Source organism: Podarcis melisellensis (genome assembly GCF_964234715.1).
Source record: "Podarcis melisellensis genome assembly, chromosome: 11".
Classification (NCBI taxonomy): domain Eukaryota; kingdom Metazoa; phylum Chordata; class Lepidosauria; order Squamata; family Lacertidae; genus Podarcis; species Podarcis melisellensis.
This window is the reverse complement of record NC_138543.1, coordinates 25366126-26341592: the sequence shown is the minus strand read 5'-3', so window position 1 is coordinate 26341592 and position 975467 is coordinate 25366126. Positions and strand designations below refer to the sequence as shown.

The following is a 975467-nucleotide window of genomic DNA, read 5'->3' as shown; positions in this document are numbered from 1 at the left end:
ATGCTCCATGTTGATTTTGTAAAATGTCCCCCACCCCAAATCCATCCAGGCTAGACACCAATAAAAGCCTACTAGAACATTAACACACCTGGCAAATTGTGAGCATGGCTACAACAAGAATTAAAATCAGTTAAAACAGTTAATAATAAGATGAACAGGGTGGTTCATAAAAGGGAGGAGTTCGGGACACAGTGTTAAGTTTTATTTATGATATATAATTTTGTTTTGTTGCTATCTTCTTTTTTAAACAAAATTTTACTGTCTTTTGTTGTATTTTTATCCTTTTTTGTGTAAGTTGCTCAGATTTTCTCTCTCTATTAAGTGTATTTTAATAAATAAATAACTGGGACAAGCCAGGCAAAATTCAGATAGGCCCAGAAATAAGCGTTTTGGGAAATGCCTTGTCTTATTGCTAAGACACTCTGGCATGAATTGGGGTGGGAGTGGGACATCTGTTGTTAGTTGTATTAAATCCCCAGGGTGACTGAAAATGTTCCTCAGGGTTTGGCAGTAACACCACTGTTTTTGTGCCACAGTTTCTGTGCCCCACTGGAACTTATGGTGTTAGGTTTTTGGCATAGAAACTGAGATAAGCCCCATGTGGTTTAGAAGTGAACTAATTTGTCACACTAAAACAACAAACCCTAGTTTCTACAAAACTGAGGACCACAGGGAAATTATTCAAATCAACTTTATGTTATGGAACATGAGATCTAGACATGTATATTGCTCTTACAGTATTCACAAAATTGGAGGCACCATTTTTGTTTATCAAGGAGGACAGTGGTGGTCCAAGACAATTTTATGTTGGGGCAAATATTCACATATTCAGTGCCTGCTTCTGCCTATCTTCAATATCAAGTTGCCAACAATAACAAGCAGCATGTTTTCAGAGCATCTTGAAAAAGCATGTCTATTTTGTGGCTAAATTATGCAGAGATTGACTTTTTATTCATGATGGCAACAGCCCCATCAGAAGGCACAATTTTTATATTTATTCACATTTGATGAATGCTGAAAATCATAATGAAAATTATTGTGTAGCCCCTACTTGAATGGCATATGTGTTGTGTTACATTAAGTAATGTTCACTCTGAACATAGGAAGTATTTGAGCAGCCACACCTAAATTGATAATGGAAATAGTGGGGCGACGTTAGTCACCAAGTGCAATCACTCAAAGAAGACCTCATTACACATAATAGTCCTTTTGCCGTATGGAACTATGAATAAATATTTTTTCCCTATTAGCGATTCAGCGGACACTGTAAATCTACCCAGCTGAGTACATATGCTAAGTAAATTTCCCTTGGGTAATAAGCAGATATTATTTCACTACTATGTCTTGAAAATTGCAGTCAGAATGGCACAAATTTGAAGACAGGCTCATTGTCTTCCTGGTTTTTATTTTTATTTATTTGTTAATTTCCGTTGCTCAATAACTGTTAGCTTTCCCATATCGTTGTTCATGTAAAGCCTTGGTAACTGACTTACAAAAGAGAGAGAGAGAGGAAATGTTACTCTTTGTATTATTAGAGTAGCTGGATGTAATCTCAACTCCTAGCATTTCCACTCCTCCCCAATACAGTCTTATGGGGCACAATCCAGCCAAATGGAACACTTTCCAGACCCATTGATTTCACCGGGAGAAAGTTAAGCATGTGTTTATCCCTCCCAGTGAAACCCATGACTTGTTGTACACTCTTATTGTTCCTTTTCCATTTTTGATCTTGCGCAGTCTGGGAACTTGGCATAATGTATGTAATTTATAACAAATCTGGCACACAGCTTGCCCGGTTTAAAGCAAATACGTGTCACAGTTTGTCAGGTTCTTAAATACCACAGCTAAATAATATACAAATGTGCATTAGTGAAAATGCCAACAACTGTGGTGAGAAAAATGGGGGAAAGAAGGTGGGCTAGCAATGTATTAAATGGGTTGGATTTTCAGTAAGGTCCTGAATTATACTGTAGGGGGTGTAATAAAATCTTTCTTTGATGTCCTTATTTATCATTATCTCAAATCCTCATCTATTTTTGTAGTTATCAAGCATTTCAGAGGACTGTGAAGGTTAAATAGTTCTGCATATGAAGGACAGCAAGTTCTTCTCCACAAGTATTCGCAACAATCCCGTGGAAAATATCTTCTTTTTTTCAAGGATACAGATGAGACCTTCATCTTCTGAATAGTTTGTAATTATGGAATCTCCAACTTCGTGGTCTTTACAAGAAAGACACACACATACACAAACAAAGTGTGTTCTCCTTCATGGGGTCTGCCGAGCCACCCCTCTGTTACCAGGCAGGGTCTCTAAAGATGGCCTGGGGCAGCAATTGGTTCACTGGGTTGCTGGGGTAAAAGTTATGTTGCAATTCTGGTGGGAGGGGTAAAATGTTTAAATACTCTGCACGCAGCCTGGAGCTTTCTCTTTGCTGCATGCAACAGATCACCCGCCCACCCGCCCTTGAGTAAGCGGTTGTTGCATTGACCTTGCTATGCCTGTCGTGGGGTCGTCTGCCGTTGGGGCAGGGGCCTGGTAGGAATTTTGTCCATCTGGCTGATTGGCTGGGCCATTTGGTTTTTGCCTACTGCATAGCAAATCGTCACAACTTGTAAGGATGCAGTTAGGAATTGGTTATAAATTGGTGGAGGAGGGGTTAGGATAGGCTGGGCCTGCCCCTCCATGGTTGCTGCAAAAAGGGAATTCCGTTAAAGGAATCCTGGGGCTTGCCATCTTTTCGTCCAATCCCTGGAATGGGACTAGGGCCGGCAAGCCTTCGGGGAGCATGCGGATGAGAATTGAGGGTCTGTGACTCAGCTCCATTTCTCCCCAACTTGTTTTCCCGCACTGTCTTTCGGTGGTGCCCGGAAGTCAGTTCTGTCCCCAGGCGGGGGGACAGATAGTCTTAACCAATGCCTAAACAACCACTCACGGTTTTGTATTTAAATAAAGTTGTGGCCAAAATTATGCCAAAAACCTTAAACAAAAATTAAGTGTGCGTTGTGAGTTATTTGGGGGGTGGCTTGGGGACCTCGACACGCAAACACACACACACACCATACACTTTCTGCTGGAATGACAAAGAAAGAACATGTTGAAATTCAAAATAATTTGTTAAAAAAGAATAATGAAAACCAAAAAAGAGACAGTAGAGAATTATCTATTATGGATGAGGGCTCTAAGATGATTTTCTAAGCAGAGACTAAAATCAATTCCTCAAGAAAAATGCAGAAAGTTTTCCCTTCCCTGTGTGTGTCCCAGCCCCCTCCCCCCAGTGCCAAATATGGGCTTTCTGTCTTCTGTAAGAGAAAATAGATGAAAATGCAAGTAATAAAGAAGCCCAACTCTTGTTATGTTCCCACTTAGAATGTAACATGTAAAGAAACAAAATGATTTCAAATGTGTGGGTAGGTATAGGTTGTCTTTTTTTCAGACTGAAAAAAAAAATGCATCCCCTCAAAAGAAAATCATATTGAAATGGTATGCAATTTGTAGACCATTTCTATGAATTTGTACTCTAAAAGACTATTTTTAAATGTTTTTAATGCACCCCCATGTATGCATTTTTATGTTAAATACACATTGTGGTGCACATTTTTTGAGATGTGTATCATCCATCTGATAGCTGTATCTTGGATCAGGAAGATTATGTTGTTTTGCTTTAAAGTTTGAACTGTGCAATTTTTCCCTCCATTTCTACTTCACTGAAGCAAACTGCCCAAAGATTTCTCTTTGGTAGATGAGATTGCTTTTCCTACTAAAGAATGGTCAATAAAACTTTCAAGTTATGAAAAAATATATGCACTCCCAACATCAGAATGGTCAGAGGGAGTCCTGTGCAGAACAACCACTGGATGGTTTTATGTGCTATAAGCATAGTTTTAGTAGTTCCAATCAGAGATGAATGATTTTTTCCTAGCAGATGTGCAATTATAAAGATGATTCACTGGGTTTAAGAATGTTTCTCTGTTTAATTTGTGCAGAGCACCAAAGACTCCCCAGAGCATGATAAAAATTTTAGATAGATCCTAGACATTTGTCAGACAAGTGAAATAATGTGCTTTTCAGCACCCACATGTACTCTTTACTTCAAATGTATTCGTGCAGGTTAATAAGGCATCAGCTCCATATTTTTACAGAGGTTTCCGATTCGTAATATTTGTAGGTTTATTAGCATTGAGTTGACTGTGAGGACGCAGGAAAGAGAACACGGCTGCTGCAGACCTACTTAGCATGATGGGGAAAACATCATGCACCAAATCATTGTCTGCGGTGTGATTTTTAAAGCATAGTGGCTTTGTCAGGAAAAAGGCATCAGGGGCAACTGAAGACGTAGAACAAAGAGGTCACCTATGGGTAGTCTTTATGACCCCAATGGCAGTTACCTTACAACAAGTAAACGTAGCAGTTTCTAAATTGAAAGGCTTACTTGGAAGTGTTGAGAACCATTCAAGAGTAATTGGAACCCCTGACAATATCAAAGTTTTGAAGTGAAAATGGTGGTCCAAAGGCCTTTCACACTAGTATTTCTTGACCTGGTTGCCCTCCAGATGTTTTTATATTGTACTCCATGAATTTAATCCTGTTAGCATAAGGACTCCCAACTGTAATAGGACTTTTTTCTTTTCTTTTCCTTTCCTCTCCCTGTGTGCACCCCACATACCATGCAACCGTCCCATTTTAAGGAGGACATCTTGGATTGACAGAAACCACCCCAGCTTCTGATCCTAGTCCTGGACTTTTGGCTCCCATGCTCTGGCTATGCCGGTTTCTACATAGGCCGTGCTGACCAGCGCAGCTTCTCCCAAGGCTGTGGAAGAGGAAGGCCTTGGGTGAGTGGGTGAGGGGGCAGTGAGTGAGCAGGTCAGTGAGGGAGGGGGTAGTGGTGAGGGGGCAAGGGAGGAACAGAGAGCAGCAGCAGTGACAGGATGGGGTGCCCCAATTTACCCTCCCAAAATGTTGGATGATATGCTCCCCATAACCTGTTAGGCAGCAGGGCATGGTGGGGGCAAGGGGAATGTACAGGGAGAGGAGGAGGGAAGGAACTCCTGTTATGCAGGCAGATCTACTTGTGCTAATGGGATGACTTTGTTGGCTACAGCTCTGTGGACTTCAACTTCCATCATCCCTGATACATTAGCTGGGGATGATGGGAGTTCAATTCAATTCAAAATCCTTTATTAGGCATAACACACCACACATTAACTAACAAGCATCATATACAGACTATATAAAATACGGGCTCAGCAAACACAGTTTATCCCAGTTTATCCCAGCACGCCTTGCTGACTGACCAGGCCTCCGAGCCGGTGAACGTGTCCGTTTCCTTCCCCATCGTCTGTTGTCGCTCACTCCAGGCTGCCAGTATTTTAAGCCGTTTCTAAGTGCCTTTCGATTGTAGTTTCTGTTGGATTTCGCCCCGCCCCTCTTGCCTCCATCACTGTTAGCGTAGTTGACGACAGGAAGAGATAAGCCACGACCCAGGCCTCTGCGACAAGAGGATGGCTACTATGACGAAAATAATAAAAGTGGATCTTGATGATGGGAGTTATAGCCCAAAACATCTGGAGGCCATTTAGGGCTTTAAAGTTCAGCACCAACACTTTGAATTGTGCCTGGAAACCTACTGGAAGACAAAGTAGGTCTTTCAAGACCGGTGTTATGTGGTCTCGGCAGCTGCTCGCAGTCACCAGTCTGACTGCCGCATTCTGAATTAGTTGTAGTTTCCGGGTCACCTTCAAAGGTAGCCCCATGCAGAGCGAGTTGCAGTAGTCCAAGCGGGAGATAACTAGAGCATGCACCACTCTGGCGAGACAGTCTGCGGGCAGGTAGGGTCTCAGCCTGCGTACCAGGTGGAGCTGATAAACAGCTGCCCTGGACACAGAATTGACCTGCAACTCCATGGAGAGCTGCGAGTCCAAAATTACTCCCAGGCTGCGCACCTGGTCCTTCAGGGGCACAGTTACTCCATTCAGGACCAGGGAGTCCTCCACACCTGCCCTCCCCCTTTCCCCCCAAAAGAGTACTTCTGTCTTGTCAAGATTCAACCTCAATCCGTTAGCAGCCATCCATCCTCCAACTGCCTCCAGGCACTCATACAAGACCTTCATCGTCTTCACTGGTTCGGATTTGAAAGAGAGGTAGAGAGAATCAAGTCAATGGCCTATCTAGTCCAGCATCCTTTTCTCACAGTGACCAACCAGATGTCTGTGGGAAACCCACAAGTGGGACCTGAGTCCCAGATCCCTCTCCCATCCTGCAGTTTCCAGCAACTGGTATTCAGGAGCAGACTCCCTCCAACCAGGGTGAGGAGTCAGATTTTCCAAGGTTGTGATGTCTCCATTAGCAAGGAGGAAGAAAACAAAGGACTGGGTAGAATTTCTAAAGAACCCCATTTAACGATAGCCATATTTATCTCCCTATAGGATTCCATTCCTGAGGGCCTCAAAGGGCATCTTCACCAGAGACAGATTCCTGAAATGTTAAGCAATTTGATGCAGTGCCAGCATATTCTACCGTGTTATACAAAAGCATGTTTGGTGGTCAAATTTATGTGGTGTTTGAAAACTAAGTATTAGCCATTAGGGGATTACAAGCATATGCTTTCAGGGATTTAATAACACTAATATGAGTTATTATTGGAACAGCAATATTTTTTCATGACAGTTTGAAAAAAACCCTCAGGTTTGGCATCTCATATAGAGGTGAAACAGCTTTTCACTCAAGCCAAGGTTAATCTGTGACTATAATTGTTTTTCTCTCCCTTAGCTTTGAGTGTTGCAATCAGTGGTTGAATATAGATCTTTATATCTTGAGAACGGTAGCCAGGTTTATCATAAAAGATGGAATTCTATATAGCTAGTGTAGGTGAAATTAGAACAACTGTCCTTGAAAGGTTGGAGATGTCCTTCCTTTGTCCACCTTGCTTGCCCGCAGGAAGAGTTTGCTTTTTAATCAAATTAATTAAGGGGGGAAAGTGCCTTTTCTCTGTCTAATCAATGAGCAGAGGCTTGGTGTAGGGGATGTATCCCATCTTTGCAGTCTTTTCAGTGCTCCTCAGGGCTCTATTGAATTGCATTTAAAAAACTCATAATGGGGAACACTCTCAGTACACTGTCAACATAAACGGCATGTATGACTTTCATTCTCGTGTCCCCGATAATCCTTTGCAATATGAATGCTGGATGGCTTTCGAAAAATGTGATATATAGATAGATTTATTTCCAACTGTTTCCCTAACTGTGTTCCTCCCTGCAGTTCTTAACAAAACAAGCCAGTTTTTAAAATTTGTGTCTCATCCGTGGTTCTCATAAGTCAAGAGAGTTGCAGTAATGTGCAATTAAGGTAAGGGCAAGTGAAGTTGACTTCCCCCATGCATCTTAAGAAATGGATTGGAAGAGGCGCATCGAAAATGAAAGCCTGTCCTCAGCGTGTAATCACTTGCAAATCATTCCATTGCAATGTGTTTCTTCAGTATAGATGGCTGGCTAAAGTCTCCCTGGCTGCTAGCCACACACCATGCTCCATCTCAGCCCTTGCAAGGCTGTTTTAGTACACAGCGACAAGGAAGAGCTATGAAATGAAACAGAAGGACGATTAGCACTGGCATTGCGTTTTATTATTATTAAAGATGCAAAGCCCTGGCACAATTTGATTCAAAAAAGAAAAATGTAAATCAACATCTTCAGCTTTTTTCCTCTCTCTTTTCTTCAGCAGTGCATTTGCTTTCTTTTTATTCATTTCCTCTTTGCCACTTGGGTTCCCTAATAATCCTCAGTGGAAATATTTTGTTCATAATTATTGGAAATTAGTCGTGATCCTGGAACAACCACTTAGTTAAAAAGCAGCTTTGTACACGTTTAAATTGTTTTAAGAATGCATTACAAATAGGGAGTGGTTTCGCCTGGTGTTTGGTGGGTTGACGGGAAAGCGGGGACTGGAGAGAATCAGCTGAGGAGCCCACAGCTTCGATTTGGGCTTACTCTCTTTCATTTTCCCAGTATAGGTTGCCATGATCCAGTGGTGGTGATGTATGGATGTGGGCAGCAGGAAGCAGTAATGGGGACATCTTTTTTATTTTTATTTTTAAATAAGAATTGCAAAAATTCAGAGAATTGTAGAATGGATGACAGCAGGTCATCAAGGCTAAAGAGGAAACAATGTACCGTATTTTTTGCTCTATAAGACTCCCTTTTCCCACCTAAAAAGTAAGGGGAAATGTGTGTGCGTCTTATGGAGCGAATGCAGGTTGTGCAGCGATCCCTCTTGCTGTTCTGGCTTCTGGGATACAGAATATTTTTTCTCTTGTTTTCCTCCTCCAAAAACTAGGTGCATCTTGTGGTCTGGTGCGTCTTATAGAGCGAAAAATATGCTCTATTTATACATATATAATATGTATAAATATATATGCATACGACAATATATACATACGACATACATGCAAAAATATTGAAGAAAAGCAAATATCTATAATAAAAGTACAAATACATAATAGAAGAACAGGAAATTATATATAAGAAGCAAAACACACACAGGTATAAACATAATTACGCCAAACAAATTATTTGGTTTGGGAGCCCCTTGTACAGAGGACACTGTCAGCTTTGTCCCTTTGATAAAAGCAAGGAGAAAACATAGAATAATAGAATTGTAGAGTTGTAAGGAGACACAAGGGTCATCTAGTCCAACCCTGTGCAGTGCATGAATCTTTTGCCCAGTGTGAGGCTTGAACCCATGACCCTGAGATTATGAGTCTTATGTTCTACCAACTGAGCTAGCAGTCAAAGCTGATAGGTGTCAGAAGGTAGGCATGTGCCTATACATCTATGTTGGATCTCTGGATAGAGCCATATGTGGACAGTCAAGGCCCAGACCACCCATTCTTAAGACATCCAACCCTAAGTGATTGTTAGTTTCCTGCATTGACAGAACAGTTACCAGTTCATGAACTTCGCTGCCTTCATGGGTTGAAAACCTGCCATTTGGCGTCTGCTTCCCAGTAGTAGTATTAGCTACAATAACCCTAAGTCAGTGATGGCCAAACTTGGCCCTCCAGCTGTTTTGGGACTACAACTCCCATCATCCCTAGCTAACAGGACCAGTGGTCAAGGATGATGGGAATTGTAGTCCCAAAACAGCTGGAGGGCTGAGTTTGGCCATCACTGCCCTAAGTGAAGGGAACCAACCTAATCTAGAATGGCCACCTGAATTGAAAGATATGTAGGTATTCTGGTTCAACTGCTTTGTGGGGTTGGCTGTTGTTGAGGAGGAGAAAGAGCAGGGAGAAGAAATAATCACCACATTGCCTCTATGGGTGAAATGGGAGAACTTGCAAAGTGGTCCTCATGACTTGAGCAGTTGCTGTGGTCAAGATCCTATCAAACAAGAGCTGCCACTACAAGAGCTATTCTTCTGTGGGTATAGCAGTGTCAAAGACAGCACATGGGACTACCAGCCTATGAGTCCTGCATCATTAGAGTGTGCCAAGCAATGGGCATCCAATATCCACAATGTCACTCCCCTCCCCTCCACACTGTTGTTCTCCCCAAGTCCAGTTAAGGAACCAAGTTGCTGAAGGGCCCTCAAAGAACTAGAACTAGCCTTTCTAATCTTAAGCTGGCTTTCTTGCAAGTAGGTTTCTCCAAAGTGTGCAGAGAATTGCAACATCAAATTTCCATGCATGGTGTTGAGAGTATGCTCTATTCTCAAAGTTCTTTCCTGCCAGCATCCTGGACAACAAGTCCCTGCCTTTTAGTTGAGATGCTTATTTAGGATGTTAGTTTGAGGTCTCCCATGCTATTCTGCTTCCAATTTTAAGTTCTAGATAAAACTCGTACATTCCCTGGATATGCCTACATTTTAATTTCCAGAGCCAATTTTTAAAGATATGACATTGCAAATACTATCTCCTGAAAGTTGAAGGAAGGCAGCAAACGAACATTTGGCACCAGGGGCTGGATCTGAAGAAGTGCAACATGTCCCAATAAGGTTTGTTTCTCAAATGTTACTGCAGGGAATCTTTTGTGTATGGTTGTGTATTCTAGCTGGAAACATATGATGTCAGTTTGCTGGCAAACCCCAGCTGCAAGCAGTGATTGGCCTTTCTTTTGGCAAAGTCCCCTGTGTAAAATCAATCACATCTTGGAGATCAGAACACATGCAGATCTCATTAAGAGAAAATCCATGTATAGTCTACAGCTGTACACATCAGTATTCTCTTATGTGGTTTTAGATTAGCAATACGCATATGGCTGCATATGCGCCAGTCATGTTAAGGGAAGAGTTTTTCATATTGTTACACACTACCCCAATCCCTGAGCAGTGAGAGACTCCAGGGCTTCCAAGTGCTTTTCCCAGGGTTCGGTTTCCTTGGAATGAAGGTCAGCAGAGACGGTGGTGTCTTTAGGATATATGCTTTTACTTTCACATACATGCAATCTGATCATCAGACGGAGAAGCATTAACACCACAACTGAATTTACTTCTCCATTAGTTTTCTAGGGGAGCCCCAAATTTAGCTTTGGCTGCAGCACAGAGCAATACATGTCTTTCTATCTATAGCTTTCAGCATCAGCCCGACTCACATACACAAACTCACATAATTAATGCTGAAAAACCTTTGCAATAACTGAACTTTGTAAACCTTTTGTGGAATAAGCATTATTTTTTTAGGAAAATGAAGTTGTAATGTTATTCTTAAAAAAAACCGTGGGCAAAGGGCAGGGCGGTCTCTCTTTTATATACCTGCTGGGTTTGACAAGGCATCTGACCCTCACCTGAATTTCATAACTCTCCTGACAGGTGATTTGGTCTGCAGCCGCAGTGTGGAAATAAAGGATGAGATTGCCCACCAGATACCAGACACACTACTATTCAAATTAGGCCCCAGTGTTTTTGTTACAATCCCCTTCTCAATTAAGCAATCAATTTTAATCTAGAATTTAAATCTCAAAACTTTCTTATTCTTATTTGTTAATTTGAGCAAGTAAACTACTGCTCTTACTTCATTACAAAGAGTATTTCTACCTGCAACACACTTGAGCAAACCTGCTCCTCTTTCTTTCACAGATATTTTGTTGCCATTTGCAACTGTAGCCATTTAACTCTTTGGGGAAATAATTAGCATCACACGTCATGTGTATGGAAGTTGCCAAACCAATTAACCAACTAGAAGTATTACTGTTAATAGGACCATTTTTTTTATAACTTGATATTGCTGGATAGTTTTGATGAACTGCAAAAACATTTTTAGTTTGCTTTCTGTTGCCACCCTGGAACTTTTCTTCATTAATGCCACTTTGTTTTGTACAATTCATTGAAAATGAAGAAAAACAACTTTTCTGTTTGTATATGTTGATAATATAATTTTGGTTACTGAGAACAAACAAGATTGTAGAAAAACAAGTGGGTGCGGGCCTGGTCAGGACATAGGCGTCCTGACTGTGACATAGCTGACCTGTGTGGGAACTTCAAGTGAGTTCAACTCAGAAGTGAGTGTTCCAGTTTGCGAATGTTCTTTGGAACCGAACATCCAATGGGACTTCCGAGGCTTTCGATTGGCTGCAGGAGCTTCCTACAGCCAATCAGAAGCCGCACTTTGGTTTCCGGACATTTTGGAAGTCGAATGGACTTCTGGAATGGATTCCGTTCAACTTCCAATGTACAACGGTATTCAACATTACGGTATGTGGTGTCAATCACTGGGTTCTATGCAAGCAAGTTGTTGCCTTTTTACTAGGGTTTAGGATTACTGTTGAGCAGTCTAGCCCTAAGTAATTCTAATGTATTTGAAAGAGACTTGGTCCCAAATGCATAGGATTGCAACCTGCAATCTGGCAAAAGTTGAGTTCCTCCTCCTCCTCCTCTTCCTTACAGGTGCACAGAATGAGCAACACTTTCACAAAATAAATCAAAAACCTTGTTACTTCTTAACCCGCCATTCTTTTATATGTTTCTCAAATACAATGACAGAACCGTGAGCAGGGGGAAAATAATTCATCATGGCAGAGGCACCAACTCTATAGGGCTGAGGACACCTCCAGGCCTCCTGGCAGTGGTAGAGGGCCCTTCCAGGCCTTGCAGGCTCCTCCCAGTGTGTGTGGCCCCACATGTGTGACGTCACATGCATGCAACGAGCCCTCAGCGCAATGTCTGGTGGAACTTGGCGTCTCTGCATTATGGTTTGTAGTGCTCAGGTCTTGCTTGTGGGCTTCCAATGGGCATCTGGTTGGCCACTGTGAGAACAGGATACTGGACTAGATGGGCTGTTGGCCTGATCCAGCCTTTGAACTGATCCAATGAACTTTTCCTATGTCCTTATGTCACACTCCAGGACAAGAAGAGCGACTGAGCTTCTGACCTGTGATGGTTGGAATCATTCAGCGCTGAGTGGGATGAGATAGGAAGGCTATGTTGCCTCCTGATGACACAGCAGCAGGTAATATTCAGATTTGGGGTCTCTCATCCTGGACTCCTCCCATCCTCTTTTATTTCCCACAAATGCTGTGGCTTCTTGACTTTTCCCTCATCCTCCATATCTGTCCCCTTTCTCACTTTGATCCCTCCCTTCGTGGGCTAGACCTAGTCCAGAGTCCCCTTCCTCAGCCAGGCTCCAACTTGCTTCCTCCTAAATGCCACCAGACTGGGACTCTCCCTTCAAACTGAGCAACTGCTTTACTCACCGTTTCAGCACTGAAGAGTCCCTTAAAATGCCTGGGGCAGGATGCAGTTAAGCGAAGGGCTACATCTGGCTCTCAGGCCAGAAGTTATGCACCTCTGCTGTAGTATTGCATGTGAACTGGGCCAAAGAAATATTTCAGTGTGACTTTTTAAATCCAAACTTGCTTTCTTTCTCCTGGTTTATTTAGAAGGTATGGGGAGGATGATGGGACAGCAATTAAACCATTCTACATCTCAGACACATTCAGGTGTCTTGATATTTTCCGGCACTACCAATTAACTTTTATTATCTTTGAAAGACATGAATTTCATATTGTGGTTGTAACAATTTGCGTTTAATATACCTCTAAATTATATTAAAGCTATTATACATGGGACACATAGCACAGCAATCTAAATCTCAATAGATGGAACAGATTAATGTAAAGCCCAGGACTGAAGTTGTCTCCTTCACCTGTTGAAAATGTTTCCCACAGGGTCTCCCTAAGAGGAAGAAAAAAACCAAACTATTATTTCACATGTGCTCATAAAAATGTTATCCTTCATATCTTCATGGGGGAAAATGTCACTCTTGGGAAATTGTTTTTTTATAGTGTACCCTACAGAGGGAGATAATCTGTGTATTACTTCTGAAAGAGAGGAAAGATTGCTTGCCATGTCTCGATAGCTTGAGATACAAACCCTTTCTTGGAAATACAGAGACAGATAAAAAGAAAATAAACAGGTGGATAATGTAGCCTTCCTAAAATAGCAGAGCCATCTTGCATTTTGCTTTTTTTGCCCAAACAAGGAATTTTATAATATTTAACTGGAGTAAACATAATACTCTCTTATTAATGCTTCCCAGAATTACTGCTAGTGCACGAAAATAACTACGAGAACTACACAGAATGAATGAAAGATGAGCAGAAAATGGGAAGAGGGTGGGGGTGGATGAAACACAATCTCCGCTTTCTTTGCCATCACTTGCTTGCTTTGGGCTGCGTAACATTTCTTTGTGTTGCATTTTAGTCTGCAATATTTTGTGGGATGGCCTACCCCCCCCTTCTGCCTACCAAGATGTCCAACTCAGTTGATTAATTTTGCTTGCTAAAAACCATCGGTCCACACAAAACTAAAAACCAGCATGTCCAGAGATACATTTTAACATACATGATCCCCAGCACATTGAGCCCCATGTTGTGCGATATCCCCCCCCCCCCGGAACCATTGAACGGAACTGAGAGAAAAAAGATAGAAACATTATAGCTAACATATGTAGCCCTATCAACCGGTAAGTATAGGGGGTTTCATTCTGGGCCATAGTGTGCGACTGTGGAGCACACATAAGCCTCCTCTACCCCACTCCACCCCTTTTTCTGGCCACTTCTGGGTCACGCATCAATTGGACACATGTAAATTGGTTGTTGCCTGTAACACATGGTCTCCCTACTGTTCAAAGAGGAAACTGTCTGGAGAATTCTTTTCAAATTAGACCAGAGTACTCTGCACCTGTATATATTTGAATCTGAATATCATTCCCATTCTTATCAGTAGGTGCTTCCTTTGTGTGTCCCCGCCCCCCGCCTATTAATTTGTTATTCTATTATGCCAATGAAATATCAACAGGGCATGCATGCAGATATCTGCATGTGCACCTCTCCCCGCCCTGGAAATGCAGAAAAGCACACACGGGGCAATGATAGATTTGCTTGTGTAGCTTTCTGGCTTTGCGCAAATCTGAGGGAAAGCTATATAGCCAGGCTGCTTTGTTCAGGAGCTGATCGGAAACAGTTACAAGCATGGCTAGAAAAGAAATGAAGCACTGAGGAAGTAGTGGGTATTGAGAGGGGAATAGAAAGTGATGATTGACCCACCCACACAAAAACACTAAAACCACAAATTGTCTGTGATTCTGAGTGGAGTGTTTGGAGCCTGATCTCTCCCTGTGCATTGGACTATGCTCGTTCAATTTACAGAGGGAAAGCATCAAGTTTGTGTTGTTTGAGGGTAATGTTATGAGGACTATGCAAACAACCGCAAACATGCAGTAAATTCCAGTGTGGAAAAGTCCGTTGTAAACTTAACAGAATTTGCAATGACAACATGTTGTGACCAAGAGAGGGCTATTGTCCTCTGTGAAGTGCCACTGGGACTTGCTCCACTTTCCTACATCCAGACTCAGATGTCAACCAAGGACGTTGGCAAAAAGGGTGCCAAGCAGAAATGCCATCTCAGAGTGCTACTCTTTTGCCTGCTGGGTAGGAAAATGAGCAACAATTGGAACAAGGGGTCTAGAGAGAAGGGAAAGGAGAGATGGTGGGGAAGAGAGGAAAGGGCAAAGCAAGGTAAATACAGAAAACAGACTGAATCTGAGAGTTATATTACTTGAACATAAAGGCAAAACATAGGTTCTTTTGAATGCATGAAGAAGACTCTTGTCTTATCTCTTTTTAATACTATAAATTCATTATGCAATGCTCAAAGTAGTACTTTTGTTTAAGGTGAGGAATGCTCCTAAGCTTACCCATGCAAATTTCAGTGGGGGAATTAAGGAACATGTTTGTATAAATAGATACAAACTACTTATGAATATGTGTGAATAGCTATTATGGAGATGCAGAAGCAAGTATCCTGGAAGATACCCCCCCCCCACTCTTTCATTCTCAGAATGCATATGGTATACATTTTACTTTTAAAGGAAAATAATATTTTTATTGCTCTTACATGTTACAGACCATCAAAAACAGTAAAACAAACAAAAACCACTACACCACCCTCCACAGGATATGAAAATGGTATAAATATTATGGTGAGCCATTCCCATGACTAGATATACTCTGATTCTATTTGATATATACCAGAAAGGAGAAAATCCTAACCCTACGGGACCAAGTCTAACTAAATTCAATAGGGCCAATTTCTCAGTAGACATGGATAGGATTATGCTGTAATTGGATGAAGGATGTGGGGAGCAACCATTTCTTGGTCTTATTACCCTACGCCATCTTAGAGTTTATGATTTTTATGGATGACACTTCTGGACATTCCCATTAGTCTTTTGGTGTCTGGGACCAACAGCGTCACAAATTCTCTGAGCAGGTACTAAGGGATTGCCGGCTCTTGACCATCCCTATCCAAGCTATTCAATAAAAGCGTAGACTTCTCTTGCAGAGCCAGCAGATGTTCACTTGTGTGGCAGGAGAGTCTGAAACCAGATATGTTAGCTTTCTGAAACTTCAGGAAATTGAAATATTCTGAAACACTTGTTTAAACAAAGTTTACAGCAGCTGCCGCACAAGTGGTTACTGTAACGAATTACTGTTCCAAACTCCATCCTATGCACACAGCCACCCAGAGCTCCAGAAGGAGCCCACGAGGAATTGGGAAACACTGGTAAGAGCAATTGGGTGGATAGAGAAAGTAGCCAGAAGATTCAAGCAAGAGGCAAGATGTAATGTGGCCAAAAATTCAGTGGACTTTATTTATAGTGGTAGAAGTTATTTCCCATGAAAATCTAGAAAAGTGCCACAAAATTATCATGTGTTATTGGATCCATAAATGCATAACGTGGAATTGATTAGTTAGTCAAGGTTTGATCAATGGATCACTGACCCTTCCAGAAAAAAAGAAGCAGCAAGATGGGAGTGAAAGGACTAATATGTCAGTGTACTGTGAGCTATTGACCACCAGGCCTTGACTTTATTATTATTATTATCAATATTTATTCATATAGCGCCATCAGTGTACATGACACTCTCAAGGTAACTCAGCAACAACGCAGAAGCTTACAATCGAAATACATGCTGGCACAAAGCTGCGATTTGCAATCCATTCTGCTTTAAGGTCTGTAATTCTCTGCATTAGGGTTTGTTTTTCTAACTCACAAGGGTGCAGCCTATGGGTCACATGCAGCCATTGGCCCAATTTAATGTGAGTAGCAAGGGGGGGGGAGGAAGAGATTCAGAAGGGGCTGACCTCACCAACCTTTGGCTCTGTATCCATACACATCCATAATTTGACTGCGAACCAACCCAATATTGATTTCCGCCTCCCACCCCATCAGTATGCACCTCCCATCACATTGAGGGAATGCAGTCCTTAAAACACAACAATGAAGATGGTCCACCTCTATCCCAATTAAAAAGAAGAGGGGTGGTTAATGAGCCAAACCACCGGATGCAGGGATTTTGTAATGTGTAAAGCATATTTGTGCATGGAAACCTGTTTCCATTTGCAGAATGTTCTCATTAGCTTGGGGTTCAAGTGTAAGATGTGTTTCAGGGTGTGGGCTGTGTGTGAAAGAAGAAACCAGAAACTTAGTACAATGATGCATGAGAAAAGCAACACACATCTGAAAATAATATTGGGCAGGGGCTTCCTACGAATACTATTAGATTGCCATTATATTCCTCCCCTCACCGCTGATTCAGTTCATCACACTTGAGCTAAGGGGATGCAGTATCACCTTTACTTCTGACATTGATGACTTCACTGTGCTTCTCCCCACCGCAGCGTTATCTATCAACCAAACACGTCACTAAGAACAAGCAGAGTGTTCTTATACTGGCCATTAACTTAGCCATAATAGTTATGGAGCTCATATTAAAAACATGGCAGATGTCTTGCATTTAAATAATTACGTCTACTAATCATGTCTCTGGCACTTTTAATTTTCACATTGCAATCTGTCGTGTTTGCTCCCATTATAGCCATGGCAGGTCAGCTCAAATTAGTCCTGTTTGATGGGAAACTGAGGGTGAATGATAGCGACTTGCTCAAGTCCATAAAGTCAAGCCCATTGAAGAGGAAGGACATGAATCATAACCCCCAAAGGCCACCCAGGCTCACTGAAGAATGGGGGCAGAGAGCCACTGCAAAAGTCTCAGGTGCTTGCAGACGGTTCTTAACTACCACACACACACACACAAAATAAAAGAAGTTCCACCTGTCCATACAACAAGAAGCTTACCTGCTTAAAATACTATTGGGCATTCTGTAGCATAAACACCGACAACCGGGAAACACTGGCCTGTGAGCGCTCCAAGTGGAGAAAGCCTTTATCAAAGGTGTCATAGATGTCAAGACAAAACAGAGAAATGTGCTTGACAAACCCTCACCATGATAAACTCCCATCCGAAAACCTATGCCTCCACTGTGGAAGGATGTGTGGATCCAGAATTGGCCTCCACAGTCACTTATGGAGTCACTGTTAAGACCGTGTTCATGGAAGACAATCTTACCTGGCTACTAGTGATCACCAAAGGAAAAGAAGGGCATTCTGATGCTAGCAATGGTGTGTAGATACAGAAAAATATCTGCATGCATGAGGAACATCCGTCCCACAATAAAATTAAACACCCATCTGGAAGCTCCCAGAGAAAGACATTTTTATGTGGAATTTTTCCAGTTGTTCCCCTCCCCTCTGGTCTCCCAACCATGTTAATTTGCTGGGAATCACAAGTGGGGAGAGTGCTGCTCCACTCTGGTCCTGCTTTCCACAGTATCACCACCCATACTAAAATCTCAGATCGGCTCTTTGTGACAGAATGCAGGTAGTAGAATTATGAAGTGGAAGGGTGGACTGTACCATTTTGGGATACAGACACACTTTGAACCATCCCATTTTATTTTATTTTTAAATGACAACTCTCTACATGGTACCTCAAGGAGAAGGCTTTAGCCTAGCCTGCTCCCAACTGCACTAGTTTTTACTTGTAGGAAGATCTTTATGTAGGAAAGCATTACAAATGTGACACGCACACATCTGTAGTCTGAAGTGGTATGGTCTCTTCTATTGCCTCAGGGTTTCCTCGCTCATCTCACTCTCTCTTCGTTCTGCTGCATGTGTAGACCAGGCCTTGGTGTGGTGCCTTAAGGGAGATTCCTTACCACCATCCCTTCGTCTACAGTAATCTGAATCTCCAGGGCGGCAAAAGCAAGCAAACAAATAGCAAACAAGAATCATGACCGCAAAACCAATACGTTGATTGCCTGTTTGGAAAGGAATTATGCACCTCAGGAAACACTGCTGCCTTTCTTTCCCCTTTTCAAACCAAAATGTACTGTCAACAGCAGGTACCTTGGCCTAAGGGCATTCATGAGTCAGAGATGTCGGCTGCCTCGAAAACATAACATGGAATATGGAGAGAGAACACACAGAGGAAGTTTCAAGGCGTTTTATTAAGCTATACTATAGCATCTCAGGAAAGGCAAGTTGTTTGCCAGACCTCACAGAAATAGTCACCTGTGCAGCAAACAACAAAGGCCTATACCTGGTTGCCAGGTTACCAGAAAGAACGGGCAGGAAAAAACTGTTTAATCACGAAAGACTTGTCTAGAAATGCTATTCTGCAGCTGTTTAAAAGTTCTGTGGCTGCTATTCTCAGACATTAGCAGAGGTTGCCTCAGACGTTGCTGCTTGTACATCCTCTTCTCTTTCCTAGTGCAAATGGTTATTATTAATGGAATATGGTATCAGTCAGGGTGTAAATCTACACTGCATTTTCTGAGCTCAATCCAAAAGCAAAGGGTTTCTCTCTTGGAATGTACAGAGTGACTTTCTTACACAGATTTCAGCTGTGAGGGAATGACTTACAGGCAAGCCTGAGATCCAGTCTCTTCCCCATTATTAAATACCCTGCTGGTAAAATGTGCATGCACTGATGAACAGACTACTTCCCACACCACCTGCATGGCTCCATCAGGGCTCTGTTGGCACTGGTTCAGGAAGCAATAACATGAGCCAAGTAACATGCTCCTTCACACATGACCTCCTCCCATTCTGGGATCTCCTGGCTGATGCACGTGGACAATGTACACAAATGTATCAATGATCTGGATGGGCCTGGTTGCACATCCGATCAGTGCCATCTTGGAAAAAGAAGTTGTGGGTTGGGTGTAAAAGACCACGAAATTTACCTGTTCTTTGGACTGTAATTGCTTCTCTTTGAACTTGAGTCTCCCTAGCCCTAGTCTGACACTCTAACCACTACATCACACTCTCTTTCATATACATTCCACAGTGGCATAGGATTACACTGAGGGTGGGGGAATGGTTTGGTGGGGATGTGCAAAGAGGGGGATGTAATCTGTGTATGCATAAACTTGCGATGTGATATGGAGTGGAGGGGTTTTTTGTAGTGGTGGCTGTGTCCCATTAGTAAGGGATGACAAAGAATGTCTCACCACTTAACCAGGGGAGGAAAGTTTACCGCAACTAGTCTTCCTGAATACCTAGAACTTGCTGCAGAAATACAAGGAGAGACTGTTTCCTATTTTTCTGCCACATGTATGGCAAAATATTGAAGTTCAAATTCCATCTCCCCCTCCTTTTAGTCCAGTGGTGCACTTCCCAGCTTTCCAAACTCCTTCCTGTGTGTAGCCTGCACACAGCATGTGGTTTTCAATTTGTAATTATTCTTGTTAATTTTTTGTTTGTTATTCCCTTGCCAGGCCTCCCTCGCTCATGTTTGTCTCATTTTAACTTGGCAGAGGCAGGATTCACCACAAATATTAAAATGCATGTGTACATGCCTTACACAATTGCTGCTGGCTTCAATCACACTGCAAGAGACAGAAATTAAGATTAAATGAAGTCAGACAGACAGGACAGACTGTTAAAAAACCGCAAAGTTCGGTTCACTAATATTTTACAGCACAAGTTGCTGTAACCTCCCAAGAAGTCATGATTAGAACATTTGTTCATCGTTCCCTCTTTTTGTATTCGCCTGCCAGTTCCTGAATCAGCTTTGCTGTATGAGAGCCTTAGTTGTTTGCACAGAGGCACATCTGCTGCCCCAACTGAAAAAATGAGGTTACCAAGGGCTAAACAAGATGGGATGGTAGTAAGAGCTGTCATCTCCTTTTGAGAGGAAAGGACTACATAGGTGAGAAGTGCCAAAATCTTGTGCTTCCTTTTCCTCTCCCAGGTAGTGCTTAAAAGTTTGTGCTGTCTGTTCATTTCTCCAGGTTCCATAGAATCACAGAACTGTAGAACTGGAAGGTACCATGAGGGTAATCTAGTCCAACCACCTATAATACCGTCTCCTCCTTTAAATTCCTGGGAGTTTACCTTAGTGAGGACCTCACTTGGAAAATCAGCATAACTCAGGCGGTCAGAAAGGCCCAACAGAGACTCCATTTCCTCAGGGTCTTGCGAAAGAATAATGTTAAACAACAATTGATGAACTCCTTTAACCGGTCACAATAGAAAGTGTCCTTTCATATTGTATCACAGTGTGGTATGCTGGCTTGACAGCCACGGACAGAAAGTCTCTACAGAGGGTGGTGAATACAGCACATGATATCATGGGCTGTCCCTTGAGTCTGCTAGATGACATTGCAAGGGATTGTTGCCTTAGGAGAGCGAGAAAAATTATCAGGGATGATTCACACCCTGGCCAGCACCTCTTTAATCTTCTACCCTCGGGCAGGAGATATAGAAGTATAATCAGCCATACCAACTGGCTAAAAAATAGCTTCTATCCATGGGCTGTTAGGCTGTTGAACGGAAAATAACACAGCACAATTGACTTGCAAGGTGATGTGTTGTTCGATAAGAGATTGAGTGTTTGGGGGGGGAGGCTCATTTAATTTCATTGTACACAGGTTGTACAATGACAATAAAGGTATTATTATTATACAGGAATCTTTTGCCCAACCTGGGCTTGAACTCACAACCCTGAGATTAAGAGTCTCGTGTTCTACCAAACTGAGCTATCCCAGATTAAAGGTTCTTATATGAATTTACAAGGCCCTTAGCAACTTGGGTCCAGGATATCTGATTCCTTACAACCCTGCCCAATCACTGATATATTTGGGGGAGTCTCTTTTGGTTACTCTTGGGTACTGAAGTGTATACAGGATAACCTTTCATGCATTTAATGACAATCGCCAATGGAAGTTTAGGTCATATGTGGGACATAAGTATACCTAAGTTGCTGTGTTTAGAGATCATATTCCAAACAGTGGTCAGGAGCTTGTAGGATTGGGTGCACAAAAATTGGTCAGATCATGGTTAGCACAAGCTGTCTCCCCTCCCCGCATGTGGCCATCATGTCGTGAAGTGACTATAGGAAAAGGGGCAAGACAGAGTTAAAATTAAATTTGGGGAACCAGGATTCAAATGATGCTGACCAATGTCCCACATTTTACCTTTTTAAGGTGTGTTTGTATAATGTTTTACATGTACACATAAAAAAGCAACCAGAAACATGGTCTCGAATGCGAATTCCAGATCATCTACATTTACTGTAAGTGTTACGGCAGCTAGCATTAAATACTCTGCTCACTAAATCAGATATCTGAGCTAATACTGAAAAGTTAGTAGGAAAATGGCCCAAGTTATGGTAAGGGGTGCTAAAATACTTGCTAGAGCAATACTGTCTACCCATTAGGTCTATCAGCTACCCAGCACATCATCAACATGATATTGTTTAATAGGATTTGGAAATGCAGGATAATCTATCTCCCAATATAACATTTGGAATGACTTAGTATTTCCACATGTTGAGTGGAGCCAGGGTTTAAAATCTGGTATCATGCTTGCACATAGCACCACCACTGCTGAGCAGCCAAATGACTATTTACAATTGTACTGCCTCAAATGGAAAGATTTTGGATAAATTGCTTGCCCTGCATACAGACAGATGAGCAGTTCGGAACAAAAACAAAGAGCTGAGCCAACATGCTTGCTGGGAAACAGTGTTGCAAGCTAGAAATATCCAATACTACTTTTTCTACTGACATATACTGAGAAAATTTAGTTTATGCATTCTTCCAGTATCAGGATTCTGAAACTGTGAGAGAAGGATCTGTGGAAGATAGACCAGGCAATATGAAAAACGACTTTCCCAGTCTCACAGTTTTTGCTGATATTACTTTTTATTGGGCAAATAATTTATTGCTTTATATCTTTTTTATTAATATATAATAAATCAATAAGATTTAACGTCACTGTGTCATGAAATATAACATCCTCCACAATGTATTTAAAATAAAATATACAATTGAAAAAGGGGGAAATGGACATATCTATATCTTTCAAGTTCATGCCACTTTCCCCAAGTGTTCGTTTATAAGCGTATTCCATCCCATTTCATCATTAATCTCTGCATTCATACCCATGTGCCTTTAAATATGTGTTTAAATGGTATTCTGAACATATTTTCTCACAATATGTACATTTATAAATGTATTCTCTCTGAAAACCCACATTTCTGTCTCAAAATACACATTTTAAAAATGCACGTTGACATAGCTTTTGAGCAAAGAACTGCATCACAAAATTCAAAGATGTGCATCACGGCAGACAGCTATGTCATTTTCCACCCTGTTTTCTGATCTGCACTGACAAGGGAGGAGGAAAATGGGTGGGGATTTTCAGGGTGGGGGACTTTGTGTTACAACTTTTGCCACCTCTGGACTGGCATAGCTCAAGGGTTGCACCCTCAGAGAGTCCATAAATCCAATGAATCCAATTATCAACAGTGTCCTGCCCCTACTCCACTCCCAAAATGCCCTGTTCCTACCTTCCACTCTCAGTGGGAGAACCATTAGCAATACCTTCTCCCACCCACCCCAAAACTAGCAGTTGTCCAGTGCCATCAACATGGAGGAACAGAACTGCAGTACTAATTATGCACTGTTGAATGAATTCCTTATTAGGCACTTGAGAGTACTATTATTGACACTGGATATTGTTAACTCACCTATTGGTGTGTTTGGCACTCATTTAATCTTTCAGTATTTCTTAAATAAACTGGATTTGTTGAACTTGCAATGCTATAATGTTGTAATCTGTCACAATTATGGTGATTGTCTTTAAATCACCTGTTGTGGTTCGAGGACCCGACCCCCGTGAAGTAAAATGGAGACACAGGGACACGTGATATAAGGATAATGGGCTAGAAAAGGCCACAACTTTATTGATTACAGCAATGAAAAGGTATTGGCTTAGGCATTGGATCGCGAAACAAGTGGGTTTATTCACCAGGGGTTCATCACCTGTTGATGCTAATCCAACTATAGGCTCACCCCTGATGTCACCGAGGGTCGAGAACCATTAGCAATACCTTCTCCCACCCCAAAACTAGCAGTTGTCCAGTGCCATCACCATGGAGGAACAGAACTGCATTACAAATTATGCACTGTTGAATGAATTCCCTATTAGGCACTTGAGAGTGCTATTATTGGCACTGGATATTGTTAACTCGCTTACTGGTGTGTTTGACACTCATTTAACCATTCAGTATATCTTAAATAAACTGGATTTGTTGAACTTGCAATGCTATAATGTTGTAATCTGTCACAATTATGGTGATTGTCTTTAAATCACCTGTTCTGTTATCATCTTTGAGCACAACGCCTATGCAGAAAATGCAGCATGCAAATAAATTAACTATGACTTCCAGATGTAGGAAATTGGAGTCAAACCCTGATTTATTTATAATTTGTGCAATTTCAAATTTCTGCTCAATTTCATTTCAGTATTTTGTTGATCAGTAATCCAGCCATCTTGGGTAATAAATAAACAAATAGTCATGGCCTCATTCAGAGGCTACTAGAAAGAGGAGAAATGCCAAGGGTCCTGGAAATTCCTAAATCGTCCTGAATCAGTCCCCACCAACTGGATGGAAAAACTGTACATTTAAAAGCTATTATTAAATAATTCTTAGCTGCTGTGGATTTTGAGAGGAAAAGCTACCTTCACTTTTATTATTGAATAAAACTAAGGCTAGGAATAAAACTAGGCTAAGAAAAAATACTGTAACACAACATCAGATGACAAAAGCATACATATAGGAAATAAATAAAATGGAATATAGGAAAAATAATAGTATATAATTTAACTGCAGCTATACACACAGCACCTGTCAGAAGCATGAGGATCTTATATATGGTCAAAAATGGCTACAGTCATTCATGAAATAGGTATAGCTAGGGACGGACCCACTCCAGTCAGATGATAAGCTAAGTTAGATGATAGATATATTAATGGGTGGGCACTGTGAATCCATTAGCTTCAAAGCCTTCTGCATGTACACATTAATATTTTGAAGCAATTGTAGCAGCACAGATATGTTATGCAAGAGGCTGGAGGATGTCTGCACCATACTTCAGTTGTCTGAAGAAGAAAGCAAGATTTAAGAGTCTGTTGAAATGTTGAAATGTACAAACCACATCTTCATAAAAGAAGGAAGGCAAAAATATAACAACTTGGAACTACATTAGTCTTCACTTATTGAGCTTTGGAAAAAACAAGCCCCATTCATCAGCTCAAGTGTCACATACTGTAGATTGTACTGCAACCTTTAATCTATTGTGATTTTTTCAGATTTGGCTGCTGATGTAGAATGATTTAATATGGCAAGATAATATATTATGACAGTTTATGTCTTTGTTTACAAAGATAATTTTTGGTTTGTATAATATGACGTCTCTTTCTCTGTCCCCAACCTCTTCACCAATCTGTCTGGTAATGCTGGTATTTCACCAGTTGGCATAATACTTGAAAACTTCCTGCATGTATTGACTCAGTTCTGTACAACTCTCCATTTCTGTCCCTGTGCCGACAAGGATGTGTGACACTGATCTGGAGATTCTGCACATGAGTGGCCCCATGAAAGTTTGGGGTTTCCAGGTATTGTACTCGCTACATCATAGGTCTTCACATCGATGGTGGTGGTGGTGGTGACTGTGATGATTTATATATTGTCCTTCATCACAAGATCTCAGGGCGGCTCACAAGATAAAAATACAGTGGTACCTTGCTTCCCGAATGGCTTGGCTCCCGAACAAAATGGCTCCCAAATGCAGCAAACCTGGAAGTAAGAGTTCTGGTTTGCGAACGTTTTTTGGATGCTGAACGTCCAACGTGGCTTCCGATTGGGTGCAGGAAGCTCCTACAGCCAATCAAAAGCTGCACCTTGGTTTTCAAATGGTTTCGAACTGACTCCCAGAATGGATTAAGTTTGAGAACCACTGTACAAGATAAAAGCACAAATTAAACAGAAACAGCAAAACAATACCACCTCCCCTACAAACACAGGCTGTACAATATTAATCAGCCAAAGTCCTGGTTAAAGAGGAATGTTTTTGCCTGGCGCCAAAAGAAGGTGCGAGGTGAGACTCCCGGGAGTGAGCATTGCACAAACGAGGAGCCACTGTAGAAAAGGCCTGTTCTCATGTTGCTACTCTCTGGACCTCATGTGGAAGAGCCACACAGAGAAGGACCTCAGATGATGAACACAGAGTCTGGGTCAGTTTATATGTGGAGAGGCGGTTCTTGAGGTATTTAATTCCTAGGAAGCTGCAATTCACTGAGTCAAACCATTGCACCATCTCACCCAGGGGCTCGCCTAGGTTTCAGGCAGGAGTTTTTCCAAGCCTTACACAGAGGTTGAACTTGGAGCTTTCGGTGTCCAGGGTATGGATGCTTCTACAACTTAACTCTGGCCTTTCAGCTCTACGGATGACTTCAAAAGCTTTCTACCACCTCAGTAGGCTCGGAATGTATTTTCCTGGCGACAGCCTTCTCGCACAATGGGGCCTTTCTTCCAGCTAAGTTTCAGATTAATATTAGTAATTTCATAAATGAATCACAAATTGGTTCCAAAGAAGTGGTTAGCAGATACCATTTATATAGAGGGGGCATATTGGGTTTGGCATATGTTTGCTGCTGCTCTCTATCAACACACCTGAAAGTATTTAATGCTTTTTCTTCTCGGTGTGCCATATGCATCAACTCTAATTATTGCCGATAATTTGTCAGCTTTATTACAGCAAGAATTAATTATGCATCATAAATGTTTAACAATACAAATATGCCAAATGTATAAATAAATGTGGTTTTATTACCAGGCAATAAACATATAATGAAGAGTACGCAAATACATCAGTTCTTAATATACGAGTTCTGCCATTCCGTAATGACATCAAATGCAATAAAGCTATCAAAGAGCTCAAAATCTTAAAGTATAATAAGGCTTGACCAAGATATTTATGACACTTGCAGCTTCATATTTGTCCTGGATAATAGAGGTTTATGTTTTCTGTCCAATCTCTGCTCTAATCAGATTTTAATCATATGAACTAATCTGAAGATTCACCAGACATTTCTTTCCTATGATGAGATGTTCTGTGGGTCTGCCATAAAACATACATTTTGTTTGACGTTATCTTGTGTTATTAATATCCACAAATCTGCCTTCAGCAGTCTGTTTCAAACCCCGAGGACTGAAGGGCAATAAATATACATTGTTTTCTTTATCGGTCAGCTTAATTACAAATAGATGCATGATCTGATCTTTGGTTTACAGACAAACCCTTTGCTAAAAGCACAGAAATGCTTTTATTTAAATGCTTTAAGAGCAGTAAACTGGACCAGAGTGGGGGCAGGACCTTTAGACAGCAAAGGTATGAAAAGATTAATGAAGGCAGACAAGGAGATCGAAAAAAGGCTAAGGAAAGGAACACAAATGAGAAATGGCCTGGTTCAGATTTTTAAAAAATGGTTTTCAACTATGTGAGCCTCAAGATCATGCACACACCTGCTTCATGTAACAAAGACTGAAAGTATCTGCACCAGGTTTTAAACTAACCAATGTTTCCCATGATGTCAAAACTCTGGGAACTGTATCTTATTTAAACTATAGTTTCATGACTAGCCAGGATCTGAAAGAATTGTGTGATGATGGCTGGGTCTCATTAACCATGTTTTAACCCAGGCTGGATAACCATTTTTTCAACGTGAGGGATTCATTATCACCATTGAAAGACACATTCTAGCCCGGCAAAGGCACCTGAAGAGGGTATGGCGCTATATGGGGATGGGTGTGACCCGGGGAGACTCCTACAGCCCAGATGGCGCAGTCTAGAGGGCTGCATTTGGCCCTCAGGTCCAAGGTTCTGTTCTTCTGATTTAAACGCATAATAATTTACTTGGAAGGGCCTCGAGTATGGAATTCCACCCACAGGCATGCTATCCTTGGGCAAGCGGGTACTTTTAGAAGTTCCAATGGATGCCGATCACAAAACGGCTTTGTATTAAAGGCTGTCATGGGGTGTGTTGCAGAACACAAAATGGTTGCTACATCTAGAACAACAGAAAAAGAGACAGGGCCACAAAATGGTGCAAGTGTGCCTTCCTTCAGCTCCCCAACTGACTCCTGCACTCACTCACAGAGAGAAGCTATTTGCATCTCTCTTCAGTTTAGAAGGGAAGGAATGGTGGGTGTCCAATCCTGGTATCCAATGATATGGAGGTGTGTGTGTGTCTGTGTGTGTGTTGGGGTACGGGGGACGGGTTGTTCAAAGTAAGAAGGCTGAGCCAGTGGAAACAGGAATTGAGCAGGAAGAGCAAACACTGTCCTTTTCATTGCGGATTTTTGAGGTGATATTTCCTCAGACCTTTTGCCAGCACCATAGTGCAGACACACCAATGCCTGCAAGTGCTATATTAGCAACCCCTGTACACAGCAAGCGAGCCAAAAGCTCACAGGTTGTTGGTTAAAAGCCACCCTGTGCTTTACTTAAGTTTTTTAAGCAGGTGACTGACTAATTCTTGCCAAATCCCTGTACTCTGTTACCTATTTTGATACAGTGTGTTCTCCTTCATGGAGAGCACGTGTTGCGGTGGGGGCTAACAAGACACCCACTGTTGCTGGGTGGGAAACGAGTTTGGCCACCATTATCATTGAGCTTCCTGTTGCTGTGGAGATTTAAATGTTGCCATTTTGTGACTTGACAGCCATAGCCTTTAAATACCCTGTGCGCAAATCACCCACCCTCCCTCCCTATTTTCAGGTTGATTGCTTGACCTTGCTATGCCTGTCATGGGGTCGTCTGCTTTTGGGGAAGGGGCCTGGTAGGAATTTTGTCCATTTGGCTGATTGGCTGGTGCCATTTGGTTTTTGCCTACTGTGTAGCAAATCGTCACAACTTGTAAGGTTGTGGTTAGGCATTGGTTATAAATTGGTGGAGGAGGGGTATGGATTGGCTGTGCCTGCCCCTCCAAAATGCTGCTGCTGCAAGGGTTTTCCATTAAAGGAACCCAGGGGCTCGCCATGCTTTTGTCCGAACCCCTGTCAAGGGGCTAGGGCCATACAAGAGCCCCTGGGAGCATTTGGGGAGAGGTGAGGCATGGTACCCAGTCCCGTCTCTCTTCCCAAAATGTTTTCCCTTTTTGACTTTGCGGGCGTGCGAATGTCAGTCTGTCCCCATGCGGGGTCAGATAGTCACAACCAATGCCTAAGCAACCACTCACATTGCTTGTAATTTTAATAAAGCTGTGGCCAAAATTATGCCAAAAACCTTAAACTAAAAATCATGTGTCAATTGTATTTTTTTTGGGGGGGTGTCTTGGGGACCTCGAGACGCAACACATACCATGTTTCATTGTGATACAAGAGCTCTTTAAAACAACGTCCACACTGTTTGTTGAATGAGATGTCTAGAATCATAAACAGGTTATAGATTTTAGCACGAAGCCAATGGCACAAAGCTGAAACATTTTTTTAAAAAAACTTAGTTTCATTGGTATGCATTTACCACAGTCTTACTGGCTTGCATTCTAGCCTCCAATCAACTACAGAGGAGGTGATTGTGGGTAGAAATCAGAATGTAGAGATTGCATACTGATTAAGGTTTCCATACGATAGCATCTTATTGAAGAGGGAGTGTGAGAATCCAGGGAGTGATCTTTAATGCAAATCATTAGACTCTTGATATTTTATTTATCATACACTTCCAGCCAAGCAGAGGGGCTGGGGGTTTACTTCTGTTCAGGCTGCATTCTAACACTTGATGGAGCAAATTCGCCTGAATGTGAAGTTTGTTCACAAAGTTCCAAGGGATGTGATTATTAGCCATTAATGAAATTAAGATTCTGCACAAAGCTTTTTGTTCAAATCATGATAATGAAAGCGCGTTACTTACGAATAAAAGAATTATCCCTTGTTCAGCTGGTTTGAATGTGCAACTCTAATGTTTTATGGGGGGGGGGGAACCAAGGATAGCTTGGGGCATTGACCTACATATCCCTGTTGGTTAATTTATTTGTTCACATCTATTAACTGTTACTAGACATACACTGAGATCAGTACATTTGATATTAAAAATGTTGCACAATGCCAACTTCTGATAAATAATTACTTGGCTTTCAAATTGCTTTTCAAAGCCATCTCACAAAACAAAATTCCATAGGAGGAACCTTTGAATGGCTTGGCCAACTATGCAGTAACTTTTATCAGCTTCCTTGCAATGCTCATTTGTAGGGAACTGAATGGGTATTCACTGCACTTTTCCTTAAGATGTCCCTTTTTTATATTGAAGGAATGCTGGAGAGTATGGCGTTATCCTTGCAGGAGGCAGTGGAAGACGGGAGTGCCTGGCGTGCTCTGATCCATGGGGTCATGAAGAGTCGGACATGACTAAATGACTAAACAACAACAACAACAACATGGCTTTATCCTACCCCCGAGCCGTTTGAAGGCAATCCTGTATAGGGAATTTTTTTATGTTTAATGTTTTATTATGTTTTTATATATGTTGGAAGCTGCCCAGATTTCATAGGGCAACCCAGTAAGGTGTGGGGGGTATAAATAGTAAAATTATCACGGGATGTCCCTATCTTCATTGGAGAAACTTTGGAAGGTATCTCCCTAGCTCGAGGGTCCCATAACTCCACACCCTACAACATTTCATCTGATGAAAATAGGGATATCCTAAGGAAAAGCGAGACATTCTGGGATCAAATCAGAAACTAGGACTGCTTCTGTAAATCTAGAAAATAGGGACACTTGGAGGGTCTGCTGCTCCAGACCGTCACCCCTGATTAGGGGCAGAGGTCCTTCAGATCAGAGGCAGGCTAGGGCTCCCCAGACATGCCCTGTGTGGAAAACAAAGACCTCTAAAGGTCCAGTGAAGCATTGCCTCCCTAGACAAATCTGTACTTCAGGGGAAATCAGGCTGGGGAAAAGGAGAGGGTAGGATAGGAGAAGGTGCAGGATAGGGCTGCCATACGTCCAGATTTTCCCAGACGTTACTAGGATTTCAAAGGCGAAATTGATGTCTAGGGGGAATTTCCAAAATGTGGCTTTGTCAATCGAAAAACCGCAGGGTTTTTTGGCATCAACAACTTTTGGGGTGTTCTTGTTTTTACTTGTTGAAATATGGCAACCCTAGTGCAGGAGAGCATGACAGCTCACCTCTGTCTTCCTCAGCTGAGCTCACTCTTTCTCAGCCTTAAGAGCTTGCTCCACCATTGCTGGAGGGGAGGAGTGCCAAATTTTGTCTTCACCCAGGGCACCATATTGCCTAAGTCTGCCCCTGTTGTAAGGAAAGAGGCAGTCTTTCAGATATTTGAGGCCTAAGTCATTGAGGGCCCTAAACACCAACGTTTGAATTGAATTGGGTCTATAAACAAACTGGCAACCAGTGTAGCTGTTTTGAAACAGGGGTGATAAGATTTCTAAATGGAACCCCAGCCTGAAAATTGCATTCTGGGCCAGCTGAAGTTGTCTTTGAGGGCAGCCCTACACAGAGCCTGTTGCGATAAAACAGTCTGGAAGCTACCAGAGCGTGGAGCGCTGTGGCCAAGTCATCTCCGAATGCCTTTACACTCTCAAGCAAATGCCTTTCAAATCTCTTCCTGTAATCATGATTCGATACAGCCCATGTTGAAGTTTTATCAAACCATGCCATCATGTGAAAGAAACAGATGGATGGCTGAGAAATGGGCATGGGAACTGAGTGGGGTGTTGAAAGTCTCCGGCTTCACATATTTATAATATCAACTTCAAAATCGTTTACAGCATTGCAATGCACACCACAGCTGCCAAATTCATGAATTAATGTAGCATATATTTGCAGCTGGATGGCATGAATCTATTCAAATATTCACCACAAGCTGTACACATTCGCAGCACATAAGGATTTATAACTTGCTCAGAGAACTCCCCGGGCATGGCATTATCAGATGGGAAGACACTAATATTTACTAGTTTTTAGGCTGCAGTCCTTTACACATTTCCCAAGCAAGTTCCACTGAACATACTTGGATTTATTTCAAAGTCTACATGTATAGGATTGCCTTGAAATTGTGGCACTTCCAATATCCCAGACACAAGCTCCATTACAGTGGTACCTCAGGTTAAGTACTTAATTCGTTCCGGAGGTCCGTTCTTAACCCAAAACTGTTCTTAACCTGAAGCACGACTTTAGCTAATGGGGCCTCCCACTTCCACTGCGCCACCAGAGCCCGATTTCTGTTCTTATCCTGAAGCAAAGTTCTTAACCTGAAGCACTATTTCTGGGTTAGCGGAGTGTGTAACCTGAAGCACATCTAACCTGAAGTGCATGTAACCCGAGGTACCACTGTACTTTTAATGCAGCATGCACAAAGATAGACGCAGTTCAACCTCTTGATCTGCATAGACTTAACCATACTTAGCTCTATACAAGATCATGGTGAGAAGTATATTTTGGGCCTTTGTGCTTCATCCCAAACTTGTTAGGATTCTGGGGTAAGTGGATTTGTCCAATATTTCTCAGCACACAAGTCCCAAGTGTCAGAGAGCTCCAACATGTGTTGGCTCTAGCAGCATTTGATACCTCTCTTCCAATAACCATAAATCTGGCTGTTAACCAGAAGGTTGGTGGTTCAAGCCCATCCAGGGACAGCTGTGGGCAGGATTCCTGAATTACAGAGGGTTGGACTAGATGGCCCTCAGGGTCCCTTCCAGCTCTACAATTCTATGATATTGATCCTGCTTGCTGACGGCAGTAAGTTTTAATCATTTTATTATTAGTTATTGAAATTTTCAAAACTCAACATAATCGAACACAAGTGCTGCCACATACAGAATCACAGGGCATTACTGGCCTTGTTGATATATTGATACATTGTATATCTTTAAAAAAAATCCTTGTAGGTATAACAGGGGTATTACCATGCTGTTCTGATAAAATAGTCATAATGATAATGATAATAATAATAATAATAATAATAATAATATGCCACCCATCTGACTGCTTTGCCCCAGCCACTGTGGGTGGCTCCCAACAAAATATTAAAAACACAATAAAACCTCAAACATTTAAATAATTCCCTTTAAAAGGCTGCCTTCAGGTGTTTTTTTTAAAGTAGTAATAATCATTTCACAGTCATATAGCGCAAATCCTTGTATATGTTGTGTGTTTCTTTTCTTTAAGGTTTTGGGTGTGCTTTCCACTTAAGGCAATTTGTCATCATTTGGCACAGGATTATTCCAAATCAGACCCTTTCCAGTAACAAGTGACCGTGATTCTCACTACTACTAGCATATGAGCATGTTGCAATTGTTTTTCATTTGGTTTGTAAGCACTGCAAAAGCCCCTTTAAGAGATGAGCTCTCCAAGATGATATGCTCTTATCTCTCCTGCAGCAATGTGTTCTGCATAATTTCCTTTCGGCTCCCATGTCTCACATTATTTACACATTTGGATTTTTCCTTTCTCCCCCCACCCCCCGCAATCGCCCTACCCTAAAAACATGAGCTACTATTTTGTCACCACCTGGAGAGAGAAAACAACCCCTCCTGTATCCTCTGAAGAGATTGTGCAAATGACATGTGTTACTGGGATGACCTAGCTAAAGACCTCAGATGCATTCAAGAGTAGATAGACTGGCCAATCCAGTGTGTCTAACTGTCAAAACAATCTCTCAGCCCCAGCTGCAGAGCTGGGTGTGACCGTGACTTTCGGGAAATCTAGGTGGGACACTGGATCTTGCCCAGACAGGAATCCTTTTGTGAAACCACAGCACAATCCCATTTCAACAAAGGCAGTCATGAGCATATCAGTGCCAGAGGCTCTGAAAAGTGTGAATTAACTTATTGTTCTTGTGTGTGTGTTTAGTATAGCTGCTAATGTTCTGAATATTAAATATGGAGCAAGGTGCACACCGATGCTTTTGAATAAATGTAAAAAGGAAGAAAAACATTTGCATGTGCCGGAAAGATATTTGTTGCATCCTATCCAACTGATGCTACTTTTTGCACGAACTTTAAATCAGAACCAGTGAGGGCAGTGAAGGTCCTGTGTGAGTGTCTGGAGGCGGTTGGAGGATGGATGGCGGCTAACAGATTGAGGTTGAATCCTGACAAGACAGAAGTACTGTTTCTGGGGGACAGGAGGCGGGCAGGTGTGGAGGATTCCCTAGTCCTGAATGGGGTAACTGTGCCCCTGAAGGACCAGGTGCGCAGCCTGGGAGTCATTTTGGACTCACAGCTGTCCATGGAGGCACAGGTCAAATCTGTGTCCAGGGCAGCTGTTTACCAGCTCCATCTGGTACGTAGGCTGAGACCCTATCTGCCTGCGGACTGTCTCGCCAGAGTGGTGCATGCTCTGGTTATCTCCCGCTTGGACTACTGCAATGCACTCTACGTGGGGCTACCTTTGAAGGTGACTCGGAAACTACAACTAATCCAGAATGCGGCAGCTAGATTGGTGACTGGGAGCAGCCGCCGAGACCATATAACACCGGTCTTGAAAGACCTACATTGGCTCCCAGTATGTTTCCGAGCACAATTCAAAGTGTTGGTGCTGACCTTTAAAGCCCTAAACGGCCTCGGTCCAGTATACCTGAAGGAGCGTCTCCACCCCCATCATTCTGCCCGGACGCTGAGGTCCAGCGCCGAGGGCCTTCTCGCGGTTCCCTCATTGCAAGAAGCAAAGCTACAGGCGCCCACCCTGTGGAATGCCCTTCCAGCAGATGTCAAAGCGATAAACCTGACATTCAGAAGACATCTTAAGGCAGCCCTGTTCAGGGAAGTTTTTAACGTGTGATATTTTATTGTATTTTTGGTTTTTATGGAAGCCGCCCAGAGTGGCTGGGGAGGCCCAACCAGATGGGCGGGGTATAAATAATAAATTATTATTATTATTATTATTGCACGAAGCGTCATGCAACCCTATTCTCTTTTCTTGCTTCAATGTCTCATTATGCTCAATGGAGCCACTTCTTAATAAGTGCCTTCAGTTATAGCTTTCCAGTCCTTATCTCATTGATTTTAAGGTGGTCCTGAGGCTGACCGGACACTGAGGCCTTCTCCAAGAGGCTTTTGGAGGTTCCCTCACTGTGAGAAGTGAAGTTACAGGGAACCAGGCAGAATGCCTTCTCGGCCGTGGGCCCCTCCCATTGGATGTCAAGGAGATAAAGAACTACACAACTTTTAGAAGGTATCTGAAGGCCGCCCTGTATCAGAAAGTTTTTAATGTGTGGTGTTTTATTATGTTTTTATATGTGTTAGAAACTGTCCAGATGGGCAGGGTATGAAGAATAAAATTATAATTATTGTTGTTGTAACATAAGGAGAGCCAAAGATCCCACTTCCTCCCTCCCCTCTTGAGGTAAAAAGGCTTTTGCCATACCCCTTAGCACCCTCTCCCTTGGACAGGAGTGCTTTCCAGGGATCCAGAGACAGCATCAAACGTGCTTGCCCCACCCTGGAGGTCAGCACAACTTGCCTTTCTCTGGGACCACACCTTTCAACTTATTGCAACCAGTGTACATGTCCCTCTCAGGAAACCAGCGCAGCCAGGTTTTCTCTGACAAGCCCACACTTGCACATAGAATCACAGAATGGTAGAGTTGGAAGCAACCCTGAGGATCATCTAGTCCAACGCCCTGCAATTCAGGAATAGGGAGCTGTCCCCATACAGGGATCAAACCTGCCACCTTGGCGTTATCAGCAGCATGCTGTAACTAACTGAGCTATCCAGGCTGACGCAGGAACATTGTATGGACCAAGTGACCTGGATCCCTTTGACCCCCTAGAGTTGGCACGTCTGTCAGTATCTGCTGGTTGGTGCCCTGAGGTCAGTGGAGGAAGCCTTGGACAGTAATCTACTGATGATTTCCACCAGGACAAAGATTTCTGCTTGTGCAAAAGGGATTCCTCACTTCTCCCCATGCACCAACCCCAAATCTGTTCCAGAGGCCTGGGAGCCATTTCCAGGCTGTTTCCATTCTATTTCCCTTTCTGACCTAATTCAGGATTTTCCTCTCTGCCTCTCAACTTTCCCCCTTTTTAAAGGGAAATTCCCTTATTCCAAATAGGATTCCTTGCAAGAAAATGGAAAAGTTGACAGCTATGCTCTTAGAGCTTTTCCCTACTTTTTATTTTTACTGATTTTGCTGATACCTCCCTCTTGTACATGGATGTCATGGTTTTGGATACATAATGACAGTCGGAAGTTTGCAAATAGAGCATAAAACGAGAAGTATTACTTAATTAACTAATTAGTTATAGACCATACTTTTTATAAAAAATAGAGCAACATACGAAATTTGAGTAACTTTGATTAAAAAAACAGTGAAAACTAGAAAGCATTACTCCCAATATATTAATTATTGTTCCTAAATGGAAATCGTAAGTATGTTTTGTGATCTTACAAAGAACTCTCTACTTTTTAACCTTCCTTTTCAGACATGCATGAACAATTATCTCCTGCCTAAATTATATTATTTGCAAATTTTAGTGGCACGTCAACAATAAACATATTACCCCCTCATTTATATCTCTCATTAGTGTTTCCACCTCAAAAAGAAATATATTGAAATTCTGGAGTTCAAGCAGTTGTAAAGGGAAGCTTGAATAGAACAGCTTACCAAAATCTGTCAGCAGTTGAAAAACTTCCAGGCCTTTTTTCTTTGAAATAATCTGGCTCTCATTTTCTAATGAGAACAGCATTCCCATCGGAGCCTCGTTGATGCAAATCTGTCAATTTAAAGTCTTGGAGCTATAGTGACAACAGAATCAACAAACAGCAAGTTGATACGGAGAAAGAAAATACACCTGTTTTACACTTGCCATGATAAACTGCTCAGTTGTTCGAGGGTTGACAGGTTATTTCTGATTATAGCATGGGGGTGGACTGGAAAAAATGGGGTGCACACAAAAATACCAGTGCTAAGAGCTGTCAAAGCCTCCAATTACAGAATCACATTCAGGGGCTTGGAATGCAACCTTTCCAAAACAAATGAGTTGAGAAATAAATTCAGTTGTTTGTAGAGAAGTAAAGGGTTGCTTTCTTTTTTTTTTTTTATAAAAATTTTTATTAAGATTTTTTACAGATTAACAAACAGAATAGGTTTCATAACATCCTTTCATTCTATTGCGGACTCCCTCACGTCTCCCGCTTCCACTTTCATCATTAAAAACGAATTTTTCCAAGCAAATTATCATCTTGTTTATGCTCTTAATTACAATATTTAGGTTAAACTCAAATAAAAAATTATAATTTAATGGTAGACAGTTATTTCTGCTCTGGCTTCCTTGTTAGGATTCAACCAAATTACAGTACTTTTGTAAATAAATCTTAAATTTCTTCCAGTCTTCTTCAACCCTCTCCTCTCCCAGGTCGCGGATTCTGCCAGTCATCTCAGCCAGTTGCATATAGTCCATCAGCTGCATCTGCCATTCTTCCAGTGTTGGTAGATCTTGGGTTTTCCAGCTCTTAGCAATAAGTATCCTTGCCGCCGTTGTAGCGTACATAAAAAATGTTCTGTCCTTCTTTAACACGTTCTGGCCGACCATGCCCAGAAGGAAGGCCTCTGGTTTCTTGGTGAAGGTATACTTAAATACCTTTTTTAACTCATTGTATATCATTTCCCAAAAGGCCTTCACTTTAGGGCAGGTCCACCAGAGGTGAAAGAATGTTCCTTCATTTTCCTTACATTTCCAACATTTGTTATCAGACGAATGGTATATTTTAGCCAATTTCACTGGGGTCATGTACCATCTATATATCATTTTCATTACATTTTCCTTCAGAGCATTACATGCTGTGAAGTTCAGCCCGGTGGTCCATAACCTTTCCCAGTCCTCAAACATAATGTTGTGCCCAATATCCTGGGCCCACTTTATCATAGCCGATTTAACCAATTCGTCTTGTGTGTTCCATTTCAGCAGCAAGTTATACATTTTTGAAAGTACCTTGGTCTTAGGTTCTAGCAGTTCTGTCTCCAGTTTCGATTTCTCCACCTGGAATCCTAACTTTTTATCAATCTTAAACACTTCCTTAAGCTGAGCATAGTGTAACCAGTCTCGCACTTTATCTTTCATTTTCTCTAAACTCTGCAGTTTCCAATTGTCTCCATCCCTTTCTAGTATTTCCCAATATTTTGGCCAATTGGCCTCCATATTGGGTCTTTTTCGGGCCTTAGCCTCCAAAGGTGACAGCCACCTCGGTGTTTTGTTTTCTAATAAGTCTTTGTATCTTGTCCAGACATTAAATATTGCTTTTCTGACAATATGGTTCTTAAAAACCTTGTTGATCTTAACCTTGTCGTACCATAAATATGCATGCCATCCAAATGCATTGTTAAAACCTTCCAAATCCAGCACATCCGTGTCCTCCAGAAGTAGCCAGTCTTTTAGCCAGCAGAAAGCTGCGGCTTCATAATACAACTTTAAGTCTGGCAGGGCAAAGCCCCCTCTTTCTTTTGCGTCCGTTAATATCTTAAACTTAATTCTGGGCTTTTTGCCCTGCCAGACAAATTTGGAGATATCTTTCTGCCACTTCCGGAAGCACTCCGTTTTATCTACAATCTGCAATGTCTGAAACAAAAATAACATTTTTGGCAATACATTCATCTTAATAGCAGCTATTCGACCTAACAATGAAAGTTTCAATTTTGACCAGCTATCCAAGTCTCTCTTAATTTCAGACCAACATTTTTCATAATTATCTTTAAACAGACTCAAATTCTTTGCTGTTATGTTTACCCCTAGGTATTTAACTTTCTTAACCACAGTTAACTCTGTCTCTCTCTGAAACCGTTCCGACTCAATATCTGTCAAGTTTTTTCCCAACACCTTGGTTTTTTGCTTATTTAGTTTAAATCCCGCCACCCGACCAAAATCTTGGATTAGTTGTAGTACTCTTTTCGTACTAGATTCTGGCTCCTGTAATGTCAGAACTAAGTCATCTGCAAACGCTTTAAGTTTGTATTGTTTCGCTCCGACCTGTATCCCTTCCACCAACCTGTCCCCTCTAATCGTGTTCAAGAGCACCTCCAGGACCGAGATAAATAATAACGGGGAAATCGGACAGCCTTGTCGTGTTCCTTTTTCAATTTTAAACTCTTCTGTAACCACATTGTTAACTATCAGTTTAGCCTTTTGTTCTGAGTATATTGCATCAATCCCATTCTCAAACCCCCGGCCCACTCCCATTTCTTTTAAATTCCCTTTCATAAACTTCCAGGATATGTTATCAAAGGCCTTCTCCGCGTCTATAAAAATTAAAACAGCTTTAGTATTTATGTCTGTTTGTAAAAGCTCCAATATATCTATAATGTTCCTTGTATTGGCAGACATATGTCTACCTGGGAGAAAGCCTGCCTGGTCTTTATGGATTACTTTGTTTAAAACCCTCTTGAATCTACTTGCCAAAACGTCTGCAAATATTTTGTAATCCACATTTAAAAGGGAGATGGGACGGTAGTTCTTAAGCTGTGTCTTTTCAGTTTCCGATTTTGGTATCAATGTGATGAAAGCTTCTTTCCACGATTCTGGCGCCTTCTTCCCCTCTAAAATTTCATTGCTGACCTCCATCAGTGGTTGTATCAAATAGTCTTTCAATGTCTTATAGTACTTGGAGGTCAGCCCATCTGGTCCTGGTGATTTGCCCTGTTTCATGTTTTGGATGGCCTGCTCAATCTCTTGTCGTGTTATTTTGCCATTCAGAATTGATCTATTTTCTTCTGACAACTTTGCCAGTCCATTTGTCTTTAAAAATTGTTTAATCGCTGCTTCATCTTGTGGCCCTTGAGTGTATAATTTTTTGAAATATCTCTGGAAACACTTTCTAATCTCTCCGGGGTTCTGGATACATCTTCCTTCAATCTCTAAGTTTGTCACTGTGTTTAACTTTTGTCTCCTCTTCAACTGCCAAGCTAGCAGTTTTCCACATTTATTAGCCGACTCAAAAGTTTTTTGTTTCATTAGTTTGATTTTCCATTCTATTTCCTGATTTATCAGTTTACAATATTGTGCTTGGTAAAGTTTGATTTCTCTCAGAATCGGCTGGGACTTCGGATTAAGTCTTAACTTCTTCTCCAACTCCTTGATTTTTTCCAAAATTTTATCTTTCCTTTCGTTTTGTTTCCTTTTCTTTACTGTGTTCTGTTGTATCAAGAACCCCCTCATCACGGCCTTACTTGCGTCCCAGATAGTTCTTTTTTCCACTGTGGTGTTCATATTGATCTCAAAATAATCCTTTAGGGCTTTTTGGGCCTTCTTAGTAATCTCCTGATCTCTAAACAGGCCATCATTCATCTTCCATCTGAAGGAACCGGTTGGAATCAATGTCATGTCCATTCTCAGTGCGTTATGGTCGGAGCATGTCTTTGGGCAGATTTCCACCTTTCTGATCTTAGGTGCCAGACCTCTAGTTATCCATATCTGGTCGATTCTTGTCCAAGTCAGTTGGGCTTCAGAGAAAAATGTTCCTTCCCTTCCCAAGGGGTTTCTCACTCTCCAAATGTCAATCCAGTCCATATTGTCTGTCATTTCAAAGAAGGTCTTTGGTAGTCTCCCATCTTTAGAAATTTTTTGGCTCTGTGACTTATCCATGTTGGTTGATACAACTCCATTCATATCTCCCATCATAATGATGTTGTTGTAGTCCAGATAGTCCAGCATAGTCTCATGCAACTTCTTATAGAATTCCGATTTTCCTTCATTTGGAGCATAAATTCCTAATATCAGTATTTTTTCCCCTTGATGTTGTATTTCTATCGCCAAAATTCTTCCATGCTCATCTTTAAACAGAAATTTAGGTGAAAGGCTCTCTTTTGCATAAATTACCACACCTCTCTTTTTAACTGTATCCGAAGATATAAATTCCTGACCAAGTCTTTTATTTGTTAACACTTTTCTGTGGAGCCTGGTCACATGTGTTTCCTGTAAGCAAATAATGTCCAAATGTTCCTTTTTTAAAATGTGAAAGATTTTTCTCCTTTTTCCTGGAATGTTACAGCCATTTATGTTCCAGCTCAAAAGTTGCAGAGACATCCTGAATATATCTGGTTATTCTTGCTGTGGGGGTACCTTATTCTCAGATTTTTGGGGGTCCGAGGGTGCAGGAACCCCCGGAGGTTCAGGCCCTGGGGGTAATCCAAGTCCCTTATGGAGATCTTCTCCGTGTGCCACCAAAAACTTGTCTCTATCCTCCGGCGTTCTAATTTTGATCTTCCTCCCTCTGAAAGTAAACGATAAACCTTGGGGAAACTCCCACCTGAAGATGATTGAGTTGCTCCTTAGCAATTTTACTAATTCCGAGTAGTCTGCTCGAAGATCCAACAGCTGTTTAGGAATATCCTTATAAATTTCAATTCTTTTGTCCAAAATATCCAGTGACTTTCCGTAGTGCAGGCCTAGAATCTTGTCCCTTTCCTCCTTTGATCTCAATATTATCAAACAGTCTCTGGGCTTCTCCTTCTTTATAAGTCTTCCAAGCCTAAAAGCAGATAGTATTTTAAAGTCTTTTTCTTCTAAGTTCCAAAACTTGGAAAATTCTTTGGTAAGGAACTCAGTTAAGTTACCTTCTTCCACTTCTGGAATTGAGCGTATCCTTAAATTGGCCTCCCTGTTCCGAAGTTCTGTCATGGAAAAGTAGATCTGGTGTTCTCCTACTTGTTTGCTGAGTGGTCTTACTTCTTTTTCAAGCTGTCCCAATCTTTGGCTAGTGTCTTCCGCCAGTTTCCGATTTTCACCTACAGCCTCCTTCAATTCTCCAATAGATTGAACATTCTGTGCAACTTGTCCAGTTAGTCTATTTAAACTTTCTGTGTTTAAGTCAATTTTAGCTGATTGCTGGTCAGCCTTTCTGTCCAGAGCCTCCAATTTTTCAAAAATTTTCTCCAAAATAGTGCCACTTGCTCCTGAGGCCATATCTTCCAGTTGTAATTCCTCAGTTTCTCCCTCCCCTGATTGTAGCAGGGAGGCCGCTTCTGCCTCAGGAGGCAAAGTAGTAGGCAAAGCAGGCACAGATGATCTACGCTGTGAGACTGTCGGTAAAGTTAACGTTGTTTGTCTGGTTCTTCCCCTTTTTCTTGTTCCACTCATTCCAAAGTTATCTAAAGACCAAGGTCAAACTGAATTGTTCCCATGAGAAAGTAAGAGCCCAGATGGTAACACTCAAACAGGAGGCCGGGAAAGAGAAAGTAAAACAAAGTCACTGCTGTAAATCCAAAAATCCTCTAGGTGGAGCTTAGAATGTCTTTGGGGAGGAAGTCCAATCCAATTAAAATTAGTAAGTCTGAATTGATCTCCAAAGATCTTCACAAAGATAAATTTTAGCAGAGTTAAAACTTAAAGCCAAACATTGTTTCCAAAAGTGCTTAGACCACAAGTGTTTCAAAGTAACAAATTCAAACTCAGTATGTTCCAAAGTTCAGATTCAAAGTATCCAAAGCCTGCAGGCTGACTGCTCAGTTGCTCAGGCAGCTCCAGTACCTGGGTTTCTTACTTTTATTTGTAATCCAATAGATCAACAGAAGACAGGTACCCTTGTCTCAATGAAGGTCCAAAAATCAACCACTTAAAGTCTTTACATCAGCCAGAAACAACAGTTTAAATAGATGCCAGATCAGTCAATGCAAAACGTTACTCTTTGTCTCCACTCCTCCTGCTCTTTACTTTCAAGTTCAGTGTCAGCGGAAGACGGACTTCCTGTTTTTCGTCACTCCGCTTTCAGCCAAATTCACAATTTTTAGAGGCTTTAGAAGTATATTGTCCAGATTACTCACGGGTTGTTGTTTTCCAAAGTTAGCAGTTTCAAGAAGAAAGGTCAGCGCTCACCGGCAACAGCGACGCGGCTTCGCTCCGTTGATCGCGCAACGACCCACAGCGCCGCTACCCCCTCCGCGGTCCGGAGCCCCTTACGGGGTCCCTTCTTCGTTTTAGGGGCTGCTTTTGGCGCCCGCCGGGTCTCAGGACCACAGGCTTCTGCTGCCTGTGGTTTTTCTGGATGGGTCCCCGCTTCGCCGTAGCGGGCGACCCGTTTCAACGGAGCTACCCTCTCCCGTTCAGGAGCTGGCAGCCATTGCCGTTCGCGCCGCCTCCGGAAGTCCTCAGTAAAGGGTTGCTTTCTATTAGGGATGTGTGCACCGACCACAAGTTTCCATTTGGAGTCTGATTGGGGCCTTCTGTTCTGCTCCAAAGTGCTCCAGAGGCTGCCTGGTTCAGCTTGGAGTTCAAATCTGAACCGTGATTTGGAAAAAGCAGTTTCATACCTCCTCCAATCACTATTAAAGGTAAAGGGACCCCTGACCATTAGGTCCAGTCGTGACCGACTCTGGGGTTGCGGCGCTCATCTCGCTTTATTGGCTGAGGGAGCCGGTGTACAGCTTCTGGGTCATGTGGCCAGCATGACTAAGCTGCTTCTGGAGAACCAGAGCAGCACATGGAAACACCGTTTACCTTCCCTATTCATCTACTTGCACTTTGACATGCTTTCGAACTGCTAGGTTGGCAGGAGCAGGGACGATCAACGGGAGCTCACCCTGTCACGGGGATTCGAACCGCCAACCTTCTGATCGGCAAGTCCTAGGCTCTGTGGTTTAACCCACAGAGCCACCCGCGTTCCTTCCAATCACTATTATGGGGAAATAAAAAACAGGTGTCCCCCCCCTTTTTGACAGAATTGGACATCTGCAGACACCATAGCCTTGCCTGGATGGATAACACCTGACATATTCCAGTCAAATAGGTCCAAGGTACCATTATTCTTTCACTTCTTCAAAAAGGAATTGTCTTTAAATAAAAATAAAAATACTGATTCTTGGGGGACACCACTTTCTACGTCTGTCCATTGGAGAACTGTCCCATTATTCCTGCTCTCTGTGTCCTGCTTCTTAACCAGTTAATAATACATAATAGGACCTCTCCTCTTATCCCATGACTACTAAGCATACTCAGGAATCTTGGCAAGTGACTTTATCAAAAGCTTGTGAGAAACAGGGCATTTTTTCCAGCCGGAACTCAGTTCTGGCACCTCTCAGGCACCATTGCCATTCTTAGAGAACAAGGGAGGTGTTTGTGGTGAATTCCAGCACCTCCTTTTCTAGAAAAATAACACTGGTTAGAAGTCCAAGTATACAATGTCAACTGAATCACTCTATATGTATGTTGATACATTCAAAAAACTTTAAAATAGTTTGTTAGGCAGGTTTGACCCTTGCAGAAATTTCCTTAACAGAACTTCTACTTACAATGGTGGAATACTAGTCTAATATTTCTTCCAAGGATTCTTCTAAAACACATTTTTTTTAAAAAAAATTATACATAATGTATATGTTTTCCAGCACCGTGCCACGTATGAATGTACAGTGGTACCTTGGTTCTTGAATGGCTTGGCTCACGAACAAATCGGCTCCCGAATGCTGCAAACCCGGAAGTGAGTGTTGCGGTTTGCGAACGTTTTTCAGAAGCCAAACATCCGACGCAGCTTCTGATTGAGTGCAGGAAGCTCCAGCAGTCAATCGGAAGCCACACCTTGGTTTCCGAATGGTTTTGGGAGTCTAATGGACTCCTGGAATGGATTAAGTTTGAGAACCAAGGTACCACTGTAATGCCATTAGGAAGCAATCCACACTCAATATCTGCTGGGGTAAAGAGGGCTTGGTATAGGTAGACATCTGGCTGAACAAGCTGAGCCTGGGCTGAAGTAGAGGCAGAACCACATCAGCTGACGTCCTCCAACCTGTCCTGAAAAAGGACATCCCAGGGACATGACAGGTGGGAGAGGACAAGCGGAGACTTACCCCTGTTCCAAACTCCTTTCAGCTCGGTCACAAGACCTTGCAAACCAGCAGAAGTTACACTAGCAAAAGTTGCGTGAGTCAACCACTGTTATAAAGATTTGTTTTTCATCTGCTAGACGTAGGGCAACTCAGCCAGCCAACTCCTGACAGGCCTTTGGAATACTTAGGTGTAAGTTACACCGTCCCAATTTACCCCAGTATAAATGATTCTGGCTTCCTACAGTTTGGGATCGCTCTGACAGACCTTCATCTGATATGCCGAAGGTTAACGATAAAAGACTCCTTCTAACTGGAAGCGCTTTCATCCAAACCGAAACCAATTACTAATCACCAACGCATACTAGCATGCCTAATTACATAAACTATGAATGTGTGGGTAAAGGAAACTTGGGTTCAAATACCTGCTTGTCCATTACGCTCGCTGGGTGGCCTTGGGCAAAAAACACGGTCTCATTGCCGAAACCTGCTGTACAAGATTGTGACGATTATGTTATCGAGGTAAATAAGAAATTATGCAGCACCTTTTAATAGGGAAAACAATTGGCAGTAAGACATAATTTTTTTAAAAAAGAATCACTGTTGATTTAGGGAGAAATGTCTTCCACTGATCAATGTACTTTAAGATGCATACAAACAGCTTAAACATAGAGATACCAGAGTTTGAAATTCACACATTCTGAAGTGATCTGCCCTGATTTGCACTTTCTGAGCTAATTGTGCAGATTGGAATGCAGCTTTTCGCTGGATTTTGCGCTTCTCTGTATGTTGCTTGCGGCACAGTTTTCGGCTTGAGAAACATATCAACAAGTATCTAAAATGCATAATCTGAGGTAAAAAAAAGTTCAGGACTGCATTTTTAAAGTTAAAATACATGTAGACATGCATATCACAAGAGAATATACATTCAAAAATATATTCAGATGTATTAAGTTTTTATTATGATTATTATTATTTAAAAATCCACAGATATATGCAGAAATGGGACAGTCTTGTGAACGAAGACCAGCTAACACGATAGGGACTAGAAAGAGAATGTTTTCCCCATCCCTAGTTAAAGAAAGGGAGAAAAATCGAGTTCCTCAAAGGTAGGACATCTGTGGTATATTTTTATACTTTGGTTCTATGTCTGTTTGCTAAAAGCAAATTTGCCAGATTTAATGGCTCACGTTATAGAGTGTACCAGTGTATTTAGCTTCTGGGTTAGAAAGCCAGAGGAAATGGTCACAGAGGATTTTGTTCAGAGCACTAGAAATCTCATACCAAACAACTGTACAATTGACTGTATCAGTTTCAGATCTTCAGGCTTTGCAACTAAGATATGTTGAGTCCCACCGCCCAGCAATGCTATGAATCGGCCGCTTTTTCTGGGGTTTTCCTTTTCTTTCTTTTTTTTTTTTGGAAGCCACTAAATTACTGGAGGGGAAAAAAATATTCCAATTTGCCTCACATTTGGAAATGTATTTGCTTTAAATGATCTACACTGATATTTTTAAAAGGGTTCAGGAATGATAAAAGGAACTTCTGGGATGTAATTATGTTGCACCGAAAGCAGCTTCATAGAAATTACTTCTTATTGAACAAGAATGTCCCAGGGAGGTAGCAGCAATTTCCATCAAAATAAACCACAGCAACATTATAAATTGCATTGGCACAGAATGTAATGGCCAGACAAATAAGGTTTAGACTAACATTGGGTTTGGAGGGATTTTACAGATGCAGACACACTCAATTCTGGCCAAGGGAACGGATTCTGCTATATATACACCCGCTGTGTGCAACAGCTGCTGCTGAGTTATAGCAGACATGCTCAACCCAAGGTCGGATACAGAGAGATGCCACATAAATCAGAGACAGCCATCTTACTTGTTCTTTCCTTTTGGAAGAACAGCTGCACTATTTACTATAGCATCGCTAGCAATCATGTATGTTAATGTCTCATTTCTGAATTGGGGTTTTTTTTAGCCACTAAAATAAAGGTTGTGGTTTGCTATGACAAAGTTGTGATATTTCACTCCTTGCCCCTCCTAAGTGATTAGCATATGGTTACTTGTTTTAAATGAGAAAATCTTTCTATTTATACAGTTTATTGTCCCATGGCTTGGGGCTTTGTAATTTAGACCAGGGATGGCCAACTGGGGCCTCACAGTCTTCATCTACCTGCCTCTGGCATTGATATTTTGGTCCCAACTTCTCAATGTACAGGGATCTCCAGCGCATCCATTCAGTTCCCCATGGGAGGGTTTCTACCAGTTGCATGGCATTGTTGCCTGTGCTGTGCTAACCCCTAGAGTTTTGCTCAGGGAGGAAGATGCAAAAGAAGCTGGCTCCTGGCTTCTCTGAGTCCTGTGATTGAAACTAGTGCTCTGTTGATAGTATATCAAAGCCTCCAGCATTTCCCCCCACCCCCACAGAGCATTTCCTATCAGAAGAAAGGCAAGGGACACACCACCACTAGGTAAAAGAGGTAAAGGACCCCTGGACGGTTAAGTCCAGTCAAAGGCGACTATGGGGTTGCAGTGCTCATCTCACTTCAGGACAAAGGAGCTGCTGTTAGTCATGTGGCCAGCATGATTAAACCGCTTCTGGCACGATGGATACACCATGACGGAAACCAGAGAGCACGAAAACACCATTTACTTCCCCACTGCAGCGGTACCTATTTATCCACTTGCACTATTTATCCACTTGCACTTCGAACTGTTAGGTTGGCAGGAGCTGGGACAGAGCAACGGGAGCTCACTCCATTGCAGGGATTCGAACCGCTGACCTTCTGATCGGCAAGCCCAAGAGGCTCAGTGGTTTAGACCACAGTGCCACCCATATCCTTTACCCTTCACCACCACTACACCAATGGGACACAGAACACATGTCCTCCCACACCAATAAATAAATTTTAGAAAGCGGTGAGATTAGATGCGGATGCAGAAAGCATAATTATTATTTTTTTAAAAAAAACAAGACTCCTCATGCTCCCCCTTTCTTCCTGCCCATGTTCTCCTACATGTAGGAGAACAGAAAGCAAATGAAAGCAAACTACAAACCAGTTTCTGTTACCCACAACTTGGTGTACATATTTTTCCTTCGGGTGGGGGTGGGGGTGGGGGTGGATTCTTATTTTTATTTTAGAAAAGGGGAGAGAAGAATCCCAAATCCCCTAGCATCTGCTGCTCATCAGTTTCAGTCAAATATTTCTAATAGTGGAAATATAAAGATCCAGCTGTTAGTATTCATCATGTTTGCAATCTTGAGCACAATGAGGAAAGAAAAAAATCCTAAAGGAAATGCAGTTATTTCAGGAGGTTTGGGAAGATGGTTATTTCAGGCAGTTTCATCTGCTTAATTTAAGGCACAGGTGAAAGGAAGCTGTTGAAAATCTCTGTCCTTTAACAAGCAAAAAGAGACCAGACCAGGTCATTTTCTTGGTGTTCACTATTTCTTTGTTACTCCCCCCCCCAAACACAGATTCTATAATCAGATGCTTATATTCCAAAGACAAAGTAAGCATTTAGCAAGCAGTGAACCATGTTGTTTTTCATTACAGGAGATAATTACATGCAACTAGAATGCTTATTTGTTAGCTGTAACTGCTTGTGTTGCCATCTTTAAAGACTTCCTGCAAAAAAAGTTTCGGATAGTCATTAAAACATACAGCACAGTAACATGTGATGAGACCCAGTGGCATTCAGTGGGACCTCCTAAGTCTGGTTGCGGGGGGGCTGTGAGGGAGCAACCTAGGGCCCTGAGGCTGCATATAACCCTGAGAAGAGAATAGCAGAGAAAGACACAGAAAAGGCTGTGCCTCACCCAATATCGTCCCTGGCCTTGCCCACTATTAATACCAGCCCTATTCAGTGTCAACATGCAGTCCCTGACAGATTTCCTCCCCTGCTAAAATGCAACCTGAACAGAAAAAATGCTTTTCCACCTCTGTTCTAAGTAAACATCTGAACTGAGATGTAGCTAGACTTCTCTGTCTCCTGGTTGTGAAAACATAGCAAGACAGAGAATAGAGACATCTTGCTCATCAGAAATGAGATTTAGGTATATTGTCCTTTGTGGAGACTTAGTTGCAAGTTATTAGTGAGGGAAAGAGTTAAGTAGCATGGCATTAGGTATGCCAGTCACAGTTGACAATATGGATAGAGATAGAGGAATAGGAAGAAATGCTCTTCCTATCTAAGAAAGTATGAATTGTCTTCCCTAGATTAGATCAATGGTTTGTCTAACTGAGGGTGTCTCAAACTTGGGTCTCCAGCTGTTTTTGCACTACAATTTCCATCAAACCCCAGCTAGCAGGAACAGTAATCAGGGATGAAGAGAACTGTACAGTGGTACCTCGGGTTAAGAATTTAATTCGTTATGGAGGTCCATTCTTAACCTGAAACTGTACTTAACCTGAGGTACCACTTTAGCTAATGGGACCTCCTGCTGCAGCCGCGCAGCCACTGCACGATTTCTGTTCTCATCCTGAAGCAAAGTTCTTAACCTGAGGTACTATTTCTGGTTTAGCGGAGTCTGTAACCTGAAGCATCTGTAACCTGAAGCGTCTGTAACCCAAGATACCACTGTAGTCCAAAAGCAGCTGGAGACTCAAGTTTGGGAAACCCTGATCCAACTGGGAAGGCGGACTGTTGGCTCATCTATCCCACAAGGTTTGCTTGGGGAAATGTGCTTGGTCTGACTCAATTTAGAGAAGCTTCATGTGCCTGTTTGAGAGCAGGTCTATTGATGGTCAAGATTGCTAAAATAGGAAATCAGTATCCATCTACAATGAGCTGCTTATTGAATGAGGTTGGAATCATCTTCTTCATACTTGCATTTTAGCTTTCCAATAGCTTCTTCACTGGCTATCCCTTAGCTATCATTCACTGCAGTTGGAGACTGGATGATCGACTATCAGTCTGATCCAGCAAGACAATGCTCATGTTAATAATGGGAAATGAAAACATGGAAATGCTAACCAAGAAATAGTCCTATAGAAAATGAATTGCTACATGTTAGGTAGCAGTATAGTGGTACCTGGGGTTACATACGCTTCAGGTTACATACGCTTCAGGTTACAGACTCCGCTAACCCAGAAATAGTGTATCAGGTTAAGAACTTTGCTTCAGGATGAGAAGAGAAATCATGCTCCTGCGGCGCGGCGGCAGTGGGAGGCCCCATTGGCTAAAGTGGTGCTTCAGGTTAAGAACCGTTTCAGGTTAAGAATGGACCTCCAGAACAAATTAAGTACTTAACCTGAGGTACTACTGTATTAGTAGTCAAGTTTAGTGGGGGGGGGGGCATACCAGAAGCAAAACTGATCCACAAAACGCATTGAAAATTCTGAGAGAGCTTTTCTTTCCCCATACAACCCTGGTGGCCCAAAAGGCAAATATAATCCTATTTTTAAAGGTTGAGAGGTGACCTCCTGTCCACCATTGAAACTTCCTGTCCATTACTGAATCTGTTCAAAGGTAACTTCCTGCCCACCACAGAGATGTATTTGGGTTATTTTCCAACAGTATCTTCACGTGGATTTTCACAAATCCAGCTATATATGAACATGTTGGGATGTCAGTAGAAGTCAAAGACAAAATAGGAATCAGATTGTGGTGTCTCCCTCGGAAAGGGGCAGTCTTTCTGTCCCAAATGGAAAGGGAGAGTTTTTCGAGCTGTCTCCTTTTCATTATGTCTCGCACAGTAGGACGAACACTTTCTGCCATCCTAAAAGAGGGTGAGAGAGGGAGGGAAACAGGTGCCCTTTTGCCGAATGAACAACTTATATTGCAGGGTGAGGGGAAGAAGCGGAAAGCTGCAGACTGAATTCCCATTCCTCCAGCTTGAGTTCTGCTCCAGTCCTTGCCCTGTGGAGAGCAAGCAATATACCACAAATTCACAGCAGGGGATCAAGCAGCATATGCTTCGCTGCCTGAAAATCACTCAAATCCCACTAAGAAAAATACCATATGGGGATGCTTTCTTCATCTGATACAATCCCAAAGATTTTAGTTATGTGCAGATCTCAAAAAGCTTTTCTGTTCTGTTCTTCTTTTTTTATTAAAAAAAGACTTTCGTGATGACAAAGCCAGTGAGATGTTCTTTCCACTACATGTTTACAATGTCCCACTTCATCCTGACAGTCACCTTCATTAACTGTATTGTTGCAGGCCACCCCAATCTCTGATCAGTTATTTATTATTATTATTTATTGCATTAATATACTGTCCCATACCTGCAGGTCTCAGGGCAGTTCACAGTTCAAGATCAGGGGTTCCAGGAGCTTATCTAAGGTCAGTGTTTCTTTTTGGAAATGAAGCACAGTAAGAATGTGGGCAGAGATTGCTCCATTTTTGTTTTTTAAATTGCTTTATTTATTATCTATGTCATTTTAAATTGTAATTGATATTAATGCTGTATATTCTTAGTTTTAGATTTTATGATTTATGTGGAAATTGTTTTCCATTTGGGTGTGTACTTTTTGATGTGTTTTATTTATTGCTTATGACTTTTGTTACGTTGGTACAGTAGTACCTCAGGTTACATACGCTTCAGGTTACATACGCTTCAGGTTACAGACTCCGCTAACCCAGAAATAGTGCTTCAGGTTAAGAACTTTGCTTCAGGTTGAGAACAGAAATCATGCTCCGCCAGCGCGGCAGCAGCAGGAGGCCCCATTAGCTAAAGTGGTGCTTCAGGTTAAGAACAGTTTCAGGTTAAGTATGGACCTCTGGAACGAATTAAGTACTTAACCTGAGGTACCACTGTAATTATGTAAATATTGTCATGTTGTAAGCCGCCTTGAGCATTGTTTTAACTATGGAAAGGCGGCATAAAAATAAAATGATGATGATGGTGATATTTATGATATATTGGTTATTTACACATGTATACAACCTGAGCCTATGATGGAGGGGTTCACTGCATAAACACCCCAAAGGGTCTTGTTTTTCCCATAGGCACAGTCTTGGATTGAATCAGAAATCAAACACCATGCTCAGCATCTTTGACTTTCAAGCCTGCAGCCTTGTCTCTAGGTCACATCACAGCAAACTCTGCCCTCCAACTCAGGCTCTGCCCTTCTAACTATCTAAAAGCTAGAGGAGGGGTCCCGCCTATTTGTTGTCTGGTACAGAGCCCTCTTTCCTTTATTCTCTTAATGGCTCATCACCCAGGCGATCACCTCAACGCAGGAAGCTAGCCTGGCTTATATTTGGACACTTGCTGGCTTGATTGGATTTTAACACTCACAAATTCATGACAGTATTGATGGCAAAAGACCAGCATGGTTTCCAGGCTTTCATCACTTATAAAAGATATTTAACAGCCACATCACATTACGACAGTTGTGTCTCACACCAAATGTAAACCAACTGTGAGAAATACTCTATTAATCAAATGGGGAGACGCGATACGTACTTTTCCTTGTTTATTTGTTTTGTAACACAAGAAAATCTTTAACAAAAACTAATTTAAAATAAAAATAAGAACATGGCAAAAAACAGCCACAGCACATAACTCGACTGCTGCACAGTGGCGGGATGAATAGATCTCTCACTTTTACTTTCTCTCAACTTCTCATTTTTCAGAACTTAAGTTCGATTTGCACATATCCACATCAAATTACATTATAGTCTCACACTATATGGCCAATGTGCATTTATCCTAATATACTTTATTGTATGTATTACCCCCTAATATTCATGTTTTTACAAGCAACTTCCCCTAATATAATGAATTTTTGGGTGATCTTTACATTAATATATATATTTTTTATTCTTGAAAACATTTTTCTTCAGGGAAGAGGTGCACTGGAGAACTGCATCACAAAATCCAGAGAAGTGTAAATTTTGAAGGACGTTTGCTTTTTGGCTGGCAAATCAGGTATGTTGCCATTAAAATGTGAACTGAACCAAATTTCTCCCAAAATACAGAAAGGAAAAAGGAAAGAAATGTATATCACATGGAAACGAGCTAAGCTCAGCTCAGCAACCTGTTGTTTAATGTTTGAGACTTTCTGCAAAATAAAACAAGCGGACCAGACTGGAGTGACAACAAAGATGCCTTGGACACAATCTACAGAGCAGGCTGTTCCTTTGCTTTGCTGAGCTGATATTGTGTGACTCTTCTTCGTGTGTGGCCAGCTGACCACATCTCTGGCATCCCCACCTGTTCCTTCTCCACTGTGCATTCCAGAGACCCACCGCAAAGGACTCTGGAATGCACACAAGGTGAGATGTTGTCCTACAAGGTGAAATAGCTGTCGTTTTTGTACCACTGCTGCCAAGTGGTTCAGCCTTCTGTGCCTCCTGCATATCTGAATAGGAAATCTGAAGGATAAGGATCCAAGCGTAGGGCAGCTATCTCTAGGTGCCTCTTTCACATATGCTAATGGGAAAGGGGGGAGCTGGTGCAGCATGCCGCAAAGATAATGCCACCTGATGTGATGTGCCATCTAATATTTCAGAATGCATAGCCGTGATCTGATAGAGGATCAAGTTTACTAAATGTTGCTTTCCCTAAACTCTAGTTTTCGAAATCTACTCTGTCAGTCAAGGAATACTCATGCCAGTGTAACTGCATTTAAATGACACTCCAGCTTATCCAAGCATCTGATTATTTCAACAGTCCCAAAGTCCTCTGAGCCGTTTAGATAGATGCAGCACTAATAACATTTGCTGTGTTGCTAAAATCCCAGAAGTTAGAAAATGTGCTGGGAAGTTAAAATGAATTCATTCAGAAATCTCCCTAAAGTGCAGTGGTAAATCTAAGCACCGCAGTACAACTACAGGAAGAGGAGTAGAAGCCTGTAAATATATAGATCTTGAAGGATTCCTTTGCTCAAAATAACTTTTTGAAAATCCAAAACACATGCCAAGAGCGAGCCAATAAATGGTGGAAATTCCTGCATGCTAATGAATTTCTGGAGAGAAGTCATGTGTGTCATCCATCAAATGACTAGGAGTGGCTCACCCAGAGCTGCAGAAATCGCCTCCCAGCAAGAGTGGCACTGATGTTTAACCGGAAGGGTGAGGGAGCAGTGAGGCTGGGATTGCAGAGACACAGTGCAGCCCTGATCTCACGGTCACCTCACCCCTTCTGGCAAGTGGCAATGATACCTCTAGTGGGAGAGTATTGCTGCAAGCCCTCTCCCCCCAAGGCAAGCTGATCCAACAAATGACAGACAGCAGATTGAGTTTTTAATATTTTGGGGTCTTATTGAATTAATTAGAGAACACTTAAGCATAAGCTGCTGCCATTGAAAACCTGCTGGTAATGGCAAAGATTGCAATGACAAAAGACTGTAAAGCTACAGGTACGCTCCATGAGTCAACCTGGTTAAAGAGAGCATTAATAGATGCAGAAATGAGTAGGGTGCCTGACATAAGACAATTTTCAGAAGTTTTAGGGACAACTTTTGTATTGTGTTTTTAATATTCAGTTGGGAGCCGCCCAGAGTGGCTGGGGAAACCCAGCCAGATGGGCGGGGTATAAATAAATTATTATTATTATTATTATTATTATTATTATTATTATTATTATTATTATTATTAACTTTCAGAGTAGCAACTGCATTAGTTTGCTGTAGTAAAAGCAACAGCTACACTTCTGGTAGCTTAGAGACTAACAGATATATTGTAATTGTGAATGCAGTTAACAGTGGTTATCTAGAATTCATCAAGCAACGTCTGCAGTGAGAGTCATGCAATCTGTAAACATGGTGACGCTCACTTTAAAGCACATAGCTGCTGTATGCCCATCGGCACGTGGGCTCTCTAGAAATGTAGGACATGCTCATCTATCCTGGATGTTATTCCTAAATGGAAAGAAAGGTTTGTTGCCTGGATTTTTTTTGCATGCATGCATGCTTGTCTACTTGTTAAAGTGAGCAGTGTGCATTGTATGTGTTTTATAACCCCTGCATGGGCAGTGGCATAGCGTGAGTTGCCAGTGTCCAGGACCGCAGGGGGTGGATGGAAGAGAGGGAATGGCATATGCATGTGCATTCAACTGCCTAACAGCATCTGCATCACCTAGAAGATCACAGCCACAGAGTTAAGAAAAGAAGAGTTGTTGTGTTGTCTGAAGAGGTCGCTTCCTGGTTCGTATAGAGAAGCTGTTTTAAACGGAGCCCAGTGACAGAAGCACGCAGCACTGGGTGTTGAAATTTTACACCCCCTAACAATTTTGCACCTAGGGCAACCGCCTCCCGCAAGTGTGCCACTGTGTATGGGCATAAAACTACTTTGGGAATGGTTACAATGCTTTGCCTCCTAATTTCATTTTCTGGTGAGATGGGTTGATCCTAAATGAATGTTCCAAATGTCCACATGAAGGAAGATGGACTTGAAGGCAGCATGTGTGGGATTGGCATCTCTTCCATCTGGCTTCTCAGCACTGAGGAAAATAAGGTCATGCAGGTTCCTCCTCAACTGTATGGTGCACAGAGCCCTTTGATGGCAAAAGAAAAAGGAGCCATTCCCAGTGGCCAGCAAAGGACCACCCACGCAGCCTTAAAACACACGGACCACTGACTGATGTGTTTAATGAGTACACAGTAAATTTTTGAGCTGTACAGCTACATGAGCAGGTCTCTGAAAGACTCCTGTGTTAACAGCATTAATTTTTTTCCAAATACTGCTCTGCTCAGCCTTTGCCTTCAGAAGAAAATCTCCATGTGTTGGAATGGGAATAAAAAGACCAGGTAGAGAGGAACTGAGGACAGAAAATCTGGGTTTGAGTTCTTTTTTAAACAGAAGAAGCTATAACTGAAACGCATATTACATCCTTTAGGCTACATTAACTGTATTTCTTACTTCAGTGCTTTAAGCTCTGTAAAATGCTTACTGGCAGACGCATTCATCCGGTTTTAATTTAGGTTGCTTGGTTTAAAAACTAGTCTGCAGTCTTCTATACACTTGTCAGGAAGTAAGCCCCACAGAACTCAAGAGAACTTTCCTCTGAGTTGACATGCATAGGATTCTACTGTAAGATGCTGTGTAAACTCTTCAAAAAATCTACAGATTCGATGACATTGGTGATCTCTCAGTCTCTTTAGGCTGAGCACATCAAATCTGGAAAGGTAAATATTCAGGTTCTTGTCATATTCAGTGTTCTGATATCAGAAGTATAGGATTTAGGCCCCACAATTCAGTATTGTGTAAACAAACATCACTGTAAATGTGAGTCAGGGGAAATATATTAGCAGGTCAAATGCAGTATGGACTGCTTTTCCGTTTAGGAGAGTCATTTTAAATTGGATTAAATTTGCAGAGTACAAAGATAAAATAACCCTTCCTGGAAGCCATGGTGGTATAATTAGAAAGAGTGACATTTTGGAGATATTTGCTGTTGGTTGCCACTGTTCAGACGAACTTTGAAACGCCTCCAAAATAAACCTTCACAGCTCACTGCATGATGCTAAGCACTGCTGTCTTCTACATATTGGGCTATGGATAGAAAAATCTGCAGTTGGCAGAACCCGAAAGTAGAATTTGGTCAGGAAATGGTGCAGTTTTAGTTTATAAGTGTTTATATATTACCCAAATTAGGAGCAAGGAGTAAAGAAGGAAAATACTTTAATATATTAAGGGGAAAAGAAGTCCAGATTAATGATGGACATAAATATGAAGCTATTGATATTCAAAGACATATCCAATTTTACGGTGGCTTTTCGGGTATTAGCATCATTTGGATGAAGGTTTAATATTTCAACCATTGCTTTAGATTTATGTCAAGACATTCATAAAGCAATCAATGGTGCTAGCTCATAAATGTAACAGAGAAGATGGAGCACCTTGCAAAAAACATTCAGAAATCCGCATTTGGCTTTGGGGCGCGTTATTGTTCTTGACTCCCTGGCTGTTCATGGAAGTGGATTCAATTTTGTGTTTCAATTACAATGAGAAATGGCCAGACCAACGTTCATGTTTAAAATAACATCCATTCTACAAGTCCGTCATTCCAGTGGACTTGATTTTGTGGTACATATGTAATGCGGCAGACCAGTGTATGTTCATTATGGCAACCTCTTCCGTGCAATGGAAGAAACATGGTAATAGTTTCAGAATGGCTGTTATTACCATACTTCAAGAGCTCTTACAGAAAACCTATTTCCCACTTCATCCATTAGAATAAATTGTGGAAACATTTCTTTTGTTTCCTGAACTATTACCGCATGCTTTGGTTGGGCAATAAAAAGAACACAAACCCTCTGAATGCTTCTTATTCACTCTTTCAACTATATATTGGCCTGCTTAGTGCACCGGGAAAATAAAATGCAATATGGAACTTTAGAAAAGCCGTACCTATGTCCTGAATAGCAAATTGCACACAAAGTAAATGTCAGGTGCTGTGGTTCATGTAACAGATTGTGCCTTCATTATTCCATACAGGCTCAATGGCCAGGCACTTTCCTTCATCTTTCATGTAAACCATCACACAATTTTTTAAAAATACAGTGGTACCTCGGGTTAAGAACTTAATTCGTTCCGGAGGTCCGTTCTTAACCTGAAACTGTTCTTAACCTGAAGCACCACTTTAGCTAATGGGGCCTCCTGCTGCCGCCGCATCGCCAAAGCACGATTTCTGTTCTCATCCTGAAGCAAAGTTCTTAACCTGAGGCACTATTTCTGGGTTAGCAGAGTCTGTAACCTGAAGCGTATGTAACCTGAAGCGTATTTAACCACTGTATAAATATATATATTATTTATTTTCCATTTAATAATATACATTCACATCATTATTAGCCACTTTACCTGCCAGGCTCTTTAGAGCCTATCAGCTTCCTTCCCTCCCACCTCATGGCTTTCAAAATTAAGCTTTATATCATTGCATTTTGAATGTTTTCCAATTCTAATTTCATTTATTACAAAATAACTCAAAATTGAATAAATATAGAAAGGTATAAAGCTTCTTGTTACAAGTCTTCAGATAACGCTGCTAGTGATGTTAATTGCTTACAATAATCTTTTAGGTATCATATAAATTTACTCCAGTCCTTTTGGAATACTTGATCATGCTGGTTTCAGATTTTTCCTGTCAGCTTCACCAGTTCTGCAAAGTCCATCATCTTCTTCTGCCACTCTTTTGTTGATACTTCTTGTTGTTTCCATTTGGGGGCTAAAAGAATTCTTGCTGCAGTTGCTGCATACATAAAGTCTTTTATCTTCCTTTGGGTATCTCTTCACCCACTATACCCACTATACCCAATAAAAAGGCTCCTGTTAGGTAAACCACCTCATAGACTTGTCCTGGAACTTAGACTCATGCAGAATCATAAGAGATTCAACCATTCTTCTCCAGTCATTTACAAATATGAACCCAAGCCAGAAGGTGACTGGTTAATTAGCTCTGAACTCAGCATGAATTGGCTGCTGTTATGCTCGCTTTACATTGTTAGGATGACAAACTTTTGCCATGCCATAGGGTGTTCAACAGATTATATGAGTCTTGACGTCTGTGGCAAAATTCCTTTAATAAAAAAAACTCCAGAAGAAAATTATGTCACATGCAGATGCTTTCAGTGTGTGCGTTATAAATCCAGCACCCCATATCAGTCATCGTAAAACATCATGAAAGTGGATAAAATTCAGTGCAACCTTTGTACTGAAAATCAGAGTGGCTGGAATTGGCATGGGGGGGACGGGGGACGGACAGCGATGGCTGTTGCTTTCCTCACCTGCTTGTGGGTGGCTGAGAGACTGGAAGGAGGACAGCGAAGTCTGGAAACCTGGGGCAGAAACCTGCCCACTCCTTTTCCACTAAGTCTTCTAGAAGGATAGCAAATGAGAACAGCTTTGTGCCATGTGCTCTGGAAAGCAACACTCTGCACTGAAGCTTATTTCATTTAAAATGGCAACGACTGCAGCAAAGTAATGTACAACTACAGGTAGGGCTGGAGTGTGGGGGGTAGATTTAATTCAGCTTGCATTTAAATGTGAATTTACCCTATCTGTACTTTCCCGAACGAGATGTGAACCGAAGCATTTGTTTGAATGCAAATTTTCACAATGCAAAATTATCCAGTCAAGCAATGTGTACAAAAATGCACATGCTGAGATCAAGTGTGCATTTAAATGCATATGTTGGTGAAAATAACATACCGACACTATGGAAAACTGCTTTGCAAAAATGTGTCTATTAAGCAAAATTGCATACAACGATTATGAGAGATTCAAACTAAGATGCTGGTGAATTTTCATGAGGACTTAGCACTTTTCAGCAAACCTATGTAGAAATGTGGAGAACTGAATTTCAGATTGGAAAAATGAGAAATTAGAGGAAACATGATCAATGTCCTGGAAGCCCTGATTGAGGACTAAATGGAATCTACTGTTAGTATCCTTTGTAAACCAATTCAAACAACTTATTTGCTATACTGTAGTGTTTCTAAACCACGTTGGTGGTGCTGTGGTCTAAACCACAGAGCCTAGAGCTTGCCAATCAAAAGGTTGGTGGTTCGGATCTCCGCGACGGGGTGAGCTCCCGTTGTTCAGTCCCTGCTGCTGCCAACCTAGCAGTTCGGAAGCACGTCAAAGTGCAAGTAGATAAATAGGTACCACTCCGGCGGGAAGGTAAACAGCGTTTCCGTTCGCCAGAAGCAGCTTAGTCATGCTGGCCACATGACCCGGAAGCTGTACGGCGGCTCCCTCGGCCTATAGAGCGAGATGAGTGCCACAAACCCAGAGTCGTCCGCGACTGGACCTAATGGTCAGGGGTCCCTTTACCTATATCTAGTGTGTTTAAACAGTGGGGAAGTCTTAAAGACTATTAAGCAAGAAAGTGGATGAAGATCACTGCATCCTAGTAGGAAGCAGGATCATAATGAATTGGAAGCGGAAGTCAAGTCACATTCTTTGGGAAGCCTGTGAAGAAGGGTAAATCAGCATTTTAACACCATTCAAAGAGGAGAGAACCCAGGGGTGAACGTGGTATGGAGCAATTTCGTGATGGGGAAGAAGATTTTCACAGCATCCTTTTGGAGAGATTGAAGAAGGAAAGGGCATGGGGGCACTCAAGGCAGGATTCCAATGGTCACACAGAGAATATAAAGGCAACACTTAGAGATTTCCAGAACAAAGAGCAAAGGACGAAAATGTTCAGTTGAGGTTTAAACACTGCCAGAAAACATCCATTGGAGAGCTCAGAGCATTGTCTGCTGCTGTTCCAGTAATCTCTCTTTTATTCAGTAATGACCCAGTTGGGGACAGTGATTTTGGGGCAGCTCATCATTACCCACAGCAGGCACCGGCATTGCCGAGGCTTTTATTTCAGGCTGCTTTTTTGCTCCCTAAACACACAAAGGAGCTCATCTTTCTTCGGCAGCCAGACAATAGCTTGATGCCACTGCACTGACACGGAGTGGACAGAGGCACCCTGATCTTTGCTGATGCTTTGTTTTGTTTTGTTTTTTTCCTCTGGACTTTACACAAACAGGCAGAGGGAAGGCAGAGGCATGCAGAGCAACTGAAATGAAATGTCAATCGCTCTCTTGCTGGTTTGGTTTTGTACAGTCAATGCAGAAGTCAAAAAGAAAGAAAAAGGGGGAAGCTCACAGCAATATGCAGACAGGGGCTGGAGCGTTTGCGTACAAATTGGCAATAGTACCCAACTCCCGCTCCGTAGAAAGATTCCTAGCTTCAAATGGAGAATGCAAAAGCTGCCTTAAACTTCAAATATCCTGACTGTGAATTGAAGGGCATTGCACAGCTGGATCATGCCATGAAAGCATCCCCATTTGACTGCGCTGATCTCTCCACCAGGGACCCTAGCCTTCAGGACCTTTGATGGTTAATCTCTCTCCTTCAGCTTGAGCCCCAAAGTCCACAGAAACTGACTATAGGTTATTCTCAGTTGTGTTGATCCACCATCATTAAGATGCAGGTCAGCATGTTATGCTTCCAGGGGGATGGTCAAGGACAGCCTAACCGGAAAGGATGATCTTATGCGGGCAGGCACTTGGTTACCAAGGATAAACACAGAATACTTTTTAATCACATATTGATATTTTAACTAGGTCTTATATATTTTAAGCTGCTCACATTTATCGCAGTGCAAATTTGCATATCAGATAGATGGGCATAAATTTAAATAGCAACGCTCAATGAACAGAGGCATGAATATTGCTGGAGGTAGATGAATACTGAGACCTGAACCTTGCTCTTGGCAAAATAATATGCCAAGCTCCCTCATTCTCAACCAGTAAGAATGATATGTTCAGCCCAACTATGACATGCTTTTTGTAGCTCTGAAAAGAGAGAAAGACAAAAAAGAAATGAGGAAATGGAATAATATTGCCAATTTTAATTCCACCTACTCCAGCCAAGTGCGAGGTTCTGGAATACATGAAAAACATTTGATTTAAAAATTTAAAAAAGATAGTCTTACTGATCATCTCTGTGTGGGATGGGGTGTTTCTTTTGTTTATCTAGACCACACACTTCCACCAATAGGGATACTTAGGGTGGATTGCTCTCCTGTGATAATTCTCACCCTGTTTCCTTATGCACTGTTTAGGATATCACTCTGGAAGAAGCAACTATGTAGATGAGTAAGGAAGAAAACTGCATCTGTGTCAAGGAATGCAATATTTACTGATGTAATTAACCCCCCATTGCTTCCCCCCCATTTAATTTTTGATAACCTGATGCTTTGACTCTGTAATTAATATATTATTTTCTTTTGCGCTAAATTCTTTTAAACTATCAAATGTTAATTACACAGGTGGACCTTAGAAGCAAATATCCACACACAATGCCTCCTTTGAAATGAGAAGTATTATTTTGCAGCTCCTAACCCAGTTCCTAATCCATTTTACTAAAATGCAACCCGATAGACAAAACATAAGAAATGAAGTAGAGTGATTGTTACACCACTTTGTCTGGGGTGTGTGTGCAATTTTACAGTCCTTGTAATGATTTTTTAAACATTGTTTTTTTGTAGTTGTGGGAGATCAGTACACTATTTTGCTTTGGTTTACTAGGCAACAACTTCCATTACCAAAAAATTGTCTTATTTCTAGGAAAGACAATGTTTTGGCTAGAAGCCACAACCCATGCTCCTTCCACATGGATCAGTGATTCTCATGTTACCCCCACAACACAAGAAGTATTAATACTAGTCACCTGCACAACATAGAAAGTAATACTAAAGTCAATCAGAAACCCTATCAAAAGTGAGGCTATGACAGGAAGAATGCCGGCCCAGTTGACATGCCTGCATTGCTTTCTTGCTTTACATCCATGCAGTAGGAGTAATACCAGTTTGTCCAGCCTCTTGCGATTAACTGAATTTGAGGGACGCGGGTGGCACTATAGTCTAAACCACCGAGCTTCTTGGGCTTGCCGACTGGAAAGTTGACAGTTCAAACCCCTGTGATGGGGTGAGCTCCCATTGCTCTGTCCCAGCTCCTGCCAGCCTAGCACTTCAAAAGTACGCAAATTCAAGTAGATAAATAGGTACCACTGTGGCGGGAAGGTAAATGGTGAATGAAAGCCTTGTTCATTATGTCACCAAATTCGGAATGGAATAGAGCTTGGGCAGGATGGTGGTGCTTGGAGAGATAGAAACAAAGCTAAGCAACTGAAGGAAGACTGCTGGTAATAGAGGTGGCTGTGTATATCAGGCATAGCACAGAAACAGAGAAGAGAGAGTATGTTATGATACAGAAGGAGAAAATGAAAGGGGTTTCACAGACTGGGGTGGATTGACACACGGGAAAAAGCATGCTATAAATAAGTCAGAAATTAAATCGTTATAATGAGAAAAAAACTCTATGTAAAAACACTATAAAAAGGTTTTGTGCTCTCTGGTGCCATCTGCTGTTGCATGTTTATAACATATTCAAACCACTGGGTTTTTTTTGCTGAATGTAAATGTAGCTGAGTCCTGGATCAAAAGAGACCTGTGGTTTTGCAGACAGAAAACAGAGAACATAATACAGAGCAAAGAAGGGGAGGTTAATACAGAATGGGTTAAACAGAATATCCCACTTTAAAATTGTAGCAAATCAAACATAACTTTCAGTCGTTAATATAGTGGTACAACACTCAGTTAATAAAAACGTAAAAAGTAACCCCACTGGGCCATTTGAGTTGTGCACCTGTGTGAGGTTTCGCTTCGCACTTGACGCTGGAAGGAAGCCAGCTCTTATCTAAACCACCATCTCTCTCTCTCTCTCTCTCTCCCCCCCCCCTCATTCCTAACTGACATCCTGCAGAAATCCAAGTCTCCCTGGTTTCTATCAACTGAGCATGCTCTGCTTTCGCACAGACTCATTTCAGTTAGCTGGTGACAGGCCTTTGGCGGCACTCGCCCTTCAGACCTTGTGTGGTTGATGACAGTAAGAGTTTGCCACACGCAGCGATTTTTCTTCTGACTATCTACAGAATGTGCACTTTCTCCTGAAACAGGCCAGTGTGATACCACTAAGAAGTTTAATATTGAAACCGCATGCTACCTGACAAGTTGGGAAATAGGTTTATAAATAACACACGTATCATCTTAATCAGAGAACCAAATAAACAACGTTATATTTCATCCTTGGTTTATTTGCATTATCGCTGTGTTTCATGCGACACTGTGAACCTTGGCATAAATATTACTTTGAACACTTTAGTATCCTTTTGCTTGCAGAGGGGAAAAAAGACTTAACCCCCCCCCTTTTTGAGGGGGTAGACAGACTAGAAGGCTTATGTAACCCTAGGGAAGGAAGAAAGGTTGTTGCTAGAATGATAAAAGTTACATTTATTGCTTATTCTTTTTCACAGTAAATCATACAATTTTAAAACTCACCTGAGAGTTTCTAGGCTCTGCAAAAACCTCTCCTCTCTTAGAAACTTCACAGGTCTAATACTTTTGGTATAAGCCAAACACCTCTATATAAAAGTCAAATAAAATTCTTCAGCATCAATAGATTCCCCCCCCCCCCAAGTTTTATCTAGATTGGAAGCTCGATGCCCTTTTACTCTTCTCCCCAGTTATCTGCTCCCTTTGACCTTCCTAGTCAGTTCATCTATTAAGAATAATGCATGGAGAGAGCTTCACCTCTCTGCTTCTGCATACGATTCACAGGTAGTATATTTCAAAGTCCTCTGAGCACAGTTTCATTTAGTTATTTATTTAAGGAATTTATAAATTACTCTCCATCCTATTCATCTTAGAGAGATTTCTAATGTGAATAAAAACTGTTAACTGATGTTTCAAACCATTTTTTTTTTACCCTGCTCTTCAGTGGCTTACAAAGAAAAATAAAACAGGCATGGCAACCAACTTTTACACAAGTAGACCAACTGAAATCCATGACCATATATTCATTAATTTCAATGTGCCCATTCGAAGGAAAAGTTAGTGGGAAATGGACATTTTATGTTGTATTTTTATGTTGCGAACCTCCCCAAGATCTATGGGAATAGGGCAGTATATTACTACTACTACTGATGATGATGATGATGTACCAAGCATGAAGGCTCTCACCTTCTGTAAGCAAAACCAAATTTCAGGTATTTACTTTCTTCCTTTTGCCAGCTACTTAGCAAATTGAACCCATTCCATAACAAGGACTTGGGCAGCTATCATACTGCTTCCAAGTTTCATGTCACTTTTTGGTGTCCAAACTTGATTTGTTAGAATATTTGCTGCACCCTTAATTCTGATTTCTACATAACATCATTCTTGGCCATCTTCCAAAAATAGGAGCCAGAAAGACCCCTCTTTTGTTGTATGCAAATGATGCCGCCATCCTCTCTTGCTCTCGACCTGGCCTGAAATACCAACTGAGGAAGTTCTCAGATTATTGCTCTGTCATTGGGTTACCCATCAGTTATTAAAAAATCAAAAATACTGGTTTTTGAGAAAAGATTTCCCCCGTGTAAATGGTCACTAGAAGGACATAACCTAGAGGAAACCAAATGCTTCTGGTATTTAGGGCTTTTATGCCATCAGTCAAAGTCCTGGAACTGACACAGGCAGACCACCTATCAAAAGCTGAAGATAAGCAAAGTCACTATACTCCGATTCTTTTTTACAAGGGGAGGCTATGATGTTCCATCAGCCATAAGGGTTTTAAATGCAAAATCTGTTTCCCAACTTCGCTATGCTTCAAACGTCTGGTACAATGGTTCATTTCCCAAGCTAGATGGGTTCCAGGCAAAGTTTCTTTGGTTTCTATTACAGGTCCCAAACTGTGTCCCAAATTCAATTCTATTTCTGGAAACAGGTAAATGCCCACTCTGCATGGTGGGCTGCCTTGAGATACTGGCTCAAGATCTTAGTATTTGGCCTGGGGAAGGGATTATTAGTACATTTAACCAACAAGAAGTTTGTCAGCCCATGGCTGAAAACTATGGCCAGAAAAGCCACCACAATTGGACTGCCATCATCCCTCATATCATCTGGGTTATGACACTGCCCTTGAATCACTGAGGCAAAGGCTTTGGGACATCTCACATAGTGACCTGCGATCCCAATCTTATGTAATTTGTAACCCGGTCACAGCTGGAATCCAATATGGGTACGACTTTCAGATATCCTCATACCTTAGGAATTTGTCTGTACCTACCTATTGGCGTTTATTTACCAAAGCCAGACTAAATGTATTTCCCTCTGAAGTTCTAAAGAGACATCCCCTATCAGAATAGGTTTTGTTTATGTTCCCAGGACGCCGATTGTATGAAACATATTCTACTGCATTGTGGGCAATATGAGCAAGCAAGGGATCAACTGATCAAAGCCTTACTGGCAAATTTGGCGGGAAAATCTGAAACCTCCCATATTAAATATCTTTTGGAAGACAGGTCAACTGATATTATACTGGCTGTGGCAAAGTTTCTTTCAGAGGTTGTAAGAAACAAAGATCATTATGACCTAGATAAAACAAAATGACTGCATTGGTTTGTTCCGTCTGTCTGGTCGTTTTAACTGTATCTAGTTTTGAAATTGTTTTGTGGGTCTTTGGACAGCAATAAAGTTTTGATTTGATTTTTAAATATATATGCAGTATATAAATTTCAGTAGACTATGAAATTATGCATCATTACAGGGAGGGAGCAAGTGATTTCACAGATTATGAAGTTATGAACTATCTCAGAGCTATAACAATCTTCAGAAGAAGTTTATTTCAGATCTTTAGCTCCTTTTTATGCCCAGTGTTTGGAGAAGTGGTTTCCTAGACTTTGAAGTTTCCATTTGTGTTTCGGGGATGAATTTTTTAAGGGCTTCTCAAATGAAATTGCTAGTCTTCAAGAATTCTTTATGCATGTGATGTAATTAAATTGGGATTTCAATCACCCACATGACACTATATTCCATCATCTTTTTACAGAAGTCATTAACCTTCATTTCATCTGATGTGATCACTGAATGAGACCATATTACTTGGATTTTTTATTTTATTTTTTTACCGGCAAGAGGACAAATGACATCAGCAAGGCAGTTTCACTCTTATAATATTTTTTTTGAATGTTTTATGGTATTTTGAAAGAATTAAAATAAATACTGCGCTACAGATCCATATGTACTAACTATCCATCTGATTTCATTTATGATCTACAGTGTTTGGGGTTATTGCTCCCTGCCCCAATTTTCTTCCTACATTATCTTTTTACTCAGCTTCAGAGATTTAAATCAATAGCATGCTATAAACATTTCTAACACACAGCATGCATGATCCATTCTTTCCTCCTGTTACTTATGCACACACACAGGAACATAAGCAGCTAGCACAATGGGATGTTAGGGAGAATGTGAGGTCCGTGCTGCACACAGGTATGGGGATAAATTAGTTTGGTTTGCGTTTTAATGAGAACATAGCAAAAAAAAATACTTTCCAAACTAATAGGTGAGTACCAAACTTTGAAATTTGCACGACTGCAATCTTCCAGCCAAATAGTGAATAAAGAATGTGCATAATAATATTGGTAGTACAGGAAAGTGAATCCAAAATTGTATATATTAGTAGACATAACACAATTTTTTATGGGGAAATTCCTTGTGAAATATGAATATTAGACAAAATTGCATATAAATAAGGACCCCTGACCATTAGGTCCAGTTGTGACCGACTCTGGGGTTGCGACGCTCATCTCGCTTTATTGGCCGTGTCATGTGGCCAGCATGACTAAGCCACTTCTGGCAAACCAGAGCAGCGCATGGAAACGCTGTTTACCTTCCCGCCGGAGTGGTACCTATTTATCTACTTGCACTTTGACGTGCTTTCGAACTGCTAGGTTGGCAGGAGCAGGGACCGAGCAACGGGAGCTCACCCCGTTGCAGGGATTCAAACCGCCGACCTTCTGATCGGCAAGTCCTAGGCTCTGTGGTTTAACCCACAGCGCCACCTGTGCCCCTGCATATAAATAGACAGTGACAAAAAAGCAAGGAAACATTTTTACTTGCTATTTAAAAGGCAACAGGGAGAAAAACTGCTCAGCCTTTCTTGGGAGGGAACTGCAAAGAGCAGACATACTTTCCCAAAAAACAGGTCACTGAGAGCCTTCATACTTGAAATGTGATGCCAAAAGATTATTGAAGCTGATGAGGAGGTTTCATATGGGTGAAAGTGTCATTGACGCCAGCTCTACCTCTCTTTCAAATCAGAACCCGTGAAGGCGGTGAATGTCCCACCTGAAGGCAGTTGGAGGATGGATGGTGGCTAATGGATTGAGGTTGAATCCTGACAAGACAGAAGTACTGTTTTGGGGGACCTGGGAGAAGAAAGGATTGAAGAAGATTGGAAGAAATTTAAGATTTATCTACAAAAATATTGTGATTTAGTGGAATGTTAAGAAGGATGCTTGGTTATAAATAATTGGCCATCACTAAACTGGATCGGAATTTGACGATAAGCGAGATTAAGAGAAACAAAAATTTGTTGGAGAATTGTTACATTATATTTAAACGAGTGGTTACAAAATTGCAAATAAGATGATAATTTGCTGGAAAAAATTTATTAACGATGTAAGTGGGAGCGGGAGACGTGAGGAAGTCCAAAGAAGTTATGAAATTTTGTTAAAACAAAGCAATGCTGTTTATTATCTTTGTATTTTTTTTATAAAAAACCCCAATAAATATTTTACCAAAAAAAAAGAAGTACTGTTTTGGGGGGACAAGGGGCGGGCGGGAGTGGGGGACTCCCTGGGCCTGAATGGGGCAACTGTGCTCCTGAAGAAGCAGGTGTGCAGCATGGGAGTCATTTTGGACTCACAGCTGTACACCTGCTCCTTCAGATGCACAGGGAGAACTGCGCATTCTACCATGAGCTCCTTTGTGGAAAAGTGGGGTGTAAATGCTAATAATAAAATTATGAAAATAAAATAAATTATGCCAGAACTTTACTATCCATGTACAAAAGGGAGGTGCCAGGAGGCTTGGAGAAACCCCAATGTTGGCAGAAGTACCTGAGAAAAATATTTGGGAAATAAATCCTAACAGGAACTGGGAAGACAGAAAACCAGAACAGCCCAATGAGGACTGAACATGGAACACCACTGAATCCTTAGTGCGTGTGGTTTTTGTGGGGTGGGTGGGTGGAAAGCTGTTGGGGAGGGAAAATGCAACATGAATTTCAATGGATCAGAATGTAGTCACTTATCATTTGAATTTCATTCTTTGAATGTTGTGATACAGCTCTTGACCTCTTCCTTTTTAGCATGCCTTTAAAACTGCATGTTTTGGGTGGGTGATAATGCTTTTAGAAATGCATTCTTTGGAATTGTTGGAATTATTTTCTAAAATACATGTTTAAATTATTGGTTGGCAGCCATCTGTCTCAGGAGACAATGGAAGAGTGTGCCTTCAGGGGCAAAGTCAAACCTTTGAAATGGAATTTAACTGAGGATTATTTTAAAAATTCAGGCGTAAAGTTGAAATGAAACAAACTTTAAAATATACATAAATGAAGGTGGCACAGAATGGAAATAAACTGATGAAATGGAATGGAGTATAAAAGGGAAGGGAAGGGAAGGGAAGGGAAAGGAAAGGAAAGGACGGGAAGGATGGCATCTTAAAAAAGAGCACTCCACACTGATTGTTTAAAGTCACCCTCGTATAATGATACTGTAACTTAAAAAAACAAACCTTCATGATCACACAACATTAAAAACCAAGGTAGACATTCATGAACTGCAACCTTTTCCTGCCAAAATAAAATACACTTGGCTAACCTATTTGACTATAATTTCCACTTGTATCCAATCTTAGAATCTGTTCAAAAATCCTTTATTTGAATGGCAAATATGATTTGTCTGAATTTGCATTATGTCAAAAGTAGTAGAGAAGTCAAGACATTTAAACAGAGAGCCATTTAAACAGTAGAGAAATCAAGACGTTTAAACAGCCAGAAGTCTACCCGGATAAACCTTACACCTGGCTAGAGAAAATGTTTTAAGATAAATAATGTAAAGTAAAAGTTAAATTTGAACATAGCGATTTGGATATCTCCAACACTGAGCTTTCCTTTTTAGCTTTTATTTGGTATAAAGCAATATGAATGATTTATTCTCCTGTAAGTTTTCTCCTACCATCCCTTACTTTCCTCTTTATGATGTTGCCACCACAGAGGTAAACTTCATTCAACCTGATTTAAGGTACTAAAAATAAAGTGTTTGGAGTGGGGTTAAATCAAGAATGAAGACCTCAAAGCTGTTGGATAAATTCTGTCCTGGGCTGCACTCCTGTATATGGGAATTAAGAATTCTCCAATGGGTTCCTTAATCCATAATTTTCAGAGTCTACAGCAAACCAAGACATAGTCAAAAAGTCAGGATTTTGGTATACATAAATAGTCTGCAATGAAAACACACCTGCACTGAGAAAATAGAAAATCCAATCTTAGTCAATTGGCATTCATTCTTTGGCCCTGATCCAATCAGAATTAAACATTCAAGCCCCACTGATTTCAATTCAAGTCTTAATCTCTTTCCCACTGAAACCAGTGGGACAAGGTTATAACCCTAAACTCACATTTTAGGCGCATTTATGAAGGATTAGGCAATCAATGGCTACTTGTCACAATGACTGTATGTTACCTGAATACCAATGGCTGGGAAACAACAATGGAAGGCTATGGCCCTCGAATCCTGCTTGTAAGCTTCCCAAGAGGCATTTGTCCTTAGAGAGCAAGTCCTATTGAGCAGAAGAACTGAGTCCTGAGTAAATGCAGTTAGGATCACTCTGCACAGTACTTAACTCTGGGTAGGTCATACTCTTTATGAAGTCACACCCAATCTTCCTGAATCAAGTAGAAAGGTCTGAAGGAGGGTGAAAGGTGTATCAGGTTGAACATACTTACACCACTTCCTGCAACCAGGAGCTCACACCTAGGGATGGGAGAATCTCTCATTTTCAATTTCTCTCCATTTCACATTTCCCCCCTTCTTAAATTCAGTTTGCCATAGTTCTTCATTAGTTTGATAACTTTTTAATAAAGCAATCCTCATGGAAATTCACCATCATTTTAATGCAAATTTCTCCAAATATGTGTACATCTGTGTACAATGCCCCTAATATACATGTTCTCATAATACACACAATATATCTATTTTTCTTCGTATTTTACCCAAGTATATCCATTTTTGTACACATTACCAGGCAAGCAAAGTGCATTGCAAAATTCAGAGCAAACTTCAAAGGATGACTGTGTTTCGATTCACTTATTGTTTCAGAAAGGTGAATGAGGTTTGTTTGTTTTAAAATACAAATTCGATCAGATTTCTTCCCTATCTCTATCCACACCACTTCCGTGGATACAAATTCAGAATTCCCCAAAAGGACTAAGGGGAAAGCAGGCTATAATAGAGCCTTCGTTCCCCTCTCGTTGGTCATTCCTATTCCTCTTGGTCTGGAGGTCTGCAACCTTAGAAGCTCAGGTTTATTACTTAGTCTGTACATGTTGCTGCTTTGAAAACCTGTGGGCATTACTTACCTTCCCAAAGCCAATGTTTTGTCATCTCGAAATGGGAAAGTTAGTTATTATAATTATTAATAATAATAATTTCCAGTGTCGTAGATTAGGATTCATTAATGGGTTTTAAATACCTTGACAATCTATTTTGGTAAATGCCTTTGTGTAATTAGTGAGAATGACAGCAGTAGAGGAGCAATTCATTTCGACAGTGCTTCCTCCGGCATACACTATTAATTTTTCTTGTGCATCACACTCCAGAGAGGTTGCTGTTCTCCATTTTAGCCAAGGATGCCTGTGGCTGTAAAGAGAAAGGAAGGAAGGGTGAACTTTAATCTCAGTCACATGGCAGTACCAAGGCAGTGGGGATCATAGGCCACCGTCTCCATGGATCGGGGCATCTGGCATGGGCAGATTTCAAATGAAGAATGCCACAGCAGTCTAGCCAGGCAGTCAGTCTAGCATATGGCAAGGGAGGGAAAGTGATGAAATTTCCAGGAACAGGCAAGCATGAGCCATGGAAGGGAGCCAAGCCATAGTGACTAGAGCCAAGCCTAGTCAGACCACAGCCTGATTGTTCAGAACAGAGAAGAGCAATCAGCTAATGCAACTAGGAAAGCCAGCTGTTTAAATTGCATTAACTGATTTTAGTTCTTTCAGTACTGCATTTTTCATATTGTTGTAACTGGGAACTTTATGCTGAAGGACGGTGAAATCCAATAAAGAAATAGGATCTGTTAGCTGGTCATAGCTTGGTCATAGTTTGGTCATCAGCAAGCGGTATTCAATCCAGGGTGCATTCTGCAGAGAGTTAGGGTGGAAGCAGATGATCAAGAACTGAATATCCACTATTACAGCTGCTGTAACCACATTTGTTTAGGGGGTGGGAGAAGGCGGGTGTTGTCTGGCCACATAGAAAGGTCAGAATTATGACAACCAAACACTGTGGATATGAAGAGTGTTCCTTTAACACAGCACAGCCCCTCAGCCAGTCTGTGTAAAGTACATAGCTTCAGGCCATAGACCCAAGTTCAAATCTTTGTGCACTTAGATTTCACTCATTATTATTATTATTTATTAAATTTGTGTACCACCCTTCATCCATAGGTCTCAGGGCAGTATATATTCTGTGCTTCATGAACTTGGGGGGGGGGGTAACATTCCAGTGTGTCTGATCACTATAGCCTCCCAGAGGAGTAAGTTTTCCAGTCAATTATACACACCTGGACATCTGTTCTACAATTTTGCTTTGTGCATCAGTGACAGAATTCTACATGACAATAAAGGGTGCATTTGCAAAGTTCAAGTGCATTCCCAGGATAGATGTCTTTGCTTGCCTTATTTATTTATTATTTGGGGTCTTCGTATATACCCCTTCATAAAATCTTGTCCCAGGGCAGGTTACAGTACTATTTAAGACACCCAGTAACAGCTAAAATAACCAAAAGACATAGGTGGAATCTACACACATATAAAAAACGTTTTGAAAAGCGTTTCTAAAAATACCTTGACTTTTCCATAAGGCTCACCATCTCATTGTATATTGCAGTTAAAACACACTTAAAACGTTTTATTTTCAGCTGTATAGCTGAAAATAGAATTGTACAGTCCAATTCAAAAACAGTAAAATGACCAAGTGGAAGAATTTCTAAGAACACAGAACTTAAAATATATAACATTTCAACATGTCTGAGAGAATAATCTTGGCTACGGGTCCTGGAAGACCTGCTCCCTGCCTTGCAGGCCTTTTGCGCTTGACCTGGGAGGGAGGGGCCCTTATTGACTCCAGCTACAAAAGCTGAGGCTGCTGGGTAGACTTTTGGGCTGAAGTGTTTTGTTGGCTGGGTTGTTGTTGCTGCCGTTGGTTTTTTGTATCTTTATTTTAGATCTTGTGATTGATGTGGAAATCATTCAGTTTGGTTGTGTATTTTTTGATGTTTTACTTATGTTACTTTTGTTATGTTTCAGTTACGTACTTTTATGTGATAAGTTGCCTTGAGCATGGCTTGAGCTATGGAAAGTTGGCGTACAAATAAAATTGTATGTATGTAATAAAAAATTGTAAAGTTTGCACCCGACCAGCTTCTTTGGTGAGAAGTGTAACAGATGAAAATTGCATTTTATTCGTTGCCACCTACCTTATCCCTGAAGTTGAAAGCACTTTAAAAAGGACCTCCATTGTAGATATCTGGTCCCAAGCCACAAATATCTTTACAGATCAGTTCGTTGAATAGAGCTCAGAATTAACTGGCTGACAGTGATGCATATTCTTTGTCATATATATTACTAGTGATATTTCGTTCTTAGTGAGCCTTTCCTTTTAAAGTCCTGGCTGCTGCATTTTGAAAAACTTGTAGCTTCTGAACCACCTTCAAGGGCAGCTACACATACAACCCATTGTGGTTGTTGTCTAGTCGTTTAGTCATGTCCGACTCCTCGTGACCCCACGGACCAGAGCACGCCAGGCATTCCTGTCTTCCACTGCCTCCCGCAGTTTGGTCAAACTCATGTTCGTAGCTTTGAGAACACTGTCCAACCATCTCGTCTTCTGTCGTCCCCTTCTCCTTGTACCCTCAATCTTTCCCAACATCAGGGACTTTTCCAGGGAGTCATCTCTTCTCATGAAGTGGCCAAAGTATTGGAGCCTCAGCTTCAGGATCTGTCCTTCCAATGAGCACTCAGAATGGATCGGTTTGATCTTCTTGCAGTCCATGGGACTCTCAAGAGTCTCCTCCAGCACCATAATTCAAAAGCATCAATTCTTTGGTGATCTGCCTTCTTTATGGTCCAGCTCTCACTTCCATACATCAACTACTTGACATTCAGAAAACATCTTAACTTCAGGGAAGTTTTTAATGTGTGACATTTTAGTGTATTTTTGGTCTCTGTGGAAGTCGCCCAGAGTGGCTGGGGAAACCCAGCCAAATGGGCGGGGTACAAATAAGAAATTATTATTATTATTATACATCACAGCCTATTGCAGTAATCTAACCAAGATGCTACCAGAGCATGGACTGTCTTTGCTACAATGATGCATTGATCACTGTATTTAAGGTATTGCTATGTGCTAATACTGTAAAACACACTTCCACTCACTTTATCCAGCCACGTTAAATGTGGGGATCTGCTTTGGATCTTTATGTAACGACCTCATTCCACACTCATATTCTTTGAGCCATATTTAAGTGCTGCAGGAGAGCCATACTTATATACACTTTCTTCTTCTTCTCTCCTCTTCTTCACGCTTGCACTCTAGGAGTCTGCATCCCTCAAGGAATCAGAGTTTCCAGAATGTTTCCTGCGCAAGCCTTCCTTTCTTTCATTTCCCTTTAGAACAACCCCCGGGTACAAGCAATTGCATGCCTTATTTTAACACTACTCCATTTGAACAGAAAGAGCTCTGCATTCTTGTTGTCAACACCAAAGTCTACAGAGATTTTCAAACCAAATGGTGTTACGTACAGCAAAACTTGCTTATATTTCCCAAGCCACATACAGCTATTAAGGAATGGAACAGGAACTAATGAATATGACTCGCATTTTCAAAGTTCAGGTTAGAGCACTTGCCAAGAACTGAAGTGCTATGGTGCTTGCTATTTTTAAGGACATTGTCCTGGATTTCCCTTGTTCTCTTCTTAAGAAATCATTGAGCTGAGTAGGAGTGGCTCTATAGTTAAATTCTGGGGCATCTACCCCTTACAAAATCAGGATGTTTTGTCCCATCAGCCTTTGGTCTGGATGATGAGGGAGAAAGCTGGTCAACATTCAAACCCATTGGATGATAAATGGCTGAGTAGCAGCTTGTTAGAGGCAGATCAGAAGGGCTTTCATTAGCTCTCTGCACCATTTTTGTTGACTAAACTTACTCGTCTGAAGGTGTAGATTTTTAAAAAATTCTTTTGTGTGTCCCAGGTGTGCTTTTTGTGTAATGTTTGAAATCCTTTGCATACTTTTGAAATTATGGTGTGTTTCCGTTCCTGTGTCATTCAGTAGAAAGAGATGGATGTGCAACTTTGATCACACAGGCTCATTGGTGGGCACTACGGATGTAAGTAATTAAGGAAGCAGCACCCTACCTATTCCAGTTTGGTGGCGCAGGTACAGAATAAAGAGTGGACCTCTCCCCACCAACTTCTCCCAGTGCACAGGGGAACTGCTCTCTTACATTCATTTCAATGTAAAGGAAACCTCAAACAGTGTGTGTGTGTGTGTGTGTGTGTGTGTGTGTGTGTATAATTATGAATGATTTACGAATTACAAATGACTTAAAAATGATGGTGGCAATCTGAATGAATAGTGACTATATTCATATGACTTAATTCTGTTCCTGAATGCAGATGAACATGTGACCTACAGCAACTTCTGTTTCCTTTTCTGGATTTGTTGAAATTTTCTGACATCCAGAGCTGGGAAGATCATATCTGCCAAATTCCAGTATCAGTATAACCAATTAAGACAGGCTGTTCAACCATACATTTTCTGAGCGGTACACACACACCTCAGTCATCTGGGTGCTTATCTTGGAAACACCATGTACATTCAGCAAAAAGGGGATGGTATCAAGCTTCTGGGTGGCCATTATACATGAAGACTAAGCTGACTTGTACAGTGGTAACTCGGGTTAAGAACTGAATTCATTCTGGAGGTTCGTTCTTAACCTGAAACTATTCTTAACCTGAAGCACCACTTTAGCTAATGGGGCCTCCTGCTGCCGCCGCACCGCTGCTGCATGATTTCTGTTCTCATCCTGAAACAAAGTTCTTAACCCGAGGTACTATTTCTGGGTTAGTGGAGTCTGTAACCTGAAGCGTATGTAACCTGAAGCATCTGTAACCTGAGGTACCACTGTATTGGGGTGAATAATGAAGCTAATAGAGCTGCCTCAAGAAAAGAAAAAAGAAACCTTAAGCATTCAGGATTGAATAATCCCTTACATAAAGACAGCAAAACCAAATCAGTGACCCTGGTATGTTTCACATACATGTGATTTTCAACCCTTCTAGAGTTGCCCTTAAGACAAGAACTGTCAGGGCATTATTTCGTGTACTTCCTTTCTTCCTCTCTTTCCTGAAAACAAACATTTGCTTTCTGCCATGAGGAGGTTTTTACATATCCGATCTGCAATCAAGTCAGTTCTTCAGACAGAATAATTAAGAGAGAAACAGGGGTGTGGGAAACCAGAGCGCTTCATCAGTAAACAAATGTTGAGCATCAAAGGGAATTACTGCATGAAATTGGTGTGGCGAAGGGTGTCTAAAGAACAATTCACAACGGAGGAGAGGCTTCTGGTGGGCAGAAAGATAGTTGTAAAAAGATCTAAAACAGGAAGACTTAGAGTGCATTTCTATACTGAAGAGCCTGGCTGAGGGCTACAGGCTTTATGAGATTAGTGGTGGGGAACTTGTGGTCCTCTAGGTTTTGTTGGACTCTGCCTCCTATCAGGCCCAGTCAGCATGGCTAGTGATCAGGAATGATGGAAGCTGGAGTCCAGAAACCTTGGAGGGTAAATGTTTAGCCACCTCTGCTACAGACAACGACTATGGACCATTTCTTCCTAGCCATTTCATGGCTTGCTTTCATGTACTGGAATGTCCCCAAACTGCTCAGAATGGACATCGGAGAGTGAAGTAGAAGGCCACATTTGGCTGGGACAAATGCTGACACAAGGCCTAGGAACTGGAGGAGCTGTTTGATGTAGGGATCAGGAAAAAGGAGACATGGAGAACTATTGGAGCGAGGGCAATGGAAAGAGTTGGGGGGGGGGCCTCCAGACTAGGGGAAACACTTTCTTTTGTGATGTAGAGGGGGTGGGCAGATATGGCAACTAGGGTGGCTGTGGTAGAATGCCAAAAGAAGTAATGGGCGGTAGTTATGGGTGGGGGAGAAATTCAACTCTAATTCACGTCTTCCGAAACAAGATATAAACCCAAACACAGATAATCCTTCAAAATCCCCATTTCTCTATATTGTGCAATGTGCTCTTCATCCAAGTAACATGTACATGAAATATGCATATAAATGCAAATATTCTGGGAGGCATGCATAAATGTGTTATATTAATGGAAACTGCTTTTCAAAAAAGTCTGTTTTAGGAACAACTGCATACAAAAAAGTCTAAATTAGTAAAAAAAATTGCACTAGGATGCTGATGAAGGAGTTTTTTCATATATATATATATTTCATATATATTTCATATATATATTTACATTTACATATTTACATACATATATATTTACATTATATATATATATATATATATATATATATATATATATATATATATATATATATATATATATATATAATGTAAACGGATGTGGAGATGCGATTGGAAAAATAAGAAACCGAGAGAAACCGAAACTGACAGATTTGCTCATCCCTAGCAGTAGGAAAGAAAAAGCTCTCGCAAGTTTCAGAAATAGGAAGGCCAAGGATAGACAAACAGGAGGAGAGTTCTCAAATATTGTTTGAAAGTAAACCAAGTAAGTCTCTATTCACTGTTCTTTAGTTTTGTTTCAATTATATCTAGAGACCTCATTCAGATTTTGGAGCTGATATGAAGCATGTCAACACTCCCATGCACAAATAAATTCTTGCACATCCTACATTTTTTCCCCTTTCTCATTTATGGATTAAGTGTCATGCCTATCTTACTTAAAGGTAAACAGGGTTACATGCTACAAAGCACATAGAACGACGCACACATTTGTTCCTGTAAAGCCTTCTAAAAGATCTCACCTTCTTCAGAGGAAGTTATTTCCAGCTACCTAAGCTCTTTAAATATTGCCTCTTTCAAATCCCTGTGCTTCATTCCCCTCACCAACCTAAACACAGGGATTACAGTGGCTGTAATCCTGGATCCTTTTGTATACCGCAAACACAGCCTTCTAATCCTCACTCTGTTTTTGCAAATATGACTTAAATTCCATTATAAGCTTTAGATGAGGAGGGCAGCTGAACAGGCTGTCTTCAAGATGTGCTGAGGTGAACTTGCCGTGCGTTATATTTTAATGGGAACACTTGGAAAGACCACACCTAAAGTCTTGGCCAGGGCGGCACATAACGTAATGCCTGGGTGTTTGCAGTGCACTCTGCAAAGGGCGCCTTATGCCTCTGAGACTGCAGGAAGGTAGAGTGGTGTTGTGCTCATATCCAACTTGCAGGCATCCCACAGGCATCCGGTCAGCCACTGTGAAAAGAGAGATCAGGGATGATCACTTTTGTGCCCTTTGGGCCAAACACAATTAACAGCTCAGTTTTTATCTGACCTTTGAAAGTTCGGTGAAACTTCAATCAAGGTGTGGCAGCAAATGCCCTTATTCATTCATTCATTCATTGTGAAATATGAATATTCAATATTATGCATGTTTACTTTGACGGAAATCCCACAGAGTTATTCTTAGTGTGTGTATAATTGCTGCCCTTTGAGACGGCAAGAATCTTATAGGATTAGTCTTTTTTCCAGGATTAGTTATTTCTTTTCTTCTTCGTTTTTGTCTTCAGGTTGCTAAATGTTGGGTGGCCTGGACAGACCCCTGCACAGTGGCCTGCCTGCAATTGGCCAATTTGCAGGCAGGCTACGATCCGACCAGGCCCCACACCCAGTGTTGCCATGTGATTGTGCAGGGGAGACAGTGCCAAGTCACAACACTGCCTGCCCAATAGGGGGCAAGAGGACTTATAAGATTAGTTAGTTAGTTAGTTTTTTAAGGGATGATGATGATGATGATGATAATGATGATTTATTAAATTTGTATACCCCTCTCTATACCTGCAGGTCTCAAGGTGGTTATAACATAAAAATACATAATAAAACAAAATGCATAATAAAAACAAAAACAACCCAATAAACCCCCCCCACACACATTTTAAAAGGGCATTGGGATATATTTGCATGGCTCCTAAAGATGTACAGTCGTACCTTGGAAGTTGAACAGAATCTGTTTCGGAAGTCTGTTCAACTTCCAAAATGTTCAGAAACCAAAGCACGGCTTCTGGTTGTCTGCAGGAAGCTCCTGCAGCCTATTGGAAGCCGCGGGAGCCCCGTAGGATGTTCGGGTTCCAAAGAACGTTCACAAACCAGAAAACTCACTTTCGAGGTTGCAGCGTTCAGGAGCCAAAACATCCGAGTACCAAGGCGTTCGGGATCCAAGGTACGACTGTATAATGAAGCCACCAGTCGATTAGTTGTCTTCATGTCTTCATGTTGCCAGATGTTGGGGAAAGCCTGTAGCTCACTGGTAAACACATTACAGTGGTGCCTCACAAGACGAAAAGAATCCGTTCCGCGATTCTCTTCGTCTAGCGGTTTTTTCGTCTTGCGAAGCAAGCCCATTGACAGCTTAGCAGATTAGCACTACAGCGGTCTAGCGGCTTCTAGGGATCAGCTGTTAAGCGGCTTATCAGCGGATCAGCTGTTAAGTGGCTTAGCGGCTTAGGAAAAGGGGGAAAAAGCGGGAAAAACCCGCGGGGACTCGCAAGATTTTTTCGTCTTGCGAAGCAACCCCATAGGGAAATTCGTTTTGCGAAGCGCCTCCAAAACGGAAAACCCTTTCGTCTAGCGGGTTTTCCGTCTTGCGAGGCGTTCGTCTTGCGGGGCACCACTGTATTTGCATACTAAAGGTCCCAGGTTCAGTTGCCAACATCTCCACTAGGACTGGAAAGAGCTCCTGTCTGAAACCAGGGAGATTCACTGCCAGACAGTGTAGACAGTACAAAACTAGATGGAATAATGGTCTGACTCTGTACAAAGCAGCTTCCTAAAGTATTCTGTGGCCTGGCACATAAATCATTGACTGCAGCATACCTACACATATACTAGTGCATTAACGAGGACCACACTGATTTAAGAGAAGGCAACACCGTATTAAGCACGCTTATTATAAACACATTTAGGCTGACAATCACGCCGTGCAGGTATGTCACTTTAAGCAATTTGCACATCACACGAGGCAGCACGCTATTGCCGAAAGCCGACAGGCAGCGCAGGAGCGAGAAATGGCAAAGCAATCTGTAAACAACAGCAGAGGGGGGAAAGTGTAGTCGGCCAGTGGTTGTACTGAAAAACTTATTCATCATTTTGTGTGTGTGCATGTGTATGATGGAACTGTTTGAGCCTGGCTGATTAAACTGCGATGAAATAGCTAGAACAACGGCGAAATGCTGTTTGATTTCCTAATTATTACCGCCTCCTGAGCCCAACCTCTGCTACTCTTCCTTCTGAATTGCTGGCAGCTCGTGCTGCTTCTCATGCATTATACATTAAACCCATATGGCAGTTTGAGGTGGACGGTCTCGGGAGGAAAGATCCATACTGCTCTTTTCACTGCAGAGATGCAAGGGAGAAAGTGTGGGGGGGAGAGAGAGAGAAGGAAAGGGTTGAGTAGGGGGAGCCTATATAGGAAGCAGCCCAGCTAACCTCTGACATAAAGAAAAGGGAAGCAGAGGAAATTATACCACAGACACTTCTAGGAAGAAGGTGCTGCGGTCTGCGAATTGTGCTGCTCCGACCGCACTCTTGTGACCCATGCCAATCACAAATAATAAATCAAAAACCTTCCTCTCCAGCTGCCAGAAGTAGAGACTTAGGTCTGAAATAGCCTCCGTCGGTGCATGGGTCAAACGAAAGGAAAGTAAGCTATATATACTGATGTGGATCAGTCTATCTTCAGTCTGTGTCCATTTTACACAGGTTTATTCCTCAACCAATTTTGTCCCATTTTCCATTTGAAAATGTTGTTCTCATTTAAAAAACAACAACTGTACTTCTTTTGTTCAAACACATATTTAAATATGCACTCAAAGACCTATTTTGTTCCAAAATACGCCTAATTACATGTGCATTGTATTTCATTGTTACACATAGTTTATCCGAAAACATGCACTTCTTATTTCTTACATTCATTTGTTGTGAACTACATAAAATGTCTCAACGTGACTTACAATTGTAAAAAAGAAACACCATACGAATACAAAAAAAAATAATTCAAATGAACATCAAGAGAATAAAACATTACTTACTAAATGTGCCCACCCTGCGATACAGTGGTACCTCTGGTTAAGAACTTAATTCTTTCCGGAGGTCCGTTCTTAACCTGAAACTGGTTTTAAACTGAGGTACCACTTTAGCTAATGGGGCCTCCCACTGCTGCCGCGTGATTTCCACTCTCATCCTGAAGCAAAGTTCTTAACCCGAGGTACTATTTCTGGGTTAGCGGAGTCTGTAACTTGAAGCGTATGTAACCTGAAGCATCTGTAACCTGAGCTACCACTGTATTATAAAAAGGATGATTCCTACCCCACCCTACTTAAATATGAACACAGCAACATTATTTAGTAAAAGTGCTTGTCTTGCAATATGATAAAAAGGAGGAATCCAGCCCATTGGATTAAAAGATGAGCACTATAACAGGTTAGGGTAACTTAATACCATAGAGTCCCAGTTAAGAACCAAATCCCTGGGTAAATAGCAACTTCCTCACTTGTTGCCTAAAAGTTGATAATGATGGTGCCAGGTACATCTCTGCCATCTTCAAAGGCAGCCCCACACAGAGCACATTTCAGTAGTCCAGGCCAGGAAGTCACCGGGGCATGGACAACTGAGGCCAGGCTATCCCAAGTCACCAATGTCAGGGTGATAGGGCTGTCTCAGGCCAATGATGCTGGATGGGGTGAGGAAGAGACGTAATAGAACAGAACTGGTCTGTGCTGTCCTCTCAGCTAGCCTACAATCACCAAGGGCAGCGAAGGATGAAGCCACCACTGAAGCAAGAGTTAACTGTCAATACGAGGACCTGGAATCTACCAGAGAAACTGACTAGTGGAAGATTCAGGACAGGTGTTGGAACAAAGTATGTTTCTGGGCACAATTCAAAGCCCTAAATGGCCTCAGTCCAGTATACCTGAAGGAGCATCTACGCCTCCATCATTCTGCCCGGACACTGAGGTCCAGTGCTGAGGGCCTTCTGACGGTTCCCACGATGTGAGAAGCCAAGTTACAGGGAACCAGGTAGAGGGCCTTCTCGGTAGTGGCGTCCGCCCTGTGGAATGCCCTCCCACCAGATGTCAAAGAGAACAACAACTACCAGACTTTTAGAAGACATCTAAAGGCAGCCCTGTTTAGGGAAGCTTTTAATGTTTAATAGGTTATTGTATTTTAGTATTCTGTTGGAAGCCGCCCAGAGTGGCTGGGGAAACCCAGCCAGATGGGAGGGGTATAAATAATAAATTATTATTATTATTAGTAGTAGTAGTAGTAGTAGTAGTAGTAGTATTGTTAAACCATGAAATTCACTCTTATAAGATGCAATGATGCCCACCCAATGGGATGGGTGTATTTTGTCTTGTGGGATTTTATAGGAACGTGGAGTTTATAAATATCCGAAGGAAAGAAATACAGATTCGTGGAGGATAAGGCTATCGGTAGCAACTAGCCATGTTGGCTATGTTCTGCCTTCCAGTTGCTAAGAACCACAAATGGTGAGGCTGGTGTTTGTGGACAGGACATTTTTTTGACCGCTGTGAAAACAGGGTGTTGAACTAGACTCCAGCAGATTCATGCATTCTCCTTGATGGGAATTTCTTCTAAATAACTGCAGATATAACATTTTTATGGCTGAACATAACCAACAGTGATATTTTTAAGAAGTGGCAAAATAAGAAAAGGTTGCATCTATAAAGCCAGCTCATATTGTATACGGCCCTCTGTATACAATAGAAAAAGAAATATAGTTTATTAATGGAAGCCATGTAAAAAAGCCAACACCAGTAAGCAAATATTTCAGAACAAGGTTAGCAGGGATTTAACACTCTTTAAAATGGAGTATCAGAAACTGCTTCCTTAGCTTACCTCAGAAAGATAATGTCTTCATAAGAAGAGTTTTGATTTGATATCCCGCTTTATTACTACCCTAAGGAGTCTCCAAGCGGCTAACATTCTCCTTTCCCTTCCTCCCTCACAACAAACACTCTGTGAAGTGAGTGGGGCTGAGAGACTTCAAAGAAGTGTGACTGGCCCAAGGTCACCCAGCAGCTGCATGTGGAGGAGCGGGGAAGCGAACACGGTTCCCCAGATTATGAGTCCACTGCTCTTAACCACTACACCAAACTGGATGCACAAGTCTCCAAATTGCTTCAAATTCTGGCAGAAAATAAAATACTCTTCACTGAAAAAAATTTGAACATAAAAGGTGCCTTGTACAAATCTACCTAGATGTACCTGCCTACAATCTGGCAGGTTATTTCATTTTGAAGAGCTCCTATGCATGCAGTTCTCATCCAGCTGTGAAAAGAGAGAGAGAAAAGTTATAGCTATTTTTAGATTCCCCATTATTGTGGAAGGGGGAAAACAGAACTTCACATTTAACAGATCTTATTTGGTCCCAAATAACAAGTCCAATTGAAAAGACACAGAGCAGTTCTAAAACAGATCAGGCTGTGTTCAAAAGCTACAGATACAGGTCAAATCCTGTGTACTCCTTGTATTGGACATTAGGAAAATAATGTGAAAGGTTTTTATTACTAATTTACAGCACACAAAAAATAGTATGCACTTTGATGCATTATTTATTTCAAGCTGCTTTGAGACTCTATAGGGAGAAAAGCAAGGTCTAAAAATGTTGTAATGAAAGAAAGAAATGCACCCTGGGAAGGCGATAGGGATGACATGGGAAGGCAGGGAAGCACAGATAGAGCCGGCCCTACCTTTAGGGAGAGCGAGACAGAGTTGCTTCAGGCAGCAGATGTTGGCTTGTCATGAAAGGGCAACAAATCATTAGCTGGTTGGTTTTATTATGGTTGCATTTCTGCTGCCAGGGAGCTGAGGGAGAATGGCTTGTGGAATTTTCTGCTTCAAGAGACAAAATAACTTGGCTGGCCTTGGGAACTCCACACCTTGACTTATGGGAAGCGGGTGATACTTGCTACTCTGCCAAAGGCAGCAAAATGTTTTGGGTTAGTCCTAAGCCCAAAGTGGGAACCAATTATCTTTTGGATCCTTTTGGAGGATCAGATCCGGGACTCAGATTGTCCGCAACTCCATCTCTATTGGTCTAATCCAAAACCCAGTGCACAACCCTAATAACCCTTCCACACCAGCAGGGGACACCATAGCACACATCCACATATGCCTTGTTTTCTATTGCATTGCATTGCATTGTTCAGGATGGTTGTTATAGTTGATGCGCATAAGAACACTTTCAGACTGAGCTGCAGGTCAGATAAGTTGGCATGCCTGACACTCGGAAGATCTCCAAGCAAGGCCAAAGACCAGACCAAGGACACAACAATGAGCCAAAGCTGTTGCCTGGGGCAGAAATATTTCCAAAGGCACCAGTCCATGTTCTTCAGTCTAGGATCTTGTCATTTCTACTTAGGGAAAGGAATGTAGCTCAGTCCATATGTCTTGCGTGCAGAAGGCCCCAGTTCCAACCTCTTCATATCTGCATACATGGCTGGTAAGGTCCACTGTCCCCCAGGGAGCTTTTGCCAGTCTTTGTAGACGATACTGAGCTACAGTAGGTGGACCAACACTCTGGTTTGGTACATGGCAGCTTTGTAAAGCACATTGTACAGAATTTTGGGGCACAATTTTGGGCAGCACAACTGAAAACAGTGTCTAGTACCTGTCCACTGTCTTGCCAGAGGGGTACATTAGGGTTGCCATATTTCAATAAGTGAAAATCTGGACACAAAAGTTGTTGAGCTATTTTTGAGGAAATTCACCAAGATTTACCCTTCCGATATAGGCAGCAGATGTTGAGTGTCATGAAAGGGCAACAAATCATTAGATATAGGTGTTGCCATTGTTGTTTTTTTGTTTAGTCGTTTAGTCGTGTCCGGCTCTTCGTGACCTCATGGACCAGAGCACGCCATGCGCTCCTGTCTTCCACTGCCTCCCACAGTTTGGTCAAACTCATGCTGGTAGCTTCGAGAACACTGTCCAACCATCTTGTCCTCTGTCGTCCCCTTCTCCTGGTGCCCTCCATCTTTCCCAACATCAGGATCTTTTCCAGGGAGTCTTCTCTTCTCAGGAGGTGGCCAAAGTATTAGAGCTTCAGCTTCAGGATCTGTCCTTCCAGTGAGCACTCAGGGCTGATTTCCTTAAGAATGGATAGATTTGATCTTCTTGCAGTCCATGGGATTCTCAAGAGTCTCCTCCAGCACCATAATTCAAAAGCATCAATTCTTTGGTGATCAGCCTTCTTTATGGTCCAGCTCTTACTTCCATACATCACTAGTGGGAAAACCATAGCTTTAACTATACGGACCTTTGTTGGCAAGGTGATGTCTCTGTTTTTTAAGATGCTGTCTAGTTTTGTCATTGCTTTTCTCCAAAGAAACAGGCATCTTTTAATTTCGTAACTGCTGTCACTATCTGCAGTGATTATGGAGCCCAAGAAAGTAAAATCTCTCACTGCCTCCATTTCTTCCCCTTCTATTTGCCAGGAGGTGATGGGAGGTGTTGCCATATGACAGGATTTTCCCAGACATTTCAGCGATTACTACCTGAACACTGAATCCCAGCTATGTTTGGGAAATTCCAGAAGTATGACAGCCCTATCAAGCTCTGGTTATCTCCTGCTTGGACTACTGCAATGTGCTCTACATGGGACTACCTTTGAAGGGGACTTGGAAACTACAAATAATCCAGAATGCAGCAGCTAGACTGGTGACTGGAAACAGCTGCTGGGACCATGTAACTCTGATCCTAAACTCTGGTCCTCTGACTTCCAGTACATTTCTGTGCACAAAAGTGTTGGTGTTAACCTTTAAAGCCCTAAATGGCCTTGACCCTATGTACCTGAAGGACCGTCTCCACCCCCGTTGTCCAGCCCATACACTGAGGTCCAGCTCTGAGGGCCTTCTGGTGGTTCCCTCACTGTGAGAGGTGAGGTTACACAGAACCAGTCAGAGAGCCTTCTTGGTAAGTGGTGCCCACCCTTCTATCAGATGTCAAGGAGATAAATAAGTATACAACTTTTAGAAGACATCTGAAGGCAGCCCTGTATAGGGAAGTTTGTAAGGTTTGATATTTTACTATACTTTTATATTATATAACCACGCCCAGAGTGGTTGGAACAACCTAGTCAGATGGACGGATATAATAATAATAATTCCCTTTGTTTATTGATATATATTTCCCCTGTGGTTTCTTTCCCCTTTACTTTACATTTAGCACTATAACAAATAAATCAGCTATGGGTGAAGATGTCATTTTGATACAACTTAAAAGAGTGAGGTGAGTGGGTAAGACTAAGAGGCTTTTGGGTCCACACTTTTAAATACAAATAGATCTGATGTGGTGTGAATTTGTCAGGTTACTAGGTAGCGCCATTTTTAAAACACCCACTCAAGCCTAGAAATATAAATGTTGCCAATGTGCCAAATCATTTTATTTGGATTTCTTTCCTTTTTTTCTTAAAACAACAACTGGTAATGCTTGAAATATTAATGGCATTTAGGTCAAAGTGCTTCTTAGAGCAATTCTAGCCAAACTTTAATTATTCAGTGCTTCAGGGATATATTATTCATCCTTTTAATGTTTCTTTCCCCCCACTTCTCCTGCGTTTCACGCATTTAATGTTCATGAGAAACATGCTTGTTTTTATTGACATACATGTGTGTCCATGTACACAGTCACATACACAACCCATAACGGTCAAGCATACCAGGGAAGGAGTGGAATGGAGGAAATGGAAGGATGGCTTCTCATCAAGACCAAATAATTGGTTAAATTAATGAAGTTTTCAGCATACACAATAGCAGGAATGAGCCTAACCACATGGTCTGATGAATGCCAATTATTTGGGTACAAAAAAAGGTCATCTGATCAAAATACAACAAATGGAGAAAGCTTTTCAGGATAAGAATACCTGACTCATCATCACAAACAAGTATGTTAAGCAGTAAAAAGTTACATTAAGAAGTCTTTATTTGCAAAATTCATCAGTTTAAAGGTGTCACAAACAGGACCGCCTTTACCCGGGGGTGCAAGGGGTGCAGGGCACCCGGGAACCAAATTCTGGGGGGCACCAGGCACCCGTCACTGAAACTGCCTAAGCGTATTGTATTGAGCTCCTATGCGGCAGCGGGGTCAGCGGCACCTTTGACACAACTGATGGGGAGTGACAGGAAAGAGGGAGAGACAGACAGAAAGAGAACGTGCCTATTTAGCGACGGGAGTGCGCACAGACTCCAGAACCTTCCCAAGAAGAACTCGTATATGCATGCTCGCTAGGGCCCTCCCAGCTCATCTAGAAATAAGGTTGCTCCCACAATGAAAGGCTGCCTGAGATGGCTCTCCAACGCATGCACACAATACCCGCCTGTCTCATCTTTCAGACACCTCCCTACAACCGTAAGCGCATGCATGGAGTCTTTACACCAACTCCCAATGTGTTCTTTAGAAAAGCTGGTTTTAAACAACACACACACACAAAACTCCTTTTGGAGCTGCGCAGGTGTGAGTGTTATTTATCAAACAATAATAGTGACATAAGCATGATAAAAGATAATTTGGGGGCGGCTAAACTAAATTTAGGGACGCTGGACGGATCTTTGCACCCCGGCAGCGCATATGCTAAGGATGGCTCTGGTCACAAAACACTTTTTGTTGCTACAGCTACCTCTTTGGAAATTACTCCTACAGTAGCCTTTCATGTATGCAAAGCTTTTAAAAGGACTGTTCCCTCTTTATATTTTAAAGAAAACACAATACTTGTTTTCCACACAGCTTGTATCACAGAGCTAAAGTGATCCAATTTCAACCATCCTCTTTCACAACACCAGCCATCTGTGAAATACAACGATGTTTTAAAGGTGCCAAGAATTAGCTTCTTGTAATTCCATAGTAGTAAATTGGGCATATCATAATTAGAGACGAAAAACAAACCTATTAATTGGAGGCTCAACTCTAATGACAATTTTATTAATCAAATCCTGAAAATTACCGCAAACAGTATGGCGAGGTTTCGAAAGAAGACAGGGAAGCACCTGAGGGATATGATGTGAAAGGAGTAATAAGGGGGAAATAAGAAACGACTGGGACATGTTTAATCTGTAGAAAGAGAATCGTGGAAAGCTAGAATAAAGAAGAATGAATGAATCATGCTTCCTAGTCAGTGGGAGAAAATCAAGAATCAGTCTCAGTTTCATTAAACTTTCTATAAATTGGATGTTCTGGAACAACATATGTAGGAACAGCATGGAAGGGCAGGTTGAACCCACATCCTGTTCCTCTGAGAAACTTGTAATGCAAAAACATTTTAAAGTTCCCTTAGCAACATGTTAAGAAGGAACTTTTGAAAGGAGAACGGGAAATGTTCACATTGTATATAACACAATGATTCAATAAAATAATGTCACCAGAAGGAACTGCCACGAAACCTATGACAACGTTAATTGCAGTGTGTGACACTGAAATCTGTAGCTCTGATCCGCTGTATGAGATTTGAAATCTGTTCCCTGGAAATCTAATGACTCAAAATCGAAATTCACTTTATGGCACGCAGCAGTCTGTAACACCCACCAGCTCGTCCCTGCTGTGTCTTAGCACTCCCCTTTCATACCACTGTGAATCTGATTAACAACTTTCATTAATCCTTCTGTTGCATGCTACCACCTGTTTTTGATGATTATTATTAACTAAAAGAATTGCTGCTGATTGCCTTGTCTAAAGGTAATTTCAGCTCAGAAGGCATATGTTCAACATCGCCAGCAAGGCACTTCATCGACTGGGGGGGGGGGAGACACCCCCCAACAACAAAAAACAACTGCTCTAAGCCCAGGAGTTTTGTGAGAGAGTTGGCAGGTATCACTTAACTACATTTCCTACAATCTGTTACTTTATTTCAAAAAAGTGGCAGTGCATTTTCATATCACATTTGTTGTGCTTCATTCTGAAAGCTCTTTTTCAATATACATTGCCTATACAGAATACACCTTCATTTTTGTTAAGGCAGCCCAGATCTCAAACTGTTACACTGACATGAGCTAATTGAAGCTAAGTGGATATTGAATTAGTGTCCTGTTGTCAGGCACAGAATTGATACTTGGAGGATGTTAAGTGTGGCTCTATGAGGTGGGAAAAGGCAATACCTTCTGAATTGGGGGGGAGGAGACATTCAACTGTGGTTTAGTATTTTTTGGATAAGTATGGAACTCTGCCTAATTAGAAACTGTTGAGACAATTTAGGACTTGAGTAGCTTAAGATGATGTGGTCCATTATCTGAATTTTATAGCCCTCCATTGTATGGAAGCAACTGATATATTATTAGATTCCTTGGCCCAACTTCGTACCTGCATAGCCTTGATCAGATACTCTGAATAGGAAGAAAGAAGAAAAGGAACTTATCACAATGGAATATCCAGTCTCATATAATCAATATGTTTAACTGTCATTAATGCATGAAGGAGTTAAGATCATAAAGTAAGCTGTCCTACCAGGCTTAGCTAGGCCACTCCCCCTTATTCCTCAAGCCTATGTTCTTCTCATTTCACCATGTGAACGCTACCAGCAATGAGGTCTAAGCTGGATGCTCCAAGCTTAGACCACATGCCTTCAGCAAGCCATCTTTGTGTTTCTTTACAAATTATTTAGAAACATTTTGGAACCTAAGTAATACCCCTTGTGTTTTCTTGCAGTAATTTTCAGTCTTCTCAAGTAGTCCCAGGAGCTGGAAAATCTGGGAACCTCTGGTTTGCTAGAAAGACATATGCAAATGTCTTTCTAGCAAGCAACAAAATGCCATTCCCTTACAGAGCTGGATGGATGTCAAACATGCCCACTCATTTACAGTCAGGAAATTCAAACACCAAGTAGGCTAATTCCTCACATTCTACCGAAGTCACAAAAGACAGACAGTCCTACTTCCTCTCCCCCTTGCACAGCTATTCAGCAAAGAAATTCTTTTCACAGGAAGCCTATTCAGACTCCATGTGGGTGTCACATGAATTTCTTGAGGTGGGTCATTGTAATTCTGCAATATTTCAGAGTGCAACTTCATTTTTAAGTGTCTATTAACTAATTATAATGAATGCCGGGTGAAAATGAAACTCCTAAAGAGAGATACGCATGACAGCCACATGAATATAAAATGCATTCTTTGTGATTACACTGAATAGCAAAACAACAAATAAATCCTAAGTAATTGAACATTTCGAATGCAGCATTAGTTAAATGACTTACATTTCCTATTGCACGAGCCCATTAACTAGCAGGGTTAGAACAACACAGTGTTTTAGATATTGGAACAGACTCCGCGCTGTGATTACAGTTCTAGAGGCTTCTAGAGTAGGACCAAAAAGCTTCTTCCATGAAAACATGAGCACACCTCAATTTTATCACATTGTGGAGACAGTGTAGATGCTGATGCTGTCTGATGACGTTCTCTCTCTCTTCACCCTCCTCTAATGGCAAAGAAGGAAGAGTACCAGAGTTTGCTCACACTGTTTTGTAAAGAACAGTAGGCCAGGATTCAGAAGAGTATTGATGACTCCCATCAAACTGGAGCCACTACCCAGAAGCTGCTGTTGTGTGCTCTAAAGGTTTTTACACAGCCACCGGTGGAATCTGCAACAGGGCATCCTTTGCTGAACTTAATATGCAAAAGAGCACACATGGAGAAGTCTAAAAACTGAAATGCTTTTCATTGATTCTTTGCAAATATTTCAATAGATTAACATGTCAAATGCTATTTCAGACTTGCCAATAGAATACAATTGGCACTAACTTAACTGTTATTTCGGTACCGAGTATTTGCCCAGACGTTTAAACAAATTAAATTGGTTTTATAATCTGCTTTGGTTGGTTTTTTCCTGCCTCCATACGTAAGTTTATTGTGCTTTCGTTTTTATAATATCATATCTTTGGTATGTTGTGCATTGGTTATGTCTTCTGTAGATCACCATGGTATCTATGCAGATGATTTAAAATATAAAAGTATCTGTATTCTAAATTTTGATAGTGTGGTGTCTATGCTCTGCCTCTATGGCTGGAAACAGGAATGCTCCGGAATACCAGTTGCTGGAAACTGCAGGTGGGGAAAATGTTCTTGTGCTGCTGCTGAATTTCCCACAGGCATTTAGTTGGCCACTGTGAGAACAAGATGCTGGACTAGATAGGCCTTTGACCTGATCTAGTATGGCTCTTCTTCTGATTTTAATGGGATTGCATGTAGTAAAAAGGTAAAGGTGTGCTGCTCTGGTTTGCCAGAAGCAGCTTAGTCATTCTGGCCACATGACCTGGAAGCTGTATGCTGGCTCCCTCGGAGCTGCAACCCCAGAGTCGTCCGGGACTGGACCTAATGGTCAGGGGTCCCTTTATCTTTTTTAAGGACCCTTGGATGGTTAAGTCCAGTCAAAGGTGACTAGGATGTTGTGGCACTCATCTCTCTTTCAGACCAAGGGAGTCAGCATTTGCTCGCAGACAGTTTTCTGGGTCGTGTGGCCAGCATGACTAAACCACTTCTGGTGCAACGGAACACCATGATGGAAACCAGAGTGCACAGAAACACCGTTTACCTTCCTGACACAGGAGTACCTATTTATCTACTTGCACTGGCATGTTTTCAAACTGCTAGGTTGGCAGGAGCTGGGACAGAGCAACGGGAGCTCACCCCACCATGGGGATTCGAAACGCCAACCTTCTGAACAGCAAGCCCAAGAGGCTCAGTGGTTATGACTACAGCACTGGGTGATATTCAACTAAGTTTTACTCAGACCAGAGGCACCAGTTTCTCAGTATGATTGAGGAGCCAGGGGGCAGAGCCAAATGCCCTCTGAACATTCAGAGGGACCGTTCCCCTGAAAAAAAACACATGGGGGGGTGAGTGCTTCTGCCCCAGGAGCCAGCACCTGTGACTCAGACTAAATCTATTGAAATTAAAACACCTAACATAGTCGTGCTCACTAATTTCAATGATTCTACTCTGAGTTTAACTTAGTTAAACACCACTCTATGGATTTGTGTCGTTGACAGATGTGCAAAACCAGGGATCTCATGTCAGCCAGAACTGTGTTCTATGAATTCATGTGGCTTATATTTCATGCTAGAACTAACACCAGAGCAGGCCAAAAGGCAGCCAATCATGGAGGCAGCATATATTAATAACTCCGCAGCTGCCATGTTTGTGATAGACCCCAGATAAAGTCTCCTCTATTGCTAGCAATGGACCACAATCTCGCCATAAATGCCTGATAAAGAGCAGCCAGTGGAGCTGTTTCTCCTGAACTAATGGGCTACATTTTTCACTCTGAAACCAAGTTCAAATGCCATTTTAGCCACTGGGACTCTGACAACAAATCTACAAGTCAAGTACGTTCAGCCAAAGCCACAATGAACTTTTCAGACCCTTACAAATTGTGCAAAAGATGGCTTGTGCTGCTCAGCTCAGCCGTGTGTGAAACAAACAGCTAGGCAAATGGAGAGCTTGCTGTTCCATTGCTTTCTCCCAAGCCAACCAGGACGAGCAAAAAGGGCACAGGAATTAATCTTGAGATGCCCTCATTTTGTAACAGCTGACAGCTGCTTCAGGAAGTAGCACTTAGTGTCCTTATCAGCCTCATAGGTGATGGAGAGAAGCTCTAAATCACATTGAGAAAGTCATGGAACTGAAGAAGAAGAAAGTGAGCGCATTGGAACACATCGCAGCTATGAACAAAAGTAGTGTGCAGACGTTAAGGGACGCCTTTCACACTGCCTTTTGTTCTTTCCTTCACATGCCAAAGTTCAAAATGTACACAGATTGCAGTGGTGGATGTGTGCATTCCCATTCATAATATACGTGAGCAGCATTGGGGAAAGGTGTGGGCAAAACCTGCGAGTGTTCAGAAGGAGAACATGGTGAATGATAAGCTGTGCTGTTAATTCTTGACACAGCCCATCTGTGTTTCCTTTGAAGGTACTATTTGCCGCTATTCATGGTACATTATTGTACAACCTGCAAGAAAGACAGATGGTGCCCTGTCATTGTAAGCGCCACTATTGATTCTCCAACAGAATATTCACTTGTGGTTTTAGGAATCTGGGGGTCTCCTAATTCATTACTACCCCCCAGCACACAACTGCCCTCCTTTCTCCAAGGAGCTCAGGGCAGAGCATGTGGTTCCTCCCTTTACATTTTATGCGTGCATCAACCATAATGTGAGCACATGTGATGTGAGGCGGTAGATTATGACTGGGCCAAGATCACCCAGTAAACTTCACAGCTGATGCCTGTGTGTACCCAGACCAATTCAGACAACTGATCGCCACAAAGGAATGGCTCTCTAAAACATAAAATGAGATTACAGGCAACCCTCGATTGCTGCAGGGGTTGGGTTCTGGGTCATTGCATACCTGAATGAAATTGCATGCAATTGAAACCCACCGTTCTGCCCTTTTCTGTCTCCCCCCCCCTTTATGAGGTTTGTGGGTCACTTCCAGTTTTGGCACTGTGCCCGTGTGCGTAATTTCACACATATGGGTTGTGCTTAAAATGGGGGTTGCCTGTACTGTACTGTTCTCCTGTTTAATGAAGATTTTGAAACATCCAGATTCCAGAAGGCCTCATAGTTCAGTAACAATGTAGTATTACACTTATAATTAATTAAAACTCTACCACCTTCCCAAAATAATGTTCTGTACTCTACCTCTTCTATTAAGCATTGCTGCAAGCAAACTTATTTTTTCCAAAATGGGAACAAGTTCCACAAGGGGCCTGGTGACTAACTCTATATTTTGAACAAACAATACACCCTAGAGCATCTTTAATCAGACCTTTTCTTTTGAAAGTTCACAACATACAGTAGGGCTGTCTTTTATTTCCTATTAAACTTTCTTTTCTTTCCCCCCACAATTGCTCTGCTACCCAAAACTGGGCAGCCATTTTGACATCTAAGTCCAGAGTGATAGAAGAGATGGGAGAAGCCTCTAAGCAAATTTCCACAGTGGCCACAGAGACCACTGACGTCAGAGAACTGTACCTCATCAATGGACAAAACAAAAGACTGTCTCCATTGAGGGATAGACTTCTAATGATCTCTGGTTCGTATTTTAAAAATGGTGAAGCATCACTTTAGTATTTTCTCTTCCTTGTACAATCTAATCAGGAGTCCAAAGATTCTATCTCTCCGACCAGTCATTCCCCTTGCAAGGAACTTAGTTTGCACTTGTTCTGAAACCCAAGTCTCTGATCCAGTAGGTACCATATAACTATCTTAGTTAGATCGACCTTTCAATATAATTTTACATTTCTCTTTGTGATTATTGCCATCCTTTTTTCTGTCTGCCCTTCTTTCCCATACAAAATTCACTATCCTTGAATATTTGACTTCTTTGGTTTAAAAAGCATCTCTCACCAAAATCTGATGATTAAGGACACAAGGTTTCGTTAAGGGTATTTGGGGAAATATTCTACCCCAGGGGCAGACCTTGTTAATATGAAGATTTGTGTAAGGCCAAAAATTGACACACACCCCAGCCCAAAGTCACCTTACCAAAGCTGGATAAGGGAGACAATGGGCTTTGAGAAGGAGGCACGATGCTCTGGCAGGGTCCTATAACCCTCCTGTCTCCTTCCAAAGCTGGGCAAGCACTAACTAGGCTTTGGAGAGGAGGCATCAGGATTCCAGGACCCTTTCAGAGTGCTCACATCTTCTCAAAGCAGATTCTGACTAGGCTTTAGGAAGGTGCCCCCTTGGCTTGGTGCCATGTGCAGGGAACTAGTCTTGCTGCCCTAAATCTGCCTCTGTCCTTCCCTAGAACTGAGCCAAAATATGGGGTCCTTGGTAGTAGGGCTTAGAAGAAGCAGCATGTCAGAAGGGGGTGACTATTCATACTTTAGCCAAACACTTGGGGAGAAACTCTTATGCAAAAAGGGGGTCCACCAGTAGGAAAAGTCTCTTAGCCCTCCCCATGTCCATCACAGGCCCTGACTGCATAATCTCCAAGTCCAAAAACAAGTTAGGGACTTTGCTATTGGGCCAGCATATAAGCACACATTACCAAATTTCTTCATGTTTTTCCAGTGAGCCATGAGACCAAGGCTCAGGCAAGGATAATACGAGAGTTGATAGCAACAGTGATGGTGGATCCTGCCCATTCCAGACATTGGTGATGCAGATTTCTACTTCTACCACTTGTTTTTGTTTCAGTGATAAAATCACTTATGGTGCATGTGTGGAATCTGTGTGCTTCTGGCCAAAGCAAATAGCCATTTAATTTATTGTAAAACCCAGTCTGGTTTTCTACATCAGAAGATGAATCACAGTAATTGGAATGGAATCACTGCAGATATTTAATATCTATTCAAATTGAAAGGTTGATACAAAAGGCATGAGAAGCCACCTGAATTTCCGTCCAAAATGCAAACCCTTTATTAATTGCTTCCTAAGGAAATGTTTGACATTTTTTCTGTTGGATTGATAAAAAGAATGCTTTCAAAGGGAGGCAATTCCACAATCTGGGAGCAGCCACAGAAAAGCCCCTCTTGTGTGTCATCATTAGCTGTGACAACGAGGATCTTAGCACCTGGGTAGGGTTGTAAAGGGGAATACAATCTTTCAGGTAACACCTTTCAGATATGATCTATTCTCTAAGCATACCTGAATTTCATATATTTGTGCAAATGGCATTTGTCTGGGGTTTTTTGAAAATGGCACATGGGCCGATCATCCGCCTCTTAGACATTTACAAAGTTCAGCTTAATTGCTTGACTGCGTCTTCTTTCCTTGTATTTTCTTCATAAAAACAGACTCTGCAGCAGTGAAACAGCAGCTGCTTAAGCACAGGAAGCTCTTTCCTCATTATTTGAGGTTAGGGTTGTACCCTAAAGCAGAGGCAATATTCTGTTCCCTGGACTGATGTGTTGGACTGCTAAAAAATAAAAAAATCATACCTAAATCTACCTCTCTTTTAAATCAAAACCAGTGAGGGCAGTGAAGGTCCTGTGTGAGTGTCTGGAGGCGGTTGGAGGATGGATGGCGGCTAACAGATTGAGGTTGAATCCTGACAAGACAGAAGTACTGTTTCTGGGGGACAGGAGGCGGGCAGGTGTGGAGGATTCCCTGGTCCTGAATGGGGTAACTGTGCCCCTGAAGGACCAGGTGCGCAGCCTGGGAGTCATTTTGGACTCACAGCTGTCCATGGAGGCACAGGTTAAATCTGTGTCCAGGGCAGCTGTTTACCAGCTCCATCTGGTACGTAGGCTGAGACCCTATCTGCCTGCGGACTGTCTCGCCAGAGTGGTGCATGCTCTGGTTATCTCCCGCTTGGACTACTGCAATGCACTCTACGTGGGGCTACCTTTGAAGGTGACTCGGAAACTACAACTAATCCAGAATGCGGCAGCTAGACTGGTGACTGGGAGCGGCCGCCGAGACCATATAACACCGGTCTTGAAAGACCTACATTGGCTCCCAGTATGTTTCCGAGCACAATTCAAAGTGTTGGTGCTGACCTTTAAAGCCCTAAACGGCCTCGGTCCAGTATACCTGAAGGAGCGTCTCCACCCCCATCATTCTGCCCGGATGCTGAGGTCCAGCGCCGAGGGCCTTCTGGCGGTTCCCTCATTGCGAGAAGCAAAGCTACAGGGAACCAGGCAGAGGGCCTTCTCGGTAGTGGCGCCCACCCTGTGGAACGCCCTTCCAGCAGATGTCAAAGCGATAAACAACTACCTGACATTCAGAAGACATCTTAAGGCAGCCCTGTTCAGGGAAGTTTTTAACGTGTGATATTTTATTGTATTTTTGGTTTTTATGGAAGCCGCCCAGAGTGGCTGGGGAGTCCCAGCCAGATGGGCGGGGTATAAATAATAAATTATTATTATTATTATTATTATTATTATTATTATTATTATTATTATTCACTTTCTATAATAATGAAGGTCGGAGTCTCTGTTTTCCCATAATTCAAAGCTGGCTAATGGACAGAAGAAGAGGCAACCGTGTTATCATTTTGAGATCATGCATGAGATGCATCCCTCTGGAATCTGTTGGTCGACATTTACCTTGCAGTTATCTGCTCAGTCGTCTACATTTTGTTGTTGCTGTTAAGTTTGAAATGCTGCATTACCTAAATAGAAATGCCAGACATAACAGTCCAAAAGGAGGGCGATTATGTCTGGCGAATTGTAAGGCATTAAACTTTGTCTGTTAACACATACGAAAAGTACTGGGAGACAACTGAATGATGGTTCAGTCACAGCAGGTGAATGCTTAAAAATGTTCCCAGATTCTTCCGAACCAGCAGGTTTAGGAGGAAAGGACATATGAAAGGTACTGTACACATCATTGCGTATTCTAATAATGTGCAAGATTCTTGGATATTCCATGGGGACAATAGCTGCCTTTTGTTCATGGTTAATTTCCCAACCACATTTACAGCTGTGACTCAGCCCAATCTTTTAACTCCAGCTTCTGCCCATGAAAGGCACTTGTCAGCTTAGCTGAATCCCATAGGTATTCACAAATTCTTTCTGATTCCTGCAAGCTTTGATAGATGACTAGAACTCCCCTCCTCAGGAAAAAAAAAATACTGGGGAGGATGGAGAGAAGAAAGGAAACCTTTCAAGGGACTGCAGAGAGGAGAGTTCTGATAATAATGCAACCCTATAAAAACCACACTTGGTCAGGGAAGAAGAATTCGGCCCCAAAATGAGATAAACAGCAGATGCTGTAGAATGAGGAAGTCATATGTAAGCATTTAGGGGGAAAGTGAAGGCTGGAACAGTTCTCCATCAGCCAGATGTCTGAAATGGACACAGTTGAGCCATTTCTCTGAAATCCAACAACAGAGTCAGCTGAAAAAGCAGAGACGTTCCCACCAAGGGTCACTTGCTGAAATTGTTGACTGCAAATCAATGTTCTGCTTTTGAGATCATTCAAAACTGTAAAGATGTGGCTGGGATGGGGGGGGAGGGGTCCTAAAAACACCAATCTGTAAAATATCCTTTTAGAGATTCAGTATCCTGGGTTGCAAAATGTCTATGATTGCATGAGAAATGTCCTGATGATGCATGCTAATAATCAAGGCATAGCACAGAATTGGAAAGGGCAGCAGAAACATCCCCAGCATCTCATCACAAGTTTATCGGGTGAAAGAAAGAAAGAATGGAATGTGTACACCCTTAGACAAAAAGTAAATAGGAAATAATCTCCCAGCATCCATAGTGGGAGTAGAGTTGCAGTCATCAAAATATTGAGTAGGACCCAGACTGTGGAACTCTCTCCTTGGGGAAACCCAGCCAGCACCCTCTCTTTCTGAGATTAAATGTGCTTTGAAAAGGCTTTCATTTCAGATTCATTTTATGAGCCACTTTAATCTGGGTCTACTGGCATGACTTTTAAGAAGATCTCATTGAGCTGTGCTGTTTTGCTTTGTTTTTTGTGATCTTACAGTTTTAGTTGGTTAAGAGACGGTTTAACTTTTTGCAAGCTGTGTTGTAAAGACTTTTCCTAAAAGGAGGAGTATAAATATATCAGATAATAAATGCCCAAGAACAGCCTTCCTATATGGCCTTGTTCAGAACTAGCAACTGCTGGGATCATTGGTTTGGATCCTCACTTCTCTTCCATGAACAGAACAGAGTTCACAGAATGATGCATTCCTGCTTCCCTCTACCCTCTGCAGTCCATATATGTATTTTTATCGATGCCGTTGTGGTTGCATTTCCACAACAAAAGTCTCAACTCCCTAGAATACAAAAAAAAGGCCAAGAGATCAGTGAAAAACTAGATAAAAAGCAAGCAAACAAACAAACAACCCCCCAAAAAAAACCTGGCAGTGGCGTAGCGTGGGGGGTGCAGGGGGGCCCGGCCGCACCGGGCGCAACATCTGGGGGTTAGGGTTAGGGGGCGCAAATCCACGGGTTAGGGGGTGTAAATTACTTGCCTTGCCCCGGGTGCTGACAACTCACGCTACGCCACTGAAACCTGGCAAGAAACACATGGACTTCCTGGGGTGTTCCTCCAGCAATACTATAAAAATGCCAAATCCCATCTAACTCAAATAAATGATTAGCACCGCAAAAGAGGCCATAATTATACGAGGGCATGATGCAGTTTAAGAGCCAATAGCAGGGCAAAGAAGAATGACAGCCTGACACCGAAAAGCTTTCAGATGTGTTCACTGGGAAAGCCTGTTGTCACATTGCGATGTGAGGTGTATAGTGTGAATGTGGCCTAGAGAACCTTCTTTTACTGCTTTTTTTAAAAAAATGTATTTTTATTAAAGATTTTCTTGGTTTACAAAAGTATGTGCAATCTCTCTCTCTTTTTTACCCCAAGTAACATTTTTTATTGATCAGTTTCATTTGTTGAGACATTAGGAAGAAAAGGGGAAAAGAGGTGGAGGGGGGGAAGGTGAGTGGGGGTGGGGTCGGGTGACAATGTTTCTATTTTACTTAATATATGTGGGGTTTTGTGTCAGTGTCACTTCCGCAGGTTCTGTGCTATTCACTTGTGTTCCTTTGGTGGTGAGAGAGGTTGGTGTTGGCCTAGGATGTGGTTGTTCATTTGTGGTTGGCTGTGGTGGTCTTTGTTTTCGTGTGCGAGTGAAGTGGGTGTGTGTTTTGTTGGGCTATGTATGTGATAAAGGGGAGCCATACCGGGGCGAAGGAGTCTTCTTCTATTTGTCCCCGTGTCAGTTTCAGTTTATTGGTTAATTTTTCTAGTAAGGCTGTTTCCCATACTATTTGGTACCATTGGTCCATGCTTACTCCTGACAGGTCTCTCCAGTGTCTGGTTCTGATGTTTCTGGCTGCTGAAAGTAGGTGGATTATGAGTTCTTTGTGGTGCAAATGGGCATTATTATCTTGGAAGATGCTTAGTAGGGCCAATTCTGGGGTGCTTTTATTAAAAAATTATAACTAAAACACATCTGTGTGCCTAAGATCTTACCTAAGTTTTTACTGAATGGTGTCTGGTGAGGGGTGTCCCAACCTTTCTAGATACCAGCTTCTGGGATATTGTCCTCTTAAAGCCTGTACAAAAAAATTACTGCAGCTCTAGCCTGGATCGATATATATCTGACGTTTGTGTGTGGCCTCAGAATACTGTTTTGAAAAGCACAAATCTCTCCCAGCCCATTCTGCTCAATTAGCCATTTTCCCAGGGATGCTGTACAGCTTTGCCAGAGTCGCTGTCAAGTAGCTAGAGGAGCCTGACAATCTAAACGAGGTTGGTAGAGGCTTCTTGAACATGGCAATGAGCATCTTTCAAATGAGCGTCTCAGGTGAGATCACAAAGCAGCCTCCAGCGCAGTCCTGACATGAACCTACCACAGCGGGGGAAAGAAGCCCTTCCCTATCAGCCAGTACTTAAAAAGAGAGATTTTCAAACATTTCAGAAATGAGGTTGCCAGCTGCGTAGAGACAGGAGCACAGGTTAAATGATGAATGACTCTCCCTCACCAGTCACGGTGTCCTTGTTTGGGGAATAAGAAGAAGAATTGATTCATTACCTTCCTTAATTAACTCGGACTATCCTGCTGAATCAAAGAGATGAGTGTTACTTATTGGATTAAATGAGATATTCTTGATGCTCTATAGTACCCAAGTATATCTTTTAAATTTTTTTTAAAAAAAATCTAATTAATTGATATTTCTCTGGCAATAAAGACTTCTGGAGTGAAAGTGAAGGAGAACTCTGAATAAATTATTTCACACAGGATACCTAAAAGATTGTCTCACCCCTTTTGTATCCAACTGAACATTACAGATACAGTCGTACCTTGAATCTGAAATGCCTTGGCTTCTGAACAAATCGGCTCCTGATCAATCAAAACCCAGAAGTGAGTGTTCCTGTTTTCAAACGTTCTTTCAGAAGTCAAACTTCTGACCAGGCTTCTGCGGCTTCTGATTGGCTGCTGGAGCTTCCTGCAGCCAATCAGAAGCCACGCTTTGATTTCCAAACGTTTTGGAAGTCGAACGGACTTCCGGAACAGATTCCGTTAGACTTCCAAGGTACGGCTGTACTTTGGAAACTCCATTTTGTACAATGAAAGGCTAGGACTTCAGTGTTGTGGGACTGTCTCCCATTGCACCACTATTGCCTTTTTAACACCTACTGAAGAACTTCCATTTTCAGTGAGCCTTTTAAGTTGTCATTTCTACCTCAGTCTGTACCTGTATCATCTGGAATTGTTTTACAGATGTTTTTATTGCTTTTACTGTTAAATAGCTTCAAGATGTTTCCCGGGAAACATTTCATAAAGGGAAGTAGTAATGATAATATAATGGTACCTTTTTCAACTCTGTAATTGCAGCTCTGGGTTGCTAAGCCTAAATGGGCAGCAAGGTCAGAATTGGGCCAAATTCACACAATGTCATATGCCCGAGTTAGGCTGAGCTGGAATAATCTTCACACGTGCCAGAAAATCCATGCCAACAGAATACCACCCACCTTCCAGGGCTTGCCTCGATAGATACAGATGATCTAAGCAGATGAGCCTTTTCTCAAACTGCCAGGATAGGACAGGCTAGACTCAAATCTCCACCCAGTTTAAAGATGTGAATGCTTACATTACCTTCTCTCTTCTTGCCCATTTTATTTGTGTTTATTATTCTTATTAGAATTTATATACCGCCCTGTACCTGGAGGTCTCAGGGCAGTTCACAGAACAAAATCAAAATATAGAACCACAAAACATATAATTAAAATAAAAACAACAACCCAATACCCCCCCCCCAAAAAAAAACACCGCCACATTTTAAAACAGCATAGGATGTCAGTAAAATCAACCAAAGGCCTGGTTAAAAAGGAACATCTTTGCCTGGTGCCTAAAGGTGTATAATGAAGGAGCCAGGTGAACTTCCCCTGGGAGAGTATTTCACAGATGGGGAGCCATTGCAGAAAAGGCCCGTTCTCGTGTTGCTGCAAGAACGGACCTTGTTGTTCCATTTTATCACACAGAAAGCAAGTCAAGCATGTCATATTATAATTTATTTATAATGGTGTTATGATTAGCGCCATGCAAAAGTTCCTCTTGCATTTCCTCCCCAACCATTCATGAAAAAAAGAAATTGCATTCAAAGGGGAGATAAAATTTCAGTGCATTGCTCAGGGATTGGGCGTCAGTTTGTTTATATGACGCTTACCTGATTCCTGAGGTGGCCAAGGGGTATTTCTGAGTGTCCCTTTCTTTCATCCTACAAACCACCTCATCAATGGTCTGCACTCTGCAGTATTCCCAGGTGCCCACACTTCAATTAAAGCCCAAGGGAAAGCATCATGAGGTAACTTCTCCCATGGTACCTTTTCATATCAGGAAGCCTGGGCAGCCAGGGAGGCTGCAGAGTGCTAGAAAAATGCAGGAATGAAAAATGCATGCTTCATCCTTGGTCGCCCTGCAGCAATCAGGTAAGCTGAAAAGCTATTGAGAGTGTAGTGTAGTGTAGTGTAGTGTAGTGGTTAGCGTATCAGACAAGGAGGTGGGAGTGCAGGCTTCGAATTCCCTCTTGGCCATGAAACTCACTGGGTGACCTTGGGCCAGTCACTGCCCTCAGCCTAACTTATCTCACAGGGTTGTTGTGGGTCTTAACTGAGGAGGGGGAGAACCACGTATGCCACCTTGAGCTTATTGGAGAAAAGGTGGGATATTAACACAATAAATAAATTCATAAACAAACAAACAAACTCACCACCACCAAAATTCTCTAGAAATTCTCAAGTGCTTTGAGAATTCCAGCTGAAAAACAGAAACCTCTTTCACGGAGGAGGAAAACATTTGAGAAATTGGAAGTCAGATTTCGGCACAGCACTAGTTAAGATCCCTTTGTGACCGTAAATGTTTCTATCTGCCATGAAATAATATCTGGTCTTCATGACAGGACATGATATCATGTAACTGCTCTTAGAGCTGCAGAACTTTTTTTTTTAAGCCCAAAGCCAAACCAACAGAACACTTGGCTTATTGCCACTTCTATTTCCCGCACTGGGGTGTGTGTTTTTTTGGCTCGGTAAACCAATTTGGGTGGAAATATTCCCTTCTTTCCCTGGGCTGCAAATAACTTTTTCAATGTGATTAAAAAAATTAAAAGACATGGAGCTTGTTGACCTTATATGTGAGGGGCGGGCAATGAGTAACATTCAGTAGCATTTCTAAAAAAAAAAACGCCAAAAGAAACAACAACGAGCAAGCAAGCAAGCAAGTAAATGAAACTATTTCCTCCTACAAAGATCACACATATTCAGATAAATTATTCTGTGCCTCCCAATGCCATGGAATTGTATTTTCAGAACTGCACTTGCTGGATAAGTTTCTCCTGCATGAGAAAACTTTATAAACTTATGATAGCTTTGCAATATGGTATGTTTTCTAGCAATATGTTAGCTGCACATGTACCTGTGTGGCAGACCTGTAAGGGGTGCAGAAAATAGCACACAAGCAGAAAGTTGGAAAGCAACATCAGCCCTAAAATCAAAGAAGTATTTTTTACATTAAAAACTTTTTACTGTGCTTTAAGATTACCTGTAATAATACACACACACACACACTGCCCATCTGGCTGGGATTCCCCAGCCACTCTGGGCAGCTCCCAACAGAATTAAAAGCACAGTAAAACATCAGACATTAAAAACAGGGCTGCCTTCAGATGTCTTCTAAAAGTCAGATAGTTGTTTATTTCCTTGACATGTGATGGGAGGGTGTTTCTCTTGATTGCAAGGGAGATTAGACAACGTTGGCCATATAATGAGAATTCGGTATGATTTGTTTTGCAAGTGTGTTTGTGTTTTTGCGGGGGAGGCTTGGTTAATTTCATTGTACACAGGTTGTACATTGACAATAAAGGTATTATTAGTAGTAGTATTATCCAGAGCATATCCCCAACACATCTTTGGGGGAAGTGGCCTATTGCACAAGATCTCTCAGTCAACTATAATTTCTCAACCAGAATCTGCTGGTGTGAGATGGAATCGCACCTGAAAATAGGAAACACTGACTTTTCCCTAGACCAGGTAGAAATTTTTCCAACCATCACTCTGGCAGGAGGTCCTCAAAGTCCATTGCATGCCTTGATTTCTCTGCACACTAGTACCCTATGCTAACCAGGCTGTGCCCAAGCCCAGCGGGAATGTCACTTTGTATAGCAGAGCAGTATGGCTCATGGCAATATTCTTGCATCCGTCCCGGCTGCTTTGTTAATGGTTCTTTGGCTTCGTAGTAGCCTAATGATGCCAGGGGCTTATTTTTATAGTTTACAAAATGAGAACAGAGTTCTGCCTATAATGAAATATTTGTATTAGCGCCTGACATGGCCAGCTGAGATAAGCTTAGCACAGCTTTCAAACGATCAGCTAGGGAGCCCTCCTGCCAATCAGCTACGGCTATTCAGTGGGGCAGGGCCTCAGCTGTAGCGGCAGTCAGCTCAAACATTACATGCCCAGATTATGGACTGGTTATTCTGTTAATTGTGGGGCTCCATTGCTTTCTTTGGCCAGCTGTCACCAACCAAAGATATAACATTTTTGGGAGCCCAGGGAGGACAGATCAACAGATGAAAGAATGAGTCGTTGCAGACGGTGAATCAAATACCCTGGAGATATTCCAGTTCAATATGGCTAGGATGGGTGGTTTAAAGACTGCAGTCAGTTTATCATCTAAGCACTATGTTGCGATACAGGAGTTGTGCCAATAGTTCCTCCAAAATATGAGCCAGGCTCCCTCCAGGGAAATATAGACAGTTGCGTGCTCCTGTCTGGTCCACTTCTGGCAATCTGTAGTGTTTCTGTGCATGGATCCATGTCACCCATTCAGGATGTGAGGATTTTTGGGAGAGAAGGAGCACAAAAGCAGTCTTCTATTAGCAGCTTTATTTATTACAGGGATCTTGCATCTGTCCCCCAAGGAGCTCAAGGTGACTTACATAATTCCCTCACACAGCTCACTATTGTATCTTCACAACAACCCTGCGATGTAAGTCAAACTGAGAGAGCGGGGGGAGGAGGGAGGGAGAAACTACCTGCCCCAAAGTCACCCAAGCCACGTCCATTTAAAGCATTATTATACCACTTTAACAGTCATGGTTCCCCCAAAGAATCCTGGTAACTGTAGTTTGTTAAGGGTCCCGAGAGTTGCTAGGATACCCCCCTCTTCTCCTCCCAGAGCTAAAATGCCCAGAGTGGTTTAGCAAACAATCCCTCTTCCCAGGGACCTGCAGCTTTGCGAGGGGAATTGGTGCTTCTCCTGACACTTCTCATCAGCCTTAACAAACTACAATTCCCAGAATTCTTTGGGAGAAGCTGCGACTGTTAATGTGGTGCAATAATGCTTTAAATAAATGGTATGGGTTTGTGGCCCCAGTGAGCTTTGTAGACATGTGGGGATTTGAACCCTGTTCTCCCAGACTTCCTTGACACTTTAACCACTGACTATACCATGCTGAGAGACATCACCCTGCCAACAAAGGTCCGTATAGTTAAAGCTATGGTTTTCCCACTAGTGATGTATGGAAGTGAGAGCTGGACCATAAAGAAGGCTGATCACCAAGAATTGATGCTTTTGAATTATGGTGCTGAGGAGACTCTTGAGAGTCCCATGGACTGCAAGAAGGTCAGACCTATCCATTCTTAAGGAAATCAGCCCTGAGTCTTCACTGGAAGGACAGACTCCAATACTTTGGCCACCTCATGAGAAGAGAAGACTCCCTGGAAAAGACCCTGATGTTGGGAAAGATGGAGGGCACAAGGAGAAGGGGACGACAGAAGACGAGATGGTTGGACAGTGTTCTTGAATCTACCAGCATGAATTTGACCAAACTGCAGGAGGCAGTGGAAGACAGGAGTGCCTGGCGTGCTCTGGTCCATGGGATCACGAAGAGTTGGACACAACTAAACGACTAAACAACAACAACAAATACCATGCTGGCTCTCTTCTGCTACACTTTCCTGAGGAGCAGCAGTGGTATGTTCACACATCTTCTTTGTGCTTCGCAGGATATCTTTGGAAGCAGCCCCATGTTTTAGAACAAAATTGATTATTCCACAACAGCACTGCATCTCTGATTATGAAGTAGCCAGTGCAAATGTTTCTAATGCCTGTGCTTTTATTCTCCCACCCTATTTATGGACTTCTGCTGCCTTTTGAGTGTTCCTACAAATCTCCCCCTCCACCATTGCAATCTCTTTTCTTTTTCACCACCTCCTTGGCAACCTGAGATGCCACCTCTGCTGCTTCCCCACCCCCACCCCTTCCACCCTCCAGGAGAGTGAATGCTTCCAGATGAAGAGTCTCTTCGTTTTGTCTCTGCAACACGTCTCTGGAAGGGGCAGGGCCAATTTGTGCGACCACTTTGGGTTTCATTTCCCATCTGTGGCAATTTTTCTTGTCAGGTTTAATGCAGGGGTGGTGAACCTGATCTCTGATCTGCACCGTGAGGATTGTTCCGAATTGTTCAAAAAAGATGCCATAGGAGCAGACTGAATCCATGATGCTTTTCGCAGGATTACTTTGGGAATCCGTGTAGGCTGAAATACAAATCCATTACAGATGGAAATAGAAGACAAATAATAGCTGTGTGAAAATGATGTATCCAGATTAGCAGAGGATTTTTTAAAAAATAGTTGCAGGAGGAGATGTGCATATCACACTATGATATGTCACTGTTTGCACACCACTCCATGGGGTTTTGTTTTTCCATGCAAAAGCATGTACTCAAGGAATACAATATTTTGTGTGGTCTGGCTAAAAACCACCCTTTTGCTTTGGAACAGCACTGTCAGATTTTGTTTTTGTACAGTATTTACCCCAGTTGCAGAGAATAAGCTTATTCTTATGCACTTTGCATTCAGGCTACTGGGATCTGATCCTGTCTCATAACTTTTTATGCAGCTTAATTGCAGCTTCAGGTAGTATTAGGACCATTCCCTACTGCCAAGATTGAGCAGACACGAAGGTCTGCTTGAGGAGAATGAAGGTCTACCTGCTTATTCCATAATCTCTGCTGTCAGTGATTTGACCTTGTAGTTCAAACAAGAACATCTCCCCCCTTTTTTAAGTTACCAAACCAAACAAGAAAACATTTGGCATTCAGTTTCAGATCAAAAGCGAAAGAAAACATTGCTCAGACTGAAGTCCGGGTTCAGTAAGCATTGTTGTTTCAGGTGTCCTGGGCAAAAGTTCCTCCTTCTGCTATTTTATTTGAATATTTTATATTTAACCCTCTAAAGTTAAATTAGTCTTATTTTTTTGGCATGAAGAAGGATAGGTTTATATTGCTTCTTTTATAAATGAAATGCATTGCTGTTTTGCCAGTACCAAGAAAAACGTTGTGCAACAAGGATGTGACAGCGTTATATATATTGTTAGCTGGAGATGGGCAAAATTGAAAGAAGCAGAAATTGCTGCAGTTTCTGTGTCTGTCTGTGGTCAGCAATGTAGATCAGTCAAGTAAATATCATTCTTCCTGAAAATGATACAGAGTTAATGACATTTTTAAACAATGTTTTGATGTTTCCTTTTAATAATAATAATAATTGAATGAATGTAAGTTGCATAAGTTATGTAAATAGTCACACAAGCTATGTAACAACATGTTAAATAGCATGCAGCAGAGCAAATAAAGTAGTTGGGAGAAACTGAACTGCAGCAGAATGGAAACGGCAGTGATTGTGATGCATACAGGTCAGAGCAGAAATCACAGCCTTCTTACATTTTTATCCCCATTGAGTCTTACCCAGCACAAGTCTTGCACAGCAACCAGAAAGAAATCAATATTTTAGTGTGGCAGCGCCCACACTTTGGCACACTTTGCCTACTGCCACCAGGCAGGTGCTTTCTCTTACCGTTTTTTGGTTCCTGCCAAAAAAAAAGTTTGTTGGGACAAGCTTCCCCAGATATGAAGAATGTAGATGTGGATTTTAATCTGGTTTATGTTTATCACTAGTTTTAATTTTTGAATGTTTTAAATAGTTGTCCTTAACTGTTTTTACTGATGATTTTATTGTTTCATTCTTCTTGTAAAAAACTTTTATGGGTTGTTGTTTTTTAAAAAATCAAGTACTTAATGAATGTTCATGAGATAAATAAGTAATAAGTAAAATAAATAAGTAATAAAATGGCTGGGGAGAGGGAGGGAGAGAGTGCTCAAAACAAAGGAAAAGGACACCTACCTCAGCCACTGTTGCACTCACAGATCTCACAGAGAGATCTTTGCAATTTTGCCGTTCTTAAATTTTGTTTTCCCTATTTTGACATCAGTTTGCCTTTTTCATTTTTTCATTTTATAGGGCCTCATGAAACATCACCAGCATTTTAGCACATATTTCCCTTAATATATGCAATTTTGCAACATTTCTTGCAAAGCTGTTTCCCCTAATACTGCACACTTTATGATATTTTCATAAATATTTGCATTTTCAAGCAGGCTCCACACTAGTGTGTACACTTTGTGCATATCAGTTGCCTGGAGAACTGTGTTGAATAATCCAAAGCAGTGTGGATTTTGAAGGACGGCTGCGTATTGCTTTCCGATTTGCTTCAGAAAATGTCAATTAGATAGACCCATCATAAAATGCAAATGGAATCAAATTCCTCCTCCATCCCTAGTGGTGGGTGTCCAATCCTCTCATCCAACAAAATGTGGGGACATATAAGGTTACATTCAATGTGGAGAGGCTGAGCCAGTTACACCATGGACAAAGGACCACTTGTAGAATGGATTTCATCCCAAAGTATATGACTGCTGATATGTACGCTTTATGAAGTCCCATATTCTCCAGCAGTCATGTGAACCTAGACTTTGGCTTTTAAAGGGGTGAAGCTGACAATATTGATTTCTTGGAATGTAATGGGACAATTCAATTACAAACAGTTTTTCACTTTATTCGCTCAAATTGTTCTATTAAATTTGTTGCAGACCTAAGTATTTAATGGCTCAGTGGACAATACTTTGCAGCAGGGGCGCATGTATCTGTGTAGAGAATGTACAAGATTTGCTGCAGCACCGGCAAGTGTTTGCTCTGCTGTATTATGCTAACACGCAGCACTTTAAGAAATGCCAAAAAGGCACTTATACTTTGGGATGAGATCCATTCTACTCTTCATTCCGCTTTTATGCTTACAAGGTGACAGCTTTAATGCATCTTCGATTTTATGTTCTAACAGCAGATGAATTTTTTTAAAGTGTCACAGGGATAGGAGGTGTGCAGTTAATTTTTAATTTAACCTGTGATTAAGTCCAGCGGGACTAATTCATCGCTGGTGAATCTACACTAACATAAATTAAGTTACACTTGGGATAATTTAGACCTCAGGAAAATCAGAGATAAATGGATTATAGCAAGCACTGTTAATGCGGGACTATATGTGCTATCTTATTATCCAAATTCAATTTGTATATTGAAAATACATAGGGGACAAATCTAAACTCTGAGGGAGGACAACCGAGGAGCTGCTGGATGCTGCAAACTGCCCTCTTTTCTGGTAGAGAGGAAGATCCACAGGTGGGGAGAAAGGTCCATAGGTGGAAAGAAAGGTCCACTGATGAAAGTCTTCTCATTGTGATGGTGGAAAGTTCTGTCACCATTGCTGGTCCACTGGAGGTGCTTTAAGAACATAAGAAGATCTTCTGAACCAGGAAAACAGCCCCTCTAGTCCAGCATCCTGTTTTCACAGTGGTTAACCAGATGTCCATGGGAAGTCTGAGCATAGGACCTGAGCACAACAGCACTTTCCCCACTTGGGGTTCCCACCAAAACCAGAGCTGTACTTTTTGCTGTTATTGTTACAGCACACTAACAAAGCTACCCCTCAAGAAATCCATGGAGAAATTCAGGTGAGAACAATTCTGGAAGCTTTCTTACACTGGCACTCCACTGGCTAAACTAGTTCCTCTCATAGCAAGCATGGCTTTGATATACCCTGTGCTTGTGCCAACATATGCAGCCTGACCATGGGCACATTTGCTTAGATGCCCCGTTCCATGCCCAATAAGCACAGGACACCTTTGTTCGTCAGTGCTGTGGCCCATGGATTGCAGCAAAATACTGGGCAAGGTTTTTGCCCAGGATCTTCTCTGTGTGATGGGCTCATGGGGAAAAGCTGTCACATGAGCCCTTGCTGCAGAAGGGAAGGAAAAAGACTGGAGCTCACAGCCATTTTGCTTTGAGAGCTTCCTGCCTGCCCACTCTTCGATTAGAGCCTTCACTGAGCAATTCTGAGTCACTGGTTGATAGGCCAGAATGGATTCTTCCCCCTCAACCTGATTGGCACTTGGTTAGGGTTTTTTTCACCTTTCCCTCAGTAAAATTATGGTTTTCCTCTGTTAGGTGAGAGAACATTGTATGAGGGCAGAAATGGCATTGGCCAGGATCAGCATAGTATAGGGGGGGTCATGGGGGCCTGAGGGGAGGATTGGCCATGGCAAACCCAAGCGAGGGTTCGATATCTGCCTGGTTGGAATCTGCACCCTGGTCCCCCAGTGAGACCTTGCTTGCTTGGCTTGTACCACGGCAAGGTTCAACACTGGCCGACTCCCATTGTAGAGGTTTGGAGTGATCCAAACCTAGTGGATCCATTTCATCAACATGGGGCTTGTGGAATGATGAGTGGGTTCTGGGACCCAATGCCATGCCAATCCTTGCCCTGCCTGCTGCTGTCAATAAAGATTTGGCCTGATTTTATCCCATCACCATTGTACAGTCTGGTTATTTTGCTGCTCTCATGGGTCACTTAATGCACCTGCCTGGGCAACTAATTCCCTCTAAGTTTATTGGGAAATGCTTCCATGTAGCTCTGTACAGGATTCCAATCTCTGAACCAGTTTCTTTTCAAAATGTGACCATATCACCCTATTCATATATCTCAAGCAAACAGGATTTGAATTATTTAAATCCTTCGTATAGCTCCTGGAAGCTCAATTTATATATGAGAATTCCGAAGGATAGTAATGCAATATTTCAAGCTTTGGAAGTGTGGGTTGAGGAGATAGGCTACAGATCCTCAAAAGCCTGGATTAACAAGCTGTTGAAAGAGAAATATTTTCTAATATTCCCTGTATGAGAAACTGATATTTGTGAATTTGCAAATAAGCAATTTAAAGGACCTCTTGTTCTTCTTAAATTGTTACAGGTGCAAAAAAAGAGAGACATCTTCGGCCCTTTCAGAAGCAAGCACCACCTTGATTTTAAAAGAAATAAAATCTAAGACTTTGCACATTGAGTATCTGCTGAAAATGTTATTCCTCCACCAGCTTGCTGGAATACGCTTTTAAAGAATCCATCGCTATAGCAACCATTTCCTAGCACGCATTTTGTCTTGAGATAATATGGGGAACTTCTTTCAATAAGTCAGTGCTGGGCCACAGTACAACATACCAGCTCCTACCTAAAGAAAAAACTGTGTATTGATACTGTAATATCCTGGTTTATAAAAGAGAATGGTTAAGCCTATTTTGTTTGTTTTTTCTTAATAAAAAATAACCTACGCATGTAAGTGTGGTCCCAGAGCCCCTTTAATTCTCTATGCCTGATTGTATAATTAAAAAGCAATAATGTAAATATGAGTAATATGTGGAGTGTAAAGTCCAATTTAAAAAATTGTCCACTCAGTCTTCTTTTGCGTTGTGGCGAAATTTATGTGGCCATATTTCAAGGAGAGCGGGGGTGGGGATCTTGTGGCCCTCCAGATGTAGCGATGCAACGCCCCTCATTCCTGGCTGTTGGCCATGCTGGCTGGAATTGTGAGCTGGAGTCCAGCAACATCTGGGGGTCCACATGTTCTCCACCCCTGCAAGCTTTGTGGTAATTCATTGTTCTGGCAAAAAAAACAACACCCCACCTTTCTGTGGTTTCCATAAAATGTGGCAAAAAGTTTTATTAGCAGTTCTTCAACCAGAAGTGATATTTTCCTTCTTCCAGAGGAAAAAAAAGCATTCCAGCAGAACCAGTAAGTGATGGAGAAAGCCAGGAGGGGAACCTCAACATGCCTCTAAAATAGTTTATGCGCTAATTGATGTAACAAACTTTGAACACTTTTAGAAATCGTGCATTCTGGTAAGACGGACAGCATCGGATGCATGTATTCTGGACCCGTAATGTATTCCTGGATAATTACAAAGTGATGCTTCATAAAATTCTTGGCAGTTGAGTCGTTTAAGCAGCAACAGATGTGTTAGAGTGAGTAATAAACTTCCACATAATTCCCCCTAAAGGCAGCTGAAGTTCAAATAATCACAGTGAAGGAAAAAAGGTGAATTGACAGCATTTAATTAAATGTGCATGCCAAAAAGATGCTTTTGCACCATATCTAAAGACAAATTCTGCATGCAACAGTATCCATATAAATCAGACATTATTTCCACTTCAACGGGGTGCTTGGACATAGCTACACGGTGCGCATATGCATGCTAGTTTAAAGATCCATGGCTTCCCCTAAAGAATCCTGGGAACTGTAGTTTGGTAGGGAATGCTGCCAATTTTCTGTTAAAGAGCTCTAGCCTCTCTCATAGAAGAACTGTTTCCAGAGTTCTCTGGAATAGTGCACAGGTGGTAGAATTATCCTGGACCATCCATCCATCACTCTTCTTCATTAGTTGTTCTGTGGTGCCATTGCCATCTGTAGGGAAACTCATGCACTATAACAGCACAACAAACGCTCAACAGAAAACAAACATCTGCAGCATTAAAAGTTGCAGGATTTCAGCAGGAGGTTACAGTGCATGCAGTGCAGAAAGTAGCATATCCATCGAAAAATGTCTTCAGACTCAAAGGGGATTGAAAGCAGAAGCACGTATAACTGCCCCGATATCATCATGAGCACAAATCATTGTGAATGTGAATGCACAACAATAAAAGATGTCCGCAGGGGGGTTTATTTTTGCTATAATAAAACAATATCAACAATACACTTCAGGTTAGGCTAAACCTAGTTTGTTGCAATTGTCTTCAAGTCGAAACACAGCAGATGAATAGGATTGGATGATATCTCAATCCTATGCTTTGCAAGTGCTACTGAAATGAATTTCTTTCGCTTTATTTGTCCACTGAATTTTTTCAATAAAATATAAATATTTTGAAAATAGTACTAGGCAGACCTGTTAGCAAACATCCAGCTGTCACTCCATATACAATATTCTGGGCTACAGCTTCTAGTTCTTTTCTTCAAATTTATCAAACTCTCTCCCTATTGAAACATGATTGTCCCAAACATTACTACTATTTGGACATAATATTAAAACATTTTTGTCCATTCAGGTACTCAGAAAGTGGTGCATTTCAGCAACTTGGAAAGCATTGTATATTTTGAAATGTGTTTTACGTGCTTTAACTGTATAATGTTTTCATTGTGTGGTTTTTCTAGATGGTGTTGCATGACTACCCTGAGCTCAAGCAGGAGAAAGGGCATCATAAAACCTGAAATAACAGCAGCCACAATATAAACTATTCTCCTTAGATCCCCCTGTACATTTTTTTAATATATATTAACAATGTTCATTGTTTTAATTGTCACTGCTACTGGCACCATTTGATTTTAAAGAACAAAAAACACAACACAATGGACATTATGAAAAATTAGCATTATATATTGCCACAGCTATTTTGACTGAGCAGAAACATACCCTGATGTGTGTTAAAGTGGATTGCAATAAATATAGGCTTTAAAAATCCAGCCGTGTTTCTTGTGGATGGGAACAGATGTTCCAGCATTCAGGCTAGATAATGTAACCCTACAGGTTTAGAATTTAGTGGCATGTCTGAGGGAGTCTGAAAACATTTTGGGCAGCTGAAAATGTCCAGTTTCTCAACACTGTGCAAACATTACAGTGTTGACACCTCTTTGACTCATTCTTCCCGTCCACTAGACTGACTATTTGCATGGCTAACTGAAATAATTGCATATTGATAGGGAAGTGTCATAGATCTCAGTCACATGTTTCTTTTATCACATTTCAGCCTGTCATTGGGAAGGCTCCATCAGGAATTCAGTCTCTAAAAATGTTTTCTCCAGTGGTCTTATTTACATGTTACTATATTTATTAAATTTATATCTCACACCTTCCTCCGAAGGGAAACATGTCAATACTAAAAAATACAATTAAAATTTCTAAAAACAGTGGAAAGCAGCCTTCTAAAAACAACTTAAAACTCCTAAAAACAATCACTTCCTCTCAAATGAATAATTTCAGGGTTGCCAGGTGCAGTAACTTATAGCCACCAGGTGCCCAAGTAAGCAGAAATGTTTTAAAATCTCTCCTAAAAATTAATAGTGTGGGAAAGTGATTCATCTCACTAGGGAGGACATTCCACAAATGGAGAACTGGCTTTCAGAAGGCCTAGTTACAGGACCTGCCAACTGGGTATAAGCCCCAGTAGTGGCATCAACAACAGAGCCTTCCTGCTGATCATGGGGGCTGAGATGGTTGATACTGGAGAAAGCACTCTTTCAGATACCAGAGTCCCAATCAATTTAGGGCTTTGTATGCTACTACTAATATCTTGAATTTGGCCCATTAGCTGACTGGCAACCCCTGCAGTGTTCTAAGAACTGATGCTCATGTCTAGAGGGCAAACAGGGTCATATGGGTTGTTGGACCACACATTTAACCTTACCTGCAAAGTTGTACTCCTCCTTCTGTCCCCATCACTGTCATGTTAAGCATCACATCTGGAGGGGAGAAACTTTCCTGTGTATGGAGGCTCCCCACACAGTTAAGAAATCAGGGCAATCAGGATTTTCAATTGCACAGGGAACCTCCATTTATATAGAAGACTCCCTATTGCTCAACATGGCAATGGCTCCAGTTACAGATAGGTAGCCGTGTTGGTCTGCCATAGTCAAAACAAAACAAAAATTCCTTCCAGTAGCACCTTAAAGACCAACTAAGTTAGTTCTTGGTATGAGCTTTCGTGTGCATGAAGTGTGCATGCACACGAAAGCTCATACCAAGAACTAACTTAGTTGGTCTTTAAGGTGCTACTGGAAGGAATTTTTTTTGTTTTGACCATGGCAATGGCAACATTGTGCATAAAAGAAGCAATGCAACTTAGGGACATGGGTAAGCACATGGCTCCACATCTGCTTTCACCACCCTGGTCCTCTACTGGAGAGTAATGCATGAAGAGGACTATTTTGTTGCTACTGATTCCTCTAAGAACCAAGTGGTTTACAGGTATTCATCAACCATTCTAAGATCTGACTGTCTTAATGGCTGCTGGTGCTACCTGACCCATAGCAGACTGAAAAACAAGTGCTTTTCCAGGTATATAACATTTCGTGGAGAGCAATACAAGGCTAACTAGGGAAGATGGATTGAGAACACTTTGGTAACATTCCTCTATTAATGAACTTACATAAAAAGAACAGTGAGAAGATAAGAAAAGACTGCTAGATCACACCAATGGCCCATCTAGTGTAGCATCCTCTTTTTGCAGTGGCCAACCAGATGTACGTGGGAAACTTGCAAGTAGGACTTGAGCACTCCTGTGGTTTCTAGCAGCTGGTATTCTGACTCTTTACTGCCACCAACCATGAAGACAGAGCATAGCCATCATGGTGAGAGGCTAGATATAAATAATATTATCAGGATATTTAAAACAGGCAATAGCTTTTCTTGACCTGAGTAACAGATGCACATGATTTATTCATTATCCAAACATAATATTCCCTGATTGTTCAACAAACGCATATAAATAAATTTGTGGATATTCTACTGTGCTCTGCATTCACTACTATTCCCGCCTTTTTGCAGAAGGACTTCTTCATTAATGCTGCAATTCCGTGCTTGTTCACTCTGTTTGCCTATGTTCAGTGGAGTTAGGTAAACATGCATAAGGCTGCTTCCTAAAACATTTTTTTTAATCCATGATTAAGGACCTATTAATAGATAGTACTGGTAATTTAATGGAATTAGTCGTGCTATGTAACAGATCAAAACCAAATATGCTGATTTACAAGAAAATATTTCTTTCCTTCTTCAATTCCTTCTGATTGTAATTGTTTGCCTTGTACATAAATGCCCGTTTTCCCGTTATTATTTAATTCACAAGGTCTACTACTGCAAAGGAATGTACAAGGGGATCATTTTAATTTTTAAAGAAGGGTTGGATTATGAAGATACATAGCAGATTTGGAGTCCTCCATCACTAACGCTTTGACAAAAGTATTCAGTAAACCATAAATGCCACACTTCTCCTTAACCTCATAACTATTAAAGGTACCAGAACTGAATGTGATAATTCTATGACATAGGCTAGAACATGCTCACTTCATCTACATGAAAAAAAAGTTATCAGTGCCTTTGGAGGAATGAGAAGCTTGATTTGATAACCAGCAAGATGTAGCAAAAAACAGCAATTGCCTTCTTACACTTGAATGCATTTGTAAGAACTGCTTAATGAGAACAGGGGTGCAATGCAAGAGAAATATGTGTTCTTGAAAAATTGTAAAACTTTAAGTCATAGCTAAGCTGCTTTATTTGATTGGAGATATCTGCAGCAATACTACAGGTACAGTTCCACACTGTTCCAAGGTCAGGCAGGTGAGTTTGGATATGCTGTTGTTTATTTGGGCAAACACCATTTGAAAATAACAAGATGAAAACAGCTACAGTTTCTGAGGCTGCGGTAACATTTCATTGCAAGAAGTGCATATACGTACATAACACTTTCCCGTGAAATTTCTGAGAGCACCTTAACAGAAAACTTTGTGTCCTCCTTACCTGAAAGGAAAGATCTCCATACTAGAGACCAGAGAAGTGCAAATGAGTTGATCTGTAAGATTTGTATTCTCCTTGCTCTCAAAATGAATTCAAAGAAGCATAGATAGAATTGCTCAGTTTTAGCCTCACATCAATCTTAATAGACACATGAAACACAGTGCCTTGGCTAGGCTCACACAGTAAGCTCCGTGACTGAGAAGAGATCTGAACCTAGGTCTCCAGCAACAAAGTTCTGAGGGGATGAGAATGGCCTGTACCACTTATTACTGGGGGCAGCCACTGAGACCATATAACACCGGTCCTGAAAGACCTACATTGGCTCCCAGTACGTTTCTGAGCACAATTCAAAGTGTTTAAAGTCCTAAACGGCCTTGGCCCAGTATACCTGAAGGACCATCTCCACCCCCATCGTTCTGCCCGGACACTGAGGTCCAGCGCCGAGAGGCTTCTAGCGGTTCCCTCACTGCAAACCAGGGAACCAGGCAGAGGGCCTTCTCAGTAGTGGCACCCGCCCTGTGGAACGCCCTCCCACCAGATGTCAAAGAGAACAACAACTACCAGACTTTTAGAAGACATATGAAGGCAGCCCTGTTTATGGAAGTTTTTAATATTTGATGGACTATTGTATTTTAATATTTTGTTGGAAGCTGCCCAGAGTGGCTGCGGAAACCCAGCCAGATGGGTGGGGTACAAATAATAAATTATTATTATTATTACTACTACTACTAGGGACGCGGGTGGCACTGTGGGTTAAACCACAGAGCATAGGACTTGCCGATCAGAATGTTGGCGGTTCGAATCCCCATGTCGGGGTGAGTTCCCGTTGCTCGGTCCCTGCTCCTGCCAACCTAGCAGTTCGAAAGCACATCAAAGTGCAAGTAGATAAATAGGTACTGCTCTGGCAGAAAGGTAAACAGCATTTCTGTGCGCTGCTCTGGATCACCAGTAGCGACTTAGTCATGCTGGCCACATGACCTGGAAGCTGTATGCCGGCTCCCTCAGCCAGTAAAGCGAGATGAGTGCAGCAACCCCAGAGTCGGCCACGACTGGACCTAATGGTCAGAGGTCCCTTTACCTTTACTACTACTACTACTACTGAAGGTGGAGAATCAAATTTTCAAATATTCCTCTAGAATGAATATGTGGACAACTAGCACAGCAGGGAGTGGACTGGATTAGAACTTTCATTCCTGATGTGCAAGGTTTTTGTGGGCGAGGGGAGCACTGGAGTATTGGATAATGCCATCTTCCACAAATTACCTAAAGTGGGTTGGTCTGCTACAAGAATAGCCAATGTGGTTGCCTGCAGATGCTGAGCACTACAATTCCCATCAGCCCCAGACAGCCGGGCCAGAGGTCAGAGATGCTGCAGATTGGAAGTCCAGAACATCTGGAGGGTATCCCTGCTCTGCTATATACTTCTTCGGGCTCTTACCACCTCATTCTGATGCAAGCGGAGACCAAGCCTTCAACCTACACTGGATCTGGAATGACACTAAAAAGCAGCTTTCTTTTTAAAGAAAGGAATAATAGGTGTTTTGCCAGTAGGTATTTCAACCCTTTGTCATGTGGAAGTCAGTCTATCTCTCACACATGCCTAGCAGAGCTGCCAAATGCCTTTGACAGGCACTGAGCTGTCCACATTAGCTCTGTTTTCTTGAAGGACAGTGACTCATAGAAAACAAGAGTCTTTTATTTTATTTTTTAAAAAATACCTCTGAAGGGAAGTTTGAGAATGCATGGAGTAAAATATTGCTGGCAACATAATGGCTTTTTTGAGATGTTTATCCTGTTCATGAGAAGCCCTAATTGTGCTGACAGCTAAAGAGCTCTTATTTGGTTTTATTTTTTTTATAATAAAAAATCTTTAAAATGCCACATGTAACTAGAACCAATCTAATATAGTTTGTCTTCCTATCCAGACATAAATCTATCTGAACTCTTGTAGCAAAATAAATACAGGGCAAATTAAATCTTCCCTGTGAAATGACAAATGGAAGCTTTGGAAATGGAAGGAGATGCTGAAAAATAAACATATCTCTCAGGATTTTATTTCTGTAGCAAGAAGAAACATACCCAAGCAGCAGGGAGGGACACAGCGATTTCCTCTTATATTTGATCCACAGTTGTCTTTTCGGCCTGGATGTGCTATGGGGAAGAGTTTCTTGCAAGCACAGGACGGCAATACATACTTGAGCTGCCATTAACTTCCAGAGGACAATTGCTCTCCTCAAGGTTAGCCAGCAATAATATCAATGTTCAGATTGTTAAGAACACGACGCCTTGAAAAGATTGCACATGCAGCATCTAATCAAGAGGTGAAAATTTAACTGTGTGCTATTCTTGATAACGACAAGGCTGAGAGATAAAGTTTTTAGAAGTCTCAAAAGATCTACAGCTAAGTTTGGCTTGTATCTAATTTCTCCATGTAGATTCCGAATCCATCATTTGCCTATCTACTCCCTTCTACTGAGCAGAAAAGGTCAAGTGCATTCAAAGGCAAATCTCCCAAACATTTACATACAGACCCATAGAACACACATGATTTTCCAGCATCCAATACTAAATCACCTGTCTCAATAGTGTATGTTAGCTGGGAAGAGGCAGGGCTGCCAAATCCCTTTATTTGCAGGCTGTACAGCTCTATTGCTCAGGATAGCTGTCAAGGAGTGACTGCTGCAATAACCTGCAGTGTAGCTGTTTAAGTGATAAAGGTTTGCTAGGAGGCTTCATCCATACATTGCATCATATGCTAACAAAAGCCTTATCTGAATTGATTTATTTTGGTATCCTGTTTTTTTTTTTTTACATGTATCTCCCTGGGTAGAGGAGCTAGAAAATATCCCCAAAGACACACGTTGCCCTCTGCATATGCTTTCTATTCAACAAAAGAACAATAACACTATTGTTCTGAACTGTGAAAAGGAATCTCATACTTTATCCTATGAAAGGAAGCATGGATTTCTGCCCTAAGATATAACATTGCATGTGTGCTTAAAGCACTGCTCTGGGCTCCTTTGAGAGGGAAGTTGGGATAGAAATTTAATGAATGAATGAATGAATTAACCACCCGATCAATAAAGTAACTATGTATGTTTGAAGCAGAGGTGAGGAACCTGTGATCTCCCAGATGTTGTTGGATTCCAAATCCCATAAGTCACAGCGAATATTGATAATGGGATGATAGGAGTTTGTGCTGGTTTTTAAACAATGTCTGGAGGACCACTGGTTTCTCATTCCTGGCTTAAAAGTTAATTCTCTCTTTTCCTCCCTCTCACACACCTTGTGGTATCTTGCCCAAACTGACCATGTCTGCTGGCAGGAGCACCATCTGGAGGGGGGGCACACATTGAGGTATCCCCCCCTTACTTGGCTGGAGAATTTACATTGCAAAATTCATGGAAGTGCGAATTTTGAAGGATGGCTGGGTTTCAGTTTGTGTTTTGTTTCAGAAAGTCAGAATTTAACAGATTCACCTTTAAATGTAAACTGACTTGAACTTCTCCCCCATCTCTAGCAATGGAATATTTTGCTTTCAAGGATTCCAAAGTGTAACAGGGGCTTCCAAATGGGTCACTGAGATCTTGTGAATGAATTGTCAGCAACAGGTATTTTTAACTTACTAACTTTCCCCTGGAAATTGTGAATCTAGATAGTTGAGGAAAATGTGTTGTTGCCAACTCATTCGTGATATTTCAATGGTCCATTTTCCCTGGAAATTGTGACTGTCTTAAATGGTGGGGGGATGTGGGCTGGTGTTTTGATGGCAATGGTGTTGTGTGGATGTTGGGAAGGAAAAAGAAATCCTTGCATGCATGAGAAGCACCAATCTCATAATACAGTGGTTTTCAACCAGTGTGCCATGGCACTCTGGGGTGCCCTGAATGATGGTCAGGGTGTCAGGATATTTCCGTTCCTCCTTAAAAAGGGAACAGGCTGTTGTTTGTCACATGCCTGTGTACTTCCTGCTCACTGGGAGTTTCTGTTTTGTATATAGCTTTTGTTCTGTCTGTTTTTCCTTGACATGGATGCAAGCAGTCATGTTTTTCCTTTGTTCTGACCAACGTTGAATAAAGCTGTAAATATGCTCTCCTGGGTGAATCTTCCGTTGGGGAAACTGCGAAAAGGGTGTGCACGAGTCTTGGAATGCATCTGTCGCTAATTGACTGATGCTGTTCCAACGGGAGACCGAAGATCATCATGGAGGCCTGATGCCTCTGTCTCCCTGGCAGTATCTCAACACAGGGGTGCCACGAGCAACACTGGCCTCTGTCCCTCTTTCCTTTTCTCCCTCTCATGTGTCTGCCTCCCAAAGGCTTGCATAGCTGTTTGTTGCAGCAGCTGTGGCTTCAAGCTCTGCAGGTGAATGGTGCCTCTGGTGCTGGCCAGGGTGTGCTGGTTGCCAAGAGCTAAGAAGGCCTCAGAGGAAGCAGGCAAGCAGGCAGGTGAGGGAGCCCTGCCAGCCAGTCCACCAGCCCTTGCTGTTGGGGATGCACAGACAAGTAGGAGGCCAGGCAGGCCGGCAGGCAGGCGCTGGCCTTTCTTGTGCTTGCAAGGTTTGCCTGTGAGCTGAGTGCCCAGTGCCAAAGGGGAATCTTTCTGCCATGCAGGCTTGGCAGCACCTTCTACCGCCACTGCTACCTCCCAAGGTAAGGTGCTGGCCTCACGTTCACCTTTGGCCAGTCTCTCTTGGGCCACTAAGGCTGGGGCATGCTCTTCCCAGGCCCCTGTGGGGCAGTGTGAGGAGGCACTTCTCTTTGGGGCTCAGAGATTAGGGGCGGCAGCAGCAGCTGCCCGGAGAACTCCCAAAGTGAAGGGAGGGGAGGGAGGCTGATGGAACGCTACACAAGGGAGGGTGTTCAAAAAAAGGGTGAGAGGCTGCCAGCTCTGCAGGCAAGTAGTGACATAACTGGACTCCTGAGCCCCACAGAGCCAGTGTGGTGTAGTGGTTAAGAGCAGTAGACTCGTAATCTGGTGAACCGGGTTCACGTCCCCGCTCCTCCACATGTAGCTGCTGGGTGACCTTGGGCTAGTCACACTTCTTTGAAGTCTCTCAGCCTCACTCCCCTCACAGAGTGTTTGTTGTGGGGGAGGAAGGGAAAGGAGAATGTTAGCCGCTTGGAGACTCCTTAGGGTAGTAAAAAACTCTTCTTCTTCACAGGGGTGCTACAGGTGGTCAAGGGAGCTGTGGACTCAAAAAGCTTGAAAACCTCCACCATAATAGGATATGCCTATCTGGAGGGACCCCATGTGATCTGGCAACACTCACTCCCATCTCCTGCCTACTAATATATGGTTCAGATTTAAATTAGATCATCCATGAACATCTTCCAAACCTTAATAAATGTGATTAAAAACAGAACTGTGATCAGTGTCTGTTGTTTATCATCGTCCCAACTGTTATTTACGTCAGTATTTCACATCTTCATGTCTAAATCTTACCCTGAAATGCAATAATAATAAAAACGAGAGCCTGCAGAGAATGGAAGGAAGTGCGTTTGGCTGCCTCTAAACACCTGCGAATACCTTCCTTCCTGCTCAGCAGCTGCAAAGGAATACCAAAAGTAAAATCATAGCATGGATTGATCCTGTTTCCCTTTGCATACTTGGCTCAGCAAATGAATGCAGATGGCTGCAACACTCTTCCAGGAAATTGTTCTGAGCTGTTATGTATATCTTCGATGTATTGCTATAACAGACCAAACAAGAGAAATATCCTCTACAAGAGGTTCAGGCCTGCCAGCAGAATTGACCCTATGCATGTTTTCTCATGCTCTAACTTGGGATACATTCAGACATGCACTTAGCAAACCACCATTTCCACTGTGTCAGGTTGACTTCCACTTTATCAAAACCAGATGTACCATGTAAAAGCAGCAAAAAGTCTTGCGGCATCTTAAAGCAGGACAGCTGATGTGATGCCCTTCGGCTTGGCCACAACTTCAGAAGGGCACCATGCCTTAAAGTCTAACAGATTTACTATGCCATAATAAATTTGTAAGACTCCAGTCCTAACCCCACTCGCCTGGGAGTTGTTGGTATCTGTCTTTCCTGGAAGACAATCGAGGAATGTGCTTTTGGGAGGGAAGTCAAACCATTGGAGAGTTACAGCACCTGCTGTGGCTGAAGAGACCGATACGGGAGAGACATGTTTTCTTGCAGCTGGGGTGTTCTCAGAGGTCATTCCTCCTCTGGTCACTGCTCAATCACATGGGTGGGGTACAATTATGATGATGGTGATGATACAGAAGGTCTCTGGTTCATTAAATTTGCCAAATTGCTACTGAGCTAAAGCCCTATACCGTTCTGGACCTGAGCATTTGAGAATCCCTTAACATCCTGCCCCAGTCACTTAGATCTGAGGGTGAAAATTTGTGGATGGTCCCACTCCTCCCTGGAGTAAAGCATGCTGTGGCTTATTTCTACCCCTTTCCTTTGGAATAAGCAAAAAACTGAATAGCAGCTTCCCTGAAGCAGCCTTCCCCAACCTGGTGCCCTCCAGATCAGGCACATCCTTGGGATTATGGGGGCCCTCTGCCACAACACAGACGTGCGATGCCACATGCACATGCTTGCACATAGTGTGTGTGATGTCGCATACACTACATGCAGGTGTGTGCATGTGATGTTGCACGTTCACGTTGTAGCCGGTGGTGGCTCCTCTTCCTCTTCCTCTTACTCTCCACAGCCAGTGAGGCACCCTTTTCCAGGGGGTGGGGCTCAAACAAGCCTCTCCCTGTGGAGGGGAGGGCTTGCTAACTAGTTACAGAGGACAGGGCCGAACTGCTTCTCTCTCGGAGGTGGCGCCACTGCCATATGCCAGCTTTTCCTATTGGCTTTGTGGTTGGCCAGCCCCCACAGTTACATTATTGTGGGTGCCCAAGCACCCACAGCCTCCTGGAGCTGGCATCTATGTTCCAGATGCAACTCCCATCAACTCCCTGACCACTGACCATGCTGGCCAGTGCTAATGGGGATTTGTTATCCAACATCAGCTGGCAAGTTGATGTTGGATAACTGGGGAGGGGTGTCCACATGACTCTGCCCAAGTTATTCTATTGAGGTGTGTTATTCAATGCCAGGGCACATGCTTTTCCTCCAGAAGGTCCCAGCTTCAGTTTTGAGCAACTCAAGAAGATCCATGTCTGAACCCCTGGAGAGCAGCTGTCAAGTGGAGCTAGAAAGTTCCATTGTTTGATTCAGGATAAGGTCACTTTCCGTGTTCTAGAGGCTTATCCAAATCTCATGCACTCTGAAGTGAGGTAGAAAGTGACCTCAGAAAGTGATATTTTCAGTTCATGTCAAATGCCCTCCTCAGGGAGACTCTCCTGAAACCAATTCTAATATCTTTTTTTGGCATCTGGCAAGGACTTTTGTATTTATTCAGGCCTCTGTGCAATTATTATTATTTTTTACCTCTGGACTTAGCATGCTACTCATGCTTTCGAACAAGGTTTCTGCTTGAGGACTTTTTACTGGTGCTGCTGGTTTTTATTATGCTACCTGAGTACTCTTCTGCTGCGTTAATCAGTAAGTTTTATTTGATGCTGTTTTTACGACTGTTGTGAGCTGCCTTGGGAGTTTTATTGTGCTGAAGGGTGGCATAAAAATGATACAAATAAATAAGTCCAACTATATATTGTTCCCTTAAGTGAGCACAGTTAAGAAAATGTTTCATATGCATCAACTGAAATCAATGGATAGAATACATTAATGCGGCAAGAGTTGATGCTTATCAGTGAGGCAAAGGCTTCCCTACCCCATTTGAAGACATGCTTTTTATTCATTAAAATATATATAAAATAGGCAATTTTAGATCAACTACAGTTTTTCAGTTTTGGCCTTGTTTTCATAATCATAGCCCAGAATTCAAGATCTCACTCCTGGGCTGTCAATCTCTTATGTGGGGTGTCTTATTGCTAATTCCAGTGAAAATGCAACAGGAAAAGTATGGTATACGTGTTTCCTGTCTGTGCATATTTTCTATGCATTTTTTTAAAAAGACACATTGTTGATTTCTTGTTTGCTACGCTTAAGTCCTTCGGTCCCTTCTTCTCCCCCACCCTCTGAGCTTGAAAGCCAAGAGACAAAGCAATATATTGTATCCATGTGACATGCCCACTCCCCAAAACCAAGTGAGCTCATCTGAAGTGTCACAATTAGCTGAGTTTCTTCAAGTTATATGTGTAAAAACAAGAGCCTCGGTTGTTGCCCCAGTCACATGTTGCCCCGTGATGCCTGGACTCTTAGCCATTTCTAATAGCTTTAGCAACCATGTCCAAAACTGCATTAGGAGGATAATATCTAAAGTCCACATTAGAAGAAAATTGCAGGTTTTCAATAGCTTTGGGGTGTGTTCAAGGTCAATGACTGTGGTTCCTTCCCATGATGTCATTCTAAACATGTGAGTTCAAGTTCACTTTTTTAAAAATAGCATCCTGGAGGGGTTTAATTTTTTCCCCTCTCATCTCCACCACCCACCACCTGAGGAGTCTGGGAAGATAACAGAAGTCAAGGTTGACAATAAAGAGGCAAAACTGACGATGACAGAAAAATAAGAAAAACAGAAATGAACATGTGGTAGAGCTGTCACCAACACCCTCCATTTCCTTCAACTTTCCCCAGCATTTTAGACAGGAATCTTTCCCTGCCCTGCCTGGAGATGCCAAGTCTCGAACCCAGGACATTCTGTATGCAAAGCAATTGCTCTAGCACTGAGGTATGGTCTTTAGGTCCAGTATTCCTGAAGGAGTGTCTCCACCCCCATCATTCTGCCCAGACACTGAGGTCCAGCGCTGAGGGCCTTCTGGTGGTTCCCTCGCTGTGGGAAGCCAAGTTACAGGGAACCAGGCAGAGGGCCTTCTCAGTAGTGGCACCTGCCCTGTGAAACGTCCTCCCACCAGATGTCAAAGAGAAAAACAACTACCAGACTTTTAGAAGACATCTGAAGGCAGCCCTGTTTAGGAAAGCTTTTAATGTTTGACGAACTATTGTATTTTAATATTTTGTTGGAAGCCGCCCAGAGTGGCTGGGGAAATTCAGCCAGATGGGTGGGGTATAAATAATAAGTTGTTGTTGTTATTATTTATTAATTTCCCAAATTGCCATTACTTGTTAGCAACAACTGCTTACTATTATCATTATTATATTATTTCAGTGAACAGCTTTCATAGGGTTGTACCCAACTCAATTTTACTCAGGACAGACCCACTGAAATTAACGGACTGAAGCTATTCACGTCCATTAATTTTGGTGGGTCTGCTCTTGAGTGTGACTAACACTGGATACAACCCATAGCATTTTAACCAAACACATTCTCTGTGCATCAAAGGGTACATTAGATACCAGCGATTAGGATCAATTTATCATTTCATAAGTGTTCTTGTGCACTTAGCAGGAGCTTCCGATGCTTCAAAGGATGGTAGCAATGCATTAGAATGATAATGTACAATAAAAGGAAAATAATAATATTCCAGTGCTAAATACATTTGTCTAACTGGGTGCAATAATCAAATTTGAACATAGATGAAGTCAAAAGATGCACAAGCAACAACAGCTACTCCTATCTGAAATCTCCTACAGTCTGTTCTTATCTCTTTGCAGCCAGCCTTTTCAGATTTGCCTTTTCAGAGAACAAAAGGGATCCTGTATTGCATACTGTTGTTAAAGTATTTAGCTATAATTTGTTTTTTGTCAAACAATAGCATAGATAGAATGTAGGAAGCTGTAAACCAGCCATTCCTCTTTCCGTTTCAGTTGAACAAACTTTTTTACAGTATCTTCTTGCACTGCATGAGATTCTGTTTCTATAACACGTGATCATACAGTGGTACCTCGGGTTAAGAGCTTAATTTGTTCTGGAGGTCTGTTCTTAACCTGAAACTGTTCTTAACCTGAAGCACCACTTTAGATTATGGGACCCCCCCGCTGCTGCCACACCACCGCTGCACGATTTCTGTTCTCATCCTGAAGCAAAGTTCTTAACCCGAGGTACTATTTCTGGGTTAGCGGAGTCTGTAACCTGAAGCGTATGTAACCCAAGGTACCACTGTATTAGCAAAGTTTACTATATAATAAAAATGTAAGCATGCCATCATGCAGACCCCATTGGAGGCTTTTTAGTGCTGTATCACAATCCTGGATTTGAATGAAGTCAGGGTTGGGTCAGGGAGTATAAATGAAGGCAGGTTGCAGTGTCATGGGAGCTAGGCGGAAAGGATGCTGAGTGTATCACACGGTGGGAGATGTCTGGATAGACTAAGAAGGGGGTTGGTTGGTGTTTTAAAAAAAAATTAAAAAGGAGAAGCACAGTGGGCTCAGCAGCCAAAAGTTGACAGAGGTACTTCTAGTCACTTGCAGATTTCCTATATCATCCTTTCTTCTGCATCCCTTTGCAGCACCCTCCAATTGCTCAGAGGACCTTCAGAAACAATGCATAATGTCGCACAGTTTGGGTGCCCAGAGGCAGATTTAGGTCAATATAACCAGTTCCCACACACTGGGTGCCGAGCTGGGGGGGGCGCTGCAGGGAGTTGCAGCTATGCTATAGTGAACACGCAGAACAGAAAGTGAAAGGTGGGGGCACCAAATTTTGGCCTTGCACAGGGCTCCACTAAAATATGAAATGCTAAAGTCTGCCCTTGAGGTGCCAATAGGTGAAAAATGGATAACTGCCGCCATTTTACTTGCAGAAGTACATTCCACACCTTTAGGGGACTCCCTGGATTAAAGCTCTAAAACAGAGATTCGCCAAGAGAGATGATCATAACCTTCAAGACAAATGAGCAGCATTTTGCCTATGTCGACTTGCCAGTGCCAATTTCCATCTAAATACACTTCCCAATTCACAATAGAGTTCTCATTTGACCCTTATTAAAAGGTTGAGATATATTACTTTATGTGACTGGGAATGCACAGCCACATCTAAGGATACATATGACCAGTTGGCCACAGCAGTATTTGATGCCCAAAACTAACTGGTTAGGGTAAATAGAGGGCAGTTTTACCCAACCTGGTGCCACCCAGTTGCTACTGAACTACAATTTCCAGCACCCCTGACCATTGGTTAAACTAGCTGGAGCTGATGGGACTCCAAAACATCTGGAAGGCACAAGGTTGGGAGAAGTTGATGGAAGGAATATCAAAAACCAAAATGCAGCAGTCATTATAAGGAATTACTTTACTGTCTCATATTCAGAACGAAATCACATCTAAAGGATTGTGTAAATATTATTCTGTTTTCCGTGCTGCTTACACATTGCTATTGTTTATCTACGTTGCTTTAACACATTTTCAGATGTGTTAATGAGTCTCAAACTCAAAGAGGGTACGAAGTGAAAATAGAGTTCAAGCCTTCAAAACAAACCCATTTTTTCTGCTGTCATCTCAATGAATGTCAAACCCGCCACTGCTCTGAACTCAGGATCCCCATTCTTTAATTAACTTTCTGACACTCTGTGTAAAAAGATGTTCCACACTCCCATCTTTTATGTTAGGTAGAACAAACTGAAATGTGTTTTAATACTAAAGAGCTGCCACTACCATGTTAATTATTCTAAATATGAGCATGTAGAAATCCAGAACTGAGGATTTTTAAAGGAAGATATAAACCTGAGCAAAACTCTTTCTGGTATGTAGCATACACAAAGATGATGACACAGGGATATGGTTATTTAACTAACTTCAGTTTTCTGAATCAATATATTTATTAAGTGACGTCACCAGCACTCCACTGGTGATGCATTGGTGACCATATGCTTGAGCTGGTAGACAGTTTTGTCTGCCTGGGCTCCACCATAACCAGCAACCTTTCAATCAACAGTGAGCTGGACAAGCATATTGCCAAGGAAGCTAAAGCAATGGCTCACCTCTCCAAAAGGTTATGAGAGAATGTGATGCTAATGACCAAGATGAAGTTTTACCAGGTTTGCATGGTAAACACACTGCTTTATGGAAGCGAGATGTGGGTAACTTACAACCGCCAGGAGCAATGACTCAATGCCTTCCACATATTCCGCATCAGGAAGAATTTGGGCATCACACAGTGTGATAGAGATCCAAAGATCTGCTTTCCCAAGTCCACATTCCCAGCGTGTTCACACTCCTGTCTCAATGATGTCTATGTTGGCTTGGTCATGTACACAGAATGGAAAATGGCAGGATCCCCCAAGGACATACGGGGAGCTGGCTTCTGGCACTCTGTGTTACAAATATATCTGCAAATGGGACCTAAAGGCTGACAACAACAGTGCCTGGAGACAGACAGGTTGTGCATCCATAGCAGTGACCAGGGGAGGAATGACTGCTGGGAGGAGTGCAGAGAGAAGAAATGCCATGGTGCACCTGTAGCAGCACAACCAGATGCCTTCATCTTCCCAGCTGCAATAAAACATGTTTTCTCCCATATTGGTCTCTACAGCCACAGCAGGTGCTGTAACTCTCCAATGGTTTCACTTCACTCCCAAAGATGGACTCTTCCATTGTCTCCTGAGATGCCAACAACATCAGATTTAAGATAAAGGACTATGAGAAAAGGGAATTTCATAAAAAGAAAATAGAAGCAGTAAATTGCAGATAATTTTATGAATACAGCTTGCGATTTGTCTGGATGAGGCAAGCCAAGAGCCTTGGCTTGGAGAACATGCTAAGCCAAACCATGGTTTATCTCTGCACAGCAGGAAAAGGATTACAGGAAGTACAACACAGACATGATCCCCTCTCCAGGAGCCCATACATTCCTGCCAAGTCATGGTTTGGCTTAGCATCAGTGCTATTATTCTAAAAAAAAAGAGGTGTAGGAACTCACCATGAACGCCTCCCTTGTTCTTGTATAATGACAATGGCGCCCACCTGAGGGGGGGGGACTCTGCTTTTATTATGTGCAAAATGTGACAATTTTTGCTGCAATTTTTCATTCCTTTCGTTCATTTGCAGCTTTTCATCTGTGTTTCTCATAAACACACAAACGTAGCTAAAACACTGCAAAAAAAGCATTATGTATCATATGTACAGCATTTTTGTGCAGTGCTCAACAATTTGCCCCTGTACACTACTGAAACATTACACAGACAGTATTTTGATACAACCATGCACACAATCTTATCAAGGTGTACATAATCCTGAGATTATTAAAAATAATAATAATAATAATTACCCACCTTTGGTCCTAAGCTTCCAAGGCAGGTTATAATATTAATACATAGCATTTATGCACGTGCACATTAGTAAACCACTGCACTAAAACAATGTGCACATGTGTTTTTGTGCTATGTGTAGAGAGGGAGGAAAGGCAGGAATAAACTGAAAAGGTTGGATAAACTGTGTACACACAACAAAAGCAGTTGCAGATAGAGGCTCACACATGCAGAGGAAAAATCAAGGCTTTAGACATGGTAATTGCATATCTAAAAATACCCAAGGAAGAGCACCATCAACAATACAAACAGCAATAAAGGGAAATAGGGTAGCTAGTCTTGGTAAAGGATTCGCCTGAGGCCAAAAATAGAATCAATTTCACCAAAGCATTAGGGAAGTGCTTATTATTAATAAGCTAACATCACCTACATGCTCTGTTTTCAACTCTCCGCTGACTTCTACTTTTGTATTTCCTTGAGAATCAGCAAAATAAGCAGTATTAACTGTACCAGACTGGTAGGGCACATCTGGCACTCCAGAAAGTGTATTTTGCCAGATGTTAGATATTAGGTGGAGGTCATTCAGTTAATAATAGTACTCTCACTTGCATTCCAATTTAAGTGAATTATTCTAAAGGCTTTTAGATTATATGCAGAATATAAGTAAAATGCTTATCATCAGGGCATGTGAGTCTCAGCACTATATATATATATATATCTGTTACTCATCCCAGTTTTTGTTACAAAATTCTGCTATTTTGAGTTCCATCTATATTTGGAAAGCACTGTTAGCTGGTGGTCAAAAGCTCGTTGTCGATGGATTGTGGAGAAGAAAACTATATTTACAGATCTCTTTACTTCTTTGGGAATGCTGGAAGATCTGTCTAAGAAGAAATCGTTTTCTCTTATAGACGCAAAGACACATTTCTCCTCAGGTGATTTTTCAGCCTCATTTTTGTGTGTGTGAAAATTGTAGATAAATACAATACACCCTAAAAGCATGCAAAGATGTTGCTTGGTTGCCAATACATATCCCTACATAGACAGCAGTTAGCCTCAATCTCTCTCTCTTGATGCATATGCATTGAATGTAAGGAAGCTGAGACAAGAATTTTTCTATCTCTTGAAAATCTGAGCGGAGTACTTCTCTGAGCATGAACATGGCACAATAGACTAGCCATTGATGACCAATTCTTCTTTCTCAGAATTTATTTTTATTGTAGAAATTGTAAATATCACCCATCATGGTGCTGGGGATGCTTGGGGAATTTGTACTTTGTGAATTCTGGTGCTAACTGATCCAATCTGCACCTCCCAGACTATTGTGAGGATTGGAAGACATTCTCCCCCCCCCCCGAATTTCCTGGGAAGAGGGATTGATTATTAAATGATTATAGGAAATGTAGCTCCGTAGTTCTGTGAGGAGAATAGGTGTCTCCTAGCAACTCGCAGTCCCCTAATCAAATTACAGTTCCCCGAATTCTTTGGGTGAAACAATGACTGTTTAAAGTACAGTGGTACCTCGGGTTACATACGCTTCAGGTTACATCCGCTTCAGGTTACAGACTCCGCTAACCCAGAAATATTACCTCGGGTTAAGAACTTTGCTTCAGGATGAGAACAGAAATCGTGCTGCGGCAGCAGGAGGCCCCATTAGCTAAAGTGGTGCTTCAGGTTAAGAACAGTTTCAGGTTAAGAACAGACCTCCAGAACAAATTAAGTTCTTAACCCGAGGTACCACTGCAGTATGGTACTACTTTAAATGTATAGTTCAGATAGGGGTTGACACGGACTGGAAATACACCTAACTATGAACCCCAGCTCCATTTTCCTCTAGTTGTCTGTCCTGTGGAACAAACTGGTGCTTTTAAGTCTCATTGATTTTGGCGGGAAAGGGTTAAACTTGTGCCTACCATCTCTTCCAGTCAAATTTATTGGATGCAAAACAACTTAAATCTTGCTGGTTATTGTCAACTGAGCGCACACATACTAATTGGATTCAAGCATTTCTACTCTTACGCATGTTTATGTAGTGAATAACCTAACTTGGAGGGCTCTTGTAGAGTCCTTCATTACGCTAAAATATTTGATTGCATAGATGAGCACTCAACAAAAATAGGTTTTCCTATGTGCCAGACTTAAAATATTTATTAGTTGAACTCAACAATAATGTTTATTTATAGCTTCATCTCAAAAGATTTGCAAAGCTCGCAGTATTACAATAGGGCCCACACCAAGTTATCATTGCTACTCAGAATACATAATTTCCCCCTGCTTAGCTTCTTTGTGCATATCCATTTTTAGGCTAAAAGACTCCTAATGGCTTCTAGAAACTTCAGCTCCTTTTCAGACAAACAACTTGGGAATTGAGGATGTAATAAATCACTCTGATTGACAGCTCTGGCATTTCACTGAGGTGAATCTCTAGCAAGCAACTGTGGGACTGCAATTTTTTTGATGCATACTAGGAAAGCTGTCAGAAAACATGTTTTCTATCCCTTCAAACAAAACACCAGACCACGTCTCGTCCACAAGTTTTCCCTCAGTTATTTTACAAGGGCAGCGAGACTCTGGTGACGTATGGAGAAGGCTTACAGCGGAGAATTGCTATTCCTTGTGTAACAAACAACAACAGCAACCCTACCCTAAAGCTAAAAACCAGCTTGATAGTTTAATTATAAGTCAGTATATCCAGAAATGTTACCCACAGCAAACTCTGCAGCTATTCAGCCAAAACAACATACACATAAAAGCAGATATCATTTTCTTCCTTTCCTCCTTCTTCGCCAATCACCTGTGATCTACTAAGATGACATTGCTTCTATTGCATCTTTCCTGTTGTAGAAGAATAGGTCTCAAGAGTTCTGGGTCAAAGCACTGCCAGTCATATGCATATGTTAGGAAATACGCTATCACATTCACCTCGCTTTTATAGAATTTCCACATCAGGAATAGTAGGTTGGGTTGCCAATCTGGGATTTCAAAATTTCTGGTACTAAGGAGCTGGAGGTATTACCGAGCTATGGCCCTGACCTAGATTTTATATGTGACAACTTTCCTAGCAAGAAGTTCCATTGAAGTCAATGTGCCTTACTTCTGAGTAGACCTCAATACCTTAGGGATCACCACTCCCCATATGAATTGACCCAGGCTTGCACTTTCCAGCCTTCTGAGGCCCTTCTGTATGTATGTCCACCATCCCAGAGGGGTTCGAAGGGTGTCAACAAAAGAACAGGCCTTTTCTGTGATGGCTCCCCAATTGCGGAATGCTCTCCCCAGAGAGGCTCACCCGGCGCCATCATTACATGTCTTTAGGCACCAGGCAAAAACATTCCCATGGTTATTAAGTAACCTATGGCCTGTGAAAGAGTAGGGGATAGGACTGTTATTATGATGACTGTTTTATTTAAATTAGGCTGTCTGCCAGTATGTTTTTTTTATTATGCTTTTATCATTGATGTTCTGTAATGTGTTTGATAACAGGCAGTATATATATTAAGTAATTTGAAATAATAATAGTAATAGTAATAATAATAATAATAGAAATGTATACGTCTTCCCTGGTATGCTCTTAAAATAAGCTAAGCACATTACAGTCCCATTTATTTTGATGAAAGAGAGCTAACCATGTCTCCCATTGAATTCGATTGTATTATAGATGCTTGTCTTTCACTCAGTTGTGAATAATTACCTCAGTTGTATAGCCCAAATCTGAGGGGAAGGCACAGTCACCAATGCTGTGAGTAGAATTTCTTTTTCTGAGATTCATCGTAAGCATGTGGAGAACAGCAATGAAAAGAGCTTGGGAGAATTGGAGGTGGGACTTGGGAAAGTATGGATATTATTTACGCATAACCACTCTAACTACCAGTGTCTTTTCATGTGTTCTGTCTATAGCCATGAGCGCTAGAAACTTGCTTCTAAAAATAAACGGGCAATCGCCTCCTTTCATAACATATTTGCAGCCATGCAAATTCTTGGTTTTAATTTATTTTGTTTAATGGCAGGTTGTGCAAACATAGAATATTTGTGTCCTGTTTCCACTGGTGGAAATAACTATGCTCCAGTTAAATACCAGTTAAATACAATAGGGGACAGAGAAAGGATGCTTAATATTGATGATATTCCCTTATTGAGTCAGTGGCATAGCATAGGTAGGCACAGGGGCTGTTTCCCTGGGCGCAAAATTGTTAGGCGTGCAAAATTTCAACACCCGGAATCCAGCACTTCCATTGCTGGGTTCCATTGAAAATGGCTTCTCCATGTGAACCAGGAAGTGACTTCTACAGACAATGAAACAACTCTTCTTTTCTTATCTCTGTGGCTGTGATCTCCTGTGTGATGCAGATGCCATTAGGCAGTTGAATGTGCATGTATGCTCCATCAGTTTCCCTCCCTCCCAACCCCGCCTCTCCGTGTGACTCCGGGTGTTGGCAACCCACGATATGCCACTGCAATGAGTCATTCACTCACTGTTGTCTGTTGTGCTATTACTACTGCATATCTACAGAAATTAAAACTGTGCAACTACCTAGAAACAGCTGCACAGATGTTATAACAATGGCAGTGTTTTCAATCTTCAAAACATTACTCTGTTTGTGTGGTCTTAAATTATGCTGCTTTCACCTTATGTCCCTTCCCTAGGCACACTTTTGCTGATGTGATGAGGATCGAATATGCTGTGCTGAAAAGCCATGATTTTATTTTGCATGAACTTCTGGCATGGCAGTGGAAGACATCTAAATTAAAGCATGTTTACCGCTGTCTGCCCTGCAGGAAGCTGAGTACATCAGTGCCACAAGGCAATTTGGAACACTCCATGTCTATGTGCTGATATATAAATAAGACATCAAGGAAAGATTAAGATTCCAACAGGAGGAGGGGAAAGCTAAAAGATGAGACTGATTTTCTTCTTAATTACTAGAAAAAACTGTCGCACAAACAGTCTCTCTCTGTCTCCGCTATAGCCAACTGGAATATTTAAGTAGGTTGAATCTTAACCTCTATTTCTGCTACAATCACACCACTTTAAAAGCCGTGATCACACAATTGCATAGCAGGCCACTACAAATGAAACAATCCCAAATGCACTTCCCACCCAAAAGAAAATGAAAAGCTTCTGATCTTTGCAAAGATCACCTTGTGACATTCATCACAATTATGCTTCAATTATCTTAATTGCACATTTAGTGACAATTAATGAGCAGTACAAGTAGTCATCCATCAGGGAAAAAAATGTTTAAATAATAGCATGGATTTCAGGACAAGTGATGAGGAAGGTTATGGTGCCTGCAATACTTGAAACAGTTCTGACAGGGCTTCTTTCCTGCATTCAGTGCCCGATTTATGTACAGGATAAGTAGGTTTGAAGCCTAGGGCCTCTAAATCTAGGGGACTTTGCCAGCCTGTCTGCTCCCCAGCAGGCAACCTCCCCTCTCCCAAAATTGCAAACCCAATATTTCATGCAAGGGCAGGGCAACTCAGGCCCAACAATATGAGACCCAGGGCTAGCCAGTGGGGCCCAATTTGAAGAAGTGGGGCCCAACTTTAGTTGTTCTTTTTTGTTCACAGCCAAAGTCTTATAGATGTAAATAAAATCCATCTAGATTGCCCTGGTGTGGGGCCCCCCTTAGGAGCAGCACGTGGGGCCCAATTTGGCCCAATTGCTCCAATTGCCTTAAGGTCAGCCCTGATGAGACTGTGCAGGGGTTGCACTTACCTTCTAGGTTCCTGGTGTCCTTATTCAGAGTACAGACTCAATGACTTATTATGGAAATGGGGGGCACTTATTGGAAATCAGTTTTGTCACCTCTCTGCCCCCCCAACCCCAGGACGATAAGCCCACCCACCTTTTATTCACAGTTGCATAAGCACTACACTACAGCATGGCCATAAACCTGTATGTTCAGCCGTTGAAACACACACCCAATATGTAGCAGTGGAGATTTATGTTACTGCTTTATGAATGAACACTGTTTTATTAATGGACTCTGTATTTTTGGAATTAGCTAAGAGCCACCAATAGGGAGCTCTAGAATTTGACAACTAACCAATTGGGTACTCCCAGACAGCGACCCTTATTGCTGAAAGCAGGTAACCAGCAGGAAACGCTTTAGCTCAGCCTTTGCACTGTTGACTGAACACCCCCTGCTGTGCAGATAATGGAGAAAGCTCAAAAATTGTATCCCTTCTGGTGTCCTGGCCAACTCTATTATGCTAGTGTAAACCCTGGTGCACCAGGAGCCCAGAATAGCAGCAAATAAAATCTGCTCATACATCAGCGACTGATAAGACTTGTCAACCAGTTCTTCCAAAGTCTTCCTAAATTATAAAGCTCCAAAATAAAGGCCAAAAGAGAGCAGGTCTGGGAAGAGCGAGCCATACAATGGGAACTACCAGTGAAAAGGCCTTGCTCCGTGTAGCTCCTGCCCTGTCTTTGGTAGGGTGCCCACTTGCCCTCCTTCTTGACATGGAATGCTCTCTATTGGAGTCTCCAGGTCCAATACAAAGACCATAAGAAGTGAAAGCAGGGACCCTGAAGTTCTCAACAGCTGTTAATCAAGCAAGCACACAAGTCACCTTAGTCAGGATGCCTGTGTCCTGGCCAGGCCTGCACCCAATCTTGTTTTTGTACAATCTTGTTTGTTCTCAGTAACCAAAATTGTATTATCAACATATACAATCAGAAAAGTTGTTTTCCTTCATTTGCAAGGAATCATACAAAACAAAGTGGCACTAATAAAGAAAAGTTCCAGAGTGGCAACAGAAAACAAACTAAAAATGCTTTTGCAGTTCATCAGCACTATCCAGCAATATCAAGTTATAGGAAAACTGGTGCTATTAACAGTAACCCTTCTAATTGGTTAATTGATTTGGCAACTTCCATGCACATGACCTCTGGTGCTAATTCCCCCCCCCCAAAAAAGAGTTAAATGATAACTCATCAGAGGCAGCTCCAGTTGCAAATGGAAACAAAATACAAGTAACTGTGAAAGGAAGAGGAGCAGGTTTGGTCAAGTATGTTGCAGGTAGAAATACTGTTTGTAATGAAGTGAGAGCAGTAGTTGCCTTGTCAATCCCATCAGGTCTAACAGGAAGACCCGGCCTGTCCAGGCTGCCTCTCTCCAACCCCTATTCAGAAGTAAGAACTATTGAGTTCAGTGTTGCATACTCCTAGTACAGTCGTACCTTGCTTCTCGAACTTAATTTGTTCAGGGAGTCCGTTCTACTCCCAAAACCATTCAAAAACAAAGGCGCAGCTTCCGATTGGTTGCAGGAGCTTCCTGCACTCAATTGGAACCTGCAGAAGCCGCATCAGACGTTCAGCTTCCGAAAAACATTCACAAAACGGAACACTCACTTCCGGGTTTGTGGCATTCAGGAGCCGATTTGTTCAGGCCAAGCCGTTTGAGTACCAAGGTACCACTGTATCTTGCTTGTGTGATGCGCTCATGGGAAAAAACTTTCCCATGAGTCCTTGCAAAGGGGAGGGGAAAACCTATATAAGGCTGCTTTCCCTGGCACTCAGGCCATTTTGCCTTGAAAGCTGCCTGCCTGCCTGCCCACCCACCCTCAGGAGCAACATTGAGAGAAGGCTATTGATTTGCACACTTCCCAGAAGGATCTGTTTGGCCGCCATGGGAAGCAGCATGATGGACTACGTCAGGAGAAGGAGAACCTGGCTAACAGTCAAGGAAGCTGTAGTCCAACAACATCTGGAAGATCACAGCTTCTTCACCCCTGGACTAAAAAAATCTAATTTAGCAAAGCGTTCCTTTTGTTTCTATCTTCCCCACAGCCTACCTTTCTCTTTTAAAATTGCAATGCCCTACCAGCCTACAGGGGGAATTGAATCTGAACAAGGAGAAATTCATGTGTGTTTCCCTATAGAGGCAGTGTCCACAAGTTCTCGCTTACAGCTGCTAGCCTGAAGCTCCTTAAGGCAAAACAAGGTCCCGTCATTCAGAAGTGTCACAAAGCATATATTATACACGGTATCAAAAGTGGATACCCTTCAAGCCCAAAGGCATCAGCAGTAAGGCATATCAGCATAAGCAAACAGATCGCTGCAGTACAGCCGGGAAAAATACACAACAGACTTGTACGGAAAATAAATTCTTCTTCTGTGCACCCCTCACTTTTACAGTCTCCAGGTCACATTTGATAGGCCGTATCATCATCGTCATCTGAAGTTTGCCTCCTTTTAATTAAACGGGGAGATTTCAAATAAGAATGGCCTTGTTTCCCCAGCAAAGTAGCTTCAAAAGCAAGATAAAGGAACTACTTTTCTTCCCCCCTCCTGGCTTGCGGGCCTGCATGTAACTTGTCCTTTGCAAGAGCAATCAAAGATAACCTGTGTGCAATTGATTACAGGCATTGTACCCTTTAATTACTTGTTTCTACACAGTGGCCTACTTTCAGGCTGAAAGTGGATCTCTCTGAGCTCTTGCTAAGCTGCGCTGCTTCCTTTGCTTACATGGGTAAATAATAAAGCTATTAGTAAAGCACCACCTCATAGAACAATCTGAGCATTGACGGAGCCAGACTTCTTTCTGCTAGCTATCCAGCATGTGAGCAGAAAACAAAATTAAAGGCAACAGGATTCCTTAGTGCCCCAGGATTTCTTTTAAAAAAACAAAAAACCACCACTCATGCAAAGCAGAGGGTGATCACTTCTGGTTCATCAAGGAAGAGAAATTGCATTACCCCAAAGAAGGGCCAAATGGGGGGCACAGATATACACTTCAGAAGGCAGAGGTTTACATAAAATTTCACATTTACAGTACAAATGCAAATTTAGAAATAATTTAAATGGAAACACAGTGCCTCTCGCCATATAGGGGAATGCTGTGACAAGGTGGCCCACCCACCCCTTTAATCCACTGTCCTCAGTTGCTGCTGTTGTGAAAATTTAAGCCCCTTCTCTTCCTTCTTATGATTCTTAATCATTAAACAAGACGTGGACCAGATAGTGCTTCAAACAGAGGACTATGAAGGAGAATTTAGAGCTTTGCCTGATAGGCTGAATCAGGTAAACTCCTGTCAAGAGAGGTCCCCTTCCATACCGTCCAATCGGGCTGCTCGTTTTGTGGGGTTTTGCTCTTGCGGGGGCTGAAACGGGACATCCCAAGATGCAATTAGAAGCCAAGATGGCTTCTGCAATTCCAGGATGTCCTGCTCAAAGCAGGACAGGTGAGCAGTATGACCTTCTATACCAGTCCAGACAGTTTCAGGAGAGGTAATGCTACCTGACTGTGGATCAAGCAGCAACTGCTGGTTTTAAACACTATAGCAAATATGTTAATTCACACACTTAAAATTCACCTCCAGGGTAGGTACTTCAAATACAAAGAACCCCCTACTGTGTGTGGCACGCATCTTTATCCTGGCTACATTCCTAACGTAACTATTCATGCCCTATGGACCTCAATATAGGGCAATGTTTGTCACTTAGGGGATAATCTCTGCCTATGTCTGCCCATATCCCTTCTTGTACTTGTCCTTGCAAAATTAGGAAACTCTTGTATCTCTTCAAGATCAGGATGGTTTTGTTTTTTCATTGTTTGTTCTAATGGCCACTCACAAATATTCTAATACTCACCACAAAGACGCCACTAAGCCGTGTGCCTCCTCCTAACTGACTGGAAACCATTGCTGTGGATTTCAGATAAGCCATATAGTTTGTGCTAAACCGACAAGCTCATGCTAAGAGATGCTTAATGAATATGATATACAGTGGTACCTTGGGTTACATACGCTTCAGGCTACAGACTCTGCTAACCCAGAAATATTACCTCGGGTTAAGAACTTTGCTTCAGGATGAGAACAGAAATCGTGCTCCGGCGGCGCGGCAGCAGCAGGAGGCCCCATTTGCTAAAGTGGTGCTTCAGGTTAAGAACAGTTTCAGGTTAAATACGGACCTCCAGAATGAATTAAGTACTTAACCTGAGGTACCACTGTATGTGTGATTGATTACAGTCATACCTCATGTTATGTTTGCTTCATGTTACATTTTTTCAGGTTGCGCCCCACGTTGACCCGGAAGTACCGAAAGAGTTACTTCCGGGTTTCACCGTTCGCGCATGCGCAGAAGCGCTAAATCGCGCCGCGTACCTGCACAGATACGACGCTTCAGGTTGCGTGCTTTTCATGTTGTGAACGGGCCTCCAGAACGGATCCCGTTCGCAACCAGAGGTACCACTGTATAAGCTATTGTTGATTATGCATGTTTATAAGTCTGGCAACGATTCCCTTTAACAGAAGTCACATGGCCACCCCAGCAGGGCAGCAATGGAAGGAGCCTATTGCAGTTCAAGTGAAGGGAATCTGCTGACACACAAATACTATTTGCAAAGTGGAAGCCGTTCTTTGGAAAGAAGTCGATAGATCCATGGGCAGCTGATTACTTTCATTAGGCGCTGCTTTCTCATCAATAACAAATGCAAATCACATTTGGAAGAAACACGAGGCCTGGGCAAACATTCTTCTCTGCGTATAGAGAGGGAAATTGTGACTGTGCCATTGGCTGCACCCTCTGCATGTTCTTGGCCTTCCTGCATTGGCTGGGTGCATGCACAGTGGCTAGTGAATATTTCATTTCACTTTTAATTTGAATACCGCATTTCTGTATTATTTACACAAGGCAGTTTACAACAGCAAAATAAACAACGAAGAGCACACGTCTTATAATAATCTGATCCACTATGAAAAGTCATAATACAGTGGTACCTCAGGTTACATATGCTTCAGGTTACAGACTCCGCTAACCCAGAAATAGTGCTTCAGGTTAAGAACTTTGCTTCAGGATGAGAACAGAAATTGTGCTCCAGCGACGCGGCAGCAGCAGGAGGCCCCATTAGCTAAAGTGGTGCATCAGGTTAAGAACAGTTTCAGCTTAAGAACGGACCTCCGGAACAAATTAAGTACTTAACGCGAGGTACCACTATAAAATATAACTTTAAAATGGAACAACTTATATCAAATAAAGTAATATTCAATAATCTATTAGAATGCAATAGTACACAACAAAATTAACTCTCAAAACACCAGCAAAGAATAATTAAATAGAAATCCACTCTTAACAATAAATAATTACGAAACTATGATCAATTAAAAATAACTGTAAGTCACAATGCATACTGGTTCATGCGCAAGATACATTATGATGTACAAGGCAGCATAAGCAAAAATAAAAGGAACCCTGTACCCCAAGGAACTTATAACCTTGAAAAAATGGATTTAAATTGTTCATTGCACCAGAATATCAATGGTCAAAATGTGAATGAGTCTTTTGTCTACACATACAGCCCTTTCTGTTGAGATGTGCCTAAATGACATGGAATCCTACCTCAATTAGCTACAGTGTCCTGCTTCATGCAAACTGAGAAACTATAGTTCCAGTTACAGATAGGTAGCCGTGTTGGTCTGCCATAGTCAAAACAAAAAGAATTCCTTCCAGTAGCACCTTAAAGACCAACTAAGTTAGTTCTAGGTATGAGCTTTCGTGTGCATGCACACTTCTTCAGATACACAGGTATGAAAGCTCATACCTAGAACTAACTTAGTTGGTCTTTAAGGTGCTACTGGAAGGAATTTTTTTTGTTTTGACTATGGCAGACCAACACGGCTACCTATCTGTAACTGGAACTATGGAAGGCACCACATTGAGCCGCATGAAATGGAAATCCATCAACCTGTGTATCTGAAGAAGTGTGCATGCACACGAAAGCTCATACCTAGAACTAACTTAGTTGGTCTTTAAGGTGCTACTGGAAGGAATTTTTTTTTGTTTTGAGAAACTATAGTTACCAGCTTTGGACCAAGACAGGATTCTCAGTCAACTTCAAACCATGGTTTAGGATCCTGGTTTGTTCTGACGTGGATAGCTAAAGTTTCCCATTTTGGATGAAATGGGATGTGATGGCTAATTGGAGTTTTTGTGGCCTCATTGCAGCTCTTGTGAAGAGAAAAACAGAGGTGCTGTGAGCAGGAACACAAGGAATATTCACATCCCAACATATTAAGTCAATATGCTATTGTCTGAACAAGGCAACTGGTTTTTTTAAGAGATCCTGTTACTAAACTTCTGGGCATCTTATTGACCTATTATTTATTTACTGATTGGAATTGCTTTTGGCGAAAGCCATAAAGGCAACAGTGGAGAGTATTCTTCTTTCAAATTTTTATGCTTTCCAGTGTTCTGTTGTTGCTGTACTTCGATAGGTACATGAACGTGGCCAAAGTTCATTATAGAACTATATTTTATTTTGCTAAGAATAAGTTTCAGCAGATCCCACAAAGGGAACTACTGCTGTCATCACTGGGCGGATGCAAGAAACACAAATCCATTCTTACAGGATGTTTCCTTAAGCACACGCACCATTTCAAATTACATTTTCATAAAGTGTAATAGTAACACCAAACACATCATAGTCTCTTGTCTGGGGTTACGGCTTTCCTGAATAGTTTTGCAGTTGTGGAGAGGAGAAAATAAAACTGTACAATATCATATTGAGATGTCTTCACTGACTAACAATGCAGAGGAATGTTCCAGAAAGTGCAGCGAATGTGCTTCTGAAAAGGGTCTTGACAGAAAGTGTCTGGAGAGTTCATTTTCTTGTAATCCACAGGAACAGCAGGTTTATTTATTCCACAGCCCTGGCCCTAAAACAGGTGATACAAGATCTTCTGTCTGTTCCCATTTGAGTGACAGGATATTTGTGCTTCCATGGGCAAACGCAGAGGAGAAACAAACACCTGGTGAGAGTAATGAAGGCGCATAGCTAATCATTCCATTTTTTGCAGATCATTGTTAAAGCAGGAGTTGGTTTTTAAGATCAGCAAAAGGGGGAGGGGAATCTAGCTTTATTTGAGAATCAGATGTTGAAGTTTTAATCCCATCCATTTTTTGAAGGCTCAGATGATCAGATTCACTTGTCAAGAGTCCTAGATTGTGAGGATCATTGTTGATTTGATGTTAATCCTTAAATACAGCCCACTTCATGCTTTTATTATGAGAATTCCAAGGGGTTGTGGGACTAGCTCTACTCATTCGATGATGCCTCACAAATTACTAACACTCTCAAGAAGATGCTGAATGAGCAACAGGGACTCCGATTGGCCAAGGTTCCCATTCAAGTTGCAAACCCATTCAAGTTGTTGATGAAGGTGTGGTCAATGCTGGAAGAAGGCTACCCCTGATCCTGATTACACTAAATGCATAGTATAGTGTTATTAATTATTATTATTTGTTAGACTTATATACAGTGGTACCTCGGGTTACATACGCTTCAGGTTACAGACTCTGCTAACCCAGAAATAGTGGTATCTGAAGAAGTGTGCATGCACACGAAAGCTCATACCAAGAACTAACTTAGTTGGTCTTTAAGGTGCTACTGGAAGGATTTTTTTTATTTTGTCCAGAAATAGTGCTTCAGGTTAAGAACTTTGCTTCAGGATGAGAACAGAAATCGTGCAGCGGTGGTGCAGCAGCAGTGGGAGGTCCCATTAGCTAAAGTGGTGCTTCAGGTTAAGAACAGTTTCAGGTTAAGAATGGACCTCCGGAACGAATTAAGTACTTAACCCGAGCTAACACTGTACTGCCCTTCATCAAAAGATCTTAGTGTGGTTTACAAGATGTGTTGTATGTGTTTTGTTAAGCTATAAATATCAGCGTAAGGGTTGGACTGGATCAGGATCAGGACCATTGGGCTGCGGAGGACAGGAGAATATATGAACATTATTCCCACCCACTTTCTATTTGGAATGGGAAATCACTGTCCATTGGTACCAAAGGCACCTTCCTTCCCTTGCCATATAGCAGCTCCTGGAGGGACTTTGGTCAGGACTTGTGGCATGGCAGAAATAACCCCACAAGGTCACAATATTGACCACGTATCCACAACAGCTGCTATTTTCAGTTTTTAAAACCATATATGAAATGCACAACTAAGCATTTAGCATCGCGTTGAGTTTGGCCCAGGGTCCACGGACTTCACTAAGTGCTCCTGTTATTTATTTATCACATTTGTCTCTTTCCTTCCCCCAAGAGGCACTCAGGGTGGACAGTGTTTCACTGCTGGGCAGGATTTGAAGCCAGGTGTTCCAACTTCCAACACTCTATTCTTTACTCCAGCAATGGGGAAAAGGAAGATCAGGGTCTGCTGGTGGATCCCTGGGTGGTTTGCAAAAGATCGGCGAGAGTTTCTGACTCTCCATAGTTAAGCAACAACTAACAGGCTTATTCACTAAAGACAATCAATCAATTAGGCTGTTGAAAGTGAGATAGCTTGAGGGAAACTGGGAGTAGATATCTCTGCAAAGAGACTAAGTTCAGCTCTGGGGTGGAAAAGAAATTCATGGGCCGAGTATGCTTGTCCTCTAAGGACAACTACCACCCTTAGCCACTATCTTGCCATTGGCTCAAATTGGACCTTGGGGCTATAGTTAAAAACAAAGGAGACCCTATGGTCCTAAAATCTTCTCATTGCAGCATTACAGTGCATAGGCTATTAAAATTCCAGCCAATGATTTGCACTGTAGCTGCAGAAAAGACCAAAAAGAAGAAAGAAAGGTGAAATCAACCATAGCAAAATAGTCTTTTAGTAGTAATGTCAAAAACTTTGTTATTTGCCAAAGCAAAGTGCTGGAATTTTTCCTCTACTGTTGTACTTCTATCCTCATTTTTTAAATTATATGTCCTCAATGTTACTTTATGCACTTTGTGGGGAACAAATGCTGTAAGCTAGATTCTCTATGGCATGCCTGGGTAATGGCCCTTGCAATATCCTCATGGTTGGCAGCATGCAAAATCTGCAGACCTTTCTTTCCACTTTGCTTCACCAAGGGGAAAAAATGTGTTAGAGGATTGATAGCAAATGCAGGTAGATCTAACAGCTTTGCCTATTTTATATAAGCACCTTATCAGGGTTGTAATAGAACAGAGATATACAGTAGAACCTTGTTAATTTTCCGATAATGGCTTTGGGAGCCACTGCAAGTTACTGAATTTGCAACGTAGTGCGTATTCTAATAAGCACCATAAAAACCCAGACATAATGTATTTGGAAAATGAATTTTGTTCCTTTATCAAGAAAGTGTAGGTTAGTTTTAATTATGTATGGCAGAATCTTGTAATACCCTGTTTATAAAGCTAATGATGTCGAACCACGGAGTCTTGTAGATTGTCTTCAGCAATCTGCAGACCTTAGTCTGCCATGGCCCTGAAAGCAGGATGCCAAATATGGCAAATGGGACAAATAAACTCCTTTTGCCCCACTTCCTAGAGAATTCCCTTCACTAGTTGGGGGCAATGGAACAGTAATCCTTGCTCTGTTCACTGCAGCAATCTCTAGGAGCAAAACACACCATTCATGAATATTAGGGAATGAGAGAAGAAATAAAATCTCACCCATCATCTTCACTCTCATCCTCAACTGAGTAGGACTAGAATCAAATATTACCCATAGAACTGTATCCAGTGAAGTTGTCTCTTTTGTACAAGGAATGTACACTTCCATTCCAACACCTACACCCCCCCATCTAATCTGTTCTGGGTTTCCCTCAACTCTCTGAAGCAGACTTGGGGGTGTGGGGACTTATGGGGAGAAGAGAGGGACAGGATGTTCTGTTGCACAATTGGAAGCTCTTGCACAGACTGAACAACATTGTTGGATACATACAACCCATACGATTGAGCTTAAAGTTCACAGTTGGCAATGCTTTGGAGAGAAAAAAAGAGGTGCCCTGGCCCCCAGTTAATGGATCAGCATTTTTCATCATAGAAGTCAAAATCGGGAGACAACAAGGTTGCTAATGGGGATTTGCAAAGCTCAGAAAAGTGGCTGCTTGATGAATCGAAAAGGTTTTAAAAACACTAACCTAGAAAGGCAGACCGTTGTAAATTCTGGTCATGCTGCTGTAATAGCACCCTTCTTCTGTCGAGCCAGCTCCTTTGTGTAGTTTTCCCAACGACTGGACATTAAATTAAAGCTGTTCAAACCCACAAGAGTCAATCTGTCATCCTTGGATAGTCAAAAGAATGCTCTGCATTTGAAAGAATATGAAGAACATTGCTGCAAATTGGGCAACTATGACTCAGAAGAGTTTGTCCTTGGAATTAGAAAAGAAAGAGAACATTGGCAAGATATAAACTAGCTTTTGCTGTGTGGTATGTATGTGGGAGTCTTTCCTCCAAGCTTTTTGAAGCTGAATTAAGACCTAAATCAGCGGAAGGATCTTTGATACACATTTGCATTTTTACCTCATTGCTGTAAGATTCTTTCTTGGGTGGAGTATTCTTGTGCTTGGGTACTACTTGTGGATTTTCCACAGATATCTGGTTAGTTGCTGTGAGAGATAAAGGTAAAAAGGTTAAGTCTGGACGGTTAAGTCCAGTCAAAGGTGACTATGGGGTTGTGGTGCTCATCTCGCTTTCAGGCCAAGGGAACCAGCGTTTGTCCACAGACAGCTTTCCAGGTCATGTGGCCAGCAGGACTAAACCGCTTCTGGCGCAATGGAACACTGTGACGGAAACCAGAGTGTACGGAACTGCCGTTTACCTTCCCACCGCAGCGGTACCTATTTATCTACTTCCCATAGCATGCTGTGATGGGACGATGAGCTGCTTGTGCGTAAAATGCAAGTCCCTCAGAGTTTGATCAGGCTTTCAAACCTCTGCCTGTGACGGAGCCCCTCCAGCATGGCTGCGTCAATCACTAGTAGAATCCGAAAGTGGCTGCTTTCGGAAACGTTTCCAACATAAAAGCTCCTTAACGGAAACACGTCGTCTGGCCTCTCGGCGTGACAGTTTCCGTCGAGGTGTGGGTGTCCCTATAGGAGGTCCTGAGACCTCCCCACTGGTTTCGCTTGAAGCGTCTCTGAGCCATCCCTCCGACTCACTTTCCCTTGGAGTTCTTGCTCGCCCTCTACTGGTTCCCTCTTCCGCTGCTACTGCTCTCTCACCCTCAGTGAGCCTTTGCGCCTCCGGCGCTTTAGATGTCAGTTCCCTGACATCCACCTCCCCTCCAGGGCCCCCTTCACCCCCTCCCGTCTCCTCTCCTACTGGCGGTGAGGAGGTAAAACCCTTGAAAGAACCTCCCTCATCTTCCGACGTCGCGAACACTTCCTTCCACTTGTTGCTGTTCCTACTCTCTAGGTACTCTTCGTCATCAGAGTCCACTCCCTCTTCCAACTCCGACTCCGCGAACCCTTCCATTTCCTCTTCCTCATCGGTGGTGCCGAAATACTCCCTCCTAAACCTTGCTATCGGCTGAGGTTTCCTCGGGAACCTTTGATGGAACGTTTCTGTTAAAACCTCGTCATTGACTTCCTGCGCACTTACCCAGGTGTTTTCTGACTCCGGTTCCCCTTCCCACGCCACTAAATACTCCACCTGATTTCCCTTCCACCTGGAATCGAGGATTTCCGCTACATGGTTGCGGCGTTCCCTCTCTTCCAAGGCTGGTCCCCTGACGTGCTCCCCTTCACCTCCTCCCCTGTATGGTGACAGTAACGACCTGTGGAACACTGGGTGCAATTTCATGTGATTGGGTAATCGGAGTTTGAAAGCTACCGGGTTGACCTGCTGAATCACCTCAAAGGGTCCCAATCTTCTGGGCCTCAGTTTCTTACAACCCCCTTTGAACGGCAACCCTTGGGTTGACAACCACACTTGATCCCCCACCCTTATGGTTTCACCTTCCCTTCTGTTCTTGTCTGCCTGCTTCTTATATTGTGCCTTAGCCCTTTCTAAGTTGAGCTGGAGCTGCTGATGGATGGCTTCCATCTCTTCTACAAAATGTTCAGCCGCTGGGACGCTCCATCTCTCCCCTCCTTCCCCTGGAAATGCCCTGGGGTGACACCCGTAATTAGCCAAAAAGGGACTCCTCCCTGTGGACACATTCTCCGCATTATTGTAGGCAAATTCTGCCAACGCCAACTTTTCGACCCAATCGTTCTCTCTGTCATTGACATAACACCTAAGATATTGTTGAAGAATGCCATTTGCCCTTTCCGCCTGCCCGTTGGTTTCAGGGTGCCGGGCAGTTGAAAAATTGACTTCCACGTGTAACAAGCTCATGAGCTTCCTCCAGAACCTGGAAGTAAATTGTTTGCCTCGATCTGAGATCACCCTCGAGGGAGCCCCGTGCAACCTAAAGATATGTTCCACAAACAACTTCGCCGTTTCTTCCGCTGTGACTGCATGTGAGCATGCTACAAAGTGGCACATCTTAGTTAACAGGTCTACTACTACCATGATGGCTGTTTTCCCCTTGGACCTTGGCAGATCCGTCATAAAATCTATTGATATCGCTTCCCAAGGCCGTTCTGGTGTGGGTAAAGGTTCTAATAACCCTGCCGGCGCCCTTCTTTCCCCTTTGGCTCGCTGACATTGGTCACACCCTCTTACATACTCCCTTACATCTTCCCTCACCTTAGGCCACCAAAATTCCCTGGTAACCAACCACATGGTCTTGTGTTGCCCAAAATGTCCCGCCGTGGGGCTATCATGCAACTGCTTGAGTACTCTCCCCCTCAATTCACCTTCGGGTATATACAGTGCCCCTTTGTAATACAATGCCCCATTTCTTTCCTCAAAACCTCCGGGGCTCTCGCCCTCCCCCCTGAGACCTCTGAGCTTATCCTGGGCATATTCATCATTTTCCGTTTCCTCCACCAGTTCTCGTTGCCCCACCATCGCCGCCCCACACACCCAGCGGTCCTCCGGGATGACATGTCTCTCTTCGATCACCCCCTCCCCTTCCCAATATTCTGGTTTGCGTGAGAGCGCGTCCGCCCTGACGTTTTCTGGGCCTGGCACATAACAAATCTCAAAGTTAAATTTGGAGAATTCCTGTGCCCATCTCACTTGTCGTTGGTTGAGCACTCGAGCTGTTCTCCAATACTCTAAATTTTTGTGGTCGGTGCACACTTGCACCTTGTGTTGTGCCCCAATTAATAAATGTCTCCACCTCCGGAATGCTTCGTGAATGGCAAGTAGTTCCCTGTCATACACCGTGTAATTCCTCTCGGACTTATTCAGCTTCCGCGAGAAGAAGGCACACGGTCTCCACTCCGACGCACTCCTCCCCGGTTGAAGAAGGACCGCCCCTACCGCCCGGTCGGATGCATCTGTTTCCACTCTCATGGGTTTTCGTAAATCCACATGCAGAAGTTGTTCTTCCGAGGCGAAAGCCCTTTTCAGTTCTTCAAAGGCTCGATCCGCCTCTGCCGTCCAAACAAATTTCTTCTTGCTGCTGAGACAGTCGGTGATGGGCGCCGTCAAGTGGGCAAAGTTCTTGATGAACTTCCGATAAAAGTTCCCAAATCCCAAGAATCTTTGCACGTCCTTCTTGGTCTTCGGTGTCTTCCATTCCAGTACCGCTTGGACCTTGCCTGGATCCATGGCCAATCCCTTGTCTGACAAGCGGTACCCCAGGAATTCCACCTCCTTGGTATGAAACTGGCACTTCTCCAGTTTCACCCACAGCTGGTTGGCTTGCAGCCTGCCCAACACTTCTCGAACGTCCCTCACATGCTGTTCCTCATTTTCCGAATACACCAACACGTCGTCTAAAAAGGCCACACAATTCTTGTAGAGCAAAGGTCCCAGAACGTGGTTTATAAAAGCTTGAAAACACGCGGAGCCCCCTTGTAGACCGAAGGGCATAACGAGGTATTCAAAGGCTCCCAACGGGGTAAACATGGTGGTCTTCCATTCATCTCCCTTCCTTATGCGTATCAGATTGTACGCCCCCCGCAGGTCCAGTTTTGTAAAAATCTTTCCCTTCCTTACTCTGGTCAAAATGTCATCAATTCGGGGCATAGGGAAAGCCAGGGGCTCCGACACTGCATTGAGGGCCCTGAAGTCACACACCAGTCTCGGTTTGTCTGTGTTCTTTTTGTCCACAAAGAACACTGGGCTGCCCCCCACCGCTCGGGACTCTCTGATGAAACCTCGCTTCAAGTTTTTGTCAATGAACTCCCTCAGCTCCTGCATCTCCCTGTCTGACATGGCGTACAGCTTGCCTACTGGGAGTTGGGCCCCTGGGAGTAGGTTGATTTGACAGTCAAAGGGTCTATGCGGTGGCAGTTTGTCTGCTTCCCTTTCGCTGAATACGTTGCTCAGATCTACGTATTGCGGGGGCACCTTCCCTTTGTCCATCACTTCCATCCCCGCTAGGGTGACTCTGTCTCCTCCCGAAACCTTCCCCTCCTTGCAGTGTTCTAGGCAATGCGCTGACCCAAAGGAGACCACCCTCTGATGCCAGCCCACTAGCGGATCGTGTAGCGCCAGCCAGCTCATCCCCAAAATGATGGGCGCTCCTCCCAGGATGGCCACATTAAACGCTATCTGTTCGGTGTGCCTTGCCACTCTCATTATCATCGGGACAGTCTGTTGGCTAACTTCTCCCCCCAACAGCTCTCTGCCGTCAATCGTAGTCACCTGCAAGGGGTTACTTAAAGGGATAGTCTGTATCTGGTGCTCAGCTGCAAACTCCTTACTCATGAAATTACAGGAGCTGCCTGAATCCAAAAGCGCCTTGACCTTTAGTGGGTGTCCGTTTGGCAGTTCTAGTAACACCTCTATCACTAAAGCGGGTCTGGGGGGTTCTGGCATGGGCACTTTCATTGCTCTTTGGCCTGGCTGCTGTGCCCCAACGGTGGCAGCCAGGCGTTGGCTTTTACTTGCTCCTTGCCTTCCTCTTCCTTTCCCCCAACAGCTCCTGCCATCCCTTGCCATTCCTTTCTTTGTGGGCAAACTCTGGCAAAGTGCCCTGGCTGTTGGCAGAGATAACATCTCTTGGCGCTCTTTCCCTCCTTTTTCCGCCCTTCACTGGGATTTGAAACTGCGCGCGCCCGCGCTGTTCCAACTTCCATCGGCTCTGCCGGCGGGAAAGGTGGCTCTGGAATGTCTGGAATGCGGAACTCCCTCCAACGGTCTCCTTTCCCTTCCCGCTTTTCCATAGCCCTCGCCTCCTGGCGCGCTCCTATGGCCAGCGCAGATTTGGTTAACTGGTCCATAGACTCCGCCCTGGGGCCCCGGGAAAGCTCATCTTTGACGGTTGAAGAAAGCCCCTCTTCGAAAAGCATTTGGATGGGCTCCGCCGATAGGTCCCACCCCAATTTGTGAATCAACATGGTAAATTCAGTCCAGTACTCACGGACAGATCTGCTTCCTTGCTGGCAAGCCATTAACTGCCTTCGCACCACCCCCTGCTCAATATCGCTGGAAAACATCAGGTCCATGGCACGAAAAAACTTCCTCGTGTCCTTTAAGATCTCATTATTCGCTGCCATCAGGGGTCTAACCCAATCTTTCGCCCCGGATTCGAGATGGCCAATCACATACGCCACTCGCGATTCCTCATCGGGGAAGTCATCAAACTGCAAGTTTAGAGCGTATTGCATCTCTGTTCTAAAGGCATGATAGTTCCTGGGATCCCCCCCGAATTTCTGCACCAATCCTGGCACCTTTCTGGCGAGCGGGGTGGTTTTCTCCTTTCCCTTTTCTGCATCCTGAGCCCTCCTCTCCTCAAGCCTCGCCGTTTGCAGCGCCAACTGGATCTCCAATGCCCTGTACCTTTCTTCCAGCCTTGGACCTCCTCCAGCTGCTCCTGCTTCCCCGGTTCCGGCTGGATTGCTCATGATGCTTCTCCCTGCACAAGCTGGCTTTCGGAGACTTTCGGATTGCTGTGATGGGACGATGAGCTGCTTGTGCGTAAAATGCAAGTCCCTCAGAGTTTGATCAGGCTTTCAAACCTCTGCCTGTGACGGAGCCCCTCCAGCATGGCTGCATCAATCACTAGTAGAATCCGAAAGTGGCTGCTTTCGGAAACGTTTCCAACATAAAAGCTCCTTAACGGAAACCAGTCGTCTGGCCTCTCGGCGTGACAGTTTCCGTCGAGGTGTGGGTGTCCCTATAGGAGGTCCTGAGACCTCCCCACTGGTTTCGCTTGAAGCGTCTCTGAGCCATCCCTCCGACTCACTTTCCCTTGGAGTTCTTGCTCGCCCTCTACTGGTTCCCTCTTCCGCTGCTACTGCTCTCTCACCCTCAGTGAGCCTTTGCGCCTCCGGCGCTTTAGATGTCAGTTCCCTGACACATGCTTTCGAACTGCTAGGTTGGCAGGAGCTGGGACAGAGCAACGAGAGCTCACTCCATCACGGGGATTTGAACCGCCAACCTTCTGATCGGCAAGCCCAAGAGGCTCAGTGGTTTAGACTACAGCACCACCAACATGCTGTACTAGGTGGGTCATTGGTCTAATCCAATACTCTTCTTATGTGCTTGTAACTGCCACATGAGACCAGCTTTATCTGATTCCCTTGTAGGTCCACCACGTACATTTATCACATGGAAGGATCTCGGATCTGTTACAGTCATACCTTGGGTTACAGACACTTCGGGTTGCGCGATTTCGGGTTGCGCACCGTGCCAAATCCGGAAGTACTGGAACGGGTTACTTCTGGGTTTGGGCACTTGTGCATGCGCAGAAGCACTAAATCGTGCTTTGCACATGTGCAGAAGTGCTGAATCGCGGCCTGTGCGTGCGCAGACGCATGGGTCGCGGGTTGCGAACGTGCCTCCCACACGGATCACGTTCGCAACCCAAGCGTCCACTGTATCTTGCACAATGGGAGATGTGGTGCTGATGTGGCTACATACAATGTGACTCAACTGATCCATGTGGAGCACTGTCAAATGTTCCTAAAGCCAAACAAATCCCTGACCACACAAATGGCAGCCACATTGCATGCAAACATTTGAATGATTGGAATTTGAATGATTGGAATTACATAACAATTGGAATTGTTATGTAATTAAATTGAATAATGCAATTAAACGGAATAGTGCAATTAAAATCAAGCTCCGGGAACAAGAAAAGGTATGACAGGAGCTGAAGGGATATAGACACAATGGGACAGAGGCAAAAAGCTTTGGCTGCATGAAATCAAGTTGCGGTTGATTTATTTGCTATGTGTGCTGGTCCCGGGGGTAGGTACCGTGGGTGTAAGCAGAGTCCACACGAAGAGGGGCGAGGTCCAAGGCGGAGAGCCGGGCGGGGTACAGGAATGCTGGAACAGGAGGCTGAGCAGGGAACAGGAGCACCGGATAGTCAGGAACAGGAGGCCGAGCAGGGATCAGGAACACCGGATAGTCAGGAACAGGAGGCCGCGCAGGGATCAGGAACACAGGAAGGTCCGAAGCCAACAACGACGTTGCTCCCGCAACCTGGGGCCAGGCTGACTGGGCTTTTATCCTCTTCTAAGGCCCGGGGCGGTCCCGGCCCCCAGGAGCCCCGCCTCCTCTGGCCTTAAGGCGAGCACTCCTCCTGGGGGCAACCAGTTCCCTTCGCCTCTCTGCCCTAAGCCTCTGCAGATCAGGAGAGGCCGAAGGGTTACTGGGCCCTGGAGGAGGCTCACCTGTGGCCACTGAGTCGTCAAGCCCCTCTGGGGCCAGAAGGGCTTCACCTGGGGCCAGCTCCTGAAGCTCTGACACAGGTGCAGGCTCTTCAGCATCTAGGCCTTGCCCCAGTTCAGCCGGCCCTGGAGGCGGGGACTCCAGTGCAGGCTGGGATTCCTCTGGTTCATCCTCTGAATCGGAATCCCAGGCCATCACACCATCCCCCCTCCCAGGCCCCCCCCTCAACCGAGGGTCCGGACCCGGCTTGCCGGGGTACGTCGCATGGAACTCTCGGAGGCAGGCAGGTGCGTGGACATTGGCCGCTGGTTCCCAGGAACGGTCCTCCGGTCCGTACCCCTTCCAGTCAATGAGATACTGCAGCTTTCCCCTGCGGTATCGGGAGTCCAGGATGCGTTCCACCTCGTACTCAGGCTCTCCCTGAACCAACACCGGCTGCGGTCGGGGACGGTTCGGGTGCAACTCGTCGGGTGGGGCCACCGGACTCAGAAGGGACCTGTGGAAGACCGGGTGAACCTTCAGGGTTGCGGGTAACCGGAGGCGGAATGCCACAGGAGAGACTTGGTCCACGATAGGGAACGGGCCGGTGAAGCGGGCGTCCAACTTCGGCGAAGGTCGAGAGGGGTGGAGGTGGCGAGTGGAGAGCCAAACCAGGTCTCCGACGCGAAGCTCCGGCCCCACCTGGCGGTGGCGGTCAGCCTGGGCTTTGTACGCTTCCTTGGCCTGGTGCAGTTGCTCCACCAAAAGCTGTTGCTGGGACTGGAGCTCTTGAAGCCACTCCGTCACCGCCGGGACCGCGGATGCCGGCAGCACATCTGGAAACAGCTGTGGATGGTAACCGTAACTGGCCTGGAACGGGGTCTGCTGGGTGGACGCATTCACCGCGTTGTTGTAGGCGAACTCCGCCAATGCCAGGTGGTCGACCCAGTCATCCTGCTGGTAGCTGCAGTAACACCGGAGGTACTGCTCCAGCACCGCGTTCGCCCGTTCTGTCTGGCCATCGGTCTGTGGGTGGTAGGCTGACGAGAGGCAGACCTCTGTCCCGAGGGTCTGGTGCAATGCTCGCCAGAACCGGGATGTGAACTGAACGCCCCGGTCGGACACCACGCGCTCAGGTAGGCCATGCAGGCGGAAGACATGCTGAAGGTACAGCTGAGCGGTTTCCTTGGCTGTGGGTACAGATGGGCAGGGGGTGCAGTGCACCATCTTGGTGAAATGGTCGGAGAAAACTAGAAGGCAGGTACAGCCACGAGACGGGGGTAAGTCCACTACAAAGTCCAACGAAACCGTGTGCCAAGGGCGCGGTGGAACTGGCAATGGCTGAAGTAGGCCGGGGGGTCGCCCGGTAGCGCCCTTGGCGCGCCGGCAGACTTCACAACCAGCAACATAGCGAGCCACGTCAGCCTTCAGGCGGGGCCACCAAAACTCACGACTGACCAGATGGGTGGTCCGATACCGTCCAAAGTGCCCCGCTGCTGGGGCATCATGGGCCATCCGGAGAACCTCCAGCCTCAGTGGCCCTGGCGGGATGTACAGATGGCCATGGTGCAGCAGAAGGCCCTGATGCAGGACCAGCCCCGGATACTGTGGGCTGGACCCTTCAGCCAGCTCCCGGAGTCATTCCTGGGCCCAAGCGTCGATCCGCTGCTGTTCCCGCACCCGAGCCTGCAGTGGCTCCGCCTCCTGGGTGGCCAGGAATGCAGCTGGAGGTAGGATCGTGGTGGGTTCTGCTTGCTGTACCGTGTCTGCATTGTCTTCAGGTTTCCGGGACAGGGCATCCGCCTTCTGGTTCTGAGAGCTAGGAATGTAGCGTATCCGGAACTGAAACCGGGAAAAGAACAACGCCCACCGGATCTGTCTTTGGTTCAGCTTGCGGGTGGTCTGAAGGTACTCCAGGTTCCGGTGGTCGGTTCTCACCTCCACTGGATGTCGTGCCCCCTCAAGATGGTGGCGCCAGACCTCAAAGGCCACCTTGATGGCCAGTAGTTCCCGCTCCCACACAGTATAGTTACGCTCCGCTGGTAGGAGCTGGCGGGAATAGAAGGCACAGGGTAAGAGTGGCGCTTCAGGTCCATTCTGTTGAGACAAGACGGCACCGAGAGCCGTACTGGAGGCGTCAGTCTCCACCACAAAGGGTCGAGAGGGGTCAGGATGTTGTAAGATCGGCGCCCTCTGGAAACAGGCCTTCAACCCCTGAAATGCCTCCTCTGCCTCCTTGTCCCAGGAAAACGGCGTCTTTGGGCGCAGTAGCCGGGTCAACGGGGTGGTGCGATGAGCATAATCTGCGATGAAGGTCCGGTAGTAGTTGGCGAACCCCGGGAAACGCTGTAGGTCCTTGCGGTTCCGGGGTGCCGCCCATTCTCGAACCGCTGCCACCTTCCCAGGGTCCATCTGCACCCCATCTGGAGAGAGCCGGTGACCAAGGAAGTCCACAGTCCGCTGATGGAACTCGCACTTGCTGAGCTTTGCGTACAAACGGTGCTCACGCAAGCGCTGCAGCACGGTCCGGACATGTCCCTCATGGCGAGCCGGGTCACGGGAGTAAACCAGTATGTCGTCCAAGTACACCACCACATACTTGTCTAACAAATCCTGGAACACGTGGTTGATGTAGCGTTGGAATACAGCAGGCGCGTTGCACAAACCGAAGGGCATAACCAAGTATTCGAACTGCCCGTACCGGGTCCCAAACGCTGTCTTCCACTCATCCCCGGCTCGGATCCGAATCAAGTTGTAGGCCCCCCGGAGGTCCAGCTTGGTGAACACCTGTGCCCCTTGCACCCGCTCCAGCAACTCCGAAATAAGGGGCAAGGGGTACCGGTCTGGGATGGTAATTTTGTTCAGGGCTCGGTAATCATGGCAAGGGCGGAGTTCCCCACATTTCTTCTTAACAAAGAGCACTGGTGCCGCGGTAGGCGAGGTGGAAGGCCTAATGAACCCACGCTCCAGGTTCTTGCGCAAGAAGTCCTGCAAAGCCTCGCGCTCTGGCTCTGTTAGAGAATATAAGCGACTCACTGGTAAAGGCGCTCCGGGTTGGAGGTCTATGCCGCAGTCAAAAGGCCGATGCGGCGGCAGCTGGTCCGCCCCCCGTTCCTCAAACACGTCCTGGTAGTCCTGGTACACGGCTGGGAGCGTGGGTGCTGCCTGCTCCGTGGGCGCGGCCGCCAGCGTCTCGGATTGAGCATGGGAACATGGGTCTGGGAAGTGCACAGTCCGTTTGACCCAGTCAATCTGAACGTTGTGAGCTTCCAACCAGTCCATCCCGAGCACGAGGGGGAACCGGGGCATAGAGGCAATGTCCAAAGTTCGCAACTCCCGGTGCTGCTGGAGACACAGGACCAGGGGCTGGGTCTCCTGAGTAACGGCTCCCGAACGTAGAAGCCGTCTGTCAATTGCTTCCACCTGGACCGGTTCTGGCTTGTTCTGAAGTGGCACCTGATGATGGGCAGCAAAAGCAGCGTCCATATAAGAACGGGTTGCTCCTGAATCCACCAAAGCATGGGTAAGAATCCAGGGCCCACCTGGAGGGTATAAACGTACCGGAACCATAAGATGTTGCAAGTCTATTGGTGCGGGCCCATTCTGCGCTGTTTGGGACCCCCGGTAGCTAGGGCCATCAGCTACTGGGGGTTGGCGGTTTCCCTGCGGCCGGCGTTTCTCAGGGCAGGACCGAGCGTAGTGTCCACCTCCGCCACAGTAGAGACATAGATTCCCCTCCCGACGCCGCTCCTTCTCTATGGGGGAAAGGCGTGGCCGCACTGCCCCGAGCCGCATAGGCTCCTCCGATAACTTAGTTGTGACCGAGGGGCTGCCGGAAGAAACTGGTGCCGAGAACTGGAGGTGTCGTCGGCCCCGGGCCTGGCGACGATCCTCCAGCCGGTCGTCTATCTGTAGACTCCGTTGAATGAGAGTGTCTAGCGTGGTGGGGCGTTCCATCGTGGCCAGCTGGTCCAGTATCTTGTCCGAAAGCCCTTCGAGATACTGGTCCCGCAGTGCCGAGTCGTTCCAGGTCAAATCCTGTGCCAACAGCCGAAACTCCGTGGTATATGCGGCTACCGTGGACTTGCCCTGTTCCAACCGCCGAATCGCCCGGTTGGCTTGACTCCCTTTCAGGGGGTTGCCGAACGCGGCCTCCAGGAGATTGCAAAACCCCGTATAGTCTGCCAGCAAGGGGGAGTCTTGCCTGAGTAGCGGCAACGCCCACTTGGCCGCCTGGTCCTTTAACAAACTAATCAAAAAGTGCACCTTGGTGCGGTCGTCAGGGAAGTTCCGGGCTCGCCCCTGAATATACAGCTTGGCTTGGGCGAGGAACATGGGAAAGCTGGCCGGGGCCCCATCAAATTTCTCGGGCAAAGCCACTGGGTACTTGCCAGGAGCCGGTGGGGCTTCCAAGCGCTGCTGAAGAGCCGTCACCGCGTCGCTGAGCTGCTGCACGGTGTGGGTCAAGGCCTGGTTCTCCTGGGCCAAAGCCTCCAGCGCAGCCGCCTGGTCAGCCATGGCCTCTGGCTCTTCCCGAACGCACCCCAACGAAGGGGGAGTGCGGGTGTGGCGGGAGCAAACTGTGCTGGTCCCGGGGGTAGGTACCGTGGGTGTAAGCAGAGTCCACACGAAGAGGGGCGAGGTCCAAGGCAGAGAGCCGGGCGGGGTACAGGAACGCTGGAACAGGAGGCTGAGCAGGGAACAGGAGCACCGGATAGTCAGGAACAGGAGGCCGAGCAGGGATCAGGAACACCGGATAGTCAGGAACAGGAGGCCGCGCAGGGATCAGGAACACAGGAAGGTCCGAAGCCAACAACGACGTTGCTCCCGCAACCTGGGGCCAGGCTGACTGGGCTTTTATCCTCTTCTAAGGCCGGGGGCGGTCCCGGCCCCCAGGAGCCCCGCCTCCTCTGGCCTTAAGGCGAGCACTCCTCCTGGGGGCAACCAGTTCCCTTCGCCTCTCTGCCCTAAGCCTCTGCAGATCAGGAGAGGCCGAAGGGTTACTGGGCCCTGGAGGAGGCTCACCTGTGGCCACTGAGTCGTCAAGCCCCTCTGGGGCCAGAAGGGCTTCACCTGGGGCCAGCTCCTGAAGCTCTGACACAGGTGCAGGCTCTTCAGCATCTAGGCCTTGCCCCAGTTCAGCCGGCCCTGGAGGCGGGGACTCCAGTGCAGGCTGGGATTCCTCTGGTTCATCCTCTGAATCGGAATCCCAGGCCATCACACTATGCATAGATTAAGCATCTTTAGTTGGTTAACTGATGGGTGCCAATTTTAATCACCGAATTTTAACTGGCATCACTGCAAGTTAAGAGCACACTTCTTTTTGAAGTCTGTTCTTTCCCTGGTGTGCTACTGTAAGAGAAAAGGAGAAATGAAATATTAAAAGTAGCCTTACTTTTCAGCAACAAGGTGTTGTTTTTCTTTACTACATTACCTTGAGATGTTGCTAATATGCATATTAATTTAAATGTAATTAGCAGCCGGATCAATACATTGGTTAACAGGCTCGTGATGAATTCTATATTAATTGACAACTCTATAAATGACAGGTCAGTAAAACAATACATCAGGAACTAACAGTGTTGCTGTGGTTAATTATTTATAATATGAAGCCAGGCTTTCCAAAGAGAAGAAAAGGACAAGTCCCTGCCTATAGATTGCAGTCTTAACAATGCAGTTCATAATGCAGTGCTGGCACCACAATATGTGAACTTTCAAATTACAGACTACTCTGCCTTTGCTAGGTGTCCAAGAAAAGAAACGAACTGTAGAGATTAAATATATATTTCTGAGTGCAGAAGGCACAGTTTTAAGTCCACACTTATTTTTGTCTACACATTATTTTAGCCTTAAATTGGAAAGTTCGGGATTAGGAGGCACCTTGTGTTACATGGAGGGATTCCAGGATAAAAATGGAATTTGGCGGGAAATAGCAGTAAGCCATATCAGGTTGTGTGTTTTTTAGCCCTGCTGGGAATATGTGAGTTCCTTTTAAGGCAAAATAAACAAAAAAAGTGGCAGTACTTCCAGCAACAAAGAAAATAATTCTAAAATAACATTATGCAAACCATCAATAGAAACCATTTTGGATGGTACAGCCATGTTTCATCACTGAAAGAGGTTGACGTTTGGCCTATGAGGGAAGAAACATTCATCTCTCTAGCCACTAGACCAGCCTTTGCTAACCTGGTGTCCTCCAGAATTTGGGATCATCAGATGTCCCCTCAGCCTTAGTCAGCACAGCTAGGATGGACAAATCTGCACTAGATAGTGTCACACAATGATAGGTTAAAAATGGGACTTCTGTTTTCTTATGTAGCATGGCTCTGATTGAAATGTAAGGCCCAATGTTGGGGTCTGTGGGGACATCTGACTTGCCACACCTCGTGAAAGAGTTCTGGTTTTAATGGACATATGGTTATATCAAGCAAAGCATCTCCTGTTGTGATATAAAATGACATGAATATAATCTTACCTTGCTTTTGAATCTGAAGAAAACTGCTGCAAAGTCATCTCTCTGTGATTGTTGTTATTTAAATTGTATACTGCCCATCATGTGAAGATCTCGGGGCGATCTCACTCCATAAAAATACAAGATAAAACACAAAACACATAATAAAAATAAAGAAACAAAGAAGCCTCTTCCCTCTCTGTGCAAGTATACCATCTGAGCAAATAATCATTGGAAATACGAGATCAAGAAAGTAGGTTTTCCTTGTACCTCCTGGGAATGGAATGTGAAACAATTAAGAATATTGGTTGGATATGCTAGAAATCCTGTATAAGGGCCCTGAGATCTGTGGCTGAAGGGGACTATACAAGTATGTACATGTATATACGCACACACACATAGGTTACAATTGTGCCGTTACTAGGATGAAGATTGTATTCACTCTGTGGAGAGATTATTTACTGCAACCCTTCTAACTGCAGTAAAATTATAATAGCAAGGCAATAGAGAAGCTTACCTTCTCATGTGGCTGAATAATTGAGAAATATTAATTGAATAAATCTATACAATACATATCTAGAATCTTCAGTCCTTATAAGAAGAAGACCAAACATGCAAGCAGATGATTCGCCAACATCTCACTAAGGCTATGAACACATTAGTGACTTGAAATGCAAGTGGAAGTGGAACTCTTCTGCAGTAGTGGAAGAGCAGCATTGGATATGACACTGTGTTCCTGTGATCTGCTAAGAAGAAGCTGCTTACCAAAACCAAAATAAAACAAAGGTAATAAAACACTGAATATTCAGTCTTTTACTTCCCTTATTGTCAAGGCTCCAATGCAACAAGTACCCATCAAAAGAATCATATTTAAAACTTAAATATAGATATATCCAAATAATATGGTTGTTTTGTGAGAAGGTATTGTTTCAAAGATTATACACATGTTTCTCATTGCGGTGGCTAGATTTTCGCAAATGATTGATTTTTTTCTAATTGCAAAATAACATTGCTCTCCCCAATCCAGAAAGCAGAGATCATATCTCAGTGTTGCTTCATCCATCACCCTGTACTTGTTTCACCCTAAAGCACAGGCTGCTTTCAATTACAATTCAGAAACACTGATGGGAACAAGTAGTTGTTGAAAGTATGCAGCGCGACATTCAGATTCTATGCTACTAAGTTCCAATATTTCCTACTGTATAAAGTGTAAAGCTGGGTTAGTGCACGAATGAAATAGATTCAAATAGCATCATCCAACTGCTCTTCAGTATTGCTTGCAACACGTTAATGACTATCCAAGCACTTGAGATTTTAAATAGAAACTTCCTAAATAATTATTACAACAAGTATAAATATCCAATTAAAATTAAATGAAAACAGCTATAATGTAATTGTAAATGAAAACAACCAAAGCTTCAGACTGGCTGGCTGAACCCTGTCCTCAAAAGCTAGGTCATGCAGCTCTTCCAAAATATGCTTAGACTCAGCTGTTTGCAAACCTTTATGGAATAGATATTCCATAGCAACCAGACTAGGGCCTTTTATATTCCCAAACTCCCTTAATTTGCCCCACCATTGGTAAACTTCAGGGATGATAGAGAAACCTAAGGAAGAAGAGTGTTTGCTCCTGGGTGTTTTGCATCAATGATTAAAAACTGTGACTTGAATTAATTCTGAAATGTTGAAGGTGGTATTCAACCAGCAGACACACTGAAAAGAATGGACTTAGTAATGTTCACTAATCTACTCTGAGTGAAAGCCTAGTTAACTACCACCCATATAGTACACTTTTGGAGTTGCTCGATGTCTGCAAATGGGACATGAAGACTGGCAACATTGACCCTGCTGTATGGGGATCCCTTGCAGATCACCACAGCGCCTGGAGACAGACAGACAGACAGGTTGTGCATCCACAGCAGTGACCAGAAGAGAAATGACTGCTGGGAAGAGCACAGAGAGAAGAAACACCACGGTGCATCTGTACAATGAAGCCAGATGCCTTCATCAGCCTCAGCTGCAACAAAACAAGTCTCTCCCGTATCGGTCTTTACAGCCACAGCAGGTGCTGTAACTCTCTGACAGTTAGACTTTACTCCTGATGGTACACTCCTCCATTGTCCCTCAAGACAGATGAATGCCAACAACAATAGGTGCTTTTATAAACATGTTGGGTATTGGGAACTCCCACAACAGATTTAAGGGGGGCACAGATGGTCACATGGAGAGGAGAGGGAGGGAAATTTCCACTGCACAACCAGAAGTCCTTGTTCTAATGGAACTGCTTCACTGGATACCACCCCTGGCATGCAACCAAGCCATACATTATACTATCACCACCTCTAATGCCACTGACCAAAAATGACATATCCAAGCAGAAACTAATAGAACAATCCTATACTGTGGTACCTCGGGTTAAGTACTTAATTCATTCCGGAGGTCCGTTCTTAACCTGAAACTGTTCTTAACCTGAAGCACCACTTTAGCTAATGGGGTCTCCTGCTGCCGCCGCGCCGCCATTTCTGTTCTCATCCTGAAGCAAAGTTCTTAACCCAAGGTAATATTTCTGGGTTAGCAGAGTCTGTAACCTGAAGCATATGTAACCCGAGGTACCACTGTACATGTCTACTCAGAATTAAATCCCATTGAGTTCATTGGAGCTTACTCCCAGGTATTTGGGTACAGGATTTTAGCCTTACTAAATGAAATTTTATCTTAGCATCCGCTTGTTTTCCAACAAATTGTGATTGGTGGGAAATTCTAAAAACTTGGGTGGCATTTAGTTATTCTGAATTTAGTTTGTGGGCACATCCCCAGTGGTTTTTACAGATCTTTCCTGGGCGGGGGTGGGGGGGAGGGAAAATCCACTCAGGCGAACTGAAATATGTGAGACAGTATGGAGGTAGCCTGCTACTAAATGTTTAAGATGCATGGCAGTGAAAGCCAGTGAAGAAAATATCACTCATCCAGCTCAGAAAGCCTAATGAGCCATTTTTAAAAACACAAAAGGAATGTGAAAGGCACTTAAAAATGAGTCTGATAATATTTAGACAAGTGAAACTATGGTCTAATTCACTCACCATGTCAAATTGCAAGCCAATTTCAGAAATCACTCCTTTTTCATTATCTCTGATGGTCAAGTCACACAGCTTGATATGATGGAGCTTCTGTGAGTTACCATTTTTGCTTTGGTGACAGGTCTTGTAAATGCACCAACACATGTCAAGAACGTGACTCACCACAGCCTGTTTCAACACATAACCCCCAACAGCAGTATGAGAGGAGCAGCAGCAGCTGGGAAAACTGCTTAGCAGGTAAAACGGGCAACAAAAACAACAACAAAACCCAACAGAACTCATATGCAACCAGCTGCTCTCACATGGTGGCACACACTGGTGGAGGAAAAGGGGGCAGGGGAGTCCACCGCCCCTGGCAACGTGATCCCAGTGGGGTGCCATCACGGCTACTCATCCCCCCCGCACTGGGTGCCATGCCCCCACGGGTGGCGCGTCATGCCCTCAGGATACACACCACACCCCCAGGACGTGTGCCAGCCATGCCCCTGCCTGCTCTCTGCCCTCCCCGGTGCCAGAGCATGAAGCTCCACCACTGGTGGCACAATGGGTGCTGTTGGATCAAGGGCTAGCTAGGATTGGTGTGATCTTAAATGCCCACAGCCAGCTTCATCCTCAGCCAGCCTCCAGATGCAGCATGTATCTGCATACTGTCAGCCATGTTGTCAGCCATGTGTCCAGGGCAGCTGTCTACCAGCTCCATCTGGTACGCAGGCTGAGACCCTACCTGCCCACAGACTGTCTCGCCACAGTGGTGCAAGCTCTGGTTATCTTCCCCTTGGACTACTGCAATGCACTCTACGTGAGGCTACATTTGAAGGTGACTCGGAAACTGCAACTAATTCAGAATGCAGCAGCTAGACTGGTGAATGGGAGTGTCCTCCGAGACCATATAGCATCAGTCCTGAAAGGCCTACATTGGCTCCCAGTATGTTTCTGGGCACAATTCAAAGTGTTGGTGATGACCTTTAAAGCCCTAAACGACCTTGGCCCTGTATACCTGAAGGAGCGTCTCCACCCCCATTGTTAAACCCAGAAACTGAGGTCCAGCTCTGAGGGCCTTCTGACAGTTCCCTCACTGTGAGAAGTGAGGTTACAGGGCCTTCTCGGTAGTGGCACCTGCCCTGTGGAATGCCTTCCCATCGGATGTCAAGGAAATAAACAACTATCTGACTTTTAGAAGACATCTGAAGGCAGCCCTGTTTAGGGAAGTTTTTAATGTTTAAATATTCTGTTGGGAGCTGCCCAGAGTGGTTGTGGAAACCCAGCCAGATGGGCCGGGTATTAATACTGCTACTACTACTAATAATGCCATCTCCATCTGGGGAATGGGTGCAATTCCACCACAGCCTAGCTGGGTTGGTTGGATGGAGCAGAAGTCATACAAACACAGTTCTGATCTATTTGTCATTTACTTTCCCCCTCCCACATCTAGTGTGCCCCCTCAGCTGTCTCCCAAGTAGCTTGGGGAGGATGTGAGTGAAGGGAGGATCTTAACCTTGGTCAGGGCTGCCATTAGGCCTTTATAGCCTTAGCTTGCTTTGAACATCAGCTGTTCAGCCTCAAAGTCTTGGTCATTATCATGCCTATCCGTGCCCTACCAAAATTACCGACCCCCATCTGTAAGTAGGGAAGCCACATATTTCCTTTCTCCAGGTCCAAAGGGACACACCGATTCCCTTACTGGCTTTTTTTTTGTTCATGTGGTGAATATTTGTGATGCCCGTCAATACATTCAATAGCAATGGATTTAAGCCTGACAAGGTCACTTTCCTTGTTCTCCCCTGTCGTTCTCGGCAACCGCTCCCCTCCACTTCTAAGTTAGCTTGTGCTCAATTTTCTGTATGTTAAATAGCTGCCCATCTTCAGCCTTTCTCTCTTTCAACACTGAAGTTTTTTTTTAAAAAAAAAAACAAAACACTCTGCAGCCGAATCTGTTAGAACAGGAAGGTAATGACACATCAAGACAGTGGCAACTATGGTAGCAATACTTAAATCAAAATGAGATTCGGAGATAAGAAGCAGATTCTATCTATCCATCTATGATTAGGAATATTTTTCTATGCACACCTGATTCTTAGGGGAAGCAGACACATGCCTTAGAGCCTCTACAGCATTTCTTTCAAACCAAATATGAAAATGAATGTTCATTTTCCATTTCCCCCCTGCCATTGATGGCTCAGGACTGCTATGCCTCAAGGACTACCTTTCTCCTTATAAACTGAGCATGCAATAATCACCTGAGGCCTTTCTTTGTGTGCCCCCTGCATGAAAGGTCTGGAGGGTGGCAACATGAGAACAGGCTTTTTATGGGGTGACTCCCTGCTTATGGAATGCTCTGCCCAGGCTCCTTCGTTACATAGGTGCCAGGCAAAAATGTTTCTCTTCAACCAGGCCTTTAGCTGATTAACATTCTATAGCCTTATAAACGTATTTGTGGGAGGGCAGTTATTGGTTTGTTTTTTGTTTTATTATGTATTTTGTGCTTCAATTTCGCATTTTTATGTTGTGAACCACCTTGTGATCTTCAGATGAAGGGTAGTATACAAATTTTAACAACAACAACAATATTAATAATAGGGATGGAAAGTCTTACCCACATTTCATTGCTATGGACTTCTAGGACTTTGCAACTGGTTCTTAGTTAGAAAACTCCCTCATTTAATTTGTATTTCTGTGGGCCTGAGCAAGTGGCGATCACTTTACAACTCAAGAAAGTACATTCTGACTCAGACACAGGCAGGAATTCTGGGGTAAATAGCCTTGTCAAAGGCTCATGGTCTGGTGCTTCTACTAAATCCAGATTTCATTCCCAGCATAGTACGTCTGCAATACAGATGGGCAAGAAATTCATTTTGGTACACAATTTAATGTGGACCTACCTAATTGGTGCTTCCCGAAGTAATATGTGAACTGAAATGCAAATATGCTTCAAAATTCACACTTCTCTGAATTTTGTCTACAAAATATTACATTAGGGCAAAGTGTGCATTAATAAAACATATATTAATGAAAATAAAATATATAAATATTAGGATGAAACGCTTTGAAAATGTGCATAGTGAGCAACATTACATACAAAAATACACTTAAATGCTGGACTTTTTTTAAAAAAAAAGTCAGAAACTGATGTGGTGAGACGAATTTCAGATTTGAAAACTGAGAGACTCTGAAGCAGGCAAAAAAAATTCCCATCTCTACTCCTGCACCAATGTCTTTGATCTTCTCCTGCAGTTGCCTCATGCCTTAAATAATCTTTGGAAGAATGGGAAAGGACTACCCTGCCACAAATGTCCAGTCAATCCATGCAGACAAAAAGAAGATTAAAGGGTGTTAAGGGCAGCTAATCTATCATAATCTTGGGCCAGTGTCTGCCATCTTGTGCTGTTGTTAACACAAATAAAATACTTAGGAGACCCAAAAGGCCGATGTTGTGGGTGCCATCTTGGTCTCCCAGTCAATGCTGGCAATAGGCACTGAGTTATGGTATTTAAACAGGCTTGGGAATAGAGGAGAGGGAATGCATGATCCTTTTACAAATTTGCTAAAATTTTACAAAGGTGCTAAGGGCAGCTAATCCACCATAAGAGGCCTTGTAAACTCCTTTCCAGCCTTCTTAGGAAGTCAGGCCCTTCTGCACCTTTCGGGTTTTGTCATTTTGCTTGATAGTTCATTTACAACAGAAGTCCGGCTGCAAAGCCTGAGCTCAGTATTCACAACCCAGCCATCCAAGGAGCTGTGTTTAACATCCCCCCGGATAGATGCACACAGCAGCCGTGTGTTTCACAGCTCACTAGGCCTATATAGATTAAATGGTTAAAGTTCCCTCTCTCCAGGGGCGTTTGTGTGAATAGGGTGGGAAATTGAACAATTGCTGAATAAGTAAGACAAATAGATGCATTACATCAGTTGGTCAGGACAATAGACACCCAGATTTCCTGTGATACAAGAAGCGGGGCGGGCAGGAAATAACATTCAGGCGCTGAGAAGCAATGGTATAAATCCATGACTGGAATTGTTTTGTGTCATCGGTTTTCAGCATGTGCTTCAGACTGCTGAAAGGCAAGGCGACCCATTGTCCAAACACACACATTCACGCACACACACTCTGGCTTGCTACACTCCGGAATGCGAATTTCTGAACGCCACACTGGAAGGCCTCAACGCTTCTGAATGCAGATCAGATTCAAAGGGCTTTGCCAGATTTCTTCCCCTCGAGCTCAGCTTAAATGCATCTGTTCTCGGACTGGGGAATATGTGGCTTAGGTGGCTGGGAAAGAATGGCCGGTTTGTCACAGCTGCAGCACAGTAGTCGGCTCTTTGTGTGGTCCTCTGAAGGGAGCTTTGCACTGGGCCTCCCCAGCTGTGCCATGGAGAGTGGGTGAAGGTGAAAACAGGGAATGCCGCGAGTACAGTGCTCTTTCATACTGAATAGCTCGGGGTGGGAAGGTAATGGCTGAGAGCAAGAGGGCCAAAGGCCAGTTTGTTCCCACTAGGCTAAGAAAAAGGGGGCGAAGAGACAAAACAATTGTTCACTCTCAGGTTCCCTGGAAATCAGAGGCTATGAAGGACTAATGCATTATTCATTCTAGCAGCCCGGGCTATTCTGATAACAGTACTTCAGTAATAAGCCACACAGCTCTAAATACGATACACGCTGCCTTTCTTGCAGCGTTCCTTCAAGAAATGGAGAAATTATATCTATATAACCACTTTGGTGCTACAAAACCGAGCAGCATCCCAGCTAATGGCACTTAAGTTTTATTTGCACCAATACAATACCTATATTCATCGGGCTCTTGTATAAGCCTGTTGTACACTTTAAAGAATGTGAGGCTCTTTGTGTGAACGGCAGCACTTATTGGATGACTGTTCACATTTGCAGCACTAGCCTGTGTTTCATTTAACGCTCAAGCCATCTAACAGCTACCAGAAATGTTCTGTGAACTCTCAGTTCTCCCTACCCCACTTTTTTTTTAATCCTTAAAATGAATCAACACTTCTCATTCCTCTAGCCACAACCCTCTGAAATGTTTTCCCACTGTGTTTCTATAGACTGAATGCACTGCTTTGAATGTTATAGGAACAATGGGCATTAAGAGGTTCTTAAAAGGCTGGATCCTGTGGCGGCAACCTGATTCTTGACCCCACTAGTCAACAGAAGCATCTCATGTGACTTGTTGTTCCAATCAAAATTAATGCCTGCAGCTCGGATATCTAAATAACAAATGCCCAGTGGCCACTGAATGTACAGTGGTACCTCTGGTTGCGAACAGGATCCGTTCCAGAGGCCCATTCGCAACATGAAAAGAACGCAACCCGCAGCGGCGCGTTTGCGATTTGCCACTTCAGTGCATGCATGTGACGTCATTTTGCGTGTCTGCGCATGCATAAGCGTCGAAACTATTGTTGATTCCAGGGTAGATTACAAGAAGTTAATGCAAATGTATACATACAAATGTAATGTTCAACAAATTCGGTTACCTCACATAGAAGCACTTAAAATAACTCCATCAAAGCAACCATCATTAAACAATCTCTAGCATCCCCACATCACTACAATGAACCTCGATACCCCAACATGAGTCTTGCTCATTTTCATGTCCCTCATTTCACAGCAGCTCATTTACCAGAAGTAATATATTTAGTGTTAAGTCTGGAAATGTACACTCAACCATAGCTGCTAGAGGGTTGTGAAAATTTGGGTCCCAGGCTTTTTAGACTCGTCTACCCATGTACTATCTGAAACCCAAGGGGTGTGTTGGTTGCCGGATGTGAAATATATTGGCATTATTTTCAGCTCTCCTACCTCACTGAAAGGAATCTTTACCCATATGAAGCCAGCGATGGAGCTCAGGCTTACATACAAGTCTGTGCTCTTTCAATGGACGACAGCTGTGCTATATCGTATGGGCACTAAGCTCACACACTATTTTTGATGAGGAGGATAATGATTTAAATCACATATTCTCCTGGTGTGTTTTGATGTGATCTTGCAAGCCATTTCTGTTTTTGAAAGAAGCAATAGGAAATTAATTTTTTAAAAACCAACAACAAGGAAACACATATTGATTGGCTGTGGCTGTTTTGAAGTTGCTGGTTTGTTTGCAACTGCCAGCCTGCTAATCTTCCCAGTGAGAACACATCCCAATTTCCGTGTCTGGAGACAAACCTTCAGGAATCAGTAGAGTTATTCTAATGTCAGGCAGCGAGAAGCATTGCTAGGTTTTCTGCCCCACTGTTTTGCTAGCGTCTGCCAGGACATCGTGTGGTAAAACCTCAAAACAAAAACAGAAAGCCCTACCCCCCAAAAATCTCCTAAAATGTTCATTTCACTTTAGGTTTTGGGTGGCCAACTATTTTATTTATTCTTTATTTTACCTTTGCCACATTTTCCTGTCTGTGAGGATAGACTTTTAATGTGGACACATGGGTGCAAGTCTAGCCCAATAAAAACACAAATGAGAATTATCCTGTTAGGCCTACATGATAAACACGGTTCACACACACACCCTGTTCTCCACCCCCCAGTCGCCTTCAGGTGCACCTGGCTGGTTAGAAGGGCGATATCCAAAGTGCAGTTAGTTGGATTTGTTTCTCCTGGAACAAATCCAAGTATTTATAGAGGTAGGCTGCTGTTTTGTTTTTAATTGTTGGGGGGAGGAATGCTTTCAGGCCTAGCTGTTTCCCCCCCCCTCCTTTCTGGAAGTCTTGCACCTGTTTTTATAGCAAAGTCACCATCAGTGCTTATAGTTTTATGCATGAATATAGAGAGGGGGGAAGGGAGGGAGGGAGTTATGCGAGTTAGCTGTGGTGCTGCCAGTCAGGAAAATATTGCAAGAGTTTGGTATGAAATCATGAAATAAGTAGCATTCTAGAAAACCATGTGCTCCTTGATGAGGCTGTAAATTAATCTGTCATGCTTTTTTTAATAGCGCAGAGGTGTAATAAAGAGGACCGGAGCCTCGGTATTTCCATATTTGATATAGATCTCCCTCAGGTTTTTTTCCCTTATTAGAAAGCAATGGGCTCAGGACTGTCTCCAATTTCAAGGCATCCCTCAGCAAAGCATCCTTGGTGAGTCCCCATCCATGGGGATGGATGCTGTGGGCACTGTGGAAAATCTCCCCAGTGCCACAGTCTCCCCTCTCCCAAAATTGCAAACCCCAAACTTCATGCAAGGGCAGGGCAACTCAGGCCCAGCAACTATGAGACTCAGGGCTAGCCAGTGGGGCCCAATTTGAAGAAGTGGGGCCCAACTTTAGGGTTTTTTTGCTGGGCCCCAGTTCACAGCCAAAGTCTGCAAAATCTTATAAATAAAATCCATCCAGATTGCCCTGGTGTGCGGGGCTCCCCCTTAGGAGAAGCCTGCGGGGCCCAATTTGGCCCAGTTGCCTTAAGGTCAGCTCTGATGAAACTGTGCAGGGGTTGGACTGACCTTCTAGGGTCCCTGGTGTCACTATTCAGAGTACAGACTCAAGGACTTGTTATGGAAATAAAGGGGGAGGAACTTATTGGAAATCAGTTTTGTCACCTCTCCCCCCCCCAAAAAAAAACAACCCTGGGACAATGAGCATATAAGCACTACACCACAGCTTGGCCATAAACCTGTACGTTCAACCGCTGAAACACACACCCAATATGTAGCAATGGAGATTTATGTTACTGCTTTATGTATGAACACTTTGTTTTATTAATGGAATATGTATTTTTGGAATTACCTAAGAGCCACCAATAGGGAGTTCTAGAATCTAACAGCTAACCAATTGGGTACTCCCAAACAGCGACCCCTATTGCTGAAAACAGGTAACCAGCAGGAAACGCTTCAGCTCAGCCTTTGCACTGTTGACTGAACACCCCCTGCTGTGCAGATCATGGAGAAAGCTCGTAAATTTTATCACTTCTGGTGTCCTGGAAACTCTATTATGCTGGTGTAAACCCTGGTGCACCAGGAGCCCAGAATAGCAGCAAATAAAATCCACTCACATGTCAGCAACTAATAAGACTTGTCAACCAGTTCTTTCAAAGTCTTCCTAAATTATAAAGCTCCAAAATAAAGGCCAAAAGAGAGCAGGTCTGGGAATAGCGAGCCATACAATGGGCACTACCAGTGAAAAGGCCCTGCTCTGTGTAGTTCCTGCCTGTCATTTGATAGGGTGCCCACTTGTCCTCCTTCTTGACATGGAATGCTCTGTATTGGAGTCTCCAGGTCCAGTAAAAAGACAATAAGAAGTGAAAGCAGGGACCTTGAAGTTCCCAACAGCTGTTAATCAAGCAAGTAAGCAAGCACACAGGTCACCTTTGTCACAGGATGCCTATGTCTGGCTAGGCCTGCACCCAATCTTATTTTTGTATAGTCTTGTTTGTTCTCAGTAACCAAAATTATATTATCAACATATACAAGCAGAAAAGTTGTGCTTTTTTCATTTGCAAGGAATTGTACAAAACAAAGTGGCACTAATAAAGAAAAGTTCCAGGGTGGCAACAGAAAACAAACTAAAAATGCTTTTGCAGTTCATCAGAACTATCCAGCAATATCATGTTATAGGAAAACTTGTGCTATTAACGGTAACCCTTCTAGTTGGTTAATTGATTTGGCAACTTCCATGCACATGACGTCTGATGCTAATTCCCCCTCCAAAAGAGTTAAATGATAACTCATCAGAGGCAGCTACAGTTGCAAATGGAAACAAAATACAGGTAACTGTGAATGGAAGAGGAGCAGGTTTGCTCAAGTATGTTGCAGGTAGAAATACTGTTTGTAATGAAGTGAGAGCAGTAGTTGCTTGAATTAACAAATAAGAAAGGTTTGAGAATTTACATGCTAGATTAAAATTGATTAATTCATTGAGGAGGGGATTGTAAGAAAAACACTAGGGCCTAATTTGAATAACAGAGTGCTTGGTATCTGATGGGCAATCTCCTCCTTTATTTCCACACTGTGGTTTCAGACCAAATCACCTGTCAGGAGAGCTATGAGATTCAGGTGAGGGTCAGATGCCTTGTCAATCCCAGCAGGTATATAACAGGAAGACGCCACCTGCTCAGGCCTGTGGCCTGCCCAGCCACGAACAACTCTGGGGTTGCAGTGCCCATCTCGCTTTACAGGCTGAGGGAGCCAGCGTTTGTCCGCTTCCACAGACAGTTTTTTCCGGGTAATGTGGCCAGCATGACTAAGCTGCTTCTGATGAAACCAGAACAGCACACGGAAACGCCGTTTACCTTCCCCCCAGAGCGGTACCTATTTATCTACTTGCACTGTGTGCTTTCGAACTGCTAGGTTGGCAGGAGCTGGGACCGAACAGCAGGAGCTCACCCTGTCACAGGGATTCGAACCACCGACCTTTCTATCAGCAAGCCCAAGCAGCACAGTGGTTTAGACCACAGCACTACCCGCGTCCCTAGTAATCACACTTAAGCACATTTATCTCCATTTTTGGACTGTATATTTGTTCCTAATATGCCTTTGGAACATCTAGCTGAGAGGAACTACAGACATATTTCATTCCTGTAGCTTCTGAGCTTATAGATACATTGGATTTGCACTGGTTTTAGGGCTTCCTCCAAGGAATTCTGAAAACTGAATATTGCTGAGGGTGCTGAAAATTATCTCCTAGAGACCCTTAGCCTTCTTACACAACTACGGTCCCTAGGGTTCCTAAGGGAGAGAATGATTGTTAAATCAGTCTAAACCTTAGCCCTTTCGGTCATTCGGTCACAGTTAATGAATATGCATTGGGCGATGAGAGAAATCAATGGCAGGCTCAACAGCTGGTTTTCATTGGCTTCATCCCATTCATTGAAGCATATGGACCTTTTTAAAAAATGCAAATTGCAGGCACCAGATTACCAGGTCAGGAGCATCCCAGACCCCGAGATTTCAGGGTCCAAACCTGAGACCAAAGGGTGGCTCCTGATGATGTCACAAGGGGATGGCCCCCAGTGATGTCACTGCACATGGTTCATTAAGCATTAATCACAATCACTGAGAGCATGTCTAACAAATGTGTGCACATGTCACTGCTTGAAAATTGAGATAGACGCCCCACCTGCTTCCCTCTGAAATAATTCTACTAGCCTCCACTCCACTTCAGATGAAAATAAATAATAAACATCTTCTCCGGTCCAGACTCTCCAGTTCGCAATCCTTCTCTCTCAGCCTTCCAGTCTCCTTTGGTCAATTTTTTGTCCTCAACTTCTAAGACTTGATCGAGGGATTGCTGTGGGTGGTTGCTCTGCATGTGCTCTGCTCACTTCTGCAACCCTATACCTTGCACCAGGAGTGCATACACCCATCCTATTCTTGAGCCCAGCCCAGTTCTTTTTCTTTCTCTACCCACCACTAAGCTCTACAGACAAAGGTGAATTCACAGCCAGCTCCTGCCCAGCTGCAGCTTGCAAGCTACATGCACAGCAGTAGTAGGAGTAGTAATGGTATTTTTGCTCACCTAATAAATCAAGCCTGCCCCTTAGAATCATAGAATTGTTGGAAAGGAGCACAAGGGCCATCTAGTACAACTCCTTGAAATGCAGGAATCTTTTGCCCAATGTGGGGATCAAACCCACGACTCTGAGATTAAGAGTGTTGAGATCTGTTGACTGAGCTACTCAAGGTCAGCCTTGGAGATCTTGCAAGGTGGAAGGGACATCTCTATCCAGACTGGAAAGGGTTTCTGTTGTGTTGGTGTGCCATTTTTTCCCTTTCATCTTCCTCCTCTCTGCCTTCTTTCAATGATTATCCAGTACAGCATTTATAGGTAGCCCTTATTCTCAGGCTGTTGTGTTTTTAAAAGGAAATCACACCAAAAAACCAATTTAGGATATTTGAATACAGGCTGTTTGGACTGAAAGAAAACACATAATCTGTAATAGTGGGCCATTAACTTCATTTAAGGAACACGTTTTACAGTTTACTTTATAGGCTTTATCATAATTTTTACTGCAAGCGGTATTGTTCTGTGATTGGACTTTGAAAATAATGGCCAATATAATAAATAGCCATTTCCGAGGACAGATAAATAACTGTATTTTTTAAAAACAACAACAACATAGAAAAACAATTCTGGATTCAAGAGTAAAATGGCACTTTGAGAAAGTGTTTTGCATGTTATGCATGTTTACTGGGAAGTAAATCCTTTTGTGTCCAAAAGAGCTTATTCCACTTAGTTCTAACAATCCTTTTCTCCCTTCAGCTTGGATTTTATGAGCTTTCACAGCATGGAATCTTTAATCTGCCTTGGTCCAAATACATGTGATGCAGCACCTTTGCTAAGCAGGTCTAGTTCTGTTCAGTGCCTCAGTGGACCTCCTAGGAGCCCTGTGTAACAGTATGTCTACAGCCTTGGCTTCCAAGGACAAAATGCAGAATAAAATTATAACGTAACGTAATCTGTAGACATTAGCATGACGATGCATCATGCGTCACTTGCTCACTTCTCCAGATCAAGTTGCTGTGAAAAGAATAGCAGCAGGCTGGGCTAGGTTTTCCTAGCCATTTGGCATCCCCAAGAATGAAATGGGAGTGACAGCAATGCTCCTGTTGCTCTTTGAGAGTCTGTGCATTGCTGTGTTTTGTTGCTTGTTTTATCGCCTCGTACTTTATGGTCAATTTGTCTGCTATCGATTTTGGAAAGCTGCTTGTCTCTTTGCCTGTTCTCTATGCATTTGGACACCTCTTAAGATACTGTAAGCACATTTTGCATGATGTTTCCTGAGATTAAAGAACAGGTTTCTGTCTATGCATGGATACAAATGGATACAAAATGGTGGAGTCAACCTTCCAAAATTGCACTGGTTTTAACCACTGATTTCTTTTTAAAAAATAATAATAATATTTTTAATTGATTTTCAAAAATATAAACATACAACATAAAACAATTCAAGATCCAATTATTGAGATTACTCTGAATCTCCCGACTTCCCCCATCCCTTCCATAGGTCCTTTTGATTCTATTTTCAACTGCATGTCAATACTTTTCCATTTTTTCATCTTCCTAAGTTATCTATACATTCTGTTACATTACAAGTGTATTTAACATCCTGCTAATGTTTTGACCTGTTCACAATGATTTTGTATAAACATTATGAATATTTCCCATTCTTTAAAAAAATTCTTGTCTTCTTGATTCCTGAGCTTCCTAGTTAGTCTTGCCATTTCAGCATAGTCCATCAACTTGGTTTGCCATTCTTGACCACTGATTTCAAAACTGCACTGATCTTGTTGGTTTCTTAGAATTCCCAAACAAAGGTGGGCACTTACCATAGGTGTATAATATTCAGCACCAGCCTGCACCACCATTTTGAAGTTTGTGTGTGTGTGTGTGTGCATGTGTGCATGCTAAGGGTTGGATCCAAGCTTAGTCATGCTCAGAGTAGACCCAATCAATGGGTCAGTTCTAAGTATTGAACCTTACATAGGTGCCATCTCGTGCTGAAGATTGTGGGTGCCCACAACAAGAGGCTTCAACTTTGCCCATTGACTTTGGTGGGGACCCACCCTCCACAAATATATTATTGTGGGTGCAGAAGCACCCACAGCCCCTTGGAGATGGCTCCAGTGGGACCTTGTTTGTCTAATCACACTCATATTTCTCAACGTTGTTTGCTGCAGCTTACATGCATCTCATATAAGCAGGCAATATTCTAACAATGTCTGCTTGATCAGGACAATTTGTTGTCTGTCTTATTAAAACAGTATCAGTAAGTGGAAAGGTCATTGAACAGATGTAACAATTTTTTTCCCATGTCCCCTGAGTGGTGGGATGAGAAACATCAAGGCATCTGCATTGTGTGTCTGTTTGCCTCCTTTTCTTTTGGTCTAATGAGTTTTTTTCCCCATCTCATCTGGGTACTCAACGAAAATCAATGCAGCTAATGATGGGCGTTTGAGGCTTGCCGTTTTCAAAGAAGTAGGTAGGAGTGGTTGGTTGCTATTATCTTTTGTCAGAAGAGGAAGAGGAGGCTAAAAGGGGTCCACTGACCATGTGAATTGGGAGTGTGAGCACTGACCCGCAAAACTAATCATTCAGGAGTAACATCATTTGTCTAACCAAAGTATCCTGTTGTGAGCAATACAAAACTATAGTGAAGTGTCCATTAACTTCTTATGTCTCTGAAATGCTTATAGTATGAAAATCTCATGATGCAGTGCAGATTGGATTTGTTTGGATGCTCTTCTATTAGTTAAAAATTGTTGGATTTATTATATTTTGGAATTATGTTTCTAAGCCACCTTGAATGGAAGAGGCAGGTAGAACAGGGTAGATCCTGAGGTTCAGCTTTTTACCTGTTGTTGTTTTTCTATATGAATTGGATTGGCCCCAAAAGACTGTCATCTAAAATTTTGAGGCTGCTACTGAATAAGACTTTGGGATTTCAAAGAACAATACAGTAGTACCTCAGGTTAAGAACTTAATTTGTTCCGGAGGTCCGTTCTTAACCTGAAACTGCTCTTAACCTGAAGTACCACTTTAGCTAATGGGGCCTCCCGCTGCCACCGCCATGCAATTTCTGTTCTCATCCTAAAGCAAAGTTCTTAACCTGAGGTACTATTTCTGGGTTAGTGCAGTCTGTAACCTGAAGCGTCTGTAACCTGAGGTACCACTGTATCCCCTGATGTCATTTGCAATGTCAGGTGATTGACAGGTGGGCAATACCCCACCCCCACTCACACACACATCAAATTTGGCCCACAAGGCAGATCCTGGAGGCAAAACCAGCTTGTCATCCTCAAATAAGAAAAACAATATGGATGAGTGAAATGAATTGCTCCATTTCTCAGATTAATTATATCTTTGCTTGCCAAAATCACTACCCAAACCTATCTATCTTTCACCAGGAACCCTAAAACCTGTGACATGGTGAAATAGTATCAGTGTATGGTGCTGAAAAATATTTCAGAAACATTATCCTGCCTTGCGGGGAAACTCCATTTGCTCTCAAGTGGCAATGGCTAATAATATTATGCAGCCATTCAACCTTATTTTGGGCATTATGGTGGCCTTGCTTCTCCAGTACCAGTTCCCAACTTGATGTCAGTGAGCACTTCAATGTAACTTGGCTAGGACTCCAGGAAGGTTCTCCTATCTATGATATATCATGTTTTCTGCTTTGGTTTCTCCTGTATGACTTCTCAATTTGTGGGAGAATGATTTGATGCAGCACACTGGCCTAGATCTGTGCAGTACATTTCCCCCCCTTTAAACATTTATACCCAGCTTTGCCATGTAGGTTCCAAAGCAGCTTACAGCAATAAAATATACAATTCATTGTGATTTGTCACACATTGCTAAATGGGCTTCACGCTTGTTCTGATAACAGAGGAATTCTCTACTTCAGTTAGTTCCTTGGGCATGGATGGTGGGAGATGCAGGCTGGTTGGTAGGTCATCTTTGAAAGGAAATCATCTGAGTGGCAAAGGGCTGCCCCAATCTGATTCATTGCCAGCTTCAGCTCACCTTTGTGAGTAGGCAACAAAAGTCAAGCTCTCGCCAACTGACTGAAGCATTCCAGGAATAAGGTGGGTTTGCCCACAAATGGGGGCAGGAGTGACCATCAGCTTGTTCCCCAGATTCTACCTGCCCCCATCCTCTCTTTTCCCCTTGTTGCGTAATCTGTAGTTAAAGCCATGAACTTGATCTCAGATCTTCCACCTTCATTCAGCTGGGGAGCAAAGGACCTGAGTCTCAGCGGCTGATGATATTATAGGGATTTTGGGTACTAAAACAATGCCAAAGGGTTTTCCAACCGAATCCATGTCTCCTCAAGGCTTTGTTTAGCAAGGAAGGCTTCCTTTGCTAGAGGATAAAGTCTTGAGCCTTTCCTGTTCTATTCCATCGTGGCTTCCAGCCAACGCTGTTAGCTTTAAAATTTCAACACAAGTTTCTGTAAAGCAATAAAAAATTGACTGAATTTTCCTTCTTCCAGGCGTGATTCCAGTTAGACACCTTTTTTGCATTTCTCTATTCATTTAGATTTCTGATGAGCTTCATAATGACCCCACAGTGTTGCACTGGCTCAAAGCAATTGACTGTGGGCTTAAAAAATCAAGCAATAAAGTCATCTATTAATGTTTATTTTCTCAAAGGTCAAGTGATAAAAATAGGCATGTGCCTGGTAATTATTTGCTTTTAAAAAAAAGAAACAGTGCATTTCTGTCATCGGTTGTAGTAGCAACCCGATGCGCTATTCATTTCACACAAAACAGGCCGAAGGAACTTGTAAAACTTCAGCTGCCAGGGTGGCAATTCACAGGATTAGGCCATAAAAGACATCCTGGATATATTGACAGATCTCCATTAGTGCAGATAAACATTTGCTGCTCACAGATGTGGTGTTTGAAGGTTCTGCTGTGCTCTGCTAGCGCTGTGTTGATGTTATGTGAGTTGTAGCACTCTACAATATTCATCCAATTTCATTGCAAAACTTGTTGGAATTCACATTATCCATATCATGTTAGCAATGAATCTTGGCCATTGACCATACGCAGATTTCAAAACCCACTGTATCCTCCTGCCCAAGTAGTAGTCTGCAATTAGTAGCATTGTTAAACTGACCTTCTCAATAAAAGCCAGTGTGGTACATAGTAAGAGACTTGGGTTCAAATCCCCACTCGGCCATTAATCTCAACGGGTGACCTTGGGCCAGTCACTGCCTCTTGGCCTAATCTACCTCACAGGGTTGTTGTGGGGTTAAATGACAAGGTGCCCTGAGCTCCTTGGAGGTAAAGTGGGATAGAAATGAAAAACATAAAATAAAATAAATATGGCCATGCCCACCCTGAGTTACTATGGGCAGTGTGAGGGTATGAATATGTTTGCCACCTTTCTTCTGGCAGGATTTTATGTCAAGCAAAGAAACAAGCAAATGCATCTTTCTCAACATTGACAAGCACTGCCCCAGTTGAATTTATTTTTGCTGTGGAGCTGTTAAAACTTTACAGAACATGAGTCCTGCTAGAAATGAAAGCAGGGGATGATGGAATTGCAAGATACTAAAGCTGATCCGCAAATGCATAGTATAATTGTAAACGAGCTGTTAACTCTGGGCAATGGTGAATATTTTTATTAAAGAAACAAAGTCTTCAGTTAATCTTAGCTCCTTTAATATTTTTTCCTAAGTTATATGAAGAACATTTATGGTGTGCAATTTAAGGAGCCTCCCATATTTTTAAATATCACAGCAAATAACATTTGTGATCATGGAAGAACGTGGAAAGTTCAATCATGTCCAAGATAGGGAGAATTAATTGGTATGTTCTGAGAGTTGCTTAGCTGGGTGAAATTAACACCTTACCAAAAATCTATTCTTCATTCTTAAATAAAATTTAAACAACAGAAAACCTCTTGTGTGTATGGCTTTTGAATACGGCGTCTGCTTTTTTAAATATAGCTTTTTAAATTTAGTGTAAGAAAAGATGTTTTTCTCAGAAGTTATCTTGTAGTTAGCTAATATTTAATAACTTATATTTGATATTTGATAAGTATTGAATTTATATATATGTCTTCTCAAAATAAAATGTAAGAAATAAAGCTCTGTCTTTCTTTACCCTGAACAGTTCAATCCTATGCATGTTTACTCAGGAGTAAGTACTACTAAGTTTCACAAAACTTATAGGCAGGGTTGCATAGAATTGTTTTAAACTTTTTAGTTTTGTTGAAATTAATCAGGCTAAGCTGGTTTATGAGCAAATATTCTGGTTTAAGTGCTTGGTGGATCCCAGCCAAGAAAATACATATTTTCAGGTTTAAGTGCAAGTAAGCTGCCTTGAGTGGTTTATGAATCACAGCCAGGAAAAGACTATTTTGATCAATGAAAAGAGATTACTGAATCTGAAACAAATCATTACTTCGCCCAAAAAAAAAAAAACCTCCATAAAGCACCTGCAAAAGTGTTAAGAAGTCAGTTTGCACCCAATATTGATGTAGTCGATCATATAATCAAAATAATGAAAGATAAAACCTTTCACCAGTCTCAAATGGTGCTTTCCTGGCTTCCTACTATCATCATCTTAATTCACTTATGGAGTGAAGCAGCTGGCTTTTAAAGATAATCTCTAACTGGGAATCCCAACACCGCTTGGAATTATGATTCTTTTCTCTTAGGGTTATGCCCTTGTTTTCCAGGACCAAATTTCCAACCGCCATGGCTTCATAGGAAAGACAGAGCGCTTTGTAGGCCTGGTCAAGTGAACTGCTCACATAGCCTATCAGTGTATGAGCAAGGCTGCACCAATTTCCCCTTTCCTCACACTGCACATGCCAACTAGCCCCGCCCCCCAGCCCCCGCATGTGCATCACAAAAAATCGCAGGGGGGAGGCTGTCATGTATGCAGCGAATGAAAGGAGGCTATCCGGAACCCTGCACAATTGAGGCTCCAGATCTTGTGGAAGCTTTCATATATACAGATGGACACCCAGAGATATTATGTGTGGAATAAGGCAAGCCTAGCCTCCAACCTTTTGCTGCCTGAAGAAGAACAGCAAATGGGGACACCCCTACCTAAGTCAAGATGCATCGTATCCCTGAACATGCAAATAAATGGCTTTGAAGAAACAGAGCCCAAAGCAACGAGGCAGGGCCAGAACTGAATTTAAGCCACAGCACTTCCCTTGGGTTTGGGCATTGCTTTGCACTTTTTTCTGCATTCACCAGAGATGAATTCCTCTTGCAGACATATCTGCCCATGCTTGGGAGGCTCAGGAAGAATGGACAAAGGGAAGGAGCTGCCATCCCTCAGTTTCTGTCACCTGAGGCATCCACCTCACTTCAGTACAGAGAGACCCTTGTAACTTAATCCAGAAGAACAGGGACTGAAGAGAAACTGTGTTTCTTAATTCTACAGAGATGAGGGAAGGAATTAAGTGGGGTGCAGCCAGGGCTCGATTTAGATGAAGAGAAGCCCTGGACTACGCCACTTGTGAGGCCCCTCACCATCCCCCACCCTCATGACTAGAAGAAAATGGAAGTGAAGCAAACAAAATTGAGTGAAGGCAAGTATGATGGCGGATATTCAAAATTCTGCAATTCACAATTTCTCCTCTAAAGGACGTGAGATGTTACTGTTAAATACCATAGTGATTTTTAAAAACGCATAAAATTGACTTTTGCAATAGCTGAACTTTGTAAACACTTTGTGGAATAAGCATTATTTCTTAGGAAAGGGTCTACTTAGCCTATACATAAATCTGGCACTGGGTGCAGCATTTTCTTGACCCAAAGGCCAAGGTGTGTCTGTGTGTGTCTGTGTGTCTGTGTGCGTGTATGTGTGTACTAAATCCTGTACAACTTACAGTTCATTTTAAGACATATGTCCCTCACAACAGTCTCTAGAGAAAGGGATTCCTCTGTTGTCATCAGGCATCTTATTAACACAGTCTTACTGGTGGGTAGACGGCAAAGTAATACCTATTAGAATCCCCTAAAGAATGTTCAGCTGGTCCATCACTTATCAGATTCCAGTTGTTCTTTTCCATTTCTAATGCCAGAGCTTCAAAGGGATATGGTCAGTGTTAAGCCCTCTTCAGAAAGTGGAGTCAGTTGCTTCCAGTTTCTGTTCACTGCGGGAAGAGAGAACGTACGTCCAAGGAGGTGTGGAGAAAAATGCAAAACAGGTGGATGAACCAAACAAATGCAGACGAGAGCACTTAGACATGTTGGCATTACTGCCTTAGACATGTTGGCATCTGATTTGGGGGAGGCAGAACCTGAAATAACTTTCTCTTCCATCATCAGCACCCCATGGCAGTTGGTACCTTCAAACAGTTACCTTACCCACTTCACAGATAGCTTCAGTGACCCTTTTCTTTCCCTTATGCTTTAATATTTTTCCTTCACAAAGTTTTACCCGTTTTTTTGAAAAAGTGAGAGCTGAGAATTAGACCAAACTAGTCAGTGAAGCAGCCAAACTGTGGGCCAGGCAACTAAGTGAAGGTAGTCCCCTTTCCAAGGTCACCTCCATGTGTTCCAAGAATGTGAAGAAGAAATCTATTTTATCTCTCATAACTAAATGAGTGGTGCTTTTCCTTCCTGAGATACTGGTCTGGCAGTTTTGACCCTTGTAAGGTAAACCCCTGTCAGACCAGGAGGAGGCTTACCCAGTGATGGATGTTGAACCTGCCATACAATTTGCCATAAAATATGGTAGAAAGCAACAGAAATAAGGACACAAAGCATCACTAGGCGTGAACTGGATATGGCCATGCTCACCTGAACAACAGTTTTTCATCTTAACCAAACCCTTAAAGTATTGTTATTTCTGCTGAACAACTGAATTCATTGAGGCACAATTCATTCATATGATCTTGAATGACATGAAAAAGGTATTGTGTCACAACTTTTCACTGTGATTTTTACAGCAGTATCCTGAGCCAACATTATCAGGTCACTGAAAAAATTTCATCATTGGGTCTAATAGCATAGAATTTCAAATCTTATCTGAAGAATGGATACGCATGATGTCTAAAACATTAGTAACATGTTTTCACATTGATTACTATGGATGATTAACATGGATGATTAACACTGGATGACACCTCTCCATTGGTCACATGCAGGGGAACCAGCACACCTGCCTCACTTCTGCCATCCCAAGATGTCCAAGTGCTAAAACACCATCCAAAACCAAGATGTGCATAAATGTGCGTAGGCCAAAAACCATGTGGCTGATCCCCTGGAGGGGCAGAATCTGGCAATTGATTGTGTTTTGGGGACCTTTGTAGTGCAATCAGTTTTACATATGTTGACTGTTAGACCATGTAGCTAAGCAGGTGTGATGAAGGCCGAGCTTGTGAACCAGGTAAGTCAAGTGTACAGGTATAGTAGACTCATTCTCCTTAAGATGTGGAGAGGTGTCACCCGATCCAGCCCTGGAAAATTTACACTTGAGTTGAAGCTGGGCTTAATGTCATTAACCTTCTTGAATTTCGAATGGACCAATATTTCAGAGTCACAATTTTTAGATGTGCCACCATAATTGCAAGACATTGATCATTCACGTCTACCATAACGTGACAGAAATGCATCACAAATGGCTAGTGAAATCATCTTGCTCTCTTGCAGCAGTTGAGATGTTAATGAAAAGTATGGCAGAGGCATCCCCCCCCCCCTTTTTATCGTGTCTTAGCTCGATGTCATTTGCTTGGGAAGTGAACCTGCTGAGTGTAACAACATTTTAAAGAGGATTGTTTAGAGTGAAGTTCAGCATGAGGGCACCATAAGTACCAGTGTTCTTTATGGAAGATAGATTTATAGGAGCAATTTAATAGCAATGATGCTGTGTTGTTTCTTTTAAAAATGGTCCATTTCCAACAAAGTATTATAAAAGAGGCGGGACACTGATAAGGCTATGAATATATGGTGTTAAACGCATTTCATTTCAGGAACCAGTCGAGAGGAATATTCTCAGGAATATGACCTTGAAGTTATGTGTGTTTCAGAGATCTAAATATTTGAAGTGCATAAAATGCTCCATTTGGCCATTTTAATGTATTTCAGCCTGTTCATCTGCAGCCTTTTATTCACAGTTCCCTTTAAAATGGAAAATCTCTCAGCAGCATGTTTACTATTCAGAATGGATGCCTAAAATGGAGTCGAATGGCTGCTCTGGATAAACTGCATTTGTTGTACCTACTGAAGTATAGCAAAAAAGTTAATTTCCCTGTCTTCTTTACTGAGCTACTAAGCGTGCAATTTTTAAAACTGAATTTGGTAGGAGATTTTATAGCAAACTCATGGAGATGAAGGTCTGGACAGACCTTTCAAAGTGATTTAACTTTGACTAGGTCAAGCATGCCATCATAATTATTTTTACAGATTATTTTTACATGAGATGAGCCACCCCCCTAAAAGAGAAGGCCTCAAATAGTCCCTGCCTTGCCCCATATGCTCTACATCTCATTTATCCATAAAAGAGATCATCACTTAATCAAAATATTCTGCAAAATATTTCTTTTCCTCCACAGGTCCTTTAACCTACATTGAAGGGGGAGGACCCTCATGAAAGCTATCTAGCTTGCTTGCTTTCCCAGTAGCAATGCAGTAAATATAAAATAGATTGCAGCATTTGAAAGCTCTTTGCAGAAAGCAATTGTACCATATATGTCAATGGACAGACCCAAGGAGGAGGAGCTGCAGTTTCCCCTGTATAACATGGAATCCTATTTCCTGTGGAAAGATTTGTATTGGCAGTGCACTGAAGATGGAAGGTCAGAGTTTAATTTATACTGTAAACAGTTCTTCAGGACTAACTGTGGAAACCTATCTGCAGAAACAATCATAATATTAGTCTTGGAAGCAGATTTTATGTTCGTTGCTTGAGAAACTGGGCAATGGCTTCCAAAAATCTACATTGTCTGTTTTTCAGCGGATGGAATTCTGTGCTGTTGTGATCGATGGGGATTTTAAAAACGGATTTCATCAGATGTGGATTAGTCCCCCGGCTACTAGGAATAATATGAGAGATTCAAGAAGCTGTTCTATCAATATGATCTAACTTCTTGCATCATTGAAACAATGGTGTCCTTAACCATAACCAAGTTATGTCAGAGTCTTGGTGACAAGATATGAATATCTAATATTTCAGATATTTAATGCAATTTGATTGTTTTGTCAATTAGATCAGAAATGTAAATTATCCTAGGTGAACCTTGGTGAATGGTTCAGTATATGTCTGAACTTTAGATTGTAAACTAGTCCCTGGGAGATTATAAAGGCTACTGTTTGTTTTCATATATCCTTGCACAGATTGGTTATGAATTTCTAAGAATCTGCTATGTCACTCCCTCTTACTCCTTCATTTATTTAAGACATTTCAGTCATTTTTCATCAATAACCTTCACACAATGAGGATTCAACCAGGGGTTTTTAGCTGGGTTGTAGAAAAAGCCCCATGCTGACATTGATTCTTTGTAATCTCGTCCCAACACACATGCCATTCCCAGATCCTCACTTATAAATCCTGGTTCTCTATTACAAGACACTGCCAAGAGAAAGAACCCTCTTTAAAGTAGACAGTGATGCAGGTCCATCAGGTCCCCAAACTAATTTTCATTCTAACCCAGGTGTTCAAACTGGCTTCTGTAGGTAGTGACTCCTGGGTGAAATCAAAGGGCCCACGTGCTAGCTCTTAATCCTCAGACTGACATCTTCTCTTCAGGAAGCTTTGATGTTCTGCGGGGTGTGAAACCTTCCTCAGGATTCATGTGGATTAGTCTCGCTGGGAAAGAAGAGTCATTCTGCATTTGTTTTCCGTGGATGACCTGCTCTCTCTTTAGACAGAGCCTGCACTGAGACATAGAGCCGGGTTCGCTGATTTATGGCTCCTAAAGAGGCAGAAGTCAACAAGGAAATGCAGAATTTACCATAAAAGAAAATATTCTCCAGTCATGGACATACATAAAGAACTGATGAAAGCCAGGCTTAGCAGTTTGTGGCAGTTGTCTGGGACATTAAAAGGGGGAAGGAGGTGGACTTTGTAGGCACAGCAGATGGAGGCTGAAGAATGTTAGGCCCCATTAAAGAAGGTTTGTGCAATGCACAGTGTGGAGGAAATGGCTAAAAGCTTGGGGATAAGACGTTTTGTGCCAGTGTCTGACTTCTTTATATTAATTCCATTGAAATAAACAGTTTCTCAGTTTTGTGAAACGCAAGCAAAACGTTTGGAACAAATGCTTGAAATTCTATCAATTAAAGGAAAGCAGGAACTCTGTACAAGTGTATGGGACACATTTATTAAGGAGGTACAGGATGAGAAAGGAAAACAGGAGTTCTGATAAGTGAACTTTTGGCATTAAATGTTATCATTTGGAAAATCAGTGGTTTTTTTCTGAGGATTCACAAGGGTACGCAGTAGTGGCATCTATTTTTTCCAAATGTTAGAATTGTGACACTTACTGTAACAACTTCATGGTGAGTACGGCACCCTTTTTCTAAAAAAGAAGCAGCAGCACTGCAGAAAACAAACTGTTAAAGTGTTTCATTCAAAAATCTACCATTGGGATATAAAAACAGAACAGAAAATTATAGCACCACCACCATCATCACGTCCCCTTATTCACAGAAATGTCTCAGAACAACTTAGAAACATTCTGGAATTGCAGTTACTGCACGCAAATTAATAGTGGCTAGTTGTACATGTTATTAGGGACGCAGGTGGCGCTGTGGGTTAAACCACAGAGCCTAGGACTTGCCGATCAGAAGGTTGGCAGTTCGAATCCCCGTGATGGGGTGAGCTCCCATTGCTCAGTCCCTGCTCCTGCCAACCTAGCAGTTTGAAAGCACTTCAAAGTGCAAGTAGATAAATAGGTACCGCTCTGACGGGAAGGTAAATGGTGTTTCCATGCGCTGGCCTGGTTCGCCAGAAGTGGCTTAAGTCATGCTGGCCACATGACCCAGAAGCTGTACGCCGGCTCCCTCGGCCAATAAAGTGAGATGAGCACCGCAACCCCAGAGTCGGCCACGACTGGATCTAATGGTCAGGGTTCCCTTTACCTTTATACATGTTATTACAGTAGAACGTCAGTTTCCGAACGTAATCCATTCCGGAAGTCCGTTTGAATGTCGAAATGTTCAAAAACCGAGGATCAAAGGGCTGTCAGCAAGTTTAAGGGGGGATACTGAGAAATGCGCCTCAGAAGCCGTTCGACTTCTGAGGTGTTCGAAAACGGAAGCATTCACTTCCAGGTCTTCGGCATTCAGCTTCCGAAATGTTCGGAAGGCGAGATGTTCAAAAACAGCAGTTTGTACTGAGATTCACATACAAACACACAAAGAAACATATGCCAGCTGGATTTGAGCTAGTTGGGTAAAGCTGCACATGTTCATTTCAATCAACTGAAGCCAGAACTGTGGCAGGTACTGGGACCTTTATAGCTTTTCTACTGTGTGTCTGTTCCAGTCCAGCCCCATGCCCCACCTCACCCCCAGTTTCCATCCTTGGTCGTCCACTGCTATAAAATAGGCCGAAACAACCACCTGGCAGTTGTCATAGTCTGTTTTTATCCTTCCCACTGCTGCTGTTTTCGCAGTCTTCAGCCAGGCACACTGATCTCTTTTGGACCTGACTCATGAAAATATAGAGCTCCCTTTTCAAAACCCTTTCTGCAGCTTTCCTTCATAGAGTTGTCAGACAAAGAAGAGATTAATACAAAGAAACCCCGTTTTCTAAACCTCCACCTGCCAAAAACATTGTTTAAATCACACAGTGAACTCAAACGCTGCCCCCTCCCCACTAAAGCATTTGTTCAAGTAAAGTCATGGGGTATGTGTGTGTGTTTAGGGAGGATTTCAGAAAGCAAGAGGGGTGGTTGTAGAACATGGGAACACAATGGAAGAAAAACAAAAAGTGAAAAGCCATACAAAAATAAGTACTGAAAAATGTAAATACAACAACACACCCATACTTGGAAATGTGGGTTTTGGCCTTTGGAGTAAGGGCATAGGAATTCAATTCAGTACAAATTTAAAGTGGGATCTATCTAATTTGCTCTTTTGGAAATAAAGTGCAAACCAAAATAGGGCTATCCTTAGAAATGTATTTTGCTCTGAATTTTGCAGTGCAGCACTCCAACCAAAGTAATGTGAGTGGGCTGGAGGTGGCAGTGATGGGCTGAGTCGGCCAGGGCAGCTGGGGGGCAGGGCAGTGGCGATATGATAGCTTGGAGTGTCCCAGATTTGGGACAGAAAAAGTTGGAGCATATGCATTTTTGTATAGAATTTTTACTAATACGTGCATTTTTCTACATATTATGTGTCTGGAGAATTGCATTGCAAAATATGGAGAAGTGTGAATTTTGAAGGATAGCTTGTGTTTCAGTTGGTGTATTATTTCAGAAAGTGTGAATTTGGTAGCTTCTCCTTCAAAAGCAAACTTAATCTAATTTCACCATCATCCCTACCTGTTTATTTTGGCCTTTAATGTATTTTTGTGGGACCCACCTCTTCTGTTTTGTAGAATCTGCATTGTGCTGCTTTTTGGGTTTACTTGTTTTTATAAGTATATATAAAGGTTTTTTTTACTTCTTTTGAATTGTATGATCATAATGATGTAATCCAACCAGGGACCTTACAGTAAAGAAATCTTATAAATAAATAAAAATAAACAAATGAACTTTTTCTGCCTTTTAAAGCCGCTCTTGTGTTGTTGTTCTTTTTTGTAATGGAGGTTATGTCAAATAACTGAGCTCCCTGTTGTGAGATCTTCTTAACCATATTTGGTTACAACAGAAGTAGCTTCACTGTTATAAGATTATGAGCTAGGATTAGAACCATTTCCATCTAGCTGGGAAAACAAACCCATTCTACACCATTTGAGACTAGCTCTGTTTTGACAATGAGCACTCACACTTTGCACCATTGTCGCTCTTTCGGAATCGTGCGTGTCGCTTTGCACCCTAGGGAAATTGCCAGTTTGTATGTGCTGGCCTGCCTCTCAGTGTTATTTTTTGGAGGTTCACACCCAGCCTCAGTTAGCCAATTTACACTGCTGGAAGGTTGGGCCAGTCGCATAAATAGAGGGTGGAGCCAGCAGCAGGCAGGCATTTAGCTCAGGAGATTCACCCTCCCTACTCTCCCTTTCTTTAATTTTTGTTGTTTGCAGGTTAACCTTTTTTCCTCCTGTTTAGCAGGTGCTGCTACAGCCTTTTGACTGGTTGCTATTGAAGAGCAGGGAAGAAATTTGCCTGCATTGCCAGGTTTTGTCTTCCCCGTAGCAATCCGTCACAAATTTGGCGGTTTAAGGCCTTGGACAGAATCCTTTAGTCTTTTCTTCCCTAAATGGGGTGTGTGTGCAAGTGAAGTGGTGACTCACCCCCCCTGCGGCGGCGATTCCAGGGTCCCCTCTTAAAGGGGTTGTAATATGGGTGTCACTGGCCATACACTGAAAGGTTGTGTGGTGATCACACAGGGTCCCCGGACGTTTAACGGTCTATTGATCCCTGTGCCACCACTGTGCTCGCTTCCCTGCTGCCACCAACCCCTTACTCTCGGGTAAAACACTGAGTCCAGACAGTTGTTAATATTGAACCAAATAAACAAGTTTATTTTATAAGCATTAACAAGTTTATGGCTTCTCAGATAATATTCCTGTCAGTTTCTTAACTTTAGTTTCTTTAACAGCCTATACCTTCCTAATATCTTCTGACTGATTATATCAACTGTTTGACTGACTCCTCTTAACGGATTCTCTCACTCTCTCACATCAGACTAGCCCAACCTTCAGACTTATCCTCTCTGTCTCTTCTCTACAGTGGCGTAGCGTGGGTTGTCAGCACCCAGGGCAAGGCAAGTAATTTGCGCCCCCTAACCCTAACCCCCAGACGTTGCGCCCAGTGCGGCTGGCCCCCCCTGCACCCCCCATGCTACGCCACTGCTTCTCTAACTCCAGACTGACTTCTTAACCACCCTAACTCTAACTCCTCCCCTTGGGTTCCCATTGGTTAGTCATTTTACAATTAGTTAACCCTTTCTTATGAACCCAGTATGATGTCACACACCTAGGAGGGCAAACGCCACAGGCTGTCAGTGAACTACCCTGCGTGAGGGGATATGGGGCGGGCTGCCTGTGTACACATACATCTTGCAGTGCAGCCCCATATCCAATTTACCCTGAGGAGCCCCACTTCCCCCGGCTGGGGGGCTGGGAGGGATACACGCCCAATGCCTAAGCCAAGGTCTTCCTACATTTGAAAGTTTAATAAAGTTGTAGCCAAATTTTAATTCCATAACAAGTTGTCACAAGTATTTACTCCTTTCTGGTGGTCCCTGGGGGCTGGGGCAGTTGCCGCCTGGTCACACAAAGAATTTTTTTAAAAAAAACAACAACAACAACGCAACAACTTTTGGATATCATGTGTTGTAGAAGTTTCTTGAACTGACGGACGTATTTTCACAAAAAATTGATACAAGGTTATATTGCCCACAAATATTTAGACAGGTATCATTGCTAGAGAAACTAACAACTTTTATTTCTTTTTGCTATTTGCTTATAAACCAACAGTGGTCATGTTAACATTAACAGGGCTGGTTCCTAAAACAGAACTTTTTTTTTTTATTCAACTTTGTCAGCATATTCAAAGACCTCATTTCCTTATGAGCATGTAAAACTTTAATGGGTGATGAAAGATCCTCACATTGTATTCCAGATGCCCGTATTTTTTATTTTATTTTTTAAAAGTACTTAATTTGATCCTTTCACACTTCTTTTGGCATTCAGGTCTGTGGTACATGTTTGAAAAGGTCGTTTTGTTTCAAGGGAAATGCTTATTCCAAAAGAACAAAAGTCAGTATGATTATGTCAAAGCATTTCCCAGAGCTAATGGTAGAAAAGTAAACTCTGTGAATGTATCACATAAAATCAACACCAAGGAGGAAACAATAACAAAAAACAGCCCAATACTAGGTTCACGAGGTCTCCTCACAACCCACAGACATTTTCACCCAAAAAGACAATTTTTAAGAACTAGTAAATTAACTAGTCTGTTTATTATAGGCTGAGAATATTTGTGCATTTAAAAAAAGCATAAGGAGGGATTGTTCTGGTAATCCTGGTAATCAAAACTCAAACACCTGGGCTCAGAATTCTTTAATTTTAAGAGCTCATCTTGTCTTTTGGATGTAGCTGTAGTTGCCAGCTCTTGGAGATATATATATATATATATATATATATATATATATATATATACACACACACACACACACACACACACACATTTTTAAACAATATTATTATACATTCACACCATTTTCAATTTTTATACTCCTGGGATTACTCAGATCCCCCAGACTCCCCCTCCCCCAGGTTTCCAAATTTTCCCATTATTTTTGCATCTAATTACATTTTTCTAATCCATTTTATCTCCCTTTTTATCTTAAGTAATATTACATTATATGTGTTACAACAATCCTGCTAACGTTTTTAAGTATACACAGTGGTCTTTAAGATATTCTATACACTTTTCCCATTCTTGACTGAATTTCTCATCATCTTGGTGCCTGATCCTCACAGTCATCTTTGCCATTTCAGGATAGTCCATCATCTTGGTCTGCCGGTAGTCCGCAGATTTAATTTCCCGCCATATTCTGTCATCCGGTAGCAGTGGCAGACTTGGGGCTCTCAAATTTCAGGGGCACCCTGTGCAATGCTAAAATTCTGTGCCCCCTGCCTCTCACGCTCCATTCTACAGCATTGTTGTGACACCCCCAGCAGTGTGGCCAAACCAGTCACACTACCCTAAAACCGCCTCTGCCAGTGGGGTAACCAGAAAGATCATTTAGGGACCTTCCACCTTTTGTCAAGCAAATGCAAACAGACAAAGCAATATATAACAGCTGTCCCTTCTTCTGACTGATTACAGATGGTACTGAAATTTCACCCATGGTGGGTCCATTTTGTGGGCAGACTTTGCTTCCTTCCTCCTGAGGCTGCTGAATATGTATCTGAATGAAATTGCGAACCCCTCTAGCTTTCCATTAAATGCTCTTCCTGCTCCCTATTATCGCCCGTACGCTGGAGGGGGTAAAATGGAATGCCTATTTCGGAGCCTCGCTCTTCTGCACTGAATGAAAATGTGGATGTTCCCCTTGAAAGAGGAGTGACAATGTCACTCAGAATAAGCCTATTGTGAAAGAGAGAAAAGAGGATAATTTTCTCGTCTAATAGGATCCTTCACCCGTACATGCTGCTGATTTTTTAATAAAATGCACTGAATCACTCCTATTAATGTAAGATCACTTTCTGCAATGAGCGAGACCCAGATGATGACTGAATAATCAAGGCCTGATGAGGGTGCAACAATAGGGGTGTGCTTGTCCTGAATAAACCCATCCCAGGGGCATTTAAAGCATCATCTACAGCTGTGGCCCTCCAGTCAATCAGACGTGTGATTGCATCATGTAAACAGCACCCTATGGACTCCCCTTATCTTCTCTTATGAAATTCCTGTCAGATTTTTTTTTTATTTTTTTGCATAAATAATTCAGGCAAATGGCTTTGGCCATTGCGAGCTGCCAATTATTACAATGCCACCGTTCACCATCACTCATTACGGTTGTGTCAGCCCTTCCATTACGCATCCCTAGATTCCAGACTTAAGAAACCTATTATTCCGTTTTCGCTCAAGGGCACTTATTTTCCTCCTTGTCTGTCAACCTTGGCAAAAAAAGTAGATTTTAATGGGGGGGGGAGTGAGGGGAGAGAAAAAGTTTGCCTGGCTGGTCTTATATTAGAAGACTGTGCTCTAGGCTCTACAGTACGGCCCACCGTATAGGGAAACCAAAGCTGTTTGCTCTGTCCATAGTTTGTTTGAACTGACCTTATGTGATATAATAATGGCTTATCTTCTCTTGGGAAGGAACACTGTCTGATTCATGGTGTCAGAAGTCTGGGGAGCCTCTGCTACTTAATAACTGAAATATGAAATTGCAGCAAAATGTAATATTGCCATTCCTCTTCCCTTTGGTTAATTGTGTGGCCTCTTAAACTGTGGCAGATATTCTTTTGTTTGTTATTATGTTATATATTTTTCTGTTTTAAAACTGTAAACTACCCTGTGATCCTCAGATGAAGGGTAATATGCAAATCTAATAAGTAGTAGTAGTAGTAGTAGTAGTAGTAGTAGTAGTAGGTGCCACAGGCTGGTCATATACCTCCAAACCAGCCTGCTACCCTCAAGTGCACTGGAAGAAGTGATCCAAGATTGACATAAGAATCAATTGTCATTACAGCAGGGTTCTATGCATGAAGGAGAGTGGGGACCATCTTGTCCTTTGCTCTAGGAAGAACCAGGGCATTTTTACAGCTGGAACCTGCCAGAACTCAGTTCCAGCCCCTCTCTGGTGGGCAGCATTGTCATTCTAGGAACACCAGGCAGAGGGCCTTCTCAGCAGTGGTGTCCTCTCTGTGGAACACCCTCCGTTCAGATGTCAAGGAAATAAATAAATTATCTGGCTTTTAGAACACATCTGAAGGCAGCCCTGTTTAGGGAAGTTTTAAATGTTTGATGTTTTATCGTGTTTCCCCCCCCCCAGAGTGGCTGGGGAAACCCAGCCAGATGAGCAGGATATAAATGTTGTTGTTGTTGTTGTTGTTGTTGTTACTATTATGAGAGGTGTTCATTGTGAGTTCTGACACCTTTTTCTAGAAAAATAGCACTGGGGATGAACCAAATATCTTGGGCTGCCCCTGGTACTGTAAGATTACAGTATGTGCAAATAATTTTCCTGAAAACGAACACCTCTGTTAGTCAAGAATAGAAGAAAGAACTTACTGTAATGCCCTGGTGCTTTGTTTCTAATAAACATGAGTTTACTGCAATGCATGCGAGAATAAATTCCTTCCTTGCCTCCTTGTTCTTCCTGTTATTTCTCTCTCTCTATTCCATGCCCTCTCCTTCTGGGTCATACATCCACGAAAGGGTTATATTTTTCACTGGTGCACAGGCAAATTCTTTGCTTCAGAATGGAAATCCTTCCCATGTCCACCTTGAGGCTGAAGTTGCCAAAAAGATGACTGAGAACAGCTGTTTTGTATGCTGCTGAAAAAGGAGAAGCGGCAGTGGCCAAACAGATTTAGAGGGTTCCCCTTCCCTCCCCAAACAAAAATAGCAGCTGGTTAAGGAGTCCAACTGTCTTGGGGAGTTGTGGGATATTTTTCGCTGGAGGTTTGTAAGGGCTAGTTCATCCGTCTAAGTGAAGGAGCATAAGAGGCCTTGCAGCTTGCCAGAACTCTGCAGTCGCTCGCCTGTCTCACACAGTTACAAATCTACTGACAACAGATGCACTTTTAGCATGTTCTAGCCTGCTTCCTCTTGCATAGGGAGAAAAAGGGTTGGTTCTGTAGTGGTGAACACATGGGTAAAGGCTTAGAACAATAGCTGCAATTTGTCAGGGCATGAACTGCAAGCCTAATAGCTTTCGCTGCATTCGTGCATCCATCTTGAGAAGAGACAGATAAGAAGGCAGCTGTTGCTCGAGGTTCCAACAGAAGTATTTTCTTTTGCTGAGGTAACAACATTGTTTGAATTCAACCTACACAGATTGAGAAGGGTCAATAACTGGCTTAACAAGGTCACTGTTTTTTGGCCTAGCTTAAGTCACAGCGTTCTTGTGCGGCTAAAACATCACTCATTGCCCCCCCCCTCAAAAAAACATTGTTGCACATGTAATAAATCATAGCCAACGCAATGATATCAGTCCTTGTGGCATTGGTTCAGACATGCAAGGAAATCATGTTCCTTCCCCACAGTGTGCATGCGATTCTGCTTTAGGACTGCCTATGACCAGTGAAGATGATGCATTTTGCCAAATGGGGTGCTGCTCCACTAACCCAAGTGAGTTGCATCGAACGAAGTGTTACTTAGAAGACCCAGTGAAACCAATAGATCTAATCAGTGCTTTTTCCTGGGGGTACACAGGAGTATGCATACCCCTAAACATTTTGCGATTTTTTTGTACTTTTGTCCATTTACTGTACATATTTCTTTTCCCCAATTTGAACTATAAAACGGTGGTTTTCTTGAGTCAACTGCTGCACTTCAGCAACTTCACTTTTCCGATTCCATCGCAAACGCTCCCCTTTTCTATGAATCCCTCGTTCTTCTTCCTTCTGTGCATCCTCGGATGTCAAGAATTGAGATGCCCGTATAAGGTATATAACCAAGCAAAGAAGTGCATCTCTGACAAGGCAGCTTTGCCTGCTGAAAGGGTAGTGCAAAAGAGACATGATTAGCCTTAATAACTCTTATTATGGGAAGCATATGGAAGTGTGTTTTTTTATTGAAGCATCCAGGCATAATTGAGCAGATATGTTACAATCCGCTTTGTGCCTGCTTAGGGGGGAGAAGGCCTGGAGTCTGAATTAGTCATTGACCTTTGTTCCATTGCCTGAATTGCTATTCTGCGGCGATTAAATGATGCTTTGCGGGCCACTCAGTCAGTGCTGGTCAATAAGCTATTAGTGCCATCATTGCTAGTGTGTTGCACGCGGGCCTGAATAGCGTGATTAGTTCCATTATCAAGACCTGAGCAGCCCCCTTGCCAAAGCGCACCCTGCCTTTCTCAAAAGATTTATTTCTCGTACTGTATTCAAAGGAACAGCAAAGCCTCCAGAGTGGTTTGTGTTTAGGAGCCCAGCAGACGTTCTGCAGTCATTTGAGTTTTGCCTCCTTGACAGGCATCATGTGAGTTTCTGTGTTTCTGAGCTTTTGGACCAAAGGATCCTTGCATTTTGCAGCTTGTTGAACAAAGAGAGCAAATTCATATAAATGAACTTTCTTTGCCCAGCTCATTCCAGTTGTATCATTTGTTTCTTATTCTGCAGCATTTAAAAACTTCAGGGTCAGGAACATATCGATAGATGGAAAGCTGAATAAAAGTGTAAATCAGAGAGCCTGACAATCAAGAGAGTCATGAATGGAGACACAGGGTGCTTTCATACAGGGAGACTATTGCATTGGTTTTCCTGATTAAAATGCTAGCATTTCTGTCTCATTTTCTAATGCCTTTTCCACACCGCCTTACCTGTTGCATTATGGAACTGTGGCTTTTTGCCCGACATAGTGGCATGTCACGCTAAATTTAATTCACACCAGTGGGCATGATGTGACACGACTGAACCTCGTTGGGCAATGTTTTGGGGTTTTTTTTTACAGTGAGTTAAAGTAAATAAGAAAAAAAAGAAAAACATTTTAAAAGGGGGATGAAAACAACAGTAACAACATGACAATAAAATAAAATTAAGGTTACAAAACTATATAATAATAATATATAGCAGAGGTCAGCAAACTTTTTCAGCAGGGGGCCGGTCCACTGTCCCTCAGACCTTGTGGGGAGCTGGACTATATTTTGAAGAAAAAATTGAATGAATTCCTATGCCTCACAAACAACCCAGAGATGCATTTTTAATAAAATGACAGATTCTAGTCATGTAAAAACATCAGGCAGGCCCTACAAATAACCCAGAGATGCATTTTAAATAAAAGGACACATTCCACTCATGTAAAAACACGCTGATTCCCAGACCGTCCGCGGGCCAGATTTAGAAGACAATTGGGCCGGATCCAGCCCCCGGGCCTTAGTTTGCCTACCCACGATATATCGTAAATGGATTAACTTATTGTTTCCCTCAAGTACACATTGATTCATAGGTCACAATGATTTCAATAAATACGTTCCAAATATCATTAAATTTGTCCATACAAAATCTTCATCTCAAAGCAATAGTTCATGGATTGCATGAGTTGTCATGTCATCTATCCATTGGTTGAAAGAGGCCATCTTTTTGTCCTTCCAATGAATCATTAGACAATGTTGCTACCCCCCTTTCTTCCTCACATGTGTATGTTTGTTCCCCCATGAAAATAGCAGGAAAGAACCATACATCAATATACTACCCCAAATTTAAATTTTCCAGGTTAAGAAGGTTGCAAATGGGTTTTTCTCCTGGAATAAAAAAACACGGAAGTGAGTGCCTAAGATCCACTGTGTTCCATTGGTTTTCCAGAAGTTAATGTTATATCACGTGAAAGCTCAACTATAATGCAAAAATTAACTGTTAGGGAAATGTCAAGGAAATGGAATACCAGTAAACTGTCATGTGGATGCAGCCAAGATGGCACAGAGCAAATGTGTTTCTTCTACCTGCCGTGAGCCCTACCATCTTACGTTCAGGTTGCCAATAACATTTGATCGTCAGTAGGTGCGATTGCTGTGAAGCTGCCTCCTCCTGTTAGTGACTTTTCTTAGGACTAATGATGCTAGGAGAGGAGGACGAAAGCAGAATGAATAAGATCCTTCTGTGTCTATGGAGTCAATATACATATTCCAGACAGTCATACAGAGCACATGCAGTATTATCTCGCTGATTGGCTGCAACAATAATAAAATGTGCCATTCTGTTTGATGTTGGGTTGTTGTTTTTAAAGAAGAAGAAGAAAGATGCTCGTATTGGTGGTCCTAGGAGAAATCTAACACTGAGACAACCCCCTTTGGGGGCTTCTTCAAAGTGTCTTTTGTCAGAATATTCTCATTTGCCTTGTCAAAATGAAATACGGAGAGGGGGGTTGCAAATTCAGAGAGATCTTTTTCCATCCAGTTCTGGAGCAATCCCCATAGCAATCATCTACAATGGACACATCGTGTAAGGCAACTTTACAAGGAAAGGAAAAATCTCTGAACAAGAAAAGAAGAAGAAGAAAACACTTTATATTTCCCTCTTTGTGGTTTTGAGACAGGAGGGACACACATAAGAAATTGTTGGGGTTCTTTTGCTGGAGATGTATCTCGTGGGGTTTTTTTTTGTTTGGCTATTGTTTCAGGTTCCATTGTTTTCCTTCTTTTCATGCTTTATTCGGAATCTTTTAAGTAGAGCTGACAGTTTGTCAGGGCAGCTGTCAAAAATGTGTGAGGAGCAGACATTTGCCTGGAGGACGGTGAGCTCGGTTACTCCTTGATTCATGTGATTAAGAACAAGCTTTCAGTGAGGTAGTAAACCTGTGGATTGGCTGTGCCCCTTCAGATTGTAGGGGGGGGTTGTATCCATACAAAAGAAATTCATTCTGTGTGGAAGACTAGCATGTGCTAAACTAGAACCCTTCTCCTTCCACCTCAGTTCAGATGCGGAAGGATTTCTTTCTTTGAAAGGGATCATTCAGTCCTATAAAACTGCCAACTGCCATATAGGCCAAACTAAGGATGGGGCATAAATTTGATTCTGTTTGCCTTTTAAGGAGAAACCACCTGATCGGCACTTTGCAAACCAAAAGACAATGATATTTTGAAATTTGCACTTCTCTGAATATTGCGATGCAAATCTCCAACCAAATCATGCGTGCAAATATGCATATGTATCCAAGTATGTATATGCTAGGGGACAGTGTCCATTAAAATGTGTACATTGGTGGAAAACAATATGCAAAAATGGGTTACATAATGGGAAATTGCTTGCAAAAATCTGTATGATTGTCAAAATGGCTTACCAAAAAATGTGTATTGTAAGGTAAACTTGCATTAAGATTCTGATGTGTTTTCATTAGGAGTTTTTCTTTTCTTTTCTTTTTTAAAAAAGGTACTGTATTGTGTCAATAACAGTAAAAAAGGTAAAGGTAAAGGACCCCTGACAGTTAAGTCCAGCTGCAGATGACTCTGGGGTTGCGGCACTTATCTCGCTTTACAGGCCAAGGGAGCCGGTGTTTGTCCGCGGACAGTTTTTTCTGGGTCATGTGGCCAGCATGACTAAGCCGCTTCTGGAACCAGAGCAGCACACGGAAACGCTGTTTACCTTTCTGCCGGAGTGGTACCTATTTATCCACTTGCACTTTTTTTGGCAGGAGCTGGGACCGAGCAATGGGAGCTCACCCCATCGCAGGGATTCGAACCACCGACCTTCTGATTGGCAAGCCCAAGAGGCTCAGTGGTTTAAACTACAGCGCCTGCCGCCTCCCTGTCAATAACAGTACTGTGTCAATAACCACAGTAGTTACAGTACAAATATCCTGGTCAGTGGTGTTACACACATTCAATATAGAGACCTGAACAATAGATTAGTCAACTCAGCCACTTTTATGGTAGAGGGTCGGCTTTATTCCTCTTCTCATATGTTAGTGGCAAAGTGGTCACCTGATCCATTTGCTAAGAATATAATTGGGATCTGCAAGACTGGGAAATTTCACTTCAGCTATTAATTCACTGCTTGGCCAAAGGCAAGCCACTAACTCTCCATCTCATCATCATAATTTATTACAGACAGAGACCAGCTTGACACTCTCCTTCTCAGATCTACAGAATACGACCTACCTTCTAATGGTGAATTGTCTGTGAGGCAACTCTTTTGGCAGATTCTTCCTGAACAAGACAGTATCTTTGTTTTTTTTTTTTTTTTTTAATAAAATTTTTTATTCATTTTAAACAGTATAGAAAACAAAATAGACAATAAAATAGAAAAAGAAAAAGAAGAACATACAAACAAACATACATGACTTCCCCAAACCTTCCCATCACTGCACCCTTATTTTTTAAATTAGCTTTAAGCAATCCTTCTTTCAATTTTAAAAGAACAACTTTCTTTAAATTTTCTTAAGTTTAGATTTTAACAGCTATAAATTCTCTAATTTCATAGCCCTTGACATCTTCTCATTCCAAAATTTTACAAAAATTCTTAAGATACACTTTAAATTTTTTCCAGTCCTCTTCCACCGTCTCTCTCCTCTGGTCGCGGATTCTGCCGGTCATCTCTGCTAGTCCCATATATTCAATCACCTTGATCTGCCATTCTTCCAGAGTAGGTAGCTCTTGAGTCTTCCAATACTTTGCTAGAAGAATTCTTGCTGCCGTGGTTGCGTACATGAAAAAAGTTCTATCTTTCTTTGGAATCGTTTGATCGACCATGCCCAGGAGAAAGGCCTCCGGCTTCTTTGCAAATGTCCACTTTAGGACCTTCTTAATTTCATTATAGATCATTTCCCAGTAGGCCTTAATTCTTGGACAGGTCCACCAAAGATGATAAAAGGTTCCTTCACATTCATTACACTTCCAGCACTTGTTATTGGGCAGATGATATATCTTTGCAAGCTTGACTGGGGTCATGTACCACCTATAGATCATTTTCATTATGTTCTCTTTTAAGGCACTACATGCCGTAAATTTGATGCCTGTGGTCCATAACTGTTCCCAGTCTGCAAACATAATATCATGTCCGATATCCTGTGCCCACTTAATCATTGCTGACTTTACTGTTTCATCTTGAGTGTTCCATTTCAGCAACAAATTATACATTTTAGACAAATTCTTAGTATTGGATTCCAATAGCTCTGTTTCTAACTTTGACCTCTCCTTCTGAAATCCTAGTCTCCTGTCTTGCTTAAATGTCTCATTAATTTGATGATAATGTAGCCAGTCTCGAACTTTAGATTTTAATTTCTCAAAGCTCTGTAATTTAGGCTTTTCACCATCATATTCTATAATTTCATAATATTTTGGCCAATCTGATTCCATATTAAGTTTTTTTACCGCCTTGGCTTCCATGGGTGACAACCACCTGGGGGTTTTATTTTCCAACAAATCCTTATAACGAATCCATACATTATATAATGCTTTTCTGACAATGTGGTTTTTAAAGCCTCTATGAACCTTTACCTTGTCATACCACAAGTATGCATGCCAGCCGAAGTTATTATCATATCCCTCCAAATCCAAGACATCTGTATTCTCAAGAAGTAGCCATTGTTTCAGCCAGCAAAATGCTGCTGCCTCATAGTAAAGTCTTAAGTCCGGCAGAGCAAAGCCCCCTCTATCCTTTGAGTCAGTTAAAATCTTAAATTTTATTCTGGGTTTTTTGCCCTGCCAGACAAATTTAGATATATCTTTCTGCCACTTCTTGAAACAGTCCATCTTGTCCAAAATTTGTAGTGTCTGGAACAGAAACAACACTCTCGGCAATACGTTCATCTTAATAACAGCAATTCGGCCTAACAAGGAGAGTCTTAGTCTAGACCAAATGTCAAGATCTTTCTTCACTTCCAACCAACATTTCTCATAATTGTCCTTAAACAGATTCATATTCTTAGATGTTAAATTCACCCCCAGATATTTCACTTTTTTTGTTATTTCCAAACCCGTTTCCCTTTGGAAGCTATCTTTTTCCTCCATTGTTAAGTTTTTTCCCAACACCTTTGTCTTCTGTTTGTTTAATTTAAAACCTGCCACTTGACCAAATTTTTCAATAAGTTCCAATACCCTTTTTGTACTGGCTTCTGGTTTTTGCAAAGTCAAAACTAAGTCATCTGCAAATGCTCTTAACTTATAATGTTTAGCTCCGAGCTGTATCCCTTCCACCAGCTGGTCTCTTCTAATCATGTTTAACAGTACCTCCAGGACCGATATAAACAATAGGGGGGATATTGGGCATCCCTGTCGTGTCCCTTTTTCTATCGGGATCTCATCCATCACCATACCATTCACAATTAATTTAGCCTTTTGCTCAGAGTATATTGCACCTATACCATTTTCAAATTTTTGGCCTACCCCCATCCCTTGCAGATTCTTCTTCATAAAACTCCAACTAACGTTGTCAAAGGCTTTCTCCGCGTCCACAAAGATCAAAACTGCTTTTCTGTTTATGTTCGTCTCTAAAAGCTCCAAAATGTCTATAATGTTCCTCACATTGTCTGACATATATCTCCCTGGGAGAAAGCCTGTTTGGTCTTTATGAATCTCATCCAATAACACTTTTTTCAATCTTTTTGCTAAAATGTCTGCAAAGATTTTATAATCCACATTTAATAGTGAGATAGGGCGGTAGTTCTTAACTTGGTGCTTCTCAGTTTCTGTTTTCGGTATGAGTGAGATAAATGCTTGCTTCCACGATTCAGGAGCCTTTTTCCCCTCCATGATTTGATTACACACTTCTTTCAACGGTTGTATTAGCCATTCCTTAAGTGCTTTGTAGTACCTCGCGGTCAATCCATCTGGTCCTGGTGATTTCCCCAATTGCATACCCTGAATGGCACCCTCTATTTCTTGGTCTGTAATTTTCTCATTCAAAATCCTTTTATTATTTTCACTAATCTTTGAAAGTCCATATTTTTTAATAAAATCTTCTATCTCTTGTTCATTCTTTGGCCCTTGTGCATATAATTTCTTAAAAAAACTTTAAAAACAATTACTGATCTCATTTGGTTTACTGATAAGTTTCCCCTCTACCTCGAGGGATGTTACCGTGTTCAGCTTTTGCCTCTTTTTCAATTGCCATGACAGCAGTTTCCCACATTTATCTGCTGACTCAAAAGTCTTTTGCCTCATTTGTTTTATTTTCCATTCTATTTCTTGATTTATCAGTTCCATATACTGGGTTTGTTGGTACTTTATTTCTCTTAAAATCTCTTGAGACTTGGGTTTAGATCTCAATTTCTTTTCTCCTTCTTTCATCTGTTCCCAAATTTTTTCTTTTCTCTCATTCTGTTTTTTCCTTTTTATAGAATTTTGTTGGATTAGGAAACCACGCATCACGGCCTTGCTAGCATCCCACACTATTCTTCTTTCCACATCTGATCTTAAATTCACCTCGAAGTAGTCTTTCAATGTCTTTTGGGCCTTTTTGTAAATAGCATCATCTCCAAATAGGGTGTCATTCATTCTCCATCTGAAGTTTCCAGCTGTTGTCAGTTTCATGTCCATCCTTATTGCGTTATGATCGGAGCAGGTTTTTGGGCAGATTTCTGTCTTTTTAACCCTTGGTGCCAGATTGCTAGAGATCCAAATTTGGTCAATCCTGGTCCAGGTCATCTTTGCTTCAGAGAAGAAGGTCCCCTCTCTTTCCAGGGGATTCCTTGTTCTCCAAATATCAATCAAGTCCATGGTATCAGTCAGCTCGAAAAAGGTCTTTGGTAATCTCCCATCTTTAGAAATTATTTGTCTTTGCGCTTTGTCCATGTTTGTGGAGACGACTCCGTTCATATCGCCCATCATTATGATTTTAAAGTCCATATAGTCCATTAAAGTCTCATGCAACTTCTTAAAGAACTCTGCCTTCCCCTCGTTAGGTGCATAAACTCCTACAATCAAGATCTTTTCTCCATGTATTTGAATTTCCACTGCCAGATATCTTCCTTGTTCATCCTTAAAGATCATTTTTGGTTCTAATCTTTCTTTAACATACATCACTACCCCTCCTTCCTTCCTGAAACGACTAATTGGCAACAACAACCCGTGAGTAAGAACGGCAAATATAAAGTTAACGGACTCAGTAAATTAAGAAGATTTGGCTGAAAACGGGAAGGCGAAAAAGTAAGGAAGTCAGCCTCCCGGAACTGCACGACTTAAGTAGCAATGAAAGGAACTAGCTATATTTAAAAGGAACCCTTATTTTGAAAACTGTTAAGCCTGACATCTGAGGTGATCTCCCCCCCTTTTTTTTGAGCGGGAGAGGGGGGGAAGAAGATTGACTGAATTTAACCTGCTAACTGAAGAGAGTTTAGAAAGGAAAACTCTCCGCTGTCGATACCCCTGGCCGGGCTGCCTGAGAGGTGAGCGCCTGGAGAGAACTGTCAAAAGAAAGCGGCGCTACAAAGTAAGATCTCTTTTGAAACAAAAGTATAGGGACTTTAGAGGGCAAAATTTGTAACTTTTCAGTAGCAACAAAGTAAGACTGTTGGATAAACTTCTTCTTTTGGGACTTTGTATGGCTTTTGGCTCCCCTGTCTCTTTGTTACAGTTATTTGGATACAACTTCTCCCTCTAGAGGACTAAAACAGAAAATCAAGGCAGGAAAGTGGGACTTTCCATTTACAACTTTCCTGTGTGAATGACCTTGAGATGAGCACTCCACTGGAAGAGATATCAACAAGAAGCAAAACAAAACAAGCTCAAAAGCAAGCTCAAAAAAGAGGCTCTTTAACAGGAGCTACAGCTGCACAGGAAAAAGGCACATCGGCATCAATGGATTCTATGACACAGGCTCTGCTCAGAATAAATCAATCCTTAGAAGCACTTACCAAGCAATCAACAGAGAACTCTAAGAAACTGACGGAGCTGACAACAAGACTTGACCTGAACACAACGGCAATATCTTCAAATACTGACTCTATTAACCGTTTAATTCAGGAAAGTACTGAGACAAGGAGAATAGCTGAGACCGCTAGGAGCACTGCCGAGGAAACCAGGGGAAAATTTGCACCTATTGCAAAGAAAGTACATGAACACGATGCTACTTTGGCACTTTTGGAATTGGAGAGAAAAAGCAAGAATCTGAAATTAAGATTGGTACCAGAGGAGGAAGAGGACAACCTTGGGGAATTTCTCACAGACAAATTCCAAGAATTCTGGACGGATGAGTTGGAAGGAGAGGAAGATGAATTTGCAATAACCACAGCCTTCCGGATTGGCAGGAAACAAGGCAAGAAACCAAGGGACTGTTTAATCACGTTGAGATCCAAAGAAGAAAGGGATAAATTATTGAACCTTCACTTCCAGAAGGCTTTGATCATCAAAAATTCCCAAATACAGATCTTCAAAGATATCCCTAAACACTTTTTGGAAGTTAGGGCCCAATTTAAAGACCTAGTGGACCTACTGAAAGCAAATAACATCCGATTCAGGTGGGAGTTCCCACAGGGGTTGTCCTTTAACTTCAAAGGGAAGAAAATTAAAATCAAAACAATCCATGAGAAAGATCAATTCCTCGAAAGAAACGCTGAGGATTTCCAAAAAGGAACCGTGACTGAGAGGGAGGTACTGGATATAACAAACTTATCATTTGGCCTGACCCCAGCACCGACAGACGAGGAGCAAGCACTTGGAGCAGTCGGTGGAAAAGAAGCCCAGTAACAAAATGTCTCTGCAACTTCTGAGTTGGAATTGTAATGGTCTGAACCACCCCCGAAAAAGAGGTCAAGTATTTCACATATTAAAGAAAGAACATCTAGATGTAATATGTCTGCAAGAAACCCACATTGCCAGGATACATAGAAAATTACTGATAAACAAGAGATTAGGATTGGAATTCATTTCGTCAGACAAGACAGTATCTTTGAGCAAAATTATACATGGAACACAAACGGCATGCAAATCTAACGACGTACTCAAAAATCAGTGCTGTATTGCTATCAACAGTATTTGTCCTTCCTCCTTTACTTAACATAAACGCCTTGTTTCAGCTGCTATTGGCACTGAAGCAAGCATTTCATTCAAAGGCATCCTGAACAATGCCAGAATTAATCAGCCATCAGGCCAACAGTGAAAAAGAAAACTATATATTTGGAGATTGCTGCCTTCTTTTATGCAATCAATATAGCTTTCAGCAAAGCATGAGACGAATACACTGAAAAAATTCTAAATGAGTCACCCCAGGATTTATTGATATATGGATAGGAGGAGGACAAGGGTAAACTTTGTCAGGTGATAGTCAGCAATTGTCAAACTTTTATGGAACTCCTATATGCAGCCTAATTTTACGGAACAGCCTACTAGTTGAGGTGAGACAGGCCTCCTCTCTGTTGAACTCCTGGCCTCCCTGGTTGAACTGCTAAATACTTGCTTTATTCCAGCAGGCATACAACTGAATTTTAACTGTATAATTTTCCACTGGTTTTTATTTTCATTGTATCAAATATTTTGTACACTGTTTAGAGAGAATAGCAACTAAAGAGTATATAGACTGTTGAAATAATTATAAATAATAAACCTGACAGTGGCAATTGCAAGATAGTGCAGTTGCCTAGGCAAAAGGAAAAAAAATAACTGCAACAATGTGGAAACATTCAATATTATTGATAAGTCATTAGGGAGGGCAAACATTCCAAAGAACATCTCTGACTAAACGAAACATGACTTCCATCATGACTAAGTCTAGTACTGAATGTACTTGTTATACTTTGCCTGCACAAAAAAAGAGCCAGCAAGATCTGTTATTCCTGTGACCAGATTTTCTACCTGCCCTTCCTCCTTCTCCTTTGCAGAAAAACCTTTTGTGTAGTCCTACCTGGGCTACCCTGATACCATGTGCAATCTCTTTAACATGAGCACATCACACTCCACCTTAAAATCTGACATCATCCTTATACCTAGTCTGTTGGCTTTTCTAGCTCAGTTATGGAGCAATGGTTTACACTCAGAATGTCCCAGGTTTGATCCCTGGCGTTTCCAAGTGGCCTTGAGTGGGAAATTTCTGCCTGTGACCTGAGAGAGGTGCTACCAGTCATCATAGACAATCCTAGCTATAGACCAATGGTCTCACTCAGTAGAAGAGAGTTTTCTACATTCCTGAGATGTCTCTGCCAGATTTGGAGACAGTTTCCCCCGTCTTCTAACCCACAGCAGTCCCAACACACCCATCTCATGACCCTCTCAAGAGACATTTGGAGGTGAAGAATGGGCAAATCCCATTCCTTGAATTTAAGGCAAGGGCTGAAGCTCTGTGATAGAGCACACACTTTGCAAGCATGAAGTCTGGGATTCAGCCCAGATCATCTGCAGGTGGAGATGGAAAAGCCCCAGAGAGCTGCTATCAGTCAGCGTAGACCAGGGTTTCCCAGTATGTTTCTGAGCATAATTCAAAGTGTTGGTGCTGACCATAAAGCCCTAAACTGCCTCGGTCCTTTATACCTGATATAGCGTCTCCAGCCCCATTGTTCAGCCCAGACACTGAGATCCAGTGCCGAGGGCCTTCTGGCGGTTCCCTCACTGCGAGAAGCCAAGTTACAGGGAACCAGGCAGAGGGCCTTCTCGGTAGTGGCACCCGCCCTGTGGAACGCCCTCCCACCAGATGTCAAAGAGAACAACTACGAGACTTTTAGAAGACATCTGAAGGCAGCCTTGTTTAATAATAATAATAATAATTTTTATTTATACCCTGCCCTCCCCAGCCAAGGCCAGGCTCAGGGCGGCTAACAAGCAATAATAAAAACAAGTTAAATGAATACAACTTAAAAACAAGATTAAAATACAACATTAAAATATTGAAACACTAAAATGCAGCCTCATCACAAGAGGGGAAAGGAAGCTTTTAATGTTTGATGCATTACTGTATTTTAATGTTTTGTTGGAAGCTACCCAGAGTGGCTGGGGAAGCCCAGCCAGATGGGCATGGTATAAATAATAAATTATTATTATTATTATTATTATTATTATTATTATTATTATTATTAGGTCTCCAGCTTTTTTTGGACTACATTTCCCATTATCCCTGACTACTAGTACTGCTGACCATGGATGATGGGAGTTGTAATCCCAAAAAAAGCTGGATAACCAAGCTTGGGAAACCCTGGTATAGACAATACCAACCTAGATAATCCAGTGGTTTGATAAACTATATTGTCAGCTTCCTATAATCTTGCATTTCTTTCCGTCCATAGATCTCATGGCTCAAGTCACTGTCTCTACTTGTCCGCTATAGATTCTTGGCTATAGCCTTGTAGAACCATATCGCAAGGAGGGTAAATTAAACTGATGCAGTACTTAAAAAGCATTTCTAGTGCAGGCTTTCATTCTTCAACGTGACGTAAATATCAGCGCTTTAAAGAGCTACGGTCTTTAACTCCTAAACTAAATCAGTTTTTAATCTTGTTTTTGGACTCGTTCACTCCAACTTTAGGGGCTGCAAAATCCAGATGCATTAACATCTGAAGGCAAAGATCAAAGAATGGTATGTCGGAAGGAGTTTGATTATATTCTTGGGTTTCATTTAGAAACAAACAAGACAGTAAAAATCAACTAGGTCAATCCGAGTTAAGGCTCAGCCACAGATTTTTTTTTGCTATAATCCTTCTATACCTTGGGCTTCCAGCTGTAGGCAAAGCAACTCCTCTTGTGTTCGATGCATCTCAGAGCTCTTTGACCCTGTTGGCCCTGCCAGGGTTCCAGTCTTAAAGGGGACATTCCAGGATCCAACCAGAAACCGGAATGGGCTTCTGTGATATGGGATGTCCTACTTAAAACAGGACAGTTGCAGTGTATGCACTATAACTCAGTGGCAGAGCATATGCTTGGCATACAGAAGGTCCCCACTTCAAACTCTGGCATTCCACTAAGAAAGGCAGGCAGGCAGGAAACATCAAATCACACACACAACCACAGTGTAATACAAACAATTGTTTTATTTATTTTTCCCACTTACAATTTTTACATTCAAATGGCAGCATCGCTTTTCAGAGAGGTAAGAAATGGTCACTGCAATGGCCAAACGTAAGTCAGGCATTCAGAGCCTGGCAAGTGAAAAACTATTTCCATAGAAACTATACAAGAACCTATAAGGATTACAACTATAAGGATGTCCTAATTAAAAAATGATAAAAATGCGGCTTTAAAAGTGCACTGGCTTTTATAGCTTTAAAGTGCTGCAATTCTAGGATCCCGAATCAACATCTCAATCTTGATCCTGCCTGCCATTGCCTTTCTTCATGAGACCACTGTAAGGTATGCTAACATTTACATCTGTTACTTTTAAAAACTGACTTTTTGATCAGGCCGAAACCTTGCTTGCCTCAGGAGGGCATAAAATCGGCTGGTGAGAAAGAGACTTTGGGTGCATTTAGACAAGGGGTTCATTGCATTTGTTTTCCTGACAACACTACTGTTGCTTCCATCTCCAGTTCTAATGTTCCTTTTACACTGCATTATGGAACTATGACTTTTTGATTGCTATGCCACTATGTCGTGTTAAATTTTAAATGGCAGTAAAAAACAACAACCCTGTATTCTGGGATAATGCCTGAAATTTCATCACGTAAAGTTGCAGCACAAAACACCCACGATTTTCAGACTGAACGAGGTTAAAAACTGTTATCCCCCCCCCCCCAAGAACCAAGTAACATGGAAATTAGCACTCAATTCCTCATGGATTCCACTAGTTTTCCAGAAGTGGCTTTTATGTCATATGAAAGATCACATAACATGTGGAAATAATCAGGTATGGAAATCCTGTGAAAATGGAATGAAATATCGTCAGAATGCAGCCTTAGAAATAACCTGTTCTAACAGGGTGGAAGGTGATTCTCCTACTCTGTCAGAGTCCTTGCATCCCAAACCCACCCTTTCTCTGCACTGCACTGATCCTACGTATAGAAGGAATTAAAGATCCACAAGATATGGAGCAGGAAATGGAACCGTTCCTGAGGGCGACTTGCTAATTGTGTGTGTCTATTGGGGCAGCAGGAGTGCAGACCCTCCAAGCGCCCCTATTTTCCAGGGACAGCCCTGGATTCATAAAAGCCATCCTGGTTTCTGATTTGATCCCAGAATGTCCCGCTTTTCTTTAGGGTGTCCCTATTTTCATCAGAGAAATGTTATAGGATATGGTAGGACATCCCTTTTTTCATCAGGGAAATGCTGGGGGATATGGAGTTATGTAACCCCAAGCCAAGGAGATGAGTAACTATGCGACCTCTAGAAGACAGCGGAAGATTTTAAAAATGTTTTATTATGTTGTTATATACGCATATTGGAAGCCGCCCAGAGTGACAGGGGCAACCCAATCAGATGGGAGGAGTACAAATAATAAAAGCATTATTGATATGGAATAGGACTTCCCTATTTTCACTGGAGAAATGTTGGATGGTATGGTGGTGCAGTTGGGTAATGTTAGACTCTGGACTTAAAGCAGTTACGGGGGGAGTTTCTGTGGACTCAATGAGCTTTAAATCCCCCATCCCTTAAGTATTATATATACATTCTTTCACTGCCTACAAAAAGTTGTAGGCCTGCCCTGCTGCACTTTGGGACCCCTTCCTCATTCTACAGAGAGGGACCCTAGACCTTTGCCCCAAAGTCTGCCCCAAAGTACTACTGGCAGGGGGCAACTGGGACAGAGCTTTTACTCTTAGTGCTCCACACATGCTGTGTAGCATAGAACAAAAGTTATTAGAAAGTAATTGAAGAGGAAAGTGATTTATGAGGAGACTGGAAGCTACCAAACAACCCGAGAAAATATTTCGAGGCTTCTCATTATCATCATAGTAACCTACATTAATGTATCATCCTGATTAATTAACATAATTATAATGATTATCAGGAGGATAATACTTAAGATCCCAATTAATACCACAAACAGTATTGCTCCAGAGTGCCATTTATGTATCAAAACTGCTGTCATCCAAATGCAAGTTTGCCTAAAAGTCTGTAAATAGTTTAATTTGAAACCCCAAGTTTCTAAAATATAGTTATGCTACAATAAATGAATGCTCATAATGACATTTGTTTGTCTTCCTTTCCAACTGATTCCCCACGACTGGTCAATGGTAAATATTTGAACAGCTGGAAAGACTAAGAAGAAGGCTTTTGTCTGAGCCATAAGCTAAAAGAGCAAAGTTGGGAAGTAATTTTGATGGGAAATCTGATTAGAGAATTATCCAAATTAAATGGGAGATTATAAGTGATGAAATACAAGGGAGTCCTGCCTTCTATAGAGCAATGGTGTCAACTTCAGTAGTTACAGTACTGCATTGAAAACTTCATTGCACAAGAACAGAGTGCGTGTACCCCTTTACTTCATTTCTCTGCTGTCCCTCACAAAATCCATACTTTATACAGAAAAGCAAAGCAATGATCCAACTCAGGGGCAGCGGCGGTTAGGGGGGTCATGAGAGATATGATTTAATAAGATATGATAGAAGTCCCCCTAAATCGAATAGGTGTATAAATTCTTTGAAAGGCAAGAGCACTGAAAAGCCCGATTCAGCAAAATTAAGATATATGCATAAATACTTTGACTCAGAGTCTTGAATTTTGATCTTTGGATTTTCAGAATTAGTTGGGATTCTGCCCCCCCTTTTTTTAAAAGTTTCTATTACAGATAAACACAGAGAAGCACATACATATGGAAGAGTAGGCTCATGTATGTAATATAATGCAATATAATATTTTTTATACAGAAAAACTATTTTATAATAGTGTGTGTGTGTGTGTGTGTGTGTGTGTGTGTGTGTGTGTGTGTGTGTTTGGAAGATTCTAGATCTGAACTGGCTACTTCATTGTTTAACTTTTACCTCAGGAAAAGAAACAAATAGAGGATTTCCATCACCCACTGACCCTTGAAAGGAGAAGTTAGAAACAGCTGCATATGGGGGGGGGAGTGTTTGACATTTTCTCTCCCATCCTTACCTCTTGCTGTGTAATGGTGGTTAGGAGCCATCTATACTGCAAAATTAACCCAGTTTCTATGGTTACAACATAGCAATCCCCTACCGATGCTGGCTTGAGTTCTCCCTTTCAAACATCCATTTTATTAATTTGATTTCTGTAGTCTGACATTAATTGGACGGCATTGATTTTAGGAAAAATGACAGTGCAGCCCTGGAGATGTTGCCAGATTATGATGTTCAAGATTTGGACAAGGCTTGGAAAGTTAACAGCGATCCGAGACTCGTGAATGTCACAGCGGATAAAACACTAGACACGTTTTACAAGACTTTGCAAAAGGAGGCTGATGAAAAGCTGAACAGAACGGTGATCTTGCAGAACTTCGGCGCAAGCTGTTTTGCTGCCTGGAGCAAAGGGCAATATTCTCTACCCCGCCCCATCCTATTTCATTACTGGCAATGGGACAGTGTCTTCTGCCACAACTCAGGGCATCAAGGCAGCTTGGGAGTGCAAAGCAGGCTGCATGGAGAACACAGCAGAGGGAATGATCAGAGCAGCCAGCCTAGGGTGATGCTCCTGTAACCTGCAGTCTCCCAGCATCTGCTGCCTGAGTTGAGGGACTCACTCAGCCTAATGATAGGGCTGGCCCCAGGTGGGAAAAGCCAGAAAATGCAGCTAAAGTTTGGACTTACAAGGAGAGAAAGAAGTTTAGGGGCGGGGACTCTACAGTTCTGGTTATTTTGTTTTTGTCTTTGGCCTGATTCAAACTTGCATGTCTATTTTTTCATTTTAAAACATACTGTTCACTTCTACTTGGCAAGCCCACTTGGGGTGTTCAGCAGCTGTATTGTTATGTATTGAAGTTCTCACCCTGGCCACCAGGAGTATCTTGTGTATAGCTTTCACTCAGGTCCACATCAGTTACTTCAGGCGGGAAACCCTGGGTTGTTGTTGCTACAATGTTGACAGCCAGCTGCCTATAAAAGCAGGCCGGCTGAGCTGTTTGCTATTCAGTTCTGTTACAGCTTACAAATAAAGAGCTGCTTTGAAGAATTGCTGTGTCGTCTGATATGTTCACCCACAACTTAACATGTATCAATTACACTAGTAAAGGTAAAGGGACCCCTGACCCTGACCATTAGGTCCAATCGTGGCCGACTCTGGGGTTGCGGCACTCATCTCACTCTATAGGTTGAGGGAGCCGGCGTACAGCTTCTGGGTCATGTGGCCAGCATGACTAAGCTGCTTCTGGTGAACCAAAGCAGTGCACAGAAACTCCGTTTACCTTCCCGCCGGAGCAGTACCTATTTATCTACTTGCACTTGACGTGCTTTCGAACTGCTAGGTTGGCAGGAGCAGGGACCAAGCAACAGGAGCTCACCCCGTCGCAGGGATTTGAACCGCCAACCTTCTGATCGGCAAGTCCTAGGCTCTGTGGTTAACCCACAGTGTGTAATTACACTAGCTTTGTAATATAACTTGTCCTCGCCCTGTGCACCCCCTGTCCACTAAATCTGCCCGGGAAACTTGAGTGAACCCCCAGAGAAGATTTAGGGGTGGGAGGGGGAGGGTGAAGCAGTAGAGGATGGGAAAGTTACATTGCACATTGAAAAGTTGTGCTAGCATAACTTTTTAGTTGGGTACTGCGCTTAGACTATGGCAAAACGTTGTAAAAGAAAGAAAGAAAGAAAGAAAGAAAGAAAGAAAGAAAGAAAGAAAGAAAGAAAGAAAGAAAGAAAGAAATCAAACTATGCAAAACATTGCAGAAATATGAATATAGAATATCCATTTATATAAATGCATTTGTGCTTCCCTTCTGGTGCCCATGCATTAGTCAGGGTGGCTTACAATTTAAAATCACAATAAAAAGCATACATAAGACACATAACATATAAAATGAAATGCACGGTCTCAGATAACTGGCAATATTAATAGCACAGCATCCATGAATGAAGATCCTGGGCTCTTTTGCAGAGGCGAGGGAGAATATTGCCTTACGGCAAAAAGGTGGATACAAGAGATGGCCTTTACTAAAACTGGAAAACATCTAGAATGTAGGGGAGCCATCAAAAAAGTGGAAATCTAAGGAAGAAATATAAGTGAGTCACTGAGGAGGAATCTGGCGAAGGCTGAGAAGGAAAGTGAGCCTTCACTGTTGCGTTTTTCATGTCCTTCAGGCAACCTTGGAGAGTAGGCTCTGCAATGAGGACACAAGAATTGTAGAGGAATAATAATCCTTTTCAGTATCCAACAGTAATTCTCAGGCATGCCAAACTAGATATGACACAAATCCAACTTTGCATTTAACACATTTTTTAAAAATATATATGAAAAGATTCATCAGCTGGTGGGAGGGGCTAACAAATATCAGAATTGAAGCATGGATTGAAGAAGAATATAATGCTTCCCTTCACTGCAGAAACTAGTATTTGCATTCAGAGGAATTTACGTCTATGGGGGGTTTCTTCACAACAGCTTCAGAAAGGGTTATTCACACCACAGCCAAGGAGAAAATGGTTAAATTGCCCCTCTCTGTACACTGTGTCCCTGATGCATTATCAGTCCTTACCACCCAGCTGATTTAAAAATATGTACATTTAAATACAAAGATGCATGACCATGGCAATTAAGGTAGATACAATTTGAATATTACCATGAAATTTGGGAATGGGACAATGACATGGACCCTCAAATGAAGTGACCATGTACCTTCATAGTAAGGCCAGCTCTGGAAATCCTTGTTTCAATGAAATCTTCTCTATAAGACTAACCAGGTTAAAAGAGCCCCTTCTTTCTGTAATTAACTTCATTTTTAAGAAAGCAAACACAACTGGCAGGCTTCCCCTTCCTCTTATTTCTTAATATCGGAAGCTTCCCGGTGTTGCCGACTAGGTGTTCAGCAATGTGTTATACGGTGCAGTTTTGAATCAGTAATGCACTGGTGATGTACTTGACAGAGTTTCCTTGCGGTAACACATCAGATTTGACATCAATTGTTCTTTAGGTTGGGTGAGCACATTTGTGATGCTTACTTAGGCTTATGTTTTAATTCAGATTGAGTTGTTCAACTCTGAACAGCAACTCCCATTATGGGCACAATCGTCAATGATTCAGAACTCACCACTAATGCTTTAACAGAAAATTGTGATAAGCCATGGGAAATTAACTTGTTATCGTGAGGCTCGCTTAAAAGCTTTGAGGAGTATACAGTTTTATCCGCAGATTACTAATGTACAAGGCTACTAAGGTAGCTGGGTTATTCCTGACATCCTACCAATACTGCATATGTGTTCTTAAAATCTGTTAAACCATGTTAAGGGATTCTCCCGTTTTCTTTTTAAAGGGTTCTAAACATATCTAGGGAGAGATTTATTTATTTATATTGCTGGACTTTAGATGACAGCTGTCAGGAATTGCTGGTATTGTGAAGCACCATTGTCCATGCACAGAAGCAGCGGTGGCTGGGAAAAAATTTCTTGGCTGTGCCCAAAGTTGCCCACTGCACAGAAGTTACCATATACCGGTATACAACACTGGTCTTAAATTCTTATGGTCTTAAGAACGTAAGAAGAGCCTGCTGGATCAGGCCAATGACCAACATCCTGTTCTCACAGTGCCCAACCAGATGCCTGTGGGAAACTCTGCAAGCAGGATTCAAGCAGAAGAGCACTCACTCTCTCCTGAGGTTTCCAGAAACTGGCATACAGGAGCATTGCTGCCTCCAACTGTGGGGGCACAACACAGCCATCATGACTAGTGAATTTGCCTAATCCTTTTTAAAGTCATCTTTAAAGCCTGGGTGAGATTTCTTCTATGCTAGTTAAACATCTGCCTTACATCAGATAAAGATCCTCCCCTCAGTGAAGCTTTGTTAGACCTCTTTCTTTCCCCAGGGCTACAACAGTTTAACAAGAAGGTACAGCAACTCTGGCTGTCAGTGGAACTTTTGTGATCAATGTCCCTACCATCTGCCAAGGCCAGTGTGGTGTAGTGGTTAAGAGCAGTAGACTTGTAATCTGGTGAACCGGGTTCGTGTCTCCGCTCCTCCACATGCAGCTGCTGGGTGACCTTGGGCTAGTCACATTTCTCTGAAGTCTCTCAGCCCCACTCACCTCACAGAGTGTTTGTTGAGGGGGAGGAAGGGAAAGGAGAATGTTAGCCGCTTTGAGACTCCTTAAGGGGAGTGAAAGGCGGGATATCAAATCCAAACTCTTCTTCTTCTTCTATAATAAAAACTAGGTTGTGGGATATTGAATGCCAAGAACTAACAGTAGCAGCAGAGAAAACATGTTACCCTCTTTATTTTCAACTTTCTTGGGCACATGAAACTAACCATAATTACCTTGAATTTCTGCTTAACCCTCAAGAAAGAAGGGTATTTTCACTGGCCAGGTTCAATTCAAATCCATCAAACCTCCTTTGGGGAAGGTTCTCAGGCAGGGTGGAAGGAGAAAGAACTTGCCCATGTGAAGACCACCTGGTGGAAACCCTTACACAGATGGTTCTCAATTGTAAACTACATGCTGATCTCCCCCAGCAATTTCTAGATCAACTCTGTATCCCCAAATGGAAACCAGAGTCAGAGGTCATACATTTTTTATTACTGGGAAATGATCAGGAGCTCACCAAGCTAGTGGCTAAATATCTCTATTTGGTTTTTTGTCGTCAAAATACACTGCAGACCTCTGATCTCCATGGAGACCAAGAGATGTGATGATGGACGGTTCTGCCTCCTTTCTTTTAGCAAATGTTTTGTGCCACCGGGGAAGTGGTAATTCTGTATTGATATGTTTTGGATGTTGTATGTGGTGCCAATAAAAGGTTTGATGATGATGATGATGAAAGTCATCTTGATTCGGGGCCATCACTGCCTCCTGCGAGAGCAAGTTCCATAGTTTAGCAATGCACCACATGAATAAGTCTTTTATCTGTCCTGACTCTTCCAACATTCACCGGAAGTCAACAAGTTCAAGTGTTATGACAGAAAACTTTTCTCGATCCACTTTCTTCATGCCATGCGCAATTTCATAAATTTCTATCGTGTCGCCTCTTAACTTTCTCTAAACTAAAAAGTCCCAAACATTGCAGCCTTTCTTTTATCTGTCATGAATCTTCCAACATTCAGCTTCTGTGAAAAATAATATAATTAGTGGATAGAACTGTGGAAGTATGAAATTGTTACGAAAAAACGTTGCCCGTGCTTTCACTCATTAGGTAAATTAAGTTTTCAAAAGTTGCCATTGAGACAAAAAGACAGAGGTCCAGTGCTTAAATGCCCAGGCCACACACACACACACGATGGCCAAATTGGCCAGGATTCAAAAACTGACAGGCGGAATAGTCCACCAACCCCAACGTCCTGCCAGGGCGATCCCCCAACTGCCAGCCGCCCTACTGAGTGTTGCTACCTCAGGATCAGAGCACAACCACGCTGGGCTGCAAGTGCCGCCCAACCCAGGACTGGGTAATTGGCAATTTTGTGCCACTGATGCTGGTTTATTCACACACTATGTAAGAACATAAAACGCTGCTGGATCACGTCAGTTGGCCACCTAGTGCAGCATCCTGTTCTCACAGCAGCCAACAAGATGCCTATAGGAAGCCTGCATGCAGGGGCTGAGAGGAATAATACTCTCATCCCGCCCCAGAGGGGTTCCAGCAACTGTTAAACAGACCCATACTACCGCTGACAGTGGGGGGATAACATATCCATCAGGGAAACATGATGGATTACAAGTAATGTGAAAAGATGAGGCTGCAGAACAGCTACTTTCAAATATGCACTTGAAAAATATTACAAGTGGGGCATGCCTGATATAGTAATTTGATTGTCGGACTTTGAAACTCATCCAACCTTCTTTGGGAATATATGGAGAACAGTGTGGCCCTGACATCTATGCTGAGGTGTACCCAGGAAAACTTTGAAAGAATACTAACATTATACAGTGGTACCTCGGGTTAAGAACTTAATTCGTTCTGGAGGTCGGTTCTTAACCTGAAACTGTTCTTAACCTGAGGTACCACTTTAGCTAATGGGGCCTCCCGCTGCTGCCGCCACGCAATTTCTGTTCTCATCCTGAGGTACATTTCTTAACCCGTGGTACTATTTCTGGTTTAGCGGAGTCCGTAACCTGAAGTGTCTGTAACCCGAGGTACCACTATATCTCTATTCTTCAAACAGAACCATTTTGTTGTCTTACCATAGCCCATAAAGTTAAAGGAAATCCATATTAAAGAGGGGGATAAGACTGTGAAGGGCATCAGAACAGATATATACATTTTCCCATATGGACAGCATCTTTTTTTTACCAGAATATGTCCAACGGAATTATCCTTATCACAAATTTTACACCACCAAATAAAAATCATTCACTGAAAGCAGTAAGAATAGCATTACTCTAAGACGGCGGAAAGAATGATTTTCCAGCCTTCACACACAGTATGTGTGGCAAAACATCCCAACTGAGAAATTAACAGATAATCTTGGGAAATAATCCAGTAAACATTATGGTGTCTGGAGGCCATTTTATAGATTGTGGGGGAGAGCAGGTATGCCTGCCATTGATGAGTGGATATATAATATTCAGGGATAGCGCTTTCTTAGGGCTTCCAAAGTACATTGATTTGCAGATCCCCCCCCCTTCATTTGGTGCCTCTGCTCCCCACACCTTGCCCAGTGGTGGTCTGGTAGATTTTGAACTGCAATTTATTATGAGAGCTTCCAGAATCATGCTCCCATGCACACAAGGAGAGCAATACAAAGCATAATGTACAGTTTATTAAGATCAGCTAATAATAATAGAATAGTAAGCTGACTGTATCACAACTTCAGGCTGCAGGTGGGAGAATAACATTTTTGAACATTGCCATACATAAACGACAACTCGCTTAAACTAGCCCTGCACGGAGTAGACCAGGCATAGGCAAACTCGGCCCTCCAGAAGTTTTGGGACTACAACTCCCATCATCCCTAGCTAACAGGACCAGTGGTCAGGGATGATGGGAGCTGTAGTCCCAAAACATCTGGAGGGCTGAGTTTGCCTATGCCTGGAGTAGACTATACTAGCACCTTTCTGCCAGGTGCACCAGTGTTTTACTTGCAGGAAGGGTTCTGTTTTGTTTTTACACAAAGAGCGTCAAAAATGGTATCCATCTCCTGCAATCATATAGTCTACCTCAGTGTTTCCCAAGCTTACAATAATCGCATATCCCTTTTGAGAGTTTGGTCTTACCAGCATACCACCTCTAGGGCAAAGATAATTTGGGGTTTGTTTCAATAGCCCTATTATATCTTTGATTTGTTTTTTGCAACCAAAAAGCCCATGAAGTAAAATGAAAAAATCTGCCTTGTACCCTTTGACACCATTCACATACCCTGAGCCAGCAGGTCTCTTATTATGTTATGATATATGAAAATGTAACCAGGTGGTGAAAAGTGATTGCTACTTTGGACTTCTTCATCTATTTAGAAACAGGACAGACATTTATCTTCTTGAGTTTTTGAGGCATTGTACCAAGGCAGCTACTGCCCCTTTGTTTATTATGCTAACATAAATGAAGTGGTGGAAATCTTCTCAGTTTGTACTCCAACTCCTCTAATTTATTTGATTGATTGATTGATTGATTGATTGATTGATTGCTGTAAATCTGAATGAGATGGACTCTGAGCTGCTTGACACTGTGAGAGTTATGATTAAAACAGTTAAGTTCATTTCTGAAGAACAAAGAGGCTGAAAGTGTGTGGGGTCAACGTTGCCAGCCACATAGGCCTTGGCGCTCTCATCTCATAATTATTGTCAGTTCACAAATGTTTCAGTTTGTGGAGCCAAAGCATTGCTAAGAGTTATATGGCACCCTCTCCCCTCTTTTGCATCTGGTCTTAATTCCACTGATTTACACAACAGGATTCTCTGATTTCATTTGGAAGAATGCCTTAGACTACAAGACTGTGTGGAAAGAATGTTTATATTCTTGGAATTATGCTTGATGATCAAACTACTCAGGGAAAGTTCACACATTGGCAGCAATTCAGTTCAGGCAATCCTCCAAACTATGGTTTGGAGCTTCAGGCTGTGGAGCATCTAGAACTGGACCATGGCGCCCCACAACTCGGGGGACCCCAAATGACTACCCAAAGAGTGGTGGATGGTGACAGCAATGGCAAACAAGTCTTGCATCAACATCTCGACTGAGCTCACCAGGACTGATGTTGGTTGGTGCAGCATTTTATTCTATATTTGTTTTTGTTTTTAAATTATAGCATATAACATAACGGGCATACACATGGTTGCAGAATCTCATGTTAATATTTTTATATTATCCTTTTCTACAACTAAATGGTGCTTATTCACAGGTACATGTGTTTAGAACGAGGGCAGCAGAAGCAAACCCTGTTTAGTCCCCAAGGTGCTATGATTTATGTGAGTTAAAGATGAAAAAAAGGAAAAGGCCCAGAGTTTTTACTTTTTATCAATGCTGACAAACCCTTTTTTCTCCCCTCTAACATTTCGGAAACAATGAAACAATTGTAAAGCATGGAGTGGCCACATTGGGGGGGGGCATGAAGAGAAATGTTAATTGTGTGCTTCACAACTGAAGGGATTCACATGGCTGTGTGGAGTGGAGTTGTCCCTGTGAGACCACTAAGTCCAGGGTCTAAAATTACCTAACTGCACCACTGGGTTCAGGAAGATGTCATGTACTTACAAGTCCCTTTCCTCATTATTCTCCACTTGAATGCCGATTCCTTCCTCCTTCTTGGTTTCTTCCACCCACAGTTTTGACTGGTGCCCAAGTCAGGCCAACTATGCCTAGTGCCTCCAAACTATGGTTTGTACACCCAATTCAGAACGTGGGTCAAAGATGATCACTAACAATAGTTTTGTTGTTTTTGTTTTTGTTATTTGTATTCTTTACCCATCCTTCACCAGTTTTAACTGTATAAAAACCACAGTTAAAAACACATTCTAAACCCAAAAATTAATAAAGGATAGTAGGATAGTGCCCTCAATTATTTTACTTATTATTTACTGCTCTTCATAAGAAATTGCAGAGCAGTTTGCAGATAAGGTCATTAAAAAACAAGGTAATTAATAAAAAGTAGTACTGGTACTTCGGAAGTCGAATGGAATCCGTTCCGGAAGTCCATTCAACTTCCAAAACTTTGGGAAAACAAGGCGTGGCTTCGGATTGGCTGCAGGAAACTCCTGCAGCAAATCCGAAGCCACGGAGGCTGCGATGGACGTTCGGGTTCCAAAGAATGTTTGCAATCACTTTTGGGTTTGCAACGTTTGGGAGCCAAAACGTTCGACTGGCAAGGCATTCAACTTCCAAGCTATTGTACCTCGGGTTAAGTACTTAATTCGTTCCGGAGGTCCGTTCTTAACCTGAAACTGTTCTTAACCTGAAGCACCACTTTAGCTAACGGGGTCTCCTGCTGCCGCTGTGCCGCTGGAGCATGATTTCTGTTCTCATCCTGAAGCAAAGTTCTTAACCCGAGGTAATATTTCTGGGTTAGTGGATTATGTAACCTGAAGTGTATGTAACCCGAGGTACCACTGTACTATTAAATCTCAAAAAAGAATTTGTAAGCTCCGTGTAGCAGTAAGATATGACAATCATCTATTGGTCTCAATACTTCCTTAAAACAAAACCAAAAAGGCCCAGAGAAACTAAAATAAAGATGATGCCTGACGTACCTCCATAAGCAGTGAGTTCTGTAAAGAAGATGCTACAAGAAGACCCTAACTTGGGTCCTGCACCTTAGGCAGATCCTAACTGCTGGGCTGGCACAAGAGAGACATTACATCAGGTTCTTTGGCCTCATAGAACCTTATAAGTCAGGATAAATACCTTGAGGAGGGCTTAGAAGCAGATGGGCAGCCAGTGCTAACTGCAAAAATATGTGTGATATGACTCTGACATGGCTCAATAACAAAGCTGCAGCATTCTGCTGGACATTCTCAAAGAGCCGTCTCATGTAGTGCTGAGTAGGAGCACCAGATCTTGCTTCCTTCGCATGTTCCAAGGTGAGCAACTTACTCTAAGGCCCTCCTACATCTAAGAGCCCATATTTGTGCAGAGTTAACTTGGCTTGCTCTAAAAGACACTTAAAAAGCAACTCCGCCAAGTGAGCTCCATTGTGGAAGTTTAGTTATTAATGAGCACTGCCATATGATGTTGGTGATAACACTATCAGCCTTTTAACAGAGTCAACATAATGTTCTAATCAAAATTCTCTCTCCCAAGGACTTATTGGTAGAAGCCATGCAGACCTTCATTAATGCTGAACTGCTACCCGCAGGCTTGCCCCAAGTGCTCCGAGAACAAGCACCAGAGTTTTAGATGCATGGTTTAAAGCGCTGAAAGAACAGAGGAAAGCTCGGAGCCTTGCAGAAAAGAGATCTGTATTGTAGACTATTCCCTGTGCATAATGATAGGGCTTCACAATGAATGACGTCGGTCTGATTAGGATAACCTTGTATGCAGTTTCGTACTTATCCTTCTCATTCCTGGAAAGGTGGAAAGTTCAGGACAGCATTTATGAAGTCAATGTCATTTGAAATACTGGGGGGGGGGGAGTCTTGTGGTGTCACAATAATTACATCTATTTACAAAGGTACAAACTTCATAGTTTTATAGCTGATCAAGAACAAACATACAAGCTGGCTGTGAATCCCCAAATCTGTGTCAAAACTCTGGAAACTGCTTTTTTTTTTTAGAGCAAAACATCTTAATAACACTCTGTAGACAGGGCCAAATTCTGGTGCCAGCCCTGATGCTGGCATGTGGGTGTGACTCAAGACATATTTCAAATAGATCTCGTAATCTATACATATTTCAAATCCAGATGCTTGGAACAAAGAGTTTCTTGAAGCAGCCAGTTGTCCATCTGCATCCATTTGTTCCTCCAATGGTGACCAGGAGATGCCAAAGCCTCAAAGAGCCCCTTTCCTTGACAGAAAGTCAGCCACCAGCAGTGCTGGCTCCAGGCTTTGGAGGGCAAGGCACCCTTTCCATGGGACCTCTTCTCTCAGTGAGTCGACTTCCTCACTGCCATTATCACCAGCTCCAGCTGCTGCTCCTCTCCCTCATCATGGAGGCTGCTTGCTGGGCCTGCCTGTCCGGGAGCCAGCGAGCAACCAGGCAGCAGCATCTACTATTCCTCTGTCTGTTGGGTGGAACAAAGAGAGAGCTGGGCAAGCAAGCAGGTTGTGATGCTGAACAGGCCCAGGGGCTCCTCTCAGTGGACTCCAGCTGAGGTGTGGGCCCTCTGCAAATGCCTGACCATCTCCACTCTCAATGTTGACCTTGGGTCAGTACACCCTGATCTACTCTAGGGGATAAAAGGGGGGAGTATATTCACTCTCTTGAGCTCCTTGGAGGAAAGGTGGTGGCATATAAGTGAATCAGTAACCTTTAAAAAATAGCGATATTTTACCAGGAGCTGAGCGCCCACGCAAGGCAGGAGCTGACCTAGTTGTTGAGCATTAAGTTGCCTGTTCATCAATGTACCTGAAGAAGGGTGGTGGGCGCTAGTGGTGGGCGGAGACAGAGGCAAACTGGCCAGAGCAAGAAACATGAATATAGCAGGCTAATTTCTTCACACTCCCTCTCTATCCATCCCTCTTCACCATCCCTCTCTATCCTTCATCTGGAAAAACAAAAAACACTGTCTGACACATGCTAGTCAGGAAAAAAATGCTCAGTATTAGAAACTCTCCCCTTTGGATCTCGTAGAATAAAACCCCTGCCTCCAAAGCTTTCCCAGTGTGGTGTAGTGGTTAAGAGCAGTGGACTCGTAATCTGGTGAACCGGGTTCGCATCTCCGCTCCTCCACATGCAGCTGCTGGGTGACCTTGGGCTAGTCACACTTCTCTGAAGTCTCTCAGCCCCACTCACCTCACAGAGTGTTTGTTGTGGGGGAAGAAGGGAAAGGATAATGTTAGCCGCTTTGAGACTCCTTAGGGTAGTGATAAAGCGGGATATCAAATCCAAACTCTTCTTCTCTTCTTCCCTAGTTTAGCAGACACTAGGAGAAATGGCTAGAGTTTACTCTCCCGCTTTGCCTTATAAAAAGGAGACAGCACAATAGGAGACAGCACAATAGCAGACCCTCACAGCTTCCACTTCCTCCAGCCTTGGATGATCAATGGGATACAGACTACCAAAGACACCCACACACAAAATCAGGGTCAGAAGACTGTTAAGCTGATTCAGTGGAAAGTAGCAAAGATAACACCAGTGTGGCTGAACTCTGTCTGACAGGCTGCTGTCTGATCCTAGCAATGTGAGTCCTGCTTGCCAGTGCTTCCTCTCTCAAGAGGACTCATCAAAGTACATCATGTCTGAATCAACCAAAGCTACATTTGCCCTTTGCTAAGGGGTGCAGCCGTGACTGTCAAAATCAGTTCCTTGTAGTTACGTGTCTGAACTGACATGCATAGGATACACACACGTGCCACTCGGCTTCCATCCACTTCTAACAAAATACGAGGTGGTGACATGTGTGTCTGCTTTCCCAACTAATATCCAGCAACATAACGCTGGTTAGGTGACATAATTCTACCCTGCATTATTGATTCATTGTCTTGCATGGCTTCTGCAAAACTGGAATGGAAAGGGAGGCAGAAGGGGATCTAAAAGGAAGCAGATTGTATATTCTGTGGCGGTTTCTGAAAAACTAAGTGATTTATTCATAAAATGTCCATCATAAAATATCCATAAAACAAATCCCATTGTTTCCCATGAGGCTTATTTCCTAGTAAGAAAGCTTAAGATGGCTGTCCAAAGTTCTGCCTCTACTCCCACTGCTGTTGTTCTGGAGCCATAAGAAGTGGTTGAGTGGGCTGTGAGAGAGCTCCTAACTTCAAAATAGTGGGTGCCCAAATATTTGCTGTCAGAAGCTGAACAAATCGTTCCACTCCCCACAAATCATGGTGCCATTCTAGTTACTGCCATCAGTAGATTCACAAAGGGTGAGGAAATTTCCTAACGGCTACAAAGGGTAGAGGTTTCAAGCAAGGCTTCTGGACCTTCCAAGCAGCCAGGGGTGCCATCTCGCCCTCAGGGTTGTGGGTGCCCGCCACCAAACACTGACATGCGATGTCACACCCACACCCACACACCCCTGCAAGTGGTGTCAGGTTTGTGTGTGTGACATCGCACGACCATGTTGCAGCAGCGAGCAGTGGCTCCTCTTCTTTCTCTTTCTTTCTCTTTCTCTTCTTCACAGCCAGTGAGGGACCCTTTTCTGTGGGAAGGGGCTCAAACTTGGAAGCAGAGAGACTCTGCCTCTGTGTCTGAGCCCCCCCCCCAAAAGGGTACCTCACTCGCTGGCTGTGGAGGGCAGAGCTGAACTTCTCTCTTGGAGGCAGCACCACTGCTGCCTGACGGCATTTCTCATGGACTTTGTGGGTCCCCAGCCCCCACAATTATAATATTGTGGGTGCCCAAGCACCCACGGCCCCTTGGAGTTGGCTGCTATGGAAGCAGCCTGTACTTATCTCTCACTCCCCACACAAAGCAGAGGGGTTTCTGAATACTTACTCCAGGAATCCTCTACCTTCAGAGATGAAATGCAAAGCTACCAAGGACAGGGCCTTTTCAGTGGTTGCATCAAGACTTTAATACACACTCCCCAGGACCTTTCTCAGGTTTTCTACAGTGCTACCTTTTAGGAGCCAGTTAAAAGCATTTTTATGTGCCATGCTTTGAGCAGCATTTAATTTTCGGATTTGCTGCTTTATGGCTTCTGTATCTGCTCTGTTGTTGTTTAATAGTTCTTATTAAATATTTTATTAGGTTACAAGAGTACATGCATTGTCTCTATTTTCGGGTTGTGGAGTTTTTCTACATATCAGTTACCGTATTTTTCGCCCCATAGGGCACATCGGCCCATAGGGCGCACCTATTTGGGGGGGGGGAATCGAGGGGGGGAATTATTCCCCCCCCCCCCGCAGCCATCCCCAAGCTACAAGAGGGAGACGGAGTGTTCCGTCTCCCTCTTCTGCCTTCAGGGACAGCCTCCCTAGCCTCCGTGGCAAGGATGATATAACAAGGTTTTAAATGGATAAATAAATGCCCAGCCAGCTAGGTTTATTTTATTGAACTTTATCACTATAGGTATATAAGGCCATGCAATAAAAATGATAAAATACAATTAAAATGCATCGTAAGCATAGTTTGGCAGTATCAAAACACTTTATATAAAGCAGTGGTTTTTCTTCTTACCAATATACTGGAGAGGAGAAGGAGAAGATAATCTTCTCTTTTGGCTCATATCTCTCTCTCTCTCTCTCTCTCTCTCTCTCTCTCTCTCTCTCTCTCTCTCTCTCCCTATTTAAATGTTTAGCCAAAGCTGTGTGCAGTTCCTCATAATTCTGAACCTTCCATTTGGTGTGAGATAGCTGTGTGTTGTTTTCCGAACCCTCCACACTGGGAAACAGATTACAGGGTGAGTTTGCCTTTGACATTGCAACCAGTACTCCCACTTGAAAGACTTCTTCTCTCAAGCAGGAACTCTTCCCAGTTTTCATCCTCGTGGGATAAGTTAACATGCTTTCAGTTCCAAAAAGGTTCAGACACTTTTCAGATCATAAAAATGTCCCTATGCTTTAAAATCCCCATTAAGTCAAATTATTCGAAATGGAAAATCTTCAAAGAGCCTCTTCTAAGTAGTTGCCAAGGGGAATATCAGGGAGGGAGGGGGTCTTCTTTCTCTCTCTCCAGACACCACCCCCTGCACCACAAGCAGCGTGCTTGTAAAAGGATAGGAAGAGTATGGATGACATGTTCAAAGGGAAATATTTTAATTTCCTAGATAACCTTCACCACCTTGTTGTATCGAGTGGCAATGTTAACTGATAAGTTTACTCTCTTCCAATGTGAAAAATATGTTAGTTGTTTATTTTATTGTATTTGGAAGCCCCAAATTGTTTTGTCACACAGGTGAGAAACATTGTGGATAAATAAAAATGCACTTTGCATTCCTAGAGGACTAACTGTGTCGATCTGTAGCAGTAAAAACAAATCATGTAGCACCCTAAAGACTATGAAGCCATAAGCTTAAATTCAGAGTGTGGGAAATGCAAGTAGACTGTGCTGAAAGGGAACTCCAAACTAGGTGAATGGGCAATGGCTGATTGAGGCAAGCATAAATAGAAGCAACCTGGGGCAAAAAGTATTGACTTCACCTATATACTGATGGGATCTGAATTAGTGCCGAACAGGAAAGAGAGTCGGGACAGGGGGAGAAACCTGATTCAGTTTGTATTTAAAGGCCCATCTACTTTCTGAAACAAAATGGAAAATGAAATACAGTCATCCTCTGAAACTGAATTTTGCAATGCAGTTCTCTATCCAAGTAATGTGTACAAAAATGCATATAGTCGGGTAAATTGTGCATCAAAATGCATAGTTGTTGCCATCCATCTGTCTCTCGAGAGACAATGGAGTGCGCCTCTGGGGGTAAAGCCAGGAATTGACTGCAGGAATTGACAGAAGGAGGCTTACGAGGCACCATCCATTAGAAAAAAGTAACATTAAATGCATTCTATCAGGGGAAATTAATTTGCAAAAATGTGTATATTAAAGAAAATTGCATACAAGCATGTGTATGTTAGGTGAAATTCACACAAAGTGCTGATTAGTTTTCATGAGGACTTAATAATAATAATAATAATAATAATAATAATAATAATAATGGTGAACTGATATGGAAATATGAAGATTGGTTTTCATGAGGACTTTTTTTTTATTTAAAAAATGGTGAACTGATGTAAAAATATGAAGAACTGAAGACTGGAAAAATGAAAAACTGGGAGAAAATAACACTGACAGATTCCCCCATCCCCTGAGAAGAGACCTTGAAGCTGTGCAGGTCATTCAGTGGAAATGTTGAATGCTAGGAATTATTAGGAAAACAAATACATGGTGGAGCCACAATTGGAATACAGCAGTTCTGGTACCACATCTCAAAAAGACTATTCTACAAATGGAAATTTTCTCCATGAGAAAATGGAATCCTTGTAGGTTACAAAAAAAAAAAAAAAGGTAACAGGGGATGAATGAAGATTTGTAAATTATGCAAATTATGCTGAAGTTATATGTTTTATTATTTAATATTATTTATTTTATATTGAACTCTTCTGATAAGCTCCCCATCCCCATTCTGAACCATTACCATCTTAAAATAAACCCCTTTTCCTTTGGAAACCTGGAAGTTGGCTGGTTGTGCAGGACACTACAGTATCTCATCACCCAGAGGCTCTAGTAAATCGATCCAAAGTTTGCAAAAACAGAATTTGAGGAGGAATGGGTTGACCCTCATGTAACAGGAGGGATCTGCTGGCAGTTTCCCAATTCACTTGAAAAAAGAGAGAGAAAAGCAGGATGGCTGTGGCAACCTCTGTTCCCCAATCGGCAGGGTGTAGGCAGTAGTTCCTAATTGTCAGACCTTTATCCCCTTCCCCAAAAGCTAGTTTTTACCTGGAGAGAATTTTTTTTTAAAAAAAAAGAAATAAAAATCCTGAACTGATCTGACATGTCAGGTTGTGGAAGAGACAGTTCTGTTCTGTTATATATCCTCTCCCTTTTATTATATTGTCCTTTGTTCTAAGAACAGCTGGTGGCTGATAAAGTGCTTGGATTTTTCCAATAATCATGGTGTTCTGAATCTGACAAGTGCTTCATTCTCTTCCTTACCCGGTGCCTCAGAATTTCTGCTATATTTCAGAGCCTAATTTGCTATTACCAATGGTGGTATTGGTGAGAGAGACAGACAGACAAGACAGACAGACAGATCTTTCCCCACATCTCTCTCTCACAAACACAAGCTTCTTATGTTCAAAAGCTTCTTATGTTTGTATGTGGAGAATACATACCTGCAAGTGCTTTCTTTCGGTGGGGACACAGAGGTACGCATACCCCTAAACATTTTGTGAATCTAAGTTTGGCCTCATTGAGGGGCAATATTTCAATATGAGTAGGAAAATGAGAGTACCCCTAAACATATATATATATATATTTGGGGGGAAGCACTGCATACCTGTCCAGGGCCAGATTTAGGTTTGATGAGGCCCTAATCTACTAAAGGTAATGGAGCCCTTTATATGTCCAGCTGTCCTTTGTCAACAACAAATTGTCTCTGTTTTTGTGTTGAATATATGCTATATGGTAATTTATGGACCTAATAGGTATCTAAAACCATTTGCACATGCAGAATGTAGGCACCCTATAGGCACTCATAGAAATGAGCAAACAAGTGATATTTTAGGGAGCAGGCTAGCAGGCGGGGCCCATTACTTACATCATAGGAGCCTACGCAACACAAAACATTGTTGCTGTATGTAGGTTTTATTTTATTTTATTTTATTTTTATCTTACATTTTTGAAAATGTACATCCAGGTTTTTTTCCTTTAAATTTTTTTGGGGGCCCCAAGAGAGTGGGGCCCTAAACTATAGCTTGTTTAGCTTATACGTAATCCAGCACTGTACCTGTCTGTAAGCAAGAGAGAAAGAGAGAGACTTAAAAGTGTTTGTGTGCGCGTGTTATACACGCATTCCTTTCTCTCTCCATCTCTCTCACACAAAACCTTTGTATTTGTGTGAGAGAGAGATAGAGAGACCTCTCACATACACACTCTCTCTCACACACATAGATCTTTATAGTTATGCATTCTCCACACACAAACATACAAAGCTTTGGATTATGCCGAACACTATGCATTATTAATTGCTTCTTCTCTCGCAACCACCCACTGAGCTGCGCACTAATGCGCATATATACCTGAGCCCGAGCAGGCACTTTGTCTTTGATTATTTCTCGATGCCGGGCTGCCAAGCAATGCTCATTAAAAGAGAAAAGGGAGGAAATTATAGAGTTCCTAGGCTATTGTTCCCAAACAAACATTTTTATTAATAAATCAATAAATCAGCTTTTATGAACCTCCTTTACAAACTAAGAAGAAATGGCGGCAATATCACAGCAGTTCCAGTAGGTCAAAATGCACAAGGAGGCCTTTTGAAAGTCAAATCATTGCCACTGAGGAAATGATGAAGGTCCTGTGTGAGTGTCTGGAGGCGGTTGGAAGATGGATGGCGGCTAACAGATTGAGGTTGAATCCTGACAAGACAGAAGTACTGTTTTGGGGGGACAGGAGGCGGGTGGGTGTGGAGGACTCCCTGGTCCTGAATGGGGTAACTGTGCCACTGAAGGACCAGGTGTGCAGCCTGGGAGTCATTCTGGACTCACAGCTGTCCATGGAGGTGCAGGTCAATTCTGTGTCCAGGGCAGCTATTTATCAGCTCCATCTGATATGCAGGCTGAGACCCTACCTGCCCGCAGACTGTCTCACCAGCGTGGAGCATGCTCTAATTATCTCTCGCTTCGACTACTGCAATGCGCTGTATATGTGGCTACTTTTGAAGGTGACCCGGAAACTACAACTAATCCAGAATGCGGCAGCTAGACTGCTGACTGGGAACAGCCACCGACACCATATAACACCAGTCTTGAAAGACCTAAACTGGCTCCCAGTATGTTTCTGTGCAGAATTCAAAGTGTTGGTGCTGACCTTTAAAGCCCTAAACGGCCTCGGTCCAGTATAACTGAAGGAGCGTCTCCTCCTCCATCATTCTGCCTGGACGCTGAGGTCCAGCGCCGAGGGCCATCTGGCGGTTCCCTCACTGCGAGAAGCCAAGTTAGAGGGCACCAGGCAGAGGGCCTTCTTGGTAGTGGCGCCCGCCCTGTGGAACGGCCTCCCAACAGATGTCACAGAGAAAAATAACTACCAAACTTTTAGAAGACATCTGAAGGCAGCCCTGTTTAGGGAAGCTTTTAATGTTTAATAGGTTATTGTATTTTGTTGGAAGCTGCCCCGAGTGGCTGGGGAAACCCAGCCAGATGGGTGGGTATAAATAATAAATTATTATTATTATTATTATTATTATTATTATTATTATTATTATTATTATTGGTTTATAAACGTATATGAGGACTAACCATTCAAAAGGGACAGTTCATGCTGCAATTATTTTCTTTCACAGATGGTGCCGAAAGAACTAAAAATATAAGAAGAGGTTGCTGGATCAGGCCGATGGCCCATCTAGTCCAGCATCCTCTTCTCACAGTGGCCAACCAGATGCCTGAGGGAAAACCCTATGGTTTTCAGAGCTGGTATTCAGAAGCAGAGCTGGCCCACATATGGGGTGGGGTAAAACGGCTGCCTCGGCCCCAATGCTTTCACCACCTAACCCCACTTACCTGGAAATAAGCCCTTGGGACTTCTAAGTAAACATGGTTACGGTTGTGCTGCATGAGTATTAAGGACTGCAGTCTAAGTAGGCTTACTACATACAGTGGAACCTGGGTTTTTGAGCGTCTCAGAAGCTTAACGTTTTGGTTTTCAAATGCCGAAAACCCAGAAGTAATTGCTTCTGTTTTCAAATGCACCTCAGAAGTCAAACGGCTTCTGCTGCATGTTTTTCAATTTTTCCAATTGAACTTGCAGCCAGCCCTTTGCGCCTCGGTTTTCGAACGTTTTGGAAGTCGAATGGTCTTCTGGAACGGATTGCGTTCGAGAACCGAGGTACCACTGTACTTGAATTCTGTGGGGTTGACTTCTGACATGTATAGAACTTCACTGTAGCTCGCTTGCTCTGTCTTCCACACTGTCCCAAGGGCTCAGAATGAGTTAAAGTTTTATAAAATTTAAAATACACTCACTTGATTTTTTAAAAAACAACAACACACATTTCTGAGAAGATTGAAGATCGGGTTGGGGCTATTATCAGAAGGGTGTGCATATCAGAAAATGTGACACAGTTTAGAATGCTGTGCACAAGTGACTCTGGATCAAACATCTGATCTTCCACAACTATGTTACGGAAACCTGAAAATTGCGTGTGTTCATGACAGATTATTTGTGATGAGGAACTCACTGTCAATAGTAGATAGCTCCTACAGAGCCATATTATCAGCAGGCATAATTAACGGCAACTCAGTTTATGCCTAAATCTCATACCTGCCAATCTGGCCTATAAGGCATTTTATCTTCATAGATATGACTGATAAAAATCTCTCTTTCAGCTTGATTTAGCACTTCTTATCAGCATTCAGTTTGCATGACCGCTCGTTATTCATTAAGCATGAGCTGCAAAGTTACTTCTTTGTATTAAGAAGTAGCGACCAACGGCATTCACCAAAATGATTCAGCATATATTGATGACAAGGCTTAGCCGGATCCCTCTCTTGCTCCTCCTCTGCTTTCTTGCTGAAACCTTTATGGCAGCAGAACCGTTTTATGCTGCACCTGGAAATGTTCCCTTAATGAGTAGGGTTGCCATACGTATGGAATTTGGGAAAATCGGCAAAATGTCTGGGAAAAGCTCAACAACTTTGAGTTTCATTTCCTAAAGAAAGCTCAACAACTTGACTGGACAGTCAAGGAGGAGGAGGTAACAGTGGCAATGGTGAGGTGGTCCCAGGATTTTGGCCATTCAATAACCATGGCCCAATGGGAAAATTTATGGAAGATCAATTGGAAATTCACAAACTGTTACACGATTAGAGAGAACTTTCAAAAAATGCAATATCGATGGTATCTAACACCATGGAAACTTTCAAAAATGTATAAAAATGTGTCAAGTAATTGTTGGAGATGCGGAGACTCAGGAACATTCTACCATATGTGGTGGACATGTAGGAAAATACAGGTATTCTGGGAGAGTATACATGCAGAACTGCAAAAAATGCTAAAGATCTCTTTCAATAAAAAACCAGAGGCCTACCTCCTGGGAATAACAGATTTGGATATCCCACAAAAGAGGAAGGGTATCTTTTTATATGCGACAGCGGCAGCAAGAGTTTTGATCGCAGCAAAATGGAAGAGTAATGAAATCCCCTCTACACAAGATTGGATCCAAAAGCTGACAGAATATGCCGAATTAGATGGTTTATCAGAAAAAATAAAGAATAAATCAAAACAGGAATTTGTTTCTAAATGGGAGGTTTTCAAAGAATATCTGAAAAATAAATATAGTAGTTTAAATTCTGTTGCAGCATTCGAGGAACTTCAGTAATAGTTGCTAGGTAGATAGAAGAAATTAGATTTATTGAGAATAAGTTTAATTACGAAAAAAATAAGTTTAATTACGAAAAAAATGTGTATTGGCAATAAGTAATAAGAATTTGAAATATGGAATAGACGGGAAGTTGGGTCTTTAGTGTTAAGACCAATAGATGTTTTATTGTTTGCCAAGAAAATTATGTGTCTATGGTTATTTTTGTAATTTGTGTGTAATTTGGTATTTGTGTTTTCTGTGTGTTTTTTTAATAATAATAATAATAATAATAATAATAAAATAAATAAATAAATAATAATAATAATAATAATAATAATAAATGAAAGCTCAACAACTTTTGTGTCCTGAGTTTTACTTCTAGATATATGGCAACCCTATTAATGATTTTTGAGGCAACTGGGTATGTGCCATAGCTTAGTGATAGAGCACATGCATTGCGTCCTAGGTTTAATTCCTGGCAACAGCCTCTGTCAGAAACTCTAAAGAACTGCTGCCTGTCAGCATAAGGGCAATGCAGAAATAGATAGGCAGTTTCCTGTGTTGATATCTTACCGTTGTGCTGGACGCATATAAATAATCTGCAATGTTCCAAAAGGAGCCTACTTGAACTTGGTCAGTTTATCATAATCTCAACAAACCCTTGTACGCCACAATTTCATTATTGATTCTTCCTAAATCGCTGGAGCAGGAGTGAGTTGCAAGTTAATAATCACAATTATGAGTTTAGTGATAAAAAACAGTTCTGAGCTAGAGTAAGAAATTCAATTTCAGAGACTTACCCGTTCCTGGCCTTTGCAATTATGAAAAGCTCTTGCATTTTAAATCTTGTAGTCCCTCACTCAGCCTTAGATTATTCTGCCACAGGCAAACCCCAAAGACACATATCACTTTCTAACTAAAGTTGTTAATATGAAGTTGGAGGAGCTTTCTGCATTTAAATCAACCTGCTGCAGATTCCCTGAACCTCAATTGCTTTTGAATCCAGACAGCTGCAAAGGAAGGTAAGGGAGAGCAATCACCAACCAGAGTACAGGAATATTCTAAATTGCCAAAGTGTCCCATTTTCATTAAAATCCTACCATTAGCTGAGAAATAAATCAGACAGCAATCCACCTCTGCAGCTGAATATTGATACGAACCTTAAAATGTAACATGTAACAGCTGCATGAAAATAATGCTCTTGAAAATAAATCAAAATATATGTTCTAGTAAATCCAACTCAAGGCCTTTGTTCAAAAACAAAAGAACAACAACCCCAGAATGCATCACATTAATACAAGGGAGTGGGGGAAACAGAAAATTAGACATTTGGCTTCTGCTTCTGGTATTATTATACACACTGCAAAAATTAATCTTCACCCTTCACAAAACTCTGCTGATGTCATTGAAGTTTAACCTCAGGTAAACCCAGCTATCATTTTCTAAGTGCAGTTTCAAGGTCACCCACCGTTTTATCTGTGCAATATGAATGTTATTTGAACTGCTGCCTTCTCTCCATAAAAGAATCATGAGAAGAAGCTTTCGGGTTGTTGTCGTTTTTTAAGGGAAGGATCATTCAAGTTTTATGGACTTTATGAGCAAATTAGATAGCATTGTCTTTACTTATTGTTATTTCAGATCGTTCTGTATTTTCCAAACGACTGAGTTTTATGAATGTTTTCATGTTTCATTACCGCTTTGTGAAGAATTTTGGGGGGGTGAGGTGGCCCTGAAGCAGTTCCCCAGTGATTCCGCACTAGCTGCAGTTATTTGATGCCAGCCTGAACCTACAAGCCCCAGAAAGAACATATTCTGCACCATCCCTTGTATTGGTGACACAAGGCCACTGGCATCCTCACCTTCGTGAGGTCATCCTTCCTTCCCTTCATAAATGTACTTAATTAATTGCTTAGTTTATGGGCTGTTTTTCCAGCAGGAAACTGCATCACTTTCGCAGCTGATGCAACAGATTTTAGTTATTTATTACATTTATATCTTGCCTTCTGTTCCCCCAAAGAGTTCCAGGTGGTATTCATTGTTAAATACAGTGGTACCTCGGGTTAAGTACTTAATTAGTTCCGGAGGTCCATTCTTAACCTGAAACTGTTCTTAACCCGAAGCACCACTTTAGCTAATGGGGCCTCCCGCTGCCGCCGCCGTGCAATTTCTGTTCTCATCCTGAAGCAAAGTTCTTAACCCGAGGTAATATTTTTGGGTTAGCGGAGTCTGTAACCTGAAGCGTATGTAACCTGAAGTGTATGTAACCTGAAGTGTATGTAACCCGAGGTACCACTGTATAAGTGATTTAATTCACACAGAAATGAAAAATGTATGTGTATTAATGAAGGTTTAAAATAGAAAATTGCAGATGGGTTGCTAGCATTTTCCAGTGTTCTTTTCTAAAGGACTCTGAGCTCCTCAATGGGTTAATGAAGAACTGTTGATTGTTTTCTACTCTGTCCTGAGAAAGAACCTTTGATCATGTGGTGAAGGTATGGAGTTGCAAATTCGCCATCTTGGAAGGGTGGGTGGTGGTTATTTCCCTGCCCCCCTCTCCCAAACTCCATGGAGTGAGGATGTAAATGAAGCCCTCCTGAAGGGAGAATAAACAGCCTAAGGCCAAAGGAGGCAGGAATGCAGGCTGTGGGGAGAGACTGACTTCTGCTTCTCGGTCTGTTTGGATTATTTCATATTTTCTGAGATGCTGAGCCTGTGTTGGACAGCACAAGACATTGTATGGCTTTTTGGGGATGTATCTTTGATGGGAGTAAGTTCTTATGCTTCCAGACACTGTGCAGATATTAATATCTGCAACATTCATGAGCCTCACATCCACCATACACAAACTCTTAGCAACTATGTGATGTAGAGTAGGCTGAGAACTGGTGGTTGACCCAAGGTCGACCAGTGAGGTTTACGGCCATGTGCAGAACTCAGAACTAGCACTCAGCTATATAAATGTGTTGTAAAGTGCAATACACAAATGTGACACTAGATGGCGACAGTGAGCTATGGCAAATTCAATGTGTTTTTCAAAACTTTTTTTAAAAATAGCATTTTCACAGTGGGGTTTGGGTTTTTCTTTTGTGTGTGTTTAGATTCCACCCTTGTCTACTACTCCACCCACTGTACTACACTGACTGAATTATCTCTCTTCTCTTTATTTTATGAATGCCAAATCAGCACTGATAAGTAAAGGTCGGTAGGGCATGAGACTCTTAATCTCAGGACCATGGGTTTGAACCCCACATTGGGCAAAAGATTCCTGCATCACAGGGGGCTAGACTAGATGGCCTTTGCAGTCCCTTCCAACTCTACAATTCTAGGTTTCCATAATTCTGTTTTTTCTTGCAATTTATAATACAGACTGATCCTGGTCAGCTTGCCTAAGCCCCCTCATATTGCTTTCCCAGCAAACGAGTGGATGGGCGGAGATTTGAAACCAGGACTTATTAGCTCATAGCTCATGATCTTATCCGCAAGACCACAATTAAGGCTTTCTCACCTTAATTGCTTATGAATCCATTTGAAAATCTTATCAAGGCATTAGAGATTTAAATTAAGACAAATAAATAAATAAAGATCAATCAGAGATCAATTACTTGTGTGAGGCAGTGGCAACAAAAAGAGAATTTCTAGGGATGTAATTAAGATGGAAAATTCTAGTGGGAGGGCAATTAGGAATTGTTTGGCAACGCAGCAAAGAGTTGCCAGGAGCAGCTGCACAACTGCTATCAGTTCATACGTTTTCAAGGTTACTCCTGACACCCATCAATTTAAAAAGTTCAATAGCAATCAAATTATGCTGCCATAAGGGGATAGGATAGATGACCCACGAGAGATCTCTTCCCTATCAAATGATATAATGGACTATTTGAGTTGAAATTAATGAAATGCTAACATTGTTGCATGAAAAAAGTATTAATATTCATTGCTTATCTGACATTCGCAAACTGGAGGGGGGTGGAAACTGCCTTTCTGAGCACACTATCAATCTTCCCAGGTGTCTCCAGCATAACAAATGTATGCAGTATAATTTGGAGAAGAAAGAGAAAGTAAACATGGATCATCCTGGATAGAAGTTATGCAACATGTGCTTCATCTTTCCAAGAGATGCGGGTGGCGCTGTGGTCTAAACAACTGAGCCTCTTGGAAGGTTGGTGGTTCGAATCCCTGTGACGGGGTGAGCTCCCGTTGTTCTGTCCCAGCTCCTGCCAACCTAGCAGTTTGAAAGCACATCAGTGCAAGTAGATAAATAGGTGCCACTATGGTGGGAAAGTAAACAGCATTTCCGTGCTCTCTGGTTTCCGTCAAGGTGTTCCGGTGCACCAGAAGTGGTTTAGTCATGCTGGCCACATGACCCAGAAAGCTGTCTGTGGACAAACGCCGGTTCTCTCGGTCTGAAAGCAAGATGAGCACCGCAACCCCATAGTCACCTTTGACTGGACTTTAACCGTCCAGGGGTCCTTTACCTTTTACCTTTACCTTTCATATTTCCAGGTCAATTGTCATCAAGGAGCTTGCAATACAAGGATGGTGCTCTCACCAAGAAAAGCAAAATTATTTCGTTCCTCGGTAGAAATAATCACTGTTGCCATGCCCCGATGTATTTCATTTAATAAGGCAAGGATGAAGAACCTTTGGCCCAGGAACCCAATGTGGCCCTCAGGCCTCTCTCTATGGCCCCTGTGACTCTCCTTGGGTTCCTCTCTCCCCAGAGCACCTTGCTTCATGGTCCTGCTCCACACCCTTGGGTGCTTTTGCCTGGCTGGAACATGATCTGGCATAAAACGTATGTTTCCTCAATGGAGGGGAGAGGTATCTGTATGGAGCCCAGGTTAAAATGTAACCTGCCAAGTTCAGAGTTGCCTCCTCCCATTTGTCCCTCTGACCCCACCTACCACTAGAATGGAGTCCGTGGAAGGCAGGCATCAAGGGAATGTAGCTTTGGGGCTGAAAGAGGTCCCTCACTCTTTTTAAGAAGCATAGGCCAAAGACAAACATCTTCAGCACCTTGGATTCCATGAAGCTATGGTCAAGATCAGGGGTAGGCAACCTAAGGCCTATGGGCCACAAGCGGAACATGGAGTCATTTAACTGGCCCCCGAGCCACCCCTGAACCAAGCCACCTGCTCAGCGAGTCCCTGCGTGCTGCGCTAAAATGGCACAGCGCAGCGTGGGGACTCACTTCTGCGGCGCTGGAAATCGCATCTGCGCAGACGCTGGCCCATGGAGGGATCTCCACCAGAGTAAACTGGCCCAGGTGAGGTAAACCTTGCTGACCCCTCGTCAAGATACATGAGGGTAAGCAGCTCGTTCCACGTGCTTAAAAGAGATATTTGAAGTGAGCAGGGATGTTCATTTTATGGAGACCCAGGCTGGGTCCTGGGGGTGTGAAGGGGTCTCTGGATCCCTGGGCACTGGAAAAGTTTAGCAGCAATTAGCAGCAACCAACCATAGCAAATGGAACTTTACACTGGCTTCCCAATCACCTCTCACTTTTGCTTGGGCAGAAGACTGGGCTCCGGGACGGACAGCTCAGCAACCAAGGGGCAACATAATTGAGCTCCTGAGTCTCAGAGCGTTTTGCCCCACAGGGGAGCCACAGAAAGAATGTAGTTGGTCAAGGGAGCCATGGACTCCAAAAGGTTAAAAACCTTTGCTATTGATGTTAAATTGCACTGGGAACAAATTGTCACCCTGCGGCACATCACACCCTGCTAAGGTGAAGTACAAGCCCCCAGTGCTACAGTCTAAAGCCAGCCCCCAATACTGTGTGCCCCCAGCTCCCGTCTCACAAACCAATCCTGAAGGATGCCATGGTCAGAGAAATCACCATCAAATCATCATCAAATAAGAGTGACAACTTCACACTTCCCCTTTCCCTCTTGTTCCAACACTGTGACCAGGTTCAGATTCTGTCCCATAATGAGGGCTGGACCCAGTTGCCTTATCGAAAATGGGTGCATCTGCAACTGGGTAGCCGACCAGCAGCAGTAGATCCTGCCAGATACCTAGGATCCTGAGAGATGCCTAAGGATGTTGGGTGCTGCCTCCAGGCCTGGTGTAGCTTTATAATAAAATGATGAGGACTAGAAGCAGGCACAGAGGGATTGGTTGGGGGATGGATGTGTACCAAATACCAATTCAGGAGGTGTAGCCTCATTAATCTCTTGCTGCAAAGTCGATCAAGAATCTTGTGACCCTCATAGGTAAAGTGTAAAGGGGACCCCTGACCATTAGGTCCAGTCGTGACCGACTCTGGGGTTGTGGCGCTCATCTCGCTTTATTGGCCGAGGGCGCCAGCGTACAGCTTCCAGGTCATGTGGCCAGCATGACTAAGCCGCTTCTGGCGAACCACAGCAGCACACAGAAACACTGTTTACCTTCCCGCTGGAGCAGTACCTATTTATCTGCTTGCACTTCGTGGTTTCGAACTGCTAGGTGGGCAGGAGCAGGGACCGAGCAACAGGAGCTCACTCCGTTGCGGGGATTCGAACCGCCAACCTTCTGATCAGCAAGTCCTAGGCTCTGTGGTTTAACCCACAGCGCCACCCGCGTCCCTGTGACCCTCTTAAAGACTAACAAATTTATTATGGCAAAAGGACTAGAATCGTGATGTGGAAAACTTTATCTCATAATACATTTGTTGTTCTTTCTTTTTTTGGAATGATTTTTTTTTTATTTTACAAATATAAATTTATAACATTCCGAATGCATATCCATATATAGAGATTACTCTGAATCTCGAGACTCCCGCCCCCCATCCCCTCCATGGGTCCTATTGTCAACATTTACAACTGCATATTATTCCATATTCTATGTTTTAAATCAATCCATCTTGTCCATAGTATTTGTTACATTACAACTGGGTTTCAAATCCTGCTAATGTTTTCTGTGCTTGCAGCAGTCTCCTAGTTAAATTATAAATTTTCCCCATTCTTCCTTAAAGTTTTTGTCCTCTTGGTTCCTGAGTTTTCCAGTCACCTTTGCTATTTCAGCGTAGTCCATCACGTTTGTTATTCTTTAAGGGTTTCTTGCTGCTTTTATGGAAAACAAAGTTATCTTTCTTCCAAAGCGACTCACCCTTCAATTCTGTACATCAGGATGTTGGATCAACAGCACCCAGCAGCTGGAGAAATCTTTCTGCTTGCTCTCAACAGTCCACTGTGTACAGAACAGCTCAAAGAAGCCTGTTTATTATACCAATGCTAATGTCATTGTGGATTCCCCCGCCCCTCTCCTGCCTCTAACTTTGAAGGTTAGCCAAAGAAGATGGGCAGCTTTCATTGCATCTTCTGCAATGTTTCCAGTTGCTTAAAACCCAAAGGAAACCCCAGAGGGGATCATTCTTCTAAGTGTCAGAAAGGGCTGGAAATCAGACAAAAATCAGGCAAGGAACGGCTGCCAAAGCCAAGGTCCCTTGTGTTGATGATGAACTGAAGGGGCCAATTCTGGACTGAATTACAATGTGTTTATTTCATTACTGTGTTTATTTTAATCCTAACAAGCTAAGTACTTAGACATGCTGCCTAATCTTCCTTGAGAGAAAGGGAAGAGCGGTTTTCTCCTTACTAGAGTTCTCTCATTTCCCAAGCCAGGGAAAGAAAGAAAGAAAGAAAGAAAGAAAGAAAGAAAGAAAGAAAGAAAGAAAGAAAGAAAGAAAGAAAGAAAGAAACCCTCATTCATGACATGATACAGGAAGGGGAACGGGGAAGATGCTGGAACAGCATGACAAAACAGCCTCACAGGCAAGCTTCCTGGGATTGCTTTGAACTCTTCCTCATCATTATTTCATGCACAGGATAGCTTTTACGCTTATGAGAGGGGAGGGAGAGGAAAGAGAGGAACAACCAAAGTTGCCTTCAGGATTTTTAAAATCAAAGCTGCTGCTTTGTTGATTCCTGCTGCAGTGAGTTTTCAGTCAGGGAGATTCAAGTCTGGTGACCTATACACGACAACCATTTTTTTTTTTAATGTTTACAAACACCACTGGGCCTGCAAGTGATTTATCAGAGACAACAGATATGGCTGTCCTATTTCTGGAAGATAATCACGCATCTTGACAATGGAGTACAGGCCTTTGCTCTTATTTGGTCTGATCTTCTGATGTCACTCGGACGCGTGTGCCACACACACCATCCTATGGACTATGGAAAGATGGTCATTCCAAATGTACTCAAGGGAGAATGGGATGTTAATGATGGTTACGGTTTTCTGAGCTGTACCTTCAGTAATTAAGGTGTTCTTTGGGGGAGCAGGAAGCAGGTTGTTAAACAATGGTATCTCAGCTCGGTGAGCATGTGGCCAACACAGCATCTTCTGCCAAAGTGGTTCCATCAGAGGATGTATTTATTTAATATATTGCAATGCAATATACAATTTTAAGACCACTATGCCTAAAAGACCACATTTCCCCATATAAATCTGCCCTGACCATGAGGCACTTCTCTGCATGCCGTATCTGAGTAAGGCTTAAAGGTGGCAGTGAGAGAACAGGCTCTCTCTATACTATGCTCCCCCCACCAATGTTTTCAGGAATGCTGTTCCCGGGGATGACTGCCTGGTACCCATATTATCATGAATTTTGGCACCCACAAAATGTTTTTTTGTTTTCCCAGACATTTGAGCAGCATCAGTAACAGGCTATTGCACTATAAAATCTGTTTTTAATAATGTTATTTATTTATTTGCCTTTTATTTGTTTTACTTTGGATGTATGTTGATCACTTTAGGACCATTTTTCATGGGAAATAAAGTATAAACGCAATAAACGCAACAGATTATACTGAGATTTGTTTCGTTCTAAAAGGAAAAGGGAACCAGAGAATTAAAATATTGAAACACAGGCAATTATTTGACTATGTTTTATTAGAATATCAAATAAAAGATCACTATAAGAGATAAATATAATGATTATGTCTATGCACTGTGCTCCACAGATAAATAAGGAGATCTATACTTGATTCCTAGAATGAGAAAAAAGTATTAATACATTTCTGGGCAATTGGTATATTTATTGAAGCCCCAAAGACCTAAAATGCTGTTGCCCGGTTGAGAAATGTAGTGTTGCATTTTTAGGACCCTTTCTTACAGCACCATCACTGCTGGTTTCTCAAACTGCAGAACTTCAGTGACCTACAAACAGATCAATTTTTGAACCTGGAGTTTCAGGCCTTTTATTAGGCTCCCAAGTGGCTTTGGATACACACATAGCAAAGAGCAAAAGATCATTGCTAGCCCCTCTCCTGCTGTCTTCCCTGCCCAGGCTCTTCTCTTCTTTGAACACTGAACAAGCAGCTCTGCTTGAAAAGGCAGAAGCTCCTCCTCTCCTGTTGAGAGGACATCTCTCCCCTCCCCAATTATACCTCCTTTGTATCAGGGGGCAGAAACATTTTGAAAGGCACTAAACCACTTTTACGAAAACTCCTGGCACGCCAGCAATAAAGATACAGGGCTTTCCAATGATGCTGAAAAATGGCATTCCGCTTTAGCATATTCAAAACTTCTAAGAACGATCCTGTTAAAACCTATGGTGGCCCCATGTTATACAGGGAGGGAGAGAAATAAGTCAAAAAGTAGATTCTGTGCAAGCAAGCTCTGTCCCCCATACTGAACTTCCGAAAACATGAGCACCATAACGCTAAAAATATTGACTAAGCTGATTTCCACCAGTTTTGCATCCAAGTAAGTTAAGATTGGAGCCTTAATTAAAAGTTTGTTTTAAAAGCCAAACTGCACAATAAATGAGTCGTTGCATTTAATGTGGCTGTTCTTGCTTTCGGTAACCACTATGTTTGGAGATCAAGACCCTCACAGGCCAGATAAACAACAACAACAACAGATAAAAATCCTCCCTTATCCCCTTAAGCTGCTTTTTGCATTAGGAGAGAATCTCCTAATTGTGGCTTGGGCTGAACCCTTTTCCTGCTCACTGGAGTCCCAATCTTGGTTGCATCCCCCTGGTACAAGTGACCACACTTGGAATACTGTGTGCATTTAGGGTCACTGCATCTCAAAAAGGTGTCTTAGAGCTGCAAAAGGTGTAGGTGACAAAAATGATCAAGGGACTGGAGTGACTCCCCTCAAAGGATAGGTTACTTGGGGCTTTTTGGTTAAGCGGGGGAAAGGGATGACAGAGGTATATAAAATTATGCATAGTGGAAAAAGAGAACTTTTCATCCTGCTCTCAGAATATCAGAACCCTGGGGTCACCCAATGAAACTAGATGCTGAGAGACTCAGACCTGACAAAGGAAGTCCTCATTTACACTGTACAGAGTTAAGCTATAGAATTTTGCTGTGAATGACTTTAAGAGGGACTTAGACACGTCCATGAGGAACAAAGCCATCAAATGCGGCTAGTCAATTTGGCTCTTTCTGCTCATAAAAAAAAGACAAGGCCTTCCCCCCCTTATTAGGAAACAACAATTGAGGTACAAACTGTGGCAGCATGGTGTACTTCTGCTAAAGCCACTCCACTCCATCTGACGCCTTCTGGTTTTCTTTTCAATGCCCGCCTACTAAACAGTCATTCAACATTATTTGCCTACTGAGCATGTTCAGTTCTTATTAGATTGTGTTTTTCCTCCGTCTCTCTCCATTTCCTCCCTCCATTTTACTAATGTTTTACTAAGTTTTTATAAATGCTGCAAGCTGCCCAGGGTGTCTGGGGCAACCCAGTCAGATGAGCGGGGTAGAAATAAGTTGCTGTTGTTGTTGTTTTTCAGGGTGGGGTGAACACAATTGTGTCCAATCCTAGCTATATTAAATTTATCAAATTTAGCGACGGATGTCTATGGCCTGCCATTTCTTCCAACCCTGGGAACATTTAAAAACAGCTTCTTTGTATGAAACAGCAAATAACTTATCCAGACAATGAGGTGGTTCTTTCTTCCATATTTTTCACTCTATTTCCTCCCTCCATTCAAGAGTCTCTGTGTGTTCCATGCCACTGAGCTATCATGGGATTGTTTTAGGGCTCTTTCCCCCCACCTAGTTTTCTTGCGCTTGTGTATCCCTTGAGGTTACCCTGAGTCTGTCAGTATTTCTTTCTCGTGTGTCACCAATGTGGTTTTGGCAACCTAAAGCATAAGCACCATGGGAAGAACTGGAGAAGTATTAGTTGTTCAGAAACATTCTCGGATTTGCCCTTTTCCTGGAAGTGGGACAATTTGCTTTGAACAATAGCAAACCAGAAAGCCAACTGAGGAAGCTTTTCCCAGCAAGATGGCAAAGTGATGGGGAGCTTCTGGTCTTAAATGACTGCCTGCCATGCAGCTGATTACGAAACCCTGGCAGAAACACAGGTGGGCACTACAGATTTCATGTTGTATCAAAGGTGCCTTAAGGCATAATTCGGTACAGCAATCTGGATACTTCAAGTTAGCAAGCCAATTAACACACTTCAAGGCAGTAGGGCAGTTAGGAGAATTCCTGGATACTAGCTTTCCAATTCAGAGGGAAAAGGAGGACTCACTGAAATGAAAACACAGAGCTGAAGAGAGAAATACTAGCTAAACATGTAGGAGCTGGGTGCAAGTTATTGCCAAAGTTTGGCTTTACTTGACTTGGAATCATAGCTGTCAACGTTTCCCTTTTTTTAAAGGGAAATTCCCTTATTCCGAATAGGATTCCTCACAAGAAAAGGGAAAAGTTGACAGCTATGCTTAGAATACAGGATCCTGCTCATAATGCCCATTTGCCCCTGCTAAGAAAAAGAAAGAAAGAAAGAAAGAAAGAAAGAAAGAAAGAAAGAAAGAAAGAAAGAAAGAAAGAAAACGAAAGATCAACAGCACCAGGACTTATAGTTTCTATGATGCACACAATAAGTACGAGGATACAGTACTCTGCACCTCCCTGACACCTCTGTGGTTGAAATTGTAGAAGTTGCAGAAGGCATTCCCATCCCACTCCTAGTTATTATATCATGTCTCAGAGATGTTACGGCTTTGTCTTCCAGAGACCTATGGATAATTTGCATGCCTGGCATCTTATTCCACATATCCAGCTGCCAATCTTTGCCTGCTGGTAGCTGGCAAGTCTCGAGATAGGGCACAGGTGAACTGGTGAGTGATCTGCCCCCTTAGGTAATCTGCTGCACTGGGGGTGCCAAGGCTGATTAATATTTTCCTGCTTGGCAGAGGGTTGGACTCGATGGCCCTTGTGGTCTCTTCCAACTCTATGATTCTATGATTCTATATCTGGAAGAAGGGCCACTGAGATTCCCCATGTGAGCTGCATTGAGGAAGCCATTTAGGTGTAAGTATATAAATAAACCAAAGCCAAGTCTGGAATAAGATAACTGGGCTCTTTAACCCAGTCTGCACCCATCTCAAAATTATTTTTACATATGAAAATGCTTTTAAGCATATGGAATGGTTTTTGTTGCTTGTATACATAAAATTGTTTTTACATATGAAATTGCTTTTAATTGTTGATTTTATTTAATTTTTTTACTGTAACTTCACTTCTTGATTTCTCTGTTTGTCCCAGAGGGGGCACAGGAGAACTAATACTTGCTGTGAAATTCAGGAGTGACCTCTGATTCAAAGAACGTGTGGAGGACAAAGTTTCTGCCTGACTTTCCCAGGAGGGTGAGGATGCTCTCTGAAAAATAAAAAAAGAAAGTTTACTCCAACAGCCCTAGTGAATTCAGGAAAGCTACCCAAGCAATGGTGTTGTGCTAACAAAGGGACCATGGACTTTCCTTTTCCTTCTGATTCTGCCTTGGGGAAATATCGTTTACTTATTCATTCATTCCTTCCAAATGCAATCCGGCTCCAGAAATGAACTACTACAACAACAGATAATAACAACTGCTCTGACTGGCAATCAGAAAGGGAAGGGATGCAGGAGGCGTGGGGATAATGAAACATCTGGAAATAAAAGAGGGAACCTGGAGATTAAAAAGAAAAGAAAAAAGTGGCAGGCAGTGTGAGCAGAGTAAAGAAAGAGTGAGTTGCAAAAGGTAGGCAAGAAAGCCGCTTCCTGTCTCATGGCAGAGACCAGGAGGGGCAGCCAGCTGATGGTCCAGATGTTCAGGTACATTCCAGCGGTTTCCGCGAAGGGAGGGGGCAGCGAGCGAGAGGCTGGGACTGGGAGCCGAGCCGGGGAGCAGCGCTGCCTTCGCCTCCCTCATTTGTTTGCGGCGAGACCGTGGCGCTGTCGTTAAAGGCACCTCGTCGCCTGCCTGCCTGCCTTCTCCCTCCCTCCTCTGTCTCTCCCTCCCTTTGTGTCAACGCTACTGAGCGCAGGAGGCCGGAGCGGAGCGAGCGCTTCTGGTGGCGGATCCGGAGACCCCGGAGGAGCCGCACCTCCTCGCTGGCTGGCTGGCTGGCAGCGCGGGGAGCGTCAGCGATGCAAGTGACGAGGCGATGCTCGCGGTGAGTTTCTTTTCCCGCGGGGGAGGGAGGGAGGGAGGGAGGGGGAGATGGACTTTCCCTGCCTCTCCCACTCCTGCGCGCCGGGGGGTCGGCCTCTCCCCCGCCCCAAATAGAACCTGGGAAATCACTTGTGGAGGGAATTCGCCTCGGGCCAACCTCACACCTGGAGTTTGCAGGCGCCGGCGGGGAAAAGTGCTCCGTCCATGCGAGGCTCGGAGCGCCAGCCTGGCTCTGTCTGAGCCTCATCCGGCGGCTGGGAAGGGCTTCGGAGAGAAAGCTGCTTGGGATCGAGGAGCCGCGCAGCCGGATCCTGAGCCACACTGCTTTCAAAGTGTGTGGGGGGGTCGTTAGTGTTGTCCACGCGCTTTACCCGGGAGCAAGCCCAGCGCACACATTGGGATTTCTCAGTAAGCAGTCAAGAGATGGTGGATCTCGGCGACTGGGGTGATCAGGTCATGCCCACACAAGGATCCCTTTATATTGAGTGACCAGATCGTCGTTGCAAAAGGATCTCTTTGTAACCAGCGATCTCCAGTGCCTGCCTGGGTCGAGCAACCGGCACCTGCTGTAACAATAAGGAGCAGCGATCTTTTGTTATCAGTAACTGAGATTACCCCCCTCCCCTTCCAAAGCACCTGGTGGAATTTTCTTTTTTGTACTTGTGAGGAAGGCGGCGCGGGTCAGAGCAGCTAGATTGCTGCGTTACTGCGTAGAATGAAGCAACCACATCCCATTGGTTCTCACCTGTCCGTTTTTATCCTCACAACAACCCTGAGAGGTAGGCTCGGCTGAGAGAGGCAGGGAGTGCCCACCCAACGAGCTTCGTGAAACCCGAAGTCCTGGTCTGGCCCTCTAACCACTATGCCACACTGCCTCGCTTTCAAGTGATTTCCTCGGAAGCTGCCCGTGTACATTACCCTGGAATGTCATTCTCAAGGGTTTTGCTATCCTTAAATCCAGTTTTCCTGGGAATAAAATATAGGCTCTGGAGCGTCAGGCTGCAATCTTTGAATTTTCAGAGCGTGGTGATCCCACAGTCCGCTCCTAAAATACCCTTCCTTGCAAGGAGGAAATGTCAAGGATTTCAATGGGCTTCCATTGAAAGGGGGGGGGGGAGGTTGGTTCCGTAACACCCTCGGTCAATTGGCAAGTAAAATCCTAACATGTATATATATTTGGGAGACACTGAGAATCTTAATCTTAGGGTCGTGAGTTCGAGCCGCTCGTTGGGCGACAGATTCCTGTATCGCAGGGGGCTGGACTAGATGACCCTCGTGGTCCCTTCCAACTCTACAGTTCTGGGATTCTAAGAGTTTTCTGAGATATATTTCTTCCAAATAAAGCGTGCCCATTTCCACGGTTTCACCAAACTGGGAGGGAAACTGGTTTTGCCCGCACTTGACACTGGAAGGAAGGGAGCACCAAGCCAGGAACTCACTGAGCTTCGCGGAGTAAGTTGCGTCTGATGTGTCCTTATCAATTTCAGGGCAGCTAATCTGCAGTGTCGGACCCTACCTTAAAAAAAGAAAGTAAGTGCGGGGAGCCCCCCCCTCCACCCCCCAGTCTTCCTGACAGCCTTAATAACCCTTGTTTTTAGGAAAGCAAAGAGCTTGAAAAACACATGAAAGGGCTCTGTCTTCCTTGCTGGAAAGTAAGAGGTTAAACTTTGTTTCGGAGGGACGAGCGTGCTGGTTTCCTGAGATAAATGGGCAGGAAGCAAATTGCTTCCCCTGCTCTCTGGCCAGCGGCTCCCAAATGCTTTTTGCACCTGCTACTCTGCATTTTTGCAGTTCGGCACTGCAAAAAAAAACTCCCCCCGCACGATCGCATCACTTCTTTCCAGCCTGGCTCGAGCAGAAAGCCCCTTTCCCCCGGCCCCGGGAAGAGGGACCCTTCTCGCCGCTATCTTGATGGATTTTTTTATTTATTTACGATTGCTGTTGTTGTTTTCGCTGCCGATCAGGTCCTGAACTACCCGGCGTCCCATCTTCGGAGATGCAGGTTTGACGACGCCCTCGGTTCGCTCGGCGCCGCAAGGGTTAAAGATGATGTAAGTAGCCAAGTATTTTTTTTTCTTCTTCCCCCGAAGCGGATTTATTAAGCGCTCCGTGGTGGGTGCGCGCGCGCGCGTTTGTGCCCAGACTTCCCCAGATGGCCGGAGGAGAGAAGCAATGGAGGGAGCTGGAATGGGAGTTCTGGGTTCGAGTTTTACAACTAACCCCCTGCGGAGTGAATCTGTCCACACACAGACCCCATCCACCAAGTTTCCAGGATTCAGAATGATGTGCTGGCAAAACAGTTCTGCAAACGGAAATCGCATCCACAGGGGGCCAGTTCAAGCAGCTCACGTCCCTTCTGGGGACTAGTGCTGTTTGAAGGAGAAGCCACAGTTTCTTTCACTAACGTTCCCAGCATATGCTTGACACATGACCAGATAACGATCCTTCAGTTTCACTTTCCCCTTCCCTCGGGTTTTCTGTTTACATGTTGATGCCTCCTTCCTGGACAGTAACTGCTGGATCCTAAGTGTGAAGGAAAGCTGACTGGATGGATCCCCAGTTAGGCGTTCATTCATATAGGGTCACCCAGCCTAGCTGGTGTTAGTGGCTGCGAGCCACTTTCAGGTGGAAAGATTTCACCCCTAGATACTTTATCTAAATACGTCTGCTTTCAAGGGAATCTGTTCCCAAGGAAAAGTGCTCAAAACTGGGACCTTAATGCCTCTTTACTTGTAAGTACATCTGAGGTGTACTTGCCAATAAATTTGCAAATAAACAAGATTATGGTGCTCAGGGCTCTTGCCGTTTGACTTCCATCAAGTAAGGCGGTTAAGGATGAGAGGTAAAAAAATCGAGTGTTCTTGTTACAATTTAATGTATTTAAGAGGAGTCTAAAGTGCTCTGATGCTTTGTGTGGATTTAAGCTAAAGCCGTGTGTGGATCTATCTTGTTGATGGCAGCAGTGGCGGAGCACTGGGGGGGGGCAGAGAGCAGGCGGGGGCGTGGCTGGCGCGCATCCCAGGGGGCGTGGCGTGCCACCCGCAGAGGCATGGCACCCAGCGCGGGTGGGGGGGCAGCCATGATGGCACCCCACCAGGATCGTGCTGCCGGGGGCGGTGCGCTCCCCCCGCACTCCTCTCCCTCTGCTTTTCTTGCTTTCTCAAAGTCCCGGCCTTATTCAAGGGATGGAGACGCCCTCAAATGGAGGCCATCTCCTATCATCCCTGACCATTGGCCATGTTGGTTGAGGCTGATGGGAGTTGGAGTCCAGTAACATCTGGAAGGCCACAGGTTCCACATCCTTGTCTTAAAACACACACACACACATTCTTCTGAGTAGCCATATTCAGGGTCGAAACTAAGTCACACTGAATTAAGTAGGGCAAACTAGTAAGTTAGCAGTCAAGGTGACCAGGGCATTTCCTTCAAAAGGCTCCTGCCATAGGAACATGGTCTGTGGATGATGCACAACATTGCAGCTGGTAACATGTGGAACACATGTGGTCCAAACTTAAGGGGGTCCTCTGTCAGCATAAGGAGAAACTGAACTGCTCAGTGGTTCATTTCCAGTTGATGCTTTTGTTGGAACTTTGCAAACGCATGCCAGCACTTCAAAAACCAAACTTTTTGGTCACAACAGATCTAAATAAGACGTCATTAATGGGCATCTTTTTTCTTTTTCTTTTTTAAAGCGGGGGGAGTAACCTTTCTAATTCAGGGGTATTATGTAGGCATCAGCATATTTCATAAATAAATACAGAGAATGTATATGTAGCACATCTCTTAACAGTGGCATTTATATCATTGCAAAAGATGCAACTGAAAAGCATCATTTCTCAGCGTCTCTACAACTGAACAATCAAGCCCCCTTTGGTGAACTGTAGCTTCTTTTAATGAAAGCTGTAACATTTCATGACCTGCGTGTTTACAATAACTCAAGAGCGCCCTCTACAGTGTGATGGGCTGCCATGCAGTAGAACGAGAGCAGAGAGAGCCTTTTCCTCCAGCGTTTCTTTTTTTAAAAAGTAGTTTTCTGCATTCAGTGATGGTCTTCCTGTAATCTATGCTGAAGAGTCAACTGCTCTGAAAAAAACACACTTGCATTTTATATACTTATATAAGTTAACATATTGATTTTTGCCAACTTCAATTCATTTATGGGTTGGATTATTTCTGGCTTTGAACTATTTTCTATATATACCCTGACCTGAATCTAGTACAGGTTACAGCAGTTAGCAGAGCCCCCACTCTTTCGGTGGTCATACTTTAGAAATCCATAATTGTCTTAATGCAGGTGGAGGTATAGCACAAGTTGTGACCAGTGTCTCTTTATTGTTTAATAAAATTACCAGAGACAAATGGTTTGTGGATCTCTGGCAAAACAGATATTTTACTATTTAGGCAAAGTGCAATCCTATGCATATTTTCTCAGAAGTATGTCACTGAATGACTCAAAAGTAGATGTGCAGACTCAGTTCTACTGAAGTCTGTGGGCCTTGGAATGAAACAGATGGGCTGTAAACTAGCTAAAATCACACAGTGGTTTTATAAGATTTTATGGTGATACTAGAAATTTGTACACCTTAAGTGGTTTACTTTGCCTCACAAATGTATCCAACGAATGTGATGACTTGGTTGAGAAGCACCTGGTTTTGAGGCAGTAATTAAATACACTCTGCTTAGTACAGTTTGGTACATATTTACTCAGGAAGGAAGTCCTGGGTTCAATTGAGCTTACTTCCACATAAGTGGTAAAGAACTGAAACAACAGGTTCTCTCTGGGAGTTCATGCATCTCAAAAGCCACTTTTGCTAGTCATTATAACTTGATGGATGTGCAGTGTGTACTGTCCTCAAAACTAGATTAGGGATCTGGAACTTGTGGTCCACTAGATGTTGTCAGACTTCAGGTACCAACAGACCTAGTCAGCAGAGAAAACGGTCAGGGTTAATGGGAGCTGAACTGTAGTCCAATGTTATGTGGAGGTTTCCCATCCCTGCTTCAGATCTTGCCAGACCACCAGCTGTTATATAAACCACCTGAGTGTTGACTGTTGGCCCATGTTTGTGTGAACAGAGATGGTTGGTGCCCATTGAGATTGGAGGGGCAGAATGCAGGGATCCCAAACAGTAGGTGGCGCTTGAGCCAGTTATAGACAGAGTCAACTAATTTTAGTTTCCCCATCATCCTCTTTCCTGCTAAATTATACAAGGGCAACTCTGGGACTAAGGAAGAAGTTGTTGGGGTCTCCCACTAGTCGTGAGAAATAAGGTGGGCAGGTGGGGGCTGGTTGGCAAGGCACTGCCCCACTTGCCCCAATGAACCAGCCACCACTGTTCACGACTCCCTGCCTGTATAGGTAGGTTTGCATTCTCTTATTGATATAATCCATGGGGGGTTGGGGGACTTCATCTGCTCAACTTGTGCAGTTCAGACTTTTGCCAAAGGCGCAGGATCAGCATCGGTTAAAACAATTGCAAAATAAATTGCCTGGCTTGCTTGCTTGAAATATGTGACTATACTGTTGTTTAGAGGTGAAACCTCAAACACTCCCTCAAATCATTCCAAAGGTTTTAGAATTATGGTGGTATTTCAAGTTAGTTTTTGTGACCTTGGTGGGACTTCCTATTTTGGGGGTTGAGGGCACCTGTTTAACAAGGCCCTTGTGCCCTTGCTAGAGAGTCACTGCCTTTGAACTCAGTGAGGGTGCAGGGATGCTGTGGCTGCAACTAATAGCAAGTTCTTGCCTAAATGACTTCAGGATTAGGTTAAAATAGGACCTTCAACATTTCCTCTGGCTCAATTCCAGGCCTCTCATTTTTGCATAACAATTCTTCCAAGAAATAGCCTCTATCCAGGTTGGAGGAAAGAGGGTTAATTTAAAAAAAGGAGCCCTTCTGACTGCCCCAAGGAGATATGCGTGCGAGCTGATGAAAAGGAAAGTGTATTCAAGTGTTAAAGCAATTCGTGAAGATTAGATTCCACTTCACACTTACAGATAAGGAAACTGGATGCTGTTAGACACCCCCCCTCCTCGCTTCCACGTTGTGTATATCCCGCCCCTCTCCGGCAGACTCCTTGTCCGCGTGCCTGGCAGCAATTTAGTACACTGCCTTCAGCCTCTGGATAAGGGAGAGACAGAAGCAGCAGCAGCTCAGTACGAGATCAGTGCTGCTAACGTTTACATCACAACCCATAAACTATTTCAATAAGAGCCTCCCTCCTGCCAATAAGTGATTATTCTATAGATGCTTAGTCAAGGTAGCGTAACGCGGATTAGTTGCTCTTTAAATTGCCCTGTTTCGCTTAAGCCGCTTTAATGCACCAACCGTACACAATTGCTTGGTGTGTGTGTGTGTGTGTGTGTGTGTGTGTGTGTGTGTGTTTTGTGTGTGTGTATGTGTGGCCCTCTCTCTCCCGATCTTTCTTTCTAGAAAATACACTCGAGCTAAGAATAGGCAGGTTGCTAATTATAGATTCTCCCCCCCCCCCGCATGATAATATATATAAGTGGAGCTTCCGGTCTCCTTGTTGTTCTTTACAATTCACTAGAGAAGGGTGGTTGTTACGGATTAATTATACCAGTTCAAACAAAACAACACCCTTTTAAAATGAGAACTGGAAGTGACCAATTGGCGGACGCCTCAGTCCTAATGATGACTAATTTCACAGCATGCTTGCTTAGGATGGCAACATTAAAATCCCGCCCTTTCTTTAGAGATGCCTAAGGAAGTCGTATGCCCCACTTTCCCCGTCTAACAAATAACTTCGCTGCTAAATCGAGGACACAAAAAGTTAACAGGAAATTTAACTTGAAGCTGAATCTCTCCTGAGGAGAAGACACAGCGCTCTCTCGACCCCTTCAGGCAGAATCCTACGGGCAAACCCCACCCCTACTTTCCAAACGTGTTGCTGAAAACAAGCAGCCTTCAACCTTGTTCCAGGATTCTAATTTGGAAGGTTTGGCTAGTCAACGTTCCAGTGTTAAGAGTACGGGGCTGCGCTGGGTCGGGAACGTGATTGGCCGCTTAAAAAGAAAAAAAAGTTGAATCACGTGGGGGGACCCCCTCCCCTCGAAAGAACAGCTTAGATTACATCAAGCCAGCGCTCACCGGCCGGATCTCTAGTATAGTCTCGGCAGGAATGTGTGCGCTGGGAGGAAGGAGACGCGGCCCGGGGGTGGTGCGTAAAGGCGCAGACTTCCCGGCAGCGAGGGGGTGGGAATCACTGGAGTGTGAGGGCTCCGCAGTAAAAACAAAAAAGTCTCTTCCAGGCGGGTCGTTTCCCTCCTAGTGTAAGGAGACTCTGCACTAAATCTGCAGCCTGCTTCCCGCTTTTGTTTTGTGCAATTGGCCAGAGCAAAAATAATAATACCGACAGCCAGCCATTGCAAACAGTAAACACCTAAGCAGTAGTAGAGGCTCCTTGGAGAAGAAGAAGAAAAATCTGCTCCAGAAATTGGTTTAGTTAGGTGGAGGAGGGAGAAGGAGGAGGAGGAGGTAAGTTCCGGCCTCCTATGAGGGTTGCCTTTGTTTGGCTGAACGGGCTCTCGGAGCCAATGGGAGCGCGCCGGGAGGAGTGGGGCGGGCGGGCGAGCCTGGTGTGAGTGTGTGTGCAGAGCCGAGATTGCTTCCAGTGGGAAGGGTGTCGGTCTGCTTTTCTGCTGCCAGGTCTCGCTCCGCTCGGCGTGAGGACGGGGCCGACCATCTCCGGGGCTGCTCGGTGGCTTTCCGCTCACCCGCTTTGTGTTTCTCATCTTTCTCCCCTCTTTCTCCTCCTCCCTTCCTCCAACCAACCGCCGCCTCTCCGCGATGCCGCCCTCGCTGGCCTCCGCCTCTGCTCCCGTGTGGCCTGGCGGCCTCTTTCCACCGTGGGGTTGATCCGAAGGAGGAAGAAGAGGAAGCGCGGAGGCCCGATCGCCTGCTCATGCAGCAGCCCCATCGCCGCCGCCGCCGCCCCACCGTTGGAGTCCCGTCGAGCTGCATGGACGGGCATGGGGAGAGCGGCCCCTCTCTGCGCCATCGCCGCCGCCAACGCCGCCAGGGCTGAGCAGCAGCAGCAGCAGCGCCGCCCCCCGCCTGCCCTCCTCGTCCTTTTCAGCCTGGGGCTGCTCCTACACACAGGTACCGTCTGGGCCCCTCTTTGGGCGGGGGTGGGGGGTGGAAACCCCCAAGAAAACGGGCCGGGATGGAGCGGGAAGCGACGCCCCGACGGCTGCGGAGCTGTGTAGTGAGACGTGTTTGTTCGCGAGTTGTTGGTTTGGGGGTTCCCTTTATTTCTTTTTTTTAACGGGACGTTTGATGGGCTGCCAAGATCCGGTGTTCACTTCCTCGGGAGCAAGTGGAAAGCCCGCGATCGCGGAAAGTGCGCGCGCGCGTCTGTGTATGTGTGTGTAGAGGAATCTGAAGTTTTTGCGCGACCCACCTGGAGCGTCGCAGGCGGGGCGGACGGCTCCTTGCTGAAGGCGCGTGGTGTTCCGAGGCTGCTCTTGCAAGTGGGAGCCGCTTGTGCCAAAACGCTTGTTTTGCAGCCCGGAGGAATCTGACACACACGCGAAGGCTTCTCCCTCCTCCTCCTCCTCTCCTTTCCGCGGTCTCTGCTTTTAAAAAGCAAGTCTGCGAGCCTTCTCTCCCCAGCGAGGCGGGGGCGCGGAGCTGGCCCCGCTCGACGGAGCGGGGGAGGGGGCTGCCGTGTCTGGGTGAGTTTGATTGGCACCGCTCCCTCCCTGCCCGGGTGTTTACTAAGTCAGCGCCGAGATCAGGTTTCTCTTCTCCTCGCCGCCGCCTCCTCCTCCTCCTTCGCGACGCAGGAAAGAGAGCGCCTGGGCTCTCCTAATCTGCAGCTGGCGTTGAAGGATTTTGGGAGGAGAAGGCGAGGCGATCTCGGTGAAAAGTCGTCGCTTTCCCTTCTTCCCAGCGGCTGAACTTTGAATGCGGATCTGTTTGCGCGGCTGGAATTCTCACTTTTTCTTTTCTTTGCTCCAGTGGTGCATCTGGATGAGGCTTGCTACTCCTGTTTTGTTTTCTGCAAGATGCCTCTGTCTTGTCAGCTGCCATGCTGCTTTAAAAAATGGTATTTCTGTTGGCCTTCCTGTAGGAGCCCAAAGCTTGCTGGGTTGTAGCCTTTCCCTTTTCATTTCGCCCAGGGAAGCTTGCTGGGCAAAGGACTCCACCGGCTCAGGCAAACTCATGAACAATGGTTGGGTTTGTAACATGGCTTGGGTGGGTGGGGGGACTTTATGGTGTGTGTGGGGAAGGGCAGAGTCTGGTTTGTGTGCAGCAGATCCCAGCTTCAGTCCTTGGCCATCCCCAGGTTAGGGATGGGAGAGTCCGAAATCCTGGTGGGATTCTGCCAGTCAGTGTTAGGCAGTAGATGGACCATTGCCTGACTCAGAATAAGGCAGATTTCGTCTGTTCTTCCTAGCAAAGCTTCTTACATCAGTGTGTGAAGGGGATCTGGGCCCCCAACTGTTTTTCTGATAGGGCTTCTGTGCCTTTCACACTTTTGCTTACAAATCAAGTAAGACCTTTTCCTGTCGCTATTGACACACCATAGCAATTTTCAGCTTCTGAATGTATTGCTTTTAAAGATTTTATTACTGCTTTTCTTTATTTCGGAGGGAGTGGGAGCACCCAGGAAGTTTCCTAAAAATGAAAAGTCTCTGAAATCAATAGGATTTTGTGCTGAGGTATTTGTTCAGGCATACAGTTTTAAATATTTGTAGGCCACCTTTCTGGACAACATGCTCTGAAGGTGACAGTGGTGATATGATACAATATCAAATTAGAAACTTTTTTAAAACCACAACAGTTAATAGAAATACTTTAAAATATTGTTCAGTCAGTAGAAAGAAACTGAGAGAGGCCCACTCTTGGTGTTCCTTGGTGCAAATGCAGAGATCAGATACATGAGTCCCAATGAAAATCTACACAGACGTATTTTGTGAAGTTCTAGATTGCACCAAGTTATGCAGTAATACAACCTTGGAAAGCTGTGAGAAGAGCTTACTAGAGACATTTCACTGAGTAACCGGAAAGCATGAGATCACCGCGTCAGAGATTTGTAGAATTGTAGAGTTAGAAGGGGTCAGCCATCTAGCCCATGGGTAGGCAAACTAAGGCCTGGGGGCCGGATCCGGCCCAATCACCTTCTAAATCCGGCCTGCAGACAGTCTGGGAATCAGTGTGTTTTTACATGAGTAGAATGTGTCCTTTGATTTAAAATGCATCTCTGGGTTATTTGTGGGGCATAGGAATTTGTTCATTCCCCCCCCCCCAAATATAGTCCAGCCCCCCACAAGGTCTGAGGGACAGTGGACCAGCCCCCTGCTGAAAAAGTTTGCTGACCCCTGATCTAGTCCAACCCCTTGCAATGGAGGAATCTCAGCTAGATCATACATAACAGATGTCCATCCAACCTGTGCTTTAAAATCTCCAAGGAAGGAGAGTCCACCACTTGCGGCAGTCTGTTCCACTGCCAAACAGCTTTTACCATCAGAAAGTTCTTCCTGTTGTTTAGTTGGAATCACCTTTCTTGTAACTTGAATTGATTGATAGAGGTCCTAGCCTCTGGAGCAGGAGAAAACAAGCTTGCTCCATCTTCCATGTGACAGTCCTTTAGATGTTTGAAGATGGCAATCGTGTTTCCTCTGTCTCTTCTTTACCAGGCTAAACATACCCAACTCCCTCGACCATTCCTCATAAGGCTTGGTTTCTAGACCCTTGATCATCTTGGTCACCCTCCTCTGCACACATTCCAGTTTGTCAATATTCTTCTTAAATGGTGGTGCTGAGAACTGGACACAGTATTCCAGGTGTGGTCTGTCCAAGGCATAAGAGAGTGGTATTACTGTGGTTGTTTTAAGGAAAGGGTTGATTTTAGTTTTCCCAATGAGATTTAACTATATGAAACTGTATTAGACAGCTTCTGATAGAGCACACCACTTATTGAAGTACTAGAGGCCAACATTTCTTGAATTTTAAGGAAGAATGTGTTGACAAACTGGCTCCTGTCCCAATCTGAGAGCACCAGCTAAATTTAGGATTCCGGGTGTAGAATAGCTTAGCTTTCAATAGGCTTCATGCTCCCAGTGGTCCATCGAGAGAAGCGATGGTCCTTAATCAAAAGTGAACTCGTGTTTGTGGCATTTGATTCTTGTGTGTAGGTTACCAACCTGGCAGCCATAGAATGTGTGAGGTTTTTGTTTGCAGAAGGTGTAGCACTGACAAGTCAGTACTGAACAAAGAACAAATTCTCTTTGTGACTTCCTTTATGAAATATTCAGAAATATTGTTTCTTTGGATCCAGAACTTCTCTTTCTGTTTACAAAGAGGCCCTAGAGCAAAGTCCTGTCTCTTTTGGAACTTTGTAACAAATACTATGAACCAAAACAATAAGGGAGAGTTCATATGGTGTTTTGTTTTGTTTTAAATTCAGTTTATTTATTACACTTTAGAATCATAGAACTGTAGAGTTGGAAGGGCCCCTGAAGATCTTCTAGTCAAACCCCTGCAATGCAGGAATATGCAACTGGATCGAACCTGCAACCTTGGTGTTATCAGCACCATGCTCTAACCAACTGAGCTATCCACATTTCCCCCTTCCCCGAGGGGTTAAATGTGGCATACATGGTTCCTCTGCCTCCATTTTATTCTCACAACAATCTTGTGAGGTAGGCTAGACTGAGAGATGGTTACTGGCAGTGGCACAAGGTCATGCAGTGAGTTTTATGGCCAAGTGGGGAATTTGAACCCTGGGCTCCCAACAAACACTTAAATGTACACCACACACTTGCTGCATTCAACAGGTGTACACTCTTACGTCCCATCGGTACGCAGTAGTTGAGTTGTAAGCTCACATACAATATTCAGTGAGGGTACATCTCAAGTATGTATACATCTTTGCTGCCAGCGCAAGAAAATGGCTTCAGTGACACTTATTAAGCGCATCACTGAAGCAATTCCTTTTACTGGCAACAAGGCAAGGCATGCTGGATCTGCTACACTTCCTGTTCCCTACCAAGATTAACATTCATTGGAAAGAATTGTGGTAGAAAGTGGAATGTAGACCTACCCTTTTTATCTATTCTGCATTTTCTTAATCTTTAACCAAAACACCAATTTTTAAAATGAAAAACCCCAACTTATGTAACATCATAATTTTAGTTACTAAAATACTGTAAATACAAAATTCTCGGTGTCTGTTATTCCTAAAAGTATGTATGGCTTTCTTTAATTTACATACAGCCCCATCCTATACATATCTACTCAGATGCAAGTCCTATAGAGTTCAGTGGAATTAATCTGTATAACTGCAGCCTTAAGGGCATTGAATATTCACATTTTGAGAAGGATGGGGCTGCAACAAAAACACCAAGCTGCTTAAAATAGCATCTGAACTGGAAATTATTTTTCCAACATGGTATCTCTGATTCCCTCATGGGGGTATGTTAAATATACAGAACTGCATCCAAAATAGACATACTTCTGCGGGTTGGTGAATATTAAAAAAATGTACATTAAAGACACCAGGAACCCCTGTTAAGATTTTCCAACAGGGACCTGATGAGAAATCCTATGCTAAGGTTGCAAATCTAGGCACGTTTACCTGGGAGTAAGTCTGATTGCGCCCCAGGAGGTCTAATATACAGTGGTACATCAGGTTACAGACACTTCAGGTTATAGACTCTGCTAACCCAGAAATAGTACCTCGGGTTAAGAACTTTGCTTCAGGATGAAAACAGAAATCGCACAGCGGCAGCCGTGGGAGGCCCCATTAGCTAAAGTGGTACCTCAGGTTAAGAACAGTTTCAGGTTAAGAACGGACCTCCAGAACGAATTAAGTTCTTAACCTGAGGTACCACTGTACGAGTAACAAGTTTTTACAGATAGCACTGTAAATGAGATTGTGTGCAGAAAGAAGCAAGATGTTGGCTGTGGCTACTCCAAGACGATGCCAACTCAGTGGGTTGCAATGGAATGAAGCACCTGTGAATTCAAGGCTGGTTACATTGCCATCTTGGAGCAGGTGGGCGCACACCTACAAGCTGCCCACCCTCTCAGGCCCACCACTGCAGCTCTGCCCCCTCATGTGCCACGACTGATCAGTGCCACCAGTTGTTGGAAGAGCTCCACACAGGAACATGTTTTGATTTATAAAAGAACCCAGCGTTCGAAATTAGCCAGGCGCCAAGCGCATTTTGTGACCATGTGCAAATCTCTGGATGCCAGGATGGCGACAGACATCTCCATCTGGCTGGCCCCTCCAGCTTTCTTAAACAGAAGAACTTAATTTTTCTGCATTTGCGCCCCATCTTTTCCTTCAAGGGGTACATGGTTCACCCCCTCCTCAGTTAATCCCTACAAAGACCCAGTGAGGTAGACTAAGAGGTAAGTGACTGGCCCAAGGTCACCCAGCGAGCTTTATGCCTCAGTGGGGATTTGAACCCTGATGCCCTATGTCTTAGTATGGCACTCTAACCACTATGCCAAACCGGCTCCCTAGAGTACAGTGGTACCTCGGGTTAAGAACTTAATTCGTTCCAGAGGTACGTTCTTAACCTGAAACAGTTCTTAACCTGAGGTACCACTTTAGCTAATGGGGCCTTTGTGCCGCCGCCGCACGATTTCTGTTCTCATCCTGAGGTAAAGTTCTTAACCCTAGGTACTATTTCTGGGTTAGCGGAGTCTGTAACCTGAAGCGTCTGTAACCCGAGGTACCACTGTACTTCTGCTCTATAAATTAAATAGGCAAATAAATACAGTAAGGATCAGGGTAAGTACCTCCACCCAATTCCAGCCCCCTTCTGGCAGAGCTTCTTTCTGCTTCCTGAGGCTCAGTCTCGCAGGTCTTCCAGTTGTGACCTGCTGCTGGCCTTGTCCTGTACTTAGTCATGAAGTTGTAGGCCTGTAATCTTTTATTATTTTCAGTACACACCAAGGTGGATAAAATTCAATGATTTTTTATATAAATTGGATTTATTTGATTTAAATCAGATTGGATTTTTAAAATAAAATGCTTTTGGAGGAAAAAAAATCTAAAGATAACTTTCTATTTAAGTTATATTATAGTCCAAAGGCTACTCATCAGGAAATAAGGATTTGTTTTAAGTTTTTCATGTGTGCAAAAACTCAGTTTAAGGTGTTTAAACAAAAAAATTGTTTAACCACATCAGTTAACAAACATGGATACATATGCTGTAATGTTATTGTTTTAGTTAAATAAATGGTTTGAATTGTTATTAAGGAAATGATTCTTTTTCTCCTTCCAATAAGGTACAGCAGAAAGTTGTCCAAATATAAACAGTTAACTTACTAAACCTCACAATAATTTCATAAAAGGCTCTGGCTGCAAGATGCAACACTCCTCCCTCAGCAATAGGAAGCAGGCTCTCTGCTGGAGTGCTATAACAGGTCTTAAAGGGACTATTGTGAGTGCAGTGCCTAGACGGTTAAACTAGGACCTGGGAGACCAGGGTTCAAATCCCCACTAGACCAAGCTCCTAAAATGCTTCTTTCTTTCTTTCTTTCTTTCTTTCTTTCTTTCTTTCTTTCTTTCTTTCTTTCTTTCTCTCTCTCTCTCTCTCTCTCTCTCTCTCTCTCTCTCTCTCTCTCTCTCTCTCTCAAATCTGCCCCCCTCCGCAGATTCTTCTCAGAAACAAGTGCTTTTATTGCCATGCAATCAGAGACTGGCTATTTCTTTATTTCTGTTGATGTGACGAAACAGGCTGATCTATAAATCGTAATGCAGAAGGACATGAATTTGGCAACACTGATTTTCTTTCCCAGTGAACAGGGAAACCAACAGCAGCAACAAAACCCCTCAACGTCATGCGTTACCCTTATTAGGGTTTTTATTCCCTGGTGCACTTTTGTGTTTAATCTGAGTTTGAAAACAAGAGCCGTTGCATTCTGGTGTCCATGGAAACCAGTTAATTAAAAGGGGAAAATGAATGCTATTGTCATTTATTTCGGTTGCTTTCTCCATTTACAACCAAACACAGATGTCCTACTGTTTCTGTGTTGCTCTTCATCTTGGCATTTTGATTAGTTGGGAAATTGCTTACTAATGTGAGCACAACTGAATTTTACAGCTTGCAGTGGTGGATTCTCCTTCCTTAGAGGTTTTTAAGAAGAGTTTGGATGGCCATCTGTCATGGATGCTTTAGTTGAGATTCTTGCATTGCAGGGAGTTTGGACTAGGAATTGTGTGATTCTACAGTTCCCAAGACGCCATCCTTTCTTAAGAGAGCAAAGCACATTATGGCACTATTTTGAAATGCTCCCGTGTGATGCTCAAGCAAAATCCATGGTATATGGCTTAGAAATAGCTTTCGCTAAATGAGCATATCCTTAGCACAAAATACAGGGCAATTTAATATGGCTAGCTTTTCACTGGGCAATGTAATTAAATCTGTTTTGAAAAGTGGCAAGGCTTTGTGTGTGGAATGCTGTTTTAGACTCTTCAGAAGTTTATCCTGGGTGGAATGCTGGAGAGTATGAAAAGACAAGTGTTCAAGATATTTGAGACTACACCCTTTAGCTGCGCAGTGAGCATGCAAAAAACTGGATTTAATTATGTCGGTGCATAGCACTTCCAGAGCACTTCTCTCGTTTCTCTCTCCTCTAAACTGCCTCCTCACCAACCCCCCAAATGTGAAAAGCTATCCAACTTTATAATGGAGAAAAGATCATTTTATTCCTTCCCTTCTCCAGCATAAGTTTGTATGTGTGTTAGCCAGCTTTATTTTTGGGACGTTTGAAGATAATTCCACAGGTGTAGGACATTCCGATTTCTTTTCAAAATTAAACATGTCAGAATTACATGTGTAAAGTTTGCATTAAAAGATGCAGAAAAACACTCAAGATTTCATCAGTTTGTGGCGGAAAGCTTAATTCTCTTGCAGCCTTCTTTGGTTTCAAATTAGCATGATAAATTCTCTTTTATTTTTAAAAGGGCATGTTCTTAATTCTCTCCTTTCCCCCAGTTGTGGACACAGCCCATCAAGTCTTGCATCTGCAAACTGGTTTAACTGAAACATGTATTCAAGTAAAAGCCCTAAAATTTACGACAAGTGAGCCATGAAATTATATTCTTTATCATAATTAAGTTCTTTTTTTTAAAAAAAAAAAATCTGTCTTTTAAAGCTTATGCATAACAGATCTCTGTGAGCCCCACAATGAATGCCAGCTTTTCTAAATTACTTAGCTTTGGATCAGTACTTTTATTCTGGGGGTACTCGGGGGTACACGCAGTGCTATTTTTCTAGAAAAACTCACCATGAACTCTTAGAATGGCAATGAGGCTCACCTGAGAGGTGGCGGAACTAAGTTCCAGCGAGTTACGGCTGGAAAAAAAGCATTGGGTACGCAGTGTCTGATACTAGGATTAAATACAGGCATTATGTATTTTTAAGGGGGCGGGAGTTGCCCCAGCATCCTAAAACGAGTTCCTTCCCTGCTCACTTTACTATTTCAAGTATACAGTTGTACCTTGGTTCTCAAACTTAATCCGTTCTGGAAGAATGTTCCAAAACCAAAGCGTTCCAAAACCCATAGAAAGTAGTGCAAAATGGATTAATCCATTCCAGACTTTTAAAAACAACCCCTAAAACAGCAATTTAACATGAATTTTGCTATCTAATGGGACCATTGATCCATAAAATGAAAGCAATAAACAATGTACTGCAGTCACACAATCAGTCAGTAACTGAACTGGGTTCCACACAGTCACAAAAACAAAGCAAAAAAGCCACAAAAACGCAAAAGATATAGCAAAAAAACAGACAAACCTCAGCGTAACACTCAAAACGGAAGTGTGGCACTCAAAATGGAGGACATTCGGCTTCTGGAAAAAAATTCGCAAACCAGAACACTTCTGGGTTTGCAGTGTTTGGGTTCCAAGGTGTTTGAGTACCAAGGTGTTTGAGAACCAAGGTACCACTATACCTCACTTTTCACACAAAGCGCTCAAGATGGCACGCTTTTCTTTTCTTTTCCCCTCCCCACCCCTCCATTTTATATTTGCAACAGCCCTATGAGGTAGGCCAGGCTGAGGCCGCGCTAGGCCAGTTTTGCTGGGCTGCATCATCAGGGAGTGAGCAAGATACCCTTGAGGGACTAGCATTAAGCACCTCTGTAAGGGCAGCTAGAAAACTAGCGCTGTTCAGCTGCAAGATTTCCTTGCTGTTCTTTGGCTGAGGTACATATTGTTAGTTGGCGTCTTCCATGCTCTTGCCAAACGTGCTTTAAAGAAGCATATGCGCAACAGGGGACCTCTGTCGGGTCGGGCGCTCCCATGCGCCTGTCGAAAGCATTATGTGCATAGCGGTCCCAGAGTGCAAATGGAGATGGTCTATTGTGTTGATTTTGCTAGGGCTCTCCTGGCTTGTGGGCTTTCAGTTGAATTAGCAGGGGTGAGCAAACTTTTTCAGCAGGGGGCCGGTCCCTGTCCCTCAGACCTTGTGGGGGGCCGGACTATATTTTTTTTGGGGGGGGGATGAACGGATTCCTATGCCCCACAAATAACACAAAGATGCATTTAAAATAAAAGCACACATTCTACTCATGTAAAAACACGCTGATTCCTAGACTGTCTACGGGCCAGATTGAGAAGGCGATTAGGCCGGATCCAGCCCCCGGGCCTTAGTTTGCCTACCTATGAATTAGAGCATGGTACTGATAATGTCAAGGATGCAGGTTCAATCCCTGTGTGGGACAACTGCAAATTCATGCATTGGACTGGATCACTGTCAGGGTCCCTTCCAGTGCTACAATTCTATTATTCCATGAGTTTCCTTAATAACTGAGAATGAGAGAGAGAGAACACTTTTCCAAGCACTCACTGAGCCAGACTCCTGCCCCCCTCAAAAAACCCAGGCAGTCATGAAATAGTGTGAAGTTGGGAGAGTCTGGTTTTTTTTATTTAAATGTGAATTGAATTGTAAATTTACCACCTGCATTCCATAGCCCGTCTCCCCCTTAGGCTAGCCAGGCGTAGCTGCAGCATGTGGTTTCCGTAGTTAACAAATATTAAGTGTAGTTTTAAATAATTATGGGGCTGTGGTCGATAGGGAGAGGTGGGGCAAAATCTCTGTTTAAAAAAAATAAACCCCAAGTACTCAGCTTTCAGCCATGAAGGAAAGTAAGACTAAAATCTGGACTCTCCCAAATAAAGAGTGTGGCTTAACAGGCTCTTTTCTTTCTGCTTTGTAGAATATGTGCAGGTTATGTGCATGGTCACATTCACACCATATGTTTAAAACACTGTGGCGCCACTTTATTCAGTCGTGCCCCCACCAAATGCTGGGAGTTGTAGTTTGTTAAAGGTACAGAGAGTCCCCTGTTCCCCTCGCAGAGCAACAATTTCCAGAGTGGTTCAAGAGTCAATCCCTCTTTCGCAGGGAACTCTGGGAATTGCATCTTGGCCAGCCTTCATCCAAGTTGAATATTAATAGAACCATACAGTTGGAAAGGAACCCCAAGGATGATCCAGTCCAATCCCCTGCAATGCAGGAATCTTTTTGCCCAATGTGGGACTCGAACCCACTGCCCTGCGATTAAGAGTCTCATGCTCTACCGACTGAGCCAGATGACAATGGAAGCTGCAACTCACTCATCTGGAGTTAGTCTCACTGAAGTCGCTGGTGTTTTCTTCTGACTGAGCATGGATAAGATAAAGCTCTTTTGGAGCATGCTCTCATGGAATAATAGAAAAAGTTTTGCTGAAAGTCCTACTGATGCATCTGTTTGAGCATATCATATATCTAATCCGAGGGACTTTTGGCAGTTCCCTCACTGCGCGAAGTGAAGTTACAGGGAACCAGGTGGAGGGCCTTCTCTGTAGTGGCACCCTCACTGTGGAACTATTTTACTTTTGGAAGACATCTGAAGGCAGCCCTGTTTAGGGAAGTTTTTAGTGGTTGATGTTTTATTGTGTTTTTAAATATTTTGTTGGCAACTGTGCAGAATGGCTGAGGTAGTCAGATGGGTGGCATATAAATAATGTTGTTGTTTGTTTGTTTTATGAAAACGAATCATGCCCAGTAATGTCCACTCTTCTTTTGCCCAGGCGATTGTCAGCTGCAGACGCCGTGTCGAATCCAGAAGTGCACCACGGACTTTGTGGCGCTGACTTCTCACCTGAACTCTGCCCTTGATGGCTTTGATTTGGAATTCTGCAAAGCCCTGCGTGCCTATTCCGCCTGCACCTACCGCAACTCCAAAGTCTGCCGTGGGAACCTGGTCTACCATTCGGCTGTGCTGGGGATCAGTGATCTCATGAGCCAGAGGAACTGCTCCAAGGATGGCCCGACCTCCTCGACGAACCCCGAAATCACCCACGACCCGTGTAATTACAGCGGTCGCCAGGGAGCCGGCGAACTTCGCGGGGGAGGAGAGCAGACTCCACCCACATACTTTTTCTGTGGCCTGTTTGGAGACCCACACCTGCGGACCTTTAAGGATCACTTTCAGACGTGCAAAGTGGAAGGGGCGTGGCCCCTCATAGATAACAACTACTTGTCGGTGCAGGTGACAAATGTGCCCGTGGTCCCCAGATCCAGCGCCACTGCCACAAATAAGGTGCGTACAAGGCACACGCCTTATTTTCCTCTTTAAAAAGTTACAGTGGAATTTGAAATTTATAGATGGCAGGGTTTTGATGAATTGGGATATGGAAGAAAGGGCCAGCTGCAGAGCTGTGCCAGGCAGGGAATCCCTAGGCTGGCTTATGCAAACCAGCCTGGCTGGCCTGGCGGAAGAGCAAATCTGTTAGCATGATGAAAGGGTGTTGATGGGTCACCCCAGAGGAATCCTTTGGCCTGGAGAGACAGGTGTTGCTGAGGTGATGGGGTGTGTTTTTGAGGTGACAGGAAAAGAGAGGTGTTGGGTTTTTTATAGCAAGGTGTTCTGGGAAGAAGAAGGGAGAAGAAAGACTGGGATCCATCTTGGGCAGGCTGGCTGAAGGCTGGCTTCACTGCTGTGGGGGACAAGCCCCTATTGAAGTGACCATTCTGTAAGATCTGGGCTTCCTCCATGCAGACTGAATTGGTAAATAGGTGAATAAACCAGATTTCTTAAAGCTACGGCAGTCTCTGATGTGTCTCAGTTCTGCAAAGGAACACCGACCCGGGGTGAGTGCCTGGAACCCCCTGGGATCTTGCAGAGAGTGGCGGCACACGATTTTTGTACCAATATTTTAAATCCGAAACTTTCCTCCCTCCCCCTTTTGGGTGATGGTGGCGAGAAAGCAGAGCTGTTGCGTGTGAATGCATGTTTAATTCTTTCAGACTAGAGAACATGCAATCAAAGCATGCTCACAGATAGGTGGCCAAGAAGAGACAGCTGGTTTTAAGGAGCAGCTCACCTGCTATGCTATGCAGTGACCAAGGGAAGGTCTCTTGTGCTGTGGGCAGAGAACATTGGCTGAGAGCTGATGAAGATTGGAGGGTTTATGAGCAGCACTGAAGTTCTCCAAATCCTGAAGGAAAGGTGTGATTGGGAATAATGTGGAAGGAATTGCATTGTGGTGAAGCGCATTTGTTGGTTGCACTCTGTAAATAAGGTTTGGTGGAAGGGAGATTGAGCTCTACTAGCCAGTTTTCGATTGGCTGTGTTGTGCCTGGCGGCTGAGTACAATAGGAGATGGATTTTGACACGCTAGAGCATGGTGCTGATAAGGCCAAGGTCGCAGGTTCGATCTCCATAAGGAACAGCTGCATATTCCTGCATTGCCGCGGGTTGGACTAAATGATCCTTGGTGTCCCTTCCAAGTGTACAGTTCTGTGATTCTACGAATTATTCTGTTCTTTAGCAAGAGTACATACTTGGGATCACAGGACAGAGATGTGCTAATGCCAACTGTTAAAGGGATTCTAAAAACGCGCTCTTGTAAATGTAAAGTGTGCTGGACTATGAGAATGCTAAGTTTTCTTTTTAAATGTTTATTATTAGTATTATTAAAATAAATAAATAAATACATTCAAATTAAATTATACAGTGCTGATGCTAGTGGGCTAAATGGCACTTCTGGCATCTATTGTCTTAAATTTTGTGAGTCAGTAGGATTAAAACACTGAAAAGACCCCCCCCCCTTATGAGGAATATTTCCGACTGAGAAGAGCTGTATGAAAGACGTGACTTGTTTGTATGAATTAAAAAGGTGGAGGCTCTGGGTCACTGCTCATGGCAGATTTAGTCTGACATTATTCTAGTGGGTGGGGAACTTCCCTCTTGACTCAAAGATGGCTTTGGCCCATATTGAGCCAGTGTTGTAGTCCATTAAGTTCAATGAATCTTAGGAGGCCTGAGTTCAAATGCTAAGACCCGCGGAGCGATCTTGGCAGTTTCCAAGTAGGGAAAAATGGAGATTTGTCTTAGAAGTTGCTTCTGAGAATGACTTCATTAAGGAAACGCTGTTAGTGCCTCTGGGCTTTTGGGCTAAAGAGCAATCTGAAGTGCAGGGTGGTTATTAAAAACAACAACACAAAAGTGACGTAATGCTGCTTTCAGAGTGCCAGTGGAAGCATACAATTAGCAATTTGTAAGATAAGTATTTTGGGAAGAACAACATGTTTGCTCCTTTTCTATGCATAATTGACCCTTAATGCCTGTAATTTGGTGTTGAGGATCCCACCACAGCCCCTGTCCCCCCCCCCAAAAAAAAAAAATTCTGCCTGCATATCAGCTCAAAGTTGCAGACACAATTTGATCTGGGGTGTGTTAATGTTTTTTTAAAACAAAAAAACCTCATGACCGTCCAAAGTGCTTTTTTGTGTGTAGCCATGGAGTCATTTTATGACCTAACTATTCAACATGCTATCAAGCCCAGTTCAAGATCTTAATGGTGACTTTTAAGGCCCTGAATTGCTTGGAACCCAGTTATCCAAAGATCCCCTTCTTCTTGCTCTGTCCTGTCGGGGATTAAAGTTCTACTGGGAAGGCTCTTGACACCATCTCTGAATGATGCTCATAGTTCAGCAGCTTGAGTGAGAGAGGCCTTCTTCTGGGTGGTACCCCAGCTGTGGAATGCCCTCCCCTTTGAAAAATGACTGGCAAACAATATTATTTAGTGTTGCACGCTGGCTACAAACTTACCTTTTCCACCAGGTGCTTAATTTGCCAGGCCAGCAATAGTAATATTGAGGAAGAGCAGTTGTGATATTTGTGGTGGTTGTTTTTCACAGAATCGTAGAGTTGGAAGGGACCAGGGGGGTCATTTAGTCCAACGCAATAATCTTTTCCCTAACATGGGGCTCAGGCCCACAACCCTGAATTTCTATCCCACCATTTCTCAAAGCACCTTAAGGCGTTGTACATCTCCCTCCCTCATCCTCACAACAGCCCTGTGGGGTAAGTCAGGCTGTGAGAGAATGATTGACCCCCAAATCACCCACTGGGCTTCATGGTCGAGTAGGGATTTGAAATCTGGTCTCCCCAGCTCTTAGTTCAGCACTCTAACCCAGGGTTTCTCAAACTTGGGTCTCTTGACTGTTTTGGACTACAGATCCCATCATCCCTGACCATTTGTCCTAACTAGGAATGATGGGAGTTGTAGTTTAGCAACAGCTGGAGACCCAGGTATGGGAAACCCTGCTCTAACCACTGGCTTTTGTTACCTTTTTTATCCTAAACTATGTCACCCACCCTGGGATCTCTTGCTGGCGAAGGCTGAGCTAAAGGTGAAATTAAAATAAATAACTGTGTGGCGTTTAGTTCTCTTGGATAGAGAGGTTTGAATAAGTGAGCTGTCAGATACCGAAGTGGATGCTCTTCTGAGTGGCGCTGTCTTTTGTTTCTACTTAATGTGGTTTTGAAGTTGCCCAGTCTCACAATCCTGGGGAAAGCGCTGTGTTCAACACCCTGCCTTTTAACAACAGAAGCCGGCAAGCACAAAAAATGAAAATGGAAAATGAAAATACCATCGTCAGTGTTAAGAGGTGATTGATCCAAACCGTGCATCTACATCCACAGGAATGTTCAAATAGGCAGAAGCAACTAATGGGATGTGGGTGTGTTCATTAAAGAGACTTGGACTGTAGGATGTCTGAAAGAGGTTTCTTGGCACTGGTGATTCTATTGGATGCTACACAGACCTTGAGGTTTTGCTTCCACTGCCAGGCAATTAGGCTTTTATCAGAATACCTTTGTGCTGTCATGGAAGCCGTGCATGACATACCTCTGAAAGCCTTAATGCATTTACTTGAAACCCTTTGAGTACTGTTGCTTAAACATTCCCTTTTTAAAGATGCGTTATGGAAAAGTCTTCCGTTTTCTTTAGTTCTTTTCTCACGTTTACCCATGTAAAGTTGCATAAAGTGTCCACCATTTTCAGGGTGGCCTCATACCTAGCTTAATGACAACAAGTCAGTCACTTCTCATCTTTTTAACAAGACACGCCCCCCGGTGAAATTATTATTATTATTATTATTATTATTATTATTATTATTATTATTATTATTATTTTGCTGTCAAAAGTGATCTCTCCAAACAAGACATCTAGTGAGCGAAAACTATCACCTTTTGTTTGGAAGAACGAGGCTTCGGAATTAAAGTCTGCATATTGTAAGTTTTGCTAAGCAGTATAGATTTCTCATTAAAAAGAGAACAGGCTGAATTTAGATTGGAATAAATATTCCCCCCCCCCCCCAGAGCAGACTGCTCACTTTGGTTGTGGGTTGAAGCAGCAGGAATTTCAGCAGTGGTTTTTTTAGGTTTGAAAGCAAGAGCCCTCTTTCAGCATTAGCCAAGGGTGAATGTATTTACCTAATCTCAAGGAGGGCAATACCATTTTAACTATCTGATAAAAGAAACAACATACACAGTACAGGCCGCTCTCCCCCCCCCCCCCTTACGTGGAGGTTACTTCCGTGCACATAAGTGAAATCGGGTAAAGTGAGGAGCACCCTTTAAACGCCCTCTCTCTCCAATCCAGACCTCAAATACTGGTACAGTAGTACCTCGGGTTACAGAAATTGTGCTCCGGCAGCATAGCAGCAGCCAGAGGCCCCATTAGCTAAAGTGGTACCTCAGGTTAAGAACGGGCCTGCAGAACGAATTAAGTTCTTAACCCAAGGTACTAATGTATCCAGAAATATCCACAACTAGGATGGAAGCTGTGGGGCTGACTGGAGACAGCTCAGGGAAGCCGTGGCTGTTGCTGCTACGCTACAGCACATACCAGCTGTTAGGCGGCGAGGCTGAGCAGCGTAAAGAAAGCCCCACTGCACTTCTGGTTTCTTAGGGGCTTTCTCTGCCCTCAATGACGTCCTCTTTGGGGGATCATCTCCTCGAAAGCTGTGAGGACTTTTCAGCTCTCTCCTGCCATTTCTGGGTTTGAAATGAACTAGTTACCGTATTTTTCGCTCTATAAGACGCACCAGACCACAAGACGCACCTAGTTTTTGGAGGAGGAAAACAAGAAAAAAAATATTCTGAATCTCAGAAGCCAGAACAGCAAGAGGGATTGCTGCGCAGTGAAAGAAGCGATCCCTCTTGCTGTTCTGGCTTCTGGGATAGCTGTGCACCCTGCATTCACTCCATAAGACGCACATACATTTCCCCTTACTTTTTAGGAAGGAAAAAGTGAGTCTTATAGAGCAAAAAATACGGTAATTATTTCCCTGCGATGCGCATATATGTGATCGTGTGCAAGTCAATCACGCGTAAGTGAGGCTGGGCACCTGTATTGCACACTAAAATGAATTTGGATGTTTGGTGACCTTGGAGAAAATAGGCGGGAGCAGTAATTCACGTTGTCTGGAGATACAACAAATTTAACCGGGGTGGGGAACTGGCGGCCCATGTTTCACATCTGACTCATAAGGCCTTTCATTTGGGCTTCTTGACTCTCTACGAAGCCCCACCCCCTGTCTTGAGTTGGTGGGGGCGGGAATACCTTGCTCTTCTTAATATGCACATTACAAATCGGGAAGCATGGAATGAACTTTGCAAGTGTTGTACAGTGGTACCTCGGGTTAAGAACTTAATTCGTTCTGGAGGTCCATTCTTAACCTGAAGCACCACTTTAGCTAATGGGGCCTCCCGCTGCCGCCACACCGCCGCTGTGCGATTTCTGTTCTTATCCCGAAGCAAAGTTCTTAACCTGAGCTACTATTTCTGGGTTAGCGGAGTCTGTAACCTGAAGCGTCTGTAACCCAAGGTACCACTCTATTCCCGTAGGCACCAGTGTGGGTTTTTCAGTAACAACTGTGGAATCTCCAAATGTGCTTCTGATTTGTGGCGCTGGGTTTTGGCTGGCAGCAGAAGATCTTCAGCGAGTAGGAGACTGGACATAAAAGTTACTCATCTCCCTGCAAGAGTAATGCAGGACTACTGATTGCTGTGAATTAACACAGCATTCTATAGAAACCTCTTCCTTGACACACCCTGTTGTAGCTTTGATGATCTTATGCTTACTTCCAATCAGGGAAGGCTTAAGAGGTCCGCTTCATTTCCTTTGCTGGTTTCTTGCAAGGTTGGGAGTGCCTTGCAGCAGATGCAGCCATCTAGGTTGTAAACAATCTCGGTTGCAGAAAAGTTCGCCTTTCTCTTGCTTTGTTGCCTTTCGCTGACTGGCTCTGACTCTTACGGTTTGCTAAATGGTTGTTTTCATGTCCCTTCTGTTGCATTTTCTTTAATTTTCCGGGCAAATGTGCATCTCTCTGATAGGAGGCAAACAATTGGCACTAAGAATTCTTACACCTTAGGTGTGTGTTGTGTAACATTGTTGAAATAAAGGAGATTCTTAATCTCCAGTTGTGTTCCACATGCCCCTTTTTATCCGTAGAAGACGAGCGTATCAGGTTTCAGGTCAAGAGTGTGGCAGCGTAGCTCAACTTTTACAACAATTTGTTCATTTTCATAGAATTGTAAAGTTGGAAGGGATCCTAAGGGTCATCTAGTCCAACCCCGTGCAGTGCAGGAATCTCAACTAAAGCACTCATGAAAAGAAGCATGAATTGCTTCTTTTAGTGCCTGTTTCTGTGAGTCGCAGAGCTTGGCAATTAGTAATGGAGGCACAATTTACTTAACTGGTTGAGACGAGCTCTGTCTTCTGGTTTCTGTGACATTGAGGCCCAAGAGTTGTGTATTATCCACCTTCTTGAATTCACCTTTGCCATTACTTACTATGTTTCTGTGTAGTATTTAATTTTGAGGGGAAAGGTTGAGCTGTCTCCCCAAAAGCTTGAATTACTGCTGTCTATGCTGCAGGTGTGGGACGCGGGTGGCGCTGTGGGTAAAAGCCTCAGCGCCTAGGGCATGCTGATCGAAAGGTCGGCGGTTCGAATCCCCGCGGCGGGGTGCGCTCCCGTTGCTCGGTCCCAGCGCCTGCCAACCTAGCAGTTCGAAAGCACCCTCGGGTGCAAGTAGATAAATAGGGACCGCTTTCTAGCGGGAAGGTAAACGGCGTTTCCGTGTGCAGCTCTGGCTCGCCAGAGCAGCGATGTCACGCTGGCCACGTGACCCGGAAGTGTCTTCGGACAGCGCTGGCCCCTGGCCTCTTGAGTGAGATGGGCGCACAACCCCAGAGTCTGGCAAGACTGGCCCGTACGGGCAGGGGTACCTTTACCTTTACCTTTATGCCGCAGGTGAACCCAGCAAGATCTTTACTTGGCAGCATTGTAATCCAGACTTCTTGAAAACTATAGGGCAGAGCACTAGATCTCTCTGACCTGCTTTCCAGCATTGCTCTGACAAAGTTAACAGATGGTTCAAATTGATTAGATCTCACCTGGAATCAACATACATAGGTAGCAAAAGAACAAGGAGGGAGAACGCTGGCACTGACAAAATAAGAAAATAAGTTTGACCTCAGGGTTACCTTCTCTGTCCTTATGTTGGTTTCACTTCCTTGAAGAAAAAAAAAGAGGTTGGTTGTCTAGTTTCTTGGTGTCATTTGAAATGCCAGTTTTGTAACTGCTCACACCTGTGTGCAGTGAGTCACTACCATATCTTGATGGGATATCTTTTCCATCCTTCCTCACTTTTTGTTCTTCTCAAGAGATTGCTTATTTCAGGTAAATCCAGGTAGCCCTCTGTTCTGGTAAGTAACATCCATAGGTTTTGTACTTCAAAAATGGCATTGGGCCACAAGCATCTTTTTCGAAAATATCTGTCAGAAAATGCAAGGAGTAAAAACACACACACACAAAAAGTCATATGTGGGCCTCCTGTTGAGTCAGAGTGCCATTTCAGCAGCCTACTTGACAACTGTGCTTTTGAAAAGATAGATAGATATGCTAGCTAGACAGACCTGTTTTGGGATTGCCTTTGACTTGCATGCCAGCCACATTTCCGGAAGAGAATTTGGTACAGTAAAATATACAGTAGGCTTTCTTGGGTACGGCATTTCTTATCTACCTCTGTAGTTAGAAAATGCACCTGAATTTAGGCCTTGTGCACAGAACCATTTGAATGCATATGGTTGTCTGGGTCAGAGGACAATATAACTCTTGCCCCATCTTGTTCTTCATACAAAAGCAGAGCAGGCTAGTGGTGGATTTTTGATACTGTTGATGGGACAATAGGGTGGCACTGTGGTCTAAACCACTGAGCCTCTTGGGCTTGCTGATCAGCTCAGCAGTTCGAATCCCTGCGACAGGGTGAGCTCCCGTTGCTCTGTCCCAGCTCCTGCCAACCTAGCAGTTTGAAGGCACATCACTGCAAGTAGATATATAGGTACCACTGCAGCGGGAAGGTAAACGGTGCTTCTGTGCGCTCTGGTTTCCATCACGGTGTTCTGTTGCGCCAGAAGCAGTTTAGTCATGCTAGCCACATGACCTGGAAAGCTGTCTTTGGACAAACCCTTGACCAGAAGCGAGATGGGCACCACAACTCCATAGTCGCCTTTGACCGGAGTTAACCTTCTAGGGGTCTTTTACTTTACTTACTTTACTTTTGATGGGACAGTATCCTATGCTGCATCTCAGAGCAGCAGGTCACTCTGCCCTCATTCTGCCCCATAGCAGGTGCATGAGATGGCTGCCTCTCTCTTTTCAAGTTTGAGTGCAAACTTACCTTTCTGTATCGATAGGCGAGGTGCTGCTGGCTCTTTGCTATGGCTTAGGCAGCGGTTCTCAACCTGAGGGTCGCCAGATGTTGTTGGACTACAACTCCCATCATCCCTGAGCTCTGGCCTTGCTAGCTAGGGGTGATAGGTGTTGTAGTTCAACAACATCTGGGGACCCACAGGTTGAGAAAGACTGGCTGAGAGGATGCCTGGAAAAACTTAGGCAGAGGGCCTTCTCGGTAGTGGCGCCCTCCCTGTGGAACGCCCTCCCATCAGATGTCAAGAAAATAAACCACTACCTGACTTCTAGAAAACATCTGAAGGCAGCCCTGTTTAGGGAAGTTTTTAATGATTGATGTTTTATCATGTTTTTAATATTCTGTTGGGAGCCACCCAGAGTGGCTGGGGAGGGCTGGCCAGATGGGTGGGAGTATAAGTAATAAATTATTATTATTAGGTTGGTCTTATCAGCCCTGAGTCTTCCCCAAGCAAACATCAAGCCTTCCAGGGAGGGACCTGACAACAAGGAGATCTTGCTGGCAGCAGAACAGGGGAGGATTTCTAGGGCTGTGTACACACCGTTCATTTTTAAAGCGCATGGGTTTTGATCCGAAGAATCTTGGGAACTGTAGCTTAAGAGCGCTGGGAATTATAACTGTGGGGGGTAAGCTACACTTCCCAAGAATTCTTTGGGAGAAGCTTTGTGCATTGAAGGTGTGATTTTGTACGCCTATGTCTTGCTCGTAAGATCCAGGCATTTGTAAATGTATTCAGGAGCTTCTCAGTCATTGCTCTTCAGAGCTAATGTCTCCTTGATTGTAGTTGTGAGAGGTTGCCTTATATTGAGGTAGGCAATTAGCCCATCTAGGCCAGCACTCCCTGTTCTAATGGGCACGGTTCCTTCCTGCTGCCTGATGTTCTTCCTCGGTGGAAAATAGGAGCTGGGACTTAAAAGATGTTGATGTACCTTGGAGGCGGGTCTCAGACTGGGCAGCTTGTGCCCATGAAAATGGCAGTCTCCTAAGAGCACAGGAAAACAAAAACTTTCACCAGGACAACTTGTGTGTTTTATTTTTTGGAAACAAAACACCGGCGTTGAGACTGTTGGCTTGCATGGATTATGTAAACATAAGCAAATTTATGGAAAATTTCTGTAATTTATAGTCTGATTCGCCTACTGATGTGCAGGGACAATGTGCTCCGTGGGGCACTGGAGCTTCAATCTCTGGCTCCGGGGAATCGTGTACAGACCCACCTGTTGCCTCTGTATTATCAAAACATACTTTTGAAACCCATGAGGCCTAGAAACTCTTCAGTGGAAATTGGGGCTTATGGGATGCTGAATTGGTGTCCCAGTATCCAGTTTTAAATTTGAACCCATGCAATAGGAACGTACATGGGTCATATCCAGCTAACTCCTTCCATCAGCGCAAGAGCTTTTCCTTGCACAATAGAGCTTTTCTCTCTGGCCCAAGTGAGCTTCATGCCTGAGTGGGGATTCAAACAATGATCTCCCAGGTTCTAGTCCGACACACTAACTACTACATCACACGGACTTCCTAGAGTACTTCTACTGCAGGGCAGCTCTATAAGTTGAGTAGGTATATAGGGAAAGCCAAATGTCCTTTAGAGAGAAGGATCCAAAATATTTTCCTTGAAGTTTGAATTTGTTTGATTCTGGATTGTTTTATTGGATGTTTCGATGCATTGTAAACCACTTCTGAGATCCACCCCCGCCCTTAAAATATAAAGCGGTCTGGAAATGAAAAGAAAATAACAATAAAAAATAAATCCCATTGGTGGGAAAGGTGCCTAGACGTTCCATTGTGGCCACTGCAACCAAGGTTTACGGTGCCATTTGGTGATTCGCTTATACAGTGGAACCTCGGTTTTTGAGTGTCTCGTAAGCCGAACGTTTCGGTTTTCGAACACCGAAAACCTGGAAGTAAATGCTTCCGTTTTCGAACGCGGCTTGGAAGTTGAACGGCTTCCAAGGTGTGTTTCTCCATTTTCTCAATGGAATTTTTCGACCTCCCATTGCGCCTTGGTTGTCAAACATTTTGGGAGTCGAACGGTCTTCCAGAACGCATTATGTTCGACAACTGAGCTACCACTGTATACCTGAGCTTCGAATACTGTTTCATAGGTAACCTTTGACAGGCTGAGAGCGAGTGAGGTTGCTTAGCGCCACCCAGTGAGGTGACACCGAGTAGAGCTTTGAACTTTGCGCATTAAGTATAGAACTCAGGTGTTTGTGTGGCGTAGGTTGTCTTAGGAGAGCTGGGATTTATGGCAAGTGCTCCTTATTGGTGAGTTGAGAGGATCGAGTGGAATGGAAGTATTAAAAATGAATGAGGCAAAGTAGTTCGGAAGGAGAGTTGGGGCAGGGTGGGGTGGAGGGAGAGAGGCGAAATGTTTAACAAAGGCATTGATGTTTTAAATGCACAACAATATTACCTATTAATAATAAATGGTGTGGTAAGAGACCAAATGTGCCAGAGTAAGTTATTGCAGTTTATGGATTAGGTCAGAGAAACAAGTAAGCAATGCGGATGGTGTCTGGAGGTTCAGTGACTAAAAAAAACATTTGTACTAGCCTCCTCAAGGTGGGTTGGTGTGGGGTGTGTGGGGAGCAACCTTTAAGGGGCAGTAATTGACACAGCAGCTTAGTCTGTAGCTTGGATGGGGTTGTCCTGAGGGGATACCTCCCCCACTCTGTCGAAGACTAGCATCCTGGAAAAAAAATGCATTTGCAGTTCCTGTGTATTGCAGTTACATCCAAGATGGATGTGCTTTCATAGCTCATCCAGGGCTGGGCCTACCTGCATTGCGAGCCTGCTAGCTAAATTTGGAAAGCAGTTAGTGACCATTGGAGGACTTTGAATGCTACCTGGAGAGCAGTAAATCATGCCTTGATTCTCTTTCATAGCAAAGACCGAAACAGCACGTTCGCCGGCGGGTCTGCTACAGTAGTGGCTGGCTGCCTCTGCGAAAACCCCATACCCTCCAACATTTCTCTGATGAAAATAGGAATGTCCTGTTCAATACTGCTGCTACTACCGCTGCTACTACTGCTACGACTAATATTTATACCCCACCCATCTGAATGGGTTGTCCCAAGCCACTCTGGGTAGCTTCCAACATACAGTAGAGTCAAATCTCAGATCCTGAACGCCTCCGTTTTGGAACGTTTCGGCTCCCGGACACTGAAAACCCGGAAGTAAATGCTGTGGTTTCCAAATGTTTTTTGGAAGCCGAACGTCTGACGCGGCTTCCTCTTGAGTGCAGGACATGCCTGCAACCAATCTGTTTTTTTGTTTTTTTTTTAAATATATTTATTTATTTTTCCAATAAAAGAATAAAACATCACTTCAATGCAAAACACCAAAATCCATTGCCAGTATACATCAAAGAAAAAGAAAAGAAAAGAAAAAGAAAAAGGAAGAAAAAGAAAGAAAGAAAAGATTTGAAAAACAAAAACTCCAGTTTTTAAATTTGTGTTTACAAAACTTTCTTTCCTGACTTCCTCACACCTCCCTTTTTTGTGTTCCTCTTTATCTAATCAGATACAGCAAATCCTTATCCTCCTTCAAAAACTCATTTCAAATTGTTATAATCACTTCTATTATGTCTCCGATCTTTCCTTCTTATAATTAAACACCTTTAACATCAGAAGCTGCACCTTGGTTGTCGAACATAATGGGCTGCGGAACGGATTATGTTCGACAACTGAGGTTTGACTGTATATCGAAAACATAATAAAACGTTAAACATTTAGAAAACTTCCCTATTCAGGACTGCCTTCAGATGTCTTCTAAAGCTTGTATAGTCACTTATCTCGTTGGCTCGGGGGTCGCCTAACTCCATAGCCTCCAACATTTCTCCAATGAAATTAGGGATGCCCTGAGGCAAAGTGGGGCATTCCAGGATCAAGTCAGAAACTGGTATGCCTTCTGTAAATCCTGGACTGTCCCTGGAAATTATGGACATTTGGAGGGTCTTCAACCAGCCTTTTTCTCCTGAAATGCTGTTGGACTATTTATTTATTTAGAAAGATCCATAAGCTGCTTGATCACAAAGCTATCTAAGTAAAAAGATTGCAGCCAAGCTAAAATACGCAAAGCTGTTGAAAAAACAAATATACATAAAATCACTGTCTGTAAAGCACAGATAAAATCAGCAAAAAGCTTAAAAACTAATAGAGGTAACTACATTATATGACTACAACTCCTGTCATCTCTGACAATTTGTGATGCCGGCTGGGGAGTCTGGAGTGTGTTGACCCAACAACATTGTGTTGAGAGTACAGTGGTACCTCGGGTTAAGTACTTAATTTGTTCTGGAGGTCTGTGCTTAACCTGAAACTGTTCTTAACCTGAAGCACCACTTTAGCTAATGGGGCCTCTTGCTGCTGCCGTGCCGCCGGAGCACAATTTCTGTTCTCATCCTGAAGCAAAGTTCTTAACCTGAAGCACTATTTCTGGGTTAGCGGAGTCTGTAACCTGAAGCGTATGTAACCCGAGGTACCACTGTATAGTGTTGGAGAAGGCTGTTTTTATGGTCTAGTCTGAAGCATCCTTGCATAGAAATAGAAATTGTGATAGGAGTGGATGTTGCAGTTGGTTACTAGACAGTGTCCATTGTTACTTGGAGTAGACCCGTTGAAATGAATGGCCTTAAGTCTATGGTTTTCAGTGGGTGGTATTCTGAGTAGGATTGACGTTGGACACTGCCCTGAAGCAGGGATGGAAAACCTCAGATCCGTGGGCCAAATGCATCCCTCTAACCCGTGAATTCTCTGTATGTCATATCCCTTACCTGCCCTACTTTGCACCCTCCTTGAGAAATGGTTGCTTGGCTAGAATGCCATCTTGAACTCTTATAATGCCTTTTCTTTTCCTGAATAGAGGACAGGAGTGTGTGTATAAGTTAGTGTACCATAAAGGTAAAGGGACCCCTGACAATTAAGTCCAGTCGCAAACGACTCTGGGGTTGCGGCGCTCATCTCGCTTTACTGGCCGAGGGAGCCGGCATACGACTTCCGGGTCATGTGGCCAGCATGACTAAGCCGCTTCTGGTGAAACCAGAGCAGCGCATGGAAACACCATTTACCTTTCTGCTGGAGTGGTACCTATTTATCTACTTGCACTTTGACGTGCTTTCAAACTGCTAGGTTGGCAGAAGCTAGGACAGAGCAACAGGAGCTCACTCCGTTGCGCGGATTTGAACCGCCGACCTTTCAATCGGCAATCCCAAGCAGCACAGTGGTGTAACCCACAGCACCACCCGCGTCCCTCTACTGTACAAAGGTAAAAATGATAAGAACATAAGAATCTGCTGGATCAGGCCAAAGGTCCACCTGGTCCAGCTTCCTGTTCTTCCAGTGGCCAACTGTGGAAGCCTTGTGGGAAACAAGAACACTCTTCTCTGCTGTGGTTTTGAGAAATGGTATTCTCCAATCCATGGAGGCCCAGCATAGCCATCATGACTAGTAGCCTTGGCTGGCCTTCTCCTCTCTCAATTTGTCTGCTCTGCTTCAAAAAACCGTCCAAATTGGGGACCATCACAGCGATTTCCATAGTTTAACCACACTTCCGCCTCTGGCCCCATCGTCCACTGGCATGTGGCTCCTGTAAGATTGCTTAGAAGAGAATGCTGTCCTTGAGCTGAGAAATGGTTAGCCAGTTGAGTCACAATCTGCGACTTCCCTAATACCTTAGGGCAGTTTGAGGATATTCTGTAGACCTGTTAATAATGGAGTTCTGCGCCTGATTGAAAAGTTAAATCCGTGAAAGATGATTATTTATTTTCTTGATCCTGGCCTTGCTGGAAAGCAACGACTCGAAATGTGTGGTTTAATATATTTTTTAAAAGGTCCTTATCCCAAAGGTGGGATGCTCAGCCAAGAATACTAATACGTTTCAGATTATATTGCATTATGGTTTCTAAATTGAGAGAGAGATGTTTACATTGCCTTGCATAATGCATCCATATTTTTTTAAAGAAACTACCCGACTTAATACAGACTTTGGAAAACTTTGCTGCCTTTTAATAGGAGTTGTGTGGCCTGCAGAGACCAGCTGCAGAGCAATGCTGCACTCAGGGCAGCGGGAAGGCAGACAATTGCTTGGCACCTTTTCAAGGCTAAGTGGTCTGTGAACAAAGCTCTGCTTCCCTGGGTCTTGTTTAGGCTGAATTCTCACCCTTGCATTTGTTGGTGCATGCCAGGAGTGGGGAACATGTGCTCCTCCTTGAGGTTGCTGAACTCCCATCAATCCTAGCAAGCATGGCCCAGTGGTTGATGGGAGTTGTAGTTCAGCCACATCTGGAGGGCTAAAGTTTCCCTTTAGCTCATGAATAGTAGTAATAGTAGTAATATTTTATTATTTATACCCTGCCCATCCGGCTGGGATTCCCCAGCCACTCTGGGCAGCTCCCAACAGATTAAAAACAGAATAAAACCTCACATATTAAAAACTTCCCTAAACAGGGCTGCCTTCAGATGTCTTCTAAAAGTCAAGTAGTTGTTTTATTTCCTTGACATCTGATGGGAGGGCATTCCACAGGGCGGGCACCACCACTGAGAAGGCCCTCTGCCTGGTTGGTTCCCTGTAACCTCACTTCTCACAGTGAGGGAACCGCCAGAAAGCCCTCGGAGCTGGACCTCAGTTTCCAGGCTGAACAAGGGGGTGGAGACGCAGAAACCAAAACAGAGCAGGTGACCTATTAGTGGTACCTCAGGTTACATACGCTTCAGGTTACAGACTCCGCTAACCCAGAAAAATTACCTCGGGCTAAGAACTTTGCTTCTGGATGAGAACAGAAATTGTGCTCCAGCGGCGCGGCAGCAGCAGGAGGCCCCATTAGCTAAAGTGGTGCTTCAGGTTAAGAACACTTTCAGGTTAAGAACGGACCTCCGGAACGAATTAAGTACTTAACCTGAGGTACCACTGTATTGTCCTTTTCATGGTACACGCATCCCCCCACTTAGTGGGACTGCGGTGCCAGGATGTTGGAAGACTCGGTGTTTCCTCAACTTGGGTCTCCAGCTGTTTCTGGACTACAACTCCCACCATCCCTAGCTAGCAGGACCAGTGGTCAGGAGTGATGGGAATTGTAGTCCAAATGGAGAGCCAAGTTGGGGAAACACTGGACTAGATGATCCTCAGGGTCTCTTCCAATGCTATGATTCTACCCTTCTGCAACCTGGTACCCCCGTGATGTTGCTGGCCAAGCCTGCATCACCAATAGTCAGGAAGGATGGGAGCTGTGTTCTAGCAACACTTGGAGGGTCACAGTTTCACCATGCCAGCTCTATTAGGCTAATATTGGGAGCAATGGTGTTTGGGTTTTTGTTCTGTTTTTACCCACCCACCCCCCAAATTCTTATACCTGTAAATCAAGTTCCTTCCAAGGATAGAACTAGCTGATTGATAAAACAAAGCAAGCTACTTTCTGTGATTTCTCAGAGAGATGCTCCCTTTCATCATGGCTGGTGTCAATTTTATGGCACATGCAAAGCAAAGATGGCAGTGGGGGAGAGAGCTCTGTCTCTCATTAGAAGTGATTTGTCCTGCTAATCTCTCACTTCAGTGTGAGCAGACTTGCACTTATTTCATCCGGCCTGCCAAAATTAACTTTCCCTCGCTGAGCGAGGCTGCAGAGAAGGGCCCGAAGTCATGTTGCTTTTTGTGTTTGGAGATGCTAGATCATTCCGCTTCCTGTTCTGGGGGAAAGCAGCTGTTTTCAGATTGCTCTTTTTCTCTCTTCAGCGAGAACTCCTCGGCAGAGGAGTTGGCTACACAACAAATTACTCGGAGAGACAATCTCCAGCATATCCTCCCTCAGGGTTCTCAAACGGAGCTTTAACATGATTAATGCCAAAATAGGGATTGTGAGTTGCTTCAGTGGAGTAGAAAGGGGCTGAATTCTTGCTCCAATCCAGACAATGCTCAAAGTCAACTGCTCTCTTTCCCCCACCCCCCAAATAGGGGGGGGGGGAATCCCCACTGGTCTCAGCTGTGGCCCCCGGCTATGCATTTAACAGATTGCTTGGCTGCAGCTGGTCTGCAGATAGCCGTCGAAGTGATTAAACCGAAGGAAACCGTAGGAAAATTCCAGTCACCCAGCACCGGTGGGAACATGTGGTGCTGAAATAATGAGGGTGTGTGTTTTGGGGTGGAGAGGAGGGAGGGGGCGGGGGGCAGGGCGGATGTCAGGGCAAAGGGGTGTTTAAAACTCTCCTGGTGAATTCACATTTCACTTTTTTCAATGTCCTGTCTTCTGCAAAGGTCTGGATAAGTTGTGCAGACTAATAGGCAAGCTACTTGCGTTTATCTTGTGCCAAGGACCTACCTACCTTGTAGCACAAATGGGGAGGGCGAAAGCAAAATGGGAAAATTCAGTCTTTTGTGGAATAAGGCTTTTGTTTTAATGTCATGGTGGGGGAGCCCTCCTGTGTACCTCTTTCCTCGATTTCTTTGTAATCTTGCCCTGGAATATGTGTGTAGATCTGTGGCCTTCCCAAGGAGGAGTGTCCTGTCTTTTGCAGCCATCTTGGAAAGCTAAGGAGGGGAGAGCAATAACAGAGAACAGCCAGTCCTCAGGCTGAGTCCAGACTCCTCCAGCATGCCAAAGAAAAGGGCTCAGAAATAAGAGAGACTTCAATGGAAGGATCTGAAAATCGCTTTGCCCCCTGTGAATGAGCATAGGCTGAAAAGTGGAAGGGCATTTTGTAACCTTCTGTTTCTGAGTTTAGAGGGTTTGCTTCTTCTCCTTCTCCAACTTTGATTTCCTGGATTTTGGCCGCACCCCAGTTCTGTTTCTTTCTTTGTGCCAAAATCGGGCTTGCAGGCCTGGTCTGGGACCCTCAGGCATTGCAAAGTCTGCATGTTTTTCAGAGTGCTTTTCCTGGGGTTCCTATGGGCTGCATCTCTCTCTCTCTTTCTCTCCAGGCAGCATATTTCAGTGCAACACGTTACTTGCCTTCAGCATTATTTCTCGGTCCCCCACCATCTGCTAAAGTTCTTAGCTGTTGCATAGCTCTGTGAAAACTCAGGGTTCAGGCAACTTGTCTGCATAGGAATACCTGAAGGAGGCCTCTCCAAGCTTTAACGTTCAAACCAGTGCTTCACAAAGAACTAAGAGTGTCCCAATCCACTTCCCCAGGGATGCATTCATACTCGCAGGAGGGCATCGTAGAATTGTAGAGTTGGAATAATAATAATAATAATAATAATAATAATAATAATAATAATAATAATAATAATAAATAATAATAATTTATTTGTACCCCACCCATCTGCCTGGGTTTCTTCAGCCACTCTGGGCGGCTTCCAACAAAGATTAAAAATACATTAAAATGTCACACATTAAAAACTTCCCTGAACAGGGCTGCCTTCAGATGTCTTTTGAATGTCAGGTAGTTGTATATCTCTTTGACATCTGATGGTAGGGCTTTCCACAGGGCGGGCGCAACTACCGAGAAGGCCCTCTGCCTGGTTCCCTGTAGCTTTGCTTTTCTCAGTGAGGGAACCGCCAGAAGGCCCTCGGCACTGGACCTCAGTGTCCAGGCTGAACGATGGGGGGTGGAGACGCTCCTTCAGGTATACTGGGCTGAGGCCATTTAGGGCTTTAAAGGTCAACACCCACACTTGGAATTGTGCTCGGAAATGTACTGGGAGCCAATGTAGGTCTTTCAAGACCGGTGTTATGTGGTCTCGGCCCCCGAGGGTCATTGCAGGAATCTCCGCTAAAGTAGTTAAAACAGAAGCCCCTCCAACCGCTGCTTAAAAACCTCCAAGGATGGAGATCGCCCACAACCTCCCAAGGGAGACCATTCCACCACTGAACAGCTTTTACAGTCAGAAAGTTCTTCATGGAACCATTCATAGGACTCAGGGGAGTGGGGGAGCCTGTCTCACAATCATTGCAGTAAATATTTCTTGGTTGCTTAGCATGGAACAGGTGGTTGCCCTCAGAAAAAAACTTTGCTCAGTGTTCCCAAACTCTTTTGGCCACTCTGAAGGGATGTTGTTTTTCCTACAGCAGACTCCTGGCCTGTAGCGAAGCCTGAGGAGTTTGTCTTCACTACAAGCACACTAATGCACATTTATTTCATGCCATCTTTACTGTGGTATAAAACCCTCTTTTTATCACTCTGTAAAAGTATCATTCAATAGTTCTGGAGTGTGAGCACACCCTTGGTCTGTTAACTGGCAGATCAGCCAGAACTTAACAATACAGAGAGTTGCTAATTTCTTCTTTCCCTCATGAACTGCTCCGTCTTGGAGTACGAAGCCCAAGCGCTGGGAATGAACCTTTAGAAAGGTTGAATGTTAACCTGCTTGTGATTTCTAGAATTTAGGACAGCCTTCCTCAGCCTGGTATCTGCAGTCCAAAAAATCTGGAAGGCATCTGGGTGGGGGAAAGGATCATCTGAAAGTGTTTTTCAAACTTGGGTCTCCTGCTGTTGTGGGACTACAACTCCCATCCATCCCTGGCCACTGCTCTTGCTAGCTAGGGATGATGGGATTTGTAGTCCAAAAATAGCTGGAGACCCAAGTTTGAGAAACGCTGGTTTGCACCGTGACATACAATTCAGATACACCATTTTGTGATGCTCCAAGACTACTTTGGGGCAAAGGTTGGTTTCTGTTTCATCAAATGTTGCATGCTGATAATTGGACTGTGCTAATGGTAGCATCCTAGTGGGTATTGAATTTGGTGCCCGGCAGCGAATGGAGTCTTTTTGAGTGGAATTTAAACAGCTGCACGTAGCCGAGAGGTGTGTTGTGTCATTCCCTGCTCTAATTCTGCTCTTCTTGGCTTCCCTTCCGCAGATCACCATCATCTTCAAATCTTACCAAGACTGCACAGATCAGAAAGTGTACCAGGCCGTGACCGACGATTTGCCTGCCGCCTTTGTCGACGGCACGACCAGTGGTGGCGACGGCGACACCAAGAGCTTGCACATCGTGGAGCGAGTGAGCGGCAAGTATGTGGAGATGCACGCCCGGTACATTGGGACCACGGTCTTTGTGCGCCAGCTGGGCCGCTACCTAACACTCGCCATTCGCATGCCAGAAGAGCTTGCCATGGCTTATGAAGAGAGCCAAGACCTACAGCTCTGTGTGAACGGCTGCCCCTCCAGCGAGCGAATCGACGACAGCGGGCACCTCCCTTTGCCCGTGATGGGGCAGCTCCTCCCTCCGGGCGCTTCCAGCCAGACCCGGTCCGTGTACACCTTGGAGAGCGCCACGGCCAAATGCCACGAGAAGATGCTTCTGAAGGACATCTATTTTTACTCTTGCGTGTTCGATTTGCTGACCACCGGCGATGCCAACTTCACGGCAGCTGCCCACAGTGCCTTGCAAGACGTCGAGGCTCTGCACCCCAGGAAGGAGCGGTGGCACATTTTCCCCGACAATGGGGCGGCAGGCCAAGGGCAGCAGCTTTTGTGTCTTAGTCTTGGACTCGTGTGCTTGATGCTTGTTGTGTTTTTGTAGGGTTGTGTTGGGTTCCCTCATCCCCGAGAACAAAGGTTTAAAAATATATATTGTCATAATATATTGACTTAAAGATTATATATGTATATACCATGTATATGAAGGGATGCTTCCGCCTTTCCCACCCCCTCCTCCTGGGACGCCCAGCGGATTGTACATATTGTGTTAGTTTCTCTTTCCTCATGTATGTTGGATGTAATATTCTTTTTTTTGATTGTAATAATTTTTTGCTTTGCAGTTGGTGAAATGTTTTATAATGTCCTTTCATCAGGACCCGATAGAAAGCACTTTATTTTTTATATATTTATGTGTATCTAGGTAATATGTAAAGCATTTAGCCACGTGTACATATATCATACCCAGTGCTCCCTCTAAGTATTACCTAGCTGAACTCACGAGCTTCTGCGGTCCTTTCCCCCTCCTCTCTCTACTTCGCCTTTTGAGGCAAACCCAAGAAGTTGGCTGGAGGGGGGAAGATAGGTGCAGGTCTGGGATGAGCTAATGCTTCCTTTTGGACCCTGGGCCAGTAGCCAGCCTGTGTTCCACAAGAACAAAAAGGTCATTTGATCTTGATCCTCACAATTGGAACTGCCCCTTGCTGCATCATTCCTGATGCAGATGATTCCCGCCCCCTTCTCCCGAGGACTGCTTTCTCGTGTGTAATGGGGAGGTGGTATTTTGTGCTCGGGTATTGACTCGCTAAGTGCAAAATGCATTTCTCGCCTCGGGTCATGAAGGGCACGAACGTAGAAAACGGTGTCTCTGTCTCCTTCCCAAACGTACGCGTGTGAAACCCAAAACTCGCCGAGGTTTTTGGGGCTTGGTCTCTTAATATATATCGATTATATGGATATCTTCAAGTGGTTTGTATTAAGTGTGTTCCCTATGATAGTGGTAGGTCTCACTGGGTTAATCATGTCTGATTTCCCTCTCTCCTCCTTGCCCCCCCCTAAATGTAGGAACCCTCAGCCTACCTAAATAAGTTTTTTGCAACAACTATAAAAAACCCCCAAAGCTTTGGAGATAAACCTTTTAGAATTCTGACTTAGGTATTTGTCTAAAAAAGGAGCAAACAAGGGAACCCCCACAGTTTGGTCCAAAAAGCTTGCTGTGCCAGCCTATATTTTACATTTGGAGCCTGAGCAGCCTAAGGCAACAGAAGCATTTGCTCAGAGGTTGCCTGGTCGTCATTCCCAGATCTAGTTTTTTGTTTGCAACTTGCTAAACTGCAGTAGCTTCTTCTGTTACAAAAGTCAGACACCGAAAGAGAACATTGAGGCACCTTTAAAGATCTGACTGATTTTACCAGATTGGTGCTGCAAGCGGTAACCCATGAAGCCACAGTCCACCTTAAACGTGTCTGGATTCTAACTCCCACCATTCCTGACATCGGCCATGCTGGCAGAAGCAGATGACATTGCAACAACAACTGGAGAACCGCAGCTTTTCTGTCTCGGGGTGCAGCTATGAAAGTGTACGTCGTGTTAAGTTTTTGAGGTGCCCAAAGATCATTCCTTTAATACGGTGCAGGCAATCATATACACATTTCATGTTTAGAGGCTCAATTCCCACTCCTGTGTTTTGCTAGAGGACCCTGTGGCTTATTGCAGCTGCAGTTGGACCTACACCCAGCTCTTTTTCAAAAGGCTCTCTGCCAACTGAGCCATGTTTTCCCTCCCCCCTCTGCTCTCTTGACCATCCTGGGGGTGAGGAAGCTAAGAGTACTTGCCCCCTCTCCCTTTTTACCTAGGAAAGCCCACTGGGACACTTGGGGGAATCTTTGAGCTCTAGGTTGGCATCTAGGCGGGTAGCAAAACTCGCATAGCATCAAAGTGCCAACCTCATTCCAGATTTAGTGAGCAGAGGGGTAGCTGAAATTGCTAAGTAAAGGAAGGTACGGAGCTAGGGCTTAGCTGAAACTTCTTGAAATACTTTTTTCAAAAGAAACAAACTTCTGAACTCCTGACAATTTTTGCTTCTGGATAATTTTTGGCAAAAGAACCTGGTCCTAGATGAACATGAAGAATTTTGCCCAGGCCATTTTAACTGGAGTACCCAGAGGTGCAACCTGACAACGACCTGTGGCTCCATCCACCTGTTTCTTTGGCTTTTGGGGTCCTGGGCCACTTGTCTCAGGGCCAGATTTCCTCAATCTGAAACACAGATGGCAACGACAAAGGGATGAGAGTTGTAGTCAGCAACACTGGGAGGGAGCCATGTTGGGTTAGACTAGGGGATACAGGTGTGGATTGCCTTGTTGGGACGGGGCTAAATGCCATTTGTTCAGCAGAATGAGCTGTGAACCTACTGCCTCCCTTGACAAGATGCTCCTTTTTAGATTTGCCTCAAATCTAAAATGTGGCCATAATTATATTGGCCTGCATTGCAGGACCAGTTCAGGAAGTAAGAAGTACTGAAATAAAGCCAAACAAAAGCTTCATAATATTGGTTCCCTTCGTGGGAATCCTGATCAGTTTTGGGAGAATAATGTTTCGTCCTTTTTTTATAATTGTGGGGAAAGTTGGAAATGCTTTCGGAAAAGTTCCTAAGCGAGGTGAAAATGCTGGCCACTGTGTAAATGAATTGGGCTGGCGCTCGGGAGTTTAGCGCTGCATTTGCCGCTTAGTCCTCTTTTCCCCGCTGCCAGAATGGTTTTAAAATGGCAATTTTGTGTAAAGCCGTCCTTTTTTGTTGTTGTTGCTTAGGGCAGCACAGAATTTGAAGCAAAACCTCCCCCCCCCCTTCCCCCGAATCTTGTCTGGAGAGCAGCGTTGATGGTCTTAGAATAGTTGGATTTTCCCGTTTTTTTGTGTGCCAAGTGGAAAGGTATTTGTGGAAGAAGCCCGATAGACAAGCTTAGAGGTGTAACTGCTGTGTGAGCCCATCGTAAAGAGCAGCTGTGTGCTAGCTAATTTCCTGTGTTCCCAAGCCCCGCGAGTATCTATGTACACTAATATCTAAATCATAAAGTCCAGAGATAAGTAATATTTCAGAAATGTTAGAACCTGGAGTGTGTGGGGTTTTTCTTCTCTTTTCTTTCTTTCTTGTTCCTGCTGTGGGATTTCTTGAGAAAATGTTATTTGCACATGTTGGCTCTTGAAGTCCATCACAGTCAAGAGAGCTTTGGTTAATGCCAAACATATGGATAGTTTGAAGCGAGCGAGTGGTGTCTGGGGACAGCTTGCGCTTAGAAGGAACACTAGTTTTCACAGACACTCCAAACGGCTGGCTGTCTCTCTCTCCCTGAAGGCTTCAAACTTATTTTTATGCTAGAAAGAAAGAAAGAAAGAAAGAAAGAAAGAAAGAAAGAAAGAGAACCCACAATGTGCCCAGTCTTTGCAAAGCCCCTTTTAGATGTGGTTCATGGATATACGAATAAGTATACATTTGTGTAAAAACAAAGAAAAACAAAGTGACCATACCGTGTACAAATACTTTTAAATTATTATGATAGAATAAAGCTACATACCATGTTGTGGAATGTTTGTAATGTGGTTTTACTGACCCCTGGTGGACGCCAGCATATGACACGCGAGACAATGGGTAATGCTCATAAGGTCTGTGTGATGCAGCTGGGCTACAAGGGTTTTTTCTAGTGCCAGCTCCATTGTGCCAGGGCATCTTCCGCCCTCCTGCGTGTTAAGAAGATGGAATGCAGCCTTATCCTGAGCCAAGGCATAGGGCAGTTTTGTTCCGCACTGTCTACATTGGCACAGGATCTCAATGGGTCTTGTGATCCCAGGGATTTGGACCTGTTTTTTGTTCAAGTGTTCTCTGCTGCTGCACTATGGCCTTTCCCAGTAAGGTAAAAGGTAAAGGACCCATGGAGGGTTATGTCCACTCAAAGGGGACTGTGGGGTTGCTGCACTCATCTCACTTTCAGGCCAAGGGAGCCGCCGTTTGTCCATAGACAGCTTTCCAGGTCATGTGGCCAGCATGACTAAACCACTTCTGGCGCATCGGAACACCATGATGGAAACCAGAGTGCACCAAAACGCCGTTTACCTTCCCACCGCAGCGGTACCTATTTATCTACTTGCACTGGTGTGCTTTCAAACTGCTAGGTTGGCAGCAGCTGGGACAGAGCAATGGGAGCTCACCCCGTCACGGGGATTCGAACCACCAACCTTCCAAGAGGCTCAGTGGTTTAGACCTCAGCACCACCCGCGTCCCTCTTTCCCAGTAGCAGCCAGCTTTCCAATGTGATTCACTACTGAACATGTAGGAATCTCTGTTATATAGAATCAGGCCATTAGTGATTCTGGCTCAGTTTTGTTGACATTACCTGGCAGTGACTGTTCAGGGTCTCACACAGGGATCTTTCCTCAGCCCTACCTGGAGAAGTGGAGAATTGAACAGATCCTTCCCATGCAAAGGACTCCATCAGTGAGCTACATCCCCTTCTCCTTCATAGGATTTCAATGTCTTATGCTATAAAGGCCAGCATACTAAAGTAAAAAAGTTACTGCAGGCATCTGTAAGAATTACAACTCATCCTCAACAGTACATAAATTGCTTTTTTAAAAATATATATATATACCATAATTGTGTTTTATTTTTCATGGTTCCAAGTCATTCTTTAAACATGGAATCACTTCGTTGTATTTTTTGGTTCCACCTTTAGAGTCCGCCTTTCTCAGCAAAACTTTTTTTTGTCGTTATTATAAAGTTGCTTGAAACAAGGCTGTTACCTTGCACATACTATACTGCAAAGAATGGTTGAAATGAAAGGGCAGTGGCACCACACAACCTCTTTATGTGATTGTTCATTGACAATAACTCATTGTTTGTTTGCGCTAAGGACAAAATGAGCTTTACCTTTAGACTGCTTCAGCTAGGTCTACGGAAGGCCTCTAAATGTGCAGAGAATTGCGGAGAGAACATGGTTCTTTTTGCCACAACTCATTGGGATCGAGACAAGAAAACCTGTGATTCGGGCTTTCCCCATGCTCTCGTTGGACTGCTTGACCCGAGTAAGATTTAGCTCCCCGCCCCGCATTAGGTGACGAGCAGATTCCTTACTGGATTCCCACAGGGATCTGGTTGGCCACTGTGAGAAGATGCTTGAACTAGATGGGCCATCGGCCTGATCCCAGCAGGCTCTTTTGCTGTATCCCTGGACAACAGTAAACATGAATGTATGCTCAACGTAATGTACAGTGGTACGTCAGGTTACATACACTTCGGGTCACAGACTCCGCTAACCCAGAAATAGTACCTCGGGTTAAGAACTTTACCTCAGGATGAGAACAGAAATTGCGCCGCGGCGGCAGTGGGAGGCCCCATTAGCTAAAGTGGTGCTTCAGGTTAAAAACAGTTTCAGGTTAAGAACGGACCTCCGGAACGAATTAAGTACTTGACCCAAGGTGCCACTGTAACACGATTTTTGACACGTTCGGTTTAATCCAGGCCTGCTCATACCAGTTGCCTCTGCCGGGACTAGGTTCAGTCACTAATTCTGAAGTCATGGTGAAGCACCAGAAAATCCTGATAATGTGGCGAGCCAATTTGATTCCCTCCCTCTCTTTCTTTTTTTTCTTTTCCTTCTCCTGCAATGAGGCTACATTTCAATATTTTAATGTTCCATTATTTTAATGTTGTATTTTATTTTTGTTTTTAAGTTGTAATCATTCATCTTGTTTTTATTATTGCTTGTAAGCCGCTCTGAGCCCGGCCTTGGCTGGGGAGGGCGGGGTATAAATAGAAAAAAATTATTATTATTATTATTATACAATCCCCACTGCCTTATATATGAGGATTGCCTGGGTTCAAAAGCCCAGTGGCAAACAGGACTACTGCATCTCAGACAGACATAGGATTTGGGTTCCACAGCATTGTCGCTTGCAACCGGAAAGGAGAGAACAATGCCGTTACTCACTTTTATCACCTTTGCTTCTAAAACATTTGTAGCAATTCAGATCATTTCCCTAAACTCCATTTATAATTCGATGTAATGCATGCTTGAACACATCTGCGACTCTTCTTGTTTTTGACTCTGTTCAACAGCATTCCGCTCAGCAAGAACACTGGATCCCTTCATATTCTTACAGATCGCAAGATCTCCTGGGGAATCTCCAATTTCACTTTGCAATAATCACATAGCGCTACCATCCAAAGTTTGCATTGTTGCCAAATCATAACAACCAGCTTTTCAGCTCGGATTCCTAGAGCAACGTAAGAATTTAAAATCAACAAAATTATGAAAGCAAATAGAAAGGGGGGGGGAGGTCTTTAAAGGTTTAGGCAAATAAAATGCTCTTCCCCAGGTGATTAAAAAAATGCAAAGAGCTGGCAGAAAGCATTTCAAAGATGGCAAGCCATAGCTTAACTGCCATATCACTACTGCCACCTGCTGTTCTGCTTGGGACACTACAAGCAAGTTAGCCTGGGCTCGTTTCATCCATTCTCCCGAGATGGAGAATTCTTGGTACCATCTGACAAACCCTCCTGCAGCCAATTCCTTGTGTAGCTGTTCGGCTTCAGTGAACTCCCCAAACAACCTGTCCTCTCCATTCAAGGTGGACAAGTTGTATAGATAAAATTGACTTCAAAATCACACACCTCAGTCGGTTTTATGCTTTTCTTCGCAGCTTCTCTTTGTTCTTGGTTTCACTTGGATAAATCATTTCGATATCCCAGTCCCCCCGCAGTCGCTCACGTTGCTGAATCTGTGCTGAATTTACCAAAGTTCAACTCTTGCCAACACAATCATAGCTCATCAAACTGCAGGTCAGTGAAAAACAGTGGCTTGCAAGAACCTGTGAATCCAAACCGTAGGAATTGCGAGTCTGAATAAAGCAAAATTTGCCAATTACGTCTCAGCTAATGAGAAATATTTTCAGGTTTTAAGCACTCAAGAAATTCCATCCATCTCATCAGCAGTGGCTGAGGCTACTCTCTCACTAAATCGGCAGTTAAATTAAAATGCACCTACAGGAGAAGCCAAACCCTCTTCAGTAGCTTGACAGAACATTCTGAATCCAGTTTGCTGCATACATACTCCATGTGCATTAAAACACAGGGACTACTCAGAATGGTGTGTCATTTTATATTCACTATATAGTTGGCACGGCACCCCTGCTAAACCCTTCATACAGCATTTCTCAAACTACATGAGCTTCCAGTGTCGCTCTTACTCCCATTTCACAAGCATGAACTTGAAAGGGCCCGAGACTATTCAGTATATTCAGAATTCAGCAAGGATGTAAACACAAGCTGTCTAGAACAAAACTTACAATACTCATCTGCCAGGACTTGGCCACTGTCTTCCAGAATTAGAAGCGGGGGACCACCTGCCCCCTTTGCTTGAATCTCCATATTTATAGCAGAGTAGTGAAACATCTGGGTTGTAGTCTCCTCCTTGCTCCAGTACAGAAGTACCATGGATTAAACTAACATTGTTGATTCAACCAGTTAATTCTGGAACGTGCCTGCTCCATAACGGTAAGCATCTATGGTGACTACATATGTTTTTAAATATTAATTTAAGTAGTATGAATATAGTCAGTACTGTACCAACCAGTAAAATTGCTGTATCGAACCAGAGCATATTTATAAATTGGCACTGAGGGTAAAGTAAAAACATTAGCCAGGGGTCCTCTGATTCAGGATACATTTCGAAGTTGCATTTTGGTACTGAACAAGTTGTCAATCTCAGTCCTTAGGGAACAGCAGAAATAGAAATCTAAAGTAACTATGTACTGCTTAGTCTTGCTAAAATGAATTATCTCAAACTAATTGAAATTGTGATGGCCAGTGTTTAAACACTGATGAAAATTTATTGAAATGACTATGCATGTGCAATCTTCAAATCCATACTCACTTAGTGAGACTTGTTTATGTTATAAAAACAAAATCCAAGCATCACTCGAAGTTCTCACACTACAACATCAAAGAAGCAGAATTTTAGTTTTTAAAAGGCTAATCAATAATTTAAGTAAAATATCTTATTATATAGCTATGGTAAAGAGGTTACTTTTTCTCAGTTTTAGTCTGAACAATGACTCCGCATCAGATATTTTATTTTAGAAATTAATACTTTTTCACATTTGAGGAAGGTAGGCCAAGTCTGAACGGAAATGTCTGGGGGAGGGGGGAGGAGAAGCTCATTTAATTAATTTACAATAATTTACAGCCATTTTGTAAAAGGGCATTACAACTGATCAAACTGGGGAACATGTGGCTATTTTACAATTATAGGTACAGAATTTAAATATTCAAGCTTGTGATGAAAAAGCGGCAAGGTGGTCGCAGTGTACAATGTAAACAAGTAGCTTTGGAAAGTGAACAGAGTCCTTGAATCTTTATTTTTTAAAAAACAACAACAACCTCTTGATTCTTTCCTGAAATATGATCACAGGTCAACATGTAAATGCTCATCTAAAAACATAATTTAAATTGTGTTCAGAATAAAACCACTTTGATGAGGACGAGTTCAGATTAAGATCCAGTCTGAGTGGGGCAGTGTTGAGGTCCCTGTAAAAAGTAAACATATTTTCTTTAAAAAAATGCGCTACAACATTTGTAGCACAGTGCAGCATTAAAACTTTAAATACAAAAATATTTTCTCTTCTGTTGGGATAATAGACCTAGCATACTGGAAAGTAGTAACAATACTGCTACTCATAGCACATACGGTCCATGTCTTTCAAGTCATGTAAGGCAATTGCTGTGTTAGTTTATTGTGTATGGCAAAAAAAAAAAAGTCCAGGAAATGTTAGTCTTTGCTATGTCTTCCGGCTACTCCACATATGTTCCGGTGTACTTTTGTGATCTGATGAATGTTCAAAAGGAGATCTGTGTCCTAAGGGAGATCTGGAGTCATAAGCTCTCTGATCTAATGGTGACCTAGGACCGCTGCTGGAAGCTCTGTGGTCCATTTGCCAGTCCGAGTGATACCTATAGTCCCTCGAAGATTTATGATGGCTGTAGTCTGAACTGGATCGATGGTCTAAGTGTATCCGATGATCGGAGTGTGACCGACTGTCTTTTAAGCTTCCTTCCAGACTGGACCTGTGATCTCTGTTCCTATGGTCATCTAGCTTTCTGTGCTTTCCATCACTGTAGTATCTGAAACACAAAATAAATACTAGTAGAAGCTATCTTAAAAGAATAGGCCTTGCAGAAACGTAACAGGATTTTTTAAACACACACACACACACACACACACACACACACACACACACACACACACACTTCTTCTTCTTCTAAGAGCAAAACAATAAAAGATTCCTGAAAACTAAGGGGGAAAAACCAACCGATTCTAGCATCCCGGTGTGCTCTGAGAGGTGGACAGGATAGCACAGCATAGCATTGCATCACTTTTCTCTCTTAGCAATGCAACTGAACCAAACTACAGGTGACATTAAACTTTCCCCTGCATGGACCACTTGAAAACTGCTATGGGAGCCGACGGACCTCTTAATTTTATATCTGCCTGTTGCTGAAATTGTAATGTGCTATGTATGACTTTTATTCGTATTTTTACAGACATGCCACAGATCGCCTGAATTGAAGCTTGTGGACCAGTTTAGGGGCCCTTGCACGAAACAGATCTTTGCATCTAACCTGCTGATCTTTTAAAATGCTAACTGCATCAGTTGTGGGGTTTGCACACCAACAAACTGCAGCCCTATCACACTCCTGGCCACCCCTTTCCCCAAATATAAAACCAAAAATAGCAGTGCGTTCAGACATGTATTATCATCATGCATGTTTTTGCCCTACACACAGCCAACAGTTTCTGAGCAAAAAGTCCTAAGCATCTCGTTGGTGAGAAATATTGCACAAGAATTGAGAAGTAGTTGGGAAAACAGGGTTCTGTGGATGGCTGTCACAAACTCACCTGCTATCCTGTTTATAGTGATCCCAATCTCTATGATCTTTTCCATTGCTGAAGCTGGAATAAGGCCTTTTCCTAGAGTCACTTTTCTTGTAGGTATCTCCATGAAGTCTGTCTTTGTGATGATCGTGATATTGTGATAAGTGTCTGTCAGAGGAATAACTGTCTCTGCTACTATCGTCATGATTCGTGTTCTCTTTTAGGCGTTCCACATCTGCTTAAATGAAAGTACAGAGGTTTGTTTAGCTGTAAATAGGCAACATAAATTACCAGCTGAATGTTTTCGAGATCAGCAAATGGGCGGAAAAAGTGAAGAACTAAAGAAATGTATTTAAATAATCCATTTGATAACATTTAAACAGAAGGCTTTTGCTTTTCCCACACATTTTATGCCTGATTCAAAAGCACTGAAACTTGCAGCCTGATCCTTAACACCCTTAGTTGTAAAGAAGTCTCACCAATTCCTAATGTTCTCATGGCTGGTTGTAATAAACCGAAATGAGAACTACCAATTTCCATGCATTTTAATGATCTGAGTAAATTGCAGGCTAATCTCAAGACTTGTTGCTCAAACAAATAATTTATACATGCCGCCTGAGATAGCAGTACATCGCTACACATTGATATGATGCTAGCTTCACTCACATAGGTAAAGGCAAAGGGACCCGACTCTGGGGTTGCGGCGCTCATCTCGCTTTACTGGCCGAGGGAGCCGGCGTACAGCTTCCGGGTCATGTGGCCAGCATGACTAAGCCACTTCCGGCGAACCAAAGCAGCACACGGAAATGGCGTTTACCTTCCCGCCGGAGCGGTACCTATTTATCTACTTGCACTTTGACGTGCTTTCGAACTGCTAGGTTGGCAGGAGCAGGGACCGAGCAACGGGAGCTCACCCCGTCATAGGGATTCGAACTGCCAACCTTCTGATCAGCAAGTCCTAGTCTCTGTGGTTTAACCCACAGTGCCACCCGCGTCCCTGCTTCACTCACATACACATATGCATGTTTAGGCAGCTCTCACAGCCCCCAAGGTTTCATTCAGAGAACACGCCTGTCTTTCAGGGACTACTCCTTTCCCCTCAGTCCTTCCCCCCTCCAGTCCCCAATTCTTTGGGTGGGGTGGCTTGGAGAGCTGCTGGGGTGAGGAGTGAGGAAGTCAGTTTCTAGCAGGTCCATTCATGCAATTTACTCTACATCGAACCTACTGTCTAGAACGGGAACTATTTGTTTACTGTATAAAATTAAGCACCCCAACACTGAGGTTCTTACCTGGATTTCTAATCAAATGTGTATTCACACTGCTGCTGATATTCTGGTCATTGTGTTGCTGGGGGAAAAAATAAGGAAATTTTTAATTACCAAATTAAACTGAAATAATAGTTCCAAATATGTCTCATTTGCATGAAGTACTAATACCAATGTTAGAATAAAACAGGTAAAAGCTTATTTATTCTGTACTACTTGGCAGTCTATTAATACCTGTGTTTCTTGGCGTTTTTTAATTGCATGTTTGTACAATTTGTGTAGCTTTCTGGCATCAAATTCTGTAAACTTTGAAACAAAAATCCACAGGTTTCTAGAATGGAAGAGAAAAAGTGGTTTAGTTTTCTAAAAGATCATTAGCACGTCACGTTCCCGGTTCTACAGTACATTATTTTACTTGTACGGCACTATCACTGTTATTGCTTTTACTATTATGAAGTGAATTGCATCATATTAAAAACAAAAAATAATTTTATAAGTAACTCTGAAATAGTTACACATATATAAATCTGCACAGCAAAGTATACCTCAAGCTAGTCAGAGATATAATAGAATTGAGCCTCCATCTAGTGGTTAGTATACAGACTGCACTATGATATAGCAGCTATGTAGCTCTGTTGGTTCACACAACTTTAAATTAAAATATAATTCAGCTGTCATCTTGCAAACTGTAAATGGGCTGAACAAATTTTCTTCAATCCATATTTATTACTTTCCCCTCCATGTGGCCATAAAGAGTAGGCAATTAAAAAGAAAGTGCCTAGGCATTAAAAAACCTAGCTAGGCAGCAAACCATACTGCTTTTCTAGTACACCCATAAAAACTGAATAGTTGAACCTTATGTACAAATGGGGCATCTGTACACATAAGCGTTTTCAGAAGACTCTTTTTCTGGATCTCTTCTCTCCAGTAACTGCAGGAATTTCAGATGTATGAACCCATGCTGAACCTTCTCAATAGGTTTCATTAATTTGTAAATTGAAGATGCTATTAGGAATCTCCATGACAGGCTCTGACACTCTTTCGCCACCTCCACCATCGTAATTACAAAGGCTGCTTTTCACCTCATAACAGAGAGAAGTGGCTGGTTCTGATCAAAGAAACGGCTGGCAAAAGCTTAAGTAACCTCTCTCTCTCTCATGATAACACCTCCAAGTGCTTTTCCACAGGTTGGGAAATACATTTTTTGCAAAATAGAGGTTTTGCCCATAGGTGCTAACAGGGGCACTTAGAAGACAGATTTTTCCTTCCCCAGAGATTACTTACTTTCGCCACTGCTTTATTTGTTCAGGATTTGTGTATTCTTTTAGACACTCCGTAATATGATCTCCAATTTTGATAAGACACTGTCTGGTATGTTCTAGTTGTTCCCTTTCTGAAAGACCTTTCTCTGGTCTATCCAGCTGTTTCAGTGCTGCTTTGACAGGCCTCATTCTTTCTTTACACTGTAAAAATAAAGAAATATTCAGAGATCTGACATTCTATCAACATAACGTGACATTTATAGACACTAGACATCTATAACATAAAGATTCTGCCCACCACTCTTGCTTTTACTGCGTTTTCTAAGAAAATGCAATTTATCACCAATTTAGCCTTCTGGTAGTGGCACCCACCCTGTGGACTGCCCTCCCATCAGAGCTTAAGGAGATAAATATACAACTTTTAGAAAACATCAGAAGTCAGCCCTGTATAGGGAAGTTTTTAATGTTTGATGTTTTATTATGCTTTTGTATTTGTTGGAAGCTGCCCAGAGTGGTTGGGGCAAACCAGATGGATGGGCGGGGTACAAATAAAATAATATTTAAATTTTATATGGAGCATCAAACTTAATAATCTATATGAACATATAAAGCATGGTTTAAAACTTTTTAAAAACAGTTTGCAGAGTACAAATTGGGTAGCCATCATCTTTCAAGAGCCATATTTAACCGACGACCTAATGAACGCTTTTTCTGCTAACAGTGAATCACATGCCTCATGCCAATTAGTATGACCAAATGACAAAATATTATGAAGAAGTCTTACAATACTGAATGTCTTCTGATCCAGTTCTTCAGATTCTTCAGATATAGGAACTGGCTCACTACTTGCTGTTATATGAACAGGAGTGTCTGCCGAAGGAGATTTCTTGCTTTTGTCTTTGCTTTCAGATTTGGACTCATTCATCTAGAAATTAAGAGATTGAAAATTTCTGAAGTGATGTGCTAAATATTCACTTCATTGAAAAAAATCATATACTGCTTGATTGCGAAAAAAACAAAAACCACCATTGAAGCAGAGTGATGTACATTAAGGTAAAGCAGCATTTCACATATAACATATCTAGACTGGGTACACAATGATGTTACTAGAAAGCAAAATGAAGCATACAAGGCTTTTCCCTTCCTTTTGAGAGCTTAGTCACAATCCATGTGAAGTATACAGGAGAGCAAGGAAGTTCCACCTGGTTCTGATTTCTGCATCAGGCCTACCTCCCCTTCATACCCCACCCCTGCAGGAGAGGAACTAAAAACACAGCATGCTTATTATGGGCACAAGGTGGTCTAATATGGCTCCGACTTAATTACCTTCTCTTCTTTTACTTCTTTCTCTCTCTGCATGTACTCTTTTGCTTTACTTTCCTTCTTCTCTTTTGCATCTTTTTCCCTTAATTCTTTTTTGTCCTCTTTTTCTTTTCTCTCCCTTTTCAGCTCCCTCTTGTTTTCCTTGGCCTCTCTTTTGTCGTCAGCCTCCTTCTTCAGGACAATATCTGCATCAGATTTTTCTTCATTCTCTTTTTCTGCTTTTATCTTTTTGCTTGGATGTTTTACTGCAGCCATTTCATCCTGGAACATACACGCATGTACTACTGATTTAAGAAGTTCAGATATAAATATTAGAATCATTTAGTACTTGGCCACTTCTTTTGGTGACATATCCCTCCATTCAGTTCTATTGCCAAACTTTTGTTTGCCACAGCTGCTCCTTTTTCACCTACACATTCAATGGAGCAGAGGTAGATGGAAAAGAGAACTTCAGCAGACTGGTGCACCCACTTCCAATTTAAATTCAATGTTCAGTTTGTTCCACTTACTGTCGGTCTCTCATAGGAGCCTCCCAGAGCTGGGTAAGAAGACAGGCAGAGCCTAGAAACTCTCTGTCTCATGTGGGAGGCAAGGCCCACTTGGCTCCAGAAAGGTGGGGTGGGGTTCTGGGGTTGTTCTGGCTATGCGTGGTTTTAGCTGTATGCTCAATCCCTGGAACCTAATTCCCATGCAAGGTGCAAGTTGTCTGTTATTTGCCCAATCAATTATACTCTGGCCATATTTCAGCTGCTAGTGGTTCAAGTCAAGAGACCTAGTTCACCAGAGGGGTGAAGTCACGAGATGAAATGTCATCTGAATTTGTTGTGGTCTGAGGAAAAGCACTATTTTCTCCAATACAGCCCCCTGGCTGAAATATGGGGGCTATCTGAGTGATAAAACTTCAAAATGGCCAATCGAACAAATAAATCTAACGCTTAAAAATTACTACTCTTTGCAAAAATTCAAACTTCTAGATATTCACCTTACTATCTTCCTCTTCTTCTTCCTCAGACTTATCTGAAGGTGGTGGTGATGTATCACTCTTTGTCTCCTCCTTAATTTTTGCTGCTTTTATGGTCTTACTCTTCTTAGTTCTCATTTTCCTTCTTTTTGAGCCTCCCTGAATATCAGAAAAGTGCCATGTTAGATATTTATTCAAGTTCAAGTAGGTGCACTTAAAAAGGTAACACACAGAAAATAACTTACCGCCCCAGATAGTCTTTGTGCTTCCTTCCTTGCAAGATCCTTACTGAGTAATTTTATGAGGTAGTCTGCACGGGTCTGCAACTGTTTGGCTTGGGGTTTCTTATCTGGATCATCTGGTAGAATCTGAAAGGGCAATTTAAGATGTTTTTTTTTCCCCAAGTACAGAGAGTTTTATCAGCTTGATGGATAAGATTCACTAACCTGGGAAAAGCTGTCTGAATCTAGATTCTTTCAGCACAACTTTCTTTTTCTTACCAAAAATGGAACACAAGAGTTCTTAAAAGCCCTGGTTTTCACCTCATCCCTAAAGATATCTAATGAAGGTGCCAGGCAAGGCTCCCTAAGGAGAGCATTCCACAAACAGGGAGCCACCGCAGAAAAGGCCTGTTCTCATGTTGCCACCCTGTGCACCTCTCATGAAGGAGGCACACAAAGAACAGCCTCAGCTGATGATCGCAGGGTGGGTCAGTTCATATGGAGAGAGGGGGTTCTTAAGGTACTGCAGTCCCGAGCCATTTAAGACTTTCCAGCACTGGAAGCTAATTGGCAGCCAGTGCAGTTGACCCAGGATCATGCTAATATACCAAACTGTCTTGCCCTGGTGAGCAATCTGGCTGCCGAATTCTGTACAAGCTAAAGTTTCTGAACCATGTTCAGAGGCAGCCCCACATATAATGCATTGAAGTAATCTATCCTAGAAGTTACCAGAGCATTGATAACAGAAGTTAGGTTATCCCTGTCCAGATAGGGGTACTGCTGGGTCATTAGCTGAAAAGGCCACATGAGCCTCAAGCAACAGCAATGGATCCAGAATTACCCTCAAGCTTCAGAAGGCGTGTAACCCCATCAAGAGCAGGCAACCTCCCACCCACACTGTCTAGGGAACCGCCCAATAAGTGCCGCAATCTTATCTAGACGGAGCTTCAATTTGTTGGCTTTCATCCTGTCCATTAGAAAGTTAAGACAAAAATAATGAACCAGTAACAAAGGAAGCCCTCTGTAAAATTTCCCAGGGATACCATGGGAAAACTAAAAATATAAAAGACTAAAGTGGGAATGCAGAGTGTGAGAAATGAGATACAACAGTCAGGCTCATCTAAATGTCTCAAATCAGAATACAGTCCACTTGGCTACCACCGTAACCATTCAGCCAGCAATTTTTGATCTCCTGAATAACATTATGTTCAGACAGACGGCAGGACTTACCTTGTGTGTCAAGTTGAGATCTGGGTCCATTTTGATCATTTCCCAGCTACCATATCCATATTCATAGATGCCTATTAGAAGATTAGAGTCATCTTCCCTGCCCCATTCTATATCGAAATGAGCAGCCTTAGTATGACAAGGAACGGTGTATCTAAATGAAAAACAGTAAGTTCACAAGCTATTTGTATTACCTCTACGGGCAGCTAGATACAATATAATCATTAAAAAGGAAGGAGAAACAGAAGTTTAATGGCACTCTTCCTCTAAAGAGTTCCCTCTCATTTTATGGTTCCCTCTCATTTTATTTTTACATCAGTGCTATGAGCAATAGTGACCCATGTGTGGGGCAAGCCATGGTGCTACCCCCTGGTACTGCTGCAAATTACCTGGAAGGGCTGGGGGGGGGGGGAGAAACGTAGTGACAAAACTATGAAGGCACACTGGTGAGAGTGCCATACTGACTCTGTTGGTCCATCTGCATAGCCTTGACCTCGCCACGCCTCTGCCCAACCCCCTCCCAGGTAAGTTGCAACAATGCTAGTATCAGAAAGGGGGCTCTACCAAATAGGCCATGAGTTCCTGAACAGTCAGGCACTCTAACCACTATTCGACACTTGCTCTGCTCTTCATAGGTCTCACTCCTCCGATCTGTGCATAAGAGTGGCTAGAACAGGAAAGAAGCTAGATCAGCTGTGGCAAAAGCAAAGGGTGCTGTTATGTGAATGGAGATATTCAGACTCCTGAACAATGATGTGGTCAGAACTCCCTAGCAACATACACCCCCCCCCCATCAAAATAAAACAAATGTAACAAACCTCTTCCTTTCCTCTGGATCGGAAGGAATGGATTTGTGTAATGGTTCCAGCTCTTCTTCATGAGAGATGACTAGTTTTGCATTTACCTGCACTCCCGATATTCGGAACGTTGGGCCTTTAACTTTTCCAAGTCTACCCCCTTTCAAACAAGAATATAAAACAGGTAAACATTAGATCAGTTTTATGCATCTCTATTCCAAAATGTGAAGGAACAACAGGAGGTCACTAGAAGGAAGAGGTAATCAATACAAATGTGCTTCAAGGGCATGAACCAACAATGTGCCAGATAGGAAAAAAAAGCAACCAGGAGTGCTGCTGACATGGACTAACAGTTTCAGGTCAAGTGAAGAATATGGCCTCACTTATACTTCACACATCTATGTAAATCTTCTCACAACATAACTTAATCCATTAATTGGTAACATCCAGCTTTTGTCCTTCAGCCAAAAAGGCACCCAGAGCAGTTTAAAAAACAAGCAAGTTACTGTCGTGAGGTTTATAATCTACACCAGAGGTTTTCAACCTTGACCAACTACATTCTTTCTGTGGCACCCCTGTGGGGCCCAGGAGCCCAGTTATGTTACCCCTCATCTGCAGAGCTGGCAGCCTGTCACCCTTTTTTTGAACACCTTCCCTTGTGGAGCGTTCCCTCAGCCTCCTATCCCCTCTCCTTGGGAGACCGCTGGGCAGCCGCTGCAGCAACGAACAGCTGTGCAAGCCTTTGGGAGGCAGAGATTCGAGAGGGCATCAGAGGAGGAAGGGAAGTGAAGAGGGACAAAGGTCAGTGTTGTCAGTGGCACCCCTAACCATCATTCAAGGTACCCCATGGTGCCATGGCACACTGGTTGAAAACCACTGATCTAAACAGACACAACAGAAAATGAAAAAGGAATGGGGGGAGAGATTGGGGGGTGGGGAAGCAAGACCAGGCTCCAGTTTTTAAAGTGCTTATGAAAACAGGCTGATTTGGAAACAGTTCGGGAACAGAAGGAGCTGGTCTCTAGGCAGTTAATGGAGGGCTCTGCATCCCATCTCCTGCTCTCTCCTGCATGCATCTGAATAAGCTTACACACAAAAGCTTATACCCAGAACATACACACAAAAGCTTATACCCAGAACAAACTTAGTTGGTCTCTAAGGTGCTACTGGAAATTTTATTTATTTGTACAGTTATGAGTATAGCTGGTTTGGAGCTAGGAAGAAACACCAGAACAATCATGGGAACTACTGCCAATCCCTTATCTCTGTTCACAGGCTGTGTTTGTCCACTCAGGAACATGGCCAAGGAAGGTTGGGACTGCTTGTGTGGGCAGAAAAAGAAGTGTCACAGGAGCTCACTTCTTTAGCTCTTGGCATGGGTTGTAAGCAATCTCTCCCTCCGCCCCCTGGAAGCTGTACCTGCTCTTTCTTGTCCAGAAGAGATGTCCTTTAAAGCCTTGATACATCCATTATGTACCAGCTCTCCAAGCCGTCTGAGGTCTGTCTCAGATTTATCGACTAATTCAGCATCTCTTGCTATGGCATCTAACCTGCAACAGAGCAGAAGTATCATAGCTCTCGTATCAGTATGTGATAAATGAAAAACAGAATATGCATTAATGCTAGATACAGTATTTATACAACCTTCTTAATGAGGAAATTCAAGACGTCAACCCTCCCCAATAGCCTGGTAGTCACAGCAGGCAATGGATGCATATTGTTTTATTTTTTAAAAAATACCTGTTCTACCCTAGCCTCCCCAGGTGCTCTAACAAGACACACTTGTTATTTGGTCACTCAGCATACTGCACCAGTAAATTCCTTATTCATTGTTCTGGCAGCAGCTGATCTCCCCTCAAGATCCTCCCACCCCAAGCTTCTAACACACCCAGTAGGAGCCCGCTGCTAATTTCAGAGAAAGAGGGTTTGATTAGACATAGTCCCTTGCTAAGTGAGTAATGTAAATTAGCTTTTATGACAATTTTTCTCTCCTTCTAAAACACACACCTGCTCTCTCTGTGTTAGAAAAATATCACGTTACTGAACACCTCAGGTGTGAATTATGCTTCTGACTTTGCTTGCTGCCTCTTACATCTTTGGAGTGCAAGTCTCCTGTTATGTCCAAACATGGCAACTATGGTCACCAAGCTCAGAACAAGCCAGGGTCTCCAGCCAACTTCAAACCAAGAAATAGATTTCCTGATTTATCATGGGGGGCGAAGCAGAAAGAAGATGCCATGGTTTGAGGCAAGGTTTGCACTAAGCTATGTTTTGTTTGTTTGAACTGCACCACTCAGTTTACTGACTCCCCAAAAAATAGCAAAACCACCTTATTTGTGCTCCTTGAACATGCAAGGAGCAGTATTAATAGTTATACTTTCCCATGAATAAATGGATTTTACTACCTACAATCATATTTGCATTGGAAAAATCTATCAATCACCATTTCAATGAATGATCACCGAAACTTCAAAGCTGTTTTTGCCTTTTAAAAAATGCAGTGCAGGAATACTTCATTATAATTTTAAAAGTTCCCAGCTGCTAGGTAGGCAAGCTTACCTTTCAAGAGGTCCCCCAAATTTCTTGTAACTCTTGATAAACCTTTTTTGTAAAAACAAAAAGCGGTATGTTAATTACGTGGTCCTTATATCGTATCTTTTTCAAAATAAACCAGTAAAATATGCATGCAAGAAAAATACACTAGGTAAAGTTAAGAAGGGAAAATATTTGGTAACTTCAGTGAATAAAGACAACCTATACAGGATATTCTACTGAAGTTAGCATGCCCATAAAGAATCTTTATGAGAGAATATAATGTGTAAATACAAAGCTAAGTTTCAAAATTATTTTTAAAAATTTGTACTATATTCTACAAATACAAAAAGTGTCACGATCCTATATCCATTTACTCAGATGTAGGTTCCACTGAGCCTTTTGTGGGTATGGGATTGAGACCAAAGTCACTTCAAAACTGATTTTTTAGGTTGTCAAAATATGGCAATGGAGAGTAAGAATACATTTTAAATTATTAAAGTAACCAGATTCATGTTTACTACAGTAAAGTGTCTAATCTGTCAAAATAGATACTTAAATATTTCCATACACTATCAGATGCCATGCAGAGAGAAAGAGATGCTGGATTACAACCTGAATTATACTGAATTACCATTATAGATATGAATATTAATTTATTTCAATCCAAAATCCATACTATTTGGCAATCCAAGCAAAAGGAAATAATTTTATTTTCTTTCTAAAATGGCTTGTAGAACTTTAAATGGGGTGGGGAAGATGAAGGTACTGCAATATAAACCCAAAATTCTGTAAATGTAACCACTCTATTTGAATTTAAACAAACATGTACTCTCAATTTAATAGCTTAATGTAATGTAATGTGTGAAACAGTATTTATCAAAGTAATTGAAAAGGAAGCGTGATTTTTAAGACATGTAACATATAAGCATTTCAAGCTTCCAATGGAGAATTTTCCTATTACTTTCCCCTTGTAGATCTTCCCCCTTCCCTATTTCTTACCGCCGAATCTCTGCATCACTAAATCCTTTAATGTTTTCCCGTGGAATAGTCCGTGGTCTTCCACGTTTTTTGGGTCGTTTTCTTTCCGAGATGGAGTCACTATCTGATCCAGAATACCTTCTGTTTCTACAACGTCTGCCTTCGCTTCCGTTGAAGCTGATCTGTATTTTTTATTAAAAAGAAAGTGCAAAATTTAGGTGTTTCATTTGTGAAGCCAAAGCAAATTTCAACATTTCAAGTGCAATTTGCTCTAACACAAAACTCAATGGGAAGGAAAATCTCTCAAAAGTAATCTTTACCTGTTTTGCACAGTTTCTCATTCTGGGTAACATATAAATTTCTTCCAGTTCCTTTTGCCTTTCCTCTTCTTCTAATCTTCTCCTATGGACCTCTGGAATGATTTCTTCCCAGTTCCTTGAATTTTGTTCAGGCTCCAGTTCAATGTCATCTTCATCCATATTGGAGAAATTTGCCACCTGTTAAAATGGTGGTTTTGATAAAAGTAATTACAAATGCATACACACACACTCCAAATACAACAAACAGGGCTAACCTGAGCATCATGACTTCATTGGGTCAACTCTAAGCATGATTAATCCGGGATCCTATCCTTTGTGCACTCTTCCCCAAAGGCGTTTCAGTCATCTTTTCTGTTTGTCTGTGTTACGAGGCCCTAGCATAAAGTTACTGAGGGCTTGCTAACTTACAGACCAATCTTATGCATGCTAATGTGGAAGTTAAGTTCCAGCGAGTCCAAATACTTAATCTCAAGTATGTTCACAGGATAGCAGCCACAGTTTCAGATGATTATATATTTATTTATACACACTATACCTCTCCAGAAACTCAAGGAAGTTTCTAACAACAGTAATAAGCTTTCCTCTTTTCTCTCTGGAGTACATACAGGTAGGACCGTGCAGAGTTTGTCTGAGGCCAAGGGCAGGAGTTTTGCTAGAATAAAGTTATAAACTTGAACAAAAAATCAGCTGGTCCCTGGTGGGGGGCCCTTCCCAGTTTAGCTTTCCGAGGCAAGTGTACCTGCCTCCCCCTTTATGGGTCTGCATACAGGGAAGAGGCACAAAAGTTCTTAGCGAGCTTTAAAAAAATTAAACAAATCTCAACATTCAAGTGTTTAAAAAGGGACAGAGGTGACTACATTCTTCTAAACAGCTTTTGAAAAACTGTTTCCCAAGGAAAAACTTGGAGCTTTTAACAGAAAGCATTTCTAAAATGGAGTTGCTTTTAATAATTTTTACTTAACATAATTATGGAATGAAAAAGTACAGTACCTTAAACTGGGAAAGCAATTCATCTCCGACACTTAATGGGCCAGTTTCATTTTCCCGTGTTTCAGCCCTCTTCAAGATTTCATCTATGTCCATTTCCTGAAAAAAAATAAAAATAAAATCTTACCGGTGGAATGTTGATTTGAATAGACCAGAAAATCAAATGCTAGGATGTTAACCTTACTTGTGGCTCCTGTTCTTCACCTTCCAGTTCCTTAAAAAGTTCCTCAGCACCAAACTTTAAAATAGCTGACAGCTCCTCTTTGTTAAAAGGAGTAGAGCTAAAAATAAAGGAAACATGTTACTCTTTTACTCAGCACAAGGCACAAAAATGTGTGTGTCTAAGATACTAGATGCCCACAGACAATGAGCTGACACATTCAATCAATAACATAAATTCAGAGTTTCTCCTAGAATTGTGTCTTGGTTCCTTAAGCTTCTTAGGTCACCATAATCCACAGCCATAGGGAAATGTCAGGCAGAGGGATTCTCTTCCTTTGGTTACTGCCCTCCTTTCTTCAATCCTCCCCCATGTTTATCTTTCCATTATTATATTTTTCAGAAGTTCTGGGTCAATTCAGTTTGGCTCCTTTGGAACCGTTGCTCTAATAAGGGAGGAAGGAATCAGTCTGAAGCCATCTTCTATCATCTGAGAAGGGCAGAAAGGACTGCATGATGGGAAAGCAAGTGATATCTCAGGTGATGCCTATCTGTTAGCTTCAGGAGCCAGGAGATTTAGCCCTGACATTCTGAGAGAAAGAAGATAATTGGCAAGTTTTGTAACCTTGGACAAGTCAACATAACTCCCTTAACACTGTGAAGGATTATCTGCACATTTTTGGGAAGTTGTCTGTTAGATATGCTTACAGTTCATCCCCAAAAGTATACCTAGAAGGTGCAGAACCCGTGTGCAGCACAGTCTTTCCTGTAGTGTCCATTCTCTGAATGACAAGGTGATCTAAAACCATTTTCTTCTTAGCTCTTTCCAGGATATCTTCCTCTACAGATCCTTTAGTGACTAGCCGATAAATGTTTACCTGTGAACAACCAAATAAAAAATAAAGATTTACGGGAATCACTAAAGTAATAGGAAATAATGTGAAGTTTTAGTCACAAATAAAACTCCCGAATGCCTTGGGAGTCGAATGTTCTGGCTCCCGAATGATCAAAAACTGGAAATGAGTGTTCCGGTTTCCGAACGTTTTTTGGAAGCTGAACGTCCGGTGCAGCTTCCGCTATTGTTTCTGGCGTGCCTGTGCAATAGGAAACGAATCGGAAGCCATGCCTTGGTTTTCAAGCGTTTCGAAAATTAAATACAGTGGTGCCCCGCAAGACGAATGCCTCACAAGACAAAAAACCCGTTAGACGAAAGGGTTTTCCGTTTTTTGATGCGCTTCGCAAGACAAATTCCCCTATGGGCTTGCTTCGCAAGACGAAAACGTCTTGTGAGTCTTGCGATTTTTTTCACTTTTTTCTCCCTTTTTCTAAGCCGCTAATAGCCTTTTAGCCGCTAAGCTGCTAAGCCTTTAATAGCCGCTAAACCGCTAATAACGCTAATCCGCTAATAGGGTTGCTTCGCAAGACGAAAAAACCGCTAGACGAAGGGACTCGCAGAACAGATTATTTTCGTCTTGCGAGGCACCACTGTAGACTTCCGGAATGGATTCCGTTCGACTTCCAAGGTACGACTATATATTAAATTTAAAATGGCATCCATATTTTTAACTCCTCTTAAATGTGTAATGTGCTTGGAGCAATTATGTGACAGTCTTTTAGAGGTATTTGAATGAGCAGTATATTCTAACGAGACATGTTTCTACCTCCAGAGGCTGCAATTCTACAACAAGAAACCATGCAAGCCCTCATGCAAGTGAGAATCCATTTCTGCTCTAACAACACAGAGGGTAGTGGCCCAGGAGAGGATATTCTCTGTGGCAGCGCCTAAGTTGTAGAATTCCCTCCCCACAGAGGTGTATCTGGCACCTTCAATGTACAGCTTCTGGTGAACACTGAAGGTGCAGCTTATAACCCTGGCTTTTACATTTGAGGTATATATTTTTAGGATCCACCTTATTTTTGTGATTCTAAGTTGTTTTAAACTAGTGTTCATATTGTGTTTTAGTGTTGCAATCTGCCCTGGCATCTTAGGGTGAAGGGTGGTCAATAAATAGATAAAATTTCATATGTGAGCGCTGTTGCTGCTGTGAAACCCAAATCTAGTTTCCTATGGCCTTGCTATCAGCACCTTCCCCTTTTGTGAATCATCACTGCACAGATGCAAGGAGATGTCAGGCTGATCACAGTGGTGGAACATCTTCAGAATTCCATGGCTAGCCTGAAAACTTTGTGCATGGTTTATGGGGATAACAGCTCCTCTGTCTCTGTGGAGATGGGAGCACACACAGTTCACTGCTGGTGGACAGCAGCCAAGGTATACGAAGTGTACTTGCACTCTTTTAAATATACTCTATCATAAACATTTATATGCTATTACTGTGTTTGTTGGAGTCAGGCTGCTAGTTTTGGGAACTGGGCACGTTAAAGTTGTCTTTCTACTAAAAAGTTGAATTCTTTAGTTAATTGTAACACACACACACACACCCAAAACAAACCAACCACACATTGATAAAGACAAGTAATCTAACACATCCATAAAACATGACCCAGACATTCAAACTACGTCACTTGGGGAGCGGGGGGAATAAACACAGATAAACACACGTATATATGTAAACTGGATTTCATATAATTTGTTCCTGTCCCCAACCAAGTACCTAAATCAAACAAAACGTATGTACCTGTTTCTTCTGCCCAATCCTATGAGCTCTAGCCTGTGCTTGCAGATCATTCTGAGGGTTCCAGTCAGAATCAAATATAACAACAGTATCTGCAGATGCCAAGTTTATGCCTAGACCTCCAGCTCTGGTAGACAGTAAAAAGCAGAAGTCCTGGAATTAAGAGAGACAGGAAGACTGAAACAAAAACTGTAAAAATATACCTAACAGGAGAGTTAACTGATACATTCAAAGTACTGTATACATTAAAATTGTTTTAAACTACTTAAAAATGCAATTATTCTAAAACTGACCAGAACTGTACCAAAACATTTGTCTCCAACACAAACAACGTTGTAAAATAAACTGCTAACCTTAAACAAAGTACTACAGTTCCATTTTTAACATAAAATCCTGGATTTCACTATGAAGGTTTTTGTTTATAAGATGGCAAATAATCTTTTCTGCTGCTAGAAACAAAACACGTTCCTTAAAAGATAAAACAAAACACAAAATAGGCAAGTTTTACATTACCTCAGAACCTTCTGCATTAAAATGGTCCAGTGCTTGTTTCCTCAGTTCTCCTTTTATTGACCCATCTAGCCTCTGGAGAGAAAAAGACCAATTAGACTAAGACTGTGCTAGTGTGTAAACAGCATGAGGCCAATAAATAAATGTGTGCACAGTGATATAATTTAATAGTAAGCTCTTACCTGAAAGGGAAACTGACGATATTTCAAATATTCAGCAAGGATGTCCAGCATCCGCACCATTTGAGAAAATATAAGCACTCTGCTGCCACGTTCTCGTAAGCGAATCAGCAGCTTGTCTAAAAGAATGAGCTTCCCACTACTCCGGATTAAATTCTTGAAAGAAAACACAAGACATAAAAAAATCAACAACTGCGTGGAAGATTATGTCTGTACATTAACGTTAATGCATTTTGTGGGAACTACCAGAAACCAAAGGTAGAAACCACAAATCAAAATTTTAAGGAAGTCTGAATATGCCTAACACAATTACATCTATTCCTGTGCATAGAATTCTTAGATTTAAAAAGCTACACTACGCATTCAGAATATTGCTATGAAACAAGGTGAGGCAGTGGGAAAGCAGGGGGAACATTCTCAGCTGCAGCACCACGTTTGTGGTGGTAATAATAATAATAATAATAATAGATATAATCATTCCTAGGTTATTTAATTAACATTTAAAAACCCAGTAATCTGATCATTGCATTTTAATTTGTTTTATATACAGAACAATATATGCAGAGCAGTTTTACAAAGACATGAAATTTTACCTGTAAGGCCTCCTGTTTAATATAGAATTCATTATCATCTGGTGGTTTAATGAGGTAGCAATGATTGCAACACTTTTTGAGCTCCATCATGACATTCAGAAAGCCTGAGGTACTGCCCTTTGAACCTTTACTTAAGGCTTTGTAATTCCTAGTTAAAATCCACCTGATATTTTAAAAAAAGGCGTATTGTCAGTAATGAAACTGTGGAAAATAGAAAATTTTAAAAAATGCTTGCAGGCAGACAGGCAAACTCTTTACTGTATGAAAGAAACCTGCTCACTTTTCACTGTGTGAATTATTTTGACAGCCACAATAAATTACTTACTTATAATATTGCTTTTGCAATGCACTCATCTCCATTCTTAAAATTTGTTCAACCTTGGCAGGAAGAGATTTTTCTACGTCCTTCTTAACTCTCCTTAGTAGAAATGGTTCGAGTTCTTTGTGAAGACTTGCGTAGCCAAATTCCCTTCCTTTCCCATGTTCCTCTTCAAAATCTTCCCAAGAAGAAAACCTTCAATATAAAATGTAACATTCTAAATTGTGGCAAATTTTCAATATAACCATTGTGGCAGATTTTCAAAATAAACATACATGCTATGCCAGTAGTCTTACTGTACATGACATCCTGGACATACACACAAGTTCTCAGACTTGAGAAAAACAAGCATATAATCATCCAAGTTAGTAAGCCAATAGAAAATTTGAATTATGAAAAATAAATGAGCCCTATTTTTAAACATTTCACTAAGTTCTAAGCTACTAAGTTTTAAAGCAGTTTAAGCATTGTACACATTCCTATACACACTTACTTAGGAGTAAGTCCCACTTGAATTCAATGGGACTTACTTCTGAGTGACACACCAAAGAAAAAAGAAAAAAAAAGTCTGTTAATTTATTCTCCCTTCTTTTCTGACAGTTCATCCCCATTTTAATTTCCTTCCACTTTGTTCATACTTGTCCATAAGAAAAATATGGGCAAGTAGCAATATTTAGGCTGTTGTCACTCTCTCAACATACTGAAGGAAAAGTAAAAGGTGAACAAACAAGACTTTACTGGGAGAGATATAAAAGATTCTATTGGCAGAGACCATCCGGATACAAAAAACCCCACCCCTGCCTTCAAAGGGTTCTCCAATAATCCCCAGCAAGATTCCTAGTACAGCCACAATGATCAGGTTTCTATCTTAATAAAAATCTGTATAGTAGTTAGTAGAAGTAAACTAATAATCTGAGTCTTTTCAGCAGCTTTCTGTGGTTACACAAATTTACAAACTGCTAATGTAAGCACCCTTTAAAATTAAACTGGTCTAAGTGATTCTATTTAATTTATTTAAATTGGCTGTTGCTGTTTGAGGGTTTTTTTTATTTGCTATATTAGTTTTCTGTATTATTAGAATACAGTATTTTTCGCCCTATATGACACACTTTTCCCCCTCCAAAAATGAAGGGGAAATGTGTGTGCGTCCTATGGAGCGAATGCAGGCTTTCGCTGAAGCCTGGAGAGCGAGAGGGGTCGGTGCGCAAGCTATCCGCAAGCCTTGGGAGCCCGCGGGAGTTCCCGAAGCCTGGGGCGCGCTGAGCAGTCATGCTCGGGCTTCGGGTAGCTCTCCGCAAGCCGTGGGAGGGCTCCCACGGCTTGCAGAGAGCAGCCTGTTCTGGGGGCTGGGGTCGGGGGAAGCTCGGGCTTCCCCCGCCCCAGCCCCGTACCTGAGGGGGGGGGGAATATTTTTTTCCCTTTATTTCCCCCCCAAAAAACTAGGTGTGCCTGCCCTATGGGTCAAAAAATACAGTAATCATTACTATCATTTTAATTTTAACTTCCTGTTTCTTATTATTTTGCTTCGCCACCCTAAAAACAAATCTATGTTGAAGATGTATGGTTTACATAAACAAATAAAAGTAGCCAGTATATCAGAAGACCATTATTTACCTCTATTGCGAGACTATACAGAAAATATACAAAACAAAGGGTTGTTCTCAACTAAATTCTAGACCCATTGAAATTAGTATACATAAATTGGGCATGCCCATTAATAGCAGAACTTAGCTGGACACAAGCCAAGGCAGCTAAAATAAATAGGTGACCAGTGATGGCTGTCACCATTATGTTCTGCCTGTAAGCTTCCCAGAGGCATTGGACTTTTTGTTTTGTTTTAACATGGTTCCAGTGTCACTTAAAGCTGGCTAACAAAATAAACAAATAAACTCTCCAGACATTATGCACCAAAACAAAGCAATAGGCAAACCAGCAAAGCTGTAGTCCCTACCATTTTTCAAGGAGTGCTAGTTAAATAATTATACTAACTGTACATGGCTAGTATAGTAAGTTTACCTACTTATCTGGCATGATGAAGTGCAGCAAGGACCAGAGCTCTTTCAGGGAGTTTTGCAGAGGTGTTCCAGTGATAAGGAGGCGATGATTGGACTTGAAGTCTATTAACGTCTTGTACAGGAGGGAATCATCATTTTTTAATCGATGGGCTTCATCTACTCCTATAAATGCCCAGTTCAGACCACCAAGGAATGACTGTTCAAATAAAATAAAAATGAGTGACTTTTTGATTTGGAGCATTTAAAATGGCAATTTAAGTGATGCTGTAGAAAAATGAACATCTAATCTATTAAAAACTTTCTACCTCCTTCCACAAAATTGAAAACGACTGCCTTTTTCAGTAATAAAATTCACAAGTCACTTCTTCTATTGAACCTAAGAACTGTTGACAGGCAAGTCTAGTTCCTTCAGTAGTCTGCTTTCATTTTGAGAAGTGAGTGGTGGTCAAATTACTTACCTTATCCTTCAGTAAAATTTCATAAGTTGTCAGAAGGATGTTAAATTTCAATCTTTTGGTCTGCGGATGCATCCATTCATGTGTTCTTATCTGCAGACAAAGTTGGTGAGAAATTAAGGTTATGAAATAACCCAAATTCTGATAATATTTGATGCTGTTAGCTTCTAAACATTACCTTACACACAAGCTAAGTGCTCATAAATATGAAAGTAAGTAGGATCGGATTAGAATAGCTACCCATTGAGAAAGCAGCTAGTGCTGCACAACCAATGCAATATACTTCTGCACCAGCACAGCTTAACCTGTTTCTTTGTAACTGTCCCTTTGCAGCTATGTTACAAAACAGAGAAACTGATCCAACTTTGAGTGTAAACCACACATGCAGTACACAACACAAGCAATTACCTTGCTCATTCTGGTCCTTCTAGAGATCCTTTATGGAAGAAAGATCCATTACACTAACCAGAGGCAGAAGCCAGGGAACTAGCTTTTATTTACAAGCACATTTCACAAAAGAAAATGCATATTCTGTCTTTTTATTTACTTGTAAATCTCTATTTCCCTTGAGAAACAAAATAACAGACTGTGGCAAAGTCATTCCCTCTGGGATGAGAAGAAGCAAGATTAAGATTGATGAGGGAAGGGCTTTCTCTTAAATCCCCTGAATGAAAAGTCATTTATTAACTTATCAGCCTAATCTTCTCCACAAGGTTGTTGTGAAGATAAAATTGGAATGGGGATCAGAATCAAGTAGGTTGCCCAGACCTCCTTGGTGGTATTAAAATGCTGCATTATATCTATTTATCAACACACATTTTATATCCATGTATCTCTACCTATGTAAAACCTGTATCTAACTATCTGTCGAAGTGTGTGTAGGCTTACAAAGATAATTATAAGCAAAGGTTCATAACTATATGAGAAGTCCGTAAGTAAAAAAACAACCACCACCTTTTCAAGATGCCGACCTAGGAAATGTGCCAAATAACCTAATGAGACAAGTTTCTGTTGCTCAACTGCCTGTTAATATAAACCTTGTTAGTACACCTGTTTATATGAATTACGCCTGTTTATTTGCCAACTGATACTGAAAGTCCAGGAGACTTAACAGCGCTGCTTAGAGCTCAACATATACTTTGACTCAAATGAATTCTGAGGAATTCTATGGAATTCAAATTGTAACACAATTTGCCCAGGCAAGTGGTGATGAATACAGCAACGGACTTCTGTTGTATCTACAAAGCAAGGAAATATCTTGGTTGTGCTGCTGTGAACTTCAGCATCCACAACTTGGAGCACCTTTTCTCCAGCAATTTGCTGAAGTACTTGAGAGACAGAATGGCTTGCTTCCCCCTATTAATTTCCAGCACGGTGAAAAAATATGCCCAATGCCTCATGGGCTAGAACCATTTCTAAAGCTTGAAACTGAAGCAGATATGACTGATTCTCTGACGTTTTCCAGGATCAACTGATCTGATGCTGTCATCTCTCAAATTGCAAAGGCTGTAAATGACTGCCCACTTAACAAAGCAGGACAGGAGGGTAGTGCCACTGATTAGAAAGCACACTGAGATACTTAGCAGGGTTTTGGAAAACCCTTTATCCTGTGAAACCTGAAGTTGCTACACTACTGCAACTGCAATTCCTACCGCACCCTTCTCTTCGGACAGTAACATCTAATCCAGATTATGCTATTGGGCCTTTAGGAGAGTTGGGTCCTATGGCGTGATGGGGATCTGTAGGGAGACACATGAAAACATTTCACTGGTTCGAAAATGGGTATTTGGTGAGTTGGGAGATCCTATAAATAGGTCCTTCTGAGTCTAGGTGAGTACTGCCTGAAGGCTCAATCATGATAGTGAAAGACAGGAGAAGTTCTGTGGAACAGGATTGTTTTTGGCAAGGCTATAGTCACTACTGCTACCTGGCTAAATATATCTTACCCCGGAAGAAAGAGGGATAAAGAGTAACAATTAATCATGTTCTTGCCTGAATGGTTTGTTCCTCAGAGTTCCTCAGTTTGTTCCCCACCCCACACCTGCCCTGTTTTACTGTACAAATGAGGAACTGAAAGATGGAACTGTTATTCTGCAGTTCTTTTTTGTTTCCTAGCTTTCCTTCCTTCTCTCCCCCCCTCCCTTTTGCTCCAAACACTTCTTTCTCTTTAGAGGCAGGAAAGCATTTCACCCATGGAAATAAATAACTTTGAGAATAACTTGTCAATCTGAATCCTGTAGTCTGACATCAAAGAGAGACTGACTTCAAAGTAGCTCAAATTGATGCCTTGTTCCCAAGAAAGAATTAAAGCTCCTTAGGTACTGGAGTTAAACGTGCTTAATGCTTGATCAGTATAATACTTTACTTCTTGATCAACGATGAGGAAGTTTATTTTAACAAGCAACAGCAAAAAGCAGTCAGTGAATTTTATTAAGAAAATTTGTAAATTAAAAGACTGTGTTAAAATATTGCGTAGTTCAAGGATAAAAAAGAAGATGAAATCAAAATGATTGGAAGTATTGCTTTCAGTTGCATTTGTAGCAGATTCAAAAGAACTGATAAGCATAATGTAAAATTCACATATAACATGCTAAGACCTATAGTTTCATGTTTTACAGCCCATTTCATTACTGAATAAAGCTATTATCTGTAAATACCTCTCTAGTGAAAGTAATCAATTATTACATTTTAACTACTTGAGTTTGGTAAATTGAAGCTTGAATGAATACTGCTTTTTGGTTAGTTGGCCTGCCTCTGTCTTAGCAGACAATGGAAGTGTCTGTGCCATTTCCTAGATAGCAGCAATGTATTTGGCAAAAACGAAAGGCTAATATTCCTCTGTTATTCAACAAAGTATCAAAATATTGGAGAATGCACACTTTATTTTACTTACAACAATATTAAATATTACCAAAAACAAGCAACTCTTTAAAATAAATGTGAAATTTGGTTAATTTTAATCTTTCCAATACCATTTCTGTATAAGCACTAAGAATACGGTGACACTGTACAATTTGATCACTTACCACATTTCTGCTAGTAATATCCCCCAGATACACTACAGCATTCATCTGGGGAGCCCATATCTCGATTTCTCTTTGCCAAGATGTCAAAGTGGAAAGTGGTACTACCAGCAAGAAAGGTCCATATAACTGGTGTTCATGAAACAAATAATTCAGAAAGGAGATAGTTTGTATTGTTTTGCCCAAGCCCATTTCATCTGCAAGAATGCAACTGTTGCTCCTGTAAAGTGAGGTATATAAAACATGGCAAATTTCAGAATGACAGTTGCAGTATTTCTCCCACAAGAGCAGATTTCACCATTTTGCAGTGGGTACAAGAGGAATCATTGGGGAGGGGGGGCAGTGGGAAAAAGACAATAGTTCCCAAGGAAAGACTGGAGGGGGACATTTCAGAGCCTAGCAAAGAACCTGTTACCCCAAGGATTTTGAGAGGGGGTTCTGTTCCCTCCCACAAGGAATTTTGGGGATATAGCCTCTATTTCCCCCAGGATAGCAAAATTTCATCACTGCATAGTGCGAAAGGGTGGCAAAAAAGGCCAGACTCTCAGGAAAGTCTAGTGTATGGAAATATCCCCCTCAGTCACTGGTGGGGTTAGGTCATGGGCATCTGTACCATTGAACAACGAGTGCAGCAAAGCGATTCAGAAGCTTAGGTAGTCACTGACAGGACAGAAATGCTTTGTTAATGGCACAATCTGACCTAAGATCTGAGAACCTACCCCAAATTTTCCCCATTCAACTTGTAATTCAGGGTACACACAGAACCAACACACACCGCTCATTTAAATACACATATCAAACAATAAAAACTGAACCATGTCAGTTTAAGTCCTATCTTCAGATTTTAACTAGCTTACAATTTTTAATGATCATGCTTTTTTTTTAAAAAAAAAGTCTGCATGGAAATAAGAATGGGATATAAATAACTATTTTTGTACAATCCATTAAACGTAACTACCACAAGCACACATTTTATTATGTACTTACTTGCACCAAGAGTGAGCTAACCAGTTCAGTCCATTTAACTGATAATCTCTTAGCTCTAAACCTTCATGCCCTCCAATGTAAGATGGTTGTTTCTTTAGGGCCACAAACCTTGGCCTCTGCTTTAAAACCTGACAAAAGAGGGGTGGTGAAAATTAATTTTCTATATTTGAATTGGAAGAAAAAAATGATAAACAATCGTTATGCAAGTGAAAAACTGAATCGACTACAGCCAAGGACCAACTTCCACCCTGAGCATCGTGCTTAAAAAAATAGTTCTTAAACAGTTGAAACCATTAAATCTTATATTTCTTCTTGTTTGATTAGATTTCACATACAGCAGATCAAGTGTTAAAGCTATGCCTGGCATCATTCAGTCAAATGCCCCTCTATACAAAATAATTCTCTGACACAGAAAATAAGATGTCGGGAAGAATGTTAGGCTTAATCCCTTATTCCTAAGGGATTCTATGCAGGTTTCTTCTTCTTTTTGAATTGAGCTGCCATTTGCCTGACACCGGATATTACTTCAACTGAAGGAGACATTGTTAAAAGAAACACTAATGTACCCACCTTACAGTCCTTAAAAGGAGTTGTCTTGGATTGATTTCTGCTAAAATACTCGTCAATGCGTGACTGGAATTTTTTTGCAATGAGAGCACCATCTTCCCAGCTGCATTCTGAGTAAGGGAGACCCTGCCATTTACAATAATAGTCTGGATAACCTGCTGCTGACTTCTGATTTGAATGAGCTGTGGGAAATAGATGTTTAAAATAAAAATTAACACTGACACATAATTAGGCTCAAATAAGGCACTATGCTGAACAACCCATGAATAGATGAACAACTTATGGATATAGCTGTAGGAACACTAACATGTACATTGAAAGTCTTTAAAATAGTTTATAAAATATGATGATACAACTTCTTTCCAACTACATGAACACAGAAAAACTTAAATGCATGAATTATGCTGGTGTATCATCATTATTTCCAGTTTCAAAATCTGTCACTTACCAATTATTCTTTCTACTATTTGATACTGTTTGTGCAAATCATCTGTGAGTTCTTGCTGGCAGTTATAATATTCCACATCCTCTGGAGAAGCATTTTTTAACCTGGAATGAAATTACACAGCGTATTCATTATAGCCCTGTAGAATGTATAGCTTACTATTCTTCTAACTTTCAACAGAAGTACAGGAAGACTGATTAGAAACTTTTCTTGTGGGGGTGGGGGGAAGAGACGAAAGGTAAGTAAATTGGAAATCTATAAAGTTAGAAAGCACAACCTGGAGGCAACATTCTATTATTCTCCTCTTCCTCTTTTTATCTTTGCAACAGTCCCACAACATAAATGAGGTTCAGTTGATATATGTACATAAGAGCTTCTTGCCAATAGATTGGGCGGTGTGTGTGTGTGTGTGTGTGTGTGTGTGTGTGTGGAGATGCAGAGAGCTCAGTCTGCATTCAATGAACTACATCCAATGAATCCTGTTGGCAACCCTGACAAGTCAGTAACTACTATCAGTGTTTTGAGTCGAAGAAATATATTGGAATCCATATTTTCACTAATTCTTTCTTACCCAATGTAGCCCCTCCATCCTACCAAAAGGCTATTGGTTCTTCTGGAACAGTATGGTGTGCTCTCAAGTGCTATGGACTACAACATCCATCACGGCTGCTAGCATGACCCAGGATGATATGAGCTGTAGTCCAAAACAGCTGGAGGGCACCACACTGGTTATCCCTGTAATATGGCTTAAAGGGCTGCAATTGAGAAGATTGGTGAAAATAGGGTACCTCACCTTGTTGTAGTGGAAGCATTTCTGCTGGCACAAAGCCACAACTGGATACAGCACACAGTAACCATTAAGAATCCTGCATAATGCTGAACCTTAAATCTGCAGATAAACAGTACTACAGTACTTTGATTTTTTTTTTTAAAAAAACACTATGAATGAATTACATCTGCCTTATTCAGCATTCTGCCAATTATGTTCATGCATGAATAAAGACACGTGCCAAATGAATACTTCAATAATATACAATATGTGCTTGTATTATACTTTTACAATAAACAATACTTGCCACCGTTTTGTTTCTTGATCCTTTTTCTTATAGTTGTCCAGTTTCTTCATTCCTCTAACATTCTGCTGTTTCAGGGTTTCTTCCGTTTCCCAAGTGTTATGGATGTGAGACCAACCTTTCCATTTAATCAAGTACTGCACGTCACCAGGTTCTGTTGCTTTATCAAATCCTGCATTTGGATCTCCATCAGCTTCAACTGCATAGATAGTGGTTGTAGCACCAGTTGCTGAAAAAGAACATGACAACAGCATCAACTGCAATACTAAATGGCTTTAGATAGAACAGAAAACATTGTCAGATTGGTTTTAGATGACAGAAGCATCAATAATCACTCCATGAAGTTGTACTAGAATGCTGGTACATCGCTGTGCTATTTTAAAGTTCAATACAAACTATATTAATGCCAGAAGTATGTGTTGAAACCAACATATACAGCAAAACTACAGCAAATAAAGAGAAAAATAGGACAGCACTGAAACAACATATATAACCAAAATATTTTGTAATACATACAGAAAAACCTAACAGTTTGATTAACAAGGTTGTTAAAATATCAGTTACTGTATCATTCACAACATGTACTTCTCATATATTTCATCCAATAGAAATAATTTCAAAAATTATTCATCAGCTTGAGAAGTTTTACAAGTCAATATTACCTCCTTTTCGTCCAATGCGGCTATCCATAAATTTTTCAATTGTCTCGAATTCATCTTCTTCAGGTTGTGGGACATCCTCTCCACAGACTTCCAGCAGATCATCTGAATCTGTCTTTGCTTCTTCAGCTTCTTTGTAACTAACATTTACTGTTGCCTGGCGGCGAGATCCTCTTTTATCATAATCGTCGTCGTCATCATCATCATCTGATGAGTCAAGCTGCCTTTTCTTCTGCCCCCCACTTTTCTTTCCACTTTTTTGCTTTATTCTTAAACATTTGAAGAACAATAAAAGAAAAACAGACTTTCATAACACTCATCAGTAAAAGCCCTAGAAGAAATGGCAGGCAAAGATGCTCAGAACCCTGTAGGTTGTGCTGGAGCACCAATTTTTATTAACTGCCTGTAGTAAATCTCTGAATCTGCAGACTATCAGGTTTCTTCTTTTTTTTTGACATTTAAAAAACATTTTTATTATACTAAGTGTTTGTCTATTCAAATAAAATATCCAACTTTCCCAACACCATTAAGGAGTTGAGTCTAGCCAGTTTCTTATACCATACCAATGGAATCTGAACACATCAAAAGGCAAGGGCCAAGGTTGTGAAAAGAAAAGTCCTTTGGGGCATGAAGACACATTATAACCTTGGTTGTTTTGTTTTTAACCCGCAGACATTGCTGGCATAGCATTTACTGTAGACGGATTCTGAAGTACAGCGATATCCACAACAGGGAACCATCTAAAATGCTCTCCCTCAACAGCCAGCTTCCCACGCAGTTAATCTGCTGGGTTTTATTACTTTTATGCTCCAAGTGGAAGAAACACATGGCTGAAGGCTTTCTCTTTGGGGGTGGGGTGGGGTAAGAGCTCCCGCTCCCGCCAACCACTTCTCCCATCTTTCCCAGCTTTCTATTATTAGATGGTACTTCTTGAACAGGTCTGGTTTCTTTTAGCAGCTGGGTTCTAGGTCAGGCTTCTAGGCTCCACCCTAAAGAAGCATTGTGGCTTCTCTGGCCACATTGAAGCACATCAGCATGAATTAACATGCCTGAGGTTTCAAGCTTCTCACAGAAGAGCCTTAACTGGACCTGGCCTCGCTGGGAAATAAAAAGTCATCACATTCTCCAAAAGCAAAACAAAGCAGATGGATAAAGGATTCAACGGGCCCAATTGCACACTATCCAAATAAGAATGGCCATTGCGAGCAACATATTAGTTTCTAAAGCCTTTGTCACCACATTCTAACCAGTTGACTTCGCCACAGCCCAATGCTTTCTGTACTCTGGTTGCTGCCACTCCAGTCAATCAAAAGGAATAAAATATAATATTGACAGGACCCAGGAATGCATTTGAACACTGTAAAATAAAGAACTAGCTTATATGTGCCTTCTTCTGTCTCATCTGAAAATGATCCAGACACAGGGCGATTATCACTATAGAATAGAGGTCGGAGCGAAACAATATAAACTTAAAGCGTTTGCAGATGACTTAGTTTTGACATTACAGGAGCCAGAATCTAGTACGAAAAGAGTACTACAACTAACTCAAGACTTTGGTCGGGTGGCGGGATTTAAACTAAATAAGCAAAAAACTAAGGTGTTGGGAAAGAATTTGACAGATATTGAGTCGGAACGGTTTCAGAGAGAGACAGAGTTAACTGTGGTTAAGAAAGTCAAATACCTAGGGGTAAACATAACAGCAAAAAATCTGAGTCTGTTTAAAGATAACTATGAAAAATGTTGGTCTGAAATTAAGAGAGACTTGGATAGCTGGTCAAAACTAAAACTTTCATTGTTAGGTCGAATAGCTGCTATTAAGATGAATGTATTGCCAAAAATGTTGTTTTTGTTTCAGACATTGCAGATTGTAGACAAAACGGAGTGCTTCCGGAAGTGGCAGAAAGATATTTCTAAATTTGTCTGGCAGGGCAAAAAGCCCAGAATTAAGTTTAAGATATTAACGGACGCAAAAGAAAGAGGGGGCTTTGCCCTGCCAGACTTAAAGTTGTACTATGAAGCCGCAGCTTTCTGCTGGCTAAAAGATTGGCTACTTCTTGAGGACACGGACGTGCTGGATTTGGAAGGTTTTAACAATGCATTTGGATGGCATGCATACTTATGGTACGATAAGGTTAAGATTAACAAGGTCTTTAAGAACCATATTGTCAGAAAAGCAATATTTAATGTCTGGACAAGATACAAAGACTTATTAGAGAACAAAACACCGAGGTGGCTGTCACCCTTGGAGGCTAAGGCCCGAAAAAGACCTAATATGGAGGCCAATTGGCCAAAATATTGGGAAATACTAGAAAGAGATGGAGACAATTGGAAACTGCAGAGTTTAGAGAAAATGAAAGATAAAGTGCGAGACTGGTTACACTATGCTCAGATTAAAGAAGTGTTTAAGAATGATAAAAAGTTAGGATTCCAGGTGGAGAAATCGAAATTGGAAACAGAATTGTTAGAATCTAAGACCAAGGTACTTTCAAAAATGTATAACTTGCTGCTGAAATGGAACACACAAGACGAAACGGTTAAATCGGCTATGATAAAGTGGGCCCAGGATATTGGGCATAACATTATGTTTGAGGACTGGGAAAGGTTATGGACCACTGGGCTGAACTTCACAGCATGTAATGCTCTGAAGGAAAATGTAATGAAAATGATATATAGATGGTACATGACCCCAGTGAAATTGGCTAAAATATACCATTCGTCTGATAATAAATGTTGGAAGTGTAAGGAAAATGAAGGAACATTCTTTCACCTCTGGTGGACCTGTCCTAGAGTGAAGGCCTTCTGGGAAATGATATATAATGAATTAAAAAAGGTGTTTAAGTATACCTTCACCAAGAAACCAGAGGCCTTCCTTCTGGGCATGGTCGGCCAGAACGTGTTAAAGGAGGACAGAACATTTTTTATGTATGCTACAACGGCGGCAAGGATACTTATTGCTAAGAACTGGAAAACCCAAGATCTACCCACACTGGAAGAATGGCAGATGCAGCTGATGGACTATATGCAACTAGCTGAGATGACGGGCAGAATCCGTGACCTGGGAGAGGAGAGGGTTGAAGAAGACTGGAAGAAATTCAAGATTTATTTACAAAAGTATTGTAATTTGGTTGAATCTTAACAAGGAAGTCAGAGTAGAAATAACTGTCTACCATTAAATTACAATTTCATATCTGAGTTTAACCTAAATATTGGATTTAAGATCATAAACAAGATGATAATTTGCTTGGAAAAATCTGTTTGTAATGATGAAAGTGGAAGCGGGAGACGTGAGGGAGTCCACAATAGAATGAAAGGATGTTATGAAATTTATTCTGATTGTTAAATATGCATTTGTATGAAAAAAACTTAATAAAATATTATAAAAAAAAAAATATCACTATAGAATAGAAAGCAAGTTCTTTAGAAGAAAAACTAAGCTGACGGCTAAACTAGGAAGCATCTTCCATTAGTATGTTTTAAGGACGCATCTTGTTTTTAAAGTTTTAAGATGTTTTTAATTAAATAAATTGTTTTTAAAAGTTGTTTTAAATTGTTTGTTTGTAGCACTGTAACCCACCTTGGGACTTTAGGGTGAACAGTGGGTAATAAACCACCACCCTAAATTACCACAAACATCATAATTTTTCTTAACTATCTTCAATAAAGGAGGAAGACAGGCAGCTGTAAAACTGACTCCACCTGTCCTTGGAACACAAAAATTGCAAGACAGAAACTCAGCCCAAGTAGGTTCAGTGCTCAAAAAAGACTTCTACCTTCTTTCTTTCTATTTCGTAAACAAAGGCAAGCTTTGGCCTAAAGCAGTCTAAACTAGGTAGATCATTCTGCAAGAAAAATAGATATATGGAGAAAATGGGAGATGCACCCCCAGCCAGAAGACAACTTTTCTTTCTTCTGCATCTCAGTGTACAAAGACAAGCTCATTTACTTACTGGACTCCTAGATGGCAACATGTAGGGAGGATATTTATAAATTTTTTATCCAAACAAGGGGGACATTTTCCAATCGAAAATATTTTTCACATACCTGCTTGGAGGCTTCCTGCTCTTGACCTTGTTTTTTGGCTCATAGTCAGATTCACTCTCTTCACAACTACTTTTATCTCTGCTTTCTTCCAAATCAGAATCTGAAGCAGTTCCAGAGACAGATCCTGACCCAGACATTTGCCAGTCTTCACTACATAAATTAAAATTACAAAAAGAACATTTATATACCTAAATGTAGATCAATAGAAGCAAGAATAATCTTACAAAATCAAGGTTTTTTTAGTATAAAATTTTAAAGGGAATGAGCCACTATCCTGACACATTTTGAAAACAGCAATGTTGAACAAGTGAAATTAGCAGAAAATTTAATGTAGATGGAAGGTGTTACAGGAAAAGGGTTAAACCTTTAACTTTGCATGACTAAAATGAATAGTTAATGATTGACAGGAATTTGTGAATATTTCAGTAAGTAGTTATTTGCCACTTTCTTTAAAAATTCTGTCTCTACAACTTTCACACAATAGGAGAACTATCTGGGATAATTCCAGATTCATTAAAATGAAATGCTAACTATATAGATTTTCCACATTAATGACTTTTTCTCACTGTTATCAATACTCAAACCTTCATATATTAAATAAACAAAGCAATATGTAAATTCTAGGAAAAACTTTTAAATGAAGCAAATCTCAGTGAAGCAAGGGGCTACTTAAAAAAAACAAATATGAACTGAATATATGAACCTTAATGAGACCTGCTGTGGTCCACAAATATGCTAGCAGCACTGGCCATGATCCAAATTCTCCCCAACCCTGATGAGCCTCAGCCTTCCTTCTGAGTCTGTAGCTGGAGGTAGGGAATCATCCTTATAATTGTACTGTACTGCTTTTTGGAGGCACTCTGAGCCCCTTAGAAGTAAAGCACAACTTTGGATAATCCAAAGGACAATTCCTTGGGGTGGATAATTTCTAAGGTTAAGCTCAGTAGAAAGGACAGTGGGAGAATGGGCAGGGGCAAATTCCAAATACAAAAGGACAGTTAGAGCTCCTTCAACATCAGATGCACTTCTGAAAGCTTCAGAAGTACAGTGGGACTGCAGAGATGACTACTCTCTCTCTCTTCAGTATCAAGCTCAGGAGGGAAAGGGCATGGAATTGTCCTGAGCTAGTAACGTGCTTTGGAGATATTTTATGAGTATATATAAAACAGTGTGATGTCAGAGACCTGATCTGCCTCAGTGAGAGAATGATGGGGTGATAGAAAGCAAACATTTTGGTTGGCCAATTGCACAGAAAACATTCACCAGATTATGCTTAAGGGGCTTTAACCTCTTGGAAAGAAATATGTTCTGGGCAATTAAACTCCTAATACTGTTGCAGTTGTCTGTTTCTAAAATAAGAATGTTTCCATGCAAAGATCTTAAATATGCAAATCCTAACATGTCACTATATACAAGTATACAAGTATACAGATCTGTATACAAGTATACAGATAAGCAAGTAGTTTATTCACTGGATACTAAGCAACCACTGAGATAAAATAACATTGATAATGTCATGTGCTCTACTGATCAGATAAATTTAAAACACTACATCAAGCTATGTAATACTTAATTTCCTACTCTTTATGTTTCTTCCTCTTGATTTCACTGGATGAGTCATCTGCAGAATCTTCACTACTTGATGAGTCCTGCATAGAAAAACAAAATATAAGGTCCATAAGGATGTAAACAAACAGTCATTCTCTTAACACTGCTATTCCATTTCAACACCGAAGTCGGAGGTAATTTTGAAGGTAAGATGAGGAAGGATGGCACATTAAGTTTGGATGGCAAGGGACATTTGAAAAGTTGATCCTCAGTCCAAGTACTCATTAAAGCTGCTTGTTAAATTAGCCCCTGAATTGGTCCTCCAGCCCATTTGAACTCGACACCCTTGAATTACCTTGTAAAAGAAAATTCAACTACATATATTATAATCTTGTGAATACTGAAAGCAAGTATGACATACAGGCCCCAAGAAAGGTAACAGTTGGCATCTACAGTAGTATACAAGTCAATGATTTAAAAGGTACTTTACTTAAAGGATACTTTGACTCTGATTTCTCTTTTAAAATACTGGCACCGGCTAGTAAAGATCTGTGTTTACATTTACATTTAAAATACTAGCTAACTATTCACCTCTTCTGAGCCACTGTTTGAAGATGCTGCTTTTGACTGCTGCTGCTGTTTCCTGAGCATTGCTGATCTCTGTACAGCCAGAATACTTGGGTTTGATTTCCAAAACTAAAGCAGAATTCAAATAAAAACATTATGTAGTCACATAAAACACAAGCAATAAAATACATTCTTCAGTAAAGTCCACAAACTGTACAAGTAACAGGTAGATCCAAAATACAAGAAAAGTTATCTTAATCACTGTTCAGAAGCCTTACCTTAAGAAACAAATGAACACAATTGAAATATATCTACATTTCTTCCACTGACAACATAGAAATAATAAATTAATTTCAAACTGCATCATCATCAACTGGCACTTTTAAACACTGTCTCACCAGGCATGCTATATTGGAGGGTCTACTGTGAACTTGATTCCATTGTTTGGTTGCAGGCACATTTAATATAGGCTTTAAAATATCCGCTGATCTGGGATAGGCATCATTTGTTGCACAGAAAGGCTGCAGCTGTTCAATGGAGACCCTCTGAGACAGCCAGAGGGGGGGATGGCCACCTGGTCCCGCTCACCTTCGACTGCAGCAGACCTTCCAGGTGAGGGACAGTCATCTCCTTCTGGGCCTATCAGGGGCAGAGGCTTGGGGACAGCACCTAGTCCAGCCCTAGTCTATATAAGGGGGAGGAGGCCAGGTGCAAGCCACCCTCTTCGCAGATTTTGAATGGCTCAGGTGAAACATCACAGCATGATACACCAAATTCAAACCACTCCAACTAAAATATGCCATGCTGAATTTGAGCATGTTTTCAGGTGGGGTGGCATGGGGACTTGATTCAACAACTGAAACAGTTACAGTTATATTGATATGCTAAGGATACCATGCCATCGTCAAAATTGCATCTAGAAGGCTATAATACTGTTGCCTTTTGTGTGGCAAAAAATAGACATGATTCTTTAATATATTATTTTGTAAGTTCCTTCTAAACATAAAAGAGACTTTACTTAAGGGTTGCACAAACATCCAATGTATGCACTGCTGCATGAACTGAGTTCCACATGTGGTACTTCTCTTTCCTCTTGAATCCTTGCACCCACCAGACCTGCTCTGGAGGGTGTCCCAATCCTCTGGAGCAGATTTTGAGGGTGCATGGGAGAGGAGGGGGAAGTTGTGCAAGCGCAAGTCTGTTACACAAGTGGAATGGCAGCAGTGGATACAACACACATTGTTAAATAACCCAGGCAGTGTTAATGTCAACACTGGGTATTTCTTAGAAAGGTGAAAGTTTGGCACTGCTGCCATCTGATATTTTCATCAGCATTTCCAATGTTTCATATTACTAAAGTACTTTCTAATTTACACTATTTATGCAGATGCTGACTTAATACAACAACCATTTAAATAGAGTTTCTCATATGTGGAGAGAGTCCACCTTACCTCAGCGCCATCAACCTTTGGAGGTTTAGCTTGGACTTTCTTTTCCTTAGATGTATCAGACTCAGATTCTGATTGACTGCCAGACTCTGAACCAGAGTCTGAATCGCTGCTTCCCGACTGGCTGCTACTTCCATTGCTACTGCTTCCAGAACTTGAACCAGATCCAGAACCTGATGCTGAACCAGAATCATCATCTGACTGGCTGCAATTTTAAGTTAAAAATAAATATTATAAGAAGGCTGAAGAACAGATTCAGGTGCGCAGTCCTCATTTAAAAGCCCCTTAGTATTAGCCTTAGATAGTAAATGTTGCTGCTTCAACAGTATGCCCAGCTGATTATCAGTCTTTGCAGTAATGCCTGCATCTGCAAGTTGGAGTTCTCCCAATAAATCTCTCAAATGGAGTGTCAATGAATTAAGGGGCCTTGAATATCCTTTTCCCCCCGGAACGCACATACTTAGAACATAGGATAAAGTGCAGAATGGAATGACCTTAGACATCTAGTTGCTAGGTAACTGAACACTGCGTGCTGGACACAGGAATGTTAATGTTTCCCCATCCAAATAACAATTGCTCAAATGTTAATAACACCCTATCAAGACCTTGCCACATGCTTTAAACCTATGGACATGCAGTTGCATGCTTTTGCTTACATTTGCACACAAGCAACTTCCTCCAACAGACAGACAAAAATGTGTTTTAAACTTCAGATTCATATATTTAAAATGTAGTTTTTCTAATGGCTTGTGTTGTGGAGCTTGGCAACCAAAAGTCAATATATTTCAAACGGAAAGATACACACAGATCTCCGACTGGTTTGAGGCTGACATTAAGGAAATGGAGCCTGTTATTGCTTGCAAAGTGAGAGCTCTTATGACCTACAATGGTGCACCCTGCGAGAAGATGCACTAAGACAGGCAGGGAGTGATGCCCAGTGGATTGCCAGACAATGTGCCAATGACTACTGTCAGAGCATTCAACTTGCTACTGTCAGTGGCAACACTTTCAAAATGTACGCAGGCATGAAGAAAGCCTTGTACAAACAGTCAGGAAAACTGCACCACTGAAAACCTAGTTGGGAGCGATCATCACAAGCTGCAACAAGCAGATGAAGCAGTGGGCAGAGTACCATCAAGAACTGTACTCATGAGAAAACATGGTCACTGAAACAGCAGTTGACAGTGTCCACACTCTGCCTGTCTTGAAAGAGATGGATGTTCCTCCCTTCCTCCTCTGACGAGCAGAAAAACGCCATAAACTCCCAGGAATGCAGTAAATTTGAAATAGAAATAACAAACTTCTAGTACTCCACTCTGGCTCAGCATTATTAAGTAATTTTCTGACTTGGTCCTGTTTCCATTTATACTATTTTTAATGGGAAAATAGCACTGCAGAAAGGTCTCCATCAATAATTATAAGTGACGATAGCTATTGGTCCTATGGCTCTGAATACCTGTGGGTGGAGAACTTTAAAGGGTGATGGCCATTGTTGTCAAGGGGCATCTAGTATGCCACTGTGGAAAATTGGATGGTGGCCTATTTTCAGCAGGTGCTCTCTTTACGTTTTTATAAGTATTATCACACCTACACATCCAATGGAAATGAGGTGTCCTCCAAATGGTTGTTTGAATAAAGTAGGAGTTCTCTATCTCACTCTCACTCTCTCTCTCTCTGTATCAGGTGGTCTGCAGAATACTTGAGATAAGACTATTCCATTTATGATTTCCAATGATTTCCAAATACTAAATTGATTAACATTGATTCTTGGAAACAATGATTTTCTTCAGGTCAAGAAGGGGGCTATTCTACTGATAAGCTCCCTAGGTCCATTGATGCAAAGGTTTTTTGTTATGTGTTTTTTAAGCTTTCACATCTGTAGCAGAATAATCTTTTCATTACTATTTGCTACATCTCAACTTCTATTTCAGTATGTTTTTTCTAACTAGATGGATGTAATTTCCCTACTAAAACTTGATGTTAGTCATATACAATTTCTATATTGGCTAGGATCCATTATTATTCATCTGTTCCCAAGCTAGCTAAGGTGTTGATTTAATCAATTTGACCATACTACACAAGTGCCTCCAGATTGAAATATCATTCCCCCCTCCCTCATTGGGGAGCTTTCAGTTTCCTGTTCACTTACTAATCAGTTAATAAAAAGCAATTATGTAAGTATCAGTTAAATTTGTAAGTGTTTCAGACAAACTAATTAGACATCATTGTGTTCATATTTGAGTATAAGATTGCATTCAGATGATCACATCTTGGCCTAGTAACAAAAAAACACATAGACAATTTTTTCTTTCCTTCTCACAGGTTGGGAAATAAACCAGGAGTTCTCAGGATCAGTTTTACTACTGAACTGGAAAACTATGACTTCTAAAAAAGTCAAGATATAAAGTCACAGTTTAAAGTTAGTTTCATAACATGGCATATTTAGAAACCATTAACCTGTTGTGCCCAATTTGGATATAGTGAGAAACTATAGTTAACTGAAACTTCTTGGCTTTTCATTTGCTCATGCAACATGAAATAGCTGAATGGGGAGGAACAGGTCTCATTCATATATCCTTTGAGATATGATCATCCAAACAAGTATCTTGCTATATTTACTTCCTGCACTATTAGAAACAGTATTTTAACTTAGCAAAGAATGGACTTTGTTGGAGCAATCATAATATCCAATCCTTAACTTTAATATGAAAACTTACAAGCTCCTCAATTGTCTCTAAAGCATTATGTGCAATTTTGGTTCAAGTTTGTTCTGCTATTTTCAATAGGTGATATTCAGTCAGTGCTCCCAGAACTGGTGTGTCAGAAGGGGTTAGCCACCCACTGAAAAAGAGACAATGTGATTTTTTGCCAAGTCCACTCCCTAGGTCAGGGGTCTGCAACCTTTAAGACAAAAAGAGCCACTTGGACCTGTTTCCGAACAAAAAAAAAAATAACCTTTTTGTCACTTTTTAAATATTTCTTTGTTTGACCCCTCAGAATTACTCCTCCTCATAGAAATAAACGTAAAATTAACGAGTTACCTTTTTTTGTGTGTGTGTGTTCTTCACTCCCCTTCAAAACAGTGACCAGCGTACATGCACCTTACAATGTAGCAGGCGGGTGGGAAGGTGACGTCGGGACGGTGCGTGACTAACACACGCACCGCCCCCATGCGACATCACAGCCGGTACAGCGCCCGCCACAGTGGGGAGTGTTGGGGCGCACAATGCGCCTCCTCCCCTCGCTAGTGTCCGCCCCGGAGCCGCGGCAAAGGTGTCAAAGAGCCACATGCGGCTCCGGAGCCGCGGGTTGCAGACCCATGCCCTAGGTAGCTCCTAATACCACCCTCAACAACAACTCGAGATTCAGAACATTTTTGGGGGGTGCTGCTACTGCTAGGATGTTGGGAAGTGGAACAAAAATGGCCTCTCATCTTCCTTGAATGGACATATCCTATTGGATCAAAAGTCTTTGTACGTATACAACGGGAACAACTGGATATTACACAAAGCCCCAATACAAATATGGCAATTTATCAAAGTTCTGCATTACAAAAATGAGTTATGGTAAGACTTAGGTCTGTGTACTTCCTTTGTGAATGTGGGATATTAAAGCTTTCACTTTTATTTTTTAACACGGTGGTACCTCTGGTTAAGAACTTAATTCGTTCTGGGGGTCCGTTCTTAACATGAAACTGTTCTTAACAAACAAACAAACAAACAAACAATCTTTATTACGGTCCAGAGACCAACAACCTGAAGCACCACTTTAGCTAATGGGGCCTCCTGCTGCTGCCGCACCACCAGAGCACAATTTTTGTTCTCATCCTGAAGCAAAGTTCTTAACCTGAGGTACTATTCTGGGGTTAGCAGAGTCTGTAACCTGAAGTGTATGTAACCCGAGGTACCACTGTACATAAGTTTTCTGTGATATCCAAAATCAGGAAACTGGCTTCAAACAAGTTCAAACAAACTCGAGTCTGAACTCACAGAATCTGAACAAGTGTATTTTAACATGGAATCTTTCAATCTTCTCCCCTTGCAAATGGAAAAGGGAGGAATATGTGAGGCCAAGATTTGCTGCAAATTGTTATTATCAATTTTTAAAAACAAACAAACACACAGCTTGATCGGAAAACAGGCCTTTCAAAATAAAAACATTTTAAAATAATATTGTCTCAAATGAATATGAAGTACGTACAACTAATGATACCATTTCAGAAAATAGTAGGATCTACAATGTTACGATACATTTCAGTGTCGCACTGAAAGCAAAGAGCTAATGATTTTACATACTAACAGCTGCACCAACAAAATTAAGTCTCAAAAACCTCACGTTAAAAAACCTTTTGCTCCTAATTTGCACCTAATTATTATTAATAATTTTATTTCTATACCGCCCTATACCTGAAGGTCTCATGGCGGTTCACATAGAGGATCACATACATAAAATCAAAATACAAACAACCTGGAAAAACAATAACCCTAAAAAGAGCCAGCATTTTAAAAAGGGTATAAGATGTAGATCAGGTCAGGCAAAGGCCTGGTTAAAAAGGAACGTTTTTGCCTGCCGCCTAAAGGTGTATAGTGAAGGCGCCACGCGAACTTCCCTGGGGAGAGCATTCCACAGACGGGGAACCACTGCAGAAAAGGCCCATTCTCGTGTTGCCACCCTCCTGACCTCTCGAGGAGGCACACGAAGAAGGGCCTCAGAAGATGATCTCAGGGTCCAGGTAAGTTTGTATGGATAGAAGCGATCCTTGAGGTACTGTGGTCCTGAGCCATTTAAGGCTTTATAGGTCAAAACCAACACTTTGAATTGGGCCCGGAAACTAATTGGTACCAGTTGGACCAGGATCAAATGCACATTAAATAAGTAGACCAACAGAGTCTACTTATTATTTTCAGTCTAAAAATTATGCCATGTTAATCTTTTAAGTTCAGAAAAGAACTTTTAAGTTCAAAACTATTTTCTGTACATGTATTGGCACTTTTCAATAATCCTTAATACAGATTTTACATTTATCCAATATTCACAAGTTAAGAATTTTTAACTCCCACAATATGACCTCTGTGACCAGATTTGACTCCTAAAGACCTTAAACTGACCTTTGAAGCCTAGCTTTATTGTTCTGCCTTGCAAAGAATTGAAGTACTACCAAACTAATAAAGCCTGTCCAATGTATTAGTTGAAAAAAGTACCGTACTCAGTGCTTCCCAGGCTCCTCTGAAAATCAAATTGGCTGAATTCAAAGCAGTTTTGTAACTACAGATGTCACAGCTCATTTGGATCATAGCAGTGTTGAGGCAAAAGGACAGTGTACCAAGAGAAAAAACAACACCCTGAGTTATAATTTATAAATTAAGTTATAATTAAAACTGTCTCAGACAAAAGAACTAGAGACAGTAGGCTGCAATCTGTTGATTCCAGGGGAGACTGAGAATCTAGAATCAGTTTTGAGAATATGCGCCATGACACCTAAAACAGGCTCTACCCCAACAAACTATTTGTTGGATAGGACACATTTACTTATTACTAGGGCTGTCAACCAATCAATAAATTCTATTCTTTTGAATGTAGTTTTACAATATCCTACTTTGATTAATCAAATGATTAGATCATTTACTAAACAATAAATTGAGAAATCAAAATACTACACCCAGATTTCACAATTTTTCATTATTTTAATTAAGCATATTTCTAAGGATCAGCGTGGCAAACCCAGCAGGGAAAAGGTAGTATCATCATGCTAACTGCTAATAATAATCACATACGTTTATACCGTTCTTTAGTCTCTAGAGTGTTTCAAATACATACATACATATCAGACTATTCAAAAAGATGAGAAAACCCCATAAGGTAGGTTGTTGGTATTGCCCTGCTTTCACAAATGAGGATTAAGACAGAGGGACCATCTTATGAATTCATGACAGAAGAGACATTCAGATGGGAACATGTATTTTAATGCTGTAAGTAAGAGTCAGAACCAGCAGCGGAGCATGCTTTAATAGCGCCCGGGGCGCACATGCGCTGGGGGGACGGGTGTAGGAGACGGAAGGAGCTCACTGCGCACCAGACCAGCCCTTGCTGCCACTGGAGCAGCACCAGCCCTGAGCTGTTTTGTGAGGCTGGAATGATCCCAGCCTCACAAAGCAGCGCAGGGCTGGCTTGGGGAGGGCGGTGTGAGCAGCAGCACCCCTCCCCTGAAAAAATGCACCCAGCTCAATCACTCCAGCAGCCCTCCCGCAATCTATGGCCCTGGTCAGAACCCATTTCCCCTCCCTCATCCCTGAGTATATGCATCCTACATTCATTTTCTCATACAACCATATACCTCATGCTTTTCTAGTTTCCCCACCACTCCACAGACACTGTTCCAGCCTCCTCCTCATTCCCTCAGCCTCCTGGCCTCTGTCTGCTAACTAGCCCTTAGCCCACCTCTCTCCATGTCATCTTTCCTCCTGTCTTACACAGCTATAGTTAATCCTTGGGTATCTAATACACATTCTCAGTAGAATACAAATAGCTGAAAGAAACGGAAAGCATGGGGCTGAAGAGTTAGTGGCTGGCAATATCACAAAGCCTTCTCAGGCTGCCTTAAAGTGATTTTACTCGATGTAGTTCCCCGAGGGAAATAGACATTTTGGGAGGGTTTTGAAGGGGCACGTCCACAGCTGAGAAGTCAGATGCCACAAAGACATTCTATTGCATTCCACGACTTTCTGACCAAAACTTTCCCACGAATGCAACAAAGCTGTTAAGAACAGCAAGTAGACAGGCAGACTTGATTATTCAGACATATAGAGCATCTTTATAAAAGATAAGAATGGCTTGATTACAAATTTATCTTGTTTCCTATTAGCCTGCCAATGAGCATGACCTGGGAATCTCTTTTATATTCCACTAATATGGAAAATATATGAATTATTCCACCAAATACACTTATAGAAAAGCATACTCAAACTAGCAAAATTCTTAAAACAGAACATAATCTAGCAACTTCATCTGCATCCCAAGTTGTATCCATATAAGCACAATTATACTGCCTCTCATGCACTACTTCCAAGTCTCCAATATATTTCCAGATGTATTATGAGAAATGACAAACTACCAATCTGCAGTCTGCAGGAGATGAAGGCTGGGATGGAAAACGGGAGCAATTCTGGGTAGCGTCTGCTCCACATTCCACCAGGCTGCAGAAACAGGCAATGCCAAACCTCACTAGTAACTGCATGCTGCTTCCACAACTAGTACTGATGGGGATCACCTATCTACAAATCAAGCAACCATCTTTGTGACACAGCTGTCTGTGCCATAATAGCTAAGGCTCAAATGACAGCTGCCCTTGAGTTTCCATACTACAATATAAATGGAGGGTCGCATTATTTTTGTACCAAAACATTACCAAATACAGAATATTCATGGGAGTGTTAGGACAAAGGGAAACCTTGTAATTTTAATCTACAAGAACCATGAAAATAACTGAGCTGTTCCTCACATTTTAAGTTCAGAGCGGTAGTAGGTTCGAGAGAAAAAACAAACTACATCTTCCATACAACACAATTTATGGAATTCACTGCTGAAATTTGGTGTGGTGGCCACTACCTGAGATGGCTTTAAAAGAGGATTAGATAGTCATGAAGTACAGGAATAAGCAGCAGTTGGCATCATGTTCTCACATGCTTATGAGAAACCCACAAGCAAGATATGAGCGCAACAGCATTCTTCACTTGCGTTCCCCAACAACTGGTATTCAGAGGCATGCCATCAATATACGCTAAGCAGTGCATGCAGGTTCAGAGGCGCTATGCTACTGAATAGCAGTTACTGGGTTGTGGGGAGAGGACTATTCCTTTCATGTCCTACTGGTGGGTTTTCCAGAAGAATTCACTACATACAGTGGTACCTTGGGTTAAGAACTTAATTCATTCCGGGGGTCTGTTCTTAACCTGAAACTGTTCTTAACCTGAGGTACTACTTTAGCTAATGGGGCCTCCCGCTGCCACCGCACAATTTCTGTTCTCATCCTGAAGCAAAGTTCTTAACCCGAGGTACTATTTCTGGGTTAGTGGCGTCTGTAACCTGAAGCGTCTGTAACCCAAGGTACCACTGTATAGCCACACTGTGATCAGGATGCTAGATTAGAGCAGGGCTCCTCTTACATTCTCTAAAGCTTCCAATTTATAAACATGTGCTGTTTTCAACATACATGAACAAACAAACCTATCCATTTGTTTTTTGGAATCCCCTAAAGAACAAAAAGAGACACATTAAGTGGTCTTCTAAGACAGGCCTTCTTATCAGAGGCAAGTCCAATTTTACAGCTAGCTACTCAGCTAGGGAGTGTTCTGATATCTAGCTTGTGAGAACCACTGCTCAAGACACCCTACAGCACGTAAGATATGAACATACAAGGAAAATTACATGATACAGTGGTACCTCGCAAGACGCATGCCTCGTAAGATGAAAAACTCGCAAGACGAAAGAGTTTTTCGTTTTTTGAGTTGCTTCGCAAGACGAATTTCCCTATGGGCTTGCTTCGCAAGACGAAAACGTCTTGCAAGTTTGTTTCCTTTTTCTTAAAACCGTGAATACTATGGGAATCCGTGCTTCGCAAGACGAAAAAACTCGCAGAACGAATTTCGTCTTGCGAGGTACCACTATATATACAATTCAATTCACTATAGTACAATTCAGTACAATTCAATATATACATTCTTAAGTTCCATTCAACAGTGTTTACTTGCAAATAAGATGGCATAGGATTGGATCCTTTATTTGCAAGACTGGGTAACACACAAGTGTATGTAAGTGTATATAAGAACTCCGCTGGACTGGGCCAAAGGCCTGTCCTCAGTGGCCAACCAAATGCCTATGAGAAGCTCACAAGGAGAATTTGAATACAACAGCAGCCTCCCCACCTGTGATTTCCAGTATTCAAATGCATACTGCCTGCAACACTGGAGAATAAACATAACCCTCACTGGTACAAGTCCCAAGACACTATGTGCTACTTCACATGGGTTTACTCTGAAATAAGGTTCAAATCTTAAGATGGTATAGAATTGGATTCAAGTTTATTTAACTAGGTAAGTATGGAATACAGGAATTAGCTACTCCAGTTCCAGCACTCACTCTAGATGAAACCATTCATTGGTTCCATGCAAATATGGAGGTGGTACTCCCTCCTTTCACCCCTAAAAACACAACACGAGGGCATAAAATACCACTGAGACAGAAAGTGAGAAATGCAAGTGAGGAACATGATTCTGGAACAGGAATCTGTCTAAGATATGGTCACAAAATGTATCCTATGGAGATCACCTAGTCCTGTGTAATCAGATACGTATGACAGGCTGGGCTAAGCACTCTATCTAAACCATTACGCATACTGTTGTTGCAAAGACATGCATATTTGAGTGTTAGTTAACCATATTCCATTACTGCCTGAGGCACACCATTAATGGATTCACTAGAATTGGGTCCTGAGCCTTGTGCACACTCTTATTTCTAAGTAAATTCAATTAGTTTCTAGAGTCCTTATTTGAAATAAGAATGCTTGGTCCGATACTTCAAAATAAACAATTTAATTATGGTAAACACTTCACTTTCACAAAAATGTAAGATTTACCAGAGACAAATCTTTAAGTACATACCTTGATTCTCCACTACTGTTCCTTGCACTTTCTTCATCACTGTGCCCATTCATTGTAAATATTCACCAAAATAAAAATATAAATAAAGTTCTTCCAGTTTGGAAGCTGGATATGAAATGTCCACTTAAGAGAGTTGTCTTCCTCGCTCTTCAGATATTTCACATGTAACTTCAGCGGTTATTTGTTTTTCCCAAGTTACCCTAAAAAATGAATACACAAATAATAAAGATGTGAAATGTTTACAAATCTGTAATCTATTTGAGGATACTGCAGTAAACTAGCTGGATATGTGCAATTCATCAGATTCTTGAATTATTTGTTACATTTATAACCCTGCATTCCCATCCCCCATCCATTTTCGAATCACACCAAACCCATGAGATAGTGACTGGCACAATGTTGCTTTGTGGCTGAGTGGGGGATTTGAACCTGAGTCTCTCCAGTCCTAGTTTGACAGTGAACACTCATAATGGATTCTCTCAGTGATCTTTACCCTGTAAGTTCATACAGCGGGGTCAGTATTATTCTTCAGAGGCTAAATAACTTCATACACAGGAAAACCCAATTTGATCCTTTTTGAAGCATTCTGACATTGATCTAATTAGCAGTGCCATTAGTGGCAGTGCCAAGGGAAAGCAAGGGAGTAGTGCTGGTGCAGGCTGAAACTTTTTTCTTCTGAAAGTAAAGCTGCAATCCTAAACCAACTCACTAGAGCATGTTCTATTATAACAATTCATCTGACTTCTAAGTAAACATACATAGGACTGTGTTGTAAGCAACATGAATACATGAACCATTTTACAAATTTGCAGCACCAGTAAAATGCAGCTTGCTCACTCCCGTTAAGATTACAGTCTCCTGTCTGCTTACTTGAGAACTGAAACTGCAATTAAACATAGGTAAGACTGATTTATAACAAAACTCTTTTCCTGACCCACAGCAAATGTACAAATCACAGATCCCAACTATGATTTCTATGGCATTGCCCTTTCAAAATCCTATACTAAAGCCAGCTCCGTTAAGTAGCTGGAATTACTGGTGCTGCTCATTCTTACTGCCACCAGCACAAGAGCAATTTCTAGCTACTTAGAAAGTCAGCGTCCTTTGGGCACCATACAAGCTAACAGGGAATACCATAGCAGCAAAGATCATCCACTTGGTCTCAATCAACCCAGTTATATATATATATTTATTTAAGGGAACCCAAGCAAAAGGCGGGGCCACTGATCAGAGCAGCAGGAAGGCACCGCACCGAGTCCCTGATAGCCAGCCTGTCAGCCAATGAGCAGCGGGCCTCGTGGATTTAGTGGGTGCCAAAACAAATGGGCTTTCTACCCTCCCTCCGGTTCCCCCCTTATCGCGGCGGGTGTCTCCTGCTGCTCCTCGCGGGGCGCCTTTCCCACTATTACTGCCGCCGCTTCTTTTTTAGGCCGGCCGCGGTCCTCCCGCCTTTCCCCTCCTCGCCTCGCTTGCGAAAGCCTCGCTGCGTCCTGCATAACCGCTTCTCCTCGGCCGCCTGGTAAACAAAGGGAGATGGCGGGGGAAGCCGGAGGAGGGGGGAAAAGACAACCAGCAGCAGCACCGCGGCCGGCTCCTGCGAGCCTCTATATGGGGGTGGAGGGCGGGGGCTGGGAGCGAGAAAGCGAAGGCGGTCGGACAAACGGACCGGCCTGAGGCGCAGCGGCTGAACAAAAGCGGCGTTTCTCCCCCTCAGCTCGCCCGCTTTCCACACAGAACCGAGCAAAACCGCCTGGGCCGGGCCCTTTCCTTCCTTCCTCCGTCAAGCCGGAGCCTCGGCTCCCAACTCCCGTCTAGCTGGCTGGCTCCCTCCCTCTCCGCCCTTCCATTGCCCCACCGCGGCCTACACAAGGCGCCCAGGCCGGGTATGGCGTGCCTCTCTCCGATCCCCACAGCCTGCCCTCCTCCTTCGCTCTCCGTCGGGCCGCACTTACCGCCAGGCCTGCCTGGGCCTCTCCTGAGGAGCCAGCGAGGGGGAGAGCGCTGCAGCCGGGCCTCGAGGAAGGAAGGAAGGAAGGAGCGCTCCGGGGCCTGCCGGGATCTCTTCCCTCTCTCCTCTTCCCTCTGCCGCTTCTCTTGGCCCTCCCTCTTGGCCTACCCGAAAAAAAAGAGAGGAGGGCGGGAGGGAGGGAGAAGCAGCGCGAGCCCCCTCAGAAACAGAGAGAAGCGGTTTAATAGGGAAGAGCGCGGCGGGAGGGAAGAGAACGGGTTAAAAAAAACCACCCCGAGGTGAGCGGGCGCGCGACGCCGTTGCTTTAAGTCCTCCCGGCCGCCGCCGCCATCACGCTGCCGCAGCCGCTCCGTACAGCGTCCTCTTCCTCCTCCTCCTCTTTCCTTCACCCCCCTCCCCTCCCCTCGTCCGATGGAAACCCCGGGCGTGATGTCAGCCCTGGGACAGAGCGGGAAGGGGAGGGAGGAGTCACGGGCGAAGGGAAGCGGGCGGCGCGGCTCGCGCAGGACGACGGCGGCGACGTCGGCGGCCGCGAGGAGGCAGGAGGAGGGAGGGAGGAGGAGGAGAGGAGGGCCGCGCCAGGCCTGCCGGGAGGGAAGAGAGCGGGGAGCCTGTGGCGCGCGTGGAGTGGTCACGAGGGGTCTGTGGGAATTGCGGCTCGCGGGGTGAGGGAGGGCGCCGTCAGTGGCTCCGCTTTGTAAACCCACTTCGCTTGCGCTGCCCGCGTGTGTAAATACTCTTCTCCATAGGAGCCGACTCCTAGGGGCCGAGGGGGTCTTCACCCCACCAACCACATTTTTAAGGAGCTGAGCACCTCCATCCCCACTTCATGGGCATTGCCATTCGCATAGTGTGTGTGCAGCGCGTCATGTGATGGATTATGTGGGGCGGGGCTTACCTGGGAGCCCCCCCTCCCATTTTTTTATATTGAAGTTGCCACCGCTGCTTTTCGCTGCTCCCCAAAACTTACGATCTCTCAAATTCACTGTAGCTCGATGAGGGGTTATGCAAACCTTGTTACGATGTTGGAGGCAAAGCTCTGTGAGGAAGAGAAGCAGAACTTGTTGCTGTCTCTTCCCTTTCTCTTTTTTTAATTTTTGTTTGGGTTTCTACATTCATCCTTCCAGCAGGCAGAAATTCAGTAGGTGGGGAGGGTTTGTTGTTGGAATGTTTGCTGTTACAGTTTGAACTTGGCTTCCATTTGATCATTGTAATAGATTGCTTTGAAATCATTTTTGCACTTTTAAGTCCCCCAATCCCCCCCCCACAACCTGCCTTTTCTTTGCCTGACCTGCCCCATATTTTGCCCAACCAAAAGTGCCAACCCTACTTGCTGTATTTACCACCGACTTCTCAGCTGCTTGAGAACTCAGTAGTTGTTTCCTACTGCCTTGTAGTAGTTTCAGGCTGCAATTCTGAAGTCAGTGGCTGTTTTCTTCTGGAGTAAGCTTGCTTAGGGACAGACTTTCGCGCTTGGTTGGTGAAAGTCACTCCATTCATATGCCTTTAAAGTGTATGTGCTTTATAACTTCGAAAAAATGTAGTTGCTTGTGGAAAGCTATATTGCCCCCCTCTAGTTGGAAGGCTATGTGCACTGGTTTAAGGCGAGAAAACTGCTCAAGCTGTGTATTCCTCAAAGTAGCTGAGTAATAGGAGCATTATGTAAGACTGAACTGTGGATGACTTCACGGAAGCTGTGATTAATACTGGGACATAAGTGGGAAATCCAAAATTTGGTTGGGAATATAGCCTTCTAGTGCCAGGTTTGTAAAACAGCTCAGTTCACAGCCACACTTCACATCTGGCAAATGCTTGTGGTAGGAAAGGCTGATTTCAAGTGAGATTTCAGAATCAGAATTCAGACTTAATTTCCTGCTCTTAATTATCAACTTGTGTTCCCCCACCCCCTTCTGAGACAAATTTTCCGTAAAGCACATTAACAGTTTTTATCTCTCAGATCAAAACTGGGCTACGAAAGAGAACTCCACACCAGCAAAACATGTATTCTGTCCAGCTTCTTCCGTGTTTCTTCCTACCTTACGTTTTATGGCCATTGTCATCTCTAAAAGCACAGCTGTCATGAATATAGCTATGCTTCCAGCACATCTCCTGACATTTGAAAGATGAAGCAAATACATGGATCGCCCCTCATCCAGTAGAGATCAGTTGCTCTCTACAGCACATTCAGTCTTAAGGCACCTGTATGCTGCCAACTTTGTTTTAACTAAGATCAATTTGGTTTCTTGCAGTGAAATCTGAGAACTATAGGTTGTTGTTTTTAAAAGTTTTGGTTAGAATTCAGTTTTATAGATAGTAAAATTGTGTTCAAGGCTGCTAGATTCCTGCCTGCTTCCCACACTTCAAAGACTCTAACTCCAAAATTCATTGGAAAGAATCTGTGGCTGTTAAGTTTGTTTGTAGCATAGGTCTTAAGGCAGGAGTGGATAACCTATGGTCCTCCAAATGTTGTTTGACTCCCATCAGCCCCAGCTAACATGATCAATGGCCAGGGATGAAGGAAGTTGTAGTCCAGCAATAGATTGTCCATCCCGTCTTATCCCTGCAAATCACAGTAGATTTATAAGAGAATACAGGGTGTTTGTTGAAGGAAATAACCCAATTCTTCCAGGTACAAACTACAAAGTTTTCAGATATTCAGGAAGACGTTTCTCAAGAAGACATTCTTTCCTTGATTATACTTAGGTTATGCAATATATTTGCAGCCAACAGTATTTATATTATTCATGATGCCCCTTTAAATACTTAGGCATAATTCCAACGGAGACATGCTTAATCCCACTGATTTCAGCAGGCTTAACCATGCCTAACTCTGTTGGGTTTAGTCCTTTGCTCTTGAATTTAAAACATGTTTATACTCAGTTTAATCAATCAGTTATGGAGATAGAAAGCCAGCAGGAGTAAGTAACTTCCTGTGTAATGTACAGGGCATCACATGTATGATTAGCTGCTGGCAGGGAACAAATTGTTGGTGTGTCCCTAAGACAATGAGCTCCTGGCTCTTTGTTCCTTTGAGGCTAGGGTAGCTAACCTGGAGAAGCTAAGAGAGGTCTGTATATGAGATCTTCAAGGTTATGGCACAATATACAGTAATCTGTTGTGATGGAGAATGTTGCCTTGGGGATAGGAAGGCATCATACTGAGGAAGAGTTGCTTAAAAGGGGTTCATTTGATGATGAACAGCAATGAGGTGGAGCTGTAACAGGCATGCTTACTGCAAGGTGGCTTGCCTGCAAGGTGTGAAGGATATGGATATTGAATGCCATCTAGAAAATGCAGAAGAGAAATCCATGGCTTTGGTGCACGTTGATCCCAGTGCTCTTGAGAATAGTAGTGCTGCAGTCCTAGAAGAATAAGAAGAAAACTTAGGTAAGATTTTTAAATTCAGGATCTCCAAAGAAGCATTTCAGGGATAAAAATGTCCAAATCCAGGGCTACTTTCAGTGGATGTATAACAGGGTAGTGTTGTGGGGAAAGGATTTATATAGCATAGGTACTGGGGAAATTTTGGTTGAAGCAAAGCTGGTAAAATGATCTACAGTTAAACCACTGCGGAACTGGAAAACTGCCACTTGATATCAGAAAGCTTGCAAATCAGCTTTTAAATTCTTTTCTGTTTGAAAGCCATCAGGAGCTTAGACTCATCGGGTTCAGGATGATCCTTCCATAAAGAATAATGGTGTAAGTCTTCCAGGTCATATAATTAACAATAGGGCAGAATATGCAAGAAGTCATGACATGACATAGATGAAAAAGGGGAGGAATGCTGCCTATGGGAAGAACTGTAGCAGCAACATACCTGCCATGCTTTGCTTTGGTCTGAGGGAGGTGGATTTGGTATGAGGATTGTATTATCATGCCTTTGCCAAAGCTATGAGAATAATCTTGAAATGGTTCTTTATTTTCAGTTACTGGGAAAGTGCACATTGGAATTCTTAGAAAGACCCACATCCTTTTGATACAGTAAATGCTTTGGAACACTTAATCATAGGATTCATCCCAAGAGGTGCCCAAGATCTGATGTGAGATATATGTGCTGTCAGACTGATTGGAAACAGTAACCACTGTGGTAACAAATATGTAAGTGGAAGGCATAGCCACATTTATTTCCAAAGTAGGGGAAAAAAATAAACAATGAGTTAATTGGTTAAAAGAGGGTGTCAAGAGGGCCAATTCTCTTTAGGATGCGTGGAAGTTATTTAAAACCACAATAACAGAAGCTTGGCTAGCATGTATGCTACTGATTGAAAAGCTGCAAACAAACCCAAGAGCTTGTCAATGTCGTTTACAAGTAGAGTCAGGGAAGCTGTAATAGTTGAGAAGGCTTCCGTGGAGCCTGGAGGTCTTGTCCAAGCAAGGGGAATGAAAAGAAGCAGTAATACTGGGAAAAAGAATTGCAGGTAACAATAAGTGGAAGGGGAAAGAAAGTAAGAAATAAATGGCAAAAAAGATAAACAATAAACACTGCATTAAATATATCAGAAGCAGGAAACAGCTAGGTATTGGACTGTATGTGTCAACAGTTTGGAGACAACAGTTTTGCTTATGCCTAGCCATGTATCCTGGAACTCTGCTTACGATTGAACCTGTACTTGGAGTTGATGCTAAGATCGTGTGGTGATTTTATCAATAAAGCTTTCATGATTTCCTGACCTGAGAATTGTGAATCCTTCATCCATGGGTGAAAGCATTAAGGTACATATATTCCTAACAACAATAACAACACCTTGAAAGGGACATGAAGCAACTGAATGTTGACATGTATAAATGTTGCTGTTTTCATTGGCAAAAAGGCATATTATCATGGTATAAAGGTAAAGGGACCCCTGACCGTTAGGTCCAGTCGTGGCCGACTCTGGGGTTGCAGCGCTCATCTCGCTTTCCTGGCAGAGGGAGCCAGCATACAGCTTCCGGGTCATGTGGCCAGCATGACAAAGCCACTTCTGGCGAACCAAAGCAGTGCACGGAAACACTGTTTACCTTCCCGCCCGAGCGGTACCTATTTATCTACTTGCACTTTGATGTGCTTTCAAACTGCTAGGTTTGCAGGAGCTGGGACCGAGCAACGGGAGCTCACCCCGTCGCGGGGATTCGAACTGCCGACCTGAACAATGAGCCCTAGACCTGCGTGGTATAAACCACATGGTATATGTTGCACTAAATGCCAGAAAGCTAAGAAGACATGGCATATTGTGAGAGAGGCACATAAAAAGCATTTAAAGTCTCTGCTTTCGTTGAGCAGTCCATAATGAAGAATAAAGAAATTGTATATGGTGAACATACACAAAGTACATTGCTTTGTTTTCTGAAATCTACCAAGTTAATTTTGAAGACCCAGCAACTGTGCGGAAAGCAATCCATTAAAAGAGGTGCACATCAGAGTTGTCTGAAGGTGGAACAACTGGCAGTAAAAAAAATTACTTTGTGTTGTTAGGGCGGGGAGCAGAGCTGCTATTTAATCTGAATGCCTCTACTTATGCTCTACTGCATTCGTTAATAAGAGAAATATTACAAAGTTACTATAAGTTCCAGTGCTATCTCATCCAAATAAAATGACCCAATAGCTGCTGGCTGAGAGCAGCAGGGCTTAATCAAACGATGCAACTGGTGCTGGATCCACAGAAGTTTCGTGGGGTGTGGGGTATGTAGGAAAAATGCTTTTTTGCTGTGCCAGCTCCCGGACTACAGCAAGACCTGGATCAGGCCTGTTGTTGCCATGCGTCCCAGCGGGGTTAGCTCAGGATCTAGCAGGTTCTAAATGTTAAAAAAAATAACCCACAGGCATTCCTTTTGGGAATGGTACAGATGGAAGTACCCAGGTATCAGGAAAAAAATATTTATGTATGCCGCAACAGCAGCTCAGATCTTGTTAGCCCCAAAATGGTGGGTGAGTGAGGTCCCCAATAAGGAGGATTGGCAATCAAAAATGATAGAATATGTAGAGTTAGCAGGTCTAATAAATAAGAGAGTAAGAAGATCAAGTATATAAAGAGGAGCGGGAAATTTTTGGAGTATTTGGAAAACAACTAAAGTGATTAAGGTAAATTCAACAGTATAATATATAATGAATAATAAAGAGAGAAAGTAAACTAAATGGAAGGGGAAGAAGGGAAGTCATTACAGTGGTACCTCAGATTACAGACGCTTCAGGTTACAGACTCCGCTAACCCAGAAATAGTACCTCGAGTTAAGATCTTTGCTTCAGGATGAGAACAGAAATCGTGTGGTGGCAGCAGCGGGAGGCCCCATTAGCTAAAGTGGTACCTCAGGTTAAGAACAGTTTCAGGTTAAGAACGGACCTCCAGAACGAATTAAGTTCTTAACCTGAGGTACCACTGTATAAAGAAATATATTAACAGTGGAGATGTATATTTGAATGTCAATGTGATTTTTGGAAATTGTAATAATGAAAATTATATTTTAAAAAAAGAAAGAAATGAAAGAGGATCTAGCAGATTCTGGGACAATCCAGCGCTGAAACAATGTTCTTTGTGGTGTAATTTGAAAGACCCTTTCTAAATGATAAAGAAGCAGCTTTGAATCTTAAGAAAAACCGCTTGTGGACATCTGAATTCACTTCTAAGTGTTCAGTTTTTTAGATTTGAGCTACTCATCCAGTTTGCAATATCAGAAAAAGCTGCGACACATGCTTTTCTGCACAGAGTCAGTGCAAAACTGGGCAATGGCATATCAGTCAACGGCATTAAGAGAAAAGCATGAAGATCAGTCATCTGCTGAAGTGAGAGCATACTGAAAGGCTTTTAATTACTGATCTTACAGCTGAAGAAAGGAATAAAAATAATACCAAATAAGTAAACGTGCAGATGAGGTGGAGGGAACATTGACTCAGTCATCCAAACCATGTTGTTATCTGAAATCATTATGACAATTTATGATATAAACATCAGTTTGTTCTGATTAACTTGATCAATGCTGTTAAAACATATGTCAAACCTGCCAAAAGTTACTGTTTTATGGTTGTTGGGGCTGTTGGTTTTTTTGCTCAAGTATGTATTTCTTTGTTTTGTAACAAAAACTGTAACAGCAAAGAAAACACAACATTTAAGTGGATTTTCTTGGAATAAGTGGTTCCAAAATGTTGCAAATAATAGCCCATTTTCCAACAAATTTGTTTGTTGCAAAGAATATAGTATTTTTGTTGGTAATAGAACTTTTCTGTGTTTTTTCTACAGCAGCCTTTCTTGATTATTATTTCAAACGGTATCAATGAAGTGACTGCAAAATCCTTAAATTGTGCAATAATACCTCTAGGACTTGCCAGTGTTATTAATGTGGATTTAAATCTGCCAAGATGTGAATCAAAGCTAACTGGAGAAAGTCTGCTGCTGCCTCAGTCTCAGAATGGGATAGCAATACCAAGCAGAATGCATTTTTAATTGAAAAAAGGAGATCCACATTCATACTAATAATCATTTTGATTCTCAGTGTTGTTCTTTACGATGCCAGAATAGTGCCATCAAAGCACAAGAGGGCTTGAGAGGACACCAAAGTTTGCATTGTATAAAACACTTGTAGAAAAAAACCGCTTAAGGGGAGGGACCCCAAACGTAGCTCAGTGAGGACTGAGCATGCTCAGTGAGCTCAGAATTCTCACTTAGAATCATAGAGTTGGAAGGGAACACAAGGGTCATCTAGTCCAACCTCCTGCAATTGTGAGAGAAGCTGGAATGGAGTGGAGCATCTAGAATCCTGCAACCTTAGAACTCCAACAGCAGTATTTGTCCCCCTTGTACTTGATCATAAATCTTGTACAAGTTCATTACATTTGTAAATGGGTCCTGAGAAAGTGTAGATTTGCCTCATCCCACGCAACACCTTCAAGCTCTTCTAACCTTTTAATTGCATGTTCAGGTTACAATTCTGAAATTAAACCTGAGCTCATAAATCGTAACAGTTTGCTTCTAATTTTATAGGCTCCTAAGTAGTTTCATAATATTGGGGCTTGCGAGCTGTAAAAAACAAATGAGAGGAACATAATTCTGTTTGTGGCTCACTAGTTCTGAGTCATTACAGATCCTGACTCCCTCTAATGGAGAAATATGTGTAAGGATAGCTGGAGATAGGAAAGAAGGAAATTGTCCCAAGTTAGTTGAAATATACCAAATATTGATGTATAAAATGCTTTTATGTGAGAGGACACATGTAGAATTTCATAGCTATATGTGAAAGCAACACATTCCTACATAGAATAAGGAAACTGCTCATAAGACTCCACTGCTAGAAACTTTAATTTTTATCTTTTTTTGAGTGCCACATGGCTTGCAGGGATCAGGTGTAGTGAATAGAGGTCAGAACCCCTCTCCCAGAAAGCCTTGTGTAGAAAACCATTGAGAATGTTAAGCCCCATTTGTCACCTTCTCCGGTTTACGTAAGTTGGTTTCCTTTTCTTACGATAAATATATGTGAACACAATATAGACAAAGCTGGGGTGGGTGGGTGGGTGGAACTGAGTCTGAGTACAGAGGAATGATAAACAAGCTTAGGACAAGGTGGTTAGAATAGGTGCTCCCTGGTAATTATCCTACAAAAAGCCTAAATCCATGTGTCTGGAGTTCAATAGTATCCGAGGCACTGCTCCAACAAAGGCCTTGGCTTAACAGAACAAGGGAGAAAGGCTTCTCTAGGCATTATCCCCAGCTCCTTTCTTGTAAGATTTAAAAGCAAAGGTGGGCTTCTTGTAGTTTTACCTGTGCTGAATTCGTTCGGTCAGGTCCTGTGACGTTGCCAGCTCAACATCCGGGGAAGAGAGTTGTTATGAAATTGGTTCTACTTCCTCATGTGAATTGCATAACCATAGTTGCAAACTGAGTTTATAGCTGAGGTGATTTTGGGAGATCAGCCGGTTTCAAGACTCCCTTCTTCATTCCATCGTCTGTTGAGAAGCCTTATGTTCCTAAGACCATCCATTTGGTGAAGAGAAGCTTTCATCTGCTTGGCTGTACAGTGGTACCTCTGGTTAAGTACTTAATTCATTCTGGAGGTCTGTTCTTAACCTGAAACGGTTCTTAACCTGAAGCACCCCTTTAGCTAATGGGACCGCCTGCTGCCGCCGTGCCGCCGGAGTACGATTTCTGTTCTCATCCTGAAGCAAAGTTCTTAACCTGAGGTGATATTTCTGGATTAGTGGAGCGTATGTAACCCAAGGTACCACTGTAACTTGTCTTTCAACTCAAAGTCAGAAAGCACAGCGGTACGCATTTGCTGTTCCTACTTCTCAGCCCCCAACACTTATCAGTCTTGATATGCTCTTTATGGAGCAAATAAAATTCTGACTCTGGTTGCTAGATCTCAGTCAGGGAAGTACCTGTGAAGAAGGAGACTGGGGCAGTAGAACAGCTGTCCTTTTCATCCCCTAGGCCTGGACCTTTGTCCGCACTTAATGTTGTGAGCAGGGCTCTAATTTTGCCTTACAGCAAAAATAAATGTATGAGGAGAGCGGGAGGCAATTTTGGTGGACAGAAGAGGCTGTACCTGCATCCTTTCTCCCCTTGGCCCTTTTACAAAATATGTATCTCCGTTAGTGGATTGGGTATTTTGTAATTTCAACCATAAATTAATCAGTTGTGTGTTTCTCCTCACCTGCCTCGTGGAATCCACATCTTGAATGAGAAGAAAAGGCCAAGCATCTATCTTCTTAGGAGGCTAACAACAATAACTGGTTGCAATGACTTCTTCAAAGGCTAGTCCATTCTGAAGAGAATTGCTGACCTGAGGTGAATTCTACTCATTAATCCCCAGGAAGTTCCCCGTGTCTTGGTCATTAAGGTCTAATTGCTAGGTTAAGCTTAACTATATCAATATAATTGTGTGTCACTTGTGCTTTTTAAGTGAGAGGTTAATGGTCGTGCTCCACTAATTTAAGGCACATGGGATCTTGTTTTGCTCATAAGATGCAGATTAGCTGGCTAGAGCTCCACCAGAGGAACAATATTATCGTAATGAGTCTGCACGTGGCCCCATGCTGACATTACAAGTCTCTTTGGGATGGCCTTGGGCAAAATACACACACTAGGAGTCATTTCAGAATATGAGCAGGTGGAATAGATTGAGCAATTTGCTCTTACTGGTAATGGTCGTTTGGGGAAACGTGATTTTATTTTTGGTTCCCTTTTCCTTCCCTAGAGTTTTCTACGGCACTTTTTTTTTTAAAAAAAGTAACGGTAACAAATGATAAGTTAGTTGCAGACATGTTATCCAGCAGCTGCCAATAGCCATCTCATTCAACTCCAGCTTTGCAAGCAACTGCAACAAAGAACCTGATGTCAAGCATTGTTGGGTTTGGGCAGCTAAGTTTTCAGTTCATTGTGATAATGGCCAAAATTGAGGAGCATTCGGTAAATCATCTTTCTCAAGGCGTATACTAATATGTGAATGGATGATTCAAGGGACAGTGAAAGGTTGCCAGGATAGCCCAGTTGGTTAGAGTGTGGTGCTGATAACACTAAGGTTGCATGCTCAATCCCTGTATGGGACAGCTTTATATTCCTGCATTACAGTGGGTTGGACTAAATGATTTTTCAGGTCCCTTCCAATGCTACAATTCTACGATTCTATAGGTAAAGGTAAAGGGACCCCTGACCATTAGGTCCAGTCGTGGCCGACTGGGGTTGCGGTGCTCATTTCCCTTTATTGGCCGAAGGAGCCGGCGTACAGCTTCCAGGACATGTGGCCAGCATGACTAAGCCACTTCTGGCGAACCAGAGCAGTGCACGGAAACGCCGTTCACCTTCCCGCTGGAGCGGTACCTATTTATCTACTTGCACTTTGACGTGCTTTCGAACTGCTAGGTTGGTAGGAACAACGGGAGCTCACCCCGTTGTGGGGATTCGAACCACCAACCTTCGGATCGGCAAGTCCTAGGCTCTGTGGTTTAACCCACAGCGCCACCTGAGTCCCTTTCTACGATTCTATAAGTGCTGGTAAATTCTTTTGCCGCACCCCTATTTGCTCCACCATCCTTCAGCCCAAGTATATGAAGGTTCTATGCCACATGGATTAAACACTTGCTCCCTTCACTGTTTCCTTTGCCACTGTTTTGTCCCCCAAGCTAGTTTCCCCCCAGAGTTGACTGGATTATTTAAAAAAGAATGGTAATTGCACATTGATGATGATACTGTTAATGATAATAATAATAATAATAATAATAATAATAATAATAATAATAATAATAATAATATGCACCAAGTACATGGGTGAAAACTACTGATGGTGACAAATTTCAATATTTCAGAACTACCCTCGTTGGAGTCCAAAATACTCAATCCAGAATGCCCCAATTTATTTCAACATGTATACACTTTTTTTAAATAACAGTTTTAAAGGCTTTGTAGGCCTGTAAACCCAGGAGTATCCACTGCCACAAGCATGGGAACTGTGGTTTCCAGTTCCACTCAGTTTCATAAATTGTGCTGGTAGGCACTGGAACTTACAATTCCCATGCACCTCCTTGACAAAGCCCTTGAGAATGAGCCATATGCAGCTTCTGCTTTCTCCACCCAGCAAGATTGCCAACACATCCTCTTTTGCAAGAGCAAGTTTGCTTGGGGAAATGACAGGTTGGCAGAGAAGTCTGGAGACCAGCTCCTCTGGGCTTGTGTACCACCCCACCCCACCCACCCGCAACATTTCTTAGTGACTTTTTATGAAAGTCTAAGTTTTCTCTGATAGCTCGTTTTTACTAAGTCTTTCCAGAAGTCTAAGTACAACGCAGCTTGCAAGAGAGGCATCTCATCCACAGTACCACTATAGGTGGCAGAACTTTTAGCCTCAATTGACTTGAGTCAGGTTAACATGGCATAGCTATCAATTTACAGATTTGAAAATAAGGGACCAGCAGCCTTGAAAATAAGGGATCAGCAGCCAAAATAAGGGATTTTTCGAACGCAGGTATGTTCGAATACTGAGCCCCTCTGAGCCAAAGGCAGAAAGCCCAGCCAGCAACCAAACGAAGCCTCAAGCGGTGCTTCCCACAGCGCAGCAACCCGGCAAAGGGGATGCAGCAAGGAAAACCACCGTCACCTCTCCGCTGGGAAGCGCTGAGCAAAGGCGAGTCCCCAGGCAACACGGCCAATTTGATCGGCACAAGGCATGCAAGCTCCACGCCCAGTCCTTCTTAGACTCCTTATTGGGTGAGCAATGCAGCCAAGCAACACAGTTGGAGCCTCTCTCCCCCCTGGCCGGCAGGGAGGGAGGGAGAGAAGCTGCTTCCTTTGAAACCCAGAAAATTTAAGGGACATCATCAATAAGGGACAACAGCGGGACACGGCGCTGGGATAAGGGACTTTCCCGCCAAATAAGGGACGGTTGACAGCTATGTAACATGGTAGAGGGATTCAGCAGGCAGGAGTGTACTTGGCTGCCAAAGGCTTGGTATGGAGAAGGAATGGGGAATGTAATTCCTTCCAGATGTTGAACTCCTAACAATGGCCAGGGAGTTGTAGTCCAATAACATTCGGAAGATTGCATGCTAGCCACCCCCTGGTAAAGAGAATTATGCAGATGGAAGGAGGAGGAGGTCTGAGAGCTACACATAGCGAGGAGCTGACGAGAAAAGGAAGGAGCCACAGTGGTTTGAAATAATCAGGCAAATTTGTGTCCTCAGATCTCTAGTAAGGATTATTAAGCACCATATTCATTTAAAATTCTGTATAAATATATTTTTAAAAAATAGTTTTTATTAAAAATTTCAACATAACAGTTCAAAAACATATCATCTTCATCATTTTCCCCCATTTTCCCCCTCCCCAAGAAAAACCCTCCCTCCCTCCCCCCCAGACTTCCTCAGCTCCTCTCTCTGATTTTTCAACACATGTTATTTTCTGCATATTGTAAAATTGTAAAGGTACTCCTTGCCGTACGGGCCAGTCGTTTCCGACTCTGGGGTTGCGTGCTCATCTCGCTCTAGAGGCCGTGAGCCGGCGCCGTCCAAAGACACTTCTGGGTCACGTGGCCAGCGTGACGAAGTTGCAGCTGGCGAGCCAGCACCAATGCAGCACACGGAAATGCCGTTTACCTTCCCGCTATAAAGCGGTACCTATTTATCTACTTGCACTTAAGAGTGCTTTCAAACTGCTAGGTGGGCAGGAGCTGGGACCGAACGATGGGAGCTCACCCCGCCGCGGGGATTCGAACCACCGAGCATACGATCAGCAAGTCCTAGGCACTGAGGTTTTACCCACAGCGCCACCTGCGTCCCTAAGTAAAATTGTAAAGACCCTTAAATTATCTGTCTATTATGTTAACGATAATAAATTTGTGTATGTTTATTCAAAACCTGCCAAGGAGTCCAATTCATTTTGTTTCTTTTAAAGTAGTTTGTAAAAGTTCCCATTCTAAAAAGTTCCCATTCTAAAATTCTGTATAAATATTTTTAAGGGTGAGGATAAGAGACATCATCCCATGCTGTGATCTTACCAGTGGAAACCAGCTAATTGTAAAAGATGGCCACAAGTCAGCAAAGAGCAGTCTGCACACTTTCCTCCATGTGACTCTTGGCTACTGCAGACATACAGCTCATACATAGCTCAGTTGTTTAGAATGTGGTGCTGATGATGCCAAGATTGCAGGTTTGATCCCCATAGTGGGATAGCTGCATACTCCTGCATTGCAGGGGTTGGACTAGAGGATCTTCAGGGTCCCTTCCAACTCTGTGCAAGAAGGTGCTGCAGAGGAAAATGGGGGCAAGAATCCATTGACTCATGCATCTTGCTTGGGCATGCTGTGAGTTTTCCAGAAGACTGTGCATACCACTTTGCATGCCCTCTTTCCCTGGCGGGTGATGAATGTTTGGTCATTAATAAAGCACACATTTTTTGTATGTGTAAGGTCTCAGGTTCATTCCTTGATATATTCAGTTAAAAGAATATTGTGTATTTAAGCTACAAAAGACCTGTGGCTGAGACCTTACAGCCAATGGCCTCATCTACATGCGCTCTTTTCTAAAAATAGCATAAAATGAATTCTTGTGAGCTGCGTAAACACTGCAATGTAAGTCACTCTATATTTTACTGGGTTATTATAATTCTGCTTTTGTTTGGTTTTGCATAGCTAATCATGGCAAGGGGTAAATTGCGATGCTGGATTTTGAGATTTCTGCAAGCGTTGCCTGCATAATTTCAAACTAGTTTTTACCCTCATGAGGTCTAGAAAACCTTTTGAAAAAATGAAACCTGATCTTCTCAGGAAGCTGATTTCCCTCCCTTCCCCGTATCGCTTCCTGCACTGCTGTGGAATAATAGCTTATACACATTTCTAATTAAAGAAGCAGCTCCTTATACCTGTTCTGTGAGCTGCTTTATAATTAGGAATGTGTCTATGCTATGATTCTGTGGATTGGGGTGTTTGTTTTTAATGACATCACTGCTGCATAAGTATAGGAATACATCTGCATTTCTGATATGTAGGTAGACCATGAAATGTCAATACGTGTTTTATTTGAAAATTGTGCTAGACAATATTCTATCATTTTAATCAATCTGTTTTTCAGGATTATAATTTTTCTTTGAAAATAAATATGTATGCTCCAGTTTGCTACTTGTGCTTAAAAACACACACACAATCTTTTTCCAGATTTGCCTGAGGCTGTTAAATAGCAACTAAGAGTATTATTAATGATTTACACAGTGAAAGCCTCCATTCATCTAGAAAATGAGCCCCTATGCAAGGCAAATAACTGTTGCAGGTGTGAGATTTTAGGATCAAAATACAAGGGTTATTGATTTTATAATAGCTATAATTAAGCAGTAATTGGGTAAATCTCTATGTTGTTATTGACTCAATCTCACTGGGGTAACTTCACACGAACAATCAACTCAAATAAAAGTAAATATAAATATTCAGACTGTAGATCTTAGCAGGTGCGTGGACTTGCGTGCTTCCGGTTCTATTACTCCTGAACAGATGGTGTGTTGCTGATTGTTTGCTTAGGACTTTTAAAGTTCTCAAAGGTGCAGTAACGGGTAGAGCTAGACAAAACGGAGGATGTAACATTGAAACCAGACATTACAGGCCTGTTTGGACGAAAATGGCTTCTAAAGTGATTTGACGGGAAAGTGACTGTGGGGGAAATGGGTAACTATTTCAGTTAAATTTTATATTTATAAACTTTTCAAATCAGGTCCGTTCGTGTTCCGAAGAATGTCTTCTAACAAAAATATGCAACTCGCCCCAAAAACCAGTCAACATACCTGACAACTGGAAAGTGGCAAATGTGAGACCAATTTCTGAAAAGGGATCCAGTGAAGATGCTGGAAATTGAAGGACAGTTAGCTTTATGTGTTTTCCAGGAAAACAGATGGGGAGTATGGTTGAAGATAAACTCATGAAGTATATGGCAGAATATGCAGCTGCTGAAGCAGAATCAGCAAGGCTTCTGAAAGGACAAGTCCTGTTCCATTAACCCATTAAGAGTTCTTTGAGAATGTCAACAAGCATATAGTCAGAGGTGATGCTGTTGGCATAGTGTTCTTTGAATTCCAAAAAATACCCCACCAAAAACTCCTGAACAGGCTTACCAGTAATGGAATAAGAGGAGAGGTCCTCTTGTGCCCCAGGAACTGGTTAAGTAGCAGGAAGCAGAGAGTAGGAATAAATAGACAGTTCTCCCAACGGAAGGATGTAGAAAGTGGTACCCATCAAGGGTTTGTTTTAGGACAACCGCTTTTTAACTTTAACAATCTAGAGTTAGGGGTGAGCAGTGAGGCAGCCAGGTTTGCCGACTGTCCTAAATTCTTCAGGGTTAAAACAAAAATAGATTGGGAAGAGCTCCAGAAGGATGTCTTGAAACTAAGTTAAATGTGCGTAAGATATGATCGTGCAGATTAATCAGCAAAAACCTCTAAGCTCTCTATATACGACAATATAAAATATTCAAAACAAATACAGATAAAGTCAAACTTTAAAAACAAATACAGATATAATACACATCACTATGTGTAAAATCAGCAGTATATTGAAACAATTTCTTAAGTCAGCTTTCTGTCCCAATGATAAGTTTTATTGCCTTGTCCCCAGTTGTACGAGCCTCCATCTCCAGCCTTATGTGGTCAGAGGCGAAGCAAGGTGGAGGCGGTGAGGGAGGCCTACCCCGGGTGTCATCCCTGAGGGGGGGTGACATTGCCGTGGGTGGTGCCCCCTCGGAACGCTCCCCGTTGCCGGCGCCCTCACCTGGGACACATGTCGCCACCGGCACACACCCCTGGGACGCACAGCACCACTGCTGCTAGCTCTGTCTCTGCCCATCCCTATGTGCATGGCGTTGCACGCTCCATCCCTAGCCCCTATGGGTACCACGTGGCACGGCATACCCTGTCCCTATGGGTGGTTCGCCCTCTCCCTGTAGGCAGTTCACCCCACCCGTGGGTGCACTGCCCCAGGTGCCCAAAAGGCTTCCTCCGCCACTGTATGTGGTACAGCTCAGAAATATGCTCTGCTGTTTGTGTCTTAGGCTGGAGTAATACTATGAAGTGGTCATGTGGTATGCACACGTGTGTGTGTGTGTGTGTGTGCTAGCAATGAAGGCCCAGCATCTTCCCTGATCAAGAACATCTCCATGTGGAATAGATCTTCACTCTGCCAGCTAATCAGCTTCTGGGGAAGGGCTGCACACAATACTTGGACTCTCCACTTGCCCTTCAAACAGGAAGCTTTTATTGGCAGGGTTGATTAATTCAATAGGTGCACCAGGGGCAGCCTGAGGCAAAACAGTAAGGTGCTCCACCCGTCCCCGTCCCCGTCCCCCAAGCCTCGCTTACCAGAGACATGTGGCCACGGTGGTAGCTTCTGTGTTCCAGCAGTGGCCCACTACCAACACAGGAGAAGTGAGAGAACCTGGAAATCAGCGCTGCAGCTGCTTCTCTTGCAAAGGCAGGGTCAAGACATTGGGGGGGGGGGCAAAGAGGAGCTAGATATGCTCCCTTCTGAGCACATTGCAGACATAATAATTCAGCCGGGCTTTTTGTGCTGTTGAAAAGGAATTAAAAAGTTGCAACCAAGGAAGTTCTTCAAATCCCAACAGTTTTAATTCGTCTATCAATTTAAAGAATGCATGATGAAATTGGGATCTTCCCCCTTTGCTCATCATAGGAAGTATACCAGTTACTGGCAGTGGTTTAGCATGTGTGTGGGACAGCACAGGGGATGGTTGCCCCAGGCGGAGAATTGTTAGGGGTGCAAAATGTTCAACACCCAGTGCTGCCTCAATATAGGTGCAACCCCATAATCACCTTTGACTAGACTTAACCATCCAGGGGTCCTTTACCTTTTACCTTTATAGCTGTGGGACGCTGGTGGTGCTGTAGTCTAAACCACTGAGCCTCCTGGGCTTGCCGATCAGAAGGTTGGCGGTTCGAATCCCCGCAACGGGGTGGCAAACACCAGCTCCCTCAGCCTGAAAGCGAGATGAGCACCGGAACCCCATAGTCGCCTTTGACTGGACTTAATCGTCAAGGGGTGCTTTACTTTTTACCTTTACAGTGGTACCTCACATTAAGTACTTAATTTGTTCTGGAGGTCTGTTCTTAACCTGAAACTGTTCTTAACCTGAAGCACCACTTTAGCTAATGGGGCCTCCTGCTGCCACTGCGCTGCCGGAGCACAATTTCTGTTCTCATCCGAAGCAAAGTTCTTAACCTGAGTTACTATTTTCGGGTTAGCGGAGTCTGTAACCTGAAGCGTATGTAACCCGAGGTACCACTGTATAGCTGTGTGCTTCCGTTATTGGGCTTCATTGAAAACCGCTTATCCATGTGAAACAGGAAGTGGCCTCTCTAGACAATGGAGCGACTCCTTATCTCAGTGGCTGCAATCTCCTGTGTGACACGGCCACCTTTAGGCAGTTGAATGTCCATCCTTACTCTGTCTGTTGCACTTAGATTTCACTTGCAGGCTTACTAAAGGCATCTTGTTGGCTGCTGTGAGAACAGGCTGCTGGGCTAGACAGGCCTTGAGGGCGAATCCAGCTGTTTTCTTCTTATGTTTTCTAAAGGGGAAACGAACAAATGAGTATAATAAAAAATTAGTGCCCTGAGCTGCAAAATGATCGGCCAAACGGCAAATTTAGCAATGGAGTTCAGTTTGCAAACTTAAGACCCTTATCAGAGATTTAACTAAAGTTAATGACCAAAGGAAAAGAGCTTGCTCTTTCTTCTCTCGCCAGAGTCCTATTTACTGAAGAAATAATTCTCTCCAGCTGTCAGTAGATGTCCTCAGTGCCACACTTTATCATCGTGCTTGCCTACTCACAACAGCTCTGTCCTCAAATTACAATTTCCCTGGTTTTCGTGTTACACATTTTACACCTTGTAATTAAGCAGAGTACCTTCAAATCATGGCTCATGGAGGTTCCTTTCAGGTGTCAAAAAGCCCAATGGAATTAGCAAGGTGCTCGGAAAGATATATATATCGCACAACACGAGCAACTCTGGGTCTTGTCTGATTGGCACCAATGAGCAAAGGGCAAGGCAACAGAGAGGTGGAAACATACATGGGCCGAAGTAGGAATGAAAAGGGCACGTCAGTTGGACTGAAGCATTGTGGGTAGTCTCGTGTTTACCTTCTGCAACTTTCTCAAACTGCTGCTTGGGAATTTTTTGAAAGTTTGGGTCAGGAGACTTTGACAACAAGAACTGAAGATAAGACAAGGCTGAGAATGAGTGGTGGTGGGAGGTTGAGGGGGGGCACTTATATCAGCTAAATTAAAATGCCTTTCAAGGGGGGAAATGGGATTCTAGCAGAAATAATTTCTGTTTTTACAAAACCACTCCTCTTGCACTTCCGCGGTGTGCTTTTAAATTTGGAATAACTTTATTTGAGTTCTCTCTCCTTACCCTGAACTCTGTTGTCATCGCTGAACTGGGACTGCGGAGCTGAAGTGGGGAACACTTTGCTTTCTTCCACAAGTTAGGAGCCACTGGGACTCAGTACCTCCTGCCACCTGAGAAGATCATCACATCAAGAGGAAAGACTAGTCTGTCTCCATCCATTGTAGAACCCACGAGTGTCCCTATTTCCCAGGGACAGTCCTGAATTTACAGAAGCCATCCCGGTTTCTCATTTGATCCAGGAATGTCCTGCTTTTCCTTAGGACGTCCCTATTTGCATTGGAGAAATGTTGGAGGGTATGTTATTGGCCAGTGAAGAGGCAGTTGCAGGGAGTTTGCTTCCTCCTCCCAGGGCTCCCAGTTGCATGGGGAACCCTTTTCTATGCTTGTGGGAGAATGGGGGTGAGGGATGGAGGTTGTGCTGCAGACTCTGCCATCAGCTGGCATTTCTGCTCCTCTCCTTCTTCAAAATAAACACATAACAGCCTCTGCACACTTGAGCTTGTCATTTTCCCAATTGTTAACGCTGCTGACACAACCCAGGCGAGGTTTCATCGCTTTGGACTGAGAGCTCTAAGGCTAGATTAGTCAGCTCGTGTTTTGGCAGTCCATCCTGTACAGTCAGAAATGAAGTGTCCCTGAAAAAATACAGACACCTCCCTCCCTGCGCTAGGAGTTGGAAGGTGCAAAACTCTGCATTCACAGTCCTATCGCAGTGAACTGGTAGAAACCAGCATGGACTGGCCTTTTCTTAGAGGTTTTGGGAACAGAACAGATTCACAAGGACAGCAATCCACCCCCCGCCCTTATGACAGTTTCATTTGTTGAAATGATCCTCTGAAAACGGCAGTTTGGGGTGAGGAGAAAGAGAATATTTTCAATGCTTCCTCTAATTGTCTCTTTGGTGATCTATCTGAGGTTTTATAATGAACAAGTTTTAGCGAACTGAATACATTTCTTGAAATGCAACCCCAGGGCACACTTGAAATGATTCTCTGCTTCAGTCATACATGGGATGTTTGCATAACAGCAAGTAATTTGTTTTTTTTATAAAATAATAATAATAAAAATAACACTGCTCTTTGTTTTTTGGCAAAATTGCCTATAGATGGCTCCCCTTTCCCTCTGTTTCTGAGATCCATTGATCCCCCAAAATGTGCACATGCTATTTTTGCTTAGAGAAGCAGAGTCGTTCCCCCCTCCCCATTTAGGAAATAGCTTCCCCTTGGAAATGGAATTAGGGGTTTGTTGTCATGGCAACAAAGATTTCAGCACTTCTGTTTCCTACAACATATCTCTCTCTGGGTTGCTGCAATTCTAGTGCTTATCAGTGTTTTATCCATTGTGAGTGAGCTTGGTGGTGCTGACATCTAGAACAAACTTCAAAGCAGTGACCTAGGATATTCTCTGAAGATCAGAGCAGCTGTCACTATATCCCAATTATATGGGTTTTTTTTAAAGCATTGTGTCCAGTTCTTGAACAAAGTATCATTAAACTATCAGGCTTGCAGTTTTTGCTTTGAAAAGTGATCTCGATGTAAAAATGAACATAATACCTTTGTGTATAGAGGTGGGTAGGGAAACTGATTGGCTAGAACAACCAGTAAATATTGATAAATAGTGACACAAAGCTTGCCTGGGGGACGGAATAGGATAATGATGAAGACATGAGCAGCAAACTTCAGAGAATGCTAGGTGCCCACTTAAATCCTGTATTTGAAAATGTAGCAATTGTATAGAGAACACAGCCATAACCCATGACTACTTCCTGTGGTGTCGTCAGAGTAGTGATTCCGAAATTGTGTAGGCCATTTGACATGGCAGTTGTGTTTGCCATGGTTCCATGAGTGCTTCTGTATGCATAATTTGTCACAGGCCCCCTGTACATTTAAAGCAACAACATACCACTTTAAACAGCCATGACTGCCCCACTGCAAAAATCCTGGGAACTGTAGTTTGTTAAGTGTGCTGAGAGTTGCTCGGTGATCCTTAATCCCCTCACAGAGCTACAGTTCCCAATTCCCTGGGAAGAGGCATGGACTGTCCAACTATTCTGGGAATTGTAGCTAGGAGAGGGGAATAGCAATGGCAGAACTTGGGGTCTTTAATTTCAGTGGCACCCTGTGAAACACCAAAGTTTGGCTCTCCCTGCCTCTCACCTTCCATTCTATATCATAGCTGCAGCACCGCCAGTGCCCTCACCCCAAAGGCTCCATGCCTATGCAACCAAACTGGTCACATTCTCCTAAATTCATCTCTGGGAATAGGGTTCTCTTAGGAACTCTAAGCACCCTTAACTACTGTTCCCAGAATTCTCTGGGAGGGGAAGCCACGACAGTTTAAAGCGGCATGATACTGCTTAAATACATTCTGAAGATGGGGCTTTGTACACCAGGAGGTTTGTCAGGCAGCCCAGATGAGTGAGAGTTCTCTGCGGACAACTCTACAGCATATTTCACGCATTTGCCTTTCGTGCTTTAGATCTCTTGAAGGCAACACCAGTTTAACATTGGTGCAGTGTGGCAAACAACTCAGTCGTTTTACATGGTGTGTGAAGAGGTCGTCTTGAGGCAGACCTTAGCCAAGTGCCAAAATTAGACAGTGGAACCACAAGCTCTTTACAGACCTCCGTGATGGTAGTGTTGAAGGATGATCCCACAGCTATCCTAGATGAGATTCTGTGTTTGCCCAGCTTGCCTGCTTGCTAATATTTGGGGAAAACCTAGACCAAACTGCAACCGAGTGTTTAGAGAAAAACAAACTTCACTTGCAGAATCTTTAACCTATTTTTAGAGTTCAACATATTAAATGTATGAAATAATATTATGTGATTCATCCTGAATCACATCATTCCAAAGGGCCCTGAAGTTCCATGGGGTAGCAGAGATTTGGATATATTTATCTTGTTTCATGTTGTCATGTTAGGGAATAGGCATTTCTTAAAGGCCAGAAAGTAGGCAAATTCTAGTATTTCCTGCTATTTCAACATGGCCTTTTTACTTAAAAAAAACATCAACCTCTATCCAGCATTTCTTTAGCTGTGCATACAACAATACAGTGGTACCTCGGGTTAAGAACTTAATTTGTTCTGGAGGCCTGTTCTTAACCTGAAACTGTTCTTAACCTGAAGCACCACTTTAGCTAATGGGGCCTCCTGCTGCCGCTGCGCCGCATGATTTCTGTTCTCATCCTGAAGCAAAGTTCTCAACCCAAGGTAATATTTCTGGGTTAGCGGAGTCTGTAACCTGAAGCTTATGTAACCTGAAGTGTATGTAACCCAAGGTACCACTGTATCAAGGAGGAGAGGCCATGTCTGCAACTACAGGACTCCAGATCACACTTTGTCGTATGGTTCTTTTTTCTGGGTGTTCCCTCCTCCCACATTGGTCACTTGCTCCATTCCATCCTCTTGAATGGAGAAGGGTTTTAACTTGGTGGTAGAACATCTGCTTTGCATGCAGGAGGTCCCAGGTATAATCCTCTGCATCTCCAGGTAGAGAGTCACTGCCAGTCAGTTTAGACCAGATGTGGGGAGGACCTTTGGCCATGTTTGCTGGGGCTGATGGGAGATGTAGATCAGCAACATCAGGAAGACCAAAGGTAGACAATACTGAGTCAGATGTACCAGTGGTCTAAGTCACTGCTCTGTGTTCCTGTCTAAAGCCTATTTTCTTCCTAGGTCTGTACAGACTGATGCTGTTTATACATCAGGATAAACCAGAGCTAATGGATATCATGGTTTATTGAGAATTTGCCGTGTGCTCATGCAGGCTGCCTGTTTTCACTTTGCCTAGTGTGAATACATACCCTCCAAGTGTCCCTATATTCCAAGGACAGTCCCAGAATTATGAAACCCATCCTGGCTTTTGATTTGATCCTGGAATGTCCCTATTTCCCCCACCAGCACCACTGTCAGTGAGCTTAGGGAAGAGGATGAGCTGGAGCTTGTCCTGAGCATCCTGTTGCCTCTCCATAGCCCCCACTGCCGGCCAAGGGGATGCGGGTAGCGCTGTGTTCCAAACCACTGAGCCTCTTGGGCTTGCCGATCAGAAGGTCGGCGGTTCGAATCCCTGCAATGGGAAGGTAAATGGTGTTTCTGTGCGCTCTGGTTTCCGCCACGGTGTTCTGTTCCACCAGAAACGGTTTAGTCCTGCTGGCCACATGACCCGGAAAGTTGTCTGTGGAGAAACGCTGGCTCAATCGGCCTGAAAGCGAGATGAGCGCCACAACCCCATAGTCGCCTTTGACTGAACTTAACCATCCAGGGGTCCTTTAGCTTTACCTTTTACTGCTGGCCTCCTCCCTTCCTTGGGCACCTTGTAGCAGCTGCAGGAGACTGGACAAGGAGGAGGAGAGATTGCTTTCACCAAGGCTTGACATGCCAGCTCTAAGGGGCAGGCAGAGGGCAGGGCTGCCCTGGGCACGAAGAAAGAGAGAGCAGAGCATGAGGCGTCTCGATCTGTAAAAATGCTTTGTGGATCCATGTCTAATCTTGCTCCTTTCTAAAATCTATTTATTGGTGTGTGCGGTTTTTTTTGTACATTACCAAATAATAAAATAAAATAAAATCGCTATTAAGTTGTTTTCTCAGGATGGCGGACAGTGTGTGTGTTGTGTCCTGTTGGAGTAAATAGGGGTGGCAATTGCCTTCTTCTGATAAGCAATGCTCTGCAGGCAGACGAGATGACAAAAAATGGGGGTTGGGAGTGAGAAATGTCACTATTTTCATCAGAGGAATGTTGGATGGTACGTGAACAGGAAAGCCGGTTAAGCTTCCTATGACATATAAATCCAGGATCGTGGTTGTTTCTCCGTACAATCCAGGATCACTTACAAATTTGGGAGGAAGACACCAGGATCCCACATTCAGATGCCGTGAGAAGCCAAGATGTCCTGGTTTGTTTCTCCCCATCACACCAGGGAAAGAATGAAGTGGGGGTGACTGGGCAGTGAACACCAACATGCCGCTCTTTCCAAATCAAACACGCTAAGCCAGCAACCATAGCACCTTGTGACATGCAGTTGTGACTCCTAGGTTCTACGAGAACAACTAGGATGCATCAGAATTATCTAAGTTCAGCAGATATTGTTGTGGTGAGGAGGCCAACGGAGACAGGACTTAATGCAGAAGAACAGAGGCTTTGATATTTTTCAAGTTATTGCATTAAATCTTAATAAGAAAATGTTTAAAGGTTATATAGTAGGTTGTTTTACAATGCCCTAGTGGTTGTGAGTTATACCTGTGCTTTTGCACTCATTGCACGAAACACTGGAAGGTGAAAGCAACTTTGCTTCTTAGCAGTCAGGTAGTCTATTTGCATCCAAGGTTATTATATGGGTTGTAAACAGCCATTTCCCTCATGCCAAAATATGTTGCTGAGCGAGTTCCATCGTGCCCCATCGCTACACTGATTCAGGTGGTTGGCGAAGACCTGGCCTTTTTAAATAAAGTGTCAAATTTAACAAAGAAACAACAAATAACAAAGATAGATTTTTTAAAAAAAGTTGGGGGGATGACACACACCCGACAATAACAATACACACTATGAGTTCATTTGAGACTGTAATAGCCACAAGCTTTTCCTTCTAAAATTAGACATATAAATCAATATAAGCCTCCTAGATGTCCAAACAGGTATCCACACAGAATTGGTATTTATTAAAAATATATATGTTCAAATGCAGTAAGGGCGGTAAGGTCCTCAGACCATTGCATAATGGATGGTGGGTATTGATTCTTCCAGGCTCAAAGTGCAAGTCTCTTGTCAACCATAAGGGATTCCAGCATCCACTTTTGTTGTGCTGCTGTTAATCCCCATACTGTAGAAATATACGATAGTTCAAAAGTACATGAACATCTGGCAATACTGAAGATTTTGCTAGTACACAATTCATATGGGTAACAATTTCAGGCTAGGATGAATATATCTCCAGATACATCATATGCCTCAATGAGGCCTTTTTAGCATTAGACCTTCATCATATAATTATTAGACAGTGCCTTCCAGTACAAACATTGTGGACTCAAATTGAGACTGGTGGATCAGTATCTCATCCATCCATCCATTTATTTTATATACTACCCTTCATCCATGGATCACAGGTCAGTTTACAGTACAAAAACACAAAAATATTTAACATACAAACAAACAAAACGATACCCACCCCCACATTTCAACTCTAGAGAAGTGTTCTGTGTAGATTCCAAAACAATTTCCCATTGTTTAGGTTGTACAGCACATTCTAATTTCCTGTTCCAGAACTCTCTGAATAAGCAGCAGTCATGGTTTCATTAGGATATCCAATAATTCACTTAAATAATTCAGGAGATACTGAAGCACTCAAAGCAGGTGTTCCATAAACAAACATTGTAATAGGCGTTGTCATTGACAATATTGCCATTCAGCACTCGCTGGTAAATGATATTTAAACCACAATATGGAAAATGGCAAAAAAAATTACATCTGGCACTATGAGCTGATCTAATGCATATATCCCACAATCATTCCTTCTACAAAAAGCTGCCTCTCTATCCTCAAATCTGGATTACCCCATAAAGTGATTTTTTTTCTAGCATATGGGTTGAGTTGTAATTGATCAGACAAGGTACACTATGTCACTCTAGTTGCAAAAATTGCAGGTGGTATAGGTCCTTTTCTTTTATGTACTTAAAAGCTAGTTATCCTGGGAAGGGTGTTCAGGCAATCACCTCTAAAATTACAGTACTATGCTGTGATATTAATAGAAGAAGGAACTTGCCCATTGTTTGTGTTAAAAGATATGCCTTGTGGTATAAGCTAACATCTAGAAAATGAAATTCTTCTTCCTATACTGGTAGTTCCATTCTCTCTAGTGAGAAGTGAAACAGAGAGTTGTCCCACTGATCTTTGAAAAATATATTCACTACACTGAAATATCATCACACTACTTCAAATGGTTGGTGAAGAATCCCCCCAGCAGTGTATATTTTGCTGGTTCCCTTCCATGTTAAGTTTATGCTGCTGGAATTTGTTCAACACTTTTCATATTGCTTCCCTCCAGACTGCCCATATTTTGCAGGAAGGATTCAGTTGCATAGGTTTGTGCAATTAAAGTGGATTAAAGCACTCTGATGCAACAAATCCACACAAAAAAACAACAACCCAGACTGACTTTTTGTGGTTAGGAAAGTGACAGGTAAATGTATGTATAACCACCATGTAAGCAAATCACAATGAACTCAGGATGAATGCTCATTGTCACATAATGTTTGTGAGAGCAAGCAAATCAGAGTGAATGCTCCATAAAACTGGACATTGTCTAACCTGCTCATAAGCGTGTTGCAAGCAAATCAAGACAAATATTCAATAAACAGGAGGAGCACATTTTTACCTTATTAGGTTCAGTGTACATTAGTTTTTGTTTATAATGAATTATGTTTCGTTTCTTCTGTTTTTATTATTGTCTGTTTGGAGAAACAATTCAGATTATTTCTTTAAAATAATAATATTAATAATGGTGATGTGTTTTCTTCAAAATCATTTTTTACCGATACGCAAAATTCTGCAGAGTCAATTGTTTCATCGGTTCACTAAGATTCCTTTAACCAAAATAAAAAATTCCTTCCAGTAGCACCTTAGAGACCAACAAACTTAGTTGGCCTCTAAGGTGCTACTGGAAGGATTTTTTTTACAGTGGTACCTCAGGTTAAGTACTTAATTCATTCCGGAGGTCCCTACTTAACCGTAAACTGTTCTTAACCCAAGGCACCACTTTAGCTAATAGGGCCTCCTGCTCCTGCTGTGCCACCGGAGCACAATTTCTGTTCTCATCCTGAAGCAAAGTTCTTAACCTGAAGCACTATTTCTGGGTTAGCGGAATCTGTAACCTCAGCGTATGTAACCTGTAAGTATTCCTTTAAACCAGTCTGAGTCTGCAACCCAGGCACCACTTAACTGGAGTAAGCCCCATTAAAGTCAACAAGACTTACTTCTTAGTAGACATGGTTAGGCTTGTACTGTGGTGTTTAGCCTCTTCTCTGAACATCAGTTGACCTCTGCTTTTCTTTGTTTACTGTCAATGCCTATGCTTATAATCAGTTGCCTGTTCTAAGTTTAGAATACCTGTGCCTCATTAACTGCTCTGAGTGCTTCTTGCTCATCTAATGGTGCATGAAGAACGTTTCTCCCCATGACGGAGGTGAGAGAGCATCTTGGTCTTGTTAGAGGCTGAAGTAGGTTTACAGGCTGATGATGCTTCAGTTATAATTGTTTTTGGAGCAATTTGCCCTTTAGTTCTTCCTTCTCTGAAAATAGCGGGGGGAGGGGGGGGGAGCGGTGGCGAGAGAGAAAATATATTTTTTAAAGGCTATAAAGAAAAACAAGTCGAGGGATGTGTCTTTTCTACTTTAATACTTTCCAATCTTTGGAACGTGAAAGCTGTATTATTATTATTATTATTTAAAATTTATAACCTGCCCTGTGAAAGCTGAATGATGATGATTTCAATTAACCCAATGCCTTTTTAACATGTGTTGGGGGGGCATTATTGGATTGTTCTGTTTTTTATTATGTATTGTGTGTTTTTAATACTGCGATTTTACGTTGCAACTGCCCTGAGACCTGCAGGTGTAGGGGCAGTATGCAAATTTAATCAAAAATAGTAATAATTTATAACTTGCCTTTCCTTCCCAAGGAGCCCAGGGCAGCAAAATGTTTAACAACAAATATCATTTTAAAAATCATTCTATCAAACCCTTTGTTTTTGTGCCTCTTTTCTTGCAGCATGTGGATTCAAATCAGAATACCAAGTCATGATATTCACAGTTTTTGCACGCACACTTTACAGGTATAAATGAATGGAAAGAAGAGATGGAAAATGTCCTGCTGGTAAGCTAGTGCAGGGGAGCAGGAGTTTGGCGAAACGTTATATAAAGACTGTAATTTAAAGACTGTAATCTGCTCCTGAACAACTTGTGACTTTACAGCCATGGAGCGTAGCTGACCAGGTGCTTGAAAACACTTGGATTTCTACCATTCAAGGCAGAGATGAAAAACAGGAAGTTTATCAAGACCCTACTGAGTCAGCATGTATGGATTCAAATTGGGCAGGCGTGTTGTAAATCAAGTGTATTCCAGTGTGATGCAACAGTCAAAGAGGTGTTTGTTTGCCATGAATGAAAAGTCGAGTCAAATAGGAACCATTCTATTCAGTTTCCATTGGTTCTGAAATAAGAAATGGAAACTCTTTCATCATTCACGTCTATAGTAAGTATGAATGGCTGGGCTTATCTTTCTGTGGTGGTAACAGCAGAGCTGATTTGGGGGAAATGTTGCTGGAGCTCATATTTTCTTTTCTTAGAATGCTCCCTGATATCTGCATGTCTGGCTATCTGTGAAATCCAACGCATACTTTTCAATTTTCAGGGGGGGGGGGGGAAATGGGACACTGAATGTGGACAACGCCCCAAGTTAGGGGTGACACCGACCTAAAGTGAGATGTTCCAGAAGTATGACGTGACAGGAGAAGATACAATATGGTAGTTCGCAAACTGGAACAGTTACTTCCGGGTTTGCGGCGTTTGGGAGCCAAAACGTTCGAGAACTAAGCTGTTCGAAAAGCAAGGTACAATTGTAGAGTTTTCTTGCTTCATTGGAAATGATGCACCTGGAATTGGAGTTCAGAAATGTGAAACAAGGAGTACAGAGGACAGCATGTAGGGGCAGTTTTTGTGTCAGGGATGCCTCCACTTGAATTTTGGCGAGAGGAGCAAAGGGTGTTGCATAACAGCTAGATATCTTTGTGTAAGAGTATCTCATAAAAAAAGGGACGTGGGTGGCGCTGTGGGTTAAATTACAGAGCCTAGGACTTGCCGATCAGAAGGTCGGCGGTTCAAATCCCCGCGACGGGGTGAGCTCCCGTTACTCGGTCCCCGCTCCTGCCAACCTAGCAGGTTCAAAAGCACGTCAAACTGCAAATAGATAAATAGGTACCGCTCAGGTGGGAAGGTAAACAGCACTTCTGTGCGCTTCTCTGGTTTCGCCAGAAGCAACTTAGTCATGTTGGTCACATGACTCGGGAGCTGTATGCCGGCTCCCTTGGCCAATAAGCGAGCTGAGCGCTGCAACCCCAGATTCGGCCACGACTTGACCTAATGGTCAGGGGTCCCTTTACCTTTACCTTTATAAAAAGGAAGGTAGGGAACATGTGGCTCTCTAGATATTGTTGGATTTTAGCTCCCATCAGCCATAACCAGCATGGCCCATGGCCAAAGGTGATAAGAACTGTAGTCCAACAACATCTGGGAGCCACAGGTTCCTACTCACATATTAAAACTGTTTTATTTAATGGCTTCTCACTGCAGGCTCCTGGAGTATTTTTATGGGGCTATAATAACAATGGAATAAATAATGCATTGAGCTCATCAATAAAGCTACATATCAACCTCAGCAATTTGTAACATTGGGTATTTTTATTTATTTAAAATATTTGTATCTCCATAACAAGCAACAGCTCACAAGACAGCTCTGTAGAATGTCTGACGGTTGCCCGATGATAGCAATGCCTCCTGGCTGCTAAACATAATGTGTGAGTTATTTCTTACACTTAAAAAAAGGCAGATTAAGAAATGTGGGGCTAGATGGGTTCTATTTCTTACGCAACTGATTCCACGAATGAGAGTTATGCATTTTTGCAACGTAATCTTTGCATCGGCACTTAAAAAAAGAAGACGCGAGAATTAGGATCAGATTGTGTTAACTTAAGTTTGAGGGCTGCTTTGCAACAAGTTCTGCAAGTAAAAACAAAAGAAACTGAAAGCACAAACCAATTCACTTAGGTTTCAATTTCTGTTGATATCATTTGTAGCACAATGTGATGCTTCTTCTGAGCTGACAGAAGGACCAGAGGCCATTAAAAGCATATAAAATAGGTATTTCAGAGGGATCTCACTGTGTGCATTAAGTATGTTATTTAACACAATCCTGAAGGCTTCTACAATAAGGGCATTTACACAGGATATGGTTGCCATGCTGAAGCCTCTTTAAATTGCCTCCTGCAGTAACGGGTTCTGCGTGGCAAGCTACCTGCATCCAAGCCCACCCAGGAATTCCTGCATTTCAGGGGGTTGGACTAAATGATCCTTGGGATCCCTTCCAACTCTGCAACTCTGTGATTCCATGATTCTAATGGGTTGCCATGTGATATGGGGATCTATCCCATATCTTACAGAAATGATTTGGTCTCAGAAACTACCTTCAGAATTTCTTCAGCAAGTGTTAATGTCAAATATAACTTGATATATTCTGAATATTCAAGTAGTCCGTGAATCATCAGTATTTGACACCAGGTGACATTTGATTTCAGTACTTGACAGCCTTTTATCATTGATTTGCAGTGATATTTAGCACTGGACTGTGGAACAGGTGGCATGCAATGATATTTAGTATGAGACAGCCCCAGACAGACGACATGCAATGGGGTGTGGGTGGGTGGGTGGGTGGGTGGGTGGGTGGGTGTGTATGTATGTATGTGTATATATATATATATATATATATATATATATATATATATATATATATATATATTTGCTTTCGTAGATTTTCACGGGTACAGGAATGCAGGTTTTGGTGTCCTCGGGTGTCTTCCCGTGTAAAAGTTGGGGTGTCTAGGCGACGTTTCGACGAGGTCTCACTCGTCATCTTCAGGCTGGTGCTTTCGGCTTCTAACAAGAAGCCGAAAGCACCAGCCTGAAGATGACGAGTGAGACCTCGTCGAAACGTCGCCTAGACACCCCAACTTTTACACGGGAAGACACCCGAGGACACCAAAACCTGCATATATATATATATATATATATATATATATATATATATATATATATATGTATATGTATATATATGTATGTATGTATATATATATATTATTTGACAGTTGGGAGATTGATAGCTACCTTATTAAGCACCTGCCAAACACAAAACAATCAAAAAGTGGCACTTCCAAAATTCAAGCTTGAAACCTAAATGCAGAAATTAGGAATTCTTTTTATAACTTTGTTAAATGATCAAACTTGGTGAAATTTGACTCCGGCTCCATTTTTTACAATATGGATGTGATAATGCTTTTTGCAGTTCTCATTTTATGAAAGTTCTTCTTATAGAATCATAGAATTGTAGAGTTGGAAGGGACCTCAAGGGTCATCTAGCCCAACCCCTGCGATCTCAACTAAAGCATCCATGACAGATGACCATCCAATCTCTGCTTAAAAACCTCTAGTGAAGAAGAGTCCAACGCCTCCCAAGGGAGTCTGTTGCGTGTCTAGACCCCGCAACCACCCCCTCACTGAAGAATAAAACACACCAGGACACAGATATTAAGTTAATGTTATTGGGCAAATTTTGGCTACAACTTTATTGATTACAGAATGTGAGTGATAATTGGCTTAGGCATTGAATGGACCGGACTATATCTGACTCCTGTCCGTAGTGGTAAGGGTAAATGAAATATACTCGGAGCTGAGTGTGGATTTCATGCTCTTTATTCAGTTCATAGTAGTGAGGAATGGAATTTCCCCCGAAATGCCTGCTTTATATACTTTATTTACACAATAGGCACTACGTGATTGGCTAGTTCCGGGATTCTCCTGTAGGCCAATCAGGTTGCGGATTCACTTCCACCTGGAGTTGGATTGGGTGGCTCCTGCGGACCAATCAGACTGCTGCATTCTGGACCCTATTGTTTTAGGACCAGTCAGAATACTGCATTCTGAATCCTATTGTTCTAGGATCAATCAGACTGCTGCAATTTCGATCCTATTCAACTCAGTACATAACAGTAAACCACCAGAAGGGGGAGCCCCGTCCATGCAGACAAAACTCGAGCACCCCCACGTGTTCCCGACGGGGTCGTGTCATGGCCCTAGCCCCGCCCCGGGCTTCAGACAAGATCTACGCCCCCGGATTCCTTTAACAGAATACCCTTAAGCTTGGAGGGGCAGGTGGTGGCCACACCTCCCCTCCCCCATCAAAAGGTCAAACAATGCCTAACCGCAGAACCTCACAAAGTTGTGACGATTGCTATGAGGTAGGCGAAAACCAAATGGCCCGTGCCAATATTGCCAAGGGAAAAAATTCCTACCAGGCCTCTCAAAGGCGATGAACTGAGGTCCATAGCAAGGCCAATGAAAACCTGCAAAAGGGAGGGAGAGTGGGAGATTCAGGAAGTGAGCCAAGAAGAAGCCCCCCCCCGGCTAGCGCCCTCCCTTAAATGGTCCTGGCCACGCCCCCACCAGCAGGCGGATTGGCTGGCTGTGTGCTGATGCACAGTGGCGTAGCGAGGGGGGTGCAGGGGGGCCGGCTGCACCGGGCGCAACATCTGGGGGTTAGGGTTAGGGGGCACAAATCCACGGGTTAGGGGGCACAAATTACTTGCCTTGCCCCAAATTACTTGACAACCCACGCTACGCTACTGCTGATGCGGCCAGGATCCCCAGGGCAACGCGGGACTTCATCCCCCGCCCCTGGGGGGAGTGGGTGGCTACCGCAACGCCTCCCCACTAGGAAGTGGAGCGGATTTCCTTACAGCTCTTACTTCCTGAAGTAACTTTTAAAGTCCTTTTCAAATAATGCCCCGCAAAGCACCTGCATTTAGCTTCTGTTCATTTTTGTTCATTTCATACAGAATTTGGAAAAATGGCAGGGGGTTGGACTAGATGACCCTCGGGTCCCTTCCAGGTCTACAGTTCTAGGAAAGCTGCATTGATTCGGAACACCTAGCACTAAGCTGAGGCTTTTTAACAGAAAGAGGTTCCTCCCCAGGGCTTGTGCAATGAAACGATCATGAATTGTTGATCGAATCGGCCCTTTTACTTTAAATTATGCTGAGTGGTGGCGCGAAAGTAAGAAAAACCTCAAATGACAAACAGCAGGCTACAAGGACTCAGCATCGCTTTTCATTTCTTTGCTTTTGTCAGTGTTTGTCAAAAAGCTTTAATGGTTTCCAAAACCATTTATTCCTTCCATTACTGGCTTTTTCAAAACCTCATAATATTTAAAACACTTACCGTAATTTCATTTCTTAAAAGAACACCATGCAGGTATATAATTAGCGTGGGATCAAACTGGATTTTTTCCCCTGCCTGTAAAATACAGCTGCAATCAGCTGAAATGCCAGCTAAGGCTGTAATCCTTGATGCATGTGCTTCAGAGCAAGCTCCATTCAACTCAGAGGGCTTACTTCTGAAGAAATAACAATAATTTTATTATTTGTACCCCACCCACCTGACTGAGTTGCCCCAGCCACTTGGGGGGTGGGCTCCCAACACATATAAAAGCATAACAAAACATCTAAGATTAAAAACATCCCTACATGGCCTTCAGACGTTTTCTAAAAATTGTGTAGCTACTGATCTCCTTGATATCTGAAGGGAGAGTTTTCCACAGGGTGGGTGCCACTACTGAGAAGACCCTCCATCTGGTTTCCTGTAGCTTCACTTGCAGTGAGGGAACCACCAGAGCTGGACCTCAGTGTCCGGGCTGAATGATGGGGGGTGGGGTGGACTATAACTCCCATCAGCCCTGACCATTGGGCCATGCTGCCTGGGGCTGATGGGAGTTGGATTTCACCAACAGCTGAAAGTGCCCTATCCCAGATCTAGTCCTACCACACCAAGTCCCTGCTGCTGCTGATCATGCCTATTTTCCTATCCTGAGTTCCTTGCTGTGTACTTTCCTCCCCGCCTTTCCCTGCTGAGTGATTTGCACCATTTCAAGTTAAGATGTTGAGAGAAGAGCTCGGCAGGAAGGCGGATTGTTTCTAAGCTCTTCAAGGCCACTTTTCTTTTCACCTATCAAAAAGCGAGAGAGATTCCTTGAATAGCACGAAGCCTAGGGCACTGTTACGTTAAATGCATTTTAATGACATACAACAGACCTTGGCAAAGATGTACCTTTAGAAATTCTCATTCTTCCCACCCTCTATCACCCACCAACTACATTACAAACAGCCATCCCAATAGTAACAAAGTTTGGGATGGCCGGAAAATGGCTTAAGATGTGCATTAGCCTGGATAAGGAGTTGGTTAGAGTATGATGCGGGTGGCGCTGTGGGTTAAACCACAGAGCCTAGGACTTGCAGATCAGAAGGTTGGCGGTTCGAATCCCCTGCGACGGGGTGAGCTCCTGTTGCTCGGACCCTGTTCCTGCCAACCTAGCAGTTCGAAAGCACGTCAAAGTGCAAGTAGATAAATAGGTACCGATCTGGCAGGAAGGTAACGGCGTTTCCGTGCACTGCTCTGATTCGCCAGAAGCGGCTTCGTCATGCTGGCCACATGACCCGGAAGCTGTATACCGGCTCCCTTGGCCAACAATGCGAGATGAGCGCTGCAACCCCAGAGTCGGCCACGACTGGACCTAATGGTTAGGGGTCCCATCACCTTTACCTAGAGTATGATGCTGATAATGCCAAGGTTGCAGGTTCGACAGCTGCATATTCCTGCATTGCAAGGACTAGATTATCCTTAGGGCCCCTTCCAACTCTACAGTTCTATGATCGTATAAATGAACTCTAAGATATGCATTAAAAACAATAGAACTTATGAAGCTGCCTCTTACAGAGGAATCAGCTACATTAGTAGAGAAATAGTTTTAAATGCTTTATAACACCATTGACACCAGATGGCGCTGTAGAGTTCCGCCTTTCGCAACACGCTTTCCTGAAACACTTTTTTTATGTGTCTAGATCCAGTCTGAGTCAGGGCATTGGTCCATATAGCTCAATAGTGTCTATACTACAGCCTACCAGACCCTCCCAGCCCTACCAGAAGATGCTGAAGAATTGAGCACGGGAATTTTTGCATCTCAGAGTGTGCAAGCAAATATTATGCACACACGTGTCTGCCAAATATTATTTTTATTTATTTTAAAAAGCAAGCCACTTAGGGACTTCTTTAAAAACAATGGGCTGGTGCCAAACCCTTTCCCATTCATATCTTCCCCATTCCAGATGGCTCCAGGCTGTTTTCATCCCCGCTGTGGTGGGTTACAAAATGAACGTCTGCATTTTGAACACTGTTGGGACGAAGTGTATGAAAGTTGTTTTAAGGACCATTTCGTGTGGGACGCTGTAGTCAGAGAAAGGGCTAACCACCATTTATGCAGCATCTCAGCTCCAAATCTCGCTCCCTTCCTGTGCCTATTTAGTTGCAATCCATACAACAATCTGGTAAACAGTGCTTTTTTTCTGCGCCCGAGTGCAGTTCCAGCACCTCTCAGGTGAGGGCCATTGAGGGCTAGTGCTGCCCCAGCCCGCTTCTTATATGTAAATACTTCTGAGAAGCCCAAAACGAACACAGTCATATCTTGGGTTACAAATGCTTTGGGTTGTGCACTGTGCCGAACCCAGAAGTACCAGAATGGGTTACTTCCGGGTTTCATTGCATGCGCAGAAGCACTGAATCGCAACCCACATGTGGCACTGCGGGTTGCGAACATGCTTCCCACATGGATCACATTTGCAACCCGAGCGTCCACTGTATTTCAAGTCAAAACAGAAGCTGACCATCATGTGTGAGTCTACACTTTTTTTAAGATCTAGTTCCTAGCCACTCCTGGCCACAATTGGTCAAGCTATGAAATGGGGCCAATTCATATTTCCTTTTCTTCAGTCTATCTCCTGTGTACTAGAGGTGCACTTTAAGCTTTCCAGCTAGGCCTCTACCATCGCACACACATGTGTTTGTGTGAGGGCCCTTAGATGGCTGCCTTAGCCATCTGCCTGAATCTAAGACAATGAGGGAGGCAGCGGTGCTTTCACTTGTCCTGCACCAGAACCAGGGGTGACCCCCAAACCAGACAGGGAGACAGCTTGCTGTACATCTTAGCCCCTCTGCAGGTGGTGAATGTGGTTGTTGTCTAACTGGCATCTGTTCAGGGCTGCCCCGAGGTGTCCGGCAACTTACTGTAGCAACTTCATGGTGAGTTTTGGCACCTGTTTTTCTTGGGGGGAAAAGCACTGCCTGTAAAGTACAGTGGTACCTCGGGTTAAGAACTTAATTTGTTCTGGAGGTCTGTTCTTAATCTGAAACTGTTCTTAACCTGAGGTACCACTTTAGCTAATGGGGCCTCCTGCTGCCACCGTGCGATTTCTGTTCTCATCCTGAAGTAAAGTTCTTAATCCAAGGTACTATTTCTGGGTTAGCGGAGTCTGTAACCTGAAGCGTCTGTAACCCGAGGTACCACTGTATTATAATCGCAAATGGCAACACTGAGGCTGAAAGTGGTTTGCCTTAGGGCCAACTAGTAGGCATATGGCAGAAGTGAGAGTTAAACCAGTGGCTTTCTGATTCACAGCATGCTATGCCACACCAACTCCACAGATTCTAATCCAGAGACTTGTGCATAATGTGCAAAAAGTCCCTGACTTGCACTCAGTCTTAAACACATTACACAGTTTTTTCTCTCTCCAACCACTGCAATGAATGCGGGGTTGTAAAAAAAGAATGTAGAGAATAGCGCTTGGAGTTTTTGCTTTTTGGGTAGTTTTAAACATTTGTTTTCTAAATATCCTTGGGCCAGAACTAACACATAGCGTGAAAGAGAGCAGGAAAAATATTCAGCTATCATTAAAAAAAACATGTAAAGCTACCAGTGTGATTTTTATTTTCTTCAGGCTTCAACACAAAGTCTAAACATTACCTGACAAAGAAAACAACTTTCGAAAATTTGCTAAACTCCAACTTGGCAACACTTTTCAACAGCAAAGGCATCTTGCTCTCACACTCCAAACAACATTCAAGGTAACTCAGATCTGGATCAAGCAAAGAATCAGCATTAATTTCATAGTAGCTTGTTCTGAGATCTCCAGCCTGATTTCCACATCAAAGAAGGTACACTCTTTTAGTTAGGTTTTGGATACTCTTCCAAACCAAGCCCTCAACTCTCTTGAGCTTTGCCCATCATTAATATTTACCCAAGTCATCATCCAGAAAAACTGGAGGCAACTATTAATTCCTTCATACTGACTTTAAAATGGAAGAACATGCTTGGGGACAGAACCATAGGCTGCCTCTGTTTCAAGAGGGGAAAAATAGCAAACCCTCGAAACCATTTTTTTGCATCCTCTTTGATGTGAAAACTTCCCTACAGATATTTCAGTACGGTTTCCTAAGTTATACGAGATGTGGAGAATCTCCACATCTGGAAAGTCAGCTGACCCAAACCTTGCTTAGCAAAATCAACAGCTCTGAGATTATTAACATAATTTAATGTTTTTATATATCTATTTTCTTGCAGAATATTATGATCTGAAGTAATTTCATCTGGAGCAGAGTTTTGTTGATTATTATTAATAACGGTCAAATGATTAAACAACAAAAGCTAATGAAATGGCTATATATTTGCTCGACTGTGTTGCAGGCAGAGAGACAGTGGTTTACGTGGAGTCACGGGTCATTTCCCTGTGTATACCAGAGGGCAAGAAGCCCTTGCCTGGCCTCTCTTCATGCTCAACATCTATCAGGGAATGATCAGAAGACGAGGACTGGGGAATGCGTTCTATGGCAGACCAGCTTCTCTCCAATGGAGAGCTGGAGGGGCAAGTCGCCCCCACTTGTCCACAGCATGTTCAGAAGCACAGAGAGAGACAGGAGCTGAACAGCTTAGGGAGGAGTTACCCAGTTATGAGATAATGACAACAGAACCAGAAGGGAGGGGGCAGCTAGTTGAGATGTCACTTGAGAGCATGGGGGACCCCTCCCTCACCATGAACTCGGAGGTCCAAACGTATGAGAGAGCAAAGGATTTAGAGGGAGGGAGGAACTTCCCATTGGCGCCCAAAATGCTGTGGAAGTCGGAAGGGAGATTAGACTAGCCAACTGCCCTCCTTGCGGAGAGCTGTGTATCTGTGCTTGCAACATGATGCTGTAATAAACGGACCATAAACCTTATCAACTGCTTGTTAATTCATATCTGCGAAGTTGCCGAAGGGAGGGGAGGACTCTCCGCGCCTGACAACATTGCTTCTGGATTCTTGGCTGTAATTCTGGGAAATCTCATGCCAGACTCCTGCTGACTTCATTTGGACTACTGAGCTGATTGCCGGGGTCATTGATTGCAGTGGATGGCGATGTTTGCTTTAGCTTCAAATGGACTTTATTCATGATGATCACTAGTGATCGTTAAATATCTCATCACGGCACTCAGCCCTATCCATCAAGGCACTTGCTGTTGTAACGACTGCATAGAAATAAATTACTCTCTGCTTTATGTTGTCCTAGTGGAGTGGCCCAATATAAAAATATTTCAAAGGAGTGCCATAAATTAGCCCCAGTCCTCGAATTAAATACGGGAAGCCAAAGAGGACTTGCGGTGCTTCGTTTGCTCCAAATGGCAAGGGGGAGTGGAGCTCCTGATGCAAATTGCTGGAAAAAAACAAAGCCTGCCTTGTTGACGATGAAATGAGCATCTGTTGAATTGTCAGAGCATCAGTATAGTTTTACGAGAGTAGCTTTTATTCACAGTGCAGCTCAAATTCAGACTCAGCATGGGTCTGTGTTGCACAAGCCAGCCCCATTATGAAGTTCTGATTACACAAGGAAGGAGCATTAATGGTCAGCATCCTCTAAGGAAGTTTCTCTGGGCAAAATGACCATTGGGCGATACCCAATTAACTCATTCTACCAGTGCTAGGATTTTGAGTGGCACGCAACAGGATTTCCCACCTCCTCTCCCCATGCACGGACCACACTCTCCCCCAATCTGCCCTGGAGGGTTGGGGAACCCCCAGAACAGATTTAAGGAGCATGTGGGATGGGGGCAGGGAAGACGCTCCATTGCGCAAGCGGAAATCCATGGATGGAACGAGTTAGTTGAATACGTCCCATTGAAGTGAATGTGGGGCTAGGCTTTGAGTGCTCCTCAGTGGTGCAAGGATGGCACTTTGCATATGCTCAGAGGCAGGATGAATTGCTTTTTCATTAGCAGGGGAAAGGGTTGATTGATGCCACTGTTGTCAATTAAGTTTCCCACTAATATGTCATTTATTTCCTAAATGGTGCATGCTTGGCTAAAATCTACAGCTGAGCAGAGCATTAGCAAGGCCATTTCAACATTATATCCCTTTGTTTCCTTGCACATATTTTGTGTCCTTCCCATATTTGCCTATACAAGGAATGATTTTCTTTCTATGCACATAAAGTGCCCTAAACAAAAAACATATCTAAAAGTGTATTGATGTTGTATCTTTTTTTTTTGTCTCAGCCAATGTTAACCACTAGATTCTAGTGTCCTCTTCCTGACACAGCACATGGGATATTTTGCTACCTTGAGAAACACTGGAATTTGGCTCAGGGTTGTAAAATGCCCCCCAAACTGGCCATGTAATTTTCTTTGTCTCTGTCCAAGAAGATTTAGTATGAGCAGTGCTATTTTTCTAGAAAAAGAAGTGCCAGAATTCATCACAAACACCTCCCTTGTTCTCTTATAATGGCAATAGAGCTCATCTGAGAGGTGATGGAACTGAGTTCTGGTGAATTCCAGCTAAATAAAAGTCATGAGTATGAGAATATAGAAACATGAGCACAAGTACAAAGTAGTAATCAAGAACGAAATGCCTGGTAGCATGGAAGAAGAAGAGTTTGGATTTGATATCCCACTTTATCACTACCCGAAGGAGTCTCAAAGCAGCTAACATTCTCCTTTCCCTTCCTCCCCCACAACAAACACTCTGTGAAGTGAGTGGGGCTGAGAGACTTCAGAGAAGTGTGACTAGCCCAAGGTCACCCAGCAGCTGCATGTGGAGGAGCGGAGACGCGAACCTGGTTCACCAGATTACGAGTCTACGGCTCTTAACCACTACACCACACTGGCTCTCTCTACCGCTCTACCAGAAACATTATCTCAAGGACCACAACCCTCCGCTGATGTGGGTGGGAGACTATGCTATAGCTCTGAAGAGAGTTAAGACTTAAGCTGTGTGTGTTGAATCTTGTATGTCAATCACGAGCACAAAAAAAATCAGATTGGAATGACCCATTTATCTGAGATATTGCTCCCATCTGGAAGTACCCTTGAAAACAAACCAACGTCCTCAGTTCACTATTTTATTATTATTTTTGTCAAATTTAACTATCAAAGCAGAGTTCTTCCACTTGAGGGCATGAAATTATTTGATTGTTCATCACAGAATATTCTTTCTTTTGCAGACATTACTGTTTCAGACCATCATCACTGACCTCGACGAATGGGGACAGATTGATCGTTTTATTCTGTAGAAACTGATGACACAGACTTTTGAAGTAGTTTTTCTGCACTTTCTGCCAGAGGAGCTGTGCCAAATATCAATCCTTAACTTGAAAGAAATCTTTTTTATTTTATTTTCAAGTGAGACGAGTTTTTGTATGGTGATCAGTCAAATTCCAAATCACTGCAAAATGTGAACTCTGCTTGTTTCTATGAATATTAATGATGCTTCATTCTATGGGTCCCCCCCATTGTGTAACTCCAAAATGACATTTAAAATTGTTCATTAAAAAGACAAATTGCTACATGAGGACTGGAGTTGCCTTTAGTTGCCTTTAGTGTAACATCACACCTTTGTCTGAATCTCAAAAGCCCAACAGAAGTCCAGGATCATGTTCACTGATCCTTCTGGGAACTAATATATATATATACAGAATCGTACCCCAGAGCTGCAAACCTCTGGGAGTAGGTTTTTCTGAACTCAGAAGGGATTTGCATCTGTGTAAACATACAGATAACTGAAATGCATGCATGCTTTGGGCTTTTACTGTGTTTTCTGTAAATTATGTGGTGTATTTAACATGTTGGCCTTTTAAAAAAGTTGGATAATTGCCTACAGAGTGATTGAAATAAACAACAGTGAATAGGATTCATGTACTCCAAAAACTTTTAGCTATGAAATGTTTAGCTTATTTTGCCAATAAGGTATATCTGTGCCCAGTGTACACTCATGTTTACTGTCCTGCATTTATTTAACCATTTGTCAATAAAGGAGGATCCTTGGCAACATCTGCTGCGTGCAGTGGATCAGCTGCAGATGTTTCCCCACACATTCAGAACTGCAAAGAAAAAAACACATTTGCATAACAGATTAGCTAGCTCCCATATAGCAGCAGTCCAGCTGCTTTCTCCCTGAATTGTCTCAAACCATCTGGTTGGCATTATCCCATACTCAGTGTGCCAACATATATTCCCTGAGTGTCAAATACCACAGCATAAATATACTCTGGTACCTGTAAGAAATGAGGCTTCCCTAATGGGCACTATCACTGGCCCATGTGTGCTAAGAGGCTCAAGTGCCAGTATTGAATTACGGCATACAAAGATACCATTTACACTAAGTGTCCACCTTTTGTTTCATCTTACAGTTCCCCCCATGTAAGTTCAGGCTGAAATGCTTTGCTTCTAATGCCTTTTCAAAATCTCATGATCTAATTTAGGGGTCGTCAAAATTGTTTAGTAGCGGGCCATTCCACTGTCCCTCAGACCTTCTGGCGGGCCAGAGAAGCAGCACCGGCGGGTGGGTGGAAGAAGAGGCGAGGGGGGCAAGTAGTCCTCCTCCCCACCACCCACCCCTAGCCCCAGCTGCTGTGCTTACCTTCCCAGCGGCTGCCGTGGATAGGCAGAGCGAGCTTGTCCACTCCGCTCTCTGGCCCACAGGAGCACCAGAATGCCGGCAGCAACGGGAGGAAGAGGCTGAGCGGAGGTGGCTCTACCAATCAAATGTCGCTCCTGGTTTACCTCAGCGCGGCGTGGGGATATCTCTGCCAATCAAACACCAATGAGGTAAACCAGGCATGGCGTTTGAGTGGCAGAGCCGCTGCTGCTTGGCCTCTTCCTCCTGTCACCATCTCCAGGAGTCTTGTCTTCACGGTGCAGGCTGGATTTAGGACCCAGGTGGGCTCGATCCAGCCCTGGGGCCTCAGTTTGCCGACCCCTGATCTAATGCTTCATTTCTGCTGAATTAACTGCCAAGTTGCATAGGGTCCTTGGTGATATATTTGTGTGTGTGTGTGAGAGAGAGAGAGCATGAAAGAGAGAGACATATATAATAAAAATCTAAGGCTATTGTCACACTGCAGTCTGCTTGATCACAGACAGGTGCTGCTGCAAGAGATGTGGATGGGTAGCCGAGGAGAGGCAAGAAGGACAGCTAGAATAGGATGCATCTGTCCCTCAGCAGCCCCCCTGCTCTGCCAGCTCCTCTGCCTACCAAGCCTAAGGCTCTCTCCCCCCCCATCCACATCCCTTGCTGCAATCCAGACCTGCTGCTGGCTGCCTTCCTCCTCCATGGCTGATCAGGAGATCTGTTGCTGCCACCTTTGTCTATGCAGCCACTTGGGATACAGGAGTTGCAGCGTGGCATTGAGGAAGGTGGCATAGAACGTTTCCTCTTTGCACGTGAACTGCCATTTCCCTTTAGATTCTGGTTGCAGCATTTTCTGTATCCTTTCTGCATTTTTCTTCTTGGATCCAGTTGTTGTTTCTGCTATAATTGGGGTGCTAGAATGCCCCCACTGCACCTGCCCAGGACCCTGGTCTCAAAGACAGTAACTGGTCACAACACTGTGCTAACACAATAGCTACTGTGACTTATGATGACCTTATTTTTTATTTTATTTTATTTTGCTTGTACAGTCAGTCTTGAAGTCAGGCTATAAATACAAGGATGGGGGGGATAGTTGCCTATTCTTTCTGTCTATTTCATTACGTAGCTGAGCTAGACAGTAAATAGGTGTCAACAGCAAATTGCAACAGGAAAAGGAGAATTTCATAACATAAAATAATGCATCAGCATTACTGCAGCACAAATGTTGTTTCTATCCAGGTAAATAACGACAGGAAAGTACCAGAATAAAATACTGCAGATATGGCTTCTTACTGCATCCATGATTGTTGTCTTAACATTTCCATGAATTGGATATGCAAAAAGGTGTCATGGGCAATGTTTGTTTTTGTTTTGTTTTTTGCAAGCAGTTCAATACAGAGGAAAGCAATTACAAGTTTTCTACTTGCAACGTAGCTGAAATTGACTACAATCCACTCACCTTTGTTTCTCCATAGTCCTCACGAAGTTGTCCCATAATGGTATGGCCAATCGTTCTCCATAAGTCAGTGGCCACACAAAAAATTTATGCAGGGTGGCTACTTCAAACAAGACTATGTGGAAGCTGCCTCCCTTTTTTGCGGTGCTTCCTAACGCCAGTTTTATATGGTACCCTAATATGCAATCCACACTAGTAAGAACCCACTACTTTTTGGACCTAGCAGCCTAACAATTTTTGTTTGGTTTAAAAATAACGGGTGAAAGGCTCTGATCTTTGGAGTTTCCTTTTCAGGAAAGTGCCAGGGTGGCAGAGATGTGACTCACCCCTGCCAGCCTGGTCTGTGTCCTGCTGCAGAGGCTGCCCAGCTCCTCTTTGAGATCAGGAGCAAACACGGAAAATTAAAAGCAGGGAAAAGAGCAAGGACAGCCGATGTAACCTATGATTAGGCGTTGCTCCTTGCTGTGCCCAATCTCCACACATTCTTTAGAGTGTGGTATCGAGGCAGGCAGTGGATTTTCAAAATCTGTAATGTGTGAAATAGCCGCAGGTCCGTTGTTTGCAGGCGCTATAAGAAAGGACAAAAAGAAACGTCGACGATATGCACACTTTGTGTGTTTGGAAAAATAAGAGGCCTTCTAAGTCAGAGAATCATTAAGCGGATGCCCTCTTTGCTACAAAAATGTGCCTCTCCAAATTGCTTCCATAAATTTTCTCACCGAGGCAGCGTGATATTTGATAATTATCCGCTGGTGTCATAAGGCATAATGACAAAAAGTGATAGCAGTTGGGAAGCCTTTTATACCGAGCCAGCAATTTTAACCATCTGCTGCATAATTGTAGGCTGAGGGTTATGGACAATGGACATATAAGATCATTAGCGCCGATGCCATCGAGGTGCAACAAAGGTCCTGTTGGCAAAAGGCCTAGCAAGAAAATGGTGTGGGTTGTTAATAGAATGGTAATGGAGACAAGGTGCAGCAATTATGTTATCGTGAGACAGTCTTAGTCGGTCCATGTTCTCTTCCAGCTCCCCTCCCCTCCCACTGTGATTGCTTGCAATACTGGCGGGAGTAAGGAAGCCATTGAGAGGAACACACGGGCCATTCCTACCATAATTATCAGCATAACTTTTAACGACACCCAAGAAAAGACATACCATGTAATGCACTGTCCATAAGGCCCTTTTCACTAAACACCTGTGTGCAGGTAGCCTTCACAAAGAAGTGCTTTGCTTGCCTAAGGCTATCTAAAGTGCTCTACAGTAGAATGGAGCTTTAGGCCTGCCTTCCACTTCTCAAACCAACACTCTACACAGCATCACGCCAAACATATTGAAGTTTTAGTAAGGAATATTAGATTCCATTCCATTTCAAAAGAGCTTAGAGCAGGAGCCTTCCTACCACAATAGGAAAGTTCCCCCTTCCTGCTGTGACCAGATCCCCTCTGCCATGGTGTCCCAAAGAGGAATGAAAAGGGTGGAACAAAGAGAGACAAGTCTTGCGCTGCTGGGGAAGGATCTGGGAGAGGAGGGGCCTTAGAGAGCAGTGGAAGGTGGGGACCTTCAGTCCTCACAACTCCCTCATCGGGGCAAGAAAAACTTAATCAATTATATGATAGTTCACTTGGTTGTAGCATGGTGCAGGTAACAGCAAGATTGCAGGTTCGATACCTGTATGGGATAGCTGCATATTCCTGCATTGAATGGGGTTGGGCTAGATTACAGTGGTACTTCGCAAGATGAAATTAATTCGTTCTGAGAGTTTTTTCGTCTTGTGAAGCACGGATTCCCATAGGAATGCATTGAAAATCAAAAGGAAATCAACTTGCAAGACGTTTTTGTCTTGCGAAGCAAGCCCATAGAGAAATTCGTCTTGCGAAGCAACTCAAAAAACGAAAAACTCTTTCGTCTTGCAAGTTTTTCGTCTTACGAGGCATTCGTCTTGCGAGGTACCACTGTACCCTCATGGCCCCTTACAACTCTACAATTCTATGATGCTAGTATAGATCTCCAACAATTCCTCTGCAACCGCCAGAACTGAGTTACACTCACATCGCTCAGAATGCATTTGGCCTTGAGGTTTTCCCCAGGATAATACTAAACATGTGGTATTGCTTGAATATAGAGAAGAGAAATCTGGGGATCTTTTTTTGCAGAATGAACACAGAGAAAGAAAAATCTATTTGAAATTTGCTGTAGGGCTGCATCAGGCTGACACGTCTGAGCACCCCCTTATTTAATTGGGTAAGCCTGAGCTTAGGATCTGCCTTCTCTTTGCTGCAACTTCGGAAAGCGAAGACATTTGGCAATTTAAGCCACAGCTCATGAAATGGATTTACAAAGAGTCAACAGTCACCTTTGACAGGATTACAGTGCAGGAGTTATTTGTGCTGTTTATAATGTTAAAAGATCAAACTCTACCCAATGCGCGAAGCAGAAGGATAAATACCCCCTTGTACAGACCTGACTGCACAGGACAAGCCAACCTTGTCAAAATTCAGCATTATGCAACTCACAGTTCAGTTGTTGCCATCAAGGGGAATTAATTTTGGAGAACCTGCGGCAGCAAACAGAGCAACGCATCTGGGGGTCCGTGGCAGAGAGGCTGTGTACCAATTCCTTCCTGATTGTACGCTGTAAATTACGCCTCACCTAGCAGCTTTAGTATAGTGATTTAACATTGACTGCCACAACCGGATCCCTGCAGCTTCCATCTTAACTTGTTAGAAGCCTGTAATAAAATCTTTCCTCCTCGACGGAGGAGAAAAATAATTAATTTGTTGATGTTGTATGGAAAAGCATAGCATGTGGTGAATGGGCCATTCTTTGGATAAAAAAGAACATAATTGCACTGAAACGATACAGCCTAGAAAGCAAAGACAATTTTGCTCTCAGAGGCAATAATATGTAACGGTAACCTTGGGCTTCCTCCTAGGTGACAGTCGCTATAAATTCTCAGTTTGCTGCCACATACACCCTGCTTTGCCTAGATCACATTTAGTCAATCATGCCTGTTACTTGGTGAGTCAATCACAATCTTTGAATGGATGCTGCTGAATCTTTGACAGACTGGGATCTGAGCATGCTCAGAAAATATGCCCATACAAACCGTCCCGGACTCTGCATTCATCATCTAAGGCCCTTCTTCATTTGCCTCCTCCACGTGAGGTCCAGAGGGTGGCAACATGAGAATAGGCCTTCTTTGTAGTGGCTCCCTGTTTGTGGAGTGCTCTCCCCAGTGACGCGGGTGGCGCTGTGGGTAAAACCTCAGTGCCTAGGGCTTGCTGATCGCATGGTCGGCGGTTTTAATCCCCGCGGCGGGGTGAGCTCCCGTCTGTGGTCCCAGCTCCTGCCCACCTAGCAGTTCAAAAGCACCTTTAAGTGCAAGTAGATAAATAGGTACCGCTTTATAGCAGGAAGGTAAACGGCGTTTCCGTGTGCTGCACTGGTGCTGGCTCGCCAGAACAGCTTCGTCATGCTGGCCACGTGACCCGGAAGTGTCTCGGACAGCGCTGGCCCCCAGCCTCTTAAGTGAGATGGGCGCACAACCCTAGAGTCAAACACAGCTGGCCCGTACGGGCAGGGGTACCTTTACCTTTACCTCCCCAGTGAGGTTCGCCTGGTGCCTTCATTATATATATTTTAGATGCCAGGTGAAACTGTTCCTCTTCAACCAGGGCTTGGGCTGATTAATATTCAACAGCCTTTTAAATGTGTCTGTGGAAAGGGGGTGTTGCTGTTTTGTTTTACTTATTTACTTGTTCTTATTCTCTTGCCGATCAGAAGGTCGGCGGTTCGAATCCCCTCAACGGGGTGAGCTCCCATTGCTCAGTCCCTGATCCTGCCAACCTAGCAGTTCAAAAGCACGTCAAAGTGCAAGTAGATAAATAGGTACCGCTCTGGCGAGAAGGTAAACGGCGTTTCCGTGCACTGCTCTGCCAGAAGCATTTTAGTCATGCTGGCCACATGACCTGGAAGCTGTACGCCGGCTCCCTTGGCCAATAAAGCGAGATGAGCACCGCAACCCCAGAGTCGGCCACGACTGGACCTCTGAACGTGTCCAGAGGAGGGCAACCAAAATGGTCAAAGGCCTGAAAACGATGCCTTATGAGGAACGGCTAAGGGAGCTGGGCATGTTTAGCCTGGAGAAGAGGAGGTTAAGGGGTGATATGATAGCCATGTTCAAATATATAAAAGGATGTCACGTAGAGGAGGGAGAAAGGTTGTTTTCTGCTGCTCCAGAGAAGCGGACACGGAGCAATGGATCCAAACTACAAGAAAGAAGATTCCACCTAAACATTAGGAAGAACTTCCTGACAGTAAGAGCTGTTCGACAGTGGAATTTGCTACCAAGGAGTGTGGTGGAGTCTCCTTCTTTGGAGGTCTTTAAGCAGAGGCTTGACAACCGTATGTCAGGAGTGCTCTGATGGTGTTTCCTGCTTGGCAGGGGGTCGGACTCGATGGCCCTTGTGGTCTCTTCCAACTCTATGATTCTATGATTCTAATGGTTAGGGGTCTCTTTACCCTTTACCTATCCTGTATTTTATTCTGTGAACCGCCCTGAGATCTTATAATGAAGGGTACTAATCTAATAAGTAAATAAATTAAAATTCAATAAGCTGGTTTGAGAGATTAGGGAATTTCTCAGTGGACACACCCAATATATGACTTATTTGCTTTTGGGAAGCTGAGGCAGCTGCACTGGCATGTTTTCTCCTCTAGCCCCAGTCGCCATACTTGTCGCCCAGGGCAAATGTGGTTGCACATTCCTGTTTCACCTCAGACGGTGAAATGGAATGCGCCACTCCTGACATTGCCTGTGAACCTTACTTTCCCATCTCATGCACTGAAAGCTATCATTTACATGACACTTTTAGTGGGTGCAACAAAATGATCCGGCAAGCTTGAAAAACTTGCCTCGGGAATTGTCAGTGGTGGCTTATGAGCAGGGCTTTTTTTCAGCCGGAACTTGCCAGAACTCAGTTCTGACAGTGGCGTAGCTAGCTGCTCGAGCACCCGGGGCAGCGCAAATGCCCTGTACCCGGGGCAGAGCACGTTGTGTGAAACCACCATGGAGTCTGTAAGCCCCACGTTGCCGTTTTGGGCAGCGCGGAGCCTGCAGGTGCCCGAGCCACCGCATCACTCCCCAGGAGAGACATGTGGCTTGGGTGCGCTGCAGACCAGGCCCCATGGTCACCCCCGTCAGTGTTGACACCCGGGGCAGACCGTACCCATCACACACCCCTTCCTGTGCTACCAAGTTTTCGGCACCTCTCAGGTGGGCACCATTGCCGTTATGAGAGATCAAGGGAAGCGTTCAGTTCTGGCACCTCTTTTTCTAGAAAAATAGCACTGCTTATGAGAGATGGGCAGAGGGAATGGCATCCTCTGGGGGGCATTCATTAGGAAAGGATGGAGTACGGTGACTTGGCAGCAGTGAGGGAAGCTTGGGAGTTCACACTGGCATGAGAGTCACTTTCTCATGGCATAATTCTATGTCGTTCTGGGAACGCAGGGATGAAGGAACAATGAGGGTGAGGCCAATGACCTTTAATTGCAGCACCCAGGTTTTCTTTCTTTTTTTCCTTAATGCAAGCAAATGTTGTTTGTTTACTATTATCAGACGATCATAAAAAGGGGGCAATACTATATTACCACAATTATTATTTCAGCTTTTCCAAGAAATGCAGAAGAGCATCTATGGTTAAAAGAAATGATCACAGGTACTGATATGACACACTTACTCTAAAATATAAACCGTCTTACACTAGAAGAAAGCACATTTGAAATAACAAAAGCATCATTTCCCAGTTGTCTATTGTGAAAGTACCCACTCAAACGTAAGCTGACACATCCTAAGCTCTCAGAGAATCCCCTCATTCTCACCACTGTCCTTAACATACTGATGCCAAATGCTCTGTCACCCATCCAAAACCTCAAATCATAAAAAGGTTACACTTAAGCTACAGCTCAGCTCAGCTTATTTGAAAGGCTCAGCAGAATCGTTTGACAATAGACCACTGCGAAAGGTGCACTCAGACATGAGTGGGTAAATTCTAAACCCTAGCAACCAATTTTCATCAATATCTTGGTCATGTGATTCTCATAACACTGCTTAAGCAAAATCCATGCTCTGTTATTATTTCTAAAATCAAATAACACGCGTATACAAAATTAACAAACAAAATTAATCAGTTGAATCCACTAGTAAGCCAAAACTGGTATCCGTTTATGGATTACGTCAAAACAAATAAATGAAATATGTCACAAGCTTTTCACTAGCTCGGGGATAAACCTTGATTTTCTACCTAAAAGACAAATCACAAACATTTTTACTTTTCCTCCGTGTAGTTCTAAGCATAGCATGCATGTTTTTCAATCTCAGATTATGTTGTTGTTGTTGTTTAGTCGTTTAGTCATGTCCGACTCTTTGTGACCCCATGGACCACAGCATGCCAGGCACTTCCACTGCCTCCCGCAGTTTGGTCAAAATCATGTTGGCAGCTTTGAGAACACTGTCCAACCATCTTGTCCTCTGTCGTCCCCTTCTCCTTGTGCCCTCCGTCTTTCCCAACATCAGGGTCTTTTCCAGGGAGTCTTCTCTTCTCATGAGGTGGCCAAAGTATTGGAGCCTCAGCTTCAGGATCTGTCCTTCCAGTGAGCACTCAGGGCTGATTTCCTTCAGAATGGATACGTTTGATCTTCTTGCAGTCCATGGGACTCTCAAGAGTCTCCTCCAGCCCCATAATTCAAAAGCATCAATTCTTTGGCGATCAGCCTTCTTTATGGTCCAGCTCTCACTTCCACACATCACTCCTGGGAAAACCATAGCTTTAACTATACAGACCTTTGTTGGCAATGTAATGTCTCTACTTTTTAAGATGCTGTCTAGGTTTGTCATTGCTTTTCTCCCAAGAAGCAGGCGTCTTTTAATTTTGTGGCTGCTGTCACCATCTGCAGTGATCATGGAGCCCAAGAAAGTAAAATCTCTCACTGACTCCACATTTCTTCCCCTTCTATTTGCCAGGAGGTGATGGGACCAGTGGTCATGATCTTCGAAGCCCTCAAGCAGAACTGGAGCACAGGAGCACTCGCTCCCCTTTTGGTTTCCAGGAACTGGTGAAGTGGTCCTTAAGTAGTCGAGTGGAAGAGGATGGGATGAGAGAAGCTTGCTGCCTATTTCAAGCTTATTGTTTTTCTGTTCCTTTTTTTATATATAAAAAAATTATTAACCGACCAATCAAACCAAATCAAATCACATCACATAAATTCCGAATTACAAAGCCAAATTTTAAATTTTGTTGAGGGGACCCATATTTCAAGATCCGAAGGGGGATTCTTATCATCTTCTTGCTACTGCGTTAATGTCCAAATCAGTCCAAACAAAGTTCACAATTCTATCCAGTCTTATCTTGCTGTTTCCACATCTCATCTTGTTCATATATTTTCTCTTTTTTCTTTATGATCTCTTCTGATAATCTCCTTAAGCTGATAAACACCAATAATAATCCTGTGTGAATTTTTCCGTTCATCCAATCCTCAAATCGAGATGGTTTTCATATATCATCGCATTCATATATAACATCGCTCTTTCCATCATTAATCACAAAACTGTCGTTCTTAAGTCCCTCTGAGGAGTTTCACCCACAATATAAAAACAGCTCTATTTCTCTATTTCTCCTCCCAGACTTAAGTCCTCCGACAGAACTTCCCAATATGGCGACGGTATTTTCAACTGCATCATTCCAAAGCCCTTATACATTTCACACTCTTCTTAAAGTATGCTTTGGTTAGAAAGTTTATCTCCACACAGACATAAATCCACAGCTTAAGTCCTTCAAACGACATTTCTGACTTGTGGGGGGGGGGGGACGATTCTTATTTAATCACATAGAGGAAAGAAAGGAAAGTTTCCCCCCCTCCCCCATTCTGTCCTTTTGTCATACTGAGTCTTGGTGTATCTTCATCTGGTTAATTCTTGTTCTTCCGACTCATCTTGTTTATCAGAGATCTCTTCTGCCCCCTGAAAAATAACCAGATTTCTACAGGATGTCTCTCCAACTTCTGAGCTGGAACATAAATGGCTGCAACATTCCCGAGAAAAGGAAGAAAATCTTTCATATATTAAAAAAGGAACAATTGGACATTATTTGCTTGCAAGAAACACATGTGACTAGGCTCCATAGAAAAGTTTTGGTAAATAAAAGACTCGGCCAGGAATTTATATCTTCAGACAGAGTAAAGAAGAGAGGGGTGGTGATATATGCAAAGGAGAGCCTTTCACCCAAATTATTATTCAAAGATGAACATGGCAGAATTTTGGCAGTTGAAATACAACATCAAGGAGAAAAAATTATGTTATTAGGAATTTATGCACCAAATGAAGGGAAATCGGAATTTTATAAGAAGTTGCACGAGAGCATGCTGGAGTATCTGGACTTTGACAACATCATCATGATGGGAGATATGAATGGGATTGTATCAACTAACATGGATAAGTCGCAAGGTCAAAAGGTTACCAAAGATGGCAGACTACCAAAGACCTTTTTTGAAATGACAGACAACATGGACTGGATTGACATTTGGAGAATGAAAAACCCCTTGGGAAAGGAAGGAACATTCTTCTCTGAAGCCCATCTGACTTGGACAAGAATCGACCAAATATGGATTACTAGAGGTCTGGCACCTAAGGTCAGAAAAGTGGAAATCTGCCCAAAGACCTGCTCCGACCATAACGCTTTGAAAATGGACTTGACATTGTTACCAACCGGCTCCTTTCGATGGAAGATGAATGACAACTTATTTAGAGATCAGGAGATTATTAAAAAGGCCCAAAAAGTATTGAAAGATTATTTTGAGATAAATTTGAACACAACGGTGGAAAAAAGAATAATTTGGGACGCAAGTAAAGCTGTGATGAGAGGGTTCTTAATACAACAGAATGTTATTAAGAAAAGGAAACAAAATGAAAAGAAAGACAAGATTCTGGAAAAAATAAAAGAATTAGAAAGGAAGTTAAGAGTAAATCCGAAATCGCAGCCGATCTTGAGAGAAATTAAACTTCACCAGGCACAATATTCTAAATTGATAAATCAGGAAATAGAATGGAAGATTAAGTTAATGAAACAAAAAACATTTGAATCGGCAAATAAATGTGGGAAACTGCTGGCTTGGCAGTTGAAGAAGAGACAAAAGTTGAACATAGTAACAAATCTAGAAATTGAAGGAAGAAATATTCAGAACCCCGTGGAAATTAGAAAATCTTTCCAGAAATATTTCAAGAAACTATATACTCAAGGGCCGCAAAATGAAGTTGAGATTGAACAATTTTTGAAAAAATATAGTCTTAAAAAATTTACACAAGAAAATAGACTACTCCTGAATAGTCAAATAACACGACAAGAAATTGAACATGCCATTCAGAACATGAAGCTGGGCAAATCTCCAGGACCAGATGGTCTGACCTCCAAGTATTACAAGACAATGAGTGACTATTTGATTCAACCTTTGATGGAGGTCAGCAATGAAATCTTGGAGGGAAAGAAGGCGCCGGAATCGTGGAAGGAAGCTTTTATCACGTTGATACCAAAATCAGAAACTGAAAAGACACAACTGAAGAACTACCGCCCCATCTCCCTTTTAAATGTGGATTACAAAATATTTGCTGATGTTTTAGCAAGCAGACTTAAAAGAGCTTTGAATGAAGTAATTCACAAGGACCAGGCTGGCTTTCTCCCAGGTAGACACATGTTTGCAAACACAAGGAACATTATTGACATTTTGGAACTTTTGCAAACAAATATAAACACTAAAGCAGTTTTGATCTTTATAGACGCGGAGAAGGCCTTTGACAACATCTCTTGGAAATTTATGAAGGGAAATTTAAAAGAAATGGGAGCGGGGCGGGGTTTTCAAAATGGGATTGACGCAATATATTCAGAACAAAAAGCCAAATTGATAGTTAACAATGTGGTAACGGAAGAATTTAAAATTGAAAAAGGAACACGACAAGGCTGCCCGATTTCCCCTCTGTTATTTATTTCAGTCCTGGAGGTGCTCCTGAACTTGATTAGAGGTGACCGGCTGGTGCAGGGGATTGAGGTCGGAGCGAAACAATATAAACTTAAAGCTTTTGCAGATGACCTAGTTTTGACATTGCAGGAGCCAGAATCTAGTACGAAAAGAGTATTACAACTGATACATGATTTTGGACAGGTCGCAGGATTTAAGTTAAATAAACAAAAAACGAAGGTGTTAGGGAAAAATATGACAGATACAGAGTCAGAACGGTTTCAGAGAGAAACAGAATTATCATTGGTGAAAAAGGTAAAGTACCTAGGGGTTAATATAACAGCCAAAAATCTGAGTCTATTTAAGGATAATTATGAAAAATGTTGGTCTGAAATTAAGAGAGACTTGGAAAGTTGGGCAAAATTGAAGCTTTCTTTGTTAGGCCGAATTGCTGCCATTAAGATGAATGTGCTGCCAAAGATGTTGTTCTTGTTTCAAACATTGCAAATTGTGGACAAAACGGAGTGTTTCCGGAGGTGGCAGAGATATTTCCAAATTTGTCTGGCAGGGCAAAAAGCCCCGAATCAAGTTTAAGATATTAACAGATGCAAAGGAAAGAGGGGGCTTTGCCCTGCCAGACTTAAGGCTGTACTATGAAGCCGCAGCTTTCTGTTGGCTAAAAGATTGGCTACTTCTCGAAGACACTGACGTGTTAGATCTGGAAGGTTATAACAATGCCTTTGGTTGGCATGCATATTTGTGGTATGACAAAGCTAAGATAAACAAGGCCTTTAAGAACCATATTGTCAGAAAAGCAGTGTTTAATGTCTGGACAAAATACAAAGACTTATTGGAAAATAAAACTCCAAGGTGGCTTTTACCCTTGGAAGCTAAGGCTTGGAAAAGACCCAATATGGAAGCCTACTGGCCAAAATATTGGGAACTGTTAGAAAAAGATGGGGATAATTGGAAATTGCAGAGTATGGAGAAAATGAAGGATAAAGTGCGAGACTGGTTACATTACGCTCAGATTAAGGAAATTTTTAAAAGTGACAAAAAGTTAGGATTCCAGGTGGAGAAATCGAAGTTGGAAACAGAACTGTTAGAACCTAAGACTAAGGTACTTTCAAGAATGTATAATTTGCTGCTGAAATGGAATACGCAAGACGAAATGGTTAAGTCGGCTATGATAAAATGGGCACAGGACATTGGGCATAACATTATGTTTGAGGACTGGGAAAGGTTGTGGACCACTGGGTTGAATTTCACTGCATGTAATGCTTTGAAAGAAAATGTAATGAAAATGATATACAGATGGTACATGACCCCAGTTAAACTTGCCAAAATATACCATTCGTCTGATAATAAATGTTGGAAATGTAAAGAAAATGAAGGAACATTCTTCCACCTCTGGTGGACTTGCCCCAAAGTGAAGGCCTTCTGGGAAATGATATATAATGAGCTGAAAAAGGTATTTAAGTATACCTTTACTAAGAAACCAGAGGCCTTTCTTCTGGGCATTGTCGACCAGAAGGTGTTAAAGAAAGATAGAACATTTTTCATGTACGCAACAACAGCAGCAAGGATACTACTCGCTAAGAACTGGAAAACTCAAGATCTACCCACACTGGAAGAATGGCAGATGCAACTGATGGACTATATGCAACTGGCGGAGATGACTGGCAGAATCCGAGACCTGGGAGAAGAAAGGATTGAAGAAGATTGGAAGAAATTCAAGATTTACCTGCAGAAATATTGTGATTTAGTGGAATGTTAAGAAGGATGCTTGGTTATAAATAATTGGCCATCACCAAAATAGATTAAGAATTGATGATAAGAGAGATTAAGAGAAACAATTTGTAGGAGAATTATTTTATGGTATTTAAGCAAGTGGTTATAGATTTGGAAATAAGATGATAATTTGCTTGACAAAAATTTATTAAAGACGTAAATGGGAGCGGGAGACGTGAGGAAGTTCAAGGATATCATGAAATTTTGTTAAAACAAAGCAATAATGTTTATTACTATTGTATTCTTTTTTCTAAAAATTCTAATAAATATTTATATATAAAAAAAAAAATATCAGAGATCTCTTCTGTTAGCAGTCTTTACTCCCCATCCTTCCTTGAAATATGTGCATTCGCTTCATCCTAATCGTTTCTTTTGAAGTTCTTGCAGCTAGAGGCGTGGATCAGAGGCAGCGTCCAGGAGCGCCGATATCCACAGAAGGGCATTCTGCCTAGTGCCCCCATCCCCACAAATTCAGGGGTGGTATAGGGCACAGCAGGCAAGGGCAGCCCCCCCCCCCAATCCTGAGGGAGGTAGGGAGGCTATTTACTCCCATCACAGCCTCCAAATAACCTCGTGTGGGTCAGAGAGATGTTATTGTCAGCCATCTTCTGATGCGCCCCTAGTGGCCCCCTATTGTTTTTCTGTTCCTGAACTGCTATGACTTATCAGATGTACCTGAATATTTGTATCACAGCTGTTACTTACCTCTGTCACCTGTACTCATAAATTCACACACACACACATTTAAATAAATCCAAAATAATTACTGTAGTTTTTGCTAGATATTTTCTTCAGGTTTAACTTGAATTCAAAAAGTAATTATCTACCAATAGTACATGTCTACTCAGAAATAAGTCCTATTAGTTCAGTGGGCTTACTCTTCAGTAAGTGTATAACACTGCAGCCTAAAACACGTTATCTTATTCATTAAACCCTCTACCATATTTTTCTCAGCTCTTTGTCCAAACCAGGAAGCAAACTGCCCTTCCAATATTCTGTCAGCAACATTAGCTTTCAATACAATACATTATGCATCATTTTCACAGTACTTTTAAATAACCTGTAAAAATACTGCTGCTGCATTTTGTGGGATTTCATAGCCAATTGTTTCTCTTATAATTCTTCAAACACTTCTCCGTCATAATTTTTCATCCTCCTATAGCTCTGCCATATATGAAAGAAGTTGGCATACAAATTGATTTCTGAGACCAATGAGCTCATGCTTTGGAAAAAAGCTGCACTGCAGTTTTTGTTTTTTTAAAAAAAGACCTTTAAATTAGTTTCTGCAGCACAATCAGCAGCCAAACAATCCCTTTATCTGTAGAAAACACACAAAAAAATACAAATTAGAGGAAGAAATTGCAGTTTGTTGCAAATTTATAATCGTAACAGTTTGTTTTGGCATCCTGCTTCTTTCCCCCACCAAGTCACTTGAGTCTAACACTCTTAAGAGCAAACTCACAACTCAAGTGTGCAACTATATATCTTAGTACTCACTGAACTCGGATTTTCTCTTCTGACAATTGGCTGAAGCTGATATTTGTATGCATGTATCATTCTAACACAAAATTCGCAGAGCAATGTTATTCAGCAATTGGCTTTCAGAACACTCCACATATATCAGTCCTGACTGTTCAAGTGGGGTGCCCGGATTTTTATTTTCCTCCAAAGGAAAGGACACTAGTTTAGTGACTATCTTTGCAACACTGTAGATGAATCTTAACATAGAAAAATAAAAATCTAGACACTTGCGCAATTGATTGTAGACTTAGATGTGCCTACACTTATGTGAATGTTTTATTGATAGTGTTATTGATTGTTTATGAATTTTCCATGTTGATCTACAACTCTGGATCTTGTATCATGTACAGTTTTTGCTCTGTTATGACCTGTGGTCAGTACAAAGTCAATAACAGCTATTTTCCTCCAAAGACCAATTGTTTGCTGTAGGTCTTACCCCAAGGTTGATGCGGATTTCCAGCAGGCCTATGTAGGCAAACTAATAGGTGAATCACAAACAGGGAATCCGGACCTAGCATTAGGCAGGGTTGGCAATGCTATTAGGCAGAGGGAGGTGGCATTCTCAGGCAGCTAGTTTTGGTTATGCAAATAATCCAGTATGTGGCAGCTAGACTGGTGACTAGGAGTGGGCACCGAGACGATATAATACCAGTCCTGAAAGACCTACATTGGTTCCCAGGGCATTTCTGAGCACAATTCAAAGTGTTGGTGCTGACCTTTAAAGCCCTAAATGGCCTTGGCCCAGTGTACCTGAAGGAGCGTCTCCACCCCACCGTTCAGCCCGGACACAAAATATAGACTACACAAAATATAGACTATGAAATAATATTCAGTTCTAAATGTTGACAATAGGATCCATGGAGGGGGTGGGGGGAAGTCTCGAGATTCAGAGTAATCTGTACATATGGATATGCATTTGGACTGTTATAATTTTATATTTGTAAAATCAAATAAAAATGATTTCAAAAAAGTGCCATGACTTTTGCACATCCCCACCCCTAAATAATAATAATTTCTCATCACTACCACACAGGTTCTGTGAAGGTGGAGGGAGATATTCAGGCCTGTACTAATTGGAAGAAACTCTTTCTCTTGCATACCTTGTCACATTGATGTTAAAAACAAGGTATTGTTTCTGCTCAAATTACTGTTACAATTTCGATGGCATCATTTTCGTCAGTGTAAACTGACAATGACTTAAGGAGCACAGGAAGTTGGTTAATGGCGCTTGTGGCAAAGGGAGAAAAATGGCTGCAGGCAGATTAAAGTGCTGCCTTGCACGAAGGCTGCAAATGGCCCTCTCTGGTTTAGCAGGTGAAAGAGAGGGGAGGGGAGTTCAAATAGGAAAACTGTTTCTAGCAACATTTCTCCGGTGGGAACAGCTTTTTTTTGCTTGGCTGGCCACACCAATAAAACCTGTCAAGGAAACCGGCCAGGACTGCAAAACCTCACAAGCCTTAGCAATGAAAGACAACCTTCTTTGTCTTAGCCTATATTGAAAAAAATATGAACTAGACACTTTTGGATGCTGGCAGCATCCTTGAAATTAGACATCTGCTGACATTTTATTCTCTCAAGGTGTATTTCATAGTCCATATCCAGAATTTCCCACTCTTCTTAGCTCATCTCACATTTCTATCTTGCTTTTTTTTGGGGGGGGGGGGTCTTGTTTTTGGTCAGTGAACACTTTTGATAGTAGGGTTTTTAAAGTCTGATTTACTATGCAGCTTGAAGAAAAATGAGGTATAAGCAGGGACTGCTGAATTGGGCCAGCTGTTCTTAGTGGCCAACTGGATGCCTGTAGGGAACCCTCAAACAGGACCTGAACACAAGAGTACTTTCCCCACTGCATGTTGAGATTCCTATATTGCAGGGGGTTGGACTAGATGACCCTTGGGGTCCCTTCCAACTCTACAATTCTATGATTCCTGTGGTTTCCACCAACTGGCATTCAGAAGCATGACCGTGCCTCTGACAATGGAAAAAAGTCATGTTCAGTGACTTGGATTGCTTGTAATGAACCCAAGCTCACATTAGTTCATACAAATATATAAGGAAGTTACTTGTTATGCATTCATAATTTTTAGAATTATACCAAGCTCCAAAAGGAAGTACGATTGCACATTAGAGCAAACAAATATGTGACCTTTGTGTCTTCAGGGCACAGAACACCAGATCACAATAAATTCAGTAATTTGCTTCAGAACTCAGAACTATAAAGTTTTCCCTCAATTAATTTTCAAAAGTGGTGGGGATAATACATTTCTGTTTGTAAAGTATCACTTGTGATGGTTAGGTAAGACACAAAGTGGAAGGGAGCTGTTTTTAAATTAAATTTACTAGGTTAGGCTCCAGATTTCTGAAAGCCCACAATAAACTACTCAGGTTGGATCTCTCCCCCCACCCCCCGTTGGGGGCCTATACCAGTTTTGCCACTGCAGAAAATGGGATAGAACAGACTTACAACTGAACAAATACAAATGTATTTAAATTATATGCACTTTTACATATTTTGTACACATGTACCCCCTAAAATATGGATCCATAAAATATGGATCTTGTGTGGACCTCATCCCTATAAAATATTCCATTTTGCACAAAAAATTGACCCAAAACTGAACAGCAACATTTAAAAAAGCATGCAATCTGATTAGCAGCTGCATTCTGATCTGCATATAAGTCCAGAAACTGTGTATGAGCTTAGTTTGCTTTAAAATTCTATCCAAACAAGCCTTTTCTCCATCTCTACCCCAACACTGACTTACCTGTGGGGACCCATGTGGCAGCACATCTGCATCCTGTTGCCTTGTGCTCCCCATCACACCCGCTCGTGGTCTTACCTGGTGGTGGTGGTGGTAGTACAGTGATGGTGAAGGAGTCAAGGGGCCACTCAGCTACCCACCCATTATAGCACAGTGTCTGTGTACGCAAACTCATGAGCATGTCATGATCCCAGACCCCACATCCTCCGACCTGGAATTTCTAAGCAAAAGTAGCTTCAAGGAGGAGGATGGTCTCCAGACCATCTTGTTTAGACACAGCAGTCCTAGACGCCAGACCAGTTCCCAAACCCAGAAGATGCACGTTTGCCTATGGACTCCAAGAATCAAAGTATTTATTCTTCTGGGGATCAGGAATGCTTTATAGCCCAGGCCCTACAGCACTGAACATCCCTGCCTAGAAGGCACTAACTGCTTCACTAATAAACCCTTGTCCTTTAACTGGCGGGCTGCAGTTCTCAGAAGGCAGGGCTTCATTCTTGACCCCCCCAGGCCAAACTATAAAGCTCTGGCAGTTTGTGCAAGGCAGTGTGGACACAGCTTGTTCTTCTGGTAGGATTGCTGTCCATGGTCCTGAAACCTGTGTTCCTCTCCAGGGTCCTGAACTTGTGTGTCAAGGCCCCCAAACCAGCCCCCCCGTTAAAATAAAATTCATACTGACACAGAATTTTGGTTTAAGGTTAATCAGCAAAAATTTTAGGCCCCAACATTATTGATTACAGAAATGTGAGTGGTATTGGCTTAGGTAAAGGTAAAGGGACCCCTGACCATTAGGTCCAGTCGTGGCTGACTCTGGGGTTGCGGCACTCACCTTGCTTTATTGGCCGAGGGAGCCAGCGTACAGCTTTAGGGTCATGTGGCCAGCATGACTAAGCCACTTCTGGTGAACCAGAGCAGCGCAGGTAAACGAGGTAGACGAAAACCAAGTGTCCAGTGCCAATCTGCCAAATGGAAAAATCCCTACCTTGCCCCCGTCCCAAGACAGGCCACCAACCAAAGTCCAAAGCAAGGCCAGAGGACACCTAAAATAAAGGGAGGGTGGGTGGGTGTTTGGCAGCGTGAAGCAGGTGCCTGACACCCGTCACGTTGCTGCTTTTATTACCCCCCCCCCCATGATCACCCCACACAAAAGTGATTGGCCAAGAAGCTGGAGTGATCATGGTGCCACCCTGGCGTGACGGCAGTACCCCGCCCACATGGGGGGGACCGGGTTGGGGGCCTCCCCACATCCAGGACCATCTTTTAAGATGATTCCATTTATAGACCACCCCTTGTGCAGAATACCAGAGCAGTGTATAAGACGATACATAAACAAATAAAGCATAAAACATCACAAACACAATGCAGAATAATCATAAAAAATGATTGGCTTGTTTAAGAGCCAAAACACCTGAAAATTAGGAGTGAGGATGTCTGCCAAATCTCTGCTGGAAGAGTATTCCACAGTGTGGGACTGGTGATGCTAAACGCCCAACATCTAGTTGAAGCTGGTCGAGCTTCTGAGACATCAGGGATGACTAACAGTGCAATTTATATGCAAACAAAAGAGTCACTTATGAAATGAACCTAAGCTAGGACAGCATCTTCTGAAATTATTTTGAAAAGCATTATCTGGATGTATACAAACATCACACACATAACCTACTCAAATATTTACCAGTTTAATGTGACTGCAAATTATCATTAAGAAAACACAGTCTTCCTAATGTGCAGCCTAAGCTCTTAAATTCAGAGCATTAGGAAGGGATTAAATAGCCTTTTACTAATATTCTTTTGGGCATGTTCTTTAACATTATTTATGCTTCCTGTAAACACACTTCTCACAAAGCGAATGTAAGGAATTAACAGACTGTTACTTCATTAATTTCAAAGATCCTGAGTGTCCCCCTGCCATTATTAACACGTGAAATGTCTGTCATTGCAGCAGAATAGGTGTTTGTGGATGTTAGGGTCCTGTATGCCACAAGGAACCCTGGGAGTTGCCTGCCCAACACATAATATATGCATCTCCTTGTTGCTGAACAGGTTCTGTCCTTTGTGCAATCTTATCCTGAAGTATAGCAATTTACTTCCCCTATGGAAGTGACTGTCAATCATTCTTTGGTTGGGGAAAAAGTGAAGGATTAAGGTTGGGGACACCACTGCAATGTGAGCTATATTGGCTCCCCATCCCTGATGATGCCATTATTGGGAGTGAGAGGTAGATTTCACCACCTCCCAACTGAATTCCAGATTGCAGTCTCTTAATATTGCCCCATAAAATTTACATGGCACCACCACATTGCAGTTTGTTCAAAGTTCTTATACTTGTAATAGAAAAACCCTTCTTGGAGATCCTATGATAAACTGGCCTCTTGTAAATACAGACTGGTTGACATCAGAAGAGATTGCCCTACCTCCCCCTCCCAAAAAAGCACATTAATAAATAAAAATAAAGTGCATTTTAATTGCTCTTCATCAAAAGTGTTCTTAGGGCAGCGTACAAAAGTGTGACCAAAATCCATGCGACATATAAATGCAATTTAAAAGCAACAAATAAATGCAACAAAGTACAGGAAGACAAAATAAAACCCCTGAAGCTAAAAACAGAGCAAAAACTTCTTTTATTCTTATAAAGAAGCATACACACATCTTCAGACAATGGATGGATAGAGATTCTATTGGATGCATGACAAATGACAGTGTGGGAAAGACAGAACTTTCACTCCTCGCCAACAAGACACTAGGGTAGTAGGAGAAGTTAAGCTTTGGGGGCCATTGGCTCCATCATCTCCCAAGCAAGATGAGTTCAGTGTTAAGTGTCAATTTGTGATTAGCCACTGTTAACAAGATTCCTATAGTCAGGTGTCAGGTGAGTGGATGTGATAAAAGTAATTTCCACAAAAGTCACTTAATATGTTGATTGCGGTTAAATTAGATTCCTCCCACTGAGGTTCTATGCAAGATTAAAGTTAGCAGGCAAAGTTCATTTACATTTGACACACACTTCTCAAGAGTTTTCACGCAAGTGAAAAGTCACTGGATAATTGATTTGAAATTCACATCAGCTTGATCAGAGATTCCGAAACTGTGGTCCACAGACTACCATTTGTCTGTGAGCTCCCTTCAGGTGGGCCAAGACATCTCTGTGGCTGAAGAGAAGAGATGGCACATCCATCATATTAATTAAATTCAAATTTAAATGGAATTCAAATTGTAACGGATTTTTTTTTTAATCCAATATATAAGAAATGAAAGATTTTTGAATACAATTAAAAATCATACTGTATCTAGCACAGTACATTACAATTGCTGCAAAAGGCAGAAAAATCAATATGCCATCTGTCAAGTCCCTCAGCAATTTTCAAGTGGTCCATGGGGGGAAAGTTTGGGAACCACTGGGCTAGGTTAAAAAGGTAAAGGTAAAGGGACCCCTGACCATTAGGTCCAGTTGTGGTGGACTCTGGGGTTGCGGTGCTCATCTCACTTTATTGACTGAGGGAGCCGGCGTACAGCTTCCGGGTCATGTGGCCAGCATGACTAAGCCGCTTCTGGCAAACAAGAGCAGTGCACGGAAACGCCATTTACCTTCCCACAGGAGCGATACGTATTTATCTACTTGCACTTTGATGTGTTTTCAAATGCTAGGTGGGCAGGCTTCCTCAAACTCGGCCCTCCAGATATTTTGAGACTACAATTCCCACCATCCCTGACCATTGGTCCTGCTAGCCAGGGATCATGGGAGCTGTGGGCCAAAAACATCTGGTGGACCAAATTTGAGGAAGCCTGGGCTAGATGATCTGACTAGGATGGTGGGAGTAAGGAATAAATAAATGAAGGTGAGGTACCAGAGCTCTTGGAATCAAGAGACACTTTTTAAAAAAATGTCGGTTTCAGGATTTGAGTACTAAATCTGAGATTTATAAGTGCTGTGGAATATTCTAAGCATTTTGACATCCCAACCAGCCCATGACTGATGCCCATGCGGCTGTAGATTTACGATGACAGAAGACTACCCCTACTTGGGTATTCTGAGAATGCTTCCATGCTGCCCCTGGTCAGCAGAGGCCTCTCTGGACTTCACTGAGCAGCTCTGTCAGTTTTGTTAGGGTGGTGATGTCAAGTGCTTTTGGCATTTTCCCTGTGATTTGATTGTTTCCAGCAGCTTCGTTTTGTAGCTTGCTGATTGCAGGCTGCACTCCTGACATCTCTATTGAACTGGTATGAAGGTTACCCTGCTCTGCACAAGTTTCATCAAGATCTGCTAGTGGTGGAGGGCTACACCTGTCAAGGGCTGCCTTGAAAAGCTCCACACACCTGCTTTTATTTTTTACCCCTCGTACAATAAGTGCCTGAAAACATTGCTTTTCAATTGGGCCACTGTCTAATTTGAAATTTCCACTCTGGCTTTTTGTCACTTTGAAAACAGGTCTGAGCGAGGCTTGGGAGCAACGTCATTCAAGCTTCATCCACTGCAGTCAAAATGCAAGCAGGACTAAGGAATGGACAACACTGGGGTGTGTGTGTGTGTCCCACATTCTATAAATAAATTTGGGGAAAGAAAAGGGAAAGGACAAGGAGGAAAGAAAGACTAAAAATGCAGTGGAAAAGTGGTGAAAGAACCAAGAAAGGTGTGTTGAATGTTGATTGGATAGCAGAAGATAGAAGATAGACTGAAGGATGAATACTCATCAATACACTTGCAAAGGAAAATCTGATGGATGGTGTGTTGCTACATCCAATAATTAGGCTATGGAGAAAGGAAGAAATAAAATTACTTTATAAAATTGGAAGTGTTTCAGCTTGAAAATATTTGCTGGATCCAACTAAGGCTAAACCCACATACTTGAAAAAACCCCAGTGAAAGCAATATGACTTGTTTCTGAGCAGGAACATATAGGATAGCAGTGTTAGTTGAAAGGGTAGTGTTGAAAGGGTAGACGTCAGTGGGAGTTTGGACTTTTATTAATTTACCCCAACAGTTTCAGTGTGACCTAAGTTCAACCAAATAAGTGTCATGTACTGGCTAGACACAGAGGAATGGTGGGAGGCTTGAGCTGGGGAACCCCTAAGGCAAGAAGGCCCAGGGATTGTTGGTGGGATGACGATGAGTGGTCAGAGGGAGAAGAGGGAGACGACTGGGAGGATGAGTGTTGGAAGCTGAAGAAGTAACTGGGTTTAAGTGAGAAGGGAGAGTCTGTGGCAGAGAGCAGTCCAGAATCAGAAGGGGAAGTAGGAAAGGAGGGAGGCATGAGGCAGAGATGAGTCAGACTGGTGAAGACACAACGGTGTCTTTCTCAGGACAAGATTCCTCCCCCCCCCCGGGACTCCCAGAACCAGGAAAGTTATGAAGCAGGAGGAGCAAAGGCAGGTGCATTGACAGAGTCTCATATTGCTTGGGAAAGACCCAGGAGAGGAGGAGACTTAGGCTGCTGTGGTAAGGCAGGGACCTTCAGTCTCCACAACTGCCTCATAGGGGCAAGACCTACCAAAGAGGAGTTGCTGTGCTCAATAGGCTTGGCACTCCTGAGCAGATCCTGTTTCTTTTAATAAAGAGTTAACTTGACTTACTCCATGTGAGTTCTTGCTGGCTCACTCTTCCTGACACTAAGGCTGCCATCCAGGGGTGGCTGCCTTAAGCTCTTCAGATGTTGCTGGACTACACATCCCACCATCCCTGACAATTGGCCATGATGACTGGGGCCAAAGGGTGTTTGAGTCCAGTACACCTGGAGGGTCACAGGTCTGTCACCTTTGCTATACACACATACTTAGGGTATCAATGGCCCTTACCTCTGAATACACATATATGAGATTGGACTGTTGTCTGGATCCAACATTGACAAAAGACATGAGCTAATCCAGCTACATTAGAGGGTGCTACAGAATATATTTGTGTAGTAACAAGAAAAGAGAGTGGGGAGGTTGGATTTGGAGCATGAGAAGAGAAGAGGAGAGAGAGAGAAAGAAAGCAGAAAAGCAGAAAACATGAGCTAGAGTTTGCATCTACTGAAAATGGAAAAGCCAGCAACAATTGTATATTCAGACTTATAGACAGTGGTCTTACTGAAATCTAGCCTACATTATAGAGAGTTTTCAACAATTCTGATATGAATCTGGAGATGAGGCACTCATTGGAAAAAGGAGAAACTAACCCCCTCCCCACAAAAAAATACCTGAAGTCACTCTTATCTCCATTGGGAGATATCTTGCTAAATGAGCCCACCCAAGCATATGCAGTGGTGAGTGTAATTATTTCTGCTTTAAATTCCACCGACATGCTCCCTAATGTTGCTAATGTGAAAGCAGATCTCAGGTGCTAATGGTCTCAGAGGTGGCTCACTACTGAGATGGGCAAGACTGAAGATACAAATTGCCCTTTGCTGGAAAGTAATGAAGCCGTAGAGACCTGTGTGGTTGTGAAGTCAAACCATTCTGAATGCAAAGAGAAGGAACACTCTTTGGGCAGGGAAAATGCAGAATGTGAGTTGTCTTTTGTGAATTGCCACAAAATTCAAAGCAGAACAGAGCCATACTAAATGTTCAAATGAATCAAATAATTTTGAGCAAGGTAAGACACCTGGGTAATAAAAAATGTAATAATCCCATAGTGAACTATGGCACGTCTGGAGATTCTGTGAGATCTGAGATGCAAGAAAAGAAACTAGCTTCTAAATTAGACTTACCTGGCTTGCATATTGCAGACACACTCCTCCTAGAGTGACACTGAGCCACAGAGCTGTATATAACTTAAGAAAATGGTAAACAGCAAGTTTTAATTATTAACTTGAACCTAACTGGGTGGACTTGAATGTTCTCAGGTGTAACAACAATGCTATTATATAGCTTAGTCACTAGGTGGCACTGGACTTTGTTGTACTGTATATTAGTGGACGCAGGTGGCGCTGTGGGTTAAAGCCTCAGTGCCTAGGACTTGCCGATCGAAAGGTCGGCGGTTCGAATCCCTGCGGCGGGGTGCGCTCCCGCTGCTCGGTCCCAGTGCCTGCCAACCTAGCAGTTCGAAAGCACCTCCGGGTGCAAGTAGATAAATAGGGACCGCTTACCAGCGGGAAGGTAAACGGCGTTTCCGTGTGCGGCTCTGGCTCGCCAGATGCAGCTTTGTCATGCTGGCCACGTGACCCGGAAGTGTCTCCGGACAGCGCTGGCCCCTGGCCTCTTAAGTGAGGTGGGCGCACAACCCCAGAGTCTGTCAAGACTGGTCCTTATGGGCAGGGGTACCTTTACCTTTACCTATATTAGTGGCAGTACACATAGGCCTTCTTGCATTGATATCACCACCTCTTACTGGGAGTGTGGAAGGGCAAGGCAGTGAGTGCTGTGCAAGCACAATATAGGAGCACTACTGTTTGGCTTTGCCTCTCCTCTCTCCCCTCAGTAAATGACAGTTATGACCACTTCTAGGAAGTCAGATCTATGACACTGCACCTTCTCATCAGCTGATTCTGCTGCATGGAGTTAGGAGTTTCCTGTTGCTCTTCCACTTATGTTGTGTGTGAGAGAATAAACCTATTGTCTATTGGCGTATAAAGCTTCCACAACAACAGCAAAATGGACATATTTCTGTGCCAGGGAGCTGTCTTTTGAGTAAAGGAATTGCTATTCTTGTTTCTGCTTTTCACAACTGTTATGGTGTTATGAAAATTGGGATAAATAGCCTTGCGTGTTTCCTGTAGAAGATAAATGTGCACTACAACAAGGAATTGTGTGCGCGTATGAATTATCTGCAAATTGGCTGCATCCTACCAAAGGCTACAAGGGAAAACTAATTCGTTGGCACTTGGTTCTTCAAGGATTTGGACTTGATTTTGTTCATGGAAAAGGGAAGACCCTCCTAACAAGGCCACTCCACAGAAAACAAATATTCAGGGTCCCGGAGCAGTTAAAGATAGGATGTTTGACTGGGCCACGGGGAACTATTCCAGCATTCAAGATTTAAATTACAGCTCTCAAATCAATTACTCCAAAGTAACTCAGTTGACATTACTGATATCACAATACAGTAAGTGATTTGGGACATTGGCTTTATTTTATCAAGAAATGTTTATCCATTCTTAATTTCCTCCAAGGATAATTGTGAAGTTCACATGCCAATTAGAGATAGGCTAATTAAATTATTTTTCTTGTGAAAAATAGATCTGCTCTGCGGCAATGGCTTGACCTATCCATTTAACAAGCACAAAACTTTCCCTTCCCTTCCCTTTAACAATCAGCAACACACCAGCTTCAGACGCTACTCACACAGGGAGGAGGAGGAGAATTCAACATCATTCCGTCAACTCAAGCATTTCAGCTCAACAGATGAAACAAGCCTTGCCTCTTCTTGCCTTGTGTCCTATTCCCCAGGCACGTTTTGGGACATGCAAGTGGGGAGTCCCATTGTCACGCAGCGTAAATTAATAACGCAAGTTTACTGAGTTAAAGTAAACTTGTTTGCAAATAGCAGCATAGTGAACAGAAGATCAAACTAGCTTCAGAGCATATACAGAGTTACTGAGTCACACAGAGTCTCAATTGAGCACAGGCTTCACCTTCACACACACCCTGACTAACTGACTGACTGACTGACAGACACTGAGTCTGCCCGCCAGCAGATACAATACTTATTCTGTGGTACCTCGGGTTAAGTACTTAATTCGTTCCGGAAACTGAACCTTAAACTGTTCTTAACCTGAAGCACCACTTTAGCTAATGGGGCCTCCACCTGGTTGCCACCGCGCTGCTGGAGCACGATTTCTGTTCCCATCCTGAAGCAAAGTTCTTAACCTGAAGCACTATTTCTGGGTTAGCAGAGTCTGTAACCTGAAGCGTATGTAACCTGAGGTACCACTGTACAGAGAATGATTCATCCTCAAAATGAATCACAGTGATTCAGAAGCTAAATGATTCTGCAGCTTTTCAGCATTTCACAACACTTCTAGACTCCTTTACTGCTTCCTTTACGGCTTCTGCTCTCAAATACCTTGTCACATGTAACCCATTGCACCAGTGGGAGTCCTCATGCATTCTCTTGAGGGGATTCATTAGGTGAATCTTGCCCTTTGTTTACAAGTGAAGAAGTCAGATATGAGTGGCTGTTTTCTTTGAATGGGCAATCTATCTGGAAGATATTTGTATTTACTCAGCTGCCCTCTTCTTGCCCCATTCCTTCCTTTCCCCTATCTTTTGTTAAGCTCTTTGATGGCTGAGAACAGCCTTTAATGTTCTAGTCCTAATCTGTTGGAAGGAAGTGATATTGCTGGGTACCTTCTCTGATGTTAGACACTGGAGAATGTAAAGCACTGGGAGAGGTGGCTAATGAATAATCTGTACTTAGTCTGGCAAGCCAAACTGGCTAACAGGCTAGCTATCTATAAATCAGATGGTATTGGGCATATTTTTTAAAACCTGAGGCTACCGGGTGGGGGGGGGGTCACTTTGCCACTTCTTGTGGGCTTCCAAGTGGCAAATGGAGGTCCTTGATTGAGGTGCTCACTTGGTATGCATATATTGCTTGTTGTTTAGTATAACATCTTTAATATTCTATCTCACTTGTGTTTGCATTGCCTCTGAATCTCATTTTAAAAGGACCACCTTGCATTTGGCAAGGCACTCTTCTAAATGAGTCAGGAGATACTTTTAGACACTTTTGAAAAGTATAAGCCAGGATTCCAGGAAGCTATAATCTATTTAGGGTGCCATATATAAAAGAGGACAGGGCTCCTGTGCATTTTATGCTAGCATAGAAGAGGAAATTTCACCAGGAGGCAGATTTTAGTCCTCCCTCTGGATAACAACATGTGTGTGGGGTGGTGTTACTATGGTGCAGTTGTCTCAAGGGAGCCTGCGAGTTGTAGGAGCCTGTGTGAGAATTCTATCTCCGCTGTATCATGTGCAGAGCATGATGGCAGAAGAGAGTGGGGAATAATATATTCTTGCCATTTACTTCTTCTGCTGCTATCTGTACTGTTCAGCTTCAATGAAAGGAAAAAGAAGAGGGGAGTGTTTGGGGAAGGTGCAGGCAGCGGGAGCCAGGATTTCTTCTTAATCTTTCTTTAAACAATCCAAGCTGGAGAAGAATTCCCAGGCTTGTTAGGCTCTTCTCTCATTTGAGTCAGACTTTATGAGTCTCCAAAGTTCATTTCTGGGGCCTGAGTTTGGGAAACCTCTCTGGTATCTTTAATAGGTTAATGGCATTTGAAAAAACCGAAGACTCAACCTACATATACAAAAGAATAATTGTTTTGTAGAGTCTTCCAAGTATGTAAATCTGACTCCTAATTATCTTTCTTTGTTGTAAATTCAGTCTTGTTTTAAGAACTGGAATATGAAACTGTACAAAGACTCTGCCTTGCACTCATTGAGAAGCATGCTTTACTTTATATGGTCACTTATCTTTCAAGAGGCTGAGTTCATCTCGGAATTCTTAATCTCAAAAGCGATCCTTCAAATATCTCCTTGAACAAAGTATCAGTGCTGCGACTCATCAATGCGTGGCATTCTAATTTGTTCTAAATATTTTATAATCCGGTTCTCAGGCAAAGATGTTCAAATTTTAATGAGCAGGACTAATGATATTCCACTGCAATTTTTTATTCCAATGGATAATCGATACTTTGTTTTCCTTGTGGTAACAGTGTGTAATCCTATTTCATCTGCCTTTATCATTTGAACAACCTTTTAGATTAAAATATTGCATATTGGAATCCATTAAAGAGTTCATTAAATACATTGGATTTTTAAAAATGATAAAATACCGGTTGGATCCAGAATTGCTTTTCTGCAATTCTGAAGTGGTCCTTCCATCCACACAAGGGCATCTAAGCTAATGGAGGCTTGTGTTGATAGAAAGGACTGAGAAGGCAATTTACTCCTCACTACTGGAAAGAAGATGTGAGATGTGCAACTGGATTATGGCTATATTAATTAAAATATAATGAAAGAGGAACATCTACATTCCAATCAGCCAAGCTGATACAATCAAACAACTTAGGATCAAACAGATAGGTAAGGACTTTGTCGAATTCAGAAACAGGGAAATCCAACCCCTGGGAATGTGCTGCAGCCTTTGTGCTGTGCTGTGGCTTTCCTGTTAAGGACTGGGATGAATAGACTCTTTCCTTTGCTGGAAAGCCTGGCATGTGCTTCTCACATGCACCCCTGCTAACCAATATCCCCCAAAATCCACATGCCAGGCCTCAAAGGGCATCCCAACCCCAGGCAACATGCATTGGCAATGCTGCCTAAGTAAACCTAGGATTCCCTCCCCCCACAACCTCACCTGCCCAATCTCAATGCAAACTGTGGGATAAGTTGTACCTCTCCCTAAGAGCCCATTCAGTTAAGCCCAAGAGTGTGAAGCAGGTTAAAAGAGAGGGGCACTGAATTAGGGAGCCCACCAAAAAACCCTACTTAGCCCCAGGATACCGCTGACTTTCCTAAAGTGCCCACACTGCTCAATGAGTGTGTGGGGTGTGTGTGTGTGTGTGTCACACAGCAAAGAGGAAGTGGTCTGGGACAGGAAGAACCACCATAGAACCTTCCCAGAGACCCTCTTACTTGTCCATTGCCACATGTCCATCTCCTCAACCCCTTCCCTACAGGAGTAGAAACTCTCATGTATCTTTCCCAAGGGAGGGCAAATCTCTCTCTCCCCACCCCCCATGAACTGCGGGAACAATATTCTCCCAATTCTCAATTCATACCCTTCCATCGCTCCCTTTGCTGTTCCTCTTGGACACTGAAATCCAGTATTGAGGGCCTTCTGGCAGTTCCCTCACTGCGAGAAGTGAGGTTGCAGTGAACCAGGCAGAGGGCATTCTCGGTGGTGGCACCCACCCTGTGGAAACCCTCCCACCAGATGTCAAGGAGAGAATTAACTATACAACCTTTCGATATCTGCAGGCAGCCCCGTATAGGGAGGTTTTTATGTTTAATGTTTAATGGGGCAACCCGGTCAAATGGGTGGGGAACTAATAATAATAATAATAATAATAATAATAATGGAACATATTTTGAGGGTGGGGTGCAACAGTCTATAGGGAAAATTGGTGGGTAATGTTTCACATAATTTTACTCAGAATTGATACACTGAAACTGATTGACATGACAAAATTACTATTTGTCATTAGTTAAAAAAAATAAATCATTTTAATAGGCCTACTGTAAATAAAAGTTGAATACCACCCAGTAAAATATTCCTCCCACCTTCCATCAGTGGGATTATGCCACCGGTTGAACTCTACTGCCAGGATCTCTGGATCCAATTAATTGCCTTTTGACTTTTCCCTTCAGACATAAAAGGGATGATTACCATCATTAAAAAGGGTGCTTCTCAGAAATTTGGGGATATTTCTTCTCTTTCCCAGACTGAATGTGCATCCGGCACAGTGGAAGGTTGGAGGAAAAAGTATGCTGCTCCAAAAACAGCCACATTTTTCTTTTCTTTTTCTATACATATACATATATGTGTGTGTGTGTGTGTTTATGTGTGTGTGTGTATATCTATATCTATCTATATATCTCTAAAGGGGGAAAATGGGAAGAAAAGTAAATGAGTAATAAAAGTATTGTCCCCCTCCCCCTAGGAATGGAAACTGACTTTTGAGAAATTCAGGAAGGCTATTCAGGAGAGAAATTCACCACTAGGCCCCCAGCTACAATCAAATAAATCCATAAAACATGCAAGAAGCTTTTAAACTAAAGGCACAGGAGTCCTTCTAAGCCTTAAGCCTGGGAAAGCTGGTCTGCAATTGCATTTCATCACACACACAACAAATCACAACAAATCAGGTCTGGGAAAAATATGGGAGAACACAGAAAGCCCTGGGAAGCAATGGCAGACAACAATGTGATATGGATGCTCTGTGAAAAGTAAGCAAACAAGAAATGTCAGTTCAAGAGAAAAGGGCTAATGTGGACCATTGGGAAGGATGAGCTTAGAAAGACCTGTGCACACCTTTCCTTTGACCTCAATGAATCCTGTTGGCACCTGGCTCTTAGCAGGTCTATCTCTTAGTAGCACATGAGCATCATGTGCTTTTTAAAAGGTTCTGAGTCAGGGACAAGGTTGAGGATTGGAAATAGTACTGCATAGAGTGTGTAGGAGGCATATGAGGAAGCGAGTGGTGCTGTGGTCTAAACTACTGAGCCTTTTGGGCTTGCTGATCAGAAGGTCAGCAGTTCGAATCCCCATGACAGGGTGAGCTCCCATTGCTCGGTCCCAACTCCTGCCAACCTAGCAGTTAGAAAGCACGCCAGTGCAAGTAGATAAACAGGTACCGCTGCAGTGGGAAGATAAACGACGTTTCCATGCTCTCTGGTTTTTGTCACTGTTATGTACTGAAGGTCTCACCCTGGGCCAGCAGGGAGATACTGTAGATAGTTTTCACTCAGGTCCGCATATGCAAATAAGGAATTGAAAGTGACGTCCAGTGATTGGATAGTTACAGAAAATTGTTACTGTTGCATTGTAGTGGAGCTCTATATAAGCAGGCTGGCTGAACCCTTCAGTTCAGTTCTGTTCTGGGTCAGTGAATAAACAAGAGCTGTTTGAAGAATCGCTGTGTCGTCTGATATGTTCACCCACAACTTAACAGTCACAGTGTTCCATTGCGCTAGAAGCGGTTTAGTCCTGCTGGCCACATGACCCAGAATGCTGTCTGTGGACAAACCCCAGCTCCCTCAGCCTGAAAGCGAGATGAGCACCGCAACCCCATAGTCCAGAAATTATTTCACAAGATCTTCATATAGGTAAAGGTAGGCATAGGCAAATTCGGCCCTCCAGATGTTTTGGGACTACAATTCCCATCATCCCTGACCACTGGTCCTGTTAGCTAGGGATCATGGGAGTTGCAGGGCAAAAACATCTGGAGGGCCAAGTTTGCCTATGCCTGCCTTTACATATATGAAGACCCTGTGAAATAATTTCTGGATTTCAATTTCCCTTGTCCATTTGCATTACAGGAAATTAGCAGTCTGAAATACTATGTACTGCTGGGATAGGGTACCCCTGACTCTCCAGTGCTCATGCTGGCTGGTACTGATGAGTTCAGCAATTTCTGGAGGGTCCATAAGTTCCCTACCCTCAGTGAAAGGCCTGGACATCCTTTTAGTTAGAAACAGCAGATTCAGATTTGTTGCAGTACCAGGAACAACTTTTGTGAAAGTCAATTAAAGTGATGTGATAAGATGTGTCAAGGGCAAGGTTCTTTACGAAGAATTCTAAAAGCAGGATAATGAAGGGAACTCAAGACCACTTATATCCCCACTCTACCGGCTACTTTCAAATTCTGTAATTGGCATTCAGTAGTTTCCCAAATTACAGGTGATGACTTATTGAGAAAGAGCAGACAGAAAAAGAAAGGCTGTAGAAAATTCTGGTAAGTTTCCTACTTTATGAAAGTTTTTGTTCATCTCTGGTAACAAGAGAGGGGAATAAACCTGGGCTTCTAAAAAGCTGCAGTTCCGGTTGTCTTCCTTCAACATATCCTCAAAAGAAGAGTTGAATCAACATCATGTATGTTTGGGACATCTAAAATGCTTATTTAGATTAGCTTCTTGCCATCGGCAAGAGTACAAAATAACAATGTATTTACAATAATTGGTGATGATATCCATCATTGCACAAGAGGACTTCTACTTTCCTGGTGGGATACCCCTTTCCTCTCCAGCCTTCACAATCTCCCCATATTTGTTCTGAAGGGTCCCATGTGAAGATGGCTGTAGGGTGTAAGAAGTGAAGATGGCTGTAAGAAGTGAAGATGGCTGTAGGGTGTAAGAAGAAATATACTGTGAGGTAAAAGGCACTTTACCAAGTATTCTATAAGTAGCATATCTAACAGAATATCAAGGTATCCACAAAATCATCACTACCTCAAGGGAAGTCATAAGGTAAAGGTAAAGGTAAAGGTACCCCTGCCCATATGGGCCAGTCTTGCCAGACTCTGGGGTTGTGCGCCCATCTCACTCAAGAGGCCAGGGGCCAGCGCTGTCCGAAGACACTTCCGGGTCACATGGCCAGCGTGACATCGCTGCTCTGGCGAGCCAGAGCTGCACACGGAAACACCGTTTACCTTCCCGCTAGAAAGTGGTCCCTATTTATCTACTTGCACCCAGAGGTGCTTTCGAACTGCTAGGTTGGCAGGCGCTGGGACCGAGCAGCGGGAGCGCACCCCGCCGCGGGGATTCGAACCGCCGACCTTTCGATCGGCAAGCTCTAGGCGCTGAGGCTTTAACCCACAGCGCCACCCGCGTTCCAAGGGAAGTCATACTACCACTCTATTCTGCTTTGGTCAGACCCCACCTGGACACCTGTGTCCAGTTCTGGGCGCCATAATTTAAGAAGGATATTGACAAGCTGGAATGTGTGCAGAGGTGGGCAGTGAAGATGATAAAAGGGTCTGGAAACCAAGCCTTATGAGGAATGGTTGAAGGGATTTGGTTTGTTTAGCCTGCATTAGAGGATCACTTAGAGGAGATACGATAGCCATCTTCAAACATCTAAATGGCTGTCGCATGGAAGAGGGAGGAAGCTTGTTGTCTCCCACTCCAGAAGGCAGGACCCAAACCAATGGCTTCGAAACCACTTTTTATTTTAGCCACATTGTCCAAATCTTGTAATTTATGGTACCCATTTTCCACCTCTATATGGAATGTTGCTGTGTGATTACAGTAAAACAGCCCCACAAAACTATTTTAGGGAAAGAGTCCAGCTTGAGGCATATTTTTGCCTATGGGGTGCCGAGTTTGAAACCTAACAAATAAGAAATATTCTCTTGAATGGATATCAAGTACCCTAAGGTACCATATTATAGTAAGAAAATGAACTTGAGCATATGCATTATTGAACAGCCCGAGTCATCTTTAAATAAGACACACATTCCGGTTTCATATTTCATCCCTATATTTTATTAGGAGCCTGCTAATCCTTTACCCTAAATGTCCGCTTTTATGGATTACAACAGTGACATTTATACAAGACTTCATTACTGCCATGCAGTCATCTCATAAATAAATCCTGCCGTTTTCATGAGAATGAGCACAAAGTTTGAACACACTCGTATCCCCCCCCCCTCCTAAAAAGATAATAAAATGACTTGTGGCTATGGCTCTTATAGCTCCCTACACCCTTGTTTCACATTCTCTTCCAAATCATATTGCAGCAAAATCCTGGCCACAATGCCCATTGGGCCGATGCTGGAGCAAAGAAACGCATCTGCTATGCTCCAGTGCTAAAGGTTAACTGCTAAGAATATTTCACGGGCTCTTTGAATTTTCCATGTCTCAGCCTGTGATGTCACACTGTTTTATGTGATTTCCACACGGAGCCACCAAAGCTATTAGGTGTACTGAGGCAGCAGCCCCACAGCCTTCACAGGAGTATGGTAGTAGCAGCAGGCCAAGGCAGCACTTCCCATTTCACCTCAAGTGATGAAATGGGATGGGCCGCCCCTGTTCCAGACTTAGGTAAAGGTAAAGTGACCCCTGACCATTAGGTCCAGTCGTGGCTGACTCTGGGGTTGCGGCGCTCATCTCGCTTTATTGGCCGAGGGAGCCAGTGTACAGCTTCTGGATCATGTGGCCAGCATGACTAAGCCACTTCTGGCAAACCAGAGCAGCGCACGGAAACGCCATTTACCTTCCCACCGGAGCGGTACCTATTTATCTACTTGCACTTTGACGTGCTTTCGAACTGCTACGTTGGCAGGAGCAGGGACCGAGCAACGGGAGCTCACCCCGTTGTGGGGATTCGAACCGCTGACCTTCTGATTGGCAAGTCCTAGGCTCTGTGGTTTAACCCACAGTGCCACCCGCATTCCAGACTTAAATACAGCTAATTATGCCGCTCCCTTAGTGGGGATGAGGCCCAGGCTATAGGAATAAATTCAGGAAGCTGTAGATGTGCTGAAGTTGAGAAACCAAAACTGTATCTTGGGGAGATTTTGCCAGTGCAGAGGAGCAAGAAAATGGGGATAGGGGAGAATTTCAATTCAGTTTTCATTTCAAGGTGAACATGTCTATTTCACACTTTCTAAAGCAAGGTGCAAACAGAAACACAGCCATCCTTTGAAAAGCACCCTCCCTTGTGGAGCGTTCCCTCAGCCCCCTCTCCTCTCCCTTCTCCTTGGGAGTCCTCCAGCAGCTGCTGCTGCCGCCCGTGGTCTCTGAGCTGCCCCCCACCCAAAAGAGAAGTGCCTTTCAGAGGCACCATTCACCTACGGAGCTTATAGCCAGGGCTGCTGCAGTAAAAAGCTGTGCAAGCCTTTGGGAGGCAGAGATGTGAGAGAGCATCAGAAGACGGAGGGAAGGAAAGAGGGACACAGGCCACGGTTGCCCCACCGCACCCCTGACCATCATTCACGACACCCCCAGGATGCCACAGCACACTGGTTGAAAATCACTGCTGTAAAGGATTGCACCCTTATCATCTCACTGAAAATGTGCTAGGACTTTTAGCAGGCTAGTTTTCTGTCGCCTCGTGCAGACACTGGCCATGCTCCCCAGTAAAGGCAAGTGCCAGCCTGCTGTCTGTCTGGCTGCCCCATTACACGGCCTCGAAGCTGCGATGCCATCTGGCTCCCCTCAGGAGCCACAGAGTCCATTTGGAGCCATTTCAGGGAACTAACACTGGCTGGGAATGCTTTTAAAGAGAACTTGTGATCTCTGGGCATAAAATAAAGCCTCAGGGTGGCTATGTGCTATGTATATCTGGGAACTGGCTCCAAAATATAAAAGAAACCAGTTACTAAAAATAAGAGACTTTCCACAGATGGAGGGAACTCAAATTAAGATACTATAGATGTTGCAAAGAAAGAGGATGTATATATAACAGTGATATATCTCCAGTTTAACATCCCAAATAGCAAACTCGCACATGCATGTCTAGATAATAAATCTCCTCAGGGAAGCAAAAAAGCAAAGTATATTAGAATAACTGGAAAATGGGTGGATGGGTATCCAACTTCCTTCTTTTGGACACTTTCTGTATGCCCAGAACCACATTCATTCCATTTGCAGACTACAATCATGATCATTATTGAATTTTGGATAGTCCATACATAGATTAAATTTTGTCTCATAGCATACATGCTTATCAGGTTGAAGAATAGGGCATTCCCTAGGTACACAGAAATATATAAATGTGCAATTTATACCCTGTTGTGCTTACTGGACCAGCTTTTGATACCATTGACCATGGTGTCCCTCTGGACCATCTATGGGAAATGGAAAATCAGGGGCACTGTTCTGCAGTAGTTCCAGTCTTATAACCAGGAATGGTTCCAGAAGGAAGCATGGGACTGGAGTACTTCTCAGCCCCCTGACTCTTCAGGTATGGGGTGCTACCACTGGTGGCATACTGCCTCTGATATTACTTAACATCTACATGAAGCTATTGGAGTGGTCACCATGAGTTATCCCTCCTTGAGGGATAAAAAAATATGTTTTTTTTGTTTCCATCATGACTCGGCTCTAATTTATATCCAGGGAAGAAGTTGACACAGAAACGTCCAACACCACGAGTCCTTGCTGCGGGTTTAGATTATATGCTACCACACACAGATAATCACTGAATTCTTGGTTGTTAGAGACAGAGTGTGACCAAGGTTAAATTACCCCAGACTCGGCCATTCTCCCCACTCCCATCTCCACTGAGGGAGTGTGTCACAGTAGTAATAGTAATAAGAAGAGGAATAACTTCAATGAAAACAAAATGGTCCCAAAGGGACCTGTGAGCTTCCAGGGCTTTCAGAAAGTCATATAAATTGGGGGAAAGAAAAGACACAGGTGAAGGATGTTTTGCACACAGGAAGTCCCAGGTCCCACAATTAGTTGGGGTAGACAATGTTTGGCAAGATGGATCAATGGATTCATATCTAGCTGCGAACAGCTTATAGTATCCTAAAGGGAAGGGATTAATGGATTTGTGTCATAGCCCCATGCTATGTAGTGAGGCTTCATTAGGATTTCCTTTGGAATTCCCCCAACAGGCGGCTTGCCATGTTTACCAACAAGGATTGACAGCCATGCAGTCTTTTTAATGGTACTGAAAAATCTGACAACCAACCAACAGGGGGTTGTGCAAGAACAGTTTTGTTTTTAGTAACACAAAACTAGTTGGGCTGATAGTTTATCACTTTTACCTGATAACTATATCGTTTCAAACACACTCAGCAAAGGATGTCATAGGAAAACCCAATTCTCACGCCATTTATATTCCCAGAGGTGCCTAGAAAAGCAATTCTTACCACTCCAAGAAGAAAACCCTGACTGAGTCAGTGAAGGCTCTGTCAGGGTTAGAGGCTGATGGTCGTCAGTGGGTAGCACACAGCCATCTTTGGACGATCGCATCATTCTTCCTCCAAGGCCTCAGGATGAAAGTGGGTTGCTTTTTTTTTTTTACAGAAACAAATAATACATTAATCATACTTATTAGCCACGTGTTGTGGTTGAATTTGAGCAGGTTTTTTTTTTTTTTTTACAGCCAGTAGCCCAAAATCTAAGATGGCTTTATGAAGCATCTACATCTTAAATTAAGCCTTTCTGTGGTAAATAATTCCATATTTTGGAATAGAATTGTGTATTATTTTGTGGACTGAAATATATGTAAAAGGAATCGTAGCAAGCATAACGCAATTGTCCTTGTTATGTTGTTTCTACCTATTGCATCCATTTTGAAGTCCACAATTCTCCTCTAATCATTACAATTTAATTTAATTTAATTTAATTTAATTACCTAGTCTGAGAGTTTGAGTCTCTCCAGTTTATCATTTAAACCCTTTTAACTGGGAAGAGTTGCTGTGCTCACCAGGCCTGGGCTATTTTGTTTCTTTGAATAAAGTGTTAACTTCACCAAGACCTTGTGAGTTATTGCTGATCTGCTTGCAACTCCCGCCTTGGCAATTAATATATATTTTTTGGCAAGCTCCCTGGAGATCTTCTGCAGTTGCCCCACCCCACAAACTCACCAAACAGAGGAACATAGCTATTAACACCAAGATGAGAACCAAAAGTCCCAAATTATTGTGAGGAAAAGGAGAAAAAAGTTAAGATTCTGTTCATAGCAGCCCTCTAAGTGACCAGAGTTTCTCAAAGTAAATGTCATCCAAACTTTATAGTAGTATAAGAGAATTCAGGGATCTATCAGCTGTTTTATCCCACAGTTACATGACAATTCTTTCAGATGCCTTTCTGTTTGCTGTGAAATTCGGGATTTTGGAGCAACTGTCTCAAACAAACATCAAATTCACACCCAAAAAAATTGGCTTGATTTTGGGATTGGTGCTGCAGAGATTAGACACTTTGTTGAGGCACATGTTACATCCACTCACAGTCACATTGCAGAAACATCTGTTGCTTTGAGAAGATGCATGAAGCAGTTGATTCAGAAGGGTGATAAATGCATAAGCAAATTAAAACTCGTTTGTTCTCTCACATACACTTTTCCATTCAGTTTTCTTGTTCAGATACTGTATCAGAATAGCAGCCCTGTGTTCCATTAAAGTTTTTATTTAAAAAACGCATATTTCCGCTAGAAATGATGATGTCAGGGAACTGACATCTAAAGCGCCGCAGGTGCAAAGGCTCCCTGAGGTTGAGAGAGCAGTAGCAGCGGAAGAGGGAACCAGTAGAGGGCGAGCAAGAACTCCAAGGGAAAGTGAGTCGGAGGGATGGCTCAGAGACGCTTCAAGTGAAACCAGTGGGGAGGTCTCAGGACCTCCTATAGGGACACCCACACCTCGACGGAAACTGTCACGCCGAGAGGCCAGACGACGTGTTTCCGTTAAGGAGCTTTTATGTTGGAAACGTTTCCGAAAGCAGCCACTTTCGGATTCTACTAGTGATTGACGCAGCCATGCTGGAGGGGCTCCGTCACAGGCAGAGCTTTGAAAACCTGATCAAACTCTGAGGGACTTGCATTTTACGCACAAGCAGCTCATCGTCCCATCACAGCAATCCGAAAGTCACCGAAAGCCAGCTTGTGCAGAGAGAAGCATCATGAGCAACCCAGCCGGAACCGGGGGTGCAGGAGCAGCTGGAGGGGGTCCAAGCCTGGAAGAAAGGTACAGAGCGTTGGAGATCCAGTTGGCGCTGCAAACGGCGAGGCTTGAGGAGAGGAGGGCTCAGGATGCAGAAAAGGGAAAGGAGAAAACCACCCCGCTCGCCAGAAAGGTACCAGGATTGGTGCAGAAATTCGGGGGGGATCCCAGGAACTATCATGCCTTTAGAACAGAGATGCAATACGCTCTAAACTTGCAGTTTGATGACTTCCCCGACGAGGAATCGCGAGTGGCGTATGTGATTGGCCATCTCGAATCCGGGGCGAAAGATTGGGTTAGACCCCTGATGGCAGCGAATAATGAGATCTTAAAGGACACGAGGAAGTTTTTTCGTGCCATGGACCTGATGTTTTCCAGCGATATTGAGCAGGGGGTGGTGCGAAGGCAGTTAATGGCTTGCCAGCAAGGAAGCAGATCTGTCCGTGAGTACTGGACTGAATTTACTATGCTGATTCATAAATTGGGGTGGGACCTATCGGCGGAGCCCATCCAAATGCTTTTCGAAGAGGGGCTTTCTTCAACCGTCAAAGATGAGCTTTCCCGGGGGCCCAGGGCGGAGTCTATGGACCAATTAACCAAATCTGCGCTGGCCATAGGAGCGCGCCAGGAGGCGAGGGCTTTGGAAAGGCGGGAAGGGAAAGGAGACCGTTGGAGGGAGTTCCGCATTCCAGACATTCCAGAGCCATCTTTCCCGCCGGCAGAGCCGATGGAAGTTGGAACAGCGCGGGCGCGCGCAGTTTCAAATCCCAGTGAAGGGCGGAAGAAGGAGGGAAAGAGCGCCAAGAGATGTTATCTCTGCCAACAGCCAGGGCACTTTGCCAGAGTCTGCCCACAAAGAAAGGAATGGCAAGGGATGGCAGGAGCTGTTGGGGGAAAGGAAGAGGAAAGCAAGGAGCAAGTAAAAGCCAACGCCTGGCTGCCACCGTCGGGGCACAGCAGCCAGGCCAAAGAGCAATGAAAGTGCCCATGCCAGAACCTCCCAGACCTGCTTTAGTGATAGAGGTGTTACTAGAACTGCCAAACGGACACCCACTAAAGGTCAAGGCGCTTTTGGATTCAGGCAGCTCCTGTAATTTCATGAGTAAGGAGTTTGCAGCTGAGCACCAGATACAGACCATCCCTTTAAGTAACCCCTTGCAGGTGACTACGATTGACGGCAGAGAGCTGTTGGGGGGAGAAGTTAGCCAACAGACTGTCCCGATGATAATGAGAGTGGCAAGGCACACCGAACAGATAGCGTTTAATGTGGCCATCCTGGGAGGAGCGCCCATCATTTTGGGGATGAGCTGGCTGGCGCTACACGATCCGCTAGTGGGCTGGCATCAGAGGGTGGTCTCCTTTGGGTCAGCGCATTGCCTAGAACACTGCAAGGAGGGGAAGGTCTCGGGAGGAGACAGAGTCACCCTAGCGGGGATGGAAGTGATGGGCAAAGGGAAGGTGCCCCCGCAATACGCAGATCTGAGCAACGTATTCAGCGAAAGGGAAGCAGACAAACTGCCACCGCATAGACCCTTTGACTGTCAAATCAACCTACTCCCAGGGGCCCAACTCCCAGTAGGCAAGCTGTACGCCATGTCAGACAGGGAGATGCAGGAGCTGAGGGAGTTCATTGACAAAAACTTGAAGCGAGGTTTCATCAGAGAGTCCCGAGCGGTGGGGGGCAGCCCAGTGTTCTTTGTGGACAAAAAGAACACAGACAAACCGAGACTGGTGTGTGACTTCAGGGCCCTCAATGCAGTGTCGGAGCCCCTGGCTTTCCCTATGCCCCGAATTGACGACATTTTGACCAGAGTAAGGAAGGGAAAGATTTTTACAAAACTGGACCTGCGGGGGGCGTACAATCTGATACGCATAAGGAAGGGAGATGAATGGAAGACCACCATGTTTACCCCTTTGGGAGCCTTTGAATACCTCGTTATGCCCTTCGGTCTACAAGGGGGCTCCGCCTGTTTTCAAGCTTTTATAAACCACGTTCTGGGACCTTTGCTCTACAAGAACTGTGTGGCCTTTTTAGACGACGTGTTGGTGTATTCGGAAGATGAGGAACAGCATGTGAGGGACGTTCGAGAAGTGTTGGGCAGGCTGCAAGCCAACCAGCTGTGGGTGAAACTGGAGAAGTGCCAGTTTCATACCAAGGAGGTGGAATTCCTGGGGTACCGCTTGTCAGACAAGGGATTGGCCATGGATCCAGGCAAGGTTCAAGCGGTACTGGAATGGAAGACACCGAAGACCAAGAAGGACGTGCAAAGATTCTTGGGGTTTGGGAACTTTTATCGGAAGTTCATCAAGAACTTTGCCCACTTGACGGCGCCCATCACCGACTGCCTCAGCAGCAAGAAGAAATTTGTTTGGACGGTGGAGGCGGATCGAGCCTTTGAAGAACTGAAAAGGGCTTTCGCCTCGGAAGAACAACTTCTGCATGTGGATTTACAAAAACCCATGAGAGTGGAAACAGATGCATCCGACCGGGCTATAGGGGCGGTCCTTCTTCAACCGGGGAGGAGTGCGTCGGAGTGGAGACCGTGTGCATTCTTCTCGCGGAAACTGAATAAGTCCGAGAGGAATTACACGGTGTATGACAGGGAACTACTTGCCATTCACGAAGCATTCCGGAGGTGGAGACATTTATTAATTGGGGCACAACACAAGGTGCAAGTGTGCACCGACCACAAAAATTTAGAGTATTGGAGAACAGCTCGAGTGCTCAACCAACGACAAGTGAGATGGGCACAGGAATTCTCCAAATTTAACTTTGAGATTTGTTATGTGCCAGGCCCAGAAAACGTCAGGGCGGATGCGCTCTCACGCAAACCAGAATATTGGGAAGGGGAGGAGGTGATCGAAGAGAGACATGTCATCCCGGAGGACCGCTGGGTGTGTGGGGCGGCGCTGGTGGGGCAACGGGAACTGGTGGAGGAAACGGAAAATGATGAATATGCCCAGGATAAGCTCAGAGGTCTCAGGGGGGAGGGCGAGAGCCCCGGAGGTTTTGAGGAAAGAAATGGGGCATTGTATTACAAAGGGGCACTGTATATACCCGAAGGTGAATTGAGGGGGAGAGTACTCAAGCAGTTGCATGATAGCCCCACGGCGGGACATTTTGGGCAACACAAAACCATGTGGTTGGTTACCAGGGAATTTTGGTGGCCTAAGGTGAGGGAAGATGTAAGGGAGTATGTAAGAGGGTGTGACCAATGTCAGCGAGCCAAAGGGGAAAGAAGGGCGCCGGCAGGGTTATTAGAACCTTTACCCACACCAGAACGGCCTTGGGAAGCGATATCAATAGATTTTATGACGGATCTGCCAAGGTCCAAGGGGAAAACAGCCATCATGGTAGTAGTAGACCTGTTAACTAAGATGTGCCATTTTGTAGCATGCTCACATGCAGTCACAGCGGAAGAAACGGCGAAGTTGTTTGTGGAACATATCTTTAGGTTGCACGGGGCTCCCTCGAGGGTGATCTCAGATCGAGGCAAACAATTTACTTCCAGGTTCTGGAGGAAGCTCATGAGCTTGCTACACGTGGAAGTTAATTTTTCAACTGCCCGGCACCCTGAAACCAACGGGCAGGCGGAAAGGGCAAATGGCATTCTTCAACAATATCTTAGGTGTTATGTCAATGACAGAGAGAACGATTGGGTCGAAAAGTTGGCGTTGGCAGAATTTGCCTACAATAATGCGGAGAATGTGTCCACAGGGATGAGTCCCTTTTTGGCTAATTACGGGTGTCACCCCAGGGCATTTCCAGGGGAAGGAGGGGAGAGATGGAGCGTTCCAGCGGCTGAACATTTTGTAGAAGAGATGGAAGCCATCCATCAGCAGCTCCAGCTCAACTTAGAAAGGGCCAAGGCACAATATAAGAAGCAGGCAGACAAGAACAGAAGGGAAGGTGAAACCATAAGGGTGGGGGATCAAGTGTGGTTGTCAACCCAAGGGTTGCCGTTCAAAGGGGGTTGTAAGAAACTGAGGCCCAGAAGATTGGGACCCTTTGAGGTGATTCAGCAGGTCAACCCGGTAGCTTTCAAACTCCGATTACCCAACCACATGAAATTGCACCCAGTGTTCCACAGGTCGTTACTGTCACCATACAGGGGGGGACGTGAAGGGGAGCACGTCAGGGGACCAGCCTTGGAAGAGAGGGAACGCCGCAACCATGTAGCGGAAATCCTCGATTCCAGGTGGAAGGGTAATCAGGTGGAGTATTTGGTGGCGTGGGAAGGGGAACCGGAGTCAGAAAACACCTGGGTAAGTGCAGAGGAAGTCAATGACGAGGTTTTAACAGAAACGTTCCACCAAAGGTTCCCGAGGAAACCTCAGCCTATAGCAAGGTTTAGGAGGGAGTATTTCGGCACCACCGATGAGGAAGAGGAAATGGAAGGGTTCGCGGAGTCGGAGTTGGAAGATGGAGTGGACTCTGATGACGAAGAGTACCTAGAGAGTAGGAACAGCAACAAGTGGAAGGAAGTGTTCGCGACGTCGGAAGATGAGGGAGGTTCTTTCAGGGGTTTTACCTCCTCACCGCCAGTAGGAGAGGAGACGGGAGGGGGTGAAGGGGGCCCTGGAGGGGAGGTGGATGTCAGGGAACTGACATCTAAAGCGCCGCAGGTGCAAAGGCTCCCTGAGGTTGAGAGAGCAGTAGCAGCGGAAGAGGGAACCAGTAGAGGGCGAGCAAGAACTCCAAGGGAAAGTGAGTCGGAGGGATGGCTCAGAGACGCTTCAAGTGAAACCAGTGGGGAGGTCTCAGGACCTCCTATAGGGACACCCACACCTCGACGGAAACTGTCACGCCGAGAGGCCAGACGACGTGTTTCCGTTAAGGAGCTTTTATGTTGGAAACGTTTCCGAAAGCAGCCACTTTCGGATTCTACTAGTGATTGACGCAGCCATGCTGGAGGGGCTCCGTCACAGGCAGAGCTTTGAAAACCTGATCAAACTCTGAGGGACTTGCATTTTACGCACAAGCAGCTCATCGTCCCATCACAGATGACCTTCACAAATATTCTCTAGGTGTTCATGGGATAAACGCTGCTTCTGTTTAGAAATGATAGCCTTTGGAATATACCACCAATCTCTGCAGCTGTGTAGGGACAATGCACTGAATGGGGAAGTGTTTGTACTGTCACCATATGAGCAGACCAGGAAGAAGGCTTGCCAGGTAGCTCTTCAGAAGGGGCAAAACTATGCACAGAACTTCATAAGACCTGATGATTAAATGATTGTCGGTGCTTTGAAGACTCTGCTTTTGCCTGCACAGCTTGATTTTGAACCATGTGGGAACAACAGCTCACCCAACACCATTGTGGTGTCAGATGACTGACAAGTAGCTAGCTGTATCCAGTTGCCAAACCTGGCTTGTGGGATGGATGGAAAAGATAAGGATCCAGTTCCCCACCACTTGGCAAAAGGAAAAGGTCACTCCAGGAGAGAGGAATGGAAAAAGAAATGCCAAATCGCTCAAGGCTTCTGTTCCCGACTTGCAAAATTTGTTGCAAACTAAAAGTAGAAAGCTACAAATTGCCACAATCAGCATTTTTGAGAGGACTCCCAAAATGCTCCTTTTTGGCACGATATATTGGCACGATATGTTCATTTAGAAAGAAAACATTGATTTCTAGAAACAGACTTGGAAAACATCTATGAGTCAATGACATTCCAATGCCAAATGGGAAAGCATATTTGTTTGGCTGAAAAATAATAAGCAAATACTCAGAGTTAGCATGATTTCTATATTAAACATGGCTCTGCATTCTTAGTGCAATGTAAGTGGGTGAAGTAGTGAAACAACCCTCTTGTATTATTAAAACCTCTTACTTTCAGTGTCACATTGAAGCAGCTGGGAATTCAGAAAGCTTTACCTTTTAAAATATTTACAAGTGTGGCCCAGACCTTGTCCACATGGGTTGCTGAGTACATCAAAAACTAATATTTTCTTAAAATTTAGATTTACTGACAGTTTGGAGCTTTTCTGTGCATGGATCACATTGATAATTATGCCCCAAATTAGTAATGACTGTAATTATTATTATTATTAGGCTAATGTTTAGTCTACAATTGGTTTGAGGGGTATATGTATTTGAGCTGTATGTGTATAAAAAATATATATTTAGTTAAAAATATGTCTCTAACAGTCACCATGATCCTGCAAACACTGGTTGACACTTTACTATAGCCAATCACCCAGCAGAATGGGAATCGCCCTTAGATCTTATAAAGAAGGGTGCTATATAAGTTAAACAAACAAATTATTTTGCTTAGTGTCAGAGACTGGACTGAAGAGGAGGAGCAATAGTGGAGGTCTCTCCCCCCCCCATACCTTCTAGAGAGAAGGAAGGCAGTCTCAGTTTACAGCAGGACTTGGAGGAAGATAACAGCTCAGAGATAGGCGAACAGCAGAGTTATGCTGTGTTAGGAGAAGGAGGAAGTGAAGCAGAGCAGCTTGCTGACATGTCTCTGGACACGTCCTTCTCCCAAAACGAGGCGTTCATTAAGGGTGCAAGAACAAAGAGCACAGAGGCAATTGTCCACGGACAGATGCCGTAGAAGCAGGTGTTGTTGCTAAAGGGGGAAAGGGGAGAGCTTAGTGCGAGCAACTCCATTATGGAGGAATGACCGGAATTCTTTGTCTTTTACTGTAACGACTGAATAAATCATATATACCGTAAGAACTTTCTTGTTTCCTCCCTGCGTCTTGGTGCCATTGGGGGGAAGGAGAGGATTCCTCAAGCCTGACACTTACACATCCTTGAATTATGATACAAAGAACATACAAAGAATTTCCTGGATCAGATCAGTGGTATCCTGTTCTCACAGTAGTCAACCTGATGCCTGTGGGAAGCATGCAAGACAGACCTGAGTGATTCCCAGGAACCAGAATTCAGAAACATACCCTCCATGAATTTGTATAACATTTTAAAGGCACCCTCATTGGTGGCCATCACTGCCTATTGGAGCAAATTCAATAGTTTAACTGAGAAAGGTGTGAATTTCTTTATCTGTCCTGAATCTTCCAACCATTCAGCATTTTTTAAAAAAATATTTAATGAAAGTTCAAAAAGTACGTACTTATATGTGCATTAAACATGTTGTTGTTGTTTAGTCGTGTCTGACTCTTCATGACCCCATGGACCAGAGCACGCCAGGCACTCCTATCTTCCACTGCCTCCCGCAGTTGGGTCAAACTCATGCTGGTAGCTTTGAGAACACTGTCCAACCATCTCGTCCTCTGTCATCCCCTTCTCCTTGTGCCCTCCATCTTTCCCAACATCAGGGTCTTTTCCAGGGAGTCTTCTCTTCTCATGAGGTGGCCAAAGTATTGGAGCCTCAGCTTCAGGATCTGTCCTTCCAGTGAGCACTAAGGGCTGATTTCATTAAGAATGGAGAGGTTTGATCTTCTTGCAGTCCATGGGACTCTCAAGATGTCTCTGCTTTTTAAGATGCTGCACTAAACATGGTGAGATCTAAATAAAAGAGAGAAAAAGAAAAGGGAGAAACAGCACCCATGTAGAAGGGAAAATAAAGGGGGGAGGGGGAAACCCAAAACTGTATATTTTACAAGGTTGCTATTGTACTTCACCAGATCTTCTTTGTCTAGGTCTGGAAAAGAACCAGTGCTAATTTTTTTTATAGAAAATGAGGTGCTCATCATTAACTTCTCCCTTGTTCTTTTAGAATGGCAATGGCGCCCACCTGAGAAGTGCTAGAACTGAGCTCCAGTGAGTTCCAGCTTTTAAAAAAAGCCCCGAAAAGAACTAGGCATTTACAGTACAGTGGTACCTTGGTTCTCAAACAGCTTAGTTGTCAAACAAATCGGCTCCTGAATGCTGCAAACCTGGAAGTAAGTGTTCCGGTTTTTGAACGTTTTTCGGAAGCCGAATGTCCAATGTGGTTTCCAATTGAGTACAGGAAGCTCCTGCAGCCGATCGTAAGCCACTCCTTGGTTTTTGAACAGTTTCAGGAGTCGAATGGACTCCCAGAACGGATTAAGTTCAAGAACCAAGGTACCACTGTATATCTATATCGAGATTCATCTTCAAGTACTTCAACACCACTAAACATATAGAAAATAAAGTAGACACAGACTCCCTCACAGACGCAAACCTTTGGATCCCATTGTGACTGATTAGAATTATTGAATGACTGATCTTTATGCTCTATGTCTCCCATGCTACCTGGATGAGCTCCCTAAACGAAGGCATTTATTTTGATTTTTCTCTAATTAAAGCAATAGTGGAGTGTTTTTTTGTTTATTTTACCTTATAGTCAGTCTCCTGTTTCTCTTTTAAGTTGCAGAAAATAAGCTTCTTACTCATTTCTCCTTCCACTGTGGCCTTCTCCCTGTGTTCTACACTAAGCAATCTTTTTTTTCCCTGGACTGTGTTTGATCAATGTGCAAAAGCTGTCTGTCTGACGCCTACTAGAGTGCCAGCCCCCACCCTTTTCTTCTAATTTTGTCACCAGCCATAGGAAAAAGCAAAGACGGGCTGGTCTGAAAGTGAAATGGTGGGAAGTAAATAAGAGAGTGTGGGGGAACACAAACCCAAAGGACTGCTTGTTATTGTGCCCTGTGCAGCTGTGGTAATTACACAAGTCCACAGGAGACCTAGATGATAAAAGTGAATGTCTGTCAGAAATGTTAGGGCTTCTGGGCTAAGGGTAAGAATCGGCCTAAAGGGAGTACATAAAGTTTTTCAAAGGCAGTTGAATCTTGGAATACTAAATAGTCAGTCCTGGACAAATTTCTCCCAGAAGTGAAGAGGCAAGGTGTTAGGAAGCAGACAACAAAGAATTAGCCCGTGAAGCAACTGCTAAAGCTGATGTACAGTTTCCCTCACATTGTTTCCATCATAGTTTTCGTACCTGTGTTCTGACTGAAGCACAGAAGCACTTCATGTTGCTTGCAGTAGCTCTGTGTGGTGCCAAGACTTCACTTCGCTATCTCATTTAGGTTTTCAGAACAGACACTTTCCTTTGTAGCCTTCAAAAAGCTACCATAACAATTACAAATTCCTCTGAGAGGCCTGTCTTTCTTTCTTTCTTTCTTTCTTTCTTTCTTTCTTTCTTTCTTTCTTTCTTTCTTTCTTTCTTTCTTTCTTTCTTTCTTTCTTTCTTTCTTTCTCCAGAGGAATCATTATTGCCTGCCTGGAGAAGAAACTTGGTTTGTAACAAACACACCCCATGCATCAACCCTGAGCTGTTCCTCATTCACCACATTGCCTCAGTTGAGGCATTTAGGTTTCCGCTGTATGAACGAATGAGACCACAACCAATTGCCTTTGATTCCCTCAACAAAGTGGATCTGGTCTTCACTTTTAACTAGAAGTGTCAGTCTAGAATGTGACAAAGCAAACAATCCTCAAACCTAACAATTTGCCTACCTTCAGGCAAAATCAGCTGATTTTAGATGTCGTGAAAAGGTGGGAATTTGCTAACTACAAGGGGCTGTGTCCAACAAAGGACTTCTGCTTCCACAACAGAGCTTCCCCTCCCTTCTCTCCATCTTCTCTAGCCCCATGACCCCCACATGCCCCTCATCCCCCTTATTTGCTTAGAGGATTGGGGAAAGTCCCAGAACAGATTTAGGGGTCCCCAGGGGGAAGGGAAGTTCTATTGCCCAAGTGAAGTCCTTGTACTAACAGGACAGCTTAATAGGATACAGCCCTTAATTTATTACTGTTGTATTTTTGTTGCCAGGGAGGGGAAGAGACATTTGTGGAATTCTCTTCCTGAGGGACTAAAATAACCTTCCTTGTGGAGGTATTTGCCATACCACCTCAGGCAACAATGTATCTTGGGATGGCCCTTGGGATGGCTTGTGGATGACCACAAGCATTTCAGTCCCAAACCCGCTTCATTTTCCTGTACAGTAATGATAAAACTGGTCAACATGTAGCTTAAGGTAATCAGATGAAAATACATTTTCTTGCAGTTATATGGCTTCCCGGACTTTAATGCACCCTTCCTCAAGTAGGTATTTTTTGTAGTCTCTCTTTAAAAACCTTCAGAGAATGGGATTCCACAAGTTGCCAGGTCAAGCTATTAATCAGACACAGTGTTTTACAGAAAATGAACAGTTTTTAATATTCTGTTTCAATATCCCCCTTCAGTTACCTAAATGAAATGAAACCTAAAGAGCACAGCCCAAACACTGAAAATCTCTAATTGAAAGTTGCCCCACTGAGTGCAATTAAAATGATTGCGCATTCTCAATTTTAAGCTAGAACACAAAGAAACCAACTACTTTAATTTAAAAGAGAAATACTCATCTTGGTGTGATAATTCAATTGCACAACTTGGGAGGTCATAATTTGTGAATATTTTTGTTAGCGATACACAGCAGTCAAATCAGCACAGTTATTAAATATCTGTAATTAACAATATTAAACTAAATTGCAACTCCATGCATAATTGTTATTAATTGCATGCGCACAAAACATTTTCACTTGAAGCAACATCACCCCCACACTTTGTATTAAAGACATAAATGAAGTCTTTTCTAAGGCCCAAACCCCATGCAAGGTTTATGATTTGTATCCCCCCACCCTCCAAATTCGATCAAAGTAGTAGTGCTGGGCAGGCTGTGCTTAACCCTTACTTCCCTGTACTATTTCTCCTTCCCCAAAAGCTTGCACAAGCAAACATTGAAGAGGAGGAATACAGACACCAACTGTTGTACTTGTTTTCTCCCATTGTTCCAGGGGATAATAGCAGTTTGTGTGTGTGAGGAGGAGGAATTCAGAGTGGAGAAACAGCACAATACTGTTTCTCCAAATAAAAAAGAAAACATAAATCAGAGCCCCTGAATCTGTTCAGAAATCACATGTGGTATATTCCTCGATCTACTTTCTTTAATAGAACTCTCTCTTTTTAGGTAAAAAGGAGCAAAAGGATAAAGTTTTAAGGGTCCCTACTTTACTTTAGTAATTCATTCATTTGTTCATTCATTCATGTCAATGGTTTGAGAACTTTCATTCTGGATTTCTATTTCATTCACTGAGTTTCAACTGCCACTGAAGTGAACAGCAGCTCTGTGTATACTGAAGTTGGAATAGTAGATGATGTATACATAAAAAGACAGGTACAGGTATATTCCATTGAAATACATGATATTTAGGACAAAGTGGTCTGCTTAAATTGCACTGAGATCAGTGGCTGCAAGGGCTGTTTTGTACACAAAGTTTTCTTTGGTGCAACTGAGTTCAAGTATTTATTTTGTAGTGAAAATATGGGTAGGAGGGTGATGGAAGTGTCAGCTCTCAAACTGTATATTCACAGGAAATGATACTCCTGTGATGAACCGTACAAGTGACTTCCCTCAACTGTTGTTGACATAAAGCACCCAGAGAACTTGGTTGTATGGCAATTCTGGATGGCAGATCTGTGCTGCTGGAGCTGTGTTGCTCTTCTGACTGTTACCAAAAAGGACCAATACGGCAGCAAGCAAAGGCTTTAGCAGCTTCGTCAGCTGCTGGTGGCTGGAAAGCCAGACAGGATGTTTGTGACTGTTGCCATGGGAAGAAAGGGGCAGTCCATTCTGTACTGAGCACCAGATGTTAGCTCAGTGTGTGTCATGTGACCCGTACTGGAAGTACATGGGTGGAGTTTATTCTCACTGCTGTTGAGTGCAGACATATTTCTCTGTACTGCTGTAAGAGACAGAAATAAAAGAATGTAAATAGATTTCTGTCTGCTTCTTTCCCCTCCCTGGGGATACCAAAGGGGAGAGAGAAGGAACGGTGTGTTCTTCTCACATCTGGGAAGGATCGCCGAGACCTCGCCTGTTTATCTGCCGGGAGTCGCAGCGGGGAGGTTGACAAGGAATTCCTGCCGGTGCCTACGGCGTGGCACATTCCTCTGACCGAGGCAGAATTCCAACACTGACTTCCCAATGCCATGTGTCACAGCAGGTTACCAAGAAGGAAAGAGCGCGGGGGGGGGGGGAGCAGAGCAGCAGGGAGCTTGGAATGGTGTGGGAGCAGCAGCGGGAACAGTTCTGCCACCGCATCCACACCACGCCAACCCAACCCTCTCTGCTTTGCCCCTCTCCCTCTTGGTAACCAGAAGCAGCATGTGGCATTGAGAGGTCAGGAGAGAAACACAGTTCCACACACACAGTCCCCCGGCTGCTACTGTCGGAGGGGCATTTAAAAAAAATGTAATACATAAAATAAAATATCCATCTTGATATCTGTACAGTGGGTTGAAATGAGCCTCAGGTTGGTGGTGTTTCGACATTGTTCCAGGGTTGTGCTGAGTAGCAATGGCTCAGTGACTGCCCCTAAAAGCGTTTGCGGGCATTTTGCCACAATGTGACTCCTTGTAAGTGTCTGTAAAAATAGTTGCTGGATGTCACATCCCTTGACTCGTTCAAACACACCTTGTAAACAAGAAACAAACAACCTTGCTGAATACACAGTAGATTTCCATCTCCTGTCAGTTCTAATGACTGCACTTGTTTTATAAATTGACTTTTTGCTTTGCAAGCAATGTTACAATCTTATGAGCCCTCCTTGCAGTCAGTCTGGGCGCTGTCTCTTGGACAAAAGCCCTCTGATTACCCTCTCAAAAGTGAGTAGAATACGGAGACGGACTAGGGATGAGTTTTTTCTTCTTTCAGTTACAGTGCACAACAACATGACATGCTATTAATTGTTAAAGGAGAACATATTTGGGGGCAAGGGATGTCTGGTGTCTTCCACTGTTGGGAAAGAAATAACAACTTACAGAGAGACAGAATCGTATCCACTGACTCAATGGTCACATTATTAATGCAATAGTTCTGCATTCTTTAATGGGCACTTTCTGGAACTAAGCAGAGAGAAGGAGCCAAAGGAAAATCTGTGCCTGGCTTGAGAGCTCGGCAGCCTGGTAAGGCACCCCTAAACTAATTCAGGGTGTCAGCATTTGTGGAAGGGGTGTCAGTATGTACTGGAACTTTGAAAAATGCGTGATTAACATGGATGAAAGTGTTCTCTTCTCTCAGTGCAACAAATCTCCCCCCCCCTTTTTTTAAAGAGGACTCTCCTTTGCAGTTTGGAAAGTGAGGGGAAATTGCATTGAAAAGTGCAGAATGAACGGATGACTAACAAGAAGACATGTAAACACCCTGCAAGTGAATTAGGATGAATGCAGATTGGGTGTTCCTTGTCCTATAACCAGCTTGTCCTATATATGGCACCTGCTCTTTATTGAGTGAATTCTCAATAAAGAGCAGGCATCGTATAACTTCCCAATAAGGTTTATGCAAGCGAATCAGGATAGATACTGAACAAACAAATTGCATGGAGGAGCTCTCGGTACAGAGGTAGGGTGGCCATGTCTGTTTGCCTCTGCTGTGTGCTGATTTGCACTGAACAGGCAGGTAAAATGCCCAGTCTGCAAGTGATGCCACATAGACTTCCATCAGATGCATACTCACGGTCACTAAATATTGCATAGACAGAGGGCTCAGCCGCACTTCCATTTCTCCTGTGGCTAGAAAGCATGTTCTGCGTGGTTTCCCTCTTGCTCTGTGCTGTCTAGGCACGGGTCCAAGCAGTTTACTGTTTGCCCCATTGTTTCTCAGGAAAACCCTTTCTTTAGTGCTGAATCAGAGCAAACGTTAATCCGTGGAAAACCTGACTGATGTTTGCTCCGATTCAGCACTAAAGAGTGAGTTTTCTGGGGGGTGGGCGGAGCAGCGGGACAAGCAGAAGTCTAGATAAGTCCTGACACTGGGAGCATTTGTTCTGTTCAAAGCAATGCAGCCTGGCTTGGATCCAAATACAGTTTTCAGGCTGCAGGCTTGCTGCTGATTTAATCAACTTCAGCTTGGTACTACCAACTATCAGTCAGCTCTTCCTATAGTCATATCATGAATCAGTAGTTGTAGCATTTGCTACTGGAAAATCTAATACGTTCAGCTTCAAAGACCAAGGTACTACTACCCGTATATATATCATATTGGAACAACATGTAGTTAATATTCTGAAAGTCATCACATTTAATCATGTCCCTTATTTAGTATTTTGCCTGGCTGCTTTTATGGTTTTCAAGAGGAGCGTATTGATTTTTTAAAAACCACTTCATTTATGATTAATGCACAAAGGGGTCCGTCCCCCCCCCCGATCCGATTAGGAAAGGTAAATTACCCACTAGATTATAAAAAAAAAATGTTGAGACAAGCCACAAGAAAGAATATGATGAAACAAATTTAAACATTAGGATTCCAAGGCAGGATTGTTTTTCCATTTAAAATCCCTGTGTTCAAATAATTCTGCCACAGAGAATTCCAGTTGCCATTTTGCTTCTTTATTATTTATTTCTAGTATGTTTGTTTTGCCTTCCTGTAAGAAAGAAGCAAAGCAGCTGACACAGAAGAACCATAAATAAACAGTAGTGTGCATATCAATATACCAAAATACAAAACAGAAATCCCCCTAGCAGATACCATTATAATGAAAAAAAGACCTTCAAATAGTACTGCTTTCTTGCGATTTGACAGCTAGTGCCGAGTGACTAATATCGGTTTGATTTGGAATTGAGCTAACCGCCACCACCCAAAATGGGGAAAAAGCTTAGTTAATTCGGAATCAAATTCAGACCTTAATGTGGTTGCAATGACACAAGAACCCTAATCCCATAAATGCTCAGTCCTCCATATATTATTATTATAGCAGGTGCACTGGCTGCTGGTGGTTTTGCAGGAATGGCAATGGTAACAGTTGGGGAAGTCTCTTACACCCCTCATCCCTACTTGGAATTTAGTCTTGGTTGTTAAGGAAGGAAGAATTTGGTGAGAAATCCCTCCCTCCACAATTCCTTATTACAGATTCAGCCAGGTAAGTGGTCAGAAGGAATAGGAGTTCTCCACTTCAGGCTACAATCTTAGTCAGAGAAGAATTAGGGAGAGATGGTCCAGTTCAAAGTAGTGGCTCTATGAGCGCACATCACTATGTGTGCAAGGCCTCTTTCACATGTGCCAAACACATGGATGATGGGAGTGTATGGCTGCTGCAACAGCTGCAGGGACTGGGCTAGTGTTTCTGGTTACACAAGTTCACCAGGAGTTCTCAGAAGACACAAGAGGGCTCATTTGAATAGGTGTATTGTGGATATAATGGACTCTAGTACTTATGAACTCTTTTTTTGACAGAGACAAGTACTTTAACATATATTCTGAAAATGCTAATTATGTCACTGGGCACTTTTCCTAATACTAACAAACAATTCCATTACATGCATGTGCAGCTGCAATCCAGAATCTACACATTCCAGAGCTTTCCCACTTACTTTAATAGAATAGCAGTTGGATCAATGAGGTGTAACTTAACAACAACAACAACAACAACAACAACATACAATATGTTGATTTGATCCATGTTCTTTTGAGAGTCATTGGATTTAGCTTTTGACTGAAATTCTCCATACACACAAGTATGGAACATGACAATTACCGTGTGTGTGTGTTGTATAGTGTTATATATTATATTATATATTACCGTGTGTGCGTGTAATATATGACAATATAATATAATACAAATTTTGGTCTGCCATTTCACTACATCAAAAGACTCCACTAACTGCATCCTCCCAAACAGTAACTCCTGTGGCTATAACTAATGCATCTAACCATAAATCTAAAAAACTCCTTTTTACAGTAATGAGATGTGCATATTAGAACTCTACTCACCTTTACTATAACTCTTTATCTTAGACTCTTTTTGCTCTCCTAATTATTTGTTATTCTGCTATCACAAGACATTCCTCTGTAATCGGGTAATTGCTTCTCATGGGTTCCTTTCTAATTAAATAACAAAAAGATGCACATCCAGTACAATTTCCTGTCTCTTAGCAGCAGCAGGGGGGAAAAGCGCACACAGGTGAACATAGCAACTTATGGAAGAGCAGTTATTTTCCTTCTTTAGACAAAACAGATGCCTGTGGGCCAATGCGTTATGCAATTCCAGGCCACCATTGGCTGAAAAGAGGGAAAGGATAAAAACACTTATCGGCTACCACTGTCAACACCACCAGGCAGATGTGCCTGGTGATATCCCTGTGAATCTTCAGGTGCCAGGCTAAGAGCTTTTTGACCACTCAGCCCTTTGATTCACTCAGATGTCCTAGTGCGGGGGTCGGCAAACTAAGGACCGGGCTCGGATGCAGCCCGCTGGGCTCGTTAACCTGGCCTGCAAACCTTGTGGACCCTGCCGCCTGCTCGGTCAGTCCCTGTGCCAAACTGGTGTGGTGTGGAGGCCTTGCTGCTTGGGGACAGAGTTCTGTGATGCTGGCGCAGCTTCAGAAGATCCTAAAGCCAATCTGAAGCCACGGACGCCTCTGTGCAATGCCCCTTCCTTCCTGCTGAGGCAGCCATGTATGGCCAAGATCGGAGTGGGAGGAAGCAGCGGGGGGTTCATTTTGGGAAAGGGGTGCTTTCAGGAGAGGGTGGATCTAGCCCCCCACAATGTCTGAGGGACAGTGGACCGGCTCCCTCCTGAAAATGTTTGCTGACCCCTGTCCTAGGGTGCTTCTCATTTTTAGTGGAGTGGGTAAGACTTGCCGTTGTTAATAATAATAATAATAATACTAATAATAATAATAATTTATTTATTTACATGTCACCCATCTGAATGGGTTACCCCAGCCACTCTGGGCAGTTTCCAACAAATTAAAACACAGTATGTGATATGTGTGTGGTGCAGGAATGCCATGCTTGCTATTTGGATACTAGAAATATCATTTCCCCATGTCATATTTTTCTTTATAGGGGATGGTCAACATGGAAATGTGACTCTAGACATAGATCAACCTTACTGAATTGGGGCACAAGCACATGGCACTAAGATAATAAATGGCCAGTGCCATACATGTTGTTTCATGTAATTGAAGTATAATTTCTGATATGCCTGCACCCCAGATGTTAAAATAACATATTGGAGGAAATGTGAATAATATAATAGATATAGAATGTAATTTACTTTTGGATATGAAGCAAATAACAAGCACTTTAAAAGAAGGCCATAAAGAAAAATGCATTAGGCGTATTTTCATCACACTTAAAGGTTATATGCTAATATCTACCTCTCTCTCTCTCTCTCTCTCTCTCTCTCTCTCTCTCTCTCTCTCTGTGTGTGTGTGTGTATATATATATGTTCTTTGGATGTTGATGGAAGGTCAAAAGGGGAAATTCCCTCAGTCTTTAGCCAATTGATTGAACTGCTGCACATAATGGGATGGAGAGCTTATCTGAATATCTGGCCTTATTGCTTTTTCCGTTTTTGTCCAAGAGAGAAAGAAGCATCAGAGAAATAGGGTGCAAGACAGGAAGTATTGGTGCGGAGAGAGATAAGAATTGAGTAAAAATATCATTAGGTAAGTGGAGAGTCGCAGGAAGGAAAACTTGGGAGATATAGAGATGTCGGAAATGTCCTTGGAGAGCAAAAGAGCACAATTAAAGTGGAAAATGCACATATACCTACTTTGATGCATGTGTAGATAACATGCTTTGTATCTTAAAGGAGCTAAATAATCATTGACATTTTGGAATTTTTACAGATTAACTCAAATACAAGAGCGGTGTTGATCTTTATTGATGCGGAGAAAGCCTTTGACAACATTTCTTGGATGTTTATGAAGAAAAATTTGGAAAGGATGGGAGTAGGGCGGGGGTTTGAAAATGGAATAGAAGCAATTTATTCAGAACAAAAAGCTAAATTGATAGTAAACAACGTGGTGACAGAGGAGTTCAAAATTGAAAAAGGGACACGACAGGGGTGCCCTCTATCTCCTCTGTTGTTTATTTCAGTCCTGGAGGTGCTATTGAACATGATTAGAAATGACCGGTTGGCACAGGGAATTGTGGTCGGAGAGAAACAATATAAACTGAAAGCATTTGCAGATGACTTGGTATTAACATTACAGGAGCCAGCCTCTAGTACTAAAAGAGCGTTAGAATTAATTTCTGACTTTGGTCGGGTGGCGGGATTCAAGCTGAATAAACAAAAAACTAAAGTTTTAGCAAAAAACTTGACAACTACTGAAATAGAGGAGTTCAGAAAAGAAACAGAACTAAATGTGGTTAAAAAAGTAAAGTACTTAGGGGTGCACCTGACCTCCAAAAATTTGAATCTGTTTAAGGACAATTATAAGAAATGTTGGTCAGAGATCAAAAGAGACTTGGAAACATGGTCAAGACTGAAACTTTCCTTGTTGGGCAGAATAGCTGCTATAAAGATGAATGTATTGCCGAAAATGCTATTTTTGTTTCAGGCCCTCCAGATCGTGGATAAGGTGGAATGTTTTGGAAAATGGCAGAGGGATATATCTAAATTTGTCTGGCAGGGCAAAAAGCCCCGAATAAAGTTTAAAATACTAACAGATGCGAAAGAAAGAGGGGGGTTTGCCCTGCCGGACTTGAAGTTATATTATGAATCTGCAGCCCTCTGCTGGTTGAAGGATTGGATTTTGTTGGAGAACACCGATGTCCTCGACCTGGAGGGATTTGATAATGCTTTTGGGTGGCATGCATATTTGTGGTATGACAAGGTTAAAGTTCATAAATTGTTCAAAAACCATATTGTCAGAAGGGCAATTTTTATGGTCTGGTCAAAATATAAAGACTTATTGGAGAGTAAAACTCCGAGGTGGCTCTCACCGATGGAGGCCAAAGCACGTAAAAGACTCAATATGGAGGCCCACTGGCCTAAATATTGGGAAATAATTGAAAAAATTGGAGATAAATGGAGGTTGCAGAGTATGGAAAAGTTAAAAAACAAGGTGCGAGATTGGTTGCATTATGCTCAAATTCAGGAAGTTTTTAAAGCGGACAAAAAAGTGGGTTTCCAGGAGGAAAAATCGAAACTAGAGACAGAGTTGCTTGAGCCAAAATCTAAGCTAATTTCGAGAATGTACAACTTGCTGCTTAAATGGAATACACAGGATGAGATTGTTAAATCCTCCATGATAAAGTGGGCGCAGGACTTGGGGCATAACATTATGTTTGAAGACTGGGAAAGGTTATGGAACACCGGAATGAAATTCACGGCATGTAGTGCCTTGAAGAAAAATATTATGAAAATGACATACCGGTGGTACATGACCCCAGTCAAGCTTGCAAAGATATATCACCTGTCTGATAATAAATGCTGGAAATGTAAAGAAGAGGAAGGGACATTTCTACACCTCTGGTGGACCTGCCCGAAGGTGAAGGCCTTCTGGGAGATGATACATAATGAACTAAAAAAGGTGCTTAGATTTACCGTACCCAAGAAACCGGAGGCCTTCCTCCTGGGCATGGTAGACCAGAGGGTGGCCAAGAAAGATAGAACTTTCTTTATGTACGCTACTACAGCAGCAAGGATCTTGATGGCAAAGCACTGGAAGACACAAAATCTACCCACACTGGAAGAATGGCAGACGCAGCTGATGGACTATATGGAACTGGCTGAAATGACTGGCAGAATTCGAGACTCGGGAGAAGAAGAAACGGAGGAAGTTTGGGAAAAATTTAAGGACTATTTGAAAAAGCATTATAAGTTGTATGAATGTTAAAAAATGCTCCTTTCTAGGAAAGTACAGCTTCAGTATCGGTAAATTTTTGAATTGGTAAATAAGGCACAACAAGACAGAAGTGGTGTAATGAAATAATTTTATTGTGTTGAAACTAAAAATTAATGGATTTGGATTGAAATGTTTAGAGACCAGATATCACGATAAAATGGAAGATATATTATTATGTTTAAAATAAGTTAACAAATTGCTGAGGTTTTGGATTTACAGAGAATGCAGTGCTCGGAAGATGGGGGGAGTCCATTAGATTTATGGAAACATGTATTTGCAATTTGAACTTTGTATATTACAAACCTAATAAAAATTATATTAAAAAAAAAAATAAAACTGGAGGTGTCAGGGGAAAAAAAAAAAATTAAAGGAGCTAAATAATAAGCTGATCCCAACCAATCAAGGTTCACGGATTTGCTGTGATGATATAACGACAACACATAGGCAATTAGACCTAGATACTTGAAATGGTTGCTGAGAAGGAAGTGAAAGCCAACTGTTTGTCTGCACTCAGAATGGATGTTGAGGGAAGAGGGGAAATTTCATTACTGTGGAGGAAAGATGCTCTTGTTTTGCCGAAATGTGGTAGTGATTTTATTTCCCATTCTCATTCCTATGATAAAGACTGGAACGTTGTTCAGAGTGAGGGGTGTACAATGGGTCAAAACTGAACACTTTCTCCTCTATTTGCAACTTTGCTCCGAAACATCACTAGTGAGTAGTCTCTTTTGCAGCATCCAAAATTTTAAGGAACAATAGCTCAAATTAGCTAAATCCTAGTTACAACCTGAGGCTACAGGAGAAGAATCCACTGACAAATTTCATAACATTCCTTAAGGCTTGAATGAGGGTTATGCATTGCTTGCTTGCTGTGCTTTCCTCCCCCCTGGGGGTACGCAGGGGTACGCATACCCCCTAAACATTTTGTGAATCTAACGGGAGAATAAACTAAAAAAAATATTTACCCCCAATGGTGGCCTCATTTCCTGTCACGGATTTTCCTGAGTCTCAGACGGAAGCGGACATTTAATGTGTGAAGTAGGAATTGGAATCTAGCACGGTGATTGGTCAGTTTCTTTGTTACCACCTCTTATGGTGGCTTCATTTCAATTCCCAGTGATTTTCTTGAGTCAAAATGAGAGTACCCCTAAACATTTTTAAAGAGAAAAAAACACTGCTTGCTTGTCAGAAATATAATGAAAAGCAACATCTTTGTTTATTGATGGCATCCATGATGAGTTGGCTCCCAGCTCAGTCAGAGCAGACCCTTTGAAATCTACCCATTTACTACTTTAAGTCCCATTAATTTGAATGGTTTAAGTATGAGGAACTCTGGATCCAATCCAACACTTTTAGTACCCTCATTATCTTTAAGACCATAAGATGAGCCCTGATGGATCAGATTAAAGGCCCAGCTAATCCAACATCCTGTTCTCACAGTAGCCAACCAGATGAAAAGCATTATAAGATAATTATCTTATTAACTTAAAGCCAATTCACTCTTTCATTTTTTTCCCTGTTGTAACCGGACCAATTTCCCTTTCTGTTTTCCCCTGCCAATTCTATATTTCACTCTAATGCCCTTTTCACTTTTCCAGTTGTCTCTCCCACTTAGCATTCTCCCGGCCATCCAATAAAGATTTTGAACTGTGAAATGAACCAATCTTCAAACAAGACCAGAAACAACACACACACACACACACACACACACACACACACACACCACTCATCTGGCTGGATTTTCCCAGCCACTCTGGGTGGTTCCCAACAGAATATTAAAAACACGATAAAACATCAAACATTAAAAACTTCCTTAAACAGGGCTGCCTTCAGATGTCTTCTAAAAGTCAGAGAGTCGTTTATTTCCTTGACATCTGGTGGCAGGCGTTCCACAGGGTTGGTGCCACTACCGAGAAGGCCCTCTGCCTGGTTCCCTGTAACCTCATTTCTCGCAGTGAGGGAACCGCCAGAAGGCCAGCAGAAACCACCAGTCATCATTCTTTCTTTCTGCAACCAATGGAAAAATCAATATTTATATTTCTTAGCTGCCCATCCTCAACAAAGATATGTCTCCTTCCCCTCACCTTCTTCTCTTGATGTTCTCCAGCATCAGAAATCAGTACCTCAAGATGACTTGGGAAAGGAAAATCACGCTGTTGCCTAAACCTTGCCCATTTTATTTTAATATTAACCTGGTTTGCAATCTTTTGTCCTTATATCCTTTGTACCATTTGTATTGATTTGTCTGGGTCAGTGCTGATATGTCTTTTTAAAAATAATAATAAGAAAACAAAGTGATTTCCATGATTTCCCCTCCCATTTCAGAGAGAGTGACTCAGCCTTGCTTGCTTATAATGTATGCATTAGCCATAACAAAACTTCCAATTCCCAGATGGTCCAATTATACAAAAACTTGGCTAAACAGCTATGCTAAATGTGGCCTTTGACATTAGAAAAATATTTCTAAACTGTATTGTTCAGAGGGAAAGATAAATGAGATTCTTCAAAAGCTGCTTAGTTAATTGAGGAATTCTAGAATGATCTTGTCTATTTGAGTGCTACCTACTGGGAAATATTTCTACAGCTCTGTGAGAACTCAAAATCAGAACTGGCTAAAGTGAACATTATAATGTCAATTGACTAGTTTTAAATAAGAAACCCATGCAAAAAAATCCCATATGTAATGACATGAAAAAATATATCTGAGAACAAAGAAGCCACAACCTAGAAAGATGCAAAGCTGTAAAGTTCAGATATGTTAATTTAGAAGTTTGCATGCAACCTCTGGAAATTGAATGGAAGTAAAACACTGAATATGCTGAGCTATCACTTTTTCAGATATTCAGTGGCATCAAGACTGCATAGGTGACACCTGTCCAAACTGAGTTCCAGGCACCAGTGACGTGTGCAAAGGTCATCTTGTGAAGGCCAATAGTACACACAGAACTCTACAAGATTGTAGCAGACTGTGAAGGAATTGGACTTTACTGTTGTGGACTCCTTATGTATAAAATAGGAATGCTTATTTTTACCTGTCTGCTTATTTGGGGAGTATAGGGTTAACTTGAATTCCTAGCAAGTGCCCCAAGACTTGTAAAACATCAAGCCATAGGCATCCACCACTACTACCCTCTCTAGGAGGGTGGGATATTAAAAGCTCTGAACTTCCTTCAGCAGATATCCCAAGGGGAGGAGCACATGAATGGGAGGGGAAGTCTATAAACACAGATAGTTGGGAGGCAGCAGACAAATTGGATCTTATATGATATATGGAATTTGGAGAGCCTGTGAGGAATGCTTTAAGGAACAAATGCTTACTTGTGAGCAAGGAATCCTGCAAAGAACTTGCTGAAGTTAGGGACGGCATAGACTAGGGCAAGTGGATGCATTTAACCAATTTTAATTTGCTTTTGCATCAAGGGGAATATTTTGTGTTTCTGTAATTTTGGGGCATCTCTTTTCTTTCTTTGTAACATTTACACGATTTAGACTCTATTTTAGCTTAGTCAACCCAGTTCTTGTATCATAAACCCGTATAATAAACTCTGTCTTTCCCATAGCTTGCATTAGCTTGCATTTAGCCTAAGGCTTGAGAGGCATTATTATGATATTCTTTTCCCACTGTTCCTGGGAACAAAAGGCAAAAGCCAACTCCCTTCAAAATGGTGAATTTTCAATCGAATACCTTAATCACATGATCCAAGGTTAAACACTCATGTGAAGGCTAGCAGATAACATCAACAGTTAATTATCAACTCAGCTAGAAGCTTAGAAAGAGTTTTCTAGTTAAGTATACTCAAATGGTGTTTTCCAGTGTTAAATCCTTAGCAACATACGTACTGGCATTCTACATTTCAGTTTGCAATTAAACAATTAACGGAACTTGGGGTCATCCAATAATACCGATTGGCAGTAGATTGGTAGTAATCAAAAGAAGGTTTTTCTTTTCTTTTTAAGTACTTTACATAGCATTCCACATAGAATCTGATGCCATAGGATGAGGCAATGGTCACTAGCTTAGGTGGCTTTTAAAAAGGTTGACTACATTAATAGAAGATGGTTAGGTGGTGTCAGGGAACTGCCATCTAAAGCGCCGGGGGCGCAAAGGCTCACTGAGGTTGAGAGAGGAGTAGCAGCGGAAGAGGGAACCAGTAGAGGGCGAGCAAGAACTCCAAGGGAAAGTGAGTCGGAGGGATGGCTCAGAGACGCTTCCAGCGAAAACAGTGGGGAGGTCTCAGGACCTCCTATAGGGACACCCACACCTCGCCGGAAACTGTCACGCCGAGAGGCCAGACGACGTGTTTCCGTTAAAGAGCTTTTATGTTGGAAACGATTCCGAAAGCAGCCACTTTCGGATTCTACTAGTGATTGACGCAGCCATGCTGGAGGGGCTCCGTCACAGGCAGAGGTTTGAAAACCTGATCAAACTCTGAGGGACTTGCATTTTACGCACAAGCAGCTCATCGTCCCATCACAGCAATCCGAAAGTCACCAAAAGCCAGCTTGTGCAGGGAGAAGCATCATGAGCAACCCAGCCGGAACCGGAGGAGCAGGAGCAGCTGGAGGGGGTCCAAGCCTGGAAGAAAGGTACAGGGCGTTGGAGATCCAGTTGGCGCTGCAAACGGCGAGGCTTGAGGAGAGGAGGGCTCAGGATGCAGAAAAGGGAAAGGAGAAAACCACCCCGCTCGCCAGAAAGGTGCCAGGATTGGTGCAGAAATTCGGGGGGGATCCCAGGAACTATCATGCCTTTAGAACAGAGATGCAATACGCTCTAAACTTGCAGTTTGATGACTTCCCCGACGAGGAATCGCGAGTGGCTTTTGTGATTGGCCATCTCGAATCCGGGGCGAAGGATTGGGTTAGACCCCTGATGGCAGCGAATAATGAGATCCTAAAGGACACGAGGAAGTTTTTTCGTGCCATGGACCTGATGTTTTCCAGCGATATTGAGCAGGGGGTGGTGCGAAGGCAGTTAATGGCTTGCCAGCAAGGAAGCAGATCTGTCCGTGAGTACTGGACTGAGTTTACTATGCTGATTCATAAATTGGGGTGGGACCTATCGGCGGAGCCCATCCAAATGCTTTTCGAAGAGGGGCTTTCTTCAACCGTCAAAGATGAGCTTTCCCGGGGGCCCAGGGCGGAGTCTATGGATCAGTTAACCAAATCTGCGCTGTGCATAGGAGCGCGCCAGGAGGCGAGGGCTTTGGAAAAGCGGGAAGGGAAAGGAGACCGTTGGAGGGAGTTCCGCATTCCAGACATTCCAGAGCCACCTTTCCCGCCGGCAGAGCCGATGGAAGTTGGAACAGCGCGGGCGCGCGCAGTTTCAAATCCCAGTGAAGGGCGGAAGAAGGAGGGAAGGAGCGCCAAGAGATGTTATCTCTGCCAACAGCCAGGGCACTTTGCCAGAGTCTGCCCACAAAGAAAGGAATGGCAAGGGATGGCAGGAGCTGTTGGGGGAAAGGAAGAGGAAGGCAAGGAGCAAGTAAAAGCCAACGCCTGGCTGCCACCGTCGGGGCACAGCAGCCAGGCCAAAGAGCAGTGAAAGTGCCCATGCCGGAACCTCCCAGACCCGCTTTAGTGATAGAGGTGTTACTAGAACTGCCAAACGGACACCCACTAAAGATCAAGGCGCTTTTGGATTCAGGCAGCTCCTGTAATTTCATGAGTAAGGAGTTTGCAGCTGAGCACCAGATACAGACCATCCCTTTAAGTAACCCCTTGCAGGTGACTACGATTGACGGCAGAGAGCTGTTGGGGGGAGAAGTTAGCCAACAGACTGTCCCGATGATAATGAGGGTGGCAAGGCACACCGAACAGATAGCGTTTAATGTGGCCATCCTGGGAGGAGCGCCCATCATTTTGGGGATGAGCTGGCTGGCGCTACACGATCCGCTAGTGGGCTGGCATCAGAGGGTGGTCTCCTTTGGGTCAGCGCATTGCCTAGAACACTGCAAGGAGGGGAAGGTTTCGGGAGGAGACAGAGTCACCCTAGCCGGGATGGAAGTAATGGACAAAGGGAAGGTGCCCCCGCAATACGCAGATCTGAGCAACGTATTCAGCGAAAGGGAAGCAGACAAACTGCCACCGCATAGACCCTTTGACTGTCAAATCAACCTACTCCCTGGGGCCCAACTCCCAGTAGGCAAGCTGTACGCCATGTCAGACAGGGAGATGCAGGAGCTGAGGGAGTTCATTGACAAAAACCTGAAGCGAGGTTTCATCAGAGAGTCCCGAGCGGTGGGGGGCAGCCCAGTGTTTTTTGTGGACAAAAAGAACACAGACAAACCGAGACTGGTGTGTGACTTTAGGGCCCTCAATGCAGTGTCGGAGCCCCTGGCTTTCCCTATGCCCCGAATTGATGACATTTTGACCAGAGTAAGGAAGGGAAAGATTTTTACAAAGCTGGACCTGCGGGGGGCGTACAATCTGATACGCATAAGGAAGGGAGATGAATGGAAGACCACCATGTTTACCCCTTTGGGAGCCTTTGAATACCTCGTTATGCCCTTCGGTCTACAAGGGGGCTCCGCGTGTTTTCAAGCTTTTATAAACCACGTTCTGGGACCTTTGCTCTACAAGAATTGTGTGGCCTTTTTAGACGACGTGTTGGTGTATTCGGAAGATGAGGAACAGCATGTGAGGGACGTTCGAGAAGTGTTGGGCAGGCTGCAAGCCAACCAGCTGTGGGTGAAACTGGAGAAGTGCCAGTTTCATACCAAGGAGGTGGAATTCCTGGGGTACCGCTTGTCAGACAAGGGACTGGCCATGGATCCAGGCAAGGTCCAAGCGGTACTGGAATGGAAGACACCGAAGACCAAGAAGGACGTGCAAAGATTCTTGGGGTTTGGGAACTTTTATCGGAAGTTCATCAAGAACTTTGCCCACTTGACGGCGCCCATCACCGACTGCCTCAGCAGCAAGAAGAAATTTGTTTGGACGGTAGAGGCGGATCGAGCCTTTGAAGAACTGAAAAGGGCTTTCGCCTCGGAAGAACAACTTCTGCATGTGGATTTACGAAAACCCATGAGAGTGGAAACCGATGCATCCGACCGGGCGGTAGGGGCGGTCCTTCTTCAACCGGGGAGGAGTGCGTCGGAGTGGAGACCGTGTGCCTTCTTCTCGCGGAAGCTGAATAAATCCGAGAGGAATTACACGGTGTATGACAGGGAACTACTTGCCATTCACGAAGCATTCCGGAGGTGGAGACATTTATTAATTGGGGCACAACACAAGGTGCAAGTGTGCACCGACCACAAGAATTTAGAGTATTGGAGAACAGCTCGAGTGCTCAACCAACGACAAGTGAGATGGGCACAGGAATTCTCCAAATTCAACTTTGAAATTTGTTATGTGCCAGGCCCAGAAAACGTCAGGGCGGACGCGCTCTCACGCAAACCAGAGTATTGGGAAGGGGAGGGGGTGATCGAAGAGAGACATGTCATCCCTGAGGACCGCTGGGTGTGTGGGGCGGCGCTGGTGGGGCAACGAGAACTGGTAGAGGAAACGGAAAATGATGAATATGCCCAGGATAAGCTCAGAGGTCTCAGGGGGGAGGGCGAGAGCCCCGGAGGTTTTGAGGAAAGAAATGGGGCATTGTATTACAAAGGGGCACTGTATATACCCGAAGGTGAATTGAGGGGGAGAGTACTCAAGCAGTTGCATGATAGCCCCACGGCGGGACATTTTGGACAACACAAGACCATGTGGTTGGTTACCAGGGAATTTTGGTGGCCTAAGGTGAGGGAAGATGTAAGGGAGTATGTAAGAGGGTGTGACCAATGTCAGCGAGCCAAAGGGGAAAGAAGGGCGCCGGCAGGGTTATTAGAACCATTACCCACACCAGAACGGCCTTGGGAAGCGATATCAATAGATTTTATGACGGATCTGCCAAAGTCCAAGGGGAAAACAGCCATCATGGTAGTAGTAGACCTGTTAACTAAGATGTGCCACTTTGTAGCATGCTCACATGCAGTCACAGCGGAAGAAACAGCGAAGTTGTTTGTAGAACACATCTTTAGGTTGCACGGGGCTCCCTTGAGGGTGATCTCAGATCGCGGCAAACAATTTACTTCCAGGTTCTGGAGGAAGCTCATGAGCTTGCTGCACGTGGAAGTCAATTTTTCAACTGCCCGGCACCCTGAAACCAACGGGCAGGCGGAAAGAGCAAATGGCATTCTTCAACAATATCTGAGGTGTTATGTCAATGACAGAGAGAACGATTGGGTCGAAAAGTTGGCGTTGGCAGAATTTGCCTACAATAATGCGGAGAATGTGTCCACAGGGATGAGTCCCTTTTTGGCTAATTACGGGTGTCACCCCAGGGCATTTCCAGGGGAAGGAGGGGAGAGATGGAGCGTCCCAGCGGCTGAACATTTTGTAGAAGAGATGGAAGCGATCCATCATCAGCTCCAGCTCAACTTAGAAAGGGCTAAGGCACAATATAAGAAGCAGGCAGACAAGAACAGAAGGGAAGGTGAAACCATAAGGGTGGGGGATCAAGTGTGGTTGTCAACCCAAGGGTTGCCGTTCAAAGGGGGTTGTAAGAAATTGAGGCCCAGAAGATTGGGACCCTTTGAGGTCATTCAGCAGGTCAACCCGGTAGCTTTCAAACTCCGATTACCCAACCACATGAAATTGCACCCAGTGTTCCACAGGTCGTTACTGTCACCATACAGGGGGGGACGTGAAGGGGAGTACGTCAGGGGACCAGCCTTGGAAGAGAGGGAACGCCGCAACCATGTAGCGGAAATCCTCGATTCCAGGTGGAAGGGAAATCAGGTGGAGTATTTGGTGGCGTGGGAAGGGGAACCGGAGTCAGAAAACACCTGGGTGAATGCAGAGGAAGTCAATGACGAGGTTTTAACAGAAACGTTCCACCAAAGGTTCCCGAGGAAACCTCAGCCGATAGCAAGGTTTAGGAGGGAGTATTTCGGCACCACCGATGAGGAAGAGGAAATGGAAGGGTTCGCGGAGTCGGAGTTGGAAGAGGGAGTGGACTCCGATGACGAAGATTACCGAGAGAGTAGGAACAGCAACAAGTGGAGGGAAGTGTTCGCGACGTCGGAAGACGAAGGAGGTTCTTTCAGGGGTTTTACCTCCTCACCGCCAGTAGGGGAGGAGACGGGAGGGGGTGAAGGGGGCCCTGGAGGGGAGGTGGATGTCAGGGAACTGCCATCTAAAGCGCCAGGGGCGCAAAGGCTCACTGAGGTTGAGAGAGGAGTAGCAGCGGAAGAGGGAACCAGTAGAGGGCGAGCAAGAACTCCAAGGGAAAGTGAGTCGGAGGGATGGCTCAGAGACGCTTCCAGCGAAAACAGTGGGGAGGTCTCAGGACCTCCTATAGGGACACCCACACCTCGCCGGAAACTGTCACGCCGAGAGGCCAGACGACGTGTTTCCGTTAAAGAGCTTTTATGTTGGAAACGATTCCGAAAGCAGCCACTTTCGGATTCTACTAGTGATTGACGCAGCCATGCTGGAGGGGCTCCGTCACAGGCAGAGGTTTGAAAACCTGATCAAACTCTGAGGGACTTGCATTTTACGCACAAGCAGCTCATCGTCCCATCACAGGTGGTTAGTCATGATACGTTTCTGAGCACAATTCAAAGTATTGGTGCTGACCTTTAAAGCCCTAAAGAGCCTCGGTCCAGTATATCTGAAGGAGTGTCTCCATCCCCATCATTCTACCCGGACACTGAGGTCCAGCGTCGAGGGCTTTCTGGCGGTTCCCTCACTGCAAGAAGTGAGGTTACAGGGAAGCAGGCAGAGGGCCTTCTCGGTAGTGGCACCCGCCCTGTGGAACGCCCTCCCACCAGATGTCAAAGAGAATAACAACTACCAGACTTTTAGAAGACATCTGAAGGCAGCCCTGTTTAGGGAAGTTTTTATTGTTTGATGCATTACTGTATTTTAATATTTTGTTGGAAGCCACCCAGAGTGGCTGGGGAGGCCTGGCCAGATGGGTGGGGTATAAATAATAAATGATGATGATGATGATGATGCATCATTCCAGTTCAAAGGCAACATGCCGAGATGCGGCAGCCTCTCTGGGCTGTTGTCTTTGTGTCCTGCTTGTGGCCTCCCCAGAGACATCTGATAGATTACTCTGTGGGAAACATGATGCTGGACTAGATTGATACTACAGAGCACTTCAACGTTCTGCCTCACTGATCTCTATTCCCCCTGAGGTTGTGGAGCTTTTCCTGCCACGTTGATTTTGCAGTATGTAGTGCTAACACAAAAATATATTGCCTTTAAAGCCAGGAGAACAGTTTCCTAGACAGAACTGATGTATTGATATTGCCTGCCAAGATAATTAGGCTGCCCTATGAGCCACTAAAAGGTCAAGAAATGCTAAAACCTTTCTTGGACCATTTCAGTTGCATTAAACTTCAATACAAATGCCCCCCAATCATGCTAGCACCAGAGAAGAAGGGAAAGGCCTTGGGGGATAGTTCTGTATGGAGCTGAGCTATCTGTCTGGTTCTTTGCTATGCTCCATACCGTGTCAGCTCTAAGAACACCCAGTGATCCAGATGATACGTGAAGTCTTCTCTTTTATTTATGCCATCCACGGGCAACTGTATTTTGAATCTTTCATGGTGAACTACACTCCAACCTGAAAAAGGTCTCATGATTTTCCTTGACAAGCTGTGCTGGCATGACATCGCTGGCAGGATAAACCAGACTACCTTGGTTGAATTACCAAAGGTCAATGGGAAACATCTCTCTCTGAGAAATCACAAGGAAGGAAGGAAGGCTTTGCATCAGACTGAACAATCCCAATACGAACGACTGTGTGGGTGGGGTGTCCTGTCTCATAATGAGAAATCATAAGAGGAATCTGTCAGCATGTGGGTAGGAAAAAGGAGAGAGAGAGAAAAAAGATTTGAAGTTATCAGCATGCCATTATATATATAAAAAGAAATATTGCTTGATATTTGATTTTTTTAAAACCTGTGGTTGCAGTGGAAGGGGGTGGGAAGTTAGGGAAGGGAATCTTGCACCACAGGATCCCAATACTTTTCTGCATGGTTTGGGATGGTCTCCCACCATCTCCTGCAGCATTAAGGGCCAGGAAGATACAAGGGAGGGGAAGGAAAGGTCCATTGTGTGAGCTACCCTTCCACTTAAGCAACTTTGAATACAACCCACAATCCCTAACTTTAGATGTTTTGTGAGTTTTTCTGTGATGAAAGAAAGTTAGAAAATGCTTTAAGGGAATTTCCTCCACAGATCCACAGGCTGAACTATCACATTAAAAATTATGTTCTCAAATTCAGATTTGATGACTGCCTGGCTCAGATTAAGCCTTGAATTTTTAAAACCTTAATATGGCATTTTTATTTTTCATCTAGCTAATTTAGGGGTGCAGATAAACGTTCAAGAATTGGCATGTTTAGGGACAACTAGTAACGGGAAACAATTACTGTTCGATCTCAATGGGAAAATCAAGTAGAATGGGAACATTCAGGAACTAGAATACTGATTGAGTTGGAATACTAATCTAATTGTGTTTTGCTATTCTGCAAGTTTATGCTGTAATTAAATTCCAGATGCTCACATCTGATTTTTTCACCTAGTACTTTGTGTGGATTCTCAGTGGTGCAGTGATGTGTTGGCTTCAGTTGAACTCTGTTTATTATTTATATCAGGTGAAAGATGGCCTATTAATTGTAATCACAACAGAAAAAGAAACGCATTAAAACAAACGTAACCAGTAGCAGCCGGTGAGATGGTACAGGTCCGTGGCACTGTTGCTCTCCCAAGCTTCCTGACATTGCAGGCTGCTGGCACTTACCATGGCTGGATCTAGACACATCAAAGAAGCGTTTCAGTTAAACGCGTCACAAACTTTGTATGAGAAATCGGGTTAGCAAAAACGGAACTCTGCTTGGGACCATCTCACTTCACCTTGGACTGCTTTGAATCCTCAGATTCCGCAGTGATCTGAATATATCCATAGTAGGTTGTTTAACAACATAAGAAGAGCCGACTGCATCAGGCCAATGGCCTATCTAGTCCAGCATCATGTTCTTGCTCTGGCCAACTAGATGCCCAGAACCTGAGCACAGCAACAATCTCTCTGCCTGGGATTCCCACCAATTAGCATTCTCTGGCATACTGCTTCTGACAATTTGCCTTGAATACATGCCTCATCAGAGGCTTCTGCAGCACATGAATAGACAGTATTTTCTAAAGTACAAAGAACTCCACGCACATTATAACAGTAGTATGTACAATTGCCTTGTATTGTAGTTCAGTGCTACTGCAGACAGAGGCTGAGAAATCATGGCTTCTTTGACCCTCTAGTAACATCACGGCAGAGCACGGGCAAATCTACACTGGTTGGTTGTAATGTTAAAAATGTGTTATAAAAGTGTGATCCATCGGAAATGGGAAATGCCATTGAGTGTATTTAAATCTCTTTCTCTCTCCCTCCTTTAATAGAGTTTTTACAGATCCGTGTAGATCCAGCCCAGGAAATTAACTGGGAATTCCTGAATCAGAGCATGCAATGTGAGCCTATCCATATTTACTTTGAAGAAACTCCCATAATATTTAATGAATTTTACTTTCATATAAATATACATCGGGGGAAACAGCCTTATTTTCTTACCCATAGCGTTAATAGCATTGATTAACCGAGCCAGGTTTTCTTTCATTTGTTGCCATGGTATAGCACTGCTGGGAGGAAAATGGCAGAAGAAATATTAATAGGAAGTGCTGCTGTTTTGTTTTCCTGTGTTTTATCTCTCTGTGAAATGCTTTAAGTAACTAAAGGCCGTCATGCCTTTTCTCAATGAGATAATATTTTAGGGTGACAGTGACCTTATTGCGATAAAGCTGGTTTGTATCGAATGTTTAGAGTTTGCTTTTAATAGATTTGTAGTGTCTTTCTCCCCCTTCAACTCAGAAAAGGCACCAGCAAATGAAGTCAATAAACAAGAGACAGAGAGACAGGGAGAGGAATGCTATTAGTGTGGGGGAAATTAGTAAACAGAGAAGAATTGGACTCTATGAAAATGGCACAGAAGCTGGCTATTGTATATCTCAGATTTACAGATGCTGCACAGACACAAACAACGTTTCTCTTACTTGGGAATTACTATTATCATTTATTTTTATTTTTATCCCACTTTCCTCCCAAAGGAGTCCAGAGTGACTAAAACAAAACATCAAAATCGATACAGGCATTAAAGAAGAACATTTAAAAACACTCAGATATCCTCGCAGCTAAATAAGGTCAAGGTTCCAAGAAAAAAAAAATTTCAGCCATCAAAATGCCTGGCTGAATGGAAATGTTTCAGAATTCTGCCTAAATATTCATAAAGAGGGAGACAGATTTCACCAGGAAACCGCTACCAATTATCAATCAATGAATTATGAATTATGAATTATATTTTTATACTGCCCTTCATCTGAAGATCCCAGGGTAGTTCACAACAGAAAAATACAAAATGAGAGTACAAAATACATAGTAAACCAAAATCAAAACAATAACTGCTCCCCTCTCTTGTGGGTGACCAAGAGCCAGGTGTCCCTGCTGATTGTCCTTGCAATGGTTGATATTGGGGAAAGAGATCTTGTAGGTACTTTCGTCCCAGCATCATCTTAAAGAAGCAAAATTCTCCTTAATGTTGGTATTTTAAGCTGTGGGTGTTACACGACAATTTTTAGATGTGCTGCAGGTAATATAAATATAATTGTAGCAGTGCTAATGAAGTGTAGATATTGTTCTGCTCTTCTTTTTTAAAAAACACACACTCTGATTTATGTTTGGAAGCCATCCTGGAGAAGATAAGTGAAAGAAGAATATTTTTCGTTTCCTGGACAAGAATTATAGATCAATAGGGTCAAGAGTTCATTGGTGAGGGGATTTAAACAGCCCCCTTAACCACACGCAGAGAGAGACATATCAAGGCAGAACTACTGGAGGATTCCCAGTTATTAAATGCTATTTGTTGAAAAGAAACACACGATCAAAATCTCCTCAGTTTTGGACCTGTTTGTTTCCATGGCAAACCCTTTCTGGAACCTGTGAGAAACTTCCAATCTTTGTCTATGTGCACCTCACTTGCGAATCTGTGTGAAGTTTCAGTTTTTGTGTATGAGTTACAGCAAGTTTTTAAACTATTTATAATTTCAACAAGTTATTAAACTATTTATAATTGCCATGTGTTTCTGATGCTAAAGGCAATCAAAGTTAGGATGAAAGGACCAAAGTAGATGTTACAGGGAAGATATGTGGACAGAATTTCCTGTTGGTTTTTAAAGATCAAAGCAGCTGTGTGTGCCCCAACCATCATTTTGGTTAAAGGCACCTGGTGCTGAGAGATTGTGGATAAGTTGTAATCCTCTCCCCTAGGTGCTATTTGCAATTGGAGCAACAACTTACAGGTATCCCTGCTTAAATATTGCACATCTACTGTGGGTAAAACCTCAGTGCCTAGGACTTGCCAATCGTATGGTCGGCGGTTCGAATCCCCACGATAGGGTGAGCTCCCGTCGTTCGGTCCCAGCTCCTGCCCACCTAGCAGTTCGAAAGCACTCTAAAGTGCAAGTGGATAAATAGGGACCGCTTTATAGCGGGAAGGTAAACGGCGTTTCCGTGTGCTGCGCTGGTGCTGGCTCGCCAGCTGCAGCTTCATCACGCTGGCCACGTGACCTGGAAGTGTCTTCGGACAGCGCCGGCTCACGGCCTCTAGAGCGAGATGAGCACGCAACCCTAGAGTCGGACACGACTGGCCCATACGGGCAGGGGTATCTTTACCTTTACCTTTATCTACAGTACAGAACTAAAATATCTGTCAGATGCATGCAGGAAAACCACCAATCAGATCTTAAAAGGCGGGATGGGGGGGCGGGACAGAAAAGTCTCTTAAAGTCTTTTACGTTACTGAAAAGTAGCAAGGTGGGCACCAGGCATGCTTCGCTAGGGAGGGCATTCCATAACTTGGGAGCACCAAAAAGGTTTCTTCAATCATGACCACTTCATAGCTTCAGACCGAAGAGGTACATGACAAAGAGTCTTTGTAGATGACCTTAGGTTTCAGGGAAATACATTCGGGAGGAGGCATTCTCTTGTGTCTCCTGTTGTTCTGTGTGTGTATGTATACGCATATAACAACAACAACATATTATTATTTACACCCCACTCATCTGGTGTGTGTGTGTGGGTGGGTGTGTATTCACCATCCTGGTTCACCATGAGATATGGAGCCAGTAGGTTTTCCTCCTTGTCTCCCTTAACACCCAGAATCCTTCTTCTGCAAAAACTGCATTTAGGCAAATATAAATATTACTCAACTTATCATCTGCCTTTGTGTTGCTCCCCTCCTCCAGGTCCCTCTCCCCTATTATAAATTGGGAGCAAAAGTTTGTGTGGCCAATAGCCTGTGGTCACCATGTGACATCCCTTGCAGCCAGTCCCTGCCTTATATCGGATTGGGCTAGACTTGCCACCCTATGGAGACTGGCACCATCTATTGCCTGCCTTTTATAGCGTATTCATGGATCTCTTGTGTTATATGAAGTTTGGTCCCAAGTCTGCAGAATACCAGCACCCTTCCCAAATGGGACTTATTACATGACACAAATCTGCCTAAATTCCCAGGTGGGGCCCATTTTATCTTTGTAGCTATACTGTATATGTGTAGCACCATTGTGGCAATTGGCCATGAATCAAACTGCATCCTAGTTCCCTCCTGGACTAATGCTTGAGATTTGTCTGACTTGTGTTACCAAAGAGAACAAGTGATTTATATGCAACATGTATGTTACTTTAAAGCCAAAATGTTAAGAGGTATCTTAAAAACCCCTAAGACTACAACCAAAGCTCATTTACTAGGGTGTAGGACCCCTTCATGGATCACTGCCTTGCCATGGCGAAGGGGCTTGAAGAACTCAGAGAAGCTATGAACTATGCCGAGCAGGGCACCCAAGATGAACAGGTCATAGTGGAGAGTTTTGACCAAACGTGATCCACCTGGAGGAGGAACCGGCAAGCCACTCCAGTATCCCTGCCAAGAAAACTCCATGGACAAAGACAACAGGCATATAAAAGTTATGACGCTGGAAGATGAGCCCCTCAGGTCGGAAGGCGTCCAACATGCTACTGGGGAAGAGCGGAGGGCAAGTACAAGTAGATCCAGAGCTGATGAAGTGGCTGGGCCAAAGCCGAAAGGACGCTCAGTTGCGGATATGCCTGGAAGCGAAAGGAAAGTCCAATGCTGTAAAGAAAAATATTGCATAGGAACCTGGAATGTAAGAACCATGAACCTGGGTAAGTTGGAGGTGGTCAAAAATGAGATGGCAAGAATAAATATTGACATCCTGGGCATCAGTGAACTAAAATGGACGGGAATGGGTGAATTCAGTTCGGATGACCATCATATCTACTACTGTGGGCAAGAAACCCGTAAAAGAAATGGAGTGGCCCTCATAGTCAACAAAAGAGTGGCGAAAGCTGTACTGGGATGCAATCTCAAAAATGATAGAATGATCTCGATACGAATCCAAGGCAGACCTTTTAACATCACAGTAATCCAAGTTTATGCACCAACTACTTGTGCTGAAGAAACTGAAATTGACCAATTCTATGAAGACTTACAAGACCTTATAGAAGTGACACCAAAGAAGGATGTTCTTCTCATTATAGGGGATTGGAATGCTAAAGTAGGGAGTCAAGAGATAAAAGGAACAACTGGCAAGTTTGGCCTTGGAGATCAAAACGAAGCAGGGCAAAGGCTAATAGAGTTCTGTCAAGAGAACAAGCTGGTCATCACAAACACGCTTTTCCAACAACACAAGAGACGACTCTACACATGGACATCACCAGATGGGCAGCATCGAAATCAGATTGATTATATTCTCTGCAGCCAAAGATGGAGAAGCTCTATACAGTCAGCAAAAACAAGACCTGGAGCTGACTGTGGCTCAGATCATCAGCTTCTTATAGCAAAATTCAAGCTTAAACTGAAGAAAGTAGGAAAAACCACTGGGCCGGCAAGATACAATCTAAGTCAAATCCCTTATGAATACACAGTGGAAGTGAGGAACAGGTTTAAGGATTTAGATTTGGTGGACAGAATGCCTGAAGAACTATGGATGGAGGCTCGTAACATTATACAGGAGGCAGCAACGAAAACCATCCCAATGAAAAGGAAATGCAAGAAAGCAAAGTGGCTGTCCAATGAGGCCTTACAAATAGCGGGGGAGAGAAGGCAAGCAAAATGCGAGGGAGATGGTAAAAGATACAGGAAATTGAATGCAGATTTCCAAAGAATAGCAAGGAGAGACAAGAAGACCTTCTTAAACGAGCAATGCAAAGAAATAGAGGAAAGCAATAGAATGGGAAGAACCAGAGATCTGTTCAAGAAAATTGGAGATATGAAAGGAACATTTCGTACAAAGATTTCCATAATAAAGGACAAAAGTGGAAAGGACCTAACAGAAGCAGAAGACATCAAGAAGAGGTGGCAAGAATACACAGAGGAATTATACCAGAAAGAAATGGATGTCTCGTATACCCCAGGTAGTGTGGTTGCTGACCTTGAGCCAGACATCCTGGAAAGTGAAGTCAAATGGGCCTTAGAAAGCACTGCAAATAACAAAGCCAGTGGAAGTGATGGTATTCCAGCTGAACTATTTAAAATTTTAAAAGATGATGCTGTTAAGGTGCTACACTCAATATGCCAGCAAGTTTGGAAAACTCAGCAGTGGCCAGAAGATTGGAGAAGATCAGTCTACATCCCAATCCCAAAGAAGGGCAGTGCCAAAGAATGCTCCAACTACCGCACAATTGCACTCATTTCACATGCTAGCAAGATTATGCTTAAAATTTTACAAGGAAGGCTCAAGCAGTATGTGGACCGAGAACTCCCAGAAGTGCAAGCTGGATTTAGAAGAGGCAGAGGAACCAGAGACCAAATTGCAAACATGCGCTGGATTATGGAGAAAGCTAGAGAGTTCCAGAAAGACATCTACTTCTGCTTCATTGACTATGCAAAAGCCTTTGACTGTGTCGACCAAGGCAAACTATGGCAAGTTCTTAAAGAAATGGGAGTGCCAGATCACCTCATCTGTCTCCTGAGAAATCTCTATGTGGGACAAGAAGCTACAGTTAGAACTGGATATGGAACAACTGATTGGTTCAAAATTGGGAAAGGAGTACGACAAGGCTGTATTTTGTCTCCCTGCTTATTTAACTTATATGCAGAATTCATCATGCGAAAGGCGGGGCTGGATGAATCCCTAGCCGGAATTAAGATTGCCGGAAGAAATATCAACAACCTCAGATATGCAGATGACACAACCTTGATGGCAGAAAGTGAGGAGGAATTAAAGAATCTTTTAATGAGGGTGAAAGAGGAGAGCGCAAAATATGGTCTGAAGCTCAACATCAAAAAAACGAAGATCATGGCCACTGGTCCCATCACCTCCTGGCAAATAGAAGGGGAAGAAATGGAGGTAGTGAGAGATTTTACTTTCTTGGGCTCAATGATCACTGCAGATGGTGACAGCAGCCACGAAATTAAAAGACGCCTGCTTCTTGGGAGAAGGGCAATGACAGGCCTAGACAGCATCTTGAGAAGTAGAGACATCACCTTGCCAACAAAGGTTCGTATAGTTAAAGCTATGGTTTTCCCAGTAGTGATGTATGGAAGTGAGAGCTGGACCATAAAGAAGGCTGATCGCCGAAGAATTGATGCTTTTGAACTATGGTGCTGGAGGAGACTCTTGAGAGTCCCATGGACTGCAAGAAGATCAAACCTCTCCATACTGAAGGAAATCAACCCTGAGTGCTCACTGGAAGGACAGATTGTGAAGCTGAGGCTCCAGTACTTTGGCCACCTCATGAGAAGAGAAGACTCCCTGGAGAAGACCCTGATGTTGGGAAAGATGGAGGGCACAAGGAGAAGGGGACGGCAGAGGATGAGATGGTTGGATAGTGTTTTCGAGGTTACCAGCATGAGTTTGACCAAACTGCGGGAGGCAGTGGAGGACAGAGGTGCCTGGCGTTCTCTGGTCCATGGGGTCACGAAGAGTCGGACACGACTAAACGACTAAACAACAACAACAACATGACCGACTCTGGGGTTGTGGCGTTCAGCTCGCTTTTTTGGCCAAGGGAGCTGGCGTACAGCTTCCGGGTCATGTTGCCAGCATGACTAAGCCGCTTCTGGCGAACCAGAGCAGTGCCCAGAAACGCTGTTTACCTTCCTGCCGCAGCGGTACCTATTTATCTACTTGCACTTTGAAATGCTTTCGAACTGCTAGGTTGGCAGGAGCAGGGACCGAGCAAAGGGAGCTCACCCCGTTGTGGGGATTCGAACCGCCGACCTTCTGATCAGCAAGTCCTAGGCTCTGTGGTTTAACCCACAGTGCCACCCACATCCCTCTAAGTCATACCTACACTTAAATTCCACAGCTCTTCACAATAGTTATGAAATCCTGAAATTTATTTTAAAAAGCGGGGGAGACTTTGCAGAGAAAATAAGAGCTATAAATGTTCTTATCCTATGAATACTGTATTATTATGATACTGAAAATTACATTGCAAGAGGTGCCTTTATGAGGGGTTTTAACATTTATAGAGTGAATGTTAAATTAAGAGGATAGATATTTATTACGTATACATTTATAACATGAAATAGATATGCAACACATACTATTAAGTTTAATAACAGCTGCAAACAGCTCAGAATACTTTTCTTGACACAGAAAGAACCAGATTCACTCTAAAGTCAATATGTTTAATGCTTCTCATAGCCAGGTGAACAAAACTAACAGGAAAATGGACAGAACTACCCATAATAAGTAGATGTAACTGTAGCCATAAATATTTTAAAGCTTTCACCAGCATGCTTGAATGGTAATTAGAATTGTTTTCCATTCCTGTAATAATCCAATTTCTTTATGAGACTTCATGCCATTGTGAAATGATTCAAATAGTGAAAATGATACATTGCTTCATCTGTTCAATTTGTGACAAGATGCTTAGTCGAGATGCTTGAGGAATTTAATTTCGGAGAATTCCAATGTGAACTGACCTGATCTGTACTTCTCCAACTGATGTGTGGATTAGAATGTAATTATCTTTTAGATTTTGCTCTTCTTTTGAATTCGACCCTTGGTTACAGCTCCTAGTTTGTGGGGAATCTGCAAATTTGTGCAGTCTTGCTAAGTCAAGATCTGGCCTAATGTGTTGTGTGAACAAGACCAATAACTAAGGCCAATGTCATTATTTGACCCCAGATGAAGAGTGTCACCCCCCCATATAAGAGTGAATGGCATTTGGGGACTATTGCTACAAATCTTAAACTTGCCCACCACCCTTGAGATCGAATGAGCAGGCTTGCATTGAAAGGGATCCCACAGCCAAATTTATATTTGTGCAGAAACACAAATGTGAACTGTCCCCCACGCCCAGCCAGTGGTTATTGCAACACACAAGTCTTACGGCCACACTCACTTTGCCCATCAGAATTATGAACTGCTTGCTAGTATAATATCCAACCATCATATTCCCAGTTCACCCCCTTTTCATTCTTAATTGGACTCCATGCGTCCCTCTGATACTTATTATGAGCTACACTGCCTTCCTCCCATTCCTTGCCAAAAGCACTGTGGTCTTTGCTCAGAAAAAAAGCCAAAATAAGGATATCGTCTCTGGGCACGTGCAGAGTCCCAGCTGAACCGAGCTTCTCAGTTATGCCCTACGCTTAGAGGAAATATGCAATTTTTCTCGCATGCCACTCAACTAACAACTGTAAGAATAGCCTATAGTAAGTAGGGCCAAATGATTCCAGCATTCCATGTCAATGTTGTGTCTCCCTCCTCTGTGTTTACATGGGAATATTTGCAGACATCAATAGATAGCAGCAAACATAGTTACAGGGTTAACCATGCTTGAGTGCGTGATTTATTTTTAAAAAGAAATTCATATAAAGACGGTTGATATAGAAAAAGCAATACTCTTATTTTACATACAATAGCAATGGCGTGCATATTCCTGATCATGGTTTGTTTTTGTGAAGGCAGACCTTGGCATATGCAAACAGCGTGCTTTTACTGTTAACCACCATCCCTTTAGTGTTAAATCCACATTATCTGCGGCATTACAACCAGTTTATCAGAAAATTCAATGAGGAAGAATAAAAACTTCCCAGGTTGAAATGATGATGTGCGAGTCTCTGAAGCAGTTGTGCATATATCTCGACTGTTTTAGATGCCAGAGGAGCAATGTCCCTTTAAAATGCAAACTAAATCGGTCTGTTAGGTGGTGAATTATTTATGTTTCTTGCACCCCCCAAGCTGAATGTCCTACCACCTGCAGTGATCAGCTTGTTGCAAACACTGAATCAGCCCATCCAAGAAAGATGCATTGGGAGTAATCTTTGAAATTTACATGCAAGGCTGTCTGTAAGTGCCTTTGTTCAGAAAAAGAGATACCCAAACAGCCCGAATCTGGAGGGAGGGGAGAGGAAAGGAACTGGCAGGTTTGGAAGATTCTAGTTTGGAATCAAACTAGCAGGCATTTTAACACTTAATGTTGCATGGAACTGTGCTAAACCATTTTGAGTGCAGTACAGCACACACACCTACACACACTCATAACGCAGATCTGACGTGCCATAGGTAATGGGTTAGAACCAGAGAGACCTTCCAACAGAGCTTTCTCATCTCCCCCTCCTGTGGCACGTGCTTGAGATCCATCAAACGATATGCCACATAACCTCCAGGACAGCATGGGCCATGGCACTGGGCTGCAACGAGAGGAAGAGAACTGGTAGAAATGGGAAGGTGGGAAGGTTGCAGTAGCAGATCTGCCTTCTCCAGCAGCATGGATCCATCTAGTCAGTATGTTTTAATACCACACCATCTTTCCCCCTGTACTGATTCAACAGCAGATATTCACTGAGGGACGTTTATCTACCCCGGGCTTGCATTATACAACTTGCCTCGTTTCCAACAGCAACAAGAAATTCCCTGCAATAAAACTGCTGGCACGTTTGAGAAGCTAAGCAGGGTTTGGTATGGTTTCATATTTGATAGAGAAATGTGTGTTGAGATTCCTGCCTTGCAGGGGGTTGGACTAAATGACTCTCAGGGTCCCTTCTAACTCTTCAATTCTTTGATTCTATGAAGTGGACCAGAGGCAGTGTCCCTCTCCCTTCTTCCTGCTTTCCTTCAATGCTGACTTCCCCTTCTCCATGGCTATGATAGAAATGCAGACTAGTAAATAAATTTGCAGGATAGGTACTCTGGGGATTTTATTTTTACGAGGCTGACCAACCCCCCCATTCTGTGCTTGTAACTACCCAGACTGTTTCCCTTTGCAGAAAGCAACCACACATATGTGTTTGTGAAAAGGAAAAACTTCCCTTCCATTGTGGCACTCTATCACTCACAAGCAGCTCCCTCTTCTTTCAGAGAAAATGGTGGAATGTCTGTCAAAAGATGCAGTTTGGCCCTGAAACAGAGAACAAGAGGAGCTAAAAATGGGTTTGCACAGAGGTGGGGAACCTCTGACCTGTGGGCTAATCTTAATCTACCAAGGGGTCCAATTTGGCCCAAGAGGTTATTTAAAAAATAATAAGCACACACCCCGGCTAATTAGTTTGCATCACTTTGATCAGGTGATGGGTGCGGTTTGAGTCTTCATCCCATCATGCACACCAGTTCCCTTGCTTGAAAATAGCACAGGCAACCAAAGAAGCAGGATTTAACCCCTGCTCAATGAGCAGGGGTTAGATCCTGGTCCATTTGGCTGCCTGAGCTTGTTCCCAGTTCTTGGAAGTTCCAAGAGCAGTGCAGGGCTGTTTGCAAAAGGGCTTTCAAACAGCCCGGCACTGCTCTTGAAACCTGCAAAATATGGAGGTTTCAAATAAGGAGGCTTCAAACACAGCATCACCTGATGTCACTATGGCATAGATCATGACAAAATGATAACAGCAAATCGATTTAATGCTGCCACAGCAAACAGCAGTACGGGTAGCAATGCATTGGGTGGAAATGGATTTGTGGTGGGATGAAACCAAGGCACTTTACAATGAATAAATGATGGAAAGGACCTTACTAACTTTATGCCTCTCTACCTAAAGTTTAACTTGCTTTAAAAATATGATACAATTGCCATTCAAATGATCAGATATCCCTGCGTTATTTTCCTGTCTCCACATTATGCTAACTTACTTGAATTAACCCTAGAACACAATGAGTTTCCTTCTGTAGAAGAGAAAAAAAATAACTCAGGTGCAGCATTGGTCTGCTTCCAACTTTTTAGTGTACAGTGGTACCTCAGGTTATATACGCTTCAGGTTACATACACTTCAGGTTACAGACTCTGCTAACCCAGAAATAGTGCTTCAGGTTAAGAACTTTGCTTCAGGATGAGAACAGAAATTGTGCTCTGGCAGCACGGTGGCAGCAGGAGACCCCATTAGCTAAAGTGGTGCTTCAGGTTAAGAACAGTTTCAGGTTAAGATTGGACCTCTGGAATGAATTAAGTACTTAACCTGAGGTACCACTGTATTATGCAGTTCCCCCTCCTGTATCAGGCACGGCTGGCTGTTAGCTGGTGATATTATTTCCTGGTTCTGATGTTAACACAGGAAAAGGCATCAGGTCACTTACAATTACACCCAGCTTGCAATATATTTTTAAATAGAACGTTTTTGTAAAAAAAAAAAAAAAGGAGATTTGGGCAAAAGGAAAGAAATAAAAGTTTCTGTTTGGGTATCTTCATGTCACTGAAGTGGTAATAGGCGAGTGCTTACAGCTTCACAGTAACTATATACAGTGGTACCTCAGTTTAAGTAATTAATTCATTCCAGAGGTCCGTTCTTAACCTGAAACTGTTCTTAACCTGAAGACCACTTTAGCTAATGGGACCTCCCACTGCTGTTGTGCCGCCGCTGCGCGATTTCTGTTCTCATCCTGAAGCAAATTTCTTAACCCGAGGTACTATTTCTGGGTTAGCAGAGTCTGTAACCTGAAGCGTCTGTAACGCGAGGTACCACTGTAGATGGATATTGTAGTGACTGAGTCATGTTACTGCACAGTCCCTTAGGTTAATTTAACCATGAGTGGAATGGACTCTGGTCCTCCTGAGGATTCCATCTTGTAATTAAATGTACCCAACATCTGTGACATGTTCAGATACAAGGACCTGTGAGAGGAACAATACATGTAATGCAAAGGTGGTGAAGAGGCTTTTGAAGCTATCACAATGTCTGATGTTTTCCCCCAACCTTACTTTTCAAAGATTTGATTAGGAAAAGGAAGTACGGAATCCATAGGGAGAGCAACCTGCTGTTGCATGAACCGAATATCAAGTTATGCCTTGGTGGTCTCCTACAGCTGTTGCATCTGTTACTTGGTGTTATCAATTTTGATTTAGTACAAGAAACAGCAGTAAGGTTGCCATATGGATTCAACATTTCACTGATGCAATGGACCAAGTGTGACTATACAGCTGTCATTTATTAAGTGTGAAGACTATAATGCTCCCCAGAGAGGATGATGTGTTCTCTCTTATCTGAGAAATGCTCACCATTCCTTAGAAGACCATGCCTTAAAAGTGAAAAAACTTTTTTTTTTTACTTTCAAGAGTTTTACAAAGTAATCAGAAGATTATTTGACCTTTTGCAGGCTCTTTGATTCTAATCATCATTCTAATCATCCTCCTTTGTGAGCTTAAAGGACTATGCCTCTGCCTGTAGTAAGATTGCTATAACTCCTTATGCAGTTTCACCCAGGTTTTCTGTACTAAATTCTGATAAGGATGGGGCACAGAATCTGTTTATTGTGCCGTATGCAGCAGTAGGGATGGGTGAATATTTCAATTTCAGTTTATTACCCTTTCAATCATAAATTCATTTCTCCACATTTCCACACTACTTTGCATTTTTTTAAAAAAAGCCATCCTGAAAATTCATTAGCATTTTAGTGCAACTTTCTCTTAATTTGCACATTTTTGTATACAGGTTTGCCTCATCCATACACTTTTGAAAATCAGTTACACCTTATAAATGCCTTTATGTTTGTTATGTTCACCAATATATGCATTTACATGCATACTTTGCCCCGGTGTATACATTTTTGTGTGTGCACATTACATGGCTGGAGAACTGCATTGCAAAATTCAGAGATGTGCAAATTTTGAAAGATGGCTGTGTTTCAGTTCACTTCTTGTTTGGAAAAGTGCAAATTAGGTTAGCTCACCTTTAAATGTCAATTTACAGTGGTACCTCACAAGACGAATGCCTCGCAAGACGAAAAACGCGCAAGACGAAAGAGTTTTCTGTTTTTTGAGTCGATCCGCAAGACGAATTTCCCTATGGGCTTGCTTCGCAAGACGAAACATCTTGTGAGTTCTTGCGAGTTTGTTTCCTTTTTCTTAAAGCCGCTAAGCCGCTAATAGCCGTGCTTTGCAAGATGAAAAAAACGCAAGACGAAGAGACTCGCGGAACGGATTAATTTCGTCTTGTGAGGCACCACTGTAATTGTATTTCTCTCCCACTCTGTTTTAGCAAGTCACTGTATCTCTAATTTTTTACATAGCGTGTTGTGGAATAGTTGTCACTGCTTGTAACGCCATGCTGAATCGATGCTCACACAGTGACTGTATAATGGTTGTGCTGGCTGGCAGTGTGAGTCTGGCAGTTTGGTTGCACATCAGTGTACAATCACTGTTTGGCATGCAGAAGGTCCCAGAAGCTCCACATTAAGGCTGGGAGAAAACCATGTCTGAAATGCTTAAGAACTGCAACCAGTCAGTGTAGACAATCCTGAGCTAGATAAACCAGTAGTTTCTGTATAAGGCCTTGGTGTGTGGGTGGCACTGTGGTCTAAACCACTGAGCCTCTTGGGCTTGCCAATCAGAAGGCCAGCAGTTCGAATCCCCGTGACGGAGTGAGCTCCCATTGCTCTGTCCCAGCTTCTGCAAACCTAGCAGTTCGAAAGCATGCCAGTGCAAGTAGATAAATAGGTACTGCTGCGGCAGGAAGATAAACAGCGTTTCCATGCGCTCTGGTTTCTGTCACGGTGTTCCGTTATGCCAGAAGTGGTTTAGTCCTGCTGGCCACATGACCCGGAAAGTTGTCTGTAGACAAATGTCTGCTCCCTCAGCCTGAAATGTAAGATGAGCGCTGCACCCCATAGTCACCTTTGACTGGACTTAACTGTCCAGGGGTCCTTTACCTTTTATCCTTACCTCTGTATAAGTCAGCTTCCTCTGTTTAGCATGGAGACTGCATGCATCCAGCCTATGCTTACTGCAGATGCCATAGGCTGGGCTGGAATAAGAGCTACAATGCTGCTTTTTATATACTGTACCGCATTTTTCCACGTATAACATGCCCCTGTGTATAAGACACCCCCTATTTGGGGGGACTCCAAATTAAGAAAATGGGGGGGGGGAGATTGCCCAGAGCTGTTGAGCTTTTTTTTAGGATGGATTGCCAAAAGTTACTCACCCAAATGACTTATGCTGACACTCGCACTCATAGAAAACGACAACTGTCGCCTGTCCCCTGCCAATCGCCCACCCTAATGCTGCAGGGACAACCAATCAACACCAGCCTTTGCCACAACCACCAAAAGCACACCAAATAGCTGCTGATAATATTCGGCTTACGGCAGCAACCAATCACACATACCACCGATGCACTATCCGTGTATAAGACAACCTCCCATTTTTCACAATATTTTCCAGTAAAAAAAACCTTGTCTTATACACAGAAAACTACAGTAAATCCCCCACGGGTAATTTGTTCCAGGAGTTCTGCTAGCACCAGCTAAATATTGACAACTGGTGGCAGCTATAGCACTAAGCTTTCATGCAAGACACCTGGGAAGGTCTTTGAAGCATGCCTAGTGGCCTGCTCATGGGAAGCAGTTACCCTTATCCATGGGTGTGGGCTCCGGGCCTAATTTGAGCAATATGCAATATCAGCCACCTGTGGTGAACCTTGGGAGTGGTTGAGATCATGGCCACCTGCATGCTGCTCTACTGTAGTGCCCGGGTGCAGACAAACCACCCCCTCGATGTGGAATCTACCCCACATAATGCAGTAGGCACAAGCAAAGAGGGAGCTGTCAGATCTTTGTTGTGAGTTTGTACTTTTTCTTTAATAAACTACAGTGGTACCTCAGGTTATGAACTTAATTCGTTCTGGAGGTCCGTTCTTAACCTGAAACTGTTCTTAACCTGAGGTACCACTTTAGCTAATGGGGCCTCCCGCTGCTGCTGCCGCGCCACGATTTCTGTTCTCATCCTGAAGCAAAGTTCTTAACCCGAGGTACTATTTCTGGGTTAGCGGAGTCTGTAATTTGAAGCATCTGTAACCTGAAGTGTCTGTAACCCGAGGTACCACTGTACTAAGACCTGATCAACCTGGCAATGGGAGCAGCCTTCTTTGGGAAGCCTGTGTATCCAGACCCCTGTGAGCCCTCCTCTAGCTCTGTGAGATACTACAATATGTCAATATATGTCCTCACATGCAGATAGTCCTAATAGTGAGATATCAGTACAGGATCATTGCTAACTCCCATCTGCCTCGCATACTTACATTATGGAGATCCATTGCAATCTTTATCTGCAACTTTTTAAATGTTCCGAGTTTCCTCTTCTACTTAGCTGTAAACTTTCCATTTCTCAACTTTAAGGCAGCAACTATTATTTCTCTCTGCGCTGTATTAAGCAGAGATAATATCCCCCTTGACCTTTTCTCCCATTTGTTAATTCCTCACAGGCATCATGCTCTGCTGTCACATCTCTCCCTCCCCCCTCCCCTCTTAGTCATCTTTCCCCCTTAAGGCTGTTAAAATTCAGTTCTTCTAACCTCTTTATATAGGTCATATTTTATAAAATCATTTATATTCAAAATCTTTGTTGCTTTTCTTTGGGTTCTTTGTAGCTGAGCTGAATCTTGAAATCCAGAGACAGCACGCCATGCTCGACTTCTCTGACAGATAATTCCTGCATAGGGAACGAATTATTCACTTAGTTCTATATTGATTTTCTTTGTTTATATGGGAGAATCTAGTATTTGCTCTGCTAATAGCTACTTCACAATAGGTGCTGTTCTGTTTATTTGGTCTCGCCCATTTCTTCATCTGCTTCCGTGCTATTTTATGTTCTCTCTCTAGCAAGCATTGGAATATGAATCTTAAAGGGACTGTTCTTTTCCCCACTGCCCAGTCATCTCCAGCTTGTTGTGCAAGTAACCAGTATTGGCTCCATGTTCTGGGGATCCCTTAGGCAAGCTGTCCTCAGAAGCCCACTCTCCCTTTCTGTTTGGCTCCAATTCTCATGTAGACAGCCAGAGTGGATCCCACTGGGGTGGACTCAGAGAAGAGCTGGCTTGAGACATTCAGACATTGCCCAGGGGGCAGCCCAATGGGCAACCATCAGCACTGGAAACAGGGAGGAAAGGATGGCAGAGGGAAAGAGGTCTTGGTGGCTTCAAGGCAAATAAGGAAGCAGCATTCATGGAAGGCTTAACCAAGGAGCAGGGACATAGCTGGGGGAAGGCAGGGGGCCTGTAGCCTGTTTCATGCACCCCACAAGGATCCCTGTCCCATCTCACCTGATGTCAGGGGTCTCTGGGCCTGAGAGCCCAGCCTGGCCTTGCCACCGCATTCCCAGCCCCTTGCTGAATGGCTGCCTGGTCAGCCCTCGCTTGCTCCTCACTAAGACAGTGAGCAGGCATGGACAGGAGGTGGCCAAGGGGTGACCCCAGCAGGCATTGGTGGGAGGATTCATCCACCAAGGGCCACATTGGCCAGTCGGGCTCCCCCCTGCAAGGGCAGGCAGGTGGCACAGTGCAGCCCCACTTGGCTCTGGTGATGATAGCTGGGCTGGCAAGGGAGGGGTCTGTTCACCCTCCGTGTCCCAGGCACCGGCAAATGATGCTATGCAGCCACCAAGGAGCAAGCTATTAGAGGAAGGACAAGAGCCTATATGTGATAAAACAGTTGGGTAAGTGGCACAGTAGTCAGCAAAGGTGCTAGTCAGCAGTGGGCTACCCTTCAGGGGTACAAGATTTTGCACAGGCTCAGAAACACCGATCTCTGCTAGTAACCGTGTTAACAAATTGAAGGTTTGATTGCCACTCCTAGTGCATAGAAATAAGCAGCAAACCACAAAGAGCTTCTTGTTCTCAACAGGCAACTATTTGATATATATAACACCACAGTGCATTATATCCCCCTGCAGTAGACTGTGAGTTTGGGAAAGGTACTCACTAAATGAGGGGTAGGGCTGCCCTGGTACCAGGATAACTTCAGTCAGATTTATTTGTGAGTCACAGATCAACAACTCAGCCTATTGACTCAGAATTGCTACACAGGCGACGCTAAGATTTCAACTGGTTCCCACTGAGCTATGCAGGGAGCCTCAGACAGGGAGGGGTGTGTATGTTTCAATTACGGATCAGGATATCAGATATTAGAAGATTGCATTTTGTTAATTTTGTGGGTTGAAAGTTAAAATACTGTATACTCTAATACATTCACTCACATCATCCCATATATATATATATATATATATATATATATATATATATATATATGCAGGTTTTGGTGTCCTCGGGTGTCTTCCCGTGTAAAAGTTGGGGTGTCTAGGCGACGTTTCGACGAGGTCTCACTCGTCATCTTCAGGCTGGTGCTTTCGGCTTCTTGTTACTGGAACAGAGCAGGATCTCAGTGTTTGAGTTCCTATAAATACTGTTGAGGGGGTGTGGTGTATAGCCTCCAATGTTCTGGGCAGAGAGGAAGTTCCCAGGCTAGTGTGCCTTTTCTTCTTTTGTTCCTTAATTACTTGAGGGATATCTTGAGTGATTTCTTGAGTGAAATCCTGAGTACCACTTAGGTGGGTCATTAGGTGTGGATTAGTTGCTAAAGTCTTTGTGTCTTGACCTCTTGAACTTTGTGAAGAGTTTTTCTGAGAAGATGGCTGTACTGCACTTAGTTGTGCTCTGGCTTGGCTTCGTGTATAGGGGCGAGCTGTGGTTTTGTGGCCTGTGTCAGCCAGATCTGTGTAGGGATTGCAGGGGGGTGCAGCATCCGGAGGTGCCACCATGGTTTGGCTACTGGATGGTGTCTGTAATTTATCTGTGGAGAGGGTCTGGGTTTGGGTCTGGTGTGGTTGATTGGTGATGGCGTTCTGTGTGCCTCTGGATCTGGTGTCAGTTTTTGTGGGGAGGGCTAATTTCCAGATGTCTGGCAAGCGGGATGTGTCGTCACGCTTGTTCATGTTGTGAGGGTGTTTCTCTATCTCGATGGCTTCCATGATTATTCTCTTGTGGTGATGTTCCATGTTAAAGAGCAATTTGGAATCTGCAAAATTAATTTCGTGTCCTGTTTCTTTCATGTGTTGGAAAAGAGAGGAAGTTTTTTCTTCTTTTTTGACGGCATTCTTGTGTTCTGCGATACGTGCATTTATTCGTCTGTTTGTTTGTCCAATGTACGTGGCTGGGCAGACTTTGCAGGGTATTTCATAGACCCCTTGGTTTTCCAACTGGATTTTATCCTTGGGGTTTCTGAGGATATTGGCTATTTTTTGGTTGGTGCAAAAGGCTGTTTTGATATTGTGTTTATGGAGGATTTTGCTAATTTTATCTGTAGTGCCCTTGATATAAGGAAGGAGGGCCATGCCATTGTTTTCTTTTACACGGGAAGACACCCGAGGACACCAAAACCTGCATTCCTGTACCCGTGAAAATCTACGAAAGCAAATATATATATATGTATATATGTATATATGAATGAATATATATGGGGTATGGGTGTATGTGTATGAAAGATTTTTTTTTTCTTGTTCACCAAATGAGACTTCTACAATGGCTCATCTCCCTTGGGAGAATATCATGAATACATAGATGAGCTTTGCCTCATGAATGCTGATCTTAAGAAGAAAAGAACCTAACGTGTAGCAAAGGCCAGTTTCCCCCAAGAGGAGAGCTGAATCGAGCTCTGGGGGTTTACAGTGCAGTCACATTAAATAGTTTTAGCCGCTTGCATTTTCACATATCCAGATGGCAGCTTCTTGTTCTTTAAATGTGGGGCTTGGGAAAGAAGGAAGCCATCAAAGTAGATATATTCAGAATTACGATGATATATCTTTGTAGCATAACTCCTGCCATGCAGATTATACATTCTGTACTGGCCCATCATTTTCAGATACCTGCTTTGTGCAGCATAGGAGCAAACTCCTAGGGACTATGGGGGCCCCCCACAATAAAATATTTGAGGGAGCTGAGCCCCCACAAAGTTGATGGGCATATTCCTATTCAAATGGTGTGTGTGCACTATGTCATCAGTTATGTGGCATGGGGCTTACCTGGGTCCTCACAATATTTTATTCAAGTTGGCACCCCTGGTGTGCAGAATCAGGGGGCTGCTGAGAGACCAGGCAATGGAGTCACCACCCAATGTAGGCTGCAGGGATGGATGTGTTCTGAAGCATAGCTGATCCCTTTCCAAACCATAGTTCAGACAAAAAACTCTTGAAGAAACCAGCATTTCCAAAAACTAACTGGAGAAGCAGCCCTGATTTGAAAGAGAGGTTTCATTGGTGTATCTAACACTTAATTGTTTACCACAGACCAGTCCTTATTTGGACGATTGTTACAAATGAGCCTCAAAACCCAACAGCCACAGCTAAATGTGTTTGGGAGGGGTACAAGATCTCAATGCCAAGGCACTGGAAATGCTACCATTTTAAGACTGAACTAAATGGGATGGATCTACACAAAAAATAAACGAGGCCAAGCTATTGCATGCAGGAAAGGAACACTTTGATCGTTTTCATTTAATAAGGAAATGTGTGCTATCTATCTGCTAGTTGCCCCCAAACACAATTTGTGAGCTATCCTTCACTGGCGGAGGATAGTCAAAATGACCCCTTATTTATAACATCTATTGTTCTGGATTCTTGCATGAAGCATTTTGTGAAAACAAACTCCTAGATGGAACAGCGTTTCTCCTGCAAGTTCCCTCTGGGATGTTTGGATTAATCCCCCCGCCCGCCAGAAAACACTTTATTTTCCACTATCCTTCTGGCAGGCTCATCAGGTTTGATATATGTAGTCTATTTGAAAGGCTTTATTTTACTGTAAACTTTCCTGGAGGGGTTCTTCCAACGAGGCCACGTTGATTGATGTCCACCTCATTTGCGATGGCCACCCTCAGAGAACACAGAGGGAGCTTAGTGGCACATGGAATTCAGAAGTGTGGTTTGTCTTTCACCTTTGGGGTTTTCGCGCCTGTGTGCAGAGCAGAACATTACAGCAAGAAGATTGTCTCTTTCTTCCACTCCGTGTAGCTCTCCAAAAAAGGAACAGCTCAGTGTCTGGGTTTTGTAAAGCGATCACAAAGCAGCTTTACTTGGGCTCCTTGATATTTGCTTTATCACAACGAGCTGCGACCAGAGAACCTGTCATTCGTCACTCGCAGAATTTTTCAGCATTTTCCTTGCCCATTGAGAGGCAATCATTTCCTATCATGTTACGTGTAGTAGGTTCATTCAGGTTTGATGTACGAGACTCCATTTTTCCTCTTCACTTTCCCATGTTGTCCTCTGGTTGTGCTGTTCCCCTGTTAATACAGAGAGCCATTTTCAATCACCGGGGCTGTTTTCTTCTTCCCTTCCCTTGTTTTCTCAGCTGACCTTTCCTCCCCCTGAAGCTGTTTGGTTCTTTCAGTTTATTCAGTGGCTGAATTCATGTTTGTCCTATATAGATTTTCTTTTTCAACCTCTGCAGCTAGAATAACAAATGTATAATGCTGCATTTACCAATGTTTTGTGTGTACAAATTGCTGAGCAGTCAATTTTTTTAATAATAATCCAGCTCTCCTGTGTTAATAACTGCATTTAGCACAAAGGTTAAAGCAGAAAGGGAAATTTAAAGATCAATATATCTTCAAGTGCGTTTAGCATCAATCCAGAAGAGACACAAGAATTCATGATTTGCACCATACCCAAATGAATATATGTATATATTTCCCCTAAAAAGGGGGAAGGAATTTGATCATTGACCAGCTAACCCTTTAGCATTTATTTATTGAATTTTTAAAATATTGACTTTCTATAAAATTCTGAAGGTGGTGTGCAATGAAAAGGAAAACAGCTCTTAAAACTTGCTAAACTTGATGTTGCATACAGTACATTTATAGGGATTCTTTTTCTTGTGACAAGGTTTGGAAATCATTCTTAACATTAAATGATTACTGTATCATTAACAACAGCAACAAGTTAAACATATTCTCACCCCAAATTTCAGAGGTGCAAAAGTTGCCTTTTATTCAAAAGAGAAAGCTCGTGTTTTCTGAAATCTAATATATGTTTCTACTGTTCAGGGATCCTTATCTTTTGATTACGCATACTTATAGCCTGATCCTAAGCATTCTTGCTCAGGAGTGAAATCCCATAGATCTCAATGCAATATACTTCCAGGTAACTCTGTTTAGTTTTATAGACTTGGATTGCTGCTATGTACCGTATGGTCTGTGCAGTAGTAACATACACAGCCATCTGACTAGAATTCTATGTGAAGTTCTAAATGACTTTGGCAGGGGACCTAATCTTCCAATTTGTCTGGAAATAAAGAAAATTAGGTAGAATTTGAGTTGATAGACAACAATGTCTATCAACAAATGGACAATGGTCCAAGCTTCATAGCGACCACTGGGATAAAGTTGTTGGCTAATCTACATATACAACTGACAAGTAGGAAATGCATTATTGGAAAATGGCAGTAGTGTTGAGATAAAAGTGATTTTATGTTTAAATTTTAGGAGAAGAAAGGTAGCTTTGACTGGGCTATTAGTGGTGTTAGTTGATATTCTCTGCATAGAGTAATAAACTTGAAGTCAAGTATTAAATTTAGTTCTTTACCTTGTGTTGACCACCAATGAAGTGACAAGTTAGCCACCAGAGGGGTGCTGTGATAAACATATTCCCCATGACATCTGTTCAGCAAATTCAAATCTGCTTAGTAATTTCACTTTACCTATAATGATTTGGGGCACAAATCAAGCCAGTATCTAGAAAATAGAAAACTACATGTAAATACTGCTTGACCCCTGGTTGATGCTCAGACTGCTTCTTTCCTGCGTAATGGTCTAGGGTCCAAATGAGTATGTACTATCGATGTGAGTGAACCACTATTGTACATGCCAACTGGCATCAAACTCCAAGACCGCTTCACACTAAGAGTGTATATTGCAGTGGTTCTACCATCTCAAGGTCAAGGTCAAGGACCCCTGGACAGTTAAGTCCAGTCAAAAGCAACTAAGGGGTTGCGGCACTCATCTCACTTTCAAATCGAGGGAGCCAGCATTTGTCCATGGACAGCTGTCTGGGTCATGTGGCCAGTATGACTAAACCGCTTCTGGTGCATCGGAACACCGTGACGGAAACCAGAGCACACAGAAAAGCCATTTACCTTACCGCCACAGCGGTACCTATTTATCTACTTGCACTTTGACGTGCTGTCGAACTGCGAGGTTGGCAGGAGCTAGTACAGAGCAACGGGAGCTCACCCCATCATGGGGATTCGAACCGCCAACCTTCTGATCAGCAAGCCTAAGAGGCTCAGTGGTTTAGACCACAGCGCCACCCATGCTCCGGTATTCCATATATGTTGCCTGTGACTACCTTTCTCACAGTGACCAATCAGATGCCTATAAGAAACAAGCAAGTGGGACCTGAACGCAGCAGCCTTCTGCCCTCCTGCAGTTTCCAGCAACTCATATTCAGACACATATTTCTTCCACTGCTAGCCATTCCAGATATGGAGTATTTTGGGGCAACTTGTCTATTTGTGTTGAATGTGCATATTTCAAGATGAATAACAAAACAAGACCAAAATCTGGCATCCGTTTGCACATGATCACTGCGGCTGATGGAAACTGTAGTACAAAACATTGGTACAGGCACCAGGTTGTGAAAGTCAGCCACTTTCTGCATAGAAAATGAATTGTGAGGAGAAAAAGAAAGTTCATATATATATATATATATATATATATATATATATATATATGCAGGTTTTGGTGTCCTCGGGTGTCTTCCCGTGTAAAAGTTGGGGTGTCTAGGCGACGTTTCGACGAGGTCTCACTCGTCATCTTCAGGCTGGTGCTTTCGGCTTCTTGTTACTGGAACAGAGCAGGATCTCAGTGTTTGAGTTCCTATAAATACTGTTGAGGGGGTGTGGTGTATAGCCTCCAATGTTCTGGGCTATACACCACACCCCCTCAACAGTATTTATAGGAACTCAAACACTGAGATCCTGCTCTGTTCCAGTAACAAGAAGCCGAAAGCACCAGCCTGAAGATGACGAGTGAGACCTCGTCGAAACGTCGCCTAGACACCCCAACTTTTACACGGGAAGACACCCGAGGACACCAAAACCTGCATTCCTGTACCCGTGAAAATCTACGAAAGCAAATATATATATATATACACACACACACACACACATACATACATACATACACATACACATACACAGAGCCTGGCTTTTTCAGACAAATAAACATCTCGTTACATTCCCTGTGTGTTTATCAATTGTCCTTGAGAGGCTTGACTTTTAGCACATTACTAATACACCATACCCTCCAACATTTCTCCGATGAAAATTCATACCCCACACATCTTACTGGGTTGCCCCAGCCACTCTGGGTAGCTTCTAACATATATAAAAACATAACAACACATTTTTTTTGAAAATCTTCCCTATACAGGATTGCCTTCCGACTGCTCAGGGGGCAGATAACTCCATACCCTCCAACATTTATCCAATGAAAATAGGAGGGAGCAAAAGTGGGACTTTCTGGGATCAAATAAGAAACCAGCACAGCTTCTCTAAGTAATAATAATTATATTATAATAATAATTTATTATTTATACCCCGCCCATCTAGCTGGGTTTCCCCGGCCACTCCAGCAATATCCCTGGAAAATAAGGTTACTTGGAGGGTCTGATACAAACTGTTGGAGCTACCCAGATAGACCAATGCTTCATGCTTCTGAAAATCTTTTATTTAAGGCTTAGCATCTGTACTAGCTTCAGGCTTGTTTTTGAGGACGGCTTCTAGTGACCAGATTTTCCTGTCACACAATGCACTCATACTTGCAGTCATAATGACAAGGGTCTGGAAGAGGTGAGACATAATATGATCAGGTTGCAGGATCCACAGAGAGCCAGCTGTCGGTCTGGTGATGACAGGGGCAACAATTGTGTCCAGGGCAGGCAATGATCATATTCTCTGAGTATTAGCCTAAGTTAGAAGGGCCAGAAGTAGGAAATGCTGGACCAACTCACCATGCAGTTGTCAAGCAATTTCCAAAAATTGCAGGGATTTACAAGAGTTAACAGCTTAATAAATATGAATAGTTGAACTTGGGAGGCCCAGGAAAACTGTGGCAATCATTTGTAGACAGAAACTGCTCTTGGCTACCTTGAGAGTAAAGCGAGTACAACAAAAACCATGATAATTTAACTAATATTTATTATCTTTTGATAATTCTATAATTTTTCTTCTTATTAATTGCTGCAGGAGAAACGCAGGAGAAATTTCCAGCACAGCAGTACTTAGAGCTGCTGTCCTGTAACATTTCTTTGAATGATCCAAAGTCAAGTTCTGGGCTTGCCTGCCCAAGTAGCCTTGTCTATGAACCCACCCAGAGACTGAGATCATCCTCTGAGGCCCTTCTTCATGTGCCTCCTCCATGAGAGGTCCAGAAGGTGGCAACACAAGGACAGGTCTTTTCTGCAGTGGCTGCCCCCCTTTGTGGAATGCTCTCCCAAAGAGGTTCGGCTGGTGCCTTTATTATTCACCTTTAGGCACCAGGTGAAAATGGTCCTCTTTAACCAGGCCTTTGGCTGATTGGCATCTGATGCCCTTTTATAATGCATGGGGGAGATGGGGATTATTGGGTTGTCTTTGTCTTTGTTTTTATTATGTATTTTGTGTTTTTTAACATTGTGATTTTATGTTGCGGATATAGGGTGGTATACAAATTTAAATACTACTACTACTACAGTGGTACCTCGGATTACATACACTTCAGGTTACATACGCTTCAGGTTACAGACTCCGCTAACCCAGAAATAGTGCTTCAGGTTAAGAACTTTGCTTCAGGATGAGAACAGAAATTGTGCTTCGGCAGTGCGGCGGCAGCAGGAGGCCCCATTAGCTAAAGTGCTTCAGGTTAAGAACAGTTTCAGGTTAAGAACGGACCTCTGGAACGAATTAAGTACTTAACCCAAGGTACCACTGTACTATTAATAATAAACACAGGTACTGGGACTGAGCATTGCTGGTGAATCACAGTAAGGCCTGCGGTTGGATAGGCCGTTTGGTTTTGCACTTCACATTGTAGTAGCTATAGTTAATATGTGTGTGAAGGTTATAATTAGTTTAGAGTTGCTTATCTTGAATTTAAAATAAACCGATGCCTTCAGTTTTGTAGGCTCAGTACTGCTCTCAATTTATGCATGCAGAAGTATAATTATTAGCTGTTAAAATATTTGTTCATCCCGTGCCTATATGCTATTAAATTCCTCAGATGGCGCAGCAGAACACATTAACAAATGGCTGTGTTTTAAGATTCGTTCCTATTGTTTCTTCTAATTAATTTTTAATACCATTTCAGCAACATCAATAAATCCGGGATGACATTTTAGCCATCTCTATCTCACAGAGAGATATTCCTTTAAATGGAAGTTAGCATTGCGAATGGGCCTGAGTGATGGCGCTCATCCATAACTAGTGATGCTGGATGAAATTGTAATTAGTTGGTCTGTAATACAAATTCAGGTTGCTTTAAATTTCCTTATGCGTAACAGGGCCTGGCTCTGATGTGCCAGAAATGGAATCCGTGTGTAATTTTAAAAATAAGATTTATTATGAGTTAATTTCTGTCTCTGATGGGCCATAGAAACTTTCTGAGTGGTGGCCCTGTTGGGATTGTCCCACTTGATGTATGTCAAGGGGTGACCATCTACCCAGGTTCAACCCACCTTTCGGATCAAACAGCAGGTAGGCTAATTGATAGCAAATACATATCCAATATTGGGACGCGGGTGGCACTGTGGGTTAAACCACAGAACCTAGGTCTTGCCGATCAGAAGATCGGCGGTTCGAATCCTCGCAACGGGGTGAGCTCCTGTTGCTCGGTCCCTGCTCCCGCCAACCTAGCAGTTTGAAAGCACCTAAAAGTGCAAGTAGATAAATAGGTACCGCTCTGGCGGGAAGGTAAACGGCGTTTCTGTGCGCTGCTTTGGTTCGCCAGAAGCGGCTTAGTCATGCTGGTCACATGACCCCGAAGCTGTACGCCAGCTCCCTCGGCCAATAAAGCGAGGTGAGCGCCGCAACCCCAGAGTCGGTCACGACTGGACCTAATGGTCAGGGGTCCCTTTACCTTTACCTTTACATACCCAATGCCTTTGCCTCAAACCAGCTTATATCTGTAATAAATAAACTCGTGGCTTCTTTCAACCCAATTCTGATGTCTTTGGTATTTGAATTCTGGGCTGGCTCTGTCGTGGGCTGCAGGCTTTCTGCACCTGGGCTTGCCAAGTAAGAAAATGCACACACTGCAACTCAGCCAGATTGCAACAAGAAGGCTCGAAAGCCTGGACTTGCAAAAATTCTAATGAAGTTCTAAGCTGCCCTGAGAGTGAGGTAGGAAAAAATGGAAGCCTCTTTTATGTTGGAAGAGAACTTTCGAGAAACTGGAGAGCAGATTTGGCACAGTACTAACGTAGACCATATTGTGTCAGATGAACCAGTACTTTGACTCAGTATAAGACTCCCTATGTTTCTGCATTCAGTTTTCCTTGGAAGTTCCAAGTGAATTTCAGAGTGTTGCATAGGAACCATAGCTGTTAGAGCTGTAGTTCTCAAAGGGTGTGGCATGCCACTCTAGTGTAGTAGGGGAGGGTGGCAAGTGTGCTAGGATGATTTAAAGAAACATTTAAACATTTCAATGTAGTATAGTATCTATCTATCTATCTATCATCTATCTATCTATCTATATCTATCTATCTATCTATCTATCATCTATCTATCTATCATCTATCTATCTATCATCTATCTATCTATCTATCATCTATCTATCTATCATCTATCTATCTATCTATCATCTATCATCATCTATCTATCTATCATCTATCTACTATCTATCTATCTATCATCTATCTATCTATCATCTATCATCTATCTATCTATCATCTATCTATCTATCTATCTATCTATCTATCTATCTATATCTATCTATCTATCTATCTATCTATCTATCATCTATCTATCTATCTATCTATCATCTATCTATCTATCATCTATCATCTCTATTTATCATCTATCTATCTATCAATCATCTATCTATCTATAATCTATCTATCTATCATCTATCTATCATCTATCTATCTATCTATCTATCTATCATCTATCTATCTATCTATCATCTATCTATCTATCTATCTATCTATCTATCTATCATCTATCTATCATCTATCTATCATCTATCTATCTATCTATCTATCTATCTATCTATCTATCTATCTATCATCTATCTATCTATCTATCTATCTATCTATCTATCTATCTATCTATCTATCATCTATCTATCTATCTATCATCTATCTATCTATCTATCTATCTATCTATCTATCTATCTATCATCTATCTAATCTATCATCTATCCACCCATCTATCTGTCTATCTAATCTATCATCTAATCTATAAATTATTTGTAGAATATGGATAGATATCTTTTCAAAATGAGAGCATGAGCATCAAGTGATACTGAGGACAATCGCAGCTGTGATCTTTCTGTTTTCCAAAGTATTTCTTTTCAATAAAAAAATTGGTGTGGCGTGAGCAAATTTTTATTCTGAAAGTATGGCCCAGAGAAAAAAGTTTGAGCACCACTGGATTAGAAGATAATCACTCAATTAACATTATCATTGCTCCAAGCCAAGTATCTTTTGTTGTACACGGCTGATTATAATACTGTCATTGCATCCATTTGCAGCAAATACATAAAGAAACATTGTCATCTATTCAAAGACAAACTACTTAGATCCTCAGATGCTTGTTCAATATGATAAGACGTCCCAAGTGTTGTAAATGTTACTGATTTGCCTCGGTGCCAGTGAAAGAAATCTTTCCTCGGCTGGACTCTAGATTGCAGTAATAATTTATACATGTGATAGTCATGTGGACTATTCCGATTGCACAGTTGCTTCCCATACCAGCACTGAATTTCTACCTGGGCTGCTGGGATGGAAAATAATAAGCACACAATCCAGGCAATCCTCATGTTTGATGCATGCGTCTATTACTATTGTAATGGACAAGAGCTTTCTGAGATTTTTCAACTGCAGCAAATCTGAATGGGACTCAAAACGGTCTGCCAAGTGATAGGAAAGTACCCATAATATTGCATAGGCGGCGGCTGAACAAATTGGTAAAGGTTCACATTCGGCACAGGTAGAACCTTTAGTGGGTTCTTTTGCATTGAAAACATCCATTCGTTTAACTGTTGCTTGTAGCAGATGGAGGCTATCTTCCCCTTTAAAGAGACTTGTGGAACAATAAAATAGCCACAACCGAATCGCTTTGTGTTTTAGCAATCAAACCATGTGTGCTGAAGTTCCCGGTGAAATTAGATTCCCAGTAAATTAATTAAGAAAGCTCATGAAATCAGTATTTATTGCTCCAATTAACAATAAATGTCCAACACCATAATTTTGTAGACGGAGACTAAGGACATACCCAATGCGTAGCGTGTTTGCGTGTCAAATGAGAAACACATTTCTATGCAATTATTGCCTGGAAAAAGGCCTGATAGCTGTACATTACATATATATATATGTACACATAAAATCGTACCTCCGTCACAAGCTGTTATAGGTAATTGTAGTTGAACAGGGGCCTTTTTGGCTCTACCTCACCGTTTACAAGTCTAGAATTGCACATTTTGGAGAGTCGCTGAAGATTTAAATTAAGCATGCAATTGCATTGCATATTTTAATCAGGAATTGTGAACACCAAGCCCAGAGAATTAATTCTGTAACCTTATTCAAAACACAGGCTGAATCAGAAGAGCAAATTTGTTCAAGAATTTATGGCTTAGACATTAAGGACAGAAAGCTTATGAAGCATTTAAAATCCTCCTACTTATGTGTCTATACACACACACACCTCTGCATTTCAAGAGGCATAGCTGGCTGGATTAGGTACTCTTTATTCTTTTCTTATCTGGATGCCTGCTGGAGACCTATTAAATTCAACTACAATTTGGCTAGATGATAACTTTTCTCTCCTTAATGGAGCTGTTGTTTACTCATAAATGGCGGTGTCAGACATCCCAAACAGAATATTCAAAATAAAGCTCTCTTCAGCCAAGCTTGCCTGTCACTTTGAAGAATGTCTCAATTTCACTTTACTGCTGAGTATATCAATATGCCAGATCATTGCCATTCCCTTGGTGTGATCAGAATATCATAAATAAATGTGTGCAATTTAGCTCTGGTAGGGTTTAATTTACTTTAACAAAAGTGGCAAAAATACTGTCAGTCTAATTTAAACAGAAAAAAGGCAGCTGCGGAAAATTAGAAGGGGGGAAAAAGAGGCTCCAAACTGCTATCCTTCACACGCCATATGTTAGGAAAAACGGGAACAGAACAAGTGAATGAGAAACAAATTTGCCCTGCATGGAGTATTTCTTTCAGCATTAGGCCTCATTGTAAAAGCTAAAACATGCTTCCTTGCTTTCACTCAATATTAAATTCTCTTAGACATAAATATTGTTCCCCATGGCTGTTCAGTGCCACAGCTTGATTAAACATCCTTAACTCCCCTTGAATTCCAATCGCTCATCAGATAACCATTAGAGCAGTTCAATATCTTCAGGTATTCCAAGTTTTGACATTCTCTCCCCCCTCCCCGCCCCATTTTTCTCTTCTTATATCTTGCCCTTGCCTCAGGGCTTCTGTCATGGTGGTCACTGGTAAGTTAGGATCCACTAGTGAGTCATGGTCTGATCCAAAGTGGGTTGCAATGGGAGCATTACCACCATGCAAATATATGGTAGAATATTAAGAAATGGGTCCCCAAATCCATGTTTGGGTTAAAAGTGGGTTCTGAATTAGAAAAGGTCACTCTAGGTCAGGCATGGCCAAACTTGGCCCTCTGGATGTTTTGGGACTACAACTCCCATCATCCCTAGCTAACAGGACCAGTGGTCAGGGATGATGGGAATTGTAGTCCCAAAACATCCAGAGGGCCAAGTTTGGCCATGCCTGCTCTAGGTAAATCACCCTAACAAATTATTTTGTGACTTGACAGATGATCAGCTGACCTGTAGGAGCATCACATGACCCAGTCAGCTGACCTGCAAATACATCATGTGACAGGCTTTCCAGTTTTATTCAGTGGTTTCTACACTTAGCTGAAAGAGCCCCTCTTTCGCTAACCTCATCTTGATAGGTTGTCAAATTTTAATCTAGACCAATTGTTACTACCTGAATAATCTAGACTGATTTTAATTCTAGAGCCAGTGTGGTATAGCAGCAAGAGCATCGGACTAAGACCTGGCACACCAGGGTTCAAAACCCCACTCTGCTGTGAAGCTCACAGGGTGACCTTGGGCCAGCCACTGCCTCTCAACCTAACCAACCTCACAGGGTTGTTGTGGGGATTAAATGAGGCAGGGAACAACCGTGTACTAAACCTTGAGCTCCTGGGAGAAAAGGTGGGATATAAATGCAACAATTAAATTAGAATAAATGAAGTCCCGGCCTTACTATTCTATGCAGCAAGCAGCAGTACCTATTTAGCAGAACAGAGAGAGATGTCTTTAATTGCTGTGACTTCTGAATGCCGCCGTATGAGTGAATAAAAGAGCATGGCTATGCTTCGTGTGCTATGGCCTGGCACTTGGGAAAGCACATTAACCTCAGCAGGGGTTACCCTCAGAACTCACGGGTGGCTGACATTTGATTGCCCCTTCCTTTCAGGCACTACTACGCCAGCACAGAATTACCAGCACTCATGTGGAGCTTGAGTGAACATCAAAAGCCTTTATTTAAGAAACCTTGACTCGTAAAGCCCCCCAGGGCTTCCTTTTGTCTTCCCAAAGTGCAATGGTTTCAGAATATTTCCCCCCCCTATTTTTGGTTTAACACTGGTCCCAGATCACAGGTATGTTTGGACATCAGGAAACTGAGCTAGGTTTAGCTACTGCAAGGTTCGGCAGGGTTTACCTTGCCTGGGCCGGTTCACTCCAGCGGAGATCCCTCTGTGGGCTGGATCTCACTCGCGATTTCCGGCGTTTGCGCAGAAACGATTTCCGGCACCACGGAAGTGAGTCCTCGCACCGCGCTGTGCCGGTTTAGTGCAGGGGACTCGTTGAGCGGGCGGCTTGGTTCAGGGGTGGCTTGTGGGCTGGTTAAACAACCCCTGTAGGCCGTCTTGTGGCCCATGGGCCCAGTGACGTAGCGTGGGGGGTGCAGGAGGGGCCCAGCCGCACCAGGCGCAACATCTGGGGGGTAGGGTTAGGGGGCGCAAATCCACGGGTTAGGGGTGCAAATTACTTGCCTTGCCCCGGGTGCTGACAACCCACGCTACGCCACTGCATGGGCCTTAGGTTGTCGACCCCTGAGCTACTGCAGATCCTCCAAGTGTCCTGATTTTCCAGAGGCAGTCCTGGAATTATGAAAGCCATTCCAGTTTCTGATCTGAATTTCCCTCTACCCCTTGCCAGTGCCACTGCAGCTAAGCTCAGGGTGGAGGATGAGCCGGCACTTGTCCCAAGCAGAGGCGGTGGCAGCTGCAAGGAAGCAGCCCGTTGCCCCTCCATGGCCTCTCCATGGCTGCCACTGCTGACCTCCTCCCTTGGGCAGCTCATAGTGCAAGCGAGGAGGGGGTGAGGCTGCCACTCACAAGGTACAGCCCTGCATGATTTGCCAGCTCTGAGGAGCAATAAACACACAAGACGTAACCGGCTGTACTTTTGAATAAAGAAGGTATACTATTCATTGTATCAAATTACAGATTTCAACAGAAGTCTCATAAAGTTCAACAAAGCAGAAGACCCAGTGGATCAGTTCTTTCTATATTCCATTTATGCATAAGGTCCATACATGTATAAGTGCCTATTCCACCTGTCTGTTCATAGCAGTGGCGTAGCGTGGGTTGTCAGCACCCAGGGCAAGGCAAGTAATTTGCACCCCCTAAGCCGTGGATTTGCGCCCCCTAACCCGTGGATTTGTGCCCCCTAACCCGTGGATTTGCGCCCCCTAACCCTAACCCCCAGATGTTGCGCCCAGTGCGGCCAGCCCCCCCCTGCACCCCCCACGCTATGCCACTGGTTCATAGAGTCCAGTAAGGCACATGAAGGGTTGTTACACTTCCACAGAATCCTTTCACAGAGTCTAAGACAAGGATTTCCAGAATATTATCCTTGTTTCGTCATCCTAGGCTTCATCAGTAGTACAGGCTCATATGTAATGTTACAGGATAGTGGCTCTTAGTTGTGCAACCACTACTATGCTATAAGATCCATTATCCTGTAACATTACATATGAGCCTGTACTACTGATGAAGCCTAGGATGGTGAATTATGTGGATTATTGGATTCTATAAACAGACAGGTGGAATAGACACTTATACATGTATGGACCTTATGCACGAACGGAATATAGAAAGAACTGATACACTGGGTCTTCTGCTTTGTTGAACTTTATGAGACTTCCGTTGAAATCTACAATCTGATACAGTGAATAGTATACTTTATTTATTCAAAAGTACAGCTGGTTATGTCTTGTGTGTTTATTGAGTATGTTTTACGTAACCATAGGTTTGTTGTTGTTTAGCTCTGAGGAGCAGGCAGAGGACAGGGCTGTCCTGGACAGGAGAAAAGGGGTTTCAGAGTGGAGTACAAGGTGTCTTGATTTGAAAAGAAAAACACTTTGTGCATCTGCATCTAACCTTACCCCTTTCTAAAATTTATTTATTGGCGTGTGTTTTTCTTTTTGTAAATCTACCAAAGAATGGTGCACAAATTTGACTCAGCTTATATTTAAAGGGAAACCTACCTAACTCGCACTGTTCAAAACAATACACAAACTGAAGCATAGTCATCCATTGAAATTTGTAGTTCTCTGACATTTTTTTGCAATGGAATTCCATTGCAAAAATGCATATACTAGGTTAAAGTTTGCATAAAAATGCATATATGAGTTAACTTATGAAAATGAGCAGAATTGCTTTGCATATATACAAAAACAGTATGTTAGGAGAAATTTGCACTAAAATGCTAATGAATGGATGTTGGAAAAAGTTGAAATGTGGACATGTTGAGAACTGATCTTAAGATTGGAAAAAATGAAAATCTGAGACAAATTGAAATTGATGGATTCGACCATCCTTGCTGGAACCTGAGTCTACTGAGTATTTCAAGGGCTACCAGAGGAAAATCCTCTATTTGAACAAGTCTTCTATCTGAAGGTTGCCAGTCAACAGTTAGTACTTGGACAGCTGACTGAACAAGCAAACAGGCCATCTGCTCACAATTCCCCTTACTGTGGTGAGATGTACTGTATTTCTGTTTAAAGTATAATAATTATGTCTGCATTTGCATCTAAATGTATACATTAGCACTTGCAAATATTATGCAAATCTGTGTTCTCTTTGGCTCTCTTCCTTGACAATGTGTAAATGATCTGCCTACACTGTAAGTGACATTCTAACCACTACATCACACTGGACCAGAGCAAGTGACATGTGTGTATATTTTAAAGGACATTTTAACCATTTACCTTTTCCAGGAAGATTCCATTCTCAAATTGTACACACTGTCTTTTTCAAACACCCCAGGGGAAATACTTGTACAGGCGTCCCCCCCCCCACTTCCACTCTATCGACTTGTGTGCGACTGTGTATACACGCAACACTGGGAGATAAATAAATAGATTCAAATCAGGACAAGGTGGGAGAGAGCTGAAGAGTGTCTGAGGCTTGTGAGGAGACCCTCCCCTGAGCCCGAAGAGACTGGAGGCACAGTGGGGCTTTGTTTAGGCTGCTCAGCCTCCCCACCTAGCAGCTGACATGCGCAGTAGTGTAGCAGCTGCCCTCGCTTTTCCGCACATCCTCCAACCCGTCTTCAACTCTAGTTGAAGAAATAGTTGCATGCAGAGGGAGCAGGAGGGAGAGCTAGACAGCAGGGGAAAACAAGAGTTTAGAGGCTTTGAGAGGGTGCTCCACACAATTTTTGCTTATGTGAACGGGGGCTCAGAACATAAACCCCCCTTAATTCGGGGGACACCTGCAATTTAATACTGCTTGTTAAGTGGTGGCTGTACAGTGTTATGGCATTTACCAGGCAGAGAGCCTTCTCGGTAGTGGCACCTGCCCTGTGGAACACCCTCCCACCAGATGTCAAAGAGAACAACAACTACCAGACTTTTAGAAGACATCTGAAGGCAGCCCTGTTTAAGGTTAATGTTTGATGCATTACTGTATTTTAATATTTTGTTGGAAGCTGCCCAGAGTGGCTGGGGAAGCCCAGCCAGATGGGCAGAATATAAAATAATAATGATAATAATGATAATAATGATAATAATGATGATAATGATAATGATAATGATAATGATAATAATAATAATAATAATAATAATAATAATAATAATAATAATAATAATAATAAATTTACCAGCAGTTCAGCACTGAACAGTTAAGCTAGTGGTAAAATCACAGCAGGAATGCAACCTTGCCAGAAGATGAAGGTGCAGAATGAGATTGGTAACAAAGCTTCAGACTTTCAGAGATCTTTTAAATCTTCTTTTAAAACAACAACAACACTGTATGTGTTGTTGTTGTTGGCATGTTTGTACTGTGCTCTTGCTCAACAGTCGTTGAATTCAATGGGGCTTGGGGAGAAAAGCTTCCTGGTGGATTAGGGTATACTTGCTACTGTTTTATTTCATTTATTTAAATATTTACAAACCACACTTTCATATAAAATATCACAAGGCAGTTAATAGACTGCTTTCTTGGTCAGTGCTTGTTTGCCTCCCGACTGCCATCAGCTCTGACATATATATGCATTCAGCTTGTGAAAGCTGGAGGTATTTGTGTGTGTGTGTGTGTGTGTGTGTGTGTGTGAAGTTGAAAGGCAAAAAAGACTCTTTAGTAGGCCCTATCACTTTTATCCTATTCAAATTTAGTGACTCTCAGAGGTAAATATTATGTTTTGTTGTACAGGGAGAAATGGCATTTTAAAAAATTATACTTCCCTGCTTAATATTTTTGTAAGTCAAAGCTATGAATATTTTACAGCATTCTGTGCTAAGCCTTAATAACCTGTAACACCTTGTCTTCATTTTTCTTCATATATCATCTGATAGAATATTCTATCCCATAACATCCATGTTTTGTAGCAATAACCAAGGAATAACCAAAGGGAAATGGCTGTGATCCAGAAACCCCAATTTCTCCCATGGTAGGCAAAATAATGTTAGTCTAACCTGCTCTGTAGCTTACATGGTAGTTGCTTGGTTGTGGCGGCTTGGATTTCTGATCTGTAAAATGGAGACACGGAAGGCTAAATCATGCATGCATGTATATGACTCACTAAATTATCACTTGATGATTTAAAGCTTCAATCCTATACCTATCCACTTCCTTGGGAGTAGACCCTGTTGGACTCAGTAGGGTGTCCTTTAGAACAGACATAAGCAGTGGTCCACTGGGTTCAGAATGGTCTATGGAAAGTATTCAAAAGTCAACTTTAGGACTTGGTCAACAGGCTGAGCACCATTCACAGTACCCCCATCTTCTCTGGGCTGCGTTCCAATCGATTACTGAACCCATCTGAATTTGAATGGCAGCTCTCAGCAGTTTTATGTTGATGTTGAACAGCTAGGACACTTGTATGGCTGGGAAGCAATGCTTCTTTTAGGGTTTGAAGACAACGAACATGCTAATGGGTGTAGGCTACAAATTCTTTATTAATGCATGCAACAAAATCATAAAACATAAAACTACAGAACAATACAACATGAGCTTAAAGGTAAAGGTAAAGGTACCCCTGCCCGTACGGGCCAGTCTTGACAGACTCTGGGGTTGTGCGCCCATCTCACTTAAGAGGCCAGGGGCCAGCGCTGTCCGGAGACACTTCCGGGTCACGTGGCCAGCGTGACATCGCTGCTCTGGCGAGCCAGAGCCGCACACGGAAACGCCGTTTACCTTCCCGCTGGTAAGCGGTCCCTATTTATCTACTTGCACCCGGAGGTGCTTTCGAACTGCTAGGTTGGCAGGCGCTGGGACCGAGCAGCGGGAGCGCACCCCGCCGCGGGGATTCGAACCGCCGACCTTTCGATCGGCAAGTCCTAGGCGCTGAGGCTTTAACCCACAGCGCCACCTGCGTCCCCGATACAACATGAGCTTACATCCCTTCAATTAGTTGCTGGGAACCCCTCATGACATCAATAAGTGTGACTCTTGTAGCACCTTCTTCAATCCAGGTCTACATTGAAAGTTCCAGGACTTCCCCATCTCTTTATGTACTGTCTGAATCTCATAGGACATACTGCCTTTCACTACATTACACTTACACAGCAGATTGATACAGTAATCACATTTGTGGTATTGGTTATACAACAGTTTGGACCATGTTTACATTCTTGTATGGGTAAGTGAGCTGTGGCAGTCAGCTGTTATAGGCAACTGTGTGGTTATCCCAGATCCACCTAACCAGACAGCTGGCCTTGAGACAGTGTCAACAGCTATGTAGAAGTAAATAGCAGACTCCCAGCACCTGCTGTCTTAGGTAGCTGACTCAACAAAAAAGGTTAGAGAAAGCAATAGAAGAAGAAGCATTAGCTGACCACTACAAGATTCTGACCACTATAAGACTGGACCAGTCTTGTAATGCATCCCAGGGTTGCCATATGTCCTCTTTTTCCTGGACACACCCTCTTTCCAATGCGTGTGTAAAATGAAAGTTGCTATAGCAAGCCATAGTTAAAAGTAAAAAGGTAAAGGTAACCCTGACCATTAGGTCCAGTCATGGACGACTCTGGGGTTGCAGCACTCATCTCGCTCTATAGGCCGAGGGAGCCGCCGTTTGTCCGCAGACAGCTTCCAGATCATGCGGCCAACATGACTAACCCGCTTCTGGCGAACCAGAGCAGCGCACGGAAACGCCGTTTACCTTCCTGCCGGAGTGTTACCTATTTATCTACTTGTACTTTGACATGCTCTCGAACTGCTAAGTGGGCAAGAGCTGGGACCGAACAATGGGAGCTCACCCCGTCACGGGGATTCGAACCGCTGACCTTCTGATCGGCAAGCCCTAGGCTCTGTGGTTTAGCACTACCCGCGTCTAGTTAAAAGTAGACGTCAGCAAATGTGTCCTCTTTTATGCTCTTCAAAATATGGCAGCCCTAACTCCACAGTATCACAGTGGTCTTCCACATATATGCAATAAAGCACAAACCATAGCCATCATGGGGTCAGGCAGGGATCCCCTGGCACCCACTGTCTGGAATTGGCTATCTAAGTTTTCGCTGGAAATGTTTTTCAATGGAAATTGTTGTGCTTGAGAAGCGATTGTTGATCTGTGATGGGTTTCATAGCTCAGTCATCAGTGATAAACTGGCATGTGTGTAGTAACAGGGCCTGCCTTTTTGGGGTTATCTATTCTATTTTGCGTTTTATTTATTTTAGGCATCTCTTTCCCACCTTTAAATATTTTTTTAAAAGTCAAGGTGGCATATACAATACCTAATGAGAGCAATAAATTCACAAAACAACATAATAAAAGATTCAGTAAAATATCCATAGAACCGCAGAATAATAAAGCAATAAAAGAAACACAGAATATTTCTGTCCACGGTGGGCGACATCTGGTGCACTGAAGCAAAGGCTGGTGCTGCAAAAACTATCTGAATATCCAACAAAAAAGAATAGAAAGGATGGACCCGAGAGGTTTCCTGACCTGTCAACTTGCTTCTCAAAGGGGAGTGCAACTTGGACCAGAAAAAGTTGAGGATTGAAAAAGGAAGCAAAAGTGATAAAATACTTGCATCAGAGAATGCTAGCTGCACATAAGTCCTTGAATGCAAAGTTATTCTTTCACAAATAGCCTTAATATTTTTCTATGGTTTTGCATTCTGAACAGGGATGGGTTTTGTCACTAGGCAAGAAAGTAAATAGATAGCATTCTTCTCAGCCCTAAAAAAAATTGCTGCCGCTTGATTTAAATTTCAATGAACTGCATCATGTGACTCAGTGTACGCAGATTATGTCTTATTTGCATAAGTGTGGCATATAGTTAATAACTAATAAGCCATTGACTCCACAGAACCTACAAACTGCATCTTAATGTAGTCTAAGTGGTTTCCTCGCCAGCAGTTTGGGAATGTTAAAAGGGACATTTCTACTGATGCAGGTACCATTTTCTCTCCAATTTCTTTTTATTTAGGATGAACTTTCTGGAATTTTGTGGGGAGAGAATCTCCTGGGGGAAATTAACATACAGGAAGTCCTCTTCAGTCATGCCAATGCTCACCCTGTAGGTTGGAAATGGGGACAAACATCCCATTTTTATTCTTAACATACCGTGAAATTGCTTTAGGGTTAAAAGAAGTTTAGATGGCTTTCATATTCATATATCAATTTTGTTTAGGTTTGAGGGAAACACAATTTTCTTTGTCCCATCTAATGCTATTTTGTTATGTATTAAGAATAGATAAAGAACAGGTGCCATTTGATTTGACTTTATATTATTCATAAAACTAAACAACGCTTGTGACCTTTGAGTGCTTTTTAAAAATATAAATCCTGCAGGGATCTCTTTTGCTCTTTAAAAAGAATATGCCTCCCTGTGTAGCCTGTTGAATACCAACAATGTTGCTAAAGGTGTAAGTAACATAACAGGTTTATTAACAGAGACAGTGTCCACACTCATGAGGGGTTCAAGTGCATCAAATTTAGGTTTCCACAATTAAAGCAGATTAAAGTGTTCTGTTGGCATAGCACAACATAAAGGTAAAGGTAAAGTTTAACCTGTGCGTAAGCTTTGCGCAAAGAAATCACAATAAATGGTCAATAAACAAGTTGAGCCAAAGAACCTGAAGTCGGAGGCACCAGGTTTTCCCCAAGATTGTGTGACATCGGGAGGCACTGTGGGGTCCAGTGTGGCCTGGCGCGAGGTCACACCAGTATTTGTGGTGTTGGGAAACACAGTGCAGACCGGTGTGACCTTAGCTACACCAGTCCTCACAGTTTCTCCTGACACCACGCAGGATGGTGCAACCCGTAGCCTGCCAGGCCTGGATGTAGGAAGAAATAAGAAGAGGAGAAGACCCTGAGCAGCTACTTTGCTGACATGTCTACCATCATCATCATAATCATTTTTAATTTGTATACCGCCTTTCTATCTTACAATACTCAAGGCGGTTTACAAGCTGAAGAAACAAAAAATGTACATCTTATAACAATCTAATGCAAAACAAAAATGTGATAATAGAACATAACTTTAAAATAGGCAACCTCCATCAAAAAAGTAACATTCAACAATCATTAGAATAGTATAAAATAATAATATCAACATATAAAAGTTAAACAGAAATCCACTCAACAGTTACAATAATATCTAAACTATAATCAATGAAACAACAGCAAGCCACAGTACATCAAACAATACAATACACATGGAGAAGAAGAGGGTAGAGCAAGGCAGGTGGAAAGAGGCCTTGCCTGATGGAGTCTCTCCCCTCACAGTTCTTCCTCCAGGAACAGCTTCCTTATGAGGAGACCCAGCTCCGGAGGGTGGGGCAAGGCAGGTGGAAGGAGGCCTTATCTGATGGAGTCTCTCCCCTCACAGTCTATACCATAACAGTCTACCATAACATCTAGACTAAGAGACATTGGTTTAGGCTGGTTTTCAGGATGGGGGGGGGGAGGGGGGAGGGTTACATTGGCAGAGAAATGTGGAGACCTTTAAGGATATTGCAATGTGGTGAAGTTCTCTTCTGCGTAATGAAATAGCTTTGCTTTTCAATCATCGCCCGGGCTCAGCCTTCAGGATGGGACCGACTGTAAAATACATAGACAGTTGGTTTTAACTGGACTGCAGATTGCGCTGGCAGCATTAACAGAAACCTCAGCATGACAGAGCCAGTACATTTTCATAATAAACTGTGGCAGCAATAAACTGTTAGCAAATTAAAACGTTGGATGAGAGGAGCAGCTTGATCATTCTAACCTCAGTAATAGTAGGCGGCTTAGGGAGAAGTGTGAGCACTAAAACCACATTTACCTTCCCGTAGTTTTGACGGTTACATATTTTATCAATTACAGCAACAGACTCTTTGCTACTTTGCATGGCTTTTCATGTTTCCATTTATCATGTCAATTTGACAAAACCTCTCATTATCAGGTACCGGGGTGGGGGGGAGATAACTTTAGTGCTACACGAGGACTCCAAGGTGACCTTCCTCCGTACAAATTGCACTTACCCAGAAAGCGAAGGCACTTCTTTCCCTTGCAATCTGCTTCTCATTTCAGCACGTTGGTTACACACAATTACTGCAGACACTCGCAGTCCAATTTTCCCTTCTCAGGTTTGCCCCCCCACCCCACAATTTACTTGTGCTTATTATTCATTCCAAGTTACGGCTACAAACAGAAGTAAATAACAAAATCAATAGCAACCAATTCTATTGTCCCCTCAAATCAACGTTACTTAATTTCAGCTGTGCCTTGCCTGTTAGCCACAAGCAACAGGTCAGACAGATGAAGTCAAACAACACATCAAAGCTTGACCCAGGTGTGTTTTAGGCTGGATAGGATGGCCCTGCAAGAGGAAAGGGCTTAAGGTGTAGCCCACTCATAAGGGATGCCATGGGAGAGAGAGCCTTCCAGGTGGTGGGTGGAGTGGAATGTTAAACAATTACAGATTGTGTGGCTTAGTATTGAGCCTGGAGGAGAGAAGCACAAAGTTGACAAACAAGAAGAGCAAACTGAGAAAGAAATTGTGTAGTGGAGGAGAAAGGCTTGCTAGTGTGCATATTATTATTGTTGTTGTTGTTTAGTCGTTTAGTCGTGTCCGACTCTTTGTGACCCCATGGACCAGAGCACACCAGGCACTCCTGTCTTCCACTGCCTCCCGCAGTTTGGTCAAACTCATGCTGGTAGCTTTGAGAACACTGTCCAACCATCTCGTCCTCTGTCATCCCCTTCTCCTTGTGCCCTCAATCTTTCCCAACATCAGGGTTGTTTCCAGAGAGTCTTCGTTTCTCATGAGGTGGCCAAAATATTGGAGTCTCAGATTCAGGATCTGTCCTTCCAGTGAGCACTCAGGGCTGATTTTCTTAAGAATGGATATGTTTGATCTTCTTGCAGTCCATGCAATTACATTTATTTATTTATTTATTTATTTATTTAAAAAATCTGACACGAGTCCTGCAATGGTTTACAAGTGATGCCCTGCTGTAATGTTAAAGAAGCTGAAGACCATAAATATAAACTGGTCATGCCGTGTAAAGTTCTCCTCTTCAGGATGCTTCATTCCATCCCCTCTCCCACCCAGTTTTTCACCCTCCTCCCTGCACAGCTAACTTTCTATAGCCACTGAGCACACTCAGGCTTCACTTGGTTGTTTGTGATCCTTTCTCCCATTTTTGTTTTCGCCTTGGAGTTTACACACACACACGCACACACAGGTGCCAACTTGAATAAAATTATGGGGGGGGGGCAGGTAAGCATCGCGCCGCATAATCAATCACAAGATCTAATGCATGCACACTATTTAAATGGCATTGCCCATCAAATTTTGGAGGCCCTGTCCCCCTCAAATATTTAAGGGGGGCCAAAGGACTTTAGTGCCTATGAGTTGGCTCCTGTGTGCGTGTGTACATCACACACACACACTCGTCTGCAAATATATGGTCTCTTGTCTTCCCCATTCCTTTGGTGCTTTCCTCTACTGTGTGGATGGGGCTGTTTAAGCTACATAGTGCCATAGCCAAATATAAAGTTAATGCCAGTGCAATGACTTTTAGCAGTTCCATGTAACTTTCCTGCCTTCTCCTCCCCATGCTGGCATGGTTCTACAGCAGCTGCTATCTTGTTTCTTCCCCCAAATTGTTCTGAAGCAACCACTGATGATGGGTGCTAAAGAGCTGTCTGACCCAGTGTTGATAGTATGGCGACAAGTCCATTAATTTCTTTATTTTCTTTTTTTAAAAATCTTCTTAAAAAATTGAAATCTTAGTGTCAGCCCCAGTGGGTCCTATGGAACCAGTAGACCTCAGAATTTGCTTTACCTGCCAGAAATTGACTGAGGGTCTTCCAGCAGGTATGTTCCCTCTTCTCATGTGTTCATTGAATGCATAAGGGAGTTTGCACAAACACCCCTGTAATGCACTGGAAAGATGTGATTTCCTTATCACAGGTCTTCCTCCCGAAAGAAAGGAGATGGATCTCCTTTCAGCAATGAAGAACCCAGCATGCCTTCAGTATTTGTTAACACTGATTGCCTTGAGTTGGCTGCAATTTAGAACTTAGCTGCACTTTCCCCTTTCTGCAGAACAGACTTCTAGTGGCTTCTAAAACCACAAGGAAAGGTTCATTGTTCTGGGCAAAACAGAATTTGGAAGTAGAGCCAGCCAAACTGCACAAGAAGATGCTTGGAGCAGAAGTGTCTCTGGGTGTAAGTAGTGATCCATCAGATTTCCTGCTGTGTCACATAGGATGCTAGGCTTCCTCTAGTCTGGGTCATACAGTGATATGGTGTGAGTTACTGAAATGCCATGGCTCTATTTGCACTGCAATATGAAGATCTAAAACCCAAACGTAAGCAATAGCAACATGGGTATTTGTTGTTGTTTAGTCGTGTCTGACTCTTCTTGACCCCATGGACCAGAGTACGCCAGGCACTCCTGTCTTCCACTGCCTCCCGCAGTTTGGTCAACTCATGCTGGTAGCTTCGAGAACACTATCCAACCATCTTGTCCTCTGTCATTCCCTTCTCCTTGTGCCCTTACTCTTTCCCAACATCAGGGTTTTTTCCAGGGAGCCTTCTTTTCTCATGAAGTGGCCAAAGTACTGGAGCCTCAGATTCAGGATCTGTCCTTCCAGTGAGCACTCAGGGCTGATTTTCTTAAGAATGGATAGGTTTGATCTTCTTGAAGTCCATGGGACTCTCAAGAGTCTCCTCCAGCACCATAATTCAAAAGCATCAATTCTTCGGCGATCAGCCTTCTTTCTCACTTCCATATATCACTACTGGAAAACCATAGATTTAACTATACGGACCTTTGTTGGCAAGGTGATGTCTCTGCTTTTTAAGATGCTGTCTAGGTTTGTCATTGCTTTTCTCCCAAGAAGCAGGCGTCTTTTAATTCCGTGACTGCTGTCACCATCTGCAGTGATCATGGAGCCCAAGAAAGTAAAATCTCTCACTACCTCCATTTCTTCCCCTTCTATTTGCCAGGAGGTGATGGGACCAGTGGCCATGATCTTAGTTTTTTTGATGTTGAGCTTCAGACCATAATGGTTTGAACATGGGTATTACTTCCCCTCCATTTAATACTGCTTTGGGATTAGGTGTGGCAGTGGGGGGGGGGGTTGATGTCTTTGGGTCCCTTTCAAACAAATGCTGTTCAGTGAGTTTGCTTAGGTTGCAGCTGGGGGGGGGGGATATTGTAGGAACCATAAGAATGTACTTCATTCCTTGCCCCATTTTATCAACAGCAGCAATCCTTGTCAAATGAACCAGAAATTCAGTGTTACTCCCTCTGATATTAATTTAGCCAAGCCAGAGAATTTTTGACATTTCTTATCAGTATATGCCAGAGTCTGGTCTGGAATTTGGGGATTGCTCCAGAAATAGACATCCTTACTTCTTTATCATTTTTGTATTTCTGTATGCTCACATTTGCACCAACATTTCTTAGCAAACATTTGTGTATGTGCAAATACACATATAAATAAATGCCCATTTAAATATAGATGTGTACATTGAAAGTAAATAGATATCCTTGCCATTATTTCACTGCTGCATTATTTTCATTACTGCAGTTCTGCACAGCCTGCCACCTGTTTATATATGTAGAGACAAAGACTGCAGATTTTCATTCTCCTGCTATAATATAATAGTTGGTTTGTTTTGCCTGGAAGCAAGAAGAAATACTAGGAGCTTAGCTATTAGGGGAAGAGGGATTTTATTTAATTTGTTTATAAACTTATCCAAGAAGCATTGTCCAGCCTCTGAAGAGCTCAACACTTGCCCACACAGGTAGCTGCCTTATGCCAAGGCAGAGCACTGAACCATCTAGTACAGCATTGTTCCTACAGCAGACAGCTGCTCTCCAGGGTTTCAGGAGAAAATATTTCCTAGCTCTGTCTGGAGATGCAGCAGATTGAACCTGTCACTTTCTGTATGCAAATAATGTGCTCTACCACCGAGCTGCAGCTATTTCCCTGTAAATTCCACATGTGCACAAACACACCATTCAAACCGTTTATCCTCATATATATTGAGGATAGAGCCCCTCATGGGGGCTTCTCAAAGATTCAAACCTTGGTCTTCTCAAGGTCGAAGAGATCGTAATGTCGCTAGCCTGATTTGATTACTTAGGTTATGTTCAATATAACCACACACACATTTTTTTAAAAAAAATAATCACTGAAAGATCACTTCTGACACTGCTGAAAATGTCCACAAAGAGTGCCCCAATTTGGCTGAGCCCTGTGAGTTTACAGTACATCGGGGCTAGCACACTGGCTTGCCCTGTACTTGCCTGGCCCCATCTTTGAAAAACTGGGGGGGGGAGGGCTTGGCTCCTCCCCTTCCTCCCCCACCCCCAATGCTACCCCGGTGTAGGGAACATTCATTCCTGCAATTTTCATCTGCAGGCTGAAGTGGTGCAATGCAGGAAATGTTTTGTCATGGGATGTGTTACTTTTGTCTGCATTACCCAGCTTGAACCGTGGTCTGCCCCAGTAAGGGACGCTCAGCTAAAGCTGCAATTCTGTAATCAAGAGGGGAACATGGTAGCTATGCATGATACTGTGGAAAAAGTGGATTGGGAGCTCCATTTCTTGTAGTACTACGGCCATAACCCAGGGCCATCCAATGAAGCTGAATGATGGGATGTTCAGGGCAGACAAAAGGAAGTGTAGACCACATAGGCACCTTTGTTTCCATGAGGTATAGTGATGACCATCAACTTGGATGGTTTTAAAAGGGATTTAGGCAAATGAATGGAGGATGAGGCTCTCAGTGGCCAGGGGTGTATTAATTACTCCCAGCAGGGGCAGATCTTGGTAATATTTTGCCCTATGAGAGGCCATTTGACACAAGCTTGAGTGGGACAAAGGATTGAGTGGGAAGGAGGCGTGAGGCTCTGGTAGGGTCCTAGAACCCTCCTACCTCCTCACAAAGCCCAGTAAGCACTTGTCTGGCTTCAGAAAGGAGGAGGGAGGACTCTGGGACCTTGTCAGAAGACCTTGTCTGTCCTGAAGCCAGAAAGCACATATCAAGCTTTGAGAAGGCACCCTTCTCAGCTGCACACCCAGAGCAATTGCACCACTTGCACTGCCCTAAATCCACCCCTGTACCAGGGGCAGTGTGCCTCTCAAAACCAGGCCATAGAATCATAGAATTGCAGAGGTGGAAGGGACCCCAAGGGTCATCTTGCCCAACCCTCTGCAATGCAGGAATCTCAACTAAAGCATCCATGACAGATGACCATCCAACCTTTGCATAAAAACCTCCTGTAAAGGAGAGTCCACCACCTCCCAGGGTAGTCCATTCCACTGTCGAACATCTCTCATCATTCAAAAGTTTTTCCTGATTCCCAATTGCTGGGAATCACAACCAAGAGAGGACTACCATGTTCATGTCCTTCTGACTGACCACAGTGAGTACAAGGCTTTGGACTAGATAGGTCTTTGGCCTGACCCAGCAATGTTCCTCTTAATGTTCTTAAGCTCATTGACCTTAGACACACTGAATCAATGGGACTTAGTTCTGAGTAGAAATATTTATCATCATCATCATCAATAATAATAATATTGGTATACTATGAGAGGCCATTTGACACAAGCTTGAGTGGGACAAAGGATTGAGTGGGAAGGAGGCATGAGGCTCTGGTAGGGTCCTAGAACCCTCCTACCTCCTCACAAAGCCCAGTAAGCACTTGTCTGGCTTCAGAAAGGAGGAGGGAGGACTCTGGGACCTTGTCAGAAGACCTTGTCTGTCCTGAAGCCAGAAAGCACATATCAAGCTTTGAGAAGGCACCCTTCTCAGCTGCACACCCAGAGCAATTGCACCACTTGCACTGCCCTAAATCCACCCCTGTACCAGGGGCAGTGTGCCTCTCAAAACCAGGCCATAGAATCATAGAATTGCAGAGGTGGAAGGGACCCCAAGGGTCATCTTGCCCAACCCTCTGCAATGCAGGAATCTCAACTAAAGCATCCATGACAGATGACCATCCAACCTTTGCATAAAAACCTCCTGTAAAGGAGAGTCCACCACCTCCCAGGGTAGTCCATTCCACTGTCGAACATCTCTCATCATTCAAAAGTTTTTCCTGATTCCCAATTGCTGGGAATCACAACCAAGAGAGGACTACCATGTTCATGTCCTTCTGACTGACCACAGTGAGTACAAGGCTTTGGACTAGATAGGTCTTTGGCCTGACCCAGCAATGTTCCTCTTAATGTTCTTAAGCTCATTGACCTTAGACACACTGAATCAATGGGACTTAGTTCTGAGTAGAAATATTTATCATCATCATCATCAATAATAATAATATTGGTATACTGCTTAATAGGCAAAATCCCAAAGCAGTTTACATAAAACACAGTAAGATAATATTTTTTTTAAAAAAAAAACAGCAAAATTTATTTAAACCAAGATTACGAAGAAATACATCACTAAAGACAGAAAAGCCATCAGTAGCACATTCAGTTAAATATCAATAAATAATCAATGTAGGATTGAGCTGGAAGCCACATAGGATCTGGGCAATAATGACTTCTGCAATGTCAGGAATTGGGATGTTGATAATTCTCAGCACTGGCGTGACAAATAGCTGTCTCATAACTATACTTGGAATCGCGCACCTGATCAAATAAACTCACTATCTCTGCTTACAGGTTCAAACTGTTCCCCCCCTTCCCCCGATCTGGTGCCAAACTAGAGTGAAGCAAACATTTTTTCCTCCTAGACATTTCTCCTCCTACTCCATTACAAATTAATCTTGAATGTGACTCCATAAACTTTGCGTAATGTACTAAGAAACTCCCTAGTACTCCATGTGAATTAATTCTCCCGAACTGTGACATATTTGGTTTATTGCTGTTATATTGATTGTCTGGCTGCACTCTCCGAAAGCAGCTTGCTTGGAATTGCAGCCCACTAGGCAAATAGACCACAAAAAAGGCAAAATGAAACATAAAATGAATTAGAAATAAAAACATCAGACTTAAAAGCATATGATAAATGAGTCAGTGTGGAGCAGTGGCTAGCAGACTCTTGGGCCAGGCTGGCAGGAATTGAAATATCTACACAACCATTACTTTTGGGGGGAAGCCAAAGGCCTGTACAGACCTCTACTCCATCCATGGACCGAATGCCTGAAGTGGGGTGCAGGGTCACACTCAGTAGCCCCTGCTCTAACCTCTGTGCAATCAGATCATCTTCAGATGATCATCATTCATTCGCCAGCTCCTGCTTTTATTACTGTCAGTCGCCAAGCAACTTAGCACATACTAAAATCATAAGCACAGGCACAAATCATGCATAATATAAACATATTTAAGCTGCAATCCAAATCCCTGTTACTCTGAGGTGTTTGGACTGTGTGGAAGCATCCCTCTGCTCACTTCTGATGGCTCAGTTGGCGCAGACCTCCCCTTACCACTTGCTGAACATGCAAGTGGGTAGAGGGTTGGGCATGGCTGGTGCAGGGATAGGGCCCAATATTCCTACCCCCACCTCCGCCCTCCTCCACTGCTGTAAGTTACCAGGTCATTGATGCAGCAATGGCACAACTGTTCTGCAGAGTCCCAGCAGTGGCAGCAGGGAGTTAGGAATGCTCTGCCTCACAAAAACAGGCAATTTGTAAACACACACACAAAGCAACCCGACTCCATTTAACAGCAGCAGAAAGCCTTAACAGCACACTAACAGTGAATAACATCATCATAGCAAAAACAAAATCAAAAAAATCAAAAAATTCCTTCCAGTAGCACCTTAGAGACCAACTAAGTTTGTTATTGGTATGAGCTTTCGTGTGCATGCACACTTCTTCAGACTCCCTATTTTCCAGGGATAGTGCCAGATTTACAGGAGCCATCCCAGTTTCTGATTTGATCCCGGAATGTCCCGCTTTTCCTTAGGACATCACTGTTTTCATCAGAGAAATGTTTGAGGGTATGGTCAGATGTCCCTATTTTCATCAGAGAAACTTTGGTGGGTATGGGGTTATGCAGCTGCTGAGCAAGGAGATATGTAACTATGCAACCTTTAGAAGAAATCTGAAGGCATCCCTGTATAGGGGAGTTTTTTTAATATTTATTTTTTATGTTTTAAAATGTGTTGGAAACTGCCCAGAGTGGCTGGGGAAACACAGTCAGAGAAATGTTGGAGGGTGTGTCATAGTCATAGTCCATCAAAAGCTTGAGGGGGGGTCACTTTTCACCTGGCGTGGAAAAGATAGCAGTAAAGGTGCCAGGAACATCTCACTGTGGACAGCATTCCACCAATGGAGACTGAAGGTAGGGCTTTGTTGGTTGTGGAATGCCCTCCCTGGGGGAGGCATGTCTGGCACATACTTTTGTGCAGTGCTCACCATGAACACCTCCCTCGTTGGCAATGGCGGCCACCTGAGAGGTGCTGCAACTGAGTTCTGGTAAGTTCTGGCTGGGGGGGAGAAAGCCCTGTCTTCAGGCTAGGCCAGGCTTCCTCAACCTTGGCCCTCCAGATGTTTTGAGACTACAATTCCCATCATCTCTGACCACTGGTCCTGCTAGCTAGGGATCATGGGAGTTGTAGGCCAAAAACATCTGGAGGGCCGAGGTTGAGGAAGCCTGGGCTAGGCATTTGGGAAGGTCTGAACAAGGTTTCTCTCTCTGACTTACAAAGTTGTGGTGAAAATAAAATGAAAAAAATTGTTGCAATTTCACCTTGAGATCTTTGGACATTGGTACAAGTTTCATAAATGTGAGGAAGGTCTTTCTTGGTTAAATAATTCCTCCACTGCTCCCTACTTGGAGATAACAGTTGCAATTTGAAGTAGATCATCCGGCAATATTAGCACAACTGACACATATTCATTATGACCTAAAATTAATATATAACAGTCTGCCAGGAAAGCTTTCAAGAGGATTTACTGTGTAGTAAAATTGGCACAAATGATACTTCAGCATTTTGAGGGATCCTTTTCGCAGAGTTCGTCTTATTTTGTTAGATAATGATGACAGCATAATACGTATAAAAGCAAGAAGCACACACATATCACCCTCCAATTTCTGGAAGTGTGTAATGATTTTTTAAAAATGCAGTCAGTTTTAGCTTCATTTAATGCCAGGGAGACTATACCTGACTTGCTTACTATTGAAGCCATTTCCACACTGCACATTATGCCAGATGGCTTCTAACTTGACAGTAGTTGGATAACCAAATGATTTTGCTCTCAGGAGAAACTTAAAAAAAGAAAGAAAAAGCTTTCAGCACAGCACCAACATCAGCATACAAGATACTTTAAAGCTAAGATTCCTTTTGATCTGCAGCTGTGAAAACCTGGACATCAAACTGAAGAGGCAAATTAGAAATATTTTACCATAGAAAGATTCCTTCTCCTTACATTTCTTATACTGTGTTTTAATCAGAGCTGTGTGCAAATGGCCTATTAAAATTCTCCACCCTATTTACAGGAAGAGAATTGGGGGGGGGGGGGTTCACCAATTTCTCCAAGGGGAGGAGAAATTCTCCACAAGTTTCTCAGGGTTGGGACTCTCTGTGGTAGTAGGAGAATGCCTTCACCACCCCCCCAAGGTTTTGTTTTTGCAAATGATAGTGGCAACAATTGTACAGTGGTACCTCAGGTTACAGACGCTTCAGGTTACATACGCTTCAGGTTACAGACTCCGCTCACCCAGAAAAAGTACCTCGGGTTAAGAACTTTGCTTCAGGATGAGAACAGAAATCGTGCTCCGGTGGCACGGCAGCAGCAGGAGGCCCATTAGCTAAAGTGGTGCTTCAGGTTAAGAACAGTTTCAGGTTAATAACAGACCTCCGGAATGAATTAAGTACGCAACCAGAGGTACCACTGTACTTGAAGCTTGGCTATCATTTTACAACCACCACAATGCCCCAAACTTAGTGTTATTCTGGTGCATTGTATGTGTTGGCAATCAGCAAGGATGGTGGGGGGAATCACCACAAAAAAATGGTGGGGAACATTTGGAGAAAATTGTGTGTAGAGGCCTTCTTTTCTAGAGAGAGTAAGTAACAGGAAAACCTCATAAATTTTCTTGGCTCAGCTCAGCTCTAGCGTTTAATTTCTCACTCCCCTGGAAAATTTCATCATACAGTGGTGCCCCGCAAGACGAACGCCTCACAAGACGAAAAACCCGCTAGACGAAAGGGTTTTCTGTTTTGGAGGCGCTTCGCAAAACGAATTTCCCTATGGGCTTGCTTCGCAAGAAGAAAGCCCATAGGGAAATCTCCGGGGACCTCTTTTAAATGCTAGCGGTGGGGAGCAAAGCCTTTCGCCCCCCCCTCCGGCCTTCAGAAGAGGTCCAGGAAGGCCGGCGGGGGCTGAAAGGCTTTGCTCCCCACCGCCAGCATTTTAAAAGCAGTCCGGGATAGCAGGGAAGCGCTTCCCGCTATCCCGGAGGGCTTTTGAAGGCAGGCGGAGGGGAGCAAAGACTTTTGCCCCCCACCTGCCTTCAGAAGAGGTCCTGGACCAGCCCGCCCGCCAGCATTTTAAGATCGCCCCGGACAGCAGAGAAGTCTCCACTGTCCCGGGGGCTTTTAAAATGCTAGGGGACAGCAGCGAAGCCTTCGCTGCCGCCCGCCAGCATTTTAAGATCGCCCCAGGACAGCGGAGAAGTCTCCGCTGTCCCGGGAAGGCAGGCGGGGGGGGGGGGGGAAAGCAAAGACTTTCGCCCCCTGCCGGCCTTCAGAAGAGGTCGGGGGACAGACTGTCCCCGGACCTGGTCTGAAGGCGGTTTCCATAGGAACACATTAATTGATTTTTAATGCATTCCTATGGGAAACTGTGCTTCGCAAGACGAAAAACACGCAAGACGAAAAGACTTGCGGAACGAATTAATTTCGTCTTGCGAGGCACCACTGTATTCTTTTTGTCTATTTTGTGGCAATGTCTCACGGTCAAACCTGATAGCTATCTGTACCCAACCTTGCATTATATCTTGGCTTTTAGGTTTTTATTTCAGAGGACAGGAAAGATGGGAGGGGTGAGAGTGAGCTCTTTATTCAAAGAAACCAAAACAGTGCAAGACTAGCAATTCCAGTACAGTGGTACCTCGAGTTAAGTACTTAATTCATTCTGGAGGTCCGTACTTAACCTGAAACTGTTCTTAACCTGAAGACCACTTTAGCTAATGGGGCCTCCTGCTGCTGCTGCGTCACTGGAGCACGATTTCTGTTCTCATCCTGAAGCAAAGTTCTTAACCCGAGGTACCATTTCTGGGTTAGCGGAGTCTGTAACCTGAAGCGTATGTAACCCGAGGTACCACTTTAACTCTTCCCAGTGGTCTTGCTTCAGTGAGGCAGTTGTGAGGACTGAAGGTCCCTGCTTTCCCACCTCTTCAGGGTCTTTTCCAAGCAGTTGCAAACTGCATCTTTGCACAACCAATCTCTGCTCTGCTCTTTTCATTTATTTGCATGTTCTAGGAGACCAGGGGAAGTTTGTTGCAGGATGGGAGGGGAAAAGCCTTCCTGGATTCTTCAGCAGCCTGTCTTAACTCTGCCTCATGGCCAACCTACTCTCCTACTCTCTCTCTCTCATTATATTTCCTGTTTTACAATTTAAAATACTCATTTAAACATCCTTAAAATATAAATGACTTCCCTTCTTCTCTTTCCATGGTTCATTTTGCATATCTTAAATCCCTGCATATTTTACATAAACTAAACCATTCAGTATTCCATTATTATATCCATCAAAACTTATTTACATGGTTGAATTAGTCTTAATGCTGCCAGCATTTTCAACTGTACACAATTTCCCCCATATATCCAATAAACATTTTCCAATCTTCCAATTTTCTCTAAACGTATGTTCTTCTTCTCTTATTCGGTATGTTAGGTCTGCAAGCTGCGGATATTCTGTCAGCTTAAGTTGCCATTCTTCTTTAGTTGGGACCTCGCTTGCTTTCCATTTTTGGGCTAACAAAACACAGGCCGCCGTAGTCACATACATAGATAACCTTTTTTTACACCTGGGAATTTCAGCCTGAATCATCCCCAACAGAAAGGACTCTGGGTTTTTTTTTGGGGGGGGGAGTACGTTGAAACAGTTTTTTCAATTCATTATGGATCATTTCCCACATGCCCAACCTATTCTCCAGCCTCTGCTTCAGCCTCAGAGTCTGAGCTTCTATCTGCCACAGCCATTTCCTGCTCACTAAACCCTGCTACCTCTCCAGCTTCTGACATCTCCTCCTCCCAGTTTCTCCTTCTCCCTCTGACCACTCATTGTCCTCCCACCACCAATCCCCTGGCTCTGAGCCTTCTTCCCCTGGGGGTTTGCTTGGGGATTCACCAGCCAGTGCCTTCCACCATTCCTCTACATCCAGCCAGTCCATGACACCCTTCTAACCTTACAGTTCTCACAGTCTCCAAAACCATTGGTTTTTTGGGGGGATCTCAAGCCTAGAGGTTGCATGCAGCCCTCCAGGTCTTTCTGTATGGTTCACAGGACCCTACCCAGGCCACACCTCCCACCAACCCTGCTTCACACCCTCCTGAAGTATTTTTGCCTGCATGGAATGGGTCTTTGAATGTGCCTTTTGCTTGCATGGATGGAGAATGGAGAGTTGTATGTATGCTTAGGAACTTCCCCCTGTGCTCCCTGTCATAGCTGGCACTAGAGCTGTACAGCTTCTTCACATCCACTTCTCGCTCAGCTTCTATTCCTGAAGGCTTGTAGGTTGTCCTTTCCTCTGTATGTGGTTGAGAGAGGGGAGAAGGAAGGTCTATCTATCACCTTCCATTAGACTTGGGCACTAATGGCTCCTGTGTTCAACTGCCTTGAACTTCCAAGCATCTAAGTGGCTCCTAATGTACAGTCTCCCTGGCCCCTCTGGCAAGCCTATGACAAACCATTTCTTTATACTGCCGATCAACATATGTCTTCGGCAGCAGAAAAGAATTATCTGCGCTTGAAATAGAACATAATCGGTTTTAATGCCAGGAATTCATTCCCACCGCTATTAGCTGTTGTTGTTTCCCTCCAGGGCAATGCACAGTATCAGGCCAACAGCACAGAGCTGGATTATTTGGGGCAAGCATTCTTATGGGATGGCTGCTAGCTGCGCTTCTAAGTCTCTTCCTTACCTATCAACAAAATGCCTTTTGACATTCTACTCTAATTTCACATGATGCCGAATCAGATGTCATAGATGATAGAGGAGGCTCGGCAGAAGGTGTAATTTCCACCCTCGCTTTGCAGGGAATGAGATAGCGAGGCTCCGAAGAAGTGCATATGCATGCATGTAAATTGCTGCAAATGGAAACTCCATTTACTTTAAACATTTAATTTGTGGAAAATTGGCAATGAATGACTACAAATCGATCTCTTCCCATTCCTTTGTGAGGCTATTGACAAGCAGAGTGGTTTGAATTACTCGGTGCAGCAAAGTCAAAGCGCAGATGAAAATGCAAAAAATATCATAGCTGTGCTGATTTCCAGGTGGGTGTAACTCTGAAGGTTGCCTACAGCACAGAAGCTGTACACAATATTGGCGGCCAAGTTGTGCCACGGTGGGCTCAGAAAATAAGCCATTGTGGCACATCAAAGACAGAATGAAGCAACAGCATCCTTGGGTTGGGTTAAAGGTCGGCTGTTTGAATCCCTGTGACGGGGTGAGCTCCCATTGCTCTGTCCCAGCTCCTGCCAACCTAGCAGTTTGAAAGCACATCAAAGTGCAAGTAGATAAATAGGTACCACTCCAGCGGGAAGGTAAATGGCGTTTCCGTGTGCGGCTCTGGTTTCACCAGAAGCATCTTAGTCATGCTGGCCACATGACCTGGAAAAACTGTCTGCGGACAAACGTTGGCTCCCTCGGCCAGTAAAGTGAGATGAGCGCTGCAACCCCAGAGTCATTTGCGACTGGACTTAACTGTCAGGGGTCCTTTACCTTTACCCCATATACACCCAGTTGATCACTGCACCCAGAAAGAGAGCATCTCCTGAACATACCAGAGGTCCATTCCTTTTATTATTATTAATAATTTTTATAGGTTTTTTTTTAAAAAAAGAAACAATAATGCAACAACATTTCAGATTTTACGATCAATCAGTCAATCTAGGATCTCCCCTCCCTCCCTCTATGATTTCCCCAAAATTTCAATTCATGCTGAATGTTATAGTTACTCCATGCCTTCTCTTCTGCAAGAAACAAAAAAACAAAACTCCGCTGTCCTTTCCCCTGCTGCTCTCAGTTAAATCCTATTTGCGTCTCAGAGATCCATTCCATACAAAGGGGGCCTTTAGTATGCCCTCCGATTACATACCAGGCACCATTCCCATTGCCATTTGTATTCGAAACTGCTTTTACATATGAAAATGTTTGAATGGTTTTATGTATAAAAGCGGGGACGCGGGTGGCGCTGTGGGTAAAACCTCAGCGCCTAGGACTTGCCGATCGCATGGTCGCCGGTCTGAATCCCCGCGGTTTGAAAGCACCTCCGGGTGCAAGTAGATAAATAGGGATCGCTTACCAGCGGGAAGGTAAACGGCGTTCCGTGTGCTGCGCTGGCTCACCAGATGCAGCTTGTCACGCTGGCCACGTGACCCAGAAGTGTCTGCGGACAGCGCTGGCTCCCAGCCTATAGAGTGAGATGAGCGCACAACCCTAGAGTCTGTCAAGACTGGCCCGTACGGGCAGGGGTACCTTCACCTTTACCTATGTATAAAAGCATGTTTGTTTTTTTAATGTTCTATTTGCTTTTTTTATATAAATGAACTTGGGCAAGGCAACTGTTTTTACTGCTCAGGTTTTATTGTGCAATTGCTTAAATATGTTATATGGGAAGTGATTCATAAATGGAATCAAATAAACAAAGAAAGCAAACAAGCTGAGTCAGGGCAGAGATCCTGACCTTTTCATCTGGACGGGGTTGTTACTTGTGCCTCTTTCTTCCATTTAAATAAATCTGCCCTTGCTAGCAAGCAGTGATCTACATATAGATGCATGGGGAAGGGGCATAGCTGTCAACTTTCCCCTTTTCTTGCAAGGAATCCTATTCGGAATAAGGGAATTTCCCTTTAAAAATAGGAAACGTTGACAGCTATGGGTGTGTGTGTCTCTAGGTGGGTTTTGTGCAAACTGCATGTGCAAAGTACATTTCCTCATTCTGATCCTGCAGCTGTAAATTTAGTCTGGGTTTCCCATACATGCACGATTCCCCTGTAATTATTGTTCTGGGAACCTCTTTTACAAGTCACCTGCTTTCTCCTTGCAATCTGACCTGTGGCAGGATAATGGTGGTGGAGGATGCTTTGGGGGCACAGGATTAGACTTTGTAGCCTTTTGGTGCATTCTGATGTTAGCCTATGAAACAAGTGCATGATGTATTTGTGGCTTCTCCACTTAGTACTTGCCAGTGTCCTCTATTTTCTTAAAAAAACACAACAAAAAACATGAGGTAGAAATTCAATATCAAGAACTGATTATTTTCCAGTGTACAAAGTTCAGGCTTAAAGATACAGGATTCCCCCCTCCCTCCTTGACATTGCTTTTATCAGTAAAGGGCATTTACAAAACACTCAAAGAAAACCTTGGGGGAAAACATTAAACTGGGACTCTAAGCAGAGATGACTTTCAAAGACACAATGCATTTCAAAACAGATCTGGGACTTCAGAAGGCAAAAAGGTAGGAAATTATATACACTGCAACTTACATCAGTAAGGATGCTGCTACAAGTTCTTCAAGGAAGGTACAAAGCAGATGGTATATTCTAATTTTTTGACCACCTACATCATTATTATTATTATTTATTAAACTTGTATACCCTCAGATCTCAGGGCAGTCAAATGCATTGGGCCCATTGGAGTTTTGTGAGCACGTCCGCAAAATGCCAAGAGGACTTCAAGGATGCCCTCCCCCCACTTGTTTTCTCTTCCACCTCTTTCAACAAAGTATTTTTTATTTCTGGTCATGCTTCTTCCTTCAATAGTAATAATAATAATAATAATAATAATAATAATAATAATAATAATACTTTCAGATTCAGGTAGGTAGCTGTGTTGGTCTGACACAGTCAAAATAAATTTAAAAATTGTCCAGTAGCACCTTAGAGACCAACTAAGTTTGTTCTGGGTATAAGCTTTTGTATGCATGCATACTTCTTCAGATACACACTTCAGATGAAGAAGTGTGCATGCACACAAAAGCTTATACCCAGAACAAACTTAGTCGGTCTCTAAGGTGCTACTGGACAATTTTTTAAAAATTAATATTACTTTTATTACTTATATCCTGACCATCTGGCTGGGTTTGCCCAGCCAGTCTGGGCTGCTTACAGCATATAAAAACATAATAGAACATCAAACATTAAAAAACAGAATACTTTATGCAGACAATAAATAAACCAATAATAGCTACTCCCTTCCGCTTATGGGTTGGAAGAGTAGAGTGGACAAGGAAAGGATGAAGTTTAAAAGGCAGGTGGAGGAAAGACCCCTGAGAGTCCGGAAGTGGCCAGCGAAAAGAGAATCTGTTTCCTTCTGTGGAATCATAGACTGGACCATAAAGTCCATAATTACCCAGCAGGATGTGAGATGCACAGCATCATCTGCAGCCTTAGAGAAAGGCCTATGTCCAATGGGTTTGCAATCCAAGCAGAGTGGAGTACAGCCATCCTTGAAGTCTACCCTCTTCAGAAATGGGCATAGTTGGCACACTAACATAAGGTGAACAAAATTGCTCTTGGCAACAGCCACTACATAAGCATCTAGGAACAACACTAGTTTCAGCGGGGCCCAAACTGCTAAACAGATCTTTCAAGAGGAATGCAACGGAACAGGCTGATACTCTACTACCTTACCAGCTGCTTTCCTTCACTTCTTTCTTGAGTGCCCTATTGGCTTGTATCAGGTGACCAAGCCATGGAAGAACTCTACTGCCTTATCTAGTGAGATTATTCAGCGTGGGCTGCAATGTTAGTCCTAGCTGGGCTTAGTTGCTAGCACTGAAAAGTGATCACAAGCATTTTTAGAGAACCAATTATATTCATAACCAGCCACATGGCCCTGTATTTTATGAGTTTAGGGTGTTTTAGTGGTTTTTATTGTATTTTTGTTGTACACTGTCACTAAATCTTTTTCTTGGAAGTTGGCAGTTTCCCTTTTAAATAGATGAAAATTCTGATAGGTAACTTCCAAGCGTGAAGAGTCCCCCTCTCCCTTTGGGAACTTCACAGATAAGAATTAACCAGCATTTAATATATTTATAGTCCTTTTATTACAGCATCATATTGCAAGCACAAATATACAACTCTATGCAAGGAGGCAGTTAGCTACTCTAAACCCTCCTTCCAACTTCTGCAGCAATTAAGGTACCAATGGGAAGTTCCTCCCTCCCTCCGACTCCTTTGCTCTCTGATACTGTGCTGGTCCCGGGGGGAAAGGTACCGTGGGTGTAGCAGAGTCCACACGAAGAGGGGCGAGGTCCGAGGCGGAGAGCCAGGCGGGGAACAGGAACGCTGGAACAGGAGGCTGAGCAGGGAACAGGAACACTGGATGAACAGGAGGCCGAGCAGGGATCAGGAACACAGGAAGGTCAGAAGCCAACAACAACATTGCTCCCGCAACCTGGGGCTGGGCTGACTGGGCTTTTATCCTCTTCTAAGGCCGGGGGCGGTCCCTGCCCCCAGGAGCCCCGCCTCCTCTGGCCTTAAGGCGAGCACTCCTCCTGGGGGCAACCAGTTCCCTTCGCCTCTCTGCCCTAAGCCTCTGCAGATCAGGAGAGGCCGAAGGGTTACTGGGCCCTGGAGGAGGCTCACCTGTGGCCACTGAGTCGTCAAGCCCCTCTGGGGCCAGAAGGGCTTCACCTGGGGCCAGCTCCTGATGCTCTGCCACAGGTACAGGCTCTTCAGCAACTAGGCCTTGCCCCAGTTCAGCCGGCCCTGGAGGCGGGGACTCCTGTGCAGGCTGGGATTCCTCTGGTTCATCCTCTGATTCGGAATCCCAGGCCATCACAGATACGTTCAGACCTTCGAGTCCATCATGGGGAGGGACCCCCATGCTCTCAAGTGATGTCACAACTAGCTGCCCCCTCCCTTCTGACTCCCTTGTCATTATCTTTTAACTGGGTAACTCCTCCCTAAACTGTTCAGCTCCTGTTTCTCTCTCTGCTTTTGAACACACTGTGGACAAGGGGGGTGGGTGCGACTCTTCCATCGGAGAGAAGCTGTTCTGCCACAGAATGCATTCCCCAGTCTTCGTCTTCAGACCATTCCTGGATGGCAACACCGAAACATCTGCACTATGGCATTGTTTCACAAACCCCTTACACCTCTTGGTCTCCTGGTTCCTTTCTCCACAACTGTAGCTCTGTTTAGACAGCAATCTTCTTACAACTCTCAACACCCTGAACAAACTGCCCCTATTCCCCTTCCAGAGCTACAGTTCCCATAATTCCCTCAGAAGAGGGACTAACTGTCAAACCACTCTGAGAACTGTAACCCTGTGAGGGGAATCGGAGTATCTTAAAAACTCTTGGAACCTTTAACAAATTACAGTTCTCATAATTATTTGGATGAAACCAGTTTGGCTGACGGCTAGCTGGGAGAGGTTCCTTGGACTCCCCTGTGGGGACAAGCCCCTCTTGAAATGACCATGCTGTAAGACCTGGACTCCCTCCGTGCAGACTGAAGGCGTAAATAGGTGAACAAACCATATTTCTTAAAACGATGACAGTCTCTGCAGTGTCTCAATCCTCCAAAGGAACACAGACCCTGGGTGAGTGTTTGGAGACCCCTGGGGCCTTGCAGAGTGTGGGGGTGGCACACGACTTTTGTAACAGCACACTGCTGATGGGGACTAATTCAGATTGCATTGTTATCTAGAGTGAGAAGTATCTGGTGGTGGCAAGAGGCTGAGCGTTGCACCGTGTTTTCAGCAACAATTGAAAGATGTATCAAAGACCTGTGCCTTTCTCTTGCAGAGGCGGAGGGAAAAAAACAGCTGCAGGCACCAAAAGAAGTAGTCCCTGGAATGCAATTAAGCTCAATCGCCTCCTAATGTATTCTATACCCTTTACAGCCATTACATTTCCAATGTAATGCATTACTTAAAGTAACAATTATCAAGTGATTTGAATTGCTTCCTCGCAAGATGTTACAATCAGAAGAATACTATTTACATATAAACTATCGAGAAATAGTGCTTCAAAATGCAAAGGTAGACAAATGGATTTAATTTTATCTTCTGTCTAGAAGCAATTATGCCATGCAAATGAGCCCATACCTGATCTTGAACAACAGTTGTGACACCAGGGCTCCCCTAAAGAGGGATTATGAATGACAGTCAATGCAGGGTGGGTGAAATCTAAAAAATGGACTTGATTTTGCCATTGGAAGCAATGCTATCTATTGTTAGTTGGTGGAGTAATTGCTAAGGTTATTAGTTCCTAGAAATAGAATGGATTATTTGAAGTATTTCATGAGACCTCAGAGTTCCAGCTGGCCCATTCATAGGAGCCAACTCTAGGAGGTTGTGGGTGCTTGGGCATCCACAATAATATAATTTGGGGGGCTGGGTACCCACAAAGTCAACGAAGAAAGCCGGTAGGCAGCAGTGGCACTACCTTCACCCTCCACAGTCAGCCAGAGAGGCATCCTTTTCCAGGGGGTGAGTGGTGGGACTTGGACATGGAGGCAGAGTCTCTCTGCCTCTGAGTCTGAGCCCCTCCCATGGAAAAGGGTGCCTTGCTGGCTATGGATAGGAAGGAGGAAGAGGATCCGCAGGCCACCACAACTTCCGCATTTTGGCAGCGGGCACCCACAATCCCGAGGGCGAGATGGCACCCCTGGGCCCATCCATCACAGGTGACCCCAGTATCTAGTCAACATAGAGGTGGAGTTTTCAACAGAAAGCTAGTGCTTTTGAGTTTCATGGCTGCAATCGGCCAGCAGCTATCATTTCCGTTAATTTTCCTTTTCCTTTTGCTACCGGTAAGTGTTATTTCGCTTAATTATTCACTTTGCAAAGAAGAATAACTGAAGCTTGCTATGCAACCATTATACCGGAGATCCCAATTCTTCCATTTAATCGCCAGCTAATTATTAGTTTTTTGTTCCTTTGTTTTCTGTCCACTGAAAATTACAAACTTATTTTGAGATTTGCTTCAATTGGTTTTATCTTCCCTACACCCTTGCAGCTGAAAAGGTTCCCCTCACCTGTATAATTCCATAAATTATCAGTGTAACATGGTGTATGTGGGTACTTGTAAACAATCCTTTGACCCACAGGATCTGTTTGGTCACTCCTGGTGAAGGAAATGGAGACAAGTTGTTGAGATAACCTAGGGACTGAGAATGGGCAAGTGGAAGAAAAGATGTCTGAAGGAATGTTGATGCTACAAGTTGTTTAGTCGAATTTCCTTCTGACTCTGGCACGTTGAGATATTGAGGATGAACACTGTGTGGCCTCTTCATTTATAAATCTGTCGTTGTCATTAATTGCACATGGAGTTCTTAAAAATCTTAAACACATCCCTGAACATTTACTATAAGGGGTAAGCTAGATGCTTTGGTGGACACATGTATTTTTGAAAGTGTTGATTTATTGTATATGCATCCTTTGTCCAGTAGCATATGTTCTTGCTTGGATTTAATTATTAAATTAGTTGAATGTAAAGAAGTGTTTTGCTGAGAAAACTGAATTTCCTAACAGAGTCGAATGCTGCCTGCCTTCCAAACATGGAATCAGTATATTTGAAGGTTAGTCAAAGGTGCAGGACTCCCAGCGCAAGTTGGACTAATGTTTGGAGTGCTAGTTAAATTAAAAAATGATTTTGGTCTGGCCATGTTGAAATCTCATACACCATCTATTCTTGTGGCAGTTCTCCCATGAATCTTATATATTTCAAGAGAGCAGATGTTTTCATGTGATATCTCATATCTTATAGATTCAGTTCATCTGCATTTAGAATTATGATACGTATTTTGCTTTGGCTACAGTAACTTTTTGCTCAGACACAAAATCACCGAGCAAAATATCTACTTTACAGCACTCAGATTTTAAAGAAAAAAGAGGGGGGAATAGGAACATACAAATTCAGTTTCTAAGTTCTGTTACTGTATCAATCTAGGAATATAACAGTGCAAAATAGAAATTATTAAAATAATGCCACAATGCTGCTCTGTTTTTTGCACATGTACACACACACACACACACACAGAGAGAGAGAGAGAGAGAGAGAGAGAGAGAGAGAGAGAGCACAAGGTTGTATTAAAAGCAGAGCATGGTTGCTAAGAAACAACTAGGTTCTCCTTTAAAGAATTCTGCTAAAAGAAGCAGGCTTCTTCATTTTCTCAGTCTAAGCAATGTCTCTGTTTACAAGGATGCTTAAGTGAATGTTTTGCGGGGGTTTCCTGAAACAGGATACTTCATCTTGAAAAATTGTCCTTTATTCCACAGCATCACAACTCCACAGAGTACAATGGAAGCATCTTCTTTGGAACTGAAGTGTTTTGAAAGAACCACCATCAAGGCATCACAACCCCCCCTTGGCATGACACCGCGGCACTTCTTAATCACAGAAATACATTGGGACTGCTTCCTTCCTACATTTTTCTTGATTTCATTCCCCGTGTGTGAGATGCAACATGAATGTGAGCAAAATACATTAGAACAATATGTTCTTTTAAAAATCTGTCTCCAACATGACTAGGTTTCCAGGTGTTTGTTTTAAAGCAGCCTTCCCCAACTTGGTGCCCTCCAGATATGTTGAAGAACAACTAGGAGCAGGGGGGGGTGAGACCCATTTTGCCACTTGAGAATGCATCCCTTACCTAGGTTGGGTGGCATCAGGAAGTGGAATGATGGCAGGATCCAGTGAGATCTCGTGAGATCTCATGAGATTTTGGCAAGATTTTGTGAGATCTCATGGGAAGTTGGCGCTGATGCCACAGCCACTTGTCCACTGTTGATGGAGGCAGTGAGGTGTCTACAGAGGCAACATCTCAGGGGCTTCCTCCACCTGATATGGCAGCTTCACTCTGCCTCATGGGTGGACCAGCCTTGAAAAGGAATAGATGAAGCTGTCAGTTTTGCTTTCTCTCAGTTTCTCATGATTTTACTACTTCCTGAGTTCTCTACATTTCTGTATCAGTTTACAATTTCTTAAGTCCTCATGAAAACTCATCAGCATTTTAATGTGAATTTTCCTTGACATACACATTTTTAGATTCAACTTCCCCCAACACACACATTTTTTGCAAGGAATATTCTCTCTCTCTCTCTCTCTCTCTCTCTCTCTCTCTCTCTCTCTCTCTCTCTCTCTCTTTTTCTTTTTTTCATGTCCCTTCTCATGCACACCTTCTCCAATATGCACATTTTTTTTGCATATCATTTGGTCAGAAAACTTCATTGCAACATTTGGGGATGTATGAATTTCAAAGGACAACTGAATTTTGCGTATGTTTTTGGGAAGCCAAACCTAACTTCTTCCCCATCCCTAACTACAACTCATGTCAGCAACGGCCAGGCATCATGGGAGCTGTCATCTAAAACATCTGGAAGCCTTCTCCATGTGGGAAGAGGCTATTTGAAAGCTTTGGTAGCTGTCCAGGAAGGAAGAACTTATTGCTGCAATTTCCAGTGAATTTATTTCAAGATGAACTGACTGCCATTATGGGTTTATCAAATGTTTAAATGCTGTTGTTGATGTTGCATGCAAAGAGCTGTAATGCTTTGTACAGGTGCAGAAGCATTCATTTGTACTCTTTCAGGGCTAACTGTGCATGGCGCCACATTTCATTTCCCCTCTTTATTTTGTAAAATTCAGATAAAAGCAACAGCAGTGTATACGGTCTTTTATCATCTTGACGTTTTTCATTCCAAAGCGCAAGGAGGAATGGCAAATCTATCCGGAGAATGGTTATTGATCGGCAGTCCTTCTTAAACTCAAATATAATAGGTAATCTTCATATTATATTGAATCAACTTATTCATGTATGGTATATGCGTTTACTTTTGCCAATGTAGATGGCTCAGTTGTAGATGAAGTGCCTTTAAAATGAGTAAGTGTGTGGGAGGGTGATTATTTGGAAGGCAAAACTTGGCATGATGTGGGAGATTGGTGATCATGGATTATTTGCAGAAGTTTGGCACAGGAAGCCCAGACACCCAGAACTTCCTCTCTGGGCCTAATAGCAGTTTCAAAACAGTGTGGACTATTTACTGCAGTGGCAAAAAGGAAAGGGTGAAACTAATGGTGTTAAATTCTCAAGAATCATCTTTTGGAGAATATTCTTGAGAATATTCTTATTCTCGATAATATTCCCCGGAGAATATTCTCACCTCACATCACTAAGTGAAACTCTCTTCCTCTGCTTAGAACCACACCTCCAGTTCTCCCTCTCTTCTCTGCTTTTGTTTTGGGTTCATTTTTCACATTAGATTTAATGAGCAAACAATCTGTGCATGTGTGTACACAAGTATCTGAGCTGTACACATCTAATGTTCAACAACATGCCGTGGCTGACTGGGTCTAAAAATATTGGTTGTCAGGAGACAAAAGGGGCCCACCCACAACTATAAGGCTATCATTTAATTTTTATGATAAATAAATAAATTTTTCAAAAAATACATAAGTGGAAAAGGTGCAATTAATTTTTAATGAAATAAATGTATATATATATTTAGTAATTACAGTGTACATATGTACATATATTGTACATATGACTGGAAGTATACAGTAGATACCAAATGTAAATACAGATAGATATACTGGTAATTGAGTTTTAAAATTATTATGAGGATTTTATTATATTGGAACTTCTATTATATTTTCAAGCTACTAAAAAACATATCAAACATATTGTCTAATGTATAAGGGGCCCCACTTGTCATTGGACAAGCTGACACCATGGCCAGTTTGCCACTGACAACATGTGTACAGTTGAGCTGAACAAATGTACACTCTTTCACTCAAACACTTCCACATGTTCCTCTCTTTAGTATAACACAGTGAACAATTTGCTGGTTTCCATATTATGGGTGTTGAGGACCGTACTTAACAAAAGAAATCATGCTGACCTCCAAGACAAACACACACATACACTTTTGCTTCAATATTTCTTGTACGATGTGTGATCTTTCTCACACATTCACAAACACACAAAGGGGGAGTACTATTGTGCCTATGGGGCACAATTTCTGCACACTAACACACAGACCACATGTTTAATGGCAGTGTGCAATCCTGCTTCTCCTTCCCATATTTGTGAACATATGAGGAAAATAATCTGAACGACCTTCCTGAAACACTGTTGTAAAGCTGTCCATGGTGGTAGCTCAGTTTTATACCGAAATGGGGGAGGTAAAAAGGTAAAGGTAAAGGACCCCTGGACAGTTAAGTCCAGTCAAAGGCGACTATGGAGTTGCAGCGCTCATCTCGCTTTCAGGCCGAGGAAGTTGGAGTTTGTCCACAGAGAGCTTTCCGGGTCATATGGCCAGCATGACTAAACCACTTCTGGCACAATGGAACACTGTGACGGAAACCAGAGCACACAGAAACGCTGTTTACCTTCCCACCTAAGCGGTACTTTTTTATCTACTTGCACATCATGCTTTCAAACCGCTAGGTTGGCAGGAGCTGGGACCGAGCAATGGGAGCTCACCCCATCATGGGGATTTGAACCACCAACCTTCTGACTGGCAAGCCCAAGAGGCTCAGTGGTTTAGACCACAGTGCCACCAATGGGAAGGAATCTGGTTGTGTTAGTGCAAACTCTTCCCATCATAGTGTTTGAGGAGTGCATTACCTCTCTTTAAAGCTAGCTGTTTTTGTTGATACAAGTAACTCCAGGAAGTGAATTTAATGGGGTTTGTTGGCTTTGGTGAAGACTATTGCTGGGGAAATAGACTCGCACACCTGGATACACGTGGGGAAACTGGCCATTGTTTCTGCAATACACTAGAGTGGCAGGATTTAATACACACTTCTGGCCTATCACACTTGGCTCATCAAATCTTTATTTAGAAAATAACAAGAAGGGCTCATATTTTTGTTCTACTTATCTAAGCTTTATTATTCTGTCTGCTCCCCAAGAGTCATTTCTGGGAATCCTTCCAAGAGAGTTAGAGACCATCTGTGGGCCTTAGCGCACTATAAACAAAGAGGATGATCTCAAGAAGAGCTACTGTGTGAGAAGACCAATGGAGATTTATATAAACAAACTCTACAGTTTGGCTTGGAGTACTTCTTAGGCTGCAACTAGGCTGTGACTGACAAAGAGTGGCTGACTCATTTAAAATTTCTAATTGCTCCAACTGACTAGAGTTGATAGAACGGTTACTGCAGTCATTTGGTCACACTCAGCCAGTTACCGCCGCTCATTTAAATCCACTTAATCCCCCCCCCCGCCTGAATTATCCTTGACTTGAAATAGTGGAAGACCTGAATTTTAACCAAACAATTAGGGGTTGGGTTGCATCCAGATTGTCAGTATTTTATGGGAGGGATTCAAAGAGCATACCAGAAAGATAGTCTTGTGCAATTAAAGTGGATTAAAGGGTTTTGGTACAACAAATCCATTTCAAGAAAAACACCGACTTTTTGAGGTTAAGAAAGGGATGCGTAAATGAACGGAAAAGTGTGGGATGAAAGAATGATTGCCAGGAAGGGATATAAACAGTAGAAGCCAAACAGGGTGAATGCTCATTGGCACATAGCCTCCCCACAAACAAATCAGAATTAAGGTTCAATAAAGAGTGGGCATAATCTAACCGCTATTAGTGCTATTCACTAAGGAAAAATGAAATTTTTGAGCAACGTTTACCCGGCAGCGTGGCACACAATATATGCTTTGAACATGCTGGAAGTTGTGCTGAGACATTAGCACTGATGTGCGGAAAACAGTATCCTATACCAAGCAAAGCCATAGCCTAAAAGAAACACAACAAAGCTGTCTACCTACAGATTTCTTTGTAGGGTACCAAGGAAGAGGGATATTGGATGAACTTTGAAGGTCATCTTGAGCTGCTGTTCCTACCTAATGGCACTGTGGGAAAGTGAGGAATGATTCACATAGCCTTTCTTGCTCAAGTTTAATTTCAAGTGGTCGGTGTTTTTGGCAGAGAAACCTGATATCCCAGAAACCATCAGCCATCATTAATGCTTTTCAATTGTTTCCCATTTCATAACGCCAAGGTAACCTCTGGCCTTGAAGGTTGAGCCACAGCTGCCATCAGTCCCAGTCAACATGGCCAACAGTTAGGAAGAGAAATCATGGGAGTCAAACAACATCTTGGAGACCACATGCTTTCCATCCCATATAAATTACTATTTATTTTGTGTGTTACAGCTTGGTGTGAATGCTATTTGGGTTTTCTTTCTCTTTCTCTTGTCATGTAGATACCGCTGATACAAAGAGGTGGCTGTAGTTTTGAGATATGTTCAGCCCAAACCACAGGCTAGTGAAAATGTACAATTTAATTCACTTTTGTCCTATGCATCCCATTCCATTAGTTCTAAGTTGCACTTGGAGGTGGGAGAAAAGTTGTGTAGCTTTTACTACATTTGACATTTGTCCCTGTATTGTTTTTTTCTTCTTATCTTTTTCTTATCAAGCAATGTGCCACCAACCAGCAAAAAAATCACCCTAAATACAATCAGATTTGACTACAATTTAATATCACTGATGACAGGTGACGCTAATCCAGAGTGCAAGCCACAGCTTTTCAGGAAGAATTGTCCTTGCTCTGAATTAGAATAACAGAATTATAGAGTTGGAAGGGACCCCAAGGGTCATTTAGTCCAATCCCCTACAATGCAGGAATCAAACCAATTGTTCCCCAAACTTCTCCTCTCTCCCCCTCTCCGCTCCTCCTCATGGCATCAAAATAGACAGCTATTTTTGTGACAGAAAAGAAAGATTGCAGCTGACCTGCCTTTGAATAACACCAAGCAAAGCTTAGTGAACCTTTTCAAATCTCCACATAAAAAAAATCCATTGGAGAATGTTCAACTTATCCCTAGCGGAATCCATTTTTAGAGGTCTTTGGTGCACGGTTTGTTAATGGATAGTTTCCAAAGCCATGCTTCCAGTTCATCCTAAATTAATTTTTGTAACAGCAGCAGCAGGCGCAAATCGTGCCATTTTGACATTTAGCCCTCATAAACCCATAATTTCAAACACTGTCATTTGTACTCTTTCTGTGCCTTTAAAGTATATGTGAAAAAGCTTTCTTCGTCATCACTTCTGACACTTTGAGTTGCTCGCCATTGCTTTTACTTTCCCTCCTGTGAGGCTAATGGGGCAACTTAAAACAAAGTCGTTGAATTGGGGCAAATATCAAATGCACTTAGAGGCTGATCCTTAACATGTTTTCCCCAAAAGTAAGCCGTGCTCAGTTTAAGAGACTAACTTTCTTGTAAGCAGAGTATCTTTTATTTTATTTTAACAGTCCTGTTGCTTACTTGCAGTATCAGTATCAGGCCCTAGACAGCTTGAACCAGGAAGGACCAGTACATGATTTGAGGGGAACCTCAGCAATGAATAATCAGCTGTGGGCCCTCCTTAAACTCCCCCAACTCCCTGATTCCTTTATGCTTAGTCATTGATATCTTCTGATGGGGCACTTGGTAATTCCATATGCTCCTTACGTTCAGCTGACCTTTACCAAGGACCAAGCCTATAGGTGGTAGGCCCTGTCCCATGGACCTCCTTAGTCAACAGAGTTTCATCAGGAGTCACCCGTGCTCATTTTTAGATGCCTTCTATACTGTAAATTGCAATATTCTGACAGGATTTCAAACCTGAGATTCTTTGCCAACCAGCTCTTACCAATGTGTTTGGCAATTTATTTATTTACTGTACTACTGTTTTTTTTTAGTTTGTAGGTTTCCTTGTGATAGTTTTATACGAATTTAGACGTATTTGAATAAATTTTTTAAAAATGCTCCTCCCTGTCAGGTTTACCTGGTGGCGGTGACAACAGCGGCTCTCATCAGTGCCAGTGTGGCGTAGTGTTTAAGAGCGGTAGATTCATAATCTGGGGGACTGGGTTGGCGTCTCCACTCCTCCACATGCAGCTGCTGGGTGACCTTGGGCCAGTCACACTTCTTTGAAGTCTCTCAGCCCCACTGACCTCACAGAGTGTTTGTTGTGGGGGAGGAAGGGAAAGGAGAATGTTAGAAGAAGTAGAAGAAGAGTTTGGATTTGATATCCCACCTTTCACTCCCTTTAAGGAGTCTCAAAGTGGCTAACATTCTCCTTTCCCTTCCTCCCCCACAACAAACACTCTGTGAGGTGAGTGGGGCTAAGAGACTTCAAAGAAGTGTGACTAGCCCAAGGTCACCCAGCAGCTGCATGTGGAGGAGCGGAGACGCGAACCTGGTTCCCCAGATTACGAGACTACCGCTCTTAACCACTACACCACACTGGCTCTGTGGTGCTGCTTTGAGACTCCTTCGGGTAGTGATAAAGCGGGATATCAAATCCAACTCTTCTTCTTCTTCTAGATCAGCTCTAGTGATGGAGCTATGGAGCTATGGAAGGTCCTATTTTAACTCCCTGACAATGATCTGGAGGTGATGCTACATAAAGGGCACTGTGAGAAATAAAAATGTGGCTCCCAAAACTCTACCTGCAGAAGCAGTTTGCTAGGCACCATCTTCCCAGCAGGAGGAAGGACAAGGTGGGGAGGTCAGTGCGGTGCAAATGCAGCAGCAGAGCCAATTCCAGAGAACAATTTCAGCCTTTTGCGGGGGTGGAGGCGCCATTTTAATTTTCCACAATGCCCCAGGCCCATTGCTCACTGGAGCTATTGTGGGAAAATAAAATGGTGGCCTGGCTTGCCTCTTTGTTACTGGAGCCAATTCAAGGTTTTAGTTCTAATATATAAAGGCCTAAATGGCTTGGGACTGGGTATATAAAGAAATGTCTCTCCCCGTAATCTTGCCTTGGCCTTCAAGGTGGTTGAGAAAGTGCTTGTTGATATGAAATCAAGAGATCCGCAACTCATCGGAGGAAAAGTATATATGTAACTACATATATAAGTGAAAATAACCTACAGAAATGATTTATAGTAGGGGGGGAATTACTCTGCAAAAGTGTGTGTATTAGGCAGAATTGCATAAGAATATGTGCATATTAAAAGAAATTCACATTGACATGTGAATGAATTTTCATGAAGGTATAAAGAAATAGAAATAAAAACAGAAATAGAAATAAATTTTTTTTTTGAAAAAATGAGAATTCAAGAGAAACCAAAATCGACACATTTGCCTATTCCTAGTATAGAACAGGCAAGTAATCGCCCCAACATTCTCAATGCTGGGCAAAAAACCCTACTTGGTCTATAAGTGAGTGGAAATTAACTATACTGCCACCTATAACTCTGTGGTCTAAAGAGGAAATGCATGGAGCGGGCAGTAACTTATATAGCCAGGCTGTGACCCACCCTCTCTGAATGCAGACAGACATTCACACGCCTTAATGCTTTGCTAGGTTCCAAGAGCAGGCATGAAGCTGCCCACCATCCAGGCATCCCATTGAGATGCCCAGTTAACACCACAGACTACCATTTCAAACTGCAGCTGTAATGTAGCTTCTGCACACTTCCAGATTCTTGTCCTTGGTTCTTCCACGAATATATTTTGTGTTGTCTCGGCTGAAATGCCATGAATACTATTTCCATAGTAAACACCTAGATGGCAAGTTTTGAAAATTCATATAGTCTAAACGGATCACTCCAGCCCTTGACAGGGCAATCCAATCTCATAATGGGAAGCTCATGAATGGAAAGAGATGTGCTTCTTATTAATATTGATGGAGAGGAGGAAAAAGAGGGGAGTCCTCTGTAGCCTTGTTTGCACTTGACACTGTATATATTAAAAGACCAATGTTGCAAAGTGCTAGCACCTCCTCTTCTGAGCTCATTGACTACCAAAGCTTGCAAAACTAGACTTGTTTCCTTGCTTCTGTATCAGAAATCCATGGCTGGAAGATTTGTGTGTCTGCTCCATCAGCACATATAAAGGATAAGCTCTTGGAATAAAAAATCACGCTACGGCAGAATGAGCTGGGACTATCATATATTTATTCAAGGATTTGCATTTAAAGAAGCTTTGCAAATGGTGAATGTAGTCACAATGTGTATTTTTGGAAGTGCTGCCATTTATCCTCAGACATCATGCATCTGCATCTTTTCAGGTTTTGGTTTTTTTTAGATGCAATCCCCCCCCCCCCCAAATCAGGGTGTGTGGCACATAGACTAATCTCATCCCTACACCCCTAGAAGAATATGCGTGGACCTATAATACACATCCTTGCTGTGAATTGATTATTTTTAACTTATTTGACTGGCCTCCACTAGCAGCAATGCACGTATGTGTCGTTTTGGTAGAACGCTCAGCAGAAGTTTGTGGAGTTACAACTCCCAGGGAATTCTGGGAATTGTCACTCTGGGAGAGGAATAGGACTCTCCTAACAACTCCCAGGACTTTTAGAAAACCACAGTTCCTAGGATATGACTGTGGTGTGATATTACTTTTAAGCCAATCAGTCTTTACTGATGTTTCCTGTTGGCCTCTGTCTGTCTCAGGAGACAGTACAGTGGTACCTTGGGTTAAGTACTTAATTCGTTCCGGAGGTCCGTTCTTCACCTGAAACTGTTCTTAACCTGAAGCACCACTTTAGCTAATGGAGCCTCCTGCTGCCGCCGCGCCGCCAGAGCACGATTTCTGTTCTCATCCTGGAGCAAAGTTCTTAACCCGAGATAGTATTTCTGGGTTAGCGGAGTCTGTAACCTGAAGCGTATGTAACCTGAAGTGTATGTAACCCAAGGTACCACTGTATAAGAGTGCGCCTTTGAGGGTGAGATCAAACCACTGGAGAGTTTCAGTGCTTGCTGTGACTGTAATAACAATAGCAATAACAATAATTTATTATTTGTACCATCTGGCTCAGTTTCCCCAGCCACTCTGGGCAGCTTCCAAGAGTATATTAAAAACACGAAAAAACATCAAACGTTAAAAACTTCCCTGAACAGGGCTGCCTTAAGATGCCTTCTGAATGTCAGGTAGTTTATCTCTTTGACATCTAATGGGAGGGCGTTCCACAGGGTGGGTGCCACTACTGAGAAGGCCCTCTGCCTGGTTCCCTGTAGCTTTGCTTCTTGCAATGAGGGAACTGCCAGAAGACCCTTGGAGCTGGACCTCAGTGTTCAGGCAGAACGATGGGAGTGTAGGTGCTCCTTCAGGTATACTGGGCTGAGGCCAATATGGGAGATACATGTTTTTAATTGTGTTTTTATGGTTATCTTTCTTGATTTTGTTTTTGTATTTTGTATTCTGCCGTGTTTTATCTCTTAGGGAAGTGTGGCTTATACATTTGCAAAGAAACAAATAGATATATAGTACAGATGGGACCCTGGTTTCCCTAAAATTCTTTTATTATGAAAAAAGCATGGGGAGGGGGGAAACCCTTCAAGGCCACCCTTCAGTCTCTGCTGGGAAATAATTACTGTTCTAAATGGGATGTAACCTAAAACAAATGACCTATAGGGAAAAATGGAATTTATTAAGGAGAGTGGGAAATGACAGCTTAAGCCAATGACTATGACAGCATAAGCAAAATGAAAAGCCTTCTTGCTTCCTATCTGTGCTAATCTGCCACTGCAGCATATGGTACGTTGGCATTCATTTATCAGGCTTTCACTTACCTCAGACTGCAGTGAGGAAACATACACAGTAAGAGACATTTGACAAGTTAAATGGCCAGAGAAGTGCATCTGAATATGAAGCAGCAAAAGAAAAATACTCCCCTGCTCTTATCATTTTAAAAGACTAATGGAGTCAGAGCAGCCATCCTGCACCTATTTTTTATTCCACAGTGTCTCCCCTTGACTGCTAGAGAAATGGATACTCTAAAGGCAATTTGAGATCTATTTTCATAACTTTGACTTACAAGGGTATTAAACGTATTTTGCTCTCGCAGAGCATGAACTATTTCCATGTAATTACCACTTTTTCGGGGAAATTTAGGATAAAAACCTTGTCACAATCTCACATAAATATGCTTCCGGTCCAGTTAAGACGATCGTATCACTGCATGTTTTTGAAACAACTAATGGAAGCTGTTAGCAAAGTCACATATTCTGAGGAGAAGAACCAAGTTAACATAAGGAGACGGAGAAATTTAAGCGTATCTGCTCTGAAATCCAACTTAATCTGGTTAAGTAATTTTTGTCCAGCTACCTACTGAGTTTTTCTTATCAGTAATGGGATGGGGGTTCCACAATATTGCTCTGGAACAAAATTAATCCAGAAAACATGGTTCCCCCATTCAGACATGCAATCTGAATACCAGATGCATAATTAATACTATAAAACAATCCTGTGTTATCACATTGTTCTTCTACACACAATTATCACCCACACAAACACATTGTGGCTTTTTTAGTTGCTATGAAAAGAATGGTCCATCTGTAAGTCTTTTTGCAGAGGTCACTGATTCCTTAATATATATGCTATTGGAGCTATAACCAACTGAAGAGAAATAAGCAGACTTTTCAGAAACAGTAATTTAGAATGAAAGTCAAAGGGCACAAGTTTAGTCTACTGAAGCCCTCTGCTACAGAATCGTTGGCCTGGACTTCCAATTAATTTACCTGTTCTTCTTAATTTGTTCTGAAACGGTTTCCAGGAAGCGCAAAACAATTACCTAGGGGAAAAAATGATTTACCAAAGTGGGGATAAGCAAGAGGACATATTGCCACTACCTTTGCATTAAGTGGAGATTTTAGAAAGAAATTCTACAACTTTCCCATTGTGCATAATTCAGCAGGCTTCATTGTAACCAGTGACCTTAGTCCTTTGAAAGGACTATAAATCTTGGCTTTATTCTGTTTTCATTCCAGCCTTAAACGGTGCCAATTCTGAGCAGTGGAGGCAATTTGTGTGCCTTATACATTTTAATACTGCAATACCAAAATAGAATGGTGCCTTATTTCTTTCATTGTGCAATCATTTACATTGCAGGCTGGCTCTTACTAGTTACTATATAAGCACCCAAGGGCAAGCCATTTCTGTTGCAGTAAAAGCAACATTTGGTCACAATTGTAGGAAAATAATTTTGTTTATGGCATGAGAACTAGAGCGACGTCTACTTCAGAGTTCCTAAAGCTTTGGAGACAATTAATTTAAGATGGATCCTTTGACTTGGCAGTGTTTTCTTTCAAGACTATTACCTATGATTTGGGGGGAAGAATCCTGCTCTTGAAGCAGAAATAGACCTCCCCCCTCACATTCATACAAATCCTGAAGTTCAACATCATCCAACACAATTAATTTAAAAGCATTTCTAAATCATTTATTATTATTAAAATAGTTTCCACAACATAAAAAAATCAGTAAATTATCAACATAAAAAACATAAAACATAAAATGAGCATTAAAAAGGTAAGGCACAGGATCTGTACTATAGGGTCTATCATTGAAAGCTGAGGTAAGTCTTCAAGGAACATATATCCATCAAACATAACGGTAAAGGTAAAGGTACCCCTGCCCGTACGGGCCAGTCGTGTCCGACTCTAGGGTTGTGTGCCCATCTCACTTAAGAGGCCGGGGGCCAGCGCTGTCTGGAGACACTTCCAGGTCACGTGGCCAGCGTGACGAAGCTGCTCTGGCAAGCCAGCACCAGCGCAGCACACGGAAACACTGTTTACCTTCCCGCTATAAAACGGTACCTATTTATCTACTTGCACTTAGGGGTGCTTTCGAACTGCTAGGTGGGCAGGAGCTGGGACCGAAAGACAGGAGCTCACCCTGCCGCGGGGATTCGAACCGCTGACCATACGATCGGCAATTCCTAGGCACTGAGGTTTTACCCACAGCGCCACTTGCGTCCCTTCCATCAAACATACATTTGATTCATTCATTTTTAGGTGAAAAATTATAGACTCCATCATTAAAATAGGACATCATCTATTACAAAGTATTTTAGGTGCAAAAGAGTTTTGTCACCAACCTTTCTGGGCCTATGGACTGACATGCAATTTTGAGTGAGTCCCATGAACACTACCCACTCTTGTTGTTTCTTTCCCTCCTCCCCTGGATCAGTCCCCTCACCCATCAGATAGAAAAAGAGAACAAAAACACTTTGGTGTGCTAAGATTCTGGGCAAAAGTTGGATTGAGTAGAAATACATTTTCCCGCTATTATTATTACTAATATTAGAAAAAGGTAAATGACGCCTGGGTGGTTAAGTCCAGTCAAAGGTGACTATGGGGTGTGGCGCTCATTTTGCTTTAGGCTGAGTGTTTGTTCACAGCCACCATGACTAAACCGCTTCTGGCACAATGGGACACCGTGACGGAAATCAGAGTGCATGGAAATGGTACCTATTTATCCACTTGCACTAGTGTACTTTTGAACTACTAGGTTGGCAGGAGCTGGCACAGAGCAACAGAAGCTCATCCCATTGTGTGGATTAGAACCGCCGACCTTTCGATCAGCAAGCCCAAGAGACTCAGTGGTTTAGACAACAGCACTACAACAATAACAATATTGCATTTATATCCTGCCTTCACTTCAGCCTCAGAGTCTGAACTGCTCTATGTCAAAGCCTCTTCCCGGTCACTAAATCCTGTCACCTCTGCTGCTGACACATACTCCTCCCCGCCTGCTCCTTCTCCCTCTGGTCACTTGTTGTCACCCACCGATAATTCCCTGGCTCTGAGCCTTCCTCCCTTGGGGGTTCCCTAGGGGGTTCCCCAGCTGGTGCGTCCTGCCACTCCTCTGCATCCAGTCACTCCATGACAACACCTATGGATTCAAGGAGGGCATTCTCAGGAAATGGTATACCACTGCTGTCTTCAAGGTCATTGGAACAACCCCTTCATAGAATCACAGAATTGCAGAGTTAAGAGGGACCCTGAGAATCATCCAGCCCAACTCCCTGCAAAGCAAGAATGTGCAGCTATCCCATACAAGGATTGAACCTGCACCTTGGCATTATCAGCACCACGCTCTAACCAACTGAGCTATCCATGGAAAGATGTACCCACCCAATCAGTGCCTCTTGATTTCTACAAGCAAGCCAGCCAAGCTAGACAAGGGTCAAGAAGGCAAGTGGTGGGATAGACAGCCAGAAGTACCTTGTCTCCATCCTCAGGGCTCAATGGCTGGAACTGATCCCACATAAGCCAGTGTGGTGTAGTGATTAAGAGCGGTGGACTCGTAATCTGGTGAACTGGGTTTGCATCTCCGCTCCTCTACATGCAGCTGCTGGGTGACCTTGGGCTAGTCACACTTCTCTGAAGTCTCTCAGCCCCACTCACCTCACAGAGTGTTTGTTGTGGGGGAGGAAGGGAAAGGAGAATGTTAGCCACTTTGAGACTCCTTAGGGTAGTGATAAAGCGGGATATCAAATCCAAACTCTTCTTCTTCTTCTTAATAATTGGATAAGGCATTGTGTGGGACATCAATGTGCAGCCACATAAAAATCAGTATGAAGGTGAGTGATTTTGTCCTTGAAGTGCCTAGCAAACTTATCACAGCAGGTCTTTGATGAGTCCTATGTCTCATTGACCAACGTAATCTCCACTAAAAGGATTCCACTCTTCCTACCTACCCATCCATGCTGTCCTTGACATCATACCTTCCTTATTCTTCCCTGTTCTCTTATTTAGCAGAGAATTTCTTGGCTGACACGATCAGATTTCAAAAACCATTCACCACCAACCCAAGTGTTCAGGACAACCTCCTTCCTGCAAATACAGTTCTGATCCAGTTCTTGAAAAGAATCATTACATATTGTACTCAGATAAAACACAGTTACAATGCTGGTGCACAATAACAGCAACAAAAACCCGAATGGAGCTCTATAGTGCTGTAACAGATGTTGCCTCTCACACATAACTTTGAAAATACTGAGCATGAGGAAAATACACAAAGCAGCCAGATCAATACGAGAAACAACTTTTGGAAGTAAAGTAGGTCTGGAAACTCAAGGCAAAGCATATAGTAGACCATTGCCTCTGACGGTGGGGATAGAACGTAGCTATTTTGGTTTGTAGCTACTGATAGCTTTATCCTCCATGAAATTCAAACTGTATGGCTCTTCTACTTCAGCCTCCTCCTCCACTCCTTTTGCTTGTCTTTTTATCCCAGCAGGATGGGTTCAATGAATATGGTAACATAATTGGTTAAATATGTTGCATGCTGCAACAAAATGTTGTTCTATAGACTTACTATGCAAATACAAAATTTCTCTTGGGGGAAAAAAGCAACCCCAAAAAACTATAGATACTTCTTACAAAAAGAGGTATGGGAAACCAGATCTGTGCCAGAGATAGATCTGGAAGTACTCGGAGGAAAAGCTATAATAATTCTGATAAGAAATTGCCTACATAAACATCCTCACAAAGCATAATGAATAATCTTTACTTCTTCTTTTTCTTCCTCCACTGACTTCTGTGTAATATACCCTGCACGGTTTCTCCCAATAGGGTAGGCCGTAAGCAATGACATACTTTGGTCTGTGTATCTTTGTAGATTTCCATCTGCATGTTGTCAGGCAGGTTTGATGCTTTGTGGCTGACTCAAAAGATCTGTCAGTCAGATATGGCCCCAGTTCTTCTTATGAGAAATGCTGCTTAAAATTGGGTTTGCAATGTAAATTGCAAGAAAGAAAAGAGAAAGGAGATGTCATGAATGAGCCAGACCCCAGGAGAAGTTTGCAGCTAGCTCACAGTGAAGAGAGGAGCCAAGAGGAGTGAGGGTTAACTATAAAACAAGAGGACTTTAGCCCTGAGCCAACTCTCCCACATGTAGGAATGCCAACTGATAGCTCAGCAGCTTGCCAGTGTGCTAGCAAAGAGCAAAATGCAGGAGTTAGAAATGAAACCAGCTTAGAAAGCAGGAAAGAGCAGGGAAGTAAACTCTCAGAGAATGAGGAGGAGGTGGGAGCTGACTTCCTCCCCTAGGTCTAGGCATATGGGAGTGGTCTCCAAGACAGAATACAGTGGTACCTCGGGTTAAGAACTTAATTCATTCTGGAGGTCCGTTCTTAACCTGAAACTGTTCTTAACCTGAAGCACCACCTTAGCTAATGGGGCCTCCCGCTGCCACCGCTTCGCCGCTGTGCGATTTCTGTTCTCATCCTGAAGCAAAGTTCTTAACCCAAGGTTCTATTTCTGGGTTAGCGGAATCTGTAACCTGAAGCGTCTGTAACCTGAAGCGTCTGTAACCTGAGGTACCACTGTATGTCACAAGAGGAAGTTCGGCTGTTTCTGGCCTTGCCGGAAACACCCGTCTTAGAAGGGACATCTTTGATTAATGGATGGGCGGCTGTGTTCACCGCTCCGATGAACTTTGTTGTTTTTGCAATAAATCTTCCTTTAATGAACTCTGCTCATTTTGTTATCAAGACTCCCTGACAGGAGATGACACTTTTCACTCTTTCAGGCATTGTCTCCGATAGTGCTTATACACACATTAATCAGGCCAATATGTGGATTGTGGTGTGAAGGAAGAAAAACAAAACAAAACAAAACACAGAAGTCTCACTACACCAGGGTTTCTCAAACTTGGGTCTCTAGCTGTTTTTGGACTACAATTCCCATCATGCCCAGCTAGCAGAGCCCGTGGTCAGGCAGGGATTATGGGAATTGTAGTCCAAAAGCTACTGGAGACCCAAGTCCGGAGACCTTGCACTACACTTACAGAGTAAGACAGAAAAAGGAAAATATCTTGACTACACTCGTAAACCTCATAGGTAGTTCAGTCCTCAAGTGATGGCTTTAAAATCATATTAAGGCTCATTCATTTTATGCTGCTGTTATTTTCCAAAATAATAAGAGATCCATCATACATATATATGTATGTGCATGTGTATGAAATTCCATGTAGTGACTATTTATTTGTACAGTGATCCTCAGCGCCGACTAATTTTTTATACCAACTTGCTATAAATACCTCACATAGCTAAACAGACAAGGCTGTGAAAGTCCAGAGCAGGCAGATAATGATTAATACATCACATAGATCATTCCTAATGTGGGTAATTCATCTGTTAACAAGAACAGCTCCACTAAGAAATATTGTCTTCTGCCTCACTTTCCTGCAACAAACAACTTACCCTATTTCTTTTACTGCTGCTTTAAGGTTACGCTGAAGAAAACGTTGAGCAGTGCTGGAATTATGTGGACATTAATCATAAAATCTGGCTCCTACTAATCATAGAATTACCGAGCTATAATACCAGGAGTTACTACAAGGTCATCTATTCCAGGAGTCTTCAGACCTAAGATTCACAATGAAGTCCACTTTGCAGAATGGACACATTTCTTGTTTTTTATTACCATATATTTCATCTCTTTTGCAGTGTCTTATACTGGACCGGACCCTTAGACACTATTGTAATATCACTCTGTTACTTGCAATAACCTCACACGACTGTCAAACATTGGCCTTCTAAGCATGAATTAATCGGCGGTTCGAATCCCTGGGACAGAGTGAGCTCCCGTTGCTTTGTCCCAACTTCTACTAACCTAGCAGTTCAAAAGCACGCCAGTGCAAGTAAATAAATAGGTACCATTGCAGTGTTTCCGTGTGCTTTGATACTCGTCATGGTGTTCCATGCACCTGGAGTGGTTTAGTCATGATGGCCACATGACCCAGAAAGCTGTCTGTGGACAAACGCCAGCTTCCTTGGCCTGAAAAGCGAGATGAGTGTCACACCCCATACCGGCCTTTGACTAGTACACAAATAGCACAAACTTATTTATTTAGAAGTACTCCTCACTTTGTTTGGTGGCACTTCCTCTCATGTAAGAGGATTGCAATCCGAAATGACAATGCCTGCTAACGTTAGCAGTATGTGGAATGTGTTGTGCATAACGTGCAACATCTGGATATAATGAACATATTTATGTTGATGTACTAGTAACTAGGGGGCACAGGTGGCGCTGTGGGTTAAAGCCTCAGCGCCTAGGACTTGCCGATCGAAAGGTCGGCGGTTCGAATCCCTGCGGCGGGGTGCGCTCCCGCTGCTCGGTCCCAGCGCCTGCCAACCTAGCAGTTCGAAAGCACCTCCGGGTGCAAGTAGATAAATAGGGACCGCTTACCAGCGGGAAGGTAAACGGCGTTTCCGTGTGCGGCTCTGGCTCGCCAGATGCAGCTTTGTCACACTGGCCACGTGACCCGGAAGTGTCTCCGGACAGCGCTGGCCCCTGGCCTCTTAAGTGAGATAGGCGCACAACCCCAGAGTCTGTCAAGACTGGCCCATACGGGCAGGGGTACCTTTACCTTTACCTTACTAGTAACTAAAGGCAGAACTTCCATGCAAATTACTTTTTGTTATGTCTTATGATGACTTGCAGTGCTAAACCGGAAAGAGATCTTGGGTCACGGTGGGTGCTTCAAGTCAATGTGCTGTGAAAGGGGAGAAAACTAATGACAGCTGGAGGATATTAAGAATGGGACTGGAAATAAGTAGAATAATGACCAAATTTCCTGACATTTTCACATGTGTTTGTAATATCTTTCCTCTCCCATAATATTAGAATTTGGGGTTTCACAATGACATTGAAACAGTAGATTCAGACAGGCAAAAGAAAAGACTTTATTTTATGCATAATTAATCTATGAGCTCCATTGCAACAAGATATCTATAGGTTTGGATGGCTTTTTAAATGGGATGAGATAAATTTATGGAGAAGGGATCTCTCACTAAATGGAGCCTCCATTAGTTAAAACAGCAGATCTCACACTTTCCCCCCTCTCCGGACCACTTGAAAACTGCTGATGGTCTCAGTGGACCATTTAATACACCGTCTTTGGTTCTACAAATTAAAGCACTTACATAACTCAGTTTGATGACTGCAGTCTTGCCTTCCAGCTAAATAAGGTCTCTCTCACAGCCACTGGCAGAGGAACAGGGGTGTCTCCTCCCCCACCCCGACAGAGCGTGAAGCTCCGCCGCTGCTCACAGAAACTTACAGAAATGACAAGTATTGGTTGTATTGTTTCTGTAAGTTGCCGTGGCTTTGAGTTCTACTGTGGCTCATCTCATCAAAAGTTGACCATTAAAATCACTTCCATTTAGAGCACCATTATACCACTTTTGGGACATGGGTGGCGCTGTGGGTTAAACCACAGAGCCTAGGACTTGCCGATCAGAAGATTGGCAGTTTGAATCCCTGCGACGGGATGAGCTCCCGTTGCTCGGTCCCTGCTCCTGCCAACCTAGCAGTTTGAAAGCATGTCAAAGTGCAAGTAGATAAATAGGTACCACTCTGGCGGGAAGGTAAACGGTGTTTCCGTGCGCTGCTCTGGTTTACCAGAAGTGGCTTAGTCATGCTGGCCACATGACCCGTAAGCTGTACGCTGGCTCCCTCTGCCAATAAAGCGAGATGAGCGCCGCAACCCCAGAGTTGGCCATGACTGGACCTAATGGTCAAGGGTCCCTTTACCTTTACCTTATACCACTTTAACAGTCCTAGCTTCCCCCCAAAGAATCTTGGGAACTGTAGTTTGCTAATAGTGTATAGAGTTGTTAGAAGACTCTGAACAAACAACACTTCCCAGGGTTCTTTGTAGGGGAAGCCATCCCTATGAAATCTGGTATAGTAGTGATTTAAACATATGTGTGTGGTTGCCAACCTAGCAGTTCGAAAGCACCTCCCGGTGCAAGTAGATAAATAGGGACCGCTTACCAGCGGGAAGGTAAACGGCGTTTCCGTGTGCGGCTCTGGCTCGCCAGAGCAGCGATGTCACGCTGGCCACGTGACCCGGAAGTGTCTCCGGACAGCGCTGGCCCCTGGCCTCTTAAGTGAGATGGGCGCACAACCCCAGAGTCTGTCAAGACTGGCCCGTACGGGCAGGGGTAAAAGGTAAAGGTAAAGGTACCCCTGCCCGTACGGGCCAGTCTTGACAGACTCTGGGGTTGTGCGCCCATCTCACTTAAGAGGCCAGCGCTGTCCGGAGACACTTCCGGGTCACGTGGCCAGCGTGACATCGCTGCTCTGGCGAGCCAGAGCCGCACACGGAAACGCCGTTTACCTTCCCGCTGGTAAGCGGTCCCTATTTATCTACTTGCACCCAGAGGTCCTTTCGAACTGCTAGGTTGGCAGGCGCTGGGACCGAGCAGCGGGAGCGCACCCCGCCGCAGGGATTCGAACCGCCGACCTTTCGATCAGCAAGTCCTAGGCGCTGAGGCTTTAACCCACAGCGCCACCTGCGTCCCTACGGGCAGGGGTACCTTTACCTTTACCTTTACCTTTGTGCGGCTGTGACCTTAGACTTCAATTATTAGCAACAAATGCTAACTGTGTATGAAGAAGTACGGTACTTCATTTTGCCTTCACTGAAACAACTACTAATTAATTCCCCCGAGTGTCCCTGAGTTTTAAAACTGCGAGTGACAAAGCTTGTGCACATTGTTGAAACAACCAATGGCCTGTGATTTTATGTATGTGACCCTGGAAGTAAGCTCTATTGAAAATATTTCTGAGTAGGACTGCACTGCAGAAAGATTTTTTTTAAATAATAAAAAAATCATTTTATATGCATGTCATATTCAGTTTCCGCTTTTAAAAAGTGATTGTATTTTATTTTATTTTTTGTATTTTGGCTTAAAACACAACAACTTTAAAAGCAAATGGCGAAGTTTAACAGTTAGCTTGCTGTCATTAGATAAGTAAAAATGCTGATAAGTAAAGAATGAACCTCCATGCTGCATGCTCAGTATTCTTTGTAGAAAAAGGAAAAACAAAGTTAACCTATGATGGAAGGGGGGGAAAAACAGTTTAAGCTATTTAAAAAAGGTGCTTGGTTATTAAAGGTTGCATCTTTGACTTTGTCTCCTTGTCATGGTTTTTGGCCATCTCTTTGCTAATTGCATCCTTAATTTATCAGCTCACTAGATGCAGACCAGAGTGGAAGTAGCAAGCTAATTGCAGAAGAGAAAGAACATGAAGATTGACAGAAAAATCTCAGAACCTGCCACCTTATTTATTACATTTCCTGGAAAGCAATGGGATGTGACAAATGTGATAAAGCCGGAGGTAGATGTCTTCCAAAGGCTGTGACACAAGCATACTTCTCCCACATTACCGGGAAACATGGAAGCATTGGTGCATTTGTCGCTAATAATGTGAGTATTTAATTATCAACTTTTTGATGAGTCTGGAATAATACACAGCATATAAAGTATGCAATAATTTAATATGAGAAAAATCCAGCTGAAAAATCACATATATTGCACAGTGAGAAAATGCTAAATAGTATGGCAGCTTAGGGAACCTGAGGCCCTCTAGATGTTGCTGGACTCAAACTCCCATCAGCTCCAGCCAGCATGGACGAGCTCCTGCCATCGGGACGGAGATACAGGACGATGAAGACAAGAACGAGCCGTCTTAAGAACAGCTTATTCTCCAGAGCGATCTCGGCCCTGAATGGGAAGCCTGGACTTTGAAAGTCATCTAATCCTCCTTGCGGTATTATACTGTATTGTTTTAATTAGTGTTTCTATAGTTGTTTTGATTTTGTGTGGAGTGCCCTACCTGGGTGGATGGAGCAGCCAAGTAATTTCATGGTCCCTGAGAGGGGGCAATGACAATAAAGATATTATTATTATTATTATTATTATTATTATTATTATTATTATTATTACAATGTTCAGCGATAATGGGCACTGTAGTCTGACGTCTATGAGCTTTTTAAGAGTTATGAATGCGTCCAATTTTTTTATCCATCTGAAATCCGTCTTTCTGATATCCGTCATGAGAAGAAAAACAGTGTGATTCTTAACAACAATGTTTTGCTCTTCCAAATAAATACCAATAGGATAACTTATAAATGAATTGTCCAGAGTGCTGTAGCCTTGATATAGCAAAGCAAGTTTGGGGAGACCCAACTTCCTTTGTCTTGTTAGTGAGCAGCATACTGTGAAATCCTTGTTTCAAAGCTGCAATGAAACACTAAAGGGGTAAATTGTGTATTTTTATTGCCAGGATTGCATAAGAAGCAATTTTCTCACCCACCTGCTGCTAGTGAGAATTTATAGTGGTGCCATGTGTTTGAGGTTAGAGAGAAATTGCAATATAGCTTACTCAGTCTGTGTTTGTCAGACACCAGGCTATTCTAATTCGGAATAGTTGCTTCTTTCTTAAGCGCATAAGCTTTGCAATCAAGGAAACAGAAGCCAAAATTGGAGCAGAGGCTAGCAGCAGGGCCTTCAAAGCACAGTAGCTGCTGGAAAAGAACAAAACATGATATTGAAACTGGTAGGGATGTGGGAGAAATTCAGTTCACTTTGCATTTAATGGTGAATCTATCAAAACCACACTTTCTGAAACCATATGAGAACGAATATCCCCTTACATGGGACTATGGGGGAGTGGTGTTTTCCACACAGTGCAGCTGCGGCTGGTCTTGGGGGGCTGCCATCTTCCTGCATAGCTGGGAGAAGGAATGGTCATTTGGCACCATCCTCCTCCGGCCATACTTGACCCTCCACCTGGGGTGGGCCTCATCTGCAAGGCCAATTTGAGCAGGGGCCTTATTTAAAAGGGTGGCCAAGTGCAGCCTGCCCTCTTTGGTGACTATCATGGGATTTCCGCAACCACCCAGTCTGTTAGGGTAAGGACCTTGCTATGGTTTACATGGTTGCTGTATTAAGAGCCAGGGAGGAATTTTCTCCTAGAAGCAAATTGGCCTGTTGGCAAGTTTGGCTGGATCCTTAGTTGCAGGGGTATCCTGTTAGAGGGACCCAGGAGGGGTGACTCTGTCCTGGAGACCACGGAGCCCAATGGGCCAATACAGTCATACCTTGGATACCGCAATCCTTGGTACTCGGACATTTTGGCTCCCGAATGCCACAAACCTGGAAGTGAGTGTTCTGGTTTGTGAACATTCTTTGGAACCCGAACATCCAACGGGGCTTTGGTGGCTTCTGATTGGCTGCAGGAGCTTCCTGCAGCCAATCAGAATCCACACTTTGGTTTCCAAATGTTTTGGACGTCAAACAGACTTCTGGAACGGATTCCATTCGACTTCCAAGGTATACATGCTATTTCACCAATTTTCTATAATTATCAAAGGATGCCTGGTGGTGTTCTATCATCCCAGCCAGTGCTTTTTCCCCCTAAAAAAAAATGTTTAGGGATACTCTCGTTTTCCTACTCATATTGAAATACTGCCCCTCAATGAGGCCAAACTTAGATTCACAAAATGTTTAGGGGTATGCGTACCCCTGCTTTCCCTCAGAAAAAAGCACTGATCCCAGCCCATATTAGGTCTGAAGGCACCTTGCTAAGACTAAGCAAGTTTGTGGCTCATCAGTGTTTGGATACCAACTGGGAAATTATGCATATCAGAAGTTATAAAATTCAATGAAATAAATAAACAGACATGCTTTTAAATCACTAATTAACAACTGTCGCTTAAAAAGGAACATGTTCTTTCTTAGATTGTTTCATTAAAAAATCGTGGAGTCATTTCAGTGAGAGGATCTGGTGTTGTTATGTCATTTTGGGTAGCGATGAACCTTGGTGTGAGCATAAGATGAAATGCACCACAAACCAGGGATGGACAAATCTGTCTACTTTGCATTTTCTCAGTTTCTAATTATTCTCAGTTCTCCATGTTTCTGAATCTGTTTGTGATTTATTTATTTTTTTAAAGCCCTCACAAAAATCCACCACCATTTTTGTGTGCAGTTCTCTTCAGTATACACATTCTTGTGTGCAATTTTGCATAATATACATTTTTTGCATGCAATCTCCTCTAATATAAATGCATTTTTTATACGCTATTGTCACTAATATCTGACTTTCACATGCATCCTTCCCAATATACACAGTTTACTATGTATTCTATGTTGATTTGTGGCCTTCACTGGAATTGCTAACACAAATGTGAACGACCCTGAAGAGATTCTCTAGTACAGTGTTTCCCAACCGGTGTTCCGCGGCACACTACTGTGCCGTCAGACATTGGCTGGTGTGCCGTGGGAGGGAGGCGGGCGAGTCGGGCGGTGAGAGGCGGCGGCGGCGAGGATCCGCGTCGAGCCGGGGGCGGCTCCGCGGTGGTGGTGCCGAGCGGCGGGGCAGCGCGTGCAAAAGGGAGGAGCGCGAGACAGCGGAGGAGGAGGAGGCCGGCATGTCCGGGCAGCAGCAGCAACAACAGCAGCAGCAACTCCCGGCGACGGCTCCTCAAGCCCCGCCGCCGCCCCCTCCTCCGCCCGCTATCGCCGCCACCACCACAACAGCCGCCGCCGCCTCAGTTGCCGCCGTCCCTCAGTGCCTCGCTCTGCTGCCTCCTCCCACCCCCAAAGCTTGGAGGTTCCCCGGCAAGGGGGAGGGAAAAAACTTTCACTTTCGTGCGTCCCTCCCGGCGTGACGCTGCGCGCTGACGTCACGGGGCGGGGCTTTAATGGTGGTGTGCCGTGAGATTTTTTTTCAGTAAACAGGTGTGCCGTTGCCCAAAAAAGTTTGGGAAACACTGCTCTAGTAAACAGCATTTGAGATATACATTTTACATTAAGACAGATGACATGATATATTATATATTGTCACAGCATACACTGCAGGGAGCAATTACAGAAATGGTTGCTTGTGACATTAATTACCATGGCATAGTATTTAAAATGTATTATGTGGTATTCAAAGTTTAAATGAGAAAATATGTATTTGTCAGTAATTTAAACATCTTATTTGGCCTCAGGTCACTGAATCACTCCTCCCCACCCCCTTCCCAAAATTACATTCAGATTGACTATCATAACCTTGAGTAATCAAAATTTCAATTTCAGCTATAAGACACCCCCCTTCCAATTTCTATGAGATAGTTTTGCCTCTCTGGTTTTGTGCTTTTCTCTTTATACACATTGCTGCTGTGTCAATTCATTCTTTCAGTTGCTAATATACACTGTAAATGTTCAAATGGATTCTAGGGGAAATAGTTAGAAGTTATAGCAACTCCATCTCTTATTACATTTGAAAGACTTCCATTTTACTTAAACATACATTCTGGTAAGGGGTGTTTTGGAGGGAATAGATTGAAAAATGTCGATGAAGTACATCAATTTCGACCTTTCATTTACATTGGCCCAATTCTGCTGGCTCACAGAGGTTTCTTTTTTCTTTATTTCCTCCACTGTCTTTTTTAACTTTATCAGAAACAAAATACATGAAAGCCTGTGGTCTATAACCTTCATGACACAGTGGCGGAGCAAGCCGATTGGGTGCCTGGGGCGGTGCGTGTGTCCTGCACCCAGGGGAGGGGCCAGCTGGGGCAGGATGCTCCGTGGGGCCTCTGAGGAGTCTGTCTGCCTCCTTCCACTCAGCCACCCTACAGCTGAGGGGGAGGCAGCGGGAGGACTGTTTGGGCAGTGAGGAGCCTATGGATACCCAAGTCACTGCTTCACTCCCAGGAGAGATGCATGGCTCGGGTGTGCTGCAGGCCCCACGGTGAGTGCTGCCCACCATTTTGTCACCCCACAGTAGTGACACCCAGGGTGGCCTGCCCCCACCACACCCCCTTCCTCTGCCCCTGTCATGATGTGGTCTGAAACTATGCATATTGCATGTGTGGAGAGGAAAAGGAATTGTGGCCAGTGTTCCCTGCCCTAATCTCCACACATTCCTTGACTCTGTGTTCCCAATATGTAGATTCTGTACACGAAGACCTGAAAAACGCATGGCAGCTGAAAGTAGAGACAGTTGGCTGCAATTCCTCCCTCTCCCCTCCCTCGCCCCCTCTCAAACCTGACCTCCCCGCCTCACCGACTGCCATGCAAAATTTCCTTAAATGGATATGGTTTTGAGCTATTCAGATTTCTTGGCATATTTTTAGAAGATAGGGTTGCACGACTGAAAGAAACAGAAGAATGCCTAGAACAATTAGCTCAAGAAGTAGAGCATCAGACTCGATCTCAAGGCCATGGGTTCAAGCCCCACATTGGGCAATAGATTCCTGCATGGCAGGGGGCTGGATGCATTCTGTCTCCCTCATGGTCCCTTCCAACTCAACAATTCTATGACTCTATGAATGCAATCTGGTTTTAGCACAGCCTTGGCTGCCCTAACTGATTATCTCTAGTGAGAGACAGACAGGGTGAGTGGGATCCTGTTGGGTCTCCTTGATCTCCCAGCAGCTATTGACCATGGTTTCTTTCTGGAGCCACTCAGGGAGGTGGGAGTCAGAAACACTGTATTACAGTGATCTCATTTTTACCCGTGCGGTACGTAGTACTAGGACACTGTTGTGGGGTCATGAAAGGATGCATTCTGTCTCCTGTGCTATTCAACATCTATACGAAGCCATCGGCACCTGGGGATATGAAGTGCGATGTCATCAGAATGCCATTCCTATATGTCTGCATCAGGAGAGACTACGCTGATGAAGAACTGAAGAACTGGTTTGGGAGCTTCAAAAGCTTTCTTCTGCCCAAACATCACAGCAACCAATACCAACAGACATCGGCACACTTAGGGATCCGCAGAGTCTTCGCCGCTTGTGTGACAGACCTCAGCAACTCAGCATTTTGGCTAATCTACTTTATTGACATATAAACACACATGGAGTACTGCAATATGGCTCCCTCTCTCTCTAGCATCAGACAGCAAAGAGAGTGAAGAAAGGACAACAGTCCCACTTCACGGAACACAGTAACATAAACATCCTGTCTCCGTCACTTCCCACCCTGTGGAGTCAAAACATATACTGTCATGTGAAAGACAACAATCCCATAACTGCAATCATGGAGCAGGAATTCTAACAAAACTTGGCTTGCAGTTCTTTTAGCCCAGGTGTCAGATGTGAATCACTTAGCATTCTGCACCAACTGCAGCTTTCACACCAACCTTAAGGGCAGCTCCACATAGAGTGCATTACAGCAGTCCAGTCTTCAGGTTTCTAATGCTCAGACTACTGTAGCTTAGTTAGGCACGCCAGTGCCATTAACTTACCAGTGCACAGTGATTACAGATGTTAAAACATATTGGGAATAAACTGTTCATCTGAACCCATCCTTGAATGGAAAACTCACCTGGGGGTGGTGGGGGTGGTAAGCCAAGGTAACAGCATCAACAACAACATCGATTTCTAAGGAGTCATTAAGTAGAAATCTCTGTTGACTTGATTGCGACTTCTTCTTGTACACGGCATTATTTTCATTTCGATTCCCAAATTAATTGCAGGCTGAACCTGAGCCTTTCTGTGTTAAATTGCACAGAAACAGAATGAGCTGCAGTTTGCCGGTATGTGTATCTGTGGTGGTGTTTTTTGTTTTTTAAAAAAGTCAGCCAAGGAGAATTTTCACACATCATTAATAAATATAAACGAGAGGTAAAATGAAGCCTTTAGAATGCAGGAGCAATTCTTCAGGCTTTTTGATCACTCATTATACATGGGGGCTTTTAGGAGACCACATTAGCTTTACTGTCTTATCACACAGAATAACTCAAAATTGCTCAAAGCTGCCGCAAATGATACAGAGATTATCTGAAGCATAGCGACTCGACTCTTCTTATGTTATTCAAACCTAATCCAATTTCTTTTTCTATTCTCAAAGACCCTTTTATGAACATAATAATTTCCTTATGAAGAGAGACTGAACTGCTAAGGATTTACTGCGTGATGGAAGGTTGAGTATAGAACAAGGAGACTTTTTCATGTTACTAATATAATGTCCTGTGTCAATTTTGCAGATAACCATGGACAGAACCGGAAGCACTTTATGGAGAGCAGCATGACTTCTTGTTTTCTTATGCCTTTGCCATGTGAGATTCAGGAATGGCAAAGGAAGTAGAAGGAAGAAAGGAGTTCCTGGCTCACAGGCATTCAAAACAAAGGCCAAGCAACAACAAAAAAGGCATCACTTTGTAGAACACGTTGCCAACTGGGATACATCACTAGAGGCCTTTTGAAGACTCAGGTCCTGCTTGTAAGTTCATAAGGAAGCTTAAATAAACACAAGAGAGAAGAGCCTGCAGGAACCTACTAGCTGTTCCCCTTGTCCACATCATCCTTCACATGTTCAATGGAGAAAACTCATAAAAGTCTCCCTGAGTACAGGAGACTACCTGCAGTGCCAGGAGTTGGGGTCAGGCATAGGTCAGCAATAAAACAATAAAGGACCCAAAGTCATTGGAGTTAACTTTTTATTCAAAGAAACAAACAGTGCAGGACTGGTAAATCTCAGCAACTCTTCCCAGTAGGTCTTGCCCCTGAGGCAGTTGTGAGGACTGAAGGTCCCTGCCTTCCCACCACTCTCTAAGGCTCCTTTCCCAGCAGCCTACGGCTCCGTCGTCTTGTCACTCATTGCTCTGCCCTTTTCATTTATCTGCTTGTTCTGGAAGAGCAGAGGAGACCTGGTAGCAGCAGAAGAGGGAGACTCCCTGGATTCTTCAGCAGCCTGACTCATCTCTGCCTCTGATTCTGGACTGCTCTCCTGCTCACTAAACCACGTTACCTCTTCCGCTTCCAACACCTCCTCCTCTCAATCTGCTCCCTATTCTTCCTCTGACCACTCACTGTCATCCCACCACCAGTCCCCTAGATCTGAGCCTTCTTCCTCTGGGGGTTCCTCTGGGGTTCCCTAGCTGGTATCTCTCAGCACTCCCATGCCCTCCAACATTTCTCCAATGAAAGCAGGAATGTCCCATTCCATAATGACAATTTTACTATTTATAGCTTTTACATCTTGCTGGGTTGCCCCAGCCACTCTGGGCAGCATCAAACATATATAAAAACATCATTAAACATTAAAAAAAAAAGAACTTCCCTATACAGGATTGCCTTCAGATGGCTCGGGAGGGGGGTTAGATAACTCCATACCCTCCAACATTTCTCCAATGAAAATAGGGACATCCTAAGGGAAAGAGGGACATTCCGGGATCAAATCAGAACTGGAATGGCTTCTCTAAATCAGGGATGTCCCTGGAAACTAGGGACACCTGGAGACTCTGCACTCCTCTGCATCCAGCCACTCCATGGCATCCAGGCATCCACTCTTAAACATGAAGCAGGAAACAGGAGAGTAGGGCAAACCATAATGAATGCCCACATAAGGTTTTATATGTTCTCTATCACATTTGCTTGAATTAGAGGCATTTGGCTGAGGCTGATGAAAGTTGACATCCAATGACATCTGAAAGGCCACAGGTTTCCCTCCCCTCCCCTTATGACTATAAAGAAAACCTTGAAAATATTCTCACATGGTGAATATTAAAGGTTTTTTTCCAAATAGAAAGAAGCAGCTGACAATTGATTTTTTTTTTTTTGGTGGGGTGGGGGGAATTGATTGACCTCTTATGAGACATCAGAAAACTAAAGTCTAACAGATGGAAAGAGTTTCTGAGCTGACTCCTTCATTTTGTGCTTCTTTGTACTTTCCATATGTTTGTTAAAACTTCCATAACAAAACTTTAACGTAATTCAGGGCATATAGCTCTGGAGCGCTTAGCCACAGCCAGCAAATCCCTAAAGACAAGCATGTTTTCCAGACATTTGACAATTCAAAAATGTAAACAATGAGTTTTTCAATAAAAGTTGAAAGAATTTTTATTACTAGTTGGCTGGATAGTCTGAGCTGCCCAAAAATAATTATCTCTTCCATTGAGAAATAAAATGAAATTGTGCTTGGCTGACAAGAGATGTCAGATGTAATCAGGGAAGAGCAAGCTATTATTTAGGCATCCGTGGGTTCTCTCCATATTTTATTAGATAATATTCAAGGAAATAGTTTGACAATACTAGGCAGAGCCAGTTTGCATAGCGTGCCAGAAGAGTTTTATTGAAGTCTGTGCTGTAAAGCCCAACACACACAGTAGGATTTTAGTCCTAACCTTCATAGAGAAGGGCATGTTTGTTGTGGAATATTCTCAGGTGGCCAAAATTTACTTTAGATTCACCCAACATAGGGCTGATTGCGTAGCAGATACATTCTCTTATAGCACAGCTAATGTAGGGCAGGATTGCAAAGATCTGAGAAGCCTGGATAGCTCAGTTGGTTAGGGCATGGGGCTGATAATGCCAAGGTTGTAAGTTTGATCCCCTTCCACCCTTTCTAAGGCTCCTCCTCTCCTGGATGTTTCCCAAGCAGTCTCAAACTGCGTCTACACACTTCTGGTCTCTGTTCTGCCCTCCTCACTATCCTGTGTGTTCTTGGACACCAGGAGGAAGTGAGCTTGATGCAACAGGACAGGGAAACTCTCTAGATTCTTCAGCAGCCTCTTTACCCCCCCCCCCTCTGCTTCAGGCACAGAGTCTGAACGGCTCCCTGTCACAGGCTCTTCCTGCTCACTAAACCTTGTTGCACCTTCAGAATCCAGCCCCTCCTCCTAATCTTCTTCCTCTAACCTCTCCTCCGTGTCCCACCACCAATCCCCAGGCTGTGAGCCTTCCTCCACTGGGGTTTCCCTTGGGAGTTCCCCTGCTGGTGCCTCCCACCATTCCTCTTTGTCCAGCCAGTCCCTGTTTTAACTTCTGTTTTAACTTCTTTTAGTATTTTCGTTCTTGTTTGTTTTGTTTTAGATTTTAAATGATTTTAAAAAGATTGTACTCTTCCCTCCTTATGCTGCTCTTCGACCGTAATAAAGTGTTGTTGTTGTTGCCAACCACAGTCACAGACTGCCCCTTTCCATCAATCACCCATAATCCACAGTGCCGTGACCAGCTGCCCTAGCAGTTTTAGACAATTACCAGCACCATGGAAGTAAACAGGGACATGTTAAAGTAGAGTAGGCCCTGAGTTACGTTCACAGCTAGGAGAAATCAGTAAAGACCAAGTCCTGTGCTAATGTAATTTGACACAAATCCTATGAAGTCAGTAGTGTTGCATTAATGCGCACCAGGAGAACCTGGGCTTCGATCTGAGTTGAAATAACATGGTGCTTTAGAAAAAAATATCCCTGTAGATATGCCAATATAAAATTGTAGCAGTTAACATAAATTTTACAAATTGCTCAAGATAGTGCATTTTTTGGAATTTTCTCATCTCAGCATCTGATTCACACAATTGCTTTTGGCGGGGGCTTTTTATTCGGCCTACGTCACCTCTCTTTGTCTATCCAGACTAAATGATGGTATTGTGAAGCAGTCATTTGAGTGAGACATTGGAAAACAGTCTTCTGAATGTCACATAATGAGCCCACATCTTGATAGATAGCATTACTATAAAGATTTGCAGTTCTGTGTTAAACCAGGATATTGGTATGTGGTTGGGCAGTCTGCTCAGTGCTGCTCCATGTACCCATTTGGACTAGGCCAGAAGAAAATTGGTAGAAAATAAACTTATTGGGTGAATTGCCTCTTCCATACCTAAAAACGATACCTTAGAGAACACCCTCTTAAACGGGGGGGGGGGGGAGCATTCAAAGCATTCAAAATATTTCCACTATTTCAGCTTCATTCTAAAGGAAATGACTGCCTAAATTACATCTGTTTTTGATAACCAGGTCCAATTCTCTTGTTGGACAGAGTGAGACAAATACCTCAGGCGGTAGATGTTGGGGAGCAGCAGCCCTGGTTCTTCCTTGCAAGACCCATCGTGTCCATCTCAGGCAGTAAAATGACTTGGTCCAGCCCTGCTGAAAAGCTAACAACTCTTTGTTTTTACAAATATGTTATCTGATTTTAGAAATGTATGTGCTAATAAGCGCCATCTCGTCTCTACTCTGTTTGATACAGTGAGGTGTGTCTGCAGCAGTGCTTTTTCCCATGGTGGTAATGGATGGTGTTTTCATGCAATGCAAAACTGCCCTAAGAAACATCCATCACAATAGTGCTCTCAGATGAAACCAAGCTGGGGGGGGGGGTGGATGAGGAGAGAGAAGAAGGCAGCAAACAGTTCTGATTGCTGGCATCTCCAAAGGGCTAGAAGAGTGTTGGCATAGGGGCCTCCTTGTTTTTTTGAATAGCCCAAGTATATGTCAAGTTGCTTATAATACTCAGAGAGAAGACACAACAGATGCACCTTCATGGGACTTGGCACTAATTCATAGATGATCAATGCTGCATTCAGAAGCAGGGTTTATTGTGTCAAACCCTCCAAGTGTCCCTATTTTCCAGGGACATCCCTGACTTAGAGAAGCCATCCTGGTTTCTTATTTGATTTCTTAGCTTTTTTTCTTTTAACACAATCTTGCAATAATCTTTTCCTTTGAAGAATGTTTTGAGTCAACTATCTTCCACAGAAAGCAAAGGTCTGGTACATGGGATGGAAAAGAAAATGGCTGCCCTGGGGTTGGGTTGTGTCCATGTCACCATTTGTCATTGTTTTCTAGCATCAACGAAGGAGCTGAATCACCTTCATCCTGATAAGAAAGGTCTATTGAAATTTGAACAATGAAACAAACATACAGTTTGGAAAGTGAGGAGGGTCACGTTTTGCAGTGATTCACCAGACTGCCATCTCACAGAACAGTCACTCAAATATATTGTTATACCTTGGATGTGAGGCTAGATCAATAGGATTATGACTTTTTATGTCCAAGAGCCATTGTGATAGATCAATGGCTTAAACAACACACTTGAGTGACAGCTTAACAGAAGAAAAATCCAATAACCATAGAATACTCTTAAGGGAAATTTCCCCTCTTTATATTGTAATAATACACACAGACATGGCAGCTTGATACGTTCTCTGCATGTCATGTTCTTAAAAATGGAATAAATAAAACTGAGTTCTAATAATAGAGAGGTCTATTAGATTTATTGGAAGATCACAGCAATATATCTTATGCTGAGGCTTGTCAGAGCTAATATCTCATGGTGGTAAGTGGGTGATTCTGGCTCACCCAACCACTTTCCAGCTTCAGACAGGTAACCTATACTGGTGGCAAAGATTGGAAACCAACAAGCCTATGTAAAATCTAGTTTTGTGTAAAATAGCTCCTGTGCACACTTTTGTGGAGCTGCCAGCAAAGCCATCTTTGCTATTCCTGAGAGAAAAGAAATGATGCCCATTCAGAATGTGTATGTGAATACATTTCTTTCCTCTGCTGCAGCCTGATGTAATGACTCTTGCCAGAAGACAGCTGATGTGAGAGAAGTCTGATGTCTTAACAGAGAGTGGATGGTGGTCCTGCTTCCCTCTCTTCCCTCCTCTGATACAGAACTAAATCTAATGAAACAGGCTGCTGTCTGTGAAGCTCATGCCATAGAAAACTGAAAGCATCTTAATGGGATTAGGGCATATTAGAAGACCTGTTGCAGGGTGGTGGTGACCCTATTTCTTTGTTGCCACCATTGCATCATTTTTGATGATGAAAACTTTGATGTCACAGGAGAAATGTGGAACAAACAAATCCTACTTTACACTATGCAGTTCTCACTACAGCAACTCTTTTGGAGGGCATTCAGGATAACTGGCTATTAACTTTCACACTATTGAACTCAATTATTGTAGTGTGATTTCTGCTGTTGATTTATTTTATTTGCTTGATTTATATTGTTGTTAAGCTGCTTTGTGGAGTCTGGTGGATGGAAAGAATACTATCTGAGATATTCTTCAAATAAATTGAACAAACACCACCATTTCACTGATTTACCACCCTTTATCTGAAGAGACACAGTTGGACTCTGTTAATTTCTCTGGATGTTCCAAAAGCTTTCAATCCCTGTGGTTTCCTTCCAGGATTGGTCCAAGACATTTTGGTCACATCCATACATTTAAAGCACATGATTTCCCCCAAAGAATAACACAATGTGTAGTTTACCTCTCATAGAGCTACCATTCCCAGCACCCTTAACAGAAATCCCATGATTGCTTTAAATGCTTGGTGTGGATGTAACCATTATACTGCCTGAGACAAAGGCAGCCCCATTCTACATGCCTTCCAACTTCAACTAGACTGGAAGCTGAATCTTATGACACTGTTTCTGATGCTTCTTTATTTTCCAAAAAAAAAAATGTGTTGCATTTCTTTTACCTGACAAAATTCCAGCATGCCAACTGTTAAATGTTAAGAGAAGACTAAAAAAAAAATCACTACTCTTACTGATACTCTTGTATTATTGGCGTAGCATTCTGGAAATGTTATAATGTTTGTCTCCCCCCAAGAGTGAATGTTTGGTGATCTGTGAAATGCAGCAATATTCATGTTTCACAGAGCAACTATTTTTAGACACTGTGTGCTGAGTGCTGTTCAGGTGCAAGCCATGAGTTATGATTATGCAATAAAGATGGATTGACTCTTCTGTATGAAAACATTGAAAAGCACCGCTGATGGTTGGAGTGGTGGACCTGATAATTATAGTAGCAGCCTAACCAAATGTTGTGTTTGCTGAAAGCAAGCAAACTTTATTTTGGTTTGCAGTGTTTAATCAATAGGACCCATAGATTCAAAAAATGTTTGATTGTGTAAAAAAAGGGGGGGTGCACTGCTATGAATGTAAGTAATTCTAAAAACTGTAGTTAACAAAAATATTTTCTCTCAGGAAGGGACTCATAATATGTTTCCTATTACAACCCAAAAGATATGTGTAATTTAAAAACAAAGGAAATACTTCTTTGCTTCAAACTTTTGCTTCCTTACATCAAAATTGATGCACATCATGGAAAAATCATACATTTTCAGTGCAATCATATCCTATTCAGAAGGAAACATAATTGAGCTCCATGAGGTTTACTCCCAGGCAAGTGGGTATAGGATAATGACCAGGGCAAATCTTATATGAGATTGTAGACCCTCCAAGTGTCCCTATTTTCCAGGGACTTTCCGGATTTACAGAAGCCATCTTGATTTCTCATTTGATACCAGAATGTCCCGCTTTTCCTTAGGATGTCACAGTTTTCATTGCAGAAATGTTGGAGGGTGTGGACTTTGTGACCTTGGAGCCAGGAAGATAAGTAACTATACAACCTTTAGAAGATAACTGAAGGCAGCCCTGTATAGGGGAGTTTTTTTTAATGTTTAATGTTTTATTACGTTTTTATATATGTTGGAAGCCGCCCCGAGTGGCTGGGACAACCCAGTCAGATAGGTGAGGTATAATAGGAGGAGGAGGAGGAGGAGGAGGACGAGGAGGAGGCAGAAGAAGAAGAAGGAGGAGGAGGAGGAGGTCCCTATTTTTATTGGAGAAATGTTGGAGGGTAGGGCAACAGAGTAGAACAGAGCAGCAGATCCATTGCTGCTCTGATATGATATCCTCCTGGCTTGCACCACTGAGGGCAAAAAAGGTGGGTGGCATGATTTGTTTAAGTTTTTGCAACATCAGCTCCAGACAGGCATAGCTGTAGATCTTGAGGATCAGGCACCTTGGAATCCCTCCAGCACCTTGCCTCTGCTCCACATGGAAATTGCTTATTTCGTGGGGCTTACGACTGTTTGAAGAAGAACAGCAGGCCACAGTTTTCTGCTTGCTAGGGAAAGCTGGGGTGGTCACCATGACCGAGCTTCTCCACCAAGGGCACTCCAGCTAAGAACATAAGAAGATCTTGCTGGATCAGGCCAATGACCCATCTATTGTTGCAGGTATTAATATTGTGCAGTGGACTGGATGCATGAAAACCGAACTCCATTTGGAAAGGGACCCATGAAATTATTATTCAAATTTTACAAGCATAACTCTTCAAAACAAAACAGAATACAGTAAAAGACACATCCAAAACATCCATACAATGTCTTGTGTGCTGTCCATCACAGGCTCAGCATCTTCTGTAACCCAAGAAAAATCTTTAATAAAAACAATTTAAATGAATGAATGAATGATTCCAAAAATCCAACCTGTGTCTCTCCTCCATTCCAGCCTGCATTCCAGCCACCATTGGCCTATGCAGCCTTTGGAGAGCCATTTACATGCATTGTTCTCCCCATAGTGTTCAGAGAGATTTACAGCCCTTTCAAGATGACAGATTTGCAACTCAATACCTTCATCACATGATCCAAGGTTCACTCTTAGCAAAGAGTAACAGGAAACAATCAACAGGTCCATTATTCATTAACCCATGTGGGAGCTTAGAGTCCTTAGTAAAACTACTGTGGGGAAACACCAATGTGTTAGAAGTACACATTTAGCCATTTTCCATTTCAAACCTTCATTGATACAACACATACATTTTCCATTTCTGTGACAATTAAACCAATTATACTTAACATCTCTCCTCGTCTAGATGCTTTTGGACTACAACTCCCAGCATTCCTGACAGTGGGAGGTGGAGTCCAGCAAAATCTTGAGAGCCACAGATTCTTCTTCCCTCTCTTATTGCCTATGAGCCCTGCATCATTCTGCTAACTTAAAGAAAGTAAACTTAACAGTCATTAGAGAGGAAATTGCTAAGAAATGACAGGTATGCCATACGAACAACAAAACAAAGCAATATAGTGCAGGAAAGTAAAGTAAGGATGTCAGAAGCTGCTGTCACACTGAGTGACAGAAAGTCTCCCTGAGTCTAAGTTCTTCCACTTGACAGCTGTTACTTCTGTTCCTTGCTTCTGTTGAGAGTTAGGTACATAGGTTATCTTTAGTCATCCTTATACTGTACATTGTTCCAAATACAACGCACTAGCCTCTTGAACAAGATATTGGAGACTTCCATACTTCACTCAAGACAAAGGCCCACTGAACTTAAGGTATTATTCGTACCACACATGTAAAGCACTCTTTTACTGCTTTAATGGTCATGGCTTTCCCTAAAAGAATCCCAGGGATAATGGTTTGTTAAAGGTGCTGGGAACTGCAGCTGTTTGAGGGGTGTCCTAAATCTCTCAGCTGTGGATGTGACCTAAGTCAAGTGTGCATCCCATGCATGTTTCTCCAGGAATTTCAGTCTTCTGTATTAGAGTTCTTCAACCTTGGGTCCCCAGATTAAGCTGGACTCCCAGCCAATGGTCAGGAAAGATGAGAGCTGCAGCCCAACATCTGGGGACCTAGTCCTGAAGAACTGTGTTCTACATTCCTTTGTTCATTCTTCTGGGTATTTCAGAAGTTGCATTTGGGTATTACGGGTTACAGCAATTAGTAATTGCTTCTTTTATAACACTATTTTCACTTCCCCTTCCATAGGCTGCCTAAGAAGACCAGATGTGGCCTGGGCAACACCTTCTTTTAAGTGGTTCCTGACACATCCTGCTCTTCCATTGTATCACAGTTCATTCCAGTTCACTTCCTCCTTATTTTCGATGGTGGGTTTTTTTTTTAAGCATTTCCTCTTCTTTCTATGCAGATTCTATCAGAAGGGGCATTATTTTATAAAAGTGTAAATTCATATTTTTATTCTGGATTAGTCTATATTTTGGATTAGTTAAGACAAAGCACTTTTGCCTCTGGCTCTGCCAGTCACTGAGTCTAACTCTGTCCACTGCCAGCATGTGGCCCCCAACAGTTTACTTCAGAAGGAATGTGGCCCTTAACAATAAAAGGTTGCCCTCTCCTGACATATTGGAATAGCCTAGTGATTTTTCACTGACTGGCCTATACATTTAATGTACGAACTCAAGAGTTGGCATAGTTACTAAACTTGGACCAGGGAGTCCTGATTTCAAATTGAGGCTATGTCACAAAGCTCAAGACCTCATGTTCCATTATCTCTCTCTCAAATATCTCCCACACATTTCCTTACTTCACCTAAATGTTTTCTTCTTGCTTAATTCATGCACGAAGCATGGTAGAGGGCTTGGGCAGACACTGCACACTGTGTGCAGAAGGTAACAGAAATGGCTGGCATGTGCTCCAGATCACCAAAATGTGTCATCAGTGCTCACATTGTTAAGTGCAATGGAATTTCCTGCAATGAAAATGTATTGAGGACAAGAGCACTCTGTGATCATTGTATATTCCTTTTCCAGCCATCTCATTACTCATCACATCAACAGTTGCTATTTCCCTGAGAATCTGATGTACTAAACATGACAAGAAATTAGGTTCAAGAATGATCCACAACTAAGAACATCCATTAGCAAATTAACTTGTATCAGATATGTTAAAATATATAGTAAAGACTGTTAAAGGGGAGGGGAGGCAGCTAATCTATTTAGTGGTCTCTTGAAAGCTTAGGAGAAACATATTTCTCTCACCCTCCCTTTCATTTGAATAATCTCCAGTAAGATGTCTGTATCTTTAGGGAAGGCAGATTAAAACTGGCAACCGTGGTAAATTTATTAATGCCTGAATCGAGTAATTTGGGGTTGTATGTGTGCGTGTGTGTGAACAGAGCATCCTGAAGACATGTCAGTATCTCAGTCCCTTTGAGATCTGTGGTCTGTAAGCTGTCTGGATTCCAAACCATATTTAGCAACATGCTGCAGATACACTGATAGGAAGAAGTCAGCAGTCACAGTTCATTAGCTGAATGACAGGCTCTGACAACACTTCTATTTTATAAAGGCTGGTTCCTGTAAGACTAGAGAGTGGATCCTCATCTCCAAGCCTCTATAAAGTCCAGCAATGTGGGGGTTGGGACCCATTACTACAGAAGGAATGGTTTGTGAGTGAATCACCAGGATGTTAGCTTAGAGGAAGGGCAATAAAGCATAAGGGACTCTGGTTGGCCTTGCAAACAACCATGTTGGGAAGCCTCCTCTATAAGAATCACAAGTTTATCTCTTAGTTGATCACCAGGAAGGAAGGAAAGAGCAGAGGTCGACTTAATGCAATGATTAAAAAAATAATGTCTAGCAAACCACAAGCAGGAGAAAGCTGCCTTATTCCAAGACCAACCACTGGTTTCCCTCCCCCCTCACTTTTGTCTATTATGGCTGACAGTGGCTTTCTGGATTTCAGAGGCAGTCCTCCCTGAAGCTGCTTGAGATTGAGCCTGGGACTTTTTGAATGCAAAGCATGTACTACAGCCCTCTAACCTGAAATAGACAGTATTTGCTGCATAGAGCAGGACTTTTCCAGGTTTGTCTTTACTTCTAAAATCATGGGGTCTTTTATCCCTTACAGGACTCTTGAGAGTTTTTATTTTAAATGATTTTATAAAGACTCCACAGCCACCTTCCATTTCAATGTATGCAGGAATGCTGTCCAGAGAATGTGCAATTGGCCTTGGTCTAAAGGGGGCTTCTAAGGATGATGTTTCATGCTGGAGGAATATATACCTCAATGGATCACTGTCTCATATGATTCCATTTAGCTGAGCTGCTGTTATCTCCTCATGCAAACCTAGATTTCTCTGAGTTCATTGACTTTCTCAGCTTTCCCCAGGGTTACACAATAACCAGGCAGAGGGCCTTCTCGGTAGTGGCACCCGCCCTGTGGAACACCCTCCCACCAGATGTCAAGGAAATAAACAGCTATCTGACTTTTAGAAGACATCTGAAGGCAGCCCTGTTTACAGAAGCTTTTAATGTTTGATGTTTTATTGTGTTTTTAATATCCTGTTGGAAGCCGCCCAGAGTGGCTGAGGAGGCCCAGCCAGATGGGTTGGGGTATAAGTAATAAACTATGATAATGATGATGATGATGATGATGATGATGATGATGATGATGATGAAACCAAGCTCCTACATACATAAAGGAGGCTTAATTCTTCAGCTCTACCTCATAAACAGATGGATGATGGATTTGGGCAGGAATGCAGGGGAAGGGCCAGGGGAGGTTGGTGATTGCCCCTGCTTTTCTATTCTACATGATTATAATGTCTGAACAGGGCTTTGTGGGTATCTTGTGGCAAATAATAACCTTGAGATGTTACTTTGACTCTTAATGCCTTTTTGGCTTTGGCCCCAGCCTGGTGGAATGCTCTATCGCAGGAGACTAGGGCCTGGCGGAACTTGACATCCTTCTGTAGGGATTGCAAGACAGAGCTGTTCCACCTGGCTTTTGGTCCGGGCCCAGTTTGACCCCCCTCTATGGGATCCTGTAAGTTACCTCTTTGGCCCTTTTGTAGGCTCATCTGGGACCAACAAGGATAGCTGGCCCTGATGAATACTTGAAGTTCCCGACCCCTATGGCTGTAATTCGTGGGTAGTCATTTAATTTTATCCTGATTCTAATCTTTAAGCTGTATTTTAATCAATTGTTTGATTGTGTTTTAATGTATTTGATATTTGATATTTGATGTTAGCCGCCCTGAGCCCGGTCTTGGTCGGGGAGGGCGGGATATAAATAAAAATTTACTTGCTTACTTACTTAAGCGGTAGCAAAGAGGATGTCCATGGGTTAGTCAGATCCCAAGCCTCTGCTTTTTACTTTGCTAAAACATTTCAGTCATTCCAGCAAGGGCTAAGGACAATTACTGCATCAGCAATGAAGTCGCTCTCACAGAAAGCTTTGTCTACACAACGTGTCCCAGTGTACAGCATGATGTCACACAGCTGAGCTTGTACAGGACATGAACAAAAACCGGGACTTGGTAATTTATTGCAACTGATGTTCCACAGACAGGTTTAATTTTTTATGGGGCCGTCAGTTTTTAAGAGGCTTTCATTTACACGTTTGATTTCCTGCTGCACTGCTTCCACAATATAATTCAGGCATGACTGCAGAGGCCAGGGAGAGTAGCGGGAGTGGCCTAATTAAATGATATATGACTTGTCCGTGTGTGAGAGAGTCTGTTGCCTTCCTAGCGAGATAAAGTTGTCAGGAGAAGCACACTAACTCAGCATTAAATGCATGCCGCTGGCTTCTTAGGCAGTAAAGATTGACAATTCCATTAACAACAAGGCCTGCTATTGACTTTTTATTCTATCAATATTTTAATTTTTAATACAAATCATGTAATCCATTGCAGAGCCTCAGAAGAAAAAGCCCTGGTAAGATGTTTCCATAGGGAAGTATCCAATAACTTAAATGAATTCAACCTTTGTTTTGGATAGTAGCTTCAATGAATTGAAATTAAAACAAACACGAAGCTCTCCATTCTCACGTGCTTATATGTCCAAACAATTTCAATAGCATTTAACAGATGTAAGTGAGAGCCAGATTGCAGCTTTTTATGCTTTTCCATTCCTTTTCAAAAACTGAGCATGACTCAGTTCTTATCCTTTCTTTCTCCCTTTCTGCTCTTTCAATCAAATTGCATGAAGCATGCAGGCCCTGAGGCAGAGACTGTTGCATGGGACTGTGTGACCTGAGATATGCGAGTTGAAAGTGGAGATTACTGCCACAAGGAATTGTGGATCTGAAGAGATGAAGGCTAAGTCAACTCAATCCAAAATGAGTTGAGGGGTAGCGAGGAAGATCAAGATGTTCACAGTTATTGTTTCTGGGGTGAGAGTGGGAAGTCCTACTGATTGGGTGTTGTTCAACCTGGGAAGCTAAAGCAGCTCCAGACCACGAAAACCCATCAATGAAGGACCCATCTATGTCAAAGATTCTACACAGAAGCAAAATCCGTAACAAGTGCAACATCTACTAATCAGTAGCGTTGAATTAAGTGGTAATGAAGGTGAATAATACATGCAGGCTAAGATGGTGTGTTAGGACGTTCAAGAGTTGAAGATGAAGATGACTGCTATCAAAGAAACCCTCAAAGGAGTACAGTGGTACCTTGGGTTATAGACGCTTCAGGTTACAGACTCTGCTAACCCAGGAATAGTACCTCGGGTTAAGAACTTTGCTTCAGGATGAGAACAGAAATTGTGCGGCAGCGGGAGGCCCCATTAGCTAAAGTTTCAGGTTAAGAATGGACCTCCAAAACAAATTAAGTTCTTAACCCAAGGTACCACTGTAGATTTGAAAGGATGGGAAACGGGCTAACTCAATCTCAAAAAGGCAGCGAGAATGCACTAGCTGTGAACACAGAAGGTTGCTGTGCCATCCAAGATGGTAAATAAAGAAATGCACTCCCACCAGAATGCCAATGCATTAAAAAAATAAAATGCACCTCCTCATTCTCATGTGGATGCAGTTGACATTAGACAACTCACTTCTGAATATGCATCACTCCATGGAGGTGCATCTAGGTCTGATTTGAATGTTGAACGGGCATCTGTCTATATGTGTAGGTCAGGCCTGCTGGATTGTGATACAGTATAGGGGGGTGGAAGAGAAAAAACAACAATAGGGTGCTGAACATTACTGGAAGAAAAACCGGTCTTTGTGGCCTGGTACAGACGGCTAATTTAATTTTATCGATTTAAGTGAAAGTGACTTTAAACCAAGGGAGACTAATATGAATGGTAAGCCTAATTGCAGATGCCTCAGTACATTATGTAGATAATAACAGCTCCCCTGTGGATAATACAGGACTTACTGAGAGAAAGGGAAATTATGCTCTCTCTCGCTATAATGAAAATGAGCCAATATTGCATTTTATCCCTCAATCCACAGATTGAATTGGAAATGTCCTGTGCTCTTTGTTTTTACTAATCCTACCCTAATAACCACATATGAATGAATTTCTTTGCACATTAATTTGTTCTGACAAAATGAGAACATTCTTGATCTATTTAAAAACAGTATGCACAATTTTTTGAGGGGGGAAGAAAAACAGTCATACCTAGGGTTAAAGACGCTTCAGGTTGCGTTGTTGGGGGTTTTTTTGGGGGGGGTTACGGACCACTGAAACCTGGAAGTACTGGAACTGGTTACTTCCAGGTTTCAGCGGACACGCATGAGCAGAAACACTAAATCGCGCATTGCGCATAAGCGCCGAATTACAACCTGCGTGTGCGCAGACGTGCCGCTGTGGCTTGCAAACGCTGCGGGTTGCGAACATGCATCCTGCACGGATCACGTTCGCAACCCGAGCGTCCACTGTACTGTCAATGCAATAGACGTCCGCCATCAATATGTTACTTACATGCCACGTTTTGGCCAAAAGAAACCCCCAAAGCAGCTTGCAAGGAATAAACTCAAAAATTCAAATAATAGACAATTCTTGAAAGGATACTTTGGTGTTTTTAAACTGGCCACTTTCCACAGAAGCAGTCTTGACACATCTCCAAGTTCTTAGAGTTCACCAGGCCTGTCATAGTGCTTCAGTTCCTAGAATTCCTTACCAAATTTTTCGCTCCATAAGACACACTTTTTTCCTCCTAAAAAGTAAGGGGAAATGTCAGTGCATCTTATGGAGTGAATGCGTGTTCCCTAAAGCTGAATTGCCCAGAGGCAAAAAGTAGATCGTGCTTTTTTTTCTTTTTTTTTTTTAGAAAGAGAGAAGGGGTGTTGAAACAAAGCCACTGAGGAGCAAGCGATCAGGAGGGGAGATAAGGGACTCTAGCGATAAAGGAGGGGGGGAGGGTAAAGACAGCAAATTTGCAAGGAGAGGAATCATCTTCAAACATCTTTTGGATCAGGACCTGCCACACTTTTGTCTTGGCACAGACAAGACTCTCTCAAGGCAAATCTAAAAAAAAGTAGTAAAAACACCGACAACTGGGAAATACTGGCCTGTGAGTGCTCCAACTGGAGAACAGTTGTCATGGGCTTTGAAGACACTTGAACTCAGAACGCATGGGAGAAATGTGCTAAGAGGAAGGCACGCTTGGAAAACCCTCACCATGATCACCTCCCACTCAGAAACCTATTTCCCCACTGTGGAAGGATGTGTGGATCCAGAATTGGCCTCCACAGTCACTTACGGACTCACTGTTAAAATTGTGTTTATGGAAGTCAATCTTACTTGGCCATGAGTGATCGCCAAAGAAAAAGAAGAAAAAACATGCAGATCTACTGCCTGACAAACTCCCTGGTAGGCTGGCTAAGATGTTCTGGGATTTAATGATGAGAGGCTTTTAGTTCCAAGATACCACAGCATAGGCTGTATTTCTGCTGCATCTTTCGCTTTGGTTCCTCCCCTTTCCTCACAGCTCCTTCATCCTGTCTACCCTCCCTGCTTAACTATGCTAACAAAATTAGGTGGCAGATCAAATCATACTTGTGTCATTATGCAAAATGCAACAAGATGAATTTCCATTGTATTTTTAAAAATGCATTCGTTCTGGATAGGAGGCCAGCAGTCAAAAGATATTTCTGTCAATTCACATTTGGAGCATGGGATAAAATAGAAATTCATTCTGAAAGGAAACTTGGGCTATTTGTAATGGATTATAAAATGAAAAATGTGGCGGCTGGGACCACAGCATTTAAGGGAATTCTGGTGTGGTTTCTTTTATAGCATGATTCTTGTAGGGATATGGATTCAGTTTATAGAAACGGATGAAAAAATAAATGGGGTACATTTGGCTTTATTTGTATTTATCTTGCAGCAAATGCGGGATAGAAAAAATAGACATGAATGAGACTCTCATTTTGGGATATCATATACCCTGTTCATGGCACTTGAAGTTAGTAGGGATAAATTTAAGCCCCATTCCATGCCCAATAAGCACAGGACACCTTTGCCTGGCACTCCTGTAGCCCACAGATTGCCACAAAACACTGGGCAATGTTTTGCCCAGTATCTTCTCTGTTGGATGGGCTCATGGGAAAAAGCTGTCCCATGAGCCCTTGCTAAAGAGGGGAGGGGAAAGCCTATATAAGGCTGCCTCCCCTGGAGCTCACAGCCATTTTGCTTTGAGAGCTTCCCACCCACCCAGCCTTGGATTAGAGCCTTCACTGAGCAATTTTGGGTCACTGGTTGATAGGCTGGAGAGGATTTCCACCCCCTCAACCTGATTGGCACTTGTTTGGAGGTTTTTTCACATTCCCCTCAGTGAAATTGTGGCTTGCCTTTGTTCGGCAGAAGAATGTTGTTTGTATGAGGGTGGAAATGGCATTGGGCAGGATCAACATAGTGTAGGAGGGCCCCATAAGGGGCCTGAAGGGAGGATAGACCATGGCAAAGCCAAGCAAGAGTTCAGTATCAGCCTGGTTGGAATATGTACCCTGGTCCCCCAGTGAGACCTTGCTTGCTTTACTTGCACCACGGCAAGGTTCAACACTGGCCGACTCCTGGTGTGTAGGTTTGGAGCGATCCAAGCCCAGTGGATCCACTCCATCAACATGGGGCTTGTGGAATGATGAACTGATCCTGGAACCCAATGCCATGCTAACCCTTGCCCTGCCTGCTGCTGTCAATAAATATTTGGCCTGATTTTATCCCATCACCGTTATACAGTTTGGTTATTTTGCTGCTCTCATGGGTCACATAATGAAGAGGAGCTTGGATTTGATATCCTGCTTTATCACTACCCGAAGGAGTCTCAAAGCGGCTAACATTCTCCTTTCCCTTCCTCCGCCACAACAAACACTCTGTGAGATGAGTGGGGGCTGAGAGACTTCAAAGAAGTGTGACTAGCCCAATGGATGATTCCTTTTGCATTTAAGGGTGAATATGCCTAATTCACACTTTCTGAAATGATAGGTGAACTGAAATGCAGCCAGCCTTTCAAATTTGTTCTTCTCCAAATTTACAGGGCAGTTTCCCAGTCAAGTAATGTGTACTAAAATGCATATACTTGGCTACAGTATGCACAGAAATGCATAAATCAGTAATTTTAAAAATGCATTCTATTAGAAGCACTATGCACCAAAATTCTGACAAATTGTTGAGGGGATTTATTTTTTTTAAAAAAATCAGAAACAGATATGGAAATATGGAGAATTGAAGCCTGGAAAAACAAGAAATGGAGAGAACTGAGATTGACAGATTTGCCTCTCCTTGTTTGAGAGTGAGCTGTGGATTACCTACATTCAGTGACTTCAGAAGTTAAGTTGGGCTTAGTAAGAATGGCCAATGGTGGCTGCCATCTTATTTCTTTCCAGAATGCCCCAACGTAGCACTTTCTTTGCAGCTATGTTGGGTTGGGGAGCATTCTAGGGGGGGAAACAAAATGACCAACACCACAGTAGGCAGTGGCAAAAGAAATGCAAAGTTATTGAGACCAACTTGCATTTGTTGCAACAATAAAATTACTCCACATATATTTGTGTATACAGTTGTACCTTGGTTTTTGAATACCTTGTGAGTTGAATGTTTTGGCTCCCGAACATTGCATACCCAGAAGTGACTGTTCTGGTTTGTGAACTATTTGGGGAACCCGAACATCTGACGGGGCTTCCGCAGCTTCTGATTGGCTGCAGGAGGTTCCTGCATCCAATCAGAAGCCGCGCTTTGGTTTTCGACCGTTTTGGAAAATGAACGGACCACCAGAACGGATTGCATTTGACTTCTAAGGTATGACTGTACCTCTTTTAAAAATAACCCTAAAGTACAACAAAGTGATAGAAAAGGATCTTTTTACAGATTCCAAGTTCTGATGCTGGTTGAAGTATGGAAATCTATATTGCTTTTATCTCAGCATTAATATTTCCACATAAGATCTTTCAAGTGCTGCCAAATTGATTTGATTAAAAAGAAATAATGATTCCATTTTTGGATGCGTAAATGAACTCTTTGAAAATAAGCGCAGTATTGAAGTTATAAATACAAAAGCATCTAAAAGAAAATATGTTGCTTATTTTATTTAACCTTACTCTAATTAGCTTTTTCACAGGATCTGCAAACTGAATCCTTCCAGAGACCTATTGTTGCTTCAGCAGTAACCATCACTAAATCTGTCTTTTGAGCGTCTGCCAAAGCAGAGGCATGACTCACTGAATGCCAGTCAAAATAATGCTCAATTTGACAGTATAATCATATATGCTTGGATAATGAGACTAACAAGCTTCTCTTCTCAGTGATATGCTAGTCCTAGAAACTCTTTTGTATGGTTATTCAAAAGGAGCCGGCAGTTGTATTTCAGATATGGACATCCTGTGGGACAAGTAGAATAAAATTTTGAAAATCAGAAGAAATTATTCCCCCCCCACAATTTTTTTTATTAAATTTTCCACAATTATAACAAATATAACATAGAGCAAAGAAGAAAAAAGCACACAGAAGAAAATACAGTACAATATTAAACAAGAAAAACAAAATCAGATCTTAAATGCATATCCCTTAAAAAAACAATTTCTCTTACATTGTTAATTGACTTCCTCAGATCCCTCCCTTCTGAATATGCATGTAACAGCTCTCCAATAACATTCTTAACTAATCATCAAGAGATATTCTTGATGGATCAGCATCTCTAGCTTCTATAGTCATATTATTACTCCTATAGCCATATTGCATGCCTCTATGATTATATATTACTCTGAGGTTGCAGAGAATACACTGGGAAATGTTTCAAATATGCAATAAGATTTATAGCTGGACACAAATATGTTTGCATGCAGGAACTGGACTCAAATTATTGGGCATGGGGTAGACAAAAAGAATGAAGTGACAGACCTAGACTGCAGCTTTAACTCTGCTTACTCAAGAGTAAGCTCCATTTAATTGAACTGGACTTACTTTTGAGTTGGCATGTAGCATTTATTATTGAAGTGGGAATGGTAAATATATTCTGCCCAGGAGCGGCTGACTCCATAAATGCACCACTGATTACAAACGCACACAGAAAGATGATTGCTATTCCGCGCTATTCTGATCAATGAGCAGGTTTGTGTGCAAATTAATTTGTGATTTCAAGGAATGTTTTTCCAAGGGAAACAATAAACCAACAGCACACTCAAAAGCAAGCTAAAAGGATATTACTGCTTGCCTGACTTTTGCTGTTACTGACTGACATGCCTTTTAGAGGGAACCTTGCAGAAAAATAATAGTTTTTAAAGAGATGTAGAATGCCGGACTGTCTCTTGATAAGCACACACAATATACTTGTTCCACAAACATGTCTCTTGAATTATGTCAAGTATATATTACCAGAACAATTATATGAGCTGGTATTGAATCTTTCAGTGGCTGCCAAGTTGATTTACACCAGGCACTGCAAAGCATGATCTGTGATGCCTTTTAGACTTTCCATCAGTGATGTGGAAGATTTTTCTGTAGTGCTTCTATAAGGCTTAAAGTCCAACGATCACATGGTCAGAGCCAATTCTATGTGTCTTTCCCACCCAATTGTGGCTCCAATGCAGCTGAGTGATGACTGGATGCTATGACATGTGGTGACAGAACTCATGTAGACTTTTGAGAACAAAATTAGATGGGACAGCCGTGATTCAGATCTCCTGCAGGTTTGCTTTATTAATTATCAGCCACCTGTGTCCTATTAAACATGGCCCTGGGGTAGACTTTTAATTTGAGTACTAATGGACATTTTATTGAATCCAATGACTGGCTACCTGTCAGCCATCACTGAATTTGGTCTTCATTGGATCTTGTGAACTTCTAATTGTTATTTGGTGAGAATCTAATTAAACTGAGTTTTTCATATACGGTATTTCATTTTATTTCTTTGGCCATTTCCTGCTCATTTTATCTACAGGCTTTGTTACTGCCCACATTTATGTATTTTATATAAAAAAGTTGAAAAAATACAAGTAAAAAGTTAATAAACATAATATTTTTCACTAGGTTTTCTATATTTTTAATATTTGACTGTTATGATTTTGTATATATTTGCATCCAATATTTATTGACTTTTTTACAAGTCCAACAAGCATGATAAAATGTCCCTTCGTATTTTTCATACTTCCAAAAAACAGTTGGAACACCTTTGTACGTTCTAAATAATTTCATCGGAGTTAGATATCATCGAATCATCAATTTATTAAAAAATTCTTTAGGATCGCAACACAATGTAAATTTTAGCCCTTTCACCCAAATATGTTCCCACTGTTCCATCTGTATATTATAACCAAACATGTTTGCCCATTTAAACATGCTTTCTTTAACCTGCTCTTCTTGCATTTCAAATTTCAACAAACATGTTGGAAACAAAAAACATGTTCACCATCTGTACACAATTGGATTTCAAAATCTGTCTTTTTGTGTTCTCTACCAAAAGTCTTTTAACCAACTTAAATCTCTTTGCTAGTTGAAAGTGAGAGAACCACTGGAAGCTATAACCTTACAAAGAAAAAAATACAATGGTTTCAAAAACAAATACATCTGCAATACAAAGCAGTAGATCAGATGAGTTCACACACTGAACATTGCATAGGATTGCACTGTTAGGTTAGGGCTTTTGGCTACTGAGTACAGTTTTGGCGAAGTCATGGGTTTTGTTTTCCTTCCTTCATTTTAAACCTGCCTATTTTTGAAATCTTTTTATTTTCAAGAATCCCATGAGAACAACTCCAAGTATATTTCACCCTATTTCAAAACCACACTAGACCGGGAAAAGGTGCACAACACCGTCAATTATAGAAACCTTCCCTGGGGATGATAATTTTATTTCTTTTCTTTGAAAAAAATTGCAATCTTTTTACACCTATTACTTTCAGGTGATATACATTATCTCATCTTAAGAGCCAACGTTTTTGAAAGCATGCAGAATCATGCAAATTAGATATTCATTTATTCTGACTTTCACTTGCAATATGTGAAAATGTTCTGTTCTGAAAGCATTTTGTAGTGCTCCGATCGATTATCTCATGTATGCTTGTAAAAAAAAAGTTTTATAGCAAACAATCAAAAACAGAAGGGAGATTACTTTAATGGTCAGACCTCAAACAGTAGAGTTGGTTGTACATTAAATCTAAGCAACAAGGAGATAGTTCATCTAAAATATCACAGTAGGAGAAGTGTAATGATGACTGCATTCACACCTATACGGTTAAACAGCAACAGTTTCCCCAAGTGATAAAGCAACCTTTTGTAGCCATTGCTGCCCCAGATTGCTTTAGGAGGAAGGATGAGAAGTTTAATAATCAATAAAATAAATTCTATAGGGCATAAAAAAGGTAAAGGACCCCTGACAGTTAAGACGACTCTGGGGTTGCGACGCTCATCTCGCTTTACTGGCCGAGAGAGCCGATGTTTGTTCACAGACGGTTTTTCCAGGTCATGTGGCCAGCATGACTAAGCCGCTTCTGGCGAAATGGAAACACCGTTTACCTTCCCGCTTACCTATTTATCTACTTGCACTTTGATGTGTTTTCGAACTGCTAGGTTGGCAGGAGCAGGGACTGAGCAACGGGAGCTCACGCCATCGTGGAGATTCAAACCACCAACCTAGCAAGCCCTAGGTTCTGTGGTTTAGACCACAGCGCCACCCGCGTCCTTCTATGGGGCATAATAAGGTTTCTGTTGCTAGCACTTGAGTAATGCAAATACTGGGATGACCTTTATTTTTTAACTCGTGTGAAAAGTTGTATTATTCATATTGTTGACTTTGAAATAAACAATTACTGATCTGTTGTATTCTAGGTACCTTGTAGGTCTTTTGTAATGAGCCCTAAAGTTGCAGTTCAGTTGAGTTTCTTCTTTATTCAAATGACGTTCTAATAGAGCTTGTTCATTCCCAAACAAATATTGTCAAGACTGTTCTTTTCCTGCATAATTTTTCATATACATTGAGTCATCGCAATCATCCTTGGGATAACGGTTCTATTACTTTTCCACCCACTTCCTCTAAAGGAGTCCTACAGCTTTATAGCCTGCTTATAAACTCATCTACTTAGGAGTAAGTTGCATGAGGACCACACCTGGTCCTAAAAGTACAACCTATTGCAGAACTTTTTGAAAACAAAAATGAAAAACAAAGTAGTTGCCACATTTCCCTTCCCTTCCGTGCTTGTGATTCTCCCCCCTGCACCTTCCACTCTGGAAAAAAGAGTGAGCTCACCTGCTATTGGGGGATGCAAATTAGTTCCCGCTGAAACTCATCAAAATTGTTATTATATAATATATGATTATTATATAGGCCTTTGGACTGACCCAGAAGGGCTCTTAGGTTATATAAACCTACATAAAGTTAAAGGTAAAGTGACCCCTGACCATTAGGTCCTGTCATGACTGACTCTGGGGTTGCGGCACTCATCTCGCTTTATTGGCCAAGAGAGCCGGCATACAGCTTCCGGGTCACGTGGCCAGCATGACTAAGCCGCTTCTGGCAAACCAGAGCAGCGCACGGACACACCGTTTACCTTCCCGCTGGCGCAGTACCTATTTATCTACTTGCATTTTGATGTTCTTTCGAACTGCTAGGTGGGCAGGAGCAGGGACCGAGCAATGGGAGCTCACCCTGTTGCGGGGATTCGAACTGCCGACCTTCTGATTGGCAAGTCCTAGGCTCTGTGGTTTAACCCACAGCGCCACCCGCGTCCCTATAAACCCACATAGGTTTGTATAAAATCACAGAATCATAGAGTTGGAAGGGACCTGATGGTCTTCTGGTCCAAACCTCTGCAATGCAGGAATCCTGTCCACAGTTGTCGTTGGGTGGGCTTGAACCACCAGCTTTCTGGTTAACAGACCCATTGCCCCACCTGAGGGCTGGTCACGATGACATGCAGACATAATCTCAGAAGCTGAACCATTCACTTAAATTGCACACTTGGATCAAGACTTTGCACTTTTTTTCCTTCCTGAAATGCTAAACAGTGAGCACTCACCTCGCATACAATCAAAGGGTGTTTATTCCTTCATTTTGCAAGGAGCAGCACTCCATTCTCTTTCTGAACGCTTCTCCTATAGCAAAAACAAATGCTTCCAAATTCTCAGTCGCAAGGATTGTTCAGAAATAATTTTTCCTGGAAGAGTTGAGATAATATTGTCAAGTTATTAAACGAATTCTTGTAATTATCAGGCTTTGAAATACAACACACATGCGTATTAGCACAGATTTGCCGCATTAGATTTTCTTATCCTCGTCTTTCTACAGTCACTATCACATTCCTTCTGTCCCTTAGGCTACTCCAGGACTACTGCAGAACTTCTAAAATGGGACATTAACAGCACTTAATTATGTAGCAGAAATAAAACCTCAGAAAAGCTGGAAGCATGATAAATGTTGTGGTGCGTGGTGATACTCACAGACTGCTTTTTTTTTTTAAGGCACAGATTGTGAGACTTCTGATGAGATACTTCATTCAGTGTGCAGTGTAGTGTTTGAGGCCGCCTATCTTGGAGTTACTGAACACTGACAAAAGTTTGTAATGATCTATGCATATAAAGCCCTGAGGAACTCAAAGGCGTCAATTCACATACCGACACATACATAAGACCTTTAGGCCCAAAATACTTTTATACTAAAGAGACACTGTTGCTGTTCTTTTGTGGCTTCTTGCGGAAGACAACGTTCTATTTTCCCAGTTAATATTTAACATGTATTTAGCCACAGCAATGTGCTAAACTGCGTGTTGAGCACTGTTGCCTTAAGCTGTTCAAATAGCAGAAAACCTTTTAGTGTTAAGTGTCATCAGTATCACCAAGGATGCCATTGCATGAGAGAAAGGGATATCATATGCAGCTAGGACTGCACCGCAATTTCACAGATGAACTTTAATTTGGCTGGAAAAGGATCTGGAGGATCTCTCTTGTGGGACCTTTTGAATATGATCTAGACTTAGCTGTGAGGTGACCAGATTCACTGATGACGATAAATTACCCATGGTGCTAAAAACAAACAAGGACTTGTCGAGAGTTCCAAAAAAAAAAAAAATCTCTCCAAACTGGGGGAATGAATGAGCATAAAAACAGCAAATATAGCTCAGTGTAGGTAAATTTAAAGTGATGCATATATACCAATGGTATGTGATGTGGTTGTGAGGAACCAGGGAAGGGATCTTGGAGACAGAGCTTAATGAACACTCATTCGTGAGAAAGGCTTCTGGGAGTAAACCCTGAGGAAAAAATCCATACCTACTGCCTTGCAGGACATCTTCAGGAGAAGAAAAGGCTAAGGAGTAAACCCTACAGAAAACCAGAGTGGAGTCCCTAAGACAGAAGGCGTCTTGTATGTCTCCTTCCGGCAACGACTGCAGCCAAGCTTTTTTTGCTCTGCTTTCCTTTGGACCATGTTTTGCTCTGCTTTCCTTTGGACCTCATCAGCAAGGCCAAGAGGGGGATCTTGTCCAGGACGTCCATGCACACTGCCCAGGCGTGCACCCCAGGGAGGTCATGGAGAAAAAACAATGCAGGAGGCAGCAGTTATGAGTTACCAGTCTCTGCAGCCACAGCAGGCGCTGTGATTCTCCAGCAGTTTGCCTTCACCTCCAGAAGCACACAGAAGCAATGCAGTATCAGATTCCAAGAAATCGCTATTCCAGCCTGTCTCCAGCCAGCCCACCAAGATAGTTCTCCTACTTCCTCCTCCTTGTTTCCAGAACAACTTTAGATTTCAAAAAGGACACTTTTTGCTGTGACATCACTCCCACTTTACCTTGGCAGCCTCCCAAGTCTCCTGTCCATGTCCATTCCTCGGATTAGCATGGGAAGATAGCTTTCTGCATTGCTATTGCCCTTAATGACCCAGTACCTAGCTTCCTATTGTTTCTCAATGGCTCTGTACTTACCTGGCTTGCAGAAGTTGACCCAGGAATTTCTTGTCTGGCACAATTCTACAGCCTTCATTTTCGCTTCATATCCCAAACATGTAAATCAGGCATAGGCAAACTCTGGCCTTCCAGATGTTTGGGACTACAAAATTTCCATCATCAGTGGTCAGGGATAATGGGAATTGTAGTCCCAAACATCTGGAGGGCCAGAGTTTGCCTATGCCTGATGTAAATACTATGATTTATTAATTTCTACCATTCACTAATGGACTCTGGTAGTCTAGATCTATGGCAATTTAATAAGGGAAATAATACAAAAAAGCATTATATTAGGGGAAATCAAATTGCAAAAACTGTAAGTATGCAAAGGTGTATATTAGGAGAAATTCACAATAAAATGCGGACAAATTTTGATTAGGACTTTAAAAAAGAAATCACAACGATGTGGAAATGTGGAGAACTGAGCTTGGGAGTGGAAAAATAAGAAGCCAAATGTGACAGATGCACCCATCTCTATCAGCAGCTGCCCCCCCCCCCCGCACCATAGATGGAATTCTCCCAGCTTTGCAGCCTGTAAACCAGGGAGAGGGGTGTCATTTCATCCTAGTTGCTTCCATTGCTTCCCACCTGCAATTAAATAACACATTTTTCATACACTCCAGTCTTTCATAGCTCCTCAGCAGCACTCAAGTAATCCATTACTTCAAAACACACATCTATCCTGCCTTGCATTTGGCAACACTCCCTCCTTCCCAGGGTGCCTTAGAAAACAAAAATTAGTATAAAAATGTACTTTTGTCACATTGAAGCAAGCTATGGTTTACTTACTGTCATGAGGCGGACAAGGAGATATTTAGAGGCAAATGTCAATGTTCAGAAGAGTGGCAATGATTTCTATTCTCTTCCACTGCCAGAAAACTGGTTTAAAATACCAAGGAGCACAGACAAAAGAAGAATATAGCCTTGAGAGTGGGGAAAATTTACATCAAGCTGTTGTTTGTCATGGCCAAACATATGTTGTTTTATTCCCCAGATAAAACAGTCGGACAAAAATTACTCTCGTTTACACATCTTTCAGCTTCTACCTTATTGTTTCACTGGAAGGTGTGAAATGGAATCATGTCAAAGTAATTTTCCTACGATATGATGGCAATCCTGCAAAAAAAGTAGGTTAGTTTCATATTTGTGCATCTCATCCTCAATTATTAAGGTAGGGAATTATAAAACAATTTTCAGATTATCTGTTTCAAACCAAGGGTTGATGACTGGATATTATTACACGGGATTGTAGTTACGTATAACCAATACCCTAAGCATGTTTTCTTGAGCAAGTTTATTTAGAAGTAGGTCACAGTGGGTTTGGTGGAACTTTCAAAGTTTGCTGCTACAGAGGTTTTGGTCAGAAACATCAAATCAAATCAAAGTAGAATATTCTTGCGCATTGAATTTTGAGGTGTTAAAGTCCATGTTGAGCAACTTTATCAGCTCGTTTGCACATGTGGGAGTCATTTGATTACCTCTTCTGCCTCCATTCCAGGCTCTGGAAGTGTCACTTCAGAAAAATATATATTACTTAGCTATGTTAGTATTTGGCTCCAACCTGTTTCATTTGGATGTTTTCGCATAGAGATTACAGTTCCCGTGCACAAATGAAGAGTAAACAAAACTACCAAATACAGTGTTTACAATCTCGAAAGTGTGAATTGGCCTTGCTTACAACTCCAACTTGTGCAACCAACTGTCATTGCAAATAAGAAACATCACAAATTTGAAATTACCTTTAAGCTAATGTTGTACCGAATTTGTGTGTTGGATGACTCTTGATGCAAAACCTTGATGCATGAAACAGTCTGTAAATATATCTTGCCTTCCACATTTTTGCAAAATATTGTCACCACCATAGTTGCCTTGTCCTCTTCCTGTTTCATCTGTGACAGCAGATTTTAAAGTGAAATCTTCTTTATTTTTACATAAATTAGCAACTACACTAGCCTCAGGCACTCTGTAAGCAGTCCTTATGGCGTTCCACGTTTCAATGAACGCTCAAGGGAAGACATTACAAGGCAAGTTCTCCCATGGGGCTTTGTCTGATTAGGAAGTTGCAGAGTGCTAGAAGGACGTTTCAGGAAAATAAAAATACCCACACTACTCAAAGCCACTTCAGAACCAATGGTGTGTGGTCAGTGGACTAAGGGGACTAGGCTAGTCTCCTAAATGGCTCCCAGTACGTTTCTGAGCACAATTCAAAGTGTTGGTGCTGACCTTTAAAGCCCTAAATGGCCTCGGTCCAGTATACCTGAAGGAGCGTCTCCACCTCCATCATTCTGCCTGGATACTGAGGTCCAGCACCGAGGGCATTCTGGCGGTTCCCTCGCTGCAAGAAGCCAAGTTACAGGGAACTAGGCAGAGAGCCATCTCGGTAGTGGCGCCTGCCCTGTGGAAAGCCCTCCCACCAGATGTCAAAGAGAAAAATAACTACCAAACTTTTAGAAGACATCTAAAGGCAGCCCTGTTTAATGTTTAATAAGTTATTGTATTTTAGTGTTTTGTTGGAAGCCGCCCAGAGTGGCTGGGGGGACCCAGCCAGATGGGCAGTGTATAAATAATAAATTATTATTATTATTATAAATGTTTCCCTGGTGCCTCCTTCCCAAAGCCTAGGAAGTTTCTGCCCAGCTTAGGGAAGGATGCGCAATGTTCATGTGTGTGATGTCCTGTCGTGACATAGTCTCCCCCCAACATTTCCCTCGCCTCTGGCCCTAACTGTTCCCCTATGAAAAATTCCACCACACGCCACTGTTCAGAATGAGGTAAACTCAACCCCACATCCGCTGAAATTGTGAAGAAATTCTAAAGCACCCTGGCAGAATAATAGAAATTAGTCAACAGGGGTTTAGCACATCACTACTTCTGCATGCAGAGCAGTGGCTGGGTGGGCTACATGCCTTTTCCCTACGTTCATGTACCAGCGTCTAGACCTCACATTAGTTCCAGCACCTGCACAGTTGATTTAGTTGGCAGCTCTGGCTCACTGCCAGGTACATTACAGTAATTTGGAAAGGGTGTAAACCAATTAACATAAATACGGCCTGAGAATGAGACCAACCATCTCTCCATCTAAGTACTGTACTGTTTAGTCTGGCTCATAAGAGAACATCCTGGAACCCGGAACCTTCTGCGTACAATGACTGTCCACCGAGCTGTATCTCATCCAGCATTCTGAGATGGTCTCCTTTTCAGATCTGTGTGGATTTGTGGCTATGAGAAAGGCAGAGAGAACATTAATAAAAATGCATGCCACACTGCTGTAATATTTGCAAATTGATAATGAATGTACGAAGAGCGGGGTTTTTTATCAGCAAGGATCTTAATTTGTTTATTTAGGCAATCGGCCAGACAGCGGAGAGCCTTGCGCAAGCTTACTTTATTCCAAATGCAATTAAAAATGAATGATCTAATTGATCTACAGGCAGGCATTTCCCTGGCTTTCTCCGAGAGCCCGCAGATAAATGTTGGAAGGTTCATTTTGAAAACAGCTAAAGTTCTGCCCAGAATTATATGTGTGGTGATCGTTTCCTCAGGCTGACCCAATCATCCTGTATTTATGTCCCTTCTATTTCTGACTCAGATTCTATCCCGCTGAGAGATGTACAGTAGCTGCAAGCCAGAAGAATAAGTCGGAAGACTGCATTGCTGTATTTGTCTTTCATTATTTACCAGTAAGAAATGTTCCATGGGAAAGCTTTCGCCATAAATATCTCAAGAGCAAGACAGCAGGATTCTTCAGTCAGAGGCTGTAGCTGCAGGAACCAGACACCACAGACAGAAGACGGACACATTCTGAAATGTGGCACAAGTGGTTTCAGCTAAGGTTATTGTGAAAGGGCTTCTCCCACTCAGCCATACGATTTGCAGGACTTTCTTTTTGTTTCTGGATGTGGAGAAAAAATAAATAGCTTTGGTTGTGGGGAAAAGAAGGCTGAGCATCTCATTCACCCTTCATGATGTAGCTATATGAATCACAGCGTATTTCTGTTTCCAGTGTTAATGTGGGGGGATGGAGTTGAAGGGAGTGATGTAGGTATGGAGTGAAGAAGCTTTTCCAGTTCAAGGGTCACATTCAGTCCTGGACGTCCTGTCGAGGGCCACATTTTTATGCACTGGGTGGTCTGTGTTCGCCTGAGCTTGAGTCTGGACAAGAATTCTGATTCAATACATATTATGCAATTTTCAAGGTTTGAGCTACTGGCATTGGCTATTAAGCTCTGAGTTATGATTCGCAGCTTGGCGGGGGGCGGGGGTTAGACAGCCAATCGTGTTGAGAGTGGGAGTGGCCCAGTCCTTCAGAAATACATATAAGCAGTTGCTTTGCCCCTGTTGCTCTGTTCTATTCTGTTCGCTCAGTGAAGTCTTTTGCTGTAATCGCTACATCTCGCCTAATGGAAACCCATGTATACTTCAACATGCCTATGGAGTTCAGGGCCACAGGCAGCAGTTGGCGAATAAAGTAATGTAACATTTTACAATAAGCTATTACTATTCTTATACTTATTTGTATCCTGCCTTTCCCCCAGATCAGGGCTTGAGAGGGCTTACATAAATTAAAACACAGATAAAATACAGAAAACTAAGGACATATAAAAGGTAACTGTTACCAAGTAATTAAACTCATAACAGAATTAAATATATAAAGAAATCTATTAAATTACAGTGGTACCTTGGGCTAAGTACTTAATTCATTTCGGAGGTCCATACTTAACCTGAAACTGTTCTTAACCTGAAGCACCACTGTAGCTAATGGGGCCTCCTGCTGCCGCCGTGCCGCCGGAGCACGATTTCTGTTCTCATCCTGAAGCAAAGTTCTTAACCTGAGTTAATATTTCTGTGTTACCAGAGTCTGTAGCCTGAAGCGTATGTAACCCGAGGTACCACTGTACTAAAGACAGCCCAGCACTGTTAAAAGCCCTTTCCTTTAATAAACAATCAGTTCCCCAAAAAACTGTCAAAAGAAACATTTTTCACAGGCAGAAGGACAACAAAAGAGGGAGCCAGTCTTGTTTCTCGAGGCAAGGAGTTCCAAAGTTTGGAGCCTGTGGAAAGTTATTGAGGCTGAATAGAGGACTAGAGGACCTCATGCATCCCTAGTGACTGAGATTCCTCACCCCCGATAGGTGAAAGAACAAGTGTTCCTTATAGCTGATGGTTTGCAGCAAGCATTTCTCTACCTCCCAGAATGACACTTTAGCTACACTTTTCAAATGTTGTTGGACTACAGCTCCCATCATTCCCTGCTAGCCGGGCTGATGTGAGTTGAATCCAGCGACATCTGGAAGGTGGCAAGTTAGCCACATCTTATGTACAGTATCTTTCTGGGAGCAGGGAAATGGCAGAGGCCAGCCAATAGGCATTCATGCCAGCAGCATATTTCTTCATAATAATAATAATAACAATAATAATACATAAGGTAATGGTAAAGGGACCCCTGACCATTAGGTCCAGTCGTGGCCGACTCTGGGGTTGCGGCACTCATCTCGCTTTATTGGCTGAGGGAGCCGGCATACAGCTTCCGGGTTATGTGGCCAGCATGACTAAGCTGCTTCTGGCAAACCAGAGCAGCGCATGGAAACGCCGTTTACCTTCCCGCCGGAGCGGTACCTATTTATCTACTTGCACTTTGACGTGCATTCGAACTGCTAGGTTGGCAGGAGCAGGGACCGAGCAACGGGAGCTCACCCCGTCACAGGGATTCAAACCGCCGACCTTCTGATCAGCAAGTCCTAGGCTCTGTGGTTTAACCCACAGCGCCACCCGTGTCCCTAATAATAATAATACATACATACATACAAAATACCAATGTTATTCCAAAAAAACTGCATGCATGCATGTATGTATTTTAAGATCTCAGGGCAGATCACAGAATAAAATACATGGTAAAAACATGTAGGCAGGGGCCCTGAGTTCCCTGAGTTGATCTGATTTGTTTTGTGTTACAGGACTGGGAGTTAAGTGACATTCAGGCTGAATGTTGGATTCCACAACTTCCCCAGGCTACGGTTTACACATTTTTTTTTGAGAGCACTAAACTGAAAGTTGGCAGGACTTTAGGAATGCTTTGGATGGGGATGCTGGAAGCTCTAGGAAGGAACTGGCAACATTTCTGTCTGCTGTTGAGACAGAAAAAGTTGATATTGGCATGCCTATTGCAAAATATTTACATATTTGATATTAAAATGAAGAGATAATGTGTTAAAGCTGTGGGCTCCCTTTCCAGCCCTGTGAGTGCTGTTTCTTTCTCTCTCTGCACAAACGTACAAGGGGTTGCAAACAGGAGAAACACTAACAAATTAGCATGGCTTAGGCCCTATCTGCATCATCCCACCATAAATAGCCCAGCGGAGCTTAGAACCCCAAGTTATAGTCCCTGCTTGTCTTGTGTTCATTTTATAGAAAATCCTGCTAAATCATTTTATGATTTTTACCTGCTTTGTTTTCACTGTGAGAATCGCAGAGGCAAAATATGCTAATGAACATATGTTGTTGACAGTCTGAGAATGGTAGTTGTGATGGAATTAGACAGACAGTAATAGACTGTAGGAAACTGAGAATTGCCATGTTTGCCGAACTATCTAGGTTAGAAGGGGAGGAAATGCCTATCTGCATTTTCTAATAAGAGAGGAAAGAGAAATCTCACAAGGCACTCCTGTGACACTTGTCCTAGCTGCACGATGTTGTGAAACAGGCTCTTTACTTCTTTATTTGGGCTGGTTTTCAAGGGATTGGAGTGAAGATGTAGGTATTGCCCGCTGACAGTATCAATGACTGTGTGTTTATGAAATTAGACATGCTTATTTTGTTCAGGAGAGTTATTCTAGCAACTTGCCTCCGTCTGTGTGAGAATTAGGCTGGGACTTATTTTCTGTCGGCTCTCCCACAACATGGAGACACCTCCAGATATTATGTATCACTTAAGTTTCACTGGAGAATATATCAGAACAAGGCACCAAACTTGTAGAACATGAATTCAGATTTGAAAGGATATATTGAAACACTGGGAATCAAATATCTGGCTGGATATTTCAATATGCAGCTAGATATTATTAAGAACAAATGAAGAGTCCTGCTGGATTAGGCCCATGGCTCATCTGGTACAGCATTCTGTTCTCACAGTGGTCAACTAGTTGCCTTTGGGAAGACCACATACAGAATCTTAGCACAGCAACACTCTCCCCTTCTGTGGTTTCAAGCAACTGGGATTCCAAAGCATGCTGTCTCCAGCAGTGGAGGTAGAACTTAGTAGCCACTGATAGGCTTATCCTCCAGGGGGATGTGGATGGCACTGTGGTCTAAACTACTGAGCCCCTTGGGCTTGCTGATCAGAAGGTCGGTGGTTCAAATCCCCATGACGGGCTGAGCTCCCGTTGCTCAGTCCCAGCTCCTGCCAACCTAGCAGTTCAAAAGCATGCCAGTGCAAGTATATAAATAGGTACTGCTGCAGTGGGAAGGTAAACGGCATTTCCATGCACTCTGGTTTCCAACACAGTGTCCCATGCTGTCAGAAGTGGTTTAGTCATGCTGGCCACATGACCTGGAAAGCTGTCTGTGGACAAATGCCGGCTCCCTCGGCCTGAAAGCGAGATAAGCTCCACAGCCCCATAGTCGCCTTTGACTGGACTTAACCATTCAGAGGTCCTTCACCTTTTTTTATTTTTACCTGTTGCTTTCAGTCCACAAATGATATGTAATTGATTACATTTCCCAGTGGTTGCATTGCATTTCCTTTGCATTGATGGAATAGCACAATGACAGTGTATATTACATAATTAATCAATTACACAAGTTACGTAATTTCACTACAGCCAACATAGAGACGAATAATGTAATTTTTGGTGGAAGATGAACTGTAGCAGTTGGGAAACAGTGCTGCATGTGATGACTACTGAGCAGAATGGAAAACAATGTCTTCTCACATCCCTACTTATAGTATTCCTACCAGAACCTGTATACCAGGACAACCCCCTATTTAACTTGTGTGTAGACTTAGTTACTGCGATGCAGATAAATCTTTCTCTCCTTAGAAACGAAACAAGCCATTTCCCCTTTAAGGATCCATGTCCTTCTCTGCATGTGTGCCAGCCATCTACACAGCTTTCCTCTTCATGCCAGCTTCAAATGTGAGAGGCTATCAACACCTTAGCCAGTTCAGCTTATTCTTTCACACATTTTCTCTTTTTCTCTGTATCTCTCTGATGTCTCAGCTCACTGAGTGGCCAAGTGCTTCAGGCTACAAGTCGGTACTGCTTAACCTCAAAAGTGCAAAACCAAATGTGGGAAGCGGGGGGTGGGTGGGTGGGAAATAGCATGAAATCATGCAGTAGTAAATGCATGGCCAATTTGTAATCAGCTGCAACCTTGGTTCTTGTAATGCATATAAAGGGTAGGTTTATTCATAATTTAAATGTGAATTTATGGATCATTTTGCTTTTGGTGCTGTTAGCACTCTTCTGTCCTGTTGTTGTGAATCTGATGTTCTTGTCAGTGCTTTCTGGTAATGTGGAAAAAATATACAGGCAAAGGAAGTAGTACACCAGGGCCTACTTATCCTTGTTAGGAAAAACAGAAGCAGCCAAATCAAAGAAAAAAGGAAATCTAAGAAAATAAATGATAGGCATTAAACAAAATGCTGCGATCATGTATGTGTTAATTTCATTTTGGAGAATGGTAATTTCTGAATGCAACAAAAAAGCGGGAGTATAATCATATTTTAGAATATTCACTTGCAAGCCTACCAGGTGTAAGAGATAATGTTTTTTCAGGCTGCTCTGCTATGGTTCCCAGCTTCTCTGTGTTTCTGCTGTTGGCCACAGTGGATGCATATGTCTGAGGTCTAGTCTTCCTGGTGTGCAGAAATTGTAGCCTGAGCCAGAAAGCACAATTACAACTTATTTCAGTGCTTTCAGGTGGATTCTCAGTCCTGATCACCGTCTGGCTCCTGGGAGTTATCCTGGCCCATCATCAGAAGGAATGTGTTAATTTCTCTTTGGTTTGGTAATCCACCTAGCAAGGCTGGTGATCGAATTCCACTAAGAATCTAGGAAGATGGTTTAGGCCAAACTAGATCACTAGTCCATCTAGCTCAGGTTTGTCTATACCAGGGCTTCCCAAACATGGGTCTCCAGCTGTTGTTAGACTACAACTTGCATCATCCCTAGCTAGCAGGACCAGGGGTCAGGGATGATGGCAATTGTAGACCAAATGCAGCTAGAGACCCAAGTGGCTCTCAGACAGTCCTTCCCAAACTAACCTAGAGATGGTAGTGTTGGAAGCAAGGACCTTGTGAGGACAATGCATGTGCTTGAAATATAGTACAGTGGTACCTCGGGTTAAGAGCTTAATTCGTTCTGGAGGTCCATTCTTAACCTGAAATTGTTCTTAACCCGAAGTACCACTTTAGCTAATGGGGCCTCCTGCTGCCACTACGCCATCACCACGCAATTTCTGTTCTCATCCTGAAACAAAGTTTTTAACCCAAGGTACTATTTCTGGGTTAGCGGAGTCTGTAACCTGAAGCGTCTGTAACCCGAGGTACCACTATATTTCCACATGTCTGGTAGCACAAATGCCATAATTACATTGTTTTTCCTGGTTTCCTTGTTGGGGTTCACATGCTGATTTGAAATAATCAGCCACATTTTTGGCCACAGACCTATTGATTCTTGGGAATTTTCTCTGTTTGTTGTTATTATTATTATTATGAAAAGTACTTAAGGAAAGTTTTTTTTAATCTACAGATTAAACTCAATAATTCCTCAGAAACAGACATGAAATAAAGCGGATAAAGCTATTTGAAAATCTAGCTTGAAAAAGCCTTAAAAATCTATCTTTGCCTAATATCTTTTTTTCAGATTTTCAAAGTGGATATATTGCTTTCTCCACCTGTGTGTTTAGTTCAAATCCAAACTGAATCATTTTAAATCAAAAGAATGGAGCTGTAGCAGGTGGCTCTTAGCGAACCAGATAAAGTCAGCACCAGTGAAAGAATCTGTGGGGGCTTTGCTGCTTTTCTTTCTCTTAGATAATCTAATCAGGTTTTTCCTTGGATAATCTAATCACATTGTGCCCAATCCTGTGCAAGAGTTACTTGGAAGTAAGAACTACTACCGTCAATAGGCCTTCCTTCGCAGAGCAGGTACATAGGGCTGCAGTTGCAGAAACATCATGTTATGCCCTTGTATTTTTCTCAAATACCAAACAGGTGCTATTTATTCACTTGCAACAGCCAGCTGTGAGGTAGCCTGACCTACAATCCCAGGATTCATTACTTGGCAAGACAATAAAGAAGGAGTATTATTACTGAAGGCTCCTGCAGATTTTACTGTTTGTTGAAAACCTAGGATTTGTCCCTGCTGTTTCATTAGTCTCCCTGATGTATAACGCCACCACAGTGCTTTTATTCCAGATAAGAAGAAACCTACTGATAGAATTATCAGTGATTATTGAGAGTGATGTCAATTCTCCAAATGCTGGTCCTTATGTAGACAATGTTACCACACACACTCACAAGGGGGAGGTATCAGGAGACCAGACGGGATCCCATAATTTGCATGATTTGGAATGGTGATTGGTGGGGACCAATGGAAAACCTGGGCTGGGTATATTTTGGAAACTTTGTGCCAACAGATAATATCAATCTGATAATGGGGACTCAGTGCCCCACCCTGAATGCAGGGAAATAAGTTCCATTGATTGCACCATGACCCACATTTCAGTTAATATGATGCCAATTACATTTAGTGGTAAAATTCCATGAATACATTTGGCAAGACGGTTGCTTCCTTTCTAAAGCAAAGTCTTCATGGATTCGTTCCCATCCATCCATATAAATGATTCAATAGGAAGGAATGGAAAGAGGCTATTTTACTGCTGTACAACAATAAAACAGTATGAATGTATAATTGGCAAAAAGTCACTGCAAACACACTTGCTGTTTTATGCTAAAGAGTACTATTTTTTTATTTTTTTTTTGAAAAGCTGCTATTATTTTTATTTGCTTTCTTTACATCTGAAGAGAAATCTCAGCTGCCTAGAAAGACTGGAAGCAGATTAAAATATAGAGGAATGTCAGGCTGATGACATCTAACATTTTTATGATGTGAACCGCCCTGAAATCTACAGATGAACGGTGGTATAAAAATTTAATAATAATAAAAAAATCATCAGTTAAAAAGTTGCACTCAGGCTATACCAAATTGACGAGTATTGTTTCTCAGCTTTTTCACTCACCTCAAAATCAGCTCTTTTCCTTTGGCTAGATGCATGAGCAATGTAATGGATGGATGGTAAGGGGAGTAAATGTCAGTGGGAGCAGTGTGGTTCCACATTCCCCCTTCCAGCCACCAGGCCCACAGACAAATGATGGGCCACTCCAAAAGACCCAGACATTGCAACACAAAGCAGGTTTACCAGAGGATAGTCTCGTAGCTAAGCCTTCCTTTACTTCATAAGAAAACCCCTGCTGGATCGAGACCAAAGACCCATTTAGTCTCCACCCTCCTGTTCTCACAGTGGCTAACAAGATGCCTATGGGAAGCCCTCAAGAAAGATGTGAGGGCAACAGCACTCTTCCCACTTGTGAGTCCCAGCACACTGCTATTTGGAGACATACCTCCTCTGACAGTTGAGGTAGAAACATAGCCATCATGGCTAGAAGCCATTGATAGCCTTACACTCCATGAATTTGTCTAATATTTTAAGGTCACCCAAGTTGGTGGCCATCTTCTGGGTGATACTACCTCCTGGTTCTTACTACCTTTTGGTGTCTAAGTTGGAGACGGCACCGTTCCTTATCAAAAGTAATGGGGTCAATGAGGAAATAGTTGCAGACAAGCCATTTTCAATCCCCTGATGCAATGTGGCCTAAAAAGCTGAACCTGCTGAGAGATTAATTCCTTCCAGTAGCACCTTAAAGACCAACTAAGTTAGTTCTTGGTATGAGCTTTCGTGTGCATGCACACTTCTTCAGATACTTCAGGGTACTTCAGGGTATCTGAAGAAGTGTGCATGCACACGAAAGCTCATACCAAGAACTAACTTAGTTGGTCTTTAAGGTGCTACTGGAAGGAATTTTTTTTGTTTTGACTATGGCAGACCAACACGGCTACCTATCTGTAACTGCTGAGAGATTATCATTTGTTGGCAACTTCAGTCTTACTTCCCAATGGTCTATGTTTCCCAAACATAGGTCTCCAGCTGTTTTTTGGACTACAACTCCCATCATCCCTACCTAGGAAGACCAGTGGTCACGGATGATGGGAAATGTAGTCCAAAAACGCTGGAAACTCAAGTTTGGGAAACACTGGTCTATACTTGAAAAAAAATATTTTTCTTTTTGATTTACAAGCAAAAGCATGGGCAGATGGGGCCAGATAAACATTGCCTTAGATGGCAAAGTTTGTGATGGGGTATTACTTATTGGGGAAGGGGGCAGGGGGAGCGCATCGCCCCCATCACCATCAGGGAGAGGGGTACCATTGTGGCCGCTCCCCGGACATACACCACGGCCTCCCTACCGCACCGGGCGCCACGCCCCCAGGACGAGTGCCAGCCACACCCCTGCCTACTCTCCACCCCCGGTGCCGGAGCATGCAGCTTTGCCACTGCTTGTTGACACTTATTTTGGGATACACATAACACAGATGAATAAACACTCGCCGTTTTCTCCCTGCCAAATTTGATTTTGTTTGGAAAAACTATTGAACGTTACTCTGGAACTACTTATCTGCACTCTTCCCTGCTGTAACACATTTCATTCATTTGGAGGTTCTTTCCTCAGTTGCCTTTGATTGTTCAAGGGGCAATATGGTAGTTTCTTGCTCGTATCGTTATATTCCAACTCTTGTTTTTCTTGATACACAATAAAGCTTGCAAAAAGTGTGCTGGAGAATTTTTTTATATGGCAGTGTTTAAAATTATCATGGCTGGAAGAATGTTTTTAAATGATAATTGACCGGGGGTGGTGTGGTGGGGATTGAGCAGAGAAATTATTTAGCTATTAAACAACCCAAAAGCATTTCAAGAAATGATGCTTTTGTACCTGACTATCAGGAAATGCTTTCTGCGGGTTCATTTTTCAGCTTGGGAGTAACAAACAAATAGCACAGGGTACTTGATGGTGAGGCATTTTCTCCATTCTTCTCCCCCCTCCCCTGCCCAATCTTATCACAGCTCAAATTCTGCTGTCTAGAATTAAGTTAAGATGTTTTGCTAATGCATTGGGCTTACTCAGAATCATTGTAGATGGATTGAAATGGAGCCATAATGGGTTTTGAAGTTAATGCTTGCTGTGGGAAAATTGTTTTATCTCAGCTGGCTGACCTAGGTTAAAGATACAACCAGCACTTCAGCATTTTACATCCACAGCTGCTTCCCAAGTACAAAAGATTAAACTGACTGAGGTGCCTTTCAGAAGATTCTTTCAGGCTGTCATTTTGTAAAGTCAGCTCTAAAGTTTGGATCACTTTTGTCGCCATAACAAGCAAAAGCATTTTCAGCTAAGAAGACCTTTTAGCCCACTGTGAATTTAGCAGAAGGCCGTTTGAGGCCTGCTGATAAGTTAAATAAGGATGCCTCTGTTGTGAAAACAGAATTGCAGCTATCTTGTGGCAATGGATGCGCACACACAGCATCAAGATAAAGCTAACTCTTTATTCTTTGATAGTCTACAACCATTAAGGATGATAAGAGACAAATGTTAGGATGGTTGGTTTTTTTATATAAAAAAAACCCCTTCTATTGCTGGATTTGTGAAGATTATTTACATTCCACTCCCCCCCCCCCAGGAAAATCAATTTTCCTTCTACCTTACAGGAAGCACAGTGACACAAAGATTGCGGCTTGCAGGTTGTGTGACTGTCATTCCCTCCCCTTCAGTGTGCAAGTTGTCATTTAGCAGCTAAAACATATGGACTATGGTTGGCAACTTTGTACACAAACCCAATTGCCCAGCTTTTATCTGCTGTATGGGAATTATAATTCTGGAGAAATTGCCCCAACATTCTATTGCAGGGCTGAGATGTGAGGTTTAAGCTCAGTGCTGTGACAGAAAATTCACCCCGCGGCATCACTTGGGTTGAGAGAAGTTTAAACTTCTCCATGAAGCCAGGTGCTTGCTGCAAATGAGGATTAACTCTTTCTCCTCAACCCAGTAACAATTAGGAGACATATTTGTGTGAATATGTGTGAGAGAAAGCTTTGTCCCTTCATCTACAAAAGAATGTCTGTAGTGTGCTTACATGTGTGCTGAATTGTGTGCACTGTGTGAGAGAGGTGTATCTCTGTGTGTGCTCACATAAGTGGATGTAATCAGTTAGGCTGTCCATTCAAATGCTGGCATGCTTCCCAAAAAAGTTAGTCAACATGAATGTGGGCCGAAAAAGTTACCCACCCCACCCCACATTGCGCAGAGTTGCGGTTACTGTTGCTGAACTAATCTACTTTGAACATGTGAAATGTGTGAAATAAATAATAAATACAGTGGTACCTCAGATTACATATGCTTCAGGTTACATACGCGTCAGGTTACAGACTCCGCTAACCCAAAAATAGTGCTTCAGGTTAAGAACTTTGCTTCAGGATGAGAACAGAAATCATGCTCCAGTGGCATGGCGGCAGCAGGAGGGCCCATTAGCTAAAGTGGTGCTTCAGGTTAAGAACAATTTCAAGTTAAGAACGGACCTCCGGAAGGAATTAAGTACTTAACCCGAGGTACCACTGTAGTATTATAATATAGTTCCATGAAGCAGAAACATGATTCATGCTCGTTCCCTTATCTGAGGTTACCTTATTTAGGTTTGTCCTTACATCAGACAGAAACAACAACAACAAATGTTTATTCGGCTTTACGCCCATCATGAAACACAACACAACAAAACAAAACAAATCAAATAAAACAGCGGAGTCGTACAAACCACAAGTAATATAACATAGTTCACAACTCACAAGGACGGATATTAGCCATTCATAAAAAGTTTAAGATTAAGATTAAGATTTTAAAAAAAATTAAATTTTTTTGGCACTACACTAAAATCAATATCTGATGTCATTATAGACAGAGGTTTTCAGCTTTTTTGAGTCCACAGCCCCCTTGGCCAACTACATTCTTTCTGTGGCACCCCTGTGGGGCTCAGGAGCCCAGTGATGTCACCCCTTGCCTGCAGATCTGGCAGCCTCTCACCCTTTTTCAAACACCCTCCCTTGTGGACTGTTCCCTCAGCCTCCTCTCCTCTCCCCTCTCCTTGGGAGTCCTCTGGGCAGCCACCCCTGGTCTCTGAGCCTCCTCACACTGCCCCACAGAAGCCTGGGAAGCACCCAGTTGCCAGCCCCAGAGGCACCATTCGCCTGGGGAGCTTGTAGCCGGAGCTGCTGCAACAAATACCTGAGCACGATTTCTGTTCTTATCCTGAAGCAAAGTTATTAACCCAAAGCACTATTTCTGGGTTATCAGAGTCTGTAACCTGAAGCGTATGTAACCCGAGGTACCACTGTAGACCAAGCACTGTGCACTAGAGTATGAGCATTTCATAAAAAACTATCACAAGTAATTGAATTTTCAGCTCCAGTGTCGTGTATGCTTCTGGGCTTCCCTTAGGCATCTGGTTGGCTACTGTGAGAACCGAATGTTAAACTTGATAGTAGGAATAGGATAGTAGGACAGTGGAATTGGAGGAATCCGGAATCCTGAGGTGTTCTGGTTAACCTTGGCAGAAAGAAACAGTGTTTCCATTATATATTTTTTAAAAAGTTTTAGCTTTATGATAATGGGAATTTCGGTTCTTCTTTAGGACCTTATTCTCTCCACCATTGGTTTTGCTCTTAATCTGTTAAGTATCTCATTACAATCAGCTGGCATATATATATATATATATATATATATATATATATATATATATATATATATAATTTCTTGATATTCAGTGCCTGGGCATCAGAATGTTACACAGCACAGTTCTAGTATGTGATCCATAATTACAATAATATAAACATGGAGTCTACAGTGGTAAAATTGCATTCAATAGAAATCTGAATTTTGTTAGTCCCCCCCCCGAATACAATACAAAACCAAATTCCAATTACATTTCTCATTATTTTGAATGAAAGAAAAATAATTGCATGATGGAGGCAACTCACTGATTTGTCGGCGGTTGCATTGTTTCAAAACTCTAAGGAACTGTGATTACTACAACAAATAATTTTTCAGTTCATTGCAAATAAAAAATGCCATTTGAAAAAGTATTTATTCCAAAGAAAACAATCCATTACTTCTTGGCAAATTTGAAAGGTCATATTTTAACACTGGCTGTTTTTCAGAAAGCAATCTTACACCATTTGATGATTTTTCTGCTGTGCACCTGCTGAAGAGAACATTTAGCTTTGCTCAGCTACCAGTGAAACTGCTTTCCTCCTGATGGACACTTGTTGGCAAGTATTTTTCAACTAGTTTGACCTTATTCCTTCAGAAATCAGGCATTCTCCAGGGCACAATGTGGCTAGTAAATCAACTGTAGTGTTAATCAATAAAAGTAATCAACCCCTGAGGCCATGGCTGTCTATTACAATATGTTAGCAACCAAAGATTTTGTTAGTCACTAAAACACTGTTCAATGGTAAACAAAAGGACATTTTGCACAGAAAACCCACAGCCTTTGTTTTTAAACTTGGAACCTTGTTCTAACATCAATAAATTCTAGATGCTTCAGAGATAGTACTTCAGTCCATAATTTAGCCCAAGGCAACAGAGGAAGAGCTTGCTGGAGAAGTGCTATGAGTTTCTCCCCTTCATTAATAGCCACCAGTGTGAACCAGGTCCTCTGTGGTGAACACCAAGTACAGGAAGGCCTGGTTTGCATGATTCCATACACATCCACCCAAAAAAGCTGAGATTGGGTATTCATGTGCAAACCTTTTGCTTAGTGCTGCTCCCAGCCGACAGTAGCCCTATACAGACAATGTCAAAGAAGGCTCAATCAACCTATAGAGAGGAGAATCTTGAACTCAGAAGTAGGCCCTGTCTCTTATGAATGTAAGAAGATCTTGCTGGATCAGTCCAGTGGCTCATAAAGTCCAGCATCCTAGTCTCACACTGGCCAACCAGATACCTATGGGGAGCAGGATCTGAGGATGACAACACTCACCTGTCCAGTAGCTGGTATTCTGAAGCACATTGCATCCAACAGTGGAGGCAGAATGTAGCCATGATAGCCTTATCCTCCATGAATTTGTCTAATTCTCTTTTAAAGCCATCCAGGTGGGTAGCCATCACTGTGTCTTGTGGAAGCAAGTTCCATAGTTTATCTAGGCATTTTCTTTTGTCTGTCCTGAATCTTCCATTGTTCAATTTCACACTCGGTGTCCCAAAGCTCTAATGTCATGAGAAAAAGAGAGAGAACCTTTCTCTAGTCTTTACAAATCTTGCATAATTTTATAAATCTCTGTCCTGTCTTCTTACTCACTAAGTTTTGAAGAGCACAATGCCTACATGTATACAGCTTCTCATGCAAATGGTTTCTCCACAAAGTCTTGCCAGCATGTGGAGGTTAGGGTGGAGCAGCAAGTCTGTTCCTCTCTCCACACATTGATTACACTTACTTCAAGAAGGCCTTCAAAGAATAATAATAATAATAATTATTATTATTATTATTATTATTATTATTATTATTATTACCACCTTTCAATCGACGATCACAATGAGGTTTGCAGTATAAAAACACAAAAAATACAAAGGGCTAGTGTTATAGAAGGGATGTGGATGATGCATCCTGATAAGATGCAGCTCACAATCTCCTCAAACCGTCTGGGGAGGCTATTTTGGGGGAATGTAGAGGGTGCAAGCGAGAGGAAGGGATGGGAAAGATTGGCTGTGCAAGCTACTGTGTTGTTTATATTGATCCAGTGGCTGTGAAAGCTTTGAGGAATGTCTGTAGATAATAAATGTAGCTGAGATGAAAAGACTCGCAAGGGAGAATAAGGGATATGAGCCAACATCTGTACATCATGATACGTAGAAATTTGCAAAAACGTGAAAGACAAAATGAAAGGCTGGCTTTCTATCACAGTTACCAGATGTGAAATAGGAGTAGGGGTGGTGACTATGCATTCCCAGTTTTATAAACAATATATTTGCAATTTTACCTGTATCTGATTTATGGTGCAATATTTGAAACTTGTTTTCTTTAACTATAATCCTCTCATATAAAGTTTTACAGCCATGAGATGAAATATTGTTGTAAGCCCATCGCTTGTAAAATTTCTGCCTCTCTCTCTCTATATATATTTACAAATCTACTGAGTATTGTTTTACAATGCCCAAAGCTTTAATTCCCTATTTTTATATGCTCTCCTAATTTTAAAAAAGAATGTTCTAAAGAGGAACTGTAGAAAACATACAAATTATGGCTGTGCTTGGGGCTGGGGGAGTTCTATGGATGAAGCAGGCAAGATAGACTATCATATTGTAGAAGCATATGGTAGTGATATGTAGGAAATGTAGGGTTTTTTAAATGAAATGGTGAAAGAATAAAGGCACCCCAGGTAGTCACTAGTCACCTTATGCCCCATATATATATATATATATATACCATTTTGAAAGATGTGCTTATATAGCAATTAGGGATGGGCGAATATGTAAATTTTGACTTCTCTCACTTTCTCATTTTCCCACTCTTAAGTTCGTTTCTCCTCAGTTTGTGAGTTATTCTTTAAAACAACAACACCATGAGAATTTATCTGCATTTTAGTCCAATTTTATCTTAATACACACATTTTTAAATGCAATTTTGCCTAATCCATTTTTCAAAGCAATTCTCCCCGATACGATGCATTTTGATGCTGTTTTAAATGATTTGTACAGTTATATGAATATGTTGCCCTAAAATATGCATCTATATGCACATTACTTGGCTGGAGAATTGCATTACAAAATTCAGAGAAGTCTGAATTTCAAGGAATGGTACCTGGGTACTGGTTCAGAAACCATCAAATTAATTAAGTTCACCTTCAAATGTGAGCTAACTCAGATATTCTCCCACACCTAGTCTCATGCGCATAGCAACCTGCCTGATTCATACATTCCCTTCCAATGAGTGGACAGTGATAGAGAAGACAGGGTCTGCAACTACTGTATTGTACAGTCATGAGGGGTGAATGCCCAAATAGTATTTATGTGACTGAACAATTCAATTGTTTCCAGTGTTGAGAAGCAGCCCTGCTCTAAGAAGAGGCTGCATTGTGCACCTTTGGGCTTGTATCTTCCAAGCAGGAAACACACTTGAAGGAGAGAGGTATGAAAAAACAGAGGCATTTCTCCTGAGGAGAACTCTTGGTTGCAAATTCTAAAAATAGGCCTCATTGGCTATAATAATGAAAGAGAACACTGCACTTGAAAACACATAATGGGACTCTCATATATGCCACAGCCCAGTGCAAATGTATTTAAGTGTGGTTTTCTAAATAAGAGAGGGATAAAATTAGTTTACTCTATGTCGAGTCATTTAACTGACAAGTCTCAATACCTTCCTGAGAGGCTAAAAGAGTGTTAATAATCATTTTAAAGATCTCTCACGGGTTTTCTGAAAAGGGATAAACCTCTTCATATGTAATGGCATACATTTAGCACTTACCTTCCAACATTATAATCCAAAGTACTTTCCCCCAAACTTTAGCCCAGGAAGAATAGCTGGAGCAAGGCTTTTAAATAATTCAGAACCAAGCCTGAGTTTGCGAAACAGGATTTGCTCATATAATTTTCATGTGTTTTTTTATTTGTTTGATCTGAAGAAATGGAAATCTGTGGAAGCTTTTGGAAAATCCACGGAGAATGCAGCAATCCATCTGTTCTATACAAATCTGGTTATGCAGCACACAGCAAGGTATGCTTGTCTCTCTGCCCCAGCAAATTGCTCCTTGTTTCTGTCTCAGCAAATTGTAGCGTGGTATTTTAATATTGCAACACCACAGTGTACCGTTAAGCCATCTAGGATTTCTGTCAACACAGGGTTGTGTTTGCAATTATCCGCTCCCTGTAATCAATGGTGTTTGTGGGTACCAGCTTCGAGAGGCATGGATTTCTTTGTTCAATATCAGACTTCATGCATGATCTTTGTCAATCAAGTAAAGAATGCATGTCCTCACTGAACAACTTGCCCCTTGCATTGGAAGATCTCTGTGCATTGGTTTGCCACTTCTCCCTCATACACAGATGTGAAGATTGGGAAACATGGTTTCATAAGAAGTTGTGATTAGGAAGGTCCAGGTTGTGTCCTGTATTTAGGGAGCGGGGCAAGAATTCAGTTTGCATTTAAAGCTAAATCTATCAAATCTGCCCTTTCCCAAACAATATGAGAACCAAAATATAGCTCCCATTTTTTAAAAAAAAAATCACACTTGTTTGAATTTTGCAATTCAGTTTTTCAGCCAAACTAAGGCCACGTTCAGACAGCACTCTAGCCAATTTGCTGACATTTTCTTAACTGATCATTTCCACATTTTATGTGATCTTTCACATGATGTAAAAGACACTTCTGGGAATCTAGTGGAAGTCTAGTGCTCATTTCTGTGTTAGTTGTTTCCAGAAAAAGATCTAACTGTAGCCCCATAAACCCTGAAAAACCATGAAAGTTTTGTGTTGTATATTCACGTGATGAAATTTGAGGTGGTATTCTGGCAGTTTTTTCCTGCCATTTAAAATTTAGAATGACATGGCAGTGTATTGATCAAAAGTCACATTTCCATAATGCAGCCAGTAGTGTGCTGCAATAGGAATGTTAAGAGTCTGGAACAGCATTGCTAGCATTGTAGCCAGTAAAATGATTGCAATAAACCCAAATGTATGAGCGCAGCTACTGTTTGGAAGAAAAAAAAAGTTTAGTAAGGAAAAGTGTATATAAAAATAAATGTATTGGTGAAAATAACATGCAGAAATGTGCTATATTAGGAGAAACTGTTTGCAAATGTGTATTTGTCAGAACTATGTACAAAAATGTGTACACTAGAAGAAATTCACACAAAAATGCTGATGAATTTCCATGAGGATTTTTAAATAGATTTCAATTTGTTGCAGAAATGTGAAAAACTGATTTTACAGTTGGGACGGGGGGAGAACCTGAGAGAACCAAAATGGGCAGATCTTTCCATCCTTACCTGCAATGAAAAACAATGATCTAGAACAATGACGATAGGAAGTATATGGTGGTAAGGAAAGGAATTTTGGTTGTTTCTGTATGAGGGCCTTTTAGCACAACTGAGGCATTGCTTTGCTGTAGGGTGTCAATGCCCCCCCTCCCCATATTTCCTTGTATGAGTCTGCTGTGCCTTTAAAAACATTATAATCTGTTTCTGTGTCATTTCATGCACAGACATCTTGGAGGATTAGGAGAACCCTGAAGGGTTTTCCCCAAGCCAGTCCCCCGAATGTGAAATTGCACTGTCTAGAAAACTTTAGAAAAGGTCACTTAATGGCCAGATACATTTAATGGCCAGATACCGTCCTGAGATGGTAGTGCTTCCATTCTGAGTACTCAGTCCAGACTATAAAGCTCTACCAGCTCCTCCAAGACACCATTGTGAAAACTTGCAATTTCTGTCTCAGCTGGTCTTGAACCTTGGTCCTTATCAAAAGGTCTGTCCTCCTCTTCCTTCCCCATGCTTTCCCTTTCCAACTGGTCTACTGATCTCTACCTTGGTGGGATCACCCTCTTCCTTTGGCGGTGGACATCACCATGAATGGGGACAGCTGGATGTTACCACATTGATTAGGCTTCTTCTAGATGTTTTGCAAAATTTAATGTTTTGCCAGCGTAACATGTAACAGTACAAGCTTAATGATAAGACGGCCTGTTGCCTATTCTACTGCCATTGTTAGCTTACATGATTACTGACATCAATGGAAACTGGAACATAAGGGATAGGGAGCTTATTTATATGTACCCACCCAAATAGGCAGCATGGAATAGCTTGATTCATTAGGTGTATGTGATTAAATCCAGATTTTGTATGATGATGAATCTCCACTTCCTCTCCCCAGACAAATAAACTCAGCAAACTACAAATAGCCAGAGGCGTTGGTCAGGGAACTTGGAACCAATTTTGTACGCCAAATGCTAATCATTTTCCTGCAATGGCTACAATAAATGGAGCATGATAACATACCCATCTGAAGTTTAAACAAAGTCTTGATTTGCATAATACATTGCAGAAGCTGTTCAAAAGCAAGAGCTTTCATCCATGTGGAAATATTATTCCCATAATGTTCTCAAAGTAAATGTCTGGGTGGGTTGCAATCATCTGCCTTGCAATTGCTAGTCGTGTTTGGCAAGTTAAGATAGCCAGGGGACAACTACAAGACTATCTAGGACACTGTGGGGGTGGGGAGAGGGGAGAATTTCATTTCTACAAACTAGCATGGATTTCTCTTTCAGTAATAGTCTGTTTCTGTCCATTTGTCACTTCCCGAACCATGTCCCAGGACACCTTTCTGACATTTACACCTATTAGTAAATCCTTAGAAATATCTTCTACTGGATAATAAATAATCTATTATGATGTCTGCAACTTTTATGTAAATAACTAGGGTGCATAGAATAATCATGATATGGATTTTTATTCATTCGACCTGAAAGTATGGTAATGGGAAGATAGAGAGAGAATGTTCTGAATGGGAAATTACAGAGCTGTAATGGGATTGTTTTCCACTGCTTGCTAAGATATTGTATCAGTAAATCAGTTTCCCTTGAATATTAGCCCTTCTCTCTAGGGGAGTGTAGAGGAGGTATGGTTCTAGGCTTTCTCTTGTAGATCCACAAGAGGTGTAGGGAAACAAACATTTCTTACTCCTATAGTAAAAATAATCTAAGCTTGCATTCAGGAATAAGTATACTCCAATTCTTCTTTTTGATGAGAGCTCCATGCTCAATAGCTGGCTTAGAGTGGATGCATAAAAAGGGGCTTCTCTTAGATAAATTTGGAAGTTTGGGAATTAAGGGTGAAGAAGACAGAAAAAAACGTGTTGTGGAATTTATTTGAACTGAATCCTCCTTCAGACATTAATTTCATGAAGTGTTCCCCATGCAATTACTGGAGAGCAAGACTATACTACTTTCTCTGGCCTGGAATTAGATGTGCCACTGCCTCTACTCCCTTGATATCAACACACTAACATAGACAGCTGCACCGTCCAAACCTTTGTGTGAAAAACCAAAGCGGTTAGCACATGGAACGGGGCTACATTATATGGCATTGTGTTTAGACGACTGTCACTTTGGAAAGTCTGCCTTCACGCTTACAACATTTCTGCTTTAGAATATCTTGCCCTCATCTTCCACACTGCCATACTGTAGAAAAATAAAAAACCAACATTTCTGTTTAAAGAAATGTTAAAGGTAGCTGTATGCATTTTAGGATATACCGTACTTTTCCGTCTATAAGATGCTCCCATGGATAAGACGCCCCCTAATTTTGGGGAGTCAGTATTAAGAAAATGGGGGGGGGGGTTGTTCAGAATGGGAGGAATGCTGGGCTGGAAAAACTCACCCAAATTCCAAACACTTGCAATTGAACGCAACGCAGAAGTCTCCTATCATATTTCCGATTGACAACAGCAGCCACCAATCACACACCCAGTTGCCACAGCAGAGCCCAATCCAGCAGCCATTGCCGCAGCAGCAACCAATCACCAGCGGACATTCTTGCAGCAGCGACCAATCGCAAGTGGACATTGTTGCAGCAACACCCAATCGCAAGCGGACATTGCCGCAGCAGCCTATCACCTGCAATAACGCCAGTGAGAATCTACTACTCAAGACAGAAATCATTTCCACCAGAAATCATTTCCACCACCCCCAATCTGCACTACCCATGTATAAGACGACTCCAATTCTAAAGCGTTTCAAGGTAAAATAAATTGTCTTATACACAGAAAAGTATGGGTTTTTGATAAATTTTAATTAATGCTCATCATATGATGCCATATAGATTCCCCCCCCCCCCCCCGATTACAGACCATAGTAACACGTGACTACCATTATCTTGGGACATAATATAAGGCCATGAGCCTTCCCCAAAACATCTGGAGGTGGGGATTAAATGGGCAATTGTGCCATTCTTTCTCTAATTGTGGCTTCAGATTGTACCATTTTAATTACACACCAAATAATATATTCAAAATTTGAAAACGACACTGCAATTTATGCATGTTGTTAAAAAGGAAAGCTCATTACAGAAAACACAGCACTGTAATTTCTTTTTATTAAAAAAAAAATATAGTTTCTTAAAAGGATATGTTTTCCAGGATGAAAAATAGTATATTATAGACAAGTATGAAAAGCAAATGGGCTGGAATAAGGTCTTTATATGCTTGAATTCAAATACTTCTGTTAATTTATAAAAACTCATTTGACAGGAAATAGCAGGAAGCCATTTTAAATCAAAACTGTGCATTCACTGATTAAGGACAATGGTAATAGATGGCTAAATAAAGCTAAATTTTAAAGCCCAAGCTTCTTTTCATGTTTGCTGAGAATATGACAGTTGAGAGCTGATCCACACGACAACTAGAAGACTAGTTTCTGTCATAAATGGAAAAACTGCAACAGTGAAGGAGCCCTTGATGTTCTTTCTCACAGATCTAACCCACTAATGCAAATGATTCAGAAAAATTCATGCCCTGGCACATTAATTAAGACCTAGCCCTGTGTTGGAAAAGGGACAAGGTCACACAACAGCTTTGCTACCTTGATTTTCTGTCTGTCTTTAGCCACACACAAAATACATTAGCCCAGAGAGAGAGAAAATAAATCCCGCGAATCATCCCCCCAAATTGTCAAGATGATGCTCTAATACAGCAGTGAGGAACCCAGTGGGTTCTGCAAGCTCTTATTGGGGCTTGCTAAGCGTGCACTGGCCCCTAAGCTTTGCAATCCCGGATGATCAGCTGACTATCAGGGCTTGCAGAGCCTAGTACACGGTGCTTTGCAAGCCCCACTTATTTGACAGAACAACAACTATATCCCTGCCGAGCATATGTGAATGTGTTGCATTACTGAGAGAACTTGAACAAATGAAATTATTATTACTATTTCTAAAAACTTGGGCCACTGCCTTGCTTTCTGCATATTCCACCTCAAATCCCAGGTTGCATTCAGGACAGTCTGAGCTGCTCCCCCGAGGACCTGGGAAATAGTTTTGACTAGTTTGCTATCCCAACCTTTAAAAGTGCTGCAGGGTCGAGATTTCAACTTGCCTTTCAGTAGCTTTGTAAAAAGATGGTTCTTTAATTTAATTACCAAGAAGCATTTCTCAACCGCATAGTATTTAAAAATCTCTAAGTGGTTTACAGAAGAACAACACAAAAGCAATAAAACAGTAGCATAAAAACAGACAAAACAAGGTATTCAGTAATAGCAGAGTCCACTCTTATGGCTCAAGGAAAGCCTGGACATCCTTTTGCATCTGAAGCAACCAATAGATAATGCTTTGTGTGCATAGAAGAGAGAAGTGCTTTCCACAATGCAAAGGCAATAGCAGGAAAATGCCCAATTTTGGATTACTTCCCTGTGATATTGTGTAGGACAGCGGCAGGCTGTCTTACACATAACCTGGTCTCGAATTCCACTTGAGTTGTACTGCCATTGTTGTCTTACTGTCTGCAGAGGACAGCTTTGATTTTGGGGCTCTTGAGAAATTGACCAGAGAAATGGGAGCATTTTTCTTGAAGAGTGATTATTTTTGCTTCTGTCAGTAGCTACGTGATATCAGTCAGCAACTGAGAAGAGGCCCTGTGTACAGCTTTCAGCAAAACAACAACAACACGATGGCTGGGACAAGTTCCACAGGGGCGGAAGCACTGGGACATCCGATCTCGGTGATCATGGGCAGGAGGCGGAGTTACGCTAAGACCAGACCATGTCATTACCGAGGAGGCAGATTTAGTCGTTGTTTGAAGACTATCCCTGCCTCCGGGTCTGGCCTTGACCGGATGGATACTGGAATCAACAGGGGGAACCCACATCACCTGAAGGTGTTGCTGTGTAATGCCAGGTCAATGATGAATAAAACCACTGCCATCCACGACCTGATTGTGGATGGAGGATTTGACCTGGCATGTGTGACAGAGACCTGGTTGGAGGAAGCAGATGAGCCTGTCCTTGCTGCCGTTTGCCCACCGGGTTTCTCTTACGCACAGCAACCCAGGTCATGTGGGCGGGGAGGGGGGGTTGCAGTGATTTTTAGGAAGTCATTAGTTTGCATCAGGCGTCTTACTGGGAAGACCCAGTTTTCTGAGTGCATGTTCTGGAAGTTGGGCAATAGGGGCAGTACAGGATTCCTTTTGGTGTACCGACCTCCCCGCTGCACCAAGGATTCCCTGTCCGAGCTGCTTCAGGTCGTGGTGGATGTTCTCCTGGAGACACCTAGCTTGGTTGTCCTAGGGGATTTTAACATCCATGCCGACACGACCTTACAAGGGGCCGTTCGGGACTTCGTGGAAAGCATGGCCTCCATGGGGCTGTCCCTGAATAAGTTGGGCCCAACTCATAGTCATGGACATGCCTTAGACCTGGTATTCACCTCTAGTGACGTGGGTGATCTGACACTAAGTAAAAGTGAAACCAAAGAAGTGCCATGGTCAGATCACTTCCTGGTGCAACTGGACTTCTCCGCGACCCTTCCCCTCTGCAGGGAGGTGGGACCAATTCGGATGGTCCGCTCCCGCCACTTAATGGATCCAAATGGTTTCCAGAGAGTTGTAGGGGATGCTTTATCCCATGTTGATGGCCTTTCAGCTGATTCCCTGGTGGCCCGCTGGAATGCGGAGTTAACCAGGGCTATTGACTGTCTGGCTCCGAAGCGCCCTCTCCGATTGCATGGAGCCCGGACAGCCCCGTGGTTTTCTTCGGAGCTGAGGGCGATGAAACAATCGCTGAGATGGCTAGAGCGTCGGTGGCAGAAGACTCACTCCGAATCTGACCGGACACAGGTTAGAGCTCAACGTCGAGCCTACCAAGTGGCGATAGCGACGACGAAGAAGACTTTCTTCACCGCCTCTATTGCATCTGCAGAAAATAGTAGCAGGAGACTCTTTCAGGTGGTCCGCAATTTAACGGAACCACCTTTACCACCGGGGCCTTGTAAAGACCCCAAGATCTCCTGCAACGATTTTGCAGTTTTTTGCAGATAAAATCACTCATATTCGGAAGGAGCTAGACACCACCGTGGGAGCAGGGCTGGGGCGGGAGAGTGCTAGAGCCCTGTCTGGTCAAGTTGCATGGAATCAGTTTCAATCCGTTACCCCCGAGGATGTGGACAGGCTGCTTGGACGCGTGAAACCAACCACCTGTCTCCTTGATCCTTGCCCATCCTGGCTAATAAAAGCAAGCCGGGAAGGGCTGGGCGATGGGCTCTGCGGGGTGGTGAATGCTTCCCTCTGTGAGGGAACATTCCCAGATCCGCTGAAAGAGGCGGTCATTAAACCGCTTCTTAAAAAACCATCTTTAGACCCGGCCAGTATGGCCAACTATCGCCCAGTCTCAAATCTTCCATTCTTGGGCAAGGTGATTGAGCGTGTGGTTGCTGAACAACTCCAGGCACGCCTGGAGGATGCGGACCATTTGGATCCCTTCCAATCGGGGTTCAGGCCTCATCATGGGACTGAAACTGCCTTGGTCGCACTGGTTGATGATCTCCGGCGAGCTAGGGACAAAGGTGAGAGTTGTTTCCTAGTTCTGCTGGATCTCTCAGCGGCCTTTGATACAATCGACCATAACATCCTTCTGGACCGTCTAGAGGGGTTGGGAGCTGGGGGCACTGTTATACAGTGGTTTCGCTCCTTCCTCCTGGGCCGTGTTCAGAAAGTGGTGGTGGGGGATGAGTGTTCAGACCCTTGGGCCCTCACTTGTGGGGTACCTCAGGGTTCCGTCCTCTCCCCCATGCTTTTTAACATCTATATGAAGCCGCTGGGAGAGATCATCAGGGGGTTTGGACTGGGTGTCCATCAATATGCAGATGATACCCAGCTCTACCTCCCTTTCAAATCAGAACCAGTGAAGGCGGTGAAGGTCCTGTGTGAGTGCCTGGAGGCGGTTGGAGGATGGATGGCAGCTAATGGATTGAGGCTGAATCCTGACAAGACAGAAGTACTGTTTTTGGGGGACAGGGGGCGGGCAGGTGTGGAGGACTCCCTGGTCCTGAATAGGGTAACTGTGCCCCTGAAGGACCAGGTGCGTAGCCTGGGAGTCATTTTGGACTCACAGCTGTCCATGGAGGCGCAGGTCAATTCTGTATCCAGGGCAGCTGTCTACCAATTCCACCTGGTACGCAGGCTGAGACCCTACCTGCCCGCGGACTGTCTCGCCAGAGTGGTGCAGGCTCTAGTTATCTCCCGCTTGGACTACTGCAATGCGCTCTACGTGGGGCTACCTTTGAAGGTGACTCGGAAACTACAGCTAATCCAGAATGCGGCAGCTAGACTGGTGACTGGGGGCGGCCGCCGAGACCACATAACACCGGTCTTGAAAGACCTACATTGGCTCCCAGTACATTTCCGAGCACAATTCAAAGTGTTGGTGTTGACCTTTAAAGCCCTAAACGGCCTCGGCCCAGTATACCTGAAGGAGCGTCTCCACCCCCATCGTTCTGCCTGGACGCTGAGGTCCAGTGCCGAGGGCCTTCTGGCGGTTCCCTCATTGCGAGAAGCAAAGCTACAGGGAACCAGGCAGAGGGCCTTTTCAGTAGTGGCGCCCGCCCTGTGGAACGCCCTCCCATCAGATGTCAAAACGATAAACAACTACTTGACATTCAGAAGACATCTTAAGGCAGCCCTGTTCAGGGAAGTTTTTAATGTATGATATTTTAGTGTTTTCTGGTTTCTATGGAAGCCGCCCAGAGTGGCTGGGGAAACCCAGCCAGATGGGCGGGGTACAAATAATAAATTATTATTATTATTATATTACCCCACCCATCTGACTGTATTGCTTCTGGGCAGCTTCCAGCTGATATAAAAACATAATAATAAAAACATAATAAAACATAATAAAATATCAAACATATTCCCCATATAGGGCTGCCTTCAGATGTCTTCTAAAAGTCAAACAGTTGTTTATTTCCTTGACATCTGATGGGTGCCACAGACGAGAAGGCCCTGGTACCCTGTAACTTCACGTCTCGCATTGAGGGAACTTCCTGAAGAGTCTGGGCTGAACAATGGAAATGGAGATGCTCATTTGTTTAGTTAAGATGAGGTTTTTTTAAGGGCTTCCTCACACAGCTCCCTCTCTAGAAAGGTAAACCATGTTCAAAACATGTCATATACCAGAAATGGGGATTCTTTGGTCCTCCAGCTGCTGTTGGAAAAGAATTTCCATCACGGTTGACCACTGGCAATGCTGGCAATGGTTTGTGGGATTTGGAGTCCATGAAAGTCTGGAGGGCCACAATTTCCACATCCCTGCCATAATCTATCAAAGATTTCAAATGACTCCCATATGGCAGCTTACTGTTCTTATTCCCATCACTATTTTGTATTTCCTCCCAGTATGCAAATCGAGACTGAACGATATGTAGTACAGCATTTTCCCCTCTAAGTGGCTTCTGCTAAAGACATACTCTCCTCTCAAAGAATTGAATGTCTAAGGGCCACTTTACAGAACTATGAGTATCATGGCAGAAAACTAGTATATTGAGAAAAATGTGCATGGAACTGCATATAAAGTATGTTGCCCAAAGTATGTTGAAATGGAGGAAACTGAACTTCAAGGTAAGAAAATGAGAGGCAGAAAGGATTGTGCTTTTCATCATCTTTTTTGGCTCCCAAAAGAGCAGAGCATCTTTTCTCCTTTAATAATAACCTTAAACAATTGACAGAGGAAAGAACACACTCATTGGGAAGGATATGGTTTTTAAATATGCAAGAGTAAAAAAGAAAAAAAAAGGCACTTACATTTTGCTCTCATTACTTCTGCCTGTAGTTTAAGCTTAGCAGGCATAAAAAGTGACACTCTTCTACTATTCTGGCATGATAAAACCACAAGAGGAACTGCAACTGACAATCTTCCAGAATATTTTCTAAAGGAGGGCAATATCTTTTCAGCGTGTGTGGTCATCCACGAAGAAACTTAAAAGTAACAAGTCTGACAGGACAGAAACTCAACTTTCCTAACTCTCTGGAGGCAGCTTGCGTGTGTCAATCTCTAGATTTCCATTTCAGCCAGAAGTGACGGGTTGCTGGCCATTATGCACCATGAGTACAGGGGTTTTGAAAGCATTTGTGGCAATCACCTTGCATTTTAATGCAAGTAAAGATAAAAGCAACATGTCAAATAACTGGTCTTCTTCTTCTTCTTCTTCTTCTTCTTCTTCTTCTTCTTCTTCTTCTTCTTCTTCTTCCTCCTCTTCTTCTATGTGCCCCCCCCCCACAAATCCTGAATGAATGATTAATGACTGCATGGATTCTGACATTCTGTATCCTGAATAGAGATAGGTAGATAGGTAGATAGGTAGATGATAGACAGACAGGCAGACAGACAGGCAGACAATCTAGGGACCAAAGAAACCCATAAATGATGTACCTATGCAACTCTTGTTGATTTTGGATTTTATTGTATATCAATACAGTATTTCAATACCGTTGTGACTATTGTCAAACTAATAATACTTACTTACGTGTATTTATTTGTCTGCTACAACCTTCCAAATGTGATCTTGTGGATTAAAATCGGTACAGTGGAAAAACTTTATTCAAAGATAGGCTTCAATAACATTATATATGGAGAGGAAACTTTTTAGGGTATTAATTCATTTGCCTTAATACTTTAGCCATCTTACTTCAGCCATTATACTTCAGCCATGACTATGTGAAGTAGGTCACTAGAACATGGGTCGGCAAACTAAGGTCTGCGGGCTGGATCAGGCCCAACTGCCTTCTGGATCCGGCCCATGGATGGTCCGGGAATCAACGCATGAATCGCTAGTGCATTCTTTCACCTCCCTCCGTCTCCCTCACACGGTGGCGACGCCTCCTCCCTCCCTCTTCCTGGCTTCTCTCTGCCTAGAGGAGGAAGGGGGCGGAGCTTTGTTGGAGCCAGCAGCAGCAGTGCTCGAGCGGCTGCCATTTTAAGCAGCCCCTCTCCAGAGCCCTTTCGCACGCCGCTCATTGTTCCTCTGTCACCGCTAGCCCCTGCCGTTCGCAAGACACAGGTAAGCAGCCACTGGGGCTCGTCTGGTGCTGTGGAGAAGGGAGGGGAGAGTTGGGGGGAGGTGGCTTATAGTCCAGCCCCCCACAAGGTCTGAGGGACAGTGGACCATTCCCTGCTGAAAACGTTTGCTGACCCCTGCACTAGAACCTTCCTGTTTTACAGATGGGGAACTTGTGCAGAGTGAAAACTGCTCAATTTAGGACATCTAAAGAAAGTCTTTGAAAGAGGAGGGCTTTGGAAATCTAGGTAGATGAAGTACGTGTAGATGATACATGAGGATATTTATGGAAATGTTTCTACATGTATCTGATGTCCAGATCTTGCAAGATTTCTTGCAGTCAATCTGAATCAATGCTGAAGCAGAACAAGCTATATTCTGAACACTGATTTGTGACTCAGAGCCTTATCTGGATTAAACTAAGGCCAGTAGTTTGAGAGCTATTGGTGCTAACCTATGGGATAGGATCTCCCAGGAGCGAACAGGTTCACAATTCCTTCTGCATGGCCAGGAGGAAGGAAGAGCTGGTAGGAGGGACAAGGCACAATAATAGTCAGGGACATTGATCCCAGTGGCAGAGTGAGCCAGTAATGCTGGTTGGATTTACAGGATGGTATCCAACAAAGTATCATTCCATCAGCAGAAGAATTTCCACTTGCACAGTGGAAATTCCGCCACCTCCCCCTCTGTGCCCTGCCTAAATATGTTCTGGGTTCCCACCATCTTCTGGAGCAGATTTGGGGGGAGGACATGAGGCACATGCAAGGAAAAGAGAGAGGAAATTCCATTGTGCTAGCAGACATCCTTGTCTGATGCAACAATTTAGTTGGACACCACCTGAAGGAATTCCCAAAAGGATACCTCAGAAATGCTTAAAATGTTTGTGTGCATATTCTAGGTGTTCTTAGCACTCCTTCCCACTGTAGTTCCTCGTCCCCATTCCCTAAAAGCCTCAAATTCTCAAAGACCTATCCATCTGGAGGCATGCACAGAAATTATTTGGATTTTGACCTGCCCAAGTTAAAATTTTATTCGTATACATTTTACTATTAGGATACGTTGCAGTATAAAGGTAAAGGTACCCCTGACAGTTAGGTCCAGTAACGAACGACTCTGGGGTTGCGCGCTCATCTCACTCTATAGGCCGAGGGAGCCAGCATTTGTCCGCAGACAGCTTCCGGGTCATGTGGCCAGCATGACTAAGCCACTTCTGGCGAACCAGAGAGCGCACGGAAATGCCGTTTATCTCTCCCCCCCCCCCCGGAGCGGTACCTATTTATCTACTTGAACTTGGACAGGCTTTTGGACTGCTAGGTGGGCAGGAGCTGGGACCAAACAATGAGAGCTCACCCTGTCGCAGGGATTCAAACCGCCGACCTTCTGATTGGCAAACCCTAGGCTCTGTGGTTTAAGCCACAGTGCCACCCGCGTCCCTCCCATTGCAGTATAGTCTGCTAGATAAGCTTTTTTTCTAGCCCTTCTGTAGTATGCAATGGCAATAGTACTAGGGCATGCTATCCTGTGTTGTGTCATAGCTTTTGAGACTTGGGCCGTCCATTAATAAAGGTTAATGCTACTTTCCATCTTCTGTATTGCCTCCAAAGAGCCTTTCTTGCTCTGCTTCCTGTCTCACTTTCTTCATTAGATAGAGCCACCAAGGGAGCCCTGTGACTGAACAGATTTGTCTCCTTTATGCATCTCCTTCCATGTTGACATTTTGTTTTGAATTTCTAACAGGCCGTTGCAGTAACTCAGTTTGATCATCTGCTGAAATCAACACTCTCACCAAGCACAGTTTCTATTAACTCAGTAGAAAGCTTAATGATTTTGAGACTTGCTCAGAAAAAGTCAGGTTTCCTATTTACTACCAAAATAACTCAACACAAAGGTCATGTTGAATTTATAACAGCAGATGGGTTCCAGTGGCCATATATTGTTAAGGTGATAAAACGCAGTTTTTTAAACTATTTTACAGTCTGCCAAGAAGGGCATTCAGGAAGTTAATTGGAGCAAAAAACCCACTAATTGCTTCTTGAAAACACACAATGTGGAATGACAACCCCATTCAATGAAGTACTTATGCACATGTCTAACTCTGTCTACGTGGATGGCCCCTTTCATTCTCATTGCCACGACTCTAATGGATTTTAATTGTATTTGGAATGTGTAAGAAGTCGTCGTAAAATGGTAAATAAAAGTTGGTTAGTTAACTAAAAGCTTACTGATAAAAAGAAATAAAATAAAACAAAACTGAAAATCTTTCTGATCACTGTTGCCTTTCAGATGCCTTTCAGACACTGATAGCTTAAAATATAACAATAACAATAATTTATTATTTATATGCCACTCATCTGACTGGGTTACCCCAGCCACTCTGGGCGGCTTATAACAAATTTAAACACTGCAAGATGTCAAACATTAAAAACTTCCCTTCAAATGTCTTCTAAAAGCATAGCTGTCAACTTTTCCCTTTTCTTGCAAGGAATCCTATTCGGAATAAGAGAATTTCCCTTTAAAAAAGGGAAAAGTTGACAGCTATGTCTAAAAGACAAATAGTTTGTTATTTCCTTGACATCTGGTGGGAGGGCGTTCCACAGGGAGGGCACAACTACTGAGAAGGCCCTTTGCCTTTATATATTTTTGGGTTGGGTAGCATTGGAAACTCCTCATCTGGTCCTAGGGATGGAGGTTTTATTTGTTCAAATTCACACTTCCTGAACCAATATGAAACGCACAGCTCTCTGTAGAAATTTAGATTCTCTGAATTCCACAATGCAATTCTCCGGCCAACAAATGTCTACAAAATTGCATATATTAGTGAAAAGTATGTGCAAAAATGTGTATATTAGTGAAAATTATTTACAGTTATTAAGGGGGAAATTGGGAGAAATGAGAATGCAAATTGTATGTTTTTATACAGACTTTTAAAAAATTGCAAACATATGCAGGAATATTACAAAACAAATGTAAGGTTGGACAAATGAGAAAGAAACTGAACACAACAGGTTCATCTATCCCTAGCTGCCTACCCCCCCTGCCCCCCCTCCAGCAGTGGAAATGTGAGCAGCAGACCAGCTCAGAAACAGTGCAGAATTCTCAAGTGTGCTGCATTGAATTTGAGTTGCACTGCTTTTGGAAAATAGGGAAGCAGTGCTGCCTGGGGCCTGATGTAACACACCTAAAAATTGCAAGCCACTTCAACATTATCACAGAGTTCTCTGACATGTCCCTTCTTTGGGTTTCAGGTTCAACTGTCCTGGCTGAACCATCCTCTCAGCCAGGTTTTGAAATAAACTTTTCTACAGTGAACTCAGCTTAATTATCTGAGCCTGTCTCTAATTTATATTGTATTCATATATTTTTATTGCTGTACACCGAGTAATGCATTGCTTAAGCACTGGAAGGGTCAGATACCGGATTCTCAAACAAGCATTAAATAAAAACAGATCTAGTGACGAACAAAGCTGTTTTTCTGAGGAAAAGTTAACCATTACACAAGCTAAAAAAAGGGGGAAGCACTGAGAACTTGTAATTCCTCTAATTTAGATAGGGGATATCTTCGCTGGGTGCTAATATTTGCCCTGAGGATCAGTCTGCTTTGCCAGATCAATGAAAACAAATCATAGCAGTAATACACGCTGGGAATGACACTATTTAAAATGGGTTTGTGACACAAATCTACAGCGCTAGCTGTGAGCATTCGCCAGGCACTGTGCTATGTTGATTCAATCCCTTCTGCCCTAAAAACGGTGGCTTTGCTTTAAAAGAGTAGTGTTATGTGCTAAGCTTGGATCCTAGAACAACAGGCAAGTAGGATCCTAGATTGCAACAACTGATTGGCTTGCAGGAAAAGACCAATCAGGCTCCAGGAGGAAGTTAATCAGCCAATCAGATGGGACTCATTGTGTAATTAATGTATATAAAAGCCTGAGGTTGGGGGGGCAATTCAATCACTGTTTTACAAGCTGCAATAAAGAGCATGAAATCACTACAGGACTCCGAGTATATTTCAAGTAGTTTCGTATGCACCAGAAAAACACAGATTTTTATACAGCTTTCCCATGTTCTAGGTATTGATCAGTACTGTTTTTCTGGAAAATGAGGTGCTGGAATTCACCATAAATGCTCCCTATGCTCTCTTGTAATGGCAATGGTGCTCACCTGAGAGGTGCCGGAACTGAGTTCTGGCTGGAAAAAAAGTCCTGGTATTGATTACAAGCTGACTAGATCGTCCCTCTTTTAAAATAAGAACAACTGCCACACTCCAGTCTCACAACATTTTGGCAGTTTGGGGATACAGCAAGGTTTGCTTTTGTTGTATTCATGTAACTTTTAATTTTGTGGTTTTTAGGTGCATAAGAATATGAAGCCAAAGGGACATCTCAACCAGAATCCTGTTCTTACAGTGGCCAATGACATACCTGTGAGAAACCTGAAGGCAGAATCTGAGTGCAACAACACTCTTCCCAACTGTGATACTCAGAAACTGATATTCAGAGGCTTACCTTATTTTGCATTTATCAAGAAAATCAGGCTGGAGGGCTACTAAATATGAAACTAGGGAAACAGACAGAATTGAAGTTTTGCAACTTGGGCTCAAAGCAACCTCCTTCATTCCATGGGTCAATAAGATGTAAAGGAGCTGGTCCTTTGAGCTGAAGAGGCAGTGGATATGGGTAAAGTAAATACTGAGTATTTTGATGAAATAAATGCAGGTGATGAGAGACATGATACTAAACAGATGTTGTTTTCAGGATTTTGTTCTGTTCTGTTTTGAGGCAGCGCTCCTAGTTAATGCTTTGTCAAGCTGAAGTACAGAGTCAAAGTGTTTTTATCACAGTTGCATGGGAGTCGAAAGCGCACATCGCTTCAAAGGAGAATATAATTGTCATGCTGAAGCAAACAGTGTAGCTAAAGCTAAGAGTGTAAAGTCTTAAATGAAACCTAGCTAAGCAACATAATATCCCAAATCAATATCCCTAATGGAGAGACCCTTTATGGAATGAAAGCAGCAAAATAAAATAACAAAGGAACTGAAATTGTTCGGCGTCTCACATCGCAGTCTTTTAAGAACTGCAAAAAGAGGGAGAAGAGATGTAATGGGGTTGCTTTCTGATCATAAGATTCTTTAACATTTTGCCTCAGAGAGCAATAATGAAAGTAAGATGTTAGAGACTGAAAGCTTAACCCTGGGCGCAATGTATCAGCAATCAGTGCGTAGGCTAAAGCAATGTTGCACACATCCACGCACCCTGTTCAAAACATCTCCTGCCTTTGAGCATATGAAACCACCTATTCTTTGCAGGAAAATAAGTGGTATTTGGCAGAGAAGTGGGGACTTGGATTAGCAGCTCTGGAGAAGCATGCATTATTCATGCCAGCACAGTGCTGCCTCAAGTAAACAGAGGATTTGAGTCTCCGGTGTATGAGGGCTCATTTGAAATTTTGATTTCTACTCATTTTTTTTTAAAAAAAGATTATTTCTGTTTAAAAATCCATTTCTTTCTGCTTACTTGCATTTCCCTTTTGCTTGTACCCCACTAGGGGCCTTGTTATTGGGGCCTTCTACAACCCTTGAAAGAAAGAAACACTATAAGGCTTTTCTGGCTGAGAACCTCCCCTTGAGCCCTGCAAGCGACCTTCAACAACCATGGAGTGTGTGGCTTATGAGGCCTCTCCTTCCCAAAGAAAGAATGTGGGCAAAACAAAAAGTGGGTTCAGAACTTCCCAAGCACCAACCAGCAGCTGATCTAGGGGTGCCAACTTGAATAAAATATAGGGGGGCCTCAGGTAAGCCCCACCCTGCATAATCAATCACAAGAAGCATCACACACACCTCATTTGGGCAATGCCCATCAACTTGGGGGGCCCTGCCCCCTGAAATATTTTACTGGGGGGACTAGGAGTTGGCTCATGTGTCAGCAGCACTGGAAAAGCCAATGGACACCTGACTGACTGCACTTGGGAAGTACTGATTGTAGCACCTGCAAAGCTCCTTTTGTCCAGGGTACCCCTTTGCTTGTCCTATACCTGATTTCAAATATGATATCTCATGTAGGGTGGGTAACTGTGGCTTAGCCAAAATGGCCTTATGGACCAAATGGAGAGGCCTGGTGAACCTACCCCTGTTGTGGACAATATTGACCTAGATGGAACAGTGGTCTGATTCAGCATAAGGCAGCTCCCTATAATCCACATTTCACAAATATTCTGGCCCAGCTATCATGGATTCTCTCCTTCTCTCCTTTCTTTGATTTTAATTTGGGAAACGTGCTCCTCCTATGATGGCCTCCCATCACCTGCCACTAGTCCTATTCCCTAATGTGATCACTTGCCATTATTTCTTCTTCTGCAACCACATGGCTCTTTGCAGAAAGCAAGAAGGGATCAAAATTCTATATGCACCATTGGATTCAGTGGAAAGCAGCTACATGGATGTAGAAGGATGCCATTCCCTCACTGTGAGAAGCCAAGTTACAGGGAACCAGGCAGAGGGCCTTCTCGGTAGTGGCCCTCCCACCCGATGTCAAAGAGAACAACAACTACCAGACTTTTAGAAGACATCTGAAGGCAGCCCTGTTTAGGGAAGCTTTTAATGTTTGATGGATTACTGTATTTTAATAATTTTTTTTGGAAGCTGCCCAGAGTGGCTGGGGAAGCCCAGCCAGATGGGCGGGGTATAAATAAATCATTATTTATTTATTTATTTATTATTATTTCTTATTATTTCGGGGTGTGTGCGTGATAATGCTGAACCTCATACACCCTGAGAAGTTCAATTGATATCTGCTTGATGACATGGACAAGTTGTTTAAAGGATCCAGCCCACCACTTGTCTCCTTGACCTTTAATAAATTTCTAGATAAATGATAGATAGATGATATAGATAGATAGATAGATAGATAGATAGATAGATAGATAGATAGATAGATGATAGATAGATAGATAGATAGATGATAGATAGATAGATGAATAGATAGATAGATAGATAGATGATAGATAGATAGATAGATAGATAGATGATAGATAGATGATAGATAGATAGATAGATAGATAGATAGATAGATAGATAGATAGATGATAGATGATAGAATTCTTAGGTGCTTCTACAGGGTGCTTCTTCATGCTTTTGACCGAAGGTGATTCAAAGCCCCTGTGTGATTGGGAATTATGCAATAATCTGAGTTCCCAACTGTGGGCTTCTAAGTGTGTTCATTCAAAAGCATTTACAAAACCCATTCCCACTTTCCAGCTCAGTGAGGGAGGGCACAGGGGCTGGTGTATGCAGGGATGCAAGGATCAGGACTAGGGTACATTCCCCCATGGCCTCCACTCATGTTTACATTCTGCATTCTGCAATAATGGCTAAACAAGCTGGATGAGTCTGTCAGTATCAATGGAATTTACTGTCAGTACCTATCACCTTCAAGAGCCAATTCAAGGCATGGGCTCCCCTTGCCTTTCCATCAGGTAACTAGCAGTGTGAAAACTGACCAACTACCTGTTTGTTGGAGAAAATGGTTGAACATAAATGCACAGGTATTCAGCACCCTATAGCAACTGAGAATTTCTGGATCAGGGCCAAACAATGTGGAGAAACTTTTAATACCCTTCGTTAATAAATTCTACTTGATTTTTTTAAAAAAATATTCTGCCCATGGCTAGAATTTCAGAAGTTATATTGTACTTTATTTGTAGTAAGGCAGGTGCTCCTCCAATATCAAGGTGTGTTGCCTTGCATTGTAAAATAGAATCTTGCACAGTTGAGTTCTAATCTAAAATAGGCTGCTTCTCTGTTTCATTTACCATGGATCACAGGGATGAAAAAAGTTTATAGACATGGAAGATGAAAGAGAGGAGTAGGAATAATAACGAGAAATAAAGAAAGCAAAGAAATATGTATAAGCCAGTTGCCACTGAGGCAGACAGAATGAAGCAAGTTAACAGAAACCGATATAAAGCTTCAGGCTTCAGAGCTGAACTGCTGGCTCAGAACAGCTTCTGCTGCTGCAAAAAAGAAAAAAGCGAGAAAAAAGAAAAATGGGTATTAAGAATGCAGAGAGTGCAACTTTAAATACAAGACTCTAGCTCAAACATATCATTCCTTCAAGTTCAGTGTAACATTTTCATGCTGATAGTCTTTCAAAGGGGCTTAATTTGTAATTTCACAAATTAAAAGTTCTTGCATAATTCTAAACTTCTGTTCCATATTTTCACAACCACTTTAAAAAAATTACCCATTTGTTTCCCGGAGCCCGAAATAATTAATGTCACCATGAGTTTTCCCATTGTGTTATGCTAAACAGTGGTTTTGCATACAGAGATTTCTGATGTGAGTGCTATAACAACAGCAATAGCCCTTCAGTTTCCTTTAATTGTTTGCCATTTTTCCTGGAAAGGCAATTCACTATAGTGGATGGGGTCTCAGTCCAGTGTTGTGTGTGTATAACTGGAATGATTAAATAGAGTTTGATGAAATGTAGTCTTGGAACATGGGGAAACTGCCCAAGTTGTTCCCTGTTGGATTTCCAGTTTTCTGAATTTGAATTTCCTGTTTGCATCGCATGCTCTTTTTAATGCATTTACAAGTAAATCAGTACATTAAAAAGACTACATAAGTCTCTAGTACTCTTTCATCCAAAGGAAGTTAAACTCAGAAAAGTGAGGAGCACATCATAATATTCATTAAATTAAATCAATATTTACTAAATGAATACAATATTCATTAAATGAATATTAGTAGGATAAACTAGTTGACACACATTATATGCAAACCAAGAGCTCAGAAAGAGTTTGGTAACAATTGTGGAAAATGCACTTTGTTAAGTGTGTTGTGAATTCCAGCCCTCTGTGGTGTAAACTGCAGTTTCCAGGAATATTTGGGAGAAGTCATGTGCTTTAAACGTGGACATGGCCTTATATTCACTTTGGCAGCTATTCTACTTGTTTTATGCACTAAATATTTGATAATTTCCCATTTTGATCACTCCCTGTCTAGCCCCAGGATTTGCTCTTCATCCAACCTGCTTAATAGGCCGGTTAGATGCAATAGACCAGGCACGTCCAACTCTCTAGAGACTGTGATCTACTCCCAGTATAATAAAATTGGCAGTAATCTACCCATTGTCATTGCCAAGAGTTGTCAAGTTTTGGGGGGCAGTATTGCCCAGAGTTGTCGAGCTTTTTTAGGGAGGAGTGCCCAGAGTTGTGGAGCTTCTTTAGGGGGATTTGCATAAAATCGTGCACCCAACAGTCCACTTTTGTCCCTCCTCTCTTTCACAGCTGGTGATGGGACATTGCGAAGGGGGTGGGGCAAGGAGCGATAGATCAGGAGAACCAAGGCAATCACTTTTTAAAGTCCCATGAGCGATCTGGAACACCCAAGCGATCTAACTGTAGATTGCGGCCAACCAGTTTAACATGTCTGCAACAGAGGACAAGGTTCCTCTACTTCCTGAAGGAGGAATGGAGTAAGATGATCTGCAAGTTACACCTGCTTGGAATTCCCTCTTCTACACAACTAGTAAAAGTGCACAAACCCTGTTCTCCATTATACCTGGCCACTCTACCACTTGCTCTAACACTATTGTCATCTAGTGCCGATGGAACCGTTTTGACTGATCTTTCGTTCACCATCACAACAGCTCAAGAATTTTGCAGTTCAGAAATTCTACTTGAGCAAAATTCTTGCCGAGGCATTTACTAAGTACCATCTGAGCAAATCATCTGCAAACACAAATTGACTAAAACATTTAAGCAATAAGCCAAAATAATTTCTTCAAAGCAGATAGGTTACTATAGACATTACTATAGAACAATTGAGTTTGAACTCAATAATTTGATAAGGATCTTTCTCTTTGGAATGAAGTCAATAAAGATTTTATTTATTTATTTATTTTAAAAATGCTGACAACACTACTAGACAGAACCATATTCATTTGATTAACTGTTTTCTATAACTGCCCATTTATTCGTGAAAACTGGCAAGATTTACTAGTTCAGACAATGATCTTTGGTATTGATTTCTGAAGTCTGCTTGAGTTGAAATAAATTGGCATTTATGTCACTAGCCTAGAAAGAATAAAATGTGAAGGAGTTTATAACGAAGCCCTCCGGAGCAACCATATCAAACAATACAAAGGTGTTTTTAACTTCACTTTGAAGGTGGAAAATGAGGGAGGAATGGGGTAAGATGACCCTGTACATTTCTAGAGAATAAAACAAAAAGGAGAGAGAAAGCAGAACAAAATAGCACCCGAAAGAGTATTCCACTATGGTAGATTCAGTAGAGTATTTCAGTGCATCTCTTGCAATGGAATAGAATGCAATCCTATGCATACTGAACAAAGACATGTAGTTGCACTGTTGGGTTGAAATCGTAAGCTCACTTACGAGGGAGCAGGAACCATTGAATTCATTTCAGCAGGACTTACGTTTGAGTAAACAGGACTACAGTGCTGATTGATTCCAAATTTGACTATGATATAAAACTCAGTTGCTCTAAAAAGGCACCAAAGGATGGCGTAAGCATCAATGCACCTATAAATTGTAATTAATGATGTTCTGTTCTTGCTTTCTAACAGATGCATCTTCTGCAAAAGCGCCAAGTCAACATATAACTTGCAGAGTTGTTTATGAACTTCCACATGCCTATTATGTCCTGCGCGCTCATTTTCATTCCATAGCAGCCTTCCCCATCCTGGTAGCTTCCAGATGTTTTGAACAAAACTTCCATCATCTCTGACAACTGGCTGTGCTGACTGGGGATGATGGGAGCTGGAGTTCAAAACATCTGGAAGCCACCAGGTTGGGGAAGGGTTGTGTTTACTGCACATTATACAAATATACATGGTCTACAAACATGTAGATGGTCACTTCTAATTCATTTCTAATACTTTGCAGTGGCCGTAATTTTCATCTTCTATAATGCACCCAGACTAACGTAGGGAGAGAATCAACCCAATTTCTCCTTACGTCCCAGCACCACTGTTGAAAGGTTTTGCTTTTTAGAAGTGGGTGGTCAAAACGAGAAGTCACCAAGAACGTGTTGTGGCACATCTTGCTTCTCTTTCTCCCCCAAATGCCAGCGCTGCAGAGCCATCGGGTCGGGTAACAGTTTGCTGCTCTGCTAATTCCTCCCTATGGAACTCCCTTGCATCAGATGTCAAGGAGATAAAGAACTACACAACTTTTAGAAGACATCTGAAGGCAGCCTTGTATCAGCAAGTTTACTATGTTTTTATATGTGTTGTAAGCCGCCCAGAAAACCCAGCCAGATGGGTGGGGTGGTAATAATAATAATAATAATAATAATAATAATAATAATAATAATGCTGGGGTGCGGGTGGCACTGTGGTCTAAACCACAGAGCCTAGGGCTTGCCGATCAGGAGGTCGGTGGTTCAAATTCCCGCGAAGGGCTGAGCTCCCATTGTTCAGTCCCTGCTCCTGCCCACCTGGCAGTTCAAAAGCACGTCAAAGTGCAAGTAGATAAATAGGTACCGCTCTGGGGGAAAGGTAAATGGTGTTTCTGTGCGCTGCTCTGGTTCGCCAGAAGTTGCTTAGTCATGCTGGCTACATGACCCAGAAGCTGTACGCCAGCTCCCTTGGCCAGTGAAGCAAGTTGAGTGGCGCAACCCCAGAGTCATCCATGACCGGACTTAACGGTCAGGGGTCCCTTTACTACTACTACTGCTACTACTACTACTACTAATAATAATAAATCTTCCACCTGGGGCACTTGACCCCCTGGAAAGACATGCACAGTGTTATTGCTACTGCCCAGTGAGCCCCACTCCTTGTTCTGGGATGGTGGCATTCTATGATGGATGTGATGAATTGGCCCACCCAGTTCCTCTGCCCTCACATACAAAAAGAGGGTATGAAATTTCGAGAAGCCATTTGTGCACATCTGTGCCTTAAAACCACCTGTGGTGATTTAGTGAAGAGTTAGTTTTGCAACTCATTATAGCAGGTGAATCGAGCTGAAAAGCACTTATGCAGGTTTGTCAATAACAGCCATGGGCAATACAACAGGCCCTCCCATTACTCACTTTACTGAGGCTTAAAGGGGGGAAAGAAGCATAAGTCTCAAATACAAACTTGCCTGAGCCTTATTCAACAAGCTAAGCCAACATCAGAAAATTGATTACAGTATAGGCAGCATTTTGCCCTGAAGCTCATTTCTTGCTTTTCGGTAGCCATAGCAAATAGAATATCAAGCAAACAGGAGCCCATTATCTGGAATAGTTCCCAAGATAGTTGGAGGCATTTTGGAAGAAGGGCTTGAGCGCAACATTAGAGTCTGACATTCCAGATTGTGCAAACTACTATTACAGGAGTTTAATTATGGAGAAGCAGCTTGCCTTAATTATCGTAGCCAGCAGTGACTAGACCCAGGCTAAAATAATGAGAGGAAAATAGCAGTGGAAATATTAATTGAAAAGGGTTGCTTGGTGACATTTTCATGCTTTGTGACATATGGCTTCATGGGGAGAATCTTGTAAAATGGGCAATAGAGGCTAAAAGCTAAAATGTTATTATGGAAATGGTGGTATATGGAGTCACGGGGCATTCTAAGGCAGGGCAAACATATGGTGTAGGAAATGTGGGTCATATCCCTCATTCAGAGTGCATGTAGAGCAAAAATAAATAAATAATACAGCTATGTAGCCTATAATTGTCACTGCATATATACACTCCTGAAATGGCAGAGACTTCGGAGTATAAAAAGAAGCCGCTTCAGGTTGTCTGAAATTAAGCTCTATTTAAAATATTAAAGGATGCGGGTGGCACTGTGGGTTAAACCACAGAGCCTAGGACTTGCCAATCAGAAGGTTGGCGGTTCGAATCCCCGCGACAGGGTGAGCTCCCGTTGCTCGGTCCCCGCTCCTGCCAACCTAGCAGTTCGGAAGCACGTCAAAGTGCAAGTAGATAAATAGGTACCGCTCCAGCGGGAAGGTAAATGGCATTTCCGTGCGCTGCTCTGGTTCGCCAGAAGCGCCTTAGTCATGCTGGCCACATGACCCAAAAGATGTACGCCGGCTCCCTCGGCCAATAAAGCGAGATGAGCGCCGCAACCCCAGAGTCGGTCACAACTGGACCTAATGGTCAGGGGTCCCTTTACCTTTACCTAAAATATTAAAAGTAGGAATTTGGAGATGCATTGTGCTCTGGTAAACCAGTTTCAATAAAAATTGGAGATGCCTGATGATGCCTGGCTCTCCCTCCCCAAAATATGGAGCTGCTAGTGTCATTTTCCTGCAGGTGATATTTGTGGTAACAGAGTAACTTTGACAGTAAAGGAACAAACTCAGTGGAAAGTTAGCATCAAAAAGCTAAGACACTTTCTATAATATAAGAGCAAAAGAGAAAACAAGGATCATGTCACATACCCAAAATTAAACATCTAACTTGATCGTATGTGTTGCTATGTTTAGTGCAGTTTAACATTCCCACAGAAATTAAGTGGGCTCCATCACTTGAGACTTTTTAAAAAAGGTATTAAAAACTCTCCAACTTATGCTGGGGGTAGTCATAGATGAAGGTGGCTTATTGGATTTGAGTACCATCACACTGGTTTTACACTGGTTTTATTTTTTAGAGTGTAATTTTGATATGCAGAAGTGTTTTAGCATATCTTAAGATGCTGTTTTGTTTTGTTTTCCTCTAAAAGGTGAAGTAGATTTGAAAACAAAAGCACAGGATATTTTTCCTACATAATTCCACAGCAAGCACGGGATGTTTTAGAAGTGACATTTATTTTCCCTACTTACATGCAGGGAAAAAACACACACACAAATTGAGGTGTACACAGTCGCATATTGTGTGCCTTTCTCGGTGCCAATTATCAGCATGTAAAAAGGCAATATGACGGATATGTTAAATGAACAAGACAGCCATGAGATAATTGTAAGCAGCATTTTTACAACATTATCGTATGATTCTAGGCCCATAGTAAGACGCTCTGGGCAGTCTTGAGCCCTGAATTCTTTTCTGGGGACCCTCAATTGAGACTGAAGAACCAGAGTTGATTTGCAATTTGTAATGAATGAAATGCAGAGTTCACTTATGATCAGCATCCAAACAGAGCACTGGGAAGTTATCCATCAAAATGACAGGTTGTCATTCAAGGCAGACTGCTAATTTACTCCGTTCAGCCATGTTCTTTCGCCCTGCCTCCGTGAAGCCTGCAGCTGGTCTTCTCACTGGACTCATGTACACCCATTATGTTGCATTAGGGTCACAGAAAGTTAGAGTGTGTCAGACCCAAAATAGAGAGAATTCTTCTGTCCAGTAGTGGATGACAGATTACTATCAAATTTTAATTTTATGCAATACGTTTTTTCAAGGCTTGGGAAACTCAAAAGAAACTGATTAGCAAGACATCTCGCTGGAACATATATTGGATGTATGCATATTATTTCGTTCCCTCATGACAAGAAAAGATGAAGGGAGCCTCTGCGATGCAAAAGGGTTTGGAGAGCCATGACACTAATGTGATCTCCAATTTTGCTGTCAGATATTATTTGCTTGACATCTGGCAGCTGTGCCTGGCATGTTCTGAATCTGTATGCTTCAATTCAGCATGGTAGAAACTAGCAAAGGAAGGGCGAGTTACAGATGCAAGCAGCCCTGTTGAAACTGGAGTGGACGGAGATTAGCAGAAGATACCCCACAAATGAATAGGTCAGCCCTTCACCAATCTGTTGCCCTCCAGATGTTTTGAACTACAGCTCCCATCAGGCCCAGGAAAATGGGAAGTTACAGAAAATTCTCTAGGAGAGCGTGGAATGAATTCTTCAGTAGCACAAAAGGGGGAAATGTCAGAAAATCCCATAAGGTTCTCTTCTGCTCAATTTTTCTGGCTCACTTAAAAATGAAAGAAATGGAACTGTTAGTTCATACTGGTGGATGAAAAAAGAAATGGGTTAAAATATATTGGGTTAGATCCACAGTTGCACCCTGTCCGCAAGAGGTAAACTGGGAAGAGGTATTTCTCTGATTAATATTTTTAATGTTTGATTTTTATCATGTTTGTAATTTTCTGTTGGGAACCACCTAGAGTCGCTGGGGAAACCCAGCCAGATGGGCAGGGTATAAATAATAAAATTATTATTATTATTATTATTATTATTATTATTATTATTCTGAATATTATTGTAGTGTGTGAGAGAAATTCTCCAACTGTTTGGGAGTGGTCCGAAAAAGAAAAACCTGAGAAAAATTTGAGCTCAGTTCTAGAAAGTCTTCCAAACTGCACCCAAACTATTGTCATGGCCTTTGTGACCATCTGGTTAAAGCATTACTTAATTGGAACAGTGATGAAGTGAATGTGATGTGTCAGTTTTAGAGGATGGGGGCCCTCACTTATGTATCAGTGTTGTTGTTTTTTTACTTCTTCCTTCTCATGTGGATTGTGGGGAAACAAAACCCTATATGCATACAAATTTGCTCAGAGGAATTGTGGGTGGGACAGAGCTTTGGCATACAGTTTGACACAGAGAAATGTCCATAATTCATAACGATCTGGTTGAGAACACAAATTTGCTTAGCTTGTGATGCTCAGTTGAAATATGAGCGGGATGCTGTTTCTCTCAAAAGTTCTTCTGCAGCTCATGAAATGAAGTTGTGCTGCGTACATTGGCAAGGGATGAACTTTCCTTTGAAGCTGGTAACCTATTTCCAAACGGCGTTGAGGAGAGTTTGTGTAAAGTCTATCACACTGAAACAGTGTTAGACACTGTGGGAGGAGAGCTTCAGCTGCATCTGATCTTTGCACTCCACACAGCTGATCTGATTTTCCAGGAGAGAGCAATTTGAGCAGATTTGCTCTTACTACACAAACCTTCTAAACATAGAAACAGCTGGTCCTGCTCATACAACTGCTTTGCTTAAGATCCGCATTCCTTTAAACTGCAGATTAGTAGTGAATGCAAGGACTATGAATTGGACGTCTGCTTGCTTGTTTGGCCAGTGAATAGCGCAGTAGAGGTTCAGCATCTCAGCGAAAGGGCAAAACAAACAAGAACTGTGCTTGGAAAGTGGATTTTAGAAATCTGGCTGACACTGTTCTGTACAAGGCTGACGTTTTCAGGGGTTAGGGTATGAAATTGAAACTCGAAAGACGATAAAGCAAAGGGCAGAGAGCATCTTTCATTACCCTTATGAAAGCTTGTGCACTTTTTGACACTGTCCTCCTTGATGGAGTACAAGGTATTTCCTCCTCCACCGCCGCTACCCTTATTGAATGTCAACATCTGTCTCAAAGCCGAATGTCACAATGCAAACTACTTTTCTGAAGAGCGTGTGGCATGTTGATCTCCTAACAGCTTTAACAAATATCCAATATAAAGTAAGTGGTTTACTGTGCCAGGTATGGGCAGAAAGAGGGAAGGATGCAGCAGAACTGAAGAAATTATCTCCCAAGGCTATAATCAGAAACAGCCCTACCATTGGGCAGAGTGGGGTGGCTGCCTCAGGCAGTTGATTGTAGGTCTCATGAAAGGGGAGCAAATTGTTAGCCGTTTAATTTGTTATTAGTAGACTTTTACTGCCAGAGAGAGAGAAAGAAATAAAGAGAGAGAAGGGGGAAAGTGCTTGTGGGATTTTCAGGTGCAAAATAACTTGGCTGGTCTTGGGTCCAATGCATTTGACTGAGGAAGTGTGGGCTCTGTTTAGTGCTTGCCCTAGGCAACAAAGTGTTTTGGGCTAGCTCTGGCTATCATTCACAACCCACTCACTTCAGATAATGTCTTTCGAAGCACCTGGTGTTTGCAATATTTGATTTGTGTGAATTGTGGCATAATTTTCTGGGTCTCAAACCCTCAGTGATTTAGGGACGTGATAGATTCAGCTTCAAATGAGACCTGAACCAAATTTCTCAACCATTCCTAGGTCAAATGAAGGGTCAAAGACCATAGCTCAGCTCAACTCCCTGTTTTCACTTAATGTATGTATGTATGTATGTATGTATGTATGTATGTATGTATATTACTATATTATCTGAAAAGGACTGAAAAGGACTAAAAACAATAATTCCGTATCAACATAAATTCAGCATACCGTAATAGCTATAAGGCCTAGTCACTGACCCACACTTTCCTTTCATCTTTTTAGGACTTAAATTTCACATCCAGCTCATATACTTCCCACTATCCATTAAATCTTGGCATAAATTAGTTCTAGAGGCCTTTCAAGAGTATAGATTGACCCCCCCCAAGGGTTTTGAATTATTTTTATGTTAACTTTTATTCCAGGCTTATGTTTTGGTTTTTTCCAAAGCCCTGGGCTTTTGCCATCACCACAATTTTCTTCTGAAACCCTCATAAACAGTGATGCCAGCAGAGGAGGACTTGGGGGGGAGATGTCTGGGGCCTCACTCAGGGGAATGAGCAGCAGAGTCCCCAAACACAGTTGGGCTGGCTTTTCACATTTTGAAGTCATTGAAGTAAAATATAATTGCCATCTACAGAGGAAAGACCCCCATAAAACCATAATAGCAGAATCTCAAATCACCTAACTGCCCCACTGCTCATAGAGGCTATTGTTTCTGATTTGAGTGGGGAAGGTGTGTGTGTAGGACCACAGGTTAAAATTTTACAGATACTAAAGGGCCAACTTACGTCAAAAAAGACAATCTCAAGTATGATTGACATAAGAAACCGGTCATTACTCCAGCAATGAGTGCCATAAACTGCAGAACAAAGGCGTTAGGAGGCTTAGATTAGTTTTTACTTATACCCTTTATATTATAGCTGTGGTAGAAAAGATGTCTGAGCAGCCAATGGAAGAGATATCACTCTATAATTGAGAGAAAAAAGAGTAAAATGTCCTGATGGGTATATATGAAAGTAATTTCTTTTTGAAGTGGTCTGTGAAACAGAGTTTCACTCCTGGGACCATGCTCTGTGAATTCTGGCTTATTTCTGTTTTAGGCGTTCTTAAGGACGTCTTATAAAAGGTGAAGTCTTTTGTGAAGGTTTCTGCATCTTCATGTGTCTGTAGTTATAGCAGCTAACTCTATGGGTACCTAGACCAGACTTGACCCCCAACAAGTGATCTGAAGTAACTCACTTCCCAGGGATCCAATTTAGAGTCGGAGAGCTCTTTCACATGTTTACAAGAAAGGAGGAAACCCAAGTCTTTGTCTCTTACCATTTCCACTAGCACAGGGCTAGATGTTGTTGGAGCAACCCACCCACCCCCCAGATGTGGCCAGTAGTAAGAGATGATGGAGGTTGCCTAATTTGATATGTGAAAGAGATGGGCTGGTCGGCATTGTCCAATGGGTGAGCTGGGCAAGTCATTAATGATATCATAACAACACTCAGCAATGGCATTCCCACCAACATTTCTCCGATGAGACAAACACCTGGATGGCTCAGATGGTGAGGGTGTGGTGCTGATAACGCCAAGGTCGCAGGTTCGATCCCTCTATGGGACAGTTACATATTTGGGTTGGACTAGATGATCCTCAGGGTCCCTTCCAACTCCACGATTCTGTGAGAATAGGGACGTCCCATTCTATAATGATAATTTTATTATTGATACCCCACTCATCTTACTGGGTTGCCACAGCCACTCTGGGCAGCTTCCAACATATATAAAAACATAATAAAACATTAAACATTAAAAAAATCTTCCCTATACAGGATTACCTTCAGACGGCTAGGGGGGGTCGGATAACTCCATACCCTCCAACATTTCTCCAATGAAAATAGGGACATCCTAAGGAAAAGTGGGTCATTCCAGGATCAACCAGGACGGCTTCTCTAAATCAGAGACATCCCTGGAAAATAAGTGTCTACAGTGGGCATGCTTGTACCTCCTGCATAGATAAAGGGGAAGAGTCTAGCTTGGGTTCATGGTACATGGCAGATGATGCTCTGCATTGGTTTGGGACAGGAGCCAGTACCGGTAGCAGCTGGAAGGGGACATGGCTATAGCATGGACCAGGGTGAAAGCAGTGTTGCTCTGGGCTTTGACGAGGACTTTAAGCCAGGCCCAAAGCAACCATTCATATACAGTGGTACCTTGGGTTACAGATGCTTCAGGTTACAAAGGTGAGTGGCTCCGCTAACCCGGAAGTAGTACCTCAGGTTCAGAACTTTGCTTCAGGATGAGAACAGAAATCACACTGCGGTGGTGCGGCGGCAGCGGGAGGCCCCATTAGCTAAAGTGGTACCTCAGGTTAAGAACAGTTTCAGGTTAAGAACTGACCTCCAGAACAAATTAAGTTCTTAACCAGAGGTACCACTGTATGTCAGTTCAAACTCAGTTTGAAATGGAATCCTGTAATGTCATCCTCGTTAAACCATGGCAAACATTGACACTATTGACTACACTCATTAGGGCAGGGGTCAGCAAACGTTTTCAGCAGGGGGTCAGTCCACTGTCCCTCAGACCTTGTGAGGCACCAGACTATATTTTTTGGGGAAATGAATCAATTCCTATGCCCCACAAATAACCCAGAGATGCATTTTAAATAAAAGGACACATTCTTCTCATGTAAAAAAACTCTGATTCCTGGACCATCCACGGGCTGGATTTAGAAGGCGATTGGGCCAGCTCCGGCTCCCGGGCCTTAGTTTCCCTACCCATCCACTAGGGGGGCATGAAGATATCTCCATTCTGCCATTACAGTAATTCAATTTTTCTAACTGCCTTAAGATGAATAGGCTTGGGAGGTGATCTGCTTAGAAATGCTTCTCCCACACCTCCCTAAGTTACACAAAATAATGGTATACATTATTGACAAAATGTTGGATCTTCCTACATTTCCTCCTTCAAAAATAAAAATTCATAAAATATTAATTCGGAAAATGTTTTATCAAGAGTGTTTTCTTGAACATTTTTATATTGTACATAGTGTACAATAGAGATTATAGATTTGTAAAAGAGTAAGTGGTACAGAAATGCTTTTAAATACATGCATACCTCCATACATAGAATGAAGTTATTGCAGTACTGTTTTTCTTGAATTACATTAGTATTTTAAAACAGAATAGTTATACAAATGTCATATCAATAAATGAAGTGTCCACATACTATGAATATTATGAAAGACTGATTTTCTCATGGCCTTGATTCTTGATCCTTCAATGCATAAAATAAATAAGTTAAAATAAAGATGACATAAAAGTCCAATAATATAACAGAATTATATCAACAGTTGTGCAACTGAAGGTAGGGATGGGTTTAGGGAAGCTTTTAATATTTGATGAATTATTGCATTTTAATATTTTGCTGGAAGCTGCCCAGAGTGGCTGAGGAAACCCAGCCAGATGGGCAGGGTATAAATAAATTATTATTGTTGTTGTTGTTGTTGTTGTTGTTGTTGTTGTTGTTGTTACTACTACTACTACTATCATCATCCAATGTCTTTCTCCAGGTGTTGATTGTCCCTTTAGATCCTGATAGCATGAGATTCCTGACTTGGGCTTTATTGAGAGAATTAGATGGTTAAATCTGTCCTCACTATCTTAAAAGTTTATTCTTTGGAGTATTTTTTAGGAGTGTTTATAGCAATTCAGAAATAAGCTGTACTCGGGGCACTTTTTTCAGCCAGAAGTTGCTGGAACTCAGTTCTGTCACCTCTCAGGTGGGTGCTATTGCCATTCTAAGAAAACCACGGAGGTGTTAATGGTGAGTTCTGGCACATCTTTTTCTAGAAAAATAGCACTGGCTATGCTGTTTTTGATTTTGTCAAGGTCCCTGCTGATTTTTAACCTGTGAAGCCATACCTTACATGCAGTTTTTTCACCTTAAAATCAAGAGTAGTGCACTCCCCATCCAACCCCCTTACTACAAATCATAACTTCACTCATATGACTACTGTATCTCATTTAAAACACTTCAAAAATAACAAAACTCCATTCATTAAAACACACATGAGATAGAGAGAGAGAGAGAGAGAGAGAGAGAGAGAGAGAGAGAGAGAGAGAGAAGACAAGCTGCTCCTTAAAGAATTAATCTAACCATGAGATTTTATAGCTTGGGGGACGCCTTCCTCACTCAGTGTCACCCCGGTGACAGATTAACAATGCTGAGGACCATCCAACCATGCAAAATATATGAGGAAGCCTTCCTACTCACTCACACTTCCAACCTTGGCCATACATTTGAATGAGTAGCAGATCTTGACTTATGATATTTGCATGACTGTTGTCAGCATTTTTTTATGAGACAACCCAAAACCTTAGCCAGCAGTGTTGGGGCTTAATAGCCCCTGTTGCACCCACCACCCCAACACTTCCACTGGCCAGGGTGGAAGGGGGTGGGCAGGAAAAATGCCTCTTTACTATGTCAGCTCCCAAGCTGGTGCAGTTGTTGTTGTTTAGTCATTTAGTCATGTCCGACACTTCATGACCCCATGGACCAGAGCATGCCAGGCACTCCTCTGTCTTCCACTGCCTCCCGCAGTTTGGTCAAACTCATGCTGGTAGCTTCGAGAACACTGTCCAACCATCTCATCCTCTGTTGTCCCCTTCTCCTTGTGCCCTCAATCTTTCCCAACACCAGGGTCTTTTCCAGGGAGTCTTCTCTTCAAATGAGGTGGCCAAAGTATTGGAGCCTCAGCTTCACGATCTGTCCCTCCAGTGAGTGCAGTAGAAAGGCCTAATTGAACCCACTGAATTAATAGGCCCCTATTATAAGCTGGCAGACACCATTTTGTAGTGGTATGTGGGGAGAAAGTACTGGTGGAACTTGACTCAGGTTATGGGGACTCCTTTTATGGAGAGTGGGGATGAAAATGCATCAAATTCTCAATGGACTGTCCATCAGAAGCTCCAAAACAGGCCTGAGGTTGGGGTGGGGGACAACCGATTTCCCTTTGGACCATTTGGAGCAAACATTCTAGGGTTAAAAAAATGCTCGCAATAATCAGTTCCCTTGTTTTTGTAGAACACGGGTAATCACATTTGTGAATATAAAGTACAATTATTAATTAGAATTAATAGCCTCTAATCATCTGCTATCATCAACTGATTACATTTAATTAGGCTTCACTGGAAACTAATTTCAAATATTCATACTTAAAGCTAATATCAATATATTTTATATGGCTTTCAGCAATAAAAAAGGATAACTTAACTAAAGCCACCTGTTTTCATGGTTTTTCAAGATTCCCTATTTAATATAATGTGCACTCAGCTCCATATCATTGATCAGATCCTAGACTATTTGAGAAACAGGACTAAATACATTATCTTACCCTGGATGAAAAAATTGTTGTTTCAAGACCCAAGGCAAGCCATGGTGTATCATATGAGGCCATTATTTTTCTTTCAAGTAGATAACAAAAGATAAACTAAACGAACAAAGAGGTTATAAGGACTGGCATCTTTGCAATTAGGGAGCGTAAGTCACATCAGACTGAATGCCTGATTGTGGTTAATTCAGATTAAAAAAAATGTATAACTAATGTTACTGACCGTTATTGCCAATGCAACTGTTGAACTAGTAGAAACAAGAATGACCATAAATCTTGGGTGTGAAATGCCCTAATATCTCAATTTGTAGCCATTTGTGCTCATTACAACAGAGTTCCTGTATGTGCAGGTGGTCCCATTCATTTCATCTTGAGTTCATAGGGGCAGGGGCAGTTCCACATCAACATCAAACCTCCATGACCCATAACAGATTGATGGAACCAAATATAAAATATCTGGTTCTTATTTATGTATTGATGCATAATCTCCAACATCTAATCTCCAAGGAGCACAAGATTCTGGGGGTTCCAGGTGTGCTTACCCAGGGTTCATGTTTTCTTTTGGAAATGAGGCACAGTGGAGACTTGTGGTATTTTCATAATATATGGCTTATTTACACATATATACTACCTGAGTTTCCCATGGAGGAGTTCACAGCATTGACACCCCAAGAAGGTCTTGCCTCTCCCAAAGCCTCGGATTCAAACAGAAATCCACCACCATGCTCTTTCCCTCTCTAGCTTGTTGCATTTAACAGACTGCAACATCTTTCCCCAAGGTTACATCACTGCCACTGTGATCCTAAATGCAATCCTAAAACTCTGGCATTGTTGAAGGAAGGGGTCACACCCATCTGCATTATGGCACAGGGTCTTTGCTTTGTAAATGGCCCAGTACCTTCTCTTTCTTCTCCTTAATGGCTCCAAGCTGCTGGAACGCTCTGTCACAAAAGACAAGGGCCCTGCAGGACTTGACATCTTTACGCAGGGCCTGCAAGACAGAGCTGTTCCACCAGCCTTTGGTCAGGGCGCAGCCTGACTCCCTCCTTTGGCAATCTTTACAAAACTTTAGTTTATGGTTGCCATCAATTTTGATTTTAATTAATTTTTATAATGTTCTTATAATGTTGCACTGTTTTAGTGTTGTTAGCCGCCCTGAGCCCGGCTTCGGCTGGGGAGGGCGGGATATAAATAAAATTTTTTATTATTATTATTATTATTATTATTATTATTATTATTATTATTATTACTTAATGGTTCTTCTCCCATGCGGTTTCCTGAACTCAGGAAGCTGGCTTGTCTTATATTTTAAGATTTGCTAAATCTCGTATCTGGCACCCAAGGTAAGACTCCAAGCATTGATTAAATTCTAAACCCTACTGGATCCAGCACTTTAAGGGAGCCTGGGTGAAAAACATAAACAAAGCATGATGAAACAAACTAAAGGACTTTTCAATGGGAATTAATCTGCAACTCCTTCCAGTACTTATATCATAGTAACATTAAAATCAATAGGACTTAAAACTGCCTGACTGAATTGTGCTTACATTGTTATTGCCCCCCCCCCCACAATGAAAGCAAACAGCCTACAACGCATCATATTGCCTGTTCTTCATTTTATTTTTATCTTCTGGGGTTTTTTTGGTTTTTTTGCCTCTCCAACAGCATTTGGCCTTTTAACTACTAAAGTGTTAAGGAGTGCTAGTTTCCTAATTAAATTTAAGCACGTTTTAAAGTGCAGCTTGATTAGTTCAATTAAGCAGGATTATAAATTACCCATGATATTTTGTTCTGCAAATTTCATAAAGCGAAACATTCTTCAGTTATTATTGGTATGCATTCCACAAGTCATTAGCTCTTTATTCAGGAATACAAATTTGCTCCTATTGATTAAACTGGCATTTTCATGCAAATGGAAATATTTCATTTTATTATCTTTTGTAAGTATTAGAACACATTTCTGAAATATTTTATTTCAGCTTCTCTCATAGTCTTAGGTTTCTGCCGTTGAAGAACAGTACTGAGCTGGGCGGACCTCAGGTGTGAGGAGCCTCCTTCATTTAGTACAAGAACCCCCAGATTCAGCAGATGCAAAGCAGTGACTTGGGGAAACTGATATGTACTTAGTATTACAGAACACGGAGAAAGCCTCTGAGCTCATTCTCAACCCAAGGATTTATTTTCAGTACCAGGACTGAACTCTCATCCTTTTACATAGAAATCTATTTCTGATTCTGCCCCTCCAGGGAGGATTCCTTTTTTCCTGCTATGGTTAAATGATTGTGAATCAGAAACCATTTCTGATCCATGGCAAATCTTCATTTTGCTCATTCCCAGTGTATACCATAATAAAAATCTAAGCTGTTTGTGGGTGAGCTTCGAGGCCCACTTTGTCTTCTCATGCTTTGTCAATCCTATTGGGGGTTTTTTATCATTAAATTACCCTGATCTAGAAAAGAAGATCAGGCTTCTATGCACGCATTTCCTTATTGCTTCAGCATCTCTTGTGCATGCAGGTTCCATTACCAGATGCTTGAATGCCGCAACTGGGTCTATTTACATAGAACACAGTGCTAAATCAGAAACCACACATACAACCAGGCAACAGCTTGAGAAGGGATAAGAAAATGTATTTGCATATCAGGGCTGCTCAGATTCAGCTCTGTATCCTGCCAATGCAGTCCTGTTCAGACTGCTGCATGACATAAATGTAGGATATACCTTCACACTGGTCCTGAACATTGAATGAAAATCTATCTGCCACGTTTGGATAGTGTGTACTGTTTACTTAACACATTAGCCACGGCACTGCAATAAATCTTCACTCTTTCGATGCACAACCCTACTTTCAACTCATTCACACATTAATCTGTTCCCACTTCAGCACTATTTGTTTGTTTGTTTAAAACTTGCTTCTTCACTGTGTAATCTAAGCCAATGGAGGACCACTTGGGGGAAGAAGATGACATCACAGGATAACACAGAGCCAACTCTCATTGGCTGTATTGATGTCCCTGAAGACAAACTCTTCCTACTCCTTTCATTCTGAATAAAGAAAGAACTCATCCATTCTGACACAACTGGTCAACATTCCCTATCTTTTGTTACATGGTGACAGTGACATACCCTCCAACATTTTTTTTGATGAAAACAGGGACATCCTATTTACTTACTTACTTACTTACTGCTTTTTTACTGTTTATACCCTGCCCATCTAACTGGTTTGCCCCATTCTGGGCAGCTTCACGCACACACACACATACACACTCACACACTAAAACATTAAACATTAAAGGGTTCTGTATACAGGTCTGCCTTCAGATGGCTTGGGTGGGGGATAACTCTATACCCTCTGACATTTCTCCTAAGAAAATAGAGACATCCCACTGGAGAAAATAGGGACATCCTAAGGAAAGCAGGGCATTCCAGGATCAAATCAGAAACTGGGGAGGCTTCTGTAAATCCAGGACTGTTCCTGGGAAATGGGGACACTTGGAGGGTCTGCAATGAATGCTGTATGACAGATCTTTTGCTCTGATCTGATTGCAGGTGCTTTCAATCACAGATGAAGTCGGAAACAGGATGAAAAGGACTAAGAGTGAACACACGAGAGACTGACACTGGCTAAGAACAGGGTGATTTGCCCATCCCTGTTTGGACCTGATTAGAGGAGAAATGCACAATATCAAATTCAGCTAAATGTTTGTGTATATTGAAATTTTTACTGAATCACTTTTTGTTCTCTTGACATATTTTCTTTCCTCCTTGCCATGTGTTTTCAGATCAGGATGCTTTTCTTCCAACTGTCTCCAAGTTGATAAGTAAATCCTTAGTGCCTGCTGGGAAAGTACATATCTCTATGCAGAAGTATTTAATCAGCATGCACTGTCAGTGCAAATAGCTTTTGTTGTAATCTTGCATAATGCACTCCAACAGCACTGCTACAGATAATTGTTTCATTTACATCCTTCAAGGGGGGAAAAAGTACAAAACATTATGACTAATGCAGATTGATGGGAATCCTCTGCTAGTCTTCTGCATAAAATCACTTGCATAAAATCCTATGATACTGATAGAAATGATAGAAACAGGTGTAACTGGAATGGGAGAACACTGATAATCATATTACATGTTGTTTTTTTATTATAGCCAAGATGATGCTTTTGAAGGCAGTCATTAAAAAATTCCCATCTGTTCACACCATTTGTCAAGCTGAGGCTGAAAAGTGTCTGAGAACAAAATCAAACATGAGGTGTGTGAGGGAATTGATTGGAAATCTTGCTGTTGCTGATGCCATTTTCACCTGCTAGTTTTTCGGTTTTTTCGTTTAGTAAGATGCAAGGCAAGTTTGAAATTGGTGAGATATCTCATTAGGCAGCGAAACGCAGTGAGTCAGTCTGCAAGAAGGTAGAAGGAAATTAAATGCCAAATTATATTTGTCCAGGGGGGTCCCCGCTGCTTTCTATAAATCCATGTTTAGACGGAGAAGATCTTTTCTTGGATTAATAAGAAATTAAGTACCCATTCGCATTATTGACTTAATTGTTTATGTTAGCCGCGATCCAAAGATGTTACACCCTCAGTGTAACATCACATGCTGATTTTGAAACTTTCATTAGCACTTTCACTACATGGTATATGGCTGAAGAATGAGGGAGGGAAAATTCTTTAAGCAGACAAATAGTTCCAGATATTTATTAGCAAGCATCCTCAAACCCCCATCAGTAATAAAACCAGTTAGGTATTTACTAATAAGATCAATAAATCCCAATAAATAGATTCTTTTTTTCTATTCTGTGATGCCTTCATTGCAGGAGGTTGGACTAGATGACCACAGGATCCCAACCAACTCTATGTCCAACTCTATGATCCATGCACTTACAAAATCTTAGCTACATTATGGCAATATGGGGTTGCCTGTGAAAAGTGCAAAATTTGGCTCAGAGCTGTTAACTGTATTAGCTATTGCAGACCCTCAACGTGTCCCCATTTTCCAGGAATGGTCCCAGATTTACAGAAGCCATTCCAGTTTCTAATTTGACCTTGGACTGCTTACAACATAAATAAGAGCATGATAAAACATTAAACTTTTTTTAAAAAAACTTCCCTATAAGACATCTTCTAAAGGTTGTATAGTTACTTATCTCCTTGGCTCATGGGTCACATAACTGCACACCCTCCAACATTTCTTTGAGAATATTTTATCATGGTACAGAAGGGGTTGCAATAACAATTGCAATAATTCAAGCACTGAACTATGATCTTTGTCAACCATAATGCTTATTAGAATTTTTTGCCTTGATCATTTCTGTGTTATACACGCAGAAAAGGTTTGTTTTCCTTAAAGTTTTCTCTCTCTGTTGTAACAGTAATGTTTTCTTTGTGTAATATGTACTTTTTCTTACACTGCAGAGAATGTTCTGATTACAGACAAACAGGCAATATTTCATATCTTCTGGAAGAAATCACAGCAACCTTACGAAATAGCAAAGGTGCGGTGTCTAGAAAGGGCAGATATAGTAGAATGAAAGTGCTGGGCTGCTTCAGGAGAGCATTAGTGCTGTTATATAGCAGCCATTCTGTCCAACACCTCTCCCATTACAAAACAAAGAATGTATGCTGCAGGCAATCTCCTGCTGCAATTCTTCTCTTATTGGATTAACTGCTTTAAGTTTCAACTTGACCCACAGGAGTAATTGCAAATCGAAGGACTTTAGAGCTGCCAATATATCTGCTTTCTCCAGAGTTTTTGTTGGTGTCAAGATTAATTTGTGACCTCCAGCGTGTAGCTGAAAGGGGAGATGTTCTATGAATGCAGCCCAGGAATTGTTAGTCCTTAGTACTAATAAGAGAATGACTTCTGTGTCAGGATATTTGTCTATGGCATTTGTTGACATGATCACCTGGATCGATAGAGAGCTCATGGCACAAAGGAGGCTGAACCATCATGGATCGTTTTCATTGTAAGGCATAATGTAAGATGGTCTCTTTTGAAAAATTGAGAGAGTTGTCGATGGCTGCCATACACCTTCTTGGCATCAGTGCACAATAGTTCTCCATTCAGAAGTTAGATGTTAAAGTTGAGTTTGGCATTTCCTTCCTTGTGTTTCCCCCCAAAGGGCTTCTGACCATGGGCCCAGTCTAGCAGTGTTTTAAATTATGCAGTCTGCCATTGGAATAAATATTTGTATAATGCATAAATTGACCCCAGATTGCAGTGCAGTAGGTGTTTTGAGTCTGAATTCCGCATTTCAATAAATAAATAAAGAGCAGGGTAAAGTTCTTGCTAGTTCCATCTGTCAAACCCAAGTTGGATCAAAGCTCTGAATCTGAGAGGGGAAATAAGGTGGTCTGCCAAAACAACACTAAGGAAACAATCCTGGCCTCTTGCAGGCAGCATCAAGCTTAACAAAACAGCAGAGCCACTTCTGCCACTCACATCGGCAAGGGGGAAGTGGGAAGGGGGAAGCAGGAAAATTTTGCATGTTTGCTGTGCCAGCTCCAGGATCGACCCCTTGGCACAACTTGGCAGTGGTTGGACTAGTTTAGTTCTCAGCAGTTTTCTTGGCTAACTCAGCTCTGTTCTCTTCCTCCTCAGAAAGTTTTGGGGATTTACACTGGCTACTGTTAGTAGGGATATTGGGATGTGGGTGGCGCTGTGGTCTAAACCACAGAGCCTAGGGCTTGCCGATCAGAAAGTTGGCAGTTCGAATCCCCGCGACGGGATGAGCGCCCATTCTTCGGTCCCTGCTCCTGCCCACCTAGCAGTTCGAAAGCACATCAAAGTGCAAGTAGATAAATAGGTACCGCTCTGGTGGAAAGGTAAACGGCATTTCCGTGTGCTGCTCTGGTTCACCAGAAGTGGCCTAGTCATGCTGGCCACATGACCCGGAAGCTGTCTGCAGACAAACGCCAACTCCCTTGTCCTATAGAGTGAGATGAGTGTGCAACCCCAGAATCGTCTGTGACTGGACCTAACGGTCAGGGGTCCCTTTAACTTTTACTGTTAGTAGGGATATTGACAGTGGTAGTTTCTCCCCACCCATCCTTTCAGCAAGTGGAGCAGGGACTTCTGTGGTTGCAATGCCTCTCTGCTGGTGGAGACGAGCAAAGATGGGGCAGAAAGAAGCCTCAATTTCATCCAAGGCCACTCCAGCACAGCAGTGCTTAAATTGCTCTGCCCATCTCTCCCACAAGAATTTTATAACTCATCTCCATTTTGGCATGATTAGTGATAATCTACATGCATTCCAGTTTATTTAAAAATTAAATGGTGATAAATTTCCATTTCCCAGTGAAATAATTTGTTGCCACACATGCACGCACGCGCACACGCACGCACACATACACACAAATCTAGCATTACTTGTGAGAGTACATTAAAGAAACTAAACCCTCATTATCATAATTCTCTAAGAATCTGAATAATAGATTGTTTGGCATAAACCAAGTAAACTAATTTTAAACAATCCTGAGAAAATGAATAAAGCTTTTCCTGTAAACCTCTTGGTAATTATATCAATCAAATACATTATTTCTGAAACTGTAGCATTAGTGTTTAAAGTATACTAATTTTTAGAAAGCCCAAGTTCTTCTGTAATCATGTTTAATCATTGCTATTTCCATGTTACATTTCTATTTTCAAAGCTAGCAAGCTATGATTTCAACAAACAAACAAAAACCTTTCCCCACTCTGGGTTATGGAATATTCCAGTAGAGCATCTACAAGTATTCTTCTGGCTAAAAAATAATATTGGCTACCTTTAAATTAATATCATCAGGACAATGTTTAGGTCTCACAGGAAATTAAAAGCTGCCTCTTATCACAGGGTGATTGCTTTCGTAGCTTGGAGATGAGGTTTTAATGGACAAATGAAAGCATGTTTTTGGCTGCTTTTTCCGTGCATTTAAAAAACATTGGATCGTTAGTGCATTTCATATTATACATAAAGGCTGTGTTCTGAAGGCTGTTTTCCACATCTAGTGACATATTAGAAATTAAAATCTAATATTTTGAGATTTGTCAGTGCATAAACTGCTCATATTCCAGATTGGTAGTTCATGGGGAAGTTCAGGGGAAATGCCATCATGGGGTAAAAAATTCTGTAAACAAAGTTCAGTGGAACTTACTCCCAAATACATATGTATGGGTTTTTTCCCTTAATCATGGTTATTAAGGTACCATGCTACTTAAAATCTCTCAGTTGCCTCCCTAAGGGGGGAGCAGTTATTTACTTATACATTGTGCCCAACATGTTTTGGACAAAAGTGCCTTTGTGAGGGTCGGGGGTTATTTCTGTTATTTCTTTGTGTCTTAGTGAACCAATCTCAAAGGTTTTGGTGGTCGAAAGAAACTGATTTTGTCTCATCAAACACAAAGTACTGGGAAGGAGTGTACCTCAATGGAAGCACACCTGCCCATGATCAGGTGAGAACATAATACAATTTGTGGGGCAGCTGCTGGCATCTCACGTCTATCAATGAAGTCATAAAGTTTGCTTTTGACACTTAGGCAGTCTTCTTCTTCTTTGGAGATCACTCGTAGCCAAGTAAGATTGTCTTCCATGAACACGGTTTAACAGTGAGTGGCTATGGAGGCCAATTCTGGATCCACACGTCCTTCCACAGTGGGGACAAAGGTTTCTGGGAAAGAGTTGATCACAGTGAGGGTTTGCCAAATGTGCCTTCCTCTTAGCACATTTCTCCCTTTTGTCCTGAGTTTGAGCATCTTCAAAGACCATGACACTTTTAGTAAAGGCTGTTCTCCAATTGGAGCGCTCGCAGGGCAGTGTTTCCCAGTTGTCAGTGTTTATACTACATTTTTAAAGATTTGCCTTGAGAAAGTCTTTAAACCTCTTTTGTTGACCACCAGCATTACACTTTCCATTCATAGGTTCGGAATAGAGTAGTTGCTTTGGAAGATGATCATCCGCACAACATGACCAGTCCAATGAATTTGAAGTTGAAGAATCATTGCTTTGACACTGGTGATCTTTGCTTCTTGCAGTACACTGGTATTAGTTTGCCTGTCTTCCCAAGTTGTGTGGAATCCCAACCCTTGATGGAATCACTTAGGCAGTAGCCCCTCATGTGGAGTAGAGCCACCACAGTAAAACTTACCTGGATGGAGGCTGGTAACAAGGTTGGAGGTGTGTGTATGAACCAGCAGCGACAATCCAATGCTCACATCGGTGCATCTCCATAGCCTCAATCTCCCATTGCCCTCCCCTGTCTCACTCTTGCCCAGATGTCAGGAGAATGGTTGTGTGTCTCTGCCCTACCGTGCAAACAACTATTGCACATTTTTAAAAATACATTGAATTTTGCATAGCTCAGTTTCACCATCTAGTGTCACATTTGTATATTGCACTTTACAACACATTTAAAACATTTTATTTGCAGCTGTATAGCTGAGTCCAGTGTGACACCAGAAAGATAAATAAGTAGATAAACAACTCTCTGAGTATCAAATAAGACTTTATATTTGGTATGCAGAACAATTCGGAAATGTTTTCTTCTCTACACATCCCAATCTGATCTGGTAGTAATTTCATGTGGAACTGAAGATGGAATATAATTTGGAGTAGAGAAGTGGACATAACTTTCCCCAGCCCAACACTTTCCTCCACACCTCCTAACTTGGGTCCTTAATATGATATGCAGTATTCCAAATGTATCGATTCGTTCCAAGAGCAAACCAACTGAAAAACAGGCACCATAAATTGCAAAAAAAAGTTATTTGTTTTGGTCAATTTTTGTTTCATTAAAGCTACAATGGTATGTATCAATTTATCTGGGGTTTTCCCCCCTCCTTGTCTCACTTTTTGGAAAATCGAATTGTATTTAAATTGGATTTACATACATTTTTCCTGATTGCTCCTTGTGCACAAAATGAATAACATTTGCTTTTGTGAAGCACAATTGTAGAATTACTTTTAATTTTCAGAACAACTGCTGTGGATTCTGGAAAATGCATGCCCTGTTCACCTGCTCTCCGCGTGTAGAAGCGACATGGATCATGGAATGGTTAATTGACTCAACATTTCTATTTTCTTTCAATAGAATCTGTGTTTGCTATGAACCTACCAAGACCAAAAGGATGCTTAATGTGATAGTGCGAGGGAGAAGGCTGAAGAAGGGCAGCTGCTCTTATAGATGTGATATAGTTGACCTGCAAACTTAGAGGAGCTGGAAGGGAAAAGATCAGCTGAAGGCAAGTCATTGCACCTTGCCGGCATTAAAGGCAGCTGCCAGGAGCAACAGCCATGATTGTTGGCTGGGAGCAAGACATGATCGAGGTGCTAAGGATTCATAAAAGAAAATGCAAGTATAAGGGAGAGGGAGTCTTGTTCAGATAAGGCTAAAGAATAGAGAGAATGCCTGATGAAGCAGAAGAGAATTAAGTTACACAATGTGGGAGAGGGCTGGGTGGTAAATGTTGTCTGTGATTTGGAATTAACTAGAATGCTGTTCAAAATGGCAACAAGAGAAACCCTGTGACTTCAAGGATCTTCCCCTTATTTAGAAGCTGGAGGGGCACTCTGAAGTACAGTAACGGTACACCATAAGCCCTGTTCCATGCCCAATAGCCATGGAGTGCCTTTGCCCAGCGGCACTGTGCCCAAAGACTGCAGCACAATATTGGGCAAGGTTTTGCCCAGTATCCTTCTGTGGAATGGCCCCTTAGGAAATAGCTGTCTCATGAGTCCTTGCTGCAGAGGGGAGGGGAAAGCCTACATAGGGCTGCTTCCCCTAGAGCTCAGAGCCATTTTGCTTTGAGAGCTTCCCGCCCACCTACCCGCCCACAGGTTAGAGCCTTCATTGAGCAATTTTGGGTTGCTGATTGACAGGGCAGGAAATGATTTTTCTCTCTCTCAACCTGATTGACACTTGGTGGGGTTTCCTAACAACTCTCTCTCTCTCTCTTTTTTTTTTTTAAAAAGAAGATATTTATTGAAATTTCAAAAAAAAGGTTACAAAAGTAAGAAAAAGATAGAAAAAAGAAGCAAAAAAATACAAATACAGAAAAATAGAAACAATTAAAAAATAAATCAATCTTTCCATAACTTGTCTTTCATTTACTTGTTTCCCTGACCTCCTCACACCTCCCTTTTTTGTATTCCAGTTCAGTTGGTTAATTCAGCAAATCCTTTCCCTGTTTGTTTTTATCTTAATCCTTTATCTTAATATATTATAACTTTACTCTCTTGCCTGTTAAGAATCCATTTTCACATGCTCCTTTATAGCATTACTGCTAAAAACCACTTAACTTCATTCCGACATCATTTTAACATTCATTAATTTTACAATATTTCTGTAAAATTTTCTGTATTTCTGTAAATTTCTGTAAAAAATCTGTAAAAATATTTCTGTAAATTTCTTCCAATCTTCTTCCACCAACCCTTCTCCCTGGTCTCGGATTCTGCCAGTCATTTCCACCAATTCCATATAGTCGATCACCTTCATCTGCCATTCTTCCAGAGTGGGTAGATCTTGTGTCTTCCAATACTTTGCAATGAGTATTCTTGCTGCTGTTGTAGCATACATAAATACATTTCTATCCTTCTTTGACACCAATTGACCAACCATGCCCAGGAGAAATGCTTCTGGTTTCTTCAGAAAGGTATATTTAAATACCTTTTTCATTTCATTATAGATCATCTCCCAGAAAGCCTTAATCCCTGGGAACGTCCACCAAAGGTGAAAGAATGTACCTTCAGGGTTTCCTAACAACTCTCAGCACCCTTAACGAACGGCAGCTCCCAGAATTTTTTTTGGGGGGGAAGCCACGCCTAAGGTATCACAGTGCTTTAACTGTGTGAACACCGGTAACTCTGATGTTTTACATAACACAGTGCCAATCAAGATGTGTTCAGTATCTCCACCAGTGCTAATTCTACCCTCTCCCCCTTACTGTAGCTGCAGGTGTTCTTTACTAGCATCTGATTCATCAAAGGAAGTTCATAATTTTGTGAAAAGAGTATAAGCACAAACTTTCGATCCCATCCTTAGCTTAAGCAACAACTGCACCTGCTGTTGCCCCATCAACTCATCACTGCAACCTCAATCCTTTCTTAATTAAATATGACATCAATTTTCACTACTTAAACCAGGGAGGGTTGTTTTTCTTTCTGACAAGTACAGTGCCATCCAAACCATGTTATTTGATACTTTTACAAATAGTGCCAGCTTTCATCCATCTAGGTCATTAGTTGCTGTCAAGAAACAAGAGGACTGGAGCATAAGGATTTTTTTTAAAAAAGGGAAACACAATGCTGAATTATTTCAGAGGAGTGACACCGTGCAATTAGCAAATGTTAGCAGCCCTGGTTAAGTACCATTAAGGAAGAAGAATGGGAGTCAGTTTAATGGTCATTGCTCTTTGAGCTTTTACTTACTTGATTATGCACACGATAGCTTAAAACTCTGGCATTTTGAGAGAACAACTGGAAAACAAAGCACCTCTTATAATGTGCTTGCCTTAAGAAGCTCTGTAAAGCTTTTCTACTGTTCTGATTATGTGAAGGCAAATTCTACCATACTTCTACAACGTTTATTCCGGAGTCAGCTCAATGAGATGAGCAAGGCAATCATTTGGGGTATGCCAGAGGTTACATGAGTTCAATAGTTTATCGTCTAAGCTGTCCCAGCAGCAAGTTATCCATAGAGTTGTTCTGGCTTAGCCTTAACAACTTTACTTATAACTAAGGTCGTTCATTGCCACAGATCTTGTACAGAAGAGCTTTCTGATAGATTGTAGATAGAGTCTGGCTTTCATTGGTTATTTGCTATATGCTTATTGGAGTTATTGTTAACAATAGGGTGCCATTGAAGTGTTAATAAAGTCTTGTTCTTTCTTAGAGCCCTTGGAATGTGTCAAGCTAGAAATGTACATGAATAGGTAATTATCGGATACAGGAGCTATTTTGATGGTTGCGTAAAGTGGAAGTTTAAACATTGCTAACGTTTCCATATAATTAAAACTGAACATTAGTTATGTCTGCAGCAAATGAGAAGTACCGTTTTTAAGCTGGTGCAATATGAATCTTATCTTTTTATTGTTTGGCATTGTAGCCTGCTTAGAGGTTTTAAAAATATTGAGTGGTTCATAAATGCTTTTAAATAATAAAATATTTAATTCTGTCCCTAATTAATGTGCCACTTCTGAGTTTTTGCTCATGAAAGTCACTGCATTATTAAAGAGCTACTAAAACTCTGTAGTGTAGTATATTTTAGCTTGTTTTGACCTATGGTTCAGTTTGTATTTCTTTTTATTAGTATTATCTTGAATTGTACTTTTTATTTCTTTCTACTCTGCTAGCTGCCTTGAGAACAGAAAATTATATTGAAGGTTTGGTATATAAAACATGTGAATAAATGAGCTCTGCACATGTGAGACTGGTCAAACATCCTAAAAAAATCCCTAAACCTCTCCCTCACTGTGCCTCTACATAAGCTTATAAACTCTATTTTTAATGCTTATTTTGAAACTATTCTTCTTTGCCGTTATTAGAGCATTGTCGTTTTCTGACCTAATACAGTTGGGTGGTTGAGAACTCAAGCTAAATTATTATTATTATTATTATTATTATTATTATTATTATTATTATTAATTATTTCTATCCTACCCTTCTGACTGGGTTGCCCAGTGCCGAATTTACGTATAAGCTAAACAAGCTATAGCTTAGGACCCCACTCTCTTGGGGCCCCCCAAAAAAATTAAAGAAAAAAAACCTGGATGTACATTTCCAAAATATAAGATAAAAAACAAATAAAATAAAACCTACATACAGCAACAATGTTTTGTACATATTTTGTTATGGGCAAATGGCTTTAGATACCTATTAGGCCCATAAATTACCATGTAGCATATATTCAACACAAAAAACAACAACAATTTGTTGTTGACAAAGGACAGCTGGACATATAAAGGGCCCCGTTACCTTCAGTAGCTCAGGGCCACATCAAACCTAAATCCGGCCCTGAGGTTGCCCCAGCCCCTCTGGGTGGCTTCCAGCATATATAAAAACACCCTGAAAGACAGAGTTATCTTTGTACTGTTTTTCATATGGTTAGGATTGGGCCGCTTGGTAGATCTCTAGATGAAATAGCTTTGCTGGAAGAATTTTGCATTTTTAGGTCCCAGTTGCTGGAAACCATAGGAGCTGCAAGTGCTCTTGTTCTCATGTCCTGAGAGCCAGTGTGGTGTAGTGGTTAAGAGCGGTAGACTCGTAATCTGGTGAATCGGGTTCGCTTCCCCACTCCTCCACATGCAGCTGCTGGGTGACCTTGGGCCAGTCACACTTCTCTGAAATCTCTCAACTTCACTCACCTCACAGAGTGTTTGTTGTGGGGAAGGAAGGGAAAGGAGAATGTTAGCCACTTTGAGACTCCTTCGGGTAGTGATAAAGCGGGATATCAAATCCAATCTCCTCCTCCTCCTTCTTCTTCTTCTTCTTCTTCTTCTTCTTCTTCTTCTTCTTCTTCTTCTTCTTCTTGCAGGTTTCCAGTATTCATCTGGGGGTCCTCTGTAAAAACAGGATGCTGGACTAGATGGGCTTTTGCCCAGATCCAGAAGTCTCATCTTATGTTCTTAAGTTAGTCTACTCTGAAATAAGTGGACTTATTCCAAGGCAAGTGGGTATAGGATTGCAGCCTTAAATACCATATTCTTCAATTTGTTTATTTTTAAGCAGGTTTTCTCAACCTCGGCCCTCCAGATGTTTTGAGACTACAATTCCCATCATTCCTGACCACTGGGTCCTGCTAGCTAGAGATCATGGGAGTTGTAGGCCAAAAATATCTGGAGGGCCAAGGTTGAGGAAGCCTGTTTTAAAGGATATCCTAGCTTCACCCACCTGAGCGGCATACTTACTGATATCATTAAATATATTGTAACTAATGAAAATGGAGTGCTGCTGTCTTAAACAGCTATTGATTCGACTTTTGTCAGTTGTTTTATCACCCTGAAAATTATCTTGCTGGATTAATTCCAGATATCTGCACAATCTGTATCTGATTATTTCCTTCCAGTAAAGAAACCACCATGGAACACAATAACCACATTAATTTGATTGATGCATCATAAGGGGATGAGTGAACTTTGCAGGAACCCAAAAAACAACTCTTCACAACACAAGGAAGAGGCATAGTTCTTAACTGAATTCATTGAGGGCCAGTTGTAGTTTAATCAAAGAGATCTGCAAGCTTGCTGTTGGGAATACACACACAGATGTCCTTGCTAATTACGCCCTTATAAATCAAGCATTGTATTTATTTATTGGGGGGAAAGTTCAGTCTCAGCTACGCACCAACAACAGCACAGCTTTGTCAAGGACTTTTGCAGTGCTTTGCTCTCAAAAACCCAGAAGCAAAACACCCACCTGTTCATTTAAGTATCCAAAATGGACAGCACTAGAAAGATAGAATGGTGCACTTAAATACAAATAGTAATTGGGTTATATCCAACTTAGTAGTGTTCAGAGTAGACCCATTGAAATCAATGGACTTAAGTTGTTTAAAACTATATTGTAGCCTAAATAATATCAACTGATACGTGTATTGCTGACTGTTAGTCCCTGGTTTATAGTTAGATGCATTAGTATTATCCAAATTCATTGCTTGCTTGGATTGTGTGTGAACTGAGTTTTGCTACTTTAATTCTGTTATGATCTGAGCTTCTTTGGGCATATTTATTTGGAAAAGCATACAAATTGAAATGGTAATAATAACAATAGCAAAGATAATGATGATGTTAATTAATAATAGCAATAATTGCACAAATCCTACTTTTCCAGCACAGCTAGTACAGTTAATTTGAAGGCCGTCTGCAAAGTTTTCCAAGACGAGAGTGAGAATTCTTAGAGCTGACTTTATTGCATGGCTTCACCTCTTCCCCCTCAATCACATCTTTGGCAGCAACAGTATGTGATTAAGGTTTTGTTTCTTCTATGCTGTGGCCTCTTTTCTTTTATTGTCTTTTTTAACAAGGCTAAAGCTGCTGGCAGGTTCACGTGGCAAGCAGCACATTAGGTGCCAAGTGATGGTGTTTTTCTTAGCAGGAGACCTGAGCTTTTGCTGGCAGCTGGACAGAAGTCTCTGAGTAGATCTAGGCGATCTTCTTTTTTTTTCCTCCTCAAGGAGCAGTCCTAAACATAACTGGGCTGAGGAAGACACTCATTGTTCATCATAATAATGACAATAATAATGCTCCTCACCACTGGCTAAGGATCTGTGGTGGTATGCAGGGAGACCTTAAGATTTGGCTACATTTCTTAGAGTGGTTTAATGGTACTTCTTTTTGGTGCAGTGATTTGTTTCTTGAAACTGAGCTGCAGGTTTTTTCAGATGCTGTTGGTGGTTTGAATACAGATCTTTAATACATGATCTGCTGGTGTGCCCAGTAGTAGACAGATGGTTGGACAAGCAATTGGGGTTACTAGGGACTTGATATTCTTGGAGTTTTGCCCACTGTAGTTGTGGTTCCCATCTCGGCTGACATTTCGTTAATGGAACAGTAAAATTTTGGTGTCATAACCAAGCAACTGTGATTTTAATTGCTTGTCAGTGGGTAAGTCACCTAAGATTATGAGGCTTCTTGGGGTACAGTGGTACCTCAGGTTACATACGCTTCAGGTTATAGACTCCGCTAACCCAGAAATAGTGCTTCAGGTTAACTTTGCTTCAGGATGAGAACAGAAATCGTGCAGTGGCGGTGCAGCTGCAGCGGGAGGCCTCATTAGCTAAAGTGGTGCTACAGGTTAAAAACAGTTTCAGGTTAAGTACGGACCTCTGGAACGAATTAAGTACTTAACCCGAGGTACCACTGTATTTGTGTTTCATGCTGTAAACATAATGGGTGGTATTCATCTACGTTTGGCTCAGAGAAACTGAAAACACTAAGCCTGACTTGGCCAGGCTCATAAATTTCAGTGGGTCTATTCTGAGAAAACCTTAGTTGAAAGCACCCATGATTCTTTTTGTTACTGGCCACGTATCTGGGCTCAGTAATGAGATTGTCGATTTCCTTTCTTCTTTTCAGGTGGGGCCTTATTGAGTTTTAACTCCAAAGGGCCAAGCTGGGTGCTATGGCTGCGGAACCTAGGAAGATCAAGGCACAGTGAGCTGTAGAGGCTCTCTTGGCTCAGTATGCATTCAAGGTATAGTAAGGCTGTTACTGAATTCTGGGCTTTCAGAAAAAGGGCAGGTTTGTCTGATGTTTGGCCTGTACCAATGGAGTATATTATTCAGTTTTATATAGTTCTCAAAGGAAAGGATTTAGCAAAAGGATCTATTGCAGGGAAATTGGCTGGTCTACCGCATCATTCAAAAGCCTGGGGATTTTCTGTTCCTACAGGGGATTTTTGTGTTTAGAAAATGCTTGAAGAGTGGGCTGAGGAGACCCCTTAGCAGTCTTATTTACGCAGTACAATTTCCCCTGACTGCTTGTTGGTATGTGTTAAGGCCCTTGTTGTTTTAAATCCCTGTAAATATGAAAGCTACCTTTTAAAGTTGACCGTGCTTTAGAACAGAGGAGTTGGTTCTGATTCTGATTGGCTCTGAATTTCCAGGAACTTTCCTTTTAAAATTCTGGTGTGGTTCTTTCAAAAGGTGGACAGACTTGTTGCTTCCATGAGGGCCCTTTGCCCCAGGGCATCTCCATCAGCTGACATTTGGCATGGTGATGGAACTTCTTGTCATCATGAAATTTTGACTCCTTTTGCCTATTGTTGGCTTGGGCCAGTAGTTAAGAGACCCCAGGAGATAGCTGAGACTCATTCTTCGAGAGCTACCAGTTTGGGTATTGATGCCCAACATACTGTATTCAAAGGACTGGCAGTGGAAGTTTGGGCGGGTTTCTGCAGATGCATCTGTTGGGTTGTTCGTTTTCTCCTTGTGTTTTTCAGGATCTTCATTTAGCATGTGTTCCTGACTGTGTTCTTTCATTTATATGTTGGTTATTATTGTTGTTGGTGGTGGTGGTGTTGTTGCAAGTTTTAGTTAGAGCTGTGAGCCCAAGTGAGTCTTGATCTGCATCCAAACCCATTGAGTGAAGTGGAGCTGTTGTGTCAGCTCCCCAGTAGGAGGGTCATTGTTGCTTACCAAGATGGTTAGGAGGCAGGAGGAAGTTTGCACAATACAAATGCACCATCAGAAATGCTGTGTTGGGTCTGTTGGTTCATTTGAACCAGGCCGGTCTCCCTGCCACCATACCCCTCTTTCCCTCTATTCATGTACCATATTTTGGGGGGACTCAAATTTAAGAAAATGGGGGGAGATGGCCTAGAGTTATTGGAGAGGATTGCCCACAGTTTTTGAGCTTTTTGGGGGGAGGGTTGCCCGCCTGACCCATCGCCACCAGCAACCTCCATTTGACTGCCTGCTTGCCACAGCGCCAACCTATCAACAGCAGCCCTTGCCATATACACCAATCAGCATCCCCATCGCCAATGAGAATCTCCTGCTGGCGGCAACAACCAATCACCAGTCAACCCTTGGCACTATCCATGTATAAGATGCCCCCAAATTTTGGACATTATTTTTTAGAGGGAAAAACCTAGTCTTATACATGGAAAAATACATAAGTCATCAGCTCTGACTCTTGATTCGCCCCACCCTCCAAGCACCTTTTTGTCCTACCGGTCTCCATCTGGTAAAAAGAGCCATATATAGAAACCCGTTTCTTATCTAATGTATGCCAATTTGGATCAAAGCACTTAACAATTCAGCTATTTTATAAGATTGACTGCAGCATGGACTTGGTCTCCTGTTTGACAATTAGAGTTTGTAAAGGTTATGCCCAAGTCACAGGAACATCCAGCTAAGAATTGACATCCCCATGGCATATTGTGGATGAAGACAGCACTTTCAACTCAGTTCAACAGAATTCATGGGTGCCTGCATTATGTCTAATATTTCAGTTATGTTGTACAGGGCCAGTTTTACACCAAATAAACATTTTGACAAAGGATCAACAGTCATCCTAGTCAAAACCTATGCAACATATCTTGGCAATGAGGAGATTTTTCAGAACCGTCAAAGTGTTTCTGTGTTCAGTATCTAGGTTTAAATCTCTGGTTGTCATTAGGAACTCCACTCAGATTTGACTTCTGCTAAATTGCATTTGTGAGGAGAATATTGATAATCTCCTAGAGTAAAATCACCTGGAGTTAAAACATTGTTTTCTAAAAACAATGATTTGCAGCCTTACTATCAGCATAATAAGATTCTTTTATAAAACAATGCTTTTAACTTGAACATCTTTTATATGAACTAAATCTCAGACTGTAGTCAAATCATTTGTATTTACAGCACAACTTTTTTTTAAAAAAACAAAACTTATTTTTTCTGTAAGAACTGTTTGAAATTTCTTTCACACTCAATTGAATGAACAATTGAGCAATTTCCTTTGGTAATAGGCTTAATTAATCAGAGAAAGTATGGCTGCCAAAATGACAGCTTGAATGGGTTTTGGAGAGGGTATTTTATTCTATTGGGAGCATTGGAGACTAATGCAATTTGCCTAGGTTTTCACCAGTGAGTGTCACACGCATGAATCATATTTCCAAGAACTGGGCTATTTAAAGCAACTCCTTGCTGGGGTCTTCAGCTTTTAAACACGAGAGGAAAAAGATATTTCAATCAAGTTGGAAAGTTTTTCAAAGATAAGTACATGAACAGTCTATATAGCACTTAAATTTAAGGAAAAGGATGTACATAGTAGCGTTCTCTGATTTCTTAAAAGTTTCCCTTGGTTCCATTTTTCGGCCTCATTCTCAAGGCACTTGAGGATTTATTTAGAATTATCATTGTATGGTGGCTGAGAGTGTTGGGAGTGTGCTTTTCTTTCCATTAAACATTTCTTCAGGAAACTATAGCCTCCCTGGCTGCCCACACATCCTGATTTGAAAAACCCCCATAGAAAATGGGGAATGTGTGGGTTGCAAAATGTTCCCTGACCCTCACTACTCCCACCGTGTTTACTCTCTCTTTTTTGCACATGTTTGATGCTGTTCACAGGTCCTCTCAGCTTCTGTCATGGTGCCATCTCTTTCTTTTGAACTGTGACAATGCCATGATGTCATGCAGCCAAGGTTGCTTTTGCATGGTATGGAAATGTCTCCAAGAAGTCCCCCTCCTGGTTTCACCTCATTTATAATCATTGGATCTCTTTGGACATAGGTAGAAAGAACAGATAGAAATATTGCATGATCAGATGAATGTGGCTTGAACTTCAGGGGCTTAAAAAACCCCCAAAATATGTATTCATGTCAGTGCCGTGTCTTAACTTGCTGCTGAAGTTGTATGTTTACCTATTCTGCATGAACTGCACAATGAACTGCACAATCTGATGGCAAACATGCTATGGGTCTCAGTTGGTCTTTGCAGCAAAAAAGTGACACGTTTTAAATCACTGATTCTCAAAGACTGTGCTGGAGACATGCAAGTGTTCCTTAAGAGCGTCTGAGGTGTATCTTGAAAATGTATGCAGCTCAAGAATGAAGGAGACCTCATGCAAGATTCAGTCCACTACCTGCCGATATGAATAGAATATTGAAGACAGGACTGTAGCTTTCTGGGAGAAAGGGCCATTGCCCAGTGGTAGAGCTTCTGATTTGCATGTAGAATGTTCCAGGTTCAATTCTCAGCAGCTCCAGATAGAGCCGGGAATGTCCGTCACCTGAAAGCCTGGAGGGTCACTGCCAATCAGTGTAGACAATAGTGAGCTAGATGGACCAATGGTCTGATTGTGAGTAAAATAGCTTCCTGTGGCACACTAGCATTCCCTGGTGTAGTCTGCACTGCAAAAGACAAGGGCAGGCGAGTCCAGAGCTGAAGCATTACAATTGCCTCCAAAGCATAGTCCCAGCTTTTAGATATTAACCAGGCCATCCCACAATTGCAAGGAGGATGCCTGGCCATTGTTGTAGGAGTGGATTGAGAAAATATATGCATATCTTTCTGAACACAAAATTAAAGTGTGTCCTGGGTATCAAAAGTTTGAAAACATTGCTTGAAAGACATTTATTATCAGTACAGCACTTGAAAAGTTCAGTTGCAAGTTGTAATAACAACACATGACCACCAATTTATAGCTTGACTATTTAGTTCAAACGACATCCTGTAGTTTGTATCTGAAGCATCAAGAGAACATTATATGTTTGTTTTAAGATACAGATACAGATTTATACTGTTCTATGCATACTTACTTGAGAATAAGCCCAACTGAATTGGTAGGATGTATTTCTGAGTAAATGAACATAAAGTTGAGCTATAAAATTGAAAAATCTTTCCCCTGAATATTGTTGTTAGCATTGGCAACGACAGTCCTGACAGCCCAGAGCTCACTCAACCTTCCCACATGCTTAACTTCCTGGCTTGGATTTACCGAGTGGTAGTGGCGAACAGGAAAGGGTTGCTGCCATTTTGACACTTGTAGAATGCCCTGCAGTGATACTATGTTGGGGCATTGCTGGAGCATGAAAATCATGGGTAGATATCAAGCACTCACCACAGATTGCAGTAGTGCTACTGGCAAGTCTGGCAAGTCTGTGGGGTATGAGATATTGGGTGGGCACTGTATGGAGGATGCTTGCACCTGGCACCAGTCTTGATTGTTGTCGTATTTTCATGAAAGGTACCAGGATTTTGTAATGATTTATCTTTATTTTTCAAGCAATTCATTTGTCAGGATAAAGTACTGGAATAGAAACACAGAGCTTTTCAGTTTGGATATTTCTAGCATTTTCTAGCAGAAGGGTAGTCAAAGTGGTGCTTCTTTATGTTGTTGGACTACAGCACCCATGAGGACCCTTAACCCTTCTGACTGGAGCTGACAGGAAATGGAGTTCAATCAGACCTGGAGGGCAAACACATTGGCTTCCCAATTCTAGCATTTTTGTGAATGAGTGCCAACATTTTAGAGCAATTATTTATCCCTATTCTTTCCATGCTTCAGAGTACACTACTGAGACACAAACACAGAGAGCTTTTCTGCTAGAGGTTCTTAGTAAATATTTCCAGTATCTATTTCATTCAAAGCCATGCTTCCATTTCCTTACTCTGATTTCAACGGAATACATTTGTGTTGTTAAGCAGACAGTTCTCCCCCAACTTTCCTTTGCTTTCCCCATACAGTAAATGAAGACACACACCCCTCCCAAGACTAGATTAGGGAAAAGATCCAGGCACAGCTTTTTCCTAAGCTACTGTGAATGGATTTAGCACGAACCCTGAAAGACAATATCTAGTCTGGCATGACGAGATATGAAAACTCGCAGCCTAATTAATGTGGTTGTGGCCCGCAGTTTTATAGAGGATGCTAGGAACTGAAGTAGAAGACATTGTGTTTCTTTAATCCTTGACTGATTGCTGTTCTTCTTATCCACATGTTGTTTTTACCTGATAGCAGGAAAATGCACTAGCAGAGCTCTGTTTTATAATTGCAGGGATGATTATGAAGCTATGCATTCTTGGAATGACAATACTTCTAAAGGAGGTTCAAAGTTTCATCTCTGTTACTGAGAAAAAGTGCTAGACCTGATCCAGTGAAGTAGCTCTCTTGCATACAAAAATAGATACTCTTAATCTGAAAGGGATTTCAACACATTATTATGAAGCAGTGTGTCTTTCTGGAATATTAACTCTATCCACCCTTTCACTGGCATATTGTGTTGTCTTTCAAAACTCTGATCTGATAAATAGCATGTATTGTATTCATGTGTTTTCCCTGTTCATACAGAAAACAGAGAGTTGTGGACTCTCCCTTTTTAAATGTTGAAGGGCAGGGTTGAGGGAAGCCAAGCCCTGATCTGTTTCCTTACCTCGCTTCACCGCTTTCCACTATTTTTAGCCATCTTTTGCCAGTCTTATGCCTAAACTAGATGAGATACCATTCATTCAGTTAGCAATGTCTTTTATTTAACAAGTCTAGGGCCCCATCTGCACTATGATGCCGCATTAAACAGGCACGGTTTCCCCCAAAGAATCCTGGGAACTACAGTTTGCTAAGGGCGCTGAGAGTTGTTAGGAGCAGGGCTGTCTTTAGCATATGCAGTGCCGGGGTACAAAAAACTGCCCTGCGCCCCCAATTTTTTTGTGGGGGGAGGCCAAAGTTATTGAGCTGTGGGGAGGCATGCAACTCTCTCCCATGCCGCTGCGGGTGGAGGGAGGAGAGCAAGCTTGGGAGGGAAGCTACATGCCTCATGTGAGCAGCATGCGTGCGCTGGGTGGGCCTCTTGATGGCCCACCAATCCCAGGAGCCGGCCAGCTGCTTCAGTGTCCACAGCAGCAAAAGCCTGTGGCGCTCTGATGGACTCTGCTCTGCTCCGCTCGGCTGTTGGCTGTTGGCTGGCCTGGCTCTTCAATCCCCAGTCTCCAAATCTCAGCCCTGGACTTTTGGCTTGGTGCCCCTGAGAGCCCGCACCCAGGTGCCCCACACCCCTAGCGCCTATGGGTAAGCTGGTTAGGAGACCCCTATTCCTCTCAGAGAGCTATAATTCCCAGAGTGGTTTAACAATCAATCCTCTTCCCAGGGAACTCTGTGAATTGTGGCTTTCTGAAAGGGATTAAAGGACCCCAGCAACTCTTAGCACTCTTAACAAGCTAGAGTTACCAGGATTCTTTGAGGGAAGCCATGGTATGATACTGCTTTAAATGGTTAATGCAAATAAGACCTGGATCAGAAACAGGGGTAAAGGTTTTCATCCACTGTCCCCTGACATGGTATTGATCTGAATTGGGCCATGCTGCCTGCTGCTTCTCATCTAATATAGTCCTGCATTACATCTGGACTGGGCTAGTGAAGTTACCGAAGAGAGGGGAGGACTCTCCATGCCTGACACAGGAGGTTGGACTAGATGACACTCATGGTCCCTTCCAACTCTACAATTCTATGATTCTTGAAACCTAAAGGTCACTTCTACTGAGTCTGTCAAATACAGAGGCAAAGCTCCTTCACATCATGCAGCTTTGGAGAACATGATGGGCATCTATGTATGTATGTATGATGAGCATAGCGCCAAGTGGTAGAGATGAGCATTTTTCTCAGTACCACGGATACACATGTGGCTGGGTCTCTACACAAACATTAGTATTGAATGGCAGATTATGGATACATGTGCAAAGTAAAGTTTTTAATCGTGAACTGGAAAACTGGACAGGCTTTCATCTCCCTTACCTAGCAAGTGGAGGGGCGAAACCTGCAGAATGGGCTAGATTAGTTTCATTCCCACCAGCTGGCAACTGTATATGCTGCATAGATTAGTTTGATCTAATGGAGTTGGGGGTCAAGAGCACTCATCGGAAATGTCTCCATATTTTTGGTATTTCAAGCTTGATCTAGAAGCCTGGATCCAATCTCTGCACTGTGCGAAGATAACAAACAACAGATAAGACAGTGCTTTGAAACCAGGCACTCAGCAACATTACAGAGCACATATTTTTCTGCCTTTTAATTAGAGTTCCAGCAGCTCTGCTGGCATGTACTATTTTATCTAATTATTTCTGCCATTTCATCTGTCACATTCTTACCTTTCATCAAGCGACAGCAAAGATATATTGTCTCCTTGGTAGCAAAGTACAAAGCAGTCTCTCTAGAGAAGAAATGCTACTGGAGTATCTTCCTTTTTTAAAAAACAACAACCCTGCTTTGTGTGCATATATTAAAGAACCCTGTAAGTAAATGGCAAAACGTTTGCATTCAGTTTTCATGGACACAGCAGTCTTTTCAATCTGCTTTTCGCTTTCTTGAGAAATCAGATCTGGGGAGTCAGACGAACCTTGTACAGTACTGTATTTGCATAAGCAGGCTGCTCTTCTGAATCTGCTCCCATGTGTCCAAATGGCTGTTGTGGGATTGCATATTCCAAGCACACAGCTGTATAGGCAATGCCTTTGTACCACCTCTGGTTGCACCATCTTGCAAACAGACAAATCACTTGCTGTTGGAGAAAGAGTGCAGCCCTTTGACTGCATTGGCAGCAGCTGCACGATTTACTGCTGTGCAAGGGCGTCCAATCTCCCTGCCGCCTTTTCTTAGCCAAAGATGGTCCTCGGCTTGCTTGCTCTACATTGTCAGGCTTCAAGGAATTGACTTCCTCCCCCCTTGGCCGGTATATAAGCAGAACAAAGTGAACAGTCTTCTTACCAGTTAGAATTCTTTAATAATCACAGCAAGGGATAATGAACGACTCCCTCTAAGAATGGTGGAGCTTCCAATTAAGGCTACACCTGCCCATCTCTCTCAATCCACATTACCCCTACCTCTGGTAACCTGAGCTTTTAGTCACTGTGCCTTCTGTTCAACAACTTTTTCAGCTCTCCTAGAATGTGCGGGGGGGGGGGGAGGGGGATGCTATGCAACGACTGTGAATCTGTTAACCCTCTCTCTTCCACTGTTTCGTCTCTTAGCTGCTCTTCATCCAGTATTTCCCAGCTTTTCCCTTCTGAACTATGCCCCTCTGCAAACCACTGTTCTAAATCTATACTGTCCTCCTACTCCTGGGGAGATTCAGGCTCAGGGGGAGAAGGCAGCACCCACCATCCCTCCTCAGTGTAGCCCTCCTCAGCATGCTCTTTGACATACATATTCTTGGAAAAGCCAAGAATGAGTTTAGTAGGCATAGTCTACATCAGAACATTAGGAATGATATTTTGTGTTCTTCTGATCTGCCTCATTCCTAGCCATTCCCTTTCCGCTAATATTAACATGGGAAGCACTCATTCAAGATATACCCTACTTACATAAGTGCAGACATCCATAGTAATGGCATGTGAAGACGCTAAATAAAACACATGGCAGAAGCTAAGTGCATATATGGGGTTTTTTTGGGAACTGGCTGGGTGCTTTGGGAACTGGGGGACTGATGTTTGTGGCAAGGAGAAGAACAGGAGACATAGAGGATATGAGGAAAGACTTCAGTCTACTTACCACCTGCAGCAATACCCTCCCTTCTGCTAGCCTTGCACCTGCTGAGCCTCTCACCATCAGGCAAGACAGCCCCACCAGCAGTGATAGTTTGGTGACCTCTGCACCTGCAGGCAGTCTACATCTCCTGGCTGCAGCACTAGCTACAAACAAGAGACAGAGCCGCTGCTACAATGGTTTTAACTGTTTTTTAATTTGTGTGTGGAGTTTTGTTGTTTGTTTTTATTAAGTCTGGGAGGAAAGGAGCTGGAGAGAGCACAGCAGTGGCAATCAGGGCAGGGGAAGGTATGGTGGGGGTGGGGGTGGGGGGCAAGCCAGGTAAGATGCACAGGGCACAGGCAGTTAGCAATTATACCATGTGCCAGCCCCTCCTCCAAGGTAGGAAATTGTAGTTGTCCTATCAGCCAGCCTTCCTGTCTGTAGCTGCTGTTGCTGAATGTCAGATCAGCTCTGATTCAGCCCTCCCTCATCTATGAGCTTATTATGGATGAGGAGGCTGATCTGGCCTGTATCACTGAGACCTGGGTGGGTGAGCAGGGTGCAGTTGGTCTTACCCAGCTGTGCCTACCTGGGTACTCAGTGCAGCATCAGAACAGACTTGAAAGTTAGGGAGGGGGAGTTGCTGTGGTCTATAGAAATTCTCTCTCTCCAGGTTCTCTTGTCCAGTTATGTGTATGGGGTGTCGTCTAGAGTGTGTGCTTCCAGCACTGGGCAATCCAGACAGATTAGGGATTCTGCTGGTTTACCACCCACTTCACTGCCCAGTAGTCTCCCTGCCTGAGCTGGTCTCAGCAGCAGTGTTAAGATCTCCCAGTCTTTTGGTTTGGGGGGAGGGCCTTCAACATCCATGCTATGATGACTCACTCTGGGGTGGCTCAGGACTTCATGGCTGCCATGAGGCTGTCCCAACATGCCATTGGCCCAAAGCACATTACAGGCCACACTCTGGACTTTGTTTTCTCAACTGGGCAGGAAGAAAGTGATCATGTGGGGGGATATTGACATCAGTCCCTTATCCTGGTCTCATCACTTCCTGTTGAGATTAGGCTTTCAGCACCTTTTACCCTCTGCAGAGGTGGGGGACCTATGAGGATGGTCTGCCCTTGGAGGCTGATGGATCCAGTTGGTTTCCAGGTGGTTCTGGTGGATTTTCTGGCCGATATAACTGGCACTTCTGTCGAAGCCCTGGCCAAGTGAGGAAAAAGCTTGGAGATGGCTTGCCTGTTATAACGTGCTTTGAATGACTTTGAGACAATGGACCAAGCTAGATGGTGTGAGAAAAGTGTGATCGCATTCCATGTGCCTTGTTTCTTAAGAAAAAGAACAATATGGAGAGGGACCATGGCATGTGGGAAGTGGGTATTTAATCATTCCTGCAACATGTCATCAATCCAATGAACAAAATTGAAGGGAGGGCGCTGTTATTAGTGTCAATTGCATATTCCATTCTAAAGCAAATATAAGAAGAGATTTAATTTATAGGGCATAATGTACTATTTAGTATCCATGTTATCAGTAAACCATTAAAACTTAATTTAATAAATTTCAACATAAACATTTCATCAATTGCAAGTCAAACAGCACAGTGGAAAATATCCATCACTAGCAGTACATGACAGATCTGTAATTCAGTGGACTCTAAAGTCCTCAGTTTAAAGGTCTCTCTCCCCCCCCCATGTGTGTGTGTGTGTGTGTATGTGTGTGTGTCTCATAGCTGTCAACTTTTTCCTTTTCTTGTTAGGAATCCTATTTGGAATAAGGGAATTTCCCTTAAAAAAGGAAAACATTGACAGCTATGGTATGTGGGTGGGTGTGTAAGCAAGCCTCTCTGATAACATTCCATAACTGTGGTGCCACCATGAAGAAGACCTTTTGAACAGTCTCCACTCATCATACTGGAGTGGAGACACTCAGAAAAGAACCACTGATGATGATCCCAGGATTTTGGTGGTTTTGTGTGAGAGGAGCTGCTCCTGCAGACAACCTTGTTCCAAGCCCATTTATAGGGCTCTAACAGGCATGAGTAGAATCCCTCCCAAATCTCAAGCACATACATTATTTTGTTTACTCAAGCAAGACACATAATGACTTTCTTGCCTTCCAGTCTCACTGCCCAAACTCCAGGGTGTAAAGGAAATGTTCATTAGTTGTGCAAGTTGTATGTTAGTTGCCTTCTTTTATATTCAGCATACTTGTTTCAAGCAAAAAGGAAAAATATTAAAGTTTACATATTCAGAGATGAAGCGTGGCAAAAATATCGACAGAGGCATTACCTCAGAAGCATTGTAATTGTGATTTTCAATGATTTTCTGGCTGGCTGAGGCATATGATTTGGAAAGCAAACAGTATAGTCGCAGCAAGGTTATGTTATGTTAAATACGCCTTTAAGCTGTGAGTGAACCTTGCACATTGTCTATAATCCACAGTAAGGAAATGAAATAGGAAAGAGGGCCTAGCTGCTGTAGCATTTTGGGGTGAAGGCCTGGACCTTGTAATACCTTCCTCTCTGTAGGGATTTGTGTTTGTTTATTCCCTCTTCCCATTCATCTCACCTTTGCTACTGGATGGAAACATAGTACATTTAGCAAGCCATGCCTTGTATTGATTGCATTCGATAGCCCAGCAGGTATTTCTTATGTTTTTATCTATTATTGGCTCTGGCTGGCAGTGCTTCTCCAGGGCTTCAGGCAGTGGTCTCTTCTAGCGTGGCCTAGAGATGTGAGGAACTGAACCTGGGAAACTAATTTTCTACCACTGAGCTATGGCACTTCCCTGAATGAGGTACAATGAATGTCAGGAGTAGTAGTAATAGTAGTAGTAGTAGTTATTATGCCACTCATCAGATTGGGTTGTCCCAGCCAGTCTGGGTGGCTTCCAATAAATTAAATACATTAAGCACAGTAAAACATCAAACATGAAAAACTCCCCTATACAGGAAGAAGCAGGGGCAGCATGTTTTCATGTTCTGTCCTGTATGTTTAAATGCACACACACTTGTAATCTTGAGATAGAGCCTGCTACTACAATAGATACCATTCTTGCAGTATTCATTGAATTCAATGTTGGTAAGTGGTTTTCATTTCACTGTTTCATGACTGATATGCCCCCCACCCTGACCCCCAAAACAAGAGTATATAATTGCAGGGCTTTTTTCAGCTGGAACTCACTGGAACTCAGTTCTGGCACCTCTCAGGTGGGCACCATTGCCATTATAAGAGGAAAAAATGAGGCATTCATGGTAAGTTCCAGAACCACTTTTTCTAGAAAAATAGCACTGATATCAAGCTGTACAAGCTATAGCTTAGGGCCCCACTCTCTTGCCCCCCCCCCAAATATACTTCTTCTTAATTGTATTTCACTATTAATATACTACTTAATTGTATTTCAGTTCAACAATTACTTTGATAAAATACATAATTTGTTATGTACAAATGGCTTTATATATCTGTTAGTTCCATAAATTACCATATAGCATATATTCAACACAAAAAGCCATGACAATTTGTTGTTGACAAAAGACAGCTGGACATATAAAGGGCCCCATTACCTTCAGTAGCTTAGGGCCTCATCAAACATAAATCTGGCCCTGACTGATTAAACAGGAGCATATCAAAAAATATCAGATGCAAAACCTTAATGTATCAAAGCACTGCCTAAAACATGACGTGATAGCAGTTCCTTTGGGGAAATACACATGCCATTGAAGCAAATGGCAAAGTACCACTGATATTATTGGAGTTGCATCACATCTTTTATGCACCACATATTTCTTAAGGGTGCAGTTCACACATCATATATGATGATAAAATTCTCTTTCCTTCAACGGGAGGTAAGTCAAAGTAAGTGATCAATGAACTTGACCCTATAGTGGCACAGTATTTAGGTTAATCCATGGATCTGAAACTATATTGTCAATCAGGGTTTGTTGTAGCTCCTGGTACAGCAGATCAGATAGCAGTCAGTGGCTTAGCATGCTTTGACATTTATTTATTATACCTGACAAGGTAAATGGCAGTGACTATCTCAGACACACTGATTTTAGAAGTCTAACAAAAGAAATATAAGCCAAGAATCGACATGCTCATCACTGCCATGCTGATAACTGCTTGAGCAAGGTAAATGCTTCATTCATACTTGCTGCAAATGTGTTTTGATGAATGATGGGATTAAAAAAATAAATAAATCCGACAAGGAAGCATATTTGAACTTTACAGAGACAAAAGATGCTACAGTTTCATTCACTTTGCTGTTGAAGTTAATTAAGTTTGACTGTATTTTCAATACATCGTGGCTGCTGCAATAACAAGGTACTTTAGAAATGGTAAAACATTTATGGAATGTTTGAGAAGCATTCACTGCAGTTGAAGGAAAATATTCTACTGTCCAAGGAGACTGCGATGTAATCTATCCCAGCACCATAAACACGTTTTGAAGGCATGAACATGGGAGACACAAGCAGTCTAATACCTGAAGATGTATCACAGAGATGAGGATGGGGAACCTGTGTTCCTCTGCTTCCTCCACATGGTTGGCAGGCAAATAACCAGTTGAGCAGGGTGAATCCCATCATTCCCTTTCTCCCTCCTGTTTTTTAATGTACCTTTGTGGAGCTGAGCAACTGCCCGCCTTCAAGGTCCACATGGCTGGTGGGCAACAAATGGCCAAGCTTTTTCTTCTGTCCCACCCCTATACTTAATAAAGCTCCTCACAGTGAGACGCAAGAAGAAGCGACTCACTGGGAGATGCCCCTGGTTTCCTCTGGGATTCCAAGAAAGACCTTTGTGAGGACCAGAGTTGGTGAGCCCCACTGTACAGGACTGAAGCCTCTGTATACTTCTCTGTAACCTTGATCTTATCAGTCAGGTATTAGCAGTTCTGCTCTAGGGAAAAAAAGACTAAGCTGTTGAGAAGTTCTGTGCACAACATTTTCCAGTACTTGTTGATTTTTGATAAGTTTTATAGTATCAACTGCAGTTGGCGTACTGAATATTTTAGTGCTTTGGCTTGTAGTCCTGGGCCAAAGGAGAAAGAGCGGAGATGCATAAAAAATTAATAATATGTACATAAAGTGAAACCTTGGTGAAATATAAACATTCTGGAACTTCCACAATTGTTCTGAGTAAATTTAAACTAAGGGTGAGTAAGAAACAATACAAAAAAAAAAAAACCAAAACAAAACCGAAACCTTCACACTACTTGTCAGTGGTGAAATTTGAGTGTGTCTGTGGGGAGGTAGGATTTCACCTCCAAGGGAGAACTAAAATCTAAATCAATTCAGGAGGAGTTTGAAAAATTAAAATTAAAAAATTGTTAGACATGTATTTTCAGACAAATTTTAGGTCACTTAATGTTGAATGAATATTGTGAGTCTATATATGATGGATGAGGGAATAACTGTTATTAGCATTTATTACATATGTGTTCTGCCTTTTAGGATGGTTATACAACATCATAAATACTACTAGTATTATTATTGATAATAAATTATTAAACACCATGTACAGTATAATGCATTTTGCATGTTATTTTCACTAATATATGCATTTTTATGCGTATTTTACCCTAGCGTATACATATTATTTTACACATCACTCGCTTGTAGAACTGCATTGCAAAATTCAAACAAGTGCAACTTTCAAAGGATGGCTATGTTTAAATTTGCAATTTGAACTGAATTGAATTCTATCCCTTCCCAAGTATGTGGTGTTAAGTTTTCATACCTAGTGTGTATTTTTTTACACATCTTTTTACACATTTTTACTCCACTTGTTTGGGTTGGAAAACTGCATTGCAAAATTCAGATAACTGCAAATTTTGAATTACATTTTTATTTTTTAAGAAGAGTGAATTATGTAGCTTTGGGTGAATGTGGGGGACTGAACTGAATTTATCACCATCCTCCATTCCTGTGTTGAACTGCTGCAGCTTCTGCTGAAATTGCTGCAACATGCTCAAGTTGGAGGAAGCCCTTGGAAAAGGTAAAGGAAAAAAGGTAAAGGACCCCTGGACAGTTAAGTCCAGTCAAAGGCAACTATAGGGTTACGGCACTCATCTTGCTTTCAGGCCAAGGGAGTCGACGTTTGTCCACAGACAGCTTTCCGGGTCATGTGGCCAGCATGACTAAACAGCATCTGGCTCAACGGGACACCGTGACAGAAGCCAGAGCACACGGAAACACCGTTTACCTTCCCGCCACAGTAGTATCTGTTTATCTACTCGCACTGGTGTGCTTTCAAACTGCTAGGTTGGCAGGAGCTGGGACAGAGCAATGGGAGCTCACTTGGGGATTAGAACCACCAACCTTCTGATCGGCAAGCCCAAGAAGCTCAGTGGTTTAGACCACAGCGCCACCTGCATCCCCTTGGCAAAATATCTGTCATCTCCCCATGTGAGTATACCTGGTGGCAGGCGTTGGTGGCCTTGAGGGTGGATGAAGGCTCATCAGCCAGCATCTTCCTTCTCAGCATAAAATAATTAAGAGAAGCCAGCATTAGCAATGATGAGCCATTTGGCATCTCTTGGCCCTGACATTTGTCCAGCTATGTCAGGTGCTGATGCCAGGCTTAAGGAAAACAACAAAGGAGGCCTTCTACACATCAAACGTCTTACATGAAGGACCCTTTCCCATCCAGCAAGCAATGGCATTGGTCTAAGATGCCATTGCAGTGCCACCAATGCCTCTTTGAACTGAGTATTATGCACTGTAGTCCCAAGCACTGGCTACAAAGACCATGCTTTGAAATGTAGCAATGAACTGAGTAGATCATTCATTTTTTAGTAGAATTCTTGCATTTGAATCATTGCAATGACTTTCACATAAAAAAAGGAAGAGCCCTCTTTATGGAAAAAATATGCTTTATTTATTCTTGCTTTGAATTTCTGAGTAAACTTTGAAGTATTATGTTCTACTCCTTAACTTCATTGTACCTGTCATCTCTTTTATATTGAGTTTCACTGAAAGCACAGCATAGGCATTTGCTGCTCATTATATTTGAAGGGATTGAATTTAAATCCAACATTATTCTCACCTGAGTAATTGATTCAGGTAATGTCACTGTTCAGCCACTGATCTGGACATTCCTCTTTTCTTCCTAAAATATTATTTCACTGTTTTTTTCAAGAAAGAAGTGACTTCCATGTGTTAATATGGATCTCATCAGGTCAGTGATAGAGTTATACACCTGGATGCCTATAACCTGCCTCATTTCCCATTTCAATATCATGCACCACATTTGCCCCCATCTCCTTAAAATGAATACTCATTCTTCAAGAAGTCCAAAGATGTGTCATAAAAATGGATATGGTGTAGGGTGGCCAGATGCAGAAGAAGACAGGACTCCTGCACCTTGAACAGAAGAAGGAACGTCATCTGGTACAGCTTTCATGAGAAGCTACAATGGCTGACATTCCCTTTTAGATTAAGAATTTTGTGCTCTACAAAGGTGGAGGATCCCAGTCCTCTTCTGCATCTGGCTAACCTGGTAAGTGTTATTCGCATATTCCAAATTAGAAAATGGGATTACAAGGGGAATAGTTAAACTATGGAACTTGCTCCTGCAGGAGGCAATGATGACCACTAACTTGGATGAATTTAAAAGAGAATTAGAGAAATTCATGTAGGACAAGGCTATCAAAGGCCAGGATGGCCATATTCTTTCTCCAATGCCAGAGCCCTTATACCTCTGAATACCAGTTCCTGGGAACTGCAGGTGGGAATAATAGTGGTGTCCATCTTGCAGGCTTCTCCCAGGCATCTGATCAGCCACCATGAGAACAGGGTGTTGAACTAGATGGGTCATTGGCCTGATCCAGCCATCACCTCTTATGTTCTTAATGTATATATCCGGAAGATCCTCTTCCTGGTGATCTTCCTTTTGCTATTATGCTTGAGACATTTAAAGATGTGAGCTTCTACTTCAAAGCCATGGGACCCCATTCTAAACATACTTCAATAGCATATTGAAGGATAAATTGAATTGGAAGCTTCCTTTGACTGTGTCAAGCCATTAGCCCATTAAGTGCAGTGGTTTTTACATTGACTGGCATCAGATTTCTAGGGTTTCAGGCAGGGAGCATTCCCAGCCTTATCTGGAGATCCAAAGCATGCATCTGAAGCAACTGCTTTACCACTGAACTATGGTTGCTCCCTGAAGAGACAAAAAGCGGAGGGGATCATAGCAACTGGATTGATGTTGAAGAAGGTGCTGTTTCTGCTACCAGCCAACTGCGCTTTCAAACAGAACAGAGCAGCAGGTCTTTGTCCTTTCACCAAATTGCTGTCACTTCTCTTAACTGATCAGATAATGTTATGTGGATGTGCTGTGTAGTATGACTTGATTGTAGGTTTTGCCTACCTTGCAGATACACTCAAGAGGGTGACAGACGCTATATGCTGTCAGAGAGTGTTAGGACCTGAGATGTGACCTAAAGGGACCGATGGCAATTATTGCACTGGTTCCCAACTGACTCTAATCTAGAATAGGAGTCACAAGGTAGTCATCCCGCACCTCTCCTTCTAGGGATCTGATAGGCTGGTTTTGGCAAGCTACATGCATTTCCACAGCAGCTGCCAGACTTTCGCTGAGCTTATAGTGAGCAAAAAGCAACGAAAGTCATACTGATCCATAAGAAAGATCCCAAATTGGGGAATACTTTTATTAGGACCAACCAACAATCCCCCCCCCTCCAAATGAGCAAACTTTTGTGTTCTGGGGCTGGGTATCACACTATGTGGGGGCACATAGAAAGATACACTCACTCTGCCTCTGTAATGGGTTTTTTTTTAAAAAAAAAATGTTTTCTCACCATTATTTTAATAGTCAGGTGGACGGTAGCCTCGTTCGGGGGAAAGGAGCTTCCACACACAATGCCTTCAGGAAGCCATTTATTGTACACTCAGATGAAAGCAGCTACCATTTTTAAAGTTTCAAAAATTGCTCTATGAATTATCCCCAGAGTGTTCATCAGGGATATTGTGTGGCAGCGACTGAAGGTTCGTCTGATTGCTGATTAGCGTTCTAACTATGCTATTTATTTTATCCAAAACTCTGCTTCTCTCAGCATTACTTTACCAATAGAGAACTGTACCCTTGCCTAGTACAGTAACTTATATATGTGTAGTTTTGCATGTCTGCAGCTCTTCATATGAATTGAAAAGAAAGAAAAATGCCATCTGTTTCAGAACAGTAAAGTGTAGAGGTTCTAAGGAAAGAAATGCAGGATGCATATCTTATTTTGACTAGATTATATTCTTCTTTGCAGTTAAATTGTTAGTAAGGGAAGTTACCTCTGGTGACAAAGTGCCCAAGGTAATGGCGTTCAGTGAGCCAACAGGATGGTAGGATGAATCAAAATGATGGGACTGTTCACTTTCATTTTCTTACAAAAAGTGTTCCATTATTTTCTCACAGTGCAATAACTTCTGGGAGCTGCTAAATCCCAGAAGGAAAGGAGATGGATCACTTGAGGAGGAGAAGCCAAGGAAGTTATGTGGCTTTTTGGAAACAAAAGCTTAGCTAAAATCGGTTTTGTAAACATGCAGGTGTAATATATTCCTTTATTTGAGTGGAAGGGGAGGCGAAAGAATGGCATAATGACAAGCACAACACAAGTGATCCCAAAGCAAAATATATCAAGCTATGAAGACATCTTCTCCAGCTGCATCACATGGGTTCTCAGTCCCAGGGCATCTGTGTGTGCTGGGGTGGGGTGGGGCACAGAGGGTGGCTGTGCCAGCCCAAGCCCTCATCACAGACTGAGCCGCGGGGTTGGCAACCTGTGGCCCATGGTCCACAAGCAGCCCATGGGGGTTGCTTAAACGGACCCCAAACCACCCCTGAGCTGCCCTTGAACTGAGCCACGCAGCCCACTCGGCGAGTCCCCGCATGCTGCGCTAAACTAGTGCAGCACAGAGCGGGGACTGGCACAGCCAGAAATCACGTCCGCACAGACGCGATCCAGCCCACAGAGCAATCTCCACAGGAGTGAACCAGCCCAGGCGAGGTAAACCTTGTCGACTCCTGGTTTATAGTGTTTACACAATTAAACTTTCTGTGCCTACCTACATTTCAATTACCCTATTTTTCCATGTAGAAGACTAGGTTTCCCCCCTAAAAAATAATGTCAAAAATTAGGGGGGTGTCTTATACATGGACACATCTCCTCCCCCCCCCATTTTCTTAATTCTGAGTCCCCCAAAACAGGGGGAGTCTTATACATGGGGGCGTCTTATAGAAGGAAAAATATGGTATATCCTGTGCTATATTACTGATAAATTGATATTTTTGTTTTATATGATAAATCAATACACCTTCAGATACCTAGAATAGTACAGATAAAATAGTGACAGCCACTAATTAACCTAGGAAACAGCCAATGGTACAATTTGAGATGTTGGTTTATATATGGCTTTGATCGCTCACATTCTACAGCTGAGACATTCAGAGAGACTCTAGTTTTTGCTTGCACCAAATATTTTAAAACATCTTGCGAGGCACACACTCCACCAGACACTTATGGAAAATGATTGTTGGCCCAGCAATGCACACATTCTGTTATTTATTCAGAGGTTCTGTTTGCTTCCAACTTGCCCATGCTTTTGAATGTTCCCCTTAGTGTTCCAGCTGGCAAACCTCCACATCAATAGAGCACTTTAATCCAGCGAAGAGAGAGAAAAGTCAGACATTTATGTGCTGAAACAACCAGGCAAGACAAGCTAGATAAACAGGAAAACATTGCAAAGCTAACACTGATTTTGGCAAAATAGAAACAAGCTTGCTTGAGTAGGTGTGTTTTCCTTCTAAAATACCGACCAAGAACAGAAGAGCTTTGGCACACTTTCTGTTCATTCACAGAAGTCAATTGACCCTAAATTTAAAAGATTTAAAACCAATCTGCAAATTAGGACAATCCAAGAATTCATTTGACTCAAAACCAATAATGAAGATCACTGTCCTCAGCTGAGGGACGTTCTTAAGGCTGGCGTATAAAAAGAAAGAAGAAAGGACGAACTTAAGCAATCTCTCAGTACTGTTGAAATCCATCTCCCATGTAATTTCACACCAATTAGCAGAAGTTTTTTATCTGCATAGTGAAAACACATTCTGCGATCATTTTTTTAAAGACTGGCAGTGCTGCCAGCAATAGTACACACCCAGCTTGGCGCAAGGAGCCAGGGCTACATGCCAAAGCTCTCACTCACAGTTCAAAACCAGTTGCTAACACACTGAGTCTGTTTCCAACATGGAATCCCCTCTAATGAATTTAAAGAACCAGACATCTGCAAGCACACCAAGCAACGAGAAACAAAAGCTCACTTTGTATTAAGGTGCAGATGCTTTCCTCTGCACCACAAGGCTAAAGAGCAGTCATATGGCAGATCCATTGGTAGCTGGGTACCACTTGTGCCCCCCGCCTCCATTTGAAACTAGGATCTGCTGTTATTTAATTCTGAATATATGACGACACTTGTAAAGGAAACAAAGGGAAGCAGCTGGGACTGACCTGCACCATGCTGTTTCCAGTTTCTCTTTTGGGAACTCTTCCACCCAGACCCGCCAAGTGTCCCTATTTTCAAGGGACAGTCCCAGATTTACAGAAGCCACCCCAGTTTTTGATTTGATTCCAGAATGTCCCACTTTGCCTTAGGATGTCCCTATTTTTATCACAGAAATGTTGGAGGGCATGGAATAGGATGTCCCTATTTTCACTGGAAGGGACGCCGGTGGCACTCTGGGTTAAACCACAGAGCCTAGAACTTGCCGATCAGAAGGTCGGCGGTTCGAATCCCCGCAACAGGGGTGAGCTCCCGTTGCTCAGTCCCTGCTCCTGCCAACCCAGCAGTTCGAAAGCACATCAAAGTACAAGTAGATAAATAGGTACCACTCCAGCGGGAAGGTAAACGGCATTTCTGTGTGCTGCTCTGGTTCGCCAGAAGTGGCTTAGTCATGCTGGCCACATGACCCGGAAGCTGTACGCCGGCTCCCTCAGCCAATAAAGCGAGATGAGCACCGCAACCCCAGAGTCAGTCACAACTGGACCTAATGGTCAGGGGTCCCTTTACCTTTACCTTTATTTTCACTGGAGAAATGTTTGAGGGTATGTCCACCAGTTTCTAGAGGCAACGCCACATTTCTTTCTCTCTGAATCTGCCATTGCGCAGACTTTGGTAGACACTCCCACAACTGTCAAAGAAAAAAACAACAGTCAGGACAATCCCGATTTCTGTTGATAAGACTGAACAATTTTGTAATCCACTGAAACTCCCTGCGGAATATTTTATTGAGTTGTAAATCAACCCACTCAACATCTTTCTCTGCTCTCATGTTCTGGCAGCCTCTAATGTTCCAGGCATCTGTTTATCACAGTATTGCCTGCTTTTAACAGAGGCATGCTGCCGGAAAAGAAAGTACCAGTTTCTGAGCAATCAAACATCTTTTTCTCTCTCTTTTTGCCTCCTCTTAAAAAACAGGACTTTATTTGTCCCATACTACGTTTTGTCCTTGATCCACTTGATGCTTAATTTGTCTACCACTCCAGGGGAGCACACATTTTCCAGAATACAGAATGGAGAAATGGTGGCTTGTTTCTTAATTAATGAATCCCTCATGCTACATAGTTTGGGGCCATATTCCGTAACAGCCACACAGAGATTGGGTACATAGCGATAAGCCATCTGTCTGCTCTGCAATGGCTTCTTTTCACCTTTGCGAGTGGCTCTATGCCACATTATCTCATTGTCACTTTTCTTCTTGGTGGGGTATTTTGTTCCTTGACTGCTCTTTGTTAGGCATAAAGTTTCATTTTTTATGTGTTATACTTGCATTATTCCCCCCCCCCCCAATAAAATAAATAAATAAATTTCCTAGTCGACCATTTCAATGAAATCCATCACAGCCAGAAAGGGGAATAAACCTTCCTCAAAAGTCAACTAACAGTCAAACATACCTTACGGACAGGAACAGAAAATAGATTGCACAAAATCCCAGCACTACAGCTAAAAGTAGAACAGCTACATGTTGGAAAATGAGGTGAGGGCGGTTGAAACGCTGCTTGTAGAAAATGTACTATTTTGTCACACTGATTTCAAAGAATTCAGTATTATTTTGCCACTGAAGCCTCAAATATAAACAATATTTCAGCACTCTGCCTAGCCCCCTCTTCTCAATAGACATTGACCTAGTAACAGGTTTGTGAATTGCTGGCTCTCTCTCATTGAATGTAGTCCCAGGGATATGAGCAGGATCAAATCCCTAGACTGCTGGGGAACACAAATGCAATTTCTATCCTCTGTGTACCTATTCTTGCTCTGATATTGTGGCTGTCCACTCACAGGCATAATTTCATGAAATGCTGATTCATCTACCTGTCCCAGATTGCTCATTCAGTTCCCAGATTTTATTTAAGATGTCAGTTCTGTTTTCCTGGCAGGCCAGGTATCAACACCTGACATCTTAGGGTGGCTGGTGGCCTCCACCAGTGCTTATAGCTTCTCTGGATCCTAAGATGTCAGGAGGTATAAAGTGTCAGGCACCTGAGAGCACATTGTGGAAAATTAAAATGGCTTCTCCCTGCCCACTTTGGCATCAGGGATGGAGAACCTCAGGTATGTGTACCAAATGCCCAAGCCTCTTTATTTGGCCCTTTGGACTCTCCCTAGGCCAAACCCCCTCTTTGACATACAAAAACCTATTACAAGTCAACACTCCTCCCCGACCCTTCACATGTTTCACATCCTCTTTGAGAGTTTTTGTCTTGCTGGAATGTGCCCTTGAACTCTGTTAATGCCTCTTGCTAGCCTGGATAAGAGACAGAGAGGAGGTGTGGGTGTAGAAACTAGCCAACTGTAAAAAGGGAAAGGGTAATGCTGGTGGTCAACAAAAGAGATTTAAAGACTATCTCAAGGCAAATCTAAAAAAATGTAGCATAAACACCAACACTTGGGAAACACTGGCCTGTGAGTGCTCCAGTTGGAGCACAGCCTTTACCAAAGGTGTCATGGGCTTTGAAGACACTTGAACTCAGGACACAAGGGAGGAACGTGCTAGGAGGAAGGCATGCTTGGAAAATCCACACCATGATCAACTCCTGCCCGGAAACCAATGTCCCCACTGTGGAAGGATGTGTGGATCCAGAATTGGCTTCCACAGTCACTTACGGACTCATTGTTAAAACTGTGTTTGTGGAAGACACTCTTACTCGGCTACGAGTAATTGCCAAAGAAGAAAGAAGTAGACTGTAAAAAGCTTGAAATAATGTACATTGCTCATTCCAAATCTGCCTCTCATCCCACCTACCACTGTTATGCTGCCCTTGGCAGTTTGCCTAGAAAGGAATATGTCCCTCAGGCTCATATGGTTCCTCCTACCTTCTTGAAGTGGCGCTGCCACTACAACTGCCATATAGGTCTGAGGGGAACCATCATCATAAGAGACTGAAAACCATCAGGCATTTTTCCCAGGGCCCCCTCAAACCTGGAGCCAGCCCCTGGATCTTAGCCTGAACATGTTGGACTTTATGTGTGTGTTTGGGGCCTAGTCAACCTTTACTCCTCTCACATAGACATCTGGTGGCATCAGCTGCAGGAGAAGCACATCACAGGCAGGTGGATGAGAAGGGAAGATGTGTTTTGCTCCCAACCAAATGTAGAGGAGCAATATGGGGAAATATCATTTGATTAAGTCCTTCCTGTGTTTTACTTCCATGTGGAATGCGATCACTGTCTTTTACAAACAAGGCAGTCACACTCCAGAGGCTGAATTAAAATGTTTGCATGACAATACCAACTTCATCAATCTACCATTGGGTTCATCCATGAATATTATATCTATTCACTGCTTGAACAGTCATTTGTTACTCCCCCCCCCCCGTTTTTTGAACAGTCTAAAGCAGTATTTAGCTTTATCTCTAGCATTTTGATGCTGAGGTACAAGTCAATCTCAAGAATCCAAGATAAAGGAGTTTTAAAAGTGAGAATATCTGTTAAAACACACTGCATTCCTCTGTGAGTTCGTCAAACCTAAATGTTAATGAAATTCTCCCTTTCAAATTACATCCACAAGGCAAACATTGATAAGAGGCCTAGTTATCAAGGGTAAAATGTGATTGTATTGCTTGTTTTACATTTGAGAATCCACATCAAAAGCTGTAGGTCATGGGCGGGGGATGGTATTTAAGAGTTTTCTATTGTGTCATTAAAGTGACACTTTTCCCCAAAGGCAAGATCTGCCTGGCAATTCATTCCCAGATGATAATTTAAAACATAGTAGCCGCTACAGGGCTAGATGTGAAGAAGTGCCAATATCTGTTCCCACCTTATTGCATGCTGTTTCTCCCCTTAGCAGAAAAGGGAAGGGCAGAGCAAGGGTTTAAAGCTCCTTACCATCTGCATTGCTGAACTATGTACAAAATATGCACATATACATGCCATCATGAGCAGGAATGCATGTCTTGGCAATGGAATGCCTAATCCTCATATAATTATGTAATATGTACGTAAAGTAAGGAAAGCATTTTGTACACCCTTCTGCAATGCTATCACAGATGAGGGCTTTTTGGTGACCTTCGTGAGCAGCAGCAGCTAACCTAGGGTTGCCATATTTCAAACAGTTGTTGAGCTTTATTTATTTATTTTTTTGGGGAAAGGAAGGTTTAGTTCTGCCTAAAGTTTTTGAGCTTCTTTGGCAAAATGGACATCAGAATGGACAGTTCTTCAACCCTTACCCAACTTTGGCTTCTCAGATGTTGAAGGATTACAACCCAGCTTGGACCATTGGCCATGCTGGCTGGGGATCATCCAACAGCATCTGGGGACCCGAGGCTGGTCTAGAGCAATATTATTGCCAGGTTAGGCCACAACTATTCTCTCTTGCATTTCCTGTTTAGTGATGCTGCATGGAATCCAGGCCAATGAGCTTTGGATCAACTTCAAGAGCCTCCTTTCTCAACACCAACTCTCCTCTTCTAAGCTCCTTCTGTTGCTTCTACTGAGGCAGTGCTGAGGCTAGAATTGTTTCCTCCCAGTGCTGGCACAAGGCAGTGGATCCTTGCCACCTGGCACAACAAACAGATCCCTCCACAGCTCATCACAGTACTGGGTCATTAGACCAGTAATTCTAAATATCCAGGATAGCATCATGCAAGGACTGTTGTTGTGCTGGTTTTTAAAAACCCTCTACAGTGAAATGGTGAATACTTAATGCACCTATAGGATGTTCCTCATAGATTATCTTCCCATATACCCTCTTCACTAAATTGCAGTTTGTAGGATGGTCAGAGCCGTGGGATGGGAAATTATGCTTCAGTTTTAATCAATAACATAATACAATTAACACGATTTGAGTCATACCTAGATATGATTTTTTCTCAATAAGAAAAAATGTAAAGATGCCCTTTACAGCTAGTTTTTTTTTTTTTTTGCCTCTGTAAGCAATAATACATTGATGATCAGGTTGTTTTTCCAGGGGAGAAAAGTTGGCTGGCATTCAGAAATGTGTGTAATGAGCTTCAGTGTAATTATCCAGATACCAGATTGTGTGTGAATTGTTATGAGGTCTCAGATTTCTGTTCTGTCAAGTACAGCTGCGCTAATCAAGCGAGCATCAAATGGCTCCCTGGTTTCTTTTGTCTCTCACCAGCTTTTTGCACAAATTCTGAGAATTCCAGAGTAAAACCAAATGCATAGCTAAGCTTAACCACAATTGTTTTTTCTCACATGTTTACAACATGGTATTAGTTAATTTTGCTCTCAACAGAGAGCACACTAGAATTAACATCATTAAAACAAGGAAAGTTGATAGACTGAGGGCAAGTGGGTGATAAACTAATTTTTATTTCCATGATGGCAGTCCCATAAATAAGTGGATAACTTTCTCATAAAATTAAGTGGTCTGTTATTATACAACCACAGGGATTCAGCAGATAGAATTAGTATAAGTCATATTGTAGCAGCAAAAACATACAGTAAGCAACAATGAGGGTTGTTCAGGAATAAGATATCCACTAAGTCAGTCACTTTATATTTAACAAAATTAACCTGTTGACTTCATCAAAGCTCTAGTGTTAAGTTCAAAAAGCATGACTAATATGCAACATATATATTGTACCTGAAAAAAATGAAATTATATGTTTCCTACAACACATAAATACAAGAAAGAAATAAGAAGCTCTCTCTCTCCTTCCTTCCAGCCATCATTTTGTCATCTAGATATCACTGCTTGGAAGCCTAGGTTATTCTCTTAGGCAGATACACTGTTCCATTACAGCACACATTCAGTATTATGTAGCAAAGACTGTTTTTTCTACCAAAATGATAACTGACTGCTATGGTAATCAAGGTTGGTTTGAGTGCAGTTCCTCCATACCCACCATACTGCATGTGTAATGACTACATAGATAACTGAACATGCTTAGAAATCACCACCAGTATTTGAGCCATGGTTTAATGGGGTTTCCAATCACTGGCAGAGTTTCTAAGCATGTTCAATTGATTGACTGATTGACTGACTGATTGATTGATTGATTGATTGTGTGTGCATGTACCTGCCCCATCCCCTAAACATATATGCCTGAGCACAGCTCCCGATAAACAACTCTTACATGTTTTACAATGTTTTATTGAAATCTGCTCTGAAATTCTTCAAATAAATGAAATGGGATATAAACACTACTCAACGAAATAATAAAAAACCACACCACTTCCAACAAGATATGTAGCAGAAGAGTGACTGTTTAATCAGTATTGTCTCCCTACTGTGTCTTCAGAAATAATGGGTAACATTTTAGGTTACAGGTTTCTAACAGAGAAATAGAAGTGACCTGTCACCCACAGCCTGGGTGAGGCAATCACTCTTATCCTAGGGATACTAAACCTCTTCAAGTTATCAGTTCAGGTTTCTGTCCTGAGCATGTAGGAAGAAGGAGAGAAAGAAGGGGATGCCAGAAAGACAAGAGACTGAGACAGAAGGAAGTGGCAGAAAGAGAGAGAAAAGGGATGGTCCCCATGTGGGCCCTGATGGATTACACCCAAGGAAATGTGGCCCTCCACAGAAAAAAAAAAAAAAAGGATTTTCCACCCCTCCCTACAAGGAGAGGGGTGTTTTGGCTGAGTATTGTAATAGCTGTAAGGAGTATTAGTTCACTTTCTTTGTTGTACCTGTCCTATAGCAAATAAAGCCCTGGATTCATTCTCATATTGCCTTTTGAATGTGCTTATTCCCTTGTCTGGGTTGGTGTTGCCGTGTTAGCCATGCTTGGTGTAAATTCTCCAGGAGTGAGTCTCTGTCCAAGGTACTGAAATTACCATGCTCAAATATGTGGTGAGCTGCTGAACAGAGGTGTCAATCCTGTAGGGTGCTCTTTTGCAAGAGGTTTTCCTGCTTGAAAAGGAGCACCCTAAAATAAAGGATTGAGGCCTCCACTCGGCAGTTATTTGGCTGAGGCATCAATCTTGTGGGGTGCTGATTCAGAAATGGGGCAAAAGACTGCATTGGCAAGACTCTCAGAAAATTGCAGCTGCTGGTTGCCTTTCTGTCTAATGTGTTCCTCTCTTTCCTGCCTAATATCCTATCCTCTGACAGCCCATATCTATCTGAGGCAACCTGCCCACCACACAGTGATACATGACTATCTAACTTTGACTTGGTCAATGCCCAAATCCCTTTAAATAGGCTCAGTTTGGCTCAGGAAGGGAGTAAGTTAGGGTGGGATGTGGGGTTGGGAATAATAACAATGACAATGACAATTTATTATTTCTACCCCGCCCATCTGGCTGGGTTTCCCCAGCCACTCTGGGTGGTTTTCAACAGAACATTAAAAACAGAATATAACTTCAAACATTAAAAACTTCCCTAAGCAGTGCTGCCTTCAGGTGTCTTCTAAAAGTCAGATAGTTGTTTATTATTTCCTTGACATCTGATGGGAGGGCATTTCACAGGGCAGACGCCACTACCAAGAAGATCCTCTACCTGGTTCCGTGTAACCTCACTTCTCACAGTGAGAGAACCACCAGAAGGCCCTCAGCACTGGATCTCAGTGTCCGGGCTGAACGATGGGGGTGGAGACGCTCCTTCAGGTATACTGGGCCGAGGCTGTTTAGGGCTTTAAAGGTCAGCACCAACACTTTGAATTGTGTCTGGACCTTTGTATACTTCCTATCTTTCCACATTCAATCTGGATAGCTGAAGAGGGCTGCTGTCTTTCTTATTGCACATGCTTCTCTGGCTTTTTGCTCCACTGTGTAAAACTGTTTCCATCACCCCATTCCTATGCATGTATTAACTTTCCAAGTCCTTTCATGAAAATGATAAAGTGGGTTCCAGCTCATGAAAGCTCATGATTCAGTAAGCGTGCTTGTCTTTAAAATGGATGTGATGATTGCTGTTTTGCTATTATCTGGCTATTCCCATTTTAGATTGTTTATTTGTATGTTATTGCTTTTAATATGACTCAGGTGCCTTGAGGGTCCCAACTGGAATAGAAATTGGAATTGAGCATAAATATTTTAATTAATTAACAAGGAGCAGGCCCTCGTAGTAACTAAGACTACTTAAAATGGACATTAATAATATTCTGTAGAGTTTTCTTCACTGGAATTCCTCTAACTCTTGCCTTAGGAAATTTCCCAGTAGGATATCGCATGACATGAAGTGCTATAGAAATGCCTGGCCTATGTGGCTTCCTAATGAGATTTGCTATAAATAGATCTTGCCTATCAGGCCACTTTGCTTTAAAATGCCTCCACCCACTGCAAAAAGGAGGTCACAGAATCTGCCAAGTTCTGTCTCCTGACAATGTAAAGTTATCATTGCAAAAATTGCTACCAGGCATTTGGAGCCTTAAGGAACATCTGAAATCTACATGATGATACTTGCTGGCTTGTAACATAGTACATTCATCCTATGTATGTAACAAAAATAAGTCAATTATACTAGCAGAAGAGTCTAAAAACTTGATGGAACTTAAGGGAAAGCACTGATGCACCCAATGTGGAAAAAAAGTAAGAGCAACTAAATCAATAGATACAACAAAAGCAGATATTCAGTTAGGACTTGGACAGATATATTAGAAGGCAGGCCATATCTTCCTAAGAAATGCATTGAGATAAATGCAGGGCAAGTAACAGGAGTCTTGTCTTCCTGAACTAAGCAATTGCTAAAATTATGCACCCCTTCCACTGAACTGGAAGTGCCATAGAAAGCTGTATCTCCAGAGCTGTGGTCAAAGGGAATTCCTTCCTGGCCAAGCAAATGATAAGTACCAATCAGCTCTGATTACCTGTTGATTTAAGAAGCAAAGGGTCTTTGGCATAAGCCTATCTTCAGCAGGTGATCAGAGCCATCAGAGTCAACTTTGTCATGTCTTGAAGATAAATTTTTTTAAAAAAAATTATTTATTTTGACTGTGTCAGACCAACACCGCTACCTACCTGAATCTAAGCCCTTTGTGGCTTAGGGCCCTCATATTTACAGGACCACCTCTCCTGGTATGCCCCGCAGAGGACCTTAAGGTTCATGAATAACCATAGTTTAGAGGTCCTGGGCCCTAAGGAAGTCAGACTATCCTCCATCAGGGCCAGGGTTTCAGTGATGACTCCGACCTGGTGGAATGCTCTGTCCCATGAGACTAGGGCCCTTCAGGATTTAACCTTCTTCCGCCGGGCCTGTAAGACAGAGCTGTTCCGCCTGGCCTTTAATTTGAATTCAGCCTGATCTTTTATTTCACTTCTCTTCCCTCCCCCTCCCCTTTTATGAAGATTACCCGCTCTGAGACCCCGCAGCTAATTCTCCCCGGCCTCCTTGCTGGCCCAAGTAGGACTAATTCAGCCAGCTAGCCCTGGTGACTATCTAATGCTTATTGGATGGATTTCCCCCAAATTGATTTTTGATTTTTATTGTTATTCATGCTTTTATACTGTATTTTATGCTGTTTCTATGTTGTATTACAATTAAGTGTTTTAAATTTGTTGTTAGCCAACTTGAGCCCGGTTTTCTGAACCGGGAAGGGCGTGGTATAAATTAAAAAATATTATTATTTATTATTAATGTCTTGAAGATGTTTACCTTGTGCAGAGGACAAGGGATCACTTTTTAAGTGTGGCAGTTCAGTTCTTACTTCATACTTCACAAGAGCTAGTCATAGATTAGCCAATTACAGTCAGCTATGATAACAAGATGTTGCACAGGGATCAGAGCCAGAGCAAGAATATACTTTGCAGTTAAACCAGTCCCAATGTGTTCAAGTGGGGATGGGTGAATTTGTTAGTTTTGGCTACTCTCAGTGGAGAGTCCCAATGGCCAGCTAGAGATGCATGGAGTGCTGGCATTGGCTCCTGGACCTGAGAATTCCCATCCCAGTGTTAGAAGGTTCAAGGTTCAGTCTCTCCCATCTACATACACAGCAAGCACTCTACCACTGAGCAAGGCTTGCAGTTGTATCATTATTACCTTGTCATAATGCTCTTGTGGCTTCATATTCTCTCGCGGCAAACAACTGGCTAGGATAATTAATGCATTTTTATATTTTATGTGGCTATTGTGGGATGTATTGCCTGATGAGGAAGGCTTTGCTCATGGCAGTGATGTAGTTAAGAAGCTGTGGGAGGAGGGGATTAATTCCATTATTATAATATTTCATCCTGAAAATAAAAGAAAAGCTTGTGAGTTGTGCCTGATACAAAATCCTGCGCGAAGCCTGACTAATTTTAACTTGAGGTGATTAGCCAAGCAAAACATTTTGAAAACACTTTAGAAGAAGCATAATCTGAGACAACTAGCATGAATATAATCATATACTGAATCAGAATTTCCTGAATGATTGTGTTGTGAATACCAAACACTGGGAGTACAACATTTTAATAGTTGTCTATCATTATGTATTACTTAGGGCCTCTGTTGTAAATGAGATGTTTACCTAAATGAGCTTATTCCCCCCTGGTAAAAAGAAAATAGATAAATAAACCAGATGCTTGGAATTCATTAAGATCACTGAGCACACTGAAATCATCTTTCAAACTTCCTTTTGACACTGTAATAAAGTATCAGTATTTATGAGCAAAAGCATATACCTGGATGGTAGTCATGGAAAACTGATTCCCTTATGTTTACAATTTCTGGATATATTAAGACCCAGTTGTCACAATTTGGGAGCTCCTGTACGCAGGCAGAGTCTTATAGGAGCACACAGCTTCTCCTGAGTTGGGGGTTCTCGCAGTCTCATCAGTGTAACATTGAATGATGAGTGACATTGTCAGAAGATAATGTGAGAACATAAATAAAAAAGGTAAAGGTACCCCTGACTGTTAGTTCCAGTCGCGGACGACTCTTGGGTTGCACGCTCAATCTAGTTCAGGACCTGCTCTCGTAGGGGGCCAATCAGATATCTATAGGATGCCTGCAAGCTCAACAGCATTTTCCCCACTTGTATTTTCCAGCAACTAGTATCCAGAAGCATACAATGGTACCTCAGGTTGCCTGCGCTTCAGGTTGCATATGCTTCAGGTTACAGACTCCGCTAACCCAGAAATAGTGCTTCAGGTTAAGAACTTTGCTTCAGAATAAGAACAGAAATCGTGATCTGGTGGCACAGCAGCAGCAGGAGGCCCCATTAGCTAAAGTGGTGCTTCAGGTTAAGAACAGTTTCAGGTTAAGAACGGACCTCTGGAATGAATTAAGTACTTAACCCGAGGTACCACTGTACTGTCTCTGACAGTGGAGGGAGAAAATAGCCAACATGACTAGTAGCCATTGACAGCTTTGTCCTCCATGAAGTTGTCACTTTGAAAGCCATCCAAGTTGGTGGCCACTGCTGTGTCTTATGGAACCAAGTTCATTCCAGTCAAGGAAAAACACTCAGGGTGCAAAGTAAAGGAGTATAGTCTGGGATGGGCCAGATAGAGAAGTCTGGAGTGCTGTATTTGGACTCTGCACCTGAAACTCCTCACTCCTGGCCTACTGAATAGCAGTGTAATGTGGGCACCATGCCCTCTGCTTAAGCCCTGCTACCAATAAGCTCTCATGCCGGTTAGTGTACTAGACAGAATGAAGAAGGCATGAGGCAATCCTCTAGCTGCACATCACAAAGCCTTTTTCATCTTCCTCTCTGAAAGAGGTGGGTGAGCCAGTCATACATGCAGCACCAAGCATGGCATCACTCAGGGGAAGTTCCACATATTAACTGTTTGGCAGGAAAAGGAGGTGATTTCACTGATAGTACTTTTCACAATGGCAAATAAGGTTGGAGTGAAAGAGCTGGTTGCCTTATCCTTGCCCTGGATATACTGTTTTAAAAGCTAATATGTTTGCATTGTATTATTGCGTATAGATGGCGCACAGCAGAAGAATGTTTTATGAAATTGCCCGAGAACAATGCACATAAAGTGCGTGGTTGGAATAATAAGTTATTCATGCCAAGAGACTACCATTCCCTCCCTCTGCAAGAGGCATTTTGTGTTAAAATAATGAGAGGAATTATTTTGTTATACTGCGTGCTGTACAAAGTAGTTTATCACGTCATATACACAAAATCTAATTTGCAGTGAGAAATTTTCAGAGTTAGTTATTATAAATAGGAGATTCTATAATTGCAGAAAGTACAATGTAAAGTGAGCAAAATTATACAGGCGCTCAAGGATCTAATTTTCTCAAAAAGGTGAGAGAAATTAAACCTGCATTCTCCAGGAGGAATAAAGGCATATGGGGACAAGGTGAAGTTTATGCAGCCTAGAGTTTTCTATTCACTGCATGAGCAAAGAATAATTTAGAAGCAGTCGAATAAATCCTTAATATGTGTCTATATTTCCCTCAAATTGCATTATTACTTAGAAAGTATCCCAAGCTATAGATCTTGGTTCTTTTTAGTAAACCTTTGCAATCTAAAATTATTGATATTATAAACTGATTTTGTTTAGATTGTGCCTTTATTTGCTGAATCAATAAATGTCAGAGCAGGACAGAGCCACATTGAAATGTTGTTTGGCCAAGTATGTGCTGCAAGAAAATCATATAATCTTGTAAGATAAGCAGTTCTTAGTATAATAAGGCTGACATCATATACAGGGGAAGGGTCATAGGGCAGTGGTAGAATATCTGTTTTCCATGCAGAAGCTCTCAGGTTCAATCACAGGGTAGGGGGTCTCCCGTATCAAACCCTGGAAAGCCAATTCCTCTTATTGTCAACAACACTGGTTGGGTGGACTAGTATTCTAACTCAGCAGTTTCCTATGTTGCTGAACCTACTTACTTTAGGGTAAGCCGCATTTAATTCAATACAATTTGCTTCTGAGCAGACACGTATGGTACTGCACTGTAAAATGTGCAACAAAGTCAGCACCGACATCGTTTATGGAGTACAATCCCAGCAAATATATGCACTCCAGATAAAGGTACTCTGATCCTAAATCTCTGCTGCCTTGCAGGATATCTTCAGGAGAAGAAAGGGCTAAGGAGTAAACTCTCCACACATCCGGAGTGGAGTCCCTAAGACAGTTGGATGGCGCCTTGTATGCCTCCTTCCAGCAACTCCTGCAGCCAAGCTGGTGCCAAACGTATTGCTCTGCTTTCCTTTGGGCTACATCAACGAGACTGAGAGGGAGGTCCTGTTGTCTGGGCAGCCCAGGACCGCCATATACACTGCCCAGGCTTGTGTCCCAGAGAGGATATTTAGGGGAAACAGGCAGGATATAAATTCAATAAATAAATACTTTTGGATCTAGCCATGCTCACCTTTGGCCCAGGCTCCACTTCTCACTGGCTCTAACATCACCCACCATCACACCCACCCAACAGACTGTTCCCAGGGAATTTGGCAGATAATACTGTCCCAACACTGCACTCAGGAAACCCAAGTCTTGTCTAGGCTTTTAAGGTAAAGGTAAAGGACCATTAGGTCCAGTTGCAGACGACTCTGGGGTTGCAGCGCTCATCTCGCTTTACTGGCCGAGGCAGCCAGCGTACAGCTTCTGGGTCATGTGGCCAGCATGACTAAGCCGCTTCTGGCGAACCAGAGCAGCGCACGGAAACACTATTTACTTTCCCACCGGAGTGGTACCTATTTATCTACTTGCACTTTGACGTGCTTTCGAACTGCTAGGTTGGCAGGAGCAGGGACCAAGCAACAGGAGCTCACCCCATCGCGGGGATTTGAACCGCCGACCTTCTGGTTGGCGAGCTCTAGGCTCTGTGGTTTAACCCACAGCGCCACCCACGTCTCTTGACTAGGCTTTTAGCTCTGTGCAATTTCAGCATAATCCATGCTCAGTCTGAATAGAGTCAAGGCCCCAAAACAAGTAATTTGGATAGTTTATATTACTAATAAACACAGCCATATTTTTCTTTTCCCCCAAAGGGCTATTTGAAGAGAAAACGGCCACCATTGCCTAAAAATGTTTACTATCTTTGTGTGTGTCCCACAGGATGACTCTTCCAGAGCTATAAACTAATGGGAGCAGTGTTTTAAAACAAACAGACAAAAAAAAAATCCCCCAAAAGCCATCCTTAAATATTGTGTTGCAAGGTGTGACACCGCAATGCATGCAGCAAGCTACCCAAAGCAATAAAAAAGAGCCACTCGTATAAATTGTTTTAAAACTGGAGATGAGCAAGTATTTGGAGAAAAGAAATATTATCAGGGCATGCCTGTTAAATCAAAGGGAGCACTGCACAGTAAATGCCAAAGCGCAGTGCCTGTAGGAGATTTACTGCGAAATTTCAAGGTAGCTCAGTTTTTCTCTTTGAGGAAAATGGAATTATGACATGACACCATGCCAGATCTCACGAAGTGCCAGGATAAAGATGTGATAAATTGACATTTATGGTGAGGAGCCAATGAATCTGTGCTCCTGGTATCCTTCAGGGTTTTATCTTGATGTTAAAAGGGTGTCCAAGGAACAATGTGGCTGAAATGTTTCTACTGTATGCTGTGCCTGCAACACAGGAGTAGATTTCAAAGATCAAACTCACAAGTCAGACTACATATATGAATTGCTGCATATTTGCTTTGTCCAGCAACCCTAATATTTGGTTCTTTGATAGTCTTCTTTGAGTATTCAGGGAACTGTGTCTACCAGGGCTAAGGAACCTCAGACTCTGGGGCCGCAGGCAGCCCTCTCAGCCTCTTTATCTGGTTCCTGCGAATCTCCCTGGGCCCTAATCCCTCCTAAGACACACCCCTCGTCTCATCGATTCACATTCTTCTTGAGGATTTTTGCCTGGCTGGAATGTGTCCAGCACTGATAATGATGGTGTGTGTGTGTGTGTGTGTGTGTGTGTGTGTGTGTGTGTGTAAAAAGTAGCCTTCTGTGCAGAGGTAAAATTCTGGCCCTGCCCACTACAGGCATGATGCTGACCGACAGTTGCCCAGAAGGGAATGCAGCCTTTGGGCTGAAAAGGGTTCCTCTTGTGTGGTGTAACCTAAAATCTGAGGGGTGTGGCACAAAAATAGAGCTGGACGATATCTGGTTTTCAACATTGTGATATATCATCAGCTAAATACTGACAGATGAGTAACTACATAAACTTTAGAAGACATCTGAAGGCAGCCCTGTATAAGTAAGCCTTTTAATGTGTAATATTTTATCATGTTTTTATATATGTTGGAATCCGCCCAGAGTGGCTGGGGCAACTCAGTCAGATGGGTGGGGTACAAATGTTGTGATGTTGCTGTTGTTGATGACGATGATGATGAATGTATCTTAGCTGTTTCTTCCACTCCCCACATTAGGGGAGGAAGTAGGAGCTGAGAAACATCGTCCAGCCCTACGCAGTGAGTGAGCCCTGAGCCATCAGGGCCTCCTCAAACCGCTTAGCTGGGAGGAAGAAGCCTCCTGCCCCCCCCCAGCTGAGTGAGCCCTGATGCTTCCCCCAGCTGAGTGGTTTGAGGAAGCTGCAATGCCATACAAGCCAGAAAGGCATCAGGGCTCCCTCAAAGATGTCTGCGTCTTTCTTCCTTCAGCGACTGACAGCCCCAAGAGGAAAGATGCAGCCTGTCTGCTCAGGCAAAGGGAATTTGAGCTGCTGATACATCATGGTGGTTGGGGAGCCGCAATGTATCAGTAGCTGAAAAAATCTGAAACCGGTATCATGATGTGGACACCATACTGGTTTAAGACAATAAATCGGAGTATTGCCCAGTCCTACACACACAGGTCCACTAGTTCTGCCCTCCCAATCCCTGTCACCCTTTGCAGGTAGGAGAGTGACCATGTGAAGAGGGGAGCCTGCTTCTGTTTACATAGACATACACAATAACACACCCTGACCTCGTGAAGAGGCTATATAAGTAGAACTCTGGGTGCCCTCTTCAAGCCATATTTGCCACTGGAGGCCTAGGTAATAATAGTGGCTCAAAAGTGCCTTCTACCAGCTTTGGTTGGTGCCCCAACCACAACCATCCATAGTGTCAGGAGTGTGTGTAGGAGCCAGGCCCTTTGACTGATAGGGTCTCACAGGACTGGGGCCTTCCTGAGTTTGGCCTGGAAGGGGAAGGCGCCACACAGGTGAGGCTTGACAGAAGACTTGTAGCACCTGATGGCAAGGGCTGGGAGGGGGTATATAAGACCAGCATTTCCCTCTGGCTTTTTGCCACAGCAACACGCTACCCACCTAGCTGTGCTTTGGCTTCCTGACTCCTAGTATCCTGACTCTCAGACCCTTGGCTTCCTGACTCCTGGTTTCTGATTCATGGACTTTTGGCTTCCTGACCCCTGGAATGCTGACCCTGGACTGTTGATTCCTGCTTCCTGCTTCCTGACCTCTACCTCGTTCCTGTCGTGCCAAGCCAGGACTCTGACTGCCTGTAACCCGGAGCGTGACACATGGACTGCCATAGTCTAGCCACAGTTATCTGTGCATGGCAATTAATACCATCTAATTGTCCTGAGAGTAATGGAGGAAAGAGGCACAGGGAAAGATGGGGGAAGTGATATAGCCTAAGGGCCATACAATGTCTTCTCTCATTCTGAATGTATCTAAGATAAGGTCAATCTTTTTGCAGTCAAAAGCACAATGTGCATGTCTCTATTGCTCCAGTTGGTCTTATTTATCTATTTCAGTGTTCTGCCCTTCCTTTCCTAATAGCTCAGGATGGGTAATAACAAGGGCACACGAAAACTTATCCTAGAAGAGCTTTGTCATGTTGATTATTTATTTCTTCACAGCCTCATTTTGCATCTCCCAGGATCCTGTCTGAAAATGGTAGTAGCAACCATTTAAGAATGACATGCTTTCCCCCCGATGAGCAAAGCTTAATTTATTTTGTTAGCCATGGGGATCAGTGACCTCTGATAGAAAATAAGCATTACTATATAAATTTGGAGTAACCTAATCTATTTAATAATGACGATCCTTTCCACTTTTGTGCTTAATTATTTCTACCAAAACTAGTAGTATCCGCTTTGGAGGAAAACACTTGCATTAGTGACTGGGCTTGCAAATGTACCTTTAGTCAGTAATAGGATTTGGCCTTCTGGATAAACTAAAATCCCATTGAATGGGTCCTACTGGCCACTGCAAAAGGTAATCTCATCATCTAATGCATGCTGGAGTACTGAGCTTGAATCAAGTAGCATCACACCAGTCACAAATTATGTATTAACATTTTATTGGCTTTCCCCAGATTCCTACATATAAAAAAGACTAAATTGATGTGGTTGGATGATCATACAGGACTGGGTGACTTACAAATCAGCAACATGGAAGATTGCAGATAGCAATAATGAAAAGGTATAAATCTCAGCTTGTAAGTAGAATCTCAGAGTCAGTGGACTCGGTCTGATAGGAACTTGATTGCTCAAGTCCACCACTAATTGAACAGCATTTTGTACAAATTTCAATCACCATTGAATGAAGGCCTAAATCAGCTGAAGGAAAATGGAAAGAGCAAAACACTTCAGGCCTCTTTCGAAGGCTGTGATAGAAATGTGTGCATGAAGTTCAGGCAGGCAATAAAACAGTCCAGATAACAAAACAAGGTCAAGGGCAGTTTCAGACAACAAACTTCTTAGCGCACACACATGGTGGTGGAAGTCCAGAGTTTTCCCTAAAAGATTAAGTGAAAAATAAATGGACTAATACTATGCAAGCAAGCAAGTGAAGGGATATTCAGTCAGCAATGTTAAACTGGAAAGTGGAAGTAGTGAAACTACTTCAGAATGTTAAATGTGATTGACTACCATCTTTATGACCTATTCTAGCATCAGCAGGCAGCTTCTGCATATGCATCCATGTTATTTGGTCAGCTGCAGTATAATCAAGAGAGAATACAAATCTTCCCAGAGGCAGCTCATGGGGAGACTCAATGCGCAAAATTGATAATGTTGCAGAGATTATAAACACATCAGGAGGAATACAAAGCTTTACACTTTTCATTAATGAGCTCATTACAACAACACCCCAGCATTACAAAGTAGCTCTTCACACATTTGCAGATTTCTTCACTCTAATAAACTTGGCAGCTTTCTCCGAAGCAGCTTAACCATGACGCTTTCTAGAGCGATCTTTGGGCAAAATAGATAGAAGGATGTAAACATTTGCCACAGTTATTTCGAATTCAAAGTTATTATCAGGATGGATACTAGAAATACGTTTTGCTGTTCTCTCTGAATCACATTAGAAAGAACTTTTACATGACACAGAGATGGTTCAAAGAAATGAATAACTTGTCATTCCTTCAGTCTGAGCCAAATTAAAATCTTCTCACAAATGAAAGCATTATACTTCTCATGCGCCACATCCCACACCTCCTTTGCAAAGCTAGCTCCTACTTCAGTGAACTTGATGTAAATGCAGATCTATTATTTAGGACTTGGTTTTAGTATCATACATTTTCCATAGCAGTAATTTAATTCTTTCAAGCAAAGACGTGCTTCTGGATTTATCCTCTAAACGTAGAATAGTATATAATAGGCCTCTACCGGCTGGGTTTCTTTACAAGAGCTCTGGTTGCCTAAGATCAGTGGAAAGCAAAGCTTCTGATCTCCCCGGGCCCTTTTATTTTGGTGTGGGTGGGTGTCTATATCTGTGCTATAACATTGCATAGCGCTGTAATTGTTCCAGGCAGATTTTAAAACTGTTCTTCTTACATAGATGTTTATATAGATTGCATTAAACAGATGTCAGTATCTAGGAGGAAGGCTCTTTTCGGTCTTACCTTAAGCTAAAATGTCAGGGAAGGTACATAGGAGGAGCAGAAGAAACTCTAACATAATACAGAGGATAGTCACTGTTTTAGGTCATGGAATCCTAGAAGTGTCGAGTCAGAAGGAACAACAAAGGTCATCTTGCCTTACCCCTTGAAATGCAGGAATTGCTACTTCCGGTCTCCCTAATTTACTTGCTTCCACCAGCCTATACCTGATGTTGCTAATCTCTCTCCTCAGGACCACTGAATCCCTTGCCTGCTTCCTCCCACTGCTTATGAGAGTCTTTGTTGCCCTTCCCTCCCTGGTCCGTTAGTAGGCAGCAACAGGCCCTTCATCTGCGGCAGCAGATGCACTTGCAAGTGAAAGTGAAGAGAGAAAGCCCTTTCTGTCTGTCTGCTTCAAAGAAGTTAGCCCTGACAGCTACCAGGTGTAGGCTACTCAAGCACAGCGGTGTAGGCTGGAGGAGGAGCACCTGGCTAAGCAAAATGGATTGGGAAAGGGAGGGTGAAGTGAACATACTGGATTGTTGGAATTAATGCCTATACAGTGGTGCCTCGAGTTACAAATGCCTCAGGTTGCAAACGCTTCAGGTTACAAACTCCACTAACCTGGAAGAGTCACCTCGAGTTGAGAACTTTGCCCCAGGATGAGAATGGAAATTGTGTGCCTGCGGCACAGCAGCAGCAAGAGTATCCCATTAGCGAAAGCATGCCTCTAGTTCAGAACAGTTTCAGGTTAAGAACGGACCTCCAGAACAAATTAAGGTCATAACTAGAGGTACCACTGTAGTGCATCTGGATTGCATTCATGAGACACACAAAGGACCAGAGTGGGTTATGAATGCTGGACAGTCCTTCCTGTATACCAGCTCTTTGGTCCAAAAAGATTCTTGTGCATTTATGGGTCATTGATTTTCAAAGGTCTGAGGCTTACAAAACAAGATAACTTTGCTAGTAAAACTTCTAGCTAGTCCTGCAACAAATTATGGATGCTTATCGTCCTGAACAATGTCCCTTGCCTTCTTAAGGCACTTGCCCATTTCTTCAGGAACTGTTCTGCTAAAGTGGTGAGAGTAGTACTATTGAAAGGAAAGTCCGTGGAGACTGTTCGAGGAAGCTATCATCTAGAACAGAGCTCCCTAACTACCTCTTCTTCCAAGGACTCAGACAGGTGAGCCTAATCTGTGGTCCTCCAGACTTTGATTCTTCTTCTATCTGTATCAGCCCCAGATAGCATGCCAATTGTCTGGGATGATGGGAGTTGTAGTCCAATGATATCTGGAGGACCGCAGATTCTCCACCCTTGATATAAGTGACCCTCACTGGGGGGGATTTCCCCAATTTTAGGAAGTCATCAGTGCCTTTGTGTCAGCAGCAGCCATTACAATCATTCCCAGCCTCAACTCATACCTATTGGCATGCCTGCCAATCAACACACCTCGCCCTAAAAAACCAGGCAAAGACTGCCATAATTAGCAGGCCTAAAAAGAAGGGATCAAGATTGCATGGGGCATATATAGATGAGTAAGCCACTCATACATATTCCTACTGTTTCACAGATATTTCACTAGTATATTGATTTTTCTAAGATTGGGCTGGGTGGGATTCTACATTTACCACCACTCAGTGGGGAGAATAAAATGCTGCAATCAGCAATTCAAGTGAAAAACAATGTTTTGCACCACCCTAAATAGGAGAAAAATGGTTCTAGATGAAAATGATTGCTTGGTTATGTTTCCTGGCCAGTAAACATCCTGCTCGATGAGACACAACACAGCAAGAATAGATGCAATTAACAGGTTATAGATTAGTTTTGTTAGTCAGAAGAATTAACTAACATGATGCTGAGATAATGTGGCTGGAACAAAATTATATGATTAAAAAAACAAAACACAAAACACATGTCATTTTTTCCCATCAGGACCCATTGCATAGTAAAGTAACCCCAATATTAATATAGATTGATATCTACCTATCTACTTAGCTACACACAAACACATCTTACCCTATTATGAGTGCTGAATGCTTCTACTTCTGCTGTCTTAAAAGAAAATGTCACAAAAGCAAAACTATTATTGTCTTATTCACGTCTTCTCTTTTGAGAGCAATCTTTAGAAATTATATTATATCTCCTCAAAGAAATATTTATTTTAAGACATGAAGCAGTTTGTGAGACAAAAGCTCAATTGTGCTTCAATTCTTTTAAAGGATAATCTAGCTTACATAAAACCACCTAAAACAAGCTTGTTAAAAGCAAGCTTTGCACCAGACATTCTGGACCAGGGTAAGATCTAACATTTGGAGCTTTTTTAAAACAAGACTGAGAGATCAGGAGAAGAGCACTAAGAAATAACTGGACACGGGTCATTCAGGCAGCCAAATCCAACAATCCCACTCACTTCTGGAATACAACAAGACTCTCCCAAACTAACAGATTGCCAATGACAGAATGTCATATCCCATCAAGGATCTGGGAGGTACATTTTCAGGAACTGTACAAGGACAGTGATGGTAGGAGAGGCCAAATCCCTCTAAACATAGTGAACCTCCCAACGTGGGTCCCTGTAACAAGGACAGAGATCGAGAGCCTGGTAGCTCAACTGAAACAGGGGGAAGCCCCAACAGCAGATTTAAAACCTGCAAAGCTCTTCTGTGGCTCCAGAGACCTGTAACTTGAAACTGCTGCCTCCCACATTGTTTTTGCTGCATTAGCAGCATGGAAGTGACCTTTCTGGGGCACAGACCTGGGCAGCGTGGAGGTAGCTCCTGGGCTGCCCTGATGACAGGACACCCCTCTCAACCTCACTGGTGTAGTCCAAAGGAAAGCAGAGCAATACATTTGGCACCAGCTTGGCTGCAGGAGTTGCTGGAGAGATGCACACCAGGCGCCATCCAACCATCTTAGGGACCACTCTGGATTTGTCTAGGGTTTACGCCTTAGCCTTTTCTTCTCCAGTGTGGTGTAGTGGTTAAGAGCGGTGGAACTGGGTTCGCTTTCCCACTCCTCCACATGCAGCTCCTGGGTGACCTTGGGCTAGTCACACTTCTCTGAAGTCTCTCAGCCTCAGTCACCTCACAGAGTGTTTGTTGTGGGGGAGGAAGGTAAAGAAGAATGTTAGCCACTTTGAGACTCCTTAGAGTAGTGATAAAGTGGGATATCAAATCCAAACTCTTCTTCTCCTTCTTCTCCAGCACTCATCTCCCAAGGCAGCAGGTTACATACACCAACATTAATCATGGCTAAATGTTGGCCTTCCATCCATGGTGGCATTCTATCAGAGTTTGAAGCTGGCTGAACTCTGAGGAGAGAGTCGGGAGCACATGCTCTCATAGCCTGATCCCAATCTCTTTATTGCACTTGAGCAATTACACCTGTGTTGATAGAGTGTTGATTAGTGCCATCTTCTGCCCCACCGGCAATGGTTTGTTATTACTTTAACTACAGTTGTTTTTGTATTATGGGTTGCTAAAAATCTACAAAACAAAACATTCACGGGGCTTTTTCTACAGTTACAGAGGTGCGGGGATGCCTGTAGATCCCTTTTGTCAGCTGGTTTAAAAGCAATGAGATGGTTTTTCGTTTAGCATAAAAAGAGTCCTGCTGGATAAGATCAAAGACCCAGGTAGCTGTTAAATTGTGGGTGAACATATCAGACAATACAGTGATTCTTCAAACAGCTCTTGTTTATTCAGAGGCCAGAACAGAACTGAACTGTAGGGTTCAGTCAGCCTGCTTATATAGAGCTCCAGTACAACATAACTGTAACAATTTTCTAAAACTATCCAATCACTGAACGTCACTTTCGATCCCTTATTTGGTGCAACTGGACTTCTCTGTGACCCATCCCCTCTGCAGGGAGGTGGGACCGATTCAGATGGTCCGCCCCTGCCACTTAATGGATCCAAATGGTTTCCAGAGAGTGGTAGGGGATGCTTTATCCCATGTTGATGGCCTTTCAGCCGATTCCCTGGTGGCCCACTGGAATGTGGAGTTAACCAGGGCTATTGACTGTTTGGCTCCGAAGCGCCCTCTCCAATTGCATGGAGCCTGGACAGCCCCATGGTTTTCCATGGATCTGAGGGCAATGAAACAATCGTTGAGACGGCTAGAGCGCTGGTGGCAGATAACTCATTCCGAATCTGACCGGACACAGGTTAGAGTTCAACGTCGAGCCTACCAAGTGGCGATAGCAACGGAAGACCTTCTTCGCCGCCTCTATTGCATCTGCAGAAAACAGATTCAGGAAGAAGTAGACTCCACCGTGGGATCAGGGCCAGGGCGGGAGAGTGCTAGAGTCCTGTCTAGTCAAGTTGTGTGGGATCAATTCCAATCTGTTACCTCCAAGGATGTGGACAGGCTGCTTGGACGAGTGAAGCCAACCACCTGTCTCCTGGATCCTTGCCCATCCTGGCTTATAAAAGCTAGCCAGGAAGAACTGGGCGATGGGCTTTGTGGGGTGGTGAATGCTTCCCTCTGTGAGGGAGCCTTCCCAGACCCGCTGAAAGAGGCGGTTATTAAACCACTTCTTTAAAAACCATCTTTAGATGCGGCCACGATGGCCAATTATTGCCCAGTCTCAAATCTTCCATTCTTGAGCAAGGTGATTGAGCGAGTGGTTGCTGAACAACTCCAGGCACGCCTGGAAGAAACGGACCATTTGGATCCCTTCCAGTCAGGATTCAGGCCTCATCATGGGACTGAAACTGCCTTGGTCGCACTGGTTGATGATCTCCGGCGGGCTAGGGACAAAGGTGAGAGCTGTTTCCTAGTTCTGCTAGATCTCTCAGCGGCGTTTGATACCATCGACCATAACATCCTTCTGGACCGTCTTGAGGGGCTGGGAGCTGGGGGCAGTCATACAGTGGTTCCGCTCCTTCCTCCTGGGCCATGTTCAGAAAGTGGTGGTGGGGGATAAGTGTTCAGACCCCTGGGCTCTCACTTGTGGGGTGCCTCAGGGTTCTGTCCCCTCCCCCATGTTTTTCAACATTTACATGCAGCCACTGGGAGAGCTCATCAGGAGGTTTGGGCTGGGTGTTCATCAGTATGCGGATGATACCCAGCTCTACCTCTCTTTTAAATCAGAACCAGTGAAGGCGGTGAAGGTCCTGTGTGAGTGTCTGGAGGCGGTTGGAGGATGGATGGCGGCTAACAGATTGAGGTTGAATCCTGACAAGACAGAAGTACTGTTTTTGGGGGACAGGAGGTGGGCAGGTGTGGAGGATTCCCTGGTCCTGAATGGGGTAACTGTGCCCCTGAAGGACCAGGTGCGCAGCCTGGGAGTCATTTTGGACTCACAGCTGTTCATGGAGGCACAGGTCAAATCTGTATCCAGGGCAGCTGTTTACCAGTTCCATCTGGTACGTAGGCTGAGACCCTATCTGCCTGCAGACTGCCAGAGTGGTGCATGCTCTGGTTATCTCCCGCTTGGACTACTGCAATGCGCTCTACGTGGGGCTACCTTTGAAGGTGACCCGGAAACTACAACTAATCCAGAATGCGGCAGCTAGACTGGTGACTGGGAGCGGCCGCCGAGACCATATAACACCGGTCTTGAAAGACCTACATTGGCTCCCAGTATGTTTCCGAGCACAATTCAAAGTGTTGGTGTTGACCTTTAAAGCCCTAAACGGCCTCGGTCCAGTATATCTGAAGGAGCGTTTCCTCCCCTATCGTTCTGCTCGGACACTGAGGTCCAGCTCCGAGGGCGGTTCCCTCACTGGGAGAGGCCAAGTTACAGGGAACCAGGCAGAGGGCCTTCTCGGTAGTGGCGCCCGCCCTGTGGAATGCCCTCCCATCAGATGTCAAAGTGATAAAAAACTACCTGACATTCAGAAGACATCTGAACGCAGCCCTGTTCAGGGAAGTTTTTAATATGTGACATTTTAGTGTATTTTTCATCTTTGCCGGAAGCCGCCCAGAGTGGCTGGGGAAACCCAGCCAGATGGGCGGGGTACAAATAATAAATAAATAAATAAATAAATAAATAAATAAATAATAATAATAATATGCATAACTATCTACAGTATCCCCCTGCTGGCCCAGGGTGAGAACTTCAGTACATAACAGTAGCCAAGCATCCTGCTATCACAGCAGTCAGTCAGATGTCTGTAGGAAGCCCACAAGCAGAACCTGAGCTCAGCCCCACCCTCTACACTGGTGTTCAGATTCAGAGACATCCTGCCTCTGCTAGTGGTGGTAGAATAGGACAGTCATGGCTAGTATCCATTGATAGCTTCATGAATTTGCCTAATCCTCTAAAAGCCGATTCTGTTCTGCTGTAAGTCCTGCAATAGAGATGTTCCTATTGACAGCCGAACCTTTAAATGTTGTCCCCATAGCTCTTCACTTTTTAATCACTAGCGGATCTCTCAGTGGATAAATGAATCTTAAGCGGAATTAATTTGCTTGTAAATGTTGGCATTTTATAGGGGCATATATCTGACCAAGGATAGTTTGCCTTCTCTATGTGCTATTTCCATTTTAAAAATCTGTTTAGGAAGAGAGTTGACCACAAAGAAAAAAATCAAGCCTGAACTTTCAATTTCAGCAAAAAAAAAAAAAAAAAAAGCAGTCTGAGTACACCGGAGTCAAGATTTGAACTTCAAGTATCCTTCCACATGTTTAAACCTAATGTTTTTATTGCCTTTTTCATCCTTGCTCTCTCGGTAATGGCAGATGAGGACAACAGAAGTTAGGCTATCACTTTCCAGTTAGAGGTGTAGCAGGGCCACCAGTTGAAGCTGATGGAAGGCTTTTTGTGCTACTGAGGCTACTTGAGCTTCAAGAGACAGCAACGCATATGGAAGTAACCCCAAGCTACATACCTGCTCCTTCATAGGCAGCAGAACTCCATCCAGAGCAGTCCACATCCCCTACAACCAGCCTAGGGAATCGCCCACTAACAATGCCTCAGTCTTGTCAAGATTAAGCTTCAGTTTATTGGTTCTCATCCAGTCCATTGGTCTCATCCAGCAGGCTCTTATTATGTTCTTGTGTTCTCCTAGTGAAACCAGAATTCAGGAGGAGTAAAACTTAAATCAGAGACATTTCACAGTGCAAGACAGAAATGGAATAGAGGAAAGTGGCCCATCTATGGAATTTTTACGCATGGCCTCTGCTCTTTTAAAATGCTCTGGGCAAACTCAGAACAAACTGCAATGCAGTGGGTGTTGTGCTGGCCTTAGGGCTCTAGAAATACTCTATTAACTGTATCATTCTCTGGAGCCAGACTGGTTGAAAGCTGCACATAGTTTTGCAGAGATTTTTTGCCGGCAGCCATCAAAGCAGTGTCACAAGCTGAGCAGTTGTTCTTAAAGACTTCTCTCTTGAGCTCTGTGGCAAAGTCTAGACAGAGAAACCCAAACTGAAAACTTCATTCAGTCATAAAGCTCACCTGGTAGACTGAGGTATAAGCTACTGGTGTCTTTTCTGTAAATTAAAAGTCTTCCATTCATGGAAAGGCCTGCCATTCATCCTCCTTTTATAGGAATGGGGGGCTGTATGATTTCACATACCTCTTTCCTCTGTAGCCCACATTTTCACATCCACATTGTTCTGGATGGTCCTTCAGTCCTGTTTATTGAAGTATCTATAGATACCCTTTCATGTTGAGATAATACATTTGCTTGTGAAATGTACCTTATAATTGAAGGTCTTAGATTATTTTGTTCAGAGGAATCAGTTATTTTTGAACATATATTTAGCATTTCAAAAACCATACCCAAAAGTTAACTGGATCTTTGGCCAAGGTGATTTTATCTTCTCTAGATTTAATCACTGCTTCAATCAAATAACCTTCATAAAATGCTTAACAGTTAGTAGAATAAATATTAGAACAAGGTTCTTTATGAGGCTGAATTAATTTTTATTTGGTGCCCCTATAAACCTTATCTTGACACTGTGCCCAAAACATATGAGGTAAAATATCAATAAGATGCAATATAAATGAACAGTCCATTATGTTTTAATATCCTTTTAAAAGCGTAACGGCTTTAATGCTATTTTATCGGTCCTTGGGGACTGCTGACGCATAGACAAGCACATCTAATTCCTGATGTTGTTTAAAAACCAGCTTATGTGTTTCCATATCTCTTGTCATCTGGGGACCAAGGAGCACTGAAGTGTCAGTAAATTATTCATGTATTTTGCCCATACTCTTTTTTATTGATTAATCCACTACTAAGTTAAAGTCTAATTCGCAATCACTGTTAAGTTGAAGCACGCAGATGTAAGCCCTTTTCACCTCATTGAATCCAAGGTTCCTGGTCTAAATCTCCACATAAACTCTTATGTGTACATGGAGCTCTTGCAAGAGTGGGCTATATGAAATATGAAATGTCTCCTAAGACTATGGACCCTCAGTTTTCCAAGCCAGAAACATCCCCCTCAGCATTCATCTCTAGAATGCCTTTTACCAGGGAGGTCCATCTAGTCTTTAGTCATGTTTAGCACCAACATCAATTGGCATATTTTTGAATTATAGCAATATGAGCAGACAACTGCAACAATACCAATATGAATGTGGTGGCTTCGTCATTTTTCTCTGGCTGCATAATTCAATGTCTTCTTTCACGGCTGAAACAGAAAAGGCAGCTTATCATACATACTGCCTGAACTTGCCGTTCTAGCAAGAAAGTGCTTTGTGGTTATTCTTCATCAGCAAGACATCTACAGACTCTGTTTTCTGCCATTACAGTGAATTAGGATGTCGCTTCCAGAATTACGCAAAAATCCCTTCCCTTCATCATGTACCAAATGTGAATTTAAATAATAATGTTTTTGTTTGTTTGTATTCAGAGAGACAGACTCTAACAAAGCAATCTTAACTCTAGGAAGCCAGTATAATTTAGGCTGATATAATTCACACCAGCATAAATTACCCTTTATTCCAAACTCTGTTCAGGAACCTCTGGGAGAGAAGCTCCTTCTGGCTGAGCAAGCAAATTATTCTAGCTTTGAGGTTTGAGGATGGGGCCCTAAGTCACATGACCAACCTGAAAGGGGGTTGGAAGAGGTGTAAGCCTCTGCTTGCCCCATTCTGCCATGCCACCTTCTTTGGTTTACGCTGACATAAATTACACCATCTTAAATTCTATTATCTGAGCCAATATTAGGGACTTTATCTGTGGCTCAGTTGAGGTAAATACTGTAACTTACCCTTCCCAGTTAGCAAAGCTCAAGATCTGCCAAATCCAACCCCTCTCATCCTGGTTGATTTAAGGTGTGGATTGCACTGTAAATGCAAGTAGGACTAATAATAATAATAATAATAATAATAATAATAATAATAATAATAATAATAATGGCCTTCTCGCCAGTGGTGTCCTCCCTGTGGAATGCCCTCCCATCAGATGTCAAGGAGATAAAAAAACCCCACATAACTTTTAGAAGACATCTGAAGGCAGCCCTTTATTTGTATTTGTCTTTCAAAATGTTTTATTGTGTTTTTAGATGTGCTGGAAGCTGGCCAGAGTGGCTGGGACAACCAGCCAGATGAGTGGGGTATTATTATTATTATTATTATTATTATTATTATTATTATTATTATTGGCATGCTGGTGGCAAGGACTCATATTTTTCTAAAAGAATCCTTTAAATTTTACACATGCAAACTCCAAGATCAGAGAACGTAGCAGCTGAAAACTAGCAGTGAACAGTGAAAAGAAAAGGGAACAAGGGGTATTATTGAATGTCCTCCTCCTCCTCCCTCTCTCCCTGAATCCCACTTTTGTCTCAGACAACTTATTTTCCAAAAATGAAAAATGATGCAACCATACAGAAATTCAGGTTGTGCCTGACATGCAGTGGGCTTCTATCTCAATGAATGTATTGGTGCTTTTTTTAAGGCAGGATAGTCCTTTATGTACATATAGTCTGAAGATGTTAGTCACTTGTGAAAACATCCTTATTCAAGCATTTAGAACATGGAAGACATGGTTAATTAAATCATTTTATGGAAAGCTTTTATTTGGTGCTTGGAATCCCTTAATATATGTCAAGCAATGCAATAATGAGAAAATAAACCTTCCCCTTGAGAGAGAAATCTCTTTCCAAATCTCCCCGCCATCCTTTGTTTGGGTATGATTTGCGCTGTTAAAATGAAGTTTTTTAGTTCCATCCCAGTACATTTCCATTGAGATTTTATACGTCACTAGTGTGGTCTGGGTTTGTTTCCATCCCTACCAGATATCACGTACTCCATTGGGCAGGAAATTATTGTTATATAGTCCACAATAGACAGACGCGTTAACCGGAAAATGTACAGTCTCAAAGGCAGAAGAAGGTGTTGCAGAAAGAGAAGGAAAAGTTAGATGAAGCGATTATATTTGGCATAAGATGTAGGAGGTTTCCGCTCTTCCCTGCCCAGCGCATGTTTCCAAATTGTACATTGGATAGAAAATCTATCAAAATAAATTGCAATAGATTCTGTTTATGTGGCTGATCCTCCTTTTATAACACAAATGGTTATTATCCTGCTATAACTTAAGCTACAGGTTACAGCTTAATGGGTTATAGCTGCAAAGGGGAGAGTGGTGTCACATGTGGGGTGCCCACCACAATTTCTCTGGCTGGTATATGGGCCTATGGGCAACCCCTAACTTAAGCTTTCAATCAGATAACAGACCTTCCAAGTGTCCCTATTTTCCAGGGACAGTGCTGGATCTACAGAAGCTGTCCTGGTTTCTGATTTGATCCTGGAATGTCCCGCTTTTCCTTAGATTTCCGTATTTCCACCAGAGAAATGTTGGAGGGCATGAAGTTGCGCAAACAACAAGCCAAGGAGATAAGTAACTATACAACCTTTAGAAGACATCTGTACAGGGAAGTTTTTTTAAAAAAATGTTTAATGTTTTATTATGTTTTTATATATGTTGGAAAGCCGCCCAGAGTGCCTGGGATAACCCAGTCAGATGGGCAGGGTAATAATAATAATAATGGAATAGGACATCCCTATTTTATCAAAGAAATGTTGGAGGGTATGAGATAAGGCATGCACATGAGCCAGATTTTCTCTTCCTTGGTGACTAGTGCAAAATAGATCAGACCTGCTCAGGTCCCAGGTCAATTATTCCCAATATTTAAGAGGAGTTTGAGTGTGTGTGAGCGAGAGAGAGAGAGAGAAGGAGAAGGGAAGGAAGCAAACAGATACTTCAGAATAATGTCAAGTCAATGGTCCATCCATAACAATATTTTCTTATCTGTCTGTTTATGTTCCTCCAGAATCTCATGCTGAACTGCTTATTGAAATCCTTTAAATAGAGATATCAGTAATTAGAACTGGGATTTTCTACATCAGGGGTAGGCAACATGGTGCCTTCCACCAACTACATCCCCCATCAGCCCCAGGAGACATGGTCATTGAGAAGAGATTGTGGTCCTGAATATCCGCAGAGCACCAAAATGCTTACCCTTAACATACACTCCGCCATCAAGCTACAATCATTATCGGGGATCAGCACAGAAATACTTTTCGTCATGCAATACCGTCTTTTCACAGCCCCCTGCCATTGCCAGGCCCAGAGCCAGCCATTAGCACAATGGCATAAGCTTTGTTGTTGGCAGATGGATGCAGAGGGAGCCTAAGCCTCTGTCCTGCAGTGCTTGGCTCAATGAAAGTGTAACTACAAGCAATATGCTTGTGGCCTCTCCCTAGTCAAGGTATCCAACAAGGTATCCACCAGCATTGGAATCAAAGCCTGGCCAGAGCATGCTACCAAATGTTGGTAGAACATCCTGACTGCAATTTAAATGTGGAGCAGCGAAGTCACACTGATAACTCATCCTTTGAATGTTAAATAGATGTGGTAATCACTTTGGAAAACAGATAATGACACAATGGGCACAGCATGTGAAAATAAAGGAATAATTGTGCCCCTAGGGCATTGAATGGGACTTAAAACATAACAATGTGTGTGCCTGGATTCTAAAGATATGATTAATATGTATCTCAGAAATAGCCCTGATTAAAAAGTATTCTTTATCACTGAAAATTCATTTTGTGGGGAAGAGAAGGGTGAGCCAACAGTGCAATGCAGTTAAAGGAAGCTGCTCTTTTATTTCTCAAAAACTATAATGTGGATTTGTAGAATATTAACTCATAAGTAGCTTTATCTGAATATGGCCAACAAGTCAGAGTACTTCACAAAAGCACAAGTCAATTACAGAAGAACTGTCTTCTGTTATTTTTTGCAGTGACAGCAACCACTTCTCAGTCAAGGAAACAGCCACAGGCGACATGTCAAATAGTCTCTCCAATTGTCTACACTCCATATTGTTCAAGAGATACTAGACGGCTACCATCCCAAAGATGCCTCTGTTATCAGATCTAGATGTTTTCAAACTCTGTTCTTCCTTTCAAACTACCATACAGAATAGGTTATGCTATCTAGTGATATACAAACGTATCTGCTTTCCAGCATGTGAGTCCATGGCATACTGATCTGATCTTTGCTTTTCTTTGCTTTTCTTTTTAGCTTGCAGCAGATATAGATTTGTTTTCTCCTTTCTAGTCTCAAAAAGATAAATGGGCAAAAAACAAACAAAAATTCCAGCATCAGTTCACTGTTGTGTTGGGCTTGATAAATTTCCCAATAGGCTCTTTAATGCATTGGGCAAATTCTTTTAGCTTACAATGATCAGGTTTAGCTTCATTGATAATTATTTTGATTTAACTACTGTATAACTAATGCTGTCCACATAGAATTTGTAATCACAGAATAACATGCAGTTGCTGGTTGAACCAACAACTATAGAAACTACTTACAATATTTACACTGAAAAAAACTTAGAATCTTTTTCTTTCCATTAATTTCACCAATTAATAACAGCAACAACAACCCAAGACTGAATCCTTATGCCTATGCTCATTTTCATTTCATTATAATGCTAGGAGAATGATAAATGATGCAAGGCACTTGCTCACATTACGGTTTGGCCATTTTAAATTGTTTTCAGAATTATTCTGGAAGTGTTCATCAGGGATATTATATGGTAGTTACCAGTGCTATTTTTCTAGAAAAAGAGGTGCCAGAACTCACAATGAAAACTCCCTTGTTTTCTTATAATAGCAATGGCACCCATCTGAGATGTGCCAGAACTGAGTTCCATGTGGATCTCCAAGCAAGAATACGAATCCTCTGGATATATGTTCTAAAGGCAACCCCATCTTGTAATCTGGCTGCTGCATTATGTGAGATGCAGTGATATTGAATCCCTACCATCTACCTGGTAGCCAAAGCCTCTTTTTCTACCATAGAATAATAACCTTCTCAGGAAAGAACTTGTGGTTAAGGAAGACTAAGGATGTTCTTCTCTACTGTAGAACTGGGAAGATATCCCTGATCAACTTGGAAGCATCTGAAATGGTGAAGAGGAAAGCCGCATGGCTTCTCAAGAGATGTGTCTATGTGTCTTATCTGCTCCTCCTGTACCTTGGAGAATGACTACTTGAGCAGCTGTGTCATTGAACCAAGGTCCTCTGAACCAACAGCGCCTAAGGGAGCATCCAAATTGCTGTGGTGACTGATCTCTCTTAGCTTTATCCCATATGGTGGAGCACTTTGCAGGGGCCCTGCCAATGACTGGAATAATTCCCAATATTTCCCAGTAACCTGTGATAACAAGAATAGCTATGTAGTTCATTCTAAAAGGCCAACAGTCTCCATGCCAGTTCGCTGAAAGGGCTATGTTTTTGGGCATAGGGTCTGTAATGATGCTGCCAGAGGGTTTCATTTGTATGCCTTCTGACACCTCTTGAATGTGTGGCTGTACACCTTCAGATCTGGCCTTACTATTGACGTAAAGAATTGCTTTTATCTTGGCTGGGGCATGACCTGCACTGGTATCCTGGATGCGGCCTTTCCTGGTGTTCTAAAGTGGCTTGTTGTAGAATCTTTCCCCATTGCCATAGAAACATGATCAGCTCTTTAGCCTTGTATCCTCTGGCCTTTGTAATTTGCCACAGCAGGTTCTGCCATTTCTCTGACTGAAACATTCCTCAGCCCCATCACCTCTCACTCTCCATATTTTCATAACACAGTAGTGGAATAGGGTATGATCACCGCTGAGGATGATTACTCTGCTATCCTGCACTCACTATGGGAAATTCTACATCTGCCTGTGGGATACTTGTTCAGCATTCCAACTACAGTGGTACCTCGGGTTAAGTACTTAATTCATTCCGGAGGTCCGTTCTTAACCTGAAGCACCACTTTAGCTAATGGGGCCTTCCGCTGCCGCTGTGCCGCTGCCATGCGATTTCTGTTCTCATCCTGAAGCAAAGTTCTTAACCCGAGGTACTAATTCTGGGTTAGCGGAGTCTGTAACCTGAAGCGTCTGTAATCTGAAGTGTCTGTAACCTGAGGTACCACTGTACCTCGGGTTAAGAACTTTGCTTCAGGATGAGAACAGAAATCGTGATACAGCGGCGCGGTGGCAGCAGGAGGCCCCATTAGCTAAAGTGGTGCTTCAGCTAAGAGCAGTTTCAGGTTAAGAACAGACCTCCAGAACGAATTAAGTACTTAACCCGAGGTACCACTGTACTCCATCCCATGCCCCCACTTTCCTCTCCTTCCCTCCCTCCCTCCCTCCCTCTCCCTTTCTCCATCTCCCCCAACCCTCTCTCTGATAGTAAGCATGTTGGACCAACATACATGGTCTTCAATGTGCCCAGTCCCCACTACATTAAAAACATGGCATCCAGACAATGGGATGGCTCTTTTCCTACCATTTTTATATTGAACAGCCTCTTCCTCCCTCTTTACTTTTCAGACATTCCATTCCATGAGAACTTAAGAAGAGAATGCTGGATGAGATCAATGACCCATCTAGTCTAGCATCTTGTTCTCACAGTGGCCAACCAGAAACACACAAGCTGGACCTGAGCACAAGAGCTTTCTCCTCATTTGCGATTTCCAGCAACTGGCATTCAGAGGCATACTACATACAGTGGAGATCGATTTCCCACCTGCTTGCCAATTTTCTCCTTTTCTGTCAGTCAACATTCCATGTCAGTCAACATTCCAGAGCCAGTGTGGTGTAGTGGTTAAGAGCGGTAGACTCATAATCTGGTGAACCGGGTTCGATTCCCTGCTCCTCCACATGCAGCTGCTGGGTGAACTTGGGCCAGTCACACTTCTTTGAAGTCTCTCAGCCCCACTCACCTCACAGAGTGTTTGTTGTGGGGGAGGAAGGGAAAGGAGAATGGTAGCCGCTTTCAGACTCCTTAAAGGGAGTGAAAGGCGGGATATCAAATCCAAACTCTTCTTCTTCATGTCACTGACTCTTTATGGAATTATTTTTAGGTTCCCCCCACTAAAAGATGCTTTGTGCTTACCCCGAGTCTGTGATACCTATAGTACCATTTTGGTTGCACCAGTGTAAATACAGTGAGACTTGAGTCAGATATAGTGGGGATGAAGATGACACAGAATAATAACTTCACAGAATCGCTTGCAATATATTTGTAATACATTAAAGTTAACAGGCAGCTTCCTGCCAAGCATTTGGGGTCAAAAGCCTACTGTTAACATATACTTATTTGCATCTCTGCCTAGGCTGAGTTGTACACTCTTATTTGAATCATTTGGCATGCATCCTTTGAGACAGGAAGATGAGTTTAGCTTTTCTTGCAGAACAAATATTGTTGAAGCTTGCTCTGCAGTGGCGTACGGCTACTTTGTTATGCTTAATTCTCGTGATACAGATTACAGAGCTGCTTTGCCACTTCCTCTAATGAGAAAGAAAACTTTCCTCCTGTGTTAGGACAATAGGGGAGCTATTAAATGTGAAGGCAAGCTACATTTCCTGTGGCATAATTTTAATAATTAAAAAACAAATGCTGCTTCTATAACTCAGCTAATTTACTCTGGTTTACAGTTGCGCCGAAGATTTGCTAACAAAGAGTAAATAATTAACTAAAAATAAGAGTACATTGTCCCAATAATTGCATACACTGAAAAATGGTTTATGCTGCTGGGCTAATAGTATTTCTCCACTTCGTCGTCGTCGTCATCCTCCTCCTCCTCTCCCTCTTTCTTTGTACTTGATTTGCAAGGAGGGGGAGTTTTCCTCCCTTAATAAAAAAGAAGAGTTATTGTGGTATGATTTGGAGATGCTTTCCTATTATAATTCAGAACTACTTATGCACAAGCCCCAATACACAACTGCCATCTACCTTGTATAGCCATATTCTCAGCACATAAGGCAATATCCAACCAGGCACAGCATTACAATTTCCTGGAGACTTGTTATTCATATTTTACAGTTGAGGAGAAGCAACTGGCTGTATTAAGCTGAGCCAAAGAATATTTCAAGGCAAATAATCATTGTTTTCTTAGGGCCCAGTCTACTCAGCAGCTGTGCAAGCTTCCACCCCTCTCAAGCACCATAGGAAAGAGTGAGGTGCTAAGAATCAGTGCCAAAGAAGCAAACAGAAAGCCTGGACCAAAATGCCAAGCTCTCTAGGACACACATTTAGTTACTTCCTTGTTGATGTATTCATTGTAATACATGGATAACAGACAGTGGGGTGCCACCACTCACCTGATCTCCAGTGGTTGCACTGCTTACTAGGAGATAAAGGTAAAGGACCCTGGACAGTTAGGTCCAGTCAAAGGCGGCTTTGGGGTGCAGCTCTCTTCTCGCTTTGCAAGTTGAGGGAGCCGGTGTTTGTCCACAGACAGCTTTCCAGGTCATGTGGCCAGCATGACTAAACCACTACTGGTGCAACAGGACACTGTGATGAGTGCCAGAGTGCATGGAAACACCGTTTACCTACTAGTAGGAGGTAGAAGAAACAAGAAAATTGGCATGGTGCAAATGCACCACACCAACTGCACCACTCCCCCTCTACCTCCCAGTAAGCAGCAGAGATGTAATAAAGCAAAGGTCAGGTGAGGTGTAATATGCTAAGGATGGAGGAGAAATTCACATTTCATTGTGAACTTACCTAATTCACACTTTCCAAGACAAGGCTTGGATCAAAATGTGTCATCCTTCAAAATTCCCACATCTCCAAATTTTGTAATGCCATTCTCTAGCCATATAATGAGTACAAAAATACATATATGAGTGTAAAGCGTGAATATTAAGGCATATATTAATGAAAATGACATACAGAAATGCATTATATTGTGGGGAATGGTTTGCAAAATTGTATATGTTACTGAAAACTGTACGTATTACTTATAATTGTGTACAAAAATGCACTTATTAGGAGAAATTCTCACTAATATGCTGATATAGGTACATGCGGATTTATTTTTTTAAAAAATAAAAAGAAGAAGAACACAGCTTGCTGCAGAAATATGGAGAACTGAATTTAAGATTTTTTGGGGGGGGGGGGGTCAAGAAACAAAATGGACAGATTCTTCCATTCCTCATCGCCAACTGCCTATATATATATATATATATATATATATAGGCAGTCCCTTTTCCATTTTAGATGCCCAATGAGGTGAAGAGTAACAACACCTTTAAAAAAAACCTGTACAATAAAATAACATAATAGAAATGCAGAGAGAGATAGAGAGAAGGAAAGCATCTGCCAGCTAAAATATAAGACCATAAACCAAAGACTGAAAAAAGCCAACTGAAAAAGCCAAAGACCTGGTGAAAGAGGACAGTCTTTGCATTTCAGCAAAAGGTCATCAGAGACAGGGACAGATGGGTCTTCTCAGAGGAGTTACATAGCCTATGTGAAGCCACTGAGATGTCCCTCTCCTGCTTCCTTTTCTGACGCTCTTCAGTAATATAATTTTATGTGTTTTATAAGATTTATGCCAACTCATAAGGAAAATCACCTCATGGTGGTGTACAATAAAATCACCAAAATACTGTAAGATTACAATATCATAAAATATGAAACAAACAACCAATACTTAATCAAATCAATGCTCTAACAAAAAACACAACTTGGTGAAACAAAAACATTTTCAGCAGGCGATGAAATCTCAAAATTGTAGGTCCCTGTATGATCTCAGTAGGAACCAGTGTTCCAAAATACCAGTGCCACTGTGCTAAAAAGTCTTAGCTTACTATGAGATATAACTGTAGGAGAGTCAGGAGGGCATCTTCAGATGATCTCAATGATCCGGCTGAGGTAGCAGTAAAGGTGGTCCTTCAAGAACCTGGTTCTAAGCTATTAAGGGCTTTATACACTAATACCTTGACCTTAGCTCAGTAATATACTGGTGGTCAGTGAAGAACTTTCAGGGTGATGTGCTGACATGGTGCTGCTCTGTCCATATCATAATAGAATCATAGAGTTGGAAGTGACCTCAGAAGTCCTCTAGCCCTGTCTACTTCCAATTCAGGAAAATCGCTATTACAACAGAAGATAGGGGGATACAGAGGAGAACCAAATATCTTAAGGCTTGGGCTGGAGAAGACAATCTTCCAGGTAGCCTGGTTCTAAGCTCCCATGATCATATAAAGCTCACAGTAGGCAGACCTTATTCTATTCCGTTTTTAGGCAATGGTCTGTGTATGTAGTCTTATGCATACAGTCTCACAGCATTGCCTACTCCTAAAAGAGAACAGAATACACAAAGCTATGCTTCTGTACCAGAGACAAATTTCTCTGCTCTGGAGCCTCTAGATCAGGGCACCAATGTTAATTCAATGATGCTGTTCTAGGAAATACAGAAGAGGACTCATCATCTCTGACCCTGCATTAAACTCTGTCACTGTTGCTGTCATTTTACATGTTGCAAAAACTCTGTGGGATTGAATAAATTAGCAAAATGAATTGATGTGAAAACAATCACAGCTTGACAACATATTATTAACATCAGTCCCTTAGTGGCCCAAATCTTCTAAAAATGCTCAACCAACGCCAGTGGACTGTGTAAATCTCCTCTTTGAATGCAAAACTGAAAGATGACTTGTGGGTGCCTCTGTGAGATTGAAGAACTGAACAAAGAATGCTGGGACATGGGTGGCAACCCACAAATAAATCTTAAACTGCTTAATATAAATGACATGCTATTTGTGGCTTAGTAATTATCCAAAAGGGATGCAGGTGGCGCTGTGGGTTAAAGCCTCAGCGCCTAGGACTTGCCGATCGAAAGGTCGGCGGTTCGAATCCCTGCGGTGGGGTGCGCTCCCGCTGCTCGGTCCTAGCGCCTGCCAACCTAGCAGTTCGAAAGCACCTCCGGGTGCAAGTAGATAAATAGGGACCGCTTACCAGCGGGAAGGTAAACGGCGTTTCCGTGTGCGGCTCTGGCTCGCCAGAGCAGCGATGTCACGCTGGCCACGTGACCCGGAAGTGTCTCCGGACAGCGCTGGCCCCTGGCCTCTTAAGTGAGATGGGCGCACAACCCCAGAGTCTCTCAAGACTGGCCCGTACGGGCAGGGGTACCTTTACCTTTACCTTAATTATCCAAAAATATGTAAAGATTGACAGTTTTTGGGATGGTTTTGCTTTTATGGGAGGTTATTACTTGTAATCATCTTCAATAATGACTTGTGAAAATAATTGAAAAACAAAATGCAAAATATCATCTCCAAGTCTATTTGAAGGGCTTGCAAGGATTATTGATTTTGACCTCATACTCAGGATTAATATATGTTATTTAAAAAAGGAAATGAATGCATGCAATTGTATTTCCAACAAGGAATTTCAACAGTAGGAACAGGAGAGAAATTCAGTTCAGTTCACATTTCAGTTCAGTTCTCCTTTAAAATTCACACTTTCCCAAAATTTGCAGTGCAGTTCTTCAGCCATGAAATGTGTTTTTAAAATGCATATAGTAGGGTATGGCATGTATAAAAATGGCTATATTAGTGAGAAAAATATGTGTGGGGCACAATTTTGTGGTTTGCCTCAGATGCCAAAATGTCTTGGGCTACCCCTGGTCACTGATAAAACTGAGTACAGGGGTGAGTGGGAAGGGACATCGATAATTTCTTTCCAGAGATTTGCAGGCATTAAAAAGCTTCTCAAAAAACAAAGTGCTGAGTTGGAAGTCCGGATGATCTTCAGTCTTCCTGGCAAAACAAGTCTGGATGTTACAATGAATTGTTTCCCAATGGCAAGAGCTACCTTGCTTACTTTCCCTTTCTCTTTGCATTAGGTGGTTGTGGTGCATGGAATCGTTCTTGCTCAACTCGATGAGGGGAATAGTTTTTGAGATATTCAAAACCATGGTCTATTTAGAAAGCACTAAGGTTTTCAGAAGTAATTTCTGCCTAGTACATCAGGCTACCATTTGAAAGAGGTAATTGTGCACAACTTTTCTCTCTGAGAGTTCATGCTTCCTAATTAAATCAAAGGAAACGATCTATCAAAGCAGCGACATTCTGCACCCCACCAGGGTGCTGGAAGCTGGTGTAATAAAAAGCAGAATAGAAAATGTTTGTTCAGTTCATACAGTTGTTCTTTAAAAAGGGGGAGGGACTTAAGCCACTCCCAAATTGGGAGCCTGTGGCCTTCCAGATGTTCTTGAACTAGAATCATTCCTGCACTAAGGTTGATGGGAGATTGAGTCCAACCATTGCTACCATCAATCATACAATGGCTATTTCACTTTGAAACTGTAAGCTACATGTTTCCTTTCTCCCTTCTGCCCTCCTTCCTCAGCCCAGAAACCTCTGTAAAAAAATTATCTCCAGGTCATCGGTACCATGTAATCTATCATCTTCCTGAAGTTTAGATATTTCCCTCCTTGTTCACTGGTGGTATCAGCTGGAAACTGTAGAGAACCTTCCTCATTGCTTTGGCTTCTATCCAACCATGACAGCTGGATATTGCAGTAGCTTCCTCCACTGCTGCTGACAGATACTTGTTCATCCTTTTCTTGTAAATGTCTAGGGAAGAAGAGCATTCCCCAGGCAGCCAATCCACAGCTTAACTGCTCTTCTAATTAGGGCATTTGTTTCTCTCTTGTTTAACCTAATTGGCTCATCTTGTGGTTTGAACCTATCATTAACAGGTTCACCCTCAACGAGTAGGGTGAAACTGGTTTCCCATATCTACCTTTTAATATCTATGGGGAGGGAGAGAACCAGTCACGACCCCTCCCCCACAACCTTGGTTTTCTGCAGTGCCTCAAAATAAATCTCATTTCCTTCACACAGCTTGTTTTCTAGACTATTTTGCATCCCCGTTGTAGCTCTCCTCAGAATCCTTTCAAACGTGTTGACATCCCCCCCTGTCCTTCTCAATGTGTTTTGTAGGAAAGATATATATTTGAATGATGAGGCGGGCATGCTGCATGTAAAGGCCCCCTCTTTTGAAGAATGAATTCATAACTCACACGGCATGTGCATCCATTAAAGGTGTGCTGAAAATCAGCCCGTGAGCCAGTGAGTCAAATGACAAGTGGCAGGTGCTGATACCTGGACCCAGCCCTAAATCCCCAAGAGCTATGCTCCTCATTTTAAATGAGATGTGTGTATGTATGTGAGTGTGTGAGAGATTAAGAGCCTCTGAGAACTTTACAGCCTGAACCAAGATCAAAGAAACTCCTCTAAGCAGCTCTTCCTTCTTGAGCAAAGTGATTGAAATTCCCAGCATCTAAGATCATTTTAAGGAAGAAAGTCCCTTGCATAAAAATTGTTCACCCATTGGAGCAGGACAAGCAGGTCTCAGCCTTTCAGCTCCAGGGAGAGCAGATTTTTCATGTCTACTGCAAGTGTTAACTGCACTACAAGCTTAGGCGGCTTCAACTTTCAAGGCTCTCTCAACAAAGCAACCTTCAGAATTGTGGTTGAAAGCATGGAAGTTGGGGGATCTCAAAAAAGCATGCTCTCCCATATCACAAAACAAGCCTGGATAGCTCAGTTGGTTAGAGCATGGTACAGGTTTGATCCCCGTATGGGACAGCTGCATATTCCTGGGGGTTGAACTAGATGATCCTCAGCATCCCTTCCAACTCTACAATTCAATGATTCTACAATTCCCGGATATGCATGGGGACAGCTACAATTGTCAGAACAGTTAGAAACCAAATCAGATCATTGCCCCATCTAGCTCAGTAGTAATGTCTACACTGGCAGGCAGTGAGCATCTTGCCACGAAGGATTGAACGTGGGGCTTTCTGTATACAAGACAATACAGTTGCTCTACCATTGAGCTATAGCCCTTCTCTGTTTGGATGTCAAGAAAAACCCACTGACTGAAGGATTCGGCTTAATGGGACCAGTAGTACTGCACAGTGAGGATTCTTGAGCTATATCAAAGGGGGAAAAGGAGAAGGGTCCTCACCACTCAAGCACATTTGGGGATCCAGGCTGTTCTATACAACCTGATGTGACATGGCCTGATTTGTCATTAGTCCTTAAAGGTTGAAGGAGAGCAGAGTCATGCCAACATAGAGGACAGCTCAAAACTCTTACTGAATTTAGTCACTGAATGTTACCTCCATGTAAGCGGCTGACTACATATGGCGCTATTGCCTTTGTCTCAAGCTGAGTTGCGAGCAACATATGACTTGTTAATTAACATATGACTATGTTAATTAAAAGTTCCACTGTTCCATATTGTGCCCAGGTGCAATGCCCCCTTGCCCTAATAATGCAGTGCAAGGACCCTGATCTCACAGTCTAAGGGCTAAGAGACCAATAACATATTTGATTAAATTAGCTCTCAGAATTACCACTTATTACTGTTCTAACCCATTTCAAAGAATCCTTAGCATAAGAAACTGTGGGATCAAATCCTTGATTCTAAATTGCAAGGAACACTAATGACTTTTTGTTCCCTAGATGTATAGAGTTAAAATAAAAAATCACCTGGCACTCAAAGCTCTTGGCAATGCATTAAAATAATATTCCTTTCATGCTTGAATTGACTCTTACTTGTCAGTCTTTAACAGAGGATAAAGCAAGTTGCATTTTGCAAAGGCAGATAAATATATAGATGCAACTCATCTATATAAATGCTAGCAAGAACAAAATGCTAGCAAGCAAACACATGCATACAGAGTGAACATGTCACAGACATCCATAAGCCTGGCAATCTGGGAATTAATTGCTGTCATAAAAATTAATTGCCATCACTTACTTTGTCAAAAAGAAGAAATCTGACAGGGTGGTAGAGTTTTTTTAAACAAAGTTTTACTTTAAAAGTATGGTTTTAGGAACTAAAGTAAAGAGAATGCACTATTCCTCAATGAAAATGGTTTGTGGCTCAGTGGTGGAAAACATGTTTTGCATATGAAATGTACCATGTTCAATCCTGCACATCTCCAAGCAAGTTTGGGGAAGATTCCTGTCTGAAATCCTATCTGAAATCCTGGAGATCCACTGCCAGTCTGTGTAGACAGTGCCAAGCACTTGGCTCTGGCAAGCACATGGAGGTTTGGATCAGTACAAATATTAAGACATTGGGCTATTATTAGAATCTTGTGTCCTACACAAGATTGAGAGTAAATCCATTGAATTCAACTGTACTTCCAAGCAGATATGTACAGGATCAAGCTGACATTTTATTAAGTCCCCAAGTGATCCATGTTTAGGGTCAGATTCACATCTAGTTATTCAAAACATAGTGATGCATCCCAGAAATGGCTCCATTCAATTGTTTTCGGCCAAAGTGAAGTTATGTTCATTTTAATCTAGACTTTCCCATTCAACGATAACAGTCTCTCCATGTGTATTTTGACTGAAGATTGTACTAGTAGTGAATTTCATGGCACAGATTAATTACCAGTGGGACTGGGCTATTTGTGGGCAAACAGATTTTGGCAGGGGAAAGTATTTCATTGATCTAGTAATGCAAGGAGAGGGTTAATTGAATATTATACTCAGTCTTGGTTACTGGAAGACAGATGTCTCAGCTGAGATTTACTTGAAGTGCTTGGAGTTCAAAGAGAATTACATTAGCGAATGGAAGTCAAGATAATGTGGAAATAGGTACCGTACCATTAATACCAATTATACCATTATTACCCTAGATTTAGGAAGCATTTGAAAAGAACCTGAGAGTCAGTAAGACTGGGAAATAAATTATTAAGAAGGATGCAATTATAGTGCCAGTCAATACTTTTTCTTTTACTACAAAAGAGTGATGTGGATTTGGGGTTCTTTGTAACTTCAAAGGCCAATAGAATTTAAAGTTAAAAAGAGATTCCTAATAACTACATAGTATAAGTGCTTCCAGACAGGATCTTAAAGTCACAAACAGGTTGTTGAGACATATATATATATATTTAGCAAATTGGCTTTTTCCCAGAAAGGGAGGAGTCTAATTAAATTTGTGTGTGTGTGTGTGTGTGTGTGTGTGTGTGTGTGTGTGTGTGTGTGTGATATGGGCTGGCATTTTGATGTCACAATATCATCATGTAGATGTGAGGTGTGTGTGGAAGTGTATGCATGAGGAGCAGCAATACAACAATAAATGTCCATTTGGAAACAATCTAGAAGGTTGGAGTGGTTGGACAATATCCATTGTCTCTAACAGCAATAACAGGACATGGTGAGATGAACTTAGCCCATGCTAAGGCACTGGCGAGATAATGTTTATGCAATAGTTAAAAGGCAAAATAACGTTCCTGTCAATGAGAATCTCAGAATCACTCTGTGATCCGTTATGAGAGAGACTCAGTCAATCAGATTTCATTCTGAACCAAAACTTCACAGACACTGGCACACTGCTTTTCTTACACCCAGAGCACCAGGATTCCAGGAGATAACAGATAGTAATACAGATGTCTGTGTTCACTTTTATAATTTTTTTACGTAATTCAGATGGCTTTCCAGACTACTGAGGTTTTCTCTTCTGCATGATATTTGATGGTCAGATGAGAGTCTTGAGTAGTCCAGGGAAAACACAGGAACTATGTAACAAAAGTAAAATTTATTCAGGAAAATACACTGTAAAATCAGTTACTTTTGCTTTTGTAAGGCCTTTGAACAGGTTGACTGAGCACAGGGTGCAATGTTGTTATAAAGAACTGACAAACCCCCTTCACACATGTATTGCCCAAAGGGGAATCCTTTGTAGAAATGAGCTGCAGGGCTGCACTTCCACTGCTGCGGTCATGCTGCTTTGCTGGTCTTCGCCCCCCTGATGACCATGTATTAGATATGGGCGCCTGCAAATGAAAGCTGACTGGTGTGGACCTCTATGTGCATATTTATTTCCTTTCCAGAAAAAGAAAAAGAAAAAAGAACTATATTGACAACATTAAGGGGTCGGAAAAGAAAGAAAGAAAGAAAGAAAGAAAGAAAGAAAGAAAGAAAGAAAGAAAGAAAGAAAGAAAGAAAGAAAGAAAAGAAAATCACAACAGTGAACAGCAGAAAACCAATAGTAAAATTTCCTTTAAAAACTATCATGTATCTGTAGAATTGCATAGGCTCCCCCCCCCCCAATCCCCAAACCCTGAACAATCAGAGTTCCTGAATATAGAAAAAGCCTATATCCAGGCTTCCCTTTGAAGATTACTATTCCTAGTGCATGGATTCTGAAAGTGGGGTTAACAATTCCTAGGGGACCAGGTCACAAACTGAAGCTGGCAGCCCTGTTCCAGCTGTAATTCCCTTGTGATGTGCATTTGAAGGGCACTGAAGTTTATTCAGTTTTTAAAAGAAAGGTTAACACTGTCTCTCCACTGACAGAGGGAGCCAATCCTTGTGTTTTCTATTTGGCTGGTTCATGAAGATGATGCAAAGACCTGGTGGCTGTTTGTTCGATTTGATCCTATGCATATATGATTTGTTTGGAACAGAATAGCATCACATCCCCTGGAATGTTTTGGAAAGCCAGTCTCATAGTGTGAATTGTATGAGGAATAAGAAGAAAAATAGACTGGTGGATAACCCTATTTAACATATGACTAGCTTTGGTATCACAGATACCAGCAGTTCTCTTAGGAGAAATCGTATCAAGTTTAAAAATTGGGCAGAGCATAATTAAGAATCAGTTTGTGTTTACTTATTAATCAACAACAGCAAGGACTCAAAGACATAACCTTTGATCCCATGCAGATTTATCTGCCCAGACCATTGCAAAGCTGTCATACAGCATTGGCTTCCTGCTTTATCTGCTACTGGCACAAAATTGGTCTATAGCAGTGTTTCCCAAGGTTGGGTCTCCAGCTCTTTTTGGACTACAACTCCCATCATCCCTGGCTAGCAGGACCAGTCATCAGGGATGATGGGAACTGTAGTCCAAAAACAGCTGAAGACCCAAGTTTGGGAAACACTGGTCTACAGCGACACAGTGAATACAGTGTGGGTTGGAACCAAATAACTGAGTTGAAGGGGAAATGGCCATTAGCACTGTTCCACAATGCTTGCACAGGTCTTTGCAAAATTAGGTGGCCTACTTAACCCTGTGGGGGTTCTCATCTTTTCATTAGTCCAAGAGTTTGCAGAAGCTCTTGCATAAGCAGAAGAAAATTCATGGGTTTAGTTCAGCTTCTTCTTTTATGGGTTTAGTTTAGCTTCTTCTTCCTACAGATCACTCTAGCCAGCATGGGGTATAAAAATAACAACAACACCAACCAACCTTCCACGAATGGAAAACACTTTTCTGCATGGTGGTGCATATTTGAACCTACCCCAATTCCTATTATTATTCATGGGATACAGGTCAGAAATAGGGCTGGTAGAGGTCCCGGCCCAATCACAATCTAGGGAGCCATTTTAGGTGTAGAGTCAAATTTGTATTGGCAGGAAATGGTGTACATGCAGTGTCTTTCAACGTTCATTACAGCAGTGCTGGCATCAGCACCTGCCATCCTTCAGCAACTGCCAGTATCCTGACAGGACCCATCATCAATGGCTGTTCAAAGTCTGTCCTGCTGCTCTGGCCAGTTCTGGGTGGCTACGTACAGCCAGTGTTTTAATTTCCCACAATGCCCTGACATAGCCTTGCTCCAAAGAATTGTAGCATTGCTACTACAATGCTGCTTGGAGCATTGGCTGCCCACCACTGCCAGGTAAGCTTACCAGTACCCACCAAAAGGAGAAGAACCATTGAGGTTCCTTTGTCCAGGGCTCCCTCAAACCTTGAGCTGACTTGCTGTAGATGACTAATCTCACTTGCTGGATCATCACCTTGTCATGGTGAGTAGGCTTGCATGTTCCTATGACCCTTGTGAGCAAAGCCATCTGGAATCTCGTACTCCCAGCAGGGACACCCAAGGCGGTAAGGTCAAAGGGAAGGAGCTAGACAAAGAGTAATCCAAAAAGTCCTCAATGGCAGAACAGGCGGATGATAACAAGCGGTATGTCACAATGGCTGTGAAGACGGATGAAGGCTGCAGCAGATAAGAATCTACCGGTTTGCCACAACTACTCATGCTATTGGAACAGAACCTTACTGCGAAGACTGTGCGTTGGTCAGCGTGCACTGATGTACACACATAAGACAAATTCACGCACAGGCGTCTTCCAAAAACCCATCCCAAACCAACAATTGGGAAACACTTGCCTGCAAGTGCTCCAATTGGAGACAGCCTTTGCCAAAGGTGTCATGGGCTTTGAAGACACACAAACTCAGGACACAAGGGAGAAACGTGCTAAGAGGAAGGCATGCTTGGCAAATCCATACCATGATCAACTCCTGCCCGGAACCCAATGTCCCCACTGTGGAAGGATGTGTGGTTCCAGAATTGGCCTCCACAGTCACTTACGGACTCATTGTTAAAACCATGTTTATGGAAGACAATCTTACTCGGCTATGAGTGATCGCCAAAGAAGAAGAAGAAAGAAGAAGATGACTAATGTCTAGCATCAATAATTGCCCATGGTGGTTAAATGCGATATCCATGGTTGAAGGCTTGATACCTTGGGAAAGGGCCATAGCTCATTTTGTAGAACATTTGAGTCACAAAGGGGGAAAGCTGTTGCCTTCATTCCACCCTGTTGGAACCCAAAGACACCTGGCTGTTCATTGTGAAACTGGAAGCTAAGTTTGATTGACCATGGTCTGATCCAAAAGGGCTGAGCTAGATGGTCTAACTTGATATAAGGCCCTTTCTAGGTTCCTAAATTCCTATTTTCTTATGCTGATTTAGCAGCCATCTATTCACAACCTCTTTTCCTTCATTAATATAATGCTGGACAGTAACGACAATGCCATTAAACCTGCATTAAAATTAAGTGAGCAGCAATAATGTCTATTGAAGTGCATTATGCAATTGCTTCTTGGTAAGCAAATGGAATTAGGTATGAGTCACTTAACTGAGACAAACACTTCGGCACGAAGACCAGAAAACCTTTTCAAGGCTGCAAATAGATGTGGAGAAGTGCTGGGTATTTTGAGCCTGGAATGCTTTCTGGTTCAACTGATCCTTCTAGAGTGCAAATGTGCAATCTCAGTGATGACCTTTTTGAATTTCAAAAACACCCAGGAAGGCCTTGCTGAGTTCTGAAGCCCACCACAGTCCAGCAAACTTTAAATTTCAATCTGTAAGAGATTTTAATGGCTCCCACCCACACTGCACATCTAAAGCAGAAATGAATTATAAAAGAAGAGCATGGGCCTAGCCTTCAGCCTGTATAAAAATGACCTGCTGACTTTCCTGTATCATTTTACTCTACAAAGAAAAACTATAAATTGATTTTGTTAAAAAAAAAATCTATTTAGATCCTCAACTTTGCTGTCCATTTTCACCAATAATGCTGATCTTATGTGTAAACTCCTTATAACTTACTTGCTTGTTGCTACTCGGCTAACCATTGGCCAGATATGAAGGGCTAACTAGGCCTTTTCCCTTGATGACTGGTTTAAGAAGATCTCATTTGCCTCAATATCTGAAAAACTTACTAATTCTTTGAGTTTACAGGGGTAAAGTCAGACCTGTGAACTATGCGGCTACAAGGCTGTCGTTCATGGACATATGCCAAAAGACAAACTTATAGCTATCTAAACAAAAAAAATTCCTTCCAGTAGCACCTTAAAGACCAACTAAGTTAGTTCTTGGTATGAGCTTTCGTGTGCATGCACACTTCTTTTCGTGCATGCACACGAAAGCTCATACCAAGAACTAACTTAGTTGGTCTTTAAGGTGCTACTGGAAGGAATTTTTTTTTGTTTTGACTATGGCAGACCAACACGGCTACCTATCTGTAACTGGAATGATAGCTATCTAGTTCCTGCAAAGTACATTTTTCGCTGAATCTGGTTGTATTCCAGGATTTCCATGGAATCAGGATTTTTTTTATTAATCTCAATGTTTTTCTCTCTCTGCAATAACCATTTCTCTGCTCTGCGTCACTTTTTTATAATTAAGTTGTGGGCTATATGATGTCAGACAAACCATTGTTCATTTATATCTCTCTCAAACGTTTGTATTGTTATATATAACAAAAATAAAAAAGATGGAGATTACCATTAGGATTAAGTTGATTTTATGCTGGTTTGTGTTTTTCTTACCTGTACTTTATTTAAAAATCCAACCAATGAAACCGTTTACATCAAGTTAAAATGACACAAGCATCATTCTTCTGAGCTCAGCGTCAAAGTCATAATACAAACCCTCCTGGCAATGCTACCTTGCCTGGTCTTTGGGGGTGGGTTGATTGGTGTCCTTTTTTCTTTCTTTCATTCCATTTTCCTTTGCTGCTTACATTTCTTGCAGCCTTATTTGTATTTATAGGCAGACATGGCAGTATGGCATGCTAGTATATTAATAAAGCACATGGGTGGTGGTGGGGAACCCTTTAGATATTATTATTCTCTGTCCCTAAGAGTTAGGTAGGATCCAAGCCATTCATACGTACACTACAAGCAGGTACCCATTTATTTAGTACAGGAATTGCAAAGGTGGTATTCTGCCAGGAAAATTACTACCATTTATTTGGAAGCAATCAGCATTTAAATCGATGGGGCTTATTTCGAGGTAAGCAGAAGATGTGGAATGAAAAAGCTGTGTCCGGTAATTAAATCCAATAATGTCCACCCTTGATTTCTTTTCCTTAGGAAAAATGGACAATTTTATCTCCAGGAAAAAGAGGGAGGCCCAAACATGCATCTATGACTGGACAAGTAATGACCAGCCACAGTTATTATATTCTTGTAGACATTTGAGATTAAGTTAGGCCTATAGTTCTTCTGCACTTTAAAAGCTTTAGAAGGCTATTTCCATTCAGAACATAGGGCTCTGGTGAATTACACTTGCCTGAACAATTTATAAATAAAACCCTTGAAGAAATGAAGTTCCCGCTTGAAGCAATTCATCTTAGATGCCACAAAAGAATTATGAAGAGCAGCTGTTGCATGACTATGCAGAGCAAAAGGCGGAGTGCATTTTAGCAGCATGTGATTTTTCTTCCCATACAACCTTCACCTTGGTCCTCCTTTGATACATGAGCTGACTACTAATCCTCTAAAGCAAACTGCATGCCACATCATCAGGAATACTGTTTGGGAAAGAATAAACAAGAGCCAGTGTGGTGTGGTGGTTTGGGTGGTGGTCTGCGACCTGAGAGACGAGGGTTCAAATCTCCACTCAGCTGTGAAGCCAGTCACCATCTCTCCATAGCTGTCAACTGTTCCCTTTTTTAAAAGGAAATTCCCTTATTCCGAATAGGATTCCTCACAAAAAAAGGGAAGAGTTGACAGCTATGCATCTCTCAGCCTAAGGTACTTCACAGAGTTGCTGTGATGATAATGTGGAGAGGGGAGAGTCAGGAGCCCCATCACAATTGGCATGCTGCGGACTCCACCCTGCCGATGGGGGAGAGCCACATGAACTCCTTGATGGAAAGGTGGGACTTCAAAGCAAAATGAAAACAAAAACAAACAGGCCTGAACAACTTCTCTAGAACTCCACCTATCTTAGACTATGGCATCTGCAGAAGCCCTTTTGCATCCTTGTCTGCCTGCTCCAGAAGTTATCACTGCCCTGTTTGAACTTACTTGTTTCTAGTTCTGCTGGATCCTGATAAAATTATGAAAGATGTCCCTGAAAGATACCCAGCAGGGATTTTCCAGTGATGAATATTGTACAGATAATTTGGTGAAAAAGAAATCTAAGTGGGATTCGGGGAGGAGAAAGCATGTGATATGATCATCATCAAAATAATTTATATTCTATCTTTCACTTAAGGAAGAAATACCACGGTGGTTCACAAACAAATAAAAGCCAACAGCAGAATAACAAGGATAAGAATGCAACTACCCATAATTAAAAATACATAGTAAAACAATTACATTAGAGCATCCATAATTAAGCTATGTAATTAACAAGCCCATTAAAACAGCATAACATTTGAAACAGCTCAAAGTAAATCGAAGCCGGACATCAGGGAAATGCTTGTCAAAACAAAGGTGTCTTCAAGCGTCGGCAGAATGCCAATTGTGATGGGGGTTCCAGTATATCATGCATCCCACAACACTGGTTCCACTAGAAAAAGTCCACTTCTGCATTACCACAAGAGATATACACAGAGAGTTAGGCTTTTTAGATTCTGTAATAATTGGGAGCACCAGTGATGTGTTATTTATTGGCTTAGATTATGTTTGTTTTAGGATGTGCCTGGTGTATTTGGTACGCATAGAGTTGTTTACTATGTCTTACTAAATGAATATTCTTTCTCAAATCCCATCAGTTGATTTATATAATAACTTCTCTATAGCTTTGGATTTACATAACAAACATTTTAGTGGCTCCTCAGTTTTTATTTATTTATCGTTTTGCTCAAGGCAGGAGCCAGCATCTCTCCTGTTGCATCTTCTGTCAATGTTAAGACTCTTAAAGCAAAAAACTCTGAAGGAAATGCTGCGTCAGTGCAGTGCCTCTTAGGACTGCTAATAAGATGGAATGAATTGCTAGCATTATTGTGCTTGACAATTTAAAACAATGTATACTTTATAGCCCTAAGCAACTTTGTCAAGCAACACACCTGTTGAGCAGCCTGATCTTGCAAACGTTTAGATAGAAGTCCCATTGAGTTCTGTGGGGATTTACCCCGAAGTATGTGAGCATAAAATTTCAGCCTAAATCAGGCATAGGCAAACTCGGCCCTCCAGGTGTTTTGGGACTACAATTCCCATCATCCCTGACCACTGGTCCTGTTAGCTAGGGATCATGGGAGTTGTAGTCCCAAAACATCTGGAGGGCCGAGTTTGCCTATGCCTGGCCTAAATGAACAGTTATTGTTAGATTGCACTCAGCAATGCAGCAAGTGCTATGGTGGGATGAGGTGGTGGTGACGGTCTCTCGCAACTCCTTGGACATATGCTAAGCCTATGTGGAGAAGTAGCAGAACCAGGCATCCCTTTGGCCAAGCCACAGCAGACCTTCAACTCTGCCTACTGCCCTGCACAATACTTGACCCATGCTCTGCTGCCATATACCACCTAGGTGCTAAGTGGGGCTTTGCTGGTGCCAAGCCTGGGGCAATGAGCGTGGTCTGCTTGGCTGCAGCCCCCACCCCTACCCCCAAAATCCTGACCCACTTGACACATTTCCTCACTTCAGGTACTGCAAGCTACTTGGTGCCTTCTACTAGGACCAGAACATTTAGAAGCTCTTTTCTGAACTATAGTTGAAGTTTCTGAGGTGACCTCAAAAGCAACACCACATACAATAGTAATCTAGTCTGGATGCCACATAGACGTGGATAACTGTGCCCAGGCAAACTCTGTCGAGCAAGAGCTGCAGCTGGCACATGTGCCTCACTTCGGGAAAAGTACTATGTGCTATAGAAGCCACTTGGGATCTCAAGGACAAAAACCATCAACACCTCCAAATTGCAGCCTGATTCTTTAGGAGGTGTTCAGGCCTCTTCAGAAAAGGCTAAACACCACCTTCCTCCCAGGTTAGTACTCATTGGCTGTCAGGCTTCGGGGAATCAGCTTCCTCCCCCTGTGGCAGTAGATAAGACGACCAAAGAAAGGAACGTCTTACCAGATAGAAACTTTAATAATCACAGCAAGAGAACAAAGAACACATCTCCTAGAAATGGTAGTGCTCCCAGTTATGGATCACACCCCCTTCTGTCCCTATTAATCTATGTCACTCCTTCGATTTGTAATCTGAGTTTGTACCCTCTGTGCTTTCTTGTTCTGACACTTTCTGAGCTCTTCTTGACCTTGGGCTGAGCGGAGGAATGCTGTCCAGAGACTGTGAATCTGTTAACCCTCTCTCTCCAAGTGCTTTTTCTCCTAGCTGTTCCCCATCTGGTATTTCCAAGCTTCTGCCTTCTGAACTGTGTCCCTCTGCAAACCACTGTTCCAAATCTATACTGTCCTCCTGCTCCTGAAAAGATTCCTTCTCAGTGCAGCCCTCCTCAGCACAGTCCCTGACATCGGCAGGCCATCTGCTTTTCATGAAGAAGGTCCCAGGTAAAATCCCCAGCATCTCCAGGTACGTAGGGCTAGAAACCTGATGGAGTTGCTTCCAGTCAATGTAAAAAATACTGAGCTAGATGGACCAGTGGTATGACCCTAGATAAGGTGCCTTCACATATTCCTATAATACAAGAGACCTTTCTTAAATTCTCTTGGATCACTATCAAGTTATATTGCAGCAAGTCCAATTTATCAGCATTGACCATGTTAGACTTCTCTTGGATGCCTGTTTATTGCACACCAACAACATGGTTTCCTAATTTTTGTCTCCAACTGTTACTTCTGCTTCATAATTACAAAGCAAAAGCTAAAGAAAATCAAAAGATTCCAGGGCTCTCTCACAACAGATCCAAAGCTGCTTACACTTTTTGGTAAACTCGCTTTGTTAGGTGATCGACTTTAGTAGCTGCTTTAAACTCTAACATGCTATTTTCTCTTAAGAGACAAGATACATCTTTATGTCCTTAAAATAATAGGGGAGGCAAATGTCAATAGTTTGTTAAATGGAACATAGTGCATCTGTCTTTATTGGAAATGACAGCTTCAAGGCACACATTAAGCACTCCAGCAGGCCTGGTATTGACTTTTGGAGGGTGGGGGGAAACCCTACCACCCTCACAATAAAGACAAAACATTCAGTTATATAGAAAACTTTCCAAATCGCTTTTGTTAAATCTGGGATAAATCAATACCTCTCACTTTGCTGAGCTTCAAAGTGTGGTCTATGTAAGTCACACATGAAGGGAGCAGGAAAATTTTAGATCATTTCAGAATATGGCTTTGGCATGAATGTGAATGCTCAAGCGGTTACTGGAGTTTGCCTCAATAGCCATATGCTTAGGAGGTGCTATGGCTCAGGAGGTTCTGTGGTCTAGCAGATAGCTTATTGTGCCTAAGGAGAGAGAAGTACTTTTAAAGGTACCACTTTCGCAGCAGGCTTTTCAGAATGACACATTACATTAAACACATGGCATTCTCATATTAGGAGGTCTCCATCTCCCCTGCAATATACAGATACACCCACTCCATTTTGTGACATTATCATATATTTGGTGGCTGCTGGCAGAAATGGGAATATGCGGAAATTGATAATGTTATAACAAAGTACCCCTACCTATTAGAAAAAGGGAGTGAGAAGCAGTCTCTTGTCCCACCATACATTTTCCTTGAGTAACTAAAACACAGACATTCTCCATCCAGCTCCTTTTGAAAAGAATGCTGTGCTTTATTCACCTTCTTCAGTATTTGTCCTGCCTGTTCTTTGGTGTTTTACATGACTTACAAAGGCCAGTCATTCGTTTTGAAAAGGCATTTATTTCATGTTCCGGCATTTCAAATACTCTAAAGCAAATGCTATTGCTGGGCAAATCAAACATTTATTCCATCTCTTTAACCGAAATATCCAGAACTTGAGCAAATTAGGCTCTGGTTACTGCAGCAATTGCAGTCTCAGACACAGGCTGCCCTCTGGTACGTAGGAAAAGACATGTGAAACTGTAGGTTTGGGATGGAGAGTCAAGTCAGAACAGCAAACAGAAGTTCCATAGGCCAGGGATGCAGAACCTTCCTCAATCCCAGGGCTACATCTTTGGGAGAAATCTTTCAGAGGCTGCATGTCAGTGGTGAGCTACACTGCAGCCATATAAAAGTTATAGGTTACTTTTTTAAATCTCCAGAAATTTCACATAAACATTCCAATAGATAACAGATTTTTTTTTCTTTTGTTTTGTCGACTCCTCATCCAATTTTCCATGGTGCTTTTTATTTCTCCCCCTTTCTGCACCCTATCATTCTCTTATATCATAACAGTAATACAGTAATCTCTCATTCCTTCTGTTGCTCATAGTTCAAAGCCTTCTCGTGAATTTACCATACTATAATATTTCTTTGAATAGTCCTAAAAAGGCTTTCATTCTTCTATAATGCAATCATCACTAAGTTCTCTTATTTTAGCTGTTAACTTGCTGATTCAGGACAGTCCATCACCTTACCTGACCATTCTTCTTTGGTGGGAACTTCTTCAACTTTTCATTTTTGTGCATAAAGAATCCTAGCTGCTGTAGTTACATACATAAACAACTTAATCATCTTTTTTTGGAACTTCTGTCCTTATAATCCAGGGAAGAAAAGCTGCAGGGCTTGTTTGTTTGGCATAATCACTTTAAACATCTTTTTTATCTCATCATATATCATTTCCCAAAATTCCCTCGCTTTCTTACAAGTCCACCACATAGGAAGAGAAGAACCATCTACTTGTTTACACTTCCAGCAGTTATTAGGAACAAAAGTCAGAGGTTTCTCTGTACCCCTCTACCCCCAACCCCACCTTGAGTGCTGTCAAGCAAAAGTGCTAAAGGAATGTGTGGACCAAGGACCACGTTTGACATGAGGAGTGGGCCTGGGAAGTGGTGCGTGGCCTGGGCAGAGTCCCAAGAGACAAATAGAGTGGCCATCAGTCCTGAGGTTCCCCACTCCTGCGCTAGACAAATAGTTTGTTGCAAGATCAACCTGTGACAGGATTAGAGAACTTCAGTGTGAAATTGCAGTGCTGAATGCTGCTGCTGATGATGATGATGATTACCTGCCCTTCACCCAAAGGTCCCAGGGCAGGCCACAATGATTTTAAAATGCAACATTAAAAACAGTTGAACACCAATATGAAATAAAGCACCCTAAACAGAGAATGCTGGATATCAGGGGAAAGAATCTTACATTAGCTTTCTCCATGACTAACTAGTTTTTCCCATTGGGGAACACTCAGTCATACAATATCCCTCTGCAATTCAAAATGGCAACAAGAACAAGAACAACCTGGCTGGGTTTCCCCAGCCATTCTGGGCAGCTTACAGCATATATACAAATATAATAAAACTTCAAACATTAAAAACTTCCTGATAATAGGGCTGCTTTCAGATGTCTTCTAAAAGTTGTGCAGTGCTTTATCTCCTTGACATCTGAAGGGAGGGCATTCCTCAAGGAGGACACCACTCCTGAGAAGGCGCTCTGCCTGGCTCCCTGTAACTTTGCTTCTCACAGAGACAACCAGCAGAAGACTTTCAGAGGAGGGCCTCAGTGTCTGGGCTGGACAATGAAGGTAGAGATGACCCTTCAGGTATACTGAGCTGAGGCCATTTAGGGGTTTAAGGAGGTCCAGGAGGAATTGTAGCACTTGGTGAACCATTTGTGCAGAGAGCCTTTCACTTCTGCAACAGCTTGTAAGCCTGATTGGAAAAATATATACATATATTAGCAACACCTGATTTGCTGAATAGTTGGAGAGACCTAATGCTGGAAAAAGGAAGAAGAATCCAGTACCCCCAGTGTGGATAAAAAAAACAGGTAGGAAATGTAATGGGGCTTCCATAGTATCCTGGAAATGTAGATTTCTGCAGAGTTCACAGACCTTACTGCATCTGCTAGAGACTTACATCAATAACACCACTCTGTCTTGCTGCCAGCATCACTAATGAGCCTGTGATGAAATGCATTTAAAACCCGCTTCAAAGCAAAAGGTCAACTTTGCTGCACAATTGGAATTTAAAGAACCACTTCAGCAGGGTCAACATTAGCTACCTTTGCTGTAATGCTAAATCATTTTCAAATAGACTGTGTCTTGGACAACAAAAGAAGGCAACCAGATTTCATAACAATGGCGATTTTATTTTAGTTGATACAGAAGGATCAAAAGAAGGCAGCTTCTTGGAGTTAAGGAGGTCTCCTAGAATGTGCCCTCTCTAAGTAATTTGGTTTAAAGCAGTAATAAGTTCACAAGCTACAAAGCAAATACTTCAGGTAGGTAGATCTCCTGCAATGTTGAGCCCCAGATAATAAGAAGTACAGAAGATCAGGACAGTGCTAAGCATAATAATAGCTTTCAAGTTTTGCAGAACATTTCTTCATGATGAAAGCATACATTATGTATATCTACAAAACAGGCTCACTGGGATATGTCAAGTCTCCTCATCATTTCTTATTTCATTGTGAGGACCAGACCATTTAGAGTTTGCTAATTTGCAGGCTTAATTTGGTTGGGGAAAGATGAATGTTGATGTTTTGTCAAGCACTGGGGCACAAGGGCCAGAGCAGACTGCTGAGATTGTAGTGGTGGGACTATGGGGAAGTTCTACAACCTGGTGCCATCCAGAAGGTTTGGACTACAACTTTCATCAGTGCAAGCAGGGATGATGGGTGTAATAGCACAATAATATCCAAGGGCATCAGGTTGGGGAAAGCTATCCTTGCCTCTGACTGGTCATATGATTCCATTTACACACATACCATTGCTTAGAGGATTTTTTTCTGGTGGCAAAATGTGTTATTTTTAAAAAAGGTAAAGGTAAAGGACCCCTGACAGTTAAGTCCAGTTGCGAACAACTCTGGGGTTGTGGCGCTCATCTCACTTTACTTGCCAAGGGAGCCGACGTCTTCACTAATGGTATTCCTCATGACAACTCTGTACAACTCATAGTATTAGAGTGCCTTACATCTTACATCTTACATCTTAACAGAGATTTTTGTCAGTGCCTGACAGCAATACACAACTCCACTGAGCAGCTTCCAGGACCCAAGGTTTGTGGCAGGACTCTTTGGGACACTTAAAAATAATAATCTAGGTGTCTGGGTCAGGGAACTGCCATTCATCACAATGTCCCAATATTGGAGATATTGTGGGATGTCTAAGTGGTCACTCCCAAATACTCCATGCTCATAGCATAGACAGATATTTATCTGGATCAGCTAGTGGTCATTGCAAACTGTTGATAAAATGCAAATACCGGTAGATAACCAACTAAGGAGGCAAGATTACCAAACTTAAAATGCCATCATTTGTCCATAAATGTAGGTAAATGTAATCCACTTTGACAAGGGCCCATCAAACCTAGAGCTGGTCCTGCCTAGTCACTTTACTTCCTGTAAAAGACGCATAGTTGTCCCAATGAAGACCAAAAGAGCTCAGAGGAACAAAACACCAGAGTCAATGCCACCAGAGCGCTCTGTGTCATAACTACGTACTGGCTTGATGAGAGCCCACATGCATAGCAACGAAGAATGGAGATATTTACAATTCCTGTGAAACCAGTTCCTACTTGCAGGCGCATTTAAGCATGGCAGTAGAGAAATGCAAACAAACATATAAGTTTGTATCACCCAGCATGAAGAAAGAGACTCTGCGAATGCTCATGCACATACCCAGCAAACGCAAGACTCTCATCAACTGCCAGAGCAAAGTCAGAAATTAATGACTCAAACAAATCAGTGCAGGCTAAACAAGTAGCAGAAAGAAAGTCCTAGGCAGGAGATAATGAAATAGTTGCCTCTGCCTCTCACAATATCTAAAGAGAGCCCTTAAGCAAGGATCAGGAGTGTGTTGATATAGAATATTGAGTTTAACATCATCATTATTAGTCTAAAGCCTTTAGATGCTGTATTATATATGTTTAAAAGGCACATAAGCCGGCCTGAAGGCCCCTAAAATGAAATAATTCGGCAAGAATGTGACTGTATGGAAGAATTCATCACCTTCAGTTCAGTGCTTTAGTGAATAAAGCACATTTAAAAACATGCCACAATGCAGTATGTTGGGGTAGCCAACATGATACCTCCCAAGAGACTGGGATCTACTCGCGGTATAAAAAACTGGCAGTGAGTCACCCATTGTCTTTGGAGGATTGACCAAAGTTGTTGAGCTTTTTTTTTTTTTAATAAATATTTATTAGAGGGTTTTTTTAAAAAAGAATACAGTGATAATAAACATTATTGCTTTGTTTTAACAAAATTTCATGATATCCTTGAACTTCCTCACGTCTCCCGTTCCCACTTACATCATTAATACAAAGTTGTTGAGCTTTTTTAAGGGAGCCAGAGTTTTGTGTGTGTGTGTGTTTTGTAGTCTCTGGAGAGCCAAAGATCAACCAGGATCGACCAGGCAAGCACGCAATCAACATGTAGATCATGACCAACCTGTTGGACATGCCTGCTCTAGATGTTACTGGACTTGTCATGATCCCATATCAGGAATTTTTGTAGGTAGAGTCATCATCCACTGGCAGTCTCAATGAGCATCCACTTCCTGACCCTCCTCTAACTCTGAGGATACCCATCTGCCTCCAGACTCTCAGGACCGGTCCACAGCCTCCTTGGAGAATCAGGAGAGTGCTGAAACCCCAGGGTCTAGAAGCATCCAACAAAGGAAGACACTGGCCTTTGAACTGAATGGATGCAGCATTCAGAGGACGGGCTTTTAGTCAATGAATGCCTAGCCCAGGCTATAAAAACCTGTCAGTTGCTCCAACACGTTGCTGAGACAGGTTGTATGTTCTCCGTCAGCTGTAGAATCACCGACTGTGGTTCTGAAGCTCCCACCTAGGTCCCTCTCCAAGGTGCTGATCCAGCCTTGTAGTTTGCCAAGCCCTCTCCTTGCTCAGACCCTCCCCTGTCCACCATGGTAGACATCACCAAGGACAAGTACAGGACCACCGCAACATAATTCCTTACTATTGGCAATGCCGGCTTGGGCTAATGTGAATTTGTGTCCAAAAACAGTGGCAAGGTACTACTTTGGCTGTCCCTGCCCTGTACTAATATCATGTATTGATTGTGAAAGAAGACTCCAAGAGTGAGTCTGCCAGAGTCATCCTCTGCAATACAGACAGGCCAAAAAAAGTCCATGTGGATCACATGCACTGTATGGTCATATTGTACCCCAGCTACTGAACCCCATTAAGACATGCCCTATATGTCATTCATTCTGCTCTATATTGATCCAGAGGAGGCCCCAACGTATAGTTAACAGAGTAAAAATATAAACATGTTGCAGGGTTCCCAAAAAATAACCCAGAGGCAATCAACTTCATTAAGCAGAGCTTTTTTTTTTTTTTTACTGAAGGCAAATGAGCATAATGGTCACAAATCCATATTCTTCAGGATTGGCACAGTCCACAAGGAATCCAGTTGCAGAAGACTTAACTTAAACTTACAATAAAACTAAAACCTTAACACTAAGCATACTATATACAGACCACCACACCAGAAGGAAAGAGAGACAGAAAGTGAAACCAAGGTTCCTTCTGGCCTATTATTAAAGTCAGCATGACCTTGACCGAAAGAGATAACAGAACCAGTTTAAACCAGATGTTTAGTTTCTCCGAAGGAATAACCCAAACATCAGGGACCTTCTGCTTGTTTCTAGGCAGAATCAAAGCTTTCTTGTTAGCTAGAAACTTCCAGCTTGTACCAGCTTGTATCACACAGAGAGGCCTCCAGAACCTTCTTGAATTAATTAGAATAGGAATGATTTCTACAATACTTTTTGCACCAAAAAATGCAAACCTGACATTATTATGGATGTGCTCTAAGTGACAGAATCTTTAGGAAACAGAGGAATAATGGAAGAATAAAATGAATAAACCAGAACTTTGGGGACTGCATCAGAATATATAAATGAAAGGATCAGTTTGGCATATGGTCCAGACAAGTGAGGAGATTTCAGAAATAATGGAACACTTACCTGAGGCAGTGTTGGGTTGTTAGTCATTGCTGTCAGACATAGTCTGTGGGTGCTGGGGGTGCCCTTTGACTTGACAGACACATCAGGGTGAACGTTGGCCAAAGGGCCAGGGTGTGCCTGTTGTGGTCTTGCACCCAAGGTCCATGCAGCAGGGACAGAGGATCTTAGGAAACCTTCCTGTGTGCATGTAGAGTGTGCCTGTTAACTTGCCCTGGTGATGGGGGTAGAAATTACCCCCATCTATTAAGGAACACCTAGCTAGTTAATTGGTTTTGAAGATCCTCAAGTTGTTATGTTTAATAAATATAACCTATTTCTCCACATTTGGTTGTCTTGACTCTTCTGCCTGGTGTGCTGACAAAGAAGGCATGCCTTACTAGCTGTGTTGATAATCCTTCTTGAGAACATCTATACCAAGCTTTTCCTTGCAGCATCTGCTCATATTTCCTTACACATCATGATTTCTTCAGCCAAAGTAACAGTGGCAGACAGGATGGTTTTTCAGCTTAAAAGCATGCCTACCATTTTCATTTATGGTCTTCTTAGGCAGCTCAAATAGCTTTAATAACATTTACATTTAATAAACATTAGACGACAACTTTCAAAATAAAAAAACCCACATTCGTTTTTAAATTAACTTCATACCCTTGCGCTAATAAAATTTAATTAGTCTAAAGCATTGCTAGCCCTTGAAGTACATTGCAAATTAAAATTTCATCAGGATCCTGCTTATATGCTTGAAGCTGCTAGAAATAGGAATTTTAGTAATTACATTAAGATCCATATGTCAAATGTTGATATCAGTGTTTCACTACTTGCATATTTACCTGAGGCACCTTTTCAATAAGTAACTCTTACAACAGTTCATAATAATTTGGGTAGCACTTTAAAAAGTGATTCTGCTTCCCAAAACGACTGTGCAAAAGTTCCTGGAGCCAATTTCCCTATTCCCTGTGTGGAGACTTTGTACCTTCTGGACTAGATTAGAGCTGTTTGGTGTTCAGGGCTGTAGGAAATATGGAGACTCCAATGGGACTAATTTAAATGCTAGTGCCCATTACACACATACATTCAGTATGTTGTAAGTTGTTGAGGGATTGCAGAACAATTTATTTAATTGATTTGTTTATTGCATTTCAACCCCACCTTTTTCTCACACGTCTCATAAAGACACCATCATTTTGCCCAATCTTTCCATCAACCATAAGATAGATAATCATAGGATTGCAGAGTTGTAGAGTTGAAAGTGACCCCAAGGATTGTCTAGTCCACCCCCTGTTATTACTGAATCACTATTTTTATAAAATCTTTCACTTTTGTTCTTTTGTTGAATCCCTGTTTTCATGATACCATTCCATTATTTTTATGTTGCATTTTTGTATATCGCTTTGAGATGTTTTACTATTAAGCAGTTCAGAAATGCTTTTAAATAAATTTCAATGTATGCCCACCATTGAACCATTTATATTTAACATTTACCTGTTCAACATTTAGACAAATATTTTGCATGGCTAGCTAGTTTTTGAAGCAACTCAGCACTTTAGAGCCAAATCAGTTTTGTAGTGTTTAAGAGCGGTAATCTCGTAATCTGGGGATCCGGGTTTGCGTCTCCGCTCCTCCACATGCAGCTACTGGGTGACCTTGGGCCAGTCACACTTCTTTGAAGTCTCTCAGCCCCACTCACCTCACAGAGTGTTTGTTGTGGGGGAGGAAGGGAAAGGAGAATGTTAGCCGCTTTGAGACTCCTTAAAGGGAGTGAAAGGCGGGATATCAAATCCAAACTCCTCCTCCTCCTCCTCCTCCTCCTCTTCTTCTTCTGGAAATCAGCCCTCCAGTGCTCACTGGAAGGACAGATCCTGAAGCTGAGGCTCCAATACTATGGCCACCTCATGAGAAGAGAAGCCTCCTTGGAAAAGACCCTGATGTTGGGAAAGATTGAGGGCACAAGGAGAAGGGGACGACAGAGGACAAGATGGTTGGATAGTGTTCATAAAGCTACCAGCATGAGTTTAACCAAACTGCGGGAGGCAGTGGAAGACAGGAGTGCCTGGCATGCTCTGGTCCATGGGGCCATGAAGAGTCGGACACGACTAAATGACTAAACAACAACAACAAATCTGCTATCTTCATCATGGGCATGCAATAAGGTCAAGACCTTATCGCCATCTGCTGCCTTAATGCAAGGATTCTGATAGGAACAGGCTATTAGAATATGGCAGCTAAATATTTTGCAGCAAGTCTTCAAACACAAAAGAATTGTTTTCTAGTGATGAAAGATAGCATATTTGTTGTTCCCTCCAACAAAAGACTTAATGAATCCATTCTTCGAAAACAGACAAAAGCAGTACTGAAAATAATTGATTGTGTTTGGGTTTATGTTCAATTTTCATACTGTTTTGCATTCAAACAACGTAATCAGGAAACTCAAATGGATTCTATTGACTATTCAGCTGCCTGGAACATATACTTTTATGCAGTCATAATTATGCTCAAAGGTGTATATTTACATTTTGAAATTTGGTTTTAGTATTGTCATTTTAATTTTTTTAATCAGTAGCTTGGAGTCTGTAATTATCATCATCACCACTGTGACGAAAACCATTCTTCCTCAGAATCTGACCTTTCTGTATAAAGTTGTACTTCATTACAGTATTGCTAAATCTAGATCTTTCTTATTTTCCATACTCCAGACAGCAATATAATGGAATTTCAAAGAGAGAGAGAGAGGTCTCTAGACGTTTCTTTCTACATTTCATATTGCTTTGATGTAAATATAGCATGTACTTAGGCCAGTACTTTAATTCTATTGGGATATAATCATAGCTATCTACTGATCAGAGTGGAAAACATATTTTATCTTGTTCATAAGTGTGCTCTGTGCCTGAGCACCCTCTATTCCACACACACACACACATACCATATCTAACTTTAGAACCCTATGGTGGTATACAATTAAGTTTGACTCAAAGTAGACAAATTGAATGGACATGTTTAAGTTAGGTCCATTGATTTCAATATGCTGAGTAAAATTTAGTTAATTCCACTCATGATTGCAATACATGATTGTATCCAATTCTCGTCCTACTCTGAGTAGACTTATTGGGTGAAATTCAACATTGCACTCTTCCAGTCATTCCACCATACCCTCCAGCATTTCTCTGATGAAAATAGGGACGTCCCATTCCACAATGATAATTTTACTATTTCTACCCCACACATCTTATTGAGTTGCCCCAGCACTCTGGGGAGCTTCCAACATATATAAAAAACATAATAAAACATTAAACATTTTTTTTTAAAAAAAACCTTCCCTATACAGGAGGGCTCAGAGGTTGAATAACTCCATACCTTCCAACATTTCTCTGATGAAAATAGGGACATCCTAAGGAAAAGCAGGACATCCCGGGATCAAATCAGAAACCAGGATGGCTTCTCTAAATCAGGGATGTTCCTGGAAAATAGGGACATTTGGAGGGTCTGTTCCACCTGAATGAGGATTTTAGCTTTCTTCTCTCTCTCTCCCTCATCCTGCCCTGGTGCAGTGGAAGAGAATGGCCTCTTATTTTGATTATTTTGTTTTTCTTGAATGAAAATGATTTGGCGGGCTACCTGCTTACGAAACTTTCCCCCCCTCTAAGCCCACATTTCCTGCAAAACATGAGCATTTGCAATCAAAATGTCAGAGATCAACATGTTCAGTGAGAGTAAACATGCCCCTCATGTTTTAGGGCTGACCTGAAAGCTTAGAAGTTCATGCCCGGATTTTCTGTCTTCCTGATCTGTCTGCCTGTCATTTGCATCTTTCGTTTCCTTTGGATAAGACATCCTTCTCTGTTGATGCAAAGCTGTCATAACATTCACGTACAATCTTTGCAGGATTTAAATTCAGCTTGTAAGAAGCAAATCCGAGGACACAGGGTTTTTCGTAGCTTTCTGTTGGCAAGATGTAAATGACTTTTCGTGCTATGATAATACTGCTTGGCACAAGAACATACAGAGCATTTCAATGCAACATGACTTTGCAACCACATAACCAAGATAATAACATGCTCCTCCTCCCCTGCCCTTTGGCGTCAAAGATGCCTAGGAGCTGGTGGGTGCTTGAGTTCATTACTACATGAATTGACTCAAATAGTGGAACTAATTTGGAAGCCTAGGACAGCTTAGAATCCCTTTTCCATTTGTTGATAGGTTATGCTTTATTGGCACTATAAATATTCAGGCCAGATGCTTGCTGCATCGTAGAATTCAAATCATTCAAATTTATCATTAAATAAACCCCAAACTCTTCATGGTGTGTCAATTAAGTGCTTTTCTCAAGCACCATAAAAAGATGGATTTTTTATTTTATTTTTAGGAGCAGAAGCTGTTCACTCGGCTTTGATAATGTGGGCTAAATGTTAGCATTGGGTCTCTGTGCACACATTAAGGTGAATCGGGGTTATTTGGGTCATGTTCTCGTTATTTATAATGTTACGAGCAGTGCTAATTTTCTAGAAAAAGAGGGGCCAGAACTCACCATGAATGCCTCCCTTGTTCTCTTGTAATGGCAATGGTGCCCACCTGAGAGGTGCCAGAACTGTGTTCCGGTGAGTTCTGGCTGAAAAAAGCCCTGGTTATGAGTTTGTGGGTGCAAGACACCTCTAATCCTAGCAAATGTTAAAAACTAATTAAGCCATGCTAGCTTCCTACCTTGCCGACAAAGGTGTGTATAGTTAAAGCTATGGTTTACCCAGTAGTGATGTATGGAAGTGAGAGCTGGACCATCAAGAAGGTTGATCGCCGAAGAATTGATGTTTTTGAATTATGGTGCTGGAGGAGACTCTTGAGAGTCCCATGGACTGCAAGAAGATCAAACCTATCCGTTCTTAAGGAAATCAGCCCTGAGTGCTCACTGGAAGGACAGATCGTGAAGCTGAGGCTCCAATACTTTGGCCACCTCACGAGAAGAGAAGACTCCCTGGAAAAGACCCTGATGTTGGGAAAGATTGAGGGCACAAGGAGAAGGGGACGACAGAGGACGAGATGGTTGGACAGTGTTCTCGAAGCTACCAACATGAGTTTGACCAAACTGCGGGAGGCAGTGGAAGACAGGAGTGCCTGGTGTGCTGTGGTCCATGGGGTCACAAAGAGTCAGACACGACTAAATGACTAAACCACAACAACATGCTTCCTAAAGAGGCAACCACCTGAGTGATGGGTCATTAAGAGAACAGAGGAAGTGGGAATCTGTACCCAAAGGGTAGTCTCCTGAAGAGAGTTTAGAATATGGGCAACTTATGCCAGTGTAAGTTGGCTTTCTATAGTTATGGTTGCTTGGTTACCTGCTTTATTCGCAATGAGCAATGTGAAAGGCAGAAATTGTAGGCACATGGAGAGAGAAGCACAGAATGGAGGACTGAGGTTTGCAAAAAACTGGAGGAGGCAGGAAAGCCCCATTGCACAAATGAAGCCTGCTCTCTGGCCTCTGGATCCTGCCCATTGTAAATAGTTACATTTAATTACATAGCTTTATGTGGGAATTCTCATTAAATATGTTTAATTAACTTCATGGGGGAAGTCAGTTAACATTAAAGAGCAACATTTGTAACCTTAAAATATTCAACATAAAACTTTAATGGACTAATTAAATATTTGGATGCAGCTACAATCATGCACTGCAAATATATAATTATTTGTTGGGGAGGGAATTAACGGAATTAAAATAAAGGTCAAATGCATAGAATCATAGAATCATATGTACATTTTTCTACAAATAACGTATTATTAAGTGGCACTGTAAAGATGTATATTTTAAATACCTTAATTAATAAAGGAAATGCTACTGAAAGGCTGGTGGGGAAGGAGTGAACTTGCAACTTTTGGCAGTCAGAGGAAGGGCTTAAAATTCTGTGTAGCAGCAAAATCTCTGAAAGATGCGGGGACTCAGAAGTCATTCAAACAAATGCACATGAGCATAATTTCTGTCGGAGTTCCTTAACTGTATTGACATAAACAGAGCAAGCTTCTAAAACTTGGATGTTGTAGAATTTATTGCTTTGCATATATATGTTCACTATATGTTTCAACGAAAACTGTCATCAGCACCAGCCATCTGATGGCAGTTGTCATTCCAAACATCTGGAGGCTGCCAGGTTGGCAGAAGTTATCCCAAATCTTTTATTTTCACTGTAGCATAGCTCACTAAGTGGAAAGCTCCACACTTAGTAGGTGGAATTGCACTAACAGGCAGTTTTCTTTTCCAAGGAAGAAGACCTGTGTAAGTCCTTGTGAAGTTAGGCTGACACTCTTCTTCTTAAACAAACTAGCCAGATGTGACCTATATTGTATAATGATGCAGTGTAAGATCATCTGGGAACCATATGTAGAGGTCTTTGGAGAGACAGAAAAGTATCTTTGAGCAGCAATTATTAATTAACATTATGAATTAAAAAAGAAGCCATATGTGTGTTGGTCCTTAAGGGCTATTTCTTTCCCAAACAAGTTGTCATCATGTTTGTTTCAGTGTTGTAATAGCTCCACTCTGCCTGACTAAAACCTTCCTTAAATGGTAGTAATACATTTCCATGCAAACACGCCTTAAATATTATATTGCTGTTGATTCCTTATAAATAAGGAAACCTTCAGAAATTGTTATATCCCCTAGCTGAAATTATCTCAGCAATTTATGATGGGCTGTAATTCTTTAAACTCAGTTGCTTATTTGTTTTAAAATAGTATCTCCTAGCTTGACTTTCTAGCCAACACTGGCTTGTTTTTTTGGGGGGGTGAGGGGGGTTGTTAGATGATGGATTACAATGAAACGTACTTGTTGATCTTCCAACACATGGCATATTAAATCACACTGACATGTTTGCTGATCTTATTTCACCATTCCACAGTCTTCAAGTAAAAGAAGCAAGCAGTACATGAGTAAATAATAGAATTTGTCCCAGAATGTTTGATTAGTATCACAGATGGCTTCCTAGGGTAAGAAAACACAAACACATGGGCATTCTTCAGTCCCCAGACAGGCAATGCTCCCCTTGAGGCTCTCTTCAGCAGAATCAAGTTTATGATGGTTGTCATATTCCAGGTGAGCTCACCGATCAGGTGTGCATGCCCTGTACCCAGGGGCGGGGACCAGCCGTGAGGGCGGGGCCAGCCACCTGTGGGGCGATCTGGGGCAGGATGCTCCATGGGGCCCCCGAGGAGTCTGCCTGCCTCCTCCCACTCAGCCGCCCTACAGCTGAGGGAGAGGCAGCGGGTGGGCCATTTGGAGCACAGGAGGGACGCTTGGCTCAGGCATGCTGCAGGCCCCATGGCGAGTGCCACCTGGCATTTTGTCACCCTCCTCAGTGGGGACTGCCCCCACCACCCCTGGGTGAGCTAGAACTCCAAGATGAAGCTTGAAGAGCACAACTTCGTTGCCTTAATACCAACCATGGTGCAGCTAGGGGTGGACTTCAAGGCCAAAGTTGAGGACCCCCGCAGCCCAAAGCTCCCCAAATGACAGTGGTAAACAGGCCTAACATAAACAGCCTGTTTTGGTTCCCTCTCAAGGAACTCAGAAAATTGGGGCAGAGGCTCTAAAAAGAGGGTGGACTCAGTAGATCAGGTAGAGAGAGAAATGACCATAAGACTGCAGCCTTGGAAAAGTCTTAGACCTATGCTTCTGCAACCTCATGTGGGGTATGTTCCTCCAAGTGCATTTTCCCATTTTTTGTTTATTCACTGGCTGCAGATCTTGTGGTATCTGCAAGATCCACATAGACTGGATTAGAAGGAACAAATTTTGCTTAGCAGTCAGCTGCTATTAAGCTATATACAAAACTGAAACTAGTCAGACCTTCTTAGCTTCCCTTTCCTGCTAATGTTACCCAAAACGGATTCCCACCTCATGCAACAGTTTCTAAATCACTTTAGTTCCAGCTCACAGTACAGCATGCCAGGCAAGAGGATCAAACTCTGACCTAGAGGTATAATATTTCAGGATTGCAACATTCAAGGCAATGAAGTAGTAGATGCGTCCTAGCTTGCTCATCATAGTTGCCAGGAACACTGGGATGTGTAGTTTTAATTCTTCTATTCAGCAGTGAGGAATTCCTGGCAATGATGAAGTCAGGTGAGCCCATTCCAGGGTGAATTTTGCCCAATAAACACAGTTTTGCCAAACTTTTTTTTTATAAGCAATTGCCCCTTACATAATGTGCTTTCTGTTGTTTTCACTAATATATTCAAGTTGATGCACAGTTTTGCAATCTTACTTGACTATGAGTGATCGCCAAAGAAGAAGAAGAAGAAGATGATGATGATGAAGAAGAGGAGGAGGAGGAGGAAAAAATTATCTACACATACTCTCTTCCCCATCCTTGATGAGCTGGTCTTTTCTGGTCTCAGGAAGTGCAGTCTGTGTTCCAGAAGTTAGCAGAAAGGAACTGCCCTAAGCTCTGAGGAATTTGGGGTTCCTGAAAGGTGACCGCCTCCAACAAAATGTAAAGAGATTAGTTCTTCATTGGATCAGAAACAATGTGTCCACCGGTTAAATTGGCAGCTTGTATCCTCAAATGTTGAAATATATTTGTGAAAACAGAAAATCCAGGTGTTCTCCATAAGATAACCTTTTTCACTTTGATGTTTGAACAAGCCCCTGTTGAAGTCGGGAGTGCTTGCTTCAAGGTAAAAAATGTGGAAATATATCATTTATAATGGGATAGCTGGCTGTTTCAGATAGTTGCAAATCTTACCAGAGTCTTATTTGAGTATGAGAAAGGAGGCAAATGAAATAAAATGAGCTGTAATTCACACTTGCATATCATCAAGTAAAGTTGCTGGCAACAAGAGTGGTCCAGCAAGCTGTGCAAATTCAATCACTGCTCATTTTTTCTCTATCAGAAGAAGATGTCTTTAAATGTAAAATGCTTATTTAAAGGCTTTTAATCAACGTAGCAAAAGATAATACACCATTAAACATTGGAATGTGTGCATTTATCTCATGTTTCCTTTCAGGTCTTGTAGTATGTTTTTACATAACGGGGGTGGGGGGAGGTTCAGCAAAAAGGAGATATATTGTTGTATTAGGATAATCTCATGATAAATTTGTGAAGCATGCTGGATAGAGTCAATTCGATTTCTATTTGGTTATATTTTGAAACCAGCTGGGGGATTCTAAACCTCAGAACACGTACATTAGTGTCTGGTTGCTTCATAAATACGTATGTCCTTGAGAGTCCAAATTAAATGAGCAGTTGGCTTCATATATTTTTTTAAGAGATAGAATGGAATCTAAACTAATAGAGAGTCTGAGTGAAATGGCTTTGATTCTCTGCCCACACCAACATTATAAAAGAAATGAAGAAATGTGACGGTGGGAAAACAGAGGTGGAAGACAGTAGATTTCATGGTGGGGCAGAGGCACTCACTGACAGCTGAATCACAGCTGATTCCTAGGAGAGGCAAGATGGCAGGGATGCAGTTCAGTGCAGATGCACCGCTGGAGTTCATCCGGTGCCCCTGTCAGTGTGTTTGCACCATGCCAACCTCCCTGCCACCTCTCTCTCCCAACAAGCAGCAATGACTCGGCCGTCAGGAAGTTGGGTGAGCACTGCTGCCCACCTTGCCGTCCACTGTGGGTGTGGGATGAGTAAGGGGAGAGAATGCTCAGAAAAGAAGGACTGAGAGAACAACGGGAGATGGTGTGAGGTGAAAAAACCCTGGAATGGCTAGTTGGTTTGAGGAGAAAGTAGGAAGGGGGAGGCTGACCTCAACAACTCACGTCTTCTAGGTCCTGCCTTTGACACACAAGAAGACTGTGAGGGGTCTTTGTGGACATCCCAACAGACAGCCAGGTTGTATTTTCTTATTATAATTCTTGCTTGTTCAGTGAACTTATCTGTTCCGGGGAAAGTGTTTTGTTAATGCATACCGTTCCCTTTAGTTCTGTGCCTTTTGCACAAGCTGTTCTGTGCATGTGGTTTGTGCAAACATTTGCACGTCCACCTGTGAAGTAGTAACCTGAAGATGGCTATTGATTTGACCAGAAATATTTCCCAGAAATATTCCCTTGCATAAAATTAGCATAACATTTCAAGAGTTTTTCACTGAAGGGGGGAAAGAGAGGCCCTTTCTTGTTGCAACTTGCTGTCCTAACCCTCTTTCTTGATATGTAAAATACTTTACAAATGACTCTCTGGTGTTGTATAGGGAAGGAGATGTTTGCCTTTAATTTGCATGATGTGATGCTACAAGAAGCTCTAGCTGGAGCACTCATATAGAAATATGCAATGGCAGCAATAAAAGAAACAAGGTAATAGATAAGCAAGAAGAGGGAATATCATCTCCCATGCCAAATATACTAGCAATCCTAAAGGACATAGGAAACGCTGAGAAAGAATCCATTCTGAAACTCATTTTCTATTCTATAGTGAATTAACTTTTCACAGCCAATTAGAAATTCCTCTCCTCAGTCAATATCTAATTTTCTTTCTGTTATATTCTCATAAGCAGTTATTTGTTTCACTGCAACGACAGCATGCATTTCCATTACATCTGCGGTAAGCAAGATGAATAAAATCTGAGTGAATCTGTAGAGAAATTCATGGCTAGCGTGAAGAGTAAGAGATTACATCAGATTTGAAGAGGACATCAACATATCAAGATTGGTAGCTTGATCCTGTTGTTCTCCTCATTATCCCACTGAGCTATTAGGACTGTCTATCAGGGCTGGTGATGTGGCCATGATGCAGAAATGATCTTATGCATTAGAGGAGATGGCAGCACCCAAGAATATTGAAAAACAAATTTGAAATGGACAAATTTGTCCATCCTTAGTTCCTTCAGAGATGATTAATATGAACACAAGCTCAGTCTACTATAAAAAATACATGAGGAGAACACTCTTTCCCTATAATACAGAGAACAAAGAATTCCTGCTGGTTTAAGGTAGAACCAATTAAACATACCAAAGGATATTTTTAACAAAACCTGAAGGTACATGTAAAGGTAAAGGTAAAAGGTAAAGGACCCCTGAACGGTTAAGTCCAGTAAAAGGTGACTATGGGGTTGCGGCACTCATCTCACTTTTAGGCTGAGGGAACAGTGTTTGTCCAGACAGCTTCCTGGGTCGTGTGGCCAGCATGACTAAACCACTTCTAGCACAATGGGGCTCCGTGACGGAAACAGGAGCATATGGAAACCAGAGCGCATGAAAACACTAATTACATTCCCGCCACAGCGGTACCTATTTATCTACTTGCACTGGCATGCTTTTGAACTGCTGGGCTGGCAGGAGCTGGGACAGAACAACGGGAGCTCACCTCGTAAAGGGGATTTGAACCACCGTCCTTCTGATCGGCAAGCACGAGAGGCTCAGTGGTTTAGACCACAGTGCCACCAGCACTGTACATGTTTACCCTCCTCAAAAAGCAAAGGAAGCCAAACTGCATTTATTGAAGCTGACATAGCTCTGGTACTTTATAGTACTAAAGTGAATAAACAAATTGCTCACCGCTGATGACATTCTATGTTTCTCTGAAAAGAGTTTTTAACAAAATCAGGAACAAGGAATTAAATGGACTCTTTAGCATTTGGTAAATGTAGATGTTAAGGTGCCTTTTGGCCAGGTCTACAGTAGCAGCTGCTTCCTCTGTCATCACCGCAATGACTCTAATGAGTCAAATTAGAGTCGGGAAGGTCTCCTAGGAGGGAGCAGTAAGAGCACTCAAGCCAGCATGCCTGGATCCTTATGAAGTGAAATGTTTCTAAGTTCTAAATTGGAAATGATAAAATTAACTATGCTGATGCCACCTTGCAAAATGACTGCAGAAGGAATGGCTAACTGGACATTTACAATAGCTGATATTAAAAGAGAGCTTGGTTTAGCAAAGATAAGCTTAAACTGAATGTGTTATGAGTTGCTTACACATTTCAAGATGCAATTATTGGAGAAGAGATTAATTGCCTATTCTATATTTGATATTTGCCTGTTTGCAATGTTTTGTATTTTCATGTTTGTTTCCTTTTTAACTTAATGGGATGTGGAATAGATGTTTATGTAATCGTGTAGAATTATATGATTATTGTAATGGTAGAATGAAATATTAAAAATTATAAAATAATTTTTTCCCAATCTAACACTTTTCTTGGGTCTTTTTCAGTTAACATTCCTCCTCTATTCATTCCCATCATCTTCACATATTTTCCACATGTTATATTGTAAAACTGTAAGTGTAGTTTTGTTGTTTTTAAAGTTTGTATCGATGGTTTTATTGTTTCTTGAAACTGATTTTATTGTTCTGAGATTTTGTGTATCTGTGTTTGATTCTGTTTTTACAACGTACACCAATTGCTTTGATAGCTTTATGCTGTGAAGCCGTCGATAAATTTCATAAATCAATAATCTAAGTTGCTGGCCGTTTCCCTGCTCCAAATGCCACCTGGACTGTTTTCACCCCTCACAGCATCCCACCATAAGTAGACACTGGAAAGGAAAATAGCAGCTGGAGAGGGAGGGAAAAGAGCACAAGAGAATGGCTCCAGGATGAAAAGGTTAAGCAGCCCTATCCATTCACTACTTTACCATTCAAAATGGGTCCCTCCCCAACATGCTTTTCTCCTTAAAAGTGTTGTTCGTTATTGCTCTTTGCTATAAGCTTATCGTTCTGAACAAACACAGGCACTACCAATGTTCTGATTACTTATTAGTTGCTGCAAAGTGTTTGGTAGTTTAGATGCTGTACACAAACAGAGTCTCCTTCAATTGTTTCTGACTAGAGAATCAATGCATTTTGGGAAGCCCATCTAATGAAAAAATTAACCTGTAGAATAAGACCCTGAACGGCTATTGCTTCTTTTGGTTGAGTTTAGCACCACTGGCCAGCTAATTACTGCTATGAATGCTTAGATTGATTTGCCCTTTTGCATTAACATTTTTATCCTGTGCTCTTTTGCTTCTGGCTGAAAGGTTAGCCCCGTGTCTTCCTAATTAATTTTAGATTTGAATCTTTGATCTTTATGTCTGTAGCCTGCAGTTGTCACATAAAAATAAAACATTCTTGCGTGTAAGCTAATCAAAGGGAGTGTGTACAGAGATGACTGATAATGGCAAAACAGAAGAAGAAGAAGACAGGGTGTCATGGATTTAAATCCTGCCTCTGCAAATGATTCATTTTGTGATCTTGGTAATCATTACTTTGAGCCTTTGCTCAGCCCTGCAGCCAGGACCAGCTCAAGATATTTTGCTGCCTGAGGCAAAGATGCTCATGCTCACACACACATTCCGCATGACAGAAGCTGACTAGACTAGCAGCTGAATCTGACTTCAGCAATGGTGATGGGGCAGCATTCTCCCCATCACTTGAGAGCAGCTGGAAAGTTTAGGGGGCATGGAGTCAGTTGCATGGCATGCAAAGCTTTTTCATCCAGAACTTCAACACTGCTTCTCATCCCTGGCCATCCACTGCCTCACCCTGTCTAATGGTAGGACCAGCCCTGACTCCATCCTATCATCAACACTAAATAACAGCCTCGGGACACATGAAGTCATAATGCTGTATTATTTAATTCACATTTGCCAGGGCTGATTTCCCACACCAAGAAAGTAGGGAATGATTTCTAGCATGTGTGGAGTGCCTTTCCAGTACCACAGATTCCCAATTTAAATGTGATGTTGCACACCTGCCAATAGTTCCGATTTCTCCAGGGCATCACTGATTGATAGAAGTTGCCCTGGCTTCTTATGTTAATCTGTGATGTCCTGCTTTCTCCTCTGCCATTCCGCAAGGCATCTGCTGAGGCCCGGAGACCTGCTGTGGCTGCTGATGTGCTTCAGGAAGCAGGGCCATACTTCCAGAAGTGCACTTCCAGTGTGGTTCCACCTCGGTGGGACTCAGCAGAGACCTTGCAAATATGGAGCCTGATCGGGGGGGGGGGGGAGCGGTGAGGTCCCGTGCCAGGGGAACGGTGGCAGGTCTGAGCGGGATAGCAGTGGCCTGGTGGGGTGTGTGCCCCAGATTTCAGTTAGAAGATGTTGGAGGGTATGGTGTTGCTGTGCAAACATATACATACAGTCCTTACTCGTGTAGATGTTCTAAGCATCATATGAAAGAGGCATCATATGAAAGAGCTCCTATATATACATATCATTAGCATACCAGTTATGGTCTTGGGGAATCCATACACCATGGTGTGCTAATACTGCCTCTGTATGGATTGGCAGTAGGGATAAGCAGCTTTCTCTGAGTTGTCTTCAAAAGACACCCATTCCTAGTCAGCAATCCAGTGGAAACTAAGATCATTGGATGAAGGCTGGCATACACATTTAATAAATAAAAACAAAACAGTCAGATCCTATTCAGTGCCACATTTGACAGCTTCAGCACAATTTCTTATTCAAATAAGCTATGGTTCTTGCTGGCTACCACCCAGTTTGTAGATCAAGCAGCCAGCATGGACAACATGACAGAGCCATAACCAAGCAAATTTAGCTATGTGACAATCTAGTACAATGCATTGGTTTAAAGGTTGCACTAGGACTTGGAGGACTTTAGGTTTAAACCCCTACGCAGCCATGGAGCTCACCAACCAATCTAGGCTACCTCAAATGATTGTTGAGCAAATGAAAGGAAGAGGGAGAACTGGGAATATTATCCTTGAACTCTTTGGAGCACAGTCACGATAAAATATGCAATAAATCCATAGGGAAGTAACTGTTTCGGTCAAATGGAAATGATTGTGACTCACATCACTGAAGGGTTGGTGAACACAATTAATTTTATTAGCATTTTGCAAATCAAGAATGCAATGTAAAGGATAAATTGACTGCAAGAGGATTATTGAAAGCTGGCCTAAACTATTATGCCTGTTTTCCATGACAGCTTCCTAGATTGTGTTGAATGATCAAAACACATAACAACAGACAAACAAACTGCTGTCGCTTGCTGCTCAGAGCTGTGTATAGCTGACCCAGATGAAGAAAACTTCAATGAAGCTGCCATTTTCATTCCTAAATCTGTCACAAAGTCAGATATTCACCATTGAGACCAACCACACTGAAGTCTGATCAGCTGCTCCTGTCAGTAAAGATCTGACTGCTTGTGGCAATTTTGCTGCATAAACAATAGGCAGAGATTTATTTTTTGCTCTGGACTCTTTAAATTCTACCTCTTCTGGCTTTTAAAAAATCAGTGGCTCTGGTTAGCTCTGCCAGTTGTTACCAAATGGAAAATTTAAGGTTTGTCATTGCTATAAAAAAGAAAAACTGATTGATGAGGAAACCGTACCTTTCATTTAAACAGAGCTTGTGTATGTTCCACATACCAAATCCATTTCCTCAGGGGCTTGCAGGTATACAGGAAAACATGAGCCATGAGCTCTCTGTAGGAGCCTCAGTAGTAATTGCAACAAGAGTGGCATCAAGGAAAAAGAATGTATTCTGCACACTAGAAAGTCTGTCGCTTGGGGGAACTCTGCTAAATTTTGAGAAAACAGAGAGACGACAATATGGGGATCTCTTATGGATGACTGCAACTTGGCACTGAACAACCCTCTTAATTTGCAGTCTAGAATCTAATTTGGAGCCTTTCTGCTGATAGAATCACAGAATTGGAGAATTGGAAGGGACCACAAGGATCATCTAGTTCAACCCCCTACCTTGCAGGAATCTTTTGCCCAGCATGGGGCTTAAACCCACAGTCCTGAGATTAAGGGTTTTATGCACTGCCAACTGAGCTATCCCTCAGGCCCAGCTGAAGGAATCCATCAGCAGAATGGACAAGGAGAAGATTTGGTGCGAGTTTTCACTATATGTTTGCTATAACTTTTCATTTTTCCTAAATCATGATTAGAAGTGATATTAGGGAGCTTGCATTGGTCAGCTTCTCAGCAATAAGAAATATCATGTAACAAGGCAGCTAACACGTTGTTGTTGTTTTTAAAAAAAACCATAAAAAATACTTAACCAGTATTTCATAGCCAGATCAAATATCAATGAGTATAGTTGAAAGGCTAATGTTTAAAAATACTTTTGTTTAAAAACCAAAAGCCTTTTTATTGGTTATAGTGGGGGAAGAGATGCCAAGATAAGATAAAAGACTGTTTATGTATGCAACACCTGCGGCAAGAATTCTCCTAGCCCCAAAATGGAAACAACAAGAAGTCCCAACGAAAGAAGAATGGCTGATGAAAATGATGGACTTTGCAGAACTGGCAAAGCTGCCTGGAAGAATCCAAAACCAGCATGATCAAGTTTTTTTTACAAGGACTGGAGTAAATTTATACAATATTTGAAAGATTACTGTAAGCAATTCACATCACTAGCAGGGTTGTCCGAAGACTTGTAATGATGAACTTTCTCCCCGTTTATTTTAATTTCAATCTCAATATTTTATGTAGTGAGTGATCTAGAATTGGAAAAAGCACAAAATGCAACAAGATAAAGGTTAATTTTGAAAGCCATGAGGTGGGAAGGAGTGAAGTCAATGGGCTCTATAGAGCTAGAGATGTGAAGAGGACAATATCAATGTGAACATATATTATTAAATGGAAAACTAATAAAAAATTATTTAAAAGACAGGCTAAGTTCCTAGCGTTCACATCCATCTGAGCACACTCAGGGTGTGTTGACTTTGCCACCTTAGAGAGCAGTGAAATTCTCCCTACCTGGTGAGTTTCCCAGCGCTTTCCCCATTAACTGTTCACATCAGCACAGCTTTGTTAATGTCAGATTCTTTTGCCGTTTGACAGGAGGGGTGAGTCTTTACCCTATGCAAAGGTGTTCAGCCCTTGGCTAGAGACAAAATAGCAACAGCTTAAGGACTCCGGTCAGTGTGAAGCTGGTTTGAGAAACAGCACATCATATAGAAGCCTCTTATTACAAAGTACGGGATAAATATGTGTTTTCCATTATGTTCTGTGAACGTGCATTAGAAACCTAGTACATTCCAGACAATGCCTTGGAAACTGGATCTTCACCTGCCAACTTTGGCCCCATCATAGTTGCAAAACTGGCCCCTTCTTTGCACCTAGGAAAACGGGACAATCAAGAGAGGATTCTAATAGCAAACAGGTCACGTGATAGTTGTGCTCCACTTGCCAGACTAAGGATGATGCTGGAGATGTTGATTTACAGATAAGGCTGTAAGCCAGTTTGGACCCAAGTACTTTGGTTCAACCACTTGGCCATGACAGTTTTATTATCACAGCTTTATAGAACAGTAAAGCTCTGCAAAGGTAAGGAATACTGCATTTATATTAGATTTATTGCATGTTATGAGGCAGAACGACATGTAATTCCAGAGGTACACTTTGGGGGAGGGATTGGATTCAGAGGCACAGCCGCGTTCTGAGAAGAAAATATTCTATGCAGCACACCAGCTCGCTTCAGCTAGGAAAGGCTTACACTCGCTTTTAATTTACATAAATCAGGGGATGCTCAAAAGAGAGAGTCAGATACAAAACTGTGTCGTCTTGCAAACAGACCTAGGCAAGTTATCCAAATTATGGCAGCAGAGAGCTGTGGACATTAAGTTTAAATAAAGACAAATCCTACGATTTGGTTTTCATTCCTCTTCATTACCCATTACTCCAGCAGAAACCTCCTAATGCCTCTCACTTGTAGAGGCTATCCCGGTGTTGAAATGACAACATTCTTCTGAGATGCTTGAGTTATCATACCCTTGTCATTATTATTGTTCGGAGGAAAGTAGGCAGCTGAATGTGTAGAGGAAATCAGAGAAAGATCTTCACTGTTGCATTTTCAGGAACAATGGAATTGTCAAAATGACATGAAAAAACAATGTTAACCTGGTGATGAACACAATAGGATTGGACTAGAAACAATTGTATACACACCTCAATTCACACTTTTTGTGTGCCCTCTCCCTGATTTCCATTGGTTGTACCCTGGACTCCTCTTATTTTGCTAGACCTATCACATTGATGGTACATTCCTTTCTCGATTGGTTGGAGTCACATTCGCCTGATTTATTTCTATCTGAGTCAGAAAAGGTGTCTGAGGAATTCTCCAAAGATTTTCCAAACATGAGTGGAATATTGGAAGAGGAGAGTCCTGCACAAGAAGTGACCTGAGGGCTTCAGGGGGACATTGCCTTTCCTCCACTTCCATCCATGGAAAGGAGGTACCCATGAAAAAATGAGGCAACCTAAAATTACCATTAAAAATAGTCATCTCACTGCATGACCAAAACCCAGGTGTCTGATTTTTCTATAGCTATAGGAGATGACATCCATACAGTAAAATTCAGGGTGAAACACAAGCAGCTGTAAGTTCTTATATTTCCAAGACTTGCAGTCCAGTCTCGTGGATGTTTATTCAAAATGGCTACAAAGCATGATGGCTATGTTCTACCTCCACTGTCAGGGACAGTATGCCTCTGAATGGCAGTTTCTGGGAATCACAGGTGGTGATATTGCTGGTGCACTCAGGTCCTACTTGCAAGCTTTGCATAGGCACCTGGTTGGCCACTGTGAGAAGAGGATATTGGGCCAGATGGGCCTTTGACTTGATCCAGAAGGGCTTTTCTTGTGTCCTTACATCCTGTTACCCAACTTCGCCATTGCATTTCCGTCACCTGTCTTGTGCTTTTAAAAGCAAGTTTGTTGCACAACAGTACCAAACACACTTGTGCTTTAATTGTGTAGCCTAGGTTGGCCAGCATATGGCCAAATCATATTTGCAAAATAATGACAGTCTGAAAGCAACCTGTGTCCTCCAAAGTCATCTCTCTCTCTCTCTCTCTCTCTCTCACACACACACACACACACACACACACACACACACACCTTCAACAGCCTTCTTCCCTGAGCTGGTGAAAAGAGGTATATCACCTTCCCTAACCTTCTGATGGTCTTCCCTTTACAAGCATTCTGGCCAGAAGTCTGATTTTTCACAGATAATTCCTCACATTATATGAGTCTTGACTAGTTGGCATCTTTCACAAAGATTTCTTGACAGCATGCAAATGTCAACAAACATTTTAAGGAAAGAAACTGTACAGCCCTTAGGATTGATTCATCTGTTTATGTACAGTATATCAGTTGGCTCTTGGATAACTGATGACAGACAGCTTAACTTGTGAACTTAATCCATTACAAACATTGCATTTGATATTTTAAAAGGCAACATGAAAATAGTTTGAGACATTTTATTATGATGACCCATTCATGCGTGCAAGCAATTGTTTGTTGCCATCTAGTGATCAGCTTGCATGTGTGAACCAGCCTTGATTGTGAAGATAATCTGAAGTAAAGTAAGAAATATTCTATAATTGTGCATATTGACCCAAGTTTTTTTATTTTATGGCCACTTCTAGGACTGTATACACACCATACATTGAAAGCACTTTACTTCCCCTTTTTAAAAAATCATGGGAACTGTAGTTTACTACTCACATAGTTACAATTCCCAATACCCTTGAAGTGCAGTTCCCAAGATTCTTTGGGGAAAATAATGTGTTTTTGATGTGTGGTGTGTATTGCAGCCCTAGAAATTTGCGGGTGTTTGAAATTGTTGGCATATAATTATTGGATTGCAAACAGAGCAGAAGTTGAACATTATTCAAGCCTGAGCCATAGGCCACAGTCAGAGCCACATATCAGAAATTTTGACAGGGACATGCAGGTGCACACCAGAGCCAAGAAAACCTTGCCGCTCAGACAAAGTCCTAGCTGAAACAGGAAGTCCTTTGTAGAACTTCCTGTTTAGGATGGCCCAATGACCAGCTTGGTGGAGGTCCAAGACCAGAGACTATTTTACTGCTCGGATGCTCTGAGCTCCAGCTCTGAAAGCTAGGTGTGGGGCAGCTGTATATTGAATTGAAGGTTTTCTGTTCTAGCCCAGTAGCTCCTAATAACATCCAACATGGAGCTTGTTTGTACATGCAAGCTAGACACTTCCATGAGAGCCCTCACATGTATGCAATCAAGTGAGGATATGGTTGCTGGCTGCCATGGGCTGTACAAAGAGGAAATTGCATGGAGAAAACCAGCCACTGACTCAACCTTTTGCTTTCCAGATTTCAAACAAAAACAGATTCTTTTTATTATTCCTGTCATGCAACCTTCTAAAAATAGAGAGTTAACACTCAAAGAAAGCAGAATATATCATTCAGTGTAATGATTCTGCTGGGCACCAACACAATAAATCCCCCAGTTAGTTACACTGCGAGTTTGCATAGCCAAGTGATGGCAGAAATCTACCAAACTTTTATTTGCCGAGTCCATTTTTAGTGTTATTACCCACTTTGCTTCTAGGTACTTTATAAAAGCAAACAGTAACTTCTGGTGTAGTTAATGATGCACTCCCTGTTCAGTGTTGATAAAAGGAGAAAGAAAGAAAATTGGAGTTGCTTATTTTGCAAAATAAAAAAACCCCTAGGAGTTCTTGGAAAGGCTTAACTCGAAGGTAGAGTGTATGCAGACAGTAGCAGTGTAGACAAAACTCTGCTCAAACAACCAATGCTTTGACTTGATGTATGACAGCTTCCTAATCTCATTCCAGAATTGCAGTACAATTGTATTATTAAACTACTGAAATTACAAGGCTGTAGAACCTGTAAAATGTTTATCATATGCTTCTTAGGGGCATTCAGATTTCCCTAATTTTATACCATTATAATTTTATTTATTCTTTCTTTATTATTCATAATCTACTTGAAAGAGCAGGTCATAACATGCTTAAAATACAAATCTATCTCAGGAAGAATTTCCCCCCAGTGATTCAGAGGTGATAAGGTGTTTTCAAACATAACATGAAATGCAATAAATTAAATGCACTCACAGCCTGACTGAGTTTAATCCAATAACTCTTATTTATTGCATTTTTATTTCACCTTTCCTCCTAGGAGTTCAAGGTGGCCTACATGCTTCTGTCTTCACTTTATCCTCATAATAACCCTGTGAGGTAGCAGAATGTGACCGAGTGCTGTGTGGTTGAGGAAAGACCAGTGCATTCAATTTAATATATAGGAGCACCTGAAACTTTATGAAAAGGGAGCCTGTTAGGTCTCTTTAGGGAATGGATTCATGTCCCGTCATCTAATACATGCCTGCAGAACCGTGAGATGCAGGAATGGCTGTAGTGAGATACAGATGTTTCTTTTAAGGCATTAGGCAAGATGCTAGGGGACATGACTCTTTCACTACATTTAATTATATGCAAAGGTCCCTTTATATCTCTAAAGCCATTCCGCTTTCCACTGCACTCCTGGGAGATTAGAACAGAGTTTCAAAGATTCTACCCCATCTTTCACAGCAATCAAAAGAAATTAGACTATATGAAGGTTAGATCAATCCATACACCATAATGGCTAATACTTCCTGAGTCATTGTCATGTCACTACTTCTAGGAAGACCATTGATCACAATTGAGAGCCTAATCCCTTCCTTGCTGAAATCAATAAGAAAGTCTGCCCTAAAGCCAATTTTATTGTACCTTAATCCTTCTAGCTGGTATGAAACCATTAAACATTCTGCCTGCTTCATCATTTTGCCCACAGATAATGGAAGTGTCTTTATATTTGTGGCCCATAGGGAATATCCAAGGGATTTGGAAAATCAGAAATTTAGCAAATGGGGCGAGCATTGTTTGAATAAGTTTATACTACAAAAGAACTACAATGCACAACATCCTCTCTCTCCAGCAGAGCAGATTCTAATGAGTGTTGGACTAATAAGGTGTACCTAAAGGAGTCCTACTGTGCAGCGTAATTAATTAACAATGGTGAGCTCACTTCCCTGCCTCCCCCGACAATTACAAAATGCCATTTTTGCAGTAATCTAGAATGGAGGTTTACAGGCATCCCTGTCTGATCACAATCCAACATCCATTCATACTGAGAAGCTAAAGGAACTCAGTTGTCCGTTCCTCCAGATCACAACGCCTCTGCACTACAGCTTGGAGCTCTAAAGGAGCTGTTGCTCTAGCAGTGAAGCAGCGCTGACTGAGAGCATACAGAGTAGGAGTAGGACCAGCCAGTGGGGTACCCTTCAGATGTAGAAGACCCAATTCCCATCCTTCCCAACCAGCATGTCCAGTGGCCAACTTCTGGAGGTGCCACCTTTTCCAGACTCCAAGTCAGGCTCTAATCCAGGTAACTTTTACATATTGTTTTCCCAATCTCCCTAGGAGCCCCACGCTGCCATAGCCTTGTCCCAAGCTACAGAGTGCAGAGCTGGGTGGAATGTGAGGCCAAAAAGACAGGAGATAAGGGTCTCTGAGATACACTAGCCTCAAAGCCCAGTACACATGCAAAGTCTAGTCTGTTCCAAGGGTTGGGAAACCAGCAATCCACATAGTCAGATGATCTAGAGAGTCAAAGAATCTACGATCACAAAGCCAAAAGTCCATATGGAGAGCAAGATGCAGCAAGGTAGGGCGAGAAACCACATGAGTTGTTTCCAGCATCTGACCGCTGCCAAAAGCCCTGTTTAAGAAGGTTGAAGCCAGCTGGTTCTCATCAGTGCCTTCTCCTCTGTGTCCTTAAAAGGCTGACCAGCTGCAGGTGGAGTCAATCCACGTTCTCTCCCTTCAGGCTGCAGGGGAAGCTGACTCCTGGCCCTTGACACATGCCCAACTAGCTGGGCAATTTGCCAGTGGCTGTGAAGAGTGGTGGCAATGGCGTGGATGGGACCATGAGCCCAGGAGACCTTCAGCACGAGACAGAGATGGCTGGATTCATCAGCTCCTCGGGGTCACTGGCTGTGCAGAGCTCTTCTGGGAGAGCATTCTGCTCTCCCAGCTTTAACTCCAGTGACTGGGGAGTATGGAAGCATGACACCCAGTTAACTTGTATTGGACATTTGTTCAAGCATGGTCTGAATGCATTCACAAGGCTGGGATGCATGTGAAGGTCTTTTGTGAGACAACTGTAAAAGATAGTGTGATACTATCTTTGTGGTGTCTCTGTCAACTTGAGTGGTAGCTATGAATCCTCCCCAAAAGATGCAGGGTCTAAATGACAGACCACAAGCCTTTGTAATATGAGATATCGGGTTCAAGACAGGGCTGAATCATGAGTGAGACAGAGTAACAGGCACACTTGGGGGTGTAATATCTGTAATCCTCCGCATGTTTTCTTGGATCTAAATTCCACTGAAGTAAAGGTATTAAGATGAATTGGGTTGTGCTCTTACATTATATTATAATGATTGCCAAAATGGCCTCTAAGCAGTTTGCAAGTACAGTCGTACAGTGGATCCCGAATGCACTGGAACTCGGACATTTTGGCTCCCAAATGCTGCAAACCCAGAAGTGATTGTTCCAGTTTGCAAACGTTCCTTTGGAACCCGAACATCCAATGGGGCTTCCACAGCTTCTGATTGGCTGCAGGAGCTTCCTGCAGCCAATCAGAAGCCACAATTTGGATTTCGAACATTTTGGAAGTCGAACAGACCTCCGGAATGGATTCTATTCACCTTCCAAGGTACAAATGTATAAAATAAATCTAAAAATAACCATACATAATTAAAATATTCAATGAAACAATTCCATCACAACATTAAAAACACCCCTAATAAATTATGATTATGCTTTATGTGTTTCTGTCAAGATATGTGCCTAGATCTCTCAAGAGCTGCTGGAGCTAGTCAGAAGTAACATTAGAAGAACAAAAAAGCCTCTCAGTTTCATCTGTCTCTTCAAACTAGGCAGCCAGGAGCACAAAGAGACTAGTGAAAGTAATGAGGTAGGAATCAATCACTTTCTGTGATTTTTCCAAAGTAGAAAGTGAAATGATGCGTGGCTACTGCATCATTGGGCTAGGAAGGACCTCAGGACCACACTGTGACCACCATGAGTCACAGTAGGGTCTGAGTAGACAGTACCAGAATGGATGAAATAGGGATTTTGACCATTTCCATTTCCATGGAAATGGACAAACAACTTACGTCCTTGAGTCCTAAAACAAGCAACCCTGTTGACGGAACTAAAGACTTGTTTTTGAAAGTCTCCGCAGCTGAACCAGAAATGATATCCTTGGAGTTGGTGGAAAAGGAAGTCGGAGGAGGGAAAGTGTGGACAAAAAATTTTGAACAGAAATCTATGCTGCCAGGAAACAAAGAAACCCTTTGGATTACAAAACATGAATAGACGAGACTGAGGAGAAAAGTTAAGGAAGAAGTCCCCGGAAACCATGGAATTTTGAAACTTAAAGGAGTAAAGAAACACAACTGGGACTTCCTCCTCTTTTCTGGCCTTGACCATCTGGAATTTGGGGGATTTCTGGTAGAACCCTGGCAACAAGTTTCTTCAATTAGGTTTGAACTGGGAGAAGACGAAGCAATCGTGACATCCTTCGAGACCTGAAGACCAGCAAAGAGGACTATCGGCAGAAAAGCCAGAGAGAGACTGAAATGGATTTGAGAGCGGTGGACGTGAGGAATCCCGGCTAGGAGTTTTATGGGAGGAGAGCTATTTGGGAAGGGACAGATACCCGGGCAGGGAGGGAGGGGAAAACAGATTTTTAAAAAAAATTAGGACTTTTGGTTATTGTAAATTTGACTCATATTTTAATATAAAAAAGGGGAAATTTATGGTATTAAAATTTTGATTGATCTTAGAAAAAGGATCTATCGCATATAAGAGAATAGGATAATAATATTGGGCCTAATAGGGAGAATTAAGTTGGAAAATAATGAGAATAAGTTTAGAGAGAGGAATAAGAACTTGCTGAATTAAATAGGGGAAGTGGGATGTATGTGGGGGGGTGGGGGGAAGTCATATGTGTTGTTTGTCTTTATAAAATGTGAAAACCCAATAAAAATTTATATATAAAAAAAAGAAATAGGGATTTTGACTCAGTGTGCAGCAGCTCCTTTTGGGATGAACTGCTTTTTACATGAGAATACAAAGATGGCATAGGTCAAAGATTACATAGGTTCAAAGATTATGTTGCTGCCAGTGTCTCCATTCCTGTATCCTTTCTATAACTTTGCCCCATAACAAAATCTTAAGATATAAGAAAGCCCATACACAAAAGAATGTGTAGTCAGATACTATCCTTGGGAAAGGTGAATGCCCTCAGGTGAAAAGATTACAGTCCTAGTGCTTTGTAACCCTATGTTCTGTCATGGCGTATCATCTTATTATTCATACTCCTGTGTGATCTCTCTTGATCTTTTGTTCCACCTTATCTGACATTGCCCCCTTGCAGAATGTTGCCATTCTCATCTATATTATTGTGCGCCCGCACACACACAAAATCCAGCACCCTCTTTCAGCCATGAAGGGAAAGTAAGCCTTTCAATAAGCTTATTGTCAGACAGAGGTTATAATGGGTGTTCTTAAAAACGAAATTAAATCCATAGCTAAAACTCATAGCTAAAAAAAGATATGTACACAAGAAGCAGTAGGTTTGTTGGCTTATTTATTTGCAATGATCTCTGCTCCTTTCTTCAACTCTGAAAGAGCTGCGAGAGTGGCAAACCATTAAACCCAGCAATTTGCAATCTCATTAAAGCAATACATTTCTTTCATTGCATAAAACAGAACATTATGCAGCGTTAGTGACAGTGGCAAGATGGAACAATGTTGGAATGTCTGAAGTCTTCACTTAGTGCTGAAAATAAGTAGCATTTGAAGAGTGCTTTCAAGTGTTCAAAGTGTTCCATATAGGTTATCTAGGTGCCATCCTTAAAACAAATAAGGTGTGCCAGTTTTATGCACCCATAATGCAGTTGTGGGAGGTGAGGTCAAGAGAGAGTGCCATGCCTAAAGCCACCTGAATTCACAGCAGAGGAAAGATGCAAGTTCCCTGATTCAAAGCCCAGTCCCTTCTTTGCTGTGCTACACAAGCCCTCTGATAACAGTGGGTCAGTGAGTCATTGCCAAGAAAACCCCTGAGTATTTTTTTTTTAAAAAAAACACCACCTGTGGGGGTCCCATGTCTGGCAGATATAAGCCTCTCACCAAAGAACTTGCCAGCGAGGCAGGACCTCAGATGCAACATAGCCCAAACAAACCAAGGTCAAGCACAGAGAATCAGGCCAGATCCAAACATGAACCAGGGGGAAGTCAGACAACAGTCCACCATCTATAGCACAGGGAAGTCAGAAACATACAATGCAGCAAGGAGCAGGAACTAACATCAGGAGCAAGAAGCCAGAGATATTGTTTCCATCAAGCAGGAAGGCTCAAGAGAGAGAGCTTATATACAGTGGTACCTTGGGTTACAAACTTAATTAGTTCCGGAGGTCCATCCTTAACCTGAAACTGTTCTTAACCTGAAGCACCACTTTAGCTAATGGGGCCTCCCGCTGCCACCTTGCTGCCTCTGCCTGATTTCTGTTCTCATCCTGAAGCAAAGTTCTTAACCCTAGGTAATATTTCTGGGTTAGCGGAGTCTGTAACCTGAAGCGTATGTAAGCTGAAGCGTATGTAACCCGAGGTACCACTGTACTCTGGTCTCCTAGACCACTCCCTGACCAAGGCTGCTGATAGTGAAGGGGTTTTAGTTATCACTTTCTCATGAACAGTATGACAAGTCTGGGTCTGCAGAAGCATACTCTGTCATTGTTTCAGCCTGTATCTGAATGTCTTGCTGCTACCTCCCCATCTTCTGACAGCTCCATAGTTTCTTCACCAAGCCTCAACTTAGAAGGACTTTCAAGGGGATGTTGGGCAGTGTTTTCAGGGGATCCTGCCTGTTCCTCAAGGTCCTTGGCCTGTATGAGGTATGCTTCATTCCCTGAGAACTCTGTGTTTGGTACAAAGACAAGGCTAGGCATGACACCACCACCAAAAAGGCCCTTTATCAAGTCTCCATTGCCTTAGCCAAAATGGTGAGGGAAATCACAGAAGAGTCACAGAAGACAATCTCTTTGGTTCTGCTGGAAGGATATGATTTCCCACCATTGTGGTGCTGGGGGATTTCTTCAACAAACATGGGTGCTATGTTTGCTAAACCAGGGGTGGCTAACCTGTGGCTCTCCAGTTGTTGTTGGACTGCAACACACCCCTGACAAGTGATCACACTAGCTGAAGATGATGGGACTTAGAGTTCAGCAACTTCCATGTGGGGCCACAGGTTAGCCACCCCTGCTCAAAACTGTTCTGTGTACTTGGTGATAGTGTAACAGTTATCAAGTTACTATTTGATCCTGAATTGTTAGGCATATAATTAGAGTTTTGCAAGTAAACCTGAAAAACGATGAATTCTTAACATGGCTGTCAGGTGAGCAGCCGTTGGTTTTTCCCTTTTGAAAAATGTATTTTGAAAAGTAGATTCATGGCAGCGTGCAAAGCCAATGACCTTGTCATAAAATATTATGAGCATCCCAAATAATGGTAAATTCCATTTGAGTTCCATTATATCCTGAACAGACTCGACCCTGCTTGTCAGTTTGACGTATGTAATGACAGTGCAGATGGCAATTAACGAAGAAGTTCCAACACAGGCATGGCATTTGGGGCGATAGAAAACTGTGGTTCAGCACAAGGCAAAAATCTTGCTCTGAATTAGTGGGGTCTAGTTGTGAAAAGTAGTTGAGGCCCCTTCCTATCTGAAAAATGTGCAATCAGAGATGAAATTTTGTTTTCCCTGTATCTTCAATAGGGATGGAGGGACCTTGATAATAAAGGTACAGTATATGGTTGAAAGGATTCAAAGGGGAGATCCTCATCTCTATTTATTTTTTTCAAAGGCTTCTTCTTTTGCGGAACTGGATCCAGCTGACGTCTATTTGAGTGTTATCCGAAGTCTGAACGTAGGGCAGACCCACACCATACACTTAAAAGAACATTAAATGCACATTAAGAGCCCATAGCTTCCTTCAAAGAATCCTGGGAACTGCAGTTTGTTAAGGGGTGCTGGGAACTCTCACTCTGTGAAGGGAAAACTACAGTTCCCATGATTCCCAAGAGTCAAGTACATTCAGATGTGCCACAGTTAGTCTGGTGGCACAGTTAGTGCCACCAGTTAGTCCATCTTTGAACTGACTCTCTCATTCAGGACTGACACATATCTTTTTCCTCCTTCCCTGCTGCTTTTGTCTATTGCTGGCTTGTAACAGACTCACCCACAGAAACCCCCTTCAAGCTGCAAGCAGCCCATGTCGAGACCAAGCAAAAGCAAGTAAATTCAAGAGGATGGCATGAAGGGTATGTGAAACTGGAAGTTCAGTGAATATTTTGCAGTGCATGTGGTCAGAGTGCAGACATCATTTTAACTACAGGCTCATTGCATGTCGTGATGCAAGGAACTGTGATTTGTCCCTGGCTCCTTGCCAAATATTGTTATACAGTGGTACCTCTAGATACGAACAGAATCCGTTCCAGGGTCCCGTTTGCATCTAGAAGCAAACGTAACTAGCGACGGCACGTCTGTGCACACGCACGTCGCTTTTTGCCGCTTCTGCGCATGTGCGTGACGTCATTTTGAGCGTTTGCACATGCGCAAGCGGCAAAACCCGGAAGTAACCCTCTCTGTTACTTCCGGATTGCCGTGGAGTGCAACTCGAACACGCTCAATCCGAAGCACATTCAACCCGAGATATGACTGTAAGTTTTTTTTGGGGGGGGTAATCCCCTCCCCAAACCCAATAAATTAATGAATCTCAGAATCTCGCAAATATTTGGGATATGAATGCAAAAGAGAGGCTGCAGAACTGTGCCAGACAAGGAATTCCAGGGCCGGCTGGTACAAACCAGCCTGCCCAGGCTAGTTGAGAACAAAAACATTAACAGACAAAGGTGCTGTTCTGCACCCCTTCCATTGCAGACCTCAATTTTCCCAACAGAAACACAACCCCAGGGAGGAGGCTATAACCCCTGGAATCTCGCACAGCCACTTGACAGAGATTGGGGTGGCATGTAACAATATATACACTTTGCCATGTTGCAAAGTAGGTACAGAAATAGCTTATTCAATGAATTTGGGCGTTTCTATTTACAAAAGTGCAATACTTTTATACTTATTTTATAAAGCTACACTTGTCTGAGAAATAATTCCCGATTATGAGTGTATTTGTAAATGATTGTTTCTCACCTTGAGTCACACCCTAAAATTGTATTACACATAAAATGAATGCTTCTGCTTCTATCAGGACTGCATTTGATTTACAATATTACATAAAACTGGAAACTCGTGTTACTGGAAGTAAATGTCATTGTTTGAGCTTGCCAGAAAGCATAATTTGTAAATATGTATGTATTGTAAATGCATTTAAATTTGACTTTACATTCACAAAATAGAGCCCCTCAGTGGATGAACATAAAAGTTAAAAACATGAACTAATCCTTTATCGGAAGAGATTGCCAACATCTATCTGAACTAACCAATGTAAATATGAAAATACCTCTCTGAGGCATATGATGCGGGCATGTCCTGCAGTGTTTTTTTAAGCCACCATGGGTGTTCTGTATGTAGGCAAGAGTAGCTGCTTTGTTTGGAATGATCCTGCCTGTCTAGGGAAAGGAGACGCCATCCCTGTAGATCCTTGACATTAGCGCTCAGTAGGGTCTGAGGAAGCACCAGTGTCCTTTAGGCCAAATCTGAACAACTGCTGATCCACTAATCAAAACAAAAAAAATTCCTTCCAGTAGCACCTTAAAGACCAACTAAGTTAGTTCTTGGTATGAGCTTTCGTGTGCATGCACACTTCTTCAGATACACTGAAACAGAAGTCACCAGACCCTTCTATATAGTGAGAAGGTGGGGAGGGGTATTACTCAGAAGGGTGGTGGGAATGGGTGATTGGCAGATAGCTGTGATGAGCCTGTTGACAACTATTAACAACTGTAATAGGTCTTACAGGAAAAAGCAAGAGGTGAGAAGGTGAAAAATGGCTTTGTCATGTATAATGAGATAAGAATCCAATGTCTTTGTTCTTTAAGGTGCTACTGGAAGGAATTTTTTTTGTTTTGACTATGGCAGACCAACACGGCTAACTATCTGTAACTGATCCACTAATGTAAGCATAAGCTACCAACCCCATATGGCAGCCCACATATAATTCCTTACCTGCCTGGGACAATACAAACAAGTAAATTGTCGAACACCCAGCAGGCCACCTTAAGTACGTAACTGGATTTCTGTGTTTGGCTTGATGCGTCACAGGCTGAATCAGACTTGCACATCTTATCTATGTATAGTTCTATTGTTCCTGGATCTCCTGAAGCATAAGTAACTGATTACAGACATAGACTGAAAACTGAGAAACACATTTTGTTGTTTTGTACAGTACTTTTGATTCTCCACACTTTTCTTTTAATTTTTCTTTTTCTTTTAATTTTTCTTATAAATTTTTACTCACCCATTATCTATGCCTAATTAAGTATTCTATGTATATGTTTGGTTCTTGCTCTTATTTATTTAATAATTATTCACTTAGATTCATACTGTTATGCTACTTATTTAGATGTTTTGCTTATGCTGGTCTATGACCGTAATAAAGAACTTGACTTGATTCTCCACACTAGCAGAGATGAGTTTCCCATTCTGGCATTTTCAGAAGTTTGCATTCTGGACCAGTTTTTACTTAGCTCTGAAGACATTAAACACTTATTCATTACGTACTTCTTACAGAAGACTTGCTATATTGCCTGTTGCATAGTTTCCCTTGCTTTTCAGTCTTGCAATTCCTCGTTAAATTGATATAACCAGAGCTCCCCATTGTTGTCATATCAACACCTAGAGCTTTTGTCCAAACAAAATTCAAGGTCTTAGCCATTGCGTTTAGTTCGTGCCGTAAATCTTCAGCCTGATGCTCTTGGAAACTCCTTGTTTACTTGCACTTTTGGTCTCGCTCTTCATTATCTTGACACATTCTCTCTGCAGCTTATTATTATTATACTTGAGTCTGCATATTTTTAGGCCAACAAACCGTGTGTGCAAACGCAGCAGCTTCAATTCCTTGACCTTCATTGATTATGTTAACTTGCGTTGCTCTTGGAAACCTTCCCAGTTTGCAAATTGGACAAGGTTAGCCAGCTGCTCATACCCTGTTCCTGTATCTTGCTATTTACATAGCGCTGGCCACTGAAGATGCTCAGCTATTTGCTTGTGACATAGAACACAAATCTCCGGTTGACAGAGGCAGAGTAGGCCGGGCCATTGCAGCAGCTCCAAACCACTTCAGTGTAAAAAAAAGAGAGAGACCAGATATAATGAAAGCTCTACTTGTAATACAAACCAACAGTGGCTGCTGGTGCCACTCCACTAGGCTTTCTTCCACATGGCAAGCTGCCAGCCAATCTGTAAAAAAGAAAAAAAGAAATGTGGGCTAGGAATGGACAAGACCGTCATTTTCATTCTCTCTGTTTCTCGTTTGTCCAGTCTTCAGTTCACCACATTTCTACATCAGTTTGCAATATTTACCTAATTAAAATAAAAATGCCCATGAAAACAAATCAGCATTTTAGTGTGCATTTCTCTTGATATACACATTTTATGTGCTATTTTGCCTAGGGTGGCCATATTTGAAACAGTGAAAATCTGGACAGAAAAGTGTTGTTTGGGGGGTGGGGGAGCAAAGTTGTTGAGCTTTTTCTAGTTCTGCCCAAATTTTTGAGCTGTTTTCATGTAAAATCGTAAAATCGGCAAAAACTGCACTGCCGGCATGGGCTGCCATATGTCCAGATTTTCCCGAATTTTTTTGCCAATTTCTGCCTGGACACTGCTGCCAACACCAGTATTCCAGATATGTCTGGAAAATCCCAGGTATATTGCAACCTGATTTTTGCCTAATTTATACACATTTGAAAGAACCCCCCCCCCCTACAATGCATTCTTGTGTGTTATTTTCACCATTATAGGCATTTTCCTATGCACACTTTCTCCTAATACACACAGCTTTTGGCAGGAGAATTGCACTGTATAATCTGGAGAAGTATAATTTTAGAAGATTAGCTTCATTCTGAGACATGTATAGTTTGGGGAAGTACATGTTATATATAGGTTTGCATTTAAATGCAACCCAAAATGAATTTCTCCCTCAACCCTAATGCTAACATACTGTATGATCTAGATAACCTTCCTTCTGCCTCCAACAGTAGAGGTAGAATATAGCCATCACGTAACTAAAGCTGCTAATTGCTAACCTAAGGCTCTCCCTTAGGGTTGCCATATGTCCAGGAAAACCTGGACATGTCCTCTTTTGGAGAGCCAACATGCACATCTGGGCACATTTTTACATTTTAAAAGAAATGTCTGGGGATTTTTGCTCGGGCTCAAGGCTTAAGGCTCAGACTGTTCTGCATGCTGTGACCTCTGCCAGCCTGAACCTGAGAAAGAGGTGAGCAGGCAGGGCACCCCTTTTTCTGGCTTGGACTGGCAGTGGCTCAGGCTGTCCCCTTTTTTGCTCTTCAAGATATGGCAAACCTACACTTCCTACACCTTTCAGTCTACAGATATGAGGCTGTTATGGTATCTTCTATTTCCCCCCAGGGCCTTTTGTGCTCTTTCTCCTGCCTACTGTCATAAGCGGGAAACACTGCTACACAGCAGTGGGAGGAAGGGGGAGAAACCAATGGACAAAAAATTATGGCCACTTAAAAGAGTCTGTGAACAAAAAATGCCAATTTTCCGGCTGAAGGAGGATGAATTTGCAGTTTTATGAGAATTTACACCTCCCGATTCAATCACTTTGACATTCTGATTTAGTTTTTGATTATACATCTCTGACATACATTACTGAGGATTCTACATTGCTGACAGTTAATATCAGGACTTGTATTTAGAAGGACAGGATATTGATACCATGCTGTCAGGAGGGAGTAAGCTGACAAGGCAATGAAAAATACAGAGGGTGTTACCAGCTTTAAGGCTGCTACTTTCTTATGTGTGCCCCTTGTTGGATATAACTTTGTTTTCAGTCAGTTCTGTGAGGCTCTGCAGATCAGAATGATATACAGGCAAGCAGCTGACTATACATGAAATTGGAATTTGCAAACCTTCTACTGGGTGTAGCCAAGCTAAAAAACCCAAGGTGGAATAAAATGATGTTAATTCTTACATGCCAAATAAGCATCTTCAGTTTACAATGGAGGAATAATGCCCAATAGAAATGACTTGAAACAAACATACCTAAACCCTGAAAATATTAACATTTTGGGGTTTATGTTGTATAAGTAAGCATTCACCCAAAGAGTCACAATTTTATTCCAAATTAGTACAGTTGAGAAGTATGTGACTATAGCTGTTCTGATCTCTCCTCAGAAGGGAGAGGAAATATTGTATCCCCCCCCCAATTATTTTGTGCTTTCATCCTGTATTTTTATATTGTGAACTGCCCTGAGCAGAGGCGTCATCTTCTCCAGTTGATTGAGGGGGCCCAATGCAATGTCCTGACATCAGTCGTGTGACATCATGAGGATTGGATGGGGTGGAGCTAATGCCCTCTGAGTATTGAGGAGGCCCAACCCCCTCAAAAAATACATGGTGGGGGACGACATTGTCTTGGCCTATAGGAGCAGGCGCTGATGTCGCTGAGATCTTCAGACGAAGCGTGGTATATATATTTAATAAATAATAACAAAATAAAAACCCATGAGGCAAAGCAGCAAGAGTTTAAGCACCTCAGATAGCACCTCAAAATGCAAATTTTGCTCCATCAAAAGCAGGAGTTGACTAAGTCTATATGAATCCCTCTGCTCAAATTGCTGCCACCGCCACCACCTCAGGTGGTTTCTCCCATCCAAGTACTAACCAGGCCTGACCCTGCTTAGCTTCCGAGATCAGACGAGATCGGGCGTGTTCAGGGTAGTATGGCCGTAGACCACCTCAGGTGGTTTCTCAAAGGCCCAGCTTCTCTGCCTTCTCACCTAGTGTGCTCCTTGCTCTGCTGGGCAGTTTTGTGGAGAGGGAGCTGATAGGCTCCATGGATGCATTAGACTTGGAGGAAGACAGGACTCAAGTTCAGGTACAGAGGCTCCTGACTTACAGCCTTGGGATCACTGCCAGGCCCCTGGTTTTGTTCCTCAGCTGGCAGTACAGCAGGCCCAGACTTCACCAGCTCATCCTCCATCCCTGAGTATTTATCACCACTCTAGTCTGGGGCCATTATTATTACGGTAGTTCCATTTTAAAATAGCACATGGGACAGTGGTGGAGAAGCTACGGCCTTCCAGTCATTGTTGAATTACAACTCCCATCAGCCCTGACCATGGGCTATGTTGCCCGGGGATTATGGGAGTTGGAGTCCAACAATATATGGAAGTCCAAAGCTTTCCCACCACTGTCCCATGTGCTTTTTTTAACCATCAATAACAAGCAGTGAACCTGGGACCTTCTGCTTACAAAGCATGTATTCTGCTAGTGACTTTTGGCCCCTCCCAAAATATTACATCACTCATGCCATTCAGATGACAATTATTCCCACAGTTAGGCTAGATGAAAAAACATTGTACCAGCTCTTAGGCCACAACAATGTGCCACATTTCCTGGATCTCATCTGAAACCAAAGGATTTTGAGGCTAAAGGGAGCCATTTCTAGATGTTCCTTACTCTAACATAATTCAGAAGGCTCTTGCATACTTGCAAGACTCTAACAACTAGGTCTGAACTCCAAAATAGGTTCTATTTATAACACAAGCACTCTTTGATTGGGAATCAGAGTTCCAGGCAATTAGCTAGCAGAGTTTTAAATTAGTTGGGATCAATGAGAGTGATGGATATTTTGCATATCTGAAAACTAAGCAACTATTTAGACACCTAAATTGGGTGATCTTGTGCATAGTTATCCTTGAGTTACTGCCACTTAAATCAACATGACTTAAGGGTTCCTAATTGAATGCAGGACTGTTGTTTGCAGGTGCAACCCAAAGAAAGTTAGGGGTGCTTAATTCTCGTTGATTTCAGCGTGACTTGGAAGTTAGCTTAGGCTGGAATGCATTCCTAAGGTTTAAACAGAGGTAGCAATTGAAATCCAAGATCCAACGTGGTGAGCAAGTTAGGATCCAGTGCATCTCCAGCTCAGCCAGTTGAGTTCTGGTTCAGCCAGCTACACATCCATAAGTCCCCAACCTGAGCTCAGCTGGAGATATGCCATGTAACTCCTCCATCCTGGCTACGTCTTACCCTGATGTAAGCCCTGAAAAATGGACATTCTGGGGGAATGGGGCCGGGCAGGCAGGACCATATACTGAACTCCATTCAGCTCAGTCATGTGTGACCTGACACCCACTAGCCCAAAAATGGTGTAATTCAGACCACATTTTTAACGGGGAGGAAATGGGCTCAGGTTCACCTCCGTACACAACTCTGAAAAAGGACTCAGGATCCAGCATAATTTACAGCCCATGTTCAGCTTATTTCACTTCCATAGTGCAGCTCCTCATGTAGATGATTCAGGGAATTTGCACTGAGGAGACAGATCTCAGGGCACTCAGTGAAAGGCATTTTGCACCTAGGTAATACTCTCCACAAACACAAGGTCCACCATGAAGTCCAGAAAGGGAGAATCACACCTGCTACTGGAGGACTGGGAGATATGGTGAGCTCCTCAGCAAGTCCCCTGTGGCCAGGTAGGGCAAACCCAGGAACATTTTCTGGAGCACCTTGTTCCTGTGGGCTTGGACCTGGGCTTGCATCAGGCAGAGCTCCTTAATGACTTCCCTGTCTAGTTGGAAGAACTGGTAGCATTCCAAGTCAGCCAGAGTAAGCTTTTGGAAGTGGGCAGGTATGTTGTGATGCCTCCACACCCTGTGCTGCGCTTGTAGCAACAGGTAGTCCCCATTCCAATGGTGATGCTAGCTGAGCTGGCTCTCTGTGTTTTGATGGCTTTCACCCCTTTTCTCTCTGTGCCAGGTTCAGGTTGGTTCAGCCAGCATTTGCCCCTCCCAGTAGTTCCAGTGGGGTTTGGACCAGGCATACTTTTTTAAAAAAGGTAAAAGACCCCGGACAATTAAGTCCAGTTGCAGACGACTCTGGGGTTGAGGTGCTCATCTCGCTTTACAGGCCGAGGGAGCCGGTGTTTGTCCGCAGTTTTTCCTGGTCATGTGGGCAGCATGACTAAGCTGCTTCTGGTGTAACAGAACACCAAATACCGAACTTCCTACAAAACCCTGGAAGTGGAAGTGTCTTCTGCAAATGCAACTGGAACTTGGGGTCCAAGCAGCAAGAAAAAGACACATCACAGTTATTATAATAAAAAAATGTGAGTAAAACTTTGAGGAATCTTTATTTTGAAGAAAGAGAGGATAATAAAAATAAGATGTTTGGAAGAGCAATCATATGGAAGATTTAATCTTTAAAAGTTTATATTGCATCTTTTAAAATAAATCAAATACGCAGAGCTGTGGCAAAGAGAGACATTTGCAATTTAATGAAAAAAGATTACAAGGATAAATGGCTTCATGCAACTAAATGCTCTATTTCTTATCTAGCCAAGAAAATGCAAGCCAAATTTGTCATTGCTATTAAAAGCAAAACAATCCCTGACAAATTTATAATATGTGCAACATAGACATTCTGTATTAATTTTCCCAATGTTTGCATATAACAATATATGAGTAATCATCAATCTGCCACATTAGTATATGCATTTCAGTGTGCTCAGTCTCAGCAATGAGTCTCACTGAGTGCCTTGAGTCAGAGAATAAGATACTTCTAAACACATGCTTTTGAATTTGTGCATGCTTCCATTTTTGCTGGTGTATTTGAATTTGCTTCACCCCATGGCTGCAGAAGAGCACCATGCAAGGAATAGCCTCAGATGACACACCAAAGTTAGTCACACCTATGCATGGTTTTATTGAAACACATGGCAGTCAAAACGGCTGGGCTAGTCAAAGATGTTTAAGATTTAAGCAAGCATAAGTAATACCCCACCCAAAGGAGCTTAAATAAGTTGGCATGAGACCTTGGTTTTGTTTGTGGTGGATATTTGGCAGTTCTGCTGAAAGAAAGACCACCTCTATTCAAACAGATTACGCAGGGCTCATAGGACAACAAATATCTGGGCTTTTTTGTGATAGTATTCACTAGTACTGAGTACTTTTACCTTCACATCTTTTCCCCCCATTTTGCTGCCTATGGCAGGCATTTTGTGCTGCACCCATGGCGCATCTCTCCAGATGTGAGTACTGGCACCTCGGTTTTACCCACCCACCCGCACCAAAAACACTGCTGGATACGAAAGTGCTCTGGATTGCTAGAGGGGCCTTGCCAAAATATTCCAACACTGATGGATTCCAAAGCTATGGCTACTGTAGGGATGGGAGCATGTATGGGATGTGACGGACCTCTCCTGCTGGTTCAAAACAAACCAACCCTAAGAGTGAGCACTTGAAAATAATTATTTAGTTTTGTTTTAGCTTCTAAGGGATGCCTTTGTGTGGTTTCAAATTAGTTGTCACCACCATGGAATTGAAGAGTTGGATGGGGTCCTGAGCATCATCTGTTCTAGCCCAACCCCTTAAAGGTAAAGGTACCCCTGCCCGTACGGGCCAGTCTTGCCAGACTCTGGGGTTGTGCGCCCATCTCACTCAAGAGGCCAGGGGCCAGCGCTGTCCGAAGACACTTCCGGGTCACGTGGCCAGCGTGACATCGCTGCTCTGGCGAGCCAGAGCTGCACACGGAAACGCCGTTTACCTTCCCGCTAGAAAGCGGTCCCTATTTATCTACTTGCACCCGGAGGTGCTTTCGAACTGCTAGGTTGGCAGGCGCTGGGACCGAACAACGGGAGCGCACCCCGCCGCGGGGATTCGAACTGCCGACCTTTTGATCGGCAAGCCCTAGGCGCTGAGGCTTTAACCCACAGCGCCACCCGCGTCCGCCCAACCCCTTACAATGCAGCAATATGCAGCTGTCTCATATGGGGATCAAACTTGCCACCTTGGCATCATCAGCACCATGCTCTAACCAACTACGCTATGTGGGCTAATGTGGTTTTATTTAGGCTTTACCATTATTTCAGTGGAAATCCTGCCTGTGTCCTATTATCTGTAACTACTGCGTTGTTCATCCAAATGGCATGTTTTCAGACATTCTGCTCCTCCTTGAGGCCATTAGACTTGATACATTCCAGACAGATTTACAAGAAGAAAATAGAGTAAGTACTCTGAAAATACACAGAGCTTCAAAACAACAACAACAACAACAAACAGAATAAAAACACCCAATCATTGGTGCTCCCAAATGCCTGCAAAAAAAGAGAAGATTCCAAGTAAACATCTGGAAGAACTGTCTGACAGTAAGAGCAGTTCAGCAGTGGAACCGTCTCCCTCAAGAGGTTGTGGATGCTCCTTCATTGGGGTTTTTAAAGCAAGGATTGGATGGTCATCTATCATTGAGATTCCTGCATTGCAGGGAGTTGGAATAGATGACTCTCAATGTCTCGTCCAACTCAACAGTTCTGTGATTCTATTCTATGGTACCGAAATGAAAACAAAGCTGGCGTCAGGCAGGGCTTCCTGACGAAAGCATTCCCTAGACTGGGAACCACCACAGGAGAAGCCTGTATTCTTATGAACACCCTGCAAAACTCCCTTGGAGGTGGGATGCAGAGAAGGTATCAGATGACTTATAACTCAAATGTATTCCATTGAAATGGCACACTGTTTCAAATAACCTGCTTCCCCTCCAAAGAAACAGGCTTGCCACTATGAATGGGTGGCTCAGGGTGAGATACTTGTGGAGAAAAATGGATTGACACCCTATTAGTGTCCTGATCCAAGGTGATTTCTGCCACAAAAAGGAAATGCTGGCTCAAGCAAGATGGAGACCAGTAAGCCGAGGGCTCCAAAACTGACTGGGAACTATGGAAAGGTCAGGATACTAGACAAGGGCTGAGGTGTTAATTCAGCATTCTGAATAGCATGGAACACCAACAGTACAATTTTCAAAACAGCAAGTGTTATGTGTGCCTGTGTGGTTGCTCGAGAGCAAACAGGCAAGACTCCCCACAGGTCTTTTCAAGGCTTTATTATCTGTCCAAAATGTTCACAGTGCAGATTGACTCAGGTCCATGTCTGCTCACTCGCTAGCAGAATCTGGGAGTGGGCGATCCTTAAACTTTCCCCAGCAGAGTAGTCTTTTGACCCCCACCCTATGCCTTCCCTCTCTGCGCGTAAACCGACTGCGCAAAGAAGGTGTGGGCAGAGGGGGACCTGCCTCCCCCCCCCGCTTTGTTCCTGCTTGATGCTGTGGCTCTCCCTTGCATCCTCCGAGCTTTGAACCCCTTCCCCACTCGAGCCGTGGCTTCCCTCCTCCGCGGAGAAAGTGCTACTTCTCACGATCTTTGGAGGCTCCCTATAACCCAACTGCCCTTCCACCTCTCGCCTCTGAGCTGATGGCAGTTCCCTGACAGAAAGAAAGCCAAGCAGCCCAGAGTTAAAATGCATCAACAAGTTAAAACAGATGAAACACCAGGAAAAGCCTTCCAAAATAAAGACACCTTAACATGTGAGAAAACAAACTGAGGACCACACAAAGTTTGCTGGGAAAGACATCTCACAGCATGGGCATCACTAACAAGGAACGCTCAGTTCTGCACACTTGCAGATCAAATTTCTGTATATGGCCTAGAAGCTGTCAGGATAGCAAGGTAAGAGAGGAAGAATTGGCTTAATAGGCTCCCTGTGGCCTACTTCAGCAAAGAGTCGGTTCACAAAATTCTTCAATTTCTGAAACATCTTCCAAGGTGGCATCATGTATAACTCATCCCTATTAAAAATGCCCAGTATGGCTTTACTTTAAGTGTCAAATAGGAGAGGGTGTCTTTGTGTGTTTTGTGTAGACTGCACTTATCTTGTCACTTGTTTCTTTATTCAGGGATGTAATATGAAATGCAAGTTTTCAAAGGAGATCCAGAACCGTTCAATAGTTTCTTCTCAGTACCTGGAAGCCTCATCACAATCAATAATGGAGGGACATGACTTCAGTCACCCTCATCAGCAGGCACCCAAGCATATTACCTGAGGATAATCTGTGAAAAAGAGCCTCGTTTAAGTATGAAACGTCTACTTTCCTCACTTCTTATTTTTTAAAATTCTTGGATCAATAGCTTGGGTGGAATGACATCGGAGGAAAACAAGTATAATACATGCTATTTATTAGGAAAGTGCTAACTGATGTGATTATTATTCAAAAATACATCACCAGGTAACAATGAAAGTTTGTTTAGATGGCATAAGTATAAAAGTAACATTGAACACTTTTTTAGCAAATGCAGGAAGTGGATTATTTATTGTTTATTTCATAAAATTTATACACCACTCGAAGTTGCTTACAAAAGATAAAACAGTAAAATCAAGAAAAAGTTCACAACCATACTTTGAAACACACAAAAGTTAAAAGGCTAAAACAGATTAAAATTACACCAGCTTTCTGTGGATCTGAGTAGGCTTGACTAAACAAGAATGTTTTCTGCAGGCTCCAAAAAGAGTTCAGTGAAGTCGCCTTCTTGATATCAATAGGCAGGGAATTCCAAAGTGTAGGTCTTATGTGGCACTGTCGCCACCTCCACTTGGCTTTTAAGAAGAGAGACAAATTCAGATTGGTTTTATCTATCTATTACATTTCTGTCCTGCCCTTTCTCCCAAAGGAGTCCAGGAAGGACACCTACATCTATGTGACACCTACAGTACCGTTTCTTGTTGAGGAGTTTCAGGAATTCCTCAAGTTTTAAGACATGCCTAATCCGGGAATTATTGAGACCAGCATCTTCTAACACTGAATCAGGGGAATCCCAGACCAAGTATCCCTATTTTCCAAGGACAGCCCCAAATTTACAGAAGCTGTCCCGGTTTCTGATTTGATGCTCGAATGTCCCGCTTTTCCTTAGGACATCCCTATTTTCATCAAAGAAACGTTAGAGGGTATGGAAATATGTGATACCCACCCCAGCCCAGCCCAGCCAAGGAGATAAGTACTGTATTTTTTGCTCTATAAGACTCACTTTTCCCCTCCTAAAAAGTATGGGGAAATGTGTGTGTGTCTTATGGAGCGAATGCAGGTTGTGCAGCTATCACAGAAGCCAGAACAGCAAGAGGGATTGCTGCTTTCGCTGCACAGCGATCCCTCTTGTTGTTCTGGCTTCTGAGATTCAGAATATTTTTTTTCTTGTTTTCCTCCTCCAAAAACTAGGTGCGTCTTATGGTCTAGTGCGTCTTATAGAGCAAAAAATACGGTAACTATACAAAATGTAGAAGACATCTGGAGGCAGCCCTGTATAGGGAAGTTTTTTTTAAGGTTTAAGGTTTTATGTTTTTATATATGTTGGAAGCCACCTAGAGTGGCTGGGGCAACCCAGTCTGATGAGCAGGGTATTAATAATAATAATAATAATAATAATAATAATAATAATAATAATAGGGTGAAAATAGGGGTGTCCTATTCAATAATAATAATAATAATAATAATAATAATAATAAATAGGTTATCCCTACAGTCATACCTTGGAAGTCGAATGGAATCCATTCCGGAAGTCCATTCGACTTCCAAAACATTTGGAAACCGAAGTGTGGTTTCTGACTGACTGCAGGAAGCTCCTGCAGCCAATCAGAAGCTGTGGAAGCCCTGTTCAACTTCCAAAACTAGTTCACAAACCGTTACAGTCACTTCCGGGTTTGTGGCATTTGGGAGCCAAAACGTTTGAGAACTAAACTGTTCAAAAACCAAGGTACAACTGTATTTTCATTGGAGAAATGTTGGAGGGTATGGAATCTGTGGTCTCTGGTGAGTACTGGCTTACGGCAACAGTGTGGCCAGACCCCAACATGTTCCCACACTGACCAGCATCCAGGTTAAAGCGGCCCTATTAGCCAGAACCTCCTGACTGCAATAAAGTGCAAAGATTGCAATCCAAAAGAGTGCCTTTGGCCCCATCTGGTATTATTAGACTCATTGTGGAGTTACAGAGAGCAGTAAATTCTATTTCCCTCCCTATACACTGACATACTTGGATGGAACGGCCCAGGGAAATGGCAGCCGGGTGTGATAGTTGGAGTGCCAGAGGGCACTGTGAAATGCCACTAGAGATAACTGTTACAGCTGGCATGCTGTTAACGACAAGCATTTTCTGTTCCTGGTATGGCCACAATGTGCTGCACTGCTATCAAAGGCAAGTGAAATTGCTTCCTCTTCATGTTGCACCACTGAAAGCCAGAATGCTAAGCAATTATACCTGACACTTTCCCTTTTATTGCTCACCATTGCTGTGGTCCTTATTTCCAGTTTCTCCACAGACCGGTCTAATTTGCCTTGTTTGGGGTGTGTGGATCAATCCTTCTTTATGCTCTCCGCTTGTCTATAGATTGCTCGCATGTTGCATCTAAAGGAGGACCTTGCCCAATGTGACCTGCGAAGTTTTGCTGTTCTAGAACTGCCTGTTAAGATAATGATTGCCGAGCTCACAAGCGAATAATGGGATAAAATGACTATCGCAGATGGTTTGCGTGCTGAGGTCCCCAAAACATCCCTTCCCCAAATAACTCACACATCACACATAATTTTTTGTTTAAGGTTTTTGGCATAATTTTGGCCACAACTTTATTATCATACAAGATTGTGAATGGTTGCTTAGGCATTGGTTATGACTAGCTATCCCCCCCGCCTTGGGGATAGCACTGACTCCCGGATTCCAGCGTAAGTCAGTGTGGAGGAACAGGCAGGGCAACTGGGGCTGCGACTCAGACCCTTCAGTTCCTCCCTGCGTGCGCCTTGGGGTCTTACACGGCCCGCACCCGATTCCAGGGGTTTGGACAAGGGGGATGGTAAGCCCCAGAATTCCTTTAACGGAATTCCCATTCCGCAGCAGCATTGGAGGGGTAGGCACAGCCAATCCATACCCCTCCACCAACCAATTTAACCAATGCCTAACCGCCACCCGAGCCCTTATGCTCGCCGCCAACCACTCACAAACCAAACCACACCTTCAACTTGGACACCACCGCATCCAACCACACACCATTCCCAACTGTAGAAAGATGAACCCCATCATCCCTGTATAAATCAGCAGCCCTAAAGGATATCATAGGATGAGGAATCACCAATCCACCCAAGCTCACCACCAACTTGCCCACCGCGGAATTAATCCGCTTCCGAACTCTCTCGGTGGACGCAGGGCACGGACTACCCCGCCAGATGCGGCGTTGCAGCAACTGTGACCAAATCAGTGTAGAATCAGGCACCATAGCCGCCAGATCCCTTAAGTCCTGCAAAATAGCCATTCGCAGCACATAGCAAGAAGAGGAAACCAAATCATTTTCCCCAAGCTGCACCACAATCGCCGAAGGAGGGCCAAGCCGGAGAACACGCCTTTGCATGAGCGGTAAGAATTCCTTCCAGCGCATCCCCGTTCTGCAAATCCAGGACACCTGAACGTGCTGCGGAAGGCCCAGGCAATCTCCCAATCCAGACTGGCGAGCTCTGACAGCGGCCCAATGCACAATACTGTGCCCCACTATCCAGATACGAATAGTGGCCAGACCTAGGGTTAAAGCAGAAATGTAAGTACACAACACACATCATTTCCGCACATATGCTCTGAATGCATCCGACCTCCACCGGCCCAAATTCTTTATCCTCTTTGTCGATAAGCCCCAATGGGCAGCCGTCGTAGCAGCACCAATCCGGAAGGAGTGGGGGGCAAACTCAGAGGCCGCCAGGCCACAAGCTGCAATAACTTTACGCAACACTTTAGTGAATTGATGCCGTACCAACGGGTGCCCATTTTCTTGAATAAACAGGGGCCCCTCACCCTCAGGCCGCAGCGCCAGATACTTTCTAAGATCCTTTACCGGGCAAGGGCCACTTTCCCCAGTCGCCGGGAGCCTGAGGAGAGCTCCTCTACCCAGCTGGTCTGTTTTTGAATTTCGCACATTAAGCTGCAGGTCTGTCATAGATAGACTCACATCTTGCAGCAACAAACCCCTAGAGCCTCCGTCCCTCTTAGGCTAAAGGACCACCTCTCCCACTCTCAGGGCCCCAAAGAAAGCTAATGAGAAGGCTGCAGCAAATAGGCGAGCCTCAAACTTAGACCAACAGATGCCACGCAACTTACCGTGCATCTGAGACAGCAACTCAAATGTAATGGGCCGTCTGGGAAGAGGCCTGGAAGGAGTGAGACGCCCCCATCCCTCCAAAGCTCTGCGCACCACAAACTTCCCACACGGGTCCCTGTTAAAATTTGCCCTACTAAAAAAGGAAATCGCTGCCGAATGAAGTCGCAGCGTCCTAGCCGCTCGGCGCATCTGGAATAAATGGGCCAAATACTTGAGCACCTGCGAGGTAGAGTGGGGGGTGGTCAGTACCCCATCGACCGGCTGACCATTAAACAATAAAAAGTCAGCCCAGGCCTTTTTATATGACCGCAGAGTGGATGGGGCAACAGATGCAGCTACTCCCTGTACAACTAAGTGCTGCCAAGGTTCCAGAGATGATCCGGGAAAATATCCGGACGGTAATGAAAAGCCAAATATTTCTGGTATCCATAACTGGGCAAGGGCCCTCCTTACCTGTGACAGGAAGCCAGATTGTGGCACTCCTGCCCACTAAGTCTGTTTTAGAGTTCCCAACTCTAATGACAAGCTCCAAAGCCAGATAAGGAAAAGTCCTGAAGCAATAAGCCTCCAGACTCTCAGCCCCGTGCTAGCTCCAACAACCATTACCCCAACCCTCAGTGCACCAAAATGCAATGGAATACTGAAAGGAGACTCGCCTTGATCTTTTACCAGCTTATAAGTTTTAACTTGTTGCAGATACTGCATAGGTAAAATTGACCGACTTTCTGCCCACTGTCCTATGAGGTTGGAGCCTATTCCAACCTTCCAAGGCCCTGCACACCACAAACCTTACCAGGGTCTCTGAAAATTAAAGCTTCAGTATAACAGACATTGCAGCGGACAGAATCCTTATAGTTATAACAGCATGCCCAATCTGCAGCAGGTGGACCAAATACTGCAGGATCTGCTCAGAGGATGGGGGCCAGTTCATCTGAATGGCCAAGGACTGCCAGCTTAAGGCTAAGAAATCCATCCAGGCCTTCCCATAAGAGCTAAAAGCAGAAGGGGAAATGGAAGCTGCTGCTCTCTGTAATTACTAATTGTTGTCAAAATGCCACAGGTGGTCTGGAAAAGTCTGGCAGTAGCTGAGTGTTTGGAGCCCAGGATCTGAAGCGCTCCATCTGAAAATGGGATAGAGTGTCAGTGACATCATTAGAGGATCCCGTAATCAGGAGCAGAAAGCACAATATTAAACCTTAAGCGGCGCAGCTCAAAAGCGTGAGTGGAGGGGCGAAGACTCAGCTGGAGCGTGAGGACCGTTTTGCCAAGACGCTCACCACTGCCTGGTTATCAGACCAAAAGCAGATCCGATGTTCACTGAACTCCTCGGGCCACATGTGAACTGTTACTACAATGGGGAAAACTCAAGAAAAGTTAGGTCACATGATTGCCTCACCACACCGGGCTTGAGGCCATGGCTTTGCACACCAGCAGCTCCTGAAATAAATAAATAAATAAATAAATAAATAAATAAATAAATAAATAAATAAAATAATGATAATAATAAATTAAAAATCCAAAGGGCAAAGATCCAGCAGCATCAGCATGAACCTGAAAATCCCTGTGCAAGTTCCAGGTATCCTGCCATGGCCAACTACTATTGCATACATTTAGGAATTGCAACCATTGCATGAGATCCCATTGCATGAGAAAGGCAAGGGGACTTCAACATTTAGGAATTGCAACCATTGCACGAGAAAGGTAAGGGGACCACAGGCCGCAGGGAGCCTGGCCTAGTGGGAAGGGAAGGGGCGACCTGGGGCAACCACTCTGCATGCAAGATTAATTAAGTGACCCAGCAAGATCGGATCTGATGAAGCATCACTTGCCACAGAGGAAGTATTACAAAATAGCTTCCTTCAAGGCAGACAGCTTCTCCATAGGCAAGTGGTATGTTTAGCAACGATATCCATCTGGATCCCCAAATAAAATGGGAATATGGCAAAAGGTATTGAGGTATTGCTTGCCAGCTTCCAGCCCCCTCATGGGCAGGGGGCATCTTGTGCTGCCATCATAATACTTACGCTGGCCAGAACCCCTAAAGAAGTTCCGACAAAGCTGCCGCCGAGCCAGCTTCCTTTTCAGACACACACTCTGTGTAATGCAAAAAACAAACAAACAAACAAACAAACAAAAAACACTCCGTGCAGCACACACACACTCCATGCAATGCAACTACACTCTGTGCAACACAACTACACACTCCGTGCAATGCAAAAACGCACTCAGTGCACTGCAACTACACTGTGCCATGCAAAAAACACCCTCTGTGCAATGCAACTACACCCTCTGTGCAATGCACACGCACTCCATGCAAAGCAACTACACACTCCGTGCAATGCAACAACATGCTCTGCGCAATGCAACAACACACTCTGTGCGCTGCACACACCCTCCGTTCAATGCAACTATACACTCCGTGCAATGCTCACACACTTGGTGCAATGCAACTACACACTCCGTGCAATGCAACAACACACTCTGTGCATGCAATGCACACACACCCTCTGTGCAATGCACACACACCCTCTGTGCAATGCACACCTCCGTGCAATGCAAATGCAAATCTCTCACGCAATGCAATGCAAATGTAGCCCGTGCAGCGCCGTGTCCTGCAACGCACAGAGCAAACTGCAGTGCGGGCACACAAAGGTGCTTTCTCCTGCTTGCATATTGCAAACGTGGCACCTGTCACATCCCTCGCAGGGAGGGAACCACCAAAAGTCCCTCGACATTGGGCCTAAGTGTCCAGGTAGAACAATGGGGGAGCATGGAGCTGTGCCATATAGGGACCAATCCTGCAACCTAGACATTACCGGCACTATGCACTGACCAGCTGAGCTATCCAGGATGATCCCTAAAGATGCAGGACAGCCACACCCTGACCCCTGTAGAGGTCCAAGGTGATGTCTGAATTATCATTCCTGCTCCTCTTTGCCCTCCTCCTGGATTGCAGCCTCCAAAAATGCTTCCTTATGGAAGAAGGCACCTGGGGCGTCCGCAAGTCATCCCCTGCAGGAGAGGCAAGCTCTGGAGGCATCTGCAAAACCCTGTCATAGTCTGCAAAAACTAACCATGTAAGGAACCGGTGAAACCAATGCTTCGTGGACCACATGGGGACACTATTCAGGCCGGAAACGCTTCCAGGCCAACGAATTCTAGGAAAAAGCCCTAGGATCACCTGCTAGGCCAGGCATAAATGTCTCCAGTGAAATAGCAGAGTTGAGGTAGCCCACAGCCTGTCCAGGTACCCCTGCTTGCCCTTTTAGAGGGAAGCACCCCTTCAAGAAACCCAAAGTTCTTTTACCACAAATGGGCCGAACTACAGAATAGCCCAAAAGGAGCAGTTTGTTTTGTTTTGTTATAACAATGGCTAAGAGGGCGATATGAACCCTGTCTCCCAGGTCCTAGTCGTACACTTTAGCCACTAAGCCACAATGGCTCGTCTCTAAAATGGCAGTCGCCACTATCAGGGCAAAACAAACTTAACGAAAATAAACTTGTTCAGAAACAGCATAGTTCAAGAGCATATACAGAGTGCTCATAGTCATTGGAGGCACAGAGAGCCTCTACCGCCCTGTCTGCCTCAGATATACATTAGCAGCAACTGAGCCTGCAAGAAGATACATTCTTAAGAGAGGTCAGAGACTTAACAATTAACTGCTACCTGTAGCAGACTTAGGCTTGGAAGTTATGTGCAGGCCAAATAGGCCTCCCCGCCTCTGCTCTTGAGAATCTTAGTCTCATAGCAATATTAAAAGAACTCAAAATAGTGCTCCCGCCCAAGGCTAGATTAATATTTGGCCAACAGCGCTGCACACACTCAAATAAAGCCAATCTTCGGGGGTGCTATAAACGAAAATGATTCCAGCTAAGCTGGGAACAGCCCTGACTAGCCCCACAATTTACAACAGGAGAAATGGGGGAAACCTTTTTGCGAAAGGAAGCCCCTACCAGGGGCCCTCTCCCTATTGGGAAAGGCAAGCCAGAGATACAGGGAGAATCTTCCCACAGGGCAGGGTAAGGGGTGGGGTGGGAAATCGAACAGGAAAAGGGGGGAATTAAATTATTTAAGGGACTAAAGAGGATTAAAAGAAGGGGGAAATAAATAAATGTAACCAGACAATGAGAAGATTGAAACACTGTCCTCCAGACAGTCCCAGTGCTCCATGTGATCCGGTGTCCACAGCGAAAGAGAAAGGAACATTCTGTGGACCTGGTATAACCTCTGATCCCACCCCTTAACTGGCAACATCAGTTTTAGCCTAGTAACAACAACCACCAATCAATCAATTACCTTGCCACAGCCCGGCTGGCAACTAGGAATGCTTTTGCTGGCCCCAACCGCAACACGTGCTCTCTTTTTAATGAGAACACGCTTTGTATTTTTAATATTTAAAAAACACCTAATTTTATTTATTTTCAACTGCAGATCCGGTTGACCAGAATACAGTGGTACCTCAGGTTACATACGCTTCAGGTTACAGACTCCGCAAACCCAGAAATAGTGCTTCAGGTTAAGCACTTTGCTTCAGGATGAGAACAGAAATCATGCTCCGGCGGTGCAGCAGCAGCAGGAGGCCCCATTAGCTAAAGTGGTGCTTCAGGTTAAGAACAGTTTCAGGTTAAGTACGGACCTCCGGAATGAATTAAGTACTTAACCTGAGGTACCACTGTAACGGTAATTTTTCAACACCGGTGTGCCCGTTTAGGGACGTGAGCTGCCATTTATCAAAACATGTCTCAGGGTGAAAAATGGGCAAGTGAATGCAGATGAAGAGTGGTTGATTTATGCCCCGTCAAATGGCTTGTGTTCTGCTATATCTCTAAGCACATCTTTCAAAGGAATCATGCTTTCTTTGTCAGGCTTTGATTAATAGAAAAATTCCGCTAGATATGTGAATGAACAATAGCAGGGATGAATGTACGGCACCCTGTCTATTGATCGCCATGGTTTTCCATTGATCCTTCTATTGCGCAGTAATATCAAAATAAAGATCAATACTTTTTTGGGGGGGAGGAGCGCTGTCATAAAGTATGGGGCTGCTGTGTAGTACAGCTGAAAACACTGTGGGGTTTAATCTAGTTACTAGTGAAATACAGTGGTACCTCAGGTTACATACACTTCAGGTTACATATGCTTCAGTTTACAGACTCCGCTAACCCAGAAATAGTGCTTCAGGATAAGAACTTTGATTCAGGATGAGAACAGAAATGGTGCTCTGGCGGCGCAGCAGCAGCAGGAGGCCCCATTAGCTAAAGTGGTGCTTCAGGTTAAGAACAGTTTCAGGTTAAGTATGGACCTCCAGAACAAATTAAGTACTTAACCTGAGGTACCACTGTATAGCATTACATTTTCCAGTAAACCGAAACTATTCTAAAATAGCATTACCATGATCTGATCAGAAATAAACAAGTCAGTTCCCATGTTGCTTATTTCGACTGGCATCACATGGGAAATAAGAATGAGATTAGAAAGGTTTCTCATTAAGTTTCATATTGTTTCTTCCATGCCATAACAAAGTAAAACCAGTGTGGCATAATGGCTAGAGTGTTGAACTAAGACCTGAGAGAACAGGGTTTGAATCCCCATTCGCCCATGAAGCTTGCTGGGTGACCTTGGGCTAATCACCATTTCTTACCTACCTCACAGGGTTGTTGTGAGGAGGAAATGGGGAGGAGGAAAACCATGTGACCACCTTGAGCTCCTTGGAAGAAAAGCTGGTATATAAACATAATAAATAAATAAAAATAAAATAAGGTTTGGTTTTCTGCTGAACAGCAAACTGCATTGTTTTTACCAGATGCACTTCAGGTAATTTCTGCAGCTGAGAGGAAACTGCAGCTGGTAACATTCAACACGGACACTGCTTGCTCCCTATATAATTAGAGCCACCTTCACATGGGACGTTGGGAAAATTGCATCCATGCAGAAAGTTGCCATTTGTTTCCACTGTCTGACTAAATCAAGAAAATCATTTTCTATCTTTCCCAGGTGGATGTAAAGCAAAGCGAACATGAATCACTCGATAAAAAACATTCATTCCTGTCCTGGAATCAAGAGAAGGCAGTTCTTGAAGCATCACTTCGCGCAAAATGAGGCTTCTCAAACTCCCCTTGAAAAGCAACTATCATTTTGTTTTCGAAACGCAAAGAATTGGCCATTGTGTTTCTCCCTCCCAAAAGGCCTTGGTGTGGCCTAAAATGGTGGCTATGTTCTATCTCCATTGTCTGGGGCAATATGCTGGGAATCACAAGGGCACTATTCAAGTCCCACTCAGTGGCATAGCGGGGGGTGGGGGGCAGTGGCACAGGGACGGTTGTCCTGGGTGCAAAATTGTTAGGGGTGCAAAATTTCAACACCAGGTGCTGCCTCAGTACAGCTGTGGGCTTTCATTGCTGGGCTCCACTGAAAACAGCTTCTCTAACTGAACCAGGAAGTGACCTCTCCAAACAACAGAGCAATCTTGTCTTATCTCTGCGGCTCCTATCTCCTGGGGTACACGGATGCTGTTAGGCAGCTGAATACGCATGTGTACTCCGTCCATTTCCCTCCCACCCACCCACCCTCCACGCAGCCCCGGGCACTGGCAACCCACACAACACCATTGGTCCCATTTGCAGCTTTTCCATAGGAATCTTGTTGACTACGGTGAGAACAGGAGGACCAAGTTCTGGATGGGTGTTTTACCTGATCAATCGGAACTCCCTTACATTCTTATGAAACCTGCAAAAAATGAACAGCATCCCAACGGAAAGTCTGCTGGTTGTTGTTGTTTAGTCATTTAGTCGTGTCCGACTCTTCGTGACCCCATGGACCAGAGCACGCCAGGCACTCCTGTATTCCACTGCACCCCGCCGTTTGGTCAAACTCATGCTGGTAACTTCGAGAACACTGTCCAACCATCTCGTCCTCTGTCGTCCCCTTCTCCTTTTGCCCTCCATCTTTCCCAACATCAGGGTCTTTTCCAGGGAGTCTTCTCTTCTCATGAGGTGGCCAAAGTATTGGTGCCTCAGCTTCAGGATCTGTCCTTCCAGTGAGCACTCAGGGCTGATTTCCTTCAGAATGGAGAGGTTTGATCTTTTTGCAGTCCATGGGACTCTCAAGAGTCTCTTCCTGCACCATAATTCAAAAGCATGACCATCCAAATTCCATATAAAGACTGTGACTATGTGCAAACTCCTATCTAGGGCTTCAGTGTCAGCCAATTTTATCTTCAAACACACACACGCACACACATACACACAGAGTTCCCACCACCATCTCCAAATCCAAACGATATTTTGGGACTATACCTTGGTGAGACCTGGACATACATACAATATCCTTCCTGAACTGAGTCACCCAGCAATCTCCCTCAGATAGCTTTGCTATTGGTCTGGGTCCTGGAAAGGCATTTTGTAGCTGTCAAGCACCAAGCAGCTATAATTCTAGGAGACAGCATGGAGCGGAGAACCTTCTGACATCATTTCCACAGGTTGTGAACAACGGAGGAGTTAAGCCTTAATGCATTTATAATTAGAACTTGGGAAAAAAGAATATGCTTCTTTAGGCAGCAGCTCAGAAAAGTCTGGGCCTAATGGCATGCAGATGAAAGTCGTCAGGTTTTTTTATAGCGCATTCCTATCTGTGTCTGCTCAGAGTTAACTCCCATTAAGTCCAATGGCACTCGCCTCCAGGTATGTGCTCATCCAAGAATGTTATATTGGTCTTTATTTGTATAGAAGATAGGGGTTTTTTTGGTGGGGGACTATCTGCCGCTGTCAAAGAAATGTAGTGTCAGTTTCAAACAATGGAATTCTTCTTTCTCATTCAAAAATAGATTGTGTCCGCTTTTTTGTCATAAAAAAAGAAGTGCCACAAGGAACCATATTTGTAGCAATTTTACTAATGATATTTTTATGGCCTACATAACCATGAAAATATGCATGTAGCCAAAGACACTTATTTTATAATAGCACTTAAATGCAGAAAATGTGACTAGTAACTGTTGGCAATTAGTGTGTTTCATAGAAGAATGGCTTAGACTAATATGCTGATTTAAAAAGAAAATAAATCCATAAACCTGTTTCATAGCTACGGAGTCTGAAGTGTGTGCCTCGCCATCTGGAGTCAGTACTTGTCAGCTGCCCGGAAATACATTTGCTCAGGTTTTAAAAATCAATTTGTAGGAATATAGCCATTTGCTCCATTGTCAAATATTTGCTCTTACCTATGTTTGATTATGGAGATTGTGATATTATCTCAGTCATCACATTTACAGTCATTAAACAGTAAATGTCAAACTCCTTTGAAAATTTTCTCCCCATACCTTTGATCTTTTGCACCATATGTATTATGTATATTATGTATATGTATTATGACCTATATACTGAAATTCCCGCATAGCCATTGTTCTGATACAGTTATTATAACAGCATAAGGGGGTATTCCAAAAGGAGAAAGCTTAAATGTGTTCTGGACAATTGGCTCTGTTTTTCTCCTTATTAATGGGAACTGCAGCATTTCAACATGTGTTGTGGGATCACAAAGGAAAGGAAAAATTGGATGTGAAATGAGCGTGACCCTTGGAAGAATGACTGGGAGACTGACCATATCAGTCAGGGAGGTGATGACTACAAATCTATTGCATTCGTGGAGGATAGAGCTATTTGATGGCGACTAGCCATGGTTCTACATCTACCTCTATGTTCTGCCTCTATAGTTGGAGGCAGGACAGCTCTGAATACCAGTTGTGGGAGATCACAAACACTCAAGTCATGCTTTGGGGTTTGCCATAGGCATCTGGTTGGCCACTGTGAGAACAGGATGAGTCCCGGAACTGATCCTGCAGGGCTCTTCTTATGTTCTTAAATACAGGCGGTGACCATTTTGTGTGGGGGTCCTGTTCCTGAAGCTACGGTACCAAGCATTCTCTTCCACCATTTCAAACTGTTGTGCACAGCAACCTTTCTCTATTTCCTCTATTTCCTTCCCCAAAAAATAAAACACAAAGATGGTGCTGTGGATGCTATTTTAAAATGTACAGATTCTATTCATGATTCGTTTCACTGGCACTCTTATGACATTCTGCGCATGACTGTAGTCACATTGAGGCAGAAGGGGGGCTGCATCCCTGCCCCACTGTTGCAGTCCCTCAGCTTTGTTGCCCATAACCATGCATGGGGTGGGGGGGGACATTTTAAGGATGGGGAGTCTGTTCTATGCGTGCAAGCTCTCCTGTGATTTTTTTAATCAAAAGAAAGCCTGTACATATAGACCCTATTCAGACCTATGGCCCCAAAACATGAACCAAGGGGCCAGTGATAGATGGGGCAGGGCCAGGAAACACAGCCCCACTGGACTGCTCCACCCATTTGGGATCAAATGGAGAAGAGCTTCACAATTTCCAGGCCTGGTTCAAGATTCTCAATCCTTGGCACACCCAGGCACTAGCACAAGGAAAGACTCCTTAGTCTGAAAACACAGAGAGCTGCTGTAAGTCGCATAATACTAAGCTAGATAAATCAACAGTCTGACATGTATAGAGAAGCTCCCTGTGTTCCTATTGGCTCAGAAAGGGGAAAAGTAGACAATGAGCAACAGAAATTAACAGAACCAAAGCACATTCCGTGACAGAGACCTGCAAGTGGCAGTTTTCATTTGTGATTGTTTTTCTCGTCTTTGCCTGTCTTTGACCATAATATAAAAGAAGATTTTCAAGCAGCCATGAGTCTGCCAGTCTCCACATATGCAATCAAGGACTCTGTGATTCACAGCAATGGCCTTCTGTAGCCAGTTTTGGGGTGGCATGCGGGACTATAAGGAGGTAGGAGTAGTGACCTCCCTGCACATAAATATGTGTTTTATCTCACACTACAGAATCTTAGGGTCATTGTTTCCATTAGATGCTTTCTTTGATGTGTATTCACCTGTAGTTTCAAAGAAATGTTACAAGGGAAAGGAAGCCCCGCATTACAGCCAGGTAATGGAGCTACAAACCTGTAGGTGTGCTGTCTGTCGAATCTTGACTACTGACAAAGGGTCAACATGGTAACTCCAAAAGTATTCTTGTAAATATTTATACTGATGTTCTGACCACTTAAAAACCATGAAGCTTCTAGGTCAAATGAGTGTTTGGTTAAGAAAAGAGTACTTTCTTGTTAATTGATGCTCATGCAGCATAGATTCATGTCCAGTTATTGAGTCTACCTCTCTCCCAGTGTCTGCTTTTTAAATCAGCTGTTCATGTAAAATACACTGAAATCACTTGCCTTTGGTGGAGAGAATACTATTAATATATATTACTTGGAAACCTTTCAAGTAAATAGTGATATCTAACTATTTATTGCCTCATTGAGTCTGGGTAACCATACCCTCCCCATCATTAGTGCGGATGGAAGTTAGACATCGGCACTGATGGGTAAAGATAAATTCTTGCTAGATAGGGAAGCTTAAGTAACTGCTGTTTCTGAAAAGAAGCCCTGATAAATGCATGCATGAGAGGAAAATGAAGGTGGCATGCAGGGTAATAGAATTAATTTTTAAACATGTTTTCTCCGCCCCCTCAATATACATAGCATTGGTCATGTGATACCACAGACTAATAGATTGCTTTTTGCCCACTGTTTATAATAGCTACTCTGAGCCTTGAATATCCTAAAGTTCTAAATGAATATTTGATCCTCTCTCAAGTACAATAAAACCATCAACGAAGACAAAAACCAAAGAATAGGGGCAAAGAAAACATGAAAATTAAATGGGCAGGCCACCCAGAGACCTGCCAGCTAAAACATTTTGTCCAAAGCATAATGAATTGAGATTTCTTTGATTATTGCTCAATAATGATGGACACAAAAAGGTACATTCATATTTATCTCTGCATGGAATCAACCTATTTAGTGCTCCATTTGAGTTGGTATAGGGAACCACTTTGGTCCAGGCATCTGGATTCAAAATTGTTTATCCCTGCCTCCCCACCAGCCAATCACGTGATACCATATGGCACCAGGTGGATCCCCCGCTAGAAAACAGTAGGGCTTGTATTTGGCCCTGTATTTAAATAGTGATGAATGCAAGCCCTATTGCAAACGAACTCGCAAACCATGTGCTTTCAATTGTTATTTGGAAGCAGTGTTTGACTCTAGCACTGTTTAGGCACCAAATGCAAATCCTGCTCAGAATGGTTACATTCTGGAGCTCCCGAGTGAAGGTGACCCGTGACTAATTCAAGACCAACTTTTGGCACGGACTGGATCCCCTCTGGAGACCAGACATGGCTTTCAGCCTCAGATAAGGTGATGTGAATAAGCAGAATCTCCTGTTTTCTGTCTCTTATTTCCTAAGCACCACTAGTACCTATGTGGGGCAATGGCAGCAACACAACACTTTTGTCTAATTACTTGTTTTCTGAAACTTTTGAGTGTGCTTTCTTTTTGATTGTTTTTCAATTTTAACACCTTCACTTCACCCTCCTTTCTTCCTATTTTATGAGGACAATATAATCCCCATTTCACTTCTGAATGCCGTTCATTATTGTACATCATGAACAACGTACTGCCTTGCGTCTTTCAGATAAATAACGCCAGTGTGAAAATTTCCTTATCCATCCTTATTGTGTCATCGACCTGCTCTGAAAGGTGGTTTGCACTGAATTCATGGCAGCATAAATCACTGTGGCAACTTGGCACAGTGCCAGGAATCAGGAACTTAAATAAATGTAAGTGATGCATTCTGGCAGTTTGAAGCTACCAGGATTTTGTATCTTTCCTAATACAATAAGCCAGTGTGTAATAAAGCACACAATATTAACTTTTGTTGATGTATATGATGATCAGACAGCCTTTTAAGGAATATATTATATTCTTAATTCTGCAGATTTAGATACGCACATGATGAAATATTGGGTGTGGACTAGCACTATAAAATACTGGCTGTGTTGCCATTTTTGTTCCCAGCCTTAAAGTCTGCATTCCCATTTACTTAAGGATGGCTTCAACTCATACACAGCAAAATTAGATCTATTGGTATTGACTTGGAATTATTGTATAATTCTAGTGATCAATATATTTATCACAATATCCAAATTAGATTAAGGGATATTGAGAAACAAAACATTGAGTCAGCTGTAAATAAAATCTGCTACCCGAAGTTCTACTTTTTAAATACAACTGATAACAGGATCACTTATTGTTTTCTTATTTTCTTTTTAATTGCTTTTTATTAATTTTCTTACTTAATAGACAAACATAAACAGTAAAGTCACCAAAATAATAAAATGACAATTGCAAACAAAAGAAGATATATTAGAAAACAAACAAACAAATAACCATACCAAAAACATACATACAACCACAAATCCGTAAGTTCTTATATACAGACTTATGTCACCATATTCTTTAATCCTAATTCCTTTTCTTCTCCGATAGACTTCCACCTTCCTCTAAGCAGGTCTGTTTTATCTATTTGTTAAACTGCTCCTTTTATCCTTTCTTCATTTCTTCATTTCTAGTACTATATTAATAATCCATATTGTGGTATGCAAAATTAATCAAAGCAAATCCAAGTTTTTACCTCTGGACACTGGCTTTTTCACGGAAATCTCCCTTCTTTGCTTTCTCTTTCTCATGCTGTTCTATCCATATCAAGTGATGTTATTTCATTTAGATCTCCTAATAATATAATTTTTTCGTCGCTATAATCCAACAATCTATCCTAAAATTCTGCTTTCTTTTCATTTGGTACATAGATTCCCACAATGACCATTTTTTTCTCTTTGATATACTACTTTTATCGCTATCATTCTGCCTTCTTCATCTTTAAATAAAAGCTTTGCGGCTAATCTTCGTAGCATATATAACTACGCTTCTTTTCTTTACTACATCCGAGGAAATAAATTCATCACCATATTGTTTTCCATTGCCCACTGTACAACCAGCTATGTAAATGTGCATTATCCCCCCTTTTGAGTAGTTTAACATCATGGCATAATGAAAACATCAGATTCTACCTGCCTGATATTAACCCGGAGGTAACTGCAAGGGTGGTTGCATTTCTGACAATAGTATCTCTTATAGAGTGGTGAATGGCAAAGTTTAGCGGAAAGACACACCAATGAAAATTTATGTTACTATGCAGTGGTACCTAGGGTTAAGAACTTAATTCATTCTGGAGGTCCACTCTTAACCAGAAACTGTTCTTAACCTGATGCACCACTTTAGCTAATGGGGCCTCCCGCTGCAGCGTGATTTCTGTTCTCATCCTGAAGCAACGTTCTCAACCCGAGGTACTATTTCTGGGTTAGCGGAGTCTGTAACCTGAAGCATCTGTAACCTGAAGCATCTGTAACCCAAGGTACCACTATATATCTTACATGGCTGCTTCTTTGTGTATATTTCAAAAATTTTGTATATGGATGCTTTAAGATGGTCTGTATCTGTAATGCCTAATAAAGGTTTGGAGAAAGAAAGAAAACTATTATGCTCCAAGCATTTTTAACATGAATGGCATTAAAATGAACAATGATGTCTCAGGTGCAGTGTAAGTCCTAAGAGTCCAAACAAAGGGAAAGGCAGCTCCGATAGACATCTTTAAACCAGCCTTCCTGCAATTTCAATCCACTTAAGGCAAAATCCACTAGAATATTCTCCTTCATGAGACCCGTTTTCAAGAGAAAGGAAGCTGCAAATGAGTTCTTATGCTTTAGAACAATTCTTAGTAATTTTCATGCGAGATCACGGTGGCCATTTTGGGTGCTATGATCTTGGGCTCTTGCACTGTGCTCTCGCTCCAAAAAAAAAATCACCTTTTTGAGGCAAGAGTGAGGCGTGGGTCATGTGACTCACCCAGGAGCGCATTCTGGAAGATGCAAGTCCCAGTTTCAGGCTTGAAAAGGTCAGACGGTATGGTAATACTAGAGGCCAGGCCCATCCAGTGAAGCCGAAAGACTTGACACAGACAAAAGGAAGCATTTCTTAACACAGCGCATAGTTAAAACTATGAAAGTTGCTCCCACAGGATGTAGCAAAGACCACCAACTTGATGGCTTTAAAAGAGGTTTAGACCAATGGAGGATAAGTCACAATGAGAACAGGATGCTTATCCTCTAAATGTGCAATGGCAATAACTATGGTATATGTGATGTTATTAAGCCTTTTATAACTTGAAGTTTCTGCATGTCCCCCAAGCAATCTCATGTCAATGACAATCTGTCTAAATAGCTCTCCCATTTATCTGACCTTCTGGTTATTCAAATGTTTTAGACGCCCTCCAGGCAATTGGATAAATTATGTTTGTACTCTAAAGTGTACACCTATTCATTGTCTTTTTGTTCCTTTTGAGCAAAAATAGTAGGCTTGGGAGCTTGAACTTAGCAACATTCACTTGCGACTCATATATATTATTTCGTTTTTCCTCTTACTTCCAAGCGCTAATATTATATCATAATCATAATTCTGCACTCACTGCTGCAGGCTTATCACAAAATCCATATTAATCACATTTCACTGTAAGCCCTCCCAGCAGTTTCATCTTGAGATCAAACCATGAGTACTCCCATTACTATTATTATTTATCCATTTCTATAGCAGTTTTCAGTACAGCTTGATTCACAGTTCTTGCCTGCACAACAACTGTGTGTGAGAGAGCACGACTTGGCTAAAGCAATACAGGGTGTGTCACTGTTGAACAACCATTTGAACCTAGGCTTCCCAAATCCACCAACACAATGCAGTTCAATGATCAGTGACCACTGGTCCTCACTTCTAAATATCTAACAGCTATTCAACCAACCTTTACTTAAACTACACCAACTGAAATTAATGGGCCTAACTTAGCCATGTTCACTAATGTCAATGGATCTGCTCCGAGTAAAAGTTAGTTGAATGCCAACCCAAATCTTATTTATTCCAGTTTTGTTAAAGAAAGGTGCACCATGTAGTGTTTGGGCGTTATAAGCTTCTTAGTTTCCTTTTTAATATTAAACAATAACTGAAGTTGGTCTCTTCCCCCTCTATAATTTGATGAATCTATGCAGTGGTTGTGTAGGCTGAGCCTAGTCCATGCCAGGGAATCGTTGGCCCGCGTCCCCAGATCCGGAGAGAGAGCGAAAAAAAGCTCCAGGAAAGATCCTTTCTTTGGAGGAAAGCAGTTTATTATCTGTGCACAGTGACAGCCAGCAGAATCAGTTCTGAAAAACTGGCTGCCCCGAAGAACGCTTCTGCAAACATTCTTATACCTTGAGAAAACTCCCTCCCTCCCAAACGCCCTCGAAGAAAAAACTTCCCCAATCAACTGGAAAGTTTTCAACTTATTTCTTAATATAGAATGGCACGTCTATTATTGCTTGCTAGCCCTCTAAGCAGCCCCTATTTTAGCTAAGCGTCCTGTCTCCTTTGCTATCTTGCATTCCTAAAAATAGAAAGCGAGAGGCCTCTTTTACAGGTCTGGTTATTTCTGGCTCACTGTCTTCTTTGTGTGCGTTTTCTTATCTTGCATTCCTAAAGCGGGAGGCCTCTTTTGCAGGAGTAAAATTAGCTCAGAAATTTACTTCTAAAATACAAAGAATATAGCCTTCTTAGGTACAAGGTAGAGAGCATAGGTACAATTTCTTAGGTACAGAGTAAAATATTGAGAGAAACCTTTCCCATCTCCCTTTACTCCCTCCTCTTCTTTTGAACAATCTATTACTTAGATTCGTTCTGGGGAAGGAGTCTATAATCCCTCATGAAAGCAATCACGCGAGGTCCCATCATGCGAGACATCATCTTCTCCATCATATTTTGCATACATTGCATCAAGCAGGGCATACAGAAGCAGAAAAGCAATAGAAGCATTATTGGACCTATCACCATAGTAAATATCCTCCCCATCCATCCACCTGGGAAGATGCCATCCAAATTATTGTAAGTCTCACTCTGTCCCTGTACTGTGGTAGGATATTCTCAGGTGGGTGAGTTCGTAGAGCAGGTACGTTGGGAGCGCTGCCCGCGGGCGCCCCTCCCATCCAATTCTTCAACCGTGCGTAGAGGTATCAGCCTCTGGAGTGATACCAGCAGGGCGGTCGTCTACCGGGCGCCTGGAGATGGTCAACCGAAGGGAGTTCTCTGGATCTGGTGTTACTGTCCAGTTGGAAATGGCTTTCTTCACTTGAGTATGGTGGACCCACGGGGTGATGCCAGCAACCTTCACAGCAGTAAGTGTGGAGAGTAGCACAGTGTAAGGTCCCCTCCAGCAGGGCTATAGGGGGGCTCGCTGCCAGTCTTTCACCCACACTTCGTCACCTGGCTCGAACTGATGGAACGGTTCAGTTAACACACATGGGGTGCGAGCCTGGGTCCACCTATTGAGATAAGAGAAAACTTGGGAGAGTGACTGTACATAGTTATTCAATTGCACATCTTGGCTAGCATATGGAGTTAACATTCTAACATATGGAACCGGTCTCCCAAACATAACTTCAAAAGGTGACAAATGGGTCCGTTTTGACGGGAGACTGCGGACCCTGAGTAACGCCAAGGGCAATATGGTCACCCAATTAGACCCGGTCTCCTGTACCAGCTTGGACAGCTGATTCTTTAGAGTTCTGTTCATTCTCTCTACTTTTCCAGAACTCTGGGGTCTATAAGCAGTATGCAGCTTCCAGTTGATCTGGAGCGCTTTTGCCAGTCCCTGTAGGACTGCATGAACAAATGCTGGTCCATTGTCAGATCCTATGGACCTTGGCAGTCCATAGCGAGGGATGATTTCCCTAAGCAGGCACCTGGTTACTTCAAATGCCTTTTCAGTCTTTGTGGGCCATGCTTCGACTCATCCGGTGTAGGTGCACACTGCTACCAGCAGGTAGCGGTGCAGTCCACAACGGGGTAATTCAGTAAAGTCCACGACAAGATCTTCCATAGGTGCAGTTCCACTGTGCTGAATCCCTGGGGGAGCCAGTGGTCCGGCTCTGGGATTATTCTTTTGACACAGCAGGCATTTCCTGGAGACCTGGGCTGCCAGTTGGTAGAGGTGGGCTATATAGAAGCATTTTTCCAGCTGCTTGGTTGTAGCACCTGGTCCTATGTGGGTTGAATCATGGTATCTCTGAGTGACCTGCCGAGAAAGGGACTCTGGAATCCATATCCTGTCATCAGGGGTAAGGTACCATCCTTCTTTGGACAGCGTCAACTCCTGAGCGTCCGCAGTGTCCCTTTCCTGCTTCGTATAAGCTGGCTTGTCAGTAGTGCTTAAAATCTCTTCTGGGACCAGTGCTCCAATAACCGAGGCGGGGGCCAGTTCTTGGGCTGCTTTCTTGGCTACTCTGTCTGCCAATCGGTTTCCTCTGGCCACTTCCCCTGGTCCAGTCTTGTGTCCATAACAATAGATAACTGCCACTGCCTCGGGCTCCCATACAGCATCCAGAAGGTTCAATAAGGCTTGTGGGTGGGCCACCTGGTTTCCTCTGGAGGTAAGCAAACCTCTTTCTTTCCATAAGGCTCCATGGGCATGTAAAGTCAGGAATGCATACTTAGAATCTGTATAAATGTTTATCTTCTGTCCCTTTGCCAGGCTCAGGGCTCTGGTAAGCGCAGTTAACTCTGCCAGCTGGGCCGATGTTCCAGGTGGGAGTGACTTTGCTTCGATCACCTGGTCTTCCAGGGCTACTACTGCATAGCCTGCTTTCCGCTGTCCAGTCTCAACAAAGCTGCTTCCATCTACAAACCATGAAGGCCAGTGGGGGTTTGCCTCATCTTTTAGGTCAGGTCTGCTGGAATATACTTCATCCATCACTTCAATGCAATCGTGCATCTGCTCCTCACCTTCTCCTACCGGCAACAGGGTAGCTGGGTTGAGGGCGGTGGTAACCTGAAACTTCAAACGCGGGTGCAACAATAGCATCTGGCACTTTCTCATTTTTGCTTGGGAGAGGAAATAGGTACCCTTCATGTCAAGCAGGGCTGGGACTGCATGCGGGGTCACACAAACAGTGTCTTGGCCAAAGGTAAATTTGTCTGCTTTGTTCAGTAGGGTGGCTACTGCCACTATTGCTCTCATGCATGGCGGTAAACCTTGTTCTGTAGGCGTCAGGCGCTCAGATAGGTATGCCACGGGCTGCTGCCAGCTTCCCAATTTTTGGCGTAGCACTCCCTTTGCTGTTCCCTGGTCTTCATCCACAAATAGGGAGAAAGGCTTCTCAGGATTTGGGATGCCCAGCGCTGGTGCTTGCTGCAATGCCTTTTTCAGATCCTTGAAGGCATGCTGTTACTCTTCTCCCCACACAGAGGGGTCCTTTTCAGTTCCTCTGGTTGACTCATGCAGAGGTTTCGGTTCCCTGTTTGTATTTTGACCATGGGCTCACGGGAACCTAAATCAGCTGGGCCCGGTCTGTCCTAGTATTCTTCCTCCTCCTCTCTCAGGCTCATCGCGGCGGGCTGTCTTTGGGCTGGAGGGTGCCAGGGAGGTCCCTGTCCACGTCCTCCACCCCTGCCTGTATTTGCCGATGTCCAAGGTCTCAGTTCTTGCCCAGGTCCCACGGGGATTGGGCCTGGGATTCGCTCTCCTCGTCCTCTTCCACCTGAGTGAGCCTGTGGGCATTCTCTTTTCCAGTGCCCTTCCTGCCGGCAGATGGCGCACTGGTTCCTCCCCAGACGGCCTTGCCCTCCTCTCCGGGCACTTCCTCTTTCCTGAGGGGTGGGTGCGGTAGCCTGTATCGCCATCAACTTCTTTGCTTGGTACTTCTCCTTTTTTCTTTTGTGCCTCTTCCTCCCTCTGATTATAAGTGGTTTGAGCCAGTTCTAACATCCACTCAAGGGTGTGGCCCATGAACCCCTCGTGTTTTTGGATCTTTCGGCGGACATCGGGCGCCGCTTGGGCCACAAAGGCAGCTTTTATGATAGGGGCGTTGGCAGCCTCATCTGGGTCCACAGGAGTATACTGGCGGTAGGCTTCCTTCAGGCGTTCTAAATATGCTCCTGGGGCCTCTTCATTCCCCTGCACTATCTCTCTAACCTTCACAAAGTTGGCGGGTTTCCTAGCTGCCCTTCTCATACCATTTAACACATTCTGGCGGTAGGTAGTGAGGGTGTTCTGGCCATCAACAGTCTGATAATTCCAATTTGGGGTGTTTTCTGGATATCCTGCTGCCATAGCTGGATCCTGCACTCCCTGCGCTCTCAGGTGTGCTCGGGCTTCAGCATGGATTCGTCTAGTTTCTTCTGTGGTTAGCAGCGCATCCATCAAATACTGCACATCATCAAAGTGGGATTATAAGTTTTAAAAATCCCTTCAAACAGCTTTATGATTTTCGCTGGGTTTTCCTCAAAGGATGGGTTTTGATTTCTCCAGTTACAGACATCTGCACTTGAAAAGGGTATATGCTGGACCGTGTAGGTCCGTTCTGCTGCCGCTCCATTAGCCCCTGGAGGTCCTGGTGGGTCATAAACCCTTCGGAGGGGCATTACTCCGGCCCCACCCTTTTTTCTGTGCCTCATGGGACTTATGGAAGGCTGCCCTGGTTGCTGCTTCTATCCATTCCCTCTGCCATTTCTTCCCTTGTGTTGAGGAGCATCCTGCTGCAGCCAACACATGGGGGCTAACATCCACTTTTTCTGCATAGGGTTGTACATACTGTTGCAATCTCAAAGACTGATACTGAGTCCACTCTCTCCCCTTCGTTGCTAACTCAACCAATCCCTTTACAAATTCCTCATCATCCTCCTCTTCCTCTTCTGATTCATCAGCCTTGGGGGGTTCAGGCTGGGGGCTAGCTCCTCCCGGGGCCTGGGGACCTGGGTCCAGGGGAGGGGCAGTTGGTGGAGCATAAGGTGGAGGTGGTTTAATGACTTCCCCCTCCTCTTCTTTTTCTGATATCACTGGGGGCTTTTCTGACTTCCCTGTCGGTCGAACTGCACAAACTGTACTTTGTGGGGCGTCGCCTCGGCAGGCTTTCAACCATGGTGGGTTCTTCTCTACATTGGTTTTCCAAGTAGAAATATAAGGGATCTGATCTGGGTGGACATTCAAGATGTTCTTTTTTGTGGCTGCTTTCCAGTTGTTTAAAAAGCATTCCAGGGGACTATATTGGCTTGCCCCAGACCCCATTTTCAGATAATCTGCTCCTAACAGGTTGTAAATTCTTTCACACTCCACACACTACAGCCCTACAATCGCTCGGCCAAGGGGGACACTAAGCCCTGGCCCACACTTGACAATTCAGTCACTAAGAATATCTGACATGCAACATGCAACATACAAAACACATCAATATAATTTCAACATGTAACACACTAAACACACCAAAATTACAACATACAAAACACATCAATATAATTTCAACATATAACACACTAAACACACCAAAATAATTTTCCCCTCTGTTCCCCTTTTTACCAAACCTTACTGGTGGCACACCTGCCACGCCCAGTTCTCCTTCACACCCTTTCCCTTCCTGGCTGTACTCTACTACACGACCAGGTGAGGCTGATCAGGCCTCCCTTTTTTCCCTTCCTGGCTGCACGCTACTGCATGACCAGGTGAGGCTGATCAGGCCTCGCCCTTTTTTCCCTTCCTGGCTGCACTGTACTGCATGACCAGGTGAGGCTGATCAGGCCTCCCTTTTTTCCCTTGGGCCCACGCCCTTTTCCCTTGGGCTTACCTTTTCCGCTGCGGATTCCCTTCCCCTCGGCGCCGTCCTCTTTCCTCCCTCGACCTGGGTCCTTGCTCCAGAGCGGTGTGGCTGGCTCCCCCCACAAATTGGCAGGGTGCGCATGGAGCCTGCAATCGCCGATCAGAGCTGTTCACCTGAGGTCGAGCCTGGCTCTCCCCAGTCCTCTGAGGTGGGGCAGATTCCCGGTCAGGGAACCAAGATGTAGGCTGAGCCTAGTCCATGCCAGGGAATCGTTGGCCCGCGTCCCCAGATCCGGAGAGAGAGCGAAAAAAAGCTCCAGGAAAGATCCTTTCTTTGGAGGAAAGCAGTTTATTATCTGTGCACAGTGACAGCCAGCAGAATCAGTTCTGAAAAACTGGCTGCCCCGAAGAACGCTTCTGCAAACATTCTTATACCTTGAGAAAACTCCCTCCCTCCCAAACGCCCTCGAAGAAAAAACTTCCCCAATCAACTGGAAAGTTTTCAACTTATTTCTTAATATAGAATGGCACGTCTATTATTGCTTGCTAGCCCTCTAAGCAGCCCCTATTTTAGCTAAGCGTCCTGTCTCCTTTGCTATCTTGCATTCCTAAAAATAGAAAGCGAGAGGCCTCTTTTACAGGTCTGGTTATTTCTGGCTCACTGTCTTCTTTGTGTGCGTTTTCTTATCTTGCATTCCTAAAGCGGGAGGCCTCTTTTGCAGGAGTAAAATTAGCTCAGAAATTTACTTCTAAAATACAGAGAATATAGCCTTCTTAGGTACAAGGTAGAGAGCATAGGTACAATTTCTTAGGTACAGAGTAAAATATTGAGAGAAACCTTTCCCATCTCCCTTTAGTTGTTACACTCTTCAACCATCGCCCATTAACCACTAGGTGTTTTTGGTTTTGTTTTTTACAGAATCTCCAGATTCAAATACCGTTTGCTGGCAACTGGAAGCAGGAGAGGGCTGTTCTCTTCATATTCACTTATGGGCTTCCCAGGAACATTTTCTTGGCCACTGTGGAAAAGAGAAAGCTATCAGTGGTCTTCTTCCAATTATAAGTTTCAGATTAGGTGTATAAAGTATGGTTTTTATACAGTACTTTAAAAAATGGTGAACCTAAAACAGTTCTGTGAGTTGGGTGTCAGGGAACTGCCATCGGAGCCAAGAGGGGAGGTAAGGCTCCCCAATGATGCCGGAGAGGGAACCAGCAAGGAGAGAGGGAGAGCTTCCGCTGGGGAAGGAAATCAGAGTGACACCAGGAAGAAAGGGGAGGCTGAGAGGGCTTTGGAGGGAGGGCTCCGAGACTCTTCCAGCGAGATCAGCGAGGAGAGCACAGGACCTCCGCTTGGCACGCCTACTCTGCGCAGAAAGCTTCCGCACAGGGAAGCTAGGCGGAGACTTGGTGTCAAAGAATTTTTATGTTGGAAGAAGTTCAGGAAACGCCCACTGATGGATTCTGCCAGTGACTGAGACAGCCAAGGTGTAAGGGCTGTCCAGCCAGGGAAAGGTTTAGCCATACAACTCAGCCTGGAGCAGTTTGCGGCTTACGCACAAGCAACCCCAACTCCCATTACATTGGGGGTTAAGTACTACCTAGGAAATGGAGACAACCATTTGAACTCAGTGCTTGTGTTATAATTAGGCATGCATAGGATTTGGCTGCACAGCTCAAGCTAAAAGGGAAGGGGAAAATGGAGAACACATCCACTCTTGGCAATGGAATGGCTATGGGATGGGGCAACATGATGGTTTCCTTGTGAGTTTCCAAGTGCATGCGGCTCGCCATTCTTGAAGCAAGGCAGTTAGCTTCATCCAGTGGAAGCCACTATGCTTTGTGGCTGAAGTCTGAGAGGCAAGGACAGACCTTTCCATTTTGATGCCTCCTGGTCTAAAATAGCTCAGAGTAAAGTTTTGGTTCAGCTGATAAAAAAAGAACTGAGAAACACATTATTTTCAGAGTTCTTAAGTGCCCTTCTTCTCCAGGATCCTGCTAATATACAGATAAAAATCTTCCTGCCCAGGCAGACAAATGTAACCTACAACTAATGAACTGTCATGTAAATTCTCACCATTCACCTACAATAACTATTTTGGGAACTGGGGAAAAATCTTTTTCTCCACAGTAACCGTCAAGTAAATTCTTAATTTTAATACATTATTTAGCAGCTTCAGTGCAGTTTACCGAAATTCAAGATCTGTCTCCCTTTTGTCATGTAAAATATTTGAAATGGACCACAGCTTCCATTGTAAGTGAAGGAGAGTGGCAGACATAGAGTGCCAGACAGCCTTTTTAATAAACACTAAATTCCAGTGACTGCTGAAAGCCTCCATTTCTGTATATTCCATTCTGTTCTCTTTAATTTCAAAAGTAAATCAGTTTCTAACAACAAAAAGAGAGAGCAAAATCTTGATCTGAGGCCCCATCTGCACTATGCATTTAAAGCAGTATCACACCACTTCAAACAGTCATGACGTCCCCCAAAATACAGTTTGATGTTAAGGGTGCTGAAAATTGCTAAGAGATCCCCATTCACTGCACAGAGAAACAATTATCAGAATTCCCAGGGAAGAGGGATTGACTGTTAAACCACTCTGAGAATTGTAGTTCCGGGTGATTCTTTGGGGGAAGTCTTGACTGTTTAAAGTTGAATAATACAGCTTTAAATGTATGGGGCATAGGTCTCAAAAGTCCAAGGCTCATACACTACATTCACACTGTTGTCCTTCAAACACTTACTTAAGAGAGTGATCCCACTGAACACAATGGAACTTAAGTTTTCAAGTAAGGATAGTCCAACTGTTTTTTCCTGAAACACTGTATGACAAACAATTGCAATTTATTTTGACTATATGGTCAAAATATATAAAATATATAAATATTATAAAATAAATAAATCTATATATCCTATATAAAAATCTAGCAAGCAAGCAGCAAACAGCACACCCTATTTTTGCTGAATAACACAAATGCAAATATGAAACTGGAAAGATAAAAGTTCTAAAACATGCACAACACTCCAAGCATAAAACATTATAATTGATGGGACTACCGGTAGTTTTACGGGGTAAAAATCAGCATCCATTTGGCACAGTAGTCTGTAACTAATAGCCCAATTCTATATGCTTTAAATAGAGCAGTATAAATGTCATCAGCACATCATAAGAAAAAGGCATATTATGTGACTGCCAAGAGGAGTGTGGATAAAACAGTGTCATGTACATGTTGAGGAATACTGATAAATTTGTAGAATTATGAAGCAAAATCTGGCCAATTTCTAACTGCTGGCCAAGGTAGTATAACTCCAACACCAACACCACCTTTTCATGGTGAAAAATGACGCCATGCTGATGGCAAAATTACATCAAAGGGGGGCTCCCTCTCTTATATAGTTAGTAGGACAAACCTGAGCTTAGACTTAGAGGAAAAAGCTACAGGCTGAAAAAGCAGGAAAAAACCATGACTGATTTCTGCTTGAATCCGAGGCTGTGGCTATGGGAGAAGCAAAACCCTTTTGGGATGCTAAGGCTCCATCGTAATCTCAGATTAGATATGTCTGTAAGTAAGTCATATATCCTATAGATACCAGTCTCTGCTGTGTCTCCTTTCCAAAAGGAAACTCAGACCTGGGATGAACACCTGGAACTCATTGAATCTTGCACCGCTCAGAGATTGGGGTGGCATACAACAACAAAGTAGACATGGTCATCAGATCTTTCATGGAATGAACAAAGAGCTGAAGGGGGAGGCAGGTGTTTTGTGCACAAGAGAGGAACCATGAAGAAACACTGCCAGTCAGTGTAGACAACACTGAGCCAGCTGGGCCAATGGTCCACCTTGGTGTAAGGCAATTTCCAGTGTTCCTATGAGAGCCGCTGCTGGAACAGGAAATACGGGCCTAGGTGAGTAAGAGTGCAAACTGGTTTATGGCAGCCTGTGCCTGGAGTTTGGCCCTGAATCCTGGGTGTCAGGAGACGGGTTTGCACTATGCATTTGTGCTGAAGGAAAGGCGCTCTCGGCGGCTACTTTCCTATGGTTGCAGATGTCGCTCCTTTCTTTCTGTCTGTCTGCTCTTCAGGTAGAAATACCGGCTGACAAAAACAGTTGGTGGCAATAGAATATATATATATAATTAAGAATATACATCTGGGCAACATATATGGTCATATATTATTGTTGTTTAGTTGTGTCCGACTCTTCGTGACCCCATGGACCTTGTCTTCCACTGCCTCTCGCAGTTTGGTCAAACTCATGCTGGTAGCTTCGAGAACACTATCCAACCATCTCGTCCTCTGTCGTCCCCTTCTCCTTGTGCCCTCCATCTTTCCCAACATCAGGGTCTTTTCCAGGGAGTCTTCTCTTCTCATGAGGTGGCCAAAGTATTGGAGCCTCAGCTTCAGGCTCTGTCCTTCCAGTGAGCACTCAGGGCTGATTTCCTTCAGAATGGAGAGGTTTGATCTTCTTGCAGTCCATGGGACTCAAGAGTCTCTTCCAGCACCATAATTCAAAAGCATCAATTCTTCGGCGATCAGTCTTCTTTATGTCCAGCTCTCACGTCCATACATCACTACTGGGAAAACCATAGCTTTAACTATACAGACCTTTGTTGGCAAGGTGATGTCTCTGCTTTTTAAGATGCTGTCTAGGTGTGTGTGTGTGTGTGTGTGTGTGTGTATACACACACACACACACAGAGAGAGAGAGACAATATAAAGTGTCAAAATAAATTGCATTTTTGTGTCATTAAACCTAATACGGTATTTATAAACATGAATTCCAAATATTGTTAAATCATATGTACAAACTGGCTACACATGAACTAGTTGTGTACCAAGCTAGACTTGCCATGGGCGTCGATAGGAACGTGCAGGATGTGGCTAAGGATCTGGCATCCCCCCCCCCCCCGCCTGCAAACAGGGAGCAATACTTGGGGGGGGGGAATTGTTTTTATTTTTTATTTAAAAAAACAAAACAAAAAACGGGTGGCCTTGTGTCGCCGGGGGAGGCATTTGAGTTTTGTCTGGGTCCCCGAAAACCCCATCCCTGGCCCCTCTTACAAGTGGGGCTCTTCGGCTGCTAGACATGACAGGAAAAAAACCGCCCCTCTTTCCTCTTTCCTCCATCGAGCTTCCCGGGCGAAAGGCGAGACCGAGGGCCCTTGTTGCGCCTGCGCACGAATAACCGGCCCTTTTGGTCACGTGGGAGCAGGCCGCCTGAGGCGCGAGGGCGGGAGTCTCGGCCGGGAGACTTCCATGGCCGCGCCGTGTGAGGGGAAAGATGAGGACTTCCGCTCCTGCTTCCTGCTCTCCTGACAGGCCCCGCGGCGGCGCTTAGGCCGCGCCCAGCGGGCGCACGGTTGGACGGGCTGCCATGCGGCGGCTGGGGCCGGGGCTGCTCCTCCTGCTGCTGCTGCTGGCCGCGCTGTGGGGCGGGGAAGCGCTCCCGGCTCAGGGGGTCCTGAGGCCTCCGCCACCGCCGCCTTCCTCGCCGGCGCCGTCGTCGTTGTCTGCCTCCGCAGCGCCCGGCGGCCACGACGCCGCGCCCGCCCCGGGCAGCAGCAGCAGCAGCAGCGGTTCCCCCGTGGGCGAGGCGGCGCGGAGCAGCAATGCGAGTGGGGTGGGCAGCGTGGCCGCCGCCGTGCCCGCCCCGCCTGAGCGCAACCAGCTCATGACCCAGCGCGCCCTCTCGGTCCTGGTCCTGGCCAGCGCCGCGCTCATCGTCTACTTCGTCATCCGGACCGTGCGGTGAGCCTGGGGCAGCAGGAGGGACCCCTGTAATCTGTCTACCCAGCCATCGATCGATCAGTCGATCTCGGAAGGGTTTGGGGATCTCCCCCTCCTCCTTTCCACTTGGCTTTTGGGGAAACTGAGTCTGAGGGGTGTCCCGTCCCCCTCCCCGCTCCAAGAAGAAGGGGGGGGGGGAGGTTGGCTAGGGTGACTTCTCCCTTTCTCAGCCCTGTTGCATCTTAGAATCATGGAAGAGACCCCGAGAAGTCATCTAGTCCAACACCCCTTGTGATGATAGCCATCTCGAGATCTTCCACTGGAAGAGGAGGGAGGAAGCTTCATTTTCTCCCGCTCTGGAGGGTGGCTTCAAGTTACAAGAAAGAAGTTTCTAATAATGATAATAGTAATAATAATTATTTATTTATACCCCACCTTTCTGCCTGGGTTTCCCCAGGCACTATGGGTGGCCCCCAGCACAATATTAAAAACAAGGTAAGACATCAAACATTAAAAACTTCCCTAAACAGTGCTGCTTTCAGATGTCTTCCAAAAGTCAGATAGTTGTTTATATCCTTGATATCCAGTAGGGTGCCACTACTGAGAAGGCCCTCTGCTCAGTTCCCTGTAACCTCACATCTCACAGGGAGGGAACCACCAGAAGGCCCTCGGAGCTGGACCTCAGTGTCCGGGCTGAACGATGGGGGTGGAGACACTCCTTCAGGTATACTAGGCCGAGACTGTTTAGGGCTTTAAAGGTCAGCACCAACACTTTGAATCATGGATGAGACTGCCATCTAGTCCAACCTCACCCCCGCAATGCAGGAATATGCATGGAGGAGATATGGTAGCTATCTCAAGGTCTTTCATGTGGGAGAGAGAGAGCAAGCTTCCTCCCTCCCCCCTTTCTCCTGCACTAGAGGATAGGATGCGAACCAGTGGCTTCAAGTTACAAGGAAGGAGGTTCTGACTAAACACCAGAGAAAACTTTGAGCTGTTTGACAGTGGAACAGTCTCCCTCAGGAGGTTGTGGTCTCTCCTTCCTTGGAGATTTTAAGGCAGAGTTTGGATCGGTCTCAGATGCTTTACCTGATATTCCTGCGCTGCAGGGGGTTGGACTACTAAATGACCCATGGGGTCCCTTCCAACTCTTCAGTTCTATGACCCATGGCCCTCTCTTCTTGCTCACCTGCGAAACATCCCCTTTTAGGCTGTCGTGTGTTCCCCTGGTCCTTGTTTACCTTGGTGTATCTGATAGAGCACATGTCGCTGGTGTATCTGATTCAAGCCTGGCACTCCTTATCTTAAGTGCTATCATATGTGTTTCTGGAAGGTCGTTTCTGGGCAGGCTTTGCACCCAGTGAAAGGGACAGCAGCTTAGAATAATGATCATTTTGTATTTAAACAAGACTGGAGAGAGAAGTCGTAACTAGCAGAGTTCCACTGTAGACTCAAGGCAGGCGACTGGGGAGCCTGTGGCACAAACCCTGAGAAACTAGCAGTACTTGTGTTGGATTAACATATTCAGTACGCAGGTAGATCTATATAAAAAACTGCACGTTTTCCTGAGTGTATGTATCTAAAACAAGTAAGCAATGGGCTTTTAAAGCCATGAAACAAACACCTCTCTGTAATCCAGTCCTGTGTGGGAACTAATTTGTTTGTGGTATAGTGTGACTTTGTTTGGGATGTTGTATGCATCTGGGGAAAATGCATAGAAGGGCAACCAAAATATCAAGGATTTGAAGCAGCTTCTATGTTTTGAAGAAGAAAACGGCCTAGAGGGTAATCTATATGCACAAGATGCTGGTGTTAGTTAAACCACAAAATGTTATCCCAGATCCAAGCCGCACTCAGTAGCATGGCTTTGCTTAAGCCAGGCAGAGTAAAAATAAGCCTTTAAAATAGTCTGAAGGTGGGTTGCCGAGTCATGTGACTGAGCCGAACATGCTCAGGATCTGGCCTAAGTTTCTGGTTATGCTCCATACTCACTTCCACTGCTATCTGGTGAGCATAATTAAACCTCAGCTTTGCCTTGCAGTTTGGAGTTAGAGGGAGCATTGTGATGCCCAACCCCTTAGTTACACTGCATGTTGGAGGCACAACACAGCTACTTGTCCTGGTGCAGCTTCCAATTTGAGAGGAAGTTTGGAGTTGATTGTTTGGACAGTGAGCAGCCAGGCACTCCACACCCCAAACAAAACAAATCCCATACTTTCCCGTGTTCTGGAGAGGAAGGGTTGGAGGGGCCATTTGAGTGATGGCTGGCATTCTGTGTACCTCAGCTGCCCAGTGGCAGCAGGTCCTACCTCTCCTCAATAGCCTCCCACCCTGACTGCAACATGGTTCATGGATCTAAGCCATATTGCGCTCAGTGGGAGTAACTTCTGAGAAAACATACACTGAAGGAAGAGTCTTATGACCACAGATTTTGGCTTGGCTGCCAAGTTGGTGCAAACTTTATTGACTCCTTCATATAGAAAAGCAGGGCACTTTGTAGCCTAACTTCCTTTGTATATAAATGTATATGCATGCATGCGTGTTTGTGTGATGTACAGTATATAATTTTTTTTTTTTTGCTAAGGACAACTCAATCATGCAAATCCAACCTACAGTTGGAATAATAATAATAATAATAATAATAATAATAATAATAATAATAATACAGTCTGAAATGGTAGAACCCATGTGCAGGTTTACCAATGTATTTTAAATGTATTTTTATTAGAACTTATATTGTTATTGTATCCTACTTTCCTTATGTTATGGAGCTAAAGGCAGGTGGTTCCCAGTAATTCACCCCTTAAAGCAGTGACCAGACCCAGGCCTGCTTATCTTTAGCAATGGCCTTCAGAAGGATGGTGTGACAACACATTATGAAATTATGTATTGATTTTTCAACCTTATGAATTCTCTCTCCGCACTCCCACCCCCGCACCTTCTTTTTCTAAATCATGTAGAATTTACTTAGTAAATTCACGGCTACACTACATGATTATAGTAGCTGACTTTGCTCTTAAGGGGATTAGACAAGTTCATGGAGAATACATCTATCCACAAGTGTTAGTCCTGATAGGGTTAAGTAGAGTTTCCATGATCAGCAGCAGTATACCTGTAAACAGCATGCTGATAACATGCAACATATGGGTGTCAGTGAGAGGTGTCAATTTCATATCCTGTCTCTTAGCATTCCAAAAGGATCTGTTGAAAATGTTTGTTTATTTTATTATAGGTATTAATTGACTGCCCTTTGTTTGAACTTTGCTTACAGAATAAAAATTAATACATAAAATATAACAGGAAAAATAGAAAGGGGATAAGAAAACCATAAACTGTGAAATAGGAGGTTGGACTGTAGGGCTTGTTGAGCAGAGCTCTTTTATGATTTGAAGCATCATATTCTGTAAAGACAGTAGTCTCTGAGAAAAACGACTTACAAGTCGGTACATGTCACATGTTGCGTCAGTCTCATTTTGCATTAACCAGAAGATACATATATTCTAAATAAAGAAGCAGAATGTCCAAAATGTATTTCAGCATAAAATTGGCAACCTGGAGAGAATTTAAAATGGCATTTGCACAAATTACAGAGTAAGCCTTTTGAAGGACAACTGACAAAGTTCTGGATATTAAATCTACATCTTGTGAATTCATGGAAGTGTGCTCACTTTCAAGGAATATTCTGTAGAAAAGGAATACTTAAAATGAAGTGGCTGCTTTATTGTTTCAACTTATTTTTCTGCTTCAAGAACAAAAATTACATTAGAGAGAAGTTACATTTTCTTCACATAACTCAGGCAAATGTATTCTTAAAATGTTCATTTGTGTAATGCATGCATTTCATCAGAATGAGTTTCATAAATGCTTAAACTCCTGTTCTGCATTTGATTGTCATCAGACTTATAATGATACATTTAAATTACAGATTTTCTCACAATCATCCTATTTGTGAAAAGCATATAGAGATAGTTTCTGACCAAATTGTTGAACTGTGTTTGACATCTGGCCTTATATTCTTACATAATAAAAAGTTTAAGCCTGCCTTGCACCGTTTGTCATATATTGTTCTCTGTGAAATTAAGGCTGTTGCATAAGACTGTATTTAGTGGGAAACAAGCAACACAGTCCTTCATCTTGTTCTTTAACAGCTTTGCAATAACACTATAGTTTGCATTTTGGCAAATGATTCCCTCATCCGATTCATCTTTAGCTAAGATTTGTTTTGGCAGCCTTGGACTAGTAACTCTCTTTAAACCCTGTAATTTGTTAAGCAAGAACAAAATCCTGCCTCACTTGGTTGTTGAATATGGATGTGATTAGAATCATAAAACACCCAGCATACTTGTAGCATGAAACTTCTGAATGAGAACAAAATGAAAGTTTGTTTTAACTTGTTCCCAAGTAAGTGTGCATCGGATTGCAGCATTTATATGCTAAGAAATCAATCAGGAAATTATTTTGACAGTGCCCTGCCATAAGGTGGCAGCACCAAGCACATGATTGTGCCATTCCCTGACAGTTGGCATTTTACTGGAATTTCTTCAGACAAGTTTTCAGTGAATTTTGTTCCCTTTGATTTAGTGGCTTAAGTAAGATCTCTAGTATAGACTGCATCATCTGAGTATAATTAAGCTTCTGTAAAACAGATCAAATCAAATAAACTGTGACCTGTTTGCAGTCTTACAGCTCCATCACAGAGTCATAGAAATAGGTCCTGCTGTTCTTCACCTGTTCAGTCATCTTCAGAATATTCTATTCTATTCCCCTCTGATCCAATGTCCTCATCATTCTTTGTCAACATCCCCAGTCCTCACTAGACTGTTTTTGTCTTCCTCCACTTGGGCTTCTCTGCCCCCAAGGGCTTTTTTTGACATTCAAAACTTGGGGTTCCCCAGAAACATCTGGTACCTCTCTCTTGTGCATAGATGTTGTTCTGGCTACATAAAAAATACTCAAAGACCAACATGTGAAACATTGGGCACAAGTCAATAGCTACATTGGCTGAGTCTTACAGTAGCAATATTGTATTATTTTCCCAAAATTAGAATATGATATTCTGGTACAGTGGTACCTCAGGTTAAGAACTTAATTCGTTCTGGAGGTCCGTTCTTAACCTGACACTGTTCTTAACCTGAGGTACCACTTTAGCTAATTGGGCCTCCCGCTGCCACCGCTGCATGATTTCTGTTCTCATCCTGAAGCAACGTTCTTAACCCGAGGTACTATTTCTGGGTTAGCGGAGTCTGTAACCTGAAGCGTCTGTAACCTGAAGCATCTGTAACCTGAGGTGCTACTGTACTTGTGCCTTGGTGGGAGCTTTTGGCTTGAAATTGAGAATGTTTTGTGAGTGTGAGTGTTTTCTTATTCAAAGATGGAAGAGCACATCCCTCCCTGTTTCCATTTTGGACTTCTACAGTTCAGGGAGTAAGATCTGGCAAGATAAAATGCAGGATTATTCATACTGTTTGCTAAATTAAGCTGAATTTTCTTTGAAGCAAGCTAAAATTGTGCAATCACATTATGCAAATCAATAGTTTTTTAGTGCTTGACTGTCGAATTGGGCATCCTGCTTACGCATGTGAATTACAATAATGCAATGCTTATCCAGATGGTTGTTAGTACACTTGAATTCATGTTAGTTTTTCTTAAGTTTTCCTTCAGAGCGGTATTTTAATTATGTTGTTATTAGTCTAATTCAGTTATTAAATTGTAACCTTTCACATTTTTTCAGACTTCGACGAAGAAACAGAAAGACGAGGAGGTATGGGGTTCTGGACACAAACATAGAAAATACAGAGCTGACACCGTTGGAACAAGATGATGATGACGACGACACAACACTCTTTGATGCCAATCATCCTCGAAGGTTGGTAGACAGAGTTTAGGATGTTCTCCTTGTAAGAGGGAACAGATTTCGAGGTACAGTGGTACCTCCGGTTAAGAACTTAATTCGTTCCAGAGCTCCGTTCTTAACCAGAAACTGTTCTTAAGCTAAAGCACCACTTTAGCTAATGGGGCCTCCTGCTGCCACCGCACCGCCGGAGCCCAATTTCTGTTCTTATCCTGAAGCAAAGTTCTTAACCTGAAGCATTATTTCTGGGTTAGCAGAGTGTGTAACCTGAAGCGTATGTAACCTGAAGTGTATGTAACCTGAGGTACAACTGTATATGACTGGAAACCAAGCATGATGTATTTCATTCTGCATCCATGGATGAAGTGGATGTTTTGAACAAGATATAAAAATGCCTCTGTGACCAGAGGCAGTGGTTGTTCTTTTAAGGAAGGCACGGTACATCTGTGTAATATTGTCTTGGGGCATTCCAAGGACAGTTGCCAACCTACTTGCATGCAGCCTCCCTTGCCCAAATTGCCAACATCAGACATGAGGGAAATAGTTTTCCCCAAACTTATGGATAATAATAATAATAATAATAATAATAATAATAATAATTTATTATTTATACCCCGCCCATCTGGCTGGGCCTCCCCAGCCACTCTGGGCGGCTTCCATAAAAACCAAAAATACAGTAAAATCACACGTTAAAAACTTCCCTGAACAGGGCTGCCTTAAGATGTCTTCTGAATGTCAGGTAGTTGTTTATCGCTTTGACATCTGCTGGAAGGGCGTTCCACAGGGTGGGCGCCACTACCGAGAAGGCCCTCTGTCTGGTTCCCTGTAGCTTTGCTTCTCGCAATGAGGGAACCGCCAGAAGGCCCTCGGCGCTGGACCTCAGCGTCTGGGCAGAATGATGGGGGTGGAGACGCTCCTTCAGGTATACTGGACCGAGGCCGAGGATGAGAATCTTAGATCTGTGACATTTAATTTAGGAATAAGTCGTTTGTATTATTTGTTCTGTAGCATACTTTACATGGAGCTGTTTTAGTGCTATGGGCATTTTATTTATTTAAATACTTAAATTGCCTATTTTTTTTTTGTCCCTGTTCTTATAAAGTCATAACGCATACCAGGCTTTCTGTAAGCTATTATACTCCAAAAATAATGGCAATGTCTACTTAATTAAGGATTCTATCCTTACATGATATTCTTGGTAGTATTTCATTTCCTAAATAGTAGCTGTGTTAGTCTCTCAGGTGGCACAGGTCTTCCTTGTGTGTTGTAGACTAATTGGATTTATTGTGGCATGGGATTTCACTTGTAACAACCTAGTTTTGAAATGTACATTGGTATCTTAAGTACTTAATTTGTTCCGGAGGTCCATTCTTAACCTAAAACTGTTCTTAACCTGAAGCACCACTTTAGCTAATGGGGCCTCCTGCTGCCGCCCCGCTGGAGCACGATTTGTGTTCTCGTCCTGAAGCAAAGTTCTTAACCTGAAGCACTATTTCTGGGTTAGCAGAGTCTGTAACCTGAAGCGTATGTAACCTGAGGTACCACTGTAGATGTAAAGCTGTGTTGACACTCCCATCTCCAGTGATATTTGAGATAATTCTTTTATTAGACAAATAGCAGCAGCTTTCTCATGTCTTTTATACAGAAGACATGTAAATTTAAAATATTACAAAATTCTTTAAAAGAATCAGCAGAATTAAAAATTAGTTTGCCTTAAAAAGCAAGTAAAACATAGAACACTACTAAACTGGCCTCTAGCATACAGTTTTTGTCTAGTTGGATGCCATTATTTTCAGTATTAAGGTGTTGGGCAGAATAGGAGTTGTGTTTGTTGTGTCAGTGGATATTGCTGTAGACTGGACAGCTTCATGGCAAATTGTACCTTTACTTGAGTTTGTTTACTTATTTAGCAGTTAAGGCCATAGCTTCAAATAAGACTATTTGATTTAAGAAAGGATCAGCTTCTTAGCCTACCAATGTTTTTTGGCCAGCTCTACTAAAATTGCACAGGAAGGCAAAAATGAGATTCTGTCTAAATCTAAATCTTTGAGCTAGTGCATGGTTGTTATTTTTGTGTATATGTCTCAAGATACAGAAACAACTTCTTTTTAAAACAAAAACAACACAGTTTAGATAGATGCACTTCTAGTTGATAATTACTTGTAATACAGTTCTGTATGCTAAAATGGGGGAAATTGAGTGAAATATACTCAATATTAGAGGAATAGCAACAATCAGTTGTTCATTGTTGATATGAATACAGCTCATTTCCCATGGGAAAGCACAGTAAGATAATTGCACTTTTACGGCTGTGCTTTGGCTTTTGTTTTCTCAACAAAATTGGGCAATCTTTTCCAAGTCTCTCTCTGGAATATAGCTAACTTGCTTGAATGCCCTATTTCCCCATTAGTTCTTATACATGCTGTCTCATTTCCTAATTTTGCAAAGTACTTTATAAACATTATTAGAATTCATGGTTCCCTCTGCTTTTATAAAAAAATTGAGGTTGCTTTGCTGCTTCAGGTTTAGAAACAGTTCCATCATGGTATCTGCCCCAAAGCTTACAGACTATATTTTCCAAGATTATTATTTTTTTAAAACCGAGTATGTGTTGTTCTGTTTTGAGTGTTTAATTTGTGTTTCACCCTTGCATATATTGAAATTTTCATACCCTTGCTGTATATTAGTCATGCCAATTCCAAGTTCAGGAATCCTGACATGCTACAGTAACACTAGCCATAACAGCCACTACTTCTCCATTGCAAAGCATCCTCTGGGGGTTGTAAAGTGCAATGAGAAATGTTGGGAAGGAGATGTGTATCACATCTTCCAGAAGCTACCCTTTCCCTGAAACTCGCATCCCTGAGCTGCTTCAACTTGCAAGCATGTGCCTGAAACCTCACAATGGAAAAACAACTCTAGGTATGAATTAAGCCAAAGGGTTAAGCCCATAGCTCTCACCAATTTCCCTGTTTGGATCTTCTCCCATGAATGCTTTGTAGCAGAGAAGCAGCCATCAAGTAACTCTGCTACCCAGTTACTGGGTGCTAGGACATTTCCCCCAATCTCCTGAAGAATACTGCACATCTTGATTCAACACATCCAGATCTTTAAAATAATTAGCGTGGTTATTAATTATTAGAGAGGGGACTGACTCTCGGCCTGTTCTGTCTTGTAAGAATAGCTGGAGTGAGACCTCTTTGTAGCAATTGCCCTAGGCTCACATTCAGGTATCCACCAAGACAGTGCTTATTTCAAAACAAGGATCCCCCCCTTTCTTCTTCTTAATATTTGTTCTCATTGTTATAGCAAATTTACACCTGTCCCATTGCACCTGGGTGTTCCCTGCTCCTCGATACCAAAATATCCCCTCTCTGAATAAAGCTAGGTGTAGGAAGAAGGGTTCTTGCCTTCTCCCTGACAAGCCATTATTGGGGCTGAAATAGCATTGGTTACAGGATCATTGTCATGGAAGCCTCTGCTTGCAGCTTGCAAATCCCAGGTACTGGTTTACTAAGTCAGCAAGGGAAAAAGAAGCTCCTGAATTACATTGTATATGTCTTGAGTACTAATAACTATGTTTAACTGTTGTGAAGCAACCTTACAAATGGCTGTTCATATATTCTTATGCTTCCAAAACGTATGCAACATTGGTCACAATGACAGATTTGAAAGCTGTCTGAGCAAGGTTACAAACAGACTTCTCTTATCTGCTTGTAATCCATAGAGCATGTTACGCCTTGCTGCAAATATATATATACAAGTAATGAATACGACATTGCCTGAGTTGGAAATTCTCAGTGCTATGCTGATAAAGTTATCTACAGTGTTGCAAAATCTAAAAACACAGAAGCAAATGGAACCCTTATCTCTTCAAGGTATTAATATATTGCTTAATCATTAGCATTCCTAAGTGGTGCAAGTCATCTCCTAAAGTCCATTTTTATAACACGATGTGGTCAAAAGCTGCACTTCTTTGAGTTGTGTCAGCAGCAAACAGTTAAAAACAGTGCAACTTATTTTATTTGCTATAAACATGAAAAAAGTAAACGTCCACAGAAGCATTATGCTGCGAGTGCAGAAAGGATATAAATGTTGAAGTAAGAGAAATACTTGGAAAACTGAGTTCTTCTCCTGAGTGCCATTATGAGATGGTTCTAAAAGATACTTAAACAATATCTTAACATCCAATAATGCCTTTATTTATTGAACTGCTTGCATCCTATAAGTAATAGCTAGCTGTGTGTTGTGTAGATAAAGTATGCTCAAAATTGCACTGTGTACCAAAAATAAATTGCTGAGTGGACTGAATATTATTGCTCTGGTAGTTACAATTTCATGACAGGATGGAACTGTAAAGCTTGTGTTTTTTGCTGCAAGAGGGGGGTGGAAAGAGATTGATTTAAAGGACAGTGGCTTGGTGGCAAGAAAAGATTGGGGGGGATGGGAGTAAAATGGGATGCAGTATCTCAGTAAGATACATTTCTATAGGTAGTTCTTAATGTTTGATGTTTTATTATGTTTTTATGTGTTGGAAGCTGCCAGAGTAGCTGGGGCACAACAGGTTATAATAGTAATACTACTACTACAGTGGTACCTCGGGTTACATACGCTGCAGGTTACAGACTCTGCTAGCCAAGAAATACTACCTTGGGTTAAGAACTTTGCTTCAGGATGAGACCAGAAATCATGCTCTGGCGGCGCAGCAGGAGGGCCCATTAGCTAAAGTGGTGCTTCAGGTTAAGAATAGTTTCAGGTTAAGAACAGACCTCCGGAACGAATTAAGTGCTTAACCCAAGGTACCACTGTACTACTAAATATCATCATCATCAGAAAAATTGGATTAGAAAACAATGTCTAGCTTGCTAATCATGATGATTGAGGTCAGAAATAAGAGAACGAAAAGCATTGCATTTTGCAACTTCTGCATCGTAAAATGTTACGGCCACAATTCAAAACACAAACATGTCAGCTTAATTGGCTGGAGTAGATGTGTACCATTGAGTGAAAGGTGCTACTGGTCTGTTATATGAAGTCATCCCCCACCTTGTTAATCACGGCTGGGAAACCTGGGACATCTCTCCCCGCCACCATGTTGTTGGATTTCTACTGTCATCAGTGTCAGCCAGCAAGTCCAATGGTCAGGGGTAATGGGACTCGTATTGTTGGGACTACACGTTCCCTAGCCCTACTGTAATTGAAGAGAAGTCTTCCTATTCACAGCTGTGGGGGGAGAGTCTTGGGGTTTGAAGCCCTGGGCTTGGAGCTCCAGCCTAGAAGCCACAGAAGAAATAGTCACAGCCCCCCACCAATCCATGCCAAAATGCACGTTTCCCCTTCTCTTCGCTTTTATTTCAATTGCAGTGCATTCTTTCTTTTGTGGTGGCTTGGTGACTAAGGTAGGGGCTTTTTGGTGTGTGTAGAGGGAAATTTGAACTCAGCTTTTGGGTCATTGCAAGAATCAAGTATGTTAAATGCTGGATATATAATATACATGAAATCCTCTTGTTGCTTTCAAGTGGGTGCAGCATTGCGGAGATTTGGGGGTTTTGTGTGTGTGTTAAAAGATTTCAAACGAATGGTATTTACTTAAAAAAATATTTTTTTTCTTTGTAGATAAGTATGTGCCTTTTGGGAGAATATTACAATTGTGGAGCAACGAAAGAAGGCTGTACAGAAGGAATAAGAAGCCAATATCAGGGTTGGGTATATACAAGTGGTCTGCATTATGGCATCCTTAGTTTGTTGCAATAAACACTGTAACATTTTATTGTACCTTTTGTATATACAGAAATATTTTAAGTTTGGAGTCTATGGGAAATGTGCACTAAATTTAAAACCTATTTTAAAACAGGGTATTTTCTGCTTATGTTAATTCTGTATGGTGATCTCCCCTTCCACAGAACACTAGCAGAGATATATTTGTGGGTTTCTTGACCAACTTAATTTTTTTAGATGAGTGTCAAGTGTGATAACTTACTTATGTGAACTCTCAGCGCCTACTCTTTCATTTAACAGATATATTGCCAAACTTAACTACCCGTGTCAGAGGGGTGTTGCCTCTCCTTTGTAAACTGGATGTACATTATAGATCTGTATGAGTGATGCAAATAAATGTTTACAGTATTCCTAACACTCATTACTTGTATTTTGTATCTGTTGGTTTTGAATGTAATACTTTGGACAGCAGGAAATTTGCTGATAGTAATCAACCAAAGACTTTTGGTGAGGATGTCCTTGGCTGTCTTTCACAGGCCGGCTGAGGTCACTCTGAAGAACGTTTCTGAAAATGATAAGCCTACTCAGCAAGCATAAATAAATGAAGCTTCAGTTTACATTGGGTTTCTTTCAAACACCATGGATTTCCTAATGAAAGGGAGATCATGAATGGTGTCAGTTATAGCCTTTAAGTTACACAAAACCCTTAATCCTCCTCTCACTGTGTGTGCGTTCCCCAGAAATCCCCCTAACACAGAAAGTGGTGGGAAGGGGTGAGATGTGATAGGTGGAAGGGAAAATGAGAAAAAGGGAAGAGAGAAATGGAGGGTGTGTGTGTGAGACAGACAGACAGACAGACTGGAGTATCTCCAACCCTGCTCACCACTGGCATGAGGTCCCAGGAAGATTTCCTACATTTTATTTATTTATTGAATTTATATATTGAGGAGGAAGCGCATGAAGGAGGGCCTCAGAGATGATCTCAGAGTCCGGGTGGGTTCATATGGAAAGAGGCAATCCTTGAGGTATTACAGTCCTGAGCTACAATACCTGAGATTTTCCCATGGGAAATCTCCCTGGGGTGTCATGCTAGATGGTAGAGCAGGCATAGGCAAACTCGGCCATCCAGATGTTTTGGGACTACAATTCCCATGCTCCTTAGCTAACAGGACCAGTGGTCAGTGATGATGGGAATTGTAGTCCCAAAACATCTGGAGGGCCGAGTTTGCCTATGCCTGTGGTAGAGCATGGTATTCTTTATCTCAGGGTCATGGGTTCAAGACTCAAGTTGGACAAAAGATTCCTGCATTGCAGGGGGCTGGTCTAGATGACCCTCTTGGTCCCTTCCCACTCTACAGTTCCATTACGATTCTATGAAAAAGGTTCCCCGATCCTCTGCTAAGAGATCTGCCAGCAGTTATGTGCAAGCCTTGATGGAAACTGTCCAAAGAAAACCCTTCCAATAGAAGCCATCTCCAAGCATTCAAAAAGAATGTGTGAAAGTTTAGAATGGAAAGATGGAGGTACATGCATCCCCTTCCCTACCTTAGGTTTCCAGGCATACTTACTGCACTCCTCACCTTTCTTCATTGAGTTGGAAGATCTGAAGAAGTGCATTCATCCCGACACACTTAGAAGCCTCCCTACGATCCAAGTACCCTGCATCATCCAGACTCCTAATTGCAAGGGAGCTTTTAAATGTGTTCAGGCAACTGCATTTAGAAGCTCTCTTCAGACCTTCCTGCCCAACACTGGAAGGCTAGGAATAGAAGAGGTATGCCTGGAAATGTTGGAGGGGAGCACCCCTATCCCTAAAAAATACCCAGTTTTAAAACTTACCTGTTCTTTTTGAACTGAGTAAGACATTGAAACTTCTCTGTGTGAAGCAATTTTCTTCCAATTCCATTTTTAGTTGCTCAGCTTGAGGTGTGAAATTTCCTTGGCTGTTCTTATTTTAAATTTAATAAAGGAACCCTATACTGATAGAGTATATTTGAGCTTTCTCAAATGTATAGTTTTTTTCTCTCCACTCCCCCCCCCCATACATGCTTGAAAAGTGTGATTTCTCCTATGCATCCCATCTATCCCATTAAAGTGATCTAAAACTGATTTGAAACCAGGATTAGTGGTTTGGGTTTACTAGCACTGAAGAAGGGCTTGCATTTGGAGAGGAATGGGATATACGGCGATATATTCAGGATCAGCTTGATTTAGTGAGGAATTTCAGAATTGCTGTCTCAAACAGCTGTAATTAGAATGGGAAACTTGTTCAATAACCAGGCTTGCCGAATATTTAAATTTAGTGCCTTTTAACAGCCTTCTTAGCACTAGTATCCTTCATTCAATACTATAATAGCTTCAACAGAGCCATTGAATTTTGAGAGATCAAATTCTGAAGGAGGGCAAATTGCTATCAAAATGTATGTTAGGACCTGTTAGCTATTCAGATGTTCATTGTAATATTACAGGCTTTCATCACACTACAAGTGGATAGAAGAACAACATTGTGTTCCAGCACATCCAAACGCCCAAGACGGGGAACACAGTGTGAAGTTTAGTGTTCATAATAACATTCATATAAATAGATAACACCTTCCTTGGAATTTCTGCTGGCTCAGGTGTAATGCTAGAATGGAATAATTCGTGTGAGCAGTGCAGATCCATCCTTAAAAGTTTCATAAATTCAGTACATGTGCACCAAGTAAATAAATATTTAAGTGGATAAGATGTGCTATGAACCGAGGGACTCAGATTTCAAATACCCAGTACTGTACTTCACATGGTGTTTGTGAGGATAAAACACAAGACAGCTATGTATGTTTGCCATCCTAAGGCTTTTCCTGTGTGCATATGTGTGGTTTTAGTACAGTGGTACGTTGTGTTACGTATCATTTCCCCTTACGAATGCTGTGGGTCACGTGCTCCGCTAACCCAGAAGTAGATGCCCCTTGTTGCGACCTTTGTCCCGGGATGCAAGTGGAATTGCAGTGGCAGCAGGAGGCGCCATTAGAGAAAGCATGCCTCATGTTATGAGCGGTTTCCTGTTATGAACGGACCTCTGGAATGGATTAAGTACATAACACAAGGTACCACTGTAATTGGCTAAAGTTAGCTTTTTGGCAAAGTGATCTTGTCTGATTAATATTTTGTAGTTATCGGGTACCAAACCTGTCAATTACTCTCTTCTTTGTTGTCGTAACAATGATCCTTTTTAAAAAATTGGGCAGTCAACTGAGCAAATCTTCTTTCACTCATCAAACAACCATCCCTGTATAAGTAGCACGTATAATTCTCAGTGTGTTCACTGCTAAGTATTTCAGTACAAGAGATGTTTGGCACTGCAGGCTTAGGGACTGCACCAACAATACATTAATCAGCTTCTGTTTTGTAACAGAAAAATGCACTTTATTTCTTCACAGAGAAATTTCTATGATGCCTTTGTTTGATTTCGAACTCAGATGTAATACTACTCTAGAGGGAAGGAGGGCCAGCATGTATAATAGTGTTCATGGGAGGGTCATTTTTTTTTTTTATCAAAAGACTAGAATAATTATGTTTATGTTGTACCTCCTCTTGATATTTTCTTGTGGATTTGAGCTTTTCCTTTTCTAATTGCTTTTATTCGCGGCAACCTGGGATTGGAAATGGTTCCTCGTTTCTTACTCTTTTTGTGATTTAAGGCGGAGGACCTTCTCTCATTAGACAGCAATCCATCAATTCGCAATGGACTCGAGGGTAATCATGCCTGCAGATGGTTGCAGAAACCCTTTGTTACAGAGAAGCATCAATGTTCATTTAGCACAGATTTAAAAAACAACAACTACTAGACTGTGCACAAGGCTGACACTTAAATATTGAACTAATGTTATTAGTACAGTCATGTCGTTGTTGTTGTTTAGTCGTTTAGTCGTGTCCGACTCTTCGTGACCCATGAACCAGAGCACGCCAGGCACTTCTGTCCTCCACTGCCTCAGGCAGTTTGGTCAAACTCATGCTGGTAGCTTTGAGAACACCATCCAACCATCTCGTCCTCTGTCGTCCCCTTCTCGTTGTGCCCTCCATCTTTCCCAACACCAGGGTCTTTTCCAGGGAGTCTTCTCTTCTCATGAAGTGGCCAAAGTATTGGAGCCTCAGCTTCAGGATCTGTCCTTCCAGTGAGCACTCAGGGCTGATTTCCTTAAGAATGGATAGGTTTGATCTTCTTGCAGTCCATGGGACTCTCAAGTCTCCTCCAGCACCATAATTAAAAAGCATCAATTCTTCGACGATCAACCTTCTTTATGGTCCAGCTCTCACGTCCATACATCACTACTGGGAAAACATAGCTTTTACTATACGGACCTTTGTTGGCAAGGTGATGTGTCTACTTTTGTTATGTTCGGTTCAGGTTACGTTCTTTACGTCCCACGGCAACCCGGAAGTAACGGAACAGGTTACTTCCAGGTTTCGCTGCTCACGCATGCGCAGACGCTCAAAATGACGTCACGCGCATGCGCAGAAGCGAGTTGCGTTCTGCAACCAGAGGTACCACTGTATACGGTATTCAACTGCAAGTACGTTGATCATATGATGGTCTGTCTCCCCTTCCTGCTTTTACCCTTCTGGCAGATGCACAATTATGCCAAGCCTATAGCACAATGCTTTTCTTGTCATGATAAATGGAAGGCTATGCAACATGTAGGAGCCAAAGACCAACTACTAGTAGCCCTACCCAAGGCTTGGTTTTGTTTGCTTTACAATTGCTCCTTCTAAGGAAGTGTATTTCTCTCCCCCCCCCCCACTCCACTGTGAGGGCTGAAAACCGCAATCAGTATTGTTGTAGGCTACACAACACTTCATAATGAATCCCAAATCAGTACAAATAACTTTTTCGGCAGTGTATAAATGCCTGTATTATGCTACCCTGAATAGACTGAATAGACTGAGAATGATTGCCTTTTGGAGTAATGAATTGAACTTGTAGGGATCTGCCAATTTAGCATGCCTGCTTTTTCAAAACAAAGCCATCTTAATGAGCTACCCGGCGCTCCTGACATGAGAGAGGAGCGCAAGTTGTATCCGCCTGTGAAAACTTGAGTGCATCCTTCCACCTAAGGCTCATCTGCTCCCGCCTGTCTGGGAGTCAAATTAGACATGATACTAAATGTGACATTGGCCTCTACATCAGGGGTCTCTATTTGGACAAGAATAGGAATGGGCGGTTTTCACGGAAACCATAGGGGGGGAGAGAATAACCCTTCCCTCTCCACCCCAGCTGCCAATTCTGGCAAAAAAAATTCTTTTTTTCCTCTCCCACTCCCACCACTATTAGCATTAGGAAAAAGAGCTCCTAATGGGATCACGAGCACTAATTTCTAAGATTAGAGCAGCAGGAGGCATTTTCATTGAGACTGCAGATGGCGAAAGGAAGTCTTTGGCTTGTATTCAATATGAGATTAAGTAACTGTCCTGTTAGCGCAAGAATTTGCACTTGTGCAGTGCGACTTTCCTCCTCCCATGATCACCCTAAATTTCTTCTTGAACTTCTCCAGGCATCCAGAGCAGATTTGGGGAGAGAGGAGTCCTGTTGCAGAAGCATAAATCCTTGCACTGACTGGACGGTTGGATATATGTGCACACTGGAGCTGCAATTTGCAAAGTGGATTACCAATCTTTCTTTCCAGGGAACTCTGGAACTGTAGTACCGTGAGGGAACTAGGGGTTTTTCTAACAACTCTCAGCACCCTTAGCAAACTACATTTGGCAGGACTTTTGGGGGGAAGCCATGGTATAATAGTGCTTTAAATGTACAGCACTGATGAGGTCAAAGTTTCCTGTTTTTCGGTTCTGTGCTTAAAAAACAAATGAAAGAAGCAGAGCTCAAAAGATCAAGTTACTTTTCAATAGCCCCCATTTATTTTATCTAAAAGATTTATATTCTGCCTTTTGATCAACTGATGATCCTCAAGATACTTTACAAATGGACTGGAAAACCAAAACATACACAATAAAAGCATTCCTCAGTCTGCTGGCTAATGGATGTTTGCTTGCATTTTGCTGCAGAAACTGCTGAGATTGTAAGCCTTTAAAGCGTATTCAGAGAACATTCTTGCCCTGAAAGAATTCTGGGCCCTGTAATTTACCCCTCACAGAACTACAGTTCCCAGTAACCCTTAACAAACTACAGTGTCCATAATACTTTGGGGGTTGTGTGTGTGTGTGTGTGTTGGGCGTTCTTTAAAGGCATAGGGTGTATGCAGCCACAGTCCTGCTTGCAGCCTGACACCCGGCACATTTCCTTGAGCGAATCTGCTCTCAGTGAAGGGCGTTCTTCAAACTGGAGTGTTTGACAGACTTCTAATTATGTCACCGCAAATGACAGCAATCCGAGCAAATAAAACCCATCTGTGCGCCTGTTGTTTATGTTGGCGTGTTGCTGCGAGGATTTTCTTTGATTTATTAGATCTTGCTGCGGAGCAAGCAAGGCTGAAGAATGAGAAGGCGAGGAGGGAAACCCACCTGCATCATTCGGGGAGAAAAAGACAACAGCATGGGGTCAAAGAGTTCTGGAGCATTTGGTGCAAATGGTACCAGCTCATGTCTGCCCTTTGTTTTGCAGTCATCACGCACTGTTTTTCTGCAACCTGGAAAAGTGATGGAAAAGGTTCCGTTGCTGTGACTCAAGGGTGGGGAAAGCTTTGGCCTGTAGTACCATTTGGCCCATGAGAAACCACAGCCACCCAGCAGCAGAGTGTACTTTATTGGCACCGAGGGAGGGGGGCAGGGTGCGGAGGGCAAAGGGAGCCCACCGCACACCAACCCAGCCCTGGGATCCAGGGAGGGTGGCATGACTGTTAGGCACTTGGGAACCCCGTGCAAGGGATTTTGGCAGGTGAGCAGGGCAGCACACCTGTCAATCATAATGATGTCATATGAATGGCAGGTGGGTTGCCCCATCCATCTGTCAACGTTGGCCCGCGAGGTGGAGATGTCCAATAAAAATCTGCCCCCTCCCCGGCTAAAATGGTTCTAAAACCTTTGTAAAAGGAAAGAAGCCCTAAATTCCCATGCTATTAGTTTTAAATTTTATAGCAGCTCATAAAAGCATTGGTTTTCAGAAGACCATCAAAGCTGGCGTTATAATGCACAATGTGGAAAGTGGTCAAAGCAACTGTGGCTATAAAAGAGACATTCTTTGAAATCTGCTGTATCTCACTAAGATCTATGGATTTTCTCCCTCTGATAAGATTCCTAATTATGATAGTTGTACAATTTAAAGCGGCCACAATTCCACCGCTAAACTTCACAGCTACAATCTTGTTGTTTTTTTACAACCAAACAAAATTAGTTTGGTACTTGTCTTCCATCAAACTTTGAAGCTCCAGTTTATTTTCATCTGTGAAAAAAGCAGTTTTTACACTTACAATGTAAGTAGGAAGATGAGGCACATCTGTATGCCTATCGCTTGACACAAATGAAGAAACAGACATTTAGAGCTCCTCTACTGAACTAAATTCCTGCTGGAAATGTTCTGTTTCCAGGTCGGCCTCTCTATGAGGCTACCATGTGCAGCCAGAGCTCTGCTTAAGTGAAGGCTTAACAGATTCATTTCCACCATGAAACACTCTCTCTGTTTCTTTGCCTCCTTTCAAGGGATATTTTGCCCCAGGACGCTGCCCTTGCTCCTTGCTGTAGAGTAAACTGAGCCCATCAACCGAGATAAACCTGTGAAAACAAAGTTAGAAGCTTGTGTGTTAGAGGCATTCAAGATATCCTCTGGCCCGCTGAGTCCTCTCCCCCCTGTCATCTGTTCCTGGTTGGGGGCAGCTTAGAGGGGAAAAGGGCTCTGAGGTTGTGGAGTTGCAGCTTCTACAAGGAGATCTGTTGCGACAGGAACAGAACACAGAGATAAAACATTTCAGCAAAGAGATAGATTTGTGCTCCTTGCAAATATACAAAATGTCGCTGATGCAATTTTGGTGATGCGGTTGCATTTTAGAATCTGAGGCTTTGAATAGGTGTGAAGCAAGGCTTACAGTTCCGCTGTGTGCTGACATTATATTTGCATTGATCTGCTGTTTTAAAAGAACAAACTTTCTTCTTAAAAGTCTATGGAGAAAAGTGGAAAGGAAGCAGGGAAACTTTTCTACCCCACCAGCACTATGCAGGCACTTAAGAATACAGCCACACACAATGCATGTCTGTTTTTAACTATTTAGTTGTGTGTGTTTTTGGTGTGTGTGTATGATAAAATAAATAAATAAGGAAACATTAGTGGATTTACTCAGATATATTGCCTCTGTTTCCAGGACTTGTAGTTTTGTGTGTTAATGTCTGTCACTGTGTGTTTATGAGTCTGTGAATCTGTTAAGACGTGTGTGTGTGTGTGTGTGTGTGGTTCCACTCACTTTTGGATTTGGCCCTGTCCACTATTGGAATGTGGTTCCTAACCACTTCCTGCCATGCTAATACAGCTCTTAGCCCCAAACAAATTTCACACCCCTGGTTTAATGAATGCAAAATCTTTTTATTATTATTATTATTATTAGCAGAATAGAGAGAGGAGGAACTTCAGGGGTCTATATGTTGGGATACTGCCAGGGAGACAAAGGCCATCATGCCCCCACGGCGATTCCCGGATGATCCATCGACCTCTTGTAGATACGCAGTATCAGTCAATTAGCGACACAAGCCTCAGAAATATCTGTCCACATTCCAATGACTGTGCACACCCTTTGCAGAGTTCGCACAGCGAAAGATGCACTCAGGAGAGCATTATTTACAACTTTATTCAGCGTTGGTCAGAACAAAGAAAAAAAAACATGACTGCCTGCTTCGATGTTCAGGCACAGAGAGAGAACAAAAGCTATATACAAAAACAGAAACTTCCTGTGAACAGGAAACACGCAGGCTGTGACACAACAACCTGGTCCCTTCTTAAGGTGGAACGGAAATATCCTAACATCATATAACTTTAATATGGTTTTATCCTTGGTGCTTATAGGTCAGGGCTGGCTAACCCCCAGTCTGGAAGCCTAAGCAAAATTTTCAACCAGATTTTGGTGATGACAGCAAAATGCAAAAGACACAGGGCAAGGTGGGCAGAGAGGTTTAAAACTCTTCATCCCAGTATCCTGGTTGGGATGCAAATTGTACCCTCCCTGTTTATGAGAGTAATCATTTGATGAATGGAGAGTGGGTGATAACCCCTCTCCACACGCTGCAAGCACTCACACAAGTCAGTTTTGTATCCTCAATTTTGTATCTGTGGAGGCTCCCTGTATGATTCAGAATCCTGAAAAGCCAGACACCAAAAGCTCCTCGCTGTAGATGTTCACTTGAAAGATGAGAGGGGCCAGGAGAAATTGCACAACGAGGGAAAATATGGTGACACTTGCTACCTCCTCTGTTCTTTGGTCAAATAATGTGTGAGTGGAGCTTTTAAAAGGTTACTGATCAGGTTCAGAGACATAAATCTCTTCAGCAATGTTTTGGGTACTGATGAAACTAACCTACGTGAAATTCAAGCAAACATAATATAAAATTTTCTTGGGACTTTTTCCTTATTTTTGTCTCTCTCTGTCCCACAAAAAAAATTTCTGTTTCTCAATGCTGATTTTCCTTATCAAGCAAAAATGTGAGCAATTACTTTGCCTTTTTGGGGGGGTTCCTTTTTATTGACCCAAATGTCCATTGATTTCTCTGATTTTAACACTAATAGCACATGCTGAATTCATGGCTGGGCTTGCTTGTTGTCCGAAGAAACTCAGTGGCAAAAGCAGAGTTCTGTTAAGTGCAGAGTAAAGGCTGATGGTTAGAACAGAAAATAATAATAATTAACAAGCAAAGTGAAAATAGTTGCATGCAAGAACTTATCCTATAGGGAGTTCTGATATCGTGCAACCTACTCAGGATTGCTTTCTGCTTGTGGTCCACTAATCTGGATAATTTAGGGGTGTCGGGCTTGGAAGGCCCAGCTTCTGAGTAAGGGCTGGACAAAATGACCTTCAATTCCCTTCAGATTCTTCCATAATACACATCGTAGAAAGAAGAATTAGAGATGGACAGGGCTCAAGAGGAACTGGTGATAAAAGATTAAGATAGAAAGCCTGGGATCAAAGAGGAAGAAAATCTGCAGGAGATATCGAACAGCAGAATAGAACCTATATAAACCCCAGTATTTTCACTGTTTTATTTCAATTATGACGGAACACACTCTATTTGGTAGGAAAGAACTATGAAATTGGCCCAGATTCTCACAGGTACTGCATACTTTGTGCTTAGATGAATTCTTTGTGAACTGGCAAAACTTTATTGAGAGCAGCAGAAGATATGGAACACTACCAATTATGAATTATGGATTTGCATTGTTTAATTAGTTAAAACAATATAGTACGATACTTTTGTGCGGGGGAGCATTTGTTTGTAACATCAATCCTGGCTATTTATACCTTCTAATAATATCAACTGTGTATTGTAGTGTGTGCATGTGTGTGTATCTCACACACATGCATGATACAGAGAGAGATAGAGTGTGGGGAGTCCAACATATTGCTAAGGGAATCATTTTGTCAGCACAAGGATTTTCTACTTCTGCAACCAAATGTTCTCCACTCATCATGTGCCCCCTAAATCTGTTTTAGGGGGTCCTCAGCCCTATAGAGCAGGTTGGGGGAAGGGGGAGGGTTGTATGTCTCATTGCACAAATGGAAACACTTCCACCAAGAGACACATTAGTAGAATACTGTCCATTGCTCAACTAATAGATTTTTCAAATAAAAAGGAATAAAATAATAGGCTAATAATAATAATAAGCCCAAATTCTCACAACTGCTGTATACTATGCGCCCAGAAAGCTGGCAGAACTTCCCCCACCTTCTCCTCTTCTCAAATCTACTTTGGAGGGTTGGTGAACCCCCCAAGACAAATTTGGAGGGGCACAGGGGGCACACAGGGAGAGGAAAAGGAAGGCCCACTGAGCAGAGGGAAACTGGGAAACACTGGCCTGCAAGCGCTCCCATTGGAGAACAGCCTTTATCAAAGGTGTCATGGATTTTGAAGACGCTCAAACTCAGGACAAACTCAGGGAGAAACGTGCTAAGAGGAAGGCACGCTTGGCAAACCCTCACCATGATCAACTCCCACTCAGAAACCAATGTCCCCACTGTGGAAGGACGTGTGGATCCAGAATTGGCCCCCACAGTCACTTAGGGACTCATTGTTAAAACTGTGTTTATGGAAGACAATCTTACTCGGCTAAGAGCGATTGCCAAAAAAGAAAGAAGAAGAAGACTGCTCGTGCTAAAGGAACTCCTGCAGTGGATACTGCCCTCAGTTTTTGAGGTTTTCCCCATAATTCAGTGCACATGGTTAGGATATAGGCAACCTTTGCTCTGTATAAGAATGGCATTTTTAGTTCAACAGAGAATAGACATACCCAGGTATCTAATGCAACATCAATTTGGGAATTTTATCTAATTATGTTTGTTGCTGTAGGTCATAATTCCTTCACCTTTTTGCACTTCCACCATATGTGATAGATGTATTTTTCCCTCCGCTAAATAACCAACACTTACCATCACCAATGCTCCCTATTATTTGGAATTCCCCTGGTGACCAATGTCACTGCAGGGGTTCTTAACAGAGTTCTCCTTCCACTAGTCAACAACACCTAGAAGGCCACAGGTTCCCCATCACTGGTCTATAGGAACTCCTTCTTCCCTTCCTCCAGATCTTTGGAATGCAGTCAGCTCATAGACAAGTTTTTATCCATAATCAGCAGCCTGCCGTCCTCTCCCTCCCTCTCCTCCGGTTCAGAGCCCACATGCAGGCAGAGGAGCAGACTGCCGTGTTAAACTGCTGTCTTTCCAATAGAGCAAAAATAACTACAGAAGGACAACAACAACAACATCCTGTTCTGCCCGTCGGCAATTGCTAGCTTAAAATGTTGATTCCTTCTTCTTTCTGCTTGTGATCAACAATGGGGAAAAGGAAGCAGAAATAACCGAAGAGAAAAAAGTTGTTTTTGTTAGTTGGCCACATTTCTTCTTATGAACATCTCCAACAGGGGAACATTTATGGAACTCTGGGCTGTCATTTTCACAAAAGCTGATCGGTTATTTGACATACACTTGAAATCTCTCTTGTGGTACTTATCACTAATAACTGAGCTAAACTGAGCAGGAAGTGGCTAGTGATGGCTCCCTTGTCGCTCAATAAACATGTGTAATTGAGATGTAATTGTTCAACTGCTATTTTCTTTTTGTAATATAATCACCTTGCACAATGAGGATTGGATATCATAAAGGAACAAGTATGAAACTGCCATCTGGAATTACATCAAAGTACAGTTGGCCGAGGAGACGGTAGAGTATTAAGCGCACCACAGAACCTGCTCATGCCTGTGTTTCGCTCCAAGGAAATTCTGGGCAATTATTTGTAAAAGAGAATCTTTTCTTCTGGACCGGAGGATGTCAGAAGGATCCTACGTGTGATGCAAAGATCAGTGTCCAGGATCCTGACAGCGAACCAAAGGGCAAATGTTGTCGATGTAGCAGTTGCATTTAAAACAAGGATTAAGAAGCTAGCAACAAGGAGCTAGTATGGATGAATGTACCTTGCGTAATGATTTTGTTCCTATGAACTAGATTATTGCAATGTGCATGGGAATGGGAGAGTCCAGTCATTCACATCTCAGGCATTCTGTTTAGTAGACTAAATTAGGAATAAATTGCTATATGTGGGGATCGCTTTGAACACAGTTTGGAAACTACAGCTGGTGCAGAACGCAGCAGATAAGACTAGGAACAGGGACAAAGTGGTTGGATCATAATACACAGTTGCAACAACTGCAAATATATTTCTGAGTCCAAAGCAAAGTGCTGCTATTAACTTATAAGGCAAGTATGTGGAGCCTCCAGCCCAAGGGCCAAATCTGGCCCAGATTGTGTCTCAGTCTGACTTGTAAGGTTCTTCCACCCCCACCACCAACCATGCCCACCTACTTCACACCTGATGTCACACATGACATTAAATTTGGAGCAGGTAGAGATGGAGGTGGATCAGCTGCATGACTGAGTTCCCTGTAGCGAATTTAATCATTAGCTGATCCTTGTAGAAAGCATTTCAAAAGAAAGATGGAAGGGAACAGTTCATCCTTTGAAGAAGGGAATAGGATGGAAAGAAGCAATCATTTACTTCAGTGTTTCCTCTTATGTCATATTCATAGACCAGGCTTCCCCAAACTGTGGCCAATTGTCAGGGATGATGGGAGTTGTAGTCCAAAAAACCTGGAGGCCGTCTGATTGGGGAATACTTTCTTAGACTATTGATATTTTTTGTTATTCTGTTTTTACATTCTTTCTAGCATTTCTATGGCGGATGACTAATTTACCACATTGTTGCTGCTTAACAACAATTCTAAACAGTGGCTCTGACTGCACAATTCAGACCATGACCATTTTTGAATTTTAATCTTCTGTCTGGGGCTGCCTAGATTCCCCCCCCCCCACAAAAAAATATGTTAACAGACTTTGTTTGCTTTGGAAACATATTGAGAGAGAGAGAGAGTCAAATTGAAGGCCCCATTTTGGCTGGCCTATTCCAAAATAGAAGCACAGTATAAATGCTCAGCTGCAAAATTGGACAGCTGTAAATATTTGCACATGAAGAGACATCCATCCATCTCACCAACACCTGTTCGCATCAGATTTGCTCAAATATTTGCATATCTAATTCTAAACATTAAAAACGTTTTTGTCTCTGTCAAGCAATTTCAGAATTACAAGCATAAAATACAACCTGTGACTGCTGATTAGGGTAAACAAGGAATCCTTTTGTAGCTGGATTGTCTGATGTATGTAATTTTTAAAAGAACATAATTTGAGCTTGCAGGATCAGGCCAGTGGCCCATCTAGTCTTCCAAGTGGCCGGCCAGGTGCCTGTGGGAAGCCTGCAAGCTGGACATGAACACAGAAACACTCTGCCCACCTGAAATTTGCAGCAGCTGGCAGCTGGAAACATGGCTTATAGCCTTCTCTTCCACAAATTTGTCTAATTCTCTTTCAAAGTCATCCAAGATGTTGGCCATCACAGCCTCCTGTGGCTGCAAATGCAACTAGGCGCTGCATGAAGAAGTACTTCCTTTTATCTGTGAAGGATCTTCCAACCTTCAGCTTCCTTGCTTGCCCATAAGTTCTAGTGTGATGAAAACAAATTATACGCACTCCAATGGTAGCCAAGAGACTGATATTGATGAACTGGAAGAATAAAGATATGATCCCCTTTCCTAAATGGATAGACAATATGATAACCCTTGCAACTTATGAACGGACTGTTTAGTCTTTGTTTGGCTAAATATGGCAATATTTGGAATATGTTTATGTAGCAGACTATTAATATTTACATATGCATTAGGATAATAATACAGTATCAAATTTATAAAAGAATGTATGGGTTAGGTTATTTTTCATATACACATTTTTTGTGCCTTTTTCTTTTTCTTTTCTTCTTCTCTTTTTCTTTGCATTGGCTTATTTCTTTGTAATTGAACCCTTTCCAATAATTTTAAAAAGTTATAGTGTTATGAGAAAGGGAAAGAAACTTTTCTCTATCCATTTCTCTATGCCGTACATCGTTTCATAAATTCCCATCATGTCACCTCTTACTTGCTTTTTCTCTAAACTAAAAAGTCTCAAATGCTGCAAACTTCCCTCCATTTCCTTGATCCTTGGATGCTCTTTTCTGAACTTTTCCCAACTCTACTATAGCCTTTCTCAGGTGAGGCAACCAGAACTATACACAGTATCCCCAATGCGGTTGCACCATATATTTATATAACGGCATTATGATATCAGCAGTTTTACTTTCACTTCCTTCCATAATGCTGCTTAGCATGAGATTTCCCCTTTTCACAGCTGCTGCAGACTAGATCAACATCTTCACCAAGCTACCCACTACGAGCCCAAAATCTCATTTCCTGGTCATACACCACCAGTTCAGCTCCCATAAGTGCATATGTGAAATTAAGAATTATTATTATTTGCCCTGACATGTGTCACTTCACACTTGTGTACACTGAATTGTATTCACTGCCTCAGCCCAGTATACCTGAAGGAGCGTCTCCACCCCCATCGTCCAGTCCAGACACTGAGGACCTTCTAGCGGTTCCCTCAATGCGAGAAGTGGAAGCTACAGAGAACCAGGCAGAGGGCCTTCGCAGGAGTGGCGCCCGCCCTGTGGAATGCCCTCCCATCAGATGTCAAGGAAATAAACAACAATCTGACTTTTAGAAGACATCTGAAGGCAGCCCTGTTTAGGGAAGTTTTTAATGTTTGATGTTTTTTATATTCTGTTGGGAACCACCCAGAGTGGCTGGGGAAACCCAGTCAGATGAGTGGTGTATAAATAATAATAATATTAATCACCATTTTACTCATCATTGACTAAGTTTGGAGAGGTTCTTTTGGAGCTCTTTGCAATTGAGTTGTGTTTTAATGACCCTGAACAATTTAATATCACAAACATGGTCAACTCACTGCTCATTCCCAGCTCTAGATTGTTTATGAGGAAGTTAAAAAGCACAGGTCCCAATACCAGCCCTTCTGGTCTTATAGAAACAAAGCAGAGAGAAAAATGCTACCTTCGTGTGATCTCAAGACAACCCTTTGAAAAAAAAAGGGAAACAAAACATGTTAGACAAGTTTTTCCTTTTTATTAAAACACTAGAGTTCTCCCCTCAGGCCTTAAATATTATCAAAATCAGCGTGGCTGTCGAAGATGAAAAAGGTTGCTTTTTTCTGTCCTATTCTCTAGAAGAAAAGCAAATGTTCCCAAAAGTACCTATAGCACAATTTTGCAGTACCGATTTGAAGGATCTTATACATAATGGATTGCCACTTTTTTGCTGTCCAACAAAAGCTTAATTCCTCAAGGTAAGCAAGAGTCCTTCCCTGCCCCTGATCTGCTTACCAGAGCACAACAAAAATCAATAGGATGCTTCCCTCCAGAGAATGGGGTCCTCACCTTTGTGATGCAAAGTGTATTTTCCAAAGAGAGCTCCCTCTCAGTCCTAGGCAGTTGGTGGCATGCAAATTGTCCTAAATCATAAGAGATTTCACGTTTAAGGAGTGGAGGGGGGAGAAGAGAGCTACAATAGTCTGCAATAGGCTATTCTATACTGCTTTTGAGATCAAACCTTTCCATTCTTAAGGAAATCAGCTCACTGAGTGCTCACTGGAAAGACAGATCATGAAGCTGAGTCTCCAATACTTTGTCCACCTCATGAGAAGAGAAGACTCCCTGGAAAAGACCCTGGTGTTGGGAAAGATGGAGGGCATAAGGAGAAGGGGACGACAGAGGACGAGATGGTTGGACAGTGTTCTCAAAGCTACCAGCATGAGTCTGACCAAACTGCGGGAGGCAGTGGAAGACAGGAGTGCCTGGCGTGCTCTGGTCCATGGGGTCACGAAGAGTCGGACACGACTAAACAACAACAACATGCTGCTTTTGTGGCTCTTTCAAACTCACCGTTTTGACATATTGTCAGGGGCTATCTGAAACCCATTGGCTTGCTTGCCATTTTGGGAACCTATGCATAAGCCTAATATTTTTTTTAAAAAAGGTGGGGGAGAGAGAATTGGATGGCAGAATTGGCACCGTGCAGATGCAGTCTCCAGTCAGCGGTGGAGCATATGCCTGCGCTGCCCAGGGCGAATGCACTCCCAAGGGGGGGGCATGGCACGCTCCTGAGGGGGGCGTGGCACAGAGGGTGCCCTCCCAGGTGCGGGATAGCCACTCAGGTGCCCGGAATGGCACACGCACCCTGCAGCCAGGGGTGAAGCGAGCCAGCCACAGGGGCAGAGCGAGCCCCAATGTCAGATATTCAGCCCATCGCCCGCCCGTGACTCCCAAGCCTCCCCCAAGCTGTCAAAATGAAGGGGAAAGGGGGGGCATGCCACCAGCAAAGCAGCGCAGCTCCCCTCTTACCCTGATGGCTTGGGGTAGGCTTGGGAGCCATGGGCGGGTGGTGTGCTGAATGTCACCCCCCTCAGTGAGGGCACCCGGGGCGGACCACCCCTTCCTGTGCCCCTCCAGTCTCCAGTCGCTTGGGAAAAGCCCTGGAGAGGAAGGGAATTAGGCAGCTGTGGGGATGCAGGGATTTTCAGTCTCAGCTACTGCTTCCTGGACGCAAGACCTTCCGGAGGTGAGCTGCTGTGCTCATTAGACCTGAAACTCCTGTGTCGATTTTGTGTTTGCTAATAGAGAGTTAACTCCCATTTGCACAGCGTGATTTGCTGCTGGCTCCCTCCTGGCACCTGCCTCACACCCACAAAAAGCAAGCTATCAAACTCAGTGCACATGTTTTTAAGATGTGTTTAAAGTCATATCTTAATATAAGGTATTAAGATACATATTATCTTCACTTTCTATTTAGCAAAGCCAAATCTCTGAATGTAATCTATTTCTCTTGATTAGGCAAAAAGTGGATTTTTTAAAGCATCAGAACTGACCAAACCAGTGGTTCACTGAATTTCCCCCTGAGTTCCATGTAACTAGTGCTTTTTTAAAAAAAAAGAAAAAAGGTGCTGATATTCACCATGAAGTTGTTTCAATAAGTGCCACATTTGAAAAAGAAGGTGCTGGTACTGCGTACCCCTGAGTACCCCCCAGAAAGGACTCCATGTGACTATCAGCTACAATAACCAATGGCAAATGTTCTTAGTCACCTGAGCTCCCTCCCCCCCAAAAAAGAGTGTGAGGAGAGCATAAGTAGAGCTCCAGACCAAGGCCCATCTAGAACAGCATCCTGTTCTCACAGTAGCCAACTAAATGCCTCTGGGAATCTAATGAGCAGGACAATATCCTTCACCTGAAGAGATATTACAGTTGTTGTTGTTGTTTAATCGTTTAGTCGTGTCCGACTCTTCGTGACCCCATGGACCAGAGCACGCCAGGCACTTCTGTCTTCCACTGCCTCTCACAGTTTGGTCAAACTCATGCTGGTAGCTTCGAGAACACTGTCCATTCATCTTGTCCTCTGTCGTCCCCTTCTCCTTGTGCCCTCCATCTTTCCCAACATCAAGGTCTTTTCCAGGGAGTCTTCTCTTCTCATGAGGTGGCCAAAGTATTGGAGCCTCAGCTTCACAATCTGTCCTTCCAGTGTACTCTCAGGGCTGATTTCCTTAAGGAAATCAGGTTTGTTCTTCTTGCAGTCCATGGGACTCTCAAGAGTCTCCTCCAGCACCATAATTCAAAAGATATTACAGTAGCATCCCTCAAGATTCTTGAAATCCCAGTATGGAAGGCCCTTACACAGGGCAAAATATTTCAAGTCATGAATGTAGATGTTTGCTCAGATGTAAATTCCATTGTGTTCAGGTAAATGTTTATTTTTTTTTAATATAATTTTTATTAGGTTTATAATATACAAAATTCAAATTGCAAAAACATATTTCCATAAATCTAATGGGCTCCCCCCATCTTCCGAGCACTGCATTCTCTGTAAATCCAAAACCTCAGCAATTTGTTGACTTATTTTAAACATAATAATATATCTTCCATTTTATCGTGATATCTGGTCTCTAAACATTTCAATCCAAATCCATTAATTTTTAGTTTCAACACAATAAAATTATTTCATTACACCACTTCTGTCTTGTTGTGCCTTATTTACCAATTCAAAAATTTACCGATACTGAAGCTGTACTTTCCTAGAAAGGAGCATTTTTTAACATTCATACAACTTATAATGCTTTTTCAAATAGTCCTTAAATTTTTCCCAAACTTCCTCCGTTTCTTCTTCTCCCGAGTCTCGAATTCTGCCAGTCATTTCAGCCAGTTCCATATAGTCCATCAGCTGTGTTCAGGTAAATGTTTAAAGCAGCAATGGGGCATCTATGGCCCTTCTAGATGGACTTTAGCAGCCATCGTCTTTGACCACTGACCTTTCTAGGGCTGACAGGAGTCTAATTAGTATCCAGAGGACCACAAGTGTCCCATCCTTGGTGTGCAGAATGAGAGCTTTACTTCAGCTTTGATAGTTGGGTTGTTTGTTTGTTTTTACCTGGCCCAGGCACTGGGTACCAATACAGTAATTGCTACATTGTCTCACTTCAACTTCACTCTGTCTCAGCCTCAGTTCTACATCTGTAATGTCAGGAAAATTGATGACTCTGTCGCTGGGCTAAAGATGCATTGTAAAGCAATTTACGTTCTGTAAGTGCTGCAAAATGATGAGCCGTGATTATCATTGCTATAGCATTCTTACATAATGTGGATTTGATTGAGAACAGTTGCCTGTGATGAGCTAAATGGTATTGCACCTTTTGACGTTTAATTATGCCAGCCTTCGCCAACCTTCCAGGTGTTTCAGATGACGACGGCCACCAGCCCTAGTCTGGGGCTGATGGGAGTCTTAGTTCAAATCACCTGGAGGTTGCCATGTCGGTGAAGGGTGGGTTATGCCATTACCCACTAAACTTTTAAAAAAATTCCCTTCTGAGTCAGTGATCTATGACATTTTTCAATCATAAAGTGGTAGCTTGGGATGCAAACGGGATCCGTTCCGGAGCCCCATTCGCATCCTGAAGTGAACGCAACCCGCATCCACGCATCTGCACGTGCGCGGGTTGCATTTTGCCGCTTCTGCACATGCGCGTGACGTCATTTTGACTGTCTATGCCTGCGCGTGCGGTGAAACCCGGAAGTAACACACTCCATTATTTCTGGGTCACCGCGGAGCGCAACCCGAAAATACTTAACTTGAAGCACATTTATCCTGAGGTATGACTGTATATGTTATACTATTCCACTCCACCCTGTCCCATACATCTTCCAGCAATCCTTCCTTAACCCAGTGCTTTTTTTCAACTGGAGCATGCTGGAGTGCAGTTCCGGCACCTCTCAAGTGGGCACCGTTGTGGGTCAGCACTCCCCCTGCCTATGTCTTGCCTTTGAGTGCTTCTTAGAAGCCCAAAACGAACATTTCAAGTCAAAGTGGAAGCTGGCTTCTTTTTATAGATCAGTGACTCCAATTCATATTTTCTTTCCTTCAATGCATCTCCTGTGTAGTGGTGGCAGGCTTTAATTTTTCCAGCCAGGCATCTACTGTTGCACGCACATGCATTTGTGAGAAGGTACTTCTGAGCTGCCCTAGAAGAAGAAGAAGAGTTTGGATTTGATATCCTGCTTTATCACTACCCCAAGGAGTCTCAAAGCGGCTAACATTCTCCTTTCCCTTCCTCCCCAACAACAAACACTCTGTGAGGTGAGTGGGGCTGAGAGACTTCACAGAAGTGTGACTAGCCCAAGGTCACCCAGCAGCTGCATGTTGAGGAGCGGAGACTCGAACCAGGTTCACCAGATTACGAGGCTACCGCTCTTAACCACTACACCATACTGGCGCCCTAGCCATCTGCCTGAATCTAAGATGACAAGGGAGGCAGCAGAGGTGCATTTATTTGTCCTGCACCAGAAACAGGGGTGACCTACAAACCAGCTAGGGAGACAGCTTGCTCAGAGGGGTATATGTGTGCCATGGGGCCCCGGCTGCAATTTTGAGAGGGGACGCAAACAGGCACCCCCACAGCAAGTTCTTTCATCAGACCCTGGCTCTGTGCCACAATGAACTGTGCCATAGCTGCGGTGCTTGTGCCTGGTGCAGCTCCGCCCCCCGGGTCAGGCCTGACCCAGGGGAGGAGAGCAGGAGGAGAGTGGGCAGTAGCTTCTCTACCCCTTTCCTACTCCGCCGCTTAGTTTGCCATAGTTTTTAGCACCTCTGTGGGCAGTGAACATGGCTACTGTCAAACCAGTGTCTATTCAGGGCTGCCTTGAGTCGCCTGGTGACTTACTGTAACAACTTCATGGTGAGCTCTGTCACCTATTTTTTATTGGGGGAAAAAATCACTGTCTTAGCCTACATCCCTAGGGGAAAGAGTGCTGTCAAAACAATTTCTACCACTAGTTCAGGGTTTCACCCCACCTTTCCTGAAGGATACTGCAATACATTTTGGATATATTCCTCCCTGTTCTTTTCTTTTTGTTATGTAGCCTAATGCAGAAAGGCGCTTTATTTCATCGACAGCACCCTCTTGACATGAGTTCCAGTAATCTTTTCTCTACATACTTTTACTTTAGGTCTTTCCGATGAAAGCTGGAGTCATCTTTTTTGTTGCATTCTTCTGTCTGACGGCGCCTTTTCTTAAGTGGTAGGTTGCAGCTGCAAATCCAGCTGCAGGCTATCTAGTCTTGTTCATTTGATGGAAAAAGCTGTCCCTGAGCCTGTAGTTCTAAGGATGGGTTTATGATGATAAACTAAGTTCCCATGTAAAAGGGACAGCAATCCCATGAAGGGCAGAATAGTGCAGGGGAAGGCATTACTATTGTTTGTGGCAATTCTCTAACGTCTTTGTGTTTTTTAGGCAAGTCGCTCCCTAGTAGGGCAAGGCCTCACAAACGTAGCTCTTTCTCCTTCCTGAAAGGCAGGAACGTTTGCCAGAGAAAAATCTCCAAGGACATTTTCAGCTTGGCAGTAATTTTCAACAATCTTGCGCTAGCATAACACAAAGAATGCACTGAACAGGCATTTGTGAACTGTGCATTGAGCTATTCCAACTTTTGACTGCTGAAATCAACAGTATAATGTGCAACCATTGTAACTGTTTTGGATCATACTATTATTACCACTGTTATTAATTTCATTTATGAATTGCTTTCCATAAGGCATCTCAAAGCCATTTACAATATAACAACATATATTAAAATAATTAAATTAACTGCATATCAAAACAATTTTCTAAAACCCTGCAAGTATTAAAACAGGTGGAAACAACAACGCATACATGAAATCAATTCAGAGTCAGGGTGGAGACTGACAGGCACAAATATTTTAGAAGGTTTGTTGATAGGCCACCAGGTGAGTTCTGCTGCCGCCACCACACTAGCTGCTACTGTCCAGCAGCATCGAGGAAGAAATAAATTTCAGCCTAAGTCAAATAAATGCAGAGTGGAATAAAAATGTCCTCAGAAGGTGGTTTTTAAGGGGAATTCCAAAGATACGTGACCAGCATGGAGAAATCTTGTGTATATTACCTGCCAGCATAATACAAGGCCAACTGGTCATAAGAACCACCTTGCAACATTCAGCATTTAGGCCTGCATTCAGTTATCCCAGTGCCCTAGAAGATGCTAGTGTAGCACCCTGCTTGTGGTTAACGCTTAGCTGGAATGAAATATTCAACGCAGCAATAGAGAAATTAAAATAATAATTTATTTGTCAGACAAATAAATGATAGGCACAGTGGTATATGGTTACCAAAGCTCTGCCTGCCCTCCAGCCCTGATGGCCAGCACTTATATTTCCTCAACCCAGCCCCCTTGCTCCTCCTTTGGCTGCCTCTGTCCAATCAGCCTGGTTGAAATTCCTATTGGCTGTTTGCTAGAACCAATCATAAAAGATACACCCATTTCCTATTACCTTTTATGGGAGACAAAGAGCTATATTTCCTTCTATCCATAAATGGCAGACAAGTAGCCATATATCTTACATTTGCCTCAACAAGGCACCTTAATTACCAGATCACCTTTTGCCCCTTTTGCCCCTGTTGCCCCTACATTCCAAAACAAATGGCTAAAACAGATGGCTCGTGGTATTAAGTTCTATCTAAACAGAGATCTTACTATTTACCAACTCTTAATTAGTGCTTTTGCAGCTTGATTGTATTCTGTAATATGTAGGGTCAGTGTAACCTTTGCTCCCAGCCTGTATTTCCCTTTTACAACCTTGAGAAACCTGTCTCCTGCTACTACTATAAATCAGGGGGGCCCTAGTCCAGGAGGATAAACAACTGACAAAGTTCTTAGCCAGCTGGTTTTCTGCCCGGCATGAAACATTTGCAAATCTTTAAGCTCATTTTAAAATACAGGCCTTGATCAGATGCCTCACTAGTGCAGGGGGTCCCGCAAATGCAACAGGGATTTCCTCCTCTCCTCCTAGGCATACCCCATGCCTTGCTCAGTTCTGCCCTGCGGGGTCAAAAGAAGAGCATGGAGGAGGGGTCAGAATAACTCAATCTAGCAAGCACTGGTGGAACCATCAAAAAAGCACAAAGTTGACTTCCTCCCTTGGTGCCTGGGTTTGCTTGTTTTCTCCCTACCTCCCCATATCTTTTTTCTTTGTGCTTCATGGCATTTTAAAATGTGCAGGGACAGCTTTATTTTTATGGATTTGTAAACTGCCCTGGGAGCTTTTCTGGCTGACAAGTGAGGTAAAAATTCATTAAACAAATGTATGAATGAATGCAATTGAATCAAGATTTTTATTTTTTTTTGCATGATGGACTGTCTCGCCAGACTACAGCTAATCCAGAATGCAGCCGCTAGACTGGTGACTGGGAGTGGCTGCCAAGACCACATAACACCGGTCTTGAAAGACCTAGCATTGATTCCCAATACGTTTCCAAGCACAATTCAAAGTGTTGGCGCTGACCTTTAAAGCCCTAAATGGCATCAGCCCAGTATACCTGAATGAGCGTCTCTACCCCCACCATTCTACCCGGACACTGAGGTCCAGCGCCAAGGGGCTTCTGGCAGTTCCCTCACTGCGAGAAAAGAAGTTATAGGGAACCAGGTAGAGGGCCTTCTCAGTAGTGGCGCCCGCCTGTGGAACGCCCTCCCACCAGATGTCAAAGAGAAGAACAACTACCAGACTTTTAGAAGACATCTGAAGGCAGCCCTCTTTAGGGAAGCTTTTAATGTTTGATGGACTACTTTATTTTAATACTTTGTTGGAAGCCACACAGAGTGGCTGGGGAAACCCAGGCAGATGGGCAGGGTATAAATAAATAAATAAATATCTGACTTGGAGGAGGAGGAAACTGGCAACTGCAGCAGGAAGTGCAATCAGCAACAAAAAGGCCCCCTAAAACAAAAACAGAAACAAAGCTTTCATGTCTGCAAGTGGAAGCAACCTCATATGAAAAGCTGAATATGAATAGCTGAAAAACTCTTCCTTTTTGTTGAGATTTTGCAAAAAAAAAAAAGAAGAAGAAGAAGAAGAAGAAGAAGAAGAAGAAGAAGAAGAAGAAGAAGAAGAAGAAGAAGAAGAGCACAACAACTCTTGTGTCCGGATTTTCACTTTTTGAAAGATGGCAACCCTACTTGATGCAAATTATTGTACAATAATCCTGTCAAGCTTTCATTTATTCATTGGTAACATGTTATCAGTGCTTACCTTCTCATGGGTAATATGGAGGAGGAAAAAACGAGTTGGCTGGCACAAACTACTTATGCACAGTGCTCTGTGAAGAAATCAGATTTCAAAAACAACCAGAGGAATTGACAGTTCTGAATGCATTGATTTGGCTTCAAGGACAGGACTCAGTAATGAGGATGGAACCCACCCCCAGACAAAATAGATGATTAACAGGATGTTTCTTAGGAATCACCTGAACACATGGCACTCTCTGCAAGAAGGTACCTGCAACTTTCATATTATAGGGTCTGTCATTCAGACCTTGCAATTCACAAGCTATTCGGACACCGAAAATATCTCATTTCTGCCACAGCCTCAGTTGTGCTCTTTGTTTGATTAGTCTATTTTATCTAAATATATATGACAAGATATAACAGTCCAATCAAGCCAAATGCTCAACTGAGGCTAATCTAAATTACCTTTTAATAGTGCCATTTATATTCCTCTGTACATGTTATTTAATCATGAATTGAAATACTCATTTTTCATGCAGATACACAATTTTTAACAGAAGGCGCTGGGAACCTTCCCTTAGAATTGCTGGGCTTTATGTACGGTTAATGAGATTCTTTTTTACTGAGTATCTAAGAGTTGCTCGTATTTGAATGTAGTTTGAAAGAAAGTATCCCCAGGAGAGTCCCTGATATATAGTCCCGATAATCTAAGAAACCCTTTTTAATCCATGTCTACTGTGTAATGTATCCTAGTTCTCTCTATTGTAACTTGATTTGACAGTAGAAGTGAGAGGGATGCCGAAGGAATGGTCCTGAAAGCCTGGTTAGCCTATGCCTTGTGATCATGACCTGCCCCCAAGACTTCTCCATCACCAAGCCTCTGATTCTTCCCATCCCCAATTGATAATCTTCTTCCTTCTCCCACTCTTATATCTCCTCCCATTTATGTAGAACACTGCATGAAGATTTGTACTTTGCGGAAATGCTGCAAGCAGTACCCACATTAAACACTGCAAAAGTGTTGGTCTGGATGGAAGGCCAAGAACGAAAAGTTGCATATTTTGTGGGCAGACAAGGGAGCATTCAGATGGGGGGAATATTGCGTTAGTATTTTTGAGTACAATAGCAGCACTTCTGCCCCATTTTCTAATGCTCGTTTCACCCTGCAGGACCTGTTGTGTTGCGGAACTGTGGCTTTTTGACCAATCTACTGGCACGTTGTGCTAAATTTCATTCCCACCCGTGGGTGTGGCATGACACAACAGCGAATGTCATTGGACAACTTTGCTACTCCCTCACGCCTTGCACACTTGCTTGCTTCTGTTCTCCCACGATCCCTCCTCAATGAAAACAGCAGGAAAGAACTGTATTTTGGTATATTGCCCCAAATACTCACTTTACTCCCATGATTTTCTGGGTGAAGGGTGCGGGAAACAGACTTTTGATTTTCTGGAATCAAATGACACAGAAATGTGTGCTAAACGTGTGTTGTATTTCATTACATTGTATGAAAGCTCTGTGGGATGTAATCCACTGGAGCAGTCAAATACAATATTCCTTGTTTCCCTGGGGTGGACACAGGCTAGGGTGTGATTCCAGTCAAGGTAGAGTTTCTTGTTACACCTGGTCTGGAGCATCCTCCCCCTGTATGTGACCAGGTAGGTGGATGTGACCCTTGCAGACCCCACAAAAGTCACACAACCATTTATCTCTCTTGATGCACTCCCTCCCATTTTGGCCTCTGCTCCTGATGAATCTGATGTTGTCTGCCAGCAGCACATGGTCCCATCCTTACAAGGATGTAAGCCACTCTGTATCTGTAACTACAAGCTAAAGCCTGCCTTCAGGGATCATACTGTGAACTGAATGTGAGTAAACTTTTCATTACTTATAAGGAAGACTCTTGTGTCTTTATTCTTTTAGGAGGGAATCAAAGGGGTCTTACCAGGAATATACTCCAATCTGGGCATACCAGATTGGACTGCTTAACTAAAGAGATTCAAATGAATCTGCAAATAGCTTCTTGCTATGTAAACAGGGAATGAGCATATATATATATGAATGACTCACTAGCATGAGTTAGGAAGGATAATATTTAATCAATATATCCTCTCCTACTATACACAACTCTCCCACAAGCTCAAATATAGTGTGGAAATTAACAGGAAAATGGAATAAGCTTCCATGTGAGTGCAGCAGGATCTCGCTTCAAATCCATCCATCCCTGAGCTTGAAAAACAGAGAACATAAATCATTCAAGCCACAGAAAGAGAGGTTTAAAATGATGACTGTTAGCTTTACCAACCCTGCCTGGAACCTCAACCGTAGCACTATTCATTTATTCTCAGAAAAGATGGCTCTTGTTTTCTCCTCTCCTTCTGTCTGGGTGGCATGCTGCCCCCATTGAGAAAAGGGCAGGTTTTCTAGGACAGGGATGCTATCAATAGTTGGTTAGCATCTGTTCAGCTTGCATAACACTATTTTTATTCCTAATTGCCATTGCACTTGTAATATGCCGAGAGCGCTTCACTCCTTATTCTCACATCAATCACGTAAGATATTTATTGTATTTCTATTTATTTAGAACATCTGCTGATTGCTCCATCAGCTAAGTTCTCCGGGTGGTTCACACAGAATTCAGGCAATATATAATTAAAGCATTAAATGTGGTGTAGCCCCCTAGACATTTTGGACTATGACTCCCATTAGCCCCAGCCAGCATGGCTAATGGTCGAGGTGCAAGTTCAGGCCTTAGGAGCGCTTACTCTGACATTCAAAGAATGCAGGCAAGAGAGCCTAGCAGCAATGAATAGGATAGAGTTGAAAAGCATTCCCTAAAGATTCCTTGAAGTAAAGACTCCTGAAGTGTCAAGTGTTTTGTCCCCTCTTTTTATCCCGTTTCTGGATTTAATAATTATAATACAGACCATGGTGGTGCCTTGACTCCTGGGTTCTCCTAGGATCTTAATTAAAATGTCACAGGATCTTAATTAAAATGTAAAATTAAAATTAAAATGTTCTTCTGGAGGGAAGATTGATCCTGTGACTTTTCTCATCTAGGAGCACTAGGAGTGAATAACATTTACTCACTAAGTTTACGTCTTCAAGAATAACAGCAGATTGATGTAGGCAGGGTTAAAATGCTAATTGAGTTACTAACATATGTATACTAAAGTCTAGGTTAAAAATGGAGTCTGAGATGGAGCTCAGACTTACAGAAGCTCTCATGTTATAGACATGGTGGAAAATATAGCGTGCCTAGGCAGGGAGGAGCATATTAAGTTATGCCTCTTTCTGTCAGGGCATAAAAGGGAAATGATGTCACAGAGTTCTCTCTAGCAAGTTTACAGCTCTGTGATCCTCAGCCCCTTCATGTACCTATGTGGCCAAACATTAATAGTTGGTTTGACAGCAGTAAATATCCAGCAGAAATATCCCAACTTTAGCGGGATTTAAGATCTTTCTTTTGGAAGATGTCCTATTGATTTGATGGAAACTTGTTTCCAAGTAAGGAGGTCAAAGTGTAAGGTTGTTTGCATAAAAATTAAACTTTGCATTGCACAAGTTCAGAAGATGAAAGTATGCTAAGCAATAGAATAAAGTGGAATTATAATGTGGAAGTTTCTTATGCCAGAAACAGAGCAAACAACTACCTAAACACAGTTACAATTTAAAGGAATAAAAAGACATGGAAATCTTTAATGGCCTTTCACTTCCTAATCAGCCATTCATTTCCTTTGCAAGGAACATGTGGAAAGTGAGGCGGGCAGAGGTTAAAAGATGTCCTTTCTCTTCAGGAGATCCTGACCTTCATTGTACAGCTCATCTTCCTGTAGTGCTGGTTTAGATGGGGCTAAGCTGCCAGCATATACTCCGGAGAGCCGTAAATGGTCTGTTAGAGTTTCCGTATCTCAGCAGTGACTGCACTGAAGGCTCCCCCCACACCTCTCTTTGTGAGTGATAATAGAAGTCCCCTGCAGGTACTAGATTTTCAAGTGCTTGCATATTCATTCGTCTCTGCAACATTCAGTGGGAAGAATTTGATCTGAACTCCTGTTATTTCTAGTTCAGCGGCTTCTCTCTTGTTAGCCAGTGCAAGTAGGTTTGCTACACAGATTTGCCTGCTTGTCACTTGAGGCTGAACTGGTGAGCATGTTTAATGCATTTGTCTGACCTACTTAATTAACATATGTTACTTAAAGATAAAACCAGAGCGAACCTCTGAGGCAGATGTTGCTTTCACTGCCAGGCATGCCTTACGCCGGATCTCATATTTGTACAGTCAAGACTCTGGACCAGAAAGTGAAATGTCTGAGGCTTCTGCTGTGTTTGGTCACAGGGTTTGTTGCATCCAAGATGGGACAACTCAGTCAGCTCCAGTCTGTAAAAATCCTGGGTCAGGAAGGATTCAGTGCTTTTTCTCTGGGGGTACTCAAGGGTTTGCAGTACCAGACCTCCCCCCCCAATGTTAAAAGTGTGGCCATTGTTGTAACAACAACAACAATGGAGACTCACAAACTCTCCTTGGTCACCTCAAAAATAAGTTTTGTTGTTGTTTAGTCATTTAGTCATGTCCGACTCTTCATGACCCCATGGACCAGAGCACACCAGGCACTCCTGTCTTCCACTGCCTCCTGCAGTTTGGTCAAACTCATGTTTGTAGCTTTGAGAACACCATCCAACCATCTCGCCCTCTGTCGTCCCCTTCTCCTTGTGCCCTCCATCTTTCCCAACATCAGGTTCTTTTCCAAGGAGTCTTCTCTTCTCATGAGGTGGCCAAAGTATTGGAGCCTCAGCTTCACGATCTGTCCTTCCAGTGAGCACTCAGGGCTGATTTCCTTCAGAATGGAGAAGTTTGATCTTCTTGCAGTCCATGGGACTCTCAAGAGTCTCCTCCAGCACCATAATTCAAAAGCATCAATTCTTCGGCGATCAGCCTTCTTTATGGTCCAGCTTTCACTTCCATACATCACTACTGGGAAAACCATAGCTTTTACTATATGGACCTTTGTTGGTAAGTTAAGCAGCACCAAAACCCTCCAGAATTTCACTGACATTTTCTGTTCCTGTTTTTGAATGCAACTTCTTTTCTCATTAATCAATTAAGAATGGATGGGGAAAATGCGGGATAACTTTTTGTCACAGCACTAAAAATAAACAAACCATGTAAGTTAGGTAATGGGGATTTGGAAATGGAGCTTTACATATAAAAACATTAATAGAAGGAAAAAACTAGTTTACATTTTGAGGACACAGTCCGGGCGAAATTGCAGACCAGTCTAATGAAATGAAGTTATGTTGCTAGGAAACTAGTTTGGTGGGAAAGATCTCTCCTATTTTAATTAAGAAATGCAAATCAATAAATGTGCCTTATGGACAATGAACAAAGGTATCCAATGTATTGCTGCTTAAAGACAGAGTTGAACATTTAATGCCTCCACTAAACAGCCAATGGCAAAACGATGTTTTCAAAGGGAAGGGAGGCAAAGTATGTCATAAGAATTAAGTGCCCCAAGGCTTGTTAAGTGTTTGATTGGAATTACACAGCTCTGAACTTCTCAGAAGTGATTTTTTAGAACACGAATCAAACAAGAATAAATAAGGATAGTAAACAGATGCAGTGGCTTCAAGATCATACAGCTGCTTTATCCTGTAGGTCTTAAATCAAGCTAAGACAGTTGAAGAGGGAGCAATTCAAGTAACTTTGTACTCTATACACTCTTGAAGAGTATATAAAAGCCACAGAGTATATATAGCATGTTTATTGTTGTTTTTTTAAATTTATACAAAGACCCTCAACTTCTGTAAAACTAGTTCGGTGAAAACAGAAAACTCTTTCCTGAAGTAGAGCCAGGCAATTGTTATTATTTAATTATTTTACGACTTTCCTTTCATATAAATTTCAAGGCAATTGAAAATCCCATATTAAAAACTAAAAATGGCTTTTAAAACAATAAAAAACAATGCAATGTAGGTTTATAAAGGCTCCGGGGAATATAAAACTTGTATGGTGTTGCTATTCAGTTTATACAGAGACCCACAAATTCTGCAAAGCTGGTTCGATAGAAACAGAAAACTGTTTGCTGAAGTAGAGCCAGACAATTAGTTTACCTTGGATCACATCCCATATAAACTAAATATAAGTTTTTAAAGAATACTCAAGGCAGAGACCTAAAACTATTTTTAAACAGCTGGGAAAGCTTGTCGAAACAAAAATGTCTTCAGTTGTTTCCGGAAATGACATGTTGTGGGCACCTACTGTAACTAAAGAAGGGATGGCATACCTTTTGAAAATTATTAGAATGTGAAGCTGCAAATCCAGAGTAAATTTCTTGCTCTGCCTTATGCCTCAGCCACCTTCTTACAATGTAGTGTCTATGAATTGGATGGAATCACAGTTCCTGAAGGAGCGCCAGCTAGGGCCCACCCCAGTTTAATTCTAAATGCTATATGAGAGTATCCTGAGGTTCCCTAAAAGTATGGCAAAGGCAATTCCATACATCAAACATATATACCAGCCTCTCCAACCTGATGCTTTCCAGAGCTCCAATATCCATCCAGCATGGCCAGTGGTAAAAGATGATGGAAGTTGTAGTTCAACAATATCTGATGGGCCACAGTCTGGAGATATACCATAGCAAAGGTTAATGAAGATACTTCATGCAATAAGTATGAATGGAAGCCATGTGGTGAAATGCACCCATAATTTGAATCAACCATAGATTTTGAACTCTTTCTGCCTTTACCTCATGATTATCCACAATGGTGTCCTTTATTTGGGTGTCCATTAGGGTATTCAAAGAACTAGAGATAAGGCAAGAAGATAAATACTTTGGCCTGGCATGTCCACTGATACCAAGAAGGAAACTGCTCTGACCACTGTTTTGTGTTCTCCAGAATGTTCCGGGGACAGTGTCTTTCCATAACATTCTTGAGGGAGGGAGATGACTGTCACACAACTGTGGCTAAAGTAATTAGTCACACTGTTGTTGTCCATGCCATTCTCTTGCTTAATTAGCTTTTATTGATAGCCGCTTCTTTTACATTTCATGCTGTTAAGTTGCTTTGATCCCTTGAATGCTGGAAAAGCGGGTGACTTTGGCACAATAAACAATGGCAGTTAGGTAAGTAGCCACTAAGTCCCCAGTAGATTTTCATTCTTTCAGCTAGGTTTGACCCTGCCGGAGTCTCATGCACTGCAATGCTATCCATGTTTACTCAGAAGGAAGTCCTGCTGTGCTTAATGAGGCTTACTCCCTTGTAGGTTTTGTTTAAGAGCTTGCAGCTGGACAGTGATGTTATCTCCTCAGCATCTTCCTTTTGGTTGCCTAACAAAAGGGTGAGCCATTATTTTAATTTGAAGATCATGCATGTTGTAAATGGCCGACAAGAATCATAAAATCCCATTGATGTATTCAAATATTGACTCGTGTGCATGCAGTCATTCCGATAGAGAGCTACACAAACTCCAGTTAATTACATAGATTAAATTGCCTCTCACGGGGGCAGGGGAGAGTTATTGCACAATACTATAAGGAGAGTTATCGCATGTCACAAGGGAGTTGGGCCTCAAAAGTGAGTTACTGCATGAAATGAGATGGGAAATGCAAAGGGACGCTGAGCTCGTCAGCTCACTCATGAGGATATAAAAATAATGGTTTGGAAGAGCGACTAATTAGTTAATGTATTGGAAATGTGAAACACATAAGAAGCTAATTAAGTGGAATTGATGTACATAATCTTAGAGTCTGCTGACCTTCGCTCTGAATAGAGCTGTCCTTCTGTTGTTCGAAACATTATCAAAAAGCAGCAAGCCCAACTCTGTGGGACCACATGCAGAGAAAAGTCAGTTCCCTCGCTGATACTTTCCATCTTTTCTTTCTTTTCACTTTTGCCACGCCTGTCCTCCCAAGTTGGGCTGTCTTCAGATGCTGCTACCTCTCCAGCGATTTTATCTGGGAACTTGGCAAAGAAACACACAAAATGCATATACATAATTGTTTATAAACAAAATGCTAGGCTTAGGTTAAAATACAGGGGACTAGCTGCAAGCATCCTTCAACAGCAGGGCCATCAAGGCCAAGTGTCCCTGCTAGGCTTATGCATACTTTGAAGGGCCAGCATAGTACATGTATAGCATGTTGCAGTGATCACCTCCCTCCAGTTAGGGGGGGGGGGAATGGAAGGGAGAAGTATAGGAAGGAAAGAGTTCATCATGCTTCTTGTACCAGCCTGTCTGCTCTTTATATTGCTACCCAGCCCTGCTTTTATAGGAATTAATTTGGTGGCAAGCTGCATTATAAAACCTCGACTCTGCCATCATCCTGTCTAACTTGCCCTTTGGGCAACTGCAGCAGATCCCAGCTGTCTGCAGTTGTTGCCATGACAAAGAATTGGAGGGTAACCAAAGGTCATCCAGTCGAAAGTCCTGCCGATGTAAGAAATCTGCTGCTACAGCATGTGAGATCTGGGCTTCTCATGGGCTTTTTCAAGGTTGTATCCAAGGGGATGCGGGTGGTGCTGTGGTCTAAACCACTGAGCCTCTTGGGCTTGCTGATTGGAAGGTCAGGGGTTCGAATCCCCATGACGGGGTGAGCTCCTGTTGCTCAGTCCCAGCTCCTGCTGACCTAGCAGTTCGAAAGCATGCCAGTGCAAGTAGATAAATAGGTACCACTGTGGCGGGAAGGTCAACAGCATTTCTGTGCACTCTAGTTTCCGTCATGGTGTTCCGTTGCTCCAGAAGTGTTTTAGTCATGCTGGCCACATGACCCAGAAAGCTGTCTGTGGACAAACGCCAGCTCCCTCGACCTGAAAAGCGAGAGGAGCACCGCAAGCCTATAGTCACTTTTGACTGGACATAACCATCCATGGTTCGTTTTACCAAGGGGAAATGTTTTAGAGTATTGGAAATGATGTTGATGATGATACCTGACTATGCTTGTCCTCTGAAACAGCTCTGGGGAGGACATGGGGCACACATGGGAAGAGGAGAGGGGAAAGCCCTAGTGGGAAATCGTAGTTTAAGACCACCCTAGGTAAGCATCTGGTGTCTGACATATATGAGAGTACAGAATCCTGCCATAGTTCAATATTTCTACCTTCATAATCCTAGACACTGCCTGCCTTCTGGTAGCTCTAGGTTTCTAGGAATTAAGATGCTTATTGCATTTGATAGTTAGTTACTGATGGTGGTAAATTTGATGCCATGATGACAACCCTTCTAATACTAGCATCACTTTATCTTTATTCACAGCCAGCCAATTCATCCATGCCTTTTAAGGAGGACATAACAAGGCACTTTTAATATTCCCAGAATTGTCTACTTAAAAAGATTTACAAGAACTTCCGAGCGAGAATGGGGAGCAGAATGTGAAATGAAATGAGGTTAGTCTGCTAGGTTTCATCATGTACTGACTGCCCTTTAAAATGCCAGTCAAGGCACAGCATGCTCAGTGCAAGGCTAAATGGCAGAGAAAAGTGACTCTCCCTCTGCATCTCCCTCCTGCCATGATTAACAATTCATATCAACAACACATCAATAAAACATCGTTAAATATATATGCATATATCTGTGCAAGTAAGTGTCATAATTGGTCCTCAAACTCACTGTATCATATTGCAAGCATCAGTTTTGTTTTGTTTCCCCCAGTTTGGCAATTGTTCATGGGTGCCAACTTGAATAAAATATGAGGGGGGCAGATATGCCCCACCTGGTAGAATTGATCACAATAAACAGTGCACACACAATTTGAATGGCAATGCCCATCAACTTTGAGAGGGCCTGGCCCCCTCAGATATTTTATGGGGGGACTGAAGGGACCTCAGCCCCTAGGAGTTGGCTCCTATAGTTGGGACCTAGTCTGAAACCTGAGCAGAGAGAGAGAGAGAGAGAGAGAGAGAGAGAGAGAGAGAGAGAGAGAGAAGGCTTGCGCTGAAAGCAACCCCCTCCTTTTACAGTATTCCTTGTGTGCTAGTACAGTGGTACCTCAGGTTACATACGCTTCAGGTTTCATACGCTTCAGGTTACAGACTCCGCTAACCCAGAAATAATGCTTCAGGTTAAGAACTTTGCTTCAGGATGAGAACAGAAATCGTGCTCTGGCTTCAGGATGAGAACAGAAATCGTGCTCAGGTTAAGAACGGACCTCTGGAACGAATTAAGTATTTAACCCGAGGTACCACTGTATCTTCTTGCATGTGTGTGTGTGTTACTTAGCTGTAGTTATGATTATTTCACTAATCTCTTCAAACCTCAGAAATATATGCATATTGCTACTGCGCTTTTCCTCATTGAAAAGTTGAAAACATTGAAAAGTTAAACAAGAAGGTGAAAGCACACATTTTGATTCTGCCTGTGCTCTCAATAAACATCCCAGTATTTAAGACCTTTATAAAGGTAAAGGTAAAGGGACCCCTGACTGTTAAGTCCAGTCGCAGATGACTCTGGGGTTGCAGTGCTCATCTCACTTTACAGGCCGAGGGAGCCAGCATTTGTCCGCAGACAGCTTCCGGGTCATGTGGCCAGCATGACAAGGTGGCTTCTGGCAAACCAGAGAAGCAACGGAAACACCGTTTACCTTCCCGCTGGAGTGGTACCTATTTATCTACTTGCACTTTGACGTGCTTTCGAAATGCTAGGTTGGCAGGATAAGACCTTTATACATACCTTTATAAATTACTGGGCAAATCTGCCAAGACACACTATTGCTAATGCCAAAAGATCCTAATTCATGAGATTCCTGGTATGTGTATATGTGAAGGCATGTGTCTATAGAGGAGGCTTGCTAATCAGATTCCAAGATCTTCTTCAGTGGCCCTTCTTAGCAGTATCACCAAATGAGGTATGGTCAGTGGTTGCCAGAGAAAGGGCCTTTTTGTTGTTGGTGCCCCAGTTGGTATGCTCCCAAGGTATGCTCACCTGGCACCTATGTTGTGGTCTTTTAGTACCAGTTGAAGACCTTAGTGTTTTTCCAAGTATATTAAGATTGGTTTAAGATATTCAGTATTGTTAGCGCTGCAGTATTGTCTTGCTGTTTTTATTTATTGAGTTAGTTTTGTGCTGCAGTTGGGGTTTCCCCCCCTGTTTGATTATTATGGTTCTCTGTTATGTACTGAGTTGAATAGGATCCAAAATGCAGCAGTCTGATTGATCCTAGAACAATAGGATTCAGAATGCAGCAGTCTGATTGGTCCTAGAACAATGCAGCAGCATGATTGGTCCGCAGGAGCCACCCAATCCAGCTCCAGGTGGAAGTGAATCCACAACCTGATTGGCCTACAGGAGAATCCCAGAATTAGCCAATCACGTGCAGCCCATTGTGTAAATAATGTATATAAAGCAGATATTGTGGGGGAACTTCCATTCCTCCTCACCACTATGAGCTGAATAAAGAGCATGAAATCTACTCTCGACTCCGAGTATATTTCATTCTCATTGATTGGTTTTATGATTTTTTAAAAGACCTTTTATGATAAACTGACCCAGATGACACCGTTAATCAGGCAGCATGCAAACAATGTAAACAGATAAATAAGTTGCTGTTTAGAAATTGCTACCCTGTTGCAGTTTGAAGGCACAACTACACACTCCAATTCAACCAGGGGTCTTTAAATCCCAACACTGCTTTGCTGATTGCGTGCAAGCAGAGGAAACAGTGGCCTGAAGCTATTTCCTTCAGATCTTCAACAGAAATCCATAAGGGCAGCTGTTCATATTTTGTTTCAAAAAGTGGCCAGCAAAGTAACCAGCTCTTCACACCATTGACAGCTTTGATTGCACCAAACAGTGAGTGCTGGCAACAGCCTCATGCTGGGAACCTATTAAGGGCATTTATAAAAGTAGAGTGATTTAGTTGAGAAAATAGAGAAGCTTATATTTATTTTATCCCTCTCTCTTTTTGCAGCAGGAAGCCTCCTACAAACATGACAATGAGGCACAAACATTATTTTAAAAGAATGGTCAAGAAGCTGCATGTACCAAATCCCATACACCAGGTGCATCTTTCAGTGATGGTGCCACAAATCCTCCTTATTGTATTGTACATAATTTTCCTTCTCCCAAGGCAGTAACTATCACCGAACTCAAGAGTGGCGGATGACATATTTTCTTCCTTTCGCAGTAGCAGCATCTAGCATCTCACCTGATGGCTCAAGCAATTTTCTTGGCAGCTCTGCACCTGTCCCATGGCGAGGTTACAGCTAATAGGCTGTTTGAGTGATCTCGGCCTCTTTGCCGCCATTGTTCCTTGATGTGTCCTTTTCATTCTGATGACGTGTCATGCTCATAGACCATGTGAAGTTTTGCAAGTGCCAGAAGGTATTAGAAACATTGTGGCCAGCAGGCATTAAACAGCTGGAATGAGATTGCCCAGTGGGTTCTGTATTTCATTTAACTGTATCCCATCTCTTTTGGTCCCAGATTGCAATGGTGAGGGTGTATCTGTTGTACACAGAACTCAGTGTCTCTTTCCTTTACAGACACATCCAGTTTTTATATTCATATACTTCAGAATTATATTGACCAGATGAAACTCCCAAAACATTTTTTATTGCAATGCATTAAACATATTATCATCATCCATCCATCTCTCTCTCTCTCTCTCTCTCTCTCTCTCTCTCTCTCTCTCTCTCTCTCTCTCTCTCTCTCACACACACACACACACACACACACACACACACAATATGTTGCATGAGTAATAGCTGGAAATTCAATAAATGCACCAGCCCCCCAATTGGCAATACAATGATGGGCAAAGATTCACCTGTGTGATTTCTGCCTACTGTGAAGTTGTTAGAGGCACAGAAGGAAAGTTATGGATAGTGAAACGGTGTAATGCTTTGCTTATGTCTATCATAAGCTATAACTTGAACCAATTCTTTTTTTTAAAAAAAAAATGTTGCCTTCGAGGATAATTATTACTTTTTATGGTGAGCTTCAGTAAACTAATGAGGAAAGAAAGGGATTGTTTCCAGAGATGATAACAAATACAAAACAGGGAAATGTAGTAACTTTCTAAAATGTTGTTTTCCGCCCAGAATGCTGTCTTTAAGCACTAAATGTTTTATGCAGCAGTAATCAACCGTCCTTCTTGCTGAGATGTGAAGATGCAAGGATGTCATGGGATCAAAATTAAAGTGTTTATGGTTTCCTTCGGCCAATCAGAGGAGATGTTGAGTGCTTACAACTCTCATTAAAGTCAATCTGAGATGAAAGCATTCAGCAGGTGTTCATTTTATCCTTTGTATTTTTGTATTTTTCTTTTAAAAAAACAACTCTGGAAAGGGGAGAAAAGCATATTAGTGTCTCCGTTTGCACTAAAAAAACCCATTTCATCCCTTGATTATTGTTCTAATTGCTGTCATTTAAGTACTTCAACCACCTTGCATTCTCCCTTCTCAAATCTTGGGCTCATTTGGTATTGCCAACCCTCCTGCCTGCTATTTAACCACTTATCCATAGAAATAAAGGACAGTGAATGAGAGCTCTCTGGATCTGTCTGATGAGCTTTAATGGCAAAGTAAGTGTGCCTATGTGGAGAGAATTTAAATAACAAAAAGCTGAGGATAGATGGAGCCATGAACCAAAAAAAAGAAGTCCCACAGTGTTGAAGCCCCTTGGTATTCCCTCAAAAGTTAAATATGCTGTGGGACAATGAAGCGGGTTGATGACTTGTATCCACTCTGCTGAAGGTTAAAAGTTACCTGAATTAAATATGTCCTATGAACAAAAGTTGGAGAAGGAACTGGCAAACCACTCCAGTATTTTGCCAAGAAAACTCCATGGACAAAAAAACAGCAGAAGCTTTGAGAAGAAAGTAAGAGTTTCCAAGGCATGCTCTGGTTCATGGGGTCACAGAGAGTCGAACACGACTAAGACGACTAAACAACAACAACAGTGAACAAAAGTGCAACCTCTGAAAACAGAGGGAGAAGGTGCCATCTTTGTAAGAGCAGAAAGTTCAGCAGGGGGCCTGTTCCTTGGGAATAAGGGTGGGCATGTGTCCTAATATGCAGAAGACATTCATTTATTTGAAGAACTCTGGTTTAAAGATGAAGAAACAAATGAAGGGAGAGCAGGAGTCTTGAGGTTGTCTTTGGACAGCAGGCCGAACAGGTAAACAGGTCACCTGTCTACAGTATTGTCCACTATGAGGGACGGATTTATGTGGGTGAGGGTATGGCAATTTTTCTGAGGAGGCTTAGCTTGGACCTACTTCAAAAGGGAGAGATTTTTATCAGGACATAGTATGATGGGAAAGAGTTAAACTCTGCCCCCAGCACCCTCCGGTCTCAGCCTTGATCATCTTCCCCTCTGCCATGCAGCTTCTAATTTGGGTGTTACAAAGAAACACACGGGGCTAAACCATGCTATTTCAAATCCTGAAGATCATCAGGCCGTGTGTCATTTGACCTCAGAAGATAAACAGAGCTATGTGCCACAATCGTGCAAGCAACAGAGTTTTTCAAAGAAACAATGAGGCCTTCCTAGAAAGCAAGAAAGTTGCATCAGCTGAAGTGGTTCATGGAAAAGCAACCCAAATTAGAACAATAAACAGGGAGATGTTCATGCTGTATGAATGGATGTTGGGGAGGAGCATGAGATTTTGGGTCAGAGCTACCCACTGTGCCACGCCCTGATCCCAGGTTGATGGACATCTGAGCAAAAAACACCTGGTCTCTTAAAGCTACTCACATCAATAGAAAAAAAAAGAGGACAGATGGGGAATGGAAAGAAACAGTAGAGGTAGGAGATTAGTACTTCAAGGCCCAAATTAAGTGGTGAGCTACAGGAATGAACAACAGGTGAATTTCAGTTTCTCATTTTTTTTCCAATCTTAAACTCAGTTTACCACACCCATTAGCAAATGCTGTTTTTAAAAGTCCTCATGATAATTCGCCAGCATTTTAGTGTCTTCTAAAATACACATTTTTTTGCAGCAATTTCCCTAACAGAATGTATTTTGATGTGCGCTCCCCCCTAATATGCAGTCTCCCCTAATATCTGTACAAGCATTGACATAGCTAGGATTTTTCTTTTGGGGGGACAGCCAAAATTGTTGAGGTCACCCCAAGAGGAGGACATTACAGGGGGTAGGTTTTGGGGGGCAGGCTTCTGCTGGGGAGGGAAGCAGAACCTCAGTTAATTGAGTACTTTCAATGCTTTTCAATATTTTTTGTGGCTATGCCCATGAGGACAAGTGTGAGTTTCAAAGGACAGCTCAGTTTCTGTTGGTGTGTTGTTTCAGGAAGTGAAGATTAGCTTGGTTCACGATAAATTGCAATCTGAACTGACTTTCTACCACATTCCTATCTTGTGTTCAGTTGTGGCTAGGCTGACTTGCCCTTGTTTGTTTGAACAGAGCGCGTTGTCATTCCCTTCTGCCCCTTTGGCTAATAAGGCCAACTTTCTCTTTTCTTCCTAGCATACCAGAAAACTAAATACTGTACTGTCAATTTTGCCCTCTTGCTACCACCGGTCTACTGTATTTCCTAGACTTCTTCACTTCTCTGACATGCCCAATGCAATTAACCTTAAAACATCCTTGGAAGCAATTAAGAGGCAGGAATCTTTCACTTGTTGAACTCACCCAAACTAAAGTGTGATTGTTTCTACGTTAGCTACAATGCATCTTATGTTAGTAGAGGCACCAAAACAAATTGAACCTGGTTCCTTCGCAATTCGCATTGACTAAAGAGCAGAGTTTGGATGGCATACAAAGGTTCTGATGATTCCAGATTTTATTCTGAAGACTGTGAGAGACTGACTGCAATCCACCATGTGTTTTGTTCTCAAACCCTAGTGCTTCATTACTTTTTCACTCTGCTGCAGTTTTCATCTGATTTTTTTTGCAATAACTGTATCCTTGTAGTATTTTCAAATCCTGTTTGCAGCACATCAAATCATCTTTAATAGGACAAATCTCATGCATCGGTAGGAACTCTATTAAATACACATAAAATTGTAAGCCCATAAGAAGCACGCTGCTCAATCAGACCACCTAGCCTAGCACTCAGATTGCAGCTGTAGCCAAGCAGATGTTTCCGTGAAATTAAGTAGGACATGGCAGCCCTAACCCGGTTATACAAGCCCAGCACCAGATCTTCAATTGTGCAAGGGGGACCTGCAACAAAATGTGATCAAGGGGAGTGATCTTCTTCAGGAGTACAGCTGCTCCTTTCTTTTCTGCCCCTTATTTTCCTTTTCTTCCCTCAGCAGCCAGCCAGCATTTCACGGCCACAAAGATTGCTCAGTCCTCAATGGGCTGTATTAGAGGTTCTTCTCTTTAGAGTTTTTTTCCCTATTTCGGCAAACTTTGGCTTTCCCCATACCTACTTGGGACGCAGGTGGCGCTGTGGGTTAAAGCCTCAGTGCCTAGGACTTGCCGATTGAAAGGTCGGCGGTTCGAATCCCTGCGGCGGGGTGTGCTCCCGCTGCTCGGTCCCAGCGCCTGCCAACCTAGCAGTTCGAAAGCACCTCCGGGTGCAAGTAGATAAATAGGGACCGCTTACCAGCGGGAAGGTAAACGGCGTTTCCGTGTGCGGCTCTGGCTCACCAGAGCAGCGATGTCACGCTGGCCACGTGACCCGGAAGTGTCTCCGGACAGCGCTGGCCCCTGGCCTCTTGAGTGAGATGGGCGCACAACCCCAGAGTCTGTCAAGACTGGCCTGTATGGGCAGGGGTATCTTTACCTTTCCCCATACCTACTTGCATGTCCCATTTTTCACGATTGTTGCCATTTTGGCTACATAAGCAATGACACTCATGACTGATAATTGGATACAGAAGGGGCAACACATTCTTTCAGCTAAACTCAGAGCATAACTTGAGTACAGGGAACGAGCATTTTGCATGTGTTCAAAGCATGCATGACCGCGCACATTTGCTCCATTTTTGGACCTGGAAGAGGACTGGGGTGGTGATGGTGGAGACAAGGCATGGGCAGAATGGGGGTGGAATGGGGACGGGTGAATTTATGCACGCAATGATCTGGAAAACAACCTCCCTGCAAATTGGGAGTTGCCTGTGTTTGTCAGTGATTTCCTAAAAGAATGGAAAAATGTACAGGGGTTAACTTTGGGAAGGGATGCAGGAGAAATTTGATTCGGTTTGCATTCAAAGGTGAGTCTATCTAATTCCCACGTTCCAAAACAGCATGGGGGAAGGATGGCCCTGGTTCAGTCCCCAACATCTCCAGGTACATTGGAAATGTCCTCTGTCTAAACCTTGGGGACTGCTGCCAGTCAATGCAGATAATACTCAGCTAGATGCACCATTGGGCTAACTCTCTATAAGGCAGAAGTTTCTGTGTTTATATTTTGCATGTAAAGTACTAAAAACAATGAAAAGAGAATGTGATAAAGAGGGTTTTAAAATTTGCAACAGCCAGAAACTAAAATAATCTAGGCCATTGTTCCTGACGTGGGAGAAACTGATATTCACTATTTCCTGGATGCATGTCTGTTAAAGATTTCATTTAAAATGCAGACAGAATATGAAGCTGGCTTTACTTATCAAGGAGAAGGAACATTATTAATCACATTCTTGCGACTGAGATCAAAATGATGGTTTCAAGAGTCACAAAAGCAGCTGGAGGAAAGTTTTGTCAGAAAAATATGTGTACCCGACAATGTCTTTTCCTCTCCTACCAAAATCAATCATGAGGATGTTGCAGTAAATAATAACTTTTGTGGAGAGAGATTACAATTTGACATTACATGGCATTTAAAAAGCAATTTGGGATGGGGCTATAAGAAATTACTAAGCCAGTTGATGAATGCTGTAGAAATAGTTGATGGAGCTAACAAGAAGATTAGGAAAGTGATATCATGGGTCAGTGGAACTGAAGAAGTGAATAATGTGGAAGACAGAGTGAATAAATTGGCATTTGTGAATATCAAATGTCTAAATGAAATCACACAAGGCTTGAAAATATATGAATAATAATAATAAAAACAGGAGATACTTTGTATTTCCCAGAAGAGAGGGACAACTGGAAGGGAGAGAAATAGAGTGGATTTCATCTTTCGCCATAGAATGCCCATAACATTGTGATTTCATACTCTCAACTGAAGAATGAAATGTTTTGATAAAACTCCATCATGTTTTCCTGATACTATGTCCCCGCCATTCTCATCCACCTTTCACCACCAAACTGAAAACACAGAAAGGTAAGAGCAACCTCTGCCTTTTGAAATCCATGTTTACAACTTTGTTTAAGATTATTTGCTCATGCAAAGTTTCATAATGATGGTAAAAAAGATAAGTCCCAACATCTTCGTTCCTATGACCTACATATAAGAAAATGCAAAGGGTTTTTTAAATGGTATTTCAGTGAAATGATTCAGGATGGCAAAATTAAACCCTTTGGCTTATTCTGGTGGTTCTACATGTACATCCTGATTTTAAGCATGTTTGGGAAGTAAATGCTGTTGCAATGAATAGTAAAAAAGTAAAGGTAAAGGGACCCCTGACCATTAGGTCCACTCGCGGACGATTCTGTGGTTGCAGCACTCATCTTGCTTTATTGGCCGAGGGAGCCGGTGTACAGCTTCTGGGTCATGTGGCCAGCATGACTAAGCTGCTTCTGGCAAACCAGAGCAGCGCATGGAAATGGCATTTACCTTCCCGTCGGAGTGATACCTATTTATCTACTTGCACTTTGATGTGCTTTCGAACTGCTAGGTTGGCAGGAGCAGGGACCGAGCAACGGGGGCTCACCCCAACCCAGGGATTCGAACTGCCGACCTTCTGATTGGCAAGCCCTAGGCTCTGTGGTTTAACCCACAGCACCACCTGCGTGTAGTCACTGCCAAAAATTGCTGGTGAGGCTGATGTAGTCATCAGGAGCCCAACCAATGAAGACTCCAGAGAGACCTCCTCAAGGAAAAGGTGTGGAATTCCATAGAGCAGCTCAGCAGCCCTGGTGCCCTGGAAGAGCCCATCATACTCCTAGTGACTCAGACATCTTGCCTGTCTCCCCATCACAAACCATATGTAAACTCCTTATCCAACTTCAAAAGGAGCTGTAGACTTAGCAGGAAGCTCAGTGTTACAAAAGCAGCTGGAGAAAACTTTTGTCAGAAAAATATGTTCCAGGAAGCTTTATCACCAGGTCTTCATGGAGAAATCAGAGACAATTCAGCTTTGAACAATGACCCAGCAGGTGATCAAGAAGGGAAGGGATCATCAGTGAAGGTACAAGCCTCTCAATCGCTCCAGGACTCTTACGAGGAAAAACAGCTTCAGCTTATGGGCAATGATATCACACAATGGTAGTCAGGGTTCTTTAAGAAAGGCAGCATGTCACACTCTGATTGTATGTTATGTTCTTGCTTATACTCCCAGTGGCTTGAAGGGTAGTTCCTCTTTCCTTTAGGGATGCAGGTGGAGCTGTGGTCTAAATCACTGAGCCTCTCGGGTTTGCTGATTGGAAGGTTGGCGGTTCAAATCCCCGCAACCCGGTGAGCTCCCGTTGCTCTGTCCCAGCTCCTGACGACCTAGCAGTTCGAAAGCATGCCATTGCAAGTAGATAAATAGGTACCACTGTAGCGGGAAGGTAAACTGTGTTTCCGTGTGCTCTGGTTTCCGTCACGGTGTTCCATTGCGACAGAAGCGGTTTAGTCCTGCTGGCCACATGACCCAGAAAGCTGTCTGCGGACAAATGCCAGCTCCCTTGGCCTGAATGCAAAATGAGGGCGGCAACAAACATAGTCACCTTTGACTGGACTTAACTGTCCAGGGTCCTTTACCTTTTTTAAAAAAAAACCTCTTTCCCTCAGACTGTGTACCTAGTAGCATTACTGAGAAGTCACTTCTCTTTTCTGAGAAGCTGCTTGCAAATATTCTCCTCCCTTTTTGCTGGGCTGTTGTGTCTGCTTCGGGTTGTGAGCCTATACTCACTAAACTAGGAACCAGCCTTATTAAACACTGTAGTAAAGCATTTGCTTTGTATGTATAAGGTCACAGGTTCGGTCCCTGGCATCTACAGTTAGTCAAATCAGGGAGCCTTAATGAAGAGAAACATCTTCCTTTGCTAGATATCTTGGAGAGCTGTTGCCAGTCAGGTTCACGTTCCTGCTTTTACTACTGCTACCACTAGTAGTATTTTATTAACATTATTAATTTTAGGCATCAGTTGCCCTTTACCATAAGGTCTCAAGGTGGGCTTCAACAATTTAAAACACCATATTAAAGATTAGACAATCCTATGCTAGGCAATCAGATTGTCTCCTCTAGGAATGTATTCCCCATTGCTCATTAAACAGATCCGTTGAAATAAACTAACTTGGGTCTATTGATTTCAGTGGGTTTACTGAGAGTAAAACTTAGTAAAATGTAATACAAAAAAACCAGAACTCATTTGAATAACACTTGGCTTCTTATACTGAAAGATCTTTCAGGGCTCTTTCATTGTTATACTGTACTTTATTAACTCTCTCCATCATTTTAATTATATCTCTTTCATGAATGAGTTCCATGCAACTTATTACCCATCTATTACATTCGGATCTGCAATTTTATTTTGAGTAAAATTAATTTTAACATTGCTCACTGCTGTCTGTGTGAAGTTCTTAGGATGTGAATGAGAACTTACTTAAGAGAGAAAGCAGATTTCTAACTTATCAGTCATGATGTTGATCCATTAGTGCCAAGAAAAGCTTGACATTGATGGGCCATTCATAAGTATCAGTGAAGTGTACTTTACAGAGTAATATGTAGGAAGAGAAAACTTATTTTTCCCACTTACGTGAGTGAGATCTCATTTTTATTTTGGTGATCTTAAAAGCATATGGTCCAGAGAAGATATCTACGGTTAATTGTGCTATGTACATTTCCTCTTAAATTGAGTGAGATATTAAAACATACATAATAGCTGGATTCTTTAAAAGAACCTACAATATCTGTAGTGTAATCCTGACGTAGCTATCTGTGACAAACCTATGAGATATGCATTTCTATGCCTCTGGAAGAAAAGTTAAACATATATTATCATGATTTGCTGCTCAAAAGATTGTGCAGAAAGGCATTAGACACACACCAGCTATTCCTAATTAACCACTTAGAAAGCTTCGCTAGTTCTTTTGTGTTTGTGTTTAATAAACTCTTGTAAGAGTTCTAGATTATCTTCAAACGAAACCCTTCCCTCTTCTGTAAGGAAAGTAACCCACAGTAAATGGCGGAAATAGTTCGCACTGGGGATTAAATTATCTCTGCTTCCCTGAATTAATATTTCTTTGCACTCTTTAATAATATATATATATATATATATATATATATATATATATATATATATATATATATATTATCCACAATTTAGCAAACCTGTACGTGGAGAATTCTTAACAATCCACATTTTTAAAATGAAATGGTATTTAACTTGAAAAATGTGAAACCCAGAAGGAACAGAAAAACAGAGATCTGTTCATCTGCTGAGTTACAACATTTCCCCAATTTAAGGACTGTGTCTGCTTTCTTCCATACCATTGCTAACATCATACAGCCATCTTCTAATCCAGTTTTCTTGGCTGGCAATACCTTAATTAATGGTGATATGTATGTCATTCCAATTTTAGTGAGGAAACCACATTTTTATAACTACTATACTTGTATTTGGAAAAGTCACGAAAGGTACATGGGATGAAATATGGGGCAGGGGTGGAAATAAAAGGAATGTTGTGAGTGAAAGTAAATTATAGAACTGCTGCTTTAAAAATGACGTTTCAATGTCTTGTGGGGGCATTTTATCTTTAGAATACCAGCGTGATCGTGTGTGAGAGTAACAGCAATTTCTAGGTAACATATTAGCTTCTGTGTGGCCTCTGTGTGACTATTTCAACAAAGACCAATATTATTTTATAGACCTAATCAATATTTTGCACAGGGCCACCTTTTCCTTTGATGCAGGCAGTTGCCCAAGTAATCTTCAGATGCTGTCAGCCTTCGTGCAATTAATGTTCCCACTGAAGATCATATGGACTCCATTCATGCTAAGATTAGATGATAAGCAATGTCTGCTCCTCTTCATTCCTTCTCCATCTTCAGCCTGCCAATAGAATTTTAGCATTTGAAAGATAAAACCAGTGGTTGCTGGTTTGTTGTTCCACCACAGGTGAATTGAAATTTTCTCCTCAGTAAGAGTGGAAAATTTACAGCACTCTACCTATTTGCACAAATTGCACTCAAAACACACTTCAGTCTTTCTATACATCCTTTTCGTACACATTGTTAATGTGGCTATTTTCAAAATCAAGGGTATGTATTTGAGTCTACAGTCACTGAATACCAGACATTTATTAATTAATTAAAGGATTTCTATGGCATTTTCCATTTACAAAAGAAACATCAAAGCACTTCATCCTATAATAAAGCATAATAACATTTCATAAAAATCAGTATTGGGCAATGCAATTACTAAAATCATCACAATGACCATCGACATCAGGAAGAAGTATTAATAATATTAAGGATGAGAAAAAGTCTGGGTGAAGAGGTATGTAGGCAATTGACAATGAAAACACCCAACTCAGTGAGAAGATAAGGCTATATGACAGGTGCCACAATGGAGACATGAAAATGAAATGCAAACAGTAAGCTGCTAAAACTCAATGAATGATAGCCAATGATGACCACATGATTGCACAAAGGATTTCTAATTGCACAACAGGTCTGGTCTTCCTTTCTTCCCATTGTAGGCACCAATCTTCTGGAGCATTTTGGGGGAGCTGCAGGTGAGAGGAAGCACAAGTCCAATTGCATAAGCAAACGTCAACCCACTGACACTGGATTCCACCAACATGTTATTGTCCCTAATAAGTCATTGCACTTTGTAGTAAGCAGCCCATTGCCCATTGCACAGATTTAAGGAACTGTTGGTGAGCCTGCATGCCCCACCCAATCTCCCCAAATATTCCTGTGTGGTACAGCTGTGCTGCAGAGGGGTTATTCTTGCTCCTACCTTTGGAGAAAGTATCTGGTTACAAAGCTGGTGGTCAGATGAGAAGCTGCTCCCTTGAATGGCACTTAACCCTAGATTGTATGTTTGCTTCTGTTGTGCACTGAAATACATCATGAAATGGTTAAAAAGAGAGAAAAAATAATACCAAGGCAAAACTCTTAGCAAAGCAGATTCCTGATTCCATTGATTCAAACATTTTTTTCTTCATTGCTGGGAAATATCGTTTGATGTCCAAATGATGGGCAGATTGTCCTTTGTTTGGTTTCATGAATAAACATTAGTATTCTACTTAGTAGGATGAAAATGAAAATAAAGTCAGATAGTGGGAGGCAATAGAGCACTCATTTTCTGCCCAAGTATAAAGCAAAAGCTGCTGTTTAGATTCCCATAGCCTACCCTCTAGCTAAAATAATCCCATGGATATGAAATATTTTACATTTTGAGTCTTTGGAAAACAAACACCCTTCTACTAATCAACCCGTTTCCTTGGTCTGAAGCAATCAATCCTTGCTGTAAACTAGTTAATGTGTTATTCTAAACCATCTGCTCTCCACTTCTAGAATGCATTTGTCCTAAGATGCCTACAAAAGCCAAGGAAAATAATTTAGTAAACCCTAGTCGACTGGGGACACAAAAAGGAATCGTCATGGGAAAGTGTGTTTCTCAAAACTGAATTAAGCTCTCAGATCTAATCTGATGCAGTAGTATTAAGGTTTACACACCACCCCCTGACTCACACTCAAGTTTTTCACACATTCAGCATTTTGAGCCAATCCAAGAAGGCGACAGCCCAAGTGAGTCAGCTCAACAGCAAGAGTTTTATTCCCCCTTTCAATTCCATTTTCTTCAGAGCAGCTAGAAATGTTTAAAAAGACAGAACTGTAGAATTTAGTCAATTAAAGAGAGAGAGAGGGAGACCATTTTAAAATATTATATGCCGCAATACTTGGACTTCTTGTTTCTCTCCCTCACCACAAATTATAGCTCTTCACATTTTTTTTTTAAATGACTCAAAGGGGTGGCAACAAACAGCAAGATTTGCTGGACAAAAGTGTGACTTATGAACATATAATTTATATTGAAGATGGTAAACAGCCATCATGGCTAGCAACCATCAATAGTCTCATTCTCCATGAATTTGTCTAATCTTCTTTCAAAGCCATCCAGTGAACCTATTGTAGGCACACAATAGGTGCCTTGGAGATCTCTGTTGTGTAGGCAAGGGAATAAAAGGTTATCTACATGATTAAGAATGATGGGGGGAAAGTAAGATTATATGGCTTTATATACCATTCATATACAGACAATTGTTGATTCAGTGGGTTATGGAAGGGGCAGCAATACCCATTGAAGAGTGAGTTTTCACACTAAAATAAAACAAGCCCCCACCAGCGCCCCCCCCCCATGATGCAAATAATATGTACTGAAAGCATTATTTTGTAGAAGAGGACAGTTATTTGGGAGGCTTATTAAATCTGGAAAAGCCACTGTTTCTGAATATACTGTGTTGATACTACCATAGAGATGGTACTTCACTAGGGACAATGTCTTCACTTCCCCTTATCCTTTTGCTGATCTCGGTCAAAAGAAAGAAGGAAATGATTTACTAATCTCTGTTGCTTCTTCCTGACACCAGAACTCTCCCAGATGTTAATGGGAATGGTTAAATCATCCCCACCAACTTTCAGGAAGATTCCCAAATTCTCTCTCATCTGTTTCCTGCCTTTTATACCCCAGTAGTGTTGCTCGGCTGATGACAAAGGTTCTATCAGCAGAATGGAAAGGAAAACATTTTTGGGTTGATTACTTCTGCCCCATACAACTCCCATACCCCAGATCAGCCTCAGAGGGTTGGAGGACTGTGCAGAACAGGTTTCGGGAGGTCACAGGTGCCGTGTGGTCTAAACCATTGAGCCTCTTGGGCTTGCTAATCGGAAAGTCGGCAGTTCAAATCTCCGCAACAAGGTGAGCTCCCGCTGCTCCGTCCCAGCTCCTGCCAACCTAGCAGTTTGAAAGCACACCAGTGCAAGTAGATAAATGGGTACCACTGCGGCAGGAAGGTAAACAGCATTTCCATGCGCTCTGGCACTTGTCATGGTCCTCCATGTGCTAGTAGCGGTTTAGTCATGCTGCCCACATGACCCGGAAAACTGTGGACAAATGCCGGCTCCCTCGGCCTGAAAGCAAGATGAGTGCCGCAACCCCATAGTCGCCTTTGCCTGGACTTAACTGTCCAGGGGTCCTTTACTTATTTTTTTTCCTTTAACCTATGGGGAAGGTGGATTGCTGAAAATGGCTTCTCTCCTCATTCAGCTGTTTACTGTATGTTGAATGTCGCAATTGGATACTACACTGTGGGTATCCTGCCATGCCCTCCAGCTCCTTTTGGCTTGAGATTCAGTTTATGAAACCAGCCCTACACTATGGCTTTTTCTTGGCCCAGACTCCTGTATGGATTCTCTGCATACAGTCTGACCTAGCTGCATATTTCTGTGTAAGCATGGTTCTTCATGCCACGCTGAAAAGTCCAATGCTTTGAACAAGCTCTTATTTCTAATAACATACTGAAAGCAACACACCGTTGAGACTCATCTCTCCTCTACACCTGGAATTGCAGACTAGAGCTAGAGCAACACATCTCCAAAGCTGCCCTAAGAAAACAAGGTTAGATTTGGTTGAGTTCCAGCAGCTGCAGCCAACAGATAAAGAAAATATACTCAAGCAAAAATACAAACCACATACAGTTGTTTGATACCAACGGAAGATATGAAAGGAAATATAAAATTGCCGCCAACTGATGCATCCATTTTCCATACTGTCCCATCTGTGCCAATTTGTGTCTGAGCACGCAACGAGATAATGGAGAAATCATTTTTTAGGAATTACACAGTGATAGAATTTGAAGTGACGGGAAAAGATCCAAAAGTAGCAGCCCACATGTATACATGCCTGCCTCCGTATATCCCCAAGTTTGCTGGCTAGTAAAAAGATGTTTTTAAAAAATGGCTCTGAGAATGACAATGAACTTAATAATTGGCAGAAAAGATAGTTCCAAAGCTATGAATATGGACATTACAATACATGACGTTTGAGCATTTCCCCTTGGTTTTAAGGGAATATATTTGTGTTTAAATCACAGTTAACTTCAGGTGGCAGGCTTGTTTAAAAGGTTGTATGAAAAAATAGAAACAAACAAACAAACCTCATAAAATGTATAGGGATTTTATGCTACCATTGAAAACCCAAAGTTTATACAAGGCACTGTACAATCAGTATCATAAAAGTTTTAAAACTGGTATATCAATTTTTGAAACTAAAACAGCAGCATGAAGCAATTCCCAATGCAGACCAATAGAAGAATAGTATAGCATTACAAGTTTTGGAAAGGAGGCTTTTGTACCTTCTTGGGGAGAAAATTACATAGATATGGGACCAACACTGAGGAGGCCCTGTGTCTTGAATGTACCAACTTAATTGACCTTGCTGATAGGCCTGCAAGCAAGATGCATATCACACAGAATAAACCTGAAATGCCCTGGTAAAAACATCTGAACAGGATAGGGGCGGGACTTGGGGATAGATGGATCCTTGTTGGTGAGAAATTATTTTTCGGATGGTTTTCATACAGATCATGGCTACATCCAGTGGAAATGTATCTTTCATTCTTTCTTTTTTCCATTTCATTCCTGTCTAATTTTTAGAGAAAGCACAGACCAAGGAAATACTACAAGGGACCTGGAAATAAAATTAATAAAGCAGAAGTCTTAATTATAGCCTTTATCGATGAATGGCATCTTCTTTATGCCTAGCAAAACAAGAGCCAATTATGGTTTTAGTGAATTGGTCATCATTTAAACAAAAGGCAGTGGACAGGAAAGTAATTATTCTATTTATTCTGACACGGTATATGTTCTTAATTCATAGTACAGCCAGGATAATACAATAGAAGCAATTTCAGCTTTCATTATATACGACAAGATTTTAAGAGCTGTCATTCTAGGGTTTCTTCAGAAAAATAATAAATATATATTTTATTCAAAAATAGTCTGGCCTCCAATTATTCATCAGAAAGAAAAATCCATTATTTCCAACAATGAAATGCGCTATACCAAAACTGATTACTTGATATACACAGTTTACTTTAAATCCAAGAAGAACAAAAGCAATTTTAGGTGAATTAGATGTCTTTTATCCATTCTTTCCCCCCACTTTATTTCCACTACCAGTTGGAATAACTTCATTTTGACAGGTGAATGGGTTTGCCTTGGCTCCACGAGCATTTCCACTGAATTGCTTGCGAAAATTGTTTTTTTTAAAAAAAAACACAACACCATCTGTCAAAAGGACCTACATTTTGCAGCAAACTATAAGCAAATTTAAGATTTCGGTGATCAAATTCAATTAAAGCAATATTTTTTAGCACAAGTACTGCCTAAACACAGAGAACAACTGAAGTTTTCTGAGCTTTCCTATAAAGCTAATTTCAGGTAAAAGTCCAACAGCATCATAAATCTTAAAAATGGCCGCTCAACAAGGGGCCACTTATACAGTGGGCGCTTGGGTTGTGAACGTGATCTGTGCGGGAGGCACGTTCGCAACCCACAGCATTCACAACCCACAGCACCGCATCTACGCATAAGCGACTGCCAAAACCTGGAAGTAACCCGTTCTGGTACTTCCGGGTTTCAGCGGGTCCATAACCCCCAAAAAATGCAACCTGAAGCATCTATAACCCAAAGTATGACTGTACTTACATCCATGACAGGCTATGCTCTGGCTCTGTGGTAAGAGACAGTTTTCTTCAGTTGCTGGAAACCGCAGGAGGGGAAAGTGATCTTGTGTTTAAGTCCTGCTTATGTTCTTACATGTAGAGAAGCTCTGATTCAAATCCCTGGCAACAACTAGTAGGTGGGTGAATAGACCTCTCCATCAGACCCAGATCAGGGGATGGGCATCTCATATTAAAGTTGCAAGTTAATAAGCATAAAATGCTGTGTTTGCATGCACTGTATATGAACCACTATAAAGAGAGGTTTACGTTTGACAGGAGTTTTAACTAAAGCAAATACAGTAAGGAAAGGTTGGATATTTCCTGTTTGAGCATTTAGGCTAATTGATTAATCATCACTGGAAACCAAAACAGTGTCTAATGAAACAAGAGAGCTCAGTGTCTCCCTGTAGTCTGAGGGATCAAGCACGGAAGTTCAGTGTGTTGGGAGAAGGAGCTTGCAGCACGTAGCAGCAGAAGCTATGCTCTGCAATTATAAAACAGGCAAGTAACTTAGGATTTCTCTCTGGGACCAGAGAGAAGTAAGTTTATTGAATTGCCTTCAGGACTAAACAGAAGATAGGGCTGCATACTCATTCTTGTGGTGGAGAGCATTCATTTCTACTCTGCACAAGGTCCAGATCAAGGATTCCATTGCAGCAAATCATAATTTGCAGCCAAATAATGCAGCCCAAGACCAGGCCTTTCTCACATTCTGGATTATCTCCAGGCCACAACCCTCACTGGACTTAATCTGTATCCTCTTCAGGTACTTTTGCCTGACTGGACTGTTTCCTTGAACCGTGACTTATTCCTACCTCTGACGTTTCAATATAGCCTACTATACCTAGATAAGAATAACATCCATCGTGCCACAATACCGTGGCAGAAGAGGGTCATTGATCGGAAAGGATTGCCAAAGCAAGCTTGCTGCATTCTGCCCAATTTAACATTGCACCTGGTATCTAATTTTGGATGTTCTCTATTTGACATTCGGTATTTGATAATGCTATGGAGAAGATGGAGTTTGGAACCAGTCCAAGCACAAGGGGATGGAACAGAGGGGAGAACAATCTTCTTGATTCTGTGTAGCAGAGTCTGGCTCCATTCTCCCATGGGAAGCCTTCTGTAGCCTACATGCTGGTGATTGGTGGGGTCAGACGCAATAGCTAGTACACCCACAGGTGTTATTCTTCCTTTGTACAGCTGACTACATTCCAAGCACACCAAAGCCAGATATTGCTACACCCACACCCACCAATCTCTCCAGATCAGAGGTTTCCAGGCCTAGGGGGAAAGCAGACAGAAGAGGCTCTGCACAGAAAAAAACCACTGAAAAAACAGACCCTAAACCAGATTTGACAGAGTTTGCAATGGAGCAATTTGTTCAACAAAGGAAGGATTTTGAATTAAAGATGGTGGAGCTGTTCCAAAAAACGAATGTTAAAATAGAAGATAGCACAGCCCAACTTTCACAACAGATAGAAAGGATGGATAAAAAAGTGAAGGAACTTGAGGAGAAACCTGCTAAATTTGAGGAAACTTCTCAGCATGTGGCACAATTGAGACAAGGGCAAGATATGTGTGAGGAAGCTGTGGGCAGGGCTGTGGGTAGATCAGAGTTTTCCAGGCCTACATTTCTTCATCCTGACAGTCTGGAGGCATTCACCTAAATCAAGGACACATTCCAGCCAGGCAAAGACACTCAAAGAGGTGGGCCAGCAGCAAAGTCAATAAGTGCCATAGGTTCTAAGGAGACATTGTGGAGGGCAGGGGCTGTTGGCCAGATGAGGATGATGAGAAGAAGGAAGCGCCCATCATCAATCCTTATCCAGTCTTTGGGGAAACCAAGGAGCCACTCAGGGAGAAAGATCCTGAGGAGGTATATAAAAGGAGAATTCCTGGTTGCCAAGATCCAGTTTGGGGCAAGTACCCCAGCAGAGATTTAAAATCACAAAATATGCAGCAAAGTAAAGCATGTATATTTGAATTCCATAGATGTCAAATTCAAGATTAGAATGTGGGTAGGGTGTCATTTAATTATATTATATTTTATTTGTTTCTGCATTTTTCTTCTTCATTCAGCCTCGTCTCTTGTCAAACATCAAATTCACACAGTTTCAGTAGTAGTTCAATATTAATCCATTGCAATACAGCCCAGGTTGGATACGCCATGGCAATGTTTCACCTATGTGACTTTCGGGAGCATTTCACAAAGATTAATTGTCCCTGTTGACATTTCTTGATGTTTTAACACTTAGATATTTTCAAAATGACAGCCGAGTTGTAACACAAAGTCAGGAATGAAAATACCATGCTTTCAAAATGCATAAACAAGTCCTAATGTTTGTTGTATTATGAATATTTTATGTAGCATTTCCTAGGTGTAAGAAGCGGTTTGTATTCTGTATCCCTACAATCACTTGAGATTGCAGGTCATTAGCATTTTTGTTTTATAGAAGAGGCATATAAAAACTGGAGGGTAGTAAATTGTAAACACAATATCAGTTTGTCTAGGCTTAAAATGGCATTCGAATATAAACGTCCTGTTCTATACTCAAAAATGGGATGCCATGAGCTCTTTAATATGGCAACATATATTCTTTTATATCCAACTCTTTAGATAATTGAAAAATATTCTGATCATTGAGTAGATTCAAAATGGGAAATCCTCATTAAAGCACATGCAGTGTGATCCTCAGACTAACTTTGTTGGGGGCAAAATATATATGAGGTTGTTCACACAATTTGTAAAGGGTTCCAGTGATATGTTTGCTCCTAATAGGCAGGGTGGGACCCTGATTTGAACTGGGGCTATAGTGTGGAGAAAATGGGTAAAGCCCTTTTAGTGCTGCCAGCCCACCAGGTTCCTGATCCAGATATGGCCTCCTGTCTACATTATTAGGTATACTTTTAAGCAACAACAACAACAACAACACTTTATTACTTATACCCCGCCCATCTGGCTGGGCCTCCCCAACCAATCTGGGAGGCTTCCAACAGGATATTAAAAACACAATAAAACATCAAACATTAAAAACATTAAAAACTTCCCTAAACAGGGCTGCATTCAGATGTCTCCTAAAAGTCAGATAGTTGTTTATTTCCTTGAAATCTGGTGGGAGGGTGTTCCACAGGGTGAGTGCCACTACCAAAACAAAACAACAACCCCAAAACTATCATACCTGCTTAATAAATGAGTTTTTAGATCTTTCTACCCAATGCTATGCTGTAAAACCCATGGCAAAAAATTACAGTGGAAATCATTGCAAAGAATTAAGTGCTTTTTAAAAGCCCTCCTCCAAGATGTCTACCTTGCTCTCTTGCAGTCCCCATGTAAAGGCTATTTTCTTTCCCCTTGTTTTCTCTGTTGAAGCTGATATTCTGTTTTATGTTACTGCGGGTGGTTTTATGACTGCTTTTGTTACATGGCATTTTGTGATTTGTTTTAGGGATTTATATTTTTGCTGTAAACAGTCCTGGACAATTAATTGAAAAGGTGGTACATAACTGTACTAAACAAATAGTAAATACACAGATAAACACATTTTCATAACAATGACGCTATGTAATGGGTGCTGGGATCTCTCATTTCATGCCAGAAAGTCAGTAATCTGAACCTTGAAGCCACTACCTGAGCCAAGCAGCAGTCACAACAAATTGTTATGTCCCCCATTTCAGGTCCAACATCACAACTTGTTGTATTGGTGCATCATGAAGTAACCCAAGAAGTTCCATTCACACAATACTCTAGATCCCCAATGTGGACTAGAACTTTCATCATCTCCTGATAGCATGGCCAGTGGCTGGGGATGATGGGTTGTAGTCCTAAATGTTATGTACTGAAGTTCTCACCCTGGGCCAGCAGGGGGATACTGTAGATAGTTATGGAAATGAAGGATCGAAAGTGACGTTCAGTGATTGGATAGTTTTAGAAAGTTGCTACAGTTACGTGTTCTGGAGCTCTATATAAGCAGGCTGACTGAGCCCTTCAGCTCAGTTCGGTTCTGGCCTCTGAATAAACGAGAGCTGTTTGAAGAATCGCTGTGTCGTCTGATATGTTCGCCCACAACATAACACTAAACATCTGGAAACCACCCCATTGGCTACCCCTGCAATATTGTGAAAGTACCCATCTTCATATCTTTACAGTGCACTTCAAATCTTTCAAATCTTTCACATAGATGATTTCTGTAATCATTTACCAGATGCAGGATAACACAAAAAGGTTTTTCTTAGGGCCACCTGGTAAATGCAGAGGATCGGATACCATTTGCTGTGTCAGGCATCGCAAAATGAGGTGTTACACTATCATCTCCATCAACACAGACACTCAGGTCCAAGTAGATGCTTAAACATTTATGCATCTCTTCTTTTAAAATGCTGTTGGTGTGCCCCAAAACTCATATGCTGGAGCTTCACTGTGTCTTCTATAAAAACAACCACTCTACAATCATCTCTGAGTTTGTGTTGCATGTGGGGAACCTTCCCTGTTCCTAGAAGAAACCAGGGGAGCATCTATGTATGCATAGATGCAGATGTACACAAGAGCTGCCAACTTGTGGTCCTTGTTTCTTTCCCCGCAGTGCTTCTCCACCTCCTCCTCCTCCTCCTCTTTGATCACCCGTAGCCGAGTAAGATTGTCTTCCATAAATACGGTTTTAGTAATGAGTCTGTAAGGGACTGTGGAGGCCAGTTATGGATCCACATATCCTTCCACAGTGGGGACATTGGTTTCCAGGTGGCAGTTGATCACAGTGTGGATTTGCCAAGCATGTCTTCCATTTAGCACGTTTCTCCCTTGCGTCCTGAGTTCGAGTGTCTTCAAAGCCCATGACGCTTTTGGTAAAGGCTGTTTTCCAATGGGAGTGCTGGCAGTCGTGTTTTCCAATTGTTGGTGCTTATACTATTTTTTTTAGATTTGCCTTGAGGCAATCTTTAAACCTCTTTTGTTGACCAAGAGGTTCCCTGCTTATAACATAGCACACTTCCAAATGCCACTAAAACACACACACATGCATATGCACACATAGTTTCCTGTAAAAAGTAATAATACGTCAACCAAAATAAACCTACTGCCTTTGGAGCCATATTTTGTACTGCCAAGCTGTAATCTCTTCCCCCAAAGTGCATTCCTTTTATTCAGCAGGTCACTGGATAAAAAAGAGAGACATCTTCAGACTTCAGTTGTCTTCCCACACATTGTGCTGTGAATTGCGGCAGATAGAATGGCAAGCCAGAAGCTCACACTCGCCCTGGTTGTCCAAGCCCTGCAACTTTGGCGTGCTATTATGTGACAAAGGCTGAAAAAGCTATTTTTATATCAAACTACATTTCAGGATCACTCCATAGTAGGCTAAGATTGTAATCAGCAGTCTTATTGTTGCTTCAGCTGGAGCACACATATGTCTCCCCAAGATGCCATGTCTTTCTCACAGTCCCCTATGATACAACTCACAGCCGACAGTGCAATTATAGACTGAGAGCCAGAAATGCAATCATATGTTCGAGCCGCTGATTAAAAAGTGGATATTGTTTTGTTAGGAAGGCATCAGCTGCGGAGCTTCAGACGGGATATGGCTGCTTGCCTTTGAAAGGGTCTGATTCAGTTAAACACAGATATCTTTCTGGAATACTAACTAAGGAACTGAGGCAGAACAGATTTATTGCTGATGGGGTCCTACAGACAGCAATATAAACGATGGGGCAGTAAAAGTAAATGAAAATACAATCAAAGCACTCTCATTTCAAGGCCACGTTATGTTAAGGTCTTATTAACACATGTTTTAATGTTGCATGAAACTTCCCCAAGCATCTTGTTGAAATAGTGTAGATCCTAGTGAAGCTGAAGAAAAGGCTCCTCACTTATTTCATAGATTTCTGATTCTGGGATTGCTGGTGAGCATATTTCATTCTGCATTTTTTTATCATCACAGTGGTAGGCCGAGACATTTTGCTGCCTGAAGTAGAGACCTAATGCTATACTTTCTAATTAGGGTTAGCAAGTCTTTTTTATATAGTGCTAACCCCAACTAGAAACCAGTTATTCCAGATTTCCGCCGAAAGTTTTTTTTATGTCAGACTTTAAACTTTAATAGTATCACAAGTGTAGTCTGTTGTTCTTTTAAGAGCCAATTATACCACAAGTTGTGTCTCCTATTTATTTACTTTCACACAGTGTACAGCCTCTCAAGAGAGCTGTAAGAGTAATGAAGGCATAGCTTTTTCATATTGTTGTTGTTTAGTCGTTTAGTCGTGTCCGACTCTTTGTGACCTCATGGACAAGAGAACACCAGGCACTCCTGTCTTTCACTGCCTCCCGCAGTTTGGACAGACTCATGTTTGTAGCTTCGAGAACACTGTCCAACCACCTCGTCCTCTGTCGTCCCCTTCTCCTTGTGCCCTCAATCTTTCCCAACATCAGGGTCTTTTCCAGGGAATCTTCTCTTTTCATGAGGTGGCCAAAGTATTGGAGCCTCAACTTCAGGATCTGTCCTTCCAGTGAGCACTCAGGGCTGATTTCCTTAAGAATGGATACGTTTGATCTTCTTGCAGTCCATGGGACTCTCAAGAGTCTCCTCCAGCACCATAATTCAAAAGCATCAATTCTTCGGCGATCAGCCTTCTTTATGGTCCAGCTCTCACTTCCATACATCACTACAGGGAAAACCATGGCCTTAACTATACGGACCTTTGTTGGCAAGGTGATATCTCTGCTTTTTAAGATGCTGTCTAGGTTTGCCATCGCCTTTCTCCCAAGGAGCAGGCGGTTTTTAATTTCGTGACTGCTGTCACCATCTGCAGTGATCATGGAGTCCAAGAAAGTAAAATCTCTTACTGCCTCCATTTCTTCCCCTTCTATTTGCCACGAGGTGATGGGCCCAGTGGCCATGATCTTCGTTTTTTTGATGTTGAGCTTCAGACCATATTTTGCACTCTCCTCTTTCACCCTCATTAAAAGGTTATTTAATTCCTCTTCACTTTCTGCCATCAAGGTTGTATCATCTGCATATCTGAGGTTGTTGATATTTCTTCCGGCAATCTTAATTCTGGCTTGGGATTCATCTAGCCCAGCCTTTCGCATGATGAATTCTGCATATAAGTTAAATAAGCAGGGAGACAATATACAGCCTTGCTGTACTCCTTTCCCAATTATGAACAAATCAGTTGTTCCATATCCAGTTCTAACTGTAGCCTCTTGTACCACATAGAGATTTCTCAGGAGACAGATGAGGTGATCAGGCACTCCCATTTCTTTAAGAACTTGCCATAGTTTGCTGTGGTCAACACAGTCAAAGGTTTTTGCATAGTCAATGAAGCAGAAGTAGATGTCTTTCTTGAACTCTCTAGCTTTCTCCATAATCCAGCGCATGTTTGCAATTTGTTCTCTGATTCCTCTGCCCCTTCGAAATCCAGCTTGCACTTTTGGGAGTTCTCGGTCCACATACTGCTTGAGCCTTCCTTGTAGAATTTTAAGCATAACCTTGCTAGCGTGTGAAATGAGTGCAATTGTGCGGTAGTTAGAGCATTCTTTGACACTGCCCTTCTTGGGGATTGGGATGTAGACTGATCTTCTCCAATCCTCTGGCCACTGCTGAGTTTTCCAGATTTGCTGGCATATTGAGTGTAGCACCTTAACAGCATCATCTTTTAAAATTTTAAATAGTTCAGCTGGAATATCATCACTTCCACTGGCCTTGTTATTAGCAGTGCTTTCTAAGGCCCATTTGACTTCACTTTCCAGGATGTCTGGCTCAAGGTCAGCAACCACACTACCTGGGGTATACGAGACAGCAATTTCTTTCTGGTATAGTTCCTCTGTGTATTCTTGCCATCAAGAAGAGGTTCTTGATGTCTTCTGCTTCTGTTAGGACCTTTCCACTTTTGTCTTTTATTATGGTAATCTTTGTACGAAATGTTCCTTTCATATCTCCAATTTTCTTGAACAGATCTCTGGTTTTTCCCATTCTATTGTTTTCCTCTATTTCTTTGCATTGCTCGTTTAAGAATGCCTTCTTGTCTCTCCTTGCTATTTTTTGGAAATCTGCATTCAATTTCCTGTATCTTTCACTATCTCCCTCGCATTTTGCTTGCCTTCTCCCCCCCGCTATTTGTAAGGCCTCGTTGGACAGCCACTTTGCTTTCTTGCATTTCCTTTTCGTTGGGATGGTTTTTAGTTGCTGCCTCCTGTATAATGTTACGAGCCTCCATCCATAGTTCTTCAGGCACTCTGTCCACCAAATCTAAATCCTTAAACCTGTTCCTCATTTCCACTGTGTATTCATAAGGGATTTGACTTAGATTGTATCTTACCGGCCCAGTGGTTTTTCCTACTTTCTTCAGTTTAAGCTTGAATTTTGCTATAAGAAGCTGATGATCTGAGCCACAGTCAGCTCCAGGTCTTGTTTTTGCTGACTGTATAGAGCTTCTTCATTTTTGGCTGCAGAGAATATAATCAATCTGATTTCGATGCTGCCCATCTGGTGATGTCCATGTGTAGAGTCATCTCTTGTGTTGTTGGAAAAGAGTGTTTGTGATGACCAGCTTGTTCTCTTGGCAGAACTCTATTAGCCTTTGCCCTGCTTCGTTTTGAACTCCAAGGCCAAACTTGCCAGTTGTTCCTTTTATCTCTTGACTCCCTACTTTAGCATTCCAATCCCCTATAAGGAGAAGAACATCCTTCTTTGGTGTCATTTCTATAAGGTGTTGTAAGTCTTTCTAGAATTGGTCAATTTCAGTTTCTTCAGCACCAGTGGTTGGTGCATAAACTTGGATTACTGTGATGTTAAAAGGTCTGCCTTGGATTCATATTGAGATCAGTCTATCATTTTTGAGATTGCATCCCAGTACAGCTTTCGCCACTCTTTTGTTGACTATGAGGGCCACTCCATTTCTTTAACGGGATTCTTGCCCACAGTAGTAGATATGATGGTCATCCAAACTGAATTCGCCCATTTCCGTCCATTTTAGTTCACTAATGCCCAGGATGTCAATATTTGTTCTTGCCATCTCATTTTTGACCACATCCAACTTACCCAGGTTCACGGTACTTACATTCCAGGTTCCTATGCAATATTTTTCTTTACAGCATTAGACTTTCCTTTCGCTTCCAGGCATATCTGCAACTGAGCGTCCTTTCGGCTTTGGCCCAGCCACTTCATCAGCTCTGAATCTACTTGTACTTGTCCTCCACTCTTCCTCATTTCATATATAGATATTAAAAAATCATGTTAACAAAAAAATAGCCTGCTGGATCAGGCCAATGGCCCATCTAGTCCAGCATCCTGTTCTCACAGTGGCCAATCAGATGTCAATGGGAAACTAGGGAGCTGCACTCAAGCACTCTGTCACGGCTAAAAATTGGCCGCTGTTTCTTTAATGCTAAAAGAACTAAGTCAGCATGAGTCAATGACTCATGCAACCTTTCACCAAATTGTACCTGTATCTGTAGAATGGTCAATGTTAGTGTTGGTGGGTTGGTTGGATGGTAGAAAGCTGGTTGTGTATGGTGTGTGTAAAAGTTGTTGGTTGTGGTTGGAGAAGAAGACTTTTTAAGAATAAAAGCGGCAATGCTCTGCAAGAAGATGGATCCTCCTAACAGAGGGTACATGTTGTGCGCAGCCCTGAAACTCTTCCGTAAGCGGCGTGTGGGTGGGGCTTGCCCCGCTCCAAGCCGGTGGTGCCACAGTTATGCCAATGGCCTTTAGCCAATCAGCAGTGTGGCAAGGTTGGGGGTATCTATTTGGCAGCGTGATGTAGGGACCTCCTTTTGCTTTGCGCTGCCGAACACCTGCCATGTTTAGGTCATGTTTGGCCTTGCTTTGGATTTTGGTTGGTCGCCTGTTTTGGAATGGGGGCCAGATAGAATTTTTTCCCAATGTGGCAGATTGGCTCTGGCCACTTGGTTTTTGTCTACCTCTTAGCAATCGTCACAACTTTGTAAGGTTTGGCGGTTAGACATTGGTTTAGGGGAATGTGGGGAGGGGAGGTGTGGCCATCACCTGCCCCTCCAATGAATAGGGTATTCCGTTAAAGGAATCTGGGGGTCTGGATCTCATCCGAAGCCCGGAGAGGGGCTAGGGCCATGCCAGGACCCCCGGGAACCCCAGGGGTGAGCACCAATCAATATACACTGATGGAGGTCCCCCTGCTGGTTGTCTACCCTTCCAGGCTTCCTGCAGGGTGGGGCAGGAGCCAGATATAGTTTGATACCAATGCCTAAGCCAATACCAGTCACTTGTGTATTTTAATAAAGTTGTGGCCAAAATTTGCCCATTAACATTTAAACTAAATTCTGTCTCCACTGTGTCTTTATTTCCATTTGGGATGGGTTTTGGGGTTCGAAGCACAATACTCTTTCTCAAAGACTCTTTTGTGCCAACTAAGGTCTGAGGACTAGGCAAAGGAGTAAAAAGGAGGTCAGAACCTTTTCTTTTTCAAACACTTACACACTCTCCCTTCTGTGATTTCCAGCAACTTGTTGCCTCCAGCTGTGGAGGTAAAGCATAATTATCATGCCGAATAGCCATTGTCAGTCCTCTCCTCCGTCAAATTGTGCAGTCCTCTTTTGAAACCCATCCAAGTTAGTGGTCATCACTGCCTCCTGGAGGAATGAGAAACATAGTTCAACGATGTGCTGCATTAAAGAAATCCTTTATTTTATCTGTCCTAAATCTTCTGACATTCAGTTTCATTGGATGTCCATGAGTTCCATTATTATGAGAGAAGGAGAAAAAAGTTTTCTATCCAGTTTCTCCATGGCATGCATGTTATAAACTATGTTGGAAGCCACTCAGAGTAGCTGGGGAAACCCAGTAAGATGGGCAGGGTACAGTGCCGGATTTATGTATAAGTTAAACAAACCACAGCTTAGGGCCCCACTCTCTTGGGCCCCCCCAAAAAAATTTAAAGGGAAAAAAACTGGATGCACATTTCCAAAATATAAGATAAAATAAAATAAAACTTACACACAGCAACAGTGTTTTGTGTTGTCTACACTCCTATGATGTAAGTCTGCTAGCCTGCTTCCTAAAATATCACTGGTTTGTTGTTGGCCCCATTACCTTCAGTAGTTTAGGGCCTCATCAAACCTAAATCTGGCCCTGGCAGGGTAATAATGATGATGATGATGATGATAGATGTCCCTATTTTCATTGGAGAAATGCTGGAGGGTATGAAAGAGGGTTCTGAACTGAATCTTGTCATTGATGCACACCCCTAGTACCTAGCAGATAACTGGCATTACAGCAATTGTTTCAAAAATCACAATAGTGGTATTTTCAGGTATTTACATTTATATTTTAACCTTTCGAAACAAGAAATGTTCAGAGGTGAGGAAAGTGGCATTCTGGAAAGGAGATTAATTTCTTATTTATGGCCCATTTCACACTAAGGCCAAAAATGCATTGGTTGAAACAGTAGCAGTGGTTTGTATACTGAGCTTTTTCACAGCAATGTGGCAGAATACAGGAATTTCATCCTTTCAAGGAAACTACTCAAGAATATCTATCCAGGTTCCTGTAAGGAACAAGGGAAAATGCACATGGTTGGCAACCTCCTGTGGAGAGATGGCTCCGGCATGGAATGTGGGAGGCAGGGAGGTGCTGAGTGCAAAAGCACTTCGTATGGTGACAACACTCCTACACCGCCATTAAGAAACAGAAATTCTCCATTTAATTGGATCTTTAATTGGCTGTAAAGTACCAGTGCATGATGGAAAAAGGTTGCAACAACATACTGCGGAATATACCAGCTACATGGATCAAACGTTTGAATTGAGATAAGATTTTCTTCGGCATGAGAGTTGATTGGGGAGTGGGAAGCTGCCCATGGTTTGGTCCTTAGTTAGGACCAATACAACTAACAGGAATGTGCTTCTCTCAGCCAGTAGCAGTAAGGACATTTCTTGTATTTTTGCCCTGACTGCAAGGTTGGCTCAAGACATTTTGCTGCTGAAGAGATTTGCTGCAGCAAATGATATCATTGTTTCCAAGTCAAGGTATATAGCGCCCAAGCCAATCAAGATATTATGACAGCTGAGGCAGAAGAAGAAAATGTTACACAAGGGCTTATTCCTCTCCCTGCAAGACAATACATGAAAGAACTAATTAGCTAGCCTTTCTCATCAACCTGTTTGCCAATGATGTAGCATTGATTATTACTAAATATGAAATCTCACTTTTGGCAGTGATGCAGGAACTAAAACTGTATGGCTCTGTTTTGGGCTTTATCGTAAATGTATCTAACTCTGATCTGCTAGGTATTCACACCTGACAGGAATTAAGAGCTAAATTACACAACATTACTGGACTTAGCACTGAGAAAACATATACAAAATATCTGGGTACATTGATTCCAAGAAACTTACTTTTACTTGAAAAGTTTAAACCTATTATTAAAGACTTTAAATTTAAAATATGTTGGGGGGGGATCACACCCCAGGCAACCTAGTCATTAACTCCCCTGGAAATATAATATATACCACAGCTCATTGGCCAATTTTTCTTCCAAACCTTTAAATGCTCTGAAACTCCACTGGGAGAGACATTTGAACGATACTATAAATGAGGCTTCCTGGAATAGAATCTGGGAGAAGTTTTCTCTTAGATCTTCTTCAGATAAAGTGAGGTAAAACACACTAAAACTCACTCATAGATGGTTTATGCACCCTGTACTACTCAATAAAATCAATGACACTCTCCCAAAAACTTGTTGGAGAAACTCTAAAAATGTAGCTTTGTTTGCCTACATGTGGTGAATTTGTCTTCTCATTTTGGAAAAAATGTTTTTTGTGAAATAAGTACCGTAAGTAAACAACAGGTAGCTCTCAGTCCCAATATTCCTTTATTATTTATGTTTTAAGGAGATGCTGAATAATTTTCATCTAAAAAGCTTATATTACAATTCACAATAGCTGCTCACTTGGCCATTGCCAGGAACTGAAGAACTCTAAATGTTGACTTATATAAAATGTGGCTGAATCAAATCGGGGACATGGCACTAATGGATAAATTGACTGTAAACTAGGTGAACAAAGAATAGACAAGAGAGAGACGTTCCAGAACACATGATTTGATTTTTATTATATATATATATATATATATATATGCAGGTTTTGGTGTCCTCGGGTGTCTTCCCGTGTAAAAGTTGGGGTGTCTAGGCGACGTTTCGACGAGGTCTCACTCGTCATCTTCAGGCTGGTGCTTTCGGCTTCTTGTTACTGGAACAGAGCAGGATCTCAGTGTTTGAGTTCCTATAAATACTGTTGAGGGGGTGTGGTGTATAGCCTCCAATGTTCTGGGCAGAGAGGAAGTTCCCAGGCTAGTGTGCCTTTTCTTCTTTTGTTCCTTAATTACTTGAGGGATATCTTGAGTGATTTCTTGAGTGATATCCTGAGTACCACTTAGGTGGGTCATTAGGTGTGGATTAGTTGCTAAAGTCTTTGTGTCTTGACCTCTTGAACTTTGTGAAGAGTTTTTCTGAGAAGATGGCTGTACTGCACTTAGTTGTGCTCTGGCTTGGCTTCGTGTATAGGGGCGAGCTGTGGTTTTGTGGCCTGTGTCAGCCAGATCTGTGTAGGGATTGCAGGGGGGTGCAGCATCCGGAGGTGCCCCCATGGTTTGGCTACTGGATGGTGTCTGTAATTTATCTGTGGAGAGGGTCTGGGTTTGGGTCTGGTGTGGTTGATTGGTGATGGCGTTCTGTGTGCCTCTGGATCTGGTGTCAGTTTTTGTGGGGAGGGCTAATTTCCAGATGTCTAGCAAGCGGGATGTGTCGTCACGCTTGTTCATGTTGTGAGGGTGTTTCTCTATCTCGATGGCTTCCATGATTATTCTCTTGTGGTGATGTTCCATGTTAAAGAGCAATTTGGAATCTGCAAAATTAATTTCGTGTCCTGTTTCTTTCATGTGTTGGAAAAGAGAGGAAGTTTTTTCTTCTTTTTTGACGGCATTCTTGTGTTCTGCGATACGTGCATTTATTCGTCTGTTTGTTTGTCCAATGTACGTGGCTGGGCAGACTTTGCAGGGTATTTCATAGACCCCTTGGTTTTCCAACTGGATTTTATCCTTGGGGTTTCTGAGGATATTGGCTATTTTTTGGTTGGTGCAAAAGGCTGTTTTGATATTGTGTTTATGGAGGATTTTGCTAATTTTATCTGTAGTGCCCTTGATATAAGGAAGGAGGGCCATGCCATTGTTTTCTTCTGTGTCTTGGTTTTTGGGGGGTGTTTCTTTTTGGATTAGCTTCGTAACCCTGTTTTGCTGGTATCCATTGGCAATTAACACATTTGAGAGATTCTGTAACTCAGTTGTCAAGTGGTCTTTGTCAGCCAGGCGTTTGGTTCTGGAGATGAGAGTCTTGGCTACGGAGTTTATTTGTGCAGGGTGGTGGTGTGATTGTGCATGTAAGTAGCGGTTGGTGTGTGTTTTTTTCCGGTAGATAGTGTGTCCTAGGGAGCCATCAGGTTTTTTGTAGATTAGGACGTCAAGGAAGGGAAGTTGGTTGTTGGCTTCTATTTCCATAGTGAATTGTATTTTGGGGTGTTAGCAACTAATCCACACCTAATGACCCACCTAAGTGGTACTCAGGATATCACTCAAGAAATCACTCAAGATATCCCTCAAGTAATTAAGGAACAAAAGAAGAAAAGGCACACTAGCCTGGGAACTTCCTCTCTGCCCAGAACATTGGAGGCTATACACCACACCCCCTCAACAGTATTTATAGGAACTCAAACACTGAGATCCTGCTCTGTTCCAGTAACAAGAAGCCGAAAGCACCAGCCTGAAGATGACGAGTGAGACCTCGTCGAAACGTCGCCTAGACACCCCAACTTTTACACGGGAAGACACCCGAGGACACCAAAACCTGCATTCCTGTACCCGTGAAAATCGACGAAAGCATATATATATATATATATATATATATATATATATATATATATATATGCATATGCTTATACAAAGAGCATGACTGTCAACCACCTGCAACTCACAGCAAGTTACAGATACTTTTATTTAACATCTCTTAGTAGGATGACTTTCAAATGATATCTTTTCTGTAGCTCTTGTATGAATCTGTTCTTCCAAGTGGGGCAGAGAGGAGCTTATTGAATCTTATTGTTCTGTATAATATCTATAAAAGATAGTGTTTTTTAATAGAAAAAAATAGCTAGCCTTTCACGACACCCCAAATTAGCTCCTCACTGTGTCTGATGGTGGGCCCAGTCTTGCCTGAGATTTACAAAGCAGCCACAAAAATATGATTTGCATTATTTGATGGTGGTTTGTTGTAACTTTGTGGCGCTGCAGTATATTTTCTTGACTGCATATTTTCTCTTGGGCATTATTTTATTACTTTTTGGCAGTATTCCTTTTGTCAAGCTCTCCTGCCACCAACAACGTGAACTTAAGATGGCGGTTTAGCATGCTGTGCACTCTGCGTAATAGCCCATACCTACAGGAGCTCCTGAGAGAGAATATCACGGGCCTATTTTAATGAGGAAAAAAGATTTGCTATTAGCTATGCATTAGGAGCAAATTTGTGAACTGATAACCCTTGAGAGCAAAGAAAAACACAGAATGGTAAGAATTAATGTTAAAATAATTGTAATTTTATACCTGAATGGAGATAAACAGGTTCCACATTAATACTCTTATCTCATTCATGGACAGTGATGGATGGCTTTGTAATTTTTTCCCTCCAAACTAGCCAGCTACAATGAGATAATTTCTTTGAAAAAGCATTATGCACTGGAAAAGCTGTAGGTGGTGGGGGCCTCTGATTGAATCATGTATTTTAGAGGGGAAAGGCTACATTAATTCTCTAATTTTGTCAAATTAAGAGGTAGCTGAGGCAAGCTGTCTTTTTATGGTGTTCATGCATTTGTCAGCCTAATGGATAGTTAAACATTTCTCTCTATTGCTAAATAAAGCTTTGGTGTAAACAAATGTTTTGGAGTTATGAAAGGGACCTTGCACAGGCTGAATCAACTGTTGATTCTGGATAAAGATTTGGAATATCAGAGAAATATATATTTTTTCGGGGTGATTCTTTAAGCCTTGTTTTTGGCAGAATGAACTCACCCCTAAGCAGTGTCTTACAATGATGAACCCAGATAACATGTCTCTTCCCCTGCTTTATGGTATAAATCAGGCTTCCTCAACCTCAACCCTCCAGATGTTTTTGGCCTACAAATCTCACGATCCCTAGCTAGCAGGACCAGTGGTCAGGGATGATGGGAATTGTAGTCTCAAAACATCTGGAGGGCTGAGGTTGAGGAAGCCTGGTATAAATTAACATAATGGTGTGGTGCATTAAAATAAGAGTAATCTTCAAAAACAAAACAAAAAAATCTTTCCGATATATGATTCCCAGTAATTTAAGTGGTCCATCGGCTGTTTTCTTTCTGGCAAGCATTTAAAGCAATATGATATCCAGAATAAGATCAGGTCCACAAAAAAACTTGGTGATGGACTCAACCAACACTTTTGCATGTGATGATTTCAGATTCTCAAGGGCTCACCTTGGACCAACCAGGCAAAAGTCTTCAAGCATACCTACCAGCCATGTGTTCTGGTCTACTAAGTGCTTAACAGCAATAAAGTGAAGGAGGCAATCAATCAGTCAGTCAGTCAGTCAGTCAGTCAGTCAGTCAGTCAATCAATCAATCAATCAATCAATCAATCAAATGCTGAGAATAGAAGCAAATGGGAAAATTGAAGGGCAGGAAGATGATTCAGTATTCCAGTTGTTTTTCTGATCCCTCACATAAATGGAGGTATCAAACAAGAAAGGACAAAGAGGGGTTGTTCTAAGCATGTGGAAGGGTGCTTTCTAAGAAGCAATATGAAGGTCATTTTGAAGGAGTCATTTAGAAGACACTTTTGGTTTTACAATCTGAAGCCAGTATAGATACCCTGCTTGTTTATATTGGAAAGCATGGATGGATCATGATGGTAAATGTGTGTGTGTGTTCACAGTGTCACTTGTCTCCTTGCAAGTAATGCTTCTCACACTTTTAGTGTGAAGACTAGCACAGTGAATGTCAAGTCATGTGTACCATTTGATTGCAATGATGGCAATTATTTGGTAAAGTCTTACGCAGCTGTGCTCAGTGACACCTATGCCATTGTACTGAATGGCTTCAAGCAGAAAACCCAAACTATGCAATTGCGTGCCCATTTTTTCCTAACAGCAAATCACCTTTATGCAATGGTGGCTGGTGGCCACTGAGATCACTAGGGTAAAAAGCAGAGAAGTCAATAGTAGGTGGCACCAAAGCCAATGAATACTGGATAAATATGTTAATTTCATTATATATTAGGCCTTAGAATTCTACAGAAGTGTTACAAAATCTAACAGGCTAATTATTATTATTATTATCTATTAAATTTGTATATTGCCCTAAAGCCGTAAATCTCAGGCCAGTTCACAACATTAAATCACAATATGAAAAACACAATATACATAATGGAAATAAAAGCAAAAATGAATCCATAATGCCCCCTCCCATAAAGCGTGTTCTCATTAAAAGAGAGCGCGTTTTGCAGATGGGGCCAAGCAAGACACCCTGTAGTTACCAGGCAGGTTAGGATTGAGGGATCTGGCAAGGATTGGTTGTTTGTGTTGCTGAGGTAAAATTGATGTTGCCAATTTGGGGGTGGGAACAGAGATTATTTAAACAGTGCCCACAGTGATCACCCGCCCGCCCTCCCTTGTTTTGGGCTTGTGCTTTGACCTTGTCATGGGGTCGTCTGCTTTGGGGCAGGGGCCCGGTAGGAATTTTGCCATCTGGCTGATTAGTGAGTGCCATTTGGTTTTTTGCCTACTGCGTAGCAAATTGTCACAACGTGTAAGGTTGGCGGTTAGGCATTGGTTTAAATTGGTTGGTGGAGGGGTATGGATTGGCTGGGCCTGCCCCTCCAATGCAGCTGCTGCAAGGGAATTCCGTTAAAGGAATTCAGGGGCTTACCATCCTTTCGTCCAAACCCCTGGAATCGGGTTTGGGCTGCGTAAGCCCCTGGGAGCATGCGGGGAGAAGCTGAGGGTCTGTGTCGCAGCTCCAGCTATCCCCGATCTTGTTTCCCCTCACTGGCTTTAGCTGGAATCCGGGAGTCAGTTCTGTCCCCAGGCGGGGGGGCAGATAGTCATAACCAATGCCTAAGCAACCACTCACATCTTGTATGTTTAATAAAGTTGTGGCCAAAATTATGCCAAAAACCTTAAACAAAAATTATGTGTGATGTGTGAGTTATTGGGGTAGGGGTGTTTTGGGGGACCTCAGCATTAAAAAGGCATCAAGTGTCAATCAGCCCAAAAGGCCTTGTTAAAAATGAATGTCTTTGCCTGGTGCCTAAAGGTGTATAATGAAGGTGGCAGCCAAAACTTCCTGGGGAGAGCATTCCACAAATGGGGAGCCACTGCAGAAAAGGCCAGTTCTTGTGTTTCCACCCTCTGGACCTCTCATGGAGGAGGCACATGAAAAGGGGTCTCAGAGGATGGGAAGGTTCATACGGAGAGAGGTGATCCTGATATGTGTTAATTTTCTATTTATGGCTTTTGGTGAAACGAAATTATTGTGTACAAAAACCTCAACAAAAGAAGTACTGGAAAAAAAGTTTTAATTTATTTTACAGGTTGTACAAGTAACAAAGAATTAACAACAACTCCTGTACACAAAATAATAATAATAAAAGCATCAGACAAGATGATCCTGACAGAATACATCTCAACAGTGCACACAAATGGGAGCTGGGTATGCTCAATAGCAGTAGTATTGTCCAGGAAGGCTGGTTTTGGCAAACTTGCTTCCTTTAGTATATACAGTTAAAACAATTGTGCTTTTGCCTATCCAGGGTAACAGTGCTCTTAAAAAGAAAGGGAAAAGGGGGGGGGGTGAAATTGCACCAAGATCCAGAGATATGTGTCCACCATCTCAATCTAATAGGAGAAACAGATAATGAGTGTCTGTTTCATAGAGCTCAATGTCTGATCCAGATATTGGAACCTTTTGGCCCAGGAAACCCACATGCAAATACTTGTTTGTAACTGTCCCCTCCCATTGGATTGGAGCACATATTTTTAAATTATAATGAAACTTTCCAGTCTTTTTAAAAGTCAATTGCCCCATTCTTTACCCCGCAACACACGTCATTTACAAAAAAAGAAAAAGGACCGGAGGTTTAGCAGTTGAGATACTGGAATATATACGGAAAGGCTAATTGTGAAATATATTAGGGGTGTGCAAGAAGGATGCCTTGGAGAGATTTTGAGCTTTACAGAAGCAAAGCAGGCTCTGTTCAAGGTGTCATGAATAAAAATAGGCACCCCTGAAGCATTTCACGGCACCTCAGCGATCCAAATGTCAAAAAATGCTGCAGACAAGCATCTGATAAAAACAAAAGTAATATCTCTAAGTGATGGGGAAATGGACAGCAGACACCATGGTGGGAAGGGGGCAGAGGAGGAGCTCTGCTATGAATGTCAAGTCAAGATTATAATCAGAGGGAGTGATTTTACCCCAAAAGTGAAAACTGTTTTGTTCATCTGCCCCCCAAAATAAATGCCACAGGTGCTTAACACAAAAGCCCCAGACCTATTCCCCTGGAATTTGGTCGGTTTCTTACCCAAAGGCAGCTTTCATATCTACAGTTTTCAGACCTATTGCCCTCAAGACACTAGCCTGGGAGATTAAGGGACTCATTTTTTACCTATCCTAAAACTATAAGAGAAATTCTTCTGAAATTTGGCAAGAGTAATACATTGAGAAGGGGCAATATTGTCTGAAAATTTCTTCCAATTCTGCCCTCCAAATGAAATAATACAGCTATCTCCTTTACAAAAGGAATTGTGCCCAGCACAAAAGCTCGAAAACCAATGTGCTAGTAATTTTGAAGGGTCTATCCACTCTGGAGGGACTTGCAAATTTCATCCACTGTCAAAATGAGTTGTAGCTGTTTTTAAATTTCCCAATAGTGAATTCAGTTGGTGGGGTGGAGGTGGTGGACTGGAACACCAGGTATTTGGGTGGTCCTTGAGCTGATGGTCCCTGGACTGTTTTCTGAAGGGCAAAACTGTTTTCTGAAGGGCAAAACTGTTTTCTGAAGGGCAAAACTGTTTTCTGAAGGGCAAAACGGAAACTTGTGGTCAGTGCACACACCACTATTTCTTGTATGAATAGATGTTATCTCATTGGATCACAGCCTACCTAAGCCTTGTAGGATCTAAGAGGCTGCATAATTTCCACACTTGCTGAAGGCAGTGGGTAACCAGTATTGAAAGTTGCCACAAAGCAGACTAATTCGAATCCTCGCTTTTATGGTCTTTCAAGGTATCAACTGTGCACATGCAAACAGAATACTAGCTGGCAATTGCATTCGTTTTCATTTAGCTCCATTACATCGTATTTCTTTTTCGTGGGACGTTATTCTGGCATTGTTGAAGAGAGAGACTCCAAACTCAATTGAAACGTTGAGTAGTCTTCACATTTTAGAAAGGGAATAAGAAGGAGAATCTCCTCAAAGGATAAACATGAATATATTATACATTTATCTTCATTAATCTGAGGAGCTCCAGAGCTCCAAACAAAAAGAAAAACACAAATTATAAAACACCGCTTTATGAATTACAAGTCTCCACAAGTAAAATTATCCGAATGAAAACAAATTCCCTTTCTTACTGTGCATTTCTAAAGAGACTGTTCCTACAGTTTTGCAGATTTTAACCACTGGGTATGTGTTGGAGATAGTGCTGGTCAATTATGATTCTCTATCACAGTAGCTGTGATACAAGCAACAAATAGATGTTATGGGAAGATTATGAAAACAAAGAAGCCATTTATTCCTTACCTGTATTTGAACACTTGTAATTTTTTGCAATGTGATGAGCAAATGTAAATCCCACTAACTGTAACCTTGCAAAAGTTTCTATAGGCTACCTTTTTGACTCTTTAAGTTCTAGGACAGCCTTTCCCATTCTGGTGCTTTCCAGGTTTTTTGGAATACAATTACCATCAGACCCAAGCAACAAGGTCATGCTGGCTGAGGCTGATGGGGGTTGTCATCCAAAACATTGTGGATGGCTACTCTAGGGCTTGATCTCAATGGGGAATGTAGATCTTAAATGGTGGTAGTTTTTACTACTCAAGAGAAGGGATATATAGTAAAAGCTCAAGGCAAAGACACAGGGCAGGATGTGATACGTTTTTTGCCAACATCCCATTGGTGAAATGCAGGGCTGCTGTCATCCAGGGAAAATTCCCAAATCTGTGCTCATGTAACTAAGAACAGAGTTCTGACAAAGAGAAAGAAGCTCATGATCTCTGCATAATATGCAAACAATGAAGGGGCTGGAGGACACAAAATGGTAGTATGCATAAAAAAGACAGTTGTGACATCCATATTTAAAATTACTGTCATTTTAGATTTTCAGTGAAACAAGACCTAAATGAAATGCTGAGCCAAACACTGCAACGTTGTATTTTAAGCAGACCATTCCATCATTTAAATCTTTACTAGCATCTTTTAAATCATCCTTATTCTTCATCTAAGTGCCTTTTCCCCCCACACTCTATGCACTTCTACTGAGAAGTAAGTCCAATTGTGCCCAGCGGTGTTTACTCTCAACTAAACTTGCATAGGATTGCAGCCTGATGGTGCAATCCCATACATGTCCCCTTGAATTCTTCCAAGGTGCATAGGACTGCCGCCTCATTCATTACATGAAAACCTTGCTTCTTCTTTTTTATGTAATATGATAGGCTTTCATCCACTTTCAATTCTATCTTTTCCTGTTGTGTTTATATTGGAAAACTGATATTTCCCTGAGATGCAAAACATAAAAGTGGTTTTGTTAACTAGTTTATTAGCCCTTTATAGACATGTGGAAATAGTCTAGATAAGGGGAGGAAAACATGACACAAAAGAATTAAGTAATAGGATTGAAGTTATGCCTGAGGATGAAAAAGGCACTAGTCTCAACTTCTTTAAGGTGATTGTGTGAAATCTAACACCTTTTATGGAAAATCAGTTTAGCTAGACTGCTCTAACATTACTCTATTTCAAAAGGAAACATGCCAACATTACTATTATGGTCATTAAGAAGCCTAAGAAATTTTTATTTTGGACTATTTTTGTGTATGTGTCATCCTAAACACCATACGTTTTCCAGTAATATCTTCGGAGTTTACAAAACCAATCCTTAAGCCTACACTTTCCTCAAAAAATGTTCTCTCTCTCTGCTATGGGCTCCCTTTTGTAAGGAAAAGTATGGTAAAAATTAATGATAACAATGGCGAAGCTCACTGCCTATGCTGCAAAAATCAACAAGCAGTATTTTACTATTCATAGATTCCTGTGGGCAGGGGAAATCACATTCCTTTATGGGTTTATCCGTTTCATCCAATGTATGAATATCCTGATGAGAAAAGAGGCAGAATGCCACTGAATATGCACTCTAGGAAAAGGAAAAGAGAAGGCTTTTGCCTTCATGTCTTGTTTGTGGACATCTGGTTGGCCACTGCAGCAAAAAGGATGCTGGACTAGGTATAGACTTGTTGGCCTGGTAGGTTCCTGCAGATTATTCCATGCATTTGGGAATGGCATAATCAGCCCACCCTTCCTTCTACACAGCATTGTATCACTCTCTTCAAGCATTGGTCTGAACACATAAGGGTTAAAAGAGTAGTGAGATGCACATAGGCTACACTCCCTTTGTCTCGAGGTCCCTCTCAGACTATTATGCACTGAGCACTAAAACCTGTGCAGGTCCTGTCTGTTCCTTTAAATACACTAAATCTGTGAAGGTCATATGAATGTGTGTGAAAAGGCTCTGAATATCTGAAAAGGGCTAATATGAAGATTTATTCTCCATTTGTTTTTCTTCTGTTTTCTTCTTCTTCTGCTTCTATATGGCAGAAATCTGCAGGTGAAACCACATGAGAGAACCACTGGTTGTTCCCCCAGCATGCATTTCTGAAGTCACTCCATCAATTGTGCTTTTATACTCTAGATTTACAGCCATTCTGTTTACAACCCTTTCTGTTCATACAAAACCATTAATAATTCTCATTGTCTGCTGTCTCAGAACAAAAAACACAGCCCCATATAGAAAGTGGAGCTTCAAAGAAGTGAAAAGGCAAGGGAACTCGTCAGTGGTATTTTCACATATTGCTCATCAGGATGCTATAGAACGGGAATAATGCACATATTGTCCAGCACTATGAAGAATCTGCATTTTAAAAGTGGTTTTGTAAACTAAAAACAAAATCCACTATGCCAACTAAACTATACAGACTTTGACATTTCAATTATATTTATAATTTACATTAATTCTGATTAAATATCTTGATTCAAGAATATTATGGTCATAGTCTGTTTTTTTAAAAAGGGAAAACATCTGTTTCAGATTTTCAAGGCATATATAAAAAGCAAAGTCAAGTTAAGGAATTTGTCCTTCAAACAAAATCTAGACACCAAGTTAGCAGTAAACAAATAAACAAAAAAAATGACTGAAAACAGTTTCTAAAGCAGCACAGCAACAAGTACTAAATTTTACACGTTTTCATCATTTGAAGGAAAACAAATGTACATCTATTACAAAATCAGCATAATCTTTGGTACCAAATGTAAGGGCACCTGCTTGTTAACAATATCATCTTCATAACAAAAATCTTGCCTTAAAGACAGCTCAAAACATCAGATTGTTTAAAAGTGCTAACTTTCAATTTAGCTTCTGTTAAGTTTGTACTTTAGGCCAGACTAAATGTTACGATAGACACACTTTCAGGAAAAAAAGTATGTTTAAACTAACTTCTGTTTTGAAGAAAAAGCAACTTTGGGATCTGGAACACACACCTATATCAGGACAGTAGCCTGTGGAAAATTCCTTGCCCTTCCTGCGATTTGTCTCCCAAAGATAAAAATGTACACTCTATACAAGTTTGTACACACCGTGTATTTCGTATGGCGTTTTCCTAAATACATTTAGGAGCCATCAGCAGCTGGAGAAGAGGTTAGCAGAAAAAGTACCGTATTTTTGCTCTATAAGACTCACTTTTTCCCTCCTAAAAAGTAAGGGGAAATGTGTGTGCGTCTTACGGAGCGAATGCAGGCTGCGCAGCTATCACAGAAGCCAGAACAGCAAGAGGGATTGCTGCTTTCACCGCGCAGCGATCCCTCTTGCTGTTCCGGCTTCTGAGATTCAGAATATTTTTTTTCTTGTTTTCCTCCTCCAAAAACTAGGCGCGTCTTGTGGTCTGGTGCATCTTATAGAGCGCAAAATACGGTAGTTTGGAGCCCCGATGTGGAATGTGTCACCAGTCCAGATTCTGACTACACAGCTGCTTTTTGTTCAGAAGTTTGAGCACACTTTTGTCGTGTGTTTATTGTAACATGCAGTTCACCCTAAAAGAAGCACCTAAAAGCAGTTGGGAGATCCTAAGCTTTTTTCAACAAGTCATACCATCCAGAACAACCTAGTGATATGACCCTCCCCACTCCCATTTCCCATACACGTCCCGACATCGCCTTCACCAGCAGAACATGTTCCTAGCAGTGGCTGGTGCTGAGATATGGGGCTGCGGGGGCAAAACCTGATGACTGGCTCTATGTGTTACAGCAGCAGCAAGTTGTCATGTGGAGGCAACTTCAGCTGTGATGCGTAAGCTGAGCAATAAGATGCAATGAAGATTTTGTTTAAAAAATAAGATCTTCTAAGACCACTTCTTGAAGATTAATTAAAATGTTCATAGTATTATCTTGTCAAAATCCCTTAAGGGGCTCCAATACCCAAACACCATAGAAAATGAATGACAATTTTAAAAACAGGGAGGAAAAAGAGAAAGGTTATAATACATAGCCAGGGACGGCCCCAGCTGAAGGTATTTTGCTTGATGTTTGGTGATGTTATCCACTGCTCTGCCAATTCTGCCTTGATTGTTGCTGCCAAATGCAAAGTATTTCCTTCAGGGCAGACCCCACCTCTCGGGTATTTCGTTACACGCTGCCAGACTTTGTGTTGGCAAATGAGCAGCAAATGGACTATTTGCTTCTTTAACAGGTGATGAATGCATCGTTGGATCTTGTAAACACTACTGATTTTATACATTCAAGCTTTGCTCTTAGAGAAAGTGGCACTTACTCGAACCATTGCACTCAAGATTTAGCACTTCAACAAGTAAAAATGTTCGCTGGTACGGGAGTTCCGGTCCACTTCCTTGTTCTCCAATGGCTTGGTACAGCGCACAGGGATAAATCCACTGTTTTGATCCCACTGCTCTTCCATAAAATCTGCATGGCGAAGCCCAGATCCGGCACTTCTCCTAGTCCTCAACTTGTGCTTTATTGCTGCGCACACCGCCCCGTCGTCAATTTAAGTGCTCCTCTGTTATGCAACATACTTAAAGTTTTAAATTCTAATGGCATCCTATGTGGGCTGGCATTAGAAAAAAATCGATACTTTAAGTCATCATAATAATGATATTTGACTGGCTTGCCATTTATATCCTTCGGGAAGGGCCAGAATCCATAGAGATGAATTTCGTCACAGAACCTTGTAGCAAGTGTGTACATGAGGAGTCCTGTGCTAGGTCGCTTGATGAAAACCTTGTTGGTCAGCCAATAACTGTAAGGGAAGTGAAAAACAAGAGATGCACATTCGATTATTCGGATATCTTGTTTCCACTTCAGCATGCACAACTCTCTCTCTCAAATAAAATAAATAAAATTGTAACAACATTGAATGCATTTTGATAATTACAAATATTGTAATCACCATGGAGATGAAAGTCCCATCCTATTTCTGTGGCCCATCCCATCCTATTTCTGCATTAATTTGATTTTTAATTTTTTAAAAATAATTAAACCTATTAATGATGTATTGTTAAACATAGTTCCTTTTAGGAAACACGCTTGCAAATGTGTTTTCTATTAGAGTAAACTTTGTGTTGTTGTTTTTAAAAAAGAGCATTTTGATACAGTTTTTGAGCTGAGAACTGCATTGGAACATTTGAGAAGTGAGAAAGCTGGTAGATAACAAAAGTTCTATCCAAATAGTAGCTGAGAAGGTGCAGAACAGGTCAATCCATATTGAAATCTAGAAAGACTGAATTACTCACACATCACTAGTGGAAAAGTCCAGGAGGAGTATACGCTTTGCAGGTACACAGTTCAAGTATAAAGGCCACTTACCTCCCAAGCATATTACTATTTTAGCTTCTTTGTTGATTGGCATTCTATTTCTTTTCCTGGGGGTGAGGCATAACACCTCCATATTTTTCTCCCACACGCACAACCCAACAAACCATCAGAATCAATTATGACTATACAGTGGTACCTCGGGTTACAGACGCTTCAGGTTACAGACGCTTCAGGTTACAGACTCTGCTAACCCAGAAATAATACTTCTGGTTAAGAACTTTGCTTCAGGATGAGAACAGAAATTGCGCGGAAGCGGTGGTGGGAGGCCCCATTAGCTAAAGTGGTACCTCAGGTTAAGAACAGTTTCAGGTTAAGAACAGACCTCCGGAACGAATTAAGTTCTTAACCTGAGGTACCACTGTACATCTTGCTAAGTATGGATATGAGATCAACAGATCAACTGGGCTAACTTACAATATCAGCAACAGTTTGTACCCAACGGCTGCATGAGCTGAAGATACCTTGTCGTTTTGTCCCTTGCAGTCCTGTGTGGCCCTGAAAACATTCTTCCCAGAGCTGCAGGACCTTCCTGAACAAGCTATGTGGCAGAGGGCTGCAGTGTGAAGGGGGAATTGCCCATAATCAGGTGCAGAAATGTTGCACCAGTAAAGCGGGCACTTGTGATACAATATATGCCTTGTACATTATTGCTATCATCATCATTATTTGGGTGAATGATATTTTCAAAGCAGTGAGTAAACACAGAGATTGAATTTGAGCCTTCTGTTGCTCAGCGGAGGAAAAGTGGAGGGGCAGAAAGAATCCGGAGTGAGCCTCCTTCCAGCTCAAGTGACCAGCTGACAGTGGCAACTGTCAATCAGGTGCTGTGTATGTATGCGATGAACCAGTTGCAACTTTTGAGATATGTGACTGGCTCTAGCATCTCTTTATAGCAACCATGCCTCCAGCCCCAAATTGAATCAGAACCACCTTGTGGGAATTCCTTGCAGATGACCACAGTACAACAACAGTCAGGTTGTCTATCCACAGCAGTGACCAGAGGAGGAATGATGGCTAGAAACACCAGGGTGCATCTGCAGCAGCACAACTGGATGTTTTCATCTGCCTCAACTGCAACAAAACATGTCTCTTCCACAGGGCCGGATTTAGGTTTGATGAGGCCCTAAGCTACTGAAGATAATGGAGTCCTTTATATGTCCAGCTGTCCTTTGTCAACAACAAATTGTCATTTTTGTGTGTGTTGAACGTATGCTATATGGTAATTTACGGACCTAATAGGTTCATACACAACACAAAACACTGTAACCTCCAACAGTTTGACTTCACCCCAAAGGTGTACCCCTCCATTGTCTCCCAAGACAGACCAAAGCCAACTGGGTGAAGAAGGGTGTTAACCCTTCCCCCACTGTTTTCATGTGCAAATAATTTCTCCTACTACTCATTTTGGAGAAATGTACAGTCATACCTCATGTTATGTTTGCTTCATGATATGTTTTTTTCAGGTTGCGTCCCATGGTGACCCGGAAGTACTGGAAAGGGTTACTTCTGGGTTTCACCACTCGCGCATGAGCAGATGCGCAAAATGATGTCACGTGCATGTGCAGAAGCGACGAGTCACAACCCGCGTGTGCGCAGACGCGCCGCTGTGAGTTGCGTTCTGCTAATGTTGCGAATGGGCCTCCGGAACGAATCCTGTTCGCAACCAGAGGTACCACTGTATGTGGATGCAGTATGGGTTCCCCAATAAGGCAAATAGCTGCCTGGGGGAAGAGGGGCATAAAGGTGGCAAGGAGATTGGATTTACCCACCCATCCTGTTGTGCTGCAATGCAGTCCATCATTACCCTCCACCATGCTACTTAGAAAACAACAACTCTTAAGGGTGATCAGTTCACAAATCTGTAATTCCTTGCTTAGTTTAGAATGATCAGTCCAGAACTCAGAACCAGCCTTTTGCTCATGCCATTCCCACTCTATGAAGGCTTAAGCACATGGAAATGTATTTGTGCAAAATAGAAACGATCAAACAGGATTATCTCTTTTGTTAATGCTGCGCCTCAGCCCTTCTCTGGTTTTCAGCAAAATCTCCTTCTGAATATAGCTGAATTTAGCAACATTTTTTTTTTTTTTTTTTTAAATCTGTTTTGCCAGGCTTAGCTTTGGCTGTCATCAGTCACATGTTGGGCAGGTTTTTCCCCCTCTTCCAAAGCCTACATTAGTTGTGATTTGAAACCTCTAAAAAGCAAATGTTGAAGCAACAGTAGCAGACCTGGGGAGGGGATGGAATATGTGAAGCATTTGCTAATTTTAGAGTTATTTTCTTGTCTGTTAAGAGGGGGAGGAGGGAGGGAGAATCCTGACTCGCAGCAAATCCTTCAGTAGATAATTAAGGGCCACTTTTCTGGTATGCTATGAATAAACCTAAAAGAAATGTAGTCTGAAAACAGGCACTGAGCCAAAACACTTGTCTTACCGAAGTTTGATTTTTATTCAAGCTTCTTACCATTTCACAAGTTCAACCAGGAGCTCTTTTGTTGTTGTTAGAAGCAGAATATGAGACACATAAAGCTATACATATTTTGGTTCCAGACTAGGCTCTGGACGCTTCCAGCCAGGAATTTATTCTGCAATCTCAGCAGCTCATGTATACAGGTTTTGTGGCATCATCGTCATCAAAATGCCAGGCACAACTCTTTTTTTAATCCGGATTTTCCCTTACTGTGAAAAATCCAATTTGTAAAAAAAAGAAAAATCTATTATGTTGCCATAGTCACTGCTGGTGTGGGAACTCATTACTGGGGGGGAAAGCCCCCACCTCATTTTGGGGGCAGGATATGTGTGTGGCGATGTTTTGAGGGGTGTTCTCTAGAACTGTCCCCTACTCCCATTTGTTCACCATCAAATCACAGCCTATCCATTTGGTTTAGTTAGCCCCCGATACTAAATGATGTGAGTGTGACTCCAAATTGTCTATTTGACACCTACTTCCACCGATTGCTGCAATGTAATGGCACCTCCGAATTTCAACAACCTAGTTCAAAGGAGGATTTCCACACAGTAAATGTGGGTAACTGATGGTTGCCTCAAGGTCTGTAATCACAGTACATACACTGGCCTTAAAAAAGTTATTGTATGGGGGTTTTCTGGAAGACTAATTTTGTCGCCCCCTGTTTTTGTGGGGGAAATGTGTGATTGTCAACTGTTACGGGGTCCTTCAAGGTATTCTTGGGGACTTTTATACTGCCTCTCTGCTCCCCCAAAATTAAACAGCAGATAAATATAGCCAGATATCAAGCGTGTACAAAACCTCCATAGAAATGGGTCTTGAAGGGCCAAAACTTCAAGCCTCCGCTTTGTCCATTGTGAAAAATGATACCTACGAGGTGGTAATAGTTGCCTGTTTCTGGTGATCTTTTTTTTTTAAGTACACATGCACAGGTACAGAAATAACATGTGCATTGGTACCTTGGTTCCCAAACGGTTTAGTTGACGAACAAATAGGCTCCCGAATGCCGCAAACCCAGAAGTAAGTGTTCTGGTTTGTTCCGGCTGTCGGCATTGTTTCCGGGGCCAATCAGCCAATCAGAAGCTGCACCTTGGTTTTCGAAGGTTTTGCAAGTCGAATGGACTTTCAGAACGGATTGAGTCCGGGAACTGTATACATGTCCAGAATGGGAGAAGGTGGAGGAGCAACAAAGTAACAGAGTAAAGACAAACAGTCAAGCTCCCCCTACTGGTGCGGATGGCAAACAGCAAAATAGCAGTGAACGCCAAGGAATGAGAAGAATGGACTGTGTGGATGCAAACACAGCAGTTGTACACACGGGGGGGGGGGGGGGATAGATCTGAACAACCCATTTGCTATATAAAGCTCATGTCAGGAAGCGCTCCTCCAACACTGGGAGGAAACTCTGTTGGCAATTGTTCCTTAGTCCTACTAAAAGAGTTGAATAAAAGCACAGAAATAATGAAATAACAGCTGCATATATTTGAGACATTGTCACTTCACCACTGTGTGCAGAAACACTAAAAGTGTTAGAGAAATAGATTGCAGGCTTCTATAAATGTCCTGCTTAGACAGACGTTCTGATCATCATGTGCCTATAGTACAGAGCTCCTTCTTTGGCTGTTGGGGATGGAACAATGGTCCCTCTTTCAACAGGCATTGTGTGGGGCAGGAGAACGTCATGCCAGCACTGGCTGCCCACTGTACTGAACCTGCATTCAACCCTGAGCAAGGAAATAAAGAGCAGCAAGGAAATGGAACTCTGGATCCCAAGCCAGGCATTTAATTCTCAAGCAGAAGTTGCTTTGGGAACGATCAGCTTTAGCCAGCAGAAACTAGAATCTTGTGATGGCTGTAGTTTTTTTTTGTAACATGAACAGTCTCAGCTTTCCAGGAATGCAGTAGAATATGTTTCTATGGCTCAAATAACCCTGGCATTCATATCACAGGGAAAGAAGAAATAACCCAACCTCATTTTGCATTGTAGTCAAGCAATTTACAAAAGTGGAGTTGGTCCCATGGAGCTGAAGCAACTTTAAAATGAAAGGTGAAGATGGCACACTCACACGCACTGTCCCATATACAGAAGTTTGGGTTTATCGGCTGGAAGTTGGTATCAGCTTCCTTCTACATGAATCTCATAGAGCATCTGGGATTTGCCAGATGCACTGCCTTGCCTTGGGCTAGCTTCCTTGGTTAGGCTGGTGCCAATGCCCAGTTTTCTTTGCTTGGACCTATGCCTAGAGTGAACATCTGCTGAGCTTTTTATTCTGGACTAGATTTCTAGTGCCTACTGCAAATTCAGATTTGCTATGCTGGCATATGCTTAGCACAACCAGTTCCAGTTTTTATTGGGTGCTTGCGAAAGAAAATCCTTGTCAGTAGGCCCTCCTAGTCAACATTTTGCCCACAGAACTTCCAAAAACAAGACAATGCCTTTGAGAATGGACAAAATGTTTTCTCGTTTGCTTAAAAAAGTTATAGGACTGCCAAGTGCCAACCAATACCAACCCAATAACCTAGCAATAAGTCCTGGCTCATGGTGTCCACATGGGGAGACACAAAGACCTAACTGGAGAAAGTATAGAGTGGAAGAAAGTGAGGCAGAGAAAGTCTCTATTTTTGGCTACCAACAGCCTTATGGCTCAGCTTCAGGATTTTCCAAGAAGCAGCTGCTTCTACAAACACCAGTCACCTTGTTCTTGCCAGGGAGTGGTGGTTGCAGATCAGGGCGGCCTGCCCCTGGGCCGAAGCAGCCTTCTGGGCCCTGCACAGCTGGCAGATGATGTCATTTCCTCCTTGGCTGCAGGGGCTGTCAGAGCCCACCCATGGCTTGAGCCAATTGTTGGTGGGCCAAGGGGGCGTGGCCTGGGAAGCAGACCAGAGGGGAGACTTCCCCCCTCTGTTTTCAGTCTTTTCTACAACTCCTGATTGTGGGTGATTTTTAATAAATACGAAGAAATATCGGTTTGATTATTTTTTTAATAAAATTATGAATTGTTATTTGGGACATCATTGAAATGCCCTTATGAGATCAGAAATGTGTTGTCATTGAAATGTGCATTGTTCATGTTTATTTACTGGTGTAACTGACCATTTATCTTGTATATTGTGAGCTGCCATGAACACAATTTCCTTATAAAAGGGGGGTGAGACTTTTAGGGCTTGCGCAAGGGGATTTTCCTTTCTTCTCCTACTCCTTGTAGTCCTTCATGCCTCCTCAAAGGTGCTCTGGAAGGTGCCCCAACCCTCCAGGGCAGATTTGTGGCTGCATGGGAAAGAGAGAATGGAAATGTGTTCCACAAATGGAATGGTATTCAACTAAAACAGACTTAGAACAGACCCACTGAAATTGATAGGTCTAATGTAATCACATTCACTCATTAAAATATATGAGTGGGTGGCACACATGATGAACGAAATTTGGATTTTCTTGAAATGAATGCAGATGCATGCTGGCTCATCGCATCTGTGCCTGCTTGCTTCACACTACCCTTTTCTCCACTTGGCTATGTACCTGTATACACAAATGCGTGAAGAAATTCAGTAGTTTTAGTTGACCCTTAGAAAATAAGAGGGGAAATGAACAAACAAAAGACACATTTCCCACATTCTGCACAAGTCTTGATGTGGTGATATTAAGCCAAAAGGCAGAACCAAAAATAACGGCTGGGTACTTTATAAATGAGAAAGGAGCTCAGGCTCAATCTCAATTTCTATAAATCTAGGACACCTTGAAATTCACAGTGAAATTTTGCAGCTTCTAACCATCTCAGAGAGAATCCAAGTGCATCCAAGTAACAAAAATGACTTGAGGCATTTAACCTGCAGTTTAGAACTTAAATCCCTTTCCAGAGGCTGAATTTGTAATTAATCAGTCAATAACACATCTCATCCCAGTAAATCCCTGGCTTCCAGTTTCTGCTTAAATGATTTTAAAACTGACCTGTGGGTTTATTTGGCTTCTATGATTTGTTCCTAGATCATGCAACTGAACCGGTTAGTGAACAGCATTGCTGCCTAAGAGATCAGTCAAATCTGATTATTGGAAAATTGCTTAACCAGAAAAGTAATTGTTTGATTAATAGTCTGCTTGCACTGTTTCTGTCCTATGGGTGAGTAAATTCAGGTAATTCTTGGTCATTAAGAAATCCTGACATGGCAGTGTTTCTTTGAAGACACAGATTCTACTTATAGAAATCCTTCCCACCACAATTACCAAGACAATGACCCAACAGGAATTGGGGGTTGGGAGGGGGAAAGAAGCAGTTTGAGGCCTCAGTGGACATAAATTTTAACAGGCATGGACCAAGCACTTTAGAATTATCTGATAAAATGTCCCATTTAAAATCTCCTGTGCATGTGATCCAGCAATTGTTTTATCTGCACATTAGCTACTGACATGCACACACACAAGAGGCTGTCCGCCATGCAGTTCCCAATCCTTGCTGACCATCTGTTAACAAGATGCATGAGAGTATATCTGGATGAGAACAATCTGGATTGTGTTGGGGAGGGAAGTAAAGGGCGCACATTATGCATGCCTTTAAATGGCTTCACAGCTGTTCATTACACATGTGTTATTTTCTCATAATGAAAGCAGTATTTTTGGAGCAGATCCTTTGAGAAAAATGATGGAAATGGTGTCATCTGTGAAAACTATGATTAGTAACAAAACTAAGTTTTCCAAGTCTTAAACATGGACACCACATTGAATCCGTCTGTGTAAATGCAGTGGTGTGAAGGAGGAAGTGGGGCCATCTCACTTGCAAGAACTTGCAGGTCTACCTCAAGCAGATCTACTCTAGGCCCGCCATTTTTTGCCAGTTGTTATTGCCCATATGGCTGATATGATGAAGGATCAGGTTGGTGTGGCTGAAGCCATTGTAAGCTGTCTTCTATCTATGAAACTTAGGGGAAACATAGCCACTTGTACACAAATGGCTTTCCTTGTTGGTTGGCAACCACCATAAACATAGCCCACCTCGTACATCCTTGGATTACTGTACAAGCTGGGGAATGTCGGGTCATTATTGGAAGGCACTGGGTCTGGTCCCTGCCTTAAACATAAGACTATCAAGGAACAAAAGGAAGAATATAAACATAATAAATAAAAAAGAAAACTATCAGGAAAAGATAAAACAATCCAGCCTATTCATACAAAATAAGTAACAGCATTTGCTCAGCAATGATTTCACACTGATCTCACACCATTTCTATTTTTCTGGGTCTGGCAGTTTGAAGACCCTGATAACACATCAATTCATCAATCACCACAGAATGTACTTGTCATTTTGTCACAATTTGTTAATCTACTCAATGGACCTCAAGTAGTGCATTAAGTAATATAATTGACATCTGTCACTGCACAAGCCTCATTTTGTCTTTGATCTCATTTTCCCCAGGGGGAAAGACGTTTTTGGAAGAGTTTTCTTTATGTTATCCAAAGCTTGCTTACTCAAGATTAAGAGTGATATCCAACAAAGTTTTACTCAGAGCAGACCCACTGAAATTAATGGACCTAACTTAGTCATGTTCATTTATTTCAGTGGGTCTATTCTAGGTAAGCTACTAACATGGGTTTGAAACTGCGGGAGGCAGTGGAAGACAAGAGTGCCTGGCGTGCTCTGGTCCATGGGGTCACAAAGAGTCAGACACGACTAAACGACTAAACAACAACAATTCTAGGTAAAGTTTAGTTTAGTGTTTCTCAAACTCGGGTCATCAGCTGTTGGACTAAAACTCCCATTATCCCTATCTAGCAGTACCAGTAGTCATGGTTGATGGGAGTTGTAGTCCAACAACAACTGGAGACCCAAGTTGAAGAAGCACTGGCTTTAGTTGAATACAACCCCTTGTCCCCTTAACTTCAAGTAAGTGTGCTCAGGATTGCACTGAAGGAATTTGTAGTGTTGCAGGCATGTCAAAGCAGGCATTCCTTCCACTTCAGGACTATTCTGCTGGCTAACAATGGAGGACTGGCAACCACAGCTTACTGCTGCTCAGGCCTAGTGGAGATTTGTATCACCTTATCCCTTCACCAACAATAAACACTGGGAAAGTTAGGGTTCCTGCTGCTGATCCAAAGACATGGCAGAATTATCTCACCTTTGAAGAAGATGCCTGTTGCAGCACTATTTGAGTCACTACTCTGAGCCAGCCTCCTTTTAATAACACTGCCCAAAAGTAACCTTTTGAGGCCTTAAGGCTTCCTTATGTGCCTCCAATTTTAAAGCCTTTTTGAGCAATCAGAAGTTTATGAAAATAACTGACGCAAACCAACAATACACAATGAAAATACGTACTTCTCTTCCAGGAGGAATTCCCATTCCCATTGTCAACTTCACTTACATTCTGACATGAGTCTAAGGTGATTCTTTGAAAGGTGAGATAGTTTGCCAAACTGCTACACACCACCGCAGGGCCAAGGGTGGGCGGCCGGAAAGATTCTCTGCCCTGTGTTTAAGCACTGGGAAGCAAATCACTCAGCACCATGCAGGTGCATAGATGCTCACTTGATAGGTGTCCTTGCTGATGTCAAGGAAAGAAAAGGACTTCTTTCAGGGATGCTAAGTACCTGTCTCTACTCTGTCCTCTGAGCACTTATGGTAAGTGCAGAAATTCTCATCTGGCTTTAATTGTCTCAAAGTGCTGGCTTGAGATCCCAATTAAGGAAACTTCTCAATGTTGCACATGCCTTCACTGAATGCAACTTGTGTATTTTTGCATATAAATAACACGTGAACAATACAAAGGAAGAAACAGACTCCGCTGTGCCATACAGAATATCCAGAACCAGAAGAAGGGAATGAATAAGCTGTGATCCACCATTAATGTGCCCGACACTATATGCAAGAATAAGGTAAAAACCTAACTTATAATGACCCCGGAGCAGCCCCACCAAACGGAGTGGGAACTATTTCCCAGAATAGGACTGTAAGGAAGACAAGGTTAAATATGCAGCCTGGACTATTTATCATCTGAAGTCTTATTCTTAGGAACTGATAGCACCGATTTATCCTGAGCATAGAAGATTGAAAATATCAGGCTCTAATGCCACAGGTTGGCTGAATGCGCCACATGTTGATGTTATTTCTGGGAAACACAAATGTCTCAGCGTGTCAAACAACTGCCATATGATATTTAAAAGAAGATGAAAAAGATACCAACAGTCCTCTACTAGTTTTCAAAACTATCTAGTTCCAGCATCTCAAAAGGATGCCAAATTCATGTAAATTGAACTGATGCTGTGCCTTCAATATATACAAATCTGTGTATGTAACCATATGATCCGTATATGATCAAGTAATCATTATGTACAACTTAGCAAAGGTAAAGGTACCCCTAGGGTTATAGCGCTCATCTCGCTCTATAGGCCAAGGGAGCCGGCATTTGTCTGCAGACAGATTCCAGGTCATGTGGCCAGCATGACTAAGCCACTTCTGGCAAACCAGAGCAACACACGGAAACGCCATTTACCTTCCTGCTGGAGCGGTACCTATTTATCTACTTGCACTTTGGCACACTTTCGAACTGCTAGGTGGGCAGGAGCTGGGACCGAGCAATGGGAGCTCACCCCATCGTGGGGATTCAAACTGCTGACCTTCTGATCAGCAAGCCCTAGGCTGTGTGGTTTAGACCACATGCCAACCACCAACCACAACTTAGAACTGATGTATAATAGATGCCCATTTTATATGCAAACAGTTTGTTTTATGAAAAAAATTAGGTACTCCACCTCAGACTTGACTATGGTTGACTCTAGAATTTTGTATCAGTCTTTATCAAATATTCAGAAATATAAGCAAGCCGATCATTCATTATCTAAGGGGAGAACTGAACCTGGTTGATGCGGTGGCACTGTGGTCTAAACCACTGAGCCTAGGGTTTGCCGATCAGAAGGTCAGCAGTTCGAATCCCTGCGACGGGGTGAGCTCCCATTGCTCAATCCCAGCTCCTGCCAACCTAGCAGTGTGTCAAAGTGCAAGTAGATACATAGGTACTGTTCCAGCGGGAAGGAAAACGGCGTTTCCGTGTGCTGCTCTGGTTTGCCAGAAGTGGCTTAGTCATGCTGGCCACATGACCCAGAAGCTGTCTGTGGACAAACGCCGGCTCCCTTGGCCAATAAAGCGAGATGAGCGCCGCAACCCCAGAATCGTCCACGACTTGACCTAACGGTCAGGAGTACCTTTACCTTTTACCTCTCTCTGTAATGCATGCTGTGACATCACCACTTGTTCTATATCACTGCCTGCTTTTGCCTGGGGGTATGGAAAAGCATGTAAAATCACACCACAGAGTGCCTAAATATTTTGAAGAGGAAGGCAGATAACTCAGTTTGAGCACTCATGTTTCAAGCGTAATGCCTAGTTCCTCCCTAAAATGACAAATGAACCCATAATATTCCTCTGGACAGAAAAGATTAATGGGAAAGAATGCATTATCAATACAGCCTGCAGCAGTTAACAGGGAAGCAAGGAAAATGCAAACAAATACCAAGGAGAAAGTTTAGACACTTTTCTTCCCCTTCAAGAAAAAATATCCTGAGTCCAAGCTCTGTTGGTGAGATTTCATATGCAAAACACCGAATGACTGATGTGAATTTGAATTATGTTAGATGGGTGCTGGTGAAGTAAAATAGATATTGCTCACACTGCCATTATTGACTAGATTTGTTCTGACTAATCTAGAGCAATGCTTTGCAATATGATTCACCTTTAGGACTATTCAGATACTGCAAAATCTGGCATGGCACATGAGAGAAGAGAAAATTTTGAGCTGTGCTGAGGTTTTGACCGATTTTTCCCCCCTAGCAATTTGCATGGGGAAGTCCTAAACATACATCACCCTAAAAAGAGGGGAATATAAATTTGTTAGAAATTCTCCAAATTGCGTTTACCTGTTTTAATGTTTTAAGGTGGGCGAGATGGGTGAATTTGTGTGTGTGTGTGTGTTATATCTGGCTCTGCAGACGCACCAGAAGCTCATACTTTCTGGGAACGCATTCCTCACAAGAGGATCTGTGGAAAAGTGGAAAAGCTTCCCTTGGTAGCAATGCAAATATATTTGTTTAAGTTTAAAACAGGAGGTAAGGAATCCTAAAATTTAAGAGTAAGCACAGTCCTTTGTGTAGCCAAAATAGCACCATCTACACATAACAGGCAGCCATGAGAAGGTTTGGGGAAGCAGCCAATTTTAGAGAAATGCTGGTTAAATATTCAATGCCCAAAATGTACATTTATGCAACATAATCCAGAGAGACAATGCATCATGCCACACCATTTCTGATTCAAGAAGTAGACATTCCTGAAACATAACTTTCCACCTTATTACACTGAAGTCCCATGCTTGCATTGTTACTTCCTATTTAACAACTGACATGTAAGAGTCAGATTAGATGTTATTGGCAGTTGTAGATGAGGAACATGTAGATTGGTCAGCTGCGTATTAGAAGGGTAAATAAATTTAAGGAACTGTGGGGGAGATGCTTGTAAAAGCAAATATTCACAGCCATAAGAAATCAGCTCAGCACAACAGTATTTAAGGAGTGTCAAAACGTTTAGAAGGTCTACCATGGACTTTCTAGCAATCCCCAACCCATGTCAACCTGGTCCTCTTCAGAGGATTATGTTTGATGAGAAATGTTGAACAATCAATCAATCAATCAATCAATCATCAATCAATCAATCAATCAATATGGGGTCCAAATAACCGTGATACTAGTCCTGTGTGATCAATGGCACTATGGGCTTGCATTTCTCTTAACAGCAGCACTTATGTCACATGGCAAACCACTTTTGAACCAAATGTGACTTTCAAAAGTTATTTATGACGTGCCATGCAGATCTCTTCAATAGGAAAAAAAATCAATGCCTAAAGCAGCTTTTGGATCCCAGCCTAAGTATATTTCAAATATTGCAGAAGGTTTTATAAACCAGTGCATTCCTTAAAAGCTGATTCATCCTTTCCTCAAATCCCTCCCCAAATCCCACTTTTGTTGTGAATCCGTTGGCACAGCCCCTCCCTCCCCAGTTCCCATGCCCTACTATAACTAAACCTAAGCACATGCAGTTGAAATAAACACATCTGCTTTCTGCTGTTTATCCATGCCTCCCTTTCTTGTTTATTCCTGCTTCTTTTGTTTTCTCTTTGTTAAATTATAGGGGCGGGAAACCTTTTTCAGCACATGAGCCACATCCCCCCCCCCCAGGCAACTTTCTGGGCACCTGTCAGTGGTGCCAGAGGCAACAGTGTGCAGAGCCATGAATATAACTTTGACCTTTGTATAGTAGACGGGTTTCTGCACACAATCAGAGACCCCTCCCCACCCTCTATCTAAGCAAGCAAGGATAATTGTCAGAGTTCAAGGAAACATTCCAGCCAGCCAATGATGCTCAAGGAGGACATGAAGCAAAGTGAAAGGTGTGGCCAGGAGAAAGGCAGTGTGTTGAGGGAGGGAGTGTGGCCAGACAGAGATGCCTGAAGGTTTGGATCTGGCCAAGGGCCTGAGGTTCCCCTGGTTTCTAGATTGTTAGGCCCTGACTGCAGGTTCCATTCTTGTAAAACAACAATGCACAGTCATGGTACAATATAAAGCAGTGTTTCCTAAACTTGGGTCTCCAGCTGTTTTTGGACTACAACTCCCATCATCCCTAGCTAGCAAGACCAGTGGTCAGGGATGGTGGGAAGTGTAGTCCAGAAACAGTTGGAAGTTTGATAAACACGGATAAAAAGGAAGGGGAATAATCAACATACCCATACTTGCTGTTTTAAAAATGACCCCAAAGTGATTTTTGTTGAAAGTAGCAATTTGTGAGTAGCAGAAGCAGTTTAGCTAGATATACAAATAACTATCCACAGAATGAAACTGTCTATACATCTGCAATTTGATTGTGTTTAGACATGCGGAAGAGCTCTGTGTGCCTGGAATTTGCTCCCCCCTTTTTTTTACCAGCTTCTCAGTACAGTGGTACCTCGGGTTACAGGCGCTTCAGGTTACAGACTCCGCTAACCCAGAAATAGTACCTCAGGTTAAGAACTTTGCTTCAGTATGAGAACAGAAATCGCGTGGCGGCGGCATGGCGGAAACAGGAGGCCCCATTAGCTAAAGTGGTACCTCAGGTTAAGAACGGTTTCAGGTTAAGTACGGACCTCTGGAACGAATTAAGTTCTTAACCCGAGGTACCACTATATCGTATCTGGAGTTACTGGCTTGGTGGACCCAGTTCCAGAAAGTCCACCACCACACACTCCATATATGCAGCTCACTATCATGGTCTTTGGTTCAGGTCCAGATAATGTGTCACCCAAGTGACGGTTTCAGCAGCCAGTGTGTGCCAAACTGCACCATATGAATGTGTCAGTATAATGTCAACATATGAGCATAAGCTAAAGAGCATTCTCAAGTAGGTAACATAAAATAAGACAAACAGCTGTTTTATGCAAGGTAAAAACACACTGTAATAAAGGGAGATAAGAGTCAAACATTCAATCTTCCTTTAATGACAAGTTCCACTCAGTGAATCAATACTACCTCCTCCTCCTCCTTCCCACTTTGACCTCAGTCAATGCTAAGTGTTTCTGCTAAATATTGCAGGAACAACAAGATTCCTGTTTGTAAAGCAGATATTGAATGAAAAGGCCATTAGTATGGCCTTTAATTTTATGTCCCCTGTTCTCCTACAGAACAAGAAGCTTCAGCTACTGCAGCTTTACAGCCAATTAGAACATGTAGCACAATCCTATGTCTGCTTAGGAGGAAGTCAGTCGTTACTAGAAAGTAAACCCCTTTGAAATCAATGGGTTTATTTTTGAATAAGTGTGCTCATCAGAACTGTGGCCTAAGCAGAGCTGGGCCAAGGTATTTTGCTGCAAGTCAGTATGGCATTTCTCTCTGTTCCACATGACTAAGGCAGCTGGACTGGCAGCTGAATCTTAACTGAACACTGGCGGTTAGTTATGGGCCAATCAATTTCAGTTTCTCAGTTTCCCACCCTTAAATTCAGATTTCCACATTTCCACTTCAGTTTGCAATCTTTTTTGGAGGGAACCACCCCCCCAAGTCCTAATGAAAACGTGGCAGCATTTAATGCAGATTTCTCCTAATATACTCATTTTTGTATGCAGTTTTGTCTAATATGCACAAATGTGCAAAACAATTTCCCCTTATATAATGCATTTTATATGTTATTTCATTTTCAAAAAAACCCCCACAAATTTTATATAGGTCATTTTCACTAATATATGCATTCATATGCACTCTTTAATATATGCATTTTTGTACACATTACATAGCTGAAGAATACCGCATTGCAATATTCAGAGAAGAGCACATTTCAAAAGAAGGCTGTGCTTCAGAAAATGTAAATTAGGCAGATTTGTCTATAAATGCACACTGATTTGAATTTCACCCTTATTCCTCCTTGTGGTTGTGTAATGTAAGCAAGTCACATAAAGTCAGCTAGATACTTTCTTCTCTGTATTTATTTATATTGCTGTGTTGCGATACACTGGATTTTAGTTTTGTTTACTGGGTTCTTTGTGAGGAAGAGCATGTTAGCAATAATTCAAAATAAATAAATACCAAGATAAATGAGCTGTGTTGTAAGACAATCGTATGTATGGACAATTCAAAGTTCTCCACTAACACGTGAATGTTCCTTTTTATTCTAGTGACATAGCACAATACTAACTCCACTTAATTCACTGTTAGGACAAGATTTCAGTTTTCATGGTTCCTCTGAAATTATTTTTAGATACATGTACCTTAAGGTTGCCTTCTAGTATGCATGAACATGTCATTCCACAATGGTTAGATGTGCCTCTATTTCTCTGCCAAGCACTAAGAGTCATCAGTTATGCCTTTTAGACAGCAATCTAATAGCAATTAAGAGATTAGTTGTGAAACAGTTCAGCAATGATCTACACCAATCATTTTCACACTTTCTAGCATAATGGACAGGAGACAAAAATAGACTTATTCCTAGCCCAGAAATTTCTTCTCCAGCATATTGTTTCACTTAGTTTAAAACTACTTTTGTAAACTCTTGCTGGCTTAGGATCTTGCCTGGTAATCTTTGCTTCAACAAACAAAACAATGCTATATTGTTTTTAACACTTAATTGGGAGCTGCCCTGAGTGGCTGGGGAAACTCAGCCAGATGGGCAGGGTATAAATAAATTATTATTATTATTATTATTATTATTATTATTATTATTATTATTGACTGGAGTGTTGCTAATGATCTTGCAGAGATATTAAGAGGGGAAAGCGAGAATAGGAGTTGAAATAATTTTGATTCGAGCAGACTCATTCACTCTGGTTGACTCATGCTGCAACCTCTGACCTAGAAACCTACTGTACTTTTTACTGCTGAACTCTCAGCCCAACAGTTTAAAATATGATTAGACCTCTATTCATCTGAATTTTGTCTGCTCTAGTCTTATTTCCAGAAAGAGTCAAGTAAGGTTTCAGGCAGAAGAAGCTTGGTTAAGCTGGTAATGTTGATATTGCTGGCTAAGTGTTCTGTTTCTGGAAGCTCTTTGTTTCTAAAAGGCTGAAATGTAAGCAGAAGCTTACCAGGTGGAGTAGAGCTCCAGTGTTACATTCCTGGCAGGGGGATTGTTGTGGATCATCAGGAAGGTTCACATTGCTTAATAATATAATCAGGAAATATTAGGTTATAGGACTATAGGTCACATCCTGTAACTTAAATAATCTAGTGTTAAAGAATGCTTACAGGAGACCCTTTTAGGTCAGACATAAAACTAGCAAAGCTCATATTCGAGCCAGTTAAGACAATATATATCAGGATGGTTTTGACACCTGCCCCCTCATATCACCTTGGCTTCTTCCCTTCCTTTGGGGCAATCTCAGAGGTAATCTGGGAAAGACTTTTTAAAGAAAGGCTTACTCTTTAAGAATGGGACGCGGGTGGTGTTGTGGTGCAAACCATAGAGCCTAGGGCTTGCCGATCAGAAGGTTGGCGGTTCGAATCCCCGCGACGGGGTGAGCTCCCGTTGCTCGGTCCCTGCTCCTGCCCACCTAGCAGTTCGAAAGCATGTTAAAGTGCAAGTAGATAAATAGTTACCGCTCCGGCAGGAAGGTCAACGGCGTTTCCGTGCGCTGCTCTGGTTCACCAGAAGCGGCTTAGTCATGCTGGCCACATGACCCGGAAAAACTGTCTGCGGACAAACATTGGGTCCCTCGGCCTACAGAGCGAGATGAGCGCCGCAACCCCAGAGTCATCCACGACTGGACCTAATGGTGAGGGGTACCTTTACCTTTACCTTACTCTTTAAGAATGCTTAAAAAGCTATTGAAATGTGTTTCCACTATTACACCTACCACTAATGCATTTTTAAAAATATATGTTCTATGCTCTCATTTCATATCTTGTTACCCTGTAAATATGGTCCAATGTTTTAAAGCAAACTACACTTTTATAAAGTCCCTTCTCTCAAGTGATTTGATTCATATTAGTACAGCTGTACTTTCTTTATTGGTAATTCCGCACACAATACTTGAGAGTGTGAGAATTTGCTTGTAAAAAGAACATTGCAACAGTATGTTCAGGGATCCAGTTCTACATGGACTTGTCTGCTTAATGGCCCATGGAAATCTAGATTGTCAGGTTGCATGAACATATTCTAAGATATACAGTGAGCTCGTGGAATGCACAGACAAGAGCTTCTTCCCAGCTTGCAAAGAACAAAAATGTTCTCAAGAACTCAGCCAATGCTTATTCCAAGGGACCTCAGGGTTCCCCCAAACACGGTATGAAAACTGCATGACAAAGAGTGTAATTCATGTGTCATGTCAAGTAACTGTCATATGGCAAGACAAAGCATTTATGTATACTCAGTACACTTCAGGATGTGTGAGACCAAAAGCATCAATAGCTATGGAGACACTGCTACAAGTTGCTTCATAGCTGACGACAGGGAAGTACCAGAGGCATATGTGTTACTTGGCTGTTGGATTACAACCTTTATGTTACAATGTACTATTTTTTTAAATATATATATATATATATATATGGCAACAAAACAAACCGAGAGACAATAAATATGTTTGCGATCATCATGACAAAGTTATTAACTGGTGGGTTCCACATGTGTGTGAGAAAGATGCACATATGTCTACGTAAATGTTTGTTTCAGCATGGTAGCAGGCCAAAATTAAATACATTTTAATAGGTAAAATTTTAAATTCATATGACCACTTTTCTTATCTATATTGGGGGGGAGGCAGACAAATGTTTCCCCCCACTCTCATAGGTATTTCCCTCTCCTTAGTTGTGTCAGCAGCACTACTGAAGAATCTGACTGAATGAGCAACATCCGACAGACCTTAAGGGCACGATAAATCACTCTGACTTGCATCCCCAGGACAAAAATAAAGTGTTCTTGTTTTTCAAGAAAGAAAGAGGTTGAAATGTGAAATAAATGGGATATGCACAAGAGCACAACTGCATTTCTGCACATCTCTCATTATTTTAGCTGCTTTGCAGTGGACTGTTCCCTAAATAAATCCCTGGTACAAGGATGGTTTCATTTATTCAGTCATTTTAAAAACAACAACACTGGGTTGTAGCCAACACTGTCCTGTCATCCTCATAAGGACTTTTCCACATTTCACCTTTCTCCTGCAGTCCTCTATGCCACCTCTCATGACATTCTAGAGGGCACTCCAACTCTCTAGACCAAGGTTTTTATGGGGGTGTAAGGGAATCAGCAAAAAATGTATCCCTCCCTGAAATATACTCAGAGTCGCAAAGTGATTTCATGCTCTTTATTCAGCTCATAGTGGTGAGGAGGAATGAATGGAAGTCCCCTCAAAGTATCTGCTTTATATACATTATTTACACAATGGGCTGCACATGATTGGCTAATTCCGGAATTCTACTGTAAGCCAATCAGGTTGTGGATTCACTTCTATCTGGAGCATGATTGGGTGGTTCCTGCTAACCAATCATACTGCTGCATTGTTTTAGGACCAATCAGACTGCTGCATTCTGAATCCTATTGTTCTAGGACCAATCAGACTGCTGCCTTTTGGAGCCTATTGTTCTAGGACCGATCAGACTGCTGCAGTTTGGATCCTATTCAATTCAGTACATAACACCCCCCCTTCCATTTTGGGGAATCCTCAACTGGATCAATGAGCTGTCCACAAATGGATGGACAGCAATGGATATAATTCCCTAAAAATAAATGGATGGCTTCAACAATGTAATGACACTGTATCTCAGTCTCATCACTCAAAATACAGGTCCATGTAAGCACATCTCAGAAGAAGATGGTGGAGAGACAGACTCACAGAGGAAACATATGTCCACCCTTTGCCCCTGAACCCCTTTGGCAGAATGGGCAGGAGAGATACTATTTGGAAGTTGAGAGGTAGAGAAAGATGAGACCATTGGGGAAACCTAATGCCTTTCATTTGGCAGAGAGCTACTCTCTCCATGGAAATTTCCTTGCTTTCATTTGCTTTGGGGAGTTATCAGTGCCTTTGCAACATCAGTCATTGCAAATGTATGTGCCCTCTTTAAAAAGATAACCTTCTGTCAAGATGCGGGTATAGAATTTGGCAGCCTTAAAAAAGTAGTATTTTTTTCCCAATTAAAAAAACAAAAAAACTGGTTGTTACTAATTCCCCCAACACCTTTGCTTTCCGTATTTACCTGAAACTTGCCTATTCTTATTAAAAATAAATATTTCAAGCATTGTAAAGACCTATGAAATTAAATGACACAAGCTGAAAAAAATTAGCAAGGAGCAGCTCTTAAATTATTTCTCCACATACACAAAAAACATTTTTCTTTGGAGAATATGGCAATTAGGATTAAGGACTCAGGAATAACATTGTAAATAATAAGTGTGGAAACACTCATAAGTGTGGAAACACTCCCCCCCCCAACAAAAGTGGAACTCCTTACATTGGCTATTCATCTGTAACTATGGTGCCTTAGCAACATAATTTGATTCCCTCCCCTTTCCCTACAGAATGCATTAATTACAATGCTGAAACAGAATTATTCTTCATCATATATTTCAGAAAGAAGCACATTATCAAGCATTTTTATAGGGCAGTCTCAGCAACAACAGCATCCTCATTATTACATTTATATCCCACCTTTCCTGCAGGGAACTCCAGGTAGCATACATGGTTCTACCTCTCTGAGGTCAGCCTGAGATATCATGACTGCCCCAAGGTCACTCAGTGACCTTCAGGGCTGGGTAAGGATTTTAACCCTGGTCTGACACTCTTAACAAATACACAATACTGAGGGCATGTGGCCCTCAGCCCAATTTCAAGAAATATTTTGCAGATTTCCCCTACACTTTTTTGTTTCCTACATTTTTTGGTTTTAATTGAGATGACTGGAAGAGAAACAGGTTTGCTTTGGGCAAGTATGGTAGCCAAGTTACCCCAAAAGGGGGAGCCAACTGTAGAGAATATTATTACACATATACATATTTGTTTCCATCTTAAGGGAGATGGATCGGTGTGTGGTTACAATGGCACTGCTTTGAATGTGATTACCCATAATATTTCATTACCCACAAACTTCATCACGTGCACTGGACATTCTTCTTACTAGAACTAATAAAGCATTTTAAGAATAGTCATACTTTCGATTTCAGACATTATTGCTTCACACACCAACATTGCAGATGATCAAATCCAAGCACATACAATGTGAGTACAGAAGTGCCCTCAGTTTGAGGGCTCAAGCAGCAGTGTTGATTTAAACCACAACACGGGTACAGTCATTTGCAAAATTCACTTGGACTTGTGTGAAGTCTCATGTTCACATGTAAAGCAATGTGCAAACACTATTACATCATGCAGAGAGTAAGACTACCTTTTCCAAGCCATAAGCCGCTCTCCCGACCCACTTGGGTTGGGCTAGGCCTGAATAGGGGAACATGTTCTCTGTATGTAGGTTCCTCACATGGTCTGAAAGCCCAAAAATATAGATTCCCCCCCCCCGCAACATGTGGAATGTGGTGGGCATATTGGTGAGGGCTTTTATGGCAAGGGAGAGGGCAGCAAGTGAAGCCCTGCTCTCTGCTTCACACAATAGTAACTGTGTGAAGTGTTTCTTGCTTGGCAGGGGGTTGGACTCGATGACTCTTGTGGTCTCTTCCAACTCTATGATTCTAGTACTCAAATAGGCCTTTGAATGCCTTGAGAATGATGGATTCCTTTGGAGCTGTTTGCCTATCTTTGCAAGTGCTTCAACAAGTGAATTCCCCTGGAAATGCTGTGAAACTCATCTGGTTTCAGTGGCTTCAGACATTAATGACCAAGCCACACTTTGTGTATTTTCAAATATTAACATTTAAAGGGAGGCAAGTGCTTATAACATGCCTTTAATAGATAATATCATTAATGTCCAAGGCCATTCTGAGTTCTTGTTGCTCCCTCAGAGCAGTTATGTTTGCAGAACACAGCTTTTCAGAAATGCCTTTGGAGCTTCAAGCATGGCTCAGTGCCTCAAGCCATACCAGAGTGCTCTCTGTGCCTGGAATTTTGTCACTCCTCATTATCTGCACACCCGCCCAAGCCTTCAGTAGTCACTGCTTTTCTGAAGTTCTCCTGCTTTGATAAATGTATTGTGACGGTCCCTCTGAGAATACTAGGATTATTGTTAAGTTAGGGAAGAGACTTTGATGACAGTAGGCACGGGAATAAATTTTGAGAGTAGGCTAGAAACTGGTTCATGCCAATATTATATTGGAGAATATAACACACGCACACACAACTGTATGTGTGCGCACACACAAAAATTAAGCCACCCATCAATTTACTATAACTTCATGCACAGCAACTCAGTACCATTGTTGTTAGGCTAAATGTATTGCGACTTCTGGGTGGCATGAGTGCCAAACCCACTTATCTTTGCTTTGCAGTTCTCCATACAAAAATAATATAAAATGAGAGCACAGTTCTTACCAGTACACTGTATGCATTTCTTTATGCACAATGGACTCACTCTCTATACCAAAATATACTCTGCTCTTGCCAAGAACTGATGCTTGTGTAACAAAACAAAACAAGAAGGTAAAACTTTACTTTCATAAAGAATTTCCATTAGTTTGTGAGAACATCACAGTGGGTTTTAAGGAGGCCCTTTGAAGTATTTCAGAACAAAGTTGCCTTCTAATATATTTTTTTTGGAGGGGGGAGTTTTATATTTCTTTAAAGCATATCAGCTCCTTTAAGAACATCTGCAGGCAAGAGATAGTTCAATCAGCCTCCTGCCATATGATTTGCCAATGTGTACCAATGCCAAACAGCATATACTGTATGCTCTCTAGATTCTTGTAGTACAGCTGGCAGGAGTGTTCAAATGAAATTTAAATTACTTAAGTAAAGCTTAAATAAAATGGTGCCATTCTATCGTCAATGCATTAGGAAAGGAGATGGGTTGATCAACTATTCAGAAACTTGTTTCTGCAAAGGTCAATGCCATAAATTAACCTTTCATCCTATTTCCAGGCAATTTTATATAGATAAATAAATCGTCATTGCATACTTGAATACAGAAACATCCTTTTTGCAACATACACCGGCAGATTTCTTATGAAATAGATGATAATTGCTCTATCAACAGCCTGGTTTTTCAAAATAAGGGGGGGGGAGGGACTGCTTGCCGTTCTTGGTAGCGGCAGCAATTGTGGAATGGTGCGGCTCTGGCAAAGTGGGGTGGGTGGGTGTCAAAACCTTCCTGGGAACCAGGTTTGCATCTCCGCTCCTCCACATGCAGCTGCTGGGTGACCTTGGGCCAGTCACACTTCTTTGAAGTCTCTCAGCCCCACTCACCTCACAGAGTGTTTGTTGTGGTGGAGGAAGGGAAAGGAGAATGTTAGCCGCTTTGAGACTCCTTCGGGTAGTGAAAAAGCAGGATATCAAATCCAAACTCTTCCTGCACCATCTTTTTTTTTATATATATAATTTTTTTATTAGGGTTTTCTTTTCATACAAATACATATAGAACAAACAACATTCGTTTTTTATAACATCTTTTCATTCTGCTATGGACTTCCTCACGTCTTCCGCTTCCACTTACATCATTAAAAATAAAACTTTTCCAAGCAAATTATCGTTTTGTTTGTAAACCTGGATCCAATAAATTTAGTTAATCTCATATATAAAATATAATTTAATGGTAGACAGTTGTTTCTACTCTGGCATCCTTGTTAACATTCCGCCAATTTATAATACTTTTGTAAATAAGTCTTAAATTTCTTCCAGTCTTCTTCAACCCTCTCCTCTCCCAGGTCTCGGATTCTGCCAGTCATCTCAGCAAGCTGCATATAGTCCATCAGCTGCATCTGCCAGTCTTCCAGTGTGGGTAGATCTTGAGTCTTCCAGTTCTTAGCAATCAGTATCCTTGCTGCCGTTGTTGCATACATAAAGAATGTTCTGTCATTCTTTAACACGTTCTGGCCGACAATACCCAGGAGGAAGGCCTCTGGTTTCTTAGTGAAGGTATACTTAAATACCTTTTTCAGCTCATTATATATCATTTCCCAGAAGGCCTTCACTTTAGGGCAGGTCCACCAGAGGTGAAAGAATGTTCCTTCGTTTTCCTTGCATTTCCAACATTTATTATCAGACGAATGGTATATTTTAGCCAACTTAACTGGGGTCATGTACCATCTATATATCATTTTCATTACATTTTCCTTCAGAGCATTGCATGCAGTGAAGTTCAGCCCAGTGGTCCACAACCTTTCCCAGTCTTCAAACATAATGTTATGCCCAATATCCTGCGCCCACTTTATCATTGCTGATTTAACCAATTCGTCTTGTGTATTCCATTTCAGCAGCAAATTATACATTTTTGACAATACTTTAGTCTTAGGTTCTAACAGTTCTGTTTCCAGCTTCGATCTCTCCACCTGGAACCCTAACTTTTTATCATTCTTGAACACTTCTTTAATCTGAGCATAGTGTAACCAGTCTCGCACTTTATCTTTCATTTTCTCTAAACTCTGCAATTTCCAATTGTCTCCATCTCTTTCCAATATTTCCCCATACTTTGGCCAGTTGGCCTCCATATTGGGTCTTTTTCGGGCCTTAGCCTCCAAGGGTGACAGCCACCTCGGAGTTTTATTCTCCAATAAGTCTTTGTATTTTGTCCATACACTAAAAACTGCTTTTCTGACAATATGGTTCTTAAAGGCCTTATTAATCTTAACCTTATCATACCATAAGTATGCATGCCATCCAAATGCGTTGTTAAAACCTTCCAAATCCAACAAGTCCGTGTCTTCCAGAAGTAGCCAATCTTTTAGCCAGCAAAAAGCTGCGGCTTCATAATACAACTTTAAGTCCGGCAGGGCAAAGCCCCCTCTTTCTTTCGCATCCGTTAATATCTTGAACTTAATTCTGGGCTTTTTGCCCTGCCAGACAAATTTAGAGATATCTTTCTGCCACTTCCGGAAGCACTCCGTTTTATCTACAATCTGCAATGTCTGGAACAGGAACAACATTTTTGGCAATACGTTCATCTTGATGGCTGCTATTCGGCCTAACAATGAAAGTTTTAATTTTGACCAACTATCCAAGTCTCTCTTAATTTCCGACCAACATTTTTCATAATTATCTTTGAATAAACTCAGATTTTTTGCTGTTATATTTACCCCTAGGTATTTCACTTTCTTGACCACAGTTAACTCTGTCTCTCTCTGAAACTGTTCCGACTCTGTATCTGTCAAGTTTTTCCCCAACACCTTAGTTTTTTGTTTATTTAGTTTAAATCCCGCCACCCGACCAAAATCTTGGATCAAATGCAATACTCTTTTCGTACTAGATTCTGGCTCCTGTAATGTCAAAACTAGGTCATCTGCAAAAGCTTTCAGTTTATATTGTTTCCCTCCGACCTGAATCCCTTTCACCAGCCGGTCCCCTCTGATTATGTTCAGGAGCACTTCCAGGACCGAGATAAATAGTAACGGGGAAATCGGGCAGCCTTGTCGTGTTCCTTTTTCAATTTTGAACTCTTCTGTAACCACATTGTTAACTATCAGTTTAGCCTTTTGTTCTGAATATATTGCATCAATCCCATTCTCAAACCCCCGACCCACTCCCATTTCTTTTAAATTCCCTTTCATAAACTTCCAAGATATATTGTCAAAGGCCTTCTCCGCATCTATAAAGATTAAAACTGCTTTGGTATTTATGTCTGTTTGTAAGAGTTCCAATATATCAATAATGTTCCTTGTATTAGCAGACATATGTCTGCCTGGGAGAAAGCCTGCCTGGTCCTTGTGAATTACTTTGTTTAGAACCTTCTTAAATCTGCTTGCCAAAACATCTGCAAATATTTTGTAATCCACGTTTAAAAGGGAGATGGGACGGTAGTTCTTAAATTGTGTCTTTTCAGTTTCCGATTTTGGTATCAATGTGATAAAAGCTTCCTTCCACGATTCCGGCGCCTTCTTCCCCTCCATAATTTCATTGCTGACCTCCATCAATGGTTGTATCAAGTAGTCTTTCAGTGTCTTATAATACTGGGAGGTCAGCCCGTCTGGTCCTGGTGATTTGCCCTGTTTCATGTTCTGGATGGCCTGCTCAATTTCTTGTCGTGTTATTTTGCCATTAAGGATTATTTTATTTTCTTCTGACAGCTTTGCTAGTCCGTTTGTCTCCAAAAATTGTTTAATCTCAGTTTCATCTTGTGGCCCTTGAGTATATAGTTTTTTGAAGTATCTCTGGAAACACTTTCTAATCTCTCCGGGGTTCTGGATACTTCTTCCTTCAATCTCTAGATTTGTCACTGTATTTAACTTTTGTCTCCTCTTCAACTGCCAAGCTAGCAGTTTTCCACATTTATTAGCCGATTCAAAAGTTTTTTGTTTCATTAGTTTAATTTTCCATTCTATTTCCTGGTTTATCAGTTTAGAATATTGTGCTTGGTAAAGTTTAATTTCTCTCAGAATCGGCTGAGACTTCGGGTTAGATCTTAACTTCTTCTCTAACTCTTTGATTTTTTCCAAAATTTTGTCCTTCCTTTCATTTTGTTTCCTTTTCTTTACGGTGTTCTGTTGTATCAAGAACCCCCTCATCACGGCCTTGCTAGCATCCCAGATAATTCTTTTTTCCACCGTGGTGTTCATGTTAATCTCAAAATAGTCCTTTAACGCTTTTTGGGCCTTCTTGATAATCTCCTGATCTCTAAACAGGCCATCATTCATCTTCCATCTGAAGGAGCCGGTTGGGGTCAATGTCATGTCCATTCTCAGTGCGTTATGGTCGGTCTTCCTGCACCATCTTAAGTAGGCGACCATCACTGCCTCTTGTGGGAGGAAATTCCATAGGGACTACCCCCCACTTGCCCTCCATGGACTGTCCAGAGAAGCTGGGGGCACCTGCAGCCCCCAATATGAGACAAACCTCTCTGGGAGTCCTCTGGTGTTGCGCTCCCCCAGGACGGCCATCATTCTTCATCCCAGTGCACCCAGCGACACAGATTGGCTGATCCTGCGCACGCTATTAATCAGCAGAGATAGCAGTAATGACTGGAAGTGTGAATGTGAGCATCCTAAGGATTTATTCTACGATATTTACAGGACAAATCTTAATGGCGTCTGCTCTCTTCTTCAGCAACAGAGAGAGCGAGAGAAAGAAAGAGTGCAACAGCACAACATGACGTAAGAGACAAGACGTAACTTCCGTCCTCAGAATTTTCCCAGCTCAGGGAACACAGACATGTGACACAACAGCCACAATGTTAGCAACGGAGGAGTGATTTGCTAGCATGGACCCCCTCTGTTGCTAAGAATACAACAATTGGGTACAATTGCTGGGTACAATTACCCAAAGGATTAAGTGAATGCTGGAACTGCTGTGGACAAATTTGCCTTTTGAGGAAAGGAAAAGCTGCAAAGTGGCACCACGCCATATGTACGGTGGGAGTTTAAGATTCTTGCATATATATGTACCCTGCTGATGGAACACATTATTGCAAAATATTACAGAACAGAACCACACACCTTTGCTCGACTGCAACACCTCAATCAATCCATACTGCTAGGTTGCAGATCTGAGGTCAGAGCCTGTAAATGGCACAGACTTGTGATTTTGAAGTAGATAAACACACATCAGGGACCTCCAGGCTTGTTTGAACTACCAATCTAAATCACAATTGCCAGATGTTAAAAGACTAGTGTTCTGTCTCGATTTCAGGGTGTCAGTGCTGTAATTCAGCTGAGTTAAGAGTTGTGGAACTAACAAGCATGCGGCCAATCTCCTTGGAAGCATAAACGCTAAATGAAAGGCAAGTATTACACAAATATCTCTCAAGCCTATTTCAACCGATTATTTGCTCGGAAAACATGAGGCACTCACAAGTACAATGTGGGTATCCAATGTTCCTAAGAAACACAAAGCTTGTGTCATTCAGCTCTCCATCAAGGAATGTTTTACACACACACAGGCATGCACAAACACATTACCAGGAAGTTCACATTGTGCACTGGAACAATGACACAAAAGAGGAAATGATAGCCCTGCCATATGTGGTGCCGGACAAATACAAATGGCATTTGAAAAGTTGGTACTTGAAAGATGAAGAAGTAAAGTCGGTCATGATACATTGGGCCAAAGATTATGGTTATAATATACAGTTAAAAGACTGGGAGAAATTGTGAAAAGAAGGAATAAAATTTACAGCATGCAATGCTTTGAAAGAAAATGTGATGAAAATGATGTACAGATTGTGTATTACACCAGTGCAATTAGCTAAAATGTACAAAACAAGTAATAAATGTTGGAAACGTAAGGAAAAAGAAGGTACTTTCTATCATTTGTGGTGGGAATGTAAGAAGGTGAAAAGCTTCTGGGAAATGATATATACAGTAATGAGATGAAAAAGATGTTGAAATAGACATTTATAATAATAAAAAAACACAGAAGCATTTCTACTTGTAGGCAAGGATATTAATAGACAAGATAACAAACTGTTTTTATATGTGACAAGGGCAGCAAGAGTATTATTGGCACAGAAATGGAAGCAGGAAGAACTACCGATGAAAGAGGAGTGGCAGATGAAATTAAAGGACTATGCAAAACTGGATAAGATGACAGGGAGAATTTGAAACCGGTGGGACCATAAATTCTTGAAAGATTGGAGCAAATATGTGAACTATCTGAGAAACAATTGTAATCAATTGACTACGCTTGTAGGATTACAATAAGTTTTGTAAGGAGAACTATATGAAATTTTGCAGGGGGGAAATTAGGAGAATGGATTTTAAGTTATGGACTATTAAAAGTAATAGTGAAAATAATGAAATGTAAGACTAAGTGATGAAGGCTGAAAATCATTAGACATTGATGGAAGTCCTAGGCTTATAGCCAAACTGTTGTTTGGAGTGGTGTCCTTCCTTTAAAAATAATAAAGGAACTTATCCAAATTAAATAATAATAATAATAGGTCCCACACACAACTACCAGTGTTGTTCTAAAAATGGTATAACCTACACATATATTAAGTGCAAAAGAACTTTCTTGGGGTTGCATTATTTGAGGGGGGTATGCATATATGGGAATCGCATTTCTGAATACTTCCCCTCATGAAAAGTTGATAATCTGATAATCTGCGCTTTCATTACCAGTACAAGAAGGCAGTACGCAATATACAGGTAATAAAACCAGTAAAAGCAAGAGTAAAAACATAAATACAAGCATCGATAAAACAACAGTAAATAATGGTCAATTAAAAAGAAAAAGAAATCATATTCCAAATACCTGTCTACACAATAGTTTTCAAAAGAAGGCAGGGACAATTCCCAAAGAACCTCTACAAGAAGGGAGTTCAGACCCTCCAAGTGTCCCTATTTTTCAGGAATAGTCCCAGATTTACAGAAGCTGTTCCAGTTCCTGATTTGATCCTGGTATGTCCCGGTTTTCCTTAGAACATCCCTATTTTGATTGGATAAGTTTTGGAGGGCATGGAGTTATGCGAACCCTAAGTTAAGGAGATAAGTAACTATACAGTCATACCTTGGGTTACAGCCACTTCAGGTTGCGTTTTTTCGGGTTACAGACTGCCGAAACCCAGAAATACTGGAATAGGTTACTTCTGGGTTTCGGCGGTCGCACATGCGCAGATGTGCTAAATTATGCTTTGTGCATGCGCAGAAGTGTCAAATTGCAACTCACGCATGTGCAGACGTGCCGCTGCGGGTTGCAAATGTGCATCCTGCACGGATCACGTTCACAACCCGAGCGTCCACTGTACAACCTTTAGAAAACATCTGAAAGCAGCCCTGTATAGGAAAGTGTTTATTTTTAAATGTTTAATGATGTATTGTGTTTTTATATATGTTGAAAGCTGCCCAGAGTGGGTCAGTCAGATGGGTGGGGTATTATTATTATTATTATTATTATTATTATTATTGAATAGGACTGCTTTATTTTCATCAGAAGACAAAAGTTGGAGGGTTTGGGAGTTTCGTAGGGCAGGGCCAGCAACCCTAATGGTGTGGTCCCTAACAGAGGCCAACCAAACCTCAGGGGTATGGGGAACCACCAGAAGGGCCCCATCAGAGGATCCCGGTGATCAAGGTGGAACATAAGGGATCAGGTGTTCCTTGTTCCTTAAAGTATTTTGGGCCTGAGTTGTTTAGGGCTTTTGTGAATTCACACATGTGCCTTGATCCTGGTCCAGTGCTGCTCTCTCAGCAGTGGATTAACATGGTGCTGGCAATCTGCTCCTGTGAGCAACCTGCTTGCTGCATTTTGTACCAGTTGCAGCTTCTGGATCGGATACAAGGGCCGCTCCGCATAAAACCTGTTAAAGTAATCAAGGCTTAAGGTTACCAATGAATGGACTGCTGTTTAGAAAACTCGCATTTCAGAGGAAAAGTTAAGCTAATGCTCTTCTTCCAAATGTGCCAACGATTCAGCCAAGAAGGTTTTGACATGAAAGAAACACTCTAGTGTGCAATTTCCCACCTGCCTCCTGAAGGGAACAGGCACAAAGCACTAAATCAAGTCTTTTTTCCTGAGGTTGGTCCCCATTCTATTTTCCACCAGCTTTATTAGTTAAAGCAAACATAGAATACAGGCACACCCAGTGCTTTTTTCTGGGGGGACGCAGGGGTACACATACCACTAAACATTTTGTGAATCTAAGTTTGGCCTCATTGAGGGGCGGTATTTCAATATGAGTAGAAAAATGAGAGTACCCCTAAACATTTATCTATATAGTGGTACCTCATGAAAGGAACGCAACCCGCAGCGGCACGTCTGTGCACGCAGAGGTTACGATTCACCGCTTCTGCACATGTGCGTGACATAATTTTGGGCATGTGCGAGCAGCAAAACCCAGAATTAACCCATTCCGGTACTTCCGGGTTACCACGGGACGCAACCTGAAAAAACGTAACAGGAAGCAAACATAACATGAGGTATGGCTGTATGAAAAAAACCACTGGGCACACCAATGACAGAAATTGCAACCCACCAATTTAGTCCTGCATCTGCAAGTCAGACTTTTCATTGCAGGAAAGGATAGTCATAATCTCTGTCAGCAATGGGAGGCCTGTAAACATTTAGGGTTCTGAATTATAGACAACATGAGACCTGAGAAATGCTCACTGCTTCAATATAATTGCAAAGCAATGATAGAACTCTGGGGCTTAAATTCTACCCAGGATTCTCTTCTTCAGGCACACCGCTATGAATCAACTGTGGTTTGTATTCCTGATAAAATCACATATTTAATATTAATTTATCATGCCACTAAACTCTGACCTCTTTCCCCTTCAATCAATGTAATGCAAAACATCCTTTTCAAAGCCCTCTCATATCAAATATCCATTTACAGATGCTTAGGTTTTAAACAGGTTAGATTAATCAGATATAAAAGCTATTGATTTTACCGTTGTGTATCCCACTGGTGCCTGGGCACAATTGCCAGCCAGAAGAACCACAGTGCATTAATATAAAAGATAACCCTTTAAGCAAACAAAGGAAGTATCAATTATCATGAAAGCATAGAACTTAAACTTGGGAATCCGTCACAAAGCTGCCAGGATAGTATGTGTATAGTCCAGTATCAACAGCAATTTATTTCTGGCAATTTATTTCTACATTTATTTATTTTAAAGGCTTATATACTACACAATAAACAATGTATCCATGCAGTGATGAAAAATTCTTTGGGTGAGTCCAACTTTTACACGGTCACAAAAATTCTGTTCCAGCTGAGGATAAAGGTGGGCAATTGTGCAAGCAAAACTCCTATCCAGCTTGGGATACAGGTGTGTAAACCACTGAGCCTCTTGGGCTGGTCAGTCGGAAGAACGGTGGTTCAAATCCGCACGATGGGGTGAGCTCCCATTGCTCTGTCCCAGTTCCTGCCAAACTAGCAGATCAAAAGCACACCAGTGCAAGTAGATAAATAGGTACCACTCCAATGGGAAGGTAAATGGCATTTCCATGCCTTCTGGTTTCTGTCACAGTGTCCCATTGTCCCATTGCCCTGTCGCGCAAGAAGCAGTTTAGTCCTGCTGGCCACATGACCTGGAAAGCTGTCTGCGGACAAACGCCAGATCCCTCGGCCTGAAGTGAGATGAGCACCGCATCCCATAGTCGCCTTTGACTGGACTTAACCATCCAGGGGTCCTTTACCTTACAGGTGTGTACATTTACGGCCCCTAGCTGAATCTGGATTGCACTGTATATGGTATTGTTATCAGTTTTTCCATTATGCTTTTCAACGTATTAAGACCTGTACCATTTTTTTTCTCAATTTGGCTCATCCTCCCTGCAAATATAATTAATTTCCGTTTTCTGATAAAATCTGACAACTAGATTGCAGGCAGGCAGAGTACACATGTATGTTTCCTCCTCTAGTCTCAGACCTTAAAACCTTTTCTCTCTGTCCCCCGCCCACCCCACATTCTGAGCTAAGGCCTTGGTTACCTGGTTACTATCTCAGTCAGGAAGTCAAGCATGCTTGCAAGGCCAGGAGGAACTGGTGTTTTTCCACATCAGGCACCAAGGTATCACTCAGAACCCTACAGTTCACGAAGGAGCACCAAAATGGCTTTCGGCTTGCACACTTCATTTCTCTCTTAAACAGCTAAATACAGGGTGGGCCATCACCTGGGGTATGTCACATGCTCCTCTTAGCAACTGCCTGGAAGAAGAGAGCTTTGTCACTGAACTTCTCTCAAGTATTTAGAAAGCAAACTTTGAGGTCATTTTTTTTTAAAAAAAGAAAACTAATAGTAAGGTGCCAAATTCACTACAGGATGTCAAGCACTACCGTTCTACTTAATCAGACTCACAGCCTGATCTTCAACAAAATCAATGGCGAAACACTCCACAACAGGAGAAAGAGAGGAAATATTGAAGGATATTTATTTAGTAACCAACACTACACTTTCGGAGCCCGATATGAAATTTTCAAAGGTGAAAGGAAAACGTAAGAAGCTGGATTATCAGTTTTCTGCAGCTGTCATCAAAAAGTATGTCCTGGCTCCGTCCTCCCCCCACCCCCAATTCTTGTCCCTCATAGCCACCGCAATTGATGCTGTATTCCAACTATTGCCAAGTTGGTTTCCTCTAGATGTTGTGGGCTCCCGCTCAGTGGTGTAGCGTGGGTTGTCAGCACCCGGGGCAAGGCAAGTAATTTGCACCCCCTAACCCGTGGATTTGCGCCCCCTAACCCGTGGATTTGCGCACCCTCACCCTAACCCCCAGATGTTGCACCCGGTGCGGCCGGCCCCCCCTGCACCCCCCCACGCTACGCCACTGCTCCTGCTCCTACCAGCCCCAGTTTGCAAGGCCTGAGGTGGTAGCAGTTATGGTCCAGCAACATCTATATGCCCATAAGCTTTGTTGGTGTGAATCTCTACCTTACATGCTATGCCATCTTCAACTTACACATGAGCACAACAACTCTACACAAGCAGAACAAAAATTATTTAACGGCTCGCTGAAAATTCAAGGAAGAGGAATGAAAGCATTAACCTGAAACTCAAAACAGAAGGCAGTACTTGGTTATCCATTTCTATTTTGGTAAGTGAGCACATAATGCTTAAGGTAGCTATTAATACATTTACCAGTATACACTAATTTGTCTTTCCCTTTGGAAAGTCTTAATTCTTGTTTTAATTAATGTATCTTTGTTCTAATGCAGATAGAAAGGTACAATGGAAAGAAGTTGTTTTCTTCTACATAAGAACATGACAATAAGTCTTGCATCTGCAATATCATAGGTTATAGTAGAAGGAACTCCTGAAGTAGTCAAACCATTCTATTTGCTGATAGCCTTTTAAACAGTTGGTCAGGTGCAGATGTGTTGCCATAGAAACAACTAGCTAGAGAGACCTCCAGAAGGAGCAGGTAGACCTCCCCACAGCACTGACCTGGCTGGAGGCCACATCTGTCTAGCAGGAGAATCACAGGAGTTGGGAGTACACAATGTCTAACTTGCTATAGCTTTTGGGGGGAGGGGCCTTCCTAGAGACCCAATGAGCAAGATATGTTAAAGTGATAATGCTGTAAGCTCTTCCCTTTTATGCTCTGGTTGTATATCAGTGTAAATAAAAATCGCATATCAAAAAGACACCACACTCTCCAGTGGCCTTCATTCCATGGAAACCGAAATCCCTGAAATGTCTCACTGCTTGGAGATGGGTCATGGATAGTTTTTGCTTTTGAAACCTGGTTTTTTAATCAATATATTCAATTGAAATATTTCAGTGAGAGAACCGACCATGTGCCTAATCTTGTGCCTGGACTGGGTGAAATGCTGTTTTATGGAGCTCAGTGTGAAAGAGATGGCAGCCATTGTTTTAAGTTCTATAAGGAGGAGGGGCAGGATGTTGTTTCCACTTGTGCATTCGTGTGCAGTCTTCCTACTGCTGATGTCTGCAAGAAGAATGCCAGAAAGGAGACCTTATGCACACAGGCTAGGCTCTCATGTCTGACTCCACTGAATGTGCTGGAGCCAAATTCAGAGCCAAAGTGTGTGGTCCTGCTCCTCCCTTCATATGTATTCTACATGTGCGTAGGACTAACAAAGAAACAGCTCTTAAGTCATCTTTCATCTGCTCGCACTGACCTAATATTCCAGGAAATAGTGAAGTTGTCTCAAGGTCTCACCCCTATTCTACCTTCATCTCCTGTGCATTTTTTCCCCAAGTGATAAACAGCTTAGAAGCTCAATATGTATCAGCAATTCTGTAGCAGTCTCTATTGGGTGTCCTTTCCTGATCTCATTTGCCTGCAGCAATTAACACACTCTCTCCAGAGCACAACTTCAAAAACTAGCTGGTCAAAATTTACATGATGCTCAGTCATCAACCTCATACCTGACTTGTTTTGTGGGATACATGGCCACAGGAGATTGTCTTTCGGAAAAAGAGAGGGTTTCGCATCTGGGGATGGTGTGGAAACATCTCAAGAAGAAGGTCCTTCATCAATATGTGTCTGCATCTTAACTTTAAATTTAATCTTAGGACCAGCTTCTCAAGGAACTATCAGATAGATAGGCATGTATGTATATATGTATGTATCCCACCTTTCCACCAAGGCAGTTAGATGAGAGAAAAGGAATTGTACCTCTTCCTTTCTGAATTGTCTATTTTGCTTGATGCCTCCAAACATGTACATTACTGAAGGGGGGAAAGGAGAAGAAGGGTGGTTTAACTGCTCTAAGTCTGGCATTAAACTGCAGCACAAGAATAATCCTGTGTTCCCAGATGTCTGCAAAGTGACAGATTGTGATGGTCTGGGAATCAGATTCAGAGGCTGAACCTGAGGAATCCCAGCCTGCACGGGAGTCCCTGCCTCCAGGACCAGCTGAGCTGGGGCTGGGGCTTGAACCTGAAGGGCCCTCACCTGTGCCGGATCCTCAGGAGCAGACACCAGCTGAATCTGCTCTGGCTCCGGAGGTGATCGAGGACCCATTGCCTGCAGGTGCTCCACTCTCAGCCCCGTCAGGGGAAGGTGAGGTTGCCTCAGGGTCCAGTAACCCTCCAGCCTCTCCTGAGCTGCAGGGCAGAGAAGAGGACGGAACTAAGTTCTTGCAGGAGGAGTGCTCGCCTCCAGGCCAGGAGAGGTGAGTCACCTGTGGACCGGGACCGCCCTATGCCTCGGGGCAGATAAAAGCCAGTCAGCCCAGTCCCAGGTTGTGGGAGCAACATTGTTGGTAACCTGTTCCTGCCGGCACCCTGTCCTGCTCTTCTGCCAGAGTTCCTGACCACACCCGACTCCTTGCCTTGGACCCCACTTCAGCCTTGATGGACATCCTTCATACCACACCCTCGACCTCGGACTAGGCTCAGACCACGCCACACAGTAACCCCCTGGGACCAGCACACAGATCTGGCTAAGAGTGGGTACCAGGAGACTGGAAAGCCCAGCACACAAAAAATAAGAGGGTGGATTAGAGACCAGTCTTTAAATATCTCTCCACAGCCATATTCCTAAAGACACCCTCTGCCTTGGAAGAAAAAAAAATGGAATGGAATGGGAGCCATTGTGGTACAGTGGTTAGAGTGTCAGGGCAGGACCTGGGAGGCCAGGGTTCAAATCCCTGGTCAACCATGAAGCTCACTGGGCCACTTTGGACCAGTCACTGCCTCTCAACCTAGCCAACCTCACAACATTGCTGTGGATTAAATGAGGGATTAAATGAGGAGGGGGAGAACCATCTACATCACCTTGAGCTCCTTCTGGAAAACATGGGACATAAATGAACCAACCAAATAAACAAATAAAGCAAAACAGAGAGTTGATGGCAATGACGTACCTCTTATACACAGTCAAAGGATGGGATTCTTTTTAGTTAGAACTTACAAAGACCTATGTAAAAATGGGGCAACTAAACTTCCTCAGATGGGTGATTTGTAGCACAGCTGTTAACTGAAGTTTTGCCAAAAAAAAGGGGGGGAGAAAGAATTTTCCCTGGAAAAGTAATCATAAATAGCCATAGTCTTCCTGAGCACATACTCAATTAAATTATTCCCAGCATTTGGTAGGAAATACGGAGGCATAACGCTATTGTCTTTCACAAACTAGAGTTGGAAATGTAGTGTGCGTGTGTGGAGGGGGAGAACAGGATATTCTTTGTGCAGTTCCTTGTATAAAGGAATGAGTAGGAAAGTCCCAAAGGGTCCTCCTAGATTGCTGAAGGCAAAATTATAAAAACAAACAAACATCATGGGTTCCTCCACTTAAAATAAGGAATGCAAGGAAGTTCCTCACCCCTGGCAAAGTATAGGTGGCAGACAAAAGGACACAAAATATTCTCATGTAACAAAAGGATACATGTTTGCCCTTACAGAATTATCTCGTGTCTTGCCAAATAGCAGGACTATACAGGGCACATTAGTGGTACTGAAACTCTGAAGCCTCAGTGACCTGTGGCTGTGTGAACAGAGGTGTGGCATGGGGAAGCCAAGGCCCTGGGCACACATTTTTGAGGGGGCAAAATTGAGTGCTCCCATGACAGGCACAGAGCCCTGGAAGCTGAAGCGCAGTGGCAGACAGGTTGGTCTAGTGGGTGGGTGGAGGCAGCAGGCGAGGAGCCTGTTGGAGGCGGGATCCATTCACCCTCTGTGCGGGTTCCACACACCACCACCCCAGCGTGCACCCCTACAACAGCTGCCCAGTCCACCAAGGGGAGCAACACTTGCCTTTCCCCGGGTGCCAGCAATCCATACTACACCACTGTGTCTGAGATCCCTGGCTCAAAGCAAGCTGTATCATTATGGAAGGCTGTGGAGTATTAAGGGATACTACTATACATATATGTTATGTTCTTTCCACTGAATTCGGCTAGGATATCTATGTTCAAGGAAGTCTGGATGCAATGCATTTCATGTCCCTAAAAACATCCATCAAATTCCTCTTATGTTTCACTGTTACATTTCTATCCTGGAAACTGGAATGACTTTGCAATTAACCTGACACTGAAGTCTAGATGCAGAAAGTAATAATTTTAATGTCACCTTTCAGCAACTGCTTTCAACTGTTAATGAACACTGCAGTGCACTGATTATCCCAATTATGTTTTCAACAATGTACCCACAATTATGTAACAAAATTTTGCATAAACTATTTAGAAACAATGCACAAACACGTTGCGCAGTTATCCAGAGCACAGCTCTGATCCCCCCAAAAAAAAGAAAAAGAAAGGGAATGAACACACAGCATTTATTGCAATACAATAGTTACAAGAAACTGTGTTTATTTGTCTGCAAAATAGTTTACTGGGCATAAACTATTGATCTTTCTAATCAAGAGAGGTGCATAACTTAAAGTTAAACAAAGAGATTGTTTAAGATAAACATTTACTATTAAAATATATCATGGTGCAGCAACATAAAACAGGTTCTTTTCCATGGTGGCCCCCTGGTTGCAGAATTCCCTCCTCATTGCAGAAAGGCTGGAGTCAGCCCATCTAGCCTTTTGGTGACAGCTTTTATGGAGGGCACCTGATGTTTAAGTTGTAAATTGGTGTTTCATTATGTATTTTTTAATTTTAAATGTTATCTATCTATACCAATTTCGCATGTTTTATCTGATTTGTTATTTGTTTGAACAGATTTTTCTGGTTGTCTTAAAGATACTGGTGCTGGTAATGTGCTGGTATCAAGAATTGATGAAATCAAATCAAATCAAATCAATTATTTTTCCAATTTATTTGTATATCACTTTTCAGCCAAAAAAGGCCTCCAAACTTCAAGCTACAGTAAGTCAACTCAAGGTCACACCAAAGAGCTCTAGATATAGAAGCGGATGCAAAATAATCTGAATATAAAAGGTTGCTGACAATGAAATTTTCATGCTTTGACTGCTTGCCACTAATATCCTGAGCTGTATTTTATACAAAATGTAGAACAATGAGGCCATATGCTCAGCTGGAAACTTTGACATTACTGTGATATAAATAATAAACAATTCAATTGTGTGTGTTCAGGCAGTTTTTAGAGATAGAACTCATAATAAAATGTTATATAAAGACAGGGTGAAAAAAGAATTCTATTTTTTCCCAGAGTATCTACTGAGCAGTTGTGTTTTTCAGAAGGTAAAACAGAGCCTGTTAGACAGGCACAAAGGGACATGTTACTATCGGAGATAAATATTCCTTTACTCCAAAACAGTTTAATGGACTCACTTAGGCTATTAAATATAATACTGTCCTGTTTATGTGTTCCCTACTCAGATTATATCGATTTGAGTTCAGGTTGCTACTTGAGGAGATGTTCCTAATGATGTGCCTCTGGTAGAGCTTAAAAAGAAAGATTCCTGCATTTATTTATTCTAAAAAAAAATATGACACTGGATTCATTTCTATGTATTAAAAAGTGCCATAACAGCCTCTGTGACTTTGCTGACTAACAGCCTCATCATTAAAATCTAATTAAAAAACAACAACACTCTTTGTAAATGGATGTTCTATGCAAATGTTCCTATTTTAAATAAAACACAAGGCAGTGCCTGGCTGCTAATATGGATCAGAATGAAACAAACTGTTTGCAAATGTTAAAAAGGGAAGCTTTCCTTTACCTTCCAGATAAAATATATTAATTTATGAGGGTATGTCTTACATGTTAGCACAACATTGCTACTAAAGTGGCAATTGTATCATCAGGACGTCATTAGAAATTATATGATTACCCACCTGCTATCTTGGTGGTATTGGAGACAAGTTCCTTGAACATTCAAGGACTTTCCTGATCTTTGGGCCATAGGTGATAATACTGCTAGCCTGCCTGTTAGCCTACACTTGGTGATGTGATCTACAGCACCGGGAGTGGATGTATATATGTATGTATGCATTCAAAAGCATTTATATACTGCTTATTTTTTTTTATCTAAGTACTGTACAGTCTACTATATATTGTTACACGCCACCCACAATCTCCACTGCAGTGTGTGATTCCAGAGAGTTCCAGGCGTTTGCTCAGGGGTTCATGTTTCCTTTGGAAATGGCACACAAATGTGGTATCTTTGTGATATATGATTTATTTGAACATATACAGTGGCACCTCGGGATACAGACACTTCTGGTTACAGACGCTTCAAGTTACAGACTCCACTAACCCAGAAATAGTACCTCGGGTTAAGAACTTTACCTCAGGATGAGAACAGAAATCATGCGGCGGCGGCACAAGGCCCCATTAGCTAAAGTGGTACCTCAGGTTAAGAACAGTTTCAGGTTAAGAACGGACCTCAGGAACAAATTAAGTTCTTAACCTGAGGTACCACTGTATACAGCCTGAACCTAGGATGGAAGGGCTCCCAGCTGTACACTCCAAGAAGGTCTCGCTTTTCCCACAGGCACAGTCCTGTCTGTTGCCTAGCAGTCTGCCCTGCTCTCCTGCTCAGAGGTTAACTTCTAACCTTTCCTAAAGCACACCAGGGAAAACTGCAATGTTTTTTTTTAATGCTATAACCTTAATTTATTGATTGGTAAATACAGAAAGAAAAAACAAAGAAAGAAATAAGCACAAAAAGGAGGGGGGAAATACAATTAGTTGACTTCCCATCCTTCCTTCCATGGTTTCCTTCGATTATGGCTACATATTCAATCTTACATGTCCTCTCCCCTTCCCTGGGGGGCGGTGTTGTGGGAGGGCATCCAGGACCAGCTAGTGACCCGGCTGGAGGGCGGAGGGATGCCACCCGCATCACTGGGGCATGGCCACTTGCCGTTTAAACTGCAGCAATCTTACATCTTTATTTCCCTCCATAAAATTATAAACTGCTGAGCTAACTCCAAACCAACTGGTGTCTTAACATTTTTCCAAGGACAAACTGCAGTCCTGGAACTCTGCCACAGGCCTTTGTTCTTTTACCCAACTCTGAGATCAACGAGGGGCTTCACCCATTTTCTGGTTGGCACAGACTCTCCGCTTTGTTAATCGCCATCTTTTTGCTCCCTTTGTTTGCTTTACTACTCAGTCATTGCCAGAGCAGCCCTGTGTTCCTTTTCCACTGTCCCACAAAAACAGAAATCCAGCAGGCACTGCTACCACTACTGCAACTATTACCAAGTTCAGGATGGATGGATGTATTTATTTATTTAGATTTTCTTGTTTTACAGAAGTATGTGCAATGTCTCTCATATTTTTTCCATGTAACATTTTTACAAATCAGTTTCATTTGTTGAGACATTGGGGGGGGGGAGGGGGAGAGGGAGAAGATGGGGGGGTCGGGTGCAATGTTTCTATTTTACTTAATATATGTGGGGTTTGGTGTCAGCATTGCTCGTGCAGGTTCTCTGCTGTTCATTTGTGTTCCTTTGGTGGTGAGAGAGGTTGGGGTTGGCCTAGGATGTGGTTGTTTGTTTGTGATTGGCTGTGGTGATCTTTTTTCATGTGTGAGTAGGGTGGGTGGGTGTTTTGGATCAGGTTAGCCATATTGATTTGTATGCTGTTGGTAGATTATTGTCTTTGTCTTGTTGGGCTGTGTATGGTTTTTTTAAGCTTGAACAGGCAAGTGATATTGCCAGTCATTCACTCGGGAACCCTCTTCCACACAGCCTGGGCTGGAAGAGGTAGTGGCAGCTGTTCCAGGTGCCTGTGTCCATGCCCAGGGCAGGCATGTGTGGACTTGAGGGGATTTGCTTTCCCAAAGGCTAAACTTCATCCCTTCAGTGATCGATGAGGTAAGACTAGAGTGCTTTTGATTTGTAGGAAGAACAGACCCAAGGTGTCCCAGCATCACCAACAACTTCTCCCCAATGATGTCTATAAATATGCAATACTGTCTATAAATATGTTAGTACCTTTGCTATGAGACAGCTCCCGTGGTTTATGGAATGAGCACCTCCAATCAGTGTTTGAAACTGCCATTGTTTGAGGCGCATTTTGTGACACAAAATTTCATTAGCGTGAGCAGTTTCTGAGCTCTGAGCGCAGTGCTGCACATAAGATTTCAGATTATAACTGCAGAGTGGAAGGAAAGGAGGACCTTTTTCTGCCTCCCCACTTCCAGCTACTCTCTGAAGACTGGAGAAGAGACCCTCTTAAGAATATTAGGGGAGTGGGCAGGGGAAGGACTAGACCATGTGAAAAAATGAACATAATATTTTGGCTTCAGTTCATTCATTTTCAGCTTTGTATTATTGTTATTATTGTTATTATTCTGTTGTTGTGCCCATAACCTAGGTTTAAGGTGCCATTAGCTCCTAGCTTTCATATCTGGAAGGTGTGAAGGTATTGGCGGCGAGCGAGTGGCTCGTGTGGCAGTTAGGCATTGGATTAGTGTTGTGTGGGGGACGGGAGGTGCAGCCATCACCTGTCCCTCCATGATCAAGGGTATTCCGTTAAAGGAATCTGGGGGTCTGGATTTCATCTGAAGCCCGCAGAGGGGTGAGGTCCATGCCACGTCCCACCGGGAGCCCCAGGGTAGAGCTCAAGTTGATTGCCATCGACCGAGCTCCCTCTTTGGGTGGTTACCCTTACCAGTCTCCCTGCAAGGCGGGCAGGAGTCATTTATAGTTTGGATGCCAATGCCTAAGCCAATACAGCTCACATTCTGTAATCAATAAAGTTGTGGCCAAATTTTGCCCATTAACGTTTAAACTTAAATCATGTGTCATTGTGTCTTTATTTCACAGGGGTGTGGGCTGGATTGTGGCCTTTACGTGCAACCTAGGTTAAGGTCCCATTTAGCTCCTAGCCTTTCATATCTCAGTTTCTAACACTGCCTCCAATGGTGAAGTGATGGCTTTGGAAAAGCAACAGTAATTCCTACTACTGGCCATGCTGTCTGGGAATGTTGTGAGTTGGGATACAGCAATATTAGCCACTCCTGCTTTATTGGAAGAAGCTGGGGGCTTTCTGAATGCAAAGTGTGCACTCTACCATGGAGCTATGACTCTTCTAGTCTTATCTGCACCTCCTTCCTCCCATAGTACGCAGAGCCATCTACTAACTGGGCATGGTGATGGGTGGTCTAAGAGTATATACATTAGACTAACTTCCATAGGTTCGTATTTCCCACAAATCAAATCCATCTGTGTTTCAACAGTAAAGGTACCTCTGCCCGTATGGGCCAGTCTTGTCAGACTCTAGGGTTGTGCGCCCATCTCACTTAAGAGGCCGGGGGCCAGCGCTGTCCAAAGACACTTCCGGGTCACATGGCCAGGGTGACAAGCTGCATCTGGTGAGCCAGCGCAGCACACGGAACGCCGTTAGTTTCAACAGTAGCACCCACATTATCTCCTATTGGTGTTGTGGCGCAGCCAGTGATAACTGGTATTATCTAATGGGAACATCATAAGAAGCTTTTTCACAGCTTCCTCCCTTCTTCAATTAAAAGGCAAGGCCTCAGTGAGTATGTTGCTATTTCCTGACTCTCTCACACACACACCCAGCCTAGTAGCAATCTTCAGTTCCCCATTGTACTCTTTTCTTATGCCTCTGCTAAATTTGCATTCCTTAATTTGCCATAATTTGCTTATTAGATAGTAACTTAATGGCTCATGTTTTCAAGATCTTGCTGTGCTCAATAGCAGCTGAAGCTGACAACAATATCACTCCCTTTTGTTGGAAGAGCAAGATTGCTTTGACATGCACAGATCATATTAAGTGCATACGAGGCTTGATTCGTAATAGAATACAACACAACACTGTGCCTGTTCAGGCATTGCATCCCAGAGGAAATTCTCAACCCAGCATGAAGCGTGCGCCCGCACACACACACACACACACACACACACACCCTCTGCTTCTCTCTCTCTCTCTCTCTCTCTCACACACACACACACACACACAAACCTACTTTCTTCCAATGGGGAGAGGAAAGGCTTAACAAATGAATAGGGATGTGCAACATTTTCTGAAACAGTTTCCCCTAGACCATACAATTTTTAAGTTCCATTATTTTTGTGGTCAGGGAAATATGTGTGTAGTACTTTCCAGTTTGTTCTTACTGTTCTGCCCACAGAAAGTGTGGTACCCAAGAATCCAAGACTCATATAATATCATTTGATTTAAATATTCTTTAAAGTCAGCATAGCTTAATATGTTTTGCACTTCTAAGCTCTTACGGATGAGTGCAGATCAATTATAAAGGTTCTTCTTCTTCTTCTTGTTGTTGTTGTTGTTGTTGTTAAAGGTTTCCATAACAAGAGAAGAGGATACACACACACACACACACACACACACACACACACACAAAATGCACAATTTCATTTAAAATATTACATTTTTCTAAATTTTAACCACCACATAATACTCATATATTTTCTTCTAGGCAACATTATTTCTGAAAAGTCCATTTGTACACTCTGCTAAATATGACACTAGAAATACTAAATATGTCCAATTAGGAAAAGGGAACTGCCTCAACCAAAGCCATGTTGACCCAGCATCAATTATACCCAACTGTAGTATCAACTCCATGAATTGTCCCCAATCAGAAGCATTTTTGTTAGGAATGGTAGGAAATGAAATAAACAGAAAGGACTACAAGCTTTTTCTAACAGCGGCAAGAATACTGCTAGCCCAAAAATGGAAACAAGAAGAATTACCGTTGATGGAAAAATGGAGAATGAAGTTAATGGAATATGCGGAACTTGGTAAACTAACAGGAAGGATCCGAGGCCTACGAGACCACAGATTCACTGAAGACTGGAGTAAATTTGTAGACTATTTGAAAAGTATTTGCGATGAACAATTAACGTTTGTAGGTTTGCAAGAGGCTCTGGGAAAATAATATCAGAAATATTGTAAAAAAGGGAATAAGAGGGGGGAGGTTTTTAATAATAGGCAATATTAGATTAAGAAGGACTAAAACGGAGGATTTGCAGAAGAGCTGAGGGAACTCCCAAAAATGTATTTGTGAAAAATTGTGTTATGTGTTTTTATATTTTTGTATTGTAAAATGAATAAAAAATAATAATAAAAAAAGAATTGTTCCCAATCAGAGCCAGCAGGTTTCTCAGTTTTTCTAGTCACTGCATTCTTTTCCTATAGCACCATATCAGAAAAGGCCTACTTTTCAGTAGCAGCTGGTGTGATGGGGCAAAGATGTGGGACTGCACTCCTCACATAGGCATTGCTACAACTTACATGGACAGAACTGGGGCAGGGAGATGGCAATGACAGGGTTTAACAGATACCCAAGCAAGCCTGCCAGATGAGCTCTGCTGGTGTGCCCCATCACTGCTTTTAAACAAGAAGTTAAAGAGACACTTTCCCTCTGCTTAGCTAGGAAAATATAGGTCTTTGTGGGTTCATCTGGTGGCATAAACACTTGATTAGTGAACTCAGTACATCAGAGAAGGCTGGGGAAAAGAGGGGCAGGGACACAAGTCCAAAAATGGGAGAGTAACACCAACCTATGCAGGTCCTTCATGAAGGTTTGGCTTCCCTACTCTCTATCTAATGCCCCTGTACTTCTTGATTCTGGTAATATTTAATGGGATGGAGCAACCTTGTTCCATCACATTAAACAGTAATGAAGTAAGTGGCTGGTAGAGGTTCTGGCAGCCGAATATTCAGCATGCCAAAACTATTTTCAACTGGATCTTTTGCTGCCATGATGCCTGGCTGATAAAGCTTTGCTCAGCCAGGAGACAATTCTCTTCTGGCCATGGAAAGCATTCGTCAGCCAGGGAAGCTGGCCCATCTTTTCTGCCATGGATTTTCATCCAAACAGAATAATGTCAGTAAAGCTCGTCTTGCCTTTGGAGCATGCTTTTTATGAGTTCTTAAAAGACTTCCCTAAACCTGGCTCACGAAAACTTTGCAAGCATCTCTGAATTAAGACCATCCTCAAATGGCCCCCTATGGTCCCTTCACAACTGAAATTGAAGCAAGTACCGGACCTGTTCCAATGGAATACCATGACTCTCCCAAGAATTATAGAATCATAGAACTGCAGATTTCCTTTCCTTTCAGAAGGAGGCAAAGATCCTTGCTTTTTAGTTTTAAATCCTGATTTTTAATTCTGAAAGCCTGTCTGCTTTGTTGTTTGATGTATTTCCTCCCCCCCCCCCATAAATGGCTCTGATGGTCTTAAATTCTCCCCTAACAATCCAACAGCAAACAAAATAACTGCATGACATACAGAATTTCATGTATAGGTTTCTTCCATCACTACATCTTTGAACCAGACTTTTAAAAACCCAAAAACCCTGCAACCTGTTTCATTTCTGGTTTTTTGTCTCGATTTTTGTGCAGCTCCACAGGAGTCCTACCAGGTATAATGGTGGCAACTCTCTACCTCTGTAACTAACAGGTGATATGAGCTTATTTAACAGAGTAATCAACAAAGCTATGGGGAGCAAGGGCCCCAGAAAAGTGCTGCTGAAAAATGTTCAGATGCTAGAGTGAAAAGATCATTCATGTTGCTGTGTGGAATGTCACAGTTTTTCTTCTTGGGAAGATCTGAAGATGGGGAAAGTTGAATTTAAAAGACTGGCTTAAACATTACAGCTGAGTAAAAACCCCAGCCTTTTAAAACAGGGCCTGCATTTGAATCCTTTCAACTACTTGTGAGAAAAGTCACACAGAGAACAATTGGAAAAGGCATTCAGATGTTTGGCTCTACTCTCTGCTTCTGAGTGCAGTCTTTCCTTGGATGTAAGTATAATGCAAATATTGCCAGCATGTGTTATCAAGAACAGGGATGAGAGAATCTGTCAATTGTGGTTTCTCTAAGTTGCTCATTTTTCTAATCTTTTGTTCAGTTCTCCCCATTTCCATGTCAGCTGCCGTGAAAATTAATTAGTGCAAATTTCTCCAAATACACACATTTTTGCAAAGCTACTTCTCCAGATAGAATGCATTCCTGTATGTCATTTTCATGAATATATGCGGTTTTTTGCACACTTTACCCTCACATAGGCATTTTTGTAGACACTGTACAACCATTTCAAAGGATGGCTGTATTTCAGTTCATGCAATGTTTTGGAAATTAAGCAGGTTTACCTTTAAATGAGAACTGAATCAAATCCTTCTCCCACGATCAATCCCTATCCGAGCGGAAAGAAGTTGAACTTCTATCGATACTCTCACAGGAAAAATATGAAGGGTTTTGTTTGTTTGCTTGTGGGTAACTATAGACTGGGGAAGATGACGGAAAAGCTGAAAGGAGAGTTCTCTGTGGAAGTTAATGTATGCTTGATTTGTTTCTAGATTATTTCATTTTTTTAAAAAAAACCATTTACTGCATTAGAGCTATTTTTTTTCCAAAAAGATTGTTCATTTGATTGATAGCTGTGCTTGTGTAATATACTTAAAATTTTGAAATGACTTGTGAACGTATGCGGATATAAGAAAGAGCCCCATCATAACGATATCAGGGACACTTGAAAATGGACAAAACCTTCTGGTACATATTTAAAATGGTTTTAATGGGGTACATAGAAGAGCCCGTTGGATCAGGCCAATGGCCATTCTAGTCCAGCATCCTCTCTCATAGAGGCCACCCAGATTCTTATGGAAAACCTGCAAGCAGGACTCCAGCCCAAGAACACTCTCCTGTCCTGCCGTTTCCAGCAATGGGCATGTGGAAGCTTCTAACTGTGGTGGCAGAGCCAAGTCAATCTCCAAATTGATACAATGTTTTGAATGAGATTTAAAAGCTGATCTATACAAACGGCAATGGGATGTGGGTGGCACTGTAGGTTAAACCACAGAGCCTAGGACTTGCTGATCAGAAGGTTGGCGGTTCGAATTCCTGCAACGGGATGAGCTCCCGTTGCTCGGTCCCAGCTCCTGCCAACCTAGCAGTTTGAAAGCACATCAAAGTGCAAATAGATAAATAGGTACCGCTCTGGCAGGAAGGTAAATGGCGTTTCCGTGCGCTGCTCTGGTTTGCCAGAAGCGGATTAGTCATGCTGGCCACATGACCTGGAAGCTGTACGCCGGCTCCCTCGGCCAATAAAGCGAGATGAGTGCCGCTACCCCAGAGTAGGTCACAACTGGACCTAATGGTCAGGGGTCCCCTTTACCTTTTTATACAAGCGGCGATCATTTCAGGTGCGTCCAATTGACATGTGATCGCCAACACGTGAGTTGTTTTGGATTTGGAAGAGGGCAGAATGGGGGTGGAATGGGGCAGGCTTATGAACACACCCGACATGCACCAGGACTGGAAATGGAACCCCCTGCACAATATGGTCACCACCTGCATTAGATTAATATCCTTCAAATGCTCTATCAATGAAGAAAATATTCTGTTGGATCCAGAGAAATGTGTGCTTAATAGGACCTTTTCCACCAGAAGCTCTTGGAGAACGCTTCCCAGGGGATTGGAGGACATTGCTGGTTGAGATAAAGCAGTAGGCTGAGAGGAAAAAGAGGGGTTATGAAAAAAATAGCTGAAGGCAACCTGTGTTTTCAGGTATTCCCTGCTCTCTCAGACCCCTGTGCCACAGCTCATGGGGGAGGTTTTCTGCCAGGGAGGAGGGGTATTAAAGTTTGCTTCTTCCAGTTTCTTATGCATGCATTTCTCTGCATCCAACCCACTACATACTTGACAGTTAAATTTGCATAGGGCACAAATACTGACAGCAAGTTCAGTATGAAAATCCTATCATTTCATAAAGCATCTTCAATCCACAGGGTATCTCCCATTTAATAAGCAAGCAATGCTTAATGGACTGAAAAACTGCTAATACTAGCCACAAATATGCTATGATACAATTTTTTAAAAAGGAAAAGAGGAAAAAGTGAAACAGGAAAACACACAGCACAGCAATACAGCACAATGAAGAAATAAATCCTAGAAAGAAGTGTCTCTAAGGAAGACTTAATACATCACAACAGACAAGAATTCGACTTTTGTGACAAAATGACTAATGCAATTCTTAATGCATAAACAGAGGAACTAGGGCAATATGAGCTAGACATGATTTTTACACAACCAGGTAAGCTGAAATTAGAATAGCAACTTTGTCTATATTTTCTAAATTGACACAGAAACTTTTGGGGAGGATTTAAAAAGAGGTACAAGAAGGATGGAGAGAAAAACAAATCACAAAGAGGTACTCCATGTCTGGCCTGTTAAGCTTATCCATTTTCTTGATTGTACAGGAGAATTATGGCTACTAAAGGCCTGTTTCAGAAGGAGAAATTTAATGCATATAGCTGGAGGACAGAAACACAACTTTCTAATAAGAGTGTTTAATATTGGGATTAGCTGGTTCTGTTATAAAATTGAAGGTTTCAAATAATTCCTCATAAAGTCGCTTTGTCCCATAAAAAGAGGAAAGGGAGGTCACCAAATCAAATCGTTGCCAATGTTTGCCTCTGCCTGGACTAAATGAGTGGGAAACGTTTTCAGGCAAACAAGCATGACTTTATCGAAAGCATACTCCATTGCGGTAAGAACAGAATTATCATAAACCTTTCCAGTGCTATTCTTTCACTCTAGTGAAAATTTTAGTTATGAGTTCTATTGTGCCAAGGACAGGCCAGTCTTTTCCAGACACTTACCCTCTGACAGCATGAATAAGTCTCAGTGATGGATAGGCAGTTCGCACTTTCAATTTATTCTTAAGGATTAATGCATTAACCCACTCCACATGCTTCTCTCCGCCTTTGACCATGAAAGCAGGGATCCAAAGGACACTGTCATTCAGCATGGATAGCCTATGCACAAATTTCTCTCTGTCACTCTCATTCCGAAAGCCTCCAAATGCTCTTTGTACAACTGATGGGTTCATGGTAATAAAATCTGATTTAGTCCCCACATCGGCAGCATACTCCACCACGGGAGCTAGATTGCACCTGAAGAGGAAGAGATTAATGGAAAAAAATAAAATAATAAATATGAAACATTAACTCAGATAAAAAGGTGTGCGTGAAATAAAGGCTGAAAATGAACGTGCAAGGCTGTGGCGTCCCACATGCTTTCACAAAGCACTGTGTGGCATCTAACCATCTAAAAAATATTGGGTGAAATCCAGAAGCATCTTAAATCCCACTGAAATCAACAAGGACTTCTTACTTTATGATGCACTTAAGCAAGACGAAGAACAGCGTACCTGCTGAATGAATGGGCCACTGATTTAAAGTACGTTCCCTAGAAGATAAGCACCATTTCAATGAATGCAACGAACTTCTGAAGAATGTTTTCTAGTTAGGCTGTAAGGAACTAACCAGTGCTCTTGAAATTAACAGAGTGTTTGTTTACTCTAAATGTACCAGAAAGCGTTCTAGAGGAATTTGATTTCTCTGAATTCTAATGCAGACTAACCTGATCAACACCTCTCAGACTAATGTGTCAATCATCACACAATTATCCTAGGGGTTTTGCACTTCTCCGAGTTTTGCAACACAGTTCTCGGCTTCAAAAAGTGTCAAAACGTGTTTAAAACCCACATTCCCCTGCAGATTTCATATATTAATTCAGAAATGGGCAGAATGGGTTTATGGATGAGCACAGGCAGATCTGACACAGATTGGAATAGAAGGATTCATCCCTAGCACACACTCTCTCACTCACTCACTCACTCACACACACACCCTTTCGACAGTTGCCATCAGGATGCACTGATAAGAATGCTGTCATAAGAACCATCAAATTAATCATTCTACAGCTGGTATTTCAAACTGTAAGGCAGCCCTGCTCACATATTTATCTGTAAAAACATGTATATTTAAAAAAAAAATGGTTGCCATGCTACTTAGTTGACATAAACTGACTGCTTATTATTTGGTATCTGAAGAAGTGTGCATGCACATGAAAGCTCAGACCAAGAACTAACTTAGCTGGTCTTTAAGGTGCTACTGGAAGGATTTTTTTTTGTTTTGCTTATTATTTGAACATTGTAAAATGCTGTCAAATATTCCATAAAACCTCAAATGCCATTGTATAACTGGCAGCTTTCTATTTTAAAATCCCAAATGTGTTGCCATTTGTAAGCAAAGGCAGGCGTGAGGGCATAGCAAACTTATTATACTGGTCACCTAGTATAACTCTAGGCATCACTACATAGGAACAGGGGACACAGGCTGACATCAATGGCAAAAGCTACTGAGGGACTGACCTTATTGCTTCCTTTAGGAAGTAGGGACAATAGCCTCTCCATATGATTTGGCTATCTATCCTGCAAGTCTCCTGCTAAGGATTGGATTCAGGCTTAGAAAAATCATTGCCATTTTAAAAAGCCATAGGTAACTGGGGTACATCTAGTCTTCTCAGGGCAATGTGTCCTGCCCATATTCCCCAGGTCAGGCAGGATGGAGTTTGAATAAGAACTATTGCCTCCACAATGAATCATCTCAGTCTGGGAGCTTCTACAGGATCTGGAAGCTCTGCCCCTTCCCAGCTCTCAGCCAGCCCTGATCTGAGCAGGTGCTTCCACGGTTTCTCAAGTAGCCTTGCATCCAGCTAGTCCATCCATGCTTGATGCAGCTCTGAAGTTCCTACCTAGTTCACCATATCCTCCGCTCCTCTTCTGAGGAGACCTCAGGTTGAAGGGCTGGGAAGGGCTGAACCCTGACAGTTCCACAATGATGGTGGGAGCCACTAAAAGGGCTCTATCCCATGCCACCACCAACCACGCTTTCATCCTAGATGGGACACAGAAAAGGGCCTCTCCATCTCATATTAGGGAAGTAGGTAGGTTGGTACAAGAGGAGGCAATCCCCCTGGCATCCTGGACCCACCATGGTTACTTTAGTACAACTAAAGTACAACCCGCAAAACTCCACATAGGTTTTCAGTAATTATCATAAAAAACCACCATGTCCACAAGTCTTAAATGGCTACCAGGCCGGAGTTCTCTAAATGCCAAGTATAAGCTGAAGAATACTGGAAGTATTAGATCATCACACCCAACCACCTACTGTAATTAAGATTACACCATAATCTTTACTTTTCCCATCGAAATTAATGTCTCTTTTACTCAGAAGGTAGAAGGAAGAAAAGCTTTCCTTTGCATCTGCTCAAAATATTCTCTGGACAGCTTTGTTATTTAAAATCTCAGTTGTTGTGATAATCTAGCCACCTCTCCTATTTCAAAAAGCACTTCATCTTACAAAACACTCCTGTAAATATTTCAGACCATTTGCAACATGGTCCATTCCACCATGAGCACATATCTGAAATAAGTGCCATTCTTCAGACTGCATATTGACTCAAGGAAGCAGGTGCATGACTATAAATATGAACAGCAAGAGTATCAGTGATTCATCACTTCCTGTGAAAGACTGCAATGCTACTGATACCTTTGTTGCAGAACCTTCCATTAATATGTTTATGGAAGGATTTAAAATGTAGTCTGTGACCAACCAGGAAACAATGGCAGTAAAAGAACTTTAGAAAGATTTCACTATTTCACTAAAGATTTCACTAACATCAGTGTTTCACAATGGGAAAATTAGTGATGCTTTTTTTAAAAAAAAATGCATTGCAACAAAATGAAACAAAAGCAAAAACTGGGAGCTCCTGTAGCTACTGTCAAACATAGTTAGAAAAAGGATAAGGGTTCTATGTTGCCGCTTCTCTCCAGAGCAGTACATTTTAGATATTGGAGGGTTGGAGGCATTTTAAGTGCACTTCTGCAAGAACTCCTAATCAGGCGAAAGAAGCAAAGCAAAGGGATGGAGAAGAAAAGCTGAATGATGTAAAGTCATCTTGAAAGAGTGTTAAGGTGGAATATGAAGAAGGTGGCAGACATTCAAACTACATAGACTGTGGGTGCTATGGAGATTTCAGGTTGCACCACTGACTTTAGGGGGGTGGGGGAGAAATATACAATGGCTGATTCCCCATCTCTGTATACTTATATATCATTCTCTTGACCTGTCTCCAATGTTAGGCAAAACACACGGGTTACTTTGTAGGTATCAAGTAAATGAGTATTTATAAGTTACCCACAGTCAGAGAAGAAGAATTTCCCATTACGATAGAGCCCTCTCCCCTAAAAAAAGTATAAGTACTTGTACAATGTTGTAACTTGTGCATAGATCTGTATCAGAGAACATTATGCAGAGATGCGCTTTTTGGAAGCATCTGTCTGGCCAATGTAACATAGCGTACTTAAGCCACTCTTTTCATGGTTTTCCATGTCCAGCTATTTCATGAGTTACACTTTTCCAGCATACACCCCCGGGTTTTGTTCTTCCATACAAAGCCTGTGGTACATATGCATGTATTGCTGTGTTAAAAGTGATGAGGTTAACTAAAAACATACACTAAACCCATTTGCTATTTTACTGGTCTTAGCCTTACCAACGAATACTTATGGGCCAGGCCAATACAGAACTTAAACTTCAAAGTTTCAAGTGTCCAGGCACTGACCCTTATGATACAAACGGACATTTTATTTAACAGTTCATGCATGCAGCAAATCATAAAACGTGTCATCTCTTAAGTTTTGAAGCAGGCCATGAAAAAAACAACAGTTATCATGAGAGATCAAGAAATGGCTGCAAAAAAGATATGAATCGGAACACCCTATTCAGCTGTGTCCAGGACAGCTGTGTATCAGCTCCATCTGGTATGCAGGCTGAGACCCTACCTGCCCACAGACTGTCTCACCAGAGTGGAGCATGCTCTAGTTATCTCTCGCTTGGACTACTGCAATGCGCTTTATGTGGGCCTACCTTTGAAGGTACCCAGAAACTACAACTAATCCAGAATGTGGCAGCTAGACTGGTGACTGGGAGTGGCCACCAAGACCATATAACACTGGTCTTGAAAGACCTACACTGGCTCCCAGTATGTTTCCGAGCACAATTCAAAGTGTTGGTGCTGATCTTTAAAGCCCTAAACGGCCTTGGTCCAGTATACCTGAAGGAGCGTCTCTGCCTCCATCATTCTGCCTGGACACTGAGGTCCAGCGCCGAGGGTCTTCTGGCAGTTCCCTCGCCACGAGAAGCCAAGTTACAGGGAACCAGGCAGAGGGCCTTCTCAGTAGTGGCAATCGCCCTGTGGAACGCCCTCCCACCAGATGTCAAAGAGAAAATTAACTACCAAACGTTTAGAAAACATCTGAAGGAAGCCCTGTTTAGGGACGCTTTTAATGTTTAATAGGTTATTGTATTTTAGTGTTCTGTTGGAAGCTGCCCAGAGTGGCTGGGGAAACCCAGCCAGATCGGCGGGGTTTAATAGTAAATAATTATTATTTTTTATAAAATATTTATTAAGGTTTTCAATATGGTTTATAAATATTTTATAAATAAATAAATAAATAATAAATTATTATTATTATTATTATTATTCTACAGATAAGGAACCCAGGACTCTCCATTCATTGTTGGACTACAACTCCCATGACTGCTGACTATTAACTATGCTGTATGAGGCTGATGGGCTCCAACAACATCTGGAGGGCCACAGGTTCTACATCTCTGAGCTAACCTTACTAGGACTGTAAGTGCATGCTGCTTGCCTAATGTATAGATCAGGCTTCCTCAACCTTGGCCCTCCAGATGTTTTGAGACTACAGTTCCCATCATCCCTGACCACTTGTCCTGCTAGCTAGGGATCATGGGAGTTGTAGGCCAAAAACATCTGGAGGGCCAAGGTTGAGAAAGCCTGGCATAGATCTTGTTGTTAATCTGGACTTTGAAAAAGAGGAAATATATTTCTTTCCCATTGACACTCAATAGTCAGTTTGTGTGACTCTGGGGCCCTGATACCATGAGCCAACTGCAGTAGGTTCTTCTGCAATATAAAAAGTAAGCTACTAAAATCCATCAAAATTTTATTTTGCATTTATATTTTGAGGTTTCATTAGTGTCACTTGAGAGTCCCCACTTTCACAAGCATGCAGTATGTAAATCTACAGGCTCTGAGGCCACTCATTCTGGGCAGAAACAAATTTAGGAAAGTGAATTTTATTTTTTTACAGTACCTATTTATGGACAGTGTGTTGCTTTGCTAAAAACAGTGGCAGTGGTTTCAGCATGCTGCAATTGATTAGTTTGAGGAAGAAAGAACAAAGTGGGGGAAAGAACTCACATTCTCAGTTCTGAGTTGCATGAAGGATGCTAAACATAGTTCTCAGATTGTTTCATCTGTTGAAGCCAGTAGTTTGTAAGGGCATGAAAAAAAATAAGCAAAAGGGATATATTTAAATTTCAGGGGGAAAGAGAATATAAGGTAGCCAGTTTTACCCATGTTTCACCCAAGTCTCTTGAGAGTGAAAGCCTCTCCAGTCCTGCCATCTGGTCTTTAGGCAAGATTAAAAACCTGCCTGGTAAAGCAATAAATTTTCAGACTATATGAAGAACAGGCTGAACCACTGTTTTCTTTTTTTTTAACAAAAATGAACATTTTTAAAATAGTTGTCACTCATTTCAGTCTCTCATTGTTGATCTGCAAAATCTCATCTCTTTTGGAGGGCCAACAACACGTTCACTCATTCTTTTTTTTTTTTACAGTGACTTTTTCAGTTTTGGATATAAAAGAGTCTTTGGGGACCTGCATGGCCTTTTGTGTGACAGCTTCAAAGGCTAGTTTTTCCATGTGAATAACAGGTAGCAAAAATAACAATGCATAAAATAATATTTGTCATCCTTGATCTATATATCTACCTTCTGAAATTACTCTAATGCTTTCTGTAGGAGAGACTGGAGTGTTTGCTTCAACAAGCAGATGTGGCCTAGACACTTTATTCCTGGTTGTTGTTTTTTTTAAAAAAATCTACAATCCAGTTCTTCAAATCTACATACACATTATCTTTCTATCTGCTTTGCTATGTAAAGATTATACAGATAATACTTAAATGCCCATGAGACTACCAACTGGAGAGCTAAAGATATGCTGCATGGAAAATATATCGTACATCCACAAAATATAAATGTAAGATGTTGGGGTATAATCTGCAACAGGTATTGTGGAAATTGCAGAGGTACTGGGAATCAGAATAGTGCATGATTTAGTACAGCAGAGGGCAACTTAAGGCCTGTGGGCCAAATTCTGCCTGCCATGCCACCCCATTCTCCTCCAATAGTACATTCTCCTCCATTGAAGAGCCATGAAACTTCAGAACCATGGGCAGCAGCTGCTATGACATTTCTGACCAGCCGCTTACAATCAGTACAGGGGATTGTCGCTTTCTCTCATTGGTGTTACATTGAATTCTAGGTATGTTTACTGATAATAAAAATGTAAGCATACTTATTAAATATGACCTAGTTCAACAGTGGCGGGACACGGGTGGCGCTGTGGTCTAAACCACTGAGCCTAGGGCTTGCCAATCGGAAGGTCGCGGTTCCCATTGCTCGCTCCCTGCTCCTGCCAACCTAGCAGTTCGAAAGCATGTCAAAGTGCAAGTAGATAAATAGGTACCGCTCCAGCGGGAAGGTAAACGGTGTTTCCGTGCACTGCTCTGGTTCACCAGAAGCGGCTTTAGTCATGCTGGCCACAAGACCCGGAAGCTGTCTGCAGACAAACGTCGGCTCCCTCGGCCTATAGAGTGAGATGAGCACCGCAACCCCAGAGTTGTCCACAACTGGACCTAAAGGTCAGGGGTACCTTTACCTTTTACTAGTTCAATAGTATTTTGTGAAGCAGGGATAAACTACTTGCTTGGAATTATATAACCAACAAGTTACCATCTTTTTGCATGCATGCTTGTTCTTGAGTGATATTTAGATACGGACATAATGGGCTATATTCAACACTGCATGAGCACACAACAGAACTTTCCTCCTTCTCCTCCTCTCCTTGCATCCCCCTTTAATCTGCTCCCTAACACATATTGAGGGTTTGAGGTGTGGTGGTGTCTGCAATCAAGAGGAAAGGGAAGTCCCACTGTACGAGTGAAAATCTGTTGCGCAGGCAGAACACCAGTGTTGGTTGCAACCAAATATGCTAAAGACCAATTTCCTTTATTCAGAAGGGATCTGTTACTTGCTGAGTCTTGGCTAAGTATGGCTATTTTATGGGCCTTCCTCCTGAGTCAAGAAAGCTTAAGCCCATCTAGACATTATACTTGGCCATGTGGCAGACACTAAGACTATCTCGAATAATACTAGCAAGTTTCTCCCACCATGTAGAGTGCAATGGCATCATTAGCTAGCACAACAATGCCACTCCTTAAAAAAAATTAAAAACACTGACCACACATCACACTAGAGAATGAAAAATATGGCTTCTTCTGAGGTACACAGACCACTTAAGGAATCAGGTTTATTAAACTCTGCCTGTTTAATAGTGGGCAGGAAATTTGATGGAGTGGAAAAAGAGAGGGAGAAAGAAAGTATATCCAAACGGAATCTACATCTCTGACTTCATCTCTGTGTTATTTCACATTCTTATTCTACATTCCTGTCTACTTACATACAGGTTTATTTGTCCTCCCTTACGACTTTTCACATATGCCTGATTCAATTCTTACATTGGAGCCAGAAGAACAACAGAAAGTCAGTAGCTGATTTTTACTCACACTAGCAAGGATGCTCTAATCAATTGAACAAATGTTTGATTGCCATTTCTGGTGGGGGAGTGCAACATTCCTATCATTTTATTCATATAATTCATCAATAAAGTCAGTTGTGACCTATCTGATCAATTTAATGGTAGGTATTTCAGCTTAACTATCTAGTCAGTTCTTGACTGAATCTCTTGCAAGAGAGCATGCAGCGAAAGCATGAAGTAGAACCATGCCATTTACAGATGCACAGAGACTTAGCAATAAATTTTCTTATCTTTTGTAATACAGACTGCTTCCAGAGAATTGCCCTAGGAACAGTACAGGAGTATTTTTGTGCTATCTTACAGAAGTGCAAGATCTATCAAGTCTAGCCCCTTTAAAAATAGAAATCCAGATTCATTTAATAGAATATAATAAATGCACACATTGCTGATTTCAAATACTTCGCACACTGCATCCTTGAATATCCTATACTATGCATTCAACTTGCTTTAGCAGATTCACTGCTGGATAAATTGGAATTACTCTGCAGATATTAAAAGTTTATACATTCCTGGATTCCAACATGCCAGCTATAGCAGTTAACTTGACTAACACATTGAGAGACTTGTATCCAGTGTATTGAATGTGATATTATTTTCAAAATTGAATCCCAAGACAGCTGCCTGCATTATACTTTTCAGACAAGCAATGACTCCTGTGAGTCTGTCCCCTTTCTGAACACATGCAAATAAGAAGAGCATTCCCAGCTTATGGCTAGCAGGAATGGGTCTGCATTGGTCACAGATGAAAGAAGAGTAAATCACAGGGCATTCCGTGTCCAAATAGAGCAATATGAGAACCTAAGTTAGGAGAACAGGTGGTGGAACTAATAAAAGACCCAGGCCTCAAATATGCTATTCCATGGATAGGCAAACTAAGGCCCAGGGGCTGGATCTGGCCCAATCGCCTTCTAAATCCAGCCTGTGGACAATCCAGGACTCAGTGTGTTTTTACAAGAGTAGAATGTGTCCTTTTATTTAAAATGCATCTCTGGGTTATTTGTGGGGCATACAAATTCGTTTATTCCCCCCCTTAAAAAAACACCATAGTCCGGCCCCCACAAGGTCTGAGGGACAGTAGACTGGCCCCCTACTGAAAAAGTTTGCTGACCCCTGTGCTATTCTAATATAAGCTCAAAAAATCTACTGTATATGTGAAACACCCTAGATGGAGTCGATGGATGAACAGTGCATGTCTTGGAGCTATTTAATGTTTGTTTCACTTACTGTTTCTTTCACTGTATACATAGAAAAAGCAAGTACATTCTTTTTATCTTACATGCTTTAAGGTCTAAAACTCTAAAAAGGTATCAGGTGCACCCATCTTAACAAACAATTGAGAAAACATCACGTTTAGCATGTAGACTAAGGAGTGCCTTGCAGGGTTCTGGGTGTGCAATCTTGATCTTTTTAAAGTCCCTTAATCAAGAGCAGCATTCCGCAATTAAGAAAAGAAAGCTGCGGTAATATTTTGAGATATCATTCCATCTCTCACTGCACTTAGTCCTGTACGTACTTATCAGTGATGAGAGAGGGCAGAGGTTCAATCCATCAGAACTTTCAACAGCGAAATCCTATGCATGATTTCAGCAAAGCTGAGCTAAAATAGCATGGGGCATATTTCAAGAAAATGTTTACTTCCTATGAAACATACAGCCTTTTGTGAAAGCACGGGTACTGTTCCGGGAGGCAGAGGGGACAGGACATCCAATATGGCATGTGTCACCATGACCAAGGCAATCTGGCTGTTCTCCCCTTGCCCCAGCCAAGTCACACGTAGATGACTAACTGGGCCAGAATGTACAGGGCGATGAAGCAGCAGTATATTAGGGCAACAATAGCAGTAAATAGGTGCCATAAATGTGCAAAGAGCAAGTTTTGAATTTTTCACAGACATCTTCATTCTATAGTCTGAAACAACAACATTCACATCAAAAGCCAAACCTCACAAAAATGAGGCACAGCAACAATTCACACTGATTTCAATAGTGTTTGCTTACTTACATAGTAAGTACTTAGGTCATAGCTGTCAACTTTTCTCTTTTCTTGTGAGGAATCCTATTCGGAATAAGGGAATTTCCCTTAAAAAAAGGGAAATGTTGACAGCTATGACTTAGGTATACAAACTCGGAAGTAAGTCCCACTGAACTCGAGCCTTCGCAATACTGAACTTGCTTAGGACTGCAGACTTAGGCCCACTGATTTCAATACAAGAGCTGAGAATATGCTATTCAGACAGATGGAAGTGGCAGGACCTTGTCCATTCTATTAGGCATGGAAAACTGTGACTTGCTAAAAGCATAGTGGGCATAAACCATATTCCACTCAAGCCAACAGCAAGACTCAGATTGATTTTTAATGGTTCTGGATGGCACCCAATGCCTCGTATTTTCAACTAAAACTTGTTTTACATTCGTACGTGACAGTCTATTAAACAGTGCCCACAACTCCTTTCAATTTCTCGCTGACCTTTGACAAAGTAGAACACTTTGTTTTGGACAAACAAACTAATTATTTAAACTAAAATATGTGAATACATTTGCAGACGCAGCCAGAATATATTTTTCGGTGCAGCACACAAGGGTTTAGATGTGTGACTTCCAATTCCCTTAATGGGAGCTATCTGGCTAATCCTCAATGCATTTCACATAAATTGTACCCCATACAGTGCATATATAATAAGTAAAGGTGGTGATTTTCTGCTATGACTATTGGCAGGAAGGAGAAAATGAAAACATTTTCATTTTGCAGAGCCAGTTTGCTATTGGAATAGTGATTTTTTGCCGGCATAAAGAGCAAAACCAGAACCTACAAAACAATATTCCAAATCTCACTGCGGTCTCCAACAGTGCAAATTCTCATTTGCAATATAAAAGACGGACCTGTTCTTTTTATTGTGAAATATATTTAACTCTGGGCACCACACAGTGAAAGTTATCATTTAGCAATTCCAAGTCATTGTTCCAAGTTAAAACATTTGTGTTCATTACTGCTGAAGTAAAAGACAACCTGTCAAGTGAGAGATGAATGCTCACCTTATAACAAACTCGTGGTTGTCAATCTCTTTTCCACAGCCACTATCAAGGAGAATACCAGAATTTCCTACAACAGCACATGACTTAAATCGGCGGTTCTTCATCGGTGAAACTTCAGGAAGAAGACTGTGTAAATCCTGAGAAATATTTAGTGTGCGGCGTCTGTCTAGCACGTAATGGATTACATCTCCTGGCTTGAAGCTGCTTTTGACTACTGAGACATCTCTTTCTGCATCTAAAAAACGAAGAATGTTCTTCCTGTATTGAAAACAAGAATGCAAATTTATGATACCTCTGCAAAGTATACAGTGGTACCTCAGTTTCCGAGCATCTTGGAAGCCAAAGTTTCAGCTTTGAACGCCGAAAACCTGGAACTAATTGGTTCTGTTTTTGAACGCTTTTCGGAAGTCAAACAGCTTCTGCTGAGTTCCTCCCCCCCCCCCAATTTTCTCCACTGAAATTGCAGACCACCCATTGTGCCTTGGTTTTCGAACGTTTTGGAAGTCGAACAGTCTTCCAGAACGGATTACATTCGAAAACCAAGGTACCACTGTATTCCAAAAGAGTAGCCTGTTGCTTGGAGCAAAATTGCAGCGTAATCTTGCATGGACTTTTAGAAAGGTTTACATGCAACATTGAACCATGGCTTGGTCTGATATCCAAGGTGAGTGCCACAATTGAAGATTTCCAATTTGAAAGAAATGAAATGTTTTGCTAAAACCAGGAAGGAATCACCATAGGGAAATCAGGAGGTAGGGGCAGCAATGAGAACCCTTGATTGTTGATTCATATGAAATGAAACCAATCCAATCCATGATTTGGCATTCCAACCTCCCTTTCATAGGTACACTTCATCCATTTGATCACACTAATTCTGGCCTCCTCAAAGTTAGCCTTCAATGTGCAACAGCACTTTCCCTTTTCCAGTAACACCTGACACATCTTAAAAACAAAACAAAGCATGAAAACTGTTACTTGGTGGGTTTCATTAAACTGTGATGAGACTGCATTTGCAAACCTATGATTTAAAAGCCACCACTTGATTTTAAAATGTCAAAGCTCAGTTTCCATTGATCCATCTTTACTGATTTTTTTATACAAAAAATATTGATTATTATTTTTAAAATCAAAACAGCAATCAACAGTTCTAGAGCAAGAATCAGGATCAATAATATTGTTGAGAAAATAAATGTAACTAGTGGAGCCCAGGCTCAAAACCAGCATGTTTATGGTTTCTAATCACATAAGGCACAATAAAAAAAAACTCATAGAAGTCAGCAGCAACATGGTCATTGATTTTAGCAGGGTTATAATATTCTAAATTATAGGCTTGTATGAAATTCTCATCTTATTAAGTAATTGTGCAAAGAAAGAGATAGGTGAATTAAATTCTGGTCTGGCCACTTCCACATTTCTACCCATTTCCTAATCAATCTGCAATTTTTAAAAAGTCCTCTCAGAGTACCTATAAAAATGTTCATGCTTGCTCAAGTTCTCTCTCAAAATGTGTCTGTGAATGCATATTATGATACATTTAAACACCAGATGACTATATTGCAACATTCAGAGAAACACAAAATCCCAGGGATAACGAAATTTCAATATGCACATTAGTTCCAGAGGTGCCGATTAGTGCACTGTTTATGAACACAAGGCATGGATACATGCTGGTCACATTTAAGCTAATCCTGCACATTAGCACTGAGGCCTAAACCAGGGGTTCCCAAACTGTGGGCCCTGGACCACCAGAAGTCCTTGAGTACCACTGAGGTGACCCGTGACATTTCTGTGGATTTGGGGTTGAAGACAGGAGATGGCACAGCCATTGTATTAAATATTCAGCTGCTCTGGGAAGATGAGAAAGACTCTTCCCTTCTGCCCTGAGCTAACTGCACAATTTCTTCTGCTACAATACACACAAACTATCCACAACAGTGGTGCAGCATTGGTGGGGGCACAGGGGAGGTTACCCCTGGTGCAAAATTGTCAGGCGCAGCCAGTGATGCCTCAGTAATACAGCTGTGTGCTTCCATTGCTGGGCTCCGTTGAGAAATGGTTTCTCCATGTGAATCAGGAAGTGACCCCTCCAGACAATGGAATGGCTCTTTTTATCTTTGCAGCTGAGATCTCCTGGGTGATGCAGACACCATTAGGCAGATCAGTGCATAGGGTGTGCTCCCCCCGTTTCCCTCCCTCCCTCCCCCCTTTCTGTGCGGCCCCGGAAAGCGGCAACCCACAATACGCCACTGCTCAGAGCAACTAAGGTCTCTGAAAGAGAAATGCCTTTTTGAATACCTTTTGATATTCCAGACATCTATAAATTAAAGACCAGCCTGAGATTTCTGTGAGAATGGGCTGGTACGTCACTTTTTAGGAAACAGACAGAGTGCCCCAGGAGACTGTCTCTCACACACATTATCTCTTCAAACACAGTACACATCCTGCCCACCTGATAAATGTCCCATCAAGTAGAGATACTTAAGGAACATCTATGTCTTAGCACAGTTATTCCTTTCATCTCCCTTGGCACCTTAGTAATTAACATCCTACTTAGAAGACAGCTTCACAGCTAACCAGTGGCTTATCCTCTACCTTTAAAGTTGTCCCCATAACTCCAGATTGGCCTACAGACCTAACAGAAAATTCCGCACTCTAAAACATCCTTTTGAAAAAGAGGTGCTTATTCCATGAAGGGGGTGAAAAACCACTCATTCAGGAAAAAGGATGGGACCCATGAATTCATGACAAGAGACTAAAGATTATCAATTATTACTAATGAATTTTACTTTCAAAAGGGTTATTGAAATGGAAGCATTTCTATGATATGACATAGTAGTGGGACATTTCCCACAGAATGACACTGAAAGTAACATTGAGTTTTTCATAACTCAACTTTCCAAATAAATGAGGCCAATAAACACATTAGACATTGAAAGGGGGTGTCTTCCAATGTACTGCAGAACTAACTATATGGAGCCTGTCTGCCAGCTGGACAGAATATGTGGGTATTTCCCACCATTGGGACACCCCCCACCACCCTGCATCTCTGTCGCTCGCCCCCTTCCCTACTGCTAACCCCTTCCTCACCCACCTGCTCTCCCCCTCCTTCCCTTCCCCTCTCTTATGGTTGCCATATTGACAGACTTACCCTTCGCGCAGAGGCTTCCGCTTGCTGGTGCCTCACTGAGCAGGCTCCCAAAGGCTGCTCAAGCCATGTCAGAGGGATCACGGCCAGCAGCTGCATCGGCAGTTGCAATGGTGGCTGCGGCAGTTATGTCAGCACTGTGGCCTCTCCAGTCCTGCCTGGGCTTTCCCCAGCAGCAGCAGTGGCACCCCTAACAATAGCTGTCAAAGTTTCCCATTTTTAAAGGGAAAGTCCCTTATTCCAAATAGGATTCCTCGCAAGAAAAGGGAAAACCACATTGAGTAGGACCCGAGAGACCATAGAGCTCCAGCAGCTGCGTCCCCTTCCACACTTGAGCAGCCATTGGGGGGGGCATTGCTGCTGGGGAAGGCTCAGGCAGGACCAGAGAAGCCACAAAGCAATGAGCTTTCCTCCCCGGGCCAGATCCTGGACATGACCTTGCCAGTGACCACTAGGAAGCCTGGAAGGAAGATGCAGCTCCACAGCGGAGCTACTCAGCGGCCCAGAGTCACCCCCCGGCACCAGCAAGCTGGAGCCTCGCGCAAATAGGGTCTGGCAAACAGCACAGCCAGGAGCAGGCACTGGAAAGGAGTGGTGGTGGTGGTGGAGCTCCAGATCCCGCTGCAGCGCTTCTGGGGCACAGCCGCAGTGCAGAAAGGCAGTGGAGAATGGCTGACTCTGAAGAGTGCCTGCCCTCTCCTACCCTTCAGTGGCATGTGTCTGCTCCCAAAGAGCCCTGACATTTCATTTAAAAAATAAAAATCTGCCCAGGTGGGCATGCTGCCCCCCCAAACCAGGACATGTCTGGGGGAACCCAGACGTATGGCAACCCTAATAAAGAGCGCCTGGTTCTCAGAAAACAAGTTTGATCCCTTGAAGTCAGGGTAGCTGAATAGGAGAAGCTGAGAGAGGCAGATAGGTTGGTGAATGATGTCTTTAGAAACATGACAGCAGTCTTCACCTCCCATAGTAACAGTTCCTTTGCTGTCATGAAGAGTCAGGCCACATTCACACCGTGATGTCACTTTAAACAGATCCCCCCCAAGAATTCTAGGAGCTGTTGCTTGTTAAGAGTGCTGAGAGTTCTTAGGAGACCCCCATTCCCCTCAGAAAGTTACACTTTCCACAGTTCCCTGGGAAGAGGGGTTGGCTGTTAAGCCACTCTGGGAACTATAGATGTGTCAGGGCAATTGGTGTCTCCTAACAACTCTCCTAACTATTCCAGTGGCTCTACAAACTTCCTAAGTGTGTTTGTTCATTCTGGGAAAGAAGGAAATGGCATCGTAATATCATACAAGCCATAGTCAAAGCTTCAAGTCACAAAGAGATTTCTGATACTTGGTTTTACAACAATGAGGATGCTGCACTTACTTTTTAAGCCTAAGGGAACTGAGCCATGATTTTTGGAACTTACATTTCAGTAAAATAGAAGAGGAAAAACACATTCTTTAGGATATTGGTGTAGATTTGAAGCCGTGCTGGATAAGAGAATATCTGACAACTGAGCTTGTGTGACAACATAGTAATGAAGCAGAATGGGATATATTAAGATGCAAAGTGCCTAGAGCAACAGATAAATGATAAGTCAAGGCAAAGGTTCCCTTTCCCTGATTTTTGCTTTTCTGAAACCTAAAGACTATATTTTTTATCATATTTTTAATCTTGTACACAGATGGGTTTAAAAGCTGCTCATGCCTAATATGCCAAGACCATCAAATATTGGAGAAAACACATTAAGAAGGAAATGAACTGATCTAAATGCGCTAAAGACCTGAAATAGGACAATACATGAGATAGCAAGAGAACTGTGTAGGATTGCCAACTCCTGACTTATAAACTTCCTTATAAAGCAAGGCTTGGGAACCTATGGCTCTTCTGATACTGTTCAACTCCAACTGCTATCAGCCCCAATCAGAGCGCATGAGAGTAGGAGTCTATGCTATAAAGGGTCAGGCATACTAAACTGAGTTGCTCTAAACTGAGTCAGGCCAAGCACAGTATTGCCCTAAGCAATCCTTGTGGAAATGATGGGCCAACAGTCTGCCTTGTCAGTTGGCAGGGCTGGGCGATATATTGATACACTGTCCCAAAGCGGTTTGAAGTCCATATCGTGACATTGGTTTAATAATTTTTGATCTGGCAATATATCGCGAATCATGGTGTGTGTGTGCATGTGATACAAAAAACCATGAAGCCAGTCAATGCTTCTTTCAATTTCTGCATCTCCTGTTAACTCTGCCGGGTGAATTCTCCCCTGCTTCATGCAAGGGGCAGCAAATCACAAGAGCAGGCACTGGCAAAAATCACCAATGCCTCTACATAAAGGTGAAGGTAAAGGGACCCCTGACCATTAGGTCCAGTCACGGACAACTCTGGCGTTGCGGCACTCATCTCACTTTATTGGCCAAGGGAGCCAGCGTGGTGCAGTGGTTAAGAGCGGTAGTCTTGTAATCTGGGGATCCGGGTTCGCGTCTCCGCTCCTCCACATGCAGCTGCTGGGTGACCTTGGGCCAGTCACACTTCTTTGAAGTCTCTCAGCCCCACTCACCTCACAGAGTGTTTGTTGTGGGGGAGGAAGGGAAAGGAGAATGTTAGCCGCTTTGAGACTCCTTAAAGGGAGTGAAAGGCGGGATATCAAATCCAAACTCTTCTTCTTCTTCTTCTACAGCTTTTGGGTCATGTGGCCAGCATGACTAAGCCGCTTCTGGCAAACCAGAGCAGCACACGGAAACGCCGTTTACCTTCCCGCCGGAGCGGTACCTATTTATCTACTTGCACTTTGACGTGCTTTCGAACTGCTAGGTTGGCAGAAGCAGGGACCAAGCAATGGGAGCTCACTCCGTCGCGGGGATTCGAACCGCCAATCTTCTGATCGGCAAGTCCTAGGCTCTGTGGTTTAACCCACAGTGCTACCGATGTCCCTAATGCCTCTACATAGCTCCATCCTTATTTTAGACATTGTGATATATGTATTGGTATATCCCGATGCTTAGCTGGTGATGTATCACGGTGTTGAAAATCAGATATCAGTCCTATCAGTAAGATGGACCATTGATCTCAGCTAACAAAATAACTCATATTTTCTTAGAGAAGAAGATAATAGGAAGCCTCTTTAAAGACCACCAATCTCACAACCCTATCTGGAGATGCCTAGGACTGAACCCAGGATCACAACACACAAGTTTTAACACCAATCCGTGGCTTCTCCCCAACTCTAAGGGAGCTCCCGTGCTTCTTCTGACACTGAAACACTGTTGAACACCCCCCTGATTCATAGTTACACAGAAGCCTTAGATCTGTGGCTTTTCGAAGGAGGAAATGAGGCCTATTGATATAGCAGAACACCTGTGCAGCATCAAAGATAAGTTTCAGAGAAAACCTTATCTCTAGATCAAGTTATGAACAGAGCACAGGCCTTTTTGCTCTGCAAGCTGAAGCACACAGCACAGCTTCTCAAAAGGCTCACAGATGGCAATGACTTTTTGATCTTTTAATCTTGAGAGCTGCTGCAGCATGGTGGATATGAGTGGGAGCTAGGAAATCCCCACAGTTCACCTCAGATTCAAGCTTGCTTGTGGTTTGGGGCAAGGCACAGTTCCTTCAGCCTACCGTCGGCAAGATGGTGATGGTGATAAGCATGCTGTCCTGTCTTACAGAGATGCTTTAAAGATTTCCAAGGTCATGCATTTGAAATGTTCAACAGAAGTACCAAGTCGTTGCAGCTAATCAGCCGGACCCACAGTGCAGGCAGCCTTACACCCTGATTGACTTGCAACCCAGAGCTCTCATGGGATGTAAAGTTTAATTCCCTTGTCTGGTTAGCATTTGGGCCTTCACACACATATAGAAGTTATACTGGTATGACCAGAAGGTGCTGAGTATCCCCACACTTCTAAGTACATTTATACCTTGGTTTCCAAACAGCTTAGTTCTTGAACGTTTTGGTTCCCAGACGCTGCAAACCCTGAAGTGACTGTTACAGTTTGCAAACTATTTTTGGAAGCCGAACGTCCAACGGGGCTTCCGCGGCTTCTGATTGGCTGCAGGAGCTCCCTGCAGCCAATCAGAAGCTGCCCTTTGATTTCCGAATGTTTTGGAAGTTGAACGGACTTTTGGAATGGATTCCTTTCGACTTCCAAGGTACGACTGTAGTGCCTTCCCCTGGCATTTGCAAATGCAATGCAAACAACTGTGGGGAAAGGGAGGAATTGCACGTGCATTTGCACTCACTCGCTTATGGTCCCAGATCACATGGAAGCCTTTATGGATTCAGCTACGCAGAGACATGCAAAAGCCCCCTCTCTGCAAATGCCTGCACTGTAAAAGGGAACAACATGCAGCGGGTCTACAGAGGACTATTCACAGAGCAAAATACAGGATAAAAACATGAAAATGAGTAAAGCAAAACAGCAAAACAATAACCACCCCCTCCCACAGACACATTTAAAAGGCTGTAGAATATTAATCAGCCAAAGGCCTGGTTGAAGAGGAATGTTTTTGCCTACCGCCTAAAGAAAGCTCAACTGGGCTGACAAAGTTTCTAAATGGACTGTATGCAGATATTTTAGAAGTTGTCTGTCTTGCCTCTATCTGGTTTTCTTAAAAGTAGCTTCTGTAGCCAGAAGTCAAAAGAAACTCACTAAGTTTCTGCCTGGGGGGAAAGCTCCAAGCTGGTTCTAAAGCCTCTAAAAGTATTTCAGCAAGAACAACTGTGCTGTTGTTCAACTTCAGATACAACAAACATGCATACACAAGACCTTCATTCTCTACTGAAATGCTGCAGATTAACCGGCTTGTGTGCAGCCAGTCTTGGGTAAAACAGCTAAGTACTCCATTAAACGTTAGTTTCTCAAAACTGCAGAGATCTTAGCAATGCAATACGATGTGTAACTACTCAGAAGCAAGCCCCATTAAGTTCAAGAAAAAGTGTGCACAAGATTGCAGCCTAAATTACCTTTGTTTCTAATTGCACATTGCTATGCAAACATGAATGGGGGATAACATTATGTTCTGAAACACAGAGAGATACAGCTCCTGCATACTATAATGAAAAAGGAAGTTGTGCAGAAAGCGACTTTTTGTTGTTGCTCTTGATCTTACAATTTCAGTTTGACTGTTTATATGAAGAGGCTACATTAAGAAAATAATTAAGGGGTAATGCATTCCAACTGTCCTGTCTTCAGCATCCAAATGAAAGAAATTTGTGACTTTTAACAATTTAAGGTAATGCTTTTCATTAAATGAAAAATGCACCATTTAACTTGATCGGCTTTTTGTTTCAAGATATTATTTCCTTCTTTAAAGGCGTATGCTATGCAGATCAGAAGTTTAGTACGTTCCCCTATAACACTGCCAAGAAGACAAACGGCCCAACAACTGCTTTACAGATGATGCATTTAGGAAAGCTCCTGTATTTTGGAGTTGCAGTTAATTTATTGTGAGGATTGAAAATGGAAGATTTATGTTTAGATTCTCCTAGGAGTTATTGATTACCAAAAGACAAATGGCCACTATTATAACTAACTCCACATTATTTTACTTATCCTATGAGGCACCTTTGTAAACAAAGCCTTCACTTCATTGATCATTTTTCTAACAATTGAAATCACTTCCTCTGAACCAAATAGGTCCCAAATAATAAATGTGTGAATTATTTTCTTTTTTACTTGAACCCAACCTTTGCAGCCTGGGCAGTTAGCTGGTCTTAATGCTTTATTTTTTATTTATTTTATTTTTTGTCTGTATGAGGTCACTGAACAGAACTGCTTACAATGTACATACAGGTTGTATGAAGACTTTAGTCCCAGTGATAGCTAATGCTTATGATTCACCCATCTCCATGAAACCTTTAATGGGGACAGGGGGATAAAGATCAACAAAAGTCACCCATTCCCAGACAGTAAGATCACTCCACTGGATGAAAAACCTTCTATAGATGGAAGGCAAAACTTCACTCCAGCCCAACACAGGTCAGAGACTCGTAGTGGCTTAATCCTATAACCCCAATCAATGGAAATCAGCACCCGTTGTAATAGCACCCATTAGGGGAAAGTGTATCAGGCTATAGTCTCAACCGAGAGGCTGTCTGCACATACCCCAAGCCATCACACAGTGCTGCAGAGCCATGCAGTTCACACACCACAGTAAAGCATACTTAATGGTCCTCCCCAACATCACACTGAGGAAACAAAGCATAATGCATGGCTTATCATTACTTTCGGACTCAGGGGCATGTTTTCCTCCCAACAAACCATAATGAAAAGCTGGGAGTTGATTTTGGCTCATCTACCATGATGATCACAAACCCTCGTTCAGACAAAATGCTAAACCAGCACTAGCAGTGAGGAATGGAGCAGGCACAATCAGGCCATGCATAGTAAACCATTAAGTTTGGTTTACCGTAATGTGCTCACACCATCACTGTTAAGTGTGGCAGGAGTAGTGACTATGCTGTAACATCCAGGTGAACTGTCACTTGTCAGGTCCAAGGCGCTGTGATGGGTGCCGTGCAACAACGTGAGGCAATGTTTCTTCTGCCACTACTGATCTGGACTGCCTGGTTACTGATACGCCATCTGTTCACAATGTCTACAAAGGAGAACGCCTGACACGCAGCTTTAGTCAAGATATTTCACACCTATCAATACCCAGCAATGATCGAATCTCAATTCTACAATTAAGTTAAATTATGCCAAATGAACAGATTGCTATAACGAATTTTCATTTTCAGCCCAGCCCAGTTTCTTTTCCAGAACTTTGACTTTTGCAAACTGCTTCTTGTGTGAAGGAGAAAGGATGAGGCTGAAAGGAGGTAAATGAATCCATAATGGCAGGGATTAAAAAGATGTCTGCTGACAGCAATCATGGCTTGTGTCCTTTGAATTGCCAGTCCCCTACTGCCTTTAAATGGGCAACTCCTCCTGGGCTACAGCCATCCTATGACTGACTCAAACTGGCTTTGAAACTAAAAGGATAAGTGGGACCCACAAACAAAAGGTTGCTGTGTGCAGTGATCCAGTTTGGGGTTCCATACACACAGCTATGTCCTCTTGTAGGACACTCCATCCCACCCTGTTTTTCCTCACCCTGCTGCCCCCATATTCCATGACCAATAAGCATGCTCAGTTCTGCTTATTCATCTGTTTGGTGGGTGCTATAAGAAAATGTAAGGGGACAGTAAAGTATTTTTGGTCTTTTGCAAACTTTGAGGTTTCTCCAAGTCAGCCAGTACTTCCCTCTTGGGTGGGGATGGCCCAGTCTTGCCTACACAAAGATCCACATTCAGAAAACTGAACTTTCTTCTTCTTCTTCTTCTTCTTCTTCTTCTTCTTCTTCTTCTTCTTCTTCTTCCTATATTTGTACCCCCTCAACTGGCTGCGTTCCCCAGCCACTCTAGATGGCTTCCAACAAATACAAAAGCATAATAAAACAACAGTCTTAGTCTTTAGTATTGCATGAACTATCAATCCCAGATGAAGATATGACCAAAACACACTTGAAATCTGACCCTGAACCACCTTTAAAAGATACATGCACTAGCCTTCCCAGAGCAAAGGGTTTGAAGGCTCCCAGCACAGCAGAAAACAGTCCTTAACTGCCCTTAAAAATAACCAATAATGGAAAAGATCATAGTAAAACATCAGGCTGCACAATGCCTGGTGGCCTGAGTCCTGTCCAGGGTATAATCTGCACCATTAAGAACTGATCGTGTTTACTGTAGGAGTAACCAAGGTCACCTTCACACCATACATTTAAAGTGCTATGATGCTGCTTTAAGCAAGAAAGAACCATATGCTAATATACCACCCCAAATTTTGTCACTTTATTCCTGCAAATAATGGGGTTGCAAGGGAATTGTTTTCTGGAAGAAATTAACATGGAAATGAGAACTAAACTCCCACTATATTTCATTAGATTTCCAGAAATGGTTTCCATGCAAAAGCTCACATATAGCATGGAAATTAAATTAGGAGAAAGGAATAAACCGATGTGTGGATGTATCCAGGGAGAGACTTGCAGCCAGATGTGAGCCCCAACACTTCTCACTTTAAAAGATGTCCCTTTTCCTTCTCACAGAAGAAAATGGAATCCCCCCTCCCCAGCCCCGTTCTGCCGTTGTGGTTTTAGACTGATGCAACGGAAAACGAAAGATATGACTCAGAGACACAAACTCTTCAAAAGCAAGCAACTACACTTTATTTTAACAGAAGTGATTTGCTGATACTTTTTTCTTAACCAAGTGTGTACAATGATATTAGTAAGATCATAAAAGAAAAGATCAGTCAAGTGTACTGAAATACAAGTTGTCAGAATCACTGTTGGCCATTTGCTTTTACAGTGATGAAACAGTGGGATCATTCACAGGTGAAGCCTTCCAAGAGCTATCAAACTAGAGGCCTCCTGCAGATTTCTTTTAATGCAACTCTGCACACATTAATTAGCTGTATGCCATTAATATCTTTTTTTGTGCTTTATTATACAGCACATTGAAATGCTGCGACCAATCCAGTCAAACTTACTGGATGCCACTATACAGACCCTATTCTGCATGAAGAATTTAGTTTAGTAAAGGATTCAGTTTTTACTGAAGGAAGGTTCAAAATTAAAGAGACACCTTTTACACTGGAATCCCCAAACTTTTGTCTTCCACATTGGTAAAGACCAACAGCTGTAAAGAAAGACAGATTTGCCAGTCCTCACTTGCATATACCCAGTTACAAGCTACCACAATGTATAAATGAGTTCTGTGCGTTATTTAAGGTACTCACCTTATTTCCAGTACCAAGGAAGAATTGATTTTCCATCTTTCTACGGAATGCTGGAACATTGAAGAGCCACTCTTTTGGTTTATTTTATCAGAGCTATTGACCATTGATCTACTTAAACTTAGCTCACCGTCTCTGAAAACACAATACAAAAAGAGAGCGTTAAAAATTAGCTTGGCACTAGCCATCCAGAAACCTTTTTTCCCTGCCCTATCCACATCACAAACAGCAGTGGTGTTTTATTTATATCCATGTAGGATCATGACTCTGCACCAAGCACCCACTGGATCACTTCCTACTCCCAAGGGTAACTGAGCCACCCTTTCAATTTCTCACAATGCCCTGGGGCACCTTACCTGGTGTCATTTCAAGGTATTGAGGAGAGCACATGGGAAGAACAGGGCAGGTGTCAACATCACAACTACAGTGGTACCTCAGGTTAAGAACTTAATTTGTTCTGGAGGTCCGTTCTTAAGCTGAAACTGTTCTTAACCTGAAGCACCACTTTAGCTAATGGGGCCTCCCACGGTCTCCACACCGCTGGAGCACGATATCTGTTCTCTTCCTGAAGCAAAGTTCTTAACCCGAGGTACTATTTCTGGGTTACCAGAGCCTGCGACCTGAAGCATCTGTAAGCCGAGGTACCACTGTAGTCCCAACCAGAGTACCAGGTCTGGAACGCTAACTGTTGATACCAGACCTATTTATATGTTGAAGGCCAACGGTAACTACCTGCCCTGTGATGAGGAAGAAGCATGTCAGGGAGGCAGGCACAGACAACATCAAGGCGTGCTCCGGCCAAACTGTCTCCTTCTTTCCCCACCCCCTCCCAAGTTTGCCTGTTATCTTAGGACCCGCTAGACGAAAGGGTTTTCCATTTTGGAGGCGCTTCGCAAAATGAATTTCCCCATGGGCTTGCTTCGCAAGATGAAAATGTCTTGCGAGTTCCTGCAGGTTTTTTCCCCTCCCCCCCTTTTCCTAAGCGCTAAGCCGCTTAACAGCTGATCCGCAGATAAGCCGCTTAACAGCTGATCGCTAAAAGCCGCTAAACCGCTTAACAGCTGATCGTTAAAAGCCGCTAAACCGCTAATAGTGCTAATCTGCTAAGCTGTCAATGGGCTTGCTTCGCAAGACGAAAAAACCGCTATACGAAGAGCCTCACGGAACGGATTCTTTTCGTCTTGCGAGGCACCACAGTATATCACAGGTGGGGCTTGCCTGGGCCTGACTCCCTCTGTCGCCAGCACCCAGAGAGAGGAACAAGATGCATTGACCCCATGAGGGGAGCTGAGGCAGTTTCACCCCGTGGGGCCGGGGAGGATGCAGCTTGTTCCTCCATCCGCTTTTCAACATTGTAATATACCACTATATTGTGATGTTTGGCTGGTGTTACACTGCGATGTAGAAAAGCTGATATCGCCCAGCCCTACCCATTGTGAAATTTACTCAGGCGAAGGGCTGTAGGTTAGTGGTAGAGCTTCTGCCAGACTCAATCCCCAGAATCATCAGGTATGGCTGGGAATGTACCCTGTGTGAAACTTTGAAAGGCCACCACCAGTCAGTGTGGCCAATACTGAACTAGATGGACCAATGGTCTGGCTCATAATAAGGCAGCTTCCTATGCTCTTTGTCCTACAGAGACAGAATTTACCAAAAATCCTCTCTCTTCCTTCAAAGAAACAAACTGTTTTCTATTTGGCTGAAACAACCCTCAGAAACATTTGCCCCCACCTTCCCAAGAGATATAAGCTTCCTGCTAGGGTGTTGCCCCCCAAGCCCTCTAGCATCACTGCATCCTAAAAAAAATATTAGTTTTTTGCCCACAAAAAGCTATTGCTACAATAAACTGTTTTTGTTTTTTTCCAAGTACTATAGGAAAGTTGGCTGTTTCCCTGCTGCGATAGAAGAACAAGGCTGTGTATTTTTTTAAACTCTGAACATCCACTAGATTCTGATAGATTTCTGTAGGTAGCTTCTACATTGTGTGAAAGATTACATAACACACAAAGTGAGGAAATATCAGGAAAAGCAGAATGATGTGAAGTCTGAATGCAGCCAACGTTGCTCTGGGATTGCAGAGCAGAAAGGAAGCACACTCTGACTTCAGACATTGGCCAAGGGGACCAAAGACCACTGGATGATTGAACTCCCAGGAAGAATATCATGGAATGGAACAGGGGAAACCAACATAGTTCCATCCATCAGCCAGAAAGAAGCGGCTACAAGAGACTTGCTTTCTTTCTCCCTGCCAGGAAGAATCCTTGGCTCCAACAGTCAATTTTCTTGGGAATGCAGAAGCAAAGGAAAAGGATACTCCAGCCCATTCATCTGCCACAAAAACAAAGAGCCACCAACCACTATTCTAGCAACAATACCATTATTAAGGGATGGGAGAGAAATTCAGTTCTGCTTGCATTTTATTGTGAATCTTGCCCAGCAGCATAACTCCATTGTCTGTTTCCTGCCAACAAAATGTGTTCTGAAGCCAGTATGTTGCTGGCTGACAAACTTTGATTTGTTTTATCTATGGCTTGGTGTTACATGTAAACCCAGCATTCTTCCAAAACCATGGTTTGTTTCACCATCACACCGCAGGTGCTTGCCAAGTTATAATGACACGAGACAACGGCAGCTGGGAAACAATAAAATTCTGAGAGGAAAACAAGCCATGATTTGTTTTATCACCAAGAAACAACTTGTAGCTAGTGTTATGTGTGAACCAAGACACTCCATATGTGAAGTTGGTTGAGAAACTGACACAACTTCCACAGTGAAAACAGATGCAAAGAATTCATACAGCTATTCTGCAATCTTGTTATCTATTTCTAAATCAATGGCCCCAAACTTGAACGTACATTTTGACAACACAAGCAGCAACTTCCCAGTTCCCACCTTGATGCCAAATTGTTTTTGAAATCTGGCTGACATCTTCCCCTGGAAATTCACGTCACAATAAACTAGCTAAGTCTCCACTCTATATTCATGCCCTCACCAGCCAAATTGACACAGTAGAACTTACTCCCAAGCCTGCATAGTATTGCAGCAGAAGCCTATAGCATGCTAACAGGCTGTCTTTTGCCACAAGAGACTAACATGGCCTCGCTTTCTGAAATTATTCTGTATGAAATCATTGGGCTAGGCTGTATGAGTAGGAGTCCTGTTTGGCTTACTTCCTAACAACGTACAAACTTCTTATTTTCTTATTTTCCTTTATTAACCACAGGAGGCAAGAGTCTCATGCATTAGGCAACACAGCTCTCTCTCTCTCTCTCTTTCTCTCTCTCTGCATTCTAACCTGAGCAGTTCTTAAATTCAGAATGTTTAAAACTAGTAGAATGAGCAAGAACAGGTAAGACTGACCTTCCTACCTATGGAAAGCTCTTCCTACCAAAAAGACCTCCTCTTTCTTATCAAATACGTATGCAGAATATTTCTTTGCCAATTGAGAAAGTCCAGCCACTTCTAGGGAGGCATATGCCAGGTCTAACTACATGGTCCATCCAGTCTACTATTGTTCACTGTGACTGCCAGCAGCATCGAAGAGAGTCTTCTCTGTTATCTGCAACCTGATCTTTTTAACTAGAGACACTGATTATTCAACCTGGAACATGAACTGTGGTGCCTTCTCCAAACATTCACGACATACACACACACACACACACACACACACTTAGGGAGGGAAGAAGAAGGAGTTTGGATTTGATATCCTGTTTTATCACTACCCTAAGGAGTCTCAAAGCGGCTAACAATCTCCTTTCCCTTCCTCCCCCACAACAAACACTCTGTGAGGTGAGTGGGGCTGAGAGACTTCAGAGAAGTGTGACTAGCCCAAGGACTAGCCCCAGCAGCTGCATGTGGAGGAGCGGAGACGTGAACCCAGTTCACCAGATTACGAGTCCACTGCTCTGAACCACTACACCACACTGGGATTCGAGTTAATGTCCTTTAGCAGTATACCAGCTGTGCTTGTGGAATGACGTCTGCAAAAGAAAGTGCAGGAAGCCATCACAGTTCATGTGGCTGGTTGCTCAACAGATTGCTTTAGCCCTAATACTTCCTGTTGCACAACCAGCTTCTGCTAGTTCAGCTGTGGCAGTGGAGTTCATACTGCTCAACCACTTTTATTGCCTTTCCACTAGCCCAGCAGCTCCTGTGCTGGCAAATGAAGGAGAACACCAAACCCGGGTCTGAACATCCACAAGCAGCCTCTCATCAGCAGATCGCAAGTCACTTTAAAAGTCAGTGGAATTCTGTGCACTGCAGGTAGAAATCTTTCCCATTACATTGGTATGCATAGAGGCTTTAGTTTGCTCAAAAGCATCCAGGAACCTGACTATGTGAAGAAATTATAGGATCAATGATCATACATTAATATATACTGGATTTGCACCTCATCCGATATGCAGTATTGATTTACAGCTAAGAGTGCCACCTACTGAAAAACCAAACGCGCTTTACTCCTCACTTCAGACATAATTATTTTTGTGGGATGGGGAAGGTTTTCAAATTAAAAACCATGGTCTTTAAAGTGTTGTGTCGTGAAGAATAATTATATGATCTTCACTGAACACTACTTATATGAATCCAGAGGGAAAGAACAACATCGAGATTCATGACAAGATGTTTTTCCGTCTTCTAATTCAATGCGCAATATATTCCAAAAAGCCCTCGCAAAACAACCATCACTGATTTTCCCTCTTTATCCTCTGCTGCATTGCAATATACACTGAGAGAGAGAGAGAGAGAGAGAGAGAGAGAGAGAGAGAGAGAGAGAGAGAGAGAGAGAAAGAGAGAGAGAGAGAGAGAAAGAGAGAAAGAGAGAAAGAGAGAAAGAGAGAAAGAGAGAAAGAAAGAAAGAAAGAAAGAAAGAAAGAAAGAAAGAAAGAAAGAAAGAAATGCATTAAATTGCAATGAAAAGGATTCTTGCTTGTGCTGGACTAAGTGTAGCCCATTAGAACTTTCAGGAAGTGAATGGCATGGGGAGCAGAGGTTGGCTTTTCACAACGTTTTTGTCCCTAAAAGTGCTAATGCTTGAAATACAGCAGACACAGGAGCTCACAATTTACTTGGAGTGCCCACCCACAGATTTAAAGTACATGAAAGCAACCTTAAATCTGTTGTGGGCACTCCAGGTCCCAACTGTTTATCATTAAGACATTTCTCCAAATCCCCACTCAAGGAGATGCTCTTGATGCATTTGGTTCATGTTTACTTTCACTTTGTCATTTAAAAGACATTCTTTCAACCAGCAAAACTGTGACACTGTCCTTGGGATCTCAGCAATATCTGATTGCTTTTAAATCCCACTAGGACTTCAGTGTGCTTAATGTTAGCTGGATCATGCCTCTCTTACTTGAGCTACTGAGCATAATTTTTATGACCCCCACCAATGTTTTAAAGCAGAATCTCTCTTTATGTATTGCTTAGAGAGCCAGTGTGGAGTAGTGGTTAAGAGCAGTAGACTCGTAATCTGGGGGACCGGGTTCGTGTCTCCGCTCCTCCACATGCAGCTGCTGGGTGACTTTGGGCTAGTCACACTTCTCTGATGTCTTTCAGCCCCACTCACCTCACAGAGTGTTTGTTGTGGGGGAGGAAGGGAAAGGAGAATGTTAGCCACTTTGAGACTCCTTCGGGTAGTGATAAAGCGAGATATCAAAACCAAACTCTTCTTCTCTTCTTCTTCTTATTTTATTCACCACAGCAAAGCCTTACCCTAGTTTAAAAGCAAGCTTCTCTTATCCTACAAAAGGGCAAGCCAGGCTTAGCTTTAAACCCAAGGCAAATCTAGTAAGACAATTCATCTAGATGCATCATCCATATTATCAGCAGTCAGCATAACACAACACTCTTAACACAAGAAAGCATGCTTTGCTGTTTGTGGCAAGTAGGCAGAGCATACACAGAACAAGAATGTCTTTCCAGATTTGTAAGGAAGTTGTCCAAAAAGTAACTCAAGTGCTACTTCGATGGTCCATAGGGCTATATATAACAGCTGCATAGAAGAAGGGATTTTAACCCGTGTAGATTCTGACGTAATCTACACTTGCTTGAAATTCCCTCTCCTATACAACTATTAATGGAGGAGTCCTTGCTTCGTCTGCATCGAGCTACCCTATGGTCCACTCATCCCTGAACTTGACTTTTACAGCCTGATTCTAAGCGAGTTTACTCAGAAATAGGTGTCCCTGAGTTCAACAACTAAATGAGCAGAACACAACCCTGGAATGCAAGCTGACAAGCTATGGCTGCAGGATTAGGACCAATGCCCTGACCATTGCTTCTACAACATCATATGTACATTCTACAACATAAAGGATATTAACTTTTAAAAGACAAGTCATAGAAGCACACCGTTAAAACTAATTGCTATGGATGTTTGTTTCAAAAGGCTCTTGCACATTACTTAACCAGAAGTCTAGGGCGAGGGATACCATGTAACATTACTTCTCAAATAGCAGGTCCAACAGTTTGACTTGACCTCCAAAGTCACATCCTCCATTGTCTCCTGAGATAGGCAGATGTCATCATGCTAAAAACAGTACCAGGTTCAACATCTGCACCACATGCAAAAAAAAATGTAGGTTTTATATCTAGCAGACAGCCTTTACTGAGATTAGGTATCTTAGTAAAAAGTGAAGTCTTAGTTTCTTACACCAAGTTGCACTACAAAATATCTCAAAGGCAAACAGAAGTTTGGAAGCAAGCTATGACTAAAACTATGCAAGAGGAAATAGTGGTTATTTCATTCAGAAGATGCTAAAGCTGTCTACAGACGAAATACATTTATTTTACTTCAATGCGTTTTTATTTCATGTTATAAAAATAGGCTTATTTTCCATGAATTCCATAAAATCTTTCAAGCAGATACTAAATAAGTATTTAAAGAATTACAGCAGCAGATATAAAATGAGAAAATGTAAACGAAGGATGAATATATGCCGATGCTCCTATTTGCAATATTATTTAGCTGCAGCTCTCTAATAAGCCAATCTTTTAAACAAATATTTAAAGGACTTGGAAGGAAGTTTCCTGGTGTTCATGGAACTTTCAAGCCAAGGGCTTCAGAATGGAGAGCTAGTAACAAGATCCACTATTCTGGTTAGTAAACAAGAGGTAGGTGGATTGTTGTTTTCCTCTGCCCACAGAAAAGTGACATCAGCATACATGATCCAGGAGGAAGCTAGCAGGGGAGCAAAAGGCTTTCCAAAAAAAAAAAACAAGAGTATTGATTGCTCCATTTACAAGCAACAAGGAGACAGGGAATACAGACTCCGGTTTTGCTGTGATTTAGGGCACATGTGTTTCACAATGTGGTTGTGTTTTTTTTGTCACAGATGGAAACAAGATTAGCTGCAGCTCCACTGAAAGGTCCCATCACCTTATGCAAGTCCTTGCCCTGCCAATTACGTCTTGTAAAGTTAAGTAGCATCGCAAGTACCCAGCAAAGAGCAACCAACTCTTGATTCTACATCTCTGCCCCTATTTTCCCTTCTCTTGAAACCTTGCAGTCAAAGGATGGGGAAAGCACATGGCCTTTATGAGTCTAATAGTAAAAGGGTGTTAAAGAGATCTTGCGCACAGAAAGTCATTTTAAAAGCTTTGGAGGACCTCCCTCCCCCCCAAAAAAAACCCTGATATGCACTCAACCTATGCTTTTAATACATAAAGGGCACTTTCAAACTGTCGCTATTATCAGGTGGGATTCAATCACATAGTGGAAAATTCAGGTGTTACAACTAAAGCTAATTTGGCACTCCACAAAGTCAGAAACAACAGGGTGGGGGGGGGAATGTACTGCAGCGTGGGATAATGTTTTTGGTTTTTTGCACAGTCATATAACCTCCCTGCAAACAAAATTGGAAGGAATCAATAGATCACATAGGTCATCTAAACCGCCTGCAAATGTTGGACAGAAACATCAGGTTGAATGCCAAATAAACAGATCACCTGGAAGCAAGCAAAGTTTGGACAGGAAAGCCAACAGGGATGAGAACTGGTGATACTCATGAACCCCAACTCTCTTCAGTCCCAGCCAGCATTATCAATGGCCACAGATAATGGGAACTAATTCAACTAATTCAACCACAAGTTCCTCATTTCTGGGTTGGAATGAGTAAATAGCCTCCAGAAGTCTTATTTGGGAGTTTTTGATTTTGCAAACGAACTCAAAACAGGAAGGATGGGTGAAAATGAAAGAAGGGTTCTCTGCACAATGTGTTACCCCCTCCAGAGTTGTAATGAGTGGACTAATAGAGGAAGAGGCCTCGTGCTCTATGGGTTGCGCAAACTCTTCGCGGGAGACGAGGAGCAGGAGGTTTCCTATCTTGCTGGCAGTGGAACAAAGAGTCTCGTCTTTTGTCTTTCGTACACGGGAAGCCAGCGCCGATCTAAAGCCAAGCGGAGAGCCTTTTCCTGTTTGTGCAAACCTCGCAAAACCGCCTCGCGGATTTTTAGGCAGAGGAAGTGCAAAGGCCCCCCTCCCCCGCCTATTTTTCTTCTTTTTGCTCGCGGAAAAGCACTGCCGAGGGCTGGCTTCTGCTGCTTGCGTGCTCTCCACTGGGAACCAGTTGTGCGCATCTGGCCTGGCGTAGCCCCGGGATGCAAGCAGCAGGCAGGAGAGATGGAGGCAGCGGAGGAACCCCAGCGGTGGGCAGTCAAACGTACGCGCCTCCCCTTTTTGGCACGGCTGCCTAGGAAGCCGAGAGAGAGAGAGAGAGAGAGAGAGAGAGAGAGAGAGAGAGAGAGAGAGAGAGAGAGAGAGAGAGAGCGCCAGCACAGACTACATGAGCCGTAGCTCGCCGGCAAATTTTGGAACTGGGCTCAGGTGCGCAGTGATGCCGCGTGGGAGGGGCAGCGCCGTGCGCGATCCTAAACGCACTGCGCATAAACTTCAAGGCGCCTATTCAGGCGCAAATCCAACTGAATCTCACGGGGCTTACTTACTCCCGGGTAAGTGAGGGGTGTCGCAGCTTTCTTGGAAGCATGTCCCATTAGACTCGAGGAAAGATGCTGCGGGGTTGAGGCTGCCCATACAGAGAAGGCGATGCCTTCTTGCGCACGCTTGCCTCAGGCAGCCTCCAATCCCTCCATTCTCGGAACGAGACGCTACCACTTCGCCTAGCCACGCATTGAAAGGCGAGGGAGAGGGAGGCAGAGACAGGCAGAGTGACCGGCTGCATGGACAACGCGCAGGAAGGATAAAAAATCGCACATTGGATGGGCAGAGGGTTGCAGTTACTCCTAAAGGCTTGCTTTTCTTTTCCTGCACAATGATCCATGCTGGATTTCCTAGGCGCCTCATATACCCTCTCCACAGCATCTGTGCAAGGCAAGCACACAAACACACACATCCCAGCTCGCCCCACGCCAAACCAGCCTGCTCGAGCATTAGCTATTATTGCCACGCTTGGAAATGCTTGCAGGCGTCAATGAAATAATGCAGCAACAAATACCCTCCGCGGAGCTATCAAAGCTCTCCGGTTTGTTGCTGCCGCCGCCGACATAAATAGAACAACCTCCAGATTCCACCATCCCCACCACTCCCTCTCTCTCCTTGGTGTAGCTAGTTCGGCAAGCCTGCGAAAATCAAATAATAAATTTAAAAAGTGGGGGTTTTGTTCCAAGACTCAGACAACTCTGCAATGATACGATTCTATGATTCCAAAGCAACTTTCCACAGGAGGTTTTAAAGCTTTTAAAAACGAAACAAAAAAACCAACAAAACGACTCACCACGCTTGACAGACGAGAAAGGACAACAAAGCCCTAAGTGGGAACCCGCAAGAGACTTTGGGTTTTTTGTTTTGTTTTTTGGCAATAAAAAAGAGCGACAAGAAAGAAACAGACGGGGATCTTTGTCAGAGATGAGGCGCGTGTTTCTATAGCGAGTCACTGACAAACACGGAGAGGGAATAGTATTTAGAGTCCCAGGGAACTTATCCTACGTGCCATTGAACTAGCTAAGAATAAAACTTCAAGGGGATCAAGAGAGGCCGAAATCTCAAACACGCTCGCTAAGAAGAAAGTCCCGTCAGTCGGACCTGGAGATAAATCGCCTTTCCGGCCTTATTATCCTCCTAAGTCGACCCATTCATTTCATTCTGAGGGTAACTTGCGAAGGGTAACTACTTCGAAGTTAGCACGCTTAGGATCGTGCTGCGCAACGGCTCTTGGAAGGCTCACTCCGCTACTGTGGGCGGGGTACAAGGGGGACTTATGAGGAACGCTGCTCTGGGACAGCAGAGATGGCAAAGCCCATCATCCTGTGCGCACTTACTTGGGAGTAACTCCCAGTGCACAGCAGGCAAGGATCCGGCTAGGAGTTCCGGGGAAAAGATCGGTGCCAGCCAAACTTCGGAGAAATGCCACTCCCCCTTTATCAACACAGAAACATAACAAAGCCGGCGTGACACCGCTTTCTGCAGTGCAAACCTCCCGCTACTTTCGTACCAAAAGCTAGAAATTTATTTATTTTCTTAAAAAGCAAAAAACCGCACCCCATCTCTTCGCTTTGTTCAGCTCATCAATTGCAAATTAACCCAACCGGCATTAATCATTTGAGACCACGTTTTTATTTTACCCCCGCGATTTATTTCTGCCTTTTCCAAGGCATCTCCTCCTGGATCCCATCGGAACGCTTAATTAGGCGGCGGGGGGGGGGGGGGAGTTGTTCTCAGGCTACAGATCAAAGCACGCGAACATCATCAAAAGGAGGCAGGTCTGATGAATGGGAAGCGGCGAGGTCCAGGGGCGCAAGCCGAACGCGGCGCTTGCATCTTACCCGCTCTTTCCCCCTTGGTCAAGAAAAATAAAATAAAAGGTGTGCACAGACAGACAGACATCCAGACCCTTTGCATTTACCCGTTGGCTTGTGTCTCCTGGTGCTCCTCCGTTCTCGCAATCTCTTTTGTCTTGTAAAAAATCAGGAGGATACTTATCGTGCAGATAGTCCACCTCTTCCGAATCGAACGCATGTCTCCTTCCTCCGGCAAATAGGCGTGCGCGCGTTTGTGTGTATGTTCCTTCTGTTTCCTTTGTTTGGCCGGATGGCTTTGGAAAAAGGAGAGGAGAAAAAGAGCAAGGGATCAAATTAAGGACCAGCAGCAAAAAATCAAAAGCCGGCGGGATGCTGGAGGGATCAAAGGCGACGGCGGCGGCTGTTTCCCCTGGGCAAAGTCCTCTTGCCCACGCGCTCCCGCGAGCTCCTCGCTCCAGCCTCTCCGCGCTCCTCTCACGCTGCCTTCCAGTTTAGGTAACAGCAGAGGCGGCAGCCGCCAGTCTCCGGGGCGTCACTTAGCGCCGCCCTCCTCCTGGCGGTGAAATGATGAGCCGAGCCCGGCCAATAGGGGGCCAGAGGAGGCGGAGACGGCGCCTGCCCGAACTTTAAAACAGCTCCCGGCTCGGAGCTGCTCGGCAAAGCGGAGAGGAAAAAGGATCTCTAGAACGCGAGCAGCATCTCTTCCATCTAAGGGGTTGCAATTCAGTCCCGGGGCGCAGTTTTACTCGGAAATAAGTTCTAAATCAGTGCAACGTGGCTTAGGGAGCGTGCGCAGGATTGCTGCCTTGCACTCGGGAGGAATGATCCTTAGTTGCAGCTCGCTGCCCGGTTTTGTTCGTAGAGACCCGAAAGATGTGAACGACGACTGATAGTTGGAGACGACGCATCTGAAGTCCGACCCCTGTAATGCAGGAATCTTTTGCCCCAAGTGGGATTCGAACCCACGACCCTGAAGTTAAGGGTCTCGTGCAGAAAGCCTGTGCTGTCAACGCAGCCTGGAGCAGACTCAGGGCTGGGTCTGTGTTAGGTGCAGTAAGTAATGGTGCACTGTAGGTACAGAACAGCCTCCATTCTTTCTCTCTCTCTCTCCCATCCCACTAGGAAAAAGCCTTCCTTGGAGTTGTATATAACCGTGTTCAACTGTATTTGAATGCCAAGCTTCAACAGACAACCCAGGACAGGTTTCAAGGGTGTTTTAGGTTGGATTAAGCTGCATTCCAAACTTCCAGGCTGTTTATAGCTGGGACTCAGTGGTATAGAAAAACATTCAAAGACAAGCGAGCAAATAGTTCAGGCTCAAAGGCAGGGCCGTTCTAGAAATACCTACCCCAATTCTTGCATGAGAGGTCTGGGGATGTTGCTGGGACAACCGTGAGGCAGGGATGCCAACTTGAATAAAATATTGTGGGGGCCCAGGTAAGCCCCGCCCCGTATAATTGATCACATGCAGTCCTTTTTTCTGAAAAAAAATGTTTAGGGGTACTCTCATTTTCCTACTCATATTGAAATACTGCCCCTCAATGAGGCCAAACCTAGTTTCACAAAATGTTTAGGGGTACCCCCAGAAGAAAAGCACTGATCACATGACACAGTGCACACCACATTTCAATGGGAATGCCCATCAACTTTGTGGTTTCCCGCCCTGCTCAAATATTTTATTTCTAGGGGTCCCCACAGCCCCTGTAAATTGGCTCCTATGCTGTGAGGACTATTAGTAGAGTCTGTGATGGGTGCATCTGTGTCTTAGATTCAACATAAAACCCAACCAGAGTTTAGCATTGCACACACTAGCTTTGGACTGACACACACTCCTCTCCCCTTCTCTACTGCAGCTGCAAGACGGAGGAGATGGGAAGCTTTGATTCTATTTTCAACTAACAACAGTTTCTTGTTCCATCCAAATCTGGACCAACTGAGATAATTAATAGTTATTGATTGAAATAAACCAACGTTGAACCATGAATGGTAATTGTGGCTTCTATCAATAAACTTTAGTTGGCACTGACCATAATTCCCAATTCAAACAATAAGAAACCAGTCAACTGAAAACAGAAGCAAAAGTGTCCTGTCTCCTCCTCATGGCCATTCTCTTGCAGGTAACACGAAACTATGGTTTAGCACAGGGATGGTCAATGTGGCACCCTCCAGACCTTTTTGATTCCAGCTCTCACATCTTCAGTCAGCATACTCATTGGTTGGGGATGATGGGAGTTGTAGCCCAATACATCTTCAGAACACCATGTTGGCTATCCCTGATTTAACATTACTTCTGAACCATGGCATAGTTGAGTAGTAAACACATGTATTTTGAGTATTTGTTGTCTGTATTTTCAACTTTAATTCAAAATAAAATTCCACGTCAAATTATATAGCTAATCTAACCAGTGACATGTTTCTGAAGCAATTTTGTATATGCACTTAAAGAGTCCCATTGCATTCATACACAAGATATATGGTTAATTTTCAAAGATAATGTTTATTTCAATTCAAAACACATCTACTGAAGGAAAAAATAATCTACTGCACAAGCCATCTCCAAACTCAGCCTATAATAAAATCAATAATAGTTCTCCAAAAGCCGTGAGATATGTTTGCTTGCGTGCGTGGGTGGGTGGGTGTTACTTGTGAAGTGGAGTATCCCAATAGATGTGTGACTCTGATTTTTAAGTTGTGTTCCAGTGGTGGGAAGGTACAGAAGTGACAAGAAATGGAAGCCCTGTTTCCAAACAACGCCAGTTATTTGATAGCAAAGCTGACTATTGAAATATAAATTATGTGGCTTGTGTCAAACGAATCATTTCTATGTATGAATGCTAAATAGTTCAATTAAAGGAATGAAGACACCAGCTGAGAAAAATCCAGTTTCATGGCCGTTAAAGATGACACAGTTTGCTTCATGAAGTGGTCCTGAAAGAGCAAATGTGAATAATAGAAATAATTGTACATTTAAGCTATTCAAATTACAATGTGCTAATTAGCACAGCCAGTGTGCGTTTTAGGGAATGCACTACATATCTCGTAAAAAAAAGAAGAAGAAAAAGCATTATCATGTAAAAACCTTAAATGCACTTCTATTACCACATTTTATTGAACACAAATAGAGGCAGTTATTGCATAACGGTTAGAGTATTGGACTAAGAGCAGAGAGAGCCAGGTTCAAATCTTCATTGATCATAAATCTCACTGAGTGACCTTTGTTGCAGGTAGGTAGCCGTGTTGGTCTGTCGTAGTCAAAACAAAATAAAAAAATTCCTTCCAGTAGCACCTTAGAGACCAACTAAGTTAGTTATTGGTATGAGCTTTCGTGTGCATGCACACTTCTTCAGATACACTGAAACATAAGTCAGCAGACCCTTATATATAGTGAGAGGGTGGGGAGTGGTACAGCACTAGTAATCACATACAGCTCCCAAGTTAAAACAGTTCAATGCATCATCAGAGATCTACAACCTGTCCTAGACAATGACAGTTCTCTTTCTCAAGCTCTGGGAGGAAGACCTTTCATTGCCTACAGACAGTCACCCAATCTTAAACAACTCCTCACCCACAATAATACAACAACCAGACTTAACATGGACACCAGTATCACAGCCTGCAATAAACCCAGATGCCAACTTGGCTGCCACATATACCCGAACAACACCATTACTGGCCCCAACAACATCAAACATACCATCTCAGGACAATTTAATTACTCATCTTCTAACATTGTGTATGCCATCAAATGCCAACAGTGCCCTTCAGCTCTCTATATTGGACAAACAGGCCAAACCCTATGCCAAAGGGTAAATGGAAATAAATCTGACATCAGGAATCACAAGACAGAGAAACCAGTAGAACACTTCAATTTCCCAGGACATTCTGTACAAGATCTCAAAGTAGTTGTCATATTACAAAAGAATTTCAGAAATAGACTGGAAAGAGAAGTTGCTGAATTGCAACTTATTACCAAACTTAAAACCATGGAGAGACTTGGTCTGGATTGGATTCTTATCTCATTATACATGATAAAGCTATTTTGAGCCATCTCACCCCTTGCTTTTTCCTGTAAGACCAATTGCAGTCGTTAACAGTCGTCAACAGGTTTACCACACCTATCAGCCAATCACCCATTCCCACCACCCTTCTGAATAATACCCCTCCCCACTTTCTCACTATATATAAGGGTCTGGTGACTTCTGTTTCAGTTTATCTGAAGAAGTGTGCATGCACATGAAAGCTCATACCAATAACAAACATAGTTGGTCTCTAAGGTGCTACTCGGAGGATTTTTATTTTTATTTTGAGTGACCTTTGGACAGTCATTGGACTGGTTTGCACATAACACTAAGCCATGATTTACTAACATTTTAAGTAGTAAATACACATGGTTTGTTTGACCATCCAAGCCTAGCTCTGCAGCTTAACATAAGCCACGGTTTGTTTAGCTTACAAAGCTTGTTGTGTCTTAACTATAGCTCAGCATAATGTGCAAATGTGACCCCAGTATCTTTATTTTATTTAACAGGATTTAAACACCGCTTAATAATCAAAACCCCTCAGCAGTTTACATAGAATATACATTAAAAATACATATAAAAGAAGATTTTAAACACAAGTTGATCTAAAAAAAATGACTTTTGTTTCGTAAAGAAGCATTATTACGCTTTTTAAGAAAGCCTGTGTGCTTTCTTACCCAGATTCCTCCTTTTAAAGGAAAAAGGAAAAAAACAGAGCCACATTCCAAACATCCTCCAAATTAATTTCCCAAAACATCAGCTAACTCTTAAGACAGCCAGCTTACAGCACCTGAACTCAACTCCCAGGATGCTTTTGTAAACCCTCCCAATTTGCAAATGAAGCTCTCCTGAGTATGTATGCAATAACAGTGCTTTCTCCAGGTGGCTACTGTTCAAGACTGTTTCTCCCCCTCTGTGGCTTACAATGCAGTTTCTGACTCTTGAATAAATAATTCAGCCACCCTTGGAACCAGTCTTTGCTGATGCAACAGACAAATGATTATAGGTTGCACTATAAACACCTCCTCTGTGTTACAGCAGTCCAGGTTTGGGCTTTTGTCTGTTATATATACCTGTATTTTAAAGAGGGCTTTACTGAAGGGCAACTCAGCCATTTATTACTAATACTCCAACTAAATTATTACTACTACTACTACTAATAAAAAGGTAAAGGTAAAGTTACCCCTGCCCGTACGGGCCAGTCTTGACAGACTCTAGGGTTGTGCACCCATCTCACTTAAGAGGCTGGGGGCCAGCGCTGTCCGGAGACACTTCCGGGTCACGTGGCCAGCGTGATGAAGCTGCTCTGGCGAGCCAGCACAGCACACGGAAACGCCGTTTACCTTCCCACTAGTAAGCAGTCCCTATTTATCTACTTGCACCTGGGGGTGCTTTCGAACTGCTAGGTTGGCAGGCACTGGGACCGAGCAACGGGAGTGCACTCCGCCGCGGGGATTCGAACCGCCGACCTTTCGATCGGCAAGCCCTAGGTGCTGAGGCTTTTACCCACTGCACCACCCGCGTCCTAATAATAATAATAATAATAATAATAATAATAAATAGATAATAATTAATAGATTAATTTAGGAATCTCCTTTTCCATTAAGCCCAAGGCAATTTAGACTGAACTTCATCATCTGACCAACTTATTGGGGACATCAAGCTCTAACCCTTTAAAAGCCCCCTGTGTTTTGCTACGAAACAGCTCTTCAGATTTCTCCTGGCACCCATTTCACTGCAGCGTTTGGTAAGATGTCTGCCCTCTGGTTGGTCTGAGCAACCAGCCAGAGTGTTTTCAGACTGATCGAGTAAATTTATATTATCGGCTGCTAGATTATTAGTGTTGAGATTTGTGTGCTAGGGGAACCTATACTTATGTGTGTAATAATAAAGCATTGGAAAGGGACTGAGTCTGTCTTTTGTGGGTCAGCCAGGCAGTCTCCTTTGGTCTCTGGGGCAGTGGAAACATCCATAACCCTGACAGGATAATACTCTCTCCAGGCTTCAAGAGCTTGCTGGCTGCACACAAGATGCCCACGTAAGTGCTGCAGTGAGCAAGCTCGGCTTTCCTTTTGTATGTTTTCTCAGGAGAGTGCAAAAAAGCCCCATACATCTGACAGAGGACTTACGGTAATTTTTGTAAAGGTATCAGGCATGTCCCATACCTTCCAAAATTTCTCCGATGAAAATAGGGATGTCCTATTCCAAAGCAAACAAACAGACAAACAATATATTTATAAATAATAACATTATTTATACTGTTGGGTTGTGGGCGAACATATCAGATGACACAGCGATTCTTCCAAAGAATTTGTAAGCTGGAACAGAACTGAACTGAGGAGCTCAGTCAGCCTGCTTATATAGAGCTCCAGAACAATCGTAACTGTTGCAACTTTCTAAAACTATCCAATCACTGAACGTCACTTTTGATCCTTCATTTGCATACAAACTATCCAATCACTGAATGTCACTTTCGATCCTTCATTTGCATAACTATCTACAGTATCCCCCTGCTGGCCCAGGGTGAGAACTTATAACATATACCCTGCCCATCTGATTAAGTTGCCTCACCCACTTTGGTGGCTTCCAACACATAGAAAACATTAAACATAAAAAGCTTCCCTACACAGGACTGTCTTCAGATTTCTTCTAAAGGTGGTATCTTATCTCCTTGGCTTGGGAGTTGCATAACTCCATACCCTCCAACATTTCTCTGATTAAAAATAGGGACGTCCTAAAGAAAAGCGGGACATTCTGGGATCAAATCAGAAACCAGGATGGCTTCTGTAAATCCAGGACTGTCCCTGGCAAATAAGGACACTTGGAGGGTCTGAGGTTCCATGATTGGCAACACGATCATCAGCACAACTGTGAGGAGCCTTATTCAATCTGAGGGACATACACCCTCATGAACAGCCTTCCAATGGCCATGTGCCAGTCATGGACATGGCCAGAGGAAAATACTGAGAAGAGCAGCAGATACATAATTTGCCCATGTACAGTAGGGCACATACCAGCCATAGAAATGTTAGAAGTTTCTGCATCCTTCTTCCTGCTCCGTACAAAAAATAATAATCCACAATCCATCTAGGCAAGCAGAAGGTATTACCACAGCTCAAGGACATATCCCAACCAGTATTATAGGAGGACATGGAACAGGAGAAATAGGGTGGTGATGACCATGGATATCCACATGGGGTAAATTCCCAGATTCCTACCTTTCATTGAAAAGAGACAGGTTTCTAGCACTTGCGGAATCTGAGATATAGGGCAATGTTCTTATTTCTCTCTCTCACTATTGTCTCCTTTCAGTGTTTTGGGTATAGTCTGAGGAGGGTTAAAAAGGTAAAGGACCCCTGACAATTAAGTCCAGTCGCGGACGACTCTGGAGTTGTGGTGCTCATCTCGCTTTACTGGCCAAGGGAGCCAACAATTGTCGGCAGACAGTTTTTCCGGGTCATGTGGATAGCATGACTAAGCCGCTTCTGGCAAAACCAGAGCAGCGCATGGAAATGCTGTTTACCTTCCCACCAGAGTGGTACCTATTTATCTACTTGCACTTTGATGTGCTTTTGAACTGCTAGGTTGGCAGGAGCAGGGACCCAGTAACGGGAGCTCACCCCGTCGCGGGGATTTGAACCGCTGACCTTCCGATCGGCAAGCCCAGAGGCTCAGTGGTTTACACCACAGTGCCACCCGTGTCCCTCTGAGGAAGGTTATTGTATGGGAAATGTCCCCAGGGCAGATAGAAAGACATGGAGGGTTGCATTTGGAGCCGGAGCCAGAGTTTCCCCACCCTATGTCAGTACACCCTATGTCAGTGGGAGAAAAGGGTGATAGGAAGATGAAGCAACCGAGGTGCTGTAGGAGGTTATGAACTGCCACATTTAAAACACACAATCCCGATTAAAGAAAGAAAAGAAGAAACGATTTAGTGGTTTCTAAAAATGAGAAGGAATGTCAGGAATTGTGTTGGCTTAACTTTAGCAAAATAATAACAACAAAGAGATACGGCTATATTTTTCTGTTGGTTATATTAGAACTAGGCCTTGAAGATGTGCAGTTAATGAGCCAGATCCCTAAAGAGTGAAAAACCCAGTTCTAGGTCTCAAACACATAGGGTTGCATTCAGAGTTTTAATGCACACAACCAGGGTTAGTTGTACTGAATATTATCTTTTGGCTGCCAGAAGTTTCCAACAAAAGTGAATTAATCACCAACGTATCCCATGACTGGAAAAGTTTCAATCAGAATCTTAATCCTATTATTTTCAATCTCCCCCAGTGAAATGGAGACTGTATTTTAAAATATCCTGTTAACTTAAAGCATGGAAATGTTTAAACTGGCCACAGTGATAAAAGAGGTATCAAAGTCTTTTAGAAGCTATTCAGTACTGAAATATTTTTTTCCCGTCAGAGAAAAATAAATACTGTATCGTCTTCAGAGCACTTTTATAACTTTTCAAATACCCTTTTATTAAGTACAACTAGGGAAGTTGTACTTTCTTCCTTTATAAAGAACATTTATCTTTTTAAAAAAATAAAAAATTCTTTTTGCTTATTTCTTAGCATAATTATGCCTGTCACATATAAATACTTCCTTTGATGGAGGAAGGCATAATATTAGAAGCAGTTATAGTTGAACGCAGTAGTCCTTTTTGAAGCTAACACGACTTAACAAATTGGCAGCGTAATTTGAACTTTGACTTTTGAAATATCAGTCCTTAAAATCCATGTTTGACTCTTTCTTCTTGCAAACACAGTTGATGAAATGACCAATGAGGAATATGCTAATATTCTTGTAGCCCAGTAGTGTCCTGAATTTAATTGTTAAGCCAAGCAATCCTATAGTTACCTAATACCAGGTCCTGAGATATCCCACCAAATCCTACCCTATCTAGCTGGGGTAGAAGGTTGGGGAGAAACACAAGCAGAAAATATGAACATAGCAAAAAGATTAGAGCAGCATCTACAGAGACACTGTGACAGTCCACAAATTAGGGACTGCTGAGAACATTGGTCACATGCCACCAGAATCAGATCTTTGGGTGGGACATTGTCACTATGTTAATTCCTAGCAAGTGAGTCCTACCAGGAGGAATGATGCAGTTTACCTGCCTACTAGAGATGGATGAATCTGTCATTTTGGGGTTTTTCCTCAGTTTCTCATTTTTCCAATCTCAAGGTTGGTTCCCACCATTTCCTCTTCAGTTCGAAAAGTCCTGATGAAAGTTCATAAGCAGAATATACACATTACTGCATGGAATTTGGCACAATCCCGTATACACATTTTGTATTCCTAAGACATTTGGTATTATTTTTTCACTAATATGTGCATTTTACACACACTTTACTCAAGTAGATGCCCTTCTTTTGCACACATTACTTGGCTAGAGAACTATATGGAAATATATGGAAAAATTCATAGTAGTGGCCATTTGTTTCGGTTCTGCATTCATTCCTTTAAAACACCACCGGGAGGTGACAGTGGTGGTACTATGGTGTCCTGTGCAAAGCCAAAATTTGGTTGTCCCCTCCCCCCTGGTCCTCGCACTGCCTTCCCAAAGGTGGGTAAGGAGGTGTCCGGCTTTGGGAAGAAGGTACGAGGGCTCCGGCAGGGTCCTAGAAACCTCCCACCTCCTTCCCAAAGCTGGGAAAGCAATATATAGGGCTTTAGGAAAGTAGGGGACTGTGTAAGAGCCTCATGCCTCCTTCTCAAAGCTCAGTGCCTCACTCACTGGGTTTTGAGATGGCGTCCCCTCAGCTCAGCACCTAGTGCATGCAAACTGCTCACACAGCCATAAATCTGCCCCTAGAATATATTCATATAAGCAGTATATGATTTTTGCTAAATAATCAGACGACTTATAAATCCACCGGGCACCCAGTGAGGAAGGCCAGCTATAACTAGACCAGGGTGGAAGGTGTTGCTACAACAGGAAATGATAATAAACTAAGTCATGAGCAGTATAAACAGACTTTTCAGGGCTTATTGTGCATACAGTGGTACCTCGGGTTAAGAACTTAATTCGTTCTGGAAGTCTGTTCTTAACCTGAAACTGTTCTTAACCTGAAGCACCACTTTAGCTAATGGGGCCTCCCGCTGTCGCCGTGCCACTGGAACACGATTTCTGTTCTCAACCTGAAGCAAAGTTCTTAACCTGAGGTACTATTTCTGGGTTAGCGGAGTCTTTAACCTAAAGTGTCTGTAGCCCGAAGCATATGTAACCCGAGGTACCACTGTACAAGGTATCCAACCTTTCCAATCTTTACCCAGCTTTGCACAAACTGATACGAATCATGGGGTGAAACACTGCTTGCCAGACAGATGGGGCCTTTCAGGGATCTCTGTTGAGTGTGGAACCATGCTAATCAATACTGGAAGGGTGTGCAATGAAGGGGGGGGGGTTATTACCAATTCCTGCCTAGTGTTTGGTGTAACATGAAAGAAAGAAAAATGAGCCACATGATATGTTATTTTAGTGGAAGGTTATAAGGTTATCAAAATCCTATTTAAGCTAGGGAATTGCTCACCCTGCCACTGTGACCTCCAACATTACCCTCTACTCCACCTAGAAGAAATAAAATGGTGGCAGTTCTCCCAGCCTCAAAGCATCTTGCTTTGCCGTTAGTAGCTGTGTTCAGTTACTAATCAAAAGAGATTAAACTGTTGCTATTTTAGTAGATACAAGTCAGATTTGGACGAACCTTAAGAATGCTAGGTGAAGGATAGTGGCCCAGGGCCTCAGATGTCTGAATAAAAATACCATAATCTACCTCCACATTTTTTAAATGGATTTTTTTTGGGGGGGGATCTCCATTACATATAACTTTTATTTATTTAAGCCTGAACCGTTTCCCTTAGATTTGCTACCATTAATTCTCTAGTCCAACTTTGCTGGAGGAAGAGTCTCACATCTAGGGTAATGTTTCTATGCTATTCCTTCCAAGGTCTCCAGGTTCAGTCTGAAGTTTCAGAGGTTTAGTCTCCTACTCCTGGTCTCCAGCAGAAGTGCTAAGATGCAACAGATGAGAAAAGGAGCTTGCATTTTTCCCTCAGGGCCTTGCCCCATTCAAAAGTTTAAAATGCTGCTGTGTCCTTAGGAATGTAAGAGCCCTTTTGGATCAGACCAAAGGTTCATCTAGTCCAGTATCCTTTTCCTCCTTGACCAGCTAGATTCTTATGGAAAGTCCATGGGCAGGAAATGATGTTAATGCCCCTCTCCCCTTGTTCCCCAGCAGAGCTATTTTTCTAGAAAAAGAGGTGCTGGAACTCACCATGAAAGCCTCCCTTGCAGGCCTGTCTTACCCATAGACGCTAGTGGAGGGCACCAGGTGAGAGTCCAGGGAACACTGAACAAGCGCGCTGAGTGAGCTGCTCCCACTGAGCATCGGCTCAGTTTTTTTCTCTTTTAGCCTGCAGGCACCGAATTCTGCGGGGCGCCAGAAGGCTAAAGGGGAAAAAAATGAGCTGACACTTGGTGGGAGCAGTGCATGTGCCCTCACTCGCTCAGTGCAGGCCCGCTTGCTTGGTGTGCTCGCTTGCCCAATGGTTTGAAGCGCATGGTGCCCCGCCTGCTAGCTGTCTTCATCTTTGAGCTGGGAATCAGGTACCACAGATCTCCACAGGGCCGGCTCCCCTGGTCCACTTGCAGCCCTCCGCCATGCTGCACCGAAGCAGCACTGCACCTGGGGCCTCCACCAGCCGTGGCCACCACAGCACGAAGTGGCCAGCTGAGCTGGGAGGTGCCGCGCCCAGCCTCCGCCTCTTTCCCACCGGAGGAGCCGCCCTACAGCCGCTTCCCGCCTCCTCCAGCCCCGCAAAGCTGGGCATGTCGCCAGCAGCACCAGCCCCTCCCAAGGGGCTTCCTCCCTTAAAAAAGGTCTGGGAAACGGGAGGGGGGGCGCTGGAGGGATCTTTGCACCATGGCGCCGGATATGCTTAAGATGGCTCTGCTGCCTTGTTCTCTTAGAATGGCAATGGCACCCACCTGAAAGGTGCCGGAACTGAGTTCAGGCAAGTTTTGACTGAAATAAAGGCCTGCTTTCCCACATAAAACTGCCTTTGAATTTGGAGGTAGTGCATAGCCACCATGAATATCCCTAAGAATGCTGTTGCATTTGCCACCTGATTCAATCTCTATCCAAAGCACCAGATGCCACTCTGTGCCCAGAGTGCATAGAGCTCTCTGGGTGCAGGGCTAAGGTAATAGTCCTCAGACATGAGCTCTGAGCCTACTTCTCCCTCACCAACTTATAACACAGGAAACATTTATTTATTTATTTATTCGCCAATCAGTTTTATAGACTGTCCTTCATCCCTTCAGTAATGCCAGGGCAGTTTCCAACATGAAAAAGCAACTAAATTTAAAGTACATTTCAATACAACAACCAATAGGAATCAGTGTGGTATGGCAGCAGTCTAGAAATCAAGAACAAGAGTGACTCTCATGGACTCACTCCTATTGTCTAGGAGAACAGAAATGTGTTTATATTAAAGTCTCTGCCTTCAATGCCTCTAGGAAAAGTGAATTCTAAAGCCAGGAAACCACAACAGAGAAGTCCCTATCCTATGTTGCAACGTAATGGGCTAACTCCATTATATAATCATAATGTAACCTTGCCATTAGGCATTGGACCTGGATCAAGAAATTACAACTATATCATTTATAGAGCAACCATTTCAATGGGCACTCATATTTAAGCTAAATCAAGTTAATGTCATCATACTCTAGGGGAAGAAATCAACCCAAATGTAGATGGTCAAGCTTAAATACTTAGCATATCAGGACTGATAATTGGGCAGTTAAGTTACACTACATGTAAGACTGCAAACATGACAAACCTTGATTCATCTTTATCCTTTGCTCCCAAACAAAATGTTTGGAAACTTGACTGTTCTTTTTCTTGAAGTTAGTCATATTGGAAAGATATTTGAAGGGTATATTTTCTGCAGCATTATGTGTGCGAGGACCAGAAATTCTAGAGATATGTAATACATTAATTTGAGAGTGTGAAAGAAATTATAAATGGATCAAGGCACTTTGAATTTCAAAAAATACTATGATCTGTGACAGACATGGCAAAGCTAAGTCATATGAGCAGTCCATCAAACTAATTACAGACCTGATGATGTGCAGCTTAGGAGTTGAAAGCAAGATTATTGTGAAAAATGAACTTGACTTTTCAAAGAACAGTGAATATTTTTAGCCTAATGAAAACTGTACTTTTCAAGTAAAAGTGTGAGTAACAAAATGGAGACTGATGCTCACCTAATTAAAAAAAATGAAGATGATTCTGCAGAGATGATAATGTACAGGGCAAATCTTCAACTGGACATGATACTAGAACAAGTTGGGGGAAAGACGTAAGATCTTCCTCCTGAGACATTTTCAATGACAGAACTGTTGGTCATTCATATGGCTTGGCCTTGCCTTCGGCTACCATATTTCAAGTCTTCTCACCTTCCTAATCTTTTCTTTTTCTGAATCTGACCCATATGAAATTTGTTCACTGCTCTGAACTTTAACTTCAACCTCACCTGGACCACATACTTGCCCCTGTTCTTTCCTAGCTCTCTCCTTCCAAACATGCACTCCCTCTATGTCATCATCTCCGCAAAGTTTTTAATGAGGATTTTAAATGCCTTAACTAGGCTATTTTCCTATCCAGGAACAAATTAAGACACACTATAAATAAAACAATAAGAAGGGGGGAAAGCCCACAGCGTCCTCCTCCGTGTTTCGAGCCTGCTGTGAGACCTATTGTGAAGTTAAAGCTCCATTTGTCAGGCGTTATGCTAGAGCTCTTATGGTGGCGGTGAGAGGCATTTCTACCGAATGTTCTAATTATTCAAGAACTCGCTGATAGATAGTTTTTGACTCATCTGTATCTATGTATCTGTATCTCCGAGGCTAAAAAAGAATAGTTGCACTATATAAAGAGGATACTATAAAACACAGGAACAAACTGTGGAGAAGTGAGCATGAAGGCTGTAGAGAGGGTCAAAGCTACAGAATGTTTGTGGGTTCTTCCAAACCACAATAACAGAAGTTCAGTGAGGATGTGTGCCACATGTCACAAGAAGTTCCATCAGGGCCAAGAGAATGCTCGTGTGGTCAATGAGCAGATTCAAAGGTGCTATTAGAGTTGCTGATAGGAAAATAGTCTGTTAAGGGTGATGGGAGTTATTGTTAGAGTTCTATTCAACAGAGTACCAGTACTCAGAGTGGTTGAACAACCAACCCCTCTCCAGGGAATTCTGGGAATGGATGCTCTGTGAGAGGAATAGGGGTCTCCTAATAATTGCCTTCACCCTTAACAAACTGCAGTTCAAATAATTATTTGAGGTGAGCCAAGGCTTTTTAAAGTGGAATGGTATTGCTTTAAATGTACAGTGCAGATGGGGCCAATGTTTGGACTATACCAGCTCAGTGACATGAATGCTGTTCCATTCATAGAAAACTCTGTGGGTTCTTCTTTAGCCTTTTATAGTCAATGATTATTTTTTAAATATGTGGGCCTCCCCACTGTGGTTTGAAGGGACACAGATATATGCCTAATTGGGCAATAAACTGTTAAACAGCAACTGAAATATTATATTTGCACATAAGAAATCTATTCAAGTCAAATGCTATTTGCAGTTTGAATTGTGATAAACAGCTATAACTTTTTTCTAGTCTAACTTCTTCAAACAAGTCTGTAAACTTCAGTTTATATATACTCTAAGTCTCCTTTGAAAACCTCAAAAACTGTTGAGCATCTCTACGAGGCAAAGAGAACGCATTTCATTTTTCACTTCAATGAAAGTTGAGTTGCCTAAGCACTTTGGATGAAGCAGTGAGTTTATCTGTGTCACACACAATCCAGCCTTATACGCATACAGAGTTTGAAGTGTTAAACTTACATCATATTTGAGTTATCTGTGCAGAAAAACACCTGGAAAAACCTTTCTAGTTAAATTGCTTATTTCTGGTTTTTAAAAATATATAAAAAAGTAGTATTATTAGCCTTGATGTGTAAAGTAGGTGTCCCCATCACCCCAATTCTTATCTCCAAAACAACTCAACAGATTTTTTAATGAAACTTTTTGGAATAATTCACTTCTCTGCTGAGAATTTGTAGGACAAATAATCCTTTGCAACAGTTATGTTTGCATTTTAAGAACATTTTAACCAGCTGGGGCTAGCATTTGCCACCCATTTATTGAAACTTTGTAAATTAAGGATATAGGATATTGTGACGGATTGGTGTAAAAGCTGATATTTATTTAAGGTAGATATTGTAAATGAATTTTAAACTGTTGTCTTTTATTAATTGTTAATTCTTTTTGTTGTTGTTAATTTGATAGAATGTTAATGTTAGCATATAAAAAGGAAGCTACTTCCCCTGGATTCATCTCATTGTGTTTCTGTAAGATTTAAATACAGTGGTACCTCTGGATGCGTGCGATGTAATTTTTAGCACCTGCACATGCATGAGTGGCGAAACCTGGAAGTAACGCACTCCGTTACTTCTGGGTCACTGCGGAGCACAACCCAAAACTATTCATCCCGATGTATGACTGTAGTGTGATTTCCAGTTCAGTAACTAAGTCTGATGGCAGTGGTTTCATCTAATTTTATCCTCACCAGAACCCTGTCAGGCAGGGTAGGCTGAGAGAGGGTGTTTGGTTCAAAGTCACCCAAACTACATTTACAGTATACATTTAAAACAAGATGATACCAGTTTAAACAGTCATGGCATCCCCAAAGAATTCTGGAGTTTGTTAAGGGAGATGCTAGGAGATCCAGAATTACAATTCCAGAGTTGTTTAACAATCAGTCCCTCTTCACAGAGAACTCTGGGAATTATAGCTATTTGAAGGGAACAGGTGTCTCTTAACAATTCTCAGCACCCTTAAACTACAGCTCCCATAATTCTTTGGGGGAAGCCATGACTTTTTAAAATGGCGTCATAGTGCTTTAAATGTATGGTGTCAATGTGGTACCACTTGGTTTCATGGCTGAATGGGAATTTGAACTTGGGTCTTCCTGGCACAACTGTACACTACCTCTGCAGTGTCCTATTTTTCATGCAGCTCCAAATTAAGCAAGGATTCCTTGTGTATATTGCCCTACCTGGATTGATGCAATGATGTTTTTCTCTGTGTTTACTGTACCAAGAGGTAACTGTGATGTTTACATCCCAAATGGCTGCAAAATACACTACACAGTGGCAAGAAATAATTTACCAGAAAGAAATGAAACTAGCATGGGCAAGAACTGCAACCCACCTCTGGCATAACATGAAGACTAACAGGAAAATATAATTTACCCTGCAGGGATATGCTGCAGAAAAAGACTTGCATGCACAAATTCTCAGTAAATGTTACTTGGCACTTTTACTAAAGGTAGTATTATATTATGGTTGTATGATCTTATGGTTCTGGTATAAAAAAAAATATTAATATGAAAACTATATTAAATCTTGGTAGATATGAATGAACTATTTAAACAATTAGACAATTAAACAATTATAACTATTTTCAATGTAGTATATCTGTGTGTGTATATGTGTGTGTATATGTGTGTGTGTGTGTGTGTGTGTGTGTGTGTATAAACACTATACAGTGGTACCTTGGGTTACAGACGCTTCAGATTACATACTCCACTAACCCAGAAATAGTACCTTGGGTTAAAAACTTTGCTTCAGGATGAGAACAGAAATCATGCGGCGGCAGTGGGAGGCCCCATTAGTTAAAGTGGTACCTCAGGTTAAGAACGGACCTCCAGAACGAATTAAGTTCTTAACCTGAGGTACCACTGTACAGTACACGTTATAGCCCTGCATATTTTGTCTGAAATCTGAAGAATGGCCTTCAGAACTTGGTAGTTTTCCTTTGCTTTCTTTTAAATTCCTCTTCGAGGTTACCAGCATGAGTTTGACCAAACTGCGGGAGGCAGTGGAGGACAGAGGTGCCTGGCGTTCTCTGGTCCATGGAGTCACGAAGAGTCGGACACGACTAAACGACTAAACAACAACAACAACACAATTCCTCTTCTAACTGAATTCTGTGCAATTTTGCTTTAATCTGTTGCTTCTCCCTATTCTGTTTTTACAGTCATTAATTAATTAACTAAAATATTAATATTGCACCTTCCTATATAAAAATATCCAAAGCTGCTGCCATGGCAGCAGGAGCAAAAAACCAAAACAATTAAGACAAATGAAGCAAAAAGTAGCACATAAAAACACTGAAATCAGTTTTAAAAGCTTTGAGATCGATCCATTAAAAGCCCTGGAGAATAGAAAGGTATTGACTCAACGTCTGAAGAATACCAGTATCAAGTTCGTTTGTGGAAGAAGTTTCACATCTGGAGTTCCACCACCGAAAAGACCCTGTGTCACTAGACAGCTAACCTTGGGTTGCTGGGGGCATCCAGAGGAAGGAGATCTTAATTAGGATATGGGATGCAAAGGTGCTTATTGCGAATTTGTGTATTTGACAAAGAAGACAAACAACATATAGGCACAAGGAGCTGGCTTATATCAAATCAGGCTATTGGTTCATGTAGTTTAGCACTATCCACACGAGGTGTAGGGTAAACCCTCCAGATGTGAGTGGACTCAAACTCCCATCAGCTTCAGACAGCATGATGGGAACTGTAGTGTGGCAACATCCAAGCAACTATAGGTTTTCCGTCTGCAGCTCATGAAGAAACACCATGGCTGAATAGCAGTCTTAATCAATGCTGTACAAAATATTTGGACGAGACTGCATTTTTAAAGAAATAGGACTTCATCTATGTGAACTTTACAAGGCAGTCACGAAATTAAAAAAGTACCCAAGATGGTCATTTTGATTTTTGATTTTTTTTGAAGAAGAAGAAAAAATCAATGACAGCTAAGTTGTAGATCCAAGGGAAAGGATATATCAGAGCAAAAGATCCAAGAGTAATTTTCGCTTACCATTTGGCAACGAAGGACAGTAATGATTTATGACATTTTATGACATTTTACATGACATTTTACAAAAAAACAAAAGTGCCATTTTATGCATGACATAGTTTCATATATGTAAATGTAAGTTCCTCAGTTATGCATCAGATTTCCCCAAATCTCTTGTGAAATAAGAGTCAGCTGCTAGAGCTTTCTGCCTCTGAAAGTTCAAAATGTGTGACTGATTAATTCCAATTGAAACAGTAAACCTTTGTCTGGGCTGTCCGACTTCAAGCTCCAGTTGAGGTTGACATAATTACCCCACTAAATATAAATTGTGTTCCACATATGTCATGGAGGTCTACCTTAGGCCTCTTCTCCCTGCCATCTAGTTTTCTCCCTAGAAGGGTGAGTTGTTGTAAGAATGAGTGAAATGGGAGCCTTGGACAGGCTAGATGAGGACTGTAGCAGCTGGTTCCTGAAAACTCAGCAAAACTGTGTACAGAAAGGGAATAGCAATCTGTTGCTCGATCTTACTTGCAGAAAGCCCATATGTAAAGATGGGTTTGTCTGAGCAGACTGAGTGATACAAAGCCCCAAGTCTGCACTCATGACAACTCAAGAGTTTATAGGAATTAATATAGTCTGTAAGAGGGGGAGGAGCATGTTAAAAAAAGAGATCCAGGATCTCACCTGCTAGCTCTACCACTGATCTCCACAAGTTGATTTAAACTCCTTCTTCAGGTTGCATCCAATGTCCTTCACCTAATCTCATGGCAACCTTTAACCTACAGTAATATCTCTCTGTGTCTTTGTCTCTCAAAGGTAAAGGCGGGTGGCGCTGTGGTCTAAACCACCGAGCCTCTTGGGCTTGCTTATCAGAAGGTTGGTGGTTCAAATCCACATGACGGGGTGAGCTCCCATTGTTCTGTCCCAGCTCCTGCCAACTTAGCAGTTTGAAAGCATGCCAGTGCAAGTAGATAAATAGGTATCACTGTGGTGTGAAGGTAAACAGCGTTTCTGTGTGCTCTAGTTTCCATCACGGTCTTCCGTTGCACCAGAAGTGTTTTAGTCATGCTGGCCACATGACCCAGAAAGCTGTCCTCAGCCTGAAAACGAGATGAGCACCGCAACCCCACAGTCGCCTTTGACTGGACTTAACTGTCCAGGGGTCATTTACCTTTTACCTCATCTCTCTCTCTCTTCACTGCTTTCCCAAGCGCCAAGTGAATGTGGATTCAGGATTGTGCTGGAGGAGCAAGAGGAACAGGGTGTGCTTTTGTTCACCCTGGTGCTACAGATCTGGGGTAACAGAGTTTGGGGGTGCAAGGGCACCCATAACTGCTAGAGTTAGTGAATGTTAGGAATGAATAAATGGTAGAATTTAGATAGCACTTGGAGTATTGAAGAGAAGATACTTTGTCAGTGAAAAATAAGACAAAGTTTCTTTTCCAAGTCAGGGCCTCACCTGGAATAGAAGTCAATAAGAAAGACAAAAGGTGCTGAAAGCAAGACATTAACCCATCAATAGAAGCCATAATCAGGGCAAG

General features: G+C 42.6%; 4 protein-coding genes and 5 long non-coding RNA genes across 15 annotated transcripts; 6 read left to right on the top strand and 3 right to left on the bottom strand.

Moving 5' to 3' along the window:
• The first annotated feature begins 3345 nt into the window (after nucleotides 1-3345).
• On the top strand, nucleotides 3346-749011 carry LOC309380730. The gene is made up of 3 exons (XR_014173087.1): nucleotides 3346-3355; nucleotides 498668-498796; nucleotides 749000-749011. It is a non-coding gene; the product is annotated as an uncharacterized lncRNA (long non-coding RNA).
• Nucleotides 14777-65886, top strand: LOC309380758. Of its 2 annotated transcripts, none has more exons than XR_014173114.1 (3): nucleotides 14777-15006; nucleotides 45441-45559; nucleotides 65776-65886. It is a non-coding gene; the product is annotated as an uncharacterized lncRNA (long non-coding RNA). The 2 variants fall into 2 exon arrangements; XR_014173115.1 differs by lacking the exon at nucleotides 14777-15006 and adding an exon at nucleotides 44879-44972.
• RGMB (repulsive guidance molecule BMP co-receptor b) lies at nucleotides 243914-287044 on the top strand. Of its 4 annotated transcripts, none has more exons than XM_081930666.1 (5): nucleotides 243914-244049; nucleotides 246013-246099; nucleotides 251936-252171; nucleotides 263117-263628; nucleotides 282898-287044. In XM_081930666.1, the coding sequence occupies exons 2-5, from the start codon at nucleotides 246095-246097 to the stop codon at nucleotides 283561-283563; spliced, it is 1419 nt and encodes a 472-aa protein (XP_081786792.1). In that variant the 5' UTR covers nucleotides 243914-244049; nucleotides 246013-246094; the 3' UTR covers nucleotides 283564-287044. The 4 variants fall into 4 exon arrangements, with proteins under 4 accessions (XP_081786792.1, XP_081786794.1, XP_081786795.1 ...); XM_081930668.1 differs by lacking the exon at nucleotides 243914-244049 and adding an exon at nucleotides 244077-244827; XM_081930669.1 differs by lacking the exon at nucleotides 243914-244049 and adding an exon at nucleotides 245484-245500.
• Nucleotides 269109-271395, top strand: LOC309380776. Its single transcript, XR_014173133.1, has 2 exons — nucleotides 269109-270258; nucleotides 270636-271395. It is a non-coding gene; the product is annotated as an uncharacterized lncRNA (long non-coding RNA).
• Nucleotides 291568-338600, bottom strand: CHD1 (chromodomain helicase DNA binding protein 1). Of its 2 annotated transcripts, none has more exons than XM_081930359.1 (37): nucleotides 338092-338600; nucleotides 336140-336339; nucleotides 326487-326688; nucleotides 325060-325164; nucleotides 324502-324569; nucleotides 322921-323070; nucleotides 318883-319148; nucleotides 318224-318449; nucleotides 317151-317251; nucleotides 316706-316884; nucleotides 316136-316263; nucleotides 315152-315368; nucleotides 312129-312218; nucleotides 311676-311866; nucleotides 309662-309850; nucleotides 309337-309499; nucleotides 308747-308899; nucleotides 308568-308639; nucleotides 308058-308207; nucleotides 306148-306296; nucleotides 305444-305540; nucleotides 305263-305358; nucleotides 304273-304449; nucleotides 303974-304134; nucleotides 302999-303040; nucleotides 301859-301989; nucleotides 300461-300599; nucleotides 299646-299796; nucleotides 298440-298562; nucleotides 298216-298353; nucleotides 297237-297494; nucleotides 296695-296835; nucleotides 295933-296111; nucleotides 294883-294979; nucleotides 294673-294727; nucleotides 293408-293618; nucleotides 291568-292632 (listed from the first exon to the last, which is right to left on the bottom strand). In XM_081930359.1, exons 2-37 carry the CDS (start codon nucleotides 336190-336192, stop codon nucleotides 292290-292292), a joined length of 5391 nt encoding a protein of 1796 aa, XP_081786485.1. In that variant the 5' UTR covers nucleotides 336193-336339; nucleotides 338092-338600; the 3' UTR covers nucleotides 291568-292289. The 2 variants fall into 2 exon arrangements, with proteins under 2 accessions (XP_081786485.1, XP_081786484.1); XM_081930358.1 differs by having other exon boundaries at nucleotides 294673-294730; nucleotides 338092-338599.
• LOC309380745 lies at nucleotides 357655-374725 on the top strand. Its single transcript, XR_014173102.1, has 3 exons — nucleotides 357655-357821; nucleotides 365728-365832; nucleotides 374609-374725. It is a non-coding gene; the product is annotated as an uncharacterized lncRNA (long non-coding RNA).
• Nucleotides 744919-781854, bottom strand: LOC309380693. 2 transcript variants are annotated; one of them, XR_014173037.1, is made up of 4 exons: nucleotides 781775-781854; nucleotides 779899-780051; nucleotides 772273-773474; nucleotides 744919-745699 (listed from the first exon to the last, which is right to left on the bottom strand). It is a non-coding gene; the product is annotated as an uncharacterized lncRNA (long non-coding RNA). The 2 variants fall into 2 exon arrangements; XR_014173038.1 differs by having other exon boundaries at nucleotides 772273-772374; nucleotides 779971-780051.
• Nucleotides 781855-784239: 2385 nt separating this feature from the next.
• Nucleotides 784240-796748, top strand: FAM174A (family with sequence similarity 174 member A). The gene is made up of 3 exons (XM_081930822.1): nucleotides 784240-784779; nucleotides 790490-790624; nucleotides 796226-796748. The coding sequence occupies exons 1-3, from the start codon at nucleotides 784406-784408 to the stop codon at nucleotides 796227-796229; spliced, it is 513 nt and encodes a 170-aa protein (XP_081786948.1). The 5' UTR covers nucleotides 784240-784405; the 3' UTR covers nucleotides 796230-796748.
• A 70738-nt stretch (nucleotides 796749-867486) lies between these two features.
• Nucleotides 867487-956473, bottom strand: ST8SIA4 (ST8 alpha-N-acetyl-neuraminide alpha-2,8-sialyltransferase 4). The gene is made up of 5 exons (XM_081930736.1): nucleotides 956084-956473; nucleotides 945228-945359; nucleotides 933315-933572; nucleotides 922341-922634; nucleotides 867487-873856 (listed from the first exon to the last, which is right to left on the bottom strand). The coding sequence occupies exons 1-5, from the start codon at nucleotides 956194-956196 to the stop codon at nucleotides 873574-873576; spliced, it is 1080 nt and encodes a 359-aa protein (XP_081786862.1). The 5' UTR covers nucleotides 956197-956473; the 3' UTR covers nucleotides 867487-873573.
• Nucleotides 956474-975467: the final 18994 nt, after the last annotated feature.

Excerpts from the sequence above, each read along its gene's own strand:
- FAM174A (XM_081930822.1), top strand. The coding sequence starts at position 784,406 with ATGCGGCGGCTGGGGCCGGGGCTGCTCCTCCTGCTGCTGCTGCTGGCC. Across the intron at positions 784,780-790,489 it reads TTCGTCATCCGGACCGTGCG|ACTTCGACGAAGAAACAGAA; the intron begins GTGAGCCTGGGG and ends ACATTTTTTCAG.
- RGMB (XM_081930666.1), top strand. Across the intron at positions 252,172-263,116 it reads GGGGCTGCTCCTACACACAG|GCGATTGTCAGCTGCAGACG; the intron begins GTACCGTCTGGG and ends TCTTTTGCCCAG. Across the intron at positions 263,629-282,897 it reads GCGCCACTGCCACAAATAAG|ATCACCATCATCTTCAAATC; the intron begins GTGCGTACAAGG and ends TCCCTTCCGCAG.
- CHD1 (XM_081930358.1), bottom strand. The coding sequence starts at position 336,192 with ATGAATGGGCACAGTGATGAAGAAAGTGCAAGGAACAGTAGTGGAGAA. Across the intron at positions 324,570-325,059 it reads CAAACAGTGGCTCAGAAGAG|GACTCATCAAGTAGTGAAGA; the intron begins GTGAATAGTTAG and ends TTTTCTATGCAG. Across the intron at positions 296,112-296,694 it reads ATCAGAAGACATTCAGTATT|TGTAAAGAAAGAATGAGGCC; the intron begins GTAAGACTTCTT and ends TTATTTTTACAG.
- ST8SIA4 (XM_081930736.1), bottom strand. The coding sequence starts at position 956,196 with ATGCGTTCGATTCGGAAGAGGTGGACTATCTGCACGATAAGTATCCTC. Across the intron at positions 933,573-945,227 it reads TCCTTGGTACTGGAAATAAG|GAAGAACATTCTTCGTTTTT; the intron begins GTGAGTACCTTA and ends TTTTCAATACAG. Across the intron at positions 922,635-933,314 it reads AACCACGAGTTTGTTATAAG|GTGCAATCTAGCTCCCGTGG; the intron begins GTGAGCATTCAT and ends CTTCCTCTTCAG.